This window comes from Sciurus vulgaris, assembly GCF_902686455.1.
Source record: "Sciurus vulgaris genome assembly, chromosome: 8".
In the NCBI taxonomy this organism is placed as follows: domain Eukaryota; kingdom Metazoa; phylum Chordata; class Mammalia; order Rodentia; family Sciuridae; genus Sciurus; species Sciurus vulgaris.
The window spans coordinates 100,292,552-101,445,984 of NC_136468.1; the positions used below are offsets into that span (position 1 = coordinate 100,292,552).

Here is a 1,153,433-nt window from a genome sequence, read left to right on the forward strand (position 1 = left end):
TTTCTATAGGACATTTCACACTCAGCTCAGTAATTGATACATTAAGTAGAAAACCTATAAGAATATACAGGACCCATAAGTCAAATGATCTTATTGATCTTTTTTCTCATCATAGAAAATTCCATCTGATAATAGAAGAATGTATAAATATTCTTTTTAACTGAATGTAGAATATTCATTAAAATAGGTCAAATCTTTTTTCTTTTGCTGAAGATCGAACCCAGGGCCTTGTGCTTACAAGACAAGCACTCTACCGACTGAGCTATCTCCCCAGCCCCCAATAGGTCAAATCTTGGGCCATAAAATGTCTCAAATTTAGATGGATTTGAATCATGGTGATTATGTTCTCTGATCATGATGAAAATAAATTTAAAACCAGTAACCAAAAGATACCCAGGAAGTATCTAATTATCTGGATAGTCAACAGATTTATAAATAATTTAGGAGTTGAAAAAATATAAAAGAAGTCAGAAAATATTTTGAACCAACTAATAAAAACACAACATATCAAAATGTGTGAAGTGCAGCTAAAGCAGAGCTTACAGGGAAATTTGTAACTTTAAACACATTTATTTTAAGTAAGATCTAAAATCAGTGATTATTGTGGTTTGGATGTGAGTTGTCAAGTGGGAGATAGTGCAAGGTTTAGAGAAAAAATGGGTTATGAGAGTCTTAACCCAATCAGTGAGTTAATGTCTGATGGGATTAACTGAGTGGTAACTGGAGGCAGGTGGGATGTGGCTGGAGGAAGTGGTTCATTGGGGTCATGGCTATGGGGTGTATATTTTGTATCTGGCAAATAGAGACCTCTCTCTCTGCTTTTTGATCATCATGTGAGCTGCTCCCCTCTGCTACACTCTTCTGCCACTATGTTCTGCCTCACCTTGAGCCCACAGGAATGGAGCCTGCTGTATATGGATTGAGACCTCTGAAACCATGAGCCCCCAAATAAATTTTTCCTCCTCTACAGTTGTTCTGGTCAGGCCCTTTAGTCACAGCAGTAAAAAAGCTGACTAAAACAATAATTTAAACTTTCTTCTTAAGAAACTAAAAAAAGAATAAACTGGAAGTAGAAGAAAAAAAGTAAAGAATAGATGTCTATGGAATAGAAAATGGACAAAGAGAAAAATAACCAAAAACTTTCTCTTTTAAAAAGAACAATAAAAATTGTTTCTAGCTTAGAAACACCAAAAAGATTGAGATAACATAAATTAAGAACACCAGGGTTGAAAGAGAGAACACCAGACACAACAGACAGTGAAAGATAATGAAGCAATATTATGCAGAATTCCATACCAACAAATGAAAAAAATTCTACCTAATTGTCTTTTGAAGTATCTGGACAATTTTTCATTCCCAACAGTTATGAAAAGAGTTCCTGTTCAGTTTGAGCTATTCATATAGGTGTGAAATGGTATCTCATTGTTTTAATCTTAAATTTCGTGACAAATACTATTGAGAGTATTTTTTCATTTGTTAGTCCCTTGACTATCTTCTTTGGTGTTCTGTTTTTTTTGTTTGTTTGTTTGTTTGTTTTTTTCTGATTTTTATCTTCTTAAAAATGTGTTTAAAAGGGTTGTCAATTATTTTATTTTTATTTATTTATATATTTATTTTGAGACATGGTCTTCCTCTGTTGCCCAGGTTAGACTTGAACTCATGAGTTTAAATGATCTTCCTACCTCAGTCTCCAAAGTAGCTGGAACTACAGACATGTGTCAAGTACCAGGGCAGGGTTGTTTCATCTTAAATACAAAGCCTTTATGTGTTTTGCCAGCCTGGGACCTCCCTATCCTGATATCAATTGTAAGGGGCATCCAGGTGGAGGCATCCACCTCTGTGGGCCTGGCCCAGTCACTTCTGAGCTGCTTCCCTCTGGAAGGGAAGTTCTCTGGTAGGCTCAATTGCCTCCATGAAAAGTTTTAAGTTGCTAGGAGGAGGTTGTGATTAGAGGTCAAGAGGTGGGATCTACAGTCAACCAATAGAGGCCCACCCTACTCTAGAAATGTGGTTAAGATTTTCTCTACACTCAAATCAGAGTGAAACTTAATGTTCCATTCATCAGTTGAACTTACTGACCATCTTCAGATATTGTCACCTGACTGTATTTGTAGTTCATCAGTTTCCCTGGAATGCAGAAGGCATCAACTAAAAAAAGACAAGTACTACAATACTTGCTTAATTCACATGTAGGGTGATTTCAAACTGTGGTAGTACAAAATGGGGAAAGATGAAGTAATTAGATAATTGAGTCAAATAATTTTGGGGCCACACTTTATTTATTTATTTATTTATTTATTAAAAAGCAGCTTTAGTTTTACAGAAAAATTGAATGGGAAGTATAGGATTCCTATATACTTTCCGGGTGCTCCCTTCTCTGCAACTAGCTTCTTCTGTTAACATCTTGCTTTATTGTTGCCCTTTCTTATTTTTTAAACATAACCAATGTATGTCTATTTTTAAGTGCTGGAACTGAGATCAGACAAGCTTGTAGTTGACTGCCCTTTGTTTTTCCTCTGAGTAAGGGAACCTTCACTCAGGTAAGGGGAAATGGGTGATAACAGCTCTGGCTGCCTCATACTGAGAGGGAGTGACATATGGCAAGCAGTTTGGGTTTCCCCTCTCAGGAATGTTTTGGTCAATTGAGGGATCCATGGCAAAATTCTGGTTTGGAAAGAACAGGTTGTAAAGCATACGTGCTGGAGTGAGATTAATGAAAAATAAATGAATATGGTGATGATGATGATAAAGAGCAGTAATTTTTAAAATATTTTACCAGGAGGTGTAAGACCTAAGAAATTATCTTTTTTTTTTTTTTTTTCGGTGCTGGGGATTGAACCCAGGGCCTTGTGCTTGCAAGGCAAGCACTCTACCAACTGAACCCCAGCCCTTAAGAAATTATCTTGATAGATAAGAGCAGATTAATATTTAAGAAATCCTTATTACTTTAACACATAAAGGATTAAATTTTGGTTTATATCAGTACATTAATATTGGACCTCAGGAAAAAGCCTTGAATAATTTTAACTAATTACGCTAATTATATAAACAATTTAGTTACACACAAACTTTTTGAATTTTCCCTTTACAAACGTTCTATAACTTACACAAATCTTCTGTGACTAGCACAAACCTGTGAATTACACAAACGATCTGTCACTTACACAAACCTTTTGCCACTTACTTAGACATTCTACAACTTTTTACCTTACCCCACACAAGACAATTTTATCCAGAAATATTTCCTTTTTCTTGTATTTTTTATTTCTATACCTAACACCTTCTTATCTCTCTTACCATTCATAAGCCTTGTATCTCTTTCCCTACTTTTAAATTTATATTTTGAAACAATATTTATGAAATTTTTGAATTTAGACAAACTACTCCACTTTAATAAGATGAAATACTTTTATGTTTTTCATGGTTCTTTAACTGAAACCTCTCCTGCTTTGTATAGAATCTTAGCTCTTAGTAATCTTGTTTTAGTGAAGACACATATGCAAAGCAATCTCCAACTTTTTTCCATTTACCAATTTATGAAAACACATTTAATATTGAAATATATTGCCTTAGCATTTGATGTGTAGCACCCCAACTTTGCAAATTATTCAGATGTCTCCTTTCTCAAACACATTTATCAAGATTGATCCCATTTATGTAAAATCTGATTATAGCTAGCTATAGTGGCTTGAATTTAAAAGTGGCACTTTTTTTTTCTTTTAGTCTCAAACCAGTTTTCTGCAAGTCTTGTAAACCTAGGAGAGATAGAGATGTAGAAGAAGCTAAGAAAACATATTCTTAAGCATTGCAACATAAGAGATCCCTTTCATTGGATCCTAGCTGTTCCATGTTTTACACCTAGCTATAAACTCACTCCTCACCTTTCTTTGACTGCCACAGCCTCAGGAGTATCCTTTCATTTGATCTTTGACGTTCCCCTGTGTCTGGTCCCTGTTTGGGCACCAACTGCTATGGCCCTCCCATCTCTCAGTCACAGCCATTAATTCAGGAAAGACTGGACAAGGGCTGTTGGGGATAAAGAAAAGACAAACGGACACACAGAGAGAGAAAGAGTCAGGGCCAAGTGGGTAGTCAAATTCTGATGGAGTTTGACTGACCTAGAGATAGCTCAGCATGTTTATTATATAGGTTTCATCAACAGGTTATTTGTGGGAAAGTTTTAGCAAAGCAGGCAATCTGAAGAATGCAGGACTGGTGAGACATTAGGGTCATCTTGTTTTGCTCGAATTTTCTATCCTTGGGAGCTGGTGCCTGAGCTCAAGGTCCCAACTGAGAACTATGAGCCTTTGCAAAGAGTTTCCTCCAGCTGGCGTGACCATAGCAACTGGGCCATCATGACCTGCACTTTTGCACAGGCAGTTCCCAGCACAAACACAGCCACGAGAGTCAGAAAGTCAGAAAGATCATGATTCACTTGGTTTATACCCAAAGGACTTAAAATCAACATACCACAGTGACATAGCCACATCAATGTTTATTGCAGCTCAAGTCACCATAGCTAAAATATGGAACCAACCTAGATGCCCTTCAACAGATGAATGTGGTATATATATATATAATGGAACATTACTCAACTTTAAAGAAGAATGAAATTCTGGCATTTGTTGGTAAATGGATGGAGTTAGAGACTATCATGCTAAGTTGAAATAAGCCAAACCCCAAAAAACCAAAGGTTGAATGTTTTCTCTGATATGCAGATACTAATTCACAATAAGTAGGGGTGGGGGGAAATAGGGAAGAATAGAGTTACTTGATATTAGGTAGAGGGGAGTGAAGGGAAGGAAAGGGGTATGGGGGTAGAAATGAGAGTAGAGTGAAACAGACACTTATTACCTCATGTACATATATGACTACATGACTGATGTGATCCTACAATATCTATAGTCAGAAAAATGAGATTACAGTTCATTTATGTACAAGCTATCAAAATGTATAAATGCATTCTACTGTCATGTACAACTAATTAGAACAAATAAAAAAATAAAGATCATAATTCAAATCACCTCTCTCACATCACTGCACTACATTTGTTACAATTAAGGAGCCAATATTGATACATTATTATTAACCAAAGTTCTTTTTTTTAATTTAAAAAAAATTTTTAAGTTGTGGATGGACCTTTTATTTTATTCCTATATGCAGTGCTAAGGACCGAACCCAGTGCCTCACATGTGGTAGGCAAGTGCTCTACCACTGAACCACAACCCCAGTCCCCAAAGTCCATTTTCATTAGGGTTTCTTATATTGTACATTCTATGGGTTTTGACAAATGTAGAATGACATGTGTTCACTTTCACCTTATTACATAGAACAGTTTTAGGTCCTTAAACTTATCACTTGTTCTTCTTAACTAGCCTTCTTTCCCTATTCTGAACCCCTAGAAATCATCACTCTTTTTATTGTCTCTATAGTTTCACCTTTTCCAGAATGTGATGCAGGTGGAATAATACAGTGTAGTCTTTTCAAATTAGAAATATGGACTTGATGTCTTCTGTGGCTTGACTCAATTTTTTTATTCTCTTGATAATATTCCTATGAATGTATGATAGAGTTTGTTTTTCTAGCATAATGATATTTGAATTCCTGGATATCCTTTTTGAGGACAGAATAAAAATTATGTTCCCTTAAGAGCATCTCAAAAACATCACATTCAATTCATGTTTTATTACTTTTTAAGTCATTCTAGAGTCCCTAAATACACACGTGGTACCAAAACAAACTTCTCTGTGTGGGAATACATATTTTGCTTTGGTTCTAGACAGCTGAAATGGATAGCCTTATTCTCTCATCTGGTACTAGTTCTCTCTTTCTATTTGGGGTAATTCCCCACCGCCTTGGTGAAGGCATACCCTCCTTCCCATTCTGGAAGCATGAAGAACCATATACTGATGCTGCCCACCTCTGACAGCCTGCTCATGGCACATGTCTAGGCTTAGTCAATGGACATTTTCCCAGAATTTTGATTTTTTACCAACTCAACTTGAAGACAAAGAATTGATATTTAATTCATAGCAATGAGTTTGGGACAGTAAGTGGGACTCATATCTTACAAAGTGACATGAGTTAGATGAAGACATTAGCTTTTTTAAATATAAGCAATTGGGAGAAATTGAAGGGTTTTAAGCAGAAACCTCCCTTAGTATGTCGCAGTCTGGTACCTGAGTGCCAGTAGAAATTGTATAAGAAATGAAAAGGTGGCAAATTTCAAGGGTAGGAACAAAAATCTGTTTCATGACTTCAAAAATACTGCTCTTTTTTTTTTTTATTAAAGCATAATGATAGCATGCTTTCCTTTAGGTATAGAAATGATAATATTGAATTTAAAATTAGCACAGTTTTGTTGATAATTTTTTCTGTAGTGGCAATGAATATACTACAAGTTATCACTATTTCACACAATGCCTATGAGAATCACCTTTGGGTTTGTTTTTTTCCTGCTTGCACTTCCTAAAATAATTTCAAAAGCTTATTTCTTTGCATACTTTAAACATGACATTTAATGTTTGTTAAATTATAGTTTCAAAGGATGAAATTTGTTGTCACATTATAAATATTAACATTTAAAAATAAAACTAAACTGGGCATGGTATCACATGCCTGTAGTCCCAGCAATTTGGGAGGTTGAGACAGGAGGATAACAAATTTGAGACCAACATGGGCTATTTAGTGAGACCCTGTCGTAATAAAAAAATTTAAAAAGGGCTGAAGATGTAGTTCAGTGGTAGAGTACCTCTGGGTTCAATCCTCAGTATAAACAATAATTGATTTATTAATTTAAAAAACTAAACCAGGCACAGTGGTGCTCCCCCTTTATCCCAACTACTCTATTTGGGAGGCTAAGGCAGGGAGGATTGCAAATTTGAGGCCTGCCTGGGCAATTTAGCTAGACCTTGTCTTGAAATAAAGAATTTATTATGGAACTAGAGAATATCATGCTAAGTGAAATAAACCAATCCCAAAACACCAAAGGCCGAATGTTTTCTCTGATAAGCAGTTGCTGATCCATAGGAGGGATGGCGGGTAGGGAAGAATAAAGGAACTTTGGATAGTGCAGAGGGGAGTGAGGGGAGGTATGGGGTGGTAGGGATGGGAAGGACGATAGAATGAGACAGACATTATTACCATATATATATATATATACACACACACCATAGGTGTGACTCTGCATCATATACAGCCAGAGGAATGAGAAGTTATGTGTATAATGTGTCAAAATGCATTCTACTGTTATGTATAACTAATTAAAACAAATTAATAAGAAAAAAGAATTTAAAGAGGTTGGGCATATAACTTAGTGATAAGAGCGCCCCTGGGTTCAGTACTGCAACAAAACAAAACAAATGAGATCCCTTATGTGTGTACAGAATATATTCAAACTCCAGCAAATTTAACCTCTACAATCATTCTTCCAGAAAAAACTACATCAACCTTCTTTAGTAGGCAAATTTTACATTACTCCCTTTTTCTTTGAATTTTTAATTCCATACTGCTTTCCTCAATTTTATTGTAATGTCATACATGAATTAATTTTTGGTTCAGTCTTTTACTGATCAAGCTATCATACTTCCTGCCATTAAAATGATTATTATGTTGAAAAATAGTGTTAAATTTTTCATCCAAATTAAATTATAATTTCAATTATCAGTAATAATCAATTAATTAAATGAAACAGAATATTTCACACTTTGGAAAGTTTTTTGTTTTGTTTTGTTTGAGATGGAGTCTTACTACATTGTCCATACTGGATTCAGAATCCCAATCCTCCTGCCTCAGTCTGTTGAGAAAGATAATTTTTAAACATGAGTACATTCTGCAACATTGTTTCATGTCTATAGAAACTTATTACTGTTACATTGAGAGAGAGAACTTTGATTTTAAAAGGCTTTATGACACTAATGATGCCAATGGTGTCTTTTTTCTGTCTTTGTTCTTATACCTTTGAGAAATGTGCCATTAAGTTTAGGGAATGAGTGAAAGTTGAGTCTTTCTCTTGTAAAATAGAAGAAAAAGAAACCAGTAGGACACTGTAACCACAGTACATTCTTAAGCAGATCAGTTTTAGAAGTATAGAAGTTGAGGGTTTTGAAAATGGAATTCCTTAAAACTTTTCCAGCCTATTTATTCCTTGGAACATCTTCGAGTACCATTACATTAGTAAGTTTGAAAACCCTGAGCCTGATGTTAAAAAGAGGACTGGGTGGGAGATAAAATAAATCAGGGTTCTTTCACATGATAGCTGTAGAACTTTGGACATTTGATTCATGCAAATCTGTTTCAAACAATGAAGTGAATGTAAGGGGATTGGACTAAATTGTGAGACTTTGATAAGATTTCAATTTTTAAATTCCTTGGTTACTATTGGAAAATTTAAGTTATGCTCAGGACACAGGGATGAAATCCAGGAAAAAAAGATGGAAAGGAAAAGATGAATAACATTTCTGCTATTACTGAGGACATGACCAAGGAAAAGGAAGGTATATAGATCAAGAAATCCTTTTTAAAGTTAGTTTTTATTTGTGTTTGGGATGTTTTGGAGTTAGTCCCAGTTTCACGTTATTTATATGACTTACAGGTAACTCAATCTCTTGAGCTTTAGTCCCTCAATCATTAAATGTGAATACCACCACCTACTTCATACTTGAGGTGATGATTCAAAGAGACAAACTAAGGCTTTTTTCATTGTGCATATTGTTTTCAAGGTTTATGCATGTTATAGCATGAATCAAAAATGTATTCTTTTTCATTGCTGAAAAACATTGCACTATATGGATATGCCACATTTATCTATTCATCAGTTGATAGATATTTGGGTTATTTTCACATTTTGCCTATTACAATTTATGCTGCTATAAACATGTATGCACATGTTGTGTAGAAATATATTTTCAAAAGTCTTGGGTATATGCCTAGTAGTGGAATTGTTGGGTCATAGGGTAATTCTAGGTTTAGCATTTTGAGAAACTTCCAGACTGTTTTCTAAAGTGATTGTACCATTTTAACTTTCCCACCAGCAGTGTTTCCATATGGTTAACAAAACTTGACTATTGTTGTAGTCATCCTGGTGTTTGAAATGCATCTCATTGTGGTTTTGATTTGAATTTCCCTAATGGCTATAGTCACTGTGCTGCATGTTGTACTTCTAGAACTTTTTTCATCTTGCATAACCCTTCAACCATTTTTTAATTGGTTTTAATTGAGTTACCTATTGTTGAGCTGTATGAGTTCTTTATATATTCTGGGTACGTCATATATCAAATATATGATATATAATTTGCAAATTTATGGTTTTTAATTTTCTTGATGGTGTCATTTCAAGAACAGGAAAAAAAGATCTTTAATTCTGATGTAGTTCAGTGTATCTACTTTTCCTTTTGGCATTTCAGCTGAGGAGGTTGTGTGTAACTCAGGGTTGCAAAGAATTATTTCTAGGTTTACTTCTCTGAGTTGCATAATTTTAGTTCTTACATTTAGGTCTCTCATCCATTTTTTAAAATATGGTATAAGGTTGGGGTCCAACTTCATTCTTTTGCTTGTGATATCTAGTTGTCCCAGCACCATTTGTTAAGACTATTCTTCCCCAGTGAATTGTTTCAGCACACTTGTTGAAAATCTACTCACCATAGATATAAGGATTTATTCATTCTTAAATGATTATTCCAATACTCCTATTGTAATGTTCTGTAAATAAGATTCATATTGCCAGTTAAAAATGTTCTGGTAGGAATTACTTTCTGTAACCTGTACCACCAACGGTATATTTAAAGATGTTAATGACTCTACTTACAAGAAATTTTAAAATATAGATGAATTGTTCATGTTTTTTTATACTTTCTATTCAATTCTTAATTGATGTAATTAATAATTTAAAATAGTCTTATTCTGTAGTTGAACTTACAAGTATTCCTGAATACCAATCTCCTAGAAATATGAAAATTCTTATAAAACTAAACATTAACAGAATATCGCAATAGCACATTCCTTTAACATTTTGACATACTTCAATGTGTGGATTTATCTCTACAACTAAGGCACAGTATACTATACTTGTAGCATTTGTACTTTTGTTCTAGGGCATGTATACTAAGGTTTTGAACCAACAAATTCAGCACATAATCACGAAGTGACTCCACAATGGAAATAAAAAATAATTGTAACTCTGGTACCATCTCTCTTGGTCATGGATGCCTATAGCATTGTGTGTGAAGGATTTTGAGGCTATATTTATGATGAGTGGGAAGTACTGCCATCCATGGAAGTGGATGGGGATGTGGGTTTATACCAAAATATTTAGCAGTTTAATTTTGCTGCAATAAAATTGAGAAATCAGTGGCTTAAACATATTAACAATTTTCTCTTTTTTATTTAAGGTTTGGTTTGAGTCCATGATGTCCTGAGGGAGGCAGGTCCTTCTATTTTTCCTTCACACAGTCATTCTTAGCCTGTGTATGTTCCTTTGCAGTCACATGATGGCTGCTCAATCTCCAGTATTGCATTTGAGTTTCAGATGTAAGGGTGAAGAGAAAAAGACACAGGTCAACTAAAATTGACCTTCCATTTTAAGCATTTCCAAAAGCTTCATTCAAGAATTTTCAATTAGGATTTCATTGGTAGGAACTAGTCATCATGTTCCTCCACTGGGAAGAATGCTGGTAGATGTAGTTGTTTTATAACTAGGTACACTAATACCCCCAACAAAATCTGGTTTCCTTTGTAAACAAGGAAGTATCCGTATAGGAAGGCAACAAGAAGTTTACTCCACCATTCCTGTTCTGCAAATAGGTACACTTCAGTTTTACCAATTCAGCAAGAATAACCATTTTCTAAAACACGGAAACAGCACTACTCTCTTGCAAAATGTTGCTAGTACTGTTGTCCTCTGAACTGTGTAAAAGATGAGTATGGGGAGGCAAATCTATTACTTCAGAGTTTTACTGTTGAAACTGAGCTCAAACTTCTAAAATAAATTTTATGTTTGTCTTTGTTTTTTTATTACAACAGAATATCCAAGACTGGGTAATTTATAAAGAATAGTAATTTCTCAATTTATGGTTCTGAGGGCTGGTAAATCTAAAAGAATAGAACCAGCACCTGTTCATCATCTGGTGAGTGCTTTCTTGCTGTATCATAAGATGGAGGGCATCACATAGGCAGAGCAAGCGTGGTAGTTTGGGTCTTTCTTTCCTTTCCTTTTTCCTTCCTACCTTCTTTTCTCTCACCCTCCCTTCCTGCCCTGGTGATTGAACCTACCATAGGTGCCTTACCACTTAGCTACGTTCCCCAGACCTTTTCATTTTTTACTTCAAGACAGGGTATAACTGAGTTGCCCAAGCTGGCCTGAAACTTGTGATCCTCCTGCCTCAGGTTCCCAAAAGGATGTGCCACTGAAAGCTATACTTTCTTATTTTACTTCAGGAATATATAACCATAATTGTGTTCAATATAAAGCTCAGGAGCACTAACATTACCATGAAACATCTTGTATTCTTAAAAGCATGGATTCGAAACTGGACAGACCTTGGTTAGGATCCCAGATCCACACTTACCAGAAGTTTACTTTGGGCCAATCTCTCTATGTCTTACTCCCCTCATTTGTAAACTAGATAATAATTTTTGCACCATATAATTTATGTCTAAACTTGAAAATTTATGTCACTGAAAGGAGATTTATTATTATGCTTGAACAAGTGCCATAAACTAGGACCAAACCAGGCAAACCCAAAAGTACTGTGTTCTTGTGAGGATTAAGTGAGGAAATATAGCATTAGCACAGAGTCTGAAACATGGTAAGTGTTCAGTAAACATTAGCCAGTCTTAGTTTTAATTACTAAATTGAAAAGTTCCATTGTCTCAGCATGATCTTTTTCTAATATCTGACATTCTTTCTAATCAGAGAGAATAGAGGGCTCACATGAAAGTTTAAAATCTTTTCAAGATTAAAGAAAACATTAATCGTAAGTCAAACAACCAACTTCTCTAAAGGAGGAACAATATTGACAGACACTGCCAAAGTTCCTAGTTATAAGACTATGTAATCTGTGTGCCCTATATGTTTCTAACATTATGGACTGTTTGTACCATTAGAAGCATGGAGAGAAGAATCATATTTTATGATTTAGTATAGCATTTGGTCTGAGGTCATTTACTGTCTTAAAAATTTGTGAGGACTGCAAAGAATTTTTGTGTATGAGTCATATCTATCTATATTTACTATAGTAGAAATAAAAATTGAGAATTTAAAAAGTATCCATTAATTTAAAATAACAATGGCCACATCACATTACAATTTAACACATTTAAATGAAAACAAAATATTTAGATAAGAGGCTTGTTGTAACAGAAACTAGATCCTCATATCTGCCTTTTTATGCTATTTGTTTCAATATGTGGTTTTGGTGGAAATACATGAATAAGAAATGTTGCAAAAGGGAGGAGTATTTTAATGGCTTTTCCAGATAATTATGGTTATTCTCTGATAACATACCAAAACAGCATGGTAGTTTCTTATAGGTTCCTTGCATAGTGGAATATGAAGTATCAATGAACTTTTTGTACTTTGCTACATTAAACTCTATGTCTATCTTGCACTCGCCATGAATCTTTACTCATTTTGTAACATCATCCATTGTTCATTTGGAAAATATTGATTCACTGACTTATGCAGATATTCCAAATGTTTATACATTTCAGAAACTGAATAGGTTATAATATTCTAGAAAAATATGACATCACAAGCACACATTCCATTAGCCGTCAGAATGATGATGTCATCATGCATCATAATACCTTTGGAAAACTCCACTCTATATTTGTGAGAGAATGACAGTAAAAAAGAGAAACTATTTCTCTTTATTATAAAAATAGTTCTAATTATGCAGATCCACTGAAAGGGTCTTACTACCAGACTATACTTTTCAGAATAACTGATATGATATGATATGACATGTCAGATAAAAGAAAGCAAAAAACTTACCATCTCCCTTAAAACAAAATTAAACCAGGAGGTGACACACACAACCACATACAAGAAACACAAACAGCAAAATACAAAAATATATTTCCAGTGACAATTTCAAATCTTTCCATGCAGGCAAACAGGCTTATAGAAACAACCAGCTTCTAATGTGAAGTTGTTTCCATTTTTTAGAGTTTGAATCCTATTAATTAGGACCATTTTGAAGTACTTCTTTAGTGAGCTCAAAATGCTCTTGACAGAACTCCCTTCCCAAGAAAGAAGATACACATTTGGGGGGGGTGTGTGTGTGTGTGTGGCGGGTAATTAGGGACTGAACACAGGGCCTGGAACATGCCAGGTAAGCACTGAGCTACAGTTTTTAAGATTTTATTTTGATACAGATTCTGGCTAAGTTGCCCAGGCTGGTCCTAAATTTGTGACTCTCCTGCCTCAGGGATTGCAGGCTGCCAGTCCCCATGATAAAATCTTTGAGGAAACATGTGAGTTCCAGAATCACATTAAATACATTTTAGTACTGGAAACTACACACTTATGGATCAAGTTTTTACTAAGTATAAATAGATGACACTCTTAAGTGAAGCTGGTTATGGATTTGGGGACCTGCTAGATAAACCTCTTGTGTTCTCTTTGTTATTCGAGGCTTTAAAGAATAGGATGATGGGGCAGAGTGAGCTCATGTTTTGGAAAAACTCACTTGCTGACTAGTTTTTAGTAGGAGCATGGCTATAGGATGTTCATTTTGCAATACATTCAAAAATTGGTTTAGACACCCCCTATTTTTCTATTCAGCTTCCCAGTATCTTTTTTTTTTTTTCCCCCCTGGTTGTACAGGTCCCACTGTGTGGCAGACCCAGCCTGCCATCTTGGGAAATACTGACTTGATTACCTACATTATTTTTCCTTTATCCTTTAGCAAACAAACACCCTTTGTATTCGGTTCGTGCAGTACAATCTGGGATAAGGTGATATCAAGTTGATTTAAAATTTTTCGTACCATGAATGATGGATAGTTACCAAGTGTTTAAGAACCATAAACTTCCAAAGGGATGACTACGTGTAGTCTTGAACAGACTATTTAGCTTTCCGTACTAAAAGCCAATAAGCCATTTACATTTTAATCTAATTATCCTGAGTACCCAGCGTATAATTGAAGGGCAATCCTGCTAAAGGAAGAAATGCGATATGAGGTCACTACATGGTTATATTTGGAATCCCTACAGGTTTAAATACTAAGGTGAAAGGGGGTGAAGTACTAAGAGGTTGGCCCTCATTTGTACCAGATGTTTTTATTTCAAGGCCCTCGGTAAATTTGGGGGTTTTCAGTAGTCTCTTCTGCATTCTATTTATCCACCAGATTGACATAGGTTTTTCTTTTTGTTTTTTTTAAGTAAACTTTAGTGTTACCGAACCTCGAGCTGTGATTACTAAGAATTTTTAGGTTAAGATAGGTCGTGAAATTTGGGAGTACGCAAGAGTAGTTAACCTCTCTGCCTTCTTTTGTGGGTTGTCTTCTCTTCCTGCAGTTGTTCCTATCCCGGGACTTGGCAGACGGTAGAAAACGGGGTGGCTGCCCGGCCCAGAAAGCCACTAACATTATTTCTCCCAGAGTTCAGGATATACTTATTCCCTCCCTGACCTTTCACTCAACAGACAGGGGGTGAGGCGTCTGCTGCTGAGAGTCAGGGCCCAGGCCAGCAATTCGCGCTGGACGCAAGCAACAGGCACGATGGGCGTGCCACCACTGGGAGAGCCTCAAGCGACAGCAGTGGGAGGAGCACGACTCCTCTCCTTTCTTTAACCCTTCTTCACACAAAGTCCCACCCTTACCGGAAACAGAGGCTTTCGGCTTTACGCCACTTCCGGTGCGGCAGGCGGACCCTATAGCGGGAGCGAGTACGCCAGTGCGCGGCAACTTTGTTCCCGCCTCCCCTGCACTCACCGCCACTTACCTTCAGCTTTGTCGGAGCGTGACGTGCGTGCGCGCTCCCGGACTTGCGTCAGGGCTGAGGGGAAAAGCCGAAAGAGCAAGGCGAGAAGGAGGGGTTGTGGAGGTTAGGGCCCAACCACCAAGTCCCGCAGCCCTCCTCCTGACTAGGAACGGAGAGGGAAGGGGAGGAGCGAATCGGGGGTCGGCAGCCGCACACCCGGAGCCTCCTCGTGGAGTTGGGGGAGCGAAGGAAAGGGTCAGCACTACCGCCTCTGTTGGCGGTGGCGAAGGAAGAAAGTCGGGGCCCGTACCCACAGCCACAGACTCAGAAACGCCCCCCACCCCCATCTCCCCGGAAACAACCCCCCGCCCAGCCCCACACACTTGCTGCCCTAACCGTGAGCCGCAGCCCGGTCGCCCCCGCCTCGCCCCGCCCCGGCGCCCGTCCCCGCGGGCCGCAAGAGTGCGCGAGGCCTTAGGCCGGGACCTTGTTGTCAAGGCCCAGGCCACTTCCGAGGCGACCGCGGGGTGTCGCCGCCACCCACAGGAGGACGACGTCCGACGCGGAGGAGCAGGCGGCGGAGGCGTGTTGTTGTCTCGCCCACTCCCCTCGACCCTGAACTCGCTCCCAACGTCAGGGCGCGATGGAGTGAAGCGGCGACGAAAGGTGGTACTTCCGCGTTGCGCTCCCGGAGCACGAGACCGCGGCCGAGCCCGCCTCCCCCACCCCCCGGGGGCACTTGGAGGACTCCGGACTCCCCCGCGGGCCAGCGCCTGGCGCATTTGCTGTTTTTGCTGCCGAGGATAGGACGACGAAGGCGATCGAGAGCTCTACCCTTCGGATTCCTGCTTCCCTCAGGCCCGGAGGCCGCTGCGTACCCCACTGTGACCTGGAGCCTAGGGACTCGAGTCCCGACCCGGATTATCGTGGCGCGTCTCCCTGCCTGCCCTGGTGCTCGGTGTCCCTCCGCCGCCGTTCCCGTTTCCGGAGGGGGGAGATGGCCAAGATCTGACCCGGGAGGAGGCCGCACCCGCGCCGCGCTCTGCGGCGGGCTCTAGGCGATGCCGAGCAGCTCGGACACGGCGCTGGGGGGAGGCGGGGGCCTGAGCTGGGCGGAGAAGAAGTTGGAGGAACGCCGCAAGCGGAGGCGATTCCTGTCCCCTCAGCAGCCGCCGCTGCTGTTGCCGCTCCTGCAGCCGCAGCTCCTGCAACCGCCGCCGCCCCCGCCGCCTCTGCTCTTCCTGGCTGCCCCCGGCACGGCCGCCGCCGCAGCCGCCGCCGCCGCGGCCTCCTCCTCTTGCTTCAGCCCGGGCCCCCCTCTGGAGGTCAAGCGGCTGGCGAGAGGCAAGAGGCGCGCAGGAGGGCGGCAGAAGCGGCGCCGCGGGCCCCGCGCCGGGCAGGAGGCGGAGAAGCGTCGGGTCTTCTCGCTGCCCCAGCCGCAGCAGGACGGCGGTGGCGGTGCTAGTAGCGGCGGGGGTGTGACCCCGCTGGTGGAATATGAGGATGTGAGCTCCCAGTCCGAGCAGGGGCTGCTGCTGGGGGGGGCCAGCGCGGCAACGGCGGCGACGGCTGCCGGGGGAACGGGGGGCAGCGGCGGGAGTCCGGCCTCCTCCTCCGGGACCCAGCGGCGCGGGGAGGGGTCGGAGCGCAGCCCCGCCGGGAAACGCCGCAGCAGTAGCGGGCCGCAGCAAGGAGCGCCATCGCGAGCACCGGCGACGAGATGGGCAGCGCGGCGGCAGCGAGGCCTCCAAGTCCCGCAGCCGCCACAGCCACAGTGGCGAGGAGCGGGTCGAGGCCACCAAGAGCGGCAGCAGCAGCAGCAGTAGCGGGCCGCCGGAAAAGCGCCTCGCCACGTCCAGTAGCAGCAGCAGTCGCAAGGACCGAGACTTGAAGGCCCACCGGAGCCGGACTAAGTCGTCCAAGGAGCCGCCTTCGGCCTACAAGGAACCGCCCAAGGCCTACCGGGAGGACAAGACTGAGCCCAAGGCCTACAGAAGGCGACAGCGGTCCCTGAGCCCGCTGGGTGGCCGGGACGACAGCCCGGTGTCCCACAGGGCCTCGCAGAGCCTGAGGAGCCGCAAGTCCCCCAGCCCGGCAGGAGGTGGCAGTAGCCCCTATTCTCGGCGGCTGCCGCGCTCCCCGAGCCCCTATAGCCGCCGCCGCTCCCCCAGCTACAGCCGCCACAGCTCCTACGAGCGGGGTGGCGACGTGTCTCCCAGTCCCTACAGCAGTAGCAGCTGGCGCCGCTCTCGCAGCCCCTACAGCCCAGTGCTCAGGTGAGTCACGCCCCCCAGTCCTTTGCTTTGGCTGCGCCGGCGGAAACCCCAGGAGTCGGGGGAAAGTGGTATGAGATTCTTCAAAAACACCAAGTCCACAGTCTAGAGAACACCACCTGAGGTGGGACTTCTAGTAGGGAGAGGCGATTCGCGCGCCCATGACACTTTTCAAGGGGTCAGAGGGACAAAGCAACAGGACTAATGGAGCTTTTCGTACTCCTCTGTTAGGGAAAATTTCCAAGAGTTCAGAGTTTTAAACTTGTTGCTTTAACATATTAACAGGTTTTTTTGAAGTTCTCTTTGTTTTTCCAGCCCAAACCCAGAGATAGTTTAATTTCTTATTTTGAAAACTCAGTAAGAAGAGGTTTCACTGTTGGTGATTAGGAATGGACTGCAGTTTAGGGACTAAAAGTTAATCACAATCAAGTGATGATGTCAGAATTAGAAATGGATTGAAAATATTTTATAATATTCAGATAGGGCAAAGCAACTTTTCTATAAAGTTTATCCTTTTAATATATAAGATATGCTTAAGTAGAAGTTGATAGTAATAAGTTCTGAAGATAATTTATTTTGTGATATTGTGTGGGGATAGCTTTTTACCTGATCTTTCAAAGTCGTCATTTTAAGAAGTAGAAAAACGGCGTTTTCTCTGTTGGTTTGTGATCACACTCAATTGCCAGTAACGTTATAAATTTAGGTAGGGTAACCCAGTGAAAACAAGTGAATGGATTAGTAAGTACATTTCCCTACCATATAAACCTGAAATTGCTTACTGTAAAGTTAACTAGGCCTTCAAATATCAGGATCTATGTTCAGAAAAATTTAAAGGGTATAATTTAATCTGTTGAAATTTGAGTAAAACTTTCATGTAGCTGTTTTGCCTTGTTATGCAATAGTATTCTCAAAAAAAAAAAAAAAAAAAAGGCGTGTATTGATATACACTTAACCACTAAGCCAAGTGAATTAAGAACTTTTTTGAGTATTTTGTAGGTTTTTATGTTCCCTAAGATATTTGGAAATTGTAGGCCTTATCATTTAGGGTATTGCAAAATAACATTTGGATTGCTGTTCTTTTCCTATTGGCTTTAGTTTTCAGTAAGGCCAGGTGGGTACTAAGTACATCAAAGTGTGGGTTATGTGGAATCTCAATACAATTTGTGTATCTGTAAACTTTGCAGTTCTCTTTTAAGTGTCAACATAGTAAATGTTTATAAAGATGTGATGAGAGTAGATATCTGAATGTGAGTTTGTCTTTAAACCAAAAGATCTGAACAAATTTCTTTATTCTTCATGTTCAAGTACTTAAAGTGGCCTGTTATAGCTTAAGAATATCTCCATTACAACTGTTTCAACAGATTTAGCCTTTATATGTCAATTTGTTTTGTTTATTATTTGAGGTTTTATATTTTGCTTTTTATTATATTTTAGGTTTGGCAAATGATTTGCATTTTTGCATTTGGATTTGTTTTGTGTACTGATTAGGTTAAGTTTCAGGACTTGTTAGTGATTTTGTGACGTGATTTTAGGAGTGGATTAAACATTTTTGATTTTTTTGTATTTATTTTCACAGTACTGGGGATTGGATGCAGGGCACACTATTACTAAGCTGTATTCCCAACCCTTTTTAAAATTTTATTTTGAGATAGGGTCTTGCTAAAGTTGCCTAAGCAGGCCTCAAACTTATAATCTTCCTGTCTCAAACCTCCCAGGTGGGCTGTACTGTGCAAAAGAATGGATTTTGTATTTAATAAACTTTAGTTGCTAGGTGCTTTACTAATGCCTTTTATTGTATAATCGTGGTATGTATTGTGTGTGTGTGTGTATATACACACACACACACACACACACTATACTATATATCATATAGTAGTGGCTTATATGATTACGTTTATATTTTGCAAATATTTGAACACGTGCTTAGTTCTGCTTTAGTAACTGGAATATAGCAGGGAAGAAAGACAAAGTCATTGTCCTCCAGAAGCTTACATTTTAAAGGACTATTCATTACTGAATCATTTCATAGTGCATGTATTGACCACCAGTATTTCTAAAGAATTGGGTTTGGAAGAAGCTTTTGAATATCTTAGCCAACATTCCTGACAGTTGACCATTTGGTGTGTGCTTGAATACATCTAGAGGTAGGAAGCACATTCCTTTGCGTCAGCCTGTTCCATTAGATTTTGGACTTGAGTTCTGGTACTGGTTTGGCTAGTTTTTTAGCAAGACCTTTGAAGATTGAGTTTCCTAAACTGTATTGGAGAAATGCTTTTTCATTTTTGTCTTTTTATTTCAAGGAGTAAATGAAAAACTTTTTGCAAAATATATAGGCCTATGGAAATCTAAGATGGTTGGATTATTATTGAATAGTTTGAATTATTATAATTGCTCATATTGAGATAGAAATCCATGTCCATGTAACTTTAGGATGGCACAGCGCAAACTTACATGCTAGTTTTTTAACTAGCATGTAACTAGTTTTTTAACTAGTTTTTTAACGCAGATATTTTTCATTTTTTCTGAACCTTTTCTTCACTGAGCCATAGAACTCTTTTCTTAAGGTGTGTCATTCATATTTTTTACAATACATTATGTATTGGTTAAATGTCCTTCAAATTGTGGTATCTGGCACATGTAGATGCTCAGTAAGTAATTGTTGAATAGGTAAATGAAGGGATGATGTTGTTTATTGAACATTCAGACTTATTGTGGATCTGGATTACATACTGTTTTTTTTGGTGGCAGGGAGTAGTAGGGATTGAACCCTGGCCCTTTTTAATTTTTGAGACAGGGTCTCACTAAAGACATTGGTAGATTGCTGAGGCTGACTTTGAACTTGCAATCTCCTGCCTCAGGCTCCCTAGTTGCTGAATGTGGGCTATGGATTATGTACTTCATTTAAGTATTTAATATAGACTGGGTGTTATTGCTGTAAGAAATAACATTGTGATCTTTTCTCCAGTCCACAGAGAGATCATATATTAATGAATTGTCAGTGCAGATATTTTTAAGAAAATGCATACCCATTTAAATTAGTATTGAAACTGTGGTAAGAGATTTCGGTGGGCCCCCCCTCCCCATGCTGGGGATTGAACCCAGGGCCTTGTGCTTGCAAGGCAGCACTCTATTAACCGAGCTATATCCCCAGCTCCTAGAAGATTATTTTTTGATGTTACATTCTAGAATATTATTCCTCTCCATTCTACTTCACAACCTGTTCTTTGCCACCTTTTGAATTTTTGGTCCTCAGCACATGCATTTCTTTTCATCATTCCCTCCTTAGCTTTATTTCCCCCTTCTGTAACCTGTTTTAACTTTTTTTTTTAAATGCTTGATTATTGAGGTGCATAGTCACTTAATCTTTCTGTTTGACCCCATAATAAATGTGAAGTGTATTGAAAAGAAGGGCTGTTTAGGAAAGGAGAAAATGGTACTGATTGTAGTGTTTTACTCTTTGCCAAGGATTAATAAATACCTAACATTACATTTACCCCCAAATCCTTATGATAGATAGTTGGAAACATTCTCATCCAGGGAGTGGGAAATCGAATCTCTAAAATGTTAAGTGATTTGTTCTAAGGTCAGATTATATTCAAATTATGAGCCTATTAAAAAGTACATGCTCTTCATATTATGTTGTATTGAACTTCAGCTGGCATTCAGGGAGCTGGCCACCTTACCCAATGACCTATTTTGCTAACATTCAACCCATTGGGTGTTTATGTGTTAATTTCTGTCCTTTGACCATTTTTTCAATATGTTGAGAATTTTTTAAAAAATGCTTTTTTTCTCTAAAGATTCAGCTTATTTGTCTTTATTAATTCGTAGTTTTTGTTTGTTTTTTGAGGTACTAATTGGAACCTCTTGCTTGCTGGCCAACCTCTCTACCCAGAGCTGTAGTTTTAATGAACATTCAGGAGTTTTGAAACTTTTGGATATTTTTTCCTACTTTGTTTTTACAAAGATTGCCTAAAATATTTCTTGAAGATACTATAATTAATTAGTTATTGAAGATCATTTTGCTATGAGATGTGTTGATCTAAAGTCACTATGATTAATTGTTATATATAATTTATCTTTGGAAGTTCCATACCACCAAGAAGCAGCAGAAATCTTTATTATGGAATGGTATCAAGACATTGAGAATCTGAAGAATGTAGGTACATCCTAGATAAAATAAGTGGAGCTATTGGTGCTTTTTAGCCTATTCTATAGAAGTACTTCTGTTATGAGTGTTTTATACTGAAAACTATTATTCAAAATTAAGTAAAATAAAGATTTATGAATTTTAAAAGAGCTCCTATTTCTCATAAAATTTACTGACTTGATATGTACTTGATAGAAAAAGTATCATAAATACAGGATTCTAGAACAAGTACATAAACTCCTAGAAGGAGATGGAAATGGGAATGAACTGTTTAAAACCTTTAAAGCTGTTACTCCTTTCATTCTCAGAAGATGGCCTTGTGTTTTGTTCTTTCTCTCATGAGTCTTTAGACCTGATTGTTTTAAAATATTTTTTTTAGTTGTAGATGGGCACGATACCTTTTTATTATTTTATTTATTTGTTTTTATGTGGTGCTGAGGATCAAACCCAGTGCCTTACAGCATGATTAGGCAGGCGCTCTACCACTGAGCTACAACCCAGCCCCTAGACCTGACTTACATCTAGTTGGTTCTCGTTATATTTGCTTTCTCTAAACACTGATATTTATTCCTGCCTTTCCATTTCTAGTACCTTAGTTCAGGCCACATTTTTAGTCAGTGAAACTCCTATTACCACTATCATTCTCTTCCTCCTAGCTTGTTCTTTATTAGGAGAGTTTCCTTAAAACATGCTTAGTAATGTCCCTTCCATTTTGTAGAATTAAATCTGAACTTCATAATGCATTATCAGTTAATAAATTTCAAGATCTGACCCCCCCCCCCCATCAGAACTCCTATTAGGCACTTTTATTTCTCTGTATTTTCATATTTACTGTTCTTTTAGTTTGAAATGGCAAGAGATAACTCTAAACTCTTATCTTCTCTGCCCCAGTTTGCATTCAAAACACATTTCAGATCCCATTTGAAGCCTCATTCATCTTGAAAATGTAGTCATTTTCCTGTGTTCCCATAGCATTTTGCTTTAATCTTATGTTATAGCACTTTAACAAATTCTAGTTAATATTCTAAATAGTTGGGCAGCTTCAACTGTTTTTCCTGCAAGATATAAGCTTCTAGAAGACAAATTTCAAAGCACATTTATTATTCGTAGTTTAAGTAGTTTAAACACAATTTTGTTCCATAGAGTAGCACAAAATAATCAACACAAATACCAGTTGTATCTTCAAATTTGCTTGCTTATTTGGTTCATTTATACTCTAGGATTGGAGAAGTAATTGTTTAATTATAAGTAGGGAATTTAAGAACATCCCTCTTCTGCTTTACTGAATGAGTAGAGGGAGCTAGTAGTAACTTCAGTATGAATATATGTTCAGATCCACTGTTTATATTTGCATTCTGTTGTACCAGTCAGGATTTAAATGGCCTGTTTTTCTTGGTGAGTTTGAATTAATCTTTAAGGTGGAAATTTTCTGAACATCAAAAATTTTTTTGTTTTCCAACTCTGAAAAAGTATAGCTGGTTCTGAAAAAATCAACTGAAAATGAATGTTTCTTACTATTCATGCTTAAGATCATTTCTAATTTTTCCCTTGTTTCTGTACTTTTTCTGTGGATATCACTTTTATTTATTTTTTTGTGGTGGTGGTGGTAGTTATTTTGGTCTTGGTTGGCTGTGTTTTCATATGTAAGAGATTTATAGGCTTTGGCATTAGGTGTTAGAAGCAAAGGTATCAAGTTTTAATCACATACTTGTTTCAAGTGATTTTGTTCTTAAATTTCTACATGTTTAAATTATGGGATAATTTATTGCTCTTACACATATTTGGATCTGTATTAACAGAATAAAATGTAGATCAAAAACTAGAATTTACATAAAATGGAAGTGAAAAGGGTAGTGAGAGGAAATGAAAGTGGTAAATGGGTTACCTGCCTCTCTACTGTTTCTGCATTTTCCATTGCATAGAGCACTCTTTCTGGGATCTTTTGGCACTCTAAACACGATTTATCTAAGATTAATTATTTTATCTCTTTTTGGAGTCTTTCCTTTTTTAGATATTGCTCTTATTTTTCACCTGTTTACACTGACAGTAGAGGCTAGTGGTAGAAATTTTCAGTTAGCATAGAAAAGTGTAAGAAATAAAAAGGGCCTGTAAATCCAGCCACCTGAGATGATTGCACTTGACATCTTGAAACATTCATCTAGATTTCTTTTTGCACATACACATTGGGACATGATCTTACATAAATAAGAATATGCTACAGTGCTGTTTTGTCCAAAGTACTACATAGTTGATTCTTTTCATTGGCTCCTAGTATTGTGTTGTAAGAGTGTAGCATAATTTTGCCAAATCCACTATGATGAACTTTAGTATATTTATTATTTTAACTATGTGGTATGGATTAGTAGCAGATTATTTTGTGCATTTTTCCCGTTATCCTCTAGATTGGATTTCTTAGGAGTAAAATTACCGAGTCAAAGATGGTATGCCTATTAGTAATTTTGATAAGACTGTCAGATTCCCCTGAGCTTTTATCAATTTACATTGTTCATTAGGATATAAATGTCAGTTCTTCATTTTCACCAACACTTGAACTTGTCAAATACTCCATTATTGTTTTTATTTGTATTTCTCTGATATCTAAAAAGATTGAATCTATTTTCATCTGTTGGATACTCTGATTTCTTGATTATAACTCCTTATTTATAAGAGGTCTTCGTTTATTAAAGGTGCTATTTTGTTGGATTAGTAAGTATATTGCATAAGTTGTCTTTTAACTTATGTATTTCATAATGTTTTATTTTAAGTTTTTGATTTGTGTGTGAGCACCCATGTTAAGTGTTAAGTGACAGAAGTTTCTCCCAGGCAGATGGTGTCAAAACTTTAGTAATACTTATCTTTTTGGGGGGGGTGGGTACTGGGGATTGAACTCAGGGCCACTCAACCACTGAGCCACATCTCCAGCCCTATTTTGTATTTTATTTAGAGACAGGATCTAACTGAATTGCTTAGCACCTTTTGCTGAGATTGGCTTTGAAATCTTGATCTTCCTGCCTCAGCATCCTGAGCCACTGGGATTATAGGCATGCACCACCATGCCCAGCAGAACTTCAGTAATACTTACCTTTCTCCCTGCAGAGTTTTAATGAATTGCTTGTTCTGTAATTCCTTTTACAGTGGTCTTCAGTATACTTTTTGTTTTTGTTTTTTTGTGTTTTTGATACTGAGGATTGAACCCAGGGGCACTTAACCACTGGGCCACATCCCCAGCCTTTTTTTGTACTTTTATTTGTTGTTTTTTTGTTTTTTGTTTTTTTTTTTTTGCCTTTTTTTTTTTTTTGCCTTTTTTTTTTTTTTTTTTTGGTGGTGCTGGGGATCGAACCCAGGGCACTGTACCAAGTGAGCTATCTCCCCAGCCCCCTGTACTTTTATTTTGAGACTGGGTCATTCTAAGTTGCTTAGGGCCTTGCTGAGTTGCTGAGGCTGGCTTTGAACTTGTGATTCTCCTGTCTCAGCTTCCTCAGCCATTGGAATTTCGGGTGTGTACTTCTGCACCCTGCTTTAGTCCACTTTTACTTATTTTGGAAACTCCATATTACAGGAACTTATTGTTTGCTTTTGGAGCTTTCTACAGATGCCTCCTATTTTCTTGCATTTAGACTGGTCCTTAAAATACCCACTTCTTCATTCTGTTCTTTTTCTAAAAAAATATTGACAGAATAAAATTAGATTTATTTATTTATTTATTTATTGGTGCTGGGGATTGAACCCAGGATTGTTTTAACCACTGAAGCTACATTCCCCAGTTCTTTTTATTTTTTATTTTGAGACAGGGTCTCACTAAGTTGCTTAGCGCCTCACTAATTTGCTGAGGCTGGCCTTGAACTTGAGATCTCCTGCCTTGGCCTCCTGAATTGCTAGGATTACAGGCATGTACCACCTTGCTTAGCCAAATTTTATTTTTTATTTTAAATGCAAATATGAATTGCATGTATTTATGGGGTACAATGTTAAGTTTTGATAAATGTTTCTATTATGGAATTATTACATCAGGATAATTAAAAAATCCATCACCACATTTAATTTTTTGTGGTGAAAACATTTTGTATCTACTCTTAACAATTTTGAAATACAGAATGCATTATTATAGGAGTCACTATTCTGTGCAATAATAGGTCCCTAAAATCTTATTTCTCTGGTTTAGCTGAAACTTGTGATTAGCATGTTCCCTATCCCTATTCATTCTCCTCTCCCAGCCTCTTTTATTTTATTTTACTTTGATTCATTGTACACAAATGGGGTATAACTTTTCATTTCTCTGGTTGTATACAATGTAGAGTCACACCATTTGTGTAATTGTACAAGTACCAGCCTCTTTAAATAATAGTCTAGTTTCAGCTTCTGTAGGTCTATAAAGTCAAACTCAACTGTGTAACAGTGAAATCATGTAATAGTGTCTTTTTGTGCCTGGCTTGCAGAATGTCCCCAGGTTCATCCTTATTGTAAATGATAGGATTTCCATTTTTTAAAGACTGAATTACTATATCCATAGTGTATATGTACCACATTTTCTTTATTCATTCATCTGAGAATGACCACCTAAGTGACATACTTTGGTTATTGTAATATTGCAGTGGACATGGGAGTACAGATAATCCTCTGATAGACTTAGTTCCTTTGGATTTATACCCAGAAGTGGAATTGCTGATTATGTGGTAATTTTATTTTAGTGTTTTGAGGAACCTCCATACTGTTTTCCATAATTGCTATATTAATTTATATTTGCACCAATAGTGCAGAAAGGGCTCCCTTTTCTCCACACCCTCACCACTATTTTGATAGATGTGAAGTGCTATTTCTTTGTGGTTTTTCAGTTTGCATTTCCATGATGATTAGTAATGATGAGTATTTTTTCCATATACCTACCTGCTGGCTATTTGTGTGCCTTCTGTTGGGAAATGCTTATTAGGCCCTCTGTCCATTTTTAAATTGGAATTTTTCTTTTCTCCTAATTGACTTGTTTGAATTTCTTACATGTTTTGGTTGTTGACTTCTCTCAGGTATGGTATACAAATATTTTCTCTCAAGTAGTAGATTGTTTCTTCATTCTGTTAATTTCTTCCTTTGATGTGCAGAAGCTTTTTAGTTTGATGTAGTCCCATTTGTTTATTTTTGCCATCAATGCCTGTGCTTTTGGGATTGTAGTAAAAAAATTATTGCTCACATCAGTGTTGAGGAGCTTTTCCTCTCTTTTTTTTTTTCCTACTACTTTTACAGTTTTAGGATTTAACATTTAAGTCATTAATCCAGGCTAAAGTTACTGAACATTTGAGTATAGGTTTTTTGTTTTTGTTTCTCTTGAGGAAGTTAGGAGTGGGATTACTGTGTTGTATTTTGATTATTTGACTTTCTAAACTGCAAACTTTTCCAGAATGGCTGTCCATTTTATATTCTAGTCAGCTGTGTATGAGCTTTTTAGATGCTTCACATCCTTACCAAGAGTTCATTTTTTTGTCAGTCTTTAATTTTAGCCGTTCTAGTGGATGTATAGATGTATCCCATTGTGTTTTTGTATGTAGTTTTCTAATAATAATGTTGAGCATCTTTACATGTATTTACTTTCCCTTCATATCTTTTCTTGTCTTAAATTTTTTGTTTAACTGGGTTATTTTAAGAATTCTGTATGTATTTTGGATACAGATGCTTTTTTTTTTTTTTTTTTTTTTTTTTAAGAACTAGGGATTGAACCCTGGGGTGCTCTACCATTAAGCTACATACCTAGTTCTTTTTATTTTTATTTTGAGACAGGGTGTCATTAAGTTACCCAAACTGGTTTCAAATTTTCAATCCTCATACCTCAGCTTCTTGAGTAGCTAGTATTAGGTATGTGTCCCTATGCCCATCACAGATATTTTGCAAATGTTATCTCATAGTTGGTTCAATTTCTATAACAGAACTTTTTTTTTTTTTTTTTTTTTTTTTTTGGTGCTGGGGGTTGAACCCAGTGCCTTGGGCATGGGAGGCAAACACTCTACCAACTGAGCTATATTCCCAGCCCCATAACAGTATTTTTGAAGAACAAAAGTTTAAAATTTTTATGAAGGCCAACAGTCATTTTCTCTTTTATGATTTATACTTCCTGTGTTAAAAAAAGAAGCACAAAAACTTTGCTTAACCCATACTCACAATTTTCTCCTTGGTTTTATTTACAATGTTCACCTTTCATTTATTTGTCTACATTCATGTATAATGTGATATCACAGTAGCACACTTCCATTTTCTTCCTTCCTTGTACAATTCTTTTCTTTTTTCTTTTGGTACCAGGGATTGAACCCAAGGATGCCTAACCACTGAGCCACGTCTTTAACCCTTTTAATTTTTATTTTGAGATAGAGTCTTGCTAAGTTGGGAGGGCCTCAGTCCTCCCCATTTGCTGAGATTACAGTTGTGCACCGCTCGGCCTGTCTCTTATACAATTATTGTCATGTTTTATTTCTGGATATTTTTGACATTCATGTTATATAAGTATGAAATTTTAAAATATGAATTCACTTGTATTTACTTATTTACCTTTTCAAATGCTTTTCATTTCTTTGTGTAGATTCAATCTTACATATAGTGTCCTTTTCCTCTGACCAGAGGAATGGGCTTCTTACAGTGCAAGACTGCTGTTTTGTATATCTGACAGTATGTATTTTGAAAGATGCTTTTCCTGAATATGGAATCCTAAATCAATTTTCCTTTCACTACAACTTGTTCTGACTCTGGCTTTGCATAGTTCGATGAGAATTTCTAGTTTTGTTTTTCCTTCAGCCCACTGGATTGTAAATACCATGGACTTCTTTTATAATGTTAGTGTCTCTTAAGCTCCTAATATTATAGGTTTTAGTAGGTAAAATCAGCAAGTGATATTAACTTCATTAGGATAAGAAAATGTCTAGAACCAAAGTTTTTTTTTTTAAAACCTGTTACTATTAAGATTTAGTGCTAGATCACGAATAAACTCAGTGACTAGAGAGAGACCAGGTATGTGACTTGTCCCTGCTCCTCTTCCTCTTTTCTTTTTCATTTTCCTTTTTTTTTTTTTTTTTGGTACTGGGTATTGAACTCAGGGGCACTTAACCACTGAGCCACATTACCAGCCCTTTTTTGTATTTTTTTTAGAGACAGGTTCTCATTGAGTTGCTTTAGTGCATTGCTAAGTTGCCAAGGCTAGCTTTGAAGTTGCAAGCTTCCTGCCTCAGCCTCCTGAGCCACTGGGATTATAGTTGTGTGCCATGGCGCCCAACCCCTGCTATTTACTCTTCTAGCCAACTTTCCTTTTTCTCACTTTCAAAAATACATCTCAAGGCATGGTTCATTGAAACATGAAACAGTTTATGCTCAGTGGACCAGAACTTGTTTGTTTGAGCTAATCTGCAGAAAGTCAGCCATGTCTTTTCTTTTTCCTTTTTCTTTTAATGTGGCATAAGGAAGTATACTTAGAATCAACATAAAATATTTGTTTAAAAATTTTTTTCTAGTTTAAAAATAATGTCTCTTGAGATGTGATTCATATACTGTACAATTTACTCTTATTAATTTTTATTTTATTATTATTAGTTATTATTACTAGATATTAGTTTTGAGACAGGTCTTAACAGTGTTGCCCAGGCTAGTCTTGAACTTTTGGGCTCTAGTGATCCTCCTGTCAGCCTTTCAAGTAGTTAGGACCATAGCTGTGCATCTATTTGCTCAGCTGCCAGTTACTCTTATAAATTGTACAGTTCATTGGTCTTTAGTATTTTCAGTTTTGCATTCGTCACCATTAATATTAGAATATTTTAATCACTCCAAAAAGAAACTCCAGTTGTAGACTTCCTATTCCCACCTCTTCTAATATCTGGCCAACAGCAGTCTATTTTATGTCTTTATGAATTAACCTGTTTTGCCCATTTCATTTAAATGGAATCATACAGTGCATGGTCTTCTGTGGCTGGATTCTTTAACTTAAGCATGTCTTCAAGGCTCATCTGTATTCAATATGTAACAATAAGTTATACCTTTTTATGGCTCAATAAGATTTCCCTGTATGGATAATATCACATTTTATTGTCAGTTTATTAGCTTTTTGGCTGTTATAATTTATGTTCCTATGAGCATTTGTGTATAATATTTGCATAAGTGTATGTTTTTATTTCTCTGGGATATTTTCATAGGGTTGCTGGGTCACATGGTAACTTAACATTTTGAAGAACTGCTACACTGTTTTTCAAAAGTGGCTGCATCATTTTTATATTCACACAAGCAATAAATAAGTGCTCCCCTTTCTCCACATCTACTACAAAAGTGGTGTTCGAAATGGTATCTCATTATGGTTTAGATTTGCATTTGTTTAATGATTAATGAAGTTGAGCATCTTCTTGTGTGTTTTGGCCACTTTTTTTTTTTTTTATCTTTTTTTGAGAAATGTTTGATTGTGTTCTTATTGCTGAGTCTTGGATTTTTTACACATACTGGATATACATTTTCTCATTCTATCATTGTGTTGATGGTGTCCATTAAAACACAAAAGTTATTAAATTTGAAGTCTAATTTATTATTCTTTTATTGCTTATTTTTTTGGTGTCATATCTAAGAAAGTTGTTGAATCCATAGTTACAAAGATTTATTCCTATATTTTCTTCTAAAGTTTTAGCCCTTTAATTCATTTTGAGTTTTTGTAAGAGAAAGATATCTACTTTCATTCTTTTTCATGTAGATATCTAATTGTCCTACCACTGCTTGTGAACTATCCTGGCACCCTTGTTAAAAATCGACTGACCATAAGCCTGAGGGTTTATTTCTGAATTCTCAGATCTAATCTATTGATTTGTTAGGTCCATCCTTATACTAGAACCCCACAGTCTTATTTACTGTAACTTTGCAGTAATTTTTGAAATCGGGATGTGAGTTTTCCAGTTTAGTTTTTAGGAAAGATTGTTTTAACTATTTGGGTTTGCATTTCCACAGTTTTAGTACCAACTTGCCAGTTTGTGCAAAACACCAAAAACAAACAAAAAAACTACTGGTTTTTAGATACAAGAGTACACTGAATCTGTAGATCAATTTGGGAAGTATTGTCATTTTACCAGTGTTAAGTCATCCAATATGTGAACATGGAATGTCTTTCTCTTATTTAGATTTTTCTTACTGTCTTTCAGTGTGTTTTGTTGTTTTCAGGGTATAAGCCTTGTACTTCTTTTATTAAATCCATAGGGATTTTTTTCTTTTTAAGGCTGTTGTTATCTGTCAACCCCTACCCCATATTGGTGGCCCTTTAGCAGTGAGCTATACCCCCAGTCCGTTTTATTTTTTATTTTGAGAGAGGTCTCACTAAGTTACAGAGGCTGGCCTAAAACTTGAGGTCCTCTGTCTCAGCTTTTTCAGTAGCTGGAGTATAGGCATTCACCACCACACCCAACTTTTTTTTTTTTTTTTTTTTTTTGGTACCACGGTTTTAACCCAGGGGAGCTTAACCACAGAATCACATCCCCAACCCTTTTTATTTTTCTATTTTGAGATAGGGCCTTACTGAGTTGCTGAGGCTGGTTTTGAACTTTTGATCAGATCATCCTTCCTCAGCTGGCATTGCAGGGGTGAGTCGCCACGCCTGACCATACCCAACCTTTTTTTTTTTTTTTTTTAAGACTATGATAATGGGGATTGTTTTACAAATTTCATTTTGGTTGTTCCTTATTAGCGTGTAGACTTACGATTGTGCACCCTCCCTGTGTTGACCATGTATTCTGCTACTTTGCTAATAATTCACTTATTAGTTCTTATTTTTTTTTAATGAATTGCTTAGGATTTTTCTATATACAGGATTATGTCATATAAAAATACTTTTTTTTTTTCCAGTCTGGATTCTTTTAATTTATTTTTCTTGCTTGTTGCAATGATTAGAACCTCAAGTACAGTGTAGAAGTGGCAGGAGTCTTTGTCTTATTCCTGATTGTGGAGGGAAAGCATTTAGACTTTCTACACAAAATATTTAGCTGTGGACTTAATTTTTTTTTTTTAATAAAAAATAATGACCATGAGCCTGGTGCAATAGCAAATGCTTGTAATCTCAGCTATTAAGGAGGCCGAGGCAGGAGATTTGCAGGTTTGAGGCCATCCTTAGCAACTCAATGAGACCCTGTCTCAAAAGTAATAAAAAGGACTGGGAATATAGTGCAGTAGTAGAATACCTGTGTGTTAGATCCTCAGTACCTCAATTCAGGAGGTGGGGGAGGCTGTATTCTAAAAAATCTAGGGTTTGATGTCAAGAAAGATTTTTTTTTTTTCAGTGCCTTCGTCAACCCCCCTATTTAAGCATATATAGCTATATGTACCGGCTAGGAATAGAGGAAAGTTCCTATTTTCTAATCTGTGTGTAATGATTTGCCATATTGGTGTCCTTATATTCTGTGCCATGAAGAAACCTATGGACAGTGTTTGGTAATGAATAGTGTACTTATTAATGTTGGAATGACTAAAAAGAGCTTGCCATATGATAATATAAACATTCCAGTAGCTGGGAGCCCTGGCATATGCATGTAATCCCAGTGACTCAGGAGGCTGAGGCAGGAGGATCCTGGTTCAGCAACTTAACGAGGCCCTAAGCAACTTAGTGAGACACCGTCTCAAAATAAAAGGGGCTAGGGATGTGACTCAGTGGCTAAGTGCCCTTGGATTCAGTCCGTGGTATAGGGATGGGCCGGGGGGTTAGGATTCCAGCAAAAGAAAACAGTTTGTTCTAAGGCACCAACTCAGAAAGAATCTTGATTTTTCAAAGAATCAAAAAGAGGGCCACTGTGCCTGGAGCCTAGTGAGTAAAAGAGGGTATAATAAAGATAGGAGGCAATTTAAGTCTTGTGAGTCATAGTACACAGTTTGAGTTTTATTCTAGATGCAGTAAGAACTCCTTGGAGGATTTTTGGCAAAGGTGTGGCACAATCCAGTTTATGTTAAAAGATAAAGACATAAAACAGAAGATGATCTGTGATAGTTGCCAATGTAATTTCAGCAAATGAGGAGGTTATAGAAGAGATCAGAATTTAACTTGATCTGTGAAATATATTTATGAAATAAATGGAAGAGAAAGAGAACGATGTGATAGCAATAAACAGTTGCAGGCTTTGAATTGGAAGACTTAGGCTCTTTCTCTCCATAGCTCTTGACCTCTAAATAAATTTCTTAATCTCTTTATCTTATTTCAACCAAAATCTTTTCCTATATTTTGTTTGCTGTGAAGAGCAAGGCAAAGTAAATATTCTCATAAATATGTTTCATAGACTGTGAGGTTCAATGTGGTATATTTATTCAAGAAAAATTGCCATTGGCTGTGGAGTGATACAAAAGTAAATGAGACTCAGATTCTGTTCCTCTAAGAAGTTACTATAGACAATGTGATAAATATCTAAAATACAAAGTTAAGGGTGTATCTGGCCTTAATAAGAGTGCAGAAAAAGCCAAGTGCATGCCTATAATCTCAGCTGCTCAGGGGACTGAAACTGCAAAACAGCAAGTTCAAGACCAGCCTAGGCAATTTACAGAGATTCTGTCTCAGAACAAAAAATAAAAAGGACTAGAGATGTAGCTCAATCCCTAGTTGGGTTCAATCCCCTCTCACCCAGTCAAAAAAAAAAGGAACAAGTGCTTTAGGTTCAAAGAAAAGAGAGCTTGCTTCTTGCTTGGAGGTAGTGGTAAAGCTCTTTGAAGAAGGAAGGACTTGTGCTAGGCCTTAAAAGATGGGTAAGACGTCAATAGAAGATAGAGGGAAGCAGATATTCTCAGGGGGCAAATCTGTGGATCTTTTGACTTAATCCAGTACTTGATAGAGAAAGTGGGGTTAGGACCAGACAGACCATGCAGTACCTTGTTAGTAGGCTAAGAAGGTGAATTCCATTCAATGGGAATTCCATTAACAGTGTATTTATTGTTGCAAATATTGAGCATCTGCAATTTTGAAGTTTGTGCTAGGCCAACTGTAGGAAGATAAAAATGATCTCTGTTTAACTGGGGAAGATAGCTTATCTAATTGTTTATTCTAATTAGATATGAGCCAAGTGTCATGGGATCATGGGACAAGGAACATTTTTCTAACTGCCTGACATATTAAGGGAAGACTTCATAGAGATGGTAGACACTGTACTGAGATACAAAATATCCCTTATTTAGCAGATAAATGAGGTGAAGAGAGAAGTGTGAGACATTCTAGGCCTGGCATTTTATGTGTTTTAGCTTGGCTAGACAGGGTTTTATGTGTATGCCTTGGCTAAAAAGAGTTCTCATAAAAAAAAATTTTTTTTTTTTTTTTTTTTTTTGCAAAGTTCTGTTAGAATGGTAATTGGAAGATTATTTAGTGGCAGGATGGAGTTCAATTAGAAAAGGTATAGATTTGAGATGGGAATTTGGTAGAGAGACTGTTGCACTGGACCAAGAGAATGATAATGTAGAATGAATGTAGAAAAGTAGTTATTGGGATACAGTCTTGGAAAATTGAAGAGATGTTTAAGATGTAGAGTTGGTAGAACTTGGAGACCAAGTGGGTGTAGAAGGGAAGAAAGGGACCACGTGGAAAGTAGAATGATTACCATGTTTCTGCTCTTTTTCTCTGTGCCATTGCCTAAGAATAGAGTATATTTAAGGAGAAAGAGGGTGGATTTAAAGAGAGTATTTAATAGTTTTAGCTGTATTGTGCTGAAGTTACTTGTGTGGTAGTTGGGAGTGAGGAATTGTGCTGAAGGTAGTTGTGAGTGAGGAGAATGATAGGGTATTCAGCAACATTTAGGTGAGAATTTAAGCTATAATATATAATTATAAAATAAATGGTTGTGAGAGAATGAGTGTAAGTAAGGAAGATTTCACTGAGGATATAACCCAGATCGTGTTTTTTTTTTTTAGTAGTTTTTAGGAAATGAGAATTTTTAGATAACTGGAAGGAGAGAGAAAAATAGCATCACTTGCTCCCCTACCCCTTGTCTGTTTTTAAAGATCTTAGAGACTCGAATTATTTATTTCTTGAGGGAAAATAGAAATGAACAGTTAAGAATTAGAAGTAATGGAAGGAAGGACTGTATAGAGGGAAAAGAGGGGTGGGAGGGATGGGGGGGAAAGGGAAAAAATAACAGAATGAATCAAACAACATTGCCCTATGTAAATTTATGATTTTTAATAAAAAAATATTGATCAACATCATTAAAAAAAATTAAAGAATTAGAAGTAATGGAGTAAGTAAGCCAGTTAATGGCCATAGACGAGCCTCGAATACTGTCTTTCAAACTTTAATGGGGATATTGTTAAAACTCAGATTCTTATTTTAGTAGATCTGAGCGGAGGTCTGAGATACAGTATTTCTGACAAGCTCTGCTACTGTTCTATGGACAGTACTGTTCTACAGAGTAGGGATCCATAGCAATATAGGAGTTAGTTTTAGGAGGTAGAGGAACACCTCTCTGAAATGAGGTGGGTGGAAATATAAAGTTTGCATGCAAGAAGTCACCTGATAGTCTTGGAAAGGGGTTGTAAATTAAAAGAAAATTGTGAAAGTTTGGATTAGCTAGCTACAAGAGGTGAGTGAATTTGGGACATGTAATAATCACTGAACAGTGTGGATTAGTTTGGTTATTTGTGTCTGTAGAAATGAATGGAGCAGAGACATTATACATAAAGAGTTTTGACTAAGAAGGTAGTGAAGGGATGCTTAAGGGAGATGGGTTTTTTTTTTTTTTTTTTTTTTTTTGGTTTTTTACCAAAGAGACATTTTATTTATTTATTTTATTTATTTATTTATTTATTTATTTATTTATTTTTTTTTTTATTGTAAACAAATGGGATACATGTTGTTTCTCTGTTTGTACATGGCGTAAAGGCATACCATTTGTGTAATCATAAATTTACATAGAGCAATGTTGATTGATTCATTCTGTTATTTTTTTCCCTTCCCCCACCCCTCCCACCCCTCTTTACCCTCTATACAGTACTTCCTTCCTCCATACTTGCCCCCCTCCCTAACCCTAACTCTAACCCTTCCCTCCCCCCCATTATGTGTCAACCTCCACTTATTAGCGATATCATTCGTCCTTTGGCTTTTTGAGATTGGCTTATCTCACTTAGCATGATATTCTCCAATTTCATCCATTTGCCTGCAAGGAGATGGGTTTTTGAAAAAGTAATACCACTTTATATTTAGTGCAATAGTGTTTTTCAGTTCGGTAAGAATTTACTTGTTTTTTTTAAGGGGGTTAATGAGGTTTTTAAATTTTAATTTTAATTAATTAATTAATTTTGGTACTGGGGATTGAACACAGGGACTCTATCCCTAAACTACATCCCCAACCCTTTTTGTTTTATTTTTTATTTTGAGACAGGGTCTTGCTAAGTTGCCAAGGATCTTGCTAAGGCAGCCTCGAACTTCTGAGCCTCCTGCCTCAGCCTCCTGAGTTGCTAGGATTACATGCATGTACCATCATGCCTTGCTAACAGCAAAGTTTTTAGAATTTGAAATAAGCAGGATAAAAATATTAGGTTTAAAAAATTGCAGATAGTGGCTACTGTATTGAACATCACATGTGTAGGAAGGTCTATTGGATGATTCTGTTCTACAGTACTTTATAAATAATAATAAAGGTTTGGACATTGCTATAGTAACATTTTTGGGAAACTCAAAATTTGGATATAGGCACTTAAAAATCTGGGTTTAAGTCCTAGTGTATAGCTAGATTAGTTAAGTTTGTAGGAAAAAATGAATCCTACTTACATGGTCCAAGAGACTTAATGAAAGAACCACAGAAGGGGGTAGATCAAAGTAACTCACAAGGAATTTTTTTTTTTTTTCCACTAGTAAGAGCTCCATAGGGGTAAGGAAAATATAGTACTTTTGGAGTCTGAGATCTGTGGAGAAGAGGATACCTGCCTGGAGCCATGGTGGTGGGAGGGGATAAAGCTGGTGAGAGGGGATAAAGCTGCCAGAATTTGTGTTTGGTAATCAGGCACAGTTTTTAGATGGTCTGGACTTTTGGAGAGACTAATATAATTGAGTGAACACTATACCTTGTTCTCTTTCTAAGGGAGATTAACTAGCTTAATCCTGTTCAAAGTTCTACTTTGAATTCTATGAATTTAGGAAAAACTCTTAGAAAAATAGTAAAGTTTCTTAATTTCTTTTCTTTTGTCTCTCTCTTTTTTTTGTGTGTGTGTGTGGTACTGGAGATTGATTCCAGGGGCACTCTATCACTGAACTACATATTGTTTTTTACTTTGGAAGAGTCTCACTAAGTTGCTGAGGCTGGCCTTGAACTCCTCTTGCTTTAGCCTCCAGAGTAGCTGAGATGACAGTGTGTGGTGCCACACCTGACTTAACTTTTTAAAGAGGTCCTCTTAAAATCATTGAAAACAAGCAAGAAACAACTAATATGTGTTCATTGTAGAGTCAACAAAATAGGAATATTAGAATCACCTTTTAAAAAGAATCTCTTATTTATAAAAGTTTAGACTTGCTGTGTACTACCTCTGTTCCAATTCTTTTAGTAGGACATAATGGTATACTTTGTTAATAAAGTTTTAGAAATATACTTCTCTCTTGCCCTTATAACTTTGTATGGTTTAAGTATTAAGTTAGATAATGACAACCTAAACTTGAGTTGCTTTTACACTTAATTGTAGGTTCCCAAACCATGTTTGTTTTAAGCAGTAAATATATTATTAGAATTTATTAGCAAGTTTGCAATGTCTGAGAGAGTGAAAGTTTTTAGGACATAAGGAGGGAATTTTTGTAAAGGAATAGAGTTGGGGAGGAGTAGAGAGTGAATCTAAAACCATTTGGTATTGTATTCAAGTACTATTAAAATATTTTCAAAATAGCCTTTTTTACAGAATAGAAAATTTCTCAGTCAACAGAGCTTTCTTATTCAGATCCTGTTTATAAGAGAATACTTCAATAAATCTGAAGAATTAATTTGTTGGGATCTGACCTATTTTTGTATCTCTTTTCTTAGACGGAATTTACTCATAAATATCTCCATTAAATATAATTTGTTGTCTATATGAAACTGATAGAGTATTGCCATTGTAGGAAAGTTCATTTTAGAAAAGTGGCTTTCTAAGCCTTCTGTCCTGTTCCTTTGATGAGATGATGGTCTCCTTGCTTTCTCCTGCTGCTGTCCAATATCTAATCAGGGAACAGAAACGTGACTTTTATCAGACTTGTTTTAAGCTCAACAGAGTTTGAAGGGAGAAGAAATTGAAAATATGACCAAGTGTTTTATGACACTTTTGTTTCCTATATTAAAGATACCCAAGTTATTGTGCAACCAACTTATGACTTCACATTTAACCAAACATTTCTGCTCCTTTTCATGAATAAGTGTAAGCTTCTCGGTGATTTTGAACTGGTGCATAAGAATAGTTAATGCAAAGAAAGTATTGGAATATTTTCTAAGCTAGTATTCCCATTTAATCTAAAACAATTGTAACATGAAGTTTTCATGTAAAGTACAGGGTTCATTTGAAGTGCTACCTCAATGCCGAACGCTAGTTGGCCCTTAGTACATACTTGTTTTTGAAAGGGTGAGAAAGAAATTGAATTACATTTGAGTTTATCCTAACCTTAATCATCATTTTGTTTTCATATTATAACGTAGAATGTTTCTTAACATCTCCCTCCGTACTATATTGGTGTCAGCTACACACAGAAATTTCTAAGTATTTTCTTCCTGTTCTTAATTATGGAATCCTATAGTTTCTTTTCTTCATTTGCTTACCCTCCCCACCTTCATAATTTCTACAAAATTCCAGTTACCTTATCCCCATAATTTCTACAGAATTTCAGTAAGAGCTGTCTTCTTGGCCATATGTTAATTGGATAGACCTGCCTAATTTTGTTTAAAAATATGAGTTTAAGACCTACAGTTAGATCAGTCAAGGTTCTGGAAATAAATGGAATCCAATTTTGATGGTTCAAGAGACTTTAAAGAAGGAACTGCAGGGGTGGGGCGGATTAAGGGAATTTATAAGGGATGTGTTTGCTAGTAACAAGGAACCTTGAAGTGGCAAGAAAAATTTTGTGCTGATGGAGTCTGGTTAGGGCTGTGGAGAAAAGGGAGGGAGCTGGGAAGAAATAATCTAAGCTTTCTTTGCCTTCCGGTCTTTTTCCAGTGGACAGCTCTGGAATCCAGATGAATCTGTTGGGGTTAGTGTACTTGGGTACAGAATAAAGAAGAGTATTTGCTAGATAAAATAATAATAAATAAATAATCAATACAACTAGTAATGATTGTGACTTTGATTTCAGGTGACAATATTTTAGACTAAGTTTCTCATCTGTTAAATGTACATACTTTATTGGGCTAATGTGGGCATTAAATAACATGCAGATACATTATCAAATTCTTTGCCTTGTGAGTATATTTAAAATTTTTTTTGATGTGTGGATTTGAAAAGCTAAGCTTCATTTCACTTGGTGCTATGCTAGTTTATTTTGAAGGAACTTTTGTTGCCATCATAGATATAGATATAGATATATGTATATATTTTTTTGGTGGTGGGGGGTTGAACCCAGGGCCTTGTGCTTTCGAGGCAAGCACTCTACCAACTGAGCTATATCCCCAGCCCCATATATATATATATATATTTTTTTTTTGTAGTGCTGGAGATTGAACTTGGGGCCTTGCAGATGCTAAGCCATGTGGTCTCAGTTATATCCCCAGCCCTCATATTTTAAAATATAGAGTAATTTTTGGATCTTTCCAATAAATTTTGAAAAATGTATTATACCATCATTATTAAGTAGTTTCCAGGATTTAATTTTTTGTAATCTTATAGTCAGGAGCCTGATACCTAATTTTCTAGTTCAGACTATACTATTATTTGTGGCATGTCTTTTTGTGAGAGTTATGTTTACTTTACCTCTCTGGGCTTTTCCTTTCTGAGAAATTGGAGTATAATACTTACCTAGTTCACTTTTAATTTTATTATGGTAAAATAAATAATTGTCAAGCACTTTGAAGACTCAGTCTTATACATACATATAAAGTTTACTATTCATTTATGAAAAGGTTATTAGTAGAGCTTCAGATCAAGAATGGTTGTATTTTTTTTTATTGTATTTCCTGTATGAAATTATTCACATAAGCCATTTTGTATAAGTGTTTATGTGGGTAAAGTGATAATGCTTATGTGTATTTTAGTCAATGTGTAACTGTCTATCTGAAATAAATCTTTAGAAACTTATTTATTACCTAATGGTAGATTTTGTCTTTCATTTTTGACAGAGGCAGAATACTGCTTACTTCTAAACTTTTGGGTATTTTGAGATATAGAAACATTTCCTGCTTCTATTTTCTGAGATAGCAGTAATGCCTTGTCAATTTTTTCCTCCTAATTTTTACAGAATTTTTTTCTTATTGAGGTATACTTTCATCCAGTTTCACCTTTGAGCATTTATAGGCCAGAGAAAGAGCAATCTATTTTCAAGAAAACTATAGTTACTGGATCTCATATGTGTGTGTGTGTGTGTGTGTGCGCGCGCGCGTGTGTGTGTATACATATATACACACATATATATATATAATTGAAAATATATACGTGTGTGTATATATACGTGATATTATTTATTTAGAAGTGATGCTGAGGATTGAACCTGGGGACTTGCACATGCTAGCAAGTGCTCTACCACTTAGTCACATCCCCAGCCCCACCTGATCATATTTTAACTGAAATCACTTTTTGTTTTTTAAAAAGCCCTCCAGAAAAGTCACATTATGATTTTGAAATTAAATAGACTTCGTTTCATTTCACAAACTTAAGTTAGCACTCTTTGTAAATTTTAGACTTTTTCATTTACTAACTAAATCTTAATTATTTTCCACCAGACGGTCTGCTAAATCCCGAAGCAGAAGCCCATATTCATCTAGGCATTCGAGATCTCGTAGCAGGCACAGATTGTCTAGATCCAGAAGTCGTCATTCTAGCATTTCTCCCAGCACATTAACTCTGAAGAGCAGCCTGGCAGCTGAATTGAACAAGAATAAAAAAGCACGAGCTGCAGAGGCAGCACGAGCTGCAGAAGCAGCTAAGGCTGCAGAGGCAGCTAAGGCTGCTGAGGCAGCTGCCAAAGCTGCAAAAGCCTCAAACACTTCTACACCTACCAAGGGGAACACAGAAACTGGTGCCAGTGCATCACAAACAAACCATGTGAAGGATGTGAAGAAACTTAAAATTGAGCATGCATCTTCTCCTTCAAGTGGTGGAACTTTAAAAAATGACAAGGCAAAAACAAAGCCACCTCTTCAGGTAACAAAGGTAGACAATAACTTGATTGTAGATAAAGCCACCAAGAAAACAGTTGTAGTTGGGAAGGAGAGTAAATCTGCTGCTACAAAGGAGGAACCAGTATCTCTTAAAGAGAAAACCAAACCACTTACACCAAGCATAGGAGCTAAGGAGAAGGAGCAACATGTGTCTTTAGTGACTTCTACATTACCACCATTACCTTTGCCTCCTATGCTGCCTGAAGATAAAGATGCTGATAGGTAAGTGCAAAAAAAATTGTCAGTTACTGTTAAAAATATCAGTTTGAAGAAATGAATTTACCTCCCCTAATGCCTACCTCCAAAGTTAGTTAAAAAGACTAAGTGAGTGAATTTTATTTATTATGTACATCTTTGCTTGTAAGATGTCAAAATTATAGTTTATGGTGAGAAATTCGGGAAAAATTGCCATTGCCTTGGGATATAATACATATCTTAAGATGACATGGGTATTAGAAATGCCAGTACTCTGTTTGGCTTAGTTTTCCTTAATGGTACTGTCATAACTGGATCATTTTATGAGAGTCTTCCCTGTGTTTTATGAATCTCATAATCATATTCTCAGTTATTTTTTTGTTTTGGGGTTTTGTTGTTTGTTTTGTGCTGGGAAATTGAATCCAGGGTCTGGTGTGTGATAGTCAAGCACTCTACCACTGAGTTGTACCTCCAGCTTTATCTCAGTTACTTCTAATTTTCTTTGATGGCCTAATGAATTTGTCACTTCCTTTATGATTTATATTAGTCTTTTCCTAACTCAGATTATGTTAGATTATTTTACAACTAGAAAGGTGAAAATGAATATTATTGTCTAATATTGTAACAGTATTGTATAACAGACCTAGTGCTCTGTAAAAGAAACTATTGCCCCCTCCTCCCTGCTCTCCTTCCATCCTTTTATAATGCAGGAACCACTTACACCAGGCCTCCTTCCCCATTTCCTGTCCCCCATGTACCTTAAAGAACTGCTCATGGTGATTTTATGTTTAAAAATTTTGTTTTAGGGCTGGGGAGATAGCCTTGCAAGCACAAGGCCCTGAGTTCAACCCCCAGTACCGCAAAAAAAAAAAAAAAAAAAAAAAAAAAAAATTGTTTTAGTAGTCTTGTATACTTTAAAGAAAGTGTTTTTTCTTTTACAACATGCTTTAGGAAACCTGAATATAGAAATCTTTACTTATTCAATGTAAATTTTCAAAGAGTAATGGTCTGTATAATCTTGTTAGCCGTATCTTAAGGAAAGCATTTTATTTTTGCTTTCTTTAAATATGCCTCTACATGTTCCTGGTGAACTGTTTCTGTTTATGTCCCCAAACAAATTAGCAAAAGACTGTGTGTTTTGTGTGACCTTTTGATTTTGCAAATCTGTACTCCATTAGTTGTGATGTTTTTTCTTTATTGTATGACCAAGTAAGCTGTCTCTTCCTCTCATATTTTTTGATAAGTATTCGGGTATTTTAAAAGAATAATAAAACTATCATTCTGTATAACCTCTAACTAGGTTCAACAGGTGTTAACATTTTCCTTTATATTCTCATATGCTCTCTCTAGTTACTTGAGAGAACTAATATGGGAAGTTTACGTGTGTGTGGTATTTTTTTGCTGTACTGTATGGAGATAAATGGTAGCTGTTACGACACTTTATTCTTTTTAATATTTCAGTCATCTCCCAGAGTAAGGCCAGTCTTCTTTTTAATTATATTACCATTAATATACCTAAGAAAATTAAGAGTTGCGTAACATCATCTACTACCTGTCCATATTTAAATTTGTCTGGGATACCCCCCTCCTATCCCTTCACTTTTCAAAGAATCTTCTAAATTTGTCTGATCATTCTTGGTGTCATTTAACTTGTTCCTCTCTAGCCCTTCCATTTCTTGTGAACTGGAAATTAGTTAGGCCTTGAATGGATAAATAATAAACATGTTTTTGTTATAACCAGAATATTTAGGTGATTTTGTGTACTTCATGCTGTTACTGCAGGAGGCACAAAATGATATATGTGAGTCCGGGTATGTAGATCAGTGGCAGAGTGCTTGCCTAACATTCACCAAGTCCTGGTTTCAATTCTCAGTACTGCTCCCCCCCCCCCGTACCCCCCCCCCCCCAAAAAAAAAGGAGAACAGGAAAAAAACCATGTCTTATTTTAGTAGTAGTAATGCAGTCACTTGGTTAAGGTGATGACCTACGTAAAGATCTCCCCGTATATAAGGTACATTTTCCCCTTTGCGTAGTGTTTGAGTGTCTTTTTCTCTAACAACTTGACACCTAATGCTTTCATGCTCATTATTGATATAATTGTCTTAATCAGGTAACTATAGTAAGGGCTGTATACAGATAGTGATTTTTCTAATTCTATCATTCCTCTTAACACCAGCTATTAATAAAGCTAATATAAATGTCTCTCCAACTAATGTAATCATTCTAGTTTTGTAGACTTTTATTCTCTATGTTATCGTAAGTCACTATCTTTATTATTATTTTTGGTACTAGGGATTTTTCCCAGTGACCCTTTACCACTAACTACATCCCCAGCTCTTTTTATTTTTTCTTTTGAGACAAGGTCTCACTAAGTTTCTTAGGACCTTGCTAATTTGCTGAGGCTGGCCTGGAACTTGTGATCTTCCTGCCTCAGCCTCCTGTGTTACTGGAAGTACAGACATGTGCCACCATGCCCATCAGTCATTGTTATTTTTGATGCTTGAATTATCTGAAATTTGGCCAGTAGGAGCTCCTTTAAGATGATTATTTTATCCTTTAGATATGACCTCATTATTTTTTAGTGCTTCCTTACCAAATAATATATTTTAGGACCACTTTGAGTTCTCCTTCTCTCCCAGAACTAGTCTGTTTGCCCATATAAGATAGACTGTTATCAGTGTGTTTTTATGTAATATCATCTTCTTTTCTTTTTATCTAAATTAGGATCATACCAAGCGTTTCTTGACTTTCTTTTTGTATTTAGGGTGTTAGATCTTTCCATGTTGGTTTTGTTAGGTCCAGTATTTTTTTCTGTAGAAATGGATGCATAAACTGGGTGTGGCACACATCTGTAGTCCCAGCTACTAGGGAAGCAGAGGCAGGAGGATGCCAAGTTCCAGGCCAGCCTACACAACTTAGTGAGACCCTGTCTCAATAATAAAATAAAAAAGGCTGGAGAAGTAGCTAAGTGGTAGAGCACTTGTTTGTTAGCATCTGCTAGCCCCTGGGTTCATTTCCTCAGTACCACAAATAAGAGAAAAGGGGGGAAAAAAAGAAAGAAAAGAAATGGTTGTCTTATGTAAAAAACTATTAATTTTTTCTATAATTATTTATAATTGTTATGAAGTATCCTTATATATTAACATTTTATGTAGATTTTAGTAATTTTATAGGATAGGTGCATATCAAAATGTATGCATTTGAAAATTGATAGGCGACACTGCCAAGCTCTATCTATCTTTCTTTCTTTTTTTTTGGTACCAGGAATTGAATTGAACCCAGGGGTGCTTAACACTGAACCACATCACAAGCCTATTTTTATTTTATATTGTGAGACAGAGTCTCTCTGAGTTGTTGAGTCTGACTTTGACCTTGAGATTGTCCCTGGTTCAGCCTCCAAGCTGGGAATACAGGCATGTGGTGTACTGTACCTGGTCCAAACTGTATCTTAATAAGACTATACCAGAATCAAATGTGTGGAGTTATTTTAACAGTATGGATAGTCAATTTTGAATTTTTAACAATCTTTAAAATACATAATTACTGAATTTTGTGTTTTTCTGATTGATAATGGGGTTATTTGTCGTCGTCCCCCACCCCCCCAGTGAATTGCTTATTACTGTCCTCTGCTGACTTTTCCTTAAGGTTGTGTCCTTTTTTATTTTATTTAATTAATTAATTTATTTATTTATTTATTGCGGTGCTGGGGATCGAACCCAGGGCCCTGTGCTTGTAAGGCAAGCACTTTACCAACTGAGCTATCTTCCCCAGGCCCTGTGTCCTTTTTAATAATTGGGTTTTTTTGTTTTGTTTTGTTTTTGATATTGGGCATTGAACCCAAAGGTGCTTAAACATTGAGCTATATCCCCAACTCTTTATTTTTTGTTTTGAAACAGAGTCTTGGAAAGTTGCTTAGAGCCTCGCTAATTTGCATGGCTAACTTCAAACTTGTGATCCTCATGTCTCAGCCTCCTGAGTACTCCACCACCACATTTAGCTTAATAATTGATCTTTTTAGATGTTCTTATGTTAGGAATTTTGACCTTTGCCTTTCAGAGTCTGTTGCTTTTCTTTGACATTTTGTTGTTGTTATATTAATGTTTTCCACTTTTATGTAATTAAACCAATCATTGTTTTCCTTTAAAATTCGTAGGTTTATCAAATTAAAAAAGTTTCACTCATAAAATGTTTTTAGCTATGATGTGAAAGAGGAAGAAGTCTGATTCTCTATCCCTACCCATCAACCAAGTGTTTTTATCAATATTGTTTATAGAATTTCACTGATTTGAAATTACATATAGAAAAATTCTTACATATAACTCTGTACATGTACTTGTTAAGTTGCATTAAAAAACTTGCTTAGGTTTTGTTTGGGTCTCTATTAAATATAATTGGGTATTTTGGAGACAGAGAACTTTACAGTTTCACCATTTCCCAAACAAAAACTTGCTTTCTTTCTATTTATTCAGATCTAGTTTTATGTTCTGTGGTCAAATGTTTTATTTTTATTTTTCTATTGGTCTTACACAGTTCCTGCTAAGGTACTTTTTTGTTTGTTTCTGTAGTATATAGAAACTTTTATAAATCATTTTCTATTTTGTTTTTGTAAGTATTCAGTAAAAATGTAGTGTTTTCAGTTATATGATATTCTTCAAAAGTAGTATTTGATAATTTATGTAATGACACCTTTTTAAATTAAACAATTTTTAAATTATAAGTGAAATTAAAGAATTGTAGTATATCTTTTCAGTCTACATTTGAATCGTCACACAAATGAGAATTTTTGACTGAAAGGATAATTACAAGTTAGAGGCTACATTTTCCAAAGAATTTATTTTATTTTATTTATTTATTTATTTTTTGGGGTGCTGGGGATTGAACCCAGGGCCTTTTGCTTACAAGGCAAGCACTTTATCGACTGAGCTATCTCCCCAGCCCCCAAAGAAGTTATTTTATACTTTTTTTTTTTTGCGGTGCTGGGGATTTGAACCCAGGGCCTTATGCTTGTGAGGCAAGCACTCTACCAACTGAGCTATATCCCCAGCCCAGAAGTTATTTTAAATAGGAATATTTTCATTGTTCAAGTGGGATCTTTTCTAGAAAGAAACTATTCCCTCCTTTAACTACCACACTGTTCTGGGAATCTATTTGTATGTACTTTATCCTGTTGCTTACCTGATTTTGTCTTCCAAACTGTAAGTTCCTGTCTTAAAGTAACTATAGTGTAATGTATTTGTCATTATTGTTATTAAATCCTAAATACCTTACACAATACCTAGCAGATAGAAGTTTACAATATTTGTTGAATGGAGAGTCAGTAAAATTGAGAGTGGGCTGTGTGATACACTGCAAGTATGTTTTTCCTATTAAAGAACCTTCCAGTGAGTAACACGGTTATTAAGAAAAGACACATTTTACTCTGGTAAGTATTTTTTATCAGATGGTATGAAAAGATCTATTTATTTTCATAATAATATTCAGTATGAATAGAGGAGCAAATTAAAACTTAAAGGGTTTACTTTGATAATATTTTTATTAAGTTTGGACCACAGCAGTATAGTCTCACTAAATTTTTTCATTATCAAATTCAAAACTGCTGTGAAAACATGTAAAGTCCAAATTTTATTATGATTTTAAGATTCTCTTTTAACATAATTATATTACAGATTTTGTGGTTATCTGGGAAATTTAAAATCATCAATCATCAAGTTAAGATATAATTTAAAAATCATAGCTCTTAGCACATTCATAAAAAGTATAGACCTAACCAAGCTTAAGTTTCACATTTAATTTTAGATGGAGCCTTAGAAAAAGTTCTGGAAGAATCATTGTCTAATTTAGAAAAATTAACACTGATCAGGGTTGAAATTAAATTACTTTTTAATGGTTATTTAGATGCGTGATAAGTAATAGCATGTTCTTTCTAGCAAGTTTTATTTATTTCTTATAGGAAAACATCTTTTGCTTCTCCACTGATTGAAATCAATCTAAATGATATTAACAAAATGAATGAGTTTTCCTGCATAGAGTATTAGTTGATTAGTTGATTTTTAGTTTTAATTAGTTTTGAAATTAAAGATATTTTTTAAGGTAAACTTTATTTTTTAGAGCAGTTTTAGATCTACAGAAAATAAAAGTTAAAGTCTCTACTATAGACTCCCTATTTTGCTTGCATCCATCTTATTATTAGTATCCTACCTTGTATGATACATTTGTTACAATTAAGTTGATATTGATGCATTGTTATTAACTGAGGTCCCTACTTTGGAACAGATTATCTCCTTAGTTTTGTCCTCATTCTGTCATTTTTGCCTCTAAATTTTGTATTTTGCAGTTGGGAATATAGTATATGTTTTAGCTGGGAAGTAGAGACATTCAGATTACTGTCTTCCCCGCCCCCCAGATTAGTATCCTATAATGTGAAATAGAATGGAATATTCATGGCCATTGCATGCTGCTTAAATGTTAAATGTGAGCACAAATTTTGGTATTGTTTTTGTGACCCCACCCTTTTTTTTAAGCTTAAGAGGAAATATTTCAGTAAAAGCCGTTAAAAAAGAAGTAGAGAAGAAACTCCGATGTCTGCTTGCTGATTTACCACTGCCCCCTGAGTTACCAGGAGGAGATGATCTCTCAAAGAGCCCAGAAGAAAAGAAAACAGCAACACAGTTACATAGTAAAAGGAGGCCTAAGTATGTGCTTGTTTTCTGCCTGCTCTTAAATTGATTCTGAAATTGATCAGAAATGATTCTGGATGATTATAAATTTACAAAACACAAAATTAAAGTTCAGATTGAGAAGTGTATTTATTTTTTCAATGTAAATGTATAAACAAGTTCTATTAGAGTTTTGAAAAAAATTTTTCATAATTGCATCCCTATCTATAGTAATTAGTAAAACCAAGTTGTTTCCTTTCCGAGTTTGTAATGTATTAGTTTCTTGGAGTATTGTATGTGTTAAAGATAATTCTATAATTAAGATAGTTAAATAATACAGAAAAACACTGAAATTAGACATGGTGGAAGTCAGTGTTCATTGAACTCAAACAAAATTAGTATTGAGCAAGCTGCTATTTTGCTTTGCTTGTAACCCCTTTCTCCCACATAACTAAATGCATTCTTCATTTTGCAAGACATGGTGTGGCATAAAGTTCGAGATCCGTATAATCAATTAGCTTCTAATGCCTAAGTAAAATTCTTTCCCTTTAACCTACTCATTAGTTAAGATATAAAACACTGAATACCTTTTAAAACTTCTTAACCAAGGGAAAGTGTAAGACTTTTGAGTTATATTTACTTAACAATTCCGATTTAGGTAGCACCTAATACAAGAGTATGGAGTCTTTCTAGTGCAAGTAGAAAGCTAGAAAACTTTAAAAGTAGTCTCCTTGACTACTGTAGCTTTATTCTTTGAGTTTCTGTGATCTACAATATTAAAGTATCACAAAATAACATCTTTTTGAATAATGCATAAGTTTGGTCATATCTTCTTATTTACCTTTTCTGTAACTTGCTGAAAGTGGATAATATTAATACTTTTTTGTAACCTCTTAGACAAATTTTTTTCTAGTGTTTCCATTTTTAAGATGATTTTGTTCAGCTTAGAAATCTAAATTTGTCATTAAGGTTTATACTTAGATTTTTGTTACTATTTTTCATAGCATAAATACATTGTGAATGAAAGATACAGTTTTTTGGAGGTTAGGGTACAGAACTTTGACTCTATTGGTTTCATCCACTCATTCAAGTTACATTTTATTTCTGAAATCCCTTAGAAGATGCTGCGCTACTGCTATTTCCTGGCTTAAGTACTGGTCTCCGGAAGAGTTAATTTGTTCAAATCAAACCTTGATTTTTATGGCTTATGTCAAATCAGTCTGACTTGTCTTAGATCATCACAAATATTCAAGAGAAAACAAAGGATATAAGATTGGGTAGAGGGTGGATATTGAATTATTAAAAAGTTGGTTCAGTTTGCTTGATTGTATATGAAAACTTCAGCAATATATTTAATAGAATATGTGGGCCTCGCTATGGTGAAATCAAAGAAAAAGATATTGACTGGGGAAAACGCTGCGTGGATAAATTTGATATCATCGGAATTATTGGAGAAGGTACTTATGGACAAGTTTACAAGGCCAGGGATAAAGACACTGGTAAGAATGTTAAGTTCTGGGTATCTTTGGGCCTGTGGAATATACTTTGTGTTTCTCTTCTAATACATAGCTTTAGGAATTTCCAAAAATGTAAAATTCAGATTTATTGTTCTTTTATCTTGTTTTAGTTTTATTTTATATGCACTTATGTAAGAAATGAGTACATGTAAGTGGGTGTGTATACATATGTATTTTTTAAAGCGTTTCTTTAGTATTTGTGATATGCTGTGTGGTATAATTTAGGTTTTTTCCTGTTATGATGAACAAAATAACACACACACACACACACACACACACAAAATCTTTACCTACTGGTAATTAGAGGAAAAGTATCTTTATGTAAATTTGTCTAGTAGTAAAAAAAAAAAAAAAAAAGGAATTTTTCTTTTTCCTATAGAAATTATTCCTGGAGGCCAGATTTGGCAGCATACTCTTTCAGAATATAACCAGAAACCAGGAAGGAGGTTTTGTGAGACTCGCAAGGAGCTGTGTCAGAAGCTGTGTACAGAAGCTATGCATTGTACTAAATAATGCGTAGAAGTAGTATTTAATCTTTCTTTTTTTTTTTTACACTTTTTAAAAAATTTTTATTGTAAACAAATGGGATACATGTTGTTTCTGTTTGTACATGAAGTAAAGGTTTACCATTTGTGTAATCATACATCTACATAGGTTAGTGGTGTTTGATTCATTCTTTTTTCCTTACCCCCCACCCCTCCCACCCCTCTTATCCTTCTATACAGTCCGTCCTTCCTCCATTCTTGCCCACGTCCCACCCCCCCATTATGTGTCATCATCCGCTTATCAGCGAGATCATTCATCCTTTGGTTTTTTGAGATTGGCTTTTCTCACTTAGCATGATATTCTCCAATTTTATTCATTTGCCTGCAAATGCCATAATTTTATTATTCTTTATAGCTGAGTAATATTCCATTGTATGTATATACCAGTTTCTTTATCCATTCATCAATTGAAGGACATCTAGGTTGGTGCTACAATCTGGCTATTGTGAATTGAGCAGCTATGAACATTGATGTGGCTGTATCTCTGTAGTATGCTGATTTTAAGTCCTTTGGGTATAGGCCGAGGAGTGGGATAGCTGAGTCAAATGGTGTTTCCATTCCAAGCTTTCTGAGGAATCTTCACACTGCTTTCCAGAGTGGCTGCACTAATTTGCAACCCCACCAGCAATGTATGAGTGTACCTTTTTCCCCACATCCTCAATCTTTCTTTACTTACAATTCTTTTTTTGACATAAACCAATAAATTACAATTGCCAGCTCTTTGAGGACATTTAGTATAGAGGAAACAACTTTATGTTTAGAAACTACTGAATGTGTCAGTTACAGTATAGGATAACAATTATCAAAAAGAGATTAGATTATAACTTTTAAAAACTGTTTACTGACCCAAGGAAGCATACTATGTTATAGGAAGGTTTAATAAAATTGAATAAAATAATATTTAATTATTAAAGTGATAAATTTTTCTTTCAGAAAATTTGTTAAGACCAGATTTTTTTCTCTAAAGTGAAATGAACATACTTTTATTATAGTGAAATTTTTCTTATACCAGTCGATGGTCAATCTTTAAATATGGATACCCAGCTTGTAATAGGTTTTTTGTGTGTGCATGTATATGTGTTATTTATTATTTAGATCTTGTCTGATACAAAACTCACTTATATCTAAATTGTGAGACACTTTAATATAGTGGGGAAAAAAACATTTTGAGACAGCTAACCAGATTTTAAATTCCAGTTTTAATTCTAGGTAACTGGTAAGCTTTGATCAAGTGATGTGTTTCAGGATATTTTTTCTTCTGTTCAGAGAGATTTTATGCATCTATTGGTGTATTGAATGTTCCTTTCTATAAAAATGAATGACAGTGTAATATATCCACTCTTTAGCATCTTGCTTTTTTCACTAAATACATCACTGGAGAACATAAACCAACAAATATGTAGACTTATCTCATTCTTTCTAATAGTTGTATTTCTTGGATTGTACAAATATTCCATAATTTATTTGAGAGAATTAATTTCTTGAACTGCAAGTATCATTTGTATGTTGGAAACTAAAGTGTACTTTAGGGATTATAATTTTAAGATACAAGAACAGAAATTATGAATTAAAATAAATTTAAAAGTTAAGCATACTGTCATCTGTTTTTGTTAGCTGGTAACCTGATTTTATTTTTTAATAGGAGAAATGGTAGCCTTAAAAAAAGTACGTTTGGATAATGAAAAGGAAGGCTTTCCAATTACAGCAATTCGAGAAATTAAAATTCTCCGGCAGCTTACACACCAGAGTATTATCAATATGAAGGAAATAGTGACTGATAAAGAAGATGCTTTGGATTTTAAGAAGGACAAAGGTATGTATGTAGATTTTAATAAGCAATTTTTTTATATTCATGGTGTTTCTTGCAGAGTTTGTTACAGATGTGATATGAGTAATTATTAGGTATACAAAACTATTGCCCTAATAATTTATACTATTTTAGAATTTAATAGAGTTGAAAAAATTGGTACTTTAGTGAGTTTTGAGTCAACTAGGTAAAGCATATTTACAAGTATAACAAAGTATTCACTATTTTTAGCATCAGTTTATAATATTTAGTCTTTATTTTCTAGTGATTATAAAAACAGTTTATAGTAGTGTTAGAATATATTTATCCTGTATTTTTATCTTATAAATGTCTTAACATCAAGGGAAACATTTTGGTATTTAAAAAGTGTTTAAGCAAAAATCTTAATTTGAAATTGCCTTTAATGAACTATATTGGTATATGGTTGACTGTGAAGAAAAGCTGCAAAGAAATTAGCGTGTTTATTAAAATGTAATTATCAAAGGGCATAGAATGGGTGAAAGATTCTGTATTGCCAATATATTTGAGATTTTTAGAGTTAAGATTTTGGAACTAAAATATTTCATAATCAATGTTTGTGTAAAATGGCAGAATTCTTTTTTCAAACTAAATCTAATATAAAATAGATTAAAGTAGATATGTTCTGATTGAACATGGTACTTAATCTGCTCATTATCTACCCACATATAATAGTCTTATTCTTCTGGGGAATACTTACTTGAAAATAATTGATAAACTGTATGGCAGTTATTTTGCATAAATTAACTTCTGTTCGAAAATATTCTATATGCTGTGTAGAGGTCTAAATCATCTTAATTGATGTCACTTCTCTCAGTTTTTGTCCTTAATAAAGCCCATATTTCTTAGCTTGGTATTTAACCTGGTTTGTCTTTTAACCTTATTTTTCATTACTGCTTATTGTGCAGTAGAAAATAGCATACTGATTTGAGTTAAAATGTTTTAACTTGATTTTTTAGCATTATGATCCTATGAATAAGGCTTTTAGTTCTTCTTGAGCCTTTTACCCTTTTATGCATGAAAGGAAAACATCTCTCTTACCAAGTAGTAAATATTGAGTTAAGACCTTCAACAAGAAGGTGAGTATAGAAATGTTATTTGCATTAACCTCATCCTATAGCCAAGTAGTACATTTGTTTTTCTTACAATATACTGTGAACTTCTTGGATCTGTGGAATCACCTTCCTACCACTTCTCTCATCCCCATCTTTGCCGTTTTTGATTGCTCACCAGCCTTCAATCACATTGGTCTTTGGGGTTCTCAAGTATGAGAGTGAACTTTTCATACCTTTAAGTCGTTACACTTAAGTCATTCCATGTGCTGCTTCCAGGTATTACCAGGTATTAGTTAAGTATATTATTAATAGAGTATGTGAAGAAATTTAGAATTTGAGACATAATCTTTTTTTTTTTTTTTTTAAATCTAATAAGTTTTAATGGGAACTGTGACAGGTCAGCATGATTTGGTGCAAAGGGAGGTAGATTTGGGGTCCTTGGATTCTAATCCTGCTCATAACAGCTGTGTGACAATATATTTAATTGTGATTTCCATATTGGAGCAGGAAACAGTTAATAGGAGCAATAAGTTCTGTTGTGCTGTTGCACAGGTCAGTGACTAGGGATGATATATTTTTCAAAAAAGCCAGTGGAAAGGATTTTCAAAGTTTCATCACATTGAAAAAGGTATGAGGATATAGGTATACTTACTCTGATTTGAACATTATACAATGTGCACATCTTTATGAAACATCACACGGTACCTCATAAATATGTGCTGTTTTTATGTCAATTAAAAACATTTAAAAAAAAAAAAAAAACTGTATCAAGCGTTAAACCAAGTCCTGAGTATAACACTTTACAAATGCTGAAGAAGATTTTCAGGAACTAATTCTAAATTTCTTTCTAGCTTTTTGTTCTTACTCAAAACATCCTTTTGTCTGTTTTTAAATCTTTTTATTATAAGCATGGTGGGGTTTTTGTTTGAAGAAAACATTTCCTGTTCCTCATGGTACTCAGTTTCTTTATTTTTGGAAGGAGAGCGAGGTGCAGTTACTTATAATAATTTCAGTACTTGTGTTCATGTTTTACTGTTAAGAAAGTCTGTGAACTTGAGTGTGTTACTTTCTTCCTTCCACTGACAATTATAAAGCAAAGGAAAAATACTTTCTGAGTGAGTACAGTAATATTCAATTAATATTAGAAGTTTTAACTCAGTTTACAGTCCACTAGGTAGAGATTTTGTGTTTTCCAGTTGTATGCAGTATAAAAAGTGAATCGTTGATTGCCACCTCAAGATGTATTTTAAGTAATCAGATTAAAAAACACAAAAATACTAACATCACTCCAACAAACCAGTGTTTTAGTACTTAAAAATATTGTTAACATGTATTCTGGACAACTTCAACCCAGTATAATTATTATGTACTCATTCATTTAGTTATGATACTTCTAAGATTAGTGTATGAGGGAATTTTAGTACTCTTAATTTAGAATTTTCCTAAAAATCAAGAAAATAATATTCTAAAGTAAATAATTGTGGCAAAATGTCACTGCTGCTCAGGGAAGTATTCTTGTTCACAATTGTCACTTTTATAGTTTCTGATTTCTACTGGCTTATTAGGTGCTCCTCTGCACTTGTATTGCGTATTGTACATAGTTCTGTAATAGTAGTGTCTGTTTCAACATGTTTTATGTATTCTTATTCATGCTGAATTTCTGAGGGACTGAATTTTTGTGTTCATAGTGTGCAGCACACAATTGATAATCATTAAATTTTGAATAAAATAAAATGTAGAGATGGAAAGAGTGTAATCATAAAAGTGGGTGCAATTTGGATAGCAAGAGAAGAGAGCATCCTAATTAAATAACTGTCTTAACTTGGCTTTATGAGGCGATGGAAGATTGGCACATATTCTCTAAAGAATACCTTGCTTCAAAGTTACTTACTCATTTTCTTAAAATCTGAACTCATATTTTATAGTATAGATTTGCTAATCTCTCTTTTAAGTTGATGGTTTCATTTATTCTTTCTTTCCATGAATGTTTATTGTGCCAGATTCTATACCTAGGCAGGTCAGTAGAGTAACTACCAGCCACATGTGACTAATTAAATTTAAATTAATTAAAATTAGATACAATTAAAAGTATAGTTCCTCAACTTAATGGCTTAAGTTTTATTAGCTGTGTTTCAAGTGCTCTGTAACTACACATAGCTACTGGCTACATTTTGGATAGTGTGGCTATGGAATGTTTCCATCATCTCAGCATTGAATAATGCTTCTCTGGTCTGTGACTCAAACTAGCTTCTGGAAAGCAGAAGGATCAGCACTCCTCGATCGAAATCACACTAATACAGGAATAACAAACCTGCTTTGGTCTAGACCTTTTTCCAAAAAGTTTATAAACCTTTATTATAAACTTTATTATAAGCATTTTTCCAACAAGTTAACAAAATTAATTTAGTTAATCTATAATTGTTGGAGTTTCAGTTGCAGGTATTTAGTTTCAAATGATTTGAAAAAAAAATTAAGCAATACAGGCTTGTGGGACTTACTAGTAAAAGAGGTTTGCTATGGAATTTGTCCATAGCTACTGTAAACTAACCTACTCTCTTTCCCTTTCACCTAAAAAACAAAATGAATTTGAAGGTTATTGTTATTAAAAATAAAATACTCCTGCAGCAGAAGGTCCTCCACCTCATGTTGAGGCAGAGATCAAAGTCACACATAAATTTAAAAATTTTTATAGTGGACTGTGCTGTATTCATTATATCGTATAAAAGATAAAATTTATAAAATTGTCATAGTTAGACCTTCTATTTGAGTCTGGGATTATGTGTGAAATTTCCAGTTAAGATCTCTGGTCAGTGATTCCTGGTTTGAAGCTCCTGTACTCTCTTTTTGTGTTCACCATTACTATGTAGAATTCATTGTCTTTTTTGTATAGGCAGAGGAGGAAAAAGAAGAATGCTTAGGTTTTCTTTACTTGACTATAAATGTAATCTTTATTGTTGTGAACTTGGAAAATAAAGCATAAAGAAGAAAAATGATCCAGATAGTAGTATTTTTTTGTATTTTTCCCAGTGTCTCTTTTCTCACATATATATGATTATTCATTACTGAATAGCAGTTCTGCTTCTTTCATTGCCTTATTTAATAACATGCTTTTTCAAATGATGTATATCATCTGGAGGAATCATTTCACTGAAATTTCTTGGCTTGTAGTACCAAGTTGTATTCCAGAGAAAAAGTGCCAACTTAACAGTAGTACCCTATTATCTTTGGGGGATATGTTCCAAGTTCCCCAGTAGATGCCTGAAATCGTGGGTAGTTCTTAACCCTGTATTAACTATGCTTTTTCCTATGTAATGAATGCTAATGGACAAGTACCATATACACCATGGACAAAGGATTGATTCATGTCATGACAGAATTAACAGTGCAAGATTTCATGATACTATTTAGAGTGATGTGCAGTTTAAAACTGAAGAATTGTTTATTTCTGAAATTTCTTATGGTTAACTGAAACAGTAGAAAGGGGAACCAGAGAGAAAGCAGAACGATAGCATACTCCCAAATATAGGACCATACCCTTTACAGCTTAGGAAGGGAAGGGAAGTGCCTTAGTGATAAAAGGCATGTATGGAAAACAAGATGTCTGTTCCCATCACTTCTGTTTAATATTATGCTATAGGTACTAGCCAGGGTAATTAGGCCAGAAAATGAAATAAAAGGTATCTAAGTTGGAAAGGAAGAAGTAAAACTGTTTTTAGTGTGCGTGTGTGTCTTTACATATGTATATGGTATAGAAAACAAAATTCTATGGAATCCACAAAATACTAGAACTAATAAATGAGTTCAGCATAATGGCACAGGATTCAAGGTCAGTATGCAAAAATCAGTTCTATATAAAGTTAATGAACAAACCAATGTAAAATTAAGAAAACAGTTTAATTTATAAGATCATAAAGAATTAAAACACCTGGGAATAGATTGGCAAAAGAAATGTAAGGCTTATACCTTGAAAATTAGGAAACAACATTGAAAGAAATTAAATTAGACTAAATAAATGGAAAGACATTTCATCTTCATGGCTTAGAAGACTTAGTATATTATTAAGATTGCACTCCTTCCCAAATATCTACATATTCAACACAATTCATCTTAAAATCACAGTTGGCTTTTCAAAATGGGCAAACTGATTCTAAACCTCACACTTTCATTTTTCAGTTCTTACTGTAGAGCTAGAGTAATCAGGACTGTGGTGTTGACATTAGGATAAACTATAAAGATCAATAATAGAATTGAGAGTCTAGAAATACACCCTCATTTATGTAAGGTCAGTTGATTTTTGGTCTTGGATTATACAAAACTTTATTAGATGACATCAGAAGCACAAGCAATAAAGGAAAACAGATAAATTAGACTTCCCCCAAATTAAAAACTTGTTATAGACACCATCAAGAAATGAAAGAAACCCATAAAATTAGAGAAAATATTTGTAGGTAACCTGTATGACAGTGGACTTGTGTGTAGAATTTATAAAGAGATCTTATCACTAAATAATAAAGATAAACTGATTAAAAAGTGAGCAAAGGATCTCAGTAGTTATTTCCCCAAAAAATAAATCCAGATGTCCAATGATCACATGAAAGGATTTTTAAGTCAGTCATTTGGAAAATTCAAATCAAAACCACAATGAGAATCCACATCATACCCATTTGGATGACTGTTATAAAACAATCCAGGAGATAAGTGCTAGGGAGAATGTGGAGAAATTGAAACCCTTATGAATTGCTGATGTGAATATGTAATGGTGCAGCTACTATGGAAATAAGTGGTTTCCTCAAGAAAAACAAAATTGCGATCCAGAAGTTCCAATAATAGGTATTTATTGAAAATAATTGACATTGGCATCTCAAACAGCTATTTGAAAACCCATGTTCATAATGGCAATATTCACAGTAGTTCAAAGGTGGAGGTAACCCACATGTCCTACAGTGGGAAAATGAGTGCAGTATCTGCATACAGTGAAGTGTTGTTCAAGCTCAGAAAGCAAACAAAATTATTGCACATGGTGCTACAACACAAATGAATATATCTTATAGGCATTATACTAAGTGAAATAACCTAGGTGCAACAGGACATATTATATGTGTAATTCCATTGTAATAGTCAAATTCATGGAAGTAGAAAATAGAATGGTGGATACCAAAGCACTGGAAGTAAGGGAGAATGGGAAGTTTTCTGTGAGATAGGCTTAGAGTTTCAGTTTTGCAAGATAAAAGAGTTCTGGCTTTGTATAATGGTGATGGTTGCACCAAAGTGTGAATATATTTAATGCCCCTGGGCTGTGTATTTAAAAAATGGTGAATTTTGTTATAAATTATAAAAGGGGTAAAGTGATTGATAAATGCTGCTACAACATGATTACATCTTAAAAACATGCTGTGTAAAAATGTAGCCACAGAAGACTGTACATGATTCCGTTTATACAAATGTCCAGAATAGGTAAATCTTTAGAGACAGAAGGACAAAGTTAGATTGATGGTTGACTGAGATACAGGGAGGGAATTAGAAATGGGGAGTGATTGTTCATGCAAGGTTTCTTTCTTTCTTTCTTTTTTTTTTTTTTTTTTTTTTTTTGATCTCATTTTTTATTTCTATTACAGTAAATATCAGTAATCCACATAAACAAAAGCTCTTTGGTATCCTTTTTGTTTTATGCATGACAGTAGAATGTATTTTGACAAACTATCTGCACATGGGGTATAACATTCTATTCCTGAACACAATGTAGAGTTACATTAGTTGTGTGTATTCATATATAACTTTCCTATGAAAGTTAGGTCTGATTCATTCTGCTGTGCTTCCCATTCCCATCTCCCCTACATTCCCTTCATTCCCTTTAGTCTAATCCAATTTACTTCTATTCTTCCCTTTTCCCCTCCCCACATAATGTGTGGTAGCATCCACACATCAGTGAGAACATTCCACCTTTGGTTTTTGGGGATTGGCTATTTCACGTGGCATGATAGTCTCTAGTTCCATCCATCAGCGAATGCCGTAATTTCATCCTTCTTTATGGCCGAGAAATATTCCATTGTGTATATATACAATATTTTCTTTATTCCTTCATCTTTCAAAGGGTGCCTTCGTTGGTTCCATAGCTTAGCTATTGTGAATTGAGCTGCTGTAAACATGATGTGGCCATGTTACTGTAGTATGTTGATTATAAGTCCTGGCTGCAAGGTTTCTTTTTGGAATGGTGAAAATGTTCTAAAATTTATTATGATGTTTGCACTACTCTGAGTATACTCCAATTAATCAAATTGTATACTTTAAATGGCCAAATGAATGATAATGTGAATTATAGCTCAGTAAAGCTTTTATTTAAGGGACAAAGTAGAGCTAATTTCCAAAATTTTTCCGTTCTGATGAAAACACTATGTAAATTGAGAGGAATAAATGTTGAGGTGTGGTGTTATTTATGGAAGATGAGACTGGAAAAGTCGTTTAATACCAAAAATGGTTAACCTTAAATGCTTTGTTAAGTAACCAAAATATGAAATAACTTCCATTTTAAAAAAATAAAAACATTATGGTTCTTATTGTCCATTTTGAGCAGCATTATAGTAACTTTATTTGATCTTCAACAATTTGACATGCAAAATACAGTATCCTACCTTGTAAATGTTTTTTTATTTACTGTGGAGATTGAACAGCTTTTTGTACTTAGAGACTATTTACATCTCTTTATTTATGTTATCTGTTTATGCTCTTTGCCTATTTTTTAAATTTAATTTTTAATTTTTTATAGACTGCCTATTCTTAAAATTAGAGTATTAGTAATTTTCTTAATTGATTTTAAGTACATTTTTTTTACATAGTAAGAATGTTCATCTTTTGAATGAATTACATTAAAAACTTTCCAGACATCTGCTTTCCTTGCTGTACATGTGGTTTTTTTCTGCTAGTGATCAGTAAGTTTTTATTGAGTTGAATTGAAGATAGATATTTATAAAACTTAGTCTGTCCCAGACCTACCGTTAAACCTTTCATGATTGTGTCTTTTGTAAAACGAGTAGAGGATATAAGATGTTTTAGTTATACTTAATAATATATGCCAAATAATTTTATTAAAATTTTAGTTTGGAATGGCTTCCTTTTCTGAATTATAAGGATATGTAGCATCAGCTCTGTCTTTAAGGAACAGAAAGATCAGAAGGAAGCCACTAGGTGATGATTGAATTATCAAGTATTTAAGAGTGGGCTGGGGGTGTAGAACACTTGCCTAGCACATATGAGGGCAGTGGGTTTGATCCACAGCACCACCCTAAGAAAAGAATAAGTGAAGGTATTGTGACCGTCTTCAACTAAAAAAAAATTTTTTTTCAAGAGTTTAAGGAAAAGAAATCTGTGGAAAAGTAAATAAGGAGTAGATAGGAATTTAAAGAGATAAGGTACCTTTCCCTAACAAATATTTCCTGAATAGATGAATAAGAGAAATCAGGATTCAGGATTCTTAATCTGAAATGTATGATACATGCTCCAAAAACCAGAAACTAAGCACCAACATGATGGCTTAAGTGGAAAACTCCAAACAATAAAACTTTGTTTAATTATTAAATTATTTATTAAAAATATAAAGTTATCTTCAAGCGATGTATATAAGACCCTATGAAGCATAAATGAACTTCATGTTTTGGCTTCCATCCCCAATACACCTTATTCTATATAAGTAAATATTCCAAATTTTGAAATTCAAATACTTTTTGTCCCTAGCATTTCAAGTAAGAGTTACTTAACTTGTATGTGCTTTTGGTACAGGTGTTAAAAGATAATAGTCATCGTGATATGTGTAATGGTTAGGAGTATGAATTTGAATCCTTGCTTCTTTTTATACTCTGTACTTCTGGAAAAGTAGAGCAATAATACTGACCTCATGTTGTGGTTATTTAGTGGAATAATACATGTGAAGCATTTCACCCTGAATTTGACATTTAGCATAAATAAGCTATAATTATAACTTGGTGATAGGTTGATTATGAGAACAGGACTAGATAACTTAATAGTTTTTTGTTTTTTTTTTTGGAAGAAAGGATAGAGGTTTGAAAAATGAGTATTTTAGTTTTAGTCCTCTAGTGTAATTTCTTTCTCTTCTCTCTTTTCTTTTTTCTCTTCTCTTCTCTTCTCCTCTCCCTCTCCCTCTCTCTCTCCCTCTCCCTCTCCCCCTCCCTCTCCCTCTCCCCCTCCCTCTCCCTTGTTTTTTGGTACCAGGAATTGAACCTAGGTGCACTTAACCACTGAGCCACATCCCCAGGCTCTTCCTACCCCACTTTTAAAATTTTAATATGAGATAGGGTCTCATTAAGTTGCTTAGGGCCTTGCTAAGTTGCTGTAGTGTAATTTCATCATGTGGAGATCAGACATCTGGAATGATATTTATATAGACGTCATTTAAAAAAAAAAAAAAGTCATTTTTTTTCTGAGAGCCTGGGAACATCGACATCTTTTTTAGTGGTTCTGGGAATTAAACCCAGGGGACTGTACCACAGAGCTATGTATTCAGTTCTTTTTCTTTTAATTTTGAAATAGGGTCCCCTAAGTTGCTCAGACTGGCCTTGAGCTTGTGACCGTGGTTTCTGCCCCCTCAAGTGCTGGGATAACAGTCTTGACACTACACTTGATTCAGTCTCTATTAGTAGTAAAAATTTTCAAGAAAAGTTGAAAACTTCAGTCACATTTGACTAGCTATAAGTGATTGATTAACCTATTAAAAGGAGAAAAATGAGTCGTTGATTGTGATCACAGGCGTAGAAAGGAAGTCAGATGAGTAAAAGTATGGATCAGGAAATAAGAGAGAGACATAAATAACAATCAGTTGTGTGGGTTAGAAATGGAGAATACAAGGGAAAGCTAAGGAGCAGGTGATGTAACACAAGACAGAATTCCACAGGTAAACTGTACATTGGGAGAAATGCAGGTGGTGAGTGATGGAAGTGGCAGAGCACCATTTAGGGCATGTAATTTAAAAAGAGCTGTTACATAACCCTATAGTTTTTGAACCCTCCTAAGAGGAAACTAATAATTAACCACTGTTTCTTTTTGGCAAAAAGAGGGATGGGACAGTCAGTCTTGGGAATTGTTTTACTTTTGCCTCTTAGCAGTTGTGAGATCAGTAAATTCTTCATTTTCTCTGAGCCTTGTGTGTTATAAGGAGGTAATTATGCTGTTTTGGTTTTTCTAAATATTAAATGAGATAACATACAAAACCTCCATAATAGTTTACCATTTTTTATTTAGGCTTAACATTAGCACCAGTTCATATATTAGAATATCCCTCTTAAAAGGTAACATGTCATAGGACAGACTTTACTTAATAGTTGAACCATTATGCAGTCCACATAAGACATTCAAGCCCCACCACCTCCTTCCTTTCTTGTCATATATTATAGGTTGGGAGGTTTTCTGCCAGGTGTCATATCTTAAGGAGTTAAAGAGAAATACAAATTGTGGCATAACTGTTCTTTTAAACAGGCACAGTTCTTTATAGTTCATATCAGGTTTACCATAAGAGGACATAAACAGGCAATAAGAAAAAAAATGGAAGAAAAAAATATCTCACTATAATAAATGTAATTTAAATGGGATGTTATTTTTTACCTTTCAGAAAGTGATAATGATTTAACATTTGGCTTATTAAATACTGGAAATATAGAAAGCATAAATAAGTAGAAGGACATCATATGCATATATAGGAGCTACAAATACTGTGGATTACCTGAAGAGACACAGTCCTATCCCTCTTTTGGTTTCTTTCCAGACTTTTTTATTTTTTAATTATTTATTAATTTTTTTGGTGCATACCAAGCATAAGCATTCATGGAGTATACCTTCCATTCTTGTGCATTATGTGGAGTTACACTGTTGCGTATTTATATATGAACATAGGAAAGTTATGTCTGGTTCATCCTGCTGTCTTTCCTATTCTTATCTCCCCCATTCCCCTGTCCAATCTGCTGAACCTCCACTCCCACCCCAACCCCCCCCCCACACACCTACTGTGAGTCAGCATCCACATATCAGAGAGAACATTTGACCTTTGTTTTTTTGGGATTGGCTTATTTCTTCACTTAGCATGATAGCCTCCAGTTCCATTCATTTACTGGCAAATGCCATAATTCTATTCTTCTTTATGGCTGAGTAATATACCAGTGTGTATGTGTACCATATTTTCTTTATCCATTCATCTTTTAAAGGGAACCTAGATTGGTTCTATAAGCTTAGCTATTGTGAATTGAGCCACTGTGAACAGTGATGTGGCTGCATCACCATAGTATGCTTGATATTAAGTCCTTTGGGTATATGCCAAGGAGTGGGATAACTGGGTCAAATGGTGGTTCCATTCCAAGTTTTCTGAGGAATCTCCATACTTTTGTCCAGAGTGGTTGCTCCATTTTGTAGTCCCACCAACAGTGGATGAGTATGCCATTTTCCCCACATCTCCATCAACATTTATTGTCCTTGTATTCTTGATAATTGCCATTCTGAGTGGGGTGAGTTGAAATCTCAGTATGGTTTTAATTTTCATTTCTCTAATTACTAGAGATGTTGAACATGTTTTCATATATTTGTTCACCATTTATATTTCTTCTGTGAAATGCCTGTTCACTTCCTTTGACCATTTATTGATTGGGTTATTTGGTGTTAAATTTTTTGAGTTTTTTATATATCCTGGAGATTAATGCTCTATTTGAGGTGCAGGTGGCAAAAATTTTTCTCACATTCTGCAGGCTCTTTCTTCATGTTCTTGATTATTTCCTTTGCTGTGAAGAAGCTTTTTAGTTTGATACAATCCCATTTATTGATTCTTGATTTTTACTTCTTGAGCTTTAGGAGTCTTGTTGAGGAATTTGATTCCTAAGCCAACATGATGGAGATTTGCGCATACTTTTTATTGTAGTAGACACAGGGTCTCTGGTCTAATGCCTAGGTCCTCAATCCACTTACAGTTGAGTTTTGTGCAGGGTGAGAGATAAGGGTCTAATTTCATTTTATTACATATGGATTTCCAGTTTTCCCAGCACCATTTGTTCAAGAGGCTATCTTTTCTCCAATGTATGCTTATGGTGCCTTTGTCTAGTGTGAGATAACTATGTATATGTGGGTTTGTGTTCTGTTCTGTACCATTGGTATTCATGTTTGCTTTGGGGCAAATACCATGCTGGTTTTGTTACTATAGCTGTGTAGTATAATTTAAGATCTAGTATTGTGATATCTCTTGCTTCAGTTTTCTTGCTGAGGATTGCTTTGGCTATTCTGGGCCTCTTATTTTTCCAAATGAATTTCATGACTGCTTTTCTGTTTCTATGAAGAATGTCATTGGAACCTTAATAGGAATTGCATTAAATCATTTATACTGCTTTTGGTAGTGTGGCCATTTTGACAATATTAATTCTGCCTATCCAAGAACATGGGATCTTTCCATCCTCTAAAGTCATCTTTAATTTCTTTCTTTAGTGTTCTGTAGTTTTCATTGTAGAGGTCTTTCACCTCTTTTGTTAGATTGATTCCCAAGTTTTTTTTTTGTTTTGTTTTGTTTTTTAGGCTATTGTGATTGAGATAATTTTCCTAATTTCTCTTTCACTTGATTCATTATTGATGTGTAGTAATGCAATTGATTTATGAGTGTTAATTTTGTATCCTGCTACTTTGCTGATTCATTTATTCCAGAAGTTTCCATTTATTCATTTATTCCAGGAGTTTTTTGGGTCTTCTAAATACTGAATCATGTCATTGAGCAAATAGGGATAGATAGAGTTCTTCTTTTCATATTTGTATCCCTTTAATTTCTTTCTTCCTACTAATTGCTCTGGCTAGCATTTCCTGGACTATTGAATAGAAGTGGTGAAAGAGGGCATTCCTGTCTTCTTCCAGTGTTTAGAAGGAATGGTTTCAGTTTTTCTCCATTTAGAAAGATGTTGACCTTTGGTTTACCATATATAACTTATATACAGTGCTGAGATATGACCCTATTATCCCTCATTTTTCTAGTGTTTTAAACATGAGTGGATGCTGAATTTTGTCAAATGCTTTTTCTGCATCTACTGAGATAATTACGTGATTCTTGTCATTAAGTCTATTGATGTGATAAATTACGTTTATTGATTTCAGAATGTTGAACCAACTTTGCATTCCTGGCCCACTTGATCATGATGTACTATCTTTTTAATATATTTTTGTATGTGATTTGCTCGAATTTTATTGAGAATTTTTGCATCTATATTCATCAGGCATATTGGTCTGAAATTTTGTTTCCTTGGTGAATGTTTGGTTTTGGTGTCAGGGTGATACTAGCTTCATAGAATGAATTTAGAAAGGTTCCCTGTTCTATTTTTGGAATAATTTGGGGAGGATTGGTGTTAGTTTTTCATTGAAGGTCTAATAGAACTCAGATGAGAACCCATCTGTTCCTTGATTTTGCTTTCTTGGTAGGCTTTTAATGGCGTCTTCAATTTCATTGTTTGAAATTTGTTTAAATTTTGTGGGTTTTTAAATTTTTATTTCTACAGTCTGCATTTTGATTCATTGTAACAAATGGGGTACAACTTTTCATTTCTATGATTATATACATTGTAGATTCACACCATTCATATAATCATACATATACATAGGGTAATAATGTCTGTCTCAGTCTACTATCTTTCCTTCCCACACCCCTCTCTTCCCATTTTCTTCTACACCATCCAAAATTCTTCCATTCTTCTCCCCCCTCCCCCCAAATTATGTATCGTCATCCACTTGCCAGAGAAAACATTTAGCCTTTGGTTTTTTGGTCCTGGCTTATTTCACTTAGCATGATATTCTCCAACTCCATCCATTTACCAGCAAATGCCATAATTTTATTCTGAGTAATATTCCATTGTGTGTATATATCACAGTTTCTTTATCCATTCGTCAATTGAAGAGCATCTAGGTTGGTTCCATAATCTATCGTGAATTGAGCAACTATGAACATTGATGTGGCTGCACCACTGGAGTATACTGATTTTAAGTCCTTTGGGTATAACCCAAGGAGTGGGATAGCTGGGTCAAATGGTGGGTCTATTCCAAGTTTTCTGAGGAATCTCCATACTGCTTTCCAGAGTGGCTGTACCAATTTACAACTCCATCAGCAATGTAGGAGTGTGCCTTTTTCCCACATCCACACCAATACTTATTATTGCTTGTGTTCTTTTTTCAAAAAAATATTTTTAGTTGTAGATGAACACAATGCCTTTATTTTATGTTTTTATTTATTTTTCTGTGGTGCTGAGGATCAAATCCAGTGCCTTACACATGCTAGGCAAGTACTCTGCCACTGAGCTACAAGCCCAGCCATTGTGTTCTTGATAATAGCCATTCTGATTGGAGTTAGGTGAAATCTTAAGGTGTTTTTGATATGCATTTCTCTAATTACTACAGATGATGAGCACTTTTTCATATATTTGTTGATCACCTGTATATCTTCTGTGAAGGGTCTGCCCAGTTCCTTAGCCCATTTATTGATTGGGTTCTTTGTATTTTTGGTGTAAAGTTTTTCAATTTCTTTATAAATTTTGCAGATTAGTGCTCTATCCAGAGTGTGTGTGGAAAAGATTTTCTTAGCCATACTTCCAAAGGCACTATACAGATTTAACACTATTCCAATTTAAATCCCAGTGACATTCTTCATAGAAACAGAGAAAGTAATCATGAAATTCATCAGGAAGAACAAAAGACCCAGAATAGCCAAAGCAATCCTGGGCAGGAAGAGTGATGCAGGAGGTATCACAATACCAGACCTTAAACTCTACTATAGGGCAATAGTAACAAAAACGGCTTGGTACTGGCACCAAAATAGACAGGTAGATCAATGGCACAGGATGGAAGACACAGAGACATACCCACATAAGTACAGTAATCTCATACTAGACAAAGGTGCCAAAAACTTACAAAGGATAAAAGATAGCCTCTTCAACAATGGTGCTGGGAAAACTGTAAATCCATATGCAATAAAATGAAATTAAACCCCTATCTCTCACCCTGTACAAAACTCAACTCAAAATGGATCAAGGATCTAGGAATTAGACCTGAGACCCTTCACCAAATAGAAGAAAAAGTAGGCCCAGTTCTTCATCATGTTGGCTTAGGACCGGACCTCCTTAACAAAACCCCCATAGCGCAAGAACTAAAAGCAAGACTCAATAAATGGGATGGATTCAAACTAAAAAGTTTTTTTCTCAGCAAAAGAAACAATGAATAATGTGAAAAGAGAGCCTACAGAGTGGGAGAAAATCTTTTCCACACACACTTCTGTGTTCTTTTGGTTCAATATGGGTAGGTCATATGTCTCTAGAAATTTGTTAGATTATTATTGATTTTTAGCTTCTGTTAACAGTGCTTTACCAAATATCATTCACTGTAAATCTTGGTGCGTTTTTTTGACACTTGTACAACTTATATTCCTAAAAGTGGAATTGCTATATTAAGTGATATAGCTTTTTTATGTTAATAGTCATAGCCAAATTAACATATAAAAGTTTATTCCAGTTGGTACTGTAGTAAAAATTTTGTACCTAATTAATGTCTTTTTTTTTTTTCATTTTTGTCCATCTAATAAGAGAATTAATACTTTTTTTACCATTTTTTAAGGTTTCTTTCTTTCTTTTTTTTTTTTTTTGCCATGTTTTTTTTTCTGTAATTGCCTGTTCCTCTGACATTTTTCAACTGATGTTAGGACTTTATTGAAAATATAGATCGATTTTGCAGGGTTGGGTGGTGTACTGGGGATTGAACTTGGGGGGCACTTGACCGTTGAGCCACATTCCCAGCCCTATTTTGTTTTTTATTCAGAGTTGCTTAGTGCCTCCATAAATTGCTGAGGCTAGCTTTGCACTCTAGATTCTCCTATCTAGGCCTCCCAAGCTGCTGGCATTACAGGTGTTCTTTTGTTATTCTTTCTGTGGTTGTGTCTGTTTGGTAGCTTTTTTTGAAGGATGGTAGTTTGTCTCAAGCTTAGGAAGCCAATCCACTGGAAATTTTCAAGAATGTTTTCCTGCAGTTTTTTAAAAAACTGGCATATTTACATTTTTTTCTATCTTACATTGTTCTGCCATCTTTTATCACATATTCTGAGGTCTCCTGTTTCATTGATGTTGTTGAATATCTTGGTACCGCTACTTCAAGAAATAGAACTAATAGAATATACATTTATACATGAAGAGATTTATTTTGAGGAATTGGGTTGCATGATTGTAGGGGCTGGCAAGTCTGAAATTTGTAATTTTACAGCCAGCCGGCTGTAAATTCTGGCATAAGTTAATGTTGGAACCTTGAATGCAAAGGTCGTCTGGAGGTAGAATTTTTTCCTCTTTGGTATACCTCAGTCTTTTTTCTTTTTCTCAGTTGATTCGATGAGTCCCACCCACATTAAGGAGGGCAATCTTTCGACTTCAAAGTCTACTGATTTAAATGTTGTTCATACAGGTTGGGTATCCCTTGTCTGAAATGCTTGGGATTAGAATATTTGGGATTTCAGATTTTTTTTGTTATTTTTGGAATATTTGCATATATGTAAATATATATAGACTTGGAGATGGAACCCCAGTCTAAACACAAAACTCATTTTGTCATATATACCTACACATGTAGCTTGAAATTAATTTTATGTACTACTTTTAGTGCACCCCCTTTCCCCCCCCCCCCCCCCCCCCAGTACTGGGGATTGAACCCAGGGACTTGTGTTTGTGAGACAAGCACTCTACCAACTGAGCTATATCCCCAGCCCCCTGCACCTATGTTTTGACTGTAACAAGTCACATGATGGCAGGTATGGCGTTTTCTACTTGTGTTGGTGCTCAGAAAGCTTCATATGTTTTAACATTTTGGATTTTGGATTTTTGGATTAGGGATGTTCAGTCTATGTTAAAGAACAACAACCTTTCAGAAGTCTGGACTAGTTTTACTCATCTAGCTGGGCACTGTAGCCTAGCCAAGTTGACCTTAAAATTAGCCACCACAAAGTAACTGAAGATCCAACTGATTACATACAGAAATCTTATTAACTTACAAGAGAAGCAGTCCAAAGATAGGGTAGCTTTAGAGCTGATTTGTTCAGTGGCATAAGGATCTCTTAAAGATCCATGTTCTGCCATAGTGTCTGCTTCATTCTCACTTGCTTGAAAGGGCAGATATTCTTATCTGGTGACAGAGCCTGGCTTAACATGGTTCTTTGAAATGTAAGAAGGCTTTTCTTTTAGGGACCTTTCTTGGTGCCTTATAGACCCAAATCTGCTTATGGCTAACATTTTTCTGTTTACAGAATGTCTTATGTCTCTAGGACAGTTGGAAACTGGAAGCCAAATGTGCTGGGTCATAAAGTTGGTGATTTAATGGTCACTTTTAATTTAGGATGTAGAAGGTTGCTAATATTCTCTTTTTCAACATTTTACCTTTTATTTCAGTGTATGTAATTATTATTTCTGCTCGACCATTGCTGGAGTAATGAAGAGTTTAAATTCAGTTTACCTGTAGATTTTCAGGCACCAAACTTGAACTTGCATATTTTGTGATCATTTTAGTGTATAATGGGATTGTCTAACAAATGTTATGCATTCATTAGGATTTGTTCATTTTTTCAAATATTTGAGTTATAGAAATTAAATGATTTTTGCACTTTCTAAAGCATTTTTGCTATTTGTCTCTGGCTTTAAATGAGTTTTCTTAAAGTGATTTGGGATTTTATATTATGTTCTAGATTGAATATAACCAGTAAACTTCCAACTTGCCTGAATTCATATTTTTATCACTTTGTTATTTCTGCAGTACTTTACAAAGATTTCCTTTATTGATATTTCCAAGCACCTTTACTTTTATTTTTAATACACCATAATGTTCATTCAATATATTTTATTGTGTAAGAAAAGCTAGACTTACCTGCTACTCCTAAAATGTTGGCACTGTTCACATTTGTCCCAGAGTGTAACTGAGGTTACACATGCTTCTCACTATACTTCCTATTCTGAAAGCAGTCTGTAGTATATGATAGCAATTTAATGAACCATTTATATTTAATCTAAAGAAAAGTTGCTTAAACATGTTGAGATGTTAAAATGATGACAATATGACTATAGATGAAATAAGTTGTAGGTAAAGTTTTAAAAAGCAATATAACTGAAAGATAAGATTAGTTCAAAAAATTAAAATATTATAAATTAATAGCCAGAAATCAGTTCATGTGAAACTTTTCAGAAATAATAATTTTGACTATTTAACTCAAGGTAATTCTCTTAGCCATAGATAGCTCAAAGAAAAATTATGAGAATATTACTAAAGCAGTGTATATGGTGATCACTGTGGAGGTTCCTCAAAAGACTAGGCATAGAACCATCATATGACCCAGCTATATCACTGTTTTGGTATTTATTCAAAAGAATTAAGGCAGGGATACACGCATACCCATTTTTATAGCAGCACAGTTCACAACAGCCAAGTTATGGTACCAGCTTAAGTGTCAGCATATGAATGAATAAATAAAATATGGTATAAAACATCTTGGAATTTTATTCAGCCATAAAGAAGAATTAAATTATGTTACTTGCAGGAATATGGATGGAACTTGAAAGCATTATGTTAAGCAAAATAAGCCAAACTCAGAAAGTCAAGGGTCATATGTTTTCTCTTACATGTGGAAACTAGAGAGAAAAAGAAAAAAACCTGGGAGTGAATTTCGTGGAAAACAGAAAGGAGGCCAAAGGAAGGGAGAGGAGAGGGAATGGAGAGGTTCTGGGGAATGAAATTGACCAAATTTTGCTGTGTGCATATACAGATAAGTCACAATGAATCCCACTATTATGCACCAATAAAATATTAATTTAAAAAATTACTAAAAATAAGAATCAACATTTTTCAGAAAATGAATTAGAAACTTTTAATAAATTGAATAGATAGTGCTTTATTTGATTTAAAGGAACATATAATGCTTACTGTGGGCCGGGCACTATTTTAAACTTTTCACAAAGGTAACTCTCATAATCCTCACAGCCATAGAATAGAGAAGGAAATGAAGTACAGGATATGTGCAAAATAGTGACTAAAAATCTTTCTCAAATGGATTATCATTTCAGTTTGTATGATTTTAATAGGATGTGAAAAATCTAATTATATACTATGATATATTTACAGGAAGGTATGTTTGAAACGCAAATTTTGAGACCAGGTACACACCTATTCTCATTCCCAGTTGTGGTGACATTGAGTAGATTCCTTTTCTTTGAACTTCTGTTGCATTTAATGTAGCAAGGGTATATTTCCTTATCCATCTAGCTCACTATCTTTGTTGGCTTTGGAGTCCTGAACTAGGAATGGAGACCCCAAGATGAAGAACCAGGAGCTTATGAGGTTTTCTGAGTTTGAAGCTTGAATGGCCAGAGGTTTCTTTGGACCTCTTCTTGGTAGAAGCACTTTTGGGTTTGAGATCATTGGTTTCAGGTTGGCAAAATGATCAGATCGTTCTCTTTTGCCATTTTAGGAATTAGTCTTTTTTAATTACTACCACCACTCTCAGCCACGATTTCTTACAATATGCAGTGTACGTGTATCTTTTTTGTTTACAACCACTAATACCAGTGAGAAAGGGAAGAGTGCAGGTTCCTTCCTTTTCAATGAATACTTATGCTTCCATCCTCTGCACAGGCTCTTTTTTCCCTCCTGTTTCTTCTGTCTTTGAACGTGACTTTGGGGTGAATAAAAATGCTGAAGTAAGATCCCAAAATAGTTTGAGAAGGAATTAGTAAATCTTTGTTGGGGACTTGTTAAATACCACACATTATTCTAGGTGCTGGGAAGCAGCAGTAAACTAGATAGAAAAGGTTCCTAACCTATGGTGTTTGTATTCTGTTAAGAAGATTGGAGCTGAGAGGTGTAGGGTTAAGGGAATAGAGGAAATAACTTTTTTGTTTGTCCCGACTTGAATAAAACCAGGGTTAAAGAAGAGTGGAGGAATATCCTGATTCCCCCTTCTGTGATATGTATGGCTTGGGGCCTCTTTAAATTGTCTTCCTTAAATTCTTTCTTTCTTTCTTTTTTTTTTTTTTTTAGACTAAGGATTTTCTTCTACCAAGACCAGGCCAGAGGTTTCTTTATTTATTTTTTTATGCAGTGCTGCTGAGGATCAAACCCAGTGCCTCACATGTACTAGGTGAACGCTGTGCCACTGAGCTACAGACCCAGCCCCTTAAATTATTTCTAATGCTGAATTTGAGAAAGAAGAGTTCTAATATAGCTTACACTTTATTTTTTGATTACGCATTTTTAAAAAGTAACTATTGGAGTTGTAAGGAATGATTTTCTAAGATTCTAGCCATGAAATTCATACCTCTTGATATTTTGTCCCTGTCAAACCTGCCTTAACCTTTGACTTTGGATTGATTACTTTTAAAAATACTAAACTTGCTGGAGAAAAATTATATAATCATGTCGGTTATTTTCTCCTCAGATTTATGGTCTACAAAGCATGAACTTCAGGGCTATTAGACCATCCTTTTGTCTTTTGGCAACTCCTTCTGTTCTACAAAGCAAAGGTTCCTATTCAGCTTCCTTTCCCTTTCTCTTAAATAGAAGACATTGCTTCATTTTCTGCAGAAAAAGTTACACTTACCAGATGAGAACTCACTTTCTCAACTTTTAACTTTACATGCACTTAACTTACTCTGTACCCATTTCACTCTTCTGCCTCAGAGAAAGTGATATTTTCCTTCCTATTTGAAGCTGATTCCTTCTAGTGTCTAGGAACTGTAGTATGGGTTATCTCTGCTGTGTTTTCACCTGTTACCCTCTCCTGTGGTGCTTCTTACTTTCAGCACTAAACCTACTCACATCTCTCCCATCTTAAAACAAAATAAACTTTCTGTAATTTGAATTTGCTTGTGAGTTGTTACTTTCTTTTTCCTTCCCCTTTGTTGTCAGACTTCATGAAAGAGCTATTGGGCTTGCTGTTTCTAATTTCTCACTTTGTCATTCATTTACTGGTTTTTCTGAATCTTCTCACTACTAATAAAGATAAAAATATTAATAATCTCTTGTCAAATCTGATAATAATGTCTCAGGTTTTTTTTTTTATTTGATATGAGCAGCATATATTATGTTTACTTGCTTCTTGAATCTTTTGGCTTTTCTGAAAGACCTTTTACTCAGATTTGCTTTCTTACTCTTTGGCTGTTGATTCTTAGTCTTGAATGAATAGTATCTAAGTTAATATATATAGTTACTAGAGTGGATAATTGAAAGTTGGTCTTTCACATCTTTTTCTTGAAATGGTGTTCTAAATTTAGCATTAGGAATAATCTTGCTGAAGAATTTTAAAACATTTTATTAAATTGAGCTAGTTTTGATTCATTGCTTTCCATATGTTTTGGTCATGTGTCAGATACTCTTTTGGAATCAGTAAAAATTGTTTCATTTCAAATCTGTACCACTGAATTTATTATTATTTATTATTATTGGTGGTGTAGTTTCTCCCTCCCATATATAGTCACTTGGAGAAGAAAATCAATAAAAGCAAATGCTATTATTCTTTTGGTTTTAAAATCAGTTCTTCTCAGGATTATGTTAATCAGCTTTTTGTCTCTGTGACCAAAATATTTGATAAGAACAACTTAGAGGAGGAAAGTTTATTTGGGACTTAGGGTTTCACAAGTTCAGTCCATGGTTGGCTGACTCCTTTGCTTTGGACCTAAGATGAGGCAGAACATGTGGGACCAGAGACAAGACATAGTCTAAGGGCATGTCCACAGTGGCTTGTTTCTTCCAGCAACATCCCACCTACCTACAGTTACCATCCAAATTATTAAACTACCAAATGGACTAATCCACTGAGGTTATAGCACCTCTGATCTAGTCATTGACTATAAAAGCTCTACCTCTGAACCTTGATGTATTGGGAATCATGTTTTCCAACCAAACTTTTTGGAGGACATTTGTAGATTCAAGTCATAACAAAGGTATTTTTCTCTGTGAAGAAATTTTTTGTTGTTGCCAAAGTATTTCAAGATTTGGATTCTTAATGTCTGTATTAATGGAGAAGACTAGTGGAGTTTCACTTGGTTCTATCTGGCTGTCTTACATTATCCTCCCATCCTTTACCTATAGTTCGCAGTCATAGAAGTGTCTTCCTTAAGTGCTAAGCAGGTGGGGAGAGTATTTGGTAGATAGCTACCATGTGTTTTCTAGATAACCTCATCTACCTCATTATTAAAACAAAGTGGTTTTCTTATTTGGGGTGGTGAGATAGGGATCAAAGCCAGGACCTGGAGCATGCTAGGCTAATAGTGCTTTATCACTGAGCTGTATATCCCCAGCCTCTCAAGAGAAAGAAATTCTGTGTTAAAGTACCATTTTAAAATTCTAATTTTTTTAACTCTTCCTCCTAAACTGTTAATGACCTTATCAATATCCATAAATTTTCTTCACTTCATCTACAAGGACCCTTTACTTTTCTGTTTTGCTTAAAACAGCCAAAACATGCTAGTAGAAGAGCAAAGAGTAGATTTAACTAGATTTCATAGACTTTTGCCATGATTGTCTTGTAGTTCAGAGCTTATCATATCACTTTCTCAGTTTTAATTTTAAAATGAAAACACTGGAAGAAAATTGGGAAATAATCTGGGTGATAAAATACTGTTGTACATAAAGTGGTAGCTGCTATTTTCTTCAAGATATTTTATTAATTTTTTTAAAAACAGATTTTTTTTTTCAATCTGGTTTCTCATCAGGCAGGTGATGCCATGTCATTTGGAACTTTTAAGAACAGTGCTTTTGAGAATTTTTAAGCACTTTTGAGAACACTGCTAGCTGGGTGTGGTGGCACACGCCTGTAATTCCATTAGCTTGGGAGCCCGAGACAGGAGGATCACAGGTTCAACACCAGCCTTAGCAGTTGAGCGAGGGCCTAAGCAACTCAGTAAGACCCTGTCTCTAAATAAAATACAAAAAAGGGCTGGGGATGTCGTTCAGTGGTTAAGTGCCCCTGAGTTCAATCCCCAGTACCCAAAACAACAACAACAACAGAAAAGTGTTGTTCAGTAGATACATGATGCTGACCATGTTTGTGTATGTTTAATTTTTTTAGAAATACCATTAAAATTAGTAAATGACAAGTGAAATTATTTTAACCCAAATATAAAGTTATTGAGATTTTATTTTTTTGTATTAAATCTTCAAAATCCACCGTGTATTAATACACTTAAAAACACCTCTCACCTTGCTGTAGCCCCAGTTCTATTGGTCAGTAGCCACATGTGACTATTGCTTTTCAATTAGACACTGTAGTCTTAAAATATAGCTTGATATTTGCCCTACTTTAAATTAGATACTTTATTCTGCATGTTTGGGACCACCTACTACCAATTTACTTCATATAACAACCTTGGGCTTTTTTTGATTTTGAGTATTTACCTTTGGTAGATTGAAGTTATTGCCTTTTATTTCTGAATAATAGTCTGTTGTGTGAATGAACTGTACGTTGTTTCTCCATTTACCTATTGAAGAATATTATGGTTGCTTCCAGATTATGACATTTATGAGCAAAGCTGCTATAAACATTCTTGTACAGGTTTTTTGTGGATGTAAGCTTTGGATAAATACCAAGGAGCACAATTGTTGGTTCATTTGGTAAGAGAATGATTAGTTTTGTAAGAAACTGCAAACTGTCTTCCAAAGTGACTGTTACCATTTGGCATCCCCATCAGCAACATGAGAGTTTCTGTTGCTTCATATCTTCATCAGCATTTGATGTTACTATTTTGGATTTTTGCACCTCTAAGACATGCAATGGGTACCTCCTTTTAATCTGCAATTCTCTGATGAAGTAATGTGGCGAGTCTTTTTATATTTTATTTGCCATTTGTATATCTTCTTCGGTAAAGTTATCTGTTCAGATCTTTTGCCCATTTTTTAATTGAGCTGTTTTCTTATTTTAAGGTTTTAAAAATTCTTCAGATATATTGCATACCAATCTTTATCAGATTTGCATTTTGTGAAGATTTCCTTCTAGTTTGTGACTTGTCTTTCCATTCTCCTAATGAGGCTTTTCAAAGAGAGAAGTTTCAAATTTTAACAATGTATAACTTAATTTCCTCTTTCACATATTGTGATTTTAGTGTTGTATCTAAAATCATCATGAAACCTAAAATCCATCTGGGTTTATTCCTGTGTAATCTTATAGGAGTTTAGTTTTTATTTTATCTTTAGTTCTATAATTTTTTAAAATAAATTTTGTGAAAGATATAAAATCTATGTGTAGAATCATTTTTGTTTGAATTTTGATGTCCTCTTGTTTCAGCAGCATTTGTGGAGAGACAGTCCTTTCTCCATTGAAATGCCTTTTTGCTTCTTTGTCCAAGATAAACTATTTTTTTAGGATCTGTTTTCATATTTTCTACTTACCTGTTTTTCACTGCTATCACATTGTATAGATTACTCTAGCTTGATAGAATCAGTTCTCTAACTTTATTTTCCTTCAGTTTTTTTTTTTTTTTTTTTTGCCATCCATACAAGCTTATCTGCAGAATAACTTGCTGGGATTTTGATTGGGAAGAACTGACACCTTGACAAATTGAGTATTTCTGTCATACACCTGAAATGTTTTTCCACTTATTTATGTCTTTGATTTTTTTCCATTAGAATTTTATACTTTTCATCATATAGATGTTATACATGGTTTTAATTTAAAATTTTGTTTGTTCATTGTTGGTATATAAGAAAGCATCTGTGATTTGGTGTCTGCCATTAATTTAGGGACATTTTCTATCATTGCTCCAAATATTTCTTGTGTTTCCTTCTCATATAACTCCTCTTGTAATTATTTATTGGATACTTCATTCTTTTTTCTCTTTGAATGTCATTTTGGAAGTCCCTGTTGACTATCTTCAAGCTCATTGATTTTTTTAAACATATATATATATATATATATATATATATATATATATTTAGTTGTAGATGGACACAATACCTTTTATTTTATTGATTTATTTTTATGTGGTGCTGAGAATTGGATCCAGTGCCTCACATGTGCTAGGCAAGTACTCTACCACTGAGTTACAACCCCAGCCCCAAGCTCTTTGATTCTTTGGCTAAGTGTGGTATAGTTATGAGTCTGTCAGTGGCATTCTTTATTTCTGTTAATGTTTTTGATTTTGAACATTTCCTTTTGATTCTTTATCTTAGATTTTCTAGTTCTCTACTTATGGTACCCATCTCCTCTTGCAAGTTGTCTACTTTTTTTTCCCACTAGAACTCAGTATATTAATCATAGTTTTAAAAAGTTCCTGTATGTCTGCTATTTTTTAAGTTTGACTCTGGTGCTTCCTTTGTTTTCTTAGACTATTTTAACATATCTTCTAAGTTTTGATTGAAAGCTCTATATGATATATGTGATTTGAAGGAACTAAGGTAAATAGGCCTTTAGTGTAAGGCTTCTTCTGAACAGAGTTAGTAATAATGAAGGTTTTTGTCTTGTGTACAACACCTGGCATTTTCTTACTAAATGTGATACTGGCTTTAGGTTTCAGAGAAGTACCATGTGAAGAAAGAATCTTTCTGTTGGACATTTACTGAGAGTTATTTTGCTGTTTTTAATTAGGATCTGATTATGAGCTATGATCCGTTACTTGTCATGATGTTAAGAGTTTTTCTGTTTTCACAGATAGTTGTAATGTCTTTTGTTAGCTTTTCCATTCTTGAATTGCTAAATGAAGCTTAAACTTGATCATAGTATTCTCTATAAAGCTTTGGATTCAACTTGTGCAAGTTTTAAGGTTTTTAATCTCTAATCAGTACAGTTGTATGGCTTATGTGTTTATACTAAGTGCTATTTTATGTTTTGGTTGCAGAATTACATTGGTTTTATAAAATAAAGTTGTAACTTCTATGTTTTCAAGTACTCTGGAGTTGTACAAACAAAGTATATGTTTATTGAAAGCTTAACAATCTAAAGTTCATCTGGGACCACTCCCCTTTTTACTAAAAGCAGTTGTTTTAGCAACTCTTCACTTTTATTTGGTGAACTTTACTGACTTTTTAGCCCCTTTGAGACAATTTATCTAAAACGGTTAACAGTTTATTTTACATTAATCATACTCATCAATTAATTTTTATCATAAGTTTTCTTTAGGAAAAAAACTAGTTTGTATATTTCATTGATTCTGCATTCTGAGAGAAAGTTGAATGTGATTAAAGTGACAGAGTAGCACTTTTCAAAGATTAATTCCCACCTACCACCAGTATTTTATTGTTACAAATTGTATGGGTAGAAGAGTTATTATAAAATTAGAAGTCTTTAATTTAATAATTATTCTCATTCTTAGGTGCATTTTATCTGGTGTTTGAATATATGGACCATGATCTGATGGGACTTCTGGAATCAGGCTTGGTTCATTTTAATGAAAATCACATAAAGTCATTCATGAGACAGCTCATGGAAGGTCTGGATTATTGTCATAAGAAGAACTTTTTGCATAGAGATATTAAATGTTCAAATATCCTTCTAAATAATAGGTATGGATTTGAGTTTGATACATATATTTAAAGTAAGTGTTATAAACTATATACCTTGATTTTATAAAAAGTGTTTCAAAGTAGTTCATTGCCTCAGACTATTTTAATGTACATGACAGCTCTGGGCTACCTCTAAAGTTGTGTCAGATATATAAAATTAATTTCCAGTAATAGTCTGTAATGTACATATAATAGTAGTTACTTTCTTAAAATATTATGAATGAGTCTTCTAATAATTACTGTTGGCTTTCAGCTTTACAAAAAGGTTTTTTGAATCTTTTTAAACATTTGTTTTAGATGTTTTAAAACATTTAAACAGTTTTAAAGTGAATTTTTGAAGTGTGTATGAAGCTTATGTTAACTATTTCAGTAACTGCATAACCTCAGCTCTGGTAGTTCTCTTGTAATTGCTACTGTTATAATTGCTACTGTTTGTTAGTATAAATGAGACAGGCCTCGTCATGGTTTTAATTAATAGGAAATATTCTGTGTTCTTAGCCCCACTTAGAGCTAGAAAATTAAACAAATTTGAAATGATTTGACATTTCTTGAGCATTATGGACTTGAAAGAGTTGTCTTATTCCTAAATAATGAAAATTCTCACTTATTTTCATTGAAGTATACTATTCTAAACACAAACTGAATAGTACCTAAGTTACCATTATACTAGTCCTATTATAATAATGACAGTAATAATAGTAGTAGAGTAATTCTTTGATACCCATGGGAGATTGGTTTTAGGAACTTCTTCCCCTCTACCTAAATCTGTAGATGCTCATGTTCCTTGTATTTAAAATGGTATAGAATTTGCACATAACTAGTACATCTTTCCATATACTATAAATCATCTCCAGATTATTTATAATACCTAATGCTTAGTAAAAGTTCATGTAAATAGTTGATATTTGCTATTATTTAGGGAATAACAATAAGAAAAAGAGGTCTGTTTAGTACAGATGCAATTTTTCCCAAAATATTTTTAATCTGCAATTGGTTGAATCTGCAGATTCAGAACTCATAGCTGTGGATGGACGCCTCAACTACTATAATAATAGCAACTGAAACTGTTTAAAGAAAAGTACTATTTGTCACTTGGTGAATTTTGCTGCTACTTGACTTTTCTTGTAAGATCTTGGAGTATATTGCAGTATAATCAAAGTTAATGTGTCTTTTTGATTAGTTAAAGGAATAGAGTATGAATATAAATTGTCAATTCAGAGCAGAATAACAACTTTTGTTCATTTTTTCTTATTTCCACCAGAGGGCAGATAAAGCTTGCTGATTTTGGACTTGCCCGTTTGTATAGCTCCGAAGAAAGGTAAGAATACTTTCAAATGAACATTGCAGACACTAAAGTCTACTTTTAGAATCTGTACAATAAGGATCAATAAGAATTGATACATTTTTTAAAAGTGACATTAACTTTTCATGTTTAAATATACAAAATAATGACACTTTATACCATATTGGATTACCTACTTTAATTATAAAATTTTATGTATTCAATTTAAAAATAATCGATTTTTGGCATAGGTAAATATAGTTTCTGTTAAAACATACAATTATAAATACAACTGAAATTTAATTTCACAGAATTTAAAAAATTCACGCTTAGGTTTCTGATGCAGATCCAGACATTAAGAATGTTGTTCTTAATTTTTGTAATTTGTAAGAAACCTTAGTGTATGTTTTTAAAATTATACATTTAAAACTTTTTTTCTTTTTTGCGGGGGTGGTGCTAGGGATTGAACACAGGGTCATACATGCTAGACATGTGCTCTACCACTGAGCTTACACTCCAACTGACCAGTGTTGTTTTAAATTATTGTTTTAGACTTCGTGTGTGTGTGTGTGTGTGTGTGTGTGTGTGTTGTTATATCTGCAGTTGTGTTTGTCTTTTTGTTTGTTTTTTCATTGTTTTGGTAATTCCTTGGAACTCTTTATTTAAGCTAATTATTGTGAGGAAGTTATATATGTAAAATATTAAAAAGGTGGAGTTTCTGTGGCTGAAGATGGGGTATTGTATCTAACTTGATTTCCTCTGTGCCTGGTGGTAGTGAAATATGACTTGCCTTGTTAGAATCAATATGGAATTTCAAAATAAAGTAATTTTGTGAAATAGCAGATTTTATGCAAATAAATCTGAAATTAACTGAATTCGTAAGTATCTAGTCAGTTTAGCTCATTCCTGTGTTTACTTTTGGATTTATTGATATATAAATATATCTTTGTATTTAAATTTTTTATGGCAATTCTGTCATTTCTTCAGTGTCATCTTTTAATAATAATGAAACATAAAATTGGAATTCTTAGAAATAGGCGTTTGCTTTCAGTGAATCTGCCAGTTTTTGGTTAGTTGAGGAAATAAAAATTCTTTTGTTTGAATTTTTCAGAGTGAAAAATCTGTTTAATCTTGCAGTGCCTGTGACATCATTGTAAAAAATCTTTTCATTGTTTATTATTCTAGAGTAAAGGTTTTCAAATGGTGTGTTTTGGATCTGAGAGTTCCTAGAAACCTCTCAGACAGAATTTTGTGGACAGAGTTGCAATTGGATAGGGCTCTAGTCCTCTATACCTACTTTTATTAATCATTCTCTTTTTATTTTACCTACTGTACACTCACAACATTTGAAGAAAGGATTGTATCTTTTTTTTTGGTGTGTATGTGTGTGTGTCAAGAAACTTAGCCTAAAAAGCTAATGCTCCTCATTTTGTATTTGAGAAAACTAAGACCCAGATAGGATTGAATGACTCTCTTTTAAAAAAATTGTTTTTAATTGGCATGTGAAAATTGTGTATGTTTATTTGTACAATTTGTAATTTTAAAATATATGTACATTGTGGAATGCCTAAATGAGCTAAGGAACATGTGTCACCTCATGGTTTTTCTGTTTGTTTTTAGTTTTGGTAAGAATACTTAACATCTACTCTCAGCAGTTTTCAAGATTATAATACATTGCTATTAACTATATTCACCATGTTGTCCAATAGGTCTCTTGAAACTTATTTCTCCCATTTCACTGAAATTTTATATTCTTTGACCAACCCTCAACCCCAACCCCAGCCCTGGTAACCACCATGTATTTTGTACTTCTATGAGTTCAACTCTTTAAGATTCTGCTTATAAGATATCACGTAATCTTTGGTCCCCTCCCCCCCAACTGGCTTATTTCACTTAACAATAATGTCCTTCAGTTTGTTTTATCTCTGTTATCATAAATGATGGGATTTCCTTCTTTCTATTAAGTAGAAGAGTATTCCATTGTGCATATATGTACCACGTTTTCTTTAACCATTCATCTGTTGATGAACACTTAATTGATTCCATGTCTTTGCTGTTGTTAAGGATTGAATGACTAAAACTCAAAAGATATTGGCAAAGTCAAGGATGTGCAAGGTTTTCTGCTTCCAGTTTTTTCTTATGCCCATCATGTATAATAATGCCCTTTTTTAGAAAATGAAAAGCTAATCTTAATGTGTACTTAATCTGAAACATAATTTGCATGACATAATTTTAAGTGACTAAATATCTGTGCATTTTCTTTTGGGGTCATTTTAGTTAATTAAGGATTTTGTTTGCTTTACTGGTTGAGATTTCACTGTAGTTATATTTTCCTTAGTACAAGTATATGTTTGTCATAACATGAGTATAAATCTCATTGTTTTTATTTTCTTATTACGTTTCAGTGACGATGGGAAACACCTAATTGCCATTTGTTCCATCCAATCAGTTCTTTTCATGCAGATATCTGTGCACATAATTTGGAATAGATTTATTCCAGAAAATTTACTATTAAACCATATTTTGTACATCTCTATTTTCCCACTGATTTCCATTTTAAAATGCAGTGTTGATTTCCAGTGAAGTGTTAGAAGTGTGACAGTTCACTGGACCATGTTTCTCTATTACCCTGTTGGATTCATGGAGGAAATTTGAGTTTAGAAAAGCAGGAAATTTAAGATCCTTTATTTTGCATCTGCAGGTATTGTAAACTGAATTTTTCTGGTCACTGAAATTTAAAAGAGAAATAATTGATGTTGTTTAATAAGCAAATGTCTTATTCTTAATTAAGGGGTTTATATACACCTTTAAATTGCCCCCCTCTTTTAAAGATAACAGTTAATCTCTTTAAAATCCATTGAAGAAATAAGCTTATTTTTATAGAATGCCTTCAAAATATATATTGTTCCAGTGAATCTTAATAATACTCTGATTTTAAAAGAAACCTACCTTTACAAATGTATTTTTCAGATATTTCTTAAAACATGCAAAGGGTTTTTTTTTTTTCATTCATAATTTTACTTTGTTGTTATAATCAGAAAGCAGGGCAAAACTTTACTGTAATATACCTATGCACATTTTAAGTTACTTTGAAATATTTTCTAATTAGCTCCAATAGATAACTGAAGTGTTTAAAAATTTAGTGTAATGTTTTTCATTTCAAAACAGAGCAGATTCCAGCCTGTTACTATAATAGCATCAACCCCAACTCTCATTTAATTTTTGATATGCCTTTTTGTTTTAAATGTGAGAAAAACTGGATAGAATTACAGCTAGTACTTGAGGTCTGTGATCAGTATGGACCTCCCTGTTACATGTTCTATAATAGAAGAAATAAAGAGAATCACTAGTTTAAAGTTAGAGAGGTGGGTGGTGGGAAGTGTTGTTTTTAAACCGGAATTATTTCCTCATTTCCAATATCAGTATTTACACTTTATTCTGTTCAGCATCGGAAACCGTAGAACTTTGTAACTTATGTTTCAGTACTATTTTAAGTGTAACTTTTCCAGAGACTTTGAGCCACAGCATATCTCCTTTTCTGAGTTTTTATTAGCAAGTTATAGGTACAATGTTTTACCAAATGGTGGAGTTCTTCTGTGTGTGCGTGTTTGTCTCCCATATGTATAAATTAAAATTAACTTCATTTTCTAGAGAAGAAATTATAAAGTTTACTTTTTTGATTCAAGAAACAAAATTCACATCCTTAAATTAGGAAATGTTTGGTTCTAGTCTTGGCATTGCTATTTAATCTGTTGTGGACTCTTGGTCAAATTACTTAACCTCTCCGAGCCTCATTATTCTCAATTTTAGTATTTAAAATCTCCAAAATCCTGGCATGGGGGTTAACTCAGTGATAGAGCACTTATCTAGCATGCGTGAGACCCTAGCTTCAGTTATCAGTACTGCAAAAAGTAAAATCTCCAAATCCCTTACTTATATAGTTTTGAAAAGCATCTTTTATGGTTCTGAAAATTGTGGTCAAAATAAAATAGGTTCTTGAACAGTAAACAGTTTACTGCATTTCTGCATGAGGGAGAGAGAAGGGGTAAGTAAAAGAGTCTTGCAGTTATAAAACACTAATTTACCAATACCACTCTCCCCACACACTGTTTTGCAGGCAATATCACCATCTAGTGGCCTTCCAAAAAATTGCAATTAAAAGCAAAACTACATTTTCTCAAAGCTCTTATTGGGAAAGACAGTAGGACCTTTTGATACTCGTCAAAAGACTAGATGAAAATACTCAACATTAAAATTGCTTTCTAAACTCTAGTCATTATTGCTGTGTCCTTGTCACTCAATCTATAATTGTGTCATTTTTAAGGCAGACCATGTGAATACTTTTGTGGGTCTTTTGTTTTTTGTCTTGTTATGTGGTGCTGGGGATCGGACCCAGGGCCTCATGTATGCTAGGCAAGTGCACTACCACTAAGTATGCATTCCTGTCCCTATTTTTGTGTTTTATATGCCCTGGAACATCAGATTCACATGTATTCACAGTAAATGCCTCATTAATTCTGATCCAGGAGAAAGCCATCCCAATCTGGTATAGATCAGTACAGGGAATTGTTGGGATTTCAGGTAATAAAGAAGCATTGGATGAGAACCATGTTGTCATAAAAGATTACTATGTAATAAATGACAAAAAATAATGCAACTAAACAAGCTTCAGAAATGGAAATTTTCATTTAGATCATTGATTTAATTGGATAATCAAAATTAAATTGTTCTTTTGATTCAGATATAGTAATCTACGTTTTTGATCATATAAAATGGAAAAGGCAATTTATTTCTTTTGGAGGACAGTGTTGCCCCATCCACATGTTGGGAAAGTCTCATCCATATTCTTAATTGCTGGACACTTACAAATCTAAATTTCAAGCCTTGATCTTTTTTTCGATTTCAAAACCATTGTGTTTGCTATATCCACCTGGATGATCTGGGGTATTTTAAATTAAAACTTTGCTTCAAAACCACTCTGCCCATTCCCATAAAAAAGTATGCTTCTTTCTTTTATCCTATTTTAGTTAAAGTTATCTAGTCACTCTCACAGGTAGGTCTCATATGATCCTTGTAAATAGAATTCAGTTGGCTTTCCAACCTCTTTGTCCCTAATGTTCTTTTTACCCACTGGCATCCCCAGCACTCCAGATAGTAATGATGTTGAACTGTTTGCAGTTCCCTAAGCATACTGTGCTCTGAAATGCCTTTGTCACTCTCTAAGACTTTTCGTATTGTGTTGTACCTCTATTGCCTCAGCCTGCAAATTTGATTTTTTCCTTCAGTGTGCAGTTCAGATGTTACATCCTTTAAAATCTGCTATGAATCACACAGGTGTCATTGGATGCATCTTCCTTTATTTGTTCAGATTATATTACTTATTGTTCTGTGTAATACTTATAGTATATTTTGTAATTTATATCTGTATTACTTTCCAGATTTTAGGACTCTAAACACTACAGCCATGGTTTGTTTTATTACACTCACCATGCTTAGGTAGTACAGTATCCAGCTCAGTGTTTCAACAAATATTAGTTATTTATAAAAATTTAAATATTTTAATAAATATTTAAAAAGAAAGGCAAAGGAGGTAACAAACTTAAAGTGTTTGTGTGTGGTACCTTATTATGTATAGTCCCCCTTTCACGAGAATTATTTTAAGAGAATGTCCTCTGAGATGGGTGATGTAGGTTTCATTATTCTTAGGCACACGTTAGAGGAAACTGAAGTTTAGAAAACATTTGAATTATCACCCAACCAACACAGCAGTAGAATGAGGAATTAAACTGAGGTCTTTTGAAAGAAAGATGATTAATTTTCATTATAGTGTAGTGCTTCTCTGGTAAGACTCTGGATCCAGCCTTCATTATCTAAAAGTATCTTCCAGGAAGAGTGCCTGCCTTAGGGGCATATCAGATCAACTTTATAAGGTACCATTAGGCTAATGACCATTTCTGGAATTCTTTGGTAGCAAAGGGTCTGCTGAATTTTACTTTCTCTGCTTTCTGACTTTCCATATGTAATGTTTTATTTTTGTTAAATGAGACATGTTTTAGTTTTAGTCTTCTAGCAACTTGGCAAGTTGTATGTTATTTCTGAGTCTTATTGAATTCCATTGTATTTTAATCAGCTTTAAATATCTAATGAGAAATCTATAAATAATACATTTTGATAGCATCATTATTTAAAATTACGTGACATTTCCCTTGAAGGTTTTTTTTTTTTTTAACTTATCTAGTTGATAAAATGAAGCAGCTTACTTTTTTGTGGGGAGGTTTACTGGAAATTGAATCCACTGAGCCACATCCCTAGCCCTTTTTGATATTTTATTTAGAGACAAGATCTCACTGAGTAGCTTAGGGCCTGGCTAAGTTGCTGAGACTGACTTTGAAGGCACAAACCTGCATCAGCCTCCCTAGCCACTGAGATTCGAGGCATGTGCTACCAAGTCCCAGCTTCATTTTTGCCATCTAATCTTCTGTTTTTCTAATATAAATAGAGGATGTGTGGGTGTGTTTTGCTATGTGATATTAATTTATTGCTTGTAATTTATCTTTAATTATAGAAATAAATTGGAGTGGTTCTTTCATACTTTCATAGTCTATTTTTTTGAAGTGTATGTAATGCCTAAAAACCTATCTCTTCAATAGGTATTTATTTGTTGTGAAAATACTAGGTAAAGAATGTAAATATTTTTAATTTGTGAAAATAAAAAGAATCATGTATGTGTTGTCACATCCGTTTGCTTATATTTTTTTGTGATCTTTAGGATGTTGGCAATTGGGAGGCTAAACTTAGAAGACCCAAGTTTGGAATGTTCATTTTTGAGGATTCTGTTTTCATTTATTTACTTTTGGATAATATGTTTTCATATCATAACAATGTATTAATTTTCCTGGGATTTAGATTTTCTGGCTTCAAAACATAATGTCAGTCTGTTCACTTTTGTCTTTACATTTGTAAACACAATATCCTGATCATAACATGAATATTTTCTTGATAGTACTATAAACTATTGAATGGGCACAAAATTGGCCCCATTGTCTTCTAACTCCACTTACCTTGAAATTTGCTTTTGAGTGTAGTCATTCTGTCTGCGTACTTTCTCAGTGTTTGCTCTGGAAAGTGAGGTATTCTACCTATTTTGCATAGCTTTTGAATAAGTCATCATGAGTATTTTTTAAACCAGTTTATTGAAAACATTTGAAGCATAACTCCACGAACTTCTGAAACATTATCTTGCCAGTTATTTGCTCTACCTTGGCTTTATCTTATTGCTCTAGAAAATGTGCATTTACTTAGCTATTTTAGGGAACCAAAGGTTCGATATGATTGGCTCATGAACCAAATAAATTGTTTTATGGATCTTCTGTGGATATTCACTAGAAGGAAGTAATGTATACTAAAATTGTAACACATTAACATATCTTATACTGTCATTTTCACTGTACTTTGGAAAGGGAATTGGTCTTCTAAATCTGGAAACAAGGACAACCAGTTAGAAAAATTTTGCAGTAAATTTAGATAGGATGATTCTGGCTGAAACTGGGGAATGGACATAAATATCAGAGGTAAATTTTGTCGTAAGGATATAATGGAGAATTATTAGAACTTGGTGATTGAATATGTGTTGTGACAGCCCTGTTTCCACTCTTACTGTTTCGCCATACCAAGTGTATAAATAAATGGTTTATTAGTTAGGATAGGCTAAGCCTATTTTAACAAAAAGAACCTCAAAATTTAGTGGTCTAAAGAATGAGAAATTTATATGTATTTCTCACTTAGTAATATCAAATGATTGTTGCTTACCCAGTCTACCATTAATATTTAACCATAACATCAGGTCAAATGGTGATTGTTCCAGTTAGTGATCCAGGAAACCAGGTTGGATGATCTGCCATCACCTCCAAATGCCTTTGAAGGCTGTTGTCAGAAGTAAGAAAATAGGGAGAAATGTTATGATGAGCCAGGCCTAGAAATGGCACTTACCACATGTATTCCCGTTCCATTGGAGAGCACTTGTCATATGACCACATCTCAGTACAGTGATCCTGGGAAATGTAGCATAGCTGGGCAGCTGCCATAGAATAAAGGAATAACAGATTTGAGAGGACATCTATCATTCTCTGCTACAAATGGTGATGCTGTTTGCAGGAAACAGGAAGAGAGAAGCAATTTGCAGCAAAAGGTAATAAATTTACTTTTGGATGTGTTTTGATGTAGGTACTTATAGGACTTGTAAATCTGCATGCATAATAAGAACAGACAAGTGATCTTAATAAGATTACCACATCAATTGGAAAAAAATTAGTCTCGCTTTTCTGTAACAATATGATAATTCAGGGATTTAAAAGTTATTTTTCTTAGGAAAACAATTGGAAATAGAGAAGAAAAAGCCATGCAAAAATGATTATATTAATTTGTTATGTGGTTTTGGCATGTTAGTCAATTAAAGGTGTTAATAAGTGTTTATGCCAGACATGAACCCAAATAATACCTATTGGCTAGATATTAGAATTGGACTCATTTATATGGTGATGAGGGAATTTTTGAAAGTATGGAGCAAGGGAAATGATTTAAAATATTAAATAGTAAGTATTACAAAGCAAACAAAGTAATGACTGTACGACCTATATAGGAATGATGGTGGTAGCTGGGATAATTTTCACTGCGACGGCAAGTTTAGGATAGACCTCTTTAAGGGAGTAAATTGGAGGAAAGACCTGAGTGATGAGAATAAAAAACTTAAAGAAGACCTGGACAAAGATCATACCAGTAGAAAAGTAGGAACTGAGCAAATGGATAGCCTGGAACAGACTTGCAAGGTTTAAAAGTCAACAGAATGCCCAGCATGATAATCGGTGGTGAGGTCTGGAGTGTACAATGTTATTGAATGAAGTGAATTTTATTTTGTTGCAATGGGAAATCACTGGACAGTTTTAAGCAAGTAGATGATAAGATCTGGTTTTATGCTTTAAAGACAGCAGTAACAAAAAGTTTTAAAAGAAGTGAGGGAGGAAGGTTAGGGATGAAGGGAAGAAGCCAGTGAGGGTATTGCTGCAGTGGTATCAGTGAAATGATAGTAATGACTGATTGAGAGTGTAGCTGTTGAAATTGTGTAGAATTATTGGATTTAGGATTTGAGGAAAAGAGGGATCAAGAATGACTCTTGGATTTTTGGCCACAGAAGCTAGATAGGTTAATAAAAAGATATCCTAGATTTCCTTTATATATAGTTAGCTGTGACTCTTCTTATGTGTCTCAAAAAACACTATAAATTATAATGTAAAAGAAACCAGTATAGACTTTGTTGCATGTGTTGTGAGGAAAATTAAAGCATTTTAGAGCTAGCTTAGGTATAGTCTTTTATATGATTCTTTTTTCCTTTTTATACAGTGATCTTGAAAGCCCTAAGGTAGTGAAGACCATAACCATATTTCATCTCCCCTTTCCCTCTCCTCCAGTCTCTGGAATTCCTAGGAATTCAAACTAATAGAAAGTCTATAACAGAAACTAGTGTTCAGAAATATTTGGAAAAGCCATTGGTTGGTGTGTGTGTGTGTGTGTGTGTGTGTGTGCGTGCGCGTATACACACACACATACATATATAAATATGTTTGCTGTACACTTAGAAGTATATTTCATCTCATTTGGCATTCAATCATTTTTGAAAATGAACTCTTCTGAACTTGATGAGGTCATTAAAATTTAAACTAGTTTTAATTGCCAAAGATGACTATGAAAGTATTTCCTGAAGCTTGATATATAATGTATAGAATGATCTTTTATTTAAATATTCCTCTTTAATACAATTTTACCTGAACTTGTAGTTTCTCAAATTCAGCCTACCTTTTGTGTAAAAATAAATAAAAATTAATTATTTACAGATAGATTTATATTAATTTAAACATTTTAGACTTAGCTGTTCAGTTGTATTTTCATAACATGACTCTAACTTTTACATGCTTATAGACCCTTGAAATATCTTAAAAAGTAGTCTTCATGATATTCACAAGTTTTGTTCTCCTCTCATCCAGCTAATTTACTTATGTAATGTCACCTAAAGTTGCAGGGCCATATACATTAAGGTCCCTGCCCTGTGTCTGGCCTTGTTTTGGGCTTTGTATGAGGGTTCATATTAAAGAATGGTATGGGTTCTTTTGACTTCCTGGGAGGATAGAAAATATGAGAGTTGAAGACAGTGGTAAGTATATGAAGATCAATTATTGTGACTAGAAATTAGAATCTTGGAGATGGGTTTTTGATTATGTTGTAGAGGAAGTATAGGATTTAAATGTGAAAAACCGGGAAGGAATTTCAAATTTTGAAAGAGTTAAGGCACAAAAAGGTAAACATTTTCACAGAATGATTTAGTCCATCTCTAGTAGCTAGAGATTAAGGTACTTCCTCATATGCCAGTAAACAAACAAAAATCACTAAGAAAAGTACATTAATGTTAGAAAAATCTAATCCTTATTTGCTATCACAGGTTTACATCTTAGACTTCTTAGTTTTTACCAAAGTTAGCTAAACTTTCTTCTGTCTTTGAAACACTGTTAATATATTCCTATCTATGATAATGCTGTGATCCCTAGATTGATGTCTTTACTAGTGTTTATAGTATTTGGAGAAATGTGGCTGTGTGGATGCTGAGCAGGTTTTGATACATCTTTCAGTGTCTGGGACTTCAAATCTGTATTTGGCAAGAGGGAATTGATTTATAAGTTGTATGTTCCTTTTCTTTTTTCCCCAAACTGGTCCAAATCCAAGCCAATCTCTGGTACATGGGCTTGGAATACAGTGTTTCTGGGGAATTTTCTATGATATGATATAAGAAAGAGTTGATCTAAAGGCATACATTAATCATCTGGAAGTGTACATTTTAACCACTCATCAGTTTAAGAGCATCTGATTTTTTTAGGGCCCTTTTCATTCACATATATCAGGTAAAATTTGACTTTTCCAGAGAATGTGTACTGTGATGGTCCAACTTAACTTTGAATATAACTTGGCTAAGTAATCTCTTATATGGCAAAGAAAGAACTAAAAGTATGTATGTCTTTTTAGTAGGTGCCAAAAAAAAAAAAAAAAAAAAAATCAGATAAAGTACCTTATCTGGTTTTAGTGGTTCTTTGCAGGAGAGACCCCAGTTACTGTAGACTACATTTCTGTATTCTATGTTCACAAACCAGAGTGGGTCAAAATTAATGAAATTTTGTCTAAGACATGACCAGTTAAAAACTTTTGTTAGGGGCTGGAATATACTTAGTGGTAGAACACTTGCTAGCCTCCATGAGGCCCTGCGTTCGATCCCCAGTACCACAAAAACAACAGCAACAAACTACAAAGAAAAAAAAAAACCACCACATTCATTAGGTGATCCCAATTTGAATTATGTCTTGTCATCTATTAGTAATTTGCCAGATTTGGCCAATAAATTCCCTTTTAAATAAGTTAATTTTAAAAATGTTTTGTGAAAAGGAAAACATTTAACAGTTGAGTTGATATAGTGACCTACCTTTAACCAAATTATAGTTTAAAATATTCAACTACTGTTTATTTTCATATATAAAGGAAACTTTTCAGTTAATAGGTTACTCTCAGAAGCATATTAAAATCCTATGTTAGGTGCCTTAATATATCTACATTTGGTGGGCAGATGAAAGTGGTTTTAGTAAGGATTGTAGTACTGCTTTGATAATCCAAAGTAATGTTTTCTAAGATAATCTCTCTGATTCCTACAAATACTAATTCTAAAGAGTGCTTTTTGTGTTTTTTAGTCGACCATATACCAATAAGGTTATCACTTTATGGTACCGTCCACCCGAACTGCTGTTGGGAGAAGAACGATACACACCAGCTATTGATGTATGGAGCTGTGGGTAAGATAGACCATTAATTGGTTTATTCTACTTAAAACTTTTGGTAGTGGATTAAAATGAGAGCATTTGTAATGGTGGGTGTTTTTTCCATTAGATGTATCCTTGGTGAACTCTTCACTAAAAAACCTATATTTCAAGCAAATCAGGAACTTGCACAACTAGAATTAATAAGGTAAGCTGCTGATGATAATATTTGTGGGGTTGGAATTTGTCAAATTCCATAGGAAATTTAAAATTTTTTAGCTTGTCTTTGCAGGAGGAGGACATCATGGTTCTCTTGAAGGCTAATGGCTGCTAAGTGGAGGAGAAATCAAAATGTAGGCCCTTTGATGCTTGCTCCATTAGCTTTTAAGAATCTTAAAAGTCTCTAGTTCTTTTTTTCGGGGGGATGGGGGGGTTAAATTAAAGGACTTGAGGCCCAAAATAGAGAACTAGGAAGTAAAAGTAAATATAAGATGGGAGAGAAAAAATAGGCAAAATAGACACTTTTAAAATAGACACTTTTAAAAAAAAAGTATGGCATAAAGGAAAAATTAATGTTTTAGAATATTATAAAGAAATACTATTTTCTATGCACATGATATGTTTATGTGTATATTATATATGTATACACACCAAAATATGTCCACACTACCATAGGTCTTTACCATTTAGAGGCTCTCATAAAATCCAGCTCATAATCAGTTATTCATGTTAGTCAAAAATTTTTGTTCATCTTAGATTTAAAAATAATGTTTAAAGGGACTTTGGTTTTATATATAATAATGTAAACTTGCAACTTATAAGACTTTCATGAGTTTCAGAGTAAGGATGAAGTCTTAGGAAAGATGTTACTCAGATTTATAGAATTTTACTTTCCCAGTAGAACAAAATGAACTTAAAAGTAACAAATAGTAATCAGAGAAGGATCACAAGTTCATCTGATAAATTTTAAAGATAATATTCAGAAACAGTGGGAATCGACAAGTAGATGCCCTAAGGGGTAATAATGTTTGCCTTCCCCTACAGAAAGAAAACATACACCAAAGTCCAAAACCTTAGTATTAACCTTGGTGTTTTGGTGAGATTTTTTTTTTTTTTTTTTTAAACTGTAGGGCTCATTAGAGACAGATGAGCATCCAATTAGAACCTGCTCTTGCTCTGGATATAATTAGGCTATAATCAGAAATATCCAAACCAGAAACTAATACTGCTTCAATTCCTAAGCAGCCAGTTGCCTCACTTGAAAATAGAAGCATATGTCCCAGACTTGAGTAAGGAGCTGTCCAAGCACAGACAGAACTTTTAATGAAATTACAAAGAGAAGGGAGTATCTTACCCATTTTCTTTTGCTGTATCTGAATACCACAGACAGGGAAGCTTATGAAAAATACAAGTTTATTTAGCTCACGGTTCTGAAGGCTGGGAAGTTCAAGATTGGGTAGCTGCATCTGATAAAGTCCGTCATACTGGTTGGGAAACTGTAAAAGTCCTAAAGCGGCACAGGGAGGCAGACTAAGCTACTTAGAGAGCACTTGCTTTTATAAAAATCTACTCTTCGAATAACCCATTTATCAGTGCAGCCCTCACGATCCGTTCGCCTTCCAAAGTTCCCATCTCTTGAATACCATCAACATAGGACTTTGAGGACAAAGTTTCCAACACATGAAATTTTTGGGACTCATCCAAACTATATAGAAGGGAGGGAGGGAGTTCACCTGATGCATAGGAAACTTTTATCTTTTATTGGATGACCAACAAGTAAACAAGGATCAGGAGGAACTGATACTTACCAAATATATAAAAAATATATTTTAATGCTAATTGAACATTTACAAAAGTTAGTTATATATTGGTAGAAAAATTAAAAAACGAGTAAATTTCAAAATAGTACAGACTGTATTTGCTATAAAATAAAATAAAACTAGAAATGAATGTTAAAAAAAATGGAAACAGTCTCATCAAGAATCCGAAAATCTTAAATATGTTAAAAAAACAATGATAGACTGACTATGGACTCAAATGGTCTAAACCTGTGCTTAGGAGAAAAATCACAGCGTTAAATATAGTCATGTGCTATATAAGGACATTTTGGTCAAGAACAGAGCATGAATAGAATAGAGACCCCCATTATATAATGGAGAACCAGACATGGTGGTGCACGCCTGTAATCCTTGCAACTCAGGAGACTGAGGCAGGATTACAAGTTTGAGGCTAGCCTCAGAAACTTACTGAGGCTCTAAGCAATTTAGCAAGACTCTGTCTCAAAGTAAAAACTTTAAAAAGAACTGGGAATGTAGCTCAGAGGTGAAGCATCCCTTGGTTCAATCCCCGGTACTAAAAAAAAAAAAAAAAAAACCTGAAAAATTACTGTCATCTGGTGATGTCATAACTGTCGTAGCATCATAGTGCAAAGATTACTCACTTTTGTAGTGATATCAAGCAAACCTGTGCTGCTAGTCATATAAAATTATAGCACATACAATTATATAAGTACATAATACTTGATAAAGATAATAAGCAACTGTTACTGGTTTATGTATTTACTATACTATACTTTTTATCGTTATTTTAGCTTGTACTTCTTCTACTTATATATAAAAAAAAGTTTACTGTAAAACAGTATGCCGTGTTACGCTGGCAGCAGTCTCATACAACTCGTGTTTACTGCCTCTCTTGATTGCATCAAGAGGCCGCGTCAAGTGATTGACCTATTCCATCTAGGTTTGTGTAAGTACACTCTATGATGTTCATACAACAGAATCACCTAAACACACAATTTTCAGAACATATCCTGTCGTTAAACGACTCACAACTACATAGTTCTAAGAAAATGAAATTAAATGAATAAAACATTCATCTGACAAGCTAGGGAAAAGAAACAGCAAAATAAATTCAGGGAATAAAAAGGCACTTAATGAGTTACAATAAGAAAAATGTAGAAAAATACATTCAAGATGTAGTCTTTGGTTATTCATATACACATGCAATATAAATCCAGTAGCTGAATGTAATATGAAAAGAGTATAAAGAAATAAAATTAAAACTGAATAACTCCAATGCCATTTGATTCACCTAAATTGAACCCAGAACACAGTACAAAACTCAAATATGGGCTGGGGATATTGCTCAGTTGGTAGAGTGCTTGCCTTGCATGCACAAGGCCCTGGGTTCAATCCCCAGCACCACAAAAAAAAACCCAAAAATCCTCAAATATATGAAATAGTACTGACATATCCTTAATCAGACTTGAACCAGGCCTCAGACATTTTCATAGGTAAAATCTTAAAGGTCAGAAACCAATACTTGTAATATTCTTTTAATTACTCCATAATGGAATAATGTAGTAGAAGCTTTCTTATCTAACCTTCTGTTGAACACAATTATTAGATTACTGATGTTCTCCATTCCTTCTATAAATAAATATTAGCTTGATAATTTGGCATGCTACATGCTTGTTAGCTAGTGGCTGTCACTTTTTAGTGAGACTATGTGTTTATCCTGTCAGTTAAAGAATGTGATGACCAAGGAGGTGGGTGATTGTTTCCAATTTTTTATGCAGACATGTGTGGTTTAATTAAATATAGACATGCAGTACTTTGCAAAAACTTTAAATTGCTGTCTAATTAGAGATGGACAAATAACTGCCTAAGTAGAAAGAAAAGTTTAAAACTTGGAAGGAATTAGCATACCAGTTGTGTTGAAAGTGTTTTTAATTTCTAGCTTTATTTCAAGAAACCCAAACAAAAAATCGTTCATATGTTATGGTTGTGGTTTGTGCAAGAAAACTAATGCAGAATTCCATTCAATGAATACTGTGTTCAAAGAGAAAACCTTGACCTTTTGTCAGAAGATTGGAGAATAAATGTACATTTAAAAAATTTCAATTAAAATAAAATGCTTAAATTACGTTTCTGTGTATCTTCTTTTATATAATTCCCTCTAATTCATTTTATTTCATTTAACCAACTGTTGTTCCTGATTTTATTAGATATTACATATTATCCATGATAGTTAACAGGTTTATACACAATACAAACATTCTTCTACGAATTTCACCTGAATTACTTCAGTTAAATACCCTAGTGTTTTTCTTCGATAGTTAAGAAAACTGACCCTCAGTGAAGAATTTATCCATAGTTGTACAGTTAGCAAGTGACAAAATCCAAGATTTGAATCCAGACATTATTACCTTAAAGTCTAAACTTTTTAACCATTACTCTGTTGTTATTGCTTGGTAAATAAAAGGTCTAGAACTTTTTTATAGAGGATAACACGAATGTCAATCCTTGGCAAAGGCAGCATGAGAAATTTCTGTAGGATATTAATACAAAATTTCTAAGGCAAATATTAACAATTAACTTGCAACATAAGATAGGGTTCATCCCAAGAATACAAGAAAGTTTTAGGAAATCTGTTAGTATAATTCATCATTTTAATAGAAGTAAAATAGTATGCTTTTATCTGATAGGCATTGACTAGGCATTTGCTAGAAATATAAACTCCTAAATAAATGTAAAGGGGTATTTCTTTTAACATGATAAAAATATGTATCACGAACTAACAGCCAGAATAATATTTAGTGGTAAAATGCTAGAAACTGTAAAGACAAAAATGAGGAAAAGTTGTCTTTTAGTATTTTTTGTATTTAAGAAGTACTAACCAGTTAACTAGTAGTATTAGGGAAGTGAACCTAGAAGAGGTACATAGAATGGAAAGGTGAAAGCCTAATTGTTGTTAATTTGTGCAGGATAACATTGTATACATTTATACACAGAAAATGCAAATCATCTGAAACACTTCAAAAGTAAGTGTTTAGTAAACCAGGAGCAGTGGCACATTCCTGTAATTTCAGTGAATCAGAAAGCTAAGGCAGGAAGATCTTAAGTTCAAAGCCAACTTCAGCAACTTAGAGATGCACTAAGCAACTTAGCTGAGACCCTGTCTCTAAATAAATAAATAAATTTTAAAAATTAAAAAAGTGTTGGGGATGTGGCTCTGTGGGTCCAATTCCTAGTACCCCACCCCCAAAAAAGTGTTTGGTAAAATAGCAGAAAAATGATATATTAGTATGCACTGTACAAACAGTGGGGGAACAAAGATACCTTTAATAAAACCACTGTAATTACCCCAGGAATATTGCAAACTATAATACCCCACTTTATTCTTTGAAAAACTATTGGACGCATATCTTGCTTTGGTTAAGGAGCCTTAATTTTTTAAAGATAGCAGTTCATCCTATATTAATCAGTACATTCCTAATGAGAATTTCAAAAGACCATTTTTGAAACTTAACAATTGACTTTGTGTTTATTTGGAAAGATCAATGTGAAGATAAGTAGGAAAGGTCTTAAAAAGAAGGAAAATTTCTGGGCATGGTAGCGCATGCCTATAATCTCAGCTACTCTGGAGGTAGAGGCAGCAGGATCATTAATTTGAGGCCAGTCTGGGCAACTTATACCCTCTATGAGAGTAAAAAGAAGAAAGAACCGAAGATGTAGCCCAATGGTAGAGCACTTGTCTAACATTCACAAAACCTTAGGTTCCATCCCAGGCACTGAAAAACAAGAAAACCAGGCGGAGGAGGGGGGACCGGGGGCTTGAAAATTTGGGATATCATGGTAAGCAAATAATGGTAGTTACTATTATTAATGACTTGAAAGCCATTTAGGCATGGATGTTTCAAATTAAATGAATAATTGAACAGTATTTATGGGTTGTTGGTTGTGTTGACAGTTACTAGTCTCTCAGGACGCAATGGGGGCCAAGGGGAAGAAGGCAGAAAGCTCATTTTCTACTAGCTAGTGTGCAGGGCAGACAAGACAAATTAGCAAAACATATTAGGTGGTAATTAAACATAGGGAATGATAGGAAGTAGTGTTGTACACAGGTTCAGAAAGTGATCTTTCACAGGTAACAATAGAACACATCTAAAAACAGTGAAGGAATAGCAAATAAAGACCTTGTGACATGGATGTGCTTGGGTGTTTTTTTTTTTTTATGAATATATTAAGTCAGTTGGTGACCCATATGGGAGAAAAAAGCTCAGCTAATTAGCTTAGTATACAGTAAGTAAAAGGGAGATGCTAAATCTGCCTGGCACAGTGGTGCATGCCTGTAATCCCAGTGACTCCAGAGACTGAGGCAGGAGGATGATGAGTTCAAAGCCAGCCTCAGCAAAAGAGAAATGCTAAGCAACCCAGTGACACCCTGTCTTTAAATAAAATACAAAATAGGGTTGGGATGTGGCTCAGTGGTCGAGTGCCCCTGAGTTCACTCCCCAGTACCCACCCTCCACTCCAAAGAAGAGCCATTGTACAGAAGGATGTGTTTACTTTGATTTCACTTAGGGTAACACAGATACATCAAGAGAGTCTGGAATTGTTAAATCTGAACATGGACGTGTGAGAAAGCTAGGGAGGGAAAGTTTTACTTTCTGCTTTGTATTTTTTTAAGATACCAAATATTTTTAGTATGAGAGATGCTTCAGTTTTTTGTAGCATTAACTTATAAAAATGAAATAAAGGAAGTTTCTGATAAATGTCTCAGTGTAATGAGGCAGCAGATTGTATTGAAAGGGGTGAGAGCTTGAGAATCTAAAATGAGTGCTAGCTTAGTTACATCTGGCTCTTATTACGTAGGGTAAGTTTTGTAATGCTCTAAATTTGTATCTTCGTAATTAAAACAGTACTAGTAACATGTTTAGGGTTGTAAGAATGAAAATATGTATCCTAGTACATATTTTTCCCCTCATCTTATTGGCAGTAATGCTAGATTATTTACCTGATCTAAAGGCTCAGACACAGTGAGAGCTACGATTAGTATTAAGGGCATGAAAAACCCATCAGTAGTGGAAATACTAATCAACCTGTTTTAAAGAGATTTACACTGCAGTGATTTGAGTTGTTTTATTTGTAATTAGCTTTATTCTAGGGATATTTTTAGGCAGATTACTAAAGTTTTATAATAGAAGTACAATGGTTCAGGGGGCTGGGAAGATAGCTCAGCTGGTAGAGTGTTTGCCTTGCAAGCACAAGACCCTGGGTTCAATCACTAGCACCGCAAAAAAAAAAGAAGAAGAAGTACCGATGGTTCAAAAAATGATGGGGGGTTTGTGGGTCAGTAGTAGAGTGTTCACCTAGCATGTGTGAGGTCCTGGGTTCAATCCTCAGCACCACATAAAAATAAAAGGTATTGTGTCCACCTACAACTAAAAAAACTTTTAAAAAATGATGGGAAAAGAACAGAAAAATATTCGGGACAAATTGGATGAATGAATGAGGGCAAAAAATGTTTGTGGTTATAGATGATAGGATCACACTTTTAACTCCCAAGCTAAACAAAGAGCCATTATATCATGCAATGTGTATTGCTTATGGAAAAAAGAAGACTTAATCACAGGAGAAATGATAAGTAGATTAGAATAATATAATCCTGCTTCTCTTATGACACACCCTACCCAAATATACAAATATTCAAAACTTTAGGCCTTGATGGTCACACAGGTAAGATTGCTAAGATTTAATGGGCTTGGATTTTGGTTTTACTTTTTCTAAAATATATGAAAAGAAGGAAACTTACTATAAAAGATGAATCATATATATACCTTCATATACTAATAGCATAAAATATTGGGTAGACATGCTTCTCAATCTTTTTGGTCTCAGAACTTTTTTACACTCAAAAATTATTGAAGATTTCAAGAGCTGCTGTTCTATATTGATTGTATTCGTAATTACCATATTAGAAATTAAAGCAAAAATGTTTGTGAATTCATTTTAATACAGTATAACAGCATTTTAATTTTAAAAAGTCTGTCTTCCAAGATAGACCAAAGATAAAAGTTGCTGGTATGAGTGACATTGTTAGACATTTTTACAAGTCTTTAAATGTCTGGCTTAATAGAATTCACACTTGGATCCTCATCTGTAATGTGTTGTTTTCAATAGACTTTTCAGATAATTGTGCATATTCTTTTTGAAACCACAAAAATCACATAAGTGAAAGTCTTTTACAGGTTAGTTGTAATATGCAATCAGAATTCATTGAAGGAATATTTTGTACTATACTGTAGTGAAGCTGATTTGTCTGTCTTGCACTTTGAGTAGATCTTTGATTTTATGATGTTATTCATTGGTCATTTGGAAAACATTGGTTCACTGAATAGAGCAAAACTTCCAAATGTATCATTTCATTTTATATTTGTTGTCACCACTAGTCTCATCAGAAAAACCTTGTATTTACAAAACTTGTAAAAAGTAGTGTAAAGTTGTCAAGCTCATGGTATTGGGTATAGGTTTTCCAATATTCTAATTTCCCTTGAAAATTAGAATTTTACAATTGACAATAAATACTCAGTTTTCCTTGAAGTGAAAAACACTTTTTGCATATTTGAGAAAATGTCTAGCAATACTCAAATCTGAATGACCAGTAATTTGTTAACTTCTTATGGGTGAAATGGAAGTCCATTTAAAAAGTAGTGACCTCACCTTGCAACTGAAATAATTGCACAAATATCTCTCCTCAAACATACATTTTTGTGTATGTGCAGAAGTGCTTTATGAGTATATCCCATTTCCTCACAGAATATTACAAAGATATATTTTCAAATGTGAGAATCTAATAACAGCTACTGCTTCAACAAGTATATTACCTGAAACTGGGTCCACCCAATCCCCAAAATTGCATGGTAGTGAAGAGTACTTACCACTAATATAATTTGGTGCCGCTGACTTGAATCATGTTGTTACCAGTAGTTTTATCCACCATTGTTTCTGTACTATTTGTGCAAGTTAACGTAATTGAAAAAGACATAATGTCTTAATAATTTTGACTGCTATAGGAGAACTCTATAGACCCCATTTTTGAGAATTTTTGCTGTTCTCAAGTCTTACATAAGACTACTGATATAAAACATTTAAATTAACAAGTAGAAAATATAGCAATACACTGAAATACTGCTTTTATTAGGCTCAAGTGGTATTCTTCCTTTGAAAGTAAAGATGAGTACATATTAGGAAATCTCTTAAAGAATTTGACATTAGTAGCCCTGTGTAGAAGATACCCATGATAAAAATGAGTTTCTTAAAAAATTGGTAAATCTGAAGCACATTTTAAAAATATAAAAGCCACAAAAGTAAAAAGCTCATAATAAATAATGCTTTCTTAACAGGAGCTATGTGTCAGTTTGTATATATATCTGTCAATATCTTTATTATGTGTAGTACTTACAAAGTTACCTAATGTTGTGCCCTATCATTGTTTTATCATGTTTGAGAATTGCCACGTAATGCAACAAACCATGATGATAAAGACAAAATCATTTTGAAAAAATGTGGACAGACTAATTATAAGTGAAATGATTGTAAATCTGGATAGCTTCAAAGAAACAACAGTTAGTACTTGGGAACTATAAGATCTCAGATGGCTACCTAATCATTTTATATATCGAAATTTGAACTTTTCCTATATGAAGCTTTTCTGATTAACTGCTTAGATAGACTAAGAACATTAAAAGCAGAAAATAAAACCTATGAAAAGAAGTACAAATCTCATTGGAAAAAATATATAAAACTGAGGGAAATGAAAGAATATTACTGTTATAGAAATATTAAGCATTATAAAGATAGTAGCCATTTCTAAGTTAATTTGTAATTTCAGAGCAGAAGTTGAATCCCATATGAGGCAACATGTGGTGTTGACACCAGACTGGATCTGCAGATCATAATAGATTCCCTTGGATATTTGGGAATTTAGTATATGCTTTGCCATATGATGCATTACAAAATGTCTTTAAATGATAACTGGGATAGCTGACTGACCACAAAAGCACAGATTTTGTTAAAATACAGTTATCAATTGCTGTTGTGACAGCTAGTTTCTGGAAACTTCCTGTCTCATTATGTCTTCCATCATGTATGCTTCTACTGGTTAGATACCTTCAGTTCTCAGTTGCTTCCATAGCACATATAATAAAACAATTGAGACTCTTTTTAGCTAAGGCTAATAATTATAAGACTGTTAATAGACAGGTGCTAGTTCATGTAATTTTACGGCTCTGAAATAAAATGAATCTCCATTTTACAAAAGAAGAGTAGGTTCCTAAGCAGTGCACTTCGACCAATATCACACAGACAGGATTCACTTTTGAAGTTGGTTTCCAGAGTGTGACTTCATTATCAGTAGGCAAAGTGCATCTTAAAACTTCATTGTGTTACCCCAACTCTTCTGCTTCCAGCTCACCTTGAGCCCTAAATTCCACCTACATTGTTTTACTTAAGTCTTTCTCCCAAATGGTTATTCTTTGCTATTTCCATGACTTTGCATGTATTCTTCTCTTTGCCAGTGATATTTTCTTTTATTCTCTTTCCTACTTAACTCTGGAATTATAACCAATATTCTTTTCTCCTTCCTTAAGTTTTCAAGTTTGTGATGGAATGTATCCCTAATTATATCTCGTCCAGTATACTTTAATGTATTAATGTACATCATTTTGTGTGGGATTGATTGATTTATGTAATTACTAGAAGAAGTATACAAAAACAAGAGACAGTTTCTGAAAATATAGTAGGACAGACATGTAAACAAGTAAAATACAAAGCAGATGAGATAAATGTCAGTGAAACAAATAGCAAGTCAAGAATGGCTATTCTAATTAGCATTTGAAAATAAAGAAGAGATGACTAAATTGACTAAAGAAGAGTTGACTAAATTGCATTTGATCTGAACCTTGAGGAGTGAGGTGAAGAGGATTCAGCTGCTTAAAATCTAGGGAGAAGAAATGTAAGCATAGACATGAAAGAGTGGTCTGTGGAGAGAGATACATCAGGAGATGAAATGAAGCAGGCAGTTGGGTACCCCATCACAGAAAAAGTCCATGCTCTGGGATTGTGCTAAAGGAGGAAGTTTGAGAAGGTTGTGAAAATTGGGTTTAAGTGGAAGAGAATGGGAATGTATAAAAAATAAGATCTTAATATTTTAAAAACTTACAGAAATACTAAACTGTATTGAGACCAAAGTATATTTCAGTGACAAAAAAAAGTTTTCTCATATACTTGTGTTTCTGAGGTAGCATTCTAAAGCTCATCTAAAGAAAGTTTGGTAACTGGCTATCTCTTTTGTGTGCATTTTAACCTGTTTATGTTATATATGGAATTTTTTGTCTCGGTCATGGGTAGACATTTTTTTCACATGTGGCAATTATCTGACAGTTATACAGACAACATACATGTATCTTTCATATTTGATATGTTCACCTTAATCATATTTAACCAATATTTCATCTATATATTACTGAATCGATTAGTTTTTTAATGTTCAATAGCTGGAGTTACCTATTTTTTATAGGATATCTTCTGAAAATTATAACAAGAATTTACTAATTGTTATCAAGTTAATGAAGATTTTCAAGATACAGAAAGTTTCAAGATGCAGAAAGGAAAGGAGTTAAAATTTCTGAATGTCTTATGATTAGTGGCATTACTTAAACTGAAGAACTTTAATATTTTAAGATTGTACCTTTAGGGTCGTCCGGTTTACATTCAGTTGCAGTCTTTACTACAATTACCATCCTGAGATGGTATAGGAAATCTGTTTCTGCTATTATTGTAGACAACTTTATATTCATTTGAAGAGGAAGTGCCAGGTACCCACAAAACAAAGTGAGACGCATACTGTAATACAGTTCCATAATTTATTGGCATAAAATTTTTTATGTTGGTTTTAAGACTAGACCATGTATTTTGAATGTCACCTGTGTTTTAAGATTTTATTTTGCAAATATGAAGGTTCTCTACCTACAGGAATGCTTGGGTTGTTAGAAGCATCTATTGGAAATAAATTGATTTCTTTAATTAACTCGAGATGACTAAAGTATTTCATTAGACTTTTTATACGTTGTATAAAAGCTTCAACTTTTGTGTACTTGAGAATCAGTTAATGTTTGTAGAACAGTTGTATTATTTTTTTCTGTGTAGTTTATAGTGATGTACTTCTTTTTGTGATTATATAGCCGTATATGTGGGAGTCCATGTCCTGCAGTGTGGCCTGATGTAATCAAACTACCATATTTCAACACCATGAAACCAAAGAAGCAGTATCGTCGCAAGTTAAGAGAAGAATTTGTTTTGTAAGAAGTGAATGCTTAAGTATCCATATTACATTGAATTTAAGTTATTTCTTGTGAATTCTAAATATCACTTGATCCTCTTGATCTTTGGTGGATCTATCCAGTTCTGCTAGGCCTTTTAATTTTGAGTTTGCCTTCAGTACGTGCAAATTTCCTTTTCATCGGTGATTTGAGTTGTATGGTTGATTTGGTGCTTACGCCTAAGGATTTCAGTGATATCGTTTTAAATTTTATTGATACCATCTTTCAAGTTACTTAAGTTTACTTTGGTTTAGGAAACTATTCTGCTTGGTTTTTACTTTGTTATAATCAAGTTGCCAATAGAATAATAAAATACATTGTTTTTCCCAATTAGTTATAAAAATTGTGTAAATATAATAAAATATTTCATCAAAGGAAAATTTGAGATTAATTGGGAATAAAGTGTGAACATAAAATGCTATATTTAAATAATTTGATTTTAATTTTAAAAAATTAACTAAAAATAATTTGCTTTAAGCTTCTAAAGAAACACTAAACCTATGTTTACAAAAAATATATGACTTTTGTAATCCTCTCATGTAGTATTCCTGCAGCTGCTTTAGACTTATTTGATTACATGCTGGCCTTGGATCCTAGTAAGCGCTGCACCGCTGAGCAGGCTCTTCAGTGCGAGTTCCTACGAGATGTTGAACCCTCAAAAATGCCTCCACCGGAGTAAGTGGCTTTTTACTATATTAGATTTCACATATCTAGAATCTGGACAGTTTTAATAACATCTGTATATAATGATCAAAAGATTTTCCATGCCTAATTAAGTTGAAAGAAACCAAAATAAATAAAACTGCAGTAGCATTTGTAATTTGCACATGTAGATAGATGCTTTCTTAATGTTGAGCTAACCATGAGATGCAGCCTTTCTTTAGCTAATGTTGACTTAGTTCTTCTTAAGGTTTTGTAATGTATTTCAGCTTTAAGAAAATATTACTGCTGATGCCGATTCTATCAATACTTATACTACTACTAGTACTATAATAGCTAAAATTTTAAGTGTTATGCTGTTTTTCATATATTATATTCATCTTTATAATCCTCTAAGGTAGGTATTATTATCCTTATCACCATTTTACAGAAGAGGAAGCAGGCTCAAAGAGGTTAAGAAACTTGCCCAAGAATACAAATCTAGTAAAGAGTGGAGCCAGCTCTCAAATTTTAGTCAAATAAGAAAGAGAAATTTTGGAAATACTCTATAGCATCCTAAACAATAGAAAATCCTTATCATTGATTAAAAGAATATTAAGTATCAAAAGCATATATAGAATGAGTTATTGTATGATGGAGGGAAAATGCATTGTTTCAGAATTAGAATAGCTGTGTTTTTGAACCTTCACCTTCTCATAGCTCTTAAAATATCTCCAGGTTTGATTTGGGGAGAGAAAAGGGGAGAAAACAGTCCTTTTGCTTCTTTCTTGATAGGGTCTAGAAACTTTGTAGTTTTGAGTTTTTTTTTTTTTTTTTTTTTTTTTTTTTAGTAATTTTTAACACAATGAGGAATATCATTAAAAACAAGACTAGTCCTATAATAAAATGTGTCTTTTAAATAAAATTAACATATTTTGTATGAATAAACATGGGCTTTGAAATTCAAATCCTGGCTCTTCTACTTATCAGATTGGGCTTACTGATTTTCTGTGAAGCTGTTACATTTAGCATCATTAGATTTTATTGAGCACTGGGGTTGTAGCTCAGTGGTGGAGCACCTGCCTGCCTTGCATATCTGAGGCACTGGGTTCAATCCTCAGCACCACATAAAAATAAATAAATAAAATAAGGTTATTGTGTCTATCTACAACTAAAAATATTTTTAAAAAGAAAATACTTTAAAAATATTTTATCGAACTACGTATGGATAGCCTTTAGGATGATTTAAAAAAAAAAAAAGGCAAATCTGTCATCTGACGTGCTGAGGAACCTGAATCAGTCACTGTTAAATTGATTTTTTTAATATTTTCTTTGCTTATCAGTGTGTATTAGTAGTCTCGAAACTTTGACTCTGCTAAGAATTTTTTTAAACTTTTGATTTGGAAAATTTTCAACTCTAATTAAAAAAAAGGAAGAATAATAAAATGAGCATTCATATCCTTTATGTAGATTCACCAGTTATTAGTATTTGGATACATTGGCATTATCACTATATAAATTTTTCCCTGAAGTGTTTAAATATTGTTTTGTGGAGATAACACTTCATTTATAAATATTATATGTCTGTAAGAACTTAGACTTTTACATACTTAAAATACTAGAACTTTCACATTGTAATATCTGATAGTCCATATTCAGATTTCCCTAGTGGCCCACTTTTTATTAACCTTTTATTTTAAATTAAACTGATTCAGACTTCACACATTGTATTTTGTTTGTGTGTCTTTAGGGCTTTTATGATTGATATTCTTTGAAAAATCCAAGTTAGCTGTTTCATAAAACATTCTATAATCTGAATTTGATTGCTTTCATGTGATCAGAATTAGTTAATATTTTTTCAGGGCAAGCATCCTATCTAGCCAGGCATGGTGGTACACACCTGTAATCTCAGTGGCTTGGAAGGCTGAGGTAGGAAGATCTCAAGTTCGAGGTCAGCCTCAGCAACTTAGATAGACCGTGTCTCAAAATAAAAATATAAAAAGAACTGGGGATGTAGCTTAATGTTAAGCACCCCTGGGTTCAATCCCCATTGCCCCCAGACAATAAATACTATGTATGGTGATGTGTGCTTCCTGTTGTTCCACATCAAGAGGAATATATTATTTTGTTCCATTATTAATAATTCTCATTTTAATCACTTTAGTTTGTGCTCCTGAGAGAATTCTGATAAAACTGTTGAGCATATTTTCTGTTGACATCTAAACTTCTTAAATCAAGGGTTTAAATAGTTGTAAAAGATATCATTTTTAATATATTTTAAATGTTGACATTGTAAAGTAGAGCAGTCACATTAGTCTTTCCCTGAACTAGCAAATATATCCAGTAGAATCTAAATATGGTAGCATTTCTATACCCATCTGTAATCACTTAGAAAATGTTCAACAGTTAGACATTGTTCCTTTTCCATATTGAAATTCCATTACTTTTGTGGTTTTTTTTTTCCCCACATAAGGGAGTTTATTAAGCAAACAGAGCGTCTCCCTGCAGGGTAAGAGGAAAAGAGAAAGGGTGCGCGCTAGAGAGAGTATGAAAAGCTAGGAGGAGAAAGTAAGCAAGTGTGTAGGAGAGAAAAGCAAGAGAAAAGATCCTGCAGGTTTTTATTCTACTGTAACATGTCTTACATTAATTACCCTATGTATACATCTTTAGAATAAGTATATGTATATAAATGAAAATTTAATTTTAAAACATTTCCTGTGACTAATGTATCACATTATGCCATGTAAGTAGTGCATACTTCAACTTAAAAAAAAAGGAAAAAATATCATTGAAATCTAATGAAGGTGTAGCTGTTGATTAATATTATTCTAGAGAGCAATTCAGTTCCACAATTTATTGTTATTTTATTATTTATTTTTTGTGGTGCTTAGTATCAATCCTAGGGTCTCATGCATGCTAGGCAAGTGCTCTACCACTGTGCTACAGCCCCAGCCTTATTTTTTATTTTTATGAATATCTTTAAAATAAGTATTTGAGAGTAGAAGGCGCTGCTCATCATTATATCACTCTGAATTTCTTCCACATTACATATCAAAAATCTTCTACGAAAAGTGATTTTTAATAACTTTAAGACATCAATTTAAAGTTTTTGTCTCCTTCAGTTTTCTTGATAGTAAAGAATTAGAAACCATGTTAACTACAAAAGGATTTCTTATATAGTCATTAAGTATTCAGTTTAGTTTTCACTGACTTTGGGTTTTTTTTTTTTTTTTTTTTTTTTTTTTTTTTTTTTTGTATTTTTTGATACCTGGGATTGAACCCTAGGGCACTTACCCACTGAGCCACATCCCCAGCCCTCTTTTTTTCTTCTCTTTTTGAAATTTTGAAACAGAGTCTCACTAAGTTGCTTAGGGCTTTGCTAAGTTGCTGAGCTTTGAACTTGGAATCCTGCCTCAGCCTCCCCAGCCTCTGGGAATTACAGGCATGAACCACTACGCCTGGCTATCAGTGCTTATTAAATAACTTTTTGTAATACTTGTACCTTTTCCCATAAACTGTAATTATCGTTAAATCACCTAAATTAAACTTAAATTTTATCAGAGCATACCTGACTGCATTTTTAAAAAATTAAAATAAACATGTTAGTACACATTTGAGGGACATTCTGTAAACTGGTAATATGTTATGGAATTATTTTGTTAGATAAATTAGTAAAGCAGTCAGGTAGAGATTATAATGGCATTGATTCAATATTTAAATAACAAAGTTATGAGCATAGAGCATTTCATTTTATATAGGATGTAAGAGTAGTAAAAATTATAAACTACTTCTGAGTTAAGGACTATGAAGAAAGGCATAGATGTTCCTTTGATAAAATTATATCAATTTTTCAGAATAATCAAATGAGTGGCATATTAAATTAATCAGAAATAATTCCATTAATTGTTTTATAAGGTGAGATATAATCATTGGAATAAATATTTCATGATAAGACCTGATGAAAATTGTTTTAACCTACCTTACTGAATGATGGTCAGTTGATATCAAATGTGAATATTGTGCCTACTATGTGAGGGGCATATCCAAGTGCTTACATATTACCTCCACCCCCATAGAGTGGGTAGTGTTGTTAATACCATTTTTAAAGATAAGGAAACTGAGGCATAAAGGTCAAGTTACTTGCTTAGTGAGACATAGCAGATAAGTGGCTAAGCCTGAATTTGAACCAAACTTCCTTCATTTGGTTAATTTGGAAAATATTCCTGGTCTATCTAAAAGCATCAGCACTAACTGGGCACTGTGGCACACACCTGTAATCCCAGTGACTTGGGAGGCAGAGGCAGGAGGATCTTGAGTTCAAAAGCCAGCCTCAGCAAAATAGGGCTGGGGATGTGACTCAGTGTTTGAGTGGCCCTGAGTTCAATCCTCTGTATCCCCAATATAAATAAATATATAAAAGAATCAGCCTTGCTAACCTTTTTGTTTTAGCTGTTTTGTATGTAATGTTTATCTTACCTAGAGTTGAGTGTTGAGATAACCCGTAAAGGAACTCTTAAGTTTAAATTGTGGGAGGAAACAGAGCCCTTTTTATGGATTACTTTGCTCTGCTCTCATGAGGCTGTCCTGTAAGAGCACTTCATTTCTTGACCATCAGAATTTAAGAGGGGATATCACTTCATTGACCCACCCTGCAGTATTATAGTATATCCGAATTCAGAGTATCCCAAAAGAGCTAGGGCTCATATACTGTGCTCCCTCCCTCCCCCACATACACACAGATATACACAGAAAGGAAAGTCTTTGAAGGATTTGTGATGCCTTAAAGCTTCATACCAATATTTCAAATTGTACCTTTGTTTGTTACTCCAGGAGGTTTTTACACGCTGAGGCAATGCACCATAGTAAGATGGCTGAGAGGTATGCCTTTGTTTTGTTTTCAGACCTCAGGTGCATAGACTTGGTTTAATCATAATCCTTGTGTCACTCATCATTGGTCCATGCATGGCTCTCTTTTATTTTTTAATTAGTTATTTTAAATAATGTTAATAAGCAGCCATGAACCTACCAAACAAAAGCTGGAACTTTGAAAATAACCTACTTTAATCATATCATAACCCTTCTTCCCACTTATCCCCTTGCTTTCTTCCACCTGAGGTAACCATCATCCCTGTTTTTTTGTTTGTTTTTTTGGTATATACTTTTTGTTGCCATCTGTATGTACTCATAAGTTATATTTTAGAATTTTAGTTTTTAATTTTATAAAAGGGTATCGTACTATCTGTAATCTTTGGGAAATGACCTTTTTTACTAATATTTTATTATATTGCTAAGATTCAACCACAGTGTTGCATATGCCTTTATTTTATAACACAAAAGTAATTGCAAAAGAGGAGGTGTGAAAGAACTTGCTTGAACATGCAGGCCATTTTCAAAGCTCAGTCTTAGGAAAAAGGTTATGTGGATATGGAAATTCCCTTAAAACAATTCCAGGTGTACCCCCTTGGGAAGGCTTCATGTACTTCTTGAGGTTAACATCAGGTTGAGGACTTACAGGTATATATCACAAGATGGAGTTACTTAAAGAAATTTATAGATATTCTGGGCAAGTTTACTAACCTTTCCAAGCCTCAATTTTCTTATCTTGAAATAAATATAATGTTTGCACGGGATTTTTTGTTAGGGTAAGAAGAAAACATTTATTAATCACATATTTATGTCTTTCTTTAAGCAAAAGCTAGTCTGTAGTGATAAGAGTTTTTAAGAAATTACATTCTGGTCATCATTTCAGAATTGTGGATGATTTTGATAGTTTACTAGTTATTCAGAACTCTGTTGATGAGTGATGACCCTCCCATTGCTTAAAGTACCTATTTTTGAAACTCATCTGTAGCATCAGGGTAATTCCAGAGCATTTGGTTATAAAAGAAAAGAGATTATTAAAAAGTAAAAGCTTTTACTAGAAAGTTTTTCAGAAATGTCATGTTCTAGCCTTTATTTCTTTTTTTATCTTGTATCTAGTTTCTGTAAATCGCATGTTTCTGCCTCCTTCATGTCCGATTCAGTCTAAGATGTATATGATAAGAATTGACTATAAAAGGTTGCACCAAGGATAATGTTAGCCTACTTTTATGAATATATATTCTTCATTCAGAACTTTGATAATTGATTATTTATTGACTATTTAGAAGACAAAGAAAAATTGTTCATCTATAAAAATAAAGCCCTGAAGGACATGGGGCAAGGATGGTTTTTATTGGGGGAGTTTTACAAAGTGTGTATATGAAGTCTTCAAGAATGATTTGGGGGCTTGGAATGACTTTGGTGCTACTTAGTAATGTTAGCATATTTTTTGATGAAGAAATACCATTCATGGGCTGGGGTTGTGGCTCAGTGGTAGAACACTTGCCTGGCATGTGTGCGGCACTGGGTTCAATTCTCAGCACTGCATATAAATAAATAAAGGTCCATTGACAACTAAAATAAAGAAAAAAGATTAAAAAAAAATACCATTCACAATTTAATACTCATATATATTTTCAGCCTTCCTTTATGGCAAGATTGTCATGAGTTATGGAGTAAAAAGCGAAGAAGACAGAAGCAGATGGGCATGACTGATGATGTTTCCACAATTAAAGCCCCCAGAAAGGACTTGTCTTTGGGCTTAGATGACAGCAGAACCAACACACCCCAGGGTGTGTTGCCATCTACACAACTGAAATCTCAGGGCAACTCAAATGTAGCACCTGGTCAGTAATATTTTACATGGGTTGGTTTTCTTCACATTCTTTTGTGACTAATATTGATTATCACTCTATTATCAAAGCATCTGGCTAAAAGATGAAAATTAAGGTTTATTCATGGAACCTGATATATCCTTATTATTTGTTTGTGCCAGTATAGAAGTTTCATTGCTTCTGGCACCACAATTTTTAGCAATCTCAAGGTAAGATAATTTCTAAAGAAATAACAACTTACTTATGATTGGTGGTTGGTCAGATTTCTCTTTTTCCCTTTTTCCCTAGTGCAGGACTCAGTACATCTTTTACTAACACTATTCTTCGGGAGGCTCAGCGCTCAATGTCTGTGGATGCTTACGGAATAGGAAGAAGAAGATAGGAAAGACAGCCAAAAATCATAATGGGAACTCTTTCATGCCATTTATAATGCCCTCAGGTCACTCAATGATATGTATTTCCTGTTACATCATAGAATTTCAAAGATTGGAATCTGATATTTGTGCCAGAAATAAGATATGATAAAGAAGGATATTTTATATCCACTTATTTTGGTAAAAATTTAGATTTCTTCCTCTGACTCAGTCTATAATAGGACTAACTTTCTTCATGGAAAGTTAGTTAGCTTTTCAGTGTTTTCAGAAGTGGTGTTAAAATTACCTCATTTAGTTAATAACTTTTTAAAAATGAAATGTTTCTTATTTTGTTTCAAGAACCCAAAAACATTCAGCTTTGGTTTAATTATTTTTTACAAAGTTGATATAAAAGAAGTGTGTGTGTGTTTAAGTAGTGATTTGTTAAACCTGAAAAAATAGACCAGCACTGATTGAAATGAGTAAATGTTGATCATTCAGTTGATTAAAAGAGATTTATGGATCATATTGAACTTTGGAACTTTTGGTGGTTGAGTATAAATATAGAGTAGATTAGTTGAGAAAGATTACCATTAATGCTTGCCCATATAATCTACAAGTTTATCTTTGACCTTGGTTAGACCACACATATAAAGTACTTCAGTACTTTTAAAAACCAAAGCAGTGGTTATTTGTTATTCAGACATGTTCTTTTTTGAAAGTGTGAAGTTGCTGTACACATGAGAATATTTGATACATATATATTTTACATCCCTTTTGTATAATAGAGTTAATCTATATCATATTCAGTATTTTCTTATAAAAAATGTAAACTATGAAAGGCAAAAAGAGAAGAGTAATTGTTCATATTATATATATATATGTTATATGTTTTACATACTCTACTATTTAAAGAGGATTTGAGATGGAAATAATGAAGTTTAAAGGATATAGTCAGTTGTCTCAGGTAATAATTGTCATATTTAACATGATTGTTAGGAGGAGAGTAGGAGCAAACCTAGAAGAATAGAGGGTGGTTTACTTTAGCTGGTAAAAAATGAACTGCCTTTTCTGGGCTCACTTTATATTGTTACTTGTCTCTAAGTTAATTCTTCATATGATGGAGAGTTTTATTTTCTTATTTTGATTTTGTAAACACTAATTTATATTAAGAAGTGAATCTTTTTTGTTTTAAATAAGAATGCATCCTCTTTGCTTCATTTTATCATCAGTGGTTTGAAATAAGAAAACACCCCTATTCCAGAAGAGACACTTCTGTAAAAGAGTATATCCCTGAGTTCACATGGTGATTATTTATGCTACTAAGAGAAATAAAAAGGAAAATGAGTAAAACTGGCCCTTGGGATATAGCAGACTAACATGGTGTCTTGTGAATGCTTGTGGATCATGAGAAGAATTTGCAAAAGTTTGTTTTGAATTAACAAAAAAAAAATACTGAGAAGTAATAAAAAATATCTCAAAATATATGTGATATTAAAAAATAGCAGTATGAATATGAATAGCATTAATCATCAGCCTTTTTCATCATCTTAGAGTGTCTTGTCTATTAGTCTGTCATCTGTGGTTATGGGAATTGCTTGTCAGTATCATCTGACCACCACATATAGTATAATATGTATTTGAGTCTTGTTAAATGTGATTCACATAAGCTTGCACAAGAATCTGTGTCAACCATCCCAAGTTTAAACTGAAAATCGGAAGGAACAATTGAATCTGTTACACAGGTGATGAGTTAATGCTCTCATATATGCGTATAATAAGCATATTTCTTTAAGCATTCCTAACTTACCAAAAGTAAAAACAGACATTTATCAGAGTTGGTAAAACATCCTAGATTAAATTTACTGCAAAGACAAAGTTAGATTCTTGAGTAATAAACTTTACTTTAGAGAGGAAATAAGGTGTAGTAGTTTAAGAACTCAGATTCTAGAATCAGAGTTTAGATATCACCCCTGCAGTTTCTAAAATCTGTGACCTTAGGCACCAAGTTACATAGTCTCTTTAGGTTGGTTTCTTTTTCAGTGAAATTGAGGCTAGTAAGGTGGTTGTGGAGAAGAAAGGATATAAAATGCTGAGAAAGTACCTGACACTCTGTAGGATATATCATCATTATTCACTTCCCATTTACAAAGTGATATTTTCCTGGTTAAATATATAGTGTGGGGTTCTACTGATAGTTTTAATTTTTCCTTCTGAAATATTTACTGCTAAAATTTACTTATTGAAAATTGATTGCAGTTCTTTTTTGCCCTGTTTGTTTCAGTTACATCTTAAATGTCATAATGGGGAACTAGATTGACGTGCCTTTTTCACAATGTTTCTGAAGCACTCTCCTTCAAATGTATATTTTAATATAGTAACATGGAGCCATTTGGAGGGTGGGAGGAACTGTGGATTTTGGCAGTTCTAATTAATACAAATTTTGTCTTTAGTAATAACAGGCCCTGGACAGCAGTTAAACCACAGTGAATTGGCAATTCTACTAAACCTACTACAGTCTAAAACAAGTGTTAATATGGCTGATTTTGTCCAAGTGTTGAACATTAAGGTAAACTCTGAGACTCAACAGCAGCTAAATAAAATAAACCTTCCTGCTGGAATTTTGGCAACAGGTGAAAAACAGACAGATCCATCAACACCACAACAGGAGCCTTCGAAACCATTGGGAGGAATTCAGCCTTCTCAGACCGTCCAGCCTAAAGTGGAGACTGATGCTGCTCAAGCGGCTGTGCAGAGTGCATTTGCAGTTCTGTTGACTCAGTTAATAAAGGCTCAGCAGTCAAAGCAGAAAGATGTGCTACTAGAAGAAAGGGAAAATGGATCAGGACATGAAGCATCATTACAACTCAGGCCACCTCCAGAACCTAGCACACCGGTATCGGGTGAGTGTGTAAATACCAGATTACTAACACAGCTGTATTCATACTGTTTTCTTGCTGTTGCTGGTTATCTATAATGCACATTATTTAGTCACATTACTCAGAGATGGTCTGAAAATTCTTAGGTCACTGGTTTCCTAGTTTGTTTATTCCCAAGGATGGATTCTTTAACAAATTATCCAGGTGTGACATAATTCATTACAATGCTGTAAACTTTTCTAAGGTCAACCTGTGGTTAAAAGATAATCTTTTATTCCAAATATAAAAGAATATTTGACCAAGGCATAAACTTTATGCATACTTTTATCCTATACTTAAATGGTAGCAGGCAACATTACAATTGTGTAAACTTTTTTCCTTTTTATTCAGTGTTTTTCCAGAGTCGGAACATCCAGTCATCTTTAGGAGGACCCATAGAAAACATCATCTATTATGAATATTTAGTTGTCTGTGGTAGCTTTTGACTCATTTTTGCTTTGTTTCACTTAGGGCAAGATGACCTCATTCAGCACCAAGACAGGAGGATTTTGGAGCTAACACCAGAACCAGACCGGCCTCGGATTTTGCCTCCTGATCAACGTCCTCCTGAGCCTCCTGAACCACCACCAGTCACTGAGGAAGATCTGGATTATCGGACAGAAAGCCAGCATGTACCTACCACTAGTTCTTCATTAACTGATCCTCATGCTGGTGTGAAAGCAGCCCTGTTACAGCTGCTTGCTCAGCACCAGCCCCAGGATGATCCCAAAAGAGAAGGTGGTATTGATTATCCAGCAGGAGACACTTATGTGCCCACTTCAGACTACAAGGACAGCTTTGGATCCTCTTCTTTCTCTTCTGCTCCTTATGTTAGTAATGATGGTCTAGGAAGTAGTTCTGCTCCACCATTGGAACGACGTAGCTTCATTGGAAACTCAGATATTCAGTCTTTGGATAACTACAGTACTGCTTCATCTCATTCTGGTGGTCCACCTCAGCCTTCTGCCTTTTCTGAGTCATTTCCCAGTTCAGTAGCTGGATATGGAGACATTTACCTCAATGCTGGTCCCATGTTGTTTAGTGGAGACAAGGACCATAGATTTGAATATAGCCATGGTCCTATTGCAGTCCTGGCAAACAGCAGTGACCCTTCCACAGGGTCAGAGAGTACTCATCCGTTGCCAGCAAAGATGCACAACTATAACTATGGTGGTAATTTACAGGAAAATCCAGGTGGCCCCAGCCTCATGCATGGACAGACCTGGACTTCTCCTGCCCAAGGGCCTGGATATTCACAAGGATACAGGGGACACATTAGCACATCGGCTGGCAGAGGTCGAGGGAGAGGGTTACCATTCTGAGTATCTGTTTTTCCTCAGGCACATCATTTTTATCTGGAAAGACTTTTCTAGCTGCAATTTAAGGCAGCAATCCAAGAGACTTGAATAATATTAATTCAACAACAGCTTTATTTTTATGTGGAAAAGGGTCTTGCATACAATAGTTTAAAAAAAAGACAAAAAAAACTTTGCTTAAATTCATGCTGTTCTTAAAACTAGATCTATTGATTGTACATCTTCACAAATTCTAGTTAACAATTTTATTTTGTATTCTTGCAGTTTTAAGTGGATGCTAATCTTAGGGACATAAGCCTTTTATGACCCTCTTGCAGATCTTCTGAACTATGCACATTTGTGCTTTTTTTGTAAGTTTGGACCAACTTTTATGTAACAAACAACCCCTCCCTGCCCCCCTCCAGTTTTACAACAATCAGAAAGGGCACTGATTTATTTGGTATTTTTCTTTTTACAAAGCTACCTTTAGTCAAAGGTCACTGTCAGTCTTTGCACCTGCTTTCAGTGTTATTGTGAAAGGTGTACTTTGTGCTCATTTCAGAAAATAAAACACAACCTTTCTCTTGATGCAACAGTTTTATAAAAAAAAAAAATGGTCAACGTTATTTTTGTTTGTTTTGCAGATTATCATAGTCTAGCAAAATGCATTCAAATGAAATAGTGGGTTTTATATGAAAAATATGGGGTGGGGAGGGTTAAGTAAGTGCCTTAACTGGTAAGCTTAAGGTCTGAAAAAGTAGTTAACCTTTACACCCATTTGTCTTTTAAAGGGAATCAATGCATTGTACTACAGAGGCAGGAAGCTCTCAAGTTTTGGGGGGCTGCCTATTCAGTCCCTGTTAGGTCCATTCCCTCTGCCTGTCACATTTTCTGCCTGTCTTTGGGCCATGTTATCTTTCACTACCACCTTCTCCTGTTAGGGAAGTGAGAACAAAGAAAAGGAGTAGACAGTACCTTTTGTTACTTCTGAGAAGTTCTAAAAAGTTTTGTCATTTAAATGGTTGAAGGTAATAATGAGAATTTTAGAGTTCCATTTTCTTTCAGGCTGTAATATTTTCCCTATTTTCATTTGGAGGGCAGGAGTTTAGAAGCAAGAATTAATAACAGTTTGCATAGTGTATTCAAGTTCATGGGAGGAGGGGTGGCAAACACCATATTTTTTAAGTTATGCAATTGCCATTTTAAGAAAAAGTCAACTCATTAACTAGAAATATTGCCTAGATTGAATTTGTTGAAGCAAAAAGAAATAGAGAAGACCTCTTATCTTCCTTCCCTCACTTTCTATAAAGTTTATTATGACTTCTGCCAGACGTACAGAATCTTAGTTCATTTTAACATTTTTTTCTTTTATTGAAAGTAACAAAGAAAGATGGAATAATTGTTATTTAAGCTGTAACGTCAGGTCTCGTTTTATGCGCGCACGCACGTGCACACACACACGTAATAATTTTGGAAAGGAACCAAAGGTAACTAACCAGTGTTTCCACCATCATTAAATGGAAAAATACTCTGGAAATCAAAGTTGTGCCAATTAACCATTTTGTTTTAATTGTTTAATCTTTTGATTGGAGTCTTAATATTGGAACAACTGTTACAGAAAGAAAATTGCTCCAGTTCTAAAGCCAGTTAACCCTGTGCTCTCTGACTTGTGAACCTGCATTTCAAAAACTATTTCAAAATAGTTTTGTAACAGTAAGCATATTTTAAAGAGGATAATTTACCATTTTACTATTATAAAATGAGTTGATGTCAGTTGACCATTTTATTTTTTGGTGGAATTTTTGTTGTTGGGAAGAAAAAATGAATGAAAGAAAAATTATTTTGCTTTTATTTGAATATTGGAGTACTAACAACTTATAATAAAACTACATTACAGGAAGTGAAGAAATATTTTGAAATTTAGCAAAATAGCTACAGTATTCAAGTCTCTGAAATTTTAATATGGTGAGTCTTAGAGCTTTAGACTTTCCTATAAGTGACAGTATCTAAATTATTCTTAATAGTCACACTTGATAATTCTGCTGACCATAAGCAGCTAACCTAAAATTGAAGATATTTATGTGACATGAATAGCCTGTGTTTTAAAAATTAAATATTTTATATAAAAGTGAACTGTGTTTGGATAGTTTTTCTAATTAAGCATTTCAGTTACATATTTATCCTGGGAATGTGGCTGGGAGGACAGGGAAATTGTTGACTTTGAAATGGAAAATTTGAACTGTACTTTCTAACATTATCCTAAGACAGCACTGCTTGTCGGACATAACAATACCTTATATATCATTTAGAAGAAGAAATGTTGCCAGTTAAATCACAACAATAAGATGTCATCAAGTGTAAGATAATCCCAGATTTAAGGTTGTTATTATATGAAAGAATGTCATTTAATTGATGAGATATGGTAGCAAAAATCCTAATGCCAACCCTCCATAACATTTATACCTTCATTCATTGAATTTGGATTAATAAATAGAGCATGGTTGGGAAATCACCGATTCTTTAGGTTATTTCTCCTACAGTGATCAGTGAGTATTGCATAAAATCTAAGGAACATAAAATATTGCTTAAGTGTTTTTGGAAGAAGCAGGTAAGTCAGATTGCAGGTAAGATGAAAATAGAGAGGATGTGACCTATAAAAAGAAGAAAATATTTATCTTACTCCATACAGAATTCCCTTCTGTATTTCTTGACATGGCAAAATTTTTTTCTATATGCAATTCAGTGTGTATTCCAATTTTTCAATTTATTATGTGTTGGAGAATTGAAATTTTAAGGTCCTTAATCTAGGGCTGTTTATTGATTAGAATAGTTTGTGGAATGTGATTTACAGTAGCACATAGCTGTGATTCAGTGTTTCATTCTGTCAACAAATACATACTCAGTGCCTGTCTTGTGCTGTCAAGTTAAATCATTTCTGCTAGGCTGATGTACATTTTAAAATATCTGGAGAAGCTAGTGGTATTTTTTATTCCTAGTTAAATCTAAATTATACCTAAGTGAGTATAAGAAAAGGGATTTTGAGTTGTCTTTGTAAAGTTTTAAATTGAAATTTGAATAGAGTTCTGGTAAGAAATAGAACAAAATTTAAGTTGAATTTGGACAATTCCTGATAGGCCAATTTGTAAGAAATATCAAGATTTCTTGAGAAAAATGAAAAAGGAATTGGTTAAATGTTTTCAAACTAAAATGCCTAGTACTTCTGAGTTAAGGTTTTGATTTATTTGCTATGAGTATAATCTAATACTGATTGATTTCTCACCCCCTAGGTTTGTTGTTTTAAGTAAAGCTGAAATATAAGTTTTGAATACATATCTATTGATTGCCAAGCCTACTGTTTTTGATACTTTAAAAATACAGCTTGAACCAATAACGAAAAATTATGTAAGTCTCCAGCTAAGCAAAATGAAGCTTAGAGGGTTTGCCGGGACCTTTTTCTGACAACTGGAATGCCAAAGCTTGTTCTTTAAACCATATCTAAATTATTTCTTTTAATTAAAAAAACTGGAAAATATTAATTTTTGAAAACTTAATTAGGAACCCGTCTACATGGACTGTACACGAAAAGTATGAATAGACTTTTCAAAAGGAGACTTTCTGTGCTTTTTATTAAAAAAAAAAAAAAAGACTAATATATCTAATTAGATGAGGCCAAATCTTTCATTAAATGTATTTTCTATTTGTAGGAGAATTGATTGTTGTCAGCAAGTTTACAAACAAATATGTTTTTAAATCCTTTGATGGTTTTATAATTTCAAGTGACTTTATAAGGGGAATAATAATGGCATTTACCAAAGATTTTACCATATTCCAGATATGACTTTTTGTTGGGACAGGGGGGAGGAATGGTCCTTGTTTTGGTTTTTTGGTACTGGGGATTGAACCCAAAAGGCACTTACATCTGAGCCCTTTTTATTTTTACTTTGAGAGACTTGCTAAGTTTCTGAGACTGGCCTCCAACTTCTAGTTCTTCGGTCTCCTGAGTTGCTGGGATTACAGGCATGCACTATCACACCTGGCTTCCAGTTAACTTTTTTAAAATTTTTTAAATTTTTTAGTTGTCAATGGATCTTCTTATTTTATTTATTTATTTATATGTGGTGCTGAGGATAGGACCCAGGACCTCACACATGCTAGACAAACACTACCACTGAGCCACAACTCTAGCCCCTCCAGTTAACTTTCTTAAATTATTTCTAGTTTGCTTAATAATAAAAGCTGTTAATTGGCTGGGGACATGGCTAAGTAGTGGAGTGCTTGCCTCGCATTCTTGTGGCCCTGTGTTTGAACCCCAGCACCATCCAAAAAAAAAATTAAAATTAAGGTATCATGGGATCCAGTTGAAAATGTGGAAAACAAAATTTTGATCATAATGGAAAGAACTTGCCCTTTAAATTATATTGACTAATTTAGCAGTTCTTAACTCCTTACACCATAGGAATAAAATTTTCTAATTGTATTCAAATAAGAGTGTACTGATTATAGAGAATCACCCTTTTAAATTTTTTCCCAATTAATTTGTTGTAAAGGCGTTGTAGTCTTTTAAAAGAATTTTTAGTAATGTAACTTAAATCTACTGTATTAATATAAGCCATTTGTTATTTTTGAAAAAAAAAAACTATTTGATAGTCTATAAACTGCTTAAGAATTCCAACTGCCTCTCCCCCACCTTTTAGTCTTGTTTTCTCTTATATCCAGAACAGAATCTTAGAATAATCTTTTATGGTAATGATGACATTTGTAACCTATTGTGCCATGTTTGGTTTGTTTTTGGTATTTTGACAAAGCTAAAGACCTGAAATACTTATCTCTCATCTTTTATCCTTATGTATCTATGTATGTTTTAAAAAATAGGAACACAAAAAAATCCAGAGATAACCACCATTAATATTTTGTCTTTGATGGATGTACATGAATACATGGTTTTTTTCTCCTCTTAGAACATGGGACTATACTGCCCGTAACTTTGTAATTTGGTTTTTTTCATTTAATAATGTATTGTGGACATCTTTCCGTCAAGTCAATTAAATTACCTGTCTTCTTTTTAATGGTTATAAATTGTTCCTTTATAGAACTATAACTTAACAAGTACTTATACTCCCATACTAAATATTTCTAAATTTCATGTTACAAATAGTGCAAAAATACATATATTCAAACATAACAATTTCCTCAGAGTTGCTGGTTAATAGCGCTTTTTAAAAAAATGTTGGCTTAGGTTTAAACTGCTCTCAGGAAAAGCTTAACAGCTTTATATTCCTATTCCTATTCATTTAGCAATGGTTAGCTATGTCGGGTATTTTAAATTTAGATCTTTTTCAGTTGGACCAGTGATGAATCATCTTGTTAAGTCTGTATTTCTTTATAGTGAAATTCACTATTTCACTTGTTAGCTAGGTCTTTAACTATTAACTATTCATATGTTTAATTATTAACTTTTCTCTCTTGAAGAGCTGTTTCTATCTATAAGATAGCCTTCTTTGTGAACTGTGTATCTTAAAAAACATGGTTGTTACAGGAAAATACTTTTTACACCTAATGTAGTAAGCTCCATTAATCTTTAACTTATGGTCTTTGAAAAAAGCTTTCTCTAAGACTATTTAAATATTCACAGAGATTTTATTTTAGTTTTTCTCTGGCTTTCTACTTCTACTTTTAATTATCAATCATTCTAGAATTTTTTTTGTTAGATGTTACGAGGTAATGATTCAGTTTTATACCTTTTTTTATTTTTTGCAGTGGCTATGCTAATTATGCCAATAACATTTTATTTATTTATTATTTTTTGGTTTTTTGTACTGGGGATTGAATACAGGGGTGTTTTACTACTGAGTCACATTCCCAGCCCTTATTACTTTTTATTTTGAGACAAGGTCTCGCTAAGTTGCTTAGGGTCTTGCTGAGACTGGCTTCTTTCAAACTTGGTGATCCTGCCTGAGTCTGCCTGAGTCCCTGGGATTATAGGTCTATGCCACAGCACCAGGCCCAAGTCCAGGATCTTATGCAAAAGGCACTCAGTCAGTTGTAGCTAGGACTGCAACTATACACAATATATAAGAAACTAAGGCACATTATACTTCCCCTAGTTTGAAAATACCATTAAGGTCTTATTTGGTTGTACTCCTTGGCTTTCTGTTGTATACTACCCTGGTCTTTCTCTCCTTTTACAAGTACTACACTTGTATCTTTTTCTTATTTGGCACCAGGGATAGAACCCAGGGGTTCTTAACCATTGAACCACATCCCAACCCTTTTTTTATATTTTATTTAAAGACAGGGTCTCAGGAAGTTGCTTAGGGCCTTGCTAAATTGCTGAGGCTGTCTTTGAACTTGAGAGCTTCCTGCCTTAACCTCCAGAGCCTCTGGGATTACAGGCACACACCACCAACCAGGCTTACACTTGTATGTTGATAAACTCTGCATCTGACGTTGTGTGTGTGTGTGTTTAAATCACTGTTTCTGATTCCTGGGACAATTGGTAGTATGTGCAGATAATTTGTTGTAGGACAGAACTTAAAATGAGTTTGTCTCCTTTTTTGTTTTCTGTACTGCCTGTTTATTTTTCCATGTGAGTTTCAAAATCATTTAGATCACTTTACCCAAGTTTCCTGTTAGGAGTTTTAGTTGAAAGCACATTACATGTTTAGATTTACTTAGGGGATATTATGAGAGCATAATAATAATGTTCTGTCCCCCATTATAAATTGCAAAAATTTTTTATAGTTTTGGTGTATTCGTTTTTTATAGTTCACAAAAATATTTTTGTTGCTTTTAGATATGGACTCAATTAGTACTGTAGTATTTTAAGCTAGTCATTTCTTATATAGGAAAGCTATCATTTTTACTTTTTAAACTAGCCACATTCCTTGATTCATTATTTCTTAATGTTTTTCAGTTGATTGTTTGGACTATAATGAGCATTCTAATTATTTTATGAATTTTTAATTCTTGACCTTTGTATAATAAAATATAGATCAGAAATAGGATTTTAGGGGGATGCTGGGGAGATGGCTCAGTTGGTAGAGTGCTTACCTTGCATGCACAAGGCTCTGGGTTCTAATCCCCAGCACCCCACACACACACAAAACAACAACAACAACAACAACAACAAAGAAATAGGATTTTAGAATTTTTTTATGAAACCTATTGAATAGGATTAGATGTTCATTTTTTAAATGCTGACAGTTTTATTTGGATTTCTCCTTTGATCTATTGATAATAGGTACCCAACTATATTGATAGAATTAAACTGTTCATTAAAAATGAATAGTTCATTAAGAATGTTCCTGTATTCTGTTGAGTAAGCATGTATTTAGGATTTTGTATCTGACTTTATTCATATGAGATTAGTCTGGTTTTGATTAACGGGTTATGACAGGTTGGCAGAATATGTTGGAAAATTTTATTTAGAATATATGTTCTGAGAAAGTGTTTATGAAGTTGAGGCCGTTTTACTTTTAAAATGTTTTTATTGGGGCATTATAGTTACACAAAAAGGTGGGGTCCATTTTGATATACACACATAGAATAAAATTTGTTCCACTTCAGGCTCCAGTACTTCCTCTTCCTCAGGCCCCATTCCCCTTCCTACACTGCTTTGCCTTTTATTTATTCATCTATTTACTTTATAGATATACATAAAGGTGGAACTCACTGTGGTATGTTCATATATGCACACTGCATAATTTTGTCACTTTCATTCCTCGGTTCCTTTCTTTTCTTGTCCCTTCTTCCCTCTCGGTTCCCTTCCTCTACCCCAATGATCTCCCCTCTTTTTCTGAGATCTGTGCCTACCTCCCCACTCCTTTTTTCCCCCCTTACTTCAGTTTGTACTGTTTTACTTACAACCAGGTACTGCTGGCTCTTTTCTGGAAGGTAATTCTTTAAAACTCTTCTATCTTCTTATGTGTTCTTGATCTCTTCAGGGTTCTGGTTTTAGGTAAATAATGGTAATTTTCCTTTTTCTGGAAATTCATCATATATTCTGCCTTATATTTAAAATTCAGCATGCAGTTGCACATAATAAGCTCAGTGTTTTAAATACACAAATCATCTATTACATATCCATTTGGTGTCTTTATTTATTTTGAATGACTGATTGATTTTTTTTCATTTTATTTGAGTCCCAATTGTGTTGCTCACACTGGCCTTATGTTGCTCCTGAACTCAAGTGATCCTCCTGATCTTCAGGCTTTAGCTTTCCTGAGTAGCTGGGACTACAGACTACTGTACCCAACAGTTTGGTTTTTTGTTTTGTTTGTTCGTTTTCCCTCTTTTTCCTGATTAGCCTAGCTAGGGTTTGTCCCAGTCTACCTCCATTCTGACTCTCATTACCAGGGAATAATCTAGAGGTTTTTTTTTTTATGTTTGTTTGTTTCCTCTTTTCCTTTTATTCATTCATAATTCTTAAGTTGAATAATTGGCCTAGTTTTCAATTCTGAAAGGAAGTACTTTAAATGTTACGAATGTCCTTATTAAATTTCCGTGCCTTTATCCTATAGATTAAGAATATTGTGTGTTTAATGTTGTTTTCTAAATATTTAGGTGCTGCTCATTTGATCCAAGGGTTATTTGGGATAGTGTTTCAATTTCAAGGTGGTTGGATATATTTTATTTTTTAGTTTTTTTGTTAACAATTTGTAGTTCTAATATAATTAATTTTTGTAGCCTGCTTTGGAAAATTTATTCCAAAGGGATGTATTTTAGCCTGTTAAGACAAACATTTTATAAATATTTTCTGGGTACTAGGAAGAGTATGCTCTTCATTACAATTTATCATATACTCTTTAAGCAGTATTTTTTTATTAACTATACACTAGTGAGATTCCCTGTATTCTTATTTATCTCTCAAGGAGAATTGTAAAATAAAATCTTACATGCTATTATCCTTTTTGCCTTATACATTCAGTGTTGTACCTAAAGTTTTATTCCTACTTAATCTTTGTTCCATTTCTTTGAGTTTTTAACATTTTCTAGGTCTAATTTTATCATACAATTATTTTTTATTAGTTTATTTTGTGCTCTGATTGCCTTTTTTTTTAAAATAACTTCCTAGGTTTGTTTTTAATCTTTTCTAAAGATATTTTTAAAAAATTACATTTAGGGACCTTTGATGATTTGTAATATATACATACTGTTTTATAACCACCTTTAAGTATTTAAAAGACAGAGTGAGGCCTCCTTTTTCTTTCTTGTGATGGTGGAAATCAAATGCATGCTAGGCAAGTGTTTTACCACTGAGCTACACCCCCTAGCCTAAACATATTTCTTAAGTAAATAACTTCAGGAATAAAAAAGTTGCTGTAAATAATCTTTCTGTCTTTGGCGGAGGGGTACTCGGGATTGAACACAATAGGTGCTTAACCCTGAGCTACATCCCAGTGCTTTTTATTTATGTTTCAAAATTTTGACATGGGTCTCGCTAAGTTGCTGAGGCTGTCTTTGAACTTGGGATCCTCCTGTCCCAGCCACTAGAGTCATTGGGATTACAGGTGTGTGTCACCATGCCTAGCTATATGATCTCTTGTATAAAATGAAATTTGCACACTTTCATTTTATTCTAACCCCCTATTTCCTCCCCCTTCATTTTGCGGCAAAAATTCATGATTTTAGAACTATTTTTAAAAAGATGTTTCAGTTCTCATATACAGTTTTTTAGTCATTTCCAAAATTTAATTCCACATAACTACTTGGAGTAACCAGGGGCATGGTGGCACATACCTGTAATCGCAGCAACTCAGGAGCCTGAAGCAGGAGGCTCTCAAATTCCAGGCCAGATTCAGCAACTTAGTGAAGCCCTAAGCAATTTAGTGAGACCCTGTCTTTAAAAAAAAAAAAAAAAAAAAAAATGGGGGTGGGAGACTGGGGATGTCTCTCAGTGGTTAAGCGCCCTTGGGTTCAATCCCTGGAACCAGAAAACAAACAAAGCAAACAAAACAAAAACTTGGGGTAGAATGTTAGACACATTTTGAGATCAGAAAGGGACAAGGATATCCATTGTTAATCACTTTTTGGTGATTAACATTTTTTGGCAATTCTTCATTACACACTTGAAGTGGTAAGAGGGACAGAGGAAAGAAGAAAAGGGATTGGAAAGGAAGAAAAAAGTTCTTAGTGTTAGACTATGATCTGTAGAATACTCAAGAGAATATTAGAGATCTAGCCATGAGTACGAGATTTGAACAAGGTCCTAGAAATAAGGGCCATGAATAGTTAATATAATTCTAAAGAACAAGCATTGGGATTTGCTCTACCAGATATTAAGACTCCTAGGGTTTGTTATCTACAAATAAAAAAGCAGGGATGGGGGGATAAATGTTTAAATATATACATACTTCCGAGGCCTAAATGGCAAGTTTAAAATATTGAGGAAGGAGAAATGTACTTTGACCTAGCACTTCTACTTCTGGAAATCTATTGTTCAGAAATACCAATATAGATGGAGAATATATGAAATTATTTATGAAGAGAATACGAATATTCATCTAAAATAAACATTAAATATGGAAACAATAATAATGACTTTGCTTAAAGATGTCTATATACAGTGCATAGAAAAGGGGTTTGAAAACTCCCAACTGGTAGTACAGTATAATAGAGCACAGGCTAATGAACCAGGAACAAATTCTGACCTTACCATTTGTTAATCTGTGTGGCTTTAGATAAGTTACGGAAACTCTTTTCCAGATTTTCATTAGTGAAATGGATACAGTACCTAATTTTGCTTTGGGGGTTAAGTAAACCTGGAGTCAAGCTAGGTATTCTTAATACTCATTTTCACTTTCAGATCATTCTTGTTTCCTCAAAACTATGTACGTTTGATTCTCTTGTCATTGAACCATATTACCCACTTCTTGTTGCAGTCATCTCCTGAACTCTCATTCTTCACTCTCCCCACCCATTCATTCAAAATTATAAATCCTGGCTCACCATCACTTTTTTCCAGTTTCTATCTCACATTCAACGTTCATGTAGATGTTCTTTCAAATTTTAGCTTTGTTTCTTTACCAGTTCTCCAGTGATCTTACCCTCCACCTCATCCCAGCTAGCATGGATTTTATCAACACCAATTAGTAATCTCAACTTGAAGCATGCTATTCATTCTGAAACAACTTTGGTAGCTTGCAGTACATTCCCTCTAGTCCTCCAGCTACCCTTTTCATTATAAATGCATCCTCACTCCCCATGCATCTTCAGCTACTTTGTCACCTTCTTGCTTCCCTGTACTTACTCGACAAAACTAAAATTCTATTTAGAGTCAAACTCTCAAAATTGTGCTTTGTGTTTGCATCCGTGCAATTGAACATTGCTGGAAATACTCAAGGATGCTGACTGGTATTTTACTTCATAATCACTAGTCTTATATAGGCCCTTAAAGTCCTTAACTACAATATTTCATTCATTCTAAAACATATACATTCTCATAGTTATCTCTGAAGTGAGGATATATCTTATATGTGGTACTGTGGAATGTCTTAATGTCTTTTTTTCCTTTCTGTAATATAATGCTTATAATCAGTGACAACTTAGATTTGATTAAAAATAGCATTATTCCCTAGTCCTTTTTATTCTTTGATTTTTCCAGTTATTTAATACCTTAGTCCTCTGTCTTCAAACCTCCAGAACTTCCTCTCTCCCTGTTTCCTACCACAGACTGGGTGGCATCAACAACAGATATTTATCTTTTCATAGTTCTAGAGGCTAGTAGCTTAAGATCAATGTCAGCAGTTCCAACTTCTGAGGCCTGTCTCCTTGGATTGCTGATGGCTGCCTTCTCGTGGGGTCTTTCTTCTGTGCGCATCTACATCTGCTTGCCTCTGTCCAAATTACCTCTTCTTATAAAGGTACAGTCAGCAAGGTGCAGTGGAGCACACCCAGCAATTTGGAGTAATCCCAGCAATTTAGGAAGCTGAGGCAGGAAGGTTCCAAGTTAAGCCAGCCTCAGCAATTTAGTGAAGGTCCCAAATAATTTGGTGAGACCCTGTCTCAAAATAAAAAGTAAGGGGCTGGAGATATAGCTCAGTTGGTAGAATGCTTGCCTAGCAAGCTCAAGGCCCTGAGTTCAATCCCTAGCACCACTGAATGAATGAATGAATGAATGAATAAATAAATAAATAAATAAATAAAAAGTAAAAAAGGCTGGGGATGTGGGTCAGTGGTTAAGCACTCCGGCACCAAAAATGGGAGGGGGGGAACCAGTGAGATAAGATTAGGGCCCACCTTAACAATCCCACTTAATTTAATCATTGCTTTAAAGACTTTATCTATGATTATGGTTACCTTTTGAGGTACTGGGGGTTAAACATGAATTTTGTGGGGCACGATTCAGCACAACACTCCCCTGTCCTCATTTTCAGTTGCTCGCTTTGAAAAAAAAAAAAAACAGAAACTTTTAAAAAATCCCATAGCTCCATCTTTTGCAATTGTCCTTGTTTCACTAACTTATTTCCTGTTACTGTGGATAAACTAACTGTATTCCTGGAAAAGCCTGGCTTGTCAAAGAACTTCCCTCCAGCTCACCTTTCTCTCTTGCATCTTATTTTTTCCCATATAAGTTTAATAAGGGTCAGAGGTGTTTTTTCCTTTTTTTGTTGTGTTCTTTAGTCACTGAATATAGAACTACAACAGTATAAAAACTAAGAATAAAATGGAACAAAGTTCAGTCAATCAGTTCAAGAAATGTAGAACACACAAGAATAAGATACTGCTTGCCACAGCATGTTATCATCTGGAGAGAAAACCATCTCAGATCTGGCCATACAGCAATGACAAAGGAGATTCTCTCCCAATGGAGATTCAGAAGTAGAACAATTGGCTGATCAAAAAATGCACTTTACTGATAGGCTCACTTAGGGTATATTATGTGTATATGGTTTCAACCTGTGACCATTCATCTATTGGAAATTTCTTTTTCTTTTCTTTTTTTTTTTTTTTTTTTTTTTTTTTTTTTTACTCTATTCCCAATGTCATTACCCATTTTTTTTCCTACTACTGCATATTGAGTTTGGTGGAATCAATAATAATAGTTTGTCATGGGGAGTTGTATTATATTTAGACCTGAAAAGAGAAGTTGGAGTCAGTACTAGTAGAAATGTGCTGCAAGCCTAGAAGTTATTCCCTAATAGGTAGTAATGTGCTTGAAGTTGAGATTAATGTTGTTGGTGCTGAAATTACCCAGAGGTTTTTGAACTTCAATTTGAATGAATACTGAGATTTGAGCTTGTCTAAGGAGGTGTGTTTTGGTGTATGTTAGGTAGGCATTGGGTGTGATTATTTTTAAAAGTATATGGATGTAAATATATGGAATGCTAAATTGAATCCTGAAACAGAAAGGATCATTATTGGAAAAATTGATAAAATCTGAATAGAGTTTGTAGTTTGTTTGACATTCTTAGTTTTAGCAAATGCACTATGGTTGTGTAAGATGTTAATATCAGGGAAAAATGGTGTAAAGGTGATACATGAACTCTCTGTATTGTGCAGCTTTTCAAAATATAAACTCTTAACAGTTGAAATATAAAGTAAAAATTTTTCAAAAAACCTACAAAATAGAGTGTATGTATATAGAAAAAAGCCAGTGTATGGAAATTGGGCTGCCAGAAAAAAATGTCTTTTCATGCTGACCATTCATTTCCCCCTTTGTCAACAACATTCTGCTTTCTATCGGGAAACTATGCATTTCACCATTCCTCAGTCTGTGGTTCACATTGACACTAATTTCAAAGTTGATCCTAACATGTACAATGTTAGTCAACTCTTAAGAATTCTTTTATCTACAAATAAGAATTTCTTTATTTGCATTTTATGAGAACATTTAGGAGAGTTACCCAATACATCCTGGTACCAATTTAAAAAGCAGAAATTACTAGTGCAACAAGTTTTTAAAAACTATTTACTAAGGGGCAAATGTAAGCATGATTCTGCTATTCACTCTGCTATTCTTCATTTGTCTGTTTTGACAAATGTCAAAACTTGGTGACCTGGGGTTGGGATTCAGCTTATAGGTGGTTTTGTTTGACTCATAGTGTTCAAACACTTTTAAAAAAATTTTTGGGGGGCTTTTATACTCTTGGCAGGACTGTAATTGGTAGAACCACTATGGAAATCAGTATGGTGGCTCCTCAAAGGACTAGACATGGAACTACCTTATGACCCAGGTATGCCAGCCACTTCTTAGTGTTTATACTGAAGAATTAAAGTCATCTAATGACAGTGATACATGCATACCCATGTTTAGAGCAGCACTATTCACAATAGCCAAACTATGAAACTCGCCTAGGTGTGTATCAATAGATGAATAAAGAAAACACACACACACACACACACACACACACACACACACACACACACACACACACAATGGAATTTTATTCAGTCATAAAGAAAAAATTATGGCATTTGCAGAAAAATGGATAGAACTACAGACCATCACGTTAAAGTGAAATAAGTCAAAAAGTCAAACTCGGAAGGTTAAGGACCTCATGTTTTTTCTCATCTGCAAAGGCTAGAGAGGAAACAGGAATACAGGTAGGGGTGTATCTCCTAAAATCCATACAGGAAGGGGAACAAGAGGTAGGAGGCAGGGAGGGAGGGGGGAAAACCTGGGGAGGGATATACTGGCCAAATTATATTGTTGTATCGTGTGCATATACAAATATGCAACAATAAATTCCATCGACACAACTGTAATATACCAATAAAAAGTGGGAAATTTTTTAACTTAAAGCTGGGTGTGGTTGCATGCCTGCAACCCTGGATTGAACCCAGGGGTGCTTTACCACTGAGTTACATCCCCAGCCCTTTTTATTTCTTTAATTAAAATATTCTTTTAGTTGCCAATGGACCTTTATTTTATTTATTTATATGCAATGCTGAGAATCGAACCCAGTGCCTCACATATGCTAGGCAAGCACTCTACCACTGAGCCACAACTCCTTTTCATTTTTTATTTTGATACAGGGTATGGCTAAGTTGCTTAGGGACTTGCCAAGTGGCTGAGGCTGGCTTTGAACTTGGAATCCTCCTGTTCCAGCCTCCAGAGCTGAGATTAGGGGTTCCTGGCTATAAGATTCTTTTGGAAAATGAAAATATCTAGTAAAAATACACTTCTGCATTGGGTTTACAAAGTGATTAGTTTCTCACCTTCTTTCATATGTGAAAATAGCTAGGAAAAAGATGGCAAGAGACATCCTCTTTCTTTTGCCCTAGCAGTCCTTTCTGGTAACTAAATGATGAAGTAACATACATATCTCACTGCTCTAGGATTACTACCAATTTAAAAAATCAAAGGAAGAGGTAATATGGAGTACTTATTTAAATGTTTTAGAGTCATCAAATTATAAATCTAACATGTTTAAGGGTCATTTGGTAACAAAAACAAAAGGAAAAGCATGCTGATTCTTCTTAATAGTGAAGCTTACCTAAAATACAAAGTAAACAGGAAGAAATGAAATTTGAGTGCTGGACTCATAAAACACAAACAAACATTTATCACGAATAATGTGCTCACCTAAAGAGAAATAAAACAGAATTTCCTTTGACTGCCATTATCCTAGCTTCATATTTCATTGCATTTTGATGCTATTTCTTTAACAAATCAGAATTGTTAGAAATCAAGTGTTGGAAATCAAGTCCTATCAGGACCTGGATAATGTTTGTGCCACAGATATTGTACATTGATATAATGAAAGTCAGCTACAATGAACGATTCCAGCTTCACAGGACATGCCTGTTTTTCTTTCCCCCCTAATCATTCTCCTTATAATAACAAATTAAGAGTTAAACTTTTACATTTTAAATCTCTATGAATGGTGTGATGCTTTTAATAAACCAGGGTTCAAAGGTATGAAACAAAATTTACTCTTTTTTTTTTTTTGGGGTGCTGGGGATCGAACCCAGGGCCTTGTGCTTGCAAGGCAAGCACTCTACTGACTGAGCTATCTCCCCAGCCCCCAAAATTTACTCTTAAGTATTAAGGGATTTTAAAATATTTTTTTAGTTGTTGATGGACCTTTATCTTGTCTATATGTAGTGCTGAGAATTGAACCCAGTGCCTTCCACAAACGGCAAGTGCTCGACCACTGAGCCACACCCCCATCTCTGCTACTGTGAAGGGATTTGATACAGGTATTTAGGTTCTTAAAAAAAAAAAAAAATCACTGTATTGATTCCCAAGACTGCCAAAAAAGAAAAAAAAAAAAAAAAAAAAATATATATATATATATATATATATATATATATAGGAAAGCCAGAGGAGGAGTGAGGTTGGGACTCTTGGAATGCTTCCTGAACAATATAGAAGGATCCACTATCGAGGTTACTAGCTCTGAGGTCAGGCTAGATTTGGAGATATCACCAGAAGTAGCAGTGTCTATACAACTAAAGATGCCAGAATATGTTAAAAAAAAAAAAAAAAACTGAATAGCCTTTACTTTTCTGAGCAGTTTAGGTTTACAGAAAAAGAGCAAAAAGTAAAATTAATTCCCTTATACCCTTTCAACTTCCAGTTTTCCCTATAGTTATCATGTTAAAATGGGTGCAGTGGTAAATGCCTACAATCCCAGCTACTTGGGAGGTGAGGCAGGAAGATCCTGCATTGGAGCCCAGCCTGGGCAACACAAGACCCCATCTCAAAACAAAATGAAATGAAACAAAATGCAAATCTTGCATGAATGTTGTGAGAAACCATTATCGATATATTAACTAAAGTCATAGATTACATTAGGGCATTAGGGTTCACTCTTTGTGTTGTACATTCTATGGGTTTGTGAAGTAGGGTTATACAATCATATGTATCCACAACTACAGTATCATATAGAATAATTTCACTGCCCTAAAATATCTTGTGCTTTACCTATTCATCTCTCTCTCCACATACCCATTCTTTCTTTCTTCTTATTTTTTTGGTTCTGGGGATTGAACCCAGAGATGCTTTACCACTGAGTCACATCTCCAGTCCTTTTTATTTTTCATTTTGAGACGGGGTCTCACTAAGTTGCTGAGGACTCGCTAAATTGCTGAGGCCAGAGTCCAACTCGGCATTTTCCTGTGCCACTGTGCCGGACTACCCAGTCTTTTCAATACCTGGCAACTAATAATCTTTTTACTGTCTCCACAGTCTTTCCTTTCCAGAATGTCATGTAGTTGGAATTATCTAGTATGTAGATTCTTTGTGTTTTTGTGGCTTGATGCTCATTGTTTTTTTTTAAGTTGCTGATTCACATTCCATTGTCTGGATGTACCAGTTTTTTAACCAACTTACTTACATGTTTGTTGCTAACAAGCTTTGAGAAATAATGAATAAATGAATAATGAATAAAGCTAATATAAATATTTGTGTGCAAATCTGTGTGTGGACATGAATTTTCCACTCATTTGGGTTAATACTGATGAGTTCGATTGCTGGATCAGATTAAAATAGTATGTTTAGTTTTGTAAGACTCCTGAAATATCTTCCAAATTGGCTGCATCGTTTTGCACTCACATCAGCAATGAGAGTTCCTGTAGCTCCACATCCTCACCAGCATTTGTTGTCAGTGTTTTGATTTTTTTTTTTATCATAATAGTGGTAATCTTTGCTGTTTTGCAAATATTTTCTCCCAGTCTATGGCTTGTCTCTTCGTTATCTTAAGTTTCTTTTACAGAGCAGACATTTTTTTAGTGAGGTCCAACTTCCGAGTTTTTCTTTCATGAGTCAGGATTTTAGTGTTGTTTCTTAGGAAAACAAACAAACAAACAAACAAACATCGCTTGGTTTTATTAAGCGTCTCGGGGCATGGCAGCCCTCACGTTCTGCTTGCTCTTCAGAGCTTGTCATTGTTCCGACTTTTACACTTTTTAATTTCTGGGACTCAAATTCACCGCCATGTCTTTTGAAGAAAGGAAGCTCTTCGTGGGAGGGCTCCTCTGCAGCACCGACGGGCGGAAGCTGAAGACCACTTCAGCAGCTTTGATCCTATATCTGAGATGTTTGTGAAGGCCCGGAAGACAGCAATTCCGCGGTTTGAGCTTCATCGCCTTCACCAACCCGGGACATGACTCAGAAGCTAGGAAAGCCATGAGTGGAGGAGAGTCGCCGGAGGGTCGCGGGATCCGTGTGGAGCCTGCAAGTAAGTCTTCCCAGGATACCAGAGGGCACCTCCGAGGCCCCTGGTCGCAGTCACTATGGAGGAGGTGGGGACCAGGGCTATGGGAGTGGCAAATAACACAGTTGGCCTGGAGGACATGGAAATGAATAAGGACGGTTCCGAGACTACAGTGGCAGAAGTCAAAGTGGTTACAACCGATACTCAGGGGGAAATTACAGAGACAATTACGACAGCTGAGCTGAGGCATGCACGCATAACATAGCTAAAACAAGGAATAACTTTTTGTTGTTGTTGTTCCAGGGATTGAACCCAGAGGCGCTTAACCACTGAGCCACAGCCACGGCCCTTTTTATTTTATTTTTTTATTTAGAGACAGGGCCTCCCTAAACTGCTGAAGCTGGCCTTGAACTTGAGATCCTCCTGCCTCAGTCTCCAGAGCGTGTGCCACCGCGCCTGGCAAGAATAACACTTTTGATCCAGGATCGTTCTTCCAAATCGCTGTATTTATAAATATTTCTGGAGCTGCGCTAAAACATGTCTTAGTATCCCGACTTCTATTTTTTAAATTGAACTCCTAAGGTAGCTTGTTAAAGAGCTTTTAAAAAGCTCCATGTGTTCTTTAAAAAATATATATATATTTTTTTCTCATTTAAAGACAAATTCTGGGACATTCGTAGAGCCCAGGTATTTTTCCTTTTACCGTTTTTATTTGGGGCTTTCAGGATCATTGCTTCTGGAAAATAAATAAAATTTTCCCAGGTGGATTTTTAAAATTGAAGTGCATCTAGGGGCATTTTATTTATTTATTTTTATTAGAGCTTTATAGTTGTACATAGCAGTTGGATTCATCCCAACCAGCTCAGACATACATGGAAATCGATTTCAGTACATGATCCCCCTACTCCTTTCCCTTCCATCTTCTCTCCCTTCTCCCATTCCCCTTCCTTTACTCTATTACCATTTCCTTTTGCTGTTCTATTACTTTCTATTTGATTGGTTCTTTATGTTACCTTGTCCTTACCTCCCCCTTTCCTTTAATTTACTCTAGCTTCTGCATATGAAAGAAAACATTGAACCTTTCAGTTTCTGAGTTTGGCTTGTTTCACTTAGCATGATATTCTCCATTTCCATCCACATAATTTCATTCTTTTTAATAGATAAGCACAACTCTGTTGTGTGTGTGTGTGTGTATCACAATTTCTTAGTTGATTCATTTATTGACAGGCATCTGAGTTGATTTCATAATTTAGCTATTGTGAATTTGCTACTATATACATTGAGGTGGCTGTATTGCTGTAGTATGCCAAATTTAGATCTTTGGGGAAATTACCAAGGAGTGGAATAGCTGGGTCCCTGGGTAGGTGGGTCCATCCCTAGTTTTTTGAGGAATCTCCATGCTGCTTTCCAGAGTGGTTGTACTAGTCCGCAGTTCCACCAATAATCTCATCAGCATTTATTGTTGTTTGTATTCTTGACCACTGCCATTTTTATTTCATCTTACTGTAGTTTTGATTTGCATTCTCTAGGTGTTTAATAACCTGTACACAATGTTTACCATGACTAGAAAGCAATTTCCAAATGTATCTATAAGCTATCCATGTCAAGAATGTGATTCTTAAGAGATGTTTTTAAATTCAAGACTACTACCCAGATTATACAGACAAGCTTCTTCAAACTGTTTGTGAATGTGATTTTTTTTATACTGGAAGTAAAAATATTCTGTTGTGGCTCACGTAGTGTTTAGGATGTCCTTCACAGAGCTGATGAAACCTGAAAGCATGTGAGCACACACGTGCACACACACACACACACACACACACACACACACACAAATAAAAAAATAAGCCATCACCAAGCCAAAAGTCATACAGATTTTCTCCTGTGCTGCCATTTACAGATTAATGTTTTGCTTTTAGGTCTATGATCCATTTGCTAGATTTTGTAAAAGGTGTAAGTTCTGTGTCTAGATTCACTTACTGCATATGGTTGTCCAGTAATTCCACTATTTGTTGGAAAGATTCTCCTTTCTTCATTCAATTGCCTTTGCTCCACCATCAAACATCAATTGACTATATTTGTATGAGTCATTTTGGTCTATTCTGTTCCTTAACCTCTATATTCTTTTGCCAATACCACACTATCAGTTACGTAAGTAAATCTTGTCAGTCCCCCAACTCTGTTCTTCTCATTTAATGCTATATTGGCTATTTTGGCTCTTTCCCTTTCCAATAACACTTTAGAATAAATTTGTATCTATAAATTAACGTGCTGGGAGTAGTCAAGATATGGAATCAACCCAGATGTCCACTGATTGTTGGTCAAAGAAAATATGGTATATATACACAATGAAATATTATTCAACCATAAAGAAAAAAATCCTGTCATTTGTGGCATTGTGTATGAGTCTGGAAGACATTAATATTAAGTGAAATAAGTCAGGCGCAAAAAGATAAACATATGATATTCTCACTTAAATATAGAAGATGGAAAAAAGTAGTCTCACAGAAGTTGAATTGATTAACGGTTACTGGAAGCAGGGAACGGCAGTTGAGGGACAATGGATGGAGTGAGGAGAACTAGTGGGAATGGTACATATGGTTAGGAGGGCTAACTTCTAATGTTCTACAGTGTGGTAGGGTAGGTATGGTTGACAAATGCATATTTCAAAATAGTAAAGAATATTTTGAATGCTACCAACACAAAAAATGGTAAATGTTCAAAGTGATGGATGTGCCAATTACTCTATTACTCTTTTTTTTTTTTTTTTTTTTTTGTACCGGGGATTGACCTCAGGGGACTCAACCATTGAGCCTCATTCCCCAAGTCTTATTTTGCATTTTAGAGACAAGGTCTCACTGAGTTACTTAGCACCTAGCGGTTGCTAAAGGTGGCTTTGAACTTGAGATTTTCCTGCCTCAGCCTCTGGAGCCACTGGGCTTATAGGCATGTACCCCTGCACCGGCCCAACTACTCTTATGTCTATCAATACACATTGTATACCTGTATTGTGTATTGAAATATCACTTTATCCATAATAGAACAATTATTATGTGAATGAATTAAAACAATATATTTTTTAAAACTTGCTGAACTTTTTTTTTTTTTTGGTACTGGGGATTGAACCCAGGGGCACTCTACCCAGACTGAGTCACATCCCAGACTTTTTTTTTTTTTTAATTTTGAGCCACAATGTTAACTGCTTAGGGCCTCACCAAGTTGCTGAGGCTGGTCTTGAATTTGCTATACCCCTGCCTTAGCCGCCCCAGCTGCTGGGATTACAGGCCTGCACCACTGTGCCTGGCAGGATTGTTTTGAATCTACAAATCAAGTTGGGAAAAAATGACATGTTGGCAATACTGAGTCCTCCTATCCATGTAGATGGAGTATCTTCATTAATTTAATCTTGATGTCTTTCTTCAGTTGTAGTTTTTGTCATATAGATCCTATACATTTTTTGCTAGTTTTATACCTAAGCATTTCTTTCCCTTTCCTTTTTTGGTGCTAATGTAAATGGCATTATTAATTTCAAATTTCAATTGTTCATTGCTGGTATATGAAAAAGGAATTGATTTTGGTTTCCTGCAACCACATAGGAACTAGTTGCTTATTAGTTGCAGTTTTGCTTTTGTAATCCTTTGACAATCATATGAACATGACTGAATCTGTGAAGTTTTATTTCTTCTTTCCTGATCAATAAATAATTTATTTTCTTTGTCTTATTACATTAGCTAGAACTTCCCACATGATGTTGAAGAGAAATCGTGAGAGAGGACATCCTCACTTGTTTCTGATCTTAGTGGGAAGGCATCCAATTTTTTATCATTATAGTGTTAGCTTTAGGTTTTTGTGGATGTTCTTCATGAAGTTGCAGAAGTTCCCTTCTTTTCCTAGGTCGCTGAGAGTTTTAATTATCAATGGGTGTTAGATTTTGTTAAATGATTTTTCTGGTTATTAGCCTGGTGATGTAATGGATTGACTTCCCCCTCACTGCAGTGTTGGGGCTCAAACTCAGGGCCTCACATATGCCACAATAGTGCTATGCCATCCTTAGCTCACATTGACTTTTGAATTAGCCTTGCATAACTAGAATAAATACCACTAAGCCACAGTGTATAATTCTTTTTATATACTTTTGGGTTCTATTTGCTAATATTTTGTTAGGAAGAGTGATACTGTTGTGTAGTTTTTTTGTTTTTTTTTCTTGTAATATCAGTCTGATTTTAGTATTAGGGTGATGATGGCATTACAGAATGTTAGGGAGTTACAGTGTAAATTTTTATTATGAAATCTCTCAATAGAGAGAAAATAAACGTGTATCCTAGAGCCATTTTAATAAATCTTTTCTGAATTTGCATTCCTTAAAATACATTCCACACATCTAGCCAAGTTTATTCAAAATCTATATATCCTTAACCCCAACCCTGAATAACTATCATGGATATAGCATTTGTAACTTTACTCATGTTTGCATATTATTGCCTTAAATTTATATATCTATAAACAGGACAGAATATTGTTTTCTATCTTTTTATCTTATTTATTTTGGTACTGGTGATTGAACCCATAGATGTTCTACCACTGAGCTACATAACCAGTCCTTTTTTGTTTGTTTGTTTGAGACAGGATCTTGTTGCTAAGTTGCCTAGGCTGGCCTGGAACTTGCAATCCTCCTGCTGTAGCCTCCCAAACTGCTGGGATTACAGGCTTGCAAAGTATTGTTTTGCAGGCTTTTAAGTTATATATTAAGGATATCACATATACTTTGCCTTTTGATAACGCAAAATTATGGTTTAAGATTCATGTATCAAGTGACTAATTTATTCAATTGCTGACTTCTATTACACTGTGCAAATAACTCATCTTTTCTACTACTGATGGTCATTTAGATTATTGCTAGTTTTTTGATCTTACAAACATTACTGCAAAGAATATTCCTGAATATGTCTCTATAGACAATTACAAGTGCAAGTATTTCTCTAAGTTACATACTGTAGAAAAAAAATTAACTCATGTTAAAAAAATGTGTTTCTTTGTAGTTGTAGGTGGACAGAATGCCTTTATTTGTTTATGTGGTGCTAAGGATTGAACCCAGTGCCTCACACATGCTAGGCAAGTGCTCTGCCAGAGCTACAGCCCCAGCCTATCATGTTGTTTTAATTCTCTATTTTATAGGTAAAAATGATTTTTGCAAAGAGAAAAGCTTTCAGATACCTTTATTCAGTAAGAGGGTAAACATATTTTGATGCCAAGTTATAGACAGTGAAGTTCTGATCAGTTATTGTCACAAAGGTAGCCAATAATTTGGCCTATTATCACAAACTCTAATGAACATAATCTTTGTGCACAATTATTTTTAAAAGTTTACATTTTGGGGGTGTTGGGATTGAGCCCAGGGCCTTGTGTATGCTAGGCAAGTGCTCTACCATTGAATTATATCCTTAGTCCTCTGTTTTACTTTGAGACAGGGTCTTGTTAAATTGACTAGGAGTTCCTGGATTGGGATCCTCCAGTCTCACCTCTAGTAGGTGGGATTACAGGCCTATGTTAACATGGCTGGCTAATGGTTTATTTTTCTATAATCTCATGTTGCTAGGTTAACAGTCTTTGGAGAACATTAAACACAAATCTAAGAATGTTTTTAGGGATGAATCTTTGAGTATAAACAAGCACATTAAACCTAAATTTTATGGTAGTGGCTATGTAAAATTTCTATATAACCTTATAAAAATCTTTCTAAATGTATCCACATTCTCCAAAGTAATTTTAAATAACTTTCTTATTAAATCTTATATGGATGTTTTCGGCTTCAATTTTAGAAAGGCCTGAATCACACAAACTGGGGTTATAACTTTCCATTACCCAGATGTAGATTTGCTAAGTTTTAGGATATTGAGCATTTTCAGGTTTAATATACTGCCAAATGCAGTAGTTGGTTGTACTAGTTCATATTTCCATGAGCATTTACATAGGATGCTCCACATCTTAACACTTTGTGTTGGATTTGAAGTTTCATCAATCTGATGAGTGTAATATGGTACTGAGTGCTTTAATTTATATTTTCTATTATTAGTAGGGATTCATTTGCTTACTTTCCATCTGGATTTTCTTCTTCTTCTGTAATTGTCCTTCTAGGTCTATTGGGCTGCTTGACTTCATTTCACTGATTTGTTTGAATTTCTTTACATTATTCTGAATGCAAAATGTTGCATACACTGTAAAATGTATTATCCTTTAACTTTGTAGTATCATTTGTTGTGCAAAAGTTTAAATTTTAAGTCAAATTTACCAACTTTTGGTTTTTGTGTGTATTGTATAAGAAATCTTTCTCTAGTACAGGTTTGTAAAAGATATTGACCAAATTTTAAATATTTAAGTTTGGCTTTTATATTCCACTTGGAATTAGTTTTGAATGGTATGAGGTAGGGATCCACTTTTATTCTTTTCATATTCATAAGTAAGTGACCAACACCACTTATTGTCCAACTTTTGCCCCAGTTAATTTGTAGGGCTGTTTAGTAAATTTTTTACATGTGTGTTTCTAAGGTCTCTAGTTTTGTTTCATTCATCTGTTTATTGCATCTATCAGTCATTAGTTTTACAAGTTTTCTTATCTGATGGAGCAAGTCTATTTACCTTTCTTCATGATTTTCATGACTAACCTTGCTCCTTTTCTTCTTTCATATAAAATATTGGATTTGTTTCGCAAGACCCATGTAAATTATTATCTCTCCATTAATAATCTCTTTCCTTTAGTCATGTTTTTCAAAAATGCTTTGTAATTTTTTTTTTTATTCTTTCCTCCTCTAAGATTACAGCTTGTGATGGAGAGTGTAGTGTTTTTTGACGGAGTATACGGGTTATGGTTTGGATGTGAGGTGTCCCCCAAAAGCTCATGTGTGAGACAAAGCAAGAAGGTTTGGAGGAGAAATGATTGGGTTATAGCCTGAACTAAATTAGTAAATTAATCTATAATAGGATTAACTGAGTGGTAACTGGAGGCAGATGGGGTATGGTTGGAGAAAGTGGTTCACTGCGGGTATGGTTATGGGGTATATATTTTATATCTGGAGAGTGGAGTTTTCTCTGTGCTTTTTTTGAGTGGTGCTGGGGATCAAACCCAGGGCCTCATGCTTGCAAGGCAAGCATTCTACTGATTGAGCTATCTCCCCAGCCCCCTATCTGTGCTTTCTGATCATCATGTGTACTGTTTCCCTCAGCCACCCTCCTCTGCCATGTTCTGCCTCAACTTCAGCCCCGGGGAATGGAGCCTGCCATCTATGGACTAAGATCTCTGAAACCATGAGCCCCTAAATAAACTTGTCCTCCTCTACAATTGTTCTGATCAGAACTTTTAGCTGACTAAAACAGGAGTGCTGTAATTGTATATTATTCTTGGACCCAGAACAATAGTTCAAAAGCTTTTCCTCTTTTCTGCAAATAAGGTCAGTTTCATTTCTTCAGTTTTAACTCTCATAGCTCAGATCTTTCCATTTCTCTGATTTTGGTGCATCTGGTTTTAAGCATGCCTCTTCTTCAATCTAGATGCCCTATTAGAACAGATCCTCTCCTTTCCAGTTAATTAATAGGTACATTGCAGCAATAAACTTCCAGATGCTGTACCATCATTGAATTCCTGAAATAAGCTTTATTGGTTTATTTTTGTTTGTAACTGAATTGTGGTTATATCTTATTTAGGATTTTTGGGCAACTATGTTCATACTGAAATGTTCTATAGTTTCCCTTTATTAGCAAAACCAGGTAATTTGATATCATAGGTTTAAAATGTTAGTTTTTCCTAAAATAATAGTTTTCACATCATCTGGGTTTAATTCTTATTTTAAAAAAATTACTTAGCAAAAATGCAATATAAAATTATTTAGAAACAATTTTATTAGAACTTTTAAAATGTCTACATAGGAAATCCAAATTTCAATTCGATATTGTCCTGGTTTTGAAGGTATTTGCTGTATCCCTGAATGTAACTAGATGCTCACCCATTGGCACCAACCCAGAGCATATTTATCTTATGAATACCAATTCTGAATTTCAAATATCTCTAATTGTCTCTAACTTACTAGATCAGCTTTTTTGCACTCATATCATCACAATGTAATACTTTAAAAAACTTTGATGACATATATATGCGTACTTTTTTTTCTGCAAAAGGGAGGCAATATTTGCTTCATAGATGGAAAGCATTTTCACTTTCATTTATAAACACAAATTAGGATAGGATATCATATTGATCAATTTCTTTCCAATCACCTTTGATACACACCTTTTAGCACTTGTCTACTTCCAAACCCTACCAAGTAAATTGTGATGGACAATAACTAAATGGAAAAGAATACTATATTTTTGTTCTTAGCAATCTATCATATACTGATTCATAAACTTGAGAAAATTTTTCTAAGAACTGTCTGAAAATTTATACTCTTAAGTTTTGCTTATAAGATCTACTTTAGAAGCCACAGTGCGTATTTTTGTAATATCATGAAACATGTTAATTTTCTTTTCTTGATCATTTCGGAATAAAAATGCTGTTTTCCCAGCCAGGCTTGGTCTGTAATCCCAGAGACCTGGGAAGCTGAGGCAGGAGGATCGCAAGTTCAAAGCCAGCCTCAGCAAAAGCAATGAGCTAAGCAACTCAGTGAGACCCTGTCACTAAGTAAAATATAAAATAGGGCTGGGGATGTGGCCCCTGAATTCAATCCCTGGTACTCTTCCTCCCCCTAAAAGAACTGTATTCCCAATTGCATCTGAGGAGAGCTTGTAGATTGTGTGTCCACACTGCTTACGTGGAGCAACGCAGTTAAGAGCACAGGGTGATGCAATAGTTATTTAGTACTACATTATCTTTTGGATAATTCTATCACTGTTGTTTTCTTACTATTTTATACATTTTTAAAGCACAGTCCCTGATGCTACAGGAAAATGACTAACATTTTTTCTTTAATTCTTTTGCTTTTCTTCCTCATTCTTTGTCTAGTTTATTCAAAGAGCCATCTTTTGCTTTTGCTGACGTTCTCTAGTTTGCTTTGTTTCATTAACTTATTCTTGAATCTGGCAAGGAAGGGTATTTTTTGTCTGTTATTAAAATTTATTGATATTTTGGTTAAAAAACATCATCTGTATATAAACCAATTATTTGAAATATGCAGATGCTGCATATATTTATAAAAAAATTTGGATGTACCTGAAAAGAATATGTGCAAATCACACAGATATAGTGTCTACTTTGTGTATAGGTTCTCTATGTCCTTATAAATTCTATATTTCCTTGATGTATGTTTTTGATAGAGGTATTAAAATCTCCACTAAGAGTTAATTTGAATATTTTTAAATGAATCATTTTATATGCATCTTTCCCAAACCAGCAAATAGATTCCATTTTTCTCATCCAATCTGATTTTTAAAGTGTTTTTTAAAAGAAAATTTTGGACTGTGATTACTGAAATATTTGGATTTTTACCTTTTTTCATAATTCTTTTACTTTTCTTGGATTGATAGTTTATTAAACCCTCAGCTGATTTGAGATCTTTAAAAATTTTCATTCCACATTCTCAAAAGCAACTTTGAAAAGTGAAATACCCTTCTGTACATTTTCAAGTTGACATAAAAACATTTTTATCGTTTCAAAAATTATAAAGAAAGTCATTTCTGTAATATAAATTAATTGTATTAGTTTAAGGTGCTCAATGGAATTTAACAATTAAACAAAGTTTTAATAGTAGAAAATTTGTATTATTTTCAATTTGCATTTTCATTCTACTGCCCCATGTAATTTAATCCCAATGTAATATAGTTAATGCTCAAGTCTTTTACTGCTACCATATCACATTTTTCAGTCTATTCAAATCATATTTATTGAAATCATATTTAAAAAAATTTAAAACAATGTTTCTAATGACTATAAATCTCCAAGTGTTGAAGACTGTTGTCTGGAATATCACTACTATTCAATTGATAAAAACAATAATTGTTAATAGTGCTAGAATGAGACAATACTGGTTTTGTTATTATTTTTAAAAAATTTAAAAATTTTAAACAATCATTCAGATAAAAAAGGGATAGAAAAACTGTCTTAATGATGCTACTGAATTCTTGCACTTCAAGTTGTATGCGAAGTCATAAACTGATCAATTACCAAATTATTTTTAATAGTCTGTTATTAACAATTGAAGCTTTTTTCCCATTTTATTAGAAGCAAAGAACTGAAAACCACTCCTGCTGTGTGCAGTGGCACATAACCTACAGAGGCAGGAGAATTTTAAACTTAAGGCTAGCCTCAGCAACTAATGAGACCCAGTCTCAAAATAAAAATGTTTGGGGATGTAGCTCAGTGGTAGAGCACTGACTTGGTTAGTCATGCTCAAAGCCCTGGGATCAAACACCTATACAAGAGGAAATAAAGAAAACCACTCTCATTGAAGATGCTGTTTTCCAAGTAATACTCAATTTGTTGGAAGTTATCCAAAAGGCTTTACCAAGACTTATCTTTAAGTCTTTCACTTAAGAGCCATCTTGGGCTGGGAATATAGCTCAGTTAGTAGAGAGCATGCCTTGCATGCACAATGCCCTGGGTTCAATACCCAGCACCACAAAAACAAAAGTCATCTTGCTTGTGGTGCTTAAAATAAGAATAGAATAAAAGCACCATCATAATACAGGAAATTACAGATTTCCTAGAGATAACTATACACACTGAAAATTTATGACTGATAATTTGATTTAGAACAGAACATAAATATTTGAAAAGGAAGAATTAACTCTTAAGTTGATTTTTTAGTTAAATGCACTATGTCCGAAACTGTATTTTGGAGACATTTACTCCTATCTTTTTAGTGTACATGGTACCTCATCAAACTGAAAGACAATTTTATTATCTCAGAAATTGAGATGTATCTTAAAATTGATAGCGTATCATAGTTTAACTGGCAGTGTGTTTACTATTTGGATATGAGGTGTCTGGTGTTAATGCAGGAATATTCAGAGGTAAAATGACTGGATTGAGAGCTGTAATTTAATCAGTCCATATTAGCTTGAATGAAGTAACTGGGTGGCTAACTGCAGGCAGGTGGAGCATGGCTGGAGGACCTAAGTCACTGGGGGAATGCCCTGGAAGGGTGGTTCTTCTATCCCCTTTCCCTTTCTGCTTCCCAGACAGCATGAATGCAGTACTCCTTTACCATACCCTTCCACCATGATGTTCTGCTTCATCTTGGGCCCAGAGCAATGGAGCCAGACCACTATGGACTGAACTCTGAAACTGTGAATCAAAATACACTACTTTCCCTCTTGTAAGTGATTCTTTTCAGGTATTTTGGTCACAGAGATGAAAAACTGACACAGATATATAAAATAGTGAATCTTAAAATTATCTTATGTGAAAATTTTTGAAAATTAAGAAAATGGGGAATGATATTGGCCAAGTTACTCTGTGTGCCATGTACAAATATGTAATAGCAAACCCACCATTATGTATAAGGATAATGCACCAATAAAACATATGAGGGAAAAATAAAAAAGATTCTAAGTCACTAGTAAATTCAGGTTTTATATGAGGTATACTGATAACTACCATGTGTCTTACTTCTAGTAAAAACCACAAAATATTTGTTAATTTAAACCTAAATTTTTAAAGATCTCAAATTAGCTGAGGGTTTAAAGGAACAAAAAAAAGCAGAGAAATGGTTGAATGACAATAGCAGGAGACTGGAGCCTTCATAAAACAATACAGATTCATGGACCCTAACAATGTACTGGCAAAGGTTCTCTAAAAGATGTTCCAGAATATATGAAATCACAAACTTACCTCTAAAATGAGTTCTTTTAACATGAAGATGTAATGTTAGTATGACAAAAGTAAACATGAACTTTTCTTCCTCCTTGAAATCATGCAAATTATGCTGAGACAGGGACTGAGACATTTATGAGGCTCTTTATCATTATTAACAATGGTAGAAATACAGAAAGCCTGCTGCACATCAGATCAACCAAAACCGACAGTGTTTTTATAGAAGATTCAAATATTCTATTTCTTAGTGAAGCACAGCCTTACCATTTGTGCTTGTTGTCTATAAACAAGGTGTCTTTGCCTTCATGTTATGTTCATGCTCTTAGCTTTCCTTTCACACAGTTTATCCAAAGAGGAACTGTTTTTGAATAGTCAGGAGACAAAAAAGCTATGTTAACAGTCACCTCCTTACTTGACAGTACTTCTGAATTCTCCAAACATTTCCACATGGGTTATTGTAACCCATTTCTAACACCATACTTTGCCCATAATGAAAATACACAATTTTTATCATACTTCTTAAATTATGGCAGTCAGAAAGGTCTGCTTAGTTCAAAAGGAAGGGGCACATCATCTTAATGGGGTAGTGGCAAGGTTTGGGAAGAATATGGGAAAATACTGTTGCGGTAACTTTTGAAAAACAAGTTGCCACGGGTTTCTTTTAAAAAATGGGAGGGGGTGATTATGAAAAGTTGAATTAGTATTATCCCTTTACCGTGGACATGTCCTTAAGTAGGTCTTTTTTTAACAAAGATTTCATATGGGAATTGAGGATCTAATTTGGCTTCTGTTAAAACTACCCATGCCTGCATATCCCTTGGAAAGTTAAATACTCCCAGGAATATACCCACCCTTGTCTGAAGACCCTCTGTAGATTATACTGTCACCATTCTCAGCTACCTGAATTCCTAAGATGCACACTTTAACTATTTTTCTATGAAGCAATTCTATAAAGAATTTTAATATGTGTATTCTGGCACACTAAAAATCCAATCACTTTCTATTTTAAAGAATGATCAAGTCCTTTCACTCAGCTAAACAAAGAGAATAGAAACAAAATTACCAATGCCACAGGAACTTTGATTAGAGAATACACTAATGATGGTGTATGCACATTAAAATGTTCTCTTAAAAAAGTCAGACGAGGCCAGACCTCTGGAAGTAGATACTGGTAAATTGGCAAGAAAAAAATTTTAATATTTCACGTAATAAAGTACAGTAGTGAAATAAAATGCACAAAAACCATTAGCGGAGTTACATCTGAATGTCTTCCAAATATGATATTAATATACATAAAACTGTTCCTAATTTACTTTTCCTTTTTTGAAACAGAGTTGATCATGCTGGCTTCAATCTTGTGATCCTCCTGCCTCAGCCTTGTGAATAGCTGGGATTATAGGTACATGCTACCATACCTGGCTTCCAAACTTTTTTTTTTTTTGGCCAATGTTCCAATAATCTCTAGAGACTGTAATAATTATTTGCAACTGTCACTTTCTAAAGATATTTCTTACCTATTAAGTTCAATAAAAGGTACTTACAAAAGTATCTACTTTTGTATAGAATCAATAATTTTGTATGGTATAATTTCATAATATATCATGATCTCAACATGGAAAGATGTTAGAGAATAACGGCTTTTAAAATGCTGAGTAAAATTACTAATATGTTCCTTTTATATACATGGGAGCAGGCAGAGCAATATCAGTTAAAATTAGAATTTCTATATTCATCAAATATTGAGTGTCTACAGTTTTTATAGGTACTATTCTAAAAACTGAGCACACAGGGGTAAATGAAAGCAAGGGCTACCATTTACTGAGTGCTTACTATGTGCCAGGCTTTGGCCTAAGAGTTTCACACATATAAATCTATTTAATCCTCAAACACAACACCTCTATGACAGATACTGTTAATTTCCTCACTGTACATATGAGAAAACTGAGGCATAGAGAAGTGAACTCACCCAGCTAGTAATTGATAGAAAGAGAATTTCCAAAGTGCTGGTTCTCTTGGAACTTTTATTAATCTAAAATCCTTCCATCCTGTGTTTTGTCCCTGTGAGAGACCTAATGAACAAACAGAACTAGGTATGGCTCAAACAGGTGGTGTGACCATTTCATTCTGTTTTTGGGGGTCCAACACTGAAACAAAATTTAGCTTGATCTTTATATTTTGTGCCTTCAAAATACCTAAAAAGCTTTCATTGCACATTTTAAGGCTTGACTTTGTTTTTCATAATTGAGGAAATATTCATTTTTTTTAACCTCCATTATTATAGACACATACACATAGCTTCCCTTCCTTTGTAAAACTATTAATCTACTCTAGGTAGGCTCAGTGGGGCTAAAGATCATAGAACTGTCTTCCAATATATGGTTGGGTCCATTCTGCAATGTAAATAGGCATCAATGCATTGGTCAAACCTAATTGTCTTAAGAATACAAAACATGATCTGAGCTTGGTCAGTTTGTCTTCTCTGAGACTGAAGGAATTGAGATGCCATGGAAGTGACTTGGGATTGCTCGTAGCCATCTTCTTTGGTCTCAAAAGTAAATCACTACCAGTGCTGAGAGAGAAATTCAGATGAAACACTTTGATATATCTATGCATGAATATCCATCTCTTTTCCAGTTAAATGAGTATAAACTTATGCTAAAGTGGGTTTCTGTGACTTGAAATCAAGTTTCAATGTGTTTCAACAGAAGCATTAAATAAAATATGCATGCAGAACAACAGTCACAACAGATATGAATAGAACTCTATTTGCTTCCTTTTTTTAGGAATAAATATAGAACTGTCTACAGTTGAAAGGATAGACATGAAATAGAAATGAAATAGTTTATCTATTTCATTTTCAAGAACAATTTGCAAAACATTTACCTATATTCTAAGTGATTACAAAACATTATTTTAGTTTTTCTACTTCTTTATCATACCACAAAACCACAATATAGCTAGAAAGACAAAATGTTTTATTTTAAAACATTAGAAAAACATTAAAAGACAAACGTCCATTATATAACCAGGAATGTTAAATATATTGAAACTGTAAATCTAAAGGTGGTAGGCACTTTGAGAACTAAATACTGCAAATTATCCTACATTCTTCTCTAGTAACAACACTTGATATAATGGAAAATACCAAGGCCCTACTAATTATTCAAAGTCAACATCTTTGGGTTCAACTTAATTACACAAGTAAAAGTTTTGTCCAAGATGTTCCTGACACATGAAGCTTCCAGTTGAATTTCAGAAATGTTAACAAAAGTATCTTCCTTTTTTGCCTGTGAATGTTTGAGTATTGCTGTATTGTTGGCTTATGTCCACTACAGATACTGGTTCTAGGCCAGCCCAAGGATCTTCAAGCATTGAAGGCTTGAAATAACTTTCCAACTCATTAGACATTCTTTTTTCTCTACCACGCCCTGATCCAAATGGTGTGGATGTCCTTGGAGAACCCTTTAGGAAAAAAATCATCAGTTAAAATAAAAAACATTTAGTAGAGGTAACTGATACTTTTTCTTTTAAAGGCTAGTGAGGATCACATTGCTGGTTAAAAGTTGTCATAGGAAACCAGGTATGTTCAATCGCTAAGTCAAAGCTTCCTTTAATCTGATTTGTGTTAAAGATACTTAAACCAATTTAGAATACTTATTAATAATTCCATTCCCACTGTCACCGCAACTACTTTTGATCTGCTAATAAAACTGCAGTTATTGAAGACTAGTGGTGATGAAATCAAGTACAAGCCGTGACAAAATAAATTACTTTTTTTCCTGGAGGAAAATTAAAACTTTTTTCACTCTATACAAAAATCTTTCTATCTCAAAGACATTTGCAATATTCATTAGCTCCAGGCTCAAAGGGGTGGGGCTGGTTTAGCATATACAAAGTTGGAAGACACTGAGCAGAGCCAAGACAAAGAAATCTAGACACACCAGAAATACTCCGTTTTGTAGTCACTGAGAGAAAAGGAAAATTTCCACTACCACCGACTTTCCCTTGAGAGAATTTGGACCAGAAGACAATGAATCTCAAAAAGAGAGATAAAAATTTAAAAGAAAAAAAAAAAAAAAAAGAAAGAAAGAAAGAAAGAAAAAGAAAGAAAAAGGTGACAACTGCAGGAAGATGGCAATAGCCTATAACCTAGAAAAGTTATATACCGGGATTCTTTCACTTTTTCCGACCTCGGAGCCCAGGTGCTCAAAATACTTAACTGAAACGAACTGGCTGGCCCCCAGCAAAGAAGAGATAATGGAGAATTAGGGAAATCTGTGAATGAGTGGCAGCGTACTGGTTAAAAGCACAAAGGCTCTAGAGCAGAACTACAGCTCAACCATTTTTAGGATAATCTTAAAATACTTAACTTCTCTAAGCCTCAAATTACTCATCTGCAAAACAGGGCTAACAATAGTTATCTCACCTCACAGAGGATTAAACAAAATAATCCACAGAAAGGGAATATCAGCACAATGCCTGCCATACAGTAAGAGCTCGGCAAACGCTGGCTATTATTACCTGGGGGTGGGTCTGCTGCTGCCCTGGGGAGTAGCCGAATTGCTGCTGGGACCCCGCGGGGGACTTGGAGTAGGAGCCAGGGTAGCCGCCAGGGGACGGTGACCCGAACCGGCCCCCCGAAAAGCTGCCGCCGTGTCGCGGAGAGTGGCTGCTTCCGTAGGGCCTAGACCGGTGCCCGTAAGGCGGCGTATGGTGCGGACTCTCGTACCCTTCCCGAGGGGAGGGCGGCCGTGGTCCGCCCCCGCCCGGGGTACCCCGGAAGCCGCTCCCGCCACCATAACCTCCTACACCCGGGGAAGGGTAAGGAGGAGTCGGGGGTCGAAAATTCGGACGGTGCATATCAGGAACGAAAGCTGAAGACCTCACCGCCGCGTTCTCTCACCGGAACTGTGCGGACCAACCCGCCACAGATAACTGGTTGTCCTTTGCCAAAACAGTCCTCCGACCGCCAGCACCTTACTGCGCATGGGTTCCGACCTCATAAAGGTTCCGCAAAGAGCGGCAACATAAATAGGTTACTGGATTAGGGGGAAACTGAATAGATTAAAGTGAGGGGAAAAGCATAAAGGAAACACCAAATACCCGACAAGAGCAGGGACCTTTCCAGTCTGGCGATCTTCAGGCAGACCCCAGACAAGTAGTCCGCTTGGCGGACGGCACGACCAGGGTCGCACTCCGACCTGCCCTACCGGGGCGGAGCCTAATGTGTCCGCGGGCGCCCCCAGTGGCGCGGGGCTGGTTGCTCCGCTCACACCCGGACCCAAGCTGTTTGAGAGGTGCAGGATGCTGGCGAAGCTGGCGAGGGTGGCGGCTCCTCGGAGAACCGGCCTCCTCTCCTGCCAGGTCGGCGGGAGGGGGCTGTGGACAGGCCGCCCGCAGTCAGGTACCCACTAAGACTCGGTCTGGGCGGCAAAGGGTACCCAGCCCCAGGTTTCCACCTCGGGGTGTCTGCGGAGAGCGCCCCCGCACAGCCCTCTGGCCTTTCTCTTCTTTAGGCGCCCCGGCTTGGTGGCCGGGCGGCCGGCCTCGCCAGCTCTTCGGCCTCCTTGGGTCCTCGGGTCGCCTTGCCTGGCAGCCGCTTTCCAACCCGGCTCAGGGCTCGCTGCTGCAAGCGCGTCCCCTGCTAGGTCACACTTGGCGCTCGTCTTGATGCTTTCCTTTCCCCCTTCCTTCCCCCCAAGTTTAAATAACTTTAAAATTGGACACAATAAAAAAAAAAAGTAAGCCTAATGCCTAGCTGCATTTCAGAAAGCAATGAATAACTTAATGCTTTGAATAACTTAAGAGAAGCTGTAGTAAAACAAATACCGGACTTCACCCCCTTAATTTCAGTTGTCTCTAAATGGAAGTTGGGGAGAAGGATAGGAAGTAGAGACCAGTTTTCAAAAAGAGTAAAATGTGGCCAAGGCTTTTAAAATCTTGATTGTTTTACAAGGTTGTGGTTAGATAGGTGTAATATTTTAAGAATGACACTTCATGTATAATAAAATATGTCTTTGTATCAGACATCTGTTTCAGAATCTTATTTAGAGGATGAAATTTAGGCTTACTACTGTTTTATAAAACTTTCTTTACTACCCCAGAATTTGGATATAGTCATCCACTATGAGTCCTGAAATCTTAAAGAACCTTAAGACTCATTAATTCATAACCTGATGAATAGCCTGGACCCGTGCTTTTCATTGCTCTTCATTCTCTCTTTGACATATTCTGTGAAATGCTTCGCTGAAGAGTGTGATGTCTTCTAGGCTTCCATCCTCCTTGATGAACGAAGATACAAACCAGACTTTTCATTGTTGGAATTCACTTCTGGGTGAATTCCATGGTTCACCATATTTCTTTTCTCCTGTAGACATAAGTTGTAGAGTCATACAAGGTAGGAAAATGCCATCAAGGCTTAGTGATGGAATTAAGGCTTGAGGACTCCAGTTTATCCACTAACCAAAAATTCCCTTTTCCAACCATTGTGCTTAGCTTATTGTCCTGTAATTGGACATTCATATCTTCATTGAATGAAGTCTGGGGATGGTAGAGGCCTTCCCTGGTATGGGCAAAACCCTGGGTTCAATCTGCAAGAAAAATAAAAGATACTGAACGAATAAATCACATATATCATATATGTCAGTGATTCTCACCTTTTATGTCATAGTTGTACATTATGAAGCAGGCAGAGAAGTGAAGGTAGTGAGATAGTGGGGACGAGGATTACTTTTTTTTTTTAAGAACTGACAAATGATATAAAGAATTGGTTCTCACCTTGCTGAGTAAGGTACTATATATTTTTTAAACTTGTCTTATGCTTCAGAATGTTATCTTTTACATATATGAACTTGCATTAGAAATGCATTGGGAAGAAATATAGTGGAAAACTTTTGACAGGTAGATTATGCATGCCAGTTTGTGTCTCAGCACATTTACAGGTATATATGAGGACTGATGGAGAATGAATCCTTAATAATTATAGAATCTGCAGATGTAGTTAGTACACTTCTGAGACTAGGCCACTTTCCTCTTTACAGATAAGAAATTGTCCAAGAGAAGTTTAAATGACTTGCCTGAGTTCACCAAGCAAGCACAAGTAACACTAGAACTGAGGTTTGCCTCCTAAGAAATGTGAATTGATAAACAGTGTGTCCTTTGAGAAGTGTAGTAGATAATTAAGCATGTAGAATTTTGAAAGTGGAACTACTATACTGGTTTAGATTTAGAGATTTGTAGATATAACCTTCACCATTGAATCTTTATAAGTATAGCCAGGGTATTCTCATGTTTTTGCCTAGGATTACAGTCTACATGTCCAAACTGGTGGGCCTCAGTTCCCCCAGCATCTATTTATATTGAATTTCTTTGTGTGAGGGTGAACTTAGGGGAAGAGAGATGAGAGGAAAGAGAGGAAGTTTTGTGTTGGGTTATCTGAAAGTAGAAAAGCAAAGGATGAGGATGATGGATGCCGGTATATATGATGGCTATCCTGTGGAGGGAAAAGGACACATTTTTGATAGCAAATAGGAGGGAGAATTGCAATGCTGTATAGGGAGGGCCAGCATTAGAAAATAGGATCCTGAATAAGGCAGTGCTTTCATGAAGGATGCTATCAGTGACTAGGTGCTGTCTTCAAGTGGCATTGTATGCAGATATTATCAATAGGCAAAAGAACCTCAAGAACTTTCTGAACATCCTTCATCTGTGAGGAACCTCAGAAATAACCAGTTAACTTAGTGGTGATGATGTGTTTTAGAAGTACTTCATTAAAGCAAGTAAGAATACCAAGACAAGGAAATTTAAGTATAAATATAAATGGGATCATATCTTTTTATAAAGCTGTGGATCTTTATTTAGATTATCTAAGATTTGTGTGTGTGTGTGTGTGTGTTTCAGTGGATTTCCAAGTTTTGTGTTTTTCCTTCATCGAGCTTTATCTTGAAGAAAAAGAAACATACTTGGAAACCAATATATAGGCAAAAGAGCTATGTGGAAAGCAGGGATTAGGGCCTCAGAGCCCTGCTCCTTCTATGCCCCTACATTTGCAACCCTCTGCCTTATCAAAGAGGCTCTGGGGCCCCTCTGAGGAATTCCCAGAGCTCTGCAGAAAGGGTTTGAACACCACAGTCTTAGGTAGGGGTCAGGTATTAACCAGTGCTACAAATACCTATACTTTGGTTAGTTTTACTAAATAATATGGAGAATAAATATTTCCATATTTCTTCATTGTTAGAGCTTTCTAAATTAAGAAAACTGGAAACTGGGTTAAAGGATAAGCCCTGGAAGTTAAAGATAACTGAATAGATAGTTGAAGAATTTCCAGGAGGTAATGTTTATATTTTAAAGGAATATGAAATCCAAAGCCTTGTAGACAATGCCAAGACTATAAATCCAGTAATGCTTGTTTTAACCCAGACATTTATTTATATTCAAAAGGCTAAGAACCCAAGGAGAATTTCCTTACCTTATGTAGATTTAGCTCTCTCCCTTTGTAAGGCAACAGTGGCAGTTAGGCAATTATCCTGCACAAACTCCCAGATTCACAATTTTGTGATTCCTTTCCTGTGGTTCTGCCCTTGTAATGTGCAGAAGCAAGGGGTTCTCATTTCGTCATTGTGAGGTATTAGGTGTGGGGAAATGGTGCATTTCTTGATGTAAGTCATAATAATTCTCATCTCTGTGGCAGAAACCTTGTGTTTACTTTCAGCTTATATATAAATATAGAGATTAAAATTTATCATGTATTTTTGATGAACACTTATTAAAATATATTTAATTTCTATAGAAATTATTGTGTGTACACTTAAAGCATAATCTTTTTTAAGACCATGATTTTTAACTTAATATTTCCTGAAACTTTTCAGATTATTTCTTTTCCTTATGGAGCTGCCTCTTGTCAGCTGTGTCATGTTAAGGTCTTCTAGTAGTGGAAAAGTAAATGCTTCTCTAGGATGTGTTGAGCTCATTCATTGATGTGGTTAGGCCTGCTTTGAACATAATAGATCACTTAACTATAACTTAATATTCTTATTGAAAATGCAAGAATTAAAAGTGGCTTGTTTTTAAGAGTCTCAGAGTCAAATTCCACTGCTTCATTAAAATTTAACTTTTTTATTTCTAAGCATACTTAGTGGTCAAGCATGGGTGAATTGCTTTATATGTGTTTACTTCTCTGTAGACTAATATTTTTCACCCAGCTATAGCACAGATGTTATTGCATTTAATTATACTTATAAGAGTTTTAAATGATGGTGCATGCCTGTAATTCCAGAGGTCTGGGAGGCTAAGCAGGAGGACAGTGAGTTCAAAGCCAACCTCACCAAAAGCAAGGTGCTAAGCAACTCAGTGAGACCCTGTCTCAAAATAAAATACAAAATAGGGCTTGGGATGTGGCTCAAGTGGTCAAGTGCCCCTGAGTTCAGTCCCTGGTACCAAAATAATAATGATGATGTTGATGATGATGATAAAAACTGCTGACAGAATAATCCTATATGAAAAATTATAAGAGTGTGAATATTGTTTTCCACACACAAACACTGGAAGATAGTTTTAAAATAAGTAAATAAAATTTTAATATCATTAGAATCTTCATCTTTGTATTTTTCCAATTTTAAAAATAATGCACAGTTGCCATGATTTGAGTGTCCCCTCCAAAACTCATGTTGAAATCTAATTGCCACTGTAACAGTATTGGAAGGTGGGGTCCTTTAAGAGATGTTTAAGTCATGAGGGCTCAGCTCTCATGATGTATTAGGGATGTTATCACAGGGTAAGTTAGTTATTATAGGAATGGGTTTTTATAAAAGTGAACTCAGTTTCCTTGGCTTTCTCTCATTCTTGCCCTCTTGTCCTCTTGTTTTCTGCTATGTGATGATACAGCACAAAGTTCATATGCAGGTACCATGCCCTCTGGGACTTTCCAGCCTGTGGAACTATAAGAAATAAATCTCTTTTTTCAAATAAATCACTCAGACTGTAGTATTCTGTTATAGCAGCAGAAAATGAAAAAAGATAACACTTTTTGTGAGAAATATAAATTTTTTAGGAAAATAGAAATCAAGAAAAAATATTGATCTTTTATCTGAGAAGCAATCACTTAACACTTAAATAGGACAAGGAATCTTAAGTAGTTTGGATATTTAATAGGGAAAGAAAAGCTTTTTAAATAATAATAAATATAATTATAAATATAAATATAATTATAAATAATATAATAAATATAAATATAATTGAAGACAATTATATATGAATAATTATATAGTCTGATGTTGGAAAAACATAATACCTATGTAGAAAAGAGTTAACAACAGGCCTCAAACTGCTAGAAAGACTTTCTAGAAAGACTATTGTATAAATTTGGTATCTGGTATTTGGCACTTGAATTGCTTCAAAACTAATGGAGGTGGTTCATGATGTCTAGATGGTCTGACAAACAATATGATTTATGGTTAGCACTTGCTTTTCTTCTGGGAGTATGAAATTTTAGTACATCGTAAGCAGAGTGCATATGTGAATAGCCCTCAATAAAAATCATGGGTTCCAAGTCTCAGGCTTCCGGAGGTAGAAATGTGCAACATATATGTGTACACATACATGTATATATATACACACACTTTTTTTTTTTATTGTAAACAAATGGGATACATGTTGTTTCTCTGTACATGGCGTAAAGGCATACCATTTCTGTAATCATAAATTTACATAGGGTAATGTTGTTTGATTCATTCTGTTATTTTTTCCCTTCCCCCCACCCCTCCCACCCCTCTTTACCCTCTATACAGTCCTTCCTTCCTCCATACTTGCCCCCCTCCCTAACCCTAACTCTAACCCTAACACTAACCCTTCCCTCCCCCCCATTATGTGTCATCCTCCACTTATTAGTGATATCATTCGTCCTTTGGCTTTTTGAGATTGGCTTATCTCACTTAGCATGATATTCTCCAATTTCATCCATTTGCCTGCAAATGCCATAATTTTATCATTCTTTATGGCTGAGTAATATTCCATTGTATATATATACCACAGTTTCTTTATCCACTCATCAATTGAAGGGCATCTAGCTTGGTTCCACAGTCTGGCTATTGTGAATTGAGCAGCTATGAACATTGATGTGGCTGTATCTCTGTAGTATGCAGATTTTAAGTCCTTTGGGTATAGGCCAAGGAGTGGGATAGCTGGGTCAAATGGAGGGTCCATTCCAAGTTTTCTAAGGAATCTCCACACTGCTTTCCAGAGTGGCTGCACTAATTTGCAGCCCCACCAGCAGTGTATGAGTGTACCTTTCTCCCCACATCCTCGCCAACACCTGTTGTTGCTCGTATTCTTGATAATCGCCATTCTAATTGGGGTGAGATGGAATCTTAGGGTGGTTTTGATTTGCATTTCTCTTATTACTAGAGATGTTGAGCATTTTTCCATATGTTTGTTGATTGCTTGTAGATCTTCTTCTGTGAAGTGTCTATTCATTTCCTTAGCCCATTTGTCGACTGGATTATTTGAATTCTTGGAGTAGACTTTTTTGAGTTCTTTATAGATTCTGGAGATTAGTGCTCTATCTGAAGTATGATTGGCAAAGATATTCTCCCACTCTGTAGGCTCTTTCTTCGCATTGCTGATAGTTTCCTTTGCTGAGAGAAAGCTTTTTAGTTTGAATCTATCCCAGTGGTTGATTCTAGTTTTTATTTCTTGTGCTATGGGAGTCCTGTTAAGGAAGTCTGGTCCTGGACCAACAAGGTGAAGATTTGGACCTACTTTTTCTTCTATAATCTGCAGGGTCTCTGGTCTGATTCCGAGGTCCTTAATCCATTTTGAGTTTAGTTTCGTGCATGGTGAGAGATATGGGTTTAGTTTCATTCTGTTGCATATGGATTTCCAATTCTCCCAGCACCATTTGTTGAAGAGGCTATCTTTTCTCCATATTTTTGGCCCCTTTGTCTAGTATGAGAAAATTGTATTTATTTGGGTTTGTGTCTGTGTCCTCTATTCTGTACCATTGATCTACCTTTCTATTTTGGTACCAATACCATGCCGTTTTTGTTACTATTGCTTTGTAGTAGAGTTGAAGATCTGGTATTGCAATACCCCCTGTTTCACTCTTCCTGCTAAGGATTGCTTTAGCTATTCTGGGTTTCTTATTCTTCCAGATGAATTTCATAATTGCTTGCTCTATTTCTGTAAGGTACGTCATTGGGATTTTAATTGGAATTGCATTGAATTTGTATAGCACTTTAGGTAGTATGGCCATTTTGACAATATTAATTCTTCCTATCCAAGAACATGGAAGATCTTTCCATCTTCTAAGGTGTTCTTTAATTTCTTTCTTTAGTGTTGTATAGTTCTCATTGTAGAGGTCTTTCACCTCTTTTGTGAGATTGATTCCCAAGTATTTTATTTTTTTCGAGGCTATTGTGAATGGGGTAGTTTTCCTAATTTCTCTTTCTGAAGATTCATCACTTATGTATAAAAATGCGTTGGATTTATGAGCATTGATCTTGTAACCTGCTACTTTACTGAATTCACTTATGAGTTCTAAGAGTTTTCTGGTGGAATTTCCAGGTTCCTCTAAATATATAATCATGTCATCAGCGAACAGGGATAGTTTGAGTTCTTCTTTTCCAATTCGTATCCCTTTAATTTCTTTGGTTTGTCTAATTGCTCTGGCCAGAGTCTCAAGAACGATGTTGAATAGAAGTGGTGAAAGAGGGCATCCCTGCCTTGTTCCAGTTTTTAGGGGGAATGCTTTCAGTTTTTCACCATTTAGAATGATATTAGCCATGGGCTTAGCATATATGGCCTTTCCAATGTTAAGGAATGTTCCCACTATCCCTATTTTTTCTAGTGTTTTGAGCATGAAGGGGTGCTGTATTTTATCAAATGTTTTTTCTGCATCTATTAAAATAATCATGTGATTCTTGACTTTAAGTCTATTAATATGGTGAATTACGTTTATTGATTTCCTGATGTTGAGCCAACCTTGCATCCCTGGGATGAAACCCACTTGATCATGGTGCACTATCTTTTTAATATGTTTTTGTATGCAATTTGCTAAAATTTTATTGAGAATTTTTGCGTCGATGTTCATTAAGGATATTGGTCTGAAATTTTCTTTCCTTGATGAGTCTCTGTCTGGTTTAGGTATCAGGGTGATATTGGCTTCATAGAATGAGTTTGGGAGGGTTCCCTCCTCTTCTATTTTATGGAATACTTTGAGAAGTATTGGAATGAGCTCTTCTTTAAAGGTTTTGTAGAACTCGGCTGAGAACCCATCTGGTCCCGGACTTTTCTTTGTTGGTAGGCTTTTGATGACTTCTTCTATTTCAGTACTTGAAATTGGTCTATTTAAATTGTTTATGTCCTCCTCGTTCAGTTTAGGCAATTCATATGTCTCTAGAAACCTGTTGATGTCTTCGAAATTTTCTATTTTGTTGGAGTATAGATTTTCAAAATAGCTTCTAATTATGTTTTGTATTTCAGTCCTGTCTGTTGTGATATTTCCTTGTTCATTCCGAATTTTAGTGATTTGGGTTTTCTCTCGTCTTCTCTTTGTTAGTGTGGCTAAAGGTTTATCAATTTTGTTTATTTTTTCGAAGAACCAACTATTTATTTTGTCAATTTTTTGTATTGTTTCTTTTGTTTCAATTTCATTGATTTCAGCTCTGAGTTTAACTATTTCCTGTCTTCTACTACTTTTGGTGCTGTTCTGTTCTTCTTTTTCTAGGGCTTTGAGCTGTAGTGTTAGGTCGTTTATTTGTTGAGTTTTACTTCTTTTATTAAATGCGCTCCATGAAATAAATTTTCCTCTAAGTACTGCTTTCATAGTGTCCCAGAGATTTTGATATGATGTTTCTTTGTTCTCATTTACCTCTAAGAATTTTTTAATTTCCTTCCTAATATCTTCTGTTGTCCATTCATCATATAATAGCATATTGTTTAATGTCCAGATGTTGGAATAGTTTCTGTGTTTTACTCTTTCATTTATTTCTAACTTCAATCCATTATGATCTGATAGAATACATGCTAGTGTCTCTATCTTCTTGTATTTGCTAACATTAGCTTTGTGGCATAATATATGGTCTATTTTAGAGAAGGATCCATGTGCTGCTGAGAAGAAAGTGTATTCGCTCTTGGTTGGATGGTATATTCTATAAATGTCCATTAAGTCTAAATTATTGATTGTGTTATTGAGATCTATGGTTTCTTTGTTCAATTTTTGTCTGGAAGATCTGTCCAGTGGTGAGAGAGGCGTGTTAAAATCACCTAGTATTATTGTGTTATGGTCTATTTGGTTTCTGAAATTGAGAAGGATTTGTTTGACATACATGGATGAGCCACTGTTTGGGGCATAGACGTTTATGATTGTTATATCTTGCTGATTTATGCTTCCCTTAAGCAGTATGAAATGACCTTCTTTATCCCTTCTGACTAACTTTGGCTTGAGGTCCACATTATCGGAAATGAGGATGGATACTCCAGCTTTTTTGCTGAGTCCATGCGCATGGTATGTTTTTCCCCATCCTTTCACCTTTAGTCTATGGGTATCTTTTTCTATGAGGTGAGTCTCTTGCAGGCAACATATTGTTGGATCTTTCTTTTTAATCCAATCTGCCAGTCTATGTCTTTTGATTGATGAATTCAGGCCATTAACATTCAGGGTTATTATAGAGATATGATTTGGTTTCCCGGTCATTTGGTTCATTTTTTAAATTTTATTTATTTATTTGTTTGACACAACTTGTTTCCTCCTTTATTTGACAATTCCTTTAGGATAATTCCTCCCTTTGCTGATTTGCTTCTTTGTTTTTCATCTCTTCCTCATGGAATATTTTGTTGAGAATGTTCCGTAATGCTGGCTTTCTTTTTGTAAATTTTTTTAGCTTTTGTTTATCATGGAAGGATTTTATTTCGTCGTCAAATTTGAAGGTAAGTTTTGCTGGGTATAAGATTCTTGGTTGGCATCCATTTTCTTTCAGGGCTTGAAAAATGTTGTTCCAGGCCCTTCTACCTTTTAGGGTCTGGATTGAAAAATCTGCTGATATGCGTATTGGTTTCCCCCTGAATGTAATTTGGTTCTTTTCTCTCACAGCCTTTAAAATTCTGTCTTTATTTTGTATGTTAGGTATTTTCATTATAATGTGCCTTGGTGTGGGTCTGTTGTAATTTTGTGTATTTGGAGTCCTATAAGCCTCTTGAACTTGATTTTCCATTTCATTCTTCAGATTTGGGAAATTTTCTGATATTATTTCATTGAATAGGTTGTTCATTCCTTTGGCTTGTTTCTCTAGGCCTTCCTCAATCCCAATAATTCTTAAATTTGGCCTTTTCATGATATCCCATAGTTCTTGTAGATTCTGTTCATGATTTCTTACCATCTTCTCTGTTTGTTCAACTTTGTTTTCAAGGTTAAATATTTTGTCTTCAATGTCTGAGGTTCTGTCTTCCAGGTGTTCTATCCTATTGGATATGCTTTCTATGGAGTTCTTAATTTGGTTTATTGTTTCCTTCATGTCAAGGATTTCTGTTTGGTTTTTTTTCAATATCTCTAACTCTTTATTGAAATGATCTTTTGCTTCCTGTATTTGCTCTTTTAACTGTCGATTGGTGCGATCATTCAATGCTTGCATTTGCTCTTTCATCTCATCGTTTGCTTCTCTGATCATTTTAATTATGTACATTCTGAACTCCTTTTCTGTCATTTCTTCTGCCATGCTGTCATTGGGTTTTATTGATGTAACATCTAGATTTGTTTGCAGCATTTTCTTTCCTTGTTTTCTCATATTGTTCAGGTATCAGTGGACCGCTGAGATATTGCAGATTTCCTCTATTGACTTACAATGTCCCTGAGGATTTCTATATATATATCCCCCCTTAGCCTTCAGTAGGCTGAAGTCATGGGGGAAGTTGATAATGCGGTGCTCCACAAGGAAGCTGCCTCTCTAGGAGTGGTGGCCTTCAGGTGGGGTATAATCCCTGCTAGTGGGCAGAGGTGCCTCCACTTGTTGACCAATGGTCATCCAAAGGGGACCTAGGCTGCGGGCTGAGGCAAGGCCTGTTTGGGCCTGAGTCTCTGGTTTTACCGTCCTTGTGGGGAAACCTCACCCAGCAGGGAAGACTCACCTGGTGGGGAGGTCTCGCTGGTCAGTTCCCTCCTAGAGGTTCCCCTCAATTTACAGCTACCGCCTGGGCTGGGCTGCCTTCCTCTGCAAAGTTCCCCAGGGCCCGGCCGTACCTCCTGGGCCTGGGAGCCTCACCCTTCGCAGATGAATCTCCTTAGGCTGCCCCTCCTCAGAGAATTTGCCGGCAGGCCTGGAACCTCGCTCCGCCCTAAGCCTGTCTCTGTGTGGCTCTTCCACCCAGAAGCCTCCTAGATCCTGGTACCCTGCTCTGCACCTAATCGCCTGGTTGTGTGGCCCCTCCTCTGAGCAGCCACCTGGGGCCCCGAACAATCGCTCTGAGTCCCAGAGACCCGCCACAGGCCTCTTCCTCCAGACAGCCGCCCAGTATTCCGGTGCGGTCACTAGGAGTCCAAGAAACTTACTTTGTGCCTCCTCCTCCCACCAACCACCCGTAGCCCGGGGCAATCAATCACTCCGAGTCGAAGTGACCCTCCCCGTTCCTCCTCCTTCTCCAGAGAACCCCCGGGTGTTCAGGAGCAGTTGCTCTGAGTGGCTCTGAATCCACGTGACCCGCTGCACGGGTCCTCTGGGCAACCGCCCGGAGCTCTGGTGCAGCCACTCAAGACCAAGCGTCCCACCACGCTTCTCCTCCAGGCAGCCCCCCTGTGTTCAGGAGCTGTCACTTTAAGTCCAAACAACTCACCACTCGCCTTCTCCTCTGAGCAGCCGCCTGGAGCGCTAGTGCAGTCACTGCGAGTCCACACGACCCGCCGCGCTCCTCCTCCTCCTCCTCCTACTCCTCCGGGCAGGCCCCGGTGTTCAGAAGTGGTCTGAGTCCAAACAGCTCGCCACGCAGCCCCTTCTCTGGCAACCGCCTGTAGCTCTGGTGTAGTCACCCGAATCCAAGCAGCCGTGCTCCTCTTCCTCCTCCTCGTCCTCAGGGCAGGCCCCGGGGTTCAGAAGCGTCGTTCTGAGTCCAAACAGCTCGCCGCGCAGCTTCTCCTCTGGCTACCGCCTGCAGCTCTGGTGCCGTCACTCCGAATCCAAGTGGCCACGTTCCTCCTCCTCCTCCTCAGGGCAGGCCCTGGTGTTCTGATTCCACGCAGCTCTCCTCGCCACTCCTCCCCTGGGCAGCCGCCGGAGCCCCAGTGGTGGCTCCGAGTCCCAGCGCTGTGCCGAGCGGCCTCCTTTACGGCGCTCCCAGTTGTCCGAGTTCACTGCTCCAGCGGGGGGAGGGGCGTCTCGCCGGCAGCTCTACTTCACAAGTTCCCTGCGTTCGAGGACCACCGTCCCATCTGGGACGCCTTCCCAATGGGTGAGAGTCACCCGGCTGCTTTGAGTTGGTCCCAAGTGTCTCAATATCTCCTCTTTTGAATCCTGAGTCCTGGAGCAACATGAAATGCAGCCACCCTCTAGGCCGCCATCTTGAAACCCCCCTACACACACACTTTTAAAAACAAATAACGTATGTATGTGTGTCTGTCATTCTATCTTTGTTGCCAAATATAGAAGCATGCTTCATGTGCCCCTCTTTGGGAGGGAGAGAACTTAAAAAACTAGTGCATGAATTTTTTCCAGTACCTGTTTTTCCAGTATGTTTTTCCCTTTTTGGTCTTCTTACATGCAATTCTGCTGTAATAAACTTTATCTGTGAATATAACCAGACGCTGAATCCTGTGACTCCAAGCAAATCACTTCAACTATGGATAGACTTGGGAAACCTTAAGATAATACCAAAGGCTTAACATAAAGAAATTATTTTTTTAATTAAAAAAATGGAATTCTAAAACAATTGAAAGAAAGCAAAGGATAGGGAAAATTTACTAAATAATGACTGATAAAAAGGTTAATACTTCTGCTACCTAAATAATCTTTACAAATCAATAAAGGAAAAGATAAATGTACCTGTAGAAATATGGGCCAATGGCAAGAATGATTTACAAGAAAAGATAAGAAAATCTTTGATATACAAATCAATGACAGTGGCATGCAGATTTTTAATTGTCAAATTTGTAACAAATAAGTAAACAAAAAAACCCAAATCAAGATTATATTCAGTTATGGAAGATGATAGAGAACACCTTTTTCATACGCTGATGGTGTATATTATATATAATCTTTCTCTTAGACTATTTGATAATATCTGTTAAGTTTTAGTGGCATAATGGTGAAATGTGTAATCCCAGTGACTGGAGAGGCTAAGGCAGTAAATAGGATTGCAAGTTTGAGACTGGTCTGTGCAACTGTCTCAAAAATTAAAAGGGCTGGGGATGGGCTCAGTGGACCCTGGATTAAATTCCCAGTAACACACACACACACACACACACACACACACACACACATAAACTCACACACAATAATTTTAAAGCATTTGCAACATTAACACAGCTAGGCCACTCCAAATCCTTCCAATGTCTGTAGAGACAAGTTCCTTATCTCCCTTCCTCTCCCCACAAATTCTCAAAGCCTGAAAGATTAATTTTTATCTGTATTACTTGAAGAGAAGTTTCTGGGAGAATTCAATGGCTCTTCACCCAAAACACATCCTAAATTTTTCTCTAGGCATCTCTCCTGCTCTTCAGAGTTACCCACTGGAAGCTATTAACAACAAAGTAAACCCTAAAACATATTTTGTCCCACAAACATATTCACCACCACATGTCTTCCATGCTGTCCCTTTCCTCCCAATTACATTTGCCATATTCTGTGAAATAGGGCTCAATATATGTTTACATCAAAAGGGGCTCCATACATTCACAGTCTAATATTGGAACACCCCACTGTCCTCCTTCTGTCACCCCTACCCTCATGTATATTTTCTTCTTTGCTATGGTCATTATAATTCTCCTCAAGTTCCTGTAAAGATGTTTCATCAACCTAGAGTGCCTAGAATGGGCTCTATTTTGTCATTTGTCCCCTGAAGGGGATGCCTTTCTCTAATTTTCATATGGGTCTTGCCTTTGGTCATTCTCCCACCAGAGAACCACCTCACCAATATTGAGAAATTCAAAAGACCTATTGAGTTTATGATTACATTCAACAATTTTTTGGGGGAAAGTATCAGTGATCGAACTCAGGGGTGCTTAACCACTGATTGACATCCCCAGCCCTTTTTATATATGTTATTTAAAGACAGAATCTCTGCTAAATTGCTTAGGGCCTTGCTAAGTTACTGAGGCTTTCTTGGTGAAAGCACCCAGAAACCACTCCGGAAATGGGAACTCACGCAAGAGATTTTATTAAGCAGACAGGCAGAATGTCTGCCTGCAGGGTGAGAGAGAGCGTGAGTGAGTGAGAGACAGAGCAAGAGTGAGAGCGAGGAGAGAGAAAGAAAGCAAGGGAGAGTGAGGAGGAGGAGAGAGAGAGAAAGAATGACAGGGGATCTATTCTTAAGTAGTGGAATTTCAAGGGCTAATAACAATGGATTGATGGCTGGCAGGCAGGTTTGCGGGCTAACAATCTGGACCAATGACTTGACTAGGCAGTTCACAGGCTTTCAATCTAAGTTGTAAAATGGTGTGGGGGGCGGAGAATAATGGTGGCAGAAAAATAGCAGATCTGATGCCGATACTTTGAACTTGGGATCCTCCTGCCTCAGCCTCCTGAGTCGCTGGAATTACAGACGTGCCACTGTGCCCGCATGTTCAACAGTTTATAACTATCATTTTCTCCACCAGTTTCTTGTTCAAACACCTCTGATCCTCTGGACAACTACCTAACTTCAGGATGATGGCCCATTAAAGAAGCCTGAACATCTAAGAAGTTTTTTCCTTTGGCTTGTTGACTTTGGATTATAAATTTTATGCCTACATACGTTGAATTATAAAATTATACATTGGTACTGTTTCCTGGATTCCTACATACTAGTCTATTGTAGTGGACTATTTTCTAAAAGACTTCAACAATTCTTTGCCTATTTTAAGTTGATGTTTAAAAGTTTTCATCACATGAAATTTATGATGTTAACTCAAGTGAGGGTAAGATCTGGGATGTGTGAGGAATATACATCTCTTTGCAGAGTAGGAGAAGGCTTATTGTGAAAAATTAGACTCATTGGTTGTAGGAAAGAATACAGATGAAGGTTAACCTAGAAATTTATTTCTTCAAAATGATTCATTCATCTTTTAGTAAAGGCTTTATATACCCTAGTTTGAAAAGACTGCTCCTGAAGGGACAGTGGAATAGTCTAACCTGGAAGGACTTGCTAGTTGTTGATTTTCATGCTGTGAACTTAGAACTCACTCTGCCTCCACTGCTTGGTGTCCTTATTAGTCAGGAGAAAGTAGGTCTTGCTGCACTACAAATTAGCCCACAATCTCAGTGGCTCAATACAACATTCACATGTTTCCTTCATATGTTGTTCACTATTTGAAATTTGCAGACTTCAAGGGTAATAGAAGATTGGAGGATTTCATAAGATGCTTTTAAGGGTCAGGAAATTGATTTTTATTAGTGCTGCCTGTCTCATTGTCTAGACCCATTATTTGACCCCAGCCTAAATGCAGGAGCACCTGGGAAATGTAGAAGAGCAGAAAGATTGGGATTAGTACTGATTTATACTTTGGTTGTGGCCTGCTTTAACCTTGACTCAAAAGCCCACTTTCTGACCTTTTCTGTACCACACTTCCTATGAATTTCTCAAGTTTTCATTAAAATAGTATTGTCCAATAGTTCCAAAATCTGCTTTGTTGCAAACCCCACAATAGTAACAATGTTTTTGCAGGGGAGGGGAAGTTCTAGGAAGTTAGTTGTTAACAGTGGTTGACTTCTACATTTTTCGTCTATTATCCTCCAGTTGTCCCTAAGCAGTGTAATTGCTTCATAACTTTAGCATTCCTTCCACACTACCTTTTTGGATTTATAGTAGGATCTGAAGAACTGTAATATCTGGGGTCTGGTTGACTTGTACTTCTTGGCAATGAGAAGCCAGTAGATGGTGTTCTTGGTGGAAATGCCGTTAGGTCTGTTCTGTGACACCAGTTTACCCTGAAGGTCAGCTAAGAATTGGATCTTACATCTAAAATTCTGAATGGCAGCTCTTAAATTATTACAGGATAAAATTACTTTATGGGGCTGGGGAGATAGCTCAGTTGGTAAAGTGCTTACCTTGCAAGCACAAGGCCGTGGGTTCTATTCCCAGCACCAAAAAAAAAAAAAAAAAAAAAAAAAAAAAAAAGAAAAGTAGTTTATGATATCATATATAGCACAATTAGATATTTTTTGAACAAAAATTGTACAACTATATATCATTCATCCATCCACCTGTTTTTTCATCTCCAAAGGCATTTGCACTCAAACACTACCAATTATTAGCTTTGATAAAAAATGAGTGATTTTAGTTTTGTTAATTGTACTTATCTGTATTTTTAAAACAATTTTCTTTGGTGCTAAATTGTTTATTTAAAGAGAAACCATGGAAATTAATTGCAAAAGTTGATATTTTTCTTCATCGTATCTTTTATATGCTTTCTTAATATAACGGGGACTTCAGAAATTAATATTAATTAACTGAATTAGATTAGTTCATATTTTTTTATTATTTTGTTTTGAGATGGGATGACACTATATTGCCTACACTGGTCTCAAACTTGTGGGCTCAAGTGATCCTTTTACCTCAGCCTCTTGTGTAGCTGGGACTATAGGCATGTGGCACTGTGTCTGCTTTTTGTTTTATTTGTTATTCATAAACATTTGATTTTTAAACATTTGATGCTGAAGATTCATGTACTCTTCCCCCTGGGATTTCAGAGAAAGAAAACTAATTAAAAATAATTATATCACAGGATTATTTCATGAGTGGTTGTATTAAGTAGAAATAGTGTGGATTATGATAAAAGATTAATTAATTACTATCAATGTAAACACGTATGGGTTTTAATGAAGAACAGAATAGAAATGTCTTTGAGTTCAGGGAGATTTCTTAGTCTCTTTTTCCACAAATCTTGCTTATTTCCCTCAAATATATAATTTCAAATTATATTAATATCTACTAATTTCCTTGGGATGCTACCTCCTTAAAATGACCTGCCAAGCTATTAGGAACAAAGCTTCTTTCATGACTTCTAAGGCATTCTAGAAAGAAAGCATCATGCTAGCTATTATGGTTAAAGCTTCAGAAGATTAAAAGAGCATGCCTTGAAGAGATGTTCATCTTTTGCTTTCTCACTCATAAATTCAGGTGGCTAAGTTCTTTTGTAAAATATTAAATGTTTTTGGTGTATATCACATTTTCTATTTGACATGGATATTTCATAAGTTTGTTTTATAACTTGGCCTTTTTTTGTGTCTCAGTAGTTGGATAGTTCAAGTGGAGAGGGACACCATGATTACTATCACACAGATGAGCCTCTAGTGTGGGCATCTGTCACTTATCCCCACTTTGGTGTTGCTCAAGTTTATTTGTGTTGTGGAAACCCTGGGGCCAAGTACCAGGGGAGTCATAGCAAGCAGCTCTGGCAAGCACAGAATTGATGGCTGCTTCATTATAATTATACTTCTTTGCATGGTTGCCCAGCTATATCAGCATAATAGCTTTCCATACTAGAGGCCAAATAAGAGAGATATACAAGCTGGTTCAATGTATTTCAACAAATTACATTACAATAGATGCCTTTTCCCACTGTTTTTTCCTTTATAATCACCCTCCACTTCTATTCAGTTTATCAATTCTTTCACACACAGGCAAAATATGGCTCTAGGTATCCTTTTAAAGAATAGAGTATTGAGAACTGTATCATTTTTCCTTAAAATAATTGAATATATTTCTTTTCTTGTTTTCAAATCTGAATATTGTTTTTTTAATAAGTTCTGTGACTGTAATATATATATGATGATGATAGCAATTGCAACCTATTAGTGAACATTTACTATATGCCAAGAAGTGTGCTACACACATTACATACAACATTTCACTTAAGCCTTGTGAACCCTATGAGGTAGGTGCTTCAGATGGGGAAAGGGAAGCTCAGAGAAGTGAAGTTAGTTTGCTCAAGGTCACTTAGGTAGTAAATAATAGAGCAGGGAATTGAACACAGGCAGTTGGACTACAGAGTTCATGCTCTTAACTGTTTAAATTTCATTCACTGATTTTGAGTTAAATACGTTCTAGAAATTCTGAGTATCTTCTCAAATAATAAAAGTAAAACTGTATAGCCTCATGTTAATGAATTCAGCCTAAAAGATTTTCTTCATTAAACGACTGACTGTTACACAAAAGGATAATCAATGTCATTGGTCCTCAGTGACATGCAAATTAAAACCAGAGTGAGAACCCATTATACAGTGTTTAGAATGGATAGCATTAAAAAGATAAAGAACTCCAGTGTTGCAAGAATGTAGAATATCTAGAACTCTATGTTGAGGTCAAATGGGCTTCTGGGAAAGAGAAGAAACACAAGTGGTGGACTTGTTTTATAACCACCTGCTCTTGTTGTAACAAATGCAGTCCTGAGACAAGGAGAACTCACTCACTTGAGAAAGGCATTAATCCATTCATGAGGGCTCTGTCCCATTATCCAAACACTTTCCATAAGCTCCATCCCAACACTGCAGTACTGGGGACCAAACTTCAAGGTGAGTTTTGGTGGGGAAAAACTGTATTCAAACCACAGTACTGCCCATCAAAGCTGAATATTAAACACATGTGGTTAAGTCCATAAAGTATAATACGTGTATAAAAATGCAACAAGATAAATGAATCTCAAAACCACTATGCTGAATGAAAGAAGCCAGACATAAAGAATACATACTGTATCTCATGTATATAAAATTGTAGAAAATGGAGGTGAAATTTTCCTGACAGAAAACAGATCAATGGTTGTCTGAGACTTGGGATGGATTGAAAGTAGTTTGTCAAGACAGGAGGAAACTTAGGTGATGGAAATTTCTCTTTCTTGATTGTGGAGGTGATTTCACAGGTGCATGAGTCTGCCAAAAGTAATTTAATTGTGTTAGTTGTTATGTACAATTTATTGTATTTATATAAATATCATTATATAGAATGATATGGAATATATATAATAAGTATATAGCATATAATTTATTATACATAAATTATTCTTCAATAAATATTTCTAAAAATATCTTAAGCACAGCAGAAAATCATAACAGTTCCTTTGGACTAGTACACATTTGTTTTCCTGAGGTTGAGGCAGGAGAATCACAAGGTCAAGGCTAGCTCATATTTAAAATTACTGTATTATCTCTTAGGATAAAAATCCTTTTTTCTTTCTCCTTCCTCTCAGTTTTGTTGGCTATTTTTGAGTGTGTACTCATCAGGGTGAAATTTTAAATCAATTTATCAAGTTTTCTTTCCCTTTTCTTCCCCTGTGGGGATGCAGTCTTCTTTCTCCAATTACTGTTTTTTTTTTTTTTTTTTTTTTTTTTTTTTTTTTGAGATGGGGTCTTGCCATTTTGCCCAGACTGCCCCAAAACTCCCAGGCTCTGGTGATCCACCTAGCTTGGCTTTCCCTAATTTCATTTTGATGATAATGACATTCAGTGTTGTCTGTAGAGTTCCCAATGAGCTAGCCCTGTCTTTCTCTTGCCTCTTTAACATGCCACAATAATCATGTTCTATAAAATCAATGATAAGAGTGAATTAGTGTCAGGTGCAGTGGGGCATGCCTATAATCCCAGCAACTTGGAGGCCAAGGCAGGATTACAAGTTTGAGGCCAGCCTCAGCAACTTAGTGAGACCCTGTCTCAAAATGAAAACTAAGAAGAGCTAGGGGTGTAGGCTCAGTGGCAAAGCATCCCTGAATTCAGTCCCCCATAAACCCTGCTTCCTTCAGTGAATTAGTGAATACTGAATACTGAACCATCGCTCTAGAGCATATCAGGGTTAGGTGTCTGTAAGCCTCTGGTCACACATTTTCATTAATTTATTAAAGATATCCTTGTTTTATGTGTGTTTGTGTTTAAAGACATTTTTAAACAAATATCATTGATTCATTAACATTGAATTCATGACCAACAACCCTACAAATCATAATTGAATAAAGCTTATCTAACACATGTATTTGCTCTGTCAGGCACATCTCAGCCTTGCAGTGCTGAGTAATACCAGACAGCACTTCAGCACTACTTTTGTGGACTATTTTAAACAGTGAGATCGTCAATACAAATGCAAAAATTTGAAAAAATGTGATATATACTGCCAAATGGGCACTTCATATTGAGAGCTGAAACAAGACTGAGGGTCGCCTAATTTGATCTCAGCTGAGAATATATATATTGGGTGACTCAGTTTTCCTGCATTCTGTTTGTGTTCAGAAGATGTTGTGGAAGCATTGTGTATAGTTATTTTGGGGTTGCAAATAATTTTTTTTTGAGATGGGATCTTGCTATGTTGTCCAGTCTGGCCTTGAACTCATGATTTTCCTGCCTCAGCCTCCTGAGTTGCTGGGATTACAGGTATGCACCACCATGCTTGGCTTTTTTTTTCATATATATATATATATATATATATATATATGCTCATATATTTTATATATATACATATATGTATATGTATATATGAAATATATAAATATAGATATGTATATGTATGAAATATATAAAAACGTAAATGTGTGTATATGTAATTATAATATAAATTATGTGTGTGTGTATATATATATATATATATATAATTTTTTACAGTGCTAGGAATTGGACCTGGGGCACTGTACATGCTAGGTAAGTGCTCTACCTCTGATCTGTATACTAGTATTAGTAAACTTTAATGAATAGTCAAGTTATTAAATAAGTGAATTGACTAATTTCTCTTTGATGCTGCTGCAATGTGTGTAAATAATCAGTAAAAGCTTCAGAGTGGCAATAATGATAAAAACATTGCAGAGGCTATGCAGCAGGAAATACATGGAATGATGTTCCAATATGCTGCTCGTGAATAGGATATATAATGACATATAATATTGAATAAGAATAGTCAGTGGTCAGCATTCGGAATTGATGAGCCCTAATGAAGGTCTTGTTCAAACAACAGAGACCATACCAGGAAGCTAACCCATAGAAATATTAATGTGCCCTGACGGATATGGAAAATGACAACTTCCCAAGACAGTGTGACCCAGGAGGAGGGAGGGAAGAAGGAGGCAAAACATTGATTCTTCCCTAATAAATTCTTTCCCAGTGACAATCCCTGGGAAGGAGGCAAACATCAATCCTAAAATGGCAGTCCCTGGGAAGAGGACAAATATTGATCCTTTCTCAGTTAATCCACACATTAATCCTGTCCCAGCAACAATACAGTGATCCCAGGAGGACAAGATAAGCACTGGGCCTAAACTCTAGACCCTCCATCCTTGCCCAGTAAAACAAGTTTCAAATTCTCACAGCCTGTTTCCTGAGTGTCCAGACTGACACGTTCTGTCAAAAATTAAGTCACCTCTTGTAAAGATAGAAAGAGCCCACACCTGTGTAAATACAAATATGAGGCTCTTCCCAAACTGCCCTCAACCCCTCATAAAAGCCGCAAAGAATTTTCGTCTCTTATCTGTAAAGGCCAGGTGGCTGACCCAAAAGCAAAATTTGCTGGCACAAAAGCAAACTTAAAGATAATGATGACCCTCCTCTCAGAGGTCAGGGTGACCCAGAACTTAAAATAACATGCTTTGTATACAATTTTACATGTTAGCCAATCAAAAACAGCACTGTAAAATTGCTTGCCTTTCATTATAAAAAACCTGCTACACAAGGGCTCGGGGCCTCTTAGCGTCACCGGTTACCGAGTGCGCAGAGGACTAGGCTCGAGCTTGCTAATAAATGATTCTTTGTTGCTTGCATTGATCGTGGTCTCTGGTGGTCTTTGTGGGGTCTCGAGCCACTGGGCACAACACTCTCACTGTAACCTATAGAAAACCAGGCTTCTCTTGTAACCAGTGGCCATTTTCTGTCCAGAAAGCAAGACCCTCTAATGCCTGACTCCACCGCTGAATTACAAACATAGATGATCCATGAAGTCTGCTCCTGTCTTGGTTATTTGTGCTTTCATTATGGTGTTGAAACTTGTTTATTTTTGCTTACAGTCACCATCAAGGCCCAGTTCAAATGTAAAAGACCTTGAGGCTCACCTGTGGGACTACTCTAACCAACTTCTTTATCCTAGAGAGGCCGGAAAATGGAAGGTGGGCGTGAACCTAGATGGGAGTTACAGGAAGGATTAAAGCTCAAGCTAAAGGACACAGCCAATATCTTTTCAGTGCCTGTTTAACATAGATTTGTGCTTCATGCTCTACCTAAAACCATATAAGCCCCTAAGCTAGCACACCTAAATGGGTTTTTCTGCTATCTAGCCTCCTCTTGCATCTCAGGAATTCTCTCTCTTCTCAATTAAATAAATCCTACTCCATTTACTCTTCCCTTCTGTTATTGTTTGTGAATTTTATTCTTAAAATGTGCAAGTTAAGAACCCAGAAGGATATTGGTGAAGCAGGGAATCTAGTTTCATCTCAGAACTCTGTTTCAATATGATATATAATTTATCTTTTCATAGTTAACCTTGTTGAACTTCTGAAGCATATATAAAACTTTGATTTTAAAAACTGTAAAAATTTGCTCCAAGATTTTACAAAATGGTGACTTTAACATAACTTTAAACTACAGGGGAGTTAGAAATTATATCACTTGTTAGTCAGGAGTTATGATTGGTGATGGTAAAAGTTAAGCTGTCTTGTAAGAAAGGGATTAGATGTGATATCTCTGGGTAGTTTGGGGAAAAGAGTCCACTGTACAGAAGAGCAGCAGAAGTTAACAGTGCTTCAAAGGACAGTTCACATGGCAATGGTGAGAGTGGAATGGTGGTGCAAGGAGGTGTGTCTTCTGCAGTTTAATGTGTGTCTGAGACCTCGTTAACAACGGCTTTCAGACTCCATCTTAAGACCCCTGAACCAGTACTACTCATTTTGAGTTTCTTCTTTGACACTCGTCCTCAGTCTTCCCTTTATCCCTCTATCTTTTTCCTATTCATCTTTTTGGTGAATGCTTACTTCTAGAATGAATTCTCTTAGAAAGTTATGTTCTAAACTTCTTGATTATCTCTATAAGTAATTTTTCTCTAGAAAGGATGTATGGGAGGTAAAGATTTTGAAAATATCCATGAATGAAAATATTATTTTTTTCTACTCTTATGACTCATGGCTTGATTGGGTTTAGGATTTGAGAGAGAAATAATTTCTCCCCTTAACATTTTGAAATTTTTGTTCCATTTTTATTTTAGATTCCACTGTTGTTGTTGAGAAATCCAGTGTTACTCTGAACAATTCTTCAAATAGACCTGCTTTTAAAAATTCCTTTGGGATGTTTATGACCTTTTTTTATGTCAGAAAAATGTCAGTCTTCCACATTTTTACAGTGATATGTTTTGGTGTGCTTGGTGTGTCTTTTTAAAAATCTATTATTCGGGGCATTAAACCTTTTGAGTTTTAAGAAATTTATCTCAAGTATTTGGTAATAGTTTCTCTTCTGTTTTTGCTGTTCATTCTTTGAGAAATCCATATTGTTATGATTTCTTTTCTTTATACTTTTTTATGTTTTATATATGAAATATATCTCTTTCTGCCTTTATTTATTACATTCATTTGTTTTTTATATTTTTAAATTTCAAAGCAAGATTTTTATCTTCTGAATATTCTTTTTTAAAAAAAGTACTTTGTCCTCTTATGGATGCAAAATCTCATGTTTCTAAGTATATCAATGACTTTCTTTTTAGGGAGATAAAATGGTAAAATGGTAAAATGGTAAAATTCTCTTTTTTAGTGTATAGTTCTATGAGTTTTGATAAACATATGAAGTCATGTAGCTACCACCATATTTAAGATATAGAACAGTTCCCTTACTTAAAATTTGTAATTCTTTCATTTCCCTGTCCTCTGTCTTTGTTCACTTTGTTTTCTATGCCTATCATTTTGCCTTTTCCAGGAGTTCTTATAAATGGGATCACAGTAAAAAAAAATATATATATATATATATATATTTTACTGGTCTTATTTGTTTCCTCTGTGTTTCTTTTTCATGTTTGTTTTGGTGGTCTAGCTTTCCTTGGCAGAGGCCTTCACCACATTTTGCTGATTCTCAACTCTTCCCTTGTGTGATAAGAGATAATCATTAAGGAGCTGATTGGATACTGTGTAAGTGGATAGGGCTTTGTCGTGGGCTGAATTGTGCCCTCCTCCAATTCATATGTTGACTCCTTAACCTCCAATAGCTCAGGATGTGACTGTATTTGGAAATAGGGCATGGAAAGAGGCAATTAAGTTGGATTGAGTCTATTGGGGTGGGCCTGAATCCAGTCTTGCTGGTGTGCTTATACAAGAAGACTTTAGTATAAACAGAGAGGCATCAGGGTTGTGAGAGCGCAGAGGGATGACCAAGTGAAGAGGCAACAAGATGGCAGCCCTCTGAAGTCAAGGTGAGAAGCCTCAAGAGAAAGCAAACCTGCTAACACCTTAATATTAGACTTCTAGCCTCCAATAATGTGAGAAAATAAATTTTTGTTATTCAAGCCACCTAGTCTTTGGTATTTTGTCATGGCAACCCAGCAAATTAATGCAGACTTCTTGATTAGTAGGTTTCAAAATAGTGATATGTCTGAGCCTTTATACTTGGTGACTCCTGACTATTAGTAAAGTTGTTTTCTATTGTATTGATAAAATTCTTTCCCAAATAAAAATTTCCCAAGATTATTGGACAAGGGAGCTAGAAAAGAACGTAGTGTGGAGGTTTGCCAATAGTGAAGAAGACTTGAAATTTCTGTTTTGGAAAGAGATGGGTTGAAATAGTTTGTTGGGTAGCAATGATTTTGAAGGTAAGACTCCCTTCATCAACTTGACATTTAGGTTTCTTTGTTTTCAGTTAACTGACCAGGATAAGAGTGTAAGTATCCTTGAAACAATATCATATAGACTCATTAAGAAAACTCAATTAAAAATTGGTAAAACACTATGATGTTTTATAAACATACAAAAATGGCCAATGGGTGCACTAAAAAATGCTCAGAATCATTTGTCATGAAATACAAATCAAAACCACAGTGAGTGTTATAGCCATTCTCCAAGGTTGCTGCTGTGATCCCTGTTGCTAACACTTTTAGCCTTGTGTAGTAGACTTTCACAATGTACCAGGTTGTCAATGTGAATAATAGCATATATGGAAGTAATGATGTGGTTGGCTTATAAAAGAGCACAGCATCCATTTTGGGCACCTAAAAGCCTTAGTAATAAAAATGTGTCAATGAGATTATGTAATAATTTTCCTGAGGTTCAATTATGGCAATCTAGGACTAATACATTGTAGCAAAAAATGAGGACTATTATCTTTCTTCTTTCACTTCTTTTTTTCTTCCTTTCCTTTCAAAAACATTTATTGAGCTCTTTTTATGTATCAGGCACTTACACTTTATGTTAGAAATAAAGAATTAAAGATAGTCTCTTTTCTCAGGAGTTTAGAATCTGGTTGAGACTGGTTATTTACAATTCAGATAAGGGCAAAGATTATTCAAAGTGAAGGAAAAAGCATGTACAATCACACTGGATTGTGGTAGAATTGAAAGAAGTCGGTATGATTAGCAACTCCTCCTCCCTTCATCCTCCCTCCATCCCCCACCACTTTTTTTTTTTTTTTTGTGGATTGAAATTGAGGAAGAGGACAGGAACAAATCCATGAATAATAGCCTCATTTACTATTTTAGGAAGAACATTAGACTGTAAGCTCCATGAGAAAAAAGATCACAAATGAGTGGGTGAATGAACAAGAGAGAGACTTCATACTGGAGGATTATTTTGAAAGCAATGCTGAGAATAGAGTGATAGGAATCAAGAGGCAGAAATAGGTTGTGATGCCTTTGCAGACAATGGGATGAAAAATGATGAAGCCTGAACTGAGGCAGCAATGGGGGAACTGGAGAGGAACAGAGAAGACATTCAACAAAGATCTGATTGCTGCTTGAATATGGGAGTGAAGAAAAGGACTTGTCTAGGAAGACCTCTAAATTGCAATGGATGATGACATCATTAATAGATGGGAACTAGAGGAATAATAATAGGTATGGCAGAAAAGATCTGTTTTGCATAGAGTGTTCTAGAGGAACAGGGATTGGAAACTGGAAGATGAGTTAAAAGCTCACTGGAGTAATTCAAGAAAGTGATAATGGCAACTGAGGAACAAAAGTGAGTCGAGATATTTTTGCAAAAGAATTTGCTGGACACAGTTCTTAAGTTTGAGGAGATAGGGAAGAGAGAAGATTCAAGTATATTACTTAGGTTTTTCAACTTGGGTAAATGAGCAGGAGGTGGGCACACCATTCATTTAATTAAAGAATACAGGGCAAGTTTTGTGAGGAGATAGAAATAAAACATTAACTGACAGTGATGGAACACCATGGCTAACTGCTTATAAGGCTTTGCTTTATTTAATTTTTGTAATCTTATAAAATAGGTACCAGTATCATCCCTATTTCATAGATAAGGAAATCAAGATAGAACAATGTGAACAATGAAAATAGTGTAGTGATTTGACTTTGTATCACTGTAGTTAAGCGTGCATCTCAGTTTTCCTTAGTAGACCATGGAATAGGAGAAAATATGATGCCTTTTGTCTTAGTCTGTTTTCTATTGCAAAATACTTGAGACTGATAACTTAAAAAGAATAGAGGTTTATTCAGCTCACATTGCTAGAGGTTGGGAAGTATGGCACCAGCATCTGGTGAAGCCTATTGTTGCATCGTAACATGGTGGAGTGCATCACATGGTGTGACAGAGTGAGCCTGATAGCTTGGATATCTCTTCCTCTTCTTATTTTTCTTATTTGTTCTTTTTATGTATACATGACAGCAGAGTGTATTTTGACATATATGTAGTATATCTTCACATTCTTGTGGTGGTACGTGTTGTGGAGTTACACTGGTCGTGTATGCATATATGAACATAGGAAAGTTACGTCCCATGCATTCTACTGTCTTTCCTGTTCCCATTCCCCTCACCCTTCCCTTTATTCCACTTTGTCTAATCCAATAAACTTCTACTCCCTGCCCTTATTGTATGATAGCATACACATATCAGAGAGAATATTAGGCCTTTGTTTTCTTCCTCCTCTTATAAAGCCACTAATGTCATCACTGGGATCCCACCCTTATGACCTCATTTAACCCTAATTACCTCCTAAAGGTCCTGCCTCCAAATGCCATTAACATATGAATCAGGATTAAGTTCCAGCACATATACTTTTTTGTTTTTTCCATTTTTTAAATCAGTGTACTATAATTGTACATAATGGTGGGATTTGTTGCTACATATGCATACATATATATAACAATATAATTTGACTAATCTCATTCCCTAATATTTCCCCTTCCCTCCCCTCCTCCCTCCCCCTGGTCTTTTTCCTCTACTCTACTCTGATTTTTATGAGACTTCCCCCCCCCACTTCTTTTCCTTTTTTTCTCTTTAGCTTCCCATATGAGAGAAAACATGACCCTTGACCTTCTGAGTTTGACTTATTTTGATTACCATAATGGTCTCAAGTTATGTATCTATTTTCCAGCAAATGATATAATTTCATTCTTCTGGCTGAATAAAACTCCATTGTGTATATATACCATATTTCTTTATCCATTCACCTGTTGATGACACCTAGGCTGGTTCCATAATTTGGCTATTGTGAATTGTGCTGCTGTAAACACGGGTATGCATGTATTGCTATAGTATCTGGCATGTTAGCTTCTGAGTAACATTTCAAATCATATCAACTTTCCTGACTATCTTCATAACATGATTAGCACATGTGGGGAACAAAGGTTACTTACCGGGAGTTCCCACTCATATTCTACCTATAATAGCTATTCTATTCCCTCTGTCCTCCACCAACTCAGATGTGAAACGTGGCCTCTTTGATATTTATAGAACCATTCACATAGAGCATGCGTGTTTGTGCTGGGTTTTAGAGAATCAATTTGGTGATTTTGGAGAGGAACTATATATAACTTTGAAGTATTTGTTATTTAAAAAGTTATTTGGTTATCTTTTTTTTTTTTTTTTATACCAGGGAGTGAAGCCAGCAGTGCTCAATCACTGAGTTTCATCCCTGGCCCTTTTTATTTTTCATTTTGAGATAGGGTCTTGCTAAGTTGCTTAGGGCCTCACTAAGTTGCTGAGGCTAGCTTTGAACTCACAATCATCTTGCCTCAGCCTCCCAGATTACTGGCATTACAGGTGTGCATCACTATGCCCAGCGGGTTATCTTGCTGCTGGAAATTTTCCCTGGTGATTTTTCTTTCTCTTGTTGCCCAGTTTCCTCTCTTCTAGTTTTCCTTTCTGTTCTCACTGCTAAGCTTACCCATACCCCCAAATTTCCATTGGTTTCTTTGGCAAAAGAGTTTCATTATGTCTTTGATTAACTGTTTCTTTTTTCTACTCTATTCAAGCCCTGTCCAGGAAAGAGGGGAGAGGAGCTACTTGACTTTGAGCATTCTGGTCTCTTTTATAAGCATGCTAATTATCAAGTATATGGATCCCTCCCTTCCTCCATCTTTTAACTTTCTCACAGATTCTTTAATTCTTAGTGAGTGCCTACTATGTGACAGCTGTTGTTCTACACATGGGGATGCAAGACTGACAAGTCCTGACCTAATGAGATTGTATTCTAGTGGGAAAGATGGTAGTAAAACTCATGAATAAACCTACAGTATATTGTAAGTAGTACGAATTTTAAAGAAAAATGAAGCGGGAATAGAAATTCAGAAAGGTTCTCTTTTAGGTAGAATCATCTGGCAAGGTCTCTCAGTATGATATTCAAGCAGAAATTTAAATGAAATGAGAAGAATGCAAATATATGGAGGAAGAGAGTTCCAGGCCTAGGGAATAGTAAGTGCAAAGGCCCTGTCACATCTTGTGTTTTCTGGAAAGCAGATATTGAGACCATTAGAAAGGTAAATGTTGGGGGCAGTACACCCATTAAGAATGGAAGGATAGAAATCCAATTGGATGGAGGAGCCACCAGACTGCATGTTGACCTGTCAAAGTCTCTGCGATCCCAGTGGGGAGTTCCATAGCCGACACCCTGAGGCCTGCTACAGCACTTCTGCACTGAGTGGAGGAAATGACTAGGCCTTCTTATCCCCACTTTGCTCAGTGATTTGACCAGGGACTTTTCTGGTCAAACAGCATGTGCTTTCAGCTGAAGTAGGCTGAAGTGAACTCTGACTAAGCTGATACTGGAAGTTGTGAGCTAAATGTGCTCTTTGCAGGTGGACAGTAAATCCTTTTTTGAAGAGCAATCCGCCAAAGTTCTTAAAACATGATCAAAGGACTGCAAAAAGACTGGAGAAGAGTGAGAAGGAGAGTGATAGGGAATGAGGTTGGAGAGGCAACAAGGGACCAGAAAAAGCAGGATCTTGTGGGCTGTGGAAAGATGTTGGATTTTTTGTTATTGTTGTTCAAACCCAGGGGTGCTCTACCCTGAGCTACATCCTTAACCATTTTTATTTTTTTATTTTGAGATAAGGTCTTACTAAGTTGCCTAGGATGGCCTTGAACTTGTGATCCTTCTGCTTCAGCCTCCTTAGTAGTTGGGATGACAGGTGTGCTCTACTGTGCCTGGCTATGTCTTGCATTTTAAAGGGATCACTGTAACTGCTACAATAGGTTATTTCTGCCATAAACCATTGTTTCAGTTTATCTATTGCTATCTCACAAATCACTCCAAAACAGAGACTTAAAACTGTACTGGTTTATTTTTTCCTCAAAGTTTTGTGGATTGACTAGACAGTCTTCAGCTGGATTCACCTGAGCTCACTGATGTGGCTACAGATAGCTAGTGTCTGTGGTGGGCCTGGGTATTCTAAGTGGCTTCACTCATATACCTGGGGCCTCAGCTGGGACTGCTGCAATGACTGAGATGACCAAGTCACTCTCCATGGGCTCTATCATCTTTTGCTTTTTCACATTAACGTAGAAATGTTCTGAAACACCAAGCCTCAGGAAGCAAGTCCTTATTCAAGTCTTTGCCAGCGTCGTCTGTTAATATCCCATTGGTGAAAATAAGGCAAACATCCAAGCTCAGAGTCAACGTGGGAGAATAAGCAAGGTTGTATGTATCTAGAATTGTGATTCATGGGTACTGTAGCTGTAATAATCTACTACAGTAAACATTCTTTTGGTTCTTTTTCTTTTTTCTGATCCTATGCTCGTCAATTTACCATCTGATTATAATTTGGTTTTCCACAAAAGGGTGCTTACAAGAAAAGAATGCATCAATCACATGGTCTTAAAATATTTTCTACCGCTGTGACAGTAATTTCTTATTGTATTGTTTGTTTTTTTCAAGGAGAGAATACTCAGTGTGTGGAGTTCTAGTGTTCATTACTATAGTAATGTGATCTTTGGACCCCTAGCCTTAGCTTATCATAGTACTCCTTGTGGTCCATCTCAAGCCTATGTGAAATTGTATGAATTCTAACCTTCATTCCTAATCTGCTTGTGATGGAGCTACTTTGAGAATTAAAAAAAAAAAAATGTTGAATTGAGTAATTCTCAATCATTGCTGATGGGAATGAAAAATAGTATAGCCACTTTGGAAGACAGTTTGGCAGTTTCTTAGAAACTAAACATATTCTTCCCATACGGTCCAGCAATCACGCTCCTTGGTATTTACCCAAATGAATTGGAAACTTATGTCTATACAAAAACATGTGCACAATGTTTATAGCAGCTTTATTCATAATTGCTCAAACTTGGAAGCAACCAAGATGTTCTTTAGTAGGTGAATGAATAAGCTGTGGTACATACAGGTAATGGAATATTAGTCAGCACTTAAAGAAAATGAGCTATGGAGACTTGAAAAGATTTAAGAAACTTAAGTCCATATTACTAAGAGAAATATGTTCACTAAAAGAGTTCTAAAAAATAAAGTCTATTAAAAATATTGAAGTGGTGGTTCATAATTTTTCCCCAGAAGGGCTTAACCTTAAATTCAGCCAGCCATTATCATCTAAACTATGTAAACCATTTGGCTAAAATTTGAATTTGTGATTTAATGTTGATATTGAATATGTTCAATGAATTATTAACATACATATAAATCTAACAGATGGGTGAAGAGAAAAAGGGACATACACATATGATTGTAAACTGTTTACTGTGCTTTTAAAGATTCATTATTTCCTCCCTGTCTTGAGAGAACAAATATGTGGAGATCTTTGTTGTTACTTTTACTATCCCGTACTTTAGATGTCACTATTTTAGTTTTTATTTTTCATTAGAAAAATATATGCAGCATAGCTGTGGATGCTACTAATTGGGAATAATTTGTTATTAGAGGCTTTAATTTATGCAGGTTGACATTCACTGGGATCAGGGCAAGGTTTCTGTGATACATGTAAAGCAGAATCATTGTGAAGAAAAACTATTGTTTTTGATAGTAATAGATTACTTAAAACAAAATGTGAAGAATTCTGGGCTGGGATTGTAGCTCAGTGCTAAAGCACTTGCCTAGCATGTGTTGAGGCGTTGAGTTCAATCCTCAGCACCACATATAAATAAATAAACAAAATTATTGTGCACATCTACAACTAAAAATATCTTTAAAAATGTGAAATTCTGCATTTTTCTCTCTGAAAATTAATAATTAATATTCTTAGAATATTTTTGTTTTGTACCAGATACTGACAATGCGAAGCCATTGGAGGGTGTAAAAATTCTGGATCTAACAAGGTTTGTATTAATTTTTTTTCTTTTTTCTCTTTTTTTTATTGTAAAAAAATGGGATACATGTTGTTTCTCTGTTTGTGCATGGAGTCAAGGCATACCATTTGTGTAATCATAAATTTACATAGGGTAATGTTGTTTGATTCATTCTGTTATTTTTTTCCCTTCCCCCCACCCCTCCCACCCCTCTTTTCCCTCTATACAGTCCTTCCTCCATTCTTACCACCCTCCTTAACCCTAACCCTAAACCTAACCCTAACCCTAATGCTAACCCCCCACCCCCCATTATATGTATTAATTTATTTACATTTAAGTGATTTGTTTTTTCCCTTCTCTCAAAAAAATTTATTTATGTTTTTGGATCATGAGGAGATACTTACATGCTTATGTTCAAATTTTGGAGAAGGAAAAAAGAAAATAAAAATTCCTGGAATTGCAGTATGCTAGGAGGCAATTAGTGTAATATTTGTGCATTTTTGACAATCTATGCATTTATATATAATTTTAAAAAATGGTTGGGATTATATTGGAATTACAGTTTTATCCACATTTAAAACATACTATTTTTTTGTTTTATTTATAGTTTTGGAAATGCTTTTTTTACCTTTTTCTTCCTTGAACAAAAAAAAAAAATACATAAATTATTCTTAGTCTTATACATCTACCAATTGAAATATTAAGTGCTTACTAAATACATTAAGAAAACACCTATCTTGGGCCTTAAGGACTGCATGAGATTACTGTATGGTAATAGCTAAATATACAGTTACCTCTTGAATATTTTTCTGTCATTAAAAATTAAAAAATATAAGATGGTATTGTATTATGTAGATGTTGTATAATTACTTAAAATCCCCCAGTATTTCACTTTTATAAATTAGACTTCCTCAGATACAAATTTCTGCCTCAGTTTTGATTTCTTCTTCAGGATAGAATTCTAGAAATAGAATTATTAGATCAAAGGGGATATACTTTTTTATAAAGCTCTTGACACATATGGCCAAATTACAATTTTCACAATTTTGATTCTTACTTAGTATTATATAAGTTTATTTGTGTTGATGGACTATTAAGAAAGTAATTAATAAATTATTTCAAGGTGGTCATTTTTCTTTGTCATTAACATTATAGAGTGCTGGCTGGACCTTTTGCTACTATGAATTTAGGAGATCTTGGAGCAGAAGTTATAAAAGTGGAAAGACCAGGTAAAGCTATTGCTTGTTTTAAAAAAATAGTTAGGCTAATAAATATTTTTAGTAATTCCTTAAGTGTCCATGTTTGGATATCCTGTAAATGTGATGATGAGATAATTGAAATAATTATTGTCTTTTTTCCATTCCTTGTGTTCCTCTGAACCTATGCTAGTGATCCCTTTTTTACTCTGTATATGTGCCAAAGACTAAGGCTAAAGTTGGTTCCTTCTCATATACCTGAATCCTTCTGTTAAAACATATAATAATAATAATGATAAAAACAATTATAGAGCCAGGCTAAGTTCTAAACCTTTTGCTGGACTGGAGTTGTAGCTCAGTGGTAGAGCACTTGTCTAGCAATGTGAGGTACAGGGTTTGATCCTCAGCACCACATTAAAATAAACGAATAAAATAAAGTTATTGTGTCCATCTATTAAAAAAAAGAATAAACCCTTGTCAACTTTAATTTAATCTTTACAATAACCATATGGGCAGGTATTATTCCTTGTTTATAAATGAAAAAATAGAAGCATAAGGCACAGAGGTAAAGCAATATGTTCAAGTTCACATAGTTAATAAAGAATATCTAGGTACTCAGCTCACATCATGGTCTTCCTAGGCCCCATACAAGCTATACCACTGAGATTAAGATTGGCGTGAGTGTGACCACATTCCCTGAGTGTGGGATGAAGGGATGGCAAGGACATGGGCATGATAAAAGGGAAGAAATAAGATACAGAAAAAAGAGAGAAGGAAAGAAATAAGATACAGAAAAAGGAGAGAAGGAAAAGAATTCAAAGTCCATCAAAAGCAACCCAAATATCCAAACCTGTCTTTCTATTCTATTTCTAATAAAAAAGTTCTTTACCATTTTAGAGTTTAAAGGTTTTAAGGGGACAACTCATAAGTTTAGATTAATTTTTTTAAATCTCACATCTTTCTGGTTCTTTCTTCCTTCTTTTCCTATCAAATGCATGTCTTCTCTATATATAATTTTTACTTTTATTTGGTGCTTTTAAACATTATGGTGATTAGTTCATGCTATTATTGATAAAGTTGCTTTAAAAAGTATCTTTCTTGAGTGTCATTTCTTCCCAACAGGCACTTAAGAGGCACAGATCCTTTATGTCATCATCCTATAGACTGATTATTTAGAGTTTTCAAAAATTAGTATTATTATTTATGTCCTAAGATTTGGTCCTTATGGGTCTGGAACAGAATTCTCAAATCAATGAGAATGGTCTAGTGCTGATTAGTGTGCATTTATCTGCATATAAGACCCATAGAGATGAATTTATAATTATACCAACATTAATTTACCATAAGTGATAAACCATATAAAGTAGAATATTTGACCTGGAAGATTCCATTTCCTGATAAGCAGATCTTCCTAAGAGGCAAAAGCATTTAGCAGAAGATTTTCTGATCAGCATGGGGAGTATTATATATTATTGTATTTCATCTTTTTATATTCAGCCGAGCTCATGTTTAGCAATCTCAGATGTTAGATGTGCCTGGAGAATCCTGCTTTCCTGAGACAAAGCTTCATATATTCAGTCAACGAGGTTTATCACTTTCAGTCATTACTGAATACATACTGAAGAATATTTATTTTCTAGCTGTACACCCACCTTCCAGTTTCTTAAAGCTTCTGATTTCCACATTTTGATTTGATTTCAACATCAGAGCACTTCTTGATTTCAACCTATGGATTTCTTGCATCTTCCATTTTTGCATAGAGTATCCCATCTAATTTCTCTTGCTATTTCAGTTGGTCAACAGGCTAGTAATTGTACTTATATTACTTTTATAAATCATTATTCTTTATTTACTTAGCCCTGTTTCTCCTTTGCATTTTAGATTCCACTGTGGGGAGACCTTTCTTTGTCTAGGTCTTTATTACCTCTCATCACCAAACTTTGTTCCTAGCAGGTGTTTACTGCTCCTTTTTTGGCCGATTAATCTGACTGTTTCTTTTAGCCCTCCTGCCCAATACATTTTTTTTTTTTTTTTTTCTGGTGCAATCAATCCCACTTTATTCTGGGGAAGGCTGGGTTTATATACACTTTTCTTCAGGCTATGATGACAGGCTTATGATTAATAAAATCAAAGAAGCTTCCAAAGCATAGGCAGAAATTGTTTTTACCGAAATCAGTAACCGTACAGATTACAAATATTTAATTAAGTCAATGAGCTAATACAGTGTTTATTTCCTTAATATCTAAACTCTGTGATCTAAGACTATTATTATTCTCGTGGTTAAAGCGATAGACAAATAATCTCACATGACCATTTCTACTAGATCCATCTGATTAATATCTAAATTGCTAAGTTACAGGAGGGCAACAGTCCCAATGGTTCCCATGGCTAAGTTTTTTTACTAAATAAATTACCTTGTCTTATGTAGCTCCTTTTCCCAGAACAAGGCATTGTGTACCAATGTTTATTATAGGAGTGACCTATTTTTTGTAGGAAGGAAGGAATGTTGTGAAGCCTTATTCTTTTACCTTACCACCACACATAAACAAAACCATCATCTGGATTAAACCACCCTGTAAGAGACAGGGGGAGATCTATATCTACCTTCTCTAAGGGCTTGCCTTTAGGGGGTAGCAGGGCTTGCCATTAATAAAATAAGCTAGTCCATATCTAGTAGCTACTGTGGGAGGTGCTTTTTGCATACTCATGGTTGGAAAGACAGACGGTTCCGTGGCCAAATTTATGTACTGCATTACATGTTCATAACAAGCACCCCAGGAAGAAGACACATCACACAGTGGTAAAAGATTTTTTACTACTTGTGGCTGAGAAGGAGTTATAGTCCCTAATGTTTTATTAATATTCTTGGGAAATTCTGTAGTATTCCCTTCACCCTCAGTGATTACTACCAAGGAATAGTATGAGTAATATAATATTAGAAACATAGTGCAGAAAAAGGACCAGAGCCCGGAGGCAAGCATCTGGCATCTCCTGGGACGATGAGTCCTTGCAAACATCATTCCCCCAGTGGATCCTTGTCAAGCACTGGTTGGGTTGCCAGGCGCCCCCGCACTGGAGAAACAGCTCTGCCACCTGTATTGGGGGAGTTGAAGACCTGGGTTGCACCAGCCCACCCACCTCTGCCAGCTGTGGCTTAGGGCAGGATCTAGCTCCATGGGGCACTTAGTGAGGTGGCTCCACCCAGGTCCACGTACTCCTGACTAGTCATTGTGACATTGAGAGGGGATCCTTTGATTATTTGGAGAAAGGAATATGGTGCTGTTCTTACTCCTACAGGTCCTGTCTGGATTGCTCCCAGGTGTGTGAATCTCATCAATCATCATGAGTTGGCATCAAGGACTTCATAATCTGATTTCCAAATTCCATTTGACCCATCTTCTGAAAATCTTTTCTTTCACTTTTTAAATTTTTCTCTTGTGTTTGAGTTCTCCTAGTTATCCTGCATTTTTCTCCATTTACATTTCAATGTAAGCCTTCATTGAGACCTGTAAGGAGCTCTTTTGTGGCGGTGCGAGGGGTCCCGGGTTTCGGCACCACTTGTCTCGTCCAGTGAGTACAATGAAGACTTGGCTCTCAAATGAAGTTTTAAGGTCTTTATTTTTATGGGAGAGCTTCTGAGCCGGGTGCCTGGTTCTTCCTCCTCCTCCACCGCCGCCGTCTTCTTCTTCCTCTTCTCCTACATTTTTTTAATTAAATTTTTTTTTATTTTTACAGACTGCATTTTGATTCATTGTACACAAATGGGGTACAACTTTTCTTTTCTATGGTTGTACACAATGTAGATTTATACCATTCATGTAATCATAAATATACATAGGGTAATACTGTCTGTTTCATTCTACTGTCTTTCCATCCCCCTAATGTTCATATTATATACTTAATTATTTTGGGTTTTTGAAATACTTGCTTAACATGAATATGAGGAAAAATGACTAGTAGCATTCTCATGAATGCAACTTCATAGTATTTCCAAATTCTAATAGACTCTCTTTTCATGTCCACTTCTCTATTTCTTTAATTAAATAAAATTTGGTTGCAGTTGCAGTTTCTGACTTAGGACTTATTCTTACTTATGTAATCAAAGAGCATATCAAACTTAAATATACATTTTATCTATTTTCTTTTTTTTTTTTTTAAGAGTTAGCAAGTCCATGAGTGAAATCTACAATGTCCGCAGGGACTGGCAGGGAACCTAAATGAGTGGACGGGACAGGCAGTAAATGAAGCCACTAAAACTCCAGATTGTACCTATAGGCGGGGATATGAGATCAGGAATTTTTGTCTTTTGTTCACTGCCATGTCTGCCCTGGATAGAGCAGTATCTTGACTTAGCTGGTGCTCAATAAGTGTTGAATTAATGAATGTATTGAAAAGCCACTTAAGAAAGGAGTCTGAGTTTTTATATGAGCTCTCCAGATTTTGAAATCTTAGCAAATTGTTAAAAAACTTAAAAACTCTAAGGGTCAAACAAAACATATTTTCAAGATTTCTGGTTTAGGCAATTTGTGACCTTTAACCTTACATTTCAGGTCAGGTGAGACTGGCATTGATCTTTCTGCCTTTCCAAAATCATGGTTATATCCTAAGGACAAGAGGAGCAGAAAAGCCTTCTTGGGCGTCCAGTTAGACTTCTGACCTTATTTCCACCTGAGGGATGCATGCAAATATTTAAAATAAATGAATTTCAGCTTTATCCTGGCATTGTTACTGCTTCTCCTCCATCTATTTTAAAATATTGGGAGTTCCAAAAAAAAAAAAAAAAAAAAGACTGGATTCTCTTTACACATACATTTCCCACAAAGTCACTAATGGGGTTTATTCCGGGGTAGTTTTCTTTATGGATCCTTATAGTTCATTCCCCCAAATCTCCCTCCCTGAAAATGTTTTGAGTATACCATTCCATTTGGTATTTAGCATTTATTGCCTTGTGTTATTATTGGTTCATGTCCAGTTAGAACTAATGCTTCTTTTCTTTTCTGACTTGTGCACTCTATTTCTCTTGTGAGGTTTTTAAATAAATGAATTTAATTTTTATTCTCCTCTCCCCACCATAAGATTATGCCTGGCTCCATCTCAGAGAGTAAATAAAGTTTAATGGTTAATAGATCATACTATTTAAATGATTAGGGTTTAAAACTTTAACCCACATTCATAGATTCTCTACTTTTTTAGAGGGCTAGTGATAAATGTTAATTGTTATTGCCTATACAGGTGTCTCACACCACTACTTATTCAGAACTTACAGAAATCTCTCATAATGTTTCAGTGCTAAGAATTAATAGCTCATTTTGTTATTTTTAGGAGCTGGTGATGATACACGAACTTGGGGGCCACCTTTTGTGGGTACAGAAAGTACATATTTTCTCAGTGTTAACCGAAATAAAAAAGTAAGGATATCCTTTCTTTATTTTTTGCTTTATTTGTGTAGTTCTTTTATTATAAAAAAGCTTTGAATATCACCATGGCTTTTTTTGTAGATATAACTAATATGTCAAATAAGATGAAATTTTCTTTATTCATCAGCTATCAAATAGAAATAGGGATTTTAAAATTAATCTTCTTTCTCTACTAAAAACATTTTGTGAGAATTTATGATAGAAATCATTTTATGAAAGAAATCGATTCTTTACTTTCTTTTTAGAGAATGCTAACTTTCTAACAGTATTACTATTGGAAACCATTCATTATAATCCTTGCTCTCATTCTGATACATCCTAATTGCAAATAAAATCAGTAAAGATGATTTAAATATTTCTTCATGAAGGCTATTCATTTGTTTTAAGAGGAGAATCTACGATTCAAATGACACTCTTGTTGGACTGTCAACAATAAGAAAAACCTTTATGATAATATTTTAAAATATATATTTTTTTATTTTTAGAGTATAGCTGTTAATATCAAGGATCCAAAAGGGGTGAAAATCATCAAAGAGGTATCGTATGCTCTGTAGAAGTCATTTTACCACCTGTTGTAACTTGTGATTTGAATATCAGAGCAAAAGTGTTTTGAAACTATCTTTCATGACAATCTGTAATTTTTCTATAAATGCCATTTAAGAAATGAAGTTCACTTTTTTAGTAAGTATAACGTGCTTTATATTTTCTTGTATATTGTGTATAGTTATAGTCCTAGCTACTATTGACTGAGTGCTTTTTGGATTTGATCCTGAACTTGGGCACTTTATAGTATCTCTTTTAAACTCAGTTTGCTTTGTAGCTGAAGCATTAGATCTCCATTTTCATGAAAGGGCATTGAGTCTATAGGGTCTAAGTGATGTTTCAAAGGTTACATAGTTAATGCTAAATTAAATTAACTTTGGTCTAAAATTGCCTCAGTATATAGAAAATTTAAAACCTAATTTAGTATGTAAGCCAACTAAAAACTTAATTTGAGTATATTCTTATAACAAATAATGAAGTCTCAGCCAATCACAGCTGCAAGCTTCATCAAATCACCAGCTACCAATTGATGAGACCATGTCCATATGAGGCAAATGGTGGACTATTCCTTTTTTTTTTTTTTTTGGTTTCTAAATATTGCCTGCTCACTTGCTGGGTGGAGCTCTCTGAATTTCTCCTGGTTCTGAGAGCTGCTCAAATAATAAATCATAATGTTCTCAAATAAACTCTGCTAAATTTAATTTATTTAACAATTTTTCTTTTAACATTAGTAAGGGGAAAAACTGACATTTGAACCCAGGCCATATCATTGGAAAGCCCAAACTTTTTCTTACAATTTATTCAGATAGCCAGTATCCAGACCTGATCTCAGCACCTTTCTTAGAGGGCCAGGTTGGCATAATGGTTAAAAGTACTACCTTTAATTGAGTTTCCAATTCTACCTTCTCTACTTTCTAGCTATATGAATTCAGGCAGGTTACTTAACTTCTTTGTGCCTCAGTTTCCTCATCAATGAACTGGGAATAATATTATTAGATTTTTCCTAGCATTGTTAGAATTGAGTTTTTGTGCATAAAATGTGTAAAAGAGTACCTACTACATAGTCAACATTAATTAAGCATTATCTGTTATTTTCTTATGCACATGAAGTTGGTTTCATTATGTGAGATTAAACTTGTTTGCCATCCTTGTTAAGTTTTATAATTACTCTAATGGAGGTATATATTTGATTAGAAAACCAAGTCCCCATTTTTAAACTTTTAAAAATTTGTTACCAAAGCATTAACTGTTAATCTCATTGCTCTGCTGCTACTTTCTTTACTTATCTGGGTTTTTGAAAGATTAATTTATCTTAATTTTTAAGATCAGAATCAATGACCATCTTTTTTGGTTCTGGAGTATCAATCCCACAAATTTACAATTTTTTGTTTACTAGATATATTGTTGAACCCAAACCTTGAAAATTGTCCTGAAATCATACCACCCTGCTTTTCCATATCTTTTCTACAACATCACTTAGATTTGTCTTTCTTTTTCTTTTTTCTTTTGGGTACTGGGGATTGAACTCAGGGGTACTCAACAATTGAGCCACATCCCCAACCCTGTTTTGTATTTTATTTAGAGATAGGGTCTCACTGAGTTGCTTAGTGCCTCTCTTTTGCTGAGGCTGGCTTTGAACTCTTGATCCTCGTGTTGGTGTGAGCCATCATGCCTGGCTCAGTTTGATTTTTAAAATTGTTCTCCACCGTGGTTGGCCTGCTCTGTTTTCTTACTGTGGCTGCCATCACCTTGGTCCCAGCTCTCATTGTCTTCATTCTCAGGCCTTTGTTATTCTTCCACCTTATCCTCCTTATCTTTGACCTCCTCCTCCTCTTTCTTTTCTTCTTCCTCATCCCCTTCCTCCTTGTCTTCCTCCTCTCTTCTTTCTTCTTATATCATCAGGAGATTGTTTTTTCTCAGTAATACTTCTTCTGGTCTTCATTGCTTATTTAGTTCAGTTTCAGTGTTTATAGTCCTGTTTCTTTGCTTCCAATTCAGAACATTCTGATATTTCATCCTGAGTAGTCAAGGATTATACATGTATAATTCTGACCTAAATGATTGAGTTGCTGGTACTTTCTCCCATACTCTGGATCATGCCAGTGTCCTCTAGGAGATTGTGACAATTTAAAATTGTTTCTTTATGGGTTTGATTTCTCTTCATGTCTGATTGATGATAGTAAGTACATTTGAGCTCACATTAAACTTAAATAGATCATCTGGGGACCTTTTTTATGTTAATTGCTTTTAGCTGTTTATTCTGTTCATAAGTTATGCCTCTTACTGCCTACAGGGAAAATTATATTTTGCCTACTCTTTTATATTCTTTCTGGCAAGGATTCGCTTTTTGGCTATATGAATAGCAACAACAACTGCATTCAGATCTTAGTGGCTATGTTGCTAATACAATGAGTCTAGTTTATAGAAATGGTCCCAAAGCATTATGCAAAGCAATCAGCTGAATATACAAGAGCTTCAAAAAGTATGACTCCTTTGTCAATGTGACCAACCCAAACCAGGCTTTGTTAAAAGCAAAATTCTGCTTAGAAAATCGAACCTGGTATTTTCATGGCAATATGATTTGATAACTTTCAAACATATGCCATCCTATATTTCAAATAATTCTGTATGTTAATTAGTTGATAGTTATAGTACCCTTTTTATGGGCATATATTATGGTCAGCAGAGCATCTAATATAAGAGCATATAAAAATGTGAGTTTTATTTTCTTTGGTATTTTATTATGAAAATTTAAAACATAAAGTATAAAGAATAACAAACTCCCCTTCATGCCTAGATAAAGCAATGTTAGCATTTTGCTATATATACTTATTTATGTATGTTCAACACGTAGACTGTGTGTGTGTTTGAACTTTTTGAAAATAAATAAAAGATATCATGAAATTTTGTCCTTAATCCTTCAGAATACTTCTGTAATTAACTACATTCTTTGATACAATATTTTAAACTTACTTTATGATTTCTGAATTCATATATGTGGCTAAACTATTATGATTGCTTACCCCTCTATTTTCCATCTTACTGACCTAGTCTTTTCTTAAATTATATCTGGAGACAAAACTCAGAATTAGATACTGTATATTTCACATCAATTTCATTTATTTAGTTACCGTAAGATCTTTTTTCCTTTCCAAAAAATAAAAAAATAAATAAAGATGGTGGTTTCTCTGTCTCATTTAAAATTATGCTTGCCTTTCTTCTTGGAAAGATTCTACAATATATTATTAGGTGATTTGTGAGCACTTAGACAAGGAGGGGTGATGTATAATATAATTGAAAAACAGTTTTTTTCTTCCTCACTTTATTTTCTAGTAGATCCTAGTTTATCTTTTCAAAGAACTGTTGTATTGATCCTTTTACTTATTTTTTATTCCAAATTTCATTAATTTTGGCTCAGATCTTATTTTTCCTGTCTCCTACTTATTTAGGAATTAGTTTATTTTTCCTTTTCTAAGACCTTGAGGTGTAACATTAGATTATTTATTTTGGATCTTCCTTTTTTATTTTTTAAATATAGGCACTTGATGCTATAAACTTTCCTTCTGGAACTGCCTTCATACTGACCCAGAGATATTGCATGTTGTACCTCTTCTCATTTTTTTGAAGAATTTTTTATTTCTCCTCTGAGTGTTTTATGAGCCATTTCTCATTCAAAAGTACATTATTGATATTCAGGTGTTAATATGATTTCTGTTTTTATCTTATTGATTTCTAATTTCATTCTATTATGATCTGATAGGATGGAAGGAATTTATGTATTTTTTTCTATGTGTGAAAACTTGCTTTGTATCCTAAAATAAGGTGTATTTTAGAGAATGTTCTCTGTGCAGCTAAGAAAGTGAATCCAGTTGTTGGTGAATGAAATAGTCTATACATGTCTGTTAGGTTCATCCGAATAGTAATATTTTTTAGTTCTGAAGAGTCTTATGTCCAAATGATCTATCTATTGATAAGAGAGGTGTGTTGATAACCCTTGTATTGTTGTCTCTTTGATTCTTTATATTGAGAAGGGTTTGTTTTATGTATATAGGTGCATTGATGTTTGGGGCATAAGTATTTATAATTATTATATCTTTTTGCTGGATGTTTCCCTTAACCAGTATGAAGTGATCTTCTTTGTCTCTTCTGATCATTTTTGACTTAAAGTCTACTTTGTTAGATGTGAGAGTAGCTATTTCTACTTACTTTTGGTCTCTATTTGCATGGAATTTCTTTTTCCATTCTTTCATCTTTGGCTTGTGAATGTTTTTGCCTGTAAGGTGAGTCTCTTGTAAACAACACATGGTTGGGTCTTATTTTTTTACTCCTTTTGGCCAATCTTTGTCTTTTGATTGGAGAGTTTAGACCATTTACATTAAATGTTATTATAGGGAGATGATTTTTATTTCCTGCCATCTTGATTTATTTCTAGTGCTTAATTCAGACTTGATTCTCCTTGAATTAACTATTTGTTTAGTGAGATTCATCCCTATGCTTGCTGATATTAATTTTTCATTTCTTCTGTGTGAAATATTTCATTGAATATATTTTGTAGTGCTAGCATAGTGGTTATGAATTCTTTTTGTTTCTATATTCAATTCTGAAGAATAGTTTTCCTGGATATAGCAGTCTTTATTGGCACTCATTATCTCTCAGGGATTGCTTTATATTATTCCAAGCCCTTCTGGCTTTTAGGGTCTGGCATTAGAAATTAGTAGAAATCCTAATTAGTTTACCTCTAAATATGACCTGCTGTTTTTCTCTTGCAGTTTTAAAAATCGTGTCTTTGTTCTGTATATTAGGCATTTTAATTATCGTGTGTCTTGAAGAGGATATCTTTGATCTTGTCTGTTTTGGGTTCTAAATGCCTCTTGTATTTGATTTCTGTCTCATTCCTAAGATTTGGAAAATTTTCTGATATTATTTTATTGAAAAGGTTGTACATTTCTTTTTAAATATTTTTTTTAGTTGTCAATGGATCTTTTAAAAATTTTATTTATTTATATGTGGTGCTGAGTATCAAACCCATGACCTCACACATGCCAGGCAAGTGCTCTACCACTGAGTCACAACTCCAGATCCCATTGTGCACTTCTTTTAGTTTGTGTTTTGGTGCCTTCTTCTGCCAATAATTCTTAAATTTGGTCTTCTAATGTTATTCAGATTTTTTGATTGTTCTGGTCATGGTCTCTTTACATCTTTTCTTTTTTGTGAACTTTATTTCCAAGTTCATATGCTTTGTCTTTGAAGCCTGAGAATATGTATTCTATGTGGTCTAGTCTATTGATGATCTTTCAACTGAATTTTTAATTTGATTTATTGAGTCATTTCCAGTTTTGGTTCTTTTTCAGAATCCCCCTTTTTTTTAAAAATCAAAACAATCTTTAATGTACTGTATGTTCATTCCTTACATATTTCTTTAGTTCATTGAATGTTTTAACTATGAACTTTCTAAATTCTTTATCCAACATTTCCTCCATTGTGATGTCAACAGGCTCAGTTGTTGGAGTGTGGGCTCTTTGGGGTGGCTTGTTTCCTTCCTTTTTGTATTCTTTGTATGTCTACCTATCTGCTGGAATGTTTATCTTTTTTACATTTATGCAAGGGACTGTTTAGTGAACTTCTTTCCCTTAATTGCCCCAGGCTGAGTAAATATCCAAATATTCATGTTCCCACTCAATGAGTATCCTCTGCTATGCCCCATATCAACACCACTTTGAGAGAAGATACTAAACACTACTAGCTATAATAACATCAGAGCAAAGCCATGTACTAATAAGCCTTATGGGGGAAACACTTATTGAATGTGCTATCACAGCTCCTCTAATCCAAGTATAAAATAGTAGTAATGTTCTTGAACAGGTTGATAAATTTTTTATTAAACAGTAAAATTATTATTGCACTATATAGGGAATGACAAGCAGATAAGAGAAAAAATGGGCAAAGAAAAAAGAAAAAAATACAAACTAAGAGAAAAAGAAGAAAAAAATGGGGTGGGGGATTCAAGGCAGAAGCATATAATGCAAGAGAGAAAAGAATGAATAAAAGGAGTAAGTGTAAAATTGAGATAGGAAAGCAAAGATAGAATGATTATAATTAAAACTTTAAAACATCAGAAGAAATATAATCAATTGGGTTTAGGGCTACAAAATCAAATAATAAGGGGATTTTATCAATGCAATATGAAAAGTAATATCTGTAAGATCAAAATTGTCATTAGAACTATTTATGATATTTCATGCCAAGACTGGGAGATTTCTTATGGAATCTTCCTGATTTGGATTTGAAACCTTTGGAAGATGCTCACCACTCCTCAACTTCACCTCTAATATTTCCTGGGTGTGGAGGTAGTAATCACATTGGCTGACCTCTGATACAATTCTAGGAGGTCTTTTTCTTTGGTGTGTTCAGGTTCCTAATAACTTTCTGGTGGGGCTAGAGGACATGGTTTCTAATTGTCTGTGACTTAGAAGTCAGGTTATTCCCTGTTAGAGGATGCAGTCTTACATGCTCCCTCACCCCCTCAAAGTAAAGCTCCATGTATCCAGCGCTATCAAATTCACAGTGGGTTTCCCTGTGTATATTTTGGGTTGTGTATGGAGTGTGGTGCTCTAAGGTAGAGTTATTGTAGACTGGTTGATGTGGTGCTGGGTTGCCTATGGTGGTCTGGAGTGCGTAGGTCATAGGTCATAGGTTGGTGGGCTTGTATCTGGTAGCTGATTTCTGTGTAACACTGCTCTGTTAAGCCCTTTTGTAAGCTGTATTGCCTTTGTGTATGTGCTGAGGTTCTCCACTGGCTGCTTGGGGTTATCTTCAGGAAATGCTTTCTGTGGGTTTGTGCATCTGAATGAGAATTGAGTTAACTACTAACTCTCACAGCTGTGGATACTCCTAGAGGTGCTGGAACACAGGAGCTGCTTTCTTGGTTGGTGTGGTTTTCTCATTAGCCAATGCTTGTTAGTCAGTCCAGGGGCCCAAGTTGGTGTGATTGGAGGGTGCTGTGTCCACTAGTTGTTTTTGTTGGGTGTGAGGACACAGTATGCAGGGCTTAGGGCTCTTGTTGACTACTGTGGGATGCTGCATGTCCACTCCCCTCTGCATGGGCTTCTTTATAGCAGCATAGATCCTGGTGGTTATCTGCAACTGTGGGTCCTGTGATTGCAGACTCTTTGGGTGATCTGTGACATAGAAACTTCCACTATGACTGATGTAGATCACTAGGGTAGAGTATTAGTTTTCTAACCTGCATCTGAGTACTTTTGGCTGGTGGTTATAAGTTGCTGAGCACATGGTCCCCTAGGGCTTCTCTGTGAGCAGTCTGTGGTATAGAAGTTTTAAGCCTGGCTGCAGCAGATTGCCAGGGTGCTGTCCCTGTGTTTGGGGTAAGGTGTCAGTTGGTCCACCTTTGTCTGAGGTCCTACTGCTCATGGCTGGTGGCTGGTGGCCACCATAGATACTTCATGTGGTTTAAAATTTTTTGTTGTGGTAAAATATATATAACATAAAAATTTCCATTTTAATCATTTGTAAGTGTTGAATTCAGTGGCATTAAATTTACAGTGTTGTATAATCATCACCATTACTTATTTCCAAAATATTTGCATTAACACTCTAAACAGAAAGTTTGTATTGACTAGGCAATAACTCTTCACTTCCCTTCCCCTTATCCCCTGGTAATCTCTAATCTACTTTCTATCCCTATGAATTTGCCTGTTTTATACATTTTAATATGGGTGGAATCACACAATATTTGTTGTTTTGTGTCTGGCTAATTTCACTTAGCTTACTGATTTCAAGGCTTATTCATTTGGTAGCGTGTATTAGAACTTCATTTCTGTTTACAGCTGAATACCTTCATCTGTCGTTGGCTATTGTGAACAATGCTGTTGTGAACATTTGCATACAAGTATTCAAGTCTCTGTTTTCAATTCTTTGGAGAGTATTACTAAGAATGGCATTTCTGGGTCATATGATAATTCTATGCTTAACTTTTTAGGGGATCCTTCACAGGGTTTTAAAAATTAAAAACAATTTATTTAATTTCATTTGCATAAATAAGGTACTATGTCATGTACCATGTAAAACTATACAACAGAGCGGTGACCAGCAAGAAAACCTAGATGTATTTGTTATAATTTGTTTTCTTTAGTGCCTATAGGAGTGCTTTGTAAATAGCAGATAATGATTCAGAAAAAATTGTGGAATAAGTTAAGGTCTAACTGATTTTTAAAATTTAATACTGATATTATCTCTCTGATCCCCCAAGCAATGCATGGTAGAATCATTAACAATAAATGAAATGCAGCTGGGCATGGTGGCACATGCCTGTAATCCCAGTGGCTCAGGAGGCTGAGACAGGAGGATCGAGAGTTCAAAGCCAATCTCAGCAAAAACAAGGCAGTAAGCAACTTAGTGAGATCCTGTCTCTAAGTAAAATACAAAATAGGACTGGGGATGTGGCTCAGTGGTTGAGTACCCCTGAGTTTAATCCCCGGTATACCGCCCCCCCGCCCCCCACCGGAAAAGCATCTATTGAAACTCACCTTAGGGTATGGCATGCTACATGGTGTTGTCCATGTTGAGAAGCAGCTCAGTTTTTAATTGGCATCTGAAATTTGGAAAGAATGCCTGTATGACTTGAGATTTGAGGTACTTATTTGCATATTTTCTATGTTTGTTATTGTTTGGATATAGTTTGAGCAGGTCCCCAAGGGTTTTTTTTTTTTTTTTTTTTTTTTTTTTTGCGGTGCTGGGGATCGAACCCAGGGCTTTGTGCTTACAAGGCAAGCACTCTACCTACTGAGCTATCTCCCCAGTCCCTGCGAGGGTTCTTGTGATGGAAGCCTGGTCTTCAGTGTGACAATGTTGGGAGGTGGTAGAAATTTAAAGAAGCAGGGCCTAGTGGAGGTGCTGCCCTCAGAAGGGATTAAAGTAATTCTCATGGGATCCTGGTTGTTTTCACTCAAGTGAGGTGTTATGAAAGAGCAAACTTTAAGTGTTAAGAAGGGGAGACTCCTTCTCTGCTCTCTGGCTTCCTGCTTCACCATGATTCCTATTGCATATACTTTTGTCATTGTGATGCTCTCTGTCATGAGGTCTTCACCAGAGCTTAGCTGATGCTAGCAGTAGGCCCTTGAACCTCTAATATTGTAAAGAAAATAAACTTGTGTGTGCATTTGTGGTTCTGGGGTTCAAACCCAAGGCCTTGAACACATGAGGTCAGCTCTCTATCATTGACCCATACTTCTAACCCTAAATTGCTTTTTTTTTTCCTTTTGGTACTGGGAATGGAATCCAGAGATGCTTTGCAAATGAGCTTCATCCCCAACCCTTTTTATTTCTTTTAATTTTGAGACAGGGTCTCACTAAGTTGCTTAGACCTTTGCTAAATTGTTGAGACTGGCCTTGAATTTGTGATCTTTCTGCCTTGCCTCTCACATCACTGGATAACAGGCATGTGCCACTGTGCCTGGCTAAATCACTGAAATTGCTTTTCTTTATACAGTCAAGCATTTTGTTACAGCAACAGAAAATTGACTAATATGTTTGTGCTCTCTCTCTCTCTCTCTCTCTCTCGCTCTCGCTCTCTCTCTCTCTCCCTCCCTCTCCCTCCCTCCCTCTCACTCTCTTTCTTTTCTCCTCCTCCTTCCTTTCCCCTTTCCCCTTCCCCCTTCTTTGTTTTAGTCAGCTTTTTTGCTGCTGTGACTAAATGATGTGATCAACACAATTATAGAAGGGGAATGGTTTATTTGAGGGCTCACAGTTTCAGAGGTCTTAGTCCTATGACTCCATTCCTCAGGGGTTGAGGTGAGGCTGAACATCATGGCAGGAAAATGTGGCAGAGGGAAGCAGCTCACATCATTAGGAATCAGAGACTCCACTCTCCAAATACAAGATATATACCCAAAGCCATGACTTGACTCCCACCTCCTCCAGCCACACCCTACCACTTCAGTCACAACTCAGTTAATTCCTATCAGGGAATTAGCTCACTAATTGAGTTAAGACTCTCACAACCCAATCATTTTTCCTTCAAACCTTCTTGCATTGTCTCACATGTGAGTTTTTTGGGGACATCACATCTAAGCCATAACATCCTTGTTCTTCTTCTCTTTCTTCTCTTCCTCCTCCTTCTCCTCCTCCTCCTTTTTCTTCTCCTCCTCCTCCCACTTCACTCCTTCTTTAGCTGGGGATTGAACCTAGAGCCTTATTCTACTCTTAATGTTTTTATCATTCCTTTCCTGAGAGATGGCCTCTGGGCTTCTAGTGCCTCTGTTTTAAGAGCTCTGGAGAATGACAGCTTCTTTCCTCCAGATGCCACCTAAGATTTTCTTAGCCCCCGATTTTGTTAAGTGAGCCATTTCCATCTATAGTCTCCAAATTTAGTGACACAGTGACAATTTATTTACATGTATTTACATGTTTACATCCAAAGTTTATATTAATTCAACCTTTGATATCTAAAGTAGAGGTTGGCAAAGTCTGAGTCAAATTGGGCTTGCTTTTTTAAACCCATGAACTGAGATTGGATGTTACATTTTTAAAGATTGTTAAAGAAAAAAAGAAGGGAGACTAGAGGGAGGGGAACAGGAGGGAGGAGGAGGGAGTGGTAAGGGAAAGGAGAGGTACAAAATTGACCAAATTATATTGGTATATTGTGTGCATGTACAAATATGTAACAATGTGTTCTATTATTATATATAATTACAATGCACCAACAGAAAAAAAGCACAGAAAGTTATTAAAGAAAAATGAAGAATGTGTGATAGAGAATGTGTGTGTACTGAGAAGCCTAAAATGTTCGCTATTTGACTCTTGATAGAAAAAGTTTGCCCATGGCTGATTTGGAATTTTATTATGTTAACTTGTATGTATGTGAATATATGTAAATCTATGTGAATGTGGCAATAACAATTTTTTATTTATTTATGTATTTTCAATGGTAGGGCTTTAACTCAGGGTCTTGCTCATGCTAGGCAAGTGCTGTATCATTGAACCATATCCCTAGTCCAAAAAATTGTATTGAATAGTTTTTAGGCTCCTGGATATATTCTAGAATTACTATAATGAATATCTCTGAGTGATCTAGTACAATTTTTGTCATGACTTCAAAAAAATTTTGAAAGGTATGCATTCACAATTGAGATTTTGAAAATAAAATTAAGATTAATGTTTGCAAGGGTTGCTTGTCCTCTAATTTCTGTTGTTGTGGTCTAGTAATCAAAATCTGGGCCCTGTTTCTGACAGTTGCTGATTCCCTGGGCTGCAAAACAAAACAAAACAAAACAAAACAATGGTTCAAAAAGATATTTAAAACTTTGGAAATAAAAGTGTGAAAACATTACAGAATCACGTTTATATGGGCTAAGTACATGTTGTAATGAAGTATATTACATAAAAGGAGTGCAGAGTAGTGAACATACTGTATTTAGTTATTTTTTGTAAAGGTTTCAAAACATGTTTTTCCTAAACTTTGTGTATGTATGTTCTATTTATCTACCTGTATTTCTTTTTTATTTTTAATTAGTTCTTTTTAGTTATTTATAACATTTGGATTTGTTTTGACATAACTATAAAAGCATGGAATATGCATGGAATAAAATGCATGGAGACTGGTTAGTCTCCAGTACTTTCTCTTTCCTTTCCCTGCTCCCTTCCCAGTTCCCATCCCTCTATTCTGCCGATCTTTCTGCTACTATAGGTTTTTTTTTTTTTTTTTTTTTTTTTTTTTTTTTTTTTTTTTTAAATTAGTGCCTTGTGGACATACATAAAGGTTGAGATTTGCTGTGGTATATTCATATATACACATAGTAAAGTTAGGTCAGATTCATTTCAATGTCCTTCTCTTATCCAGTTCCTCCTCTCTCCCTCTGAATCCCCTTTCTCTATTCCAGTGATCTCTCTTCTATTTGGAGGGAATCCACCACCTCTATCCCCTCCACCCTTATTTTGGACTAACTTCTGTATATCAGAGAAAATATTTGGCCTTTGACTTAGTGTGTCTGGTTGATTTTATTTAGCATGATGGTCTCCAGTTTTATCCATTTTACTGGCATACTGCTTTTCACAGTGGTTGCACTAATTTGCAGTCTCACTAACAATGTATGACCTTACCTTTTCTTCCACATCCTCGCCAACATTTATTATTATTTGTATTCTTCTTTTTATGCTGAGAATTTAATCCAGGGGTGCTTAACCACTGATTTACAAGCCTAGCCCTTTTCATTTTTTATTTTGAGACAGGGTCTCACTAGTTGCTTAGGGTCTTGGTAAGTTGCTGAGGCTGGCCTGGAACTTGGGATCCTCCTGTCTCAACCTCTGAAGCTGCTGGGATTACAGGTGTGTGCCACTGCACCCAGCTATTATTTGTATTCTTGATAATTGCCATTCTGACTAGAGTGAGATAAAATCTCAATGTAGTTTTGATTTGCATTTCCCAGATTGTTGGAGATGTTGAACATTTTTTTCATGTATTTATTAGCCATTTGTATTTCTTTTTTTGAGTAGTGTCTGTTTAGTTCTTTTGCCCATTTATTATGGTTATTTGGTTTGTGTGTGTGTGTGTGTGTGTGTGTGTGTGTTTTGATTTCTGTTTTATTCTGGATCTTAATGCCCTCTTCAAGGAGCAGGTGCCAAAGATCTTCTCCCATTCTACAGGCACTCTCTTCACACTGTTGTTTCCTTTGCTGTGTAGAAGCTTTTAAATTTGATGCCATCCCACTTATTGATTTTTAGCTTTATTTATTGCACTTTAGGAGTCTTGTTAAGAAAGTTGATGCCTGTGCCAAGATGTTGGAATGTTGGGCCTATATTTTCTCCTAATTCCTAGGTTTTTGATTCACTTCCAGTTGACTTTTGTGCAAGGTGAGAGATAAGGGACAAATTTCCAGCACCATTTGTTAAAAAGGATCTTTTCTCCAACATATATTTTGGGCACCTTTGTCAAGTATCAGTTGACTGTATCTTTGTGAGTTTGTCTCTATGTCTTTTATCCCATCAGTCTTCATGACTGTTTTAGTACCATGCTGTTTGCATTACTAAAACTCTGTAATATAGTTTGAGGTTCTGTATTGTGATGCCTCCAGCATTGCTCCTCCTGCTCAGGATTGCTTTGTCTATTCTGGGTCTCTTATTTTTCCAGATGAATTTTAGAACTTTTTTCTGGCTCTGGGAAGAATGTTCTTGGTATTTTGATGGGGATTGCATTAAATCTGTATAGCACTTTTGGAATGACCATTTTGACAATATTAATTTTGCCTATCCAAGAACATGGGAGGCATTTCTATCTTCTAAGGTCTTCTTTAATTTCTTTCTCCAGAGTTCTATAGTTTCCACTGTAGAGGTCCTTCACTGCTTTGTTGCATTCATTCCCAAGGATTTTACTTTAGCTTTTGGGGTTATTGTGAATAGGATAGTTTGCCTAACTTATTTTTCAGCAGATTCATTATTGGAATATAGGAAAGTGGTTTATCTATGTTTCTCTTGTATTCTGCTACCTAACTAAATTTATCATCTCTGTAAGTCTTCCGGTAGACTTTTTTGGGTCTTAATGAAAGACCATGTCATAAGCAAAAGATATTATTTGACTTCTTCTGTTCCTATTTGTTTCTCTTTAGTTTCCTTCTTTTGCCTGATTGTTCTGGCTAGAGTTTCAAGAACTATATTGAATATATTGATTAGAGTATCTACTTATTCTACTTATGCTTTTATTTTTTTTGATTAGGGAGTGAACTCAGAGGACCTTAACTTCTGAGCTATATCCCTAGCTCATTTTTTAAAAATTCATATTTTGAGACAGGATCTCGCTAAGTTGTTTGGACCTTGCTAAATTGCTGAAGCTGGCTTTGAACTCGATCCTCCTGCCTCAGTCTCCCGAGCTGCCGGGATTATAGACATGTGCCACTGTTTCTGGCTACCTATACTTCTTATAATACATTTAGTAGTCTAAGTATTTCTTATATTTGAAGGAAGTAAAAACTATTTAATATCATGTATTTATGAAAAATTTAATAGCCATTATTTTACTGACAAATACTTCAACTAGTTAATTATGGTTTCTTATGTTTACATAAATTCATTTTATTCTCTGATTTTCCTGATCAAATTAAGAATCAATTGTGTTTATTGAAATTAAAGTACTATCATGTGGAAAAGTTGTTGCAATTTTGAAGTCCCTTAAGAAATCTGATTTACCTTTACCTCATCTTTCAGCTTGCAGCTGTTTGTGATGTATTTGTGGAAAACTATGTCCCTGGAAAACTGTCTGCGATGGGCCTGGGGTATGAAGATATAGACAAGATTGCTCCTCACATCATCTATTGCTCCATCACAGGTATTTCAATTCCAAGCCCTTGCCAGGGAGTAAGTTTTTCAATTTCTTCATTTTTGTTCTTCCATAAAACACTTTTTTTTTTTTTTTTTTTGCAGGGAATTTATTTTTTATTTTATTTTATTTTATTTTTTATTGTAAACAAATGGGATACATGTTGTTTCTGTTTGTACATGGAGTAACAGCATACCATTTGCATATTCATACATTTACGTAGAGTAATGATGTTTGATTCATTCCGTAATTTTTTTCCTTCCCCCCACCCCTCCCACCTCTCTTTTCCCTCTATACAATCCCTCCTTCCTCCATTCTTGCCCCCCTCCCACCCCCCATTACGTGTCATCATCTGCTTATCAGTGACATCATTCGTCTTTTGGATTTTTTATATTGGCTTATCTCACTTAGCATGATATTCTCCATTTGCCTGCAAATGCCATAATTTTATCATTCTTTACGGCTGAGTAATATTCCATTGCATATATATACCACAGTTTCTTTATCCATTCATCAATTGAAGGGCATCTAGGTTGGTTCCATAGTCTGGCTATTGTGAATTGAGCAGCTATGAACATTGATGCAGCTGTATCTCTGTAGTATGCTGATTTTAAATCCTTTGGGTATAGGCCGAGGAGTGGGATAGCTGGGTCAAATGGTAGGTCCATTCCAAATTTTCTAAGGAATCTCCACACTGCTTTCCAGAGTGGCTGCACTAATTTGCAGCCCCACCAGCAATGTATGAGTGTACCTTTTTCCCCACATCCTCTCCAACACCTATTGTTGCCTGTATTCTTGATAATCGCCATTCTAATTGGGGTGAGATGGAATCTTAGTGTAGTTTTGATTTGCATTTCTCTTATTACTAAAGATGGTGAACATTTTTTCATATGTTTGTTGATTGCTTGTAGATCTTCTTCGATGAAGTGTCTGTTCATTTCCTTGGCCCTTTTGTTGATTGGATTATTTGTATTCTTGGTGTAGAGTTTTTTGAGTTCTTTATATATTCTGGAAATTAGTGCTCTATCTGAAGTATGAGTGGCAAAAATATTCTCCCACTCTGTAGGCACTCTCTTCGCATTGCTGATAGTTTCCTTTGCTGAGAGAAAGCTATTTAGTTTGAATCTATCCCAGTATTTTTTTTTCCCTTTTTTTTAAATTAAAAATCATAAATTTACATAGGGCAATGTTGTTTGATTCATTCTGTTATTTTTTCCCTTCCCCCCACCCCTCCCACCCCTCTTTTCCCTCTATACAGTCCTTCCTTCCTCCATTCTTACCACCCTCCTTATCCCTAACCCTAAACCTAACCCTAACCCTAACGCTAACCCCTCCTACTCCCCATTATATGTCCTCATCCGCTTATCAGCGAGATCATTCGTCCTTTGGTTTTTTGGGATTGGCTTATCTCACTTAGCATGATATCCTCCAATTTCATCTATTTGCCTGCAAATGCCATAATTTTATCATTCTTTATGGCTGAGTAATATTCCATTGTATATATATGCCACAGTCTCTTTATCCATTCATCAACTGAAGGGCATCTAGGTTGGTTCCACAATCTGGCTATGGTGAATTGAGCAGCTATGAACATTGATGTGGCTGTATCTCTGTAGTATGCTGATTTTAAGTCCTTTGGGTATAGGCCAAGGAGTGGGATAGCTGGGTCAAATAGTGGTTCCATTCCAAGCTTTCTGAGGAATCTCCATACTGCTTTCCAGAGTGGCTGCACTAATTTGCAACCTCACCAGCAATGTATGAGTGTACCTTTTTCCCCACATCCTCGCCAACACCTATTGTTGCTTGTGTTCTTGATAATCGCCATTCTAATTGGGGTGAGATGGAATCTTAGGGTAGTTTTGATTTGCATTTCTCTTATTACTAGAGATGTTGAACATTTTTTCATATATCTGTTGATTGCTTGTATCTTCTTCTGTGAAGTGTCTGTTCATTTCCTTAGCCCATTTGTAGATTGGATTATTTGTATTCTTGGTGTAGAGTTTTTTGAGTTCTTTATATATTCTGGAGATTAGTGCTCTATCTGAAGTATGAGTGGCAAAGATAGTCTCCCACTCTGTAGGCTCTCTCTTCACATTACTGATAGTTTTCTTTGCTGAGAGAAAGGTTTTTAGTTTGAATCTGTCCCAGTTATTGATTCTTGCTTTTATTTCTTGTGCTATGGGAGTCCTGTTAAGGAAGTCTGATCCTAAGCCAACAAGTTGAAGGTTTGGACCTACTTTTTCTTCTATAAGATGCAGGGTCTCTGGTCTGATTCAGAGGTCCTTGATCCATTTTGAGTTGAGTTTTGTGCAGGGTGAGAGATAGGGGTTTAATTTCATTCTGTTGCATATGGTTTTCCAGTTTTCCCAGCACCATTTGTTGAAGAGGCTATCTTTTCTCCATTGCATATTTTTGGCACCTTTGTCTAGTATTATAAAATTGTATTTATTTGGGTTTGTGTCCGTGTCCTCTATTCTGTACCATTGATCTACCTGTCTATTTTGGTGCCAATACCATGCTGTTTTTGTTACTATTGCTTTGTAGTATAGTTGAAGTTCTGGTATTGTGATACCCCCTGTTTCATTCTTCCTGCTAAGGATTGCTTTAGCTATTCTGGGTTTCTTATTCTTCCAGATGAATTTCATGATTGCTTGCTCTATTTCTGTAAGGTACGTCATTGAGATTTTAATTGGAATTGCATTGAATCTGTATAGCAGTTTTGGTAGTATGGCCATTTTGACAATATTAATTCTGCCTATCCAAGACCATGGGAGATTTTTCCATCTTCTAAGGTCTTCCTTAATTTCTTTCTTCAATGTTTTGTTGTTTTCATCATAGAGATCTTTTACCTCTTTGGTTAGATGGATGCCCAAGTAATTTATTTTTTTTTTTGAGGCTATTGCAAATGGAGTTGTTTTTTTCATTTCCCTTTCAGCTGTTTCGTCACTTGCATATAAAAATGCTTTAGAATTATGCATGTTGATTTTGCTGAATTCATTGATGAGGTCTAGAAGTTTTCTGGAGGAGATTTTTGGATCCTCTAAATAGAGACTCATGTCATCCGCAAATAGTGACAGCTTACGTTCCTTTTTTCCTATTCGTATCCCTTTAATTTCTTTAGTCTGCCTAATTGCTCTGGATGTCTTCCTGATTTATGGTTCCCTTAAGCAGTATGAAATGTCCTTCTTTATCCCTTCTGACTAACTTTGGCTTGAAGTCCACTTAATGTGATATAAGGATGGAAACCCCCACTTTTTTACTGAGTCCATGTGCGTGGTAGGTTTTTTCCCATCCTTTCATCTTTAGTCTGTGGATATCTTTTCTATGAGATGAGTCTCTTGCAGGCAGCATATTGTTGGGTGTTTCTTTTTAATCCATTCTGCCAGTCTATGTCTTTTGATTGATGAGTTTAGGCCATTAACATTCAGGGTTATTATTGAGAAATAATTTGTATTCCCAGTCATTTGGCTTATTTTTGGTTTTTAAGTTGGCTTGGTTTCTCCTTTGAGTGCTTTTTCTCTAAGGTAGTTCCTCCCTTTGCTGGCCTAAATTGTTGTTTTTCATTTCCTCCTCATGGAATATTTTGTTGAGAACATTCTGTAGTGCAGGCTTTCTATTTGTAAATTCTTTTAACTTTTGTTTATCATGGAAGGATTTTATTTCATCTTCAAATCTGAAGGTTAGTTTTGCTGGGTATAGGATTCTTGGTTGGCAACCACGTTCTTTCAGAGCTTGAAATATGTTGGTCCAGGCCCTTCTAGCTTTTAGAGTCTGGGTTGAGAAGTCAGCTGCTATCCGTATTGGTCTCCCCCTATATGTAATCTCATGCTTTTCTCTCACGGCATTCAAAATCCTATCTTTATTTTGAATGTTAGGCATTTTCATTATAATGTGTCTTGGTGTGAATCTGTTGGGATTCTGTGCATTTGGTGTTCTGTAAGCCTCTTGTATTTGATTTTCCATTTCATTCTTCAGGTTTGGGAAATTTTCTGATATTATTTCATTGAATAGGTTGTTCATTCCTTTGGTTTGTATCTCTGTGCCTTCCTCAATCCAAATAATTCTTAAATTTGGTCTTTTCATGATGTCCCATAGTTCTTGGAGATTCTGTTCATGATTTCTTACTCTCTTTTGTTTGAGCAACTTTATTTTCAAGATTAAATATTTTGTCTTCATTGTCTGAGGTTCTGTCTTCCAAGTGATCTAGTCTGTTGGTGATGCTTTCCATTGAGTTTTTTATTTGGTTTATTGTCTCCTTCATTTCAAGGATTTCCGTTTGGTTTTTTTTGAGAATCTCTATCTCTTTGTTGAAATGATCTTTTGTTTCCTGCAGGTGCTCTTTCAGCTTATTGGTATGATCATTCATTGTCTGCATTTGCTCTCTTATCTCATCCTTTGCTTCATGAATCATCTTAATCATGTATAACCTGAAGTCTTTTTCTGACATTTCTTCTAACATACTGTCATTGGATTCTATTACTATAGAATCTAGATTTGTTTGGATCATTTTCTTCCCTTGTTTTTTCATGTTGTTCATGTATCTTCCCCTCAAGCAGTGCAGATCTGGGGTATTGCAGATTTCCCCCTATAGGCTTATAGTGGCCCTATAGGTTTCCAAAACCCTTTTTTAAGGGGAGATCAATATTAGCAGTGCCCAAATCAGACACTATGCAATCCTAGACCAAATAGCCCCTATGGGGACAATAACAAAATTGTCATAATAAAGTGAGTTCAAATATTATCTTTGGTAAAACAAACAGGTTTGCAATAAGGTCTGCAGTTTCTAATGGAGGACAAAGAGGATGCAGAGGGATGTAGAATGTGGCTGTTAATGGGATAAGAAAAGAATATACAGAAGTTCTAGAAAATAGAAAGTGTGAGAGTGTAATCAAAAGAAATCAGATGTTAGCATGCAAAAAAGGGAGAAAGAGACTCTGAGGGAACAGGTAAACAAAAGGAAAAGAGAGCAAGAAAAGTAAAGAAATAAAAACTTAATTTTTTTTTTAAAAGGAGAAAAAAGAAAATTTACTGTATAGCAGTCATATACTAATGAAACTTCCCAGTGTTCAGTAGCCTGATGCATGAGAGGTACCTGACAATGAGCTTCAAGCCTCCAAGAGCAGGCGTCTCAGGATGGGATTTGCCCCACCCAAAGATCAGAGCTAAGGCTTCCAGGATTATCCAAGATGGCCGCTCTGGCTTCGAAATGTGTTGGCAAATGTGGAGCTGTAGCTCAGGGGTGGACGTGGTCAGCTGGAGGTCCTGGAGACGGGATGTGGTTGGTCCGGCAGGGGTCCTGGAGGTCCCGTGTGTTTGGTGTGGTTGTGGGATCCTGGAGGCCGGGTGCAATCAGTCCGTCTGGGGTCCCTGTGATAGGGTACAGTCAGTTGGTCTGGGGGTCCTGGCAGCAGGGAGCAGTCAGTTGATGTGAGGGTCCCAGAGGCAGGGAGTGATTGGTCGGGCTGAGGGATCCTGGAGATGGGGCTCAGTCAGTCCGGCCAGGGGTCCTACGGGGCCTGGCTGTTGTCTCAAAATGGCGGCAGCCACGTGTAATCAAACCTGCAGGTACTGTAACAGTGAACTTCCAGGCAGCAGCAGGCAGCTGGTGCTCCACTGGCAGTTGGCGATCAGTTTGCTGACTGTTGTTGGATGATCGGGAGGTGAACCTCGAGCATTGGGTGATGGATAGGAGTAAGGCAGGCGATGGACAGGCGAGAGGCAGGCAAATGGCCCATAAAACACTTCTTACAGGTGTTGATTCTGCTTTCCCTCTCCCTAAGCCATTTAGACTACTAAACATTAAGGAACATTAACTTAAATGAACATTTTCATTTATTTATTTATTGACTATTTGTGTTTATTCTTTGATTGCCTATGGTTTTACTATTTTTCTATATTGATGTTCTATAAATATTTACAAAATACTGTTACCAATACAGATGAATTATAGGTGAAATATTGATTGATTTTAAAGTAACATAGAAACTGAACATATCCCTTCAATGTATTGGGGAATGCCTAACCAAGGAAAGGAGAAGAGTACTTTAAAGTTTTAAGATTGTTTAACCCTTGCCAGTAAACCTCTTGTGTGTGTGTGTGTGTGTGTGTGTGTGTGTAGATTATCAGGAAAAAAGTCACAGTGTTACTTACTTTTACATATTTTATAGGTATTTAAGTATTAATTAGGCAAGCAATGTAGAAAAGTGGCTTTTAAAATGGACACTATGTTAATAGTTTTGTCAGAAAAATTCATAACTTTTTAAATTTTTATTTATTCATCTATGAGATATTTATTGTAGGATTATGATCTGCCAGGAAGTATTCTATGTTTCTGGTTGCAAGAGTAAAGAAACCATACCTGTACTTTTTAGAAGATTTATATCCAAGGATAGGGAAATATATATGTAATTCAGTAACAAGAGGTAAGGGCTAAAGAGAAAAATTAGTCAGGACAAGGGAGTTGGGGCAAGGAGGAGACATTTATACTGGGAGGAGAGCGGAGGCTTCATTGAGGAGTTGACATCTGAGCAGAGACTTGAATAAAGTAAAGGAGTGAACCATTTTGTTATTGGCAAGAGGTTTTCAGAAGAATGAATACCAAGTGCAAAGGACCCGAGGCAAGAAGGTGCTGGCTATGTTTGAGGACCAGCTATGTCAGTGTGACTGAATCAGAGTGAGTAAGCAAGAATGTCATAAGAAGGGATATATTTATCAGCAAGATCATAAAAAACAAAAAACAAAAAACAAACCTATTGGCTACTTTTAAGGGATTTGTCTTTTACTCTGAGTAATATTGTAAGCTAATAGAAGGTTTGAGCAGAAGAATGATATGATCTGATATATTTTTAAAAGGATATTTCTAGCTTCTGTGTTGAGAATGGATGTAGAAGACAAAGGTGGAAGCAGAAGCACAGTTATGAAGCTGTTGGAATGTTGCAGGCTACAGACGATGATCGCTCGAATCAGAGTGGTATTAGAGTGGTAGTGGTGCAGGCCATGGCTGAGTGTTCGTGTTCTCAACGTTTTCAAGTTAAAGTGGATAGGATTTGTAGATGGATTATAGGTGAGTACAGAGAAAGGGTAGAGTTAAGGATGATCCTAACTGTTCCAGAGCAGTTAGAGGAACAAAATTACTATTTACTAAGATGAGCAAACAGGCAAAAAGATTTTGTGGGGAAAGAGTCAGGTTTTAGACTTGTCTTTGAGATGTCTATTAGATAGTTAAGTGTGGAAGGGACGCAAGGGATTGGAACTAAGGGTCAAGAGTTCAGAGGAGATGGAAAGGTTGATAGTTGTGAGTAAATATGAACCCTGGGTGCAATCTTTTGAGAGTGGGTGTAGATAGAAAAAGGAGAGTACATCATGAGGTTGAGGTCAGTGCACTCCAGTGATTAGATATTTGGATGATAACCAGAACACAGTGGAGAAGGTTGAAAAGGAATTTTTTTCCCAACATATGCTCAAGAGAGAATTTATATTTCCCATTAAAAATTAGAAATGGCTTTAACAATGTGGCCTTGGTTTATATCTCCCATGATTCTTTTTTTTTTTTGTTGTTTATTCTTTTTGGTTATACATGACAGTAGAATGCATTTTGGCAGAAATACATACCTTCTTCTATTGATCCCACTCTGTGGTTGTACATGATGTGGAGTTACCCTGGTTGTGTATACAAGTACAAGGCTAGGAGGGTTATGACCTATTAATTCTACTATCTTTCCTATTCACCTCCTCCCTCCCTTCCCTTCCTTTCCTTTTGTCTAATCCAATGGATTTCTATTATTCCCCTCCCCAACCTCCCTTGTTTGGGCTTAGCATCCACAAATAAGACAGAACATTCAACCTTTGGTTTTTTGGTATTGGCCTATTTCACTTAATATTATATCCTCCAGTTCCATCCATTTACCGGCAAATGCCATAATTTCATTCTTCTTTATGGCTGAGTAATATTCCAGCATGTATCTGTACCACATTTTCTTTATCCATTCATCTGTTAAAGAACACCTAGGTTGTTTCCATATTTTGGCTATTGTGAGTTGAGCTCCTATAAACCCTGATGTGGCTGCATCCCTGTAGTATGCTGTTTTTAAGTCCTTTGGGTATAGACCAAGGAGTGGGATAATTGGGTCAAATGGTGGTTCCATTTCAAGTTTTCTGAGGAATCTCCACACTGCTTTTCATAGGGGTTGCACCAGTTTGCAGTCCCACCAACAACATGTGAGAGTACCTTTCTCTCCACATCCTTACTAACATTTGTTACTTGTATTCTTGATAACAGCCATTCTGACTGGAGTGAGATGGACTCTCAGTGTAGTTTCAGTTTTCTTTTCTCTAATTGCTAGAGATGTTGAACATTTTTTTCATATGTTTTTTGACATTCATACTTCTTCTGTGAAATGTTTGTTCAGTTCCTTTGCCCATTTATGGATTGGATTATTTATATTTCTGGTGAAGTTTTTTCATTTTTTTTTTTGCTTATCCTGGAAATAAATGCCTTATCTGAGGTACAGGTGGTGAAGATTTTCTCCAAGTCTGTAGGATCTCTGTACACATTCTTGATTGTTTCCTTTGCTGTGAAGAAGGTTTTAGTGTGATATCATCCTATTTATTGATTCTTAATTTTACTTCTTGTGCTTTAGGAGTCTTGTTGAGGAATTTGGTTCCCAAGCTGACATGTTAGAGAGTTGGGCCTACATTTTTCTTATAGTAAGTGCAGTAATGCCTAGGTCCTTGATCCACTTAGAGTTGAGTGTTGTGCAGAGTGAGAGAGAGTGGTTCAATTTCATTCTATTACATATGTATTTCCAGTTTTCCCAACACCATTTGTTGTAGAGGCTATCTTTTCTCCCATCTATGTTTATGGTGCCTTTGTCTAGGGTGAGAAAACTGTATTTATGTGGGTGTGTCTCTGTGTCTTCTATTCTGTTACATTGGTCTTTGTGTCTGTTTTGGTACAATACCATGCTGTTTTTGTTACTATAACTCTGTAGTATAATTTAAGATCTGATATTGTTATGCCTTCTGCATCACTTTTTGTGCTAAGTGTTGCTTTGGCTATTCTGGGCCTCTTATTTTTCCAAATGAATTTCATGATTGCTTTTTCTATTCCTGTGAAGAATGTCATAGGGATCTTTATAGGAATTGCATTAAATCTGTATAGCACTTTTGGTAGTATGACCTTCTTGATAATATTGATTCTGCTTATACAGGAACATGGAAAATCTTTCCATTTTCTGAGATCTTCTTCAATTTTTTTCTTAAGTGTTTGGAGATTTCTTTATAGAGGTCTTTAACTTTTTTTCTTAGGTTGATTCCCAAATATATTATTTTTTTTAGGCTATTATAAAGGGGATTATTGGTAGGAGTTTCAAGATGGTGGTTTAGAGGGTAGCTGCATTTCATGTTGCTCCAGGACTCAGGATTCAAAAGAGGAGAAATTGAGAGACTTGGGACCAACTCAAAGCAGCCGGGTGAGTCTCTCCCATTGGGGAGGCGTCCCAGATGGGACGGTAGTCCTGGAACGCAGGGAACTTGTGAAGTAGAGCTGCCGGCGAGACGCCCCTCCCCCCGCTGGAGCAGTGAACTCAGACAACTGGGAGCGTCGTAAAGGAGGCCGCTAAGCACAGCGCTGGGACTCGGAGCAACCACTGGGGCTCCGGTGGCTGCCCAGGGGAGGAGCGGCGAGGAGAGCTGTGTGGACTCAGGATGCCGGGGCCTGCCCTGAGGAGGAGGAGGAGGAGCTTGGCCTCTTGGATTCGGAGTGGCTATAGCAGAGCTACAGGCGGTTGCCAGAGGAGGGGCTGTGTGGCGAGCTGTTTGGACTCAGACCACTTCTGAACACCGGGGCCTGCCCTGAGGAGTAGGAGTAGGAGGAGGAGGAGCGTGGCGGGTTGTGTGGACTCGCAGTGACTGCATTAGAGCTCCAGGTGGCTGCTCAGAGGAGAAGGCGAGCGGTGAGTTGTTTGGTCTTAAAGCGACCGCACCTGAACACAGGGGGGCTGCCTGGAGGAGGAGCGTGGTGGGTCGTTTGGTCTCGAGTGGGCGCACCAGAGCTCCAGGCGGTTGCCCAGAGGACGCGGCAGCGGGTCACGTGGATTCAGAGTCACTCAGAGTGACCGCTCCTGAACACCCAGGGGGTTACCTGGAGGAGGAGGAGGAACAGGGAGGGTCATTTCGACTCGGAGTTATTGATTGCCCAGGGCTATGGGTGGTTGGTGGGAGGAGGCACGCAGTGAGTTCCTTGGACTCCCAGTGACCGCACCAGAATACTATGTGGCTGTCTGGAGGAAGAGGCATGTGGCGAGTCTCTGGGACTCAGAGCGATTGCACGGGGCCCCAGGTGGCTGCTCAGAGGAGGGGCTGCATAGCCAGGTGATTAGGTGCAGAGCAGGGTCCCAGGATCTAGGAGGCTTCTTGGTGGAAGAGCCGCACAGAGACAGGCTTAGGAGCGGAGCGAAGGTTCCAGGACTGCAGGCAGATTCTCTGAGGAGGAGCAGTCTAAGGAGACTCATCTGTGAAGGGTGAGGCTCCCAGACCCAGGTGGTAGGGCCGGGCCCCTGGGAACTTTGCAGAGGAAGGCAGCCCAGCCCAGGCGGTAGCTGTAAATTGAGGGGAACCTCTAGGAGGGAACTGACCAGCGAGACCTCCCCACCAGGTGAGTCTTCCCTGCCGGGTGAGGTTTCCCCACAAGGACGGTAAAACCAGAGACACAGGCCCAAACAGGCCTTGCCTCAGCCCGCAGCCTAGTTCCCCTTTGGATGACCATTGGTCAACAAGTGGAGGCACCTCTGCCCACTAGCAGGGAATATACCCCACCTGAAGGCCACCACTCCTAGAGAGGAAGATTCCTTGTGGAGCACCACATTATCAACTTCCTCCAAGACTTCAGCCTACTGAAGGCTCAGAGGGGATATATATAGAAATCTTCAGGGACATTGTAAGTCAATAGAGGAAATCTGCAATATCTCAGCGGTCCACTGATACCTGAACAATATGAGAAAACAAGGAAAGAAAATGCTGCAAACAAATCTAGATGTTACATCAATAAAACCCAATGACAGCATGGCAGAAGAAATGACAGAAAAGGAGTTCAGATTGTACATAATTAAAATGATCAGGGGAAGCAAATGATGAGATGAAAGAGCAAATGCAAGCATTGAATGATCGCACCAATCGACAGTTAAAAGAGCAAATACAGGAAGCAAAAGATCATTTCAATAAAGAGTTAGAGATATTGAAAAAAAACCAAACAGAAATCCTTGACATGAAGGAAACAATAAACCAAATTAAGAACTCCATAGAAAGCATATCCAATAGGATAGAACACCTGGAAGACAGAACCTCAGACATTGAAGACAAAATATTTAACCTTGAAAACAAAGTTGAACAAACAGAGAAGATGGTAAGAAATCATGAACAGAATCTACAAGAACTATGGGATATCATCAAAAGGCCAAATTTAAGAATTATTGGGATTGAGGAAGGCTTAGAGAAACAAGCCAAAGGAATGAACAACCTATTCAATGAAATAATATCAGAAAATTTCCCAAATCTGAAGAATGAAATGGAAAATCAAGTTCAAGAGGCTTATAGGACTCCAAATACACAAAATTACAACAGACCCACACCAAGGCACATTATAATGAAAATGCCTAACATACAAAATAAAGACAGAATTTTAAAGGCTGTGAGAGAAAAGAACCAAATTACATTCAGGGGGAAACCAATACGGATATCAGCAGATTTTTCAATCGAGACCCTAAAAGCTAGAAGGGCCTGGAACAACGTTTTTCAAGCCCTGAAAGAAAATGGATGCCAACCAAGAATCTTATACCCAGCAAAATTTACCTTCAAATTTGATGAAGAAATAAAATCCTTCCATGATAAACAAAAGCTAAAAGAATTTACAAAAAGAAAGCCAGCATTACGGAACATTCTCAGCAAAATATTTCATGAGGAAGAGATGAAAAACAAAGAAGCAAATCAGCAAAGGGAGGAATTATCCTAAAGGAGTTGTCAAATAAAGGAGGAAACAAGTTGTGTCAAACAAATAAGCAGAATTTAAAAAACGAATCAAATGACTGGGAAACCAAATCATATCTCAGTAATAACCCTGAATGTTAATGGCCTGAATTCATCAATCAAAAGACATAGACTGGCAGACTGGATTAAAAAGAAAGATCCAACAATATGTTGCCTGCAAGAGACTCACCTCATAGAAAAAGATACCCATAGACTAAAGGTGAAAGGATGGGGAGAAACATACCATGCACATGGACTCAGCAAAAAAGCTGGAGTATCCATCCTCATTTCCGATAATGTGGACCTCAAGCCAAAGTTAGTCAGAAGGGATAAAGAAGGACATTTCATACTGCTTAAGGGAAGCATAAATCAGCAAGATGTAACAATCATAAACATCTATGCCCCAGACAGTGGCTCATCCATGTATGTCAAACAAATCCTTCTCAATTTCAGAAACCAAATAGACCATAACACAATAATACTAGGTGATTTTAACACGCCTCTCTCACCACTGGACAGATCTTCCAGACAAAAATTGAACAAAGAAACCATAGATCTCAATAACACAATCAATAATTTAGACTTAACGGACATTTATAGAATATATCATCCATCCAAGAGCGAATACACTTTCTTCTCAGCAGCACATGGATCCTTCTCTAAAATAGACCATATATTATGCCACAAAGCTAATGTTAGTAAATACAAGAAGATAGAGACACTACCATGTATTCTACCAGATCATAATGGATTGAAGTTAGAAATAAATGAAAGAGTAAAACACAGAAACTATTCCAACATCTGGAGATTAAACAATATGCTATTAAATGATGAATGGATAACAGAAGATATTAGGAAGGAAATTAAAAAATTCTTAGAGGTAAATGAGAACAAAGAAACATCATATCAAAATCTCTGGGACACTATGAAAGCAGTACTTAGAGGGAAATTTATTTCATGGAGCGCATTTAATAAAAGAAGTAAAACTCAAAAAGTAAACGACCTAACACTACAGCTCAAAGCCCTAGAAAAAGAAGAACAGACCAGCACCAAAAGTAGTAGAAGACAGGAAACAGTTAAACTCACAGCTGAAATCAATGAAATTGAAACAAAAGAAACAATACAAAAAATTGACAAAATAAATAGTTGGTTCTTCGAAAAAATAAACAAAATTGATAAACCTTTAGCCACACTAACAAAGAGAAGACGAGAGAAAACCCAAATCACTAAAATTCGGAATGAACAAGGAAATATCACAACAGACAGGACTGAAATACAAAACATAATTAGAAGCTATTTTGAAAATCTATACTCCAACAAAATAGAAAACCTCGAAGATATCAACAGGTTTCTAGAGACATATGAATTGCCTAAACTGAACAAGGAGGACATACACAATTTAAATAGACCAATTTCAAGTACTGAAATAGAAGAAGTCATCAAAAGCCTACCAACAAAGAAAAGTCTGGGACCAGATGGGTTCTCAGCCGAGTTCTACAAAACCTTTAAAGAAGAGCTCATTCCAATACTTCTCAAAGTATTCCGTGAAATAGAAGAGGAGGGAACCCTCCCAAACTCATTCTATGAAGCCAATATCACACTGATACCTAAACCAGAAAGATCCTCATCAAGAAAAGAAAATTTCAGACCAATATCCTTAATGAACATCGACGCAAAAATTCTCAACAAAATTTTAGCAAATTGCATACAAAAACATATTAAAAAGATAGTGCACCATGATCAAGTGGGTTTCATCCCAGGGATGCAAGGTTGGCTCAACATCAGGAAATCAATAAATGTCATTCACCTTATCAATAGACTTAAAGTCAAGAATCACATGATTATTTCAATAGATGCAGAAAAAGCATTTGATAAAATACAGCACCCCTTCATGCTCAAAACACTAGAAAAAATAGGGATAGTGGGAACATTCCTTAACATTGTAAAGGCCATTTATGCTAAGCCCATGGCTAATATCATTCTAAATGGTGAAAAACTGAAAGCATTACCCCTAAAAACTGGAACAAGGCACGGATGCCCTCTTTCACCACTTCTATTCAACATCGTTCTTGAGACTCTAGCCAGAGCAATTAGACAAACCAAAGAAATTAAAGGGATACGAATTGGAAAAGAAGAACTCAAACTATCTCTGTTCGCTGACGACATGAGTATATATTTAGAGGAACCTGGAAATTCCACCAGGAAACTTCTAGAACTCATAAGTGAATCCAGTAAAGTAGCAGGTTACAAGATCAATGCTCATAAATCCAAGGCATTTTTATACATAAGTGATGAATCTTCAGAAAGAGAAATTAGGAAAACTACCCCATTCTCAATAGCCTCGAAAAAAATAAAATACTTGGGAATCAATCTCACAAAAAAGGTGAAAGACCTCTACAATGAGAACTATACAACACTAAAGAAAGAAATTAAAGAACACCTTAGAAGATGGAAAGATCTTCCATGTTCTTGGATAGGAAGAATTAATATTGTCAAAATGGCCATACTACCTAAAGTGCTATACAAATTCAATGCAATTCCAATTAAAATCCCAATGACGTACCTTACAGAAATAGAGCAAGCAATTATGAAATTCATCTGGAAGAATAAGAAACCCAGAATAGCTAAAGCAATCCTTAGCAGGAAGAGTGAAACAGGGGGTATTGCAATACCAGATCTTCAACTCTACTACAAAGCAATAGTAACAAAAACGGCATGGTATTGGTACCAAAATAGAAAGGTAGATCAATGGTACAGAATAGAGGACACGGACACAAACCCAAATAAATACAATTTTCTCATACTAGACAAAGGTGCCAAAAATATGCAATGGAGAAAAGATAGCCTCTTCAACAAATGGTGCTGGGAGAATTGGAAATCCATATGCAACAGAATGAAAGTAAACCCATATCTCTCACCATGCACGAAACTAAACTCAAAATGGATTAAGGACCTCGGAATCAGACCAGATTATAGAAGAAAAAGTAGGTCCAGATCTTCAACATGTTGGCTTAGGATCAGACTTCCTCAACAGGACTCCCATAGCACAAGAAATAAAAGCAAGAATCAATAACTGGGATAGATTCAAACTAAAAAGCTTTCTCTCAGCAAAGGAAACTATCAGCAATGTGAAGAAAGAGCCTACAGAGTGGGAGAATACCTTTGCCAATCATACTTCAGATAGAGCACTAATCTCCAGAATCTATAAAGAACTCAAAAAACTCTACTCCAAGAATTCAAATAATCCAGTCGACAAATGGACTAAGGAAATGAATAGACACTTCACAGAAGAAGATCTACAAGCAATCAACAAACATATGGAAAAATGTTCAACATCTCTAGTAATAAGAGAAATGCAAATCAAAACCACCCTAAGATTCCATCTCACACCAAATAGAATGGCGATTATCAAGAATACGAGCAACAACAGGTGTGGGCGAGGATGTGGGGAAAAAGGTACACTCATACATTGCTGGTGGGACTGCAAATTAGTGCAGCCACTCTGGAAAGCAGTGTGGAGATTCCTTAGAAAACTTGGAATGGACCCTCCATTTGATCCAGCTATCCCACTCCTTGGCCTATACCCAAAGGACTTAAAATCAGCATACTACAGAGATACAGCCACATCAATTTTCATAGCTGCTCAATTCACAATAGCCAGACTGTGGAACCAACCTAGATGCCCTTCAATTGGTGAGTGGATGAAGAAACTGTGGTATATATATACAATGGAATATTACTCAGCCATAAAGAATGATAAAATTATGGCATTTGCAGGCAAATGGATGAAATTGGAGAATATCATGCTAAGTGAGATAAGCCAATCTCAAAAAGCCAAAGGAAGAATGATATCGCTAATAAGTGGAGGATCACACATAATGGGGGGAGGGAAAGGTTAGTGTTAGGGGTAGAGTTAGGGTTAGGGAGGGGGGCATGTATGGAGGAAGGAAGGACTGTATAGAGGGAAAAGAGGGGTGGGAGGGGTGGGGGGAAGGGAAAAAATAACAGAATGAATCAAACAACATTACTCTATGTAAATTTATGATTACACAAATGGTATGCCTTTATGCCATGTACAGAGAAACAACATGTATCCCATTTGTTTACAATAAAATAAAATTAAAAAAAAATAAAGGGGATTATTTTCCGTATTTCTCTTTCAGTTGATAAATCCTTGGTGTATAGAAATGCAATTGATTTATTGGTGTTAATTTTAAACCCTGCTATTTTGCTGAATTCATTTGTGAATACTAGGAGCTTTCTAGTAGAGTTTTTTTTTTGGGGGTTCTAAATATAGAATCACATTATCTGCAAATAGGGATAGTTTGAGCTCTTCTTTTCCTATTCATATCCCTTTAATTTCTTTCTTTCGTCTGATTACTCTGACTAGAGTTTTCAAGACTATGTTGAATAGGAGTGGTGAAAGAGGGCATCCCTCATTCCAGTTTTTAGAGGGAATGCTTTAAAATTTTCTCCATTTAGAATGATGTTGGTCTTGGGTTCAGCATGTATAGTTTTTGCAATGTTGAAGTATGTTCCTACTATCCCTAGTTTTTCTAGTGTTTTGAGCATGAATGGATGCTGAATTTTGTTGAATGCTTTTTCTGCATCTATTGAGATAATCATGTGATTCTTGCCTTTAAGTCTATTGATGTGGTGAATTATGTTCATTGATTTCTGTATGTTGAACCAAACTTGTATCCCTGGGATGAATCTTACTTGACCTGGTGCACTATCTTTTTAGTTTGTTTTTGTATGCAGTTTGCCAGTATCTTATTGAGAATTTTTGTGTCAATGTTCATCAGGGATATTGGTCTGAAATTTTCTTTCCTTGATGAGTCTTTGTCTGGTTTTGGTATCAGGGTGATATCAGCTTCTTAGAATGAGTTTGGAAGGGTTCCCTCCTTGAAAAGGGATTGTTAAAGGCATAGAAAGAGAACCTACTAGAGGTCAAGTGCAGAAATTGTTTATTTTCATAGGCAGTTTAAGCTTAAAAGTGGAGACAGTTTGAGCAGAAAGACATAAAGCATAAAGTATACATTGACCTGAATTCCTTGTATTTCCTAAATTTGCTATGCTCTCTGTCACTTCCCAGCCCATTGACCATGATGCTCCCATTGTTTGGAACCCTGTTCTCCTGCCACACCTTTTCGCTCTCTCCTCTTCCTTTAGATCTCAGCTTGAGTGTCATTACTTCTGTTCAGATTTTCTTGGTCTCTGAAGACTGGGTTGAGTGTTCTTGTTCACATTTTGTGTTTGCCCCTTTACTTGCTTCCCTCTCCCACTTTCCTGCAGGCTCTTGTTCTGTTCCCCCATGGTAGGGGGTCAACAGCTGTTTCTTGAATCAATGAGTGAGTAATCAGAACTTGTCTAGAGTTTTAAATAGCTCCCATTATCTCTACATTTTTTTCATAGATAAGTGATAAAGATATGCATACATTTTCCAAAAAAACTTGCAGAGTATAGCCTGGGTGAGTGCACACTTGGCCTAATTTGCTATTTCTTCTACAGCTTATCTGTAGTTCTCTACAGTGATCATTGATTTAAGGTACCAAAGGAACTTGTACGTGATGTAAGTATTCAATTATTGTCATATACCTTAAGTCTTTTCCAAAGGCAGGGAGAGGAAATAGTGCATTTAAAAAGATTTCAAAACGAAATAAGCAAAAACTTTACTCCTTATATTACAATAAATTTAGAATCTTAAAAATCTTGTTTTACAACAAAAAACAAAAAATATCTGTTGTTTATAATGTTTATTATTCATAAAATAATAACAATACTTTTATTTCTGTGCAGTTAGGTTAATTCAGTATTATAATATTTTGTTTTTCAGAATAATTATCTTTGTGGTATTATCATAATATAAATTAAGTTGTAAATATAATTTTCACCTGATTGTTATTTTAGGTAGGATGAAGAGCTGTAATGGTCATTAACTTCTTTTTTTTGTTTTTGATACTAGGGATTGAACCCAAGGGTACTTAACCACTAAACCACATCCCCAGACCTTTTTAATATTTTATTTAGAGACAGGGTCTCACTGAGTTGCTTAGGGTAGTCATTAACTTCTTTACTGAATCCAGTTGAGAGACATTCTATGTCTGTCACTTTGTCTCTTTGTCACTAGATCTGACTCTTTTTCAGATTTACTGTTTTCTATGTCTGTAATCAGTTTTATTTTGTGTTTACACATCAATTTTTGTATATGTGACAAGAGAGATTATTGCCTTAGAATTTCAAAATCCAATGGCAGTATTAAGGTCTAAAGTATTAAGATAGGTAAATTAACGTCTTTTTAATTACCTTGTTACAAAATGCTATATAACTAACATGTAGAAACATATAAATATAAGTATTTCTCTTTCTTATGTTTGTGGTTTGCTGAGTCATGTGGACATAGACTGGTTAGGTTTGGCTCCAGGTTGTGTGTTGAGGGACCTGGTCTGTTCTGCATGTCTCTTATTTTTCCTGGACCAGCAGCTACCACATGCATGTTCTCATAGTGAATGGGGGGAGTGCTAAAGAACAAGCCCAATTCCACAGGCACATTTAAGGCTTCTGCTTACATCACACCTGCTAACATTCCTTTGGTCAAAGCAAGTCACATGGCCAAGCCCAGTACCAATGAATAGTGAAATATTTTCTACTCAGTCTATCTTAAGACAAATGAAAATTAAAACAAAATGATATTCCATTTCACACCTACGAGGTTGGCAGACATATAAAACATACCCATAGAGAAAAGCAAGAAGGGTGGAGATTGGATATAATGCAATTTATTACCTCATTCAGCCAAATCAAAAATTAATCTGCTTGGGAAATCTCACATTCCTCAAAGGTTCACATTTATAACTAACTGAGGTTAGGGTTGAAAGTTCTACTGGGTATTGATTTATGACTGGAGCCTCTTTAAATTTTCTGCCAATTCTCAAATTATGTATTTTAGTGTAGCAAAGAGCTTTGGAGAAAGATTATCTAACCCAGTAATTCTTGGCTAAGGGAGAATGGGTGAATCATATGGTTTCCTTCAATAGGATGGGAGAGTAAGAGGGTGACAGGCAGAGAGATGTGTAGTTTGAAAAAATCACCTCTCATTATTCTGTAATTTTCTCCATCTCTACCTTCTGATGGTCTGTAGAATAACATTTACAGTTCATTCTCTTTATTTCCTGATAAGGAAACAGGTCCAGAATGGCTAAAAGACTAAGGTTATATAGCTATTTAATAGCACATTGGCTTAAAACTCAGGCTTCTTGGCTTAATATAAAATGACTCAGTGTCTTCCATACTCAGACAGATCATTGTTAATTAAGTGCTGACATGGATTTTGTGATTATAAGAACTGCTCTACTTGAGAATTATTTTTTCCATTCTTTTTCATTTGTTGTAATCATGTTTGCAGTAGTGGAAATCATGAACAAATTTGCTAGTCAGAAAGTCTAAATTTCAACAGATTCTGGAAGCAAAAGTCATTTATGAGTCATGAGCTTGTGTGGATGTAAAGCGAGGTACTCTTTTGTAGAAGTCTGGTATTCTCAGTAATCAATTTTTTAATAAGACTGATTATATCAGTCTAAGGTTGCACATGTCATGATTGGAATCCTAGACTTTCCTGATGTTTCCCAGTGGTATTGCTGTCTTGTCAGTGCTGTCCAAGCCCAAATCATCTGTTCTCATTCACATGTTGGCCTTGCTGCTGATGAGAGTAATCTTAGAATGGCTGGGAGATTTACTTTAATGTACTCTGACAGTTGTGTGGTTGAAATTGCCTCAGTCTATGAAATCTGGTCTGCAAGACAAAAATGCTAAACCAATCTCAAGGGAGGAAGGACCTTATTGTTTTTATTAGTATGGTCCTCTTATCATTTCAGAGGAAGCTGAGTATGCACATTAGGGGGCAGTGTTTAAAAAGTTATTTTCAGGCGATGGAGTCAGTGCTGGAGCAGAGGTGAAGTTGCACAGCAGTTTTTTCATCAGGTCCTGCAGCTAGTGGGCCACAAAGCAGGCTAGCAAGTTGATAGAAGAACCAGGTTGTACTCTGAATTGAGAGAAAATTCAGGGCCAGGCGGTAACTGACGGGAGGGAAAGGGCTCTGCAGAGCCTGGGAACAACCACTGTTGACATAGCCTCCATGGCTGAAATGTCTTCTAAGACTCCTTTTGAAATGAAATACTTCATTATGATCAATCCACTTGTGTATACAGATAAAAATGGAGTTTCTTTTGTTTTGAAGGGCAGCTCATCAAAAGTTTGGTTTGTTTCTCTGAAAATTCTGAAACTCAATGAAAAACCAACAGAGAATAAGAAGGATGGAAGAATTAGATGTTTACCTAAATTTAGTTTCTTAAGAGCAGAAAGTGAAGTTAAAAAGTGGACATATTAGATGCTATGTGATATGTTGTTGGATCAAAAAGTATTGTCTCGGGTTGGGAATATTATCAAAAATGAAGCTGTCTTTGACTAGCTGTTAAGGTTTATCAGTTAACAGATCAACAGACTCAACACCTTGTGAAGCTGCTGAGTGATTTCAGCATTTTCTTTTATAGGTACCATAAAGCAGGATCAGCAGTCTCTAAATAATAAAGTTTAGAAGCATTTTAATTTTCAGTGCTCCTGCAAAATAACTGTGTGTCACTTAGGGGAGAATAACAGAATGACATATTTCTGTCCTCAGTGTCAAAAAAGAAACTCCTCAACATGTTGATGCATGCAAACTGCAGCTAGAAATACTGTAATCATTTAGACATCTAGCTGGGGGATCATTTTATGGACTCAGTGGCTTAAAAATCTGAAGAGCAGGGGACCTGTATAGTCTGTACCCTAATAAGCCATCTGCTAAGGAATACAATTCTTGCTTTAACTTCAAGGCCTGTTGATTCAGTGCTCAAGAATGAAGAATATTATATTGCCTTCAACAACTTGTGAAATACCCTTATAATAGCTTTGGGAACATAGATGCAAAGATGAAGATCAACTGAAAAACCCTATTTGGATTTACAACTCTTGTCTTACCTGATTTTAGCAATGAATCCAGTACTTGGGAAAGAGAGAGAGAGAAAAAAGCCAAAACCAGATACTAAATGGGGAATTTCAAAACTCTCTTCCTACAAAATGTTCATTTTAATGATGTGCAGCACACGTCCAAGGAGAGAACAGCTATACAACTCAACTACCCAACAAATAAATGTATCACCTACAATGGTCTCTCGGTCTGAATTATTTAGTCCAGCACATAAAAAAGAGGAAACAACCCACTACTTAGAACAGATCTCAAAAGTTGCAAACCTGAACTTTCTAATAATGAACTCCAAACCAACATGACAGATGATTCTTGTACCTTAAATATTGGCGGTCCTCAGTGCGCTAACTAGGACCGCCTCTGAGTTCTCTAAGTCGTGAAGAAGGATGGTGAAAACAAGGCAAGTTAGTTTCACGCTTTTCCTCGACCTAGAGAAGTACAACATGGATTTTTTGAATGGGCAGATTTGTCTTTCCCATTCTGCAACTGCAGCAAATACTCCATCATGGTAACAGTGTTGAAGATTGGACATAATAATGGAAAAAAATGTTTGTGTGCCCTTTTGAGAAGGAAAAACTGCAATTTTTTCACAGTGGGCAGAAAATAGGTCAGGATTAAAAATTATTCTAGGATGCCAATATTTTCTCTTTCTGTAGAATATCTGACATTTAATTTTCTTTATATTTTAATGTTTACTTCCCTTATTTAATAGAAACGTGTAGAATATCTATGCCAAAGGTAAATGAAGTTACTTCAGTATTTAAGAACTATTCTTATTATCTTTTTCATGTGTGTCAGCTTTCCATCTTATGGTTATTTTCCCCTTACTTTAATGAATTACTGTGTTTCATTGGATGGACAGAATCCAATGTACATCTGAATGTACATATTTATATATATATTTTCTTTTTTAAAAATTTGTTCTTTTTAGGGACTGGGGATATAGCTCAGTTGGTAGAGTGCTTGCCTAGCATGCGCAAGGCCCTGGGTTTAATCCAGCACCACCAAAAAGAAAAAAAAAAAAGAAAGAAAAAAATTTGTTCTTTTTAGATATACATGACAATTGTGTATTTTGACATATTATACATATATAGAGTAGAAGTTATACTGATTAGGATCCCAGTCTGTGGTTGTACATGATATAGAGTTTCACTGGTGGTGTATTCCGATGTATATGTACATCGAAAAGTTACGTCAGATTCATTCCACTGTCTCTCCTATTCCTATCTACTTCCCTTCCCTTCATTCCCCTTTGTCTATTCCACTGAACTTCTTTTCTCCCCCTCCCTTATTGTATGTTAGCATTCATATATCAGAAAGAACATTTGACATGTGTTTTTTTGCAATTGGCTTATTTTATTAGCATGATAGTCCCAAGATCCTTCCATTTTACCAGCAAAAGTCATAAAGTCATTCTTTTTTTATGACTGAGTAACATTCCAATGTATATATACACCGCACTTTCTTTATCCATTCATCTGTTGAAGGTCATCTAGGCTGGTTCCATAGCTTAGCTATTGTGAGTTGTGTTACTGTAATCATTGATGTGGCTGTGTCACTGTGGTATGTTGATTTTAACTCCTTTGGATATATATTGAGGAGTAGGATAATTGGGTCAAATGGTAGCTCCATTCCAGGTTTTCTGAGGAGTCTCCATACTGCTTTCCAGAGTTGTTGCACTAATTTATAGTCCCACAAGTAATGTATGAGTGTGCCCTTTCCCCACATCCTGGCAACATTTATTGTTGCTTGTGTTTTTGATAGTTGCCATTGTGACTTGAGTGAGATGAAATTTTGGTATAAATTTGCATTTTTCTAGTGCTAAAGATGTTGAACAGTTTTGAAAATATTTGTTGACCATTCGTAATTTGAAATGGGGTCTCTCTAGGTTGGCTTTTAAAATTTAAGTGACCACTGCATAGCTCTTTATACTTGTAGACCTACAGTGGTGCTTCCCTTAACAATTTAATTTTGTTGTACTTTTATCCTTTGTGTCCTCCATATGTGTTATTTATAAAAGTTTAGCAGTAAGACTCCTGTTCACCACATTTAAATTTTTTTTCTTTTTTGTTAAGTTCATTACTCTTTCCTTTTGATATTATTTTATTGATTAGATTATGTTTGTGGTGGGAACATTGTATATGTCCTTTAATAAAATTTCTTGTTTTTCTTTTTAGAAAAGGGGTTGGAAGAACACCATTTTGATTTTTGTGAATTCCTCAATGGTATTTTATTAATCTCTTCCTTTGCATGGACAGAGTTCAGAATTCCTCATAAAGTCCTCATGCAGGACCTCTGGACTCAATTCATAAAGAATATTCGACAGACTTAGATCTACACTTCAGTTTTAAATAAAAATGCTTGAGAGCTCTATGAAGCAAAAGAATAGCATTTACTCAAACAAAGGGACAAGGATAGTCAAGACAGTTTTAGAAAAAGCATGTTAGGCAGATTTGCCTTTTTTAGATATTAAGGCTTATTATGCAACAATAATTAAGAATTTGTGGTATTTACATAAGGAAATAGATGTAGAACAATGTAATAAAATCTGGAGCTCAGAAGCAGACTGGCACATGTGTAGAAGTGTGTGTGTATGTGTGTGTGTGTGTGTGTGTGTATAAAACATGTATTTTTATATATAAATTTATAGCTTAAACTGTATATTCCTAAAGAATGAATTCTAGAGTAGATGATGGTTGAATAATTTTTTAATTCTTATGAAAAAAGTTAAAATTGAACTTTGAGTTTATTGTAGACACTAAAGTAATGTTCCAGATAGATTTAAGTCCTATATATATATAAAGCAAAACTTTAAAACTTTTAGAAGGTGTAATCGTAGAATAGTTTCATGATCTTAGGGTAGGAAAGAATTTTCTGTGTAGCACACAAAAAGTACAAAACTATAAAGCAAAAGAGTCATAAGCTTGATTATTTATTAAAATTAAAAAAATTTGTGTATCAAATGATACCATAAAGTAGGTGTGGTGGCACTCACCTGTAATTCCCAGCAACTTGGGAGGTTGAGGCAGGAGGATTGAAAGTTCAAAGCCATACTTAGCAGTTTAGTAAGAACCTAAGCAACTTAGCAAGGTCCTGTCTCAAAATAAAAAAATAAAAAGGGGGTATGTGGCTCAGGGCCTAAGCACCCCTGGGTTCAATCCATGGTGCAAAAATCAACTAACCAACCAACCAACCTACATAAAACCAAGCAACCAAGAAACAAAAAACATTAAAAAGTAAGAAGACAAGGCACAGACCCTTGAAAGACAACTGACAAAGAATTAATATCCAGAATAGAAAAAAATTCTTTCAAATCAAAAAGAAAAGAAAAGCAGGGGGAGAGGGGAAAGAAAGAGAAACAACTCAATGGAAAATTGAGCGAACTCCAAAAAAGGAATCCTTAAGTAAGTAGACAAGGACAGGTTACTCAGTCTAGGTAGTCTTTATGTAAATGCAAAATGAAACAAAATCTTCCACTTCACACCCATGAACTTGACAGAAGTTTAGAAGTTCAACAGTACAAATTATGAGTGAATCAAGGGAACTCTTGAACATTGATGGTAGTGCTTAAATGAGATATCCATGTTAGAAAGCTGTTTGGCAAACTCTTGTGAAGTTTTGCATGAGTCTACCCTCTGACCTACTGTTTTATTTTTACATATATACCTTTGGGATTTGAAATGGAAAATGGAAGTTTTCTGAACTTTCCAGAGTTCAGAAATAAGAGTGAGAAAAACAAGTTACAAAAGATGATATATAGAATGACACCATTTTCATAAAGTTAAAATCATGCAAAATATTGAATGTATATATTTAGTAATGCCCTCTTGTGTACTAAAAATATAGCTATACTTGGTAATGAAACATACTAAGTTCCAGAGAATGATTATCCTTGGAGAGTGAAGAGGAAAGGTTATGGGACATGGAACAAGTACACACAGGGCTTCAACTATATTTGCAAAATAAGCTGTCTGGCTGATGTGCCTTTGTTATTCTACATTTTACAATTGAAATAAAAGTAATAAAAGATTAAGAAATGTCCAAGTAATTCTCTGTTTATTTCCTTGTTCCTTCCCTTCATCCCCTCCCCATCCATAAACAAATATTCCTTGAGCTTCTACATATTCCTGGCTGTGTTGAGTGTTTAGAGCAAACATGGAAGATATAGTTCCTGCCTTTAAGGTGTTTACAGCCTAGTTTTAGAGACATTTTATAAGCAAGTTAAAAATACAATATGCTGTATATTAACAAATTGTGCTGGTGATATGAAGGAGCCAGACAGAGTATACTGTGGTAGAGGCTAATAGAAGAGGGCGTGCATGGTCTAAGGGGTATGATTAGGGAAAACCTTTCTGGGGAGGTCACATTTAACAGACATCAAGGATGAGAAGAAGGCAGCCACGTAGTGAGCTGGGGAGAAGCAGTTCAGGGACAGAGAATACTATCTACAAAGGGTCCAAAGAGTCTAAGAAAACTAGTGCATCTGTAGTACCAAAACTGAGAGCAGAATGTTAGAGAAGGCCTCTCAGAGGTGTGCAGGGGACCATGGCTCTGTAGGGGTTCGAGCACTAGAGGATAGGATCATAATCTTCAAAAGAAATAGAACTCAATTCCTGGTGACTCATCTCATTATAAATTCTGGATATTAAAATGACATTCATGTTTTGAAATGTAGCTTAAAGATAAAGTGTCTTTAGATTAGGGCTGCCGTAGTGTTTGAAAGTAAATCAGAGAGAATGTGAGCCCAAATGTGTATGACCAGTTGTCTAACCATTGCATCACATAATCATATCCTGGCAACGAGGATACAAAACAAAACAAAACAGTGCTGCAGTTAGATTCTTATGGGATGAGCTTGTCTCTCTGTGTGTGTGTGTGTGTGTGTATTCACCATTTTCTGTGTATTCACCACATAACCACTTTATTTATTTATTTACGTACTTACTGTGGTTGTGGGGATCAAACCCAGGGCCTCACACATGCTAGGCAAGTGCTGTACTCTTGAACTACATCCCCAGCCCCATATCTTCTAAAACAAGGTAGAACACATAGAAATCAGCCTGTTCTATAAGTCCATAAAAATTTTGAAAAGGAGAAAAGAAAGATTGAAGAAATAGAAAAGAAAAAAAAGGAAGGAAGAAAAAGAAGGAAAAGAGAAAGAATCCAAATGAAGTCAAATGAAATCTCAATAGGTGAAGTTTTCATTTTGTTTTGTTTTTTAAAATTTTAAAAACCATAGTCCAAGCTGGGCATGATGGCACACACCTATAGTTCCAGCACTTGGGAGGCCAAGGCAGGAGGATTCCTTGAGTCTAGGAGTTCAGATCAGCCTGGGCAGCACAGTATGACCTTGTCTCAAAAACACAAAACAAAACAAAAACCAAACAAAGCAAAACAAAACAAAAACAAAACCACCCAAACCAACCAACCAGCCAACCAACACAGAAGTCCTGTCCCCCCCCCCAAAAAAAAAACAAAAAACTAGTAGTCCAGGTTAGTTCATGGCATAATATTCACATGGCATTAAAGATAATTTCTATACTGAATAAATAATAGATATGAATATGACAGTTTTCAACAGTTTTTAATTATTGTAAATAGGACCTCTCCTAGTTAAAATAATTGAAAACTACTGTTATAAATTATGGGTATCTCTGTTTCTCCCTCTGCTATCAGTAAATATTTTATTTTCCATCTGTCTAACTTCATAGTCTGTGATCTTTAGCAAAAGTGTGGTTTGACATATTTACATTTCATACCAAACACATTATTTAAACAGATAATGACACCATCTTTACAGGGAAAGAAAAACTATATAGCCACGTGGTTTCAAAACATAGCTCCTAAAGCTAAGGACTGAAATTATATTTTATCTGTAGATATGGACCATTTCCAGAAAGTGAGTTTATGCCTTAATTTTGTCCCCTAATGCATGACCTTTTTATCTTAAAATATTTGTTCTTATCCATACACATATTACAGATGTATTGCAACCAGACACTGTCTTTTTTTCCCACCCTACTTCTATAAACTTGCATTGTTGGCTCATTTTCCTTGCTTATGGATGAAATCCCAGGCAAGTCCTATACATTTTTTTCTGCTTATTTCATTTAAAATAGTAAAAAGTCCAGTCCAATCTAATAGCAGAACTTCAGACTCTTATCCACTTTATGACTTCCACTTTTCTCCAATGGTTGTTTATACCCAAAGTGTATTTGTTAGGATCACTTTGTGCTATAGGCAGCCCATATGGTAGAATTTCTCTTCAGACTAGTTCTGTTCTTCTAATGGTTCACTTGGCCTACAGGGGGAACATCCTCTTCCTCTTTCTCACTGTTGACAGGAGTGTAGTTAGTTTTGCTGATGTAAACATAACATCTTGTCTTTGGCATTTTTTTTAGGAACTTGCCTGGTGCTTAGATAATTCCAAATTCCCAAAACACAGGCTAAGGTCTCCAATGCTTGTTTTGAAGTCTTTCTCATGCGGCCTGAAGTAAGAGGAAAGCATGTTTCCCTTCCCCTATGTTGAGATGGAGTGCATAGCATAGACCTTTTCCAAGGAAGTCCTTGCTAAAGGTCTTATTTTTCTGTCCACCTTTTCTCTAGTACTCTTTAATAGATGACAAGCTAAGGGTAGCAAATCTGACTTCATAATCTTTAGTTCATCCTACATTGGTATTCTGTCACAGAACATTCTTTTTGGGTTTGAAGCTTCAGTGTGAACAAGGAGTCTTGTGAACATTCTTTAATTCAACTTTTGCTGAAGAAATGTTTTCCAGGGAGTAAAGGATAACACCTCAGAATTTGTTTTGTTATTTTATTTTTATTTATTTTTTTGTGGTGCTGGAGATTGAACCCAGGGCCTTGTGCTTGTGAGGCAAGCACTCTACCAACTCAGCTATATCCCCAGACCAACACCTCAGAATTTATGTAGATTCTTTCCATCTTTGCTTCTCTCATATCTGTTTTCCTTTGAGTGTATATAAGGGATGAAAATGCATAATACCTTTTCATCACCCATCATATAGGTCATGGATGACACTTCTATAACAAAAGACATGTTAGCAAGAGAAAAGCATAACAAATTTACTTCGCAAGATTTTATGGGCTATGGGAGCCTTCAAGGGTGAAGATCCAAACACTCAAGAGAAAACTGTATTTTTATGTTTGGGTTTGATGAAGAAGGGATGGCTGTATAGCAATGTGCACAAAAAGGGCATGGTTTCATAGTAATAAATGCATGGAAACTTAAAAAGGATAACAGTAATTAGAGTGAACCTGACACTTCTGCCCTCATGGTATTTTTAAGTATGAGAAAATAATATTTAATATGTTAAAAGTGTTTTGACTAATTTTACATTCATTTTCAACTATTTAAACCCATGTAAAGAGAATAGTTTTCCTAAATGCCTAATTTTAAAATACATATCTTTCCAAAAGTAAATAACGCTTTAAAGATGATATTGCATTAATTTTGGGATATAGAAATATCTTGGTAATTTTTCCTAGGATCTCTTTATGAAACCATGGGATTAAGAAAATCTGCTGACAATCTCAAAAAACCAAAGGACCAATGATCTTGCTCATAAGCAGGTGATGATACATAATGTGGGATGGGATGGAGGCAAGAATGGAGGAAGGAGGAAATGTGTAGAGGGAAAAGGGGGGTGGGAGGGGTGGAAAAAAATAGCAGAATGAATCAAACACCATTACCCTATGTAAATGTATGATTACACAAATGGTATGCCTCTACTTCATGTACAACCAGAGAAACAATTGTACCCCATTTGTTTACAATAAAAAAAAAATTTTGAATTAAAAAAAAAAAGAAAATCTGCTGAACTGAAACATGGATGAAATGATGCTTCAGTATGTTCAAAGAGATGATACTGCTCATCTTAAAACTGCTGATATGCAGAGTGTCATGATATGCAAATGAACACCATCTCATGACAGTATTACACATAAATGTGGGAACTACTCCAGTTCCCAGATATTTTTCTTTTTCTTCTACTATTGATTGATAAAAGAGAAATCCAAGACTCAAATAGGAAATCGAACTGTTTTTCTACATGCTCTAAGATTCTAGAGTTATTCTGGGCCTAAAAATGTGATAAAAATCTAGTATGATGCTTTGTCCATCAGAACTAGTTGGATTCATGTTTGTTCTCTAACCTCTCATGTCTGGATATAATACTTCCCAATTTAAAGAATCTTTTGGAGATCAGGGACCAGCAAGAGGGAAAAATGACAATGTTAGTTAATGTCAAAGTAGTAGTTATTTCAAAACCTTAACAAATTGAATGTTTCATAGATTGTGCCAGATAAATGTGCCAAGATTTAGACATCATCCCAAAACCTTGTCATCAGAACTAAATCGTTTCCCTTTGTGGTAATAGGCCTGGAAAGTAAATCCATATATTTAAAGAAGCAATGCTAGATAAGAAGAAATTTTATACTTAAAAGGATAAAGAATAAATTTTAAAGTTTAGATAGCATTTATTTCATGAGCGCTAATGATTTTTTTTCTATTCTTTGAATGGCCTTCCAAGCCAGCATTAGTGCAGTAATACAACTTTCAGCCCTTTATTTGAATCACAGTATGTTTAGTCACAAAGGTCAAAAGAATGTGAAGTAAAAGTCATGAAACAAGAAGGGCTAGGGGTAGTTATAGAGTACCAGATTATGGAATCAGTGAAATCTCATTTGTAAAAAAACATACAACCCACAAAAGATTTTCAAATGAATAATATCAAATTTTGAAATTTTGGAAAACATAGTTGATTTTAAGAAAGTATTATAGTCTAACAATCCAATTAAAAAATGGGCAAAAGACTTGAATAAACATTTCTCCAAAGCAGATACATAAATGACTGACAAGCACATGAAAAGATCCTCAACATCATTATCTAGTAGGGAAATACAAATCAAAACCACCATGATATTCCACTTCACACCCCTTTGAATGACTGCTATTAAGAAAAAACAAAACAAAACAAAACAGGAAATGGCAAGAGTTGGTGAGGAGGTTGAGAAATTGGAAGCCTTGTATGCTATTGGTGGGAATGTAAAATGGTACAGCCACTGTGGACAATAGATAGCATTGGGTATGAACATAAGTACTACCATATGACCCAGCAATTCCACTTCCAGGTATATATCTGAAAAATTGAAAGTAGAGCATTGATGTGGATTTGTATATGTATGTTCATAGCAGTGTTATTCATAATAGCTAAAAGAAGAAGAATCTCAAGCGTCCACTGATAGGCGAATGAATGGTATATGCAACAATGAAATATTGTACAGTCTTAAAAAGAAAGGAAACTTAGACACATGCTATAACATGGATGAACCTTGAAGATATTATTAAGTGAAGTAAGACAGTCATGAAAATACAAATACTGTTTGATTCTACTTATATAAGGTATCCAGAGCACTCAAATTTTATAGAGACAGAAAGTAGAATAGGGCTTTTCAGGGCATGGAGAAGAAAAGTGTCCTAAGTTACTATTTGATAATTATTAACTATTTAATAAATAGTTACTATTTAAAAGTGAAGCAGAGTTTCGCTTTTCAACATGAAAACGTTGTGAAAATTGCTGGTGGTGCTGTTAATACTACAGTGTGAATGTACTAATGCTATTGCACTATATGCTTAAAAATGGCTAAAATGGTAAATTTTATGTTATGTATATTTTTACCACAATTTTAATAAGTTAAAAGAAAATAGACAAGAAAAAAGGAAAATCTAGTCTGAATGAATTATGAGGTATACCATGGAAGAAATTCAGATTACTATGTAAAGACCATAAGAAAATGTTATTTTAATGTATGTTAGATAGTGGTCTAAAAATACAAATATTTAAAAACTATATGTTGAATACATAAAACACTCCTTTGTTCAAGAATAAATTAATACTCATGGGTATAAATTAAATGCCTTTTATTTATTTATTTTTAAATTTTTTAAAATTGTAAACAAATGGGATACATCTTGTTTCTCTGTACATGAAATAGAGGCATACCATTTGTGTAATCATACATTTACCTAGGGTAATAGTTTTTGATTCATTCTGTTATTTTTTCCTTCCGCCCACTCCTCCCACCCCTCTTTTCCTTCTATACAGTCCCTTCTTCCTCCATTCTTGCCCCCCTTCACTCCCCATTATGTGTCATCATCTGCTCATCAGTGAGATTATTTGTCCTTTGGTTTTTTGAGATTGGCTTATCTCACTTAGCATGATATTCTCCAATTTCATCCATTCGCCTACAAATGCCATAATTTTTTTTATTCTTTATGGCTGAGTAATATTCCATTGTATATGTATATATAGCACAGTTTCTTTATCCATTCATCAATTGAAGGGCATCTAGGTTGGTTCCATAATCTGGTTACTGTGAATTGAGCAACTATGAACATTGATGGTGGTTCCATTCCAAGTTTTCTAAGGAATCTCCACACTGCTTTCCAGAGTGGCTGCACTAATTTGCAACCCCACCAGCAATGTATGAGTGTACCTTTGTCCCCACATCCTCGCCAACACCTATTGTTGCTTGTATTCTTGATAATCGCCATTCTAATTGGGGTGAGATGGAATCTTAGGGTAGTTTTGATTTGCATTTCTCTTATTACTAGAGATGTTGAACATTTTTTCAATATATCTGTTGATTGCTTGTAGATCTTCTTCTGTGAAGTGTCTGTTCATTTCCTTAGCCCATTTGTAGATTGGGTTATTTGTATTCTTGGTGTAGAGTTTTTTGAATCCTTTATATATTCTGGAAATTAGTGCTCTATCTGAAGTGAATGTGGCAAAGATATTCTCCCACTCTGTAGGCTCTCTCTTCACATTACTGATAGGTTCCTTTGCTGAGAGAAAGCTTTTTAGTTTGAATCTATCCCAGTTATTGATTCTTGCTTTTATTTCTTGTGCTATGGGAGTCCTGTTAAGGAAGTCTGATCCTAAGCCAACATGTTGAAGATCTGGACCTACTTTTTCTTCCATAAGATGCAGGGTCTCTTGTCTGATTCCACCGTCCTTGATCCATTTTGAGTTGAGTTTTGTGCAGGGTGAGAGACAGGGGTTTAGTGTCATTCTGTTGCATATGGATTTCCAGTTTTCCCAGCACCATTTGTTGAAGAGGCTATCCTCCATTGGATGTTTTTGGCATCTTTGTCTAGTATGAGAAAGTTGTATTTATTTGGGTTTGTGTCCGTGTCCTCTATTCTGTACCATTGATCTACCTGTCTATTTTGGCACCAAAACCATGCCGTTTTTGTTACTATTGCTTTGTAGTATAGTTGAAGTTCTGGTATTGCGATACTCCCTGCTTCACTCTTCCTGCTAAGGATTGCTTTAGCTATTCTGGGTTTCTTATTCTTCCAGATGAATTTCATGATTGCTTGCTCTATTTCTGTAAGGTATGCCATTGGGATTTTAATTGGAATTGCATTGAATCTGTATAGCACTTTTGGTAGTATGGCCATTTTGACAATATTAATTCTGCCTATCCAAGACCATGGGAGATCTTTCCATCTTCTAAGATTTTCTTTAATTTCTTTAGTGTTGTATAGTTCTCATTGTAGAGGTCTTTCATCTCCTTTTGTTAGATTAATTCCCAAGTATTTTATTTTTTTCGAGGCTATTGTGAATGGCCTAAACTAAAAAGTTAGTTTTACTAACTTCTCTTTCTGAGGATTCATCACTTATGTATAAAAATGCATTGAATTTATGAGCATTGATCTTGTAACCTGCTACTTTACTGAATTCACTTATGAGTTCTAAGAGTTTTCTGCTGGAATTTCCTGGTTCCTCCAAATATATAATCATGTCATCAGCGAGCAGGGATAGTTTGAGTTCCTCTTTTCCTATTTGTATCCCTTTAAATTCTTTGGTCTGTCTAATTGCTCTGACTGGAGTTTCAAGGACAATGTCGAATAGAAGTGGTTTAAGAGGGCATCCCTGCCTTGTTCCAGTTTTTAGGGGGAATGCTTTCAGTTTTTCTCCATTTAGAATGATATTGGCCATGGGCTTAGCATAAATGGCCTTTACAATGTTAAGGAATGTTCCCACTTTCCCTATTTTTTCTAGTGTTTTGAGCATGAAGGGATGCTGTATTTTATCAAATGCTTTTTCTGCATCTATTGAAATAGTCATGTGATTCTTGACTTTAAGTCTATTGATATGGTGAATTACATTTATTGATTTCCTGATGTTGAACCAACCTTGCATCCCTGGGATGAAACCCACTTGATCATGGTGCACTATCTTTTTAATATATTTTTGTATGCAATTTGCTAAAGTTTTGTTGAGAATTTTTCCGTCGATGTTCATTAAGGATATTGGTCTGAAATTTTCTTTCCTTGATGTGTCTCTGTCTGGTTTAGGTATCAGGGTGATATTGGCTTCATAGAATGAGTTTGGGAGGGTTTCCTCCTCTTCTATTTCATGGAATACTTTGAGAAGTATTGGAATGAGCTCTTCTTTAAAGGTTTTGTAGAACTCGCCTGAGAACCCATCTGGTCCCAGACTTTTCTTTGTTGGTAGGCTTTTGATGACTTCTTCTATTTCAGTACTTGAAATTGATCTATTTAAATTGTATATCTCCTCCTGGTTCAGTTTAGGCAATTCATATGTCTCTAGAAAACTGTTGATGTCTTCAAGATTTTCTATTTTGTTGGAGTATAGATTTTCAAAATAGCTTCTAATTATGTTTTGTATTTCACTCGTGTCTGTTGTGCTATTTCCTTGTTCATTCTGAATTTTAGTAATTTGAGTTTTCTCTGTCCTTCTCTTTGTTAGTGTGGCTAAGGGTTTATCAATTTTGTTTATTTTTTCAAAGAACCAGCTATTTATTTTGTCTATTTTTTTTCTATTTTTTTTTTGTTTCAATTTAATTGATTTCAGATCTGATTTTAACTATTTCCTGTCTTCTACTACTTTTGGTGTTGCTCTGTTCTTCTTTTTCTAGGGCTTTAAGCTGTAGTGTTAGGTCGTTTATTTGTTGATTTTTTCTTCTTTTATTGAATGTGCTCCATGAAATAAATTTTCCTCTAAGTACTGCTTTCATATTGTTCCAGAGATTTTGATATGATGTATCTTTGTTCTTGTTTACTTCTAAGAATTTTTTTATTTCCCTCCTCATGTCTTCTGTTATCCATTCATTATACAAGAGAGTATTATTTATTCTCTAGGTGTTGGAGTAGTTTCTGGTTTTTTTCTGTCATTATTTCAATCCACTATGATCTGATACAATACAAGGTAGTATCTCTATATTCTTGTATTTGCTAACAGTAGCTTTGTGGCATAGAATATGGTCTATTTTAGAGAAGGATCCATGTGCTGCTGAGAAGAAAGTGTATTTGCTTTGTGTTGGATGGTATATTCTATATATGTCTGTTAAGTCTAAATTATTGATTGTGTTATTGAGATCTATGGTTTCTTTGTTCAATTTTTTTTTGGAAGATCTGTCCAGTGGTGAGAGAGGTGTGTTAAAATCGCTTAGTATTATTGTGTTGTGGTCTATTTGATTCCTGGAATTGAGAAGGATTTGTTTGACGTACATGGATGAGCCAATGTTCGGGGCATAGGTAGTTATAATTGTTATGTCTTCCTGATTTATGCTTCCCTTAAGCGGGGTGAAATTTCCTTCTTATCCCTTCTGACTAACTTTGGCTTGATGTCCACATTATGTGATATGAGGATGGATACTCTGGCTTTTTTGCTGTGTCCATGTGCATGGTATGTTTTTCCCCATCCTTTCACCATTAGTCTGTGGGTATCTCTTTCTATGAGATGAGTCTCTTGCTGGCAGCAAATGTTGGATCTTTCTTTTTAATCCAATCTGTCAGTCTATGTGTTTTGATTGATGAGTTCAGGCTATCAACATTCAGGGTTATTATTGAGATATGAATTGTATTGCTGGTCATTTGGCTCATTTTTGTTTTTTGACATGACTTGGTTTCTCCTTTATTTGGATATTCCTTTAGGGTAGTTCCTCCCTTTGCTGATTTACATCGTTGTATTTCATCTCTTCTTCTTGGAATATTTTGCTGAGAACGTAGTGCTGGCTTTCTTTTTGTAAATTCTTTAGCTTTTGTTTATCATGGAAGGATTTTATTTTGTCTTAAAATCTGAAGGTAAGTTTTGCTGGGTATAAGATTCTTGGTTGGCATCCATTTTCTTTTAGAGTTTGAAAAATGTTGTTCCAGACCCTTCTAGCATTTAGGGTCTGGATTGAAAAATCTGCTGATATCCGTATTGGTTTCCCCCTGAATGTAATTTGATTCTTTTCTCTCGTGGCCTTTAAAATTCTGTCTTTATTTTTTGTGTTAGTTATTTTCCTTATAATGTGCCTTGGTATGGGTCTGTTGTAATTTTGTATATTTGGAGTCCTATAAGCCTCTTGTACTTGATTTTCCATTTCATTCTTCAGATTTGGGAAATTTCTGATTATTTCATTGAATAGATTGTTCATTCCTTTGGTTTGTTTCTCTGTGCCTTCCTCAATCCCAATAATTCTTAAATTTGGCCTTTTCATGATATCCCATAATTCTTGTAGATTCTGTTCATGGTTTCTTATCATCTTCTCTGTTTGTTCAACTTTGTTTTCAAGATTAAATATTTTGTCTTCAATGTCTGAGGTTCTGTCTTCCAGGTGTTCTATCCTATTGGTTATGCTTTCTATGGAGTTTTTAATTTGGTTTATTGTTTCCTTCATTTCAAGGTTTTCTGTCTGGCTTTTTTTCAGTATCTCTAACTCTTCATTGAAATGATCTTTTGCTTCTCGCATTTGCTCTTTTAACTGTTGATTGGTGTGCTCATTCAAAGCCTGCATTTGCTCTCTCATCTCATCGTTTGATTCTCTGATCATTTTAATTATGTACATTCTGAACTCCCTTTCTGACATTTCTTCTGCCATGCTGTCATTGGATTTTATTGATGTAGCATCTAGATTTGTGTGGGACATTTTTTTCCCTTGTTTTTTCATATCGCTCAGGTATCTACCCCTCTAGCAGTGAAACTGAGATACTGCAGATGTTCTCTATTGACTTATAGTGTCCCTGTAGATTTCCAATAAGTCACCTCCTAGCCTTCAGTAGCCTGTAGTCTTGGAGGAATTTGATAATGCAGTGATACACAATGAAGCTGCCCCTCTGGGGTTGGTGGCCTTCAGGTGGGGTGTATTTCCTGCTGGTGGGCAGAGGCGCCTCCACTTGTTGACTGATAGTCAGTCAGAAGGGGGACTAGACTGCAGACTGGAGCGTGGCTCTCTGGGCCTGTGTCTCTGGTTCTACCACCCTGTTGGGAAAGCCTCACCTGGCAGGGAAGACTTACCAGGTGGGGACATCTCTCTGGGCAGCTCTCCTCCGAGAAGTTCCCTTTGGTCCAGAACTACCACCTGGGCTGGGCAGCCCTCCTCTGTGATGTTCGCAGGGGTCTTGACCTACCTCCTGGGCCAGGGAGCTTCGCCCTCAGATTGAGACTCTCGCCGGGCAGTCCTCCTCTGCGATGTTCCCTGGGGCCCAGAACTACCACCTAGTCTGGGGGGCCTGGCCCTGGGAGGGACTGTCTCCTCTATGACATTCCCTGGGGACTGGACCTACTGCCCAGGCCTGGGACCCTCGCTCTGCGCTGAAGCCTCTTGCTGGGCGGTCCTCCTCTACAATGCTCCCGGTTGTCTGGGTTCAGGGCTCCAGCAGGGGAGTCTCACTGGGCAACTCTACTCCACGAAGTTCCCTGCATTCTGGGACTACTGCCCCAACCAGGGAGCCTTGCCCAGTGGGAGAGACTGACCTGGCTGCTCTGAGTTGGTCCTGAGTCTCTCAATACCTCCTCTTCTTGAATCCTGAGTCCCGTCAAAGGTCCTCCAGTCTCCTGTAGGTGTCTCAGGAAGGGAGCCGCCCTTCTGATGATGATGGCCACGCCCTCAGGAATAATTAAAAATGCCCGCACCAGCCTCCAAAGAAGCACCCCATGAGGGTGTGCTGAGTCAGCACAGAGGCAAGTGCAGTGTCCCTCAGCAGTTGCGGGGGGCAGGCAGGCAGGTAGGCTCAGTGATGGCATCTGACCTCGGCTTGGGGGTCGGTGGGTCAGCTAGCTCCGCTCGATGGCTTCCGACCTCCTAAATGCCTTTTATTTTAAGGATTTTGTCTTCTATTTCTTTTTAATCTGACAGGATTAGCATGCTATGGGGCATATGGTTATCACTTGCTTATTACTAAATATTGACCAGTATCCTATGTTTTTGAGTTAAATCCTATTCCATATACTAATTTTACATCTTTAGATTATCATTGATATTCATCTTATTTTGTCATTCTGTTGTAAATAATATATAATTTCTAAGATTATTTGGGATAATTGTTTCTTTTTGGGTACTAGGGATTGAACCCAGGGGCCCTTAATCACTGAGCCACATCCCTGGCCCTTTTTATTTTTAATTTTGAGACAGAGTCTCACTAAGTTGCTTGGGGCCTCACTAAATTGCTGAGATTAGCTCTGAACTTGAAATCCTTCTGCATCAGCCTCCTGAGTCACTGTGATTACAGGTGTGTGCTACTGAGCCTAGCTAATATAATACTTTCTGAAAAGAATTGCTTATTAAGATAAATAGGTATAATCATGAGAGTTCTAAGAGAATTGCTCATTTTACTTCAAAGTGAAAATAGATTATATTATAATTATTTAAAAATTTAAATATAAGAAATGATATATTTTAGGCTGGGGATATAGCTCAGTGGTAGAGCACTTGCCTACCCTATATGAAGCCCTTGGTTTGATTCCCAATACTACAAAAAAAAATTTGGTTACAAATTTTTATACAAGGCACATTTTCCATATGTAGTCTAGCTAGAAATTTCAATAATGATTCCTACAGCACTCCAAGGAAAGCTGAATGGAAATCTGAATAATGATTCCTACAGCACTCCAAGGAAAGCTGAATGTGTGGGAACAGCCTTTACTTCAGTTAGACACCCAGAATTTTATTTTTTCTCTCTTCATCCTCATACCTTGAATCTTCTATTCTTGCTCCTCAATGATCTCAAGACCTTGCTTCCCACAAATTCTTGGTTCTGTTTTTAAACACAGGATAAATGATGCAGTTAATTTTTTTAGGATGCAGTGATTTTTGTAAACCATGTATGTTCTGTTTGCCCATCACAAAAATATTCTTGTTTAGATCTTATTTAACCTTTCAGTGTTTAGTTGAAGATGTGCAGGATCATTTATCAGCAACAAAATCTTCAGTCTTTCTCTTTGGTGTTTATATGGATCTTTTACTTCTTTGAACAAGATACTCTATGCTTCTGCCACCTAATCTCACCACCATTTCTGATATGATTTGATCTGTCACTTGAACTATTTATTACATTTATAAAACCATGGGTGTTACTGAACATAAATCTTTTGGTCCATTAGTGACCATCTTGTGTTTTGCAGTTATCTAAGATAGACAAGCTAATGTGGGCAGTGCAGAACAATGGACAATGTGGCAAGATAATTATCAGATGAACAGAGTGGGGAAAAAGGAATGAGACACATTAGAATCTCAGATGATGAGATATAGAAGTAGAGCAACAGTATGTTAAAAAATATTTTCCTCTCATGTCCTCACTTATCCTTCACTACACTCTCAGCATTTCCATTGATTTCTTGAAGTTCCCCAATTCATTTACTGAGAACAGGGGCCTAGAAGGGTCTACGGACCAAAGGTAGCCAGCTGTCTCTTTTTGAAGCAAAGTTTTATTGTAACACAGCCATGCCCATCTGTTTATATATTGTTTATGGCTACTTTTGTGTTGCAACAGTGTAGTTGAGAATACACAACAGAGACCCCAAATCTTGCAAAGTATGTGATGTTTACTCTGTTGCTTCCTGGAAAAATTTTGCAGGCCCCAGATCTGGAGCATTTGGTATTCATGGCTGAAGGCAGGGATGATACCACAGGATGGAGAGAAAAACGGTACTTTATTTGTACTTTTGGAACATCCAAAGTCTAGGCCCTGAGGATATTTAGAATTGAAAATGCATTCTGATGTAAAAGCCAGGAATCTTGAGTCCTGTGCCCACATTTCTAAGTATGGAAATAATTCACCACAGTGAAAATGATTACAGAAGTACTGAGAAATGTTACTAGGAAAGTTTTACATTTGGTTTGGTGATAAGTACTAAGAAATATTACCAGGAAAGTTTTACATTTGGTTTGGTGATGTAATGTTTAATATTTTTTGAGTAGTAACTATGTGATAGGCACTGTGCTAAGTATTTATTATGTTATTATCACATAAATATTACATAGTTGGCATAATTTACATATAGGCAAATTATAGCAAAATCATGATATCAGTATTAATTGCTTATAAATTATGGAAAATATGCAACAAACTAAAACCTCTCAATTTGGATACATGAGACTTGTATTATAATGTTTTGTGACTTAAAGTGTTATGGGAACAGATTAGGAACTGACTGACTGCGATAGTGGAGGTGTGGTGGGGTGCTGAGAAGTATCAACAAGGAAAATAATCGTTAAGTTGGCCTCGAAATGATTAGTTTTATTCCCAGGGAGATAGTGGCAGGAAACGGCTTTCTAGATCTTGGGATTAGTCAAGCAGAGAAATTGAGGCACAGATTACATGGTGTGTTCGAAGCATAGTGCAGAGTCCTATGGATAAAGTCTTAGGTCGGTACAGAAACTACATTGCAGTCACACAGGATTTTATATGCCAGACTTATGAGTTTGATATTCATCCTGCTATCAATAGGAAATGATCAAAGATTTTATAGGGAAATGTCATAAATAACATTTGAGGAAGATAACTAACTTCAGACTGAGAGCGGTATTTAACAAGGGAATATTCTAATAGCAATTGACCTCATAGAGTTATAAAACAGTGTTGTGATGTGACAGTGACTGCAAAGGAAGCTGAAGAAGTAGAGATAGGGGACAGGTTAAAGAAAGATTTAGCATATGAATTGACTGAAAGAAAGGAAAGAGCAAGGATTGAGACTATTTTGAGTTTGAGTCATTGGAGAAGCATCTGGGGATCTGGAAGAGATGAAAATTGAAAATAAGTGTAATATTGGGAGCCCCTGAAGGAGAGAATTTCAAGGGAAAAATGAAATCATTAGAGCCAGATACTGTGTAGAGGACATTTTTCTTCTTGCGTCCCCAATTCTTTTTATACTTGTTACAGTTTGGGTGTGAGGTGTCCCCCAAAAGTTCACATGTAAGACAGTGCACAAAGGTTCAGAGGAGAAATGATTGGGTTATAAGAATCTTAACCCAATCAGTGAATAAGTGGTAGGGTGTGGCTGGAGGAGGTGGGAATTGGGGCATGAGTTTGGGGTATATATTTGTATCTAGCAAGTAGAGACCTCTTTCTCTGCTTCCTGATCAACATGTGAACTGTTTCTCTCTGCCACACTCTTCTGCCTTACCTCAAGCCCTGGGAATGGAGCTGGCTTTCTATGGATTGAGACCTCTGAAACCATGAGCCCTTAAATAAACTTTTCCTCCTTTAAAATTGTTCTGGTCAGATATTTTAGTCACAGCAGTGAAAAAGCAGACTAAAACAATACGGTTTTGATTTTACCACTTATTAGATTGTATTCACTCATCTAAATATTCATGTATGCATCATGCTTCCACCTGCCTGTTCATTCATCAGCACATAAGTGTTTTATCTACTCAGTGACAAGCACTATAATGTGATTTTTTTTTTTTTTTTGTGGTGGTAGGGATCAAAACTAGGGCCATGCCCTTCATGTGTTCTGTTGTGAGCTATATTCCTATCCTAAAATGTAATTATTTAACTGACATCCTCTTCCCTCAAGTGTGAATTTTAATCACCTTGATATTGTCTTTTTTCCCTTTGTATTATTATTTTTTTTTATTTTATTGTTGTACTCTTAATATTAGCATCATGTCTATGATGTGGTAGTCAAGAAATGTTGATTATTGAGCCAAATGGGATATGAGAAGAAACCATAAAATGAAACACTTAAGAGGTTATTGTTGACCCTGTAAGAACAATTTATTAGAAGAAGTCAAATTAGAAGGATGTTTGGGAATGAATGGAAGTGAAAATATATGCAAGAAGCAATCTATTTTTCAAGACTTTTTAAGTTAAAGGAAAGATGAGGGTTTAGATGGCAGCTTCCAGGGCAGAAAGAGTTGAGAAGGTTTTGGTAATACAAGAGTCCCCAATTTACCAAGCCTGATGTTTGACATACAATTTTTCAACTCTGCAGTGGTGTGGAAATGATAATGTGTTCAGTAGAAACTGAACTTCCTTTTTTGATTTTTAGTTATAGATGGATAACAATACCTTTGTTTTACTTATTTATTTTATGTGGTGCTGTGGTTCAAACCCAGTGCCTCACACATGCTTGGCAAGTGCTTTACTACTGAGTCACAACCCCAGCCCTGAACTTCCAATTTTGAATTTGATTTACTTCCTGATAAGTTGCCTAGTATCATGAAAGAGTGTGTACTATTTATCTCTAGCCTGCTATAATGAAGCCCAGAAATGAGCCCTAGTTCCCAGTTATGTGATCACAAATGCAATTACTGTGTTGTTAAACTATGATGTTAGTTAGATTGAGTGTATTAAGTGTATTTTGGACCCATAATACTTTTAACTTATAATAGGTTTGTCTGGCTGAGAGTCATGGAACATCTGTACATGTTTTGGATTGCAGGAATTGTTTTAGTACAATGTAAAATTTTAGAGTATGCCTAGTGCAACATTTAAACTGTCTATAAGTATTTTTTTAAAAAGCTAGGCTTTCACTTTGCTATATGGCGAGGCAAATAACTGTTGATTAGATGCCCTCTAAGTTGGTATCAATGCTCAATTATTAAAAATGTTAAATTTTCTCAATTCTATATACAAAATGACTATAATAAATAACCCCCAAATCTCAATGCCTTTGTATAATAAAAGTTTCTTTTTCCTTTGGTGCTGGGGATCAAACCCAGTGCCTCATGCATGCTAAGCAAGCTCTGTACCTCTGAGCTATATTCCCAGCCTATTATTTCTTTCTAGTCATAGTTTAGTGTGGGTCAGGAAGGCTTTGCTCCATGCAGTCATTCAGGTAGCCAGCTTTCTTGCTCATTAGGATAAATTAAAAATGTTAGGTCGGAAATTAGGCGACTGTAGGGGGCACAGCTGAGCGGCTGGAACAAAGACCAGCCCGCCAAAGGTGACCAGAAAGTTCGCAGCAACTGTCACTCAACAGGACCCCCCTCCCATCCTAGTCTATAAAAACCCTGGGCAGCCAGGGCCAACTGCGATTTTCTCCGGGTCCCTATACCCGGGGGTCTGGGAATTTCGCCTGAGAGCCAAATTCCAATAAAGCTTGCTTCGGCCACTTTTCTGTCCCATTTTATGTGGCTGCTAACTGTGCCCACCGAGACCCGCCGAGTTTACATTTGGTCCCGCTGTTAAGCCCGCCGAGCCCACCCGAGCTTACAAAAAACAAGTGACCTTCTTCTTTGAAAATCAGCAGTAGGTGTGAAGGGCTTAGGAAAGGCCCTGTGAATGAGGGCCCCTGAGCAACTGTCTGAAGGAAGTGAGGCAACGGTTCATACAGTCCGTGGGAATCATATCCAGAAAAAGAGTGTTCTAAGCAGAGATTAGTAAGTGCAAAGGTCCTAAGGTAGAAGTGAGCATTGCTTGCTCAAGGAATATCTGGGGGCCAATATGAGGTGCAGACTGAGGGAGGAAGATTAAGTTAGACAGATAGTTGGGGACGAGATTCCATGGATGTTGTGGGCAGTTATAAGGATTTCATCTTTTACTTTTAGTGAGATGGCAAGCCCCGGGGGGAGTTTTTGAATCCAAGAGTGATATAATTTTGCCCATGTTTTGAGAGGATGAAATACAGACCAGTTAGGACTATAGTGCTTTAATCAGTTAAGAGACTGATGATGCCTTGGACCAGGAATATGGTAAATGTGGTGAGAAGGGGCCAGATTCTGAATATATTTTAAATTAAAAGTGACAGCATTTGCTGATAAACTGAATGTGAAATATAAGAGAGAGGAATCTCGAATAACTAAACAAAAATATTTTACTATTTTTGTGTGTACTGGGGATTGAAGTCAGGGATACCTGACCACCGAGTCACATTCCCAGTCCCATTTTGCATTTTATTTAGAGACAGTTCTCACTGAATTGCTTAGCGCATGGCTTTTGCTGAGGCTGGCTTTAAATTTGCTAACCTCCTGCTTCAGCTTCCTGAGCTGCTGAGATTACATGCGTGTGCTATCGCCCCCAGCTTTAAACAGAAATAATCTAGTACATTAGTTAGGGTAAGAAAAATTTTTGATTGAATAAGTCCTACATTTCAATGCCCTAACAGTAGTTTAATTCTTTCTTGTGTCACAGCATGAGTTAAAATGTGCATTGTAATATCTAATCATTTCAGGACCTGTGCCCTTTCATTTAGTGACAGCCATTTCCTAAGGTATTGGAGTTCTGCCCTGAATCCTCTGAAGAAATAGAGTGGTGGAGGATTACATGTAGGAGTGAGGAGGATCAACCCAAACAGAAGCAAGATAAACTGGAAGAAGTCCTTGTCTAGGTACATATGATAAAGTTCATAATGATAATTCATCAAAGGTTGACAGTTCCAAAGATACACAGTTTCTTGCTGTAACTGCCTGATACTTTGATTGATCTAGGGCCAGATATATCATTTGCAGTTCATGTGCCTTCTTGACCAACCACCCTTGTCATGAATTGCTTTCGGGAGTATTCTTGTTTCTCCCTCCCCCTGCAATGCTTTTCCTTAAGTATCAAGCATCCCAGTATTCTGTGAGCTTCTACCAGTCTTCATCTACTTTTTCCTCTGTTTTGTATTGGAATCTTGACTGTAGAAACAGAAAAGTAGGTGGGGCTGATGAAGACCAAATTCTGTTTCTGGAAAATTGTCAGTTGTTCTTTGACATCATTTACCAATTCTAGAATTAATGCCTGTTGTAGTTCCCTTTGGAGAATTTTGTACTTGGGGGTAGAGACATTTGGCCCCTTGCCTTGTGACAGTTCTTTTGGAAAAAGAATGAGCTTGAAAAATTGTCACCAGTGTCCCTCCAGTTGGTCACGCATAATTGAGGAGTTCCATTCCAAGAGGATAATTCATATGATTTAAAATAAAGGAAATGAAAGCAAGAGGTATGCTACAAAATTATTTTATTTTGCTCTTTGGGGAAATATACAAATATGCTGCTTTGTAGTAGTAATGTTTCTGTTTGTTAAAGGATAGAGGAAACCTAGCTCTCAGTTCTTTAAAGGGAAAAAAGGGGAAGATTTGAATATCATCACAATTAGTCATCTCAGTTATATAAGTCAGGTGTCTCTTTGGGAGCAGATTGCCCATGAATGGGCCTCTTGCCCCCAGTAGAACCAAATGATGATGGCAGTAGTGTGACTGTTCTCTGGAAGTTTAAAGTGAACATTAAGTAGACAAAATAATAGTAAAAAACAAAAACTTCCTAATGAGCAAAAGATTGAATAACCAACACAGATAAAACAAAGTAGAAATTAAAAAGATACCTTGATAAATAAGATTTCCTTTAATCCAAAAATTTTTCCCCTGAGAATTCTAAATCTTTGATTCACTGCCTTGTAAAAAGTGTTGTTTAATTAATTAGGACCTGTTAAAGAAGTCTAACCCAATCCTTAGGTAATTTTCCTTGGAATAGGAGCATGTACGGAAAAAGTAACTCCCCCCTCCAACTTATTGGAAGATGACTCATGCTATTCTCAGTCAAAATATGAGACATATGATTTATCTTTCAAGAATGTGCTTTTTAATTCTTTGCATCCATGATGCTTTTCGTGGACATTCCCTACTAAATATGGTATGTGATATTATCTTCCCTATAACTTTCCTTGCTCTTTGGCCAGTTTTGATCTTTATTGTATTTCTCTGTAGGTGTTTGGATGGAATATTGAGAGGAGGCATGCAGGCATGGCTGTCTGCTGCCGTATTAACTCAGGAGTTTGAAGAACAACTTTTGGTGCATTTTCTGATAGTCCATCTGGCTGTAATGATATTCCCAGAGTGTTCCAGAAATTTATTTGCATCTGGTGCAAAGTTAGCATTAATTAAAAACATAAATTTGGCTTTGGAACCTGACTATATCAGGAGGACATTTAGTATTGGCTCATGACTTTGTGATAAGTCTCTTACCAAGTATTTTCAGGCTCTCAGACTATCAGGTCAAGTGATAGTCACTAAGTGACAATGGAGGAAACATCACCTAACCTAAATTCCATGTGGAGATGATAAGATCTGAAAGTCTCTAAACAGTTCCTTGAGCCCATTTAACTTAGGACTGCAATGGAAACTACTCTGCATGCATTTGGTTTATTAATGTGGGAATTTTTCTATTCTTGGCACAATTCCACAAATACATAGAAGTATCCATTTTCTAGGAAATAATGCCAACCTTACCATAGTTTCTTATTATAGCATTGGCAAATTCTAAATTATTTATTTTTGGGTTAGCTACAGAAAAGTTTTGAACCTGAGCTGATTCCCTCAACACAAAATGTTTTGACTTCATCTTCCTTTACCATTGTTGGGTCATGGAAAGAAAATGTAAATGCCTCTTAATTAGTTTAGTTCAAATGATGAGAAAGGAAAGTTTATTGAAATGAAACCACAATCTTTATTGAAGATACACTAACAGATTAATTTCTGTTTTAATATCTTGTAGTCAAGTATCTTCACCATCTGTGGAGAAATCAAATACTCAAATACAGTCAGATCTCCTTTTGATATTTGTCATGCATTTACCAAAAAATAATTAAAAAAATAAAAACAAAAGGCAATTTTCATTTATATTAATATAAAAGTGTTCTTTGTAATTACTATTGCCAGAAATATAATCATAGAATAAACTAGATATTTACATCATCTATTTTTAATTAATAACTATTATTGTTCTTTTACTAACCATAAAATTAATAGATGATCATTTGAAAAACTTTGAACATCAGGAAGAATAAAAAAAGAAAATATGGGTTATAATGCTACCACCCTGAGATAATTACTTAATATTTTGGCACACTTCTAAAATAATTTTTAATTAAAGAACTATCAATCAAATGTTCATAATTTCAAAAGAAATAGCGTGATAGAATTTATCACCTAAAGCCAAAGGAAAAGGCATTCAATGGGACACTGGGCTGATTTGGTTTTTATTCCCTGGAGTTAGGTAGATAAATGGATTCATACATGATTCACTCCTGAGACATTTAGAGAGCCAGAGGATGTCTGGAGGGCTGCTATTTGGGAAGCCACTGCAGTCCTGCCTGAATTCCTATGGATCAGGGTTAGAAAGAGGAAGAACATTGTGTGCTTGTTTTTGATTCAGTCCAAGCTGGTGTTGTACTGATGTTACCTAGGGCTGAGGAAGGACTTACAAGTGACCATCTGGAAAAGAGATAAGTCTCATTAGTGTAAAGAGACCCCAGACTTCAGAAATCTCCACTGATTTCTAAGGGAAGTCTTTGAAGAACCCATTAAAATGCTCCATATGACTAGTAGGCTTTAAACCCTTGCCAAGCTTAGAAAGGAACAATACTAGATCATCGTGATACTACCAATTAAGAAAGACCTTCATTCACTACTGCCCAGACGTCTTCCCTAATCCTTTCAGGCCATGTCCAGCCATGGATGCATTAGAAAGTATGCTCAGCAAAATGGGGTGCTGCACAGAGTTAAGTTCTATCATGTTGGACACTTATGGTTTTTCTTAAGTGCTCCTGACTTTATATATATATATATATATATATATATATATATATATATATATATATATATATATATATATTTGAGACTATGTAACTATTCTGGAATACCTTGAACTTCCATATGCCAGTTTTATCATACACTGATGATTGTTGCCTGAGTTTATTATTACTATGATATTGGTAAATAGTCATTTTCTAATTCTACTTTTTTTCTATATTTATTAGTTGGCTTGATACTACGAGGAAGAGTTGTCCCTTCTTCATTTATACCATTTTGAACTCTTCCAAATTTTATTCAATTAGGTTGTAATCATTTGTCATTATTTATTTTGATGCTCAAAATTCCCCACACGTGGCCAGTGGGAATATCTTCAGAATGACTCCTGTGTACTTTTGCTCTGTTCTCATTATTTGTAAATTACTTTATAAATTTTTGGCACAAGATGTTCTAGGTTCGTCTCCCCATCCCTACCATGCTCCTGGAATAACCATTTCTTCCAAAGAGTCTTGGTTCCATTGAGTGGAGAATGGTATTTAAAAATGAAAAGCTAGACATTAGTTTATACTGTAACTATAAACTTTGAAAATCTCATCTCTGCTATTTTATAAGTGGTTATTTTCACAAGGACCATTATCCATTATACATGTATTTTATGTTTTTTTCTTCTGATTTCATGTTATTTCTCTGTCTTGGAATTTAGTGTCACTGAGAGTATTTGCTAAACTAGAAGGCATTGCTTACCCCAAAGTCTGCACTTTTGTAAAAGCTTTAGTTGTTCTCAACTTTGCACTGTTCAAAGATTATTAGATTTTATTTGATATCATCCTTACTTGGGTTACTTTCATTCTTTTGTTTCATTTATTTCTGTTAAATAAAGATGTAGATTGTACTTAATTGGGTATTTTCCTCTTGGCAGTGCAACAAGACTAAAGGTGATTCTTGTTAAGTTGTTACTCATTTGGGTTATCCATTTATCTGGATTTGATTTGAGATGATGTTTAGTCTTGGTTTGTAAAGAGGTCTGTACTGAACATTTTTGTGTTCTTTGCCTAAAATGTCCTTTCACAGGCTGACGTAGTGCTGCTATTTGGAGTGTGGGAATTCGGCTATAGGGAATTGGTTTTATGTGAGAGTCTGGCTGGGTTTTTATTTTCTTTTCTACTCAGTTTGTTTTACATTTTTGTCATTTAAAATTTTACTTTCTCCCTGAAGATGAAAAATATGTAACAATGGTAGTTCTCTTCATTCCTTTATGATTTTATGGTGCATCTATCAGAATGTGAGTGGCATTCATCTTATAGAAATATTGAGCCTTGGGTTATAGAACTAACTGCTGAGGTAGTTTTTTTTTTTTTTTTTTTAAGACTAAATTCCGTTAAAATATATTTGAATTCCTAATTTGAGGACAAACTGATTTATTTTTATTATATCAGTATTATTTGTAATATTTTTTCCTCTACTTGAATAAATCTGCTAGGATTTAGAATAATCTGTGTGTATGTGTGTTTGTATATCAGTGTGAATATATTTATGGTCACTTTTAGCAGACTGAAATGGCATGTCATCATGATGTTTACAGTTGTAGGCTTATTTGGATGATGATAGTTTTGAAGACTTTTTTTTCCCACAAAAAACAGTGTATTATAGGCAAGACAGTATGTTGATACCAAATAGCTATAACTACTTCAGTTCTGTGAAAATAACTATTTTGATAGTTTATGTGATGACTATCATAGGCATGCATGGAATATTATAAAACATAAAAATATACACTAGTCAGATGACAAATATTTATTAAATTTCTACTGTCTACCTGGTGTTATGTTATCTAGGTGGGAAAAAATATGCATATGAAACAGTTGTCAGGCAAAACATACTTTCATATATTAGCCTTACCAAATTGGATACCAAATTGGTAAAACAAAATGGTAATTCTGTGATAAAGACAGATATCAGTATAAACTTTTTTTTTCCTACTCAGTATGAGTTTGCTACATTACAGAATACTACTTAACCTACAAATTTATATTTTCTTTTCTGACTAGGGACTTATTCTTATTAGTCTGATATTTCAGATGTTTCAAGAGCTTTGCAATTAACCAGTTTGTCTTCCTCTTGTGATAGAAATTGAGGGTTTAATTTTAAGTGTAATTGAGGTAGCAATTATATTGTCTTTGACAATGAGTGAATTGTGAATATTCTTAATCACAGTTTGGGTCTTTAAACATATGAATATTTAATACTTATGGAAATATTTTGTAAAATATTACCTGTAGTAATAAGTGCCAACAGCTCAATAATTATTTACAGAATCATGGTAAATAATACACTTAGTTTCTTAAAACTTGATTTTTCTCAACAGTAATTAAAATATGAAATTTACATCATGTGCAGTTTAAATGAGATGACATATGAAGAATGAATGTAGTTCCTGCAAATGGCAAGTGCTCTGTACATGCTATTGTTATAATCCCATATTCTCTCTATTATTTGGCCTTATGGAGTCCTTGAGGGAGGTGGTATTTTAGATTGGCTTGCATGTTACCTCATTGGAATCCTGCTGATGTTAGTTTGCAGACTCTGTTTGGACAATGATGGTTTTAAAGACTTGCACGTAGGAAGGCATATATCTTCCAGGTTAGAAATAATGTATCAGTACTTGAGAGAAAGAGAGAAAAAACAAAACAAAACCAAACAAAAAAACAAAAACAAAATGTGTATGACTATAAGAATGTAAATTGCTGTGCATGTGACAGGATGACAAATTACTAAACTGACTATGTAATTGTGGGAAAAATTTTTTCAAAGTTAGTAGGAAGGTTTTTCATGCCAATAGAAAAGTCAAGTGCAAAGTCACAAGATTGTGAAACTTTGGCTCATTTGCTGATCACGTTTCATTTAGTTCTCACAGTGGAGCAAAGAGGTACACTAAGGGAAATTCCACAAAACAAAGCACAACAAACAGTCAACAAGTAAGAACCCTAAAATGCTTTTGAGAAAACTGACCCTTTAATTTGTTTCTGAAGCCTGTGAAGTAGAAAGTGGTTAAGGAGAATCTTCAGAATACAGTATAAACTCTACGGTTCAGAAGAAGTAGAAGCAGATTGGAAAACTAAAATTTAAGTGCTAGTTCTGGTTCTGCTGTTGAGTGGATAAGTTACTTAACCTTTCTGCATCTCAGTTTTCTCATCTGTAAAGCAAGAAATTTTGCCCCAGACTCATGCAATGTTAATATTCCTTGGTATATTTTTTGACATAAAAAATGAAATTTACATATCATTTTAAGATGTATTATTTTTTAACATTTTTATTGTGAAAAAATGTAAAATTGCATAGAAGAATAGTATAATGGATCTTAGTATCCTGCTCAGTAATGACTAATTCATGGCTGATCTTGTTTTATCTACAAATCTATTATTGCTCCCCTTCTGAATATTCAAAATCTTATTTTATCATCTATAAAATTTTCTTTGTAAGTATTTCATATTTAATATAAAAGGACTCTCTTTAAAGTTCATCTACCAACACCATTATTATATGTACATGGAAACAATAATTCCCATTAACTGTGCAGATGGTATTCCTCCCCTTCCTCTTCCTTCTCCTCTTTGTTTTTTTTTGTTTTTTTTTTTTTTTTGTTTTTTTTTTTTTTTTTTTTACAGTTTGTATTTTGAATTGTGCTCTAAATGAAGACAAATCATTGCAATTGTCTTCTTTGGCTTTTGGTTCCTTCCCAATCTCATTTTTTCCTTGTTTAAAATACTAGTTCATCTGTACTATTGTGTTTTTTTGTATTTTGCTCATTACATTACCATGATATTTAAGTTCTTCTTCTTTGTAAGAAATTGACAAATCTATAAGCTTGGTCAGATTTTGGTTTGATTTTGTTGTTGTTGTTAAGAATACTTGATAGAAAGTGGTGTGCTGTTTTACTAGAGGGTACATAATGGCTGGATATTGATCTTTTTGTGATGTTAGCAGCCATTAATGATAATGATTTAAATCTATTAATTCTTTAGAAATTACAAAGTAATGCTTCTCTAACTCTGCTGTTCCTTCATGTATTGGTTGGAAGATCTCTTAAAGCAAATCATTCATCAACTATTTGATTACCCTAAGGTATAGTTCTCTTAAAGGCAGGGTAGATGTAAAAAAATTTCCCTTTATTTACCAATTGTCAAAATAATGAATTTATTCTTTAGTGTATGCTAATGGTGATGATTTTAAAAAAATCCCTTTTGAGTCCTCAGAATTTAACATATTTGATGTGTTTCATTGTGGTTATTATCCAATCCATATTGATTCTCACATTTTCATCTCTGGCCAGTGGAGGTTTTTTTAAGTTGGCTTCTGTATCCTTTTGACATGGCCAATAGTCATTGGTAGCTCTCTTGATTTCTGGTATAACAGTATATTCCAGGAGGATTTTGTACATTTCCTGTTCCATTTAGGAATCAGATATTTCCCTGAGGACTCTTAGTTCCTTTTTGTAGAAAGTAGTATTTAGAGATCCACAGCCTGGATACTAAGAATACTCACTGCTACTGTACTAGTTTTTGCTTCTAGTCCTTTTTAGTAGACAGAAAGTAAACACTTTTTTAAAAATAAAATACACCATGAGTTTTTATCCTATTATTTTAATTCAGAAACATTCTTCAGGCCTGGGGATATGTATGACTTAGTGGTAGAGAGTTTGTCTAATACAACAACAACAACAGGAACAAGAAATATCGTTCACACACAGAATGAGTAGAGAAAGAAGCAAACTCTTTATATTTACATACATTTTTTAAAGAATTACATTATTTATTGTAAAATATTTTACTGCCTTCTGTTCTTTCAGGTAAATAGTCTATTGGAGTTTCTGTAACTGCTTGAATATCAGTATTAGCTATCTAGCTAGCTGATAATCATGGTACTAATTTTAAACATATTGCTTTTTTTTTTTTTAATTAGTAGCAGCATAGATCCTAGTCTTCTTTGGAACCTCCTTCTTTCTGGTCTACAAAGCTCTCTATTTACTGGCTCACAAGTAAAATGGCTTGTGCAGAAGCCCAGAGGAATTAAAAAGCCTTGCCTATTTGGAGAGCAACTATACTAAGTATGAGTTGTTTTGATGGCATGGCAGGAGATAAGATGTATGGAGTGAGTAGGGGATAGATTATAAAGGACTCAGAATGTCATGATAAGGAATTATTATTTTATATCTTGTGGGCATTTTAATAAGAACTTTAATGGGGAAATGACCTGATCAGAATTTCTTATTCAAAAGGCATTTGTGTCATGTGAAAAGTAAGTGAGGCTGTGGGAGCAATATGTAAGCTATTGAAGGACATAAGAGCTTAGGCGGATTTGGAATATTTTTGACAGGTCAAATAATCAGGGATTAGTGATTGATTGGATATTGGCAGGAATTAAAAGATTCCAGGGTAACACGACGGTTTCTGGATTGTGCAGAGGTGTGAATGAAGGTTTTCTTTCAGGGAAATAGTGAATGTAGGGGAAGAAACATGTTTGGTTTGTGAATGTGAGTGTGACTGAGGTGAGATGTTCTGTCTAGGGTGCTGTCAGTTTGTGGTACCTTGGACTTTGGGGTAGAGATAAAAATGCACACACAAACATCTTTATATCTAAAGACCTAGACTTGGGTTCAGGTCCCAGCTCTGTTACTTCCTATCTGTGAGACCTTGGACAGGTCACTTAACCTTTCTAAGTCTCAGTTTTTTTAGTTGTAAAAAGTAGATAACAGTTCCTAATTTGTGGGGTTGTTGTGTGGATTAAGCAATTTAATTGACAAAAATCGAATAGAGTGCCTATATTGTCATTATTATTCTATATGTCGATGTTGCCAATATCTTGTTTGGAGCCATGGAATAGATGAATTTAATCAGAACATTGAGAATGAGAAGAGAGGGAGGCAAATATGAACTATTGGGGAATGTCAATAGCTGAAACTCAGAAATTTAGTTGTCTTGACTTTTCTATTCTGTCCTATACTCCCAACAGGTTATTTCAGACATTACTGGAGGAAGTACAGATTTAATCTTTGTCTTATAGTCAGTTGTAATAACTATTATTCTTATTTCCCAAGTGTATTTATTCACATTGTTATGGTTCGGATATGAGGTATCCCCCCAAAGTTCCTGTTAATTGCAGGAGGTGTATTGGAGAGGTCAAGTGATTGGATTGTGAGAACTACGACCTAATCAGTCCATCCTAGTTTGGATGATTGAGTGGAAACTGTAGGCAAGTGGGGCATGACTGGAGGAGATGGGTCACTGGGGTGTGCCCTAGGAGTGTGCACCTTTTCTGTAGCTCCTTCCCCTCTCACTCTTTTCTTCCTAACCCTGCCATGAGCTGAGCAGCTTTGTTCCCTTTGGCCTTTCCCAGATCATGTGCTGCCTCATCTTGGGCCCAGAGCAATGTAGTTGACTGTCTAGGGACTGATACCTTATCAGGACTGAGACCTCTGAAACTGTGAGCCCCAGATAAACTTTTCCTCCTCTAAGTTGTTCTTGTCAGGTATTTTGGTCACAGTAATGAAAAGCTGACTAACATAGGACTTAAGATAGGACAGTGGGAAAATCAAGGAACAGAAAGTAGGCAGGGTTCAATCCACATAGGGCTCCATAAACCAGGATGGTGGTCTGGATTTATTCTAGTTGAGTTGGAAAGCCTCTAGAAAGCTTTGGTAGGAAAGTAATATACTCTGATTTACATTAAAAAAAAAAAAAATCAATGCAATCACAAAAGGCAAGAATAAGGTAAGGAGACCAGAAACGATAGGCTAATGAAATAGTGTAGATGAGAGATTTTCTTTTGCTTTCCTTTTTCCTTTTATTATCAGGTAAAAGCTCCATTCCAAAGCTCTTGGTTGTTTGGGAGCCTCAAAACTGCTCTTGAATTGGTCCCTGTTAGGAGAGCTGTCCTAGTGGTGATTACCTATTGAGGGTCCTTAGCCTGACTCTTTACCCAGGGGTGCAACAGGTTCTAAGAGTAGGCACATGAGTTCAGTTACTTTCTTCAAGGGAGAGTTCATAGCCTCTCACCAGTTTGTCAAAGGGACTTGTGACTTTGAAAAGGGTAACAGCCATGGATAGACAGAGTATTGAGCTCTGTGGGAGGTGACAGGAGTTATAGGAAGAAAAAGCACCATTGGTAGTTAAATACAATTAAGAAGAAAAATGAGGGCTGGGGAGATAGCTCAGTTGGTAGAGTGCTTGCCTCACAAGCACAAGGCCCTGGGTTCAATCCCTAGCACCGCCAAAAAAAAAAAAAAAATAGAGTACAACTAGGAGCATGCAGACCAGATCATTTGGGATTCAGTATAAATGGTAAGAGATGGGGAGAATCTCCTCACATTTTTACTTGAAAATACGTTTTACCTTATAGTCTATGTTCCTAACAGCCACAAGATGGCGAGGTTGCTCCTTAAAATGGATGTAAGTCGGAGGTGGGGGGAAGAATGTGTGTGGACTGTTTCTCTCCACAATCTCTTTAATTTGACTTAGTCTGTTACTTGGCTATAAAGAACTGATGTGTTTAGATTTTTCCTCTTTGATTTGAATTTTGAGCATAGCTGTTTTTGAAATTGTAAATCTAAACATACAATTAGAAAGAACTATTTGGATCTCATGCTCATTTATTTTTTAGCTTTCTATTAAATTTTCAATAAGTCCAATCTGTCCATTATTTACAGAGTAATCTTAACAAATTACTGTTTTGATAATGTGAGTTCCCTTATTTAAAACTCTATTTATTGTCATAAATATTTTTTGATAGTACTGGTAGTCAGTATTCAAATAGTTACTTTTAAGAATAAGGTGAAAAAGTGGAATAAATTTTTACTCTTACTACAGAAATACATATGTATATTATTGTTGTTAGCTTCTTTAAATGAACAAGTATAAGATTCTAAGTACAAAATTTTTCAGTTTTTATAGATTATTAAGCAACATAGTTTGAATGCTTGGAATCTATTCTCATCATTTCAACATACTTCAAGGCAGTTTTCTTTTTGTTATTCCCAATATTTTATGAAAAATATAAACTACTATATTATTAGTATATTGATGAATGCATATTTATTAATTCATCGATAAACTTCATGCTCAATGTAAAATGTACTTTGCTTCTGCTGTCTTAGCACATCAAATCCCTACAATGTATCTGTGAGATAAATGTGAATATTGCCATTTTACAGATAAATATGTTGAGGCTCAGGGAAATTAAATGAATTGTCAAAGATTTAACGGTTGGCAAAATTGTAATTTGAATCCAGAGTCTTTTCAACCCAAAAATGGATGCTTTTTTTCCTCCACTATGCCTACTGCCACCAGTGAGAGTAACTATTTGTATATTTCTTTAATAGAAATACATGGAAGTTGCAATTTAAAGTAATTAGGATATTTGTGCAAAATGAGAATATTTGCAGGACAAAATGAAAATTTGCACCTCAAGGCAGCTATCATGGTACATTTTTATTTAGTAGGCCATTTATTTTTCTGAGCACATTTTCTTGCAGACCTTTATTTGAAAAGGTAGCATTTAGAGTAAGTAGTGCTGATGGTGAGGGCCTAGTTCTATCCCATCTGAGGGATTTGGGCTGCTGACCAGAAGCACCTATTGATTTTCCCAACTTCGAGTGGACTGAAACTTAATCCTTGACTTCCTGTTGAGACAACAGGTGGCTCAGAGAGTACACAGCATTCCTGCCTTTTGGTGGCAGCTTCTTTTTGCTCTGGAAGGCCAGTTCTATGCTGGGAATTACTTGTGGTTTGAAAACCATTTTGTCAAAGACTGGAAGTAGGATAGGGCACTGTTTATAGTTAAAAACTAGCTACTTTTTCATTCTCTAAAGCTTGGGATAAATTTCTGTTTCTCTGCATTGGGAATGGTGACTTGTGCTTTATTTCCATTTTTTGCTTTTTAAAAGATTTAAAAAGTAATAGTTTAGAATTGACATGTTTTGTTTTTGAAATAGGGAAAAAAAAAACTTTTATCTGAATCAAGATATTTTAGGGTTTTTAAGTAAAAATTTTACTGTTTTTCTTCCTACATTAGTTTTAATTGAAAGCTAAGTATAATGGAAAGAATATTGGCTATGAATAAATGATTTTTGAAATTGACTGATGGACTTATTGTAAATTCTATTTTTGTTTGAAATTTTCCATATTAAAACATAAAGATTTAATTTAATTAACATAATCTTAAACAATTTTAATTTTTTAATATTAAGTGATGATTTTTTTTCTGAGGATTTTTGTTTTACATGCTGACATTTCTGATAAAGACTGTTTCTGGTAGCAAAGGCATCTGGTTAGGTTAGTTGGTTATTAGATTATTTATACATGCTAGTTACTTTATTCATTTATATTTTATGGGTTTTTAAAAAAAATGTTTGAGTAACAAGTATTCATTCATTATCATTCAATAAATATTATCGAACACTATCCTAGATGGTAGGGACACAGCAGTAATTCAAATAGAAAAAATTTCTGGCACGTATATTTTAGTGGGGAAGAGACAACGTAAATCAATAAATGCATAAATAGATTAGATATCTGAGGTGATAAGGACTCTGAAGACAAATATAATTGGGTAAGAGGAATTGGAAGTGTGAAGTGAAGGTGTTCTTTTATTAAAGGTCATCAGGGCAGTCTCTCTGGTAAGAGACATTTGAATAGAGGCCGGGGAATGAGGTGGAGGGAACATTGCAGGCGACAAGGGAAACAAGGCCTGAGGCAACCCTTTCTTGAAACTTTTAGAGCAGGGAATAATGGGTAGGAAGGCAGTTTGTTCCCTCTCTGGTTGATAAATGGGATTTTGAGACAGGCACATGTAGTGCCTGACATAATGTTTATTACTGAACACTAAGTACCAAGACTGAGAAGAGCAGGAGAAAAGAATTCTTGTGTTCTCGAGATTCTTGCTGATGCCCCCTCACCTCCCAGAAGGAAGGAAGAAAAGATGGAAGGAAGAAAAGAAGGAAGGAAGGAAGAAAAAAAAGTGATACCTTAAAAAGCACTGTTAGGAGATGTAATTGTTTTATTTATGTCCAATTACTTTTTAAAAAGATGTTTTATTTTGTTCTTTTTAGATATACATGACAGTAGAGTATATGTTGACATACAAACACAGAGTATGATTTATTCTAATTAGGATCCCATTTTTGCAGTTGAACATAATTTGGAGTTTCACTGGTCATGTATTCATATATGAACATAGAAAAGTTAGGTCAGATTCATTCTCCTGTTTTTCCTATTCTCATTCCCTTCCTTTCCCTTCATTTCCCTTTGTCTAACCCAATGAACTTCTATCAACTCCCCCGCCCCCACTTGTGTGACAACCTCCATATAACAGAGAGAACATTTGGCCTTTGGTGTTTTGGGATTGGCTTATTTCACTTAGCATGATAGTCTCCAGTTCCATCCATTTACCAGCAAATGCTGTTATTTCTTTCTTCTTTATGGCTGAGTAATATTCCATTGTGTATATATACCACATTTTCTTTATCCATTCATCTGTTGAAGGGCACCTTGGTTAGTTCCATAGCTTAGCTATTGTGAATTGAGCTGCTATAAACACTGATGTGGCTGTGTCACTCTAGTATGCTGATTTTAAGTCCCTTGGGTATAATCCAAGGAGTGGGATAGCTGGGTCAAATGATGGTTCCATTCCAAATTTTCTGAATAATCTCCATACTGCTTTCCAGAGTGGTTGTACCAATTAGCAGTCCCACCAGCAATGTATGAGTATACCTTTTCCCCCACATCCTCACCAACATTTATCATTGTTTGTATTCTTGATAATTGCCATTCTGACTGGAGTGAGGTAGAATCTCAGTGTAGTTTTAATTTGCATTTCTCCAATTGCTAGAGATGTTGAACATTTTTTTCATATATTTGTTGACTGTATTTCTTCTGTGAAGTGTTTGTTCAGTTCCTTTGCCCATTTATTGTTCGGGCCATTTGTTATTTTGGTGTTTTTTGAGTGCTTTCTATATCCTAGAGATTATTGCTCTGTCAGAGGTGCAGGTGGCAAAGATTTTCTCCTAATCTGCAGGCTCTGATCACATTCTAGGTTGTTTTCTTTGCTGTGAAGTTTTTTAGTTTGATACCATCCCATGTATTGATTCTTAATTTTACTTCTTGTGCTTTAGGAGTTTGTTGAGGAAGTTGGTTCCTAAGCCTACATGATGGAGTGTTGGGCCTACATTTTCTTCTGGTAGGCGCAGGATCTCTGGTCTAATGCCTAGGTCCTTGATCCAGTTTGAGTTGTGCTTTGTGCAGGGTGAAAGATAGGGGTTCAATTTCATTTTACTACATCTGGATTTCCATTTTTTCCAGCACCATTTGTTGAACAGGCTATCTTTTCTCCAATGTATGTTTTTGGTGCTTTTGTCTAGTATGGGATAACTGTATTTATAGGGATTTGTCTCTCTGTCTTCCATTCTGTTCTATTGGTCTACATGCATGTTTTTGTGCCAATACCATTCTGTTTTTGTTACTATAGCCCTGGAGTATAATTTAAGGTCTGGTATTACGATGCCTCCTGTTTCACTTTCCTTGCTAAGGATTGCTTTGGCTATTTTGGGTGTCTTATTTTTCCAAATGAATTTCATGACTGCATTTTCTATTTCTATGAAGAACATCACTGGAATTTTAATAGGAATTGCATCAAATCTATATAGTGCTTTTGGTAGTATGGCCATCTTGACAATATAAATTGCTGATCCAGGAATGTGGTAGAACTTTCCATCTTTTAAGGCCTTCTTCAGTTTCTTTAGTGTTCTATAATTTTCATTGTAGAGGTCTTTTTACCTCTTTTGTTAGATTGAATCCCAAGTATTTGTTTTATTTTTTTTAAGGCTATTGTGAATGGGATAGTTTTCCTAATTTTTCTTTTGATTGATTCATTATTGGTGTGTAGGAACACAATTGATTTACGGGTGTTATTTTTATATCCTGCTACTTTGCTGAATTCATTTATGAGTTCTAGAAGTTTTCTGGTGGAGTTTTTTTTGGTCTTCTAAATATAGAATCAAGTCATGGGCAAATAGGGATAGTTTGAGCTTTTCTTTTCCTATTCATATTCCTTTAATTTGCTTACTTAGTCTGGCTAGAATTTCAAGGACTATGTTGAATAGAAGTGGTAAAAGAGGGCATCCTTTGTCTTGTTCCTGGTTTTAGAGGGAATGCTTTCAATTTTTCTCCATTTAGAATGGTGTTGGCCTTGGGTTTAGAATATATAGCTTTTTCTATCCAATTTCTTAACTTGTTATTTATACTTTTTTTTCATACTCGAGAAAACACAAGGTAGAATCTGTGGAGATGCTGTTTTGTTTGTTTATATATTGTCTCGAACAGACCAAGAATTGCGAACGTCAACTGGGGCCTGGGAGGTAAGGTAGACGGTGAATCAGGTTGAGAAGTTCGGGAGTAAGGAGCTGTGGAGCCCCCGGCAGACTGGCACATTCCTGTCCTGTGCAAAGGGGAGAGCTGTTGGTTCAAGATTGTTGCCCTTTAAGGGACATTGTTAAGAAAGTTGGTTCCTTTGCCAATTTATTAGAGTGTTAGCCTACATTTTATTCTGGCAGTTGAGGAGTTTCTGATCTAATTCCTGGGTCTTTGATCCACTTTGAGTTGAGTTTTGTGCGAGGTGGGAGGGATTGTTTTCTTTCCTCTACATATAGATGTCCAGTTTCCCTAGCACCATTTGTGAAAAAAAAAAAAAAAAAAAAGCTATTGTTTGTCCAGTGTTTGTTTTCAGCACCTTTGTTGATTATCAGATGACTGCATCAGGGTGGGTTTGTCTATGTGTCCTCTGTTGTATTTCATTGGTCTTCATTTCTGTTTTGGTGCCAGTACTATGCTGGTTTTTTTGTCACCATGACTTTGTAGTATAATTTGAGGTCTAGTATTGTGTTGCCTCCAGCATTGTTGTTCTTGCCTAGGATTGTTTTGGCTATTCTGGGTCTCTTATTCTTCCAAATGAAGTTTAGAACTTTTTTTTTTTATAGTTCTGTGAAGAATGTCATTGGTATTTTGATGGGAATTACATTGAATCTGTACATGCTTTTGGTAATATGACCATTTTGATAATAATAATTCTGCCTACCCAAGGACATGGGGTAGGCAGGTCTTTCTTGTGTCTTCTTCAATGTTCTGTAGTTTTTATTGAGAGGTCTTTCATCTCCTTGGTTAGATTTATTCCCAAGAAGTTTTTTTTTAGATGTTATTGTTAATAGGATTACGACATTTGCTGGTAAATGGATGGAACTGGAGAGCATCATGCTTTGTGAAATAAACCATACCCAAAGTCAAGGGTCAAATGTTTTCTCTCCTATGTGGAAGCTAGACCAAAATAAGGAAAAATAAAAAGGGGATAGGAGGGAAATCCCATGAAAATAGAAGAGAGATCAGTGAAAGAGAGGAAGGGAATTGAGGGGGAGGGAGGAGATACAGGAAAAGGGAGGAATGGTGGAATGAAACCCATCAAACTATCCTATATACATATATGAATATACAATAATAAATTTTACCTTTATGCATATCTATAATGCACTCATTAAAAAAACCCACAAATATGTACAAGAAAGACAAGTAGAATAGAGGAAGGGAACAGGGGAAGAAGGGTGGAAGGGAAGGAAAGGGGAAGCATTGGGGACTGAATTGGAGCAAATTAATTCCATGCGTGTATAATTATGTAAAAATGAACGCCAATATTATGTATAAATGTAATGCACTAATAAAAAAAAGTAAGAGATGGGCGCAGTGGTGCACACCTGTAATTCCAGCACCTGGGGAACCTGAAGCAGGAGGATCGCGAGTTCAAAGCCAGCCTTAGCAAAAGAGAGGCACTAAGCAACTCAGTGAGATCCTGTGTCTAAATAAAATGCAAAATAGGGCTGGGGATGTGGCTCAGTGGTTGGGTGCCCCTGAGTTCAATCCCCAGTACCCCTTCCTCTGCCAAAAAAAAAGAAAAAGAAAAAGAAAAAAGAAAAACAAAAAAGATAAGAAAAAAAGTTTGTTGCTGTATAAAAATGTGAACCTATTTTTGAATTTATTTTCAGATATATCCAGGCAAGCCAGAATTTGCATTTTATGTGTTATCTCTTGATTTTTAATTCTTGGTAACTAAATACAATTATTTCAAAACATGTTTTAGGCCAAACAAAATACTTATGCAGGTGGGATCAGCAGTTTTTGACTTTCTGGGGTAGAACACTGTAATGAATTCTTGGTGCCTCCTTTAAGGGGTTGAATAGATGTAATAGGAACAAACTGTTACAAGATTTCTGGAAACAAATGGTTTCAACACACTGTTATGAAATGGTGGTAGTGCACTCTGCCTATTTCTGACCATGTCTGTTCTCTTCTTGTTTCAGGTTATGGTCAGACAGGACCCATGTCTCAAAGAGCTGGTTATGATGCCATTGCCTCTGCTATCTCTGGTCTAATGCACATCACAGGGCCTGAGGTAGGTATCCTTAGAATGTCGATAATTTTTTCCTTATATATTCCACACAAGTTTTTCTCTTCCTTAACCTATTGGATTAAACTTGAATTAATTTTAAAAGGAAACCAGTGAAAACAAATGCTTATTAAAGTAAAATGGAAGTGTATTCATTACATTTATACTGAAGCCTAAATTTCAGTATGGCTCCATGAAAAGAGTAATATTTTTAGCAAGAAGCAATAGATCAGGTGGTAAACACATGTCCCATATTTATCATATTATCCAAACTTAATAACCTTTGTGTGATTTAGGAATATTTCTTTTATAAAATAGAATGATTGATTAGACTAGACCATAGATGTTCATTTTTGCCAGACCGCCTGCTTTTAATATGTGTACATAGCAGAGGGTTTCTTTTTTCTTCTGGAATATTGTAAGTAGTTGTGTATTTGAAGATTTGTTACTTAAATCCTCAGGCATAGTTGAATCTGATTTGTCATATGCATTAGAGTTCAACAGTGAAAGAATTATTTGATTTTATGACAATCCCTTTCCGCTGGTATTTGCTTGGTAAGTTCCGAAGGAGTCTATAAAAGGACAAAAATGGGTGGTTAGATTTAAAAAATGGAGTTCTGGGGAAAACAATATGAATAGAATTAAAGTGAAAAAAAATATCGAAGCCTAATAAAATTATTGAAAGGCATGCGTTTCAAAACAAACTGATTTTGTAGATTTACATATCTTGTTCTAGCAGGTATTCTTTCCCTGAATCACTGTATTCGGTTAAATCTTCAGGAAATATTGCTGAAGTGTTGGGATAAACAGAGGGAGAGTGACTTCAACTCTTTTCTTTTGCAGTCTTTATTTCTTTTGTTTAAAATATTTTTTTATTGTTGAGGGACTATTTATTTATTTATTTATAGGTGGTGCTGAGAATTGAACCCAGTGCCTCACAGGTGCTAGGCAAGTGCTCTACCACTGAGCTACAACCCCAGCCCCCTTTATTTCTTTTTTGTTCAAAATACCTGTGTGGTTTTAAAATCTTAAGATGTAAGGTCTTTTGTGCTTTCATCCTCTGTTGCTTCATTTTTATAAGTCACAGAAAAAAAATATGTGGCTTTTCCTTAAAATATTCAGAGTATGGTTCCTTTCCATTTATTGAGAGAATGGAGCATGAACATAATTTCTCTTTATTTTGTCCCATAGTCTCTTATATGACCAAGCACTCATTATTGTGTGCTTCATTTAAGGGCACTGAATTCAATTGGGAATATGTGAAAACATTTGGGTCTTTTAAAATTGTTATTAAAATGCTAAAATGAATGAAAAACGACTGAAGTGAAGGACTTCCATGGTTCCTATAGTACTCTGTACTGTATTCTGAAAGGGATAACCATACAGTGTGTCCTCAAGCTTACAATTTACCAGTCAAAAACAGCCTTCCTTTTCTTGTGGTACCATACTTGGGTAACTTTTGGTCTAGGTAAGCAAATAATAGCATTTATTGAGCACTGAGTATGGTGTCAAAGATTGTCTTATATACTTTAAAGTATATTAAATTAAGTAAACTTAAAAAAATTAAGTAAACTTAACTCCATTATAGTGTATCTCTTTCATCTAGATACAGTTCTCACTCTTTAAGTCATTCATTGGACCAGTGAAAAGTTATGGTATATATTCCAAGGACTGAGGAAGGCACTGGGATTGAGCAGGCTACAGGATAGGCACAGTTCTTGCCCTCCTGGAGCTGTGAAGTGGGAACAGGCATTAGCAGAAGATACTCATTGCATACTAATCAAAAGAGTTCTGAAGAAGAGTACAGGGTGCTGTTAGTACTTATAATATTATACCTCAGACCATAATCATACTTCTGAAGAGCTTCACAAGATGTGGTTAGACAGCAAAAAATAAAGGCAGATTAAATATAATTAGGCCATACTGGGAGTTCTGCTTAAGAAAGTTGTTTCCCTTTATCTATATATTAATTCCCCAAGCCTCTCAGCAGCAGCTGCATAGGAGGGTTCACTTATGAGGCCCTGCATAATTTTGCTAGCTAGCCTATGTACACACACGATTGTATCATGTTGCACATGAACTTTTATCTAACCGCACAGCTGTGTATCTGTGCTGCAGCATAACTTCATGCTGTTGAATGATTGATTGGAACCCAGGCTGCTGTATTGTTAGGAGGCTTTGCCATATCACCCTCCACAGTGGAGCCTCACCTTTGCAGAATGGTTAGTCAGGGAAGGCTTCTCTGAAGACTGGATATTTTAGGAGGGACCCGATTCAGCATTAGCCTGGTGACCAGAGGGCAACACCATGCATGATGCCTACATGCCAGAAGGTCTGGTAGGTTTGAGGAGTCAAAAGAAGGCCAGTGTTATGGATTATTGTGAACTAGCAACAAAGGGGGCAAAACATGGTTGAAGAGGGAAGAAGAGGTGGCTGAATTTATTGTTTATAGATGTTATATTAATAGTTTGATAAGAAGAGGGGGTACATTATTATACATAATTTTTGGGGGGTTATCTTATGTATTTCTGCCTAGAAATTGACTGCTGTTCCAAAGGCATAGCCTAGTACTCTAATTGAAAAACTCAAAATGTATGTTTTTTTCTCTCTAGTGAGTAATAATGCCATTTTATCCCAGAGGAGGCATACCCAAATGTATAATATGGAATAAAATTTAGGAAAGCAGTTTTATGATGGGATTTAAGTCAAACTAGTTACAGTTGTCTTCCATTCAATCTAAAAATCCAGACTTTTATGTTTACTATGGTATTGTCAGACAAGATTCTGACTCAATTGTGGAGCAAACGAGAACTGATTTTGAGTACCTACTCTGTGCTAGGCCCATACTAGATGTTTTACTTGTTATTTCTTCAACCTTCACATTGATCCTTCCAGGTAGGCAAAGGTAAATTCTGTATCTGAAGCTTAGAGGTTTAAATAACTTGTTCAGAGTGTTCAGATATGCAAAATCTGTTTTGCTCCTGGAGTCTGTATTTTTTCCACTCTCTGTGATGTCTACAGAATGAGTCTTGGTTTATTGTATTTGTGTTTTGCTTATGCATATATCAGATAGGTCCATTTGGTACAGTGACTCAACTAAGAGGCTGGGGCCCACTTCCAGTTCACTCCTGTGTAATGTTGCCCAAATGCTTCTTAGTAGAATATAAGCCTCTTAAGAAAGGCCATGGTCTTTGCTTTGTTCATTTATGTCTCTGTTTATAGAGTAGAGCCTTAGTAAACACTCAACAAATATATGTTAGTGAATGAGTAAATGAATACCTGGCACTGTACTGTGTGATCTTGTACATATCATATAGCTTCCTGTGTTCCAGAGAAGTGCATCTGAAAGTAAAGCACACGTATCTCTTCTAAAAGAAACTGTGAAGAACAAATGATACCTTATATAAAATAAAGAAGCATGAAATTATATATACTATAAGGTAGAACACATAAGAAACATAAAATTCTTATTTTAGTTTTAGGTTCCTGAGCTCCACCCTCAGAAATACTAATTTGTGGATAGAGCAAATAAGAATATTTAATGATGGGCCCAAGTACTTTTGATAGAGGTGATTTACCAACCACACTTGGAAGTAGTTATGGGAGGTATTATTATTATTATTAAAATGATTTTTTCATTAGAAATGGCAGGTATCCTTTCATAGACTAAAACAGAAGTTATTAAGGTCTATACCCTACTCTTAAATTATAATATTGTGCTTGGAACAAAATCATATTCCCTTATTTTTTCATTCATAGAGTATATCTTTTTTTTTTTTTTTTTTTTTTTTTTTTTTTTTAAAGCATAGGGCACACAGGGAGGGTACTGGCAATGAAACCAAATAAGTATGAGAGATTTTGTAAAGTAAATGACAAACATATATGAGTTCTAAGTAATAGGTTAACTATAAATCATTGTACATTTAAACATCAAGAAGAATGATACCAAACAATCAATGAATCAAACACAAATCATATCTGTTAGTATTGGATTAGGTACCATAATAAGTTACTCTATAAGAAGCAGTTTAATTGGCTAGGTCAGAAATACATTCATGAGAAGATTAGAAAAATATATCACTGCATAAGATTTAATGTAATGTCATAGTGCAGACAATATAGATAATTGTAAAATGGAGATCTCTAGCCTTTATTTTTTGAGGATAAACAACTTTGAAAACCCATTGAGTTTTATAATTCTAGAGGTTTAGGGGCTAGGGACCCTGCATATGTGTGTGTGTGTGTGTATGAGAGAGAGATGTGTTGACAATGATGTCAATTCTTTTTTACCTCTGTTCTAGTACTCAGAAAAATAGGTGTTTTTAAAATCCTTTTCAAAATTAATTAACATTCAAAATCCATTTATAACTTAATGTGGTGGAGAGAAGTTAAGAACTTATTAAGTTATTAAGTTCTTCCAATTAATTGGAAGAAATGAGATGTAGCTTAGGGTAGGATTTCAAGGAAATGGTAGGACTTGAGTTGCTTGGTACCTTAAAAGATGTATGTGATTCAGATGGAGGGAGACATTCCTAGTGGAGATCACACTAGGAATGAAGAGAGGGAAGGTGGAAAGAATCAGAGTGTACCTATGGACCACTTATAGAAAACAGAGAGTTAAAATATCAGGTGGGAAGGTTGGTTGAGGGCATACTTTGGAAAAGTCTTCAAGGTCAAGTAAAGAAGTTGTGATGTTGTTTGCTCACAATGTAGTTAGGTAGTTTTTCTTTTTTTCTTTTTTTTTCTAGAAGGGGAATGATAGGAGGAAAGCTGTGCTTCTTAAGATTATTTTGACCCAAGTGTGACCCAAATCAGGTTAACAAGCTTTGCGTCCTAGATATTTATTTTATCTTATACAAACTAAGGAAACACACATAATTACACAAAGAGAAAATGTTCTTACATTGCTGTCAAAGGCACTGAATTGTATTTTCTTTATTTCAAAAGAGGTAATACGTTCATGTTATACTAAATTCAAAAGGTATGTAAGTTGTCCATATATTTACTATACAAAATAGGACACTTTTAAGACTGTAAGAGGACTCTCTGTCTACTAACAATGTGACATAAACAGGGCCTTTTTCATCCTGTATCTAGGAGTCTACAATATAAAATCTTCTTTCCTCTGACCCAACTCACCTCCTTCTCCTTTTAGGCAATCAGTATTATTGCTTTTCTTTGCGTCCTTTCAGAAATATTCTATTCAAAACCCAAAACAGTCTTTCCCTATTTTGAAAAAAAACACACTTGGTAGTTTTTCAGTCTTTTAGAATTTCATTTATAAAAAAATGAGGTAAATTTACATACATTATAGTAAATAATCTTAAGGGTATGGTTCAGAGATTTTTTTTATTTTTACAAAAATCAAATACAACTGGAAAAAATTCAACTTAGTTCAAAACAGCATATTCCCATCACTCCAGAACATTTCTTTATGCCTCTTCCCAAGTAATATCACCTCCTCCCAGAGGTAGCTACTGTTTTAACTTCTAATACTGCAGACCAGTTCTACCTCTTCTTGAGCTTCTTAGATAGAACCATATAATATGTTCTCTATCTGGCTTCTTTAATACAACATGATATTTTAGAAGTTCATTCACTTGTGTGAATCACTAGTGTGTTTTTGTTGCTGTATAGTATTCTACTGTATGAACATTCTACAAATTGTTCACAGTTCTATCGATGAACATTTGAATTGTTTCCGTTTTTTACCTATTATGAATGAAATGCCTTTGAGCATTCTTTGGAATGTCTTTTGTTGGACATACACACTCATTTCTCTTAAAATACTTAGGAGTAGAACTGATGGGTCACAGTTTTGAAATAGGTTTAACTTTAGTGGACTGACCGTTTTCCAAAATGTTGAGTCTACTCCTTACCAGCAGGGTCTGACAATTTTGAATACCTTCATCAACTCTTGACAATGCTAGTCTTTTAAATTTGAGCCATTTTCAGTGGTATGTTGTGCTTTTACATTGTGATTTGAATTTGCATTTCCCAGATGAGTAAAGATACACATTTTTTTTGTGTACTTAGTTGCCATTTAGATACCTATGTGAACCATATGTACAAATATCCATTGTTTTTTTTTTTATCAGAGTTAGTCTTTCACTCAGTGATTTAAAGGATTTATTTCTATATTTTGGATACAAGTATTTGTCAGATGTCATCTGAACTGTTATTTTCTCCCCATCTGTGGCTTATATTTTATTCTCAAATGGTGTCATTTGATGTTTTAAATTTTAGGTTAAATTATTTTTTTCTTTTATCATTATTCTTTTATTATCTTTTTAAAGAAATCTTTGCCTGCCCTTAAGTTATGCATATTTTCTTCTAGAGGGTCTATACTTTTAATTTTTATTTTTAGAGTTAACTGAACTAAATCTTTTATACTGTATTTTACTTTGCTTCATATATGTTGGAGATTATTCTGTATCAGTACACTTACTTAGCCTCTTCTTGCTGGACATTTAGCTATTTTCCATTATTTTACTATTACCTAGACTACAAGTACTATCCTTACACCTGTCATTTTATACATGTGCAATTATATCTGTAGGAAAAACCCCAAGTACAGAATTTGTTCATTTTGCACTTAATAGATGTTGATACTCCATAAGAATGAGCCAATTTACACTCCTATGCTGGCAGCAATGTCTGAGAGTAAGGACCTATTTAAATTTGAAATATCTATGTAAAAACACAACTAGAAATGTGGCCCTTCCCAATACCCACCCCCACAAATCTATATTTGGTTGAACAGGTTAAAATATATGTTCCCTAAAAAAGTGTCATAATTAGTTTTGTATCTCTTGTGCCAAGTGAAAAACTTCAGTTTATTAAATACTACAGGAGTTATAAGTTCTTAGGCATATCAGGCATATTTCTTATCTTATGACTTATCAGGATATCTTTTCTTGATCTTAATATTATTTATTTATTATAAATGTTAATATCAAATAAAAATTAAATAGCCTATATTAAATAGCCTATATTAAATAATCAATTTTATGTACCTAAGATGATATGCTAAAACACAGCAGGCTATTAATTAGTGAGAGTTAATGGTGGAATAAATTAATTTCTCAGTTTTATTCATACTTTTAATTTACTTTTAAAAGTAATTATTTTATAAACAATATATATATTATAAAAGTTAAGCAATACAGAAAATAATAGAGAAGAAAATAACAAATGGTCCTAATCTCACCATTTAGAAGTTCCTAGTATTAAAATATGATGAACATTAGACCAGACATCTCCTTATGCTCATATGTGGGCATTTTCAGAGGCATGATGAATAAAAATAATTTTATGAGGCTGAGATCATAATACTCTTACTAATTTAAAGCAAATAAATATTAAATTTAGCTGAGTTTAACAGAGAAGCAACTAGTTGAAGTGGAAGTTATTGCTAAAATTTAGCTAAATTGTTTCATTTTAACAAAAGTGTTACTAGAAGACATTTTTATGAAAACTCTTAAGATATTAGAGTCATTTTGTGCTTTTTGTGTTTTCAATTTTATTTTAAAAAATTTTAAAAAAATTTTATAGACTGCATTTTGATTCATTGTACATAAATGGGGTACAAATTTTATGGTTGTACATGATGTAGATTCACACCATTCGTGTACTCATTTATGTATGTAGGGTAATGATGTCTGTCTCATTCCACTATCTTTCCTATCCTCAACCCCTCCTTCCTCTCATTTCCCTCTACATAATCCCAAATCCCTCCATTCTTCTTTTACTCCCCCACTCCCATTAAGTATCATTGTCCACTTATCAGACAAATCTTTCAGCTTTGGTTTTGGGATTGACTTATTATTTCATTTAGCATGATAGTCTCCAATTCCACCCATTAATCTACCTACAAATGCTATAATTTTATACTTCTTTATGGCTGAATAATATTCCATTGTGTATATATACCACAGTTTCTTTTTCCATTCATCTATTGAAGGGTATCTAGGTTGATTCCAAAATCTAGCTAATATGAATTGAACTGCTATAAACATTGATATGGCTGCATTACTGTAGTGTGCTGATTTTAAGTCCTTTGGGTATAAACTGAGGAGTGGGATAACTGGTTCAAAAGGTGGGTCTATTCCAAGTTTTCTAAGGAATCTCCATATTGCTTTCCAGAGTGGCCACACCAATTTGCTACTCCACCAGTAATTTACAAGTGTGCCTTTTCCCCCCACATCCTCGCCATCCTAAGAAGATGAACAGATCTCCCATGTTCTTGGATAGGCAGAATTAATATTGTCAAAATGACCATACTACCAAAGGTGCTATACAGATTCAGTGCAATTCCAATTAAAATCCCAATGATGTTCCTAGAGAAAGCAATCATGAACTTCATCTGGAAGAATAAGAGACCCAGAATAGCCAAAGCAATCCTGAGCAGGAAGAGCAAAGCAGGAGGTATCACAATACCAGAACTTCAACTATACTGTAGAGCAGTAGTAACTAAAATGGTATGGTATTGGCACCAAAATAGACAGGTAGACCAATGGTACAGAATAGAAGACACAGAGACAAACCCACATAAATACAGTTATCTCATACTAGACAGTGGTGCCAAAAACATACAATGGAGAAAAGATAACTTCTCCAACAAATGGTGCTGGCAAAACTGGAAATCCATATGTAGTAAAATGAAATTAAACCTCTGTCTCTCACCCTGCACAAAACTCAACTCAAAATGGGTCAAGGACTTAGGAATTAGACCTGAGACCCTGCAACAAATAGAAGAAAATGTAGGCCTGATTCTTCATCATGTTGGCTTAGGACCAGACTTCCTTAACAAGACTCCTAAAGTGTTTTCAATTTTAAACATCATGGATTGAGTTCATGCTAAGAAAAATTCCTACATTTCTTCCCTCTAACCTTTCCTTCATCTCTTCTCTATTGTTTCTGATTAAGTATTTGTATTTAGATAAGATTTAGTTAATTATACTTAAATATAATAATTATACTTAAATACTTTTGTAGGATTATCCTAACACTAATCCTGCTTGAAAGTCACATGACATTTGAATTCTGTTCTGCAACAATAATTTGTAGTTGCCTGAGGTAAAGAGTAGAATTGGGGTGAGGCTATAGAGAGTTTGTGGTAGGAGGCTAAGTCTTGCAGGGCTGAGAGCAGTCTCTTCTGGGTTCAGGGTTTAGCTTCCTTTATAAGACCCAATCAGTTATCTGTGCTAGGTCTACTCCATGTAGCCAAGAGTGAGCCCACTGCTGTAGGAATGTTGCTGGCAAATCCTGCCAGCACCTTTGATCAAGGCTCTGGACCTGAATCTTTCTCCTTTAAAAGTATTTTTGTTGACTTTTCCAAATGTCTTTTATTTCCTTTGTCATTGTGTTCCTACCTCCCTTAGAGTTTTTTTCCATTGAAAATATTATTTTTAATTATTATACCATATCTTTATGAATCATAATATTTGTTCAAATTTGGAGAATTTAGTGTTTGTAGAGACACTCTTGGAATGCTTAAAAAACAACATGTTGCGTAAATCCCATATGGTTAAGGTATTTAGTAATTATAATAATAAGAATTTGGAAAATGATTCTATGTGAACATATTATTATATTTTCTATAACTTAATATGCCCCTATGTGTATTAAAAAAAAACTTGTATTCTTCAGTAGCACAAATAATAATCCAAATTTAACAACTTTACCCAAAAGAAAATAAAAATCACTTCTCACCATGCCTGAAATTAACATACATTTTGGCACAGTCTGCATTTATACACTTTATTTTAATTGAATAGCTACAGTCCATAAACAGCAAGCAGAAAATCAGAGAATACAATATTGTAAGAATTTAACACAAATTTACTGGGACATATTTCTGCGACTTACAGACTCTTCATGGTGAGCAGATCAGCTCCCTGCTCTAGGCTTCACTTTCTACATTTGTAAAATGGGCATCATAATACCCACCAAAAAAATGTGAGAGTCAAAAAAGCAATGGATAGAAAATGCTTATAAAACTGTGTAGAAATATAAATTATGGTTGTGTTGGTTTTTAAAAATTATAGTTTGTACTCAAATAAAGAAAACCGGACGTACAAAGCAAATGAATTCTTTTTTTATGCAAAGACATATGCGTTTTCTTAGAGAGCTTTGATGGGAATTTTTTTCCTCAGTATTGTCTGGGCAAGGAAAGTGCGGTAAAGAGCTGTACCACATGTGCAGCACCTCAATCTTAATTTCTTGTCTTGGACTTCAAACTTAAAAGTTATACGTGGTCCCCCTATCCTTGTGTGGTTGCTAATTGGACCAATTTGTATGACCTAGGAAAACCAGAACAACCACAGCATCAACAAACAAAACAAAAGCGATAAGAGAAAGATGTTTATGAGTACAAAAGAGTTGGTAAGATTGTGCTTTAATGTGCTTGTTCACTACTGAAACTGAAGAATTTTTCAATTTTGCTTGAATTTTCTTGAATGAAATGAGGTAACATTTGAATTATTTATTAAAGTTATAGTTCTTTAGGTCACACGTTTCAATATTTAAAAAACCCTAGGCGTGAGGCGGCGGCGCCAGGACTGATTGCGCCCAGCTGGTGGCGGTGGAACCGGCTGAAACCTCGGCATGGCGGTGCCCACGGCAGCCTTGGGGCCCTCGGCGCTGGGTGAGTGGCCCAGGCACTACGGCCCCCTGGTGCTCGGTGAGCAGTGGCCCGTCGCGCTATGTGCTCTGGATGCAGGAGCTGTTCCGGGGCCACAGCAAGACGCGCGAGTTCCCGGCTCACAGTGCCAAGGTGCATTCAGTGGCCTGGAGCTGCGACGGGCATTGCTTAGCCTCCGGATCTTTCGACAAGACGGCCAGTGTCTTTTTGCTGGAGAAGGACCGATTGGTCAAAGAAAACAACTATCGGGGACATGGGGATAGTGTGGACCAGCTTTGTTGGCATCCCAGTAATCCTGACCTCTTTGTCACTGCATCTGGTGATAAAACCATTCGCATCTGGGATGTGAGGACTACAAAATGCATTGCCACTGTAAACACTAAAGGGGAGAACATTAATATCTGCTGGAGTCCTGATGGGCAGACCATTGCTGTAGGCAACAAGGATGATGTGGTGACCTTTATTGATGCCAAGACACATCGTTCCAAGGCAGAGGAGCAGTTCAAGTTTGAGGTCAATGAAATCTCCTGGAACAATGACAATAACATGTTCTTCTTGACAAATGGCAATGGTTGTATCAACATCCTCAGCTACCCAGAACTGAAGCCTGTGCAGTCCATCAACGCCCATCCTTCCAATTGCATCTGTATCAAGTTTGACCCTATGGGGAAATACTTTGCTACAGGAAGTGCAGATGCTTTGGTTAGCCTCTGGGATGTGGATGAGCTAGTATGTGTACGATGCTTTTCCAGACTGGATTGGCCTGTGAGGACCCTCAGTTTTAGCCATGATGGGAAAATGCTGGCATCAGCATCGGAGGATCATTTTATTGACATAGCTGAAGTAGAGACAGGAGACAAACTATGGGAAGTGCAGTGTGAGTCCCCAACCTTCACTGTGGCTTGGCACCCCAAAAGACCTCTGCTGGCATTTGCCTGTGATGACAAAGATGGCAAATATAACAGCAGCCGGGAAGCTGGGACTGTGAAGCTGTTTGGACTTCCTAATGATTCCTGAAAGGGGGACCTGACGTAAGGAGAGGAAGACCTGCAGAGACACTCTGTAGTTTGGTCTGCTCTCTTGGACTTGGTGGATACCATAAATATTTGTAAATTGGTAAAAATTATAAAAGTCTTTTGTAAGGCTGCCCATTCCAATTCCCTTCCCACTTTTTGTGTTAGCTGTTTCCATTTTTTTCCCCCAGTACCAGTTAGCTAAGGAGGACTTTGCACTATGGGACCTCCTATCTTCCCTGATTTTAGATATGTGGTAGACTTTGTTGAACTTGATGCTGCTTGAGTAATACCTAGTTTGGAGAGAGGGTGGGGTGAGGGTGGAAACTTTTTAATGATTAAGAAGGAAATATGTATGTATAATTTTGAGAATTGAGCTTTTAACACAACTGACTTTATTATGGAGTTTTTGGACTTACATAGATATGGTATGATTATTACAGGAAGATTTTGCAGTTTGTATTTTTTTTTAATTTGAGAAATAGAGTTTGAGTAGTATAATTCTGTTTAGTGTCCTCTCCAGAGAACCTGAAACAATAGGAAGAAAGCATTTAGTGCATGGACTCCAGCAATCGTTAGAGGTCATCAGTTGTTTCTGTTAATATGTGTGTATGCCTGGCTTCAGTATACACAGGATTTGTAGACAAATTATGACAAACACTGATAAAAGTTATAAAATATAATCAAAGACAAAAATCAAGTTAAGACAAACATAAACTAGAACAGAAAGTTTTGACTGGGGAAATTAAATAGTAATATGTAAATATTGTTAAAAAGAAAAACATGCCAGCTCCTCATGGAAAGCAAAACTTCTTACCTTTAAGAGAAATGGCTCATGCAGGGACTTGTTACCTACGAATGATATTTTGATTTTCGTTGTTTCTTAATGTTCTTTGTCATTAAAAATAAAAAATAGAAATGTGCCTCAGTAAAAAAAAAAAATAAAAAAAAAAATAAAAAACCCTAAGAATTAAACTATGCCTTGATAAATTATTGTTTATCAACTTCCAAACAATGTAAAATATTTTGTGAAACATGACAAATTTTGTTGAGAATTTTCAAGTACACTTGCTATAGAAGTGATAGTTATCCTCAAAGCAGTACATTTTTAGAGTTCATAACATATGATTCTTTTTATTTCCCAACACCTCTTAGAAATACAGTATATAATAGGTATTGACTTCATTAAAATTTCTTAAAGCTAAAATGAGAGATTACACTATTTTTGTATGATCTATCAAAATGTATAAATGCATTCTACTGTCGTGTACAAGTAATTAGAACAAATAAAAATTAAAAATAAAAAAAGATTGAGGTACAATAAAAATGAATAATATAAAAAAATTTCCTAAAGCTAATGAATAATAAAACTGTGGTAATGTATTGAAGTTTGAAAATAGTGAGGTGATTTTGATTTTGATTGGAGCAGTTTTGGGATATCGTATAAAGACTGTATGCTTTGGCGTTATACAATTTGAATCTAGGCTCTACCATTTGTGATCCTGGTAACTTTAGACAAGCTGTTTAGACAAGCAACTGTAAGTCTCCATCCGTGAGATGGAGATAGCATGTCTATTTTTCATAGTGGTTGTAAAAATTGTACCTATTGTAGTTCCTAAATAAGAGTAGGTGCTCAATACTTGAAAAATCATAAACCTTTTTTGGTGAACCTTAATAAACAAGTTGTAGGAGTTTATCTTTTGCTATCTATTGTATTTATTTTCTCCTGCATTATCCATACTATCTACCTTGTCACATATCCCTAATTTTGTAGTTAGTATATTTTCTATTTATCTCATAAAGTAATTTAATATTCATAAAAAAAAGAGTAGGTGCTCAATAAATGGACTCTTGAGTAATTTTCCTACATGGAGGTTCAGTCCTGAAAGGGTGACATCGTTGTTAGGTTGTCTGCCCATTCCCATAATATTTCCAATTACGTTCCAACCCCTTAGCTTTCTATATTCTTTTTTTTTCATAGTACTTATCTTTGTGTGTGAAGTTAGGTTTTGTTCTTATTAGTTTATTTATTATTCATATTCACTTTATAAACTCAAGATTTATTTATATGTTTAAGGGGGAATAAAAAACATTTAGTAAAACACAAATTAAAGAATAAACATGCTCATTGGAATCCATTGAATATGTTTGAATTATAAAAGAAAAGGCAAGAACACTTTGAAAATTAAAACTAACCTTGGAGTCCTTGGCAAAAATAAATTCCAAATGATAATAGTGCAAATACCTACAGATTTTTAGGGAAAATGTGATGACATGATTATTTTATTTTTTTAGCCATAGTGCTGAAGTTTTTTAAAAATTATTTTATTTTTTCTAATTCATATTCACTTTTAACATGTAAAATTCTATAAGAACAGGGACTGATTGTTACTGTACCCCTGAATCTACAGTTTCCGGAATGTAGTTTTCATTAACTCAAATATCAATTGACTGAATGTGTAAATACATTTACATGTTTAAAACAACTAGATTCTGGGTTAGTTTGGTAAAATTACAAATAAATTTAGAGAAAATAAGGTATTATGTTTTCCCCCTTTACAAACTGATTTGTTGGTTGACTGAATTGACTGCTCAATTTAGTTTAATTAATTTAACTGGAATTGGATGAGTAAAGTCAGTGTCCAGTGACTGACATTTATACTTCTGACATTTGTTATTGATGCTTATTTGCTATTTCATCTATTATTCTATAGAAATTATATCATGATATAGTTCTACTTTGTTTTTTTTTTTTTTCACATTTGACCCATAAATGGAAGGAAAACCAGAGAGGGATAGAGGTGGGAAGGGAGGGAGATACTATGTAAGTGAAACTTACATAGGCTTGTGAGAGTTCTCAAATTCTAAAACCTCTTTTGGGGTTCTAGTGACAGATTTCACACGTGTGTGTGTGTGCACACAGACAATCCCAGTTTTTCAAGAAATAATGTTGTGTCTTTTTATTTCTTCATGTTGATTACATTGTCATTTTGAGATGTGCTCATTCTTGTTTCACATTGCAGAGCAGGTAGATCATTGTAATTCATCTATATATAGCATTGGTGTGTCTGGATCTGTAATACTGAGTTGGTCTGTAAGCACCCCAAAAGTGCCAGAAAAATGTCAGCAAATGGGAAACATTCCAGAGAAATGTTAACAAAGTTCTTTTTTCCCCGAAAGGAGGAAAGATTGAAGTAAAAATAATGGTTTATTTTAATGTTGTAGGATGAAAGGTGACTTAAGTATACATGAATACCAACCAATAAAGCAAGGGACTTTAGATTGGGATAATTATTTTGAAATATTATCTATGCATTTCTTTCTTTCAAATCACTCTCAGTTGGATTGGTGTGCATTTTCGACTATTCCACTTCCTGTGAAGTCCAGACCAGGGGCAGTGTCCTAGGCTTCTTGCTCTCTACCCCTGCATTTAGTTTATGGTTCTATAACTTTATGGTAATACTCATTCCACTTCTAAAATCTGTGCCCATTCTCTTTTTCCCACCTCATAATTGTAATCATTCTGGCCTTTTTTCTTCTCTGCTGTTTCTGAAGAACTTTAACACTTACAGTTTTCTTTTTAAGTTCAATTTTTGTCAATATCTTGAGCAGTTTTAATTTCTTCACTGACAACCTCTCTAACATCTTCATTAATTGGTCTTAGGAATCAGAAATCCTGGGTTTGAATTTTCATTCTGTCATTCAGAGTAGCATTAGATAAGTTGTCTAACTTGAGTTTGTAAAATAGGGAAAATATCTCTTAAAAGTTGTAGTTATAAAACTGTATGGTTGTGAAGTGATGTGGATGGGAATGTAAATTAGCACAGTCATTATGGAAAGCAGTATGGATGTCTCTCAAAAACTTAAAAATGGAGTTTGATGTGGTTATGCATGCCTGTAATTCCAGTAGCTCAGGAGGCTGAGGCAGGAGGATTCAAAGTTCAAATCCAGCATCAGCAACTTAATTAGGCCCTGTCTCAAAATAAAAATTAAAAAGGGCTGGGGATGTGACTCAGTGGTGAAGTGCCCTGGGTTCAATCCCTGGTACATAAATAAACAAACAAACAAACAAATAAATAAATAAATTGAACTACCATATGATTAATCAGTACAACTATTGGAGAGGAAATATCCAAAGAAGATGAAATCAACATGTTGAAGAAATGGAAACAACCAAAATTTCCTCAAATGATGAATGGATAAAGAAAATATGGCATATACACACAATGGAATATTATTTAGTCATAGAAAGCAAGAAAATCTTATCATTTGTGATATCATGGATGAAACTGGAGAAGATTATGCTAAGTGAAATAATCTGGGCATGGAAATACAAATACTGCATGGTTTTATATGTGAGATTTTAAAAACGTTTTCTCATAGAAGAAGAGAATGTTGGTTTTCAAGGGCTGGTGAGCATGGGTGTTGGGGAGATGTTGGTAAAGTCTAAAAAATTTCAGTTAGATAGAAGGAATAAGTTTAAGTTCAAGTGATCTTTTATACAATAGAGTAAATATAATTATTAATAACACATTATTTTAGTTTTTCATCTGTTTTTTTTTTGTTTGTTTGTTTGTTTTTTGTTTTTTTGGTGGTACTGGAAATCAAACCCAGTTGTGCTCTAGCACTATGCTACAACTCCAGCACATTTTAATTTTTTCACTTTGAGACAGGGTATCATTAAGTTGTTGAGGTCGGCCTTGAACTTGTGATCCTCCTGCTTCAGGCTCCCAAGTCACTGGGATTACAGGCGTATGCGCACCACTGTGCCCAGCTCATAATATTTTCTTTAAAGTGGCAGAGTAGATTGCATTTTTAACATAAAAGTGATAAATGTGGGAAGTAATACCTACATTAATTAATTCAATCTAGCCATTCTACAAGGTATATGTATTTCAAAACAGCATGTTGTACATGCTAAATTTATACAACAAAAGAAAAATATCATTGTCAAACAATGGTAGAAGCATCCAGATGAGTTATATGTGAAGCCATTCTATCGTTTGTAGTCTTACTCAAGTGCCAGTTTTTTTTTTTTATTGTAAATAAATGGGATACATGTTGTTTCTCTGTTTGTACATGGCGTAAAGGCATACCATTTGTGTAATCATAAATTCACATAGAGCAATGCTGTTTGATTCATTCTGTTATTTTTTCCCTCCCCCCCACCCCTCCAACCCCTCTTTATCCTCTATACAGTACCTCCTTCCTCCATACTTGCCCCCCTCCCTAACCCTAACTCTAACCCTAACACTAACCCTCCCCTCCCCCCCATTATGTGTCATCCTCCACTTATTAGCGATATCATTCGTCCTTTGGCTTTTTGAGATTGGCTCATCTCACTTAGCATGATATTCTCCAATTTCATCCATTTGCCTGCAAATGCCATAATTTTATCATTCTTTATGGCTGAGTAATATTCCATTGTATAGATATACCACAGTTTCTTTATCCACTCATCAATTGAAGGGCATCTAGGTTGGTTCCACAGTCTGGCTATTGTGAATTGAGCAGCTATGAACATTGATGTGGCTGTATCTCTGTAGTATGCTGATTTTAAGTTCTTTGGGTATAGACCAAGGAGTGGGATAGCTGGGTCAAATGGAGGGTCCATTCCAAGTTTTCTAAGGAATCTCCACACTGCTTTCCAGAGTGGCTGCACTAATTTGCAGTCCCACCAGCAATGTATGAGTGTACCTTTCTCCCCACATCCTTGCCAACACCTGTTGTTGCTTGTATTCTTGATAATCGCCATTCTAATTGGGGTGAGATGGAATCTTAGGGTGGTTTTGATTTGCATTTCTCTTATTACTAGAGATGTTGAACATTTTTCCATATGTTTGTTGATTGCTTGTAGATCTTCTTCTGTGAAGTGTCTATTCATTTCCTTAGCCCATTTGTCGACTGGATTATTTGAATTCTTGGAGTAGAGTTTTTTGAGTTCTTTATAGATTCTGGAGATTAGTGCTCTATCTGAAGTATGATTGGCAAATATATTCTCCCACTCTGTAGGCTCTTTCTTCGCATTGCTGATAGTTTCCTTTGCTGAGAGAAAGCTTTTTAGTTTGAATCTATCCCAGTGGTTGATTCTAGCTTTTATTTCTTGTGCTATGGGAGTCCTGTTAAGGAAGTCTGATCCTAGACCAACAAGGTGAAGATTTGGACCTACTTTTTCTTCTATAATCTGCAGGGTCTCTGGTCTGATTCCGAGGTCCTTAATCCATTTTGAGTTGAGTTTTGTGCATGGTGAGAGATATGGGTTTAGTTTCATTCTGTTGCATATGGATTTCCAATTCTCCCAGCACCATTTGTTGAAGAGGCTATCTTTTCTCCATTGTATATTTTTGGCACCTTTGTCTAGTATGAGAAAGTTGTATTTATTTGGGTTTGTGTCCGTGTCCTCTATTCTGTACCATTGATCTACCTTTCTATTTTGGTACCAATACCATGCCGTTTTTGTTACTATTGCTTTGTAGTAGAGTTGAAGATCTGGTATTGCAATACCCCCTGGTTCACTCTTCCTGCTAAGGATTGCTTTAGCTATTCTGGGTTTCTTATTCTTCCAGATGAGTTTCATAATTGCTTGCTCTATTTCTGTAAGGTGCGTCATTGGGATTTTAATTGGAATTGCATTGAATTTGTATAGCACTTTAGGTAGTATGGCCATTTTGACAATATTAATTCTTCCTATCCAAGAACATGGAAGATCTTTCCATCTTCTAAGGTGTTCTTTAATTTCTTTCTTTAGTGTTGTATAGTTCTCATTGTAGAGGTCTTTCACCTCTTTTGTGAGATTGATTCCCAAGTATTTTATTTTTTTCGAGGCTATTTTGAATGGGGTAGTTTTCCTAATTTCTCTTTCTGAAGATTCATCACTTATATATAAAAATGCCTTGGATTTATGAGCATTGATCTTGTAACCTGCTACTTTACTGAATTCACTTATGAGTTCTAGAAGTTTCCTGGTGGAATTTCCAGGTTCCTCTAAATATATAATCATGTCATCAGCGAACAGGGATAGTTTGAGTTCTTCTTTTCCAATTTGTATCCATTTAATTTCTTTGGTTTGTCTAATTGCTCTGGCTAGAGTCTCAAGAACGATGTTGAATAGAAGTGGTGAAAGAGGGCATCTGTGCCTTGTTCCAGTTTTTAGGGGTAATGCTTTCAGTTTTTCACCATTTAGAAGGATATTAGCCATGGGCTTAGCATAAATGGCCTTTACAATGTTAAGGAATGTTCCCACTATCCCTATTTTTTCTAGTGTTTTGAGCATGAAGGGGTGCTGTATTTTATCAAATGCTTTTTCTGCATCTATTGAAATAATCATGTGATTCCTGACTTTAAGTCTATTGATATGGTGAATTACGTTTATGATTTCCTGATGTTGAGCCAACCTTGCATCCCTGGGATGAAACCCACTTGATCATGGTGCACTATCTTTTTAATATGTTTTTGTATGCGATTTGCTAAAATTTTGTTGAGAATTTTTGCGTCGATGTTCATTAAGGATATTGGTCTGAAATTTTCTTTCCTTGATGAGTCTCTGTCTGGTTTAGGTATCAGTGTGATATTGGCTTCATAGAATGAGTTTGGGAGGGTTCCCTCCTCTTCTATTTTATGGAATACTTTGAGAAGTATTGGAATGAGCTCTTCTTTAAAGGTTTTGTAGAACTTGGCTGAGAACCCATCTGGTCCCGGACTTTTCTTTGTTGGTAGGCTTTTGATGACTTCTTCTATTTCAGTACTTGAAATTGGTCTATTTAAACTGTGTATGTCCTCCTCGTTCAGTTTAGGCAATTCATATGTCTCTAGAAACCTGTTGATGTCTTCAAAATTTTCTATTTTGTTGGAGTATAGATTTTCAAAATAGCTTCTAATTATGTTTTGTATTTCAATCGTGTCTGTTGTGATATTTCCTTGTTCATTCCGAATTTTAGTGATTTGGGTTTTCTCTCGTCTTCTCTTTGTTAGTGTGGCTAAAGGTTTATCAATTTTGTTTATTTTTTCGAAGAACCAACTATTTATTTTGTCAATTTTTTGTATTGTTTCTTTTGTTTCAATTTCATTGATTTCAGCTCTGAGTTTAACTATTTCCTGTCTTCTACTACTTTTGGTGCTGTTCTGTTCTTCTTTTTCTAGGGCTTTGAGCTGTAGTGTTAGGTCGTTTATTTGTTGAGTTTTACTTCTTTTATTAAATGCGCTCCATGAAATAAATTTCCCTCTAAGTACTGCTTTCATAGTGTCCCAGAGATTTTGATATGATGTTTCTTTGTTCTCATTTACCTCTAAGAATTTTTTAATTTCCTTCCTAATATCTTCTGTTATCCATTCATCATATAATAGCATATTGTTTAATCTCCGGGTGTTGGAATAGTTTCTGTGTTTTACTCTTTCATTTATTTCTAACTTCACTCCATTATGATCTGGTAGAATACATGGTAGTGTCTCTATCTTCTTGTATTTACTAACATTAGCTTTGTGGCATAATATATGGTCTATTTTAGAGAAGGATCCATGTGCTGCTGAGAAGAAAGTGTATTCGCTCTTGGTTGGATGGTATATTCTATAAATGTCCGTTAAGTCTAAATTATTGATTGTGTTATTGAGATCTATGGTTTCTTTGTTCAATTTTTGTCTGGAAGATCTGTCCAGTGGTGAGAGAGTCGTGTTAAAATCACCTAGTATTATTGTGTTATGGTCTATTTGGTTTCTGAAATTGAGAAGGATTTGTTTGACATACATGGATGAGCCACTGTTTGGGGCATAGATGTTTATGATTGTTATATCTTGCTGATTTATGCTTCCCTTAAGCAGTATGAAATGACCTTCTTTATCCCTTCTGACTAACTTTGGCTTGAAGTCCACATTATCTGAAATGAGGATGGATACTCCAGCTTTTTTGCTGAGTCCATGTGCATGGTATGTTTTTCCCCATCCTTTCACCTTTAGTCTATGGGTATCTTTTTCTATGAGGTGAGTCTCTTGCAGGCAACATATTGTTGGATCTTTCTTTTTAATCCAATCTGCCAGTCTATGTCTTTTGATTGATGAATTCAGGCCATTAACATTCAGGGTTATTATAGAGAAATGATTTGGTTTCCCGGTCATTTGGTTCATTTTTAAAATTTTATTTATTTGTTTGACACAACTTGTTTCCTCCTTTATTTGACAATTCCTTTAGGATAATTCCTCCCTTTGCTGATTTGCTTCTTTGTTTTTCATCTCTTCCTCATGGAATATTTTGCTGAGAATGTTCTGTAATGCTGGCTTTCTTTTTGTAAATTCTTTTAGCTTTTGTTTATCATGGAAGGATTTTATTTCATCGTCAAATTTGAAGGTAAGTTTTGCTGGGTATAAGATTCTTGGTTTGCATCCATTTTCTTTCAGGGCTTGAAAAACATTGTTCCAGGCCCTTCTAGCTTTTAGGGTCTGGAGTGAAAAATCTGCTGATATCCGTATTGGTTTCCCCCTGAATGTAATTTGATTCTTTTCTCTCACAGCCTTTAAAATTCTGTCTTTATTTTGTGTGTTAGGTATTTTCATTATAATGTGCCTTGGTGTGGGTCTGTTGTAATTTTGTGTATTTGGAGTCCTATAAGCCTCTTGAACTTGATTTTCCATTTCATTCTTCAGATTTGGGAAATTTTCTGATATTATTTCATTGAATAGGTTGTTCATTCCTTTGGCTTGTTTCTCTAGGCCTTCCTCAATCCCAATAATTCTTAAATTTGGCCGTTTCATGATATCCCATAATTCTTGTAGATTCTGTTCATGATTTCTTACCATCTTCTCTGTTTGTTCAACTTTGTTTTCAAGGTTAAATATTTTGTCTTCAATGTCTGAGGTTCTGTCTTCCAGGTGTTCTATCCTATTGGATATGCTTTCTATGGAGTTCTTAATTTGGTTTATTGTTTCCTTCATGTCAAGGATTTCTGTTTGTTTTTTTTTTCAATATCTCTAACTCTTTATTGAAATGATCTTTTGCTTCCTGTTTTTGCTCTTTTAATTGTCGATTGGTGCGATCATTCAATGCTTGCATTTGCTCTTTCATCTCATCATTCAGTGCATGCATTTGCTCTTTCATCTCATCGTTTGCTTCTCTGATTATTTTAATTATGTACATTCTGAGCTCCTTTTCTGTCATTTCTTCTGCCATGCTGTCATTGGGTTTTATTGATGTAACATCTAGATTTGTTTGCAGCATTTTCTTTCCTTGTTTTCTCATATTGTTCAGGTATCAGTGGACCGCTGAGATATTGCAGATTTCCTCCACCGACTTACAATGTCCCTGAAGATTTCTATATATATCCCCCCTTAGCCTTCAGTAGGTTGACGTCTTGGAGGAAGTTGATAATGCGGTGCTCCACAAGGAATCTGCCTCTCTAGGAGTGGTGACCTTCCGGTGGGTTATAATCCCTGCTAGTGGGCAGAGGTACCTCCACTTGTTGACCAATGGTCATCCAAAGGGGACCTAGGCTGCGGGCTGAGGCAAGGCCTGTTTGGGTCTGAGTCTCTGGTTTTACCGTCCTTGTGGGGAAACCTCACCTGGCAGGGAAGACTCACCCGGTGGGGAGGTCTCGCTGGTCAGTTCCCTCCTAGAGGTTCCCCTCAATTTACAGCTACCGCCTGGGCTGGGCTGCCTTCCTCTGCCTCAAGTGCCAGTTTTATGGTTATATTCACTCACTAACAGTCATTTGATTAACCCACTCAGATGATCACATTTCATATTTCTGTAAAGATTCCATTTTGGGATCTTTATTTGATTGCAAGTTCCTTGATTTTATTAGGTCTGTTAAACTTTTAAACCCTGTTTTCTATGCATTTAGTCATTAAATTTCCCTTACTTTCCCTGCTGCTGTCCATAATTAATAAAAAGTAAAATGGTTGATCTATTTACTATGTCAGTTCTAAGCTTGAAGTATTCTAGGCTAGCAATGGTTTTCATCTGGGGTAGGAAAACTCCTAATGAGTTTTAAAATGATTGTGTGGGACAAGTTTTATGTGCATTTTGTGCTTGGGGAAGAGTTGGGTAAACATCCTTCCTGTATGAGATGGGCTCACAAATCTAAATTTCTTCTTCCAAAATGGAGATAGTGCTCTTATTGAATGCATTACAGAGTATGCAGGAGTTCTGTTCATCCCTTATGAGTTTGCTCCTTTTTTAGCTTTCTTAGGCATATTTTTCTGCTTCTTTCTTTGCTCCTGTATAATTTGATTTATGCTGCTAATTGTATGCCTATGTGTCCTCTTTAGAAATAAGTGGTGTGATTTAGGGAGAAGGTCTTTGGGATATTTCATTTTGTATCCTAGACTATAATACAGATCTGTAATGAATTGCTGCTCATTGATTATTTGTTATGAATTTGGAAATTTTAGTTGTTCCAGGAAGGATTCAACTTCAGTTTGATAATAGGAGGCTGATACATGGCAGCTATAGCTTGAGATTCCTTCTAGAGTTCTCTAAGGTACATACATATTTAGAAAGAATAGGACAGTCTTTTTAATTGGGAGACCCATTTAATATAAATCTCATGCTCAGAATATGTGAATAGAGAATTCGTGTTTTGTGTTTGTCAGGAAAAAATAAGGTATAATTGTTAATATTCAGTTTGAGGGAATTTTTAAAAGGATTTAAATAAGTTTTTAAATTATGGTTTTTCTTTCTGAATCTTATGAAAGAAATAACCACTCCCATGCACACTTCTTTTCCCTAAGCAAATGGTTACTTCTGAGAATGTTATATTCATTTTGGGTTATCATTACTTTGAAGACATTTTTATAATCAGAGAAGATACTGAATTGTCTCAGGGATATAAAATAGTTTCTTCAATGAAAGCCTATAGGAATTGTACTTGTTTACGCTGGTTAAGGCAAAGAAATGATTTCTGTTTTCATTTATTTTGATGGGGAGGTGTAATAATTATTTTTATTATTCATAAAACAATGAATAAGAAAATCAGCTCACTTGGGAGAAGAGGTTTTAATTAGCTGAATGGAGAACTTTTTGACCACTAGGGTAATGAACACAGTGAGACATAAAGAAACAGATTATGAATTATTTTTTAGCATGGTGGGGTGGAAAGATCTGGGCTTTGAGAAAGTCTCTCTCAAAATCTCTGAGCTTCAATTTTATTTTTTAAAGAATGCTCAGGCATATACTGAAAGATACACTAAGGTTAAATGAGCTAATATGTAGATAAGCACCAGGGGAATAATGCTATCTCTGAGCTTTCCCCATACTAGAACATCCTGACAGATATTTAGTAACTGTTCTCAGTCCTCTGGAATCTCTAGAGAGGAATATGCATCTCTCCTAGATGATTTAGAAATTTATCAGCTAAAGACAGGGTGTTGGATCAACGGGGACCCTTTGAGAATTTTTATAGACTGAGTTCAGAAGAGGCCTGTTATAAATATGGGATTGAATATTTACAGATATGAATATTGTGAATATGAATATTGTTTTGTTTCATAAATTAGAGCCATTGACTTTCAGATTTGTTTTTGCTGCTCTGATCCACAGCACAGAAGGTTATCATACAGAAACTGTGACTTGGACACTTTTTGTTGAGAAACAGTATGGACAGAAGTAAAATAACTTTTCAAACTATTTCTTAGTCCATCCCTTAAAATATCACATTCCTCAACCTTCCATTCCATTTTCTCTCAATCTTACCCTATTTAAACTCATGAGGACAGCCAGACTACGTGATATTTTGGGTATCTCACTGTGGGAGCTAAGTCAAAATGATTTAGATGGTTTTTAGTCACTAGACAAGAAAACAGTGTAATCAACTAGTATATTTAAGGAATTTTTGAAAATTTTTAGTTTTGGGTACTTTTTAATGTAGCAGGCTCCCAGTGAATTAATACTCTGAGTTATTTTCTGAAAAAGATTTGGTTTACATTTTTTTGAGTGGTATAGAACATGTTTCTCTGAAGATACATGAGATTGTTTGCAGTTCATTCAAATTGCATAGAACAAACCATCCCATATAAGGTCTTGATCATTTCTTGACTGTAGTTGTAGAAATGACAATTCAACTCACACATTTAAAATTTTTCTCTTTACTGATTGTCTGAAAAGGCAAAATGATAAACATTGAATAAAATAACATGTGAAGAAAAGGTGGTAGCAAAAGGGACAGTTGTCTTTGGGTCAGAATTCTTGAGTTTTAGTTCTTGTGCAATTTGTTCTCTGTGATTTTGACAAGTTATTTTATTGTTTAAGTATTTCTTTTGTAATCTATAAAATGGGGATAATATTGACACTTAAACCATTTCTGATGAGAGTTAAATGTGATAGGATACGTTAAAGCATTTCAAAAGACATGAAGTATTTTATATAAATAGTAAGGAATGAAGGAGACGTGAATATACCTTCTCAGTGGCTTATTAAATACAAAATAGTTAAAAATCCAAACGATTATGTGGACGTAATTAAAGCAGGCAAATTAATCCAGCAAAGTGGTAGAGACAGTAGATTTGGGCTCATTTGATTTGGGATATCATCTTGACTTTTGTACCAAATGGCTCTAATATCTTCCCAGATTGTCTTTATCTAGCTGTTCTTTAGTTCCTTATCTGTAATAAGGATTGCTTGCTTCTAAGGGCTATGTAAAGAGAAAGTAACTTAAGGAGTGGACTATAGAATGTTATATTTTGTAAGCCCAACACCTCTAAGTTATGCCTTTAGAGTTTGGAAGGACAGAAAAATTTAATTTATTAGAAAGAAAATAATATTGGGTAGTCAGGTATTATAAGGGGTCCAGAGAATATCAAAATTCAACTTACTTTTCCGCTTAGGTTGCCTGTCTGAAGTGGTGAGTCCATCTAGGGTGAAGGTTTAATAGATTTTGGTCTCTTCTGTCCTTCGTGATCTCAGTCTATCTTCCCTTTTTTCTCTTCTGTCCTTCTGGGGACCAAATTTGTTGTGTTTTTGGCTCTGACTTGTGCTTTATTGAGCTGGAGGTGTGTGGGTGAGGGATGGGTTGAGCATTTTGAGACTTCAGGATATGATGAAGAAAAAAAGATCTCCCTGTACCAGTGTCTACCCTCTTGGTGTTGCCCACCAGGTGTGGACTAACTTCATTCAGTGCACTGCAATGCTAACACTCTTTTCTCCATCTTGTGTCAGATCTGTTTGCCAGTAAGTAGCAGAGATTGATCTTTAAACAACGAATATAATTTACTGCTTCTCTAGTTTTCCCAATAAGGGTATTGAACTGTGGGGTCCTTTCAGGTTCTAGAAAGATGATTAAGGTTGGAGGACTCCTTTGGTATCACTGAGGGACACAGGTGATAGATTTTCCTTTGCTTGTTTAAAGGAGAGACAGAGAAAGAGGTAGGATCTTTAGTTCTGAATTCAGTGTTTCAGCATTAAATGGAATTTCCTTTATGCAAGGGAAATGTTACTTTGTGGAAATTTGATTGTGAATGTCACTGTCAGCACATTTATAGCATCAATTAGTAGTTCCAGTAGGTGGTGTGTTTGAATCAGGAGGTTCAGATGCCATATATTTATAAGGTCTGTTCCCCTGAAGTGTGAAGCCAGTGACTGTGGTGACTGTGGTCTGTGTGCACTAAAACCCTTGATTGATCCAAACATACTGTTCTTTGTTCCCTAGGTGCCCTTTGCACGTCTATGAAAGATATTTTTCCTACTACTTAGGACTGGGAGTCATGCTAATGGTGTTTTTCACAAACTGTTACCTTCATATGAATAAATTTAATTTGGTGTTGATTGTTTCCCCTTATCAATTTCTTTTTTTCACCTCCTCTAATCAGTCACTAAAAAGGAATTCAAGCTCTCACGAATCCATCCCCTCTTCTCTGATCTTGATTCAGATTCTTACCTTGTTTCTTTCCCCTAAACTATTGCCAGGTGGTTTTGATAGGTTTCCCAGTGCTGCAAGTATATTATTATGTCATTTGTGCAGATTTTTACATTCATTAAGAGATTTTTATACACATTTTCTTATTTAGTTCTCAAACCAAATGATAGAGTAGATATTATCCTTATGCACTTTTGATAACTAAGGAAAAAACCCAGAGGTCAGGAATTTTCCAAAGGTTCCGCAATTGGTCAATGGTTGAAGACTTCATATTTCAGAAAATAGTTTATTAAAAAAATTCAGCTGGGTGTGGTAGCACACGTCTAATCCCAGCTCCTCAGTAGGCTGAGGCAGGAGGATCATGAGTTTAAAGCCAGCCTCGGCAATGCCAAGGCAATAAGCAACTCAGTGAGACCCTGTCTCTAAATAAAATACGAAATAGGGCTGGGGATGTGGCTCAGTGGTCGAGTGCACCTGAGTTCAATCCCTGGTACCGAAAAAGAAAAAGAAAAAATTCATGAACTCTAGGACAAAAATGAAGTTTTCTGTAGATTTTTATTAGTGTAATGAATGAGTCAACACAGAGACACAGATACATTTAAGGATCATTTTTTAAATTTTGGAAATGAAATCAACTACTTAAAAGGGAAAAAAAGTTTTAATGTTTTTGTTGTTTTATGAAATAATTAGGTTGAGTAATGTAACAAGAGAAAAATGCTTGATTAGTTTTCAAATGACTATTGAACAGAAACCAGAATTGATTTACAGTTTCTTATGTTCTTTTTAACAAAACAAAATTTAAAATAATAAATTTGAAAAACACATGATTCCTTTCTTTTTCTTTTCTATTTCATTTGGAAAAGTCTGAAAGTAGTGAGAAGAATAGATACAGAAAAATGAATTAATGTGTTAGTTTTAATTTGTGTCTGGGAAATAATTTAAAAATTTTATATTTGTACTTTAGGAGCTTATGATGTAAAGGAAAGAAACAATAGCAGAAGTAAGAACAACAGGGTAGTTGTATGTTTTACCCCCTTTTCTCTACATTGAATAATTTAAAGAAACTGTACAAATTTCTGCCATTTCAAAATTATCAAATTTTATATTTTAAATAAATATTTCAGGTTTAATTTTTAACTTTTGAATTATAAAATAGTTTTATGCTCCTAGAAAAGTTGTAAAAATAGTAGAGTGGTATACTTTTCACTGTTTCCTCTAATGCTAACATTTTACTATGATCAAAATTAAGAAGAAAAACTTCACACTTTATTTTGATGCACTATTTTTTCCACTAATGTTCAGGTTTAGTGAGCTTTTGAATATGTGAAAGAATGGAGGATATAAGAGTTTAAGAAGATAGCACTGATCCACTGAACTTCTATTCTTCCCCCCTCCCTTGCTGTGTTAGCATCCACATATCAAAGAGAACATTTGACTTTTATTTTGGGGATTGGTTTATTTCACTTAGCATGATAGTCTCCAAATTCATCTGTTTACTGGCAAAAGTTATAAAGTCATTCTATTTTGTGGCTAAGTAATATGAGGAGAGGAAAAAAACAAGAAGATAACATTGAGAGTAGAGAAAATGATTGTGTGTGTGTATGTGTATGTGTATGTGAATGTGTGCAGTGATCAGATGACTCAATATTTTTATTTAATACTTTGTCTTTTTACTACAACTGTTGTGCCTTAAGTCCTAACTAGAGTCTCTTCCTTTTCTTGTCTTGTTGATGAGAGGCATATCTCTTAGCTTCATGGGAAGATCATCACAAAATTTCCTTTCAAAGGGATTATATTAATTAAAAGGTCTAAATATGCTGGGGACATATTTCAGTGTTTGAGCATTTGCTTAGCATGTGTGGGGACCTGGGTTCAATTCCCAGCACAACCAAAAATAAAAATTAAAAAAATAAAAAAATAAAAAAAATACATTTAAAGCAGTTTCTCTGAAAAAATAAAAATTCTATTAATTTTCCAGGATTAAAATTAAAATATAATTCAGTTTTAAAAAGTCTACATATAAGTTTAAATCCACTTCTTCCAATAAATCATGGTGTAATTCTAGGGTATATTGTTTAAACAAGGTCAATTATTTACCAATTTTTCCTCAAATGTATTTTACTAAGGATTCTGAGGATGAATCCCCATACCCATTGACATAAAGAGACAGTACTGCCCCACTTATTCCCCACTTAAGGAGAAGGGAGACATTGTTTTGTGTTGTCACAGAAGCAGGGCTCCACCGAAGTTCCAGATGTGGAAAGGGAGTGCCATACCCCACATCCATACAGACCCTTCTCAGACTCTGTTCTATTGCACCTGGGAATAGTTAGTCACTTACAGCCACAATTTGGTTCTCTGTGGGGCTTCCTGCTCACTAAATGGTAATTTGTTTTCATTTCCTTAGTCTGTTGGCATGCTGACAATTCTTCAGTGACAGGAATATATTTATAATGAATTTTCATATTATGGTGTCATATCTAAGAAATCACTGCCAAATCCAAGATCATAAAGATTTACTTCTTTGTTTTCTTCTGTTTAATAGTTTTAGCTATTATGTTTAGGTCTATTTTTATGTGCTTAATTTGTTTTATTAAATTGTGAATTGGCAATTCATAAAATTATGGGGCATAAAGTAATGTTATAATTTGTGAGTACAGTGTGGAATAATTAAACTAGTTAACATATCCATCACCTCAAAAATGTAACACTATTTGTGGTGAGAACATTTGAAAATTTATTTTCTTAGCAATTGTGAATTGTATAATAAATACTGTATTATTAGTTGTGTTCATCAGGCTATGCAATAGAACTCAGAAACAAATATCTTCCACCCATGTGATAGGTTTTGTGCCCTTTGACCGTCATCTCCTCATTTCCCATCATCCTCGTCCCTGGTAACCACCATTCTACTCTCTGCTGTTGGGAGTTTGATTGTTTTAGATTCTACATATAGTTGAGAATATGTGAGATATGTCTTTCTTTGCCTGGTGTATTTTACTTAGCATTATGATTTCCAATTCTGTCCATGTTATTGCAAAATGACAGACTTTTATTCTTTTTAAAGGTTGAATTACAAAAAAAAAGGTTGAATTACATTCTGTTATTCATGTACATCACAGTTTCTTTATCCATTTATCTGTCGATGAATACTTAGGTTCAATCCATAACTTGGCTATTGTGAATTGTGCTGCAGTGAACATGGGAATGAAGACATCTTTTTGACAAACTGATTGCATATATTTTAGATAGATACCCAGGAGTTGGATTTCTGGATCATCTAGTTATTCTTCTTTTTAGTGGTTTTTTTTTTTTTTTTTTTTTGTTTTTGTTTTTGCAGAACCTCCACACAGGTTTTCATAATGGCTGTAGTAATTTATATTCTCACCAACAGTCTATTTATATATAAAATCATTTTTTGAAAAGAACATTCTTTCCCAATTATATTGTCTTGGAAAGCTTATCAAAACTAACTGCAATGTAAATTTTCAAAAATTCACCCATTTATGCATGTATCACTTGTTCATTCTGAATTCAGAATCTGTTGACATGAAAAAAATATCTAATCTCATGTCCTAATTAAACAGATGAGAAAATCTTTTGGAAGTATAATTTATAATCATAGAAAGATATATACACTGACTGGGTCTAACTTTGTTTAATTCTATTGTATTGGAACTAATTCATTTTAAACATGTGGTGATCATTTCATGATATTTTTCAGTAATGTGTTAAAATATTATAGTTACATATAAACTTTATATTTACAAACAAATATAATTAATGAGTAACACCTTATTACACACTTTTAAAAAATGATACAAACTCTCTAACTGCCTTACTATAAATGCAATTATACAAATATCAAAGAATTAGAGCTCTTTCCTAGAATTAACAGATTTGTGTGAATATAATACTAAATTACTTTTGTTATCTACATTTTCAAAGCCATATTTTATATATAATTTCACCTGAACATTAGTTTTCCTAAAGTATTTCATGTTATGTAACTCCTTTTATGATTTTTTTTTTACTGGGAATGCTTTATAAATTAAAATTGTTTCATTAGAAGTTTGTATTTAAATTCTAAGTAAAAATTTTATTTTAATAGTTAAAAAAACTAACTGCATATAAATCTGAGAATTTTTTAAATTTATGCATTTATCTTATGCTAGTATCACATTGCCCTGTTTTATAGTAAGTTTTGATATTGGGATGAATGAGCCCTCCAACTTTGTTCTTTTCCTTGATTTTTTTGGCTTCTCTTTGTTCCTAGAATTTCCCTATGAATTGTAGATTAAATTTTATTTCTGCAAAAAAGGCAACTAGGATTTGTATAGGTAGGATTACATTGAAACTTGAGATCAATTTGTGATGCATTGTCATCTTAAGAATATTGAGGTGCCCTGACCCAGGCCCACCACCTGCTCTGAACTCCAGCTATGCTCAGGCCCACAGCCCACAGTCTAGCGCTAGTGTCCTGCGCAGTCTATTGCCCATGCTATGGCCACACATCTACCAACACATGGGGTCGCCTTTGTCCACTATCATGGATCATTCCTGACCTGGAGGCCACCATCCCCAGTGGGGCAGCTCCCTTCTTGGGATACCACATTACCAAGTACCTCTCAGGCATCAGACTACTGAAGACTAGGGAGGTTTGAGAAGTACAGTATAGTTTTATTGTTGATTTTTTTTACTAGTAGTATTATTACTATTATTAGTATTATTCCTACTATTATTTCTACTCTTATTTTTCTCACTCTCTCTATTTTCCTCTTATCTGTTTCCTTGGAGACTCTTTCTCCCTTTTCTCATGCTAGCAACCAATATCTTACTAAGGACTATTTGGATTAAGGATGTACATTGTTTGTTTTGTGTGCTGCTAATGTTGGTCTACTACTTTAAAGTGAGGTATTGGAAACCTGCAGGGACACTATAAGTCTATAGGAGGGGAACTGCAATACCTTGGATTCACAGTGCTAGAGGGGAAGATACATGAACAACATGAAAAAACAAAGGAAGAAAGTGTTCCAACCAAGCCTAGATGTTATATCAATAAAATCCAATGACAGCATGGTAGAAGAAATGTCAGAAAAGGAGTTCAGAATATACATAATTAAAATGATCCAAGAAGCAAACAAAGGATGAGATAAGAGAGCAAATGCAGACAATGAAAGATCCCACCAATAGTTAAAAGAGCAAATGCAGGAAGCAAAGATCATTTCAATAAAGAGACAGATATTCTGAAAAACAAACTAACTAACAATTCCTTGGAATGAAGGAAACAATAAACCAAATTGAAAACTCAATAGAAAGAATAACCAACAGACTAGATCATTTGGAAGAAAGAACCTCAGACAATGAAGACAAAATATTGAATCTTGAAAAGAAAAGTTGACAAAACAGAAAAGATGGTAAGAAATCATGAACAGAACCTCCAAAAATGATGGGATATCATGAAAAGACCAAATTTAAGAATTATTAAGTTCTTTATATATTCTGGAAATTAGCGCTCTATCTGAAGTATGAGTGGCAAAGATTTTCTCCCCCTCTGTAGGCTCTCTTCACATTGCTGATAGTTTCCTTTGCTGAGAGAAAGCTTTTTAGTTTGAATCTATCCCAGTTGTTGATTTTTGCTTTTATTTCTTGTGCTATGGGAGTCCTGTTGAGGAAGTCTGGTCCTAAGACAACAAGTTGAAGGTTTGGACCTACTTTTTCTGCTATAAGATGCAGGGTCTATGGTCTGATTCCAAGGTCCTTGATCCATTTTGAGTTGAGTTTTGTGCAGGGTGAGAGATAGGGGTTTAGTTTCATTCTGTTGCATATGGATTTCCAGTTTTCCCAGCACCATTTGTTGAACAGGCGGTCTTTTCTCCATTGCATATTTTTGGCACCTTTGTCTAGTATGAGAAAGTTGTATTTATTTGGGTTTGTGTCCATGTCCTCTATTCTGTACCATTGATCTACCTGTCTATTTTGGTACCAATACCAGGCTGCTTTTGTTACTATTGCTTTGTAGTATAGTTGAAGTTCTGGTATTGTGATACCCTCTACTTCACTCTTCCTGCTAAGGATTGCTTTAGCTATTCTGGGTTTCTTATTCTTCCAGATGAATTTCATGATTGCTTGCTCTATTTCTATGATATACGTCATTGGGATTTTAATTGGAATTGCATTGAATCTGTATAGCACTTTAAGTAGTATGGCCATTTTGACAATATTAATTCTGCCTATCCAAGAACATGGGAGATCTTTCCATCTTCTAAGGTGTTCTTTAATTTCTTTCTTTAGTGTTGTATAGTTCTCATTGTAGAGGTCTTTCACCTCTTTTGTGAGATTGATTCCCAAGTATTTTATTTTTTTCGAGGCTCTTGTGAATGGGATAGTTTTACTAACTTCTCTTTCTGAGGATTCATCGCTTATGTATAAAAATACATTAGATTTATGAGCATTGATCTTATATCCTGCTACTTTACTGAATTCACTTATGAGTTCTAAAAGTTTTCTGGTGGAATTTCCTGGTTCCTCTAAATATATAATCATGTCATCAGCAAATAGTGATAACTTGAGTTCTTCTTTTCCTATTCATATCCCTTTAATTTCTTTGGTCTGCCTAATTGCTCTGGCTAGAGTTTCAGGGACAATGTTGAATAGAAGTGGTGAAAGAGGGAATTCTGCCTTGTTCCAGTTTTTAGGGGGAATGCTTTCAGTTTTTCTCCATTTAGAATGATATTGGCCATGGGCTTAGCATAGATGGCCTTTACAATGTTTAGGAATGTTCCCACTTTCCCTATTTTTTCTAGCGTTTTGAGCATGAAGGGCTGCTGTATTTTATCAAGTGCTTTTTCTGCATCTATTGCAATAATCATGTGATTCTTGACTATAAGTCTGTTGTTATAGTGAATTACATTTATTGATTTTTGAATGTTGAACCAACCTTGCATCCCTGGGATAAAACCCATTTGATCGTGGTTCACTATCTTTTTAATATATTTTTGTATGCAATCTGCTAAATTTTTGTTGAGAATTTTTGCGTCGATGTTCATTAAGGATATTGGTCTGAAATTTTCTTTCCTTGATGTGACTTTGTCTGGTTTAGGTATCAGGGTGATATTGGCTTCTTAGAATGAGTTTGGAAGGGTTCCCTCCTCTTCTGTTTCATGGAATACTTTGAGTATTGGAATGAGCTCTTTTTAAAGGTTTTGTAGAACTTGACTGAGAACCCATCTGGTCTCGGACTTTTCTTTGTTGGTAGGCTTTTGATGACTTCTTCTATTTCATTACTTGAAATTGATCTATTTAAATTGTTTATGTCCTCATGGTTCAGTTTAGGTAATTCATATGTCTCTAGAAACCTGTTGTTGTCTTCGAGGTTTCTATTTTGTTGGAGTATAGATTTTCAAAATAGCTTCTAATTATGTTTTGTATTTCACTCGTGTCTGTTTTGATATTTCCTTGTTCATTCTGAATTTTAGTAATTTGAGTTTTCTCTGTCCTTCTCTTTGTTAGTGTGGCTAAGGGTTTATCAATTTTGTTTATTTTTTTCAAAGAACTGACTTTTATTTTGTCAATTTTTTCAATTGTTTCTTTTCTTTCAATTTCGTTGATTTCAGCTCTGATTTTAACTATTTCCTGTCTCTACTACTTTTGGTGTTGATCTGTTTTTCTTTTTCTAGGGCTTTGAGCTGTAGTGTTAGGTCGTTTATTTGTTGATTTTTTTCTTCTTTTATTGAATGTGCTCCATGAAATAAATTTTCCTCTAAGTACTGCTTTCATAATGTCTCAGAGATTTTGATATGATGCATCTTTGTTCTTGTTTACCTCTAAGAATTTTTTATTTCCCCTGACATACACAATTTAAACTGATCAGTTTCAAGCAACAAAATAAAAGTAGCCATCAAAAGCCTATCAACCAAGAAAAATCCAGGACCTGATGAATTTCCGGCCGAGCTCTATAAGATCTTCAAAGAAGAACTCATTCCAACACTCCTGAAAATATTCCATGAAATAGAAGAGGAGGTAACCCTTCCAAACTCATTCTGTGAAGCTGATATCACCCTGATACCAAAACCAGACAAAGACACATCAAGGAAAGAAAACTTAAGACCAATATCCCTAATGTACATAGATGCAAAAATTCTTAACAAAATTTAGCAAATCACATACAAAAATGTATTTAAAAGATAGTGCACCATAATCAAGTTGGTTTCATCCCAGGGATGCAAGGTTGATTCAACATCCTGAAATCAATAATTGTAATTCACCACATCAACAGACAGAAAGTTAAGAATCATATGATTATTTCAATAGATGAAGAAAAAGCATTTGATAAAATACATCACTCCTTCATGATCAAAACACTAGAAAAAATAGTGATAGTGGGAACATACCTCAACACTGTAAAAGTTATCTATGCTAAGCCCATGGTCAACATCATTCTAAATGGAGAAAAACTGAAAGCATTCCCTCTAAAAACTGGAACAAGGTAGGGATGTCTTCTTTCACCACTTTTATTCAACATCATCCTTGAAACACTAGCCAGAGCAATTAGGCAGACCAAAGAAATTAAAGGGATATGAATAGGAAAAGAAGAACTCAAGCTGTCACTATTTGCCAATGACATAATTCTATATTTAGAGGATCCAAAAAACTCCACCAGAAAACTTCTAGAACTAATAAATGAATTCAGCAAAGTAGCAGGATATAAAATCAACACTTGTAAATCTAATACTTTTTTTTTTTTTTTTTTGGTGCTGGGGATTGTACCCAGGACCTTGTGCTTGTGAGGCAAGCACTGTACCAACTGCGCTATATCCTCAGACCCTAGTGCATTTTTATTCATAAGTGATGAATCCACTGAAAGAGAAATTAGGAAAACTACCCCATTCACAATAGCCTCGAAAAAATAAAATACTTGGGAATCAATCTCACAAAAGAGGTGAAAGACCTCTACAATGAAAACCAAAGAACACTAAAGAAAGAAATTAAAGAACACCTTAGAAGATGGAAAGATCTCCCATGTTCTTGGATAGGCAGAATTAATATTGTCAAAATGGCCATACTACCAAAAGTACTATAAAGATTCAATGCAATTCCAATTAAAACCCCAATGACATGTATCATAGAAATAGAGCAAGCAATCATGAAATTCATCTGGAAGAATAAGAAACCCAGAATAGCTAAAGCAATCCTTAGCAGGAAGAGTGAAGTAGAGGGTATCACAATACCAGAACTTCAACTATACTACAAAGCAATAGTAACAAAAGCAGCCTGGTATTGGTACCAAAATAGACAGGTAGATCAATGGTACAGAATAGAGGACATGGACACAAACCCAAATAAATACAACTTTCTCATACAAGACAAAGATGCCAAAAACATTCAATGGAGAAAAGACAGCCTGTTCAACAAATGGTGCTGGGAAAACTGGAAATCCATATGCAACAGAATGACACTAAACCCCTATCTCTCACCCTGCACAAAACTCAACTCAAAATGGATCAAGGACCTTGGAATCAGACCATAGACCCTGCATCTTATAGCAGAAAAAGTAGGTCCAAACCTTCAACTTGTTGTCTTAGGATCAGACTTCCTTAACATGACTCCCATAGCACAAGAAATAAAAGCAAGAATCAATAACCGGTATAGATTCAAACTAAAAAGCTTTCTCTCAGCAAAGGAAACTATCAGCAATGTGAAGAGAGAGCCTACAGAGTGGGAGAAAAATCTTTGCCACATTCACTTCAGATAGAGCACTAATCTCCAGATTTTATAAAGAACTCAAAAAACTTTACATCAAGAATACAAATAACCCAATCAATAAATGGGTTAAGGAAATGGGCAGACACCTCACGGAAGAAGATCTGTAAGCAATCAACAGATATTGAAAAGATGTTCAACATCTCTAGTGATAAGAGAAATGCAAATCAAAACTACCCTAAGATTCCATCTCTCCCAATTAGAATGACGATTATCAAGAATACTAGCAACAATAGGAGTTGGTGAGGATGTGGGGAAAAAGGTACACTCATACATTGCTGGTGGGGTTGCAAATTAGTGCAGGCACTCTGGAAAGCAGTATGGAGATTCCTTAGAAAACTTGGAATGGAACCACCATTTGACCCAGCTATCCCACTCCTAGGCCTATACCCAAAGGACTTTAAAATTAGCATAATACAGAGATATAACCACAACAATGTTCATAGCTGCTCAATTCACAATAACTAGATTGTAGAATCAACCTAGATACCCTTCAATAGATGAATGGATAAATAAACTGTGATATATATATATGCAATGGGTAATTATTCAGCCTTAAAGAAAAATTATGGCATTTGCAAGTAAATGGATGGAGCTGGAGAATATTATGCTAAGTGAAATATGCCAATCCCCCCAAAACCAAAGGCTGAATGATTTCTCTGACAAGTGGATGGTGATAGAAAAAATGGAGGAAGGATGGATTGTGTAGAGGAAAATGAGGGGTGTGGAGGGGGTGGGGGAAGGAAGGATAATAGAATGAGACAAACATCATTACCCTATGTACATGTATAATTACATGTGTCTCTACTTTGTGAACAATCAGAGAAATGAAAGTTGTACCCCATTCATGCACAATGAATCAAAACTAAAAAAAAAGAATATCGAATCTTCTGATTCATGAGCATGTCTTTCTATTTATTTAGGTTTTTAATTTCTTTTAACAATGTTTTATAGTTTTCAGAATATACATTTGCACTTTGTTAAATTTACTTCTATGTATCTTATTCTTTTTGATGTTATTGTAATCATAACTATTTTATTTATTTCACTTTTGGTTTGTCTATTCTGTGTAGAATACAATAGATTTTCCTGTATTGTTTTGTAATCTTGCTTAACTCCTTTATTAATTCAGAGAGGTTTTTAGTGGATTCTTTAAAATTTATTAGATACAGGATGATCACTGCAAACAGAGATGGTTTTACTTCCTATTTGCAATCTTCATTCCTTTATTTATTTTTCTTCTTTAACTACACTGGCTAAAACCTCTAGTATAAAGTTGAATCATAATGGTAAGAGTGGGTATACTTGTCTTCTTCCTGATCTTAGGGAAAAGCATTCAGTCCTTCACCTTTAAGAATGGTATTAGTTGCATTTTTTAAAATAGATGCCCTTTATAAGATTGAATAAGTTCATTTCTATTCCTAGTCTGTTGAGTGTTTTATTATGAAAAATGTTGAGCTTTAATAAATGCTTGTTCTGCATCTGTTGAGATGATCATGTTGCAATACAATGTTAGCCTCGAAAAATGAGTTGAAAAGTGTTTCCTTTTCCCTAGTTTTTGGAAGACTTTGTAAAGAATTAGTATTAATTATTTTAATGTTTGGTAATGGTGGTGGTGGGGAAGCCAGGGTTTTTTGTTTGTGTTGAAAGTTTTTGTTTACTAATTTAATCTTTCTAATAGATGTGCATTTGGTTTTTCTGCATATTCTTTAGTCAGTTCTTGTAGTTTATATCTTTCTAGGAATTTGTCCTTTCATCTAAGTTATCTGACTTTTTGACTTCCAATTGTTCAACAATCCCCATGTAATTCTTTTTATTTCTGAAGGGTCATTGATGATGTTCTTTTATTCCTGATTTTAGTTAATTGAAGCCTCTATTTCCCCCCTTGGAAAATTCAGCTAGATGTATGTCAATTTTGTTGGTATTTTCAAAGAATCAACTTTAAAAAATTTTCTGTTGGTTTTCTATTCTTTATTTCATGATATCTTGCTGTGATCTGTATTATTTCCTTCTTTTTTCTTGCTTTGGGTAGAGTTTGTTGTTCCCTTTCTACATTCTGAAGGTGGAAGACTAGGTTATTGATCTTAGATCTTGCTTTTTTTTTAGTAAAGCAGATAAATTTCCCTCAAACACTGCTTTAGTTGCTTTCCATAAATTATAGTATCTTGTAGTTTTATTCCATTCATCCAAAAATGTTTTCTAATTTCCTATGTGATTTCCTCTGTTACTCATTGATATTTGGGAATATGTTTTTTACTGTTGACATATTTTTGAGTCCCAAATATGCTTCTGTTAGTTTAATTTCATCCTGTTGTGATTTGGGAGTACATTTTATATGAATTCCTCTTTAAAATTTATTTTAGCTTTTTTAATGTTGTAGGATATGGTCTGTCTTAGAGAATGTTCTATGTGTACTTGAGAAGAATGTTCATTTGTTGTTCTTAGCTGTGTTAGATATTGTTGGTTTATATTGTCAATCTCATTTTTAATTTATGTCCTATTAAGTTGTTTCATCCACTATTAAAATTTGCTTATTTCACTTTACTATTATTTATTCTCAAATTGTCTATTTCTACCTTCAAAACTATTGCTTTGGCAGTTCTGTTGTTAGGTGCATATATACTTATAATCTTTACATCTTCCCAATATCTTGTCTCTTTTCTCATTATGAAATATCCCTCTTTTTCTCTAGTAACATTTTTGTTTTGTTTTAAAGTATATTTTATCTGATATGAATGTAACTACTCCAGTATTCTTAAGGATGCTGTTTTCATGATATATCTTTTTCCATGATTTTACTTTAATATATTTGTATTTCTGAATCTAGAATGTGTTAGCAGGTCTCTTTCAATTAGTTTTGAATGATCATTTAGTCATTTTTACCAGTGACAGTGTTTTCTCTAATATGGGGGTAAAACATTATTCCATTTTCATGATTTATATAATTAGTATTATTGTTTTTTTAATGTTTATATATCTCATGTTGTTATCCTGAAAATGTAGTTATATTAATCAGATATAGTTCCCTGATTTACAAAATTAAAATATAACTTAAAGGATTTATTATCTTAATTTTTCCTATTTATCTGAGAATTAAAAATGTCAAAATATACTCATTTTATAGCAAGAAACCACATATCTATAAACTTAAATTTGAACTCGTCTCTCCCTTGTGATGCATTAGATAGTCTTAAATTCCAACAACAAAATTGAAGTTTGCTGATTCAAGCCATTTACATCACAAGTTTTGACAATAGTAATAGAAGGCTGCTAGATAGTCCCCGTTCTCATGGCCATATATTACTTGAAATTATGTTGAAAAGCAATGGAAAAATTTTTAGCCACTTTATTGTCTCAATTATTTGCTTTTATTATTTGTTATTCTTGTAAGATGATTAACATTGTATACATATGGGTTGCAGGAAAGCATAGTTTCTGAAAATGACTCAATAGCAGGTGGAATTAATGAATGAAGATATTTATGAATGAATGTGTCAACTGGATGAAGTATGAAATGTGAATTCTTAAGATATATTTTGCAAAGAAAGGCTTAGCAAAATTCAAAGAAGTCAAAGTAGAAGTCTGATATAACAATGGCTGATAATGTGGATAATTTCGATACGTGGCTTGTATAGAAGACCTACTGTGTGTCATGCACAGTTCTAACATCTTTTCTTATGAGCCAAGGATTGGATCATTACATTAGACTACATGAATTAGAGATGCTAATAAGATAGTCTTTTATTGATAATTTCAAGGACACACACAATTAAGAGGCACAGGTAAAACAGAGAGTCCTGGATATTGAGAGAGGCCACCAGATTCTTTCTTATCACAATAGAAAAATTCTCAAGCCCTGAGCAGAAGGTAAAGTCCTTAAAAATTTAAACAGGTTATCTCATGCAGAAAGCAGCAGTATAGGCCATGAAATATCTTTATTTTTTACCCAGATAGTTGCCTAGCTCATGCCTTGTGCCTCATGCCCCATGTCCTATAAATCTATAGATTCTAGGTTTGTCATAGTAATCCTAAAACAGAGGTATCTTGATAAAAGCCTTTAATTGAGAAGCATTCTATTTTTTTTTTAGCAAATGCTATTAGACTATTTGCCAGTTATTGACTTGATAGTAAGAAAATTAGATCAGGCTCTCCACCTACTGAGACAGCTTTGTACCTAACAGACAATATTGCTTTATTCCTTTCTCCCCAACAGATAAACTTATTTAAATTTAAATTCAATAATTTATTTTGTTTTAGAAAAAAAGGGAAAATATATTAAACAAGGAACTTCTGATGTGTTTTAAAAATCTTTTATTTCATTTGTCTTGGTGTAGTTTGGTTATTTGCCTGAGGAAAGAAATATAGGGCTTAATATACAATAAAATAAATATATTCCCATCAGCAGATACCCTCAATAGTAACTTGTTAGATTTATTTGTGTGTGTGCCTGCATACTTCATATATAGTTACTTCCTTTATTTAACTGTAGAATATTTGAAGAATAATATAATGGTTTTAATTTTTAATTTTCTCTGTTTTTCTCAACCCAACTTCAAATCAGGATGGAGATCCAGTTCGCCCAGGAGTGGCCATGACTGATCTTGCCACTGGCCTGTATGCATATGGAGCCATCATGGCTGGATTGATACAAAGATGTAAAACTGGAAAAGGACTGTTCATTGATTGTAACCTACTGTCATCTCAGGTACCAATTCAAATAACATTTTAGGTAATAGTTTAGAAACATATATCTGAGTTACCTTTTCCTATTAAATCCTGTGGTCACATGTACAAAAAAACCCAACTAAAACCAAAAAAAGCAAAATAACAGATAAAAAAAAGCAACAGAAAGTCATAACAAAAATTGCTCTGTTTTGATGCTTTTCTTTTCATATTAAAATAAATGAACCATGAAGATTTTGTTGTAATATGGATGTTGTTAAGGTAGAATTTGAGACTTCTTACTAGAATATTCTATTACTATTAGAGCCAAGAGTATAGTTTCTCCTATTTTATTGTCATGTGAACTCTGTAACTTCATTTGATCACAGCTTCTTCACCTTTTGTGTGCCATGGATCCCTTTGGTAGTCTGGTGAAATTTGTGACCTAACCTTGAAAATCATATTTTAAAATTAATAACATGAGATACTTAAGGTTACAAAGGAAGCAAATGTATTTCAATGTAAAATAATTTTTGTATTATAATAAAATGATTGGAGGGGCACTGGGGATTGAACTCAGGGACACTTGGCTACTGAGCCACATCCCCGTCCCTATTTTGTATTTTATTTAGAGACACGCTCTCACTGAGTTGCTTAGTGCCTCGCTTTTGCTGAGGCTAGCTTTGAACTCATGGTCCTCCTGCCTCAGCCTCCCGAGCTTCTGGGATTATAGGCATGTGCTGCTGCTCTAGGCATAATGTGATTTTTACTAACATGTTACACTTCAAGATATAGAAATGGATTTAATACCATTACAATTTTGAGATATGGTTGAGCATAAATGATATTTCAAAAAATATGTAATAATATGATATGAAAGTATGTATATTTATTGGTGATAAAATGATAGGTAGTGCTAATATTCTGGTGATTTTGTTATCTATATGCATAATTGAAGAAAATGCTAAATTTTTATTAGAAATTTATGAAAATAAAGATATAATTTCCCCATTAAAGTTAATTAACTCCCAGAATTCTGTCAGATTAATACCCCTAGTTTAGATAGGTATCGGTTATGTTGCACTAAATACTAAACTGTTGAAATGAAAGGGTTAACTCACTGTCAACATGACATTTTGCCTTCTTTTTTACTGGATCAGACCCAGATGCTGTACCATATGTGGAAGTTGATTCTGAATAGATAATTTTTCAAGGATAGAAAAAAGAAAATATCTAATTTGTGCAAGGAGACATTTTACTGTGGGAAAAATTACTTTCTAGACATAGAGACCTCAGTTGGGAATTTCAGATTTAAATGGCATACATGGGAAAATAGTAAACTTGGAACACTGCTTTGGAGATTTTTTTCTCTTAGGCAAAATTAAGGAGGTGTATAGAAATAAGAAACATCAATATGGTTGAAGGTGAAATACTATGTATGGGTTTTTAACAGCAGCTTTGAGTCACATTCAGAATTTTAATGGTTTTATAAAAGGATTAAATATTCTCTTCAAATGAGTAGTTTTGCTCCTTTACAGAGAACCACAGATGCTAGTTATGGGAAGGAGCTGAAAAATCTTTTCTTCCCTTTCCTAATTTTAGAGTGTAAGGAACCTCAAGTAGGTTAAATTATTGCATAAATATTGCACATCTAATAAGTACGGAAGCTGTGGTGTGTGACCTGTGCAGTCATAGAGGGTTCTGGGCTTAGTTTAAATGTCCTGCTTTCTCTGTCTTGAAATTCATAGTAATTTTTGAACAAGAGACCTATATTTTAAATTTTGCACAGGTCTTCCAAATTATGTAGCAGGTCTTGGAATTGGGACTCTACTTAAGTCTTCTGATCTCTATGTAAGACTTCAGTTATTAATTAATTAGCTTGGAAAAATAATTCTATCATATTCTATCATTGTAAATGTCTTCTAACATCTAACTAGAAATTCACCATGTGGAGTGTTTTCTTGTGGGGGGCATTTACAGGAGGATGGAATTACCTCTAGAGCTGCTTCAAAGTGAGTGTAAACTCATGCATACATACACACACACACACACACATTTTTTAGTCATTTTTGGTGTGCGAGTGTGTGTTTGTTTGGATGTTTGTTGTTCATGTTGATCCTTGAGACTCTAAGTTCCACGAGCATAGGGACAGTGTTTGTTTTTATTTTCCATGATATCCTCAATGTCTTGCCCAGTGTTAGTTAACACTAACTTTTCATAACAGAAAAATCTTAAACTTTACTTTGTCTTTCAATTTAAGATAACATTCTATATCCAAAAAGAAAAAACCAAACCATGAAATGATTAAAATTTGCTTTATGTAAACGAGAAGTGCTATTTCTAGACAGTTTTCAAAGTAGCATAATAGGAAACTTCCCTTCTTTTTTGAGTGTGTGTGTATGTGATATATATATATATATATATATATATAATGTATATATGCTCATCTGCATTAAACACAACAGTTGTACTTAATTTCAGCTGCTTGGAAAGTAAGTACAATTTTATGCTGTGGTAAAAAACATACCTCTACTTGTTTTGATTGCATTACATAGGATAAACTACGAATTATTTATCAGCTGCTAAAAATGAATTCTGTAGTTCTCTTAGAAGTGATCTAGTGTGCAATATACAAATTATACTTGATTTGACTAGTAGCTAATTATTAACTCAGAGATAATTGCCTCAACCACAACAAAACAATTTCAAGTAGTTCATCGTGGAGACATGACAACTGCCGGGATGTGGTTTATAGTGGGCATCAAAATTTTTGTAGTTTCAAGGGTATAAACTTTTAAACCTTGTCATAAAATTCTTTTGATTTTTTTTAGTCTTAATATGATTTAAAGTTGTCCACTCAAGATTGTCTAATGTCAGAATCTAAACTGTGTTCTTAGATGATATTGGTAAACAACAAGGAAGTGGGTTGGGATGTGGTTCCAATTACTCTGTTGCTCTTATTCTTCTGTTGTGGCTCACAGAAATATCTTTTGGAAGTTTTAATATCCTTCCTGTACTTAATTGTAACCAGGCTCCCTTAATTACTTGCTGCAGTGAGTTAGTTTTTTAGCACCATAATTATTTTCATGTATAGAACATTTTGTCATTTTTGATGCCAGAGTCCTTTCCCCACATTTGTATGTTGTTTGTACTAAATATATCTGAATGTATTACTCATTATTTTAGCATATTTTGGTCAATAAACTTTTGAATCTCAAACAAGTGTAGTTTTTCACTTGAATTTTATAAATTGATCTTTTTGTGTCTTCAGATAACCTACGTTTCAGTTTTCCATTTTACTCTTTTTTCAAAAGCAATTTTATTCAGGTATATATCATATAAAATTCACCCTATACTGCTACAATTTAATGTTTTTTAGTAAATTGAGTGAGTTATGCAACCATTAGTATAAATTGGGGTTGAAAATGAATACTCATACAATCACCTCTGTTCTGGGCTTAACCATGAGGCTGAAGCGGACCAGTGTTGAATAGGAAGAAATCTAGGGCTGGAACAGACTCAGTAGAATTCAGGGTCCATTTTGACTTCTGTGAATCCTAGGAACTTTTGTGTTGGTGGGTTCTTTCCTCTATAAAAATACTTAAAAATATGTTCTATAATAGCATTGGTATAAGGATAAATATAACACATTATTATGTGTTTATTATTATTACATTCATTTTTATTCTGATTTTAAAAGAAAATTAAGACATTTTGTATACTGTTAAAGCATTGTGGATATTGGGCATTGTGCCTGATCATAAGTCAGTTTGAAGAATTATGTTGAGAATGATCCATAAATCGGCTAAATATGCGGAAAGAGAAAATTATGTATTCAGGAAAGAATTGGAGACTGAAAGCTGAGATTATGCTGAAGCAGGGCAGAGTATGAACATGGAAGAGTAGAGAGGCATATAGTCTATGACCAAAGAAATTGAGACAATGAGTAGGGAAAGAGAGAGCTCAAGAAATCAGGAAACAGTAGTTTTGCATTTGGATTTCCCTGTTTTGAGAAGTCTATTGAATTTCTGTATTAAAGGCCTTTATCAGCCTAAAAATACTTAGTTTTTTTGTGTTCAATTTTTAATCCTAGTGCAGCTTTTGTTCTTTAATCAGTGTTTTCCCTAAGACCTGTCAATACTCTATTGACTTAAACTCAGGGAATACAAATGGATATTAACATTTATCTGCAGTGCCACATGAATTTGAGGATTTTTTCACTTCAATGAAAAATGTCTAGAATTTCAATAGGGATAATACTGAATCTGTAGATTGCTTATTACTTTAACAATGAATATTCTATTAATACATGGATATAGTATATCTTCTCTTTTTTTGTCTTTTTACATTTCTTTCATCCATGTTTTATAGTTTTCAGTGTATAGATCTTTTATCTCTTTAGTTAAATTTTATTTTCTTTCTTTCTTTTTTTTTAGTTGTGTTGGGGATTGAACCCAGCACCTTATGCATGTGAGGCAAGCACTCTACCATCTGAGCTATGTCCTAGCCCTTGTTTTGTTCTTGATGTTATTGTAAAAGAGCTTATGTTTTTGATATTTTTTGGATACTTGGTTGTCAGTGTATAAAATGATATTTGTTTTTATATGTTGATTTTGTATCATGCAATTGTACTGAATATGCTTATTAGTTCTAATAATTGTTTGGTGGAGTCTTTAGGGTTTTCTGTATATAAAATCTTGTCATCTGTAAACAAAGACGATTTTGCTTCTTCCTTTCCAGTTTGGATACATTTTATTTCTTTGTTTTGTTTAACTGTTCTATGACTTCCAGTATCATATTAAACAGGAGCATTCTTGTCTTGTTCCTGATCTTACAGGAAAAACTTACACCTTTTCACTTATGCTCTCTGTTTGTATGCTTGTGATATATGGCCTTTATTGCATTGAAGCATATTTCTTCCACACCTAATTTGTAGAGAGTTTTTTTATCATGAGAGGATGTTGAATTTTGTCAGTGCTTCATATGCATCAATATAGGTGATTATATTTTTTATCCTTCATTCTGTTAATGTAACCAAAACAGTTTTGAATGGAAAAGAACAAAGCTGGCCCATCACACTTCCTGATTTCAGAATATGCTGCAAAGTTATTGTAATCAAAACAGCGTAGTACTGGCATAAACAAAAAGACAAGAGACCAAAAGAATAGCATAGGAAGCACAAAAATAAATCCACATATTTATGGTTAATTGATCTTCCACAAAGATACCAAGAAAACACAGTGGAGAAAGGTCAGTTTTTTACAGTAAATGGTGTTGGTAAAACTGGATATCCACATTCAGAACAATGAAATTGGACACTTATCTGACACCATATGCAAAGCTGAACTCAAAGTGGATTAAAGACTTAAACACAAGACCAAAAACTGTTAAAACCTTCTAGAATAAAATATAGGGGGAAAGCTTCTTGACATTTTTCCTGGTAATGAATTTCTGGAGATGATCCCCAAAAGCACAGGCAATCAAAGCAAAAATAAACAAATGAGACTGCATCAAAATAAAAAGCTTTTGCACAGAAAAAATAAATAAAACCTATGGAATGGGAGATGTTTGCAAACCATTAATTTAATAAGGGGTTAATGTCCAAATTATATAAAGAACTCAAATAATTCAATAGCAAAAAAAAAAAAAAAAAAAAAAAGGCCAACAGGCACATGAAAAATTGCTCAACATAAGTAATCATTAGGGAAATGCAAATCAGAATTGCAATGAAATATCACCTCATACCTGGTGAAATGGCAAATTACAAAAACAAAGTGGAGAAAAGAACTCTTGCACACTGTTGCTGGGAATGTAAATTAATATAACTATTATGGAAAACATCATTTTTCCTCAAAAGAATTAAAAATAGAGCTATCACATAAGAACTAGCAATCCCCACTCCTGGGTATACACCCAAAGGAAATGACATCAATATATTGAAGAGATATCTGATCTCCCATGTTCACTGCAGCATTATTCATGATAGCCCAGATGTGGAAGCAACCTAAGTGTCCCTCAGTGGAAGACTAGGTAAAAAAATGTGGTATACATACAACATAGAATATCATTCAGCCTTAAAAAGGAAGGAACTCCTGGCATTTGTGACATGTCACAAATAGACATTATGCTAAGTTAAATGAGAGCACTATGTTAAGTGAGATAAACCAGGCACAGAAAAATAAATACTGCATAATCTCCACTTATATGTGGAATCTAAAAATGTTGAACTCAAAAGTAGCAGAATGATGTTTACCAGGAGTTGGGGTTGGGGGTTGGGTATGGGGAAGTGTTGGTCAAAAGATACAAAACTTCAATTAGAAGGGATACATTCAAGAGACCTGTTGTACAAAATAGTGACTATCCTAATAATAATGTATTGTTTTCTTGAAAGTTACTAAGACTATATTTTAAGTATTCTCACCTTAAAAATGATAAGTACAAGAAGTGATAGATGTGTTACCTAGCTTGATTTAATAATTTCATAGTATATGCACATTAAAACATCTCACTGTATACCATGAATATATATGATTTTGTCAATTCTAAAAACAAATCATTAATAAAACAAAATAAAATTTTAAAAAATTATAAGATATTCCTAAGATAAGGAAGGCAAAGGCATACCAAAGGATGAGCAGTCTAAAAAAAAAAAAAAAAAAAAATTTGATGACTTACAAAGACAGCTACAGCAAATTTTAGATGATCTGTTATTTTCTGTTTTTATTTTATACTATTGGGGATTAATTGCAAGTTGACTTCAATTTAGAAACATGTCTTTCTATCTGTTTAAAGAAGACTCAGTAAAAGGCAAGTGTATTAGAAAGATGACTTGCTTTTGTAAAACTGAAGTCATAAATAACATTCATTGGCATTGTATATTTTTATATGACATGAGCTACAAATTAAGGACATCAAGGCTTTAAACTTGCAGTAAGTGACAATTACTAGAAGAATATCCCAATGGACAAAAGAGTAAAATGGAAAGATAAATTATATAGTGATCTAATTTAATTTTATTATTAGATAATTTAACCTTATTATTAGATAATTTCAGATGTTCTGGAAAAAAAACCCACCATTAAGATGGTGATATAAAAGCAACTGAAAGAGAAAGATTTATTTGTGTTGACATGTATTTCCTGAAATTAGATCTTGTCCTTGCAGACTGTTGTAGAAAATGGTTCATTGACTATTTGTAAAGGATTTAACAGTATTAGAATCACCTACATTCTCGACACTACTAAAATTAGAACTACCTTTTTTTTTTTTTCTGCAGGTTAATCTACTCGATCTTTGTCTTTGTGCTTTCTGAGGTCAGGAACTCTTACATAGAATAAGATTATGTCCTCTGGTGTTGGCTAATTAATGATTCTTTATCTACCATAAGTTATTGATCAACTAATTGTTTTTGGGTCATATCTATTTGGCTCACACTATTACGCATTCATTGTAGTTAACGATTGAGTAACCTGCTAACATCTAGCATGGTGGCTGAGATTTAAGGCTAGGAAAATTACTTCAGTTCTTTACAAAAGAGTATGAGGTGTAATTGTAAGTGATTTTTAAATGTTTGTAATTATATTACCTATGTCTAAGACCTTAATTAGCTGGAATGTTTAACACTCTGGATGTTAAGTTGTTAGGCACATGACTGTAATTCTTTTTATTACTGGAAAGTCAGTAGAGATGTTCCCACTCTCACGCCTCATTTTAGTAACTTGAATATTCTCTCTTTTCTTCTCCTTAGTGGATTAAAATTAAAATTTGTTAATTTTTAAAATTCTTTTCAATGTTTTTATTCATTTTCTTTATTAGTTTTCTATATTTTATTTCATTTATTTCTACTCTTATCTTTATTATTTTCTTCCTTTTGCTCATTTTGGGTTTAGTTTACTCTTCTTTTTCCCAGTGTTTTAAGGTAGGGTGTTAGGCTATTCATTTGAAACTTTAAAAAGTAGGCATTTTCAGGTATAAATTTTCCTCTAAGAACTAGTCATTTCAAAGTATTTTCTAATTTCCCTTGTGATTTTTCTCTTTGATCCAATTGTTTTTAAGAAATATATTATTTAATTTTTAGCTGTTCATGAGTTTCCCAAGTATCCTTCTATTATTAATTTATTACTTCATTCCAGTATATTTAGAGAATATTCTCTGTGTAAATTCTGTCTTTTAATATCCTAGGGTTTGTTTTCTGGTACAAATGGTCTGTCTTAGAGGTTATTCCAGGTATATTTGAGAAGAATGTATTTTTCTGTTGTTGGGTAGAGTGTAATGTATATGTTTATTAGATCTAGTTGGTTCATATGGTTAAATTATGTTTAACAATTTGAAGAACTGTCAAATTATTTTCCAAAATGACTGTACTTATAAATCACAATTTATGAGGTTTCCAATTTCTCCATATACTTGCCAACATTTGCTATTCTCTGTCTTCACTTTAGCTATTATAGTTGGTGTGAGATGTTCAGATTTCCTCTGCATTATAAGGTCTACATGTTTGTGTCCTGATTTCCTCTTCTTATAGGGGCTCCAATCAGTAAACAAATTTCTTAAAGATCTTATCTCTAAGTATGATTGCATTCTGAGGTACAAGGTTAGGACTTAAACCTATTAATTTAGTTGGAAACATCACAGAATTCAGTTAATAAAATATGGGCTAAGGAAATGAACAGACACTTCACAGAAGAGGATCTAAAAGCAATCAACAGATATCTGAAAAAATGTTCAACATCTCTAGTAATAAGAGAAATGCAAATCAAAACTTCCCTAAGATTCCATCTCATCCCAATTAGAATTGCAATTATCAAGAATACAAGCAACAATAGGTGTTGGCAAGGATGTGGAGAAAAAGGTCCACTCATACATTGCTGGTGGGGTTGCAAATTAGTACAGCCACTCTGAAAGCAGTGTGGAGATTCCTTAGAAAACTTGGAATGGAACCACCATTTGACCCAGCTATCTCACTGCTAGGCAAGGACTTAAAATCAACATACTACAGTGATGCAGCCACATCAATGATCATAGCTGCTCAATTCACAATAGCCAGATTGTGGAACCAACCTAGATGCCCTTCAATTGATGAGTGGATAAAGAAACTGTGATATATATATCACAGTTTATATATATATATATTGCTCAGCCATAAAGAATAATAAAATTATGGCATTTGCAGGCAAATGGATGAAGTTGGAGAATATCATGCTAAGTGAGATAAGCCAATCCCAAAATCCAAAGGACGAATGATCTTGCTGATAAGCGGATGATGATACATATTGGGGGGTGGGAAGGAGGCAAGAATGGAGGAAGGAGGGACTTTATAGAGGGAAAGAGGGGTGAAGGGGTGGGGGGAAGGAAAAATAACAGAATGAATCAAACATCATTACCCTATGTAAATGTTGATTACACAAATGGTACTCCTCTACTTGATGTACAGAGAAACAAGTTGAACCCCATTTGTTTGCAATTAAAAAAATGGTATCTCCTTTTTCATTCTTAAAAAAAAAATTAGCTTCTTTGTGTTCTTTTACCTAAAATACATCTCTTTTCAAAAAAAAAGCAAGCTGCCAGTTCTTTGCTTTAAATTGGAGTGTTTTATCCACTTACATTTAATGTAATTACTAAGGTATAATTTTCGTTTATCACCTCTTCTATTTTTTCTGTCTTATGCCTTTTCTTCCTCTGTCCCTCTATTGCTGAATTTTTGTTAAACAGATATCTTCTAATGTATCATTTTTTAATTCAGTAGTTTTCCTTTTAATATACTTTTATGTAATATACATGTATATGTATTTATATTATACATGATATTTTCTTAGTGGTTTTCTGGAGATTAAAGTTAAGATCTTAATCTAAAACAATGTAGTTTAGATTAATACAAACATAATTTGAATAGTATGTAAAAACTTTGTTCCTGCATAGCTTTGTTTCCCCTCTTCTTTGTGCAGTTAGTGTTATGCAGTATATTTATATACATTGTATACTCATCAACTGCAGATTTACAATTAGTTCCCTTTTAAATCGGGTAGAAGAAAAAATTATAAACATATATAAACAAAGTATATTTATTCTGCCTTTTATAATTGCTGTAAAATTAACTTTATTGGTGCTCTATTTCTTTGGGCGTTTTTGTGTTACTCTCTAGTGTATTTTCTTCTCAACCTGAAGGATTCCTTCTTCCCCTTTCAAAGATTTTGAGCTGTTTAGTGACTTTCCTTAATGAAATCTATAGTCTTTGTTCTTTGTCTTGTGTAGCTTCTAGAGTTTCTGCTTTGTTTCCCTAGTGGTGAGCCATGGATTAAATAGAGAGCTTCTTCATTACCTGGAACAAATGTGCCTCTCAGCCTTTGCTGAGGCATTGGGTATTGGGGCAGAGTTTACAATTTTACCTCAACTTTCACTTCATGCCTCTGCAGGACTTCCCTCTGGTTAAAGAACTCATGTTCTCTACAAGTGAGGGTTCATATCGATTTTGAGTCAAGATTTCCATCAATGATTGAACTACTCATTTTTAATTTCAACAATTTTATATTTTAAATGGTTCTTCATAGGAGCAGGGAACTAAATATTATTAAGAGACTATTGCCAGAAGTTTCAGGGTAGCTATAGAATCTGTATATTTATTTCTGAAATTTCAGGAATACAATGTTTTATTGGCAGATAGTTTGTTTTCAGGTCAACCAATTTTTATGAAACAATCACACTGATAGAACAGATGATAGTTCAGATGAATTCTGAGGTTTTCTTTAAAGGAAGCTGTAGAAATTTAAAGGATAATTTGAAATCATGGAAATCATTGCATCTTTTCTGAAATGATGACTTCCTCTCCACCAAATAGCTCTGTAGTTCTTTCATATCTCTAATTGTATTGAACTTAAGCCAGGTCACAATAATAATATGAGTCCATTCTCTTTTTGTCTTCTGCTCAATCTATATGCTCAGTCTGAAATTTGTACTTCATTGAGTAAAGACATACTTTTAAAATTCTATGACTATAGTTTTTGGTCTGATGTATTCAGATATGATGTCTCAAGTTTAAATAATGTATGATTGTATAAGCCACTGGTGGAAAAGTAAGAACATCTGCTGGTCATTTTAACAAAGGAGTTCTTAAGATTGCTGTTCACGGAATCTCTGTTTCTCTGCCATTGGCACCTTATTGAAAATTCGGTTTGTTCTGATATACATTCTACTTCAGCATCTTCTAAATGTTTCCAAATGGTTGCAGTTGCAACAACATGAAAAAATACACATTAGTCTCTTCATCACATTATTTAATGAGATTGATTTGAGAACATAAGTTCAGAGCAATACTTGGAGGATGTTTTCTGTCAGCAGAGGCTGTATGTAATAAGTTTTCTTTTTTTGTTTGTGTCAAACTGTTGAAAACTTTTTTTTTCTTTTCCTTTTATATGTAGTCTATTTGGCAATGAGTTTGTGTGTTCTTAAACCATATTTAACATTTTTTGATGGCAACTTATTAGACCTTATTTATTGCCACCATGACTGACTGGGAATGAACCACCGTTGTTGTTACTGTTAGAAGTCTCAAGTTGAGTGTACTTTGACACCTAGAAGATTGAGTTTAGTCTCTGGGGTATATCTTGATCCTTTTCAATACCAGTGCTCAAATTTTGCTACATGTTGGAATCACCTGGGACATATCCAAAACTATTTCTGCCTGTTTCCCACCCCCAGAGATTCTACTTTAATTGGCATAGGGCCTGGTCTGGGCATTGAGATTTTTAAACACTCTCCAAATTATTGTGATGTGCAGTAAAGTTTGAGAACAGCTGTTTCTCACAATGATTCACAAACGTATGATATATGAGTCACCAGGGTGCTTTAAAAAACAGATTCCTAGGCCTCCCACTCAGGTATTCAGATTCATTAGGTCCAGGGCAGTATTCAGAAATCTGCATTTTGAAGCAGCACCCCAGTTGAATCTGATAAAGTAGGCCTGTGGGTACCAGTTTGAAAAGAAAGTGTATCTTAGGGTAAATTGCCAGGTATATCTCTTCCACATAGTAGAACTTCTTGAATGGTTCCACTATTAAGAGTATTATCTTGATACTCTTAAAATCAAATGGCATTGAAGTTCCTACAAATAATTGATATTCCAGATTGAAGTCAGACTTGCAGTGATATTTTGGCAGGCCTGTGGGTTTAGTCATGGAAATCATTGTACTTCATGTCTTTGCTCTGTGAGCTACCATGGGATCTTTGTTGGACTGGAATCTAAAAGAATATTGAGTGGTTTAGAAAGCGCCTTAGGGCTTTATGACTTTATGATACATTGAACACAACTTTAGGCAGCCAGGATATGGACTAATTGGAAATCAGCAGTTTAGTATTTAGTGTGACTTACAGTCTTTAGGAATCTAGAATTCTTCATTCTGAACCCTTGACTTGAAGGGAAACACCTGCAGAGTCATTCCTGGGGCCATAGACATGAACCTCACATCAGAACTCATAGAGTGGAGACCAGAATTCACTTACTGGTATTTTTAATTATATTCACTCCTGTCTATGTATTATCAATCATGGCATTTAAATATGATAGAATTGAAAAGCTAGATGAACTATTAATTAGAAATTATTCTCTGCAAAATGATTAGGTTCTTAAGTAGTTCTGTGGTGAAGGGTGTTTGTTAATTTAAGCAAAAGCTGTGTTTCTTTAGTGTATGTGAAAATATCAGTTGCATAAATTATTGAAATGTATGAAGGCTATATAGAAAATAGTCATATCCTCTCTTTCATTACTTCTTCATAGTGGCATATATGCTTCACCTGTGTAAATGGATGGTGCACAAGACTTTCCTACATCTTTAACAAGAAATACATGTTAGGAAAAATATGCCAAGACTATGCAAATATGCAGCTTATTGAGTCACAAGTTTATGCAGTTCCACTGCTTAATGATAACTACTATTAGAAGTGTGGTGAATACTACAGGAAAAAATCATTAAAACAATTCACTCTTGACTCTTTCTTGAATTGCTTCCTGAGACATGTATAATCATTTCTCTTAGTGGTATAATTGGTCATCATATCATGGCTTTGGATGAAAATTCAACTTTAGAATTCAGTTAAATCATAACGTAAACATTCTCTGTAAGAGAAGTTTCAAAAAGTAATGTCCTGTCTATTTAGGTGTACAGATTTTATTTTTACATTGTCTAGCACTTGCCCAGGTCCCCTCTCTACACTTCTATGATTCTCTCCCATCATAGGCTTACTTGCTGCAGCTCTTCCTTTTTGGAATGTTTCATAGGATAGGTGCTGCTGAAAAATGCTACCCCCATTTTACTTTGGTGTTTGGAGCAGGTGCTTTCAGTATTTATCACTGACCACTTCTCAACAACTAACTGAGATTCTCTGTGAGGTGATAATATGTCCTCACTGGGCGACTGACATGCTATTAAGAAATAAATAGTTTGAATGATTGCTTGAGGAAAAAAAAAAAAAGAACTCCATTAAATTATCAGCAATTCCTCTTACCTGTTAAGTTAATAGTTGGGATTGATCCTGCCACAATTCATACATTTAAATAAAGAATAGTGTGTGGGGGATTTGAATATGAAACAATTTGGTAAAAGTTATGCTAAAATAAAAGATTGTTACTAATGCAAGCTTGTTTTTTCTGTGAAAATTCCGCATTAGTTTTACAAAGGATTAAGGTAACAGTCATTCTCTTGCAGAAGATGTGCATGTGCTTCACCTGTGTTGTCACTGGATGGCACTGTGTGCTTGTGGACTACGAAAGAAATGGGATCTCTTTGGTAGTTAAATATTATGCTTCCATATTTCTGGAGAAGGCTTTTAATGATCTTTCGTAAAGTTTGTAATTGTTACCTGTTGCCAAGTACAGATTAAACTTTATAGTGTGTTGTTTTAGTCGGAGAATATTTTATTCTGAATACAATTTTTTCTTCCTATAAGGTAAAATCTGTGTGTGTGTGTGTATGTGTGTGTGTGTGTGTGTGTGCATGTGTTTAATTAATTTTAAGTTGTTGTTGAATTAACTTTTTCCCATTGATAACCTTCCTCTATGAACCTCTAGGGTAGTACTGGGTAGGAGACTGTACTCTGGAGCCGAGCTACCTAGATTTAAATTCTCAGTATTTCACTAAGTAGCTGTGGCCCTTGAGCAAGTCATGAGATAGCTCTATGCTTCAGTTTCCTCATTCCTCAAATGAGAATAATAATGGTGTTTGTCTCCTCGTATTAATGAGGATTGAAATGAGTGAATATATGTAAAATGCTTATGGCAATGCCTATGACATAGTAAGCACTAAATAAATGCTAATTTTATTATTTATAAAATTACTATAACCTTGGTCTTTCTTTTTTATCCCCTTTCTTTCTGTTCCTCTCCTGTACACTTACAGTAGTATTACATTCCTTAACCTTGCATGTCCTGCTACAGGAGCCTGCTAGTTTTTGTAGAGATTGATTTTTACCCAAAGCCCTTACTTTTGAAGTCTTGCAACTGTTTAGAATATAGACGTAAATTCAGGGTCTTTGCTAAAGTCAAGGGAATATGCATGTTAAAATACTTTGATCAAAATTAAATGAAAAATACTGATGATATATTACTTCTTATAAATATCTATGTGTAGCCTATATATTCTTATTGGTATTTAGAATAAGCAGAGAACAAAGATGTCTTGAAATTTTAGGAAATACATCTTTGTTGGTCACCTGCAGTGCAAACCTGAGAGGAAAAAGTACTCCAGCTCATCTTAATCTCTTTCACTAGAGATCTTGAGGTAACTGAGGTCTAGTGGGTCTTTTGCATTAAATTGGTGAAAATCAATGCACTGAAAGAAAGCTTGACAAAAATTATTATATTCATGACACATTAGAAGATACAGGTAAAACTCTTTTGTTCTTTTAGTTTTGTTTTTGGTTCTGTCAATAAATTTCTTTTGACTTTAACTGGATCATCTGCTGGGCTTTCCCACATACTGACAAGTATGTCTCATGTACCTGGAAGAATGTTGAAAATCAGAGATAAAATTTCTTTTCATGATAATTCATAAAAATAGTATTTGGATTCTTATCCTCTCTTTCTTTTCAAAACACGACCCTTTTCTCCCATGTTAACCTCAGAGCATGTTCGTGTCCTTTATGCTTTCCCTTCTTTCTCTTACCAACTGTCTTTCCCTCTCTCTATCCTTTACCCCTCCTACCTCATTTTCTCCCCTTCCCTCTTTCTCTTGCCTTCCTTCCTTCCTCTTTTTGTTTTCTTGCTCCAGTAAAATTGATGTTATAATTTTTGAGCTAAGGTAGAATTCCAAGTACTTACTATTTCTGAGCATCTTGATGAAAAGAAAAGATTAGTTACTATGTTAAAGTAGGCCTAAGACTGGAAACAGGTTTAGTGGAAGTAGAGGAGGGAAGATAGATTGTTTAAAAGTGTGCATTGGAGTAGAGATGACTGACATGTGCTCAAATTACCCATTCTTTAAATTAGAAGTAATTATTGCTAAAAAAGTGTTCAGAAATATAAAACCCATTGATGGGAACTGTTTTTGGAACTCACATTGGTCTTTGTTCTTTCTCAAATTTTGTACTTGTATTTTTTCTTGGGACCTTGAAAGTGGTTACTAGAATGCTTTTCTGGCATGGGTAGGACTATGATGTTCATGCCTCCAGGGAAGGGAATGATAAATGAAAGTGCTATTGTCTTTGGAAACACAGACCTATGTATTAGGGAAGTATAAGAAGCAGTTATCTGTATATGAATCCACTTGATGTAACATGAAAGGGAATTTTTCTGACCACTATCATATCTAGTTTCATGTTCAGACATTCTTATTGATAGAGTCATTTAATCAGAGGTTTGTTTTATGAAGGGTTTATTTTTTTTTCTTTTGCCCATGTTTTAAAGGTTTCCATTAAAGTTTTGAGAATAATGACCACTTTACCCTAGAAATAAAGATTTTCAATTTTCATAGTTTAAGAGTATACAATTAAATAATGTGCTTGCCTCTTTTTTTTTTTGCTGGCTGCTCACTCTTTGACTTGAAATCTATATTACAGTGTTTTTTTTTTTTTAAATATTTTTTTTAGTTGTAGGTGGACACAATATCTTTATTTTATTTTTATGTGGTACTGAGGATCGAACCCAGAGCCCCACACAAGCTAGGTGAGCGCTCTACCACGGAGCTACAACCCAGTCCATATTACATATGTGCTGAAATAACACAATGGTTAGAAAAGGGACAATAAGGAATCTAAAGATGGTATTTCAATTTGTTCAACAGTGTTGAATTTAAGCTTGGTCTTTCTTTGCTTTAAATCTCAAGCATCACAGTGCCTTGTTTTTTTCCTGTGTTATCATCTAAGATTATTTCAGGTAGAGTATGACTATAAAACAGGAGTTGCAGAAATGAATGCTTTAATATGCCTGGTAGCTAATTAAAATGACTTAACTGAGTCAGATGAAAAACAATGGGAAATAGGATGGGTGTATACCACCATTCTACAGATGAATATGTCCTGAGGGGATAGTTACTACTTATTCTGGTCAACTACTGACATTAAGATTGTGATCCTGGATCCAAGATGGTGGACTAGAGGGTGACTGCATCTCCCGTCACTCCAGAACTCAGGATTCAAGAAGGGGAGGTATTGAGAGACTTGGACCAACACAGAGCCGCGTGGTGAGCCTCTCCCACTGGGTGAAGCTCAGCCGGGCAGCAGGCCCGGACAGGGGCAGCTTCTCCGAGCAGGGCAGGGCAGGGAGAAATTCCCCAATCAGCCCTGCTCCCTCTGGCGGCAGGCGCAATCTACAGCCAGCTCCTTGGAGCAGGCCTGCCCAATGAGAGCTTTTCCGCACAGAGCCAACCCCAAGCCCTGACCCAGTGGCGGGCCCCGGCCCGCAGGCGGCTTATGGGACCAAGGCAGGTCAGGGAGAGGCTTTCCCTGAGCAGCCTGGCTCCCTCAGGTGGGGGCAGGCCCTGTCTATAGCCAGCTTCTAGGAGCAGGACCACCCAGTGAGAGGATTTCCATGCAGAACCAGCCCCCAGCCCTGGACCCAGTAGCAGGCTAGGGGCAGCTTTCTTCGGAAGCACTGCATTATCAAGTTCCTCCAAGACTTTAGGCTACTGAAGGCTGGGAGGTGATACACTGGAAATCTACAGGGACACTATAAGCCAATAGAGGAAATCTGCAATATCTCAGAGTCCCATTGACATCTGACCAATATGAGAAAAAAGGGAAGAAAATGTCCCAAACAAACCTAGATACTATATCAATCAATAAAACCCAATGACAGCACAGCAGAAGAAATGTCAGAAAGGGAATTCAGAATGTACATAATTAAAACAATCAGGGAAGCAAATGAGGAGGAGAAAGAGCAAATGAAGGCATTGAAAGAAGAGATGAAAGAGCAAATGCAGGCATTAAATGATCGCACCAATCAACAGTTAAAAGAGCAAATATGGGAAGCAAGAGATCATTTCAATAAAGAGTTAGAGATACTGAAAAAAAACCAAACAGAAATCCTTGAAATGAAGGAAACAATAAACCAAGTTAAAAACTCCATAGAAAGCATAACCAATAGGCTAGAACACCTGGAAGACAGAACCTCAGACATTGAAGACAAAATATTTAATCTTGAAAACAAAGTTGACCAAACAGAAAAGATGGTAAGAAATCATGAACAGAATCTACAAGAATTGTGGGATATCATGAAAAGGCCAAATTTAAGAATTACTGGGATTGAGGAAGGCTTAGAGAAACAAACCAAAGGAATGAACAATCTATTCAATGAAATAATATCAGAAAATTTCCCAAATCTGAAGAATGAAATGGAAAACTAGGTACAAGAGGCTTATAGGACTCCAAATATACAAAATTACAACAGACCCACACCAAGGCCCATTATTATGAAAATACCTAACATACAAAATAAAGACAGAATTTTAAAGGCTGCGAGAGAAAAGAATCAAATTACGTTCAGGGGGAAACCAATAAGAATATCAGCAGATTTTTCAATCCAGACCCTAAAAGCTAGAAGGGCCTAGAACAACATTTACCAAGCCCTGAAAGAAAACACATTCCAACCAAGAATCTTATACCCAGCAAAATTTACTTTCAGATTTGATGACGAAATAAAATCTTCCATGATAAACAAAAGCTAAAAGAATTTACAAAAAGAAAGCCGGCATTACAGAACGTTCTCAGCAAAATATTCCATGAGGAAGAGATGAAAAACAACGATGCAAATCAGCAACAGGAGGAACTATAGCCTAAAGGAATAGCCAAATAAAGGAGAAACCAAATCATGTCAAAAAACAAAAATGAGTCAAATGACTGGGAATACAAATCATATCACAATAATAATCCTGAATGTTAATGGCCTGAACTCATCAATCAAAAGACGTAGACTGGCAGATTGGAATTAAAAAGAAAAATCCAACAATATGCTGCCTGCAAGAGACTCATCTCATAGAAAGAGATACCCACAGACTAAAGGTGAAAGGATGGGAAAAAACATACCATACACACGGACACAGCAAAAAAGCTGGAGTATCCCATCCTCATTTCAGATAAAGTGGACTTCAAGCCAAAACTAGTCAGAAGGGATAAGAAGGACATTACATACTGCTTAAGGGAAGCATAAATCAGCAAGACATAACAATCATCAATATCTATGCCCCGAACTCTGGCTCATCCATGTACGTCAAACAAATCCTTCTCAATTCCAGAAATCAAATAGACCACAACACAATAATACTAGGCAATTTTAACACACCTCTCTCACCACTGGATAGATCTTCCAAACAAAAATTGAATAAAGAAACCATAGATCTCAATAACACAATCAACAATTTAGACTTAACGGACATTTATAGAATATACCATCCAACAAAGAATGAATACACTTTCTTCTCAGCAGCACATGGATCCTTCTCTAAAATAGACCATATTTTATGCCACAAGCTACTGTTAGCAAATACAAGAAGATAGAGATACTACCTTGTATTATTATCAGATCATAATGGATTGAAATTAGAAATAAATGACAGAATAAAAAACAGAAACTTCTCCAATACTTGGAGATTAAATAAAACATTATTATATGATGAATGAATAAAAGAAGACATCAGGAGGGAAATAAAAAAATTCTTAGAAGTAAACGAGAACAAAGACACATCATATCAAAATCTCTGGGACATTATGAAAGCAGTACTTACAGGAATATTTATTTCATGGAGCGCATTCAACAAAAGAAGTAAAAATAAAAAACAAAACAAAACAAAACGACTTAACACTACAGCTCAAAGCCCTAGAAAAAGAAGAACAGACCAACACCAAAAGTAGTAGAAGACAGGAAATAGTTAAAATCAGAGCTGAAATCAACGAAATTGAAACAAAAGAAACAATTGAAAAAATTAACAAAATAAAGAGTTGGTTCTTTGAAAAAATAAACAAAATTGATAAACCCTTAGCCACACTAACAAAGAGAGAGAGAGAGAAACTCAAATTACTAAAATTCGGAATGAACAAGGAAATATCACTACAGACATGAGTGAAATACAAAACATAATTAGAAGCTATTTTGAAAATCTATACTCCAACAAAGCAGAAAACCTCGAAGACATCAACAAGTTTTTAGAGACATATGAATTACCTAAACTGAACGAGGAGGACATACACAACTTAAATAAATCAATTTCAAGCAATGAAATAGAAGAGGTCATCAAAAGCCTACCAACAAAGAAAAGTCCAGGACCAGATGGGTTCTCAGCCAAGTTCTGCATAACCTTTAAAGAAGAGCTCATTCCAATACTCCTCAAAGTATTCCATGAAATAGAAGAGGAGGGAACCCTCCCAAACTCATTCTAAAAAGCTTTCTCTCAGCAAAAGAAACTATCAGTAATGTGAAGAGAGAGCCTTCAGAGTGGGAGAAAATCTTTGCCACTCATACTTCAGATAGAGCTCTAATTTCCAGAATATATAAAGAACTCAAAAAACTCTACACCAAGAATACAAATAATCCAATCAACAAATGGGCTAAGGAAATGAACAGACACTTCACAGAAGAAGATGTACAAGCAATCAACAGATATATGGAAAAATGTTCAACATCTCTAGTAATAAGAGAAATGCAAATCAAAACTACACTAAGATTCCATCTCACCCCAATTAGAATGGCGATTATCAAGAATACAAGCAACAATAGGTGTTGGCGAGGATGTGGGGAGAAAGGTACACTCATACATTGCTGGTGGGGTTTCAAATTAGTGCAGCCACTCTAGAAAGCAGTGTGGAGATTCCTTAGAAAACTTGGAAGGGAACCACCATTTGACCCAGCTATCCCACTCCTTGGCCTATACCCAAAGGACTTAAAATCAGCATACTACAGAGATACAGCCACATCAATGTTCATAGCTGCTGAATTCACAATAGCCAGATTGTGGAAACAACCTAGATGTCCTTCAATTGATGAATGGATAAAGAAACTGTGGTATATATATATATACAATGGAATATTACTCTGCCATATAGTATGATAAAATTATGGCATTTGCAGGCAAATGGATGTAAGTGGAGAATATCATGCTAAGTGAGATAAGTCAATGTCAAAAAACCAAGGGAAGAATGATCTTGCTGATAAGTGGATGATGCCACATAATGGGGGGTGGGAGGGGTAGTGTTAGGCTTGGGGTTAGGTTTAGGGTTAGGGTTAGGGAGGGTGGCAAGAATGGAGGAAGGAAGGACTGTATAGAGGAAAAAAGAGGGGTGGGAGGGGTGGGGGGGTAGGGAAAAAATAACAGAATGAATCAAACAACATTACTCTATGTAAATTTATGATTACACAAATGGTATGCCTTGACTACATGTACAAAGAGAGAAACAACATGTATCCCATTTGTTTACAATAAAGAAAAAAAAGATTGTGATCCCAGTGCAGTAGTATACTGGTAAATGTGTAACAGCTGGTTATACACACACACACACACACACACACACACACACACACACACATACACACACACACACATATACACACATTAGTTGTGATGTGTAGCATTCACCAATTTTTCACAATGTAAATATTCCCATGTATGTAATTTCAAGCCTGTACTATGATTGTCAAAGAACATATGATTGTCAAATAACGTTTGGAAGAGATATTCCCATTTGGTTATTTTGAATTAAGTACAAGTCAACCCTAGCATAGTTCTAGCCCAGTATAGCTAAGTTTGCAATTTTTGAAGCAAGAAAACTGAATTTCTATATAAGATTTCCCAATGTTTGAAATACTATTTAGGCCAAAGAACTTATGAACTAAATCACATTTATAGGGTACTAATTTGTCACCTCTGCAAGTAAATTGGTAATACTTGTCTTAGAAATATTAGTAGAAACCAGTTTTGCTACTTTGAAGTCAAACTGCAGATCTGTTTATTCACTAACATTTTCTGAATCCAAACTGTTTTAATATGTGTTTAAAATTTGGAAAAGGTAAAAATCAACAGTTTAGAAACTATTCTTTGATTATAAAACAATATATTCAGAATTTATAAAGCTGACTAACTAATTTGGCTTGCTATCTGTGGGAGTTGTTTTTCCTAGATGGATTATATCAGTGAAAGAAAACACCAATCTAATTCATGGAAATTACTGAATTGCATAGCAAAAACTCTAAGTAAACTGTTTGATCTGCATTACCTTGTATGGCATGTTTTTTTAAATGATAAATTTTTATTATTCTTACTTTTGAGTATTTTCTTTTCCTTTCTGTTTGAGACAGGGTCTCTCTAAGTTTTCCAGGCTGCCTTGAATTTAGGATACTCAATCCTTAATCTCCTGAGTAGCTGGGATTATAGGCATATGTGCCACTGCACAAAGAAAGCTACTTTTGAATATTTACAAAGCATTTTTTATAATGTTATTCTGAAGTCATATAAAAAAGACTGAAGAAGTCAGTGATATTTTGTGAACTTCATCCAGGCTACAGGACTTTATGATCCATTTTCATATAGTGGAGGTCTGAGCTGAGAGTGAGTGTTGGGCCTCTTGACTGAGTGTCTAAACTTCTTTCTACCATTCTCTACTGAGAATGTCAAAAAGATTAAAAGACTATGCCTTTTCCAAACAGTGTAGCCCTCCACTAGTGGTTAAAGAGTAAGTGGAGAATAATGTTCAGAGAATGATCATTGTCTGATAAATACGAGAGTTCACACAACAAAGCAGTGTAGTTCCTGAAGGGTTTCATCATATTACAGTCTTTTATTATATAAAAACACATTTGTGGATATGTTAATGCAGATTACATGCAAATGGACTGAATTAGTGACATATGAGAATATAGATCTATGATGTAGTATATCATCAAAGGCTGACTATATGGGTGAACCTTTGAGGTCCCTAAAAGGTGATGTTGAAAAGTCCAAACATGTCTACAATTGCAGCTTCCACCTTAAAAGTCATCCAGCTGTGTCATATGGTCTGTTGTTGATGAATTCTGACTATGATATAAGTTGGTGATTTCTGAAATCAGTGTCCTTGTTTTCTTCTCTTTTGAGATGTCTTAGTAAGAAGAGAAGAAAGATTGGTCAGGCATTTGTATCTGTAATGAAATATCTTTGTTTCTATTCCTGTTAAGTGTCTCCCTAATTTGTAAATGTGGCCATAAAGTGGCAATTATATTTGCCTAAAGTATTTTATGTTGGGGAGTCAGGTAAGGAGGTATGAAAATAATGTATTGTCCTGTGAACTCAACTTTTGGATAAATCTCCTAGGTCTACTTCCAATCAGATTGCTGCCCCTAAGCTTTTCAGATTAGTGGATTTTAGAATGTTTCCTGTGCGTCTTCTCACCAGACTCTGTGTTCCATGAGGGCAGATAATTCATTTCTTTTCATTATTGTCACCCAGCACCTAGCATAGTGCCTGGAGCAAGTTATCACTCAATAAATATTTGCTAAATGAAAATAAATAAAATGTGAGTACAAGATCTTTAAAATGTTCAAATAAAACAATTAGTTTATAAGAATATAAAATGTATTTTCTCTCTCTTGTCATGCTGAGAGTTTTTTTTTCCCATCACTGAGTTTGTTTTTATTAATTAACCCAGCAATCCTTGGCATTAGGTAACTGCATTCCTTGCATGAATTTTTGCTTCAAGTGTAATGTCATAACACATATTTTACTTGCTGAATCATTCAGTCACTGACATCATGATTTCTTGTTCTAATCTACACCTGGCTTTGCACCTTTCCCCAAAAGTCCCATGAGGTCACTTTAAGAAGAGTCACTACTAAAGAACTTAGTTATATCTTGTGTTCTACAGAGTCTCCCCTGCTATTCTGGGAGCCCTTCTTTGGAGGCTCAGGAGAGCAGAGCGATGCAACATGGCCAGATAAGGATTGTGCCAACTGTGAGGTGGATCATAAAAATCATCTTCAGATATGCCTTTACAAGCTTGGATTTTAGCTAATCAGAATGATCAGATATAGTCTGACTGTGTAAGTCAGTTTGTTTTGTTCTCGTGCTGGGGCTTAGTTTAAAATCTGTTCTTACATGTAGGGTTGTTTTATACAGTTCTGTTACTTAATGATCCTAAGAAAATGCCTGGATTACAAAATCTTTCTTCTATGAACTGAGGAACATGCCTGAAATTCCACTTAGGGAGATTTATTCCTTAACTCTCTGGAAGACCTTTGGATCTTTAAAGGGTAATATCATGAGTAAAATTTATTTGACTCCATTTTTGGTAATTTTACTCTGCATTCCAGCTATTGTTCTATTTCCTCATTTTGATGTCAAACTTGATGTGTTATATTTGTATTAGAGATTTCTACTTCCTTCTACTAGTTCTCAATCTTTTGCATTATGATGACTACTGTAATTCTTCTTTTTCCTTTAAAGACTAATTTACTTTTGTTGAGTCCAAGATTGCCTTCTACCCCTTGATCCCAGTTGACTCTTTAACATACATTATGTGTTCTAACACTGCACTCCAGACACCACATCTTCCTATTATCCTTCCCACCTATACAACCTGCTCTTTCTTGTTCCTTCTTTGGTTGATTAGTGGCCTGCCCTTGTGCTTTTCCTCTAATTCCTCAGGCTGGTCGTCCACTTCAATGGCTTCATACTTCTCTTCGTTTTCTATTGCTGTATAACACATTATCAGAAAATTTGCATAAATATAGCTTAAAAAACACAAAGTGATTATCACATGGTTTGTATGGGACAGAAGTCCAGAAATGGCTTAACTGGCTTATCTGTAATGAAATATCTTTGTTCCTAGGCTCAGGTCTTAAGGTGTCTGCTGGACTGCAGTTCTCACCTGAGTTACAGAGGTTTCTTCCAAACTTACTCGGTTTGTTGGCAGAATATAGTACTGTGTCCATAGAGCTCATGGAGGCTATGTCTTCCAGACCAGCAGAAGCGTGTCTTTTAAAGTTTCTCTGATTAGATCAGTCCTAGTCAGGATAATCTCCCTTCACTTCCTTTGAGACAGGTCTTGCTACATTGCTTAGGCTGATCTTGAACTTTTGGACTCAAGCAATCTTCTCATCTCAACCTCTTAAGTGCTCAGCCACTGTGCCCAGCTAATTTCCCTTTTGTTGAACTCATAGTCAACTGATTACTGACCTAATTATGGAAGTGACACCCCATCATACAAGATGGGTATTGTAGGGAGAGGGAATCTTGGTAGCTATCTTCAAAAACCAGTCTACCACAAGCTCCTGTGTGGATAACCACTAAATAGCCATTGATGTCTCACATAATCATTTAGCAGCTGGACTGCAACCACTCCAAGGGTATCTTCACTTGGACCATGTCTTTAAGTTAACATACCCTCCCAAGCAACAACAACAACAACAACAACAACAACAGAACAAACCAACCTCCCAAATCCAGCACCTTTCTTCACTATTTCTATAGGTGAATTCACATTCCTTTTTGGGGGAAGACTAAAACACTGGAGCCCTCTTTGTAACCTGTTTTCTATTCCCTTATATTCTGTTGCCAGCTCTTGTGATTCCTTGTATTAATGCTTTCTCAGATTCTCCATTTATTCTGTTTTCATGATATCCACACTGTGCAAGCTGCACTGTCTCCTTGTGAAGGAACTGAATAGTCTAAGGGATCTTTACATGCATTGTATTCCATACCTGCATAATTTCATGTCTTCTCACCCATTTTTTAATTGGATAGCATATTATTGAATTGTGTGGAAGAAACAGTAACAGAACATCATCTAGACATGGAGGAAGAGGCAATGTGAATTAGAGGAAAACTTGGCAATTAGAGAATTGGAGAAGGTACTCTCAATAGTATAATGAAATAAAGCATATTACACTCTTCCCAAGATGAATCACAACTTTCTACAGAAGAGAACATTTTTTGGTTCCATGAAACCATGAGATCCGTGAAAATCAGCATTTATTCATCTTTTTAGCTTTCGAACTGTCCAGTGCTCTCTTGTAGAACCTATTGGTCATTCCAATTGCAGATAGACCCCAGTCCCTTTTCATGGGTCAATTCTGATTTTAGAGAAGTGTTGCTGTTTGATTTCTGTACCCATCCACGAATCTTTAGTATTATCCTGCACTCACGTTTAGGCCCATGACATCTTAGTCCCAGAAGATTTCTTTCTTTTCTAAGCCACCTTTGCTGCTCTCCTCACCCTGAATATGGGGGCCTCAGGTCTTGACATCACTTTCTAATCAACTTTGTGTATTTGTCCATCTAGTGTGTGGTATGTGGTGAAAGAAGGACTTGTTTGGAGTGACCACAGTGAGCAGAATCAGAGTTTAGAGGGAAAAAAGGTAAATTTGAGCCCATCATTTCTATGCTGTGAAGAAACTTTCTGTTGTACTCTTGGGTGGAAATTGTGTCTGACTTCCCTCTTTCTTTCTCTTGAAACATTCTTTCTTCATTAAGACTCACTGTCAAATGAGAGGAAAACTAGTTTTACTAGTTTCACTTGTAGTTATTGAGTGGCTACAGTGTGTCTCAGGTAGTGTTCCTGCTGCTGGGGAGAAAGCCACAAACATATTGAATAAGTCCTTTGCCTCCCAAAGCCTGCTTGATAGTGGACAGAGATCCAGAAGAGGAAGTGACCCATCTCAGTGAGTTAGGGAAGGTTTCACCGAGGATCACAATGAACCCTAACCCTCCACTTATATTTTCCTTCTTACCCTCTTGCATCTTTTTTTTTTTGTACTGGGGATTAAACTCAGGGGCACTCAGCCACTGAGTCACATCCCCAGCCCTATTTTGTATTTTATTAAGAGACAGAGTCTCACTGAGTTGCTTAGATCCTCACTTTCTTTGCTGAGATTGGCTTTGAACTCACGATCTTCCTGCCTCAACCTCCCAAGCTGCTGGGATTACAGGCATGTGTCACTGTGCCTAGTACCCTCTTACATCTTATGTAGGATTCCACACCTTCAATTATTCTTTATTTTCTTGCATATTTAGATGAACTTCAATTTTTTTCATCCTCATAAATAAAAATTTTATTCCTCCTGCTCACCCACCTGAGCTACAATCAGTCTTTCCTTCCCCCTTTACACAAACCTCTACAATAGTCTATGACTCCTACATTCTTTTCACTTATCCCTTATCCTCTGTTAATCTGGATTTGGTCCTTACTGCTTTATTGTCACTGCCTCTTCAGGAGTGTCAGTGATCTACTAGTGATCAAATCCCATGTCTTGCCTCCACTTTTATTCTTATTCATTCAAAAAGACCTATGATATTTTCAGTCCTATAATTGCCCACAATTTCTCCCACTTAGAAATTCCTTTTCCTTGTTTTTGAATGACTAAATCCCCTTTATCAAAAGTTCAGCTCAAATGCCATTTTTAATCACTACTTGATTTAAAAAAATTCTCTGTGATTCTGATAATTTATATTTTAATTTATAAATTTTAATCTTGAAAGATGAAGTTCTCAAGAGTGCTTACTAAATGTCTGCTAAATACCCAAAGGAAGCAATAAACAAAAGTAAATTCCATTTAATTCTTAGAGCTTTTAAAAATCAGTGTTGCAAACAATTCATTATTTTATTCTTTGAACAGAAATATTTTGAAGAATTAAGTTATTAAAAATACAAAATTATGCTTGAAGAAGACATTTGAAACCGAAGACATGCTATCACAGGAATAAATAAGTACACCTTGTCATTAGATCTTGCTTTTCCACATTTCCACTTACTCATCACATTTTTTAAAGTTGTTTATAACCACTTTTAGAGTCATATGATTGACTGGGTCAGTGGTTCATGGTAAGAAATATGTTTGATGTATTATCCTAAACAAGCTTTTCAAATTCTGTCTGTCTTTGCTGTCTGGTCTTACCTTCTGGCGTTTGATATCCGGTTTCTTCCTATGTCTGATTTTGATTCAGATGGATTGGCAAATTTTTTGAGCATAATGCAAATTTATTTTTATTTTGAGTTCATATATAAAATAAACATAACATGATTTGACTGTTATTAGTGATAATTCAGAGGAACGGGAAGTGTGTGTGTTCCTTCCCTAAAAAAATTGCCATGAAGAGGGTTTGATAATATGATTTTTATTTGCAGAGTATATAAAAGTAGAGATTTAAAAATTATATAACAATTCTACTGGTTTTCTGTGATTACAGGTAAAATGTATGGGTTGAAGTATATTTCTAATAATATAAAAGCCAGACCATATTTGCAGAAAACTTTGAATGAGTGCTACACTAAATGTAATAACTGAGGTCAGATTTGTCTATAGAGGTTTACCTAATTGAAAGGATGCTCAATCATCATTTTGCCTTTACCAAGTAATATGGTCCAATTAAACTTTTCCAGAATCAAGACCACTCAGACATTATAAGCAGTCTGCTTCTGTATGTAATACTAAACTGGCTGGGTTCAGATCATGGCTCACCCACTTACTGGGCATATAACCTTGGCAGATTATTAAACTGCTTTGTGCCTCATTTTTTTTAAAATTGTAAGATAGAATTATCACAGTACCTCTCATACAGTTACAAGGATTAAGTGAGATAATTCATGTTAAAACAGTGCATGATGAGTGCTTGAATAAGTGGTAGTTTTTATGAGTATAAATACTAGAAACTTGAAATGACAAATTTGGTGTGAGTTTTTAGAATTCTTATTTTCCTTTCAACATGGGACAGCCAAAATAATCTAGCTACTCTTGGATGTATTTTCCTCCTGGACTCTGGTGGAGTCTGAAAGAATCAGTTCACCTTAAGATGTGAGAGATGGTGTTTGATAATAAGCAAAGTGATGGTACTAGGATGAAAAAAAAAAAAAGATATGGGTCACTCAAAAGCTCTTTCTAATAGGAGGCCAAATTTCCCTTCTCAAGAGATATATTCTATCATGCTAAGAGAAATAATCCAAACCCCAAAAACCAAAGGTTGAATGTTTTCTCTGATAAGCAGATGCTGATCCACAAAGGCGGGATGGATAGGGAAGAATGGAGGAACTTTGGATTGGGCAGAGGGCAGTGAAGGGAGAGGAGGAAAGAGGGCGTGGGGGTGAGAAGGACAATGGAATGCGATGCACATTATTACCCTATATACATGTATGATCACACGGTCAGTGTGACTCTGCACCATGTACAGTCAGAGGAATGGGAAGTTGTACTCCATTTGTGAACAATGTGTCAAAATAGCTCATATCTCTTTTTTTTTCCTACTGTCATGTATAACTAGTGTTCAGAACAAATAAAAAATATAAAAAAGAAAGGAAAAAAGTGATATATTCTTTACAAATCTATCTCCTTCCTTTCTCTTTTAACATTTTCCCCATAAGAGGTTTTGTAGTTAGTAAATGAGGTTGAGTAGAAGCATGTGAGAAGAATTAATTGATTCAGTTATCGATGGGTTTTCTAAGCAAGTTCAGAGGACATTGGGCTCTTATGGAGGGCTTCTGTTCTACCCCAGTACCTTGAGGGACAGCCTTTCAGGGAATACAGTGAAGCTAGGGATATAAAGAAGATACAAATGTGAAGCCAAGCACCACCTGGTGAAAGGGACTGGGGCAGAAAGGTTGAACAAAGAGAAGGTGGTGGTGTAGGGATGGTTCATTGACTGAAATAACCTGTGTATGAGTCATGGTGTTTCCATTTACCAGCTGTGAGACTTAGAAAAGATATTTTATTTCCCTATGGTTTAGTTTCTTTCATCTATAGAATGGAAGTTGTAATAGCTACCTCGCATGAGGTAATTTGGTGTCATTTATCTTCCACACAACATCCAAGTGCTTTAATTACATAAATCAATGGCTTTCCAGGACACTTAGAATAATATCTCAGATCCTTACCCAGACCTACAATGACCCTTGTGATGTGGCCATTGTAGCTTACCTGATACCCTCTTGTACTATCACCTCTTTTATTTACCACATGACAGCTACAATGGCTTTATTTTTGTTCCTTACCATGTAGATACCTTTAAGAAAAAAAAAAAAAAAAAAAAAAAAAAAAAAAAAAACCTCACTAAAGTCTTTTAAGTGATTGATCTCATTGCCTAAGATGTTTTCTCTTGTATTTTCAGATTTGTACATGCTTTCTCCAGGTCACAGATTAAACATAATGTCTTCAAAAAGTAAAGGAGCCCCTTCTGTGATTCTGTTTCATTTTCTTCATAGCATTTACCTTATCCTGATGGTTTTATACTTATTTGTTTATGTCTGAATATAGCTGGATACTGGAATGTAGGCCTCAGAAACAGAGGATCATGTCTGTCTGACTCACTCCTCTAACCCCAATGCATGGAATAGTTCCTGGAACATAGTAGTGTTATATCAGTGTTTTTGAATAGATGAGGAATGAATGAATGAACTGCTGACACTGAAATAAATATTTGTTTTCTTTATTTACCCTGTGACTCCTCTTCTTTGTATGCTTTCCTGTGAAATAAGGAAATACATAGAGGAGTCTAGGGCATCTTGCAGTGCCACAGAGCAAGGAATGCTAAGAACAAAAACTCCTCAAGAATGGGGGTTGATTCATAGGAACCAACAGAAAGAGCTCCCAGAGGCCAAACTGGAGTAATAGCAAAGTATGAAATGAGCATTCACATGATATAAATAAGTGACCTGATAAAAAAATAAATAGGGGAGACTAATAATGGGCCTGTGCAGAATAATTCCAAATAATTTATATAGATATCCTAAAGAAAGAGAAGTATAACTCTTCACCCTTTAAGTGTGAGCTGCATGTAGTGACATCTTTCCAAAAAGAACAACCTGGAAATGGAGAGAAAAAGGAGTAATTGTGCAGTGGATAAAAATAATAAATACTACCTCAGCCAGATGACCAAGGTCAATATAATTCACGTTGATAGTATGAACCTTTGATATGATGTATTGAAAATGTCACTTTACTTTTGTGGTCTTCTTTCTAAAACCCCATAACTTCAGTTAAATTATGACCAAAACATCATAAAAATCTTAGTTGAGGAATGTTCTACAAAATACCTGATCTGTATTTCTCAAAACCATTAAGGTAATCAAAATAAGGAATATATGAGAAACTGTCATGGGGAAGAGAACCTGTAAGGAGACCCAAAGACTAATTATAATGTAGTATTCTAGACATAATCTGGAACAGAGAAAGAACATTAAATAAAAACTAAGGAAATCTGAACATATGGAGTTTAGTTAATAATAATGTATCAATACTGGTTCTTTAATTGTAAAAATATACCACACTAATGTAAGATGTTAATCATAGGGATACCAGATGTGGAGTATATGAGAACTCTGTAATCATCTTGGTAGTTTTTCTATAAAATTCAAAACTTTTCTAAATTAAGTTCATTAAAAAGTTGTGAATATTTTTCACATGGTGCTATATTCTTCTGTTGTATAATTTTAAGTGCCAGCATTATTTTCTATTATGTATGGATATCATAGTATATTTAACGTACTCCTTATTTGGGGCATTTAAATTGGTTCTAGTAGTTTGTATCTACATTTTTGACTAACCTGTGATTAGAGGAAGGACTGTCTTTGACATGAAGATTTATCTGATTTTGTATTTTATCTTGTTTCCCCTAGTTTATGACTTCAAATACTTTTCATATGTTCATGACTGTAACCCAACTGATTCTCTCACAGGCATCACAAATTCAGCTTATTCTGAGATGGGCTCTTATTTTCTTTCCCTTTTAATTGTTTCTCTCTGACTTTATTATTTCTGTTAATGTCATTATAGTCTACCCAGATATTCATACAGGAATATGGGATTTATGTTTGTCTTTCCTTCTCCATGAGTGTTCTGTCTGCTATTCCCTTCTCATACAATCTTTTTTGTCCATTCTGCCCCTAAAATATATCTTAAATCCACTGATTTTTTTTGCACATCTCTTGCTACTGACCTAGTTTGAGCTATCATCAACATGCCTAGACTCTTGCAGTATCCTTAACAGTTCTCTTTTTTCTCTTGTCTCTTTTTAGTTTATTCTTTGCATATAATTGCAAATGCAGTGGGAAGCCCTGTGAATTTTAAATAGAAGGATGACATGATACAATTTGTTATTTTAAAATGACCATTCTGAAAGATGCGCAAAGAATGTTCTTTATCATGACTTACAAAGACTGGCATGATCTGGCCTCTGAAAACCTCTATAATTTTATTTCATGTCTATTTTTACCATGCTTCAGTTGTATGGTCTACTTTCAGGTTTTTTTTTTCTCTGTATGTATGTAACTCTTTGTCTTGTCTACTATTTTTAAGTCCAAAGGAGTTTGGACTATATAGTTTTCATTTACTCATTTATATCCCATACCTAGCAAGATACCTTATACATAGAGACACAGTATTTGTTTGAAAAACAAGTAATTATTACTGTTTTAATTCCTTTGTTAAGAAATGTAATGTTCAGGCTCTGTTTAGGTTTTATGAGAACATACACGGGGTTTATGTACATATTTTCTACCCTAAAATAGACCTGATTTTAAAAGGAGAGCTAGGAGAAGATACAAATATTATCATAGTAGGGGAGACAGCAATGTAAGTGGAGTAATCATCTGGGTGAACTCAGGTAAGTTATGTCCCTTCTCTATTCCTTTATTTATCCATCTATTATATTAAGTAATTTGACTGATTTCTCTCAAGGCTTTAATTCTCAAATGTGATGTGCAACTAAGGGTACACTGATTACATTATTTTTCCCCCAAACTTCTGTTCCTGGATTCAGGAGCTCTGGGATAGGTCTTGGAATTCCCTAAATGATTATAATGTACAGCTAGGTTTAGGAAGAACTAGTCTAGGTCTTTTTAGCTTTGTTATCTTATCATTCTAATTGTAGGATAAGGCAGTCTTTTTTTTTTTTTTTTTTTTTTTTTTTCAGTTCCTGCCACCCAGACATTTCTTTCTTTCTTTCTTTCTTTATTTTTTTTTTTTCAGGTAGAAAGCTAAGACATTTATCTGAGTTCAATCTTAATATCATTATACATAAATAATACCATAAAACTACAAGCAAGATTTAAACAAAACTGTATGACATTATTCATAACAAGCCTTATTCTTGTGTACATTTTTTTCCCTTCCCCCCACCTCTCCCACCCCTCTTTACCCTCTATACAGTACTTCCTTCCTCCATACTTTCCCCCCTCCCTAACCCTAACTCTAACCCTAACACTAACCCTTCCCTCCCCCCCATTATGTGTCATCCTTCACTTATTAGCGATATCATTCGTCCTTTGGCTTTTTGAGATTGGCTCATCTCACTTAGCATGATATTCTCCAATTTCATCCATTTGCCTGCAAACGCCATAATTTTATCATTCTTTATGGCTGAGTAATATTCCATTGTATAGATATACCACAGTTTCTTTATGCACTCATCAATTGAAGGGCATCTAGGTTGGTTCCACAGTCTGGCTATTGTGAATTGAGCAGCTATGAACATTGAGGTGGCTGTATCTCTGTAGTATGCTGATTTTAAGTCCTTTGGGTATAGGCCAAGGAGTGGGATAGCTGGGTCAAATGGAGGGTCCATTCCGAGTTTTCTAAGGAATCTTCACACTGCTTTCCAGAGTGGCTGCACTAATTTGCATCCCCACCAGCAATGTATGAGTGTACCTTTCTCCCCACATCCTCGCCAACACCTGTTGTTGCTCGTATTCTTGATAATCGCCATTCTAATTGGGGTGAGATGGAATCTTAGTGTAGTTTTGATTTGCATTTCTCTTATTACTAGAGATGTTGAGCATTTTTCCATATGTTTGTTGATTGCTTGTAGATCTTCTTCTGTGAAGTGTCTATTCATTTCCTTAGCCCATTTGTCGACTGGATTATTTGAATTCTTGGAGTAGAGTTTTTTGAGTTCTTTATAGATTCTGGAGATTACTGCTCTATCTGAAGTATGATTGGCAAAGATATTCTCCCACTCCGTAGGCTCTTTCTTCGCATTGCTGATAGTTTCCTTTGCTGAGAGAAAGCTTTTTAGTTTCAATCTATCCCAGTGGTTGATTCTAGCTTTTATTTCTTGTGCTATGGGAGTCCTGTTAAGGAAGTCTGATCCTAGACCAACAAGGTAAAGATTTGGACCTACTTTTTCTTCTATAATCTGCAGGGTCTCTGATCTGATTTCGAGGTCCTTAATCCAATTTGAGTTTAGTTTCGTGCATGGTGAGAGATATGGGTTTAGTTTCATTCTGTTGCATATGGATTTTCAATTCTCCCAGCACCATTTGTTGAAGAGGCTATCTTTTCTCCATTGCATATTTTTGGCACCTTTGTCTAGTATGAGAAAATTGTATTTATTTGGGTTTGTGTCCACGTCCTCTATTCTGTACCATTGATCTACCTTTCTATTTTGGTACCAATACCATGCCGTTTTTGTTACTATTGCTTTGTAGTAGAGTTGAAGATCTGGTATTGCAATACCCCCTGTTTCACTCTTCCTGCTAAGGATTGCTTTAGCTATTCTGGGTTTCTTATTCTTCCAGATGAATTTCATAATTGCTTGCTCTATTTCTGTAAGGTACGTCATTGGGATTTTAATTGGAATTGCATTGAATTTGTATAGCACTTTAAGTAGTATGGCCATTTTGACAATATTAATTCTTCTTATCCAAGAACATGGAAGATCTTTCCATCTTCTAAGGTGTTCTTTAATTTCTTTCTTTAGTGTTGTATAGTTCTCATTGTAGAGGTCTTTCACCTCTTTTGTGAGATTGATTCCCAAGTATTTTATTTTTTTCGAGGCTATTTTGAATGGGGTAGTTTTCCTAATTTCTCTTTCTGAAGATTCATCAGTTATGTATAAAAATGCATTGGATTTATGGGCATTGATCTTGTAACCTGCTACTTTACTGAATTCACTTATGAGTTCTAAGAGTTTTCTGGTGGAATTTCCAGGTTCCTCTAAATATATAATCATGTCATCAGCGAACAGGGATAGTTTGAGTTCTTCTTTTCCAATTCGTATCCCTTTAATTTCTTTGGTTTGTCTAATTGCTCTGGCCAGAGTCTCAAGAACGATGTTGAATAGAAGTGGTGAAAGAGGGCATCTGTGCCTTGTTCCAGTTTTTAGGGGGAATGCTTTCAGTTTTTCACCATTTAGAATGATATTAGCCATGGGCTTAGCATAAATGGCCTTTACAATGTTAAGGAATGTTCCCACTATCCCAATTTTTTCTAGTGTTTTGAGCATGAAGGGATGCTGTATTTTATGAAATGCTTTTTCTGCATCTATTGAAATAATCATGTGATTCTTGACTTTAAGTCTATTAATATGGTGAATTACGTTTATTGATTTCCTGATGTTGAACCAACCTTGCATACCTGGGATGAAGCCCACTTGATCATGGTGCACTATCTTTTTAATATGTTTTTGTATGCGATTTGCTAAAATTTTGTTGAGAATTTTTGCGTCGATGTTCATTAAGGATATTGGTCTGAAATTTTCTTTCCTTGATGAGTCTCTGTCTGGTTTAGGTATCAGTGTGATATTGGCTTCATAGAATGAGTTTGGGAGGGTTCCCTCCTCTTCTATTTTATGGAATACTTTGAGAAGTATTGGAATGAGCTCTTCCTTAAAGGTTTTGTAGAACTTGGCTGAGAACCCATCTGGTCCCGGACTTTTCTTTGTTGGTAGGCTTTTGATGACTTCTTCTATTTCAGTGCTTGAAATTGGTCTATGTAAATTGTGTATGTCCTCCTCGTTCAGTTTAGGCAATTCATATGTCTCTAGAAACCTGTTGATGTCTTCAAAATTTTCTATTTTGTTGGAGTATAGATTTTCAAAATAGCTTCTAATTATGTTTTGTATTTCACTCATGTCTGTTGTGATATTTCCTTGTTCATTCCGAATTTTAGTGATTTGGGTTTTCTCTCGTCTTCTCTTTGTTAGTTTGGCTAAAGGTTTATCCATTTTGTTTATTTTTTCGAAGAACCAACTATTTATTTTGTCAATTTTTTGTATTGTTTCTTTTGTTTCAATTTCATTGATTTCAGCTCTGAGTTTAACTATTTTCTGTCTTCTACTACTTTTGGTGCTGTTCTGTTCTTCTTTTTCTAGGGCTTTGAGCTGTAGTGTTAGGTCGTTTATTTGTTGAGTTTTACTTCTTTTATTAAATGTGCTCCATGAAATAAATTTCGCTCTAAGTACTGCTTTCATAGTGTCCCAGAGATTTTGATATGATGTTTCTTTGTTCTCATTTACCTCTAAGAATTTTTTAATTTCCTTCCTAATATCTTCTGTTATCCATTCATCATATAATAGCATATTGTTTAATCTCCAGGTGTTGGAGTAGTTTCTGTTTTTTACTCTTTCATTTATTTCTAACTTCAATCCATTATGATCTGATAGAATACATGGTAGTGTCTCTATCTTCTTGTATTTGCTAACATTAGCTTTGTGGCATAATATATGGTCTATTTTAGAGAAGGATCCATGTGCTGCTGAGAAGAAAGTGTATTCGCTCTTGGTTGGATGGTATATTCTATAAATGTCCGTTAAGTCTAAATTATTGATTGTGTTATTGAGATCTGTGGTTTCTTTGTTCAATTTTTGTCTGGAAGATCTGTCCAGTGGTGAGAGAGGCGTGTTAAAATCACCTAGTATTATTGTGTTATGGTCTATTTGGTTTCTGAAATTGAGAAGGATTTGTTTGACATACATGGATGAGCCACTGTTTGGGGCATAGATGTTTATGATTGTTATATCTTGCTGATTTATGCTTCCCTTAAGCAGTATGAAATGACCTTCTTTATTCCTTCTGACTAACTTTGGCTTGAAGTCCACATTATCTGAAATGAGGATGGATACTCCAGCTTTTTTGCTGAGTCCATGTGCATGGTATGTTTTTCCCCATTCCTTTCACCTTTAGTCTATGCGTATCTTTTTCTATGAGGTGAGTCTCTTGCAGGCAACATATTGTTGGATCTTTCTTTTTAATCCAATCTGCCAGTCTATGTCTTTTGATTGATGAATTCAGGCCATTAACATTCAGGGTTATTATAGAGAAATGAGTTGGTTTCCCGGTCATTTGGTTCATTTTTAAAATTTTGTTTATTTATTTGTTTGACACAACTTGTTTCCTCCTTTATTTGACAATTCCTTTAGGATAATTCCTCCCTTTGCTGATTTGCTTCTTTGTTTTTCATCTCTTCCTCATGGAATATTTTGCTGAGAATGTTCTGTAATGCTGGCTTTCTTTTAGTAAATTCTTTTAGCTTTTGTTTATCATGGAAGGATTTTATTTCATCGTCAAATTTGAAGGTAAGTTTTGCTGGGTATAAGATTCTTGGTTGGCATCCATTTTCTTTCAGGGCTTGAAAAATGTTGTTCCAGGCCCTTCTAGCTTTTAGGGTCTGGAAAAGTCTGCTGATATGCGTATTGGTTTCCCCCTGAATGTAATTTGGTTCTTTTCTCTCACAGCCTTTAAAATTCTGTCTTTATTTTGTATGTTAGGTATTTTCATTATAATGTGCCTTGGTGTGGGTCTGTTGTAATTTTGTGTATTTGGAGTCCTATAAGCCTCTTGAACTTGATTTTCCATTTCATTCTTCAGCTTTGGGAAATTTTCTCATATTATTTCATTGAATAAATTGTTCATTCCTTTGGCTTGTTTCTCTAGGCCTTCCTCAATCCCAATAATTCTTAAATTTGGCCTTTTCATGATATCCCATAGTTCTTGTAGATTCTGTTCATGATTTCTTACCATCTTCTCTGTTTGTTCAACTTTGTTTTCAAGGTTAAATATTTTGTCTTCAATGTCTGAGGTTCTGTCTTCCAGGTGTTCTATCCTATTGGATATGCTTTCTATGGAGTTCTTAATTTGGTTTATTGTTTCCTTCATGTCAAGGATTTCTGTTTGGTTTTTTTTTCAATATCTCTAACTCTTTATTGAAATGATCTTTTGCTTCCTGTTTTTGCTCTTTTAATTGTTGATTGGTGCGATCATTCAATGCTTGCATTTACTCTCTCATCTCATCATTTGCTTCTCTGATCATTTTAATTTTGTACATTCTGAACTCCTTTTCTGTCATTTCTTCTGCCATGCTGTCATTGGGTTTTATTGATGTAACATCTAGATTTGTTTGCAGCATTTTCTTTCCTTGTTTTCTCATATTGTTCAGGTGTCAGTGGACCGCTGAGATATTGCAGATTTCCTCTATTGACTTACAATGTCCCTGAAGATTTCTATATATATCCCCCCTTAGCCTTCAGTAGGCTGAAGTCTTGGAGGAAGTTAATAATGCGGTGCTCCACAAGGAAGCTGCCTCTCTAGGAGTGGTGTCCTTCAGGTGGGGTATAATCCCTGCTAGTGGGCAGTGGTGCCTCCACTTGTTGACCAATGGTCATCCAAAGGGGACCTAGGCTGCGGGCTGAGGCAAGGCCTGTTTGGGCCTGAGTCTCTGGTTTTACCGTCCTTGTGGGGAAACCTCCCCCAGCAGGGATGACTCACCCAGTGGGGAGGTCTCGCTGGTCAGTTCCCTCCTAGAGGTTCCCCTCAATTTACAGCTACCGCCTGGGCTGGGCTGCCTTCCTCTGCAAAGTTCCCAAGGGCCCGGCCCTACCTCCTGGGCCTGGGAGCCTCACCCTTCGCAGATGAGTCTCCTTAGGCTGCCCCTCCTCAGAGAATTTGCCCGCAGGCCTGGAACCTTCGCTCCGCCCTAAGCCTGTCTCTGTGGGGCTCTTCCACCCAGAAGCCTCCTAGATCCTGGGACCCTGCTCTGCACCTAATCACCTGGCTATGCGGCCCCTCCTCTGAGCAGCCACCTGGGGCCCCGAACAATCACTCTGAGTCCCAGAGACCCGCCACAGGCCTCTTCCTCCAGACAGCCGCCCAGTATTCCGGTGCGGTTACTAGGAGTCCAAGAAACTCACTTCTTGCCTCCTCCCACCAACCACCCATAGCCCTGGGCAATCAATCACTCCGAGTCGAAGTGACCGTCCCCGTTCCTCCTCCTTCTCCAGATAACCCCCCGGGTGTTCAGGAGCTGTCGCTCTGAGTGGCTCTGAATCCACGTGACCCGCTGCACGTGTCCTCTGGGCAACCACCCAGAGCTCTGGTGCGGCCACTCAAGACCAAGCGACCCACACGCTTCTCCTCCAGGCAGCCCCCCTGTGTTCAGGAGCTGTCCCTTTAAGTCCAAACAACTCACCACTGGCCTTCTCCTCTGAGCAGCCGCCTGGAGCGCTAATGCAGTCACTGCGAGTCCAAAGGACCCGCCGCGCTCCTCCTCCTCCTCCTCCTACTCCTCCGGGCAGGCCCCGGTGTTCAGAAGTGGTCTGAGTCCAAATAGCTCGCCACGCAGCCCCTTCTCTGGCAACCGCCTGTAGCTCTGGTGTAGTCACCCCGAATCCAAGCCTCCGCGCTCCTCTTCCTCCTCCTCGTCCTCAGGGCAGGCCCCGGTGTTCAGAAGCGTTGTTCTGCGTCCAAACAGCTTGCCACGCAGCTTCTCCTCTGGCAACCGCCTGTAGCTCTGGTGCAGTCACTCCGAACCCAAGTGGCCACGTTCCTCCTCCTCCTCAGGGCAGGCCCCGGTGTTCTGAGTCCACACAGCTCTCCTCGCCACTCCTCCCCTGGGCAGCCGCTGGAGCCCCAGTGGTTGCTCCGAGTCAAGGCAGTCTTTGAAAGTGCAGCAGGAGTTATATAAATTATGGTATTGTATTCATTCAGGGTCAGGGAAAATATTTTTGGGTGATGGGAGTGGGACTTAAAGGAAAACATGATGTTGAAATGAACTTTGAAGAATGCTTAAAGATATGGGGAGGTTAGTTGCATGGTTGGTGTTTAGTCCAACTTAGATGGAGTCCAGAATATATGCAGATAGCAGGAAGGAAAAACTTACTTGTTTTGATATAATGGGCGATAGGTCTAGTGTTATTTTCCCCACTTTACCTGCCAAACTTGTTTTCCTTTTGGAGATGAAAGATTTTATTATTGCATCTTGAGTCGTTTTGAGGAAGTGACACATGTGATCAGGTGGTGACAGACATCATGAAACTGTTTTGTGCAATAACTGAGCATATTTCTCCTTAGACCTTTTCGGGCTGTTCTTTTTGAGATCTACTTTGACCACCCCATTGTTTTTCTGGTTAGATACAAAGAATATCAGGACCCATTATGTTATCTAAAATAATAGTTTTCTTGTCAGAATGATTATTATTAAACCAGAGATGGCTTTTTTGTTTAGATGAAACCATATAAAGGCAACATTCTGAGTAAATTATATAGCGTCCACTTGATGAAATAATAAGCCTAAGTGTAGGGGATGAAAGTAATGATCCAATGCAATATTTAGAATGGATATACAGTATGTAGTTATTAACCTAAAAGTCACATCCTGCATTCTTTTAATTTGTGGAAAATTTGTCATTAATTGCCCAGGAAACCTCTGATTTTTCATACATAATCATGTCATAGCTATTGACTTTCTCCACTTTCTCCTGCCTTAAAATACATCCTTGTAAACAGTGGATTACTTTCAGATTTCTAATGCCCCTTTAAACATTGAGTTGCTAAGTTTAGCCCTGTTGCTTTCTTTTTGTAAACAGAGTTCTTTTTTCCCCTAACTTTGCCTTTGAGTAGTTACTGACAAATCACTCTTTGTTTTTTCAGTGGCATCTAGCTCAAAATCTTATTTAACCTTCTGCCAAGTGGTAGCCTGCTGATTCTGAAATGCTTTTTGTTTTCATTAATTATCACTGCATGGAGGAAGTAGATATGGTCTTCCACTTACCAATGATTTGAGAGACGAGCTCTCAATTCTAATTCACTTTAAATGGATAAGGGTCAGAAACCCAGAAGTCAAAAATTGAAAGAATAAGGTAGTGGATAATAGATGAGGTAGCTAAGTTGATAACTAACCTAGAATTCAACCCTTGCCTATTCTTGGCAAATATCTCAGGTTGTTTTAGGATTTACAGATAAACTTGTGATCATCATCTCATGCAGCCTTTGCTGATGTTGCCATATTGACCATCAGTTGACTTTGAAGTAGAGGAGTAGAAATAACAAGCCTCTTGTGATTAATTGCTTGTAAGGTATTACCTTTATTAATTTGAATTCTTAGCCTCCAGTAGCATCAGAGCTCTTTAAAGAGTGACTTTCACTAGGATTTATTTGAAGAAAAAAAAAAAAAAAAGAGCCACAACATAACTAGATCAAAGCTAGATCAAAGAAGTGCCTCTCTTATAGAACTTCAGACTTGATAAAATTTTCCCAAATTCAGGAAGAGGCACCATGAGAAAATGAATATGATTGCATCTCTTCTGTTTTTTTTTTTTTTTTTTTTTTTAAATCTTCCATATTGTTAGGAGGCATAATAGAGTCAGAAGCCTGGACCTTGGAAACAAATTTAAGATCATGTACTGTTATGCAAATTGTGATCAGTATTAATGCTGCCTGTGGTGATGTTGCCGTCTTGACTCTGATTTATTGAAAGCACTTGGGAAATCATCTGCTTATGTATTAGGATTTTATGTGTTATTTGATTTGATTTGAGTTTTGATTTTTCTAAAAGTTTGAAAACAGTTTAAATGTCCAAGACTTTACAGAGAATGTATTTGAAGGTCAAAGAGTCAAAGAAGTTAAATCATATACCCACAGTCACGAAACTACTTATAGGTTAACAGAAATTAGAATTCATGAATCTGTACTTCTCTTCCAGGGCATTTCTTACTACAAAATGTTGATTTGATTTTCTGTTTTGAAAGACACAGAAGTGATCTGTGAAATGGTGATTAGCACTAGGCAGCCCCAGGCAACCCTGGAGTGCTCCATGGTTCAAATGCCCAAGACCAGATGGAAGTCCAGAAGTGGATGACTCAAAGTTTATTAGTTTTGCCACCTGGGCAGTACAGCTGAACCAGCTGCCACAAGGCAGTTCCAATTTCAACAGAGCAATAAATGAATGTAAAAATGAGCATAAAGCTTAAGAATAAAGTAAAGGAGAATGGCTGCTCCAGCAAGGAGATTCATCCAGGGTGAGTCCTATTGATATTTCTTGGAGGAGGTGCAGCTGCCATGCCAGGTAGAGGACAAGAAAAGGTCGTGGCACCAAGCCCCCCAAAATCAACCCTTGAGTTGTTCCAGGACCTGGTCTCAATTTTGAATTGATGTAGTTGTAGGATTCCAGTCACATCTGATGATCTGGATAGGGAAAAACAAGTCGATGCAATATCACGATTATGTCATGAGGCCAGGAGCATTTTTTTTCCCTTGGAAAATAGGGGAAGCCATTTAATCACTTCCTTTTCATATTTCTGGGCCTGTAGGCACATGTATTCGTTGGCATATAAGATCCTAAAGTCATATCCTTATAGGGAATTAAGTATTGTAGTTTTTCAAGATCAGTCCATGAATCACTGCAAGAATCAGAAGTGAGCCATAAGGTTTTAGATGATTTTTTAAGTAGCTCCTGTGGTGCTCAAAAACAGAAATGGTATAATAATGAAGGTATAGGGTTAGGGCCAGGTTGGGAGGCGTACAATAATTTTTTTTTTCAATGAGGGAGGTTTATTAGTGTATTTGAAAGTTATAAAAAAATTTTGATCTTCTATGTCAGGATTCTTGGGCAACATGTAACAGAAAACCTGACTAAACGGACTTACACTAAAATTCAAGCTTACTAGTATTATTTTTTATGTAATGAGAAGTTTAGAGGAATGTGGCTTCTGACTTTGGTTCATCTTCTCCGTAATGATACAGGTTTTCATGTGTCGTCTTGGTGAAAAGTGAAAGAACACAGGTGGAGAGGAGAAAAGCATGTACTAGTTGTCCATGTGTTTTGAGATGGCTTTGATGCTCAGGGTGGACTGAGGATCCAAATGCTTGGTCACCCTCTGCCTTCAGATGATCTTTTCAGGAACTGAGTATTTATGTGTTTATATGTCTCAGTTGACCATTATTTAGTCTCATGCAATAACATAATACTGCTTTTTATTTGTAAGATAGGAGTATAGATACCTGTATATTTTCTAGCCTTTTGGCAGTTTTTTTTTTTTTTCTACAATAGCATGACGTGAAATAACTTTCATTTAATATTTGTTCATGGATGTGGATAAACTTAACTGTTTTCTTTAATTTTTTTCTGGTAGGTGGCATGTTTGACTCAGGTAGCTGTTAATTATCTCATTGGACAAAAGGAAGCAAAACGTTGGGGTACTGCTCATGGCAGTATTGTTCCTTACCAGGTAAGAATACATCAGTTCAGCCTGGAATTTCTATAATCTGCAGTTTTATATGAGATGAGTTTGGGAAATTATTTCTTTTTACACCCTCTAGGGTATTCAGTAACATATCTCTCTCTGGTTATAACAAAGTTCTGTTGTTCACCTTAAATTCTGTGTTTTGCATATGTCTTCATCAGAAGAATAGTAACAGGACACTTAAATGGGCTAAAGGAGCTTGCTGAAAGTGAGTGACTTTTGAGCTTACATGATATTTGCTTTTTTTTTCCTATCCAAAAGAACCACTGATTATGGCCATTTTATAAAGCAAGATTTGTTATCATGTCATTTACAAAACAAATGTTACCTTCCCCATCTGACAATAATATTCTCACAGGGTTGGAGTGAAATAAAAATTTGCATGTGACTCATCTTAGTTTTTGAGCAATGCAGCTGACTTTAGGAGCTGCTGTTCTTTATTAAGTGTCTGAATTTATCCTTAGAAATTCTGGACTTTGGCTAGTATCAATGAATATGTGAAGAATCTGTGATCTTTCAAAAACACAAATGTTTTAGTCAGCTTTTTCACTGCTGTGACTAAATGACCCAACCAGCACAACTGTAGAGGAGGAAAGGTTTATTTGAGGACTCATGGTTTCAGAGATCTTAGTCCATAGGAGGCTGGCTCCATTCCTTAGGGCTCTAGGTGAGGCAGAACATCATGGCCGAAAAGCATGGCAGAGGGAAGCAGCTCACATCCTCAGGAAGCAGAAAGAAAGAGAGAGAGAGACAAAGAGAGAAAGAGAGAGAGAGACAGAGAGAGAGAGAGAGAGAGAGAGAGAGAGAGAGAGAGAGAGAGAGAGTCCACTCTCTCAAAATATATACAAAATATATACCCCCAAAGTCATGTCTCAATTACAATCTCCTCCAGCCACACCCTATCATTTCAATCAATCCCATCAGAGATTAATTTGCTGGTTGGGTTAAGACTCTTACAACCCAACCATTTCTCCTCTGAACCTTCCTGCATTGTCTCACATGTGAGCTTTTGGGGGACACCTCACATCCAAACCATAACAACAAATAGAAATAAAAACTTCCTACTTCCAAACACGGTTTGTGCTTAGCCTGGTTGCATCACATTTCATCGCATTTATTAATATTACCTCTCATTTTTATACTATATTGTAAACTTCAGAGAAGGGGTATCTTTTTTATTATCATATCCTTTATCATAACCAATATAAGCACAGACTAGGCACATGCGAATATCTGTTGAAAGAGTGAATTTTACTTTAGTTATTTCAATAATGTTCTTGACAGTAAACATAAGGTCACCATTTTTCATTTGCCAAAAAATCCATCAACACTGCTAATCATTCTGTTAATTTTAAGAAATTGTTTCCTTGGGTAAAACTGGTTTCTTTTCCATTTTTTACAAATCAAAATTTAAGGAAAGCAGGTAGCCAATCTGAACCGAGGTTTCTTCCCTCTCTATTTATGGTCCTTTTACTCCTGAGGCATTCCTGTGATTGCACCATAGAACTCCTTTTCAGCACTTTGAGTAAGCACTGAAACTTACTGGTATAATTACAATAGAAGAGATACTTCCTTTAATGCCTTCTCTCTTTTTTCCATCAGTGGTTTCATGACCACCTTAGTGACATTTTGCTTCCCTACTTCCTAGCCCTTTGTGAATGATTATTGACTTCTATCCAGAGCTACCTTACTTCATAAAAGTCCTTGCATATTTTTTATCTGGTTAGAGATTATCAAATTCAGTCTTCTTATTTTTCAGATAAAAGATGTGATACCTAGATTGAATAGATGGATTCCAGCTCTGGTCCCCTGCCTCTTTGTTGAGAATTCTTTTAGAGCCTGCTACCATTGAGAGGAGATTTCTGTAATATCAGTTACCTTCCTTAAATTCACCTCTATACCCTCACAATCCAACTTGATCCTAGCTCAGAAGTCTTATTAAATAATTTATAGTTATCATTGATAATGGAGACCCTTCTCAAGGGCATTTTAACAACAGACAATGCTGGTATCTATGTGAATTCATCTCAAATAATAGGAGTTTGGGCATCAGACTTTGATGTATATGTAGAAAGCTTTTCTGAGTTGAAAGACTTTGTAATGTAATTCTGAAGCACATCTCAAAGGCAGATAGACGTTCACTGTGTGGTAAGTATAAAGTTTATATTTTTTTTGTATATTTTTAACATAGGATATTTAAAAAAATTCTGTAGACCTCAACTGCCCCTCCTAGACATTCCACCTAGAATTCTGGCATCTTGGATATACTCTGAATTATTTCACTGTGAGGTAAAAAGAAATTCAGACTCTTTGGCTTTTATTTTGGAAGGTCAAAGATATGAAAGACTGCATGTGCAGGTAGGTGTGTGTGTATGATATGTGTTATATATAACATATGTATATATGTGTATATATGCATAATATATATTTATGAATGTATATGTATGTGTGTGTATGTTCTTCAAAGATAGGAATGTACTTTTCCTGTGAATTTTCCCAGTCATATTAAATGGATACTGTGCTTATTTGATCATAGTTGATTGCAACTTTATTATCTGTAAGAAATAAGAGATCTACTAGGGTCTTTCCTCAGGAGCCCAGAATTAATTTGTTTCCACTTGGTAGAGAACTGGTTCAGCCTATGATTAAGGAATAAATGCAAATTTAGGTTGAATGAAACTAGCATAGCAAGATGGTTCCTAGATATGCTTAGAGATCCTGGTCTGTTTTCAATTTTTAAATAGATTTGCAGAATATTTTCATGGGTGATTGCCAAGATAATTGTGATTCAGTTTTTTTATAATAATTACAGCTTTGCATCTAATTTGAATTGTCTGAGTTTTGAGCAGAGTGTCTATACTGGAAGACCCTGACGGTCTCAGATGTTAGGTAAGGTGCCCAGCTCACTTTTCTCTCAGTCATTGTTGAATCCATTTTGGAAGATCATAGACCTTGAGATACATGAAATGTAATATTTTGAAAAGAAATGATCCTTGATTTGTGTGTTACTTTATAAACATGAAATTCTTAGCTTCTCAGATGGATTATCCATTGATGCTCTTTCCCTTTCTATTCTCTGGTTGCCAACTTTTAAAGAATGACCAATTTAAACAAAAATGGACACAATTGAGATGGCAATTTTCTGTTTGTTGAACATATTTTTGGATGCTTTTTATGAGAATGCAGATTTTTAAAAAGAATATTTCAATTTCACTGCTGCTTTTGTTTTCAAACCTTGCCCCAGAGAAACATGTAGCCTAAGGAATTAGAAATTACATAATGTTCGCTGTTAATATTATTAATGCATTGTTATGTTTCTCAAACATAACAATGTCCCTTAAACATGTTTTTTTTTTTTTTTTTTTTGTAAGGACTGGAGAGTTTTTGATATGAAAAAGGAATGTGCAGAAAAAGCAAATAGTTCTCAAAAATGATATATTTTATTATGCAACATAGTTCCAGTGGGGCAACTATTCTTTAGATAGATGACTGACATGGTCATCCTTCAAAGCTCTTTTCAAATTCTTTAAAATCTTCCTAGGAGCATACATTTGCATGTCCTCCTCTGCTTGTGACCAGGGTTGACCTCCAACCCTCTCCAATATCATGGAGGATCCATTCACAAATATACTCATGTGAACAGAAGACTATACTGAATATTTTGAAGAAAATCAGAAGGGTTTTTATTAGAGAAGAAACTTACCCAGTCACAGAAAAGGAGGCCTTACCTTTCTAATCATATCCTTTAGCTGCTACCAGGAAGTTTTACTGCCTTGTATTCTTGGATAAGAATCTCCCCATCTTCTGTTTCTCTCTCTCCCTTCTGAGAGTCCTTATCCTTATCAAGAAAAACACCCCCCCCCCAAGTCTTATATGGAGTTATGATACTTTTTAGTACAAACACAGATCTTTGGGTAGTTATCCCAAATCTAAGAAATGAATAATTTACTTTTTATATAAGGAGGATTCCTTGCCAAGGGCACGCTGATGTGTGAATCTAAAAGAGGTCCACCAAGCTCTGAGTTCATGACGAGACCATTTTCCCCTCATCAACTCTGTGCAGCAGGACTTGGGGCAGTCCACAGATTCTCATGTGCTCCTAGTAGAACCACAGCTCTTTCCACTACAGTGTTGCCCCATGATCAGGATAAATTGCCCAAGAGACCAATCCTGAAATGAGGCTACAACCACAACTCTCTCCTCTTTAAAGACTACCAGAACTAATCATATAACTCTTGCTTTTCCATTCTATTTCTTTTATCTTTTTCTTCTTATTCTTCCTTTCCTCCTTCTTTCTCTCTGTTACCCAGGCTGATTTAGAATTTCTGGACTACAGTGATCCTCCACACTCAAGTCTCTAGAGTACCTGGGACACTAGGAAAGTGCTACCATGCCCAGCTGCCCCATTATTCTTTCATATTTATTTGCTTTAGTCACCAGAACTCCAAACCTCACAGGCCAATTGTTGTCACCAGGACAATTTCTTTGACTCAGTCATTTCTCCTGTCATCGGTATTGGTGGCTGTAAAATCCACCTATAGGACCCACTTCTTTGACCTGTCTTCTGTCTTAATGATTTTTTCTATTCTCACTTAGCTCCCACTCATGTATTTCTCAAGCTTCAAAATACATGTGGGTCATTTAGAGGTCTTTTGATACAGAGTCTGATTTGAGGCAATGTTGATGCTGCACTATGAGCACCAAAGTTCCAGATCTACACATTATTATTATTAATGATACCATTACTCTGTACTCAACTGACAAAATCACAGTGCTTAGACTAGACTTAATACTTCATCTATTCTATGCCCAAGCATTGGATATGGCCAGAAAATATACTACTATGCTGTCTGCCTCCAATCTATGCCCATCTCTCTCATGTGCCCCCCAGTATCACCCAGCAAACCCACCACATTCATCTACATAATTTATTTTCTCTCTCTGTGAGATGACTACTTCATATCTTCTCTCCTCTGATCTTTTCCATCTGTCTGTCCATCTTTAGCTAGACTTTGCCTTTTATTTCACTAAAAAGTGATGCAGTCAGAATGGAACTACTTCATTTTCTCTTTACTATACCTCCCAAACCCCTGCATTTGTACCCATATATAGTTCACTGCACTGGCTCTTGTCATGATGATTGGATTGTCCCTTTACATATTTTGTGTATCTAAAGACATTGTTCCTACACTTTAGCTCCTCTGTCACCTGTGTTACCCATCAGTGGATAAGTACATGAACTTATCTCTCACCTTCAAAAAGCTACCAAACTTGTGGGTCCCCAAGGTATGTCTTTTTCCATCTATAATCCCATTTCTTTATGTTTTTATATTATGAAACTTCCTCCAAAGACTTTTGGGTGGTGTTTGTTAGAGGGAAGGCTACACCATCTTTTTAAAAATGCCATTTGTACCTAACAGGCAAGGGGGGTTTAACAGCATGCTGAACCTAGGAGTTTGGGTGGAGTATAATAGCTAGGGGCAGTTTACTTTCTGAGTAGTTTATTAATGAAAATACCCCTTTTATGCTGTTTTTTGAACCTTTCAAATGAAGAGCCTTCAAAGGGAATTTTTCCTTTTAAATGGCCTGATAAATCACATGTTGATTTCTTCTAAACTTTTTTTCTGAAGTAGCTTCTAACTCAAAGATTGAAGAAAACAATTACTTAGATGATTAAATAACATCTTTTTTGCTTTAGTTTGGGTTTATTCAATCAAGGAGTAGAGCAGGAAGTTGTGCTTTGTTATTTCTGGTAGGGACATTATGCTGTATATTTAATTTGGCACAAGCAGAGAGTTAGGCAGTAAATTCCAAGTTTGAGGAGATGCAGTACTTGGTTATCATTCCTTAGAAAATGTCAAAGTGCTGTTAAATCATGGCAGATTAGGCAACATTGAGAAATGTTTTGTAACCCATATTAAGGATGTTTTTTTGAAAGTTATATGTAAATTATAAACATTTGTCTTTTCTTATATGATTTTCTTTTTAACCACAGTCACACTAAGTCAACTGAAGTGTGAAGATATGGTTTAAACAGGCATATGATTGTATTGCATATTTAACTCAATTGATACACTGTATTAATGGTAATGAAAAATCATTCTGGCTACCACTGAACACATATGTGACTGATATATATATATATATATATGGCTATAGATATATATATTAATATTATCTTTTCATTTTATATTGATGAAAAGGAGACCTAGAGCTGTTTAGCAACTTTCTTAGGTCATAGCCTAAATTGGAGCTATGGTTTTAATATTTCAAGATTTATTTCCTTTCCCACTATATCCAAACTAGTAGTTCTTGCAGTGCTTAATACCACGTGGATAGCTGTCTTTTCATTTCTTTAGCAGATAAATTCTGTTGTTTCCATTATCCTTTTGACAAATGATCTACTTATTATGATTCTGGAGAGACCAAACCTAATAAATGGCCTTGCTAGAATTCTGAGCTATGGGACAAGTGTAGGGTTCCCTCTATCATAGTTTTAATTCAGTTTCCCTCTTTCATGGTTCTTGACAAATCAAGTAAGCAATAATTTCTTGAGACCCTGTGAGTAGAGACTTTCTTAGATGTCTCCTAAAGAGAAAGAGCTGGGCCCCCAATTTAAGGAACTCAGAGACAGTATAGCAGGCACAACCAGGAGAGCTTGGAGTCAGAGAGACCTGGGGTAATTAGGCGAGATAATATTTTGTGTAATACCTGACTCTAGTAAGCATTTAGTAAAAGGTGGCTCCCATTTCTATTGCTGAAGTTGAACTAATAATTATAACTTTGTAAATAATAGTTTCTATGAACGTATGAAATAATCTCTATGAAAACTACCCATGGCAGCTTGGGGCAGAGTAAAGAAAGATACATAGCTAAATTTCTTCCTTAACCTTAATGGAAATTTTGATTTGACTTTTTTTAAGAGGAAAAGGAGGGAAAATGCTGTGGTAGTTTTCTGATTTAAAAAATTCTTCTCAAAAAAATTCTTCTCAGATCTTTTTCAGAAACTGTTGTATTGAGCCATTGCCCCAATGTAGCATTATTGAAAGAAATACATTTTGAGGAGGATCATGTGGGATGTGACTCAAATGTTAAAGGAATTAGGGATTCTACTTTACTGAATTGTCTAATTAGTTGAGATTTAGCATAATTAATAGTTAACAAAATGAACCATGACAAATATGATTTTCAGAAGTAACCTTTGAGGAGCCTGCAAGATGGTACTTATAAAAGAAACAAACCCATATTTTTGAGAGCAAAAAATCATGGAAAGTTTCTCCTCTGTTTTAAAAAATGAGAGACCTTTACGCCATGTACAAACAGAGAAACAACATGTATCCCATTTGTTTACAATAAAAAAAAAAGAAAAAAAATGAGAGAAATGCAGTATATTTTAACACCTATTCGTATAACTTCAAGATCACAGTGAACTTTGATAATGTTTATCCATTTTAAAAAATACCTGGAGATTTAATGGGAACAAATGAGCAGGTGATAGCAAATACATTAGATTATACTTCACAGGTTTCTGCAAACTTTTGAATTAATTATCACTGGCAAAGAAATTGGTTTCCTAGTAAATTAAAGTATAAATTGTCTGAATTTCCCACAATCCTTTCATTCTAAAGGTTTTGTCCAGGTATCTTTTACATATTTTCTTCTAAGCTTGTGTATGCTTGATTCTTATAAATCTGAGATTCTTATTAAAACAAAACAGTGTTTTTTATGACTCTGGTTACTTAAAAACCATTTGGTAAGGACTTAGCCACAATCCTAAGAAAACAGGTCAGTGGGCAGTCCAAGAGGCAGATAAAATTAGGGCAGATGTGCCAGCTACTGTCATGGTATCTGCCATTCCTGGGCTTCTCCTAAGGAAAGGTTTGGTCATCTTGATTTAAAACAAAGTTCTGAACTTAAAATGAATTAGATAATATGATATCCAAGGGGACCAAATTACACAAAAGTAAATGTACTTAAGACTGTTCAAAAACTATTTGGATTTTTAAAAATCAGAATTGCCTCCATTTGACAAATATAGTCCTCTAAACGCATTTCCCTGAGAGGTAAAATGGAAGGAGGCACAAGGAAAGGCAATATAGGCAACTTGGAGTTCCTGTAGAGTTTTATCAGCTTCTCTCTATTCTCAGTACATATTTAGAATTGGTGGTATTGTATGTCTTTGTGTCTGTCAAATTTGGCTAAAATTATTTCAAAGAATTAAATGCCATTTGAATATTCAGTTAATGAGAAAGTTAAATAATCATTACTCTTGGTAGTATATTAGTAACAATCATAATCATCAGAGGTAACATTCATGAATTATTAATGTGCCAGTTATTAAGTACTTTACATATATTAATTCAGTCCTTGCAACAACCCTTGGAATAGGTTTTGCTCTTATTCCCACTTTCAGATGAGGAAACTGAGGCATAGAGAGTTTAGGTAATGGCTGTAAGATAGCAAGTGGCATAAATATGATTCTAACCAAGGTGAGAGTACTTGAGCCTACCACATTGCAGAGGCAGACAATAGTCCAACACGTTTAGTTTCACTTTCTATCTTCAGCTCATGTTTGAGGAAGAATTATGTGACATTCTCCTCTACATAATTTCCCCTTTAGGACTGCCAAGAGCAATTGAAGAGGTATAAACAATTCTGTTGTTTACTCATCATAGGGATCCTTAATTATGACTTAAAAGCAAATTTCCTTCAGGAAATCAGGTTGTGCATCTTTTGAATAAATCTTTTGATTGCATATGCTAAAATTGTATTAGAATCATAATTAAGTCAAGTTATAGGAAAAAACGTCTCTATCTAGCTTCATCTACTTAATGAGAACAATACTATCCTTGAGCAACATAGAAGTTTAGGGTGATTTTAGCATCCATGAGCCTTAAAGTTTCTAGCTTTCAAATGGCATTTCTGTGAGGTTGGTAGGCTAGGACAGGAGTTGGGGTGAGAAAGAGTAATTGGGGGCATGAGGAAGAAATTTAGGGGCAAGTGTGGAGACAGCCTGGGGAGAAGCTAGGTAGGCATATCTACAAGTACTCCAACCCCATTTCACTCAGAATAGTTCTGCTTTTTGTGGTGGTGTTTGAGATTCCACTGTTTATAAATGTTTATTTGTCCTGGATCAATGAACTTGTACTAGGACTCTACTGGTCTAAAAAGTGGGTTTCGTATGTTCGTGTGTATGTTTTGGGGAAGGGACTCATTTATCTCCTTGTTGAAAATCAGTGTTATGACTTCTATAACTGTGAACGTAGAATCAAATAGAGGGTTCTGTTCTGGTGGAAAAGTAGACTTTGGTGGGGGGAGTTTGTGGCTTGGCAGAGCTCTTCTGTGTAGGTGCAGACACATTATCCCACAGCTAAGAGACTAGTCTGATGGCTGTGTGTGGAGATCAAGGCTCTTGGGGTCCAATCTATCACACAGACTGGATTTGCACACAGTTGGATTGGATGTAGTTGCACATCTTGTTCTGTTCTTAGGGGTGTTCAGGGCAAATCTTGTTGAATTTCTGAGTAGCTGTGCTTAAGCACTAATACAAAACCTGCTGGATCCCTGCTCAGGTGCAGATTACCTTTGGGAAAGGGATTGGAGTTCTGATACGGTACAAAGTACTGCTATACTATGATTCAGTATTAGGCAGATCAAATAATTACACAAAAGAAAACCTGTGAGATGTTAAGTGATGAAGTGAATCCACACTGGAGACTTGAACAAATCATGTACGTTGATAAATATGGCTATGAAATATCCCCTTTGTTCCTTCTTAGATTTGCCTCTGGCATTTAGGAAAAGGGATTCTGCTGCATGGACTCTGCTAACGGGATAGTAAGTGTGCCCACTAAGTGTGAGTAGTGAGATAGAAACAATAAAATCATGTTGGTAATTATTTTGACCTACTTTTAACCTGGAAATTATTCTCAAATGTCCCTTCTCTCTTCTCTCTGGAAGGTAAGAGCAGGTGTGGAATGCTCTAGGTCCTGGCCCCTGAGTGGTCCTTGGAGGGCAGCATTGGCATCACCTGGAAGTTGATTAGAAGTGATGGATTTTATTTTATTCTACTGAACTGCATCTGCATTTTAACAAGATCCTCAGGAGATTCATTTGCATGTTAGACTGTGAGAAATTCAGTTCTAATGTACATTTGAAACCCTTTTTGTCATTCTAATGTGAGTCCACTAGATGTCACTCTTGTAACCTGGTAATGGGATGGCATTTTTCAATCAGGACTTGCAAGAATCCCTGAAAGTGATCATATTAATTTCCATCCTTCCCTTAAAGCTACTGATATACACATTGATTATTTAAGGTACAATTACCTTACTCTGTAGTTGAAAGTACTGGAGAGAGATTCCTGGAAATGATTTTCATTTGTTGAATTAGCACTCCTGCCCACTATCTTTCCCTTTCTTGAAGACCTCTTATATGGGTTAGTTTGTCATTATGTAACCTTAACACGGAACATGCTGCTGATGCTCTGACTGGCTCACTGAGAGAGCATTGCCCTGAGCTTCTGAGCGCAGAAAAAAATAAACATACAGGTTTGATCTCTGTGAAAATTATTGAGAGCGGAAAGGAAGCAGGGCTGTATCCTGAAATTAGCATCAACCTCTACCATCTGATTGTTTGGAGGAACTGCTGACCTTTCTGAGTTCTTGAGGTGTCTCCAGGGTGGTTTTATAAAGAAGTTCAAGCTTAGAAAGAAATGTCTCAAATACAATCTTTTAGGGAGTTAGCTTCAGCCATGAAGATGAATATAAGACATTTACAAGGTAAATAACATCCCAAGGGAGAAACATTCTTTCAGAGATGTACAAGACTCCTAGGAAAGGTCGGGTTAACAACTGGTTAGGTCTGCCTGTTAGGAAAGAGGGACAAAAAAGGTTAAAGACTGCTTTAGAAGATCCAATTTTTAGCTGGTTGCCCAGCTTGAGAAAAATGTTAGTTCTTGAAATAAATCAAAACTCTTGCAAAACTCTCCTCCCTCTGAGTTTGATGTGGTTTTTCATCTGTTTCAGTTAACAAGAGTAGCAAACAAGTCGTAAAGTAGCAGGTGTGTGAGTGCTTGAGAGTGCTTTGCAAGTGTATGTATTTCCTCTTTTAGATGTTGGGGTCATTTGATTTATAACATGTATCACTAAATGAATGGACAATGTTTAGCTTGATTGATTTTAGCAAAGAAAAATATTCTTATTGATGTGAAAACAATAAGGTTTTAGCTTGAATATTTTATTTTTTCAAAATATGTAAGGTGACCATTGCATTTACTTTAAAGCTAGAGTCCTTTGAATTCATTTATATGATATGATTCTTTCTTTTTTTTTTTTTTAAATTTGGTACTGGGGATTGAACCAGGGGCACTTAACCATTGAGCCACATCTCTAGTCCTTTTATATTTTATTTTGAGACAGGGTATTGCAAAATTGCTTAGGGCCTTACTACGTTGCTGAGACTGACTTTGAACTTGAGATCCGCCTGCCTCAGTCTCCTGAGCTGCTGGGATTATAGGCATGAACCACCTTGCCCTGCTATGATGTGATTCTTTATGACCAGAAGTAGGATTAATTTTAAAGCATATAACTGAAAAATTAATCTTATATTTTAAAACAATATATAAATTATGGAAAACAAGCCTGAAATGCTCATTTCTATTCCAAGCCACAACCTAAAATTCTAGTTCTACAGCAATAAGATTTTACATGACTATCATCTTAAATGTTGACTTTTCTTCCTTCTTTTAATTATTACTGCTGAGACCCTGAAGTTGCCAGAGATAGTAGCATATTTACTTTGATTGTTTGGTTTCCAAACGAGGGCTGTGGAGTCAGGCAGTCCTTGGACACATTGCTTCATTTCACTAAGTTTCTATGTTTATGAAAAGGGATAATACTACCTTGCCTCTAGCGTTGTGGTGATGATTCAACAAGACAGTGCATAGAAAGCATATGGCATGGAGTCTGGTACTTATTGTATGTTTATTATGTGGCAACAATTATTGTCATTCCTACAACTATCCTAGAAACCCCAGAACTGTTGTTGTTAACCCCATCTCTTAGTTGTTATACCCAATCACCAACAGAGACAATTATTCCCTATAGTTTTTCTTTACCAATACTTCATGGAGAAATCTTGCCTTTCTTCTGTCTGGCAAACAGGTGGGTCAGTAAGATTGCAGAGTGGTAGGGAGCATCCTAGAACAGCAACAGGGAGAGAAGTTTTCCTTACACTCCACATTGAATTCTCAATGAAAATTTCCCTCAGTTTTATACATGGTGACCCAGCTCAATAGATTTGTAGCATCATTAGTATTGTCAGTAGAGCCATATCACAGGCTGGTAGTCCCAATTACCATCTTAAGCATTTTTTCTAAAAAGAAAACCACTCTGAGATGCAAATTGGCAAATCTCAATTGAATTTTTGCAACTTAAGTTCCAGATTGCCTGTTTTTTATTATCTTTACTGCTTTGGGATGACTTTTTTTTTTTTTTTTTTTTTTTTTTTTTTTTTTAAGTCTAGGGAGAACCTCTAGACTTTCGATAGGTATAACTCACACGTTGGGGTCATTGGAACATGACCTGGTTAGCAGCTTTCAAGCCTCAGAAAGCTACTGTGAGGAAGTCTGAAAAGATCTTTCATCCTGCAAACATCCTAGAAAGAGCCTTTGCACTTCTACCATAAGCAACTCTATGGTATCATTGGATAATATCCTGCTGATGAAGAATGATGGAGACTCAGATGTAACACCAACTATGTTACTGTGCTGTCTCAAATAGGAGAGAGTATAAAATATTAAAGAATTAAAAGCACTTCATTTTAAAAATGAAGCTATTTTTTCTTGCATTGGAGTTTTTGTTTTTTTACACAGTTAATATGTATTTTTGGTAATTGCTTAAAATGTACCTCATAGAACCTTAAAAGGGGTGCGGATTGCTCTTTTTTCCTTCCCATGTCATTCTTGCTTCTGTTGTAGGAATTAAATCAGTTAAGTTCAGTCCTAGTTCAAAGAAGCTGGGGAGGGAGGTAGGGAATAAAACTTATAATGGTGTTACTGTGTTGATTGCAAAAGAATCTGAGGTTTGTTCAGCAAATATAATGGTGCATTGAGGTGTTGTGTTAATGTGAGGGGCCAGAAAATGAGCTCTGTGTGTAGCAGATCTGTTAAGTGGTAGTTTAGGGTTTAGCCTAAAAATTGGGAGCAAGTTGATAAGTACAGAGGAAGCATGATACCCAATTTGACACAGACTATGCTAGCGTTACGGAAGTGGTTGACAGTGGAGGGAGGAGTGAAGAAGGGGATTCAGTGGTGTGTTGGATGAAGTTGGCATATTGGGAATGGCAAACTAATTGCCCATCTACAGAAAAAATTGGTGGTTTTGTAAACAAGCAATGCCCCAGACGTTTATATTCATTTTGGGTATATAAACTCTAGAAGCATAAAAAAAAGAATATTATGGAGAGATCTTCATTCCATTTTCTTTTCACAGGCTTGATAGAATGAGAAAACTGGTAGAAACTAATGGGAGTTGGTATCTGGAAAAACATCAAAGATGGATGAAAGAATGGGATATAATATTTCATACTACAGAGGTGATGTAAGCAGAATAAGTATAATAAAAAACAGCAAACAAAAATTGACAAACTAGGCTTGCTCCTGGCAGTCACCTGGCCTCTCTGCACTCATGGCTTCTCCTAGCAAGGCAGTGATTGTTCCTGGGAATGGAGATGGGGATGTGGCCACCCATGGCTGGTATGGCTGGGTGAAAAGGGGGCTGGAGCAGTTACAGCTCGAGAGAGTATATGGCTACCTTTCATGGAGACAGAGCTACACTGTGATGAGAGAACCATCCTCATAGGCCACAGTTCCGGGGCTATCGCAGCCATGAGATATGCAGAAACACATCCCGTATATGCTATTGTATTAGTGTCTGCATACACATCAGATTTGGGGGATGAAAATGAGCGTGCAAGTGGATACTTCAATCGTCCCTGGCAGTGGGAGAAGATCAAGGTCAACTGCGCTCATATTGTGCATTTTGGCTCCACTGGTGATCCCTTCCTTCCCTGGAAGGAACAACAAGAAGTGGCAGATAGATTGGAAACCAAATTGTACAAATTCACTGATCGCGGCCACTTTCAGAACACAGAGTTTCATGAACTGATCACTGTGGTAAAGTCTATGCTGGAAGTACCAGCATAATCAGGATGACTCTTGCTGTTTTGCATCCCAATGTAGGAGCAGAGTGATAACTTCCATTATCAGACAATAACTAGACATACCCATCCAGTTTAGTTCCAAAGTGCCTGAAAAACAACGCAAGTTTCAACATCACACTAAGTTACAGACATTTCCATTTTCCAGGGTATCTAAATCTTTCCAAATTGCTCAGAACTGCAGTTTTTTTTTCCTGTTTTGTAGGGGACTTACAGATAGTTTAACCATCCTTATCGATCCAAAGAGCATAAGTCAGAAATGGAAACCAGCTGTCCTGATTCTCAGCCCAGAGTAAAACTAACTAGATTTTCATGTATCTTACAGAATAGTATTCTTTTCCTCTTTGAAATAAAACATGACTAAAGGTCCAGAGTCTTGGTTTAGAGCTCAACATACTAGCTGCTATTTTAGTGTGGCTCCAGATATTAAACCAGACTTGGGCCTTTACCACTGCCATTACCCACTACCCCTGGGTCCTTCAGGCAGGTTGAGAGAGACCAACACATAATGATACTAGGTCAAAGATCTGCCTGATTCTTGAAAGGAGCAGAAGCACAGGCTCTCTGTATATCAGCAAAGGTGACCAATTTTTCTAAGACAAGACTGGTATGATCAGGTTTATGTGGAGAGCTCCTGTCCTATCTGAGTTACTGCCGTATGGAAACTTGCAAGGTGTTGCCAATTTTCTTAATTTTTTTTTTTTTTTTTAGTACTGGGAACTGAACCCAGGGGTGCTCTGTCACTGAGCAACACCCTCAGTCTTTTTTTATTTTTGAGACGGGGTCAGCCAAGTTGCCCAGGCTAGCTTCAAACTTGTGATCCCCCTGCCTCAGCTCCTGAATTGCTGGGATTATTGGCACATACCATTGTGCTCAGCCATTTTGTGATATTTTGAGGAAAAAAAATTCTTAGTTTTTTAAAATTTAAGGAATATATATGTACATATATGTAATACCTATGCATATAAACTATGCACAGTTCTTTTCCATATGGATTATGTTAGTTGGCAACAACACTGTAAATCAAAAAAAATTAATAGCTAGGTGATGCAGATGCTTCTCTACAAAGCACAAGAAGAGCCTAAGTAAAAAACAAAACTAACATAATCTCAAAAGATGAAGAACATGGGAACAACATGGATTTTGTTACAAAGTCTTTGGTTATGTAGAGTTCAACCTTTTGACTTCCTAAAGATCTCTTTCAAGCATCATTCCAAAATTTTTCTTGATCCTACTCCCTCAAAACAAACAATAACACAATAACAACAACAACAAAAAACACCCCACAATCACAAAGAAACCCTTTTTCATTTATCAACATCTTCTGTCTTTTATAATGCCTAATTATTGCCTGACACAATTGCTAGTGAATTCACATTTGATGTTGGAGAGTCTGAATTTGATGCAGCAGTATGATTTCCCACATTGTTGATCCCTGAAGGGATTCAAAAGCCATCATTTTAAGCTGAAAAGTTTTTTAGTTTCTACATGTACTTAGACATAGAAAAAAAATCAGAAAAATTACTCTAAACTTTTAACTACAGTTATCTTTGGGAGAAGGGAATTTTGGTAGGTAGTGTAGTGGATAGCTTCATTTTACTTTATTCACCTGGTGATTATTTGTAACACTGAACATGTATTGCTTTAATAATTAAAATAAATAAGATTTAAAACAACTTATTTGATAAGTTAGTAAAAAGATTAGATACAGTGTTCTTAAAGAGGCTTTTTAGCACAATTTGATCAAACCTATAATCAAAGATTGATTCTATTTGAATTATTTAGAAGTAATATTTTATTACTGTCTTGTTTTCTAAAGTCCTTTCTTTAAACACTTATTTTTATAACATTAGTTTACGATGTTTTCCTCTTCCTCCCAAATATATACAACTGAGGAATATTCTTTATTCCTGTAAGAGCAATTAAGTTAGACCTATATGATTATTGAGCTGTGCTGCCCAGTATGAGCAGTGACAACAGTAGTTAAAATATGAAAAATTCAGTTCTTCAGTCACACAAGCCATATTTCAAGTGTTCACCAGCCATGAGTGCCTAGTGATTATTGTTATTGGACAGCAACTATAGAATATTCTATCATAGAAAACTAATGGTCAGCACTGGTCTAGGGCTTTCTTCACCTGCCTCTTATAATTCAAAGTAAAAGTGATTCCATTGAAATTACTTTTGTGTGGGTGGGGCTACAAAGTAAACCTGGGACCTCAGACATGCTAGTTACATCCTAAGTCCTGAAATTATTTCTGTTTGACTATTTCCTTAGTCAAACAGATCCTTAGTGATCCTTAGTCGATCACCATCAAAATCACGAGTCTTTAAATTTTGTTCATTGCCAAACTAAATCAAGTTTTATGTGAGAATCTTCATAGTTTTTTCATTAAAACCATAAAATCATGGGAAAAAAAACTGACAAACTAATACTGAGCAAATAGATTCTCAGTATCTAATAATATATTTAGCAGCACTATGGACTAGTGGCTCTTAAATGATTTGTAAACTGTTTTTTTTTAAACTGTAATTGATTTGAGAAACTGATGCCAGCTATGTAATATTTTTGCAAAGAAGTACACATATCCATGTACATTTGCCTGTGACTTCAAGAACTTTTTAGATTTCCCAGAACCCGTGCCTGGATCCTGTTAAGATATCTCACCAAAAACCATGGGACTAGTGTGTGAATAGAGAAATTATATTGAGAACATTGGAAAATTAGAAGAAAAAGTAGTATGAGATAAATAATACCCTGAGTCTAAAGCATCTCTCACATATGTCTGGTTCATAGGCCAAGTTTTAGAATTAAGGAAGAAGTGGAATTATACTGGACTTGGGCCTCAGATAGAAAGAGATTGGTACAAGAAATATGCTGTGCCTATTGTAACGCTCCCCTCAGTTATAGTCAACCTTCTGAAGGAAAATCTAAGTCCCAGCTCCAAAAAACCAAACAACAACAACAACAAAAAAGCCATCACATCATTATTCAATTTTAGAGAGTGAAACTATGATCAAATCAATATTTAAAAAAGTCTATAACTTGTAGGAAATCAGGAAATGCTTTAAATACATTAATGGAAGGGCAAGAAAATATGTCACATATCAAAGATTAGGAGCTCACAGAAAAACTTTTGCGTCCATTTTACAAAGTAAAAGAAGCAAAAGTAGGGGGGAAAGTAGGTAAAAGATTGTTCAAGTGAGAACAGGGAAGACCTCCAAGTGTGACAGGTCAGGTGTAAATAAGAAGATAGTCCAGCTATAAAGGAATTCAAGAAACAGCACAAAAAGGATGGCAATCCAGAAATAAAAGCTTTTTTATCCATGAAAGGCAGGAGGTCAACTGGAGAATCAATGAGACTGCTTGATGATCAGGGTGCTCAAGGGGAAGAAAGGAAATCTGGAGACTCAATGAATTTTTTGCTTTGGTCTTTCTTGAAACACAGAAATCTCCACTGTCATCATGTCTTTTGAAGCAGAGAGGTGAGATATGTAGTATTAGATCAAATAGTGGTAAGGGAACAGGATGTTCTGCCTCATTGGTGTAGTGGACATAAGTAAATTACTGAAACTTTATGACACACATGGGGTCTGAAGAAACTCAAGGGAATAAATGGACCTAAATGTGTAATAAGTTATTAAACTTATTCTTCACTGTTTGTGAATTGCATTCTTGCTTCCATTCTACTGCAACCTTCTGAGGAGGCCCTGCCGTCTGTTGACTGGTTAATCTCATTCACATGGGTGGACCCCAAAAGTTGCAGGATGATCAACCACTTCATTTAGTGAAGGAGAAAAGCATCCTGTTTTCTATGATAGGCTTGAACTGTTTGAAAGGATAAAAAAGTACCAGGAAAAAAACAAACATGATTTGTTTAGACTTTTAAAAAGTCAGTTAAAAAGATTCACAATAAAGCTATTCCAAATTGTGTTACCATGGCATTAGGAAGAATATTTTGTCACACAGGTATTGATAGAGGAAACAGAAAGTAGAATATATAAGCCTGCTGTTGATGGAGATGTGTAAACAGTGAGGCCCCTCTAGGGATTTCTGCTGGCCTCTCTTAAATATGTTTATAGATAATCTGGAAGAGCAAGCACACAATGAAATTTCCATGGGTGCAGGACTAAGTTCTTTGACTATTGAAATTATAAATCAATAGAAATACCCTTTTAAAAGACTGTATAAGGGGACAAGAAAGTGACAAGGAAACCCAGTACTGTGACAAGTGCTACCCATTTAGGGAATAGAAATCAGACTAAACTTGTAAAATCATAGGCTCTGAATTAGTTAGAATCCTAGTTACCTTCAGGAACCAGGAAAGGAATTTGGAGTCATTGTAGATGTATCCTTTTGAGTAAGCCAACAGAATGTTGGAAGGTTTTGAAGACAAAGGGAGACTGGAAGCAAAACCACTGTACTATTGTATATTATTTTGGTTTTTTAGGTTTCTATGTCAAAAAGAAGAGGTGAATGGAAGAACCTAGATTCAAATCCTTCAAAATCTTTTGAGGACCAAGACTGGGGTGTAGCTCAGTGGTAGAGGGCTTGCCTAAGCATGTGTGAGGAACTGGGTTTAATCCTCAGCACCACATAAAAATAAAGAAAATAAAGGTACTGTATCCATCTACAACTAAAAAAAAAAAAAAAAAACTTTTGAGGATCAAATTAAATACAAGTGAAAGTGTCTGATACAATAGTTCATGCCAAGTATTGAATGCAGAATCTCAGAAAGCTGGAATCCCTGGCATGCAAGAAACCATTCAGTCTCTTACCTGGGTAAGGGAACCTCTGAGAACTTTTCATACCAGATATTCATAGTTTCTCTCCCACTCAGTTTTTAAGAACTCACTTCTACCAATGGAACATTTGCTTTTTTCTTTTCTTTTTTTTTTTATGTAAACAAATGGGATACATGTTGTTCTCTGTTGTACATGGCGTAAAGGCATACCATTTGTGTAATCATAAATTTACATAGAGCAATGTTGTTTGATTCATTCTGTTATTTTTTTCCCTTCCCCCCACCCCTCCCACCCCTCTTTACCCTCTATACAGTAGTTCCTTCCTCCATACTTGCCCCCCTCCCTAACCCTAACTCTAACCCTTCCCTCCCCCCCAATCATGTGTCAACCTCCACTATTAGCGATATCATTCGTCCTTTGGCTTTTTGAGATTGGCTTATCTCACTTAGCATGATATTCTCCAATTTCATCCATTTGCCTGCAAATGTCATAATTTTATCATTCTTTATGGCTGAGTAATATTCCATAGTATATATATACCACAGTTTCTTTATCCACTCATCAATTGAAGGGCATCTAGGTTGGTTCCACCAGTCTGGCTATTGTGAATTGAGCAGCTATGAACATTGATGTGGCTGTATTTCTGTAGTATGCAGATTTTAAGTCCTTTGGGTATAGGCCAAGGAGTGGGATAGCTGGGTCAAATGGTGGTTCCATTCCAAGTTTTCTAAGGAATTTCCACACTGCTTTCCATAGCGGCTGCACTAATTTGCAGCCCCACCTTTCTCCCCACATCCTCGCCAACACCTGTTGTTGCTCGTATTCTTGATAATCGCCATTCTAATTGGGGTGAGATGGAACCTTAGGGTGGTTTTGATTTGCATTTCTCTTATTACTAGAGATGTTGAACATTTTTCCATATGTTTGTGATTGCTTGTAGATCTTCTTCTGTGAAGTGTCTATTCATTTCCTTAGCCCATTTGTTGACTGGACTGTTTGAATTCTTGGAGTAGAGTTTTTTGAGTTCTTTATAGATTCTGGAGATTAGTGCTCTATCTGAAGTATGATTGGCAAAGATATTCTCCCACTCTGTAGGCTCTTTCTTCGCATTGCTGATAGTTTCCTTTGCTGAGAGAAAGCTTTTTAGTTTGAATCTATCCCAGTGGTTGATTCTAGCTTTTATTTCTTGTGCTATGGGAGTCCTGTTAAGGAAGTCTGATCCTAGACCAACAAGATGAAGATTTGGACCTACTTTTTCTTCTATAATCTGCAGGGTCTCTGGTCTGATTCCGAGGTCCTTAATCCATTTTGAGTTTAGTTTCGTGCATGGTGAGAGATATGGGTTTAGTTTCATTCTGTTGCATATGGATTTCCAATTCTCCCAGCACCATTTGTTGAAGAGGCTATCTTTTCTCCATTGCATATTTTTGGCCCCTTTGTCTAGTATGAGAAAATTGTATTTATTTGGGTTTGTGTCCGTGTCCTCTATTCTGTACCATTGATCTACCTTTCTATTTTGGTACCAATACCATGCCGTTTTTGTTACTATTGCTTTGTAGTAGAGTTGAAGATCTGGTATTGCAATACCCCCTGTTTCACTCTTCCTGCTAAGGATTGCTTTAGCTATTCTGGGTTTCTTATTCTTCCAGATGAATTTCATAATTGCCTGCTCTATTTCTGTAAGGTATGTCATTGGGATTTTAATTGGAATTGCATTGAATTGTATAGCACTTTAGGTAGTATGGCCATTTTGACAATATTAATTCTTCCTATCCAAGAACATGGAAGATCTTTCCATCTTCTAAGGTGTTCTTTAATTTCTTTCTTTAGTGTTGTATAGTTCTCATTGTAGAGGTCTTTCACCTCTTTTGTGAGATTGATTCCCAAGTATTTTATTTTTTCGAGGCTATTGTGAATGGGGTAGTTTTCCTAATTTCTCTTTCTGAAGATTCATCACTTATGTATAAAAATGCGTTGGATTTATGGGCATTGATCTTGTAACCTGCTACTTTACTGAAATCACTTATGAGTTCTAAGAGTTTTCTGGTGGAATTTCCAGGTTCCTCTAAATATATAATCATGTCATCAGCGAACAGGGATAGTTTGAGTTCTTCTTTTCCAATTCGTATCCCTTTAATTTCTTTGGTTTGTCTAATTGCTCTGGCCAGAGTCTCAAGAACGATGTTGAATAGAAGTGGTGAAAGAGGGCATCCCTGCCTTGTTCCAGTTTTTAGGGGAATGCTTTCAGTTTTTCACCATTTAGAATGATATTAGCCATGGGCTTAGCATAAATGGCCTTTACAATATTAAGGAATGTTCCCACTATCCCTATTTTTTCTAGTGTTTTGAGCATGAAGGGGTGCTGTATTTTATCAAATGCTTTTTCTGCATCTATTGAAATAATCATGTGATTCTTGACTTTAAGTCTATTAATATGGTGAATTACATTTATTGATTTCCTGATGTTGAACCAACCTTGCATCCCTGGGATGAAACCCACTTGATCATGGTGCACTATCTTTTTAATATGTTTTTGTATGCGATTTGCTAAAATTTTGTTGAGAATTTTTGCGTCGATGTTCATTAAGGATATTGGTCTGAAATTTTCTTTCCTTGATGAGTCTCTGTCTGGTTTAGGTATCAGTGTGATATTGGCTTCATAGAATGAGTTTGGGAGGGTTCCCTCCTCTTCTATTTTATGGAATACTTTGAGAAGTATTGGAATGAGCTCTTCCTTAAAGGTTTTGTAGAACTCGGCTGAGAACCCATCTGGTCCCGGAGTTTTCTTTGTTGGTAGGCTTTTGATGACTTCTTCTATTTCAGTACTTGAAATTGGTCTATTTAAATTGTTTATGTCCTCCTCATTCAGTTTAGGCAATTCATATGTCTCTAGAAACCTGTTGATGTCTTCGAAATTTTCTATTTTGTTGGAGTATAGATTTTCAAAATAGCTTCTAATTATGTTTTGTATTTCCATCCTGTCTGTAGTGATATTTCCTTGTTCATTCCGAATTTTAGTGATTTGGGTTTTCTCTCGTCTTCTCTTTGTTAGTGTGGCTAAGGTTTATCAATTTTGTTTATTTTTTCGAAGAACCAACTATTTATTTTGTCAATTTTTTGTATTGTTTCTTTTGTTTCAATTTCATTGATTTCAGCTCTGAGTTTAACTATTTCCTGTCTTCTACTACTTTTGGTGCTGTTCTGTTCTTCTTTTTCTAAGGCTTTGAGCTGTAGTGTTAGGTTGTTTATTTGTTGAGTTTTACTTCTTTTATTAAATGCGCTCCATGAAATAAATTTCCCTCTAAGTACTGCTTTCATAGTGTCCCAGAGGTTTTGATATGATGTTTCTTTGTTCTCATTTACCTCTAAGAATTTTTTTAATTTCCTTCCTAATATCTTCTGTTATCCATTCATCATATAATAGCATATTGTTTAATCTCCAGATGTTGGAATAGTTTCTGTGTTTTACTCTTTCATTTATTTCTAACTTCAATCCATTATGATCTGATAGAATACATGCTAGTGTCTCTATCTTCTTGTATTTGCTAACATTAGCTTTGTGGCATAATATATGGTCTATTTTAGAGAAGGATCCATGTGCTGCTGAGAAGAAAGTGTATTCACTCTTGGTTGGATGGAATATTCTATAAATGTCCGTTAAGTCTAAATTATTGATTGTGTTGTTGAGATCTATGGTTTCTTTGCTCAATTTTTGTCTGGAAGATCTGTCCAGTGGTGAGAGCGGCGTGTTAAAATCACCTAGTATTATTGTGTTGTGGTCTATTTGGTTTCTGAAATTGAGAAGGATTTGTTTGACATACATAGATGAGCCACTGTTTGGGGCATAGATGTTATGATTGTTATATCTTGCTGATTTATGCTTCCCTTAAGCAGTATGAAATGACCTTCTTTATCCCTTCTGACTAACTTTGGCTTGAAGTCCACATTATCGGAAATGAGGATGGATACTCCAGCTTTTTTGCTGAGTCCATGTGCATGGTATGTTTTCCCCATCCTTTCACCTTTAATCTATGGGTATCTTTTTATGAGGTGAGTCTCTTGCAGGCAACATATTGTTGGATCTTTCTTTTTAATCCAGTCTGCCAGTCTATGTCTTTTGATTGATGAATTCAGGCCATTAACGTTCAGGGTTATTATAGAGAAATGATTTGGTTTCCCGGTCATTTGGTTCATTTTTAAAATTTTGTTTATTTATTTGTTTGACACAACTTGTTTCCCTCCTTTATTTGACAATTCCTTTAGGATAATTCCTCCTTTGCTGATTTGCTTCTTTGTTTTTCATCTCTTCCTCATGGAATATTTTGTTGAGAATGTTCTGTAATGCTGGCTTTCTTTTTGTAAATTCTTTTAGCTTTTGTTTATCATGGAAGGATTTTATTTCATCGTCAAATTTGAAGGTAAGTTTTGCTGGGTATAAGATTCTTGGTTGGCATCCATTTTCTTTCAGGGCTTGAAAAATGTTGTTCCAGGACCTTCTAGCTTTTAGGGTCTGGATTGAAAAATCTGCTGATATGCGTATTGGTTTCCCCCTGAATGTAATTTGGTTCTTTTCTCTCACAGCCTTTAAAATTCTGTCTTTATTTTGTATGTTAGGTATTTTCATTATAATGTGCCTTGGTGTGGGTCTGTTGTAATTTTGTGTATTTGGAGTCCTGTAAGTCTCTTGAACTTGATTTTCCATTTCATTCTTCAGATTTGGGAAATTTTCTGATATTATTTCATTGAATAGGTTGTTCATTCCTTTGGCTTGTTTCTCTAGGCCTTCCTCAATCCCAATAATTCTTAAATTTGGCCTTTTCATGATATCCCATAGTTCTTGTAGATTCTGTTCATGATTTCTTACCATCTTCTCTGTTTGTTCAGCTTTGTTTTCAAGGTTAAATATTTTGTCTTCAATGTCTGAGGTTCTGTCTTCCAGGTGTTCTATCCTATTGGATATGCTTTCTATGGAGTTCTTAATTTGGTTTATTGTTTCCTTCATGTCAAGGATTTCTGTTTGGTTTTTTTTCAATATCTCTAACTCTTTATTGAAATGATCTTTTGCTTCCTGTATTTGCTCTTTTAACTGTCGATTGGTGCGATCAATCAATGCTTGCATTTGCTCTTTCATCTCATCATTCAATGCTTGCATTTGCTCTTTCATCTCCTCATTTGCTTCTCTGATCATTTTAATTATGTACATTCTGAACTCCTTTTCTGTCATTTCTTCTGCCATGCTGTCATTGGGTTTTATTGATGTAACATCTAGATTTGTTTGCAGCATTTTCTTTCCTTGTTTTCTCATGTTGTTCAGATATCAGTGGACCGCTGAGATATTGCAGATTTCCTCTGTTGATTTACAATGACCCTGAAGATTTCTATATATATCCCCTCTTAGCCTTCAGTAGGCTGAAGTCTTGGAGGAGGTTGATAATGCGGTGCTCCACAAGGAAGCTGCCTCTCTAGGAGTGGTGGCCTTCAGGTGGGGTATATTCCCTGCTAGTGGGCAGAGGTGCCTCCACTTGTTGACCAATGGTCATCCAAAGGGGACCTAGGCTGTGGGCTGAGGCAAGGCCTGTTTGGGCCTGAGCCTCTGGTTTTACCGTCCTTGTGGGAAACCTCACCCAGCAGGGAAGACTCACCCGATGGGGAGGTCTCGCTGGTCAGTTTCCTCCTAGAGGTTCCCCTCAATTTACAGCTACTGCCTGGGCTGGGCTGCCTTCCTCTGCAAAGTTTCCAGGGGCCCGGCCCTACCTCCTGGGCCTGGGAGCCTCACCCTTCGCAGATGAATCTCCTTAGGCTGCCCCTCCTCAGAGAATTTGCCCATAGGCCTGGAACCTTCGCTCCGCCCTTAGCCTGTCTCTGTGCGGCTCTTCCACCCAGAAGCCTCCTAGATCCTGGGACCCTGTTCTGCACCTAATCGCCTGGCTGCGTGGCCCCTCCTCTGAGCAGCCACCTGTGGCCCCGAACAATTGCTCTGAGTCCCAGAGACCCGCCACAGGCCTCTTCCTCCAGTCAGCCGCCCAGTATGCCGGTGCGGTCACTAGGAGTCCAAGAAACTCACTTCGTGCCTCCTCCTCCCACCAACCACCCGTAGCCCGGGGCATTCAATCACTCCGAGTCGAAGTGACCCTGCCCGTTCCTCCTCCTTCTCCAGATAACCCCCCGGGTGTTCAGGAGCAGTCCCTCTGAGTGGCTCTGAATCCACGTGACCCGCTGCACGGGTCCTCTGGGCAACCGCCCGGAGCTCTGGTGTGATCCCTCAAGACCAAGCGTCCCACCACGCTTCTCCTCCAGGCAGCCCCCCTGTGTTCAGGAGCTGTCACTTTAAGACCAAACAACTCACCACTCGCCTTCTCCTCTGAGCAGCCGCCTGGAGCGCTAATGCAGTCACTGCGAGTCCAAAGGACCCGCCGCGCTCCTTCTCCTCCTTCTCCTACTCCTCCGGGCAGGCCCCGGGGTTCAGAAGTGGTCAGAGTCCAAACAGCTCGCCACGCAGCCCCTTCTCTGGCAACCGCCTGTAGTTCCCGTATAGTCACCCGAATCCAAGCGGCTGCTCCTCTTCCTCCTTGTCCTCAGGGCAGGCCCCGGGGTTCAGAAGCGTCGTTCTGATTCCAAACAGCTCGCCGCACGGCTTCTCTGGCAACCGCCTGCAGCTCTGGCGCAGTCTCTCCGAATCCAAGTGGCCACGCTCCTCTCCTCCTCCTCAGGGCAGGCCCCGGTGTCCTGAGTCCACACAGTTCTCCCCGCCACTCCTCCCCTGGGCAGCTGCCGGAGCCCCAGTGGCTGCTCCGAGTCCCAGCGCTGTGCCGAGCGGCCTCCTCTATGGCGCTCCAGCGGGGGGAGGGGCGTCTCGCCGGCAGTTCTACTTCACAACGTTTCCTGCGTTCCGGGACCCCCGTCCCATCCGGGATGCCCCCCCAGGGGGTGAGAGTCACCCGGCTACTTTGAGTTGGTCCCAAGCGTCTCAATATCTCCTCTCTTGAATCCTGAGTTCTGGAGCAACACGTAATGCAGCCACCCTCTAGGCCGCCATCTTGAAAACCCCCACATTTGCTTTTTTCAACAGCTCTACTGTGCTTAGTTGAAAGCTCCCTTTCTATAATTTATAGATCAACAAAATCACAGAGAAGAAAGGGGACTTGAAAGAGATTTTAAAATTTAATGATAAGGGCCAGGGAATATATAGTTGAAATCAAATGTTAAGTAAATGAGAAACAAAAATTACCAATTTGTGAACTCCAAATTGTCAGTAATCATGAAATTCCCTACATACAAACCCACATGCCACTATTTAGTTCAAAGTTACTTAATGTTGGTTAACTATAGTGGTAAGCTCCATGGAAAGTGTGGAGAGTACTTGGTATTCTATTTTTGAGTCATTTAAAAAGTAATAGTTATCCAGATTGACACTTTCCAACTCTAGTATATAAATTAAAAGATGGTCCCAATATCTTAGCAACTGTTCCTTCTCAGAGTTTAAAGAATCGGGCTTGGAATATCTTACCAGTTTCAGATGAATGGCATGTAAGAAGCTTGCAACAACCATTATTTATGTGAAATAATGGTTGTTGCTAAACATTTTTGCTTAATTTTTAAAAAGATGCATCTGAAGACTAAGCTATGGAGTGTACATACATCTTTATCAGCTTTTTATTTTTAATTTCATCTCAAAACATCTTCCTAATTCATCTAAGGATAAACTCTTCATGTTTATGATTATTTTTGTTATACTTATTAGAAGTTAGCATTAGCTCATTAACTCACAGCTATGACAATTACTTGTACAATGTAAGTTATTTGCATACTAATAATACATGATATTGATCTACACTAATTACCATCATCCCACTTCCTAGGATGTGCTAGCCAAGGTTGCAGAGCAGATTTGACAGACCTAGGACTTGAATCCAGATCCTTTCAAAGCTCAGGAATCAGAAACTTCCTTGAAATTGTACGTAGTGTTTTAGTCTTCAACTCTTTAAAAACAAAAAGGGAAAGGGAACCTTAGAGAAATATATGGAAGATGGCATTTCACAAAGCACAACAACAGAATCTCTTGGGCTGATCTCTGAACTTGAAATGGGTATTTTTTCCTTCATTCCTCTTCTGCCACTTCTTTCCCTAGAAGCATTTCTATTAGCTGAAATTCTTATCTCTTTTTCCTCCCTGCCTTCCATGCAAACCTTAGGCCTATACTCAAGAGCATGCTTGTATTACCCTCTAGACAACTATATTGACTCCAGCTGGTGGGATGTGTTCTGGGTTCAATGATGGCATCTTATTCTCTTAGTTCCCTAAAACTTGGGAGACTATAAATTTAAATGTTAGCTAGGGATGTCTTTCTAACCACACGAGTTCATAAAGCACTGCCTTGATATTTCTGTTTGCATTATTTATTAGTGTATTTATTTATCTTGATATTTATAAGGCCCTTAGTCCCATTGTGACTTCTTGTTGGTTAGTATATATTAGCAGCTTTAACACCGAGCCTATCCTCAGGCTGATTTATTTCATTGTCTACACTGTAACTTGAAGTCATTTAGATCAGGGGTTGGCAAACTATGGCCCATAGACCTGCTTATTTTATGTAACCCTTGAGGTAAGGTTGGTTTTTACATTTCTAAATGGTTGAAAAAAATTGCATGAAGAATAATATTTTGTAACACATGAGAACTACATGAGAGTCAAATTTTAGTGCACTTAAAGTTTTTTTTGATCACGGACACACTCATTTGATTATGTTTCTGAATGCTTCTGAGCCACAACAACAAGAGTTGAGCAGTTGCAAAAGACTTACATTCTGCGAAACTGAAATTGTTTACCATGAGCCCTCCACAGAAAAGCTGACCTTTCTGCTTTAGAATGTTTCCAAAGACCCAATCAGCATCATTCTACATTTCCTCTTGGGCTTTTGATCTTGCTAGCTAAGCACATTGGGCACTCTCCAAAGTGACTGCAAAAAGTTATTATGAATGCTTCAGCTATCTCTTACCTTCAATCAACTAGAGACATTTTGCTAATAATGATATTAGTGACTTTTTCCTGAAAATACACTATGATGATGATCATGATAAAAATGGTACTTATTCCTCAATAGGTTTAGGTTATATGTAGTATAATCGCCTCCACTCTCTCTTACTACATTTAGGTCTCCTTGAAATTCAATTGAATGACAACTACTTTATTCCCCTGTAGTGTCAACATACTGAAATCTATTGTCCTAAACCTTACTTTTCTTTTTGATATTTATTCTATATCCCTCATAATCGAGTGGTCCTGTCAGATTTCTATGTCTGATTTCCATATCCCAACCATTTATTTTCTTTGATAATATAAAATAAATCTGGAAGATTGTCCATGTTTGAAAATAACTCTTCATAAAGAACTGAAATTTCGTCTTCTCTATAAAATCTTCAGGAAAGTGATAAAAATCAAAAGACCAAAATTTAAATTCAAATATCATAACTCACAGTCTAGCTCAAAATATCTATATTTAGATTGCTTTGGATGTCTTGCAAGTAAATATAAAATAACTGCAAAACAATTCCTTGGACTTTCTATCCTAGGCCAAAGAAAAATATCGAATACATTTTCTTTTACTCCTTATCTGGTATAAATAATAGGCATCCCCATTCAAATTATGACATTTAGTATGGAGTGGTACCTGAGATACCAAGGAAAACAATCCTCAAAACCAGTCTCCCACAGTTCTAGGCAGTTTTCAATCTGGACTAAAATAAAATAACCAGATAAAGCAAATACAAAACATATTTTTATGGGGATCAAGGATTCAAAGTTACCAATCCTTTTTATTTAAAGAAATTCATAAGGATCTGTCTACCTTTCTAATGGGTACGTCTTTGCTTTCTCCAGGTCTCTAGCAGCACTTGGTTCCTGGAGGCAAGTGGATGCAGAGTTTTGTCCAGTGGAAATCTAAATTGTGAATACCTAAAAATGTTTTTTAAATAGTTTCAAATGGGCTTGATTTCAGCCCAGTCTTGGGGCACCACAGTAGCAGGGCAAGAGGTGGAGCCTTAACCCAGATGAGGCTAGCTTTCTGACAAATATTACTAAAGGTTTTTACTTTTTTCTTTTTAAATTTTATTTGTTCTAATTAGTTGTACATGACAGTAGAATGCATTTATACATTTTGATAGATCATACATAAAGTGTAATCTCACATTCTTCTGATTATACATATTGCAGGATCATATCAGTCATGCAGTTATACTGCACATGAGGTCTGTTTCACTCTACTATCATTCCTTCCCCCAAACCCCTTCCCCTGCCTTCACTTCCCTCTACCTAATATAAAGTAACTCTATTCTTCCCTTTCAACATTCAACCTTTGGTTTTTTGGGTTTGACTTATTTGACTTAGCATGATATTCTCTAACTCCATCCATCTACCAGCAAATGCCAGAATTTCATTCTTCTTTAAAGCTGAGTAATATTCCATCATATATATACACACCACATTTTCTTTATCCATTCATCTGTTGAAGGGCATCTAGGGTGGTTCCATAGTTTAGCTCTTGTGAATTGAGCTATTATAAACATTGACGTGTCTATGTCACTGTAATATGTTGATTTTAAGTCTTTTGGGTATAAACTGAGGAGTGGGATAACTGGGTCAAATTCCATTCCAAGTTTTCTGAGGAATCTCATACTGCTTTCCATAATGGTTGCACCAATTCGCATTCCCGTCAGCAAAGTATGAGTGTACCTTTTCCCCCACATCCTTGTCAACATTTGTTGTTGCTTGCATTCTTGATAATTGCCATTCTGATTGGAGTGAGAGGAAATCTTGAGAGTAGTATTGATTTGCATTTCTCTAATTGCTAGAGATGTTGAACATTTTTTCATATATTGGTTAACTGATTGTATATCTTTTTCTGTAAAGTATCTCTTCAGTTCCTTAGCTCATTTATTGATTGGGTTATATGGTTTTTTGGTGTTGAGGATTTTGAGTTCTTAATATATTCTAGAGATTGATGCTTTATCTGAGGTACATGTGGTAAAGATTTTCTCCCAATCTGTAAGCTCTCTCTTCACATTATTGATTGTTTCTTTTACAGAAAAGAAGCTTTTTAGTTTGAGTCGTTCCCATTTATTGATTCTTGACTTAACTTCTTGAGCTTTAGGGGTCTTGTTAAGGAAGTCAGTTCCTAGGCCAATATGGTGAAAATTCGGGCCTACTTTTTCTTCTTGTAGTCTCAAGGTCTCTGTTCTAGTGCCTAAGTCTTTGATCCACAGTGAGTTGAGTTTTATGCTGTGTGAGAGATAAGGGTTTAATTTCATTTTGTACATGTGGCTTTCCATTTTTCCCAGCACCATTTGTTGAATAAGCTATTTTTTTTCCAGTGAATGTTCTTGGCACCTTTGTCTAGTAAGAGATACCTGTTATTTATGTGAGTTTGTCTTTGTATCTTCTATTCTGTGCCATTGGTCTACATGTCTGTTTTGGTGCTAATACCATGTTGTTTTTGTTACTATAGCTCTGTAGTATAGTTTGAGGTCTGCTATTGTAGATGCCTTCTATTCTACTTTTCTTGCTAAGGATTGCTTTGGCTATTCTGGGTTTCTTGTTTTTCCCCAAATGAATTTCATGATTGCTTTTCCTAGTTCTATGAAGAATATCATTGGTATTTTAATAGGAATTGCATTAAAATTGTATAACATAAAGCTTTTTACTTTTGAAATGAAAGCTGATCAATTGTCCTTTAATAAGTTCTTGACCACTTCTCTTGCTTTTCCCATTGGGGTAGTGTGTCCTGGGTAGTACATTGTAACTACTGCTGAAGGGTATGAGACCCCCTCCAGCAAGGTCAGAATTTCCCTCAGGTGTGTAATATTTTTATTAACAGTAATATATAACCTTCATTCTTACCAAATAGCCCCATGAACTTGAATGACCAGAAAGGTATACCTGGAATCTGTATAGATGTTAACCTTCCTGGCAGACAATTATGGCATCTTTGTCAATGCTGAATTCTGCCTTCTGTGCTGACATCCTGGATGGTAGAGACTTTTCCTCTATCATCTATTCAGTTGTTACCATGGCATACTTATGTTGGTGCCCATGTTCCATGAAGCCGCTTCCATTGGTGAAAGATTCCCAATCTGGTTGTTTCAGTGATTAATATACTAGGTTAGATCTATTGGAATACACTGAGTCCACAATTTCTGTACAGTTATGCTCTAGTATGTGTTTGTTGAGTTGGAAGCCTAGACTAGTAGTGGGATTTAAAGTAGTAATCAATTGAAGTTTATCATTCAGATGGTCGAGGCAAAATAACCTGCTTTTCATCCACCTGTGAGTCAATATCCAACATTATTCTATTAAAATTCAATAAAATTTCAAAAGTGGCAATTATAGTTCTCAGACATGGGGTCATCCTGATACAGTTTGTTCTAGCTGTTTGGATCACTAAGTAGTTGGATGGGGAATATCCTCTAGCATCTGGATCAACACTCCATTTCCCCATATATCAGCCCTTTCCTTCTCAGAACATTTAGATTACAGAGGAGGTCTTGGCTCAGGAGTGGAATGGGACATCCCAGTATGTACAGGAAGCTGTGTTTCAGAGTTAGGTCCCCTACCTGACACCACTCCGGTGATTGTAGAAATGAATGGTCCTGGATTTCTCCAGGACTGGAGTTGACTATGTGGCAATACATAATATCACTGTCAACTAAAATGTCAATTAGTTTGTTGCACACGGGGCTCTTAAATGTAGATTGAATGGGCTCTTTTAGTCCTTGTGGAAAGCACCCTGACCAAATTGAGTTCCTCGTGTGGTATGAGAGGGTGAAAACTAATCTTTTATTTTAGCCTTCTTCTTCTTTAACCTTCCTCACAAAAATATAACCTCATATGTCTAACTTTATTTATATCTCTCTCTTTCCTATGTATTGGTTTATTTTGGCCTTATTTCCATTCTTAAATTTACAGTTTGAATCAATTCTTCAAAAAGAACTGTTTTGCCTTCCTAGGTTGATGCTTTACAATGTGAGAAGCACTGATACCTTACTGCTCTTATGGGTGGTGTCTTCTACATTACGGCAGTTTAGATCTATATGACTGGATTTGCCAAGACACAATTCCATCTCCAGAGCTTTGTCAGACAAAATCTGATATTCTTTTTCTATTAAAAAAAAAAAAAAGAATACAAAAAGTAGAAAAAAAAAGCAAGAATTTAGTTGTCAATAAAAAGCAGACAACAATTTTTAAATGAAAGTCTGTAAAAGACTATTGTTACAACAATTTCAGTTTGGAGGACACCAACTTGGTAAAGTGCTTTCTAAGCATTGCATTGTCATATCCTGCACTCTGAATATATAAGTTATAGAACATGCCTTTATCAGAAGGTTGTATGCTGGGAGAAGACAAATACACTTAATACACAATGTAGCCAGTAAAATTAGCATCACAGTTACATGGAAATCCTTTATATCCATCAATGTGGGTTTTACTTCTAAAACAAAACTCAGAATCCTTGCCTCAGTAGAATAACTAACTGTTTTTCTCTGCTTTTTAACAGGTCTATGTAAGTTAATAGCACAGGCAAAAATCAAAGAATAGCTTCAGACCTCTTACAAATTTAGAAGACAGTGCTAGTGACTATGAATAAGACTTAACTGCTGCATGTTCAAGTACAGATTCACTGGAAATTGCTGCACGTTGTTAAAATCTTTTTACACATAGGACAGATACAATATGAATGATACAAATGTGTCCTAAATACACAATAATGTCAATGCCTACTCAATCAAAGCAAACTGATGCTAAAAAATATTATAAGAGGTTTCCCTAAATAACTTTGATAGCAACCATATAAAATTTCATTTAAATGACTTTAAAAAATTTCTTCATGTTTACAGAAGCATCACTGACCATTTTATATATTTAAGATCCCAATACAATTTATATTGTATAAAAGAGAACACTTATTTGTTATCTTGTATGAGTTTAACCTATGTACTTTTAACTCTATAACTATCTGCATAATGTTTGGACAAAGCTCAGACAAACATTATACTTAGTCCTCATATGTACACACATCACTAATCACATATATATAGGGTGTCAAATATAGCACAATTTCATGTAAGGTTTGAAATTTGGTGACAAAATGAGAAAAACTAAAAATATTATTTTTCATGTTTTGAAACTTTGAGTTTGTATCTAGGTAAAGCATGTTGAACTCAACATGAAAAGAACTTGTATATAATTCAGCAGTATTATAATCTCGATCACTTTTTAAACACTTTTAATAATAATAGATTCAGATATTTTATCTCTATAGTACACTTATGAATCCTTATCCCATTTATATTTACATAATTTATTTATTTTTAAAAAATGTTTTATTGTACATTATAGGTAGTCATAATAGTGGGGCTCATTTAACATAATCATATATGCATGGAATGTAATTTGCACCATTTCCGTCCCCAGTACCTGTTCCCTCCTGTGTTCCCTCCCCTTATTCACCTCCCTTACTCTGCTGGTCCTCCTTGTATTTATCTTTTTTTTAATATATTAGCACTTTATAAATATACATAAAAGTGAAATTCTCTGTGGTATATTCTTATATCTACAGAACATAATTTGCTTAATTTCATTTCAGTTTCTGCCTTTTATATGTCTTTTCTCCTTCTACTCCACTGATCTCTCTTCTATTTTCATGGGAAACTCCACCTCTTCTTTTCCCCCTTATTTTGCTCTAGCTTCTGCATATGAGAGAAAACATTTGACCTTTGACTTTCTGAATCTGGCTTATTTCAGTTAGCATGATGTTCTCCAGTCCTATCCATTTATCAGCAAATGCCCTAATTATATTTTTCTTTATGGTTGAGTGAAACTCCGTTGTGTATATATATATCACATTTACTTTATCCATTCATCTGTTGACAGGTACCTGGGCTGGTTCCATAACTTGTAAATTGTGCTGCTATAAACATTGATGTGACTCTTACTATAGTATGCTGATTTTAGTTCTTTTGGATAAATACCAAGGAGTGGGATAGCTGGGTCATAAGGTGGTAATATTCTTAGTCTTTTGAGGAACTTCCATACCGATTTCCATAGTAGTTGTACTAATTTAAAATACCACCAAAAATGTAAAAATATACCTTCTCCCCCACATCCCTGCCAGGAGGGATTTGTATTCTTGAAAATTGCCATTCTAACTAGAGGGAAATGAAATTTCAATGCAGTTTTGATTTGCATTTCCTTGATTTTTTAAATGTATTTTTTCATATATTTATTGGCAACTTGTGTTTCTTCTTTTGGGAAATGTCTGTTCAGTTCTTTTGCCCATTTATTTATTGGGTTTTTTGTTTGTTTGTTCTTTCTGTATTCTGGATATTAATCTTCTGTCAGAGGAGTAGCTGGCAAAGATTTTCTCCTTTTAAAAACTTCTCTATACAGAAGCCTTTAAATTGGATTCTGTCTCACTTATTGATTCTTGGTTTTTATTTATTTGTTTATTTATTTATTTACTTATTTGGTTGGGGGTACCAGGGATTGAACTCAGGGGCACTCAATCACTGAGCCACATCTGCAACCCTATTTTGTTTATATTTAAGAGAAAGGGTGTCACTGAATTGCTTAGTGCCTTGCTTTTGCTGAGACTGGCTTTGAACTTGCGATCCTCCTGTCTCAGCCTCCTGAGCTGCTGGGATTAAAGGCGTGTGCCCCTGTGCCCAGCTCTTGGTTTTATTTTTTTGAGCTTTAGGTATCTTGTTAAGGAAGTTGGTGCCTGCAGTACGTTGAGTGTTGAGCCTACGCTTTTCTCCTAGAAGTTGCAAAGTTTCTGGTCTAATTCCTAGGTCTTTGATCCACTTTGATTTGACTTTTGTGCAGGGTTAAAGATAGGGATATAATGTCATTTTCTATAAGCACCATTTATTAAAAAATCTATTTTTTCTCTAACATGTTTTGGACACCTTTGTTGAGTATCAGATGTTGGTATCCATGTGGGCTTGTCTGTGTGTCTTCTCTTCTATTCCATTGGTTTTCATATTTGTTTTAATGCCAATACCATTGCTCTTTTTGTTACTTTACCTCTATAGCATAACTGAGATCAGATATTGTGATACTTCTAACATTACTCTTCTTTCTGGGTATTACTTTGACTCTTCTGGTTCTTTTATTCTTCCAAATAAGTTTTAGGTCTATTTGGTCTAATTCTGTGAAGAATGTCATTGGTATTTTGATGAAGATTACATTGAACCTGTATAATGCTTTTGGCAGTATGGCAATTTGACAATATTATTTTGCCTATCCAAGAGCGCGGGAGATCTTTCCATCTTTTAAGGTTTTCTTCAATTTCTTTCTTCAGTATTTTTTTATAGTTTTCATTGTAGAGGTCTTTCATCTCCTTGGATAGATTTATTCCATAGTATTATATTTATTTATTGTTTTAAGAGTATTGCAAATGGGAAATTTCCCTGATTTCTTTCTAGGCAGATTTATTTTAGAGTATAGGAAAGCTACTTATTGATTTATATTGATTTTGTATTCTGCTACTTTGCTGAATTTGTTTATCAGCTCTAGAAATCTTCTTGTGAAATTTTTTTGGGCCTTATATTTATAGTATCATGTTATCAGTAGAGATAATTTGACTTCTTCTTTTCCTGTTTGTATCCTTTTAATTTTCTTCTCTTGTCTGATTTCTCTAGCTATAATTTCAAGAATTATGTTGAATAGAAATGATGAGTGTGGATATCCTTCTCTTGTTCATAATTTAGAGGAAATATTGTTTTTCTCCATTCAATATGTTGTTGGCCTTGGTCATATATAACCTATATGATGTTGAGTTAAGTTCCTTCTGTCTCTAGTTTTTAGCATGAATTGGTGCTGGATTCATACTTTTTCTGCATTTATTGAGATGATCATGTAATCTTCTCCTTAATTCTGTTTTTTATGATGAATTACATTTGTTGATTTCCATACGTTGAACCAAAATTGCATCCCTGGGATGAAAAGTACTTCATCATGGTGTATTATCTTCTTAGTGTGTTTTAAAATGTGGTTTGACAATATTTTATTAAGGAATTTTGTGTCTATGTTCATCAGGGATATTGGTCTATAGTTTTTGTTTTTTCTTTCATTGATATGTCTTTGTTTGGCTTTGGTAATAGAGTGATACTGATTTCACAGAATGAATTGGGAGTGTTTCCCATCTTTCTCTTCATGGAATAATTTGAAAAGAATTGGCATTAGTTCATCTTTAATGGTCTGGTAGAACTCAGCTGAGAATCCATATTGTCCTGGGCTTTTTCCTTGTTGGACGACTTTCTTTTCAGGAAGACTTTTAATTGCTGCTTCAGTCTTGCTGCTGAATTTTGTTCTGTTTAGGCTTTCTATATTCTTGTGATTCAATTTGGGTAAGTCATATGCATTTTAAAATTTGTCAATATCATCTAGACATTCCAGTTTATTGAAGTACACAGTTTAAAAAATTGTTTCTAAAGATCCTACCTATTTCAGAAATGTCTGTGGTGATATCTCCTTTTTCATCTCTAATTTTGTTGATTTGGGTTTTCTCTTTCTTGTAGTTAGCTTGGCTAAGGGTTTATCAATTTGGTTTATCTTTTTAAAAGACCAACTGTTGCCTTGATCCTTTGTGTTGTTTTCTGTTCCCAATTTAATTAACTTTAGTTCAGATCTTAATTATTTCTTATTTTATACTGATTTTGGTATTAGTTTGTTTTACTTTTGTGGGATTTTGAAATATAGCATTAAATTATTTATTTGGGATCTTTCAGTTTTTTTCTGATGTAGACATTCAATGTTATAAACTTCCCTCTTAACTGCCTTCATACTGCCCCAGAAATTTTGATATGTTGTGTCTTTGTTCGCAGTTGTTTCTAAGAATTTTTAAATATCTCTTCTGATTTGTTCTATGACTTATTCCTCATTGAAAATATATTCTTTAATCTTCAAGTGTTAATATGATTTGTTTTTAACCTTGTTATTGATTTCACTCTCTTATGATCTGATAGGTAGCAAGGAATTATCTATATTTTTTGTATTGACAAAGCCTTGCTTGTATCCTAAAATATGGTCTATTTGAGAAAAGTATCCATGTGCTGCTGGTAAGAAAGTGAATTTAGTTGTTGATGGATGAAATACTCTATAGATGTCTATTAGTTCTATTTGGTTAATAACATTTTTTAGTTCTGAAGATTCTTTACTGACTTTATGTCTGGATGATCTGTCTTTTGGTATGAGGTGTATGTAGAAAACACCCTGTATTATTGTATTGTGGTATTTTGGATTCTTTATATTGAGAAGGGCTTATTTTATTATGTAACTGTACTGATGTTTGTATTTCTAATCACCATATCTTGTTGTTGGATGATTCCTTTAACTAGTCTGAAGTGACCTTCTTTGTCTCTTCTGATTAGTTTTCCCTTGATGTCTACTTTGTCAGATATGAAAGTAGCTATTTCTGCTTGCTTATGGTTTCCATTTGCATAGTGTTTATTTTTCCATCCTTTCACCTTCAACCTGTGGATGCCTTTGTCTGTAAGGTGAGTTTCTTGTAACCAATATATGGTTGGGTTTTGTTTTTAACTCCAATCTGCCAATCTATGTCTTTTGATTGAAGAGTTTTGACCATTTACATTCCATGTTATTAAAGGGAGATGGCTTTTATTTCCTGCCATCTTGATTTATTTCTAGTGCTTAATACAGACTTCATTCTCCTTTAATTGACTATACTCCTAGTGAGATTTGTCCATATGCTGGCTCTGACAATTATTTTTTAATTTTTCCTATGTGAAATATTTCATTGGATGTGTTTTGTGGTGCTATAGCTTAGTGGTCATGATTTTTTTTTTTTTGTTTGTTTCTGCTTAAAATGAAAGGTTATTTCATCTTCAGTTCTAAGTGATAATTTTGCTGGACATAGCAATTTTGGTTGGTACCCACTATCTTTCAGGGCTTGGTATGTATTATTCCAAGCCCTCCTGGATTTTAGGGTCCAGGCTTAGAAGGCTTAGAAATCAGTAGATATTATAATTGGTTTACTTCTAAATGTGACCTGCTGTCTTCCTCTTGCAGGCTTTAAAATTGTGTCCTTGTTCTATATATTAGGCATTTTAATTATGATGTGCCTTGGAGAGAATCTTTTTTATCTTGTCTATTTGGGGTTCTACATGTCTCTTCTGTTTGAATTTCTGTCTCATTTCTAAGGTTCGTAAATTTTTTTGATATTATTTTATGGAAAAGTTTATGCATCTTTTAGTTTGTATTTTGTGCAATCATCTATGCCAATAATTCTTAGATTTGATCTCTTAATGTTATTCCAAATTTCTTTAATATTCTGATCATGGCCTCTGTTATTATTTAGATATTATGTGTCCCCCAAAAGCTCACATGTGAGACAATGTGAGAATTTTCATAGATGAAACAATTAGATTTTGAGAGCCATAACTTAATCAGTAGACTAATCTGCTGATGATTACTGGGTGGTAATTGTAGGCATTTGGTGTGTGGCTAGAGGAAATAGGTTACTGTGGGCATGCCTTTGGGGTTTATCTTTTGTAGTTGGGAGTGGAACTTTTTTCTCTTCTTCCCATTTGCCATGTTCTTAGTAGTTCTCCTCTGCCATGCCCTTACTCCATGATGTTCTGCTTTACTTCAGGCACAGAACTATAGAGTCAGCCAGTCATGGAATTAGCTTCTGATACCATGAGCCAACATAAACTTTCTCCTTTAAGTTGTTCTCTTCACGTCTTTTTGTCACAGTAATGTAAATCTGACTGAAACAGCCTCTTAATAGCTTTTTTTGATTGTTTCTTTTCAAGATAATATATTTTGTCTTCAAAGCCTGGGAATATTCTGTGTGGTCTAGTCTATTGGTAATGCTTTCAACTGAATGTTAAATTTTATTTATTAAATTTTTCATTTTTCACAATTTGTTTGGTTCTTTTTCCAAATCTGTATATTTTTATTGAAATGGTCTTTCACTTACTGTATTTCCTCTCTTAATTTATTCTTTGAATCTTCTTTTAATGTGTTCATTATTATAAATGAACTTTCTAAATTTATTCTCTAACATTTCCTCCACTGTGACCTCAATGGATCAATTTTTGAAGTGTTGTGGGCTTTTTGGTTTGGTTTGTTCTTTGTCTTTTTAATAATGTCTGTATGTATACCCATTTCCTGGGATGATTTTCTTCTACTTTTATGCAAGGGACTAGTGAACCTCTTTCTCTTAAGTGCCCCAGACTGGGCAAATATCCAAGTATTGATGGCACTCCCTCTCTCTTTGTATCCTTTGCTGTTCTCTGTATAGTTACTACTTTGAGGGAAGATGGTAAACCCTATTAACTGCAATCACTGCAGAGCAAAGTTATGTACTAATAAATCTTAGGAAATAAATTTATTGAAAATGTTCTCCATAGTTCCTCTACTCTGAGGATAAATTTTAGTAATATTCTTTAGTTTGAGAAATTAGTTATTAAAGATACTCTATAAGGGTTGAAAATGGGAGAAGAGAAAAAAAGGACAAAGGAAAAAAGAAAACATAGAAAAATAATATAAAATAAGATAAAAAGAAGAAAAATGCTGGAGGGGGGCAGTTTGAGGCAGGAGTAGCTAAGGTAGGAGGGGAAATAGAGACTGCTGGGAGCAAGTGCAAACTTGAGCCAGAAAAGCAACAATAGAAATAATGATTTCAGTTAATGCTTTAAAGCATTAGAAAAAATGCTATCAATTGAATTAAAGGCTGAACTATTGAAAAATAGGGAAAGTACATTGATTCAATATATAGTAATGTCTTGTATGACCAAAATTGGTATTAGAACTATTTATAATTCATGTCAAGGTGAGGAGATTTTGTATTTTGTCTTCCTGAGTTTAGGAAATTAACTTCTTATCAGACATATATTTTCAAATACTGTCCCCTATTCTAGAGGTTGTGATTTCACTCTTAATTGTTTCCCTTGTTCCTTTTTTTTTTTTTTTTTTTTTTTTTTTTTTTTTTTTTGCGGTACTGGGGATCAAACTCAAGGCCTTGTGCTTGAGAGGCAATCACTCTACCAGCTGAGCTATCTCCCCAGCCCTGTTTCCCTTGTTGTTCAGGAACTTTTTAGTATGATGTAATCACATTTTTCTTTTTGGCCTTTTCTTTTGAGTTTGTATAAAAAAACCATTGCCTAGACAAATGTCTGGGGGCTTTTCCTTTATGGTTTTGTCACAGTTTTTGTCCTTACAAGTAAGTCTTCAATCTATTTTGTGTTGATTTTTGTATATGGTGAAAGGTATATGTCTAACTTTGTTCTGCATATGGATGTGCAGTTTTCCCAACACTATTTTTTTTTGTTTCATTGTATACAAATGGGGTACAACTATTGTTTCTCTGGTTGTACATGAAGTAGAGTCTCACCATTTGTATAATCATACATGTACACAAGGTAATGATGTTTGTCTTATTCTGTTATTTTTCCTTCCTCACTCCCTCCCCACTCTTCTTTTTCCTCTATACAACCCATCCTTCCTCCATTCTTGCCTTCCTCCCATCCCCTGTTATGTATCATCATCCACTTATCAGGGAGATCATTCAGCCTTTGGTTTTTTGAGATTGGCTTATCTCACTTAGCATGATATTCTCCAACTGCATGCATTTACCTGCAAATGCCATAATTTTATTTGTCTTTATGGCTGAGTAATATTCCACTGTGTATATATACCACAGTTTCTTTATCCATTCATCAATCGAAGGGTATCTAGGTTCTCAACACTATTTATTGCAGAGAATATCTTTTTTAAATTTTGTGTTCTTGATACATTTGTGAAAAATCAATGTGCTATAAAGAGGTAGATATTTTACTGGCCTCTCAATTCTATTGCATTGGTTTTATGTGTCTATTTTTATGCCAGTATCATGCTGTTTTTGTTAGTTTATTTGTAATATATTTTGAAGTCAGTGTGATGCCTCCAACTTTGTTCTTCCTGGTCAATATTGTGGTTTCATACAAATTTTAAGATTTTATTTCTAGTTATGTGAGGCATGTAGTTAATATACTTTAAAGAACTAGAATAGCATTGAATCTGTAGATCACTTTGGACAGCATGGATAATTTAACAACATTTATTTTTCCAATCTATGATCATACCTTTCCACATGTTTGTAAGTTCTTCAACTTCTTCCATCAATGTTTTATAATATTCAGTGTTAAGATATTTTACTTTCTTGGGTAAATTTAATTCCCCTGCTTTTTTATAATTCATGTGTACTGTTTTTTAAAAAACATTATTATTTGTTCCTTTTTTAGTTACACATGGCCATAGAATGTATTTGGACATATCATATAAACATGGAATATAATTTCCCATTTTTGTGGTTGTACGTGATATGGGGTTACATTGATTGTATATTCATATGGGATCATAGGAAAGTTATGTCCTATACCTTCTACTATCTTTCTTATTCCCACCCCCACTATCTTCCCTTCTTTCCCCTTAGTCTAATCTAGTGAATTTCTATTCTTTCCTCTCTCCCACACCCGCTGCTTAATGTGAGTTAGCATCAGCATATCAGAGAGAACATTTGACCTTTTGTGTTTTGGGGGATTGGCTAATTTCACTTAGCATGATAGTTTTCAGTTCCATTCATTTACCAGCAAATGCCACAATTTAATTCTTCTTTATGGCTGGGTAATATTCCATTGTATATTTCAAGTGTTCTGAAATGCTTTATAGAATGCTTTCCATAGTGGTTGCACCAATTCACAGTCCCAGCAGCAATATTTGAGTACACCTTTTCCTCCACATCCTCGCCAACATTTATTGTTACTTGTGTTCTTGATAATTATCATTCTGACTGGAGTAAAATGAAATTTCAGTGTAGTTTTAATTTGTATTTTCTAATGCTAGAGATGTTGAATGTTTTTTCATTTATCCATTGATCAATTGACCCAATCATATTTCTTCTTCCTTGAAGTGTCTGTTCAGTTCCTTTGTTCATTTATTGATTGGGTTATTTATTTATTTTTTGGTGTTAAGTTTCTTGAGTTATTTTTATATCCTGGAGATTAATGCTTCATCAGAGGTGCAGGTGGCAAAGATTTTCTCCCAATCTGCAGGCTCTCTGTTCACATTCTTGATTGTTTCCTTTGCTGTGAAGACGCTTCTTAGTTTGATCCCACCCCATTTATTGATTCTTGATTTTACTTCTTGTACTTTAGGAATCTTGTTGAGGAATTTGGTTCCTAAGCTGATATGAGGGAGATTTGGTCATACTCTTTCTTTTAGTAGGTGCAGGGTCTCTGGACTAATGCATAGGCCCTTGATCCACTATGAGTTGATTTTAGTGCAGAATGGGAGGTAGGGGTTCAATTTCATTCTACTACATATAAATTTCCAGTTTCGTCAGCTCCATTTGTTGAAGAGGCTATCTTTTCTCCAATGTATGTTTTTGGTGCTTTTGTCTAGTATGAGATAACTGTATTTATGTGGGTTTGACTTTGTGTCTTCTATTCTTTACCATTGGTCTTCATGCCTGTTTTTGTGCCAAGACCATGCTGTTTTTGTTACTCTAGTCCTGGAGTAATTTAAGGTCTGTTATTGCTTCACTTTCCTTGCCTCTTCTATTCTTTGTATTAAAGTGTACCTGAAGATTGAGTGTTATTAATTTGTATGTGGAGCAAGGTGTGCTGTCCTTTGATTGAGGTTAGCTCATCAGCAGAATCTTTACCCTGTAAAATTACAGTGTCCCCTTAGGTCCCCAGCATCTCACAGAAGAGGGCAAAACAAACAATAGTACAAATGATACAAATACTATATAGCATTGAAATACCCAGTGTCTACTATGACATCTACAACCTGAATTACCACAAAATCCAGAAACGGGGCCAGCAACTGTCAACAGTAAAAACAATAGCCATGAACAAATGTGGCTTTAAGCAAACAGCAGGTGTCAATCTGTCCCACAGCAACAATAATTGCATCAGTATTAATGGCAGGGACAGGAGTTATATAAATTACTTCTAAACGATGGCAGAGTAGAGAAATATGCATTCCTAGCTTCACTGTGGTTTGGGATTCAAGTAGCAGGAGTAGTGCTCCTTAGTGAGGTAGATGAATTCAATAGGGTCAGTTGAAGTGTCTTAGAGACTGAGAATTTTGAGTACATTGGAGCTGAACTGGTTGTGGCAGTGCTAACAGCACTGGTTCACCACAGAGGGTGGGAGAACCAGAGAGAAACACAGGTATGGCACAGAGAAACCCAACATCAGAAAAGCAGCCTGATCTTAGCTAACCCAGGAACTGCCTTGTATACAGTGCTTGCGAAGTTCTCAGTTTCCCAACTGACTCTGGAGAACTGAGATGGGCACCGTCCTGAAGTGGTTGTGCTACAGCTGCTGCTGAGGGAGTCAGGAGATCATACTAAACACTTCCTCACTGTATTGGCAAGCACCGATCATGTCGCCTGGGGTACACCTAGCAGAACATGACTGAAACAGGCACATTGAAGATTGTACCCAGGGAAATTCAAGTCAGCGAAGGGGAGCCCAACTTGCTTCTCCTTTGAGTCTGGCTGCTCACATAACAGGCTGAAGCAGGTTGGGAGTCTGGATAGATGGATATGAGCACACTCAGAGGTTAAACCTGAGAAGGCTGTGCTCCTGATCAGAAGAGTGCATGGAGGATTTGCTCCCCTGCCCCATGAGTAGAATTCTTAGGTGGCTTCCGAAATCCAGAGCCCTGACAGAGATTGGTGGCTGACAGGCCTTACAGGTGTGTTGGTCTAAACTCTCTAGAGTGGACATGGCCTGACGAAGTCCCTGAGGCCTGGTTAGACCTATGCCCCACCCACTGGAACTCTCCTCATAGATCTCTGCAGCAGCTCTACCCTAGGAATGCAGCAATCTAGTCTGTGTAGATAAAAGTCCTTCTGACAGTACTTCCCATCCCATCCTACCTCATACTGATAAGAAGGGAAGCTGAGGCCTATTTCAAACAACTTCAGTCTTAGGCCACTCCAACTGGCAGCTCAGAGAGCAACACAGCAAGAGAAAGGCATTAACAACCTCCAGCCTTTGCTTTCACTCTCAGTAGATAGCTTAAGAAGAAATGGAAAGAATGACACTTGGGCATAGACAGTGACCATCCATTCTCACTATCTTTCTCTCCCTCCCTCCCTCCCTCCCTCTTTTTCTTTCTATTTTGAGTTCTTGCTGTGCTGATTGATTCAGAGAATCTCTATCTACATCTCTATCTCTATCTCTATCTATCAATCTATATATTTTTTCTCATTTTTTTCCTTGATTTTTCTTTTGATGGTTAGCATTTTTTTTGTATTAGTTTCATTTGTGTGTTTCTCTTGTATCTCTCTTTTGCTAACAGCCAAATTCTACTGTTCTCTCTCTCCCCTTACTCTGTCCTATTTTTCTCCTCCTTCCTTATAACCATTACCTGACACATCTCTTCTGCATTCTCTCTGTTCACTATTTGAAATTGCAATTTGTTTTCTACCTTCCTAACACATTATATTTTCTTTTAATTAACTGTATTTTTACTATTTTTTAGAACTAATTGGTTTAGGTAACTATTGCACGTCTTTTATTGGATTGTTTTTCTTTTGCTAAGTACTTTGAGTTCATTATACACTCTGGATATTAATAATCTGTCAGGTGAATAGCTGGCAAATATTTTCTCCCATTCAGTGGGTTCACTTTGTTGACTCTTTCCTTTGCTCTGCAGAAGCTATTTAATTTGATGTAATCCTATTTATTAATTTTTTTGTTTCCTGTACTCTTTTGGAAACTCATCCAGGAAAATCATTTTCTGTGCTGATATCTTAAAGTGTTTTCCTATGATCCACTTTGAGTAGATTTTTATGCAGAGTGAAAGATAAAGGTCTTGTTTCAATTTTTTGTAAGTGGGTATACAGTTCTCCTAGCACCATTGGTTAAAGATGCTACCTTTTCTCCAATTTATGTTTTTGGCACTATTGTGCCAAAAATTTTGATTCTGTGCTACTAAGAATCAGCTGAAAATGTGTACATTGACCTGTGAGTCTTCTGTTCTGTGCCATTGGCCTAGATGCTTGTTTTCATGTGAATACCATGCAGTCTTCCTCCTATGGCTCCGTTGTGTGCCTTTTTCTTGATAGAGGGGGGACTGAACCTAGGGCACTTTACCACTGAGCTACATCCCCAGCCAATTTTAATTTTTTATTTTGCATTAGAATCTTGATTAGGGACTTGCTAAATTTCTGAGGCTGGCCTTGAACTTGCAGTCCTCCTACCTCAGCCTCCCATGTCACTGAGGTAGGGTTGGGTATATAACTCAGTTGGTAGAGTACTTGCCTTTCAATCACAAGGCCCTGGGTTCAATCCCCAGCACCGCAAAAGAAAAAAAAAAAAATTGAAAGAAACCCCAAGTTACTGAGGTTACAGACATGCACCACTGCACCTACCTTGTTGTGTGTCTTGAGATCAGGCATTGTGATGCCTCCAGCTTTTCTCCTTTTGCACACCGTTGCTTTGACTATTCAGGGTCCTTTGTGATTTCATATGAAATTTAAGATTGTTTTTCTAGTTCTCTGAGGAATATTGGCATTTTAATGGACAGTGCATTGAATCTATAGATTACTTGGGTGATATGGACATTTTAACAATATTGATTTTTCCAGTCCATGAACATTGTAGGTCTTTACACATTTTAGTGTCTTATTCAATTTCTCTCTTTAGTGTTCTGTAATTTTTATTTTACAGTTCTTTCGCATCCTTAGGTTTATTCCTCGGTGTTATTTTACTTTTTCTGTGACTATTGTGAATGAAGTTACTTTCCTGATTTCATTTTCACTATTTTGCTTTTGGTGTATAGAAAAGTTTCTGATTTTTGTATGTTGATTTTGGTCACTGAATATATCAGAAGGGAAATTTAAAAGTTCCTTGAATCAAATGAAAACAAATAAAATATTTCAGAGCTTGTGGGATATATCAAAAGCAGTATTAAGAGGGAAGTTTACCACAATGAAAGTCTATATCAAAAAGTAGAGAGATCTCAAATAAATACCCAATGATAAACCTCAAGTTCGTAGAAGAGCACGAAAAAACTAAACTCCAAATCAGTGGAAAAAAAATATCAGAGCAGAAAGAAATGAAATAAATATTAAAAGAACAATATAAAATATTAATGAAATGAAGAATTAATTATTTGAAATGATAAAATTATAAACAAAATTGACAAATCTTTAGCTATGGGGGGGGAGAGAGAGAGAGAGAGAGAGAGAGAGAGAGAGAGAGAGAGAGAGAGAGAGAGAGAGAGACACAGAGTGGGAAAACCTAGAAGAATTGTACAGATTTCTGGATACAGAAAACCTATTGAGATTAAACAAAGGATATAAAAACCACAAATAGATCCCAAAACCATTAATGAAATAAAATCAGTAACAAAAAGTCTCCCAATAAGGAAAAGTTCTGGATTGGATGGTTTCACTGTTGAATTTTACTAGGCTTTTTTTTTTTTTTTTTTTTTTTTTTTTAGATACATGTGACAGTAGGATGTATTTTTGACATATTATACATATATGTGGAGTATAACTTATCCTAATTAGGATCCCATTCTTTATTTTTATTTTTATTTATTTATTTTTTATTATAAACAAATGGGGCACATCTTGTTTCTCTGTTTGTACATGGAATAACAGCATACCATTTGTGTAATCATATATTTACATAGGGTAATGGTGTCTGATTCATTCTATTTTTTTCATTCACCCCCAACCCTCCCACCCCTCTTTTCCCTCTATATAGTCCCTCCTTCTTCCATTCTTGCCTCCCTCCCACACCCCATTATGTTCATCATCCGCTTATCAGCAAGATCATTGGTCCTTTGATTTTTTGAGATTGGCTTATCTCACTTAACATGATATACTACAATTTCATTGATTTGCCTGCAAATGTCATAATTTTATTATTCTTTATGGCTGAGTAATATTCCAAACAAATATATACCATGGTTTCTAGATGCCCGTTAATTGAAGGACATCTAGGTTGGTTCCACAATCTGGCTATTGTGAATTGAGCAGCTATGAACATTGATGTGGCTGTATCTCTGTAGTATGCTGATTTTAAGTCCTTTGGGTATAGTCCAAGGAGTGGCATAGCTGGGTCAAATGGAGGGTCCATTCCAAGTTTTCTAAGGAATCTCCACACTGCTTTCCAGAGTGGCTGCACTAATTTGCAACCCCACCAGCAATGTATAAGTGTACCTTTTTCCCCACATCCTCGGCCAATACCTATCATTGCCTGTATTCTTGATAATCGCCATTCTAATTGGGGTGAGATGAAATTTTAGGGTAGTTTTGATTTGCATTTCTCTTATTACTAGAGATGTTGAACATTTTTTCATATATCTGTTGATTGCTTGTAGATCTTCTGTGAAGTGTCTGTTCATTTCCTTAGCCCATTTGTTGATTGGATTATTTGTATTCTTGGTGTAGAGTTGAGTTCTTTATAGATTCTGAAAATTAGCGTTCTATCTGAGGTATGAGTGGCAAAGATATTCTCCCACTCTGTAGGCTCTCTCTTCACATTGCTGATAGTTTCCTTTGCTGAGAGAAAGCTATTTAGTTTGAATCTATCCCAGTTATTGATTCTTGCTTTTATTTCTTGTTCTATAGGAGTACTGTTAAGGAAGTCTGATCCTAAGCTGACATGTTGAAGATTTGGACCTACTTTTTCTTCTATAAGATGCAGGGTCTCTGGTCTGATTCCAAGGTCCTTGATCCATTTTGAGTTGAGTTTTCTGCAGGGTGAGACATAGGGTTTAGTTTCATTCTGTTGCATATGGTTTTCTGGTTTTCCCAGCACCATTTGTTGAAGAGGCTATCTTTTCTCCATTGCATGCTTTCGGCAACTTTGTCTAGTATGAGAAAGTTGTATTTATTTGGGTTTGTGTCCATGTCTTCTATTATGTGCCATTGATTTACCTTTCTATTTTGGTACCAATACCATGCTGTTTTTGTTACTATTGCTTTGTAGTATAGTTGAAGTTCTGGTATTGCAATACCCCCTGTTTCACTCTTCCTGCTAAGGATTGCTTTAACTATTCTGGGTTTCTTATTCTTCCAGATGAATTTCATAATTGCTTGCTCTATTTCTGTAAGGTATGTCATTGGGATTTTAATTGGAATGGCATTGAATCTGTATAGCACTTTTGGTAGTATGGCCATTTTGACAATATTAATTCTTCCTATCCAAGAACATGGGAGAACTTTCCATCTTCTAAGGTTTTCTTTAATTTCTTTCTTTAGTGTTTTTTAGTTTTCATTGTAGAGGTCTTTCACCTCTTTTGTGAGATTGATTCCCAAGTATTTTATTTTTTTCGAGTCCATTGTGAATGGCATAGTTTTCCTAACTTCTCTTTCTAAGGATTCATCACTTCTGTATAAAAATGCATTAGATTTATAAGCATTGTTCTTTTTTTATTTTTTTATTTTTTTATTTTAATTAAAAATCATCAATTTATATAGGGCAATGTTGTTTGATACATTCTGTTATTTTTTCCCTTCCCCCCTCCCCTCCCACCCCTCTTTTCCCCCTATACAGTCCTTTCTTCCTCCATTCTTACCACCCTCCTTATCCCTAACCCTAAAACTAACCCTAACCCTAACACTAACCCCTCCTACCCCCCCTTATATGTCCTCATCCACTTATCAGCGAGATCATTCGTCCTTTAGTTTTTTGAGATTGGCTTATCTCACTTAGCATGATATCCTCCAGTTTCATCCATTTGCCTGCAAATGCCATAACTTTGTCATTCTTCATGGCAAGTAATATTCCATTGTATATATATATATGCCACAGTTTCTTTATCCATTCATCAACTGAAGGGCATCTAGGTTGGTTCCACAATCTGGCTATTGTGAATTGAGCAGCTGTGAACATTGATGTGGCTGTATCTCTGTAGTATGCTGATTTTAAGTCCTTTGGGTATAGGCCAAGGAGTGGCATAGCTGGGTCAAATGGTGGTTCCATTCCAAGTTTTCTAAGGAATCTCCACACTGCTTTCCAGAGTGGCTGCACTAATTTGCAACCCCACCAGCAATGTATGAGTGTACCTTTTTCCCCACATCCTCGGCCAATACCTACCATTGCCTGTATTCTTGATAATCACCATTCTAATTGGGGTGAGATGAAATTTTAGGGTAGTTTTGATTTGCATTTCTCTTATTACTAGAGATGTTGAACATTTTTCCATATGTTTGTTGATTGCTTGTATATCTTCTTCTGTGAAGTGTCTGTTCATTTCCTTAGCCCATTTGTTGATTGGATTATTTGAATTCCTGGAGTAGAGTTTTTTGAGTTCTTTATAGATTCTGGAGATTAGTGCTCTATCTGAGGTATGATTGGCAAAGATATTCTCCCACTCTGTAGGCTCTTTCTTCGCACTGCTGATAGTTTCCTTTGCTGAGAGAAAGCTTTTTAGTTTGAATCTATCCCAGTGGTTGATTCTAGCTTTTATTTCTTGTGCTATGGGAGTCCTGTTAAGGAAGTCTGGTCCTAAGCCGACATGTTGAAGATCTGGACTTACGTTTTCTTCTATAATCTGCAGGGTCTCTGGTCTGATTTCGAGGTCCTTAATCCATTTTGAGTTTAGTTTCATGCATGGTGAGAGATATGGGTTTAGTTTCATTCTGTTGCATGTGGATTTCCAATTCTCCCAGCACCATTTGTTGAAGAGGCTATCTTTTCTCCATTGCATATTTTTGACCCCTTTGTCTAGTATGAGAAAATTGTATTTATTTGGGTTTGTGTCCGTGTCCTCTATTCTGTACCATTGGTCTACCTTTCTATTTTGGTACCAATACCATGCCGTTGTTGTTACTATTGCTTTGTAGTAGAGTTGAAGATCTGGTATTGCAATATCCCCTGTTTTACTCTTCCTGCTAAGGATTGCTTTAGCTATTGTGGGTTTCTTATTCTTCCAGATGAATTTCATAATTGCTTGCTCTATTTCTGTAAGGTATGTCATTGGGATTTTAATTGGAATTGCATTGAATTTGTATAGCACTTTAGGTAGTATGGCCATTTTGACAATATTAATTCTTCCTATCCAAGAACTTGGGAGATCTTTCCGTCTTCTAAGGATTTCTTTAATTTCTTTCTTTAGTGTTATATAGTTCTCATTGTAGAGGTCTTTCACCTCTTTTGTGAGATTGATTCCCAAGTATTTTATTTTTTTCGAGGCTATTGTGAATGGGGTAGTTTTCCTAATTTCTCTTTCTGAAGATTCATCACTTATGTATAAAAATGCGTTGAATTTATGAGCATTGATCTTGTGACCTGCTACATTACTGAATTCACTTATGAGTTCTAAGAGTTTTCTGGTGGAATTTCCTGGTTCCTCTAAATATATAATCATGTCATCAGCGAACAGGGATAGTTTGAGTTCTTCTTTTCCAATTTGTATCCCTTTAATTTCTTTGGTTTGTCTAATTGCTCTGGCTAGAGTCTCAAGGACAATGTTGAATAGAAGTGGTGAAAGAGGGCATCCGTGCCTTGTTCCAGTTTTTAGGGGGAATGCTTTCAGTTTTTCACCATTTAGAATGATATTAGCCACGGGCTTAGCATAAATGGCCTTTACAATGTTAAGGAATGTTCCCACTATCCCAATTTTTTCTAGTGTTTTGAGCATGAAGGGGTGCTGTATTTTATCAAATGCTTTTTCTGCTTCTATTGAAATAATCATGTGATTCTTGACTTTAAGTCTATGATATGGTGAATTACATTTATTGATTTCAAGATGTTAAACCAACCTTGCATCACTCGGATGAAACCCACTTGATCATGGTGCACTATCTTTTTAATATGTTTTTGTATGCGATTTGCTAAAATGTTGTTGAGTATTTTTGCATCGATGTTCATTAAGGATATTGGTCTGAAATTTTCTTTCCTTGATGAGTCTCTGTCTGGTTTAGGTCAGTGTGATATTGGCTTCATAGAATGGGAGGGTTCCCTCCTCTTCTATTTCATGGAATACTTTGAGAAGTATTGGAATGAGCTCTTCTTTAAAGGTTTTGTAGAACTCGGCTGAGAACCCATCTGGTCCCAGACTTTTCTTTGTTGGTAGGCTTTTGATGACTTCTTCTATTTCAGTACTTGAAATTGGTCTATTTAAATTGTGTATGTCCTCCTCGTTCAGTTTAGGCAATTCCTATGTCTCTAGAAACCTGTTGATGACTTCAAAATTTTCTATTTTGTTGGAGTATAGATTTTCAAAATAGCTTCTAATTATGTTTTGTATTTCACTTGTGTCTGTTGTGATATTTCCTTGTTCATTCCGAATTTTAGTGATTTGGGTTTTCTCTCGTCTTTGTTTAGTGTGGCTAAAGGTTTATCAATTTTTTTAATTTTTTCGAAGAACCAACTATTTATTTTGTAAACTTTTTGCATTGTTTCTTTTGTTTCAGTTTCATTGATTTCAGCTGTGAGTTTAACTGTTTCCTGTCTTCTACTACTTTTGGTGCTGGTCTGTTCTTCTTTTTCTAGGGCTTTGGGCTGTAGTGTTAGGTTGTTTATTTGTTGAGTTTTACTTCTTTTATTAAATGCGCTCCATGAAATAAATTTCCCTCTAAGTACTGCTTTCATAGTGTCCCAGAGATTTTGATATGATGTTTCTTTGTTCTCATTTACCTCTAAGAATTTTTTAATTTCCTTCCTAATATCTTCTGTTATCCATTCATCATATAATAGCATATTGTTTAATCTCCAGATGTTGGAATAGTTTCTGTGTTTTACTCTTTCATTTATTTCTAACTTCAGTCCATTATGATATGACAGAAATCAAGATAGTGTCTCTATCTTCTTGTATTTGCTAGCAGTAGCTTTGTGACATAATATATGGTCTATTTTAGAGAAGGATCCATGTGCTGCTGAGAAGAAAGTGTATTCGCTCTTGGTTGGATGGTGTATTCTATAAATGTCCGTTAAGTCTCAATTATTGATTGTGTTATTGAGATCTATGGTTTCTTTGTTCAATTTTTGTTTGGAAGAAGTGTCCAGTGGTGAGAGAGGCATGTTAAAATCACCTAGTATTATTGTGTTATGGTCTATTTGGTTTCTGAAATTGAGAAGGATTTGTTTGACATACATGGATGAGCCACTGTTTGGGGCATAGATGTTTATGATTGTTATATCTTGCTGATTTATGCTTCCTTTAAGCAGTATGAAATGACCTTCTTTATTCCTTCTGACTAACTTTGGCTTGAAGTCCACATTATCGGAAATGAGGATGGATACTCCAGCTTTTTTGCTGAGTCCATGTGCATGGTATGTTTTTCCCCATCCTTTCACCTTTAGTCTATGGGTATCTTTTTCTATGAGGTGAGTCTGTTGTAGGCAACATATTTTTGGATCTTTCTTTTTAATCCAGTCTGCCAGTCTATGTCTTTTGATTGATGAATTCAGGCCATTAACATTCAGGGTTATTATTGAGATATGAGTTGGTTTCCCGGTCATTTGGTTCATTTTTAAATTTTATTTATTTATTTGACATGACTTTGTTCCTCCTTTATTTGACAATTCTTTTAGTATAATTCCTGTCTTTGCTGATTTGCTTCTTTGTTTTTCATCTCTTCCTCATGGAATATTTTGCTGAGAATGTTCTGTATTGCTGTTTTTCTTTTTGTAAATTCTTTTAGCTTTTGTTTATCATGGAAGGATTTCATTTCATTTTCAAATTTGAAGGTAAGTTTTGCTGGGTATAAGATTCTTGGTTGGCATCCATTTTCTTTCAGGGCTTAAAAAATGTTGTTCCAGGCCCTTCTAGCTTTTAGGGTCTGGATTGAAAAATCTGCTGATATCTGTATTGGTTTCCCCCTGAATGTAATTTGGTTCTTTTCTCTCTCAGCCTTTAAAATTCTGTCTTTATTTTGTATGTTAGGTATTTTCATTATAATGTGCCTTGGTGTGGGTCTGTTGTAATTTTGTGTATTTGGAGTCTTATAAGCCTCTTGAACTTGATTTTCCATTTCATTCTTCAGATTTGGGAAATTTTCTGATATTATTTCATTGAATAGATTGTTCATTCCTTTGGTTTGTTTCTCTAAGCCTTCCTCAATCCCAATAATTCTTAAATTTGGCCTTTTCATAATATCCCATAGTTCTTGTAGATTCTGTTCATGATTTCTTACCATCTTCTCTGTTTGTTTAACTTTGTTTTCAAGGTTAAATATTTTGTCTTCAATGTCTGAGGTTCTGTCTTTCAAGTGTTCTATCCTACTGGATATGTTTTCTATGGAGTTCTTAATTTGGTTTATTGTTTCCTTCATTTCAAGGATTTCTGTCTGGCTTTTTTCAGTATCTCTAACTCTTCATTGAAATTATCTTTTGCTTCTCGCATTTGCTCTTTTAACTGTTGAGTGGTGCGATCATTCAAAGCCTGCATTTGCTCTCTCATCTTGTTTGCTTCTCTGATCACTTTAATTATGTACATTCTGAACTCCCTTTTGACATGTCTTCTCCCGTGCTGTCATTGGATTTTATTGATGTATTATCTAGGTTTGTTTGGAACATTTTCTTCCCTAGTTTTCTCATATAGGTCAGGTATCTCCCCCTCTATTAGTGAAACTCTGAGATAGTGCAGATGTTCTCTATTGACTTATAGTTTCCCTGTCGATTTCCAATAACTCCCTTCGTAGCCTTTAGTAGCCTGAAGTCTTGGAGGAACTTGATAATGCAGTGCTCCACAAGAAAGTTGCCCCTCTATGGGTGGTGGCCTTCAGGTGGATTATATTCTCTTCTAGTTCGCAGAGGTGCCTCCACTTGTTGACTGATGTTCAGCCAAAGGGGGGACCAGACTGAAGGCTGGGGCATGGCTGGTCTGGGCCTATGTCTTTGGTTCTACCACCCTGGTGGGAAAGCCCTGCCTGGCATGGAAGACTTACCCAGAGGGGATGTCTCGCTTGGCAGCTCTCTTCTACGAAGTTCCCTTTGGTTTAGAACTACCTCTTAGGCTGGACAGCCCTCCTCTGCGACATTCCCCGGGGTCGGGAACTACTGCCTGGGCCTGGGAGCCTGGCCCTGTGAGGGACTCTCTCACTGATTGGCACTCCCCTGTAACGTTCCCTAGGGTTTGGACGTATTGCCTGGGCCAGGGATCCTCTCCCTGCACTGAAGTCTCTCACTGGGTGGTCCTCCTCCTAGAAGCTGTCTGCAGTCCGCTCCTGCCACCCAGGCCTGGGACCCTCACTCTGCACTGAAAGCTCTCGCTGAGTGACCCTCTTCTACAATGCTCCCAGTTGTCAGAGTTCACAGTTCTAGAAGGGGAGTCTCACTAGGCAACTCTACTCCACAAAGTTCCCTGTGTTTTGGGACTACCACTCTGGAGAGCCTTCCCAGTGGGAGAGACTTACCCGGCGGCTGTGAGTTGGTTCCAAGTCTCTCAATACTTCCTCTTCTTGAATCCTGAGTCCTGGAGCAACATGAAATGTAGTCACCCTCTAGTCCACCATCTTGAAAAAACCCAGGATGCCATTCTTGTGGTTGTACATGATGTTTCATTGGTTGTGTATTCATTTATGAACATAGGAAAGTTATGTCTGATTCATTTGCTGTCTCTCCTAATCCCATCCTGCTTGCCTTCTCTTCGTTCTCCTTTATCTAACTCAAGCTTTTAAAGAAGGACTAACACCCATATTTCTCAACTATTCTATAAAACTGAAGGCCTCATTCTATGAGGCTAGCATTACTCTGGTACCCAAACCTAACAAGGACACAACATAAAAAGAAAATTACAGACCAATATCCCTGAAGAACATAGATGTAGAAATCCTCTACAAAATAATTCTAAATGTGACTTTGCAGCACATAAAGAAGTCGTACTCCATGCTCATGTTGGTTTCATTCCAGGGATGCAAGGATGGTTCAACATCTGCAAATCAATAAATGTAATATAACACATCAGTAGTATCAAAGATAAAAATTACATGATAATCTCAGTGGATGCAGTAAAAGAATACGACAAAATTCAACATCCTTTCATGTTAAAAGTCCTGAACAAAGTAGGTTTTGAAGGATCATACCTCAATATAATAAAGACCATGTATAACAAACCCATAATCAACATCATATTAATGGGAAAAAAACTGAAATCATTTTATGTAAGATCAAGAAAAGACAAGGGTGTCCTCTCTCATCATTCTTATTCAATATAGTAATAGAAATTTTAGTTAGTGTAATTATACAAGAGAAGGAAAGAAAAGGCATACAAATAGGAAAAGAGGAAATAAAATTATTCTGTTTGCAGATGATACTATTTTATACATTGACAAACTTACTCCTGAAGATCCTGGAATTGCCTAACGCTCCTGCTGAAGTTATTTTGATGACTCTCCCTGTTTTCTGCTTCCAACTTCATATTTGTTTTGAGATCTTGAGAAAGAATTTTAAAGACAAAGTACTATGTTGGGAAAAATGAAGAAGACCAGAGGGGTAGTCCAACTAACATAAAACTTGTTATTTTAGACTATTTTCCATTTTCTATCTTCTGCCTCCATCTCTAACAAATGATAAACTATAGTATTCATAGTTATTTTCTTTCCACTTTCTTCCTTTCCTTCTACACTATTATGGTGGGAGGGAGTTCTTTGTTTAACCTGGGGAAAAGTAGTGTCTAAGAGGATTTACAGTGAAGCATCTGAGTGTAGAAGGCTGAATTACAATTTCCGAAGGGGGCTTATCAGTCAGGGAGCAGCAGAAAACGGAATTCAACCCTGAAAGTTCTAATGGTGGTACTACCTGCAACAGTGTGGGCAGAAGGCCAAGAAGGGATAGAAAAGCAAGAAATCTGGAGGCTCTCACCTCCCCATGTAGCCAAAGGGATAAGAAGGGAATTGAGTTTTGGAGTCCCATCAGAGCTGTAACTGTAGAGGAAAGGCCTCCTGGTTGAACTTGTTGTCCTGGAGGGACCAGGCTACTTCTAGATATATGGTTCTATACTGAGACAGAGCTGTGAAGAAATTCACTGAATGGGCAGAGAAAATCCTTAGAGTGAGGGAACTTGGTATCACAGTTCACAGGGTCAATGCCAAGAGTTCTGTACAGGACAGAGAAAGTTGAGAATGTATGGAGGTTGGGAGAATAAAATAAAATATTCAGGAGATAAGGGAGGAATAGTAATTTCAGGGAGAAAGAACATGGTTAATGTAAAAGGAAGGGACAATGATGACCACGGACAGCAGAGAACCTGAAAGGAAAGTGGTAGCAGGAGATGAGACTGGATAAACAACAATAACAGTAGCTAATACTTTGGGTTTCAGATACTCAGCTAAATATACTCTGTGATTTATTCAGTCAACGTGTGATTATGAGGGCATGTCATGTAGTAATTATGATTCTTGGTCACAAATACATGACTTTTTTTTTTACAATGACTCAACAACTGAAATTTGTCTGTGAGCCTTTATCCTGTATTGAGAAGTTGCACCTCAGTTACAATTTTGGTGCCTGCCTTCTCCTGGGGTTGCATGAAATTCCGGAAGATTTGCATGGCAAACCAGATAGACAGGGAGGGACTCTAATTCTTAGCCACTGGGTTCTGCTTACCCCCTCATTTTTACTGAATGATCTCTTTAAATTTTTGGGTTCTCAAGCTGTTGGTGGGGCACTGAAGTCTCTTTGGAGGCTGTGAGTCCAGCAGGGTATTCTCTTTGTAGGTTTTTCTTAATTATTCCAAATGTCTTTCAAACAAGATTATATTTAGACCATTTATACTGATCATCTGTGACAATTTGTATTGTTATGTTTTGTAGCCTATTCTATTTTTAAGAAATATAAACATTGCTATTCTTTAAAGACAGTGAGATGTTCCATTTTACCACCAACTCTCTTAAGCAGAGGTTAACAAATATTTTTGGTAAAAAGCCATATGGTAAATAATTTAGGCCTTGTAGGCCAATGGGAAAAATTGAGGATTTTATGCAAGTACTTAAACAATAGAGAACAAATGAGTTTCACAAAATTTTATTTGATTAAATATAATACAGTCCTTTTTTGTAATACAGATTTTGTAATGAGAAGAATGGAATTCTTTTTTTGGGAGGATTATACTTCACTTCATCAGAATTGACTGCAAATGTTTATCTCTTAATGCTGTTCTGTAATAAGAATTTACATATTTCATCTTTGAAAATGTCTTTTCACATAGAAAGGTGCTGCCAAATAGTGATATCAATCTACAAGCATATGATTTTAATTTAGCACATTCATCGCCTAGAAGGCATTTGTAGAATTTATTAGATTTTTCTCTTGATATTTTCCTTCTACATGTCATTACATTGCAGATTAATCACTTCCAATTGAAAGTTAGGTGGAAACTCTTCAATTGCACAGTTAAGTGGGTTTTGAAATATGAAAGTTTCCTTTACACTTGCATCAAGGTCTGAAAAACACTGCTGTAGTTTGAATTCAGAAAATAGATTTGTTTCAAATTCATGTGGGAATGGAAATCTCACTTTTTACTTTATCTTTTGACAACATAGGAAGTGTATGAAGCAACCTGACATTACTTGTGATTCAAATATTAATAGTCATCAAAATAAGGCCTCACCATTATAGTTTTGCATGTAAGTGCTATTTTGCCTTGTAATTTTAGATTTAATTCACTAAGAGGTATTATCAAGTTCACAGGAAAAGCTAATATCTAAAGATAGTGCTTAATGATAGTGATTCTTTTGATTTTGAAAAATTTCATTCTTGATCCTGCTTTCAAAAATCACAGTGAAGTTTTATCATTATGAAGGCATTGAACTCCTGGTGTGTTAGGGTGAATTAGAATAGTAAACTTCTGTTTCTGAGAAAACTTGACTGAACTGACAGTGATTAAATGTATAGAAGCAAATGAAGATTAACATTGTATTCATGTTTTATTCATCAACAAGTATTTTTCAGAAAATACTTAATATCATGTGACATGGGTGGCATTTGGACATTGTTCACATGGTAGTTTTGAATTGTTTTTGAAAAGTACCTACTGATGATTAATACAATGAATAACCATAGACTTTAAACATCCTTCATATTTTTAGCATAATAAATGTATAGCATAGTCATTTATCACCAAGTATTATTATTGCATATAACTGTATATGCTGTACTTTTATATGACTGGCACTGTGGTAGGTGTTTTTACACCAGCATCACCACCAACATGGCAGTAATGTCTTGTACTATGTTGTTATCACGGCTAAGTCATCACTAAATGATGGTTTTTCATTTTCATTATGATCTTATCAACCACCATCATAACTACCTGACTTTCTTTTTTTGGTTGAAGGGTACTTAAACATCTTATATTTTTATAATATCTATAAATTTGTCCAAGTCTCTTTGCTCCGCCCATAATTTTTAACCATTCTAAGATGTAACATAGCATATTTCACTTAAGTTGTATTGAATTAATGTTTTATCAGCTTTTTGAAAATTCTCTTGCTTACAGTTGTTCTATGCAGTTTATTCATAGAGACTAATTTTCTAGTCACTTCAAAAAATCACTGATTTTAGTCACTTTCACACTGACTCTTTGTGTAAAGAACAACTGAATAGTATCCATAACATCTGTCAACTGTCAGAAATCAAGGAAAAACATTAAAAATAATTTGCTTTAATTTTAAATTGACTATTGAGTTGTTGTCCTTTAATCTTTGAACAACTCTTTTTAATAGTCCTAAATAAGTTCATTTTCTCCAGACATATTTCTTCAACTGCTGCAGGCATGATTTAATAAACTCACCATTGTTAAATGGCTTTCCTTGCTTAGCCAAAGAAAATGAGCCACTTAGAAATCCATTTTGGTTGTGGTCTTATTTTCATTTAAAAATTTTTTTGTGAAGACATTCTACTGTGGTGAGATATTGTTTTAAATTTTATAATTTTTCTGACTTTGCGTTCCTGTGAGTTAGGAATGTTGTGATGAACACTTGATCTGGTATTTATTGTCTCCTTTTAGCACAGTTTTAGTATCATTGCACAATAAAGATGCATTGTCATCTAATTCATAACAAAGCAATCCACCTTCCAGCATATACTGAAAGTATGGCATTTTAAAGTCTATTTTCCTTTTCTTTTCTTGTTTTGACAAGTCAGGTATACATTGGTAATAATGAAAAATGTGCTATGGAAATAAATGTGACAGTTAACATACTGTTGAGTTCTAAGGGAGTTGCTGTGGTTGGTGGTACATTAACACGTGTGAAACAATAAGTGTGAAGGTGCCACTTCTGCCAAGTTGGTATAAAAGCAGCTACAGATGTAACATTTGAGTGTGGTATATGTATGTGGTGAATGAATCTTTATTTATGGACACTAAAATTTGCATTTTATATTTTTCATTTATCATGAGATAATTTCCCCCCCCCCCTTTTTATTAACCATTTAGAAATGCAAAGATCCTTTTTAGTTTGTCAGCTGTACATAAATGAGCAACAGGCTACTCATTTCCATTAGAATCACTGATCTCTGATCCAGTAGAATCTAAGAGACATTGAAAATACAGACATCTAGGTCCTGCTTTAAGACTTAGCATATAAGAATAGGAAACCATGTTTCCTTGTTTTCCATTAAATCCCCAGCACAGAGACACTCAGCAAATATTTTTTGAATAAGTAAATAATAGACAATTTCTGGTACTTAGTAAGTAAAGATCTCTTGGATAAATGAAATGCTTTGCTGATCTGCTATCTGTCTTATATGATATGGGAGTCTAAATATGATGGGATTAATATGAATTGTCTAACTTAGTTTAAAAATAAGGAAAGGCACCCCTGAGAAGCATGAAGAAGTGTTTAATAGCTGGGAATCATTGGTCAGGTTATGAATTTAAATAATAGCAACTTGAGAACATATTACTTTGGATAATTCATATGTGAAAAAGGTGTAGCATGCAAACAAAACACTCTGGGCTATTTCTATGATGTGTGTTACTGTTAGACTTTCCAAAAAAAATTCTTCAAAAAAGGTTATTTAAAGAAAATGAAAGGATTTTCAATAAGAAAAGAAATTTGAGCCAAAGAAGTTAGTAGCCAATAGCATTTCCAGGAGCATGAACTCAGTCTTAAGATATTTTAACTATTTAATATGCTAGGCTGTTTAAGTAATGCTCCCCAGTTTTCATGTATCTTGCTTATCTCTGAGATAGGGATAATTGCAGGATCTATGATCTATGATTCTAACAAAAGATATATTTTACACTACCTTTTTGAACTCATTTAAGTTGAAGTTTAATGAAGAACTAAATTTAAACATCACCTTTGGCATGAGGCTATTCCCCATATGCTGTTTTATTAACTTGAAAGCATTTCTATTTTCAGCAGCCTTTACTTTGTGTTCTCTTATTTACTAGAGCAAGACTGGAACTGATGTGGCAATGTTAGTACAAGAGTCCTGTTAATTTTTTTTTCCCCTTGTTGGTATAAGAGTAGAAGCACATCCAACAAAAGAAAGGTATATTAAAGAAGGATTGCCCAACTACCTTTCTCTTACCCTGTGCTATATTATAGGCAGGTACTTACCCTTCCAAGCTGAGCCTTAGTTTCTTCCTAAGAAGTTGTAATGTGATCTACTTCAAAGCTTGATTGTGGGAATTAAATACAGCATGTATCAATTGTTTAACACAGAGTTGGAGAATGGTAATGGTAGCAATGGCCATTTTTCTTGTATTCTAACTTGAAGAGGGTTCATACAAATTTTCTTGAGATTTGTGAGAAGGAATACAAGAGCTGTTATTCATCCACTGATGTACTGATTCATTCTTTTTTTCACTGATTTATTATTTATTCTTTTTAAATTTATTTTAATTGGTGTTTTATAATTATAGATAGTAGTAGAATTCATTATGCCATATTTATATGTGCATATATCACCATTTGATCAATTTCCTTTTCCAGTACTTTCCCCTACACTACCATCTGCCCCCCATTCACTAGCTCTACTGATTTTCTTTCTTTTATTATTGTTATTATGATTCATTCTTTGTTTAAATAAGTACTGAACCCCACAGTGTGTCACGCACTGAGTTGATAGTAAGAACAAGACATTGCTTCTGCTCCTAAGGGGATCAATGTATGATGGGGAGACAAGTCAGTGCTCAATGCAGTAGTAGTAAGTGCATTGTAATATGGGTACACATGGAAGGGGTTCCTATTCCAGGTTTGGGAGATGTGAGAAAATTTCCCAGAAGAATTAAAGTCTCCTTTGAAAGCAGATGAAGTAACGATGAAGGGGTTGCATCAGCATAAAAAGGAGCGGTGAGAATAATGGAAGAGATTTTTAAGGGCTTTTTGAAGCATTTTTATAAATGCAAACATGACCTTAAGATTAGAAGGGGGCCTCTGTAAGAATTTAGCCACACACAGACATTTGCATGTAGCAATAAAAATTTGGCAATACCAAGCAAAGACTGGGTGAGGAGTCCAGTTAAGTCTTGGCTATTGTAGCATTCAGACAAGAGGAAACGGTGGTGATAGGGATGCAAGAAGAGAAAGGAAAGAGTTTCAGGATCTATTCATGAGTTAGAATTGATATTACTTGTTCAATAATTATTACTGAGGATGAACATAATGAAAGAGTAAATAATAGTTCCTCAATTTTTAACTTCAGCCTTTAAGTGAATGGCATTAAGGCAAGGCACTGAGGTAGGAAACATGTTAGGAAGAATAGCTTTGTCTGGAGAAATGAGGATATGATGAGCTCACTTTTAAAACATGATGATTCTTTTGGTGCTTATGGGACCTTCAGTGAAGATTCAATTAAATGTTTATATTTGAGGAGAGGCAATCTAGCGTAGGTGTGGTTTCCCAGTAGGCAGTCTAATCTGTCCTTCACAATACCAACAAGGCATAGGCATCTTGCCCTGCCCCTCAAAAAGACAGAGAAGATTATAGAAACAGAGAAAAAAGTGATAATTTCAACATATCTTTAAGTTTGGTATTAACTTAAAAAGTAAAGTTTAATTTTTTTCTGTAATTTAGTTTTTTCTTTCTTTCTTTTTTGAATGACAAACAGATATGGGAGTCACTGGTATAAAGACAATAATTGAAATGATTGATTGTGATCTCAGAGAGGAGCAAGAGCAGTAGTTGTCTTTCCTGACTGCACATTGGAAACACTTGGGGACTTAAAACATATCCTGATGCCTGAGACCCTTCCCCAGAGATTTTGATTATGGTCCGAGAAACGCTGGCCTAGAATGGGAAGAGGTGCCAAGCAGACAGTTTTGGGGAAAACAATATTTAAGGGTCAAACTAGAGATAAAAGTATGACAGGCTGCCAAGCAATTTTGGAAAAGAAAACTTTTGTAGGAGCATCAGGCATAATTGCGTCATGTATGCTGGATTCAGATAACTAAGAAGTTCAGAAAACTTGACCAAGCAATCAACCAACCAACCAATCAATATAATCCTTCAAAGACTTTACCACTGCCAACTAAATTATCCTGGGATGCATAAAGAGGAAAATGATTGCTATGGTTCAAGATGGCATTAAATTAAAAAAACTTCTGCACGGCAAAGGAAACGAGAGTGAAGAGACAACCTGCAGAATAGGAGAGTATCTGCTGCGTGCACCTCAAGGCATTAATATCCCAAATATACAAAGAACTCAAAAAATACTAAAAAAACCCAATAACCCAATTAATAAATGGGCAAAAGAACTAAACAGATACTTCTCAAAAGATGAAATACAAATGGTCAACAAATATATGAAAAAGTGTTCAACATCTCTAGCAATTAGAGAAATACAAATCTAAAACTATGTTGAGATTTCATCTTACTCCAGTCAGAATGGCTATTATCAAGAATATAAGTAACAATAAATGTTGCCAAGGATGTGGGGAAAAAGGTACACATGTATGTTGTTGATGAGATTGCAAGTTAGTGCAACCACTCATGAAAGAAGAATGGAGATTCATCAAAAAAATAAAAATGGAACCACCATATGACCCATCTATCCCATTCCTCATTATGTATCCAAAAGAAAAAAAAAAATCAGCATACTATAGTGATGCAGCCACATGCATGTTTATAGCAGCACAGTTTACAATAGCCAAGCTATAGAACCAACCTAAGTGCTCATCTACAGATGAATGGGTAAAGAAAATGTGGTATATATACACAATGGAGTGTTACTTAGCCATAAAGAAGAAAGCAATTATGGCATTTTCTGGTAATTTGATGGATTTGGAGACAATTATGCTAAGTGAAATAAGCCAGTTCCCAAAGTTAAAGGTTGAATGTTCTCTCTGATATATGGAAGCTAATCCAAAATAAGGGGAGGTGGATTACAAAAAAGAAAGAGAGAGAGAGAGAGAGAGAGAGAGAGAGAGAGAGAGAGAGAGAGAGAGAGAGAGAGAGAGAAAGAAAGAGAGGGAGAGAGAAAGAAGAAGAAGAAGGAGGAGGAGGAGGAGGAGGAGGAGGAGAGGAGGAAGGAGAAGAAGAAAAGAGAAGAGAAGGGAAAGAAAGGAGAAGAGAGAAAAGAAAGGGGGAGAGAAAGGAAAAAGGAATTTCATCAAAATAGAGGAAAGATCTATAGAGTAGATGAAGGGAATTGAGGAGGAGGACAAAAGAAATGGAAAAGGGAAGAACAGTGGAATGAATCTGAACTTTCATATGTGCATGCATGGATGTTGCACAGTGGGTCTTGGTATCAGGTATATCAACAAGATGCTAATAAAAAGCAATAAGCTATAGATGAACTGAAGAGGGATAGTGGAGTGGAAGGAGGAGAGCAGGGTTAGGGAGGGAGTGCTGGGGACTGAATTGGAGTGGGTTGTGTTTCATACTTTTGTGATTATGTCAGGATGTATCCTGGTATTGTATATAACTAAAAAGAATAAATTAAAAAGAAGAGATTCTGTTAAAAATCTGAATGCTGGAGGAGAGAGCTTGGGAAAGGATGTATAAGTTTCTCATTGTCCCAGATGTGGAACATCTATAAAAACTTAAATATAGTATGTAATATATAATATACTTATATAACAATAGAAATATAATTGAATTATAATATATTTTAATTAAAATTATAATACTCTCTAGATTATGATTTCTAATTTATTTTAATGCACTTGTATCAATTTCATTGAAATATTCACAGGATTGTAAATTTGGGACTAATTAACAATGATAACATCCAATAGAGGAGGAAAGTTGAAAGATGAGGCTTAAGTCTACAAATAACATTGAGATTTTTATTGAGACACAATTCATATACTATAAAATTTGCCTCTTTAAAATGCACAATTATGTGGCTTTTTGTATTTTCACAAGGTTGTGTAACTAACTCTACTAATTCTAGAAAAAAAGGTAGTTTTGACCTACATGGTAGGATAAGAATCTACTTCTAGTCATTATATTTGTAAAGTATAATTTTGTCTAAAATATGTTGAAATAGCTTTAGTTTTTAAAATTACAGAGCAAAGTCAGGCATGGTAGCACATGCCTGTAAGTCCAGTGGCTCAGGAGGCTGAGGCAGGAGGATCGCAAGTTTAGAGCCAGCCTCAGCAACTTAGTGAGCTTCTAAGCAATTTAGCAAGACCCTGCCTCAAAAAATAAGAAGGACAGCAGATGTGGCTCAGTGGATAAGCACCTCTGGGTCCAATCAAAATGCCAAAGAAACCCATTAAAAATCGCAACCAAACCCTCAAACAACAACTCATTTTAAAAAATAGCTGGCACTGCAATATCCACTAAAAGTATATCAACTCACTAAACAACATCTTCCCCTACAAAAAATTATTAATTTTTTAAGAAAAAGAAATGTTATTTTATTTCTGTAAAGTGAACACTAGCATCTCTTGCTGTAGCTAGTAGATAAGAGTAATACTTACTAGTTTGTCCTTGATATCTTTCTTCTCTTCTTGTCTCCATCACAGTTTCTCAAGAAGAGAAACTTGTCTCCATCACAGTTGTTTCTCTTTTAGAGCACCACAGACTGTCATTTTGACCTCCCTGCTTCCATTTTTGCCTTCTAAGTATGACATCAACTGATGCATTCAAGGATAAAGACCCAACCTTAAGTTGGCCTTCCTGGTCCTGGAGATCTGTCTGCCCCTCCTCTCCTTCCTCATCTCCTGACAACCATCCTTCTCCTTTGCTACACTCCAGGGAAACCACCTGCTTTCATTTCCTTAGACTTGTCACTCCCATGCAGCCTCTAAGACTTTTTGTCTTCCTGTCACTTTCCATCTCCCTGGAACACTCCCCACTTCCTCTAGCCCTTCGCCTGGTAAACTCATACTTACACTTCAGATTTTGTCTTTAAGGTCATTTCTTCAGAAAGTCTTCCTTGACCACTTCCACATACTTCCTGCGATTCCCAACTGAGTTTTATCTGTTACTGTTAAGTCTTAGTCTGTTCTTACACATTTATTTTTGTGATTATTTAATATTCATTATCTAAATCAATAAACTGTACATATAATAAGAGGAAGATTCAGTCTGTTTAGCTTATTCTTGTATCCCCCCACACTTAGCACACTGTTTGGCACATAGTAGGTTCTTTCTCAGTGCATATTTTCTTGATAATAATGAATGAATAAATGAATTATCTGTTGTTCTCAGCCAGACTCATTGTGTCTTCTGTATTCTTCTGTGACCTCTCCCAGGTCACAGAAGAATCTTGTGATTGTGTCTTCTGTATTCTTCTGTGACTGGAATGCTCTTCTTATATGAGGATAATTTGTTCACTACACACATTAGAATACTTTATTTACAATTGCCTCAAGTTCAGATTTGAAGTACAGAGTGTCTTCATTGGCCACATATCTGTAGCTGAAATTAGGTTTGATTATGACTCAAACTAGGCAATCATGAATTTGAAGAAAGTCCATTTTCTATAATGTAGGTACTCCAATCTGGTTGATTCTCAAAATTATGTAGAATCATTTCAACATAAAAATTCCTGGGCTTTAGGTTTACTGAATTAGAACTTTTGGGTAGGCCTGGACATTTGTATTTTTAATAAGCTCTCCAGGTGGTTTACATGTGATGAGATCAGTACTGGACTGCAGAGTGGCATTTGAGAACTAGTCTATCAAAAAACTTGGCAAAATGTTTGCTGTAACTATGTTCTCATTTTGTTTTGGAGGTGAGTTGGGAGATGGAGAAGGACCAGAGTATTGTTAGAGATTTCTCTGGCTATTGGGGGAAGAAAATTCATGTTAAATTATGGTCTTCTTGAAGAAACTGGCTCCTAGTTATGCCCATGACAATTTCCTTATCAATTCTTTCCTTTTTACATATCAAATATTGTATTATAACTTGGTTTCTCATGTCCACTATTGAAACATTATATAACTGTTTAACAATTCTATATACATTTGTGTCTGGACACTCAGGAAGTGTAGAGTGGGCCATTGTGAGGAGAAAGGAGGCTAAGATGATGTAGAGCCATGCCAGAGTGACTGTAGTAACTGTGATCTCAAGAGGGATGCTGAGGTAAGCATCAGTCCCTGTCGTACTGTTCAAGAGGCATAGACAAGTGAAATATTCTATATGGGTTAGTATTAACATCTGTGATTCCAGTTGTGATAGGTAGGAAGTGGCAGGAATCAAGTGGGATTTTAGACTAGGATCCCAAGAAAATCTTAGTCATTAGTAATGGACCTAGGCATATGAGCGTTTATGTTGAGAACAGGGGGAGGCCATGGAAGGGAGGAGAGAAACCAGTGTTGTCTAGCAGTGTTTCTGAGCTATGTTGGATTAAAGTAAGATCCACGGCCAGGCTGAAAGTCCCTGCAGAAAACAGGAGTATGAAACTGGACAGGAGATAAAACTTCAGCTCTAGGAGGCACAGAGCCTGCAACACCGGGTGCTATTTATGCAGCACGTGGTATTGTTGCTAAATTGGGAGGAGGGGAAGGTGAGACACCCTAGTCACATTGGATCCTGGGTGTAGGAAAGTACATAAGTACCTGACTCTATCCACTATTGGGGACAGGGCTTCTGATCTGCTCAGGTTGGTTCTCACTGGCAACGTGAGATCAGTGGAAGACTGCCTTATCACATCTGCCTGCCTTTTCCCTCATCTTAATTAGTAAAGAACAGCTAGAGAAGATAGGCAGAAAGGAAGGAAGAAAACAATAATAGGTTTTGCAGAAGCCAGGGAGGAATCAGTTTTAAGGAAGAGACAATTCCCTTGTCTTTTGGTACCTTCTCCGAATTCCTTATTTTGGTTGCTGTGTTTTTTACTTTAGGAACTTTGTGATCAGGCTTGAATTCTCTTTTCTGCTTACCCTAACTTACCAGGTGTTGATTCTACCTCCTAAAGTTCTGATGTGTCTCTCCTACCCTTAGCCATCTTCTCTGCCTCCATGTCTTCCTTGTTGCAGTGTCTTTTCAAAGTTGTTGTTGTTGTTGTTTTCTATACTGAAAATCTGAGGGTCAATATACAGCTTAGAAGGCTTCAGTGGTTTCCTCTGCTGAACAAGACATTTCCTGAATATTTCTGAACATTAATATATGCAGTTGATTCTCATTGTTTATGAACTCTGTATTGTGAATTTTGCCTACTTGCTAAAATTTGTTACCCCCAAATCAATACTCATGAAACTTTCACAGTTCAGAGCATTGCACAGGGCATGGGAAAGTATGAGTCATTCGACATGCACATTTCCGGGTGTGGTGAAACAAGGCCATGATCTGCTTTCCTGTTTCAGCTTTCATACTACAAACACTATCCTTTTTGTGGTCTATTTAGTACCATGGTTTTCAAATTTTTATGCTTTTTCATGTGATTTTGCTGTCTAAAGCAGACCCCAAGTATAGAACTTGGAGACTGTCTGGTATTCCTGTGATGTGTCTTTGGGAGAAAATGCAGTCCTTCATCAGGCATGAATCGTAAGGGTTAACCACGAGTTCAATGTTAATGAATAAACAGTCCATATCAGAGGCGTACATAAGAAAGTTTCTGCATTGTTGAGTCCATGGAAGTGTTGTGGTCAGAGGCTCTAGGGAATCTGACCTTCTGTTTTTCTGGGGGCTACGGTTCAGTATTAGTATTTGCTAATTCAGTGTTTGCTGTGACCTTATAAATACTTCAAAAACAAGCATTGACTATTGATTCAATTAATTCTTACACACATGCTGCTATTATTGCTGTTTTATGAATGAGGAAACTACAACTCAGTGGGGTTAAGTAATTTTTCCAAGGTCAAGGGAGTGGAGTTTTTCGAATAAGCACTCAGGACAGTTTGACACCAAAGTTCATCCCCTTAATCATTAGGTACGTGACCTACAAGGCTTAGTATGGCAAATGAGCTACCATACTATCTGAATCTGCCTCCCTTCCAGGCTTCTCTTTTACCAAGTTCTCTTTCTGTAGCAGAACATCTATGCTCAGCTATATAGGACATATTTAATTTCCTGAAAATGCCATCTTATTTCAGCTTTCTACTTTTGGCCACAATATAATCTTTGCACATTTTACTTTCTTCTTTGTCTTGGTAAATTCATACCCATTTTTCTTGCATTTTGATGCTAAATTTAAAAAGTACATCAACTTGGGGTATTAAGTTACAGTTGCATGAAGTAGAAATTCTGAAATACTATTACAGTAGAGTAACTATAGATAACAATAATGTACTGAAGATTTCAAAAAGCTAGAAGAAAGAATTTTGATGTAAACATTATACAATGTATACAGATATCAAGACATCATGTTACCCCATGCTTATGTACAATTTTTATATTTTTCTGTATCAGTTAAAATAAATTTAAGAAAATTTTAAAACTTTAAAAGAATTGCATCAGCATAGAAAAAAAAAAAAAAAAGTAGGTTGCAGTCACAAACAGAAAGATGTTCCTGAGGTCTGTGTGGCATGGTGGTAAGGATGAACTAGTGAGAATCCTGGAGGGAGAACAATCTTCAGGGTAGATTTGTGGGACCCTCAGCTCAAGCTGTTCCTCCCTACACACATATTCTCCTAACTGTTGAACCTGGAGGATCAGAAGTGAATCATCACAAGAAAGATGATTTTTGCTGAGCCCCCCTATATGAAGTTGGTTGCTTTATATGGAGCAGAGGTACAGGAAGACATATACCTGGAGATCCTCACTTTCAGTGATTCTTTTCATTATGCTTAGGATGAGTAAGGAAGGGAAAGGGAGGGAGGGAGAAAGGAAGGGAAGTAGAAGGGAGGAGAAAAAGAGCTAAATGTGAGCTGTGGTTATTTCTTGGGCACGATTTTTATTATTTTCTTTTGCTCACTAGTCAAAATATGTCTAACATATATATGACTACATATAACTTTTCAATAAGAATTTATTTTTATAAAGTGCTTTAGCTATGATTTGTATTTATGGGAAAATATGAGTACTATATGCTTTAAACTAATAACAAGATTTGTGTTAACTCAGCACCTGAGTATGAATGGTATGTTAAGCACTTCATCTTAAATGACTCTTAGTGACATTGTTCAAGATATATATTATTATGGTCATATAAATGGAGAAACTGATGCTCAGGGGAGTTACATGAATTGCCCAGAGATTTGTGAAAAGTGGCGTAAGAGCTAGGTAGTAGTCCGACTCCAAAGACCATGAATATTTCTTTCATGCCAATTGATTCCAATATTATGAACTTTTGGAAATATGTCAGAAAAGATTCCATTTTGGCCAGTTCTTATTTGTGACTTACCAATTTACTTGCTTTTCTCCTTTTCTTAGTTACTTGAAAAGAGTTTATTGCCATATAAACGCTCAGTAAATGTTGATTGGTTACTTTCAGTAACTACAGAAGTTAAACATGGAAATAGGATGAGCCAGAAACTTTTTTTTTTTTTTTTTTTAGGCTTCACGTTTGTGCTTGGTTTGTTTGTTATTTTATTTTCCTACAGCTGGTGGGCATATAAATGGTGATGTCCGGTGAGGAAAGATTTGGAAAGATTGCACAAAAGAAAATCAGTCACTAACATTCAGGAATGCAGTTGTGAAGCTGGGTTAAGGCAAAGCACACTTTCCTGTGCACTTCGAGTTCCCTAACAAATAGAGACAACAAATTTATTATATTTTGTTTTCTCTAGGGTTGCTCATTGTGCACGTTTGGGAACATGCTGAAATATGGCACATTGTTTAAAATCATTATAAAAGAATCTCAACCTTATAACAAGGTTCACTAAATTCAACATTTTTAAATGATATTTTCAGTCAGTAAAGACTTTTGGGATTACTTCCTTAGTGTCTTAATCATTACTGTTCCTTCAGAGATAACATTCGGCTTTATGCTGATATTTGAAAAGATTACTTAAAAATTTCCATTTCATTTCCTGGGGTATAGTAAGAAGAGAATCTTATTTTCTCTTCTTTAATTTAAAAATCATGTTCATGGGACATTTTTCAGAATTCTTCTAAATAAACAGGAAATACAATTATTTCCTTGGGATGTGTATGTCTGAATGTTAAAAATAGTATACATTGAGGAGTGTAAAGTGGTTTTTTAAAAATCAGGGTTATGAATTACATATTTGAAATGATATCCAGCATTTTTTTTAACATGGTTTTACTCGTTGGAAGTTTTTTTCTTCTTTAAAGATTTTCTTTTTTTCCTGATGCTCTTCCTGTTTTTTTTTTTTTTTTTTTCCAAGTCCAGTAATGAAATAAGAGTTGAAGAACTGACAGATTCACACAGAGACAGCCTTTTTAGCATCATCTGTCAGGTGTCTATCTCTTTAGTCATCTGGAATTCTGAAGACTGATTGAGGTCATTACAAAATGCACTGCAGATTTGAGACCCTACTTCTTTACTGTTCACAAAGCCCTTTGCAGTTGGTGAAAAGAACTGGCTGTTGAAATATGCTGAATGGTTAACTCTTTTCATATTTTTCTTTTATTTCTATCCAGATGCATTTATCTCACTTTTTAAAACTATGCCATGAATGTTCTCAAGCACATTTCTTTTCCTATTGAGTTCTTTACATATTATCTACCATTTGCATAGGGATAGCTTGTGTAGTTGGGCTTCTCATATTTTCCTAGAAAATATATATTCCTAGAGGCTATAGTTTTATTTCTCAATTGGAAAACACCATTCCAATGTTATATTAATTCTTAATAGAATTAATTTTTTATGTTAATGGAAAATGTGTAAATTATTAAAGAAAATCAACCATACATCTATATAAACTTTGAAAAGACAAAACTACAATTTATAGAGAATACTCTCTAAGGGAACAGGATATTTTATGACGAATGCTTATTAAGAAGAAAATATAATGTTTGTCTAAAACAGGAACAAATATGACTGAGGTGCATTTTTTACTCAAATAACTGCAAAAAGATTCAGTGCAAGTAACCTAGATTTTCTGTCCCCCAAGAATTTTAATCTCAAATTTATAGTGGTTTTTTCATGAAAAGAAATTGTAGCACAAATATGTAAATACATACAAGATTATTGGATTTCAAGGGACAATTCTAAGAATCAGTATTTGTACTGTACATATATATGTACTGTATATATTTATCAAACAGCACATAAATGGTATAATTTTATATCATAGAATTAATTATTACTAAAAAAATTCTCGGAATAAATAGTAAAAGCTACTGCCAGTAAAGCCTGAAGGAATAACACTATGATAGAATGAATTCCAAGTACGTGTGATTTAAAGTTAGAAAGTTAAATTTTTCTTCTTATTTTGTCTTGTATGAAAAAATGATTATAGAAATAATAGGTATTTAATTTATTTTTCACTTAGCTGTAATAGAAGAGGGTTTATATAGAATTTAGATGAGTGAAAACTACCTTAAAACTTTATAGATTTTATCCCTGAAGAGCATTATAAAATTTTAAAAAAATGAGTTTTAAGTTAATAGCACCATCATAATTTGGTGATACTCATACTGACATTAGAATTTTCAACAGGAAAGTATATGCTCCTAAAGAAGGAATAGGGCATAAAGAAGTCCTCAAATTTTAATTAGAAATAAAATGAAGGTCTTTGGTCTTTGTTCTGTCCACATGTGTGTTTCTGATTGTTTTTGATATTATTGGAAGTTGAATGTATGTTTATTTTTGTAAATAACAGCAGCTGTAGTTTTGTTTCTCATATTTTCCTAGGAAATACATATTACCAGAAGCTACAGGAAATACATATTCCTAGAGGCTATAGTTTTATTTCTCCATGGAAAATAACCAGGTGATTTATCTTTGATTGAAACATTCTGCTGTGCCAAAGTCAATTTTGGAAAGTGTTTTCATATCTTTGGACAAGATAACTTAGTTTTCTGTTTTTGAATAGAGTCTTTTCTCCATAATTTTTATTGGTGCATTACAATTAAACATAAGAATGGGTTTTGTTGTTACATAGTCATGCATGCACATGATATGTCAATATAATTTGGTCACTATAATTCTCCAGTATTTTCCCTTTCCCTTTCCTCCTCCCTTCCCCTGGTCTCTTTATTCTACTGTTCTCCATTTACCTTTCATGTGACCCTTCTCCCACCTTTCTTTTCCTTCATACTCTCTAGCTTCCACATAGAAGAGGAAACATATGAACCTGGACTTTCTGAGTTAGGCTTATTTCCCTTAACATAATATTCTTCAATTCTATCTATTTTCCTTCAAATGACATAATTTTTTTTTTTTTTTTTTTTTTTTTTTTTTGCGGTGCTGGGGATGGAACTCAGGGCCTTGTGCTTGCAAGGCAAGCACTCTACCAGCTGAGCTATCTCCCTAGCCCTAATTTTGTTCTTTATGACTGTAAAGAACTCTGTGGTGTATATATACCACATTTCATTATCCATTCATCCATTCATGAATACCTAGGCTGCTGTCTTTTCTTTTGCTATGCAGAAGCTTGTTAATTTGATGCTATTGCATTTATGAAATCTTGGTATTATTTTCTGAGTTTTACGAGTCCTATAGAGAAAATCATTGCCTGCCTATATGTTGGTGTGTTGATCCTACATTTTCTTCTAGGAACTGTGAGGTATTTGGTCTAATTCCTAGGTCTTTGATCCATTTTGAATTGACAGAGTAAGAGATGGGGATCTAGTCTCATTTTTTCTACATATGGACAACCAATTTTCCCATAACTATTTGTTAAAAAGACTATCTTTTTTCCAGGGTATGATATAAGTGCTTCTGCCAAAGATCAGATGATTGTATCTATGTGGGTTTGTCTCCATGTCTTCTGTTCTATTATGCTATTTGTCTGTTTTTATGCCAGAACTATGTAATTTTTGTAACTATAGTTCTGTAGCATAATTTTAACTTAGGTATTGTGATGCCTCCAGCATTGATTTTTTGACTTAGAATTGCTTTTGACTATTCTGGGTCTTTTCTTTTTTCAGGTGAATTTGAGGTTTTTTTTTTCCAGTTCTGTGAAGAATGTCTTTGGTATTTTGATAGGAATTGTATTCAATCTGTAGATTGATTTTGGTTATATGACCAGTAAAATGATATTAGTTCTGCCTACCCATGGGACATCTTTCCATCTTCTTGTATTTTCTTCAATTTATTTCTTTAGTGTTCTATCATTTTCATTGTAGAGGGTTTTTTTTTTTTTTTGCCTCCTTGTTTAGATTTATTCCCAAGTATTTTCGTCTATTTGTTTTTCCTCCTTGTTTAGATTTATTCCCAAGTATTTTCTTTTTTTTTTTTTATAATTTATTTTTTTTTTATTGTAAACAAATGGGATACATGTTGTTTCTCTGTTTGTACATGGCACAAAGGCATACCATTTGTGTAATCATAAATTTACATAGAGTAATGTTGTTTGATTCATTCTGTTATTTTTTCCCTTCCCCCCACCCCTCCCACCCCTCTTTACCCTCTATACAGTCCTTCCTTCCTCCATACTTGCCCCCCTCCCTAACACTAACTCTAACCCTAACACTAACCCTTCCCTCCCCCCCATTATGTGTCATCCTCCACTTATTAGCGATATCATTCGTCCCTTGGCTTTTTGAGATTGGCTTATCTCACTTAGCATGATATTCTCCAATTTCATCCATTTGCCTGCAAATGCCATAATTTTATCATTCTTTATGGCTGAGTAATATTCCATTGTATATATATACCACAGTTTCTTTATCCACTCATCAATTGAAGGGCATCTAGGTTGGTTCCACAGTCTGGCTATTGTGAATTGAGCAGCTATGAACATTGATGTGGCTGTGTCTCTGTAGTATGCTGATTTTAAGTCCTTTGGGTATAGGCCAAGGAGTGGGATAGCTGGGTCAAATGGAGGGTCCATTCCGAGTTTTCTAAGGAATCTCCACACTGCTTTCCAGAGTGGCTGCACTAATTTGCAGCCCCACCAGCAATGTAAGAGTGTACCTTTCTCCCCACATCCTCGCCAACACCTGTTGTTGCTCGTATTCTTGATAATCGCCATTCTAATTGGGGTGAGATGGAATCTTAGGGTAGTTTTGATTTGCATTTCTCTTATTACTAGAGATGTTGAACATTTTTCCATATGTTTGTTGATTGCCTGTAGATCTTCTTCTGTGAAGTGTCTATTCATTTCCTTAGCCCATTTGTTGATTGGGTTATTTGTATTCTTCGTGTAGAGTTTTTTGAGTTCTTTATAGATTCTGGAGATTAGTGCTCTATCTGAAGTATGATTGGCAAAGATATTCTCCCACTCTGTAGGCTCTTTCTTCGCATTGCTGATAGTTTCCTTTGCTGAGAGAAAGCTTTTTAGTTTGAATCTATCCCAGTGGTTGATTCTAGCTTTTATTTCTTGTGCTATGGGAGTCCTGTTAAGGAAGTCTGGTCCTAGACCAACAAGATGAAGATTTGGACCTACTTTTTCTTCTATAATCTGCAGGGTCTCTGGTCTGATTCCGAGGTCCTTAATCCATTTTGAGTTTAGTTTCGTGCATGGTGAGAGATATGGGTTTAGTTTCATACTGTTGCATATGGATTTCCAATTCTCCCAGCACCATTTGTTGAAGAGGCTATCTTTTCTCCATTGCATATTTTTGGCACCTTTGTCTAGTATGAGAAAATTGTATTTATTTGGGTTTGTGTCCGTGTCCTCTATTCTGTACCATTGATCTACCTTTCTATTTTGGTACCAATACCATGCTGTTTTTGTTACTATTGCTTTGTAGTAGAGTTGAAGATCTGGTATTGCAATACCCCCTGTTTCACTCTTCCTGCTAAGGATTGCTTTAGCTATTCTGGGTTTCTTATTCTTCCAGATGAATTTCATGATTGCTTGCTCTATTTCTGTAAGGTACGTCATTGGGATTTTAATTGGAATTGCATTGAATTTGTATAGCACTTTAGGTAGTATGGCCATTTTGACAATATTAATTCTTCCTATCCAAGAACATGGGAGATCTTTCCACCTTCTAAGGTGTTCTTTAATTTCTTTCTTTAGTGTTGTATAGTTCTCATTGTAGAGGTCTTTCACCTCTTTTGTGAGATTGATTCCCAAGTATTTTATTTTTTTCGAGGCTATAGTGAATGGGGTAGTTTTCCTAATTTCTCTTTCCGAAGATTCATCACTTATGTATAAAAATGCGTTGGATTTATGGGCATTGATCTTGTAACCTGTACTTTACTGAATTCACTTATGAGTTCTAAGAGTTTTCTGGTGGAATTTCCAGGTTCCTCTAAATATATAATCATGTCATCAGCGAACAGGGATAGTTTGAGTTCTTCTTTTCCAATTCGTATCCCTTTAATTTCTTTGGTTTGTCTAATTGCTCTGGCCAGAGTCTCAAGAACGATGTTGAATAGAAGTGGTGAAAGAGGGCATCCCTGCCTTGTTCCAGTTTTTAGGGGGAATGCTTTCAGTTTTTCACCATTTAGAATGATATTAGCCATGGGCTTAGCATAAATGGCCTTTACAATGTTAAGGAATGTTCCCACTATCCCTATTTTTTCTAGTGTTTTGAGCATGAAGGGGTGCTGTATTTTATCAAATGCTTTTTCTGCTTCTATTGAAATAATCATGTGATTCTTGACTTTAAGTCTATTAATATGGTGAATTACGTTTATTGATTTCCTGATGTTGAACCAACCTTGCATACCTGGGATAAAGCCCACTTGATCATGGTGCACTATCTTTTTAATATGTTTTTGTATGCGATTTGCTAAAATTTTGTTGAGAATTTTTGCGTCGATGTTCATTAAGGATATTGGTCTGAAATTTTCTTTCCTTGATGAGTCTCTGTCTGGTTTAGGTATCAGTGTGATATTGGCTTCATAGAATGAGTTTGGGAGGGTTCCCTCCTCTTCTATTTTATGGAATACTTTGAGAAGTATTGGAATGAGCTCTTCTTTAAAGGTTTTGTAGAACTCGGCTGAGAACCCATCTGGTCCCGGACTTTTCTTTGTTGGAAGGCTTTTGATGACTTCTTCTATTTCAGTACTTGAAATTGGTCTATTTAAATTGTTTATGTCCTCCTCGTTCAGTTTAGGCAATTCATATGTCTCTAGAAACCTGCTGATGTCTTCGAAATTTTCCATTTTGTTGGAGTATAGATTTTCAAAATAGCTTCTAATTATGTTTTGTATTTCAATCCTGTTTGTTGTGATATTTCCTTGTTCATTCCGAATTTTAGTGATTTGGGTTTTCTCTCGTCTTCTCTTTGTTAGTGTGGCTAAAGGTTTATCAATTTTGTTTATTTTTTCGAAGAACCAACTATTTATTTTGTCAATTTTTTGTATTGTTTCTTTTGTTTCAATTTCATTGATTTCAGCTCTGAGTTTAACTATTTCCTGTCTTCTACTACTTTTGGTGTTGGTCTGTTTTTCTTTTTCTAGGGCTTTGAGCTGTAGCGTTAGGTCGTTTATTTGTTGAGTTTTACTTCTTTTATTAAATGCGCTCCATGAAATAAATTTCCCTCTAAGTACTGCTTTCATAGTGTCCCAGAGATTTTGATATGATGTTTCTTTGTTCTCATTTACCTCTAAGAATTTTTTAATTTCCTTCCTAATATCTTCTGTTATCCATTCATCATATAATAGCATATTGTTTAATGTCCAGATGTTGGAATAGTTTCTGTGTTTTACTCTTTCATTTATGTCTAACTTCAATCCATTATGATCTGATAGAATACATGCTAGTGTCTCTATCTTCTTGTATTTGCTAACATTAGCTTTGTGGCATAATATATGGTCTATTTTAGAGAAGGATCCATGTGCTGCTGAGAAGAAAGTGTATTCACTCTTGGTTGGATGGTATATTCTATAAATGTCCGTTAAGTCTAAATTATTGATTGTGTTATTGAGATCTATGGTTTCTTTGTTCAATTTTTGTCTGGAAGATCTGTCGAGTGGTGAGAGAGGCGTGTTAAAATCACCTAGTATTATTGTGTTATGGTCTATTTGGTTTCTGAAATTGAGAAGGATTTGTTTGACATACATGGATGAGCCACTGTTTGGGGCATAGATGTTTATGATTATTATATCTTGCTGATTCATGCTTCCCTTAAGCAGTATGAAATGACCTTCTTTATCCCTTCTGACTAACTTTGGCTTGAAGTCCACACTATCGGAAATGAGGATGGATACTCCAGCTTTTTTGCTGAGTCCATGCGCATGGTATGTTTTTCCCCATCCTTTCACCTTTAGTCTATGGGTATCTTTTTCTATGAGGTGAGTCTCTTGCAGGCAACATATTGTTGGATCTTTCTTTTTAATCCAGTCTGCCAGTCTATGTCTTTTGATTGATGAATTCAGGCCATTAACATTCAGGGTTATTATAGAGATATGATTTGGTTTCCCGGTCATTTGGTTCATTTTTTAAATTTTATTTATTTATTTCTTTGACACAACTTGTTTCCTCCTTTATTTGACAATTCCTTTAGGATAATTCCTCCCTTTGCTGATTTGCTGCTTTGTTTTTCATCTCTTCCTCATGGAATATTTTGCTGAGAATGTTTTGTAATGCTGGCTTTCTTTTTGTAAATTCTTTTAGCTTTTGTTTATCATGGAAGGATTTTATTTCATCGTCAAATTGGAAGGTAAGTTTTGCTGGGTATAAGATTCTTGGTTGGCATCCATTTTCTTTCAGGGCTTGAAAAATGTTGTTCCAGGCCCTTCTAGCTTTTAGGGTCTGGAGTGAAAAGTCTGCTGATATCCGTATTGGTTTCCCCCTGAATGTAATTTGGTTCTTTTCTCTCACAGCTTTTAAAATTCTGTCTTTATTTTGTATGTTAGGTATTTTCATTATAATGTGCCTTGGTGTGGGTCTGTTGTAATTTTGTGTATTTGGAGTCCTATAAGCCTCTTGTACTTGATTTTCCATTTCATTCTTCAGATTTGGGAAATTTTCTGATATTATTTCATTGAATAAATTGTTCATTTCTTTGGCTTGTTTCTCTAGGCCTTCCTCAATCCCAATAATTCTTAAATTTGGCCTTTTCATGATATCCCATAGTTCTTGTAGATTCTGTTCATGATTTCTTACCATCTTCTCTGTTTGTTCAACTTTGTTTTCAAGGTTAAATATTTTGTCTTCAATGTCTGAGGTTCTGTCTTCCAGGTGTTCTATCCTATTGGATATGCTTTCTATGGAGTTCTTAATTTGGTTTATTGTTTCTTTCATGTGAAGGATTTCTGTTTGGTTTTTTTTCAATATCTCTAACTCTTTATTGAAATGATCTTTTGCTTCTCGCATTTGCTCTTTTAACTGTCGATTGGTGCGATCATTCAATGCTTGCATTTGCTCTTTCATCTCATCGCTTGCTTCTCTGATCATTTTAATTATGTACATTCTGAACTCCTTTTCTGTCATTTCTTCTGCCATGCTGTCATTGGGTTTTATTGATGTAACATCTAGATTTGTTTGCAGCATTTTCTTTCCTTGTTTTCTCATATTGTTCAGGTATCAGTTGACCGCTGAGATATTGCAGATTTCCTCTATTGACTTACAATGTCCCTGAAGATTTCTATATATATCCCCCCTTAGCCTTCAGTAGGCTGAAGTCTTGGAGGAAGTTGATAATGCGGTGCTCCACAAGGAAGCTGCCTCTCTAGGAGTGGTGGCCTTCAGGTGGGGTTTAATCCCTGCTAGTGTGCAGAGGTGCCTCCACTTGTTGACCAATGGTCATTCAAAGGGGACCTAGGCTGCGGGCTGAGGCAAGGCCTGTTTGGGCCTGAGTCTCTAGTTTTACCGTCCTTGTGGGGAAACCTCACCCGGCAGGGAAGACTCACCCGGTGGGGAGGTCTCGCTGGTCAGTACCCTCCTAGAGGTTCCCCTCAATTACAGCTACCGCCTGGGCTGGGCTGCCTTCCTCTGCAAAGTTCTCAGGGGCCCGGCCCTACCTCCTGGGCCTGGGAGCCTCACCCTTCGCAGATGAATCTCCTTAGGCTGCCCCTCCTCAGAGAATCTGCCCGCAGGCCTGGAACCTTCGCTCCGCCCTAAGCCTCTCTCTGTGCGGCTCTTCCACCCAGAAGCCTCCTAGATCCTGGGACCCTGCTCTGCCCCTAATTGCCTGGCTATGCGGCCCCTCCTCTGAGCAGCCACCTGGGGCCCCGTACAATCTCTCTGAGTCCCAGAGACCCACCACACGCCTCTTCCTCCAGACAGCCGCCCAGTATTCCGGTGCGGTCACTAGGAGTCCAAGAAACTCACTGCGTGCCTCCACCTCCCACCAACCACCCGTAGCCCTGGGCAATCAATCACTCCGAGTCGAAGTGACCCTCCCGTTCCTCCTCCTTCTCCAGATAACCCCCCGAGTGTTCAGGAGTGGTCGCTCTGAGTGGCTCTGAATCCACGTGACCCGCTGCACGCGTCCTATGGGCAACTGCCCGGAGCTCTTGGTGCGGCCACTCAAGACCAAGCGACCCACCACGCTTCCTCTCCAGGCAGCCCCCCTGTGTTCAGGCGCTGTCACTTTAATTCCAAACAACTCACCACTCGCCTTCTCCTCTGAGCAGCCGCCTGGAGCGCTAATGCAGTCACTGCAAGTCCAAAGGACCCGCCGCGCTTCTCCTCCTCCTCCGGGCAGGCCCCGGTGTTCAGAAGTGGTCTGAGTCCAAACAGCTCGCCACGCAGCCCCTCCTCTGGAAACCGCCTGAAGCTCTGGTGTAGTCACCCCGAATCCAAGCGGCCGCGTTCCTCTTCCTCCTCCTCGTCCTCAGGGCAGGCCCCGGGGTTCAGAAGCGTCGTTCTGAGTCCAAACAGCTCGCCGCAGAGCTTCTCTTCTGGCAACCGCCTGTAGCTCTGGTGCAGTCACTCCGTATCCAAGTGGCCACGCTCCTCCTCCTCCTCCTCAGCGCAGGCCCCAGTGTCCTGAGTCCACACAGCTCTCCTCGCCACTCCTCCCCTGGGCAGCCACCGGAGCCCCAGTGGTTGCTCCGAGTCCCAGCGCTGTGCCGAGCGGCCTCCTTTTCGGCGCTCCTAGTTGTCCGAGTTCACTGCTCCAGCGGGGGGAGGGGCGTCTCACCGGCAGCTCTACTTCACAAAGTTTCCTGCGTTCTGGGACCACTGTCCCATCCGGGACGCCTCCCCAATGGGAGAGACTCACCCGGCTGCTTTGAGTTGGTTCCAAGTGTCTCAATATCTCCTCTTTTGAATCCTGAGTCCTGGAGCAACATGAAATGCAGCCACCCTCTAGGCCGCCATCTTGAAACTCCCCCAAGTATTTTCATCTATTTTTTTTTTTTTTTTTTTTGGTACTGGGGTTGAGCCAGGGTTGCTTATCCAGTCTTCCCCATCCCCAGTCCTTTTTTAAAAATAAAATTATTTTGAGGACTGGGATTGTAGCTCACTGGTAGAAGGCTTGCCTTGCATATGTGAGGAACTGGGTTTGATTCTCAGCACTGCTTATAAATAAATAAATAAAAATAAAAATCCATTGACAACTAAAACATTTTTAAAAAAATTATTTTGAGACAGGATCTTGCTAAGTTATCTAGGGCCTTGATAAGTTATTGAGGCTCGCTTTGAACTTGTGATCCTCCTGACTCAGCCTTTCCAGGCACTGGGATTAGAGGCGACTGTGCCCAGTTCCTATCATTTTTTTTTTTTTTTGAGGTTATTATGAATGGGACTATTTTCCTGATTTATTTCTCAGGAGATTCTTTATTGGTATATAGGAAAGCTGTTGATTCTTGTAGTTTTATTTGGTACGCACAAAATTGTTTCCTGGGACAACTAATTAAGGCAACTCTCTTTGAACACTTTGGGTAGAGGTTTCTTTTTTCTTCCAGTTGACCTTTGAGTCTTTTGAGGAGAAACAAGGTTATTGGAAATTATCTGTAGCTATATATGTTGAAATCATGGACTTCCCTGCATTCCTGACCTCAGGTTTATTCCTGACCATAAACCTATTATGGTTTAGATGTGAGGTGTTCCCCCAAAAGCTCATGTGTGAGATGAAGCAAGAAGGTTTAGAGGAGAAATGATTGGGTTATAAGAACCTTAATTAATCAATCACCTGATGGGATTAATTGTGTGGTAATTGAAGGCAGGTGGGGTGTGTATGGAGGAAGTGGGGCATTGAAGTTGTAACTTTAGGCATGTATTTGTATTTGACGAGTGGAGATTTCTCTCTGTGCTTTCTGATTATCATGTGAGCTCTTCTCTTTGCCATGCTCTTCCACCATGATGGTCTGCCTCACATGAAACCCAGGAAAGTGGAGCCAGCTGAGATCTTTGAAACTGTGAGCCCCTGAATAAACTTTTACTCCTCTGCAATTGTATTGGTTGAGTCTTTCAGTCCCAGCAGTGAAAAAGGTGACTAAAACAGGCCTTTGTACATGCATTACTTCCTGCATGGAATGTTCTTCCTCTACTGTCAGTAGAGTTGATTCTATCTTATGCTTTAGGGTCATTCCCTTTCAGTATACTCATCCCTTCTTAAAGAGATCATCATATATAAAATTTCTCTAAAGACATGTAAGAGCATATTAATGGTGACTAACTGAAACCAATTGAAGGAAAAGAGTTTTGTTTTTCCTTTATAACTTTCTGTGTCATTTAAACATTTTGCCTCCAGAATGTATTAATTGTATTTTTGAAGTTCTACTTTAGCAGGGTGAAACTTTCATGAGATGGCTGTAAATATGAGGACCTGCGTTACTATTCTGTTATAATACACACTAGAAACACACCTTTATCTGGCACAGGAGTCCATGTTGTATAAGCTCATTAATACCCTTGTTACATTCCAACCACTTATTCATTTAGTCAAAAATACTTTCTGAGTGTTCATTCTTTTTAGGAACTATATTCTAAATCCATAGTCCCTACTCCTGTGGAATTTACATTTCCTAAGGGTACTATATGGATAATTTATTATGAGGGTATGTTACCATAAACACAAAAATGGAAAAAACAATTACAGATTGATGAATGCTGTAGCAAAAATTAGCAGAGGACTAAGGAAAAGAATAAAGGTAGGAAGCTTCTTTTTAGATGGGTAGCCAAGGAAAATCTGCTATTGACAGTCAGGAAAGAAACTGAAAGTCGGTATCACAAATCTTCATTCTCTTGTCTCTGGCTGACACAAATCAAAATTCATGGCAGAAATTGCCATCTTCTTTAGTTTATTGCTGGTTCATTTTCCCTTTTCTATTTGTTCGTTAGGTTTTGGAGGTAGAGGTTTTGTAATTCTGAGTTATTTTTTTTTTTCTAATGATCACCTTTTCCTGAAATGACACAGTATTACTCACGACAAGATAGTCAATGTCTATCAAATGATAATATGGTTAAAGAGTTAAAATGTGTAGCTCTTTATTTCTGCCTGTAATTAGTTAGTAAGGACAGTGTCTACTGTGACCATATCTAGTTTTTGATACTGAAATAATACCATCGACATGATATGATATTAATATTTACTCTGAATAGGTAGGGAGCAGTACAATATTTTGAGAAGAATGAGGAAATCTATTTTGTTCTATATCTCTGGTTTCTTGAAGAGTCATTTGATTCTGAGTCAACTTCATTCTTACCGTAGTACTATAGTATAGTTCTGTGTGACTCTGAATATGGCTGACTGCATAATATATAAGAAATAGAAATATCAGTAGTAGTGGTAATAAGGAAGTTTCATAAGAAGAAAATTCTGTTTTTAGTTCATATGTACAGGAATGTTGCAAGGTAGTTTTTTTTGGCCAAGACTTATAATACTTTGTTCATATGGGTAAATATTTTTATGAAATACTATGAAACTATCATACTTTGATATCCTTTAAAACTCCAATATTAAAAAATATCATAAACTGTCAGAATTTTCCCACCATCTCATCTGGATCTTGCTGTTCCCAGCTTTCTTGTCACTTTCCATCCTTTTAGCATGTAACTGTTAAAGAAAAAAAATTTTTTTTGACATATTTCCTTGCCCTGTATATTATGGGACAAGCAAAAAACAAAATAAAATTTGATCATGAGGAAATCATACACATCTATGCTGGTCAGTATGGTAACCCAGTGCCAGTTCTATGATCAGTGATGAACATAGTCCCCACTGGTGCCTACCATGGGGGCAGTAGCTTGAAGCTAGACTATTTCTCTGGTACTACAATGAAGTCACAGGTCACACACACACACACACACACACACACACACACACACATATATATTCCTTATGTTATCTTGGTGGATCTGAAATGTGGGTCTATAACTGTTTGCTAATATTCTTTTGGCCACATTTTCAGACCAGATAACTGTTTTTGGTCAGTCTGGGGAGACTGAGCTGATTGGCTCAAACCTGGATAAGGTACAGAATGAGGCTGAGATCTCTCCTTGCTGTAAAATTTCCAGCTGACCTATCACTGAGTGTGGGCACAGGCTCTTGAATACTTGCTCATCAGCAACATCCATGCATTATGAATACCTTCAGAGTGGTGCACTCACCCAAAAGTAATAGACACTATGATTGAGCCCTACAAGACTACTCTCTCTGTTCATCAGTTCATGGAAGAGAGTGATGAGACCTACTGTGTTGACAGCAAGGTCTTTATAATATTTGCTTCTGCATCACCAGGATGATCATGCCAACCTACAGGAACCTGAACATCTCATCTAGCCACCATGAGCCATGTAACCATGAGCCTGTTCTTAATCACCAGCCTCTGCTTTCCTAGCCAGCTTAATGCTGACTTTTGCAGTCTGTTAGTCAACATGATGCTCTTTCCATATTTCCACTTCTTCATGCCTGGTTTTGCCCCTCTCACCAGCTGTGGAAGCCAGTTCTACTGGACTATCACCATGCTCTAACTTACCCATTAGGACTTCCATGCCCAAAACATGATGGTCACCTGTGATCCCTGCCATATTCAGTACCATTCATTGTGGCTACTGTTTTCTATGGATGGATAGCTGTGAAAGAGGTAGAAGAGCAGATGCACAACATGCAGAACAAGAATAGCATATACTTCATGGGATGGATCCCCAATGGGGTGTTAAGATGGCTGTCTGTGACATGTTGCCCCTTGGTCTCAAGATGGCAGTCAGCTTCACTGGCAGCATCATGGTTTTCCAAGGAGCTCTTCAAGCACATCTTGGAACAGTTCACTTCTATATTCTGCTGGAAGTCCTTCTTCCACTAGTTCAAAGGTGAAGGCATGAACAAGATAGAATTCATTGAGTCTGAGAGCAACATGAACAAGCTTGTGTATGAACATCAGCAGTACTGGGATACCACTGCAGAAAAGGAAGAGGATTTTGGTGAGGAGATAGAAGAGAAAAAGAGCCCCCATTTACTTTACCTCTCATTTCTCTCAATCTTTTTCTCAATTGAGAAGAATTTGTGTTTGCTGCTTCTATGTTGTTTTATTCTTTTAGAAGGAGTATAGAACAATGCCTGGCATATGGTAAATACTCAGTCGACATATTTAAAAAAGAAAACTATCTTCAAAGCATTACTGCTTTTACTTTTGTAAAGAAAAGAATCACCTAAATCTGTTGCCTGATGGTTCAGAAATTACAAAATCAAGTAACTTTCAAGTTAGTATGATAGGATTATTTCTGTCTCAGAAGATACTCTAGACCTAATGATGTTGTGCTAGTATGGATGTTATCAAACTTAGTACATCACTAAGGAATATATTGGTGAGTCTGTGTCATATTATTTTCTACCACCTCCTTATGTCTCTCATTGTACCAGAATCCCAAGCATTAAAAAGTTACTGACTCCATTTCATGAAATAATCATGCCATTTGGAAGTGATAGATGTGGATATGTGACCTAAGATGGTCTTTTTGTATGTCCACCATTTTGTGTTTATATTTTTTCATATTTATGTTTTGTTGGACAATTACGTCAGAAAGTTGATAAATCACACTTATTCATTCAGTATGACATGCCAAGTTCTGATACAGAGATCTGGGGTAAATATGATTCCTTCCATCAAGGGAGGGGTGTGTGTGTGTGTGTGTGTAAAACTTAGGAATTTCTAGAGGGTGGAAATTAAGATATATAGACTCAATAGAGCTGCCTTTATTTTCTCAAAAAATATCTATAATGTCTGAAAGTGTAGTCACTGCTCTTTAATACACTTATTTTCTTATGTCTCTATGTAGCCTATTTTAAGAATTTTATGGGTATATGGCTTTTCTGATAAACTGCATAAGTTTCTTGGAATTTTGCATAATCTAGTGACCTTCAGAATTATGTTGTCAAGAATAGAATTTTATTGCTTGTGGGTTTACTCTTCACACATTTGTACATGTGACTAAAAAAGTAAAGAGCTATTTTAAATTAGCTCATCTTATGTGGTCCCTTGAGAGAACTGTCTCACGGATTTGGCACTTCCAATCTGTTTTATTGGTTAGGAAGAGGTCATGGGTCAGTAGTCTCAGTCAATTTCTCCTTTTGACAGAGTAGAATATTCCCCAACTGTACAGAAAGGAGCATGTGAAAGAAGATATAAAGGTTTGGCTTTTTGGTCTAAGCCATTTTTTTTTTTTTTTTTTTTTTCTATACTGGGGATTGAACTCAGGGATACTTAACCACATTCCCAATCCTTTTTATTTTTTTATTTTGAGGCAGGGGCTTGCTAAGTTGCTTAGGACTGCTAACTTGCTGAGGTTGGTTTGAAAGTTGCCATCCTCCTGCCTCAGGCTCCTGAGGTGCTGGGATTACTGGCATGTGCCACTGTGCCCAGCTATGGTCTAAGCTTTTACCTTTTTGTTTTATTATTTATTTTTAGCTTTTACCTTTAACTCATAATTATAGGTCTAACTATAATGTCTTAAGTGTAGAAAGGACTTAGGACTAAAGTGAAACAGCTTATTGAAGCAAATGTATTTGCTTTAAATAGAAAAGAGCTGGAATAAAACAAAAGAGAATATTTAATTTAAATTGTATACTTCAGAATGTTTCTCAGAGACCATATTCTTTGAATATATAAATTTAGATTAAATGATAATTTATATGATTTATAAATTTCATCAACTCTTTAAAGTGTCCAGAACTAAAAAAAAAAAGTGTCCCTGCTTTGTAAGATCTGATATGCTAAGATTGTATTCATTCATTCGTTTTTATTGAATGTAGGGGGAGAAACATTTATAGATATTACTTAAATAATGACAGAAATAAATAGAAATTATAAAGGTGATAAGTCCTTCAAATTGGAGATTTATGGTGCTGCTATAAGAGCATTATGTGGTGGGATTAGACGTTGTTCTCAGGGAAACTTCTCTGGGGAAGTGATGATGAGTTAGGTTCTGAAGGAAGATTAAGAGTTACTAGGCAAAGGATGGAGAACTGTGTTTCCTCTGCTTAAGATTATCCACTCATGCTATATTATGCAGTGTATCTACATATTAGTAATGGCCCAAGATCTGTTATAGTTCATCTCTCTTTTCAGATGAGAAAATTAGAACTCATAAAGCTTAAATAATTTGCTTGAGTTTCATAGCTTGCTCGTGAGAAAAATTGGACTAGGGTTCTGGTTTTGTTATTAATGCCACTGACATTAGGTTAGGTTCAAGATATAAGAACAACAGAACAAAGATGAATATATCTTTTTATTCATTTACTTATTTGCCTTATAATTATAATTATATATTCTTATATAATTTGTTTGAAATTATACTTCTACTACACTTCTACTGTGTAGAAGGCTCTGTGCTACTTGTTATGAAGAGGTGAATGACGTGACATTTTCTTTTAGGAACACTTCCTTTTATTATCTCTTGGAAAATAGAAAATGTATGTCTGGGTTAATAAAGTGACATACGTCAATAGAAAAATATAGATAAAATGTAGGAATTGGGATGAGGAATTGGGATGTGTCCATTTAGAATGAGTTTGTGATGGCTTCCTGGAGGAAATGATAATTGATCTGGGCTCAGACATGAAAATGAAGGACATTTGATACAGAGTGAACTCCTTAATCAAAGGCAAAACTGCCAGGGCATCAGCAAGGAGCTCTCATTAGGTGGAACTAAAATGTGTGAAGAGAGGGATGGTGGAAAGTAAATTTGGAATATGAATTGAGTCTTGATTATGGGTTAAACACTTTAGGTAAGGGGTAACTTTTAATTTTGTTTTAGGAATGGAACAAACTAATAGCAGTTGCTTATATCTTGAACCTAGCCTAATGTCAATGGCATTAATAACAAAACCAGAACCCTAGTCCAATTTTTCTCATGAGCAAGCTATGAAACTTAAGCAAATTATTTAAGCTTTATAAGTTCTAATTTTCTCATCTGAAAAAGAGATGAACACACTAATGCTAAGTATGTTGGGTATAGGATTAAAAAAAAGTTGATGTGCAGTAACTCTATGGAGCAATGGCAATACAAAAATGAATTTATGCAATTTAGGAAGTAAGTGTGACATACAAAAATAGAGAGAAAGTCAGGTGTGACAAAAATCATGCCCAGGATGGGAAAAAGAGAAGCTATTCCTTCTCCTGTGGAGTTTGAAAAGCCTTCAAATAAAGGTGGGATTTTATTTGCTATTAATCTCTAATTGCTATGTCTTCTTGGATTATAAATTTCCTCTAAGTCAATCTTAATCCAGCAGCTCAATAGTGAAGTTTTACTGCTAGGTGCCACCATTATGCCATGTTTTCTGTCACTCAGAAGACTGCCTTGGCCTCCTCAAAGTCATTCATTCAACCAAAGTTTACTGAGAGCTTCTTATGTGCCAGACATTATTCTATGCGCTCTATGTGCTGAGAATAGCGTAAATGAAGATAGCCACTTTTCCTGTCTTCAAGGGCCTTGTAGTCTCGCAGGGAAGATGTGTTAAACAAACAATTAAAATAGCATGTGATGTATCAATGATAGGTAGTATGGAAGTTAAAGCCAGGATTCTGGTCAATGATCACAACATTCAAGGAAATTGAAAATGGTCTTATTTACTCTTTTTTTTTTTTTTCAGTTCTGGGAATTGAATCCAGAGGCACTTAACCACTGAGCTTCATCACCACCCCCTTTTTTTTTTTTTTTTAATTTTGAGACAGGGTCTTGCTAAGTTGCTCAGGGCCTCACCAAGTTGCTAACGCTGTCTTTGAACTTGTGATCCTCCTGCCTCAGTCTCTGCCACTGCACCCGGTTAACTCATGTTTTAATTTGGCACTGCCAGAGTCCTTGATGGCCCCTAGAAATAATTCAGATAAATTCTGAAACTCATGAAATCTCTCTACTGTGTGGAAGGTGAAGAAAGAGAGAAGGTTCATGGATGATCAAATTCATGGTTGTAGACCTAGGATAATACTGGTTGAAATTCTGTCAGGACTTACTGGTTGGGTAATCTCATATGAGCTACTTAATGCCACTGCTTTCAACTTTTTCATCTTTAAATGGGGATTTTGTATCTACTTATGAGTACTTATAGTGCCTGATACATAGTAAAGTGTTCAATTATCTATCTCAACTTAAAAGCTAAATAAGCAGCCACATGCATTTAAAAATAGAATTAGAAAAAGACTTGAATAATTTTTAATTGAAATGAATATAGACAGCTTTCCTGTCTTCCAGTATCTGTCATCTTGCAGGGAAGACATGGTAAACAAGTAATTAAAATAAAGGTGTTATGTATTAGCGATAGGTAGTGTGATCATTAAAGCCAGGACTCTAGTCAATGATTATAACATTCAAGGAAATTGAAAGTAGTCTTCTTAGTTCACGTTGATTAAATATTTAAAGAGAATGCTTCCAAGAGAATGGTGTTCAGTGTTTTAATATCCATGTAGGATTTTGATCTCATCTCTGCTGATCACTACTTTTTAGGCAAGAAATTTGAAAGTCTTGTATTATTTCTTCCACATACAAAAAGAATCATGTCTTTTTCATCTTTTTAGCAAATAGATATAAGTATTAATTTACATCATATATTTTTTCATTTTTAGATAATGGTGCTACATAGATGGATTTTATTCCTTTCCTCAAATCTATTTTTATACTAAAATAGAAAATTATTGAAGTCTTTTTCTAATTTTATTTTTAAATCCATGTGGCTGTTTATTTATCTTTTAAGGTGATATGTGGACATTTCTCATAAAAACAGTAATTTGTGTCACTTTATATAGCAGTGCAAAAGTCTTTTCTTGCCAATCTTGTGACATGGAACAATTGTTAGGTGGGTTGTATGCATATACAGATGCTTAAGCAGATTTTATTGATTATAAATAAAATAGCTTAAAAATAAAACTTTAAAAATACAATTTATGCTGCCATTTTTGTGCAAAAAGTGGGAATAAAGGAACATTGGGTATTCTCTTGGGGATGGAAGGGTGGCTGGTTTCTTTTCGGCGACACAGCTGCAATGTGGAAAGCCATCTTCTGAGCCATCTCAATGTAGAATGCCTTGTGTTTTCAGGAGTGCCAAGAAGACAGGACAGAGCTCAGCAAACTGCATGAAAGCCCTGAAACCATACTGTCAGAGTGAAATCTCTACAGGGGACACCAGTCTTACAAATAAGCTCCAATGTGCATGGAATGTCTTATTACATATTTAAAAAATTGACCTAAATTAAACTCTGAGCCCCTAGCCCCAGATCAAAGGAGATTAAATTTCAGTTATACCAGGGCTCCCTCTCTCACAGAGTTGTAGAAAGTATTGCACAGGGCTGAGTATTCAGGTGAGAGACCCTTGGTCTCTGAGTTCTAATCCGTTTTCCCTTTAATAGCCATAGTCTTCTAGTTTCTCTAATTATAGTGTCACTTATGGTGGGAAGTTCTTGTGGTATAGGTCTGTCCTTACAGAATGTTTTCAGCATCTGTGACAATGATAAACAAGCAAATACCTTCCCCACTTGCCCAAAGCCCTTTAGTCAAAGCCCCAATACACCTACTTTAACCTGCCAATTTCTTCTACTGTAATGGTGTCAAGGTTGTTGTGTTGTCAAGGATGTGTTGTCGCACTGGGCTCAGGTGCTGTCAATGGAGAATTTGAATCTCCACTCAGCTTGAGTTTCCTAAGGGGACACAACCTCTTTCCTTTTTTTTTTTTTTTCCCTCTGTGCTGGGGATTGAACCCAGGCCCTTAAGCTTGCGAGGCAAGCACTCTACCAACTGAGCTATCTCCCAGCCCAACCTCTTTCCTGTATCTCTGTAAGGATACAGAACCCCTTTACTTGTGGGTCATACAGATGTTACTGCTCTGCCACACCTGTTTCCACCTTTACCACTCACTCTCACACCAAATGCTGTGCTTTATTTTTGCCTCCATAGCACAAGTCTTTTGGAAAGCCATAGCAAGATAGGGAAGTTCTCTTCAGGTCATTTATGCTTTAGTTCTGCAAGCAGGACTTCCCTGTGACAAGGGAGTGTGGAAGATCTGTCTCTTCTCAGAAGGGAGGAGTAAGAAATAAGAAGGAAAAATAGAGAATATAAGTTATTAAATGCAGTTTCAATCTTCAAGTTATTCAAGAGCAGCAGAACCAAATACTGAATTAAGATCTTAATATATTACTCTGCCACTTAAAGATAGATATTATATCATATTTCCTTCAAAAATAAATGATTCTGTTCTACTTCTATGGTCTGATTTCTTGACCATGGAGAATTTGAGCTTTGTAACTTGCACAACTGAGACACATTACCATCTTGTAAGTCTAAGGCAAAGACAGGGAATAATTTGAAAGGATTCAGGTCTACATTTACTTTCTATTTGGGACCCTCAGCTGAACAACAGAACTCAGAAAATTATTTGAGTGACTATTTTTCTTCAGTTTTCTGTGGAGGATATTTTCTAGTTTAATAGAAAAGAAATTAGTGCATTACATGCAATGGATGTCTCTGGAAATTAGGGTCTATTTTCCTTATTGACACCCCTGGGTAGTTGTTACTAATCCTTGCTTATTTAGTACTGCTGTCTTGTGAAATAATCAGAATTGCGGTTTACAGAAGGCTTCTCCTGTGTTAAAAGAGGATGGTAATAGTGCCTACCACGTAAAGTTTCCTAAAGGATCAAGTGGATTAATATATGTGAAGTGCCTAGAACTAACAGGACACTCAGGGAGTATTATGTAGGGGATAATGTTAATATGCTTAGGAACCATTTAAGTACTTTGCATCTCTGTGCTTTCTAATTTAATTCTCCTTTAAACCTTCCTGAAATATATATTTTTACCACCATTTCACAGATGAGTAATATGAGGCTTAGAGAATTTGTTGCTTGAACCCAGCCTATAAGTGAAGGATTTGGAAATGGTTGCAAGTACAGAAGGAAGTGTCTTCTCTGCAAATGTGGGGCAGAGAGGGACTTGGACTTGCCTAATTTTTAAAACCTCAGTCAGTATTGTGTTGAGATTTGTCCCCTACATGTCTGCATTCTGCTTTTGATTGAAAGTAGTAAAATTAAGTAGAAATCAAATCAAAAGTTTCATAGTGTTAAGTCTGAAAAGATAAATCCTAGACCAAGTCTGTTGAATACAGAGCTTATACCTGGAATATATATTTTTGATCTGCTTTATACTCTACTGAAAAATATGCTGTAATTATAGGCATTTAATGAAGAAGGGTAATGGATACTCATAATGACATATTTTATTTTTCATAGGATAATGCATAAGTGTATAATGAGAAAATTTTGAATTTAGAATTGAACTCAATTTTAATGTCATTGGAAGCAACACAATTCAGAATACTTTAATATTTTTAAATTAGCAGATGTTTTCACATCATCATGCTCTGAAGTAAAATAAAAGCAGGCCCTCCTATCATTTTGCATGTGGATAATTCATAATGATTTAGGTGTAAGAAATCTTGTTTTTCCTGGAAAAAGTCATCCATGGTCCTTAAGTTTTACTAATTAAAAGCTTAAAAAAATGTTCAAGATGTTCATGTGTGAAAAATCCTGCTACTCCCTCTTTTCTTTGGCATGTCACCAGACTTTCCCTCGTTATTGTTTCAATGTATATAAAGATTTTTTTGTAAGTAAGAGGTCTTTGCAGAGCCATCAAAAAGACTAACAATTGGAAAAAAAAATCAAAAAGCTTTTACAAAGATTTATTTGCAAAAGTAAGGTTTTTGAAGAAGAGTTCCTGAACCCATATAACACAGTTTTGGATTCTGAATTTAAAATCAGCAATAAACGTTTATAATAACATCTACGAATTCTGGTTTGTTGGGTTCACACCCTATGTCTGTTTATAGCCTATGTACTTTATTTCCTTACTTCTTAATGAAAAAGAAGTAAGGTGAATGTTATCCCTGTTTTACATATGAAGGAACTGAGGAATCAAGGAGGTTCAGATAAGAAAGTGAGAAATGGAGTGATCTGAATCTCAATCTCTGCGATTATCCTGTTCTTTTAACTAATGTGTTATGATATATATCATATAGAAATACACAGGCTATTAGATCACACAGAGGTGGACACTTCCATACCTGGGAGACATGAGTCTAAAGGTATAGGAAGTGGGTTGAGGGAATAGTGGGGAGAAGAAAGGAATTCCAGGTACAGGATTCTGCAAGGAAGGGATCTCATTGTTGTTACATGTAGTATGTTAAGCATTAAATGAGTCAGGAAGATGATAGTGGAAAGCTAAGGTTCAAACTTTGGAGAATATGTGCTGAGGAACTTGAGCAGTTATCTTGTGTAATAGAGACACTGATGGATTTTAGTCCCGTAACTGACATGGTGATATATGTGTTGTAAGTAAATCACCCTTGAATGGGTGATCGTAGTGATGGTTTTAGCAGGAAAAACTGCAAGTAGGAAAATCAGTTTCAGTCTTTCATATGAAAGATAATGAGATTTTGGATTAGGTCACTGGTAGTAGGGGATCTATTTGAGATATAATTAAGATACAAATTTAGAGGACCTAATGATGCTTAGTTCTGGGTAAGGAGGAGGTAATAACAAATGCCAGGTTTCCCACCTCTATGTATCTGGCCATTTGCAGACTCTCCAATTTGGAATTGAGACAGGGAAATACAGGGAATGGTTCAGGGAGAAGATAAAATGATTGTAGTTTGGGGCACCTTAGGTTTTGACTACATGAGTCTGAGATGTTGAGCAGGGACTAGGGGCAGAAGCAAACTCAGGAATCCTTAGTACCTATGGTAGATGGAACTATTTGAGTGATTGAAATCACTTTGCAGGTGAGAACAGTGGACTGTAGATAGAGCACTGGCACACCTAGGTTGGTTGAAGAATAGAGAGCCCCCCATAGACACAGAATAGGAATAATCATAGGTTTGATGAGAACCAACAGTATGTGGTGTCAGAGAAAGAAAATTTCAGGAAAACAGTTAACAGTGTTTGGATGCTGTAGAGAAATGTTATGAGATAGGGTTTAAAAATGTCCACTAAGTTAGACAATGGAGATAATTGGTGATATATGCAAGAAGAGATCTAGTAGAGTGGTGTTGACCATGGCACATTGTGTTTAGAAGTAAATGTTAGACTGGGAATTGAAACCAGAAGTGAAGACTCTTTCAAGTATTTTGGAATGATAAAGGGAGAAGATGAGTAGTAGCTAAAGGTGTATTATTGGGGCAGTGTTTTAATAGTGTCAGAATTTAGCAGGTTTCTAGATTGTGAGAAAGGTGGCTACCAAGGGAGAGGGGGAATGAAACAGGAGAGGGGTATTATTGATGTGCAGGTCACACATAAGACCCTAGGGCTGGAGTAAGGAGACAGAGGTTGGACCTTGCCTGCATCTACAGGTCATAGCAGGTGGGTGCACCTGTAGATCATGTATAGCTCATGTGTGTTGAAGTTTAGTGATAACAGCTGGTTTCAGCCATCAAAGAAAGCAACAACAACTCATGAAAATGAATGTGATAAAGGATGAAGAGACCAGTGAAGGATTAGTACTAGTTTTTGAAATGCTGTACTTAAGAACAATAATAATAACACAAGGCAACAAAAATCCATTGTAGGGATTATATCCTGGTTTGTAGTCACAATAATGTAGAGGTTGTGCAGAAATAAGTTGTGAATAGTTGAAGACCTGGACTTTTAAGTTTTGACTTTGTGATTTTATCTGTAGGTGCTGAGACATGGGCAGGAAGACAATATTTCCTTTAGATAAGTGATTTTCCAACCCAACTACTCATAGTAGTCAGTTGGAGAATTTTTTAAAAATGATGCTGAGGTCATCCCTAGAGACTGTGGATTAACTGATCTGGTGTGATACAAGGTCAGCAATATTTCTTAAGGCTCCCAGGTGTTTTGATTCTGCAAGAAGCATTGAGAACCACTGCTCTAGGCAAGTTGTCAGTAAATGTTTTCTGTAAAAGGGCAGAGGGTAGATATTTTAGGTTTTGTGGACTGTACAGTTTCTGTTGCATCTACTTAACTCTGTCATACTGCAAAAGGAACTTGGATAATATATAAAAATATGAGCATGCCTAAGTTCCAATGAAACTTTGTTCTTTAAAATTTTTATTAGTTTAGTTTTAACTGATGAATAAAAATTTTATATATTCTTACAATAAAGCACGATATGAAATATGGATATGTTGTGAATAGTTAAATCAAGCTAAACACATGTACAACCTTATTTGTGTATGCGTGTGTGATGGAAATATAAAATCTATTCTCAGTGATTTTCTAGCATGATATATGTTTTTATTAACTATAGTCACCATACTATACTATAGAGCTCTTAAACTTATTTATCTAATCTAACTGAAGTTTTGTTTCCATTGATGATGATATCCCCCTTCCTCCACCAGCCCCTGCACTACTCTCTGTTTATGAGTTAGACTTTTTCAGATTCCACATGTAAGTGGCATCATGTGGTATTTGTCTTTCTGTACTTGGTTTATTCCACTTAATATAGTGTCCTTCAGATTAATCCCTGTTGTTACAGATTTCAAAATTTCCTTGTTTTTTTTTTTTTTTTTTTTTCAGGTTGAATAGTATTCCATTGTATATATGTTATGGTTTAGATGTGAGGTATCCACCAAAAGTTCACATGTGAGACAATTCAAGAACATTCAGAGGTGAAATGGTTAGATTATAAGAGCCTTAACCTAATAAGTGAATTAATCCCCTAATGGGGACTAACTGAGTGGTAACTGAAGGCAGGTAGCGTGTGGCTGGAGGAGGTGGGCATTGGGAACTTCCTTTTGGGTAGTGAGTGGAGTCTCTCTCTCTGCTTCCTGATCATCATGTGAGCTTCTTTCCTCTGCTACATTCTTCTGCCATGCTGTTCTGCCTCATCGCAAACCCTGAGGAAATGGAGCCAACTGTCTAGGACCGAGACTTCTGATACTGTGAGTCCCTAAATAAACTTTTCCTCCTCTAATTGTCCTTGTCAGGTCATCTGGTGGTAACAATGAAAACAAGACTCTTAAAGTGCAAGATGTAAAATCAAGAATCAGTGAATGGGATGGATTCAAATTGAAAAGCTGCTTCTCAGCAAAGGAAACAATCAATAATGTGAATCTATAGATTGGAAGAACATCTTTACTATATGCACTTCAGATGAAGTATTAATCTCCAGGATATATAAAGAACTCAAAAACTCAACATCAAAAAACCAAATAACCCAGTCAATAAATGGACTAAGGAACTGAACAGAAACTTCACAGAAGAAGATAGACAACTGATCAACAAATATATGAAGAAATGTTCAACATCTCTAGCAATTAGAGAAATGCACATCAGAACGACTCTAAGATTTCATCTCACTCCAGTCAGAATGCAATTATCAAGCATATAAGCAACAATAAATGTTGATAAAGATGTGGGGAAAAAGGTATACCCAACAGTGTTGGTGGAACTGTAAATTGGTGAAACCATTTTGGAAAGTGGTGTGGAGATTCCTCAGAAAACTTGGCATGGAACCACCATTTGACCCAAAGGACTTAAAATCAACATATTTTACAGTGACACAGCCACATCAATATTTGTAGTAGTTCAATTTACAATAGCTAAGCTATGGAATCAACCAGATGCTTTTCAACAGATGAATGGATAAAGAAAATGTTGTATATATACACAGTGGAATATTACTCAGCCTTAGAAAAGAATGAAATTATTGCATTTACAGATAAATGGATGGAGTTGGAGAATATCTTGCTAAGCGAAATAAGACAATCCCAAAACACCAAAAGCTGAATTTTTTATGATAATCAGATGCTAAATCACAGTAAAGGCAGGGGTAGTGCTATGGAAGAATAGAGTTACTTTGGATTAGGTAGAGGGGAGTGAAGAGGGGAGGAAGTATGGGGGTAGGAAGGCCAGTAGAATGAATCAGACCCTATGTACATATATGACTACATGACCAATGAGATTCTACATCATGTACAACCAGAAAAATGAGAAATTATACTTCATCTGTGTATGATGTATCATAGTGCATTCTATTGTCATGTATGATTAATTAAAACAAACAAAAAACCAGTATGTCTTATCATAATATCTTTCTCCATTTATGCATTGGTGAATACTTGGTTTGATTACTTTTATGAATAATACAATAAAAATTTATGGACAATGATATATGAATTTCATATAATTTTCACGTTACAAAATATTCTTTCTGTCTCCCCCCCATTTTAAAATGTACACAAAACAAAACAACACTACCATCCAAACATTCATATATCATAGATATAGAAAAGGAACTGCAGTTTGCTATTGATTTGTCCTGAACTAACAGCATTGGCATGGCACTTGGAAGCCAAATAGAAATTCAATTTTGAGTTTCACCTTAGCTATTCTGAATCAGAATCAGCATTTTGACAAGATCTCCAGGTGATTTTTTTGCTGATTCAAGTTTGAGAATCATTTATCTACCCTAGACTGTATTAGCCCTATTCACACCCATCAACCCTGATGTTGTCCGAGTGATCTCTTAATGGAAGCTTGAGAACAGTCCAGGAGAACTCTGATAAGAAGCTGTCATCCAGGTGTTTGGAATTGCTTCACAATTTGAGTAGTCTGGCTTTAGGTCCTAGAAATACAAGTAGAAAGTTGACATTCTGTTATGAAAATGAAGAATTTAATTTCTATCCCAACTCATAAAGAGAATCTATCCTTGTATAGAATAGAAATACAAGAGTTCTTAGAGGCAGGATCAAGCATTTTTTAAAGAAACACTTTGAATTTATTCAACAGTCTCTACAATAACTTTTTTGAGACAGAGAACTAATGCCAAGAGCATGTCACAGATTATTTTAACATTGCTTCGTGAGAAGAAAACCATAGAAGAATATTAAATACCTAAAAAACTAGAGATTATTCCTGAAAGAAGTGTCCCTTTTTGCATTGTACAAATTCAAATAGCAAATTATTTAAAGTAATTAATACTTTGTTCTAAGACTCATTTCAGGTAGAGTGGAAAAAGTAGGACTCAGAGTGCCTTATTAAAACTCTGACATAAAAACAGTTAACTTTTTTGGGGCCTTTGTTTTTGTAATCTGTAAAATGAGGATAATGTTTTTGGTCCATTTTTATTCATGGAATTATTGTAAACATTAAATACATGGGAATGTGCTTTGAGGTGTATGAATTGATTTTCAGATGTAAATTAACCATGCTCATAAGACCTAGAATAAGATTGTATTTGTGAGCTGGCAAATCAGCCACTGGGACTGTCTAAAATAGTTCTCAGACTGAAGTATTTATTCTACAAGAAACAATTTTCCTTTTGCTTCAGTTATTATACTTCAGTGGGTTTACTTCCCATTTGACTCTGGTAAGAATAAGATTAATAATGGGGCCTCAGCAAGACTAAAATGTCAATTCCCCTAGGATGTGGAGAAAAACCACATGCATACAAATGTGTTTAACACTAATTTCCCGTGTTATTTGTTTTGGCTAATTTCCTTTAAACTCACATATGTATGTAGATTTCAGTCACCTGTTTAAGAGGGTATTAAGCATTGATTTATTTTGTTCATTCATCTTTTTTTATTATCTCATTCTATCACTTGTGTAACATGTAAACCATCACTTCTTTGTTAAAGCAGTAATTGGACAAAGACAAAAAAAGAGTCATAGGTTCTTACACTTCTATGCTATCCTCACATGATATTAAGGGAATGACCACTTCTGACTTCCCATATTCCCTTACAACAAGTTTGATCTTGTGAAATTTTTAAAAAAATATTCTTAGTTGTAGATGGACATGATACCTTTATTTTGTTTATTTAGTTTTTTAATATGGTGCTGGGGATCAGACCCAGGACCTCATGCATGCTAGGCAAGTGCTTTACCACTGAGCCACAACCTCAGCCTGATCTTGTGGAAACTTTACAATATGAATACTAAACTGGTATTAAAAATATAATATGTAGTTAATAGGTCTTACCACCAGAGAAATTACTTTAACCCTACATTAAGAATTGAAAGCTCTGATAATAGATTACTGAAATGGTTAAAAATGCATGCCGAGGGGACCTTTCCAGCCATTCTCCCTATGCATTTCTGTGATGTGTACATTATGCTCCAGCCAAACCAGACTGTTTCTCAAAGGATCATGCATTTTTCTGTGGTTGGAACTTCACTTATAACATTCTCTATATTTAGAAACCCTCTAGCCACCTCTTTCTGACAAAATCCCATCCATCCTTCAAAGCTCAGTTCACAAGCCTCCTCATTCACATATCCTTCCTCATCCTGCCAACTGGATGTGATATTTATCTCCTTTGAGCCCTCAAAGCACTTTGTATGTACCTCTCTTGTGACACTCAGCTCATTTTGCCTTATGTTTTAGTTATTTGTGACCTTGACTTCTTTCCTCCATAAGGCAGCTGGAGAGCAGGGACTATGTCTTCTTTATTCCTGAAACTCTTGAAAGTTAATGCTCCTGTTTCCTCAAGATCATTCTCAAAGAGACTAAGCCTGGGCAGAAAAGGGACATTATATAAAGCCTAAGTTTCTTTTGTCTTTTGGGTAGTGTCTATCAAAGGGGAATATGTTTAATAAGGGAATTGGATCTAGGTTAGAAGTAGAAATATAATATGTTAAGTAGGTGAATGAAGATGCATGTAGAGATTGTAGAGAAATCTATGAGTTAATGAGGAAGGGAAAGAAGAATGTTGGTATTCTTGCAATCATGAGGATGAGGTGAGTTAGAAGTTCAGTTGGACAGTGTAACTGATGCTGTTGATGTCCCTTCATATCTCTTCTATCCACACTGAGTTCTCCTGCAGATGTGGAGATAGTTACTGTACTCACTGACAGATTCCCACCTCAGTCATCTGTGTCTATCTGAATCTCTTACTGAGGGCTTACTTTATATCACAGGTACCTGCTTAGCCCACATAAGGTAGCTTGGAAATGCCAGAAATTTCTTGCCTCAATGGATAACCCTCAACCAGTGAAGTGTGGAGGTCAGTGGTCAAATCTGCCTTCTCTAGACAATTCTGAGGTATATTATAGATGATTCTTCAGAAAGACCCTAGGGGGTTGAATTTCAGTTACTCAGAGCAGTAACCTGATCATTAACACATTCTTTAGTGGTTTTTCTCTTCTCCTGATCTTTCTTTTATATATCCCTAAAGTGTGCTTCCCAGAATCGCATGTCAAAAAGGATCTTCTTTTAGAGTTAGCTCATTCTGAAACACTGTGATTAAGTAGAGCTGAAGTTTTAGCAAAGGATAAATTTCTTCCATTAGAAGGCCAGATCTTCAAATTGATAACCACTACAGGTGAAGGGATAATAGAGTAATCATTGGGAAGAAATGTGGTTTTAGTTAGCATTATTTTGGAGAAGGAATTCTGGAGGAGTGTTAGAGGGATTTGTGCAATGAACAAAGTATGAAATTTTAAAAGGATGATCTTGGGTCATAGAGTAAAGTGAATCTTCATGACTGAAAATCTAATCTGTACTATATACTTTGCATGATGCCTTTGGTCATAATTAATTTAAATGTAATAAATATGGCATATATGTGCATTGTACAAATCCATCATGTCTGATTACTGTTCTTTTGCTGCTCCAGTGTGGAAAGTGAATCTAGGGGTATAACAGAGGTGTTTACATTGTCATTATACTAGTTAATACAATTACTGAGGACTGATTTTGATTCACCAGTCATGGATTTTTTTCCATATTTTTATTGACACATTGTAATTATACATAATAGTAGAATTTGTTGTTACATATTTAGATGTGCACATGATATAACAATATCATTTGGTCAGTATCATTCCCGTATTTCCCTTTTCCTTCCCTTCCTCTCTCTTCCTGGTCCTCTTCCTTACTCCTTTTTTCATGAGATTCTACCCTTCCCCACCTTTTTTTTTTTTTCCTTTTCCCTCTCAAGCTTTTCTATGTATAGAGAAAATATATAAACCTTGACTTTCTGAGTTGGGTTTCTTGTGGATTATTTTAAAACTCATCATATTATATTTATTTCTCACATATGTGGTAGAGTATTTCTTTATATTCATTTATAATTTGTTATTTTTCCTATTCAAGTGAGATTTTGAGGTAACTCTAAGGAAAGAAAAGAAAAACAAAAACAGAAGCAAAAGAATTCAAAAGTCTAACTATTCAGAGGATTTAAAATATAAAAGATTATACGAAGATGAAATTAGGGCTTTAGGTGATGAATGACAGAAAAATCTAACCTAAATAAGCTTAAGGCAGAAAGAGAATCTATTATTTTACATAACAAAAAGATCCAAGCATGGAATTAGTCTTAAACCAACTTGGTCCATGGATTGTTTTCAGGAATTGATCCAAATGAGGTAATTCTGTTTTCACACTTTGTATGGTAGATGTCATAAGCTTGAAAGTCTTTTCACCACAATAAAAGATAGCATGCCAGACGAGAACATTTATTTAAATTCAGGAGCTGTTTCTCATTGGACCTCATTTGGTTCGTGTACCTATCTTCGGACAGAGACCAGGATAATGAGATGTGTACATCCATTTATTTTACTTTTTGTTTTCCAATCTTTATACCACTGATTTATTTTTCTTTCTTTATTGTCTTGGCTAGGACATCTACACTGAATAGAAAATGTAGGATCAGTCATCCTTGGTTTACTCCTGATATTAGAAGAAAAGTGGTTTAGTGTTTCACCATTAAGTAATTCATCTATCAATTGTGGTACTCCCCTTTTATTTCTAGTTTGCTAATTTTTTTTCTTCTAAACTATGAATTGGTGTTAACTTTTGTTGCCTGCTTTCTTATGCATCAATTGAAATGATTATATGGGTTTTCTTCTTTATTCTATTAACTATTAAACGATTAATGTTAATGAAGTTAATTTTTATTTCTTGGCACCAGCACTACAAGATCATGGCACATTACCCTGTCTATAAATTGCTGAGTTCAATTTGTATTGTGTGCACATTTAATTTTTATATCCATGTTGTTGAGGGTTATTGGTTCATTATACAGTGTTTCCTATAATACCTTTATCTGGCTTTGCTGTCAGGGTAATGTTGGTCTTATCAAATGAACTGGGACATGTTTCTTCTTCCTATATTTTCTGAAAAAAATTGTATAGGAAGATTAAGTTATTTTAATTTATGATCTTGCTCAGATTTTCAAGGGGAATCAGTTTTACCCAAGTGCATAATTTGATAATGGGAAAGGGAAAACTATTTTAAAAACTCGAGGTGCCATTGCTGCAAGAAAGTAGAGTAATAAGCTGGATGGGAGATATAACAAATGACAGTTATACACAATGAGGCAGAAGGAGGCTTGTCATCACAGGAACAGACAAGCTTTCCTGGTTTGGTGGGGCAGAAGAGATGGAAAGGTGGAATGAGGGTACAAGTCATGAACAGGAGCATACTTATAACCTGGAGGCTGCCCAGTGTCTACTCCCATGGAACTTCATGGGAATTGACTTTGGTGTCCACCTGAAAAGAATTTATTAATGTGTTGCCTGTGGCAAGTACTTGCACAAGCTATTCTTCTCATTGGCATTCAGTGAGGACCTGACTACCTGTGGTATGTGTTCCATTCACTGTCTGCTGGTGTGATGCATTTCTGTGTCTGCATTTTGCTCACTTCCTACCCAGCTTAACTAAAGTGACATTCCATCTTTCAGGGTCTTTGGATACTCACCTGATCTCAACCCAATCCCCAGAGATAAAGGGTGTGAACCCAAAGGAATGATGGGAAGGTGGGAGGGGAAGAGCTTCTTGAACATGCACTCAAATGGGTTTGAACAGAGCCAGATGGAACTCCCTAGTACGGGCAATCATCAAAAAGCAGCCCAATTCGTCCCTTTGAATTGCTACAATGCTTTTATCTTCAGGTTCGTCTTTAGTTGTGATTTACCTCTTTCTTATCAGTTTTGGATTTTTCTTCTTCTGAGATTTAGCAGATAATCTGGTTTGATTCTTTGCCTTCTGGATTAGCATGTATCTCACGAAGCCTCTGGTATATTTAAAAAATTGTAATGTGTGATCTTCATAAGAAGAATTTTCCCAGGTGTTGAGCAAATGTTAACAGGTGGTAAACATTTTATTTAGGCTTTTATTTTGCTGAAATTAAGAAATCATTGTAGGGTAATATAAGATATAGTATTTCCTTGTACATGTCTCCTAAGCTTTTTAAAGGGTTTCTTGTGTACTAGGTAATAATAAGGCTGGCCTTGAGATGATTAAACAAGAACTCTGCTCTCTGGTTGTTCTACAACTCAGTAAACAGAAATGTTTGTCACAAAGGACTGGACAAGAAGACAAAGAAATGGAATAGAATGTGAGCAGCTACTAATTTATTTACATATATAGGACCCTAAGATGGGCAAGTAGAGATGATCAGTTAAGGATTCAGGAAAGGTCTGTTAGGGATTCTTATTCTCTGGGGCTTGCACTTCCAGTTTGGCAGTGTGGGAGTTGGCTTGTCAATTAATCTAAGAAGTGATTAAGCCCTAGGGGAAATGGACTCACAATGACCAAATTCTGATTGTAGCTAGACATGAATGTAATAACCTAAAATAGGAAATACTTCTTCCTAGAAGGGAAGTTTACATAAGATCAGAAATAACAAGAGCTATAAATCAACACCAGAAAGCAAGTTGATGTTTATGGAATATTTGAACAAAGATGGATCCCTGAGGAATAGTCTATCCCAACAATTTGACTACTCTTGTTGTCTAGTTAAGGTCTTTCCCTCTTAACCACAATGTTTCATTCTTTCTGGTAGCCTTTCAATATGTTCCAAGTTTCTCACTTTAATATTTTTTGTTTCAACACCTTTTGTTCCCCACCAAACATTACAAATTGCTTCATGGAAAAGATATTTAGTGAGCACTCAAGAGAATAATAGCTAATATTTATTGAGCATTTTTGTGTCAGGTTGCTTTATATGGATCATCTCCTTTATCCCTCATAAAGGATGAAATAGATATTATCATTCCTCTCTTTTATTTTTTCCAAATGGGAGAAACTGAGGTGTGTGGAAGTTAAATATCTTACTGAAGGTCATACAGTTAGGAAGGGCGGATTTAGAACCTGTGCATTTGAACAGTCTGTGATTCTGCCGCTGTCATTTCTTTTGAGCTGGTGGAAACATTGGAGATGATTTGGTATAATCTGTTTTTTACGTTTAAGATGAGTATATAGAGAAGGTTATGGGGTCTTTGTATATGCTGACATAGAAACCAAGCTGCCTGTTCTTTTTTTTCCTGACATACTGTGGCCTGGAAATCAACTGCTTTAGTTAAGAAAGGCAACTCATTATGAAGTTCCATGGCAGTAAAATTCATAAGATAGAACAACAAAACCCCACAGCAATATTCCAGTGCAAAGGCAATGTGATTTTTTCTTTGTTTTCCTGGTATTGCTTATTTGTATGTGCTTTCTTTCTGTTCTTTGTTGAAAGGCTGCTTTTGAAAATATTTCTAGCTTTTTGGCCTGAATGTGCTGGGATGGGAATTTGTACATGCATTTTAATAAGAACTACATTAAGTTTTTTTTTTTTTTTTTTTTTTTTTTTAAATCTCCCCCACCTCCTTTTAGAAAGTCCTCTGTCATTGCTTCATTCTGGTCGGGTAGGATCCACCCTTTTCAGGGTGAGAGGAAGTTCAACCTCCAAGCAGCTTAAGTTTTGGCCTCTCTAGAGCAAGCACTGCCAACTTTCTGATTTATGTGTGGTTTTAGTGATGAGGACTACTGTCTTCCATGGATTTAGGTGAGAACAGTAGAAACTTTTTACTGGAAACCTCACATTTAACTTCACTTAATTTCTAATAGTTTAGAGGCAGCCCAAGACATGATTATGTGCATGAAAGCATTATCTGGTCTCAATATTTTGTGCCACTTACTATATTTAAAATTTTAAACTTATTCCTCATGTCCTATGTTCAATCTTATATGTATTTTTCCATTTTCTTTCTTTTGCCTTTGGGAGTATATGATATAAACTACATGATAAACATAATAATTTTCTTTTTTGCTGTCATTTTCCATAATTTTAGTAGGTTTTGCACAAAACTGCAAGTGCTTTTGCTGCTGACCTGGCACAAAAAGAAGGGAAGTACATAAACTTAGCAATATTAAAATTCTTCTGTCAATAAATAAAAAAGTCCCATGCAGGTTTTGTTCACTGATAAGTAAAATAAATCTTGTCATACTGCATGAAGCTGGGTAATGTTTTATCCACCACAGCTTGAGTAGGGTGCAATTTATTTATCTTACTATATTAAAAGGGTGGTAACATTTTCAGCAACACTGACTTTTGCTAGAGGACTGCAGTCCTAAAGGGATAAGGGAATAGTATTTGCAAAGGAGGTATAATAACAATATTTTAAACTGTCAGTATGTTGGGCAAAAGGAGAAAACTTACAGCAGGCGTAAAATAGAGGAGCCATTTTAAAATTCAGAAGGAATGTTCCTGCAACCTAAACAGGTCACTCACTGTAACTGGACTACAGGGCAGAGTACCTAAAACTTAACTGCTGTCTAAGGATGCCCTTGTTTCTGCTTTTGATGTTCTTAGATGATTCTCAACTTCTTTCTACTCTGCTTCTTTATAGGATTGATGCAGTTTGATGGCAAGCATGTTTTCATGGTTTCTTTGTCTATATGGCAAACAGGTTGAGTTTTAGTGTGAACGTGCCCTTTTAATCTCTTTGAAGATTAATTTTGAAAGTAGTATTGGCTTCTAGCGACTCTTCATGACTGACTTGCTGGCTGATGAAAAGTAGTCAGTGTAGATGGAATTCTGCATTGCATTCTTGGCCACTTCCTTTTCTTTGTGGATTTTCATTTTCAGGTTTTAGCAACATAGGATAAGGAAATAAGGAAGGAAGGGATCAGGAACTGCACTGGCTTAAATCAAGGACTGAATGCACAATGGGCAGGTATAGGTCTCTTAGGAACCTAAACAGACACAAGTACTGTACAAGTACTGTGCTCTGTAATGGAAGGGCCCCTGTCTGGACCCAGGAAACTCCTCTTCTGGGTGACCCTGAACAAGTTACTCAGTTTCTCTGGGTTTGAATTTCCTTATCAGAGAAATGAAAAGTTGCTGAGGTCTCTTATGGAGTTAGTCTTCCTTGATTCTGAGTGAAAGAGGGAAGGTGACAATGGTCTGGCCCATTATTCAAAGGTCCTGACCCTTTGTGTAAGAGATACCAAGGCAGAGACCGCTGTACTCATTCTTCATCTGCTTTATTGATGTGAGGAAGATATAACTTTGGAGAAGTCTCTAGCTGCAGTTGTCACTCTATCTTTCCACACGGAGGAGATTCTGATGGATATCTGACAGTGAAGCTACTTATAGAGGAAAATGCTTCTCAGGCCAACAGAGGCTCTGGATCCCATGCTCGGTCAGGTCCTACTGCTTACAGAGAGGTGTACCCCAGCAGTGCTGGGAATAAGTGGTTCTTATTCCTAATTCTGATTTCGTCCTAGAATTATCTGGGCTTTTAGCCTAAAACACAACAGCAGAGCTCTCTGGTATGCTGAACTGGGGTATGTAGTTCAATTTAAATTTCTAGGCCTTTTCATCACCTCAAATGCAAACCTAAACCTCATTACCTTTCTGCAAGCTGCAGAGGAAATCAGAGATGGGAATCTCCTAGCAGATCCCTCAGAGCAGCTGAGGAGTTTAAATAACCAGGCTTCCTCCTGGGCTGTTTTGACAAGACTAAGGTATCAGTTTACTGATGGCTGGAAGAAGCAAGAGAGTACCAATCACAAGTACACAGCGAATTTATCCACAGGTAAACAACACATTTAGTATTTCATACTGTTTTTTTAAAGTGATAGAGGAGAGGTGTTACAGGAGATGTGTTACATGAGTATGGACCACTATTTCTCCATTTCTGCAATGAGGCTGTGTTGTTTCCTTTCACATTACCATTAAGATCATATATTTCCTGCTTTAAAATTGGCATTTGAGTATGTGATATTTTAATTATTACAAAGCACATTTACTCCACTTATAAAATGAACATTACTTACTATATGAAGTATTTTACAAAATTAACATTTTTAATGATCAGAAAATATCCTTTTCGATTTATGAAATTCTATAATCCTACTATTGCAACAGATTTTATTTGGGATGTTGTTAGGAAAGTTAAGTGACTTATATAGGTTAATTAGAGAGCTAACCTCATTAGGGCTTGTTCAATTTTGAGATAATTTATACTAATTTCTTTTATTCAGAAAGTTGCAATTTAGTCATAAAAATATAGCCGAGGGATAAGTTTGCCAAAAATCTGTCCTCATCTTTTGAGAAGTTTTTAAAAGACTAAATAATATTGCACAGTGTACTGGTTTTTTAGGTGCTCATTCATATTCAATGACAGCTGAGAGAATTCTGAATTTTTACAATGATCATTTGGCTTGGGAGTAGAAACAAAGGATCCCTCAGCTATTTTTGCTGAGTTTTAAATTATACATATGGAGAGAAAACTGGAAATATAACGATAGTCTAGGTTCTTGGTTTAAAACAAATGTTGAAACAATGTCTACCTTACAAAAATAAAAACTTCAATAAAAATTTTAAAAGAAAAGAGAACAAAGATCTTTAAGGCCTTCTTTTAAGACTGCAACAAAGAAACTATGAATGAAAATGAGAACTTAAGTGCACAAACTTATAGAAAATGCTTGATATTAACTTACTCTCATCAGAGTTTACTGTTGAAATTCCCTTTTTGAGTCAAGACAATTTTCTTTTTCTGATTTACTCGACTCTGAATAAAACTATAATTAGCTATGTGATATCTCAAAAACTGGGCAAAATGACTTTGAAAGTTTGAGAACAATTATAGATATTTTCTTTTATTAAGATAATAAAAGTAAAAAAGCATTTGACAACTTGAATTAGTATAAAATTTATTTAATCACATATTTTATCTTTTAAGTTGATGAAAATATAAAATTTTGTGTATGCTCAAACACAATAAAGTATGTCATTATTTATGATCTGATAAAAGGTGGTCTAATTTAAGTCTTCAGAAGACAGAAATAGTAAGATTCAGGACTTCAGAAGATCATGCCAAAACAAAAAAAAGAATTAAAAAGTATTGTTGGCTCAGTCTGTGAGTTATTGAAGAATGAACAACATTGACAATACTTTGCTTTTGATCTTTCCCCATTCAGTTTTGGCAATCCTCAACAAAAGGATTTGGCAGATTTGAGCTTTTAGAAGATTTTTTGAAGGAATAAATTGGAGTACTAGTTTCCCCCTCTGCCCTCAATTTATTTCTCAGTGCACACAGAAGAATTGGCAACATAGACTAGAAGAGCATTTTCATTTATATTTCTTCTAAACTAGACTATCTCAGCTTAAAACAGGACACATTCTCTGAAATAAGATCCATCCAATTCATTCCCTAGTGAGGCTAGTATAGTTTTCTATTACCATAAACTCACTAACCTACCCCTGAGTTCAGACATTTTCTTTAGTTCTGTTTTACCTATTTCCCTTGGAAGGATATTAACGATTTGTTGATTTTGATGCCAGCAAGTTCTTCCAAGTCATTCAGACCAAATGTACTTCTCTGTAGTCTTATTAGTCATTATGTAAAAATGTTTAGAAGGCAAGTTGAAGGTGATGCCTTTCTTTTTAAAAAGACAATATTCCTAGAGCACTAAGCTTGAAAGCCACTTTCATTACAGTTATCTCTGTTTTCTCAAAAGACAGATGCTCTTAGTTGTCAGTGTTTAATGTGTATGCTTGCATGTTCTGTTTATCATATATATTGGAACTATTCTTTAGAACCTGTTCTTCAGTGATTTTTCTAGAGATGATCATCTGCAGTAGGAATTTAGGGAAGCTACTCACTTTCACTTGAACATGTGTGTTCCAGAAATTATGTTAGAAACTGGCTAATGCAAACTGAAAAGGACTGACTTTGATTATTCTTATCCTTCCCATGGAAGGTGATCTCTTGGAACACCTTTCTGAGTCAGTTCCCCAGTATGGCCTCTAAGTCCTACCTTTCCAAGGCAGTCACCAACTCTATATGAATATTTTTACCCCTTGTCTCTTTCAGTTTGCCTGGGTTATCGTTTATTACTGAAGCAACATCCCCAACCTGCCACTAGTTGCCTGTCACTATGAAAGGAATTTTAAATTTATAGAATTAAAGCAAATATATTTTTCTTTTTCTTTTTAAATTATAGCTTAAATTAAGCCCACAGCATTAAAATAACCTCCATGAGGTTATTTTGAGGTTATTTCCAAATTTTTTATTGGTGTATCATAGGTGTATATAATGCTGGGATTTGTTGCTGCATATTCATACATGCACACAATGTAACAGCATGATTTGCTCAATATCACTCTCCAGGATTTCCTCCCCTTCTTCCTTCTCCTGTTCCCTTTCCTCTGCTGATCTCCTTTTGATTTTCATGAGATTTCCCCCACCCCACTTTTCTTTTTTCCTCTTATGAATTTTTTCTAATATTAATTTTAATTTCATAAAATTAAAACATTTTTATTGTTGAAAATTTGGAGAGCTCAGGAGAATAGTAAAATGCTAGGGAAAGGAAAAACAAAATAATAATCATTTGCCCAATGATAACTATAGTTTTATATACTTATATATATACTTTGTATACTTCGTATACTTCAATTAACCCATTAATTTATAACCATCTATTTATAATGCCCCAGAGATTTGGACATATTTTATAAACATGAACTAGAGGCCCTCAAGATTCTGAAATTTATATTCGGTTCCACTGTTTCTTACTGCCTCAGTTTAACTCTATGATCGTTATCATGGTTTTATAACAAGTTTGTTTATTTTAAAAAGTTCTCTGCCATTTTTCTTTTCAATATTTTCTTGTCTGTTATTATCTCTGTATACTTTCAAGTAAATTTTTGAGTCAAAATGTCAAGTTAAAAGCATCCTTACAAGTATTGAATGACATTTCTTTAAAAATAAAAATTAATTTGGTTAGAGTTGTCTTGTTAACCTTATTGAGTCTTCCAATCCATGAACATGGTACTAGTCAACTCTTATAGCATGCCGGTAAGCTAGCTTTTGCAGGTTTCTTCATATAGGTCATAGAGTTATATGCTGCTTATATTATATATGGCTCATAACTGGCCACATCTCCAAAATATTTCTAATTCATTCTAATTCATATGCCTTGAGATGTTTCCTTCAATTTAATTAGTTATTCCAAATTATTTTTGAATCAAATTTAATAGTTTGTCTTGAAACCTATAAAATTCATTTATATATGTGACATTATTTTATTTGCTTGATATAAAGAAGGCCAAAGAGACATTATAGGTTTGAAGGGATTAGAGAGTATAATCACCCATACCTGAGATTCAGTGTTATGATTACAATCAGGTGCTATATAGCCAGAATTGCTGGGTGTGACCCTCATTCTGCCAGTTTTACCTATGTGTCCTTAAGCCAGTTACTCATGTTCTTTGTACCTCAGTGTTATCTTCTATAAAATGGGTATGTTTTAAGGATTGAAATGAATTACTAGATGTAAAATGCTTGTAGTTCTATCTAGATCATATAAATACTATATTAGTATTTGCTATCATTGTTATTATTTTTATATTTATTTTAAACCTTTAGAATCATTTTGATTTAGATATGTCTTTATTGATGTTTAGTTTTATCTTTGAATACTCATTTGTGTATTACTGATGTACTTGATTATTTTCTGACATGTTATTTGAATTTTTAAAAATTTTTTTAAAAATTTAAAAAAAAAAAAAATCTTTTTTTTTCTTTTGTATCTTTAAAAATTGTGCCATATTGATGTTTTTGTTCTTTATAGTAATCTGGAAGGTATACATATGATTTAATTTTTACAACTATTTTTCTGTTAAAATTACTTGAAAATGTATTTTTCTAATTACATTAAGAATCAAACCATTTTGATGTATCCCTTGATGTAAATTGAAGTAATTTTTACTCTAATTTTTTTAAAAAATATTTACTTGTCCCCCCCTTCAGCTTCCAGATTCTGTTGATACAACTGATTATTTGTGATCTCAGTTATTACTAATTTAAAAGTCATCTATCTTTTCTTTCAATTATTATTATATCCATTTATTCAATTTTACATTTTAGCAACCATTTAGATTTAATTCTGAGGTTAAATGGTATCAGTATTCATTCCCATATCTTTCATAACACAACTTGTATATTCATGAAGTTTTTTTTTTTTTTTTTTTTTTTTGGTCTTACCTATACCCTCCATGACTGGAATAAACCTCTCAGCTTTTATTTTTCCTTCAAGATGCATGGGTGACATATTCTATGAACTCTTATATAATTTGACATTACCTTTCTGTTGTCTGTACAAGAGAACAGAATTTGTCTGGATATAGAATTCTTGAGAAGCAAAATTTCTCCATTGAAAAACTCTGTAATTTTATGTTGTCTGTGATTTTTGTGATTCTTAATCTAGACCAATTTACCTTTTAAAATATTTTATGTTTTCAGCCTTTAAAAAAATCTTTGAAAAACATGCTTCAGAATTTGTCTAGGATAATTAATTGCACCCTGTAAAAGGTGAAGTTTTGGTTAGAAGATTTAGATGTTGATTCAGTCCAGTAATTTTATTCATTTTATAAAAGCTCTGGGCTTAAAATATGTAGACCTGGCAAAATGCTTATCTTACTTTTCCCTAACCCATTGACACAAGTCAATTATTCTGTATGCATTAAGTAAAAAAGAAAAAAGAAAAATAGAAAAGGAAGAAAAGAAAAAAAGGACAATTTATTGATTGTAGTGGCAAAAAAAAGTGGCAGGGATTCTTCCTGCCTGGTGTACCCAAACACCATCTACTTTTCCTCACCTTAGTCAGAGCTCACATGTTCTTCCGGTTGAGCGTTGATGGCAAATATGACATAAATGGCTTCTTGTTCACAGGGAGAAATCCAAGGGTGCAGGAGGGTTTCTCTCATTCCTTTTGTATGTTCCCAGCCCACAGAGTCTTGTCCGTTAGTTAGATCAGAGATTGCTGATAGTTCGGGATCCTTACGACATCCCATTAGAAGCCACACTCCTCTTGCTATCTCATTTCCTCCTGAGTCTGATTTAGAAACCAACTGATTAATTCTTATTGGTGCATCTACTTAACTTGTTAGGAAGACAAAGTTTAACTAGGAACTAAATTTCTTAGTGGCTAAAATGTTCTGTTCAAGACAGAATTCTTATTACTACTCAGATTGACTAGGGTTTGTAAAACTAGTTGTTGTTTTTTCTTCATTCTCCATCCTTCCAAGTTAAGATGAATAAGAATAATTACAACCACAATTGTATTTTTAAGGAAAGTTTCTCATGCAATATTAGATTTTTGTCTCATTTGGTCAGATTCCTTGTTCTAATTCATTACTTATATACTGAATCTTTGTGTTATATTTTTTATAATTTTTATAATTTTGGGTCATTTTAATATATTTTTCCTTTTCCTCATCATACTTTATCTGAGTTTGTAAGTTTTCCTTCCATATAATTTATGAGATTTTCTGTAAACTAGATTTTAACTGAACAAATTTTAGTACAGTTTAATATTCTGTTAACATTTTTCCCTCCCCTTACTTTCTTTCAGTGAGTCTTGTTTTCCTTTTTTCTCTGTGTATTTATTTTTGATTCCCTTTTATTTTTTATTTTTTGGACAGTCTGGAAGTTACCTTTAATTTCTGTGAAAGCACAAATAAATGCTTTCTAAAATTTACTTTGTTTTTTACAATATGTTCAAAATATGCTTTTTACCTTTACATGTTGAATTTATTTCCTTTTGTAGGGAAATAATATCTTCATGGTATATATTTCATCTTTTTATTTTTATTTTTAAATAAAAAAGATTTCTTCTGATCTGATATTTGGCAAAAAAAAATAATAAAATGGATGAATTTGTTTTGAGTCCTATCAACATTATTTTGTATGATGTTAGAATTCATCCTTCAGATCTTAAGTTGAATACTAGAGAGGGTAAATTTATACTAGGGATCCAATGGTCTGGAAGAAGTTGAAGACATGGTGTATCCAAGCAAGGAAATTTCCTCTCTGCTTGGTTTATTGTCTGTACATAGGGAAACTGCTCTTCCACGGGCCAGCTTTCCATAGCTAGTCTCTTTTCCTTTGGCTTTCCCTCAAGAATACTGCCTGGCTATGTCTGGCCTCCTTCCTGGATCTCTTGCCTGCTGTTTCAGGCAAAAACCCTACTACAGTGGGGAAAGTCAGATTCCTAACTCACTTCATCCACCAAAATAAACGCCAGATGGATTAAAGATTTACATGTGAAAAAATAAAATAAAACTTTACAAGTACTTGAAGAAAATAGGGAAAAATATTTATACGTGCTTTGGACAGGAATGTACATTAAATTCGATACAAGAGCAAATTAAGTTACTGATAGATTTTTAACTATTTAAAAATTTTCAATGTTTGTATATGAGAAAGATCACTCCATATAAACTGTTATATAAAAATATTTGTAACATGATTTGATGGTCAAAAAGTGAATCCTTACATATAATGAACTTTTTCTAATATACAAGGACAATATTAAAATGCTAATAAGAAAGAAAGCAACATTAAGGGATGATTCATAAAACTAGAAAAATGAATGGTTAAGAATAAGAAGTCTTCCAGTTATATTATTAATCAAATAAATGTAAATAAAAGCAATTAATTCTAATTTATTATTATCAATAAATGTATAGAAAAAGTAGTGCTACTTCTTTAGTACATCTTATGAATCTCCTTTTCTGAAACATTGTTCTTCTGAATGATTGCATACTCTTTCAAGGTCTGGTTATAACATGATCTATTCCTTATAGATAGATAATATATCATCTTCATTTTTTCCGTTATAATAAATGCTGCAATAAACATTTTTATATATGAGTAAAATATGGTTATCATAGTATCGTAGTCTATCACAAAATAGACTACAGTGAATTGAATTATTATAATTAAGAGTTTGAAGAAACTAATGGCTAGACTTATTTCCAGAAAAGAAAGCAATTCACATTTTTACTAACGGTGTATGAAATAGCCTCTGTCCAACTTATAATTGTCTCTAATATTGGGAATTATCACCTTTAATTTTTTTTGCCACCCTAATGGTTGAGGAATTGAATATCAATGCTGTTTTATTTTATTATTATTATTATTATTTTTTAAATTACAGCATTATAGCTACACATAGTAGTTGGGCTCATTTTAAAAAAAAAATTTAGATGTTGATAGGCCTTTATTTTTTTCATTTATTTATATGTGGTGCTGAGAATTGAACCCAGTCCTTCACACATGCAGGCCTCTACCATTGACCCACAACTCCAGCCCCCTAGTTGGGTTCATTTTGACAAAGTCATACACACATGGATTTCCTTTCAATTCTGTCCCCTCATTTTCTCCCCTTCTCCCTCCTGCTATTTTCCTCCTCTACTTATCTTCCTTTCACTTGTTTATTTATTTGTTTTTGATTGTACTTTCTATATATACATAAAGGTGAAATTCTCTATTGTACATTGATATATGCATATAATGTGATTTTGTTAAATTCATTCCATATTTCCTTTCTTTCCAGCAATGCTATTTTAATATTTGGTTCTCTGACTTTTATTGAGTTTGACTCTCTTTTTGTGCTTATTGGATATTTGCACTTCCTATTCATATAGTTTTTCTTGTTTTTCAATGTTATTATTTGTGTAGTATAGTTAGACATAATAGTGGGCTCCTTTTGACATAATCACACATGCATGGATTATACTTTGCTCCTCTGCAGTCCCCATTACTTCCTCTTTTTCTTCTTTCCTCCCTCCTCTTGTTCCCCTTTCTCTATTCTACTGATCTCTCTTCTATTAATTTATAGTTCTTTAAAATTTGTGTTTCATTCCATTCTGTTCTTCCCTTTCCCAAAAACTCCTTCCTCTCTCTCTATCCCCTTCATCTGCTCCATTGATCTTTTTTGATTTCATGAGATTGCCCCCAATCCCCGAATTTTCCCTTACTTTGGTCTAGCTTCTGCTCTTGCTTTTTTTGATCAATATGCTTTTTACATTAATACTACTTTTTCTATTCATTATTCACCTTTGACTTTTTTTTTAGATGAATATGTCTGATTTTCCTTTAGAAGTCTTGGTCTTCTATCTTTGATTTTTAGGGCCTTATTTTGCTGGGCATGGTGGTGCAAACCTGTAATTCCAGTGACTCAGGAGGCTGAGACAGATGAATCACAGGCTCGACACCCTGGGCAATATAGAGAGGCCCTTAGTAACTTAGTGAGATTTTGTCTTGAAAATAAAATAATAAAATGAATCTGACTTAACTTTCCTATGTACACATACGAATACACCACAGTGAATCTCCACATCATGTACAACCACAGACTGGGATCCTAATTAGAATAAGATGTACTCCAAATTTGTATATATATGTCAAAATATATTGTGCTATCACGCATAACTAAAAAGAACAACAACAACAAAAGGCATGGGGATTTAGATCAGTGGTAGAGTGCCCCTGGGTTCATTCTTCAGTACAAAGAAACAACCCCCCCCCCAAAAAAAAAAAAAAAAACCCACCTTATTTTAAAGGCCTTCCCAGTGAGGCCTGGTGTTCTCTGTAATCTCAGCCACCAGTGGGTCAAGGCAGGAGGATTCCAAGTTAAAGACCAACCTCAACAACTTAGCCAGACCCTCAACAATTTTGCCTGTCTCAAAATAAAAAATAAAAAGTGCTGGGGATGTAGCTCAGTGGTAAAGCTCTCCTGGGTTAAATTCCCAGTATGTGTATGTATATGTATATGTGTATGTATATGTATATGTATATGTACATGTATATGTTATAAATCCCCAGTATGTGTATGTATATGTACGTTGTGTACTTATGTATGTGTGTATATATATATGTATATACATATATATTTACATATATATATGTGTGTGTGTGTGTGTGTGTGTGTGTGTCTATCCCGTCCAAAATGTATTATCTTAAATTTTATTTAATTTTAAATTTTTATTTTTGTATTTTACTCTAAATGGAATATATTTATTTGTATAATAAAAATAAGGACTTAATTTTCCCTCCCCCATTAAATACAGTTTTACATTTCATACACCAAGTTCTTTTATATGTCAAGACAGACTACTAGACCCTTATTTCATGCCAATTAATTATTTGTTTATTTCTTGTTTAAGATGCTATTATAGTAAAATATGTAATGGAGAAAAGATAGGCTCTTCAACAAATGGTGCTGGGAAAACTGGAAAACCATATGCAGCAGAATGAAATTAAACCCCTATCTCTCACCCTGTAAAAAAACTCAACTCAAAATGGATCACGGACGGTGGAATCAGACTAGAGACCCTGCATCTTATAGAAGAAAAAGTAGGTCCAAACCTTCAACTTGTTGGCTTAGGATCAGACTTCCTTAACAGGACTCCCATAGCCCAAGAAATAAAAGCAAGAATCAATAACTGGGATAGATTCAAACTAAAAAGCTTTCTCTCAGCAAAGGAAACTATCAGTAATGTGAAGAGAGAGCCTACAGAGTGGGAGAATATCTTTGCCACTCATACTTCAGACAGAGCGCTAATTTCCAGAATCTATAAAGAACTCAAAAAACTCTACACCAAGAATACAAATAATCCAATCAACAAATGGGCTAAGGAAATGAACAGACACTTCACAGAAGATCTACAAGCAATCAACAGATATATGAAGAATGTTCAACATCTCTAGTAATAAGAGAAATGCAAATCAAAAGTACCCTAAGATTTCATCTTACCCCAATTAGAATGGCGATTATCAAGAACACAAGTCACAACAGGTGTTGGCGAGGATGTGGGGACAAAGGTACACTCATACATTGCTGGTGGGGTTGCAAACTAGTGCAGCCACTCTGGAAAGCAGTATGGAGATTCCTCAGAAAGCTTGGAATGGAACCACCATTTGACCCAGCTATCCCACTCCTTGGCCTATACCCAAAGAACTTAAAATCAGCATACTACAGAGATACAGCCACATCAATGTTCATAGCTGCTCAATTCACCATAGCCAGATTGTGGAACCAAACTAGATGCCCTTCAATTGATGAATGGATAAAGAAACTGTGGCATATACATACAATGGAATATTACTCTGCCATGAAGAATGATAAAATTATGGCATTTGCAGGCAAATGGATGAAATTGGAGAATATCATGCTAAGTGAGATAAGCCAATCTCAAAAAACTAAAGGACGAATGATCTCGCTGATAAGCGGATGAGGACATAAAATGGGGGGAGGGAGGGGTTAGAGTTAGGGTTAGGGTTAGGTTTAGGGATAGGGATAAGGAGGGTGGTAAGAGTGGAGGAAGGAAGGACTGTATAGAGGAAAAGAGGGATGGGAGGGTTGGGGGGGAAGGGAGAAAAATAACAGTATGAATCAAACAACATTACCCTATGTAAATTTATGATTACACAAATGGTATGCCTCAACTCCATGTACAAATAGAGAAACACATGTATCCCATTTGTTTACAATAATAAAAAAATAAATAAATAAAAAATGGTCTGCTGCAAATGGGCAGTCATTGGTTTAAAAAAAATGAACTTCACATCTTATATAAAAATCAGGTCAAATTAGATCACAAACTTAAATATAAAACATAAAACTAAAACACTTTCAGAAAAAAAAAAGAAAAGAAAATTCGGGGGATCTAGTGCTAGGCAAAGAGTTCTTACACTGAATACCAAAATCATAATCCATAAAAGGAAAAGGTGACAAACTGGACCTTGTCAAAATTAAAAACTTTTGTTATGAGAAAGACCCTATTAAGAGAATGAAAAAGGCTACAAAATGAGAGGAAATATTTGTAAACTACATATCTGAAAAGGAGTATCTAAAGTATACAAAGAACTCTCAAAACTCAACAGGAGGAAAAAATCATACAATTCAATCTCAAAATGAGTAAAAGCTATAAAGAGACACTTCACTAAAGACTATTTACATATGCAAATAAACATATAAAAAGATGTTCAACATCATTAGTGGGTAGAGAAATGCTAACTAAAACCACAATAAAATACCTCCACTTACTATCAGAGTGGCTAAAATAAAAAAGTGATAACACCACTAGTAAGGAGGCAGGGAAAGTGGCTCACACATGCATTTTTTGTGAGAATGTTAAATATAGGAGCCACTCTGGAAAACAGTCTGACCAGGTCTTATAAACCTAATAAGCATGCAACTACCACAAGACTTGGGTCCACACAATAATCTGTGCACTCATGTTCTTACCAGATGTATTCATAATTTAAAAAAAATACTGGAAACAAGATAGGTGTCCTTTAGTGTGAGAATGATAAAAAAAAAAAAAAAAAAAAAAAACTTGCGATACACCCACACCATGACCATATGACATTCTTAAAATAACAAAATTATACAAATAGATACTTGATTAGAGATTATGGTTAGTCAGGGACTTGGGCTATAAATGCACAGAGGGAAGGAGGTGGTTTGACTATGAGAAAAAGAATAGGTCACCTCGGTGGTATAGAGTTAGTGGCTTGTCTTGGTCTAATACTAAAGAAAAGTGTTTGTTTTGGAGTGTTAGGAATAGTAAGATAACTATTAGTTAAATGGGAAAGCACAGAATTTCCAAAATAGCAAGTGAAAAACAAGGGGGTAAGGGATGAATACTAAGTTCATTAAAAATAATGGAAAGGAATTACAAAAAGTAAAACATAAGGTAGAAAAGGAAACAATGGAATAAAATTAGTGGCTGCTACACTAGGTGAATGGACTAGATGTCTCCACAGAAAACAATAGATTGTATTAAAAACAATACCCAACTACATGTTGTTTATGAGAAACATTTGTTATAAGATAGAAAAAAATTAAAGTTTAAAGAATAAAAACTTCCATTCAAAGTCAAATAAAAGGAAAGCAGGAGTGGTAATATTACTATTCAACATTATAGGAGTTATGTTTAAAAGTATTTGTTGTCGTTTGGATCTAGAAATGACCCTGAAAAAGCTTATGTTTTGAAACATGATGGGGGATGGTTCAGAGGTAGTGCTTTTAGGTAATGATGGAGCTGTAACCTCATCAGTGGATTAATCCATTTGATGGGTTAATAATTTGAATGGACTATAGGTGGTAACTGTAGGCAGATGAAGAATACCTGGAATAAATAGATCACAGGGTACTGGGTGGGCCCTTGGGAATCATATTTTGTCTCTGGCCCTCCTTCTCTTTCTCTTTCTCTTGCTCTTTCTCTTTCCCAGATACCCAGATGCCATGAGTTGAACAGCTTTCCTCCATCACTCCCTTCCACCATGATGTGCAGTCCCACTTCAGTCCCAGAGCAATGGAGTCTGCTGACCATGGACAAAGATTTCTGAAACCATGAACCCAAAAGAAGTCTTTCCTTCTCTAAGTTGTTCTTCTCAGGTCTTTTGCTCATAGCAATGAGAAGCTGACCAAAAACATTAAACATGACAAAGAAAGTCCTTATAACCATAATAAAAAGAAGGGTTTATGAGAAAGTTTTAACTTCAAAACATGTAACTTAAAAGTTAAATCACATAGCTGTTAAATAAATAAACAACAAATTAAATAACAGAATAAATAAAGCAAAAGGTAATATAAATGCAAGGAAGCTGATTAACAAAATAATCAGAGAAAAAGATTAATACCCATCTTACAAAATACTATAGAGCTACATGAAATGAGAACATTAGAGAAGAGAAAGGGGCTGGGGGGGAGGAAGAGAGGGTCATGGGACCTACCAGGGAATAAAATTGACCAAATTATGTTACATACATGTACAAATATGTCACAAGGAATCCCACTATTATGTATAATTATAATACACCAATAAAATTTAATTTTAAAAACACCGTAGAGCTACTGCTTTAAAAAAAATTAAGTATATAAAAAGTTGAATATAAACAGGAAAGAAGATTTGATATTAAATACCTAAAATACAATTTCTCATACTATAAATGAAGAGCAAACGTTGAATTTATGCCCACAGAACATTTTTAAAAGTTAAATTATATACTTGGACAAAGAGAAATTCTTAAGTTCAAAGCCCAAGAAATCATATAGTTCACGTCTTCTCACCATAAACTAATAAATTAGAGAGCATAATAAAGTTTATGAAAACAAACTGAACTCTGGAAATTCATAAATATTTCCCAAAATAACTCCTAGATTAGAAAATAAATGAATATTGCAATCACTATTTACTACTTCCTTCAAAACCTTAAGGATATAAAGTCTTACTTGTAGAAAAAAATAGTATTATATCTTATTATTTAAAAAGAAAACTGAAAATAATGGAATCAAGTACACATTTTTAAAATTTAAAAAGTAAGCACAGAAAAAATCACAAAATAAGAAAAGAATTTAAAATGTACAAATTAATAGAGGAAAAAACTGAAACTTGAAGAAAAAAATCCAACTCTTTGCCAGAAACAATAAAATGCATAAATTCTCAAAAGTTGGATAAAAAGAAATAAGAGGTAAAATCAGCAAAAATAAATAAATAAAAATAGTCATAACAGATACAGAGAAATTGGAAAAATTTATAAAAACATATGCAACTCTTATGACACATTTGAAAGCATAGCATAAAATGAATAATTTTCTAGAAAAATTAAGATAGGAAAAATTTGTTATTCATGATTGTGAAAAAAAAAACTATGTAACAGCTATAAAATTTTACTCTTAAATACAAAATAAGATTTGGACAAGTAGATACATAAAATATGTCATTGGAAAGAAAGATTTGATGCCAAAATATTATGAAATAAGTCTTCCAAAAAGTATATACTTTTAAAGCAATTAAGTTAGAATCTCATTTTGAATCAGGTCAAAATTATGTTAGTGTTCATATGCTAGAAAAAATGTTTACGAAGATAAAATAATGAAAACAATAGTAACTTGAAGACTTTCTTATCTAAGAAAATTTACTATAATAGCATCTTAAACAAGAAATAAACAAATAATTAATTGGCATGAAATAAGGGTCTAGTAGTCTGTCTTGACATATAAAAGAACTTGGTGTATGAAATGTAAAACTGTATTTAATGGGGGAGGGAAAATTAAGTCCTTATTTTTATTATACAAATAAATATATTCCATTTAGAGTAAAATACAAAAATAAAAATTTAAAATTAAATAAAATTTAAGATAATACATTTTGGACGGGATAGACACACACACACACACACACACACACATATATATATGTAAATATATATGTATATACATATATATATATACACACATACATAAGTACACAACGTACATATACATACACATACTGGGGATTTATAACATATACATGTACATATACATATACATATACATACACATATACATATACATACACATACTGGGGATTTAACCCAGGAGAGCTTTACCACTGAGCTACATCCCCAGCACTTTTTATTTTTTATTTTGAGACAGGCAAAATTGTTGAGGGTCTGGCTAAGTTGTTGAGGTTGGTCTTTAACTTGGAATCCTCCTGCCTTGACCCACTGGTGGCTGAGATTACAGAGAACACCAGGCCTCACTGGGAAGGCCTTTAAAATAAGGTGGGTTTTTTTTTTTTTTTTTTTTTGGGGGGGGGGTTGTTTCTTTGTACTGAAGAATGAACCCAGGGGCACTCTACCACTGATCTAAATCCCCATGCCTTTTGTTGTTGTTGTTCTTTTTAGTTATGCGTGATAGCACAATATATTTTGACATATATATACAAATTTGGAGTACATCTTATTCTAATTAGGATCCCAGTCTGTGGTTGTACATGATGTGGAGATTCACTGTGGTGTATTCGTATGTGTACATAGGAAAGTTAAGTCAGATTCATTTTATTATTTTATTTTCAAGACAAAATCTCACTAAGTTACTAAGGGCCTCTCTATATTGCCCAGGGTGTCGAGCCTGTGATTCATCTGTCTCAGCCTCCTGAGTCACTGGAATTACAGGTTTGCACCACCATGCCCAGCAAAATAAGGCCCTAAAAATCAAAGATAGAAGACCAAGACTTCTAAAGGAAAATCAGACATATTCATCTAAAAAAAAAGTCAAAGGTGAATAATGAATAGAAAAAGTAGTATTAATGTAAAAAGCATATTGATCAAAAAAAGCAAGAGCAGAAGCTAGACCAAAGTAAGGGAAAATTCGGGGATTGGGGGCAATCTCATGAAATCAAAAAAGATCAATGGAGCAGATGAAGGGGATAGAGAGAGAGGAAGGAGTTTTTGGGAAAGGGAAGAACAGAATGGAATGAAACACAAATTTTAAAGAACTATAAATTAATAGAAGAGAGATCAGTAGAATAGAGAAAGGGGAACAAGAGGAGGGAGGAAAGAAGAAAAAGAGGAAGTAATGGGGACTGCAGAGGAGCAAAGTATAATCCATGCATGTGTGATTATGTCAAAAGGAGCCCACTATTATGTCTAACTATACTACACAAATAATAACATTGAAAAACAAGAAAAACTATATGAATAGGAAGTGCAAATATCCAATAAGCACAAAAAGAGAGTCAAACTCAATAAAAGTCAGAGAACCAAATATTAAAATAGCATTGCTGGAAGGAAAGGAAATATGGAATGAATTTAACAAAATCACATTATATGCATATATAAATGGTTTATCAATTTTGTTTATTTTTTCAAAGAACCAACTATTTATTTTGTTGTTTTTTTCCAATTGTTTCTTTTGTTTCAACTTCGTTGATTTCAGCTCTGATTTTAACTATTTCCTATCTTCTACTACTTTTGGTGTTGGTCTGCTCTTCTTTTTCTAGGGCTTTGAGCTGTAGTGTTAAGTCGTTTATTTGTTGATTTCTACTTCTTTTGTTGAATGGGCCCCATGAAATAAATCTTCCTCTAAGTACTGCTTTCATAGTGTTCCAGAGATTTTGATATGATGTATCTTTTTTCTCGTTTTCTTCTAAGAATTTTTTTATTTCCCTCCTGATGTCTTCTGTTATCCATTCATTATACAACAGCGTATTATTTGATCTCCAGGTATTGGAGAAGTTTCTGTTTTTTATTCTGTCATTTATTTCTAATTTCAATCCATTATGATCTGATAGAGTACAAGGTAGTATGTCTATCTTCTTCTATTTGCTAACAGTAGCTTTGTGGCATAAAACATGGTCTATTTTAGAGAAGTATCCATGTGCTGCTGAGAAGAAAATGTATTCATTCTTTGTTGGATGGTATATTCTATATATGTCCGTTAAGTCTAAATTGTTGATTGTGTTATTGAGATCTATGGTTTCTTTATTCAATTTTTGTTTGGAAGATCTATCCAGTGGTGAGAGAGGTGTGTTAAAATCACCTAGTATTATTGTGTTGTGGTCTATTTAATTTCTGGAATTGAGAAGGATTTGTTTGACGTACATGGATGAGCCAATATTTGGGACATAGATATTTATGATTGTTATGTCTTGCTGATTTATGCTTCCCTTAAGCAGTATGTAATGTCCTTCTTTATCCCTTCTGACTAGTTTTGGCTTGAAGTCCACATTATCTGAAACGAGGATGGGATACTCCAGCTTTTTTGCTGTGTCCATGTGCATGGTATGTTTTTTCCCATCCTTTCACCTTTAGTCTGTGGGTATCTCTTTCTATGAGATGAGTCTCTTTCAGGCAGCATATTGTTGGATTTTTCTTTTTAATCCAATCTGCCAGTCTATGTCTTTTGGTTGATGAGTTCAGGCCATTACCATTCAGGGTCATTATTGTGATATGATTTGTATTCCCAGTCATTTGACTCATTTTGTTTTTTGACATGATTTGGTTTCTCCTTTATTTGGCTATTCCTTTAGGCTAGTTCCTCCCGTTGCTGATTTGCATCGTTGTTTTTCATCTCTTCCTCATGGAATATTTTGCTGAGAATGTTCTGTAATGCCGGCTTTCTTTTTGTAAATTCTTTTAGCTTTTGTTTATCATGGAAGATTTTATTTCGTCATCAAATCTGAAAGTGAGTTTTTCTGGGTATAAGATTCTTGGCTGGCATCCGTTTTCTTTTAGGGCTTGGTAAATGTTGTTCCAGGCCCTTCTAGCTTTTAGGGTCTGGATTGAAAAATCTGCTGATATTCTTATTGTTTTCCCCCTGAACATAATTTGATTCTTTTCTCTCGCGGCCTTTAAAATTCTGTCTTTATTTTGTAGGTTAGGTATTTTCATAATAATGGGCCTTGGTGTGGGTCTGTTGTAATTTTGTATATTTGGAGTCCTATAAGCCTCTTGTACTTGGTTTTCCATTTCATTCTTCAGATTTGGGAAATTTTCTGATATTATTTCATTGAATAGATTGTTCATTCCTTTGGTTTGTTTCTCTAAGCCTTCCTCAATCCCAATAATTCTTAAATTTGGCCTTTTCATGATATCCCACAATTCTTGTAGATTCTGTTCATGATTTCTTACCATCTTTTCTGTTTGGTCAACTTTGTTTTCAAGATTAAATATTTTTTCTTCAATGTCTGAGGTTCTGTCTTCCAGGTGTTCTAGCCTATTGGTTATGGTTTCTATGGAGTTTTTAACTTGGTTTATTGTTTCCTTTATTTCAAGGATTTCTGTGTTTTTTTTTTTTCTAGTATCTCTAACTCTTTATTGAAATGTTCTCATGCTTCCTGTATTTGTTGTTTAACTGTTGATTGGTGCGATCGTTTAATGCCTGCATTTGGTCTTTCATCTCCGCCTTCAACGCCTGCATTTGCTCTTTCTCCTCCTCATTTTCTTCCCTGATTGTTTTAATTATGTACATTCTGAACTCCCTTTCTGACATTTCTTTTGCTGTGCTGTCATTGGGTTTTATTGATACAGTATCTAAGTTTGTTTGGGACATTTTCTTCCCTTGTTTTCTCATATTGGTCAAAAGTCAATGGGACTCTGAGATATTGCAGATTTCCTCTTTGGCTTATAGTGTCCCTGTAGATTTCCAGTGTACCACCCCCGAGCCTTCAGTAGCCTGAAGTCTTGGAGGAACTTGAAAATGCAGTGCTTCTGAACAAAGCTGTCCCTAGCCCACTACTGGTTCCAGGGCTTGGAGCTGGCTCTGTGTGGAAAGGCTCTCTCTGGGCAACCTGCTCCAAGAAGCTGGCCCTGTTGGAGGAGCCCACTCCCGGAGTGAGCAGGGCTACCTGGGGAAGACTCTAGCTGCCCTGCCCTGCTATGATAATCCGCTCCTATCCGTGCCGCCCAGACCGAGTTTCACCCAGTGGGAGAAACTCACCCCGTGGCTCTATTTTAGTCTGAGTCTCTCAATGCCTCCTCCTCTTGAATCCTGGGTTCTGGAGCAACTGGAGATGCAGTCACCCTCTAGTCCGCCATCTTGGATCGCCCTGTGGAAAGAGCCTGTGGCCAGAGGGGGCAGGGCCATCTGGAGAAGTGTCTGGCTGCCCTGCCCTGGTCCCAGAGGCAGCCTGCGGGCCGGAGCTCTCTGCTTGCTCGGGGACTTGTGGCTGGCTCTGTGTAGAAAGGCTCTCACTGGGCTGTCTGCTCCGAGAAGCTAGCCTTGAAAGGCACCTCCCGCCGGAGGGGGCCGGGCTGTTTGGGGAAGTCAGCAGACCATTTTTGAAAGGACTATCTTTTCTATATTGAATGACTTTTGTGATTTTTCCAAAATTAAGTTGGACATATTTTGGGAGGTATATTTTTGGGTTCTTTATTCTGTTTCATTGATTTATATCTCTATTTCTTAGTCAAAACCACACTGCATCTAATGAGTTTTATAACAAAATTGTATTTTCCATTTATAGAAAATCTTATTAATATTATTATTAAATCTCTTTCAGTCATCTTATATTTATTTCTTTTGAAATGTCATCTGCCTCTTCTAGTAGTTTTATTTCATCAGGAGTTGTCTGTTCTAGTGTTCTTTCTGGTCTTTCTCCTATTGATTGATTTCTTCTTGAATACGTTATTGTTTCTCTTTGGCATCTCATGACTCAGTCCATTTTCATTGGTTAAGACAAGTTTCTAGGTCATAGCACAGGAACTGTGGTTGAGGGAGGAACTAACCAGCAAGCTATCCATCTTTTGCTTTGAGATATTCATCTTCTGCTTTCTTTGCTCTTTAATCTCCCTATTTGCATATGTATAGCCTTTCTTACTTGTAGCATTTAGGAATGTATTCACCTATTACTGTGCCTTTCATATAATTTCTCTGAGATCAAGGAGCCTGGGAGGGCCCTCTTGGAACAGTATTCTTGAGGGATGTTACCCAGGTCTCTTGGTCCAGACTCTGAGCTCTCAGATTCCTAATGGTGCCACAGGCATTTTTGCTCTTGTTTCCTGTCCCACAGTAGAACAGAGTCCCGGGCTTAATTTCTCCTTTTGAGATTTTACCATAGTCTTGGATTTGAATTAATGCTAAGACTGACCAGCATTCTAGTTATCTCTTTGCTTCCAAGAAGTAATTAAATGGGACTTAGATGTCAAGGTTTTTAATTCACTTAATTCAATTCAGTGAACATTTACTGAGTGATGATTATGATACAAAACTTTGCTAGGAGTTATGTATGATTGATAAGACATAATCCCTGCCCAGAAAATACAAACATTGTTGAAATTAAAGAAGTAGAACAATAATTGAAGTGTGATAAATCCTACAATAGAGATGTATTGTTATGAATAATCAGATAATAAAATCCTGACATAAAGTGCAAATTAATATAGATTAATTTTTTTTTTTTTTTTTTTTTTTTTTTTTTTTTTTTTTTTGCGGTACTGGGGATCCAACTCAGGGCCTTGCACTTGCGAGGCAAGCACTCTACCAGCTGAGCTATCTCCCCAGCCCAGATTAATGTTTTTATTTAGCAAAAATAAAACTAAAGAATTTTGACCTTTGGTGTCAAACTTGGAATAATAGAAACCAGAAACAAAGATATTAATGTATAAAAATATTAAATCTTAAAACATTTCAATAAATTGTCTTTAAAAAGGAAGAAATTTTTAGATTAAATTATTTATAGTTATGACCTATAGTATATAGTGAACACCTATGAATTGAAAGTTAAAATGTCAGTAGAAAAATAATCAAAGAGTAAAACCATTAATAATAATAATTCTATACATAAATATAGACAGGAATTTCAGCCTTACTATGATTAATGTAACCTAAAACAAACACCACAATTTGTGGCTTAAATTTGCAGAAAACCAACTAGATAATAACTATTATTATGATGTTATTAAATACTTTTGCATTGCCTCAGCCTATGCAAATAGGTAATCTACTTTTGGAAAACTACTTGGCTTGCCTTTTAAGAAATAAATACATAATTATACTTTGGTTTATACTTTCCACTTTTGCAAATTTTTCCTAAGGAATTTTTTTATGATAACCACTAATAAAAAATTTAATACATGATGGGAGAATGGTATCTTTTATTTTTTAAGTACCAGGGATTGAATCCAGTGATGCTTAACCACTGAGCAACATTCCCAGCCATTTTAAATTTTTGTTTTAAGACAGGGTCTTGCTAAGTTGCTTAGGGCCTTACTAAGTTGGTGAAGCTGGCCTTGAACTTGCAATCCTCCTGCCTCAGCTTCCTGAGTTGCTGGGCTTTTAGGTATGCACCACTGTGCCTGGCTGGTATCTTAAATCATGGATGTATCAACCTGATGGATTTTTAAAAATACTTTTAGTTGAAGATGGACATAATATCTTTATTTCATTTTTATGTGGTGATGAGAATTGAACCTAGTGCCTCACATGTACCAGGCAAGCATTCTACCACCGAGTTACAACTTCAGCCCCCAACCTGATGGATAGTTAAATAGTCACTGAAATTTTATGAAGTCTGTAGGTGTACTGTTTGTCATAGCATCCACATATCAATAATTTTATCCAACTCTATCTATCTATCTATCTATGTATCATACATCATCTTTCTGGATAATGAGTGGAAGAGGTTACAAAAAATGTAAATTAGCTGTTAGGCTTATTATCTGTTATGGTTTGGATATGAAATGTCCTTCAAAGAGCTCATGTGTTGAAAGCATGGTCCCCAAGAGCAGCAAGATTTAGAGGTTCAATGATTGGATCCTGAGGACTAAAATTAATCAGTGGATTAATATATTTGGTGGATTAATAATTTGAATGAACTACTGGGTGGTAACTACCAGCAGATGGAAGTGGGTGACTGGGGATTGAATCCTCTGAAACCATGACTCCAAGGCAGAAACGTCATGAGGGGCATGGAGAAGAAAAGGTGCTCAACTCGTGACAGTTGAGAAGCAGAAAGAGAGAGAGGAAGGGGCCAGGGAGAGATAAAGTCCTCAAGGCCTTGCCCCAGTCACCCACTTCCACCACAAAAATGAAATAAAGATATCATGTCCATCTTCAACTAAAAGTATTTTAAAAAGTCCATCAGGTTGATACATCCAACATTCAGGGATTCTAGGTAGATTGAGTATGATACATTGGGTGTGACAGGTAATGACAGCTTCTTTTCTATAATCCATCTGTTACCAAGAGGATCTTAATTGATTTTTTTTACTTTGGTACTAGGGATTTAACCCAGGGGCACTTTACCACTGAGCTATACCCCTAGTCTTTTTTATCTTTTTTTCTGAAACAAGGTCTTGCTAAGTTGCTCCAGGTCTCACAGAGTTGATGAAAATGACCTTGAACTTGTAATCCTCCTATCTCAGCCTCCCAAGTCATTGGGATTACAGTTGTGTACTGACTCCACCAGCAGGGTCTTTAAATGAAGAGTACCATCTTTTTAATTTTTATTTGCCATCTGAATGTTGGGCTGCTTAATTCTAAGATAGTGAAGAGAAATTAAAATGTTTTATACCCAAATCCATAAACTAATTCATTTCTAATCAGAATTTTAACATTTGTCAGGGTCCTTAAATGGCACTTTCTTCTTTTCTTTATTCTCTGCCCATAATAGAATGCTGTAAATATATTTGGAAATTATTTCATGAAATGTAACTTTAAAGAGCATCACATTGAGTGCATTTTTTTGTAATGAAATGCAGCAGAATCATAAAACAATATGTTCATTTGTGGAGTGATTGCATGACACAAAAGGCAAAGTTTATGTTTACAGATTGTAAATTGATATTGTAAATGGATCGTTCTTCATGGATTTTATTGATTGAATTTCTTTGACTGATGACAAAGGTATAAAAAACTGGTTAATGAGAGATTTGATAGCAGGAATTCAATTTAAAAAAACTTAATTAACCACATCCACTTGTGTATATTGCTAGCCAACTTTGAGCCTAGATGGAATCCCCAATATACTTATGAATCACTTGATTCATTACTGAAAAGGGAAAAAATTAATTTTGGCTTGAATTAGAAGGAAAAGGAGGAGGGTAATAATTTAGTTGATAAAAGCTACTTTCTCAAATTTTGCCTTCTAGCCACAAAGCTATACTACATTCAGTTTGTACTTTGGAGAGTTTTCTCTTCACATGTCTTCTTGTCTGGTGTCTATGAGAGGAAATGAGGAATTGATTCAAGAAATTGGCTACTCTTTGTGCTTTCGCAGTGCAGGGCCACTTTTGAGAAAGTCCACTGCCAAGATACAACATGTGGAGGGAAAAACGGTTGGGAGGCTGGAAATCTTGGTGGAAAATCTGGTTCTGGTCATGACTTTGGTGGTTACCTCTGGCTAGTAGCCTAACCTCCTTCATTGTTTTGTCTGCAACATCATAAGGATAGTTAATAAAAAAACTGTGTTGTGTGGTGCTTCTGTTGTGCCAGGCACTGTGTGAAGCAGTTTGCATTTATTGTCTCATATATTCCTTGCAGAAGTCCTGTGATGTAAGTGTCTGCATTGTGCAGAGGAAGGTAAGGGCAAATATGTTTCTGGCAAGTCACGGAAACATGAACCTGTGCTCCTAACCTTTGCATTTTACTTCCTCCCACTGTGACTGGTTAAAGTTTCAGGAGGGAGACCAGAAAATCTGAATTAGCTCTTAGTGTGTGTGTAAAGTGCTGTGGCTGAGATATCAAGGGCTGCTGTGGGAGTTCATGGACTGGAGATCAGAACAGAGCCTTAGGAAAATCAGATGCTAATGTGAATTTAGAAGTATGAGAAGGACTTGACAAATGAAGAAAGAGGACAAGGGATGTTCTGGTGGGCAAGGAAGAACATTCTGTGAAGGTATGTGAGTAGGCAGCTGTAATGGGGCATGCTGCTGTTACTAGCTGCAGGGAAAATCTCTTGAGAGTGGTGATGGGGAATTATGGTGTAGAAGTGGGCAGGAGTCAGATCATATTATGTAAGTTGCTTTAAAGGAAGAGTATGCATGCATACTTCATCCCAAGATTTTAAGAACTGTGGGGAGATTGTCTTACTGGCTCACTTTTTGTATTGCTGTGATTTGTATCTTCATTTCCATGGACACAGACCTACCTCATTTTTACTTGCCTGGACTATTGTACAAGCTGTCCCTTCTGTCTTCCTTCCAATGTACATGTACTTGAATTGTGATAGGGTTATATCCCTATATACTCATTGTCACTTAGAAGTATAAGTAAAAGAAATTCACTTAATGCACCTAACCTCCTGATGATCAGAGCTTAGTGACATGCTACACTGTAGAGTATTGGTTATTTCTGCTCATGATCACATGGTAGGTTGGGAGCTGTGGTTCACTGCCATTGCCTAGTATCGTGAGTGAGAGAGGATCTTACCTTATGTCAATAGCCAGAGAAAATATTCAAATTCAAAATTCACAATACAGTTTAACCTGAATGCTTTCACACCATTGCTAGGTCCAAAAATTGTTAGAAGAAACCATCATAAGTCAGGAATGGTCAGTACTCTCTTGAGTCTGGAAGCAGAACTTTTATAAGTCACTCTTTGAAGCTCTGAAGATTTTTCTAGCCTGTACCTTCTACTTTCAACAACTCAACCAGTTTTTTAATATCCATCTTGTCAAATTCCTGGAGATCTTTTGCCATTTTTGCTTTGTTATCCTATCTATACCCTACCTCTTACCTCATGAGCATTTGTCCTGAGAGGCCCCAGGACAAGCTCAGCATCCCTCTTGGTGTCCAGTTTGGAAGGATGATGGACCTGAATTCTATGAGCCTCTTGATTTATTTTGCCATTTATTCTCTTAACAAATGTCAGTTGATTATCTACTTTGTGCCAGACCCTGGAGGTGTAGTGGTGAGTCAAACAGTAGACATGCCCCTTCTTTCATTAACTGTCTAGTGAAAGAGAACAATTACAATCACTTAAATAAATGTTGATTGTTGGAAATGAGAATGTGTGATGCAGTGACAGCCTTCCATTGGGAGATGGGACATGGCTAATGAGGTCAAGAGTTGTCAGACCAGCTTGGGACATGACTATGAAGTTTAGGCTGAGACTTGTCACCATTTCTAGGACTATGCATTCACTGGTACTTGTCATTGTCTCTAGGACTTTGAACTAATCCTGAGCTGTGGCACCTCCACAGATAATGCCAGGTCCTTCTGAAGAGTTTTCAGAAAAGAATTCTGACCTTGCACTTTGATTTCTTCTTGCCCCAGCCCTCTCCCTTCACTGCCAAGGCATTAAGGTTTGTTTGATATTCTGGCGTCTAACATTGGACTTCTAGTAAATACCATTTGTGTCATTTTCCCCCAGATCAAGACCAGGCCTGGGTGTCCCAAGGGACCATTTATACGTTTTTGTTATTGTTGTTCATTTGTTTTGTTTCCAGAAAACCTATGTAAGAGAATTAAAATAGATTAAAATCCTTTTAAATCAATCTTAAATTTATAATATAAACTAAACGCAATGTGGTGGGAGTTGGGTAGAATGTGTTGTGTGGTCCTGTGTGTTGGTAGTATCATGTTAGTATTTAAAATGTGGCGTAATAAACCAGTTATTAATTGACTAGCTTTTTGAGTGGTTGGTATGAGGCAAACTCTGTGCTAAAAGTTACCATACATATTATTTTGCTTAGTTTTTTGGAAAAACTTTAAACATATTCTCCATAGAATTACGTATAAAAAATTTCTTGGTCTTTTCACAGTTTAACCTATATCTTCATGTCTAGCATTATTTTCATCTTTGAACTCTTTGTTACAACTAAAAATGTTTCTGGCTATCTTGTGTCCTGTATTCTTTTCTCTTCACATCAGAATTCTAAACTTGTAGTTGTTACCCCTTCTAACTAAGATATTTCAATCAATCTGTGTTCAATGTTTTTTTTTTTTTTTTCCTGGTGCTGGGGATTGAGCCCAGGACCTTATGCATGCTATGCAAATGCTATGCCCCCAGAGCTACCTTCCTTAAATAGAGAAGGTGCTCAGTGAATGTTTATTGGATTAATTATTAGGAGGTTTGGGTAGTGTTGCTGATTTATTACAGTAAACTTAAGAAGATTTTTGTTATAGATGTTAAATAACATGATTTGAGATGAGTTGCTATTCTTCATCCCTGCCATCTTAGATAATTAACCAGTTGTCAAAATAAGTGTCCTCCCTAAGACATATAATCACTAAGAATCACTAATACTTCATTTTGAGAAATTTCCATGATTTAAGAATTCTTAAATTTGTACTTAAGTAAAGGAAGTTCCACACAGTATAGTTTGCTGCTGTTTGTTCCAGTAAATGTTCAATTTTTTAAAATAAAGTAACCTATTAGATGGGTATTATATTATTTTATTATCAGTTTAAAATGAGATTTCTGAGGCACAGCAAAGCTAAATAGCTTGTCTGGGTCATGCCAACTAGCATCTGGCATAGTTGATACCTTAACCTGTGTGTCCTCAAGTCTGACCCATATTCCTGACCTTGTTAACAGTTATCAGAGGTATAATTTTAAATGAAGTCTCATTTCACATTTAATTTTATCATTATGTTTTTAGCATATCAAAGTAACTCCTGAACTCCTAAATACTGTGATATGTTAATGTTTTTTTTTTTTTTTTTCAATAGTTGGTTCATTTTTATTGCTGGGTAGTATTTCATTGTTAACAATTTAATGTTACTGTTGATGTGTGTTGTGTTCAGTAAGAAGGTGCTTGGCAATCTGTCTCAGGTTCCTACTATTTTATAGAAAGTGATTTGACTAAAGTTATTTGGGAGCAGACTTCCAAAATATATTTATAAAGCCAGTTGCCAAAAGCTTTTATGTAACTTTCCTTATAGTACCTGTTTCTAAAAGTAATTGAAAGAAATCTCCCAATGGTCAGCCAGTGCTAGTAGTTTATTTTCAGTTTTTTAAAAATGTTTCTTACTAAGAACACACTTGCCAGATTTCACTTAATCGCATTTTTATGGTTCAGTCATTAACCTGCTGAAAAGAGTAGCTTAAATGGAAACATTGACATAAGCCTCATTACACTGGCTCCAATGTATTGCTATCATAAAGTATCCATCTTCTATATGTGTGTTTTCATAGGACACTATTGAAAAGGTAATGGAAAATTAATGTTGCAATGGAGAATTTGATTCTATGTATAAATTTTTAAACACTCCAACACAGTGTATGTTTATAACATCAAGGAGTTTATTTGGAATTAAGGTTTATCATAAACTTTATGATATTTAAAATATTTTACAACTGGCCATATATTATTTCTGCTCCCCATTTTCAAGTGTTTTCTCATTTCTTTGACAAAATATTGTTATGTGTCTCTCTTTGGGCTGGTACTTAACAATAACTTTCAATGAGAAAAATTACCAGGTTTAGGATACTGAAGTGGTCAGTCTATCACAATTTCCCTCATAAATTATTTTTGACCTTTAATCTGTAAAGTATTCCATGGTGTGATAGTATCAAGTAGTAGAAAACTCCTGAGTCTGAGTTAATCATTTGAAAGATTTTTTATCATCATCATCGTCACTACCATCATCATCATTGTAGAATTCAGAGGTTTGGGCAGAGAAACTTTGCCTATTTAGTTTTTGTAAAGAAAGCAAGGTGTGAGGAACAGAAGCAATTGAGATAGAGGAGCACTGGAGTATGCATAATCTTGGGAAGTCATTTTTTTTCATATGTACATGATATATGTTTAGGTGTGTAGAAAGCAGTGGAAGTAAAATAAAGTCCTGATTTATTTGAAATTCTATAACAATTGCCTTATTAGTTGGATCATTCTAAATATCATAACTTGAAATTTGAGAAGAAATGAATGATTTCTTCTAGATCTCAAGCTTCTACCAGACTTTAGGTGGTTTGTAGGTAATGGTTTGGGTAAATTTAACTCTGCATAGGTTAATGTTTCTATACTTATAAAATGTTTCAATTTCTATACCTATAAAATGGAGATAACAATAGTGTCCTCACTGATCAGGTTGCTAGGAGGCAAAAAAAGGGTTATTGCATATAGTAAGTATTCATAAACCTTGTTAGTATTATTACTATTATGAGTAGATTTATTTAAGTTGTTTCAGGGCAGAATGGCGGAGCAGAGTTTGACAGACTTGGAGTCTCACCCTGGTTTCTTATTTAGTGGTTGTTAAGCTAAGCTAGTGTCTTCTCTAAGGCCAGTGTAATGAGGCTTCTTAGGAGTACAATGGGATAGTTTACACATATTTTTCAGGCTTTTGGAAAGAATGAGATTATATGTGAAAATTACCAATACTAGGTGCTCAATGAATGAGAGCCATTATAATCACTTACAAAAAACATAGTAATAATTAGATTGAGTGCCCAAGGACCCTATATCTTTACGAAATAACATTACTTTATTCAACAACATAAAGAAAAAAGTCAGTGTTCTCAGAGAGTCAGGTAGTTGAACATTACCTTTCAGCCAAAAGAAATATATTACAGTGTAAGTGGTTGTAAATGCTGTGTTCTATTTATACATGATGAAGGTGTTGTGAACTGTGGAGCCATGTTTTAAATATCATGTGTGAGGGCTTTCTTGTTTCTTACCTAGTAAAATGTCCTCATTTTAAATGTCTCTAAGTGTATGTAAACATATATAAAATAGCCCCAAACTCTCATAATAAAATAAGAAAGATCTTCTAGACCAGGCTGTTTTCTTTTACACTGTTTTATTATAATCTTCCTATCAGGTTTTCATGTTTGATCTTAAAATCACAGAATTTTATAGCTGGAAGGGACTAGTCTAACACCCTAAATTTATCCATGAGGAAACTGTGACCTGACAAGTTTAAGTGATTTGCCCAAGACCATATAATAAGTTAGTGGAAGAATCCTGGTCTTTTGTCTTCACACCCAGAACATTTAGGGAAAAGAAATAAAAACTGGATCCAGGCAAAGTTGAAGAATTTTTAGTATAGGGAGAGGTGGCATTTGGGTACTGCAAAGTGACCCTTAGAATACAGATGAAAGGAAAAATTAGTGGGGGTGGGTGCTTAGGACCTTTACCTAGTAGCAGAGACTGGCCCTTGTGAAATTACCTGGATGGAGTCGTATATCACTTATAATGGTAAGTTTGGATAACAGTTATCCAGGATGTCAGATTGTACTCGTGTATGTTGGGATAACAGTTATCCAGGATGTCAGGTTGACCCAGAAAGTCAGGCATCAGGTAGGTTTCCAAGGAATAGGGTATTACTTTTCGTAATAGCACCGTAGCTCTAGGGAGTTTCTGCAAACAAATACTTAAGGATGTTGCTTATCTTTCAGGGTGCCCGTTTCCTGAATATAATAAATTTATAATAATACATATATTTGATGAGTGTACTGATCATCAAACAAGGTAATCAGATGAATTTAGCATTGTATTAATAAACAATTGCTATCAGGGTAATTCCAGGTGGTCAGTCTCTTCACAGTAAAAGGAGAGATGGAGATATTAATGGTTCAGATTTTTCAAAGTAATCCTGAAGATGCAATATGGGAACAGTATACAACATCTATACTAGTTAAGGGGAAGATGTCATTGACTTTGAAGTCAGAGAGCTGAGTTTAAATCTCAGTTCTACCACTTAGCTGTGGTGACACTAGCTAGACAGGTCACAGGCCTTTAGTTGCCCCTCATGTAAAATAAACTAGTAATCATATTATAGATGTGTGGATTATTCCAAGGGCATAATTATTATCATCACTTGCTATTTATCAATAAATACAAATATCTTACCAAGATATTTAGTGCTCCCTATAGTTTAAACCTAGTTAATCTCTCCGACCTCACAATTCTTTTCATACATGTTTAATATATGTTTAGGTATGTAGATGTATATGTTTCCATTAAAACTTAAAATGTGCCATTCTTGAAGAAAAAAAAATCTTTATTAATTTCATACCTTCCATTTATACTTTTAGTCCCCCTGTTGGTTACCAGTGGACTTCCATTCTGGAATTTTTCAGAAAGATGGCTTATTTTATTTTTGATATTTTTATTTATTTATTTTTATTAGAGCTTTGTAGTTATATTTAGTAGTGGGTAAATCCTGATTAAACTCGTACATGTATGTAAATAGATTTCAGTTCATGATCTCCCCCTTTTACCTCTCCCTTTTCCTCCCACCATCCCTCCCCTCTCCCATTCTCCTTCCTCTACTCTATTGACACCCTTTGCTTATATATTAATTAACATTTGATTGGTTACTTATTTTATCCCTCCATCCCCCTTTCCTTTCCCCACCTTTCCTTTGTTTTACTCTAGCTTCTGCATATGAGAGAAAATATTCAACATTTGAGTTTCCGAGTTTGACTTTTTCACTTAGCATAATATTCTCCATTTCCATCCATTTGCTGACAAATGCCATAATTTCACTTTTTTAATGGCTGAGTAGAACTCCATTGTATATACCTACCACAATTTCTTAATTCATTCATCTATTGACAGGCATTTGGGTTGATTCCATAATTTAGCTATTGTAATTATGGTGTTATAAACATTGATGTGGTTGTGTTGCTGTAGTATGCCAATTTAAAATCTTTTGGAAAAATAACCAAGGAGTGGGATAGCTCGTGTTGCCTTCCCTAGCATTCTGAGGAATCTCCATGTTGCTTTCTAGAGTGTGCTAGTCTACAATCCCACCAACAATGTACAAGTGACCTTTTTCCCACATTCTCAGCAGCATTTATTATTGTTCATATTCTTGATCATTGCAATTCTGACTAGACTGAGATAAAATTCTAATGGAGTTTTTATTTGCATTTCCCTGATTGCTAGAGATGTTGGACATTTTTTCATATATTTGTGGGCAATTTGTGCTTCTTCTTTTGAAAAGTTTCTGTTTAGTTCTTTCGCCCATTTATTGACTAGGTTATTTGGTTTTTGTGGGTTTTTTGGTGTTAAGTTTTTTGAGTTCTTCGTATATTCTGGATATTGGAGGAGATGGCTTATTTTATATGTCCTCAAGTGATTAAAGAATATTTTCAGTAAGAGAAAGATACACAGAGACTTGTTTGGATTAAACACAAAATACCTCTTTTGATGGGCAGAAACAGCAGTCTAATGACTTGGTGATTTTGGATGGTGTTGACTTCTGCATCACTGAAAGTGCTTCTACAGATGGAAGATAGCCCTGCTGTGGAACACATAAGGTTTTATGACACTGCAAAATCTCGGTGTTTTTGATCAATGAAGGTTTATAGAAATAGTTGGCTAAGCAATGATTGAAATGTAAGTGTGTACAGAATAATATTCAGAATGCATTTTTTTTTTTTTTCTTGTGAGAACTTCATAATCTGGAGATGGTTGAGATACATTTTGAGACCTTAATGCCTTAGGAATTGAGCATGATTCCCTCTGTAGTCTAAAGCTGGGCCTGCTTTTTCTTCCTAAACTTACACATGGAAGGGCCTACTGATCTTTCTCTTGGCATATTTAGGTTTAACTTAGTATCTATATTCATGAGGACATGGAAAGGAAGTAATTAAACCATGCTGAACTCTGATCATTTTACTTTCTGTATTATTGATTTCCCAAGGAGAGTATTCTGTAGTTGTATTGTTTTTCAGTGTTCTGGCTCTTAATATAGATCTTTCTAAGTACACAATTTATTCTTTCTAACTATAGCAATTCATTCTTCTGGTATCTACCTTAATCTCACATGTACATTAGCTGGTCTGAGTTAGGCTCCCACGACTGGTCACCCAGGATAAGCAAAGTGTCCTTTCGAGATTGAGTCAGACCCTGGAACATGACACTATTATCAAGGTCCTGCCAGATGCCTTCCACTTTTTCCATCACATTCCTTGGTTAGAAATGTCTGTGTATATCTCAGATGAAGCTTTTTGGAGTTGACATGCTTTATATACTTGGCTATTCTTTAAGGACTACCTTTCACCTGCTGGAATCCATGGTTTAGCAGGGTCCTTCCAGAAAGCATTCATTCTCCACTGAAAGAGCTGAGTAGCTACTTCCACTTCCCATGGTCCACTAAGCCCAAAGGTGTTTGAGTCTGGGTAGTTTAGATTTTAGGCCCCTATACAAAAATCCACTTTATATTTGAATGGCAGATACTTCCAGTGTCATGTCCAATTACTTGGTACCAGCTATTTGGGGTGTTTTCTAAAGGTGGTACTAAGGATGATCCTGTATGCTTTAAGGCTTAATTTTGACCATGGTAAAAAGAATGAAAAATGCCTAAGAAGGACTGAGGTAATCATTGCTTCAACAATGGAACACCTAGAACACCTAAGGGAAACACATTTACCATATTCCTTTAACTTATCTTCACCCTTAGGCATAGGTGATCATCTCTGAGGAAATTAGTTATAGGAATCTGTTCCCAGTTTGTTTGCCCTACTTACGTGGTTCTTATCTTTGAGTCCTTGATACTTCTTCCTCTCCTCTATTTCTCTCCAATTTTGCTCTAAAGCCTTTTGTAGAGTGTCTTACATTTGTTGAATTGCCTGGGTTGTATTCATACATTGGCAGTAATTTAACAAGCTGTACTTACATAGCAGATATTGTCCTAGATACTGGTGTAATTACAATAGGCTAGCATGTTGAACTTTTATGTTGCTATCCAGACTCCTACATGCATCAGAGATCCCACTCTTTACTTCATATGCCTTTATTGAAAGCCTTGGGATTTTGCTTTAGATCATATTCTCTGAGTTTCTTACTGAGTTAATTACCTTGTTTCTGCCCCTCTATCCTTTACCTTGCTATCTCAGTACTTTGTATGGGAATTTGGAGCCAAGTTTCTGAGTTTCATTCTCACAGTGGGGACCCTGCAGCCATTAGCTATACATCTCATGGGCCAACTGTCTGCTCTGGGATTTTCAAGAGTTGTTCTATTAAATTTCTTATTCATTCCCTTTCCATACCCCCATACTTTATCTTGCCGACTGCTTTCCTTAGCAGTGCTTATGTGAATTTTCCATGCTTGGCTGAAATCATGCTGTCAAATGGGTCTGTACTTCAGTGCCTCTTTGGGTCTAGTGGGCAGGTTTAGTATCAGGCCTCCCATTAATCCCAGTCTTACTGCATATGTCATATATTTTGTCATTGACAAATTCTGAGATATGATAGAATTAAGATATGCTTGGAAAACCTTATTGGCAATCCACCCTATAAACTACTTTAGGATATTCTTATTCTAACTATAGCAGATATCTTTTTCTAGCTAGGTTTTTTTGCTTGAAGGTAGTGAAATGTGGTGGCAGTTTGACTAAAGTTCTGCTCAATTCATGCTTGTCACTAGTCTGAGGTAAACGTAGGCTCATTGTCAGAAATGATATTTTCGTGTATGGCATATAACTCATATGGAACTGTGTTGTTGTAACATGTTTGAGATACAACAAAGAGAACTTTAAGAAAACTTGATACGCCAGGAAATTTTTATCTTTGAGTGTTCCTGAAAAATCAGTGTGGACTCGTATCCAGCATTTTTTGGTTACTTTCCATAAAGAACGGGTGTTTTTCGTAGGCCATTCCAAATAATCTGGCTTAAAATTCATTATAATATAATCAGTTCAGGATAATCAAAATCAGTTTCTGGCTCATACTTTTCAGGAAGAAAAATTTCATGTGCCATTTTACATTGTGTCCAAATTCCTGATGACTGCCTTCTTGAATACAGCAGACTTTCCTTACAAAGGACTATAAAATAACATCCATTGACAACTTGTGAAGAATATAAAAATTTTAAACAGTTTCCCATTTCCCTCCTTGCCATTACTTCTACATTCAGTGCCAGAAGCAGTGAAAATTCTAGATGTGTTTGATTTGAAGTGAATTTAATTATCTTGAAGACCTCAAAAATACCTCTGAAGAGTCAAAGTTTCTACAGAATTGGCAAATCCTAGTCTGGATCTGGGGCAGGAAATAAGTATATAATATTGCTCTCAAGGTTACTCTAGAACTGTGTAATTCACAATTGTTAAGATGTAAGATGAGATCTTACATTCAGCAATGAGTTCTCAAAATGGTTTATTCCATGTGAGAAATGTACCTACAAAGCCAAATTGGTAGTAGGTGAAATTGGAGACTCCTGGGCTCATTTACCATTTGCTGCATCATTCCATCCCATGGATGACACTGTTCTTGATTTGTAAGCAGTCTGTGCCTCATTGCCATCTGGCTCAGCCAGCTCCAGCACCATAAGGTGAACTGAACTGTTAGTGGTGGGAAATAGAGCTCTATATTTGTCACGATGTACTAGCACAGACCCCGAAGTCAACTGCTTGACATTCCAGAAAACATTCTCATGGCAGTGAGTCAAACTTCCTGGAATGTCTTTTTCCAGTGAATGATGAAGTCCTTTAGCAAGGGTTTACCTTTTGTGGAAGAAAATCTTGTTGAAAAGTAAGGGCCCCAGGAAGACTTGGAGTTTGTGCTCTTGTTTTGAAGTAGGCACCCTAACAACTGTGGACACTGCATTTATGCCAGAGAAAACACTAGATGTACTGATTTGGTAGGTTAAGAAGATAACATAGGAAGGTCCAATTGTACATTTTTTCCTTTTTCCATTTGATTATCTTTATATTGAGCCACTATGGGTCTTCTAGAAGTTCTTCTGTATTTCTCTATAGTCAGCTTAATAATTAGCACATCATTAAACAAACCTAGCAAGCCTGCAAGCTCAGAAAGCAATTTCTGGGAAGGACTACCAACTTCCAAGAGCAACAAATTCTATATTGATCGTTCTTTCTTTGCCTCACATCTCCTCAGTGTTCTCTACTCCTGTGTTTTATACCTTTACCCCCAACCCTTACATGTGATCATGACTTACTTGTGAAACTGTGCTAACTAAAGGATCTAATCTCTGAGCTCCCATTTCCTCTTGCTTTACATGTCTCCCAATTTGTTCATGAAGTTTTTCAGTTCATTGGGACATCTAATACTTCCACTTGTCAACCTTCTCTCAACCTCGCAAAACCTCTCTCCTGCCTCCACCAGGAAGGAGTTTTAACATGGCTAGACCAAGAAGACCACCTTACTTTGGTTTGGTCTTCTTACCAGTGAATTTGTCACCATTAAATAAGCACATCTCATAGTAAGAAGGATTTCTTTCATCAGGAAAAATGTAACCTGTTCTCCTGTGAGGAAAGGCTTGGTTTTGTCCTTTAAAAACTGTAGACATTTGCCTTTGCTGCCTGCTACCCCCATCAATTCACACAGAAGTAATTGTTTCCTTCCTCCTGAGACTTGAATTTCTTACAAGAGAAACAACTTGGCCCCGAATGTTTGTGCCCATTTAGGTGCTTTTGGTTTGAGCTCTTGCACTGATGGAAAATCTGCTCATGGTGTGTGTGTGCTTGGCATCTTTTTGCTCATCTTGCCAGGTATGGAGACCAAGACAACCAAGGGAAGGAGGAGGATCAGAGTTGGTGAGGGCTGAGTGCCAGGATTTAAGGGCTTAGAATGCACTGGAGGTTTCTTTCATGCAGAACTCAGTTATTAGTAATTATTAAGAATAATAACAATATACTGAGTCCCCACTTCATGTCAGCAACCATCTTATGTACTGTATACCATGACTCTCTAGTCATAATCTGAAACTGCTTCACCTCTGTAATCACAGAATGAAGCCTTTTGTATTCAGAATATGCTTATCTCTTTTCTTCCACCTTTCTTGTTCAACTCTTCACATCATTTGTTCCTGTTCATAGATTTCACTGAAACTCCTTATCAGTTGATGCTGCTCCCTTTGCTCTGTAAGTCCTCCTTTCTTTACCACCTTCTTCCTTAGATAGTCCATGGCTCCATTGCTCTATAACATTCTGGCTAGTTTTATAATTTCCCTATACCTGTACCTTTTCTTTCATGTCCATCTGGCAAAATCCTATACGCAGTGGGTGCAAATATGCCTTTATTCTTTGTCTGGGTAACTGAGAGATGGTGGAGAAAAGCACTCAGCTGGGGCTCTCAACACTTTAGCTTTCAATAGTGCTTCTCTTGGTGACTTCACTCTCTCATAGTCTGATACTTCATTTCTCTTTACAGTCTTCCAGTTGCATATCCCCTATCGCTACCTCAGTTGACCGCACCACTTATTTCATAAGATAGAAGAATAATTCAGTGGAACTTCCTCAGTTTCCCTCATCCAACCCTTACGGGAACCTGCCTCTGCATCTGTGCTTCTGCTGTGCTCTCGGTCCTTGTTCATACCTCCACTTTATAACCAAACTTCTTAGGTATTTTCACCTACTTTATTTGTGTAACTGTTAACTGAATTCCTCAACCCATTCCAAACTGTATTCTGTTGTCGTCATAATGCCAGCTTTTGCTGACGGAATGAAAGACCACCTCGAAGTCTTTCTTCAGTCCTCACCCTACTTTCTGGCTATTCCTCTTCTGTCTGTCAGAACCTCAGATGGAGTGGTCTTCAGATTTCTCACCTGACTACCTCCCCCACTCATTCTGCAGTCTAAGTTCTTCCTAAATGATCTCACTTAATGATGAATTCAGTTATGAATTATAAGCAAAATAGTACAAACATTTTTATCTATAGTTCAGACTTTATCAGGTCTTCAAATCCTACTCATGTGAAATTTCCAATGGAATAGCTCAAAAGCTTCTTTCAAACCTAATTGGTGAACTATGGGACCTTCCTTTCCTTAGCCTTTAACTCTCAATCATCATATTCAATCCACTACCAAGTTCAATAGATCTTACCACTTAAATCTTTATTGAATCTATTTTCTTTCATCTATGTCATCATGGCCTGTAATTGAAGACAACATTATCTTTTGCCATGATGAACACAACTGCCTCTTAATTGGCCTATTCAATTCTAATCTTACCCTCTAATAAGATGTTACATCACAACCAGAAAGTTTTCTAAAATGCAAACATTGTCTTTCAAGTCCTTTAGTGACTTCCCATCAGCTTGTGATAAATCATATATTTCTTATGGTCTTTGACTTCATATAGCTCCCTGCCTATTTCTACAGCCCCAACTGTGCTATTTTTCCTCATATTCTCTTATGGCTTTTTGCTTCTTTCCACTACAGGTTCTTTGTACATGCAATTTCTTCTATCAGCAATGACATCATTTCTCCCAGCTCTTTACCTAGTTAATGCCTATGGATTCCTAGATCTCAGCACAGAGATCACTTTTCTAGAGAATCTTTTCTGGTTTCTCAATCGTCAACCAGATAATATTAGGCCCACATATTGTCAGATTTCACTATGGCCTGAACTTTCCTTTTCAAGTACCTGTCTCTGCTTGTAATTATTTGTGTGAGTATAGACCAATGTCTGTTAGTTTTTAAATCTTATGTGATGGACCATAGGTATTTAGCTCATCATTTTGTGCCTGTTGTACACAGTGCCTACCACATCATAAATCATGTTAATAAGTATTTTCAAATACATGAATGAATGTGCTTTTAATAAACTTAGCCATTATAACAATTCTTAGAGTAAGTACTGATCATTCCCTACCTTATAGAAGGAAATATTGAGGCTCTGAATTAGATAACATGCCTGATATCATACAGGTTGAGTAAATGGTAGCTCTGGGTTCCTTTTTGCTATTTTATTTTTATTATATTGTTTTATTGGGGTAAAGGTCTATTTTAAAAGATCTGAATTAGATTAGATATTTCATTTCAGAGTTTTGTTATGCAATTAAAATTATTTTATTAGTGATATTAACTGCATGATGTAGGGTGCAATGTGAAACAAAACAAAATAAAGTAAAAATATCCTCCAGTTTAAATGAACTGAGAATATGTTAGCAAATTTTAAAGTAGATATTTTTCAATCATTAAAATAATAACATTCAAATATGCTTGTGAGAGGATCTTAAATAAAATATGCAGACTATTAACTTATGAACAGTAAAATACTAATTACATAAAGTGAACACAAAGAGACTAGCAAGAAGTCTACTAGCAGGTAATTCTTCTGGGTGATGGTGTCATGGGTATTTTATTTCCTCCTTGTATTTTGCTCTATACTTGCCTGATTTTCTATAGTGATAATGTATTATTTTTTGAAGTTCTCATATAAAATACATTTATTACAAAACACTGGTGAAATAACAATCACAGGGAAGAAAAGTTTTAAAGGAATGCATACTCATACCTTAATACTTATAAGATCTATTTGGTAATCTTTAGTCTGATAATAGTGTGGTGTCTCGACTACTAATCAGTTGTTACTTTCAATTGATAATCAATTAAATTCTTAAATTCTTATGATATGTTTCATGACATGTTAGAGACTGAAGGAATAGGCATTTCTTCATTTATTAAAAGGAAATTAACACCCTCCAAAACATTGACTTATACAACATGTTACTGATCCAAAGTTTGAAAACCTTCTTTGTGTTTTTTGGCAGCACATGTGGTTTACTTCACATGTACTTATTCACTCCCCTCATCTCCCTTCTGCATAAAAACAAGCAAAGAACCTGTGTAACTTCACAGTTATCAGTGGCTCATTGAGACACCTTAGCTGAAATCTTTAGTACCTGACTCTCAGTTCTGTTCCAAGATTCCCTTCTGTAGCTTTAGAAACACTAATGCATTATCTATGACACTGATTTTGCTTTTGCCCTTGTGGACAAGGGAAATTGCTTTCAATAGTTCACATGATATCTTCTTAACACCTTTCCTTACCAAATGAAGCAGCAATGTGAGTAGAATAAAATCTCCTTATAGTTTTTGCATGAAATCTATTTTAGACATAATTTTGTTATCGGAAGTAATCATTTGATTGATTGCTTATATTTATCAACTATTTATTAATCACCTAATATTCTTCAGATATCATGTTAGGTCTTGTAGGAAGATTAGAAGAGAAAAAAAAAAAAATACAGTCCACCAGCACTGCACACAGAACTTTCTATGATGGAAATATTCCTTATCTGTGCCTTCTAATCCACCAGCCACATGCAGCCGGCTATTGAATGCTTGACATGTAGTTGGTGTGACCTGTGGATCTGAATTGTTAATTAATATTTTAAATAACAGCTTTATTGAGATATAATTCACATACCATATAATTCACTCATTTAAAATGTATAATTCAATGATGTTTTATATATTCAAAGTTGTGCAATCATCACCACAATCAATTTTTGAACATTTTCATTACCCTAGCAAGAAACCTGGTACTCATTAGCAATCACTCCCTTTTTCCCCCAACTTCCCCAGCCCTAGGCAGCTGCAACTTTTTTCCAACTCTGTAAATTGCCTATTTTGGATTTTTCATCTAAATAGAATGTTGTTTTTTGTGATTGGCTATTTAATTTAGTTTGTTTAAATTTAATAGCCACATAGGCTAGTAACTATCATAAGAAGCAAGGGATGCAAAAAGACCAAAGACAGATGCTTAAGGAATGCTGAAGGCTGAGGAGAAGAAAATCCTGCAAGAGGGGCCTATGGAAAACAAATCAGGAGATGAGAGATGAGCCTGAACATAGCCTAGAGCTACGACAGGATCCTGAAGTAGAGGATGGTTAATTGTACCAAATAATGCAGAGGAGGCAAAGAAGCATAGCTTCAGTAAAGAGATATATAAGACTCCTGATGCCAAAGGGCACTGCAGAATGGTGTTGGTGAGCAGCATAGGCAGTTTGCATTTTTATGTCATCTAGAGATGGAGGGAAAGAAGAAAAATTCAAGACAGCTTGAGAAGGGTGTCAGGATTGATGAAAACTGTTTTGGTGCTGTTAGTGATATTTTCAGTGGAGGCTGGAGCCTACACGTAGGCAGAAGAGAGGGATTCAGCCTCTGAGAAGTGGATAAGGTAACACCAAGTTCATTAGCATATGAGTAACCCCTGCCATGGAGATAGAAGTTCTCAGAAGCAGGAGCAAGTAAAGCAAATGGAAGTGAAAATACAGAGCAAATTTTACATAGAAAGGAAATTCAAAAGAGTTTATTTCCTTTGGGAAATTTGAATGAGGCATTCTGAGAGAAAAATTTGTTCCTCTAAGTGCACTGTGATCCAGCCTGGAGAAGCGTGGAGAAGGAGCGTGAGAAGGATCTTCAAGTGGTCTGGGGCTGTGGGTGTCAGGGTTGTCAATCACTTATAGGTCAACAGCTTACTCAGCCTGCCTTCCTTCCTCTTTCCTTGGCTCCTTCACTCTTTTCGTTTTGTTTCTTTCCTTTTCTACATCTATTCTTACACTTGTAGAAAACAGTGCCTTTTGCTCTACAGTGTTCTGTGCCCTACAAGAAAAAAGTGGAAACAAAAACATAAAACTTTGGAAAATTCAATATTAATCCATATGATAAGGAATATGAATGTCATGAGTTTATAATAATAAACTAGCATTTACTTAATTTTTAGAGTCACTTTTTTTCAATATTGTAATAGTGGAAGAGCTAAGAATACTTTGAAATCCTAAATAAACAGTATGTAAATGTAAGCGAAAAAGGTACAAATTAGTTGATATTGAATTAATTAATAAACATTGTTTTAGAGCAAGCTATATAATGTCTTAGATATGAAATCACTTTTGTGGTCTTTTCAGCATGTAAACATATATTTACATGTTTTCCGTTTTTTTAGGCTTTCAAAACCAAGGATGGCTATTTGTAGTTGGAGCAGGAAATGACCAACAGTTTGCTACTGTGTGCAGGTAATCTATAATCACTGAGATGAGTGGATGATATAGTGCAATATTCATTTTGTGCAAAGCCAGGGCAAATTAGTTTTGCCTAGCACAACTGATGCTAAGTCAATAACCAAGGGTAGGATCCCATGCATTAGTATCTAAAATAGATAACAGTTTCAAACTTATCACACATGGTAAGGACTGGGTTGAATTAGCACCCTATTTTTTTAAATTATAAGCCTTGGTTGTATTTTGAAATGAAGGACTTTAGCTTAAATTGTTCTCAAGTTGATATGTCTTCTAGTTAATATTAAAAGGAAAAGAAAAGAAAATTAATTTAAAGCATTTTTAACACTGGGAGTTTTCCTTCTCTCCTTCCTCTCCTTGGTTGTTTGTTTTTAGGCCTTAGGGTATCAGTTTACTTTTTTTCCCCTCTTTCCCTCTCTTCTTTCCTTCCTTTTTTTCTTACTATCTCCCCTTTTCCCTTTTTCCTCCCTCCCCACTGCCTCCCTCCTTCCTTCCTTCTTCCATAGCAGGTTTAATTAGGTCAAATATAGTTAAACCACTCCCAATTTATTTTGTTTATCTTAGAAAATTTTAAACTTTTAAAAAATTAACCTTTGTTTAGAGTACCTTTTATCAAAATTCATATTTAAAGATTTTATAAATTATGGTTGTATTAAAATGCTGTTCTTTAACAAGGCCTTAAAAAAAGGCCTTGGAATCATTTAAAATAACTTATGGTAGGCATATTCTAAATTTTAAACATTGCCTAGACATTTAACAAAATGTTTTATTATATATCTAGACCTTTCATCTGTTGTTTTCATTTAAGACCTTAGGTATCAGTTTACTTTTTCAGTTTTCTTTTTCTATTTTTGCATGTAGGCAAAGCCTTTACAAAACTATTGAGAATTTTCTTCTGACTGGAGAGGATTAGTTTTTTGCTAACCACATTATGGTGAGCTTTCAGCTTTTAAAAGATGCCTGTGCTTTCCTTGGAGGAATCTTATTTATTGTAGTAAATTTATTATGTACAAAAATTATTTGTTACTGCACCTCTTTTATATGAGGGGTTAACGATCAGAGCTAAAAACCACAGTAAAGGGGTGGGAAGTATCACACAGTAAAGGTGACAAATGGAGATAGCCGACTGTAGGAAGGGCAGGCACATCTGAGGTGGGAAGGAAGGGAGCTTTTAGAATGGTGACTCAGTAAGTGTAGAGAAAATTGATTCAAACATTTGATCTGGGATCAAAGAATCTTTATTATGAATGGTCCAATGCTAAAAATAGAAACATACGAAAGTCCTTGGCCTGTGAAGTCATTTGCGTGCCCTAACTGCAGAGATGTAAAGCTGGTTCGTTGCTCTAAAACAAGTACAGATTTTCTTCCTGGCCATATGTTTTGGAGTTTTCTCTCTCTCTCTTACAAAAAAAAAAAAAAAAAAAAAAAAAAAAAGGGGGTGGGGAGGAGGGCTGGTTGACATATTCTTCACTGTTGAAAAAAACTGTACTGAATACTTTTATTTTTGATTCATTACTGTTGATCAATTTGAAACTTTTGAACTTCTATATATGAATATTCCTAAGAACATTTTGAAAAAGGAGTTTCATTTCAAAGCAGAATATTTGCCATAAGTTTTAGTACTAAAGTATGACTTATTGGTATGGTGTGTAATCATACAATTTTTTTTTTTTTTTTTAAAAGAGACCATCAGAGGCCTGGGAGAATGGCACACCTTGATTTTCACATATGTGAGTCAGGAATGATAATCCCTGTTCGAGCCATTAAGGAGAGTCCTACAAAAACTCTTTGAGATCCATTTGAAAGAAAAATTTGCGTGTACAGGGTTTTAGTGCTATTTACAATCATTCACGAGGCATCTGAATGAGTGCTACAATTTGGTCTTTTCAATCTTCAGAGCAAGTTATATCTTCCCATGTAAACCTGTCCTAAAATTATTCTTACTAAAGAAAAATCCTGTTTTCCTACTCTGATGCAAAGTTCTCCTCCTTTCCCAGTAATTTGTAGTGACTATATTTAAGTATTTTTTATTCAGATTGCCTATTTATGAGGATTCATTGTTCAGACTGTCCCTATAGAAGGTGAGGTCCTCCAGTTTTGACAATAAGCCTGTAAAAATTGTTCTTTTATAAGTATGTTTTCGTTGGGAAGAGATAGCTATACCTCCTAGAGAGAAATGTGGTAGCATTGTTTGTGATGAACGAATGGGATTTACTTATGCCTTCTCTTTCCAAAATAGAATTTGATATACTGGTTGATTAATACATTTTGAGGAGGGGCCGCATTAGTGAACTTTTAGTGTCAGGGATTGGAGTGGGAACAAGAACATTGGTTTCAAGACTTGACTGTCAGAATGTCTCGCTGTATATAAAATGAACCTTGTTTGTAACAAATTTATTTTATGTCCCTTAACAATGATACAGAAGGGTATGGGAAAGTGAGCATATGTAAGCTATTTTAAGCTGATTGATGCCAACACTAATGGGTATTTCTATTTGAAGTCTATCAGACATCCTTTTTAAAAATCACTTCGACTGAAGGCTTTTTTTTATTGGAGGCAATATGCATTGGTTCTCAACTTTAGTATGCATAAGAATCTCCTGGAGGTCCTTTCTCAAAGACTTGATTTAGTATGTCTGAAGTGGGCATAGGAAACTTCAGTTTTAACAAGCTCTATAGTTGATTTTGGGGTAGGTAGTCTGAGGACACTCTAGCATAATTCTTAAGGTCTACTGTAAGTCTTGTCACTAGTCAGGTATCCTCTGGCAAGGTACTGAATCTTATCTAAGTTTCTGTTTCCCCATGTATAAAATGTAGACTAAAATACATAACTATTATTACCTGGGTTTCATAAAGTTTGATTAGATAAGTAAAACAGTACAGCCCTGGCTCATAGTATGCACTTCATAAAAGGTCTCTATCAAAATTGGATAGGGGAGATTGTGGTTCTGGGGAGACCCAGTAATCACTCGTCTTCTTACCCTTCCGCGCAGCAGTGAATAAAACCTACATGGAATGCATGGAGTATCTGAGAACTCTGAAAAGTGAACAGTAGGAAATTGAGGGAGAGCCTTAGAATTTAAAGTACTTCTAAACTGGCAGTAAATTTACCAGTTTTTCCTTTTTATGACTAGAGTGGAGCTTGAAATTCTAAAGTGGATGCCAGGCAACAAAACTAAGATCCAGAGATGCTCTTTATTTCTGGTGAAAGGAATCTGAAAAGTGAGCTCTAACATAAGAGCGTGAAAGTCCTCTGGCTTTTCCCCCTTCCCACTTTCTCATGGCCAAACCTAGAGTAATCCTTAAGTGGCAGCAACAGAGAGCAGAGCCAAAAGCTGAGAAAGACCCTCTATACAGTCCTTCCTCCTCATTCTTGCCTCCCTCCCACCCCCTATTATGTAATAGTTTTTGATTCATTCTGTTATTTTTTCTCTCCCCCCCACCCCTCCCAACCCTCTTATCCTCCATAGAGTCCCTCCTTCCTCCATTCTTGCCCCCTTCCCACCCCTATATGTGTCATCATCCGCTTATCAGTGAGATCATTTGTCCTTTGGTATTTTGAGATTGGCTTATCTCACTTAGCATGATATTCTCCAATTTCATCCATTTGCCTGCAAATGTCATAATTTCATTATTCTTTATGGCTAAGTAATATTCCATGGTGTAATATATACACACCACAGTTTCTTTATCCATTCATCAATTGAGAGGCATCTAGGTTGGTTCCACATCTGGCTATTGTGAATTGAGCAGCTATGAACATTGTTGTGGCTGTATCTCTGTAGTATGCTGATTTTAAGTCCTTTGGATATAGGCCAAGGAGTGGGATAGCTGTGTCAAATGGTGGTTCCATTCCAAGTTTTCTAAGGAATCTCCACACTGCTTTCCAGAGTGGCTGCACTATTGCATCCCACCAGCATGTATGAGTGTACCTTTTCCCCCACATCCTCGACAACACCTGTTGTTGCTTGTATTCTTGATGATTGCCATTCTGATTGGGGTGAGATGGAATCTTAGTGTAGTTTTGAGTTGCATTTCTCTTATCACTAGAGATGTTGAACATTTTTTCATATATGTGTTGATTGCTTGTACATCTTCTCTGTGAGGGGGGTGGGGGGAAGGAAAAAATAATAGAATGAATCCAACACCATTACCCTGTGTAAATGTATGATTACCACAAATGTATGCCTCTACTTTCATGTACAGAGAACAAGATGGTACCCCAGTTTGTTTACAATAATAATAATAAAAAAAAAGACTGAAGGACTGAATATGAGAGAACTTAGGGGGGGAAAAAGCAACTAGATAATTCATTTTAGTGATTCAATGGGCATTAAGAAACAACATTAGTTTATTAACATTATTAATCTATTAACATTATACATGCATATAATTAAAATATTATACATTCTTACCCTTTATTTGATGTCATATTATCTATCAAATGAGTTGTAAATTTGTTTGCAGCCTGGAATTATTATTGGCTCAGGTTGGATATTGATGTTAAATGGGAAGTGTCACGCAGGTACCAAGTGAATAAGCAATATTTGATACCTACATTAAAAGATTTCATACCAGAAGTGGATAAAAAAAAAAAAAAAAAAAGCTGAGGAAGAGGAAATTTCTTCTTCATTGCTTAACTGAGGTCTTAAACCAGGGGTGAATCTCTACTGCTTTTTTCTCTATGTTCCCACTGCTTGACTTTTCTTCTCTGGAAGTATGCTTGAGAGTTGGGTAACTAAAGGGAAACCCCGGGAACTGGAAAGTTCTGGAGAAATTACGAAAGAGCTTTGAAAAGTAATCCTTGAAGTTGTTCCTGAACTCCTGGGCTCACCCATGAGCTGCACATGCACTGGTCTGATTCTAATTAGCATACCAAACATCTTGAGAATGGGGTTGACAAATAGATGATTCCCCCCATTGTAGTGTGATGGACTGTTAAGTGGGGCACATGTAGGATACATTCAAATAACACTGCAAAGACCTTGAAACTGAATCAACATAAGAACCAAACACATAGAAAGTAGTTTGGGACTTGCAGCTTGGACCAAACCAGGTTAGTTGTCTGTTGAAAACAACATAAAAAATGCTTTATAGGATTTTAAAAAGACTCAGAGATTCCTAACACAATATTCAAAATGTCCAGGATACAGTCCAAAATTACTCAGCATATGAAGAACCAGAACTTGCATGAGAAAAGACAATCAATAAATGCCAATGCCAAGACAACACAGATGTTGGAATTAACTCATGAAGACTTTAAAGCAACTATTATAAAAATGCTCTAACAAGCTTTATAGATACTGTTGAAATAAATGGAAAAGTAGAAATGTTTAGCAAAGAAATAGAAGATATGAAAAAGAACCAAATGGAAATTATAGAACTGAAAAATACATTGATCAAGAAAAGAAATAATACTTTACAGAGGAAATAATCAAGGAATTTGAAGATAGATCAATAAAAATTATTCAGGCTGAACCACAGACAGGGTAACAATAGCCCTTTTCTACTCTACATCAATTTTTGAACATCTGTGTAGAAAACAATAACCAAAATCAAAATTGATAATTATAATACTAAAAACTTTCAACAAATTCCTATCTTTTCTGATAGGAAAGAGAAAACAAAAGACTGAAAAAAATAATTTCAATAGTAATCTCAAAGTATCAATAGTAACCTTACACGTGAATGGCTTAACCACACCAATGAAAAGACAGGTATTATCAGAAAAGAGGAAAAAAAACAAGACCCAAAAAACAACAGTCAGGTGGTGGCACCTACCTGTAATCCAGTAACTCAGGAGACTGTGGGAGAAGGATCACAGTTTGGAGGCCAGCCTCAGCAACTTAGTGAGACCTGTCTCGAAAAATAAAAATGGACTGGGGAAGTAGTTCCGTGGTAAAGTACCCCTGGGTTCAATGCCCCGTACCTGCTACTCCTTCCAAAAAAGTGAGAAGTTAAGGTTTGAGCAGATTTGATGGAAGAAAAAGTTAGCCAACTGAATGTCTGGTGGAAGATGTGCCAGCCAAGGGAATTTGTTTGTTAAAGTCCTGAGGCCCAAGTGTGGTAGACACCTTCCTGGTCTAGCAAGAAGCTGGTATAAGCTTAATTGAGAAACCAAGGGAAAAAACGTGGTAGAAGGTGATGTCAGGTAAACAACTCTGCTTTGTGGAGCTTTTTAGGCTGTCCTAAGATCGTTTTTGGCCGTTGGGGTCAGCAGGTGATGGGAACATTAAAACACGTTTCAGTGTCAGCTCTAAAGTTTCATTATTTTGATGGAGGCTTTCCTCCTTTCGTTCTTCCCTCCCTTCTTTTTTGAACAAGCATACACTTTCTTTATTATCTCTTTTAAAGGAAAGAGTGCTTAGTTGCAATAGTTCACATTTATTTCTTGCTCAGTGTTCAAGCATGTGCATATACAGTTTCATTTGATCCCAGGCAGCACCCTTTTTCAGTCTCCTAAAGAACAGATGTGATCACAGCCCTTGAAACTGTCTCTCTAGAAACGTTTTGAACATAAGCCTGCATAGCTGAAGAAAGAAGGATGATTACTTTGACCCACTGTTTCACACCAACTTTGGAAGAGCAGAGAGGTCCTTTAAGTCAAATACAAAGGACACGTGGGCACCTCAGTCTCCTTTGAGTGTAGTCACTCTGCACATTTTTATGTAGCTGTGGTGTATTCTGGGTGAGACCAGACTTATAAATTTTACCTGTGATTTATTGAAAGCACTTGTTTTTTCTTGAGATGATTTATACACTCTTAGTTGGGAGGGTTTCTGATGGCTGGACAAACCTTGAGACCATTCTGGGATCAGGTGTGGTGACAGCGAGGTTTCTAGCAAAAGCACTGTATTTGGTGTCGCCATTTTTAAAATCTGGGAGGGTAACACTGTCTTTATTATTCCTAAAGGAAACGAGTAAGTGGAACATGTGAAAGAGGAATTGCACCATTGAGATGGTCTCTTTTCTCCAGGGAATCTTCTTCACTTCTCTCTCCTTTGTAAGATGATTAATGGATTGATTTTGTTTAAACTGTGGGAAACAAATGAAACCATTAAATGTTTATATTGAAAGCAAATACATTAATAAAGGCAGTGAAGCTTTCTGTAGGCCACATGGCCTGCCCCCAGCCCATAAATGCTCCTTCTGACTTTCCAACACAATTGCCAAACACTGCCTCCACACATTCTTTTGAAAACGTCTTTTCCATTCCAAATCCACTTGGTACTTTCATTATGGTCTTTTTAAAATTGCAAGATGTCCAAAGGGATTTGCAAGATAGATTTTCCCTTTCGTGAGGAGCAGCAAAAGAGGAAGTATATAAAAGCATTTCTAGTCAGTATTCCTTCAGGGAGACATATTAAAGAAAAGTAGTGACACTCCTATAGGAAGAAGATCTTTTAATTTGATGTCGTTTTAATGGTTAGCATTTGGGCAAATGTATGACTTTCCCCTTATTTTAGCACCTTGTACAACATCCTGGATAGCACTATTGGGACAGATAATATTATTTTATTTACACGTGGAACAAATAAGTGGATGTACCTATAAGTTATATGTTGATTGTGGTCTAGTGCCGTCAATGTACTTAGGATTTCGGTTCATAGAATTAGGTCAGTTTTATCTGATGTTGTATCTCCATATTTTGTTCAGATAAGACTTTTTTTAAATGGGATCTGATAACTCTTCTCCTATATTCTCATATGTGAGTACAAGATATTATGGAGGTCTGAAAACTCTTTTCCTGTGCTCTCATTGTAGGCATGCATATATATATATAGTGAAACCCTCTTGTAAATGACAAACCGATTCACTGGCATGTGTGATTGTTCCTTCCATATCCCCTTGTTGAGAGTTATAAAGATCAGAAAGGAATGGTCTTGGAAGGGACACATTCATAACAGTTTCACTTTTGTTTGCTTCTAAACTTCTTGATCTACAGCAATAGTCTTTGTGAGTTGTTTGGATCTGAATGACTGTGTAAAAGTGGTTTTTTCATGTTGAAAATTTCATCATATCAATAAATTAGACTGATCATTAGGATCCACTAGGATTTACAGGTACATGAAAAACTTGTGAATTATACTTTAAAATATTTTTCCCTTTTAGGTCTTGAATTTGCCTGAGTTGATTGATGATTCCAAGTATAAAACCAACCATCTTCGGGTGGAGAATAGAAAAGAGCTTATTAAAATACTATCTGCATGGTAAGCTTAGATCTAGCAATTATACATTTAAGAATTAATATGCAATAATCATTTATTTGGTGTTTTGTGGAGGTTTTTGTGCTTATTTAGATCGGTTTGTAATTCTCTTCTATTTCCCAAATTGGGTTAATGGAAAGCTATTTTAAAGCTATAGTTTTTTTCTGTTGTTGTTCAAAGACATTTGAAAGTATTTAAATGTTTTATTTAGTACTTAGTCATAATAATATAAATATGTCACAATGACTTTAATCAGTTTTCCTCTCTGTGACCTGTAACTGTTTGGATTTCATATATCATATATAATAAAACCAATAATAATTTAACATTATTTTGTACTTTTATTGTGTTAAATGTTCCATACATTATCTCCTTTATCCCTTATAATCATTGTCTGAGGTAAGTACTATTATTCTCATTTAATAGATGAGGAAACCTTGGCAAACAGAGGAGAAGCCAAGAGTTTACTGGTTTTTCTGAGTCGCTTGTGTGAATCTGGATGATGATTCTGGGCCATTGAAAATACCAGATAGAGTTATGAGTCATAAAAGAGTAATGTTATTTAATTACAGTGTTTAATTTCCAAATTATCCATTCATGTCAGGTTATAATTTTGTATTGACTTTAACTTTGCCTCAAGGTAAAAAAAAAAACAAAAACAAACTCTAAACCCCAAAGTAATAATTCCTACTCTTTCATAACAGTTTCACTTTCATTTGCTTCTAAACTTCTCAATTTATAGAAATAGGCTTTGTGGATTTTGTGGATCCAAAATGCCCATGTGAACACTTCTTCCATATTAAAAATTTGCTTTCATCAGACCAATAAATTAGGTACTTTTGTTCAAATTCCATATCTTGTCTTTTGAAAAGGCCCATATATTTCTATTTAATATCCATTAGATTTCTAAGAAATTATAATTCTGCTCATGTTGCTTTTTTGTTGTTCCTTTTATATTTTGGAATTTGTACATGAAATCGTGAGTTAATATTCATTTACCGATTTTCTCTTTCTGTATTTTAAACATTTCTCTACATGGCCTGTATCTCCTCTATGTGCCAAATGCTCTTCCTGTCAATGGGGGCTCTGTGTGTGACTGATACCCACAGAATAGGAGAATGAGAATTGTTGCCCCTTTCTTGGTCATTAGTTAAATATAATTCTGATTCTACCGAAAAGTCCCAGAGCCCTCGATGATTAACCTTTCTCTACATGAGAATTGGCCATTTATTTCAGCCTTTTGCTTCTTTGCCTCTTAAGCATTTTAAATTCATTTAATTCATTGATATGACTTTTTCCTTTCACACCATGGTTACCAAGTTTCAATAATAGCCACTTGTGAGAATCTTATCAAAAGCTCTTTGATGGTCTAAATAAATCATGTCCATGCTGTGAGAAGAGCAGATCCCAAGAAAAATATAAAAACTAGGCAGATACAAGTATCCTCCTGTAATTTAGTTGCCAGCACTTTAATAGCTTCAGGAACCACATAGTTAAGTTATTGGTTTCCTAAGCCCTCAAACTTTTATTTTTCGCTAAATTCTGTTATAAAATTCCATTGTGCAAAGACTTTTAGTAGGATGTATCACAGAATGATTTTTATTTTTCCCCCTTTAGGGTGAATTAGTTTGTCGCCTTCTTCATACTGTCACACATGCAGAAATGGGAGTCTCAGCATTTTTGAACTCTTCACGTCTGCTATATTTCTCTCAGACTCAAGAGAGATCAAGGAGTCACAGTCAGTGGGTAATTGGGTAGGGAGAGCACATCACAGGTACTGCTGTTAAAACATAGCCCACAGTTAGAGCCCTTGTCTGTTTGGAGGCCAGATTCATGCTCTCTTCTGCTAGCGAGTTGATATTTTTTGGTGCTCTCTTATGACTTGCCATACTCTGAGTCTCTTTAGCTCAAGTCTCTTCTCCTCTGTGGTGGATTAGTGATGACCAGGGGAGATTATAGAATTGATTCATTCTCATTTATTATCTCACCATTTGCTTTTCTGAACAGATCGTCACTGGATTCATTACTACTGTTTAGTGGTCTGGTTTTCAGAAGTCTCTGCTAAGGCATTGAAACATCATTTTCATTCTGTGATTTTATGTTTTTTCCAATATTCAAAAATTTAAACCATTCTCCACAAATTATAGGATTAAATGTGTTCTCTTCAGTCTGACATCCAGGGTCTCCACATCTCACATGACCTTTCCTGCCTGTTTTTTCTCCTAATCTGCTTCTACAGAAAGGCCCTGCTCCAGCCACATTCCCATTTGGTTTCTTTTGTTTCTTCTCTGGAATGCTTCCCAGACTGAGCATTACTGTGAAGCACAGTCGTGCCTGTGAGGCCAGTTCGACATCTCCATGAAGCCACTCCTGACATCTTTATCTAGGTTCCCTGTCAGGTGACAGCACCTACAGGAAAGAAGGCATTCTTTTTGTGTCATGTATTCAGCCGTGTATCAGTTTGCAAATACAGGCACAATTGGTGTTCGTTGTTGCTGGAAATGAGGTTGCTCAGGAGTCTGCTTTGCTCAACCTTCTGGTCTTGCTGTGCATGATGTTTCTCTCATTTCATAGCCCCCTCAGAACTTGTGAACCGCTTTAAGTTTGTTTCATAAGAACAAAGGCACAATTAGCTCCTAACCAGAAAGTGGAGGCAGGGAGAAAAGAAGACGACGATCCAGCATTTTGGTGGATGCTAAGTACAGGCCAGATGAATATTATTATTGTTATTATCATTTCCACTTTACAGGTGAAAATTCTGAAGTTTAGGGAGGTAAGTCCTAAGTTCAGACCCACAGTCAATAGTTAGGAATAAGGTGCAGAAGTCCATACCTTTTCCATATATCCCATTATTTCACTGAAGTGGTGCATGATATGTTACTGTGTCCTTGTTTGTTTACTTGCTGCCAGTATTTATTGAGCTACATGGCAGCACTTTTGCAAGCCTACCATGGGGATAGAGAGATGAATGAAATCGACCAAGTAAATTGTTGAAGAATAATGCAGGGAAGGGGAAGGAAGAGTGCCGGAAGTTGGGAGTGAGGCTGACTTTTGCATTTAGGTTGGTTAGGAGGGCATGTCTGATAAAGTGACATTTGAGCAGAAGTTTACAGAAAATGAGAGAGGGAAGCTGGCATCTGGGAGGGTCATTCAAGACTGATGTGCATGGTGGAGGGTTAAGGAGCAGCATAGAAGAGCTGCCTGCAGGAGGGTGAGCAAGAGGAAGGGTGAGGATGGGACCAGAGAGAGTGGGAGGGGGTGGTGGCAGATCAGGTGAAAGTCACAATAGACTTTATGAAAAACTTGTAAAATAAAGGAATTCTTTTGGTCATAACATGGGTTTGCCTCAGCAACTTTGGTTTTCTAACCTGAGATAGAAGTCTGGAGGGAAAACTGTACCTGATAGAGACACCAACATGTTCCAGTGATGTTAAGGCCACAAGACCTCCTTTTTTGCTGGGAGACATCAGAAGAACTCATGAGTGTCAGTGTTTATGGTTCTCATTCATTCATTTGCACACCACTTTTCAAATATTGATCAAACAGTGTGGACCAGGGACTGTTTTGAATACTAGGATATGACATTAAAAATATAGGCAAAAAAATTCCCATTCCCTGGACTTTTATTAGGGTGACCCTTGCAGATGTTCTCAAAGACATGTTTCCCTTTGTTATTGTCCTTGTTTTTTTGAAACCTGACACAACAACATTTGTTTTGATGAGCCTAAGAATTTATTCTTTCATATTTGTCATATAACCTTTTCAAAACATTTGTTTTTTGCTTTAAAAAAAATATTGTAGCTACAGGCTGTGCCTGCTAATCATTTGTTGTCTGTTTTTTAATTTTTTTCTTTTGAGCATGTTGATATACATGCTACATTTTTTTTCCCCAGGGTGGTTTGCCAATCACTTCTATAGTAAAGCATATGTTTAGTGACAGTAGTTACATTACCATGTGGGTGTACCATGTTTTTGCCTGTTTAATAGCAATTAAACACAACATCATAGGCACTTTTCTTCAATGCTCATACACATTTTCCTCAGCTTATATTTTTATTTTAGAAAACCTTTAAAATATGTAAAAATGTAGCGGGATTTGTGAGAATGAATTAGCAGTGCAGATTACTTTAAAAATAAACTCTAGGAATGAAGGATTCAGTGCATTTATTAAAAAAAAAAAAAAAAACCTCTCACCCTGTATACCCAATTTGATCTCCAAAACTGAAAACTGAAACATTTATGGATTTTTGACAGAGTCTGTTCTCCTGAATAGACATATGAATTTCCTCTTGTGCTTCAAAAATCTTACTTCTAAGTATTTATCGTGAGCAATTTTTGAATACTTCTCTCCCTCATTTAAAATTTTTAGATTCAGGTGTTCTCTTTTCGTGGTATGAAACTCATAGACTTTTAAAAGTGCCTGTTGGAGATGTCCGTCACTTACCTCACTTATCTGTTGTTCTTGCTAAGTATGGTTTGAGGCTGCTCTCTGATAGCATCAGCCACATTCCGGACGGCAACCGCCTGTTTTGGTCATCAGCTTCATTTTCCACAGCCAGCACACACAGTTCCCCTCAAGTGCTCTCAGGTGTTGCTATTCCCCAACCGTGCCTGAGAGCAAGTCCTTCTTAAAAAAAGTTTTTTAATTTTTTTTTTTAATGTGGAAGACTGTCCCCCTTGAGCTTGCCATTTTATCCAGAGTGTTGCAGAAAGTCTGTTTACCCAGCTGCTAGCATTGAAACCTAGGTAAAACTAAAGTATATTAAAAAAATCCCTAGCTAAAACAAGGAAAAGTAAAAATTAATAGAGACTAATTTTGCTTATGAAGCAAAACCCCTTATTTGCAATGCTAAGGAGCAACAAACTCTTAACCCTGTGCTATTGACACACTGGATCAGCCATAGGCATTCAAGAGAGAGATGAAAAGTTATGATGTGTGCTGAATCTGAAAAGGATAAAGATGATGTATTAATGATTGGGGAGAAATAATAGGAAAATGTGAAATGAGGATGAAGGGAAAGAGAAAATATGGAGAAAATGATATACAATTCATTTTATTCTCTCTCTTTTCCTTTCCTTGTCAACATTTATTGGCCACTGACTATGTACCCTGGTCTTGCAGATACAGAAATAAAAGATGAAGCTTAGGCTTTTGAGGAGTTCATGGTTTAATTAGGAAAACAAGTAAAGCTCTGAGTGAAGTAGCTTGTGGAAAGTGCCAGGGTTAACATAGGCATACTGGGGCCCAGAGATGGGGCAACTCCTTGGGTCTAGGTACATCATGGAGGCTGTGCCACTTCAGATAAAGAACAAATAAATTGGGCAAATGAAGAAAAAAGTTAATTCAGAGAAGGAACTATTAACCTGAGTATACTTTTTTTTTTTTTTTTTTTTGCTGCTGGGGATTGAACCCAGGGCCTTGTGCTTATGAGGCAAGCACTCCTATCAACTGAGATACATCCCTAACCACTGTGTATAATTTTTTAACAAGGAAAAAAAATCATGACAGAAGAAAAAGTAGTAGTTTGGAAAGATACTGATGCCAACTTTAAACTTTGTAAAAATGTTACCCAAGTAAATGAAATGTCCATATTAAAATAAATAACTATTAAAATAATTTTTGGTTTGGGATGATTTGATTATTTTCTTAAACTAAACTGTGATATACAATTTAATATTTACTTATTTTCAGAGTTAACTATTAGAATATTGTGAAATTAAATGACCTATTTCAGGATCTTTGAAACAAAGGTGCTAAGCAAATACTTATTGAGTTGAACTAAGGGTTTATTAAAGAACTTCTAATCTCATCATTTTCAAAATTTGGCATCAAATTACTTTTAATAGACTTGTGCAGAATATGGTGGAGTTGAACCTGGAACATTTCTTGGCTCTGGAATTTCAGAGGTGTCTAACTTAATGTTAGTTAAAAAAAAATCCTGGCATCTTGGTATGACTAGGCAAATTTGATTATTGCTCTTCCCTGCTTAGGTCTTTCTATCCATGGCTTAAGGATGAGTTTAAACCATTAACCTAATGCATGTAACTGCCTTTCCTCCTTGCCGGCATTGCTCCAGCCACAGGGAACCACTTAATAGTCCTTATAAAGTGGCTTAGTCTTTTAATCCTCCCTGTCCTCCAGCATGCTTGTTGCTTTACACTAAAATGGTGAAGAATAATCATCTTATTGGCCCCTATTAGTCCTATAAAATAAGCACACTTTTCAGAAGCTTTTCCTGCCTCTCTCATCTGTTGTAGGCAGCCCCTCCTACGCTGCTACATCAAAGCATCTTTCGCACTTAGCTGTCATCAGTCACTTATTTCTCTTCCTCCTTGTCAAGACAGTAAATTTCCTAAGGCAGAGACTATGTCTTTTTGATTTTTATTTCTAGTGCCTATTTGAGTTTCTGGCACTCAATAAATGTTCTTTCGGTTAGTGAGTGCATGAATCAATGATGAGCGAAGTTATCCAACTATAGCAGAACTGGCCAAAGGGAAAAGAAGGAAGATCTCCAGTGTCAAGGCCTACAAAACACAAAGAAAACAGAGGTGGCCAGACATGACTCTTCAGTCCTCTAGGAGGTTTGTATTATGATCAAATATCAGAAGGCCTGAATTGAAGACCCTACTCTTCACTAAGTCCTCTGATTTCCCTGAGACTCAGGCTCTCCTACATGTGACACACATAACAATACCTACATCAGAGTGAGCATTACAAATGGAACGTCATGAAAACAGCTAGTATAGTGCCGAGTGAGTGCTGAGTGCTCAACAGTGCCCAGACTATGGGAGGAGACTCTCAATCAGAAATTACAAGTTCCCTATTTTTTTCTTTCTTTCCCATCTTTTTTTAAATCATTCAAGTTCTATACCATTTTTAGATCCATGAACCTCGCGTATTGAAGATATATATATATATATATTTTTTTTTTGCCAAACTGTAATTCTTATAAGAATCTATTTAATAAGTTCAGTTTAATTGTTAATCAGAAATTCTGATTCCTGGGATTACATAACTTTGTAGTATTATTATTCTGATTTGATTTAATTATAGCAAGAATAAAGCATGAGATTTTAGTTAGTCTGTATGGCCTTGTTTTAGGTAGATAAATGGTTTCAGCTCATTTTTTTTTTTTTTTTTTTTTTTTGGAAAATTTAAAAATAACTCACAGGACTTAGGAATACATTTAACTTTGTACTACTTTCCTAATGAAGGCTATTAATAGTGCTCAGTTTTTGTTTGTTTCTTTTTAGCCCAAAGTGGAATTTAAGAGTCCATATTCTGTTCCCTTTCAAAAGATATTTGTTCCTCAGTGTGGGCAAGGTATTTGAAACTTGAACTTACGAATACTCCACTTGAGTTATTCCTTGCATTTTTGGCTGTACTTTTGTAAAGAAAGAAACACTTCAGTTGTGGCCCCTTAGTTGGTGTGCTATGTTAAGAGCCTCTATGAAAAGCTTCAGCCAGGGACTTTGAACTCTTATGTCAGATACATCCTTGAATTCTGTTTTTATGGATGAATTTTTTAGTTTTAATGAAGATATTTGACTTTGCTACAGCAGTTGACTTAACTTTTTCTATTAAATAACATCCATCATTTCTTTGTATTTTTAGTAGGAAATAAATACACATTTAATTTCTCACATTTAGTTTCTCTTGCCCCTTTCCTCTTTGCTCTTTTCCTAAATCCCCCTTTCATTTTTCCCTCCTGCCTTCCTTCCCTGCCACATCTCTCTGCCCCTTTCCTACCTTTCACAATTTGGACTGTTTAAAATTAAATAATAAATGGACGTGGATCACTTTCCTAGTTGGGTTTCACTTATTTGCTTGACGTTTTCATTGAATATCTGGCTTGCTTAGAGAACAGAGTAGATTTTATTATTGCCTACCAACACATTATAATTTATAAGCACTGGAAGAAACTCCATTCCATTACACATAGTTTACTGATTTCAGAGATTCTGAGGTTTTATATCATTGATTTTTTTTTGGCTTAAAATTTTGTTTACTCTTATGTTTTAAACAGTACAGGGAGGGTTAAAGGATGAATTCTGATTCTTTAGTGTAAATAAATTTTCCCAGTTCTTTCCTCAAACTGGGTTTTAATGTAGAGATAGTAGTCAGGAAAGCACTGGCCATCTAAGGTGGGTGAAGAGTTGTGGAATGAAAGACTGAGAGCAATCAGGGCCCCAGAGATGAAGTTCTTCCTCCTGACCTTCTTGCCCAGGACTAGGAGGCTGTGAAGACCCTTTTAACTCTGATGAATTCCACCCTTCCCTCAACCTGGCAACCATCAACTCTCCCATCAACATGTCTACATGTTTTTAATATACATAGAGACACTTATTGTTTCTCCCTCGGAAACTTTTTATGTTGGTCTAATATTCCTCATGATCACATTTTAAAATCTGTCCTGCCAGCCTTCTTCCTGATTTCTATTAACTTCTTACGAGGTTGCATGTCATGTGATTTATATATATCTTCAACCTGCATATTTAGTTTTGTAACCTCCCCCCAACCCCTTGTAATGCTTTGAATCATATCATTGTAGATTTATCTGGCATCCACTGCAGCAGGGCTAATTTGGATAAATGGATCTGATGTTCGGTGAGGGTCACATTTGTTTTCTTATGCATTCTTTGGCAGCTCTGCCATTATCAGCTAATAGATGGTCCCTTATAAAATGTCTATATTTTATGTAGTACATTTTCTAAATGTTGGTTATTTGGAGAGAGATTTAAGGGGCTATGTTTTGTTACTATAAAGTCAGCCTGCAGGGTAAAAGCAACACAGCTCTGGAAAGCATCCCCTTGGCTCACAAAATGCAAAGGGAACCACTGCAACTCCAAACAAACTCCTCGTGACCAGGACTCTTTCCACCCTGTTAAGAGAATTCTTTGTGACTGAGAATCAAATGATGTCCTTAAGTGAGTCAGGATGGAATGGAATGTCATCCCACTCCCCCCACCCCCCACCATTTTTTTTTCCAGGAGGGTTATAAACCATTCCACACTGCCTTTTAGTAGAAAGAATTAGGTGGTGGTTGGGGGATATTTATATGTATGTGTTGGGAGGGGATGATGGTGGGGGAAGGGAGTCCAGTAAACTCTATTTCCCTGGATAAAACATTTAATACCCTAATTTCTCCATTGGAACTTAATGTATATTTTTAGATTTATAGAATGTTAGAATCCTAAACATTTGTGTAGCTGGATAGAACTTTGGATGTCATGAAATTTAACCCTTTCCTTAGTGTAAGAACTTTAAATTTAACAGTACCATGGGCCAGAGAGGTTGAAACCTGGTGGGAGACTGCAGAAGCCAACTCTCTAAAGGTCTTCCTTTTGGGAAGCTATAGGTACAGCTCTCCAGATTTTTCTGGCTGACCTTGTTTCGCTCTTGACTTTTGAATTGGATGGAGAAACTGTAGTTTGACTCAGTCTCCTGATGCTCTGATTTGCTTCTTAGACTCCCTGACTCATTCCCAACCTGCTCAATTTCCTGCCTGCATGTGGTTCAGCCTGAGTTCTGTTCTGCAACTACTTTGCCTTCGCTTGGGTTCTGTTCTTCTCTCCTCTTAGCTTTGGCTTTCCTGCATAGTCCTTCCTTGGGTCTTTGATCTTGCATCAACTGATGTTTCTAGTAAGAGCCGACTCTACCTCTCATCCAGTGCTGACAGCTGGCATCCCTGCTGAGTCTTGATTTCCACCAGCTGTCCAGCATCCTGGAACATTCTCTAGTGACCAGCTACTCCCGGCCATCATCACCTGGACAATTCATGGTAGTTTTGACAATTCATTCACTGCTTTGATCACCAGACTCTACCTACCTTAGTTCTAGTTTAGTGTGTTCTCCCCAATATCACACTGCTTGTTGGTGAGATTTAAATTGAAATCTCTTAATTATCAATGTCTTTTCCGTAGTACTCACAAAATAATTGCTTACTCTCCCACTTTTCTGTCTATACATTTTATATTAAGAATAATCTTGACTAGGAAAAGAAAATGAGTAGTGTTCTCTTTCCCTCCTTTGTTTTTTCTCTCTCTCTCTTTCTCTCTCTCTCTATCACACACACACACACACACACACACACACACACAGAGTCATATATACACAACTTTTAATCTTTTAATTTATTAATTTACTTTTTCCTTTCTTAATGATCTTTCTTTCCTTCTTTTGTGAATTGTTTTTCTTTTCTCATTTGCTAACTTTGGAAAAATAAAAATCCAGACATTGGAATGTCTGAGTTTATTTAAGTCTCAGTACTCTGTTCAATTTAATGAATGGAAACAAAAAAGGGAACTCAAAATGCTGGCCTGGATCTTGGTGGCTCTGGGATTGACCTGATTAGTGGCCATTGATTTGTACTGTTTTTGATAAGTAAGAGTAATGGATAATCCCAAGGTATTTTTAAATACATCAAAATATAGAAATATATTCTAAAATACAGAAATTTAGAACTATTAGAAAACCAGAGAGAAATTGCTAGAAACATAATTGTTATTTAATAATTTAACATACTGTTATCTAAAATAGAAGAGAGGAAAGAGAATAAAGTTGGCTCTGAATGTGTACTAACAAATACAGATTGTTCAATTAAATTAGTTATACTTGTTAGACTGAAAAGAGAAAGTATTCCTGGGGGCGGTGGCGCTTACCTATAATCTCAGTGGCTCAGGAGGCTGAGGCAGTAGGATTGAGTCAAAGCCAACCTCAGTAAAAGTGAGGCGCTAAGAAACTCAGTGAGACCCTGTCTCTAAATAAAACACAAAATAGTGCTGGGGATGTGACTCAGTGGCTGAGTGTATCTGAGTTCAATTCCTGGTACTACTCCCCCCGAAAAAAGATAGCATTGAAAAAATATTAAGTATAATACTAAAGTAATTCTTATGAAATTTGTAATTAATGGAATTTAGCATGTAACCAAATATAAAATCAATGTACAGAAAACAGTAATTCTCTATGTAATTCAAAAATGTAATGAAGGAGTGATTCGTTGCACTATTACCACTAGCAGCAGCAAATACAAAATGCCTAGGGATAATGGTAACAAGAAGTGTGTGGGACTTATGTGACAAAATCCCCCCCAAACTGTAACAATTCTTGACTAGCAAGACTAAGTATTCTAGATATGTCTATTTTCTCATGTTGATTATTTAACAAAATTCCAAACATCATTTCAATGTGTCTATTTTGGTATTTAACCAATTCCAATGTTAATTTTCAAGATAGGCTAAAAAATATTACAAAGTATTGAAGATAACAGTCCCAATTAGAAAATCGTAATGTTAACTGATATACATTTTTTTTTGAAAAGTGGAGAAACTGTCTCCAACAATAAGTATAATAACTGTGGTTATTTTACAGAGACCACTAAGATAGATCAGGAAAAAATCACAACCACCTTTGTAGATTAACTTGAAGAAATAATTTACACATGCTGAAATTCTAATGTTGAATTCATGCATAAAAGTATTGTCTTACTGGAAATTAAATATATGCAAATTAAAATGACTGAGTTATGTTTTTCTTTTTTAAGTCATTCAAGCATTTTATAATATTTAATAATTAGCGGTTCCCTAATGCAATGTAAATAATAGTGTTACATAATGCATATTAAGACATATAGATTTATTCCCTGCTAGGGAGAAAGCAATTGGGCAATAGGCATATAAAACCTTTAATGTATCATTCTTAGAGATCCAATAATTCTGTTTCAAAATATCCATCCATTTCCTAGGAAATTAACTATAGAGGAATCAAGATGAAGACAATTTAAAGTGCACAATTGCAGAGTTGTTAACAATAATGAATACTGTGAAGCACATAAACATCTGCCATGATGCTGGGAAATAAATAAATGCTTTGGAATATTGTACATTCACTAAAAGTTACATTTATCAAGAATTTTTTATTGCATGGGAAATGTTTGTTATATAATATTAACTTAAAAAGGACCTCCATATCTCTGGTTTCAATCAACTATGAATCAAAGTATTAGAAAAAATTTGTATTGAACATGTATAGACTTTTTCTCGTCATTAATGCCTAAACAAATCATTATTTACATTGTATTAGATACTATAAGTAACCTAGAGGTGATTTCAAATATATGGGAATATGTGCCTGGGCTTTTTGCAAATACCATACCATTTGCATAAGTGACTTGAGCATTCAAGACTTTTGGTATGCTCAGGGAGTCCTGGAATCAATTCCGTATGGATACTAAAGAAGCTATATGTTAACAACAACACCATGGAATGGCACCAAAGAAGGAAGCTATGTTTTAACTGTGATTATCTCTGAGATAGCATTATAGGTGATTTTAGTTTTCATATCTTTATATTTCTCTCTGCTTTCCAAATTTTTAATATGATCATATTATTAATCAATAAATTGATAAAACCAACAACATTGCAATTTAAACCCATTCTTAAAAGAGAAAAATAACATTATACTGAAAGTAACCACAAATAAAAAACTCTGTGCTCTGACCTAACTAGTGAGCATACCAGTAATTTCATTCCAAGCTTTTGGTTAGTGAAGGCCCAAAATAGCATGGAACACAGGAGTTCAAAAAAGGTAAGAAATTAGTGCTATTTATGGAAAAGACTCGTGTCATCAATTCATGTTCTTAACTTTCACTTCATGTGAATATCACTGTCAAAGATATCTGTGACTCTTTTCTAACTTTTATGTTATTTTGGATAAATAGCTAAATTTTCATAATAATGTTCTATTCCATTTACTTCTTTTTACCCTTACAGATTCATTGAAAAAGTTGTGCATTTTCCTTGCTTTGACTTTTAGGGGAGGGAAAGTATAAAAAAAAAAAAAAAAAAAAAAAAAAAAAGAAGCTAACTCTTATTTGTGTGTTATAAAACTTTATTTTTCAGTGGGGGAGAGAATATTTTGATGAAACACAGTCTATAATTGACTTTTGCCATAAGTTGCAGAATCTACTAACAATTTATGCATGCTTTTTGTGGTTGTTTACTGTATTAGTCAATAAAACTTACATACTTATTTTAATAGTAACCATATGAAGCATCTTAAGGCAACATACACATGCAAAAACTGTAAATTTAGAAATGTCAATAATCTTTTGATCATTGGTTACCGTATTTTTACTAAATATATGACTATACACAATAGCAACTGAATGTGACATTTGACTAAAATGATTATTTTTCAGTGTAATAAAATAAAAAGTAAGATTGCATTTGGTATTCTTTAAAGTAGTCTTTATTTTTTCCACTCTAAGTCTGAATTGTTCATTCTATCCTTTGGTAGCATACCAGCATTGTCAGCTTTTCAGTAGCACTTTTTACCATGTCTTGCATGTGCTCCTGTAATTATAAAAGTGTAATCGTGAGCCACAAATGCAGTAGTAGGAGTAAAATAAGGGGTGGTATGGTTTAAACAAGGGCAAGAAAAAGTTTTTCAGTTTGTAGCCCAGTTTTATTTATAATTGTAAATGCCTACAGCCCCCTCTGGGCATATTCAAAAAGATATGAATTTAGGAAATCACTTTTCTCAGAAATTTCTTGAGAGCGAGCTAGTTTTTTAATTTGGTCCTGGGAATCTACTGATATTTGATGGGATGGTCAAAGACTTAAATTTTATTGCATTACAGTTATTAAATTCAGAATTCCTATCTCATATACTTCTCCCTTTATTCTCCATTTCCCCTTCCCTGTCTTTCTCTGTTAATAAATAGTGGGTTTCATAGGTAGCCTGGAGGAAATCATGCTAACTCCTCCCTGCTTCCCCCAAATACCAGTTTAACTTAACAAAACTTTATAAAAGAATGTTTAATTAAGACCAGAGCTATCTGGTATGCTGACAAAGATGTATTACTTAAATTCTTACTTTAATCACATAACATATTATATTTAATAGAAAATTTAAGAATCACTCACAAACAGCAGAGGGTAGTATCTTAGTTTGGGTTTGCCTGCAGTCCAAGCCAATGGAATGTTCCTGGATACAGGTAATTTATTTGGGAGATGATTCCAAGAAACAGAAATGAGATGGTGGAGGTAGGGCTACATAAGGCAGAGAAATGTGCATTGATGACCAGATTTCTGTTGCAAGTAGCTGGGGCTCAGGCATCTAGGGACACTGTGAAAATTGTGTGGCACATACACCAGAAGATGAGGTTGCTGGGACATTTATCCACTAGCTCCTATGCTGTGGTGGGAGGGCAGCTCCCATAGTGTTGGAGAAAGACAGGAAAAGAAGAGGCACAGGCATTTGAGATGGGAAGCTGTCTATACTTGCAGTAGGACTCGGGGGGCATGGGATGGAGCATTTCTAGCCTCTACAGTTGTTGGTGTCAGGGTAAGAAAGGTTGAGTAGAACTGTGGTTAACATAAGTGGAAGCTTGTATTAAAACTGCTTAGTTTTCAACACTTGTCCTGTCCTACGAAGACATTACAGTAGTCAAGTTCCGTGACTTCTGTTTTAGATGATTTTTTTATCTGTAAAGTGGGGTAATAAAAGTAACAGTAATTCCTACCTCTAGAGTTGTTAGAGAATTAATGAGAATACAGTAGAGTTCCTGGCATATGACAAGCACTTGTTAAGTGTTCCTTGTTGTAGGGGACTGGCAGGGTAGCAGTACAGAGTGGTGGTGGTTTATTTGTTTTGGGTAACAGTTTTGCTAATGAAGTCTTAAGTTTGTACTCTTATTTGGTAACTACATGGTGTGTTGACTTGCATTAAGTCTTAACCACAACACCCCTATATATATATTAAAAAACCAAACAAAGAAAAACACCCCAAAATCTGGCAGTTACTATCTTGTTTCTCTTTGTACCTTTATTGTTTCTGGGCTTAAATACACTTTTAATTCATTCTGCTTAAAACAAAATCAACTCCATTTAAATAAACCTGATTTCTATCTCCACCAGCTTCTTGTTACTCACAGATCTGATCAACATGATATCATCCAGGTCCCCATTTATGTTAAAAAATAGAAACCTTCCTCAGTACCCCAAAGTGAAACTGAACTCTCTGGGTGCATTCTTTGAATGTTGGGTGCAACCTTAGCCTTCACACATTTGTGTCATTATGTAGACTAAATTTTCTATTTTATCCACAAAGATATTTTGGGTGACTTTGTTAGTAACTTTGGGAAAATCAGGATTTCTTTCATATGCCTGTTTAGTACCCAGTCAAAATAGAAATGAGTTTGGTTTGGTATTACTTGGCTTTCAGAAAATCACATTTGCTATTAATTCTTACTATTTCCTTTCCTAAACACAAAACAGTTATGTAAAAACCCTTTATTCAACAAATAGATATGTGGAGCTCCTGTTCTGCTAAGTATTATTTTGAGACCCAGGATTACTTTTCCAAGAATCCATTACAAAATAACAAAAGCCAGTTTCTCATCTTCCAAAATGGGCAATGATGCATCTATACAATATTGTTACTATGATTCAGTGAGATAATATGGAAGCAAATAGAAGAGTGTCCGATCAGAGAGGTGCTCAGTATGCCAGTTTCCTTTTCCAGGTTCCACAGATAGTAAACACAAATAATTCATCTATCAATAGATTGATCAATAGATCTATCCACCCACACATTCCATCTTTTTGTTATTCACCTCATTATTAGGGTGGTATAGCACAGAGGTGAGTGGGATGGGAAGAGCATGGAAGAGCATGGAATCCATCCTGTCTAGGTTCTAATCCTGTTTCTTGCTACCTGTATGACCTTGACAAATCACTTAAACCTGTCTATGCTTAAGATTCCTTGTCTGCAAAATAGGGATGCTAATAGTATTTATGTTGCAGGGTTGTTGTGATGATTAAATGTGTAATATATGTAAAGCACTTGAAATAGTGCCTGACACATAGATGTTAGGCTCTGTTCTAGTGTAACACTACAGCAGAAAACAAGTTGAACTTGTTTGCTGCTCTATCATGTTTACCGTTAGTGGGGATCTTGTATACTCCTCTGTTAAGTCACTGTCTACTTTAATCATATGCTCTTTTTAAAAAAAATTAGAAAATGTTGAAAAAAAGAACACAATGACTTTATTTGTTTATATATTTGCAAATTGTTTTTAGTTTTGTTAATGTATATTCATAATTAGATATAATTGTATGTATATAAAATTAAGAGTTCTATTTTTGTATTTACTTATTTGTGTCCATGATATACTTTGTGTATATTGGTTACATATTTCCTTTAAATTGCTCATATAATAACCTGTTGTAAATATTCCTTAGTGTACTAAGCAATTTTAACTACTTTGTTGGCATTTAGGGTAACTAAAATTTTCTATTGCTATTAGAAACATTTTATTTGAATATCACTGTGCAAATGGAATTGTTAAAACTGAATTAACCATACTTATTACTCATTAACAAATTGTTTTCAAGAAAATTCAAGTTGATCCGTCGCATCTCAGCAAAACGTAAGCATTTCTTTTTGCCACTTAATACAGCATATAATGATACTTCAAAAATTATTGTTTACATTTTGAAAATTATAGGTAGGGTATATTTCCCTTTGAAGATTTATTTTCATCTTTTTCCTTTGAATAAAATGTCATTTCTCCATTGATAAGCAGGCTGTGGATTATATAAATTTTTTATATATGCCATATTGAACAATAGGTAAAGAATATAGGGATATTTAGCTATAAAAGAGAAGATTTGATGGAAAGGCATGACACATTTAAAACTTTTCAAAGACTGTTATAGAGAAGAACATTGTATCAGGTTCCTCAGGACTCAAGGAGGATCAATGGGAAGCAGTATGCAGGGGCAGATTCCAGGATGAACATGAACAGCTGTGTTCTCACATTTACAGCATTGGTTCTTACCAAGAAGGAATCTTAGAATCTTCATCAGGGGAAAGAAGATAGTATGGAAGGGTTTATGGAGTATAGAGATGAAGCAGAAAGATTGGGAAGCTGGAGTCCTCATTTAGAAATTTCCAAAATTAGATGAGTAGCTTCTGTAAGCACCACTTTTCCTGACAGGACACTTCTTATGCCCCCTGTGCATGCAAAAGAAGGTTGGGTGACTTCTCTTCTGGGTGGAGGAAATTGTCAGTAAAATTCATCCCACCTCTGGAATCCTTTGAAACTATAAGTAACATTTTCTAATCTATACCCCTTTTTCTTTCCACCGTTTTCATGTTAGTGTATTCTGTATAGTAACAAAATTATGTTCCCTTTCCTAAGGCTATTCATGCATGGAAGGCACCAGATGAGAAAAATGAGTAAATCTGTACAACAGTAGATTTTCATACTTCATTCGAAAATTTCCTTTCTTTAATAAGTTTAAATTAAATTCAGTAGAGACATATTAAAAACAGGGTTTTGAAACAAAAAAATTGAAGAGGGTTTGCAGTGTTTTATGGTATATTGGTTTTCATTACCATGTACTTGAATTCAGATTATATTTGATACATTGCTAATAGTTTGTGTATTTTAAGTGACTTGAGCTTAATTATTAGTCTTTCAGGTATGCCAGTACAAGACAAATAGATTTTAAAGGAACAAGTATCACAATGGCATTCCCAACAACAATACTTAATTTTTATTTAGTGTTTCCTAATATGTGCTAGCCCTGAAATGAGTTTTATTTATGTTGCATTTATTTCATTTAACCCTCACAGAATCTTTACAAGGTAAGAATTATTATTATATCTTTTTCATTGGTGATCAAAATAAGGCTTAAAGGGCTTAAGAAAAATATTCTAAGATCATGTGGAAACATATCCTGGCTAGCCTATTTAAAGAGCTATGGTTATTTTGAAGTTGAGGATATTTGATAAATAAATATCACACACACACACACACACACACACACATACATCTATGTTAATACAGTATTCACATAGTAGTTGTCTTCTGGGTCTGGCTTATTTAAGTTAACATATCATCCTCCAGGTTAATCTATGTTGTTGAGAATGTTAAGATTTCCCTCTTTTTATGGCTAAATGATACTCTAATATATGTATATGCATATACACCACATTTTAAAATTTCTTTATTCATCAATGGACACTTACTTTGGTTTTTTCCATATCTGTGTTTTTATTTATAGTGCTAAAATGAATATGGAGTGTGGATATTTCTCCTGATTTATTTTCTTTAGCTATATACCAGATATAGGTTTGCTGGATTATATAAGGTAGTTCTACTTTGAAATTTTGAGGAAATCCCATAGTGATCTCTATAATGACTCTACCAGTTTATACCCCCTTTCTCCACAGCCTTACCAACACTTTTTATCTTTCATCCTTCTTATGGCAATTATAACAAATGAGAGGTTATATCATTTCCCTAAGGATTAGCAATATAGATAATCTTTTCATATACTTGTTGGTCATTGGTATATCTTCTTTTGAGAAATGTCCATTCAGTTCCATTTACTATTTTTTAAATTGGGCTATTTATTTATTTTTTGCTATTGAGTTGTATGGTTCCTTAAGTGTTTTGGATATTAACTTCTTATCAGATACATAACTTGTAAATATTTTCTCTTGTTCTGTATGTTGTCTACTCATTCCATGGATCAACAGAAGTTTTTTAGTTTGATGTAATCCCATTTCTCTATTTTTGCTTTTTTTCTTTAAGTTCTTGGGATCACATTAAAATAATCATTGCCCATACCTCTATTTTTTTTAAATAATTTTTTATTTTTACAGACTGCATTTTGATTCATTGTACACAAATGGGGTACATCTTTTCATTTCTATTTTTGAGCACACTGTAGATTCATACCATTTGTGTAATCATAAATGTACCTAGGGTAATGATGTCTGTCTCATTCCACCATTTTTCATAATCCCCTCCCTCTCATTTCCCTCTACATAATCTAAAGTTCCTCTATTCTCTCACCCCCACCCCTCCATCTCCATTATATATCATCATCCGCTTATCAGGGAAAACATTTGGCCTTTCCCATACCACTATTAAGGATCCTTTCTCTCTCTCTTTTTTTTTTTTTCCAAGTAGTCATATGGTTGCATGTCATATACTTTGGTCTTCAATCCTTTGTGAGTTGTTTTTGTATGTGATGTAAATTCTTCTGTATGTGGATATACAGTTTTCTTTTTGCCATTTATTGATGAGACTTCTTCCTTTTGTGTTTATGGCACTCTTGTTGAAGAACAGTAGACATGTGGACTTCTACATTCTGGATTCCCTCTTCTGTTCCATTGGTCTAAATGTCTGATACAATGACCATACTATTTTACTTATTATAGCTTTGCAATATATTTTGATATCAGGAAGTGTGATGCCTCCAGTTTTGTTCTTTTTGTTCAAGATCTCTTTGGGTATTCTGGGTCTTCGTTAGTTCCATATAAATGTTAGGATTTACAGAACACTATTTCTGTAAAGAATCCCATTGGAATTTTGATGTTTTCATTGAATCTATAGTGGATTTTAGGTATTATACACATTTTAATGAGTATAATTATTCTAATCAACAAAAACGGAAGTCTTTTGTTTATGTTCTTCTTTAATATCCTTCCTCAATGTTTTATAATTCTCAGTGTATGAGTATCTTATTTCTCCAAAATTTTCATGGAGAATCAAGGAAAAATTGTGAATGGGGAATCAAGTAATCCATTAGAAAATGAGCTTCATATCATGAAAGTGACTGGAGAAATAGTGACCTAAAGATTGATAGTGAGCTTCATTCACACACACGACTAAGTGAGAGTCTAAGGTAAAGAGTATAATAGGAAGTAACCTTATGTTCTGACCATGTATATACATAGATTATAGTATAGCCATTAAACATGGGGGTAGAGTTGAGGCAGCATAATCGTTATTAAAACGTCACAATGGATCATGGTAGGACTAAGATTTTTGTTCTGAGATTATTGTGTATGTGATGTAAGATAAAGCAAATATAAAAATTGGGAATATTCTAGTTTTATTATCATCTATCTTCTTGAGAACCAGAATTATTCTAAAAATTCCATACCTTGAAAACCACTGTAAATTAAAATTTAAAGTAAGTACAAAACTGATTTAATATACTTAATATAAAACACTTTTTACACATGAATAAGAAAAAGGAAAAGCTCAATAGAAACTTGCTAAGGTAGAATCAGGCATTTTGCAGAATAAAATATGGAAACAACCAAAACCATTGATAATCACTAAGATGCATTTTTCCCTATCAAATTGAGAAAAATAAAAATCAAATGATCAAAATAACACCTAATTTTGGCAACAGAACCTGCTTATATTGTAAATTTAACACTATTCTTCTCCATGAGACCTTTTCTAGTTACTCTATTAAAAAGTGCAGCACTTCATGAAAGGGCTGTATTTTTCTGTTTAATTTTTCTCCATAACAGTTCCACAAATAATATATATTTTATTCACTTATCTTTCCCCTAGGAAAACTGTTTGAAGATCATGCTTTTTTGCATATTTGATTCAGTGCTGTAACCCCATACAGTGTGTGCCACCAAGAAGTAATTCAATAAATTTTTGTTTAGTGTATTAAAATAACAATGTCTTGAAGTTATGCACATTTAAGGATTTCCATTTCTAGGAATGAATTCTAGGGAAGCAAGATCATGTATAGTGATTTAGTTGTAAGGATGTTTATTGTAGCAGTATTTACAAACCTTAGGAAAATAAAACATAAATATCTAACAACAGGAGTATACTTAAGTAATTTATGATTGATCTTTATATCAGACACTCTTCAGCCATTAAAATAAAATAATAGGTAACATTTCTTGACATGGGCATATGATTACTAAAACTGAAATGGTTATAAAACACTGATTTCTTTTAAATTTTAGTATATGCTAAAAAAACATTTGCAGGCAAATGGATGAAATTGGAGAATATCATGTTAAGTGAGATAAGCCAATCTCAAAAAACCAAAGGAAAAATGATCTCGCTGATAAGCGGATGATGACACATAATGGGGGGGGGAGGGGGCAAGAATGGAGGAAGGAGGGACTGTATGGAGGGAAAAGAGGGGGGGGGGGGGGGGGGGGGGAAGGGAAAAAAAAAACAGAATGAATCAAACACCATTATCCTATGTAATGTATGATTACACAAATGGCATGCCCTTACTCCATGTACAGAGAAAGAAGATGTATCCCATTTGTTTACAATAAAAAATAAACAAAAAATTTTAGTATATGTTCTTATAAAAATGCTGAAAAATAAGCAAAATTCTTTCTGTGTGATAAGATTATAGTTGGTTTTATTATTTCTTTGGTGCCTGTTTACAATTAAATAACTTTTCTACAATTATTCTGTTTGTTTTACTAGTAATTCTTCATAAGGTGGTCTCAACTAAAAAGGTTTACTTTTTAGCATGAACATCCTCTGGTATGAGGTATCACGGGACTTTGGAAACATGGATGTGGACAACTTTCTTATGTTTGCAGCAATGCTGCTTAGGCCTTTTGGACGGACAGAACAGTTACAGTCAGGTCAAATCTTTATAATAGTATGATCCATAGTTCATTTAAAATCTGTATAAAACATTTTTTTAAAAATCTGAACTGTGAATGATAGTATGAACCAGAATTGTTATTGTGCTAGTAATTACTGTGAGTCTTAAGACATATTAACTACTCAACCTGTTAAAAGCAAGTTGTATGGAATATTCTGAGTGGCCTTGACTTGAAAGGCAATAACTAAATTCCCTGGATGAATTCTTACACCATCTTTTGTGTGGCCTGCAAATTGACATGCAGAAAATGGAGAAAGCTAGTGAATGCTAAGGGGAAAAAAGATAACTTTAACTATAATTTATCGGTAATATGTAGAGATAAATTCCTGAGAGGAAATAAGGTCTGAGGAAATTACAGGAAATATTAAATCTGCGATTCTGTTTATGGTAGAAACGCCGATCAACAAATTCCAGCTGTTTCTCTGTGGGTTACAGAAGTGTCACAGGTCTGTTTATAGTTACTGAATTGTAGACTCAGCCTGGATCTTATGGAGTCCCATTGGTTTGGTTTGGGTTTACTCAGATTTGTCTAAAGGGACATTTCCTATAAGCAATGCCTTTATGGAATGCAGGCCCGGTACCACATTTTTGTTTCTAAAACTTCCATTCCAGTTTCTTCCTTCTCCCTGCCAGCAGTTTGCCTCCCCTAAGTGCTAGTGTCATTTTATTTATTTAATCAACATTTGCATAACACTTACTTTTGCCACGCACTGTTTTAAATACTTTTGAAGCATTAATTCATTTAATTCCCTGCAACAAGTTTGTGGACTAGGTTGGTGTTTCTTAAACCAACACAAAAAGCAAAAATCTTAAAGGAGAAGAATCGTTATTTGTCTAAATCACAGTGGATAGCTTCTTATATGAAAAAAGAAGGTATAGGTGAATGACAGGCTGTAGTCTAGGAGAAGAAATTTGAAATGCCTATAATTGATGTAGGATTTATATGTTGACTTTGCAAAAATTTCTGTAAGTCAATAAGACAAACAGTCCAACGAAAAAATGGGCAAAAGATATGGAGAGGAAAGAAAGAAACAAAACAGTCCCCAACATCTAATGACCCTTAAGCTATGAAATGATGACTATTTTTTCCAGTTGTGGGCAATGCAACATAAAAGAAGCATGAGATATCATACCATCTCTATCAGATTGACAAAGCTTTAAGTCGAACAATAACAAAAGTTGATGAGAATATGGAGTGAGGTAGAAGTAGCTACTGGCATCAACTTCTTCAGAAGGCAATTTAACAAAATGTAATATAGTTGAAGATGTGTCTGCTCTATGACTTGGCAGTTCCACTTGTCTATATTTGCCCTAGGAAATCAATCTCAAATGAACAGCAACATGTGTAAGGTCCCATTGAAGTTTTGTGTGTAGCAGTAAGAAACTGGAGACAATGGATTATTCATAGGAGAAAGGATAAATGTGGCACATCCACATGAGAATGTGTCTTGTGGGCAAAATGAATGAGCCATATCTAGATGTATGAATATGAATAGTTCTTGAAATTAAAATGTGGAAGTATAACATGTGTCTCGTCCAGCGAGTACAAGGAAGACTCGGCTCTCAGATGAAGTTTTAAGGTCTTTATTATTATGGGAGAGCTTCTGAGCCGAGTGCCTGGTTCTTCTTCCTCCTCCACTGCCGCCGTCTTCTTCTTCTTCTTCTCTTGTCGCACAGCTCTCTCTCTCTCTCCTTCTTTTCTCTCGTGCAGCTGCCGCTTCTCTCTTCTTCCTCTCTTGTCGCGCTGCCGCGGCCTCTCCTCTTCTCTCGTTGCGCAGCTGCTGCCTGCCTGCCTGCCTGCCTCTGCCGCGCAAAGTACGCAGCTTTATGGAATGTAACAGCCAATCACCTTAACGGGTCAGGCGTTTGGCTCGTGGAGACTTAATGGTGGGTAATGAGGACATGTACTGATCACGAGCTAAGCACGGACGGAGGAGATCAGTCAGCCAATAGAAAGCACTTCCTTAAAGTTGTTTTTCTTTGCAGTTGGGCTTCTCGGCGCCATCTTAGGGCGAGGCCAGCCACCACTGCAGGCCCTACAGGGCAGCGGTCTCCAACAAACATGTACAAACAATATGAAACTTATATTGCTTATGAATTTGTCCAAGCAGATATATGCCTCTGTAATACAGATGCAATAATCTGAACAGGGAGATGCACACAAACTTTGAGATAATGGTTACTCTTGTGTAGAAAAAGAGTTGAGATCCAGCAGGGATACAAAGGAGGTTTCCCCTGAGTTTTTAACATTTTATTTTTTTAACAATGTGAAGCTGAGATGTTAACATGTTTACAATATGGAGGATAAAGGGACATGAGTATTTGTTATTTTATTTTCTATACTTTTGTATTCCTTACGTTTTGGTATATTTGAAATATTTCACAATGGTAAAATAAAAATCAAATTTAATAATTTAAAAATTAACTGTAGTGAATGATATTCCTTGTGAAATTTCTTTTAAAAATCCTTGAGAAACATTGCTTTGATTTCAGGATAGATTTTCACCCTCAACATTTTATGTTTTCATAGTTTTATATTCAGTTCTTATAGTACTATAGGGTATCACCTTTTGCAATTTTCAATTACTTTTGTAAATATCTGCAAAATATTTTTTTAGCTTTCTAATTTTACCACAAAATTACTTGGAGCTCAGTGCCACTGTTTCTGGGCCTCATCTTCTAATAGCAAGTTGGGATATTAAAAGATATTTCTCTGTATTTTCCTGGAGAAACCACCCTGAAGATCTAAGAGGGAAATCCACAGTTGTTGATATTTGTGTAAAGGAATGAGCAGTGCAGATGTAAAAAGGATTATGGGTTTTGAATTTTGGATATTCAAATATGAAAACTTATTTTCAGAAAACTGCTTTTGACAAATCCCCAGTTCTACCATAGAGAGAGTATAGCAACGAGACAAGTATACCTTTTTATTAATGTTTGAATAAAAACATGAAAATTGAACATTTGAAAATGAATATTTAAAATTACATAAATCACTGTTGACTGAAGAATACTTTTGTAACATAAGTCATATTTCATATGTTAGTATGTTATGTTTGGATTTTCATGAGATAAAACCTCTCTGAAATCTATATTTTTAAAGCCCTGAATATTCATGTAGGAAATGATTGAGAAATTTCAGAGATTTAGAATCTTGTCAGAGTCTGCGTGTATATTCTTTGAAATACTTTTCTGACTCAAAAGCGGGGAACAACGCATGAAATCAGGAGGAATATAATTTTACTTTTGTCACAAACCTTGCCCTATTCTTTGATCAAGAGAACTCGGAAAATCACAGAAAAAGTGTCTTTGAGCACCTCACAAACTCTTGCAGGAGATAAGGAAAAAAGAAACATTTCATTTGCTGCAAATTGCTGTTGTTGATTTCTGAAGCCATCAGATTTTGTCCAGGGGCGCACACCCTCTTAGGAAAGGGAGCCTCATCCAGATATGGATTCAGCATGGAGCCCAGCAGGCATGTTCTCTTCACTTGTAGGATTTACGCTTCGGACTTTGTTTCAACTGTAAAGAGGAGATAAAAAATGTCTTCAACCTGTTTGGCCTCTCCACAAGCTCTGTTGACACTGGCATCTCTATAAATTGTTTCAAAACTGTCCTGTTTGTTGGCCTGATAAAATGTGCCTGATTTATTACTTCCTGCCCAGCTTGAGATCTCCGCATCATCACTCCCTACAATGGAACTCTGAGGGTAATGAAGAACAAGTGGGATTCCTGACATTGGTCATCACCAAACCCCTGGATGCTTCAGTACAAACAGATGTTTTATAGAAAAACAAACAAATGACAACAGTAAACAAGAAGTAAAACACATAAAATACATTTAGAAGTCCCAGAAGTTTAGACTTCTAACCCTAAAATATCTGAGAGATAATCAGTAATAAACATGATTGCTATATAAATTATTAAAATTTGCATTTTAGACTTGCAGTTACAGATATGCTATTTTATTATCATATTTATTTTTGTTACAAGTAAAGGCCATTTACCGGGTACTTAAGTGTTGTGCTGTGCTGAGCAACTTGCAACTAATATAATTGCACTAGAACTGAGAAAACTGGAGGACAGAGAAGTTAAACAAATTACTAACATCACAAAACTAGGTAAAGTTATGATTAAAAGTCACACTTGTCTTCTCATTACATTTTATTGATTGATTTTCTCTATATGTGGTAACACTCGTGTAGTGACTTGAGTTCTGGGCTTATATGGCAGACTTGCAATATGAGTCCCAATAATACTTTGATTTTTCATCTTCAGAATAGGAATAATTTATCCTTCCTCATAGAATATTATTGGTCCAGAAAAGCATTGCCAATGTTATGAGGACATTATAGAATCACAGAGTTGAACAATGGTCAGCTGGAGAGAAGTCAGGAACGGATGGAGCCCAAGCAACTCACCCAGTAGTTTCCCTCTGTTCCCCTCTCTTGCCCCCAACCCTGTGGGACAGACAGTAGCTTGATTGCCAGTGGCCTAAGTGTGGCATCACATGCTAGAGTTTAATTGGGTCGTTGTTAACATCTAGTGGGTCTACCCTGCTGAAACGAGCTTAGGGCGAACCCAGTTCAGAACCCAACCAGCTGTTAGATTTGAGCCTTCTGACCCATAAAATGGCTTTTCAAACCTTTCTATGCCTTTATTTCCTTGACTATGTGGATCGTATTACATTATAGAATTATAAGGACTAGAAACAATAGATGCAAAATATTTCTTGTGGAGCATGGCATATAAAGTTCATGGAATGCAAATATTTTGAACTTCAAGTGCTGTCTTTTCTGTCTCTTCTGGTCCTTGGCAGCACATCATTCACATAGCTTTGCTTGGTCTGTTGTCCAGACAATCACTGCCAGAAGGTCAAGCAGTATACAGTGGCAGTTAGCATGTGTACTTTGGATACAGGATAGAATTTCTGCTTTGCTACATAATGCTTATGTAAATTTAAAAGTAACTTAAATTCTCTAAACTTCCATTTGCTTCTCTTTAAATTAAGATAGCATAGTGACTACCATCTCTCAGAGGATTGTTGTGAGGATTCATTGACATAATGTGTGTAGACTGCTCATGTGTAAACTCAGTGAAGAAGACTAAATGCATAGAGCCTTATACTTAGTAAATGCTTAATAAAGGATTGGATCTATTTGGAAAATTATGAATGTTAATTGATTTTTTTAATGATGTTCCTCTGGATAAGGAGGTATTGGAAAAACTGGGACTAGTTTAAACTGAATCTATTCAAAACTCATGTCTTTTCATTTAAAGCATTCCATCTGTGTGCTGAATATTCCAATAACCCTGACTGCCAGTGAGTTTGCCTATTAATAAATAAACTTATTGTCAATGTACATAAGATGATGATTTTGTAGGCCCATAGGAAACAATGGATTTTAAAGGCCCTTTGAATTCCTGAGATCTTAGGATTCTCTGGATAGCAGACAGTCCTAAATTGAAACATCATGTTTTAAGCATTTGTAAGTTATGGGGAACTGGAAATTTATTTTCCCCAAGAAATACTGCTATACAGAATTTAGGGAACAATTTAGAAAAGGAAGGAAGGAAGGAAGGAAGGAAGGAAGGAAGGAAGGAAGGAAGGAAGGAAGGAAGGAAGGGAAGGAAGGAAGGAAGGAAGGAAGGAAGGAAGGAAGGAAGGAAGGAAGGAAGGAAGGAAGGAAGAGGAGGAGGAGGAGGAGGGAGGAGGAGGAGGAGGGAGGAGGGAGGAGGAGGAGGAGAAAAGATGCTGTGACATTCCTTTTAAACTGAAAAATCTCAAATTGTCTTCCTACCACTAACCTTAGCTTCTTATGAAACCTAGTCTCAGTGATGTTTTAAGGAAAAATATCCACCATACTCAATTTAGGCTAATGTGATTTAGTCAAAGGAACAAGTTTAGGCAAGGGAAGAATTCTAGGTTTGTGGTGTGAAATGGAACTGTATAAAGCCATCACATGAGCATGCGGTATAAAGGGGATAATAGTGCATCTGAGTGGGAATTACAATATGTAACTAAAAAAAGGGAACTGGAAAAGGAAAGGCCAAGGCTAAAATATGGATTTTTTAGTTTCTGTACAGAGTTATCAGGATTATTGAGCTGAGCATGTTACTCAGCTTTGTATTACTATGACAAAATGCCGGGATATTCTGGCTCCTGGTTCAGAGGTTCCAGTTCATAGTCAGTTGCCACTGTTGATTTTGGGCCCCTATGGGAATGCAGTGTATTTTGACAGAAGTGTGGTGAATGGAAGCTGCTTACCTCATATAGCCCTTGCGGTCCCAGAGAGAGGAATCTCTCTGAAGGAACGCTCGTACCCCTCAATGACCTATCATTTCTCCCACTGGGTCCCCACCTCTTTTAAAGTTCAAAAAACTCCCAGTTGCACTACAGGTTGGGAGCACATTTTTAACACCTGTACTTCGTGGGGATACGTATGCAAACCATAGAAGTGAGTAAAAGAGAATAAGGAATCTTGGACTGACAAAAGAATTAACATAAGAAATAGAAAAACACCAAACAGTTATGATAGAAAGCTTAAAAAGTATAGTGAATGTCACAAGAGCTGAAGTTAGGCTAGGCAGCAGCACAATAATATGTAGGGAGGAAGACGAAAACACTGAAAGGAATATTGGATTTGACAAGAGGTCACTGGAGACCATTGAAGACTGAATAAGAAAAACCATTTGGCCACCAAGCCAGATTTCAGAGGCTCAGATAAATAGGATAGTACTAAAAAGCCAGAGATATCAAGAAAAATTTTTTTTTCCAGTGGAACTTATTTTTTATTGACAATAATATGAAATAATCATAGATTTGAGATGCTCACCAGAAAATTGTAGTCTTGTGTGGAGTTTCCTTACCTCTAGTTTCATCTGCATAGGTCTGTTCTCTGTATCAGTGTCTAGTATGTCAGTCCCCTGCTTAAGGACCTCATTGTGGGTGAAATCCAATATCCCTGGCATAGCAGACAAGATGCTTTACACTCTGATTCTAACCTTCCTCTCTTATTTCATCTTCTCCCCCTCATGACACAGGAGGTTTCAGATTCTTTCCAGGTTGGATCTTCGTACACATTGCTCTCTGCCTGGAAAATCCTCCCTCCCATCTTTCACATGGAAAATTCTAACTTGTCCTTCAACACTTGGCTCAAATGTCCACCTTGTTCTTGGACTTTTTCCTGCCTTCCCAGGCCCAGTGCAAGTCTCCCTCTTTGGTGCTTCAACTGTAAGTTGTTCGCTCATATCTTTGTCTTAGCATCCTGCATTGTAATTCATCTGTTTCCACAACTGTGTTCTCCATTAGGCTATGTAATCTTGAACACAGGAACTACCTTTTTAATGTTTTGATCTTCATAGCTGACACAAAACAAATTCTTACTAAAAGCATAAGGATTGAGTAAATATTAATGTAAAGGAATCTATATTAAGCTATATAAGATATAAGTACAGAAGCAATTAGTGGAAAAGAGGAACAGTTTCACCTCTGCTATCCCTTTTTAAAACTCTGACATATATAATGCATGTGATTTGCAACGCTTTGCATCTGCGGTATTCTGCTACGATCATTGTGTATTAGAAAGTGACTTTGGAGTTCAGCAGTTTCAGCTTCAAGGGGATGTAACCACTGACCTTAAAAACTCTATGAATTGAGCAGTTAATTTTTGAACCTGAGTTTCATCTTGGTCAAATGAGTTTAACACTTCCTTTTTAGTAGTTTCTCTTTGGTCTTGGATTTGACTTCTTTGATACTTTGATCCATTTAAAAAAAGATGAGTTTGTGTTTGTTTTTAAAGTTAACAGTCTGTGTTTTCTCTCATACGCTGAAGCTAGAATACATAAAAGGGAAGGGGGAGGGAAGGATGGGATAATATAAAGAACCAAGCACATATAAATTATAGACAAGCACAAGGAACTGTAGTAGGGTAGGAAGGAGCAATGGGAGAGTAGCAGGAAGACCAGCTGAGGGAAAAGGGAAATCATGAACCTGAAATTGATTTTCCATGCATTTGTGGATTTGTCGGGATGAATCCAAGTACAATGTATAACTATAATGCTCTAATAAACAATTAAAAAGTTAAATCTAAAATTAGGAAGTGTAACTCCAGTATATCTTTATTCAGCAATACTTCATATACCTAAATGATGGTTAATAATACCCATTTCTGGAATTAGAGTGAATTCAACAAAATTGAGAATTATATATGTGAGTTGATTTAATAAGTTTCACAGGTAAGTCTGGGGTATGAAGCTCCACCTAACTTCGTAGGGGGAGGCCTATCCTTTGAGGCTTGCTGAGCTGAATCTAACGACACCCTTTTCTATCTTACTGCAGGATTCTATTGCCTTGAGTGGTTTAGATCAGCGCACCCCCTCTCTCGGCAGAAATTTTGTGGTTAATAAAACATGTGCTTACAGCTTTTTTTGCATAGATAAAGAAAGGATTCCACATCAGATTTAGATCAAGAGATAGATTTTCAGAAGAAAATGATGAATCTGTCCTCTGGGAACAGCGGAATGTAGCATGGTCCGTCTCTGATTGATTTGAGTTTACAGCATTAAAGAACCTTTCCACACCCACACCCACGCAGAGATGCAAACAGTGGTCACAACGGCAGATCCAGGACGGCTGCCTCTTCCTTCAGTCTCATTTTCCAAAGTGCATCCGTTGTTTTCCCATAACATGAAATAAATCCCTCTCTTTTGGCCCAGTGGTGAAAAGCTTATATAAATACTAAAACTTCAAACTATTCCCTGGAGTTTTCTGTTGGCTAGCCTTAAGCCAGGGGTCTGTTTGGATATTGACGTGCATTTTCTCTGCAGATCTTTCAGGCCACTTGGGTGAGTCCAGTGGTGATAAATTTACTTGTCTTGAAAATTTATCAGTCTAACCATTATAACACTCCATTTATGGAAAAAAAATAATTGACACCCTGATTGAAAAGGCTCCAGGTTCAAAAGTAACCTCCTTTAGTCTTTCAGCATATATCATTCTAATGATAATGTATGTGTGTGTGTATATATATATATATATATATATATATATTTTGTTTTTTTTAAGAAGTCTTGGCCAGGAGATGACCTTAACAGTCCTTGAAAGAAATGCTAATGTGAAGAATGATTAGAAGCAAGACACTTAACCTGAGTCATGATGTTCCCATGAAATAATTTTTTAAAATATTTAGAATTAAGTATTTCATTGTGTATCAAGTAAGGATAGTTAATATTAGGGATAGTTAATATTATTGAACTGAAATTAAAATATATAATGAGATTTCTTTATCGTAATTGGAGAGAAAAGGGAAGACATTGTACTAAAAAGGCAAGAATCAATGCTTGGTGTATTTGGAAGTTACTATGTAATATGTGGATAAGATTATTTTTGTAGTGAAATATAATACTACCTTCATTAAACTTTTTATTATGTTCCTATGTAAAAATTATATGCTCAAACTTTATTGTCCATGGAGTAGTCTTTTAGAGAATATATTAATTTCATTTTCCTTTTAGTTCTTGGTTCTTTTTATCTATTACTTATCTATCAGTGATGGCAATCACTGAAGTGTCCTCCAAGTACTGCTTTCGCACATTTCTTTAAAAGGTGAAAGAAGTATCTATTTCTAGTTTCCTATGGAGTCTGTGGATCTGAGGCCAATTCTGGCTATGTACAAGAGAAGCAGATAGAATTCTATGCTTCTGAAATATTTTAGGCATAGTTCTGCTAGTCTTTTCCTTCTGGGGGGGGCATTTTACTTGATGGCAACAATCTATTTTTATCTAGTGTTTTAAAAAATCTCTTTGGTTGCCTAGATTGTTAATTAACTAAAAAGTATTTTGATATTTTAATAATGAGCAATTCCTGAAATTCTTTAAACATTAGAAATTATGATTGTGTTGTGTTGTCCCTAAGGATCCAAGATTTCCCTCTGTATTTATGACCTTAGTAGAGAAGAGGGTAAAAACCAGTTAATCTCATTAATGGATTAGTTCTCCTTTCCTTAAGACCTAATAGATAAAATAAAGAAAATCATATTATATTTTCCTGTGAGTTTCATTTTTATAATTATAGAAGAAGTAAAAAAGAGATAAAGAACTTGGATGAATTTGAGTTTTGTTGGCTAACCTGAAACACCAATCTTTGCACATTCATAGTTTTAATTCATAAATCACAGTGCAAATAAACCACAGTTAAGACTATTTTCAGGTCAATGATTGTGACTTTTAATTCTTGTGTACTTTAAATACAGATTTCTTTTAAAGCAGCTATACTAGTTTATTTTTTGTTTTTAGGAATAATTTTGTTTATTAACATCTCCCTAACCTGGTGTACTATACCTGAGACCTAAAGAAGCATTTTGCATTGACCTCATACTCAAATTACGATATTATTATTATATTTGAAAATTACTCAATACCACATTTGGAACTCAACACCATCTTCCACACAATCTTCTTTTCCAAATGGGACTCTGTCAAAAAATACACAGGGATAAAATTAAGAGGACATTACATATCTAATGGTGGATTTTTAAACCCTGGGACCTGGGTGGCCACTCAAAGTCCATTTCATGTAGATAATTTCTCTCAAAACTTGACTTAAAAGAAAGCCTAAGCTACACATATTTATCACTATTGGTTACTGTGAAAGAGAGCCATATGAGGAAAGAGGTCATATTGCATTCTTTAGATTATAAAAAAATGCTTCTTTTTCTTTGTCTGTTCCTAGGTTTGAAGAAGAAATGACCACTAAGTGGTTATATCTCTTCGAAGGCAGTGGGGTCCCATATGGCCCAATCAACAACATGAAGGTGTATTTACAGAACCCCAGGTTGTTTTTTGATGTCTTGGTTGTTTCTCTTTCCTATACAAATCGATTTATATAAAGGTACATTAGTCCATTGATCTTAAGTCACAAAATATGAATTTCACAGTTATGTTCAAATTGTTTGTGGGTTTGAGGAAAAAAGAATCAGAATTTAGAACTGACCATCTATAATCATACTTCTTATCTATTGGGGTCTATATTTCGTCATCAGCCACTCCATAAAATTTTCAAAGTGAGAGCTTTTATTTTTCCCTGAAAATCAGAAATATAGCAAAATTGAGAAGGTGGAATCAATCAGGCTCTTTGAGATCGTTCTTTGTGGAATGAAATATGAGAAATTTCACAGTTACAGTCCACTGCTAATCACTGCATGACTGTCTGAAAATACATAAAATAAGTCATATTTAGTTTTTGCAAATTTATGTGCTTTGATTAATATATGTTATTTGTGAGGCAAGAATTATACTTTAATAGAGATTGGTTCTATGCATTGCTTAATAGGCTTGCTTCTTCTTGGGGCCCAGGAAGAGGGAATCACCCCCCCCAAATTATTTCTTTTATAACATTGTTCAAATGGATTACTTTTAGATATCAAAATATTAAGTTTTAAACTCTGTTACTTAACCAGTAAAACTATAAGCAATATATCATGTCTCAGATTCACATATTAACCCCCAAAATGTTGAGAACCTTTATTTTTCTGTGAATATCTGTTATGATTTTCACATACTTCTCTGTTTTCAACTTTTCAAAATTATAGGAATTTTTTCTTTTGGTACTTTGTGTAGTGGCAGGGTTTTGTTTGAAACGAATTACCGAAAATGGAATATCCATTTTTGAGGAAGAAGATCTTGTTGGGAAACGGATCTCTAACATTGGTACCTTTTTCTTGCTTAAATGTCAACTTAAAAGGAAATGAGAGTATATTTAATTTGGTAATATAATATTTACTGGAGAAAAAATGTGAATGAATTCAGAAATTCTGTTCTGTACTATTTTTTTTCTGGCAGCAATGGAGAGTTTTATTCACAATAAAACAATAGTCAGTATGAATTGGAGATAAGGGGGGGCCCACTCAGTATGTACTGTGTAGCTTCATTAATCATCAGTGGATTAATGACTGGTGATTCCCTGGTCTACACACCTGAATATTGGCCCAGGACCTGGTTTCTGTACTTTAAAACTTTGAGAAGCAGCCATCTAATTTTAAGCTGTGGTATACTAGAGGTGGTGTAGGATTTCATATTTGTCTCAATTTGAGGTCATATTTCACTAGAGATATTTCCCGAGAGTTTTTCCATCAGCATTTCTGTTGTTCCATCTGTGTTTTATCAGGGATGAACACAAAAAAGCGAAGAGTTATTCTTAAATACCAGTAAGTATATTCAAATTATCTGTTTGTTTTTAGTCTTTGATAAACAAAGATACAAAGTCTTACTATTTTTAAATGGTTGATGTAATTAAGGACTGGTTCAGAATGGATATAGGCTCTTTAGACTTTTTATACCTATTTCCCTTTTAATTCATCTTAATTAATACAAGGTGAATTTAATTAATTTAATTGTTATCTTTATATTTCAACTGTTTTGGACCTGCAAATTATCTATTTTTGATCTGTCTCATGGTGTCATATTTTATACTTAGTCTACCTACCAAATGGAGAAGATGGATGTTATATAAGTAAGAATACCAGATTTCCATGCTATCCTCAAATTTCTAAACTGACCTCTTAACCCCATCAAAAATTGGATTCTAATTATTACAGTTTTAAAGTAAGAGATACTAATCATACCATGATGGTTATTGATAATTGGAACCTAGTAGCAAGGGTAGTGTTGTTCTCCTTCATACATAATTTCATTCTTCATTCATAATTTAAGTACCAAAATATATGTGTGCAATTTATCTGGATTTTAGAAAGACTAGAGAGTAATGTGCCACTATTACATTTAAAAATGACTTTGGAAAGTCATTTGCAAAGATGACTTTGGAAATTGTAAGTATTCTAGTTATGTTTTACATAAGAGTCAGGGTATCACTTTCGCCTTATGTTTGGAAGTGTTTGTCCCTTTTCAAAAAGACTCCCATAAAATTTTGCATTGTGTAATGTGAAAAAATAAAAAATATTTGTATGAAGTATATTATTCAAAAATACTTTAAGGTTACATCTATAAATGACAATTTAGAAAGTTCTTTCATTTATTCAATAAACTTTTATTATATTTACTATGTACCAGGTAAATTAGTAAGGATTTAGTATGAATTTAATATTTTATACCTTTCTGAAAAATAAACTCAGAATTATTTCAATAGTAGGCACACAATAAATGTTAATGTATATGTGAATAAGCAAATGAATAAGTTGGTTAACTGTGGAAAGTGTAGGTTTTCTAAATGATTAGATGGTTCCTATACCCCTGAGTAGCACTAATGAGCTTTATCTTTAGCACTAGTTGAATTGCTCTTGGTGATCTCAGGGGACTGATCATTAGGGTTTGGGTTAAGATGAGGTTAAGACCATAGGGTCAAATTTGGTGGACAGTTTTATAAGCTTTGCAGGCTTTAGTTTTCTTAACTGCAATATGGTGTAATGGGATCTTATCTTTACAATGAGATGTTAGTTAAGGGAACAGTACAGGGATTGACAGATGCTAATGTTCATTATAATGATGCCCTTGATGGTCATATTCTTATTAAAATCACCTTCTCTTACCTACCTTTCTTAGTGAATAGGGCAACATCCAGTGCTGCCACAGGATGGGGTTCATTAAGTCACAACCTACTACCCTTTTATGAAAATGTATCTGCAAACTATATGCCAGGAGTTCTCAATCCTTCATTATTTCTGATACTGACAACCCTTTTATTTTTAATTTTCCATAAATTTTTTTAAAAGTTTGATTTCCGTTTGAGGTATCCAAGGGAGCTTTTGCTCTGATGAGCTGCAGTTTCTTGGCCCTGGGTACAAGGAACTGGCCACTTGTGTTCAAACGTGGGAATGCACCGCTGGCGCAGTGGCCCAGCTCTCCATGTGCACTGTGCCAGCCACAGCTGCTCATTTGACTGAAAATTACTTTGGGTGAAGTACAAGGCCTGGAACATGGCGCAGGAAGGAAGGCTTTGATGAAGTGAAAAGGGGTATATCCAACCAGGGAAAGAAAAAAAAAGAAAAAGATTGGGAACCTCAAGGAATAGAAGAGAATTTTGTGTGCCTACTTATCCAGTAGACCATGTACATTTCTCATCTGTGACTTGAAAATTTTGGTTGACAACAAAAATGTGCTTGATGGTAGAAACTATTTCAAACCTGACAATTTCATCATAGTTCATGTTCCAAGAAGATTTTATTCTTTTACTCAACTGAAACAAGAGATTATATATTTTATGTTGGATAGTTGGAAGATTGTCTACCTTTTAGCTTCTGATAAAATGCTATAAACCTTTGCACAGTTAAAATGATATTACAGGCATCCACTGTTAAGTCAATCAAGAATATTATGGGGGGGGGCTTTTGTCTGCAAAAGTTCTGATAGTTCTGAGAAATTTTGACTCAAAATGCTTAGAGTGGTAAGTTTTATTGTTTTCCTTCCTCAATGATAAATAATCTGTGGAAGGCTCTGTACATTATAGAGCATAATATAGATTATCTGCATATAGATGTTAATAGCCAGTCATTTTTCCAAGTACTTTCTTAAAATATCTTCTCTTAATCAGGCCAAGATTGTGCAGTACATTAAAGGAATTCTTAAAAAGTTTCAAAAACTTACTAGATGACCTCAGTATGGTCCTATTTAACATACCCTTGGGAACATGTGCATGAAATGCATTGTGGTTTGAGGGTTTCCAACCCAAACAAACTTAAAAGAAATGTAGCTTTTAATAGAAACTATTCAAATTCCTGCAAAATAGGTATGGATGTCATCACTGAGAGGGCTTAAAAGCATCATTATCTATACTGAACATCAAAAGATAAGGCACCATCCTGCTTTCAGGATTTTGCTTAAGATTGTATATTTGATTATTACTGACTTATTATGGTGTATCATCATCTTTGATTGAATTGTTAAGTTAAAAAATAGCAATTATTGGCACCTCTGATCAGTGTTTTTTTTTTTTTTTTTTTCCCCCTTGATGCCATGACCTGAGAGTTGGGAAGAAGGGCAAAGTGCATCTCAAAACTGGCGTTGTTTAACAGTCTTCCCATTTGTACCACACAAGTTGAATATATCAGGTGTAAGACATCACTCTGAAGCATCACTTCTGAGAACTATTGGGAGGGAAATATCAGAATTATTGAAATATCACAGCTGGCCCCGATTTTAACTGGTGCCAAACACCTGCAGGCTCTAAAAGGACACCAAAACAAAACCCCGCCCTGTGGCAGCAAGCCATCCCTAACAACCCTTCCTTAACTTTGCATCACCATCAAAACTAATTTAACATTTTCTACAGAAACTCTGTTCTTCCTGTCCCTGAAGGCCATTACAACTCCTTTTGCAAATATTTCGTATGGGATAAATATGTCATAGTAACAGAGTGAAGTACTGAAATATTTGATGGCTGAAAAATTATCTCTTGTTTTCATCTCATTATTTGGTGGAAGTCTGTGAAGTTGGAGGTTTTATTAATCTCTAAGCTAGCTCATATTCTCTAAGTGATTTTGCTTTAGCACAGTTTGGCAAATATCTGAGCATCTGGGGAAAAAAGGCCTTCAATATTCATATCATAAAGTGTCAAAAGCACCCCAAAATACAGAACTGTTCTCCAGTCCTTTCTGTACTGCTATTACTACTATCCCCACCCTTTCTCTCTCACAATAGACCCCTGATGTGTTTTCTAGATCACCTTTTGAATGACATTAGTTAATATTTGTTGAAATGCAGCTATGTGTCCTCAGAGGATTATACAAGTCAAACAAAGTTATATCCTTGTCTCTGTTACTCTTAACGATACATACATACAGCGCAGTCTCTGTAGCTGGAAAATTGTTGATGAAGATCTGAGGAAAATAATTTGTCTGGAAATAATTCCTAGTAGATAGGGAAATATAAAGCACTTTTTGAGTATCTCTAAATATACATGACACATTTTAGATGATGTACAAATTCAGATACTTTGCCTGTGTTTGTTTCATGATAGCTGGGTATAATATTTTCAATTTTTAAAGAAGCTATGTATTTCAGAATTATGTGAATAAAGTTGAGTTTATTTTATATTAAAATATAAATTATATCTAATTTAATTTTGTTAACAAGAATCCTAATGCAAAAAACGCTTTGGGTTATTAGAAACTGATTGAAATGTTGAATGAAAAGTAAGGATTTAGAGTAACATTATTGACATTTTACATTCATTTTAAAAACTACATGTCTAAGAAATCTGGTTGCACTTTGAATAGACACTGATTTCTTTGAACTACCATACTTATTTATATTTAGATATCAAACTAGAATGCCTTGGACATCACTTGCTCAGTCTTTTAAAGGAAAGACGGGAGGCATGGTTTAAGATAAATCACCTGTTCACTCAGACAGTCATTCACTCCTTCTTTCAGGATTTAGAAACAGATGGCCTGCTATGTATACAGTCTTCTGTTAGGAATTTGGCAAGGGGAGAGATTGAGAGAAGACAGTGAATCAAGAGGAGAAAGGTGAACTATCAGGAGATTGCAGTCCAACTTGAAAGTGTTCAGTGTCTTAGAAGAATCGCACAAAATACTCTATTTTTAATAAAAGAAATAATAGGCATAAAGCATTATAAAATTTTCCTGTTTACAGGTTTAACAAAAGTTTAACATTTAACAAAATAGCTGCAAACTCATAATCTCAAAACTTACCAAAGAACTCTTTATGCTTTTAAAAGCTCCCAATAATAAGGTTATCTTTATTATTAAATCCCTTCTCATGGATTAGGAAGGAGATAATGGAAGATTTTTAGTTTTTATTATTTAGTGATTTTGAAATTTTTGTAGTCTGAGGATATCAAAGTTTTCTTGGTGTTTTAGAAAATTACCTATCTCTGTTTCTCTACCTCTGCTTCTCTGTTTTTGTCTCATCATCTTTCTTTTGTGTGTGTTTGTGCACAAGCATGCCCTTTATTCACCAAGTTTCAAATGAGTGGCTTATATTTTCTGAGTAGACATATATAGTGTGTTCATTTTGCATGTTTTGAACTTTCAAGTCAAAGACAAAATTATTTTTTAATGGATAAAAAAATGAAAATCAAGAAAGGGTAGTTAATTTTATCTGGGCATTTTGAGACCCAGAATGAATTGTAATTCGCACCAACTAATTTTAGAAAATGATTTAGCACTGTGCTGTCCAACAGGAATACAAAACAAGCCACCTATGTAATTTTAAGTCATCTAATAGCCAAATTAAAAAGAAATAGAAAAATTAATTTTAATAATTTTACTTAATCTTTTTATCCTTATACTGTATCTTTATTTAGATGAGCCACATTTCAAAAGCTCAGAGGCCACATGTGGTCAGTAGCTAGTGTTGGCAGTGACTATCCAGTCAATTACAAAATTATGTGGGAGTTTGTTCTTTACTGTTTTCCTCCAAGTTTGTACACTTTTAATTATTTTAATTTTTATTAGCTCTTCCTACTAAATTAAACTTAAATTTAGGCACAAGAATGTCATCTTTTAAAAGTCCCATTCATAACAATATTTTACTGTTAATTTCTTTTTGTTACCTCAATTACTGTCAATTTTCATATGAACTTCAACTTTTTATAGTTCAGAAGGAAAAGCTTTTGCTCAAATGTTTTTTATAGTAACAGTCTGAAAAGATGCGATAATTTATCAGCTTTATTTTCTGATACATATGCAATAATTGACAGTGACAGAGTACCAATATTTATGTTTTCCCTGAGAAGCAGATACTGATCTATAATGGTGGGGGGTTGAAGGGACTATGGATTGTGCAGAGGGGAGTGAGAGGAGGGGAGGTGGAGTGAGGATGAGAAGGATGGTGGAATGAGATGAGATTACCCTATATACATGTATGATTGTACTACCAGTGTGACTCTGCACCACGTTCAGCCAGAGGAAGAAGTTGTGCTCCATTTGTGCACAATGTGTGAAAATGCATTCTATTGTTATGTGTAACTAATTAGAACAAATTTAAAATGTTTTTCCTGAAATAACTTCCAAGGAGGAGGAACTTGTGCTGTCTTCCATAGGATGTATCAATTTCTATTCTTACCAAGCATCTGTAAGTGTTCACTTTCCTCCATGTCATTGCTAATGCTTGTTATCTTTTGACTTTTTGATACTAGTCACTCTAATAGGTTTGAGGTGATATCTCACTGTGGTGTAAAAATTTCCCTGGTGATTAGTGATGTGGAATGACTTTTCCCATTCCTACTGGCCATTTGTATATCTTCTTCAGAAAAATATTCAAGATCAATTGCTCATTTTAAAATCAGGTTGTTTGTTTTTTTTGCTACTAAATGTTATGAGTCCCTTAAATATTCTGAAACTGCCATATGGACCAGGAATCCCACTTTTCTCTCTCCTCTTTCTCTCTCCGTCTTTCTTACTTGTTCATTGCAGCATTATTCACAAAAGCCAATATATGGAAACAACCTAAGGGTTGATGGATAATTAAATAAAGAAAATGTAGTATAATATTATTCAGACATTAGGCTAAAAAAATTACTCAGACATGAAAGATGAATACCTTATGATTTCATTTATATATTCAATCTAAAAAAGTTTAACTCATAGCAAAAGAGTAAAATGTTAATTACCAAGGGTTGGAAGGTGAAGAAAATGGGGGGAAAACTGATTAAACTATAAGATGAATAAATTCTGCAAAGTTAATGTTGAACATGGTGACTAGAGTTAATTCAAATGCATTGTCTACTTAAAATTTGCTGGAAGAGTAGATCTTAACCCAATAAGTTTCAAGTTTTCAATTTTGTATTTCAATGAAATTGACAGATGCATTTTTATAGGTTGGAAATCATAACTGAGAGCTTACATTTATTATTATATTAATTACCATATTATGTTACAATTATATTATGACCTAAAGGGACTTTGAAAAGGGCTTCTATATTCTGTGAGTTTCAGCAGTTAGAACTGATTCCAGAGCTGAGATAGATCGATGAATAAACTCTCTTTCTCTTCCCTTCCTCTCTTCCCTTCTTTCTCCTTCCCTCCCCTCTCTTACTTCCCTTTCCTTTTTGGCCTCCCTTATCTTCTTTTAAAGCATTTCCTTTAGTATTCATTATAATATAAGTCATTTATCTAAGTAATCCTGTCAGTTTTTGCTTATCTGTGATTTTATTTAATTTTTCTTTTTTCAAAGTTAGTTTTGATGTATAAAATTCTTGTTTGAAAAATTTCAGCAATTTGAATGTGCTGTTCCACTGACTTCTGACTTCCATTGTGTCTTAGGAGAAGTTATATGTTAATCTCATTTGATTTCCTTGTATGTGATGTGTCATTTTACTTTTGCTCTGAGAATTTCCTTTTTGTCTTTGAGCATTTTGAGTGTAATATGTGATATGTGTGTTTTTCCTAACATTTATTCTACTTTGAGTTCATTGAGTTTCTTCAGTGTGAAAATTAATGATTTTCTTGAAATTTGTAAAGTTTTAAGCTATCGTTTCTTTCTTTTTTCTCATCCTTTTTTTATTCCCCTCTTGGTACTCACATTATGTGTATGTTTATATACTTCATCATGTCCTGCATTTCTCTGAAGTTCTGTTCATTTTTTTTCATGTTCTGCATGGGTCTCTCTTTAAATTTGCTGATACTTTCTTCTCCTAGTTCAAATCTTCAGCCAAGCTCTTTCAGTGAATTTTTTATTTCAGTTATTGTACTTTTTGATTCCAGAATTTCCATTTGGTTCTCTTTAATAATTTAAATCATCTCTGCCTCTTCCTTGATATTATCTCTTTGATGAGACATTGTCATCATACCTTCCTTTAATTCTTTAACCATGGTTTCCTTTTGTTCTTTGAACATATTTATAATAGCTGCTTTGAAGTTTTTTTCCTGCTAAGTCCACCATCTGTGACTCTTCAAAGGCAGTTTGTATTGCCAACTTTTTTCTTTCTTTATTATTAGCCACACTTTACTATCTCTTTGTAGGTTTCATAACCTTTTGGTGATAACTGGGCATTTGAGATCCTCCCCCCATCACAGAAGTTGTTTTGTTTGCTGTTTGCTAGGTCAAATAACAGTGACTTGGATGAGTCAGTTCTGTGAGGTCAATTTTTCCTGAAGCTCATAGATTCGGATGTCCCAATTCTGATTGTTTTTGATTCTTTTTACTGTTTTACCATGGAATCACTCCTCTTTTGACATAATTCCTTTCTGGTCAAAGGTTGTTTTTGCCAGTTAGATTTTTAGCCTTTAAAAATGTGTGTATGTGTGTGTGTGTCTGTGTGTGTATCTGTCTTGGAGACTGCTATCACACTTAAGGGAGTTTACATTTTTTATGTGTTCCACATTCGGCCAGGGACTAGTAACTTGGAGATTCCCTTCATGATTGCTGCTGAGAGGATATCATCTTGAGTATACACATAGTTAACCAGACATCCAGAAACAAGTGTGATTTTAATTTTAATCCTACCTTCCTAGGTATCATGCTTGGGTCAGAGCAGCTTACTGTTGATTCAGTGTTTGGTTGGAGTTACTTTAAGTCCCTGGTGCCAATGGGGCCTCTGCCTTGTTGATGGGCCAGGGTGCAACTTGGTGAATGATTTCATGTCTTTCCCACATCTTGCTTTGATTACTCCTTTGGGTACAGCCTAGCACATGTGCACCGATTTCCTGACATGTAGAGTTGACTGTGATCCTGGGAGGGCTTTTCTTCATTATTGCTTTCCCTGGCTCTCTCTATTAAATAATTGTCTCTTGCTTTACTTGCAGCACAGAGCTACCAGATTTCTCTTAATTGCTGTCCCATAAGATATTTATTGTTTTCAACAATCATCTTAGGCATGTAGTTCTCTATTCTCTCCTCCAAATAAGGTTAATCAACTATAGGCAGAGCTAAGGAGCTCTTCATCCTTATGGCCTTCTTGTTCTCTGCAAGAACTTTTTTGTCACTGTACTAAACATGGGAGATGGGACCTATTTTCTCTGAATAACACTTCTATTCTAAGAATGAACACTAGAAGTCTTGGTAGTGGCAAGACCTTCTGGCTTGCTCCTTCTGGAGTGGATTCTTTTGCCTATAAGCAAGCTATACTTGGTATGACAGAAGCCCACATTTCTAAGCTGTAACTGTGTCTGCTGTACTATGTCTTCCTGGATTATAACTTCTGGGCAGCACAGGGTTAGGGGAGTGAGAAAAACAACAGACTTCCCCTAGTGAGGAAAAGCATAGTCTCAGAATGGAAAGGTAAAGTGGGTGAAGAGGAAACTCCCATTATTTTGGTCATTTCTGCCTAGAGTAGAGTGCGTAGGTTAAAGTTTTTCTAATGTGAAGCTATTCATTTGGATGATGATGATGGGGTTAATGGAGTGAGCCATGGTCAAATGCTATGGATTCACTATTCTTACTGAAATCTAGTAGGTGTTTTTGAATGAATGTTTCATCATTTGCTGTATGACTTTACAATATTTTCCAGAGAGTTTAAATGTGTTTTTAAAATAATTTTCACCAAGCGAATTACTGTATTGCTAGGGAGAGGGTCCATAATTCTTATTCCACCATTCCATAAGTCCTATTCTGCATGCTTCACTTTGCTTCTTTTGATAATAAGCTGAAGTCACCATTACTCTATCAGAAAACCCACATGCTGTCCTTTTTTTTTTTTTTTTTTTTTTTTTTTTGTGCTTGGTGCTCATCTCATTCCAGTGATCCCCTCAAGAGGTTCTGACTATGCCCTATTGGGCTGCTTATCATACTTGTCCTTAACATGTTGAATTTGGTCTCTTGTCTCATTGCTTTTTTTGGGGGGGGGGGGTTGTTGTTCTTTTTAGTTGTACGTGACAGGAGAATGTGTTTTGACATATCATACTTACATGGACTATACCTTCCCATTCTTGTGGTTGTACATGATATGGAGGCACACTGGTTGTGTGTTCATATATGAACTTAGGAAAGTAACATCTGATTCATTCTACTGTCTTTCCCATTCCCACTTCTTCTCCCTTCCCCCCATTCCCCTCTAATTCAATGAACCTCCACTCCTCCCTCTTCCCCACCTATTTTGAGTAAGCATCCACATTTGACCTTTGGCTTTTTGGGATTGACTTATTTCACTCAGCATAATAGCCTCCAATTCCATCCATTTACCAGCAAATGCCATAATTTCATTCTTCTTTATGGCTGAGTAATATTACATTGTGTATATAAACAACATTTTCTTTATCCATTCATCTGTCAAAGGGTGCCTGCATTGGTTCCATAGCTTAGCTATTGTGAATTGAGCAGCTATTCCTGTCTCATTGCTTTTTGAACATTACTTTTGAGAGACAAATCTTAAAGTTTTATGGTAGTGTTTTTGGTTTGATCTGTCAAAGAATAACTGGGCCATAATCATGCAAGGTCCTTGTTAAAACTCATGTTTCTTTACCTAAGAAAGTCCAGTGATTTCTGTTGTCTATGGTTATGGGTCAGGAGTTGGCATATGTAGATTTCTAGGCATTATACTGTTGCAGACTATGTTACCTGTAGTGCTCGAATGGTTTTATGTCATCTTATCTCCAAGTTTCTTTCATGCTCTCCCTGGCATTTTCCAGCTGTACAGGAAGGCACTTCTTGGTACTTTGATCAGAAAGCTATGGGTTTAGTTTTCCTAACTGCCTGTTTACTTGCACCTGAGTCTGCTTTTGGGGCCAGGTTGTGGGGGGGGGGGGGGACAGAGAGAGAAAAAGAGCAATAAGATTTGGCCACACAGTTTTGAAACAGCAAGTTCCATGGAACCCAGAGGAAGGTTGTCACCCTCAGGCCTTGGCTTTTGTTGGCTCCCATTGTCTCTGTTGTCACTGCTGTTGCTACCACTGCCACTGTAGGATTGCCCAAGTTCCAGGGGTTAAGAGAGTGGATAAAAGGAAAAGAAAATCATGGGCGGTTCCCACATTATCTCTAAGTATTATGCATTCCCTTTCCCTTCCTTGAGCCAGAATTTTGAAAGAGCTTCTCTGGAAGCTTTGTCTGCAACTGAGGGCTCACTTTGTTTGCTGCGTACTAAATTCAAACTAGGGGTACGGCAGTAAAATATATTAGTAGTCATAGAAAATAGAAAATTAACTTTGCCTTACCACTTGTTTGGTGGCAATTCTGTTCTTTCTCAGTCCATCATCTGCTACTTACTTTTGAGTCATCAAATAGCTGCTCCATGTAGTCTGTCCAGAACCTATAACTATATTCTGTGAGAAAGACAGTATAGAACACTGCTCCATCCTACCTGGAATCTGAATGTTTCAACTTTAAAGCAAAAATTTCTACTATTTTAAAAAAGTTTCTTTAAAAAGGGATCATCTTTCTTGGAGAGAATTTGGACATAGTTGTTAAATTGAAGTGCTCAAAAAATTAATATGCTCCATGCTGGTAATCCTGGTGTCTCCAAGGGCTGAGGCAGGAGGATTGTCAAGTTCTAGGTCAGCCTCAGCAACTTAGAGAGACCTTGCCTCAAAAATAAGACAAAAAGGGCAGGGGATGTTGCTCAGAAATAGAGCATCCCTGGATTGGATCACCAGTTCTCTAATTTCTTATTTGCATACATTAGAATTTTCATATAATATGTAATCAAGACAAAGCAAAGAAATTGGATAAAAGTCCTAATAAATAATAACTAGATTATTATATGCAACACCAGTTTCTAAACTGATTGTAAGTTAAGCAAGGTTTAGAGTTTTATATATTAATAGTAATATATTTATACTCATACGGAATTGCTTTTGAATGCTTTATATATCAGAATTCTGTTTGCTTTCTTATTAAAATATTTTCTGCTAGAAAGAAAAAAAGAAAATATCTTGACCTATAGAAATGAATATTAGCTGGTCTTTATACTACTTTCCTTAAATATCAATTTTCCACGTCTAGCATTTGAGGTTACCTAGCACTTATTCCACATTTTTCTGGTAAATGCATTATTTTCAAGTGTGAGACAAACAGAATTTTCAGAAAGAGAAGTAAGTTATCAGAATCTGCAATGATTAAGACTGAGTGAAAATAAAAAGTCTGTTGTTCAAGTTGGAACAATACTTAGTTATCCACCCAGTTTTTCATAACTATTATAATTTAAGTCTGATATATCTTCTGGTGCCAGTAAGTAATAATGTGCTCAAAAATGATACGAAATGTTTTTTTTTTTATTGTAAACAAATGGGATACATGTTGTTTCTCTGTTTGTACATGGCGTAAAGGCATACCATTTGTGTAATCATAAATTTACATAGGATAATGTTGTTTGATTCATTCTGTTATTTTTTCCCTTCCCCACACCCCTCCCACCCCTCTTTTCCCTCTATACAGTCCTTCCTTCCTCCATTCTTGCCCCCCTCCCTAACCCAAACTCTAACCCTAACACTAACACTTCCCTTCCCCCATTATGTGTCATCATCCACTTATTAGCGATATCATTCGTCCTTTGGTTTTTTGAGATTGGCTTATCTCACTTAGCAAGATATTCTCCAATTTCATCCATTTGCCTGAAAATGCCATAATTTTATCATTCTTTATGGCTGAATAATATTCCATTGTATATATATACCACAGTTTCTTTATCCATTCATCAATTGAAGGACATCTAGGTTGGTTCCACAATCTGGCTATTGTGAATTGAGCAGCTATGAAAATTGATGTGGCTGTATCTCTGTAGTATGCTGATTTTAAGTCCTTTGGGTATAGGCCAAGGAGTGGGATAGCTGGGTCAAATGGTGGTTCCCATCCAAGTTTTCTAAGGAATCTCCACACTGCATTCCAGAGTGGCTGCACTAATTTGCAGCCCCACCAGCAATGTATGAGTGTACCTTTTTCCCCACATCTTCGCCAACACCTGTTGTTGCTTGTATTCTTGATAATCACCATTCTAATTGGGGTGAGATGGAATCTTAGGGAGCTTTTGATTTGCATTTCTCTTATTACTAGAGATGTTGAACATTTTTCCATATGTTTGTTGATTGCTTGTACATCTTCTTCTGTGAAGTGTTCATTTCCTTAGCCCATTTGTTGATTGGATTATTTGTATTCTTGGTGTAGAGTTTTTTGAGTTCTTTATAGATTCTGGAGATTAGCGCTCTATCTGAAGTATGATTGGCAAAGATATTCTCCCACTCTGTAGGCTCTTTCTTCGCATTGCTGATAGCTTCCTTTGCTGAGAGAAAGCTTTTTAGTTTGAATCTTTCCCAGTTATTGATTCTTGCTTTTATTTCTTGTGGTATGGGAGTCCTGTTGAGGAAGTCTGGTCCTAAGCCGACATGTTGAAGATCTGGACCTACTTTTTCTTCTATAATCTGCAGGGTCTCTGGTCTGATTCTGAGGTCCTTAATCCATTTTGAGTTTAGTTTCATGCATGGAAGAGATATGGGTTTAGTTTCATTCTGTTGCATATGGATTTCCAATTCTCCCAGCACCATTTGTTGAAGAGGCTATCTTATCTCCATTGCATATTTTTGGCCCCTTTGTCTAGTATGAGAAAATTGTATTTATTTGGGTTTGTGTCCATGTCCTCTATTCTGTACCATTGATCTACCTTTCTATTTTGGTACCAATACCATGCCGTTTTTGTTACTATTGCTCTGTAGTAGAGTTGAAGATCTGGTATTGCGATACCCCCTGTTTCACTCTTCCTGCTAAGGATTGCTTTAGCTATTCTGGGTTTCTTATTCTTCCAGATGAATTTCATAATTGCTTGCTCTATTTCTGTAAGGTACATCATTGGGATTTTAATTGGAATTGCATTCAATCTGTATAGCACTTTAGGTAGTATGGCCATTTTGACAATTATTAATTCTTCCTATCCAAGAACGTGGAAGATCTTTCCATCTTCTAAGGTTTTCTTTAATTTCTTTCTTTAGTGTTCTGTAGTTCTCATTGTAGAGGTCTTTCACCTCTTTTGTGAGATTGATTCCCAAGTATTTTATTTTATTTTTTGAGGCTATTGTGAATGGGGTAGTTTTCCTAATTATTCTTTCCAAAGATTCATCACTTATGTATAAAAATGCATTAGATTTATGTGCATTGATCTTATATCCTGCTACTTTACTGAATTCACTTATGAGTTCTAAAAGTTTTCTGGTGGAATTTCCTGGTTCCTCTAAGTATATAATCATATCATCAGCAAATAGGGATAGTTTGAGTTCTTCTTTTCCTATTCGTATCCCTTTAATTTCTTTGGTCTGTCTAATTGCTCTGGCTAGAGTTTCAAGGACGATATTGAATAGAAGTGGTGAAAGAGGGCATCCCTGCCTTGTTCCAGTTTTTAGGGGGAATGCTTTCAGTTTTTCACCATTTAGAATGATATTAGCCATGGGCTTAGCATAGATGGCCTTTACAATGTTAAGGAATGTTCCCACTATCCCAATTTTTTCTAGTGTTTTGAGCATGAAGGGGTGCTGTATTTTATCAAATGCTTTTTCTGCATCTATTGAAATAATCATGTGATTCTTGACTTTAAGTCTATTGATATGGTGAATTACATTTATTGATTTCCTGATGTTGAAGCAACCTTGCATCCCTGGTATGAAACCCACTTGATCATGGTGCACTATCTTTTTAATACGTTTTTGTATGCGATTTGCTAAAATTTTGTTGAGAATTTTTGTGTCGATGTTCATTAAGGATATTGGTCTGAAATTTTCTTTCCTCCATGTGTCTCTGTCTGGTTTAGGTATCAGTGTGATATTGGCTTCATAGAATGAGTTTGGGAGGGTTCCCTCCTCTTCTATTTTATGGAATACTTTGAGAAGTATTGGAATGAGCTCTTCTTTAAAGGTTTTGTAGAACTCGGCTGAGAACCCATCTGGTCCCAGACTTTTCTTTGTTGGGAGGCTTTTGATGACTTCTATTTCATTACTTGAAATTGGTCTATTTAAATTGTGTATGTCCTCCTCGTTCAGTTTAGGCAATTCCTATGTCTCTAGAAACCTGTTGATGTCTTCGAAATGTTCTGTTTTGTTGGAGTATAGATTTTCAAAATAGCTTCTAATTATGTTTTGTATTTCAATCGTGTCTGTTGTGATATTACCTTGTTTATTCTCAATTTTAGTGATTTGGGTTTTCTCTGGTCTTCTCTTTGTTAGTGTGGCTAAAGGTTTATCAATTTTGTTTATTTTTTTGAAGAACCAACTATTTATTTTGTCAATTTTTTGTATTGTTTCTTTTGTTTCAATTTCGTTGATTTCAGCTCTGAGTTTAACTATTTCCTGTCTTCTACTACTTTTGGTGCTGGTCTATTCTTCTTTTTCTAGGGCTTTGAGCTGTAGTGTTAGTTCGTTTTACTTCTTTTATTTAATGCGCTCCATGAAATAAATTTTCCTCTAAGTACTGCTTTCATCATGTCCCAGAGATTTTGATATGATATTTCTTTGTTCTCATTTACCTCTAAGAATTTTTTAATTTCCTTCCTAATGTCTTCTCTTATCCATTAATCATATAATGGCATATTGTTTAATCTCCAGGTGTTGGAGTAGTTTCTGTTTTTTACTCTTTCATTTATTTCTAACTTCAATCCATTATGATCTGATAGAATACAAGGTAGTGTCTCTATCTTCTTGTATTTGCTAACATTAGCTTTGTGGCATAATATATAGTCTATTTTAGAGAAGGATCCATGTGCTGCTGAGAAGAAAGTGTATTCGATCTTGGTTGGATGGTATATTCTATAAATGTCTGTTAAGTCTAAATTATTGATTGTGTTATTGAGATCTATGGTTTCTTTGTTCAATTTTTGTTTGGAAAATCTGTCCAGTGGTGAGAGAGGCGTGTTAAAATCACCTAGTATTGTTGTGTTATGGTCTATTTGGTTTCTGAAATTGAGAAGGATTTGTTTGACGTACATGGATGAGCCACTGTTTGCGGCATAGATGTTTACGATTGTTATATCTTGTTGATTTATGCTTCCATTAAGCAGTATGAAATGTCCTTCTTTATCCCTTCTGACTAACTTTGGCTTGAAGTCCACATTATCTGAAATGAGGATGGATACTCCAGCTTTTTTGCTGAGTCCATGTGCATGGTATGTTTTTCCCCATCCTTTCACCTTTAGTCTATTGGTATCTTTTTCTATGAGGTGAGTCTCTTGCAGGCAACATATTGTTGGATCTTTCTTTTTAATCCAATCTGCCAGTCTATGGCTTTTGATTGATGAATTGAGGCCATTAACATTCAGGGTTATTATTGAGATATGATTTGTATTCTAGGTCATTTGGTTCATTTATTTTATTTTATTTATTTATTTATTTATTTGACACGACTTAGTTCCTCCTCTTTGACAATTCCTTTAGGATAATTCCTCCCTTTGCTGATTTGCTTCTTTGTTTTTCATCTCTTCCTCATGGAATATTTTGCTGAGAATGTTCTGTAATGCTGGCTTTCTTTTTGTAAATTCTTTTAGCGCTTGTTTATCATGGAAGGATTTTATTGCATCGTCAAATTTGAAGGTAAGTTTTGCTGGGTATAAGATTCTTGGTTGGCATCCATTTTCTTTCAGGGCTTGAAAAATGTTGTTCCAGGCCCTTCTAGCTTTTAGGGTCTGGACTGAAAAATCTGCTGATATCTGTGTTGCTTTCCCCCTGAATGTAATTTGGTTCTTTTCTCTCACAGCCTTTAAAATTCTGTCTTTATTCTGTATGTTAGGTATTTTCATTATAATGTGCCTTGGTGTGGGTCTGTTGTAATTTTGTGTATTTGAAGTCCTATAAGCCTCTTGAACTTGATTTTCCATTTCATTCTTCAGATTTGGGAAATTTTCTGATATTATTTCATAGAATAGATTGTTCATTCCTTTGGTTTGTTTCTCTAAGCCTTCCTCAATCCCAATGATACTTAAATTTGGCCTTTTTGTGATATCCCATAGTTCTTATAGATTCTGTTCATGATTTCTTACCATCTTCTCTGTTTGTTCAACTTTGTTTTCAAGGTTAAATATTTTGTCTTCAGTGTCTGAGGTTCTGTCTTCCAGGTGTTCTATCCTATTGGATATGCTTTCTATGGAGTTCTTAATTATTGTTTCCTTCATTTCGAGGATTTCTGTTTGTTTTTTTTTTCAATATCTCTAACTCTTTATTGAAATGATCTTTTGCTTCCTGTATTTGCTCTTTTAACTGTCGATTGGTGCGACATTCAATGCCTACATTTGCTCGTTCATCTCATCATTCAGTGCCTGCATTTGGTCTTTCATCTCATCGTTTGCTTCCTTGATCATTTTAATTATGTACATTCTGAACTCCTTTTCTGTCATTTCTTCTGCCATGGTGTCATTGGGTTTTATTGATGTAACATCTAGATTTGTTTGGGGCATTTTCTTCCCTTGTTTTCTCATATTGTTCAGGTATCAGTGGACCCCTGAGATATTGCAGATTTCCTCTATTGACTTATAATGTCCCTGAAGATTTCTAGTATATCCCCTCTTAGCCTTCAGTAGGCTGAAGTCTTTGAGGAGTTTGATAGTGCGGTGCTCCACAAGGAAGCTGCCTCTCTAGGGGTGGTGGCCTTCAGGTGGTGTATATTCCCTGCTAGTGGGCAGAGGTGCGTCCACTTGTTGACCAAGGGTCATCCAAAGGGGAATTAGGCTGCGGGCTGAGGCATGGCCTGTTTGGGCCTGTGTCTCTGGTTTTACCATCCTTGTGGGAAAACCTCACCCGGGAGGGAAGACTCAACTTGTGGGGAGGTCTCGCTGGTCAGGTCCCCTCCTAGAGGTTACCCTCAATCTACAACTACTACGTACCTTACAGAAATAGAGCAAGCAATTATGAAATTCATCTGGAAGAATAAGAAACCCAGAATAGCTAAAGCAATCCTTAGCAGGAAGAGTGAAACAGGGGGTATCGCAATACCAGATCTTCAACTCTACTACAGAGCAATAGTAACAAAAACGGCATGGTATTGGTACCAAAATAGAAAGATAGATCAATGGTACAGAATAGAGGACACGGACACAAACCCAAATAAATACAATTTTCTCATACTAGACAAAGGGGCCAAAAATATGCAATGGAGAAAAGATAGCCTCTTCAACAAATGGTGCTGGGAGAATTGGAAATCCATATGCAACAGAATGAAACTAAACCCATATCTCTCACCATGCACGAAACTAAACTCAAAATGGATTAAGGACCTCGGAATCAGACCAGAGACCCTGCAGATTATAGAAGAAAAAGTAAGTGCAGATCTTCAACATGTCGGCCTAGGACCAGACTTCCTTAACAGGACTCCCATACCACAAGAAATAAAAGCAAGAATCAATAACTGGGATAGATTCAAACTAAAAAGCTTTCTCTCAGCAAAGGAAGCTATCAGCAGTGTGAAGAAAGAGCCTACAGAGTGGGAGAAAATCTTTGCCAATCATACCTCAGATACAGCACTAATCTCCAGAATCTATAAAGAACTCAAAAAACTCTATACCAAGAATACAAATAATCCAATCAACAAATGGGCTAAGGAAATGAACAGACACTTCACAGAAGAAGATGTACAAGCAATCAACAAACATATGGAAAAATGTTCAACATCTCTAGTAATAAGAGAAATGCAAATCAAAACCACCCTAAGATTCCATCTCACCCCAATTAGAATGGCGATTATCAAGAATATGAGCAACAACAGGTGTTGGTGAGGATGTGGGGAGAAAGGTACTCATACGTTGCTGGTGGGACTGCAAATTAGTGCAGCCACTCTGGAAAGCAGTGTGGAGATTCCTTAGAAAACTTGGAATGGACCCTCCATTTGACCCAGCTATCCCACTCCTTGGCCTATACCCAAAGGACTTAAAATCAGCATACTACAGAGATACAGCCACATCAATGTTCATAGCTGCTCAATTCACAATAGCCAGACTGTGGAACCAACCTAGATGCCCTTCAATTGATGAGTGGATAAAGAAGCTGTGGTATATATATACAATGGAATATTACTCAGCCATAAAGAATGATAAAATTATGGCATTTTCAGGCAAATGGATGAAATTGGAGAATATCATGCTAAGTGAGATAAGCCAATCTCAAAAAGCCAAAGGAAGAATGATATCACTAATAAGTGGATGATGACACATAATGGGGGGAGGGAAGTGTTAGTGTTAGGGTTAGAGTTAGGGTTAGGGAGGGGGGCAAGTATGGAGGAAGGAAGCACTGTATAGAGGGAAAAGAGAGGTGGGAGGGGTGGGGGGAAGGGAAAAAATAACAGAATGAATCAAACAACAGTACCCTATGTAAATTTATGATTCCACAAATGGTATGCCTTTACGCCATGTACAAATAGAGAAGCAACATGTATCCCATTTGTTTACAATTTAAAAAAAAAAATCTACAACTACTGCATGGGCTGGGCTGCCTTCCTCTGCAACGTTCCCAGGGTCCCAGACCTACCTCCTGGGCCTGGGAGCTTCATCCTTCGCAGATGAGTCTCCTTAGGCTGCCTCTCCTCAGAGAATCTGCCCACAGTCCTGGAACCTTCACTCCGCCCCTATGTGTGTCTCTGTGCGGCTCTCCCATCAAGACGCCTCCTAGGTCCTGGGACCCTGCTCTGCACCTAATTGCCTGGCTATGCGGCCCCTCCTCTGAGTAGCCACCTGGAGCCCCGTACAGTCGCTCTGAGTCCCAGCGACCTGCCACACACCTCTTCCTCCAGACAGCCGCCCGGTGTTCCGGTGCGGTCACTAGGAGTCCAAGCAACTCACTGCATGCCACCTCCTCCCGCCAACCGCCCGTAGCCCTGGGCAGTCACTTGGAGTCCAAGTGACCCGCCCCATTCCTCCTCCTCCTCTGGGTAGCCCCCCCGGGGTGTTCAGGAGTAGTTGCTCTGAGTCACTCTGAGTCCAAGTGACCTGCTGCACACATCCTCTGGACAGCCGCCCGGAGCTCTGGTGCGGCCACTCCGTGACCAAGCTACCCACGGCGCTCCTCCTCCAGGCAGCCCCCCGGTGTTCAGAAGTGGTCTCTCTGAGTCCAAACCGCTCGCCTCGCAGCTCCTCCTCTGGCAACCACGTGTAGGTCTGGTTCAGTCACTCTGAGTCCAAGTGACCCGCGGCACTCCTTGTCCTCCTCCTCAGGGCAGGCCCCAGCGTTCAGGAGTGGTCGCTCTGAGTCCAAACCGCTCGCCACGCAGCTCCTCCTCTGGCAACCACCTGTAGTTCTGGTGCAGTCACTCCGAGTCCAAGCGTCCCGCCGCGCTCCTCCATGCTTGTCCTCCTCCTCCGGGCAGGCCCTGGTGTTCAGGAGTGGTTGCTCTGAGTCCAAACAGCTCTCCTCACAGCTCCTCCTCTGGGCAGCTGCCTGGAGCCCCAGTGGTTGCTCCGAGTCCCAGCGCTGTGCTGAGCGGCCTCCTCTACGACGCTCCCAGTTGTCTGAGTTCACTGCTCCAGCGGCGGGAGGGGTGTCTCGCTGGGCAGCTCTACTTCACAATGTTCCCTGCGTTCCAGGACTGCTGCCCCATCCAGGACGCCTCCCCAACGGGAGACACTCACCCGGCTGCTTTGATTTGGTCCCAAGTCTCTCAATATCTCCTCTTTTGAATCCTGAGTCCTGGAGCAACATGAAATGCAGCTACCCTCTTGTCCGCCATCTTGAAACCCCAGGAAATGATTTTTATGATAAAAATATAAAGGAGTCATCTTCAAGGAGCTCCTAGTAGACAAAGTATAACAAAATAGTGACCAAATATAATTATATTAAAGGTTTATAACTAATATAATAAAATGATTATCTCTGAGACCATACTAATATAAACAAATGTTCGAATAAATAAATAAATAAATAAATCTGGAAGGATGGAAAAATCTTTGCATACTGTAGAATTTAAATTAGCATAAGAGGAATGTGGTGAATAGAAAATTGGCCTTAGATAAATGCCATAGTTATATTTATTGCAGGAAAATCTACTAGTGGATTCAAAAGTTTTGATGAAAAATAAATTTTACCTAATCTCAAAATGTCTTTCCACCTTATTGGTTACAAAGAAAAAAGTAATAACTTTACAGTGAAAGAATTTTATAAATACCAGTTTAACCAAGTGATCACTAGTAAGAAGCTCTGTTGTTTCAGGTACTGTTTGATATGGTATATAACATAAATTTCTTGCCCCCAAACACATAACTTTAAGCAATAAAGGGAAAACATCTGACTCACTAACTCAAACTGAGAGATATTTGTTAAAATAGCTGGATAGAATTCTTCAAAAGTGTCAAGGTCATTGAAGACAAACAGTAACTTTTCAGATTGGAGAAGTTTAAAAAGACACAGCATCCTAATTAGAATAAAATATATTCCATGTTTGTATAAATATGTCAAAATAGACTCTACTATCATGTATAACTAAAAGAACAAATGAAAGTTAAATGAAAAAGAAAAAGAAAAGAAAACACATAAAATTTACATGCAATGTGGGCTTCTAGACTGTATCTCAGTCCAAAGAAAAGATGGTACACTTGCCAGAATTTGAAGAAGGCCAGTAGATAATGGTATGTTATCAATTTTAATATTTTTATTTTTATAATTTTATTATGTTTAGGTAAGATGTTGATAGTAGTTGAATGTGGTGGTACATGCTTGTAATCTCAGTGGTTTATGTATGAGGTTGAGGCAAGAGGATCCCAAGTTCAAAGCCAGCTTCAGCAACTTATCAAGCCCTAAGCAACTTAGTGAGATCCTACTTCAAAATAAAAAATAAAAAGGGCTGGGGATGTGTCTTAGTGGTTAAGTAACCCTGGCTTCAATCCCTAGTATCCCCCCCCTCCCCACCCCCCCGCAAAAAAAAAAAAAGTCTTAATAGTAGGAACTGGGTCAGAAGTATATTAGAACTGCACTTTGTAACTTTTACCTAAGTTAAAAATTATTTCAGAATAAAAAAAATATTAACACAAAGCAAATTTCATTTCAAATATCACATATTACATAAACACAAAGACAAAGAGCCTTGATTTTAAAATATTGAAAAGTATAAAGTAGCAAGGGCCCTGCCATAGTTTTTTTCTCTCATTTCAAATTTTCTTTAATTTCAAATTTATTGATTATAATAACATCTTTTTGCTATGCCAGAAGCATGGCACATTGAATAGTGTGAGGCCTAAATTGTTATTAATATTTCTGCATTATAGTTGAGATTTTATTTCTGATTCCTGAGGACCACTAAGACAGCCACACACTCAATCAAATGTTCAGATATTCTCTACACAATTGTAGTTGATCCCTTGTCAAAAATTTAAATGAAAGATAATTTAAATTCATTTTTCTTTACAAAACAGATTTTTGCTAATTTACAAAATGTAATTAAAATGTTACCAGAATGCAGTTACTCCTGGAAGTACATCTCTACAGATTCTTAGTTTTACAAAATAGATATGTTTCACTTAACTATTTTGAAAAGCAGTATATCACCTAAATTGGTTTCAGATGCTATCCAGTTTCTTGAGTGTCAATAGTGGTTCCAAGTCCTCTATGTCATCAGACAGTGGCTCTCAAACAGGATGTGCCTTAGAGTCAATTGGTGAACTTTTCCAAAATATAGATCCCAGAGTTTTAGCAGCAGGGGTTCTGAGAAGACAGGCCTAGGGTAGAGGTAACTCTATCAGATTTTTAGAGGATTCCCCAAGAATTCATTGTAGGACCTTAAAATACTCAAGATAGAGAGGAGCATTATGGTATGAATGTGGTGTTTTCAGTTGGTCAGACTGGCTTTTTGTCTGAACTCTTCCACTTAGGAAATGACTGTGAGTGTAACCCATTCTCCCTCTGCTTTAGTTTTCTTCCCCTATAAAATGAGTATTAAATTGCCTCTCACTGGTTTTTAATGTATCTATGAGATATATAATTTGAAGCACTTCAAATTATGACAGTTTTGGATTTTTTCAAATTATTAGATGTGTTCTGGAAAATGGGATGGTAAAAGAGGAGCTAATGCAGGAAACAGCAAAAAGAAACAGCAAAAAAAAAAAAAAAAAATAGGAGATGTGAAACTTCCTTGAGAAATATGAGTAATTCAGGTAGTGTGTGTGTTCAGAGCATAGAGTATGAGTAAGAGGTGGTGAGAGATGAAGAATTCAAGAGTCAATGGAATTATTCATGGAATACTCATGCCATGCTGATGAGTTTGATCTATATCCAAAATGTAGGACCACACAGCATGACACTAGCTCCTGGAAGTGGAGCAGATATGCTCATACCACCAGTGATGTGTTCTGGAGATCCTGAGTACCACTTGGTCTTTCTGCTGGCCGATACCCTTCTGGACAATAAAGCCCAGGATGATATAGGATGCCTATGTACAGCAACATATGAGATATGTAGATTATATCAGTCATATAGTAGACATGCAAGGGAGAAAATAGAAGTCTCTGTCCAAGCTACTTTCAACATAGTCTACCAAAAAACACGCATTGTGAGATTTCTCAGAAACTTGCCTGATTTAGTTCTTCATTCATTTTTTTTAATACCCTGCCAGCTAGAAATCTAGGTTTGAGTTTCTAATAAACTCAACTTCTGGTAATAATCAAGCTACAGATTACCAATTAATCTGTAAGCACTGTGAAGACTAACATTATGCTCTAGGTTAAAGGTAGTCAGTTACTTCAACATAGATATATATGGGCATCTTGGGAACAGTGTACATTGAACTGCAATTAGATAATACAATCTGCTCTAAGTCCTGCTCTGTCCATCTTGGGTTGTAAATGCTGTTTTAAAGAGTTAACTCCAGAATAAGACTCTGTTCCTAGTACCAGGGAGCTCCATTTTACTTGTTCTCCAATTGTTTCTAAAACAGGAGGGATCCAGGACCTAATTGTGCAGGGATACCCATGTGTAGGAACAGACACATGCAAGGCAGAATGCTTTTCTATACTTTAGAATCCTTTTAGACAAAGTGCTCAATGGCACCACAGTTTTGAAATAGTGAACTGCATCTTAAAAAATTTATGCACTGTAACCAGGGCTTACTTAAGCTGAAGAAGTCTCATAGGAATGATGGTAATTGAGCTAGGTATGGTGGCACATGGCTATAATCCCAGTAATTTGGGGGTGGGAGGTTGAAGCCAAAAGATCGTAAGTTTGAGACCAGCCTCAGCAACTTAGCAAAACTCTGAGTAACTTAGTGAGCCCCTGTCTCAAAATAAAAAATGGTGGGGGATGTGACTCTGTGGTAAAGCACACCTGGGTCCAATCCCCAGTATCTCCCCCCAAAGAGAGAGAGAGAGAGAGAGGGAGAGAGAGAGAGAGAGAGAGAGAGAGAGAAAGAGAAAGAGAGAGAGAGAGAGAGAGAGAGAGAGAGAGAGAGAGAGAGAGAGAGAGAGAGAGAGAGAGAGAGAGAGAATGGTAATTGAGTGGTATTTAGGCTCAGAGAATCTTATCTATGCATACTTTAGTAGAGGTATATTTTTTTAGAGACTCAGAAACTTGTACATGGTACAGGAGGGGCCCTAAGTAGAGGGTGATGTTTCCTTTAGGCCAGGTTTTACAGTACTGATGTGGATCCTCTGCAACTCAGTTTATCATCTGAGGCCTGAAGTTGCAGGGTTCATTAATTACCCAATGCAATATGATAAGCATGGGAAAGAAAGAATTATAATACCTTGTTTATTCTTTCCAAGCAAATATGAAATTAATTAATAAAGAGGAATTCCACATTTTTTGTTTGCAGTGAGTGATATCTTTGCTTTAGAGCCTGCAGTACATATGTCTATTTACCAGGTATATCTTTCAGGTTATTAAAGAACTCATGGAGAGACAAGTGAATAATCAGGACGTTGTTGTTAAGTATGAGTTTGAAGCTCTTAAAATAACATGTTTTTGGTTTTTTGATCTGGAAATAATTAGATTCATATGAAAATTTAAAAATGATATAGAGTGGTCCCATGGACTCCTCTCTTTGTTTCCCTCAATGATTGCTTCTTACATAATTAAGGATAATAGCAAAATGAGGAATCTGACATTGGCACATGATTGTGGTTGGAGAGTTCTATATCGTTTTATTACATGTGTAAATTTGTATAACCACAAGCACAAACAGAACTGTTATACAGAACTGTTCCATAATCAATGACATCTTTCATGCTACTCTTTGGAGTCCTAGCCTCACACCCTCACTCCTAATCTATGACAAACATCAATTTGTCTTCTATCTCTATGATTCCACCATTTCAAGAATGTTATATAAAGGGAATAATACAGTATATGAGCTTTCAGAAAACAACTTTATTGATCTGTTATTCACATTCCATAAAATTACCTTTCAAAGTATATAGTTCATGATTTTTAGTACATTTTCAGACTTGCACACCCATCACCACTATCTAATTTAAGGACATTTCCATAATAACTAAATGCAACTCCATTAACAGTGTCTACACATTCTTCCCTTCTAAGCTCCACTAATCTATTTTCTAGGTAACCGTTAATCTAATTTCTGTTTCTATGGATTTGTCTGTTTTAGTCTTTTCATATAAATGGAATCATCCAAACTATGTCCATTTGTGAGTGTCTTTCACATAGAATAATGTTTCCAAGATTCTTCCAGTAGCATGTATAATCAGTATTTCATTCCTTTGTAGGACTGAATAGTATTCCATTGTATGTATATACCACATGTTACTTATCAGTTTACTTACAACTTACCAGCTATCATGAAAACTGTGCCTGTGTAAATTCATATGCAGACCTTTATATGCACATATACTTTCAAATCTCTTGGGTATATACCTAGGAATAAAATTACTAGTTCATATTGATAACACTTCTGCTTAACATTTTTAATGGCTAAACTTTTTTCCAAAGTGACTTTATTTAAAAATCCCATTAGCAATGTGTGATGTGTGAGAATTCTAATGTCTCTATATCCCTGCCAACAATTATTATTTTCCCTCCCTCGTTCCCAACCTGTCCTTCCTTCCTTTTTTTTTTTTCTTCAAACCAGCATACTAGTAGTTGTGAAGTGGTATTTCACTGTAGTTTCAATTTCACAATTGACAGTGATATTGAAAATCTTTAAAAATACTCCTGGTCTTTTTGTATGTCTACTTTATTTAAACGTCTATTCAAATCTTTTGCCCATTTTGAGAGTTGGATTGTTTCATATTATTATTGAGTTCTAAGAGTTCTTGAGGTCTTCTGCATACAAGTTTCTAAATGAATATATGACTTGCAAATATTTTCTTCCATTCTCTGAGTTGTCTTCATTTTCTTGGTGAAGAAAGCACAAAGGTTTTTAATTTTGTTGAAGTTCCATTTACCTATTTTTCTCTTTTGTTCCTTTTGTTTTTGGTGTCTTATCCAAGAAACCATTGCCTAATCCAAGGATATGATCATTTGTGACTGTTTTATTCTAACAATTTTGTAGTTTTACTATTTACACTTTTGTCTATTATACATTTTGAGTGATTTTTCTTGCATATGGTGAGATGTAGGGGTTTTCTTTTCAGGTTATAGTTGATATAGCACCAATTGTTGCAAAGACTGTTCTTTCCCCATCAAATTATTTTTGCACTCTTGTTGAAAATCAATTCTGTAAATGTAAATGTGAGGATTTGTTTCATTAATTTATATGTTTATATCCCTTTTTCCAGCAACATGTTATCTTGATTACTGTATTTTTAAGTTTTGAGATAAGGAAGTGTGGGTACCTCAACTTTGTTTTTTATTTTAAAGATTGTTTTGTTTTTTCCAGGTCCTTTACATTTTTACCTAAATTTTAGAAGTAGCTTGGCAATTTATGTAGGAAGCCAGAGGGATTTTTGATAGGACTTTTGTTGAAACTACAGATCAGTTCAGGTTAGTATTGCCATTTTAACATATTAAGTCTTCTGATACATGAAACTGGTAGATATTTCTATTTTTTTATTCTTTTAATTTCTTTCAAAAATGCTTTATAATTTTTAGTGTATAAGTTTTGCATTGCTTATTAAATTTATATCTGAGTTTTATTCTTTTTGATGATGAAGTAAATGAAATTTATTTCTTAATTTCACTTTTGTGAAATTGTTTTTGATAATTATTGTTTTGATAATTATTGTCAGTCTGGCAGTTAACACTCCTTCTCACCCTGGTAAATCTAAATTACATTTTGCTGTGTGAAAGAAGCCAAGCAAAAGAACTGCATGTTATATAATTTCATTAAAAAGCATTCTGGGAGAAGCAAAACTATGTTTTCTGAAAAACAGATGAGTGATTGTCAGTGGGGGTCGAGATTAATGATCTAGCCACAGTGCAAGGGAATTTGGGGTGCTTCAACTGTTCTATATGGCACTACAGTGGTAGATAAAAAATTTAATACATTTATCAAAACCCATACACATTACAGTCTGCACTATAAAAAACACTTATAATTAAGAGAAAATCCACCCAGAATATCAAGAGAACCCAAGATGGAATCTAGACTGTGACAGACAAATGACATAACCATATTGAACAGGGTAGGAAAGAGAAGAACAGACCTAAGTAACTTGGAAAACAAGTCTTTTGACCAGATATGTTAAAGATAAAAATGACCACATACAAATAATATCCTCTAGTTGGTAAATCTGTTTTTTAAATGATCATGGTTTAATAAGTGTGAAACTACCTTACATATATACTAGGGTTGAAAAAATAAGTGAATATATTGTATATAATGAAAGTAAGATTTCTTGCATTGTAGAAAGAAGTTGTAAGAAAGCACAGTGAGAATGATAGAATGAACCCTGTAGTGCTGGACTGAAATCAAAGACAGAGGTACCAAGTCATATATTCTTTTTAAAAGACATACAGATATATAAGTATAGATACATATGCTTACATCAGTTAGTATTCAAGCATTTAGTGTCATAGAAGCAGTGTTACCCCAGTAGTTAGAACATATTTAATTCCTAGATCTTGCTTGTTAAATATTTTTCTCACATTAAAAATATCAGAGCTTCTTAGAATAAGTAGTTGATTTTAGTTCAGGTGCAGAAAAAATCCAAGATAAGTTTGGATCTGTGGTTTTCCAGAAAAGAAGGAAGTATGGGGACATGTCAAAAAAAATACAGGAGCTAATCTGAAAGAACTCCCAATGACCAAAACTAAAACAAATTACACAACAAAGTGACCCAAGCAACAAATGTAGACCAAAATTCTTTGAATTATAAATAATAAAATAAATACTAATTCATACTTATATAATAAGTGATGAAATAAATGAATGAATAAGGGAAAAGGACAATTCTTTTTACAGAATTCCAGTTAATATAGAAGAGGGGAAAGAAACAGAAAGTCACTCTTAGAACACAGCAACAATTACTGTTGGCAGAATACACTGGTGAATGATTACATGAGAAGGTGAATGTTTACAAAGAAAGAGAATATTTGCAGTACCTTACCATTCACCCCTCAAATATTTATTGGTTACAATAGGAAAAATGATAACTTTTTAGTGGAGAAAACTGGTAGATACATATTAACTGTGTTCCTGGTAACATCAACAGTAATGATATGTCAATATAATATATTCCTGGATACAATGTGCTGATTAATAATGTGATAGTATTCTCAAAAGTTCATAACCTTGGTTTAATCAAGAGAACACATCAAATGCAAGTGAAAAGCATTCTAAAAAATTACCACCCAATGCAATCATCATGAAAGACAAGAAAAGACTGAAGAATTCTGAGTTGGAGGAGACATGACCACTAAATCCTAAGTGTGATCCTGAATTAGAGCCTTATGTAGGAAAAGGACATTAGTGGGAAAGCTAATGAAATCTAAATATAATCTCTAGTTTAGTTATAATAGTTTTTTGGTTTTGGCAATTGTAGCATGGCAGTGTGAGATGCTAGCATTAGGGGAATCTGGGTAAAGAATACATTAGAACTCTTCGCACTGATTTTCAAGTCTGAAATGATTTCAAAATAGATAATTTAAATAAGTAAACAAATATTACAATGAAACAGCATTGTAGATAAATATGCAGCAGATTCAGAAAATTATTTTAGCTGAAAATAGGCAAAGGTGAGAACATTTTGAAAGCATATATTTGAATTTAATTTCTGATATGAATTGCCAAAAGATTAGAAATTATAATTGAAAAGTACAATGGGGGCAATTCATAAAATATGGTCTTTTTAAGTTTTATTAGCTTAGAATAGCAAACAAACCTTATTTTTGCTTAATAATGAATACACACAGCTTTTCCTTTTAGTAGAGGACACCTATATTGCCAACATAGATTCAATGTGAATTTCAATAAGAATTGAAGTAATTCAGAAAATAAGTAGGTAACTTGAAAAGGTAGTCAACAAATTTCATCTCTGAAAAAAAAAAAAAAAAAAAAACCCTCATTTTGACGGCTCATTTGTTCCAGAAACTGAGTAAATGACAGAGTTACCAATAGCATGTGGCTCTGTTATACCATATGATGCTTTGGAATTTGGCCTATCTTTAAAAAGGATCTGGATAGCTTCCTGAATTTAAAGTTTAGAAGACTATCAGAATAATGGAAAATGGCTTACTTATTCAGACAGACAGAATAATCAAAAGAAAATAATATGGAACTTTTTTATTAAGTCAGAAGGAAAAGTCCAAATAAGGGTTGACACACAATTCAGATTTAGGGGATACTAATAGTTAGTTTCTCAGATATATGGAAGAACAAAATAATGCTAAAAGACATGTGATATCCTTATAATACTAGAATATTCATAATTTTCATAATATAGTATTGAATATAATTCAAAAGGCTACAAGTGAAACAGGTTGAAGAAATTCTGGTGGATATTAAAGGGAAACTGTATGGGCTTTTGTGGTTTAGAATAATTTGAATCAGAAAATATGAGTTTTAATTTTATAATTTAAAGTAGTCTATCCCTGTGAACCTTAGCTTCATGATTTGTGAAATGGTGATAATAGATATCTCTGAAGGTTATCATGAGATCCAATGAAATAATCGATAGGAAAGAACTTTATAAAATATTAGTCATTACATTTCATGGAAAACATTTATCTTCAGAGTACAAAATGCTAACAAAACAAACAACCAGGACTCTTTCAAGGTATGTGCTGTAGTAGGAAGAAGAAAAGAACAAATTCTTGGCAGTGACAAACCGAATTTAAGGTGAGAGATTTGCCACTCCATCTGTGCTCTCACTTCTGTAATATTTCTGGTTCGTGGACGAAAGTATCCCAGGTAAAAATAACTTGAATAAGAGTTTCATTTTCCTTTATAAGCTGGCAGCATGTGCACATGCTTCTGCAGTCTTTGAAGGAGGTGTTTATTGCTGCAATTTAGATGGCAAGAGAAAGAATGGAAAAGTTTGAAAAGGGATGCAGTTTCTTGTATTTATCTTTCGGATTGACAGGTATAATTTCTAATATTCAGGTTCTGAAACCAGATTTCAACTCAAAACTAGTAAACAAATTTAATTGCAAGAGTAGCTAGTGGATTTAAAATAGTTATAATTGTCATGCGCTGAGGAATACAGTTGAAAAACCTAGATTATGGAAAATACAATAAAGTGAGAATGATCAGATAAGAAGCAACACTTTCATTTCTTATGTTATACCTTTAAATGGTTTTCATATGAATTTATTGTTGTCTAGTCTTCAAAATCAAGAAGTATTACCATTGCTAATCAAACCATTTAATTTCAGGCACTTTCTTCTCTGCTTCCATCCTTCATCCCTTCTTTCCTCTTTTTCTCCCTTCCTTTCTTTCTGTCTTTCCTTAATAGTGAAGCACATAGCATTCAGAATCAGGTGGCTGCCTCTGTCACTAGTTAAGTGATCTTGAACAAGTCACTTAACATTCTAAACCTTGTCACCAGTTGCTTTAGTGATACAAAAAAAAAAAAAAAACAGGTGCCAATCACATCTTTCAATTCAATGTAAACATCATCATATCACCTGGCTAAGGCATTTCTTCCCTGGGAAACAATGTTGCCAATCAGGGGAGCTTAAAAACTCAGAATCTAAGAACAGGTTACTGGGTATTGCAGTAAAAGGAGTCATTCCTAATTTCTTGATTTCCATACTTGGAGTATTTTAGCTGTAGGAGTAAGAGCATGATATATTGAACTCTAACTCAAAGTACACATTGCTTCCTCTAAGACACAACCTCATTCTTCCAGGGTGTGTCTCCATTCTATCTGCCTATTAGGAAAGGTGCTCCTGGATGATATATAGTGAAAACATTAACTTCATAGGCATGAACCCATAGCTATATATTTTTGCAGCCAAATTATTTCCTTCGTGACAAAGGTCACCAGTTGCTTTAGTGGTAACTGATCCCGATTATCAAAGAAAAATTGGGTTGCTGCTACCCAAAGGGGATGGGGAGGATCCAGGGCATTGTCTTGGAACTCTCCTAGTACTTTCATGTCAAATAATAGAAGTTAATGGAAAATCACATTCACCAAAACAGGATTTGGACACTTTAGGAATGAATGTTCATATTAGCTAACCAGGTTAGAGCACTGACCAGCAGAAGTCTTGACTGAGAGTAGAAGAAATATGGAGTAGTTAGTGCAAGAAAAAGGAAGTTATAACATCATGACAACCTCATGATCAGTTTCATAAAAAAAAAAAGACTGTAGCATCAACATCAACATGTATGTTCTTTCTTGCTTGTAATATGTGTATAGTTATACATATATATTTGTATTTGTTAATTCCTATCTCCTTTCCTTTCTTGCAGCTTTTTTTAAGGGTACCAATTAGTTAAGGGAAAGTTCAAATGGGACTGTGACTGAATTTGGGGAGTAACATAACAGGGATGATTGTTTGGATTTGTTCTCATTTTGAAGACAAGGTGTCTTTTTTGTACTAAGAATAGTTACATCATCAAAGGGGAATAAAGGGAAAGGGAGATGGAAATAGGAAAGACAGTACAATGAATTGGACATAACTTTCCTATGTTCACATGAATACATGACCAGTGAAACTCCACATTAAGTACAATCCCAAGCGTGGGGAGTTATACTTCATGTTTGTATGATATGTCAAAATACAAACTACAGTCATGGATAAATAAAAAGAACAAATTTTAAAAAGAACAGTTACATGGTAAGTGGAAATATAGAGTTGTTTTGTACGAAAGGATAGATGTGGATGTGAGTCGCCAAGGGTGAACTGTGCCAGCTACTGGTTGTTTCTCAGCATCACATTCACCCTTCTATCTTCTGCTTTGTACTGTTGGAGCAGAGCTTCTTCAGTTCACATTTCTGCATTGCCATCTGACTTCCTGTTTGAATTGTTCATAGAAGAGGCACTTAGAGGGAGTAAGTAGGCAAGGTGAGAAGGGGACAGGACTTTGTCTTTCCTGTTATTTTTCTGCTTTCTTCTCATGCACTCCAGTTCTTTTATGGCTCTTAGAATCATCAGCCCAGCAACACTTCACCTTGGCAGCAGTTGGTCATGTAGCAAGCAGCAACTCAACCAAGTTTGCAGTTTTCTTGTCACTTACAGAAGCAGCTTCAGGCTGTCCTTTCAGAGAAAGGAGCCCTAACGGGCCAGCACCTTTTCTTCAGAGGTCTGAGATTTAGCTCCACTGGCTTTTTCTTTAAGTTCTTTAAGCTTTCTTTAAGCTCAACGATCACCATCTTGCAGTTTTTCTCCAGCTGTAGTTGCTTCTTGTTACCTCTGTAATGCCTTAGAGTTCTCTTTTTAGCCTTTCAGTTAACTAATAAACAACTTTATTCTTTTTATCAAATTATTATTTTTAATATAGTTTCTGAAAAGAGAAATGATGTGATTTAGGTTTTCTAACTTGACCCTTTCTTATACTGAAAGTCTCAGAAAAAATATTTAATTTGGAGAAAATTTCATGTAGGAAATATAAAACATACCGTTAAGGAAAACAACTCACAGATATTTGAGACTATCCATCAAGGATGTAACACTGAGTTGTTCCCTTTTCTTTGGCTTTAGATTAATGTTCAATCAATCAATCAATCAATCAATCAATCAATCATCTACCTTTTGGAAGAAGGGTTTATTTTGTCTTATAGTTTCAGTCCATGATTACTTTGTCTGGTTGCTCTTGGCTTGTAGTGAAGCAGAACATCTTTGTGGGGAGAGTGTAGTAGAGCAAAGTTGCTCATCTAATAATAGCTGGGAAGCAAGAGAGAGCAAGCTCACTTTAATAACAAAGTCCCTCCCTTGAAACTCATTTTAAATCCATAAGTGGATTAATCCATTGAAGAGGTCAGAGCCCTCATGATCCAGTCACCTCCCAAAGTCTCCACTTCTGAACATTGCTTCAATGGGGACTAAGCCTTCGACACATGAACTTTTGGGAGATATTGAAGATCCAAATCATGACAGTAGATCTACTTGTAGATAGTATAGGAGATTACAAGATACAAAATGCTTTTCTTATTTCATATTTACAAGTAATTTTCTCTCTTTCCTACTGAGAGGCTCACACTACTGTTGTAGATGACAATGTCAGCAAGAGTAAATTTCTGTACTAGTTGACTTAATAAATCTTATTTAGAAAAATTCCAACTCAAACTAACATTTTGCTTATTTTCTAGAAATTTCAGGACACAAGGTCTGTTACAAAAATATAGTTTATGCTTAAAATTCAATGACATAATTTCTGCCAAACTGTTAAGTCAATAATGAAACATAACAAATGAATGTCCCTTTTGATCCCTATTTTAATAATAAATAATTTGTTAAGAGTATCAGTAGAATTAAAAAACACATAACAAATGTCCTGATGAAAAGATTTTTAGGACAAAGTTGTAAGTTGGCTTATTTATAAAAGTATCTCTAGAATAAATTCCTTCAAGTATTATTTCTGGCTGAGAATGGTATGCACAATTTGAATTTTAGTAGAAACTACCAAAATACTCTTCAAAAGTCTGTGCTAATTTATATTTTGTCCAAAATCAAGTCAAGAATGCTTATTTCAGCATACCTTGGCCCACACTGGATATTATCAGTCTTCACTAATTATGCTAATCTAATTGACAAAGGAAGATGGCATTTGCATGTCACAACACTAGAATTTTTATTTCCTAGATTAAAAATGAGAATAATCATCTTGTATTTGTTCATTTGCCTTAACTGTTGAAACTCTTTGCCTATTTTTTTTTCTGTTAGATTATAAGAAAATTTTACTTTTAAACATGAATTTTATAAATAGCAAATTTTCTCCAAGTGCTTGCATTTTAACTTTTCTTATGCTATTTTTGTTTTGTTTTACCAAACAGAACATTTTCATTTTTAATGTAGTCATATATATCAGTCTTTCCTTTCTGATTCCTGAGTTTTGTGTCTTGTGGGAAGAAGGCCTACCTTCTGTTAAAGAAAAGTGGTTAAAGGTGGTTAAGGGAGTCTTTATTCAAGGAGGGATTATTACAATAGGTGGAGGGACCACTATAATGAAGCCTTGCAGAAAGACAGAGAAAGAGAGAGATGATTACAAGGAAAAGTTGGAATTTATAACCAAGGAACAAGATTGAAGTGAGTGGATGGAAAATTACTAAAGGAAAACATCAAGGGTGAGGAGAGATTCTGGGTAAACTGCTCTAGTAGGAGTCACTTAAGTCAGGTTTAGGGTGATTGGATATCACCTGGGGATAGTGGAGGATGAGGAAACTGTTTAGATATTGAGGATGATAGCTATTGAGGATGGTTAAACTACTGTGACATAGAAACAAGTTTGAAAACCTGAAATTTTAGGTGTAGTTGAAAAGGGCTCAGAGGAACTTGAGGTAGAGTTTGGTAAAGGAGAAAATCATTATCAAAATAAATTTCACATACACATAGATCCTTTGCTGGACTCTCTATTCTGTTCACTCATCAGTCTATATGTTCTTAGATTAATATCTTGCTAGTTTTTTCTATTGTAGTTATATGTTAGGCCAGCTTCTCTCAATATTATCATTTTTAAAACAGATTTCTTGTTCATTTCATGAATCTATTCGGCATAGATTTTAGAATCATGGGGACTTCATTTAATTTACAGATTAATTTGAAGACAAATGTATACTTTTGTGACATTGAAATTTTCCATTCAGGAGCATGGTGTTTCTCTGGGATTTAAGTGTTTTATGTCTTTGGATGGGCAGTTTAAAAAAATGTTTCACACATTTACTTTGGCTTCATTCTTAGTGATTTTATGAGTGTTATTTAAATTCTGAATGAGATATTCATGGGTTTCATCTTTTCATTTGTGGTTTCTAGCATATAAGATAGCTACCACTAATTTTATATGTTGATATTATTTCCAGTTGACTTTGTAAATGCATGTTTATTTTAATGATTTTCCAAATACTTCACTTGTTGTCAGATTGTTGGTAAAAAGGACCAGTTTAGTTTTTTATGCAACTTATTCCTGATGTCTTTTTCTTATTATATTAAACTCACTAGGACTTTCTTTTTGTCCTAAGAGATTTCTTATAATCTCCCAATCATTAATCAAATCTTTATCTATATTCATCTTCCTAGTTAGTTCGTCTATTGATTTTTAAAAAAAATTTGACCACAATGTTTTTAACTTCCCCAAATTCTGATTATTCTTCTCCTTCCTCTTCTTTTGAATTTTTTCCAGTGTTTTTTAAAGGAATGAAATTCTTATTCATTGTAATAATTATAATTATTTTAAAATTTCTATTTCAAAAATTTTGATTTCTCACAAACTAGTTCTTAATTGACATATAGTAATTGTGCACATTTACAGAGCCCAGTGTGAATTTCAGTGTGTGTATATAATGTGTAATGATCATATTAATTGGCATATCCATTACCTCAAATATTTTCTTTGTATTGGGACCATATCATAGCAGTTTAAAAATATATCATTAGTTGTTGTCACCCATAGTTCTCTGGTTGCTCAAACATTTTTGCTTTCCTTTAATTGTTATGATTCTTGATAACTTTTAAAAAGTTATATTTGAAGCATTCAGTTGAGTAGTTTTGGTATTTGGAGGGTTTTTTCCTAGGCATAAGTGGTAATTCCTATTCTTTCGACAATGATTTTGGTGAAGTGCCAGGAACACTAGCTCTAGTGATAAGTACTGGAGAGTATAGCAGGTGCATCTCATCTTCACCCCAATACTGAGCCATGGATAAGTGTTTTTTCATTATCAGTATGTTTGTACTTAGCATCTGGGTTAGCAGTAGCTTTATATTTAATTCAAGTGCTACTGTATAAGTTAGGCAAAGATATATATTAATCTTTTAAATATCATTATTTTTTCCTAATAGTCATAAATTTAATATGGCAGAAAAATGAAACTGGAAGTACTGGTTCATAATGAAATCCTGGAGAGTAAGGAGACTTTAATTTATTCTCTGCATTAATGCCTATTCTCAGTTTGCTTTGGCACTTTGCATCAATTGCTATTTGTCTGAAGTTGTATAGAAAGTTGCAGAAGAATTACTGGAACATTTATGACATGTTTTGGAGATGGTGAGTGAATATAAAAGTATGATTGGAGTTTAGAATTCACATAAGGAATGAATTGTAGATAAAGATATAGCCAAGTTGGGAAGATGTTTACATTTATGTCTAGGAAGTTAAGACCCTGTCAGGAATGGAGTATTGATGGGTTTTGAGCAAAGAAGCATGCTGGTGAAAGTGGTTTTGTCATTGATGTCCAAGAAAAGTGTAATGGAAAGGGGAAGATTTAGTCTGTTGCTGTAGTCTAGGATGAGGTAAAGAGGGTCTGAGAGAGGAGTTGGAATGGAAAAAAAGTGACCGAGTTCAACAAAAGAATTTGGTGATTTCTTGGATGAGAGTGAAGAAGGATGAATATTCAAGAAAAATAAATGTTTCAAACCTGGGTTATTATAAAGAAATGTATTACAGAGTTGATTAAGGGCATCAAAGAGAAGTGCTATTTATTTCCTGTCATTTAAGTACTTAGACAAAATCATGTTTTATGTCTTGAATTCTTCTATACTTTCTGTCCAGTGACACCAAGAGACTCCACTAGTTACATAAGAAGGAAAGGTAGAGAAGATGGTGTTTGAGGTATATGCTGGTCAGGTGTGAGGACAATCTGGTTGTGATATCTGCCATTTTATTTGTCACCAAAGCTGTTCAGTCAATCTGGCTAGCTAGACTCAGCTCATCTTCTGTTCTGGATTATAATGAAGGATATCAGAATGGAACCAACTCAGGATGTTGATTCATGAGAACACTAGACCTTACCCAGTCAGGAGTGTACTAATATTTTTGTCAGTAAAAGTTTCTTTAAAAATATGCAAAAATCCTCTTTTAAGGCCTTTTAGGGTTTTTTCTTTGCTGCTATTGGTAGATGTGCATTTAAGAAACTCCCTATTTTCACTCTAAATAATTTTCACCATGCCCTGTCTAGCTAAAGAGTTCCAAGGACATGGTAGTTTTATATGGTTGCCATAGGATAAAATAGGCAAATATAAACCATGTGCCATGGAGAGTGCTTTGTTCATAGTAAACCCTCAGTAACTAATCAGTATTAGGATTCTCAGATTTATAAACTTCTCTGCATTTTACTGATCATGCTATGAATTAGGATAGTGTGTCTCAAACTTTAGTGTGTATATTTCGTGTATATTAGGGTTTACTAAAATGCAGATTGATGGACTTTACCCCCAGGTGATTCAGTTAGTCTTGGGTGAGTCCTGTGAATGTATATTTCTACGAAGTTCCCAGATGATGTTGATGCTGCTGGTTGGGGACCAAACCTTGAGAAGCAGTGGTTTGGGAGAGATGGAAGGGATGCTATTTGTGTTTGTAATGGAGGCAGTTACTCTGCACTTAAGAATTCTGTTCCCTCTGGCTGTACATTCTGAACTTGAGTCGGCTATGCTCTTTGTTTTCTAAAGCAGCAGAAACCAGTCAGCAGGTGACAAATTTCATTACTCTACTTTCTTTGAATTTTCCCAGGGAGTGCTAAGTATACCACTGTTAGTGCTGGCACTTTTCTGTTATTTTAAGGATTTGTTGGTTTTTCCAAGGTGTTTTTCCTCAGTCCAAAAGATGTGAATAGGAACATTAAGATGATGTTTGGGTCTGTCTTGGTATTTGATATGCTGCAGAATTTGTGTTTTCCATTTAATATTAATTTTATCTGTTATTTTCTTTCTTATATCCTTTTCAATTCTTATTTAATTAGAGTTACAAATGGCATTGCTTATAAACATGCTTGTTGTAAGCACAGCAATGTGGCTTTCGGCATCTCTGTAATGAAAGTTTAAACTACTTGGAACTCTAGCTTACATTCCTTTAAGTCTTTATGATCTAAATATTCTTTTCCATGATGCCAAAAGGGTCTGTGTGATCATCTAAAGTTTGAAATTCTTTTTCAAATCAAAGGCACTGCCAAACTCAGAAGCAACTGTGTGAAGAAAATGTGTGGAAACACCACTCATTACAGGTTGGTTTATAAAAAGAGTTGCAGATTGATAGGTCTTTGAAAAATGTTTGGTGACACAAAACTCTTTCAATCAGTTCCAATTCTGGCAACTCTCTTGTTGCATTAGATTTTCTTTCCCTCACTTTTCTTCTCTTTCTAACAGAGACAGACACATCCCTTTTCCTGCACCCCATTTTAGATGACTGATGGAAAAGTAAACACCAAATATGAGCATGTGGGGATGGTTTATTTCTTTTTGCCTTGACTAGAAGGCAGTGTTGAAAAGGAGACACTGCTGTCATTTCACAATGTAGGAAATTTAGAAAAGGTGTTAGAGCTGTTTTAAATAATTTCTATTTTTGGATTATGCCATTCATGAGGGTATGTAGTCTTTCCTTTATAGAAGGAAATTGTTTAAAGTATATCTGAGATCTCTTGGTGACAAATAAACAATGTGTTCAAAAGAAAACCTGTGATTTTTTCATTAGATGATTCATGCTTAAAAATGTCAAATGATCAAAAATGAAAGACCAATGATCGAGTCATTAGAAACATATGGTTATGGGGATTATTATGCATGCCAACTCTAAATATGGAATCTCAGTCCCTTCCTTTGTCCTTATAAAGATGGCAGACTTTTGTGCCTTGTTATTTTCTTTTTATATCCTAAACTCAGTGCCTTTACAGTTTCATTTTGTGTGAGGCAGTGAATCACAGTGGACTATGGGGTGAGTTTGCCTGGGTTCAAACTCTGACTCTACTATTTATTCATTGAGTGATGTTGAGAAAGCTAAGTGTACCTTCCTGTATCTCCATTTCCCAATTTGAAAAATGAAAGGAATGAGTATATTTACCTTGAAAGATTACAGTGAAGATTAAATGAGTACATATAATGCCCTCAGAACAGTTCCTGGCACATGATAGGTGCTCAATCACTATTGGCTTTTATTATTTACTTTAACTAAGTTTCCTTTTTGATTTTTATTGCTTCCCTGGGGGGGGGGGGGCATTCTGAGAGCCTCAATGTAAATTGCTACTTAGGATATCACTTCAAAATGATTCAGACATGAAATGGCTTAAATATTATGAATTTAGATTGTCAATATTTGTAAAAGTTGAATATATGATATTTTGGTCAAGGGTATATATATATATATAGAGATATATATATATGATATCATACTTTGTTGCAGAAATAATCTCTACACATTAAGACTGAAAAAAGTCTGTTTTAGGCCAATAGACTTTGGATTCACTTCTTTATTGAGAAAGGTTCCATGATCTACACTCTCTTTTCTATTTGCTCTAAAGCAATGAAAAGGTTATAATAAAGAGAATAATTTCTTAGTCATATTGACATCCTTAAAATCATTCAAGTACAATATAACTTTATGAATATAAATTCTTCCAAACTGAATCTGAGATGCATGCAGAAAGTACTATTTTAGAGATATTAAAATATTGTATCTAGATTCCTGGTAATCCCAGGTTTCTATGTGCTCCTTGAGCCTCATAGTCATTAAGTCAAGGACATCCATTACTTCTTGATGAAGAAAGATTCAGCTCAGGATAAACAATCATCACTTGGCTTTGACTTTTTGAGTAGAATTTTAAATATGTATAGCAAGAGATAGTCTTGAAGCAACCACCATTTGTTTGCAAAACCATGCTTTTTCAAGATAGGAAAGAAAGGGGGGTGCATGTCATGATTTTCTTATAACCAGAACTGGGAGTAGAAATAATGATACAGAAGAGAACACCCTCTCCACTGACCCCATGTTGAGAGGACCCATGGAGCCAAGAGCCAGGTACCGGAGGATTCAGAGTACAAAGGTCTTGCCACCAGGCTAAGCAAATCATAGTTACCAGCAGAGGGTTCCCCAGTGGACTGGACAGATTGCAGGACAGTTCAGCAGAAGCTAGCAGGATCCCGGAGATTTGAAGAGGTGGATGCCCCTCTTCACTCAGACAGCATCATCTTAAGAAAAAAGAGGAGGAAGGAGAAAGTTTTCCTTTTAATTGTTAAATTAAAGAATTTTTTGTTTGTTTTTCCATCAGTAGGAAGGAAGCCTGTAAGGAAAACTATATCAGTGATAAAAAGTAAATGAGTTGTAGAATATAAATTTTACCCCCACTACAGGATGTATTAATTAAGATATCCATTTTATGTTCAAAAGTACATGTCAAGTTGAATTTCTGAGGGTTCGAAATGTGGCAACAAAAACAGCACATTGAGCTCCAATGTGGACTTCATGCCCCAGAGGTCCAGTACCTGGAGAGTTATCCTAATTGTTCACCTGACTCCAGTTTCTCTCCTTTAAATTCTATCCTGCATTTTGCTGCCCATATAACCATTTTCCTGTGTCTGCCTCTTCTGTCAAGCGCTTCCCTAGCTTACCATCTCAATGATGCATTTGTTTATACCTGGAGGCACTGTAATTTGTTCACCCTTAAGGATTTTGTTTGTTTGTTTCTTGTTTTATTATTGTCTTTTGTTCCTTTTGAACACTTCTAATTAATTATAACTTACAGCAAGTTGGGAATAGTTTGTTCTATCATTTTTATCTCTAGATAATTACTATCTATAATCACGTTTATTTCTTCATCACTGTTACTAATAACAGCTAAAAATCACGTTTATTTCTATGCCTTGACTTTTTCTAAACTAGTACATACTTTCTGGCCATGATGATACAGTGATGTTAATAAAGAAACTGACCAATGGCAGAAGTGTATATAACCCATCAAGTAGCATTGCTAAGCAATTGAATTCAATGACCATGCTGAAACTTGAGAAAAACATACCTACAGTTTTATTTTGTGGCATATTGACATTTTGCATGTCAGTTTGTCTGTGTCATGGAATTTGTAAGCTGAAAGACCTTGATGGTAACTTAATATAAACAAGATAAAATGTTCTTAACAGTGTGTGTTAACCATATGTGAAATTCATTTGATGATGTTTTTCATTTTATTTATAAAACCTATCTCAGGACCACTAGTAGTTATTGTTCAGAAGTTTAAAATACACAAATGAAGTAATATAGTGAGCAGTGGTTCTACCATACCTAAGTGTTCAAATTTCAGGTTCTGCTAGCCTAAGGTGAATTCCTTCTGTATCAGAAACCAAGCCAAATGTGCCTGTGCATATCATACATTTATTTAATCGCTCTCATCAGGTTTTTCTTTTTCCTCTTTTTACTCTGGGTTAGGCATGTGCTAAGTGTATATGGAATGGAAAAGGTTGAACCCATACTTTATGGACTCAAGGAATGCAGAATGTGGTCAGGGAGTTGGACTAATAAACAGGATAAAGGTATGTACAGGTTGATCTTGGAGCCTAGAGATTGGGCTGATTCAGCTTAGAGATGATTAGGGAAGTGTTCCTTGGGTCTTGATCAGTTAATAGCTGTTATCCAAATAGAGAAAGGAAGTTTGGTGTGACCAGAGCAAAATAAGCATGTTGAGAAAGTAGCATGATATAAAGGTTGAAATATTCAATTAAAGCCAGATCATGATATATCCAATTTGAACCTCATTAGAACTCCATAATGCAGGTGGTGTTATACCTATTTTACAGATGAGGAAACAGACCTGGGGAGCTCAAACAACATGTCCATGGCCACACAGAAGTAGCAGAGTGGGTCTTCTGACCTGCACTTCTGGTCCCCTGCTTGATATCATAAACAGAAGAGTTACTGAATTTTTTTGTCTCTTAATATCCCTTTTTGCTTTATATGATGAGTGAGAAAAGGTACGAAAGTATTGAATTAGACTTGCTTAATGGTGATGAACTAGATTATTTGGATAACTAAACTACTCGAAATTATCAACAAAAAATAATAATAGCTTTTGCTTTTATAGCAGACAGGGAGTTCCTATCCACCTGCACAACCATGTGCTTATGGTTTGAATTGAGCATGCTCCTATCACATATATGGGCAGCCTTGAAGTCATTCTTTCTAAATACCCACCTGTCCAGATGCCTAGGAGGTAAGATCAAATCCCTAAGGGAATTGGATGGGGCAGAAATGGATGGAGCAGAATCGAAGGGTGGCATTGTGCAGATTTTTTAGATGAAGTTAACAAAATCATTCATGATTTCTTCTTCTAGAAAAAGAATTTAATACTACTAAATGATTTGATTTCTTAGAATGACTTGCAACAGCAGAAATGTTAAGATAATTTAGTCTGGAACCCTTAAAACAAAACAAACTTTAGTCATATCTTATGCTCCCTGCATGACCATCAGGGGACAAATAATCATTCTTTTGAGAGAAGATTAATTAACCTTGAGCCAGTATTCCCTAGGGAAGGTCCAGTGTTAGCCTTAAGTTAAGTGCATTAGCATATGTGATTTTTTGGGAATGGAGCAAAGCTATATAACTCTACATTCTTAAACAGACCCAACAAATTATGAAAAATTAAGAAAGTATTTCAAATGTGGCACCCTAAACAACATGTGTGTGCTCACACAAGAGCATGCACATGTGTCAATTAGCTTCAGATTACTTTTAGTCTATAGTGTTAGATTCTCCAAAATTGATCCCAAATAAGCAAGTAAGAAATTTTAGAAAACATTTCAGGTTAATATTTGGCAAAAGATTTTTTTTAATATTAAGAAAGAGTTTTCATAAAGTAATTACTTATTCCATTATGTCATCCAAACAATAGTGTCAACATCATGTTCCACAACAATAAAGTTTAAGGCCTACAAACTAATGTTTCATTTGTGAATTATAAATTACAATATTTTAATTATGTTAACTCATTATCATATCATTAGTCTCAGCTAAGGTGAATAAATAGAACCACACTTCTTAAGTTCAATTGAGTTGCTTAACAATTTCTGCTTTTTAAACTTGTGACAGGCTACTACCTCCAACATAATTGCAGGTGATGCAGGCTAGCACATGAGTTGCTGCAGTAACTGTACAAGCAAAAGTGACATATAATAGCCATGAAATGCAAGGAACATTATTATGACATTTTTATTAAATAAACAAAGATCCAGAATGTATAAAGGTGATAAGCCATAAGTGAAATTTAATTTTCTGCTTATCAATAAAATTAATATCTGAGAATCATATATCATTTATAAAATTTTTGTGTGTCCTCAGTCATTTATTTTATATCATTTCTTTTAAGGGTAGCTCTGATATTTCTTTCATTTTGCTCAAATTATTGACCCTGAAATTTAAATATATTTTATAATCTTGTATCCCATCTAAATAGTGCATATTTTAGAATATTAATTGAATGTTATTATTTATGTTTTTGGATTACTGACAAAATATATACCTCAAAAAGCCATAATCTTGTTTGATGTTTTTGCTTTCTCTGAGAAGAAAGTTTTGCTGGTTTTAATGCTTTTAGAGAAAACTTTTTATATTTTTTCCTCTCTTTGTAAATGCATTTTGAAATGTAGCTGGAGAACTATTTCTAATTTTGAAGGCAAAGAAAATATCTGTAATTCTATATTTAACCTCTTTAAAAATAATTCTTTAAAAAAAAAAAAAACCTTTATTTTATTTATTTATTATTTTTTTGTGGTACTGAGGATCGAACCCAGTGCCTCACATGAGCTAGGCAAGCACTCTACCATTGAGCTACAACCCCAGCCCCAAGAAAGAATTCTTATACGTGAGCATATAATAAAAATTTTAAACTAAATGCCAATTCAGATTTAAGAAAATATCAAATTTGTTTATTTTCTAGCCACTTATTTAAGAATAATTTTCTGCAACATCCAATGTTTTAATAACATTTAGAAACATTTCAGTCACACTTAATAATGCAGCATCATTTAAGTTCAGCATGATTTTAAAAATTATGTAGCCCCTTGCACATTATTTTCTATTTGTTGAAATTTTGAAAAATGAACAATTGTTTTTCCAAGATGCGTGCAAGAATTGGTGGTATTGGGACTGGTTTGAAGTTCTTAATTGATATTTTCTCTGTAAACTTTATCACTGCTAAATCCAAAATGCATACATGACAGTTTATACACACAAAATTTGCAGCTTGATGTTTGTGTGTGTTAATGGTACAATCTTGGCCTGGCTTAAATTTTTAGGAGAATAACTGAATTGTTGTAATTAAGATAATCCCTACATGAGATGATCCCATTATTGTCTTCAGACTGGTAAAACTCAAGAATCTTTCTTGCATTCTTCTGTCATGTACAACTAATTAGAACAAATAAAATAAAAAGTTAAAAATAAAAAAATAAGAAAATGGTTTCTAAGGCTAGGAATACAACTCAGTGATTGAGTGCTTGCCTAACCCATGAGGCCTTAGGTTTGATACACCAGAAAAGTAAAATTAAATTAAATTGAAATTTAAAAAGATGGTTTCTGATGTCTCTGGTCTGTATCTTGTGCAAGTAAATTCAGTTTTTGTGGGATACTATTGGCTGCCACAACTGATATTATTAGTAAACTGAAGAGCCTCGGTCTCATTAATAATGCCCGTTAAGAATTTGCTCTTCATAATGCCAATTGTTTTGTATTCAATTTAGGCATATTTATGAGTAGCAAAAAATTAAATTAAAATATTCTTTACCTTTCATTCTGATTTCCAGTAGTTCCCCAAAATACCTGTGATCAGTTGAAGATTATTTATGCCACTTTAATGTAAACATGTTTATAAGAAATAAGATGTTTTCAACCATAAGTTTTGCCTACTTTGTTTTTCTTCACACATTTCATAATTTATTGGTGACAGCTGATCACAAAGGTATATACTCCAAACCTCCAATGCTTCCAAATATATTTGTTTGTATATTTTTCTGAATATTTTCAATGTTTTATGAGTGACTTTTTTATAAATTAAATTTTTTTCTGGCAGAAGATATTTGTAATATTCAGTTATATACTCACTATAATTACATACTCAAATGTAATATCCCAATTATCATTGTCTAAATATTGAGATACCTTAAAATGTATTCTGTCCTAACATTTTTTATAATTTAGAGATAATTTTCTACACATAGTATTTTATGAATTTCACACTGTATGACATATTCAGTCTTAAAAAAGCACTGCTCTCTGTGGAATACTCTTTTACCTTAAAACCATTAGCACTATGCTTTGATTTTACATTTTTTTTTAAACATTATAACACAAAGTCTTATTTTGATTTTATTGCCATCAGGAACACTCCCAAATCATTGACCGAAGGTTGAATTATTGAGAGATTTGAAAAGTTGTACAAGTGCTGGCAAGTGCTGTTTATGGTTTTCAGAGCCCTTGTAGAATAGGTTCAAGAGTTCACAGGAGTGAGGAAACTAGTTGGACTGACCCTTCCAGAAGATTGGCTGTGAAAGGAAGGTCAGAGGAATAATTACAGAGAACTGTTGGATCAACAATGGGAGAGACTTACAAACTTCCAAGAAGGCACTAATATCAGGGAGGAGTTTTTGCATATTTTTTTAGAGAAAGAAGGGAAGATGACAAATAGAATAAGGTCTTGAACTTCCTGGAGTAATGGAAAGAGTTTAACTCAGAAACTCGGAGGAGGAAGAGATACTTTATGTTCTGAGATTGACAGGAAGAAGCAGGCATATGGGGATTGGGAGGGTGAGGGTTGTGGGTGGGTGGGTAGCTGGTGTCTGAAGGTGAAGGGACAGGAAGTGAAGGAAGTTGATGTCTTATTCATTTTCTCAGTTAAAGAGAAGCCACAATGTGTTATGAATGGCAAGCGAAGGCAAGGTGATTGTGAAGGTTTTGAGAATTAAAAGTTTTGTACTGGTTATTCTCAGACTTGAATGTGAGATAGCCAAGTATGGCCAAGTAAGTAGTTAGCTCTGTGGTGTGGAGACCCATTAGTTTGACTAGCAGTTTCTAAACATTAGCTGTATGTTAAGTGCTTGATTAGGTTATGGGGATACAGAGATGAAATTTGGAGTTGGTCCTGCTCCTCAGGAGTTCCCGGACATGTAAATCACTAGTTATCACTGGAGTGCTGCTAGGGCAGCTAGTAGGAGGAGCATCTTTCTCAGTTTGGGGAGAAGAGAGAAGCAGATAAATTTTCCCCGAGGAAGAACTTTTTAGATTCCTTTTTGTGCCTGCTTAGCTTCACTTTATATGCATTTCAAACAAGATTATCCAATTTTCAATAAAATTAGGAGCAGAAAATTTTAAAGGTTAACTTACACGCTGCTGACTGACATCTGACAGGACAGTAGTAAATTAACAAACCACAAATCCTAAAAAAACAAACAGACAAAAAACACCACCCACCATCATTGATTCCTTCAGTTGCTAGAGTGACCAAAACCCAATTCAAAGTGGATTAAAAGAGGAAGAAAAAAATGTAATTCTCACCATTGCAAAAATCTGAGAGTTGCTCCTGGTTTCAGGAATGGCTATTTTAAGGGTTTAAATAATATCAAGTCTTGGTCTTTCTACATATCTGAGAAAGGAGCCTCTTATTTACTCCAGCAGTTTCACGCTATTCAATAGTAAGTCTCTAATCTTATTTGAGAAGGAACTGTTTTCCCTTTTGTCATAGCTATGTGGCAGTTCCTTACATTCCATGATCAGGAAAGCTGCATTCCCTGTCCTTTCTGCCCACTGAATCTGATGGTGGCATTTTGCCTTACAATCATAGGAATAAAAATTTTTATCATTCATACTTCTGTTAAGATTTGGGGCAAAACTATCAAACCTACATTTTAAGATTATCATTAATTCCTCCCATGAGTTGGATTACTTGAGTACTTTTTAGTCTTGCTTTATTCACTAATTTTGAAAACTTCATCTTTATTAACACTGATTACTTGCACATAATTCTGAATACATACCATGTGCAAATCTGATGTTTACAGTGAGTAATTCAAACAGTTGAAAATAGAAATATACATTAGAGTCTTAGATGTAGATGTAGACTAAATCACATGTGCTTAAGAAAGAATTTTTGTGGTTATACAGCTCTAAGTAGATAACCATTATAAAGTCTTCATTGTGGGCTCCTTTTCAACATTCAAATATACTGACCTAGTCACAGAGATCTTAATGATTTTGAATTTAATATAATCCAAATGACTATTAAGCACTTTTATTAATATTATTTAATACTTTCAGGAAATCAGACAATCTTGAAAGTTTAGTATTCCTAAAGAGTTTTTTTTTTTTTTTTTTTTTTAAGTAAAGGTATAGTGTGAGTCTAATTTTAAATTATTTAACTTTGTTTTGGGCAAAGGAATTATGTTAGGGAACTTATAAAATAATACTTTTATGTTTTATGTAATTAATCATTATGGATCATTTCATTTGCCTTATTGCATATATTGGAATTTCTGTGGTCCTTCTTTTGGTCAGAAAATGATTATTTTCTTTTCCTGGTTTACTTTAACTCCTTTACAACCACAGTGGAATTCATCTGTAGGGGGTCATTTAGCATTTTTATTGGTGTTGCTCATATAATAAGTCAAGTAATTAAGTGTACCGTAGGGTGAAGCCTATTATAAGTCTGTGATTGTGGTTGTCCAGTTTTATCATGATGATCAATAGTGATGATAACTTTTTTTTTGCATCATTTAAGAATGATATTTTTCCACATAAGAAATAACCATCACAGTCAAGGTAACAAATATATCTGCTTATCCTTAGTAATTTTAAAGGCTTGGATTTTGATACTATATTTGAAAATCATTCAAAGATGTAAACATCAGGCTTGTTGCTGATGACCAAATAAACGCCCTTGTGTGGAAGCTATAAAGCAAAATAAAAAGTTTGAAGTTTTTGCAAAGTCTACAGTAGGAAATGAAAGTTTTTGATTTGATCTTTACAGTCAAAATATCCCTTCTCCTCCTTCTTAACATTTTCTCCACCAGATAAGGTTACAGTTATGGTCACCAAATTTTTTGTTAGAGCAGGGCATTCTGCCCTCAAAGTTTGTGCTGAAGGATTGAAACTATGTAAAACAAAATAAGCACCATCGTTACATAAACACTGCATGTAGACAAGATATGTTTAACTTTATAGATAGTTCACAACATTAAAGATTAGAATATAAAAGTCGTAAGTTTGGGGCAGTTTTTCAAGAAATGTGTCTAAACAAAAGCACAAACAAAGATTAAGTGTTGGTGCTTGCAATACAAAGGAATGATAAGAAGCAACATTAGTATTTCACCAAAGACATTTTCTTTAGTAAAAACTGAACTCAAAAGACCCCTGATCCTATAAACATTGATAGGCAGTTGAAGAAAGACTGGGATGCCTTGCCATTGCCCAGGGGCAGAAAGAAGACACACAGATAAAAGATGGCTGACCTTTAAATTACTCAAAATTGAAGCTCAATCTCACTCCTCCCTAGCTTGTGATTGACATTGTGTTTCTTATTTATATTTTTTTAACCTTTTTTTTTTTTTTTTATACTGAAGAAGGTAAAAGATCAATAGGAAAATCTGGGCAAAGAAAAATATGGATAGGAATGCAAGAATGCGGCGATGAGGTGAGAACATGAGTCAAGCCATGTAGTCCTCCACATTTAGAAGCAGCCTCAAGTTAGATTTCTAGCAGCCCGCAAAAAAGAAAGAAGCGAGGCCAGTTATAAGCATCACCGTTTTCTTTAGAATAAAATAAGCACTTGTTCTAGAGAAGCAAGATCTTTTTTTTTCACTTTTATTTTATTTTTTTTTAATGTGGTGCTGAAGATTGAACCCAGTGTCTCACCAGGCAAGTTCTCTACCACTAAACTACAACCCCAACCCAGAGAAACAAGCCTCTTTATGGCATTAGAGAAAGACACTTCTTCTGTTTGTCCCTACACAGTTAGGAAAATGGTTGCTCCTTTCTTCTGGCTCAAATGTTAGGCAGGACCTTATTTCCTAGAATGTTAGACAGAAATTGGAAATCTCTCCAATGACAAGATAAAAGGTGAAAGGTTTTTGATGACACTATTTCATCCCTAGAAAAATGTTCTTGTCACTTTTAATTCTTTTAAGAATATGTTTTTGTTTTTAGCACTAACTAAATGCTATAAACAACCAAGATACTGTCAAACTATGGAAATCAGTGATAATTAATAGAGTTTATGCTATTTTGCAGTTTGCAAAGTGCTTGTTCACTTATTACCATATGAAGTCTTTATGGTGTCTCTGTGAAGTTGATAATATTAGTCCTATTTATGGTGGTCTTCCTACTGATTTGAGGTCAGGGGATGTGCTTGAAATCACATGAGAAGAAAGTGATATTGCTGGAACCAAAATTTAATATTAGAACCAAATACTTAGAACAGTGTATTTTTTCCACTATAGTAATTGTAATTCAATTTTGTGGAAAAAACTTCCCAATCCTTTATCATAAATACAAATGTTTCTTTCTAATACTCAATTTCATATGTTAACAGCTATAATCTTGATAAAATAGAACAGGTTGGAGAATAATAGGCATAATAAAAGGACTACTATTTATTGAGTACTATGCTATTATTTCACTTAGTTATTATAAAAGCTCTATAACATAAGTATCAGTGTTCACATTTTTTGCAGTTGAAGAAACTGATATAGGGATAAGTAAAATAGTAATATAGTTGTTATGTGGCAGAGCCAAAATCCTAATCAGATCTAATTGATTCCAAAGTCCTCGTCCTTGGTCACTGAGTTGTGTGACTAGGGAACTTTTGTGGCTGACATCATACAAGTGTTAGATAGAGTTAATCATAGCAGAGTTAATTGTTGTACTTTCCCCTAGCAGGAAAATTATAGAAAGTGTAGCTTGTTGTATTGACTGCTAGGTAAATGTCTGTTTATTCCCTAAGAGGTATTAATGTTGCAAACAGTCTTTCTTATACCAGTCTTTGTACTTAAGAGCAGGGCTTTAAGGGTCACCAAGCTAAAGCTGCTGGCCTGATTCCCAACAGGTTCCAAAAGTGAATAGTGAAGTGAATATCATTGCATATCTGGCCACGGGGTACTGATGATATATGTCAGAATAGAAACTCCACTTTAGAATTCAGCACACTACCACGTTCTTTCTATTCTTTATTATGACTTTTGAGATAGTAAATAGGTGCTGCCATTTTCAGTTCAGTTGGCCAAGAGAAATCATAGTTTTAGCCAAAAGAGGACGAACCACATCCAACTTGTTATTTTAGAATTCAGAGCACCCAGTTTTCTCCACAACCATTTCTACCCACTCATACTCCCATGCATTCATTTTATATTTGTGTTCATGCTTTATATGTTTTTTCAGGTGTCATAGTAGGTGCTGAGTGAGTGCAAAAATAAGCAAAGAGAAGCCTCTACCTTAAAGGAATTTATAATCTTGCATTGAGTGAAGAGAAAAGATAAATATTTTAATTAAAGAAACCCTCCAGGCTATATAAGCTAAATGCATAAGAAAAAATGCATTAAGGTGAAAATATGCAAATGAAAACAATAATGAGATGTCACTAAAGTGACACTGTATAAAATGGTAAGAGTTAGAAGGCTAGAGAGGCCCAATTGCTGGCAGAATGTGAGCATGTGGGGGCCGTCATGCAATGCTGTTGATGTTGCATACGGGTACAACCATCCTGGAGAAAGCTTTGGCATTGCTTGAATTCAATATATTCCTATAACACTGCAATTATGCTCCTTGGCAGATATCCCAATAAAATTCTCAAACAGATCCATAAGGAATTATATATGAAATGAATATTCATTTCTGGTGGTTGGCAGTTCATTGTTGAAAGTGTGGGCAAAATATGGACAGTGAATACCATGGAGTGTTAGGCAGCAGTTAGGAGTACCTGTAGCTAAAAATACCCCAAAAAAGAGAAAACTAAAACAGCATCGAGCAATGAAAGAAACATAATGGGACCTATTATAGAGTGCAGTTACATAAATTAAAATAAAGGCATAAATGTCATACCTATTTTGCAAGAATACTTACTAATAAAAAGATACATATTAAATGTAATGGAATTATTTCCCATGGGAAGAGGAGAAAAGGGAATGGATATTTGGAGTAAAAGGAAAAATAAATAGGGCAGAGTGACTATGTATGAACCAATGACTACAACGTGCCATTAAGTGAGAAATATGTTTAATTTGTTCTTTTACCAGAAAGAATAAAAAACATGGAGATTCAAGGGGATTAGCGGTCACAACTTGCAGAGTTTGGGAGATACTTTATTGTATCAGTGGCACTTCGTTGTGCCATTGGAGCTGTATCTTGAAGGATGGGTTAAATTCTTGACAGATGCTGGAGAGAATGGGGAGCTGGCATAGGAAGTAGGTAATGAATGAGATATATGAAGAGAACCTTCTAGGGAGAAAGGTAGGACCAGCAAATGCTTGGCATTACAGTGGGAAAGGGCAAGGCCTCATTTAAAAGAGATAGAGTTGTTCACTTTGGTTGGAGCACAGGGTATGCATGAGGCAATGTAGGAATAGCCAACAGTTTTTAGCACCAAGTGTCAGGCATTGTGCTGAGTCCTTTGTGCACCATACCTAATTAATCCTCAACAATGGACATATGACATTGGTGATCTAATCACAATCATAGTCGTCACCATCATTATTATCCACTTTACAGATGAAGAAAGTGTATCTCAAAGAGGTCAGTAACTTTCCAGTCATACATCCTGCAAATGTGAGTCATGATAAAAAGTCAGGTATATCTGGCTGTATCCTACTAGACGCCCTTAATGCAGAGAAATTGGAACTTTTGGAAAATGCTGTCTATTCCTCTCAGTGTAGATGCAAAGGGGCCCTGTGGTGAAGTGTGGTTAAAAATTCAAAATTGAGCCCTATGTTAGGTATGACTTTAATTACCCCCTACTACTGATTAATTTGATAGCAAAAAAGGGTATTCGAGAGGGAAGCTGCCATGTTATAAAGGCCTGTCTGTATTATGGAAGCCTTTCTGCTCATGTGTCTCTCATTGAAATGTCGGAAAGGTTCTGTCAACATCAAACTAAATAAGGGCAAAACATTTATAAGCACCCTTTTAACCCTGGTAGAACTACGCATTCTGAGATCCCTTCAGCTAATGAATGGGCAAGAACAAAAGGGGCAAAACTACTCTTTCAACTACAAAGACTGAGGCTAAAGCTTTAGAGAAACCTATTTATCATGGTGACTTTGTACAGTTAAACTCCAAGCTCTCACTCTGTTAAAGATGGGGAAATGGCTACAACTACAGGCATGATTTTGCATCTCACCATATTGAATTTGAATGTAGGACAATGTTGGAATAGAATTTGGTTCATTGGAAATAAAGAGCTAGGTGAACATTTAGGCCAATCACTATGGTCATTTCAAGTTTTGGAAAATGACATTTGCAGCATGAGAAAACAGTTAAGTATAGAAGCCCACCAATGGAAAACAAAAGCCAAAATGTTTAGAAAGAGCTTTTAGTGACAGACCCATATGAACTAAAGTTTCAGCAAGTCTGTTTTTTATTTATGCCTTCCTCTTTCTTGCATCTCTACCCATTTCTCAAATTCTTCTCTTGCTATTTACACATCAAAACATCTGGGATTGGGCTTCCAGCACCTGCCATAGGAAGTAGAGATTGTACTGCTGAAAATATGCTTTTAAATGGCAAAATTTAAATTAATATTTGAATTTACTTCAAAAGCAATATGTTTTAAAATCTGGTTCTTCAAAACAAATACATAGCTAAAAAGCAAATCAACAAGAAGACAAATATCTAAACCTGGAGATCTTGATAAAAAAATTAGAAAAATAAAGGATACAACACACAGAATGAAAACAGACTCTTCATAGTTTAGACCTGGAAGACTGTACAGTACATCTGTTTAACATCTTGCAGTTTGAAGAACTCTGCCTTGAAAAACCTTCTGCACCAATGACACACAGAATAAAAGGTTATGTTATGACTTTCAGATGGAAACCTGCAAAAGTTTATCTGCTGGACTGGACTGTTAACTCTTGCTACTTTTGATTCTTTTAAAAAAGTTTTTCATGTGTGAATTATAATGAACTTTTAAAGTTTCTATCAGAAAAAAAACAAAACAAAACAAAAAGAAGTTTTACTTGGTTAGAATGAACATGGTTTGGAATAAATAATGTTTCAGTCATGATATCCAAATGAAACTAAAATTCCCCAGAGCATTTTAATAATGAGCATATATGCCTCTATATTGAGTTGGGAACAAAGACACCATGTAGGAAATATGAAAGCGTTGCAAAACCACCACTGCTGCCAAAATTTCTTGAAAGTTTAGTTGAGAGAATAGGAACCTGTTTGTTTCCAGGAAGGTCTATAGAAAAATGTCCTTATATTGATGTGACAGAACTCAAAAATTGTAAGGAGGCAGTCTAGTTTGGAATAATGTTGCAGAAATATTAGAAATCCCTTTTGAGATCAATTTGCTGCCAGAATTGTATCATCTTGTTTACATTTTACTTGGTTCTGGGTGGGTTAAAAAAAGGAGGGCAATTTCTCTATGCCCAAATTCTGCTGTGTTTAGTAGCCATGTGGATGCACATTTTTTAAAAAAATATGTAGAAAGGAAATATTTTCTTTTCCTCAACTACCCCAGAGACTCACTGCCAGCCTCTTGCCTCTGTGCCTCCAGTCTCCAGCAGATATGTCACAGAAATGCTATTTGAAGCTTACTATGCAGTAAGTGGGTGTGGGAGCAAAGAAGAGATAGCGTTTCCTTCAGAGACGTACACACCCTCTGACCCAGACGAAGGAGGAATCTGCTCTGCAGCGGGCTTGCTGCAAGGGATTTTCCATGTGAATTTTATTATGCTGAAGCTGACCGTGGTGACAAGTTCCACATTAAACAGCTATCTGTCTTTTCTGAAATTTCACATTCTCTTCTCTTTGTAGGGAAAGTGATGTAATACTCTATTGCTTGTGTAAACAGTATCATTTAATTAGAAGGTGTCAGTTGTCCCTTGTGGACCATGAAAACTGCATTCTCCTCCCTTGGGTGCCATCACTGACTTTGGTTAGATAGTGATTACCTGTGCTGTTGGGGACAGTGGGGTGCATATACTGACACTGTTAGTAGCCAGCAGTTTTCACTGGGGAAATAAGTTTAGTATACTGTTATTAATTTGGTTTAGAAAATAGCTGCAGAGTGCTCAGACAAATAAGACGTAGCAGAACACATGTTATTCGTTATTCAATAACTATCCTTCTGCGAAGGAAACATGGTCTATTTCCCATTTGAGAAGGAGCTTACACAAACTAGTAAATATGGAAAGAGGGCTACACATGTACTATAATTTTATTGAATAGTTCTCCTCATGCACTTATACAGCCTCCCCCAAGCCCCCAACACACTCACACAACATGTCCACATAGATGTATTCCCAACTGGTATTAGCATAATCATTACCACATTATAAACAAGCCTGTGGAAAAATAGCCTGAGAGATTTAGATGGCTTGTTTTATAAATGAGGGGAGGTGGGGGTGGAGAACCAGATATTTTGGGAACAAATTCTTCTTTTTCCTCCCTCTTTAGAAATAATAACTTAGATCTCATAATCCTTGATTGATAGCATGGACTGAGGAGGTAGAGCTAAAGAGACTCATGACATACTCAATGTTCCTGTATGAAGGTCAGTGAGAGGTTTTCCATGGAGCTCCTCTGCTGGAAGAAGTCTTCATGTGATATGGAAATATTGAGCATTTTTCTTTTCTTTTGGAGCACACGTGGAATACTTTTCTTCTGGTTTAATATAGTTCCTTTTGGTCAAGGTTTCTGGCTCTTTCTTCCTTTCTCTATTGTACTTTTTCCTGGAGTTGACTGGTTGAGAATCCTGACTTAATGGCTAATTCCAAGTTTACTGCCAAGACCAGAAATAAAATATGATGTAAATTATGGCCTTACCTGAAAACTTCAGGACATTAAATGCTGTTAGGTCCAGGTTTAGTTGTAAAATGAACCCAAGACAAAGGAAGGGAAAGAGCTGGTCCATGTATCCAGGTTCTAAGAGATCAGACAACAAGCTGAAAAGAGATTTAGTGTGCTGTCCTATTTTTCCTTTCCCTTTCCATTTTCTCCCTTCCCTTCCCTTTCTTTTCTTTTCTCCACTTGATTTTTACAAGAATACGGAAAATAAATTTCCAATCCACAGAAGGATCATGGGTTTGTTCTTTTAAACTTCTGACTCAGAAAATACCTAGAGGACTATAAGATTAAGATGAAGATGATGTTTGTGAATGTGGTTGAGGAAATGTACTCACTGAGTTTACTACATCTCTTGTGGTCTAATGATGTGTTTGTGGAATTGTCTTAATTTGATCAAATAGATTCAGCCATTCTCTAAAAGAAGAATTATAGCTAATGTGGATCACATGAATTTAAACATACAGGAAATGATTTTGTAACTATACTAATTGCATATCTTTCGACTTTGACAATGGGATTTCTGTTTGGAAATTTAGTAAGGCTCTTTCCTCTTAGTCCAGCTCAGACTCAAATACAGGTCCTCTCAATGTGTAGTAAACCCATGTTAAGGGCTGTTTAGACTACTGGAACCTCTCTTTAACCTCCGTACAGTATCCTCAATTGCATCAAGTGCTGAGGTTACTTAATATTTCATTATAAATTAATTATATGATATGAAATGTGTTATTCTTATAAATTGGCTTTCCATGATTAAGAAAGAGAATTAGATTAAAACAGCCCATTTCAAAGTAATGTTCCTATTTTTCCATTATATGTTTGCAGAGTTAATAAAGTAATTGATATTGCAAAGACTTTGCCAAAAGGCAGGGCATTTCCAGCCCTCACAATTAAACCAAGATGTCCAAAAGAGCTTGCTTAATGTATTATTTATTGAGTGCTGATGGAATTTCAGTGTAGTATACAACAAGGGAATCAAGTCAATGTATTCACAGTTTGAATAAGAGCTCTTGATATTGTTTCCTATTGATGGTAGAATTTTAGATTTATTGAACAGAAGAGAATCCTGAAGAATTTATGGTCTAACAAACTCATATTATGGATGATGAATCAGAGCTTAGAGAGGGGAAGTGACTGATTTTATGTTTTTTTTTGCTCACCTTCTGCAGCATTTTTCTGGCTGGATGCTTAGCCTCTGACTTTCCCCAACTGTAGTCCATGCTAAATGCTACTATAAGATTAAGCTTCTTAAGATATAATTGTTTTCATGAATTTCACCTGTATTAGTAAGATTCTCAAAAAACTTCAATTATATATGTATGTATATAAACATATATGTATATATACATACATACACAAACATATGCACACACATATATACACACAATAAGATACATATGTATGTTTACGCTTATGTATATTCATAGTCATATATAAGATATCTGTTTTAACTACATCATATATATCTATATATAATTACTTAAAAGTTCCATATCATATAGAATATAATAATAGGAAGGCTTTTTGCTTCTTAGATAGCTCAGACTCAGGTACAGGTCCTTGCTATGTGTAGCAAACCTATGGTAAATGTTGTTTGGATACGGGAACCTCACTTTAACACCCATATCATATATAGAAACTCACTTTAACCCTCATATAGATTTATTTTAAGGAACCATATGTATTTATCATGTATCAAACCATATGTACATATGATTTATTATTAGGAGTTGAATCATATGATTATGGAGCAAGATCTTCAGTTGGCAAGCTGAAGACCTGGCTGGTGGTATAGTTTCAGACTGAGAGCAGAAAGTCAATGTCCCAGTTCAAGCAGTCAGGCAAATAGAGTTTTCTCTTATCAGCCTTTATTTCATTCAGGTTTTCAATTGACTGGATGAGTGTCAATTCATGAAGGGCAACTTATGAAGGGCAATCTGCTATTTTCAGTCTACAGGTTCCAATGTTAATCTCATCTAACAGCATCCTCACAGAATAATGTTTGATCAACTATCTGGGCACCACATGACCCAGTCAAGACAAGATGTAAAATTTATCATCTTACTTTCCTTAGAAAGTTATGATGGTTATGGCACTTTTTCCTTTTTGGTGGAGCATTTTATTCATTTCAAGACTTTTTTTGTGGACTTTATCTTTTGAACATAGAAAGGAGGAAGGAGGACTAAGTGAGAGACTGCTCTGATGTGCTAAGAGGATTTTTTAATATTTAATTTTTTATTATGAAAAAAATAAATGTTCATCATAAAGATTCAGTTAGCATCAGCAACTTAGCCAGGCCCTAAACAACTCAGTGAGACCTTGTCTCTAAATAAAATACAAAAAAGGGGTGGGGATGTGGTTCAGTGGTAACTGCCCCTGAGTTCAATCCCTGGTACCAAAAGAAAAAAAAATTCAGATAATAGAGAAGGAAGCACAAGAAGGAAATAGATTTTTTTTTTTAATAATCCAATGATCAAAGCACATCTCTTTATAGATTTTTTAAAAACATTTTTGGATATAATTAGTTTTGTAAACTATTAGACATAATATATATTCTGATGTATTATCATAATTTTCCATTCACAAACACATATACAAATGAAAGAATTCTTTTTAATCATTTTCATAATATTTGTCTTATGGATATCACATAATTTAATTAATCCATCATTAAATACTGAGATGGTTTCCATAACTCCATATGTGGAGCTTTGTGCACATACCTGATTATTCTTTCAATAAAAACTCTCAAAAGTGGATTTTTATTTTCATTATCACATTGACTATTAACTATTTTGTCTCTTTAATTTTTTTCATAGACTTAGTCAAATTTTCTCCAGCTAACACAAATATTCCATTTAGTGACCTCAGTTTTACATTGTTTTTCTATTTTTGTTTTTTCCCACGTTAATTTTAATCCTCTATATAAGCCATTGTTGTTATCATTTTCTCCTTTAGACTTTACATTTTAGAGAAACTTTGAGTTCACAGAAATTGAGCAAAAGGTACAGAGATCTCCCATATTTCCCCTATGCCCACACATACATATTTTCCCTATTACCAATACCCACCACCAGAGTGGCATGTGTGTTACAGTTGATGAACCTACATTGACCCATTCTTATCATCCAAAGCCCACAAGTTATATTTGAGTGCACTTTTGAAATCGTACACTCCATGGGTTTTGACTAATGTGTAATGACATATATCTACCATTGTACACAATACAAAATAATTTTACTCTCCTAAAAATCTCTGTGTTCTTCCTATGCATCGTTTTCTCCCTTCTAACCTCCAATTAATGACTTTTCTCTGTTTCTAGAAGGGAAAGTCATGCTTTCTACTTTACACAAAAGATATAAGTTACAAACAAAGTTATAAGCAAATATGGAACAATTGATTTGAGTTATTAGTAAAAATTACTGCAGGGGTTTAGACAATTTTCAGTTCAATAGACTAAAGAAATTGCCTTGCATAGTTTCTATTAGCTTTAAAATTTTGCTTATAAGAAAATTTAAATGTGAATGGTAAATTTCTCAATCTTTACATCAGTTGACACATATTACTGAATACTTTCTATAGGTTATTGCAGTGGTGATATTTGATCACGGTACAATATTTCATTATGTAAATATATGGCTGACAATACAGGTTATATATTATGGATATTAAATTATTTTGAGTCTAAAATAATAATTCTTGTCCTTGCATAACATTTCGTGAGAAAAAACTGTTTCCTTAACTAATGACATGAATGCTGCCTTTTGTGAATCTGACATTTACTGTCACTTTTTTGTTTGGACTTTTGCTTGCTATGTGGTCTGATCATCTAGGTTTTCTGTGAGCTCAACTAATGAATTATGGATAGAAAATATTAAGAAATTGAGCTCCTTTTTATAATACTGAGAACAAACATGGATAAGTCTTAGAATGATGACTAAATTTAATTTGGATATGAAATTAAAGCAAGAGCTCAAGAAATGCATGCTCTGTCTGGAATTTTGTCCAGGAGGAAGACATAATGAGGATAAGGCAGTGTACTTAAGCCTAAGGAATTTATTATCTAGTCAGAAATTTGGACACACACAACTCTCCAGTGTCATTTTCTGATGTTGATACAATTAGGCATTAGCATAATGTGGTTGGAACATAAAAGCAAGAAGAAGTATTTGTGATCAAGAGAATGAAGGAAAGGTTTATTGAGTAAAGACATTTGAGCAGGGCCTTAAAAGACAAACAGGATTTTGGTGTAAGTTGTGGAAAGTGAATCGTAGGTGTGAGAATAGTGTGAGGAGGAAGTATAGATATCTGAACATATAATTGTTTCTGGAACGTTGAAGAATCTAGTGCAGCAGATGCAAAAGTTGAAACTGCAAAGATGGGTTGGGGTCAGAATCTGAGATCTATCCAGTGCCATCCTGAAGCAGTTCAGAATCCACGTTATGGGCATTGGAAGGCAACCAGGAAAGGACTTCAAAATGGAGATGGCCTTATTGTGTTTATCTCCTATGATAATTACTCTGACTTTGTCACAAAATATAGATTACAAGGGCTAGACACTGGAGACTGAGAACATTTGGGAGACTTAACAAACTTGAGATTGATTATCAGCAATCTTGAATTGATATATGTAATAGTGGCTCTGCCACCAGAAGAGTCACCTAATTGAATTTAAACCCTCCTGGATTTTTTTCTGTGTCTTGGAGCTTTCAGTATTTTCACAGTATGTCAATTCCCTGCACCTTTTCTCCACTATTGGTTGTATCTCCTCCCATGTGGAGGGAGTGCTTGTATTGTCTTCAGTGTTGCCAAGGGTGCTAAGTATTCCCACTGTCATATACTCCAGATTTCCTCTTCTGTGGAATACGTGGTGTTTCATGAGGTTGTTTTTGCTTTCTGGCACAAGTTTTGTCCCATCTCACTTTTTTCTCTTCTTGGGCAAGAAGTCAGGAGTTGAGATAGATCCTATCAAGAACTGATTATTCCTGTTTAGAATAATAGAGGGGAGCTGCTATTTCCCTCCCTGCCCTCACATTTGAGGCATGTGTTGTAAACACAGAATAAACACTGGTTTATTATCATGAGACTTAAAACCAAAGACAATTTATTTGAGAACCCTGTGATCATATGCTCTGAAGAAAATATTAGCTAAACGTATCAAATAATTATTCAAATCTTCCAAAGAAGTACAAATGTACTTCCCTTTGGATACCAGTTTCTCTTTACTTAGAAAGCTCTTCCTAGCCAGAATGGGCACTGTTCTTTTGTCTTTGCGTTTTACTCTCATCATTTCTTTTGCCATCTTACAAGGTGCTCTGGATGTTTTGCCAGGTTTTGGTACATTTCATTTTTTTCCCTAGGACCCATCTGCAGTCTTACTAGAGTTCTCCTGATCTGTCTACGGTCTTACCGGAACACGTCCTCCTGAATCTTGTTTTCTCCTCCCCTTTCTTTTCAAATCCCTGCAACATGCTCCATGTGTTCATAGGCAGCATCCCCTATCGCCGCATGACCTTCCCTGATCCTTCTCAGGCCCTCTGTGTTCAAGTGGGTGTGCTCTTTGCCCACCAGCTTCTCTTAGTATCCCCTGCTTGTTATTATCCTCTTGAAGACTTCTGTTTTTAGGGATTACAACCTTCTTAACTTCCTATTTTTCCACCTAACCCTTTGGTCAAATCCTTAGTGAAAGTTTTTTTCTATTGTATTTAAAAGCTGATTTATGTTACAAGAGGCTTAACTAAGTTTCTGCTGAATATAATGTTCTATTTTTTCTTCTCTTGGGATATCCTGTCCCTTTGGAGGGAGAGAATTCTCTTCCAGGCTGAATGCTACCAGGAATACTATTGCTTCTATAAACATATTCAATCTACCCTCAAATATAACTTTAAAACATCTTTAAGCTATCTCTCACAAGGTTTGTAAACAGAGAAGTGGTTTAGTTAAAGCATGAGGAAGTGTACAATCTAAAACAGAAAGAGAAATAAATATATATTGCTCTTGGTCATAATAAACATTGACAATTCAGGTTGAAGTATATCCATTCATTTATTCCATATTCACCAGTGGACACCATATGTGCTTGTTTCTGTGGGTGGGAGGATACCATATAGGTGTGGTTTTGTGGATGGAATGCCATTTGCGTTTGGTCCTGTCTGCAAGAACTGACATCTGATTGAAGAGACAAACATAAATACAGATGACTGATTACAGTGTGGTAAAAGAGGTGTCACCATATTGTAATTATGTAAAAATCATCTCGAAGACACAGTTAAGAGAGTGAATAATTCTGACCAGCACGGGAAGCTGCTTCGAAGTAGTTGTGCTCAGTTAGCCAACTTACGACAGAAAGAGGGAATAAATGAGCCATCATGGGTCAGCATTACACCTGGCTTGCAAGCTGTGCAAGGGCCCTTTCGGCTTGATTACAGAGTCTATCAGAATAATTAAACTGGAGTTACACCATCTTGGAGAGCTTTTTCAAATGTTAAGGGTCCAGATTTTCTAGAGAACAAAGCATCTATGAGGTGCTGGAGAATTGTTCTTGAGAGGTCATAGGCTGCTGCTCCCTGTGTAGCATGACACTTTCCCTTAGCAGCATGACAGCAAAGCATTAACATCTGTTTCTATGTGACTACGCTGCAAACATATTGAAAGGGACAGGCCTTGGTTTAGCATAGCCTGTGACTTGGAAGGAATTTCATATGGAGAGAATTCTACTCTGTGGTTCTGAAATTAGGGAAAAACGGAAGTTGCTTTTATGACTGTGGCATAAAGGGGCCCCTCTGCCCTCCATACCTCTTTCTTTTTCTAATTTGTAACCATTTCCTGACTGACGTTCATATTGCATGCTTTTTCATAAGTTACCCAAGCTCACATCAGCTAATGGCCTGGGCTGCCTGGAGCAGTCTCTGCACCTGGGCTCACCCTGCTAATAGATCACACAGGGTGTGCTGATGGCCTGTGAGGCCAGCTGGACCAGCTCAGCCCCGTGCTCATCTGTCATGGATACCACACGTTGGGAGTTTGCCCTGCTTGCTCTATTCACTTCCTCTGTCAGCATAATTAAGATCAAAGTGCAAGAAGGATACATAAATGATAACCTAGAACTTTGCCCAAACACAGAGGCTGCGATCTGGGCAACGTCTTCCAATACACTTTCCCCAAAGGCACGGAAGGAAAAGGGCAAATTATGTTTAAGTATAGCCTTTCTTGTACAGCCACTTACAACCTCCCCCACCTCTTGCTTTGTTTCCTGAACCCATCATAGTTATATTAATCAATTGGTTCAGGGATTTGAGATTTCCTGACCTAATCACTGGATTTGGGAAATCCTGATTTCTGTTTATATGAAGCTGTGGCTGTGATTGCAGACTTTGTACCTGGCTGACCTCCCATTTTTTACTGCATCTTTAGGCTTTGACATGGTTCTGGTCATTCTCCTGATGAGTAGGAATGAATTATCTCTGCTTGTCTTTGTGAGCAGAAAGATAATTTACTTTTAGAAAGCATTTTGTTTAACAAAAATGGACTTGTGTTCATAAGGGCATCAATAGTTTAAGGAAGTAATTGGGCAGGTAATAATTATATGGGGGCTTGTGTTCCAGAATGAAAAAAAAATACCTTGCAGTGTTTCTGAGTTTACTTTTGTCATGCTATTGTGCTTCATCACTTCGAAATGAATATTGATACATTAAAGAAAGGGAGAGATGAATTGGTATGGCTGCAAGTTAGGGTAGAAGTAGGAAGTAACTAAGAGGAATAATTATTTTAGAAAAATAACATGAAAAATAAGATGACAAAGGACCAAAGTCCTTTAGTTAGTTAGAATTTATTTGCTCTCTGAATTGATGTTTTCTCTGAGAGTTTCATCATGGAAAATCAACATGGAGGTTGAATGAAGCTGTAGTTTTCAAATGAAATTGTAAATGCTTAATATTTGCTTTATCTTGATGATTTTATGGTTAAAAAATGAGAATTACTCCATGGATTTCCAGAAATCACAGCTAGTCTATGTTGTTCCTCTCTGAAAATAGCTTATTATATATTAATCACTGTCTCTACAGATTTATCTGCATATATGGCCACCCAACCCAAAGACTGACAATTAACTGAGTAGAATGCCAAAGTGCAGACACTTCCCATTCCACTATCTCCTCTACTAAATGGCCATGTTATTTGTGTGTGTTTTTAAATTACACTATATTTAAAATGTCCTGTTTTCTTTCCTAGAGAATACTGGTGTGTTTTGGGAATAACTGAGAATGTTCACCAATGAGACGCCTACATCAGGCAGTGGAGCAACATTGCCCTGGGAATCAGAAAAACTCAGATTAGGTCTTCCTTGTAGGGTCTTGTGGAATCTGAACCTGGGCTGCTCTGGGTTTCATATTGCACACTCATAAAATGGTGGTAAAAATGACTATCACCAAGAATTGTTAGGAAGATTGAATTAAAAGAGAGAATGTATGAAGAAAAATTGCTCTGTGCCCTGAACCCTGAATCTGGGGTCAGCAGACTTGGATTTGAATCCTGACTTTTCTACCTAAAAGCTCCATAACCCTGGACATGCATTTAATTCTCTCTGTGTTTCCGTAATAATGATATGAGGCATATAATGAGCATTGTGCCTGATAAAAAGCATGTATTCAATAAATATTTGATATTAGCATTAAATTGTGAAAACAATGCAGATTTTAGCTCTTATTTGATGAGCTGATAATAAGACATGCCTAACTCTGAGGGTGGATGGTCTCTCTAAACCTATTTGGACAGATCTGGAGAGTTTAGTGACATGTAGATTAGCATTTCATTGATTTATAAATTGCCAACTTTGTAAGGGAATAAGTGTATTTGTAGGTTGCAGCTAAAAGTGTGATCATGTGCATTTTGTCTTAAAGACACCTGGAATTATTTAGCTTGTTCATGTTTCAGAATTTTCTATGTTAAGTCTGAGAGTTAAACAGAATTTTTGTGGTTGCAACTTCTCTATACTTTTTTATTGTGTGGATAATCTTAATCACCATTGTTTTAAGGGTAAATATGAAGTTTGTGTTTTAGCTAAAAAGAAAACTTATGCAGAAGAGGTGTATTGTATTTACCAATACCTGTAGTCTGCATAAAAACATCACCTTGTTTTTTCCTTGCTAACATATGTCGACTTTGTTTCTATAGTTTCTTGTGTGTTTCTTTCCTTTTCACAGTCATACTTTTGAGCCTTCTAACAGATTTGTACTTTTTCGGGATCTGTCCTTTCTAAGCCATTTTGCACACCTGCCAGAGCCATTTACCTAAAGTTCAACCTATGTTCACTTCCCAGGCCTAATGCTTCCTCAGCCCAACCTCAGATGTCTGTTCCCCAAATCATATGTTCATAAATCCTTTCTGCACAACTTGCCCCACTAAACTGTGCTATTTCTTTCATACATCATATATATATAGCATGTATTAATGGTCACTTTTCAACCATTTTCTGTAGAAATAGCTGAACTTCTAGACAATATTTTACATATGATTTCAAACTGTGGTGGTGCTACCTGCCTTTCTTCCCTTTTGGTTTAAACAGTTGGGCGATCATTTTTGTGAGGCAGAGGTATTATAAGCCCCTGAAGCTGATCCAGCTCCCAAAGAAGGAGGAGAAGCAAGAACTCCCAGAACTCACGGGAAGTCCATAGTGAGGATCCAGTTCATGAGGGTTAAGGCCCCACTATCTGATCAATGAATTCATTCCTCTGTCAGATTTTTCCTCTCTGAATGGGCCTCATGGAATTCTGGATCACCTTAGACTTGAGCTTGTTGTTCACAAGAGGTTGCTTTCTGGGATGACTGTCCCTTCATCTAGTTAGGACAAAGAGTGGGAGAAGGTACCACCAGGCAGCAGGGTCACAGATGGCCTAGTGCATGTGGAGCTCAGATGAGCTTCTGGGCTGCAGTCCTAGGTGTGCACTGTAGTCACTGCATGGCTTCTAACTTCACCATGAGGGTCTGATTCAGCAGGTTTGGGGAAGAACCTGAGAGCATGCATTTTAACACCTTCTGTAGAACTCATAGATACGGATTACAGTATTGCCAACTGTTATGATGAAATTAGTCTGAGCCTTCATACTTCCAAGTGACTACTCATATAATTTAGCTGTAAAGACTTTCATCAAGTTTTGTCAATTGTATCACCTAGATCAAATGTCATGATTATCTCTTCAGTGTTCTATTTTTGATTTCCTCAGCTAGGATGTAAATGAGTTGTTATCTTTTTTCAACTTCTTAACAATTTGTCTCTCTTATAGTATTTATCTCTGTCTATCCTGTGTAAAGTATGAATGTCTTGCTACTAACATATAACCTCTTTGAAGTGGTGTGTATGGATCTCATACATCTTGTTTCTTTTAATGTGTAGTGCAGTGCATTACACATTGGTGCTCTGCCCAGACCCCATAGATCCATGTGTACACACATGTACACATAACTTCTGTGTATCAGTCCTTTAGCTTCTGAACACTTTATTCTTACTAACTTGAACTTGTAACTTTCTTCAGAGGACCTGGATTATTGGAGCCCCTCTACTTAGGCACAGGGAAACCTAGGATTGTGTGGAAGTGTACCTGGCCAGCAGAAGGAATTGCAGCCAGTGAATGGTGCAGCAGTACAAAAGTCCAGTTGCCCTGCCTTGAGGTGGACACACACTACTACTCAGCTCTTCACAGGGATAGGCTGAAGTAGGCACCTCACCTAACATCAAACCCTTGCTTGACTTTTTTCTTATCCTGCTCTCCTCATTCCCAAAACTGATTTCTCTTGGGATCACTTTCTTAGTAAGTTTCTCACAAACACAGTCTTGTGTTAGGGCTTGCTTCTGGGGAACTGGCGGGTAGTGTGTCAATATTTTTTGAATGAATTAATGCTTGAAAAGTAGTGCAGCACAAAGGGAGCATGGACTTCAGAGTCTTGGGTTTAAATTCCAGTTCCAACACTTATCAGCCATATGACCTTACATAAGTTATTTAACTTCTTTGTGCTTCCATTTATTTATCCATAAAGTGGAATCAAAATACTATTTCATCAGGTTGTTATGAGAATTCAATAAATGATGAGACACTTGTCTGGAATAGAGTGAGAGTTAAGTGCTTGTTAAAACAAGTTAAAAAGTACATGCATTGATACAAATTAAAGAAATCATAAATACATGGAAAGTATACCATGCTCATGAATTGGAAGATCATATTGTTAAGATGATAATATTACCCAAATTATTCAATGCAATTCTTATGAAAATTCCAGTGATTTTTTTTTTCAGAAATAGAAAAACCCATCTTAAGGGATCACAACTAGCAAAAACAATCTTAAAAAAGAACAGAGGTAGAGGATTCATACTTCCCATTTATAAAATCTACTACAAAGCTATAGTAATCAAAATAGTATAGTTTGGCATAAAGGCAGACATATAGACCAATATAATAGAATAAAGATCCTGGAAACAAACCTACACATCTTTCAGGAATTGATTTTGGCAAAGGTACCAACATCGCTCAATGAGGAAAGGATAGTCTTTTCAACTGGAAAAACTTGGTATCCACATGCAAAAGCATGGAGTTGGATCTTTATCTTATACAAAAATTAACTCAAAATGCATCAAAGGCCTAAATTTTAGTGTTAAAACTATAAAACTCTTAGAAGAGAATGCTTTTGGGTCATAATGCTGAGTGTCAAAATCAGCATACTACAGTAACGCAGCCACATCAATGTTTAAAGCAGCTCCATTCACATTAGCTAGATTGTGGTACCAACCTAGATGCCCTTCAACAGATGAATGGATAAAGAAACTGTGGTATATATACACAATGGAATAATATTCAGTCATAAAGAAGAATAAAATTATGGCATTTGCAGGTAAGTGGATGAAATTGGAGAATATCATGCTAAGTAAAATAAGCCAATCCCCCAAAACCAAAGGCTGAATGTTTTCCCTGATAAGTGGTTGATGATACATAATGGGGGTCGGGGGGAGAGGGGTAGGAGAAGAATGGAGGACCTTTGGATTATGTAGAGGGAAATGAGAGTGGGGAGGGGGCAGGTGTATGAAAGATGGTGGACTGAGACAGACATTACCCTATGTACATGTATGATTACATGAATGGTGTGAATCTACATAGAAATGAAAAGTTGCACCCCATGAATCAAAATGCAGTCTGTAAAAATAAAAAATGATTTAAAAAAATCCTGAAAGATCACAATATCTAAAGTATAGAATCCTGAAAGCTGAAAAATCCCAAAAATTTAATTCTGGAAAAACTATTAAGAATTCTTTTAAAGATATTTATTTACCTTCTAAAAAAGGGAATTTACTTGAGACCTATTGAAACATAACTGAACATTTCATAGTATACCTTACACATGAAATAGGCAATAATAGCGTGCATATTTTTGCAAGCATAAATACTCAGGTATACTAATGACACATTGGAATAACAGTTGTGAGCTAACAAACCATAAAGAAATAGGTATATCACCTAGCTTTGCAACTGTGGTCATTCAAAATACTGCGATGGATAATCTGCCTTTTGATATCAGTGAAAAATTGTGATGGGTCACCCTTGGATGTGAAGTTGCTACAAGAGACAAGATATTGAGAAATTTTATCTTTCACAATTGTAGACCTATGAAAAGGACTCTTCTTTATTTATCGAGGAAGTTTCACTGTTTTTTGTGGACACACATGATGATGACAAAGTATCAACAAGGCACTTTCTCAGAATCATATTTGCAAAAGCTCCATAAAATAAATCATAACTCTCTAAAAGCCTTTACCCTTACACCTTTAGTATTGGAAATCTTGCGAAGATGGAATACACAGCATATCAAACTGTAAAAATTAATGTTTGCAATTTAAATAGTGGAAAAACCTAAAAAGAAAATAGCTAAACCAAAAAGAAAAAAGTTAAACTAAAAGAAAATTCACCATATGAAAAAGCATATTACAGGGATAGACTATAGACAATTAGGTGGAGGTGGTCCCTGAGAGCTGGAAGACTTTCCCAGCCATCAACTTTATCTTGAAGTCTTGTCTGAATAAAAATGCAGTATATAGTGGCATATTATTCAGTCATAAATAGAAATAAATTTCTCATACATGCTACCACATGAATGAATTTTTGAAACATGCTAAAAATAAGCCAGACTCAAAATGAGAAAGATTCCTCTTAACATGCAGTTTGTAGAGAATACAGATGCAAATTCTTAGAGATTGCAAATAGAATACAGGTTACCAGGGACTGAGGGATAGAGTAAGGAATTATTGTTTAATGGGTACAAAGTTATTTGTGGGGGCATGATTAAAAGAGAAAAGTTCTGAAAATAGTAGTGATGAGAACAACATTGTGGACACAATACTGTGTCATCATCATGCAATTAAATTATATGCTTAAAAATGTTGAAGTGGCAAATTTTTATGTTGTATCTTTTGCCACAGTAAAAAGAATGTGTTATTCCTTATGATGCATTTGCTATTCCTGTTCTGCCTCTGGGATTTTGATATCTATGTCACTAATATTTTTTTTTTTTCTTCTCTCATGAAGGAAGTACATGTGAGTTATCCATGGGCATTTAAATAAAGTGCTTGGGTAGCTGTGAATTTTAAACACCCAATTAAAAGAGAAGAGAAAAAAGTTCCACTGTATGTAAACATGAATAAATAAGTATAATTAGATTACTTGAAATATTTTTAGATCTTGTCAAAATTTGCAATAACCCCATGAGTGTAGTGAGTCTAGTTTAATTATTGATGCCATAAAGCAGTGTAAGCCTAGAGTTTTCTTCAGTGTTACTGTTTATGATTTCATAAAAGCTATCCATATGGGTTCACTCGGTTTGGGTTCATGGGCACATTGGTCTTCAGCCAGATGCTCCATCTCCTTTTGTATCACTCCTCTCCATAGAGCTGAAATAGTCCCCTAAGAGAAACTTTTAAAAAACCCACAAACTCTAATTTGGATTTGGCAATCACTGTGCTTTGGTGTTTGAGTGTTTTAGACTTAGCAGTAAATAATATTTAAAATTTCCAATGTTTTGTGTTTTAGTGACTGTGCTGTTTGTTTCTACAGGCAAAAGCCCTAGATATCTTTAAATCTGATAGCATCGCCTGTTGGTTAAGACTGTCCTTCCCACCTCATAGACTCAAATTCTTTTTTTTTTTTTATTATGAACATTATTAAATGAAATGGAAGAAGAAAGGGATAGAAGGTATATTTGTGTATGACATAGTATCCCTCAAAGAATCAGTTGATAGTTTTGACTAATCTCTATAACATTGCCTCTGACATACTTTTGCATCTTTGTTTTCTGTAATGTCACATGGTTTTCTCTAAGTGTTTGAAGTTTACATCAGGCCAGTTCAGTATTGTGGGTCTTTGGGGCTGAAGAAGGACCCATTTAAGAGTGTGTTATTTACATCAGATTTCCTCAAAAGGAATACAATAGCAACAAAAGGAGGGATGCCATTTAATAACACCTCTCTAAACTTTTGCCAGTCTCATACTTATTTCAAACAACACTATTTTGAGTCCCTTCTGGAACAAGGCAAGACTTAAAGAGATAAAACAGTATTATGTCAAACTATTTAATATAAAAGTTTTGGTTTCTGGATATGTATTTAACCTTTGCTATTTGGATTTAAACCAGTTCTTGTGTTGTTGGTGTAGGGTTCTTAGCTGAAAGAGAAGCTTGTTATGAATTATCCCGTTTGAAATGTCATGATGTCACTAGTGTCTTTCTAAATATACAACTCCTCATCCTCTCTGCATGGGGTTAACTATGATGAGAGATGAGTGACAAAGCATACAATATAGGCTAGGTTGATCATGTGGGTATTCAACAAATATTCACTAGTTGAAAATATGAGCATTTGGAAAGTCTCTGTCTCTGTCTCTGTCTCTGTCTATCTCTCTCTCTCTCTCTCTCTCTCTCTCTCTCTCTCTCTCTCTCACACACACACACACACAGAAGCAAGGATGCAAACACACACGTACTGTTTTTGAGACAATTATCAGGAAGAATGTATAGGGAACTAGATGAAGAAATGGCTATAGGGCAAAAGGAAGAATTGAGATGTAACTTGTAAAACTACATTTTTAGGGTTACTTACTCTTTACATACAAGGCAGAAAATCATTCTTGCAAAGAGTTAACAGTGCTGGTGCTGCATACTCTTTTATGCAGGCACAGGACTCCTGGAAAGTCTCATAGGAGAAATGTATCTTAAAATGAATAGAAATCCTATACCCCAAGGACCTCAGAATTCCCGAGGAGAGATTATACTGATAGAGACATATTAGTTATTTCCACTCAACCCTCCAAACCTCACTGTTGGACTTTGTATTCAAAATCAGAATTATACCTTTATTTGCCTTTATTGCAAACTTGCACACTGAAAGTTTATTGATGTGCAGTGAATCCCTGGTGAAAAAATTACTAGAACTCACAAGACTAGGAATATTTGTTTTCAAATGGATTTTTAAATTGACCTTGATAGTTTTTGATGTTTCCTAATTAGTGTTTGCAAATCTGCTGATTTTACGAAAAATCTGTTTCTTTCTGTATTAGAGTATAGCATCACAACAAAATTAGCATTCCATATGTTGTTTTGTTAAACATACTTGGTGGCTTTCTTTAAAATCCCTTGGGAAATGTTTTGAAATTTGTTGAAACAAATATGTAACACTTGAAAATAAATGGTGATTATCACCACATTGTTCTTTCTTTAAGGCACTGCATGTGTTTGGACTCTGTAGGAATACTATTACTGAACACAACCCCCTCAGAAATTACAAGTGGGTAAGGCCTTAGATGCAAGTCTTTTTACTTATATTAGTAAGAACAACTTGCTACAAAACTCTAGGAGCACCATGATGCCATGCTGGAACACATCCAGTTTACCAAAGGCTAAAGGGGTGAAAACCCCATGTATAAAACCCTTCATGGTGTATTCTTTTCTCTAAATGGGATGAGAAAATTCAGTTCCCTTTTCCTGAAATCTCCTTCAGAATTCATAAATAGAAACAGACAAACATCTTTTATCTGAAATTGGCGAACTGGGTTATGTCCCACTGGTAGTAGTGATGATTTTAATTATGTATTGAAATTGGAATTTGGAACAATGTTTATATGTAACTCTTTTATGATTTAAATTTAGTCAATGAAGATGTCAAACATCAATTGTACCAGGCATTATACTTCAGTCCCAATTAGGAATGAGATAGACATGATGGCTTCAATAACTTTTCTTTGTGGGTGTCATAGGCTGGCAGGGACAATACTGTGAAGCACTGTAGAGTTGAAGGGAAGAGATTGGGGATGGTTTCATAGGGATGGAGATCCTTAAGCTGAGTCTTAAAGGTGAATGTGAGATGACCAGTAGAAGAGGCAGGCCAGGCACTGAGGTGCAAGAGGGTGCACTATGTTGATGTAATGGCAGTTCCTTCAATGTGGCTGAAGTGTAGGGTTCAGGATGAACCAGGGGCGTGTGTCAGGTGCTTTTGGCAAGGTGGGAAGATGTTTTCTGCTGTGCTGAGGAGTTCAAACTTCATCTTGCAGACTATGGAGAGACTTTGAAGAATTTTAGAAAGGGACAGAAATTCCTTAGGTAGACTAAAGACATAGTATTAATTAGGAAGTTATTATAATAGACTGGGAGACAATGGTGAGGACCTGAACTGGTAGCAGTAGCAATTAAAAAGGTCTCTTCCTTAGGTCGGAGAGATAGTTAGGAGATGATCCAATTTCACTCTGAGGAATGAGGGATCAGACGAAAGGAATCATGATGAACTCCAGAGTTTGTGGTAGGCTGAGTGGCAGCACTGTCTATTGCTGAGGAATATAGTAGAGGTTGTAAAAGAAAGCAAACGAGTTCTTCTTTAAATATTTTGAATTTGAGGTTATACTGGAACCAAATGGAATTATGCATCTTTTCCTTGGCTCAGATAGCTGAAGCAGTTCCTGCCCCTCTCTTGGCAGGTTAAGGCTCTGACTCCCTTTGAGAGAAGGATTTAATCCCTGTCCCCCAATGGCAGCTGGTTACCATTTGTGTACATGTGCCACTGAAAGGTGGTCTCCGATCTCCCATCCTATTCTCATTTTTCTCTCAGGAGCACTAGTGGATGCCATGGAAAGCACTTATCACAGACTTTGCTGCTTTATTTTTTGTGTGGCATCCAGTTATTCTGTCATGTTCTTCTAAATTCAGACTTCAGAGATTTTTTTTTAAAAACTTCAACTGTTTTCTTCTTCCTATTTTTATGGCACTTACTTCCTCCAGTGCTCTGCCAAAGGTGAAATAATCTGTGTATTCCATCCCTCCAAATTCCAAAGAAGGATTTGGTAATGTTTTGGAATTCAGTTCACCTAGTTGACTTGCTATATTAGGTCTAATATGTGCTCAAGAAAAGTCATTATTTGAAGATTATTTGGCCTTTTCTTGTTGCTGGGCAAGGGCCTCTTTATGGCTTTCTACGTCATGAGTGGAAGAAGTTCTCCCTCTACTGAATGAATTTCAATAAGTAAAGAACTGATAGTTACTTTACTGTGCTGGCAAGTAGAGCAAGTAAAAAGTGCTCTCTTAGGGTTGGAGGTTTTAACAGGAAACGGGGTGCCCTCTTTAGACTATTCTGGAGTGTTGCCCCATTTAGAATTGCCTCCATTTGGGTGCCAGTACCACTGCCTCTTTCTTCTACAAGCATCTTGAGGTTGCCATCTTGCAACTGAGGATAAGTAAGACAAAAAGCAAAGCAAAGCAGAACTGGTATGTCCCCAAAACTCTATAATTCAAAAGGGACATACTGATTTAGAGACTCATAATACAGACTGAGCATCCCTAACCCAAATGCCAAACTCTGAATGGAAAATTCCATGCCATGAAACTTTGTTTCATGCACAAAATTATTGTATAACATCATCTTCAGGCTATGTGTACAAGATCTATATGAAACATGAGTGCATTTTGTGTTTGGATTTGGTTCCTGTCCCCAAGATATATCATGTATATGTAAATATTCCAAAATTTAAAAAGAAACCAACATCTTAAATACTTGTGAGCCCAAGAATTTGAGATAGGGGATACTCAATCTGTATGGTAGTTAAAAACCTAACCAAACCAGGATAAAGGTGGAGAGGAGAATAGTTGGGCACATATGTAATATTTTTCTTCCACACATTCCATGGGAGGTGGTGGTTATGTGAGGCAGTAAACGTTTTCTGTAAGGAGTCATCTAGAGAGTAAATATTTTAGACTTTGTGAGCCTCACAGTATCTGTTGTAATCACTCTACTGCACCTTAACTCTGCTGTTGTAGTGTGAAAACAGCATTAGACAGTACAAAAGCAAATGAGTATGGCTGTGTTCCAGTGCTTTGGAACACAATACTTTGGAACAAGTAAAGATCCAAAACTTTATTTACAAAAATAGGTGGCAGCTGGATTTGATCCCAGGAATGAAGTTTGCCAGCCCCTGAGTTAGAGGAATGATACAGAAGAAAGGGCATACTACATCTCCATTTTGCCATCTGGTAATCTACACCACAAAGTTTGGCAAAACAACTCACTGAACCTAGGTCTAACCTAATGTAATTAATTGGAATACTTGCCTCTGAGACATGGATTCTGCTCTGTACAATAAATAATGTTTAAAAGCAGTCACAAATATTCACTGCATGGTCACCCCACCTTCTTTGTGCAACAAGGTCTAGAATTGAATACATAAATAGCACGAGTGGATAGGTATGTATGGAGAAAAAAATAAATATAAGGAGACATACCAAAATGTCAATACTTTTTACCTTGGTGTTTGAACTGTTGGTGTTTTCTCTTTTTGTTGAAAAGATATATCATCTCAAAGAATAAGTCTTGTAACTTTTATGATCAAAGAAAAGTTATTTTGTCATAAAAGAACACATGTATATAACATTGGAAAAAGAAATGTGCTTGAAATTGTTCTATGTAAAAATTATTGTCCATTTATCCTTTCCTTGCCTTAATTCATGAATCAGAATCCTTATTTTTTTTTTCCTAATGGAGATATGTTCATCCTTTAGACAACTACATTGTATATTGGGAATAAAGATAATTGTATATATAACCTAGTATATTAGTCAGGATCCTCTGGAGGAACAGAACTAATTGGATATATATGTACATGATTATAAAAAGGAGAGTTATTAGATGCACTTCCACTGTCAGAAGCTGGATAGTCCCACAATGGCCGTCTGCAGATTGGAGTGCTAAGAGGAATAACTAGCTTCTCATTCTAAGAAGTTGGAAGCTTAGAACAAGAGGGACCAACGATGCAGCTCCAGTGTGAGACTGAAGGCCTGGAAACTCCCTGGAGTATCACTGGCAAGAATCTGCTTTGGAAGAGTGGAGGAGCAGGAGTGTGATGTCCTCAGGTGATTACTGTAGCCATGGAAGCATGGGCTCAAGAAGAGTGGAGTTTGTGTCTATCACCTTCATCCTTCTCCCACCTTTTGTTCCATCCAGGCTCCCAGCCTATTGGGCTTTGCCATCCACATTCAGAGTGGGTCTCCTCCCTTAATTTGTTGTCCCACATGCCAGTCATTTCTGGAAACACATTCATCAACATACCCAGAAGTTTCTTAATTGTAGGCATTTCTCAATCCAATCAAATTGACAATCCAGATTAACCATCACACTTAGGAAGGACATTATTCAACCCTGGGTTAAGTAACTAGGTATAACACTGGTTATACCTAGTGTTGGAAGGAATCAGCTCTCCTTATCAGTCAATTTCTCTGTCTGTTAGTGAATTGAGCACTCCACGAAACAGATTTATTACTTTAGAGAAACATTTTGTATACTGAGAATTTAGATAATTTTCCAGTTTCTCTAAGGCCCAATGTTACTCTGGTCTAGGTGCAGAGCAATTGCTAACTATGTTCTTGTATAAGCAATACCAGAGCCAATTTCCTGTACTCTAGAAGAAATAGTAAGCCGGGAGTGATAACCAAGTCCTTCAGCTAGAAAAAACTGAATTCTGCAGAAGGGATGTGAGTTCTGAAGACATGGTGTGGATGTAGGCAGATGTCATTATCAGGGATGGCTTTTGGACAGTTAAAAAATAAGCAGAATTCACTATTATTGTCTTCTACTTTTAGTAGCATTTCCTCTTAAGAATGTAATATACAACTCTTAGCCACTAGATCTTTTTTTTAATCTAGATTCTCTTCTTATCTCAAGATCTTTCTAAAATAAGACTTGCTTTCTACTTATAGTCCCTTTAGGCCAAATTAGTCAACTAATTCACAAAATGCATGGATGAATAAAGAAGCTAAATTTTTATACGATATTTTACAGTATAAAAAGAAACATGATTTTGATGAAAGGAATAAAGGTCTAATTGAGGATACGTTTTTGTTGGGGCATAGCCTACTATCATCATATTTTTAAACATTTTTTTTTTTTTTTTTTGTCTCTCCTGAGGAGCCGGGGATTTCAACCGTGGCCCTTGTGCATGCTAGGCGAGTGCTCGTCAAAATGAGCTATTTCTTCAGCTCCTAAACATTTTTTTAATTGTCAATGGATCTTTATTTTTTATTTACTTGTGTGCAGTGCTGAGAATGAAACCCAGTGCCTCATGCTAGGCAAGCACTCTATCACTGAGCCACAACTCCAGTCCTACTCTCATTATATCTTATATTCATTCATTGCTTTCCTTCAACATCTTTATTGAGCATCTACAACATTCTAGGCTCTGTTTTAACCATCATGCTGAGGAATTCATGGTCTACCTTAGGTGGAAGTTCTAGTCATTTGACTTATCCTGGTTATTGGGCCACCAGGATCATCATTCCGCTCTTCTGCTCACACTTCTGATGACTTTCCATCATAATCAATAGGAATTCCAAGACTGGAATAATCTGACCCTACTTACCTCTCTTGTCTCTGATGCCTCTATTCACTTTCTTGCTCTGCTTCAGCCCTATAGATCCCTTTGATGTTCCTCATGTATAATAAGCAAACTCATGCTTTGGTAGTCTTTTATTTCCTGTTCTATCTCTATGAAATATATTCTTTCTGCAAACATCCAGGGGCTCTGCTCAGATGTCACCTCAACAGAGAAACACCTAGTCTATTTATTCTTTGTTTTCTTTCCTTGGTTCCTTTTCTTCACAGTGTCCAACACCTGACATGAGATACACATATATCTGTATCTTTGCGTATACTATATGGATAGCATTTCTCTGCACCAAAATAGAAGCTTCTTCAAGCAGGTGTTGTATGTTATTTATAGTGCTGTACCTAGCACCTGGAAGAGTTTGATCACACTATAGCTACAATGAATACTTTTTGTAGATTGTGAATGATTCTGTTCCACATGGAACAGCTATAATGCAGTGTTCTTAATCTTGGGTTCAAGTCTATTGCTGGTACATAATACACTAAACAAAGAAGGAATACCATTACTGCACTAAAAATATTTATTAAGGAGGTTCAGTCATAAGTTCTGGTCACTTACCAAAGATACAATTAATATTAGATTTGCAAGTTCCTCTCCTAAAGCCCTGTTTTTAGGCCATTTGGCCGCTGTGACTTTGGTTTGGCTCTGCTGTTATTTTTACATGGTGTTAATGTGTTCCTGACATATTTCAGAGACCAGGCTTGTCATTTACTTTGAGGGGTCCCATGAATTTCTCTCTTACACTTTTGAAATGAAATTTCAGAATTGAATCAAATTTATTGTTTCAATCAAAATGGATTTGAATTACAGATGTCTGGATTCCTTAAAAAAAGATCTAAAAAAAGAAGGCTTCCATCAACTTCAGTTCTTGTTTTCTTGTCTCCTACAAACAAGAACTAAGAACTTTCTATAAGACTTTAAAAACCTTTATTGTGTTAAGAACATCAGTGCATATTAAGCTAAGTACATTATATTTGCTTATGTTTTAAGACTTATTTCATCAGGGAAGTGGTATAATCCACTAGCAAGTTGTGTATGCTTTTTCAGAATGTGATTATTGCTCATAAAAATGGTTTTAATTGAAAATTTTATGTCATGGATAGCCTATAGCAATCTTAGATGCACATACCTGTATTTATGTGTCTATAATTTATTTTTTTAAGATTCCCTATACAACACTATTTCAAAATTACTAAAGGGGTTTTCTGTCTTTTTTGTTATTCATCTGGGTAACTTTAAAAAAATATTGCTGTTTTGTTCAACTGTTGGCACAGTTGCAGACAACTAAAAGCTTAAGAAAATTATTCCCCCACCCATTCCCCTGAAAGCCACATCTAAAAAGGTCACAAAAGGAAACACACAATTCAAATAATCTCCATGCTATATCTGAGATTAACTTGGACACAGATGTTTTAACTTACAGTTTGATCTGGCATAATACATACATTTAACAAAATCCTGTTTTGTATTGCTTCTATAAACACTGAAGTCTGATAAAAGTGTATTGATTTTTCTGCTATTTAAGAGCTTTTGAACCAGTGCTTACAGCAGTTTTTCTCCAAGGCCTAAATTAACTCTTTCAGCATTTGACGATAGGTTCTGTGTAGGGGTTTGTGTGTGTATGCAAGTATGTGTTTGTTTATGCTTCAAATGGATTAGAATGGCAAAGTATTTTGTGGTCTGCAATATTTTACTTGCTAGGGATAATCATTAGTCTTTGTTCTGAACTTTTTTCTTAGAAGATGGAATAATTCAACACTGTTCATTACTGCTCATTTCCTAACTACACTGTAATCATTATAGACCTAGTCCATTCTCTGTCTGTCTTGCTCTCAGAGTCATTCTCACGCCCTCTTTTGGGGTGGCCAACATTCTGACACATCACAGGGTCTGATTTCTACCTTGTGTGGGAGCCCAGCAGCCACCACAACTATGAGTGGGCTTCTCCAAATAATTGAAGTCTTCAGTTCAGAATTGTAATCTAGGTGACTGAGGGAAAAAAAAAGAGATCCTAATTTAAACTCCCAAAAGGTATTTCCAATTCAGCAGCACCTCTATTTTTTGAAGCTACAGAACTTTTAAGTGGAGTGTCATGATGATATAGAAGACAGGTTCTAAGTTAGACAACATACTGGCAGTTGGAGGACTTTGTCTTTCATAAAAAGTCTTCATGGGAGTGGTTCTATGTAATTTTCTGCAGTAGGTATTTTCAATGTCTCCATTTTGCAAAATGACCATAGAGTCTAAGAAAGACTTACTGGTAGAGATAAGATACAAATTCTGCATTTCTTCTATTTCACCAGGCAGAAAGATCATCTTTCTGAATTATGGTGGACAAACAAGAATCAGTGGAAAGTTAGTAAAATGGCTACTTCATGATGTTGTATAACATTTCTTAATTATTAAATTCATCATTTAGACATACAGTGAATATACCAAAACTACTGGTAAAAATATTTATCGGACATATTCTCTCTCTCTCTCTCTCTCTCTCTCAGAGACAGGGTATGACAAAAGCAATACAAAATCCCAAACTGAAAATCTGTAAGTTTTTTTGAAAAAAAAAAAAAGAAAAAAAAAGAAAAGTATTGTCTTCTGGTCTTCTAACCTTAAGATTTTTCTTGTTGGGTGGGTTTTGCACACCTGTAATCCCAGCAATTTGGGAGGCTGAGGCAGGAGGATTGCAAGTTGGAAGTCAGCCTCAGCAACTTAGGAGACCCTGACTCAAACTAAAAAATAAAAAGAGCTGGAGATGTAGCTCAGTGGTGGAGTGCCCTGAGGTTCAATCCCCAGTACAAAAAAAGTTCTTTCTGAAACTTACGGAAAGTGAAAATCTATTTCAGCGATAGCTGGAGAAACTGCTTTACAGAAAATTTGTTCCTCAGCTACCAGAGGTTGCCTGCTTCACTAGGACAGAGCTTCCAAATCCACATGGGTCTAGGGAGTGGCCATTGCCACTCTCTACATTCTTTGAACATGAGGCACGACTTGTGTAGATTTCTGGCTGGAAGACGACATTGTAGAGATGTTATGACTCTTTAGAAATCCAGGGCATATTTTCAGGTAGAGACTATGGAAATGTTTTGCATGTGTTTGTGGAGATTTTATTTAATTTGCATTTTATGAAAGGAAAATGTCTTCCTTTAGTAGAAAGAAATAACTTCCTCAGTGTGGAAGAACACCAGCAGAGGATAAGAGAGCAGCCTATGTCTGAAGGACATAAGTTTGAATCCTGGCTTTGCTATTCAGTAGCTGTGTGACCTTGGGAAAGTGAATTTTCCTCATCGAACCTTTGTTTTCTCATCTGAAAAGCATAAATAATAACACCTACTTTGAAGGGTCATTTCAAAGATTGTAGATAATATAATGGCCCAAGACAACTTTTGAAAATCAGGTCCTTAGTTTATGTGAGCAATGGAACTTTGAATCATGAGAGACTTCATTTCAGGACATACCTCCTGCCAAAGACCTATAAGCCCGTTACCTGAAATACTAAATAAGGGCAAAAAGATTGTGGGGGCAGTCATTCTAGATCTCAAGGAGATGCAGTCTAAATATAAAATATAAGGACTTCCTAAAGACACTTCAGCCCCTCCCCCTCCTCTAGTGATTGCCGAACCTTTGGCAGGGCACTGCTCACCCCATCAGTCATGTGTGAAATGTCATCTTTATGCTCAGTATCTCTTCCCACGTGTCTTTGAGTTATATCTGCTCATTTTATCCACCAAACTTGCTTTTATTATCTCCAGCTTTGTGGAGCCAGCACATCTCTGCAGGAACAAGCTGGATCTGATTCTGCTTCTCACATCCCTGACAGAACTGTCAGCTTCCTTTCCATCAAGCAATCTTGGTAGCTCCTAAGGGTGTCAGAACTCAATGTTTCCCACTCCAGGTTGAATTGGCACAGCTGGGGCAGAGAAGAACTGTCTTTAGACTTGTGAAGTGAGCAACTTGGACTGAGAAATCATTGAGAAGATACAAATAGGGGTTTGAATTTCTACTGTAAAATCTCAATTATCTGCATGTGGAATGATCATAAAAAGTAACTTTGAATTTAATTTATTAATAATTCAGAGTTACAAGAAACAGTCAGACCCTTCAGTCCTTTTGATCTGCAATGTGTTTTGAATATAATCATGTTTCATTAAAAAGCCTTTAGTCTTATTCAACCTCCACTCCTGACTTAAATGATTAGGTAGCTATTTTTTTCATTGAGTTAACTGGGAAAATTGATAGGGAAAAATTAATGAAATTATGCTCAAAATATGAAGTAATGGCATCCACAGTTGATATAGCTTGCTATTATAAAAATGAAGCTGCATAGCTACATTATTATAAAACCTTGTTTTCATTGCAAGAAAAATGTGGGTTTCATGAGAAATTATGATGTTAAGGTAGTAACTCAGTGGTGATTATGTTACATTCCAGAATATAATAATTTTTCTACATATCTGAAGTTGCTACTGCTTATATTCTTGAATAGAGTTATTATAAACATTTTTTTTAGTGGCCATATTCTATGTATTCCATTCCTTGATGTTTATGGCTAGGATATTCTAAAGTTGGTTTGTTCTGAAGGACACAGTGTTAACAATATAGAATTATAGATATTTATCTTTTCATCTATTTATTCAACAAATATTTTCCGAGTGCCCATGCAGCACCAGTTAATGCATAAACTGAGTCTTAAAGGAGGAGGACTCAGCCACATGAAGAGTAGGGAGAGGAGTTCCAAGCAGGGAGAACAGTGTGAGCTGTCCCTGAGGTGTTAAGGCACTTGGCAAGTTTTACAGAACTGAACAGTGTGATTAGATCTTAGTGAGGAAGAAAGAGAATGGAACAAAAAGTGACTGAGAAAGATAGACTGGAATGCAGTTAATCCACCAGGGGCTATTCATGTACACAGAGGTGTTGCCCTTAAATTAAATGTCACCAGACTGCTATCCATTTTGTGACATGTGTATTCGTTTTGTGATGTTTCTCTGTCTTTTCCTCCAGTTTCTTCCTTTACTGTTGATAATTCTTTGATTTTTCAGCAATTACCACTTCTGATTCTAGTAATGTTATCATTTTTTTCCCTAATTTGCTTCCTGTTTGGTGGGAGAGTCAGACAATCAATTCATTAGAATTATGTCTGAAGTAAGAGTAAGAAAGTTGTGAGTGTGAGATAGAGACACTCTATTGGACAAAAGCAATATACATTTACAAGTATACCACTTTCCTTCTGGATCTCAGTTTCCTCATCTGTAATACCAGTCCAATGATCAAAATACCACATTAGTGCCCTTTCAATTTGTAATTTGACTTGCCCAGTTTTATAAATAAAATATTTGTAAAATATAATTGCATATTACCATACACTAAGAGGTAATCGTGCTCTCTCAATTATCTGCAAAAGTTAGCTACTTTTTAGAATAGCAGCACCCCCTAGTACATTAATACTGATGCTGAGAAAAAAAATATTAAAATGTTGAAAATCACTGTCTAAATGAAGTAAAATATTATTTATAAACCATTTGTTCTATTATATTTTTCCTTATCTGAATACAAAATGTGTTATGAGAAAATGTGAACTTGGTACAAATTAGAGCTTTGAGTTCTATGTCTGATGATTTCTGCATTTGGAAAATGCACATAATTATACTGCTGTTCCAGAATTCTAGACTCTAAACTCCTTGTATACAGGAATATAGAGTTGTGCTTGGATCACAGCTACTGAATCTGAGGGGGTCATGCTGTCACTGCTATATTCAAATCAATGGCATCGGTTGCTACAGTAATTTGAATAAAATAGACATTCAAGAAAAATCTAATTGAAGAATGCATAAATGAATAAAATCCATTGGCTGGAATCTGACTTAAATCTTTGCTAAATGCATCAAATGTCACCAACCAGCTACTCTTTTGTCTTCAGAAAGCCTTTGCCAGGCACCAGTTACTTAAAAATAAATCATATATATGTGGTATTCTAAAATTTTCTGGGATTATGGAGGAATGTGTAAGATGACGTTCGTGTGTGTCTCAGGAGAAAAGGGTTAGTAAGCAACATTCACAGAAATGAAATAACTTCAGACAGTGGTCAACCTTGGCAAAGCATTTGCATAGTAGCCATCAAGTGACTTCTTGCCTTTGCTTTTGGGATCAGAAGTTGTCTGCTTACCTCCAAACCTCACTCTTCAATAATTGCAGGGGAGGGATGAGGAAGGCACGGTGCTGGATGAACACTAACAGCTGTCCAGAATGCAGCATCTTGTCTCCTTCAGGTCCAGATCTGCTTACCATTACACGGTGGTCAGGATGTGGTCAGTGTTTGCTGGAAGGTGCATGAAAACTGGCTCTCTAGGTCGAACTCTCCCCAAAATTTGCACCTCGCATGCAAATTTTAGCATAGAAAAGTGCCACTAAAAATTTGGGGAAATGGTGGGAAAGAAATTTACTGGTTAAGCAGCAAAGAAAATATTTCTTTTGCTTCCTCAAAGGGGAAAAAAAAATCCAAAGGTCTAAATTTGAAGAGAGATAAATTCATTCCTAGAAATATTTGTCCTAGAAATATTTGGGGTTCACTGGCTCTCAGCACACGGGGGTCATTCATTAGTGGTCAGATGACTCCAAAGAGCTCTGTGTGAGTCAAGGAAACAAAGATGAGCTGGGACTGATGCCTCATGAGGGGGCTACGGGATTCTGGTGATACAACAATCCTTGAAGAGCCTGAGGAAGTGGGACAATTATTTATTGTATTACTCTGGGCCTAACCTTAATGGAGATTATCTTTTAAAGAGCAATGGTGGAAAAAAGCATTGGGGGAAAAACCTTAACACCTCTGATAGAAATTTATGATTTTAATCTCATCACATTACTGTGGTGTTTAAAGCATTAACCTTTCTGTAAGAATAAGCAGCTAAACTGATGATGTGTGAGGTCCCTGCTGGCTTTAGATTTTGGTGATGCTGTGATTACTGAACAATGAAGGCAGAGCACCTCTGAGAAAGTCCTGACATATCTCCATATTTCCAAATCAAACTGGTGTCATTAGTAGCATCCCATTGTGGCAACAAAGTTCTGTGGAACAGGAGCAAACAGGGTACAATTGGTATGGGCAGGTGACGCTGTCCAGCAGAGTCAATTTGGCGCGGGAGACAAACGAGTTGCGAGGCTCTTGAATTCCAAACGGTTTATTGTTGATTCAGGAAACCTGGGAACACCGGCGCTGGAGGAGAGCTGGCTTATATCCCCTCCAGGAGGTGAAGGGTAGGGCTGACGCCAATCATGGGAAGATTAGGCGAGGAGCTAGCTGTCCAATCACGGTAAAGATAAAAAAAAAACGAGCAGGCAGGATCAGGAGCACTCGGGAACACCTGTGCACACGTTGTGTGCCTGGACTTAATTGAATAAGGCCAATGATAAATCACCTGGGTGTGCTTATGTTAATCAACCTCCTCACCACCGATGTGATCAAAACAACCTCTGGCTGGCTGCCAGGCGCCATCTTGGCATAGTCCGCATGGCCGTAACCCCCAACAGGCAGGTATTCATCTTGAAAACATGTGACCTCTGGATTGCTTGGAGGGAGGGCTGAGAAACACTCACTGAGGACAGTTGCAGTAAAAGAAATGCCTCCCAGGGCAATGTGTGAACACTAATGTTCACTTTTTGTTTCAGCTTGAGCCCTGACCCCTCAAAACTGCTTGCTCAGTCTTTCTTAATACCAGAGCAACTTAAAAACAAATCCCATCTTTTACCCAAACTGCATAAGGCAGCTCCTTTGGGCCCCTGGCTTTGACAGGATTCATTCTGAAATGGTCCTGTGTCATACGACCAATGCAGCAAATTTGTTACTTTTATAACAAAAGAATCAGACAGGATTTTCCAGAGTCCAGCTGTGTATCTTTAGATTGTCGTCATGTTACTCAAAACAGAACAACTGTTTGAATCAAAGCCAAAGATGTCCTTGAATCATTTGGTATCAGGGCACTAATGAGCTCTGCAGACATTTCAAATTCCTTTTCCTTCCCCTGTCTCCCTCCCCATCCACCTTTACCAGGTGTGACTTAATCCAGTCTATTTTTCCCCTAAGTAATAAACTGTAACACACACACATGATTTTTATGTTAATTTTTTTGTATTGTGAAGTGAATTTTCAAAACTGATTGTTTTGATAAGCACCAGATACTTTACTGATTTGTTTTATTAATAGATATTTAAGTGGAGCTTCAATTTTCATTGTGTCCTAGAGTCTTTAAAGATGACAGATACTGTAATGATCTACCAAGTCAACTCAGAGTGTTTGGAGATGAGAAAGAAGACTAAGGCTGAGTTTTCAGAGATTTGCCCAAGATCCCCTGGGTAGTGTCTGGTCCAGCTGCCCTTGAACCAGTTATGATGCTCTTTTCTTTGGCACATACAATTTGAGAGCCAAATTTATGCCCCCTCCCATTTTATTCCATTTAACAATATTTCAATATGGGCTAATTTTATTCACCTATGAGGTTTCTTTTTCTTGTTCAATTTATGAAATTCTGTTGTTTTGGAATTGTATTTTATATGAAAAATATAATTTCTCTCTGGTTTGTTCACTCCTCCTCTGACCACATCTGTGTGATGAACTCCCACTTGTCACTAAGGCCCAGTCCTCTGTGGGTCTCTGTGCAAAGCAAAATCTCCCCTGGATACTCACTCACCTCCCCTCACCCTTGGCAGCTGGTTCTTCTCCTGTATCCTAGCAACTCTTTGTTTACATGACCATGAGCACTTTTACATTGAATTATATTTTTTAGTTTATTCATTCATTTATCTCTTTTTTATGCCCAGATCTAAAATGTAGTAAATAAATTATTTATAGAAAACTTCCAAATGTCTTTAAAACCCTTGTGACCTTTATTTCTAATTCTGTTGGTGAATATGTAAGTCACTGCCTGTTGTTCAATATTTCAATAAATTATTTGTGAATCATTTTTCTATTTTCAATTAACTGACTTTGTTGAGTACCTGGTTTTACAAATAACCATAGGAGATGCTCCCACTGACATTAACCCATTAAGTCATCATAACAAGATTACATTTTGATATACACCCCTAAAGAGTGGTGTTTTTTATTTAATTGGACTCAAATTGCAAACTCACTCTCACCTGCACCTCAAATACTGGTTCAGTTCTAATTATTTTTAGCTGTCTATGCTACATGCACATTTCAAGGCTAATCTACAGTTTAGGCCAAGTTTATAGACCTTTCTGGTTCTCTCTTTTGGTATTTCTCTGCTTCCCATTTCAATAGCCGTAGTTAACTTGTTTTCTGTTCTTTGGTTCTTTAGGCCGGTAAGATTGTAAGTTTTCTATGGGAGGTTTATATTCCATTCATGGATCTGGGCATTTTTAATTAATTTTCATTTCTTGATAAATTTTATTTATTTATTTATTATTTCTACTTTTTAATTTAAAGTTTGTTTGTTTTTTACAGACTGCATTTTGATTCATTGTGCACAAATGGGGTACATCATTTTGTTTCTATGGTTGTACATGATGTAGATTCATACCATTCATGTAATCATACATGTACATAGGGCAATGATGTCTGTCTCATTCCACCATTTTTCATACCTCCCCTCATTTCCTTCTACATAATCTAAAGTTCCTCCATTCTTCTCTCACTCCCCACACCCCCATCTCCATTATATATCATCATCTACTTATCAGGGAAAACATTTGGCCTTCGGTTTTTGGGGATTGGCTTATTTTGCTTAGCATGATATTCTCCAACTCCATCCATTTACCTGAAAATGCCATAACATTATTATTCTTTTGGCTGAATAATTTTCCATTGTGTATACATACCATAGTTTCTTTATCCTTTCATCTGTTGAAGGGCATTTAGGTTGGTTCCACAATCTAGCTATTGTGAATTGAGCTGCTTTAAACATTGATGTGTCTGCATTACTGTAGTATGCTGATTTTAAGTCCTTTGGGTATAAACCAAGGAGTGGAATAACCTGGTCAAAAGGTAGGTCCATTCCAAGTTTTCCGAGGATTCTCCACACTGCTTTCCAGAGTGGCTGCACCAGTTTGCAACTCCACCAACAATGTAAAATTGTGTCTTTTTCCCCACATCCATGCCAACATCTATTATCATTTGTGTTCTTGATAAGAGCCATTCTAATTGAAGTAAGATGAAATCTTAGAGTTGTTTTAATTTGCATTTCTCTAATTACTAGAGATGTTGAACACTTTTTCATATCTTTATTAATTGCCTGTATGTCTTCTTCTGCAAAGTGTCTGTCCAGTTCCTTGGCCCATTTATTGACTGGGTTCTTTGTATTTTTGGTGTGAAGTTTTGTAAATTCTTTATAAATTTTGGAGATAAGTGCTCTATGCTAAGTGTGTGTGGGAAAGATTTTCTTCCATTCTGTAGGCTCTCTTTTCACATTATTGATTGTATTCTTTGCTGAGAAAAAACTTTAGTTTGAGTCCATCCCATTTATTGATTCTTGCTTTAAATTCTTGTGCTTTGGGAGACTTGTTAAGGAAGTCCAATCCTGTCAACATGATGAAGATTTGGGCCTACTTTGTCTTCTATTTGTTGTAGGGTCTCTGGTCTAATTCCTAAATCCTTGATCCATTTTGAGTTGAGTTTTGTGCAGGGTGAGAGATAGAGGTTTAATTTCATTTTACTGCATATGGATTTCCAGTTTTGCCAGCACCATTTGTTGAACAGGCTATCTTTTCTCCATTGTATGTTTTTGGCTCCTTTGTCTAGTATGAGGTGACTGTATTTATGTGGTTTTGTCTCTGTGTATTCTATTCTGTACCATTGATCTACCTGTTTATATTGGTGTCTACCATTGATACATCATGCCATTTTTGTTCCTATTGCTCTGTAGTATAGTTTTAGGTCTGGTTATTGTGATACCTCCTGCTTCGCTTTTCCTACTCAGGATTGTTCTGGCTATTCGAGGTCTCTTATTCTTCCAGATGAAGTTCATGATTGCTTTCTCTATTACTATGAGGAATGTCATTGGAATTTTAATTGGAATTGCATTAACTCTGTGTAGTGCCTTTGGCAGAATGGCCATTTTGACAATATTAATTCTGTCTATACAGAACATGGGAGATGTTTCCATCTTCTAAGGATTTCTTCAATTTCTTTCTTTAGTGTTCTGTAGTTTTCATTGTAGAGGTCTTTCACCTCTTTTGTTAGATTTATTCCCAAGTATTTTATTTTTTTTGAGGCTACTGTGAATGGAGTAGTTTTCCTAATTTCTCTTTCAGAGGATTCAGCATTTATGAAGAGAAATGCATTAGATTTATGCATATTGATTTTATATCCTGCTATTTTGCTGAATTCACTTATTAGTTCTAGAAGTTTTCTAGTGGATTTTTTTTGGATCCTCTAAATACAGAATCATATCATTGGCAATAGTGAGAACTTGAGTTCTTCTTTTCCTATTTGTATCCCTTTATTTCTTTGGTCTGTCAAATTGCTCTGACTAGTGTTTCAAGGACAATATTGAATAGAAGTGGTGAAAGAGGGCATCCCTGCCTTGTTCCAGTTTTTAGAGGGAATGCTTTCAGTTTTCCTCCATTAAGAATGATGTTGGCTGTGGGCTTAGCATAGGTAGCCTTTACAATGTTGAGGTATGTTCCTACTATTCCTATTTTTCTAGTGTTTTAAACATGAAATGGTGCTGTATTTTATCAAACGCTTTCTCAGCATCTATTGAAATAATCATGTGATTCTTAACTTTAAGTCTATTGATGTGATGAATTACATTTATTGATTTCTGGATGTTGAACCAATCTTGCATCCCTGGGATAAACCCCACTTGATCATGGTGCACTATCTTTTTAATATATTTTTGTATGAGATTTGCCAGTATTTTGTTAAGGATTTTTGCATCTATGTTCATCAGGGATATTGGTCTAAAGTTTTCTTTCCTTGAAGTGTCTTTGTCTGGTTTTGGTATCATAGTGATACTAGCCTCATAGAATGAGTTTGTAAGAGTTCCCTCCTTTTCTATTTCCTGGAATACCTTGAGGAGTATTGGTATTAGTTCTTCTTTAAAGGTCTTTTGGAATTTGGCTGAGAATCCATCTGATCCTGGACTTTTCTTGGTTGGTAGGCTTTTGTTGGCTTCTTCTATTTAGTGCTTGAGTTGATCTGTTTAAATTGTGTACATCTTCCTGATTCAGTTTGGGAGGTTCATATGTCTCTAAAAATTTGTCAATGTCTTCAATATTTTCTATCTTATTGGAGTATGTATTTTCAAAGTAACTTCTAATAATGTTATGTATTTCAGTGGTGTCTGTTGTGATCTTTCCTTTTTCATCATGAATTCTAGTAATTTGAGTTTTCTCTCTCCTCTTTGTTAGTGTGGCTAAGGTTTTATCAATTTTGTTTAGCTTTTCAAAGAACCAATTTTTTGTTTTGTCAATTTTTTGAATTGTTTCTCTTGTTTCATTTTCATTGGTTTCAGCTCTGATTTTAATTATTTCCTGTCTTCTACTATTTTTGATGTTGATCTGTTCTTCTTTTTCTAGGGCTTTGAGATGTAATGTTAGGTCATTTAGTTGTTGACTTTTTATTTTTTTAGTGTACGAGCTCAACGCAATGAACTTTCCTTGTAGTACTGCTTTCAAAGTGTCCCAGAGATTTTGGTATGTTGTGTCATTGTTCTCATTACCTCTAAGAATTTTTAAATTTCTTCACTGATGTCTTCTGTTATCATTGCATCATTCAATAGCATATTATTTAGTCTCCAGGTGTAGGAGTGGTTTTGTTTGTTATTTTTTCATTGATTTCTAATTGCATTCCATTATGGTCTGATAGGATACAAGGTAGAATCTTTATTTTTTTGTATTTACTGATGGCTTATTTGTGGCATAGCATATGGAGAAGGAGCCATGAGCTGCTGAGAATAAAGTATATTCGCTCGATGATGGATAAAATACTCTGTAAATGTCCATTAAGTCTATACATTGATTGTATTATTTAGTTCAATAGTTTCTTTTTCAGTTTTTGTTTGGAGGATCTATCCAGTGGTGAGAGCAGTGTGTTAAAGTCCCCTAGTATTATTATATTTTGGTCTGTTTGATTCTTAAAATTGAGAAGGGTTTGTTTGATGTACATTGATGCTTCATTGTTTGAGGCATAAATATTTATGATTGTTATGTCTTGCTGATTTATGCTTCCTTAAGCAGTATGAAATGTCATTCTTTATTCCTTCTGACTAACTTAGGTTTGAAGTCCACTTTATCTGATATAAGAATGGAGACCCCTGCTTTTTTACTGGGTCCATGTGCATGGTATGTTTTTCCCCATCCTTTCACCTTTAGTCTGTGGATGTCCTTTTCTATGTGATGAGTCTGTTGAAGGTAGCATATTGTTGGGTCTGTATTTTTAATACAATCTTCCAGTCTATGTCTTTTGATTATTGAGTTTAGGCCATTAACATTCAGGGTTAATATTGTGATAAGATTTGTATTCCTGGTCATTTTGACTTATTTTTGGTTTTTAACTTGACTTAGTTTCTCCTTTGATTGACTTTTCCTTTAGGGTAGTTCCTTGCTTTGCTGACTTGTATTGTTTTTCATTTCCTCCTCAGGAAATATTTTGCTGAGAATGTTCTGTAGTGCAGTCTTTCTATTTGTAAATTCTTTTAACTTTTGTTTATCATGGAAAGATTTTATTTCATCATCAAATCTGAAGGCTAGTTTTGCTGTGTGTAGGATTCTTGGTTGACACCCATGTTCTTTCAGAGATTGAAATATATCATTCCAGGCCCTTCTTGCTTTTAGGGTCTGGGTTGAGAAATCTGCTGATATGCATATGGTTTTCCCTTATAAGTAATCTGACGCTTTTCTCTCGCAGCCTTTAAAATCCCATCTTTATTTTGTATGTGAGGCATTTTCATTATAATGTGCCTTGGTGTGGATCTGTTGTAATTTTGTGCACCTGGTGTTCTGTAAGCCTCCTGTATTTGATTTTCCACTTCATTTTTCAGGTTTGGGAAGTTTTCTGATATTATTTCATTGAACAGGATGTTCATTCCTTTGGTTTGTATCTCTGTGCCTTCCTTGATCCCAATAATTCTTAAATTTGGTCTTTTCATGATGTCCCATAGTTCTTGGAGGTTCTGTTCATGATTTCTTAACATCTTCTCAGTTTGTTCAACTTTATTTTCAAGATTAAATATTTTGTCTTCCATGTCTGAGATTCTGTCTTCCACGAGATCTATTTTGTTGGTTATGCTTTCTATTGAGTTTTTAATTTGGTTTATTGTTTCTTTTAAGTATTTCTGTTTGTTTTGTTTTGTTTTTTTTTTTTTTTTCAGAATCTCTATCTCTTTATTGAAGTGTTCTTTTGCTTCCTGCATTTGTTCTTTTAACTGTTTATTGGAGTGATCATGCATTGCCTGCATTTGCTCTGATCTCATCTTTTGCTTCATGGACATTTTAATTATGCAGATTTTAAACTCTTTTTCTGTCATTTCTACTGCCATGCTGTCATTGGATTTTAACAAAATAGCACCTTGGTTTGTTAGGGATGCTTTCTTCCCCTGTTTTTTCATAATGTTCTGTATATTCCCCTCTAGCAGTGAAGATCTGTGGTACTGAGGTTTCCCCACTGCAGGCTTATTGTGACCCTGCAGTTTTCCAGTACCTCTCCTTTGAAGGGGAGATCAACATTAGCAGCACCCAAAAAAAAAAAAAAAAAAAAAAACAAAAAAACAAAAAAACACAGCCCTGAACCATAGTCCCTATAAAGACTTTAACATTGCTGTAATAAACAGGAAGGATTTGATTATTATTTTTAGTATTTCTAGTGGTGAATGAAGAGGTTGGGGTGGTGTGTAGGATGTGAGTAAATCGAGGTACCTGTCAAAGGGCCTCCAGTCTCCTGTAGATGTCTCAGGAACGGAGTCGACCTTCCAATGATGGTGACCATGACCTCAGAAATAATTCAAAATGCCTCCCCAAGCCTCCAAAGAAGCTGGGGTGCCCCAGCAAGGGTGGGCTAGGTGTCCAGCATCCATCGGTGGTGGGGGTTGGGCAGGTGTGGTGTCCGGCATCTTTTTTGTTTTGAATATTTAGTTGTATTATGGTTTGGAATATCCTGATTCATGATTGGTTTTTTTTTTTTTTTTTTTTTGTGTGTGTGTGTGTGTATGTAATATTTATAAGTCATGCCTTTATCATTGTAACTTTCTTTTAGTGTTTTTCTTCAAATATCACCTCATTTTATATTGCTATTACACTTCTATTTTTTTAATTTGTATTTTCCCATTTTTTTATATTAAATCTTCATTGGTTTGTTTTAGTTTTTAAAAATTGAATCTGTCAATCTCTTTTAAGTGGGAGACTCGTGGCTATTCATATTTATTTGACCAATGGTATACTTACTAGCTGTTTTTTTTCCATTTCAAACTTTTTTTTCCACTTCAAACTTTTTTTTTTCCATATCACTTTACATTTCATATTTGTTTCTTTCTTTTCCCTTCTTGAAACTTTTTTGCTAATTTCCTAAAGTTATAATTTATTTACTTTAATGCCCTTGCTGTTTTCAGTTTATGATTATCTTTCTTTTCTTTCCAGTACTGATAATCTTACATGTATTTCTCTACAATCACATGTAATCAAAGTACCAAAGCTTCTACCAACACTCTCTATTCTTCTAGGAAAATAAATGGAATCTATAGAAAACTTACTGATTATTCCTCTGTTCCAATATCCTTACCCCAAACTCCTAGGTCATGCTGAATTTGTAAAATATTTTGAGTTCTAGGAATTATTAAAATTTGTCTTATGATATATGTTTTATCTAAGGAATCCTAACTTAACGTATATTTTATACATTATTAAACTATCAGCATGTCATTATCTATAGATTTAATACATGTGTATATATATGCATGTGTGTGTGTGTGTGTGTGTGTATGTCTATTTCTACTCAGTATCTCTTCCTTTTTTACTTTTCTCTTGAGGCTTCTGTTCATATCTAGGGTTCTGATAGATTTTTAAAAATATTTTCTTTAGATGGATATTGGGATATTTATTATTTGAATATTTCATATCTGAAGATATGGGTTATTTTTTCAAGTTTGTTAATTGGTAGATGTTCTTTTGATTATATTACTTCAGGTAATCTAAGATATTATTTTACTATCTTCTAAATTTATAAATCAGGAATTGTACATATATATTTAAATATGGAGGAATTTTCTATTATATGCTTGATAATTATTTTTCCTCTATTAGTTTTTTTTCTTCACACTCTGAAGATATTGAGACTCCTAGATTTATCTGATGATTTTCTTTTTGTCATGACTTCTATCTCTGCATATTTTTGCTCTAATTTTCTAGTTGACAAATTTAACTCTCAAATAGGCAATCTGTTCTTCAGTTCATTTACCAATTTGTTTAAATTAAGGATTTTGTTGTTTTAATTTCTTCAGTCTTCTGGTTAGGGTACTGTTATGGTTTGGATATGAGGTGTCCCCCGAAAACTCCTGTGTTAATGCAGGAATATTCAGAGATGAAACAATTAGATTATGTGAGCTATAACCTAATCACTGCATCCTAGTTTAAGTAGACTCACTGGGAGATAACTGTAGGCAGGATGTGGACATCGTTGGAGGAAGTGGGTCACTGGGGTCCAGGTGCCCTAGAAGGATGTTTCTTCCCTAAGTCTCCTTCCTCTTTGTTTACTGGCTTCTGTGAGGTGAGTGGTTTTCCTCCTCCAACCTTCTGCCATTTTATTCTGCCTTAACTTTGATGCAGAGCAATGGACTAGGAAGAGCATGGACTTAACCTCTTCAACCATGAGACAAAATAAACTTTTATTTCCCTAAGTCATTGTTGTTAGGTATTTTGGTCACAGCAACGCAAAGTTGACAGTTACCACTAGTGGTTGTGATAATGGAAATGGTAGAGTGGCTTCTCTCCTCATACAACAAGCCAGTGGTGAGTTCATTCATGTGAAGACACCAAAAAGACCCTCAGTTCCCTGGTTTCAGTACTGTCTCTCAGCTTCAGTAGGAGAACATACCTCCTACCTGGTCAGTACAACTGTCAGTAATCCACTTTATCAGATTCCGAGAATATCAGAAGGTTTGGATTTTCAGAACAGATTACTGAAATTGTCTTGGGTTGGTGTCCAGGGTAGCATCCTGATCATGTATCTACGGCATGTCAATACCCCAGGTTCCAGTTGACCCAAGAAAAATACTTAGGTTGAGGTAGAGTTGGGAATGGAAGGAAAAGAGATGTGTTAAGCTGCCCCATTTCTGGTACTAATGCAGCTTTAATGGCAAGGCAGAGAACTTCAGAGAGAATAAAGTTGTTCATTATTTCAGAGATAAAGCAAGCACACATTCCCTTTTTTTATTTTTTAACCGTGGGTAGTTTTCCTTTTGCATTATATTAACAAGGTACTCTATTCAAAGGAGTTTCACAACAGTTTAAGTCTTATGCTGATTATTATTGTTTCTGATTGTTTAAAAACTATAAACATTTGTTTTATTGTTTGAGAAAATTTGTTTTATAGGGTGAGCCTTTCTACTGGCTTACACATTTAGAGTCAAAAGATTTTAATATTAATCCTACTATAGAGACATTACAGAAAGATGATTGTTCATTCATTCATTAATTCATTCCTTCTCTAGCCTAATCTACACTGAAGACAGATTCCTCTGTAGCTGTAGCAGAGTGGCTCTCCAACTTTAGCATACATTAGAATCATGTGGAAGGGCTGTTAAAAACACAGATTGCTGGGCCCCACCCCAGAGTTTCAACCTTTTCAGAACCACTTGTTTAACTGGGATAACCAACTATTCTGAATTGTAAGAGACAGTTCAAATTTGCACACTGAAAGTCTCAAATCACTGGAAGCCCAGGCAAATGGGTCATCCTAAAACACTTGTCATATGTTGGATATACTGAGAAGTTTTCATAAACACCATTGCTGGACCCTTGTCCATTAGAATCAACTGGGAAACATTTAATCAATACCAATGCCCCACTTTGCATGCCCAGGGAAATCATCCTGAGAGGGTGTGGCCTAACCATTGATCATCCTTTACTCTTCCCCTGGATTCTGTCAGGCAACCAAGAACATGAGTCTCTCATGGCTGTCTCTAGCCATTTGGTGAAAAAGACCCATTATATCTATCCAATTTAATTTAGCTTCCAACCACACACTTTCCAAGGGCACTTATCACTTTCTGATATTTTCTTTCTTTCTTTCTTTCTTTCTTTCTTTCTTTCTTTCTTTCTTTCTTTCTTTCTTTCTTTCTTTCTTTCCTTCCTTCCTTCCTTCCTTCCTTCCTTCCTTCCTTCCTTCCTTCCTTCCTTCCTTCCTTCCTTTCTTTCTTTCTTTCTTTCTTTCTTTCTTTTGCAAATAAATAGTTCTTTATTATTAACTAAGCTTCACCTACCAGGAAAAAGAAAACAAAACAACCCCCACAAACTGTACCTAAAAACGCTCTGCCATTTATAAGCAGTCAAGGTACATCCAGATCCACTGGCAGGCTGCAGTAAGACTACCTACGATGCAGGCTTCAATAGTGCTACCACGTAAGGTCCATCATCCTGCATACACCTGAGGTTGCAAGGGTGGAGGAAGCTTGTCATTTTCAACATTTTCAGAGTCTACAGCTGCTAATGGTTGATGCTGGGGCTTAATTTCAAGTGGGTATTTCTCCACAATGTCTTGAACTTCTTTTGCAATTCCATCTGTCCAATCAATTAAATCTTTTTCAAGTTTCTTGAATTCATTCATGATTCTTTCCTGTCTTTCATTCAACTGAGACAGGAGATCCAAGTTCTTATACATCTGCTTCACACCTAAGCAAGCATCAGGAGACCAACTCTCAGGTTCTTGCTTTCTGGGAGAGGTCTGGCCAGATGTAGCAATCAAAATCCTCCTGGCTTAGATTCAACGACTGGGCATCTAATTTCTCAGCGAAAGCCACAGCACAGCACAGGTTGGTGAAGTAGTAGCCATCCTCCCCCGTCATCAGCTGGCTGGGGTTGTAGAAGCGGGTGATGTACTGGATGTTGGACTGCAGGCGTTGGAGGTTGCCCTTCAGCACGATGTGGATGAGCGTGGGCAGGAAGTCGTCCGTAGTCGCGGTCTCGTTCTTGGTGATCTTGATGGTGTTGAAAATGTGCTTGCTGCTCTGGGTGATGCAGGCCAACTTATCTCGAGGCACATGCTTCAAGTCCATCTCAATGATATCTGTGATCCCTTTCTCCACCATGTCAGACACTTCTGGAATTTCTTCATTGACAGGGACACAAAGCATCTGAGGTGTAACCCAGTGCAAGGCTCTGATCCTCTTCTGAATGGTGAGGTCCTTCTTCTCATCATCTGTGGTTTCTGGACAGAACACGTACTTGTAGAGGCGCGTCATGGTGTACTTCTCAAGCTGATCCATTATCTTCTCAACTCTTTCTGGAGGCACTTTTCCACGAGTCTGCATTCTTTCTGCCACATTCTGGTAAAAATCCTGAGTACACTCTGACTGCTCCTCGATGCTCAAATCCCTTTTGTAATGCATTCCTTCCAAAAAATTTTGGTCTGTTTATAGAGCTCTTGTCTGGTCTTGTGGAAGGTCTTGAGAAACTCTATGAACTCCTTAGACACTCTGTCTGTTTCAATGTTGGGTTTGCTAGTTTACGGAAGGACTGGGAGCTTTTGCTTCCTGAATTTCTGCCTCTTTTGATCTAACTCTGGAAGAAGCATTGAAGAATGTCTTCACTGTGGTAACCTTGCAAGTCTTCTCATTGGTTTTCTTTTCTTTAAATTTGGAAAATGTGAGGGACAGGGCCCCCTGGCTGCTCTGACCGCTGGCAAAGGCTTCTTCCTACTCCCACTGAAGTCGTTCAGCCAGCTCCCAGTCCTCCTGGATCTGCTTCTGCCAGGCTCTGTGGTACTCCTCCCGCCAGCACTTGGAGCAGAAGCCCTGCCAGTCAGGGCTGCCTTAGTAGCCGCATCCCTTCTTGCACAGAAGCTCTGACTGGTCCACGTGGATTCCTCGGTGCTCAGACTTCAGGCTCATCTTCTTCTACTATTTGGTAGCCACTGGAACACACTCAAAAGTTTCAGTCCTTGTGGGTCTTACTGTCCAGCATTGGTGATGTGATTCTGCTCAGCGGCCCCTGGGCATCCGCCCGCCACCACCCGTGCCACTCCCGGAGGTGCACTCCATATTTTCTTTATTTAATTCTGTGTTTAAATTTTCTGTATTCCCCCTACTAATAGAATATGAACTTTATGAAAGCAAGAGTTTTGTATCTTCAGTTCTTAGAACATGATGTAGAATGTGTAAGCACTCAGTTAATATTAATTCATGCCTTCAATATGCTAAGCACTGTGATAGGCCCTGTGGACAACACAATAATAAACAATAATAGTGCCTATAGCAGAAAAAATATATAGACCTCTTTGCCTTCATAAAGCTCAAAGTCTGGTGGATTATCTCCTTTTTTCAAAAAAATAGTGTTTTAATTTCATTCTTCTTTATGGCTGAGTAAAACTCGTGTGTGTGTGTGTGTGTGTGTGTGTGTGTGTGTGTGTGTGTGTGTGTGATCACATTTTCTTTATTCATTCATCTATTGATGGGCATTTAGGCTAGTTCCATAACTTTGTTATTGTGAATTGCACTGCTCTAAACCCTGATGTGACTGTTATCAATGTGGTATGCTGCTTTTAGTTCTTTTAGATAAATACTGAAGAGTGGGATAGCTGGTATTTGCCAGTGAATGGACGGATTTGGAGAACATCACGCTAAGTTAAATAAGCCAGACTCAGAAAGTCAAGGGTCAAATGTTTTCTCTCATATGCGGAAGCTAGACCAAAAAAAAAAGGAGAAGTCCCATGAAAATAGAAGTGAGTTTGGTGGGGTAAAGGAAGGGGGTTGAGGGGGAAGAAAGAGGCAAAGAAAATGGGAGGAGTGGTGAAATGAAATTGACCACACTATCCTATGCACATATATTAATATACCACAGTGAATTTCACCTTTATGTGTATTTATACTTTATGTGTATTTATAAAGCATTAATTTAAAATAAACTCTAAAAATAACATTTTACATAACTCTACTAAACCTCAGATAAGTAAATTGTTAAGCAAATAAAGGGGACACATTTCACCACTTAGACTGCCGCTAGCATCTTATCATTTCATTGTGGTACAAGCAGCATCTTTGCATGGTTAAATGAACTTAGTGACTTAAAACAACTGAAGGAACATTTCATTCCTGCCTTATGACATCCTGAGCCATGGATTTGTGGCTTTGCCTTTGCTTTGCAGTTTGGTGCTGTTGAGAAACCATGAGACTGTGCAGCTTCCGCTCCCACATACTAGGTCTATGGTGAGATCCTCCCTGGTGGCCTAAGGACCTAGCGGAGTCTTCCTGTTGTGGTTGAGCTACAGGAAATACTCTGCAGTCCCCTGTTCAGCCAGACAGATACATGAAAGGGCCAAGAACATGCACAGAGACAAGACATAAACAAGTGTATACTCATCCATTTTATGGACATAAATGGTGTGGGGGTGCTGGAACACATGGAGTGTCTACATTCTAGAGGGCTTAGTCAGGAGATGGTAACAAATCTTGACAACACAAATTTAAATGATGGGAGAACTCAGAGAGATCAGGACTAAAGTATTATAGGCAAGCGGACGAGATGTGAAAATCTCAGAGACTTGAGCTAACGCACAGCATTTTCCACTGATCTTAGGGGTCCTTGCTGGACTGGAGCAAGACCGTTTAGGGATTAGGTAGAGTCATCATTTCTTTATGCTGTCTTTTCTTCTGAGATAATTCATCTATCTGGTCAAGTTTCTTGTAGTATTAAAAGAAAAATTGTAAAGTGGTTCATCTAGTCACATGGGCCAATCTGCATAGTCAATGTAGGCATTGAAAGGAAAGAAACCCCAACTAGATCATTTAGATTTATTATGTCTTCAATTTCAAACAACTAGAAATGCTTAATCTAGAGCTTTATTTTTGCAATAGAGTTATAAAAAGAAATAATTAAATGATTTAAAAAATGAGTGTTAACAAGATGTTTTCCTACATATAGTATACATATATAATATTTAATGTATGATGCATATGCTATATATGTTTATCTTTCTGCATATTTATCAATCTATCTAAATGAAATGATAAAACAGTTTGCTTAAAAGTAGTGACCATTCTACTTATGAAATATGTTTAAAATATATCCTATTAATATTAGCATTTAAAATATTTGTGTTATTGGCAAAAAAAAAATGAACAAAAATGCTAGAAAACATAGTTAATCTGGGCATAACATCTACCTATTATATTATCTTTTGACTCATGTGGGCCCCAAGCCAAGTGATACTGTTTAGAGGCCAAACCAGAATCCCAGAACATGCAGGTAGTTTTATCTAGTCCAGCCTTGTGCTTTGCTTCAAGCTGAAGAAATCAGTCCCCTTGTGAACTCACTAATTCAAATTCAGTGCAGTGGAATTCAAATGCAGTGGATTAGGAGGAAAGTCCAAGACTTTTCTTAATTTATAACTGTAGATTTACTTGAAAATGTTCTTGCACCAGCTAGATACAGTTTAGGTGTCTTATGATCCTGTATTTTACTTCATTAAACAACTTCAAGGCCGGGGTTGTGGTGTTGCATGCCTGTAATCCCAGTGGCTCAGGAGGTTGAGACAGGAGGATCACAAGTTCAAAGCTAACCTCAGGAACTTAGAGCAGCCCTAAGCAATTCATTGAGACCCTATTTCTAAATAAAACACAAAAGGGCTGGAGATGTGGCTCAGTTGGTTGAGTGCCCCTGAGTTCAATCCTCAGTACTAAAAACAAAACAAAACAAAACAAAACAAAACAAAACAAAACTTCAAATGAAAACCCTATTGTCTGTTTTACTGTTTATTTAATCATTGTTTCAATACAAACTTATTGTTTGTCTCTTATGTTTCAGGTACTGATAGGTACTGGGTATATAATAAAGTAAAAGTTACAATTATCTTGAATAGGTAGACCATTAAAAACTCTATAGTTTCAGGTATGGTAGTACATGAATGAAAATGATATTCTGAGAGACTGACATGAGGGCATAGTTTAGGTGGGAGGTAGGGCAGCTAAGTGACCTTTGGGTCTAGAAGGAGTTTGGCAGCCAAAGAGTGCTTTACCCTTGGGTTCAGAAAATCTATAAACTTGACATACCTTGTTTTATTTCTAACACCCCATGAAGAAGAGGGACAGTAAATTGTTCAAGTTTTTATTGTATTTTTGGGGAAATTCATGGTAATTAATTTTTTCCTAAAACATGGTCATTGTGTAGGAAGTTTGAAAAAAGGACCACTTTACTTTTGTTTTAAGAATGTGACTTTTATCACACATATTAACACCCTGTCTCTCAAATTATGTGTGTGTGTGTGTATGTGTGTGTGTGTAATCTTTTTGCTGACATATATCATATAAAAAAACCTATATTTGCACAGGAAACAAGAAGTAGGAATAGACCCACAGTCTAGAATATTTGAATAATTTCTGCGAGATATAGCACAAATAGGACAGACCCACTTAAGGAAGATTCTTCTCAGCCTGCCATTTATGCTGGGGAGAGAAAAGTCCTCCAGGAAAGTAAGCAGAGAGAATCTCAAGGATCTCAAATCACCTCCATGTTTGTAAAAATTGGTTGATGAAACTAAAAACAGGAGACTGTTGGGCATGGAAGTAAACGTTCCTTCTCCTCATGACTAGTCTGGCGAAATAAAACAACAGGAAACTTAATCTTCAAGTGAAAGAAATTTTTTTTTTTTGCAATATAAGTGATAGGTTTTTTCTTTTTTCCTTTTTTTTAACTAACTCTAGAAACTCTGCCCTGTATGAATAGTATTTCCTTCATTTTTCTAATGAACATATTTTTAACATTATTCATTTGTCTTAAAGTGTTCATTAAAAATTAAATGTTTTTGCCATTGATAATTCAAATTTATCGTCCCAGGAATTATCTGATGATCTTGACTGATACTAGATCAATGACCTTCACATCCCACCAACCAAGTTTAAAATCAATTTTTAAATACACAAAATAGAAATAGAAAAGAATGTTTTCAAATGAAAGCAATGGCTCTTTGGTATCAGCAGCATTCTTTAATTTCTACCACATATGCATAAGTTGGCAAAGTAATCCTAATGACTTGAAACAAATGTATTTCCATCATAGAATAAGTCCCGAGCCCATCTACCCTGAATCTTTGGATAAAGACAAAACTCCATCCTGCCATGCACCTGGTCGGTTGTGCAATGCTAACCAATGAACAGCTGCTAACAATAAGGGTATTGTGTTTATGTAACAGAGTTCAGGATCTGATGGTTAGTCTCTCGATAAATGTTGAAACGCTAGGGAATTTTCTCTTGCCAGGATGCCTGCTTCATGGAAAGTACTGTGTCTAGTTTGAACCATATACTTAAATGTTCTTTCTGTATGAACTGCTGGACTTGCATTTTACAAGATCATATTAGCCTTTCAAATTGGTTGAGGAGGTTGAGAATCTCTCAGCTATGAAATGGCCATACATCCTGGTGATGAATGTAATTTTAGCAACTGTTTTCTGTGGACTTGTTTTACCAAGTTAACAAGAGTCTGTATTATGTTTCTTCCCATTGATGTGGGTGTGTCCTTGTGTGTGTATTCAAGAGAGGCTTCCGTTTGTTGAGTGATCTTCATGCAAACATCTTGGAGTGCTTTACAAAAGAATTTTAAAAATTAAACCAAACAGGATATGAAACTGTGCTGCCAAACAAGTAAGTCTTTAGGCATGATTTAAATTTAGTTAATGACATAAAGAGCTAAATCTGTGAAAGGAAGCAAGTTCCTTGGATCAGAAAAAAAGAATCAGAAAACAGATACTCATATTTTGTCTACGTCTTCATTCGAGTAGCTCCAAAAATGTTCTTTTAGAAGTGCATTTGGAAAACTCTAGGCTAAGTGAACTCCAAGAACCATTGTTTTAGGGATAATAGTTCCCATGTGCAAAGAGATCTGCAGATTACAAAGCATTTTCCCAGCCATTATTTAGTTTGATTGTGACAACACCCCCCACCAAAGTGGTTAAAGAATGGGTTATCCCATTTTACAGATGAAGAAACCGATGACAGGAGAAAATTAAGGGATTAAACTAAGGTCATCCAGCTAGATAATGATAGTGTTAGGACTGGAATATGTATCTTGATCCAAGTTCTGTTCTCTCTTTACAGTGCTGTGAGTTCCACCTATGGAAAAGCATTTACCCTGGATACTTTCCTCCTGCCATTATAGCCATCAGTCTCTGGGGTGATATTAATGATTCTTGCTTCCCAGGACACTCTGGAATTATACTCCCTCTCAGAAGGAACTCCTAACATTCTTGTTTAAATAGAAAATTAGAAAACCAGGGTCTTCTAAAGCAAGTGCATACCAATAATAATTTTATGACTTAATCTTTTGACAACATTTAAAGTGGTTTGTCTTTGAAATCACTTTCCAGTGGTTTTCCAGAAACATCTTGAGAAGATGCAGTTGGAATGATCAGAGCCTTAGCTTCTGTGATGGTAGATGGCTTCTCCTGGTAAGACCTGTAACAGAAAAAGAAATGGGGGATTCTTAATAAACTTCCTTTCCATTATGAACTGGGTTAGTCAGCTTTCCATTACTGTGACAAAAAGACCTGAGATAATTAGCTTAAAGGAGGAAAGTTGATTTTGGATCACATTTTTGAAGGTTTCAGTTCATGGTTGGTTGGCCCATTGCTTTTAAGCCTGTGGCAACGTAGCACATCATGGCGGGAAACTTGGAATGAAACAAAGCTGTTCGTGTCATAGAGGCTGGGAAACAAAGGGAGGAAGAGACTAGCATCCCAATATCTCCTTCAAGGACAGGGTCCTAACTTCCTTCCACTTAGTCTTACCTCTTAAACGTTCTACCACCTCTCAATTGTGCCAACCTGAAGACCAAACCTTTAACATGTGGGCCTTTGGTAGACATTTAAGATCCAAACTATGGCAGTCGTATGTCACAATCCTTGAACGGCTGTGAGATTCTATGAGAATTTTAGTTTCAGTTCAAGAGTTCTAGCTTTATACCAGAACAACAGTTGTGGAATCTGGATTGGTTCATGAGACAAGGTATATAGTATTATCTCTTTAAGGAACATTCAGAGTGACACTGTGCTATTGCTGTCAAGTTTTGTTTTTGCCATTATTTTGCCTCTTCCTATAAAAACACATTTCATTTCTCATTCAACATTTGGACGTTAAAATATTTTCTTTTTCTTTGATATTCCTATTAGCTTCAGACAAATCTGGGAAGAACATTGTTTTGTGACTCTAGATCTTTTGGCAGAGCACATGGGGTGGATCTCAAGAACAAGCAATTGAAACCATGTCTCCATAACTAGCTTCTTGAGCAGTCACTCAAACTGAAAAGAAGCCCAAGCAAGGTGATGAAGAGATGGAGGAACACCATTAGGACAGCAAGTACCTTGCAAAAAGTCAGTAAATGTAAGGGTATTACTTTTTACATTACACTAAAATATAAGTTTTCCAGATTTTTATATGATTTAAAAATATTAATATAAAGACTTTGGCTATCTTGTCCTAGCCAATAAACACAGGCTATCCAAAAGATTTATATGACTTCCATATGTCATTTGAGCATTTGAGACAGAAAGATAAACTGAACCATGTGGAAATATTAAGGATAAAAGGTAGCTGGAACAGTGTTCCCAAGCTGGCTGCATTCCCCAATCTGGCCTCCTGTATGGGCACATGCTCTCTTGTCCTTCAATCTCTCTGGTGATGAGTAATTTCTGGCTCATTTTCCTAACCTTTGGACATTGCCTTTTTCCTTGCACCAGTGTTTATCTGTTTCTCTTTGATACCTGGTCCCTATTCCTTTATTCATTTCTTTCAGCTTGACTTGATTTTGCTCCTTCACCTCCACCTCTGGATTTGCTCTATATTTACCCTTGCCAATCTGTATTTAGTTGCTCTGTGTTGAGTATCTTTTCTTTTTGGATACTTATCACATGATTGCCATATTATCACCCTCTGTAACATGATTACTTTGATTCCTGTTCCTGATCATTTGGTTCCTACCTGTCTCAATAACATTGTGTTTGATGATCTGGAAGGAATAAAACACATACACATCATGGCTCTTTCCTCTTTTCTGTCTACTTGGAATAACTCTTTTCATAATATCTAATGACCCATTTTTTTTAATAAGCCAGACTTTTGGTAATCATTTCTTGTAATTTCCTTTTACATTTATTGTCCATATGGCTCAAGATCCTCTAGAAGATGTTGTATCATGACTTAAGTTGTCACTAGCAGTGTCTTGAACAGAATAGAAGCTCAGCTAGTATATGCTATTCATTTTGCATGGGATATTCATTTTGCATGATACAGATAAGACTGTATCGTTTAACTAAGTTCTAAATAGAACTATATATATAATTTAAAGTGCTATATTTTCCAATAGAAATTTTTGTGGTGATTGAAATATTCTATATCCTCATTGCCCAATATGGTGGCCACTAGCCACCTTTTGCAATGATCACTTGAAATGTTGCTACTGTAACTGAGGAACTGGATTTAAATTTTATTTAACTATAAGTAAAAACTTCACAAGGATAGTGGGTACAAGATTGGATAATGCATACTACAGGAATTTAGAAAGGGTAAATGTAAGTGTGAAATACAAGTTAGGTAAGTGTGAGATACAAGTTAGGGAAGTACAAATGGAATAAGATGAACTTGAATCTTGAAGATGGGAAAGAGAGAAAAGGGATATAGTAGAAGCTTGGAGGTGATTGACAATGTTATATTGGGATAAGTTTGAAGATGAGATAGAGCAGGGTTCGAGAAATAGTGATAACAGTGATAACTGCAGCCATTTATTGATACTACAACACATACTAATTTAATCTTAATAGCAATATTATGACTTGAGAAAATCTAAGTAATTTGTCTAAAGGTACAAGTTAATATTAGGCCTGGAATTTGAACTTAAGTCTGTCTAGTTCAAAAAGCTAAGCTTTCAGCCATGCCATCAAACTATGCCATCTCATGCTTTCTTCGCCATGTTAAGAAAGACTTATAAGTAGGAAATAGCCCAAATGCCCTTCATTGGATAAATGGGTAAATATTAAAATGCATCTTGTCAATGGAATACTACTTAGTAATATGAAAGGAAAAGAACTATAGATATGTGTAATGACATGGATAAATCATAATTGCATTGTGCTGAGTCAAAGACACTGGATGTAAAGGACTATATAATATGTGATTTCATTTAGATAATATTTCAGAAAGGGCAAAAGACAGATCAGTAGTTGCCAGGAGCTGAGAGTGAAGGACAGGGATTGATGACAAAGAGAATTAAGAGATTTTTTGAGGGGAGGTAGAAATATTCTATATCTCAATAATATGGTGGTTACACGACTATGCATTTTTTCAAGACTCACAAAAGTGTGAACTGAAATGGGTGAATTTTACTGAATTTAAGTTGTATTTCAATAAATTTTACTAAAAAACAGAGACTTAAAGTACATGTAAGCTTACTTTCACAAAGGCAGCAGGAATAGGGTTAGTTATTATAACTCAGGCTATTTTAAAAAATAATTATAATTTTCGTGTCTAAACATTTTCATGTTTATGATATATAGGTATACAACATATTTAATAGAAAATGGGGGAGAAATTAAAATCTCATAAAAGAGATGTATATTTGTGTGCATACATCTAAAATAGTTTAATTTGTATTTAACATGAGTTGACACGGTAAATGTTTGCTCAACTTGATGTTTATTTGCTATTGGCATGGGAAAGAGGGTGGAGATGGAGGAGGAAGAGATATTTTAATTAAATCTGAATGGTAAGATGTTATATGACTTATCCTATTTTCCTTTTATTTTGTTTAAATGAAAAATAACTACCATATGAGGTCATCAGCCTCTTGGAAGCTTGCTTTAGGATTTCTCAATACATAATGAAATTTTCATTTTTACAATAAACCACTTACATGAGACAATAGTACAATGGATATCTTTTAGCATATAGTGATTTCCTCCTTTTTATTTATAAGAAAATTGGCATGTAGAATTAATTATCTAAAAACCTTGTAGGACTTTGTCTTCACTAGTTTCATTGTGTGTTCATACAATCATAGATTCATGCTAATTTTAGGCAGAAGAGACTTCAAATTATTATCTGGCCCAATCTATTGTCTGTAAGCAGATAATGTATTGTGTTTTATAATTGAAGAGGTATGACAGAGTTGTAAATTTTGCTGTATATTTCTAATGATTAGGGTTTATGCTTAAGAGTTATTAATGTTAATAAATAACTATAAACAAGATATAACTACTGATTATGATTTAAGAATTTTACTTGATTCTCTGCTTTAAGCATTTCTCTAGTTTCAAACTTTATTAATATCACATATAATAATATGCTGATAATCCTGGTAAATCTTTAAATAGTCTCACTAGGGAAAGTATAAATTAGATAATAAGTTATTTTTTGGACTGCACTTATTAGTGTGGAATTTAAGGTAATGAATGTGAAAATACTTTGAGGGCTGTAAAACACTGAACGAATATTGTTCTTTTCCCTTGATTTTATCTTTAGTCATTTGTTTGACATTTTCTCTAGGATCTTAAGTATTATCAGCATACATTTGCAGAGAAAATTGATATCTAATATTTTTTTGTGGCTAAAAAGTAAGTCTGTTTATATAATTAAGCATCTACATGTAATACATTTTCAAGTAATGATCTAAATTAAAATAATCTCAATAAGATAACTTTTTTGAATGGAAAGAAAACCAGTAATTGGTGTCCTAGTGACTTGTCACTCTTTTTAATAATCTCATAACTGGATATGTGTGTGTGTGTTGTATGTGTATGTGTCTGTGTGTATATGTTGTTAAGACTATGATCCCAGGCAATATTTTTCTATGTGTACCACCTTTATTTTTCTTCTTGTAATTTCCCAGTAAGCTATTGTCTTGGTATATTTTGTTATACTATAACAAAATACCTGAGACTGGTTAATTTGTGAAGAGTGTTTCACATTTCTGGAGACTGGGAAGTCTAAGATCAAATCATTGGCAAGTTAGGGCCCCATTTTCCTGCTTGCAGTTTGGTGTCTTGTACATTGCATTTTCCAGAGGAGACATATGTTGTATCCTCAATTGTCAGAAGACTGAAAAGAGAGGGAGGAACTCTTTGTTCTCACATGGCAATCCTTTATTGCAGTGGCCTTACAACTCTGCCCTCATCACCTGAACACCTCCTAGCACTGTTGCATTTGGGGATTTAAGTTTTCAAAATATGAATTTTTGGGTAACACTCAGACCATCGCAGATACATAGGGAGAGTGAGATTATATATAAGATGGGAGAATTTATTAACTTTTGATCATATTATGGCAATGTTAATATCTCTATAAATGTATTTATTTTGATGATTAGTGAAAACTTAAACAGAAGAACAAAGTGGTAAATTTGTCAAAGTTGTGAGTTTTTAAAAGATATTTTTTTCTACCTGAGGCATTCTGTATGTATTGTTTTGAGCTTTCTGTCCTTTTCTAGTTATTTCTTTCCACAAAATAGAGAAATACTTTGCAAAAAGGTGTAATTCTTTAACTTATGATAAGAAGTATCAAATGTACATTGGAAGTCAACTCAAGTAATATTAAATAACAAGTTTAAATGATTATTGAAAAGTTGGGTTAAATTTTCTTTAAGGCCAACTCCATTTGTGTGAATTGCTAATCACAGTAGTCATGAGCAGGACCAGCTTAAATATTTGTGACTGATAATGGTTAGTGTAGGACTCAGGTCTTGTTGTCTCTTTCATCCCTTTGTGGAAGAAATTAAAAAAAAAAAATAGTGATAACTACTGTTCCTGATTTGCAGACCACAGAATAGGCAGTTCTATGATCACTGATTCTCTGAAAGGGAAGGTACATCTTCGGCCTACTGACTGGGTCTGCAAACCCAGGGCAGATGGATAGTGAGTAGGAAGAGGGCACCCAGAGAAGGACTCAAAGAAATAAGAAGTTAAAGAAAGGGGATGGATACCTTTGTACACTATAAAATGCAAAATTGCTAACATAGGGAGATGCATATAGAATGGAGGACTGTATGAGATTTGTGGAAAAGTGTCACAAACTTAAATGTAAAATGCCATCTGGGATTTTCTAATTTATTTTCAGATTCCATATTTGGGTTCTACTGAGGTTCAGTTGAGGAAGTACCTACCCAGAACCAGGCAGCATTTTAAATATGGCTTTTATTGATATATTTTGATTTGCACTAGAAAAGAAAAGCAGTAGAAATTTAATGGTTATTTTCATTTTTCTTTCTCATGATCAAGGAGGTAAGAGGGGATCTTCAGCTCATGCTCATCCTCATGTCTAGGTCCGGGGATAGTGACTGGAGTTCAGGGATGTCTCCTGCTCACATTTATCAGTTATAAATGGATTATAAAGTGATTTTAACATTTCAACACATTCACATCAAAAGTTCCTCCAAGGAGCTAAGTGAAATATCCTGCTTGGAATTAAGGTCACAAATAAAAGCCAGGTGATCAGTCTAGATCAGAGTCTATGAGGAAAGCAGAGCTCTGGACCAGACATTGAGTGGCTGGCAGGACATAAAGGGGGAGAAGGCAATGATTGTGCAGGGCCTGGTCAGGCAGGGAGGCAGAAGTCCAATGGGACTGCTAAGAATTCAGATCTACCTGGGCCAAAGTGAACTAGGAATACAGACCAGGGAAGGATCTGAATAATACAATTCTGTCCTGCCCTAGGCCTAGAGCTTTTGGGATCCTAGCATGAGCCCTTCTCCCTTTTTCTTGCTTTACCTGTTTCTCTTCTTTGCCTCTCCAAACTCACATCCTCCTATATGCCCAGCAACAAACACAAGAAGTAGGGATAGTCAAAGGGTATTACCCTTGTGTGCTGATTTCAGACTAGTAGATAGAGTTTTGTTGGTGACCAGGAAATGTGCTTTCACCAAGGGAAATGGTTATAGTTATTGTCCCCAAGAATGTCCTGTCTGAGTGGATCATGGATAAGAAAGTTCAAGAACACTATTCTAAAGACAGCAAAAACAGTAAGTCTAAATGATAGTTTTAAGTTCTTTTATTTCTTTTTTTGGGGGCGGGGTGGGTACTAGAGGTTGAACTCAGGGACACTTAAACCCTGAGCCACATCTCCAGCCCTATTTTGTGTTTTATTTAGAGATAGGATCTCACCGAGTTGCTTAGCACCTCACTTTTGCTGAGGCTGGCTTTGAACTCTATCCTCCTGCCTCAGCCTTCTGAGCAACTGGGATTACAGTGCTACACCATGCTCAGCTTATTTCATTATGATTTTTTAAAAATAAATTTCATATAAAATTCCAATATATTGTCAGCTCTACCAAGTCACCTCTCCCATAACTATAAAGTATGATCACATTTCCTCTTCATACCCAGTTGTTTTAGTGGGAGATTTTTACTTGCCAGACTGGGGATCTAGCCCACTTCAGAATGTTTTCAAAGTTGGAGTGACCTCAATTGGACAAGTTAGTCATCCTTCTCATGCCTTAGTTTCCTCCTCTTCAAAATGGTGGTCATGCTTGCCTAGTAGAGTACTGGTGAGGAATAAATATGTGAGTGAGTGTAAAGTTTTTAGACCCTGGCACATGTGATGCTGGATATGTGTTAGCTTGTTTCCACACTATGGATGTCCAAGACTGCTTTCTGCCCTTCCCTGAGTTTGTCTAGGTCAGACACGCCTCAGTTCCCACAGGAGTCCCTCCAGAAAGCACACAGAGCTAGCTGTGTCCTTCTTGTGACAATTACTGCCACCATACTTTGGTTTCCAGAGAAGGATATTTTACCATTTTTCTCCAAATGTGGGTACAGGCCTTTGGCTAAATCCAACAGAGCCAATCCCATTACTTTATGCAAGATATACGTAACATTTGGGGATAAAGCAGAAAAAGACAGCACAGGGAGGAGTCTACATTGCAGCACAGGTACAAATCCAGCTCTAACTTTTTCTAGGCTGGCTTCTGTGTTTTTTTAGCCTCTGTCAGGTAGCAGGGGCCTCCAAGGTAGGCATCTGGGCCTAACTTGACTCCAGATTTACCTGCTATACCATGAAGTTCTTCTAGGATTATTTATGGTAGAAGTAGCTATTCCCTTCTGGGAAAATTCCTTAGCTCTTCACAGGATTTAGTTAGCTCCTGTGACACCAATATGAAAAGCCATCAGGAAGCCATCATTGGAGTATTTCCCAAATCCTACATTTATGCACAGTCAGTGTGAAACAGGACCACACACAGATGATTTGGTTGAAATACAGTGAGAAACCCAAGTCCCTGTGTGTATGGGTACTTTTCCAGCCCACCTCAGCAAGGACAGGCCACTCTGTGAATTTTGAATGATGATCACATTTTTAAAGTATTGTGTCTTCAGTAGTAAAGGAGTAGTGTATTGACAAAGTCTCCCTTTTCCTATGTCATCATTGAATTGTTTTCACTTTAGAGTAGCCACCAGCAATGATAATGAAAAGACAAGGAATTTTATCAAGAAAATCAGATGAAAAAGTTCCCCATATACTTAATAGCCTAAGAGAGAAACCAAAAAATGTAAACCTTATAATATGCCAGGTAATTTAAAATATCTCATGTAGCATCTGGTACAACTGTGCGATAATACTATTATCTTTCATGTTGATTAAAATGGGCTCCTTATTTGGTGTGGGTCTTAAGGCTATTAGGTGATGGATCTGTATGACACTAAAGGCCACATTCCTTCCATTCTCCTCTTTCCATCTGTGGAGGCCTGAGGAAATGTATTGTGCTTCTTTACTTTCTGCTGTAATATATTGTTATAATCTGTTACTGCCATGAACAGAGGCTGGAATAGAGCCAGGAAAGTTTGAAAGACATTTCGTAGAAGTTGTGAGCATTTAATTGACAAGTTGAAGTTGATACAGCTGACAACATTTAGAGGCAGAGCACAGGTCCTCATGTTGTTCCTTGGGGACAGGGGGGTGGAAAAAGAGAAACTTTGATCACTCCCTTCCCGAGTGTATCTCTGTGAGTTCTAGCCACGCCCATTCCTTTCTTTTCTTTTCTTTTTTTTTTTTTTTTTTTTTTTCAACTTGCCACAAATATAAAACACACAGTACCTTTTTAGTGTAAGGGCAGGAAGTAGTAACAACTCTTCCCTCACTCCCTTACTCACTTAACCATCTCAACTCATCGAAAGGCAAAGGTGGTGACCACAATAAGGAGATGGTCTTTGCTAACCAAGGTTAAAGTGTAGCAGGCTAGTTACACCTGTGAACAGGGTAGGATAGAGATATTCTATCAACTTCTGGTACTTTATGATCTTAAACTAAGGGGCTTAAGCAAATTGTATTCATTAAGAGCTGTTATGGGTTATGTTGTTCCTCCTTATGCTGATGGAAAAAAAAGGTCACATTTAGTTGGAAGCAAAAGCATCTTAAAATAGCGCTGAATCTTGGACATGTTGAGAAACAAATAGTCACATTCCCATGTAGTGCGAAATCTTCATTTTACTCGGAACATGGCTGACATGTTTATAAGCTGAGTTTCTTTTCAAACCAGAGAATCCCGCAGATGTCTCATCTGGGAGGACTTATGAGCTGTGTGACTTACTTTATTGTTATTGTTAATAATAAAACAAACTGTTCAATTTAGAAATAATTTCTTATCCTTTTCATGGTTTTTTGCACATTTCCTTTGTAGCTTTCAAAGAGTCCTTTGTATTTTAAGAGTTTATTCACCGATTCCAATAAAAATAGCTAAAAAAATGAAATAAAACTACAATAGGCATTGGGAGAACACTATGTCTTTAGAAACCACATTGGTTCTACAGATATTAAAAGGACCAGAGAGGAACAGCTAAAACTCCATAAGTGTTTTTCTGAATGTATACAGAGTGGTTATATGATGTTGCAATGTAAAATTTCCTATGATGCTTAGGAAATTGGATTCCTTAGATGCAAATTATTGCAAGCTGAACACCTAGGAAGTATATGGGGAACTCAAAAAGACTCTGTAAACTATTCAAGAAAACATGACTCTTTACCTCCATAAATGGGCTATTTGACAGGTTTGACTTTACGTATTTTAAAACACCTGAATATGTGATTCATTGAATACTAGGAGTCTAGGAGATGGGGATGATGGAGATCATCTTTCATCTAATGCATGGGATGTTAAAATGTTCCTTTACCTTTATATTCATTTCCTTTCCTATTGTTTGTCTTCCCTATTAATAACCTTTCTTAAGGGGTTCATGTAACAGTGCATATAGATTAGTGGAAGTCTTGGTAATTTTCATATCATACTATCTATACCAGTGTTAACACATTCCGTTTTTAGAACCAAGTGATTTCCATCACTACTGGCAAATAGATAAGATTCATGAAGTCAAATATCATGTGTTTTCCCCTTTATTCTCTGTATTACCTGTGTAACCAGCTATAGGCAACCAGCCAGATTTGCTGGCTAACCATTGTTATCCATGCCACAGGATATACAGTGGAAGCTAAATGACGATTTGATATTTGAATAAAAGTGGTTGTCCATTTAAGGTTAGAAATACTGAAGCATAATACTTAAGGAACTCTTCAAATTTATACCAGCAGGCAGGTAGAAGAGAAGGGAATGGGTCTCATATTTTTTCACTCTTCTAATTAACCTTTGTCTTCTTTGAGACTCTGCTTCCTTCAAAGAAAAAAAAAACAAAAAACAAACCCTTAACTTTTATAAAAATCTGATTGTTAATAGTTAGATTAATTTTTTTTTTTTTTTTTTACAGTATACTTATCAAACGAGGAATTGGTTTGGCCTGCCTTCTTTGACAAAAGCTCTTGGAGATATAGTGGTGTGGTTGTGCAACTTCAGGTTCAGATAATTTTTTTCCTAAAATCTTTCAGACTGAACAGAGATGATCACAATACCTATATACAATGTCCATTTTATTCTTTGAAATTAATAATGGGAAAATCTGTTTCAGTAAAATTCAATTCAATTTGTTGTAATAAGTGTGATCTACTTTGTAAGCTTGGGGTACAAATAAGGTCATGTGGTAGTCATCAGTGCTGTTTACCAAATATTTCCAGATTTTGACTCCTGGCAACATGATAGGATTGCATTTCCTGGCTTTCGTATGGTGGGATGGGATTATGTGACTAGATTTGGCTAAAGTGCTGGGAACAGGGTGTATGTCATTTCCAAGCCACAATATTTAATGTCCATCTGAGACCCTACATTGCTCACTCTCTTTGGCATGATGAATGGGTAAATGCTTAAGATGGTAGCTTCTCCATCAACCTGGGTACGTGAGTGATTAAAACAAGCAGAGTCCACTGTTGACATCAGCATTGATGAGAAAGGAACCTTTGTTGTTTGAAACCTCTGAGATTTGGGATTATTGTCACTTAGCCTAATTTAGGGATTGTCATTACTGTAGCATAATTTGCTCATTCTGACTCACGTAGGTGATATTTCTTTTATTTTTCCAGGTAATCTTTGGAAACCTTAGACATTATCAACTTCCCTCTGCATCAATTTGTCACAAAATTTTCATGATTTTATTATATCCAAAAAGATCATAAAAAAAAAGATTAAAGTGCTTCATCAGTCCAATACTGCCTTTACTCTGATCTTGGTCACATAGTGTGCCCATGGTTTCTAACAGATGAATCATTTCTTGTCCACTAAAATGATGATACATACCCTAGAAGATCCAGATCTTTGCCTTGGTCTAAGTAGTACCACATGCCAAGATATCAACTATTTAAATTTTTGCTTTCATTCTTAGCTATTGTCCAAAGTACAGCAGCAGGAAAGGGTACATGGACCCTAAGTCTCACTATATGGAACTATATATATCTCCTAGGTGTTGGATCATGACGGAAACTTCTCTGATGCTTGTTGCCTTGTTCAGTCAATAGACCACATTTAGAGAGATGATCCATCAGAGAGATTCTAATAGTCTTGGTCACCAAAAAGGAATAGTTCAATGACCCAGGTAGACAGACATACAGATACACTATTAATTTAAACGTGTTAACTTGACATGCCATTATCAGAGAGACAGATGCTCTTTTGAAACATGAATTGGAGGAAAGATTCATAGAAGCAACCATTGATTTTGGCCTCCAACAATATGATACTTTTCTTAGTAGAAAATCGGAGAAAGGAAGTACAGGAAAGAAGGACTGAAAATGGAGACATGAAAGTGCTAAGGATATAATGGATGCAGAATGGGTTGAGCAGGTTAGGGTCAGATGGGACTCATATTTGTCAGGATGCATGGACAGTGGGAAATATCTATAGAATATTGTTTCCGACAACAAGATAGTAAACCAGATGGCTACTTTGACCAGAGAATGACAGCTTCCATCCCAAATGCAGCTCCCTTGGAGACAGCATGTGAATTGCTAAACCTTACATGATATATGACTCCTAGAGTTGAAAGTGTTCTTGTTACACTGGGTTGGAGAGAGGGAGCATATTGGACTTTTAAAATTCAGACAAAGAAATAATGATTCTGAAAGAGATCATATCCATCATCTCCAAGGTCATCTCCTTTTCCATCCATAATTCTAAACATTGTGGCGACCGTAAAGCTGGGATTTTAAAGGAAACCTTGAGGTGGCTTGCTTTCCTAAGCACTTCCCCCTAAGTAAAATGCTGTCTTGTTCCTGCCACCCATTTCAGATGCCACAGGAAGCAGCGATGCTCTGTGGTCAGACCAGAGAGAGGGAGGTTAAAACCAACACTGTAAGGGCAGCCTCAGAAGCTGATGCTTGAGATTTGCTGGCTACCCATTGTTATCCATACCACAGGATATACAGGCTTGGGGGAATTTTCTGCAAAGTTTGTGGGTAGCTTGTGCATTCTCATTAATTAGGAAATTAGATTGTTGGCTATAAATTGGAGGGTAAGGAATGTTTTTATTTTAAGTTGAGGAAATGAAGCGTGGGAGGAGAGATGATAGGCAGGCTTTTTACATCGAATTGCATGGTTTCCTTGCCTTTGCTTTGGGGGTCATGTTCACTTCAGCACCAAGCTGGTCCCTTGGAAGCCCACTCAGTCCTCCTGAGGATGGATTCATTTTACAAGACTTCCTGTATGTGCATGATTCTGAGTAATATAAGTAACCATATTGATTATGAGACTTCTTTTTCTTTCCCCCAAATTGCCCTTCGGATTTTCTTGTTTAAAACTCAGACTTAAATCTCAATTGCTTTTGATCTCTAAACCAAATCTCTCAAGATTACCAGTTTGTGGATAATACATAATAAATAGTAATAGTATCTATAGTTGCTAGTGTAATTCTAGACCTCCAGCTGTACTTTTAAGCAGTTCTTTCTTATTTTCCCCACTCTAACTTCCCTTACTGGGGTCCAAATTCAGGAAACCAGTGAGTGCCTGGTGGTGCCTTCTATGGCCACAGGGGTCCCCTCTATGAAACTGGTGCCAACATCCAGAATCTGGCACCAAGTGCTCTTGAAGGTCTTTGAAGGCCCCATTTGGTGCTGAAGTACCTCCTTTTCTCATTGTAGGGAAGCTACGTTGTGTTCCATACAAATGAGAATACTTCTCTTCTTTTTTGCAGCTATGCTTTATCTGTTCAACCCCAGAGTTCCATTGTCCCTGTGAGAGCCTTGTGCCTCTCAGCTTTACCTATAATTTTTCCTCACAGGACTGGCATTATTTTCCATACCTGAAGGAGAAGCAGTCTTTTCTGTTCTTCCCTGTAACAAATGAGAGCAAAAAATTCCAACAACCAGGGAATAAAAGCTAGAGTTCTTATCCACTCACTGCTCAGTGTGTGTAAATTCCCATTCAGACTCAAGCTGGATCCCTACACATTTAAGAAGTTACTTCCTGCAAGTCTTCTTTTAACCAAATGGAGGATGTGTGAAATCTGGCATTATAGAGTAAAAGCAGTAGCTGCTCCATAAAGTGTGTGTGCAAGAGAGATTAAATTAAGTTCCTATACAATGAATAATACGTTTATGATTAGAAAGTAGGAGAGTAAGTCAAGTCACTTGAGATTTTCTTCTGTGTTTAGATGGTTCTAGGCATGATGGTCTGCAGGGTTGCCCTGGGTCTATGATAAAGCAAATGGTAAGTGGACTTTAAATAGAAAAAAACTCCCCATTTTTACTGGGTGTGTTCTGCTTTTCAAAAATGAATGATCTTGTTCTGGCCTATCATCATTAGTAAGCATGAAGTTTCATTTGACATTTAATATTTGATATGTATAAACTTGTCCCACTAGCTTCTATTTCTACAATGATTTTCCCAACATGCAATTCTTCTCATGTCCATGCCCTATTTAAAATCCCTCAACAGCTTCTGTGGCTTTAAGATATAGATCATACCCTTCAACACTATTTACAATGAGTAACACCAAGCTTCCTCTTTCATTACCCTCAAACTCTCCTGCTTTGTTCTCCAGCCATGCTGAAGCACCCACAGTTTTCCAGCGATCATTCACTAGCCTGCTTCTAGACCCTTGTATAGGAGAGTTGGGAGGTTCCTCAGTGTAAGAGTAAAACTGCAGGCAGACTTCTCATGTCTATGTCTGGTATATTGCGAAGGAAAGAAGACATTATTTCATGCTATCTTTCAGAAACTCTTACTATTTTCCCCATCCCAACAGGTTTTGAGCTTTATACAGAAAGCCGACAATATCCCCTAAGGGCTGTCATGTTCCTTTGTGCTCCTCAACAAAAGTAGAGAAGAAACTTGTAGATTTCCTTGAGAGTTACATAAATCTCTTTTAGTTCTTTTTTGTTTTCATTTTATCTTTCTAGATCAATGGCCTTTACTTTTAAAATTGGTTCACAGAGGCATCTGCCTTTAGAATGTGAGAGGATGCCATATTTTCTCTCCTCTTCTAAGAGGTACCTACCCCTCATAAAATTTTTTAAAATGTATTTAAGTGTAGAAGCTTACTCATGTTTAAGCTAAATCATTGAGTGGAAAATTATTTTCATTCAATTTGGGGGAAAGGGCATATTGAAAACTTCTACCTCTCTGCTCCCTTATTCATTCAAAGAAGAAAGAAATCAGAATTTAAGACGTAACCAGTTTTGCATACTTTCCCGAAGCTGTAATACCAAGTAGGAGTGAGTTAAATTTCTTTTTCCAAGGGAGTACTATACTCCTAAGTGAACAGCCTCACCTTTGCCCTCTCCCCATTTGCTCCCCAAAGTGGTGTGCCTGAGATTTGAACACCTCATTGTGAGCGGGAAGAACAGAACAGAATACCAGGGAGCAGGCAGGACAGAGGGTTGGTGCTCTGACTAGGATTCAGGGGCCTGAGATTGTTGAACACCTTCACCAGGCAGGGTCAGGCTGATTGACCTATGTTGCCTGGTATTGAGGGCTGTGCGCCCTCTGCTGGGCAGAGCAACAGATGCGTCCACCCTCCAGCACCTGGACTAGTGAAAGTAAAGCTTTTGCAAACTGAGGCAGACTTTCCTCTGTGAGTTTTCAGAGATGATCACGAAAATACAGCCTTGGACTGTTTAGGGAAATATTAAATCAAATCTGAAGAATCAAGGGAGAACTCATTTTATACTCTATCCAATCAACTTCATAGGCACACATTTCCTTACAGTGTTACATGTAGCTATAAACTTGTTCTAATGACATTCTTCTTTCAATACGAATTGAAGACAAGCACATTCAAGATGAATGTGCTTGTCTTGCTGTTCAGAGTAGATGGAAGCACAAGAATTACCTATTAACTCAAATTTTCCATTCAACATAATGTACACTTTGGGGGGAGAGTAGAGAATTTGGTATATCTGTATATTTTTACTTGTGTTTAACACTGATCTTTCTGAAATCAATTTTCTAATTTTGGGCCTTAAAAATTATTTAGTTCATGTACTTATGTATTTATTTTTATTTGTTGCAATTCTGGTGATTAAACCCAGGGCCTTGTGCATGCTAGGCATTACTCTCCCACTGAGCTACATCCTCAGCCCCATTTATTTTTCATTCATTCGATAAACATTAATGGGCACCTGCTATATACCAGGTGTATTGGATAGAGCACTAGGAGATGAAGGAGAAAAGGAAATACCTAGAATGTTGAGACATTCAGTCTTTTTATGGTTCGGATATGAGGTGTCCTCCAATGAGCTTATGTTAAAAATCATACAGGAATGTTCGGAGGTGAAATGTTTAGATTATGAGGGCTGTAACTGAATCAAGATTAATAATTTGAATGGAATCCTGGGAGGTGACTGTCAACAGGTAGGGTGTGGCTGGAGGAAGTAGGTCACTGGGGAGAAGGCCTTTGGGGATTATATTTTGTCCCTTGATTATCCCTTTCCCTCTCTTTGCTTCCTTGCTTTCATGAGCTGACCATCTATCCTCCGCCATACCCTTCCACTATGAGGTTTTGCCTTACCTCAGGCCCAGACCAATGGAGTCAGCTGACCATGAACTGAGACCTATGAAACCATGTTCCAAAATAAACTTTTCCCCCTGTAAGCTATCTAACACAAGTCTAGAGGACTTGCAACATAGTATCATTAATAAAGGAAGGGATAAATTTCTGGGGTGGGTGAAAAAAGAGGTGAAAAAAACAATATTATGAAGGGGCAGAAGTTAAGACATGCTTTGCAAGGTAGTGAGGAATAAGTGTTGAAAGATGTTTGTGTGTTTGTCAGACAAGGTAAGATGTGGCAAGTAGTATGGTAGGGAGAAGAAATGGTTTAGGTGTGTGTCTCACTGGGTCTTTTGAGAGTAGAAGCCAATGTGTGTTGTGTGGTGAGAGGTGGGGCTAGTGTGATGGTGTAGAATCACCAATAAAGGCCTTGTCTAGCATGCTGAGCAGCTTGGATTGCCGGCAAATGGAGAAGAGAAGTCATGGAAAGATTGTAATCAGGAGAATGTGATCACTGCTTTTCACTTTAGAAATGTTTATCAGGAAGGTAGAGGATGAGCAGAGGGTTGGGGAATGTCAGAAACAGCAACAGGAAGCTATTCAGCTTCTGTTGGAACAGAAAAGACAAAAGACAGGGCAGTGAGAGTGGAGATCCTGGAATAAGGGTCAACTGCAAAATTCTTAAGAGGTGTAAACTGTTTGGATGTGGAGGATGAAGAAGAAGGAATACTGGGGAAAGACTTGAAATGGGGAAGACCAGGATGAGCAGAAAAATGTTTTGGGGTCACCATCAGTAGTTTCACTTAGGGCATGTTGAATTTTCAATGGCTACATGTAAAGATACCTACTAAACAACTGTAGATACATGTCTTGAGTTCAGAGACAGCAGAGAGCTAAAGGGGGAGAGTTCAACTTCACCAGCATGGAGTCTGAGACATCAGTGAGAGCATCCAGGAAGGGTGGGAAGAAAGGGGGATGGAGGGAAAAATGAAGCGTGTTTCTCTTTTACTTGGTAGAGTAAGGTGACAGTTTTATTATTGGCTTCTTGAATATGAAACATGGTTGAGGATGGAGATTTGAGTAACATTCTCTTAGTTAGAAACCTATTGGAAAGTAGGTTTTTTTTAAGAAAAAAATTATTCTTGAACTTCCCATGCTCAGGTCTATCTTATATTAAAAATCAGCCAATGTATGACTTTAAAAAAGTCATATTAAATCAGAAATGACTTAGAAGTAAATTCTAGATGAACTTGATCTCTTTAAGGATTGTTTTATATATATGGTAAAGTATCCAAGATTGAGTTCTTTTTGGGTGGACTTTGGAATGAGAAAAAGGAAAATTATTTGATTTCTTTTGATCTCGAGGAGGATAAAGCATCTATTTTTCTTTATATTAATATGCATAACTAGTTCTGAAAAATGCCAAGAATTTTATAGATCATGTAAAATCTTATATCATATAGATTAGAAAACTGTATCAAAAATTTGAGGAACATAGAAGGCTTTATTTTTGCACTTTTTGGGAAATCTTAATTCACATTGTTACATAAAGGCCCTGAGAAGTTCTGCAGGCAAGAAGTGTTGGTTTTGTTTTCCTGTCTTATTTGATGGCAAACTATTTCCCAGAGTTTGGATAATGTTACTTTAAACATTTCCTCTATAAATAAGTGGAACACGTAAGACTTCTAACTATTAGCTTCCAAGTTCAGTTCAGTTAGCAAACATTTATTGAACCCTTGATATTATAGGTACCATGTTAGGCCCCAAGGGCACGAATGTTATTCATAAAGCAACAAGAAGAAGAAGAATAGTAGTTAAAATTCATTGAGTGCTTACTAGGTGAAATGAAATTTGCTAAGTATTTTATATATACCATGTTATTTAATTTTCACAAACACCATGAGGGAAGCATTACTTCCCATTTTAGAGGTGAGGAAATTAAGGTTTAGAGAGGCAAAGTGATTTTCTTAAGGTCATAGACCTAGTGAATTACAGAATTGGATGTAGTTTCTTCATCATCTATGGCTCACATTTTTAACCACAGCAGCACTGCCCTTGAAGAATTTATGGTCTAAACAATGTCCATAAACATTACTAGAACAGGCCACAAGTATTTTGACATGAAGATCATCAACCTGTGATTTTTGATATTAATCCCTGATGTTCTACATTCCCCTGGAAAATATTTCTAATTTAGCAACCAGGGCAGCCCCCTTTTCTCTTTGAATCTGAAGCTCTTGGTATCAAACAGCCCTTTGTTGGGATATAGGTTCTCATTTCCCCAACATTACATAATGCATCATGTATGAAGTAGATCAGGATATAGCTAATTTACAACTTTCCTGTATAGTTCCTGAATATCCCTTTCTCATTTTTTTAAGTGGGAAAATGAGCACTATATTTTAAATCTTCTTTATACACTCTAGGCAATACTTAAACATTTAACTCTTAGCAATTTGTGTTTTTAATGGAATAAGGTTTTCCTTTTGGGTCATTTTCATAGAGTAACTTTGGTTGTCCAAACATACTCTGAAATACGTTGGGGATTATGGTTTCAACACATGTAAGCCTAAGGCCAAAGTATGACTAACACATGATATTTTGTTACATTTCATGAACAAACCACTGTTTTGTGGTATAATACAAAACATAGCTAAGTAGTTTAGATCACTATCAGGCATTACAAGGTTAGGTTTTCAATTTATGTGATTACTCAAAGCTCATTAGAAGTATATTCTTTAGCTCTAGGGAATGCAGCCTAGAAAATTGTGGTTTCCCTTGTGAAAATGGTATATTTTTAGCCCATTTATTATGTTTTTAGTTTATCTCAATTATATCCCTTTGTACTTTTAGTATAACAGTCAAATTCACAAATAAACGTACAAAGTCTATTTTACCAATGAGCCAAAAGGGGAAAAGAAAGATAGAAAAAGAAAACACATTGTTGTTATTTATTAACTTGAACTCTGTCTTCAAAATGTTGCAGACTCTCTATTGATGAAACCAATATTGCAAATTGTACTCTTTAGAGCAAACCAACTATTATGTGGCAGAAAAGCCCTGAGTTGTAGTTCTGGCTCTAGCATACACTAGAAAACCAGTTTGACCTTCTGATTTTTTGGTTTCCTCTCTTAGAAAATGGGCCTAGTGTCATGTGTCATGCTATGTGACAACTCCTTTGAAGTATGTTAGGAACAACATGAACTATGCAATTATGTATATATGGGCTCACATTTTCTTGCTGGCTCTATGATCTTGAACACAGATTCAGCTTCTTTGAACCTACTCATCTGCAAAACAATGATAACAACAGTGTCTACGTGATAGGATTATTGTGCATATTAAGTTAGATGATGAATTAAATACAATGGCCTAGGAGGGGTGCTAGGTAGCTTCTCATTACTTGCTTTTTCCTTTCTTCCATATAATAGATATAATATCATCACTTTATTTTTTTCTTACAGTAGTTCTTTATTCTTATTTCTATCTGACTACTTTCTAGTAAAACCCTTAACAAATAAGATGAAAAAAAAATGTGAATTGTGACTATATATCTAATACCCAAAGAACTGGGCCTTATTGGATCCAGTGCATATTTACTGAGCCTTTGCTATGCACAATACATTGAATTCACAAATGGGAGCTGAGGTTGATCTCTTTCTGAATTCTTGACAAGTCCACAATTCGTGATGCTGGCGTTATTTTTTTTTTGTTGTTGTTGTTTTAAGCAAAATAAGAATGCATTATTGGCAGTATGAGGACCATTATTTGGCAGTAATTCATTTCTCTGGCTTAAAATGGAAACATTGACCATATTTTTAAAGCTAAAATGTCTTCTTCAGGGATGTTCCTTCTGGAGAGTTTAGGGGCCCTAGGGGAAAGGGCAGCAGGATGTTGCTTTGATGAGACATGTGTGAAGGAAATATTTATGCAGCATTATTCTATAAGTTTTGAGTAGACATACATTCATTGAAATACTTTCACATGTAATTTTTGAATAATCATTTAAATCCAGCTGTATATGTGCAATACCCCTAACCTAATTCCAAGAGACCTGTCTCTTCTTGCTTTGACACTCCAGAGGCTTAAAATTGGATCTGTGACCCAATTATATTAACCTTGTGATACTTTAAGTTTTATTTTTCTTGGCCCCAGTGTTGGTAATCTGTCTTTCATTTTCATATCTATTAGTGCTTTCATAAACTTCTTCAATAGGAGGCATTTTCAATATAACACATAAATAAATAAATAGGAAAAGCCTAGGAAAATCTTTTGCTAGAAGAGATCTAGTTCTCAACTGAGTCAGGTATTTGACTGGTAATGGATAAGAAAAGCATAGGTCAACTTAAACCTCATCTTCCCTCTTCTCCAGAAATTGTATTTGTTTTGGCAAAGCCCAAACTAAGTGTTTGGAAAGGGGTATTCTGAGAAGAGACCAGCAAATCCTAGTGATTCTGCACTGCCCTTGGGATCAAAGTGCAGGTTTGAACAACAATCCTAATTTTTAGCAGCTTATTATGCATGGCTCCATTTTGGGCCGAGGGGATTTAATCATGCTTATGACTTGAATTCCATCATGAACCTTAGTGTTTGTTGTTCCATGTCAGTCTAAGATGAACTAGAGTAATTCTGAAAGCAACTGAGTGCATGTCAGAGTTTCCATCTGGATTGACACTCTTCCTCTGAGCCAGAACCCTAGGCAAGGAAATGGAATTTGAAGAAGGACCTGCATTTGAGACATTTCCCTGAAGCATGCTTTGTTCTGCATGCTTTAGACCGCCCATGGTTGACAATACCAGTAGGTTCTTTCTTGCACATTTGTACCTTTTCTGGCCTTCTCATAAGCTTTTATGGTCAAAGTGTATCAGATTTAGTAATAAAACTCTAAAATGACCATATGCTTTGAGGTATAATTCCTTTCCCAACATTGGAACCGAAAAGTCTATTAGGCTATGAATCTGTAAACCATCAGGCATTCCCTTGTTCAAAGTAAAGCAAATTAGCATAATTTATCAGCAAATTCAATTTTCTTTAAAGTACCATTTATATTCCTGTGAATGGTTAGTAATGACTTATTACAAATAACACCCTAGGAAGTTTTCCATTTTAGATCATTGATGGTGGGATGTGATTGAAAGAAGAACAAAACAAACTGGATGTCCTTTCACAAACTTTGGAAAAGAGAGTATTGAGTTTTCATGTGGCATGTTGATTTCATTTTAAATCCAATGCTGTGCTTGCATCACATGTGTATATGGCTTCCTTGGAATAATAATACTCGGAGGAGAAGAATTGCAAGATAGGCTGAGTTACGTGATGTAATCATGCAGTGGTAGCTGTAGTGATAGATACTGTTACTACTACTAATAGCCAACTTTTGCTGAGTATCTCCCAAATTTTTTTAAAAGTACTTTAAATGTTTTATCTCACTTATACCTCTTTTATGGTTTAGATGTGACATGTGCCCCAAAAGCTCATGTGTGAGACAATGCAAGAAAGTTTAGGGGTGACGTGGTTGGGTTATGAGAGCCTTAACCTAATCAGTACATTAATACCCTCGAATGGATTACCTGGGTGGTAACTGTAGGCAGGGAGTGTGTGGTTGGGGGAAGTGGGTCGGTCACTGGGGGTATATTTTGTCCATGGTGAGAGGAGCTCTTTTCTGTTTCCTGGTGCCATGACCTAATTGCTTCCCTCTGGAATGCCCTTCCTCCATGATGTTCTACCTAATCTCCAGTCCAGAGCAACAGATTCAGTCACTTAACGACTGAGATCTCTGAATCCATGAACCCTGTGAGTCCCAAGTAAATTTTTCTCCTCTTTTATTGTTCTTGTCGGTCTTTTGGTCACTGTGATGAGAAAGCGGACTACAACAACCTCGTTATCCTATAAGGTGAAGAATATTCTTATTTCTGTGTCACATAAAGGCATTTTATAGGTAAAGAAATGGAGGCACTGGCTGGGTAAGGAACTTGCCCAAGGTCACACAACCATTAATAGGCTGATCTTATCTAGTCAGTCTATTTGCAGAGCTGATGCCTTAACCAGTAACACATAACTGCCTCCTGGTCACTTTTTATTCTAACATTTTATTGATTTATATTGCCTTAAAGCACTTCTAGAAACTTTGAATTCCCACTTTAAAAAAATACACAACTAGTCACAGCATCCCTAAATCACAATAATGATCCCAATAATGTGTTATGAAGGTGAAGTGTATGTGTGTGATATGTCCTGTGACTAATGTTTATTGACACACTATGCCAAGTGTTCTGAGTTATTTACATGCATTGAAACATTTGATTTTACCATTATTTATGTGTCATTAAGGAAAATAATAGTCTCTTCTTTACATATTGTTGTGAGAATTAAATATGTTGATATGTGCCAACTGCTTTGGAATGCATGGCATGTAGTACGTACTTACCATGTGCTGATTGTTACTATCCTGCTGGGGAGGATGAGACTTTAGTGGGACTGAACATTTGCTCTCCAGCTGTCCCCAGCTTAAAGGCCACTTCTAAGAACTCTAGAGCCCACACTCCATCGTGGTACTAGCAAGTAAAAGCAGGACTTTGGTTTTTACTTGCCTATTTTGCCAAAGTAAAGCTTTTGTTCTGGTTATAGAAAGCAGCATGGTATAGGGTCTACAGTCTGTGTCCCAAGATTGGGATATCATTTCCAGCCTTTGATAACTGTGCCACTTTGGGAAATTTACCTAAACTCTCTGTGCCTTGGGTTTCTTATCTGTATAATGGGGTTAATTTCAGTAGTTCGTTATTTCACAAGATTGCTGTGAGGATTAAATGAGAAAACTAAAACTTTTAGTATAGTGCCCGGCATATGGTAGCATTCAAATAAGATTAGCTAACATTATGGCTATTAGAAATAAAATTACATATGTATTTTGCAAGTATATTTGGAACATTAAAGCCATAGATTAAATCCTGGGAGACAAATTTAGTGAGTACTGTTAGAAACTGTTAGAGTCTCCCTCTGAAAAGTGTGGGCTCTCATGGAAGGGCTTTGGGAGAATCACCATGAGGCTGCTTACATTGCTAGAGCAACTAATGGGGCACTGGATAAAAATGCTGGAAGAATTCACATGGTCCCATTATTTGGGGCATTTGGAAACTGTTTAGATGGTTTGTTCTCTGGTTAAGTGAGGTCAAAATTCCCTTAACTCCATCATGACTTTGTTTTCAAGAATGGGATAGAGACAAGAGAGTGAGAAGCAAAGAATATGTAATAACCCCTTGACATTATTTCTTCATCATTTTGGTTCTTATTTCTGGAAAGATAAGATCCAATGGTACAGCCTTCTTGCAACAGCTGAACACATTTGTTGTTCCTGCCCAGTCTTATAATACACCCAGAATTTCTAAATAGCATAGTAGTGAATCTGCAGGTTTAAATGTAGAGTTTTATTACTTTTTAAGTTGTTTCTATTGGCTTTTGAATGTCTTATCCAGGCTAGTTTATCTGCTGATGATTTTTGCCATCCCGAGTATCTGAAAGCCAACTGTTTGATTCAGGGAGTAACCCTGGGAAGTATGGTAAAGAGAAACAAAAAAATCTACAAACAACCCAAGGCTGCATTTGCCTCAAAACATACCCCATTATCCAAATGACTTTGGGGATGTTGCTTCAGTCTTCTTGCATCCCCATAATTTTACTGAGTTCTGAATTCAAGGAGATGAGTGGTCCCACATAGCTGCAGCAGACTTCCCCAGTCTGCTAAAAACACTTGCTGTTTTGTATTGGTTTGGCAAGGGTGGCCTATACAGGTAACCAGGTTTCTTTTCTGCGGGACTTTGCAGAAATTTTACCAACCTAATGCATGTATCTCTTTTCCAGAGATGGTCATATGCTATTTTTGTTTGACTCTAGCATCTTCCTTTCTTTCAACATGTCAGACTTAGCATCCAAATGCTTTGGGAAATGCTAGTTTGTCATTGTTATAGATGGAAACAGGGAAAGGTGCCCGAACATAATGGTAATTGTGCTTTATTTTTTTAAATATTAGATAAGGCCAGATCATTTATTATTTATTTGTTTATTTATTTTTGGTACCAGGGATTGAACCTAGAGGTGCTTAAACACTGAGTCACATCTCCAGCCCTTTTTTACATTATATTTAGAGACAGAGTCTTGCTGAGTTGTTTAGGGCCTTGCTAAATTGCTGAGACTGGCTTTGAACTCACAATCCTCCTGCCTCAGCCTCCTGAGCTGCTGGGATTACAGGTGTGCACCACCACCCCCAGCAACAGATTATTTTTTAAGATGCAAAAATCTTGAATTACGAACTTACTAGAATTGTTTTTCCTGTATTGAAATTAAGAAAAAGGAGTAAATCATTAAAAATTAAAATAGACTATATTAAAAATCATACTTCTAACTATATTGAATCCTGAACCTATCATAAGTTTAAATCAACTTAATTTAATCAAATTTAATCTGTAAACCTATTCTATCTACAGTTAGATTGATGAAAGAAAGCTCACTGCATCAAGAGCACCTAAATCTTCAAAGATGTTCTTTACTTTATAAACCAATATGACAGGATCATATAGATGGAGAGATAACCAATAATATTTTATTTATTTATTTATTTATTTATTTATTTTTTATTGTAAACAAATGGGATACATGTTGTTTCTCTGTACATGGCGTAAGGCATACCATTTGTGTAATCATAAATTTACATAGGGTAATGTTCTTTGATTCATTCTGTTTTTTTCCCCTTCTCCCCACCCCTCCCACCCCTTTTCCCTCTATACAGTCCTTCCTTCCTTCATTCTTGCCCCCCTCCCTAACCCTACCTCTAACCCTAACACTAACGCCTCCCTCCCCCGCATTATGTGTCATCATCATCCACTTATTAGCGATATCATTTGTCCTTTGGTTTTTTGAGATTGGCTTATCTCACTTAGCATGATATTCTCCAGTTTCATCCATTTGCCTGCAAATGCCATAATTTTATCATTCTTTATGGCTGAATAATATTCCATTGTATATATATATATATATACCACAGTTTCTTTATCCATTCATCAATTGAAGGACATTGGTTCCACAATCTGGCTATTGTGAATTGAGCGGCTGTGAACATTGATGTGGCTGTATCTCTGTAGTATGCTGATTTTAAGTCCTTTGAGTATAGGCCAAGGAGTGGGATAGCTGGGTCAAATGGTGGGTCCATTCCAAGTTTTCTAAGGAAGTTCCACATTGCTTTCCATGAACCACTTCTTTTGACCCATCATTCAAAACCTGGCTGCTTTGAAACCATACCTACCACTGCTGTGGAACACAGCCCCGATCTCTGCACTCTCCAATGTGCTAAAGCTTCTCTTATTCCCGTTGAAATGGGAACAATTCCTCTCTTTCGTATTTGTGTTTCATTTCATTACATAAGTAGAAGTGAAATCTTGGACATGCAATGATTTATAGAGATTTGAGTCTCAAGTTGAACCCACCTCTTCCTCTTTTAAGACTCAGGCATGTGTTTATGGAGCTTGGAAGAATGGATGATTTGAACAATAGTCACTTTATTGATTGTGAACTGATTCTTTTGTTGACTGGATGAGGAGATACAGGTGACTTCTTGCTCTGATATAAAAGAGAACATTGCTGGGTCCTTTCTTTTTTATTATTCATTTTTATTGTAAACAAATGGGATACATCTTGTTTCTCTGTTTGTACATGAAGTAGAAGCATACCATTTGTGTAATCATACATTTGCCTAGGGTAATAGTTTTTTATTCATTCTGTTATTTCCCCCCCCCACCCCTCTTATCCCTCTACACAGTCCCTCCTTCCTCCATTCTTGCCCCCCTCCCACCCCCATTATGTATCATCATCTGCTTATCAGTGAGATCATTCGTCCTTTAGTTTTTTGAGATTGGCTTATCTCACTTAGCATGATTCTCCAATTGCATCCATTTGCCTGCAAATGCCATGATTTTATTATTCTTTATGGCTGAGTAATTTTCCATTGTATATATATACCACAGTTTCTTTATCCATTCATCAACTGAAGGGCATCTAGGTTGATTCCACAATCTGGCTATTGTGAATTGAGCAGCTATGAACATTGATGTGGCTGCATCACTGTAGTATGCTGATTTTAAGTCCTTTGGGTATAGGCCAAGGAGTGGGATAGCTGGGTCAAATGGTGGTTCCATTCCAAGTTTTCTAAGGAATCTCCACACTGCTTTCCAGAGCGGCTGCACTAATTTGCAGCCCCACCAGCAATGTATGAGTGTACCTTTCTCCCCACATCCTCGCCAACACCTGTTGTTGCTTGTATTCTTGATAATTGCCATTCTGATTGAAGTGAGATGAAATCTTAGGGTGGTTTTGATTTGCATTTCTCTTATTACTAGAGATGTTGAACATTTTTCCATATGTTTGTTGATTGCTATAATATTTTATAATAGTGATAAAAACAAAAATATTTTCTAGATATCTCCAGCTACTCAGAAAGCTATTTTTCCAGTACTGTCCAGTTCCCATGTAGATAATAGGAAGATTTGTTGCAGTGATATTTTAATACATGCTCTTTAAGTCCTAGGTGAGAAGAAATTTATTTTTTTTCTACCAGATATGGGGAATCTAGAATACTCAACTGAAAATCAGAGGGCCTTGGTGACCTCTTTAAATTCAGACCCTGGGGGCACTGTGCCTGGTAAGGTACCCAACACCTGACTGTGGAATGAACTTCATCTTCCTGTGTTTTAGTTTCTCATCTATGGTTCAATAAAGAGGATGAGTGGGATACACTACCTAGTAATTTCTTCAGAGCATGGAAAATAGTGGGTTCTATGGTATACTGTGGTTTTTAGATTGTTGAGGAAACACAGAAGTGGATACAATTTTCAACTTAATGTATTTCATAAGGAGGCCCAGTAAAAACTTTAATTTTAGAAATTGGGTCTTCTTCCTTATTGCAACTTTATCCTCTTGATTATATATGAAATATTTTCATATGTTAATAATAAGTACCCTTCACTACATAGAAAGTGAAGCAAACTACTATTGTTGGTGATAAAGAATTGTTTTAGTCAGTTTTTTCATTGCTGTTGTGATGGCAAAACCAGACCTGGTTGTGAAATGAAATTATAAAAATATTATGGTAAGAGTCCAGTGCCTGGGGAAGGGGTCAGTTCCCCTTTCCTCTCTTAACCTTTCTTCAGGAACCCTAATTAACCATGGGTCCCTAACTTTTGCATTGTCAATAACTGCCCTAACAGTTGAACTACTTCCTCCTGAAATGTAATAGATGTCTGTGAAAAAAGCTGTTTCTTCTTTTCTGTGAGCATATTTTATTTTAGAGACCCTGCACAGGCTGTCAGCTGTATAGATTAGGAATTGAAAAAAAAAAAAAAGAGGAAAAAGCCCCAATGATAGGATGGTTCTAAAACGATGTCAAATAACCTATAAATATTGTGAGAAACTGTGGATCAGGGCTCAGAATTTTGTAGTGCTCATCTCCCCTGGGCCCGCTGGCGTAAAATTAAGTTTGGTTTCTCCTGCTTCCCGAGTACCATCTTGTCATTTCCACAACATTGTGATTAAAAGGACCTGACCAGAACAATTGTAGAGGAGAAAAAGTTTATCTGGGGGCTCCCAGTTTCAATTGTCTTAGTCCATAGAAGGCCAGCTCCATTCCTTGGAATTTGAGGTGAGGCAGGACATCATGGTGGAAGAATGTGGCAGAGAGAAGGAGCTCACTTGATCAAGAAGCAGAGACAGACTCCACTCTCCAGATACAAATATATACCCAAAGCCATGCCTCAATTCCCACCTCCTCCAGCCACCATTCACTCCTCAGTTACCACTCATTTAATCCCTGTCAGGGGATTAAATCACTGATTGGGTTAATTCTCTAACAACCCAATCATTTCTCTTCTGAACCTCTTGCATTGTCTCACACTTGAGCTTTTGGGGGACACCACCTCTAAACCATCACAAAAATAATTTACTCTCAGTTTCGAAAGTCACCCACACCATTTAAAATGTTTAATGTCATTCAGACTTAATTAATACACTTGGTTAATTCTTGGAAATATGACCAGTTTCTTTTCTTTCAAAGGTCTCTATGTTTTTGATACTGGGATTACTACCTAAAATATCAAAAATATAACAAATATGTGGCTAGAAAACAGAGTTAATAAGTATTAGATGCCTATTTTGTGTCAGCTACTGTTCAATGTATTTATCTATCTTCTGATTTACATGTCTTCTTTATCCTCTAAATAAACCAAGGAACAGCGTATGATAAATTAGTTTTATATATGAGAAAATAAAAAATAAATTTCAGGTGATTTGCCTAAGATCAAAGGTCTAAGAAATGATGGAATTATAGTGCAAACCTAGTTTCCTTCAGAGGAAAAGAAAATATTTTGAGAATAAGTAGTCTACTTGAAGTTCATGGTGGATTGTATAACTCTGCAATAAGTAGGAAAGGGAAGACTCCACAGGTGGCCCCCGCCTAGGGCCTTATGGTCTTGTGGCTCAGGGAGAAGCCCTGCCAGGGAGAGGTCTTCCGTAGAACTGAGGTGTGATCCATGTTCTCACCATTGCCCTCTGACAGGAGCTAAAGGTCTCAAGCTGCATTCCATTGTGAATTGTGGTGATCTGGGGCCAACACATTTAATGGGATATTTTAATTTGATTAATGTTGGTTGTCCTGGCAAAATCTAGATTTTCTCATTTGCATATAAATAAATGTTTTCATTTTAAATATGAAAAAGATATCTTTAGTAGATTAAAGGTCATAGTTATGACTATTTTCATACCATGCTATAGGGTAAATGAAAGTCACGTCTTTAAAACCTGTATTTATTAACCAATTTTTCCTTCTTATTTAATATTTGAACAAAATTCCAAAGACATTTGCCTCTATTTCTCAGCATTTTGAAAAAATTGTTCCTAAGGACAGGAATCATGTCTTTAAAAGATGGAAGAACACCATTTTAATGTCTAGCGGGATGCCTTTGTCATGAGGGGCTAATGAATACCTTCAGATGATCAAGGTTGGATGAAAGCGTTGAGAGGTCACCCAGTCCTGACTTTGAATGAGATCACCTCCAACGTTTCTGTCAAGCTTGAAGCCTTATGCTTTTATGCTATCTGAAGTACTCATGAAATGTCTGCTTTTGACATATTTTTAAAGAAGAAATTTGACTCTCACTGTACAAGAGCTCAGATGTCCACTAAAATTCTGAGATGAATTCAGCTGGTTGGGTGTGTGTGTGTTTCTTATTAATTGATCTCTTTTCTAGCAAAAAAGAAAATTAGCCACTTTAAAAAGTTATTGCTGACGTTCTATATAAAAATAAGTTTTACTGGGATTAATCGGTGAATTTTTCAATCTCGATAGACTTAAAACATTTCAGAATGTTTTATAACTTTCTACTTTTTTCTACAAAGTTGATTCTAAACAATGAAATCAATGTGTACATACACATTTTTCAGTGAAAACTATGACTTTATTTTCTTCTCTATGTTCACTGTGACATGACCTTTTTGCTATTTGAAAAAAAAAAATGCCAAATACATTTTTCTTCGTTAGCTTCTGTTGGTTATTTAAAACTAAGTTTTACTTCAGTTTTTTCAAATAACAACTCTATTAGACTTTCAAATTATATTTTATTTTTGTTTTAATTGGCATTCTATATAATTGAGAGAAAAATGTTTTTACTTCACTGTAGCCCTGCTCCCTAGTCCCATGTTTGTTTTCCAATTCATTCTTTTTCTAGAAGACATTTTTCTTGGAGCCCACTGATTTCCTGATTGAATTTTGACTGATGATTTTTTTAGACCAATTACAAAGCTAGCAGCTTAAGAATTATTTTCAAGGAAACCTTGTGTTGGTTATATTATATATCATGATGCCTTCCTCTTTTGATCTCTTCATTCTTATTTTGTTAGAGTTCTCGTTCACATTTTTACTTGGGTCATTTATAAATGTCTCACATTTAAATCGATCTTCCTACCAGTCTTACTCTACTCAGTCTTCTTCATCTTTATTAATTAGCCCGACTCCATCTTTCTAGTTGCTCAGGCCACAAATCTTGAAACCACAGTTAACTCTTCCTCTCTTACTCTGCAAATCTATTCCAACAGGCAAGCTGTAGTTTTACTGCCAAAATATATCAGAACCTAACAGGACCCTTACTGTAGCATGGTAAAAGTCTTTTATAAATAATAGGATCTCATCTCTGAAAGAAAATATGGAAGTTACCTCCTAACCAATGTAGGAGTCCTGTGTTGTTCCTGTGCATAATCAAAGTGATATTTATACTGATGTCTCAAGAACTTTTAGGGGACATGTAGATGAGGATTCTGGGAACACAAGAATAAGGAATAATACTATAATATGAGTCCACTGTGATGACCCCCATATTCTTTTTTTTTTTTTTTCTTTTTTTTTTTTGCCAAAAAGCAATCTGTCTGCAGCCTTACCTGGCCTAAGTGGACAGAATATGTCACATTCTTCAGCAAACTACCTATTATCTCCAAGGAAATCCAGGCAGGAAATAACCCAAGTTGCTTTGAAGGGAGAGAATTTATGACCCTTTTCACAGACCAGATTCTGAAAGATAAGTATAGTTGCTCCTAACCATAAAATCTGTAAGAATGTAATGTTAAGAATCCAATTAGAACTGGTCAGCATGGGCCAAGGTGATCTAGAGTTGCCATGGCAGTGGGGACTTGAAAATCTGATATCACCCTGCTATCAGTCAAAAGTTAAGAGGTGAACTTGACATGGGTGGGAATCTCTGGTACTTCTATGGGATCCCAAAAAAATTCGGAGTGCAGGAGAGGCACATTGTCCCTTTCCTCTCTGAGAGGATCCATTGTCCCTTTCCTCTCTGAGGGGATCCTCTATCCCTTGAGATTGTCCCCTTCTCTCTTCCTATCCTTTCAATAAACTCATGCCTATAACTGAGTGACATGTCTAAAATCATTCTAACTTGGTTGCAAGAATAGGGTTTGAAGAGGGGGTCTTGGTGCTGCCTCGGTTTCTCAGAAGGTCCAAGCCTCTGTAACAACTGAACATGACCAAATAATTGTCATCATTGCCAAACTGAAAACTTAAGTGGAGGCAGTCTGGCTTGTACTATATCTTGATAAATACATTTTGAATATGAAATTTCCCTCCCTCAAAGATTCTTGATTGCATTTGGTAGCTATTTTATTTTGTTCTCTTTTTCAGTACCAGGAATTGAACCCAGGGAAGCTAAACAACTAAGCTACATCCTCAGTCCTTTTTATTTTTCATCTGGAGTCAGGGTCTTATAAATTTCTGAGGCTAGTCTCAAACTTGTGACTCTCCTACCTCAGCCTCCTGAGTTGATTACAGGTGTGTACCACCATGCCTGGCTCTGTAGCTATTTTCAAATAACTTAGGAACCTTTAGATAAATTGAAATAGTAAGAGGTAATTATTGGAGTTCACATTATCTATTATTTGTGTAGCATCTTAGTTTATTTAGCACTTTATATAATTATTTCATTTGATCTTCATAATATTTCTAGGTAGCTACTTTTTTCATTGTTTTGCAGATTAAAAAGAAAAAAAAAACTACTAAGAACAAGCTCTAAATTGATTTGACATAACCTTGTTAATGGTGATGATATTAGAATTTGTTAGATTTCAAATCTGGTTTTTGTTTCTACATTTTAATATTCTCTACTTCCTTTTTATTCTATTCTCCTGGAAGCATACTTTGGACTAGTAGACTGCACTTATGGATGAATAAAGATGAACACTCTCATAATTACAGCTTTCCAACAAAAGAATGTGCCCAAACCTGCCACCTCTGGGGCCCATTCTAGTGTTGGATACCCCCAATTCCACCTCTTCCCTCAACCCTGACCAGGAATAGCACAGGAGTCCTACTGTGGTTATTCAACAACTTCCATATTTTCTTTCAGAAGTGGGATTCTATTATCAATAAAGGCCCATGGGCGTGGCTGCTCCTATAGTAATTCACACATGGGAGACATGACTGTGTTTCTTACCACATCCTTTCAATATAAATTACTAAATATTAAATATTTTAAATAAATTGTTAAAACTGTCTAATTGTTAGTCATGAATACTGCCTTGTTTATTAATTTTTTAGTATCTAATATTTGTATTGTTTTCCTCCATCCTGTAGAAGGCCAGAATATTTAAGATGAAAACTAAAGAAATTTCCTAGCAAATAGTTGGAAAGCATATTCTTATTTCATGTTGCTAAATGATATGTACTTATTAATTTTTCTTGCTTTCTCTTCATCCAGAGCACCTAAACATTTTATATATATATTAAAATATATATCAAACATATTTTTCTGACAATTTTATTTTTTTTGCCAATTTTTAAGTATTAATAATGAGTGACCATTCTGTCAGGTTTAAATTTTTTTTTGTTTTGGAGTTTTCAGTGCATCTGATAATATAGTTTTGTAATATACTTTTAAAGTCTGATGTAGGAGAAGTTCATTATAGTTTTATTATTACACATAAAGTAAATCTTATCTTTTATTTCATAATTGTTTTCAACCAAGCAAAGCTGTTTTAAAATTCCTTTCCTTCAGATTCATTTGTGATGTATCACCCCTCTTAGGAATAAAGCAAATGTCAGGGACTTGCCTTTTTATCTGCCCTTGTCTCTTCATTTTGGACAATGGCTCTGTTGACTTAGGCTCACCTTTCAAAATGTAGATATGCTTTTCTCTTTTCCCTTTCATTAGTAGTCATGAGTTAGACAGGTATTGTAGATATTGACTTGATACTGACTTTGTCATGGAAGATGAATATATGTATGTTTTGGAAAGAAACTAGTTGGAGACATTTGAATAATCTTAGTATAACGTGGTGGACAGATGAAAAAAAAGAAAGAAAAACCTGGGTGTTACAGTTGAGGATTGCTGGATACTCTGCTTTTCTTTCTTGGATTATAACATATGGTTTTTTGGGGGAAATAACTTTAGTAGCAGGAAGCTAGGCTTGGTGTCAAAAGAGTGTTGATCTTTTTCATTACTAGACTTAACATGCTTTACGTGATGTTCCCTTGACATAATACTTTCAATTCAGCTTTCAAAGTTGTCTACAGTTTTCACTTTTGACTCTGATTTTGCACAGTAACAGCAGGATAATTGGGTGGTGGTCTTCTATATTTTATCTTTGCAATGAATGGAAGGAAAAACTGATTTCTACAAATTATTTGATATTACCAGGATAGAAACATGGCCTATCTCCAGTGTCCTTACTTGTATAGCTAAAAGAGCACTGCAGTGGATATGTATTCTGAAGTACAGACCTTGGTGTGCTGGGATACATGCCCTACCTGACAAGATGGGGTCCTGAACATCTCTTCCCTGCTCCATGTTCCACGACATCGACATCACCTAGGTAGCCTGAAATCCCTTGGGGAGAATGTCTACACCTTTAAAATACAGAAAAATCAGAACTCTCTCCTTGCTGCAAAGAGATGAACGTTAGACATTTATCAGAACAACACCGATTCAGGCACATTTAATGTGTGTGAATTTACTCAAGATAAGTTAACTGATTCGTGCCTCATTTTCCTTCTCTGTAAAATATGGAAGCTAGTACCTATTTCATAAGATGTTGGAAAGAAAATGAAATGAGAGAACAGATGGTTCTGAGCATGGTACTGACATGTAAGAATGGCTGTTATAATAATGAGAATGGTAGAAATAACTATTGTTAGTGTGGTAGCACTGCTTTTCTCACTGTTATCTAAGTAGCAAGAGGAACAAGGGTGCAAGACATTAGGGGAAACTTCATTTATTTTTATGTGGATGTTGTCTTGGTGAGCCTTTCTGCTTATAGGTCTTTTTTATTTTTCTGGTCTAATTCAGTATCTCCTTTTTCGGTATGTATCATGATAAACCACTACAATATGTGGAGTTAAGAGCCTGCACTTCAGCCTGTTTCCTTTGGTGATTTCTGAAACAGAGAGTAAAGCAATTCTAGAAGTAAGCACTAATGATTTTTTAGCCTGAATTTTCATTCGTCCTAGTATCTGTCTTATTTATTTTTATAAAATAAATGTATTTATATATCATTATGACTACATTTACTATTGTAGCAGGTTGTGGAATAAATGGGAAGTGAGAAATTGGAGATGCATAAGGAAGTCCACAATTGCAGCCTGGCAAATAAAACAGTAAGAATGCTAAGTACTGGGGAGCTTCCTCATGTTTGTTGTTTTGGTTTCTCCTGCCTTTTGCCTTGTTCTAATCTGTGATAAAAAGGAGCCAGCATGGATACTCAGAGTTAACTGGAGATGCTAAGCTGTATTTTACTCACTGACTTGAAGCTTGAAAGGATGAAGTCTCAAGGTTAGAGTGGGTGGGAGTAGTTACTTGAGGAGCAGGAGCCCATTGAATCTCTGGGGCTCCTGGCTATAGAGCAAAGGAGTACAGGAGGGGCTGGTCTCAGCCTGCAAATGAACCCTGGGGCTGATCAGAAGGGGTTGGAGTGAGGTTTCCTGACATATGGATCAGTAGGAGAAATCTGGTGATAAAAGGAAGAGGGGTGTTTCAATAGCTGGAGGAGAAGGTAACAGGCATGAGAAAATCAGAGATGCAGGATGTAAAAATCAAATGATGGAACTTTCCGGCTTAATGTAGACCAGCTGGCTATCTTATCTTTAAACTACTGATTTCTCAGACATTTTTTTCATCTTGTATCTACAATGACCATGTGTCCCAGACTTCCTGGGATGGGCCAAATTTCAAATATTTCTGCCATTATTAGACCATTGGTCTCAAATCAGGACTGGAAAATATGATCATTCCTACATTCCCTCTCTCAACTTCTCTTTCCCTTTTCATATGCATTGGAAGAAAGCCTACAGAGTCTCCAGGTAGTTGGCAGCATCATTAAGCAGCTGCCCAAAGCAGTTCCCAAATCTGACTATGCATCAGAATCATAGAGGATGCTGATTAAAACATCAATTCCTGTGGCACACTCCCCACTCCTCTAGCCCCAGAAATTCAGATTCATTTGGATGTGGGAAATATCCAGATATCTGTATGTCTGACAAGGGCCCCATGTGATCATGAGGCAGATGACTCGTGGATAGGTTTTTGGAAAGCAGTGGACCAATCAATGCCATTCACATCTTCTGAGCATTCAAAACCTCTTATAATAGTGCTTCTCATACTGAAGTTTTTGGCTTATGGGGATCTTTGAACTCCTGAAACTTTAATATTAAATTTGCAACTATGGGTCCATAAACAGTTCCCTGGGAGAAGACCTTAGCTATCACCAAGCTTCCACTGGATGAAATACCAAGAAAGGTCACAAACCCAAGGCATTCAGGCCAGGAAAGCAAGGAGACATCGAGAATGTAGAAGGTACATTTTTAAAATTGATCTTAGACTTAACTTCCCTTATGTGTTCTATCCTGTCTTTTCCTTTTCTTTTTCCTTTCCTCTTCCTTTTTCTTTTTTTCATTTTCTTAAAAATAATTACTGATCTAATAGGAGTATCCATTCTGAGTTTAAGGAAAACACATGTATGCATGTACATCCATCCCACCCCCAGCCCTATACCTACCCATTGGTGACTTATCCTTAAAATAATGACTTTTTTCTTTCAGATAAGTATTTGAATTTGTCAGCAAGTACTCTTTACTAGGATGTGCATGGGGTGTATGTGTGTTTGTGTGTTTGAGAGAGAGAGAGAGAGAGAGCGAGAGAAAGAGAGAGAGAGGGAGGGAAGGGTATGGGAAGATCTGATCACCTAATTAAGCCTCCCTATTTTCTCAACCATCCTTTTCCCTGCTTCCCTCCTGTTTTCCATATGTATGCACCAAAACAGGTTCTGGATCTGTGATCCAGTGAAATCCGGTCTGGTTTAAACCTTGGGGTTAATATTCTCCAGCTGTGTTGCCTCTGCTCTAGGGAGACTCTTTCCTTGACAAGCATTTGTGGTTTAGGAAGCCAAGCAATTGATTGGAAACTTCAGGGCTGTGAGTTCTAACTCTAGGTCTGCCCTGACACAGTATATGACCTTGGGCGATTCATTTGATCTCTGTCCAAACTCTCTGATGCTTGATAACAGGATTTTCTAGAAGTCTCTCTTTGCCAATAAAGGCATATGGAACCACTCCCTGGTTCCACAGGGGAAGGCTACACTTCATTATCCTTCGGCCCTTTAACTCTTTCTCCATTTGCCCATCTCCCCATTCCAGGACTCCATAGTCTAACTGTGGCTATTTTCCCATCTTAGAAAAACACTTTATTTTTCTTTCCAAAAATGCATCAGCAATGCTACTCTATTTCAGTCCTACCCAAGATTCCAGACTTTGTCCTTAAGTGTTTGCCCCACAATACTAAATTGCCCAGGCTGGTTTGGAACAGTGAATTGTGTAAAACTGGGCTCTGTCTGAATTTCTCATGGCTACTGAAAATAGGAGAGCTAAATTTCTCTCTCATTTTTCTGTATTCTATAAAATACAATTTATTGTTTTATGAGCTCCCACAAATCATTTTTATATTCTCTCTACTTTTTAACATCTCCTTTTATAGGAAATGATTAAGTTAATAAATTTTATTAAAAGCAATACACTTCCAAGAATTTTGTTGGTAGAAAATATGCACTATTTCTGCTATAAGTCCTTATTAGAAGATCATTTACTTAGATAATACTTGCCTTTCAAGTTTTGGGAAAACATATACACATACATCGCAGTGTGTGATAAAGATGGTATAGTGATAGCATAGAAGAAAATTCTATTTTGTAAGGAATTTTTAAATTCCTGATAATTGTGGCTCCTCATGTTAAAATAAGACTGAGGAAGTGAAGTTGAGAATATTTCTTATTAACATTTTCTTCTGCTTTTCAAGATTCCATGTCTCTCTGGGATATTGGGCTTGGTTACTTTCATCACTATTTTTTTTCTGTTAATGGTTAAGGGTTCTTGGGTCAAAATACTAATAAGTGTCAGTGCATGGTTTATAGTAAATCAATCAAATGGGCATAAGTTTAACAGTCAATGGAATAATTTCTGTTGTATGTTGTTAAGTCAGACACCCTCTGAATTGGAATGAGGTTGTTAGTTACTATTCTGAGTTGCAAAACCTTTCTTCTATGGGGGACCTCCCTCCCTCTCCTTGCCATCCGCTGGGCACTGCTTCAGAGTCCTTACCCTAGACCTGGCTCCCTGGGAGCTTTCTTTTGCTCTGAACTGTCTTCTTTCTTCCACAAAGACAACTTTTAGGTAATTGCCAAACTGGAAATGGTTTAATAATATTTCAATATATTATTTCTGTGCAAGGGAAGAAATATAGGAAAGTACCAGTAATAGTTAGCATTTATTATTTGCTCTGTGCCAGCACTTTTTACAATAGTTGATATGTAATGCTGCAGTTAATCATCGCAATAACCCTGTGAGGATGTTTGCTTTGATATATCCACTGTATAGACAAAGAATAAAGTAGTGTTAAGACAATTTGCCTAAAATCACTCAGTGAGTAAAGGTAGTCAGATCTGAGATCTTGTGTGCTTAATTAGTACATTAATGGGCTGTCTCTTTGAAAAATAGCTAGATGAGCCTGTACATGGTTTTCAAACTGTGGTGGTCAGACCCCTCTCAGGGTAGAACTCTTCAGTGTGCAAGAGGAAAGTAGGAAGTGGAGGAAGCAAGCAGGCAGGGCTCTGCCTCACATTGCCACCTCTCTCTCTCTCTCTCTCTCTCTCACTCTCTCTCTTTCTCTCTCTCTCTCTCTCTCTCTCTCTCACACACACACACACACACACACACATGAATGCACATACGCAAGCACACACACGTTCGTGTGCCAAGCTGAGCAGATATTCTTTTATCTGTTTTCACACTGGACTTCCAAATAATGTTTCATTTGAAGGAGTTTCATTAAAAAAAAAAAAACAAAAACAAAAAAAAAAACACCCTTTGAAACACTGTCTTCCACAATCCCACTTATCACAGTGCATTTTTATCTCTGCACCCCAATCTGGAAATGCTAATGTAACTCAGATGTTAGCTGAGGTCACCCTTGTCTCTGAGGTCACCCTGTCCTTTGAGATTTAAATACAATCGCCTCAGTCCCCCATCTCATATCTCCTAGAATGTTCCAATGCCATTCCCCATATCTCTGCACGGTCTCTGACCTGTTCTGGGGGGCATTCTTCCTTGTGCACTCTTGACCTCGCTGACTCTTACCACCCTGGCTGCCCACTTCTCTGTGCTCTGTGCAGACTTAGATGTGGAACCCAATTCTTTCTCCTTTCTTTCAACCCTTTTTACTCGCAAAAGAACTCATTCCCTAATGAATACCTGCAGATTATAAGAGAGGGTTACATCCCAGAATAATAGGCATCCTTGTTCTTAATCATTCTTAAGCCTCTTTGCTACCAGAAGTTCCTGTTGATTGCATTCCTTTGCCACTCCAGTTCTAGCCTTCTCCCTCTCTCCCTTTCATCCCTCTTCCTCCTCCTTTCCATCCCTCAATTCAAAATCCCTCTTCATTAGTTAGGCTTTGTTTGCTGCCTCCTCCTTAAGTATGTCTCCTAGAACCTTACCTTTTCTACCCCAGGCAACTTATTAGGGTATTTTTCCAAATTAAACAGTTTTCTCTCCAAGAGGGACTGTGGTGCCCGCTATTAAGATGCACTTTTCCCCTGGCTTCATGAATGTTGTCTACTGGAGGGGTATAACCAGGCTGATGAGTGAGCCCACCCAGAGACTGACCTGATCTTGCTGAACAATCAGGGGACTTATGTGAAAGATAAACAACTTCCTTTACTTTGAACAATTAATATCAAAAAACCAAAGACCAAATATTTTCTCTGATATGTGGATGCTGATCCATAATGGTGGTGGGCGGGGCGGGGGGGCTAGGAAAGAATGGAGGAACTTTGGATTGGGTAGAGGGGAGTGAAGGGAGGGGGGAGGGGTGTAGGGGTGGGAAGGATGGTTGAATGAGATGGACATCATTACCCTGTGTACATGTATGATTGCACGAACAGTGTGACTCTGCATTGTATACAGCCAGAAAAATGAGAAGTTGTGCTTCATTTGTATATAATGAGTTGAAATGAATTCTGCTGTTGTGTATGACTAATTAGAACAAATTAAAAAAAGAATATTTGGCAAAAAAAGAGTGATTTAAAAAAAATTAAATAGTTGCTCAGCATCAGGCACTGTACTAAGTACTTCAAATTCTTAATTTAACTGAACTTTCCATACTCTGTATAAAGTACATATTTATATTTTCTTCTGACTAATGGAAGCAGTTAAGCAACTTGCCTGGAAGTCACAGAGGTAGAAAGTAGTGCAGCTTGTGCTGAGCCCTACATTGATATTTTATGTTCTTAACTACTATACTATGACCTTCAACCGCCTACTGGGCAAACGGACATCTCTTTTCCCAAACATTCCAGTCTACCTTCTGGTACCCTTTGCTCCACTTGGGAAGTTCCCCAGATTCCATATTATTTTTCTGCCTCCTGAGAGATTTACATAGAATTTAGAGGGTACAATCATTTTTAACTCTCTTCCGGGAAAAGAAAAGAATGAAGTGTGCTAATTTAACATTCTTTTCTTCTACTCCTTTTTAACAATAAAGAGAGAACTTGTAGGGAATGGGCCTGTGGGATCAGGCATACATGGGCCTAAATCCTAGCTCTGCATGGTAGTGTGTACCCCATGGCAAGTTGCTCATCTTCCATGAGTCTCCATTTCTGTGTATTATGCACAGTAATACCTCTTTCCCTAGCATAGTGCCTGACACATAGAAAATACACAATAAATAGTTTATTTCCCTTCATATTTCTAGTTGAATTTCTCATATCCTCATAGTGACAGCATTTGTTCAAATCCAGTGGTTGTAACATTGGAAATTGAAGGCACTATGATGAAAATGTTCTATTTTCCAATTTTATTTAACTTTTATATATGTTTTCTTTATAAGGAAATGCAAAAGAGTCAGTTCAAAATGTCATCAGAAGAGGCCAATTTTATCCAATTCCTACCTGTTATCCAATTTTGGTGGAGAGTGAAAGGCATGTAGAAAAAAGCACAGGTGGATCTAGGACCCATGAGAGTAAGCTTCTCTGCCAGGGTCATATTGCAGGATGGCTCTGTACTGTTCTGGAAGGCACTGAGTATTATTTATAAACCCTCAAATTGAAACATGTGGTCTGTGTTCATAGCAGTTTATTGAGTTTTAGACTTTGGATTTTATGTTATTAACATTTACTGTATTGAGTAATTTTATATCCAAATTTATTGTACAGCCAAGGTGCTCACCAGAGGTAGACTGGATGCTTAGACCTTTTAGCACCAATCTAGAGATTTGACAAAAATCTCCTCTTAATAGCTGTAAGTGTAAAACATCTCTACTGTACTTGTCTGTAACTACTGGTTAGAGATATGACTTAATCACCAGAGTATGCCATTTAATTTCTCCTTAAATCAGAGGTTCCTCTCAGGTGAAACATCTACATCATGGCTTTCTGGCTAGGTGAGAACACCCTCAAGGATTCCTGTCATCTGGAATAGAGACATTTCACCTAACAGCAAATCCTGATCCTTTCTTCTTCACATCACTAACTATAAGCTAAAAGGAAATGTGTGTCCAAGATCAAGTCATCTTTCTGCTTTCAGACTTTAAATTATTTCTGAAAGTGAAGAGTAGTAAAGCTTTGAATGCTCCTGTTTCATAGTGTCCAGACTTGGTTCCCAAACCTTGAGAGTTCCAGATTGGGAACATTTTCCCAAGATTCCTCAGCCCCACTCATATGTCCTGAGTGAGTCAACTTGGAATGGATGCAGGCATCTCGACATTTCATAGCTTCTTTCAGTATTTCAAGAAAGATAGTGCTTATCTTTCAAATAACTGAACTACAGACTGCCATCACATACAAAGAGCTGCATCTGCTCCTTCTCTACCTCTGAAATACCTGTGTCCTTCTTCTCATTCCTCCAACCACCCCAGTTCACCAACATGCAGCTTAATGCAATTTCTTCATGGAAAATTGTTTTATAAAAATCATTAGGTTTCTATGAACTCTGAAGTGGAAAGAGGGCAAACAACAGTAATTAACAAAGATAACTCTGACACAGGGATAGCAAGCAAGACTAATTCACCTAAGCAGTAATTGAACCCCTACCCAAGGCCATACTGTTTTTGTCTCTATTGGTTAGAATCCATTAAAGCTAGTATAAATGGACAAAGATTTAGTACACAGGATTAGGTATTTCAAAATTGTTGAAAGAGCTGGAATGGAAAGCTGACCTACCAGAGACATCTAGAAGTTCACAGAATCTTATTATGCTTCTGATGTGCCTAAGAAAGCTGCCAAGAACTCTGTAGGAAGCCAATATTAAGGAAGCTGTTGTTACTGGTGGTGACTGCAGAGTGCTGCTCCTTCTGCTGCTCTCGGGAAAGTTAAGTTAGGACCTAACTTAGGAACCACACAATCTCTGGCACGAAGTGGGATGCTCCCTTCTGCTTCTCCACAAGACTCCCCATTCTAAATAAAAATGTCATGGAAATTCATGCGAATGATGGAACCTATTTCTTTTCTGAAATCCTGGTCACAATAGTGTCTTGGAATTTTTTTTCCTATTTTTAGAACTCTATAGTTTCTTGCTAACTAGAAGGGGCTAGAATAGATACTGGGTCAATGTATATATTTTGCATCCACTAATTCTCTTCCAGCTTGAATGTTTTAACTTCTTTTTTTTTAAAAATAAGTTCATCACTTAAAAATGAATTTGAACCCCAGAATTCTGTGAGTACTTTAATATTCATTGTTTCTGTGAGGGAAAAATACATTTTCAAGATCAAATAGCATTCTTATTATATTATTAGATGAAATTCTAAGTAATATGGAGACTACCTCTTTAAAAATGTATCTCCTTAGGTAAAGGTATGTGCATATGTGTATGTCTGTATATGTGTACGTGTATTATATATATGTATATATATATGTACACATAGCCATATATATGCATGTGTGTTCTATTAAAACAAATTATTATGATACATTCCATAGTTAGCATTGAGGTACATAATGATCAGCTGAAAGTCCTGCCAGAGTCTAAAGTATTGTGATAATTATAATTTTCCGAACCCTTGCTTTGCATCAGGAATCATACTAAGTTTTTATATGTGTTCTTATACGTAATTTGTACAATTTTATGAGCTAGATGTTATTACTGTCATCCCATTTAACACCATCGCCTGAGTCTAAGAGAAGTCAAATAACTTTCTCAAGATTCATAGCTGATATGTGGCATAGTTAGGGCTTGAGTCTAGGACTCAAATCATCCAACAAAATTAATATTAGTATAACTTTGGTGCTATTAATTTTATTCTAATATAATACCAGATGATATATATATATATATATTTTTTTTTTTTTTTCTTTCTGTTTCTTTTCTGACACATGTACATCTGTGTGTATGTGAGTTAAATTTTGGACATGTTGACTTTGAATTCCTATAAGGAATCCTTTTATTAGCTCATCTTTGTTTACAATAAAATGTAGTATAAAAATTTATCCATCTATAACTCCAAAAGAAATACTTCCCCACATTTATCCAAATGATAGTTAATGAGAATGTGTAGATTCACAGCTCATGAAAAACTAGAACATCCTTATGATACTTGACCATCTGGTGGTCAAAAACTCAAGTGAGCCATCTGGGCACAAACTAAGCAAAGGCCATGTTTTTGGAGTGTTTTCCTCCTTAGGTGATAATTGTGTATAATAGTCAGTTTCAAAGATTGCAACTGTCATGTTAGAGTGAATTCCTTCACCCATTCTCTAACACATAGAAATCTTAGCATGCAGAAGAATTTTGTGTACTCCGGCACTCTACTGTCAGAGGTTCTGATAATTTGCTATTCCATTTTGACTGAGGTTATTCATGACCCTTTTAATAATTATTCACTAGTATTTTGCATTCTTGACTATTCACCTTTCCTAAATTCTATCCTCCCCTGACCATCTAATGTTCCTTCTCAGGTACCTCCTTCAAAGTTCCTCCTCTAGTTTAGTTAGTCCTTAAAGTATAGAAATTTATAAAGGTACGCCTTTGACTTTTGGGTCCAATGGAAAATTCTTTGTAACTTCTAAATTCTAACTTCATCCCCAAGGAATAAAAATGTGCAAGCAGATCAAGGACAATAGCATGTGTTAGATGTCATAGGTAATTCTGATTTTCTTCCTCTACCTCCTATCTCTTAAATAAAATTTTCTCTTTGCTCTTGCCTCAGAGTTTCTTGGATGTTTACTCTTCAACACTAGGGGAATGAGGACCCTATCCTGATTTTTGAGACTGTTATCACAACCATACACCTAACTATTCATCCATCCATACCTCCAACTACTCACTTATGTCTATCCATCTATTTGTCCATCCATCCACCCACTCAATTAGCCAAAAAATAATTAACCAACATTAAGTGAAAAACTCCTTGGTGTTAAGTTCTGTATTAGGTGCTGGGCATCCAAAATTAAATAGGATTCAGTCCCTGTTCTCACTTAAGAAAGTTCATAGGCTAGGAGAATTGCTTATAGCATAGAAGTTTTGGCATGTGCAGGACTTTGATGTTTATCAGGGCCCTTGGTTCAGTGTGGTTTGTGTCTTATAAGAAGAACAGCACAAGCTTTTATTCAATGTGACCTAGCTTTGTTATGTGATTATCTTCCCTTCTATTTAGTTGATGATTGTAGTGAAATATTTTAATTCCCTTACCTCTCATTTTGGGCATGCTCTGCCAGTATTTCTTTGTGCTTCCCATGGGGGTTCCATTTAACATGAGAAAGAAGTGCTGCTCTGATGCAAAGCTATAGTGTCATGACTTCAGTAGGGTACATAGGTGGCTGCTATACCTCTCAACCCTTCCCATTCAGTTATTGATGTTATAGTGTTAAAGGTAGTATTTATTCAATACCATAGAATAGAATCTGGGTGTTTTGATACATTATTCTCTGACATCTTGTAGAAAACAAAAGTAGTACCAGCTTTTATAATTTTCATGAATTTGCTTTGTCAGGGATTTTTCTGTCTTCATCAAGATCTGAGTTCCTATCTAAGGTCCTTCAGTGCAACCTGAAGGACTCCCCTCACACAGGGCATATCTAGTGGGGGCAAACTCCATGGACTCTTGCTTATCAGCTGTGTCTTCCTCTAAAATTCCTGTTGACAGTTCAGCCTCAATGTAACAGTATTGAGAGCAGGTTAGGCCAGAAAGCTCCAACTCCAGGGATGGGAAGTGCATATTAAGAGAGCTTCTCCAGCATGTGCAAGGACCTGGTTCAGTTTCCAGTACAGCATATGCATACACACACACACACACACACACACACACACACACACACACACAAGAACATTTGTTAAGCTGGACACAATGATATATGGCTGTATTTTAATTAGCATTTTGGTCTCTGTGACCAAAACACCCAACAAGAACAACTTGGAGAAGGCAAAGCTGCTCTTGGGCTAATAGTTTCAGAAGTCTCAGTTCACAGACAGCTCACCCCATTGCTCTGCCCAAGGTGAGGTAGTCTATCATGGGGGAAGGTCCCAGGGGAGGAAAGCTATTCAGTTCAGGCCAGCAAAGAAGCAGGAACCATGAGTGTAGATATGATGAGGTCTTTCAAAGCCACAAAGTTATTACAGACAACTTTGAAAAGACCACTGAAGTATCCTACAGTTTTCAATTTCTAAATAAGTAAATATCAGCCTACATAACCCACTAAAGCAAAAAAACAAAAACAAAAAAAAAACTTTCAGAATCCTTTTTATTCTTATTAATAAAGTGGGAAAGGTCTTGGAATTCCAAAAGTGAGATGACCACTGGGAGTTATGCCCTGGTATGACTGGGTCATTTCTTGCTCTGACCTCACAAACAGCCATTGTGAGGAAATTTCAAACAGCAGGTATATAAGAGAATGGCTGCAGCTGGTTTTTTGTCCATAAGTACAGAAAGCTCTTGGTGGTGACCTGTTGGACTCTCAGATAGTTAGAGCATTTGGTGGTTGGTGGTTCATGGTTGGTGGTTGTGGTGGTTTGCTATTGTTTTTTTTTTTAATAATTTATTTTAAATTTTTTTCTATTATTATTATTTTGAACATTTGCAATACACATACTTGTTTACAATATATAGATTGGAAAACTCAACAATAAGCAAATAATGCAACTAACAAAACATATAAACAGGTATTTCACTGAAGAGGATAATCAAATGGCAGATAAGCATATGAAAAATACCCAGAATTAATTCTCGTTATACAATTTCACATTAAAACCATAATGGGATACCTAAGAGATTGCCTGTTTTCTGCATGATTTATTCCATTAGAAATCATTCACCTTAAGATATAAAAAACCCCAACCCCACGTCTCAACTACTTCAAAATTAAACAGCACACTTATAACTATCTCACAGATCAAAGAAAAAAGCATAAGAAAAGTAAATAAAAAGTGCTTTGAACTAAGTGATAATAAAGCTTAAAATATCAGAATCTCTGGGACAAAATAGTACTCAGATGAATACTTATAACAAATTATTTGCAATCTCAAAAAAAACTAAAGGACGAATGATCTCGCTGATAAGCGGATGAGGACATATAAGGGGGGGTAGGAGGGGTTAGCGTTAGGGTTAGGGTTAGGTTTAGGGTTAGGGATAAGGAGGGTGGTAAGAATGGAGGAAGGAAGGACTGTATAGAGGGAAAAGAGGGATGGGAGGGGTGGGGGGAAGGGAAAAAAATAACAGAATGATTCAAACAAGATTGCCCTATGTAAATTTATGATTTTTAATTAAAATAAATAAATAATAAAAAAAATTTAAAAAACAAATTATTTGTATCAGACAGAAGCTAGGTTAACAAATTATTTTTAAATTAGGTGGTAGGATCAAAAAAATAAGAGTAGAGGCAGAAATATGTGACAGAAAAATAATAAAACTAAATGTTGATGAAAATCTAGTAAGTCTAATCAAGATAAAAGTAAGAAAAATATCAATGGAAAGGGAGCTATCAAGACAACCCTGCAGATGCTAAAAATGGATTAAGGTAATATTAAAATTGTATAATAACAATTATATAGTTTATATAACTATTTTAAAGGATAGAAACTCCTACTTGCTTATGCAGTTCATGAGAGTGATATGGTTTTTTCCCATCCTTTCACTTTCAGTCTTCTGTGGATGTCTTTGCCTTTGAGGTGAGTCTCTTGGAAACAGTATATTGTTGGGTCTAGTTTTTTGATCCAATCTGCCAGTCTGTGTCTTTTGATTGATAAGTTTAGGCCATGAATGTTCAAAGTTATTATTGAGATATGATTTGTGTTTCTGGTCATTTTGGTTTAACTTCTAGTTTTCAATTTGAATTAGTTTCTCCTTTGATTGACTATTCCTCCCTTTGCTGGTTTTGAAATTTTTTTTTTCATCTTCTTGGAATACTTTCTTGAGAATATTCTGAAATGCAGGCTTTCTGGTTGTGAATTCTTTTTTGTTTATCATGGAACGTTTTATTTCATCTTTCAAATCTGAAAATTAATTTAATTTAATTAATTTTAAATTAATTAAATTTTAATTTAATTAATTTTAAATTAATTAAATTTAAATTTAATTAATTTTAAATTAATTAATTTTGCTGGATATAGGATTCTTGGTTGGCATCCATTTTCTTTCAGAGCTTGGTATATTATTCCAGGGTCTGGATTGAAAAATCAACTGAGATCTGAATCATTTTCCTTCTATATATAATTTGATATTTTTCACTGGCAGCCTTTAAAATTTTATCCTTATTCTGTATACTAGGCATTTTTCATTAAAATGTGCCTTGATGTGAGTCTGTTGTAATTTTGCACATTTGGGGTTCTGTAAGCCTCTTATGTTTGATTTTCCATTTCATTCTTTAGCTTTGGGAAATTTTCTGATATTATTTCATTGAAAAGATTGTGCATTCCTTTGGTTTGTATCTCTGCACCTTCATCTATCTTGATAAATCTTAAATTTGGTCTTTCCATGTTATCCCACAGTTCTTGTAAGTTCTGTTCATGTTTTCTTAACATCTTCTTTCTGTGGTCAACTCTATTTTCAAGATTATATATTTTGTCTTTGTTGCCTGAGATTCTGACCACTTCCAAGTGGTCTAGTCTGCTGGTGATGCTTTCTATTGCATTTTTAATTTGGTTTATTGTTTTTTTCATTTCAGGGTTTTTTTTTTTGTTTTGTTTTGTTTTTTTCAGAATTTCTACCTGTTTATTGAAGCAATCCTTTGCTACCTGTATTTGCTCTCTTGCATCATCCTTTACTTTGTAGGTCAGTTTAACTACATACATTTTAAACTCCTTCTTTGACATTTCTTCCACTCTGGTATTGATGATTCTGTTTTTGGAGTTCTTTGTTTTGCTTGGGGCAATTTGTTCCTTTGCTTTTTGTTTGCGTGTCTACCAATTTAACAGTATAGATTTGAGGCACTAGAATTTCTACCCTGTGAACTTACAGTATCCCTGAAGGTTTCTAGTATCTTACTGATTAGGGGGAGACAAATAATAACAATAACCAATGCAAACAGCATTAAACCAAATAATTCCTACTGTGACATCTACAATGTTAATTATCACAATAAACAGAAATGATATGATTGGTTATGCCTATAATAAAAACAACAAGTTTGCAAAAGGGTTTACATTTACAAATGGTGGAGAGAGAGAGTACAGAAGTGATATAGGATGTGATGATTATGAGAGAGGAGGAGAGAAGATAGAAGTAAAAGTTTAAAGAAGAGTGAAAGAGAGAATAATGGAGATTGACTGTTAGCAGAATAAAAGTATCAAGGGAAACAGGTAGGAGAGAAAATATACATCAAGTAAAAATTTAAATAAAAAATAAAAATAAAAGAATACAAAATAAAACTAAAACATACTAATAGAACATCCCAGTTCACAAAAAAAACTAATCCATGTACAATAATTGTCTTCAAAATGCTACAGAAGAGAAGAAAAAAATAGGAAACTGTATAAATATCCATGTACCATTAAGGTCACAATTAAACAGTGAAAAAATATTTAAAAATATCTTGATGAAACCTTAAAGAATTCTTTCTGTTTTAGTTCAAAATATTTTCAGTATCTCTTCTCAGCAGTTTTAGGTAGGGTCTTCTGGAGTGTGATGCTCCACCCTCTGGATTGCTGTAGTGAGAGAAATCCCATAGGCAGTATTCCCGGAGGCAATGTTTAGGCTTAGGTGGGCTCCAGGCTCTTCACTGAATGCTGGTTGGTCTGCAGATTTTAAATCAGTGCACCTCCAGCATCCAGTACTTGCTGGTCCATGCTGGGGGACTTTATTCCAGGGCTTTCCTGGGTTCCACTTATGTGGTAGGGAAGCTAATTCTTAGTCCCCTGTGTATCCTGCTGACCCCACATTTCCTGGTCTCAGGTTCAGTCTCCAAATAATTTCTCCCACCCTGTCCCTTCTGATTTCCTGGTCAGATGCATTTCTCCAAGCCAGTCCTGCAAGCAGTCATATTGGATGTGGAGAGGTAGAGCCAGGTGGGTTTCTGTGACCAGTTGTCCCTTGTATAAACCTCTCTACACGTTTGACTTTCTTCTGGTCACTTAAGCACACTCTATGTCATGCAGTGTGTGTTTACTGGGCCTGTATTTCAGTCCAAACTTGGGTTTGCCAGGAATCTATCCCTTAGTTGATGGCCCCTATGCTACAACTGCTGTGGCTTCCAGATACCACCTGGAGAGATGGTGGTTTCCCCAAACTCAGATATCATGCATCAAGTCCTTCATATTTGTTGGGCAATGTCCTTGGTCTCTAAACGTTTCATACCCAGACGCACCTTGGGCCTCCCCAAAATGTGGGTTCCTTTAATTCCCTTACTCCTCCTCTATGCTCATGGAGGGACCTCTCTGGCTGGAGCTTCTGGCCTGGCTGTGGCTATACTGATGGAAATTTCTTCCTTATTTTATTATATCCAACCTCCTGTGTCCCTCATTTGCTTTGAATGTCCAGTAAAGTCCTCCCACCCCCTTGGTTTTTGTTCATCCACCTTGTGAAGAAGCCACCTGTCTGCTTTCTTAGTTTCATGCCATGGAGCAGCCAGGAACATGATGTCCTCTATTGTGCCATCTTAGATTTTTTTGATTTTTCGATTTGGGTTTTTTGTTTGTTTGTTTTATCTTGTCTTTGGTGTTGATCTTTTGTTTGGATTTGTTATCATTATTATTATTATTATTATTATTATTTTTAGCTAGCTTCCTTAGTTGGTGTTCTGGCTTAGAATATACCAAGAGAGTAGTCAGAGTAGTGTAGTGCCATGAGGGCCTTGTTCCTGCTAGGAGTCGGCCCTCACAGACCATTATGATGTCCTGAGGGACATTGGGCAGGGGTGCTTCGGTCAGGTTGTACTAGCCTGCCATCACCTTACTGGGACAGAGGTGGCAATGTTATGCCAAAGATGGAGGGGAATGAGCCTGTCCTATCCAAACATGATTGGTTGATGGCCCTGGAATACCAAAACATGATCCAGCTCTTCCAGGTCATCAAGACCATCCACAATATGAACATTGTCATGGAGCATGCAGGTGGGGGCCAGCTCCAGCATTGCATTTCAGAGTTCAGTAGCATACTGGAGAAGGTTCACAGAACATTCAGGCAGATGGTGTGTACCATGCATTACTGCCACAGGAAGGGCATCATGCACCTGGACCTGAAGCCAGAGAACTTTGTGGTTGATGCCAGGGGCAACATCAATTTATCAACTTTGACCTGAGCACCAGGTTTACATCTGTGCAGAAGCTGAATGAGTTCAGGGGCACTCTCCTGCACTGGACCCTTGAACTCATCCAGGTGAAGAAAATTGAGGACTCTCAGGTGGATGTCTGGAACCTGGGTGTCACTCTCTATTTTAATGCTCACAGGGAAATGCCATTTAGGGCGAACACCCCTGGGAAGCTGGAGAAGTGGATTGTGCAGGCAAGTATCCACATTCCCCTGCATGCTTCCAAGGGAGCATGGAGCCTCATCCAGCAAATCCTGATGGTGGACCCCATGCAGAGGCCTACTCTACAGCAGGTAATGGGGCACCAATGGCTGAGCCAGGGCAAGGAAGCTTCACCCAGTCTTTCTGCCAAGGCACTCCCCAAAATCCTGGATCCCACTATTACAAGAACCATGTTCAACATGGGTTATGATCCCTATAATATCTGGGTGTCCCTGGCTAATCAAAAATATGATGATGTGATGGCTACATATCTCCTGCTCAAGCACCAACCCAGGCGTCAGGCTGCACATGCCAGGTGAAGCCCATGAAGTATTGGATGGTTGGGCCTCACCCAGGCCCTGTGGATCCTCCTAGGGTCTGCTGAAGAAGTGTTCCAGTGAACCTGTCCTTCCCTCTGTGAGCAGCAGCAGCCTGAGGAGGCCAAGCAGGGTGGCAGCAGCGCCAGTGTGCCTGCCATTTATCTCTGATTTACCCACGTGGACACACCCTCTCCCAGCCTAGCCTCCCAGCACAACCTTGTGCACAGCATGCCTGACCCATCCATGAGCCTCAATAGGGAGTTTGCTGCTCATCCTCCTAAGGTACTGCCGCAGTGCAATCCCATGATCACATTAGTCATTGGAAGAGGGTGAGGAGGAGGATCGCCACCTGCCTTCAACAGCTGTGCTGTGTACCATGTTTTGGTCAGTCAGTGTTGAGGAACAGAGTGTGAAATGCCGAGCCAAGACTGACAGAACCAGCGGACAGCCAGAAGGCCCTCAGGTGTGCCAACTGGTTCTGTCTTCTCTGCAGAGATTCCAGGCAGGAGCACATATGGACCCACCAGGACTCTCCTCTGCTCCCACCTTGAAGACACCTCATAGAGACTTTTCCCTGGGACACTCTCCCCTGCATTGGAGACTCCAGAGTGTTCTATGACTTCATCTCCATAATCCCATGTGCAGGGAGCAAGAGGTGGGCCAGAGGGCATGGGCAGGCATGCCCGCAGCAGTGGCTGGGTGCCTCACCACATACCATGCAGCCTGCCCACCCAACAGCTGCTCCTGGTTACAGCTAAAGGTCATGGAGTGAGAACACATGGGATTTGGGGAGGGAAGATGTGAAATCTCAGGGATACTACTTACATGAAGGCATAGGGCACCCATGTGGAATTGCTCTTTGGTTCTGTTGACAGTGAATTTTGTAAAGTGCACACAAAAAGAAATGCTCAGGTTAGGACAGGAGGCTCCTGCACCATCTAGCCCTGGCATTTCTGTGACTTTGGGATTGCCAGTGCTGCTCTCTGGCAGCTTCTTCCTGCCCTTCTCTTGAGTGGTCAGAAATTGATACCTTTAAAATGATGTTCCATGTGTCATTTTAATAGTTTGCCCTTTTTCACCTTAAGCCAAGAAAAAAGTTTTAAAGTAAAAATACTCTATCAAGTTGTTTTAGCCATATAAAGTATTTGAAAGAATCAGGAGATAATAGAATGAGTATTATCATGTTCATATAACATAGATTTTCTCCAATTAAATTTATCCAGAAAACTGCTCTCAATCTGTAAAATATAGCTGTGAGAATTTCAGTTTATTGAATGTAGCTTTCGATAATGATTTGGGTTAGAAGCATTTTAAATAACTCCAAGTTTTATAGTTCGATTTTTAAAAATTTGAGTCTTATAATAAAATGACTCCATTAAAATATGTGTCCATAGCAAAATGTTTCCAAGGATCTCCTGAAGAGTTGGTAAGAAGGCAGCCCCGTGATGAGACTTGTGCTCTTTCAGTTGAAAATGCTGTGTGCTTATCAAGCCCATGGTCATGGAAATGACAACTGAACTCTAAACGCAGTAAAAGGTTTTGTTTGTTAAGAATTCCTTGTTAACATTGAAGACTTTGGATTCTAGGCTGAGTTAATATTCCTGCTTTAACTTCCTGTGCCTCATTTTCACAAATGTGAAATGTGGGCAGTAGTAGGTCCCTCAGAGCAGATTAAAGGTTCAATTTAAGTCAGATATTGCTCTAGACTCATGCTTGCTACCATCCCACAAAAGTTCCTGCATATATAATGTAATGAATAAACTCACTTTCATGATTATACCATTTTCAAAGTAAGGCCTGGTTTTAGGAAAGTGCTGAGTTTAACTAAGCCTACCTTTGCTTTGTATGAAATGAAATTTCCTTCCTGACCTGTCTGTATTCCTAAACATATGCAAAGGCATTTGGTGGAATGAATATGAAATTGTATAAAAGATGAATAAATGCTACAAAAGCAGACAAATATTTTGATATATAGAAGAGAAAAGGAAAGAAGGATGCGTTTAGGATGCAAATTTAGAATAGCAAACAGGGACATTAGATTGCAGCTTGTGTGGGTTCTGGGGCGTCAATATATGGCTTTGCTTCTGGGCTCCATGAAGTACTATGCTCAGGAAAGAGCCTTCCACATTCTTGGAGAAGGTGGACTCAGCAGAGGGGCAACCTGGGAACATTTCTGTGGCTCAGGATCTTTCTACCTTGTGCATGTGACTGGATGTGAGAAGAAGATGAAGCTCCTTGCTCCTGTGATATCATCACAGCCTTCTTTGGAGAATTTAAAAGTAGATGCCACACTTCTAAGGATAAGCCATAGCTACCTTCAGGAATCACTGGTCATCCCATGTACATCATGAGTGTCCATTTTCAAAGCCAGTGGGAAGTTCCATCAGGATTGGCTTAAACTCTGCCTATTTCCAAATGCTTCTTAGACCCCTCTTCATAGAACACTATATTTTCTGTTGACGCACTTCTATACCATCTGCTCAAGCTTTAATTTTGTGTTCTTTAAAATACCCAGTTGTTGGGCTGGGGATATAGCTCAGTTGCTAGAGTGCTTGCCTTGCAAGCACAAGACCCTGGGTTCAATCCCCAGCACTGCAAAACAACAACAACAAACAAACAACCCCAGTTATTTCAAGTTGCTCTATGATTAAGTAAGGTTGGAAAATTCTATGTGGACTATGTGGATTCCTTTCTTGTAGAAGTACCATTTTTATATTAGCATTTCCCAAACTCATCTGTCACTATCTAAAACCAATGAATATTTAGCAGTGCTAACATTTGGGATACTTGATATTTAAGGTCAGGATTGTTATGTTGGTCAAAACAGAGAATGGACATCATTTCTAATGCATAAAAAAATCAGGGCTTAATAAAGGTAGAGTGATTATTATCTAGCTTAGCTAACAGTCCTGCTCTATCCTGAGCGGCACACACAAAAGAAGACTACAACTGGATCTGCCAGCTGCTCCTGGGTGATACTATGGGAGTAGGGATGGTTGTTACATCCTTTGTCTCTTACATGGTAAGACATTTGGGGACATTGGACAAGGTGATGTGAATTCAGATAAGCACAGGTTTACTGGCCACAATTGACAGCTAATAGGATACTCAGGCACATCAGTTTCTGGCAGGGCGGGCAGGATGCACCACCTCTGGTACTCAGTTCCATCTGAACTAGGACACTCTTCTGGTTCTCATGGGTCATTCTGAGTTGCTTTGATGACCAGCTGGACAGGATGTAGGGAGTCATCAAAGTCCTGGCATTCCCCATTGTGACTTCTTCAATTCCCCAGTGCCAGTGAATCTTGAGTCCCAAGGTCTCTGTGCCTAGACCTAAGGAACTGGCACCTACCCACCTTATTTTCTAAAGACCCTTGATGAAGCTAAGGAAGAGTCTGTCACAGGAGTCCTTTAGCCCCAAACAACATGTCTTAAACAATTTGAATCCACAGGAAACTGCTGCTTTTCCCCTGGCTCTGGGTCTTTACAGAAAAGTCTTGCACTCTGGAAGAAGCATTAAAGCCAGTGGACAGGATCCTATGGAGGAGAAGTGCTATGGTGTAGATGGAAGTTTGGTGTAGATTATAGCTTTGGGCATACTTGCCCGGATGTGACCTATTATTCTGTGCCCAACTGCTTTGCCCTGAATAGAACATGTGTTCTGTCAATGTTCAGAATATTAGGAATGTTCTCTGCCACTGATTCAACCAGTGCCGAGGGTTCCTCTCTCAAAATTGACATGATCCACGATAAGCACTGAATTCAGGAAAGAAGGTAGAGTTTTCTTGTCACCATGTTGTCAGCACATTCCAGGCATTATGGGAAGGCAAAAAGTGAATGATATACACCAAAGAAAATGAGGTCCAAAGGGTGATGAACTGAATTAAGATAAGATTGCCTTCCATAGGAATTATAGCCTTCAGTTTCTAACACTTAGCTCTGAGGGGTTTTGAACATTACTGTAAAACTATTTTACATACCTCCCACCAAGATGTGAGGTTTATGTCTCCTGCCTGGAAACTGGATAGACTGGTAACCACTTCAAATAATAAATGTGATGGAGGTGATACTATGTGACCACCAAGACTGGGTGATACAGGAAATAAGGCTTCTGTCATGTCCCCTGGAACCCTTATTCTGGAACCACAAACTATCAAGTTATATGTTCAACTATCCTGAGGCTGCCATGTTTGTGGGAAGCACAGCTGCATGGAGAGAACTCATAGGTGAACTCTGATTGATGATCCTGCTGAGTTCAGTGTGAAAGACATCATAGCTCAAGTGCCAGATTTGTGAATGGAGACTCTCAGTAATTTTAGTCCCCTGCTGTCAAGTCCCCCTCATGTTTTTGAGTCTTCCTAGATGAGCTACCAGAGAACATGAGGCAGAGACAAGCTATACCCTTGTACTCTGTCCTAATTTCTGACCCAACAGAGCCTGTAACCATAATTAAATCAATAGTTTTCATTACTAAGTTTGGAGGCAGTTTATTAGTCAGCAATAGTATCCAAAACAGATTTTTTTTAAGTTCATGATAAATCAAAAGTTTATTTCAGTAGTATGTATGTATGTATGTATGTATGTATGCATTTATTTATTTATTTATTTTTACAGAATGCATTTTGATTCATTTCACAATGGGGTACAACTTTTCATTTCTATGGTTGTACATGCAGGACTTAAAATCATCATACTATAGTAACACAGCCACATCAATGTTTATAGCAGCTCAATTCACAAAAGCTAGATTGTGGACCCAACCGAGATGCCCTTCAGCAGATGAATGGATAAAGAAACTGGTATATATACACAGTGGAAAATTATTCAGCCATAGAGAAGAATAAAATTATGGTAATGCATAATTGCATAAATGCATCCATTTGCAGGTAAATGATGGAGTTGGAAAATATCATGCTAATGAAATAAGCCAATCCCCTAAAACCAAAGCCTAAATATTTTCTCTAATAAGTGGATGATGAAACATAATCAGGGGGTGGGGTTAGAGAAGAATGAAGGAGCACTGGATTCCAAAACAGATTTTGATGATAGTGGAAGCCCCTCCCACTCCCATAGTGGAAAAACGAATGTCCTTGAAGAAAAAGCCTATCTGTTTATTTCAGGTTATGTCAAATAATTATTTTTTTTAAAGGATTGATGCTTTGCTTTGTACCATAAGGGGACAGTTTTATGCAGAATACATTTGCAATTTGGTTCTCTGCACAAACAAAACACATGTGGAACAATGTGTATATTTTTTCTATCATTAATAAAATGGTATTCCATATACAATATTAAAATAGGTTAAATAAGTGGAAATTTTTAGACACAAGTGTTTCAGTATATAAAAATAAGATATTTATATACTGTAAGACAACAGAAATATACAGTTACAATATTGTGTATGTATCAGATACCGCTCTAGACACTTTACATCCTCCCATCCATCCATCCAATCAGTCTGCCAACCACCTGAGAGAGTGGCAAAAGATGGATAGCCGATTATCAAAGAAAAGGAAATAAGTAGAAAGCACTTCCCTGTCAACTGGTTACTAACACAAGCAATCACCCTCTGGATGGTTCTTTTCCTGCCTTTTGGTATTTTTCTGCTTTTGGTCACATAGTCTTGAGAATAATGGAAACCTAAAACCTATAAAGGGGCAAGACACCCCCACACCCATGGGAACCAGCTATGGGTCCCCTCCTCTCTAGAGGTCTCTCTCTCTCTCTCTCTCTCTTTTTCCCCTCTCACTCCCTCCCCCTCTCTCTCCTCCTTTCATTATTTTTATTCATAACATCTCTTTTTTTTCCCAATGAAATGGTGAGTATTATGGGTTGGTCATTACTGACAGGAAAATACCTTATATATTCTCAATTATCTTGATGGCTGTATCAGGCAATGTCTACTCTGGGCCATGGAGGAAAACCCTTGCTTTGCCTTCTTAGTTTCCTCAGTGTGCTTCTCCTTCAACATGTCTTTCCTCAACACTGTTATGCATGCATGGAAATACTACAGGGAACCTCAGTAATTTGTACCACTAATGTTAATAATACTAATTTTTAAAAAGTTATTTCATGTCTTTGCTTATCTTACATTTCCTGCACTCATTTTATTAGAGCTCTCTTCTCCATTTAAGACAGGAAATGAGAACAAAAGAAAGACAAAATTAAGTTCCAATACTGCAATTGTGCACGTGCAGATTTTTTTTACTGTGAATGATATTACAAAAGGAAATTCTGCTATTTCTAGTTTCTGCACATTATTGTTTTGTGACCATCATTTCTTTCCTCTGAAATAATATCTTTGTTCTTGGATACTAGATCAAATAGCTATGAGCAGATAGTAGATACCCTTCCTCCACCTCTGCAATTCCCCCTATCTGAACCCCTTCCCAGTCTCTTCATAGTCTCTGCTACTTTTTTTCCACACATGAGAGAAAATATGCAATACTTATCTTTCTGTATCTGGCTTTTTCACTTAACATGATGTCCTATAGTTCCATTCCCTTTCCTGAGAATGACATAATTTCATTCCTCTTTATGCCTGAATAACGTTACTTGGTATACATATACAATGTTTTGCTTTATCCATTCATCTGTTGATGGGAACTTATACTGATTCCATATCTTGGTTAGTGTGAACAGTACCACAATAAATATCAGTATGCAAATATCTCATTTGGATATTGATTTCATTTCCTTTGAATAAATACCTAGGAATAGTATAGCTGGATCTTATGGTAGATCTGTTTTCAGTTTTTTGAGAACCCTCCATAGTGTTTTCCATAGTGACAATACTAATTTATAGTCCCACCAATAGTATTCCTTTGTCTCTGCATCCTTACCAGCACTTGTTTTATTTTGTTTTGCTTTAATAGTAACTATTCTGGCTGGGTGAGGTGTAATCTTACTGAAGTTTTGATATGCATTTCCCTGATGACTAACGATATTGAACATTTTTTCGCATATTTATTGACAATTTGTACTTCTTTTAAGAAATGTCTATTCAAATTGACCATTTTTCTTTCTGTTTTTGGTACTAGGGATTTAACATGGAGGCACTTTACCACTGAGCCACATCCTCAGCCTTTTTCTGTTGTCAATTTGAGACAGGGTCTTGCTAAGTTGCTTAGGGCCTTGGTGAGTTGCTGAGGCTGGTTTTGAATTAGCAATCCTCCTGCCTCAGCCTCCCAAGTCTCTGGGATTATAGGTGTGCACCACTGTGCCCAGCAGACCTTTTTTTTTTTTTTTTGATTATTTATTTTGTGAAGTTTTTTGAGTTCTCTGTGTTTTGGGGATATTAGTCCCCTATCCAAAGAATAGGTGGCAAAGATTTTCTCCCATTCTGTAGATTGTATTTTCAGTCTGTTGGTCCTTTCATTTGCTGTGCAGCAATGTTTTAATTTGATATAATCCTATTTTTCAATTCTTATTTTTGTTTCTCAAGCTGTTTGAGCTGTATTCAGGAAATTGTTGCTTGTGTCAGTATTTTGAAGTGTTTCCCCTACGTTTTCTTCTAATAGTTTCAAGGCCTCAAGTCTTACACTAAGGTCTTTGATTCATTTTGAGTTGATTTTTAGATAGTATGAGATAGGTGTCTAACAAAATAAACTTTTAAAAATATACTTGTACTAAGAACTTTCTAAATCTGTATGACAGAAAAATAAGAATTATATTTTGTCCCAAAGGGGTTCTCAGTCTAGAACAGAAGGTAAATTTATAACAAATAATTAAAAAGTTGTATGATAAAGCATGTACAAGATTCTGAGATAACAAAATGGGGATCAATTTACTGTTTGGGGTATGTGTGTGTGTATGTGTTTGTGTGTGTGTGTGTCACATATAGAGATTCTAATTTGTTTTATGCAAGAATCCTATGATATCGATATCAGTATTTCTGTTTATAGATTAGAAAATGGAGGCTCAGAGTGATTGTATAGTTTGATCCAAGTCACCTAGTAAGTGGCTAATTTGACATTCATAGCCAAATCTGTCTGACTTCAAAGTCCAATGTTGTTTTATTTTATTCCATTCCCTCCTGACACTGTTCTGAAGTGATGGAGAAGAACCAATATATAAAAGAGGAAAGAGGTTTTGTTATCAAAAACATTATATTCTAACACAGATGTTTTGTGCAGCTTCACTTTGATTCTGGATTTTTTGGGGGAGTACTGGGGATTGAACTCAGGGGCACTGGAACACTGAGCCACATCCACAACCCTACTTTGTATTTTATTTAGAGACAGGGTCTCACTGAGTTGCCTAGTGCCTCACTTTTGCTGCGTCTGGCTTTGAACTTGCGATCCTACTGCCTCAGCCTCTCAAGCCACTGGGATCACAGGCGTGTGTCACTGCGCCTGGAGATTCTGAATTTCTTTCAGCATTATTTCTATGTAACAAGAAATCGCACAGCCTTCAAGATATCATGCTCATTTACAGTTACCTTCTTAACTTTGTACATCTCTGATTATGAATTGGGGACGTAATATGCATCTTGAATGAGAGTTGAGCTGACTATATGATTTTTGTTGTCTCTGTCACCCACTGTTTATATTTAGTTTTACAATTGAACAAATTTAGCATTCAATGGTTTTTACACATCAAAACTAAATCAGCAGTTGCCCTCAAGTTGGCAAAAGATAGACTTTTAATGACCTGAAACACTGTGCCTGGATTAGATCTGGATAACCATAGCAGGGGTGAAATGATTCATTTTTAGATCTTTTCCTTTGCAACCAAGAAAGTAATACCAAGTAACCTGGATCAGATCCTTACTGCAGATTTCAATCTCTCCTAAGACATAAGACCAATTCCATCTCAGATGCCTGGGTAGAGTATGTAAATTTTATCTAGAAGACCGAAATTGAGATGCCTGTAATGATGCACAGGCTCCTAACTCTTCTAGGCAGACACCAAGTTCTACCTTTTTGTCACATGAACCTGATAAACCCTGACATTTGCACCCACTTTCAACTTTTAACCCCGCTTGATTTTTGAAGCTTCTTCTGGATTTATTATTTGGACCCTGAGCTTAACCCCTACAGATGCTCCTAGGGATACAGCCCTTTCTCCCTATTCTACTAGCTTCATGGGAACAGGACCTCAGTCACCATAGCATCTCCAGGATCTAGACTAGTGCCTTGATCATTTTGTGTTCTGATTACCACAGGGGTGGCAATTCAGGTATCTGTTCTGCACTTCATTTTCCATTTCCTAGTTAATTTCACTCACCATGAAGACACACTAGATAGGCAAGAAAAAGGAATGTGGAGTTACCCTACCAAAACTTTTATTCTGACTTCCCTTCCCTTCTATGCCTGAGCAAGAAGAAAAAGAATAACTTAGGTAGCTGTTTCCATGCAGATGGTGTAAGACTGGATTTATTAATTTTAAAATGATTTGAGTGTCAGTTGTAGATCATTCGCACAAGTCATTGAAAGTATGATTTATTTTGCACTGCATCTTCAAAAGAAAGAACAGTTAGACTCTTCCATTTAGAAATATTAAGCAATAGTGACTAGTTTACAAGTTCCCTCAAAATTTAACCACGGTATTTCTAAATTTCACTAAGGATTCCTTTAGTAGCCTGTATGTTTCATAAGTTTGGGTACAGACTGTATATTATAAAGAGAGTTGTATTCATCTAACTAAAAATTTATTCCCAAGAAGGATATCTTTAAAAACCATGACAAAGAGAGAGTGGGGGGACATTGATTTATTAAGTTTCATCACATACCATCAAATAACTATGTAATAAAATCAGTCCCTGGATGATTGCATATGTCTTATTCTTTTATCACCTGGTGAAGCTACTCTGTAATTTTCCTGACTAACCTCTGAGTTCCTTTGCAGACATTTTAACATACAACCCAAACCAAAAGTATCTCTATTGTTTTTCCTTTCAAATTTTTCAAATACTTAATATTGTCTTAAAATAACATATATCTATCTTTTTAAACATAAAATGAACATTCTAGGAGACATCCCATGTGCAGAAACTGATCTCTTTGTGGAGAGACAGCCCTGCACTGAAATGGGCTGACATGACTCAGGATTTTGAACATATCAATGTTTGCTCTCAATTAACTGACATATAGACAACTATTTATATATGGAGTCTATTGTCAATGAATATGTCAAGTCACCTGCCCTTTTAGCTAGGAAAATGACACCTTTTAGCAGGTGCTTGTACAAAAATCAGGCCATCAGAACTTGTCTTTGAAAATTAGAAGAGTTGAAGAACCAGTTCTTACTTGACTAGGAGATTGTTTATGCCAGGAATCTAAAGCAAAATCCAGCAATGCAAAAGATTTAAGGGCTTCTGATCATAGAATTGTGGGGATTTGCGAAGGGTTCATGTGACATTTTATGTATCTTCTGGTTTTGCATAAATCTACAAATACATGCATTTAAAAGGTTTATTCTTTTGGTCTTACTAGCACTGAATCAAATCATCAGATTCTTGTATTACATAGAATATGTGTGTCATTATTTTTAGTTCTGTATTAGAGCAAATTTATCATTTTATGCAATGATAGAATTACTTTACCCTCTTCACCCTGGGAAATATGAAAATTTTAACTCTGAGTATGCTATCTTTGAATATGGTATGTTCCATCAAAACTCATGTTGAGGTTTATTGCTCAATATAAGTGTTGAGTAGTGTTGGGGCCTTTAAGAAGGGTTAATTTGTCATTTGTGGGAGTGAATGCTGTCTCCATTGGGAATGAATTGGATGCTATGAGAATAGGATGTTATAACCAAGGCTTAACATCCATCTCCCTTTGTTTTCTCTCGTGTCTTGCTTTGTTCTTTCATACACACCTGCTTACTGCTTTTGCTTCCTTTCTCATTATGTGATCCCTTCTGCTTGAGACCCTCATCAGAAGCCAAAATTAAGGTGGCATCATGCTCTTGACTTCAAGAACTCTGAGCTAACTAAACTTCTTTTAAAGTACCCAGTCTCAGGTATTTTGAGCAACATAAAATGGACTCAGATGGAAAGTTACAGCAATTTTCATGCAAAATTTGGGAAAAAGAAGAATCATGTTATTCTACTTTTTTGTTTTTGTGGTTGAAATGACAAAATGGGTACACATGGAGTATGCAAGGTAGGGAGTGCCTTCCCATTCACTCAGAACATAGAAACTTACAAAAGAGAACTTTCTTAAAAAGCACAGTTTTCATTTATAAAGTAGAATTTAAAATATAGATCTCTGCTGAACAAAATCAGAATGAAAATCCACATAGTAAATAGGAACTAAAATATCCAAGGTAGTGAGACTGAATGAGGGAATAAACCTCAGTAATCTAAACCCCAGGAAGCACTCAATGCATTCCCTCCATGGTGAGTTTCACAATGTAAACCACCTGGCAAGGACAGGAATAAGAGCTACTTGCTTATTCCAGTAAATTTTTCCAGTGATGTCTCCATGTGCCACTACAGGGATTAAACTTGATTTTCTCTGGGCAAGTCCTACAAGCTTTTAGTGTTAAGACCTTGTTCCATGCGGTGAACTCTGGTGTCTGGCTCAGGTGATCTTTATCTTTAGGAAAAGATAAAAACAATGAAACAAATTACATGTTGAAGCAAGAAGAGTTTACAAGTCCAAATTTTAAAAACATGTGGAAACTCAAGATTATGACAAATAGCTAGTATCCCCAACAAACAGGAGGAATTATGCCTGAGGAATTAGAAATAAGCAAGCATTGCTCAAATGATTTAAAAAAAAAGTTATTTCATAACTTCCAAATTAAACAGTAATAGAGAATTATGAACAAAAATTAAAAATTTTGAAACAAGCATAGATGAATATGGCCAAGAATTTATTAGAAATCTTGCAAATGAATTTTGGATACAGAGTAGAAGTTAAATACTGTGATTAAAAGCATGAATAATCAGCTGGATACAGTTGAAGCAACAGTTAATGAAATGGAAAATTATACAGATTTGTGCAGAAAGAAATGAATGAATGCTATGAGAGAGAAGAGAATCAGAAAGTGAATGAAACGTGAAATATATGTCCAGTAAGAATTCCAGAAGATGAGAATGAAGAAAAGGCAATAAGCAACAAATAATAATAGCTAAGAATTTTATAGAACTGAAAAAAGCCATGTGTTCTCAGCCAGGCTAATCAAGTTAAACTGACACAAAGCAACAACAAAAACCTATATACACATTTATTAAAACTTTTAATAGATAACATTTAAAAATTTTCTAGTTTATTTCAAGGAATGTTGTTGCCAGAACAATCTGTCTGAATTATTATCTATTTTCCTCCTATCCACCTGTTTTTATTGAGAATGTTAAGTTAAAGTGCAAGTGACCTAAATAGTTAAAAAAGAAAAATCCACTTTTTGTTCTTCCCAATGGATTGGACATAGTTTCTTTCAAAACTTGTATCCACCAATAATATTAGTATATCTCATACCTGATTTGTATTTTCTAACTTTACCCTGAGGTATGTATATTTGTCACTGTTGGGCACATACTCAAATATCAATTCAAGTGTTGATTCCTTCCCACCTCAACTCTGGTCTAAGTTACTATGGGCTTATTTCAGTTGAATATTCCAAAGCCATCTTGTGTCTAGGATTCTCTGGAGTGGGCTGCTGAATTCTTTTGCTTCACTTGTTGTCTGGGATACATAGAGGGATGATATTCAACTGACATACACCTGTGTGGTGTACTGGCTAGCATGCACTTTGGTTGATATTCCACTTATCTGTTGCTGCATAACAGTAAAATGATGACAACATTTATCTTGCTCATGAACCTGATGTTTGAGTAGGGCTTGAAGAGTCCAATGTCTCTGTTTCCCTCAAAAGCTCTGATGGGGATAAACAACACTGTAAGGAAAGCATTCAGACAGCTGGAATTCACTGAAGGCTCACTCCATTCACATGTCTGATGGTTGATGCTTGCTGTTGGCTGGTGCCTCAGCTGGGATTGTGACCAGAACTCCTGTCCGCATAGCTGCCTGGCTTCCTTTGAATGTGGCAACAGGCTTCCAAAACTTATGGGGGGAGGAAGCCAGGTAGAATCTGTATCACCTTTGTTTCCTAGCCTCAGAGTCACTTTTCTTTGTTCTGTTCATAAAAAATGAATCAGTAAAATAGGCCCATTTTAAAAGGAAAGGAAATAAAACTCTACCTTTAATGAGCAGGAGTGTTAAAGAATTTACAGACATTACAATCACCAGAGTCTATACACAAGGCACCTTAAAGAGGCAAATTCATAGAGACAAACACAGTATAGTAGAGGTTACCAGGGACTGGGGGAGGGGCTGGAGAATTAGTGTTCAGTGAACAGAGTGCTTCTGGTTAGAACGATGAAAACCTTCTGAACGTGAATAGTGGTGATGGTTATACCACATTGTGCTTGTACTTTGTATACTTACATTGGCCGAAAGGCTAAATTTCATATAATGTATATTTTGACTCAATGAAAAAAGCTACACAATCTGCATTCTTCTAATCAATTATGCCTGATTATTTTTGTATTAAACTTTTAAAATATTTCTTCAGATACATGTATATTCCAAAAGTATTCAGGAAGGCAATGACTCCTAACTTCTCCTGTCCTGGCAAGAATTTCTCAAAGGTAGAAGTAGATGTTAATGGTGAAAGGACTGGTGACTTTTTCTAGCTATGTACTTCCTGGGACTTTAAGATGCAGGAAAAGTTGGCAAGAAACTTTCTTATCTTATTTAGTGAGCAACCCAATAGGGCAGCTACTTTTAATATGTGTGACTGACTGGTGAAGTTCATGTTTTTCATATATGTTTGGTGAACATGTAATTTTGTTTAAAGAGAAGGCATAATGGAGACTTAAAAAACATCCCAAGCCAGCTTCCTGTTCATTAAGGTCAGGAAAATCCAAATATCCTTAATGGTCACAGAGTTACTTTGGAACTTTCCAGAAAGTGTGTTAAGTCTGACTACCTAGTATATGCGAAACCTGGAACCTCCCCTAAAACATTCAATTTCAATATCTTGTATAAAAGAGAAGTGTAGCTGAAACATAGGAACTACATCTCTGAAGGAAGAACTGCTAGTTAGTAAATAGAAAGGGGCTCTCTACCCTGGAATCGTTTTGTATAGCACTGGACACTGGGCTAGTCACATGGATAAAAGTGTCTTTTTAGTGTATTAGTGTTAATTCTTTAGCATCAGACACCACTCAGAAAACTGGTACATGGCTATCCCCATTTCAGTGTGATGTTCCTTCATTAGCGATACCAGAGCTTAGTCTCCTCATGTTTTACTTGAGATCCCTGGGGCAAGTGTTTTAATGTATTCACTTCTGGTTTCTTAATTTTATAAAAATGATAATATTCATAGATCGGTTAATTGGATACTATGCTAACAACATGAAATTCCTCTAGGAATGTGATTTGGTGGTTGGAAAATTCTTTAAAAGGAAAAGTTTAGAAGACATAATGTTTTTACATAACCAGTCAATGTGGAATGAAAGCTCTGGGTTTAGACAGTGTTTCTCCTTCTGACTTTTATGGAGTATTTCTAAATATTTGATAGCATTCTTATTTGTACTGATACCACTTACGTTTCTCAGAAAATCCTACAGGGTAAGTACTTGGTCATATATGAAGAATTTTATCAGAACTACTTATGACTTCAGGTAATTTGCCATAAAAGACTTCTGTTGGTACCTATTTCTGTAGTTCACCTCTGTTGAACGGTAATTTGCTTTATAAGTAAGAATTAGTTGCCTTTAAAAAGAAAGGATATATATGAGCCACTGTCTTCAAATATCTTGAAGTTGTTTAAGTGGCAGGTTTGTAACCACAGTGCCTCAATTGTGTGGTGGGTTGTAAAGCACAGACAATTAATTACTACTGTTAAAGTGAATTGGAGTGGCTTATTAAAATTAATGCAGAGTCAAGATTTTCCCTGTAAGAACTTCACTTTTATTTGCACTCCAAAATGCTTCCTTGATGGAAAAGAGTAGGTGAAGCTGTGGCTGGATCACTCCCACATGCGTGTCCCCACAGGCAGGGGTCAGCCACGGTGTGTGTATTGATGAATTCTGGCTAATCTTGGAACTTGCTTTATGTCTGCTTTTGAAAAATCTCAGGACCACAGTGGTGAAAGCAAGATTCATCTGCTCCCAGAAAATTTCTCAGTTTTCTGCTTAGAGTGAGGAGAGGACCTGTTACCCAAGAATGATATGAATATGTTATTTCTGCCATTGGGGAGTTGTTCGATCCTAGTGTGCAAAGGTGCTATAGAGGTCAATAAGGGAGGAGGGGAGAAGACATGTATATTAGACAAAGGATGTGGGGGGATGCAAAGCCTGTGATGGAAAGGAACCTGGGCAAGTGTAATGGAGATGAAAAGGTCATGACTGGGTGAAGGCAAGGGAGTGATGGATCACTGCAGAGGCGATACAGGCAGGACATGTGTTGGAGTGGCAGCATTAGAAAAGCTTGAACTCCAAGGAAAGAAGAGTCATTTAAGAGTCCTTGAAGTACCTCTCATGATTCCACCTGGCCCTACTGAAATCACAGTCATCCAGAGAACACCAACTGGATATTGTATTTAAATAGAAAAAACAAGATACCAAGATAGAATTGAGTGAACTGTGGGATGACTTGAAGCTTGGAGGATGGATGTGGTTATCCAGCAAGTAGCTTTATGTGGCTTTAGGTACAGGATGCAGAATTTGTACCATTTGGCCAGGTCCTGGCTTGTGGCTTCTAGTATGCTATGCTGATGATTAGTTGCTTAAACTTCACCTCATATGCCTGTCTTCCTGGCTAAATTGTAGACTGTGAGGATGGACCATATCTACCTCACTAACCACCACCTTCCCAGTATACTTAAAAGTAAAATCTCAATGCTAACTAAATGTTGGCCAGAGAGGAAGCATACTATAGAAGAAAGAACAAGGCTTCCAAACTGATGAAACGGAGTTTGAATTCAGTCCTACCACCAGACAAGAATTTGATTATCAGTTATGTAACTTGAGCCAGTCACATCGATTACTGTCACTTTCAGTTTCTTAGCTTACAAAATGAAGGTAATTAGGTGTGCATCCTAAAAATGTTGTAATGATTAAAGTCACTGTATATAAGGACTTCCTTTAGTTTAATTTCTAACTCCTACTAGGTACTCTGTAGTTGCTTTTTATTCTGCATGGTAACTATATTAAAGGCATCTTTATCTGGATCTTGATTGATTGGTGAGGGACAACAAACGCAATGAGAAAGCTATGAAGCATCAGCACCACCGTTTCTGAATACATATGAATAGATGCGTAAGTATCCTTAAGATGCTCGCTAGAAATTCATTTCAGAAGATTATAAAACAATGCTTGTACTTTCCTAATGAGCACTTCCTTCAAACTTCTGGTGGTTGCCTTTTCTCGTTAAACCCAGCAAGTTGGAAAATCAAACAATGAAACCAAGAAAAAAAAAAAAGCTAAAACTAACCATGGGAAGTGAAATAAATATTTACACATGGCTTCCATAAGCATGATATATGTTTATACCTTTAGTATGTTTTGATTTGTGTATCCTACCACCTCAAGATATAAGCTTCTAGCAGCTGGGAACCTTATCCTGGACATATTTTGTATTGTGCTTTATTGTATCTAATGACCGTCAGAGTTCACCAATAAATATACCAGACTTAGTGTAGATATATGCATGGCTAATTCAACAGGCACTCTTATCTGAAATTTCATGTTTTTTAGTTGGCTGCTCTATCAGTAGACTTGAAGACTCAGCTACAGCTGTCCTGAGAGGCTATCTATAAAAGTGCAGGTGTTCAGCATTAGCAAATAGTTCTTATTATATGGATCAACTTTTGGCAGCTAGTAACGATGTTTCCTGAGATTGAAAAATGATTTTCTACCTTAAACAGTGGTTTCACATTACTGGAATGCTGGATTTTAAAAAAAAGCACCCCACAAAATTCCTCTCATCAAGTAGTACTGAAACTGTTTTTGTTAGTTGTATACATTTCATGATTTGTATATTTTATAGTAGAATGTAAGCCTTTCTTTTTAACTGTTGTGGTTAGGTTTAGGTCCTTTGCCAAATCAAGCAGACTATGAAGAATTAGGAAGTGTAATGCATCCTGGGGTCTGTTCCTGGTAAAGGGGCCCTGGGCCTGGCTAGAAGCCAAGGAAGGACCTGGGGCTAGAGATGTTTTCAAGGCTTTAAAAATATTAGGGCATTTTGTGTTCTACTGTTGGAGACTTGTTTTGCATCATCAGATATTAGCAAATAGCCTTTTATCCCTGTTTGCAAGGAGTTCAAATGCCCTTTGTAATACAACTCTTCCCCTTTTTATCCTGAAAGTCAGAAGTGGGCAGAATTTGAGGATCTTATTTAAAATGATTTATGGAAAGTTGAGAATTCTTCTGTCTGCCATCCCTCCATTTCCTACAGATGTTCCTATTGATTAAGCCAGTTGATGAGATATTTGATTTGTTTTAGTTCAAAAAACAAGTCTGAAAATTGAAAGTATAGTGGCAAAGACATTTTCCTTTGGGAACCATAGAAAAAATATGATCATTGGTTGTGGGTTAATGAAACTTACTTTTAGTATCTGAGCTCTTCACTGCTTGCTTTGGAGTTTGCGGAGCCAACAGAGAAACTAGTTTAGCTAAATAAATAAATGACAAAAGGGTGTGTTAGGTGAGATGGGGTTGCAGGACTATAATTGAATTCAACATAAGTAGGGCTGTCCTGTTAAATAATTTTCCTTACTTTGGCAACACATCACTGACTTTTTGGAGTCTTTACAGGGCAGGTAAGCCTTGATATCGAGGAAAACCAAACAAACCAATGGTAAGATCTGAGCTAGGCTCTACTTTGGCAGACTTGAGTTATGGCCTATGGCAGGAAAATTCAGAAATGTCCCACGTGCAGAGGTCTCCCCTTTATCATCTTACCTTCTCTCTCCTTCAGTTCTTCTCAGCAGAGTGCATTTCAGGTTTTTGTTCAACATATGAAAGGCTCAGTTTCAAAGGCTCCGGTTTTCACATCCATGTCAATATCACAGATTGAAATGTGACACTGGTACCTGGCTGCATACTTTCTTTAAACCTGAGCCAGTAATACTGCAAAACGTTAGGGGAGGCACTCTTTCATCTCACACTTTAAAGTGAGGTTTGTTGATGTAACCCAATTTCCAGTCTGTGGAGGTCACCCTGTAATGTAGCGCAATGATGATAAGCCCATCAGTCCCGTTTGATGTTTGAATTTCCCTTCCCCTGGTTTTTACCTTCACTTTGTTTTGTAAAGTAAGTTTGGTAATAGTGATATTCTGGCTTGCCAATGTGTGATGATATGAATTCCCCTGACACTCACCAAGTGGCTTTTTAAACAATGCATGTGCTTTTGCAGGGATTATACTGTGGATATAATTATGAAGGGGGTAATAGAAATAAATACGTTATTACATGCCTTTGATAATGTTCTTAGGAAGAGTTAGTGATCAAATGCAGAGATACTAAGCCCTGGTTCCTGGCCCTCCCATGACCTCCGAAGGTAGTGAAAGTTGTTCTGAATTTTAAGTGTTCAGCAATTGGTATGGAGTCAGTTGGTGGTCGCAGTGCTGTTTCTGTATGGTATGGGTGTGTGGGCATAAATTGAGGGCAAGGGGTGGGAATGGACAGGGTTCAGTATTATCAAGAGGAAGGGCATGATCTAGTGCCTGGAATGTATCCTCTGGCTCTTGGTAGAACACACATAACAAAACAAAAGTTTGCACAGTTTTTGCTGGTTTCTATCCTAAGTTAAGATGCAGAATCAAGGATGAATGACTAACCCTGTTAATTGGAATACTGGAAGGTCCAATTTGTTTGGGAATCAGGCCAGTGAAATACAGGTTGAAATGTATAAAAGTGCCAATAATTTGGTGTTTATGATTTACAAAAATATATGATTCAGTGTTTTCATTTCATCTGATTTCATGTAATTCAATTCTGTATTTGGATGCCAAATTGGTTTTATTCTTTTTTGTTTAGAAACATCCCCTAGCCAACCTCTTTCATGAAAGGAGTGAGGGCAACAGGATCAAATGAGCAATTGCCCACAGTGACAAATGGCTGTTGTCTTTGTTGGCTGGTTCCTTCTGGAAAGGAGGAACAAGCAAAAACAACGAAAGACACAAAATTCAAATGGTAGTGCTGGAGGCAACCTTGGAAGTGCCATAATCCATTTGCTTTCCTCCAATTGAATCATTCTGATGACAATTACTTGCTCTTTTGCAAAAATATGCATCAACAACAGTGGCAATGAAGGATATTCACAGTTTTTTATAGTGGTAGTTTTCAGTGTGAAAAGGCACAGCCTCTTCTAAGATCTCTGGGCATTACTAGATGGGATATATGGTAGTAGAAAAAGAAATTAGACCTATGTTGATTTAAGTCCCTACTAAGTGAGTTGAAACTCTGTGTTGATTTCAAACCCTTGGAAAGGTGAGGGGACCATGATGAGATATACGAGTAGCCTCATCTCCACCATTGACTCAGCTGCATAATTGGGTAGTTGCATAATTTCCCTGGTTAACATTTCTCAAGCACAGCGGACCATTTCAGAGCATTGAAAATAACAGTGTGAGGTTCTAGATTCCTCTGAGTTGACTTCGGGTAGTTGCAGGGGAGGAGATGGGGTCATGGTTGAGCCTAGACTTACCACACCTCTGCACTTTGCCCCTTTCAACCCGAACAACTCCATCTCCTGTGCTTTATCTCTGAAGAAAGAATTCACAGCTAAAAGAAAAACTTTTGAAAGTAACTGGGTCAAATGATGTCTAGCCCCTTGTCTAGCTCCTTGAGAAATTAGAATTTTTTCCCTAAATATCAAAATGTTTAATCTGACAGTATATACCAGTAAAATACAAGGAGAAATTTTTTTTTTTCCTTTCTAGGGATCCTTACTGAGGCTCATAAAACAGAAACATCTGTCTTCTAAAAAAAAAAAAAAAAAAAAAAAAATAGGAGAGGAAACTTTCACCCTTCCTGCCAACCCCCTGTCAAAGGAAAGAGGACCAACCCGACTGATTGCCTGATTGGGGAAAAGAAAATGACTTTCTGGGGCACATCCCCCTCTGGGTTTCCTTTCTGTCAGCCCAACTTGCCTGCAGGCAGGGCATGATCTTGCTTCTTTGTAGTAATCTTCAGGAGCATGCCTTGGTCCCAGGAACACCTGTCATCTGGGATCGGTGTGGAGGTTGGAAGCCTGATTGTGACCTCAGGTACCAGCCACATTCTCTGATCCAGTCTTACTAAGTAATCAAGCTGATCTGTTGATCCTATGTGACTTCTTCATCAAGTTCTCTGTAAATTCTGAAAATTTAGGACTGAGGAAAGATAGAAGTGTCCTTGGTGGAACTCCAGTGAATGTAATCCTTATTCCTTGGCAGTTCATTCTTGATTTCACCTACATAGAAAGCATCCCTTCTCCCAAATTTGACCTAATGGTGACTTCCATGTCCAAACCAAGAACCTGTCCTTAGTATGTCCAACTCCCCTAACTGCTTCTCTCATTCTGGGCTGTGCCTGCAGCCTGAACAGAATTGCTCACTGATTCGCTCGGCCCCTCAGTCCCGATCATGCTCTGCTGGCACCTCTGCCTTTCCCCACTTTGCCTGTGCACTTCACTGTCATTCACAACCCTGTGAGCTTCATAGATGAATCTGTTTTTTACAAGTCTAAAAAAATTCCTATAGTTCTATTTGTTGATTCCAAAACACCATGAGGGAGTTCAGCCCAGGTTAATAAGAGCAGCCGGCTGGACCATGAGCATTCTGTGCTGGGACATGCTAAACCCTTTAATGTCAGGATACCTTCCTTCCTCTGTTCCACTGTGATCAGAGGTGTCGTGTTGCCAGTTGCATGCTGTGGGGAGCCATGCTGTCTGGCAGGAAGTTTGACAGCTCCTAGAATTCCCTGCACAGAAGGAAGGTCCTGTTCTTCCTTTGTTCCTTTAGCTTTCTATTGGGAAGACCCGCTGTGTCACTTGCCCTCCTCAGGCTGACTCACAGGGTCCATCGGAGTCCCTTTCAGGGACCAGCCTCACCTTCATACTTGGGGCTGGTGGGGGGAAGAAAAATCTTAAGACTTCCTTCATCTGCACTGAGTCTGTGTTTCTGTCTGTCAGGGCTTACAGGGTGATACTTTTCAAAATCCTGCTCTTGCTTATTCCCTCTTCTAGCCCACACCAGTTTTCCATTTCCCCTGGCACGTGAAATTTACTTCAGCTGACTCTGTCAGAAGTTGCAGACTTCCTATCCATTGGAGCAGAAGTGAGTCAAATGGCTGGTGGTGCTGTTCTCTACTGTACTATACTGTGTCCTTTTCATCTGCTACCGGCACCTTCTTAGGGTGGAGAGACACTGAAGTACAGGTAGCTCCCACCCAGGCTGTGGCTCCACTCTGCCTCACTCCTATTGACTCTTCTGCCTAAAATGCCCTCTTCAACCTTGGAGTTGAACAATGAGGCCAGAGAAACATCCATCTAGAGAACAAGTGAGAGGACAGTCCTGGAAACCCCCCAGTGCCTGGTGCTGTGGGCTAGGGCTCTCTTGTCATTCCCAGGTCACTCTGTGGTTTGGGAGGTCACACATGTGCAAAGTCCAGGGACTTAGTGGACATGACAGGACAGTTCTTAGGGTTTACTTTTCATGTGTATCCTTCAGTTCACACCACATGAGAAATTCCTATTCAGTTGCACACAAAGAAGGCTACCTGTCCTCAAATTTTTTCACCCCACCTCCCTGAAATATTGTGGGTTTACCCTCTGCAGAGAGACACTGCATTTCTATGAATATTCATTAAATGCCAGTACCTGGTGGAGTGTAGGCAAATGGTTCAGTACAAGCTGAATTTAGATCAGAAAAGGCAGATCTTGGGTATAGAAGTCTGGTAGGGAATCTCTAGGCCATCTCAGTTTAGATGTCAGCCAGGTGAGAACATGTGAGATTCAAGGACAGATCCCTGAGTCCACTGCAGAGGCGCTAATGAAGGCCAAAGCTCCAGGGCAGTGGAAAGTCTCACAAGGTCTAAGTGGTCCTGGCACTGACAACTTCTGAATATGGATATCCAACTGCCTCCTTTCTTCTCCATTGAAGTACTAGATGTCCTGATATTTTAAATATCACATTTTCAAAACTGAATTTTAGCTTCCATTCTCAACTCTACTGCCATGATAACTCCCAACGAGATTTGTTCTGAGTCCGTGCTCATCCCAATTAATGGCCCATTGTTCATTCATTTCTCCAAGCAAGAAACCTGCAATGACCATCGATTCCTTCCTCTTCCCCATACAGTAGCAAGTTCTGTCATTACTTTCTCAATGAAAAACTCAAATGCATCCAATTATCTGGTACTTCACCTGGAACTCTTTATACACTCCTTATTGGTCTCCCCATTTTTACTTTTTCTTGTTTTCTATTTATTACCAGAAAACGAACAATTTCATCAAAACACAGTCTGAATAACTGTTGTTCCTTTGCTTAAAACCGTTCAATGCCTTCTCAGTGCACTTAGAGCAAAATTAAAATGTACTTCTTCCAGTGTCTGGGGAGATCAAACCCTGCAGGGTCTGGCCTCTGCTTAGTTAATTCATATCTTTCTCCCTACCCTGCTCCACTCACTGGATTCATTTCTATTGTTTGCCTTTTTCTAACACTTTCACATTCAGGACCTTCATACATGGGATACCTCTTACGTGGGCCACCTCTTCCCCATTTCTTTGAATGGCCCATTCCACTTATCCTTGAGCTTTTTCACCTCCTTAAAGAGGTTTTCTTTGCTTACCCAATCTATCTAGTCACTCCTTCCTATTCTTCTCCATCTTGCACCCTAACATATCCTTTATGGTATTTTCACAGTGTAAAATTCAATATTGTCTAGTGCTTTATTCACTAAGTTCCAGGACGGAGGGTACAATTTTGTTTAGCACCAAGTACAGGTCCTTGTATTAAAAAAATACTGGCTGCATGAATGAACCATTTCACCTGTGTGGGTCAGGAGAAGCAGAATGGTGCTTCTAGCTCAGAAATCAGGCACACCTAGTAGCTGTTTTTTTTTTTTTTTTTTCTACTTTCAACCTCCTTTAGGCTTTAAAAAAATTTGTCCTTTTTAGTTATACATGACAGTAGAATGTATTTTGACTTTTAACACATCAAATGGAATATAACTTTCCATGTTTGTGGTTGCACATGACATGGAGTTACACTGGTCATGTATTCATATAGGAACATAGGAAAACTATGTCCAATTCATTCTACTGTTTTTCCCATCTCCATCCCTTCCCTGACTCCACCCTGTTTAATCCAGTGAACCTCCCCTTTTCCCTCCCTCTTTGCCTCCCCTTGCCTATTTTGAGTCAGCATCACATCTCAGAGAGAACATTTGACTATTGGGATTGGCTTATTTCACTTAGCATGATAATCTACAGTCTTCCATCCATTTACCAGCAAATGTCATAATTTCGTTCTTCTTTATGGCTCAGTAATTGTCCTCTATGTATATGCACCACATTTTTTTACATCAGTTCTTCTGTTGAAAGGCACCTAGGTTGATTCCATAGCTTAGCTATTGTGAATTGAGCTGCTATGAACATTGATGTAGCTGCATCACTATAGTATGCTGATTTTAAGTCTTTGGGGGATATGCCAAGGAGTGAGATAACTAGGTCAAATGGTGGTTGCAGTCCAAGTTTTCAGAGGATTCTCTGTACTACTTTCCAGAGTGGTTGTACCAATTTGCAGTTCTACCAGCAATGTATGAGTAGGCAAACCGAGTAGCTGTGTTAGTGCAGTAGACAAATCCCAGACCACACAGCTCTTGGAGAAAGTGCCCTGAACACACTGGAATTCAGCAGAACTGGATTGAGTACACCTGAGGGTCATAGACTTCTAGCACATGTGTCTTAAAAAGGCACAGCAGAAACAGATACGAAAAATAATATTAGAGCCTTCAGCCCTCTGTGTGATACTGGGGCTGGATGAGTAACTGAAAGTTTATGATATTAAATCATTATGAGATCAAGGCACTTGAAGGATATCAGAATATTTGGGAGTATATAAGACTTACCTGTCTATTTTAGAAGGAAGGAACAGGTACAACTAACCAATCTGTGCCCCAGGAAATTAGTGAAATTGTACTAGTTTTTTGAACAAATCTGAGAAACTTTTCCTTAAAAAAAAGTAGAATAGCCAGATGTGGTAGCACATGCCTATAATCCCATGAATTTGGGAGGTTGAGGCCGAAGGACTGCAAGTTCAAAGCTAGCCTCAGCAACTTAGAGAGGCCCTAAGCAACTTAGTGAGACCCTCTCTTAAAATAAAAAACATAAAAATAAATATTAAAAGACTGGGAGTGTACCTCAGTGGTAAAGAGCCTCTGGGTTCTATTGTAGGTTAAAAAAAGTAAAACAACTTAATCGATTTTCATTTCTTACTGTAAGTAATATAATTGGTATAACTTTTTTGAATTACTTGGTATTTTCATATGATTCTTTGTATTATTTTTGGGGGGATTTTATTTGCTTATATTTTCTCTAGTGTTTTGGAATCAGTGTTTTTATTACTTTTTCATTTTTCAAAATCATTTTTTGACCTGTATTTTTATACTTGTCAGAATTAAGATTGAAATAGCAATATTTGAGTCACCTTCCGCTTTAGAAAGAAGTTGAACAAAGGGGGCACAAGAACTTTTCCCTCTTTTCAACTTCTAGATCTTAAAATATAGTGATAATAGCTCACATTTACTAAGCAGGCACTGTGATAGTTTTTGCATATCATATCTCTGCTTTTACAGATGAAGAGACAAAAGCACTGAAAGATCATGTAACTAGACCGGAGTAACTAAGAAACCTCAGCAGAGGTTTCAAATTCTCAAACCCCTCAAATTCTAATAGATTCTTGTTTCAAAAATACTGTTACTTTGCTCTCAACCTCCTCTGTCTGTGAGTCTCATTCTTCAGATTCATGAGACAAAGAACCTAAACCTTGCCGCATCTCATTTCCTCACAAGATGTTGGACTGGGGCCTCAGTTCCTCACAGGCTCTTGGATGCAGGCTTCTCTCAATCCCTTACCTTGTGGACCTTTCAGTGATGCAGGATGTATTATGGAAGCAGGAGTACTCAGGTTGAGGGAGAGAATGAGAGTACCAGAATAGTTACAAAAAGACAGAAGTCATTGATTTCGTAACTTAAACTTGGACATGACATTCTTTTACCTTTGCCACATTCTGCTTATTAGAAGGGGAAAACTAAGTTCAATTTACATTCAAAGAGAGATATTGTACATGAATGCATACCAGAAGATCATTGGAGGCCATTAAGAGGCTACCTACCACATGTTGGCTTTAGCTCTCTGTTCATGAGATGATACTTAATAACCGTACTTCTGAGCAGATTTGAATCACCTGAGACTATTTTGAGGAAGCTGACATGGAAGGTTTGGCTTGCCACTGTATATGTACTCCAGGAAAGAGTGTTTCAGTTCCTCTCATAATTTCTCAGGCAGAAATAATTGACAATGATAACTTGGACATGTTTTAACCATGTGTCAATATGAATTAGATGTTCCTCCACTGTCACTTGGTATTTAATATTGCAAAAGATATTGCTTGGAGTGATCAAAAATTGTTTCTTTTATTCCTGAATTCAGAGACTTTTTCTTTTTCTTTTTACTTTCTTTTTTTTTTTTTTTTGTACCTTAAAAAATGTCATCAGGATGTGCTGGGAATGCATGTTTTTTTTCATGGATTTTCTGTGATCTATTCCCTGAGAATAGTAAGCTATGGACCATTAAATTTAATTAAATTGGACTTTCTTCATCTCCAGGAAAATCTTTCCTCTTGTACCTTTAATTATCGTTAATTTCTTTCATTTCATTCTTTTCTTCAGAATGAAAGAAGAATCGTTAACTTCTAGTAACTATTTAGCCTTGAGATAGCTTTCTGAGTTTTATCACTTATAGCTGTCTTTTCCTTCGTATTTTTTCTCTGTTCTAAGAAAATTTCTATGTTCATAATTTATTTGAGTTTTTGCATCATTGATTCTGCCTTACCCTTAATGCAAATTTTAAATTTTAATAATGTAGTTTAAGTGTTCTTGAAATTCTTAATGTTCATCGTCCTTTTTATTTCCTTCTTTTATTTCTTTACCTCAACCTAATCTTACCTTAGGATTTTTTTGTTCCTATTTATAGATGCCTCTTCTATAAAGGCATCTTCTTTGAAGAACGTGTTTTCTTGAAATTTCTACTCAGTCCTGAAATACAGTGTTGTATTTTATTCTTCCCTTTCTTCTGTATACTATATCTTCTTGATATTTTTTGCAAATTATTTTCTCCATTTTGGCTTTCCTTTTCTCATATTCAAACAAGTGTCTAGAGTAAGTATTTTTTCAAAACATAAGGACACTAGATTGTACATCCTTTAAACATCCTGAGATTGAATTACAATCTTAGTTTGGCTCCTATTTCCTAACAGGCAATAAGTTATATTGTACATTTATTCTGTTAACAGAACTACTTGCTCCTACCTCAACTTCTTATTTCTTGGTTTTGATGAATTGATTAAACACAAAAATAGATACATTCCTGATAACAGGTCTGTATCTACACCCATATTTTGTTTTGTTTTGTGGTGTTGGGAATCAAACCCAGGGCCTTGTGCTTGTGAGGCAAGCACTCTACCAACTGAGCTATCTCCCCAGCCCCTACACCCATCTTCTAAGATGTACTGTTTCACCTCTAGGTTCCCCTAACCCTTGAGTATTTACTACTCAAGGTTTTCTTGATTTTGGTCTGTTGCCATAAATAGAATGATGGAGAGTTATGAGGGGGCTGGTCCAGCTCCAATTATCTTATAATTATTGCCCATTTTCCTAAATTAGGACACCATCTGTTGATATTGGCTTTATGTGTATTTTACTTTTTCTGTCTCTTCACGGATATTTTAACAAGAAGTTGGGAGAGTTGCATTGGTGGCTTCTGCCAGATGTTCTTTTGAAAGAAAATGTTCTGTTAATAATACTTGCCCATAATTTTATCATTCTTTATGGCGGAGTAATATTCCATTGTGTATATATGCCACAATTTCTTTATCCATTCATCAGTTGAAGGACATCTAGTTTGGTTCCACAATCTGGCTATGGTGAATTGAGCAGCAATGAACATTGATGTAGCTGTATCTCTGTAGTATGCTGATTTTAAGTCCTTTGGGTATAGGCCAAGGAGTGGGATAGCTGGGTCAAATGGTGGGTCCATTCCAAGCTTTCTGAGGAATCTCCATACTGCTTTCCAGAGTGGCTGCACTAATTTGCAACCCCACCAGCAATGTATGAATGTACCTTTTTCCCCACATCCTCACCAACACCTATTGTTGCTTGTGTTCTTGATAATAGCCATACTAATTGGGGTGAGATGGAATCTTAGGGTAGTTTTGATTTGCATTTCTCTTATTACTAGAGATGTTGAACATTTTTCCATATATATGTTGATTGCTTGTAGATCTTCTGTGAAGTGTCTGTTCATATCCTTAGCCCATTTGTTGATTGGATTATTTGCATTGTTGGTGTAGAGTGTTTTGAGTTCTTTATAGATTCTGGAAATTAGTGCTCTATCTGTAGTATGAGTGGCAAAGATTTTCTCCTACTCTGTAGGCTCTCTCTTCACATTACTGATAGTTTCCTTTGCTGAGAGAAAGCTTTTTAGTTTGAATCTATCCCAGTTGTTGATTCTTGCTTTTATTTGGCATTTGCAGGCAAATGGATGAAATTGGAGAATATCATGCTAAGTGAGATAAGCCAATCTCAAAAAACCAAAGGACAAATGATCTTGCTGATAAGCGGATGATGACATATAATGGGGGGTGGGAGGGGTTAGCGTTAGGGTTAGGATTAGGTTTAGGGTTAGGGTGAGGGAGGGGGGCAAGAATGGAGGAAGGAAGGACTGTATAGAGGGAAAAGAGGGGTGGGAGGGGTGAGGGGAGGGAAAAAATGGCAGAATGAATCAAACAACATTGCCCCATGTAAATTTATGATTACAGGAATGGTATGCCTTTACTCCATGAACAGAGAAACAAAATGTATCCCATTCTTTTACAATAAAAAAATAAATAAATAATACTTGCCCTCTCCAATCTGTTTGTTACAGGGCTGCCTAAACGTCTTTGTGAAAGACATGGATTGGGTTACCCTGTCTTACACCTCCTCAATGCCCTTCCCATAGAAACGCCTTTTTGTGGAAAATTTGATCTTCAAAATGTCATGTCTGCCTAAACCTCCAGGCTCACCCCTCCCTGTGTTCCAACACCTGTACTTTGCCTGGTGGCATTCCTCCTGCCGGATTTGCCCTGCCTTCCCAGTTTATCCTGAGAACACTTGTTCCACTTCCAAGACTCAGCACCAGGTTCTTCTCCTTTGTGAAAAGAGACTTGATAACTCCATCTCTGTGCCTCTGTTGGGCACTATGCATGAGTTGTTCTTAATGCTTTCATTTCCATATTTTCTTGATCATGGCTGGGCAGAAGAGGTTTCTAATTTATTTCTGTACTCCTAAAGTCTGGTATAGTGCCTGACACATGGTAACTGCATGGCTATTGATTCAAAGAAAACCTCTTTCTTCTAATAAAATTTTAAAAACTAGTTTTTTTTCTTTAGTTCCTCTTGTCTCTTAAGGAATTGCAAACCAATTCTTGATATGCTTATTTTTTTCCCCAAATAAAAACCTCTAATCTTTTAAAATTTATAAGCTGCATTGTGACTTTATCATTGATTATCTTCACTCTATGACAATTTGGGTGCATCCACCTTTCCTTTGGGAGCAATGGCTTAGGATAGTAGCTTGCTCTTGCACAGACATTACCTGTGTATATTTAAACAGCTGAATTCAGTGGACCTGTCTCCTTTGCCCCCCTTGTTATCTTCCCCTGCATCCCCTTGCAGCACTGTTGATGGTTGCTTGGGAGTTGACTGGTCATCTGCATGGAGACCTGATCCTGATCAAGTAGTGTGCATCTCTGAGAAAACTGTTTATCCTTTTGGATGTCTCACATTTAACTCCTAATAAAGACTTTGGCCTTGTTCCCTGGGTTGTTTCATATGAAATTTGTCTATTAAGTAGCAGAAAGTTAGTTTTTTTTTTTTTTCCTTTCCTGACTGCTAAAATTAGTTTCTGTAGAAATGATTTCCTTGTTGCTAACAGTATTGTGGACTCCTGTGTGACACAGTAGCAAGTACATATCAGCTGTTAAGAAACAAAGATCTTGCTTTCTTACTGGAGACATATGGTTAAAACCAAAACAACAACAATAAAAAAAAGGGATACCAGAAAGATATTTTGCATACACAGAAGTCAAGAGAATTAGTTTTAAAGAATTCATCACTTACTTTTTCATGAGGTATCAATATCTCAGAAGCACCAAATAGCCTTGATCCAATATTTACAGATTTGATGTTCATTTAAGATGCTAGTTACTTTAACAACAGGGCTATGGATAGTGCACACTAGGGAGTGAGAAGTGGGCTTTTGCTGTTGTCATTTGTAAGAATGAAAAGTATATGAAGAACTCAAGCAGAAAAAAAAAAATCATTTCTAATTGCAGTGCAGCCCACAAGCTTGCACATCCTATAATGAGAAAGCTCCTTGTTAGCTGCCAAAATCTGCCATCCAATCTGTCTAGTAGTTGATTTCGTTATTACATTTTGATGTGCCCTTGACAAGCTTTAACACACAAAAACTCAACACCTCCTCCTAAGCCCCTGCAGTACCAGATAGATCACGGAGGGATGAGAAAGGCCTGTACTTGGCATTTTATTATTCACATAGCTGGAATGTTTATAAACAGATCAGAGTATAACGAGAGCAAATGTTCAACCACATCGAGCAATTCCCAGGTCTTGTATGTCATTTAAACGATTCGATCTCATCCTGCCCTATGTGCTTCATGCACACAGAGACCCAAAACTAAGTGCCTGAAAACTGTCCCCAGGGTGTTTCAAAAAGTGGACAAACAACTCTATTTTCTTTTAATAATTGCATTGTTGCTTTTGAAATCCTCTTTAGATATCACTCTGATCTCCTTGGTCAATACTGGCCCAGTTTGTCCTCTCCTCTTTGCAGATTCACTCCTGCACCTGGGCTGAAATGTAGAAAATAGGTCATTAAGTTAGAGGACATTCACTATTACTATTAACACTATGAAATAAATTATAAACATCAGAAAAACTCAGAAGAAAGCAATTAAAACAACCAGTGCCACAGTGCCTTTGCAAATATATCCTCTCCCCTCCCTTTTCCATTTACTGGTGTTAATGTGACAGAAATGTTTTGGCTGGATTTCATATGAAGGGTTATAACCTGCTTCTTGTGAGTAAAATGTTGCTTTCAGCATCATTCTTAGCTGCACACTAAACTTTTTCATTGCAAAGCAGAATTCTCTCCTATACTCTGGGCAGAGTATTAGCTTGCACACTTGTCCACTGTGGACCTCAAATGTTATAAAGGCATCTGTTACAAAGGTGATGACACATTTCAGTCCAGGATATCCTGCGGTCCTGGGGCTTGTGATTGTCCAGATTGTAGAGGAAGAAGATGATCAAAATATGCTGCTACTATTTTTGGTGAGGTGGTGGGAGGAAAAAGGGACAGTAAATCATAAAGGTTCGGTTTGCTACATTCATAAAAATATGTCAGGAGTTACATTTCATGAACTGCATTTAACTCCTAACAATGACTTTTTTGAGCTATGCATTGGAGGATACTTTCAAACCCATATATATACTTAATTTCTTGTATTCTCCTGTCTATACTACTGATGTTTTAGGTTGTAAACTTCAAACAGCTTCCTGTCTCATTATATTTGCCAAAAAATATATTACTTTTGGAAAAGTAAAATTTTCACAAATAATAGAGGGGAAAAAGAATGGGAAGGACAAGAGAGTTTATATTTGTTGAATAACTTGTGTAGCAGAGTGTTTTATAATTGTTTGGTAATTGACTTATGTTATACAATTTAATGTAATAAACAAAACACAGATCTCTTCAACCTAGGGATCATCCCCATTTCCCAGATAAGGAAAAGATAAAGAAAGATTAAGTCATGTTCCCAAAGTCACACAGCTAGTAAATTAAATCTAGCTCAGTCTTGTGCCAGAAGTATGCGTATTCTCACAGCATCTTTAAAAAAAAATTATTTAAAGGCAACATGTCTGAACACCTAGATTTGACCCTAACACGCAGAAACTCAGGCAGAATATGCACCTCAAAGGAACATTCCAGAGTTTGCCTTCGTCAGTCAACAGCAGAAAGAAACTGCTCATGGATACAGTATTAATGGTCCTGGTAGAAATAAGAAGCAAATGTGTTCACTAGCGAGAGGTAGCCCATTTGCATTTGAGATTAGCTGGCATTCCTAGGTTAGTCTTTCTTGTTTTAAAAATGTAATTAAACCAACTGTCCCAAGAAAACTCTTCCTTCTGTTTCACATGTAACAAATTCCAGATGTGAAACTGCTTCCCTGCAGTAATTGGTTAGTGTTTTACTCTGACTGCCTTGACCTTTCTTGAAACCTACTCCTCTCTCAAACTCATTTAGATGCTAGTTTCCAGACTGAAATCAAATTTAGACCCTAAAATAAGGAATGTCTGCAAACTGAAAATTCCAATTTAATTTACACTCTTCTCGAAACATTAGAAGTTGAAGGGAAGGAAAGAATGATGATCTCCCAAGAACCAAAGATCAACCCCACTCTTTGGTGTGTTCCTGTGGATTAGCCCCTCTTCCAGGCGAGACCCTCAACTGGGGCTTTCTTGGCTTGGAGTCATTTTGCTGCAGTTAACATTTAGTTCACACATCATTAGGTGAAGCCCCGGTTACAGAGATACACTGCTCTTGTCATAGCACAAGTATGCTGCATGCACCTGCAGTTTGAAGTTCTTGTTGAGGGAATAGACTGCAATGAATGAAAAGATTGAAACTATTTACTTTTTTTTGTACTCCACCTGCTGTGGTATATTTTTGTTGGACAGAATAAGTAGAGGTGTGTTTATAGCTTCAGGGAAAGAATACATTAGGGGTTACATGGTTTTAAAGCTATTTTTTTTCTTTAAAGTTATAAATCAAATTTCCATGAAAGCAGTTATATGTATATAACTGTTAAGGATTTTGCAAATGTATACATGTACTTATTATACTTTTATTTCCCTTTGGTAAGTAAGGAAAGAGTAATTTCCTTTGCTGTTATCAACCCAAAAATAATTCATCCATACTAACAGCATGGCAATACCATATCTGCACTGCATCTGACATTGACAATAAAGTTAAAACAAAAGTAGCCTACCATATTTGTAAACTCACAGTCTCACAGTTACCACATTGTGCTTTAAGTATCTTTCAGGAGCATGAGATCCTATTACTTTTAATTAGGAATGTCACAAGGCAAATTTTTAAATCCCCATTTTCTGAATGGAAGACCCAAGGTCAAAGAAGGTAAATGACTAGCTGAAGCTCTTGTAACTTTTCAGAGGTGAGAAACTTGATCTACTAAAACTAAATCCAGCGATCTACTGTACAACAGCACTACTAATAAAACCACTAAAACCTTCAATGATAGTCAAACACATTGTTGCTTCATATCTTCTGGTAAAGAAGACATTTCTATGACTTCTAGGTAGTCTGTGTACAAGACATGTCTGTTATTAATCTCTTAATATTTATAAGTTGGCACCAAGATTTGAAAAATGACCTATGTGTTGAGGAGTCTCAACTCATTGAGATGGAATGGTCTTATTTTTTTCCCTTTCCAACTCTGTGACTTTGAACCCTCTTACCCTTTCCTATCTCTTAATATCATATTGGATAACTACAAAGATTTCCAAGTATTTTAACATCACACCTATTGCTAGTCTAATCCCATCCTCAATCTAAAGCCTTTTATTTATCTCATCAAAGCTGAGACTTTTTCTCTAGAGTAGGTGGCTGGTTATAACCCTGAATTTACCCCATCCTCCTGAAGACTTAGGTCCTTATCAATAGGGGTCAGGGAGGAGGAATGGTAGAGGCAGATATTTTCTTCTGCTTTCTGGTTGCATACCAGTGAGGGAAGAGGCTCCAGGTTACTCTGATTTTGTCTAGTACTGTCTGATGTTAGTGATTCCATTATTTTCATAAACTAATGAATTTTCTTAAGGTAGTTAATTATTTTAGTCCCCATTTTTGTGAATGCTTTCATGGCAGGCTGTTTGCTCTTCCTTTGTCACTTCCAGACATGATATTTCATACCCTTCACTGAATGAGGTAGCTCAATGCTTGTCCTGGAAGCTTCTTGAATCACCATATGGCACTCACTGGGCTTTTACTCTTCATGCTTCATTACATAAGAAAGTCACAACAAGTTTATCCTATGGCTAAGGACCCTAGGAAAGGGGTGTTGGGGAGTTTGGCTCATTTTGGTCCTAGAAATGCTACTGTAAGTCCTATTGATATAGCTGCTCCAGTGAAACTCTCACTTCTGGAAGTTTCTAGTCCAGGAGTAGACACTAGGCTAAGTTTATGAATACACCCATACTTCAGAGAACAAATCAGGCAGGCTTTCTCTGATCTTATAATTTCTTGTAGTAGAAGAAATCACCCCAAACTATGGGGTTTAACCCAACAATTGTTTATAATCTCATGGTTTCTCTGGGTCAGGAATTTTGGAGAAGATTGGCTGGAAAGTTCTATTTCAGGGTTTCTCATGATGTTCCAATTAGATGTCCTCTAGGGTTTAGTCATCTGAAGACTTTACTGGGGCTGGAGGATCCACTTCCAAGTTAGCTCACTTATGTGGCTAACACAATAGTACTGGCTGTAGACTGTAGACAGAAGAAACTGAGACCTCTGAAGAAGCCTGTTTGAGTGTCATCCTGACAGGCTGCTGGCTTTCCCCCAGGAAGAATGATGCAAGAGACCAAGTCAAAAGCTGTACAGTTTTTATGACCTCAACTCAGAAGACATATACTATTGCTTATGTACAACTCTGTTAGTCATGTAGAATAGATCCAATTCAATGTAAAAATGGACCATATAAATATCAACACCAGGAAGTGAATTTTGGGATGCCATATTAGAGGCTAGTTACCACAGTAGGCCCTCAGGTTTCTGAAACTTACCTAAAAGGGGGAAGAAATAATAGCAGAGAAGAGAAGTCATTCTACCCTCCTTGTGTATAATCATAGTTTCTACCAGTGACACACTGAGAGTTTCTGAACCACAGGGCTTTGGGCAAGGGACACCATCACTCTTTAGACACAGCTGTTTTTCTCAAGGAGCAGACAGATCACTTCTCTTCAGGTTAGTCTCCTCCTTATATAAACTAGGGAGGTAGTAGTAGATACTGGTTTGTGGGTAGGGTCACTACATTTTACATTTTATTTTATTTTATTTTTTTAATGAAGTCTAGCTTCAATGACAATACACGTACTAGAGGTAATACTGGTTAAACATTAACTGCTATACGAAATCAACCCCTAGATTTCAGTGGTTTGTTTGATATGTTCACTTCTTTCTCTCATAGAGTCTCCCAACTAGGAGAATTACTCTGTTTAGTTGTTTAGGCTGAGAGAGGCTCTCCTAATTTGATTTGAGCACCACAACCCTGACCTTGGCATCCAGCCAATGCAAGGAGGAAGAGAGCAGGGGAGTTGTTCATGTACCAGGCGCAAAGTGGCATTCCTGACTCCAGTTCACATTTCATTGGTCAGAACTTTGTCACATGCCTCCACCTAATTTCATGGAATGGGGCAGTGGCTGGGAAATATGGTCCATGACTAGGCAGTTGTTCATCATTCTGCCTAAGAAAGGGGAGTATGGACTTTCTGTGGAGTGCCAGCCATCTTTCAGGATGGTATTAACAAATGTAACATGATACACACATGCAGCATGACTCAGGTCGTTGCTCTGGGAGTGAGCCCCTTTCTCAAGGATAGAATCACATCCTCTGGTCTTTAAATGCAGCAACACTCCCCATCTTTGTTGTTACTGAGTGCACAAACTTAAGAGCAGTCCAACCATTTACTTTCAGAGACCCCCAACTTCCACAACTATTGCTGCTTTGTAATCATCTTGATCACAGTCTATGCACCATCTTCCACTCCCTCACTCTCTAGACCTCCCCATCAAGGTCTCTCATCACTCAACTTCCTTCCAGGTTTGGTGTGTTCTTGGAAAGTTCACTTTTACTTTATTGTATTGAATACAACCTATCTCTTCCCTGACAATGCTGCCTTTCCTACAGTCCTGTCAAATGATAGCTGTGGTTTCTTCCTACCCAACATATCTCAGGGCTGGAAGGCCAGCCAGATAGGCATCACTTTTCTCTGTTTTCTGTTTCCAAATTGTCTTTCCTTCTTCCATCTTTTATGTGCATGAGATCAGACTACTACACTTAGCTGTCCCTGTTGCCATCTGTTGGCCTCCTGGCCTCTCTTATTTATTGAAGATGTCAGTATTTGAGTCATTGTCTCACTCTCAACTGCTTCTCCTTTCATTCTTTGCAATTTCCACATCCAAGCCGATAATTCAAACAATACCCAGGCTCCTCAGTTCTCTAACCTCTTTGGCTTTGAGGATCTTCTCGACTATCACATGTTGGCAATTCCTTCAGGCAGCGCTGTCTTAGATGTTGTAAATGCTGATAATTATGCTATTTCAGAAAACTTGATTTGATAAAAACAACCCAGTCTTTGACAATTACTTCCCGTATTTCTATCTCACATACTCTAGATCTGCCTTTCTAAGAACTCTGCTCTCATGTTTAGTTGTACCTCCTTTAATTTCCGTCATTCTCCTGAGCCCCCACTTCCCTGCCTACCAGCCTGGATTCCTGATTCAGCACTGTCACCTTCTTGCAGTCCCCTGGTCCCCGCTCCTCTCTCCTTTAGTGGTATTTGACTAGCAGACCCCAAGTCTGGTTAAAACCAACCACTTACTTATTCCACATGTGTACTGTGCAGCCGACCATTATTAGTGAAAGGAAAAAATACTGACCGGAACAACTTTAACTTCCCACCATTCATTTTGTTAGAGTGGAAGCTGATTCCCTTTCTGTCACCTTTTACTTATTAAATCTCCTGTATCTTCTGAAAGGTTTGGTTCTTACCATTATCCGCTTTCTTTCTTGCATCATCAGTTTTCTCTTCTCTGCCTCACAATACCCAATGGCAAACAAACATACACAAACAAAATTCCCTTGTTGTTGTATCTCCTGTAAAAGACCACCTCATTTCTTGGCACTTTTTCACAGAAAAGCTCCTTTAGAATATTATCTACCTTCACTGCCCTTATTTTTCACTTCTCATTTTTTTTCTCAATCTACTGAAGTTGGGAATTGAACCCCCTCTACTCCACTAAAACAGCTTTTATCCAGATCTCGAGTGATGTATGCTTCGTCAGTACAGTGTCCAGCCTTTCTTATACCCAACCCGTTGGCTATATCTGTGGTCAAATCTCTGTTCTTAAACAGTGTCTTTTCTGGTTTTCTGCAATACAATGACCTCTTGGATTTCCTGCTTATCAGTCTCCTTTTCTGGCTTCTTTTTCTCTTCTGTGTTTTGCATAGCAGTGCTTCAACCATACATTTTCCCCTTGGAGATCTCATCATTGGAGTTGTTTTACATTTCCATTTGAGTGCTCAAGGGATACCAAAACTAACAGGAAAAACAGAACTATGTTTCCCCCCAAAATTTCTCCTCCCCACCCCAAAGCAAGATTTTCACCTTTCAGCAGATGGTCTCAATGAAGATCCAAATTATCAAGGTAAAACCCCAGAAATATCCTTGAATTCTTTCTTTTCCAGTGCCCACATTCAGCCCACTGACAAATCCTGTTGCTCAACCTCCAAATTATACTCTGGTTCACATTCTGTTTCAGAGGAAGGGTGCTTTGCTTTTGCTTTTTCACCACCTCCTTTGCTAAAATCTAGTCTGTTGTACTCCAAGAGCCTCCTGATTGGTCTCTCTATATCCTTTGCTAACCTCCTATGGCCTGTGCTCAACACACTGAAGCCATACTGTAAAGATGAGGCTCTCAAAGAATGTCATTTCTTTGCTTAAAACTGTCCAATAACTTTTCATTATTTTCACAGCTTTCAAGGCCTGCATGCTCAATCATTACCTAATTTTCTAACCCCAATGTTGTCTTACCTCCTTCACTGTGTTTCAGCCTCATGAGTCTTCTTTCTATATCTTGGACGTGTCAAGTTCATCTCCATCACAGAAATTTTGCACTAACTGTATCTTCAGCCTAGAATCCTTTTAGTCTAGAGAGTTGTGTGACTTTCTCCTTCTTGCTCAGATCTCATTTATATTGCCTCCTCAAGAAATCTGGAAGACCATAGAGATTAGAGATCCTTACTTTGCACCCACCACACTCTGCTTTATCTTTATTAAAGCCCTAATTGGGACCTGAAATGATTCCATTGCATTGTATTATATTTTTTCATGTTACCTAGTTTTATTGATTAATTATATTTATACCCTAATATTTAAACTCCTGGAAGATAAGTCTTCTTGTTTTGTTTCTTGTAATATTTTTAGTGCCCAAGCAGAGCTTCATACAGAGTGGGTACCAATAAATATGTGCTGATCGAGTGACTTACACAATTTCTGGCATTCTTACTATAACTCAGAATTATAACATTAACCATTAAAGTGGTTATTATAGCAGTAATATTGGATTCTATATGTAGAAAATTTTAAAACTTTAAATGCTGTTAGTAAAACCTTTAATATCCAACTAATGGTAACACATTAATATATTAGTTTATCTTTATACTTCTGTAAAGAATTACTGCTCTCCTTCCTGAAGATAAAAACTGATGCTATTGCTTCTGTTTAATTTTTAATTAAGGATAGTTCTTTTAAAGTAACTTTAATTTTTCTTGCTTATTAATGTAATATATACATATTTCAAAAAAATAGGAAAATTTGGAGGAAAAAAGTTATATAAATGTATTATTCACTTTTAAAGTCATCCAGGCAAAGTTATTTCAGATATTTTGCTATAATTATCTTTCTGTGGTTAGTCTACAAACCTATATCTGTCTCTTTATCTTTTCTCATTATGATACCAAGATGTGTATGGGTGGTGTGTGTGTGTGTGTGTGTGTGTGTGTGTGTGTGTATGCATTCAGTTACTTAAAGGTTTATTTCCCCTACCCTAAATGTCTCAGAAGTTCTCTCTGCATGGGGTTGTCTCTTCTATGTGTGTTATTAAATCAATCCAATTAGCCATGAACTGATTTTCTGCCTGTCGGCAGGTTATATCTCAGGTAGTTTCAATGAAGTTCATCTTGGAATAGGGAGGGCTTTATTCCACCCAGTCCCAAGCATAGAAAACATGCCAAGTAGAACTTTGCTCTTCAAAGTATGATCCATGCTCCAAAAGTATTGACATCTGTAGGTTTGTTAGAAATGCAAATTCTCTATTCTCACCTGTTATGAATTGAATTGTATCTTATCAAAATTTTTATGTTGAAGTTCTCGTTTTTGTTTCTTGTAATATTATTAAAATGGGACCTTATTTGGAGATGTTCTTTACAGAGGTCATCAGGTTAAAATAAGTTCATCAGGGTAGGCCTAATAATTAGAGTCCTTAAGTAAAGGGAAAATTTGGACATAGATATGCATGTAGGTAAGATGGTCATCTATACAAGTAATATAGATGCCTTAAATATATCTTTCCCTCAAAATTCTCAGAGGGACCCAACACTGTCTACACCTTGATTTTGGATTTCTTATTTCCAAGTCTGTTGTTTGTTGTGAATTGCAAATTATTTAAGCCACCCAGTTTATGGTATTTTTTAATAGAAACTTTAGCAAACTAATATAAGACCATAGAACTATGAATCAGAATCTGCATTTTAAAACAATATCCATGTGATTTTTATGCATGTTATAGCTTAGAAACATGGAGTTAAAATGTTTTCAAAATCAAATAAGTGAAAATCCAACTCAAATAGTCATCAACAATAAAGAGGATTTATTGCAGTGTCTCTGAACTGAAGACTTGCTAAAATCATCTGGGGAACTTTCAAATAATATGAATGTGAGGGGCCCAACCCAGAGCACTTCAAGTTAGAATCTCTGGAGATGAGTCCCAGGTATCAGTAAGCTTCCCAAAAGAATTGAATAGGCAGCCAGGGATGAAAACTACTGATTTATTGACTTATGTAACTGAAAAGTTCTGCGTCATGTGGGCTCTGGGTGTGGTGAATCAAGCTTTGACTTTGATTATCTGTTCTCCATATGTTTGTTTTTGTCCTCAGATGGTTTCCTTCAAAGTCACATAACTACTGCTAGCAGTAATTATGGCTGTGTGCTTTTTCTGTCACCTCCAGGGAAGAGGAAGTGTGCTTTGTTTTAGTATGACTGAGTCTACTTTGAAATTGCTTATCCCTGAACATAGCTAAGGCCTGTGGATCACTAGGTGCTGAACTGTTTGAACCTGGTTTATGTGCCCATTCACAGATCAATAATGATGATGAGGGTCGGGGGCACTTTGATTAAGCTTAGACCAAATGATACTTAAGACTGAAGCTACAGGTGGGGTCACTCCCTTCCAAATTGCAGGGTTTTTTTCAAAGTGAGAGAGATTTATATGAAATTTCTTTAGTGTTAACTCAATCCATTTTAATACTGTGTATTTATTTGCTGAAAAATACATAACTGCAGGAAACAGGAAGAAAGCAAAGAAAAAAGGGAGAGAGAGAAGGAAAGAGGAACAAGGAAAGGAAAATAGTGAGAAGAAAGAAAGAAAGGAGGAAAGGTTGCTACCTTGGATTGTATTGGCAAAGAAGACCTTTTTGAGAAGATGGCAACTGGACAGAACTGTCCATGGAGAGAAACAACAAATTCAAAGACTTCAATGTAAGAAAAAATTTGACATTCTCAGAGAAGGAAGGTTATCATGACTAGAGGGAAGAGATGGTTCACCCAGATAAGTAGAGATGGCTTCCTGTAGAGGATTGCAGGCCAAGATGACTTTGGATTCTTCCTAAGTGTAGGGGGAAACCCGTAGAAAAGTTTTAAGCGATATACTCAGATTTTGTGTTTTTATAAAGGAAACTCTGGCTGCTGTGTGTAGAAGAACAGACTTCTCTGTAAGGTAAAGGGAACAGGATTCAAACCCCAATTAGAGGAAAAGAGATTTGGATGGGAGGGGTAATAACTCTTGTGGCAGACAGGCAGGAAGGAAGAATGGTGTAGTCATAAGTTATTTTTTTAAATAATGAGCAGTTTAAAGCCTTATTGTTTCCCTTTTTCTCGAGAAGTGATAAGCAAAGATATCTTTGAAGAATGAGGGAGGAAGTATGGTGGGTAATGGAAGAACAATGTGTGAACAAGCTATAGTGGGTAGTAGAGAAAGGAACACCAAGCAAGGAGACTGAGAATGATTTCTGTTTAGTGCTGAGGGTCCAGGTGACTTCGGATGTCATGAATGTACGTTCTACGTGATCGCAATTTCTCCCAACACTATTCAGCCACATTGGTGTAGAGGATAAATCAGATAATTACATTGATTTAAAGTCATCAATTTACAGGGCAAGTATAATAGATGGAAAGGAGTAGATAAAATAATGTCAGGAGAATGTTAAATTGACAGATCATTGACTCTTAACTGGACAAAGAAGTACTGATGGGAACAATGAAAAGCGGATGAAGGCACTGAAGGTTTTAATGAGACAAAAAAACAGATGTGGAGGTAACCAGAAAACAAATTGGAAGAATATTATGTTTAAAATATCAACAAACTTGATATCTATAAAATTGGGACACTATATGTTTTAGTCAGCTTTTTTGCTGCTGTGACTAAAAAACCTGACAAGAACAATTTTAGAGGAGGAAAAGTTTATTTTAGGGGCTCACGGTTTCAGAGGTTTCAGTCCATAGACAGCTGGCTCCATTCTTTGGGACTTGAGGTGAGGCAGAACAACATGGCAGAAAAATATGGCAGAGGGAAGCAGCTCACGTGATGATCAGAAAGCAGAGAGACTCCACTTACCAGCTACAAAATATATATATATATACCCAAAGTCATGTCCCTAATGACTCATTTCCCAACCACACCCTACCCACCTTCAGTTACTACTCAGTTGATCCCATCAGGGAATTAATTCACTGATTGCTTTAAGACTTTCATAACCCAATCATTTCTCCTCTAAACCTTACATCATCTCACATGTGAGCTTTTGGGGGACACCTCACATCCAAATCATAACATTATATAATTATAAAATAATTGTTTAATCTTAGTCTCAATGCTCATCCCTAATCTTATGGACATGACTTCTTCATTCTTGAGTTTAATTTTCATTTGTTTCAATATAAATGGTATCTCCTAGTTTAAAATAAATGGTATTCTCCTAGAACATAATACCAAATACTGGGAAATTTATAAAGGAAATACATTTATTTCTTAATGTTCTAAGAGGTGGGGAAGTCCAAGATCAAGGGGCTTGTATTTGGTGGGGGCTTTCTTGTGCAATCTTCCCATGACAGAAAGTGGAAGGGCAACAGAGGGGGAGAAGGACTGAGCAACTCTTCTCTTTTGATAATTAACCCAATTCTGTGATAATGTCATTAATCCATTCATGAGGGCAGTGACCTTCTCAGTTCTCAACCCTGTTGCATGGGGCATTAAGTTTCCAACATGTGAACTTTACAGGACATATTCAAACCCCAGCATGATACATTTTAAATTGTTTTATAGTATAACATATCGGTACCTGGTATGTTGACTGAGATGCTCCACATTTTAGAATGTTTTTGTGTTGTTTTTAACCTGTGAACTACAATTTGTCTGAGTTCAGAGTTTGCTGTAATCTGAAAACTCTGTGGATTTTTATAGTTTACTGGTATTTGTTGCTTCATTCATCCTGATTTTTATTTCATTCCTTTGTAGATGACTCTTTATTTTTTACCCAGATAGTTATTGATTTATTATATGTAATAAAAATATTTGCCAAGATAATTTTAGTTTGTGGATCTTTGTATTGATTTATTTTCTGTAACAGAAAATTCACTTTTAAAAACAATCAATTTTGGAGATTTCTGCTTCCAAGAAGATAGATAATCAGTTCCGCAAAGAGAAAAAGGGAGACGCGTTAGGTATCATATGATATGAAAAGCAACACAATGATGAGTTCCTTGAATTTTCTTTTTGACCCCAACTTGGAGCTAAAGAAGATGGCAATTGAGACACTAATAGGCCACAGAAATAAAAGCCCTGAGAAAAGACAGCTCTTTTTAGCCAAAAGCAAGGATGTGCAAAGCTAGGAAAGCAAAAATCTTTTTCAGTTGTGTTTTGCTGTATCTAGCCAAATGCCTCTGAAAGAGCTGTGACCTCACCCCCTAGTCATTCAAAGGCTGGACGGGGAACCTAGACCTCCACCTTTGCCGGTCTGTAATGAGATACTTGAACCCCCCAGGGAAGGTAATGTCAGAAAAGTCCTTATAGGGAGTCAGGATGTTCATCTCTGCCATGCAGGGACCACACAAGGAGCTTGGACTTTTACACTACAGTTTGAATATTTGTCCAAAACTTACATTGAAATTTAATTGACATTGTGGCAGTATAAAGAAGTGGAGTCTTTAAGAAGCGATGAGGTCATGAGGGCTCTGCCATCATGAGTGGATCAATGGGGTCATCAACAGAGTGGGCTAGTTATTGCAAGAGTGCACAGATATTTAGATAAATTCTGACTTTCTTTCTTTCTCTATTGTACACTTTTTCTCTTGCCTTTTGCCTTCTACCATGAGATAATGCAGCAGAAAGGCCCTCACAGATGCCCTTGGACACTTAAGCCTCTAAAATTGTGAATGAAATGAACTTTTTCTTCTTTATAAGTTACCCAGTCTGTGGTATTCTGTTATAGTAATAGAAATTGCCCTGAGACATCTATGCATTAGTAACAGGACCATTCCTGTGGTGTCAGTGAAGGACACATAAGAAATAGTAAGAATATTCTTGTTTCTTTTATGCAGGAAGATCTTAGTGGAGGACTAATGGGGATTCAGAACTCCCACCCCAACCTAGCAGTAATGAAGGAATCTTCTTCTTCAGGTTAACAAAGACCAAATGGGAGGTCAAGACCTCTTCTCTCACCTTTTCAGTAGAAGGTGGTTCTACTGAAAGAGAGTTAGATGGAATTAGTTAAAACAGAAAGTTTAAATATGGTCCAGAGTCATGTAACAATACTCAGATTATGTAAGTCTCAACAAAAATCATGCATTTACCAAGAACCAGTAATATCTTAAAACCCATGAAAAAGAACAATAGGTAACAACAGAGATGCTATGTTATCTGATAAATATTTCAAAGCAGCCATAATTAAAATGCTCCAACCAGCAATTATAATATGTTTGAAAGAAATGAAAAGGCAGAAAATCTCTCTAAAGTACTAGAAGACATAAAAAGAGCATTTTAGAACAGAAAAATTGATTAACAACAACAAAAACTCAAAAGTAAAATATGAAAATAATCAACTCAATGGATAGATTCAGTGACACAATGGAGGTTACAGAGAAAAGAATCAGTGAACTTGACTATAGATCAAAAGAAATCACCACAATGGACAGTAGGTATAAAATCATTGGGGGAAGAAAAGGGGACACATGTGATATCACACTCCTGTCATGGGTCACGGGAGTCTAGGAAGGATAGACAAAAAAGGGTGGAATCGAAAAACTAGTAGAAAAAATATGGCTAAAAAATCCCCAAATGTGTTAAGAGACATTAGTGTAGAACTTTTAGAAACTGAGCAAATCCTGAACCCAAATCTAAACAAATCCATGCCAAAACACATCATACTTCTGAAAACAGAAGTCTGAAAATATCTTGAAAACAATTTGAGGAAAATGACACCTTACCTAGAGAAGAAAATCAAAGGAATGCCAGTGATCCTTTCATCAGAAATCATGGAAGCCACAGGGCACAGTGGCACACTCCTGTAATCCCAGCGGCTCAGGAGGCTGAGGCAGGAGAATCACGAGTTCAAAGCCAGCAATGGCTAGGCACTAAGCAACTCAGTGAGACCCTATCTCTAAATAAAATACAAAATAGGGCTGGGGATGTGACTCAGTGGCCAAGTGCCCCTGAGTTCAATCCCCAGTGACAAAAAAAAAAAAAAAAAAAAAGAAAATATATATATATATATATATATATATATATATATATATATATATATATTCCAATTCATGGAAACCAAGGTTTTCATTATCTAGACTAGATTTGACATCAAGTTCATAAAAGATAATAAAAAAGTTAAGTTGAATTTCATCACAATTAAGAACTTTGTGAAATACCCTATTTCTTACTAGGATGAAAGATAAGCTACACAATGCAATAAGAAGGAAAAAAGAACTGTTGAAATGTGCAATAACTTATGTGGCTAGTCAGGGAATGATGCTGAAAGAAAACAAAAGCTAATCTTGGAAGGTATAGCTAATCTATACCTATGTATAGGATAAGATTTCTCTTATATTCTTGAAGTAATAAAATTATAGAATGGGAACAAGATTAATAATTGCCAGAGCTGAAGGAAAAGGTGAGGCAAGAAGGAAGTAGGTGTAGGTATCAAGGGGCAATGAGGGGAACATCGTGTTTATGGAAATGTGGCAATGGAGAGCATCCTGCCTGTGCTGCTGTGGATATTCTGATTGTGAGAATGAACTATGGTCATGTAAGGTATTTTCATTGGAGCAAACTGGGTAAAGGTTACATGAGATCCCTGTGAAATTTCTCACAGCTGCATGTAAATCTACAATTATCTCAAGCTTCATAAAAATCAACTGTATTGAGCTGTAGTTGGGATACGGTGTAATGCACCTTTTTACAAGTGCTCAATTTAGTGAGTTTTGATGAATGTATATAACTGGGTAACCACTACCACAACCAAGATATAGGGTACTTTATCACTGTAAAATATTCCTTTACCTCCTGTTGTAAGATCATTTTCATCCCAGATCTTGGCGACCTGCCTCTGTCACTGTAAATTAATTTCCTTTTGCTAGTATTTTAGTATTTGCCTTTAACCTCCATGTTTAGATTCATATTCAAATGAGTAACATTTTCTTCAATAACAAACCACTGGTTTTGTTTCATTTTTTTTCTTTTGAAAAATATATTGTTTTTCAGATGAAAATTCGGGATCTCTGTCCTTCACATGTTATCTTCTTTCTCAGATCCTTTCCTTATTTATTTTCTTATTTCTTTCCTCCATGCTTACATGACAGATTTGCTTTTGTGGAATGGTGTGTCTGTCACCACCACCAATGTAGATGCCAATGCTGCTTTGTCCTTACTCCTTCTTGGAGGCAACCCGAGGTCCCTGCCTTTGACACCACTGTTCTCTCACCTGCTGTGGCCTTTTGTCATTCAGATTCTTTCTCTTGGATATCATTCCATCTTTTTGCCATCATTTGCCCTGAACCTCTGAGTCATATCCTCTATTTCAATCTTGCCTCAAAGCCCTCTTTTCCTTTTTTATTTATGAATGAAACTTTGTGAGGAGTTTTGCGGTTCTATTTAAGGGCACTATGTAAAGCTGAAGAGTATTATATAACCACCCATAAAATGTCTATGGCTCAAGTACAACATACACATGGAGGACATACAATTCATAAACTTTTTTTATAGTCTTCTATCACTTAATAAATATGAGGGGATTAACTGCATTACGTTTTTCTTCATGTGCAAAACCAATCTTTGAGACAAAATTCCCTTGCTTTAGAGCTGATTTTATGGTTCACAGTCTCAAGTTGTATGCATTGTGAATTTATCCTGTTGGCGATACATAATTCCTCCCTCAATTTTACAAAGCATTTTTTCCTACCTTAAAAGATACTACAGATATCTTGAAATCTCTTCTACAACCCAAACTCATTTGCTGTCAGAGTCACTTAAAGCAATGACAAACACCTACTGCCACAATAACAACAATGAAAACCAGTCACAGATTTTGAACATTCTAAGGTTCTGCTATACTAAATGTGGGAAGGAAGCTTCAGCATAAGTTGCATGCATGTTGCATGCCTGTAATTCCAGTGACTTGAGAGGCTGAGGCAGGAGGATCACAAGTTCAAGGTCAGCCTCAGCAATATAATGAGACCTTTGGCATCTTAGTGACCCCTTTCAAAAAAAAAAAAAAAGTAAAGAGCTTAACCATCTGAGACTGTCCTTTGTTTTTTGGAAGAAAAAGTTTGTCGTTATTAACCAAATACTATTTCTTCCTGGAGGAATAACATTTCTGTAAGGAATGACAGCATGAATGGAAACTTTAATACCTGGAAAGAGACCATGGAAACTTTGGTTACCTTGTGATGTGAGCTCTCTATTGCAGCCCGTTGTCTAGTGTGATAGTTCTAAGAAATAGAGCTGGCTAGTGCCTCTTATGGCAGGAGAAAGTCTTTACAGATAGGCAGGACCTTTCAGGTCACAGTGGCATATAGTCACATATTATGATATACCCTTTTCTACCTTGCTATGGAAATACCCATGGAAACATGGAGAAAGACAAGTGTTAGGAAAAAAAAAAAAAAACAACTAAGTCTATAGAGAACAAACTGACAGTCACAGGAATTTCCACCAACTGCAAAAGGAAAGAAACTGGCCCAGAATTGTGGCCCCTGCATGTGTACTTCTATTACACACAAAAGAATAACCTCATTCAATAGCAGAAAAAGAATGAAATAAATTTTAAAATTGAACAAATAAAAAATGGTTAGTTAAAAAATAGATAAGGAGAGATTCAAACAGGCTGAATTTCTAAAATGGGAAGGTGGTTGACAGTTTTCATACTGATATATGAAATGTAGTATTCATTATAATGCTACAATGTAGTATTAGAATATGTATTGATGATAGTAAAGAATTATAAAAAATCAAATCCATGATGTAGGAGACAAAGAGAAGTTATCTTATTCATAGACTAGGAGGTGGAGTAGGAGCTTACTATTAAGAAAGTCATGTTTTAAATTAAATCTAGTTTACTTAGAAGGTAGAGGGATTGAATTAGGCTGCCATGATAATAGAATTGAAAGGGAATCTATTATCCTGTTAGACAATCATAATAATTATACATATATAAAATCTTACATATATAATCTTATATATGTAAAATCTCCTAATGTAATTACATTGATTATATACGTATAAAATAAACATTGTCTACATGCATATACATTCACATGTACACAAATCCTGATGTGTTTGTTTTTTATTTTTTGGTACAGGGGATTGAACCCAGGGGTACTTTACAACTGAGCTACATCCCTAGCCCTTATTATTTTTTAAATTTTTGAGACAGAGTCTTGCTGCATTGATTAGGGCCTTGTTGAGTGGCGAGGCTGGTCCTGAACTTGTGACCCTCCTTCTCAATCTCTAAAGTCTGTGGGATTACTTGTGAGTCACTATGCCTGGTACCTGGTATGTTTCAGGAAGGGCAATGAATCAATAAATGTTCAAGTTTAGTACAATTATGCATATGGGTTCTTTGTTGTATCTGGGAAGCTATCGGAGTGTTATCTATAATCATATAAGTATTGGAAGCATGCAGTGTGCCAGCAAGTTATTACTTTGATAATATGGTGCTCACTGTAATATGAAGTAATGGATGGAATACAGTTTCCCCTTCTGTTCCTTAGAAATTATTCTGTCTTTCCAAGGGCTGCACTTTGACTGATTTTGATTTAAATCACATGCAAACATTTTTTAAAGAATGAACGAACTGAACTCATATTGAATTTTTGAAACATAATCATAAAAAATATTAATATAGTGAAGCTAAGACAGAGACAAAAACAAAACAGTTAAGTGCTGAATAAATAGCATCATAAAGTACTTTGATAGAAAACACATAGCAGGGCCACTTGACCTAGTATTGGAGGTCAGAGGCCATGTCTAAGATGAAGGCCACATAGGAATTAGGTCAAAAAGGAAGGGGGGCCTTTGGCTGCAAAAGTCTGGAACTGAAAGAGTGTAAGGAAGAGGTTGAAATTCAGTATGAGTGGAACACAGAATGAACAATGAGAGTTAGTAGATAGGAATGTGTCACAGCAGGAAAGCTACTGAGAGATCAAGTGAGGAGTAAGGGATGGGGGTTCACATAGAACTCAAAATGGTCCTGTCAAGGAGGAACAGGTATAGTCGGCAGCTGCAGTCAGAATGGAGAGGAGGCAGGGAGATGAGGGAGGTGGCTGAAGATAGTCACATGGGGAAAGCTGACAAAAGTGAGGAATAATCAAAACAAAAAATTATGAGTATCTTGTAATTGATTAGAGGTTGGTGGTTTGGGAGATATGGGAGCCAGAAACATGAAGCATTTTGGTGTGATGATATGAGAAAAAGCTGTGGAACCAAACAATGCTGGGCTTCCTTTGTAACATCATCAGTTTTCTCATCTGGTGAAGGGACTGATAAAACTTACCTCATGGGAGTAATTGTGAGCCATAGATAAAATGCATGTATAATGTATGTATAATGCATGCCTCAGCCCCAAACATCATTATGATCAAAGATGATCATAATGCTGGTTTTTTTTTTTTTTTTTTTTTTTTTAAATAAGAAAGCCCCCACAGTAGACACTGGCTCAAGGCTCAAGCCTCACTAGTCAGAATGGATTCCATGGCTACTTTCAGCTACAGGTAAGGCTAATAAGAAAACCAGTGTCTTGCTTTTTAAAACCTTTGTAGTGGGAGTTAGTGAAAAGAAAATGGCATTGAAAATGTTGGATTAGTAGCTAACCTATCTAATGTTATATAACAAGTTATCCCAAAATGTAGCAGCCTTAAACAAAATAAATATCTAGTATTTTTCACCATTTCCATAGGATGAAAATTCAGGAACAATTTAGCTGAGTGATTTGGATTGAGTTCTTTCTTGAGTTTGTAGTAATATATATGTCTGGGCTGCAGTCATCTGAATGTTTGGGGCCACAGAATCTGCTTTTAAAGTGTCCCACTGATGTGAGACTGGTCAGTTGGCCCTGGATATTTGTGGTAAGCTAGTTTCTCTCTAGGAAACCTTTCCACAGGGTACAGTGACTGGCTTGAACCACATGGAATCATTCAAGAGATCAAGGCAAAAGCTGCAATTTCTTTATGACCCATTTCAGAGATTGCACTATCACTTCTGCAGTATTCTATTAATCACACAGGTCAGTCAGTACTATTCCACATGGGAGGAGTCCACATAGGGCACGAATAATAGGAGGCAAGGATTATTGGTTGCCCTCTTGGAGACTGGCTTCAGTAATACCTAAGGCACTGCTCCTACTTTATGTGGTATCTCCTACTTTATGTGGTATTGGGTTTTGGTGGCAATACTAACATTTTTTAATGTTTTCTATCTTCCTTATCCATGAGTAGGAAATGGTAAGTGTGTTTAAGAGGCTTTGTGTGTGTGTGTATGTGTGTGTGTGTGTGTGTGTTACTGGGGAATTTAATCCAGGAGTAGCTTAGCACTGAACTACCTCCCCAGCTCCCCAATCCTTTTTATTTTTTATTCTGAGACAGGGTCTCTCTAAGTTACTGTGGCTGGTCTCTAACTTGTTATCCTCTGCCTCTGCCTATCAAGTCACTGGGATTACAGGAAAAGAGGCTTGATCTAAAGTTACAATTAGCTGCCAAGAAATAATCATCCATATCTCCCTATTTCACTAGGAAAAAAAAATCTCTCTAAATCATCAGTCACCAAAAGAGAGAAGATTCCACAAGTAGGGCATGCATGTTAATTCAACTTTTCCTTCCAAAAAATTTGCTTAAAAGAAAAACTAGACATCACTGGGTAATTTTTAACAAAATCCTAAGAAAAATTCCATTACAATAACAAATAGTGATATGAATTATTCTCCCAGGAGTGAACTATTCATGTAGGATATCCATGTGAGAAACAGGAGCAAGGAACTGTGATATTTTGAATATAGTTTGGTGTTTTAGAATAGATATTTTTCCTGATGTGAACAAAACATAGATAATTTGATTCAATTAACCTTGCTCTATAACCAATTTGATTTGATTGCCCAAGAATATTAGTGTTGCCACTCTGGAAAGCAGTGTGGAGATTCCTCAGAAACTTGGAATGGACCCACATAATACTGCAAAAGTATTACATGAAAAAAATTGCAAAATATAAATAAATAATACTTAGCCAATTGATTGATTGTGATACTTGCCTACAGTTCCAGATACTGGTAACCAAGAATTCTTCAAATCAGGAACTGGATACCAGAGCTCAGGCCACCGTTCTGAAAGGCTCAGGTCATTGGACCTACCACATTCTTATACCTCATTTATGCAAAAGTACATATGTCTCCCCAGTGTCTACCACGTTCATATACCTTGGCCCTAATTTTAATGATGAGCGAACATTTCTAATATCCATTATGCTATAATCAAAGCCCTCAGTATTTATCGGATTTGAAGATAACTAAAGCCTATCCTGTAGAAACTGTACCTGGAGTTGGCCTTTTGATTAAAATGCTCATCATCCCTAGTAATTAGAGAAATGCAAATTAAAACCTCCCTAAGATTTAATCTAACTCCTATTAGAATGGCTATTATCAAGAATACAAGCAATAATAAGTGTTGGCGTGGATGTGGGGAAAGAGGCACACTCATACATTGCTGGTGGAGTTGCAAATTGGTGTAGCCACTCTGGAAAGCAGTATGGAGATTCCTCAGAAAACTTGGAATGGACCCACCATTTGACCCAGCTATTCCACTCCTTGGCCTATACCCAAAGGACTTAAAATCAGCATACTATAGTGATGCAGCCACATCATTGTTCATAGCAGCTCAATTCACAATAGCAAGATTGTGGAACCAACCAAGATGCCCTTCAACTGACGGATGGATAAAGAAACTGTGGTGTATATACACAGTGGAATATTACTCAGCCATAAAGAATAAAATTATGGCATTTGCTGGTAAATAGATGAAGTTGGGAAATATCATGTTAAGTGAAATAGGCCAAGCCCAAAAAACCAAAGGCTGAATGTTTTCTCTGATAAGTGGATGACGATATATAATGGGTGGGTGACGGGGGGGCGAGAAGAATGAAGGAACTTTGGATGGTGTAGAGGAAAATGGGGTGGGAAGGGGTGGGGGATGGAAAGATAGTAGAATGAAACAGTATTACCCTATGTATATATTTGATTACATGAATGGTGTGAATCTACATTGTGTATAACCATAGAAATGAAAAGTTATACCCAATTTGTGTATAATGGATCAAAATGCAATCTGTAAAAAAAAAAAAAAAATTAATAAAAAAAAAGATTGTACCTGTAGTCGGGTTCAGTGGCACAGTCCTTTAATCCCAGTGGCTCAGGAGGCTGAGGCAGGAGGATCCTGAATTCAAAGCCAAACTCAGGAAAAGTGAAGCACTAAGCAATTCAGTGAGACACTGTCTCTAAATAAAATATAAAATAGGGCTGGATGTGGGGATGTGGCTCAGTGGTCAAGTGCCCCTGAGTTCAATCCCCGGTACTCCCCCCCCAAAAAAAAAAAATTGTACCCATGAATAGCTCACCACTCCTGGATTATGTATTCTTGAGTAGAAATTATGACCAGTCCAAAGTTGTAAATTAAAACTAACACACACAGCCATATCATCTCTGAACACCATTGCCTCCTACCATGTACAAATGTCAGTGCCTTCAAGGAAGTCAGAGACCTTTATTAACAATGAGTAGTACTTTAAGTAACTTTTCTACTTTGCTCCTATTTTGATGGTTTGGTACCTGTTTTGGTAGTTGAAAGCAGAGACCACATTTTCTGATATGGGTAAAAACTGATAAAATAGTGCTAATCCATTAACATTGGATAATTTATGATAGGAAAGCCCAGATATTGGGTTGGAGTTTTGAGTCCCAAGCCAAACCCCTCATGAATTTAAATTTAGTTTGTTCTTGTTAAATACCCTCTTTCTTTTTCAAAACTTATTTGTTATCTTGTGATTGATCTCCTATTCACCACAGTATTCTCCCATGATGGGAATTTTGTTTCTAGTCTAGACAATGCCTTCACTAAAAGCCCACTTGCCATTTGATGGCATTTTGTGTCATTATAAAAATACATGCTATTTTATTTTTAAAGTAGTATTTCTAATATGCATCCCTCCATCCTAAATTAAAGGATTAGAAAAAAGAAAATGTACTGTCACATTTCAGACTGTTCAGCTTTTTAAGGAACAAGTCCACATGAGGTCATGTTTTAATCTTTACAGAAAGTTTATTTTTATAGAGAAACACAATCCTTTTCCTAGGACAGAATAGAGAGGAAGGATTTACTGTTAGAATCACCTAAATAAATAGAGCTTTTTTCTTTTTAAAGTTTGGTAATAGATGGATTTTGTTCTTTAAAAAAATTAAAGTCAGCTGTTTAACACCTGCAAAAGATTCAGGATATATTATGTTCAATAAGTGTTAACTTTTTAAAAGGGGAAAATTCAGCAAGCAGAAAAAAAAATGCAGTACAATAAATGTTAGCATCTGAGAATCTCTCTTTGGCTTATTCATGAGTGTTACTTAAAAGTCTGTCTGAGGCTCATTAGGCCATTTAAAATCACAGGTCTATCCATATGTAGGCCAAATGTTTAAGAAAGGATTGCACACCCACAAAAGAAGTACAAGAAAAATAGAAGGCCTAACAGCTTTGCCTTGGGAGTTCCAGAGCACATTCTATTGTCAAAAGGTTATTATGCTCTACCCTTGTCCCTTCACCCCACCCAAAAATCTAACTAGTCCCTGTTTCAAGAGATGTTATAGCAAAAGTTAAAAAAAAAATTACAAATTAAAATTGGTAGAATCCCACTCTGGAGGCAATTTTGGTATCATTCACAATTAAAGATCATATAGCTCCCACTTTTCATTTTTTATACTTTGATTATGGTAATCATAGTTATCAGATCCATATCTGGGAGGTGTGGTCAATGTAGTCATAGTCACTCCAGAGCATTTGCTCTGGGGCAGGAAGGAGATGAAGCATCATGTTTATTGCAACTCATTCAACATCCAAAACCATTCATTCTTGCATTAGGAAAGTTCATGCCTTTTCTTTAAACTTAAATAAACAAATTTAAGTGCAAGCATATTTCCACCAGCAAAAGGCAACTGAAGACTTCTTATTGGGTGTTAACTTCAAAACATCACAGATCCCCTCAATAATATACCTGAGATACTGGGGACATGAAAAAGATTTGTGATAAAATATGCAGTTGATCCTTAGTGTCCCAGGTGGATTAGCTCCAAGATCCCTCCTAGATATAAAAATCTATGGATGCTCATCCTTTATATAAAATGGGGTAGTATTTACATGTAACCTAAGCACATGATCCTGTGAACTTTAAATCACCTCTAGATTATTTATAATACCTAATACAATATAAAGGCTGTAAGTAATCATCATATTTTATTAGTCAGGGAATAATGATAAGAAAAAAGTTCATACTTGTTTAGTACAGACACAATTTTTTCTAAGTATTTTTGATTCATGGTTGGTGATTTTTTGAATGCTTGGATGCTGGACCCAAGGATCTAGAAGGTTGACTATATGTGGTCTTTGTCTCCATTTCTTGGTATATAAATCCTGAAACCCTTGAAATCTCTGGAGTGATGAGATTGTGTTTCGTATGCTAATTGATGAATAATGACTGGCAGCTTCATGATCCAGGCTGGTGATTAAAAATATAAGGCATGATTAGAGAATTGGGACTTTCTGCCCCATTACCCCAACCTTTGGGAAAGGGAGAGAGATTGAATTAATCCTTAATGGTCAATGATTTAATTAATGAAGCCTCCTTAAACACCTGGGGTATCAGGGTTCAAAGGAGTTTCAGACAGCTGAACAGTGAGATTCCTGGAGGGTGGCATCCTGGAGAGGATAGGAGGCTCTGTTCTTCTGCATACCTTGCCTTATGCATTTGCTCCATGCGACTGTTCATTCCTGTCCTTTGTAATATTTTTGTAACTAATACTAAATGTAAGTGGAATGTTCACCTGGCTTTTGTTAGCCATTCTAGCAAAGCAACTGAATTCAAGGAGGAGAGTGAGGGAATCTTCTGCCAGTCAATCAGAAGCACAGGTCACAACATGGTGCTTGTGACTGGCATCAGAAGTGGTCACAGTCTTGTGGGACTCAGTCCTTAACCTGTGTGCTTTGGTGCTATCTTCAGTTAGATTGTGTCAGAATTGGATGAAATCATAAGACACCCAGTTAATGTTTGCTAAATAATTACTTGGTATGCAGAAAGAAATCCACACATATCTAGTATCAGAAATATTATATTCAGTGGTGTGTAGGAGTAGGAAAAAAAACTTTGGTTTTTTTCTTATCTCTATTATGGCTCCATAGAAAACTGAGGCAAAACCAAAGATCTCCCTTAGTCTTCTTGGGAGGAACAATGGAATTTAACATTTTTAATTTTACTTAGCTTGAAAATAGCCTTTTTTTCCTTAGTTTATGAATGTGGTCCTAAGTTATATTTGTCTCATTCTATTTTAATTTTTTGGTGTCTTCAAAAGGGAATGATCTTATTTGAGACTGAAGGGTGAATGTGTAGTGTGAAAATTGAAAGGTTCAACTCCATTTCTATTGTTGGTTTTCCTTTTTTAATTTTTATTTGTCCTTTTTAGTTATACATGACAGTAGAGTCTATTTTGACTTATTTATGCAAATGTGTTTTTTTCCAACAGATTTTGGACCTTGTGCCATGTCACTGGAGGAAATAGTATTCCTTCGTATTTTGGAATTTGCCAATTTTCTGTTCTTTCTTTAAGTCAGTAATGCTTTCTAAATTTATTTTAGATGACCTTTCTGCTTGGGAAAAAAAAAATCCAGTCTTCTTTTGTAAATAGAAATTTTAATAAAAATAATTTTCCAGTTATTCTGTATGAATCCTGAGTGAACTTTATGTTTTGGTAAAGAAATCAATTGGGGCTATTTTCATCATTTACTGTCTGTCAGATTGAAGTAAAGGACAGTTTGTCCCTTTTCTTAAAGTGGGTTTAACCCCAAAACTTCTGGCTGTGTTGCCTCTTGGAGTGCATCAGCTTTTCCTCACTCTGTGGTCAAGACTACCTCCTTCTTTTCTGCAGAGCTGACTCATGAAGTCCCAGCTTGTGCTTTTATCTCAGGTGTTTACAAATATGCAAATTATATTTTAAGCACAGTCTGCTGGCTTGGATGCATTTGGGGAATGGTCTAATAGAAGAAAGTGGAAGAAATTTGGTTGCCTGAAATTCTATTTTCCACTGTGGGAAACTTCAGTTTCCTTAAACATGCTTAGAAGTATGGATCAGCATGTGATGGGTAGACAGATACTTCATTGCTTAACTCTCAGTTGACCCTTGTCAAATATATAAAGTGTTTTACATTTGTGTACGTATTGAACCTTTGGAGTACCCACATTCACTTTCACTTGTCACTCAAGTTAGTAATTTCAGGAGGGATTTAGAATTTTGAAGTCTATTTTAGTTTTCTATGGTTGCCATAACAAAGTACCAGGAGTATAGTGGCTTAAAACAACACAAAATGTCTTATCTAACACTCACATAGTCAGAAGACTGATATGGTGCTCACTGGGTGAAAATCAATATGTTGGCAGACTACATTCCTCTTTGGAGGTTTTAGGGGACTATTTCCTTGCTTATTTGGGATGTTGGCAGATTCAATTCCTTGTAATTATTAGACTTGGTATCTCTGACAGTGGTGAGTTGAGAGCTGTTCTCAGCTTCTAAAAGTCACTGCATTCCTTGGCTCATGATCTCTTCCTTCATCTGCAAAGACCAGCGAGGGTGAGTTGAGCTCTTCTCAGCTTGCATCGCTCTTGCTGTAGCCAGGAAAGGATAATCAGGTAATTTCCACATCAAGGTTTGGAGTCTTAATTGCATCTAAGATAACAACATAGGTTCCCATGATTAAGACATGGCATCTTGGGGGAATAATTATTCTGCCTACCACATAGCATCCATTTGGTTAAGAAATAGATGCAAAGAAGTGTTACATTTTACTTGGAATTCTTTATTTTTTCTTTTCTTTTTACTTCTTTATTTTGTCTCTATTTTCATTTTGGAAGCAATATGATACAGAGGGTAGAAATAAGTATGGGCTCTGGATTGAAACTGGATGATTCTCTTATTGACGCATACCACTTTGTAGCTTGTGACCTGAAGCAAATTACTAGTTTTTAAGTGCCTCAGTTTCCTTACTGAGAATAACAATAATAGCACTACCATAGAAAGTTGTTATGAGGATTAAATAAATTTATATGTACATATGAAAAGCATTAATATGTATGAAGACTAAATGAATAATTTAATTTTATAAAAATTAAAATGTTTCTTGGAATAGAGTTTGACACATAGTCAGCATTGACTGTTAATATTTCAGAATGTGGCATCAAATTTTTGAATGTAGGATTATAAGGTGGTGAGCTGAATTTTTCATTGGGGGTTCTGATCCATCAGGATCTATACATTTATTTTCATAGTCTTTTCAGTTTTCTGGAGAGAATCATGTAAATCTTTGCTTATAGAGATTAGACCTGTTTGTGTTCTAGGAGTCAAGTGAGAGAAGAAGGCTGAGAATCTCATGTTTGGGATGCAGATTTTCATTTATTGTCTAGTTTTTCTGTATAGCATACCACTTTTGTCTTCAACTATGGATGGTATTCTAAAATCCAGAGCTTCTGAGTTCAACCTTTTTCAGAGAGTTGAGGAAAGGGCAATCACCTACCACGTTAAACCAATGTTCGTGTTTTCTCTTCTCCCTATACCCATGCCTTCCTGAGTTTCTGGTACCTATAGTTCCAAGATTCATCAGTTTTATTCTTCAGTTTTTCACTGGATCCTCTCAACCCACATTTTTCAGGTTCTTCCTTTCTTTTAAGTCAGTTACCACTCATCCGCTGAGTTTTCAAATTATAAGATGATGTTACCATCTCTCAGCATCTGTTGTTTCTTCTCTTTTTCCTTCTAGGATGATCCTGTTGTTTGGAAGAAAAATCTTTTACTGTGATTTTGTTGGAAAATTAGGACATCATGGATCAGAAATGAGAATAAGATATTCTTAATCATCTCATTTTTTTTCTGACTTTGGTAGACCCTGCCAATGTAGTGGTTGTGATTTCCTCAGGTGGCTTTCAATTTTATTATAGGCCCTTCTCAGAGAGCAGCAATTAGTTTCCCATTAATTGTACTAGTTACATGGTTCTTTTTTTTTTTTTTTAAGTTACTGTATCTCCTAGCTTTTTATGGTGGCAACCTGGCAGCCCTACAGCTCCCATAACCCCTCTAACCTCTGCTTCTTGAGTACAGCAGGAACCATGAGTTATTCTTCCAAACCCTTAAAATTCCATGGAGAACTAGAATGGGGGCACCTATATTTTTCTTCCCACAAATGTTGTTCTCTCTCTTTTTCTCTTTCATTCCCTATTGCCTATTGATATGGGATGCTCCAACAGACCTCCCTTCTTCACTAATCTCTAGATAAGAAGCAAGCACTAGCCTGTTTTCTATTTGGGCCACCTACAACCATACATATTTCACAAGACTTACATCCAGCCCCTGAGGAACACTTCCAGTAGGCTTAAGGTTCTACCAGACGGCAAGCCTACAGTAGAGAAGAGGTAGCTATACTTGAAAACAATGAAGATAAATTATTTTGTCCACGTTTTGTGTGTTTATTTGGAAATGTGTGTCCCAGAATTCTTAGATCTATAAACTTACTTAGCATTCAGGCAGTTTGGTAATGTGGAGCTATTTGTCTTTCAACAATGTTTACTGAACATTTAGGATGTTAAGACTTAACCTGAAAGTTGTTATAGAAATATAAAGTCTTACAAGGACTCCTAATGCTATGGTAAGTAGATATTGGTTCTATGATAAGAAAAGATCTTGGCGCTCCTGTGGTGTAGGCTCAACCTTTTTGTTCCTGTCCATGTTTCAATACATGCTATTAGAGACCCAGTTTCTTTCTTACCAAAATTTATGGATCTGCAGAGTCAAAAGAGGGGGTCTCTGTGATCAGAGATTTGAAGTGAGATGTTTCAACATTCTCTAAACATTGTGTGCCTGAGTTCAGATTTGCACAAATAAATCTCAGCCGAAGTCTTGTTTCCAGTTTCTGAAATAATCACTAGAATACTTTTGTCTTGAAATTTTATTTGTATTAAAAAACTGAAAACACAAAAGCATCTATATCTAAATTATAGGCTATTACTAGACCATTAAAATATACTATTTAAGAGGAAATTTCAAGATACAATATTTCTAGTATACTTTGGCCAAAAATTATATTTAAAGGTATATGAAAAATAAAAAACCCGCAAGCAAATATACTCAAATGTTAATACCAACTGTGTTTCAGAATAAGATCATAGTTAACATATTCCCTTTTAAAATTTCTCTCCCTTTTCTAAATTTCCTATAATGAAATTTTATTTTCTTTGAGTAAGATAAAGCAGTTTATATAAGTACATGGTAGAAATTACTAAATTAATTTAAAATTAGCATGTTTGTAGATGTAATGAAGTATTCAAATTCTATACTTGGATTTTAACAGATACTTTAGAGGGATAAAATTTATCAGATCCCATGACTGACTCTGAAATGAAATGGGGTTATGCAAAGGCCAGTTTAAAGGATGATGGAGTGAATGTTTTGTATGTTGATTCTTAGTATATTTTATCAATGAAAGAAAGAAAGGACAAAACTATTTAATTCTATGAGACAAAGACCCCTCTTAAACACTTGTTTTTTCTTTTTCTTTTTTTTTTTTTGTTTTGGCAGTGCTGGGGATTGAACCCAGGGCCTTGTACTTGCAAGACAAGTACTCTACCAACTGAGCTATATACCCAACCCCACTTTAGCTTTCTTTAAAAGTCTGTTTTAAGAAAGACATGCTCAAAAAGCTATAGACCAATGCACATTCCAGGTGACACTGTTCTGCATTTTTCTCTTTGTGTTTACTTCTTTGTGCACTGTCAAGTAAATGGAAAAAACAAAACAGAACAAAATAACAAGAACAACAACTAAAACAGACTTGGCCATACCAGGCTCTTCATTGTTCTAGAGAAGTTTTGGGTATCCAGTCGATAGCAAGAAATGAGCCTCCAGGTTGTGGGAAAATGAAACAATAATGTATTTTTATGTCTAAAGTGAAAAATTCTTAGCTTTCCAAGCAAAGAGGAGTGTAGTTTGTTGAGAATGTCATTGTCAAAGGAAAAGAAGATTAGGTTATCACGAGTAATTTCCCAATGAGAGTATTTAGCAATCTTAATGAAAGAGCAGTCCTCTTGAATGTCAGGCAGAACCTCTTTGCAACTGGTCAATTTCATAAAGACAAAAATTTCCCCTGACCTATAGTTCCTTATTTTATGCTGTGTGAAAAGTATCATATAACAAAGACAGAGAATCTTTTGATGGAATTCTGGTAAAAATGATAAAAAAATAATGGTAAAGGCTCAATTTTGTAAACAAAGTCAGTTCATTCCAATTCAAATTCTTGTAGCAGCCAAACTCTGCTAGGTATTTCTCATTTAATTGAGTGGCAGGGAGTGGGGTAAGTGGATTGGAGGGTAGATAGGCAGAGGGTAGGGATATAGAATGAATCATGTGGATTAGCTGCACATATTAGTTTACTCAGGGTACTCTCTTCCTAATTCCCATGATTTACCCATGTGGATTTTCCACATTTAAGCAATAAGTAGCCACTGTAAATTACTACTTAATAGGATCGGTTCCTCATGTCAGAATCATAAAGTGCTCAAACAGAAAGGAAAATTAATGTTTTGCTTTTACTTTCTGAAGATTGATGCCTATGGTCACCATGGTAGAAATAATCTCAAGTTCATATTTAGACAAATGGGTTTCTTCTTGTATGCATTTGGAATAGCAACAAAAAGAAAATTTTCATGTTTGAGCCTTTATTGTTGAATCAAGAAAGGATGCCAAAACATGTGGAGTTTGGGACATGAGCCAAGATGGTAAACATAATGGGTACAATTTGGTTGTCTGCAACTGTTGCCTGAAGGCTCTTTTTAAAATTGGCTTTTACAGTATCGTCTTAGGTATGAATGAGAACACTTTTGTGAAGAGTTGACTTCTACTCAAAAGACATTTTAAAACCAGAAAATGTTTTAGAATCTTAAGTGTTCTTTTTCTCCAGTCACCTTTAGATGTGCTCTATAAATCAAATATTATCTTTCTTAAGCACTGACTTTCCTCCATACCTAATGACGTTAATCGTTGCCTAATATATTAATTATGTTAATACGTACATTTTGCCTCATACATTAATTATTGAAAGACTACATTTGCATGGTTCTTGCTGTGAATCATGTTAATGAACTAGCAAAAGTTGTGGGGAGAGAGAACACTTTGTCCACATAAATATATAAACTGAATCTTGGGAATTCCTGAAGATTGTGATTGAAAGTTGCTGACAGACCCTAATGAGGTCTTCCTCTCCTCTAGAGTCCAGAGCCCATCAAGACTTGGGCATTTGCATCTGGCTTTATGATTTTTCCCCTGGAACAGAGAAAGAATACTTAGGAAAAATTGATGTAGGGGTTCTGCACTATTGGAGAACTGAGGAACTCAAAGAATAGAGATGGATACTACAGGAACAAGTAAGCATATGAGGCTGGATGAAATCCTGGGTTATCTGTCTCTCTCTCTGTGAAGAAACCATAAATGACTTTTGTACTCAAGATCAATCTGAATTGTCTTGTATTAAGTTGAAATATATATGAGACTGGTAGCTCCAGAAAACTAAGTGATTAATTTATACAAGATACTTTTTTTTATTGTAAACAAATGGGATTCATGTTGTTTCTCTGTACATGGAGTAAAGGCATACCATTTGTGTAATCATAAATTTACATAGGGTAATGTTGTTTGATTCATTTTGTTATTTTTTCCCTTTCCCCCACCCCTCCCACCCCTCCCACCCCTCTTTTCCCACTATACAGTCCTTCCTTCCTCCATTCTTGCCTCCCTCCCTAACCCTAACTCTAACCCTAACACTAACCCCACCCACCCCCCATTATGTGTCATCATCCATTTATCAGCGAGATCATTCGTCCTTCAGTTTTTTTGAGATTGGCTTATCTCACTTAGCATGATATTCTCCAATTTCACCCATTTGCCTACAAATGCCATAATTTTATCATTCTTTATGGCTGAGTAATATTCCATTGTATATATATACCACAGTTTCTTTATCCATTCATCAATTGAATTGCTGTTGCTTTGTCTCTAGGACTGCAGTAAGACCAGAGGTTTCTCTCCTCAGAGCCAAACTAAAATCAGAAGCCATGGTGCTTACTGCTCTTTCATAACCATAGGGATCTGCAAAGAATTGAAATCAGTGCAATGGCTAATTCTTTCCAGAAGGCAGGCCCACCTTTCTGGTGAGTGTGTAGTCAGTGTTAGATGTATCAGAACTTTAATGGAGCCAACCTAAGATAGCCTGCCATGTCCACTCAGTGACTACAATGACTGCCAGTGGAGATAGAAATTATTATAGTTCTGGCTCCATACTGGGGCCGTCCTACATTCAGAGTGCTTTGGTCAATTGGATGCCTCTCTTCCTTAAGGTCTCCTTGAGTAGGCTTCTGTAAAAGATCATCATGATTCCCCCTTATCCAATCTTTTAACAACTACCTCTTCCTCTCTACTAGGAAGAGAAAATGAGGGAGGAAGAATATAAAGAAAAGAGAATGTGGGCAAAGTTCAAAAGAGATACAAAAATTTGTTAAATGTTCATCATGTAGCAAGAATATTTATAACCTTTTTTATTTAATTCTTAGAACCATATTGTCAATTTCATAGATGGAGAAACGGAAGTCCATAGGACTTTTGCCATGGGAATAGGAGGGCCAGAGCTTGAACTCTTCAGTATTAAAAATGATGCTCTTTATCATCATACCACCTTTTTCCTCATCTATCCTAGTCACCCTTTAACAGGGTGTCCCAATAAACCCTACCGAGTATCTGTCTTGAAGGTCTCAAGACAGTACTAGGTACTCGACTGAAAACAGTTATGATACACACTGATAAACAGTTATGATACACATACACAGTTATGTGCACACAGTACTGTGATGCTAAGTACTATGAGAAATGAGGAGCACAGACAAGGTAGCGATTCTGTCTTGTAGGAAGCAGAGATGTTCATGTGGTCTAGGAAAATCAAAATGAAGAGATGACATTTAAATATTCCCCTTAGAGAAAGGGTATGGGTTTGCCAGGAGAAGGGAACAAAGACAAGGGTATAGAATAAGAGAATGAAGAAGGGATTTAAGGTCTAAGGAATAAGAACAATAAAGCAAACTTTCAGAAGCTTGGAAGTCTTGATTTTACGAACTTTTATGGAGCCATCACTAAAAATGCAAAGAGCCCCTTATAATACATAGTAAGAGAATGAGAGTCTCTGCACTGGGGAAGTTGGTTGAGAAAAATAGAGCTATAAAATGTGTTGAAGGTGAAAATGTGCTGCTGTAGTGGACACTTGCACTGGTCATAGAGCCTGACTTCGGATCAGGGATAATGGTAGAGGAGAGAAGTTTCCAGGAGAAAAATAGACACAGAAAATGATTGGATGACCAACACTAAACCTTATTTTAAAATTCTGAAAGAGCCTGCTAGATCTCCTTTGTTTGCCCAGAAGCTGGACGAAATGAACTATAGTCAGTAAAGTTCTCCCATGGGGCATGGAGGGAGGGTGACTTTCAGATATGCACACTTTGCACTAAGAGTTAGGAAGTCTGATTGAATTGAGGCCAGATAGTTTCGACTGTGTTAGTAGGGGTCAATGTTGAAGTCATGTCACTTTACTCCTTCTATAAGCAATTTGGAGAGAGGAAGGGAGTTGTGGATGCCCCCTAACAGGACATTCAGAACTACATCTTGGATTCATTGCATTTCTTACATCTGTCCCACAGCCTTTATTCCCATTAGTAGGGAAGACTGACCCTTGTCTTTAAAAACAGTCATTTCCTCCAAATATATTGTATAATATGTGGTTGCCAGCTTGGGCTTTGTCCTGTGACAGAGGTCATTTCAAGGTGACTCCACTACTTCAGAGCTATGTGAACTGGGGTAAGTTAATTTACCTAGGAAATTCTCTCTTTCCTCATTTGTGAGATGTGAGTGATGGATAGTACTCACTTCAGAGGGTCTGTGGGAATATGAAATCAGAGGAGGAGAACTGGAATTGATGGAACACTGACTAATAGCAGGTACTGTTCTTTATAAGTGCTTCACATGCATTCACTCATTTAATTGATCAAATAATAACTTGCAAGATAGATACAATATGATTTACTTCATTTAACAGATGAGAAAGCTGAGGGCCAGAGACATTGAGAATGTTTCCCTAAATCTCATAATAAGTATCACAGCTGGGATTTGAACCAGACTTTTGGGCTTCAGATATCATACTTTTTGGCTACCCTGCTCTGCTGCCCTGAACAAGTATGAAACATTTGGGCACATTGACTGGAATAAAGATTAGCCAGGGGAGAAATCCTGGTTTATCTTTGACCCTGGTGTTCAGTATATTGCTCAGTATTAAAATTTTGAAACCTAATCTTACCTTACCAACACTTTGATAGTCATTTCTTCTCCAATTCAGTTACATAAATAGAGTTGAAATATTTACTGTTTCCATAACCTGGGCATGTTCTAAAGGAAGCCACTCCTTTAAATTGCTGTTTTCAAACAATCTCATTTCTAACCTCACAAAACATCTCCTGCCCTCACAAACACATTTTCTTACCATGTTCTCACCATACTTTTGGAAAACATTCTCACAGCTCAAACAGATTAAAGATGTCATATCTACTGTATAAACCCACACATATCTGGATATTTCTTGGAGTGTATTTCCACATAAGTTCAAGCCCATTCTGGTTTTATCAGCCATTGTCCTTAAAAGGGATCTCCAGATGTTGTAAAACTTTGTCTTGATTTTGACTGGCTTCCATTTCCCTTTTCCATTTTGAAAGTTTCTGTCAAAGGCCCCAAGTGTGAATGAGGAAGATTGCCTTTGGTCCAAAATCGACTGATTTGTTTCCATCCTACAAAAAGTTGACATGGAGAAAGTTCAACAAGGATGTCAGGTCTGCCCTAACATATCTATGATGGGCTGCAAAGTGTGTGATCAGGCTCTTGGCAAAACCCCTAGGAGGGAACTTATCCAGCTGAGCTCCAGCCTGCCATCCCTCTTTTGAACTTGGCACTTAATGAATTGGTCCTTAGCCTGTTCGCATCTCAGCGTCAGCCTGGAATAAGCCTTCATTCTCAAAGTAGGGCTTTTCAGTTTTGTCTCTAGTATTTCCTTTGCAATAGAAATTTTATTAACATTCATAAATAAAGTTTTCCACATACTGTCATCTATCTCTCTTCCACCTAACTTATCCCAGATTTTCTGGGGATTGTCTGAAAATGATTCACATTGGTAGTGAACAATTTCTGCATTGTTCTCACTGGTCTGTTAAGAGAACCATGCCCTTGCTGAAGTTCATGAGAAGGATGTGACTTTGTCCTCTTTTGGTCGTATAAAACAAACAAGTCAAAGAATATATAAAACAATTCTTGGCATCAGCAGCCAGTTCTCTCATTTTAGAAGATATTGCCTAAGTAATGGCTCTGTACTTTCTGAGATCAGATTATCACCTTGGTTCACAAACTGGAACCAAATGCCTAAAGACATTTTGGGTGATTTGATGACCCAATTCTACTTGGCCACCTGGTCAGTTCTAATGGCTTTGACTTGGAAGGCAGACATATTTGTGCTGACTGCCCCCTTTGTTTTATGATGTAAATCTTGATCTCAGGATGAGCACTTATAGGGTCTTGCAGAAGAATACCAAAATGCCATTTGTACCCAAAAGGTCCAAACACAGAACTGCCTTAATAATTTCTGCCATTTTAATTTTTTATTTTATTAATATTATGTGCCCTAAATACTTTACAGAATTTCTTGGGAAAATTATCATGTGATCCATAGGGATACACTGGGATTTTGGTGGGTTTCTAACAAAGTCAAGGGATCCTAGTGGTGATGATAGAAAGGAAGTTTTAGGGGCTGAGTTTTAGGAGCAACAGGGGACAGGAGAGGTAGGCAGCCCAGCTGGATAATGAAGGGATTTCTTAAGTGAACAGGAGGAAGGGAAATACAAGAAGAATAGGAGTAACAACTTTACCTGCTTCATAGCCCTGCTAAGTCACATTCAGTAGTCTAGCCATTCTTTTCAACATAATAATAAATATGTCCTTTTGTACAAAGATATTGAAACTGACTCATCTTGAATAAAAGGAGTCTTGAATTAACCTCGGAAATTGGAAATAATTATTTAATAAGATCATCGTGTTGTTATACACAGTGAGTTGCATAAAGCATTTAGCACCCAGTCCTTGGCATGTAACAGGCTCTTAACAAGTGTTAGTTTACTTTTTATTTCACTAATTGGGCAAAAATTCCAATATCTTTTCTGAAAATGATAATGGATTTGAATGATAATGGTAATAGCAAATATTGATATATTTGCAATGCACTGCCTCCTTTAATTCTATCTCCAAGAGCTTTTGGAGGCAGGTGCAATTGCTATTATTTCATTAAGACAGGATTTTTCTATCTCACCACTCTTGGTATTTTGGGCTAGGGGAAATGTTTTGTTATGGGGGCTGCTATGCATTATATGATGCTTATTAAGGTTCCTCAACTTACTGGATGCCAGTAGGATCCTTACTTCCCCCATCAAAAATGTCTCCACACTTGTCAAATGTTCCAGCAGGGATGGGGAATGGGGATTTCCCCTAGTGAGAACCACAGCATTAAGGAGATGATGAAATTCAGGCCTGGAGAGGTTGAGTAGCTTTCCCAAGTGGCACAGTGCTTATCTACTCAGTACCTTTGCCACCACCCCATCCAACCATCCATTTCTTCTCCCCTTTTCTGTCTAATAGCATATGTCCAGCGAATGTTTGCACTTTATGTGTATACTCCTGCATCCTCTCATGTCTGGCAACTCTTCATATTTCAGATCACTTCAGAACTAACTTTGCATTAATCCTCAGACACCAACAGACAGGCATCATGGGAAAGGAAACTGACACCTGTGTTCTCACAGAAGCTGCTTCAGATCCAGTAGATGCATGTGAGTGGAGGTCTGAGCTCTGAGCACAGGTATGAGTTCAGAGTAGTAGTCCACATTGTAGGTGACCCTAGTTTCCTAATGGGGCAAAGCAGCCTGCAACTTGGGGCATCATGGTCCAGGCTGTGTCCTGTGTTTGGGGTAAGGAGACTATCCCAGTCTCCAAGGAATAAATAAATAATGTGAAAAAACACCAAAGTGTTTCTCACCCATGTGCTGTTGTGAAATAGAAATGACACCCAGAGTCATGACTAGCCAGATGTGTCTTTGTTTTCCTGCCCATCCTGCAGTCATTATCAAAGCCTCCAAACTCCAAGTTTCAGCTTCTTTCCTCTGAAGCAATTGAGCAGTGAGGAAGGTGTGAGAATGTTAATAGATTTTAATGCTGTTTCGTTCCCTCCTGTTGACACGACTCTTTCATGCTCAGCAACATTTTCCTCATTACTTCATAAATACATGAATATTTATTACCATGGGGGAAAACACACTACTGTTCACAATGACTGCAGCTGAAAAAATGATAATAAACATGAGAGATTAACAGGACTCAGGAGAGTAAGCAGTCCAGGGACAGCGAACCAGGGTCTGTGGAATGTTAAAACAACTGTCATCCCAAGAACAACTGGAATCTTAGAGATATGCAGAAAGGACATTATGTTAGCAGAAAATAACCAAGGAGAGTTTTTGATTATAGTGTGTAATTAGCGTGTAATTAACATTTGCATAAATATTCACAACACAGTATTTTGTGCATAATAGCAGCAGATATCCAACACACATGTCACACACACACACACACATACACACACACACACAGCTAAAAGGCTCAAAAAAGTGAATATTCATTTACTTATCATTTAAGATCTTACTCACATTCCACTGATTAAACTCAAATGCTTCATTTTTTTCTAAGTTCCCTACAAAGAGAGGTTGATCTTTCAGTCAGACCTCTATGGCTCTTTTCTGTCTTTAAGTCTATTGCCCCTCTAGCATCTAGATTCCTCTAGACTGTAGACTTATTTGGTTTTGTTTCCCATTAGTAAATGTAATCAATAAATAATAGCCAGATGAGCACAGGTTGGTCAAGATGGGAAGAATGTGGTTCAGTTTCATTTAACGCGGCAGGATTTGTGTTGTGCACAGGGCAATAGAAATGTCTCAAAGAACTGCAGCCTCTTCCCAGTGTCCTCAGGCCACAGCCGTCACTGCATCTTACTGCTCACTCATTCAATTACTCAGTCCACCAAGATTTTTTTTTTTTTTTTTTCCCTAAGTGCTCATAGTGTACCTTGTTCCTCTGGGAACTCAAGGCAGAGAAGTTAACAGGGATTAATATTTGATGTCATGCATGCTGTGCTTGATATACATCTAAAATTTTTAGAAAACAGAGAAGTAGGGATTCTGTCCCTGCCTGCTAGAGTCACTAGAAGGTTACCTGAGCTGAGTCTTGAATGACAAGTGGAAGTTGCTCAGGGTGGACTTTGCAGGCAAGAAGAGTACAAACAAGTCCTGGAGATGATGGAAGAGCTGGAGAGATGGAAGTCCTTGTTGGAAAGACTGGGTCAGGGATGCCAGAGGTAAAAGGCCATCAGGGAAGTATAGCGCAGGCGAGTATCTCAGGGCCAGGTGGCAGGAAGTAAGACTGATGGAGAAATTAGGGAGGAAGAGGCAGGAGGAAGTAGGAGGGGCAGAACATAGTGCTTCACAGTATAAACCAAAATGAAAGAGACTGGTGGGAGGAGGGAGCTGAGTTTCAGAAATCTTCAAGGATGGAAAGTAGATGCCTTACTATGTGTTTATTTGTAAATGGAATGGAAGCTAAGAGCTCAAAGGCAGTTCAGCATATGATTCCCTCAGGGAGAGACTCCTTGAGTGGAAGGGGAGTCTCCGAGATGTGGAAGTAACTGCACACCATTATGCTTCAAGCTACACATATCCGAATATCAACATAATCTTCTTAAATAGCTTACTCTCTTTCTCTTGGACTTTTAGTTTGATTTCAAAGTCAGTTTTGTCTAATCAGTTGCTAAGATTGAGCTTTGTATTCAATTAGAGCTGAGGCATTACATTTTACTATCCAAATAATCATCAAGTTAAAAATACTTCTAAAGGTTTATGACTCATACTTTTCAAGTGATAGATGAGAAGCAACAAGGTGGGTAACTATGAATGCCTGTGATTTTGGTATAGGCTCAGGTGCTGAATTTCAAATGTGATTTCTGGCCTTCTGGAAAAGCCTTGACATTTCCACATCATACCAGAACTTTCAGGCTGTGCCTGATTTTTGAGCCACATCCATGTAGATGCAAATTTATACCCTAGCTACTGTGATGAGGAATGTTTTAAGTTTCTATTGATCAGGCAGTTTTTGTGTGTTTGAAAGACCTGGAAATAGTTTTGGATTGATGGGAGTTGGGTTCAGAAGAGGTTACAGGGTAGGGGAGGCACAAAATCCAGCTGGTTTGCAATTTCATAATACATTAACTGTGGTTAGTTCAATTTGCCAAATATTTATGGAGCACATATGATATGCAAGATGCCGTGGCATGGTCCTCGAGCCATCAAAGATGGGTTTTCCATGGTTCTTGTTCTCTTGTTCTCCGCAAGGTTTCTGACTTTTAGGAACTCTAAATATACAAATAATCATGACAACAACTCATGGTGTGACTAGACAGATCTGCTAAGGGGCACAGAGGGTAGACAGCAAGTAGGTATGTGCATGCAGCTTGGACTGGATAGGAACCTAGGGAGAATGAGCTCAGGCCACATGGTGGTAGACACTGAGTGAGAAGCCACATGTGACAACAGCTTTGCCAAAGTAGAAATTGACTTTTGCCAAGTTACACAGACCATGGAATTGGCTTTCTCTTCTATAAAACAGAGTGAGGCCTCAGAGTTATGCTATAAAGGTCAAATGAGTTACTTGATGTTAACTTAAACATATAATAGGTTTAGTTCAACTGTTGTTAACTATTCAATTATTGACAGAATCAGAATTAGAATTGAGACTATTTGATTTAGCCCCTGAACCCCTAAACTCTGAGCCTTATTGAAACTTTTCTCCCCTTTGCATTAGAATTTGCTTTATTAGAGAAATCTGTGATTGCTGTAGGCAGCTGCATGTGTCTTTTGATTTATAGAGAAGGTTAGAACAAGGACAAAGAGGAAGAAGATGACATTGATAAGTGTGGGTGGAAAATTCTAAATTTCATAAGTCAAATACAATTTCTGAGACTCTAGAGATGCCTGGAGCCCCTCTGAAAACTGCCCCCAACCCTATGTTTGAAATTGCAGTGTAGTGTATGTTAGCTAAGTGGTCAGGCCTCACATCTTCAGTCCTGTTTGAGGACTACAAGATCTTAAAGCCTTCAAGAGAATCGAGCTTATCCAAAGAGATGGATCTGTTCAGACCTTGCTTGAGTAGAATTATGTATTGTAGGATTTAAGGGATCATGGAATGAGAGACCTAAGCATCGAATCTATTTGGGGTATTCATAATGGGAAACATTCCCAATATACAACTACTTGGGTAACTTGGAAAGTTGAAGGAAATAGGTCAATAAGACTGTCTGAGTATTTTAAACAATTTTCCATTTGTTCTGCTTTCAAATTAATCATTCCTATTTTTTCATGACTGAGAAAATGACCAAAGTCAGAGGGAATGCTCTATGACTTTCCCTTGTCCTGGAAATCAAACAAAAGAAACATGCTTATTGTCTTTGATGATGGTTTTACATGTAGGCATTGGCTGTTGTTTGAATCTTGATTTCAGGCAGCCAGAATTCAGAGAGCAAGGGTACTTTCTGAGCAGGTAGTATATTTTGTTTGAGGCCACTAGGAGGTGTGTGGTGCCAAAGAAACTTTTGCATCTTGTTGAACTTCTTAAATGTCTACTGTGAGAACATGAAAAGATTAGAAATGACCCACAGTTGATCACTGAGGAGACAACCACCACAGGAACAAAACCAGAACTCACATTTCATGTAAGTAGCTTTCTGTAACAAATCCAGTTGGAAAATCTCAAGCCAGAGTTGGGGTTGGGAGGGGCTGTGCGACCCTCCTCTTCTTTGTTTGGACTGGTAGTGGTCCTGCTGAAACCCTTTATCATTCTTTCCTTTTACAACTTCTTCAGGAAAGCCCCAGGCCTCTAAGGCAGGCTCCCACCTCATCAGAGATTAAGAATGTGAGGACAGGAAATGTTTGTTCTGTTAGGTTTCGTCATTTTATGATACCAATACCCACTCCTCCTCCCACGCACCCTCATTTGGTGCCTCCTGAAAAACTCTGCCAACATTAAGCAACTGTCTTTTTTGTGGTTTTGGCTGAACTTGTCCTTAGGAAGTAAATGTGGCAGCGTACCCCTATCTTAGCCACAGTGGCCACTTCAGAGAGCTGAGCTCATCTGCCATACCAGTGTTCAGAGGCCTGTGGGCTATTGATGGCCTCTTGTGCCCAATTCTGAGGGCTCAAAGTTGGCCTCTGCAGGGCAGTCTGGCAGTTCCTGAGACCAACCTTGTCCTTTTCAGAGGTATCTGCTACCAGTCTTTTGAAAAGCAGGTGTCCTGACAAACTGATTATATGCTGGACATATACATAGTGTTTTCCCTATGATCATCTGGGAAATGATAGGGCATTTTTATGAAATAGAGAACTGCATCATGATTAAAGAGACTGTTCAAAGTTCACAGTCCCTTGGGCACTGATAGGACATAAATTTCCAGATCTCCTTCCTACCAAGATTTCTCTCATTAGCCAGTATATTATTTTCACTGTTGAGAACATCCAAGGCAGTTCTAAAGCTATAACACACTCTGCCTTCCTGGTTTGTTTTATACTTTGCTAAAAGTTCTGTGAAGTATATATGTGGGAGCTTCTTCCTCCTTCCAATTGAGGAAGCTGAGTTGTGAAAGAAGTTTACTTATGGCCAAGAGCCAGACAGTGAACTAAGAAGAGGTATGTTCTAAAAGCGACCTCTGGTGTGGAGTCCCTGGGTTATTCCTGGGCCATGGTTACAAACTGTTGCTGACACACACATGCCAAGGTGAAGCTGTAGTATGTGATCCACCTGGGTTACATCATCACAGGATGCAACTCTCTCCTTGTCATTAGCCCTTTCTGTAAATCCAGCCAAAAACTAGTTTCAAAAAATAGCTCTCAAATAATCAATAACCTGAGCATTCTGCCTACAGCCAGTGGTTTGAAGGCAGCCAAGCCCTCCTCAGATTATTTAGCTAATGATAGAGAGATAATTATCAGTGATCAGACTTCTTTTGCATTTTATTATTTGTACTGGATGGGTAGGCAGGCTGCTAGTATAAGTTCAGAAAAAATTAAAAATCCAGTTTTTCACCTTTCACTCTGTCGATATTATTTTTCTTAATGTGAAAGAATCTTGGTACTGTTTCAGATTATAGAAATAATAGAGTGAAAAACACACATTTTTATGTGATTTTTTTTCTGTAAAAAACATCAAAGCCAAGAAAACCAAGGAAAATCTTTATTCATTACCTCTAAGAGTCACAAATTACCTTCTCAGCTTCTGGGACTAGGGGTATCTGTCTGCCTATTCTTCCCCCAAGTGCTCAGCATTGACGTTTTAAGCATATGGTATCCGTCCATCAGATTTATGTGTATTTTAAGGGCATTGAGTCCACCTCACTTTAAACCTCTCTGCTTTAGGGGTAAGCCTACTTTGTAAAGCTACTTTCAGTTTCACAGTGATCCATCAACACCAGTCTGCTCCATGTTTTCAGGGTTGAGAGAACAGAGTAACAAGGTGTTCTTAGCTAACACCCTGTAAGCACCAGTGTGGGATTTCCAGCTCAATAAAAGATCACTGAAATGCATTTCCTGGGCTAGTTTCTTATCCCCTAAGGCGCTTACCTATAAAGCAGAGCTAAACGTGGAACTCTTACAGTGAAGAACTGTACTATTCTCAAATCAGCCCACTTGGTGTGCAAGAATATTCTGGTTTTACTTTTATGTGTTAACATAGCCATTGTACCATTGCTGCTGCCTACCTTTGTTATTCCAAGGGAAAGCATCTAGTGGTATCCTCCTAGAATATTATAACAAAATAAATTTGCATTCCCCATGTGTATGGGGGCAAGAGAATAAATGTCTATATGTACATGTTTCAACTTGTCTTCTTTATAGGTGGTTGTCTTTGCCAGGGCTTCTTTGACCATGGTTCTTTCAAACGGTTTTTCCCTGGAAAGTTCAACACAGGAAAAGCTCTCCATTGACCCACAGCATCCCCTCATAATGTGGTTTCTTAGTCCTTTTCTCCTGTAAAGTATCCTTATACACATACTCAAATTGCTCTGGAGACTGAAAGGATTGCAAGAGCTATCTTGTAAAGTAGGTTTCCTGAAAAGTTATAAATTCCCTTCACAACATGGGAAGGTTCAGTTAATCACTTGCCCAAAGTCACACCAAATATTGGTTCATCTTTCTTGGTATTAGAATAACTGATATTCAGGTTTCTATACTTGTAATCCCAAGTAGTCAAAAGTGGGCATATTCACAAAAGCATCTCAAACAGAAATACGGACTATCTCTGTCTTTTCCATGCATTGTTCTAAATTTTGGGGCCAAGAATCATAAGTTACAGACCATTGTATTAATTTTTGTGAGTGGATTCCAGATTATGACAGTAGCTGGTTCTTTGCATTCTATGTAACTCCAGTCTATGTGGGGAGAAGGAACTTTAAAACATCCAAAGGGACACAGAAAAGAAATGTGTGCTCCTGCGGAAAGTGTGGCCCAAGTCTGAGAGCATCTGGCTTGCCAAGAAGAGACGTCTAGTGTGAGTGATCATTTTTAAAATGCTAATGAGAATTAGGAAGAAAAAAGTAAAGCCTCCAGGAATGAATAAGATGGTCAAAGAAGCTCATTCTCGAAAATTTGGAGCCCCACCGATGCTTATAGGAAAGCTTTTAGTTTAGACGTGATATGGGCTAGATGGATTCCCATCATATTGGAAATATCCAGTCTAGGCTTTTAACTCATAAAGCAATGGTTTGGGGATTAGATGCTACTATTTGCTAGCTGAGTGGTCTTGGGCAAGTCATTGACTTCTCTGAGTTTCCTTCTCTATATCTCTAAGTGGAGAGAGTGAAATCAATTCCATGAGGACATTGCAAAGATTAATAGGGGTAATTATGGGAGTGTCAAATGACAACCCTGTTTATAACAAAAGGGGACTCTTATGAATATCCAGTTATCTAATTACAGTGTACTAGAAGCACCAGATTAAAAAGGAGGTGGGGGTGAACAGCCATAGAGGCAAGGGTGTTTTTGAAAGGAGCAAAGAATTCCAGCTAACAGTGAGTACAAGGGTAGAGGTCACTTAACATGCATCATCAGCTGTCAGGATAAATGGCCAGGTCTGACTCAGCAAGAAGACACATTACAGCTCAGCACAGGGAAATTTGTCTTGAGTTATCAAGAATGAGTCTGCTCCAGCAAGTTCCTGAACGAGAGCCTGATATCAAAGAAGTTTTCCTTTTTTTTAAATTGTAGTAATTATGACAATGATGACAACTAGCCCAACTAACACCATGTTCCAGATACTGTTCTAAGGACATCACATTGTATGAACTCATTAAGTCTACAACAACTCACCCTTGAGGAAGGCACTACTATTATTCCAACTTCCCAGATGGTAAGACTGGTGCTCAGCAAGGTTAACTTTCTCACAGTCACCTACGTGTCAAATAGTGGAGCCATGATTTCAAAACAAGCAGTCTGGCCCCTGAGCCCATACTCGTAATCACTGTAAATGTCATATTAAGAACCGCATAACTTCATTTGTCAGATATGCTGAAAACATACAAACATTTGCCTTTTAATTTTATAATTTTGAACATTCAGAAGTTTTCCATTTCTGTGGTTACACTTATGAATAGTTTTCAAAAAAGATTTCTCTTTGCCCACACCAAGTTCAGCTAGTCAGTTTTATTTTATTCTATTTCTGTTATGCTTTCATTTAAATTTCATTTTGACTTTTCAAGATAATTATTGGTTCATAGGAATTTATGAAAATTATAGAGAAGGCCTGTGTACTCCTCACTCAGTTTCCCCCATGGTGACATTTTATATAGTTATAGTTCAATATCAAAATCAGAAAACTGACAGTAGAAGAGTTGGTGCAATGTGTATGTCATTTTTATATTAGACTGCTATAATCAAGATACAGAAGTGTTCCATTGCCACAGAGATCTTCTTTATGCTTTCATTTTTATTCAAAATTGATTGGTTCATCTGGGATATATTTTGAGGTTATTGAGAAGTGGGGAGTCTATTTTCTAATTTCCAGTTTTCTCAGTCCCATTTGTTTTACAAATCACTATTTGACACTGTTTAGAAACTCTGCCCTTTTGTCCCAGCACTACACTGTACAAACCCCAGATGTTTCAGACCTCAAAGTCATTCCAACCAACTACTTCACGTCTTAAAATTTGGGTCATGGTAGATATGGAATTTGATTTTTATGCCATCAGGAATGATGGAGTTTAAAGCAAGGTCTTGGACCACTTAACTGTGATGCTGATGTGAAATTGTTGCGTTTTCCCTTGGCATTTGTCCTTGGGTCTCACTGAAGCCATGGGAGAGATTGTATCTGCTGCACTCATGGTGTCTCTCTTCCCCTACTGCACATCTTAGACCCTGAGAGGGGACTGGAGCAATTTTTTGAGTTCAGAGCCAAAAAACTCCAGGTTTCTTCACTTTTATTAATTTTATTTTCTTCAGTTTTGGTTTCCTCATCCATCAAATGAGAAAAATTATATCTGCTTCCGAGATTGTGATTAAGTAATATCGTTAAATGTATAGCCTAGGAAATGCTCAGCTATGTCTAGTATTTCCATGATCATGATTACTTCTAATAATATATTCCCTTTATTCCATATTAAATATACTTTTATTTATGTTAGTATGTACCTTGAATCATAATGACATTTCTTTTTTCTTCTTGAAAAGTCAGCATGATAGACGCTTAAGAGTTGAGGGAATGTGGTCATTGTGATGTTAAAGCCAAGAGTTGAATATCAGTGTGTGGAAACATGCTCTTTCCTCTCTAGCTGGCATCTCACATAGCAGTGGTGTCAGTTGGCAGTAGTGTCCACTCAGCAGCTTTCTGGAGGCTGCACTGGCATAGAGGCAATCAGCCTTGGTCCCAATACCACTTTGGGGGCAATCATCACTGGAGATGTTGTGGAGTCCTAATCTGGAGGAGATCACAACATTGCCAGAAGTTTTCAAGCTAGCTTTTAGGAAGTGAGGTGGTATAGCCTGATGTCCTCCTTCTCCTTCTCTTGTGGGCATAGTCCAGGACACCCTCACTTAACCCTGGATGAGTAGTTCTGCTTCTCCAGGAAGTTCCCTCAAGGCATACAGTCATGACACAGCTCAAGTAACTAGAGACCTACTCTCCCTCATCATCTACCCTCACTCACCGTTGGGGCACATGAGCACCTTTCTGTTGGCACTGTCCCACCGGCAGCCCGGGGTATCTCATAATTGCCCAGGGTCCAAGTATTTGATCTAAACCTAAGAGTGACTTGGATTACATGAATTACATCTAACACTAAAATAAGAACATGACTTCAAATGAGAGGTGTATGTTGGAAATCTCACAATGAGCTAAGAAAATTCTATAAAAGCTAGTATTTAAAGGTAAATAAATAAGCAAATGAATACATCTTTAAATATAAAACTTTATATTTGAAATCCCAGATGAGTTAATAAAATTTTGTACAAACAATTATTTTATGGTAAATAAACAAATAAGCAAAGAAATAAATATAAAGGAGGATCAGTCTGGGAGATGAAGAATATTTCTTCAATCACCTTTCCTTGCTTCATCCTTGCTTTCTTCGAGAAGATGTTTGATGTGCATGTATATGTATGTTTTGCTTTTCCAAGTTGTCACCATAAACCCAAGAACAATGCTATGATGATCTGTCCTAAAGAGGCATTCCTACAGGAAATTAGGCTGCACAGGAGGAGAAGTATGTGTTTCCCTGAAGGAAGTGCTTGTAGAAAGCTAAATCTGGGAAACAAATCATGGAGAGTGTATAAATAGACTTCTGGGCCTTTGCATTTGAGTGGTGAGATAGTACCTTTGGTCCCAAGGAAAGCAATTTCTTTTGGCCATAATCCTCAAGGCATGTGAAAGATTCAGGTTTAATTTTAAAACCAGTGCCTTCATTTCTTCCCGTAACCCACTTTTCCTAACCACCTGAACACAGGCACATAGACTACAACCACTAACATCAGGAAAATCACAAATGGAAAAACTGACTTCCACTTAGAAAAGGAGTATTAGGAATCTCCATTGGTTTAAGTCTTAAATATTGTTTCTAAGTAAACTTGGATGGATTTTTGTCCTTACCAAAGAATTGACTTCCTATGTTAAAACGTGCTTGTGCTGGAAGTCATATTGAAAACTTTTTTTAAAAATATACTGACAATCAAAGTTTAGCAACAAATGGAAGACTTTATAGGGAGCAAAACTGAAGTAGAGATTTTTAATTGTTAGCGTACATCACATGAAATATTTTCCTTTAAGCATTGTTTAACAACACATTTATATACTTTGAATAAAATAAAAATGGCTTCAGAGAGCAGAAAGTGGTCTCAGTGACTGTTCCCAGATCCCCAATGGTTCCATCTAAAGTGACAGGAAGCAGAGAAATGTTTCATAAAACATACTAGTACTAATGTCAGTGTCAGGCACTAGCACCACAACTCTTTCTGGGTACCATGTCCTTTAATGATGCCCTGTACCTACCTTATTCTGGGTGTCTGAGACTCAAGGCCTTCATAAGCCCTTCTTTCCTGTTCCAGGGTGGGATAAAGCAAAGAGGGAATGCAAGCTATATGGAGTGCATGGTGTGTGCACATCCCTCAGGACCATTCGGAGCTCTTGTTGGATTAGAGCTTACATGAGTAGATAAGTCAGCTTCCCTGGAAACTTGTAGCGTCCATCTAACTCTTTCCCAGTCTACTTAACGATATATCCTCTTACGCATGGTCCCAATTCTCTTGCCACACCTACACAGGGGAGTCCTCTGAGTACTTCCCATCACACCATCACACTGTGACCTACAAACCCCAGCAGAGTCAGGGCTCCGATGACCCCTGAATTCATCTCCTGTCGCTGACTCCCTTGCTCAAAGCACATTAGCCACATGAACCTCCTTGATATTTGGGCCTGTCTATGCAAAGCCCTGCCTTAGGGCCTTTACACTTGCTCTTCTGCTGTCTAGAACACTCTAGCTATTACCCTGACTTTCCTTACTGCATGCAAGTTTTTCTCAAATGTCACCTCCTTGATGTGCACCACATCTTCCCTCTTCCAGTCCCCACTCTCTCTCTCTTTCTCCTGCTTTATTCTTGTCTACAGTATTTATTATAGAAAATCTTTGGTATCAGATTGTGTGTATTCATCTTTATTGTTTGTCTCCCTCAGCAGGATGGAAGTTTCCTGAGGGCACTTTGTAGAGTTTACTATTGAAACTTAGTGTCTGGAACTTAGGAACACAGTAAACATTTGTTGGATGAATTATTTTATGTTGGGGAACTTGAATACCTGTCCCTCTAATGACTTCTCATCTCTTCTCTTCATACCATTGAACACAAATAAAATTGTACAATAAGTATATCTTATTTACTACCAGAAATCATGGAGATATGAATTTTAGATCTTGAAGGTTCAATAGAGATTGTCTGGGTTGCCAGTTGTCACATATGTTTTTACTGTGTTGTCTGATACACTATTGAGAGACTTGTAATGGTATTCACATATTTGGGAACTCTTCACCATTATACAATAACCATTCCCACACATTATTGCACTAAGAAAATCATTGCGATTATTTGTAGTCATTACAACTAACAATAATGTCTTACTCTGGTTTTCTAAAAGAAACTGGAAAAAAGATTTAATGAGGAGTAGTCATTGGTGGTAACCTATAAGAAAAGAAGGAATGCCATATAGGGAAGAAGAAGGATCCACAAGGATATAGAATGAGGTGAAGTCTATGATCCACAGGGTCACAGGCAGAGCTGTCTTGCCCTTCAAGGAGTGTAGGCTTAAGTACCTTGTTAGTCACTCATTGGCTGCCCCGGGCTGGGAAATGGTAGGTGGGCAGCTTCCTAGGCAATACTCCTTGTTCTGCCAGCCTAGGATAAGTCACTGGAGAGGCAAAGGGTCAAAATCTCTCAGCTGTGTTACTCAGAGCATCCAGGAGACAAGTGCACTGGGTGGTGAAGGAGATCTGAATGGGCGATACCTGTAGGCTCCACTACAGATGGCCTCTCAGTAATGGTTGCTCACTCTAGGTTATAGCAGCAGTTCTCGCTGTGTATCAGAATCACTTAGAGATGACTTGAACATACATATTCTGGGCCTCACTCAGCCCCAGAATTTCTGACATAGTAACTCTGTGGGAGAGCTCAAAGATTTATTCTAACACATTTTCAGGTGCTACTGATACTGGTCAGGGTTTGGGGATCAACTTTGAGCACTGCTGGGTAGAGCATCACCTGGAAGATGTTCTCCAACAAAGAGACACAAATCTTACTTTGAAAGATATTGCAAATAACATTAATCTTTACTGAAATATTATTGAAGAAGAGGCAAGTGTGTATGTACTCCACACCACACTTACCAAGCTTTCTAGGGAATAATTCTTAGATATTGTTCCTCTCTGTTCAACATTTCACTCAAATGACCACATGTCTCCCTACACTCTCTTCATGTTAGCTACAAGGTGGGTCACCTCTTTCTCACCCATTCCAGAAAGTGTTGTAGCAAGCAAGTGTGCACTACTGTAAACATGACCTTGAATTTGCTTTTATTTACAGAGAAACAAGCCAATTGTAAATTTCTTATTCTACAGAGATTAGGAGCAAATGATCTGTGATCCATCTCATAGTTTATGGAAATAATAGAGTCTCGACCTTTGTTTTATAGATGGTGATTAAGGGGCACAAAGGGAAGTAAGCCTTTTAATGTTTTGCCCCAGAGACCTTATCTAGAAGACTAGAATTTCCTCTTTCCTCATCCTCCTTCATCATTATTCCTCTAAATCTTGATAAAAGGGGTGATTTTAGGGATTGGGGTTTGTGCATGTGTGTGGGGGTTGGGATGGAGGGATTTGAAAATCATGCTTAAAGAGAAAGACATGACAAAAATTTCTAATCACATTAAAAACTAGTCCAGAATAAAGGGAAAACAAAAGATACTAAAACTAGATAATTTTGAGTGAAGAAATCTAGTAAATAGTGCTCGTCTTATTGAAAGATCAGCTCCAGGGCTCGTCAGGACATTTATTATTGTTAGAGTATGCTTTTATGCTCTGGGATTTTAATTTAAGAAAGTTTCCTTCAGGAGTTGTTATTTGAAAAGATGCCATCTAAAATAAGCTCAAGTTTCATCTGCAGTTTTTCTGTGTTTGGAGTGTGGACTGCAGTCCTCAGTGTGTTACAAGAGGCAGCACGGCCAGTGGGATGAGATGAAGGAAAGAGTAGGAAGTGTTCTGTGGTGGCCCACAGGGCTGATGTTCACTGTACTTAGGCTCTGGTCACCATTTAACAGGGTCGACAAAACTTCAGAATCAGAAATCAGCAATCCCAAATGCCAGCTGGGGCAGGCAGGCAACATCAGTAAGTGGAGGTCAAAGGCTGTTAGAAACTCAGAGCAGAGACCACTGTGGTCCCCTCCAGGCCGCGCTTCCTTTTCAGGGGGCCACTCAGAGCTGGCCGTGGGAATAAATGAGAACCCCCAAATCAGGATTTTGTTGTGAAATTTTAAAGTGAAGACACCGTTTTGCAACATCCACAATAAACACTGCCTATGCCTCTTTTCCTGCCCAATCCCCTAATGAAGATCTATTCTCTTAACCTTCGGCCCTTGCTTTTGTAGTTGGCTGCCTCCTGGGGAATCTTATCACCAACTTTTTGACCATTTATTTGAATTTATACTGTTTTATGAGTTCTGCTTTGATTTAAACTTTGAAATCATTGTTAAAGTGTCTCTGTGTATCCCCAACTAGATTGTAGATTTGTGCTCTTTGAGCACAGAATTCAGTCAGCTATGCTTCTTGGTTCCTTGGGGTGGCTCATGCCTTGCTATGAACAGAGCAGGACTGCTGGCCTGCACTTTGGTAGTATTGACTTTCAGGCATAGGTGTTAATATCCTTGCTCTCTTCAGTCCTTTCGGTGGCCCTGTAAGAAAGGCCCATATCAAACATGAGGAAACCAATGCACAGCAAGTCTGCTGACTGAACAAGCTGGCCCAGTCATAAAGGGGATAAATCTGTCACTGGAAAGTGACTTGGAGTTTGTTGATCTTTATACATGCTATAGACTATGCTTCTTTGCTTGGTAAGTTGGAATTTTAAATGATGTATCAATGAGTATTCAAATTAGTTTATACAGAGTGATACACATTCATCTTGTGACTTTTAAAACAGGCTATTTGTTATAGGGACAAAACTAATAGGGAAGCTGGTAGGTAAGGTATAATAAAAAATATAAGCTACCTCCTTTTAGCCACAAGTAATTTTTAAGAACAGATTCAGCTGGGTTTTCTAGCCAAATAAAGCATATTGTGTTTCGTCAGGAAAAGCTGTAAAGCAGTGTGTATTTCACATTATATATTGCATGCAAGTTGATTTTTATCTCATAATTTGTTGTAGGGTGTTGCACAAACCTCCCGAAGCACAATGCAGTATGGAAGAAAAACTGCTGATTGTCTCTGTAGAGAAAAAGTATTGGGGATAATAGAAAACTCGGTTTGATTATGCAACTCTAATTTGTAAAGAAATTCTGGCTATATAACATGGGAATATATTGGTTTGTTTTAATTATTAGAACTATCGATTTTATGATACCTTACAGAAAAGTAGGTAAAATCAAACATTACAAGATGAATGCATGTCAGAGGAGGATAGAGTCACTTAACCTGGTCCCCATGGGGGTCTTAGCATATGTGGACTTCAGAGGATACTGCACAAATTTATTATTATTAAACCCTAGGCATTATAGTTTGGGTTGTGAAAGTCCCCAGAGGACTCTGCCCAGCTGGTGGTGCTGTTGGGAGGTATTGGAATCTCTAGGAGGTGGAGCCTAGTAGGCTAGTTAGGTAACTGGGATTGTGCCCCTGAAGGGGATATTGGGACCTGGCCCCTCTTCTTCCTTTTTTTCATCAATAAGGTGAACAGCTTTGTTCTATCAAATACTTCTATGATGTGCTACCTTGCCACAGGCCCCAAAGCAAGAGGTCAATAGACCATGGATTGAAATTTCAGTGAGAGGGGGCCCAAAGAAATCTTTCCTCCTCTTAAGTTGATATCTCAAGTATTGTGACACAGTATCATAAAGCTGACTGACACACTTGGGTTTTCCTTGGTCAGACAGTGCCTTTCCTGTACCTGGCCTGTTGTCATTTCTTCAGTCCTTTCTAAATCCTTTAGATAGGATAAGCCTCCACTCTTTTCCTCTTTAAGTTCTTCAAACCTTACTAAGCTTGAGGTCAGGAGAAAGTGGTTCTTCCCCAACTCGGTAGACAGTGGTGTTACTACTAAAAATGCCAGCCCCTCAAACAACCTCATACTCATGAGGTAAGTATTAAGATTTACAAAACCAATTCTCAACATGGTCTTATAAGTCTTACAAAGGTGATCTAGAACCATAGCCTCCTGTTAGTTTATGTTTAACCTTTGGACCTTAACCAAAGCAAAGGCAGAAGTCATTCTATTTCTTTTTTTTTTTTTATTGTAAACAAATGGGATACATGTTGTTTCTCTGTTTGTACATGGTGTAAAGGCATACCATTTGTGTAATCATGAATTTACATGGGGTAATGTTGTTTGATTCATTCTGTTATTTTTTCCCTTCCCTCCACCACTCCCACCCCTCTTTTCCCTCTATACAGTCCTTCCTTCCTCCATTCTTGCCCCCCTCCCTAACCCTAATTCTAACCCTAACACTAACCCCTCACCCCTCCCCCCCATTATGTGTCATCATCCACTTATTAGGGATATCATTCATCCTTTGGTTTTTTGAGATTGGCTTATCTCACTTAGCACGATATTCCCCAGTTTCATCCATTTGCCTGCAAATGCCATAATTTTGTCATTCTTTATGGCTGAGTAATATTCCATTGTGTGTATATATATATATATATATATATATATATATATATATATATATCAATCACAGTTTCTTTATCCATGCATCAATTGAAGGACATCTAGGTTGGTTCCACAATCTGGCTATTGTGAATTGAGCAGCTATGAACATTGATGTGGCTGTATCTCTGTAGTATGCTGGTTTTAAGTCCTTTGGGGATAGGCCAAGGAGTGGGATAGCTGGGTCAAATGGTGGGTCCATTCCAAGTTTTCTAAGGAATCTCCACACTGCTTTCCAGAGTGGCTGCACTAATTTGCAGCCCCACCAGCAATGTATGAGTGTACCTTTCTCCCCACATCCTCGCCAACACCTGTTGTTGTTTGTATTCTTGATAATCGCCATTCTAATTGGGGTGAGATGGAATCTTAGGGTGGTTTTGATTTGCATTTCTCTTATTACTAGAGATGTTGAACATTTTTCCATATGTTTGTTGATTGCTTGTAGATCTTCTTCTGTGAAGTGTCTATTCATTTCCTTAGCCCATTTGTCGACTGGATTATTTGAATTCTTGGTGTAGAGTTTTTTGAGTTCTTTATAGATTCTGGAGATTAGTGCTCTATCTGAAGTATGATTGGCAAAGATTTTCTCCCACTCTGTAGGCTGTTTCTTCACATTGCTGATAGTTTCCTTTGCTGAGAGAAAGCTTTTTAGTTTGAATCTATCCCAGTTATTGATTCTTGCTTTTATTTCTTGTGCTATGGGAGTCCTGTTGAGGAAGTCTGGTCCTAAACCGATATGTGGAAGATCTGGACCTACTTTTTCTTCTATAATCTGCAGGGTCTCTGGTCTGATTCCGAGGTCCTTAATCCATTTTGAGTTTAGTTTCATGCATGGTGAGAGATATGGGTTTAGTTTCATTCTGCTGCATATGGATTTCCAATTCTCCCAGCACCTTTTGTTGAAGAGGCTATCTTTTCTCCATTGCATATTTTTGGCCCCTTTGTCTAGTATGAGAAAATTGTATTTATTTGGGTTTGTGTCCGTGTCCTCTATTCTGTACCATTGATCTACCTTTCTATTTTGGTACCAATACCATGCCGTTTTTGTTACTATTGCTTTGTAGTAGAGTTGAAGATCTGGTATTGCGATACCCCCTGTTTCACTCTTCCTGCTAAGGATTATTGTAGCTATTCTGAGTTTCTTATTCTCCCAGATGAATTTCATATTTGCTTCCTCTATTTCTGTAAGGTATGTCATTGGGATTTTAATTGGAATTGCATTGAATCTGTATAGCACTTTTGGTAGTATGGCCATTTTGACAATATTAATTCTTCCTATCTAAGAACATGGGAGATCTTTCCATCTTCTAAGGTTTTCTTTAATTTCTTTCTTTAGTGTTCTGTAGTTCTCATTGTAGAGGTCTTTCACCTCTTTTGTGAGATTGATTCCCAAGTATTTTATGTTTATTGAGGCTATTGTGAATGGGATAGTTTTCCTAATTATTCTTCCAAAGATTCATCACTTATGTATAAAAATGCATTAGATTTATGTGAATTGATCTCATATCCCGCTACTTTACTGAATTCACTTATGAGTTCTAAAAGTTTTCTGGTGGAATTCCCTGGTTCCTCTAAGTATATAATCATATCATCAGCAAGTAGGGATAGTTTGAGTTCTTCTTTTCCTATTCATATCCCTTTAATTTCTTTGGTCTGTCTAACTTTGCTCTGGCTAGAGTTTCAAGGACGATATGGAATAGAAGAGGTGAAAGAGGGCATCCCTTCCTTGTTCCAGTTTTTAGGGGGAATGCTTTCAGTTTTTCACCATTTAGAATGATATTAGCCATGGGCTTAACATAGATGGCCTTTACAATGTTAAGGAATGTTAACACTATCCCAAGTTTTTCTAGTGTTTTGAGCATGAAGGGGTGCTGTATTTTATCAAATGCTTTTTCTGCATCTATTGAAATAATCATGTGATTCTTGACTTTAAGTCTATTGATGTGGTGAATTACATTTATTGATTTCCTGATGCTGAACCAACCTTGCATCCCTGGGATGAAACCCACTTGATCATGGTGCACTATCTTTTTAATATGTTTTTGTATGCAATTTGCTAAAATTTTGTTGAGAATTTTTATGTCAATGTTCATTAAGGATATTGGTCTGAAATTTTCTTTCCTTGATGAGTCTCTGTCTGGTTTAGGTATCAGTGTGATATTGGCTTCATAGAATGAGTTTGGGAGGGTTCCCTCCTCTTCTGTTTTATGGAATACTTTGAGAAGTATTGGAATGAGCTCTTCTTTAAAGGTTTTGTAGAACTTGGCTGAGAACCCATCTGGTCCTGGACTTTTCTTTGTTGGTAAGCTTTTAATGACTTCTTCTATTTCATTACTTGAAATTGGTCTATTTAAATTGTGTATGTCCTCCTCATTCAGTTTAGGCAATTCATATGTCTCTAGAAACCTGTTGATGTCTTCGGAATTTTCTATTTTGTTGGAGTATAGATTTTCAAAATAGCTTCTAATTATGTTTTGTATTTCAATCGTGTGTGTTGTGATATTTCCTTGTTCATTCCGAATTTTAGTGATTTGGGTTTTCTTTTGTCTTCACTTTGTTAGTTTGGCTAAAGGTTTATCAATTTTATTTTTTTCGAAGAACCAACTACTTATTTTGTCAATTTTTTGTATTGTTTCTTTTGTTTCAATTTCATTGATTTCAGCTCTGAGTTTAACTATTTCCTGTCTTCTACTACTTTTGGTGCTGGTCTGTTCTTCTTTTTCTAGGGCTTGAGCTGTAGTGTTAGTTCGTTTTACTTCTTTTATTAAATGCACTCCATGAAATAAATTTTCCTCTAAGTACTGCTTTCATCATGTCCCAGAGATTTTGATATGATGTTTCTTTGTTCTCATTTACCTCTAAGAATTTTTTAATTTCCTTCCTAATATCTTCTGTTATCCATTCATCATATAATGGCATATTGTTTAATCTCCAGGTGTTGGAGTAGTTTCTGTTTTTTACTCTTTCATTTATTTCTAACTTCAATCCATTATGATCTGATAGAATACAAGGTAGTGTCTCTATCTTCTTGTATTTGCTAACATTAGCTTTGTGGCATAATATATGGTCTATTTTAGAGAAGTATCCATGTGCTGCTGAGAAGAAAGTGTATTCACTCTTGGTTGGATGGTATATTCTATAAATGTCTGTTAAGTCTAAATTATTGATTGTGTTATTGAGATCTATGGTTTCTTTGTTCAATTTTTGTTTGGAAGATCTGTCCAGTGGTGAGAGAGGCGTGTTAAAATCACCTAGTATTATTGTGTTGTGGTCTATTTGGTTTCTGAAATTGAGAAGGATTTGTTTGATATATGTGGATGAGCCACTGTTTGGGGCATAGATGTTTATGATTGTTATATCTTGCTGATTTATGCTTCCCTTAAGCAGTATGAAATGTCCTTCTTTATCCTTTCTGACTAACTTTGGCTTGAAGTCTACATTATCTGAAATGAAGATGGATACTCCAGCTTTTTTGCTGAGTCCATGTGCATGGTATGTTTTTCCCCATCCTTTCACCTTTAGTCTATGGGTATCTTTTTCTATGAGGTGAGTCTCTTGCAGGCAACATATGTTGGATCTTTCTTTTTAATCCAATCTGCCAGTCTATGTCTTTTGATTGATGAATTCAGGCCATTAATATTCAGGGTTATTATTGAGATATGATTTGTATTCCCAGTCATTTGGTTCATCTATTTTATTTTATTTATTTATTTACTTATTTGACACGACTTGGTTCCTCCTTTATTTGACAATTCCTGTAGGATAATTCCTCCCTTTGCTGATTTGCTTCTTTGTTTTTCATCTCTTCCTCATGGAATATTTTGCTGAGAATGTTCTGTAGTGCTGTTTTTCTTTTTGTAAATTCTTTTAGCATTTGTTTATCTTGGAAGGATTTTATTTCATCGTCAAACCTGAAGGTAAGTTTTGCTGGGTATAAGATTCTTGGTTGGCATCCATTTTCTTTCAGGGCTTGAAAAATGTTGTTCCAGGCTCTTCTAACTTTTAGGGTCTGGACTGAAAAATCTGCTGATATCCATATTGGTTTCCCCCTGAATGTAATTTGGTTCTTTTTTCTCACAGACTTTAAAATTTTGTCTTCATTTTGTATGTTAGGTATTTTCATTGTAATGTGCCTTGGTGTGGGTCTGTTGTAATTTTGTTATTTGAAGTCCTATAAGCCTCTTGAACTTGATTTTCCATTTCATTCTTCAGATTTGGGAAATTTTCTGATATTATTTCATTGAATAAATTGTTCATTCCTTTGGTTTGTTTCTCTAAGCCTTCCTCAATCCCAATAATTCTTAAATTTGGCCTTTTCATGATATCCCATAGTTCTTGTAGATTCTGTTCATGATTTCTTACCCTCTTCTCTGTTTGTTCAACTTTGTTTTCAAGGTTAAATATTTTGTCTTCAATGTCTGAGGTTCTGTCTTCCAGGTGTTCTATCCTATTGGATATGCTTTCTATGGAGTTCTTAATTTGGTTTATTGTTTCCTTCATTTCAAGGATTTCTGTTTTTTTTTTTTTTTCAATATCTCTAACTCTTTATTGAAATGATCTTTTGCTTCCTGTATTTGCTCTTTTAACTGTTGATTGGTGCGATCATTCAATGCCTGCATTTGCTCTTTCATCTCATCACTCAGTGCCTGCATTTGGTCTTTCATCTCATCGTTTGCTTCCCTGATCATTTTAATTATGTACATTCTGAACTCCTTTTCTGTCATTTCTTCTGCCATGCTGTCATTGGGTTTTATTGATGTAACATCTAGATTTGTTTGCGGCATTTTCTTTCCTTGTTTTCTCATATTGTTCAGGTATCAGTGGACCACTGAGATATTGCAGATTTCCTCTATTGACTTATAATGTCCCTGAAGATTTCTAGTGTATCCCCTCTTAGCCTTCAGTAGGCTGAAGCCTTGGAGGAAGTTGATAGTGCGGTGCTCCACAAGGAAGTTGCCTCCCTAGGGGTGGTGGCCTTCAGGTGGGATATATTCCCTGCTAGTGGGCAGAGTTGCGTCCACTTGTTGACCAATGGTCATCCAAAGGGGAACTAGGCTGCGGGCTGAGGCAAGGCCTGTTTGGGCCTGTGTCTCTGGTTTTACTGTCCTTGTGGGAAAAGCTCACCCAGCAGGGAAGACTCACCTGGTGGGGAGGTCTCGCTGGTCAGGTCCCCTCCTAGAGGTTCCCCTCAATCTACAATTACCTCCTCGGCAGGGCTGCCTACCTCTGTAACGTTCCCAGGGGCCCGGACCTACCTCCTGGGCCTGGGAGCCTCACCTTTTGCAGACGAGTCTCCTTAGGCTGCCTCTCCTCAGAGAATCTGCCTGCAGTCCTGGATCCTTTGCTCCGCCCCTAAGCGTGTGTCTGTGAGGGTCTTCCACCAAGAAGTCTCCTAGGTCCTGGGACCCTGCTCTGCACCTAATCGCCTGGCTATGCGGCCCCTCCTCTGAGCAGCTACCTGGAGCCCCATACAATTGCTCCGAGTCCCAGCGACCCGCCGCACGCCTCTTCCTCCAGGCAGACGCCCGGTGTTCCGGTGCGTTCACTAGGAGTCCAAGCAACTCACTGCATGCCTCCTCCTCCCGCCAACCGCCTGTAGCCCTGGTCAATCACTCCAAGTCCAAGTGACCTGCCTCGTTCCTCTTCTTCCTCCGGGTAGCCCCCCGGGTGTTCAGGAGTGGTTGCTCTGAGTCGCTCTGAGTCCAAGAGACCCGCTGCACGCCTTCTCCAAGCAGCCGCCCGGAGCTCTGGTGAGGCCACTCCGAGACCAAGTGTCCCACCGTGCTCCTCCTCCAGGCAGCCCCCCGGTGTTCAGGAGCGATCGCTTTAAGTCCAAACAACTCACCACTCGCCTCCTCCTCTGAGCAGCCTCCTGGAACTCTGATGCAGTCACTCTGAGTCCAAGTGACCCGCCACGCTCCTCCTCCTCCTCCTCCGGGTAGCCCCCCCCACCCGGTGTTGAGTGGTCGCTGAGTCTAAACAACTTGCCGCGCAGCTCCTTCTCTGGCAACCACCTGTAGCTCTGGTACAGTCACTCTGAGTCCAAGTGACCCGACACACTCCTCCTCCTCCTCCTCCTCCGGGCAGCCCCCCCAACCCCGTGTTCAGGGGTGGTCGCTCTGAGTCCAAACAGCAATCCTCGTAGCTCCTCCTCTGGGCCGCCGCCTGGGGCCACAGTGGTTGCTCCGATTCCAAGCACTGTGCTGAGTGGCCTCCTCTACGATGCTCCCAGTTGTCCGAGTTCACTGCTCCAGCGGCGGGAGGGGTGTCTCGCTGGGCAGCTCTACTTCACAAAGTTCCTGCGTTCCGGAACTACTGCCCCATCCGGGGCACCTCCCCAACGGGAGAGACTCACCCGGCTGCTTTGAGTTGGTCCCAAGTCTCTCAATATCTCCTCTTTTGAATCCTGAGTCCTGGAGCAACATGAAATGCAGCCACCCTCTAGTCCGCCATCTTGAAACCCCCCAGTCATTCTATTTCTAATGTCTTGTAGCATGTGAAAATCCTACTCTGCATGTAGGTATCTAGCAGTGGTTAATTTGAATATTTGTCTAGGAAGTATCAGTTGTATATAGAATTGTTGGAATTAGCCCTTCTATTTCTGTCCGGTCCCCCTTCTTTCCCCACACCCTACTATCACATTATGCTTTAAACCTTTCTTCTATTCTCTTCCCCTTTCTGAAAAGGAGGCATTTTGACCACACTGGGAAACATCATTTGGCATTTCCTTTCCATTTGCCATGTAGAAAACTATCTAAAGTTACTAAATTAAGAAATGTTCTAAACTTTAAGTCACTCTCTACGGTGACATTATTCAGGTTAGCATTGATTATTGAAAAAATAACCAAAAAAACCAAAGAGAACATATTTAACTATTCTCCCCAAATTCAAAAGATCCCTTGAGATTTGTCATATGCTGAGTTAAATGCCTCTAAAATCAGAGAGCTATGGTTCTGCTGCAGTTTCTGTTTAATCTCCTGGTTTTGCCTGAAGCCATGAAGTCGACCTTAGAGCAGATCCTCTCTCTAGCCCTACTCCCCAAATGAAAACCATGTGCTGGTGTGGGTTTTCTTTGTTTTTCTTTTTCAAGTTCTTCTCCATTATTTAATGTAACTATTTAGTAATGCATAGATCTTAAATAATAAGTTTCACATCAGCTGTTATCAATTAAGTCACATTAACACAACCACTTGTTCTCAGAAGCAAATTTAACTCTGGGCATGTTTAAAACTGATTGTAACACCCTGGAGAAGCTAGAAACTCTTTGAATGTTTACAAGTCAAACTGTACAAGGCAATTCATGAAAATAAATGTACATGAAACACTTAATACTTGCACAGTTTCTACCCATCTTTTCCTTCTCTCATACAGGTAATTAATCAGTCTAAATTCCCACTGTGAATAGTGCTCCTTCTGACCCTGGTTTAAGAGTAGAAAAATTTAATTTACACCAAAATTCTATCGCAGTCCAAAAAATCCAGATCCAAATCACAGGTCTCCACAAATAAAGACTTCAGGTATCTCTGCCTTTCTTATGCCAGGAGCTAAGGTTGTTGGGAAAAGAATTACAAGGGATTTATAAATCACACTTTCAATTCTACTGAAATAATAGTTTTAAAAAATTATAACTCCCCTTGCTTTTAAAAGTCAACCAACTTAGTACAGGTGGGTGATTCTTGGCTGGCCAAGCACAACAGGGGTAGGAGGTAAGAAGGGACCTAATCTGTACAATGACAAAACATCTAGCCTGCCTTTCACTACCTTAAGGACACTTTCTATATAATGGTGCCCTCTCTCCTCCCCTTCAGGATCCATTGTCTTTGCAGAATGAAAGACCTGTCATCCATTAGTAAGTTCCATCAATGAGCTCTCCTTATTCCCACCAAAGGAACACAACAACAAACTCAATTCTCATTTCCCAGCAAGAATTCTCTCACTGGGAAAACAAATGAACTAAAGTAATGTACAATTGGATGTAATTGGCTCTCCCTAATTTTCTATCTATCTGTCTGTCTATCTATCTATCCATCCATTTATCTATCTATCTATCATCTTCTGTCTATCTCCATCAGGATATTTTCACCTATGGCAACTCAAACACAAAATGTCTAAAACTGAGTTTCTCTTGTCCCTTCCTGTTTATTTCTCTCAGTGAATGGGCACAGTATTCTATCAAGCTGCAAAAGAGAGCCAGTTCAGACTTCTCCCTGCCCTTATCTTCATATTCAGTTGTCAAGTTTCCATTTTACATCCTTACTGTATGTTTCATATGATTCCTTTTCAGTTTCCTCAGATGGGTCCTGGGACACCTTCACTCTCATTTTCCGCCACGTTCTTACTAAGCTGTTCCCAGTCCTTGTATCCCAAGGCTGCTCAGCCAAGTGATTCTTCACATACTACTTCTGTTTGGTTTTCTGCCCTCCCCACAACTTCCTTTGGGACCCTTGTTGTCTTCTTTGTTCTCAGATTATACCCCCAGTGTGCATCAGTAAAATAAGGATTGGATTTTACAGCAGTTGCCATTGACTTTTCTGTTTTACTCACCTGAGGTCAGAAAAATTTTCCTATTCATCTGCCTGCCATTAGTGCTGGGCAGAATAGCTATTAATTACGTGTTAGTTGGATGCATTGACTTGACTTGGGCATTATAAAAGATAAGTTTGTGAACTCAACAAATGAACTGGGGGCAGGGATATGTCCTTGGTTTAAGCATATTACTTGATTCTGGTTGGCTCTCAGTACATTCCAGTGGAATTTTCTTGAGTACTGCAGCAGAGAGACTTTATAACCCTGCACAGTCATCCTTCCTTCCTGATTCCAGCCAGAAAGACAGAGGAATGGTCATTAGCAGTGAGCAACACTAGTGTGGTTTGTATCTGAGTAGTGATAAGTTAAGGAACCTGATTGATTGATTGGCATTTAACTATAAAAGTATAATCCCTACAGAAACCCCAAACCATGACTTCAAAACCTTAACTCATTCTAAAGCCTAACTTTTATTGCTATGAATTTAATTATTTAATCAGTCAATATCTATTAAATGCTTGTTGTCTTTAAGGTAATAAAATGATAGGGCTTAGTAATGTTTAAGCAGAATAAGCTTGAAATATGATATATGAATACAAAGAGTTAGTCCATAAATACTGTTAGGATAATTGGCTGAGCATTTGTGAAAAAGTTATTTTGAATATTACTTTTATTAAATATTTAAATGCAACATAATAGGAGAGAACATACGTAGTATTACATAAATTAGAGAAATCATGAGCCAGACAACCAATGGAGATCATTTGATTATATAAAAAGTAAAAACTTAAATATTTTTCTATTTAAATATAAACATGTGTTAAATATATTTATTTAATACAACTAAATGTACAAAGGCAAGCATTATATTTATTGAATAAAGATGTCAATTGAATGCTGGAACAATATTTTATAATTGTCACTAAAATCAGAGGAAAACACTAATAGTTAAGCCCTGATGTGCCATCAATTGTAAAATGAGTTTTGATTTTAAAGATGTTAAGTTGTGGAAGAAAATTTTGCCTTTTGGAATTAAGGAAATATTATAGAGACATGGAAAAACAATATGATAGAAAAATGTCATCTACTCACCTCTAGCAGGAATGTAATTTGGTACAGTCTTTCTGGATGCAATTTGGCAGTTATGTACCCAAATTTTTAAAACATGCATCCTTTTGACCCAGAAATTTTACTTCTCGGAATTTATACTGAGGAAATAATCAAGAATGTGTAGAATGATTAAGCTACATATTTGTTCATTGCCATAATATTTATAAAACCAAAACATTGGAAGCAATTGAAATGCACAGAAATCAGTGATTAGTTGAATTAATTATAGTATATCTATATCATTGTCAGTATTTAAATATGATGCTGCAGATGAAGAGTAAGTAGCGTGGAAAGATCTTCACTGTGTCTTGATTCCAGGGTTTTTTCTTAAGGACATATCTGTAGATATAGTTAAATATAGGAATATGAGTATACAGAGAAAAAATCTAGAACTAAATTTATATTAGAGGTAGTTTCTGAGAGTGAAGTCATAATGAAAATTTTACTTTCTTTTTTATTCATCCAGTTTGGTTTTTTAAAAAAAATAATCTGTAATAGGACAATAATAAAAACTTATTTTCTAGTTAAAACAAAGGTATGCCTTTAACAGATGTAAAAGATTTCTTGACAGAGTGAAGGGAAATACAAACGAAAGTGTTTGAAATAAAAATAGAAACTATGCTTTTGATTTTGCTCATTAGTGTAAAATTATATTTCATGCAAAGCAATGAGCATTATATTATAAAAACTAGTTTGTCCCATATTCTTGCTGCTTTAATAATAAGTTGGTTTCCTATTTGTGTCTCATGCACATAGTAAGACTTTAATCCCTGCAACTATATTCAACAAAATCTTGTGAAAATTTTAGAAACAATTTTTGAGAAGTAATCAGGCACTTAAAAATGAACACGTATGCAATGTAAGCCAACCCTGAGGGTCACATTTTAACATCTGTTTTTCATGTTGTGATATTTATTTGAGATTTGGTATTATTAAGTAATGAGGAAAATACCTTACTGTTACCATAGGTAACAGGGCAGTAACTTGAGGCTGATGGATTGGCATGCTTTGTCTATATAATGTAATTCAAATCAAGTCATAACATTTTGGCTATAGCTTTCATCTGTCAAGCATTTATACACTTTTTTCTCTGATAAATGAGCTGCTAGGCTTTCTGACTGGTTAATAATAGTCCAATAAAAAGGGAGAGAAATAGCTTTTGACCTTCCATTTAAAATTGCTATCAGCAATATGGAGATTTAGGTGTACCAGTAAACAGTTTAAAATGATTCTGCAGTGATTGTTTTCCCCAATGAAAGAACTTTGAGTATTTTAAAGAATACTTATTGAAATGGATTCCACATACTTGTTCTTGAGCCAGTGTCCACACTATTTGCCACAAACTCTGGGAACAAGTTCTTATAATATCAGAGACTGTAAAAATACTCATTTATAGTCCTTCTTCCCAAAGACTATATAATATAGAAGGAAAAAATAACATATGAAAGTAGACCATTTTGAAAGGGTAATTGAATACAGTTATTTTAGCTAATAAGGCTAACCTGGAGATTTCCTGTGCAGCATTCCTAAAGTGCAAATTTCATCATGTTATTGTATGTTAAAATTTTTAAACGTCTCTTCATTGTCCTTAGGACAAAGTTCAGTGCCCCTAACACAGCTTACAAAGCTATATGTGATCTGGTACCTGCCAACTACCTTAGGTCCATCTTTTCCTATTGGCCCCCTTCCATCCTTCAGAATATCCACTGTACCCTGCGCCCTGGCATGTGGGCCTTTGCACATGCTGTTATTTCTGAAACTGTCTAGCCATATTTTCCCTTCCCTCTTCTTTTGTCCTCCATAGCCCGATCTACTACCCATTCTATTCCAGGCTCTTTGTTTCATCTCTAATATACTATTATGGGAGTCATTCCTTGTCCTCAGCCTCACATTTTGCAGTTTCAGTTACCCATGGTCAGCCACAGTCTGAAAATGTTAGATGGAAAATTCCAGAAATAAACAATTCATGAGTTTTAAATTATGTGTGAACTCTCTGAGTAGTCTGATGAAATTTTGTGCCATACTGCTCCATCCTGTCTGGTATGTGAATCATCCCTTCGTCTAGCATTTCCACAATCTATCCATTATCTGCCTATAGTCACTTAACAGGAAAAAACGTAGTATAATTTAGGACTTGGCGCTATCTGTGGTTTCAGGCATCCACTGGGAATCTTGAATGCAACCCCTTCATTTAAGGGGAAACTACAGTGTTCTTTTTCTAATTCTCCTGCTATTCCGGTTATCTGGTGTGCATTAGGTCACCCCTTGTCTGTGATCGCATTTAGGAACTCAGTTCAACTTATTCTTCCTATTTTGGATCCTTTAGCAATGTATCCAGTTGTAGCCAGCACTGAGAAGCCATGTGCCATAGAGCGCCTCAAAATATGTGGAACTTCTACAAACCACCAAATCAAGGACAGCAAAGTAGAAAACGGGCCAGGCAATAGATTGTCAAAGTCCATAACAGAAAACTCAAAATTTGAGAAGTGGGTCAATACAGAGGGTGAACTTGGGTAAAGATGAGAACTTGATGGATAAGATGAGGTGAGAGGCAAATAAATTGGATGAAGCAGTACTAGGGCAAGCACTTGGCAAGCTCAGAAATTGTCCTGGATGACATTCACTTAGGACAAACCACATATAATTCCAGCGTACCAGTCAGAAATTTAGCTATGAATCCCCCTAATGCCATATGTAACCTTGGGTAAGTCATTTCATTTTATAAGACCTTAGAGTCATGTGATCCCTTGTTAAGTTCTAGACTCTCTGAGCCTAAATTTTCTTATCTATCAGCTGATGAATTTGGGTTTAATTTGTTATTTATCAAAGTAAGCACAGAAATATCCAGAGGTATAAAGGATATCTGATAAGGCCTTACAAAGTTATGGGATAAAAACATCACATCTTTTTAGATGCGCATTAATTTTACATAATGGAGCAAATTTAACATCATTTTTTTAATTCATAGAAAAATGGATATGCTGTGGACCAAGTGCAAAATTTGAATATTGTTTTATTATGAACATAAAAATACAAAGAAATTTCATCCATGATCAGTCCTGTGCAGAATTTTCCTCCAAGTCTCTCAGAAATCCATTCACTACTCTACTATTTGGGGCCTTTCAGCGAACACGTCTGGGAAGCAGTGACTACCATAACACTCAGGTTCCTTCCAGCTAAAATAAGAAGTTTTATAAAAATAAGATTAGTGTTTTATATATTAACTTTGCTAACAACAGTATTCTGTCTATCTGAAATCAGTAAAACAATATCTTTCAGAAGATCAAACGCCACTTACGTGTATCATGTTTTTTCTCCTCTACTGTATCATTTTGGTTTGCTTTTTTTTTTTTTTTCTTTTGTAGTAAAACACAACTATTATACAACAGTTTGAAATGGGACGAAAAGCTACCTGGTGTTTTGACAATATGAAAAAAGCTCTATAGCATTAGAAGATTTTTAAAACACTGAGTTCTGCTTTTTGTCTTTCTGGGTTCTATCTGAATTTATAACAGTGGGATTTTCCCCCCTGGCTTTTTAGGAATCTTATTTTATAAAAAAGCACAGCTAAAGTTAATTTTTCCAAATATTTAAACAATGAGCAAATAGGGTCTGGTGACAGTAATTGGAACTTTTGGAATTGTTCTTTTCTTTTTCTTATTTCTTTTTTTTTTTTTTTTTATGGTGCTGGGGATTGAACCCAAAGGGTTTCAGTCACTGGAACATAGCCCCAGCCCTTTTAATTTAAGTAATTGTAACTTTGGATGTACTCACTCTGGTGAAGTGTTCATGCAAGAACCTTACAATAGGTAGGTTCTGGAGTCAGTCTGTAGCAGTTTTTCGCTCTGTGGATGTGATGATGGAGTAGAGGTAATAAACCAGATTATCATGAAATAGAGCTCTAATTTTAAACTATGCTTCATTCAAAGGACACTCATTCAAGTTGCATTTTTTCATCTCCTTAGAGGTATTCACTGAATGTTATATTTAAGCTCTGAATAGTTTGCTGTCTGCAACAAGGGTGGCAGAGAAGGAATGCTATCAGAGCATCTCACTGTGAGACATAATGGTGAAACGCTGCAATGCATGGAATTTTATTTGGGACTTCAATTTAATAAATGATGGACTATCTCTAGGTCAAATCTAGTCCAGATCAGTCACTACCATCTGTCACCAAGCTACAGCCAACTGGCAGCTGGTTGGTGGCCATTATGAAATCCATTAGTAATTCCAGTTCATTTCTTAATTAATGGACATATTTATGCACAGAACATTCCATAATTGACCATTTTCTTAAGTGTCTTCATTCTGTTCCTGTAACCTGGACATTCTTTGCCTCTGAGGAGTATGTCTTCAAGTTTGCAGTGCTAGAATAGGGATAAAGTTTCTTCTGTCTCTATTTATGCATGTGTGTACAATCTGTGCAGGGATGGTAGGTTTTGAAATTTTAACATAGCTTGAAGTTTAAAATGTGATTCTCAAAGAGACTTCTAGAGTTGGAAACATTTGAAGAATGTTCTTTCATGAGGGATTTTAGTATTGCATACATGTATTCTGGACCCAAATGGAAGAAAGTCTTATAGAAACCTGTGATGAGGGAAGAAAACATATCCATTTAAATATTAGAAAAACTGGCCTGTGTTTGGAGTCATTTTTGCCACCAGTTTATTTTAAATTACCATTTTGAATAATCCCTTCCACCAGAAATTGACAGAGTAGAGGATTTCCTCTTTTGAGGTTGCCAACAGGCACATTTTGCTACCAGTAATTTCTCCCAAATAATAAACATGATGGATAACAACCAATTGGGGAAAAAAATTAAACATAAAAAAGGCTGACAGCTGTGAAAACAAAACAGCTCTTCAATTTAAAGAAATCCTTGCTCACGCTTATACTGTAATGTAGGAGAGTTTCTTGGAAGAGTCATATTTTTGCTCTATTTTTACATAATAAATACACATATAATCAAGTGAAAATAGACCCTGATGCAGGGCTCAGCCATTCCCTGGCTACAGAGAGATGCTATAGCTCATTTAAATGCTCCTTGGGAATGTTGGCTCATTCAATGCAAAAACAGTCAGTTTTAGACCAAATATAGTCACTTCCAAATAGCAGGCAAACCAGTTGCATGAAGAACTTTTAACTTTTCCACTGGTTGTTTTGGAACCACAGTGGCATAGTCCAAAAAAAAAGGAATGAACAAGTCTTCTAAACCCATTGTAGACATAGTGGCCTTCAAGAATCTCTAGTGAATTTTTCTTTTCTTAATGTTTGTGATTGTTGTTACAGTTTGCATATAAGGTGTTGCCCCAAAGCTCCTATGTTAATGCAGGAATGTTTGGGGTAAAATAATTGGATTTTGAGAGCTGTGATCTAATCAGTCCATCCTAGTTTAAATGGACTGATTGGGTGGTAACTATAGGCAGGTGGGACATGGCTGCAGGAGGTGGGTTAAGAGGGCATGCCCTGGAAGGGTTCATCTTCCTTGCTTTCTTCTTTCTCCCTCTGCTTCCTAACCCAGCCATGAGCTGAGCAGCCTTCCTCCACTGAACACTTTCCCCAGGATGTGTTACCTTACTGGGGGCCCAGAAAAATGGAGTCAGCCTTCCTTGGACTGAGACTTGTGAAACTGTGATCTCAAATAAACTTTCCTTCCTCTAACTTGTTCTTATTGGTTATTTTGGTCACTGTGATGCAAACACTGCCTAAAACAAATAGGACCTTTTATAGGCTGGATCACAGCAAGCACTATCTGGATCTGGTCAGTTGGAGTATAGACACTTTGAAGAAGATACAGCACCACCTGGGCTGGAGTGGGAGTAGATGGCCAGCAAGAGTTCTGTTCAGAGCTTGTACTCCTGGTGCCTCTGATGAATCTGAAACACCAGTTATGTGCGATCCTCCTGCCAAAGCAAATGTCTCCAAATAAGGAATTAACTCCTTGAGGAAATTAACTCAGATTCAAGGGTCACCTTTGTCTTGGTGTATGTAAAACTTGCTGATGGTTTCAATTCAGCAGGTAGCACTAGTAGCATCAATTATGCTCATGAAATTGTTCTTAGTGACTAACTACATAGACACACCTCTTTCTGGATCGTAAATGAAAGTTGCACAAGACTTATTCATTTATTCATTGATTCTTTCATCAAATGAGTAAGATGCACAGAAAGTTAAGAAAAAGCCTGGTCAAATCTTCATGCTACTTAGAATCTTCCATAATCTGTGGACATGAATGCATTACATTAGGTAAAATGTGAATCAAATATATAAGATGTGCTGATTTGCTTAAATCAGTGGTGATTAGATTGAAACTGAAAAATGCAAAGCAAAACAAAACAAAACAAAAAAAACCCAAAAGTTCTCTTAGCATTTCTGAAGCCTCCTCAATATGACTTAAAAACAAATCAAAAATCTCTATAGGGTACCACCTTAAATCTATCATTTGAGAAACTGGTCAACACAGATAATTTAGTCCTCTTTCTTAGTCAACATTTTGAAAATTATTGACGTGGAGAAGAAAGAAATTATGAAAATTATATTATGAATTTTAATAGTCTGTACACATTACTGAACTGTTGCTCACACATGATCTGTCATTTCAATGAAGCAAGAGAAAAGTAGGAATGCCCAGAAGTTGCTTGGTCTTCCAGTTCCAAAAAGCTTGCATGTGGAAGTCTACATTTAACTGTATCCATTTAAACAATATAATTAGTAACTAGTTTTGCTTATATTGAAGATGATGGATTTTAGAAAAAGTCTAGTCTTCTGGATCCTGTAGCCTGAAATGAAAAAGGTTGTAAGTGAAAATTTTCCACAAAATTTAAATAGTAATGCATATCTTGTTCAAAGGTAATTTTGGAGGTGGGTGGTTAAATATTATCGTTTGCAAGTTTCTTTCTTAAGGGTTTAGATCTTTTAGAAGGAAATGGGGATGTAAGTAAATAAATCTGTAGTGTTATAAACACTTTACTAGGAAATACAGGTTGGTAAATCTATTTCAGGGCCATGTCTTAAAGAGACAGCTGACTGATACATTATTTAGCATAATACCTGTGAAAAGGGATTTTCTCCTAGTCTACAAGAGAAACAATCAGTAGATAAAGTAGACACATTATCTTTCTTTCTTCTTTCTTTCTTCTATTTCTTTCTTTCTTTTTCTTTCTTTTCTTTCTTTCTTTCTTTCTTTCCTTCTCTTCCTCCTTCCTTCTTTTTCTTTCTTTCTTCTTTCTTTCTTTCTTTCTTTCTTTCTTTTTTCTTTCTTTCTTTCTTCTTTCTTTCTTTTCTTTCTTTCTTTCTTTTGTGATGCTGGGGATTGAACGGGGGTCTTGCATATACTAGACCAGTGCCCTACCACTGAACCATGTAAATGAGTGAGGAAGTGGTTTCACAATACATTTAATGTACTGTTCAATCCTTATATACATATATATTTCTTCCATAAAACTGAATACCATGTTGCTATTTCTCTTGTCCTATCAGTTTCTTTTAAGATTGCCTCTTTGACCCTTTGAGGTTATATGTTCTTCTCACCCCAGTTTTTTTTTTTTTTTTTTTTTGATTAACAAAATGTTCGAATGACACACTGAGTTTTAGCTTTCAATCTGATAAAGTTATTTATAAACCATATAAATCATAAATAACGTCTGTACTCCCAAGTAGTGTTTGCCATCTGAAATGAATCTATCAATAGTGCTGAGTAAGTGATTTACTTCTGAGATCAGCACGCCTGGGGCTGGAATCCAGAGAGCAAACTGGCCGAGTTTTCTATGATTTTTTTTTTTTTAAATAGGCTATTCAAACTTCTAGCTAACTAAAATAACAAAGTGCTGCAGAAGCACTGTAAGAACTGGGGGTCAAACCACTTCATAAGCACACCAGGTATATGTCCATGAGTCTAGACCTTGGACATTTCAACAAGCCCTAGATATAAAAGCTTCAATTTTAGCAGCAAGAGGTAAATGGGCTGGAACCCTGGCCCCATCATTTCTTGTGAACTTTGAAAATGACTAAATTTTTCTGATTTTAGCAATTGAAGCAGATCTGAAAGGAGAGGGTGGTTGTAGGAGTGGTTGACCCAGTGCCCCTCCACAGTGGTGGTTAATAGTGTTCATATCTTTGACTCTGTCTCTGTCTCTGTCTCTCTCCTGCTTTCACACTCCCTTCCCTTCTCAGGAGGCATAGAGACTGCTGCTTTTTCTTTTTCTTTTTTTCCCTTTTGCTTTCATTATAGAAAGGTACAATGTGCACAGATTTCTCAACTGATCATTAGGCAGGTGACCCATTCATTTTCTGGAATGATCTATTCCAATAAAGAGACAGCTGACTGATACAGTTCACTGAAAGGGAATGAGTTTCATGTTTATTTAAAGGGAAAAATTTTTGATATTGATTTCTGGAAAGGGACTCCTACTTCTGATTATTTAAATTAAATCACAAAATAATGGAAATCTGTTTTTTAAGACATTTTGGTAAAAAAAAAATCAAACTATGACTTTACAAGAAACACTAGAGTTATTTATCATATATACTATATCCCATGAATTCAGATACATTGGGGATAGAGAACCCTTAACTACACTTGTACTGTGATTGTGCACATCTTCTTGATAGAGGGAATTATTCACCTCTATCCCAGTGCCAACCACTGGATAGACACTTGAAAACAGTTGGTTGAACAACAAATGGGTCAATAGGTATGGATTTCCTGTCTGTTTCCCAAAAGGATTAAAAGACATTCATAATAAACATGTGAAATGGAGCAATGAGATTAAAATAAGAAACAGAATATAAGACAATATATGAAGAAAGTGAAAAGATGTTTATCTCAAGAGCCAGGGCCTGCCATGAAATCACCTGAGCATCAGACTGGTCTCTAAGGCAAAAAATGAGCACCTAATTGCCTGTATTGTTCCCTTAATCTCAAAAAACAAATCCAATATGGGAGACTTCTTCACATGGGGCATTAGCAAATTGGAGGACATCATAGATGGTTATTGCTGCAATCTGACTCTTATGTCTACCTAGCATTCTTGGTTGTTCCTCTCTCCTAGTAAGAAGGCTGGAACTGAATGTAATGGCCCAAACTCAGATCCAAGTGCAGCAAGTGGTTTATTGATCTCTTCGCTGAAGTCATTATAATGCAATTTGAATTTGTATTATGCATGTTTATGTAAAACATAATTATGTATAAATATATACAAATCATAAATATGCTTAAATTATGTAGTTATATTTATCTCATGCATGAAAAGTGAATTGTAATTGGAACCAATTCTATATTCTTTGATTGGAAAGGCAAATTAGAAAGATAAAATACTAACGAAATTATTTCTATTTAAGATTTGAGAAAACAAAAGGAAAAATCATTTTAAACATCTGTGTGCTATAAAAGGGGTCTTGGTTGTATTTTCCAGGAGCCCATTTTTGTAGCCTTGTGAAAAGTACTCAAAATAGTTAGAATTGGAAATGCTGGACTTGAGTAGGAGGAGCCCTTTCCAATTCCTGTTCCCCACTTCTCACTGCAACCAGGCCTTGCTTTCTCTTGCCAATATAGATGCAACAGGTGGTCTTCTCATCATCCATGTTACATAGAATCTGCTTTTCAAAGTGTGTTCTGGCAGCATCAGCATCACCTGGGAGTTTGTTAGAAATGCAGTCTTGGAGCTGGCTATGGTGGTACATCCCTGTAATTCCAGTGGCATGGGAGGCTGAGGCAGGAGGATTGTGAATCAGTGCCAGCCTCAGCAATTTAGGGAGGCTCTAAACAACTCAATGAGACCCTGTCTCTAAACAAAATATAAAAAAGGGCTGAGAATGTGATTCAGTGATTAAGTGCTCCTGGGTTCAATCCCCAATACTAAAAAAAAAAATACAGTCTTGGAAATGCAAACCTACTACATCAGCCCTCTAGGGGATTTTTGTGCCTGCTGGAGTTGGAGAAGCACTATAAGATGTTTATTTGTGAATGAATGGAAGAGTGAATGAATGCATGAAAACTGCAAGATTTTCTTTCTTCAGTGCAGTCTTTTAAACATATGTATTATCTGAAACTATCTTCTTAGAATCACAATTTCTAAATGATATAGTGCATTTTCTATTCTGGTAGAGAGGTACTGGTTTAAAACCTTCAACCATTTTTAATCTTTTCAGTTTCTGTTTCCTTACTTTTCCTTCTAAACAAAACCCTACCTATAGGTAGTCATTGTAACACATTCAGGGTCATACATGACATCCAGCAGTATGAGCCTCTTCTTTCCTGCAGCTTTTCCAAGCATTCACTTACAGAATTTTTCTGTTCCCTTCTCTCCCCTCCCCTTTCCTTCCCTTCCCTATCCTTCTCCCACTCCCCTCCCTCCCCTTTCCTTCCTCCCCTTCCCTTCTCTTCTATTCTCCATGCTTGGCTTATATATTCTTTCTTAGTGAGAATCCTTTTGAAATTCTATAATTTATTGTTTATGCCTACCTTTAAAAGCTTGCTTCCATCAGACATAATATAAACCTGTACATTCTAGAATCACTGTGATCTTGGTGAAGACCACACTCTTTTCATGGAGAAATTAGATTTGCCCTATTTCTACTTCCAAACCCTCTTATAGTCCTGATTTGTGAGGATACACTTTTTTTTTCAGACAAGGTACCCTCAAAAAGAGTAAGAGAATATAGAACTTTATAGAGAAGAATAGTAAGCAGCTCCTGGTGAAATAATAGAAAACTTGGCCATCAGGAAGGCAGTAATTATAAGTCAATATAGAATTGGGATAGAGAGATATGGCACTTGGCATTTTCAAGTCAGATCCCAACTCTTCCACTTAAACTAGCTGTGTGGCCTTGACAAATTATATACCTTATCTGTGCCTCAGTTTGTTAACTGCGATCAATCGACAATGAAGTGAATTGATATGATGACTGACTTATAATAAGCACCCACTAAATATTGGCAATGATTTCCTAATCTGTACTAATCTGCTTACCTCAGGCACTAATACTTCCTTGGATGTCTATAAAGGTGAACATGTTACATTTCAGTATAGAAAGTCAGGGAGAGATATTGCATTTGGAACAAGGTGAAGGTGAAGCTGAGTTGCCAGGTTTATTTTGGAGGACATCAATCATCTCACAGCTACCATGAAAATATTGTAACTGACTTCATGGGTGCTATTTGGAATAGGCGTTTTCATGTGAAAACAAAAGTGATTGTGGGGGAGGGTTAGTACCCATAGCCAAAGAACTGTGCACTAAGAAAACAAGAATGATAGACAAGCAGGGTGCAACCCTTGCATGGCAGGTGAAAGATGAATGTGGTACTTAAGCAAGGTTCTGGAGACAATAGTGTATGACTGAAAAGTCTACTCCAACTATGTATACTGTGTTTTGAAAAAAGGCAAGGCCCCATGGACTGTCAAATGTGGAATAATATATTAGTAGGAATAGTATCACATTGGTAGTAACTCCTTCGCTCATCATTAACCCAGGTAGTAACTTTTTCTCTATTCAAGGATCTCCTGACCTCTGAGATTTCTTTTTTGCCTTGCACAGTATACTTTTCCATGCTAAATAAAAAGGTGTCATGATTTCTTTAGCAGGAAATCTATTATTATTGTCCCTTGGAAGTTTTTCTTTAGCTTATCCAAGAAATATAAATTTATATTTGCATTTGTAAGACACAGTTGTTGGTTCTCTAGTCTCAGTAGATACAAAGCTGTAGCACTTTGGAAACTGTTTGTCAAGCATCTTTCATTTTCAGCAATGGAATCTAACTCACTGGACTGCTCTCTTCTCTTGTAAGCAATTTTCCTTTAGGTGAATCTCAAGGTCTTTACAATCTCTCTCTCTCTCTCATCCCATTTAATTACAAATGAACACCATTGTACCTAAAACATTGCTTTGTCCTTCATCTATGATGTCTTGCTGAGGTTCAGCAACAAAGGACTATATCCTTCCCTATAGGCATGATTTCTACCAAACTGGTCATCCAGCCATTCAGATAAGATTGAAATTGAGTTTTTCAAACTCTGATCTTTCAAAAACAATGTAGCTATCAATTTAATATAACTTGTTTTATTCAGTTCTGAATGCATGAGTCATAAAGTGGAATTATTTAGTTGTTCTTGGCACCAAGAGAATTTTGGCTACCCTAGGAATGTTATAGTTCTAGGTATCTATGTACAAAATAAGAAAAGTATAATTTCTTTTATTTTTTTTTCTCTTAGTATTTAGGATTATCTTGTTTACATAAATTTGTATTCTGCATTTTTGTTTGGTGACTTTCTTCTGTTTTTAAACAACTTTGTGAATATAATTTTAGTATCCCCATAATGTTCTATCATACGTCTGTACTTTTTTTTAAAATTTTTCTACATTTTGTATATGTAGGCAATCTAATAATGCTACAGATATGCTGACACAAGTACCTTTTTATGTAAGTCTTTTTACTTTTAAAAAATTATTTCTTTGGAACAGAGATACAGATTAGGAATATTTGGTCTAAGGGTACATTTTTGAACTTCTTTATATATATATGACTAAACCCTTTTCAAAAAGATAGAAATTTACATCTTAACCTTCAAGGTAAAAATTATGTATCTCTTTCCAACCTTGAAAATTATGCCCTAATTTCAGAATGTGCATATTTACAAATACTGTACATAGATGGTATTTCACAGTAGTTTTATTCACAAAATAACTTATAGTTTGACTTTAAACTATGCTCTTCTTTAATTGAACTTATTTGTATGAGACTAATTTGATGCTTAATATAAAGAAAAGTTTCCTGAAAGAAGATTCACCTGTGGGAAAAGAGAGCTTTGCAACTTGCCTGAATATATATATATATTATATATATATATATAATATATATATATATATATTTGCAACTTGCCTGAATATATATATATATATAATATATATATATATTTTTTTTATACTTACCTTATGTTAGTAAAATCTGAGACTTCCCAATACAGCCATCTCACTAGAATGCTGACCTAGGTCTACTCAGTGGGGGCTTTTACACAAGAGAGACTTCTTGAAAAAGGCTTTATGTAATGAAATAATAACAACAGTAATTTCAGTTAAATTGATTTAATGCAGTATGCCAAATACTGTTTGAGTTTTATAAATATCTACATACTCCTCTCAATTACCTTTGAAGCAAGTAGAATTCTTATAGTTGGATTATTAAAGTAAGTTTGGAAAGAGCCTTGGAAGACATTAGCCATTTGGCAAGTAACTGAGCTAGAAAGTTTGACTCGAGTTTATATTCTTAGTCACTACTGTATGATGCTGTAATTTCTCCTTTGATGTGATCAAAAGTGAAGTTCATTCATATTAAACTTAAGTCTGTGATATCTAATACTATTTACTCCAATTCAAGACAAATTTATTAGCATTTTCTATGTGTCAAACAGTGGATAAGCACATCAACATATTTATTTATTTTTAGCTAATACTAATACTTCTGTATACAAAGTACTGTGCTAGAGGTTAGGATGTAAAAGTAAATATGCATAGTTCCATTTGTTGGAGATTTTATGTCTGCAGATAATTAGAAACCAAAGTGATAAATGCTTTAATGTGTACAAGATTAGAAGAAGAAGTACTGAAATGCTCCGGGCTGATCAAATAAAACTTCACAAAAATGTGCCATTCACAAGAATGGGGCAGTATACATGTTTTCAAAAGAATATAAAATGGACATGTATGTAAGTGAGAGAGTGGACACATTAAAAGTCAAGGATGCTTGAAAAAATGTAATGCTCAGGAATCTACTAGTGTTCTAGTCCTCATTTAGGTGAGATGAAGTGGAAAATGTGGTCCCATCCAAGAATGTGAGGGAGTTTTGTCCATGCTAAAAAGTTTGGTCTTTATCCTATAGAAGTCACAGTTTGAATGTCTATAGGTACCAGACAGTCCATGAGTGATCAGTAGGAAGTGGCATGGTCTGTGGAAAACAGGAAAGCACATACCACAGCTAAAGAGAATAGCTGCTTCTCAAATTGTGTAGGTTGGATCCAGGGATTTCAGATTCTTTAGTTTTTCATGAAAATTCATAAATGCATACAAATACAGATTTGTATGCAAAATCTTTAAGTTTTTAGTCTTCCAAGGTAGGGTGAAATTTGGGTCAGGGTGTTCAGCTCAAAGTGTTTTAATTCAAATAATTCTCTTAAAAAGACTGTGAGGTAGATCATTATTAGCACAGTTTTTAACAGTGTAGAAGCTGAAGTTCAAAGGAGTTAAAAAAACTTTGCCTGAGACCTTTCATCCATTTAGTGGCCGAAACAAAATTCTTGAGTCTTCCTTCTATGAGTCAATGCCTACTTCCAGATAAAACCAGGATCTTCTGAAATACTTATACCTTATTTAGTTTCCGAGTACTCCTATGTTATAGGAAAACAAAAACAGAGCATTTATAAAACATGCCTTCATACCTTAAGACAAAACTTGAGAAAATCAATATTTAGGAGTCATTGGACCGTAATAGAATCTAATGAATGAACCAAGAGTGAAGATCATATGCATCTGCATTCACATAGTGCTCATCCCCCCCAAGCCTCACCTGTGCAGGAGTTCAGAGATTTGCATAAACAAAACACTCAGAAGGAAGAAAGGTAGATTTGATACAAAAACAATATTTGGTTTTAAGTTTCTACTAAGCGATTGAGAGTGGCAAAGCTACTTCCAAAAACCTGCAAAAATAAGGTGAAAACCATTATATTTCTTTATGAAAACAATTAGAATAAAATACCATCTAGTAGTTGACTTCAGTCTGTTGCTCAAAATATTCCTGTCTCCAGGAGACTTGAAATCCTGTTTGAATTACAATATTGTGTAAGGTTTTTGTTTGTCTAAGAGTGGCTTATTTGCTTACTTGGGAGTACATGAACTAAACTGAGAATTATAGTTCCTGACAATCTCTCTGGGTGTAACTCAAGAGCTAGGAGACAATGTATCTTAGAGCTGCTGTATGAATTACTACACAACTGACTAGCTTCAAGTACCAGCTATTTATTGACTGGCAGTTCTGGAGGCCAGCAATCCCAATCAAGGTGTTGGCAGGCATACTCTGAAGGCTCTTGGGGAGGATCTTTCCTTGCCTCTTTCAGCAGCTGGTGGCTATAGGTGTCCTTGTTCTGTTCTCTGCCCAGCTGGTCACATTGATGCTGCTTTTTCTGTACATCTGTCATTGCGTGCCTCTTTCTTAGACATAGCATTTAAGGCCTACCCCATAATCTGGGGTAGTCTTATCATTTAAAATCCTTAATGTAATGCTGTTGGCAAAAACTCTTTTTCTGAATAAAGCAACATTTACGAATTCAGGGGATTAGAAATTGATATGTTTGGGTGGTCATTATTCACTCTTACAAACATATAAGGTTCAAATCAAGATCTGAAAAGGATGTGTCTTTAGCCACAGGACTCAGTTCTAAGGGGAGACTTCACTGTCAGCAGAAGATCAATGCCCAAACCAGACATATGATAGAGTCATATGTCATGTTTAGAAATAGGAAGACGTGGCACAGCTAGCAGCTAAGAGGCAGTGTTTCCTAGTACACTGAAGCAGGCAGAGGCAGCAACCTCTGTTCTGGCTGTTTCTTGATGATGCCACAATGCCATGAAGATGCAGGCTGAAAATGTGCAGGTAAGGCAGGTTGATGACACATGATTAAAATTATGAGCCACTTGGAGTCAGCTGATAAAACACATGTATCTGAGAGGCCCAGGCCTCACTCTTGGTTGGGCTCATGACTCTCAGTTTCATTTTCTGTGTCTTACCATCCTTATCCCTCTGCCCCACAATCTGACTAATTCAAGCCAACATTTTTATATATGACTCAGCTTTTTCTTGCTGATAATATCTCTGGCATATCCAGAGGGTCCCTAGTCCACAAAGTTATCGTGAACCCTGCTCATGTTTATCAATATTATCTCCCCATACTTGAGTCACGGGGGCTCTTTCCTAAAATAGTTCTCCTTATCACTTTCCCTGGAGCAAACATGCATCTGCCAGCAATGAGCAAATCATTTGCCGCCTAACACGAATTCTCACGAAAACCAAACCAAAAGGTAAAATGAAAACAATGTATTGTTTCATTGCCTTAGTGCTTTTAAGTCTCAGAGATGTGTTAGTTAATTAGTTAGTTACCATCGCGGTTCTTTTTTTCTTTGAACCTGAGCAATTTTTTTTTGTTTTTGTTTTTCTTTCTTTCTTTTCTTTGTAGTAATCAATCAGATGCAAAGAGGATATAGTTTGCAGGGCCCGTGATCCATCTGTAGCCACTGGACTGTCACCTGATTGCCTCTTGGGTGGTTTTGTTTCTCTGGAATGACTTATATAAAGCCAACATGTGACATTGCTTCCTCAGGGTAGAGGACCGAGTAATTGTCACATTTATCAACTGCTACCCTGTTTGAGGCTTTTCAGATATCTTTGTGTGCTGCGACGTCACTTCCTCTGTGGTTTCCTGATGCTGAAAGTCTTTCCTGATTAAACTTACACTGTATCATGAGTGATAAAGAGTCTTAAACATATTTGGCATGCATGACATTATTAAAGAAGAAATTAAGGAAGCAGATGTGCAGATGTTAATGCTTTGTTACATTATGCTGTCCCTTGTATTCCTGTGAACTTTCTAAACAAAAGCTTTACTGCACCAAATAAGAAGATGCCTTATTGCAACTCGATTCCAAAGATTTAACTCCCATAGAATGTATAGCACACCTACCATCAAGGAGACAAAGAGGAAGACATATATAAAATATAACTTGTATCTTACTATACTGATTTTCTTAGGCAGCACTAGTGCCAGCACAAGAAAGGACAAAGTGCTAATGGCAATCACACAGAGTATTTGGTGTTGCCAATGTTCCTTTCTCCTTAAGTCTCTTTCCCCCATGTCAGGAGCACTAGAATCTCAGCATAGTGGGAAAGGACACTGGATACTTTAGATAGGGTAGTGTGGGAAAAAGATGGCAGGCTCTGCCCTCAGAAACTTTTCCCTTGTACTCATGATGTTTTCTTCTATAAAATAGAAGCAATCCTGGTCACTGTGCAGTTAAAATGAGACAGAGCATGCAAATGATTGCCCTTAATAGTAGGCAGGTGCCAGGAACAATTCTCTCGCATTCAGCCCTGTCCTTTATTCACATCAAGCTGCTTAGACAGTGTAACCCGGATATGCCTATTACAACTAGATCCAAAATTTACAAAAACTGTGCTCACTCAGAGCCCACATACTTTTCTTTGGTCACACTATGTTTAAGTCCAACAGAATATTTTCTTCTTCAAATTCTCTCATTTTTTTGGTCCCCGAGAGATGAGAGTGGCTGGCAGTGATCCATGTTTAAGTGATAATTTCTCAATAAATGAATGTTAGTGAGAATAAAAGTTTGCTTTGATGAATTTTGAAAAGGACCAAGAGCTATTCTACTTAGTAAAGTAGATGACTTCTGCCTCTCAGTCTGGACTCCCAAACCCTTACTAGAAACATTAGGGTCTTTGGGGGAGAAAAGGACTATAACTAATCAGAAAGATAAGACATTTGAGCCCTCCTGACCTGTTTTTAGTGTTAGGCAAAAAATCACAGTTTTCTTAGCAGGCAACTGGAGAATCATAAGAAATGAAGGAGTTACGTGGTTCTCACTGGGTGAAGACAGTACACATCATTGCTCTGCTCACTGCCTTTTGGAGTGGTTCCTATTGCAGAATTTTGCAAGCCCCTGTGCTGGAGGAGAAAGAGTGCTTTACCCAGTTTTCATTAGAGTTTGTAGCAACTGGTTCTGGGATAATTTAATTAACGTTTCCACGGCCATGGAGGATGGGATTAAAGTTGTAAGTCTGAACTTCTAGTATCCTGACTTTTAAAGTTGATAAATCACCTTTACATTTCCCTGAGTTTTATTATATTTCCCATTTTATTTAATAGTTGTTATTCTTCTTATTTCCTGGGCTAATTAATCTTGGAAAATATTGAAAACTCCAATTAAACCTCAAAAATATAACTTAAAGAGGGCACAATGATATCTGGAGGGCGTCTGTTCCTGACAGTGTGGAGGACTACCTGACCAGAGCAATCTACTAGCACAAAAATGATTAGAAAGCATTACACAGAGAAGAGTATGTGCAACCAGCACTCCATGCCCCTTGTCATAGAACTCAGATTTTATGGGTCATAAGAAATTGAGACAGAACAACTTCACTGAGGCCCACAGTAGATGGGAGATTCAATAGAGAATTTAGACTAAAGCTTGGACATCCAAAACTTAGTATTCTCAGTAGGTGAACTAGGTTAAAAACAAACAGAACAATTTTTTTTTAAATCTGCATTTTGAAACCTGCATTGGAAATTGAAGATGGAAGCAATAGAGATTCTGACTTGTTTTGACTTTGGCTCTTGTAGGGAAGATATAAAGGGAAATTTTCCCATGAGATGACCTATCCATAAACTTAACTGTTCTGCATATAGGCAGGAATTAATTCCACTTGGGACCCAAAAATGCTCAAGCAGAAAATTTAATTTGATGTGGTTCTATTTTGGTACTATTTTCCTGAGCACTTGGAAAAAAATGCAAATCATCTCTGGATAAAGCACAACTACACAGCAGACAAATTAAATATTAGACACAGTGGAAGAAGAGACACAGTGGAAGAGAGAATTTATGATGTGGGACATAGACCTGAATAAATTTAGTTAGAATTCATCCCAGAGATATAGAGAACACAGTTACAGAAGATGTAGAGACTATAGAATGATAAGTCTAATATATAACTAATATATGTCTCATATAAATGTAATTGAATTTACTAGAAAGGCTAGGGAGATTAGAGGCAACATTTGAACATGGTTGGGAATTTGTCATAACTTTTGGAGCTGATGTAGTGGTGCATGCCTGTAATCCCAGCCACCCAGAAGGCTGAGGCAAGAGGAGGGTCAGCCTCAGCAACTTAGCATGACTGTTTCACAATGAAAATTCAAAAGGCCTGGGGACATAGTTCAGTGGTAAAGCACCCCTGGGTTCAATTCCCACTACTAAGAAGAAAATAAAGAAAGAACAGACTTATAGAGACACATTTCCTCCAATTCAGGAAGTCCTGGAGACTAAATAGATTAAATCAATATTTGATAGATTAAAGAAAGGGAAATTGAGGTCTAGTTTGATAGTGGTTAAATTTTAGAAACTAAAGACATACAGAAGATTTTTAAACCAGTCAGAGAAATAAATATGGATTACCTACAAAGCAATGACAATGAGACTCATGGCTAACTTCTTGAGAACAATAGTGAAAATCAGGAAGAGTGTGCAATAATAGCCTCTGCCAACAGAGAATAACGGACAGTTCAGAAATGTACAATCAGCACGACTTCTTTCAGAACAGAGGACAAACAAACTTTTAGGAAGATAACAACTAAGAGAATTTACTGTCAGCAGATGACTAAGGGACTTCTAAATCTTATTTTGCAGGAAGAGGGACTATAATCCCTGAAAGAATACAATACCTAAAATTAAAAAAAGAAAAAAAAAAAAAAAAAAAGAAAAAGAAAAGTGAGTTAAAACTATGACAAACATGAAATAAACCTGTAATCCTAGTGGCTCAGGAGGCTGATGCAGGAGGATCGCAAGTTCAAAGCCAGTGAGCAGCAACTTAGTGAGCATAATAAACAACTCAGTGAGACCCTGTCTCTAAATAAAATACAAAATAGGGTTGGGGATGTGGCTTAGTGGTTGAGTGACCCTGAGACTGATGCCCGGCACCCCTCCCCCCAAAAAAAAAAAATGAATAAACTAAATACCACTGATTTTGAATTAAACAGTGTTTAATTTTTGAATTAAAAAAAGGATTCCAAACTATTGAACTCCATACTGTAACTATAGTTCACAAGCTATATCCTGAGGTTCCCGTGGCATCCCAGCAAACAAGCAGGAGTACCACAGGATGTTTTCATTTTCTAGGAAAAAATAGAAACATCTGTTGGCCTCAGCACAGCATGCTAGCTCAAGGCAGTTCAGTTTCAACACAGCCACTACTCGCCTTTCAATGATTTTTTTCTTTTCTTGTGCTGCGAATGGAACCCAGGGCTTCTCACATAATATGTTTCTGTTCTACCAGTGAACTTCCCCTCCAACCCTTCAATGACGTATCTGGCAAACTAGGTTTTTGAATAGATATAGCTATGAAAAAGAGCAAGTGTCAAAAGAAAATCAGTATTGAACAAGAAATAATGACTGAAGTAGCTGATTTTATTCTAAGATTTGACAGGTGTTTTCATACTTAGCATGGACACATGCTATTAGACAACAATTGTGGTAATTTAGAAAAGAAATAAAAATGTCATTTTTTTTTTCTTTTAATTTGTGTCTATTACTTTTTAAAAATCACTACTAAGTTAGGGCATAAATACCTATTGTTTTCACCTAATTGCTTAAACATTCAATATACAAAACAAAAGGTTTTCCTTTTTGCTTAGTAGCATTGAGAAACAAATTACCAAGGTCCTAAAAATACAGGGAACCAAGAAAATTTGGAAACATCTGTCATATAAGTTGGTAGGAAGATAACTGGATAAATGTTGTTTATCTTTTGTTAAGTATGGAACTTAAAATTTCTGGAGGAAAAGAGTAGTGAAAGTATGGAGTCTCTATTTTTCAAGCTAATAAAAGTGGGAAAACAATCTCAATCTCAACTAAGAAGAGATTGGCTTTTTTTTTTTTTTTTTTTTTTTTCTCAGTGAGACAAAATACAGGCACCAAATAAATTAAAATGAATTAAAACAGATCAATTCAACGGATCAATTAAAATAGATCCCAATTCATACACAGTAAATTCTCTAGTTAAAAGGCAAAGATATAATAGGATAAATCCCTGCAATTTTCTGTTTTCAAGAGACATACCTAAAACTAAACTCAGAAGGTCAACTGTATGAGCATAAAATATATAAAGAAAATACACACCAAAAATAAACTAGTATACTTTTCCTAATGTTAGACACTATGAACTTTAAACTATGAAAGTTGCTTTTTGAGCAATAAAAATTTTAATTCATCAGAAAGATATTGTTATTCTCAAGTTGATAAATAATAAATAATTTTAAGATGATAAATTTGACAACTTAGTGGAATGGTAAAATTCCCATAAAATTATTGAAATTTACTCCAGATGAAAGAGAACAATCTGAGTTGTCCTATCCATTAAATTTTTTTGTTAATAATGAAATAATCTTCAATTATTAGAAATCTCACAAGGTAAGCACCTGTTCTACGTAGTTTAAAAACAATTTTCCACTAGCTATGGAAGGACCAAATAATTCCAACCTTTCACAAACACTTTCAGAAAACTGGAAAAGAAGGGTTATCTAACTCACTTTATAAAATAGTTACTCTGGATATATAAACCAAATAAGGACAATCAATAGGAGAAAGAAAAATTATAGGTCAATATCATTCATGAAAATGTATGCAAGAAAATTTTAAACAGAACATCTGAAAAATTAGTTTGTTCTTGAAATGTAAGTTGACTAAACATTAGAAAATGTCTTAATTTTTTTGTTAACATATCAATGGAGAAAAAAATGATTATTTCAGTAGAAGGATAAAAATACTTTCCAAAAGTACACATCTAAAATAAAAGTTCTCATCAAACTAAAAATGGATTCCTTAACTCAATCAAGTATTCCTACCATACTTAGGCCCAAATATAACTCAATGATAAAATGTTATCTGCATTTCCTTTAAAATTAGGAACATAAAAAAATGCTTTCTACTAACACTGTTCATCAATACATTGCAATTTGCAAGGCAACATTGTAACTTGATAACTGAGTTCCTGAAAATGAATAAATCTTGGGAAGTTATAAAGCAATTTCATGTCTAGAGAACTCCAGGGATTTATTAAAAGCTTAAAACAAAGAAGTCTTTCCTTCACCCCTATAAAATAATGAGACCGCAAAGAGCCACCTACTACTTACACAATTAATTCAACTTAGTGTTTTAAAAATACAATAGATATTTATTAAGCATCTATCAGATAATGCTAGGTAATGGTCATGGCTCTGGTAATGTAGCACAGGACAAAACAGATATTATTATGTAGCAGACTAATAGGTACTTTTAACGAAATATCTCCCATACGGGGCTGTGAACTTTCGTAGGGCATGGACCAGGTTTGTTTGGTGACCTAGTTTATTCTCAGCCCTTTACAATGCCTGGCACATTAGTATGAATCTAATACTTGTTATTAATTATTAGTCATCACTGTTAATTACTTAATCTATGTTTATTGCATGAATATATGAATGTGCCCCAAAGCCACACAGTTGCTACTTGGTAGAGCCAGAGATTGACCCAGTCTGTTGACAATGGTGAAAACAGTTGCCCCTTCCTGTGAACTTAGCCTGGAGCTTGACCTGTGCTCAGTGTATGTGACCATACACTTGTCATCTCAGTTAATCCTCAAACTCCCTAGAAAAAGGTGTTATTATTCTTTGATTTACAGTAAGGATTTTGAGCCTCAGAGTACTTAAGTGCCTTGCCCAAGATCACTTGCTGGGTCTGTCCCCTTCATAATCTGAGCCACTTTGGGCCCAAATCCTTCTCTTTTCACAGCAATTGTATGTGTAGTGCCAGAGGATCCTTGGCTACCTCTAAGGGAGCAGTTTAGTTTATTAACTAATTGGGCCTCCTGGTGCCAAGCAATCCGTTTGACTGATTTTCTTTCCACACTGAATTGACTAATTTGTTTTACAGCAGTGACCACATCAGCTAGTTATTTTCATGGTAAATCAAATCATCCTTGTCCATTTCTTTGACTAAGTCTCCAAATGCCAGGAATCTGGCTAAGCACTGAGGGTCAGACACACCTAAACTATAACACAAGGTCAGCTGCTTATTAATTGTGAAATCTTAGACAAGCACTTAACCTCTTTAAGTTTTCTTCCTCTGATCTGTAGAAGTGGAGTTCATACTAATTCCTGCCTAGTCTGCTTAATGAGGTAATCGAATCAAACAATTGTAAATAGCTCCTAATATAATGCCTGATCTCTCAGGAGTTTTGTTGTGCAGTAGCTGCTGTTACTATATTTATTATTGTTAGTGTTAATCTCAACATTTAATTTTAGTGTTATCTTTAGTCCGCTAAAGAGGACTTTACTGACCTTTTTGACCTCTAGGTCATTTAATGATCCTAGGTCATTTAACTTCCTTCCAATATAGGCAGAGTGAATTACTTGCTTCTTATTGGTTATTGTTCCTTCATTATGGAGTTTAAATTGTGTTATAAAAATTGGATCAAGTCCCTTATTCCCTACTCTCTCTTCTAATTGCAGTCACTTTTAGTATAATTTCATTCATCTTTTTACTGCCACCTCCTCCATTGTGCCTAGCATATCAGTGTTCTTTGAAGTTTACTGAACTGAATGACTAGGTCAAATGACTATTCACAGTGAATGGATTGGTCCATTCTGTTGCTAGTGCCATTGATAAATTACTTTGGTTCTTCTATGAGTAAAGACAATAAGTCTTGAACTAGATCTCTTGCTTTCAATAAAGTTTTTCGCTGTCTATATAGAGGATCAATTTATAGTTTTTGTTCTTTTTTTTTTGTCTTGCTAGTGCTACATTACAAACTTTTTCCTCTGCTGTTCCTGCCATAGGACTTTATAAAAAGGCTCCTTTACTTTCATTTAAACTTTTATTTCCCACATCACTTTAAGGTATACATTTTACTCTTTCCCCCATCATTAATACATTACCATTTGACTCTATCATTAGGCTGTCAATCTGTAAAACCCTGGAGGAAGAAAGAGAGTCCTTATTTTAAATAGGCCTGATACTTTGCTAAAGAGGTTAGTGCACTATCTACAATTCTATTCTTGTCAAGAATAGGCTTTTGAAATTTTGAAGAGAAGAAATGAAATTTAGAAGAGCTACCAAACCATGAAAGATCTTGGAAGAATAAAAGAAGTAACAAGGAAGGAGAAAACAGTAAAATTCAAAGACATTGATTGGCAAATGGACAAAGTTCACTATGGAGTTCCAGGGAAGGTCCTTCCTTGCCTTATTTTGAAGTAAGTTAGTGGGCAACAAGGAGTGCCCTGGACAGTCGAACTGAGGCTAAAGGCATGAACTTCACCCTAAGGAAAAATTGTGTATGAAGGTTACTAAAGATCATGTTCCTCGTCCATTGTTAGGGTCAGAAAAATGGAATATTTTAACCCTGAATTTTTAGGGTAAAGTGGTAGAGATTGGCTCATTCAGTGGGTGAGAAAAAGAAAGGGGACTATTTAGTGACCACTCCCCAGAGAAATGTTTTGCAGGTGGTAGGAGCAGGTAGTTCCTCCATTTCCAGTGAAGTTTGGGTGAGAAAATATGCCTGAAATAAAGCAGGAGAGATTTTTGTTGGGATTCAGACAGACCTCCTGGGTTCTTAGAAACTCAAAACTGTTACTAAGCAGAACAGAATTCTCCCTACAAATCAGGCTGGAGAGTTTCCCAAGATTCTGAGTCTTAGGCTGGGACAGTACTGTTTTCCTGAGACAGCACTGCCACAGCCTCAGTTGTTCTCTGGAATAATCTGACCTGATTCACAAAGAAAGCCTATGGAATCTTATTAATCTCAGACTTTGTATAAACAGTCAGTTCTTTCTGCAGATGGGAGCCCAGAACAGCCCGTTTGCTTCATAGTTGCACTCACGCTACAGCAAATGAGAAACTGCAGTCAACCTGTTTTGCCAAACATAAGAATTTATAGTTTTATTTAAAACTGAATGGTTTTTGATGTGAAAGAAGTAATCAGGCTACAGTTTCATATTGAAAATATTATATACAGACAGCAATAAGGGTAGAGGAGAAGGAAGTGCAGTCCCTTGCACTGCTTTCCTGAAAATATTCAATCAACTGCAGCTAGGTTTGCTTCACGAAACTTTGACATATGTCCCTTGACCTTTACCAACTACCCTTTCACGTTTGACACTTAACATTTGCTACATGATTAAAATTCAGCGTTAATTAATTTCAACACTATCAGTTAAGTTATATTTAGCTAAGAACACTCACTTTTGTCTTTTGTGAGTAGCACAGCAGTGTTATTACAAAGAGGTAGTCAGGAGGGCAACAGAGATACGAGAAGAGAAGAATGATTCAGTGTGCAGATAATTGTTTCGAGTGAAATTTAGCTTGGTATTTTTGTTCCTGTCCTCAGTAGAACTGAGATTTAGCACCTCCCGCTGGCATTTAGCCCCCACCGTCATGCAGAAGGAGGCTGTGCTGGGTGGATGCTGAGAACGAGCCACACCAGAATTAAATTATAGCACAGTTCTAACACTGGCAAGAATTTTCTCTGGCCAGCTCTTGGGTACAAACCTGGTGATCCCAAAAATGAAGCAAGGCATTGCTTGAAAGGATCTCCATATGGTGTGTGGCCTCATCTTCCATGAAGAAGAGTGACATGGTTGTTTAAGGAGCATGGCCCCCAAAGTGGTAACCACTCCCAAAGAAAGCAGTGGAAGCTAGAACATTGAGCCTAGTACAGTTGTAGTTCTGTGCTTTAAAAGGTCATCCATGAAGTTGTATCACTGGTGACATTCCATAGAACACCAAGAAAAGCTTATTAGGAATGGATAAAACCCTCAAAATTTGACCTCGTTCACGGAGTCTTCCAAGTGGAAAAAAACAAAACAAAGCAAAACAAACATTTTTATTAGCTTCTCTCTTCCATATTCTTTTACTCTGAGAAGAGGTTGTGATAAGTATGTGGAGAGGCATTTCTTACTTTTACCTGAAGCTCAAAATGCTATAGAATACCTTCAACTATTACTTACTGGGATGTTGGCATGAAATTGTGGTCCATAAATTTATTGAACCACTGAAGTACTTTTATCCTTTAGATGCACATACAGGACAGAAAGAGAGGGGCCCTTCATTTGGTTGACAGTGTGGGTGAAATACAATTTATATGTAAATTGCTAATATGTGTCTTGCTTAAGATCTCTTATTATATATTAGTTTCTTTGAGATAGTATATCCACCTGGTTGTTTATACAAAACAAAACAAAACAAAGCAACTTTGTAGCATCCTTATTTGTATATTATGGAACATTTTGCTTCCTGTAATTTAATTTTTTTTTCTCCTGAAGTTAGTCTCTCATCTCCTCTACCTACAGTTGGAGGGCACTTGATCTGTGGCAGATTTGTTTTCCTACCCACTTCCCAGAAAAAAATCCCTGCCTTCATTTTCCAGTTTGAATAGTCAGGTGACTCAGCATCAGGATACATTTCACTAGTCAGGAATTGGCAGAATGTCCCTGGAAGACTAAACTAGCCTTAGGTCTTAATCCTGAGCCAAGTCTACCTTTGTTCTTGATGGAACACTGAATACCTATCCTGGTCACACCACAAAGAACCTAATTGGTCCTATAAGATGGGATCCCTGGCTTTTTCTTAGTTATTTTCATTTCCCACTCCAGGATAGTGAAGTTCTTATTTCTGAAATCCAGTCTTATGATCGAACTCTTAGTATAATTAAAAACACCCCTGATTTAACCTCCTTATTCAGACCTCTAACCTGGGCATCCTCTGGGTTCCTTGTCACCTAGCTCTACTGCTATCTTGTCAAGGCAGCCCTGCATTCTTCCCATCTCCAGCAGTCATTGGGCCTTCTGGACACTGATTCACCTTTCAAATTGGGCCGACTCCCCACACCTTCCTTGAATAGGCTTCTAGGAGTTCATTGCCACCCCCATTGGCTCTTCTGGTCCAGATCTCAGGACCCCCCAGTCTGCCCTGCTGCAGTGACCTTGGCTAAATCCTGCCATGAGGTGATACAGGAAGAGACTGAGTTTTAATATTCAAGAAGCATACATAGAGAATAGTGCAGAGAAGAATCATCCACTTATATCTAGGAACAAATAACATTTTTTTTAAGAGTGGGAAGGTTTTATACAAATGTGGTTTTCTAGTTCTTAGTCTTCTAGTCTTTTTCAGCTTCGCTTGATAGATGATAAGAAGAAACTGAATTTGAATATTTATTTTCAAATCAAAATTTAAGCATCTCTATATTTTACAATATTTTCCTTCAATGTACCCACCCATATATATTGAGATTGGAGGTAGTTTTATCTTACAAATTATTTTTCTCTTGTTTTTCCATTTTAAGGTGCTACACAATGGCCTCATTATGGAAATGAAACATCCGACTGTGGGGAAGATTTCAGTCCCAGGTTTGAAAATGTTTGTTATTTTCCATGACACCAACCTTCATTAATTGTCCTACATGTTATTTATTGCGGGTACCTAGTGATTCCCTAAAAAACTTATCAAGGCATTATCCAAACTTTCAATTTTGGATAAAAGGAGAACCCTACAACCAGACCATAGGAATGTATACTGAGACTACAGAGCTGTGTCTTAGCTCTGTGGAATGTCTGATTGTCTCAGTGACAAAAAATGTTTGTATTTCCTTGCTCTGTTTTGTGTAGATACGTACACATAAAAGTACATTATGTAATTACCAACAGATAATAATAGACTTGCAAATATTAAGAAATAGAGTGGGGTTCATATGAGAATGAGAAAGAAAAACAGGAAAGAGAGAAATGATCTTTTTTTATTTCAGAACTGTGGTTTAGGGTATGGATCTTGGCTTTGCAAATTGAGAAACTAAATGTTTTCATTAAACCCAGAATAGATTGAATTTTTTTTTAAGTTGACTCATACCAGACAAACTTACCAAAGACTGCTGCTAAAGTCAAAATGCCAACTTTTTCATTTCCAGAGGTGGTCTCTTCCTGGTAGCTAGGAGTCTCATGCCCACTCTCAGAAGATCCTGGTGGGTGGTTCATCCAAACTGTAGTGAGAGCTATGAGCAGTGTATAGCCCCACCTGACTTAATCTCATCATAATATCATCACCTTTCATATATGTTGTCTCTTTCTTTTGGGCATTGCATAAAAATACTCCATGTTCTTCTTTTAATCCTTATTTTCTAGTCTGTGTACAAAGCATGTACTTATAATTTATTTTCTTCTTATACAGAGGAATGGAATTAGCTAGAATACAACCTTTGTTTTTTGTCTTCCTGACACTCTTGCCTAGTCACTTTTCTGGAATTTGGATAGTCCATTAACTTCCTAGTCACCTCATTCAAATGGCACAGAGCATGTACTTCTGCAGGTACCTGACCTCATTTGTTAAATAACTACTATTGTTAATTTCATTCTAAGTATAATCTAATTCTAAGATTTGGGGTCAGCTTGATAATTTCCTACAACATACCAGATAATGAACATTGGCAAGCAGAAAGAATAAGAAGAGGGAAGAAGCTGGGCATGGTGGCTCATGCCTGTAACCACAGTGGCTTGGGAGGCTGAGGCAGGAGGATCATGAGTTCAAAACCAGCCTGAGCAACAGCAAGGTGCTAAGCAACTTAGTGAGACCCTGTCTCTAAATAAAATACAAAATAGGGCTGTGGATGTGGCTCAGTGGTCAAGTGCCCCTGAGTTCAATCCCCAATATTCCTCAACCAAAAAAAAAAAAAAAAAAAGGGAAGAATAAATAATGAACAGAACAAGTTGAATGAGAAAATGTGATGTACTGCTGTGTAAAAAATGTTATGTATGGATTTGGAATTTAAAAGGCTAGGTTCACATGCCATAGGGAAATGCTATATGGTATAGAAAGGTGATGCAAATGTGTTGATAAAAGCTAAGATGCACATTCATTCACAGTATTGAATATTTACTATGTGCTTTGGGTTCTGAGAATAAAAAAATAAATAAATAAACCAGACAACTTGGCCTCTGGCCACTAGGAGATTGTGATCAATGGAAATGTAACTAACAAATGTTTATAATGAGAGGAAAGAATCATGTGCTGTCACAAAGAAAAATGGGACAATGGCAAGGGCCTTAAGTGATTCTAATGGTCAGAGAAACCCTCTTTGAGAGGCTGACTGATAAACTGAAAGCTGTACAAAGGAGTTGACATTTGAATAATATGGGAAGAGCATTCCAAGCGGTAGGAACAAATAGCATATGAAAAGATCCTGAGGCAGGAAAGAGCTGGGTGTGATTTAAGCCAATATGAAGGAGCAGGAGGCAGGAAATGAGACTGAAGAGATAGGCAGAGGCTTGAGTCCTCACTAAGGCTGGGTTTATGCTAACTTTAAGTAGAGGGTGAAAGGACACAATCTATACCTTAAGGAAGAAAGGAGTAAAATTAGGAAGTTATTGGGGTGTAGATGTTGATCTTATTAATTAGGGTCCTAGAAATAAAGATAAAATGTAGCAGGTTCATCAAAATAAGAACTGTAATCATAGTGCTTAGAGTCTGAGAATACTTGCAGTGGCATTTTGTCTTGTAGTTTTTACTTTTTTTAAGAGTTGAACTGATTTTTTCCAAATGAAATCTGAATAACTAAGACACATTGAAGCAGAATTTGCTGATTGATAGATTAGCACTTTAATTGTTTAGCTTTCCTTCTTTGAGCCTACCATGGTATATGAGTCTCCAAACATCTCTCCTTGAAGCCATGGGCCCCAAGCTACAATTCAAGAATCACTGATTTAATTTATTAACCTTACACATTTACAAATGAAGTCCTCCAGTCATTGATATCCCCAGTGCATGAGAAGAAGAGCACATTGTTAACATCATAATGAGGGAAAAGATAAGTCAGTGGTCAACACAGAATGAATTAATTGGATGTAACTGTTTATCAATCAACCAGATGTGAATTTACTGACTTTCACGGTAACAGGAAAGGGGAAAATGTTATGGTTTGGATGTGAGGTGTCCCCAAAAGCTCATGTGTGAGACAATGCAATGAAGTTCAGAGAAGAAATGATTGGGTTATAAGAACCTTAACCCAATCAGTGTATTAATCACCCGATGGGATTAACTGAGGGGTAACTGAAGGAAGGTAGAGTGTGATTGGAGGAGGTGGGGCATTGGGGGGGTGTGACTTTGGGGTATAAATTCCTATTTGGCAAGTGGAGATTTTATTCTCTGCTTCCTGGTCATCATGTGAGCTGCTTCCCTTAGCGACACTTTTCCACCATGATGTTCTGCCTCATCTCAAGCCCTGATGAATGGAGCCTGCTGTCTATGGACTGAGATCTCTGAAACCATGAGCCCCCAAATAAATCCTCCTCTACTCTTGCACAGGTTGGGTCTTTTAGTCACAGAGCAGAGAAAAAGCTGACTAAAACAAAACAATAATTTTTTCCTCAGAATTCTGAGAAAGGGAGAATACCCCTTTTGCTCACTTTAATTTCTACATGTATCAGGTAGCTATTATCACAGTAATACTGTGTAACAAAGAACCACAAAATCCTAATGGCATTCAAATATAAGCACTTATTTTTTTTGTGCTTGTGGATCAGCTGGGTGGCTTTGCTTCTGGTTGTGAGTCTGGCTGGCTTGGTTGCTCACTGCAGGGTGAGCTTAGTTCTGCTGTGTGTTGCTCATGGTTTCATGGCAAATGCTGAAGAACAAGAGGGCAAACAGAAATCATGATGCCATGTTAGTGTTGGAGTGGAACTAGCAAACCTTTCTGACTGCATTCTGTTGTCCAAAGCAAGTTTTGGGCTATATTCAAATGGGTAGAAAAATACACAAGACCTGGTAAAGGGCAGGAGCACAAGGAGGAGTAAATAATTAGGACCAAATATTCACCACAATGAAATTCTCATCTTGACAGAAACTTTCTGTGTTTTAACCTCCCTTTGGTAAATTCTATTTTTGTTTCCTTAATTTCTATAGAACTTAGGCATCTTTTTGGTATGTCTTTCTTATTGCCTTAGCTTATATTCTTCCTCTAGACTTATCACTATGATAATTCTTCAATCTGAGAAGAAATGAGTATGTCTAGATTATTTTTTGAAAAATAATCTACTGGGCCTCTGGGTGCAGTAGTGCAAGTTTATAATCCCAGTGGCTCAGGAGACTGAGGCAGGAGAATCACAAGTGCAAAGCCAGCCTCAACAAGTTCGTGAGGTCCTGTCTGAAAATAAAAAAAAATAAGAAAAGGACTAGGGATGTGGCCTAGTTGTTTAGTGCCTCTGGGTTCAATTCCTGGTACTAAAAAAAAAAAAAAAAAAAAAAAAAAAAGAGTATTAGTGTCTCTTGAGGGCAGTACATGTGGATTCTGCATAAAAGGTGAATGACAATTCTGCTCATAGACATCAGACAAGAAATGCTATTCAGCCTTCTATTTCAGTATATTCCAATAAGAGACCACTTGGGACAAAGGATACTAAATGCAAAGGAAATTTATCAATAATCAAATTAATTTTTTCTGAGGATTTTAGCTTATATTGACTATATTTATGTTAGCTCTGCCTCTCTATGTGAGGTATGTTTGAATTGGAGACCTCATGTGTACTCATGAGAATTTCCTCAGATTCTCCCATTAATGTCAATGACATGAGTCTGCCAATGAACGAAAAACAAAGTGGGGTTAAAGATAACTTTACGCTACACTGTTTTCTGGTTGTGTTGTAGAGACACATTTTGTATTCACTAAGTGTAATTCTATAGATTCAGACATAAACACCTGCATCTTCACATTTATAGTAAAAATTCATATTAAACATTACTAAATTCTACTTATTTACAGTCCTTTTTTATTAATGAACTTTTGTGATCTGTAATGAATTGTCTACACATTGTACTAATTTGATCAAAGTATTTTATATTTTAGACATTATTCAAAATTTGTCTCTTGAAGAACAGCAATAACATCATGCAGTATTTATTGTGCTTTCTTTAGAGCTGTATAAATCCACATAGCATTCCCCCCAGGCTAGAAATCTTTTATAGGAGCCTGTTGATTAATACCTTAAAAGTACTTGTCAACGGTGTTTAAAATACTTTGATCAGGGATGAGAAATTACTTACCTCTTCAAAATCCTTTAGGCTACTTAAAATAATAATTTTAGCTGTTTAGTACATTTAGTACATTGTCTCAATATTTGTAATCATTATCAATATTAAAATACGGCATGCAGTATGATCTAAACAATTTCCTTTATTAATTTGTCTACTGTGAATACTCCCTTTTAATATCATTTCCCCCCACCTTTATCCTTAAAGAAAAAAGAAATGTCATTTGTGTATGTAAATGACATAGTTAAAGCATGCAAACTAGTATTCATCAATTATCTCTAAATATAAGTTGTAGTTATGCTAATACTATTGTTCTTAATTTCATATATTGTTCATTAAACTACTCTTTCATTTGAGCTTTAAGGTCTATTATGCAGTTAAGTGTGAAGAACTCCTGAGAAAAATTATCAATGGGAGTATAAATGAGAACACATGTCAAATCTCTCTTTGTCAGATTTATATTTTCTGGTGTTCCAAGGGTCCTACTCCAAGATAGGAGTACCTGTTAGTTTGAGCTTACCATTGGTTCACTTTATTAAGTTAGATACAAGTATCTAAGCACCTTGCACAAATTTTCTCATAATTAACTGATATAACCTGCTACTTTGTTCTGTACTCTGTATAAATTCTGGAAAGGAAGCTGGACAAGCACAGCCCCTCACGGAGTATGTGGGAAGCAGACATGAACAACAGATAGAGGAAAGAAAGTTTTCCATGGAGAACAGGAGACTGCTGGAGGATGCCCTGGGACCGCAGACCAAGAAACCTTGCCTAGTGTATGGACTGAGGAAAGGTTTCCTGAAAGGTGAAATGTAAACACACGGAAGTCTGAGTGTGAGGCACCCTGGAGGTGCTGAGAAAACTCTCTGTAAATTGGGAGGGGGCAGGCTCACAGTTACCCTGGAGGGGGAGCCAGAGGCCAGAAGAGTAAGATCTAAAATAGGGCTCATGGCCAAGTTCCGAACACACGGTTGATTTCAAAGCTATCTATGCTAAAGTTTCTGAGTGTCCTGCTGTCTGAGGAGTGAAAGTGAGACCTGAAAACAGAGCTTGAATAGGAATCTCAGTGCTGGCTTAGCAGATCTTCTCATGGATTAATTTTAGGAGTAATTTCTGTCTCTGTGGAAAAACTCATAATTTCTTGAAATTTCTATGAAATTGATTTAAAAAAAAATGTGTGTCTATTAAGTACTGAGATGAAAAGACATATCAATGTTCCCAACACAACATTTCCACAACAAGAAATCAGTCATTTATAAACATCACCTTATTTGTCCCTGGAGTGGAAAGATTTTTCATAAATTATCACATTCCAAAGGACTGCCAGTTTACACCAGGACATCCATCATTTGCATCTTCTTCAGTAATACCGTTGACCGTTGACCATTGACCTTTTAGCCAGAGAGAAGCATGCTGTCCTTCCACATACTGTGGAGATGCCAAAATAGTCTTGGTGCTGAGTTCCAAACTTCAAAAGATGTCACTGAAATAGAATTTGATGGGTGACTCTAAAGTTTCTCACCATAACCTTTTTCAGACACTTCCCCATGAATGTGCACTGTGGTTATTCCATCCCAGCTGCCCAAGTGGGAAGCGCTAATTGGTGGGCCTGTCAGTGCTCTGGAGATGACACGGTCTTCCAAGCATATAAAAGAAGTCTAAATTGAATTGCCCTCGTCTGCTGGTCCCTGAATCTGTGTTTTTCAAAAACCAGCTCCAAATTCCATTAAATAATTTTTTTTCTTACGTTGTTTTCCCTGTATTTTTTTTTTAATATTCACAGTTGGAACCTGTATAGATTTTTAGGCAGTAGGTATTGAATGAAGGAAGAGTAGTCATCATTATGGATTCATGTAGCTAGAACTCAGTTATTGGGATATTGATGTTTGGAATTTGAGTTGAATTTTTAAGAAGCTAAATTACTTCTTAATTTGGTTATCTGACATATTGTATTTCTGAATGTTTCCCAAGACCTTTTATAAATGGTGATCTAAAACACCTTTCTGGGGTTGAGACAGTATGCTTTCCTAAGCTTGTAGAGAGCAAATGTGCTATCATTTAGAGTCCCATCAGGACCCTCTACTCCAACTTAATAAAGTCTTCTGGATGAATATTATTATTAAGATTATTGTATAAAACATTTTAAAAGATGAGTTGTGACACATGTATATAGTACACATTTTTTAACAAACAGACCAGCTACCTATGGAAGAGCTCTGAAAATGATTTATTTAACATTTTTTAGTTATCAGTTTGAAGAATGTACAATAAATGGAGTGACCATCTAGTCTCTTCCATGGTTATAAATTTTCCTCTTCTGGGCCACACAATTCTTCAGCTTGCCCTGTTACTCTTAGATTTTTTTTTTTTTTTTTTTTTTTTAATGTTTCTGAAATCACATATCCTCAAAGTGCAGTTAAATTTCTATAATGGATAGCAGCAATGGGGAAAGCTGTCACAAATCTCACTGGGAAAAAGAAAAATTAAGAGGAACCAAAGCTCCACCTTATATTCCACCATAAAAATTTAAATAGGTTGGTCCTGAGAAGGAATTCAAAGTAAAACCAATGGGAGAATGAGAAGTGAGATAAGTTATTTCCTCCATAGAAAGGCCTTTCAGATGACAACAGGAAAAGTGTGTAAAGTTTTCATGTTGTATGTAGTGCATAATCTGTCTTCTAGAAAGAGCATACTCCTTCAGGGATCAAGTTAGGCTGCAAAAAAAAGGAAAGAGATGAAAGGAAGTCTGTCAACAGAATGAGAGAAAGCTGGCAGGAAAGTGAATTTTCAAAGCGACTAGCTATGGTACTTCCCAGAGTCCTTAATTATTTTCAACATTATTAAACCCCTAACCCATGGCAGGGTATAGAGAGTGAAATCAATCAGTATATTCTCAGATGATTTGACACTGAGGGCCTGCAGCCTTCTGTGGAAGTCCTTTTTCATTGAGGCAAGACCTGAGACATTGTTCCCATTCAGTGAGAAATGAAAAGCACAGTGACTTTTCTTCCTCACAGAAGTGAGAGGAAGCAGGGGAGGCGTGAATCCCATCCCCACAAATGTCTTCTATCAGGAACCAGAGAAACTGAGAGCCAAGTTACTGTCGTGGGTATTTCTTAGGGATCTCCATCAACTATGCTTATCTGTGCCATGAGGAAGAAATATTTTGTGAGACCTGGACTTTCGCTAGTGGGGAATTCATGTTCTATAAGTTGGGACTGGGAAAGTGGCCAAGAACTCAGTTTCTATCAAACGTGTGTCCTCATCAACCACACCCGAATGGATTTCCTGATAAGTGACTCTGACAAGACTTGTTGTAGATCAGCCCTAAGTTATCAATGGATTTCTGGGGTGCAGAGTTGTTTTTACTATGAGGAAGTGATATATATGCTAAAGAGTTTTCCTGGATGAATATTTAATTGGACTTATACATTCTTTGGAATATTTTTTCAACTATCACTATGCAGAATAATCCCTAAAGTCATAGGTATGTTTGAAATAATCTGAGGGGATCACTGAATGTCCAACCAAATAGAGAAATCAAAACAAAAACAAAATAAAATGGCACAGGAAGAGTGGAAGCCTGCATGATGGTAAATAATTTCTTTTTTTGTATTGTCCCAAAAGGTGGGTCAGACATCTTTCTGGGATCAGTTTTTGAATCTCTGCTGTATTAGCCGTAGCCAACTCTCATTGGTACTTGCTGGAGTCTTTCTGGATCAGTTTTATTTACTGGCTTTCTGATAGGTCTATATGGAATAAATTAAATTAATTAAATGTAAGTAGACATGTAAATCCATTGGAGAAATTACAAAATACAAAAATTTTTTTAAAATCTCCCAGTTTAGACTTCTACGCCATGGAATTTTGTTGGATAATTAGGAAGTTACATTATCTTTGCCTCCAAATAGCTTCTACTTGGACTGAGTTGCTTGACTCCATTGCTGAGTTTATTTGTGATTGGAAACAGGTCATTTTAGTCTTCCCAGAAGGAAAAGCGGCTCTGCTTTCCTCCAGCATTGCCAAAAAGAGACACTTCGGTGCATGTAAAGATGACAGTTGGACTGAATTCCATAGCCAAATTGTTTTCTTTAGATATAAATCCTTAACATGTCAAGACATATTCTTGTTAAGAAGACCTAGCCAGAGAAAATATTAAAGGAATAATCCATATATTCATTTAAAAATGTCATTGTTTGATTTTAACTAAGCACACAGTGTTAATACTAAAAAAAAAAAAAAAAAAAAGATGTTGGTGGTAGTGAAGAAATGGTAGTAAAGGAATTAAATAAAATCCTCCAGATATATTAACATAGCCAGTAGATCATGTGCAATATCTCACTTGTCACATTACACCCAAACCCTAAGGATCCTTGGGCACTGCTGGGTTGGTGGGCCTCATTGCTTATCCCCTAGCTTGAGCTGATGCTGTCTACTGGGTGTGTCCATTGTGGATCAACTTTAATGACATAATATCTGCTTGTTTTCACATGTTAATCTAGCTACAGCTTTAGCACTTGTTGTGTTTCTGAGTTAATCCTCTGAATAAGATTAAGACATCACACAGAAGAAGAGGAGGCCTGAGGGGCCCCAATCTTATTTCCTAGTCTGTCCTTCATCTGGATGTCATGTGAGTCAAGAAGGCTGGGTGATAGTCAGAGTGGGTAGCCCATTAGTCTAAATACTCAAAGTCCTTGTGTCTATTAAGAGTATACACAATAGTCAAACTGTAGAACCAACCCAAGTAACTATCAATAGATGATTGGATAAAGAAAACATAGCATGTATACACAATGGGGTTCTACTCATCCATTAGGAAGAACGAAATTATGTTATTTGCTGGTAAATAGAAGGAACTGGAGGATATCGTGCATGAAATAAGGCAGAATCATAAAGTCAAGGGTCAAAATGTTTTTTCTTATAGGCTAGCGAGAAGGAATTACAAAGGAGGATCTCATCTCATGGAAATGGAAGGGAGAAGAATAGTGTGGAGAAAGGGGATCCAGGGAATGGAGAAAGGGAGGGAAAGGGGAAGAACTGTAGAATGAAAGCAACCCAATTATGCTGAACACATATAAGAGTATATCACAATGAATCCCACTTTTACGTATAATATAATCTGCCAACTAACAAAATATATAAATAGTAGAGGAAGGAGGTCTATGGAGAGGGAGGAAAAGAGGGGAAGTGCTGGGGAATACAGTGGACCAAATTATATTATGTGCATTTGTGCTTACATCAAAATGAACCCCACTATTACATGTGATTATAATGTACTAATAATTTTTTTGAAATGTTCCTAAGAGCTTTGGTTATTTAAAGAAGGTATAAACTTTGCAAGTCATTAAGCAAAAATTTAATTTTAATTCAGGTAAAAACGAGAAAAGAAGTTAATATAAACATTCTAGGAATGTGAGGAGAGCAAATGATGAAATAAAAAAGCCACCAACATACCACAGTCACAGAAAGCTAGAAAAGCACTACCTCATGTGTCTGTAAAGATTGTCCTCAACAGTTTGCCTCCCATAGGCTCCTTAAGACTGAGTCTGCTTTCTTGTGCTTCTGGGCCTTCAGGTTGATGTGTGAACTTAAATACTGTACTTCACTTTCTAGTGCCTTTAATGGAATCAACTTTTTTATTCTTTCCATTTAAAGGAAAAATGCAATACATTGCACTGCATATAACTATATTTTGTGAATAGATTTTTTTAAATTTATTTATTTATGTTGATTCATTGTACACAAATGGGGTACAACTGTTGTTTCTCTGATTGTACACGAAGTAGAGTCGCACCATTTGTGTAATCATACATGTACATAGGGTAAAGATGTTTGTCTCATTCTGTTATTTTCCCTCCCCCCACCCCTTTTTTCCTCTATACAATCCATCCTTCCTCCATTCTTGCCTCCCTGTGAATAGATTTTAATGACATCATTAATATGGAACGTTCAAAGTTGAAAACAATGTTATTGAATATTTGTTGAGTACTTCCCCACATGTGGAGTATATGCAAGCCCATTATATATACAATTTGTTTCATACTTCCCTATATATGGGGTGCATGTAAGCATGTTATATGTATGATTTGTTTCATCTCCAGGTCAATTCAACAAGGTGTAAATTATTGTGTCCATTTTACAGATGAGAAAAATTGAGACTCGTGTATTGCTAACTGAATGTTAGTATAGCAATTTAGACCAGGTCTGGATATCTCTAAAATTTGTCTTCTTCTAGCCAAAAAAAGTTAGGTTGATTATTGAGAGTTTTTCAACTTACAACTCTAGTCTCTAATTTAAAAGTAGCTGAATGTAGTTTTGTTTGAAGATCAGTTCGAACTTATTTAAATAATGTTCGAATTTCAAGAATTTAAACTTAGATTGAGCCCATCTCCTTTCTGGAACAAGTTTGTGCTTTTGAAAGTCTATAATTGTGTTTCTATTTTTTAAAAATCCATCAGAAAATGTATTGTTAGGCCATTTTGATATTCTCAAGAGCATGTAAGTGTAAATGCACCAAAACATGTGGATTACATTTCCCTCAAGTTGTACTGTTTTCACACATTAACAGAAATGCATTTGGAAGGGGGACAAAAGAGAAATGTTTGGGACCTATATGCAGATTTCAATCATCAAAAGACCCGAGATGTTAAGTAGCCACCCTAACTTAGCCCTTTGCTTTGTCTTTGACCCGGATGCTTTGTCTTTCCAGTAATCTGCTTGTGGCCCTGGGACTGTGTGGGCAAATTTCCACTTGTGGATTTTGTTTTAAAGTTAGAGCCCGATTTTCTTTGAGCAACCTTAATAAAACTGCAAATAATGATTTGTGGGTATAAGAAAGTTAAGATGACTTTTTTTTTTTTTTTCCTGAGCATGTGGTTGATAGCATTGGAAGAATAAGAGTTTAAAAATTATTTAATGACAAATATTGTGCTTCCATTTACATTAAGGTGCCTAGAGTAGTGGATGACACAGAAAATAGAATGGTAGTTGTCAGGAACTGTGTTTCATACAGACTTCCAGTTTGGGAAGATGAAAAAATTCTGAAGATGGTAGACAATAATTATCACATAATAAAATTAGTGTATTCAATGCCACTCATGCTTAAAATGGTTGAGACAATACGTTTTATGTTGTGTGCATGTGTGTGTGTGTGTGTGTGTGTGTGTGTGTGTATCTACAATAAACATATGATTAGTAAGAAAAATCAGTTCCCTAACTTCTGTTTTTACCTATGTATATGTATGGTGTGCATACAAGATAGGGTAGAATGGAGAGCATACAGGCAGGGTCAGAGAGACCTGAGATCAAAACCATACTTTGAAATTTCTAATTAGAGGTAATTGAAAGTCTAATTTGACTAAATAGTATCTTTCTTATTTACAGTACAAAGATCAAATACTTACTTCATTACAACTTACAATAATTAAATAATAGTATAGGCCAAGTGCTTAGCACATAGAAGCAGTAAGTGGAAGCACTCGTGGATAATTAATAAATTCTTAACAGCATCCACAGTAGCAAAGAGTCTTGGGTAGAAATAAAACTAGCCACCTTATTAGTTATTTTCAACCATGAAACATCAAAACAATCATGCATATTTCTCTAAGAATTACACTGGAACAATTTGTCTAACAAATGTTTACCTAGCATTTACTCTGTGCCATGTTCTGACTGATAAGCAGCTCAGAAGCAAGGCATATGATGGAGGCCAATCAAATGAAATGCAGCGAGGACAAGGAGATCCTGAGACTGTTGCTGTCACATTGGTGTGAGGCTAAACTGGCCCCTTTATCTTCTAGTTTTCCGACTAGAAGCTCTGGGATAAATATTTTATACATAAAGTCGACCACATAGTGTAAAAGTGTCCTCACAAAGTAGTTTTCTCTGACAGATCATGCAGGTGAAAATAATAATTCAGAGTTTATAGATGAGAGTGTCACAGCTTGTTCAGGGAACATTAGAAGACAACCATGACCAGTGCAGCATTTCCAAAACATACCCCCGAGGACACCCTGTTTCTTGAATTGGTTAACAATAGTTATTCCTCCAAGAAATGACCATATCGTGACACATCTTTGAGAAACTGCATTAGACAAAGTTCAATGGGTTTTCTTTACCTTGACATCCTCAAATCGTTGACATTCTCAGACATGCGTGCGTCTCCAAGAGAGGGGTACAGAATGCCATGTTTCCTTAAGTTATTTGACAATTTAGCCTTTTCTCCTCCCAGAGCTTTTATGAAAATCCTGAGGAAAAATGATTTGTGGGTTATCCCACCAGGAACACGTGTCCCTTGTAGCTGCATGAGACAAGGCATAATGGCCATTTACTGGAGAAGTTGGCTAGTTTACACAAATAAAGGGAGAGGAAGCCAAATGAAACTGACTATCCTCCAAGGGTCAGAATTTCTCCAGATTTTATTTTGTTTTGTTTTGTTTTGTTGTTGTTGTTGTTGTTTTGTTTTTGTTTTAGCTCAAGGGACCAAGGATCCTGAGGTGTGTTAGAAGGGGGTCCTTTATTGCATGTGGGCTGACCACTCATCAACAGTGGGCAGGAGAGGGTCAACCAGGAGCACACCCAGGGAGGGCAGTGGAAGCCCACATGGCAGAGAGATCATGGAGGGGGCCGCCAGGGCCTTCACTCCTAATGGTCTCTGTCCCCACCAGCGAGAGTGCCATTTGACAATGAAAAGCATTAATAAGAAATAGATGGAGGGCAATGCTGAAGTGCAGATCAGGAATAGCTCACATGGTGATGCTCTTGCACTGGAAGCAAAAACTGTCCTGGGATCTGAAGAAATCACTTAAGAAGAGAATGCTTTCTCTTCATTGAGCCTCAGTAAAGCTGCACTAGGAGAATTCTGCACAATTGTTCCTACTCTAGCTTAGAAAATGGAGTTGATTAAGTGGAAGGCAACTTTAAAATGTGACAAAGATGATGAGGTGATTAAGGGGTAGGATTTAAGTGGCAAGATGTGGAAAAATTAAGATGTGTGACTGAGTAGCAGTGACAGTGGGGTATATGATAGCTGCCTATAAATACCCAATTAATTGCCTAATGTGGCAAATGAGAAGAAACAGGCTTCAACCACCGAAAGGAAACTTGATTTGGAGTATATTAGGGAATCGGTATTTAACAGGAAGGGTGATTTGACTGCCATCACACAGAAAATCCGTTGAGTTATTTGGGTAAAGATTTAGGATGATACTTCACTTCCTTGTAATATCCTGGTGTCAACAAAGTATATTTTCTTTGAAAAAGATGTATCATTCTTAATGTCTGTTCAGAGCAGAAATTGAAGAATAGAGGAAAATGTTTAATTTGCTACAAGTTGTGATTGGTGATGATCTCAGGGTTGCTTTAACCATCCAGGTATGTTTTCCCTTAAGCTGAATTATATCAATATCTTTGGTGATATGAATCACAGAAAATCTAGACATTGTGTTATGCTGTTTGTGAAACTATACCTTATCGCATAAACCATACCAAGTACATTTGCCATAAGGGGCACTTAATGAAACTTTTAGTGAGCTCAACTATGTGTTAGGTGCTTTACAAATATAGTATCTAATCATCATATCAATACTCTGGTATTTATATCCCCATTTTACAGATGAGCAAACTGAGCCTCGGGAGAATTAAATAACCTGATCAAGAACTTGCATTTCATTTTGAGTTACTAAGAAATAAATAAATAAATAAAATTCATGCCCTGTTATTGCGATGCTATACTGCCTCCTGAAGGCATTTTTGATCATCACCTCTATGAACTTTAGACCAATGGCTTAGTATGTATGAAGCACTCCTGAGAGAAAACTCATTTGCTTATGTTTGAGCAGGGGTGATCACTAAAACCATTACCCACACTTAACCCAGATAACACTATGGCAGGGCATCAGCCAGGCGCTTTCTTCTGACTGTGCAGATAGGCAAGGCCAGGAGAAAGGGCGGTCGGCTCCCATCCCCTGAGCATTTATAAGTAGGAGAATTGCCAGATCTCAAAAAGAGCATCCAGATTTGATTATAACTCCTCTTTGTGGGCTTTGAAGCTTTTTGTTATTTATTCCCTTGCCTCATAGACTTTAGATCTATTTTCACATAAACAGAAATGACTCTTCCTTTCTGAGCACTTCATTGTTGGTGGCATCGTGGAATGTCCCAGGAAGGGGAACATGGGGCCAATTATAAAGGAGAAATTCCTCTTTGGCTTGCATGTTTATGTGAAAATGCCAAAGCCATCAGCTGCTGCCACAGCAGGCGCAGGGTAAGCCCTGGGAGAACTGTCTTACAGCAGCTATACAGCAGGGGGAGATCACGCTAGTAGGCTTCATTAGAAGATGATAAATAAAAGAAATTTTTTCCTCTGAAGTGTCACCCTGCATTTGTGACTTTGCAAGAAGTTTAGGAGGTCTGCACCCCAGTATATTTTTTTTTATTCTAGTAAGAAGTTCCCAGATTATAAACATGGAAATGATAACTCAAATTCCAATCACTCTCTGTTAAATGCCCTACCTTGGCTCACCACTGAGGAATAGTTTCCTTGAATAGAGAGAATGTAGACCAAAAAAAACCCTAATTTCACATTCCTATTTATGGGACATTTGAGACAAACAGCCCATCAGTGTTACTGTTACCTCATTCGCCTTTTTTAGCCATCAGCACTGGCTGCTTATGTCTTTTACATTCATGGAACGCATTTCAAATCTGAGGAATTTAGTTCCATAGCAGGACCTTAGCAGAGATGATATATATCATGTTGTTTGGCTATCTTCATAATGCTTTCTTCTTTTTGTAAAAAAAAAAAAAAAAAAAAAAAAAAAAAAAAAAAGGATAAACGATGTATTACTATTGATGGAAAAACCAGATCTGACAGGAAGGTTGAAAAAATAAGTTACTTAAACAATTCTTCTGGAACCATTCAAGAGAGTAGGGTGGAGTTGAGTCTGAAATACAGTCCTGAAGGTTATATTTTTAAAATGAAGCTTAATTAGAGCTGTTTTACTACACTGAACTGGCTAGTGTATCTGCCCTGTTAACACTCCAGTAGGGGTAACCTCCATCCTATTTTGCTTCTCTGCCACCTGGTGTACAACGTGAGCTGTCAGTTTCCTAGATGTGAGCAAGATTACAGCTGGGATTCATACGCAGCTCTCCCAAGCAGACCACATGTTCTTTCTGTGGTGTGGAAGCTGCTCTTTCTCTATTATCCCATACTTGGAGGTTTCTCTTGCTTATGGCAGTCACATTACCATGAGTTTGGCACTGTGATGTTTCCTAATCTCCTTTGCCAGTGTATAGCCATAGACCCTAAGTCCTCAGAAAGTCTAAGTGAAAATGTATTCCATATTTGGTGTTTCAGATCCTAGAAGACCGAACAACAGCTTTCATTAGTTAACTTCCCTTCATTATTAGTAAATTACAATTTTTCTGGATCCATTTTTCCGAATCTTTAGTTATGGAACTTTCTTGTAAGACAAACAAAAAGAGCTGTTATTTAAACATATTTGGTTTTGATTCAGATTAGAACTATAGAAACTCTAAACCAGAGGTTGCTATTCCAGGTGAATTTCTAAGATATTTTCTATGGAACTGGATTATTTTAATCTTTCTTTCTTTTTTTCTTTCTTTTTTTCTTTCTTTCTTTCTTTCTTTCTTTCATAGCTCATTTGGTAGAGTTAATAGTAGAGTTTTTAATAGCTCAGCTTGCCTTGCATGCACAAGGCCCTGGGTTCAATCCCCAGCACCACAAAAAAAAAAAAAAAAAAAAAAAAACAAAACAAAAAAAAAAAAAACAAAACAAAAAACAAAAACAAAAACAAACAAACAAAAAAACCCGAACCAAAAAACGAAACAAAACCACATTATTTTCATTTCAAAAAAGACAAAACAAAACAAAAAGATGTTGCTTAAAAATTGAAAATGCTTCTTGGAATGTACTTAAAAACTCCCTGCCTGGGATCCAAAGAGCTCAATGCAAATGCTTTGAGGGATGTGTAATTTTTAATTTTTTTTTTTGGTTTGTGTCAGAAGAAATAACCAACTTAATTTTATGGCTTCCAGTCATTTATTTGACTTTAAGCATTTTAGTATTCATGGAGTCAAAAGAAAAATTCATTGTATTGAACCAGTGGTTTCTCAATCCAATGTAAAGAGCAAATTTTATTCCATTTTTATCACTTAAGTTTCCCTTGTCCTTATTTAAGGGGAATTGGAGGTAATGACAAACACTAAAAGTAAGTACCAATGGGGGGCGCGAGGCCTGGAGTTCATAACTGAAAACAATAGATGGGATACTTAGTATTTGAATGGTTTCTGAAGGTGTCTAACTCTTGCACCCCAGTCAGCAAGTACAACTTCTCTCATAGGCAGGGAAATCCTCTGATAACACGGCCTCTTCCTGTACTTTTCTGGAATATCAAGCATCACCCTCTAAGTTTTCAGCCATGTGTTTTCTTTGGAATGTTCTTCTTTACCCTTATTAAATACTTCACATATACAAAAAGAAATGTCAACATTTAACCTTTAGTATGAGTTGGGAAAAGGGAAAAGTTTATTTCAATGCTCTTCTATTTAAACACAATGAAACTCTGTTATGATATAACATTTTATTTTTGCATTCCAATATAATATGTTTGAACTATGAACACCCAAAAGCCTAGAAAAAGTTATGCCATTATAATCCATATACAAATCCTGGTGTCAATCCTGGTATTATAACAAAATTCAACCTTATATCTTCATATGTGGGTATGCTGGTTGCAATTTTTCTCCCCCAAATCTAAATTCCTGCAATGTCAATTTCCTTTGTTTTTCTAATAGAAAATGAAAACCTCAGCATATTAGTAAGAATCAAATCTTTGAAAGAAATTTTGTTCCCTGCCACTTTGTATCAGAGAATATATAGAGAACTGATGGCTAAATGGAAAATAAGCCAGTTTTAGACTTTAGCAGACACACTTATTTTTAATATAAGATGCCCAATCCTCCAGGCCTATACATGCAATTTGTGATGTATGTGTGTTTCATGTGACATATTTTTAATGGTGTTGCAAATATTTTGTTTTACAAATGTAAGTTATTGATGTGATTCTGTATGTATATCTACTTTGTACACAGGGAAACAGTGATGTCTGATGGGGGTTAGGACCTGAGTGTCATAGTGTAGATATGAAAACAAGAATATCCACACTAAAAGCAGACCTTTATCTTGTGATGACGATATAATAGTAGCAGTATCTCCAAATCTAAACTATGATAATTTGGGTTTATATTGTCTGGCTTATTTACTTATTAGGTGCTTTTAAAGTACCTTAAGATCTTTAAGTCTGTCTTTCACAAAGAAAGAGACAAACTGACCTAAACTATAACACTGAAAAGAAGTTGACTTATAGGAATTAACCTCCTGATTTAAATAATAATAATAATAATTAACAATAATAATAATAATAAACAACATAGGGGTCTCTTTTTAGACTTTCCTAATAAAAAGCATAATTTTCATTCCTGTGATTTGAATTCCTTCATATATATTTCTGTATCCAAAAGTTATGCTTATAAAATGCAAATCAAATCATATGATATGATTTATGGTATATCCAAGGATTAGCATTCAAAAACTATTCTAAGGGGGCACTTTTCAATGTGTCTTTGGTCTAAAGAATCTCTTAGGGGACCCTGAGTGTGATATCAGACCATTGGGAGAACAGCAGGGTTGGTAACCCTAGCAGGATGGAGCAGCCCATAGATGTGAGAACTGGATTACCCACTGTGTGGGTCTGAGGGATAGCAGGGGACAGATTACATATGGGCAATGAAAATATACCAATTCAAAAGGTGTGGGGGAAGTCACAGTAACTGTTAAATATGGTATCAGAAAACCTAGCAAGAGCTGAAAAAAATGCACCAAGCACATAGACATTGTAGGTTTAAGGAATGTCACAGAATCCTAGCAAACAGACCTGCTGCAGACTTCAGTTAAATCCTTTGCATAGCAAGTTGTGCTCACAGGACTGGTCTTCCAAAGAAGAACCCAGTTACTGATAATGAAAAAATAAAAAAGCAAAAATGAGATATAATAAATGATTTTTCTAAATCCTGAAAGGACAAGGCTACCAGGATAATTTCAAAGGCAGAACTGAAGCCAAGGGAAGAAGGTAGAACCTACTTTTCAAAACTTGAACAAAATGTAGGATTTTTTTTTAGGCAAGGTTGGATTGAGGCCCACTGTGTGTCACCTGAGCTTGGACCAAGAGCTCTTTACACCCCTCAGGGCCCCAGACTCTGTGGAACTGGAGGAGTGCAAAAATCCTAGCAGAACACCACCACCCAGAGAAGGTTTCAGCTCAAGTCTTGGGTTTCTTCTACTCAATTCAGCAGGTGAGATTTCACAGGCAGGCCCTAAAGCTCCTTAGCTACCCATTTCTCAGAACTTTCTACACTTTTAGTAGAAGAGGGTTCACAACAGCAGTCTGTGGGAATCCTAGGCTCTTTCCAGGTGTTCTGGAAAACTTTTCAGGAGTTTTCTGGAGTCCTCGATGGTACCATGGACTCTTCTCCATGAAGGACATGAGAGTGATGCTTTACCTTCCCTAGGACACTGCAGGAGTCTCCTCTTGCCCAGGGAGCAAAGTCACCCAGAACACTGTTCATTCTAGTTGATATCAATAACCATTACATGTTTTAATAGCCCACAGACTTAGCCTGTCTTTCTATCATTGTTTCTAGAAAACTATGCTCAATATGACTAGGACCAAATGCTGTTTTAAAAAAGAACATTTGCTATGAGGACCAGGCTGGATGCTAAAAACAGAAACCAATAGCCACTTCATTTCCTTTCAAATAATGTTGTCTTTGCCATATTGCAATTCAAATATCCCTCATGCTGCTTGTGACACACTTATAAAACACCTAATATATTTACAGTCTTCTGTTCCTTTTTCTATGTAAACACCTAAGCAGGCATGCAAACAAATATTAGTATCCTGTACTGTCAAACTATTGAAAACCATACTCCAATCTCCAATATATGTTACAAAATCTTCTTCTTGTTTTTCTTCCTCCTCCTCCTCCTCCTCTTCCTCCTCCTCCTCCTCCTCCTCCTCCTCCTCCTCTTCTTCTTCTTCTTCTTTTCTTTCTTTCTTTTTTTTTTTTTTTTTTTTTTGTACTGGGAATTGGCCTTGTGCATGCTAGGCAAATGCCCTACCATTGAGCCTCATTCCCATTCCAACAAATTGTTCTTTAAGGAGAGAACAGCCTGCCTATTTGCAGGTTGAGGCACATTGAACTCATACCCTGTACTAGGCATGTTTATTAAAATTTTGGAGATGATGTTTAACTTAGAGAGGGATATACCCTCAGAGGATAGATCTAGGAATAATAGATGCTATAGGAAAGGGAATTGAGATATATGTTGTAAAGACAACTTTCTTAGATGTGGAGAAGTAAAGAAAAAGGAAGGGGGCAGTGTTGACCTTCCTGGTATGATATGAGCATCTGAGCAAAAGTAGAGAGTGGGTGGATGCTTAGCAGAAATTTTATACATTTTTAATTGGAGAATAAGGAGTTGACTTGAGTGACTTTGAAAGTGACTGAGATCGAATCAAAATTCAAATGTCTCATTTCCTGATCTGGGATGTTTTTACCTGATTCTTTGCTATGGTCCAAATATGTCAATATCCTCACCCCTAGAATGTGTGACTATTGACATATATGACAGAAAGGATTTTGCAGACTCTTAAAAGAGGAATCAAGAATAATGAGTTAGCGAGATTATCCTGGATTATCTGAGGGCCTAATATAATCACTGTAGTTTTATCAGAGGGCAACAGAAGGTTTCAGAGCCAGAGGAGAAGATGGCACGATGATGGAAGCAGCGACTGGAGCGATGTGTTTTGAAGATGAAGGCAGAAGCCACGAGACAAGGAAAGCAGGCGACGACTAGGAACTGAAAAAGGCAAGGAAGTGGGTGACCCCGAGAGCATCCCAAAGGAGTGCCATGCGGCCAACACATTCAAAATTCCAATCTCCACAACTCAGAGGAAATACCCGTGAGTGGGTTTGAGCCATCAACTTTGTGATACTCCTTTCAGCAACAACAGAAAAATAATACTCTGCTTTTCTTTAAATATGATCTAAAATTTTATTTGAGCCCTAAACAGGTAGCCAAGGCCAAAAGTGTGCGCATAAATGAAGGAAGTGTCTCAATCTCACTTCCCTGTCCCATCGTTAGTTGGTTTCGGGACTGAGCATATATCAATCACTCTTTTCTTACAAAGTTACTTCTTATTTATTCACATATGTGGGCTATGACTTTTATGCATTTATATTTTAAATCCAACTTTCTTCACATATGCAAACCCTGTCATGATCAAACTTGCTATTTTCCCATCTTCTCTCCCTCAAACCCCTGTCATGCTGTTTGTCAGGTTTCCTGAATGCCAACATGCTACTTTGCTGCTGTTGTTTAGTATGCATTGCCTCTGTGGTGGGAGCGGGGGTTATTTTATATTTTGACCAGATAACTTCTACAATGCATCAGGATTATGTTTAGCTATAATAAAGACTCCCAAATAATACAGTATTAAACAGAAGTTAATCCTCTCTCCCACAACAATCTGGAGAACCCCATTTCCTGAGGACTCCAGCACTGGTATGGCATTCTGCCTTAAGATGTCCTTGGAAAATCAGTCTCCTTCTAGCTCATTGCTCTGCCGTCCTTGGAGGATGGTCCTTGTCTCAATAGTACAAGATGGTACTTAGGTTTCTGGCACATCTATTTTCTAGGCATAGGGTTAGAGGAAAATGCAAGGAGGAAAAGAAACAAAGACCACACCCCAGTTTTCTTTTGAGGACAGTCCCTGGGAGTCCTCCACTCACTTACATTAACAAGTACTTAGTCACTGGGAAAGAGTCTGACAAGTACCTTTTTTATTTTTGGGATGGTGGTGGCATTTGCTTTATTGAAAAGCAGATGCTCTATTTCTGAGGAAAAAAGAGAAACCATATTAATGAACAACACACTGCATCCGTCACAAATTCATATAACACTCAGCTGATATGGTTCTTACTCTGGGAGGACTTATCTCATCCCTGAGTGTATTGGTTCTCCCTCCTCTGTCTCCCAGCTGACCTGTGAATACGTAACCTTACTTTGACATATGCCTTTATAATTTTGGACAACAAATTGCTCTCTGCACTTTGAGCTCTTTGAGGCAGGAGCTCTATTGTTATCACTGCACTGCCTGGCACAGTAGCTTTTAGAATGTATTTCTATTGAATGAATGAATAAATTAATCCTGAAAAGATTTCAGATACCAGTGACTAGAAAAATTTGAAATTTAAGCAGATATTTTAACTTAATACCTACCATATTTTGTGTTCTTCAAATAATTTTGTAACAATTTCCAGGAAGTTATGAGTGTGTGCAAATATACAGCAAAAGTAGCTGTGTTGTGTTTTATGTTTCAAAAAGTTGAAATTCTACTCATAGTAAGACATACTTCTCTATCTTTCTCTGTAAGGAAAATTTAGAAATTATAATTAAAGGAAGTTTGTATTAATTTAACCTATTAAAATGCAACAATCTATATCAGTGCAACCAAATTATACAGATAACAACACTATTAAATAGACTGATAATCATATTAAATCATAAATATCTATTGTGTAACAAAATACTTCATTTCTTTTTAGCATTTTTCCTAAGGTACATTCTGTAATGTATTTTAACAGTGCCATTAAGATTGTCAATGTGGTTCAGAAAAATCCAGAATCTTAGCAGCACTTTCAGTTCAAGAAACTAATTTTATCTTAGCAAAATTAATTTATGATTAGATAGAGGATGATAAGTGTAATTGTCATTCATATTATTTTATGTATATATGTCTTCCATGTTTCTTAAGAATACTCTTTTGAAAATTAACAGATATCTATTACCTGTTGAATAAGTAAAATGGACTTGAAAGGAAATACAAGACATAATACTTGCTCTTAACTTGGAAGAGATTATATTAAAAATAAGAGTGTTAGAGTCGCTTTTAATTGAGGTTAACTGACCAAATGAGTCCATGAGGACCTGAATTAGGGAGACCATTCTTTCAGGGAATTGTATGGATATTGTCATGGAACACCCTTCATATTTTTCTACACCTTCTACTTCTATACATTAACAGTATTTTCACCTTACTCCTTAAAACCAGGGTGACCAGATGTTCAGTTTGCCTGGGACTCTCTTAGTTGATGCCTGTTTTCAAGCATAATTATTGCCAGTTCTCCCTTTTACTCCCCGAAGGAAGCAGTCAACTGATAGCCTGCTCCTCTCTCCACAGCTGAATTTACTTTCTCTCATTTCTCCCTTCTTCCTTATTTTCACACCAAAAGCACATGGGAGGAGGAGAAATAGTAGCATTCTGGAAAGCTGTTTCTGGCTTTGGCTCGCATAGTCCTGTTACCACCTGTTGAAAATCAGCCCAATTTCAAGTCTTGTAGATTGCTTGAAGTTCCTGTGGTTTACAGATAAGAGCTTTTATTCTTTAGAGGACAACATGCTTTTGGTTTAAAAAATGATATATTTTCATGTTTAAGCTCATGAACATTTCTTTAAATTACTATGGGGTCATCCTGCATCCATCATAATAGATGATAGATCAACAGAGCTTATCTTTCTAAGTGCTAATCCTTTTAAAATGTATTTGTTTTTCAGTGGAACTCTTTATAAAATATCTTCCTCATTTTCTTAATTAATGTAGATTCAAGAAAATGAAAACTTTTCTGCTTTGTAATTAGGAATGTTGTTTATTTTTGTTTTCATAATAAATGATGTCCTTATGGACTAGAGAGGTACATGGGATTGTTTGTCCTTTTGCTATAATTTTTGAATCAGTGTCTTTTTGAATATCACATTGTCTTGTGTATTATGACTTCTAGCCCTTTTTTCTCACATATGATTCATTTCATCTAATCCACTATTGGCTCAAAAATAATTATCAGTATAGTGATCAAGATTGTTAATAAAATCAAGGTACAATTGCTCTAAATGTCTAGCAGCTCTCTGATGGGGAAAATCCAAGGGATTTGATGACATCACTCTGCCTGCAGATTTTTTTTTTTTCCCGCCTGCTTTTTGTCTGTGTTCCAAGTAGTTGAGTTTGTAGAATAGTTGACCTTTAGATAAGTGAAGTGTTTTTGTAATTCCATTTGAAAATTAGTGTGGAAAATTAAGGTTTGCACCCCTGTGGAGAAAGTTGAGGTCAAGTAATTCATTCCCTAAGCAGGGCAGTCATAAAGATTCCCATACCGGGCTCAGAACTAGTACTAACCCATCAAATTGCTCCCAGGGGGGTGCTCACTTCCTAGGTCAACTCTTAACACTCCACATAGCCATTTTAGCCTTCCAAATACTCACTTGGTGAATGGACAGAGAAACAGGAAATCAGTGAAAATGGATGTTATAAATCTGTTTTGTACAGAAATGCATTGAACAACTTTTAGTGAGCATAAATATACTATTTCAGATTTTAGAATACTGCAATATTGCCTGATTTATCCGGGAATCGAAATCTTTCTTTTGTTACACTTCTTTCTTTCCCTAATTTAAAGACTCACCAAGATTGTGTAAAGCTTGTGATTATTTCAGAGTTTTGGAAGAAAATATTCCTTCCTTTTTACAAAGAGTAATTGCAATTCCTCTAAGAATCACAAGGAAGATAAGAAATTTTATAAAGCAGTTCAGTTCATCTGAAGAAAGCCCAAAAGTTATTATTGCCAAAAGAATGTCTTCCTAAATAGAAAGTAAAACTAAAACTCAATATTTGCTCTAATTTACATTAAAGTACAATAAATATAGTAAAATATAAATAGCTCTTGTTTTACCTTTAGGAATAGATGTTATTATCATTGAGCCCTGAAAAGTTCCCAAATACCTATGTCCTAATAAACTGTCATTTGCTCATTACTCATTGTGGAAATGGTAGATTGCTAAGTGTGAATTTTTGCTATGCTCAAATGAAACCTGTCAACTAAGGACACTGTGTCTTATTGGAATGTAATTACATTTCCAAACAGAATTATTTCTGTGCTGATGATACTTATATACAGAATAGAAAGTCTTGAAAAAACTTTTGAGTTTTGATTATATGTTGATATTTCCCCTAAAGTTTCATATTTTCAATCTACCCTAAATACTGCAGAGGCATTTGGACAAAACAACAACAAGAAAAACAAAGCAAAAAAAAACCCAAAAAAAAAACAAACAAAAAAAACCCCACAAATTTATCTTGAACATTGAGAAATAATAGGTCTTGAGTTTTTGTGGCTGTTATTGTAGTTCCATTAATGACATTTTATTGACCAAGAAAAGGGGAAAAATCAAATAAAATAATTCACATCTTGTAATTATGAAACAATAATGATGGAAAATACTACATGGGACAAAAATGCTTCTTACTTGCAAAGGTGTATTCAAAGGAGCTTTTAATATTTGTTTTTAGAAGCCAGGCATGGTGGTGTACACCTGTAATCCCAGCAGCCTGGGAGGCTGACGCAGGAGGATCACAAGTTCAAAGCCAGCCTCAGCAAAAGTGAGGCACTAAGCAAAACGATGAGACCCCATCTCTAAATGAAATACAGAATAGGCCTGGGATGTGGCTCAGTGGTCAAGTGGCCCTGAGTTTAATCTCTGGTACCAAAAAGAACCCAAACAAACAAACAAAAAACTGCTTACCATACTGTGGCATTTCCACTGTGGTATTATTGTTTCTTTTGTTTTTCCTGCACAGAAGATAAATTAAACAAAAACAAAAGGAAAAACTTTTATACCAGAGCCCCAAGAGTTGTCTGAACATCTCTGAAGGTTTTGAAAGATACATCTGCTTTACCATGAATATAGCTGGACTAAAAGAACGTGGTCTTATGGGCCAGCATTAGAGCTGATGAATTCTGCTCTAAATGGGTGGGGTGTCCTCCATCCAGTTACATACTATGTCTTACAAATAAATGTATTTTGTTTCTGGTCTCAGCCACTGACTTGTACATGTGGTCTTGGGCAGGATGTGGAGTCCCTTATTGGAAAAGCAGTTATCCATAAGCATTCTCAGGTAACACTATTAAGAGGTAGATCTGTAACTTAAAGTTAATATGCACCAAGCGCTCTCCTCAGATGCTGTATCAATCACATAACATGTGTTTTTAAAAATAATCTTCCATCTTGCCAGGTAGGTAATATTTTCTCTGTTCTACAGATTGGAAAATCAAAGTTTAAAATGATTAAGGACATAGTTGAGGTCACACAACCGTCAAGAGGCAGGAACAGTGTTTTAGTGATGGGAGTCTGATTTTAAAATCATTGCAATGAACCACTCTTCAGCTTTGCTTCTCCATGGGAGAGAATCTCGGTTTTAAGTGGCCATACTTTATGCCTTTTAGAGGGGAAGCCCAAGATATTAAACTGTCTCCGGCTTAAGTGTAAAGTGAGTGGATTAATTCTGCACTTTATCTTCGTCCATGAAGGCATAAATAAGTCAGTACAGGTGTAATCTTCCAAAGTCACTTAAAGATGCAGCACCATAAAATCAAGTCAGCATACAATGTCAGAGGGAGGTGCTTGATACATATTTTGAACATAGATAAGTCATTCAGAATGATTCAGCCACTGGAATTGATACTTCATTTCTTGTTTCCAAAGTTTCAGTTCTAAAGAATCTATTCAGTTATGTTTTCCTCCAATGTCTATAATCTCCTGGCCTCTCAACTGAGCCCTCCACTTTACATGCCTTTGCTAAATTCCAGCTGATCCATATTGTAGTTGCAGTGAATTTGCTGTGAGGTGGCCAGTGACTGCCTCATCCTTCCACTGTGAAAGCCCACTTGGGGGATCCATCAGGAATAAAACAAGTCAGCTCCAGATCCACTTTTTATGCTTATTTAAAAATATTATTTTCATTGACCAATAATAATTGTACATATTGATGGTGTACAATGTGATATTTGAATACATGCATTTGATATATAATGATCAAATTAGGGTAATTAGCATATCCATCAACTCTTTTATTTGGCAAACTCAGACTCTGCTGTTGATTCATGTTGGGGCTTTTTAATCAGTGTTTCCTCTTTACTCTGCCTCAGTTTCTCAACTACCAAAATAAGAAAAACAAAACAAAACAAAAGTACATAGGTCCTGCAGGGAGATTCCAGACTTATTTAGATTGAAATAACTTTAGAGGTGTTTCTTTAGAACTCAAACCCAGTTTAATTACATCATAATTTTCAATCATTTTAATGGTTGTTTCTCTTTGATTGACATATAGTCCTTTCACATCATGGAGGAAAACCCTGCTTCCTGGATTTGAGCTTTCACATTCTTTTGGAAGATTTTGTTTTTGTTTAGTTTTCTTTTTTATAGCTATTCATTACTTGCGCTTACTGTTTGGAACCTAAAGATTATAAGTTTAATATTGGTTTTATTTTTCCTGTATTTTAATTTTAAATGTCAATGTCTCTATCTGAAATGGATACTTGAAGTTGAATCACTTTATGCTGGCCTGAAACATGCAGTGCTCTAAATCAAACACTTACTTACAAATTAAGGTAAACTATAGCTGGTCAGTACCTAGCATTGTGTCTCTTTTTCCCCTACGATGCCAGCAGCAGACATTGCTAATCAATTGAAGGCTCTTTCCCACCAATCCTAGACACCACTTACCCACAGAGAATGCTTCTTGGCACAGAGCTCTAACTATTGTTTGGAACTGGAGTACAGGATGAAATCCATTTGCCACCCAAGGAACAATGCTTCATGTAATAAGGACCAAGAAAATTATTGATGTTTTCCTCCTCAGGGATCACTTCGAAAACTTCATGAAAAGATACTTTGCAATGAAATGGAGAACGAGAAGACTTTGACATTCTTAGAAAGTTCTATAATAGTATAATGGGATCTTGTCTATGAAAAATATTTCATTCCTTAAATAAAGTTTTGAATAAAAAAAAATCCCATTACCAGGACCAAAGATGACAGGTAATTTTCTTCTTTTCTATGAACAACTTCTTACCATACTTTATATGAGGAGGTTGTTCAGATTCAGATTTACCAAACACTGACAGAACATAATTCATATTTTTCTGCATGGACCCCAATATTAATCTCCAGGACCAATTTCTACTTCCTTTTTTCCCCTTAGATTGAACCAAAAGCCACATTATGAAAGTACACATCAGATAGCTCACTCATCTTCTTTATGAATATCAGGATAAACTAAATGCTAAAGAAACATATTCCTATTGTGTTAGTAAATGAAATTATATTTTAATTTTTGTTTCCATGGTAGAATTTTTTAATCGGTTCAACATTTTTTTTTTTCAGTGCTTGGGATCCAACCCAGGGTTTTGAGCAAGTCAGGCTAGAACTCTACTGAACTGTAGTGCACCAGGAACTACACTAGGGGACGCCCTTTTCTGTGAGGCCTGACAGTGCTGTGGGTTTGGTGAAGCTGGGTGTGCCTGGGCCTGGACAACGCAATGATTGGACTACCCCAGTCGGTCTTTAATCATTTCCTCGGGGGCCTTTGTTCTTCTCCATGCTTTCTTGGTTACAAGAAACAGACGTGCACTTAAGTGGCCTCACGTGAAGGAGGATTTATTGAAAGTTTGTGCATGGGAGAAGCTGAATGACCAGCTTCAGCAAGAGCGGGGCCTGAACAGCTCTGCCTTCTCATCTCTGTCTCCAAATCCTGTGTTCCTACCTCACTCTTCCCTTTCTTTCCCAGCTGGCTTCCTCAGCCTATTCACAGTCATTTCCCGCTCATAAATTCAACATGTGCGTTGCCCATAATGGCCACCAGCTCTGCCTACCATCACCTTTCTGCCAGAGTGGCCACAGTTAACTAGCTCAGTGACTTGGCTTCTCAGTTCTCAATTCCACAGAGAGGTGTTGGGCACAATTTATCATTCCAAGAGAACACATTGATCATAAAATCACATAGACAGAAATGCAAGGAATAGCTGCAGAGAGTCAAAAACTACTGGTTTAATCAGCTGTGGTCAGAGGTCACAGATTCAGACTGTAGTGATCCCAACTTCCTTCTACAGCACTCTTAGAGATGTGAGAATATGATCACCAGGCCTGGGATTATAATAATAAGAATATTGTTGAATTACTTGGCAAATGTAACAGCATGGTAGCCATTTCCAAAGTTGGCTCCAGAGAGTTGACATCTGTAATCCCAGGGAGTTGGGAGTCTGAGGCCAAAGAATTGCCTGTTCACTGCTGGTCTTAACAATTTATCTGGACCCTCAGTAGAGGTACCTTGTTTCAAAATGAAAAGGGCTGGGCATGTAGTTCAGTGCTAGAGCACTCCCTGGGTTCAATCCCCAGTATCATCCCCTCACAAAATTATAAGTTAATTTGAAAAAGAATATTTAGCTATGAGGTTTAGCCCATTTAAGATTTACATCTAACCTTTTATTTAATTTTTTCCTGAAAGTGATAGAATCATTTCAGAGGCACCCATTTTTTCCTGTAATTATTGCCATTGGCTTATTTAATAATTTAATGATCTAGGAATGCTGACTGTCACCTAAAGGTGAAATAAGACTGCATTCAAAGGGCCCTTTACATTCTGCTCTGCACTCTGGAAATGATCAGATAATAAAGCAGATCACAGACTTGGAGGCTGAGGAAACTGGGCTTATATTCTGTACCTGCTTGGTATAAAACATGTCATTCTTCCCATGATGTTTCTAATTAATGGAATCTGGTGTTAATTAGTAACTTGGGATTAGACCCAAGAACCTTGAAGTTGACTTTTGTATAGAAACATATTTATGTGGTAGGTAAGACAAACTGATAGTATTTTGAAGTAGAAGGAGATTTTCCACTCCATTGTTATTTTCTGTATGGCTTTTACTGAGTACAAATCAAGCCAATATTACAGTCCATTTATCCAGCCTTTTCATCTCCCTTTCAGGCATCTCAGGAATGTTAGAATGGACATTGACTGAAACACCCAGCCTTGCTTGGAAGAAGTAGGTACCACTGTAAGCAGAGTCTTTGGGGAAACAGATCAGGCAGGAAGGCTCAGGGGTGTCCTGCACTGAGATCCTGCACTGAGATCTGCTTGTTCTGGCTCTGTTGATGTCATTGCCCTTGAAAAATTCACCCAATCTCTCTCTAGGTCTCAGTTTCCTCACCTGCAAAATAGGAATCAGTGCCCCTCAATGGTCTCTAAGGAGCATTGGGAAGTTTGCTTATTAATGATGCTAAGAATGCTAGGAACTTATAAATATTTCTTAAGAAGAGCTGGTATCTTTCCTCTCACTATAAGATTGGAGGAAGTATGCAACATCTCTTCTGTTCATCTGTAATTTAGTCAGCTTGTGTACATACTGCATTGCATTAAACGCTGAACTCTGATCCTAGTGTTTAAACATATTAAATACAAAATATGAGTAGTATAAATTGTATGAAACACTTTTGTCTCCTACTTGGAGGCCTAACAATGCAGGGTCATGACAAACGTTGTACAGACACTGCAAAGAGTAAGTGGAAGTCTTTTAGACAGTGACTAGAAAATAGTCTTACAGCAAAAGTAGTAGAAGCCCAGCACTGGGGGATTTATAAGTAGTCCAAAGAAAACTGAGGGTGGGCAAGGGCTAGAGAGGTTTGTTTATTTTATTTGCACATTAACTTTTACAATACTTTTCCTCTAAAGAGCATAAAAAGTCTTCACAGATTACAGGCTCCAACTTTTAAACTCTTCATTCCCACATCAGCTTTGCTGGGGTTCTCTGCCATAAGAAAACATCGCCTATTTCCCCTTTAGAAAAATAAGGTTTCAGGACAAGAGCATTTTCCATTAGTGGTTTGGGGATAGAGGATGAGCACAGTCTTTTATCTGAGATCATGGTTCCAGGTTTCCAGTAATAAAAACAGAACAAGTTTCACCTGGAAGGTACACAGAGAAGCCCAGTACCTTAGGGGGATGAGGTGAAGACACCAGGGGTACCTATCTATCGCCCATTGTTTAATTGCAACTCTAATGGTTTTCTTTATCCCAGGGTCTTCAAATTATGGATCACCCCCCTTTTTCCAGATCATTGTTCTTTTGTATTTGACCAGGAACTTACAGTCTTGGCATCTCTGCAATTGTATTTCTCCAAAGTCACAGTGGATATGATCAAGCCCTGGGTGGATGTCTGTATCCTATGAGACATGCATCTCTTTGTAAGCTTTTCCTTGGTATATCACACCATTTTCTGATTTTGTCCTGGCCTATATATATATTTTTAAATTTCACTATAATATCTGAACTCTTTAAAATTTTCTGTGGGGTAAAGTTCAAGAAAAAAAGAAACTCTCTGTGAATAGTGGTCAAAATTGTTGACAAGGAAAGTTTGAAGATAACCATGTTTTGTTTCACTTTTCAAAAACTGTGTGTGGATGTAGAAGAACCCCAACGATTACACATATCGGTGGATCCCTCTGTCCTCTGAGAAGAAGGGAGAGATTTATGGAATCCACAAGGGTGAGGGCCACATAACCCAGTTTGAGCTTACAAGGCACTAGCTCCTTAATGCCAAGTAAATTTTGGAAATGATTCTCCTTTGCTGACAGTACCCTCATTACTGATTGTGTAGAGTAATTTATCAGGCATTTCTTAAAATAAACCGTTCATTTATACTAATAGGACTTGGCAGGAAGAAAAAATTGGCAGGACTTGGAGTTCCTAGTGTGGGGTTTTTTTCTTTCCTTTTATTTTTTTTTTTTTTTATAATTTTGTTGCCTTGAAAAATTTAAAACACTGACTTTGAAAAGTTTTAAACACTTTGAGGAAATGGGTTTTAGGGGCCAGCTTGAAGTTCACGAAAGTGCAAAGAATAGCATTAAAAATTTTCAAATTGGAAGAAAGGAAATATTTCTGAAAATGAAGTTTACAGAGAGAAAATAAGCACAATGTCACCAATTTTATCTTTTCAAATTCTTCAGGCATTGGGCTCCTGGTGTTGATAATTTTGTTACCTACTTTTGGTATCACATGGACTGGGTTCACTTTGCTTCTCTTCCATGTGTGGTTCTATGCTCCTTCTCCTTGAAGTCTGTATCGGCGAGCTGTTTCTCTTTAGTTATGCACATAATGTATCACTGTTGTTTATATAGGCCCAAGATAGTTATTCTCAAGGCTTTCTTATTATCTTCATATTCTTAGCCTTGGGCTATGACAATAAATTTTCATCGTAGTTCCCTTGGAATTAAAAGGACATTACTAGAATTGATAACATTTTCTCCCAAATAAAATGATAGTTATGGAAATCATAATAAAACATAAGTAGAAACTGAATCTTTAGGCTCTGGAAAAATACATCAGTTCTCCACCAGCACTGGGAATGTGGAAGGCCTGGTAGCCACACTCTGACTTGATGATCAAATGCACACCTCCGCACATAGATATGTTTATGTGCATATGTATACGTATTTAATATGTGTATACATTTTAATATATATAGACATTTGTATACACACATATTTTTTTTAAAGGAATGAAGTTGTATGAGTTATAGCATATGTTGAAACCCAGACATAGGAATAGGCTGTGTGACTGCAGATAAGTGCAGAAATAATAAATGTTCTCTGGGAATAAATGAAGTTATTCAAAAGTTCAGGGGTCTCTTGGTGGTCAAATTCCACTAAAGAGGGTAACATGCACTAAGTGAAATTGATAGTAATAAGCTGGAAAGTGTTTTTCCACCATCAAATTGACTTCACCTTCTTTTTAGGCAGCTTCCACAGCTGACATTTTAACATCAATTGGTGGTTATGTCTTTGTTTCCATCTTCTTTTCAATCAGGAACTTCAAACTTGTTATTTTAGTAAAACTAAACGTTTAGATTGCTTTATCATTTTCAAGCTTTTCTATAGCTGATATTATAAGGTGTATGATTCCTGAAAAATGTCCAACAGGAATATACCTACATGTTAATAATTATTATGCTAAAAATAGTAATTCTGAGTGATAAAACTATGGGTAATTTTTTCCTTTTTTATTTTCCTTTAACTTTTTTCCAATAATTTACAATTTATTTCAATATTTTAAAAATGTCCAGTCCTCAGCATTGCCTAACAAATAAATAAAACTAAATTTAAAAATGTTTTCAGAAAAAGGAGAAAAAGAAGTATCTATTATTTTTTAGAGGTACAGTAATAAAGAGAATATGGTTTTTCTTAGAAATTTAAGGTATAGCCATTATTTCTTTCTCCTTATGCATTGAGAATTTGAGTGTACATAGTCATATTATTTTCTATGTATGCTTAGTTTTATTCTATATTCTTAATTTTAAATGTTCCTGACCCATTCATCAATAACTTCTACATCTCTAGCTTACTCATCTTTATATTGCTGGTACATAATTTTTGCTTTGTTTCCTTTCTTTTTACCTTCAGACTGTATATTAAAACAAATGTATGCCAAAATTTTGAGATCCCATCACAAGTTTATTTCAATTTTTACCCGTGGTCTATGATGAGGAGGTTCTTGTGCTTTGAAAGTTTCCTTATCTTCCCAACCAAGAATTTCTCACATCTTTAGCAGAACTTTTCCTGCAGGACCAAATTTACATCATTGCTTTTAATCCCAAGCTGAATATTGTCTAGAAAACTTTGAGGGCAGTGTGTATTTGTATCAGCAGAAGGATTCATTGAGCCTAAGAATAATAAGGAAATTCAGAAAAAATTAAATTATTTCTGTCAAGGAAAAAAGTAGTACCATTAGCCGCATTTCTTGCCCCTTTGCAGACTGAATCCATCTCGTGAAGTTCTATGTTCTTGTTTAGCAAAGCAACAGAGGAATGGGGGAAAGGAGTTATTTGATGATGATTCCTTTACTTTGGGGGCAGGAGTGCCGGGAATTGAACTGAAGGGCATTTGATCACTGAGCCACATCTCCAGCCCTGTTTTGTGTTTTATTTAGAGATAGGGTCTCACTGAATTGCTTAGCACCTCACTTTTGCTGAGCCTGGCTTTGAACTCACCATCCTCCTGCCTCAGCCTCCGGAGCTGCTGGGATTACAGGCATGCACCACCGTGCCTGGCCTGATGATGATTCTTTTTATCACAGCAGATTGGGATAGCTAACAAGTTCAGACCTTTCCACTATAGGTCTTTAACTTTTTTGTTGCATTTTCTTTCCTTTGTATACCTTTCTGGGAGGAGAACTCAGATTCAATACGTTTGAGTGAGAGGATAACTTCGGTGTAATATCACCTGAATTCTGTGACTGTGGGGGGAGGTATTGGGGTTTACTTGATTCTGTACTGAGAAAAAATCATTTTCTGTGCGGGTGCATCTTCTTGGCATCAAAAATTAGTGAGAACCCCTCACACACCAGCCAGAAATGGAAAGGATTCTGCCTTTTGTTAAAATTTCTGTGTGGACACAGCTTTCTAAAGCTTGCCACAAGGAGGCCAGCTGGTGCAAGCAGGAAGACATGGGGCTACCTTGCCCCTGGAGTTGCTTAGTCCTGGGGCTGAGAGGTAAAGAGAATCTTAAGTAGAATGAGACAGAATTTTCTAGCCCCACAGGTCAACTAGCTTTGACAGGTTTAGAAAACTTTTTTCAGTCAGCTTGCCTACATTGTGTAACTTTCTCCCTATTTCATTTATGTTCTTTGATATTTAGTAGAGAAACTTCGAAACATTCCAGCCAATTTCTGCTAAAATAAATAAAGGAGACACATTTTGGTCATGTTTATTTTTTACATTAAAGTGAGGGAGAAGTAAGGGGCTCCTGATAGAAGGCATAAGAATCAGAGCAGAAACAGAGATAATGGAGGCAAAGGTCAAAAGGACTGAGTTGGTGTTCATTCAGACACCTGTCTCTGGCTATAGATTCTCTGGCCAGTGCTAAACTCTGAAGATTCCTGAGCATGCCTCCATAAAACAAATAGCCCTGCTGATGAATTACTAAGAAAATGGACAAATTCTCATGTGTACGAGGGTCAAACACAGGTATATTTAGGCTGAGATCATAGATTTGCTCTTACCTCTAAACCTCAAAGATTTCTTAGTTATTAAACCTGGATTGCTATGATTTACTCACTTAAGAAGTAGTATGTCATAGCAAAATTGGTTTGTACTCTCAGTAAACTAACATAACACGAATTTGCACTGAAAAGCCAGCAGAGGGGAAATATGGGGATTGATATTGGCCAAATTATATTGTTATGTGGTGTTCATGTATGAATATGTAATAATAAATCCCACCATTATGTGTAACTGTTATGCACCAATAAAAATATGGAGGAAAAAAAAACAGAAAAATATAGGCAAAGAAAAGGACAAAACAGCAACAACAACAACAACAAAACAAGCCAATTGGATACTGAGCTCCAAAAGGGCAATGTTATCTCTATCACTTTTGATACCTCAGTGCTGAACATGGGTGTATAACTCAGGAAATGCTTGTTGAATGAATATACATAATAGTGTGGAGCCTTTTACAGTGTCTGAATATTTCTATCCCTGCTCACTGTGTTTTCTTTGAAAGCCTAGTGTGACAAGTCAGAATTCCCAAGATGATTATCAGAGCCTGGCTTCAGAGCAAACAGAGGCAAGTCTTTGGAACAGGTGTGAGGCAGGGCAGTTCTGCGCCACTCATCAGAATGTCTTTGTGTATCTGAGACTTAAGTTCTTGTGACAGTCTCCCTACCACAGGGCTAGCAGTGTTCTTTCCCTATCATTTTCAGTTTTAAGTAGGTCTTCAGAACTGCTAGTCACCCCTCTTGTCCTAGGTACGTCAAACACTTTTCAATCATTAAAATCCCTATTTTCCTGGGTATTATATTTAGGGTACTAGAGTCACTTGCTTCTTGGAGGAACTTCTGTTTATGAATCCCATATTAACACACCAGATTCTTCATCTCTTGGGTGAGCAAGTATTCATTCACTGATCCCCGTCTAGTTCATTTTTTATGTAGAGGGGACTGGGGAAGAAAATAAATGTAAAACAATTATAACTAAATAACTTAAAAATTCCTTGAGAATAGTTTGAGCCACTTCACTAGACATGATTGGAATGTATTCCAGTGCTACTCAGACTGTGGGGAATGGCAAGGGCCAGCACTGAATGAAGCCTTACGTTTCAGCCTTTGTTCTTATGTCTTTTTTTTTTTTTTAATCTGAAACCATTCACTTAATAACACTGAGTGTTCATTTTGTCACTCAGAAATAAACGATTCTTTACTCATGTTGGAAATAAATAATATTAACAAACATGTCTGTAGGGGTCCACATATGCAAAGTAATATTGTATATAATATCTTGATAGAAAAATATTCTGTAGAAATGAATTATAAGGGGATATTCACATTCTGAGTAAATAGCTAGCCAGCATTAGTCAACCCCATGGCAAATGCTTGCTACTACCCTTCTCCTTAGGACAACCCCTCCAACAATGTAAATCTACATTTTATCAACTGAAAACTACCTATCAAAGTGAAGTAGGATGTATACAAAATTGATATCATCCATTTCTTCTGGTAAGAAGCAAAACCTACTAGATTGGTCACCCCTAGAGAAGGTGGCTGTCTCCAGATTGGCTTGGTCTGGCTACCTGTTTGTTCACTTATTCTTTAGGGGTAGGAACCATGATTAAATTAGCTCAGAAATGAATCCTGAGAATCAGGTGGGCGGGCTTCCTATATTCTGTAACCTAATCCTTTCAGTATCTATATCAATAAATAAATCTCACAAATTTAACTAAAAGAACATTAGTCCTAGCTACAAAGTATAAATTTGATATTGAGATTTCTTTGGACCAAATCAGTAATCAAGAACTTAAGGTAAATCCAGGAAATCTTCAGGGCTTGGTCACAGTAGGCAGGAAATATTAATACTTTGATAAGCACTTTCCCTTTTATGTGTAGCACACAGTACCATTTCCAAAGTAGTATATAAAGAAAAAAAATTTAAGACATAAAACATACACACAGAATTTTCTAAATGAGTGGGTTTCAGAGTGAAAAATTGTAACTTCAGAGTGAAAAATTATTATTGTATTACAATTTAGCAAAACTGTTAATTAGGCATCTGTTGCAATTTAGGTCAAAGAAAAATAATATTAGCTTACATAATGCCTTGAATTTCCCTACAGAAGACCAGTAAGTGAAACATTGATTAAGGCTTATGAAATTTGAACGTATTATCTCAGACAATCATAATGACAATAGTATGCTGAGACCACAGTTCAAGAAGAGAATGATTTAGTGAAGAGTAGAATGAAGATAGCCACTATTAATGAATTTGCTAAAGATTATTTTCTATAAGATGTGTGTTATATAATGTTCCTAGTTTCATATATGCAACATATTGTTTTTGATTAGCAAAAAGAAAATTATTATCTCAGCTGAGATTGGCCTTATCATAAGTTATTTGGCTTAACCTGGCAGTCATGTCTAATTTTAATTATGTTAATAAATGGCAAAGATATTCACATGATAGAATTTAAAATAAGGTGCATTAGCAGAAACAATTCTGAATATATTTTGTTAATTATGTTGTTGCATATTATATGAATAAGTATTATACAATTACACATTGCAATTATAGTAAATGAAAAATCAAGCTGGGAAATGTATGATCTGGGGGTACAAAGGAGTGATATTTAAAATACTTAAAAACAGTCTGTCATGGGCCCTCACCAAAAATTACAAGATGATCATCATGGTATCAGAGCAGTGTCCCTGAAGCCACATCCTGAACTAGATGTTAGCCCTTTGGATTTTGAATCACTGGGAATTTCAGCAGGATTCCTAGGAGGGTACTGGGGATGCAGGACAATAATCATTTACTAATTAATATGAAATTTATCAATTTTAATAAGTGTGGGTATACCTGTGCATACACGCTGAATATCAGCCCTGATGAATATCAAATTGTCCGTTAGTAACCATTGGATTCAGTTTTCATTAAACTTTGCAAAGCAATCTGTCCTAACTCCAGAGCCTCCATGTCAAGATTAATTTATAAGCCCAGGTTAGGTACAAAGAGAATACTGTATACAACACTGCATTTAAATGCTTAGAAAGTACCAGAGCTCCACTGGTTTATAGCATATCAACATGCCCACCAAAAAAAATAAGAAAAACCAAATATTTTTTAATTTTTAATTTTCAAATTTTTTTTGAAAGCACTTAAAAAATACCCAGAAAATTAGGGCTTCAGTGGCAGTATCCCAACAAGAAAGGAAGCACATTAAAATAAGTCCTATGCATCCTGCCCTTGGGCATTACCATTCTTTGGTGCCTGGCATTGAGACTTGCCACATGAAATTTTCTGGGTTTGAATTGAGAGACACTTAAGTAAGCTGGAGCACAAGGGACAAAGATCTCAGAGAAAAATGGATATTAGAGATAAACATGAGACTCTGAAGGATGGAGAGAAGGCAGATCAGCAAGGGATCTTGGAATCCAAATATCAACATGGCAGTCAGTTCCCTGACATTTCTTTTTGCCTTGTGTATCCCAGGCTGAGTGTTGGAGAAGCTGGCATTCAAGAAACACCAAGATTGGGGTGGGTGGGGAAGAAAACTTCAAAAATTGCTGGGTCTCTAAAATGGGCCCACCAGAAAACATACAGACAATAATGTACCTAGCTCAGCCAAATACCACAAGAAAACCTAGCAACTGCACCTGCACTACTATCAGCAAAGGTAGAGGGGGCACCCTAAGTTCTTACGCTTGACCAGCTGAAATGGTGATTGGCATATCCACCCTGTAACATGTACCCACCCTGGGGTTGAATCAGGGAAAGGTAGGTGGGGATCTTGGACTTTCATCCCAGTCTGGCAGTAATGAGGACCATTCCCTTAGCAAAAGCAGAAAGCCATAGAGAGAGTGGACTTCCTCCCCCTCCCAGTGGTAACAAGACACTCCTCCCATCCCTACTGGGATGGTGTCACAGGAGGCCAAGAGGCCTCCATTATCTTGCAGTAATAGCAAGCCACCCACTCTGCCTGCTATATCAGTGGAAGCCACAAGGATTGGAACAAGTAGATTCTCCCCCTTGCTCTGTATGAATCAGGGTGGTTTTGGCAGAGACTTAGTATGGAATCTGAACTCACACCTCTGACCAGACAAGGAATCATTACTCCTTAGCAGGATATCAATGGAGATAAAATGGGGAACCTGGACTTCTACCCTTTCCTTGCAGTAATGAGGCAACATCTCCTTCCCCTGCCAGCATGGACTCATAGGAGACCTGCTAAGACAGAACATTTACATGGGGTCCAGAATCTCATAGTATACCAAGTTTCTAGGGTATAACTGAAAATCACATACTAAGAATCAGGAAAATCTCAACTTGACTGAGAAACAATTGACATACTCCATAGATGTCAACAATGGGAATGCACAAAGGTGGGAATTATCTGACAAAAGTGTTAAAACAATCATCCTACGAAAAGAAGAAAGGAAAAAGTAACCCCCCCCCCCAAAAAAAAAAAAAACCCTTCAACAAGAAATTACAAACACACAAAGGGAAAAAGTCAAAAGTCTTCGCAAAGAAATAGAACACCTCTGCAAAGAAATCAAAGATGTAAAGAAGAAACAAATGGAAATCACAGAACTTGTTAAGTCTATAAAGTTGTAGTTTTCTTCAGATGGATCTCTGTGGGGTATACATTCAAAATTTAGACTTTTCTTCAGTCTGTCAGTCTTCACTCTCCACTTGCCCTCTCTTGTCTACTCACAGTGGTTCAGGGAGAGCTGCTACCACCTCCCTTGGTCCATAAGGAAACTTGAATCTATTGGATTTTTCTGGTCAGATCGTTTAGTTCAGGGTAAGGCACACGACCAAATCCAAAGAAAATTTTGAGGTTATTTCTGGAAATATTCGAGAAAATAGCCCCTTTTCAGTTTGGTTTGCACAAGTGTCAAGATACAAACACAGGCTCCTGGTTTTCATATTTTTTACAACTTAATGGGAGCCTGCTTGAGGTAAGCTATTGATAGGAATGAAGATGTGATGAGAGGACCCTGCTGATGTGATTTCATCACCTAGATCCATCAGGATATTTTTGAGTTAGTTTTCTTTTAAACTTTATTTATCCCTATTTACTTATTATTAAAATTTCAATTGATATATAATCATACATAGTTATGAGTGCAGTGTGCTATTTTGATACTTAAATACTGTGTGTAAAGATCAGATTAGGGTGATTGGCATATTCATCATCTTAGACATTTATCATTTCTTTGTGTTGGGAACAATCAAAATTCTCTCTTAGCTATTTTGAAACACACAATTAAATGTAAATTGTCAGTTGTAGTTGTTGTACTGGGCTGTAAACTATTAGAAGTTATTCCTCCTATCCAGCTGCACCCTTGTACCTGTTCACTAATTTGTAATCCCTGGGAGGCACAAAAGAAAATACCAAAAACAACATTGTATTAAAATCTTAAGAAGGGATTGTGGTAAAGTGCTTGCCCAGCTTGTGTCAGGCCCTGGGTTTAATCGTCAGCACCACATAAGAAAATAAATAAATATTATAAAGCTATTGTGTCCATCTACAAAAAAATTTTAAAAACCCTAAGAAGATATTTAATTGGTTTTATTGAAGTAAAAACACTTAACCTGAGATCTGTCTTCTTAACTCAATTTTGTATGTGGTTCAGAATTGTCAACTGTAGGAACAATGTTGTATACCAGATCTTAACTTTTTCATCTTTTTTATTATTAATTTTTAACTTGTTCTAATTAGTTATACATGACAGTAAAATGCATTTATGCATTTTGAAAAATCATACATAATTGGAGTACAATTTCTCATTTTCTGATTGTACATGTTGTAGGATCATATGGGTCATGTAGTCATATATGTACATGAAGTAATAATGTCTGTTTCACTCTACTATCCTTCCTATCCCCTTACCCATTCTCCTCCCTTCATTCCCCTCTACCTAATCTAAAGTAACTCTATTCTTCCCTAGTGGCCCACCCCCTTATTTTGAATTAGCATTCACATATCAGAGAAAACATTCAACCTTTGGTTTTTTGGGTTTGGCTTATTTGGCTTAGCATGATATTCTCCAACTCCATTCATTTACCAGCAAATGCCAGAATTCCATTCTTCTTTAAAGTTGAGTAATAGTCCATCATATAATATAGTGTGTGTGTATATATATATAGTATATACACACACACACACACCATATTTTCTTCATCCATCTGTTGAAGGACATCTAGGTTGGTTCTGTAGTTTAGCTATTGTGAACTGAACTGCTATAAACATTGATGTGGCTCTATCACTGTACTGTGCTGATTTTCAGTCCTGTGGGTGTAAACAGAGGAGTGGAATTGAAACTTTATGCTGATTGATTAGCACAGTTCCCACTCGCTCTCCCTAGGAACCACCGTTCTATTTTCTGATGTTATAAATTATACTATTTGAGATAGCCCCCACAGTATATCCTTCTGTGATTGGCTTATTTTGCTTAAGGTTATTTCAAGTTTCATACATGTGGCATGGATTTATGAAACTATTCAAATTGCATATGGCAGGATTTCCTACAATAATATTCCTTTTAAGGGGTCTACCACATTTTCTTTATGAATTCTTCCATCAGTGGACATTTAGTTTGTTTCCACATCTTAGGGTAAATAGTGCTGCAATGAGCACAGTGGGCTGCTGATATCTCTTTGGGATCTGTATTTCAGTTCTTTTGGATAAATATCCAGAAGTGGGATTGTTACGTTATATGGTAGGTTTCAAGTTAGGTTTTTAGGTCAGGTCACATGTTCATGAGAGAGCCCTGTGAAACAGAAAATTTTACAGAGAAAATATCTACTTTATATTATAAATCATATGAATTAAAATATAGAAAAGAACTGACTTTTATTGTGTTCCTATAGTTTTCAAAGCATTGTATTGGGTTTGTCCTCATCACTCCTCTGTTCCTCATAAACCCCAGTGTTGTAAGTATGATTTCACACTTAAATGTGTAAAGAAGCAAACTCGGAAAGGTTAGAAAGTGTGTTCAGATTCCCTTGACTAGTTAATGCCCCAAGAATAATTCAATTCCAGAGTGGCTGCTTCCCAAAAGCTACCTTCAAAATGAGATTTATCTGTATACATGCGAGAAAGGGAAAATGTGTTGCAAATAATAATAATTAATAATAATAATAATAAAATCAATGAATTTTCAATACCGTGAAAATTAATATATTAGAATATACTAATTTGAAAAGCCAAATGCTTAGTAGCAAGCCTGCATACAAAGAGGAGAGTTTTCTTAAAATATCTTTTCTTTGAAGGTTTAACTCATATTTAAACAATCTAATAAGTAATAGAGTAATAACAGTACGTACTACATAAATTATTTGAAAGAAAGAAAACTAGTTGCAATGGCAGTGAAAAATCTAGAATATTATGCCACTGTTACCTCTGTGTGCATAATAATTTAAATTCTGATCTCTTTACCTTGGGAAGATAGAAATTTGAGATATTATCAATGATATTTTAGGAATACTCTTTAACTTAAAGAGTGTCAAATATCTGAATGTGATCTTTTTTGGATGTGTGTTGTATTATCTATGGACAATGACTGTCATGCATGCATTATTTCCATCCGTAAGCAATGAGTTAAAATACTTTTTTGATGTAGTCCTTTTATTTGCCAGTCAAAGAATATTACGAATGATTGAAAGGATTTATAAAATGAGGTGGCTGAGATTTGTTCTTATTTGCTTGCAGCTGAAAGCATAATACCCTTAATGCTTCCAGGATATGGAGGAGCTAACAGATGTCAAAAGAGCAGAGAAAGCTATTTTGCAAAGATCATTCAAAAACCAAACAAAAATCTTTTCTTTTGCAAAATTCACAAACTTTACTTATCAAACACTAATCATAGTTGACAGAAAATGCATTTTATGTTTACACAAAATGTATCCTTTTCCTTTTCAATTAAAAAAATACAAGTTGTTATGATAAAGGTAAAACCCTGGATTAAAGTTAGTCTAACACAAGTTTTTCTTCATCAAGTAACTGAGAGCTCTGTTGTAACTCTTTATTGTATGTGCAATGTATACAAATAATTTTGCTTAAAGATAAAAGCAAAATAATTTAAATCAAAGAGTGTTTTCCTTTGCTTATTTTGCTTAAACAGCTTTCTAACTGATCTGAATTTCCAGAAAGTACCGTTTAATTCTAGAGATTGTATTCAATAAATTCAACAACTGTGCATGTACATTAGTGATTAGGTCTATAAGGCTCACTAACTAGGTCAACTTAGTAAGTCTGAAAGAAGAACCATCACGTTTCACATTAGAATTTTAAGAGAAAGTCAGTCATTTGAGGAATAAGTGCCTTAATGCTGTTTCCATAGGTCCCATGTAAACAAACAGAGAAATGTTGGCAGGTTTTTGCAATCAAGGCCAATGTTTAATAAAGACAGGAAGGAATAAAAAATGAAGATATTATTTCTGGATTTACATTTTGTCTTACCTCAATCCAAATTCTTACTGCTAAAATAATCCAAAAATATACTTCAGTTCTCACCTGGGCTGCCACTCTGCTATTATAAACATGCTACTTAAATGAACTGGTTTGCTTTTCCCAGAAGCTCTTTGGCATTAATCAAGGATACTACAAATATACCAATTATTTGGTGTTACACATTTTTGTCTGATTTCCCTCTTTTGTTGGCCAAGTTCCTCTTTTTCCTGGGGTAACTCTTCCCACACATGTAGATAATGAGCAAAGATTCTGGTACTGAGTTCTGAGCACACCATGGCTGGTTAAGGGTTGACCCCAAATGGAAAAATATGAGGTCTTGTCACAGAAAATTTGCAATTATAATGGAAGAAATAGTTTTTAATCTGTCAGAGAAGCATCAGTTTGTAAGTCACATTAAATCTTTACACCTGTCTTGATACATGTCTTGACTTTAGACATCTGAACATGTGCCTATGTGTTAGAATAGAGAAATAAAACAGTATATTTAAAAGGTTTTCATCTGAAGCAAATTCAGCAGTTAGCTAAAGAAACAATATTGTGTGCACATCCCAATCTTACCCAGAATTCTGTTATAAGGAAGATCCTAAGATGATGATTTGTTGACAGAGATGATTGTCATCAGAAGACCTGCGTATTCTGGTCTTGTGTGGAAAACTATCCCTTTGATGAGAAAAGTATTTAAAGGTACCTTTAATTTATCTTAATCCCCTTGTTCTGATTCCATGTGTACTAGCAACCATTAATTTCCATAAAAAATGGGCTTCTGGAATATTCTAGACTACATGTATCTATCTGATATGTGTGATAATGGTTTCTGATGCAAATTAATACAATCACTTATTACAATTAGGTTTCTCTGTGGCTGACTGTGAGAATGGTTCAGTCATGGAAACATGAATATTTGTGCTTCATGTGACAGCTGTATACACTAAGGGGTGGCATTCTGGTGTCTTGATCAGTTTTAAAGGGAGTTTGATTTTGAGTGTGTCAGATTTCATAGGACTGAGAGCTGATAAGGACCATGTTCTGGGTCTTTGGAGCACCAGGTTAGATCTAGCTAGAATTGCCTTATGTTAATTGTCCCTAAACTTTTCACGTGTATTGAAATCACTGAAGGAAGCTTTTAAATGTACTGTGTCTCATGCTGGAGATTTTGATTTGGTGAAACAGGCGGCCAACTATTTGTACTTGTGAAAACACCCCCTAGATGCATACTAATATTTGAGAACCACTGTCTTCAACTTTTTTCTTCATGAAAAATCATATGTGCCTTCTTTTACTGAATTTTTAAAGTTATAATTAGATTTGGTGAGTTTCTATAGTAGCCTGTGTTTTACTCATAAATTTGACCTCAGATGTAATTTTGGTTTGATTTTCCATAATGCACATCTCTGTGTTTGTAGAGAGATGTCAGTAGTAGTGGGCAAGGTGGCAAAAGTGAAAAGTGGCAGTGGCATCTTTGGTGTGGAATAGTCGTGCTTACTCCTTTTCTCCTAGGCACTTCAGACGTGGCTATACCCTCAATGTGAATGATGTCCCTTCTCTAGTCGTCTTATTGGTCAGCCTCTTTTCCCTTTTACTTTGCTCTTTATAGACTATATACAAAAGCTTTTGCACTGACTAGTAGATTCATGCTTCTGCCTTCATTTTTACTATATTTATTTACATAAGATTTATTTAATAGGCAATCTTTCTCTTTCTCTATTGTTAATTTAAACGTTCCTCTTGTACTTGGGTTTCTGTTGTTGCTGTTTTTAGTTAGTTTGTGGTTTTATTGAGCCATATCTTTGTGTGAATTTATATATATATATATAAATTTTATATATATATAAAATTTTGAATTTTATACATATATAAATTTATATGTATATAAATTTATATATATATGAATTATATATATATATAAAATATATATATATATTTTTTTAACCTTACCTGTAATTTGTTTGGCTTCCTGAATCTATTCTGGAAAATTCTTCAAATGTTGCACTCTATATTCTCCTTTTGGAACTCCAACTAGATGTGTGGTAAGCCTTATCTCCTTAAGTTCATATCTTTTAACTTACCTTTCATGTTTTTCAAGTCTTTGTCTCTTCAGTTGATTGCTAATTTGTATCTTATATCTTTTTTTTAATTCACTGTGTCTTAGCCATATCTAATCTGATATTTAACCTCACCTTTGAGTTTTATTAATAGTTTTATTTTTTCACTTCTAGAAATTATGAGTTGTGTTTTCAGATATTATTGTTCTTGTAGACTTTTTATAACTGATTCATTTTCTTTTTTAACAAGCTGATATTGTAGATTTTATGATATAATCACCGCAATATTTGAGGATCTGATTCTTTAGTTTACTTGTTTACTTTGCTGTCTCCATTTTTTGGTGATAAATTTCCAGGTGTGTGTGTGTGTGTGTTACATTTATTCAAATTTAGAATTCTTCAAGGCCTAGATTCAGGGCACATTTCTTTGTGTTTGCTTTGGATGGAGACTTATGACACTACAAATTCTAACTATTCTTTAAATTGCATTTCATCTTAGAGGTTTTGTGGGCATCAAATTGATATGAATGCAATGTTCCATACTTGTATAAAGACTGACTATGGTTCTCAAGGAAATTATTTTATCATCTCCACACAAAATCAAAGTCAGACATAGAAATTTTCTTATCATTGCACCATGTAAGTTGGACTTTATTTCAAGCTTGTCGTTTTACTGAGGTTGTCTCATTTTGGGAGGACTCCGCTTTACAGAGGGATTTAAACAATGACCCCTCACCTTGTAGAATCCTTAGGCTACATCTTCTGTGCTCTAATGGGCATTGATACCACAGCCATAACACAATAAGCATTGGCATGATGCTCTTGGAGAAGCGGATGGCTTTAGAATTCATTTAATTAACATTTTATGATTTTCTGTGTCTATTGGGTCTTCCTCCCCAGCATCCCTTGAAAATGTATGGTTAACTCAGCCATGCATTTAAAATGTTTAAAAAATATAGATCCTAACCTTTTTAGAACATGTCTTGGATCAAGAGGGTTTTCTTCAGGTTAATTAATCTACCACATTTCCATGAATAGTTTCCATTCTTTTAAAAATTTAATTAATAAAAAAAAATTATTCTCTAATTCTTATTTCATACCAGAGACATTTGAGCAATCAAATCATGTAAGAACATATAGGGATTTTAATATATATCTTTTCTAACACCCTCACTTCTTAGTCTTGATGAGTAAAGGTATACCTGGAGAAGCTCTTTCCAAAGAAAATGTCCCATGAAATACTAATTCGTAGTTCACTGGTGACAGATTTTCTTATTGGAGAAGTTGCATGATGTGCAATATAAGTGCCCATGAGAATAGGGATTACTCCGAAAACTGATTTGAGGAAGGCCAGCATGGAGAGAAAAAAAAGACTTCCCCAAGGCCATCGAGGTAGTTAGTAGAAGGGCCTGCACTAGAATCTACTTCTCCTAAGTCTCCCTTCCTCTTTATTATCACAGTGAAACATTTTGTAAATAGCTATTTGGAAAACTACTTCCAGGAGTACCCCTTCCCCATATTAAAATGCTGTTTAGAGGCCATCTTCTTTCACTAAGTGAAAGGAAAGTTGGCTCCTCTCCTGAAAACAGCTAGACAGGTATGTTCCAGAAGTTCTTTAAGGAAAATAAAATCTGATGTCAAAAAGCAGTGGTTTCAGATCTTGGCCTGATGTAGAAAATAGATGCTTTCATGGGGCTTCAACCCAAATCAACACCGAGAGATAGTAATCCTGTGTGATTATTAAGAGGGTGTGTGCTCCCCTGAAATCATAGTTTTTAGTTGGCAGGGAGCAGACTTCCAAGAACAAGTTGTGACAAAAAACTTTTTTAAAGACCACTTTTGGATTTTGCCCAGCAGAATGTGCACAGTTTCTGACTGTTAGTGTATTCTTACCTCTATTACAGAAAATGGACTGTGGGAACTTGGGAAAGTGAAGTGCAATGTTATTTACATTTTTGTGCCAAAACATTATGAAGTGAAATAGTAAAACATGCTGAGTGAGTGCAGCATATGAAAATTAATAGGAACATTTTGAGTATGTGATCTTTTACTTGAAACAATATAAATGAAAAGGGTTCTGTCAAGGTCCTTTCTTGACCTCTTTTAAATGTTTCTTTCTTTCTTTTTTACACTCTCAGTTGTTTATAATAACTCCTTTGGATACGAGGTCTAAATTTACTTTTAGAATTTATTTTTCTATGCTTTTGTATAAAACATACCTTTCATGGGAAAAAAAAAAAAACAAAAAACACAAGCATAAATGATCAGTAAGTGATTTCTAATAGCTTTGAAATAGGACCACCAGTGTGAGTATTGGGTTTGGAATCCTAGTGTTGGTGTCTCCTTCAGTCAACAGTCCACGAAAACAAATGTATTGTGCAAAGATATTCAAAGGTGTTGAGAATAGAGATATTGTAAGGACAGAACTTCCAGCCAACTGATGGATAAGGAGCAACCCAAGCATTTCTGAGAAAGTGCTTTGTTAGAAGATTTTACATTAAGAAGCAGCATATTATGAATTCATAATGATGAGAAAAAGGAGGAGGAAGAGAAAAAGAAAACTGAACATTTGCTCTCTGTTTGATACTGGGTTAAGCTCTAGGCATACATTAACTTATGATATTTGTACCTCAGACAGTAGGCAGCTTTCTGGTCACCCTTCTTTTACACATGAAGCTTAGAGAGTTGAATTAACTTGTTCAAGATCTTACATCAAAGAAGACATCGCAGGGATTTGAACCCAACTCTTTCTGACTCCACAGCCCTGTCTCAATTCCTCAGTTGTCTTGCCTCCTAGAAGTAGGTGTGATTCCAGGTTGCATCCTTTTTTTTTTTTTTTTTTAAATCTGTTTGACAATTTGGAGAAAGGATTTGACTTTAACCATGAATCTGGACCAGTGATAGTCTGGAGTCAGGAAGTCCAGGTAGTCTTGGTATGAGGCAAATGCTGCCAAGAAAGGACGGCACAGTGTGCTGGTCAACAGCTGAGACAGGGAAGGACCCTGAGGATGAGCCAGCAAGAGCCCAGAAGCTGACTGTCCAAACAGCAAGGCAGGTTAGGATTAGGGTTGACAGGCGATGAACACTTCTGATAAAGGATTTTCATGTGGTCACAGCAGATTTCCTCAATTATAACCTACAGAACATACCAAAGGGGCTTATTTGTGTTGTGATAAATTTTCATATGTTTAATAGGAAAGAGGGGTGATGCACAGCATGAATTGATGGTAACACTGACCTTTGATATTAGTATTTAACTTAATATATACAAAAGCATTTCATAGTTACAGCAATAACCCCAAGTTGAAATAGCTGCCTTATTTTCACACAAAAGCTGCATACTGGAAAGTCCTTAGAAAGCAGTATATTTCATTTGGAAAATATGACCACTCTGTTCATAATGCACACCTTGGTCATTTTAATTTCCTACCCCCAAATCTCTTAAGCTAGCTGGGTTATCTATCCTCTGAAATCCTGTCCTTCTCTTGTATACACTATCTGGATTATTAACCTCCTCAGTCAATCTTGTTGAAAGCTAAAGTCATCTGAGGCTGCTTCATCTCCCTCAACATCCATATCTAACTAGTCAACAGAGCCCTTAGTTCTAAGTCACATATATCCTGTAAGGTTATCTCTTCCTCTCCATTTCTATATTGCCCATCCCACCTACCCTACAGACCAATGGGATATACAACTTCTAGGTCAGATGCTGATTCTCATCCCGCTTTACTATGCCAAACTTACAAGATCACATGATTGAATGCGTGTGCCCCAGAGGAAGAAGCAGGAGCTGCTTTGCTTAGAATGAGTGAGGCAAATGGTAGGTACCTTTAGGATTTTAGGCCCCTTGGTGTTGTATTAATACCTTGTATTCCCTTTCTTGTATCCTGGAATACAAGGAATCCATAACCAGGACTCCACGCACTCTCCCTGCCTGACTCCCCCTACTCCCAAACTCGGACTGTATACATTAGTCACTCAGGCGTATTTGCAGCTTTATGCAGTTTCATGGTTTCATGTTATTTCCTCTGCTGAAAGTGTACGACCCCATAAAGTCCACCAGGAGATCTCTAATCCCTCCTTTAGAATTCAAGTGTCAGCAACTCCAATGGAATCCCCAGCCACACACAGATTCTCAGAGCTGCCTTACTCTGGGTAGCTACATTTTCTAGCATTCATTATACCACATTGTGATAATAATTTGTCATGCCCTCTTCCTCTGTGGTGATCTCCTTGAGTGTAGATTCACATTTTAGCTTTTGTCCTCATCCCCCTGCCGAAAGCCTGGATCCGTAAATGACCATATGAAAGGAACAATTGTGTTAAAATTAATTGATTTTAACAACAGAATGACTCTGATACAAATTTTGTTGTTTTTAAGGTGCCTTTCTTCTTTTGTGAGTTTGAGAGAACTGCATAGATGAATAAATATTACAAAAAGTAAAAGGTGTTTTCGGTTGCTGTGGTAGAATATTGGGATACCAAAAAGAGACAGGAATTATTTGTTAACAGTAGTAAAAGATAAAGCCAAAATTAATTGCTTGTTGACATAGCTTTAATCAAAATATAAAGTGAATCTTAACTCATTTCAGCAAATAATACATCCTAGTTTTAGTAGGGAATATTTCAAAAAGTCTTGGTGTCTTAGATTTTAAATAAAAAAAATCATATTTTCTTTAATGTTGTAAGGTTCAAATGCCATCATTTATTTTCTCCATGTCCTTTCATGCCTTGTGCATGCTGTTTCATGTCTTTGAGCTGGTAATTCTTACCCTGAAGCATGGGAAATGGTACCTATCTTGTAGAATTATCACAAAGCTCCAAGAAAGCAAAACATCTAAGCTACTAAAACAGTGGCTGACATAGCACTTAATAATAAATATTTCTCTTTTTAAAAATCATTTTGTTAGATGGACTATACCCCCAAGTATTAGATTTACCAATATGTAATAACTTGTCATTCTTCATTACAAGCTAAGCTACCCTAGCAACATTGCAAATCCCTGCAGATCTTTGCTTTAGGAAGATTACATTAGACTGAATGAATAGCTTTCTCTGGAGACCAACAGACCTGAGAAAACATGCAACCACTTTGTGGAGGGGAACTCCTATGAGGCAGGATGGGTGATGCACCCTAAAATATCTCCAATAGGACCTACAATACTCTGAAACACTATCAGATCAGCATCTCCCATAAAGGGGGTCTGGAGCTTATCCCTCATCTTGGTCCCTTCTGCTCCTTAGATCTAACTCTCAAACTAGACCTTCAAAAAAATCAAGGTTATTGGAAATGTCTTATAGCTTACATATAATATATTTTCCTTGGGAATAGCACACTCCTCTTGAAAGGATCTAAAGAAAGCATATTAAAAATATCTTGTGCATTTTCCATGAAAAATTGACAGAAATATGTTTTCTTAAAGAAATTACTCAAACAACCAGAAGAAAAGTAAGAGAGTAAAGGGGGAGACAAGGGTTGTTTGATGGCTGACATGTGAAACCCTTTACCATTCATAAAATATTTAGGTTATTTGAGCTAAGGAGGAAATTGCTAAGGATTAGGTTTATAGCACTTGTCCACGTCTCAGAAGTGCTACTCTGTAAAACTTGTCAAAGAGGGGGAAAAAAAGAAAGAAAGAAAGAAAGAAAAGAAAGCAATTCCATTAGGAAACCTGGGCTTTGCATCCTGTCGTTTATTAAATTTGTCAGTCGAGGCAGTTGGGATTATGGCAGTAGATTTATTAATTTTTCAAAAAACTTGGCATGGCAAAGCCTTACCCTTGGCACTAGCCTTGGAGAATGCAGAGAAGCAAGTTTGTGAAACAAGCAAATGCTGAGTACCTGTAGTGAAAAAGTCATTACCATGCAAACCTGTCCCAGAAGCCAGGTTTCAGGTTTTAGAAGGGCCCACTTGAAAATTAGCAAGCTTCTATTCAGAATCTTTTTTTTTTTTTTTTTTTTTTTGGTGGTGTGTATAAAGGAAAATTATTTCTGAGCACAAGTGCTATGGTGGTTCCAGTCCCCATGGACCTGGAAAATGATACTTTGCTCCAGGCAGACATTTGTTTTTTATATCTGACATTGAACAGTCATTGTCAATGATTGTCCAAAGATCCATTCTTGCCCTTCTAACCCAAAAAAGCAGGAACTTTTTCTTCATACCATGGTGGATGCTTGCTGTGCTCCAGTCTTGCTGATGTTCCCTGTCCCAAACAGTGGATGTGATCTGTCTGAGGGTGGCTGTGGTTGGGATCAGGACTGGGGCAGTGTGGGAGTTTGTCCTCCTGACCTTTTAAGGCCATGCTGTTGATTCTATTGTAGAGCACAGAAACTGAGGTTCCCATATTTTCTACCATGGTTCACTGAAGATTCAGTTTCTCTGTTTCTTTGCGGAAGGTATGGATTATACAGAGAGTTCTATACTGTGTTTAGAATTTGATGCTGTAGTGCCCTAAATGTAATAACTATAAAGCATATTCTATGCTTACAGACAGTATTTTAAGTACTTTATACATAGTGATTAATCACATAATCTTTACCCAAGCTCTGTGAGGTAGTTGATTTTGTTGCCATCATTTCAGAAATGAGGAAACTAAGAGTCAAGTAAGCAACTTGTCTAGGTCATAAAACCAGGAATTTGCAGCTGGGTCTGGGGTTTATGTTCCTAAGCACCTCTCAACTCCCACCTCAAGCAGACACTCGAGGGTGGAAGAAAATATCTTTAAAACAAATCAGATCAACTTGTTCACCCAGAGAGGTGGTTTCCTTGTGAATACAAATAGGTAGGAAGAGGAGAAGGCTCATGCCAGGAAGTGGATAAATATCAAAAGTTTGGAAACACATTCCTGGATAGAGCCAAGAGGACTAAAAACCTTTGATAATCCTATTTAGCATGCACACAAATACCTCAGGGCATTTTATAAAATTCCCCCCACCTGTAAAAGATTCAGCAAGCCTTGGTAGGATTTAGGAACTACATTTATGTAAGCATCCCCAAACCATTCAGAACATCTTGGGGGTGTCCAAGAAATATTTCATTAGAGATTTGTGCCTTAAACCCACAGACTAACGGGAGGAGAGGAAACTACAATTTTACACTAAGCATCTTCCTCATCCAGAATTTAGTGGACGTGTCTTTGTAAGAAGTTTTGCTTCACTCAAATTCATCATCATAAGCATGTTTCACATAGGCAATGAAGAGGGGGTTTGAAAACGTTGGCAGTAGTGAGTCATTTAAGGTCCTAACCATGAAAATGAATATTGACTTTTTCAAGGAGGATGCCCTTTAGGGAGATAGAGCAGATAGTAGTTCATGCCTCTTGGAAGCAAGTTTTGAAATGAAAGCCTGTGGGACATTTTTAAATCAGACTGAACTTTGAGCTCTCCTTTATGGAGTCAGAACACAGGAATGGGTGGGGGAGGGAACCAATAACTAAAGACACTATGTAATATATGGCTTATCAGATGTGCTCAGGTCCCTCTGGGCCAGCACGTATAGAATGTAAAATGCCCTCCGAGTTACATTAGAAGAGGAATTGGCCACGAGGTCAGCCATTATAGTTTTTATGAACAAGAAAAAGATCTGCATATAGCCATGTATCCTTTCTAGCAAATGCTAGACATGGCTACAGAGAAAAACCCAATCATTAAAAGTTGGAAAAAGAAAAAGCCTGTTTCCTATGACATGAATTTAAAGGACAAACATTTTTTTCCTTGAAGAGAAACAGTGAATTGAATTGGAGTAGAGTTAAGCTAAATAAGAGGAAACAGTGAAATTTTGTAGGCTGTGGAATAGTCTCACTGGGAACATTTTGGAAGCCCCATCACTTAGTCATTTCAAACTAGACTAGACAAATGACTTGAAGATATGCCGTGAGAAGCAGGGTTATAGAGAATGGATGAATGAATTTTTTTCTATTCCCCTATGGAAATTTCCTGAGTGGTGTTAGCATTCGAACACACACACACACACACACACACACACACACACACACACTCACACACAAAGAATCGTTTTCCAATTGTCTCCTTTCTGACTTTTCAACTTGATCATTACCAAAACAGCATTTTAAACCATGCCCCACCCCCCAACCTCTTTCTATTGCTAGGTCTACATTTATTGTCTCTGTCTCTTCTGATCCCCCTTGGCCTTTGCCTTCATTATGGACAAAGTTTTCTGTTAAGACTATAAAATCCTTACAGTTTCCACTTCGTCATCTTTAAAGCCTTGTAAACACTTTCTTCACTGAGGCCTTGTGATTGCAAGTAGCAAACTGTCAAACTTCCTTTTTAAGAAGCAACAGGGACATGCACATTTCAATCAAATGTTGACTTCAAGAAGCTGAGCACTTCATCAGACTCATCTAACACACCTGAAAATCACTGAGCATGCCTCTGTTCCTTGAGCAGTGCTTGCTTTTCATAGATAGCTGGTGGGAATCCCAACGCTAAAGAGCCAACTTCTTGCTAATTTGGAGCTGAATGTGGGAATTTTAAATATCATCCTCACTCTTGGCCTTTTCTTTAGTTGAGCCTGTTTTGTAACAGAGACACATAAATAACCATAATTTATTTACTTTTGTTGTTCCTTACTAGTAGCTAAGTGAAAAAATTTCAATGAAATCTAAAGATTACTTATGGCTGTTCATTTAAAAACCAATAGCTTTGGTTGGTTTCTTGCTCTAGGAAATTAGAAATTGGTTATATCCTTCTTTAGAAACCATCTCTTCCAGGTGGTTAATGATAATAGGATTGAATGTGAATGCCAGTTTTTTTTTTAATTTTCAGCTGTAATATTATTTGGACAATGAAAATGTTTCTGTTGTTCTTTGTCTTCTCTTTGCCATTTATGATAAAGTTCAAATATCTTTTATTCCACCTTGCCATATGCTGTATAACAATAAAATGTAACACTAATAATAGTAATACTTTTAAAAATGCGACCATTTATGGAGTGCTTATGAACACGTCAGACCTTGTACTACGTCCTTCATAAACATTGTCCCATTGTATGCTTACCAAAGCTCCTTTTAACATGTTCTTATTTTACTGATGGACAGTGTGATTTAGAGAGGTTCAATTATGCCTAAAATCATGTGACTATGTAGGAGAAATAGGATTCAAGCCAACTTTATTTTTTATCCTAAAGCCTGTGGCTTTAACTATCTACCATATGCCTCAGAAAGACATATATTCATTTAAACTTTAAGGAAATCATTGTATTTCCTCTGCCCCTCCTTTCCCTTACATTGCAACTTTTTATTCCATCTTCATGAAGGTAAAAAGGATCCACTTACCAAATAATATTTTTGAACCATCATAAATAAAATCCAAAATGTTTATGATTTTGTCAGTGAATTAAGCAATTACCAAAATAATATACTCATGCAAATATGGGTGATTTTTTTGGGTTACCTAAAGAACTCAAGCAGTGGTTCTGAAAAAAATCTTATAGTAAAATGAAGTTCATTTTCAGCAAAGCCATGCTATCGCACTGTTGTTTCTTAGAATGCTTATTTTATTCAAGAGTATAAAGCATATCATCACAATCCATCATGAAAGAGTAATGATTTATTAAATTTACTTCTGAAAGAGGAGGAAAGGAGTGGTTTATATTACTTTTCTATCTCCTCATCTAGAAAGATCAACTTCAAAACCCAAATCTATTTACTTTTCACATGACAAACAGGCCACTGTAATATGGTGACTAAGTGAAAAGTGGGGTTTTGGGACAATAAGGTTTTATTCATCGTTGCAAAAGTGTACAACAGGAATTGATGATTGCCGCAGAAGAAAAATTGTATGAACCTCTTCCTGCTTTGCAAAACCTTGTCTGCATTGTACATCTTATGCATAAATATTACATTGGGCATAAAGCTAAGAGACAAAATGCTTAAAAAAAGCAAGCTAGTATTTCATTAAGTAATTTGAATATTGACCTATTTTCTCTTCTCCAAGTAGAATGTAAGTTCCCTGAAAACAGATATTTAATTAATTAATTAATTGCTATTTCTCTAGCACCTAGAAAAGTATCTGGCACACAATAGATGCATACTAAACATTTCTTAGGTAATGAGAACACTAAGAGGAAGAACGATGAGGAGGCTACATTCCCTGAACCTACTTCTACATCTGTGGATTGAAATTACAGGATGTCCTCCTTCCTTTTCTTTCTTCTCAAGAAAGGCCCCACTGAACAGGCCCCATCTCAGACAAAAAAAATATACAAAAAATGAAAGAAAGTGTAACTGACATTGTGAGTGATTCAAAGACTGAATATCTAAGTAAAAGCATCTGTTAGAAAACATGATAAGGTACTTAAGTTCTAAGTCCTTGTCATTGGTATGTTCTGAATGATGCCTAGCTTCCCATGGATAAACACTGAGTCCTAAATGGCCCTATAAAAGAGCAGTGCCATTGTTACAGAAGGGCACTGTGTTTCTCCCAGCTTGGGGGCAGAAAACAAATGTTGGCACTATGGGACCAATTCTGCACCCATGTGGAATAATTTAATTCCATTAATAATGCTAGAAATGTTAAGAAAACATTTGAGGGGGAAAAAGCAGAATATGGGGCATGCAGAACGAGTTTTGTTTCATCTGAGCTCCAGCATCCATTTGTTTCCCATTGTTTGCTGTAGTTATTCTGGATCTGTTTTCACTTTTATTTGTGGTCAGCTTCAATATGTCTACACGAAAGCACACTTCAGAAGTAAAAAGGATTCTTTTTACAGTACGACTCCAGACAGTTGAACAGTTTTAGGATTCACTGGCTCCTAGGTCAGGTTTTTCATGCCTGCTTGAGGCATGCTAGTTAATACACTGCTAAGAAAAAAGGCATTGTCATTAAAGGCACACAAATCCAACTCATAGAGCTGAGATCTGGGCCTAAACCAGGCACCCTCATGCATAGTTTCTACTCTATCCAAATTCTATCCCCAAGAAATTCTCATGCCATTTTCATTGATTATAGTAGGACCCATGAGCATGTCCAGGGGCAGAATCTGGCTGGTTGCATGTAACATACTGCTTGGGCTAGGGCACAAAGCCAAACAAGCATTGTTTACTATTTATATGAGTCTTCACTAATTTCTGGATGCCAAAAGAGATGAACTCACTGCTTCTGAATAACTCATTCATCAAAACAGACATGAAAATTTTGTTCCTTGGGTCTGGTTAGAAAGCAAATCATTTGCTGGTTCACTGTCTGGATGCCAAGATATGTTTGGAGCTCTACTGTTCAAACCCAGCTGACACTACCTCAAAGCAAGATGATTTACTTTTGTTCAGAAAATCCTGTGTGCAAGCAAATATGGTCATGAGACTGTGACAAAGACATTGAGATTAGTTTGAACCTTCTTAAAGTTTTCCTCCAAAGTCTGAGTTCCTATTAAACCGTTTTGGGAGGAGCACTTTAGGATCATCCAGACTTGAATCCAGCATACTGAACTGTTAATGTCTCCACTGTCAGGAAACTTATGTGTACTTGACTTAATGGCACTTGTCATTTGTTTTATGTCCTTGTGAAAAGAGCACATATTCCTTTGGGGTACTTTTTAATATAAAAATTCTACTGCTTTGCTTTTGAACATATTAAATGGTTCCATGTGTATTATCAAGCTATTGTAGTAGCATAGAATAGGGTGTTGCTCTGACTTGGTCTAAAATATTTATTTTGTCTGTGTGAAGTGTCATCTAAGGAACCTCAGACATATAAAGCAATGAGAGAGCGAGAGCGAGAGCGAGGAGCGGGGGAGAGAAAGAATGCAAGAAAGAGAGAAAATGGCTCCCCAACATAGTGCATGCATCTTGGAAAACCACTTCAGAATCTCCGGAGAAGCAATGGCTAGATACACTTCCAAATCCTCAAATATTAAGCATCCAAGAGAAAACCATTAAGTATAATTGAGATCCTTTTTCTGTAAAATAAAATTAAAAGCTTAAAGAAATTTCAAATTTACAAGTACTCAGAGCTAGGTATTTTGTAGTAAATTCCTGCTTTTAAGAGAGGGAATGTTCAACTTGACATGAAAGTTGCTTCTCAAAGTTTCCAGGCAGTCCTGAACAGCCCATTTCAGGGTTTTATCAAACTCATGGTGAACACATGTAGATGTCCACCCCTCAGTCCTCCTGCTTTAAATCTGTTCTGTCCTATGCTTGTGTGAATGTTGGGAGTCATTTCCTCCCTTGTCTCTTGCGGGCAGCCTCAGCCTTCCCTTCTCAACCACCATCATTGTGAACACCCTCACCAGTCTGATTTTCTTCTTTGCTCAATAGCTACTCTTACTTTTAAATTTTATAAAATAAGAGAAACTTTGGTGGTTTTGATTAACCTTGTTCTTTTACATCCGTCCTTAGAGGATTTTATCCTAATTTTTCCCTTCTTCCTTTATTTGTTAGAAAAAAATCATTAAGAATGTTTATGCTGAGTTCAAGTTCTGATTTCCACATATTTGAATTCTGAATGACTCCATCATTTAAGCAAACTGCTTTCACTGATGCTTCAATATCACAGAATAAATTTTAAAATGGTAGTATTTGTACAAATGCTGGGTTTAGAACCCTGGAGTAAACAAGTGAGTCTGCTTGAGGCAGAGGTGAGGAGATCCAGCCCAGGCTCTGCCCAGCTGCCCTGAGTACTGAGGAGACCTGTATCATAGAAGACTCATAAACTATTCTCCATCCAGTGCCACAGCACATCTGTTGGCAACTTCTGCCTTCATTTCTTTATGTATCAACTTCCTTATCTGTAAAATGGAAAGAAGGATATCCATTACCCATCTTGTGAAGTTGTAAAGTTTAACTGAGTTCATACATATAGTGTATTTAGCACAATCCCTGTCTTTCAAAAGATGCAAACTAGTAATGGTAGTAGCAGTAGTAGAAGCAGCACCAGTTACTGTAAATTTATTTCTTTATAATCACACAAGTTGGAGAGAACTGTTGATAAATCATTTCATTGTTTCAAAGATCAATTATTTTGTCTGATGTGTGATATTAAAGAATAAGAAATCTTGATGTTAGACCGCCTATGAATGGATCTCAAAAAAATCAAGACAGGTGAGGAGAGAGATCAGGGGAGAGCAGGGTTCCTAAGCAGATAGCGCCTGGATGAAATTCCTTGGTTTTTCAGTAGAAACAAGCAAACTGCCCAAGGATGAGGCCATACAACTAAAACTTAGTCAAGAAGCTGAGATGTAGGAAAGGGCCTTGACTCTGACATAGCATTAACAGGAAGGAGATGGATAACCAGAGAGAACAAGCTCAGAGTGATGAAGAGGGTAACTTGTGGTTATTTTGAGTTCTAATGGAGGGACCATCTGACTACCCTGGACATGTCCCCAGGCCTTTCCCCTGTTAGCCAGCAAGAGAAGTGCAAGAATAGGTGAGAGCTATCCAGAGGTTTTGCAGTGTATTTCAGCCTGGGAAAGCTGCTTGCCAAGGTTAATCTAAAGGACTTTGCTTGTGAGACTGACCCCTGACCTTATCTGAAGATTGAGGACCTCAGACATCCAGTATCAGAAGGCTGGGCAGTCTGAAGAACTGGGAACAGAACTCTTAAAAATTAAGAAGACTTAGATTTGCAAGAATTGTATTTAGCCAAGTCTGAATTATCTGCAAAGAGACATCCATATGTTTGGACACTGTCTCCTCCTTCACTCCCCAACTGGTCTACATCCAGCCATGCTCCCTAGGGACATTGCTTCCATTCCCCAAGCCTTACTCTTCTGCTGTTTCACAAAGCCAGTTGGTTTAAATTCTTTGTCCTTCCATTGTCCAAGCCTAATAAGGAAGTCAGTCAGCTGTGGGTTGGGATAAGAAACTGGTGGTAAGGAGGAACATTCCTCCAAGGGCCTTTTGATCTTTAAGAGACTGTAAGTGGCTTAATTCCCTGCTTTTATGCAAAAATATCTCTTGTGTGTGTCATTCAAACATATTGTTTTCCTTCCCATGCATGTAACTGTTGTCTCTTGGAGATTTTATAAGAAACAGAATGCAGGCCATTCCAAAGTCAGGGAGAGGAGGGAAACATGACTTTATCTTGTTCACCTCCCAACTTGTCACTCTTACTTGTAGACATTTGTCTCTAAGAATTGTGTATTCCGGTGGCAAGACTAAACACCCCCAGGTAATTTATGGATGTTCTTGACTCTACTCCTAACCAACTGTGGTTTGTGTGTCAAGCCATTTCACACTTTGGGGCCTCAGTTTTCTTACTGTAAAACTTAGCAAGTTGGATTTGACAAGGTCCATTTGGCAGGGAGTGTGTTATTGCTATGGATTTTGTAGTGAAAGTATCTGATTTCAAATTTCAGTTCTGTTGTTTGCACAGGTGACTCAACTGCATCAAAGCCTCTATTTTCTTATTTATAAATGAAGTTGCTATGACAAATATATAAGACAATATTTGTAAGGTGCTTAATAAGGCCTATAAGAAATGTTAAATAAATGTTGACCCATATTAATTTTTTCATTTATAATTTTCCTTCCACAGCTAAATTTTACATGTATCTATTTTACATGTATATATTTTAGAAGGAGTAAAGAAGGAGCCTGAGAAGGGCACAGGAGTGGAGTGAGGGAGAAGTGTTTGTCTTCAGTATCTTTTGAGATGATAAATTTGGAGATTTTAAATTAACATGTCTGTGGCCCAATATTACATTTTCTATTCTTTGTGAATTTTTATTTAATTAGATGGTAGGAGATTCTTTATTTCTGTGTTTAATATAGACAAATATCACTTTTCTTTTATTTTCTTATTTATTTATTATCCACTCAAAAATATATTAATAAGTACCTTTAGTTGACCAGCATCACATTAAGTGATTACAGTACAAATGTAACTAAAACTGATTCTCTGTCTACAGAATAGTCCTGAAAGAGATGAGGAAGTCAGAACTGAGTATAGTAGGTTGATTCTGTGAATGTGGTATCGAGCAGGTATAGAAGGCAGGAAGATCTGAAAGGGGTGGTGATGGAGGAGTGGAGAGTGGAGTGGTAAAGCTGTGTTGGAGAGAAGTTGAATTGTGGAGTAAGTGAGAATAAAGGGACTGGACTAGAATCAGGTTCATGTCTGGGATGGTTTAGGACTTCAGTTTTTACCACATAAAATCTGAGGATCTTGTGGTACATCCAAAAACATGGTAAACTGGCAGAAAACAATAGTCATTAGGATTTAAATGGAGTTTGAAGCCATGTGTAGGTATTCACTTCTTCAGAGAGAAAATATATATATATATATATATATATATATATATATATATATATATATATATATAACATGCATTTTCATTTAAAATGAAAAGTGGATCATGGAATGCCTAAGGGACACCCAAATTTAAGGGTGGAAATAAGGAAATAGAGATGGTGGGCCAGAAAGAGAAGAAATGGCCATGTAAGAGGAATACCAAGAAGAGTGGTTTCATATAAGCCAAGAGAAAGAAAACTTTCAAAAGGAATTAGTGATCAACAAAAACAAATAGCATAGATGTAAGATAATGGCTGCTATGTGTCTCCTTATTACTTAGGCTTTCTGCTAGCAAAAAACATGTGCATTCAAATTTTCTTGATCAAAAAATCAAGAGGCTTGTATGTGTACATTCAGAAAATGAGGTAGACAGGAATCCTATTCTAATGCAACCAAGTTTTGACAGACTAGGAGCCAGAAGTGCAGGCCTCATAAGGAATAGAATATGTCCAGGAAACTAGAAATTTGTTCTGGTTGCAATGCAACTTTTGCGATCAGGATATTTTGTTGCTTCCTCAATAGGAGGTACCCCTTGATTTTTCTATAGGCAGCTTACTATCAGCCTGATTCTGCTACTCTATGGGAATGCATGATTTGGTTCTAATGTCATTTTTCTATTTGTAGTGCAGGTCTTCAAGAAGAAATTCAAGAAGAAAATCTAATTATTCTCTCTCTCTTTCTTTGTATTTGGGATTAAACCTAGGGTACTCTACCACTGAGCTACATTCTCAGCCCCTTTATTGTTTCTTGCTAAATTGCCTAGGGTCTCTAAATTGCAGAAATCCTCGATAAATTATAATACTCCCACTTCGATCTCCTGAGTCACTGGGATTACAAGTGTGCAATAACATTCCCGAGTATCTCCATATTTCTTTTTGGGTAGGGTTCTCATAGTCCTTAGATTGGTATTTCTTGGATCTCTTGTATTGTCTTGCCTCCTGGGGTCCAGCAAGTGATAACGATAATCAGGGAGACAAAGTAATATGGTACTCAGAACATGACTACCTCTTCATAAAAGCCACCATGGACTGTTTTCCTCAAAAAGGGGGAGTGGCTCTGACAGACGTGTCCTGTTTTAAAGCCTTTTCTTTAGTATCGTAGACATTGGTAATGCAGATGTATTATACTTGGGAAAGTAGTTTCAATGTTGGAGATGAAAGTCAGATTTTGTATTTTGGAGGTTTAAAGAAAAAAGGGGGATGATGAGCCTGTGGAAACAGAATATCAGTGAGTCTTTGGGAAGGAAGGTAAGAGATATGGCATCAGAGGTAATGAGACGTATATTTCCAAGATAATACTGCCCATTCAAACAGAAGATAGTTATGCCTATTTATATAATAATAGGACAGCTAGAGAGAATGAAAGGGTGCCTGAGTCAGAGAGAAGATAACTACTAGACTGAGGGCCAAAGTAACTGAAAGTGAAACTGACAGAATTCCTTTATTTACCTTGTCCACATTTATACTTAGCAGTGAACTCACTTATCTGAGGAAATCAGTGTTGGGTGTGGAGAAATTCTGATAGAGATATGGAAGAAGACTAGATGAAAGAGAGAGGGAGCTAAGAAATGGAGAAATACTATGGCAGTAGTAAGCTACAACGATAAATGGAAATAGAAGAAAAGAAAGGTGGGAAATTTAGAGAAAGTGAAGAATCTGCATTCACAAGTTTAACCAAATATTCTCAAGACACAGGTTATAAGCACTCTTGGATATTCCGATGACTCAAAGGGCCATGTGTATTTCTTTTGTTGCAAGAAGGAAGCCAAAAGCAGGCCTTGGTTGTGATATCTCATACAACGCAGAGCAAGGCAGGCCCTCAGATTTTCTAGAGCTTCTTATTCTGCATCAATAAATATTGGCTACTATTGTATTATCACAGTAATAGTCTTTACCATACATCCTGTCTGCATTTCTTGGAACAGCCCCTTTAAAAAATTTTAATACCAGAAATAATCCCAGTGGATAAGTCAATTAGGCCTTAAAAATAGAACCTTTGTTAAAAAGCCATTCCAATTTCTTTGCTGGCCTTGGGTTCTGTCACTGACAAATTGCCTTAGGTTTCTTTCTTAACATCTTAGGTTAAGATTGTCTGTAATACATACATATACCAGAAACACAGATTTTTTTTTTTTTTTTTTTTCATTTAAAAATAGATCCGAAGGCAAACAAATTTCAAGTGGATTTCCTACTATGGGGATTTCAAAAACTAACACTGGAGAATGAAGGTAGAAACTGGTTTCACCTTTGTACTAAGCTAATGCAATATCTACTCCCCTAATTTTCTAAGTCCTTCTTCTAACTCTTACACTGTTTACTATTAATATGGGTTAGAAGGATAGATTTTGTAAGCATCTGAAGTCTCTTTTCATCTTAGAAAAGAAAATGGGTCTCTTCCAAATTTACTTTCTTCTGCCATCTCTTTATCCTCTTACTCCTTCTCCCTCTTCTTTTTTGGGAAGGGAAAAAGAAAAACAATTATTTGAAGATGAACTAAAAGATGGTATTACAGGTTTTAAATTTTAGTTTCCTTAAATTTCAGATCTGAAATTCATTTAACTATGGACTAAGAGAAAGGCCAGGAAGCTGACTATAAAATTGCCCTTATGCCTTTTGACAGAGTCAGCTATATTCGTTTCCTGGTTTATTTCTAAATAATAACCAATATTTACAGATCACCAAGTGTTGGAGATAAAAATGAATATAATATGTGTTGGTCTTCTTCTAAAAGAACTCACCCTATCATGGTGATCATTTGGTAGTGGCTGGATTCATGTGACAATTTAGAGGAAGTAGAAGTTAGAAAGAGAAAAAAAACATTGGTGAGCAATTGTGTGATAATTTGAGTATGAGGCACCCCACCGAATCTCCTGTTAATGTAAGAAATGATTGTATTGTGAGAACTATGACCCAATCAGCCCCTTCTAGTCTGAATGGAATGAGTGGGTGTTAACTGTATCAGGTGGGGTATGGCTGAAGGAAGTGGGTCAGTTTTGTCCTGGAAGGGTGCATCTTCTCTGTTGTCCCTATCCCTTTTCTCTGTCTGTCTCTCTCTTTCTCTCTCTCCCTCTGCTTTGTGAGCCTGCCACGAGCTAAGCAACTTTTCTCCCTGGGCCCTTCCCTTATGATGTGCTGCTTCACCTTGGGCCCAGAGCAATGGAGTTGACCATCTATGAACTGAGACCTCTGAAACTGTGATTCCCAAATAAGTGTTCCTCCTCTACGTTGTCCTTGTCAATTATTGCGGTCACAGTAATGAAAAGTTAGATAAACAAATGAATAGAAAATTTCTTTTTCTTATAGAGGCTTATGATAAGTAGCTAACCATATCCTTAAATTCACTGTGTAACTGGAAAAAGGAAAGCATACTCCTGGCTCAAAAAAAAAAAAAAAAAAAAAAAAGAAAAGAAAAAAAATCCCCTAAGGGAAGGAATTTGTCTATAGCAATAAAGCTGATTGATGTTCTTAGAGTCTAAAGAGTCTTTGCTGACAGGCCTGCTTGACATTTCAAAGATGAAGAAGAGGTGTGTAAAGGTAAAAGTGTGAGAGTGTGTGTGTGTGTGTGTACAAAGGAAAGGAATAAGGGAAAAAAAGCACTTGTGCAGATAAAGTAGTTTTCTTGATTTTATCTAAGAATGATCACAATAGGTGAGTTAAGAAATAAGCAACACAGAATATACATGATGATATACAGCATGCTACCAAATGGGATAAATCTCAAATAATAATTTCTTGCCTACCCTGGGTCTTAGTCCATTTTGTGCTGCTGTATAGAATAACACAGACTGGGGTAATGTACAGTGGACAGAAACTTATTGGCTCCCAGTTTTGGAAGCTGGGAAATTCAGTATCAAGGTGCTGGCATCTGCATCTGGTAAGGCTCTAGTATGTCATCCCATAGCAGAAGGTGGAAAGGCCAGGAAAGAGTGAGAGTGAGAGAGAGAGGTGGAGCAGGAGGGATGGGGGGCGCACATTATTCATTTCCCAATACTACTAACAGGACAGCTACATTTCAATGTGGGTTTGACGGGGAACTTCAAACCATTGCATTCAGTCATGGTCCAATAGAGTCATGAAAGGGGATTCAATACATACAATCTTTCAGTAACCCAGACTCTTTGTATCTCATTATGGCACTGTCTGCAATATGTGGTCCCCAGATTAACGTTAAAGAAGAAGAGGGTCGTTAAACAATGTATTTGAGGCAAGAGGGTCGGAGCGGGGTTTGGAGGTAGCATATGCCACTCTTACTTGCATTTCTTTGGCTAGCATTCAGATTGATGGCCCAAAACTAATTGCAGAAGAAACTGGGAAATATAGTTATTCTATATGCCTCAAAGGAAAATTAATTGCTTTGAGTGGACTATGCCAACCTCTTTGATATGTGGTAGTATTTTCATCAAGCTAAAATGGACAGTGATGAGTTCTTAAAAATATACAAGTGAAGTGTTACCTTTGTTAGAACTCTGGACACCTTGTTTTTGGCATTTCTTAGAGGAGTCTGAATCGGTATGCTTATTAATTGTATTGGTCTTTTTTTAAAATTCATTTTTATTATAAACAATTGGGAAACATCTTGTTTCTGTTTGTACATGAAGTAGAGGCATACTGTTTCTGTAATCATACATTTACCTAGGGTAATAGTTTTTGATTCATTCTGTTATTTTTGTTCTCTCCCCCCACCTCTCCCACCCCTCTTATCCCTCCATACAGTCCCTCCTTCCTCCATTCTTGCCCCCCTCCCACCCCCCATTATGTGTCATCATCCACTTATCAGCAAGATCATTCGTCTTTTAGTTTTTTGAGATCGGCTTGTCTCAGCATGATATTCTCCAATTTCATCCATTTGCCTGTAAAGGCCATAATTTTATTATTTTTTATGGCTGAGTAATATTCTATTGTGTGTATATATATATATATACATATATATAATACATATATACATATAAAAAATATATATATATTTCCTTAGCCCATTTGTTGATTGGGTTATTTGTATTCTTGGTGTAGAATTTTTTGAGCTTTTATATATTCTGGAAATTAGTGCTCTATCTGAAGTATGCGTGGCAAAGATTTTCTCCCACTCTGTAGGTTCTCTCTTTGCATTGCTGATAGTTTCCTTTGCTGAGAGAAAGCTTTTTAGTTTGAATCTATCCCAGTTATTGATTCTTGCTTTTATTTCTTGTGCTATGGGAATCCTGTTAAGGAAGTCTGATCCTAAGCCAACAGATTGAAGATTTGAACCTACTTTTTCTTCTATAAGATGCAGGGTCTCTGGTCTGATTACAAGGTCATTGATCCATTTTGAGTTGATTTTTGTGCAGGGTGAGAGATAGGGGTTTAGTTTCTTTCTGTTGCATATGGATTTCCAGTTTTCCCAGCACCGTTTGTTGAAGAGGCTATCTTTTCTCCATTGCATGTTTTTGGCATCTTTGTCCAGTATGGGAAAATTGTATTTATTTGGGTTTGTGTCCATGTCCTCTATTCTGTACCATTGATCCACCTGTGTATTTTGGTGCCAATACCATGCTGTTTTTGTTACTATTGCTTTGTAGTATAGTTGAAGATCTGGTATTGCGATACCCCCTGTTTCACTCTTCCTGCTAAGGATTGCTTTAGCTATTCTGGGTTTCTTATTCTTCCAGATGAATTTCATGATTGCTTGCTCTATTTCTGCAAAATACATCATTGGGATTTTAATTGGAATTGCATTGAATCTGTGTAGCACTTTTGGTAGTATGGCCATTTTGACAATATTAATTCTGCCTATCCAAGAACATGGGAGATCTTTCCATCTTCTAAGGTTTTCTTTAATTTCTTTCTTAAGTGTTCTGTAGTTCTCATTGTAGAAGTCTTTCACCTCTTTTGTTAGATTGATTTTCAAGTATTTTATTTTTTTCAAAGCTATTGTGAATGGGGCAGTTTTCCTAACTTCTCTTTCTGAGGATTCATCACTTATGTATAAAAATGCATTGGATTTATGAGCATTGATCTTATATCCTGCTACTTTACTGAATTGCATTTTTCTTGAGTGAAGACATTCTCTAGCGTTTCAAATTTTCTGAGGAAACTTAGTTTGAAGTGCATGCATAGGCTAGAAATTTCCTTTTTCTTTACTGCAAATATTTATTAATACCATGAAAATATAAAAGGAAAAGAAAAACTTGACTTCTTTTAAATCCTAACACTCTACATAAGTAAGAAAAATGAGAGTGGAATCTGGTATGTACTTGCCTGGAAGGAGACGTTTCCTTCTAGCAGTGAGTGTTGGAGTTGACTGAGATCACCAGGTGGGCTAGACAGGTGGCCTGCAAGATGTCTGATGTCTAATGAGGCAAGTCTTCCTGGGCTGGGGTTAGGGGCTCCTTTTGAATTAAGATTTACATTGATGTTTACATTCCCCAGTTAGAACTTCCAACAAGCCCCCATGACGTAGAAACCATAGACACTTGTATATGCTTTCAGTAGAGATAATGAAATGACTTTAGATTTTTTTCCTAAAGGAAAAAATCAATCACAAAATTTCAGCATTATATATAATATGTATATAAATAACACATATATTATTTTCCCTTAAAAGTCCATTTTATTAAGTGCCTACAGACAATTATGAAGGAGACTTAAGCTCAAAATGTAAAACCAAAACAAACAACTAAGCATTGTATTTTTAAATTCTCAGATTGCACAGCTGGTCGTCTCTTAAGTTTTAAATGGTAGTTACTAAAGCATACCATCAAGGATTACTTTTACCAAAAAATAACAGCTGGCTTTGAAATTAATTTGAAAACGAATATAATCTATAACAGGTACATATACAGGGAATGAAGTAATTCCTGGCATCCTTTTACTGATACACTATCTTCAAGTGTAGGGCAAAACATTTAGCATGTAGGAAAATTACACATGATTGTATTTTATGATTTTTTTTTTCCTGGAAGTGTATGAACAAGCATTAGAAGCATGCTATACACCTGTAAGGCCTAGCATTACAGTAGGTAACTAGGGAATATCCACAACACTAGAAAGAAACCTGGACAATGAATCAGGCAAAGAACAGCTGGTGGAGAAATCAGATGGAGAATGAGTGTACTCTGGGAAAGGTATTTGAGTTCACTATAAATATTTTTCAAGCATTGGGTGAAAAAGCTAGACCTCTGGGCCTCACAACCAAAACCCAGGCTTGTTGCAGACTAGAGAAATGGTTTTCAGAAAGTACACAGCTTAAGACAAAGAATTACCCTTTAAATAGTACATGGGGAGTGTTACTTCTGACTGGGACTGTTTCTGAATCACCCGCAAGGCACCAGTCTTCCAAAGAATTGACCACAGGTTTCTACCGTCTAAGCTCTTAGGGGCTCTGTTTCCACTGTTACCAACAAGTGCATCACTAGAGTAAGAAGGAGTATTTAAGTATTAAGTAAGTGCTGAGCAGAAGAGAACTTCTCCTATCCCTTAAGACACAAAATAAGAGCAGTGTGGTGCATAACTGAGAACTTGGCCAAGAAAATAAATATGTTTCAGGCTGACAAAACTGAGATGCTAGTTTGCTTTCCCCATTCACTTCCAAGTCCACTACATTTTCTCATTTTATTTCTCTTTTGGCAATCTGTGCTTCAAATCTTTGTGTAGTACCTAGTTAAAAAAATTTAATTGAAAGGAATTGCCTCTCTTACAAAGGAAAAGGCTCAATGAGCTCAGACCACAGTAGAAAGGAGGGGCGAGGAGGAAGAATAGAACAGGAAAGAAAAACAGAAAAACACAGATACTGGAGCAAACCTAAGAGCGTGGGTCAAATGAAAACCCACCCGTGCAAATGGCAAAGGATCAAAGGTGACAGGGTGTGTGGGTGGAAAGTGCTGCCCTGCTCTGAGACATTCCCCAGTGGAGAAATTCCACTGGAATCAGGCACCTGCTGCTTTAAGACCAGAGTCCTGGAAAAGGGGAGAGAAACCTTAAGTTGGGCTGGGAGGAGGGAGAAAGCAAAGAGTCTGTTGGACTCAGAGCAAGGGACAGAGCACCCACATTTAGAGGCTGAAGTGCCCGTTTTCTGCTTATCAGCTTAGTATGATTGTGATTTGGGGCTTCCAGCCTATTCTGTAATCAATGAAATGTGAAAAGTTCTTAATTCCAGTAAAAGGTTACTTTTACTGTTGGATCTGTTACTAACCACAGGGCTCATTCCTCCTCCAGGGTGTGTTTTGGCCCAAGCTTCTGGGCCTGATCCTCTTCTTTCTGTGGCCAGAATTGATCTCTGCAACTTTTTTGCCCACCCTCAAGGGAGTCTTTACCATTCAACTCCAAGGAAGGCTGGCAAAGAGTAAAAGCCATAAGAACTCAAACTTCACAAGAGCAAGGACAAATCTTGCCAGCACTATGGAATCCACACGGCTGCGTAGCGACTGGCACGTCTCTGGGTGGTGTCTGGGTGTAGCCAGCATAGGAGTGGTCACTCTGTTTTATATGGGCATTGGGGTCTTGAAAACCAACCCTGTCTTCTAGCTAAGTTCCATGATGACATTGATCAAATTGCCGCTTTGAAATTTATGCTTGGATTCTTATGTGGAATGTGCCCTCTGTCTACCCTCATCTCTTTGGAGCTTAAATCCAAACATCGCCTGTTCTGTGAAGTCTCTGAAATAAAAATAAAACAGATAATTGGGCTATGAGAGAGCAGAAAAAAAAATAACAGTGACCAGCAAGAATAGTTCATATTTTATTTTGCATGCAAAAGAGAATATGCTTGTCAATGCATGAATACCATGAGATTCTCCCAGGATCACTACTGTCTGCTCCTTTTCAGAAAAGGGGTTCACACAGTGGGACAAGTTGGGGACTATAGTACCACATGGTCTTTCAGGTTCATTCCTGGCCTGAGTGTCTATGATGCTAGCATTTGATATTGTTACAATAGTCCTCCCCCTTTCTCTCCAAGTGCTGCACAGTAGGGAGGGATGAAAAGGACAAAAGAGAGAAGGAAAAAGTGTCCAGAGAGTTGAAGTGTCTGGTCTTTGAAAGCGTACTCCCATCACTCTCTCTATGAGGATTTTGTTTCTTCTTCTTCCTGGTACTCCTATTTTCTAAACTAGATCTGACACATTAGATTTTTTTTTTTTTAAATACTATCTTAAGAACTTAAAGTTGAGTGAAAAAAAAATCAAGTACAAAGAATTGGTTCAAAAATTATTTTTTAAAACCATACAAACCTCTACTATCTATTTTTATGGTGACATATTTATAAAGTATTACCGTGTGTACTAGAAATTGCATGGGAAGAAGCTACATCAACATCACAATTATGGTAACAGGCCACTTCCACCTGATTTTTTTTAAATTTATTTTTATTTTAAATAAATGAGATATATCTTGTTTCTGTTTGTACATGAAGTAGAGGCATACCACTTGTGTAATCATACATTTACCTAGGGTAATAGTTTTTGATTCATTCTGTTATTTTTTTCTTCCCCCCCACTCCTCCCACCCCTCTTATCCCTCTATACAGTCCCTCCTTCCTCCATTCTTGCCCCCTTCCCACCCCCTATATGTGTCATCATCCACTTATCACTGAGATCATTCGTCCTTTGGTTTTTTGAGATTGGCTTATCTCACTTAGCATGATATTCTCCAACTGCATCCATTTGCCTGCAAATGCCATAATTTTATCATTCTTTATGGCTGAGTAATATTCCATTGTGTATGTATGTGTATGTATGTGTGTGTGTGTGTGTGTGTGTGTGTGTGTGTATACCACAGTTTCTTTATCCATTCATCAATTGAGGATGGGAGTCCACCTGATCTTTACGACATACCAGCTGGGGGCTATTCTCAATGCTAAGTCCTGTGGAGAGAAAAGTAGAAGGGGTTGGAGGGCAATGACTTCATTTGTCTTTGAAATGAATATAGCAAAGTGGCAACATGTTCACAAGTTCAAAATTTGGGTGGCATGTTGCTTATTCTCAGTATTCAGTATGTTTGAAATATTTTGTAATTTCTTAATTAGAAAAAGAAAAAGGCAATAAGAATAAAGGTGCATAATTTTAACAAGAAGCAGTCCCTTCTTTGAAATGACATGCCTTCTCAGTCTCCACTGATGGAGTGCCCTTCCAGCCCCAGAGGATTAAATGCTGTCTGGTGTCCCCCTTCCTTGTCTCTACTGGAGAACCCCAGGCGACCACATCTGGGCCTCGCCTTCGTACCATCACTCCTTCGGAGTCTTTCCAGTGTCTGTCTCCAGGTCTGAACCCTTCCCGCCTGCCAGGGCCTACCTTACATCTCCACATGAACAGTCCAAGGAAGTCTCCAACCCAACTCACTCAACATAGAAAGCTGATTTGCCCCCACAACCTCCCCCACAGTGTCCCCATCACAGCTACTAGATCACCTAGAGTAAAGACAGCAACAGAGGGGGGCAAGAATGGAGGAAGGAGGGACTGTATAGAGGGATAAGAGGGGTGGGGGTGGGGGGAAGGGAAAAAATAACAGAATGAATCAAAAACTATTACCCTAGGTAAATGTATGATTACACAAGTGGTATGCCTCTTCTTCATGTACAGAGAAAAAAGATGTATTCCATTTGTTTACAATAAAAATGAATAATAATAATAATAAAAAAAGACAGCAACAGTTTGAGTCTTTCTCAGCTCCCATCCTTCTTTCAGCCTCCACAACCAAGCCTTCATTCAGCACGTTTGGCCGGCCCTAATTTCAGAGCCCACATTGAATCAGTACACATCTGCACCCCATCCCTGCTGTACCGTACCGGCCCTGGCATGTCATCTCAGCCCTATTCCAAGGACCACAGTCACCTCCCAGCATTTAATGAGTTTCCACACTTGGGTTACTACTGTCTTTCTTCCTATGGCATCTTTAAAATGTAAACTTTAGTACTCAAGACCTTCTGAAAGCTTCCCTGTACTTAGAACTAAGCAGAAGAGCTTTTGGTAGTCTGAAGTGGGCACATCACAATACCTAGATTGTGGAACCAACCTAGATGTCCTTCAACAGATGAATGGGTAAAAAAACTGTGGTATATATACACAATGGAATATTATTCAGCCATAAAGAAGAATGATATTATGGCATTTACAGATAATTGGAGAATATCATGCTAAATGAAATAAGCCAATCCCCCAAAACCAAAGGCCGAATGTTTTCCTTGATAAGTGGATGATGATATATAATGGGGGTGGGGGTTGAGGAGTGAGAGAAGAATGGAGGAACTTTATATTACGTAGAGGGAAATGAGAGGGAGAAGAGGGCAGGGATATGAAAAGTAGTGGAATGAGACAGACATCGTTACCCTGTGTATTTGTATGATTACATGAATGGTGTGAATCTACATCGTGTACAACCATAGAAACGAAAAGTTGTACCCCATTTGTGTACAATGAATCAAAAGTCTGTAAAAATTAAAAAAAATAATAATAAAAAAAGAAGGAATGAAAAAAATATATGCTGTGGTCCTCCCATGCCTATACTTCCCCTCCTCTCGTCACCAAGGTATCTGAGGACTCACTCATTATCCTACTTCCACTGCCTGGAATCACCCCTGCTCTTCCCTCTGCCTGGATACCTCTTTACCTAGATATTTCTATGGCTCTCTCCCTTCCTCTCTTCATTCTGGTCTCTGCTCAAATCTTTTCTTCTCCGAACATCCCATCACTATAACAACCCTCTCACTACCTTTCTCCTTACCTAGATTTATTTTTCTAGGACAGTGCTTGGCCTACATTGGATGATTAACATGTTTATTGAAATAGTCAATCAGTAACACTTACTGATAGCTGTTTGCAGGCATTGCCATTTACATTAATTAGCTTACTATTAACAAAAGCCTCAGAAGACAGCACAAAAGGCAGAAACTCAGAAAGTGTGCAAAGGCTCTCATTGGTGTGAATTCTGAGTGTGGAATTCAAATCTGTGGACTTTTTTAATCTTTTTCTTAAACGATGCTGCATCTCTTAAAGGATGAAATTGAGGGAAAAAGGGCAGCATTCCTAGATGCTCTGCATTCCCAGGGATCTTGCTATTCACATTTACATAATTACTTTGCTCCTCAAAGTAAACATTGTCTCAATTTTAGAGATGAGAAAAGTGAACCTTCTAAGGAGGTTAAATATTTACCTTCAAATCACCATTTCTAATAAGTGACAAAATGTACTAGTCCTGCCTCCTGCAACCGCCTGTGCTTTCTTAAAGACATCCATCCACTCTGCTTAAAAGTTGCATGTTAAATTCCCGTAAATGGCCTGTATTCTGTCAACAGCGTAGGCTTACCCGTTTTTTGCTGCCTGATGAATAATTACAACTCTCTCTATTTCCTTCTCACTCCCTCTTTCTGCTGCTAGGACCTTTCTCCAGAACTTTCACCTTCTCCTCATTGCTTACGCCTGCTGTTGTCTCAGAGGAGCAATAGCCTTCACGGGCCACCCAGAAGTTGGACACAGGAAAACAGGTTAGGTCAGAGAGAGCGAGCCAGAGAACAGCCAGTGCTGGAAGACAGACAGTGCCCAACTTGCAAATGGGTTTGTTTCCTAGAATTTGTTTGAAGGACTATCATATGAAACTCTAAACACATTTCCCCATAGAAACAATATTATCAATGATGGATAGGGTCTTAGGGTCATCCATGAAGTCTTGTATAATGCAGATGTTTAACCAAGATACTACTAGATACTCCTAGAATTCTTGAACCTCATTAGCAAGTCACCATTAGTCACGTGGATTCTATGGGAAAATATCATTTTTGAGTTCCAACTGAGGACACCAAGAACACTTTTCACCTCCAGCTCTTGTCTCTGTGTGAGATTCTCCTTTCCATTCCCTCCTTCTGCAAATCAAATTCAACAGGGCTGGTTGTAGGCCTCTCAGGTTGTGGGGGGTCTTGGGCATTTTAAGGAAGGAATCGTACGAGGCTCCCCCCCTGGCAAAAAAGGGATGGAAGGGACTTCAGAGTCCCACAGAATGGGGGTCTTCTGGTAGAGCAATAGCCTGTGCCTAGAATATGGACACAGCAGTGGTTTTGGTTTCAGGGCCACAACACGTTGGGGATCTTGTGTGATATGATTCATTAACCCGAGCAAGCAGAGTGACAAAAGGGTGTGAGCAATAGGCAGCCAGCCACCATCCAGAAGGGACCACTCATGCAGAAGTCTGACTGACCCTCCGTGTACACTGAGATCTTTGGAGCCACTGATAGGAAACTTTGGAAACTGATAAAACAGGAAAATACAGAGCCAAGAGAAGCACCCAGAACAGGAATCTGACAATTCTAGGCCTTGCTCTGTGCTTATCTGGGGGACTCTAGGCCACCTGTGTCCTCTCAGAGCCTATTTTCCTTTACTTTTAAGTGGAAAAAATGATCACCCTCCAATCCACCAGCTCATTGTGAACATTAACGTGATATGAAGGTGAAAACATTCTGTATTCCACTGAACACTAAGTTAGTATTATTCTTAGAATTGCACAATGGGCCACATGTTCTCAAACAATCAATATTTTTTTAGTGTTCTGACACCAAACAGCCAAGACAAGGACAGCTAAAAAATTCTATTTGTTTTGTTATTTTAAAAATAAGCATTTCTAGTAACAAAATTATCTAAAGAGGAACATTTCAGTCCAGACATCCCCACTCCACCAGGGCTTCTCACTTCTGGTCACTCTCACATCTAGTCCTCCAGGTTTGCTTCTTGCTCATCCTCTGACTATCCTGCAGGTTCTCCATCTAGAAGTATTTACCTTTTCTGGAAGTCCATTCTTTTTTGCCCCATTGGAGAGGGATCATTTAAAACCCTCTAATAATAATAAAATAAATTCCATTATGCTTGCAGATTAGAAGAGGAAAAAAAAATCTTTATCTAAACTCCAAGTGTAGAAATGCTAAGTTGATATGTGTTATTTCTTAGACCTGGAACATCAGAAAAAAAAATTAACAACCTAGGGAGGCTTCCCTACTTAGAAAGCTTTTGTTTTTTCTATCTGCCAAATTATTTCTTCCATTTGTGATGTAATGTTCCCTACATGGAAAGTAAACACTGACTTAACTGTCCCCTGTTAAATGACACTATTTTCTGGAGGAGAAACCCACCTACTTAGTGCTTTTGCCATTTCAACATGTGTTCATACACTTATTAGTTAATTTGCCTGTTTCAAAGAACCAGTCTTCATTGTCTTTTGAAAACTGGAGTCATGAATACAAACAATTTTCAAGTTGAGAGAAACACTAAAAATAATTAAACCCTGAAATATTTTTCTAGAACCATTCCTTTCAGGGAGCCATGCTACATTGTGCTTGGAGATCAAGTGCTCAAAATTTCCTGTTTATCTCTAGACTGAATGAGGCCATAAGAGATTTGATTCTAAAGCATCCCAACTGGACAGTGATGAAGGTAGCATCTAGAACAAGGAGTTCTCCTCTCCCACAACCACTTCAAAGATTTTTATACAAGAAGTGCACTAGGTGCAGGACTGTGACAGCTATCATCAATTCATTAGAGTTGGTTATTACTGTTTGGAAATTGGTTGAACCATCAGAAATCATTCTCAGCATTGTTGTAAGAGGAAATGCTGGAGTTTCCCCCTGTGGGTGCCAAGACTTTCATTGCATCACCCTTCTCCAGGGCTAGTGAGTTCTCTTTTGTGCTATAGCAAACAAAATTCAGAGTCTGCTTTGAACTTTCTGGTAAAGGGGAAATGCAATGTAGTAGGTTCAGTAAAGTCTAGATGAAAGGCATGTCTTTAAAACAGAGGAGTAAAACAGAGGAGCGTGGGTAGTACACTGGTACAGTTGGACTGCGTTGTGATGGTTGAATTCAAAATGTTTGGAGAGACACTGATAAGACAATTTGGAAACTGATGAAATAGGGGGCAGTATAGACTCTGGGTGGCAGTAAGTTTGGGTGACGGTGTTTGTGACGATTGATTGTTGGGCTGGCGATGGGTGGTGGTAAGTGTTTTCCAAGGACATATGCTTGGTCTTTGTTGTTAGCATTTTTATCAATTGCATGGGGAAAGATGTAGGAGGCTACGTTTTTACATCTGATATACAATTGAAAGGATTAATGAGTTTTCACAGAAGAATTCAAGGTAGACTGGTGGTCCACTTCATGGAGACATTTTTAGAATTAAGATACAATATGCTTCACTTAGATGGAACAATGGACTATATTAGTTAGATTGCTGGATTTTATTTGATTAAAACCCCATTGCAAATACGCTGATCGATGAGGTTACTAAAAGGCACCTTGTGATTGCATTGTATAAAAATAGATCTTGTTTTTGATATCCAGTCTAACTCTTTACATAGTCTTAGATTCCCAAGATTTTCTCCTCTTTGTTCTAAGAAATTTACAATCTTGCATTTAATTCTGGGATTTTTGTAGGATATGGGACTCAAGTTGAGATTGGGTTGCCTGTGGATGGTCAGTTGCTCCAGCACCATTTATTGAAAAGGCTATCTTTGTTTGATTTCATTTGCACCTTTGGCAAACATGAGTCAAGCATGTTTGTGAGGATCTGTTTTTGTGTTCTCTATGTTCCATTATGTCTTATATATCTTTCTATCCCTTTATTGGGACCACACTGTCTTGCTTCCTGTAGCCATATTGTATTTTTTAAAATGGAAAGAATGCTTCCTCCCACTTCATTGTTTTTCAAAACTGTTTCAGTTATTCCAGATCCAAAACTTTCAGGAATTTTGATAGGAGTTGCATTAAAAGTATGTATCAATTTGAAAAGAATCAACATCTTTAAATGATGATTCTGTTTAATTTATGCAACAGTATGTCTCTTTACTTACTTGAGTCTTCAATGACATGTTACCTCAGCATTTTGTAATTTTTGATGTACTTAACCTATAAAATCTTTGTGACTTTTATATCTATTTCATTTTCTTTGGACCAATTAGAAATAGTATTGTGTATAATTCATTGCCTCTTTTCCTTTGTTAATATACGTGATCACCTTTTGTGTGTTTATCTTAAATCTTGAGAACTTCCTTGTTGAACTCACTTATTATCTAGGAGTTGTGTGTGTGTGTGTGTGTGTGTGTGTGTGTGTGTGTGTGTGTGTGTTTGTAAATTAATTAGAATTTTCTACATTGACATGCCATCAACAAATAGGGAACTTTTATTTGTTTTTCTTGCCTTATTGTACTATTTGTGACTTACAGTACTTCACTGAATAAGAGTGTAGGATTGTAACTGTTGAGATTTGTTAATGTTTTAAAGCTTTTCATCATATTGAGGAAGCACTCTCTATTCCTACTTTTGCTGGGAATTTTTTTCAGTGTAGGTATTAAATTTTGTCTAATATTTTTTCCGCATCAATTGGTATGATCATAAAACTTCCTCTTTAGTCTGTCGATATATGGATTGCATTGACTGATTTTCAAATGTTAAGCCAGCTTGAATTATTGGAATAAATTCCAGTTGGCCATGGTATATATTTCCTTTTACACCCTCATTTTCACATGATGAATCTTTCCAAGAAGAGCATAGTGGCTCCTAAACAAGTCATAAAATAACTTTAGAGAGCAGAGAAAATAGACCTGCTTGGTTTTTTTTTTTCATGGACTGAGTTGTGCTCTCTCAAAATTAATTTTTGATGTTACCTCCATTACATAAAAATGTAATTGTACGTGCAGATAGAGTCCTTAAAAGATATAATTAAGTTAAAATGAGATCATTAGGGGGTTCCAAATTCCATATTACTGATGTCCTTATCAGAAGAGATAATTAGGGTAGAGATAAGATATAAGGGGAAGACCAAGGAAAGACATAGGGAAAAGATGACTATCTATAGGTCAAGAAGGAGGTATCAGAAGACTTCAGTCTTGCTAATACCTTTGAATTCTAGCCTTCAGAACAATGAGAAAATAAATTTCTATTGTTTGAGCAACCCAGTGTGTGGTATTTTGTTATTGCATTCCTAGAAAATTAATACAAATTTTAATATTAGTTAGGAGGTGGGTTGGGGTAAAGTTTTTTGTGTACACACAGGGGCTGGGGACTGTGTGTTCTAACTTTCACTGGTACCAGAGAGGATAGCATCCCAGCATTCTTATCAGCTTGGCTAGATGTAGAGAAGAAGGGCAAGGAGTAGATGTGAGGCTTAGATGTCACCAATGATCAAAAATAAAAAGTAGAGTCAGACTGTTACAGATTTCTATTCCTTTAAACTTGTTGGGGTTTGTTTTATGAACCAAAACATGTCACCCTTGTTGAATTTTATATAGGCACCACAGGGCTGTATTCTGCTATTGTTGGTTCTATAAATGTAAATATAGGTACATTGGTTGATTGAGTTGTTCAGTTCTTCTATACCCTTGCTGATTTTCTGACTAGTATATCTATATATGTATCTATATCTGTATCTATTTATGTAAATATAGATATGGATATAGATAGGTAAATATATAGATACATATATATATATCATTTACATTTAAGTAATTAGGAATATATTTTGACTCAGAATTTCATTTTATTATGTTTTGCTTGTTTTCTCTGTTTCTCTTTCCTTGCCTTACTATAAGTTTATTGAACATCATTAGCATTACTTTGAATGTAATGCTAATAGGAGTTTGGGGTTCTTTTGGCATATCTCTGTGTAGATTCTTTTAGTGATTGTTCTAGGTATCATGCCATACAAGCATAACATCACAATCAGCTGTATTGACCTTTTACAATAGAGACCTTAGCTCCCTTTAAGTTATTTTTTCCTTATCTATTTTTAATTAAATTGACTTATTTCCTCTTTATATATCAAACACCCTATCAGGCAGTTTTATGATTTTTATTCCAGTCATCAAATATGATTTTAAAATGTATTCTAAGGATGGTCTATTGCATTCATCCTTATTTTTACCCACTTGCTATCAACAGATTATTTTATTTTTCTTCATCTGAGAATGCAAAGCTTTGCCCTTTTGTTCCTGAAGTATATTTTTTGTCAGATACGCAACTCAAAATTGACAGTTCTTTTCTTTCAGTACTTTAAAATGTAATCAAAGTGACAACTGCTTTATTTAGATGGGGAATGAGAGATCTGGCCCCGTCCCCTTCATCCTGCTGACACCACTGGGCTGGGAAATGAGCTTATTCAGGGATGAGGTAGACCAACTTTTGACTTGTTCTCACTGGAACCACTTGGCCATGGTGGTGGTGGGTTCTCTCATTGGTATTTGGCCAGAGGAAGGCAAGTATTGCCAAAAAAGATTTTTGGTTCAGTTTGACTTTTTTCTTAGTCCTCTGGCTAAGAGGAACAGACTTTTCTTGGCATTTAGCTTATACATGCATTTTGATGGTTCTGGATTAGAGGCTTCTGTGGTCTCCTGAATAGGAATATGGGAGGTATAATGGTTAATTTGAATTGTGAACCTAATTGGTTTAAGAGATGCCAAATATTAATAGGCTTCTGGGTGTGTCAATGCAGTATGTTTAGGAATGATTGACATGTAGGATAATGAATTGAAGTGTGGGGTGGGGTGGCTGGAGGAGGTGGGAATTGGGGCCTGACTTTGGGGTATGTATTTTTGTATCTATCTGGAAAGTGAGTCTCTCTTTCTGCTTGCTGATCATCATGTGAGCTGCTTCTCTCTGCCACACTCTTCTTCCATGATGTTCAGCCTTCCCTTGAGCCCTAAGGAATGGAAGCAGCCTTCTATGAACTAAGATCTCTGAAACCCTGAACCCTAAATAAACTTTTCCTTCCCTAAAATTGTTCTGGTCAGATTTTTTTAGTCACAGTGGTGAAAAAGCTGAATAAAATAGGAGGAAACAATAAAAACCCAGAAAATCCCCCACACGTTGTTTCTCAAATCCCAAGATCCCTTGGCAGTGCACCATTTACTCTCTACCTCTCAAACTTCTCGTGTGCTTTTGTTGCCTTGTGCCTTGGGCTTTTGAGTTGCAAGAGGGAAGACCTGGGAAGAATGGAGTAATTTCATTTTGGCTCAAACCAAAAGTCAAGGTATTGATTTTTATGTAATGATTTGTTCAGATTTCATCGTCTATTTTCTAATGGTAAAACAAATAGGCTTCCATTAGAAAGCTACTCTGTGCTGGATTCCAGAGTAGATCTTAAGTGAAGCACTGCTGGCCATCCTCAGGCAGAGTGTTGATTCTCACAGCATCCTCCCCTCAGTCCCCACAGTATTCTTTACAATAAGAAGAATAAGAAGCAATAACAATTTACAGGAACGTCCTGTGTTCCAGGCCCTATGTTACGTACCTGTCATCCTTTAATTTTCACAACTAATCCACAAACCAATGCTCTTATCACCCTCATGCTCTACATGTGAACTCCGAAGCAGCAAGAAGTTAAATGATTTGCTCAGTTCCTCAGAACTAGGAAGAAACATGACTTTTCCAATTTAATAATAAAAAACTCTGACTTACTTATTCAAATTCACATAAGTACTACTCCCAGAGATTCTGATTTAGCAGGTGTTAAGGTTGGGCTCTGTAATATACTTTTTTTTTTTTTTTTTAACTTGTCAAGCTGGAAAATTGAGGCAGAAAGCCCTTTATTCACATTTTGTCAAATACTTATGGCATGGAGGCATCTCCCTTCTCTTAGGTAAGCTTACTTTCAGGAATAAAGGATGGGAATTTAAAAAAAAAAAAAAAAAAGAAGAGGATTTAAGGATATCCAATAAAATCCCAGAAATTTCTGTGTACCTCACTGTGGGACTGGCTGCCTATTCACTCTCACACCACTAAGCTGAGCAATCAGACTCACTGGAAAGTGGCCACCTGGATGTGTCCTGAATGTTTTGTTTCATAGGAAACAAAATCATGGTTATCCTTAAACTACATGTCATTTATGGAGGTGCTTTTATCTTTTAAATGTTCTTTTTATAGAATGCCATCTACCAAATCCTTCAATATCATGCAAAAATTGTCACTTTCCTCAATAAATTGTTTTATACATCTTCATATAATTTTAAGGCAGAAATACTTTCAGAGAAAATATAATCCAAAGAAGACTCTTAAATCTGCAACTCATTATTGTTATAATACTTAGACTTTTTATGTGATTCAAAGTGTCACATGGAAATCTAATTAGAATGTTTCATGTTCACTTATTTTGTTAATATATAAAGTAAAATTTTGTAGGCACAATGACATTTGTTGTCACAGATTACAGGTTATCCCTGGCTCATGGCTCATCAAGAGCTTTCTTTTTGATAATCTACACATCATTATTTAGGACCAAGTCTTTGGTTTTATGAAACTTTGGGCTTAGTCATAAGAATGGTAGCATTTTATTTTATTTTATTTATTTTTTTACTGGTTCCTTTTAGTTATGCATAACATTTTGACATAATTATATGTAATATAATTACATAACATGGAATATAATTTGTTTTAAGTCTGTCTCCTTTCCCTCCCTTTTTCCCTCTCCGTTTCCTTCCCTTTACTCTACTGATCTTTCTGCTGTTCACTTTCAGGTGTTTTGTTTGTTTTGTTTTGTTTTGTTTTGTTTTTTTAGTGTCTTGTGAATATACATGATGATAAGATTCACTGTGGTATATTCATATATATACAGAAGAAAGTTAGGTCAGATTCATTCCTCTGTTCTCTCCTCATCCTATCTCTTATCCCTCCCCCTCCATTCTCTTCAGCTTGTCCACTGATCTTTCGTGTATTTTGAGTCTATTTTGATGAAATCACCTCTCCTTTTCCCTTTCACTCTTTCTCTTTTTTTCCCTGCCACCTCCCTTATTTTGGACTAGCTTCTGCAAATCAGAGAAAACAGTTGACTTTGGCTTTCTGAGTCTGGCTTGTATCACTTAGCATGATAGTCTCCAAGGATTTGCTTCTCATTAATTTGGAATATATGATCATGTAGATAGGGACAGAAAATCAGGTTTAATTTTGTACTATCTTGTTTAAAACCCCCTGAACAAATTATCGGTTTAATTATGATACCACAGGAAAAATTTCAATTACTCTTAAAAATATGAAGTACATTCAACCTCAGAACAAGTACCCTTTGTAGGCAAAGAATTGACTTACTAATTATAATCCACTTGTTTATATTCTTGAAGTAAGTTTTCTTATGAGTTTACAAGACATCTCTGTCCTAGTTTCATTTACTTGTAAGAAATGATATGTTTCATATTTTTCATTTACTTAAGCTGCATTGTTACTCAGTTAGGCAAAATTAATGAAGTTCCAATGTGGAAAGAATGTCTTCCCACTCAGCATGGATTAAGGATATCCTAACAAACTTCATCCACAATGGCCAACTCTATCCTGAGCGGAAGAGGAGAACTGAGTTTGTGTTCTTGGAAACCGTGCAAAGAGCTCCATGGGGAGAGAGAATATTACTTGTGCATTTAATTAGTACATAAAAAAAACCATATTCAAATTTATAATGAAACTGTGAAAATAAAAGCAACATTTCAGATTTTCAACAGTAATTAGTTCTTTTCACCTTGTGTGTTAAATGCTTTTGAACAATTCAAAAGATATTCGGAAAGAATAACCACAGAATTAATGTGCAAGAGAATTGGCAGGGCACTTTGTAAGCATCAATCTAAATATTAATAAGGATACTATGGAAAAAGGAAAGAAACAATAAATGGGAAAATGTTTGTATACCACAACAGACATGTATTATTATGATGATTACATGAAATTCGCAACAGCCACTAGCAAAGAGAAACATGGGAAACAAAATAAAATGAATGTGCAATTGTAAAAATTATGGTCTCATATAAATAAAAATCAAGAGTTATGTTTTCCAAATAGAAAAATAAATACTCATTAAAAATCTAAATGATTTATATCCCTCTAAGAAAAATAATAAACATAAAAATGTTCTGACAGTGTTTTTCTGGGCTGCTAGAATCTTACATATTATTGTTATAATAAAATATTAACTGCTAATATTAAATTAATGTAAAATTTGGTATCATATCAATATCTGGGTGATAAAACTTTCTTTGCATGAATAATAAAATTATCTTATACTGCCTCATTTATTTCTGAAATTATAGGAGGTCTGTTTCTTTCGTTCATTCAACAAATACTTATTGAGTATCTTAATTTTCTAGCATCTATACAGTACAAAGAAAATAGAATTTCTGCTCTTATAGAGTTTAAAAGTTCTACACACCTGATTTTATCCAACTTATAAAGTGAATCTCTACACTAAAAAAACTATATAACTGTTGATGTGTTTGTCTTTTGTAATGTCGCGAGGCCTCTTTCCTGTGGGATGCATAAATGCAAGTCACACAATTGGATAAATAAGATGCAATAAGAACAAACACATTGCATTTAACACTTTTGATTAACATTCAACTATTTTGGTTCATATTCAATAGGAGTGCCTCATCTTCCTTTTGAGTCTGTTTAACAAGGTTTATTTTTATTAGAATCTTGAGGTTTGAGGGTGTCAACACATTGAGTTTTATTATTTGAGAGACCTGAGAACTGAATCCAAAACTCAGTAGAAATTAATCATTCATTCATTCTTTCCTCAAATATTTGTTGACGAAAACAGACAAAGATCCCTGCCATTACAAAGCATACATTCTAGCAGAGGGAACTAGATAAAGAAGGTAGGCATATGTTAAAAGTAGTATGGATGAATGAGAGAGTAGAGCTGCCTAATGGGTATAGGAAGTGTCGGGGCGCAGGGTGGCTGGTTGAAATGTTCATCGTAGTAATGGAATAGACCTCGCTCCGAAAGATACTCAGAAAGATCTGAATATCTTTCAGGAGGAAGAATGGTCCAAGCATAGCAAACAGTCAGGGCAAAGACATCAAGGAAGAGCATTCCTGTGAACAGCATGGAGACCGGTATGGCCGGAGCAGAGTGAGGAAGAGGGAGCCCTGCTGGAGAGGAGGCCATAGGGTCTTGGCTTAGTGGAAAGGGATTGGAGTACATACAGCCCAGTAGCCCATTGTCTATTGAAACAGTGGAAGTGTCCCAACGTTTTGAGTAGAGAAATGACTTGATCTGACTTGTATTTATAAAGGATGAGTCTAGTTGCTTTGTCGAGAAGATGCTGAAGGGAAGCAGGGAGGCCTGGTAGGAATCACTCACAGAATTCCAAGCAAGAGAGGAGGGTGACTGTGATCAGAATGGTTGTAAAAAGTGGTTGGATTTGGTATGTATTTCGAAGGTAGAGTCAACAGAATTTGCTGATGGATTGGATATGTCACTTTAGAAAGAGTCGAGATGACTCTGTTTAGATATCAGTGCAAAATATACCAAATTTCAAGCCTTGACTTCCCTTTCATTCTGTACTTCACCTATTTCTAATGGCCTTGTTTCCTAATCTAAGAATCCAGTGGGGTTTTCATTTGTTTTGTTTTGGTCTAATTCTTTCAGTTATTTATTGAGCACTCACCATGTGGTAGGTACAATGAAGGATACGAAATGAGCAAAACATTAATTTCGATCTTAGGCAAGATCACAAAAGATAATCTAATTAGAAAGCCAGGTGTATCATGGAGGAGAAGCAAATCAATGGTATGGGGAGTCAAAGAAAAGAGGTATTCCTCTGGGTTATGAGCAAAGGGAAGTTTCTGCATCAAGTTAGACTGAACATATCTTTCAGAATAATGTAGACTTGAAGATGGCCAATCCAGTTTGGTACTTGGGAAAAGTCAATATACTTTAGTGGAAGGAATGGCTGGAGGGAAAGATTGAATAAATTGTCTTCTTATTGAGAGTGCTTTGGACCAAGGAGGTGGCAGAAAATATCAGAAGCGTGGGTATGAGTGAGACACATTTCAGATATAGGACGGCTGGGACTAGCAAGGTGTCAGAGGTAAAACAGCACTGTCATTCCAAGGTTGGTCATGCCATAGGGGCGTAGAGAGGAAAGGCCTTTCCATAAAATCTTTGCACAGGCAAAGTGGAAGGGAAATGGTTAAGTAAACCCCTTTTGGCAAATAATTAACACATTCCAGTTTCAGGCATAGAGACCTTTCTTGATCTTCTATTTTCTAGGAATATGACTGAGATTTATATGATCTTATAGACAATTGGGAAAGAAAGTAAAATGGTAGACATAAGGCTGATTCATTTAGTAAGAGATGAAGACTTCCAAAACATTTTTATTAAATTGCAAAAGCCCTCAAAGATTTACAGAAGAACTTTTCAAAACTCATTTGAGGTAAGAACCACAAATAACCACCTGCTCCAACTCTACTCAGTTCTTCCTCTGAAAACTGAATCTAAATGCAATCTGGCTTCTCTGACTGGAAACTTCTTCCGGTATTTTCCTTAATGGAGCACAGAGGCAGATGAGGTGAGGAGAAGGTCACTACTTTGAAGGTCTATGAAGCTTAAAATGTTCTGGCTACAGACGTTAGCTGAACCAATTTTGTTTTCCATGGTGAAGTCTAACCAAACAAAATCTTGGGAATGTGCCTAAAGATCTTGTATTGAATATTTGAATTTCAGAAGGCAGAGAAGCAAAAGAATTGATTATTTTGGCAAAGAGACATTGTCAACAAGGTGTTTCTTCACTCTTCCTAGAGTTTTTAGAGGTGTGAAAAACAATGAAAAACAAACACAAGTGCTGGAAAGAGCATTCTGGGGAGAGCTTCTTCCAGCTGGGCAATTTTCAGTGACCTTAGCAGAAGGTTTGGGAAGCACTCTTTGAGGGGAGAGTGTTTACTAATGAATCGCATTTCCTTATGGTCCATATATTTATCTAGTAGGAAATAAATAATCCAATATGACATTTCCATAGGTTGAAACAAGATAGATACATCAAATACAAGTTTCCCTGTCTCTTTTTCAAAGGAAAAAAACACCTTAATGGATTAGCAATCATGAAATGTATAAGTATTTGTAATACAGCACTGCTTTATAACACCATCTGCCAAAGAATGGTATTTATCCAGCCACTGATATGAGAACAGATTTTATTCCTTATTATGCAGAGAGGAAGTACATCCTAGTGTTAACGAGCATGTACTTTGTATTTAGCTAGCCTAAGTTCTAATGAAATTCTTTAATTGACAAGTTGTGTAATTTTGATAGGGTTATTTAACCTTACTTTCCTCATTGATGAAATGATATCATACTAATACTACCTTTTAAAGTCATAGAGTGTGTCGAACTCATTAATATGGGAAAGTGCTTAACATATGTAAGTTCTCAATAAATAATAGGTATTATCATTATATTAATATGCCAAGTGCTTAACATATGTAAGTTCTCAATAAATAATAGGTATTATCATTTCATGGTCAAAATTGGCTCTACACAAGATGAGCAGTTTCAAAAGTATTTGGAATGTGTGAACTGAATGCTTTCTAAAGTATTGTTGAAGAAGTAGGTTAATGAGTTCCTCTTCTGGTCCAGGCAAAGGGTCTCTATACTAAAACTGAGGCATAGGATCAGTCTCCACAGGCTAGGTTACACTGCAGTAACAAACAACAGTAGTGTTTTGAAACAACACAATGTATTTCTTCCTATACTACACATTCATCATGGGTTCACAGAACCCCAGGCTGGTGGAGCAGTCATGATCTCATGCACTGCCATTATCATACAAGAGAAAAGAGATTTAGAAGGCATTAAATGGGCAACTGAGTGTGTTTCCCTGGAGGTGGCTTACACATCCCTTCCACTCACCAGTCCCTGGGTTCACTTGGCTTCACTGAATCATACAAGAGCCGGGGCATGTAATACCACTGCTATGTTCCAGGAAGGTAGAAGCTGAAAATTTGATGGTCGACACTGACGATTATCACAAGGTCGTAGACATAGTTGAAAACAGACTCTAAACTTTTAGTGTCATTTGAAGCACTCTTTATTGAATTAAGAAGTAATGAACCAAAATTCATTAGAGTAGTAGTGATATATGATGCCTCTGAGCTCTGAGTGAGCCAAGAGTGACCCAACCAAGTTGGTACATACCACATGTCGCCCTGAGTTGTTGGGACACCTGATTCCATAAGCAGTGCTGTAGTCTGAGCTCTGCTAAAGATGTTCAAAGCCATATTTATTCTGCATGGCCTTCCTCCACCATTCCAGGCTAGTTTAAATGTCTTTGTTATTTTTATCTCACATCTAATGGGTTTAAAGTGTTCTAACTGTATGGCTCCATTTGGCATGTTGGATTCTATGGCTGAAGTGCAATATAAAAATATTGTTATTGTTACGATGATGAGTTCAAGCTCTTGAGGGAAGTTGTGAAATAACCCAATACTAGAGCTATCATTATTTTTAGCAAAATGAAGTTTGGCTTCTTATTATACTTATAAGCACTGAAGATTAAATGATATCTACAGCATGTGTCTTAGCAATGGGCCAAAGGAATTAAAATAGAAACTTTTGATATAAATTTTAATATATTATGAAACATGTTTTCATTTTAGTATTTTTGATATTTTTTAAGGTTGACACCATGTCAGAAATTTAAAAGAAAAACAGAAGAAATTTTAAAAAACGAAAGAACAGATTTAATTTTGTGGAAGTCATTCTTGCTTCTATAGTGATCAGACTGGCTAGCTGCATTACTTAATTTAAACCTTCATGCTGATCAATTAATCATTAGCTGTAAGGTAAAGGAATAACTTGTTTCATTGTTTTGGAAATGTGTCATTAAGACAGGAGGTTCATGGAGTTCTGGAAAAAGGGACTGTTTGGGTCCCTTCCCTCATGATGATGTGATATTTTGTTCTCATTACTTGAATATTCATTATGGCTTCCTACGTATTTTTGGCTACCTCTGTTTCCTGCAACTGTTTACATTATTAAGTTGATCTGGCTTATAGATATGTAGCTTGAACTCTGGAGATAGAGTGGTTTAGGATGTTCACATAGATTGGGTCAATTCTCTTTTCAACCTGAGAATTATAGGTTTCTAGATGAAGGTGAGATAAAACAGGGTCTTGTTGTTGAAGGACTTGAAACAACAGATGGAAAACACTACAAGCTAGTCTGAGGAATTCTCTGGCATGGCAGGCACTGGCCCTCCTTGTGCCTTGAGCCAGACAACTTTCCACAGAGAGCACTTGAAGGTTTCATTCCTTTCAGGGTGAATAGCAAGGGGGGCACCAGAGAGCACTGGTTGACTCTGAAACAGAAGAAATTAGGATGTACCAATTGTGCCATGATTCCAGAACTTCCTGCAATGGAACAGGTAGCATATGACAAATTAATGTGAAGAGATGGGGTAATGATAGGTATATATGGCATAAGACATCTGAAGGAACTTTAATCTAGAAGGATGGAGAAGACATCCTGGTTAGAGATGAAGACTGAAGCTGTCCTTGTCACATTCTACTTTAGGATTCTTGAGTTCAGTGTCAAACTGAAATAATTCTGTCCTATTTTTGCTCTGTCCCATTTATAAAGAAATGGTATGGCCAAGTGGCAAAGAGATGGGATTCTGGAGCAAGACTTTCCGGTACAAGTTACATTCTGCTCCTTGCTAGCTCTGTTACCTTGAACAAGTGACTTTCACTGTATCTCTGTCTACCCCATTTGTTAAATGGGGATAATGATAGTGCCTTCTGGTGTTATCTGAAGGACTGAATGAAGCAAATAGATTAAGCATCTATAGCAGTGTCTGGCACACCGTTAATGTTTATTAAGGAACTAAAAGAAGTCCCATGTTCCCAAAGTTGCTTCTATTATAACAAGTTAAAAATCACAAAAATATGAAATTAGTTACTGTGTATGTTCTGATGCTATTGGGGACATTAGTTGATCATCTAGTAGCAAATGTACGATGTGTGACTTGGCTTATCAAGAATGTGTACAGATATCCTACAGATTGGGAGAAAATCGTCACTACCAGGACCTCAGATAAGGCATTAATTTCCAGAATATACAAAAAACTCAAAACAACACCAGAAAAATAAATAACCCAATCAATAAGTGGGCAAAGGAATTGAACAAACACTGAACAGAAGATGAAATAAAAATGGTCAAAAAAATGTGTGAAAAATGTTCAACATCTCTAGCAATTAGAGAAATGTGAATTAAAACTACACTGAGATTCCATCTCACTTCAGTCAGAACGGCAATTATAAAGAATACAAGTTACGATAAATGTTGGCAAGGATGTGGGGAGAAAGGTACTCTAATATATTGCTGGTGGGGCTGCAAATTGGTGCAAAAACTATAGAAAGCAGTATGGAGATTCCTTAGAAAACTTGGAATGAAACCACCATTTGCCCAGCCTTCCCACTCCTTGGTCTATACCCAAAGGATTTAAAAACAGCATACTATAGTGACATAGCCACATCAATGTTTATAGCAGCCCAACTCACCATAGCCAAGCTATTGTACATATTTCTTAACCTCTCTGAACTCCATATTCCTCTTTTGTGAAATGGAGATACAAAGAATTAGAAAATGCAAAAATGTCAAAGATTATTGTGAAAATCAAATTATGTAATAAATATATAACATCTAGCCTTATGTCTTGGTATACCATAAGTGCTGACTAGACAGCACTTTCAAAAAGTTATCCCCTATGACAGAAACAATGATGAGGTCCCTCCAAATCCACCTTTGCATTTTGTCAAATGCCAGTTATCTAATTTTCAGTTCTATGAAATTTATTCATTCAGTCTCCTGGATATGAGCATAGGCAGTAGTTGAAGCAAAAAGGGTTTTTTTTGGCATTTTTCTGGAATAATATAGAAGATCCCCCAGAGGCCACAGGCAGCTCACATACAATTTTTCCTAGAGGTAGGTGTAACCTACAAGTCTTGCCATTCATCTCCCTTTCTTGTGAGTGATATAAGGAGACTCAGGGGCTTGATTACCAACCAGTAGACTAGGCAGGTACCTCACAAAAACAGTTCTTGGGATACCAGGTTTGGCACTACTTGATGTGTTGGGAATTGCCGGTATGTGTGTTTGTTTCAATATTTTTCAGTTTGATTATTTTTAATAAGACAGAAGAAAAACACTCCACTTTAGCTTATCCTCAAATGGCCATGACCTGAGATAATAGAACTCTGAGTTGCTTTCTTTGCCTCTTTCTGTGGGGAACAAAGTCCACAATTCTTTCAAAGTTAAAGGGCCCTACTTTCCATCCTCAAGTCAATGGGTATTTATCTGTTTAAGACCAAGAATAGAGGCTTTCTTATTTTTTTTAAATGCACTTATCTCTAAAATTATGAGCTTTTGAGATTAACTTTTTAGTCACTTAATTTGCTTTCTGTGGATGCAAAACAGTTTTGATGCAACGGATATTGGTTAAGAGCTTAGATAGTAGAGAAAATGCTGCATAAACAACTTATTTTTAAAACCTCAGCATCAGAGATGTTGCAATAATGCAATTGTCTTGGAAAGATATTATTTTAGAATGGGAACATTTTAATGATGAATAGCTTCTTAATTCTATATACTAGCCAAAGTTCTCCCCTGGTTTCAAAACTTGCATCGCTAAGGCCAACAAACATCTGACATCTCTCTTTGGATATATCATGGGCATCTCAAACTTTAGCATAACCATAAAAGAATCCTTGATTTCTTCCACCCAAAGTTTCCATACCATCCATTCAGACTTCCCCATCTGGTTAGTGGTCCAACCCTGAAATGCAGGATTCTCTCTTCATCCTTCTCCTTCCCTCCCCAACCACCTTGGCCCATGTGTTCATCAGCATCTTTGCATTCTATTGCCAGGATTCCTCTCAAGCACCCTTACCTTTCTTAAACTCTCTAGGTACCATCCCAGTACAGGCCACCATTATATCTTTTGATATACACACAACGGTTTCCAAACTCATTGCATTCTCTATCTAGCAATAGCATATTCCTATAAATCTTGTCACTGCTTTGCTTAAAGCACCAGTGGTTTCCTACTGAACCCAGAATAAGGTCCAAGGTCACTACTATAACCTGTAAATCCTTATACATTCTCTTCCTCACTTCTCCTTCCAACTTCTATCAATCAGCATCTATCCCATTTCTAGCACCTATGTTCTATCAAATCATGTTCTAGCCACGCTGAGTCTTTTGGTTTTTCTGTTCCTTGAACATCAAACCTGTGCATGGAACCTGGAATCTTCTCCCCTGCACTATTTGCAATGATGGCTCAACTTGAATTTTGTTTGACCTTCAGTGAACATCCCATTTAGAACATCACTTTATTTCTACCACAGTTCCTTCCCACTGTGCTTGAAGCATTATCCCTTTTTAAGATTGATTTATAATAATTTTGTAGTATTTTAACCAAGTTTTAGAAATGTATGTTTCCAGTATATAATTTGTTGCCTATCTACCAATTGGAAATTAAGTTCCATAAGAGTTGGGTTCAGTTATGTTTTGTTTGCTAATATGTATCTAGATCATACTACCTGAAACTTGACACAGTGATACCAGAAAAGTATATGCAGAACAGATTAGGTGATAAATTCACTGATATGCTATGAACACTATTTATTCCAATATATTTATTGTTAGCTTTTATTAGTTTAACAAATTTGTATCAAATGACCATGGAGTCTGACAGGAATTCTTGTCCTGGATCTATCACTTATTAGCTGTATTAACTAAGCCTTAAAAGAGCCTCAGTTTTCTGATCTGTAAAATGAGAGCTATAATATTCTCTACTATATATAAATTGAGAAGTCCAATAAAATAATGACATAAAAAGCACAGCCTGCAATCATAATGAGTGTCTAAGGAAAGATGCTTGCCATGACCGCCTTCATTTTGTAGGGAACATGGAGGCATTGTACGGCCATTAGCAAACACAATTGCCATTGTTCCTGCTTCCATCAGGCATACCAGCAACTAAATAGATAAATTAATACATTATGGTAAGTGCTGTTAAAAAGGTTGCAAAAGGTTATACATGTTATTCAGATGAATGCTCTTGGCATCAAGGTCAAATGGATTTTCTTTGCTTATATTCCATCAATTACTTAAAATCATGCCACATTTTTGGATTTGATTCATATTTGGATTTTGATTTTTCTCATGCAATTTTTTTAGAATTTCCAATTATTTTGTTTTTCTTGCATGATGTAACTTAATCTCATTATTATATTTTGCCCAATCTTTCCATTATCCTACTGCTACAATTAAGGTTATTTTTGTCTTCTTAGAGAACTTTACTTTTGAAGACCTATGTTCTCCTCCCTCTCTGCCTATTGCTTATCCAGGTCTAAGCTGTCACCCTGGGAGTGGCTTTCCTCCCTGCTCCCTCCTTTCCTTCCTGCCTCCCTCCCTTCCTTCCTTCCATCCTTCCCTGCTTCCCCACATTCCTTGGTAGGTCTTCAATATGTACAAAAAGCATTGTCTTCTTCCTTCCTTTCACCCTCCTCCTCCTCCGCCTTCTTCTCCTTATTATTTCCTCTTCTTTATTTCTCATTTTTTTCTATTGGAATTATCTTCAAGAAACTTAGTAGTCTTACTTAGATTTTGAAGCTTTGCAAATCAGCAAGTTTGTGAGAAGTTTGGTTATTCTTTTATTTTATGGGTCCGACAACTCATTTTCGTCCTCCTGTATTGCTCTTTAGCCCCTGACTTATAGCCCTTCCTTCACCCCTAGGAAGATTCTCAGTCATTTTTAATGCTGATATCTTAAAATTTTATGTGAAGATATCAACATATAAATGTTTTCTCCATTCACTGTGTTGGAGTTCTCAGTTGATTCTTTCAGTCTGAAAACATGTTTTCTTTCCATTTTTCATATTATTTGCCACAAAACTTCTCCCTATATAATTTACTTTCTTCCTTCTTTGTTTCATGAGAATTCTGAGCTGCTTTTTCCACATTTTTGGACCATTAATATTTTTCTCTATACATCCTTGGGAATATCTTTTACTTTATTTTCTAATTTTGAAAATAATTTTGAAAATTATAAGTGCTAAATCTTGGTTTCATTGTGTCCTTTGCATAGCATTATGTTTTATATATTTTTCATTTTTTTCCTTTTATGTAGTTCTCCTATTCCTGGTATTTTGGTTGATTGTTGTTAACACAGAAAAAATATTCCAGATGCCCCAAATTGATTTCTTCTATTTTTGAGAATCACGAATTATAGACAATCCAAACTGTCTCAGTTATTCTGGAAGACATTCAATCCTGCTTTCAATCCTAATTCTAATCCCATTTGTCTCTCATAACCAGTTATTTTAAAATCAGAGTCTTCGGAGGGTGAAACAGACTGATAGTCACCCACCTCTCATCCACCTCTTCTCAGTCTCCTTATAGAATATTATAGGTTTCAGCTTTTTCCAACTCTTTTACCCATCAAGATAATACCATCAGTATGGTTCTGAAGTTAGTTGGAAATATCTCATTCACTAGGAATACCCCTTTCCATTCCTTTCATTTGTATGATTTTTTGTTTCTTAGTCTAATTTATTTTTTTTTCCCACTGGAGAAATTTACTTTATTTGAAAAAGTGTCTGGGAAGTTCAAACCTAAGAACACCCTTGAAACTAGGCAAGAGTTTGGTGGTAGGCATTTAACAGGAGTCTGGTAACTCCAGATAGTAACAAGCTAAACTGCAGACGAACTAGAAATTTACCAGGGTCTTGTTTAACCTATATATTTATTTTTCAGTATGGTTTCAGGAGAATGTGAAATCAACATATGTATTCAAAGCCAAAATGTACAACTCAGAATTACCATGTGCAGTTTGTCATCATTTGGATGTGATATAATTAATCTAATCAGTCCCAAGTTTTAAACATCTTTTCCTATTGTTTTTTCCATTATTCTAACTATTTGGTGGGAGAGAAAGATTAGAGATAGACCTATGGAAGCAATGCATGAAAGAATGGAGACCTGAACATACTAAAAAGCAACCTTACAAAGCAATAAGTAGATTCAAAAATTAGGTAAAATAAGAGTCCTGCAGGGTGTAAATGTAAGTCAGCTAGGACATTTACCTAGCATGCATGAGCCTTTGGTTTGATCCCAGCACTGCAAATGAATAAATGAAATAAATAAGTAATAATAATAAATCCATAATCCCATCAAAGAATTTTCCTGAACTGTAGGGTAAAAAGCCACATTGTAAGGCAAGAGTTGTTAAGAGTATCAAGCAAATTTAGTAATTTGTATATATCCTTAACTATAAAATTTGTCAACATTGCAGATTATATCACAGGAAAAAATTTTAAATGAGATCTCTTCATTCAATGTGTGAGCGCTTTAAAATCTTTTGGAAAAATTTTCCAGAAACAAAAATATTCACAAGATTGACTAATTTTACAAACAAAATTTCATCTTATTCATCTTCATATACATTTCTTGGACTCTTATTGATCTGAATTTTGTCTAGATTATATTTAATAAACAAGCCAACCCTCTATAGTGTATAGTCAACCTCATTTTAGAAATGTGTAGACAGAGTCTTTGGGTCTTAAAACTTCTCTAGATCACACAGTTTGCAAGTATTTGAAAGTGTATGAGGACATAGATGTTACCTTGCCAAAACATTTAAAAACATGTGACAACTTCTCATTCATTTTTTTTTAAAATCCAACAGTATCATCTCTTTATTATTTTTTTTATTGTAAACAAATGGGATACATGTTGTTTCTCTGTTTGTACATGGCGTAAAGTCATACCATTTGTGTAATCATAAATTTACATAGAACAATGTTGTTTGATTCATTCTGTTATTTTTTCCCTTTCCCCCATCCCTCCCACCCCTCTTTTCCCTCTATACAGTACTTCCTTCCTCCATACTTGCCCCCCTCCCTAACCCTAACTCTAACCCTAACACTAACCCTTCCCTCCCCACCATTATGTGTCATCCTCCGCTTATTAGCGATATCATTCATCCTTTGGCTTTTTGAGATTGGCTTATCTCACTGAGCATGATATTCTCCAATTTCATCCATTTGCTGCAAATGCCATAATTTTATCATTCTTTATGGCTGAGTAATATTCCATTGTATATATATACCACAGTTTCTTTATCCACTCATCAATTGAAGGGCATCTAGGTTGGTTCCACAGTCTGGCTATTGTGAATTGAGCAGCTATGAACATTGATGTGGCTGTATCTCTGTAGTATGCTGATTTTAAGTCCTTTGGGTATGGGCCAAGGAGTGGGATAGCTGGGTCAAATGGAGGGTCCATTCCAAGTTTTCTAGGGAACCTCCACACTGCTTTCCAGAGTGTCTGCACTAATTTGCAACCCCACCAGCAATGTATGAGTGTACCTTTCTCCTCACATCCTCTCCAACACCTGTTGTTGCTCGTGTTCTTGATAATCGCCATTCTAATTGGGGTGAGATGGAATCTTAGGGTGGTTTTGATTTGCATTTCTCTTATTACTAGAGATGTTGAACATTTTTCCATATGTTTGTTGATTGCTTGTAGATCTTCTTCTGTGAAGTGTCTATTCATTTCCTTAGCCCATTTGTCGACTGGATTATTTGAATTCTTGGAGTAGAGTTTTTTGAGTTCTTTATAGATTCTGGAGATTAGTTATCTATCTGAAGTATGATTGGCAAAGATATTCTCCCACTCTGTAGGCTCTTTCTTCGCATTGCTGATAGTTTCCTTTGCTGAGAGAAAGCTTTTTAGTTTGAATCTATCCCAGTTATTGATTCTTGCTTTTATTTCTTGTGCTATGGGAATCCTGTTAAGGAAGTCTGGTCCTAAGCCGACATGTTGAAGATCTGGACCTACTTTTTCTTCTATAATTTGCTGCAGGGTCTCTGGTCTGATTCTGAGGTCCTTAATCCATTTTGAGTTTAGTTTCGTGCATGGTGAGAGATATGGCAAGTTATTTTAATCTCCTAACCTTAACTCTAATACCTGTTGTTTAAACTTCCATTCCCCTTAATGTTCTAATCTGGAAGCAATGATTACTAATAGTCTACCCCGCAAACAGGTCCATAATCTTGAGGATTATGAGAGATGATGTATGTAAAAGCTTTGGTGCATGTTTGGCTCCTTGTAAGTTCTTAAGGAGCAGTAGCTACTGCTACAACAGTGACTGCTCCCTCCCACTCACTGCTATGACTACCATCAGCAGCAGGAGTCATAGCTGTGTTCCAACCCAGATTCTTGGTATGTGACTGTTTTTCATTCTGTGGTCTCACTTCAGATAATTCAATTAATATAAAACCACATGACATTGACTTTAGGTTTGCAATCCCTGGGAGGAGCTCTTCTTCTGAAAGACAAAATTTGAATTAAAACTGTTTTAAGTTAGTATCAAAATAGAACAGAGTCTGAGGGATCAAGGAATGAGAATAAAAGAGCTACAACATCAAATCATCAACATTCTTAGGAAAGTGGCGCACCTTGACTCCCTGTGTGTGTTGTACTCATGTCCTCCTTTACAAACAAATCAATCCTTGAAAAAAGAGACAGTCTTTTCACATTAGAGAAAAATGTGAGAAGAAAAAATGAATTTCACTAGGTTTCAGAGAAGGGAAAACTTTAGGCATCAGTTGGAAGTTGTCACTAGTATGTAGTGAATGGTAAGTGGCACACAAAGCTGGAACTTGGTGGTGTTAAGAGATCTGTGAACACTATATAAAACAGCATGTATGAAAGCTCTTTGATTAATGGAATTCTCCAAAGAATTCAAAGCACATTTGCTGCTTTACTGACAGATATCCCATAACCTACACAAATTTAATTTTACTTGTTCTTCCTGTGGTTCCTCAATTCATCAGTAGGCTGGGGAAAATTTTTTAAGAGATAGAAATGTGTTGTTTTACAAAGTCTTCTTGGGACTACTATCTGAAGCATGTTGTTTTCCTGAAGCATGATAACAGAAGATGTAAAGGACACCCAATATGAATACCCTTTATTGAATGAGGTAACAAAGGAAAAATTTGTTGAAACATGTTCCCCAGTGTCCAGCTTGTCCAGGGAGGAGGGAGAGGTAAGAAGAGTCCACTGCTGTTAGGGAAAGTGCTCGGCCTTTAATATGAGACATGGATTTTCATCCTGACACTGTTATTAGCCATGTGGCCTTGAGCAAAACCTTAGCTTTTGGGGCTTTCGTGTCATTATGTGAAGAATGGGGATAATAAAATCCATTTCTAGCAGTTGTTGAAAGTATTGCTTGAATTACCCTGTTTAGAGTGACTGAGTGCTTGGCAAATAACTGGCAATAAATGTCCTTTTCCCCTTACACTGCAAGCTTCAAGAGAGATGTGGCAGCTTTTCTAATCATAGTAGCCAGCAAGTTATGTGCATTATTATGGGCTAGGGAATGCTTACTTAGTACTTTCTACCTATTTTCTCAATTAAACCCTTACCTTGAGTCTGTGTGGTAAACATAATTATATCCAGTATGTAGCTGTGGAACATGAGATTCAGAGAAGGAAGGAATTTGTCCAAGAGGGCCCTACTAGAAAGTGTAAATTCTGAGATCCCAATCCAAGGTCTTCTTGACTTTGAAGCTTACACATGTATCTTCTTCTACTACTGAAAGACTTGAACCAGGGTCTAGTTGAGGTCTGGTTGATCTGAATCTATCCAATTAAATCTTGTTACTGTACAATAAATACTGGATGGTAGCCTCCCAGGTTGTCTTTACCTCAGTTCAGATTTCTAGCTGCAGAGAGACACTTTGTTTCTGTGGAATTCATTGTTCTCTTGCACCCTGAGTTGGCTATCCTGCATCTGAGGGTCCTTGTAATTAGGAGGGATAACTTCTGAGTAGGCTTAGCACATACCCAAGCACAAACATGCAGAATACTGCATGGACATGGGTCAGATGACCATTACACAGTTGGATGAACCTGAGTCAAGAAAAGCCATGAGCATAAATACATTCCTTTCCAAAAGGATGGTGCATCTGCAAGGGTGTAACTGGCACTGATATTCTTGGCATTCATTGAGAACACCCCAGGCTGCTTAGGTAATTAACTTCCCAGGGTTAGTCATTAACAGGCTTCCTGCTTTCCCCCTCCTTTGACAGGCCCAGCTGTGAGATACAGTAAGTTCAAGATGTCAGAGGCCAGGCCACCTCCCCTGCTTGGTCAGCACACAACATGCATCCTGAAGGAGGTCCTCGGATATGAGGACAGGGCCATTGGGGAGCTGCTCAGCGCTGGAGTGGTGACCCAACACGAAGCCAAGTGACAAAAGAGAAGTGCTGTTTCTCAAAACCACAGTCAGAATGCACTTTGCTGGTAAAGGCAGTACTCTCTGGATCCTTCTACCCGTCCTGATGGCAGGATATCCTGCCTGGCATCTCTGCAATAACTCTGGAATTAATGAGCCTAGTGCCCTTCAAATGTACCCCACCTTTTATTCCTACCCTTTTCTTTCAGATGATGGTTTCATTGTGGCTTTGTGGAATTTTTAAAATAAAGATGTAATTATTTTATTTCCACCCCATAGAAATGGTATACATTTAAGGTGACAGATATGTTAACTGGTCTGATTCCGTCCTTCCATAAGGTATACACATATGGAAGCATCACACTGTACCCTGTAAATATGTACAATTACTGATTGTCAATTAAAAATAAAATAAAATGTAAAGATTGTTTTTTTCTGAAAAAATTCACTTCTCATTCTAATTACATTAAAGGTCTAAATGTTTGCCCGACCCACCCACACAGGCCTGAAAAAAAGCAGATCTCTTGACATTTTCTACTTGTACATAAAGTCCTCATTTAAATCTTTGTTAGGAAGTCAAAGCAATAAGCAGAATGACAGTCTCTGTGATTGATTTTAAACAGAATAACTTAATTTTGAGCTCATGAACCCTTTGTTAGTCTGTAATTTAAACCATAGACTTTGCTGATGTCCATCAAAAAATGAGCTCCATTCTCCCATGTGGGAATAAATATTTGCTTTATGTTGTGCTTCTCTGGTGATTTCATGATGTGTGGTGGAAAATCATTTCCGCCAATGAATTTGGGGTGTAGGTATCTGTCTGTATGAGTGGGCAAAGAATGATTCTTCAACTGGTACCTTACCTTGATCCATGTCCAAATGAAACAGATTTCTAACTAAGTGCCTGTTAGATGACTCCAGGTAATCAGTAATATAAAAACATTGACATGTAGGAGAATGAAAGGAAAATATTTCTTTTCAATCTCAGCACCCACTTTAGAAGACTCTATCATGCCTTTATATTTTAATTTGCCAGCAAATTCAAAGTATGGATAAATCTTCTGTCTATAGGTAAAATGTGATTTATACATATATTTCAGCATAAACTATCGTTCAAGACAGCTGAGCCCAGGTACAGACCAGGGAATCAGATGGTCAGTGATCGGTATCCTGAGATGACCTCAATTCATGGTCATTCAGCACACATACTTTAAAGCAATGTCATTACATACCAAGTGGTAATTGAAAACTAAATTACAGATGTTCCTCTTTCAAACTGTGATTTAGAGTTAGTTTTCTTTTCGTGTTCTTTTCAGTTGGAATGATTTGAGTCATTTATCCATGCTGTAAGGACCAATATGTTTCTAGAATCAAGGATTCCAAGTAAATACAAGCTTGTCTTCTGAAAAGGTCTCTAGAGACTTTTTAGAAGAATGTCTACTAATTTTTGAAAGAGTTATTGTCCTCTCTGCTTTGCTATTTGTGGACATCCTATTCTGAAGAACTCCTGTTGTTATTCCACTAGTTAGAATGTCAGGGGACCAGGATGATCTGATGCCTTCTGAAAAACCCTTCCCCCATGAGGACTCATTCATAGATATGCTTTGGGAGACATTCACTTCAGGCCAGGCATTCAAATCCAATTTCTTTATGTTTATATAATTAGTATGGAAACTGGTAAGAGGTCGGAAGGCAATTGACCAAACCAAGTATTTTGAAAGATAGATCCAGAGACAGATTTCAAAATGCAAATTACTCAGTTAACAAGAAAAAAATTAAATATCTGGTTAACCATATGTAGGAGGATCCTAATTATACATATGGGTCAGAAAATGCCTCCATAATTTTCAAGTTAATAAAGAACCGTAGTCTCTAGGCATGGAAGGGTCAAACATGAAGACATGTCCCCAGTGTAATCAGCTATGTAGCTATTCAGATTTCCACTTACACAATTCAGAATGATCCAGGAGAACTTTGAATTTGTTGGTCACCCATCTAACAGGACTCATTTACCCAAGTGATTTAATGAAGGAAATAATTCAGATATGTTTTAAGTTCAGATGGATAATTAGTCTTTAAAGAAACACTGTGCTTGCTAAAATTTCTAGCAATATGCCCCAGATCAAGTTATGCTTATAAACAAATGTGCTGTTTTAATTATCAGGGCCTATTATCTTACACATTCCCCAAACTGAACATACTACTAAGATACCATATGCTCAAGTTCAATTTGTCAAGGTCTGCCTTCTGGCAGATTTGTGTCTGAAGTTGGTCTAAGAAGATTCCTTGAATCTTAGCAGGTTAATCATTATTGAAGTGGGGAGTGAGTCCACAAGCAAATGGGCTTATTTCCTTCCCCCCCCCTTCCCTTAAAATTTTTAACTGCCATGATTTTCTGGTTAATCAAACATGGTATTTTTTAGCAAGCAGTTTGATGTGCTAAATGTTCCCCTAGAAGATGAGATATGAGCATTGATCAACTTTGTGTGTGTACCCCAGTTATTTGGTATGATCTTTTCTTTGACCCATCTACTGGGGTTAGGACTACAATGATGATTTAAGAATACAAGGATTTCTTACAGATGCTATTTAATAATAGGACATTTAGCTACTAAGCATAGATTGCACCATGGGGAGGGCTTTTGCATACAGACTTCACAAAACCTCTCACCTCAGTTGAATCTTGTATTTCACCATGGACCCTTGTGTTTAGACTTTGGTATGTTCTATATTTTGAAGGCTTGACTGTGTGAGTCTTGTTGATCACTTGCTCCCTTCATCCATAGGATTCATTCTCCAGATAACTGTCTTAGAGTCTGAGAGTGAATGTCAGACACAGGGCCAACCAGACTTTTCAGGTCTTCAGCCTCTGCTTACAACTGTTCACCCTTGATGCTCGGGGGAAAAGAAGATGAGTAAAAAACAAATACACACTATTCATCCTCCATACTCTCACCCTGGGCTATTCATCTTCATTCTTGTCCCACAACATTTTGATATTCTCTTCTCTCTGGCTTCTATTCATAGGAGACTCCCTGCTGTAAGGTACGCTTGCAATCCGTGGGATTCTTGAGGTGCAATGAGCCTAAAAATCATGGTTGCTAATCCTTATTGTCATATCAGTGATCTTTGTGAGGTCAGAATATCAAGCTCCCCCTTCTTCTTGATTTTGTGGTAATCACTGGTGCAATCGTTGTTTGGTAAGGAGGATACAAAGGTTCAGAAAAAAGATTCTTAATTCCATTTTGAACAGCAGTTTGGAAAAACAAACAAACAACAACAACAACAAACACATGACCAGAGATTCTTACATGGAGATATAAAGGTTTTCTAAAGCATTGTGATACAACTGTATTTCTCCTTACAATCCTAGTCTAGCAATACTAGGATTAAAGGCTTTATAATCTTACTCTGGTAAGATGCTTAAGAGTTTCTCTATGCAGACATACCATGGTATATTCCAAGCATGAATGGCCATGAACTTTTTTAAACAAGGTTGGCAGTGTGCAGGAAAGGTTGATGTGGTGGGGTTAGTGGAGTATAAGCAACTCCAATAGACATATATTCCTCAACACCCATTTCAAAATAGGTTTTCTAGTATCACTTTAGGAGGTTGAGGCATTATAGAAGAATGAATGCATATCCTTTACATTAATATATTTATTTCACATGCAAATACAGTAAAGGAGAGTTTTGAAGGCATGAGAATCAAATAGGTAAAATTGACTAGCAGGAAAGAGAAAAAGGGCATGCCCAGGAAGACAGATATAAGAGCATATTTACTCTGAAGGTCCTGGAGAGGCATGGGTGGAGGAACCCAATCTGACATGGAGGTGCCAAGAGGAAGGGGCAGGGTCTGAAGGGAGCTCAAATGCTTCCCAGAAAACATATTTCACTCACAATTTTTCTTGAGAAACAGCTCTTTTTGTCCCCTTTTCTTTAATGTTTTGGTGTTAGAAGGACAGGACAAGAAAATCACCACTGTAAAAGTAATCAGTTGCTGCCTTCTTCCTATTCCATTTTTTCTCGTTTCTCTCTTTTTGGTTACTTTCGTTCCTACCTTTCTTATTTTCTTTTCCTTGAACCCCCTATCTTCTCTTTCTTTGTGGTAGTAATCGTCTCCTCCTCTCCCTTTATCTTCCTTGTGTTCCTCATGCCCCTCTTCTTCTTCCTTCTCATCCTCTTCATCTCCTCACTTTCTTCATCTCTGTCTCTCTCCACTCATAGACATGCACACGAAGAGTCACAGATCCATGTTACACAAACATGAATACCAAAACATGTACCCAACCCTCAGAAAAATAGGACTTGCTCCGTAATTTGAAAGACAAGTAGTGGTAATGCTGGCTATTACTTCACCTCCACAAGCAATCTTGAATTAATCTCTGGGTGGGACAGTTCTTTAATAACCAGCTGTCACTTTTCTCTTGAAACCCAGGGAAAGAAATAAAAGAGTTCTCCAAATGCCATTCTAAGAAGTGGCAGAGCCCTCAGGCTTGCTACCTCTCAGTCACATGCCCCCAGTTCCAAGAAGAAAAAACTTAAAACATTAAAATAGTATACAGAACAGAGTCTACACTCTGTTCCAGCTGCAGACACTGGAGCTAAACAGCCGGAGTCTTGCTACTGTGGTTCAGAGACTTCATCAAGGCCAGACGTGAGCATGATGGTGGGACTAGACTTGGCTTTGGACTTAGTTTTTGGCTCTTTATTTTTAAAAGACAAGCTTACTTGACCTTCAGGTAGTGATTAATCAGTTGTCACTGGCCATTTTAGTGAAATGGTCTCTGGAAGAACAGGATCTTCTCCTCCAACTTGGTTTTGGCAGATGTCAAACAGAATGATGGGATCCTCATTGCTCCCTTTCCTTTCTTCTTCCAACAGGATGCAAAACATTTGACATAACCCTCCCTTTTCCTCTTGCTTTTTCTTTACAAGTTAACCATGGGACACTCTGTTGGTTTCTTTGGCTCCTGACCACATAGATTGGAGGAACAGTTTTCCTGCTACTCATCCTATCACCAGTGCTCCTTCCTCTCACCCAGAACTTCTGCACAGGTCTCATCCTGCAGCAGGACATTCAGCTTCAGAACATATAACCCAGATGTTGAGAGAGGAGAAAAATTAATGTAAACCTGCCCTTTTACCTTCTCGTGAATCCTAAAGAAATATTTGGATGTTCATACCATCTCTTGGTATGAGATGTGGTAGCATGTGTAACACACATTTACCCTGACAGCCTTGGATTTATGTTTTTAGATTTTACAAAGAACTTCCTGACTGTTATTGATAAAGGCTTTGAAATATACTGTTAATGAACACGAGTCTTTCTTATGGGATCAGGTCAGGAAACATAGCTTCCATTTTGGGGAGACTGTTAAAGAATCACTTTTTTTGGAAGAAGAAAAGTGAACTCTTTTTCTGAGTAGTTCTGCCCTGTTCATACCCAAACCTGCCTGCACTGGCATTGGCATAGACCACAGGGCAGGACGGAAATGCTACAACCCACAGGTCCACCTGTGGAAATAGTGCCAGATACTTTTGAGAATCTTGCTTTGCTGAACTGCAACAGGGAAGCCTGTGTCAACAGCAAACTAAAGAATTCCATTCTTGAAAACAAAACAGAGCTGGAAACCCAGTGAAAGCCCTGTTTCCCCTAGGCTTCCCACCTCTAAACCCAGCCTAAGCCAGGTTTCCCATCTTCTAAGTTCTAAGTGTTTTGTCTGGTTCTCTTTAACTTTACTTTCTGGATTCTGGGAAAACTCCAGTGAAAGGATACAGGCCTAGGACCCTGGTGCTCAAGACTTGCTATTTGAATCAGTTAACTGAACTCCTTGGCAAACCGTGGGGAGGTGACAGGGATCAAATCTCAGTGTTTTGTGCAGCTACTTTCATACAACCCAGGTGACATGAGGTGAAATGAGTAGCTTGGTGGGTCTCTGTGTGGGTGCATTTCTGGGGGAAGGTTTATTAACTTGGCAAAAAGAGTTCTCAGGGCCTAGAATAGGCCCTGTTAGGGGAGGAAGAGGACTCTGACAGTCGTCAGAGTTATTACCTTTAATTTCCTGCACAAAATGGAAGTAGATTTACAAGAGTCATCCATGTGAAATAAGAACTTTTATTATATATATATTTAAATGTATATTATATAATTTTTCTGTCTTAGAATGCATAATGGATAAAGTTCAGCAATGCAGGCTGGTCATTGCATAACCTCTATTATTGATATCAAATTTGATGCTACATGATGATGATAATGATAACTACATCTATTAAGTTTTTATGTATAAGACACTGTTATAAGTGATTTCCATACATTAACATACTTAATAAATGTGCCTAGAAAGACCTGATGGATATTCTGTTGAACAGGGCATCATTTCATTGTGATCACACTCCGTGGTCTCTGGTCTGCCATTCTTACTAAGGATTCCCTTGTCATTATTTTCATGAACACTGCTCTCAAATCATGTTTCTAAACTCTTGAGTCTTAGGGCTTTTGAGATCTTTAAAGAGGTAAAGGTCAAGTCATGTCCAGGATAGAAGGACCCTAATTCAATTATTTATTTCCAAATGCTCTAGAAATAACAGGATTCCCAAGAAGTTTAGCTTAGCATGAACACTGTTGGCATATTTCTCACTATAGTCTCTCCAGACCCTCTGGGGGTAAGCAGCATACTTATTTATAAAGTTCTAAAAATCTATACTCCTATAAGTGATGAATTTAAAGTGTCCTCAATCTTGCAGATTATTTTGTTTTTTAGAATGTTAAATAGGCTCATTTGATGAAGTAGTCAGAAACAACTCTTCTAAGGACCACTACTGAAAAAATGAGAGAGCCTAATGCACTTGGATTTTACCACGAGAAAGCAGTTTGGTGTACTAGGGGACAGCTGGCACAGTGTTGAGTTCTAAAGGATGTGGAGAGAGCGGCAATCCAATGTCAACAAACTGGCTTATCCAAAACTATGAAAAATATTGGAAAATGAGGGCTTCCCATTTCCAATTAAATATATGGTTCTTGGGTGAATGAAAAGAACTACGAGAGATGTCAAGCATAATATATATGATTCTAATTGGGTTTAAAATTGTATTAGTAGGAAAATATGCTTTTGCATAAAAACCTAGTCTATAAGCAAATAAAATTTAAAAAATGTAGTCCCACAAAATAAGAACATTTATCAGGGAATTGTTCACACAATTTCTTTTGACTTTGGTTTCTTAGAATATTTCAAAGTATTGGAGAAGAGGTGAAAGGGAATGTGACTATATGGTTTATCAATGAACCATGAAATAAATTCTTTCTCAGCTGCACAATTGGAGGAGGTCTGTGCATTTCACTTGCTGTCTTAGTCTCCTGACAAGGAGTTACCGCACATTGAGTTATAAGTACATGCGGACAGGTGTTTTCCTCCCATTCAATTATAAAATTTTTAAAATTATAAAATTTTTACCATTGTATTTCCAGTGGTTATCATTGTGCCTGCTCTATGGGAGATGCACAATAAATACCTGTTGAATAAACACTCTCTTGCCTGCTATTCCCAAGTTCTATGAGAGAGGAGCTGTTTTATTGCTCAGAGTGACTGTAGTAGCATTCCAAGATGATCACAACCACTTCCTCTCTATATATATGCACATGCCTCTCTTCCCATCATGCACTTTGTCTTTCCTTACCTTCAGTATGAGATGGTCTTGTGACTTCCTTTAAATATGTTTTTTAAATTTTAAATAATTTTAGATACTTTCTTTTTGATTTAAAAGAAATTGTTTGAATAATATTCCCATATTCTATTCATCCATTTTCCACGAGTTAACATTTTACGTACCCAAGATATAATTATGTAATCCATTAACATTGACTTAATGTATCAATTAATCTATAAAAATGATTAGAATTGTACCAGTTGTCTTAACTTCAGCAGGAAGAATTCTAAAGTGGTTCCCCAAATTCCAGACCCTGATGTACACACATACTATCTTGCAGTTATACAATATAACACTAATAAGTGCTGCTATAGAAGAATTTTGTAGATAAGATTAAGGTCTAAAATCAGTTGTTCCTGAGACAGGAAGATCATCTGGGTAGACCTGACCTAATCACATGAGACCTTTAAATATGGGTCTAGGAGTCAAAGATATTTAGACTACAGATTTGAAGCACAAGGAAGTTTTAACACTTAGGAAGTCTCCAGTACTGGAGGGAGTCACATGTCAGGGAACTCAGGTGGCCTTTGTGAGCTGAGGGAGGCTTCCAGCTAATATCCAGTGAGTAAACAGGGCCTCAGGATGACCGTAGCAAGGAGCTGCATTCTTCCAATAACCAGAAGAAGTTTGGAAGTGGACTTATTTCCAGAGCCTCCAGACAAGGACTCAAACAAACCAACACCTTGATTTCAGTCTTGTGATGCTCTGAGTATGAGTAGAGAGTCTAGTCACAACCTCCTGAACTTTTTACATTGAACTGGGAGCCAATTAATAAATGGGTGTTGTTTTAAGTCTCTATACTTAGAATAGGCAAAAATAGAGAATTAATAAACCCATTAATATCCTTATGGTCCAGGATCCATTCTAGAATTCCACATTGCATTTAATTGTCATTATTACTTTAGCCTACTCCAATCTGGATCAGTTCCTCCAAACATTAATTGTTTTATGATCCTGACACTTTTGAAGGGTATCATGCATTTTTGTTTTATTTTCTTAATTTATTTTTGTACCAGTTATTGAACCCAGGGGTGCTTAACCACTGAACCATGCCGCCAGTCCCCTCTTTTTTTTAATGTCAGATGGTTTTGCTAAGTTGCTCAGGTCCTCTCTAAGTTGCTGAGGCTGGTTTTGAATTTGTGATCCTCCCGTTCAGTCTCTGGAGTTCCTGGGAATACAGGTGTGTGCCAACACACCCACCTCGTGCAGTTATATCTTTAAAAATATTTTTAGTTGTAGATGGCCACAATACCTTTATTTTGTTTATTAGGTTTTTTATGTGGTGCTGGGTATCAAACCCAGTGCCTCATGCATGCTAGGCAAGTGCTGTACCACTGAACCACAACCCAAGCCCACATGCAGTTATTTTGAAAAATGTCCGGCAGTTTGGTTTTCTGAGAAATGTGCTCTCTCTTTATTAGATCAAGTTTATACATCTTTGGTAGAAAGCTGGAGACTAGGGGAAGTTCCCCAGGGGAGGTACAGATTGGAGGAACTGAGAAAAACCAGGCTCTCTCCAGATCAGTGATTCCTGAAGTGCACAGGGATGGAAGGGATCCGTGATAATGGGTGGGAAGGTTCAAAGAGGGTGTGAGGGCATCATGCTATTGGCTGGTCCACCCAACCAGATTGCCACCCACTGAACTAGAGCTACCATCAAATTCAGACAACCCTACCTATCAGGAGAGAAGGGAAGCTGAGAAAGTTGAAAGCCAAAAAAGCAATTGTTCACATTTCCATAGAGACCTTCCTATCCCCTCCCCCACTCACATCCCTACCATCTTTGAATCCAAATATTTTCATGCATCAATTTATTAAGGAATGGTATGTCTGAATAGTATATTACAGTTTTGTTGTGTATTCTTATATTTTTAGTTTTTTTTCTTTTCTTTAAATCTGTATATATTATTTATCTCACTTATCTGTCTCCCTGAATTCTCTTTCTTGCTTCTCTCATGCTAAACCCCAACCTTTATTAATTCTTCCTTAACTCTTACTATAGAGTTTTACCTCTGTTTTCTCTCCTTCTCCCTCATAAACATCACATTCTCCACTACTTCTGTTCCCTTTTTGTTCATCATTTGAAACAGTAAACACTTTTAGCAAACTTACTTTTTATATTGTAGGCAACAATTGAACACATCATTTCTGTTTATTTTGACAAAACTGTAGACCTCTTAATAGGACCTATTTGGTTTAACGTTGTATATTATTTGCATTGGGTGCTGTTAATATTGGTCTTCCTCTTAAAGGCGAGGTACTGGAAGCCTTCAGGGACACTATAAGACTACAGGGCAGAAACTATACTGCCTCAACTCCATACCACTAGATGGAAAAACACACAAATAACATGAAAACAAGGGAACGAAGTGTCTCAAACAAACCAAGTTGTTCCAACAATAGAATCCATAGACTACACAGTAAAAGAAACATAAGAGTTTAGAATGTACATGGACTGATCTTTGAAATAAATGATGGTGTCAGGGAGAAATTAAAGGAAGTAAAAGATCACTTCAATAATGAGGCAGAGATTAAATTAAGGAAAACCTTAGAAGATGGAAAGATCTCTCATGTTCTTGGATAGGCAGAACTAATATTGTCAAAATGACCATACTACCAAAAGCACTATACAGATTCAATGCAATTCCAATTAAAATCCCAATGATGTACCTCATAGAAATAGAGAAAGCAATCATGAAATTCATTTGGAAAAATAAGAGTCCCAGAATAGCCAAAACAATACTTAACAGGACAAGTAAAGCAGGGAGGTATCACAATACCAGACCTTAAACTATACTACTGAGCAATAGTAAACAAAAAACAACATGGTATTGGCACCAAAATAGACACGTAGATCAATGGTACAGAATAGAAGACACAGAGACAAACCCACATAAATACAATTATCTCATTTTAGACAAAGGTGCCAAAAACATATGATGGAGAAAAGATAGCCTCTTCAACAAATGTTTCTGGGAAAACTGGAAATCCGTATGCAGCAAAATGAAATTAAACCCCCATCTCGCACTGTACACAAAACTAACTCGAAATGGATCAAGGACTTAGGAATTACACCAAAGATCCTGTGACTAATAGAAGAAGATCTTCATCATGTCAGCTTAGGACCTGACTGTCTTAATGTGACTCCTAAAGCACAAGAAGTAAAATCAAGAATCAATAAATGGGATAGATTCAAACTGAAATGCTTCTTCTCAGCAAAGGAAATGATCAATAATGTAAAGAGAAAGCGTAAAGAGTGGGAGAAAATCTTTACCACACACACTTCAGAGAGAACACTACTCTAGAATTTATAAAGAACTCAAAAAATTTAACACAAAAATACAAATAATCCAATCAATAAGTGGGCTATTGATAAGCTATTAATAAGTGGGCTATTAATTAGGAACTGAGCAGACACTTCATAGAAGAAGATATACAAATATATAAAAAAAGGTTCAACATCTCTAGTAATTAGAAAAATGCAACTAAAAACTACACTAAGATTTCATCTCACCCCAATTAGAATGGCTATTATCAAGAATACAAGCAACAATAGGTGATGGTGAGGATGTGGGGAACAAGGTACACTCATACTTTGCTAGTGGGATTTCAAATTGGTGCAGCCACTCTGGAAAGCAGTATGGAGATTTCTCAGAAAACTTGGAATGGACCCACTATTTGACTCAGGTATCCCACTCCTTGGTTTATACCCAAAGGACTTAAAATCAGCATACTTCAGTGATAAAGTCACATCATTGTTTATAGCAGCTCAATTCACAACAGCTAAATTGTGGAACCAACCCAAATGCCCTTCAATAGATGGATGGAAAAAGAAACTGTGGAACATATACACAATGGATTATTTCTCAGTCATAAAGAAGAATAAAATTATGATATTTGTAGGCAAATGGATGGAGTTGGAGAACATCATGCTAAGTGAAATAAGCCAATCCCCCCCCCCAAAAAAACAATGTTTTCTCTGATAAGTGGATGCTGATACAAAATGGTGGGTAGGGGCTAAGAGAAGAATTGAAGAACGTTAGATTGTTTAGAGTGAAATGAAGGGAGGGGCAGAGGGAAGGAAGTACAGTGGAATGAGAAAAACATCATTACCCTATGTACATGTATATTACATAAATGGTGTGATTCTACATAATGTACAACCAGATACATGAAAAACTGTACTCCATTTGTATACAATGAGTCAAAATGCATTCTGCTGTCATGTATAACTAAATAGATTAAACAATAAAAAAAATTCAATGGTAAGTATCACCAACATAGAGTCTAGACCACTTGGAAGATAAAACCTCAGGCAATGAAGACAAAATATATACTCTTGAAAATAAAGTTGACTGTACAGAGAAGATGGTAAGAAACCATGAACAGAACTTCCAAGAAATATGGGATAACATAAAAAGACCCAATTTAAGATTTATTGGAATAGGTGAAGGCATGGAGATATAAACCCAAAGTATGCACAATATTTTCCAAGATATAATATCAGAAAATTTCCCAATTCTAAAGAATAAAATGGAAAATCAACTACAAGAGGCTTACACGACCCCAAATGTACAAAATTATGGAAGTCCCATACCAAGGCACAGCATAATGAGAATGACTAACATACAGAATAAGGATAGAATTTTGAAGACTGTTAGAGAAAAAAATCAAATTACTTATAGGGGAGAACCAATTTGGATCTCAGTTGATTTCTCAACTTAGACCCTCAATGCCAGGAGGCCCTGGAAAAACATATATCAAGCTCTGAAAGAAAATGGATGCCAAAGGAGAATTTTATGTTCAGCATAACTAAACTTCAGATTTGAAGATGAAATAAAAACCTTTCATGATAAACAAAAGCTAAAAGGACTCACAACTAGAAAGCCTGCACAAAGAACGCACTCAGCAAAATGTTTCATGAGGAGGAAATGAAAAAATACAATGAAAACTAGCAAAGGGAGGAACTACACTAAAGAGAAAGTCAATCAAAGGTGGAACCAAGTCAAGTTAAAAACCAAAAATGAATGAAAATGACTTGGAATACAAATCATATCTCGATAATAACCCTGAATGTTAATGGCCAACATTCATCATTCAGAAGATATAGAATGGCAGATTGGATTAAAAAAAAAAAAAAAAAAAGACCCAACAATATACCATCTTCAAGAGACTCACCTCCTAGGAAAAGACATCCACAGACTGAAGGTAAATGATTGGGAGAAAACATATCACTCACATGGACTGTGTAAACAAGCAGGGATTTCCATCCTCAAATGAGATAAAGTGGACTTCAAACCAAAGTTAGTCAGAAGGGATAAAGAAGGACATTCATACTGCTTAAGGGAATCATATATCAACAAGACATAACAATTGTAAATATTTATGCCCCAAACAATGGAGCATCTATGTAAGTCAAGTAAACCCTTCTCAATTTCAAGAATCAATAGACCACAACAAAATAATACTGGGTGACTTTAACACACCTCTCTCACCACTGAATAAATCTTCCAAACAAAAACTAAACCAAGAAACAAGAGTACTAAATAATGCGATCAATAATTTAGACTTGCCAGACATATATAGAGTATTTCATCCATCAATGAGTGAATGAATACACTTTAGTCTTAGCAGCACACGGATCTTTCTCTAAAATAGACCACGTTATGCCATAAAGCAACTCTTAGCAAATACAAAAAAATAGAAATAATATCCTACATTCTATCAGATTATGACAGAATGAAACTACAAATCAATGATAAAATAAACAATAGAAGCTATTCTAACACCTGGAGACTCAATAACTTGCTATTGAATGACAAACGAATAGCAGAGGAAATCAGGAAGGAAATACAAAAATACTTAGTATTAAATGAGAACACTGATACAACATATCAAAATATCTGGGACACTGTGAAGAGAGTGCCAAGAGGAAAGTTCATTGCATTGAGCTCAATCACTAAAAGAATAAAAAGTCAACAATTAAATGACCTAACATTACATCTCAAAGCCCTAGGAAAAGAACAAATCAAAACCAAAAGCAGTAGAAGACAGGAAATATTTAAAATCAAAACTGAAATCAATGAAATTGAAACAAGAGAAGCAATTCAAAAAAATTGACAAAAAGAAAATTTTGTTCTTTGAAAAAATAAATAGCATTGATAAACCCCTAGCTACACTAATGAAAAGAGAGAAAACTCAAACTACAAGATTTGTGATGAAAAAGGAAATGTCATGACAGACACTACTGAAATACAGAAGATAATTAAAAACTATTGTGAAAATTATTACTCCAATAAAATAGAAAATCTCAAAGTCATCAACAAATTTCTAGAGACATATGAATTACTGAAGCAAGAGGACGTACACAATTTAAATAGATCAATTTTAAGCAATGAAATAGAAGATGCCATCAAAACCTACCAACCAAGAAAAGCCCAGGAGCAGATGGATTCCCAGAGGAGTCTTACAAGACCTTTGTATTAGTTAAGGTTCTCTAGAGGAACAGAATCAGCAGGAAGTATGATTATAAAAAGGGTATTAATTTGATTAGCTTCTACCAAAATCTGGATAGTCCACAATGGTTGTCTGCAGGTTAGAGGGCTAGAAGAACCACTAGCTGCACTGTCCAAGAGGTGGAAGTCCCAAAATAAGAGGGATCAATAGTGTTACCCTAGTTTGAGACCAAGACTCCTGGAAACTCCCTGGAGAATCACTGGTAGAGTCCACTTTGGAAAAGTGAAGAAGCGAGAGTCCCATATCCTTAGACTATCAAAGCAGCAATCAAGAAACTGTTCAAGAAGAGCCGAACTTGCATCTGCATCTGTTTCCTTGTTCTTCCAACTTTTATTCCATTCAAGCCACCATCTTATTGGGTGGTGCTACCCACACTTAGGGAGGGTCTCCACATTAGTTCATTATCCCAAATTTCAATCATTCCTAGACATGCCCTCATTTACATACCCAAGAGCCTCTTTATCACAGGCATCTCTTAATCCAATCAAGGTGACTATTCAAATTAGCCATTACAATATTCAAGAAGAATTAACACCAATATTTCTCAAATTATTCCATGGATAGAAAAGGAGGGAACCCTTCCAAACTCATTCTATGGGGCTAGTATTACCCTGATACCAAAACCAAAGACACATCAAGGAAAGAAAAATTCAGACCAATATCCCTGATGAACATAGATGCAAAAATCTTTAACAAAATTCTGGCAAATCATATACAAAGACATATTAAAAAGATAGTGTACCATGATCAAGTGGGGTTCATCCCGGGGATGTAAGTTGGTTCAACATATGCAAATCAATAAACATAATTCACCATATCAATAGACTTAAAGACAAGAATCATATGATTCTCAATAGATGCAGGAAAAGCATTTGACAAAATACATCACCTCTTCATGTTTAAAAAACTAGAAAAACTAGGGATAGAAGGACCATATCTCAACATGTTAAAAGCTATCTATTGCTAAGCCCAAGGTCAACATCATTCTGAATGGAGAAAAGTTGAAAGCATTCCCCCTAAAAAGTGGAGCAAGATAGGATGCCTGCCTTCACCACTTCTATTCAACATAGTCCTTGAAACACTAGCCAGAGCAATCAGACAGACAAAAGAAATTAAAGGGGTAAAAATAGGAAAAGAAGAACTCAAACTATCACTATTTGTTGATGACATGATTCTATATTTAGAAGATCCAAAAGGCTCCACCAGAAAACTTCTAGAACTAATAAGTGAATTCAGCAAAGTAACAGGATATAAAATCAATATCCATAAATAAAATGCATTTCTAAACATCAGTGATGAATCCACTGACAGAGAAAATAGGAAAACTATTCAATTCATAATAGCCTTGTGTGGAGGGGGACAGTTGGGAATCAAGCTAACAAAAAAGATGAAAGACCTCTACAATAAAAAGTATAGAACAATAAAGAAAGAAGTTGAAGAAGACTTAGAAGATGAAAAGATTTCCCATGTTCTTGGATAGGCAGAATTAATATTGTCAAAGTGGCCATACTACTAAAAGCACTATATGGATTCAAAGCAATTTCAATTAAAATTCCAACGGTATGCATCATAGAAATAGAGAAAGCAATTATGAAATTCATTTGGAAAAATAAGAGACCCAGAATAGCTAAAGCGATCCTCAGCAAGAAGAATGAAGCAGGAGGTATCACAATACACAATCTTAAACTATACTACAGAGTAATAGGAACTAAAAACAGCATGGTATTGACACCAAAATAGACATGAAAAGACACAAAGACAAACCTATATAAATACAGTTATCTCATACTAAACAAACGTGTGAAAAACATACAGTGGAAGAAAGATAGCCCCTTCAACAAATGGTGCTGGGAAAATTGAAAATCCTTGTGTAGCAAAATTAAATTAAACCTCTATCTCTCACCCCCATAAAAATAAACTTCAAGTGGATCAAAGACTTAGGCACTAGAACAGAGACCCTGCATCTAATGGAAGAACAAGTAGACTCAAATCACCACCATGTTGACTTAGGGACTGACTTCCTTAACAAGACTCCTAAAGCACAAGAAGTAAAATTAAGAATCAATAAATGGGATGGATTCAAAGTAAAAAGCTTCTTCTCAGCAAAGAAGGAAAAATCAATAATGTAAAGAGAGAGTCTACAAAATGGGAGAAAATCTTTATCACATGTACTTCAGATAAAGCACTAATCTCCAGGATATATAAAGATCTCAAAAAAATTAATACCAAAAAAACAAATAACCCAATCAAATGGGCTAAGGAACTGAACAGACACTTCACAGAAGGAGAAATACAATCAAAATAACAAACATATGAAAATATTCATCTCTAGTAATTAGAGAAATGTAAATCAAAATGACTAAGATTTCATCACACACAGAATGTCAGAATGGCAATTATCAAGAATACAAGCAACAATAAATGTTGGTGAGGATGTGGGGAATAAAGTACATTCATACATTGCTGGTGAGAATGCATATTGGTGCAACCATTATGGAAAGCAGTATGGAGATTCCTCAGAAAACTTGGAATGGAACCACTGTAGACCCAGTTTTCTCCCTCCTCGGTTTGTACCCAAAGGACTTAAAATCAGCATACTACAGTGACATAGCCACATCAATGTTTATAGGATCTTAATTCTCAATAGCTAAACATTGGAACCAACTTAGATGCCCTTCAACAGATGAATGGATAAAGAAAATGTGTATATATACACAATGGAATATTACTCAGTCTTAAAGAAGAATGAAATTATGGCATTTGCAGGTAAATAGATGGAGGTGGAGAATATCATGCTAAACAAAATAAACCAAACCCAGAAAATCAAAGGTGGAATGTTTTCTCTGACAAGTGGATACTAATCCACAATGGGGTAGGGGGTAGGGAATAATGAAGGAACTTTGGATTATGTAGAGGGAAATGAGGATGTGGGGGGGGGGGAGTGTGGGGATGGGAAGGACAGTGGTATAAGACAGACATTATTACCCTATACACATGTATGATTACACTTCCAGCATGACTCTGCACCATATTCATCCAGAGGAAGGAGAAGTTGTGCTCCATTTGTATACAATATGTCCAAATGTATTCTACTGTCATGTATAACTAGTTAGAATGAATTAAAAATATAAAAAGAAGAAGAATCATAAGTAGATGTTTTGATACTGTTTTAGTTTCCTTTTTCCCCTGTAACAAATTATTACAACCATGGTGGCTTAAAACTTTTAGTACAATTCCATTCTTTTGCAGATCTAGAAGTCAGAGGTCCAAAGTCAGTGCCACTGAACTGAAATAACAGTGTCAGTGGTGCTATGTTCCTTGTTCCAGCTCTAAGAACCAATCTCCATCCTCACATTTTCTAACATCTTAAGCTGCATTCTTTCAATTCCTTGTATCATGTTATTTTTCCATCTTCAAAGCCATCTGTGTGACATCTTCCCTCTGGAACCCTGCTTCCCTCTTTTTCTATTACATGATCTTTTGTGTGCTGTGGAATCTCTCTTTGGCTCTCTCTTGTAAGGAAACTTGTGGTTCCATTTCTGGCCTGCCCACACAATCCAAAATAATCCCCATCACAACATCCTGGACTTAATCACATCTATGAAGTCTTTATCACATAAGATAAATTAAGGGTTCCAGGAATTAGAGTATGTTTTCTTTTGAGGGCACCATCTTCCACCATACCACAGAAACTATCCAAATATCTTCTTCTTCAAGTTACATTTGCCCACTAAGTTTAGCATCTGTTAGTGATTCTTGCTTAAAACACTTATTCTGAGTTCTATTTTTCTTGCTTCTAGATTTATTCACTGTGATTCTATTCTGAGTAAGCATTGTCTCTTCTCCATTTTTAAAATTTATTCACTTAATTTATAACAAATAGGACCAATAGATATTTATTTTTTATTTGGTTAATAATCCATCATAGATATCATTTCATTGCTAAATCCTCACAGATTTGGCTATTCTGAGCTTCTTCAAGATGACATCTATATTTTTCTCACCATGCTCCTACCTTTTCATGAACACTATCTTCCTTTCTGTCAATTCAAAATATTCAGGATCATGTTGTACGTTTTCTGCCATCACCCTGGAATTAATAATTTCTCCAAAGGCCAGTTTTTTATTTGTTTGTTTGTTTTTACTGGAAATGGTATTTAGAAACCAAGATCTGGATGCTTAAAGTGCTTATGGATACTGGAATGTCATTTCTATTAGGCCCCCCGAAGACGACCAGGGAGGAAACGTGCACACTCACACATACATACACACATCTATATTTATTTCTCTATTATCTATCTACCTACATATCTATCATTGATCTTCTATCTCTATTTTTAAAACCATGTGCCAACTGAAGGACATGATCTTAAAAAGCCTGCCATCTTCCTCTTTTGCTCTCAGAAATCAATCATCATGGCAGAAGTCTGATCAGCCTCCTGAGAAAGACCAAGTTATCCAGGTGGAGAGACAGGCCACTTGAAGAACCAACAGTACACTCGACATGCAATTGAAGCTTTACCAAATCTCCAACCCTCCTCAGCAACCAGGTAAATGCAACTAAGTAAATGGCCCATCCCATGCACAACAGTCCAGTTGAATTTGTCCAAACTTCTAACCTACAAAAACTGATGTCTGAACCTACTGCACTTTGAGATGATTTATTCTATAGCAATACATAGTTGTTTCACTCAGGGAGACTTCAATGAATATTTGATAAATGTTGTTTGATGAATAGTTTTCATGTCATCTTGGCTAACTAAAAAATCATAGTAAGATGTGGTTTATCCAACAATTTTTCTATTGAATGAAAGCTACCAAAAACCTGCTTTTGTTGGAAGTTATGCTAAAATGAATTGACCTACTATCCATTTTTCTCTAAAAAAAATGGAGTATGTTTAATTATTTTGATGATGGCATACCTTAAGATCAAACATTCTGGCCAGAGGCAGATAAACTACAATCCCATGCTCAGATGGAGTAGAGGATGTTTATGATCAGATATTAAGAAAGTTAGGAGCAATTCAGGTTACTAAGCCATTTGTCTGTTAGGCAGCTTGTCAAGTGATCCCAAGTGAGACTCAATCCTTGATATTCACATTCTTCAATCACCTCCACTCTTTGTCAAGACTTGTGTGGAGATATTTTGAAGAATAGAGTTTTGCCTGCTGTGTATTAAGTTCTTTGGCAAAGCTATGGATAGAAATTAAAGCAGTAATGGTAGACTTGGTGATGGAGGGCTCAGAACACAATGAAAATCTCCTGAAAGGACCCTTTAGAATAACCTTCAATTTCTTGATCTGTGGTTCTACAGAGGGACGGGAACATATTTTTCCTGGAAAAAACAGTCAGCAGTTACTTTTGGAGATATTTTTGATTCTTGGAGAGAATCAAAACTCTCCAAGAAGCATGGCAGAGGAGGTAGAGGTGAAGGAGGTTTGCTACTGGCATCTAGTGAGTAGAGGCTGAGGAAGCTGATAAATATTTCACAGTGCACAACAGAGCTCTCACAAGAAAATTACTCAGTCTAAGGTGTCAATAGTTATGTTGTTGAGAAATACTATTTTAGGGAAAGTTAATCCCCGAGATGAAAGAGTAGATGCTTGACTGGCTACTTCTATATCACTTTTTTCTACATGATTTAAGTTTAAGGAAGGAGGCTTTTTAAGCCACAAATGAGCCTATGACTACTTTTCTTCTATATTTTTTTTCTTCTTCTTCCCTTTCCTACTGTTTTTCGTCCTCTTCCTCTCCTCCTCCTTCTTTTGGTATTGGAGATTGAATCCAGGGTGCTTTTTATTTTTATTTTCAGTTTTTAGTTTGGGACAAGATCTCACTGAGTTGCTGAGAGGGTCTTACTAAATTGCTGAGTCTGGCCACAAACTTGGAATACTCCTGCGTTAACCTCCCAAGTTGCTGGGAATACATGTGTGAACTACCATACTCAGATTACAGCTGCTTATTTGATGGAAGTTCTTGTTTTGAGTACTTTGACATCTTGGAAAATGCTTGTTTTGATTTCTTACAATGAATGTTTCTGAAGAGAACAAAACATTCTATTTAATGGAGGGTTCTTATTAATTGTTTCACATTTTCAGTTACACCAAGGACATAAATTGAATTTCAGGAAAGATCTTAGACCTTAATATAGCCAGAGGTCTGCAATATGTCCATGTGACACTCGCTTGGCTAGTATCCTCTCAGTCATAGTGTACTTTGTAACTGAAGGATTCTGATGAGATTATTTCTAAGATCCTTATTTTTGACATCTTCCAATCTGTGGTTCTTTAATATAGAGTCATACTGTGAATGCACAGAGAATTATATAGGTATAGACAAACCTGATGGACAGTTTCTAACAATGACATTTAAAGGAGAAAGAGATTTTAAATGAGGAATTAGCAGTACTTCTTCTGGGTGTTTCTTAATATAGTAGGGTAGGGAAAGTAGAGTGTTTTACAAAGTTAACATATAAAGTGAGGTGATTCGTGTGTCCCTTGGCAATCTTCCTGTTTGGTGTACACACTCTGTAAATGTCTGCTTTGGAGAAGAGCTTGAGATGGATTGAGGCTGAAGTGTTCAGCAAGGGGAGTGGTCCTCACGTGTGGGCTGATTCTTAGCTGCTGCCTCAGCAGAACTCAGCTGATGCTTAATCAGCATATACCCAGTAATGTCCCCTAATGTCCTGAAAATCTCCAGATCTGGAAGTGATAGGGTCTTTTCTACACACAGCTTTAGAGGGGAACCTGAGGACATGAAAAAAAAAAAAAAAAGAGGATAAATACATGTGCAAAGCATTAATCAACATTTGCAATTCTGTCCAATTGTTCTGACAAGGTTAAAATGAGAACCAAAACAACCCACCACAAGCTCCCAGTGGAAAACATTACCATCGTCAAAGGAAATGATATTTCAAAGAATTGAATGGAAAAAGAATGTTTAAAGGTCACAGATAGAATTAAGCCTAGATGATGACTTTTTCTTGGCCCTAATTGTCAACTCTATAGACCTAAGCAAGTTACACCTAGAAGATATGCAACGGGAAGGGCATGTGGGAATCAGACTTTAGCAGTAGTTTGTTGACTTTACTCTGTATCAGGACATGGCTAGGCTTCCAGGTCCACCCATCCACATCCACATCCTTTTCTACGTCACAGTCACCATTTTACCCATGCTCTCCTTGCTTCCTCTCCTTTTCCCCCTTCTCTCATTCCCGTGCTTTCTTCCAAATCCAGTTCGAAAAGACACCTATCTTGTAAACCATTTTATAATTTATTCCAGTCCATTCTGATTTGCTCTGCTTAATAGTTATGTCTGATGTAATTTTTGCCACCAATAGCATTTATTGGAGATTTTGTGTTTATTAGCCTTTGGCCCTACAGAGAGAATTGGGACAAGGAACTTGAAATTGAGCTGGGGCAGCAAGACACACAAACTTGATGCATAATAATTCATGCAACTACATGAGAAATGCCAGTGCTATTGGAGTTCATAGATGGGAACAATTCTGTAATCGCTGTGTTTAGAAAAGTAATTATGTAGGAAATGAGCCCTCATCTTCAAAGAGAAGTGAGATTTATACAAATGGAGACAGGAAGAATATTAAATGCAGAAATGATCAAACTTGGAGGCAGGAAAGCCATTGGCATATTTGGAAATGGAGATCTTAAATAAACAAAGTTAGTTAAAGAGAGTGTTTGAGTAGTGAAAGAGGAGCAGTGCATTGGCAATAGATTGGAAGACTGGAGAGGAGCAGATTTCAGATGTAACGGGGGGCTTGGTAGTCAAGTAGGAAATTTTCCTAGAGGCACTGTGTCAGGATTGCAGATTTTCCACCAAGGAAGTGACATGGCCAGTGCTGTATTTTGAGAAAAAGTCCCCAGTGGCTGTGTATAGAGTAGACTACAATGAAGAAGAACTGGAGTAAGAGCCAACAGTCAATAATCAGACCATGAGACAGTAAGAGCCTGAATCAGAGATCATAGTGTTGTATTTTGCATTATAAATTATAAATGCCTTATGAACCATAGATAATCTTTTTCTGGTTTTATATCAGGCCCCTTCTTACCTATACAGGGCTCAGGGTTAAGTAACTGTTGGTAACTGTTGGTGTTAATAACACCCTAAAATTTTCATCAGGCTTATCTGCTCCAAATGAATTTTAAACTTATAGCAATGACATGGACATGTAGGAATTGTAATTTACAATATATTATCTATGTAATATATTCCCTAGGACCAAGAGTGCAGAGCCACTTAGATCAATCAATCATGTTCAAACTGTGAATCCGAAGAGTTATGCCAGAAGATGGAGGCAGGAACCTGAGAAGCTACTATCATACTTTCAGAGCTCTAGAAACTTACCACCTCATCAAGCTTCAGATTCATTTTGCTCTGGATGAATATGTATTTATACAAGGTCATGGTAGTGGTTACAGTTAGCACATGGGAGAAATTGACGTTAAGTCTGAAAAACTCTGTGACCATCTGTCTGCCTGCTCCATGGAAAGTATCAGTCCCTATTACAGATTTAGGCTGAGCCCATATGTCAATCTGCAAAACAGCATGCAGTTAATTATGGGATTCTCCCTGGTCAGTTTAGTCATGGCCAATTAAAATGGCTGTAGCAATTTCCTTGAGTTCTGATTCTAGATTGTCTTGTTCCACTATTTAACACATTACTGTTCACAGGTTTTATTTTCAGAGACAGACTGGACATTTCTCAAGGGTAGAGTTTGTGTCTTACATTGCTTTTGTATTCTGCTTAGCCGTCCAGCTCAAAAGAGAAAATGAGTTAGTGCTTAGTAGATAATGCTCCAATTGGATTGTCGATAAGATTCCCTCTCAGTAATATTGGAGGCCAGCTATTCTTTCAGAATATCTTCACTGGTGAAGATGAACTTCTGGTTTTAGTCTGGAACTCTTGAGGACTTCTGAGAGGTTTCATGTTGCAGAACATTTAAAAGGTGGCAGAAACCGTGTACAAGGAGCAGCAACCTGTTCTTGACTTGTACCTATGGCATTGATGAAGCCATATCTTTTGCCCTAGGCCATTCCTACAGTCTATAAGTCTCCTTCCTCTCCCAACAATGAGCCTGGAATATCATTGTAAACATCACTTCAGATATCCACTAGAAAGAAATCTGAAGTGGCACACATACACATACCCATACCCCCGCCCCACCCCCCCCCACACAGAACACACACAATAAATTTTTCCCATTTCAGACTTGGAAGTAATACCAGTTGCATCTTTGGCAAAACTTTCAAGTCCATAAGGGCATCAGACTGTGGAAATAATGTTAATAAGAGCTAGCCTTTTCTGAGTACTTAAATCATCTTTTCCTGTATCATTTCTCCTCCAAAGATGAGTTTTATACCAGTCACTGTTGTTCTCTTCTTGCAGTGATTACTTTAGAATGGACATGTGACCTAATTCTGACCTGAGGGGATAAGGGAAGTCTTTTGGAAAGCTTCTGGAGAAGTCTGCCTTGCCCTTTCTTACTGAATATGATCAAGAATCATGCCACGTGCAGACATAATGTTGTCCATGGGTGGTCATAAGTGACCAAGAGAGGAAGCAGCACTGGGATAACATCAGTACTGAGAAGAGCATACAAAAGAGAGAGTCAACTGGGGACTTTGACAATCCCTTGAGTTGTCATCATTTGTGCTGGAATTCAGCTTTTTCTGGGATTCCAACTTCTGTGAAACACACATTGACTTATTTTCTTTAACCACATTGAAGTGTTTTTGTTATTGTCCATTCTTCATGGCCACAATACCTCTAGGCAAATGAATATCATACTCTGCAAAGGTTATCTGAATTCTCCTTACAGTTATACTCTGTGAAGTGGGCCCTGTCTTTACCCTCACCTCTCAAGTGGGCAAAGAGAATTTAGAGCATTTCAATACCTTCCTAAGATCATAGAGGCACATGTGTGCACACTGGAGATCTTATTTGTCCGTGTGAAGCCTGGCTCTAGAACTCACACTCTTAAACATTACTCTTAAACCCACTCTCTAAAGAAGCCATCTGTTCCATTTATTCCAAAGAAAAAGAAGGATCACACTAGGAAAGTGTTGAAGTTCCTGAAGAGATCCATTTAACCACATTAAAGGAAAGGGGATTATGTGTCTATATCAAGTTGAAGATATAACTAATGACTATATAGCTAATACCACTTATGACTCCAGAGTCTACTTGTGAAAATATTTAATTTGACTTCTTTCCTTCTAGAAGCCTGAGGATATACTTTAGAAGGAAGGAAAGCTTCACCTCCACAAATCAGTAGACTATCTCCAAATTCCACAAGGGCTCAGGCGCATGGAAGGCAGAGTTGGTAGGTGGGGATGGTAAAGCCCTTTGGTGTGGGTCAGCGAATCACCCTGCTGAATGAGTGTGTGAGAGTGCAACCCTCCTAGGTCTGCACACTTGATAGATGCTGCTCAGTGCCAGAGTTCCCACTGTGCACTGCTGCTCCTGAAGGGGACCTGGACCTGGAGCCAGTTCAGAATTACATATCGTCAGTGTTCTAATATTCCCTGGGATCAGCCATTTCTTTTTTTCCAAAAAAGCCCTTTCCTAGAATCCATGAAGGTTTTACTCCTTCTTGTTGTTCACATGGATTTCCTATTCCTTTTCTTCCTTAGAGACTGAACAAGGCTCAAAAGCTTTAGAGTTGGTGTCTACTTGAGGTTGTTTTGAAGGACGATGGTCCTTTTGTGTATTATCATTCACCCACTTGAAGCTTCCTTTAGATGATGAATCTGCTCAGATGAGCAGTTTCTCCTGAAATATGGCCTGTAATCAAAACATTAAATGATCTTTAGATGAAATGTAATAAACAATTTGGAAAGAGCATCCTAAAAGTCTTTCATATTATACCCAAATGTCTATGTTTGTGTTGGTTTACTGGAAATCACATGTGATTTCAAGGCTCATAATTGGATATATTTCCTCAAAATCATTACCAAATGATTATAAACACTTGATAAGTATTTTTAGACTCAGCCAATGGGAAAGTAAGTTTGACAAGTAAGTTTGGGTAAGTTTGACTTTTTTTTGTATTTTAAGTATTTACTTCAGGGCATTAATGTGTAGTCAGTGAGAGGGGAATGTGTGTTAGTAAGTTTTCCTCAAGATGTAAACCTTTCCTTTTTACAAAAATAATTCAAGCATAGCTCTTATTCAAAACCACGTAGTCCAAACTCTCAAAACCAACATGACAGCAACTTCTCTAGGGAATTTACTTCACTGTGAGAGAACTAAGATTTTTTTTTCTTTTACTTTTGGTTCTTAACTTGTATACAGCAAGAGTTGATAAATCATAAGAGACTAGCCTTTAAGTTTTTTTCCTTCTAGGAATATAAGTATCCTTCGCTGAGAGAAAGCTTTTTAGTTTGAATCTATCCCAGTTATTGATTCTTGCTTATATTTCTTGTGCTATGGGAGTCCTGTTAAGGAAGTCTGATCCTAAGCCGACATGTTGAAGATTTGGACCTACTTTTTCTTCTATAAGGTTCAGGGTCTCTTTGTGTGTGTGTGTGTGTGTGTGGTGCTGGGAATCGAACCCAGGGCTTTGTGCTTGCAAGGCAAGCACTTTATCAACTGAGCTATCTTGCCTACAATGGAATGTTACTCAGCCATAAAGATGATAAAATTATGGCATTTACAGGCAAATGGATGAAATTGGAGAATATCATGCTAAGTGAGATAAGCCAATCTCAAAAAAACAAAGGTCGAATGATCTTTCTGATAAGCGGATGATGACACATAATGGGGGGTAGGAGGGGTTAGTGTAAGGGTTAGGGTTAGGGAGGTGGGCAAGAATGGAGGAAGGAAGGACTGTATAGAGGGAAAAGAGGGGTGGGAGGGGTGGGGGGAAGGGAAAAAATAAGAGAATGAATCAAACAACATTACCCTATGTGAATTTATGATTACACAAATGGTATGCCTTTACTCTATGTACAAACAGAGAAACAACATGTATTCCATTTGTTTACAATAATAAAAAAAAAAAGGAAAAATTTTCAAAAAAAAAAGATGCAAGGTCTCTGGTCTCATTCCAAGGTCCTTGATCCAATTTGAGTTGAGTTTTGTGCAGGGTGAGAGATACGGGTTTAATTTCATTCTGCTGCATATGGATTTCCAGTTTTCCCAGCACCATTTGTTGAAGAGGCTATCTTTTCTCCATTGCATATTTTTGGCACTTTTGTCTAGTATGAGAAAATTGTATTTATTTAGGTTTGTGTCCATATCCTCTATTCTGTACCATTGATCTACCTGTGTATTTTGGTGCCAATACCATGCTGTTTTGTTACTATTGCTTTGTAGTATAGTTGAAGTTCTGGTATTGTGATAGCCCCTGCTTCACTCTTTCTGCTAAGGATTGCTTTAGCTATTCTGGGTTTCTTATTCTTCCAGATGAATTTCATGATTGCTTGCTCTATTTCTGTGAGGTATGTCATTGGGATTTTAATTGGAATTGCATTGAATCTATATAGAACTTTAGGTAGTATGGCCATTTTGACAATATTAATTCTGCCTATCCATGAACATGGGAGATCTTTCCATCTTCTAAGGTTTTCTTTAATTTCTTTCTTTAGTGTTCTGTAGTTCTTATTGTAGAGGTCTTTCACCTCTTTTGTTAGATTTATTCTCTAGTATTTTATTTTTTCCAAGGCTATTGTGAATGGGGTAGTTTTTCGAACTTCTTTTTCTGAGAATTCATCACTTATGTATAAAAATGCATTAGATTTATGAGGATTGATCTTATATCCTGCTACTTTACTGAATTCACTTATGAGTTCTAAAAATTTTCTGGTGGAATTTTCTGGTTCCTGCAAATATATAATCATGTCATCAGCAAATAGAGATAGTTTGAGTTCTTCTTTTACTCTCAGCAATGTGAAGAGAGAAACTACAGAGTGGGAGAATGTCTTTGCCACTCATACTTCAGATAGAGCACTAATTTCCAGAATCTATAAAGAACTCAAAAAACTCTACACCAAGAATACAAATAACCCAATCAACAAATGGCCTAAGGAAATAAACAGACACTTCACAGAAGAAGACATACAGGCAATTAATAAATATAGGAAAAAATGTTCAACATCTCTAATAATAAAAGAAATGCAAATCAAAACTACCCTAAGATTCCATCTCATCCCAATTAGAATGGCAATTATCAAGAATACAAGCAACAATAGGTGCTGGCGAGGATGTGGGGAGAAAGGTACACTCATACATTGCTGGTGGGATTGCAAATTAGTGCAGCTGCTCTGGAAAGCAGTGTGGAGATTCCTTAGAAAGTTTGGAATGGAACCACCATTTGACCCAGCTATCCCACTTCTTGGCCTATACCCAAAGGACTTAAAATCAGCATACTATAGAGATGCAGCCACATCAACATTCATAGCTGCTCAATTCACAATAGCCAGGCTATGGAACCAACCTAGATGCCCTTCAATTGATGAATGAATAAAGAAACTATGGTATATATATATATACAATGGAATATTACTCAGCCATAAAGAATAATAAAATCATGGCATTTGCAGGCAAATGGATGCAATTGGAGAATATCATGTTAAGTGAGATAAGCCAACCTCAAAAAAACCAAAGGACGAAAGATCTCAGTGATAAGCGGATTGATGATACATAATGGGGGGTGGGAGGGAGGTAAGAATGGAGGAAGGAGGTACTGTATAGAGGAAAAAGAGGAGTGAGAGGGGTGGGAGGGAAAGAAAAAATAACAGAATGAATCAAACACCATTACCCTATGTAAATGTACGATTGCACAAATGGTGTGCCTCTACTTCATGTACAAACAGAGAAACAAGTTGTACCCCATTGTTTACAATAAAAAATAAATCAAAAATATAAATAATTTTTTAAAAGCCTGGCAGTTATTAGATATTCGAGAATTTATTTCATGTTGTACCAAAGTTGTCTTTTGTTTTATATTTCCAGAGTATACTTATCACATTAAATTGTATCTGCACATGTTCATGTCATATATTCTGAAAATAAATGGTGATATAACTAAGATATACCAGTCATGATGACAACACTGAAGATCTAAACACAGTTCTGGTTTCCCACTGTCCCTGCAATTAAATGACTATCCCCCCTCCTCTTGTCCACTGTGTTTTGTTCCCTTTTCTATAAGCCCAAATATTTCCTTCTCCTTCCCCTTCTCTTTCATTTCTGATAGAGACTACCTCTTCTTTTATTTTTTTCTTCTTTCTCTTCCTCATCCTCCTTCTTCTGAACCACCCAGGGTGAGGATGGGCATCCAGAGTTAATTTCCAACAGCTCTCTCTTTCCCTTTACTTTTTCCTTTTTCCTAGAATTCTGTTTTTACCTTAGTCACATCATCTTGTTTCCATCTTTTTTCTTTTAAAAATTATCCTATTTCTGAATTTTATCTTTCTTCTCTGGTGTCATTTTTTCTGTGTTTCTCTGGCATGCTGTGGGTTTTTCCCCCCTGAATGGCAATACCTAGCAGTCCTTTCACATTCAGGGTGGAGCAATGGTGGCTTGTCTGATATTCCTCTTTGGACAGGGCTGATTGTCAGATAGTCCTCTCTTTAGGGTGCACCCAGTAGGAACTGACCACTGTTCTAGAAGACTGTAGCTACTGCATTCTGGAGTCCTTGGACACCAGGGCCTATTTTTGCTGTGCTAGCTTTTCCTAGACAAGTTTTGTTTAGTTTGTTTAAAGAGGAACTCTGCTGTTTGTCACCTGGAAGGTGGACACTGTAGTAGGGCTCACTCTGTTGTAGATGTGTACATATAAAGTCACTTACCCTCTCCTTGTCAGCTTCGTGCTGTGCTCTCCAGGGTAGATCAATACCCTTTCCAAGGACAATCCTCCCACCACCCCCTTCAGACACACACATTTGAGAATGAGGCTTTCTCAAGATTACATCCTAAATTACCAATCACTTAACAACTTCACATCTTCTAGAAATTTCAGAATTTTCTTTCCTGCTGAAAACTCCAGCCTTTCCTCCCATTATTTTAATAGCTTTATTTGCTGATTCAAAATTGATTGGACAACATTTAAAACATATATAAAATTAGAGATAGTAGGGTATTTAACCTTCTTGTACTCATTACCCAGCTTTAATAATTAGCAATATATATATATATATATTTTTTTTTTTACATAGGGCAATGTTGTTTGATTCATTCTGTTATTTTTTTCCCTCCCCCCCCACCCCTCCCACCTCTCCCACCCCTCTGTTACTTTGAGAAACATTTATCTATCCGTTTACTTTTTGTTCTTGAAATAGTCAAAAGAAAATCTAAACATTATGTTTTGTCCCATGAATACCTCAATATACATCTCTAACTCTAATATACATGCATAGGGAAGGATTTTCATACCAAGTAAAATTAACTCTTTAAGATTTCATAATACACCAACATTATTCAAATTTTTTTCAGTTGTTTCAAAAGTGACATTTTACAATTTGAGTTTTTCCAAGTGAGGTCCAATTGTGGTCCACAAAATATCTTCAAGGTTTATGTCTTTTGAATTTAATTCCATAACAGTTCTCTTTGTGAATACTTTTTAAAACTCCATATTAAATTCACATGCTTTGTTTTAGTAACAAATGTCTCCACAATGGATATAACAAAAAGGTTCCATGGTAGTACAGGCAGACAAAGGCAGCAGGCATGAACATGATCTTATGGGAAGAGGGAGTGAATAATTGACCAATAATATGATGTAGTGCACATCCCTTTGATCAAATACAGAAATTGGGATATTTGCCCTATAGACTTTCCCATATTCTGAATTTCACTGATTGATTCTTCATGATATTTGTCAATTAGTATCCCATATTGCTTGGAAACTGATATTCAGGTCAAAAAATTGGGGCTCAATTTTATTTTTCTTGTGAAGACTAATTTCATAGGTCATCCTATGTGTTGTGTCTCCTCTGAAGTCACAAAATAGCTGAACAATCCATTTATACTAAGTTTGATCAATGAGCTCAGTTGATCCCTTCGTGATAAAGTCGCATCAACTTTCCATCTTATGGTTTTTCATCTAATGATGATTATTTTACTTTTAAAGCTTTTTATTATGCAAACAGGAGGTTTCAATGTGTGGTGTCATTTGGAGGTGATGTGTTCCTCAAAAGCTCAAATGTCAGAAAATATGAAAGGGTTCAGAGGGGAAAAGATTGGGTTACAAGAGCCTTAACCCAATCAGTGAATTTATCACCTGATGGGATTAATTGATTGGTAACTGAGGCAGGTAGGATGTGGCTGGAGGAGGTGGGGCATTGGGGGCGTGGCTTTGGGGTATATATTTGTATTTGGCAAGTGGAGTCTCTCTCTCTCTGCTTTTTGATCATCATGTGAGCCGCGTCCCTCTGCCACACTCTTCTTCTCTGAAAATCTGCCTCACCTTGAGCTCCCAGGAATGGAGCTTGCTGTCTATGGATTGAGACCTCTGAAACTGTGAGCCCACAAATAAACTTTTCCTCCTTAACAATTGTTCTTTTCAGGTCCTCTAGTCACAGTGATGAAAAAGTTGAATAAAAAAATGTGTCATATTCATATATGCATCTAATATAGTTTGATCTTTTCTAGCTCTCAAAAACCTAGATCTATAGTTTCATTAGGAACTTTTCTCTTAAATTCTATTATCGTCATTTATTAGGTAAGGAAAATAATAAGTATGATTGACTCCCACATTTAATCCTAACTTCTACTTTTACTTAATATTTTTGGGATCTGAATAAACTTTCATTTGGAACAAAAATTACTAAAAACAGTTTTAAAATCATTGGGCCAGAGACTCTCGTGTATTTTCTACCTCTAATGGCTTACATTTCAGTGACTTGTAAAGAACTAATGAATCATGACAAGACAAAGAAGTACAACTGATAGGAAGAAGTTCTGTTGTGAGTATCCAGAGGTAGCTGTGTAGAGTCTTCCTCTGGCTTCAAAGAGACTGGACTATTATAAAACCATGGACGATCTTTTATATGGCTGCTTTTTTGTAAGGTGATAATGAATGACCCTCAAGGCTTTCTTTCTTAGAAGTTATACAGAATAACTATTAGATCAAGTTGTACAAATATTTGTACTTCACTCCAATGTAGCACATAAAACAGGGATTCCAAAGTTTAATGAAACGACCTCTTCCTTTCTTCCTTCCCTACTTCATCCCACTCTGTGAGATAGCTTTCTTTAAAGCACCTTGCCGCTATCCCCACCTTCTCATAGAGCGGTAACATGTTCTCCCATGTTCTCAGAAACATGGAGCACCCACCATGAACCACTTCTTTTGACCCATCATTCAAAACCTGGCTGCTTTGAAACCATACCTACCACTGCTGTGGAACACAGCCCCGCTCTCTGCACTCTCCAATGTGCTAAAGCTTCTCTCATTCCCGTTGAAATGGGAACAATTCCTCTCTTTCGTATTTGTGTTTCATTTCATTACATAAGTAGAAGTGAAATCTTGGACATACAATGATTTATAGAGATTTGAGTCTCAAGTTGAACCCACCTCTTCCTCTTTTAAGACTCAGGCACGTGTTTATAGAGCTTGGAAGAATGGATGATTTGAACAATAGTCACTTTATTGATTGTGAACTGATTCTTTTGTTGACTGGATGAGGAGATACAGGTGACTTCTTGCACTGATATGAAAGAGAACATTGCTGGGTCCTTTCTTTTTTATTATTCATTTTTATTGTAAACAAATGGGATACATCTTGTTTCTCTGTTTGTACATGAAGTAGAAGCATACCATTTGTGTAATCATACATTTGCCTAGGGTAATAGTTTTTGATTCATTCTGTTATTTCCCTCCCCCACCCCTCTTATCCCTCTATACAGTCCCTCCTTCCTCCATTCTTGCCCCCCTCCCACCCCCCATTATGTATCATCATCTGCTTATCAATGAGATCATTCGTCCTTTAGTTTTTTGAGATTGGCTTATCTCACTTAGCATGATTCTCCAATTGCATCCATTTGCCTGCAAATGCCATGATTTTATTATTCTTTATGGCTGAGTAATTTTCCATTGTATATATATGCCACAGTTTCTTTATCCATTCATCAACTGAAGGGCATCTAGGTTGATTCCACAATCTGGCTATTGTGAATTGAGCAGCTATGAACATTGATGTGGCTGTATCTCTGTAGTATGCTGATTTTAAGTCCTTTGGGTATAGGCCAAGGAGTGGGATAGCTGGGTCGAATGGTGGTTCCATTCCAAGTTTTCTAAGGAATCTCCACACTGCTTTCCAGAGTGGCTGCACTAATTTGCAGCCCCACCAGCAATGTATGAGTGTACTAATTTCCAGAATATATAAAGAACTCAAAAAACTCTACACCAAGAATACAAATAACCCAATCAAAAAATGGGCTAAGGAAATGAATAGACACTTCACAGAAGAAGATGTACAAGCAATCAACATATATATGAAAAAATGTTCAACATCTCTAGTAATAAAAGAAATGCAAACCGAAACTACCCTAAGATTCCATCTCACCCCAATTAGAATGGCAATTATCAAGAATACTAGCAACAATAGGTGTTGGCGAGGATGTGGGGAAAAAGGTCCTTTCTTAACATATTAGTTCAGGCCAATTGAAGCAGTTGACTAAGAGATAAACCTGAATCTGTTTTTACAGATCCTACATACAATGGCATCCTTCTTTTATGTGGAAGTTGACACTGGCCTCTACCATGTAGGGTGTCTGTGCAAAGAGTCAAGACAGAATATTTTTTTCCATTTTTTTAATTAAAAATCATAAATTTACATAGGGCAATGTTGTTTGATTCATTCTGTTATTTTTTCCCTTCCCCCCCATCCCTCCCACCCCTCTTTTCCCTCTAGACAGTCCTTCCTTCCTCCATTCTTACCACCCTCTTTATCCCTAACCCTAAACCTAACCCTAACCCTAACACTAACCCCTCCTACCCCCCATTATATGTCCTCATCCGCTTATCAGCGAGATCAAAGACAGAATATTTTTGATAGAAGAATTATGTTTACTCTGATGTTCTCACTCCCAGTCAGGGAAAGCAGACAAAAGAAGGAACAGGAAGACAAACAGAATGATAGGTCTGGAAAGTGGCATAATCTAAAGCAACATTAAGAACTATCATAGTAAAAGTATACATGCAAAATCCATCATAGAGAAAAAGGCTATTTGATTGGCCTAGTAAATCAAAACTTGTTCTAATTATCTAAATCCCTTCAACATTTCCTTCTTCTCAGACAACTGCTTCCCAGTTTCCTTTTAGAGAAATTCTTGGAAGTCATGAAATGCCCTTGTTATAGATGAAAGAAACTCAGTAGATCTTCCACAAAGAGGAAGTTTTCCCATTGCATTCCATTGGATTGTTTTCACATCCAGGATATAGAGAAGACCACCTCAGAAACTTCCTCCAATAAAATTTCATCCTCTTTTCTCCCTATGGAAGGCAGTATTCAATGGTCCACGTAGAAGTGTACTATTTGTATCACACATCAAGAAAGGCTGTGTGTGTGTGTGTGTGTGTGTGTGTGTGTGTGTGTGGGTGGGTGAATATGCACATGCACCCTCAAGAGCCCTACTGTCATTAACAAACAATGAGCATAGGTGTACTTATTGTTAGAATGCACAATAAAGCTGGGTGTAGTGGTGTACACTTGTAATCCCAGCAACTCCTGAGGCTGAGGTAGGAGGGCTGCAAGTTAGAAGTTGACCTTAATAATTTAGCAAGATCCCCAGCACCTTATCAAGACACAGCCTCAAAAATAAATAATAAATAAATAAAAGGATTGGGGATGTAGCTCAGTGGTAGAGCACCCCAGGATCAATCCCCAGAACAACAACAACAACACAAGGAATACTCAGTAAACCTTTTAGATTGGTGCTACAATAATGCATTGAAGTCTGCTCCCTACTGAATTCAGGTTAAAGCAGTAAAAGGTGTTACAGGTGAGCACTTGTCTTTTTGAAGTTGTATAAATATAATTGATGAAATGGTATAATCAGTAAATCATGAGTTTCTTGAGTCACTATTTAAGAAAATAAGGTAAAAAGAGGTGATGGGAATTGATGTATTGTCACATAAAATCAGAATTCATCTTATTTTAATTTATTCTGGAATCATCAATTTATCTGTAGTTATTTCTCAGAATGATTAATTCTCTATGATTTGGGAGCTTAGAAAATGTGGACACCCATCAGTTTCTCTCTTGATCCAGTCTTAAAAACCTTTCACTACTCCTAGATGATCCCATGTAACTCATCCTGTTTCCTTCTGTGAAGTACTCTTGCCACTCTATCCTTGGCTCTGACAACAGAGTGCCCAGTGTTTGATGGAGAACTGTCTTCATAATGTACTCTCCAATTTCCCCCCTAATGGTTTAGTTGTCCTGCCTAAATGAAAGCAAGAGAGAATGCTAAGGCAATCAGGACTTGGTGTTCCTGACTTAAGTTTGTATTTATTTTTAATGATATACATTTATTAATTAGTATCTGTCCAGCTCAGGAGCTGCAAGATGTGAAGACCTTTCTCATGCACATTTGGAATCAAAAGCAGCATGCATTTGGTGATTTGGGACATTGACGCCAGTAACTATACTGAAATTATTCCAAAAGTCACCTCTTCGTGGTAACTTTGAAAATCTTCAGGTTGGGGTATAGGAAGGAACAATTCAAATGGGATTCTTTTAGTTTCTTATTTGATCTATGGATAGCATTACATGGAAGTTATATCCTTGGCACTGGAATCCAAAGTCTAAGTTCAGATCTTCATTCTGACTCAAAGTCATATGAACTTAGAAAAGTTTCTGAATCTCTCTGTGTTCACATTTATGACATTTGGGGGCTTTACTTGGATCAGCCTCATTCCAAATTCACTATTGTAATTTGGGGACACTGTATCCACTTATCTCATTGGATTGTCATGATGATTAATGAGTCGTGCATGCAAAATGCTTAGTACAGAGTAAAGCCTTGTTAAATGTTAGCTGCTATGATTGTAGATAGTATTAATGGACCTTCTAGAAATTGAGAGTGAACCTCTCAGGATGTACTTTCCCTGTTTGTAAGTTTCAAAGTGCAAATGCTCTGAATGGATTTCTAATGTGAAAATATGACTTAACTTCCCATAGGTTTTACCATAAGTATAAGCAGTTGATGTGGCCTCTGCTTCAGTCTTGGAACGACACCCTTGTCTACCAACGTCTGGAAGTCCACTGACTGGCACCCAACTGTGGGAGCAGGATGCAAAACCTCAGACATGGTCTCTAGTAAATGCAGTTGCCAGAAGCTTAAATAACAGAACTGTTCTGCAATGGCACGTTTGTTCCAGAAAGAGGAATACTGTGATCATAGCTCATAAAATCAGACGAGACTTTCACATTCTCTCTTGTAACCTAAGTGAAAAAAAATATCTGACTGTCAAGGAATCCCCACCCTATGCAAGATTTATGTTCAACTTTTCTGACATTTGGGGCTTTTACTTGGATCAACCTCATTCCAAGGTGTTCATGCTTGAAAAGCCCACTGGAAAATTTTCCAGGCCAGCAGTAGAAGACTGCTACCTGGCTGATCCTCTCCTCAGTCACTGGCATGGGCAAGGAAACTTCAAGAGGCTGTTTGTCTCCCTGTCAGGGTCTGCATCAACATTAACGTTTTGCAGTTCATGATTGAAAATTTTATTTTAGGCTTCAGGACTCATCTATGTTTCCTTACCCCAGAACCTTTTGATAAGAGATCACATGCTTTTGGATCTCTTTAGAGAATGGATCATTTCCTTATGACTGTGGTCTCTGAGTTCAGTTCACTGCTGTGGGTTCTCGGAGTGCCATTATGATGAGGATGGCAGATGCCCCTTGGTTTTAGTTCAGTCTCCAACTGTGAAAATTTGGCCTACCTTTCCTGCAAGAATAGATGTTGGGGGCTGAGAGCTTTAGTGAAAGGGATGATTTTTTCTTGCATTTTCAAGCAGAGGTCACAGTGACCTGCTGAGAATGCAAGAATATCTGTAGAAATTAAGAACAGAAGAAACTTGGCAACCAGCTCCTGCTTGGTAAATATAGGCAAAGGAAGTGGCAGCTTCAAAGATGGAAGAAGTTTGGTTATTCTCGAGTGCTCTGGAGTCACTGAATGCTTGAGTGAGCAGAAGGAGAGGAATAGTTAGGGATGAGAGAGATGTAGAATAAGACTGATATTTCCTTTATCATTTGTTGTTTTAATATGAACTTTTATTCTATCCAAAAGACAATATTCCATCTGGCATAGTTATTGAGAACTCAGCCTCAGTGTTAGATTCTGCCACTTATAAGATGTATACCTTGGTCAGGTTGCATGAACTTTCTAAACATTGTTTTCCTCATCATTAAAGATAAAAGTTTCTGTTATATAAATCAAACAGATAGTAAACACCAAATGCCTAGAACAGTACCTGCCAAATAACTTGATAACACTGAAGGACAGTTAGTGGTAGTGATGATGGTAATGGGGATGGTGGTTAAGTGGTATTGGTGGCAATGATGTTTCTGAGGATGCTGGTAACAATGATGGTGTAAGAGGAAGAAGGGGCAGTAATACATGTAGGCTCTAGTGTTTTACCATATGAGCCAATGGCCATCCAAGGGTGCCATAGCAGATGTACTCGATTGGAGAGACTCCAAAGTTTGTTGGCTTCATCTCTATGGCCTCCTTGAAAGTACATTTTCCCATCACTACTGTCTGCTTTAAGGGAATTAAACTTACAAATGGAAAAAAATTAAACAGGCCCCTATTCCTGACACCTGCCTCACCTGAGCTCCTCAGAGACTTGGCAGTGAAGATTTCCTAAGGACCCTGGTAGAAACTAGTCTATGAGTCTTCCTCTTTGGGGACCCTTGTTGCTCCCTTTCCTGAATCTCCAGCCAGACAGACCAGGTGGTTTTCCATGCCATCAGACTGAGCTTAGATTCAACCTCAGTCCTCAATGGGAAAGGTACCATTTCCTTCCACCAATCCCCTGGAGCCAACCTTCATGCTATGATTGGCCTTCCCCCAGAGTGACTCATCAAACCAGAGTTTGTCCTTGTACTGACCCCTGACGTCTTCCTGAGACGGGGGTGAGACCTGCTGGGAGGAAAGGCAATCATTATATCATCCCTGATCCAAGGCCACATAAACACTTCCCTTCCCTACCCTAATGAATGGGCTCCAAAGGGCAGGCTGACTTGTCTTGGTGTGGCCCTCCTAGGCCAAGGGTGTGGATAAGAACTTAGCTTATACTGGTGTTGGGAACATTTAGATATCACTTTCTCAACTTTTTCTCATTATATCATAGTGTTAATGTTGATGGGCAGTTACCTTTTATTTCTTTTTCTTTTAAAACATGCTACAGAAGCAGAAAAGGAAATTACTCTATTAAAAGTGTATGGCCTGAAAAATCTCATGGTTTCATATGCTGTGAAGCCTAGGATATATGAAGATGAACCTCAAGGAACATAGGGAGATAGCCCTATAGTTTTAAAATGAGGCAAAACAGTGCAACCACTAAGACAATGCATGACAGAGTAGGATGCAGGTTGAGTTGTGACAGTAAACATGCCACTTCATTTTCTGGGCCTCAGTGTCCTTGTGAGTAAAACCCAAGATGTTGAGAATACCTTCCTTGTAGTTGCTATGTTAGGGCTTATAAAGTGCTTAGCACTATGCATGGTACATAGATGATGCTCATTCCATGGTAGGCTTTATAGTAAGGACCATTAGAGGGAGATAAGTACCATGCTCTGAGAGCACTCAGCTGCTGTTAGAATGAGTACCTAGATTCAAGGTTCTTATGAACTGGCATCGGTCTGGACCCTAAAGAAGAATGTGGTTTCTGCAGGGGCTGGGGATACATCATGAGTAGGGAATGAACACAGAACTCTTAAAGGTAAATTTATCAAGCAGTGAGTCATTTATGTAAAGCAAAAGGCAAGTGTATAGATAGTGAGTGAAAAAAATTATATGAGTTAAAATATTGGAGGTCTTGACTAACATACCAAAAAATTCTTCCATACCAGAATGGAATACATCAAAATTGGTCCATTATTTTGAACCTGCTAGCCAGCCAACTTCCAGAATTACTAATCCCAAAGTTCAAGAGAATTCAGAGATACCCATACTGGTATATAGAGGATGCTGTGACATATGCCTAGGTTCGTTTTCACCACTGGATTTTAGATCTATTGGTGGTTTTGAACTCTTTGAAGGGCAGGGGAAATATAAAAATCTATTTATATGTAAACTTGGGGCCTTGTGAAGGAAAGTAATTATCCAAGGACTTGATTCTTGGTCAGCTTGACAGAGTAAGAGTAATTCTGAATTCACTGAATCTCTTACCTCAGTTTCCCTTGGATCTATATCTAAGCCCTATATAAGATAAAATTTCTAAAAGCAGGGAGTGGCAGAAAGTTCTAAGCCAATTGGATAATGCCTGTAAGGATCTTGAGATTGGAAAGAGGACCAGTATAACTGGGACATAACCAAGAACTGGAGGAGTGGCATGGCATTAACTTGAAGAGTTAAGCAAGCATCAAATGATAAGAGCATTCAGGTCTTAGAAGAAATTTTGAAGTCATTTCTAAGTAAAGTGGGAAATTACCAGAGGAAATATAAGCATCTGTGTGACATAATCTGTCTTATGAGTTAAGAAATATACTTTTTCGGAGAGCAAGTCTGGTAGCTGGAATCAGTTAGGAAACTACTGTAGTAGTCAGAGTGAGAGGTGATGAAGACTTTGATTGCTATGGTGGTTGTGGCAGGAGTCATGAAGACAAGTAGAGGTTCTAAATATATTTTGGAAATAGAAACACAGAGCTCAGTAATAAATTAGAAAAGTAGAAGACAGAGAAGGTAGAATCAAGAAAGTTTGTCAAGTTTCTGGCTTCAGCCACCTAACAGTGCTGCCATTGACTGAGATGAAATATATAGGGATGAGGAAATGCTTTGCCACAGACAAACAGGAGTTCTGATTTTTGAGAAATTTAAATAGGGTCTCAAGGAGGTATTCTTTTCCAAGACATTTCAGTGTCCCACATATAGATTAGAGACACAAAAAGTAAGAGGACGGAGCTTCCCAAGGAAGAGGAAATGGATAGCGTCCTGGGACTAACGCCCAGTAAATCCAAAATTTTGTGCTTGGGAGGAGCAGGTAGAGCCACCAAATGGTACTGAAAAGAAGTATCAATTAATTTGCATAAAAAGCAGTGGAGTGTGCCACCCAGAGGTGGGAAGTGGAGAGTGATTTTAATCAAGGGGGAGCAAAGGTCTTGGGTCACCGAAGGCTTCACTATGGCAGGTAGCACTAAGCATTGTGCACATAGCATTTTACATTTGATCTCTGAAGTGGCAGAGACACTTTGAAAACAAAGTGTGTCTGATTCCCAAACCAATGCCTATACTTACTATATTATGCTCCTTAGGCATCCATGCTCTCATTTCAAAGAAGAATTTAGCATCAGAGGATGAGGTGGCTACACTGGACTGTAACCTGGGATGTCTCACTCCTAAATCCCCATTTTTTTTTTTTTTTATTACATCAATCTTCTCTTACCTTGCCTTGAATTCAAACTTGAAAGACTCTGGGAATTTATGGAAATGGCTCTCATGAAAAGCTAAGCACAGAAAGTAAGGAGATAACTAACATCATGTTTCCTGCAGTGTTTTGGAGACTTAAAATAAAACAACAACAAATGATATTTTTAGTCTTGTGATTTTAGGTACATTCACAGGGTTTTGTTTTTGTTTTTGTTGATAACCATGTTACAGAAAATGCAAGGTGTTCTTTGGGTGTGGTAGCCAAGAGTACCAAGCAAGGACCTCAGACATGAGTTGGTGCACAGACCTCAGATCTTGGTGGGGAGGATTTATGGCAGACCAAAAGCAGGCACTGCTCACTGTCTCAGACGGAGGCATGGAAGCCAGGTGGAAGGAGATGCCTCGGAGGCAGCTGAGAAGAGCCCAAGTCACCCTTTCCTGAATGTACACCAAAGGAATCTCAGATGCTGTTGGGGTGGAGCAGCATCCACTTCTGTTTCTGGAACCTGAGCCATCCCTGCTTCTCAGCTGGACTGGCTCTGCAGCTCTCCTCCCTGAGCTGTCAGAGTCAGTTAGGCTGAGACAAACAGCCTGTGGCCTGATGCTGCGTGATTGTGTTTTATTTGACTGATTTTATTTTGGCACAAAGGCGGCAGGAAAATGCAGACGCGCTGGTGCTTGACTCTGACAGATGAAGCAGGGAATCCAGAAGTTAAGCTATGCCCTGAGGCAGGTTGATGGACTGGGCTGGAGGTGGTGCGTTACAACTGGTGGGATCATGGGCTCCAGTGCCTGGAGTAACCATCTGGCCACCAAGTCTCTGGGGGACATCTGCAAAGTAGGAGACATCCTTGTGTGTCTTCTCTCTGGACTCCATGGGTAAAGCATGTGCTCTGCAATGCTCCCAGGAAGGACTGCCAATTACAAACGTTGAGGGCTGTGTATTCTACAAAGCCATTTGAATGGAGGAGGGCATTTCTCAGAACACTGTTAACTTTGGAGCAGACCTTAAGACAGCATCCAAGGAATCTTATGCTTTATTGAGAAACTGAATCTCATCAAGAGTAGTTCTCAGGAGCCATTTCAGTATCTGAACGTGGGACTTAGCTGTTTTCAGAATCATAAACATGGTCAGGCCCTCATACCCTCGGTTCATTCCCTGGGGCTCTGAGTGGATTCTTGTCCTCACAGATTAAGATCCTCTTTTCGTTTGTTTCTTTTTTATTGGGTTTTATTTTTGGAAAACCACATGGACACATAGTAAATTTCCCAATCATTGATATCTTTTCCAACTGAAAAATAAACAAACTCCTTTTGAACTATATTTTTGTCTACTCAGTCTTGTTCACTGGGTCTTTTATGCTCAGTAAACTCTGTGAAAGGGTTGTCCTGCTTCCTCATTTCCTATTTATCCTTGAACCCTCCTATTGTCTGAAATCACCAATGGGCAGGAATAAGAAAGGGTATACTGTGGAGAGAAGTTCCATGCTTCTTTCTATTGAGAAGTGGTACTTACTTTTGCTCCATGACAATGCATAGTGTGATGAATGTGCAGTCCTCTCCACCTTCAGCACCCTCTGAGATCTGTTCTGCACATAGCATCTTTTAAAAATGGAAATTAAACCACATCCCTCCCTTGCTTCCAACCCTCCAATAGTTTCCCATTACAATTATGTTTCCTACCCTGGTTTTAACCCTCCTTCCTTCCCTGACTTCATCTCCTATCTACTTACTTCTTCTGGAATGCTAGTTTCTCACATACTGTTCTGGTTACTCACCTTTTGGGTCTCAGCTCAAATCCACCTGCCCCAAGAGTCTTAACCTCATGGACTACAAAAATAGCTTCATGCTTTGAGTTTTACCCTTTCCCAACTTGTTTTGAAGGCTGCCAACTTTATTATTTCAGTATTTGTGTTTATGAACCCTTTTCTCCTGTGGAATGCAAACTCTATAAGGGTGGTTACTTTGCATCTCTCATTCAGCATTGACAATACCTGGCATATGATGGTTGTTCCATAAATACGGATTCAATTACTGAATGACTAAAGGGTCAATATGATTGTCATGTGGGGCTTGATAAGGAGAAAGATGAACAGCTAGAAAAGTAAGCTAAGACTAAGAATATGCAGGTTGTTGAATACTACATTAATTTATTTGGGTTTCCACTCCTGTGAACCCAGATTCCAGGTATGCTAAAGCCTACATGCCAAATTCCTACCCAGGCTCTAGACTCAGTCCCATGGCCCAAGCTTTAGGCCTTTCTGCATGGACCAAGTTACCACAATTACCCAAGTAGACCCTGCCAGGAGATCAACACCTGTACACTCAGGCTCCGGGTCTGTTTGCCTGCCTGCTGACTCAGGCACTAGACTAGCTCACCTGAGGAGTCCAGCAATAAGCTGCCCATAACCCTTGCCAGTTGGTCTTCCTATAATCTCTGCATAGGATGACCATTGAAGGGCTTTCCCTATCAATGGGTCTATAAAGACTTGAAGAGGTGCTAACTTTTAAAAATATACAGACACCAATGCAAGGTTGTGAGAAGCATAAATATTTTTAAAAAATGATAATTCCAAAGAATCAAAATGAGATACTGGTAACCTAAAGAAACAGAGACCTATGGTGTGCCTGAAAAATTATTTAAAATAATTATTAAGGTTTTTAAGACTCAAACAGATTCGGGAACTGAAGAACATAAGGACTGAACTGAAAAATCCTAAAGAGTGCTTTAACAGCAGACTTAATTGAGCAGAAGAAAGAATTAAACATTAAGACAGGTCATTTGAAATGACTGAAAAAGAAGAGGGAAAATAAAAAGAATGAAAAACGTGAAAAAAAAGGGATTCAATAAAAGCATAATAGTTCTTATGGAACAGAAAAAGAGCAAGGTACAGAAATCTTATTTAAAGAAATAATGACAGAAAACTTCATGCATCTACATCTATTAAGCCCAAATAAGCTCAAATGCTCACTGAGACACATTATAATAAAATTCTCAAAAGTCAAAGACAAACAGAATTTTGAAAGCATCAAGAAAAAAAGTGACTCGTTATATACTATGTAACTTTCATATAACTGACAGCAGATTTCTCATCAGAAACTTTGCAGGTCAGGAAAGAGTGGTATGAATATATTCAAAGAAGTGGTAAAAAGTCTTGCCAACCAAGAACAACATTGCAAAACTGTCCTTTAGAAATGAAGAAGAAAAAAAAGACCTTCCTACATAAACAAAATCTGAGGGAGTTTATCACCACTAGAACTGCCTTACAAGAAATGCTGGAGTTCCTCAAGTTGAAATAAAAGAATGATAACTAGCAAATTGTCAACATATGAAAGTATAAAACTCATTGTAAATCTAGAAATATGAAAGATCACTAGATACTACCATGAACAATTATATACTAACAATCCAGACAACCTAGAAGAAATGGAAAAATTCCTAGACATCAAAAATCTACCAAGACTGAATCATGAAGATGTAAAAAATCCAAACAGATCAACAACAGATAAGGGTATTGAATACATAATAAAAATATTTCTAAGAAAAAGTCCAGGAACTGATGGCTTCCCTGAGAAATTCTGCAAATGCTTGTAGGCAAGTAAAGGCAGTTTTTCTGAAACTCTTAAAAATAGTAAGGAGGAATGAACACTTCCCAACTTACATTCTCTCGATACCAAAACAAAAAAGCAGATAACAAGAAAAGAAATTGCAGGCCTATATTTCTTATGAACATTCATGCAAATATCCCTGGGTGCCATATTATTAAACTAAATTTAATAGCATATTAAATAGATTATACCCAAGATCACATAGGATTTTTTCCATGGGATGCAAGAATGATTCACTATATGCAAATTAGTGAATGTGATACACCATATTAATAAAAGGACAAAAAATAATTGATCTTCTGAATAGATGCAGAAAATCATGGGACAAGACTAAACATCACTTTATAATGAAAACATTCAACTAGTTTAGGTAAAAGGAGTGTAGCTCAACATAATAAAAGCCATACATGAAAATCTCAGTAATATAATTCTCAGTGTTTCGAACACTCAAATCCTCATCCTCTAAAATTAGAAATAAGATCAAGGATGCTCACCTCTTGCCACTTCTATTCAACATAGCACCGGAAGCCCTAGCAGAACAATTAGGTAAGAAAGAAAGACTTTCCAACCATGAAGGAAAAAGTAAAATTGTCCACTTACAGATGACACATCTTCTATGTGTATAGAGAAACCATAAAGACTTACTAAGAAACTGCCACATAAATAAGTGTAATGAAAGTGCAGGATACTCCTGCCACCTGGGCCTCCAGCTCCTCTGAACTTTCCCTCAGTTGGTGCTTAGCACCTCCTTTCCCTCTGTCCACCTTCCCTGGAGAAGCTGGGGCAAGTGTGATTCGGGAAGCTTTTCACGCTGCCACTGGGTTCAGTTCCATCACTTCCATCTCTACTGCAGAAAACATGATCACCATGTTAACCTAGAGAATCAGCCTGAGGGAACTGGGGGAAAAAATTGACATAGTGAGTAAGGAACGGATTCTAGTCAGAAACCCATGCTCTGAGGGTTCATCTTTCTTCATCTTTCCATCAATGGCTTTGGATTGACCTTTCATCTCCCATGGGGACAGAATTCTATGAGCACAATTTCCCTCAGTTTTACTTGCTAATAATAGATAACATTAATCTTGAATCTCTCAGCATCTCTTCCATTTAATTGCTTTCTCATAGTTTATGTAAGAAACATGTCCTATATACTAAAGCAAACCAAAAACAAAAAAGGAAATGCACGATACTAAAATCAACATGCAAAAATTGAATGTTTCCAAATGCTAGCAATTGAAAAAAACTTTAAAAATTTTAAATCCTATTTGCAATAGCATAAAAACACCTTTAAAATCCTTAAAAATAAATTTAGTAAAGGAGGTATTCAATTAATGGACTGCAGGCACAAAACCTTCATGAAAGAAATTGGAAAAGACATATAAATGAAAAGATATTAATATTTATAAATTGGATTAATGCTGTTAAAATGTTCACACTACACAAAGCAATCAATAGAGTCAATACAATCCCTATCAAAATATCAATGACATTTTTCACAAAATATAAAATAGTTCATATAACTGCAAAAGTCCCTGAGTAGTTAGAGCAATCTTGAGCAAACTAACAAAGTTAGAGACACCAGACAACATGACTTCAAGATACACTGTAAAGCTGCTGTAATAAAAATGGAAAACAGTATAGTACTACGTAAAACATAGATGTAGACAAATGGAACAGTTTTTAATCCATTCGTCTATTGATGGACTTATAAGTTAATTCTTTATCTTGGATGTTGTAAATATGCTATAATAATGAAAGGAGTGCATAATTCACTTTCAAATACTGATTTCATTTCCTTTGGGTTCTCCTTTCACCCAGAAGTAGAATTGCTGTATTCAATGGTATTTCTGTTTTTATATTTTTGAGAAACCTCCACACTGTTTTCCATAATGGCTGTACCATACCAATTTACATTCCCACCAACAGTGTAGTGTACAGGAATTCCCTTTTCTCCAGGGTCTCACCAGTATTTGTTAGTATAATCTTTTTGATAATAGCCATCCTAACAGGTATGAGGTGATATCAATGTACATTTGGTTTGGTTTCAATGTACATGGATTGGAAGAATGTGGTGTGTGTGTGTGTGTGTGTGTGTGTGTGTATGCATACACATGTATACACACACAAATATAATATCAATAATATTCTTCAGCCTTCAAAAGGAAGTCCTATCATTTGAGACAATATGGATGAACACAGAAAATATAATACTAAGTGGAATAAGTCAGGCACAGAAAGAAAAACACGGAATGAACTCACTTATATGTGGAATCTGAATGGATCTATCTCATAGAAACAGCCAATAGAAAGGTGATTGCCTAGGGAGAGGGGAATGGGGAACATGGGGTAATGTTGGTCAGAGGATACAAAATTTCAGTTATAGAGGGTAAGTAAATTCTAGATATATAATACGTACACACTGAATACAGTGGTAATACTTCACTATGTAATTGAAATCTCCTGAGAGTAGATCTTAAATGTTCTGACAACACACACACACACAGCCATGTACACACATGTACACACACTATAACTATGTGAGTTGATGGATATGTTAATGAACTCAATGGGAATATTTTTATAATGTATGTGGACATCAAAACACATTGTACACCTTAAATACTCACAATTTTTATTTATTAGTCATGCATCAGTAAAGCTGTGAGTGTGTGTGTGTGTGTGTGTGTGTGTGTGTGTATTTGGAATTTACCTCCAAGCTACTCTTACAGAACCCTCCAGGGCTCTGAGGAGTGCTGAGGATTCAGGGTCTCCTTCTTGGACACATGCAGTGTGCAACGTTGACCTTTCTGAGCAAGGGCTGGCATCTATGGCCAACACCCCTATGCATCCACCAGTCCTGATGGGCAGAGGTTCTCTGGGTTGTGGACTCAGTGAGCCACTTTCCTAAAGCAGGGCCCTTTCTTTCCCTCTCCACCTCCCACTTTGGCACCTCTGTTGCTATAAATACACCCTGTGAATGTAATTACGTGATGGAACAGAAGTGGCTCCAAAGTCTCTCTGCTCCAGGCTATTGTGTCAGCAATATACCACTGAGAAGCATATAAAAAGACAAATGACTGGGGGTAATGCATGGGTGAAAAAAAGAAAGAAAGAATAAAGAATAAATACAACAACAAACAAAACTCATAAGACTACATTATGAGTATTCCCAGGAGAATAAAAAGGCTCCAAGAAGGTAATTCCACGTCTCTTGAGCACACAATATGGTTTTTATAAACTTCCAGGTCCCTCTTCTACATTTTTTTTTAACCATTTCACCCACACAACACACTTTTTTTCTTAAGGAAATTAAACACAAAACACCTACTGTATATTTAATTTAAAGAGAGAGGGGAAAAAAAAAAGCCAAACCACTCAATGTTGAAATACCATTAAGGAGGGTGACGCAAAGCTGGAGAGGCCAGGAAATTGAGTCTTTAACCTGCCACTCCTTCCTAGCATATGGCCCATACACACCATTACACATCACTGTGCTCCAAAATATAAATTAAGCTTCATTATAAAGATAAAGAGGGAGGCCCAGGCCTGGTGCTTCAACATTAGCAGGAGCCTGGGACAAAGGACTAGCATGGGTTGAAGCAGACTTGGCGAGGAGATGGACTACGGTCTCTGGTCTAAAGGTCACAGTTGCACATGGACTACCACCACCTTTATTTTTGGGTGCTGCTCTAAGGCTTCCTTAATGAAGCATTTGTCAGACTGTGGAAAGAGTGGACATCCAGAGCTTCCCTGCTTAGAAAACTTGGCTAGTACTTTTTCTTAAATTACCTTCCCTACCTCTCTCTGCTTGTCTCAAGTCTTTCTGTTCATGAAAGCCCAGAGCAGACACTATGGTCTGCTTGAAGCCATCTTTAACCAACACCCAACCTCCATCATTCAGCTTTTTCTTTCTCTGGCACTCTTCTCTGCCTTCCTGAACATGTATAGCTAAAGTTTTGAATTGTTAAGTCCATTGCCTGAGTTCCTGGCAATGTTTTGACCTCCTTGGACAACTTACTTTATGCCTCTATTTCCTTATCTGTAGATGAACTTGTGAAGATTAAGGGGGGTTGTGCTTAAGAAATAGTCACTTCACAACTGTTACTTATACTACTATTGTGGACATGATAGATGGAAAGAAAACTACTTTCAGCCCCTGTTATTCTCCAAAGTTAATTCCACAGATGTGACTGACTAGAACAAAGATATAGTCAGTGTTCAAACCTGAGTTATATGAGTGTCAATGGATATTAAGTAGACCACTGAAGAAATTTGAGGGTCCTTTTCCATAATATTTTCAGATATTATTTGTGTTAAAAAAAAATTTCCACAAGATGCTAAATTTCCATAAGGAAGTTAGAGGGGCTCAGAACAGGATGAGGAAAGCTGGACTGAAATGAGGGAGAAGCCCTCATGAGCATCATGGTGCTTCATTTATTTTTCATCTATGAAGTGAGCTACATGTGATTTTTCCTCAAAGCATTTGAGGTGATCCTCAAAAGCACATGCAATTCAAAATTTAAGATAAATGAGGGCAATTATATATAATAATAAGGCTAAGGATTATATTTGGTCCATTGAACTTAAAAGAAATAATTTTGCATGGATGCGTATTGTGTATATATGGTATGGGGAGGGAGTGAGGGAGAATTTCCCAACTCAAAGCTTGTTGCTGGAGATTTTTCTTCTTGTGGCTCATAAGATGTTTGATTTCAGGAAGCTTCTAGTCCATTACAGAGTAGATATTCCTCATCACTGATAGCTCTTATGTGGATTCAAAGCAGAACTTGTTTACAAAGAATTGGAAAAATGATCCAAAGAGCTTAGTGTCCAATTGCTAGGGAGGTAGCTAGTGAAACTACTTAGGCTAGCAAGGAAGAAAACCACGACTCTCTTGGTTGGTCCTAAATCTTTTTCCTCATCAATATCCTTTGTTCACCTCTTTGGTCAGGCAAACCTGTCCTTATTATTTGTTACTGCTTATTTGTAATTGCCCAGGAGGTTAGTCCCTCTCTCGCCCTCTCATGGGGATAACTTTTTAATCTTTTCAATATATATTGCTCAGCAATCATCGCTTCAGAGTGTCATCCCCAGGGCACTGTGGAAGTTCAGGAATCTCTGAATGGAAGGACAGTCTGACTTGATTTATGGCCATCTTCAGAGCACTCCATGTTCACGTTGACCTTGTGGTTTTCTTGGCAAAAGGATGTCAAAGCAGAGATGCCAGGTAGTAAGTCAGGAATCAAACTGAGAAATAACTACAATGAGGATAAAGGGCCATGCAGAATATCTCTGGTTTCTGATGGGCAAAATTGGATTGAAGTTTTAAAAATCCCTTTAAAATGGGCAGATATGTTGAATGTGAAAAGAGCTGTTGGATATTTTGAACCTAGAATCTCAGTACCAGGGTCATGATATAGTAGGGATTCACTGGCCTCTTTGTACAGTGGTGTCAGAAATAGTAAGTATGACATCATACATCCAGTCGAATCTTAGGTGGTGGGAGTGAAGAGGTGATGTGGGCTTATTTTTAAACACAGTGTCAGTATCTTGCCCCATCAGGGCTTACTGCAGTTCTCACATGGACTACAGACTCTGTACTATATACAGATGGCATCAGCTCCGGAAGTGCTTCTGCAAAGAAATAAGAAATCATCTGTATTTTTCTTTCCAAGTAACAGAGACCATGAGATGAGGGTTTAGGCTGTTTTTTCTGTGAATTCAAGTATTGTAGATAAACTAACTATAACTATAACTAAAAAAAAAAAAAAACTAACTATATCCAAAAAAAGCCAGAATAGGTTTATGTTTCATATTCTTTCCCTATTTGTTTTTCAGAAAAGATGGAACCACAGAGAATTTACTAAAAAGCATGTTGTTGATCTACGAATCTATCTCCCTGTTATTTCTTTTAAAAGAATTTAATACTGATAAAGTCTTGTGTCAATGATATGTTCAAGTTGGCTTTCAGTATCTGTATATCTCTATTACTGTAAGTCTACGCCAGGATTTATCTGAAAAAATCTATTCCTGTTTTCAGTTCTTCTCTGTCTTCATCTGTCTGAAAGGATGGAGGACCAGGGGATATTCTATAGCTTAAAAAAACAAAAACAAAAACAAAAAACTAAGCGTTAATTCTAGAAGAGACCCTAAACAATGGATTTGAGCCTCTCATGTCATAAAGGAGAATCTAAACCGTGAAAGATAAGAAAACAACTTTCCCAAGTTCAGAATTCCTGACTCCAAATCGAGGTACTTTCTACTGTCCTAGGCCTGGATTGCTGAACAAGTCAAGGTGGGCCAGCTATGTTTAAGCAAAACATCCACCTCTGTGCCACACCTTCCCCCTGGACAGAGAATTATGGAAAATGAGCACGGAGTTGGGAAAAGGATAGGATCAGGGGACAGGGAGGGTATGGCACTAGATCAGTGAGACCGTAGCCTTTGCTCAGACTCTGGTCTACTGAGACAGAGACTCCTTGGTCACCTTTGGAAGCATCCACACAGGCCTGTTGGGGCCAGGTCACTTCTAGCCTTCAGGGGTTTACCTTTTAGTTATACTCTCCCGAATCTCAGAATGGGGGGAAAAACAACAACTCCCTTTCAGTTGGATAAACCTTCCCCTAGCAATCCCTAAAGCAAGGAGAAAGTTTTACCACACACAAGGCAAAGGCTGGCATATTGGTCTTTCAATGAGAATTGTTTCTAGCATGAAAATGCCATGGTTTCTCTCCGGCATTCCAAATGTCGCTCCATATCTTCCTTCCCAAAAGGAAGATCACTATCGTTCAAGAGCCTTGAGATTCTTTAAGGGCACTTCTGTATTTCTAGCAAGGCCAAGACTGACAGTGCGTCATTTGCATAACTACCAGGAACCCATCAATACTTAATTCACTTGGGCACTGAAGATGCAGGAAAGATGAACCTCTTCTGTAAAGGCAATACTAGATGGCCACAGCCCAAGTTCTGCCCAGCTTACATCATGCATACCATCTTTCCTAGCCAGCCAGCCATCCTTGGCCTCTTTGGCAGTGTTTGTGCTAGCGATCATTATGACTTTATTATAGCCCCTTTCAGCAACTCATGAGTTTTTACAGCCAAATTACAAGTCTGTTTACAGTTAAATGGCAGCAAGTACTTTTAAAGCAAGTACTGTAGATATTTTTACGACTGAATTTGCACCATCAGAAACACAGAGTATATAGGCAGGGCCCAGAACTCCAGCGAGATGGTTTAGGGTTCATCTAAATAGTCTGAATAAAGGGGCTTTGTGTTTGTCAGATGGAGGCAGGTCCCTACCAGGCTCAAACTTGGATTCAATTACTGAATCATGAGGTCTTTGTATATATGCACCTTTGTTGGGTTGATCCTATAAGGTAAGGGACATCATTTACTTGATTAACCTTTAGGATAATTATGTTTCAATTTAAAAACATTATTGGCAATTGTCAAATAATACTGTAGTCAAATTCAGAGGAGCAGAAAGTAAAATGTGCCAGGGATTGTGGGAAGGAGGCAATGGGAAAAGATTATTTAATGCGTGCAGAGTTCCAGTTTGGGAAAAATGAAAATGTTCTGGAGATGGATGTGAATATACTTAATGCCACTGAACTGAATCCTTAAAGTTATTTAAAATTGTACATTTCCGTGTAGATTTTACCACACTAAAAAGTCACTTGGAGGGCTGGGGGGTTGTGGTTCAGTGGTAGAGGGCTTGCCTCTCATGTATGAGGCACTGGTCTGGATTCACAGCACCACCTATAAATAAAAAATAAATAAATAAAGATCCATCAAAAACTAAAAAAAAAAAAAAAATTAAAAAAAAGTCACTTGGAAGTTGAAGACAGATGCTGCTATTACCCTCAGCTAGAGGTTGGGGTTTGGGAATTAGGGAAGTAAATATCTATCTCTCTATGTAGATAAAGATATTATGAAACAATCCCTTTTTTGAAATTGTGTTTAATTTATTATATTCTTTTACAGTACCAACATTTAGATTTAGTATAAAATGGTTAAAACATCCTAACTTTATCAGATTTTCCAGGTTTTGCCTGGTGGTAAATACTGCCATCACTCTGAACTGAAATATACATAAAATCATCAATTCATGACATGAGAAGTATAGTTATGAAGAACTTCTAATAGAATAATGATAACCAAATATTTCTGTAGTGGAATTATTTGGGGATAGTTTGAAAATATCAATAAGTATATGCACCAAAATAAGTAAATAAACTATTAATACTGAGTCAATCTTTTTACTTCAATTGCCTGGATCATAAAGATGACTCCATTACCAAGCAGTAAGAAACCTTTAGTTATGAAGAGACAATTCTGCTTGAAGAGTTATTTCCTTACTAATTTAGACCATTCAATATTTTGATCATCACTTGAAAAGTTTCCTTTTCTCATAAAATAACAGGGTAAATATTAATGAAAAGAGATGACAAAAAGAAAGAAAGCTAGCTTAACAAATATATTTTGCATTTTGGAGGGCATAAAATAACAGAAATTCTTCTCTCCAAGTTCAGATTCTTATCTGCTACTTTGTACTACCTCTTGTTAGTATAACCTCCCTGTATTATTTACATTTCCAGGTAGATTATAAATTCTATATGGGCCAGGCATCTGTCTCCCTTGCTCACTACACCTAGGTATTGCACACTACTTGGCATGGAATAGGTGCTTTGAGAAAAAAAAATTGTGGTAAAATATATGTGGCATAAAACTTAACATTTTAACCACTATTAAGCATGCAGTTCAGATGCATGAAGTGCATCCACATTGCTGTGCAACCTTTACCACCATCCATCTATGCACTTTTTTTGCTTCAAACTTCTCAACAGTAAAGCAAGGCCATAGTGGAGAACATTTTCAAGAAACTCAAGGATATGATCCAAGGATTATATCCAGCAATGCTATCTTTAACAGATCTGAACACACTAACTCAGGTGATGCTGAATTCAGGATCCTTCCACAGGACCATCTAAGGTTTGAAGTTCACTCAAACCAGAAAGCACAGGGAAAACTGGCCAAAGGCCTGATGGTGATTCTGAAAATATATAATTATAGATCTAAGACTAAAATTAATCTGAAGACAATGGTGGAAGTACAATTCCATTTGTTGTTCTGATGAAGTATAATAACATAACAAAAACCCGGGAGAAGTGAGTAAAGAGGAATAGAGTAAGCACATTGGCTACTGCATAAGAAATAGGTGGGAGTGAAACATTTCTGAAAATGCTGTAAAATGAAGAGTTGATAAACCAAATACCAAAATACCTCAGAGAGAAAGCAGTTCTTCCCAGGGGCACTGGCCTCATTGAAACTCAGGATGGTTCTCTCTTTCCATCATGGAGGTGCTGTTGCCAGGAACCAGGGGCCTTCCTGGTTATTTCATCTTGTAATAGAATAGGCTTGAGTTCACAGTAGGAAGATGGAAAGTAAGGATATATGTCTTGGAGAAATATTTGTCCTAAGTGTGAGTGTGTGTATATAGAACTGTGAGAGTGGGGACTTGGGTTTTTGATACAGAATCATCAGCTTCACTGATTTCTGAACCCCTTCCGATCACACAAATGACTCAGCACTTGAATGGCTCAGAAATTTTTCAATGTCCTGACTCAGCCCATATACTGTTGTATCATGTGTCTTATTCTCAGACAGAAATTAACATCACTGAGATAAAATTCTGTTAGGGGTGGTGCCTAATCTAGCTAATACCACCCTGGGTTCTAAATTCCTAATTCTAATTGTTAGACAGGGCTGTGAATAACAAATATAACAATACTAGTTTAACACAGCCAACATTTATTGAGCTATCATTCTATGTCAGGTGCTATGCTTATAAGTGGTGCATAATATAGTTAACTTTTAACTATTACTAATTTTATGTGCATTGCTTCATCTAACGCTCACAAAAAGACCCTATGAAGTAGATATATTACTCTTCCCATTTCACAGCTGAAAAAACCTGTGATGGCCTGACAGATTTGACTCCATGGAAAAGTTATAGGCCAGGCTATATGGGCAATGATTAAACAGACTCTAGTTTGCACTAAGACTCCATATTATGTAGGTGATGTTTTTCCTATGGGAACCTCTGTACCTGTCAACAGTTGCTTAGTATGGCATGGTTGGCAATACAAAATGACAAAATGGCAATTCTTGTATAATGAAACATTGTTCTCTTTTTGATTCCTATTTTCCTAAACAATGTACCATGTCAACAGTGATGTCAACAACGATTGTCTAGATGTTAGTAACTATTCTTTAATTTGTACCTGAGTAAGGTCATTTTGACCCATTTCCCCCTTCTTCTAATGATTTCAGATCTCATGATGTTAGTTTATAATTTTGAATCATAGCAACAGACACTTATGATTGATGTACTGATTTATGGCATAAAAACCCCTGCAAACCCTGTGGTCAGGGCCGTTCTCCCAATAGCCATTTTTGGGGCATTGTGTGAGACAGTCAGCTTGCCGGCTTAATAAAGACTCAAATTTGGACTTCTCAGTGGTGATCGGTCTGTTCTTAAGTTGCACCCCATAACAAACTGAAACCGCGTTTAGGTATATTGCCTGATGTCATGTGGCTAATAAGTCACAAAAGAAACTTGAATCCAGATGCTTTTAACATTATAGTTCATACACTCTTCCATTACGTTAATTTGGGATGAGATCTTTAACTGAGAATTGTGTAAAGATGAGGAGAGTGTGTTGAAAATGCCTGAGACATGCTGTGTTTCACAGGTATAATCCAGGATGTCTCACATCATTCTCAGCAAAACTGGGATATTAGAACAAGAAAAGTGTGTTAATCTATTCAACTTATGAATCAATACTCACCTTTTAATATTTAACCTTAGAAAGTTTCATTAGTGTTTACAATGTTTTAAAGTAAATATCTAATTTATTTTTGTAATTACATATATACTGATATATATATTTCAGTAAGAAAAATATATAAGATATATATACATATATATTATTAATGTACATATTAATAAATAGACTTACACCCAACCTCAATCCAATTGAAAAATTTTAAAGGAATTACCAGGAAGGACCATAAGAATATGATAAAAAATGCTAGGAATTAATGAAACATAAATTTTAAAATTAATTATATACCAGGTTATTCAATCAAATGGGCATATTTAAAAAAAAGAATAATACATACATAATGTTGGACAAGATATGAAGAAAGAAAGGAAGTGTCAGAAATAATTTGGGCAGTAGTTTGGCCAGTTATATCAAAGGCCTTAAAATCTGCATGCTGCTCAAATACACCACTTTTCTTCATCTAGGAATTTGTAATACAACATAATTTATGAAACATAAAAATATTTTTAAGAAGCATAAAAATATTTAGCAACAGAACACATAGCTACCAGTATTTTCAAAGTAGTATCTAATAAGGGAATTAGTTATACTTCATAAGATCCAAACTTTAATCTCATGCTATTAATATTACAATTTAATCTTTGACCTTTCAAAGTTTAATATCATGACATTTATATTGCATTCTGATTTCATGCGGCTACTAAAACACAGTGGAATATTGGTAGCTGTCAGCAGTCACAAGAAATTAGTAAAGAAAAAGGAAGTTAAGCTGGGAGTGTTGGTATCAACTTATGATCCCAGTGACTGGGGAGACTGACGCAGGAGAATCCCTGAGGCACAGACCAGATTAGGCAATATAGTGAGATTCCTTCTCAACCAAAAAAAAAGAAAAAGATCAAAGAGGAAAAAGAATTTACAAAGTAGTATTATTTTATTTAGTTGCACAGTGCCCTTCCTGTATATATTGCTATATTCAAATTTTAAAAATAACTGGATTGTATGGCTCCACTTTTTAAAAATATATGTTACTACATCACAAGCAGAAGAAAATCTTTGGAATAGAATACCCTAAAATACTCTCAAAACTGTCTCTGACTGGTCATTAATTGTGTTTGTCCCTTTATTCTCCTGTGCTTTTTCTTTAATGAACATAAACTGCAAACCTAATAATAAAATTTTATTAAGTAGAAGAAAGTGGAGACTCAATATGTTGTGGCAGAAATACAGCCCCAAGCCATTTCCAAAATCAACAGTTCCTTCTGGGGTCACCTGGATCGGAGCTCCGCCGAGAACAGGCTGAGGTCTAGAAGGCAGTAGATCACTCGGTGAGCCTGGCAGAACCAGGAGCGATGCTGCCGGATGCAGCGTTTGGTTTCACAGTGAGACTTGTCCAAACAGTACGCGCCTCCACCTGTCTCTTTGACTTACTGCCCTGCAGAGTGGCTGCATGTCACACCCGGGTTCACTCAGCCCCTGCTTGCGGGCTGGGGGCCAGCGCTTAGTTACAGAGAGCTGTTTTATTTTATGATAGTCAGAGTGGATTACTCCATGTAACACAGCACAAAGGCTACGGAGGCTTATGCTGCTGAGCTTCCTTGTGGTGTCCCAGGGAGCACAGGATGAGAGGGCAGCCTTAAACATTCTGTACTTCTTTGCTAATGGTGGCCTGCACTTGGCTTTTTTTTCTGTTACTTTATCTCAGATTCTGTTTTCTCATTATTACCTGCTTCCAGATATTTCATGAAAGATTTCAACTGGGCCACTTGTCTGGTAGTTCTGGCACCTTCTAGACAGGCTGGCTCCAAAGTTATGAGGTAGTTTGGACTCATCTAGTGGCTTTATCAGGAAGATTTTCAGAAGAGTGAATTCGCCTGTATGGAATTCCTACAGAGTGGCGGCTTTTAGAGCCAACGTGTCTGAGTCTAAAAACAGCAACTTTGTTAGACAGAGGCCCACCCAAGGGCGTCTTCCAGGGTTGTGCTCACATTACCAACTGAATCCTTGATCTGGGGTGAAATAGGCTAATTCGCTTTTCATTTTCCTTGTTGGAAGCTGGTGACGACAGGGACAGGATCCAGAACTGGAAACTTGTGATCCAGTCCAGCTGTTCCTGAATTAACCTGAGTAGAGGGTTTGCTTCTCTCCCTACCACCCCAAGTCCTTCCCTCACTCTGATTTTCAAAATGGCAAGTGTTTTCCCAAGGTTCAACAGTCCACAAAGAAAGGGTTCTGTAAAGGGTCCACTGACTTTAGATAAAGAGTCTGGAGACAGGAAACAATCAAAGGTTTAACCAGAAATGCATATCAAGTTTGAGATGGAATATTAAGGCCAAGGATGATAGATGTTAGGTCAAAAATATAAGAAAGATGGCAAAATGACCAATTTGAGATGATCAACTTTTAATAGAGGATGGCAAGAATTATAAACTAATGTTGGTTCTTGCTATCTAATAAAAATAGTTAATTTATCATAGATGGATATTAAGAGATATTGAGATGTCTCACCTGTAAAATTATAGACACTTTTTTTATAATAAACTTAGAAGTTGATAAATGTTTATGAAATATTGGAAAGCAAAATGAGAGAAGACATAATGGCATTTATAAAGGAAATGGAATGGAAACAAAAATGGCTACTTATGTTTAATATTTAGTAAGACCATGCTGGCACTGGATTGTGATTAGAGGAATAAAAGTAGACCTGGAGGAGGAAATTGTGATAATAAGTGCTAAAAAATAAATTGGGCTTTATTAATATGTCTTTGTACCTCCTTTACTCTCCCCTCTACTCCCACTCTTGTGAGGGTACTGGAGATTGAACCCCAGGGTGCTTTACCACTGAGCTACCTCCCCAGTTCTTTTTATTTTTTAAAATTTTGAGATGGTTCTCTCTCAGCTGTTTAGGACTTTGCTAAATTGCTGAAGCTATAGTAGAACTTGTTATCCTCTTACTTCAGGCTCCTGAGTCATTGGATTTCAGGTGTGGGCCTGTCCTACCCCTTCACCATGGTTAGTGGGCATAACTTCTGGGTCTTTCTAAATACTTATCCCAAAGAGGCCATGAGTGAATTTTTTCTCCAGGATATTTCCAAGGCGGTGGGGAAAGACTAGAAGAACAAAGAAGATAAACATACCAAACAACACATACCAAAGCAAATTAAAACAACAACAACAACAACTTTAAGCTAACTCATAAGTTTTGTAGATGTTATGATTGCTTTTATAAAATTTCTAAAACTTTGAGTACAATTGAAAGTCACATTATTTTAAAATCTACTTGTACTTTAAGTCCTTTAGTTGCTACTACAATTAGTTCAGGATAATAAGCAGTTAATGATGGTAATAAGTAAACAACAAATATTAGCTGATCCTGTGCCTCCTTATTTTGGAGAGACAATAAGCAAATTCACCAAAATCAATGCAAACTTTGGTTCAGCACAATCCAATCCCTTTCTCCCGCCTTCATCCTTTCTTACTCTTTCTTTCTCTTTCCATCTGTTACGATTTGGATGTGAGATGTCCCTTGGAAGCTCACATGTGAGACAATGCAAGAAGGTTCAGAGGAGAAATGATTGGGTCATGAAAGTCTTAACCCAATCAGTGAGCTAATCCCCTGATAGGGATTCACTGAGTGTAACTGAAGTGGTAGGATGTGACTGGAGGAGCTGAAAATTGGGGGCTTGACTTTGGGGGGGTATATATTCTGTATCTGGGAAGTGGAGTTGCTCTTTCTGCTTTCTGATCACCATATGACCGGTTTCCCTCTGCCACACTGTTCCATCATGCAGTTCAGCCTCACCTTGAAGAATGGAGCAGGACTTCTATGAACTAAGACCTCTGAAACCACGAGCCCTCAAATAAATTTTTTTCTCCTCTACAGTTGTCCTGGTCAGGTCCTTTTAGTCACAGCAGAAAACAAACAAACAAACAAACAAAAAAGACTAAATCACCATCCATGTATTTACTTATTTAATGAATACATCTTATCACTTAATGTTAATGTACCAGGCACTAGGCTACGGTCACAATGATGAACAAAATAATCAAGTTTTCCTGCTTTCTTTGGAGCTAAAGTGTGACCAGGTTACTGATAGTAACTTCCTGTTCAATAATTAAAGAGGTTACCAGGACTTATTGAAGGGGCTGGGGTTGTGGCTCAGTGGTAGAGTGCCTGCCTAGCACGTGTGAGGCACTGGTTTTGATTCTCAGCACCACATATAAAGAAAGAATAAAGGTCCATGAACAACAACAACAACAACACCAACAACAAAAAGACTTACTGAAGTAAGCTAAATGGCTGAGTCTACATTTTTTTCCTATGGTACAAACTGAGTGGAAAAGGGTCTTTCAATTTTGGCCCGATAGACATTTGAGGCTGAATGATTCTTTGTGGTGGGAGTTGCATGGAGCGCATTGTAGCAACATCCCTGACCTCTACCTAATAGGTGCCAGCATCTACTTCTAGATGGGGCAACCTAAAATGTCTCCAGACATTGCTAAATGTCATGCGAAGTCATGTTTAGTTAAGAACTGCTGCTATAAAAGAACCATGAAAGGAAATTTACTTGGTGTTGCTTCTCGTACCCCTGTGCTCTGACATTGAAGAATTAGAGTAACAATGAACTCGCGCATTGAGGGAGGGTGTGCATGTGTGTGCATGCTGCACGTATATAGGTGTCAGCCAATTATAAATGGAGGTAGGTGGGTGAGTAAAAATTTAAATTTAAGGTCTGTTGGTGTTATGTCCTAAGCACTCTTTTCCAAGGTCTTACATTTCAAGAAACAATATTGGCTTTTATTTGACAAATTTACAGCAGTGGAATTTATTGAGGAATGAAGAATGCATCAGTTAAACTTACCGTGACAGCTTGCTTTTCTTTTCTTGAAGACCTAGGCCTTAACACATTATCCTACAAAAGTCTTAATTCAATGTTTACAATAGCTAACTTTCTATTAGTTTTAGATTGGCCAAATTTATGCTACATTAGGCCTGTGTTTTATGTGTTATTTGCAAATTCTTGCCCATTTTATGGTACTGGGGTCGTAATTTTACTAATTCAAATGATTTTAGAGGTTTATGGCTGTTGTATCTTGCTTGCATGACATATTGTTGGTTATATCTATGATTTATATGCTGCTATGTCCTTGGTCAGGACACAACTCCCAATTATCCAACCAATTATAACAGTATTTCATGGGAAAACTTCAGCAGCTGAAACTGTTGACTAACTATAATCAAAAAGAGCAGTTTCATATCAGATAACTGAAAACTAAAATTTTGTTTTGGTCGACAATCACCAATGTTCACATGGCGAGTCCTAAGTAACTCCATCTATCATTGATTTATTCTGTGTAGTTTCCCATGTTGGATGGGGCCATGGTTACAGCTATTTTATGGTCAAGATGGCCAATTGGTAGGAATTGTTCTGAATGATTTCCAAATGAAAAATAATTACTTTGTTACTACACAATGCAGTTATCTTTCAGTTTCAGAACCTGAGTTCTGAAAGACTACACATTCAGGCACTCAAGGATATCCAAAAAAGCTTACTTCATTATAAACAATGTGCAGTTCACTACTTTTCACAACAGAATACTACTTTGTTCTTGGTTACTTTTTTATCCATCAATGTTTATTAATGCTGCTTTGATACTTGAAACACTTGTCTCATTAGAGAGCAGACACTTGGTGTGACTGCTCCTATCTTTCCATCCCCTATAGTCCTTTGTGACTGGAATTTCTGGAACATGGGAGAACACTGATTCTTCCTTTGATGGACACATCATTGGGGAAGGAGGTGGAGAAGATGGAATAACACTACCATATGCCACTCTGTAGCGAGTACATTGATTTTATAGTAATCCTGTTTTCAGAAAAGCTAAAATGGGGGTGAAAATGTATGTGCATATTAAGGCTAAGAACATTACATCATCATCCATAAATCTCTTTTAGTCCACCAAAGTAAACATACAGTCTAAATTAGAAGAGTTTACTTACTTTGTAAATGAAATTTTAAGATAATCTCCCTTGCCCCATATTCTGATTCTTGGTTTTAGAAAGTCTAGATAACCCACTGCAGAATGTTTCAATGAGATATTGCCAACTAATGCTGCCTAACAATTTTAAAGCCTGTTAATGCATTGCACAAGCATTTACTCTCTCATGTGCCACACCCTAGGCTGATTTGCAGTTCACCTGAGCTAGAATGGAGTCATCTTGGGAACTTTGTTTTGTGGCTATGGGCTGAATTAAGATCTGCTCTGTGTTCAGGCTGGGGCTCAAGCAAAAAAGGATAGTTCTTCTCCTGGCAGATGACCAAAGCACAGGAGCCAAGCCAAAATATACAAGTTCCTTTAAGACCTCTTTATGTCATGTCCACTAATATCCTATTGGCTATGGAAAATCTTATGTCCCTGTCTTGCTTCAGTGGGTCAAAAAAACAGATTTCATATATAGGAAAGGGAAAAATATTTGCTGAACAATAATCCAAATTGTCAAAAAATAAAATTATGGCATTTGAAAATGAGACTATATAAATTTTGGAGATAAGTGTTCTATCTGAAGTGCATGTGGAAAAGATTTTCTTCCACTCTGTAGGCTCTCTCTTCACATTCTTGATTGTATCCTTTGCTGAAAAAAAGCTTTTTAGTTCGAGTCCATCCCATTTATTGATTCTTTCTTTGATTTCTTGTGCTTTAGGAGTCTTCTTAAAGAAGTCTGATCCTAAGCCAACATGATGAAGATTCTGGCCTACTTTGTCTTCTATTAGGTGCAGGGTCTCTGGTCTAATTCCTATGTCCTTGATCCATTTAGAGTTGAGTTTTGTGCAGAGTGAGAGATAGAGGTTTAATTTCATTTTACTGCATATGGATTCCCAGTTTTGCCAGCACCATTTGTTGAACAGACTATCTTTTCTCCATTGTATGTTTTTGGCTCCTTCATCTAGCTTGAGATGACTGTATTTATGTGGTTTTATCTCTGTGTCTTCTATTCTGTACCATTGGTCTGCCTGTCTATTTTGGTGCCAATACCATACTGTTTTTGTTACTATTGCTCTGTAGCATAGTTTAATGTCTGGTATCGTGATACCTCCTGTTTCACTTTTTCTACTCAGAATTGTTTTGGCTATTCGAGGTCTCTTGTTCTTCCAGATGAAGTTCATGATTGCTTTCTCTATTTCTATAAGGAATGCCATTGGTATTTTAATTGGAATTGCATTGAATCTGTATAGCACCTTTGGTAGAATGGACATTTTGACAATGTTAATTCTTATCCAAGAACATGGGAGATCTTTCCATCTTCTAAGGTTTCCTTCAACTTATTTCTTTAATGTTTTGTAGTTTTCATTGTAGAGGTCTTTCACCTCTTTTGTTAGATTAATTTCCAAGTATTTTATTTTATTTTTTTTTTGAGGCTATTGTGAATGGAATGGTTTTTCTAATTTCTCTTTCAGAAAATTCATCACTTATGAATAGAAATGCATGAGATTTATGCATATTGATTTTATATCCTGCCACTTTGCTGAATTCATTTATTAGTTCTAGAAGTTTTCTGAAATTTATGAAGAACTTACAAAACTTTACACCAAAAATACAAGGAACCCAATCAATAAATGGGCCAAGGAACTAGACAGACACTTTACAGAAGAAGACATACAGGCAATTAATAAATATATGAAAAAGTGTTCAACATCTCTAGTAATTAGGGAAATGCAAATTAAAACAACTCCAAGATTTTATCTTACTCCAATTAGAATGGCTATTATCAAGAACACAAACAATAACAGATGTTGGCGTGGATGTCGGGAAAAGGCACACTTTAACATTTCTGGTGGAGTTGCAAATTGGTACACCCACTCTGGAAAGCAGTGTGGAGAATCCTTTGAAAACTTGGAATGAACCCACCTTTTGACCCAGTTATCCCACTCCTTGGTTTATACCCAAAGGACTTAAAATCTGCATACTGCAGTAACATAGCCACATCAATATTTATAGCAGCAATTCAGTTCACAATAGCTAGATTGTGCAACCAATCTAGATGCCTTTCAACAGATGGCATCTGTTGACTGAAAACTGTGGTATATATACACAATGAAATATTATTCAGCCATAAAGAAGAATAATATTATGGCATTTGCAAATAAATGGATGAAATTGGAGAATATCATGCTAAGTGAAATAAGCCAATCCCAAAAAACCAAAGGCCGAATGTTTTCCCTGATAAGTGGAGAATGATATATAATGGGGGTGGGGGTGTGAGGAGTGAAAGAAGAATGGAGGAACTTCGGATTATGTAGAAGGACATGAGAGGTGGGGTATGAAAAATGGTGGAATGAGACAGACATCATTACCCTACGTACATGTATGATTTTGGTATGAATCTACATTGTGTACAATCATAGAAATGAAAAGTTGTACCCCTTTTGTGTACAATGAATCAAAATGCAGTCTGTAAAAGATTAAAAAAATAATAATTAAAAAAAGAAAATGAGACAAAAAAACCAAGTAGAAATTTTTACCTCATCATTTTTTTAGCTCACTTTTGAGTTAACAGGCAATATAACTTCTTCTACATATCTAGTTTTTGTCTAGGGATTCTCTGCTCCCTATCTTCAGTGTCTGTAATGGGTCCCATCTTTCTTAAGAGGGACATACATAACTCAAAGAACAATCACATTCCCTTTACTCCCTTTGTCACAGTGATTAGTACATATTAGGACAAAGTTCTAATGCCTTTTTTTTCCTTCAGTTACATGTAGAAAGCAATATTTATTTCTGGACTCTGTATTGTTAATTAATGTCCATACTTAACACTTAATGGATGATCTTCACTGACAAAGATCCTTACTCAAAGTCAAGTGCAGTAAATAATAGACCCTAAAACATGAAACACTAAGCTGAGGTATTAGAGTGTAAGGCTTTGAGAAATTTTATTCACAGTTGACAATTTGGTGATCCAAGTCATTTGGATCTGTAGCTGTATCTTAAATGCTGTATCTCAGACAATAAATCACACACATATAGAAATTGCTATGTTAATGGCATTTGGTAGGAGAAATGTAGGATCCTGGATTATGTGAACCATCTTTTGTCGATTGTCAAAAGCAACTCATAAAGGCCCCATGAGAACTGGACAAGCATACATTGAAGCTTGCAGGTCTGAAATCAGAGTGGAAAGAAAGTACAACTTTGCTGTCAGATGTCCTTCCGCAAGAAACCTGGAGAATAAGAAAGTCTTAAACTGGATAATCTGGATCTTTGCAGGTTGGAAAAGTTTATTCTCTATTTCAATCAAAAGTTAGTGAAATCCCAATAAGGAAAGCAAAGATTGTATTTGAATATACCTTTAAAATAAGAAGGAAACTTATTTTCAGAGAACCGCCAAGCACCTCATTTTCCCTACATGACAAACAGGATGATTCCCTCTGTGTTAAGATGTACTTGGTTGCTGCCTCAGTGCCAGATGAGTTTTCCTTCCTAAACTATTATTTCCTATTTCTCTGGAGTGGTGTAAAGATGAAAATCATTAAAAAGAGGACTTCAGAGATAGACGAAGAACTAATCATATCACTGAGAAAAGAATTTCTCAGGCTGAATTCCAATTTCAAGGATCATGACCCAGCAAGATATCTGCCTTTAAATGCCAGCTTATGGAATTCAATATTTGGAACTGGATAAAATATGAAACATTTCTAAGTGCATAGTAGGAATCATCTATGGATATTTAGTCTCTAAGGAAACCCTCAGGACTGAGAAATATTGTCAACAAAAATAGGCTAATAATGGGATCCCTTTCAACAATGCCATGCTAAGATATGGCCAGGGGAGAAAATAGAATGAGAAGATTCTACCAAAGAAAAGAAAGGTCAATTTTAAGCTAGAGGAGTCATTCTCTCAAATAGAAGCTACGTGAGAAACTTATTCTACTGCTGGGACAGGAGGTCTTTGCTCTCCTGTCATGTGTATCCATTCATTAATTCCACAAATATATTATACCTACTCTATTCCAGACAATGTACGATAAAGAAATAAACAGATGTTGATGTGTGCATCAAAGTGGTAACTATTAATGTTTCCCATCCCAATCTCTTTTTGTTCCTCTCTTCATCATTGGATATTGGGTATATTAGTGTCTGATTGTAAGGATGGCACATCATTCAATAATCCTAAAGCTGAAATGGGGGTGAAGCCATTAAATGAGAATTCAATTCTTTTCTTTAGGGATCGAGTGAGCATGTTAGATATGGATGTTGACAATAAAGAAATTAGCATATAAGAACATAGTAGTCCTAAACTTGTATATCATTGTGAGGGAACCAAGAGGCAAATTGCAGTGGGTGGTTGCAATATGTTTTTCTATCACCTGTTTCCTCTTATTTCAGTAACAGACCTAATATTTTGTTTGGGATTTGCTCCTCCCTCTCTCTTAGACCATATGGTCAGGGTGTGGATCTACCTACAGCCCAAGGAATAGAGCACGTGACCAAGGCCTAAGCCAATCTGTGCTTTGCATGCTGATTGCAGTGGTTGATTAAAGGATAAATATGAAAAAACCAAGGACTGACAAAGTGAACTCTGGGACTTTGATAATATTAGGAAAGACTAATTTCTAGGAGATCTGAACCTAAGATTGTGTAGACCATAAGTTTCCAACAATCTTGTGATGAGGAATGAGTCTTGTAAGAATAGGGTCAATACAGATGAAGAGAGATCAGTTGAGTCCTTCTAACATATGTGAGCCTGGCATCCTATTGTAACTAAAGCTAAGTCTATCCTTGAATAGTTCCCATAAGTTGTCATTTTGTGATATTCTGCTCTTTGATGTTTGATTTTTTTCAACCATTTAAAACAATTTTATGTGTGCTCATGTATTTTATGTATGTGTAAAGGAAAGATCAAGATATGCTAACTGCCACTTTTTGAGTATCAGACTGTATCAGTTTTAACATTTTTATCAATTTATTTCTTTGTATACAGATATTGTACTCTTATGAATATCCACATGTGGAGCTATTGACAAAGCCATCAGAAGTCTAGAATAATTACAGAAATTAAATCATATGATTCACTAACCATAACTAAGATTGCAAAAAGGCAGACACTGTTGGTTCAAGTAAATGAGGCATAAAAGATAAAACAGAGCCCCCAGAGATTCAATTTGTTAAGTAATCTTCTTGCCTAGCAAATAGCCCAGGGAATATCATACACAACAGAAAGCAATTATTCAAACGATTCAGTAACATCAAGGATTTCTCAATAATACATAATAGATTTCTCCCTTTTTATAATTTCTTTACTTATTTTTTAATTTTTACAGACTGCACTTTGATTCATTGTACACAAAGGGGGTACAAATTTTAGTTTCTGTGGTTGTGTATGATGTAGATTCATACCATTCATGTAATCGTACATGTACATAGGGTAATGAGGTCTGTCTCATTCCGCCATCTTTCATACATTTCTCTTTTAAAAAGTAGATAAAAATTCATGACTGTCCATTATGCTTTGCATCTTTGCCCCTTCTAATCATTATAAAATAACTTTCCAACATTCCTTATAATTTTTAAACTACTAAGTTCCTGTACAGGAAAGAGCAGATCTAACACTCAATTTTTACTTTACATTAGACAGAGCAGATAGTTCGCACTTATAAAAAAACACCCCCACACAAATGTAGAACTTCAGAGAATGAAAAATTTATTTTACCCTAAAAGTAAAGATAGGGGTGGTATGATCCAAACAGCCATCAAAATTCCCTTCATCTTCTGAGCACATCATCCTTTAGGGCTCTGCCCTTTGTGATGCTAGTCTCTAGCCTGCAGGAAAGTGGAAGGAATCTTTCTTAGCCAGTTCAGGGTGCTGTAACAAAATCCTACCATGTCCTGGGTGGGTAAAACAGTAAACACTTATATTTTTAGCAGTACTTGAGGCTAAGATCACTGTCTGGTGAGGGCCCATCATCTTGGTTTACAAATGGCCACCTTCTTTCTGTAGCCTCATATGGCAGAGAGGAAAAACTCTGGTGTATCTTCATTTTCTTATAAAGACACTTAATTCTGTATGGGGGCTTCACCCTCGTGACCTCATCTAATCTTAATTGCCTCTCAATGTCTCCACCTCCTAATATCATCACATTGGAGGTTAGGGCTTCACATTGAATTTGGGCAGTCCAAAACACCTGTCCTCAGTCTGGAAGGTCTAGTGTAGGAGTGACAGGTACTTTGCATTAAAGAAAACAGAGTCAGGTGGTCATTGCAAGATAAGATGTACATTTTGCCAAGCTTTGGACATAGAAACAGAATAAAACAGAGTGGAAATTGTAGACTTTACCACACACCCACACCCTCACAATCTTTAGTAAGAAGCAGGGATATATAGGGAGTGTTAGTCTATTAAAGCATCAAGTCTATGATTAAAAGAGTAAATTCAAACAAATGCAGAAATACTTTATTGTTTTATAGACATTTCCTTTATCGATCCTTACAGTTATTTGCTGGGGTAAATGCAATGGAATCTGCTGAGTAAGACCAGAATCCTGGAAAGAAGACGATTGGATTGAAAGGACATAACAAGGAGGGAAATAAAGGAGGTTATATTTTTTTGAAGCCCATCCTGGTTTTAAACACCTTTCTTTAGGTCTGAAGTTCCATTCTTAGTGGTTCAATCCTTGGTATTAAAAAACCCCAACAGCCAGAATATCTTAAACTTAACTTTCAGAGGACTGGGTGATGCTTTCAGTCTTTTATATATCCCTATTTGATACACATGTGCTTATTGACCATGTCAGAAAGTACTGGTGCCTGAAATACTCTGAAAAGCTGAAACAAAAACATTTAAAAGTAAAAATGAGAGAAAAGTGACCCCAAATACTCAGGTTTATTTCACAGCCACTACTTTCCTCACTTCAAGTTGTCTTCCCAGGATGGCTCATTGCATCACATGCTGGTAACTCCCTTGAAGGTACAGCTTAATGCACACACTGATATCTGCAGTCAGCCCTTTCCTCAAGCTCCTCACCCATTTGTCTACTGCCTACCAGACATCACCACCTGGATGTGCCACACCACTTTAGAGTCAGCCTGACACTCTACTCCTCTTTGCCCCTGAAGAAGCTTCCTCCTGTATTCTATGTGTTATTTGTTGGTTTCATCATCTGCTCAATCACTCAAGCTAGGCACTTGGGAGTTATCTTTGAATATTTCCTCTCTATCATTTTCCATTTAATTACTCAGAGAGTCCTATTAATTTTACCTCCTAAATAACCCACCCCTGGGGGTTCTTAATTCACTTTTTATGATCTCTTGGCTGGAAGCATTATAGGAATGATTGATGTGTCTCCTTGTCCTAGTTTGTTCTTCTCCACTGCTTCCTGTCCTAATGTATTTTTCCTAGATAGTTGCTAGAGGCATCTCTCTAGTCATCTCACTTCCTTGTGTCAAGCCTTTCAATGACTATGCACCCATTAACAAGGCTGAATACTTATAGGATGCACTCAGGCCCTTCACTGTCTGGCTTCATCCTGATTCTCGGTGCTTAGCTCTATAAGCCCTCTGTACCTTTTTGTTCTAGCATCACCTTTAACTCCCTGGACCATCCTGCTGAGCCAATGTTTGCTCATGCTTCTCTCTTCCTGCATAGATTTTTTTATTGTGTTGCCTACTTTTCATTTGTAACTCAGCTTGGCAACAACTTCTCTAGGGGTATCTCTGACTACCTTTCCCCACCTCCTTTACTTGGCTAAGTGTCCTTCTGTGCCCCAACAATCCCCTATATATTCCCAAATCCACTCACTTGTGACTTTGTATTGAGATTATTATTATGTCTAGCTCACTTGCTGGACTGTCATTTTTTTAGGAGAACTCTTTGTCACTCTTTGTCCCTAAGTGCCTCAATCTGGCATATAAGATACTCATGAGAAAATAGTTTTTCCTTTGATTTGGCATCATGTGTAAAGAAAGCATATGTGACATGCAGGAAAAATTACAATCATGAGTGAAATTAACAAGAATATCACCAGAAGCCCTGGAAAGTTCAATATTTCCTACCCCCTGCCATCTACCTGCTGGTATTGCCAAAAAGAAAGGGCTAAGGGAGCAGATGTAACTTTTCCAGGAAAAAGTGAACAATAAATTCCTGAGTCTGCCCATCTCAAATCCATGCAGTTTACATGTGGTCAGATCCTCAGACTTGAGTTGTACTTCAGTTTTGTCGTTGTTGTGTTGGTTTTGTTTCTTCTTTCTCTCCCATTTATCTAGATCAGAACCTGCAAGAAACTATCAATTGGCAAATCATCTTCCTGGTCTAGGGGAGAAGTGTTGGTATGGTCTCAGGGTGTTTCTGGATTGCTAGAGGGAAGAGAAAGGATGGCCTATCTTTGGATATTCTCACAGAGAGAAGGAGATATAATGTGAGAGGATGTGACCAAGAAGTAAATGAAAGATAAGCAAGTTTAAGCTTTAAATACTTAATGTTTTTGTTTTGAAATGCCATTCATTTGGATAATGATTAAATTGCAGACCTATTTCTGTGAGTGGCTCCTCTGCTGTACTTGAAGACAAGATTTTCCAGCTGGAAGTAGACAGGTTGGTGTTGATCATCAGGGAAACTGTTTCTAGGTTGGGAAACATTAAATCAACCTCCTGCGACCGTACTCCCCATTGTAAGGTGGCCATTCTTGCCACCTTTCTGCATTTGCCAGTACTCTGGAGGTGCAGATGGAAGTGCATTGACATGAATAGAAAATATGAATGTTGTAAGATTGACAATTTCTGGCAAGGTGAAGTTTTCATTTTCCACAAATGAAGACACCATTAGGGAGAATGTTGGGTCAATTTGTTCATAGACTTTAGAGACCTTTGAAAAACAAGGAGACATGGGTTTCTGACCCCTGTGTTTTCAAATGGCAAAGTTGCTATGAGCTATGAGGGTAGAAAGATTCTAATAAAAGGGAACTTCAAGGTCTCTTTAGGAGCATCTCCATGGAGCTAGAGAGAGGCAGGGTGTGAATTTCACCCTATATTTCACGCTATATTGAGGTGGTCTTTGAACAGTGGTCTGAGGTAGGGAAGGAACTCTGACCAGTCCTGAGTGGAGTGAGGGGAAGTTCCTGGTCTAGGAGAGAAGAGTTGGTACGGGGAGACAAGGCTTAGTGTGGGCTGAAGCCCTCAGCTTCAAGAGTCACCATAGCCACAGAAATCCTAACTTTTTCCAGGGGCAAATAAGAGCAATGCCAATGAAAGGAGCCCAGTCAGGGGCCTCTGCATATCTCTGCTGTCATCTACTGCACAGGCATTTGTCTGCTCCAAACTTACACACTTACCAGGTTGGCAGTTATATCCTCCTACCTCTCAGGGAGGCCCCACTGGAAAGCAAAGTTGCCCCTGCACTTTGAGAGATTGTGTGTGAACATGAGGAAGGGAGGAGAAAAGCACCATCTCAAAATAGGGAGGTGGCAGCTCTAGCCATTTCCTTAGGACATTAAAATCAGATATTGCCATCTTTTTGTACCAACCTGGAGAAGTTGCACATATGGATAAAATTAAAATAAATCATTAAGGGATAAGCCAACTCACATATTCCAAGAAAATTCAAGGTGTTCCTTTATTACCTCAGATGTTTGAAGGAAGAGGAGGAGAAACAGGAGGAGGAGGAGGAGGAGGAGAAAGAAGAACCTTTCTATCTTTGTCTTCACTTGGATGGTTTTCTCATGGTCATCCATAGCTATGAGATGAAACACTTGGTTTTTATGTCCCGGTTTAAAGTGAGAGGCTTCTTAATGCATAAATTTAGCATTTCTCTGAATTGGACTATGTCTTTTAGGCTTAATGAAATATTTGCCTCATGCCACAGAATTGACCAGAGGACAGCAGAAGTTGTTTCTCATGGCCTTCCTGGCAGTAGAAGCACCAGTATCCCAGTCCTGATTTCAAGAATCTCTTCAGCCCTTTGACAGTGCTTGCTAATACCTGGCCAACTCTGAAGAAAACACTTCTTTCTCCATCAGGTTGGTCTTGCATCCTGCCCCAGAGTTTATGCCTCAGGACTCCAGCCTGACTTATGGAGCAGTGTTCTTAGATAGTGCCAAAGAGCCAGAGACAACAGCCTGTAGAAAAACCTAAATCACATATTTAAAAGGAAGCAAAACCACATGATTTCATAATCTATAAGTCTTATACAACTGTCTCTTCTCTTGAAAGAACCTACTGGTTTATTCCATTTCATCCAAAATAGAGTAGGATTCAAGGAGAGGCCTAGCAAGCTTTGGGTTAATGAGTAGAAAGGCACCCTTGACCCTTGCTTCAAGTGGGAGTCAAACACATTCTGATAATCATGAGTGGAGTCAGCCTGGCAATAAAGGCCACAAACATTGCTTTTCCCTCTGACAGTATTGTCTGCAGGCATCTCTCTTTCACCCGATGCCCCAATGGTTTTGGTTGCTCTCTGGCTGTTTTACACAGGCTTGGGCAACACAAAGTAATTACTAACAGGAGATTCTCCCCCTGAACTATCTTAAAGGTGCCAAATTCTTAGCAACAGGACCGTCACAGGATAAGCCTTTTAGTGCAGGGCCATTTCACTTGTGCTGGGAAGACTAGAAAGCTGAGATGGCATGAGAAGTCAATGTCATGGTCAGCACTCTCCAGATTCAGTTGGAGCCTCTATAAAATAGGAGTTCAGGGAAGTTCCTTAGCCAGACAATATGAAAAAGAGAATAAAGAGAGAAGTAATATTTCATGTAGGGCATGTGCCCTCTGGAGGGTTCATATAGGAAGTTATGGCCCCCCAATACTCTGCCTGGTTTTAAAACATTGTAGTGTGCCTGGGGAGATAGCTCAGTTGGTATAGTGCTTGCCTTGCAAGCACAAGGCCCTGAGTTCAATCCCCAGCACCACCAAAAAAATAAAAAATAAAAAAATAAAAAATAAATAAATAAAAACAAAAAAAAAAAAAAAAAAAAAAAAAAAAAAAAAAAAAAAAACAGTGCTTGGCAAAAAGGACTGTCAGAGGACCTCATTGGATTGTCCGCTCTTTGTGTTGAGGATATTATGAACAGGAGACCTATAATATCTGGAAATGCCCTTGAGAATCAGAAAAAAGTCATTAAGCAGTTTTCACTAGAATTCTCTCTCAAATAGTGATTTTGGTCTGATCATTAATAATCATTAAAATCATTGGCAATGGTTTTGCACCCTTCATTCATTTATTTACAGCTCATAAAGCACTTAGCCAAGAAGTTATCATTCAGTAATTGATAGCCATTGGTGAAAATAAAAATATGCTTTTATCTTAATCTAAGGAAATAGAAAATAGGTACCCTAATTTCTGACTTGAGAAAAATATGTACAAGCCCCTATATGTGATCTTCTCTAAGGTGCAAGAATTGATCAGTCAAGGTTCTTTTGGGGGACTGCTATGATTTAGGTGTAGTTTATCCTTGCCAAAACATACATCAAGACTTAATGCAACAGGGTCAGGATGTGGGGCCTTTGAGAGGTGATTACTTTATGGGGGTTCCACCCTTATGAATAGATTAATGTCTTTCTGGAGTTACTGTGTTAGATCTCTTAAAACTGGATTAGGTATTGCGGGAGTGAGTGGGTATCATGAAACTATCAGTTACTTTGAAAGTAGGTAGTGATAAGGCAAGGTGACTCCTCGTGCTTTGGTCTCTTCTGAAAGCACCTGCATTCCAATATGGCATGTGTCCCTGCCATGTAAAACCATTTACCATGTTATGATGCAGCATAAGGCCCTTGTCAGATATAAGCACCCAATCTTTAATTTCCCTACCTCCAGAACTGTGACCTAAATAAACTTCTTTTCTTTATAACTTATCCAGAATTGGATAGTTTGTTATAGTAAAACAAAATATACTAAGCCAAGGACCACAAACTTCTCTAGTCCTGCATTTTTCTCTACTCCACCATCATTGCTATATCTTTAGCAAATTATGTCACTTGGTGTAGCAGACCCATTGTAAGTTACCTTCTCTAAGTGAGTCCTTACCACTTTTTACTTCTTCAAAGTCAGTCAAGTCATTCTGGAGGCCTCAGATCTTGAGATCTCTGACCTGTGAAAGGAACCTTTCTTCCATCAATGATGAGATTTCTCATTTGGTGCTATGGTCTGAATTTGTGTGTCCCCTCACAACTCATGTATTAATACCTACTCCCAAGTGGAATGTATCAAGAGGTGGGGCATTTGTGGGGTGATTAGATCAGAAGGACAGGACCCTCATATAAGATTACTGTCCTTATAAAAGAGGTCTGAAAGGGCCTTTTTGCCATGTGAGGACATATGGAGGGTGCTATCTATGAGGAATGGACATTCACTAGACACCAGATCTGCTGGTGACTCAAATTTGGATATCTTAGCCTTCAGAACTGTGAGAAATAAAAACCTATCATTTGTAATTTATCCAGTCTAAAGTATTTTGTTATAGTATACCAAAATGACTAAGACATTTGGCCTTCAGCCAAGGAGGACTAGCCATTTCAGTTCTCTATATTAAACCCTACAGAAAGATCCCCTAGGACTGGTTTGAATAATTAGCCCATTTATCATCAGTATGGGTCTAAATATCTCAGCTCTCTGCTTCACCTAGGCATGTTATAGGACACCCTTCAACAGGAGGATCACTTCTGGGGTTCAAATACACACATTGCATACAATACAAGCTACATGCCCAGAAACCCATAATCTAAGGTTTAGCTGGTGTGAACAAAGGAAGGAAGCATAGGCCATGATTTTTAATTATTAAGTCTGTATTATTAGCACTTTCAGTAAAGTCAAAGTGATTTTTCTCACTTTTAGATACGGAGATGGTTTCACTTTGTTTTGTGTACAATAGTAAATTTATTTTCACTGCTACATGAGAGTCTATGTAAATATCACAACTTAATTTATCCATTCTTTGTCCATATAAATATTACACTACTGTGAAGATAGTGAGGATCCCTGTACTTGCCACTCAGCATTCTACATGTATGTTCTCTCAGTCCAGTGTCTACGCCTGGAAATTTTGTGGTCTCAGTTTCCAGAAGGAAGAGATGTATAACATGTCACAGTTTGCAGAGCTTTATTAATGATGTCTGTGGGTTATAAGAGCAAGCTCCCAACTTTTCCTGGAGAATTTTAAACTTTTAAAAAGTGAATCCTGACTTTCTATTTCTTATTGGAAATTTTCTTACTTTCTAACAGTGTCCAAATATCAACATTCACACTGAGATTGATTTCTCATTTTATGGAATGAATCCACATGCTTCTCCCCCCATGTAAAGATTGGCTTCTGCATGAGTTTTTCAACTTGAATTGTTTCAAGGGGAGGGAATGAGTCTTTTCTGACTTACTCTTTAATATGTCTAAAACAATGCAATCACAATGTATTAGTTTCTCCCCAGTTTCCAACAGGTATATTATCTTTCCAGGGAGAGCTAATGTGACAGACCATGACATGCTTTCAATGTTTCGTGAATGACCATGTTTACATTCAGTTCTGCTATTTTCTATTCTGCAGATCCCTTCAAACAGAGCTCAATAAGTATACCCATGAGCAAATAACTGAACTTTTGGGCTTTTCCTTTGCTTGAATCTGGTGAACCCCCAGTTGCATGTAGGGAAGAGGAAGTAACTGAGCCAGAGACCTACATAAGTTAGACAGCTCCTCACCCCCTTCAAATGAATGCATTTGGTGTTTTGGTTAATGTACATTATTTAGGGAATCTCAGCAGAGCATGATCAAAGTAATAATAATGGTAATAATAAGCATCATCATAATAATATTAATGTAAAAGAGGAAGTATATAAGACTGAGGGAGAAGGGGAGAGAAAGGGAAGGTCTGGGGCAATAAGATTGATCAAATTACATTATGTGCATATGTGAATATAGAATAATGAATTTCGAGAGCTACAGGTAGTTGCCAGAGGAGAAGCGGCCTGGTGAGCTGTTTGGACTCAGACCACTTCTGAACACCGGGGCCTGCCCAGAGGAGTAGGAGGAGGAGGAGGAGGAGCGCGGCAGGTCGTTTGGACTCGCAGTGACTGCATTGGAGCTCCAGGCGGCTGCTTAGAGGAGGAGGCGAGTGGTGAGTTGTTTGGACTTAAAGCGACTGCTCCTGAACACAGGGGGGCTGCCTGGAGGAGGATCGTGGTGGGTCGCTTGGTCTCGAGTGGCCGCACCAGAGGTCCAGGCGGCTGCCCAGAGGAGGCGTGAAGAGGGTCACTTGGATTCAGAGCCACTCAGAGCGACCGCTCCTGAACACCCGGGGGGTTACATGGAGGAGGAGGAGGAACAGGGAGGGTCACTTCGACTTGGAGTGATTGCCCAGAACTACGGGCGGTTGGTGGGAGGAGGAGGCACACAGTGAGTTTCTCCGACTCCTAGTGACCGTACCGGACTACTGGGTGACTGTCTGGAGGAAGAGGGGTGTGTTGGGTCTCTGGGACGCAGAGCCATTGTACGGGCCCCCAGGTGGCTGCTCAGAGGAGGGGCCCCATAGCCAGGCGATTAGGTGCAGAACAGGGTCCCAGGATCTAGGAGGCTTCTTGGTGGAAGAGCCGCATAGAGACACACTTAGGGTGGAGCAAAGGTTCCAGGCCTGCGGGCAGATTCTCTGAGGAGGGGCAGCCTAAGGAGATTCATCTGTGAAGGGTGAGGCTCCCAGGCCCAGGAGGTAGGGCCAGACCCTGGGAACTTTACAGAGGAAGGCATCACAGCCCAGGCGGTAGCGGTAAATTGAGGGGAACCTCTAGGAGGGAACTGACCAGTGAGACCTCCCGACCAGGTGAGTCTTCCCTGGCGGGTGAGGTTTCCCCACAAGGACGGTAAAACCAGAGACACAGGCCCAAACAGGCCTTGCCTCAGCCCGCAGCCTAGTTCCCCTTTAGACGACCATTGGTCAACAAGTGGAGGCACCTCTGCCCACTAGCAGGGAATATACCCCACCTGAAGGCCACCACTCCTAGAGAGGCAGTTTCTTTGTGGCACACCACATTATCAATTTCCTCCAAGACTTCAGCCTACTGAAGGCTAAGAGGGGATGTATATAGAAATCTTCAAGGACATTGTAAGTCAATAGAGGAAATCTGCAATATCTCAGCAGTCCACTGATACCTGAATAATATGAGAAAACAAGGAAAGAAAATGCTGCAAACAAATCTAGATGTTACATCAATAAAACCCAATGACAGCATGGCAGAAGAAATGACAGAAAAGGAGTTCAGAATGTACATAATTAAAATGATCAGAGAAGCAAATGATGAGATGAAAGAGCAAATGCACGCACTGAATGATGAGATGAAAGAGCAAATGCAGGCATTGAATGATCGCACCAATCGACAGTTAAAAGAGCAAATACAGGAAGCAAAAGATCATTTCAATAAAGAGTTAGAGATATTGAAAAAAAAACAAACAGAAATCCTCGAAATGAAGGAAACAATAACCAAATTAAGAACTCCATAGAAAGCATATCCAATAGGATAGAACACCTGGAAGACAGAACCTCAGACATTGAAGACAAAATATTTAACCTTGAAAACAAAGTTGAACAAACAGAGAAGATAGTAAGAAATCATGAACAGAATCTACAAGAACTATGGGATATCATGAAAAGGCCAAATTTAAGAATTATTGGGATTGAGGAAGGCCTAGAGAAACAAACCAAAGGAATGAACAATCTATTCAATGAAATAATATCAGAAAATTTCCCAAATCTGAAGAATGAAATGGAAAATCAAGTTCAAGAGGCTTATAGAACTCCAAATACACAAAATTACAACAGACCCACACCAAGGCACATTATAATGAAAATACCTAACATACAAAATAAAGACAGAATTTTAAAGGCTGTGAGAGAAAAGAACCAAATTACATTCAGGGGGAAACCAATACACATATCAGCAGATTTTTCAATCCAGACCCTAAAAGCTAGAAGGGCCTGGAACAACATTTTTCAAGCCCTGAAAGAAAATGGATGCCAACCAAGAATCTTATACCCAGCAAAACTTACCTTCAAGTTTGACGATGAAATAAAATCCTTCCAAGATAAACAAATGCTAAAAGAATTTACAAAAAGAAAAACAGCACTACAGAACATTCTCAGCAAAATATTCCATGAGGAAGAGATGAAAAACAAAGAAGCAAATCAGCAAAGGGAGGAATTATCCTAAAGGAATTGTCAAATAAAGGAGGAACCAAGTTGTGTCAAATAAATAAATAAATAAAATTTAAAAATGAACCATATCACCGGGAAACCAAATCATATCTCAATAATAACCCTGAATGTTAATGGCCTGAATTCATCAATCAAAAGACATAGATTGGCAGATTGGATTAAAAAGAAGGATCCAACAATATGTTGCCTACAAGAGACTCACCTCATAGAAAAAGATACCCATAGACTAAAGGTGAAAGGATGGGGGAAAACATACCATGCACATGGACTCAGCAAAAAAGCTGGAGTATCCATCCTCATTTCAGATAATGTGGACTTCAAGCCAAAGTTAGTCAGAAGGGATAAAGAAGGTCATTTCATACTGCTTAAGGGAAGCATAAATCAGCAAGATATAACAATCATAAACATCTATGCCCCAAACAGTGGCTCATTCACATATGTCAAACAAATCCTTCTCAATTTCAGAAACCAAATAGACCATAACATAATAATACTAGGTGATTTTAACACACCTCTCTCACCACTGGACAGATCTTCCAGACAAAATTTGAACAAAGAAACCATAGATCTCAATAACACAATCAACAATTTAGACTTAACGGACATTTATAGAATATACCATCCAACCAAGAGCGAATAAACTTTCTTCTCAGCAGCACATGGATCCTTCTCTAAAATAGACCATATATTATGCCACAAAGCTACTGTTAGCAAATACAAGAAGATAGAGACACTGCCTTGTATTCTATCAGATCATAATGGATTGAAGTTAGAAATAAATGAAAGAATAATACACAGAAACTATTCCAACATCTGGAGATTAAACAATATGCTATTATATGATGAATGGATAACAGAAGATATTAGGAAGGAAATTAAAAAATTCTTAGAGGTAAATGAGAACAAAGAAAGATCATATCAAAATCTCTGGGACACTATGAAAGCAGTACTTAGAGGGAAATTTATTTCATGGAGTGCATTTAATAAAAGAAGTAAAACTCAACAAATAAACAGCCTAACACTATAGCTCAAAGCCCTAGAAAAAGAAGAACAGACCAGCACCAAAAGTAGTAGAAGACAGGAAATAGTTAAACTCAGAGCTGAAATCAATGAAATTGAAACAAAAGAAACAATCAGAAAAATTGACAAAATAAATAGTTGGTTCTTCGAAAAAATAAACAAAATTGATAAACCTTTAGCCACACTAACAAAGAGAAGATGAGAGAAAACCCAAATCACTAAAATTCGGAATGAACAAGGAAATATCACAACAGACAGGATTGAAATACAAAACATAATTAGAAGCTATTTTGAAAATCTATACTCCAACAAAATAGAAAATTTCGAAGACATCAACAGGTTTCTAGAGACATACGAATTGCCTAAACTGAATGAGGAGGACATACACAATTTAAATAAACCAATTTCAAGTACTGAAATAGAAAAAGTCATCAAAAGCCTACCAACAAAGAAAAGTCCAGAACCAGATGGGTTCTCAGCCGAGTTCTACAAAACCTTTAAAGAAGAGCTCATTCCAATACTTCTCAAAGTATTCCATAAAATAGAAGAGGAGGGAACCCTCCCAAACTCATTCTATGAAGCCAATATCACACTGATACCTAAACCAGACAGAGACTCATCAAGGAAAGAAAATTTCAGACCAATATCCTTAATGAACATCGACGCAAAAATTCTCAACAAAATGTTAGCAAATCGCATACAAAAACATATTAAAAAGATAGTGCACCATGATCAAGTGGGTTTCATCCCAGGGATGCAAGGTTGGTTCAACATCCGGAAATCAATAAATGTCATTCACCATATCAATAGACTTAAAGTCAAGAATCACATGATTATTTCAATAGATGCAGAAAAAGCATTTGAAAAACTACAGCACCCCTTCATGCTCAAAACAATAGAAAAAATAGGGATAGTGGGAACATTCCTTAACATTGTAAAGGCCATTTATGCTAAGCCCATGGCTAATATCATTCTAAATGGTGAAAAACTGAAAGCATTCTCCCTAAAATCTGGAACAAGGCAGGGATGCCCTCTTTGACCACTTCTATTCAACATCGTTCTTGAGAATCTAGCTAGAGCAATTAGACAAACCAAAGAAATTAAAGGGATACGAATTGGAAAAGAAGAACTCAAACTATCCCTGTTTGCTGATGACATGATTATATATTTAGAGGAACCTGGAAATTCCACCAGAAAACTCTTAGAACTCATAAGTGAATTCAGTAAAGTAGCAGGTTACAAGATCAATGCTCATAAATCCAACACATTTTTATACATAAGTGATGAATCTTCAGAAAGAGAAATTAGGAAAACTACCCCATTCACAATAGCCTCGAAAAAAATAAAATACTTGGGAAGCAATCTCACAAAAGAGGTGAAAGACCTCTACAATGAGAACTATACAACACTAAAGAAAGAAATTAAAGAACACCTTAGAAGATGGAAAGATCTTCCATGTTCTTGGATAGGAAGAATTAATATTGTCAAAATGGCCATACTACCTAAAGTGCTATACAAATTCAATGCAATTCCAATTAAAATCCCAATGACGTACCTTACAGAAATAGAGCAAGCAATTATGAAATTCATCTGGAAGAATAAGAAACCCAGAATAGCTAAAGCAATCCTTAGCAGGAAGAGTGAAACAGGGGGTATTGCAATACCAGATCTTCAACTCTACTACAAAGCAATAGTAACAAAAACGGCATGGTATTGGTACCAAAATAGAAAGGTAGATCAATGGTACAGAATAGAGGACACGGACACAAACCCAAATAAATACAATTTTCTCATACTAGACAAAAGTGCCAAAAATATGCAATGGAGAAAAGATACAAAATATGCAATGGAGAAAAGAACAAATGGTGCTGGGAGAATTGGAAATCCATATGCAACAGAATGAAACTAAACCCATATCTCTCACCATACATGAAACTAAACTCAAAATGGATTAAGCACCTTGGAATCAGACCAGAGACCCTGCAGATTATAGAAGAAAAAGTAGGTCCAGGTCTTCAACATGTCGTCTTAGGACCAGACTTCCTTAACAGGACTCCCATAGCACAAGAAATAAAAGCTAGAATCAACCACTGGGATAGATTCAAACTAAAAAGCTTTCTCTCAGCAAAGGAAACTATCAGCAATGCGAAGAGAGAACCTACAGAGTGGGAGAAAATCTTTGCCACGCATACTTCAGATAGAGCACTAATTTCCAGAATCTATAAAGAACTCAAAAAACTCTACACCAAGAATACAAATAACCCAATCAACAAATGGGCTAAGGAAATAAACAGACACTTCACAGAAGAAGACATACAGGCAATTAATAAATATAGGAAAAAATGTTCAACATCTCTAATAATAAAAGAAATGCAAATCAAAACTACCCTAAGATTCCATCTCATCCCAAATAGAATGGCAATTATCAAGAATACAAGCAACAATAGGTGCTGGCGAGGATGTGGGGAGAAAGGTACACTCATACATTGCTGGTGGGATTGCAAATTAGTGCAGCCACTCTGGAAAGCAGTGTGGAGATTCCTTAGAAAGCTTGGAATGGAACCACCATTTGACCCAGCTATCCCACTCCTTGGCCTATACCCAAAGGACTTAAAATCAGCATACTATAGAGATACAGCCACATCAATGTTCATAGCTGCTCAATTCACAATAGCCAGACTGTGGAACCAACCTAGATGTCCTTCAATTGATGAATGGATAAAGAAACTGTGGTATATATATATACAATGGAATATTACTCAGCCATAAAGAATGATAAAATTATGGCATTTGCAGGCAAATGGATGAAATTGGAGAATATCATGCTAAGTGAGATAAGCCAATCTCAAAAAGCCAAAGGAAGAATGATATCGCTAATAAGTGGATGATGACATATAATGGGGGGAGGGTAGGGTTAGTGTTAGGGTTAGAGTTACGGTTGGGGGGGAGCCAAGTATGGAGGAAGGAAGGACTGTATAGAGGGAAAAGAGGGGTGGGAGGGGTGGAGGGAAGGGAAAAAATTACAGAATGAATCAAAAAACATTACTGTATGTAAATTTATGATTACACAAATGGTATGCCTTTATGCCATGTACAAACAGAGAAACAATATGTATCCCATTTGTTTACAATAAAAAAATACATTATTAAAAAAATAAAATAAAATAAATAAAAATAAAAAGAACATTTAAAAAAATGATAGTAAAAATGCTCATAGTAATGATCAAATGATCAAACTTTGTGGTCCATCTACAATATTGTAAGTGCCACACAAATGAAGAATGAGACAACCTCAGGAAAAAAAAAAAAAGAATAATGAATTTCACCATTATATACAATTATAATGTATCAATAAAATAATCATACCCTAGTCAAAAGCATTGGATGAAGTTTCATTTTTAATTTCCTACTTTGTTGTTCATTCTGCTAATTGAGAACCAAATATTAGTGATGAGCAAGTCCTATCTACTACAATATACTTTCTAAACAGGGTCATATGTGTTATTCAGTATTTCAGTAGTACTAGTAATCTTGAGCCTTATTCTTCCTGGTTTATAATGGAAAACATAGAAAAGAAATGTTGAAGATCGAATATGGTATTTCATTTTAATGCTTGTTTAGTGTTATTTAGCCAAACATCCACAAACAGAGAAATGATAACTGAGCTCATAGATACTAAATTAGTAGATTCCAAAAATTGCTATTGGAAACCAGAAGTTTATCCAAAGAGCAAAAACCAGGATCAAGCAATCTGAGAATTTCTAGATTTAAGTAGTTCACTTTATGTCATTGACTCAATGACTATGTCCCCATAGCCTACATTCATGTCAAAGCATTAATCTTCAATGTATGTTATTTGGAGATAATTACGGTTTTTTTTAGATGAGATTAATTTCTTAAAAGGACACTAATATTTCTAGCTTTCTCTCTATCATGTGAGAGAGCCTCACCAGGAAACAAACAAGTTGGCATCTTGATCTGTGATTTCTCAGCCTCTAGAAATAAATTTCTAAGTTCATGGTAATTTGTTATAGCAGTCCAACAAGAACAATACACTTTGATTTGTTTTTCATTTTATCTTTCAAGTTTGAGTTTAATTCTAAGTAGTACAGACTACTTTATTTTAATAGCGCTGCCAAGGATCTTGTAAACCTGACTGCCTACAGGTCTCTGAAAGAATCATTGGTTAGACACTGTTGATGAAGAGATTGTGTGCAAAACTCTGTATGTGGGAAACATATTTTATGACAGGAAAACAGTGCCAGAGGCATAAAAAATATTATTTTATTTATTTATTTATGGTACTAGGGATTGAACTCAGGGGTGCTTAACCACTGAGCCACATGCCAGCACTTACTAAGTTGCTTCTGGCCTTGCTAAATTGCTGAGGCTGGTCTCGAACTTGTGATCCTCCTGCCTCGGTCTCCCCAGTCAATAGGATTACAGAAGTGCACCACCATGCCCAGCCCATAAAGAATTTTAAAAATATTATTAAAAAGACATATATGTAGCATGGCAAAATAATCAACCCTACATAGTTTAGAAATGAAAAGAAAAATGTAACTGCTTAGTATTCCCTGATGTATCTCATCTTATTCACGAGTGCCCATGAAAATAATAATTGGAAAATAAATATAAAGTTGAGTTTTGAATCCTTTGGTACAAGCCCAATCAGATGGGCTCTCTCTCTCTCTCTCTCTCTCTCTCTCTCTCTCTCTCTCTCTCTCTCTGCCTCTGTCCCTGTCTCTCTTTGCCCTGTATCTGCATGGCCTGGGAATATTGGTAGTGCAGAGTGGTGGAATAAGAGACCTTATATCTCTGCAATATCCTCTGTATTCTTGCTCCTTTTCTCTGTATTACATTTTAAGAATATGTCATTTTCCCAAAGATACACCTACTTATGGATTTTATTTTATTTACCTTGTTCATTATTCACAATATACTTTCACTATAAAATGCATGCAGTTCTTCAATTGTGAACAATATTCAAATATTTGTTTTCCAGCATTCATTCCATTTCATTTATAAGAAAGAATTTTATTAGATGTATATTGTTATCCATCAACCTATTTAGCATAGCTCTTTAATACTCTTCAAATTAAAAGTCTGCTCCATTTTCGTGAATTCTTCCACTTAATCTTTACTTTGATTCTGTCAGATATAGAGATTATATTTTTATTTAAGTGAATATAGTTTTCCATTTTCAAGTGATTCTTCTGTATTCATCTTATTTTATTATTTTGTATCTTTCTGTCTTTGTTTCACATTTTTAATATAAAGTGCTCCATTTGTTTATCTCTTTCAGGATAGAAAAATTGTCATTTTAAAGACTATGTAACTGAGTGAAAGATAGTATGGAGAAAATTACTGACAAATATCATCTGGAGTAAATTATTTATTATTGATTCTGTTCATTAGGTTAAGATGTTTTCTTGTCTTCAAACAGGTCTAACTTATTAAAATTGAGATTGGCCTCATGTACCATAAAATCTTGCTTTATATTGTACAATTCAGTGGTTTTTAGTATTCTTACAAAGGTGCATAACCATGAGTGTTATTGAATTTAAGGACATCTTCATCACCCCAAAAAGAAACCACATGACATTAAGCAGTCACTCCAGTTCCCGTCTGGTCTCAGCTTCCAGCAAACACTAATCTATATTCTATGTCTATAGATTTTCTTATTCTGGATAATTCAGAAAAACTGAATTATATATTATGTGATCTGAGTGTGGGTTCTATCACTTAGCATAATGTTTTAAAGATTAATTTATGCTGAAACATGTATACGTACTTCATTTATTTTTATGGCTGAATAATACTCCAATTTATGGACCTACCACCTTTTGTCTATCACTTGATGGACATGTGGTTAGTACCACAATATGTTATGAATAATGTTGCCATTAGCAGTCATGTGCAAGTTTTGAATGAATGTTGGTTTTAATTTTTTTTTTGGGGGGGGTGGTTCTATGCCTAATAGTTGAATTGCTAGTCCATATGGTAACTTATAGTTTATATATGAAATATCCCCCAAAGACTTATGTGTCCCCAAAATACCAATGTTCAGAGGTGGGACTTTTGGAAAGAGATGGGATCATAAAGTCTCTGAACTCATCAGTGTATTGATCTGCTGAAAACTGAATAGACCACTGGGTGTGGTAGAGGCACTGGGAGATAGGATCTAGTTTGAGAAAGTTTGTCACTGGGAGCAAGTCCTGGAAGGATATTTCTTGTCCTTAGCCTCTTTTCCTTTTTCTCTCTGATGTGTCCTCCTCCTCTCTCTCTCCTTTCCAGCTGTCATGAGCTGAGCAGCTTTCCTCCATCACATCCTTCTCCCATGATGTTCTGTCTCACCTCAGGTCCAAAGCAATGGAGCCAGTCAACCATGGACCATGAAACCGTGGACAGTGAAACCCTGAATTAAAATAAAACTTCCCTCCTCTTAAGTTGTTATTCTCAGGTATTTGTTACACTGATGAAAAGCTAACATAGTAACTAGATATTGACATTTTTGAGTAGTTTTGACACTATTTTCCAAAGCGGCTGTACCACTTTATATTTCTTTCAGCAGTTAATGTAGATTCCACCTTTTCTGTATCCTTAATTGCATTTGCTATTTTCTTTTTGATTAGAGTTATCGTAATGGGAGCCGAGCACTTTCTTCTATGGCTTTGATTTTTATTTCACTGATGACTGAAAAAGGTGTTGTGTTTTGTAGAAAGAATAAAGTTGGATTTTGTTCTTCTTTGTCTTCAAAACTTTCTGCTTGGAGTAATCAATCCACTTGCATTTATTAACATTGCTGATGAGATACAATTTATGCCTATCATTTTGCCTTCTGTTTTTCCTGTCATATATTTTTGATATTTTTATTCCTCTATTACTGCTTTCTTTTATGTTAACTATTTCTAGAGTATCCTTATAATTCCTTTGTCTTTTCTTTTTGTTATTTTTTTCCCCAGTTTTGGGTGTCCCAGGGCATTATCAGTTGGCCCTGTTGCTTTTATGCCTTTGGTGAGGCAGTGTATATCAGGGAGCGAGCGAGGGAGTGAGCGAGGGAGAAAAATCATTAACCTTGTAGCCAGGAGGTTAGAGGAGTGGCCTTCGGTTCCCATCTCTCCTTCATGGACATGCTCCCAGTTACCTAAGGACCTCTTACTAGGCCACACCCTTTAAAGCTCCTACCACCTCCAAAAAGTACCACAGGCTGGGGACTGATTCTCTAATACATGGTCCTTTGGGGGACATTTAAGATCCAAACTATAGTACCAAGTTAATTTAAATAGTATATACAAACTTTCCTCTTATGTGACTCTATTCTTTCCCTTTCTTTTGTATTATCAGTTTCATAAAATTAAATTTTACATAGGATATGCCCAACAGCAGAGTCTCATAACTATGACAAATATTTCATGCTATTTTCTTTCAAATCACTTAAGAGGAAAAAAAAAAGAGAACACTGCATTTGCACTGATTTTTTATACTTAACAGGCTTAACTTTACTGGTGTTATTTCTCATGTGGATTTGAGTTAGTTTTAGTGTTTTTTTTTTTCCTATAAATTTCATTCTTAAGTATTCAACTTAGTATGCCTTATAGGGCAGGTTTGGTAATGGCACACCCTCCCTTGGCTTTTAACGTATCTGGGAATGTCTTCATTTCTTCTTTAATTGTATTTTAAAGAGAAATATGCCATATCTCTAAGTTGGCTAATTCTTCCTTCTTCCAGCTCTGCTCTTACACCTATGTGGTTAATTCTTATATTTTTCAACTCTAGAGTTTCTATTTTGTTCTTTCTTATGATTTTTACTCTATTGACATTATCTAATAAATTTACTTTGGTTGTTTAGAAAAAAAATTGCCTTAAGTTGTTTGAACATATTTAAATTGTATGATTAAAAGTGTTTTTTTCCTAGTAAGTCCAATGCCTGGGCTTCCTCAGTCACAAGCTCTATTAGCTGCTTCTGTGCCATTGTATGACCTGTGCTTTCTTATTTCTTTGTGTGTCTCATAAATTTGTATTGAAAATTACACATGCAAACTAATATCCTGTAGCAACTCAAAATCAGACTCTAACCACTCCCCAGAATATATTATTGCTGCTGAGTTTTGTTATTGATGCTGTTGTATTTTAGTGACTTTCCTAAATGAATTTTATCAAGTCTATGGTGTAGTTTGGATCTGGAATGTTCCCCAAAAACCTATGTTAAAGGTTTGATCATTAGCCATGGCTATTAGGAAATGGTAGACCCTTTTCAGCAGTGGGGTCTAGTGAGGTCTTCTGGTAAATTGGGTTATTACCTTGAAGGACATAGTGGAACTCCAGCACCTCTGGCCATGAAGTAAACAGTTTTGTTCTACCATGTGTTCCCTGCCATTATGTCCCACCTGCCCGAAGTCCCCAAAGCAACAAGGTCAAGCAATCATGGACTAAAGCCTTCACTATGCTGGTCCACAATAAACCTTTTCTAGTTATAAGCTGATTATTCAGATAATTGTCATATTAACAGAAAGCTAACACAGTCTTTGTCACGTGTGGCCAGTGACATCTCTGCTCAAATAGTTTAACAAATTATTAGACAGATATTCCCTTAAATGCCTATTTCCAAGCCTTTTCTTAGAGACTCTAAGTGTATGACAAGAGATGTCATTAGTGCTCAGATAATTAATTTATAACTCAGACTTAACCTTCTCTTATTGCTTGTGCAGAGTCTCAAGTTCTGCCATTAGTCTCTCAGTAAGATCATAAAGAATGGCAGTTGGAATGTCAGCTTTAATCATATCCAGTGTGTGGCAGGATAGCTGATGTTCTGCTAACCAGAAAAGCCTCCAATATTACTTTAATTATGGAAAAGAATGTGCTTCCAATCTGTGTTTAGCCAAACACAATGCATACCCGTTAGCTGGTTCATTTCATAAAAGAACCCCCCTGGATGTCTTGGAGTTTCTCCTGGTGTCCTGTGATGTTGCACAAGAAACTGAACGTCAAACAAAACATAGTTTTTGTAGTTTAGTTCTCTATTTGTTACAGTCATGCCATTCCTTTTCTGCATGAAGACACCAGCATGGTTATTTCTTTAAAGAAATTGCTACCTATGATCATGTTCCAAGATAGTTGCAGGATAGAACACAAAAGCAATTGTTTAATGGGTGACTTTCTCCATCATTCCATGATTCAGGTCACTTAAAAACAAATTTAGTGTCAACTCTGGCAGCATCTCTGCTCCCCCAGAAACCTTTGATGCCTCATTGCCCAATTGCCAGTGATGACCATTGTACTTGGAGAACTTTGTTAAGTGGAAAAAACAACTACCCACAAAAGGTCATAACACCTCATTTGTACTCCATGCTTCAAAGGTTGTTTCTCACAGTGGTCTCTGCAATTTCTTTTGAAATTAGGACTTGCAATGTAAAGATCTTGTGCTTATGCCCATCTTTTGTTCCCACACACGTTTATTCTTGCATCAGCCCTGGCACCTACATGACATTAGTATGTGTAAGGGAAGTCCTATTAGGTGCCATCAGAAACTTTCTCTATTTTGCTTTTGAGTCCAAACATCATCCTGCACATTGCAACAACATTTCAGATACTATAAATATTTTAAATGCCCCATAGATTTAAAAATGTTGGAAATTCAGAAGCATACACTTTAGTGGACCAAAAGTATATTTTTAAAGAGAAACATTACAAATATATGGCACATCAACTTGGAGAATTTTGGAGTGTTATTTTCCATTTGTTGTTGTTCTAATCTTTCTCATGACTCTAGATATTTTCCCCATTTTAAGCAAATCTTCAACATTACATGTTATTTATGTTTCTTTTGTATACCTTAGCATACTAGCACTTTGTTTTTCTCTCAGAACATAAAGCATCCATCAGTCCACAACGCATATATGTTTCAGTTCAACACATACTTACATCACTGGTGAGCAGGCAGATGTAAAAAGTATTAACTTACCACAAGGATTTTTGAAGCTGAGTGTTTATTCTTGGGAGATTGGAATACTTGCTTAAGAAGGGGGGAAAAAAAAACCCACCATGCACATACACAAGATATTAGGCAATAACGTTATCGTGGTTTACTGTAACTGAAACGTGAATCCTCCTCCCTATCCCCCTCCACGCCCCTGATATTAGGTCACTTTAAACTACATGGTGGATTCAAAATATTTAGAAATGCTTGAAGAATCTTGAGTGGTTTCAAACTGGAGTAAAGTTCACCAAATCTAATTTAACTGTCCTTTGAAGGTTGAGCTGCTCGTCCACATGTGGGAACTGTCCAAGGGAAAGCTCTGGAGGCAGAGGAGATCACACACAGCACTCTGCCCTTCCCTCCTAGGAAGGTAAGAGAGTATGTCCAAAGATTTCCTTACTCCCTTGAGTCTTTGGTCACACTCCCTCACCTTCAGAACTGTCATCTGTTTCTTGTTCTTCTCTTTTGTTTTCAATTACCTGCCTTCCTGGTCGTGGCTTCTGCAAGGATAGACATCATCTCACACATTTTATTGCTGAAGAGTGGGGGGGGGACTCAGCATACCCAGCTCTTCTGCATTTGCTTCAAATGCAGTTAAAATCTAAGATATGAGAGAGGTAGCATTGTGCCTTTTGTAGCAAGTGGACAGTGTTGTCTCTGAGTACTTGAGATCCAGTGCTGTCCAGGTCAATAGGCCATGCTCATCAAGAATCCCAGCCCCTATTATGTGGACTCCTTGAAAGAATTCCCCCGCCACACACACACATACACACAGCAACTAACTCAGAAATACAGTGAGTTCTGCTTGAGCAGGAGCACACTTGCTTTACTAGTGAGAAGTTCAAGGTTGCAAAATCAATCAGTGCCATGAAAACAGCATGTGATTCAGTGGGAAAAGGGTGGGTGATTTGCCTCTTCCTGGGTTGATCGCACAGTGGCTCCAGCTTGACTTTTGATAAGAAACAGTCGAGTGCAGTGTTCTTATTAGATAGAAGTGTCATGGATCAGCTCCTGGAAACTGTTCTACCCTAATCTGCCAACTTATTTATTTTCAAATCCACATATCACTCTTTTAGGCAGGTTTCCAGGAGGATCATTTGGAGATAAATTTATTTCTAACTCCCTCCCCTTATAATAATGGCCAAGAAGAAGCTGACCAAACCAAAGGGATTGTATTTTAAGCATCGATTGCATTTTTTGGGCGGAATTCCAAGTAACATTTTTATGCTATCACACCCTTGTTATTTTATATGTTCTCTCTTCCATGGTATGCCATTTCAAAATATACCTACTTATTATTTATACATTTTGCATTTTGCTTATTTTACTTTCAAGTATTTCATTGTTTGTACTCAGAAGCAAGAGACATTTTTGGCAGATATAAAGGTATCATTGGCGGCCCAAATGAAGATTGTCACCAAGCTCCTTGACCCACTGAACAGCAGCAAAAATGTATCCTATCCCAATTTACCTTTCTAATGAGTTGGAGATAAATGTTCTTCATTGAATTTTACCATTCCTAATTTTGACTCCTTCCAATGCAAGTAACATATTGTCTACTCACATATTAGAATTCAATTAGTCTTTTAACATCTATTTATACTCTGATTTTAGGAATGAAAATAACTTTTTTATGTAATTTCAACAGCAGGTTATGCTTCAAGGCTTACCAGGAGCTGATTTGTTTTGTCTTTCTCTTAAGAGAACTGTGTTAAATTAAATGGAATACTCCTTCCAAGCTTATTTACATGCAAAATTTAATAATGCTAAATGGCATTCTATGGGATAAATATGGGAAAATATTACATAAATGGGTATTCTAGTATGAAACTTTCTGGTTCTATGCAATCGTGAATGTGTGCTTGTTTTCTCACTCTTTCTTGTGGGATAAATGCACCCACATAATCTATAAGCAGTTGGAAGTCATCAAGATAAAAGTTAAAAATAAGAAAGGTTACACACAGCAAAGTTTTATGCTGCTTAACTTTTGATTCTTTGAGCAGATGCCAAATGAAGGTTTAGATCATGCATTGCATGAGGTTGACATCAATCCTGATTAATTGATGAAGGATATCCTGGACTTATTGAAAGTGATTGTCTTTACTTCCCTGGAGCTAATTATTTTTCACTCTTGAGGTAAGGTCTCACAACTCACTGGATGCCCAATGGAACATGTAATTTTGGGGAGCTTCAGAAAAACTTTCACCTTCTACATGAAAATCAAAATGTCTTATTATTTCTCTTTCAAGAAGAACTTCTCTATCCAATTCCAATCAATGAATCATTCATCAATTGAAGCAGATTTTGTTAAGGCTGGCATTTGCATAAATTCAGATCTTACATACCTAGTTCGAAAATGTCCTCCCAGAGGGAAAACAAGCCCCATGTATGTCAGAGGAATATGATGGGAAACATGAAAGAACTTCCTAAAATTTAAACTTAATTTAAACATTTTATTGCATCCTAAAAATGTACACCTGATCTTTGTCAGGATGTCATTTGCCTATGAGTTAGGGGTTAGGCTTGAGACTTGGATTCTAAAGAGGGGTTCAGGAATGCACAGTGCAGGGTAAATGCCTCAAATGTCACAAGTACTTGGCTCCCTGTTATTGGAAGTTGGTCAGATCACTTCACAAATCTCAGACTGTGAAAGATAGATAACAGTAGACAGCACTGAGTGAGGATGCTCTGCCCCAAAGCTGTTCCGTCTCATTCTGGGACAGTCCAAGAAAATGATTCCAGCTGGGTGGGCTTCTTCTCTCTTGGCAAAAGATGAATATTTATTTTTAAATTTTTATCCTGGAAACATCTTCCAATGAGAAGTCATGTCTACATCCACTCTCAGAACATTTTTCAGTTGGGAAGTAAGAAAAGAGTAACAGCTACTCACTCATCACTTGGTTACAGTAAATCCTCATCCAATTCTTGGTTTAGATTTTCTGGCCCAGGACAATGAGTTTTCCTTCAACTACCTCATCACAACACTGGCCTTCCACATCCTCACTAAAAAAGCGATACTACAATATTTATTTGCCAGCCTTAACAAAAGAGGTCTAAAAATTCAGCCTTGCATTCATTCCCCCCAAAAGCTAGACTGACAGAAAGCTGATGATTTGGGCTTACAAATAGCCTTAATCAGATTGTGTTTTAATGTTGTACCCTTGATTTTTTTTTCTTTTTTCTTTTTTTCCTTTATTTCTTTTTGCAACCTTGATTTTTAAAGAGGACTCCATCCTTGCTTGTAGGACTCCAGTTGAGTACATTGTGTATGATATTACTCAGAGTTTCTCCTGAGGCCCCACCAGAGTGATTTTCATGAGAAATGAGTAAAGAAACACACAGTTTTCTTCCCTTGAGGACCTAGTATGTTTCTTCTTGTCTAATAATGGGAACTATGCAACTGACCCTATCTCCCTTTTTTTCTGTCTGGCTGATAGTGGGCTTTGAGCCAAATGTAACAATGTTTACAACTATAAGCCCATATGATCTATGTGTTTCCACCATTTTTCATCTTCTGTCCTATATTTTATTTTTCCTTTATTCATTAATTTTAGTCTTACCCTCATCAATTACTCTGAGAAAAAAGACAAAAATGAATGATAATATAAAAAGCGAATGGTAATTTTTGAAAGTGTTAATTTTCAAAATAAGATTGTCTCACTGTAACATGATTATTGACAACTCCCTAAATCCACATAATTTCAGTGGCATATGTTGTTTCTTTTAAAGTACATATTCAAACAGAGAAACAAGATGTATCCTATTTGTTTACAATAAAAAATGAACTTAAAAAATAAAGGACATATTCACACTACAACAAGTAAAACAAAATAAAAAATACTTTTGTCTTTTTGTTGATTTGATTTTCCAAAATTTGGCAATTCTACTTCTGCAAGTCAAATCAGATCATTTTGAAAATAAAATAAAACAAAAACCTGAGGTAAAAACCAATTTAAAAATCTGTATAGATACTATTAGAGATTTACTCTTTCATTTTAAAGGGGAAATGAAAAAAATAAGTTATCTTCTTTAGCTTTACCTCTCTAATTTGCAAGTCCCATGACAAAAGAAGAATGTTTATAAAAAAAAAAATCCCTCCTCCCAAAATTATTAAGTGTTCAATCATGGTGATGACCTCGTTTTAAGTTCTACAGGACAGTTTCCCCCTATTGTCACTCGATTTTTTTCTGTCCAACCACTCTCTTACTCCAGAAAACTTTGTTTTTCCAATAAGAGAATGGAGAGCAGGGTCCCTATTAGTAAAAGGATAGCAAGCTTATGCAATAAAACGTGAGTATTAGAAGCAAGACAAAGATCTGTTTATCATAAGCATCTTAACTTTGAAGAACACAAAGCTACTTCCAAGAACAAACCCTATAGATTTGACAGAGTTTTTACAGGTGGTGAAACCAAATGGGGCAGCTGGTTGGGAGCCAACCTTCTGGAAGGAAGGAAGCATGAGAAAGGCCATGAAGAAAGACAAAGAGAGAGGAACTTTTGAGAGATTCTGCATTGATGGGGAAGTTGAAAACAAACTAATAAACAAAGCTGATTTTTATGATCCTCTGGACATACATTGGTGTCCATATGATAGCAATATTTCCTCTTTGGTAATGGATTGTCCTCTTTTGCCCCTTTAGAAGTTAAGGACTTTATTAAAATCTTGTTAAAATCTTAACTCAAACATAGAGGAATAGACTCCTATGTTGGAAGAGATTCATGCTTTGGTTGAAAGAACTTCTGAAAGAAATAGTGAACAGAAAACATGTGAGACTCTTGTAGCAATTTTCTCAACTAGTGGAGAGATGTTTAACTTAAGTCCTTGTCCACTATCCATAAAGATGTGATTGTAGATCCATCAGACCTCATTTTTTTCCCTTCTCCATCTTTTGGGAAGTTTGATGCTTACCTCAAAGATCCCATGACTATTTCCAAGCACTCACTTCTACGAGATCAATATCCATAAATCCAAACTTTAGGTATAACTTGGACAATCTATTCTGTTACCCAAATGGATGAGAATTCACTAGTCCTGTGCTCTCTTAAAATACTGCAGTCTTTTGATGCCCAATAGAAAATTATTAATGCACAGAACTCCATCTCACCAACACTGAAGAGGTACAGCCAGGTTCCCAGAGGCGGGGATGTTATCCTTGCATTGCTGAAAAAGGGCAAGTTGAGATTGGATCATGAACTATTATTATAAGTCACCAAGTTCATGTGTCAGTAATGAGAGAATCATAGAATCCCCATTTAATAACTAAGAAGGCAAGCACTAAATCCCTCAGAATGGAGTGTGTTTCACAGGAAACTGATAACCAGATCCTCCCACACCCAAGCAATTAAAATTGTAACTTAGTAAGTGGTTCCAGCTCAGGGAAGCACTTATGTGGTATCCATATATTACTAGTGTCCAGTCTCTGAGGCAGCCACCTCAGAGAGGGAGATCAGTTCCTGGGGACAGAAGAGACATCAAAACCCAAAGAAAAGTTCTCCATGGCCTATGGGAAAAGAAGTACTACTGATCACACACACACACACACACACACACACACACACAAAAAAAAAAAAAAAAAAAAAAAAAAAAAAGGCTTGACTGGGTAAGGGTAGCAGAAGGATTCATGCCTTAATGTTTAGCAAGCCAAGAGGGAATCTCCAAAGCATGGGCAGTACAGGAGTTCTCTGGAGCAAAGCCTCAGGCAATAAGATCCACCCGTGGAGGACCACTGTAAACCTGCTGTGGGACAGGGGCCCATTTACTCCCAGTACCACCCAGACCTGATAGACCTATAAGAGTCAAGTCCCTCCTCATGAATCTTTATGGAAAGAGTGTCCAGGGGATATGCTTGTAGCCACATGGTTTCTGATCAACCTCTGGAGATCCAGGTACCTTCCAGAAACCCATTGGTCATAGCTCATTTGGCTCCTGCTCTAGCTGGCCAAAATCAGTTCAGAACATTGTGGGTGCAAGGAAGGGGGGAAAAACTTTTATGAAAACAATGTTCCCCGGATCATGACTTAAGAAATGCCTCTGCAGATTCCACTATGACTGGTTGTTCCAGAATTTTTCTTGGCTAAAATCCTCCAGTCAGAAACGACTCATTAGGTCCTAGCATGTCATATATATTTTTCTTGACTTTCAAAGCATGTCAAGAACCAGTAGAATATACCCAAAGGGATCACACTACTAAAGAGATTAAAACATTTTCAAACATACACTTGGGTTGGGTGTGGGGTCACCCACCTAAAGGATAGCAAGTTCCAGGCCAGCCTGGGTAACTTAGTGAAACCCTCAGAAACTTAGTGAGACCCTAAATGAAAATGAAAATGAAACGGGGCTGGGGATATATCTCAGTGGTGAATTGCCCCTGAGTTCAATCCCTAGTCCCCTCCACCAACAACAACTGGAAATAACATATGCTTGTTCCATATTTTAGAGTCTTGTCCCAGTGGATAGGTTTTAAATGGAAAGCAGAAACCCGATGTCCAATTTCAAGTCTCATCTTACAGGGTCAGTACTTTTTGTCAGAACCAGGATGTTGTTTGTTTTCTTCATATGCTTTATTAACCTGAGTTAACACTTATTTCTTCTAAAATATTTTTGAATTAATTATAGTTTCCATAATTAAACTATCTCTTACTATGCCCAATTCTACAGAATAATCTCATAAGGCATATTATACTTAATAATAGTTAAGGTGTGTTTCCTCTCGGCTTTTGTCCCAGTGATATTGACATGCTCAAGGTGTTTTCCCTCCAGGGGCAGTAGAGGGAGACTGCTCTGTCACAGTCAGAAATAAACATTCTTGAATACTCCTGAAGTGACATTCTTTGCAGGTGAAAATCTCCAGATTTTTCCCTTTCTGGATAACACAACGTCAATGGCAATATATTGAGGTGACATCATAAGGTGCTCTGAACTTGGAACTTTTCAGAATCAAGACTTATTGATGATGTTTGGAACTCAGACTCACTGGTTCTAATTATATTTGTTGTTCATGAATAGATTCTCTTATTTGTGCAGTGATAGGATTAGGAATTGATGACATGAATATGAGATATGTTTTTTCCTTCAAAATATTCATAGTCAAATAGGAGAGAGACGTGTGAAAGAAACAAAACCAAAGGGTGGTAACTGTTCTGATGAGTTTGCATGTGACCTAGTGGAGACTCCAGTATTGGAATTCAAGTGGGAGAGGCAGTTTTGAAACATCTCTTAGAGGAGGAGCTGAATCTGTCTTTTGTTTGTTTGTTTGTTTTGGTTTAATACCAGGGATTGAACCTACCCACATTGTACCACTAAGCCACATACCTAGCCATTTGCAATTTTTTTTTTTTTAATTTTAAGACAGGGTCTTAATAAGTTGCTTAGAGACTCAATAAATTGCTGAGACCACCCTCAAACTTGTGATCCTCCTGCCTCAGCCTCTTGAGTTGCTGGGATTACAGATGTGTACCACCATACTCGGCAGGAACTGAATCTTGAAGTAAACATTTGCCTGAAAGGGTGGGGTAAAGGCATTTCATAAAGAAAAGGTAGGAAATCAAAAGCATGAGTCTGGAAAGAAGAATAAAGGAACAACCAGAAACAAGTTTAGTGAGGCCAGTATGTGAACCTTACATGGTGGCTCATTTGGTAGGTATTTGGGAGACACTGAACCATTTTAAGCAAAGAAGTAGCCTTAAAAATATGATTTACTCCTTAAAAATATCATATGGAATTCCCTATCCTTTTTTTTTTTTTTTTTTTCCTGATAGGGAGGAACCAGGGATAGAATAGAAGAAAAACTGTGAAATGAATCTCATCAAATTTTCATATGTACATACATGAACATACCACACTGAATCAGGTACACCCACAATACACTAATTTAAAACAAACAAAAAAAAAAACTATAAGTTTCAGAGAAATAAGGGAGCATGGGGAGGGAGGAAGAGACAGGGGGAAGTGATGGGGGACTTAATTAGAGCAAATTATTTTCCATACTTTTGTGATGATGTCAAAATATATCTTAATGTTACATACAACTAAAAAGAATCAATAATACAAATCACTGAAAAAATTTTTAAATAAAAGGTGATGAGAACAGACAACAACAAATCATGTGGAAGCCAAAGTACCTCTAGTTCAAGGAGTATAAGTAGAAGCAAAGATCAGTCAAAGAATATTGAAATATCCAGGAAAATGATAATGAGAACCTAAATTCTGGCTAGAGCAATGAAATTAGCTGAATGGTGTGAGACTGAGAGATTTAAAAGGGGTGTGTGCGTGGACATGAATCAGTGAGATGGAGGGCTGACTCCAAGGATTCCTGGATTGAATAATATTATAACTCAGAGAACTGAGAGATTGCTATTTTAACAAAAAAATAGTAGGCATACTTTGTATCCCAGATTCTAAATATGAATTTCAGTTGTTCTAAGAAGATTTTGCATACTATGGCTATATCCATTCTTATTCCTCATTCAGGGTCTGTGGTTCATCATCTGCTCCACAGGAAGAGCTGTGTTCAAATGGGAACCTCCCTTCTACCTGCAATTCCCTCTGCCATCACATGGCAGTCATGCACAGTTGGTTTCAGGTACAAGGGTTTTGTCACATGCTTATTTCCTAGCAGTTCTTTTTCAATTGATATCATTATTTGGGTACTCAAGTAAAAACTTTTTACGACAGGAAAAAGGTGAGCATAGAAATGAGAAAAATAAATAAAAAAAACACAGGCAATAAATCCAAAACCAAGAGAAAGCTCCAGTTAACATATTTTATAGAGGACCACCAGAAAATGTGAAAAAAAATATATATGTGTGTAAATGTCCATACACATTGATTTGTTACTTGATTTTTCTCATTCAGAATATATTATTGTTTCCATGCCAATACATATATATCCTGAAGTCATTCTAAATATCTGCACCAGTCTTTATGTATGTTTGCATCCTAATTAATCAGTTTTCTTCAGAGAGGAAAATTAACCAAATCTGGAATTTGATTTTACCTTCCTCATTGGTTAAATGTAAGGATCCTTTATGCATGGATACTGGCAGAAGGCAAAAGGCTCCTGGGTCAGAGACCTCTATTTCCTATAGCACAATAGGCAATGTGAATATCAGCAGGTGCATTCTCTCCCCCATCTCTAAATCCCACAGGGATTATTCCATGAACACAGGTGGATACTGTGCACACAGTGGGTTTGCATTGCAACTGAGAAATACTGAGGGGATGCTATCCATGCTATGTAAAACCATATGAAAATTTGTCCTTTGTCTCAGAAGAAGACATTACCTCATTCTCCAAGGTTGCTAGCACAGTCCTGGGCAATGGTTTTAGTAAAGAGTGGTAAGGAAATTTCACTCTTGGTATACCCAGGAAGATGTTTAGTAACACAAGAAACCCATGAAGGACGGTATTCATTTAAAAAAATATCCTTAGAATAATTTCAAAGAAGTAAAATTCTTGGATCAAAGTATTTACACTGCTGTAGACTGTTTCACTCTCTATAAACTTGTTCATATACTTTTGTTTTCTCAGTTGAGTTCTGTAAAATGACTCTTGCTGCTCCTTTCCTAGCCCCAGTTTGCCCTTTCTCATGTGAGTGCTCACACCCAAATTGCTATTCTCTGCTTTTTTGGGGGATCTGTCTCATTTGTATTAACAGGAAGGGTATTTTAGCACAGCCATTTCCTGATTGGTGTCAAGCTGAAAACAGATTGCTTGCCCCCAGGTTGGTGGAAACAGGAATGCTGAGATAAGCAACAATATTGCCTCTGTCCCCTGCAGCAGGTCAAGTCTCTTCCTACTCAGGAGACCTAGGCCCCTGTTTTCTCATTTGATCTAACACTCTGGACAGGTGTTATGTTATGTGTGTGTGCTCATAGGTGAATTTTAATGATATTTCAAGGCATTCTGGAAAAAAAAAACACAAAGTAATTCCTTGGATTGCTTTTGTCAAATAATAAAATTATTTGACATAAGTCTCATTGAAAGCAGATGTGGAAATATGCAACTCTTAACTTTTTACTATCCTTCCCTGGGGGATTTTGGCTTATGCCAATCTGCATTTTGAAGTTGAAAGTTTCTGTGTCTCTCTTTTCCAGGTGTGTTGTCTTTAATATATCGGAAAATTTTGTGGGTAGGAATCTTGAGCAGTAGTAGCTAACACTGCTGAAAGCAAGACTGGAACGTTACCCCACTCATCAAGTGGGAGAGGTTTGTCCTTGGGCTAAAGCCTAGTTTAGGAAAGGACTAGGTGCACATGTTCTGGGAGTGACTGGAGCTGGTGGGTTTTGGCACTGTTTTCACCACAGATTTTTCCTATGACTTGGGCATATTCACACATTTTGGTTTTCTTCTGTGAAATGAGATTACAAGTATCTGGCCTTGACTTAAATTAGAGAATTATCTCTAATAGTCCCTGTGTTTTATTTGTATGTATAAGACTGAAGTATATAAACCTAGACAGTATTTCATATTCTCTTCAGAGCTTCTCTCTACTTTATTCCCCAGCAATATTTTTCCATTGTCTTACTCTTGGCATTGGAAGCCAGTAAGTTGAAATGGATTAGCTATTAACTAGATATGATATTTCCTTGAAGTGAATGAGTCCATAAAGAAGAGTATGGCTACTATATCCTGAAGGTGGATTAATTTTGCACTCATAGCAGGGATGTTGGTTCGTGGGGGGAGTCCATAGTTCCTGAAGAGTCAACTTCAAGGGATTGTGATTAACTTTTCTTACTGATCTTGTGGTACTGTCTATGCAGAGTTTCCTTTGAGTGATATTTTCCCTACTTCCAATAGAGTAATAATCAGTCATTATTATGAACTGAATATCTGTATCTCTCCCACAAACTCATATGTTGAAGCCAGAACCCCATACATTTGAAGGTGGAGCCTATGATGAAGTGATAAAGGTTAAACTATGTCTAATAGATGGGTTTTAATCTGATGGGATGGGTGTCCTACTAAGAAGAGGAGACATAGGAGCTTACTTGCTCTACAATGTGAGGACACAGTGAGAAGGCAGCTATGCCACCAAAATCCAACCCTGCCAGACTTTGACCTAGGACTTCCAGCATCCAGAACTGTGAGAAAATAAATGTTTGTTGTTTAAGTCATAGCCTGTTGTATTTTGTTACAGCAGCCTGAACAGACTAATATAGTCACATAAACACTCACTAAACTGTCACCAACGAATGGGTGAGGAGTCCAGTCACTTTTGAGATGAATTAACAAATATGCAATAGAGTGACAGTTCACCCCGTGAAATACCAAGCCAGTTCTTTAATATTTCTTCTTGGGAAACCACATACACTAGGTGAATTAAAAGGAAGTAGGTTTTGTGAGTTCAATTATTTGTTCTTTGCTAAGGTAATCAATTTTCCATTTTTCTGGGAATCATATGCAGATCTCAATATCTAGGTATGCCTTTTACTATATGGGAAGTACTTGCTGAATCATCTGCCTCATAAGTCTGTATTAAAGCTCTCTGAAAGTAGATACATCTTGTTTACCATAATATCTGTACACCTGGTACAGTAAGTGCTTAATAAACCTTGCTACATGATGAATAAATGAATGGTTGACAAATGGATTCTAAAGTGACTTTAGTATCTGATGAATTTGATAAATTATTCCATACTTTTTCTAACTTTTCAACAACTTTCATTATTCAAGGTTTTCTATCATCTCTGTTTAAATAACCTAAAGAAGCCTAACCAGTGTACCTTCATTCCGTTCCAGACTACAGAGGAAAGAATATTTGGGAGTGAGCATCTCAAGGACCATTCTCTTTGCATGTACATACAGTATATTCTAGACCTCTATGTGTGGATGACTTCTTTGATCACCATGTCACATTTGAGATTTTAAAAACTGTTGTAGTCAGCTTTTTCTCTGCTGTGACTGAAAGGCCCGACCAGAACAACTGTAGAGGAAGAAGGTTTATTTAGGGGCTCACAGTTTCAGAAGTCTCAGTCCATAAGTGGCTGGCTCCATTCCTCAGGGTTCAAGATTAGGCAGAACATCATGGTAGAAGAGTGTGTCAGAAAGAAGCAGCTCACATGATGATCAGAAAGCAGAAAGAGAGACTCCACTTGCCAGATACAAATATATACCACAAAGCCATGCCCCCAATGCCATACCTTCTGAAGCTATACCCCATCCTACCTTCAGTCCCCATTCAGTTAATTCCATCAGGTGATTAATTCACTGATTGGGCTAAGGCTCTCATAACCCAATTATTCATTCTCTGAACCTTCTTGCATTGTCTCACATATGAGCTTTTGGGGGATACCTAACATCCAAACCATAACAAAATAATTTGTTAATTTCATAAAGGAGCACAAGATAATATTCATGCTCAGCCCAGGAAACCACTGTATCTCTGTACCTATTGTAAGATCCAACTCAAAGGATTTTAAACCAATAGATATATTTTCTTCTCAACATATGAAGTCAGGAGACAAGTTATCTGCCATTCAGTGCCTTCATCCAATGCTCCTTCAGTTATCTAGCCTTTTATTAGAAAGTGATTTCCAGATGGTCACCTCCCCTTCAAGTATAACATCATGTTTCCAGTCAGCAGGAAATGGGAAGGGTATATCCTTGCTTCTTTATTTTGTGACCCATAATTTAGCTTCAGGAGTTCTACATATATTTTCTTGGTCAAGACCACATGATTTAACTTCTCTTACATGACAAGGAGAGAGGAAGGCAAAGAACTTGGTTGAGAAGGCAGGTTGAATGAACCAAGCTCCAGTATCTTCTACATTACCTTAAATCAAGAAAGGAAAATTCTTTAAAATCCCAAACAAGATTTGGAAATAACGATAGCTTCTGAGAAGTCAGCAGTAGGAGGTTATGGACATTCTTTTCACATCTCTGACTTAACTAAACTCCATGGAGACCTAGTATGTGTTACCTAGTTCCAATCTGAAATGACAAACCAGGATTGGATGTCCTTTCCACCCTTTGTGGATCAATTACGTCTAAGGAGGCCTGCCAGCTGAGTGTCAGGATTGGATTATTCACACATGAAGTCCACAAAGTACTGACGGAAATTTTTAGAGAAGCTGTGTCATTGTGAACCAGGGAGCCTTGAGGTGGGTCTACTTACTATTAGGGTGTTATTTAGTGACAACCAGATTCCTCCAATGTCACCACTGGTTACCCTCAGCTGTCTCTAGATGTGGTTTTAGAGACCTTGTAGAACAGAGCTCATGTGAGAGCACCCAAAGACAGGCCTGAATTCTGGATGTGGGTTCTGACTTGGGACAAACCATTCCTTAGATCTCCATTGCCTCATCTGTAAATAGAAATAAATATAGATTACATGGTAAAATGGAATAATCTCATTCATGCAGACCTGAATTCTGATGTAAATAGTAGGTATTGTTATGACTTTTATCTTAGTGTCAAGTTATGATTTCCTTTCTTGGTCATTGATAAGTCTCATGTCACTGAATTTGATCTCATAAATCTAGACCATCAATATTTTCAAGAAGAATTTTCTTAACTGCAGATCATGCTTTCATTTTCCCAGTCCTCTGTTCCCTTTCCACCAGTCACATTCTCTTTGATGAGTAGTTGGGAAGGGAGGTAGTATTTCTGTTGGAATCAGGAACTGTGTCTTAAGATCCTATTTGAAGTGGATGTGGAGAGAGAAGGCAAAACCCAACTTGCCCCTTCTCTCTGGAGGTTGCACAGAAAGAATTCACAGGGTTAAAGCAACATTCAGATGAGCTGCACACTAAAGTCCTTAACAGGCTGTCCAGTGAGATAGTTCCTTGACCACACCACTGTCAATGAGGTAATGGTCCCACATGTACCCTCTTCTCCTTTGTAGAAGATGCATAAAATATAAATAAATGATCAGGTTACAGAATGAACTCTGAATGACCAATTTTGGTTCAAGTAAAGGCCTTTCCCAACCTCATAGTTCCCTGACAATAAATCTTTCAGCAACAGGCTGATCCCTCCCAGAAAACAGACTGTCTAGCACTGTTTTCACCTTCTGCACTTGTCAGGATGGAGTGAGTGTGAGGTGGAGGCCTAATACACAAGCAACCGCAGACAATTGGCCTAAGTGGGTTTCCTCATTCAAAGCTGTTTGGCCGATAACTCTGGCTGCTGCTGGGGAGGGGGAGAAAAGAGAACAGGTTGCAATGTCAATAATAATAGCAAATGCAATAGACCATCTGCAAAAGGGAGCTGCTGATTCCACTTCCAGAGTCTGTTGGCTACAAGGTTAAAGGGACAGGACAGAACTTGTATGACTGAAATGAATAGCAACCTCACTTTAAATTTCTTCATCCTCTTAGTTTTCTCTATACATTTCTTAAAGTCTGTCATGAGTGTTTGTGAATTCATAAAGCAGCTTGCAAGTGCTATCTCACTTTACCGATGGGAGAAGGAATATGAAGGAATTAAGGTTTCAATGTTTCTCAAACTATTCTATAGTGACAAGTTGCAGGTGCTTATGAAGCAGCACCTCTGAAAAGAAAGGCAAACCTCTTCATCCTAGGAGAAGTTCTGACTTTTTATTAACCTTTTTAGAGTTAATCAGATTATACAGAAATAGGAAAAATTTATTCTCCTTTGCCTTGCTTCTCTGGTTCTCCTGGCATTTGCTTTTCCCTCCAAATTAATTAGGGGCAATCTGCCCTAAATTTCTACTTGGGCAGATTTTGTCAAAATGCCACCATTCCTGGTCTTGTCTGGAGTTTCTAGTGTTGCATCTGGCCAATGTCTTTCTATGATCCACAGGGTGTCTCTGTGGCCTGATGGCTGTACCACTTGACACTTGAACCTCAGTCATCTGGGGTTAAGACTCAAGTTCTTCCTGGTTACCATTTGGCTTGCTGGGCTACAACTTCCTAAAGTTATTAACAGGACCCTGGATCTCTCTCTTTGTGTGAAATACCAAAGGCTCCCTGCTTTTGGCAGACTAACTAGAAAACCATCTTGCTGTGGACTGTGGCTGTTTGACCCAGGGCACATGGCTGACCTGTGGAGCACAGCCTGGTCCTTGGCTCCTAGCTGCATCCATCACTCAGAACACAGACATGCTGTGTGCCTATGTTACAGTTTGTTCTCTCCAAAACTCATGTTGAAAATTAATCCTCATTACTAGATATTAAGAAGTAGGACCAAGTGGGACCTTCAAGAGGTAATTAGAACTTTGTCTTATTAATTGGATGGATCCATTAATCCATCAGTTGCTTAAAGAGTTAACAGGTTACCTTGAGAGTGAGTCTGCATAAAAGCCAGTTTGGCTTGGTCTCTCATGATTCCAGTCTCCTACTGTGTGATGTCCTGCACCACTTTGTGACTTGGCCAGCAAGAAGGCCATCACCAGATGTAGCCCCTCTGCCTTAGGCCAGAGACATGAGCCAAAATAAACCTCTTTTCTTTATAACTCACTCAGTCTTTGGCATTGTGTTATTAGCAACAGAATATGGACTAAGAGTGCCTGGTAGATGGAAATACTTCTCTGTGCCTCTGGCCAAAGCATCACGGAGAAGTAGACTCTCAGAACAAGCCAGGCTGTGCTAGCTCTCCAGACTCCTTTAACTCCTGTGTGAAGTTACAGTATTCCACCATGGACAGCTTAACTCTTGCCATGGGAATTTTGAATTCATTCATTCAATTACATTTTGAATACCTCCCAAGTGTCAGGCATTTGTAAGGTGCTGGGTACATTGAGGGGACACAATGACAAAACACCTAAGCAGACGTGGTCACCATGCTTGTGGATGGTCTAAATGGAGGGCAAGTAAAAACATGACAGCAGATATAGATATAATTTCAGATTGTATGAGTGTCAAAGAAGTTATGGCCAGGGTGCTGAGAAAGAAAATAACAGCAAAATAAGGGAATTCAAACTTGGAATGAGGACATTTGTGTTGAGACCAAAAGGATATAGTTAAGCTAAGGTCAAGAGAATGAGTGGTCCAATTCAAAACAAAAACAGCCTAGGCCAAGGCCACAAGGCAAAAAAGAAGAAACGTGCTCTAGGAACAGAGGGAAGGTTGATGTGGAGGGAAGGATGCTAGAAAAGTAGGGCAGGCCTAAGATGAGGCTCTCTCAAAGTGTGCAAAAGACAGATCATTGCAGGAGACGTTGAAGATTTTCAACTGCATTCCTCATGTAGTGGAAGGCATTGAAAGGCTTTAAGCAGGACAATAACATTACTTGATTTTGAACTTATGATAATCACTTTGACTGACAGGGCTAATTGCTATCATCTTTGCTACCTGACTTACCCAGCCCATAATGAACTTCCCTGCCTCCAATAGGTGCAAAGTGGTTGATTTTATCCCTATGCTTCCACAAAATACTGACCCCGATATTTGTGAGAGAACATTCCTTAACTTGGTTTCCCTTAGCATTTTGCATTTTCCAAGCACCAAGACATCCATAGACATACATCCTTGGGGCCTTTTACCCACTCATGAGAGAAGTGTGGTTCCTCTCACTCCACTCTTTACCAAAACTCAAACCTGGTCCGGTTAACCTGACATATTGTATGTGCTAATCTAAAGACCAGAAATGCTGTTGCAAAATGTTTTACCTATATGAAGGTACTAAATACGTTTTCATGTCTTTCTCTCAGGGCTCCAGTTCTTACAGAGCACAGAAGGCCCACAGCGTGGTGGTCTGATGAGCTGACTGGAGTGTGCGTCATTGGTGGGTCCTCCAGGAGACCCTGCAGCTGAGCAGTCCCTGCAGGAGCATGGCCGCATCTGGTGAAACTTCATTTCGACACAGGTGTTGGTGACATGGTCGAGTCATGTAGAAATGAGAGATTCAGTTGCTCCCTTCCTTTGTGGCCTGCCTATACAGCTTCCAGAGGGGAGGGGTGGGGAAATTTTTATCCCAGTACTCAGACACATTTTAAGAAGGAAGAATAAATCCAAGCACCTGGAACCTTCAGTAAAGTCACACTTTTTCTTATCCATTGGTATATGGGAAATTGGAAGACTTAAACTTACTTTCAGAAAGGATACGAAGCTTTCTCTCTAGAAATTCTTTGGGGAAAAAGAACTATTGTGAGTGTGTATAGTTTATCAAGTAAAAAATATTCATGTCAAACTTCAGGTTTGAATCTCAATCCTGATACTCCCTAGGATGTGGTTTAGTATGCTTGGCTTGCAAACTATCACAAAGTGAGTGACTTAGACAACATAAATTTATTTTTTTCACAGTTCTGGATAATCCAAGATTAAGGCAACAGTCAATTCTATTATCCTGTGAGGGCTTTCTTTCTGACTTGAAGACACCTTGCCTTTTTGCCATGTCCTGGCATAAAAGAGCAGAGAGAAGGAGAAAAAGAGAGAGGAGCTCTCTGGTATCATTTCTTCAAAGGGCACTAATCCCGTTGTGAGAACCCCACCTCATTAACTTATATAACTCTAATTACCTCCCAAAGTCCCTATCCATGAATAACATCATTATATTGGGGATTAGGGCTTCCACACATGGGCTGCTGTCTAGGTGATCTGGAGTGGAAAGCATTGACCCCACAGGTCAGTGAGGAAGCCCCATGTGTTTGATTAACTGTGGCAGCTCTGCCTACACATAGCTCTGCTGGGTTCTGGTCCCAGCTTCTAGAACAGGTGGAGGTAGCCTTACTTGTGCAGTCTCCACTAGTGATGGGAATGAAGCTATGATAATATCTACTCATTGCTGGGGCCTTTCTGGTACCCTTTTTTCCTTCTTCCCTGCCTTACCTGTCTCTTTCAGTTCAAACCAGCAATGTCTTTGCTGGTTAGTCCCATCTTTATTTCTGGCTTCTGTTTAGAAGACTGATTTAAATTCATGAGCTGAACTTTTATCAAGTGTTTTTCAGCCACACCCTTAGTGTTCTCTTCAGAACAAACTTTCATCATTTCTTTTTTCTTTTCTTTTCTTTTCTCTCCTTCCTTCCTTCCTTCCTTCCTTCCTTCCTTCCTTCCTTCCTTCCTTCCTTCCTTCCTTCCTTCCTTCCTTTCTTTCTTTCTCTTTCTCTCTTTGGTTATATGAATGGACTGAGACTCTTTGTTCTGGTTCCTTTGTACTAAATGATTTCTTCTTCAATTCAACTCTTTCTCTTTCCTCACAGTTTACTATAAGTAATCAAGAGGTACCAATCCATTCCTCAAAACTACTTAAAAATCTCTTCAGTTAAATATTTAATTTTATTGCCTACAAGTTCTACCATCCACAAAACCCTGTAACACAAATTATTCATCCAAGATCATTGTCATTTCATAATAAACATTGCCTCCCTTCTAGATTCCAAGAACAGTTTTCTCCTCATTTCCGTCTGAGACCTCACCAGAATCTCTCTTACAGTCCATATATGGAGCATGAATCTCAAAACTCTCACAGACTCTATTCTTTGTCCAACTCCAAATCCACTTCCACATGTTTAGCATTTGTTACAGCAGCCTTCCACTTTGCATTAGTCTTCTCGTGCTGCAGAGAGTAGTCTAGACTGGGTACTCTGAACAGCAGGAATTTATTTTCTCACCGTTCTGGAGGCTGGAAGTCCTAAGATCTGCTATAAGAAAGCTGGAGACTCATGAGAGCTGACGGTGTAAAATCTTGTCTGAGTAGGAAGTTCTAAAACCGGAAGAATCTTGTAAGTTCCAGTCCAAGGACAGAAAGAAAAAAACAAAAACAAAAACAAAAACTGAAGACCCAGCTCTGCAAGTTGAAGTTCCCTCCTTCTCAGTCTTTATGTGTATCTAGATCATTGGTTGATCAATTGATTGAATGAGACCCACCCACACTAGGGAGAAGAATCTGAAGTACTTAGTCTACGGATTCAAATATTAATCTCACCCTGACACACACTTATAGACATGCCCAGAAAAATATCAAACCAAATGTCTGAGTACCCCATGGCTCACTCAATTTTACATACCCTTATAGACATTCCTAGGATAATAGCTGATCAAATGTCTGGGTAACCCATGGCTCAATCAATTTTACATATAAAATTAACTATTATAATATGATATCCAAGATTCTTATTCTAGAGAGTGGGGTAATAATAAAATGAACCTGGTAGAGTTGCTTAGAAGAATAAACCTTTAATGCATTAAAACACTAGGCAGCACCTAGACCACAGTGAGGAATACATGGTGGTCATTATTATCATCACTGTATTGTGCATATCACCAAATAGCAAACCTATGGTGAAAATTAGAATTTTCATAAATGTGTTCTATTTATTCATGATTATTCATAATGCTGTAATGTCATGTGTCTTAGTCTTGGACATATGGACTTCAGGAAGTATGACCTGCCATTCCACCTATGGAGACTAAAAGTTCTTCCTGGTCTCCTGTGCAATATAGTGCATAATACTACCTACTGTAGAAACACCTTCTAACTTGTTAAAAATATAGTTGCTCAGGCTTCACATAAAACATAACTATGATAACATTTGTGGGCTAAGAAGTTCAGGTATCTGCATTTTTAACAGGAGTCTCAGGGAACTGCCCCAATGGGTGCTTAGAATATGCTAATAATCATTATTTCCTTCTCTAAGTTTTAGTAAATGCACAGAAACTGCTGTGTTTTAATATTGTTGCCCCACTTATTTTCTGTTAATATTTTGTTCTTGTCTCCCTCAAGTTGTGTATCGTATTCCTTCAGGGCGGGGCTCAGGCCGTTTTCTGCTTTGGTTGATCCTTGTGGTCTGGAGCCTCCTCACCCCATGCTTGTTTACGGCAACTGCACACATCATTCGCCTGCTGCCCTCAACTGCAACAGACAGCCTTGCCGACTCCCTCCTGATTTCTCCTGTATTGTATTACTTTCCCCCCCCCACCCTTCTTGGTGATTTAAGGAACTGTTTTTATTGTTTCTAGAGCCAACACATCTGTCATATATTTTCCTCCAACTTAAAAACATTGGAAAATCACTGGCTACTGAGTACAAAGTAGTGCCTGCACTAGATGAGCATTTCTTTTTCAACTAGCTCTCATGGAGCAAGACTGGACTTTCTAGGCTTCTGCTCTCTGAGCAGTCAGAGTCAGGCCCTTGAACCACAGGAAATGGAGAAACTTGTTGGCCCAGGTTTGTGTATATAATTGCTTAGTCTTGTGAATTAAAGTCAACTTTGTGATTTATCCATAAGTTTTCTATTTTTATAGCTCTGTCTATGAACATGGATAATAGAACCACGGTTATAAATGAGGAAATGATATAACACAAAGTAAAGAAGAAACGATGAACAGATCGGGAAGGACAGGTCTAACTCTATTAGAATGATACCTTGACAGGAATCTTGCTAGTCACAAATAGCAGAAATCAAGGTTGTTTAACCTAACAAAGAATAATAACAATAATAATAATAATAATAATTTGTTGGAGGATATCAGAAAGCTCCTGGAAATATTAGATTCAGATCATGTGTAAGAACCAAGGAGAACACAGATGAATCCTTTGGCAGAAAATGGGCAGGAAAGGAGTAATGCCACCCTAGTGGAAACTGCCATATTCTCTCAGGTAATCACCCTTCCAATGACAGGAACCTTCCCATTTTGGCCTTTAGAGTTGAAGGTGAACCCTCCTCTCTCAATTTCCTCCCAACACTAAAAAGATTTGCATATTGTGTAGCTCCAAAAGATCAAATTCTTCCCCAAACATATTCACAATCCTCTAATTTGCACTATAATAATAATACCCATTGAGGACTCATATGCATATATAAAGCATTGTTCTAGACACTCCACATGTACAATCTCTAATCTTTACCACAACCCTCTAAAACAAGGGTATAGTACAGCCAGATTCCATCTCCACGGATTCTGCATCCATAGATTACAATATAACAAAATATCTACATGACATTTATATTGTACTAGGTATTATAAGCAATCTAGAGGTTATTCAAAGTTTATAGAAATAATCAATTATGGGGATTTCATTAAAATAGTAAAAATAAACTTCTGTGTGAAAGACAATGTCAAGAGAAAAGAAGACAAAGACAGGAAGAAATGATTTCATCATATATCTGATAAAGAGCTGTAAATAAGGAACTCTCAAAATTCTACTGTAAGAAAATTAATAATCTGATTTTAGAAATGGGTAATGTACTTGAAGATAGACACACATGTCAATCAAACATATGAAAAGATTTCCATTAAATAATTGCAAATTAAATTGTCATGAGACAATTCAAACTAAAACATCAATGAGATACTACTGCTCGCATATTAGAATGGTCAAAAGCCAAAACAACGATGACAATGAATGACGCCAAGAATATGCAATATCAGGAATTCCCCTTTCTTGCTTTGAATAGGAAGGGCGCACATTGGTGCAGCCATTTTGGCAGTTTACCATAAAACTACATGTACTCTTTCCATGCAATCAAACACAGTGTTACTTATCCAAATAAGTCACAAACTTATATCCATAAGAAATCCTGCACACATGTGTTTATAAAGGCTTTATTCATAGTTGCACAAACTTGAAGGAAAACAAGTTGTACTTCAGGGGGTGTATGGATGAATAAAATTGGTACAGGCAGACAATGTAATATTATTCAGCAGTTAAAAATGAGTTATAAAGTATATGAGATGATGTTCATAGGTTTATGCAAATATTGTACCATTTTACATTAGAAATGATCATTTGCAGATTTTAACATTTTGGGGAGTGATCATTTGCAGATTTTAACATTTTGGGGAGTCCTGGAATGAATCCCTTGCAGTTACTGAGAAATACATTATATATATATATATATATATAAATATATGTGTGTGTGTGTATTCATTATATACATGTGTGTGTATATGTATGTATATACATAGATGTGTACACACATGCTTATACATATGTTTGTATATATAAGTACACACACACACACATATATATATATATATACACTATTTTTAAACAGGTGATGAAACTGAGTCTCAAAGAGCTTAAGTAATTGATCTCATTGTACCAGGAACAAGGGCTGAGCACAGGTGTATCTGACCCCAAATTGATTGCCTGTCCACTCTGTATGATGCCCCTTCTGTGGATCACCTTCACCTCCATTTTCCCCATGTATTCCTAATGGGTCAGGCAGATTGGACTTGTTTCTTATATATTACATAGTACCTACCCATCTGAATAATAAAGGGTATTAACAAAATTGTTTCTAAGGCTTCCTCCATCTGTGGCATTGTATGTTCCCACAACCACATTCTGATGGCCACCATTTTAGAATGGCATGAAGTATATAATTACAGAGCAGATTTGGACAATGTTGATGGAAACATTATCGCTATCGAGTGTAATGCTGTTTTCTTTGGTCTCATGCAGCCTTCTCTGTAAGATTGTTATTTCTCCCGCCAAGTCAGTTCTCTGAAATCTGTTAGAAAACTAAACACAGGCCTGTATCCTTGTGGCAGTGGCTGCCAAACATACAGTTCCTGCTGTCTAGTTGGTGACATGCTGATCAACCTTTGATCTTCTAAATGACTGCGTCTCAGCAGAGACTCAAGGGGACGTTTTCAAAGTAGACAGTGTGTGTGTTCACCGTTTTCATGTGAACGGGGGGTGGTCATTCAAATCATCACTCCTGATATTGTCTGGGGTACATGTGGTTTTGAATAGTAACTAAAAGCTACTTGGACACTTTGCAGAACCATATCCCTGACTTTAGTCTGGAACTCCTGTCTGAAACTACAACTTGAGTTTAAAAGGCTTAAGTTGTGGGTGTATTCCTTCCTCATGAGAAGCAGTTTGTGATTCATTTATTCAGTTGCATTGTAAATGGGCATTTATGGAACACCTGCTTGTGGGTAGGGATTGTATGAAAGCTGAAAACTTTCCATTATGAAAAAAGAAAATCCTCAGTTCAATATGTGAGGTAGACATAGAAACAGTGAAAATGCTGATGACAGAAATGGTGTCACTTGAATGCCTGGAGAATGTTCTAGAAGAGTAGAAAGAAGGGGACCACTAAGAATTTGGGAGTAAGTTCGAAAAAAGAATTTCTCAGAAGTTCTTTTGCAGTATAGTCTTGATTGTACAACTTTATTTGGAAGATAAGGGGGAGGTGTTTGAAGGCAGGAAGACAAGAAGCTGAGAAGTTTGGGGATTTAGGAAGTTCTGAGTGATTATGAGTTACACAGAAGGAGGAAGGAGACAGTGAAAGGAGAATTTCAAAAGGAGTAAAATGGGCCATAATATGAATATTCGTATGTACCATGTAAAAGTATTTGGGTTATATGAATAGAGAATCATTGAAGGCTTTCACTGGAGAGTGATGTGGTCAGATTTGTTCTTTTGAAAGATCACTCTGCTGACGGAAGGATGGATTGGAGCAAGAAGGGAAAAGGAGCCCCCATGGATAGTCAGATTACAGGTACAATTTTTCCATTTTGGTAAGTATGTATGAAAGAGTGAGATGAACCCTCATTTTTCATAGCCTCTTTAAAAATATGAAAACCACAGGGATCAGATATGAAGATATGTGGAAATTTCATTAGGAAGTAATTACAGTGTTTATTTTCTTTGACTAGTAGGATTTTTTAAAAATGTTTTGTTATACTTTGACTTTGTAATGACTTAAATTTTATATAGCATGAGCCACAGTCTGTCCCCTAGTTCCAGAAAATACTTACCAACTCATTCTTCGATTACAGTGAGTTCCTACCTTGTTAAAGGGTACTATTTCTTATTGGAAGATTTTCATACCAGTTCTCGAGCCATTGAGTATGCTTATTTAATGTCAATGCTATGTTCAAGAAGCACTCCCAAACATTTATCGCGTGTCACCGAGCTAGGTCAGAAGAATGAATGTGGACTGCTTTAAGACATGACAAAGTGAATGAGTGTTTTATTAAGCTCTTCTATTTCTCATACGAAACAGGGAAAAAACAATGAGCAAGTCTTCAGCGTCGAGATGGGAAAATAGAAAAATCATCCGGTTTCCTCCACTCATCACCATGGTTTCATCATCTATTACACAGTAAAACAAACATAGCCACTGACTATAATTCTTAATGAGCATATGTGACTCTGATAATATTTATCAGGTTTATTTGTTTGAGGCCAAATGAAATGAAAAGAAAATAGTGCAACATGGGGTCATTAGTCTCTTCTGACGTGTGCTCTAATTCTAAGGAAAACATTAGTAACCTATTTATAGCCAAGTACCTTCAGCCACTGAAGTGATAATGGCCTGAGGAATAATCCTTGGGATGGAAAACAGAAATTCCCAGAATTAAATGTTCTTGCTCATCTGTTCTATGGTCATAGGAAATCTATCAGTACTATTATTTCTCATCAACATGGAGAAATGTTTTGCATCAGACCATTACGCAATTCTCCCCAACCAGGCTGTCTTCACCTCTATTTCTGCTTAAGCCAGGGTCTTCCCAGTCAAGAGCAATGAAAAAGGTCACTTCCTCCAGGAAGCCCTTCCTACATCAACCCTATCATCCACAAATGTTCTCATTTGTACCTTATATTATTTTCACTTACTTAATCTTTTATTCTGCATTTTCCCTTTGTTCAAAAATGCTTAAAAACTCATATGTAGAAGATATTTGCAAGACATTGTTCTAGGCTCCATCGTGATGGTGTCTGAAGGAAGTGACAGATGAAGAAGCTGCAGTTTTTTCCTACAGTGCTGTACAATCTAAGAGGAAGGGTAATGTAGATCAGTAGGAGTAAAATGCAGTCCTGAGTATCATTTATCTCAGCATCTGAAATAGATGCATCTCTCTGCTGCCAATTCTGGAACTCACTGCTGATTGACTAGAATGTGTGGAAATAATGAAATGACTGGAATCCACCCTGGTGGGGTGGGAGACTGGAGGTTTGGGAAGTGGTCTGAAAATGGTTAGTAGGCACTGATAGTTCAAAGCAGGATCTTTGGAACAAAACATGATACGGATTTATATGCAGGGCCTTCCACTATCTGTGCTGTTTTTTGAAGTTATGTAATTTTTTGAATCACATAAGATTAGTATTAATATTAAATTATATTGTAAAATAACTTACTAGGTTATAATCAGTTCCCAGAAAAAGGTATTTGTTACTTTTGTTATGCTTCTGAGAGGGTGTGCCCTCACCTCTTCCTCTTCTGGAGAGAGGGTCTCTGCACTGAATTGTGAACTGTTCCCCAAAAGAAAAACAGAAGAAAAGCAATTCTATGACTGGGAGGAAGGGATTAGACAGCTTCCCAGAGCGGATACCATGACAGATGGCTTTCAAGGTTTACTTATATTTGGAAGAAACAACAATGGAGACAAATAATAAATAGAATAAAGTCAAATAATAAATAGAATAAAAGGAGGGCATTTAGCACCTTTCTTTCTTAATATTTCAACATGAATTTTAGGCATTTGTTGAATATTCCCCACCAGAAACGGTAAGTTTCTTAGAGCAGGAATCTTATTTATTATCCTTGTACAGAAACCAATGGAAAGGAAATAAATACTTGATGATCTGAGACCCCATGTAGAAGTCATTCTTACAACTGGGAGGTTGACTGATACATTGTGAAATCAATCCCCCCTAATTGCATCCCAGGAAAGAGAGGCTTGGGGAAAAACAGGAGTGGATCAAGGAGAGTTGTTTTCTAGATGGTTTCATTGTGTGAACCCCCATCCACACTCCCCCAAGAGCATGGCATGAGTCAGAAGTGCTCTAAAATCATGGTAGTTTGCATTGATTGACCTTCTGTAATTCTTTCGTTATTGGTGAAGTCTTTTATTTTAAAGATTTCCAACTTGTTTTCAGGTAAGCAAAGCAGCGACTAAAGGATGGTGTTTAATGTGGGCAGAAGTTTGAGGGGATGAGAGCAACCACAGGGGTGGAATAAGAACTTATGGTAAAGGTTACTCCAGGTAAAGGAAGTTGAACACATTGGCTCATCACTCCTTCCCTAAGAAGATTCTCCTAGGGCTACCAGGCTCTTGGTTTCATTTTTCTAAAAGAAAAGAAAAGAAAAAAGAATAAGGAAAAATCCTCCACGGTTTCTTTGTAGAGTGGTATAAGCTATTGAGATAATAATGTTCAATAAAACGTGTTATACAAGGCTGTACAGCTGTGTAGATTTTACACATAAATACTGGTGTTAAGAGTAGGAATAATGGTGGGGGGGAATGTGTGTTTAAAATATTTACTTTAAATACATGCTCCACAAATGAGATCATATTCATTGTCGAGAAAAACAAAATATTCAGAAAAGCATCAAGAGTACAAGAAAGAGCTCTCATAGCCTGTGATTAAGCATTCATTTGTATACTCCATTTTATTTTTAACTTTCTAAAATTTCAATTTAATTTAATTTGTTCAAATTAGTGTACATGACAGTAGAAGGCATTTATACATTTTGATGAATCATCCATTTTACAGATAGACAGATACTTAGAGGGAAAAAAAGACATACCAGATTGCTGAAATTCTTGTCTTGTGACTTGAGTTTTTTTTTTTTTTTTTTTCAGTTAGTATATAACCTTATCAGTAAGTATACTTCTAGCACATTCTTAATTTTTGTAATTTTCTTGATTTCCTCCCTTGTCATATTCTTACTTCACCTGTCTATTCTGATTTCCTTACTCCAGGGCAGGAGTGGGAGAATTAACTTTCTTCTGGGGAAGGTTCCACCTGACCCAAATGTGTCCTGAGTGAGTTTAAGTCTCTCTCAGGGTGTCCATCTTAGCCCCTGTGATGGAACAAGAGTGGGCATAAAACAATCTAGGTTGATGAATGATAGCAGAGTCTAGGACAAGTAGGGATCAGAAGAGCACTTCTCTCTGATATTTAATGATGTGACCCTTGAGGTTGTCTTGGGTATTTTCTGACTGAGGTGGTACTGGGCAGGGAAGTGGGGGAGTCTCTGAATCACCAGAGAAAGGATCCCTGCCATGGGCCAACAGGTTCCCATGTTCTGTGGAGGGTTTTTCTGGAAAGACGGGCCTAAAGGCCTTGTATGGAGTGGTTCTTGTTGTAACGGGAAGAGATTTGACCTTTGAGGGTGCCAAACCTGGCTTCAAATCCCAGGCACAGGCACACTTAACAGAAGTTACTTTCTCTTTAAACCTCAGTTTCAGTACCTGTGAAGCAGAGGCAAGAAGCCATCTCTACAACTCCTCAGAATTCAGAGTGTACTGAAGAACAAGGGTGTTGTGAGTTTTGAGGGTTGGGAGAGAGAGAGGCACAGTCAGGTATGAGGGAACAGAAGGGGTAAGTAAGAGAATGAAAGAAGAATCAGAGTATGGATGTACCTGAACTCAACCTCAGGGGAAATCAATTTCTCCAGCATAGGCTGCTCAAAGTTGGATGTGGGCATGAACCACCTGGGGATCTTTTTAAAAGTAGAATTTGATTAGGAATCCTTGGATGAGCCCCCACCCCCTGGCAACAATGCTCTCTGGTTTGTAAAGCAATCCAGATCACACAGTAAGATGAACCTCATCACACTCATTTTCATTCCTTAGAAGATCTCCTCAGTGCCCCTTAAATGAGCAGCTCTTCTGGGTGATCAGTGTTCAGTGTTCCCCACCCTGTGCTGCTTGCTATATGGAGGAAAAGAGCTTAATTATGGGAGGTGCAAGGGTGCCCCAATCTCCTTTGCTTATCCTGTGAAGCCTAACTCTTTACAAATAGAGCTGAGCTCAGAAGTCAGGAAGCATCGGTGGAGCCCTGGCCAAGGCCTGGGTGGAGGGCTTCTCTGGAGGGAAGGTGGGAAATGAAAAGCCAATTGGTGTCACCAATTCCCTCCATTGTTGGATGTTCACATCTCTCTGCACAGGAAACAGCTTCATCTGCAGTTTCCTTTATGAATTTGTCCAGGAAGAGGAAATTACTCCTTGGAAGGAGGTAGGTAAGAAAGTGACTTATTTCCCATTAGCAAGGATTTTCCATGTGGACAGAATTCAGTCCCAGGGTTCTGCACCTTTGAGGTGTAATTAAAGAGCAATAGATTCAGAATCAGAGGAGCTGAATGCTACCCAGCACTTGAAATTACCTGCTCAAGTCCTTGGACAAGATATCTGACCTCCTAAGATTCCATTTTTCATCTATAATGTGCAGATTATCAAATAGCACAAGCTTTCCAACAACTTCATTGTGAAGAATAAGTGAGAATATATCTGAAAGAACTTTAAAATGGAAATAAAACATTATTGCACAATCATAAAGCATTATAGAAACAGGAGTTCTAAGGCAGTTTAGCTATCCAGTTTCACAACTGTAAAATTATGTCTAAGACCCTACAACCCATTCAGCTAGGCTCTAACTATACCTGAGAAGGGACAATTCAGAGAGGAAGGTGAAGAGCTGTTCAGGAGTTCCATCGTGTCCTCCATGCTCCATGCTGCCTCATGTGGTGTTGGCACTCCTTGTCCAAGTACAGGATGCAGGTCAGGACAGAGTCCACCAGAGTATAAACCCATTTGGTGACCTGCTGGTCCCTTAAGTTATGCACTGCACATTTAGCTAGAAGTAAACAAATCATCTTGCTTTAAGAAACCACATTTGGGCAAGAAGATGTATCTTTCATATTGTTAATACAGGTGAAGACAAAGAAAACATCCCTCTTTTCAAAGAAGTAGATCAAACTTGGAAGGCTGTCAACTTTCTAATATCTTATTTATTTATTTATTTAGGTACCAGGGATTGAACCCATAGGAGCGTAACAACTGAACCACATCTCTTGCCCTTTTTACTTTTTTTTTTTATTTTGAGACAGGCTCTGGCTGAGTTGATTAGGGTCTCCCTAAATTACCAAGGCTGGCTTTGAACTTGAACTGAACCACATCTCTAGCCCTTTTTATTTTATTTTTTTATTTTGAGACAGGCTCTGGCTGAGTTGATTAGGGTCTCCCTAAATTGCCAAGGCTGGCTTTGAACTTGCAATCCTCCTTCCTCAGCCTCCTGAGCCACTGGGATGACAGGTATGTGCCACCATGCCTGGCTAATCCCATCCTCTTTTAACTCCTTGATCTGTGTTAACAAGTCTCACGCTCTCATCCTGAAAAAATTGGAGCACATGCTATATATAGGTTTCTTGATATTTTGGAAGAAATAGGACTAACTCAGATACCACTTGACATCTAGAGTAGGAGAGCAGGCACAAGGCCAGCAGAGGTACAGAAAGCAGGTACTGTTACTCAGCTCTAAAGAAGAATGAAATTCTGGCATTTGCTGGTAAATTGATGGAGGTAGAGAATATCATGCTAAGTGAAATAAGCCAAACCCAAAAAACCAAAGGCCAAATGTTTTCTCTGATATGTGGATGCTAATTCACAATAAGGGGGGATTGCTAGGGAAGAATAGTTACTCTGGATTAGGTAGAGGGAAGTGAAGGAAGGGGAAGGGGTCTGGGGTTAGGAAAGACAGTAGAGTGAGATAGACTTTGTTACCTCATGTACATATGACTGCATGACCTATGTGATCCTACAGTATGTATAATCAGAAAAATGAGAAATTATACTCCATTTGTGTATGATTTATCAAAATGCATAAATGCATTCTACTGTCATGTGAAATTAATTAGAACAAATAAAAAGTTTAAAAAAATATAAAGCAGGTGCTGGACAGCTCTTTTTGTTTATTAGGTCCAGTAATCAAATATTCCATAAAACTTCACACATAGTACATTTTGGATAGATAATGAAACTGAGGATGCTGAAAATGAAGATTAAAATGGCTAATCTCTGGGGACTGGAAGTAGAAATAATGAGGCTCAACTGTTTGCCCGAAGAATGGCTCTTTGATTTAGTCATTAGATTTTGCCTAGAAGTTAGTTGTCTTCTTAGCCACCTTTACTTATTTATTTATTTATTTATTGTAGTGCTGGGAATTGAACCCAGGACCATGCTAGGGAAGTGCTCTACCACTGTGCTATACCTCCAACCCCTTAATGTACCTTGTTCTGACACCCACTGAGCAAATGAACACCAACCCCCAACACATATACATATTCCCCCCTTATTTTCTCCCCAGCTATCTTAACACTTTCCATCTTATATTTTAATGCATTTAACTTTCTTCTGTTACTCTAAAGAAAATGCCATGAACATATTGAATTGTATTCCCAGCACTTAGTATGGTCCGAAAATAATAGGGTCTCAATAAATATTTCTGAATGAAGGGTGCCCCGGGTGATGTCTTGTTCACTATTCCTGAATACTTCCTCCACCTTATCATTTTAGATTCTTCTGCTTCTTTTCATTTTTCTTTCTTCTTCAATATTTTTCAATGTATTATTTTTCTGTATTATCCTCTTCATCATCATCATCTTTATTGTCACTATACTCACCATATAAAATTGTTTGCATTTCTATACATGGAGAATTCACAGACTAATGGCCCTCCATGGCAATAGTCTTCTGGCAATGCACCTCTGGGTCACACATTTCAAAGATTCCTTCAGGAAGACTGTATGCTTTGTGAAATCCATTTCTCAGAGTATGTTTCTCTCCAGGGCATTTATGAAAAAGGACTAGGTTAGTTGGATAAAAGGCAAGTCCCAAAATCACCTTTCTGGTGATTTCATATATCAGGAGCAAATGGCATGCTGGTGTTCCAATTCCTTGAATTGCCTAGTGACTTCTAAGTGGCAGGAAGCATGTTTCCCCAGTGTGAGCAATTTTGTCCCAGATGGGGGAATATCTTTGGAAAATGTCTGACATATTATAGGCACTCAGAAATTTTGGAAGGAATGCATAGATGAAATCCCCCTGGCTGCTTCCTTTCTCCCTCCTATGTTGGTGGCTTGAATTTGGGGGATTTGTGGTAGAGTTAAGTACATGTCCATACTTTCTTCCTCTGAAGCCCAGCTGTCACTGTGTAGCCTCTGTCTTCCTGTACATAAAACATTCTCCGTGCATCTGGAGACTCGAAGAAAGGACCCCGCCAGTCTGCACATGAAATTTGCAGCACTCAGCTTCTGCACCTGTGGGCTGAGCGATCTGGAATATATTTGTGTTTCCCGGTCACAGTTGGAGCAGTGAGATTTGACCTTTAGAAGGCAGTGGTTTGTTGAGAGCCTGTTCTTAGTTCTTTTTAAATCATGTACACATTGCAAGAGCCCGGACACCTCTGCCTACCGAAGGCTGAAAGAATGTGCCTTGAAGCCAAGTCTAGACAGAATTCCTAGGCAGGGGAATCAGTGGGGACCCGGGGAAAACACCGTAAGGTCCATGCCAACTTTCTGTCCTGCAATTTTACCATTTTTGTGTTTCTGGATTTTAGCCAACATGAGAGAAAAAGGATTTGTGTGCCAAGAATGGCCATAACAAGTGGGTTGGGGTCTCCACTGGAGGTTAATTTAAATGTTCCACCTTCGTCCTCAGCTCCTCATTTGAAGTGCATTACGTTCCCCAAGGCAGCCGAAGGCCTCTGGTTTACTGAGGGGAGAAATAAGAGGAGGCCAAACTATTCTCTGTCATTTCTCAGTTTATAGACACCTGTAATCAATCACCAGATGAATGGGGATTTAGGAAAACAATTGAATTAGGGAAGTACTAATCCTAACTGTCAATGTGATGAGTAAAATAGAGAATAAAAATGAAGGAAACAGGCGAGATCATTCTGCTTCAGTTTCTGCAGATGCTTGAGGCAGATTAACAACTCAAAGCTGAGCCAGCTCTGAACCACACAGCTGGCACCCCATTAAAGCTGGCACCCCAAACCCTCATGTGGTCCATGTCCTTTGTTTTAGACTATTCGTCCATCCATTGCAAACTCCATGATTTGAGGAAAACATTCTCCCAGCACCAAATATCTGATACTTTCTGATTTAGAGTCGACTCTCTCTCCCTTTGGCCACATCAGTTTGCCATGAAATTCTGCTGATTTTTCTACCAGTTCCATTCCTATGCATCTACACTGTCATCGCTCTTTGGCAGTTTCCACCATCCCTCACCTGGACCTTCTGCCCCTTCTTCTCTCCTACCACTCTGCTCTGCACCCCAGCTCTACTCTCACCCCCATTCCCCAACCTGTCAGCACCATGAATCTGATCTTGCTTGTTCCTAACTTGCTAGTCTTTGCTCATACTAGATAATTTATGGTCTATCCACACACCTGCAGAATCTTGACCTTGTACCTTTGCCCTGGTTTTGTTCACTTTCTGGGTATTCCCAACTTGCTTCACTTGGATTCACTTCTTAAGATGTGAATAAAGTTGTATCTCCTAGAAGTCTTCTCAAATGCATAGCCTTGGGCCAAAGGCCTCTTCCCACTGTATACTCAGAATTTCCCATGTAATTTTGGGATTATCTGATGATAGCTCCTCCCTAAACTCTCAGATTCTGAACAGTAGGATTGTACCTACAGTGCCTGGCCTGATACTGGAGCACAATAGGTATTCAAGAAATCTTTTTTTGAAAGGAAGTGATCTGTCTCACTTTCCCTCAAACCAGGGTTCTTGGTGTGGTCCCTTAACCCGTTTTACTTTCTATCTTGACAGTGGTGTAGACCATCCCTCCATTGGTGCTGCCCCTGATGTCCTGGTGAACCCCATTCCCAAGGCTTTCTCTGGAGATGGTCCTGGGGCCTATTTCTGGGCTTCCAGCCCTGAGTTCTTTCAGTGACCTCTCTGTAGTGTCAAGAAATGTTTTCAACAAGAACTAAAATACAGAATGACTTTGAAACTAAGTGTGGTGGGCTGAGGATATAATCGCTATTAAATTTAAGAAAGCATCCCAGAATAGAGAGAAACACAGGGTTACCTGTAAAAGATGATAACCTTGTGGCATTTCCTGGATACAAAGTTGAAAGGTAAGTAGCCCTAGTGCCTAGTATTACTAAATTAGTATTTTTTCTGGGTTCTGGTTGAATTAGCATCATGAGGAAGCTTTTAGAAAAGCTAATATCCAGGCACAATACCAAATATTCTGATTTAAGTAGTTCAGGTATAGCAGCCTGGTGTTGAGATATTAAAAAGGGCCCCCTCTACTCCAAGATGGTTTGAACATCCACAACTGCGAAGGCTTGGTCTACAAAAAGCCTCTGTCCATTAGATTTTGTGAAACCCCTGATCCCATCTTCCTGTCTCAGAGCTAGTTCTTTTGCACCTTCCCCTTAAGCAGATTTCACAAAAGTTTATGCAATTTTTCTTGAACACAGCATTTGATTCCTCCATGTGGGATTTCACTATGTGAGGAATTTGTTGAAAAGAGAAAGGCGCTGCTGGAGGATCACATTTATGTCCTGCAACAGTTAATTTAAGCACTAATGCACACATGAATATATATCCCAAAGCAAGTGTGCTGGGCTTTGTGCACACCTCCACAGAATGTGGCACAGAAATCAGTGCCATGCTGAAGCCTGCTGGAGCAATACACCTTTAGCTTTATCTCTGACCTGGGGGAGCCTGGAGGCTGGTCTCCCTAGGTTCAGGGAGGACAGAGTCCAGGCTGAGGAGACAGCTTGAACAATAGGCTCTTCTATTACTTGCATGTATTTTTTTCTTTTTTTAAAGCATTCTTTCTGTATGCCTAAAGCCAGATCAGCTATCATTGAAGGAATTAAAAGGTACATTGATCTTTAGGACTATACATTTTTTTTCTTCATCTCTTTTGTGCCCATGAGGGTGGAGTTACGAGAGCAATATTTTTTGCGTTCAAGTCTTTTTGTCCTTGGGTAGCACCCACCTTGAGAAAGAGGTATGCCTGCAGAGGCTAAACAGGGGTTTGGGACATTCTTCATAGGCGTTTAAGAGACTGGAGGTTACAGCACTTAGTGTTGAAAAGCAGGTAAAATAGTGTCTCATACCCAGTTGACCCTAAGTAAGTGTTAAGCAAAAACAAAAGCAATGTAGTAAAATGGGGCTACTTTTGATTCCTTATGTCTCTTCTTTCAGGTACCAGCCCCCTCCCCCATCAATGAGATGTCAGTGGGATCAGAAATCCTGAAGCCCTTTTCCCCAAACTTCCCTCGGGGAGCAAGGCCTCAGTAGCAGCTCTCTGTGGGCCCTTTTACAACAGTCTTTTCTTTCTTTGACCTCTTCCCTCATTAAAGAAAAATTAATATTAAAATTACATTTTATGGGAGCTATTGTAGCTCAGCAGTAGAGGGCTCGCCTAGCATATGTGAGGCACTGGATTCGATCCTCTGTACCACACAAAAATAAATAAATAAAATAAAGGTATTGTGTCCATCTACAGCTAAAAAATACATTTTATGACTGCTTTGTTATAAAGTGGAATACAATACAAGCTGAATTTATTGTTACATATTCATTATTATTACATTATTATTTTCTCCTCTGATTGTAAAAGGAACTTGAATTGAAACATTTTTGTTGGCCCCTAGTTGTCTCATGGGCCCTGAGCACTGTGTGTCTCATGGATAAGTCATCCCTGTCCGGTAGTCCCTTTGAAAAGGCCTACACTTCGCCAGCAAAATTTCTCACAAGATGGAAGTGTTTTATTTTGTTTTGTTTTGTTTTCAAGATTTGGGAGGAGGCAGATTTCATAGAGAAATTATAAGTCAAATTCAAAGCACTCAACAAGTTCTTATTAAGCATCGCTATCTTTATGTGTGTGTATGTATGTATACCTCATTATACTTACACACACAGGCACTTAAATTGGTCTCGGCTGGTAGGAGTTTGCAATCTGGTTGATATGTCCATAATTTATCCATACCCCAAATGTTTTCCTACAAAGAGCCAGGCATTAAATGAATTCTCTTCCTAGGCTATGCAATTACAGTTCCTTGATTGTAAGCAACTAAGTTGGACTCTAACTTGTGTTTAAAAAAAAAAAAAAAAAGAGAGAGATTTTAGTGAAAAGCACTGAAGAACTCTCAGAATTAAGAAAAAGTTTCATTATAATTTTTCTTAAAAATGCTATATCGTGTTTTGTAAGCCAGGGTGAGAAATTTGGATTTAATTGCCATGTGTAAGGAAACCATGAGATAGATTTAAAGGACAAAGGACGGAAGTGGTGTGATCTGATTTATATTTTTGATTAACATTTCTGGTCGCAATAAGAAGAATAATTGTAGATGTGTGGGATCAAATCAGGATAGGTTAGGAGACTCATTTCAGGGACCAGGTGAGAAATGATAGGACTTTTGGTAGGAGGAAATGTACACATGAAGAAGACTAGATAAAGGCCAAACTTGAAGGTTAAGAAAGGAAAAATGTCAAAGAACAAAGCCTAGGTTTTTGGCTCCTGGGCTTTTGACTTGACCAGCTAGGTGAACAGTGAGGCTGTTTACTGAGAAAAAAAAAAAAAAATCTAAGTAGCAAAGAAACCTGTTTGAGGGAGGTATCAAAACTGCTGTTATGGCAGTTCAAAATACTTACTAGGTGCCCCCAGGAAGATGGCAAGCTAATCAGGAGCAGATAATGGAATTTGGAGTTTCAGGAAGGGGTCAGGCCTGGGGATATGTATTTCCAACTTGTATATGAATTGATACTTAAAGTGATAGTTCTGATAACATTTCAAAGTGAAAGAAACTGATAGAGAAGAATAGGGGACCAAGACAGAGCTCTTGGGTGGACACTATGAGGACAAGTGAGGGGGGAGTTGGATCCCAGAAACTCAGAAAAGGGAGTGTCAAATTAAGATGCAGCAAATCCTGCTAAGAAGAAAAGCAAAGACAGAGCAGTCCACCAGTGGATTTGGTCCTTGGGGATTTGAAGGAATGGTGGAAATGAAGTTTTAGTGGAATTAGTTGTGGAAAAGAATGAGAAAGAGTAAACTCAGAAAAATGAGGAGCAGAGAGTGAGAGGTGAACTGGAGTGTCTTCGTTCAGGTTGCTATAACAAAGTGCCACAAACTGAGCAGCTTATAAATAACAAGAAGTTTTCTCCCCACAGTAATGGAGTGTGGAAGTTGAAGGTCAGGATACCAGCATGACTGGGTTCTGATGAAATCTCTAAAGACTGCAGGCTTCTCTTGGGACCTCATGTGGCAGAAAGAAGATGAGAAAGCTCTCTGGGGTCTCTTTCATAAGGGCACCAATCCCATTCATGAGGGTTCCACTCTTGTGGCTTAATAACTTCTCAAAGGTCCCATCTTCTAACATCATCTCCTTGGTGGTTAGGAGCTCACCATATGTATGCTGAGAAGTATCCAGTCTATGACAGGGGCATAACCTCAATGCTGTCATTGAAGTTTGCATGTTTGTCTGCTAAAGACAATGACCCAATGACACATGGGTGAATTAACAAAGGCAGGTGCCAAGCCTTGCAGTACGAGAAGGATGAGATCTGGGTGCAAATCAAATAGTTATTTTTGATGGGAATGGGAATTTCCTCCCTTGTCAAAAGACAGGGGTCAGAGAACAGAAGCATCAGTCAGTATGGTGGGCCAGGGAAGAAAGGCACCTCACCAATGGCTTGTTTTCTTAATAATGAGGCAAGGCCATCAGCCAAGGTTGAGGACTGTTGGGATAGAGAAGATAGAAGGATAGGAGGGTGAGAAATCGCTGCTTGGCAGAATCTAAAAGTAGGCATGAAAGAGGAATACATATAGGGATGCCTGGCATAATCAAGTGTCCTTCTGTGACGTATCAACGTGACATTTATGAGACCCGTCCAGCAAAAGTCTTAACCACTAATAATGATAATAATAGCAATATAGCAAATATATTCAGTGCTTACTGTGTTTCAGACCCTTTCTAAAGCACTGTATTATTGTTTATTTCTTACAACTACAGTACTTTATGATGGATGTGCTACTATTATAGGTAAGGAAACTGAGGCACGGAGAGGTTACATAAATTGCTTGAGGTCACACGGTTTGGAAGGATAGAGCCTTTTACAAATTCTGGAAACCAGGTTCCTCATCCATATAGTGCTATTACTAGGATAAGTAAGACAAGCACAAAAAGTATCTAATACAATGCTCTGTCCATGTAAAGCATTCAATGAAATGTTAGCTATGGATAACAGCATTTAGGGAATAATATTATCTGTCACATGGATATTTTGTAAAGTTTAAAACAGCTGGGATGTGTGAAATTCGAAATCTGGTACCTGGAACTTAATAAATGTTGATTCACTTCTATCTCCCCCTCCATTCCATATAATATTCTGACAGCTAAGTTCTTAACTGATTGCTAAGAACTGTGTTGCCACTGGAAGCCACTAGGTGGCGCCACCAAAGAGCAAGTCTGTTCCATTTACCTTCATATTTAACTCAGATACAGGTGGGCAAGCAGAAGCTGGACCTTGACAACCAAAAGAAGAGTTGTCATAAATAAATAAACAGATGGAGAGCAAAAGGGATAGGGCTGCATTTAAAGCATATATTTGGGTAAGCAAATAAAACAAAGAGCATGTATATCCAAAGAGACTCTGTTAATTTGATAGGCAGGCAACAAGGGCCAATGCAAATTTCCTGTGCTTGAAAGCTAAATAAAACAGAAATCTTGCCTACTTTCTCAAAACCAAGCTATATTCCAAAACTGCTAAATCCAGGGAGCAGACAAAATTCTATGGGTGTGTGTGTGTGTGTGTGTGTGTGTGTGTGTGCGCGCGCGCGCGCGCATGCATCCTTTTCGTGCCACCAACATAGGTAATGGATCTGCAGAGCTGTAACTGAGTAAGGTCTGTGTCCCTCCTCCACCTTTAGCCCAGCCCAACCTATAATTTGATAGCTATCTCTCTAGTTGCCAACCCCATCCAAGATCAACAAATGAAAACACCTACTGTTCCAAATAACGTTGCCTCATAAGGAGACTATCCCAGGTATCCTGCTTTGTGCAACACCTACATTCCAGGTGCTTCTCTCTGAATGGCAACGGTCAGCAACAGAAACAGAACAGCATGCTTTTCTTATCTTTCTTTCCCCTCAGAGCAGTGATGCAATGCGATTGAAATCTCTGCCTGTTTATTGTACCATCACTCTTTAACTCTATGACTCTGGGGTAGTCTCGAAAAGGTGTAGATAGAATTAAAATAAAAACACATCCTACTGCATTATCGTAGCCTTTGGGTACATTTTCCAAGTTTCACCCTCCCCATCCCTGGGCATCTTTATGTCTTTCTATTGCTTCCTGGATCGCCCCACTAAGGCCATATGTATCTGCTTGTAGCCAGTGCAACTGAGCTCCCCAAACACAGATTCCCATGAAAACTGAACAAAAGAGGAGGGAGAGGCAGAGCATGTTAAATGTCTCATTAGGCCTTCTGTCTGATTCTCATTAGATTCGCTGACTGCTTCTCATTAGGCCCATTGCCTCAACTTCTTTCAGGCCCTGAATATGTAGGCCAGTGCTTATTGTCATGGTTGGTCGAGAAGATCCATTTCATTTATTCATAAATTGAATGTGGCTTCTGAAAAGTCCCAGGCAATTTCTTTTGGCAAAATTAAGACAGGCTTATTGTTGTTATTTGCTATTTTTTGAGTAATCCTAAACAGGGTGGGCAGAAGAAATAATTTAAAAGACCCAGCATGAAAACTTCAAACACTGTTATAGAATTGGGGCACTAGGAGATAATTGTTGCAGCTGAAAGCCCAGCCTCATGTGCAGACATCTGCAACGGGACATGATGGGCAAAGTCACAAATACCAATGTGTTCAAAAAGTAACCGCTGTAGACATTACAAGATGCCCAGTGGGCAGGGTATGGCAAAGGATAGCTGTCAGGGACATTAGTAAGCTGCAACTCCTATCCTTTGTGCCATGTGGGGACATGCACACAGCATGTTGAATTAAGAGGCAAATAATCGCATAGAAAAGCCACTGTACAGTTGAACATTCTTCCAATTATGTGTAGAGTCCATTACCCTTGGGGAAAGAAATCACTTACAACTCAATATTCTTCTCGCTAAAAGAAGTGGCTGATGAAGAAATTTCTCAAGATAGGGCAGGCAGTTCATGGGACTGAGAGATGATGTATTGAGCATGATGTCGGGGGTCTAGACATTGAAATATCCCACAAAATATGCTCCTCCAGTGGTAAAAACAAATAGGGAAGCACTTTTGCTCCCCAAGTGTGAGGCAAACATATAATCCCTGTGTCCCTCTTACTGTTCATCTTCATGTTTGAGTTTCTCATTTCGGTGAACATGATGGATTCAACATGGCTGTGTGGGTCATCTGATGTCCAAAACCAGAGATGTGACTCTCCTAAGGATTTATTCCCCTGACCCTGGACAAAATTTGAAGAAGATTTAGTAAGCTTTGGAAAGCAAATGTGTTTCCCTCAAAGAAATTTGTGATATCTGTGTGTAAGTCACACCTATAGAGAAAAGGCAGACTGCCTAAAAAAAAACTTGTGTGAGAAATAGGATATCAATATAAAATTTGAACTTTCTTTCTGTCCCATCCCTCTACCCAGAGACGAGAGAAGAGATGTCTCCATATAAGGCCTTCTCGTCCATCAGGAAACAAGGCGGGTATTCCCCAAGGAAGGAGAAGAGCCATGACTCACCAAGGAGGCAGAGGGTGGGGTCCCTTTCAGAAATGCTCCAGCTGTTCCATAAGCCAGAAAGACATGGTAACTTCTCCTTTGCAGGTTTTGTTCAAGTTTGCAATGTCCCATTTTGAAGATAGCACTGGAATCATGTTTTCATCCTGTGCTATATGAAGAATTTCTGTCTCAGTATGTAGCCATTATCAACGAAGTCACATATTTTTAAGTCTGTTGCTTTAGTGTCAGACCTTGCGGTCAGTCTTAAAAGGACCTACATGGAAATTATAAGTCAGAACTTGGTCTTAGGAAAGGGAATGATCACTCCAAAGATGCTGCTATGCAGATCCCCCCATCCCATGTCTAAGCAGATTTCAGCATTATTGGTGAGCTTTCCTCATTCTTTTATACTCTTACTTTTGGGGGACTTGAACTCTGAGTATCCCAGGAAATGTATGTCAGAGACTTCAGTGTTCATTCACAACATTTCCAAACAAAACATTTGTCTTCCAATTGGCTGCCGGAGCACACTGCTTTATGAAACCCTTCTAAGATGCAGTTCTCTGAGAATGAATCTTTGAAAGGGACGTGCTTGTTGGTACCTGTGAGCCATGACTGTGGGGTGATGGGGATGACATACAGATTTTGGCTTCAAAGCTCTAGCAAAAAGCCCAGTTCAGAGACAGGCTAGAACAATAGGCTGAAAATGATCTTGGCCTTTCAAGTGCTTTATCCTATCCAAAGTTTCAGTGCAAGAACCTGATCTCTCAGAAAGTATTTCTTTTATTGCCAACTAGAGAGAATCACTGACAAAACTAATTAAAGAATTTGAACCTCATTCCCTCTTTCGTTAGCTGACCCTCAACCAGGGGCTGGACTCTAAACAAAGGCGCTCTGAGCCAACAAGATATAGAATGTGAGGCTCTCACCAGGGTAAGGAGGGCCGCATGCTCTCATTCTGCTCTTTGAAAGAGCTACTTGAGCACAAACTAGCTTGCTTTTTTTTTTTTTTTTTCTTTTTTTTTTTCACAATGGAAAAAGATTTGGGTTGCCATCAGAAATAATGAAGTTTGAAGTTCCTGAAAGTTATTCATTTATTGGACTTGACTTTCCACCCTTCCCTTGAATTCCAGGAGCCAGGTCAAGACAGTGAATTCTCATAGAAAATTAAGTACTTTTGCAAAGGTGCTTAAAGAAATATGCTTGTTTCAGGTTTCAGACTCTCCAGGGGATGATGGTCATTGATTTGCAGGCTTAAGACAACGATAAAGACTTCCAGATATGAATGGGCTTGTATGGAATCCAGCCAGTTTACCTGAAAGGCCTCTTGCTATAAAATACTTGGCCTTGTCTTGGATATTCACCCTTCTCTTTCTTTATTTTTTCTCCATATTTAAGATTGCATCACTTGGCAGTCAGTGTAATGATCACATAGAATGGCATGTATTGATTGACAATCTTGGCTGATTGAGAAGAATCACTATTTTAAGATTGTGAATGATTCCTGAAAGTTACAGGATGATCCACTAAAGTGAAAGGCTCTATTATAATGTATATCTTTGTTTGTTGGTTATTCAGAAGACATAAATTTAAAGAAGAGGAGCCTCAAGGAGGCTCCTGGGAAAATTTTTCATTTTACTGATATGAAAAAATATTAACCTTGGAAATTCATAGTTGATTTTTAAAACTAAGGAACAGAAACAAAAGCTATTTTATTTTAAAAAGTATTTTCTTTCTGTTTTAACTTCATTGATAATGAAACAAAGATTCTGGCATGAGAGCTATCATCTGAAAATAGAGGGTGGGGTCCTCCTTTTTCAAAGTGCACACTGATGTGACCCATTGTTACACCACTGTTCAGTCTGGACAAACCTGTTTGATCCACTGAGTTTACCCTTGTCAAGAATGCTTTTACAAAAACATTGTGCATCAAGTCAATTCTCCTAGATTCAGAGTAAAACTACCTATATGCAAAAGTGGCAAAACATAAACAAGGGTAAATTCAGGTATATCTTCAGAGCGGGAGCTCATGAGTTCCACTCTGGATCTTGCAGAGTATTGTTTTTGCTGTGTTCATGCCTTAAGATATCACCCAGGGAACCGGATGCAATGCTTTGGCGCTTCATCTAATTCCCTCACTCTGGAGACCTACTCACCAATGCCAGATAGATTCTCTTGCAAATGACCAAATACTTGACTTTGAACTTTTGGTGAAAGATTTAATGTGCAGTGATCAATGAGTGAAATTACATTATGCAATCCCAGAAATATGCAAAAAGTAGGAAGGAAAAGGGGAAATTAACATTCTGGAATTATTTGACCATGAGAGCATGGAATTTGCTTTAAGTAAAGGCTGCTATGACAATTGAGACTGAAATCCAAAGAAAAATGAAAATGGTCTTATGTATTTTTTAAAATCACTGTGTTCAATTGTGCTATGTAAAATCTTCTGTTTTTTCTTCCCTTAACAAAATCTTGGGTGTATTCCATAACTTCCTGGTCACATTTGGTAATTAAAACTTAGTGTGGCTTAATTTAAACCCTTAATTGCATATCCAATTTAAACCTAGAGCTGTGACTCTGGCTGCTTAGAAAGAGGGTGGGGGGCAAGATCTGGCTCTGGAGCAATGTTATCCTCCCCCTCCTTTAAGCCCAGCTCCTCCGGGAGCCTGAAGGAGGGCTGGGGAACTCAGAGAAATTCCTCCCTGAATTACCACTTGCCATAGGAGGGATGCACCTCTGGGCATTGTTTTGCTTTTTCCTGGTCCCATCTACCATTAGCGATTCCCATGGAAGTGTTATATGTGAGTTTTTAAGCTGTTTCCACCCCCTCCAATGCAGGCTTGCCTGACATCAGTCCTAGGTGGGCATCTCAAGTCACAATTAGGTGGCTAAAGGAATACCAGGGTTCTGGCACCTCTGTCAATGTCTGTGATCATGGAAGTTGAGCCTTTCCACGTCTTAAGTGAAGCCTATCAAGGGCTCCACTTTCACAGTGAAAGACCTCTTTCATAGTCTCTAAGTATGGAAGAAAACTAGGTGGATTGGGGATCACCTTGCCCTTCCCAGGTATTCCTATAACAGTTCCTCAGAGTTCTAAAACTTACACCTTCAGAAATTTCTAGACTGAAATCTGACCATGGCTTCCATCTTTCTATATGCCTATGCCATACCTCACAACTATACATAAAGTACCTCCAAGAAGCCTGGTATGAGTCTTGTATGGAAACATCTTCAGTCTCTCAGTTTTGGAAGTTCAGAGGGCCTCCAGTTAAGGAATGACATGCCAGTCTCCCTTTATTGTAGGTTCCTCCAGTCACTGTGAATATCTCTCCTGGAGTCCCCTCATTTTGCTGCTGAGAGGTGAATATAGTCTTCCTATCCTTTGGTTAGAGGTGAGTTCAGACGCATGCACTGTAATTCCCAAGAGGCCCTTGCTTTGTACCTCTCCCACATCTTCCATGGACTAGGGAAGGCCTGGAAGGATGGAACCCATCCTGCTGTCTCTCAGTCTCCCTGAGAGGTGGTGTCTGGCCTGAGTGCATGATGGCTTCTTGATAGATCTTCTTAAAATATGAAAGTCTCTTTGTTTCCAGTCATATTAAACATCCTGCTATATCAGCAAAAGTGGATGTAATTTAAATGAACATGACTTAGTTTTAAAAAATATTGTTCTAAAAAAATGCAGTTTTATTGTAAATAGTGGGTTACTGAATAAAGATTGTGTTTCACACAATCTAGGTTGATTATTCATTCTCAAAATGATTTGCACACCCAGGGATCAAAGAATAAACTGTTTCTTTTTGAAGATGAGAAAGGAGACTGAACTGAGTTTACCTTCCCAAATCATAGGTACAGTGTCACGCGAGGAATAATGTGAGTCATGGATATGTACACTATATCATATGCTTACTTGTGTAGAATGTTCTTGTGAATTGACTGCTAAGAGCCCCCCAAACACTGGGTTCAGCCATGTATCCATCTGCCACTTTTAACTCATACTTCCTTTAATCTGCCCAGGCATTCATCTTTCTCAGTGCCTTGATTGTTGTCACTTAAAGGTTATAATACAGTGCTTGCATAATGTGGTCCAAAGGTCAATCGCATAGACTGGGGATATGGACTTTCAACAAGGACTCAGGGTGAATCCAGCTGAAATGTGAGAAGTTCTTGGTTATCCTAAAGACTCTAGAAAGGTACATTTTCATCAATGAATCTGACCAGTGTCCTTAGTGATATTTCCCAGGCATGCCTGGCCTTATAAAGAATCTTCCCTTGAGTCATATACAGAATGTTTTATTATTCATATTCAAACTTTGCCGTGCATATTTTGATCAAGTGAGTCAACAGGTATTTGCTTGAGATGTGGAAGATTTTTTAAAGTTCCTTTCGAAAGAGAGAGTTCAGATCTCAAGTACATTCACTTTCTGCCCTCTAACCTCATGCCACCTGACGGTACATTTTTACCACGAGAAATTATTGTGTATTTGTTTACTGCACATGATCCATCTTCTCACATCTGAATGTAAACTTTGTGATATTAAGCATTTCCTGTTGGTTCACTATGGATCCCCAGCACCCGGATTAGAATCCAACACATAAGATGCATACAGGTAACTTCTGTTAAATGACTCATAAATATGTATGAGTAAAGCACAAGCTTATCTGAAATAATCAAAGTGAACTAAGGATTGCAGTGGTTTGACGAATCAGTAGGCTAGTTTGTAAAGCATTTCTGGAGTTATAGATCGTGAGCTGAAATATGAAAATCCTTCTGAAAAATACAAGGAATGGAAGGTTGGACTGGGTTCCTTCTGTGTAGACCAGCTCAGGAAGAGGCCATGAGGCAGGCATTGGGAAAATGTTTCTGAAAAACAAGAAGTCCAGCCTGGCTGGAGCAGAGCGACCCTGGAGAAGAGAAGTAACACATGAGAATGGCAGTAGGGTGGGGCTGAGGGGGGAGAGTCCGAAGGCAATGGTCAAAAGTTTATATTTGGTCCAGATGGTAATAGCAAGCCACTGGAGGGCCATGTTTACACATTTTCAAAATCCAATTAGGATACCACATGTTTTTATGGTCTAATCACCCATTTTGGACCCATTAAATAAATTAGTTGAAAGAGAAAAACAAAGGAAAAAAATAAAATGATGTGTCATTTGATAGCATTAGGAAATCATGGGATAAATGTGTTAAATTGGAATGTTTGACCTGGAACCAAATGAATCCAAATATGGTCCTGATGACTGAGTCTCGAACTGAACCAGGCCCACAGCTGATGTTTGAAAATATGCAGTTAAGGGGAAAACATGATGGTGGTTTGGGGGAGGAAATTAGCCCTCTCTCTCCCCTTGACTGGTTTAGACATTCCCTTGTGGAGGGCAGAAGGTTAGGCCAGCTGACTTCTCATGCTGGGTTCCAAGCTCTAGATTACAACAGTTCTATAAGAATACCGGTTGATGTGCTTGAGGAGGAAGCAGCTGTTTCAGTGCAATTCCCTCTGGAGTGGAAGGAAGCCCAGCCATCCAGATGGGAACAGACAAGGGAGGAGGACCGGAGGGAAAGCAGGCATGGGAAGAAGAGGTCAACAAGCCTGGGTGTGGTGTGGTGCCCCTAAATCTATGTATCCTTTCCTTAACCTGAGTCACAGATCAGCACATATAGACAAGGGAGTGCAATGACCAAATAGAAGTGGAAAGATGAAGATAAACCCTGTTTTCTAGGAAGAAAGTCATAATTCTCATTTTCTTGAGCTAGGATGAGTATTTCTTAGAACCCCATTATTCAAAGTGTGGGAGCCAGAGGTGCAATCCTGTGCTATAGCACTTGCCTAGTGTGTAGGTGGCCCTGGGTTGGATCCCCAGCATCACAAAAATAAAGAAAGAAAGAAAATGTTGCTAAGTGTGGTCCTCCAACAGGGTTATCTACAGAGGTGAGATGTGAGGTGAGCAGAAACTTAGACCCTGCCCCAGACATACAATTAAGAATCTGCTCTTTAACAATCTTTCCTCAGTGATTCATAAGCACATCAAAGTCTGAGAAGCACTGTCCCATTAGCTTTCTGTTGCTGTGGAAAAAATACCAGAAATAATCAACTGAAAAGGTGGAAAATTATTTTGATTCATGGTTTCAGAGGTTTCAATTTATGTTCACTTGGCTACATTGTTTTGGACCTATGGCAACATATGACATCCAGGTGGGAGCACATGGCAGAGACATTGCCCACCTCCTATCCACCAGGAAACAAAGAGAAAAAGGGGAAGGAGCTGAGTTACCAATCTATTCTTCAGGGTCACAACCCATGACCTCACTTCCACTAGGCTCCACCTCTTGGTACGGTCTACCAGTAGTGCCACAGACTGGCAACCAAGTCTTTGGTATATGGGCCTTTGGGGGACACTCCCAATACAAACCATAATAACAGTATTAGAGAATTTGGAGCAAACTACATAAACAAAATAATTCAAGGTAAGCAAAGTTAGAAAATTGTAATCTGATAGCACAGAAAACAGTAAGCAGTGCCACGTATTATCCAACTGATTCTACCTACTTAGGTTACAAGCATTGCTACAGACCTACCCACATATATTCTACTATAGAGACTCTGACCACAGGTGTACATTTGTGAATACAAATAGAAATCTCTGGGAATGCACTGGTAGAAAAACTTCTGCTGTTCCAAATTTGAGTCAACTTGTTTGAATTAGCTTTTATTTTATTTAATTTTTTTTTTCATACTATGTCTTCGGAACTACTGTCTTTTCTCTGATTGACAGTTCTTTCCATCGATGATGTCTTTTCTCTGAATTCCCAGTTTCCTCCATCAATGATGTGCCTTCTCAGTTTCACTTCATATCCCACTGCTGTATCTTTCTTGAGTGCAGCTCAGCTCAACCAGTAACTCAGGAAGCCAAATGGAAACAGTTAGACCTGGAATTATTTGCCATTCAACCAGAAATATAAAGATTCCCCAGTTTCTCTAGCATGGAAAGTTCTGAAACCAGCCTCTTTGCAGGACCTAGCGACACTCCCTCGTTAGTTCCAGGAAATTTTCTGTCCTCTTCAGTCATGCTCCTCATGAGGCTCTGGATTTGCCTGCTCTACCAGTCTCTTCCCCTAGCCTCTCAAATTCACTGGCCTCCTTTATAGTTTTTAGCCTCTGTAAAATGTAGACACTATAATGGCTAAAGGCAGTGGTTCAGTGTCTGATGGACTTGACTTTCTTTCACCCAAGCTCCATGGCTCTGTGATCCTGGTTACTCAGTCTAAGAGCTACAGATTCTTTATTGGTAAAATAAAGCTGCACATAAATTTGTCTTTGTCGAAGAGAAAAGGTAAGCTAAAGTGGTCAGCAGAGTGCCTATATACAGCAAGTGCTCAAACATTGGTAAGTGGTAGCTATTTGGGGACTTTAATGGTAAACGCATAGATAATTTTGGTTTATAAGAAACCTCTGTATATTCAAATGTCTCATTTATACTGTGATGACTTTAGTTCTCTCTAGACAGGGCTGCCTTAAGATTCATGGACATTCTAGATGACAAGAATGCCACCCACATATTTAATTACACTAATCTTTTATCCAGAGAAACTAAAAGAAAAATTAAAATAAAGTGGAATACAAAATTGGGAAATGTATAAGGATAAAGCTATGAGTGTATTTTGCGACTCTCAGGATCGATGATGAAAATTCTAAATGAAAAGCAAAAGCTCTTGACCTTGTTTAAATATTTCCAGATTCAGAACTCTTGTAAATTTCTGTGTAAGTGAATTACATGGTTTCCAGCATAATAACACCATCTGCAAGTCAACAAGGACAGCCCAAGTAAAGAACCTGATAAATCAAATATGTGAGTATGCGTGTGTGTGTGTGTGTAATTCAGCTTTTACTAAGAAGTTCATTTATGTGCTCACAAAAAGTTTTGTCCCACACAATCTACTGCATTCTTTCAGAACAATGATAAATACAAATGGCATTTTACTTCAAACTGCGGAAATAATACATGATTTCTGTTTCTTTGGCTGACCAGTCATTTATCACAGGTCATTTACATGGAGCTGGACGGCTTGGTAAACTAATCACTAAGCTCTTTCATGTCGTACTGTGTTCTTCTTAGTACATCATGTGAAATTAGTCTGATGATTTCAGTTCCTTCTCTTGGGATCTGTAACCCAATTTATGGATAAACCGAAACAATTTGACTGATCCCACCAGCCAGGGTCCACATAAGGAAATGGTCCCATCTTGATGTGGGACTCCTTAATAGCCACTGAGTAACTTCTGACTTCTGAGAAGAAACTCTTGTTGAGGTCATAGATAAAAAGATGGTAATAAAAAGTCGTGTGTGTATGCACACATGTGCAGATGTGTGTATGTGCACTTGAGTATATTGTGAATATATGTTTATGCATTATGTGTGTGTGGGAGTGTGTGCGTGTGTGTGCCTTCCAGGCTATAGTGAATGAGCTGACTTTGGGAGGCACATATTCTGACAAAATTTCAAGTAGCTACTTAATAAAGTCTTGATCATGACACATTTTAGTAGCTTTCTTAAAAAAGGAAACATCAAATTTAGATTCTTTTAACACACATTTATCTTTCTTAATGTTTCTGGTACCATATACTCTTTCAAAGTTTTGCTACTTCTCCACCAAAAGATGAAGTCATGACCTCTTCTCCTTGATATTGTGTAGGCCCATGTGACTGCCTCAAAGAATAAAATACATAAGTGAGATTGTGACTTCCAAGGATGGGTCATGAAAACCACACATCGTGTCTCCCTCTCTCCATCCTCTCTCTACCTCTGCTATCCTTTCTCCACATGGGGAACCTGAGCTATCATGTGAGAAGTCCCTCTACAGAAGAGAGACCACGTGGCAGAAGAAAGGCCTGAGAAGTCCTGACTGTGAGTCTTTCCAGCCAAAGTGGTGGGCATGTGTGTGACAAGGGGAACTTCCAGACAATTCTGGTCCTCCACCCACAAGCTGCCCTGACTCAGGCCAAGAAGATCCAGTCTTTGAGCTGCCCAGCTATACAGGATGGTGGAGAGGAACAGAAATGACTCTCTTCATCAAACCCTGCACCCATTGCAGATTTGTAAGAAAAATAATTATTATTATCTTAATAAATTACATTTTGGTGTGGTTTGTGACACAGCAATGGATAAGTGGAACATACATCATATGAAATTGTGTTAGTTTTTAATTTGGGGAACCATAACCTGATTCAAAGACAAACCAAAACAACTGGACTGAACACACCAATCAAGGTTCACAAAGAGGGACAAATGGGATTTAATGTTCATGGAGTGACAGTTGATTCTGGCTCTGAGAAGGAGGCTTTGGCTGGGGGAATAGAAAATAAGATTATTAAAGGTGTAGATAACTAAACACAATGTGTGTGTAACTTTTCTCACTGTTTACTGTTTTGGTCCTTATTCTTAAAAGACCACAAAGCATCCAATATGCTGGATGAGATCCTAGAACTGAAAAAAGGACAGGAAGATGAACTTAAGAAAAATTCAATACGATATGGATTATAGCTCATAATAATGTACTTATATTGTTGCATTAATTTTGACAAATGTACCATACTACAGAAATAATGCTAATAATAGTTGAAACTTGGTCTGTGGAAACTCTCTGTACTATTTTCATAGCTTTCTGTATACCTAAAGCCTTTCTAAAGAAAAAGTGTTTAAATTTGTTTCTAAGTGAGTGCCAAAAACCCTGCTGCTCCTGTTTTCCCACCATAGCCATGAACTAGGTCTACCGAGAATTATTATTCTAGTCTTCCCCTTCCATTCATTTCTTTCCTAACATCTCTTTTCTCTACTTTGCTTCATCTCAAAGAGATCATTTCTCAAGAATAACCTTTGTTTCAACTTTCAAATATCATGCTTTGTGGTCTTTTAAGAATAAGGACCAAAACAGTAAGTAGTGGGAAAAGTTAAACACACACACAAATCTAGGAAACAACTTACCTCTTATCTGATTTCTGCTAGCTTAATTATATTTATACTTTTCCTGCTATGAGTTCTATTTTTAGCATTAATAACTTAGACAAAAATGTAATTATATTTTCCTTTCTCATGTGTCATCCCTAAATTCCTTGTACAGTCTGCTAAATATATTTGAAAATTTTAGCAAATGATAATGAAAAAACTTTAGAGGCCTTCCCATTAAAGATATATATTTTCTATTAAATAGAAAATATTTCCTATTGTCAGATTAGTTTTGGAAATATGATATCCCATAACAAAATTCTGGAAACCTACCTAAGAGAGTAGAAGAATTTTAGGATATCTCTAATAAATAAATTTGCTTCACTTGGTTTAATTCAACATTTCTTAAACTTCTTTGATATGGAATGCCTTGAAATTTTCTTTTATCCTTTCTTGCTTATTATCCATCACTTTCTCATGGAGCGAGATATTCTTCAAAACATATCTTAGTAACACTCAAAAGTACTAAGTTAAATAATTTTTTGTGTTTTTCACCAGTAATAGAGAAAAGAGGGAATGAAACAGCATATCTCTTTCTGGTCTTTTTTTTTTTTTTTTTTTGAAATTAAGAACTCATCTTGGAATTAGTTAAAAACAAAGTTTTTTTCATGTTTCCAATCTGTGTCTTTGACCAGGTTATCCAATCTGAGCCTTGACTTACACATTTTGTAAGAGAAGACTAATAATAATCTCTGAGAGCTCACTGGGTGGACTAAATAAGAAACCCAACCTGTGTAGTTGTCCTTCCTCCTGGCTGGTGCAGAGAAGTACACAGTACCTGAGTGACCTGTCAGCTAGTGTTGACCAAATGAAATAAACCCCCTGACCTTTCACTAAATCAAGAAATCAGATCTGATTAGAAGTAGTGACTTTGGCTCCTGGCAGTCAATAAGTAATGTTCCAAGAGAGAAAGCATTTCAGGAAAGGGGCAGAATGGTAAGAGACTTATGGCAGCACAGTCATATGCCCCAGTGCTAGGCCTTATTGCTCACTGATGTGGATAGCTCACTATGTGCTGAGCATTGTGGTAAGTACTTTACCCACATTAGATTAGTTAATGTAGATGAGACACCTCTGATTATGCTGTTTTACAAAAAGAAGGGTTGAGAAACTTATCTATGGTCATTAAATGGCGATGCCATGATTCAAATGCAGGCAGACTCCAGAACCCAGCTACTTACACTATATTAGCTGACTCTCTATTGTTTTCTTCCACACTTCTTTTCTTTTTCTAATTTGTTATGCTTCCCTGGCAAGGGAAAGTCTGCATTCCTGACCCAAGTCCCTTTTACTGGAAGAGTCAGGACACTAGCATGTGCCCACATGAGCCTAAACTTCTGATTGAGGTGTAGGAGAAGACTTTTATGCAACAAAAGCAACATCTCCTTATTCCTCCAACAGTGATCACTTGGGAATAGGTCTTACAAATAGCACCTGCCTTGTCAACAATTCAGTCTATTCCTACTTACAGACTCTCCTGCCAGCTGACCTGTATATCTAACGAATCAGCCTTCTACTCAGCTACCATCACGATGCCACTCTACCACTGGTCCAGTCTCTAGTGTTTCTCCAATGGCAGGGTACAACAGAGGAGGCTGGTGGAATAGAGGATAGGACCTCCAATGACAGAGGATAGCAAGCAACAGGTTCTGTGGAAATCAGAAAGTGTTCAGAAGGATGAAACTCGGGGTAAGGCCTACCACTATGTCTTTTGTCTTTTCCATGGGTGGGGGGAAATGTTCTCATGCACCAAACATCATAGAGACATATACTATGGTTTGAAAGTGTTCCCCAAAAGATCATGTATTGGAGCCTTAATTACCAATGGGGCAGTGAAGGAAGGCAGGGCTTAATGGGAGGTATTTAACTAATGAGGGTTCTACCCTCACAAGTAGATTAAGGCCACAAGAGTTAAGTTAGTTCTCATGGGAGTAAGTTGTTAAAAGTTTATCTTCCTCAGCTTTCTCTTCCTTCCTCTCTCACTAAGTGTCCCCTTCCACTCAGTTATGAAAGAGTTCAAGTTCTTTGCCACAAGGTAAGAAGACGTTGCCTTGGATTTCACAGCTTCCAGAACCATGAATCAAAATAAAACCTCTATTCTTTATATATTTCCCAGTTTGTGTTATTCTGTTCTTGCCACAGACAACACACTAAGACAGTGCACCTTAGGTGGTTTGCCATCCAAAAACATCATAAGGGAGTACAATGGTTTAATATTTGCTCTTTAGCTTTGTTAGTCCTTCAGGAAAATATTTTTATTATTTATCATTAATTTTAATTTTTATTGTCTGGTAAACTTATGCAGGGTACACATGCATTAGCTAATTTTAGAGCTCACATCCATGTACAACAAAATAGAAATATGTTATTTTATATTGCAAAGCAGAACAGCCAACAGAAGAGCACACTGTATCCAGAATGGACTTGCCAAGTTGGAGCCCTGGATTCTTATCTCTCTGACTCTCTTGATTCTGATTCTTACCTTTTTCTCTTGTTTCCCCTTAAAACTTAAAGTTGTTTTTTTTTTTTTCCTAATTATAACAATATGGTAGGAAATCTAAGAAACATATTAATAAAAAGGAGAAAATAATCGTTATTTTTGCAATCCCATCACCCAGCAATAGCTATAGTTAACATCTTCCAGACATTCCAATATACACACTTATATGTGTAAGCCAGATGTTGACTAGGTCTCTCTGCTCCTTACTGTCTAGATAAGATGGCTTGGTCCTTCATTTCATTACTGTCTTGAAGATTTTGGCAACTTCCCAGGATCTCACATTCTAATGCTCACCTGTGACTCTGGCTTCCTGCTTCTTCTGAATTCCATTCTCAACTTCTCAACTTACAGCTGTTCCTTTGTTTTGCTCTGGCCATAGACCCAAATGTGGTTCTTTCGTGATTCAATAGTAACAACAAATCATCCATACATGGATTTTTCTGATGCATGGTTGACTGAACAGAATGTTTCAGGATGCGAAGACCATTACACTTGAACATTAGAATTCTTTGGTCTTTAAGCCATGCTACTCAGCCATGCACTTTCTCCCCACTTGCTATTCTCTTTTTGTTGTTGTCTTCCTCTCACAATCCGAAATCATATCCTTCCCCCTCCATTTTTTTCTTATAAAACAGTGCAGGTGATAAAAGACCTTGCCTCCAAACTTAAGTTTGGGTGTTTCCTTTCTATACACAAAGCCTCCCCTGAAACTTTGATACTGTCATCATCAATAGGAGCCTGAGTCATTAGAAAAGGGCAATTCTCACCCTCATGCATGAATGAAACTTCCACAGAGGCCCAGAGATGCAATAAATTGTTAAGACCAAGGCAGCTGACAAGACCAAATGGTCAAAATTTAAAGAAACATGGTAAAACATCATTTTCCCAGGGAGATAGCAAAAAGATGAGTTCATAAGACTCTTCCTCTCTTCATGTCAAGAATATAATAGGGACAGAACTGGAGATTAGGAAAGCTTTCACTGGGTAGAACAGTTAGTGGGCCTTCAGTATCCCCACCCCAACAAGAAAAAGATAGGACTCAGATTCTTTCCCTTTCACATGAAGTCAAAAGAGAGAGGCTTCAAGGGCCGCTCCAGATTGATTTGACCTGTGTCATCTCAGCTGGAGAGTCACAGTGGACTGATGTCTGACCTGTGCTTGGAAAAACTTAAAAGCCAAGATGGCTAGATGTTCTATCCTGCCTGTCCTTAGTGCAAAGGAAGGGTGAATTTATTTTGTAATGGCAGTGGATCCATAGTCAGGGAATGCTGATTAGTCTGTCTTCAGTCTTCAATCCAGCCCAAGATGATTCCCTGGGAGCCATTGGGACTAACAGGGACAGTCTCTGTCAGGGACAAATTGTAGAGAATTCATGACAAAATCATGCAAACACATTCAAATGAGGTCAGAGGGGAGGGGTTCAGAAGCTACCAATGGACCTATCAGAAAAATGAAGGTCTAACTCACTCTAGATCCAAGGGCATGGAGCCACTTATCACAGACAAATTAAAAAACTTTTCTGCTTCTTGCTTCTTCTCTTCCACACTAGAACACTGTGGTTCAGAAGCCACAATCAGCAAAATAATGGGAAAGGTGCAGAACATAGTGGGCAATGAATAACCACCACTTCCAGACCTCCACCTGCAGAAGGTTGGAGTCAGACAAAGGGAAGTTCATCCTAAGACTAAGTTTCAAGTTTTGATGGTTACATGGCCTGGATACTTTCAGTTACCAAGTTGAGCTTGTGTTTGGCTTACACAGCCTGTCAGTATTTAATTATCTAAGAATGATTTTTTAAAACAGTATGAAACATACCTGGGTTTCCCTGAATTCCATCAAGGAATTTATGCTCCCTTTATCTTATAATGTCAGAGGATAAAAGTATAGATGCTAACTGATGAATTTCCTCGTATCCCACTAAGCTTTGTTTTGAAATTTTTAACAATTACAAATAAATATTAATATTAACCATTCTGCAACCAATGCCATTAAACTTCAGTTACTTTTTTTATTTTTCCCTATTAAAAAAAAAACAGTGATATTAATCTCCTATTACCTGAAGTACTTCTTTGGGATGACTGTGAGGTTGCTGGATTCAGATCCATATTTATGATTTAATCTTGAGCTATGAATTGTCAAGTTCACGCCAGTTGACATGTCATCCGTATGAGCAGTTGTGGTAGCTATCTTAGAACCTTCAGTTCTGCCTCCTTAGCATGACTTTGATTTCGTGATGGTGACCCTGACCCCTGACTCTGACCCCAACCCTGTGGGTTGATGTAATGTAAACTCCCAAAGGACAGCATGCCTTCTCTGTTTCTGTGGTGATACTTCCCTCCCATTCATACTCCTATACTTAAGAATGAATGTCAGAAATGTAAACCTGTTCATATTAGCAGCTACCTTTATCTTGTTTTTAATAGTCATTATTATGGCAAGATAGATCTGAAAATTCACCTTTATGTCTATGCCTTAGATAGTTACTTAGACTTGGATTGGGAAAACAAACACAGTGGATCAAATTTTCCAACCTTATATTTTCCTTCTAAGAAAGATGCAATTGGTTCTTTACCTCTCAACCTCAAAGTTATAATTAGGGTTGATTCATCAATATAGCCTTTGCCAGAGGAAGTATTATCTATAATCTCTATCATCTTAAAGTGTGCACGGTACAGGATGGCTCTGAGTTTTCTGGGACTTTCACTATAGGAAAAACAAATAAAAAACACTTAAGAAATATTTCCAAACAGGACTTTAATGAGCAGTAATCCCTCTATCGGTATTTGGCTATGAGGTATTTTCCTAAGAAATAAAATTCCTAGCTGGCTGTCACTTGTCGTTTTCCCTGTGTTCAATATTCACCAACATAAAGGTTCTATTTTGCCAACTTCAAGCACTTAATTTTCATTCTCATTCATTTTACCATTTTTCTTAAGGTGAAAATAACACTCAATTATCAAGAGGATTGAATGCATTGAAAATAACAAATGCTATCTTACTCTCTGGAACTTATCTCATGCTATGTTATGGATTTACCAGGTCTCACAAAATATCAAATATATGAGCCTTAAAGGGGAAAAGTCTCCATACTAGTATATGAAAAAATTCCTAAATTCCAGAAGGGTGAATGAACAGATGGATACTTTTGGGACATGTGTGTGTGTCGTTTTTGTTTTACATTTCCTTGGCTCTGCTAGAGAACGCATTTTCTACAAAGTATGGTAGCTAAAGTGAGGGATCATATTAAACTAAACCTGGAAACAAGAAATGAGAAGTAAATAGTTTAGCAAAAATGCAGTTCCATATGTTAATTCTGAAAAGTTTCGTTATTGAAACCACAGATTTAAAATAACAGGGCCACAGACTAAGACACAAAAGATAAATAGTGATTGATGTAATGGAGACTTTTTCTTACTTGGAGATGTAGCTGTCATCCTAACTCATTCATACATGTATTGTTGGGTTTTGCTCATTAAGGAAATTCAGTTTTAATAAACTTCCAGAAAAGTAGTTATACAGTGGTGCTCCACTGGCCCCACTGGCCCCAAATAACTATTTCATACATAGAAAGAAATCTAATAAGGGGGATGAGGTGCTAGGAAAGAATAGTTATTTTTAGAGGTAGAGGGGAGTGAAGGGAGGGGAAAGGGTATGGGGGTAGGAAGGATAGTAGAGTGAAACAGACATTATTACCTCATGTACATATATGACTGCATGACTGATGTGATAGTAGAATATGTACAATCAGAAAAATGAGAAATTATACTCCATTTATGTATGATTTATCAAAATGCATAAATGCATTCTATTTTATGCATGACTAATTAGAACAAATAAAAGTTCTAGCCATACGCATGACTAAATTGTCACAGGTCCACCTTTTACCACAAATTTGTGTAATGTGGATAAGTTGTAACAGCATACTTTAAAAAACATATCTGAGGAGGAAAAAATAAATGAAAGGAACCCCCAATTGCCAGTAAGGAAGAAGGAAGTTCTGATCAGAGCAAAGCTAATGTGTCAGTAGCCTGGTTATGATAGTGGCGTAATTGAGATTTAGACAGTTGCCCTACACTTTACAGTTTGAAGTACGGATACTCACATATAGACAGGGGATGAGGACTCTGTTTCCCATGAGGCCTGGTGCCTGAACTGAGATGAGCACTGAGCACTGTTGGAGTCACCCTCTCTGTGAACAAAAACCTCCGCAGAAAATCCTCATGACCAATCTGGAAAGCTGCAGGAAGTTTTCTCTGCCTAAAACTAGGGAAAGAGTAGAAAAAAGAAACAAGTTTCTTGAGAAATTGAAAGTCTGGTCAGTCATATACAGAGAAGTGACAATCTAAGTTATGCCACTAGCTGGTGCAGAATATCAGCTCAAAAATTGACATGAAATCTGGTCTCAGACAGGTGAAATCCTTGGCCTTTTGCAGAAACAGGACAACTAGGGATTTCAAACTGACAGGACTCACAGGGGAAAAAAGTATTTCTTTTATTTATTTATTTTTCTGATAAAGTTTTAAAAGTGTCCTGTCAGAATTTATCCAACAGGTTAGGGAGTTTTGTAGTTGGAGGTGAATCGATAGTACTCAGTTGTACTTGTTGACATCAGACAATGTATGCTTTTCTATGTAAGAAATAACCACTCAGTTCCTTTGCCAATTTACTAATTGGGTTGGGTTTTTTTTTTTTTTTTTTTTTAAGATTTTTGAGTTTTTCATATATCCCGGAGATTAATGCTCTATCTGATATGCATGTGGTAAAGATTTTCTCCCATTCTGTAGGCAATCCATCAACAAATATATGAAAAAAATGTTCAATATCTCTATCAATTAGAGAAATGCAAATCAAAATCACTCTAAGATTTCATCTCACTCCAGTCAAAATGGCAATGATCAAGAATACAAGCAACAATAAGTGGTGGTGAGGATGTGGGAGAAAAGGTACATTCATACATTGCTGATGTGTCTGAAAATTGGTGTAAACATTCAGGAAAGTGGTAAGGAGATTCCTTAGAAAACTTGGAATGGAACCACCATTTGACCCAACTTTCCCATTGCTTGGTTTATACCCAAAGAACTTAAAATCAGCATACCACAGAGATACAGCCACATTAATATTTATCACAGCTCAACTCACAATAGCTAAACTATGGAACCAACCTAGATGCCCTTCAACAGATGAATGGATAAAGTAAACATGGTACATACAGACAAGGTAATATTACCCAGCCTTCAAGAAGAATGAAATGATGGCATTTGTGGGTAAGTCAATGGCATTAGAGAATATCATGCTAAGTGAAGTAAGCCAATTTCCCCCCAAAAAGGCTGAACATTTTCTCTGATACCAGATGCTACTCTATAATGGGGGGGTGCCTAGGGAAGAATGGGGGAACTTTGGATTGGGAAGAGGGGACTGAAGAGAGGGGGGTAATGGGGGTTGAAAGGATGGTGTAATGAAATAGACATTATTACCCTGTGTGTATGTATGATTGTATGACCAGTGTGACTACATATCATGTACAGCCAGAGGAATGAGAAGCTGTGCTCCATTTCTGTACAATGAGTTGAAATGTATTCTGCTGTCATGTATAACTAATTAGAACAAATAAAAATATCTTATAAGAAATAATACTCAGAAAAAAATTCAATATGAAAAGTGACAAGATGAGTTTATGAGAAAAGCATCAACATAAGCAATTATTCATTACAAGGGAGAGTCAACAGATACAGTCAAGGGGAGCATTAATGACCTCGAGAATCAGAAATAATAGAACAATCTGATAGAAATTATGAAACAAGAAATATCTGAAATTATTCAATATTATATAAATATATATATGTATATTTTTTGTGGTGTTTGGGATTGAACCCAGTGCCTTGTGCATGCAAGGCATGCACTCTACAACTGAGCTATATCCTCAGCCCCATCAATATTATATTTTAAAGGAATGGAAAACAGTGAAAGGCATGTCACTATATATAAAGCACAATTTAATTAATTAGAAGAGCCAGTCAGAACCTCTTTTCACAAAGACAAAAAATTGGTGATTAAAAATTCAAAGGATAGAATAAATGAGGCACTAAACATAGCAGATGAGAGAACTCCATAAACATAAATATAAAATCTGAGAAATAACCTAGAAAACTGTGAATGATATATAAATTTAAATGTGAAAGAGAATTAAGCCATATTTTGGAAAGTTTCAGGCACCCTGAAATATATCAAATTAAAATTCCAGGAAGAAAATAATAGAGCGAAAAGAAAGAGATCACATTAAAAAATATAATGGTAGAGAATTTTCCAGAATTGATTAAAGTCACCAATTCTCAGATACAGAGGCTCAATGAACCTGAAGTTAGATAGATTAAGACAGATTCCTCAACAGATGCATTGGCATAGAAATAGGAGTAGATCTTCAGAGCGGCTAGAAAAAATATTTCAAATAAAATAATAAAAATTAAACTGATATTGATCTCATCACCAGAAACAGGCATGAAGAGAATGGAATCATATCTTATTGAGTGTTGGAAAACTTTAGATTAAAAGTAAACATCGGCCTATGATTATGTAAGTAGCTAGAAATCTATTGTGTGGGCAATAAAGACATTTTCTGTTTAAAAAATATGCATGGAATAAAACTCAACTCACTGTGGAGAAAAGACTTAGGCAGAACAGAGACCCTGTGAGTACTAGAAGAAAAAGTAGGCCCAAGTCTTCACGATTTTGACCTAGGATCTGACTTCCTTAACAAGACCCCTAAAGCACAGAACTTAAATCAAGAGTCAATAAATGGTTTGGACTCAAACTAAAAGTTTTTTTTCAGTAAAAGAAACAAACAATAATGTGAAGAGAGAGCCTACAGATTGGGAGAAAATCTTTACTACATGCACCTCAGATAAAAGCATTAATTTCTTGGATATTTAAAGAACTCAAAAAACTTGAGATTATGTAGAAGGAAATGAGGGGGTGTATGAAAAATCATGGAATGTGACAGACATCATTACCCTAGGTACATGTAGGATTACACAAATGGTATGAATCTACATTGTGTAAAACCATAGAAACGAAATGATGTACCCCATTTGTGTACAATGAATCAAAACGCAGTCTGTAAAAAATAAAAAAGAAAGAATTTAAAACAAAACAAAAACAAATAACAAATAACCCAATCAATAAATGGGCTAAGGAACTGAACAGATACTTCACAGAAAGAGATATACAACTGATCAACAAACATATGCAAAAATGTTCAACATCTCTAGCAATTAGAGAAATGCAAATCAAAACTACTCTATTTCATCTCACTCCAATCAGAATGGCAATTATCAAGAATACAAGCAACAATAAATATTGGCGAGGATGTGGGGAAAAACATACACTCATACATTGCTGTTGGGAATGCAAAGTGGTACAACCATTATGGAAAACAGTATGAAGATTCCTCAGAAAACTTGGAATGGAACCACCATTTGTCCCAGTTATCCCACTCCTCAGTTTATACCAAAGGACTTAAAATCAGCCTGCTACAGTGACATAGCCACATCGACGTTTATAGCAGCTCAATTCACAATAGTTAAACTATGGAACCAACCTAGGTGCCCTTCAACAGATGAATGGATAAAGAAAATGTGTTTATACACACACACACACACACACACACACACACACACACACACACTATGGAGTATTACTCAACTTTAAAGAAGAATGAAATTCTGGCATTTGCTGGTAAATGGATGGAATTGGAGAATATCATGCTAAGTAAAATAAGCCAAACCCAAAAAACCAAAGTCCAATGTTTTCTCTGATATGTGGATGCTAATTCACAATAAGTGGGTGGGATATAGGGAAGGTTAGAGTTACTTTATATTAAGTAGAGGGGAGTGAAAGAAGGGGAAGGGGTCTGAGGGTTGGAATGATAGTATAGTGAAGCAGACATTATTACCTCATGTACATGTATGACTGCATGACTGATGTGATCCTACAATTTATATAATTAGAAAAATGAGAGATTACACTTCATTTATGTAGGATCTCTCAAAATGTATAAATGCATTCTACTGTTATGTAAAACTATTTAGAACAAAAAAAGTAAAAGTAATATGCATGCAAGTTTTTTTCTTCAGTGATGTTTTTTTCAAAGAACTATTTAATGATATAACTAAATTAGCAGAGAATTAACCCTGGGAGAGGGAGTAGGATACAAACAGCAGTGGTCTGGAGATGATTGCTAAAATGGCAGATGAATCTCAAAATATATTTTTAAAATATATTTCAAAATTGGTTTAAAAGCAAGGTGGAACTAAAATGCTAGAAAATACCACAATGGAAGATGACATTTTCTGCATAAGATTAGTGTATTTTGAGTTGTTTATAGTGTTTGGAACAGAGTAGAAATATTGATTTGCTGCATTAGATACACTAATTAAAATTTTAAAATAAACATATAAAAATAGAAATTGAATATATCTCCTTTATTCCAATAGATGAGAAGCAAGGGAGAATAAATGGGAACAAAAAGCAAGCTAAATAAAAAACACAAATCAGTCCATATATCAGTACTTATAGTAAACATATACATAAACTTACCACTAACATGCCATCTAAAATTGAATTTTATTTAAAGAATGAAAATACCTGTCATGCATTTTTTTTGTAGAAGTTACTAATGCTTACCACTAAATATTTGTTATCTTCATACTGGACTCATGACTTGAATTTCACTTGTCTGCCTGCTACAAGTAAAATATGGTTATATAACATGTGGTGACCAATTCTATGTGAGCTGAATTCATGAGTGACATTTTGGGATGGAAACATTCATAGCCAGTGCATGACATATCAAATTTTCTCTTTTTTTCTGCTACAACCACTAGCAATGCTACTTGACCCTAGAGTAAACCTGAAGTAGAGAAGAGCTCTTCATGGACCTGTGAAGCCCATGAAGATCAAGAGAGAAATAAATTGTCATTGTACTGAACAGTGAATATGTTGCAACTGTTTGTATCCCCAGCATAATGTACAACCCATTCTCAGTGACATGAATAAAATATGTAAAACATAAAGAGTTATACTTTGAAAATACAGGGATAAGAAAAGAGTGATGGCAGAGTATTAATAAAAACCCAGCATAGTAATGTAATTCTGGATGAAATAACCTGTAGGACAGCAAAGAATTGTTAAAGAAATAAATGAACACATATTCTTGAATAAGAATAAAAGAATTTTCTGGGAAGATTAAAATCCTGAATGTGTATACATACAACACCATAGAATACATGAACTCAAATAGAATTATAAGGAGAAATGAACGAATCCACAAAAATAAACCAATTCTTGCAGTCCTATTTTCTTTTCTAGACAATCATGCATGGCTTCCCAGATCACCTGGGACTGGACAATGGTGTAAGGAGCACATCTAGTAGGGCCTAAAGGACAGAATTTTATTTTTCCCTGATAAAAGTGAGATGCCTTTCAGACCACCTCTCCTCTTTCTGTCTTTGGGCGGGTTTTCATGAGCAAGAACCTTGAAGCAGGAATAACCATTTTCCTTCAGTCTTCTTATAACATATTTTTATAAAATCTCACTTTTTATGACACTGTTTTTTGCATTTTTGATTGTTAAAGCAGCCTAACAAATACAAAGATGAACTTGCCTTATTAGTCATCAATATTCATGAACGAGTTATGGTGATTAAAAAGCATGATAATAGGGCAAAACTAGACAAACTGACTGATGGAAAATGACATACATATACAGTCACGTGCCACATAATAATGTTTTGGTCAAAGACTAGCCACATGTGTGATGGTGGTTTCATAAGATTAAGTCACTTAGTGGTGCCACCATGGACTTAGTCAATGTTAAGTACATGCTATGATATTCCAACAATGACAAAACATCCAAGCAACACATTTTACTGAATGCATCCCCCTAGTTAAGTGACAAATGACTCTATGTGAACTTGATATATGACAGAAGTGGCATTTCAAGTAAATGAAGACAAGATGTACTCTTAAATAAATGATCCCAAGGAAACTCTATCTGGAAAGTCATAAAGTTAGAAACTCTACCTCACTCACACAGAAAATTATATTCCAAGATGACTGAAGACATAAATATGAAGAGCAAAACTTGCAAATATTTAGAATGTACTGAAGAATATCTTTATAAACTTGAATTGGACAGGGTTCTCCAAAGAAGACATACAAGCCACACAATATAAAACTAAAGATGAATATATTTAACTGCATTAAAATTAAAATCTTCTCTACAACAAAAATCAATCCAAACTAAGTGAAAAGACAAGTCACAGGTTAAGAGAAGATATTCATAGGAGTGGGATTTAACTCATTAAACATGTGCCATAGCATGAGGAAGGGTCTGGGATTGGCTCCCAGTTCAAACTCCCAGTGAGAGAGAAGATATTTGTTATACTTAGAACCAACAAAGAATCCATATCCAAAATGTATAATGAACTTACTCGAAAAAGAAAGACAAATAGTTTTTTATAATGGCAAAGGATTTATGTAAGTGCTTACCAGAAGAGAAAATCCTAATGACCAATAAACATGAAAAACACTTTATCTCATTAGTGACAGGGAAATGAAGACTAGATCAGCAATGAGATGTCTCTTCACATTGTTTTGGAAATCAAATATGTCTAATCATAATAAATGTGGGAGAGATAGTGGAATCAGGAAACTCTCAAAAATTGATTGTGGAAGTACAAATTGGCATAACCCTCATATGGATTGTCAGACTACCCTCAACTTGAAGATGCTCATACTCCATGGCAGGTAGATATCCTTGAGAAAAATACCTACATGCATAGGGAATCATATGCCATAAACTTAACTGAACATTGTTTGTAACAAATAGCAAACAATCAGAAAAAAAACTCTTAATGACTCATGCATGAGGGGCTTTATGCATAGAGGGGCTTACTAAATAACAGTTAAAATGAATATTCTAGATCTTCATGTATGGACATAGATAATACTCCAACAGTATTGAGGGGATTAAAAACAAACTGCAAATGTACTATATGGTTTTAGTAAAAGTAAAAAGAAAATAATGCTATGGATTTATTTAAGTGCCAAAACATAAAGTAATTGATTGGAAAGTTATAAATCTTCAAGATTATGGTTTATTTCTGGGGTAGAAGGAAAAGAAGTATGGGGGCATATCAAATATATCTGCAATAATTTCTTCCTTAAAACAATAAGATCTGAAAGAAATATGTCAAAATGTCAACATTTATTAAATCTAGGGTTAAGCTGGGCAGTGTCACATACCAGTAATCCAGTGGTTCATAAGTCTGAGGCAGAAGGATTGCAAGTTCAAAGCAAGCCTCAGCAATTTAGTGAGGCCCTAAGTGACTTAAAAAGACCCTGTCTCAAAAAGAAAAAAAAAAAAAATTAAAAGTGCTGGGGATCTGACTCAGTGGTTAAGCATCCCTGGGTTCAATTCCTGATACCAAAAATAAAAACTCTAGGGTTAGATATATTTGGATGTCTGTATATAATTTTCAGTATGCTTGATATGTAATTAATTTGCATGCTTGAAATATAATCAATATGAGTGTTCTCAAATAAAAGGAGAATATGGATTATTTTAAAAATTAAAAAGTTAAATAAAACATGCTATGATTAAAGGTGAAACAGTGTTAAATGCCACTGTTGGAGGAAAGATATTCATTCCATTTCAGTAGAGAGAGAAGGAAAATATTCATTAGGTCCCTACACTGACTCCAGCTACAAAACCACAGTTCTTCAACAAACTCCTTGTGAATGATCAAAGGGTCCAGCGGCACTCCAAACATGTTGGCACTTTTAAGTCCTCGAGCAGTCAGAAGGGGTAATAAGTGGACCTCAAGAGGGGCAGCAGAGGCAGACCACCTCCCTCAACATCTGTGCTGAGGCTTGCTCTGAGTTTAAGAGCCTCAGGAAGTGAAGTGAGCAAGCTCAGGTGTGAGCAGTTTTCTGCACCCACCACAGCTGCGTCTGACCACTTAGTTGGAGATCTTCTCCTGGTCACAGCCAGTTTCACAAGCCTGGGACCTTCACAGGTGCACAAAGCTCCTCACAGGAGGAAGGGCCATATGCTTGGTTTGATGCTTTGCTATCTTTCTCCTGTTAAGGGACCCTGAGTCATTTCACAGTGTTTCTTGTAATTAGTGGTCAGTCCTGTTCCTGGAAACAATGGAGTAACAATGTCGTCTGTCCTCATCTGGTCACCACTTATATTGAATTTCCTATTCACATTGCTTGCCAGACCCCTGCAGGCATCTTCTTGCAGTCCCTTATAGCTTTTTTCATCACATATAGCACCAAAGGGTTCCTGGACAAAAGTGCCCTCCATCATCAAGCTGTATCGAATTTTGAGTGCCCAGGGCAGAAAGGGCAGCATTCCTCTTGGTTTTCATGTCTGGGTACTAATTCTACTTATATTCAATGAAATTAGCAGCCATAATTAAAATAAAAGTGCAAAAAGAGATGTGGTTATGGTATCTCACAAACGATTATTTAGGTTGCACTCAATCTCATTTTATTTACACACCATTAGCACACACACCCAGGAGGAAAGTCCATTACAATCTTTATCCATATTAAAGGCATTGGCCTAATGCAGGTTTTCTTAGATGCTGATTATCATATCCTCAACTTTTATACTTAAAGCCATATTAAAGAAAAACATCACTAGATCCATATTATCTCTACAATCCAAACATAAATGGCTAATTCATACACTTACACATTCACTTTGGGGAGCTGATGTGGTCTAAACAAAGAAGTTCAAAAGTACAGCCAAAGGCCTTAATACCTGGTCCTCTAAAATCTTCTAGCCTTATCTTGCCTCCTGGCCTTCCACAGATGTCTCAGGGAATTTTAGGGCAAGAGTCCTAAGAAAGGTCTTGCTCTGGGCACAATGAGAGGAGATCCCCAGCTGGGACAAAGGACCTTGACCAGGTCAGAGCTGGGGCAAGTCAAGAGGTTTAGATGCCCCAGTCCCCAGTGGCTCCGCAGTGTCCATGAGCAGAAGAATGTAATTCCTCCATGTCTCGGATGAGGTTTGAAGCTTACATTATATTGGGGGAGGGGAATTTCCCTTTTAAAAGCCTCCTTAATTCTTGCATATGTAGAACATTCTGTGGTATAAGAAGCATGCCTGGAATGGAAGGGACAAATATGCAGGAAGTTTGTACATCCATTTTATACATCCTACCATTTGTGGTTATGAGAGAATCAAAGGTATTCAAGAAAACGACATTCTCACTCATGGCTCCTGGGGAATATAAACCAGGCGTCTCATGTGGAAACGCCTCAAGCTCCCACTGGGAAAACATTAGGAGAAAATAGACATAACAGGGGCATATTTAGTTTTCTATAGTCATCTGAAGACCACAAAGAGTCTGTGATAGGAAGATGTTCAAATTCCTCTTTGATCTACTTAAACTGAGTGAGTAATCACTGTGTTATCACAACATCTGGGGGCTCCAAGAGTCTGAGACCATGCAGATGTCATCTCTGAGGATGCCAGGCCTTCTGTCCCCATGCCAGTTCACTCAACCCTTGCAAACTGTGCTTTCCTCATCTGTAACACAAGAATGAGATTGAGATTTTCTTCCTAAAGTTTTGAGGATTAAATGCTTAGCACAGTGAAGGCATTCAGGAAACCCTTGGGGGGCAGGGGGTGGTTAGAATGATTATTAACACAGGCAGGCAGGTACTGCTGGTATTGAGGCATGCCTCTGGTGTCAAGACCCTACCTCCTGTCCTTAAAAGCAGAGCAGAGGGACATGCAGTTATGCTGACAGACCCAGCAGCCAAAGAAAGAAGGGATGTTTCCATTCTTCTGAGGCTGAGACCTTACAAACATGGGGAAATTTTCATTGGATTAAGAGACAGAGTAGATCAGAGAAGGGATTCAATAAATAAAAAGCATTAGAATTTACTCTATCTATAGAACATTAAGTAATACCAGGAAGGATTAAAGGAATCACTGACCATCCTAAGTGACTAACATAAAAAGCAATATACCTACAAGGAGTCAGTTTGCCAACCCTGAAGACAGTTAATTCCAGAATGCCCTTACTGGGCTGCAAGGCATATTATGGTGTCTCCATAAGCCTGGGTCCCTGCATCTCTAAAGTTGGAAGATTAATGGTGTCTCCCTCATGGGTTGATTGGAGTGTTACGTGCTCAGCCCTCAGAAGTGTTGAGTGATAACTTTTTTCCGTACTGGAAATTGAATCTAGGTAAATCTACCACTAAGTTATGTCCCCAGCCTTTAAATTTTTTATTTTGAGTGAGAGTCTAGCTAAATTGTGAGAGGTTGGTGACAAACTTGCAATCCTCCTCCCTCAGCCTCCCTAGTAGCTGGGATGATAGGCATGCACCACTGCACACAGCTAACTGGTATTCTTTTTAATAGGTCCCCAGAGAAGAGCTGTGAAAGACAAGACGGCACCACAATCAACATTTTTGGCATGTGTTTCAGACAACAGATCAAAGGATTATCAGTTATGAATGCTCAGTCTGGCTCAGTCCCCGCTTCCTAGTATGCTTTCCTCCCCTCGGGTCCTCAGTGATGTGGGAGCCCTTGTGAGGACTTCTGCACAAGCCAGCCTACATGCAGTGTGATGACCTGAAAGCCCCGTCATCTGTAGACTGTGATGCAAGCATGAGTCACCTAACCCTCTAAATATTACCCTGTACAAGGTGAGAGCTGCTTGTTTGCATAGACAATGAGGCCTCGGCTATATGTGATCATGTCGCCTTGGAAAATCTTAGTCACATATTAGTCAGAACACCCCCAAATCAGAAGGGTGAGCTTCCCTCCAGAGTCTGCATATCACTTATGGGACACCCCCACCTCCTGAGTTCCCCTGATCCCAACTTCCGTGGCTGGGGACAGGAGTGTGACTGAGTGAATGGAAGTCCATGAAATAGTCCCCTCTGCTTCATGCAGCACCCTTCTGTGACAGGCCCAGCCCTAGCATCTGAAACTCCCTAATCTGCCTTCCTTCCTTCCATGCCTTTATTGTTTTTTAGTAGATTTTATTTTTCCAAGCAGTTTTAGGTTTTTCTCAAAGTTGCTTGGAATGTACGAAATTCCCACATATTTTCTCTCCTTTTGTTTTCCCTATTATTAACACTTTGCACTCTTTTAATACATTTGTAACAACTTATGTGCCATAGTGATATACTAATATTAACTAAAACCAATTTTGTTGTTTACATTTGGGTTCATTCTTTCTGTTACACATTTCTATGGATTTTGACAAACGCATTATGTCATGTATCCATCATTGCCTTATCATGCTGAATTGTTTTGTACTCTCACTCCCTTGTGCTTCAACTGTTTATTCCTTCATCCCTCCTACACCTCTACATCCAATCTTTTACTATCTTTATAGTTCTGCCTCTTTCAAAATGTCCGATGATTAGAATGATGGAGAAGGCAGCCTGTTCAGATTGGCATCTTTGATTTAACAATGTGATCTTTTCATGGTCAGACAGATCATCTCTTTTTATTGTTGAGTAACATTCCATCATATGGGTATACCACAGTTTTCTGTTCATTTATTGAAGAATATCTTGGTTGCTCCCAATTTTTGACAATAATGAATAAAGTGACCATACATATTCATGTGCAGGTTTTCATGTGAACACAAATTTTCCAGAGACTGGTTTTTTTGTTTGTTTGTTTGTTTCCCTTATTAAGATCTACAGACTGATTCTAGGTCTTCTGGTTCTACTTGGTTTTTCTTAGAACCAAAAATGGAATTTCAGTTTTAACCTCTTCCTCATTTGAAAGATGGTTTTCATCCTTTAGAAGTTGTTTAACATGTCTGACTGCTGCTTTCTCATTCACTATAGGAATGATAAACTAAAAGCTGGAAAAATGTGTGAATATGATAATCACATCATAATAAGCAGCCACAAAAATTTTCATCTTCCTTGTTTCCTTGCACTCTTTTTTACTTCAATCTCCCTTCGCTCCTTTCACACTTTATTGCTTAGAAACCAAGAAAAGTAGATTTCCAGATACTCCTCTGCTTGAACTCAGTATGTGAAGATTTCAGTATGCCCTAATTTCCATTCTTTATCAATCATGCATTGTAAATTCTGAATGGATGCTGACATTTCTGTCTGGTCTCTGAAGTTATGATGAAAAGAAAAACTGAGTTAATCCCAAGGAGGGTCTTCCTTGGCCAGAATTAAGAGTGTTGCCCTCCAAATTGTGGGAGGTATCTGGGGGATGGGCAGTGAGGAGGGAGGGAGGGTACTGGTAGACACTCCCACAGGAGGGGGATGATAAAGGTAGTGGTTACTCATTGTGGGAGGTCATATCAGTTCATTATAGATATGTGGTAGATAGCCAGTGTCAAGGATATTTAATTTTGGACCAAGACTAGTTGAACTGGCTTAGGGATGGAAGGCTGCAGATGGCATGGGTCAGTGAGGACACCAGCAGTGTGGTTTGATCTCTCTGATTAATAACTTTTGGGAGGTGTGTCTGCACAGCACTGCCATAAAAGGCTGAAAAGCAAAACCGTCTGTTTCCAACCCAGTCACTTCCCCAATAAGAGCAAATATCTGAATGGAATTTTCTGAAATGATTGATCAATGGTTGTAAAACAGTCTTTTGCAGAGAGACTACCAGAATTGAGAATTAAGATGACTCTCTCTTCTCTCTGCCTGTACTTACAGGTGCTGCATCTCTCTCCCTCTGCAGGACTGCAGGCTTCATGCAAGCAGGAGTTACTTCATCATGCTGGTAGTTGGTGCCTTGTTCCTAACAACTAGTAGAGTCTCAACAAATGAATAAATAAATTGACCCAAATGAGTTGAAAGTAGTTTGAAGCACATGTTAAAATATGAGGGACTGTGTGAAGAAAAAAGGAATTTAGTACCACAGTTTTTCCATATCACAAGTCTGAGGACTGTGGAACTTAACTGAGAAGCAAATATGCATAACACAAGAATTACCTTCTCCACAAAAGTCAAGGTCATATTTCTTGACCTGGGACATACACTGCTCGCTAACTTCCTAGTATTCATATGTCTCCTGTTCCTTGCTTATAGCATCCCACTTTTGTTCAGGAGACAAAGTCCCACATTAAAAAATTAAAGTTACATTTCCCATGTTACCATCTAGCCTCTGAAGTCCTCACCAGTGAGAAGTGGATTGCTGAGGATTCTGAAAAGTTTGGTTCCCCTGATACACGTGGTAATTTTTGTCTGTCATGCAGAGGGGAGTGGAGGGTAAGATCTCCATAACGATCAAACTACTTTCTAAGAAAGAGATCCAAAAGGAGCTTTGAACTTTAGGAATATAATGCACCCACCATCAGATGTGTCATTGCATGAGTAAAATAAACTGATTAAATCACAGTAGGCTGATTTGCATTCCATGAAGAACTCAATCTCTGAAAGATATTAAATTTCATCACTCCTCTCCTGAAGTGAGTGCATTTGAGTAAAAAGAAAGAAAGAAAGAAAGAGGAAAGAAAGAAAGAAAGAAAGAAAGAAAGAAAGAAAGAAAGAAAGAAAGAAAGAAAGAAAGAAAGAAAGAAAGAAAAAGAAAATCTCCATTTGAGCTCTTATTTCTATGACCTAAAGTCTATAGGGCAAAGGAAACTAGCGGGGCCCAAATATTTCACCAGTCCACATTTAGCGTGGCTCAGGCAACACAAGTCCTGCCACTGTGGAGACATCAGAACAATACATGTTCTAAAGTTGCTGGAAATCAGATCCATAAGTAAAAACTTCTTTTTGTAATTCCTCTTTCCTCACCTCCCTTTCCAGTCTGCCTTCTACTACCTACTTTCTTACCATACTGGCTGTCTTTCTTGGCTTTTGTATGATGAGGTATAACCATTTAGACTTTTCCACTTATTTGTTGACCCTGAGGAGGGATATGGCCTTCGATAATTCAATCTGAGTAACTTGCATGCACCAGGAAGTCTAATTTCCAAATGTTTATACATTTCCCAGCCAAGGCCAACTCTGAGTGCATTGTCCTGGAATCTCCAAGTCTTCATGGTTTACAAATCTCTCTTATGTCCCTAGGAGGACAAATGCTTTTTCTCCATGGTTTTTCTCTGTGTCTGTGCACGTGTGTGCCCATAGTCATTCCTGGGAAACTTAAAGTGGTTTTTTTTTTTTTTTTTTTTTTTTTTTTTTTTCTATTTCTTATTCCTAGAGATTTCCAGTTATTTGGTGGAGTCTAGAAATTTGAATTGTCAACAAGCACCCATGTGTTTTGGCAGCAGGTGTTGCCTGGGTCACACTTGAGGAAACACTGACACATGATAAACATGAGGTGGTTCTGTGTGGATGAGGTGGTTCTGTGTGGATGATCTGAGAGCAAAGTCTTAAGGGAAAGAAAACTGGAGTCAGGTTTGAGGAGCCAAGTGGGTGAGAGATACAGGAAAAGAAAATCAATACGAGGGAGGAGTAATGACGCTGACATAGATGAAATTGTCCAAGAGAAAAATTTTCATTGGGACAAGGTGTGAGGATCAATTGGCTTTGCTGAGGTTGATGATTATATACTGATTATAATAGGTTGTTAAACCAACACAATGCATTAGGCACGAGCACTTCAATTATATTTGTGTTTAAATCATTTAAATTAGGATATGTTGGTACAGTCCAGTTTCTTGCTTGAATCAGATTATTTGAATCCGTAGAGCGTGTGTGTGCACGCACTTGCGCTTGAGAGTGTGTGAGGGAGACCGTTTGTTGGGTGGCTTGATTCATGTAATGTTTGTGTGGTTGAGAGAGTTCTTATTTTAGAGGAAATTAAAAGGCTTAGGAAGAACTGTTAATTATCTCTGGGCCATAGTGTTTTTATCCTTGGGTCAAATCAGCAAGTATTTAGAGCCGAGCCTGAGCCTTGAGAAAGCAAGGTTCACAATGCAGCCTTTGGACCTAGGCACTCAGTCTTAGTGAGAGCTGGAGAGCCAGAGCTGCCTGCATGTAGTACACCGAAGCCAGTTAATGAGGACTAATTGGGCCTTCCTGTGCACCAGGCTGAGGGTAATTGGGTCCCTGGACATGCTGACCTTTTCATTCACTCACAATTTAACATGAACTCTTGGCTACTGTGCTTGGAACTTAAACAGTGGTACATTTAAGGCAGAGCCACATTCTTCCTCTAACCATCCATCCTCTGCCTTTCCCTCCCTCCCTCCCTCCCTCCCTCCCTTCCTTCCTTCCTTCCTTCCTTCCTTCCTTCCTTCCTTCCTTCCTTCCTTCCTTCCTTCCTTCCTTCCATCTGTCCTTCATTCTGGCCTTTTGAGGAAGGCAGAGCAGACTTCAAGTGGTTGTTCTGCCATTGGAACAAACATTCCTTGTTGCCTGGCCTCTCTAGGGGCGACAAGGGGCAGCAGTTAATGAGGCCTCAGATCTGGAGTTGAGAATTTGAATTGTATGGCTCTGGCCCTGTTTGGCGGCTTCAGATGCACCTTTTAAATCCTCTCCACACAGGCCAGTCAGACTCCCTACCTCCCTGCCTCACATGCTGACAGGTTGTGAACCAGGCTTAATGCCCGGCCTCTGCTCCTCTTTCTCTCCACTGGCTGCCTGCTGGACTAACTATTCCTGAAGCCAATAGAGGGCTGAAGTGCCCAATGCACAGATGTCATGACTGATTCGTAGCATCTGTACCTCTTCTAGGCATAGTCTTCTTATTGCTAAGAGGAGGAGGTTCCTGAAATTATCTCTCTGTCTATTTAGTGCAACAAGATGACCTCTAGGTATCCAAATGTGGTGACTAGAAGGGAGATGCACATTTGTTCTTTTGTGCTTTAACATGCCCACTCACAATGCAACCTACCTACTGCTAAAGCAGGGTGACATAGACCTCTCATTTTGGAACTCTGGACTTGACATCCTGAAATCATATGCAAAGTGCCACACGTGAGTGAGTGGAGGTGCTTAAGTCCATGTGGCACAGAAAGAGGTTTCACTGTTCCCATTATACTTTCAAAGGGGTCTCCAGCCCCCAAAGTTTAAAACTCACCAATCTATACTCTCACCCAGCCCAGAGTGTTAGTTTTTTGCTATGCTTATGGACAGGTGAATTAAAAAACACAATGATGAATTATTTTAATGTCTTAGAAAAAACAGAGACAACATCAAAACAATAACTTCGTGGATTTTCAACTTGAAGTTATTATTTTTAAACAATTGATCTAAATCAAACACCAATCAAATAATTATCAGGTGGTAAGCTGATACATCAAAAATCAGAAAGAAGGCGACTTCTTGATGTTCTGGGACTCACTCTGGCCACTTAGGCTTCCCTGTAGCTCTCTGAAACCACAGTGTTCACACCTGGCCTTGCAGGTCTCTCCCCACCTGGCATGTTCTTCAGTTCTCTTTGTGAGTCCACCTCACATGACTCATCTTGCAGGACTTAGATCTGGCCACTTCATCTTTGAAACTTTCCTAACCCTCAGGTCAGCCCTTAGTGCCCATCAACACCCCCACACTGTCTTCTTCCACACCCTTTCCAAAAGACGAATGGATATTTTTGTTTAAGTGTCTGTTTGCCCTATGATTGTAAAATCCTCTAGGAAGGAATAAGATCTACCTCATACCTGGGTCATTGATTATTTGCTAGATACTGGGCTCATTATAAATGGTAAAAAAGAGTGTGGGTGGAATGGGTGAATGAATGGATGGGTGGATGGATAGCTCATATGCCTGGACTTATCAAGAAAAAGATCGAATTAAGGCACTTTTCATAAAAATATTTTTATCTACCAAACTTTTTGTAGCAATTTAGGTAAGAAATTGTTCTGTATCAGGAAAACATCGTATTTAAACCATAACATTACAAGACAAACAAACCTAAATTCTAAATCTGCTTCTGATACCAACAAATTCAGTGATTTTAGGCAAGTCATTTAACTAATTATTCAGTTTCCTATAGTCTAAAAAATTAAAAAATAAATTTAAAAAAATAGTTTCCTGTTGGATCATGGAGGTTGTAAGATTTTTTGCCAAGGGCATATGTGTGTCATTGAAACACCACCTCCAACCTCCATGCGCACCTAAAATAACTTGAAGTATGTAGTATAATGCTAATAAATATTTTCCAATTAACTGAAAAAAAATACTGGAGGTAACAAGATTAGCTCATATTGTTCCCGGGGAAAATTAAAAGTGCTCCTCCTTATCAGACTGTTAGCTTCTGGGCTGGGAGTATGGCTCAGCTATAGACATTTACCTAGCATGCAGGAAGTCCTGGGCTCAGCACTGCAAACAAAAGAAGAAAAGAGATACCCCAATAGCTTAATAGCTTAGCACCTGGCACATAGAGCATGAAATAAACATTCATTTAAAACTTTTTTGGTTTTTGGTTTGTTTGTTTGTTTTTGGCCTGTGCATACCTACCTGTCTTTACCCACAGATAAGCACATTCCTATCTCCTGCATTGATATCAGGCCAGAAGATGTTATTTTTCCTACTCTCCCATCTGCCTCTCATAGCATCACACCACATTTCTTCATTCCTGCAAATGGATATCTTCCTGGTGGTTCCATCAGCAGCTCCATGACTCACTTGCCTGTGGCTCTCTTCATTCCCCACAGAGCCCCTTGAGGCTGGTTCCCCAGGAATTGAAGATCCATGACAGTGTTGCTCTTGGTCTCCCTGCCTTTCCAACTTGTCTATACCATCTCTCTTCTCTCCAGGGCTGGCCTCTCTACCATTTCCTTTGGAGTTTTATTCTTTCTGCCTCTACTTTATCCCAGTACCTCATCTTCTTCACTGATATCTTACCTGAGTGCAAACTTTTAAAAAAATATTTCACCTTGAAACAGACCCACAAATAAAGCAAAATATTTACCTTTTGACCCTCCATTGCTCCTGGCTTAACACTCACTGCCTTCAGAGTCAAATTTCCTGACTGTTCTTGCTTTCTTAACTCTTCTGTCCTCACTGAGCTCTATTCTATTTCTTACCTCAATTTTCTAATCGAGACTTCTTCTCTGAGACCCCAGCCACCTTCTCATCTTTAAGTCCAATGATTGTTTTCATCCTGTGTAAGCTCTTGCTAACATTTGTGGCATTTTTTTGATCCTGTTCCTTCCTTAAAAGCCTATTTCTTGATTTTCATGGATCTATGTTCCCTTAGTTTTAGCAGCTACTCTCCCTGTTTTCCTGGTCCCATCTATTGGTGTCTGCCATTACCCCAGAATTCTATCTACATCTTTGAGAACCCTCTCACTCACTCTCAGACTAAGAGTTAGATGCTTGAGTTCCAACTGTGGTTCACAATTTCCATAACCTTGGACAAGAAGTTTTGCCTTTCTTTTGTCTCAGTTTTTTCACTTATAATACAGAAAGTTTAATACTGTAAGAATTGAAACCCACCTGGATGTGTGTGGATAAAATAGAATAAAGCATGTCAAATCTATGGTATGAAGAAAGCCCCCTCTATCAGGACTGCCAACCAAGGCCTTGGCCTCCATCAGTAAACTTCAGCTTTCCTGCCTATGATGGGTTAGATATTAGGTGTCTCCCAAAAATCTCATGTGTAATACACGGAAGATAGTTTAGAGAATAAATGATTGGGTTATGAGAGCCTTAACCCAATCAGTGAATTAATCCTCTGATGGTGACTGAGTGGGAACTGAAGGCAGGTAGGATATGGCCGGAGGTGGGTCATTGGGGGAGTGACTTTGGGGTACATATTTTGTATCTGGGGAGTGGAATCTCCTTCTCTGCCTCTGATCATCATGTGAGCTGCTTTCCTTCGATACAGTCTTCTGCCATGATGTTCAGCCTCACTTCCAGCCCCAAAGAATGGAGACTGCTGTCTATGGACTGAGACCTCTAAAACCTTGAGTCCCTAAATAAACTTTTCTCCTCTAAAATTGTTCTGGTTGGGTCTTTTAGTCACAGCAGTGAAAAAGCTGTCTGAAGTAAAATTGCTTGTCTGAAGCAAAATCATCTTTTTCCCATAGACACTTTCTCCTTTGAAACATGGATTAAATATCTGTGAATCTCTCTTATCATTCATGCCTTGTCTTTCATGTCTTTCCCTCAAATTCTGAACTGAGTTTTTCCTGAATCTGAATTCACACACCAGGCATTCAACAAACTTTAGGTGCATGAAATTGAATGAAGCTTTTTATGCTTATTTTTATCAGCATGGATTTATTTTACAAATGAGTGGGGTTTGGTGTGATATTTCAAAAAAGTTTTTAAAAATAATATACTACATAATATTCCATAAGATTCTAGAAAAAAAGATGGTAAAGTCCACAAGCTTAAACCTTTTTTGCTACAAAACACTGAGTTCTGAATAATCGACTTCACTGACAAAAACTAGAGTTCATTGCAAATTTCTTAACTAATCTGGGAAAGATTGCTAATTCAAAGGGCTATTTCAATTGCAATCCCAAAAAAACTTTTATAGGTAGGCCCTCCCATCCAACATAAAAACTGTGGAAATGCCTTAGTTATCAGTTCACTGCTGTGCTGCTGTGTGAGTGTTTTTTTTTTTTTTTTTTTTTTTTTTTTTTTGGAAAGGTAGGTTTGAGACTCCCTCCAATTTTTCTTGAGAAAAGCTGAAAAAATGGAAACTTCTTAAGTAATTGATTTAGCTTCCCTGAAGCTCCTAGTTCTTGGCAGATTTGAGGTCGGAAACTGCAATAAGATTCCTTTTTCTGTTGTGTTTTCAACATTTGGTTCTTAATCCATATAAAAGCGCAGTTGCTATGAGGGAATGTTGTTGGGTCACTCAGAACACAGGAAAGGAAAGAAATTATCTTATAACACATACACACCCTGCAAGAGGAGAGTAGTTCTTGTCCTTCTTATAGTTTTCTTGCCAACAAAGCCTTAAAATGGAGGAGACAAAGGAAGAGTTGGGAGAAGACCTTGAAAAGTAGGCAGCTCAGGCTACCATCTTGCCTTCCCAGGGCTGGGACGGGCACAAGGCAGGGGTGACTCTTTGCCCATCTTTCCTCCTCTTCTGTTGGCTCTGGGTGCAAGTAGAAGGTTACTATAGTACTGTGTGAAAAACTCCTTCAAGTCGCCTTGTCTAGAGACTTCTAGCCGGAGTCTACAGTGTGTTGACTTGTCCCATTCTGCAGGAAACAAACTGACGCACTGAGAAATGAACTCTCAAAAATGGCTCCTTGACTGAATGCCCAAGAGGGGCTGATGATCTTTGTTCAACAAACATTCCACAGGCTTATTCATACATAGGATATGAACAGACCAGGTAGTTATATTTTATACACTATTAATGTGCCCAGTGCTCCCAACCCTTCTGTGATCAGTACAGACTTTGGAAATGAAAAAGAGGATTTACCTCTTTCATCAATGGTGGAAGACCTCCATGCTGTGAAACTGCCTTGTAAACCCAGTTTGAACTCCTCACAATTTGGCTCTGTAAGCGGGAAAACACAATCACAGGATGCCAAATCTCTGTCTCCCAGACTCATAGTTTCCATAAAAAAGAGTACTTTGGGCTTCATCTCTCTTGTCTTCAGTTTCATTGTCAGCAAGCTAAAGAGAGTAATACCTCACTGCAGCACTATCAGAATTAACTGAGATAGTACACACAACACATGTAAAGTAGAGCCTGCCAAATAGAAAGTGTTCATGAATCATAGTTATTGAGTGCTTTTTTATTTGAGTTTTATTTGAGTCTACCTCTGTCATTTCACTAACTTCTCTGTTGGCAACTTTCTTCCCCATAGTCTCCTTTTCGAATTCAAAGTCCCCTATAATTCTCTCTTCTATCCAGGTGAAGGCATCATAAGGTTACTCCTTGAAGAAGTTTTTTGTTATTGGAAGACAGTTTCTCAGCATTTCCTGTGTGAAGGACCACAGGCACTAAGAAATTGGTGCTTTGTGAGACAAAGATCAAGGTGGGAAGAGTTGAAGTGTGGTGTGTGGGAGCTGTGTGTGGGTCTGCTCCTGTGTATGTGTCTACTCCAGTGTGTGTAAGTGTACCGTGTGTTTGGGGTTGAGCTGGGAGGATGTAGGGGCTTTGTTGGGAGGATTCATTCATAACCCATGGATTTCTTGGGTTGAGTGATCACACTAGAGATACCAGGGAATATTTGAGAAGGATCATGCTCCTTGGGATGGGCAGAGTGCTAGAGTGAAGGCGTGGGGAAAGCAAATCCTTCCTCTGCCTTCCACCATTGGCATAAGCCTTCCATAGGAAGCTTGTTGGGCCTCAGGAGGATCCTCAGAGTGAGACGTGAGGCCCTGAGAAAATCTCTGCACACTGACCAGCACCACCTGGGTTGCCTTTATTCCCAGCTCTTGTATTCTTGCTTTTTTCTTCATGTTTCCTTGGCTGTGCCACTGTGGCTAGTCTCCAGGCTCCCATGGACCTCTCGACACTTGCTTCCAATGTGCTAACAATATTGTCTCTTCTCATATTTCTTGTTGATCGTGTGTCTTTGTAAGGGAGGAAAAAAAACGGTTCACATATCCACTCACATATCCAGCCACAGTGTTTTGGGTTGAAAGAGGTATTTCCTACGGAATTTGATGTCTTTGTTTTGCCAGGCTCTAACCTTCTGCCACTACTGGAAAGGGAACTTACTTTCCTGAATGGTCTCAACCCTCTGCAGGGCTCTATAAATCTCTTTCTGTTGGCCACTCATCTCCTTTGTTCTACTGCTCTCAAGATTCCTGATTTCAAGGATGTAAATATAGCACAATTTCCCACCTAGAATTGCTCATGTGAACCGAAGACCCAGCTGGGACCTTGAGTGACTGTGAGAACAGAAGGAAGAGAGGAGACACTATGGATGATTCAAAAACCAGCTGACCTACCTTATGAGGAGAGTGTGATAGTTTCATATTCTTATACAAAGTAGTCTCCTTAAACTGGCAACGTGTTCTGGCATTTTTATTGATTACTCATAGGTAAGTCAAATAGTACTATGTGTTTAAGGATTCCACTCCATTTTGAGCTTGAATAACTTTCTTTATTCTTTTTCCTCAAAATAGCTTTTTTGATAGTTCAAGCAATGCTGAAGATGAACAAAAGAATAAAATCGAAAGTCCTACACTTACAAGTGACTTCTCCTTGGTTCAGTCCTCTTTCCTCTTTGGCGAGTGTAGGTGTACATTTCCTTCCAAGAATGTTGAGGATTAAAGAAGTTACCATTATTTGTAAAGCATTTAGCAAAAGTTCTATTACATAGGAAGTGCTCACTAAATGTAGGGTTTCTTTGCTTACATATTCATGAGCATACATTGGTGAGGGAAAATTGGATTGTAAAGGAAATGAGGTCTATGTGGTGGGTGTTTTGTCAAGAACCAGCAACATGTGTCTTGTGGTCTCTCCCTCCCAGCTTTTGGGGTTAATACAAGGTTCACCCCAGATTCTATAGGCCAGCAATATTTTGAAGCTGTTTCTGATGCTTCCATGGGGCTCTCCTAACTGAGGTGGTTTCTGATCATTGCTGTCAGGAAGGCATCAATTTTTCCATGCTGATTCATCTAAGAATGACATCACATTCATATTTTCCACTAGGAGTGAGTGGGGCAGAATTATTTACCTGTATTGTCAAGATAGTGCCATTTTCCTCCACAGTTGGTATCTCAGAAGTATTTCATTATGTTCTATGTTATGTTGGAAAACTACTAATTTCCCAGAAAAGTTAAATTTCTTTTCTATATCTCCACTTGGTAACCTCAAGATCCTTAAGTGGCAAACATGGGCTAGTATTTTCTATCCTTCAATCTTAATATTAAGATATCAAATTTTGGAAATTGTATCTTACCTATTACTGATACCTCTTGATCTATGCTCAAATTGGGTGTGAGATTAAACAATGTTTTGTCTATTGTGGAAGGGTCAGTCAAAGCTGTCCTTGAATGTGCTGCATAGCCTTGTTTTGTGCTAGGTAATGAGGTAGGCAGGGCTGGAGTAGGAAGGTCTTCCTCATTCACAAGAAAAAGGAAGCTGAATTCTGTGATATTAGTGAGTCAAGTGAAAGGCAGTGACCTTAATCCATGCAGAAGTAATGATATAATTTATTAGTCAGGAAATTTTCAGAAACCTCACTGTTTTAGAAACACTACTTAATCTTTCATCCTCTCAATATTTTTCCCCTTCATGATTTAGAGTACCTGAAATAGTTTCTATCATTTGATATTTTCTCACTTATTTTAACTAATAAGGAAGTAAATTAGTAGGTAATTTACAACTTTTCCCTGAATGAATTTATCAACCCTTTCTCTCTAACTAGAGTTATCTAGAAGTCCTTGACAGATGTGATTAATAGGCCCAGAGTAGATAGCAGAGAAAGACAGTGTGGTCCAGGGTATGAGTCCTCACAGAGTGACCCCTGGAGGGGTCATCACCTGAGGATTCAATGTCCAGGTCCTCCCTAGGGTTACAAATTCAGAAACTCTGGGGATGGGTCAGCAACCTGTGTTTTAGGAAGCTCTCCAGGTGATTCTGATGCATGACCAATGTTACAAACATTCCTTTACTATCCTCAATCCACAGCTTCTATATACTGAGCACTTGCTGTGAACTTGGCTAGACTCCTGTTTTATTTACTAATTATAACAATCCTTTGAGATTGACACTATTACTCTTGCCAATTGGTAATGAGAAAACTGAAGATCAAATAAATTAAAGATTTTTTTCCCCCCAAAGGATTCATTCTATTTCACTTCTTGGAAACAAGAAGCCTGGTTACATATCTTTCCTGAGACAAGGGAGAAGGACATCCTTGTGCTGAGCTAGTGGTTTGGGTTTCTTTTTTCCTGTTTTTTTTTTTTTAAGAAAAAAATCAGAATTAATTTTACTTTTAAATTAAAAAAAAAAACTGTATATCCTCTTGCCATGCTGGGAATAGAACCAGGGTCTCCCACATGCCAGGCATCATCAACAAGCCACACCCATCAACTGGTTCAGGTTTTTCTTCCAGGACCAATAGATGTAACAAATAAGTGATCACTCTCATGACCTCTGTTTCCTGAAAATGTCACTTATTTTCCTTAAGGCCCCAAAGTATTAATGTATGAGCACACTGTGTTCGACCCCTGTCATAATTGATACCACATGTAATTAAGAAAGGATTCAGTTAATTAATGCCCAGGACTCACTGAGCATGTTCTGGACACATTAAATGCTTCCCTGTAATATTGTTTGCCTCTAATTTTTATTTCTATGCATTCTTCAATTTATTTTTCCTCTCTAAAAATATCATTTCTATACCAATTATTTCACATATGAATATCAACCATTTTTCCAAGCCCAACTGTACATCCTTTAGAGTTTTCTCAAATGCTCACTTTGGAAAGTCTGTTCCTCCCTCTGCTTCCCCAGAGCCCTGTATCTTAGAAATTCTATAAGCTTCAAGTACCCTCAGAGAGGGTATATTGCACATCTCAGACAATCAAAATTATTTGTTAAATGTAGAGATAAATGCAACATGGAAAAAAATGTAGGCATTCTAGAAATATCGGTTTCTCTCAATGTTGTCATATGAGATGTGAGCAATATGTAGGCATTCTATTTCATATTCTTTCCCCAGGTATATTAAAGACTCTCTGGGTAGAAAATATTCTCTTCTCTAGCACTTTAAGGGTATTAATTTATGTCATTCTTCACTCTCAAGTTCCTCATAAGAACAGTCTACAAATGTGAATACCAAATAGGATTCACTTTGTGTACCAGTCAGGCACTCTTGGGAGGACTGTGAGTCTCCTGCTGTGTAACTCAAGTGGAGAGATGTCTTGGATGCTTTAATGTTTGTCATGGACAAATAATCCAAGAACAGCCACCTGTTCTCTGCAGTCACCCAACAGCCTATGCATTCGCTCCCACTTTTATTTATTGTGTCTTTATCCCCATCTTTTCTTTATTTGTCATCATGAATTTATTCAAAAATTCCTCAATGGGCATTTGTTAGATGCCTAATATGCTCCTGGAGTTTCCTTAATACTGGGTTAGGGAATTCTAGGCAGAAAAATTTCTGTGAATAAGGTAAGAGTTGTAAGATAGCTAAGGGTCCCCATTGCCAGTTGGGCCTTTGCCCACTTACCTCCCTGGAGATACCTGCTCATCCAGTCTCGGAAGCTTTCCTGCAGCCTGCAGGTGGCACTGACCACCTGTGCTATATCACTGCATCCTGCTTCCTAAGATCCAGATCGTGGGGCCACATAATTGCACTTGTTTACCACCCAGTCAGTCCGTCAGTGAGAAGAACTTTTTCTGTCTCCTGGATCTCCCTGTGCCCAAATACTGGGCACTTCCATACTTTGGAATGAATGGATGGATTTTTGGATAGATGAGTGAGAAAGTAAATATAACAAATTTTGGCCAATAAAAGATGAGGTATCCAAGTTACACAATTCTGACATTATCTACTAGTTCCCTTGAAAAGAATGGATCTGAAGAATGTTGAGGTAGGTATGTCCTAGGTATTAAAAATATACAAAATCTTCTTATTTCAACAGTTGACCTTCAAAGAATCATCACAGGAAAGTGAGGGGCTGAGTAAGCTGTTTCTAATTTTCACACAAGGCAAGGATGGTCTAGTGCATAGACGTGTGCCATTAGGACATGGCACCTGGATTTGGAGGGCAAAGGGTGATGGGTTCTTTTGGAGGCAGAACTTGGATTTCAAGTAGTGCTGAATCTCAGTTATGGTCCCTGGCCTTCCATGGGAGAGGGAGTTTAAACATATTACAAGAGAGCAATGGGTCTGGGTAGTGAGTCATTTCCTCTTTCTGGCTCTCTGTGGGGTTGGCCTGTGAGGCTCTGATTTGGAACACATTTGGAGTGACCCCTGATGTGTCCTCACCCCCCACAAAGTAGCCTTAAAAAATATCTTTGTGTCTAACCGGACGTGAGTTAAACTAAAAAATGAGTCTGTGCTAGCCAATAATGTAGGTCATCAAGCTCAGGGGCGGGGGTGCAGCTGGTGAATGATGCTTGTATTGCCTCACTTACCAAAAGTGCCTCTTGGGGAGGGGAGAAATGTCAAGGAGGACATGCTCCGAAGAGGGGCAAACTTAGCCTGGGCCAAAGTTTCTTAGAACAGCTACTGAATGAGGTCACTTCACTCCAATGACTGCAGTAGTGGGGCCCAGGGGAAACTTAGAAACTCACAGGACAGCTGGACACACACCACACACACACACACACACACACACACACACACACACACACACACACTCAGACACTCCCATGCGTGGACACCCCATGGTGGGTGCCTTTTGTAAAGGGATTCCTCTGCTTTCAGCACCTGCCAAGTGCTGAACCTGCAGATTAGCAGGGTCACAGTGGCTGTGGACGTTTGTGTGTGTGTGTGTGTATGTGTATGTGTGTGTAGTGAGGGTGATGGAAAAGCACCTGCTCCATAACACATTTCTGTGCTGACAACAAGCCTTGGTGACAATGCACAGGCTTCATAATCAGCTGAGCGTATCTGTGGGATAGGCATTGAGAGTCTACTGGGGAGAAAAAGCCAGAGAAAGAGAGAAAGCCAGCTCTATTTTGCTAAAAGAGAGATTAAATTTCAACCCCTGGAGGAAAACAAAAAGTGAAAATGAAAAAAATGCTAAATGCAGAGTTTATTTTTGGCACTTTTATTTTTTTAAGTGTACCTGTATTTTAAACAGTTATAGAATGGCAGTTGCACGTGCTTCATCCCTAGCCTGCCTGGATTCTGCCTGGTGCAGCTGGGCATCTCTCTGACCTTTCTTTCTGGACAGAGTGGTAAGGGGGAAAGGGAAGCCTCACCCTCCGCCTTCTTTCTGATCCAGCACAGCTGCATTTTCTTATTCTTGAGAACCGGAAGAGTTTCCTGAGCCCCAGGTTGATATACTGTACCATCTTTGGTGCAGCTGTAATTTTAACAAGGGGAGCTGACTTGAACCTCTCTAATCCTTACTCCAGACACCTCAAACTCCTGAGACTGGTGTGTATGTGTGCATGTGTTTTTAAGGGTTTTTCAGCTGTGCTTCTGAGAAAGTGGCTCAATCCAAAGTTTAAAAAAAGAAAAGGGAGCAAGGGGGGGAAGGATTCAGTGACACATCTGTCTGATCTGACCACGAGGTATTTTGTAGCCTTAACATTTACAACAGCAAAAATAACATTATTATTCCATGCTCACCTACTTATGTCTTTCAATTCCTGTTTCGTCTTTTAGGGTCGAATGATGGACACTATGTCCCTTCCCCTGCTTTGAAGAATTAATCCAGAATTAAAAGTATGAGAAGCGTGGGGGGAAAGGCTTGGAAATCAATTGCAACTAGTCTCAGAATTGCACAACTTACTTGGGATATTATTTTTTCCTCAAGACTTATATTTTGGGAGGGTGTCTTTTTATGAATGGGTATAGGCCTGACACACAAAATGCGTGGGATTGGTCTGAGGGCCTCGTCTGGGTCAACTGTGACATCTGGCTCTTATGAATCTGGCATATTGTGACTCACAGATACACAAATAGTAATCTTTGATAGTGACCACTTGTGACTGCCGACAAATAATGTCAAACGCCAGAGAACTACCGTGGCGACCTGGCTAAGCTTCTCAAGCTCCAGATACCCCTGATGCTGGGGCAGGGTCTGAGCTGATGTCAGGGAAGAGTCATCATGGCTCTGGGCATTTTCAGTCCTCTAGGACCCCAAGTAGCCTGACCCAGAGCAATTTATAACCATGGCCTTATGAGCTCTTCTGTCTTGGAAAAGGTGGTTTGGGAGCATACAGCCCTGATGGCAGATGGTGTGGGTTTGAACCCCCCAGTTCAGTCACACACTCAACTGACAATGTGGTGAGTTATTTAACTCTCTGAGTCTCAGTTTCCTCATGTGTTAGGAAAATTGATGAAACTTAAAGTAATTAAAATAGTTAAAATGTATTAAAATTTCCTATAAGCCAGGCACTGTTCTAACCAGGATTCCCAAAATATTTCAGTTAAGATTTTAACAATCTGGCATGGCTGGTACTTTTGTCAATGAGGAGACTAATGCACAGCTCTGCTGATAGTAAGCATTGTAGCCAAAAGTTCCTGAGCTTTTTCTGAGACACTGGATCTGTGGTTCTCAACCAGGGCAATTTCGTATCCCAGAGGATATTTGGTAATGTCTGGAGATATTTTTGGTTCCCCTACTGGGAAAGGGAGGAGGGTGCTACTGGTATTTATCAGGCTGTGGATAGGGATGTTCTTTAATACTCTAGAGTGTACAAGACAGCTCCGACCACCAAAAATCATCCAGCCCAAAATGTCAGTCGTGCTGAAGTTGATAAATCCCACTCCAGAGTTTGTGCTCTTTGCCACCACACTCACTCACTACACAACACCTGCGTAGGAGGTTGGGATAAAGCACTAAGCACAGTGCCTCAGTAAATTCAGGCTGCCTTCACTGATGCTGCTATTCCTATTTGTTTTTCTTCAATCTTTCTTCTGTTGCCAGTGATGTGTTGAAGACAACCGGGACCTTGTAATCTACATTTCCTTTTGTCAGAAAGGTCTGGGAGGCATAGTAAGAAAAGGCAGATGCCTTCCATATTTTTCTTCCTAGTGCTATTTTCCTAGTGCTATATTTTGCTGATGCTATTTTCCCTCTGATGGCTGCTCTGCTCAGACCTCAATGAGGGTCTATGCCTGTTCTGTACCTGGGAGCTTTGTTGCAGGGATGGCTGTCTCCTAGGCTGCCCGTGAAGATCACCCAGGTAGGCTGGGCTTCATCAATGGCTGTGCCCACTAGCAGTGACAAAGAACTAGCAGATTCACCCAGGAATGGGTCATGTCAATTGTCAAGAAGTTTAGCAAACCAGTCTCATGTATAAAACTTGGAAGAAGTTCATGTCATACTATAATGTGCACCGCCACTGTGGAATCCTGGAATATCTCCAAAACTCTTCTTCCCTAGAAGTTGGGTGAGCCAGGAGACAGTAAGGGAAATAAAGAACCAAAAGATCAGCAAATACTAAAAACTAAAAGGTAGTTTTGGTGGAGAAACATCTTCTCTGTACTTCCTCCAAGTAAGGACAGCAGTTCTAATCCCGAAGTGGATATTGTCATTTCTAGAAGCTACCAAGTTAGTTGCATGTTGCTGAGGTTCTCATTGTTCAGGAGCCACCAGAGGCTCCTGAACAGGTTCCAGGTTCATTGGGGCCAATCCATCATGTGGGAGGGTGGGAAGCTGTACACCAAGTGACTTATGTAAGTAGGAAGTAACAATCACAATCACACAATTATTTAAAATCACCATGGACTTGGCATTGTTCTATTCACATAACATGGATTAATGGTTTATTTCTTATAATAACCAGACAAAATAGGTGCTTTTTAATTTTCATTTTAGATATGGGAAACCAAGGCAAGGAGATGCTAAACTTATCCTAGCTCCAAGATAGCAGGTGGCAGGGCTAGGGAATGAACCTCAGCCATGCAACCCAGAGGCCACACTGATGAGCTGCTATCTGGAAGTGGTCAGAGGTCATTTAATCAAGGTGGGCAGAAGTTCCAAAGTTCAGAAAATCAGGATCAAGAGAGAGCAGGAACAACTGAAATGCATACTTTAGCCATCTGTATTCCTCGAGAGTTTCTTTTTAAAAATATTTTTCACTAAGCTCCAAAGCTAGTGAGTGGTAGCCTCTGTGATCATGGATGAAGGGACTTTACAAGCATGTTGTTTCAGATGGGAGGAGAATCAACAAGATGCTGTTGAACTTTGTGGGATTTGTGAAGTCAGGGTGATAAGGTTACTGAGAAGGTCTGAACTATTGATCAATACCTGAGAACTACCAGGTAGCCCTAGCCACGGGTCCACAAATACACATCTTCCCTGACCTACTCAACATGCATTTTCTAAATGTCCACTGATGCCTCCAGGGAACCAAGTTGGCACAAATGGCTACATCAAGGCAGGATGCAGCACCTGAAGGAAGAACTTCATTACCACATATTCTTTCAGTGCCAACGTGGGCTTGTTTGGATGGAGGTTTTCAAATAGAGAGTTGTTCTATAATTCTGTCCTAGTTTAGAACAGTTCAGCCTACATTTTCAAAACTTTGAGGATTGTATGACAAACTATAGGGACTTGCTTCTTAGGGAAACTCTGAGCTCAATCAATATCCCTAATAATCCCTTATACATAGGTAAAGACCTGGAGTTCTGGTCGTCTCTGATTATCATTTACAATTGAACTTTTGGTGCCTCCTAGACTCTGATCAAGAGCCATTCAGTCATTAGGTTGCATCATTTGTCAACTGGGAAGACTGGTGTTTGTCAGCTACCAACCTGCTACCCAGTGGACAGGAGAGATGGCTCAGGGGATTGTGTAAATGTATTGACATTATTAGATTTTAGGACTACCATGATTATGCTTATGTTTTATTCCTTAAGATTCTTTCCTTCAAGTGTTGCAGTGAATTCTGCCTCCTTTCATCTTCTTGGAGCACACGTCAGGACATGTGCATTGTGTCCAGTGGAAGATGAGACTGAAGACTAGAATGTGAGTCTTTGCTTTGTTCATGTCCTAGGAATGCCTGCAGATTCGCTCCGCCTCAAATGCTTTTCCCCTTTGTAACAAAAGTCTATGCCTTGCAAAGTAAATGTGAGGATTAATGTGACAATCTGTGTGGTTACACTCACTGCCACAATGGCCTGGCACCACCAACTCCAAGCCCTCTACCACTCACCCCCTTTCCTGTCCCCACTTCGGTCCATGTCCCTGACGTTCTCCGGCTAAAACTACTGTTTTTCTAGTCCTTACCTTACTGGATGCCTGCATTATCTGCCATGAATGCCTCTGGTTTCTTAATCTCCTGGGTCCTTGGCAAACATGATTGGCCACTCTCAGACTGGCCATTCTTTTGTTCTGGCTGATGAGCTCCAGCAGTGTCCCCTCCTCTCATCTCTTCTCCCTAGTTCCAGAGGACCAAGTGGGCACACATGGGTATACCAAGGCAACCCCTAGCGAAATACATACCTGGAATGCCCAGAATGATCCCACACTTAGTTTGTCCCAAACTTAAGCCAATATTTTTCCATCCCCCACTGGATCCTCTCTGTGAATTCGATACCCCAGGGAAGATGAGCACCACCTCCCTAGTGACCTGGTCAGATACATGGGGAATGAACTAAGACTGCAAACTGTATATTTAGTCTCTGCTGCCTTCCTACATCATTGTTTCATTCACATCTTTGTCTGTTTCACCCCTACATGGCTTCAATAGTGTCATTTGTTGGCCCCTTTGCCTCTAGTCTATCTCCCTTTTGAAACCATCCTCACCATCGTCAGTCTTATCTGGGCTACATGTAGGTTTTAGGTCAAACAATCTATGTTTGATTCCCCAAAGTGTCACATTGTTTATATGTTACAGTATAGAATGCAAAGTAGCTATTTTGGATGCTTGTGTATCTGTGTGTTTGTGTGTGTGCGCACACACACGCTTCACCTCAACTCTACAGGATTTACTGTGTTAGTTTGCAAGTTTTTAAAAGCATATTCTTTTGGGGGTGGGGAAGTGTACTCTACAGTAGAAATTGAGGAAATCAGACAGGCAGTTACATGGAAATTAAATTAAAATTAAATTACATTAAATTAAAATGTAAGCTCCTTTAAGACAGCTGCTCGTGGTCCCTTGTTATACCTCACGACACTAAGCAAAGTACCTTGTTTCATGTGATTGGGTTCAGACCCAGGAAAGGGGGAACTTGCATTAATGAAAAGCAGATGGGGGCACTTGAGCCTCTACAGGTTAAAATATGCCAGTCTTTGAGAAGAAAATGGAACCGATTTCAGAAACAAAATATTTGTGTGTGATGAGTTGGAGTTTGGGGGAGGTTTTTATATTTTGGCTTTTTTTTTTTCAATGGAAAAAAGAAGCCCCAAAGAGCCAAGAAGACACTAATGGATGAAATGCTTTGCACATATGGGATGGAAAATTGTGCTCCGTTAAGTCAAAAAGCAGCTTCTGAAGATCGTAATGCGGCTGTGGCCTCACAGGTGCCTGACCCCGTGGCCCCGCTACATCACTGCTCCATGTGTTTGGCCCTGGTCCTCCCCTCCAGCCGGCCATGGGGGAAGATCATATTCAGTGAGGCAGAAACTTCTAGAACCGCTTGGAACTACTGCTTGTGCCAAAGAAGATCCCCTCCTTCTCACCCTTTTATCCACACACAGGAGCATTAAAGAACTAAACAGCTCTCATCTCGACTTCCTCTCAACCTCACTCTTTTGGCTTATCCTCTTCAGAGAAGCAGCTGTTTTTCAGCTGATGTTGAAGCTCACACACTCTAAGTGAAATTGTTCTATTTCTTCATAAAGAAAAGAGCTCCTTTTCTCTGATTTGTTTTAATTTCTCATAGATAGCGTTTCTACAGTGCTGCCTCACTTTACACATTTTTAACTTTTCCAGAACCAATAGCTTATATACAGCAGTACAAATCCAGTATGTGCAAATTTGAATCAGAATTGAAATGCACCAAGAAAGGATCCCATTTAAAAAAACTATGTGGGGAATCCTTTTATTTTTTGTTTTTTACTTTTTTTTTCCTGAAGCAAAGAATCCTTTGATAATTCAGATGATTGATTTTTCTCACTCTTTGTCCATAAGATCTCTCCATTTTTATGCGCTTAGAAAATTTTGATTGATGTGCATTGAAATTTTTCACCATGGTACACATATTTGTTCCCAGGAGAAGAGAGCAGTTATTTATAGACTGCGGGACCAAATCTGTATGTCTCCCCTCATTTCCCAGCTCTGCACTATCTAACAAAGGTATTAGAATTCCTACATCCAAATGAATGTCATTGCTTCTAAGTCATTATGTTGACATAGCCTGGAATATTCCAGCACTGTATTCTGGGTATGTTAATTTGAGTTTCAGTTAGTGAATGGTCCTAATGAACCTGTAGTGACAGCATTCCAGTTCCCAGGGCAGTGGTGGTCCTACATTGTGCTCAGAGTTTGGTCATCAGGAAAGTTGCTCTTCAGCATCCCCAGTTCCCTATTGGTCACCCTTAATTTCCTGATGGCACCCTGCTTCTCTCAGCCCCTTAACTCCACCTTTCCTCTTCTTCAGCAGTATCAGTAACAAAAATTAAATAATACCTATTATGAACCTGTTCTCACTACTTTGCAAGCACCAGCTTGTTTCTTCTCCACAGTAACTCCATGCATGGTCCTTATCTCCCTTTGGCACAAGGAGGCTCGGGCACAGGGAAGTGCAGGTCACAGAGAGGCAGATTGGAGGTTCAGGGTTTACCCACCACATTACATGGCCTAGCCTGGGAAAGGAGCCAGATTTGACTTCACATCTGACTATGTCTGCTTCCTTCTTCATTCTTCCTATGCCAACAATGGGTCATGATTATTTTTCATTCAGTAGATATGAAGTCTTTTACTAAGTGGTTTTGCCCTTATTTTATCCATCTAGTACTCCTTACAATCCTTTTAATTATCCCCATTTGAAGTGAGGAAGTGAGGTTATATAACTCATACAAAGTTATGGAGTTCTCTAATTGGTGGGGAGAGGGTTTACCCACAAACTTTCTTCACCATAGTGACACAGAAAGAAAGTATTGGGCCTCCCCTAGAGAAATTTCAGAAGAGTGGGGTGGACAGGAGGTTTTTGAGGACAGGATTAGACGTCACTGAAATTTTATCGCACAAATCTGACTCTTCTTATTGGATCCACCTTCCCCGTTCCAATGTGCATGGGTGTATTGTGTACACATATACCCATGCACAATGTTGAGGGGGAAAAGTTGCTTCATAAATTGAGATTTGTCCATTATGAAATTCAGTACTCTTATTGAAAGTTACAATCAGCTAAACAAAATTCCACAACTGAAAAACAGCCCTTTAGGACTCCTTCCATGAGAGAGTGCTTTGCTAACTTGATTGTCAGGAGGTCATTTCAATTCACAGTCCAAACTGCCCATTCTTTGGATTTACTTTGCTTTATTTATTTATTTAGTCATTCATTCACTCATTTATTTTTGCTATACATTTGTTTGAGTTATTGTCTTCCTTAGAAATTTACCAAGGCTTCTCATTCTTTTAAGAGACCTTTCTACTTTCTCAGTTTCTCACTCAGAATCTTTTAAAATTCGTTCCAAACTTAGCTCCACTCTTGCACTATCTCCCTTCCCTGTCACCATGCACCTACACTCTTGTCCCCTAGGATGACAGTTCACTTTGAACAGATCAAGAATTTTCTTTCCTCCCTTACTTTGGCCTGGCTCTTCCTTTGGCTTCTGTTTTCTCTAGGCATACTGAGCTCCTGTTCTTTTGACCAGAGTGTGGCTTTCATGTGCCCCTTCTGTGAGTCCTTCCCTGATGTTCCACCTCAGATATGTTGCATGCAAACCCTTTAAGATAGAGGAAGAGCACTAGAGCAACACCTACATTTTACTTAGTGTGTTCCAGGGCCTGATTTACTTACCTTATACCTTTCAATTCTTTCAGTCCTCTCAATAACCCAATCTTCATCTCACAGATAAAGAACCTGAAACTTGCTTAAGATCATTCATGTGGTGATTGGCAGAGTCAAGAAGTAAGGCTGAATCTGTCTCATTCTCTTCTTTTTCACATGTTTACCCCCAATAGCAAGCAGCATGAAGTCTAGGAAGGGCAAGGACTGTTCTATGGTGAGTCTTATATAGATACTCACACAAGGTGCTTCCATGCATGCTTATGACTGAAGGAAGATGTGCTGATGCTTAAGACAAGTTGATAATTAATAATTGAAGGAAGTTTTCATGATGAGATAGATCGTTCCAACGTCTGCTGCCCCAGTAGAGAAAAACCAGAGAGGAAGAAGAGTTATCTATACTAATTTGTCCCTGACATTTACCTTAAATCAAAGAATGCTGATGGAAGGAATTATTATGACTCTTGGATTCTCAGTCAAAACATATCTAAGAGTTAGCCTGAGGCATCTGAATCTTTAATTTCAATGTTGACTTTACTCTCAAAGCCCTGTAGGACCTGAGTGTGTTGCAAATCTTTCCACATACACGCGGGCTCACCTTGGCATTTCCAGGGGGGCAGGTCACAGCCCAGCTTCTGATGATCACCAGAGAGCTCTCTTGAGAGGTTTACCCTGGGCTGCATTGCATAGGTGTGCATTGTATGGGGCTGAGGCAATGGTGGGAGAGGAGGAGAATTCATCAGTCTTCATTTCTCTGCTCAGAAATAATCAAGTCTGAATATTAATTTTGTGGCAATCACTCCCCCCTTTCGTGTTTATGGAGAGAGAGAAACAGCTGGGCTGGTTGACATCTGAAACAGGAGCCGCTGATTGTTCCTTGCACAGCAGATGGGCTTGGGTTATGAATAAGCAGTAAATGTGAAAAAGAGAGTCACAGGGTTGAGCTAGGCTTGCTTCATGCACAACCAGTTAACCCTTGCTGCTTGCCACTGGTCCATGGTTGGAATTGCTGGGCTGCATTTTTTAATGGTCTGAGACTGGGTTATCACTGGATATGGCAATGAACAGAGCAAACCTCTGCTGGAAATACACCAGCAGAGCCAATGCATGTTTGATCAGTGTGAAATCAAAACACAGCACAGACTGTGCTATGAGTGAATGGCAATGAAACCCTTCTGCCTGTATTTGTACTCTTAGCAGGTGCTTAAATCAACACTTCAAAGGTAGGTCAGCATCATGAGGAATAGGGAATCCATATGATGGGGATACTGATCATGATGTGATTCAAAGGATGTCAGAAAGCTCCCATTTTCCACCAGTACCTCCCTGAGTAATTTCTCACTAAAGCCTGCAATTTTATATTTAGGAGAATTTTCTTTCATATTATATAACGGAATGAAGCTAATTAAAATGCAATGTCCTTGAGAAGGGTGATATGTTGAAGCATTAGTGTATCAGATCCTTTCCAAACTTCATCTTTCCAAGCTCTCAGAAAGCAACTCCCTTTGGGGTTGGACAAATGATGGAGGAGAGGTTAAACTAGGGAGGGGCTTGAGCATAACAAAGGTCGTGAGCCTCTGGTTTACCTGTACTGTGCAGAGCAGACCCCTTCCTAACTTTATGACCTTGGGCCAAGTCTTGACTTTGGAGCATATAACTCGCTGTGCTAGGGATATCTCATATGAAAAAGGTCACTGCAGTAACAGATACTGTGAAGAGGTCATGGGAAGTTGTGTTGCTCAGACATGTCAGAGATTATGAAAGCACCTGGCAGCCTTGAATGTACGAGCAGAAGGTAGCATTGGTTTGATGATGGTGGCTGGAGGGTTGGGAGAGAGAATAGAAATTTTTCTTGCAATGGGAGGCAAACAAGTTTTCAAAAACTACTTTAATATTGAGAAAAGGTTGGAGTCTCAGACTCAGGAAACTAAAATCTTTACCAGAGGGGGCATAAAATGGCTAAACAGGAAAAGTTCCTCACTTGCAGTTATAGAGGGGATTCCTACCAGTATTACACAGAAGGTGACACTGTGTAATCCATTTTTGCTTAATATTGAGTGATATCATGACTTAATCCAAGGAGCAGAATTTAACTCCTTCTGTGGGCCAGTGCAGGCTATGAAGACAAATCAAGAATCTCAGGAGTAATCTGGAACTAATCTAGAAAGAGCTAGAGGGAAAATGGGAAAGAATGTCAATTGCCAGAGTCCTAAGCAGAATGGACACAGTGCTTCCAGATGGGACTAGGGGGAAACAAAACCTCATCAGCAATTCCTAATGGACAGGGCTGTTTGTTTGTTTTGGTACTGGGGATTGAACCCAAAAGCATTTAACGTCCCCACATCCCCAGCCCTTTTATTTATTTATTTATTTGATTTTTGAGACAAGAGTCTCGCTAAGTTGCTTATAACCATGCTAAATTGCTGAGGCCAGCCTTGAACTTGCAATCCTCCTCCCTCAGCCTTCCGAGAGGCTGGGATTACAGGCATGGACCACCAAGCTAGTCTGAAGACAGGTCTTAAAATTAAATCTGAGCAACTTTATCAGCAGGAACTATGAGGAAAATCTCACAAAAAAGGAGGTCATGGGGCAGATCTGCCTATGTTAACACTGTATAGGTAGAGTAAACTAGGCAGAACTTAATAGATGACACAATACCAGACCATTCCCAGGCCTGTGCATTTTCAACAGCTCCTATGTGAGGAAGGACAGCAAAATTACTAGCAGGACCACTGATAATTTGTAGTATATGTTAACTTGCATCAATTTGTATATTAAAATGATATTTTCCTTCCATTTTCAATAAATCTTCCTTTGTTATCTTCATAAGGTCTCAAGTTCAGGAACATTTGCAAGGTGTTTCTATAGGTAGGTATGTGACCTTGTGGGTGGGTTCAACCCTTATTACCAAGATAGTGACGTCATCTGAGCAGACTGGAAGAAAGCTCTGATCAACAGGACAGTCTATATTACTCATCTAGTGAGCACTCCAGCTTAACCATCAAACTTTTTCTCGGGTAGCTTAAACCCAGATACTAGTCCTTGGATTCATAGAGAGAAGACACAGCGCTAAAATTGTAGAGCCCTGGAGCAGAGAAAATCCCAGGCCCTCATCTTGGGATGTATTGATGTATTGGTCAGTGTGTTAGATTTGCATTGCTGTGACTGAAATACCTGACAAGAACAACTTAGAGAAGGAAAAATTCATTGTGGGTTTATAGTTTCAGAGGCTTCAGTCCATGGTTGGCCCATTCCATTACTCTGACCTGGAGGTGAGGCAGAACATCAGGGTGGAAGGGTGTGGCAGAGGGCCAGAGGTAAGATGCTTAGCTCTTGGCATCTGGGAAGGAGAAAGAATAGAGAGGGTTGGGGGAGAAGAAAGAAGAGAGAAGAGAGAGGAGGGAAGAGAGAAAAGAGAGTCAGGGACAAAACTGACCCAAAGGCAAGGCCCTAGTGATCCATTTCTAGCCACATCCTTCCTGCCTACAGTTACCACCCAGTACTATTGTCCTTTCAAATTAGTAACCCATCAAATGGATCAATCCACTGCTTAGGTAACAGCTCTCATGGTGCAATCACTTCACCTCTGAACATCTCGGCAATAACACAGGTGGTTTGGGGGGATATCTGGTATTCAAATGACAATTGTCAGCAAGATCTGGGTTTTTCCATACAGTTCTAGTAAAAAATGACCCCTTTACTATGTACACTTTTAAGAAGCAGCATCCAAATAAGGTCACACAGTACATCTGTTCCTCATAATCTGAAAGATTCTAAGGACCTGACTCTTGTTCTGTTTTCAGTGGGGGAAAGTGCCCTCCCTATGCTCTCCGGCGTGAGTGACATAGTATTCATATGCTGCCAACTGGGCTTCTCCTGGAAAAGAAAGTTCCTTGTTTCCTTAATCCTTTTGACACCAGCAATTAGAGTTCATAGAGGAAAGTAACAGCTTGAAACATACCTAATGCAAAGCCAGTGCCAGCCAAGGTGCTGTCTCTACCCTCTCCATGCAGGCAAAAACCTCACCACGGCCAGAAACCAGGAACTTTGGGTTTAAGCACTAACTTAAACAGAATTGGGCCCAAACTGAGTCAGCTGCAGCCCCGGGCATATCCCCAAGTGAAAGGAACAACAGGTTGAGGGTTACTTAAGATATGAACTCTTTAAACAGTCTCTCTTTGGGAAAGCTTTGACAAGCCAGCCAAAGTGCCTCCTTTCCCTTGCCCCTCCTTATCCCAGGGAATGACAAAGTGCAGGTTGTTGCCTGCAGGTGAGCACAGCTCTGGGGAAACAAGGAAAGCAAACAAATACTGCTGTGTGTTTGAATGGTTCCCAGGCTCCATTTCAAAGGCAGTCCCTTATGGCTTTGTTTGCTCCTGTTTTTCCCAGCATAGGTGTTTGATATCACACAGACCTATTCTGAGATTTCCAAGGAGAAGAGTATTTAGTTTACAGTGGGTAGCCCAGAATTTCCCAGTTTGAAAAAGGGAATAAGTTACCTGTCCACTGTGTTTATTTAAAAGTTCCCAATTGTGCTGGTATCGAGGTGATGATGGCACATGAGAAAGTTCAAACTGGGTGTCTGAAAAAAGCACCTATAGCAGTGAATTTTCTGAGACAATTCAGAGGCACTATTTGTCCTTGGTTCAAGAGCAGCTTCTTCACTGGGACAACACTTCCCTTTCCCAACTTGCGGTGTGGCAGGAGAAGATCAAGATATCAGGTAATTGTTTATACAGGTAGATTTGGAAAAGATGACATAAATTTTAGTGAAAATAGAAAAGTGCGAGATTCCTATAATTTCCCTATGCATCATCAGGTGTCTTGGAAGTCTCCGATCTCTTCCTCACTTTTCCTCTGACATAGACACAATGGAAATGTCAGAAGAACTTATATTTTTGTTCCATTTATACTGGCCTAGGTGAATGCCAAAGTGAGCAAGTATCAGCAGTCATCGTGAAGGAAATAAGAAAATCTGTCTTCAACCAGAAGAGGTTTGAACATAGACAAAAGGAAATTAAAGGGACAGAGCCCTCCATGAGGGAGTGCAGGGCGTAGTGGGTTACTCTGTGTCCTGTGCCCTGACTCAGCAGCCTGGGTCAGCCATTGGTAACCAGGCCTGGCTTTCATTCCCCTACCTTGACCGCTTCTCCAATGGTGCTCATCATTGTGACCATCCCTTCACCCAGAGACCAGTGTCTTTGTGCTGCCCCAACCCCAGTCAAGCCTGCTCTCAGAAATCATCTTTGAGAAGGTGAGAACTAGAGACAGAGGACAGCATATCTTTCAACCAGTGCTTGGGTTTCTGAATTTTTTAAAAAGGAAGTCATTTTCACCTCTAACTTATTGAACGTGGTACCTCAGTTTGAGGTCTTAAAAAGGAGCTTGTAGGAAATGGCACACAGGCAATGGCATCTGCCTAAAGATTAGCTTAATAAAGATGCTTTAAATCCATGGAACATGGCTGACATTGTTAGCAAAACAAAAAAACCACAAAAAAACAAAACAACAACAACAAAAAACCCAACCAAACAACAAACAAAAAGACAAAAAAAATACTCTCTAAAAATATAGTCAGTGTTTGAGATGTTGAGGCAGAAGGATCACTTGAACCCAAACATTTGAAACCAGCTTAGAAAACATAGTGAGATTCTATCATTTTTTAAAAAATCAAAACAATAAAATCTTCTCCTCTCTCTACCAGTATCCCTCATTCCCAAGCCCATTCCACGTGCAGGAAAAGGCCCAGGTGGTCAGGCAATACACCAGCATGCTGGTAGCTTTATACAACACATGTACCGCTTAGACCATTTTGAGACCTGACTGGCAATGGCAAGCAGGGTAAAGTTGTCCTCACATGCACTGGTCTTCTGCTGGAGTGACAGACAATACCTGTGCATCCAGCCTGAGAGTTCCTTCTCTATTATTGCTATCAATAAATGATTCACACAGTCTACAAAGGAATACATTTCTAATCATGTGGTCAGCCATCAGAACAGCTTGGATGGGTGCCTCTGTTCTGGGCGTGTCCAAGTCATGCTCTCCTGAAGTGAAACACAGCCTGGCCAGAGGGAGGAGACCATCTGGGAAGTGGGCCCAGCCACTAAGTTGGCACCATACTCCTTTCACATCTGTGGTCTGCAGTGTGACTCTGTGGTGCCAGGGATGTGATGAAAGTCAACAGAGACAGGTCTGGAGCCCTTACTAAGTGCCAGGTGCTTTTCAGGGGCTACAAGTGGATGGTTTTTATAATCTCCATCTTACAGATGATCAAACTCAGGCTTGGGAATTATCTTCTTGTCTTTACATCTATACATATTGACTGAATACTCAATACTTCTCATCATGTCAGGCAATGTGAGAGAATTAAAATGATGAGAATATCACCTGATTTCAATGTCACCTATTCTTAAATATTTCCTCCACATACCTTCTAAGAATGATTACCAAGAGACCCATGGAAGAAAAGTAGTTGCCCTCCCCACTCCTCCATATCATTAAGGGGGCAGTAGTAATCCTCTTTCAAAATATTTCTGAAAAAAAAAATTTTTTTTTAATTTAAGGATTAATTTTAAATAGGACTTATGAAGTTAAAACTACAACTTATCTATATGTTTACTAAATGTAATTTAAGCAAAGAAAATTGCATGTAATAAATATTAATGTCTTCATATATCAAATGTATAATCTGATTAAGGAAAAAAAATTCTCTCAGCTTTCAGTTTACATATTAATGGCAGAAAATTTTAAATGAATAACTACAAATATGCCTTTCATTTCTTTTAGTTCTTTCTTTGAAAGAAACAAAAAAATGAACTTTTATAAGTAGTAGCAATATCCTTTAACTCTATTACTTCATTTAATAAACCATATTCTTTACAATATTCTAAAATTTGTAATTTTCTAAATCTGTGAGGAAAATATCTCCATAATTTTAAGTTTAAAATGGATGTATTGCAATTCACTTGTTCATTTAGGTCAGTTTTTGCTAGTTTATAAAAGGCTGTTCTAAACAATCTTGTCCTTGCTAGTTTTTTAAAAAATTCTGCTTCTATCCTCAGGACACATCCTAGAGTAATAGCACTGGGTCAAAAATTATGAACTGTTTAAGGTTCTTGATGCTTATGCCCTTATGCTTTCCAGAAGTTTTAAACAATTTTCTTTTACATTAGCAAATGATTGTAGTGCCTATTTCCTGTGTTGACACTTCAAAATTTTTTTCTTGATTCACAAATTATTAAACCATGTTCTTTAGTTAGGATTCTATTATAAAATAAGTATTTTTCTTTTGATTTAGGAAAAAAATGCATATTAAAAACTAATCTTCTAATTTTTTTGTAATTCTTCCCTCCATTTTTCTAGTTCATCTTTATATATAGCTCAGGTAAATATGCTACTTGTATCCTGTACAATATCTCCCTCTACTTTCTCTTCTGTTTTATTTTTCTATTGCTTTTAACTTTAGAAAGTTTATACCCATTCTAATCTTAGCCAAATATTAGCTAAATAAAAACCACTTCATTTTCTCAAATCATTAATTTCATAAATTATATGTTCACTGAACAATTCCATTGATAGGTCAATTTTTTGCCTATTATATAATATCTGTATTATTGTTGCATTAAAAAAAAATTACAACTTTTAGAGCAAGTCTTAGGTATGCTATTCTCATATGCATTTTCTTCCAGGAACTTTAGAGCCATTTGCTCATGTTCCAATTACAAAAGGAAAAAAAAAAAAAAGTTGTGTCAAGACTTGTGCACACAAGCTATCTATACATTCTTGCTCTATCTCCCAATCTATCTATATTGGTAGCTACTTTTAATTAGAATGCCTTTAGCATTTTATCACTTTGTATGACCTGTAACACAGATATTCCTGATGTGGTAAGGAAGTAGCGATCCATTTCTACTTATAGTTTTGGTTTTAAAAAAAATCACATATAGTATTGGAGTCTGTCCAATGCATTTTCAACATCATACATTTTCAAAGCATTTTTCATTGAAATGATCATATAGTTTTCTCATTACTCTTACATGGACTCTCAAATTAATTTGGTTGCTCATTTAAAAAAAAATGTTATGCTTTTTTCTAAATCACTTTTTTTCTTGATACTATTGTGTATTAGCCAGGATTTCGATGTACAGGTGACAGAAAAACAAAGCACAACCAACTAAAACAGAAAAGGAAATAGAGCTGATTATTTGACTAAAAAAATCTAGCAGTAGAGTTCATCCACAAACGTGCAGAATGCCACCAGAACTCAGTTTTGCTTTATTTGTTTTACTTACCAAAACTTCACACTTTCATTCTCACAGACACAAGTCCACAGAAATAGAGTTGGGTTTTTTTGTTTGTTTGTTTGTTGCCAATATTTCTGTCACAAGCCTATGCCATTCAACCACTGACCCAAAATTGACCACATGCTCATAGCTATGCCAATTGCCATGGCAGCATTAGGCAAGAGGATTGACTGGGCTTAGGACACTTGTCCACACGGAGTCTGAGAGCAGGGTGAATTGAAAGTAAGGAAGGGTATTCCCACAGGAACAACCAAGGTGTTGTTACCAAAAGAACTAGGATGGATTCCAGGTGAATGTACACATTTAGTGTCCACCTCATACACTTCTATTGTGAAATCTCCCAGGATTGCAGAGATGAAGTTGCTGGTTTTCTTATATATAGGTTGTTTCTCCACATTGCCCAACCTATTGAGCTCTCACCTTCTTTTACTATCACAGTAATCCTCCACCAGTTACATTATGAAATAAGGTCTGAACAAGTGGCAGCTCAGCCTGATTTTAGCCTTAGTCGCTTCTCTGTACAGGGCTCGCTTAGCATTTCTCTGCTTGAAGGAATTCACAATGACTCCTTTCTTAAGATCCTGTTGCTCACCACATAGGCTGGGTGGTGGGAATGGTCTCTCCAGCTTCCCCACTTGGTGTTCCCATAGACAAGAGTTTATACTCATTCTCTCAACACAAGGATTGAATTGCTGGTCCTAACACAGGGAAAAGGGGCATAAAATCAGAAGGAAGTTACACTGCTTCCCACATTTGAAATCCTTTCCATCATGGTTCCTGATTATGGTTCTGACTTTCTTGTTGAGATAGTTGGTTACAGCTCTATCTGAGTTAAGATCTCCCCAAGACCTCTTCCTTCTGCCCCCATTCCATCACCTCCATCAATCCCCATGAACTTTTCTTTTTTTAGTGGACCCCTAATGGAGTCTAGAACTAAATGAAGGGTCTCATGGCTCAGAATGGTACTTTACATTATTTAAGAGCCCCTCTCTGGGGACCTCCTCTTCACAGTGCCCCTGTTACATTCAATCATCATTTTTAGGGCATTTCTGAAGATAATGAAGCTTACCCAAAGCTGAAAGGAACCCCTTTCAGCCACCTGCAAGACATAAGCAATTAGAGTAAATATGTTGGATCTCCCTATTTCACAGGAGTTTTGCAAAAATTAGAAATAAATATTTTAAGCCAAATAGCCTTTCTTGATATCTAAGTAGATCAATCAGAGAAACCTAGGTGTATATTAAAAGCCGAAACTGCCCTTTGAAAGAAAGAGGCTTGTCATGGGCAGCTATGCTGACCCAAGGGGGAGTTGCCAGTGAGTGGCACTGGGGAGAAAGCTGCTTTGTGTGGCTTTGGGTAGGGTTGAAGGAGCTGCTGAGAAGCAGTTTAATGCCTTGAGGCTGTAGGGGAGGAAGGTGGAGGAAAGGGTTGGTGGAGTAATCCCTGTACTTTCCCAGCAGGGTTTGGCTGCTCAGGTGAAGACTGCCTCAATCTGGTGCTTTTCAAATCAATGTTGAGAAGCATCATTCCTTCCTTGTTTGTCTTGCACTGAAACCAGGAGAGGGATTTTGGTAACTCTGACCAGCTAAGAAACCCTCAACATTCTTTACTTACTTGGTTTCTCTTCTCTCTTTCATCTTTTGTCTCTTTTCTTGGAGGTTCATTATACCTCAAAAGCTCTCCGCACCCACCAGGGTGAATTTAAGCTTGTGGGCAAAGCAAAGTTACCATACTGGACCCTGTAAAAGCTCACTACTGGGGCTTCCAACTGTGAAAGGACACAGTGAATAAAAATGAGCATTGCTTGTTACTAAGTTCTACCTGGAGAAAAGAACAACTTGAGTTAATCGACACTGTTTTGAATCTGCCTTTCTCTCTTACAAGGAAACACTGCATACTCTCCTGTTAAATGGAAAAATGAAATGCCGTTCTTCTGCACAAGTCAAAATCTCTGGTCATTTAGCCTCGAATGCCAAATACTTTAAAAGATAGTTATACAACATCTTATTATCCAGTTGCCTGGTTATCATTCATCTTTTTCTTCACAATCGAAAACTAACAGACATCATGAACATTTAGGTAAGAAATGCTAAGGGAATAAGGGGATACATCCTAATAACAGTAGCCCAGTTTATTTTTATTTCTTTTTGTACTATCGATTAAGCCCAGGGGCGCTTGACCACAGAGCCATATTCCCAGCCCTTTTTGATATTTTTAAAATTTTGAGACAGTGTCTCATTAAGTTACTTAGGGCTTCGCTAAGTTGCTGAGGCTGGTTTTGAACTTGGCAACCTCCTGCCTCAGTCTCCGAAGCCTCTGGAATTAGAGGAGTGCATCACCACATCCAGCAAGTCCAATTCATCTTAACTTAGCACTACCAAACTTTTTTTTATAGTGATACTACTGTTTATCCTGACTGAACATTGAGAATTCTGTGTGCCTCACTGAGTCCCAACTGACATTTCACCTGGTGCTACTCTTTTTTCTCTTTCTATAATATTAGAATGTGAAGATAACAACCATGCCAAGGTTTCTCTAATACCTGAAATGTGCTTGGCTATTAGATACCCTCAGATACTTTGAGGTGTTAGGTGCCATTGGCACAAGAAATTCAAACTGATATGGAAATGGGACATGGATTTCCGTTCTTATGAAAATGCTTAAACACAGAAGTTATTATGCTACCCAGAATATTAAAAACATGTATTACCCTGAAAGACGGTGTTTTTTTAAAAAAAAAATACATGGAAATTAGTCATCTTGAATCAATAACATCTAAGGAAGATTTGTATAAATAATGAAAAATATCCATATTACTACTTTCATTCAGATACCTACCTTTGCATTATTCCTAGCAATGGACAAATGTATTTTTAACCTGTAGGGTATAGCCCCTAGGGAAACATAAAATAATCTAAAAGGAAAGGAGATTTAGTTTGGATAAAAATGTATTGCATTCAATAATACAATATCATTTTATATTAAGAAAAAGTGTCATTTTAGCAATATAAACTTAAAAAAGAATAAAGTAAGTTGTTCAAAATCATCTGACCTAGTGGGTTCCAGGAATTCTTAGCCAGTGGCCTGGCAGGGTCCCCATAGCAGTAGTGTATACATGAGAGTGAGAGAGAGAGAGAGAGAGAGAGAGAGAGAGAGAGAGAGAGAGAGAGAGAGAGAGAGAGAGAGAGGGAGAGAGAAAGAAAGAGAAAGAAAGAAAGAAAGATGTATGTATGGATTTTTAAACATGCTGAAATAAGCAGAAACTTCTAGTTCCTTCTTAGAGTTGTTAACTTTTGTAGGACTGACAACCAGAAAGACAATGTTGTGCTATGTCCCTGGGAAAGCACCTACATTGATAGCATGTTGCATCTGCATGTGCCCCTAATTGTCATAAGTGGCTTATTTTGCTATGACAATGTTGCAGGGTAAATTACTGCTCCAGTATAATTTATAGACAGTGGTTGAACCTGAGGATTTCTTTTCCTTGTTTGGGTGATGGGCCCTAGGATATCAAATTTCCTCCATCTTTACTTTTGTCCCATGAAACTACTTGATTCTAGAGAATGCAGAGTTTGGCAGTCCTTGATGAAGCATATTTATGAATTCAAGTCCAAATGAATCCAAAACATATGGATTAAATTTCCCCTGAAATATCTAAATTAGAGGTGGGAAGTACTTTGGAGAATGCACTGGGGTCCTGCTGCTCCTCAGGCCAATGTTACAGTTTGAGCTATTTTCTTCCCAACAGTAGAGCTCCAAGCTTGCCCAGGCTGCCCAGTACTTGAGGACCTCCATGTTGGCTGACTCACGGCTGCTGCTTTCCTGGGACATACAGTCCTTTATACCCCAGAAGTGACCCCACCAAGATCCACAGGGCCATTCGTCCTGCAGAAGAGGAATGCTTTATTGAGTGATATAGCTTAATGTCTCTTCTGGGTTCCTGCTTCATCCAAACCTTAAACACAATGTCAAATGTATAGAACTAAAAAGAAAGCCAGGAAACCATCCAAAAAATATTTCAAGACAGAATAAAGATGACTTTGACTTTCCCTCCCACAAGTCAGAAACCTAGTGAATAGCTTGGTAATGTTTTAAAAGGAAAAACAAAACAAAAGTTATTCAGTCATTATAGTTTGCTTTATTTTCTCAGATAATTCAGGCTCTCTTAACTTCTGGAACAACTATATAAGAGCTGAACTTTATTCCATGATCTTGATTTTTTTTGTACTATCTTGAATGATAATGGTATTAACTTCAAATAAATGTGGTTGAATATCTCCTGATGTTTTATCTTCTCTCTTTCTACTTTGTACAAAGCTTATTTCATTCAAGGATCCCAAATCATTATGAATATGAATAAGGTTACTTTTTTAAAAAAATCATCATGCCTTTTCTACATATTCTACTGCCTAGGTTTGAGAGAAAATGATTCTTGTATATTTTCTTATAATGACAATAATTGTATTTGTATTCTTTTTCCCACAAGAGCACATTAATTTTGCTTCTGGTCTTTGGCCTCAACCAGAATATTTCAATGAAGTTCCAGTCTCTCTACCAATAGTTGAAATTTGGAAATTTTTTTCTAGCAATTTGCTCTATACATAACCAAAGAGATTGTGTTTTCACTGGATAAAGTTTTGTTTTTCTCAGACTAATGACTCCTTCTTTGAGGCCAGTGGGTCACCACAATTCAATGTTGTCAAAATCTGACCATGTGCATCCATCAGAAATCAAAGTTGCACTGTCTTTAGGACCAAGCACACTAAAGACTTTTCTTGGACATTGAAGAGGCTCTTCCTTGTTAGTGCTGTAGCCATTAGATTGCACCTGATCCAAGACGAGTAGTCACTGTAATTTTAACACACCTGAAGCAAACTAGTTCTCTTCCTTCTCATCTAAGGGAAATGAGAAGAAAAGGTCTTCCCTTAGACATTTTAAAATCCATTACAAAGGAGATTGAATTTTATTTTTTATAATTAGCACTCATCACAATCAAATATTCTCATCAAAATAAACCTGGGCCAAATAGACTCTAGTTGTCAGGAATTAATAGTTGCCATTGTTTGACTTTTTGACAAATTTTTAGCTTTAATCTTGACAAAGTCTTTGTAGAGCTACAGACATGAATTTGGAGAAGTGGCTTTTTAATAAACTAACACTGTAGGAAAAATGAATTTTAAAAATTTATATCAAACATCATATTTTGGGACCAGAACCATCTGATATTATTTGTATCCAACTGATAGTTCACTATTTCCTTCTCATGTAGTTACTACCTTTCTGTCTAGATTTTATTTTGGCCAACTTTGCACAGGGAGAAAATCATGAAAACATTGGAACAGATGATGACCTTGAGATATATTCTCCCATGACCCTCAAGTAACAGTTTAGACCTTGATCTAGAATAAAGCCATACCTCTCCCTAGTCTCTTAGCTTTCCTAGAAAGACCAAGTGTTTTAATTCAAGGTTGTCTTAAACACAGATGCTAAGTGGATGATGACTGTTTTAGGGTGTATGTGTTCTCTGCAGACATTTCCTCCATCCTGTCAACATCCTCCAGGATCTCTGAGCCAGACCTCCTTGTGCTTTGACCTCTTGTAGGCTTGAAATCTGGCTTGATCTTGCTCTGTGACTGGAGGCAGCAGTGGGAATCTCCATTAAGTATTAAAGACTCAACATCTGGCTTTTCTTCCTTGCTTCCCTAGTAGTTTTTGGAAGCCAACCATTAGTGGAAACCCATTCTCAAGGAGAGTACTGATATATCTCACTTTATCTCTGTGTCACACACTGAATATTATCCTTTTAGGGGGAGGAAGCAAATAAAGGTAAATTCTCCTTAAAAAGGACTACTTCCTGTTTCCTTTTTCATTTTGAAGGTAATCCTTTACACCCAAGCAAAACCTCCATTTATACCCCCAGCTTGCTACAAGTATATGGTATGTATGCACATATTTGCTACTTTATTTTTTCCCACTAATAGTCAAACACTACCTTAATTTGGTCAAAATACAAATGCTTCATTTTATTTAAAGCAGTAAATTTCATGAACAAAATCAAATGCACTCTATTAACCACCCTAACTTTGTTATAAATCAATATTTGGTAGAGCAAAAATATAAAAAATAAAAATCAAGTGCAGAGGAGTAGCATATAGGTGAAACAAAAGAATAAAAGGTTGGTTTTATTTATTTTTCAAAGTTGTTATGCTTACTTCTATGACTAAATAATCATATGTGATTCATGTGTGGAGTCTCAAGATGTTAAGTTCATAGTAGAGCAAATGTGTATGTGTGCCTCAGACATGAACAAAAATACAAAGTTTTTGTCTTGGTCAATTTGGCTTTTTAAAAACTTAAGACTTTGTGAAAATAGGGTGATAAAGTCAATCACTTTGTTCCTTGTCATTACTACGATTGACCTATTTTTAGCCCCTTTATTTCTTCCTGACAGCACTTAATGAATAAGTCCAATCAACTACAGTGGCCTTAATTCCCACTTGCTCTGCCCACTTAGATAAGTATTAAATAATTAATTCTAGAAAATAATCCCAATCCCTAAAGACAAAGATGTTTTATTCTTCTAGAAAGTGTTACAGATTAGTGAAAAGACTTCAGAGAGATATGGATTAAAAGTCTACAGTGTCCCTGACTAGGCTTGTGATTTTCATTGAGTTCAGCCACTTCTCTGAGCCTTCATTTCCACGTGTCAAATGGAGATCATAATACTTGCATCTCAAAGTTGGCATGGTGACTAAATGAGATGAGATGTACAAAGAGTGGACCCCAATGCAAGATGATCCAAATTTAATGATTAGCAGAATAATTTCAAATCCCTCCACCAACATGCAGTAGAGAGCTCAGGGAAATGTACAAAATAGCTGTTGCTGAAGAATTTGCTTGATCTTCCCAATTTTACCAGGCACAAAGATTACTTAGATCAATGTCTACAGGTCTTACCTGCTTTGATAAAGACAGAAACTGACATTTTTAGGTTTTCAGTTCCTCACAGAACATGAAAATTTGTTAAAGAGAATTCAGATGGATGGAATTGTTACAAATGTTGGGGTACATCTCATAAATACGTATTTGCAATCTTCACAGAAGAAAACCATTTGACCTATACAAGTGCACTGCAATATAGGGTTATAAACATGATAATGGTATATTTTCATACTGTCTAAAATAATAAAATGTGATTTCTAAGATCATATATAGTCAATGAACCATTATTTTTCTTATAGAAAAATTTCAATAAAAACTGAGTTTTACAGTCCCTTGAAAGATTTCAGTGAACTTAAAGCAGTCAGAATATCAAGTTACTTCCTTGACTTCAATCGGTCCTATTTGTGTAACTCGAGAAGGATCAAAATATAAAAACAATAACAAAAAACTATTCACCCAATTCTATATTCCATGTCTGACAACTTGTATATATATATTTTACTAGTATCATCAAAAATAGGGTCAGAAGAAAGAGATTTCAGAAAATATGATGGAAAGGTAAAGGATCACATTAGTATCCATTTCCTAACCTCTAATGAAATGAACCCAAAGCAAATACATATTATGAAAGACACACAATCCTGTAGGGAGAAAAAAAGGTACAACTTAAGATCATGAATTTGAAAAGTAACAAGTGAGGAAGAGAAAGAACGATGGATTACTGTAATTGGTGTAACTCTGAACCATGACTCTCAGATTCAGTCTGGGGAAAAGTAGAAAAATAAAAATAAAATGTCATCACTTCCTGCTCATGATTGCTTTGACTATTCGAGGTCTCTTATTCTTTCAGATGAATTTTATGATAGCTTTCTCTATTTCTATGAGGAATGTCATTGGAATTTTAATTGGAATTGCATTGAATGTGTATAGCACCTTTGGTAGTATGGCCATTTTGACAATATTAATTCTGCCTATCCAAGAACATGGGAGATCATTCCATCTTCTAAGGTTTTTGTTAATTTCTTTCTTTGGTGTTCTGTAGTTTTCATTGTAGAGGTCTTTCACCTCTTTTGTTCAATTAATTCCCAAGTATTTTATTTTACTGAGGCTGTTGTGAATGGAATGGTTTTACTAATTTCTCCTTTCAGAGGATTCATCACTTATGAATAGAAATGCATTAGATTTATGTATTGATTTTATATCCTGCTACTTTGCTGAATTCATTTATTAGTTCTAGAAGTTTTCTAGTGGAGTGTTTTGGATCCTCTAAATATAGAATCATGTCGTCGGCAAGTAGTGATAGCTTGAGTTCTTCTTTTCCTATTTATATCCCTTTAATTTCTTTGGTTTGTCTGGTTGTTTTGGTTAGTGTTTCAAGGATGATGTTGAATAAAAGTGGTGAAAGAGGGCATCCCTGCCTTGTTCCAGTTTTTAGAGGGAAAGCTTTCAGTTTTTCTCCATTTAAAATGATGTTGACCGTGGGCTTAGCATAGATAGCCTTTACAATGTTGAGGTATGTTCCTACAATCCGTATTTTTTCTAGTGTTTTGAGCATGAAGGGGTGCTGTATTTTATCAAACACTTTCTCAGCATCTATTGAAATAATCATTTGATTCTTAACTTTAAGTCTATTGAGGTGATGAATTACGTTTATTGATTTCTGGATGTTGAACCAAACTTGCATCCCAGAACTTGAACTTTACTACAGAGCAATACTAACAAAAACAATACCAAAAGAGCCAGGTAGACCAATGGTACAGAAAAGAAGACACAGAGACAAACCTACATAAATACAGTTACCTCATACTGAAGCCAGAATCAAGGACGGGTAGTTAGTGTAGAAATAGGTCAATTCAAGGAAATGAAGCCATGAAGCCATCTGCCTCTGGAAGTTGGAGACTGCCCCTGGAAGAATGGAATGTCAAGGATCTCCGGAGCCCATTGATTACCAAATTTACCTGCCTTTATCAAGGACTGCAAGCAAGGAGCTGCTAATTAATGCCCCCTGGGCCCTTATCTGCCTGAATCACCTTGGCCCTCCCCCTGCCCAAGGCTTTTCACTTAATGCAAAACCAGGCCTAGTCACGTAGGCAGGAAGGAGAGATAAGGGGGGAGAGAACTGGAGAACAAAAGAGACTTTAAAACCTATAAAAGATGTAGGGTGCTCTCACTTCTTGGGACTTTAGAACATCAGCCATGGCCCCCTTCTTCCTGCCGGGAGAAGTCTGTATCATTACCTTTAAATAAAACCTGCTTAATATGCTTGCCTTGGCGTGCTTCTCTAGTGTTCAATCTTCAACTTTAGAAGGAGCAGAACTCGTCACCAGTAAACAGCAGTATCAATACTAGACAAAGGTGCCAAAAACATACGATGAAGTAATGATAACTTGTTCAACAAAGGGTGCTGGCAGAACTGGAAATCCATATGCAGTAAAAAGAAATTAAACCTTTACCTCTCACCCTGTACAAGACTCAACTCAAAATGGATGAAGGACCTAGGAATTAGACCAGAGACTCTGCAACAAATAGTAGAAAAAGTAGGCCTAAATCTTCATCATGTTGACTTAGGACCAGACATCTTTAACAAGACTCTTAAAGTGCAAGAAATGAAAGCAAGTATCAATAAATGGGATGGATTCAAACTAAAAAGCTTTTTCTCGGCAAAGGACACAATCAATAATGTAAAAAGAGAGCCTACAGAGTGGGAGAAAATCTTTTCCACAAGCACTTCAGATAGAGTACTAGTCTCCAAAATTTATAAAGCACGTATAACACTTTACACCAAGAATAAAAAGGACCTAATCAATAAATAGGGTAAGGAACTGGGCAGACACTTTACAGAAGAAGATATACAGGAGATTAACAAATATATGAAAAAGTGTTTGACATCTCTAGTAATTAGAGAAATGCAAATTAAAACCTGTCTAAGATTTCATCTTACTCCAATTAAAATGGCTATTTTCAAGAATTATTAGGTGTTGGCGTGGATGTGGGGGAAAAGGCACACTTGTACATTGCTGGTGGAGTTGCAAATTGGTGCAGCCACTCTGGAAAGCAGTATGGAGATTCCTCAGAAAACCTGGAATGGACCCAGCATTTGACCCAGTTATCCCACTCCTCAGTTTATACCCAAAGGACTTAAAATCAGCATACAACAGTAACGCAGTCATATTAATGTTTATAGCAGCTCAATTCACAATAGCTAGATTGTGGAACCAACCCAGATACCCTTCAATAGATGAATGAATAAAGAAGCTGTGTTATATTTGCACAATTGAATATTATTCAGCCATAAAGAAGAATGTAATTATGGCATTTGCAGGTAAATGGATGAAATTGGAGAATATCATGCCAAGTGAAATAAGCCAACCCCCAAAAATCCAAAGGCTGAATGTTTTCTCTGATAAGTGGATGAAGATGCATAACAGGCATGGGGGAGTGGAGGAATGGGGGATAAGAGAAGAATGGAGGAACTTTGGATTATGTAGAGAGAAATGAGATGGGGGAGGGGACAGGGGTATGAAAGATGATGGCATGATACAGACATCATTACCCAATGAACATGTATGATTACATGAATGGTATGAGTCTACATTGTGTACAACCATAGAAATGAAAAGTTATACCCCATTTGTGTACAATGAAACAAAATGTAGTCTGTAAAAATAAAAATAAATAAATACATGTTACATTCATAATTTAAAAAACTATCTTCAACACCCCCATTGGAGGGAATCTTAGACAAAACAAGGTGTGTAGGTTTTAGGGTATGGAATAGGGAAGAAAAAAGAAAACTCTGGAAATAATCTGTCCCTCTTAGATGCCTTCAAGTCTTGCCTGAGGTCAAAAGGATATAAAAGTAGGCAAGACTCCCAACCAGAGAATTAGAGTCACCTTGAGTAGTAATTTCCAGAAGTAAGCAGGCACTTAATAAATGGAAGGCAAGAGAAAATAAACAAAAACTCAGGGAGGAAGGGAATTCTGAGGAAAGGAGATCCCCTGGTAGAAAAGGCAAACAGAGAAGCTCAGTTAAAAGAACCACTACTCACAAATGGTATGCCTTTACTCCATGTACAGAGAAACAACATGTATCCCATTTGTTTACAATTAAAAAAAAGTCAAAAAAATTAAAAAAAAAAAGAACTGCTACTGAGTAATATTCCATTGTATATATATGCCACAGTTTCTTTATCCATTCATCAACTGAAGGGCATCTAGGTTGGTTCCACAATCTGGCTATTGTGAATTGAGCAGCTATGAACATTGATGTGGCTGCATCTCTGTCCTTGAGAATGTATGAGAGTTCTTGAATAAAACTTGGGAACCAAAAAAAAAAAAAAAAAAAAAAAAAAAAAAGGAACCACTACTGAAATGTTAGAGAGTGATATTGGCCAGATTTTATTGTTATATTGTGTGCATGTATGAATATGTAACAACAAATTTCATCAATGGGTACACTATAATGTACCAATAAAAAGGGTGAAAAAAAGAACTACTGCTTCTACTTCTGAATCAGAAATTGTGGCCACAGTCTTGGGCGTATTTATCTTTGCCTCACACTTGCTAGGAGGGGCTGTGGATAGATGCTTGATAGTTGTGGCTGAAGCAGGGAAAGGGAACATTGGCAGATACTTTTATGGTTTTGAGGATCCCTTCTGAAGTAGGTGGGGAAAGGAGTGTTTATACTTCAATGTGACCCAAACAGGATGAAGAGGTAACCTGGAAAAAGGGAAGTGAACTCCATTGCATGATCCCAAACCAGATCACTGAGGGAAGAGCAAAAGTCTAGCCTTCCAAACACAACAGCTTATTGAGGTAGAAAAATGTTGCCTGGTCTTAACCCCCTTCTAGCTTCAAAAAAGATGAAAAGTTCAAGAACGGATACATCACCCTGACTGCACACTGAAACTCTAAGGATTAAAGCAAGTAAAGGTGACAAGGATGTCTAGGAGAAATTTTTAGTTTGGAGACCTAAAAGATTCTATATATTCTGAAAATATATTTAGCTAGTGAGGTGGTATCGTACCTATATTATAACTCATAATGAACTGGAAAAGGTTTGGCAACAAATTCACTGGGAAAATAAAAGCGATGTGCAGCATCTGTTAATTTTCATGATGTAAATACTTCTGCCCTAACAAATTTCAACAAATCAAAGTGACATCCTGAATGCAACCTTGGAAAGAGATATAAACATTTGATCTTCATGAATCAGCTCTAGTACACAAGTGATGGAAACAATGCAAAAAAATCCATTGTAATAAGCATGAAAGAGCACACCTTAGAGAGACCATGCTTTCTGTGAGACAACATGAGTCAGGAAATAGAAGGAATTTCCTGCAATGAGTGTTTTTCTTTCTATAACTTAAACAGAACAGAAATTTTAGAATAGAAGCAAAGCAAGAACAAAATATTAAAATGACAAAGTGCAATGTCACAGTTGAGGAAATGAACTCAGAATCAAAGTTTTTAAAATATAGAATAACTAAATAAACTAGAAATATTAAGAACAAAATTGATCTCATTAAAATAAGATAAAAAAGCTTTATTTCCATGAAAGAATACAGGAAAATTTAGATTAAAATTATTTTGGAAATCAGTGCTTAACAATAAAAGTGAATCAGGAGGCATCACAATATCTGATCTGAAATTAAACTATGGAGTTGTAGTAACAAAAAACAGTATGGTATTGGCATCACAATAGACATGAAGACCAATGGAACAGAATAGAAGACAAATCTACATATCTACAGCCAAACTGATATTTGACAAAGGTGCCAAGAATATATTTTGGAGAAAATATTTAACAATGGTGCTGGGAAAACTGGTTAACTACTTGAAGAAAAAGAAAACTAGCTCCCTACCTCTCACCCTGAACAAAACTCAAATAGAAATGGATCAAAGACTTAGAAATTAGATTGGAAACCTTACAAATGGTAGAAGAAAACATAGAATCAACTCTCTATCATTTAGGTGCTGGCACCAATTTCCTTAACAAGACCTCCAAAATGCAAGAAATAAAACCAAGAATCAATAAGTGGAATGGCATTAAACTAAACGCTCCTGCACAGCAAAAGAAATGATTAAGAGAAAGCATACAGAATAGGAGAAACAGCTACTCCTCCAGTAAGGGATAAGTATTCAGAACATACAAAGAACTAAAAAAATTAACACCCAAAAAACAAATGACACTACCAATAAATGGGCAAAAATAACTAAACAGAAATTTCTCAAAGAAAGTGTCACAAATAGCAACAAATAAATGAAAAAAAAAATGTTCAACATTGCTAGCAATCAGGGAAATGCACATTAAAACTACACTAAGTTTTCATCTTCCCACGGTCAGAATAGCAATGATCAAGAACACAAACAATAAGTGTTGGTAAGGTTGTTGGGAAAAGGGTACACTTGTACCTTGTTGGTAGGACTTCAGACTAGAACAACCATTATGGAAAGCAGTATGAAGATTCCTCAAAGAACTGGGGATGGAACCACCATATGACCCAGCCATCCCATTCCTTGATATTTACCCAAAGATCTGAAATCATCATACTCCAGCCAACTTAATGTTTTAGCAGTACAATTCACAATAGCTAAATTATGAAATCAACCCAGGTGCCCATCAATAGATGAATGGTTATACAAATATATGTGTATATATATGCATATATATTTATATATAGAAAGAGAGAGAGAGATGGAGAGAGAGAGAGAGAGCTAGAGAGAGAGAGAGAGAGAGAGAGAGAGAGAGAGAGAAATACACCATAGGGTTTTACTCAGCCAATAAAAAAGAATGAAATTATGACACTCACTGGTAAATGGATGGAAATGGGGAATATCACGCTAAGTGAAAATAAACCAAACTCAGAAACTCAAAGGTCAAATATTTTCTTTCATATGCAGAATCTAGGGTAAAATAAAGGAAAGGGGATAGAAGGATAAGACAACATAAAAATAAAGGGAAGATCCTCTGAAGGAGATCAGAGGCAGAGTGGAGGGATAGGTAAGAGGAAGCAATGCAGAATGAATTATTAAAAATTCATGCTATGTGCACATACAAATATGCCACAGGGAACTTCACCTTTATGCATAAGTAGAAAGAACCAACCAAATAAAAATTAATAGATGAGTGAAAGGAAGTTTATTAGAGTAGAGAAATGAGAATGAATGAGAGGAGAAAGGAGGAGAGGAAAAAACAAGGAGAAAATGAGCTGAAATCGAATTCCATGCATATGTGAGTTTGTCAGGGTGAACCCAACTATGCATAAAACTATAAAGCTCTAATAAAGGATAATGCTTAATGGAGAGATAATTGATACAGCTAAAATACAAAATACAACAAATGGTAAAAAATAAACTGTGTGAATATAACTCATTTATTATATGAAGTCCAAGATCTTTGAAAATAACAATTTAAATTCAGTGGCACCTTGAAATTCAACATAGGATTTTTTTCAGGAATGTGAAGATGGTCCTTTATTAAAAATCAAATAATTCATCATATAAATAGGTTAAGAAGAAAAGAACATGTTTATTTCAAGTAGATCAAAGCATAGTTTATATAATTTAACAACTGCTAATTTTTAAAAAAGAAGCCCTGACACAGAATTCAATACATTCCTGTAACACATTGTGTGTATGTGTGAGTTATGTGTATAGTTGTATGTGTGTGTGTGTCAACATATGCAATGAAAACCTGCTACCATGTTATTAATGATAAAATACTAGACATATTTTTATTAAAGATTAAGAGAGATGCCCTCTATAACTATTTAAAATTCCTCTGCAAAAACTAGAAAATGAAATTAAGGAACATATAAAATAATAACATAATAAATAATTGAAATGTAGATACAAATAGTATCATTATTTGCACAATATATTCTTGAATACCTAGAATTCTCAAGAAAATCTACCAAAAATTATTAGAAAGAATAAAATCGTATAATCAAGGGCTAGTCACAAAATTAAAATAAAAATCAATAGCTCCTTATATGTACACAATAGCCAATTAAAAATACATTGAAGAGCATTTTTCCTTACCAACAAAAATAAAATATGTATATATTTTTTAATATATATTTTTAATGTAAATTACCTAAAGGACTTGAAAGAAAGCTCAAGTATTAAACCATATCACATCTTGGATAGAAACAATTTCAAAAGTATTCTTTTGTTTTTTAATTCACTTACTTGAAATATATTTGAGGGCCCACAGCATGTGGAACACTGTTCTAGGTCCTAGGGAGACAGCAGTGAACAAAATAGACAAAAGTTCCTAACCTCAGGAAGGGGGACCAATGAGCAGAGCCACAGTAAAAAATAGATCATATGTGATGTTTTTCAATCCTACGAAGAAATGTAAGCAAGGTGTGGTGGTACGTGCCTAGAATGTAGGCAGCTCAGGAAGCTGAGGCAGGAGGTCTGCAAGTTCAAAACTGGCCTCAGCAATTTAGTAAGGGTCTAAGCAACTTAGCGAGATCCTATAACGAAATAAAAAATAAATAAGAGCTAGGGATGTGGCTCAGTAATCAACTGCTCCTGGGTTACCAAAATAAATAATTAAATAAAATAAAAGTGAAGCAGAAAAGAGAGATGAAGAGTGCTAAATAGTTGAAGAAAAGTGTGCGTTTGTAAACAGCCAGAGGGCTGGTCAGGGACAGGTAACACTTGAAGCTGTGACCAAAGAAGGTAAGGAAAGTCTTTGATTCACTTTGATTTGAGTTTTGTGCAGGGTGAGAGATAAAGGTTTAATTTCATTTTGTTACATGTGGGTTTCCATTTTTCTCAGAACCATTTGTTGAATAGGCTATCTGTTCCCCAGTGAATGTTTTTGGCACCTTTGTCTAGTATAAGATAACTGTATGTGAATTTGTCTCTATATCTGCTAACAAATATATGAAAAAATGTTCAACATCTCTAGCAATTAGAGAAATGCGAATCAAAATGTCTCTAGAGTTCATCTCATTTCAATCAGAATGGCAACTGTCAAGAATGAAAACAACAATAAATGTTGGTGAGGATGTGGGGGAGTGGGTACACTCATACATTGCTGCTAGGAATGCCAATTGGTGCAACCATTATGGAAAGCAGTATGGAGAGTCCTCAGAAAACTTGGAATGGACCCACCATTTGACCCAGCTATCCCGCTTCTCAGTTTATATCCAAAAAACAAAATCAGCATGCTACAGTTATGCAACCACATCAATGTTTACAGCATCTTAATTAACAACAGCTAACTATGGAACCAACCTAGGTGGTCTTCAACAGATGAATGGAAAAAGAAAAAGTGGTATATATATATATATATATATATATATGTATGTATACACACACACACACACACACACACACACAATGGAATATTACTGAGCTTTATAGAAGGATGAAATTATGGCATTTGCTGGTAAATAGGTGGAGAATATCATGCTAAGCTAAATAAGCCAAAACCAAAAATCCAAAGACCAGACGTTTTCTCTGGTATGTGGATGCTAATTCACAATAAGGTGGGTGATGACACTAGGAAAGAATAAGAGTTACTTTAGATTAGAAAAGAGGGGAAGGGGTTTGGGGGTAGGAAGGATAGTAGAATGAAAGACAGTATTACCTCATGTACGTATATGACTGCATGACTGATGTGACCCTACAACATGTACATTCAGAAAAAAATGAGAAATTATATTTCATTTATGTATGATCTATCAAAATGCATAAATGCATTCTACTGTCATGTATAACTAATTAGAACAAATAAAAAATTAATTAAAAAAGACAAAAACTCAAAGAAATTATAAAAACATCATAAAGGACTAGAGGCTAATTTACTTGAAATAGAATATTTTTAAAAGTATGAAAAATCTAACATTCTGTTAGAAAACAACATATAAAAGGGCAAATAAATATGCCAAAACTTGTTCAAATCTACTTTTGAGTTAAAATATTCAAAAGCAAAATCAATGACACTATTTTCCAACTAGTAATTGAGGTACATTAACAAAAGTTTTCCAAACCTTCTTTATAACATGAAGAAACTAGAAACATCCAAATATCTATCATAGGAATCTAGTTGGTTTTTTAAAAAATATATATGCATACAATAAAATGTAATGTGGCCATTAAAAAAAGAATGAGATAACTTTCCTATGTATGCATATGAATAGACCACAGTGAATCTTGCCATCATGTACATTCACGAGAAATTAATTTAAAAAAAACCTATGGGTAAATGGCAGAAAGATCAGTAGAATAGAGGGGAGGGAGCAGGATTGGGAAGAAAGGGAAGGAGAGGGACTAGGGACTGAATAAGAACAAGATATTCCATACTTTTATAATTACGTCAAAATGATTCTACTCTCATGTATAACTAAAAAGAATCAGTAAATAAGTTTCTTATAGCTCATTAAAAAAAAATGGGATAGATCTGTGTTTACAGGGAAAGATCTTGTAACTATTTTATTTGATGGAAAAAGGTAAGGTCAAAAACAGAACGTTTAGTATGTTTCTGTTTGTATAAGTTTTTAAAAAGATTTATGCATTCTAACTGGAGTAAGATGAAATCTTAGAGTTGTTTTAATTTGCAATTCTCTAATTACTAGAGATGTTGAATACTTTTTCATATATTTATTAATCGCCTGTATGTATTCTTCTGTAAAGTGTCTGCTCAGTTCCTTGGCCCATTTATTGATTGGGTTCTTTGTATTTTGTAAGTTCTTTATAAATTTTGGAGATTAGTGCTCTATCTGAAGTGTGCGTAGGAAAGATTTTCTCCCACTCTGTAGGCTCTCTTTTTACAGAATTGATTGTGTCCTTTGCTGAGAAAAAGCTTTTTAGTTTGAATCCATCCATTTATTGATACTTGCTTTCATTTCTGGCACTTTAAGAGTCTTGTTAAGGAAGTGTGGTCCTAAGCCAACATGATGAAGATTCAAGACTATTTTTTCTTCTATTAGGTGCAGGGTCTCTGGTCTAATTCCTAAGTCCTTGATCCATTTTGAGTTGTTTTGTACAAGGTGAGAGATAGAGGTTTAATTTCATTTTACTGCATATGGATTTCCAGTTCTGCCAGCACCATTTGTTGAACAGGTTATCTTTTCTTCATTGTATGTTTTTGGCTCCTTTGTCTAGTATGAGGTGACCGTTTTATGTGGTTTTGTCTCTGTGTCTTCTATTCTGTATCATTGGTCTACCTGTCCATTGGTGCCAATACCATGCCATTTTTGTTACTATTGCTCTATAGTATAGTTTAAGGTCTGGTATTGTGATATCTCCTGCTTCACTTTTTCTATTGTTTTGGCTATTCGAGTTCTCTTGTTCTTCTAGATGAAATTCATGATTGCTTTCTCTATTTCTATGAGGAATGGCATTGGAATTTTAATTGGAATTGCATTGAATCTGTACAGCACCCTTGGTAGAATGGCCATTTTGACAATCTTAATTCTGCGTATTCAAGAACATGGGAGATCTTTCCATCTTCTAAAGATTTCTTCAATTTCTTTCTTTTGTGTCCTGTAGTTTTCAGGTTGGCATGGATGTGGGAAAAAGGCACAGTTTTCAATTGCTGGTGGAGTTGCAAATTGGTGCAGCCACTCTGGAAAGCAGTGTGGAGAATCCTCAGAATACTTGGAATGGACCCACCTTCTGACCCAGTTATCCCACTCCTTGGTTTATACCCAAAGGACTTAAAATCAGCATACTACAGTAACACAGCCACATCAATGTTTATAGCAGCTCAGTTCATAATAGCTAGATTGTGGAACCAATCTAGATGACCTTCAATAGATGAATGGATAAAGAAGCTGTGGTATATATGCACAATGGAATATTATTCAACCACAAAGAAGAATAATATTATGGCATTTGCAAATAAATGGATGGAATTGGAGAATATCATGCTAAGTGAAATAAGCCAATCCCAAAAAACCAAAGGTCAAATGTTTTCCCTGATAAGTGGAGAATGATATATAATGGGGGTGGGGGTGTGAAGAGTGGAAGAAGAATGGAGGAACTTTGGATTATGTAGAAGGAAATGAGGGGGGGTATGAAAAATGGTGGAATGAGGCAGACACCATCACCCTATGTACATATATGATTACACGAATGGTATGAATCTACATCATGTACAACCATAGAAACAAAATGATGTACCCCATTGGTGTATAATGAATCAAAATGTAGCCTGTAAAAAATTTTAAAATACATAAATAATAAAAAATGCATAAGTAATAATTACATTATTAAAGTGATAAAATAATATTAATAATAATAACCACACTTATTTGTTAGTATGTGCCAAGTATTATTTTAAACACATACCTTAATTCTCAACAACTCTAGCAGAAAGGCCTATCAATAGGCCATGGGTCTTAGAAAGTCCAGGTAAATAGCCTATAGTCTAGTCCTACTTAACCTTTACTACCCTATTTTCTGGAAAAAAAAATTGTTGTAGTCATGTGGGATAAAAGAATTTAAAGTTAGCCCTAGAATCCATTATACTTTACTGTTATTTTATAGTTAATACTCGGTAAATGTTGGATTTAAAGAAAAATGTACCTTTTTTTTTACTATTTTCTCAATAAAACAAATAAGAAAATGAAAGAGAGAGAGAGAGAGAGGAAAGAGAGAGAGAGAGAGAGAGAGAGAGAGAGAGAGAGAGAGAGAGAGAGAGAGAGAGAGAGAGAGAGAGAGAAAGGAAGAAAGGAAGGAAGAAGGAAGAGAGAGGGGGAATGAAGAAATGCCAAGCATCCTCAAGAACTCTAGGGAAAACTGACCCCAGCTGGCAGAAGCTTCTCTGTTTGGCATACAGCAATGAAACCTGAAGTTGCTGAACCTGAGAGCAGCAGGCCTTTGCCTCTGAGCTCCCTTTCCTGAGATGGTGTATGGGACTCACTTGCTGGGGCAGAACCTGGGCGCCACTGAGTTGCATTTCCTATCAGCAAAGAGATCAGAGAAGGATGCTGCCCTCTTTATCATGTCCTATCTATTGATCAAATTCTCTCCTTTTCTGTGTGCCTGACACCATGATACCTAGGAGCTCAGAGGGTTGTTGGACTCAGAACAAACAACACTGCCCGGGGGGATGCTCACTTACGATCCCTTGGGAAGGGAGGCCTGAGAGCCAGCACTGGATGGCTAAGTCCTTGGCAGAGGGGCTTGGTTTCTTTGGCAGGAAAGAAATCACCACATGCCTCCAGGCACCAGTTAGATCGCCACTTCCAAAGGGGAGTTAACAGTGTCCTTCACTAGTGGACTCCAGTGTCAAGCATGCTGGCAAGCTCCTGGCTGCTACCTGAAACCTCTAGAATGCTGCATTGTTCTTTTCCAGGTCCTGAGGGTAAGAGAGAGACCTAACCATTATTGCAGGGACACAGAGAAATAAAATCAGCCCCTCTGTAAGTCCACAATCATGTGAACTGATAAAGTACCTGGTGCAAGAGTTAAAAACATAAGAAGGTGGGGAACTCCTTATGCATTGTTCAATAGTAGTTTCCCAGAATCTTACCTTAATTTCTTCAGGTAATATAAGGGATAGGTTCAAAAAATCCAGTCCTACCAGGAAACCCCTGACTCCAGAGAGCTAAGTGTTCTGAAAACTTATAAGTAGAGGATATGTTGTTTGTAGTGTGTGTGTGTGTGTGTGTGTGTGTGTGTAAGAAAAAGTACCATATTCTCTTCCAACAGTGAAGCATCAGAGAATGCATGTATATATTTACAAGTTTGGAGTATGGGAAGAAAGTGCATAGGCAGACTTCACGGACTTGACAAAAAAATGTTTGGGAAAATAAATAAGCACACTGTCTCCATATATCATTATTCTGGCTGCTTCGTGAACTAGATTTCTTTTAAAAATTCAAGTTAATCAGTCTCAGATCAGATTTGGGGTTGCCTCTTTTATAAGAAATTATTGATATGGGTTTAGTTCACTGGTTCTCAATCCATTTGGTCTCAGAACTACTTTTTACCCTTGAAAATTATTGAAGACCCCAAAGAGTCTTTGTTTATATGAATTATAACTGCCTATTTTTATAATATTTTAAAATTATAACTTAAAATGTTCTTAAAATTAAGTAATTTATTAAAATAACTATAGCAGTCTCTGAGAAACTCTACTGTCCAATCTCAGAAGACCGAGAGTAAAGAAAGATAAACTATGTCTTCTCATTTTTATTCTGATAATATTTTGATGGCAGAGATCTTCCGAAAGAGTTTCAGGACACACAGGATTGCCTGGTCACATTTTAATAACTACCAGTCTGATTAATAAGCAGACAGTGAAGAACTTGAGGAAGTTATCTGGCAACCACAGAGTACTGGTTTGAATAAAATACTACTCACATTGCTATTTCCAATATTAAAAAGCTACTCACTGGAAGATGAATTCTCTGAGTTGGAAGAAGGCAAATAATGATTCTGAAAGTCAAGACACGTGAGGTTGTGCTTTGGGAAAATCATGTAGAAAAAACGAAGAACACATGTTCCTGTTCGGCTCCACAACAACCAAGACCACCTCGGACCCCACCACGTCCACACCCACAGTTAATGTCTGGGCACTTTAAGGACTTCTGATGAATTCACTAATTAAGAGTTTTCAAGCTTTCAGAAATTAGAAATCTAATGACTTTTTTCTTTTCTTAAAATAACTGTTGTGTTTGGAGCACTGTGCCAAGGTCCTTTGCATAAATAGTGCTCAAATTGTAATTTAGCCACAGGTTAAATTGGATTGGACAGATCTTTTGATTGGAAGTTTATTTTTATCTCTCAAGGATTCGTATGAAAATGATGAAAAAAAAAAAAAAGAGGAGGAAAATACCATTAAGAAGCTAGTACAATAAAATATAAGATTTATTTGTTTATTTCTGTGTTTGGTTGACTTTTGGAAAGGTCTATGTGGGATAGCTGCCATGTTAATGTCCAAAATGTGACCTTCAGGGAATATATGGACCACACAGGAATCTGATCTTCAGGGAATATATGTACCACCCAGAGAGTTGAAAATGGGAATAAGCAGGAAGAAATTTAATACATTAAAATTCAAAAATAATTTCTCACAAGGTCATGAATCTGAAACACCCAAATTGGCTTATGGCAAATGGACCCAAATAAACTATGAAATGTTGGACTATTTGTGATCACAATTTCTTCCCCTTAGTAACTAGAGAGACTATTGCACGTGAAGATTAAAGGAGGTTTGCTGCACAATAATCCCAAATAATAAGAACACACATATGCACACACATATATATGCATATATACATACACACGAAAACATCCTGGGAGCAGGCCTCCCTGTTTTGTGAATTTGTCCAACCCCAGGCTTGCTACAGCTTCTAGATTGAAAATACTGAGAGACAACACCAAAACAATTTCTGATCTTTACTAATAAGCATAGTCTCAGGTCTCAATAGCTGTAAAATCTTTGGTAAGTTAATTAACCTGTAAAGATTAATTATATCAAATGGTAGTTATAATAATGTATTCTTTGCAAAGTGGTGAGAATTCAATGAAATCATATGTGCAAAGATCCTAGTTGTTGTCTGATACTTAGAAAATACTGAGGAATTCACTTCGTTTCCACTTACTCCATTTGATTCCAAAGATCAGAGCAATTCTGAAGGCCTCTGAACTTTGGATTTTGGCTGGAAGATTCTGAATCCGTAAGAGATTCTTAAACAGAAAGGTGGCATTAAGATTAATTTCTTGATATTTGGGAATTTGGTTCACAAATTATAGAAGAGGTGTTAGTGGACAACATTGCTAGAGAAATAACTTGTTTGGAGAAAAATGAAAGCCTGTCATATCGTTGAGGGGCGAGAAGGATGCTGCAATTGGAAATAACTGCATTATTTACATTTGTAATTGGTGTGAAATGTAAGGTTAATTGTGTGCAAGCAAACCAGACTAGATTTGCTATTTTTTCAGTTTTATTCCAAGTGTAGACTTCAAGATAATTACTTAAAACGTTTGTGCCAAGCAATGCTAAAAAAGAAATACAGAGTTATTTAGTGTCAGTGCAGGAAGGACTTTGAAGATGATCAACACTGTTTTTCAGTCAAAGAGTCTTTCCTCCAGGAAATTCGAACCTATGTGGGAACTTTTTGTTGTTGTAATAACCAGTAGGGAGGGCTGCTGATCTGGCACTAACTTAGCACTTCAGGGGAACAGGGATGCAAATCGTATTGTGACATCCCTTAAGTGGGTAGGTAAGGAGGCCTCCTCTGACTTCAAATACAAAGAGCATCCTTTCCAGAAACCAGAAGCATGGAGGAGTAGGGCATTTATCTGCTTTCTCAGTGACCAAAGAACTAGTTGGTTGAATTAGGATTAGAATCTTTGGCTCTGTGCCTCAGTGCTTACTCTAATAAATCTCAATAATTATGATGAAGATGCAATCAGGATTTGGTGAATGAGAATAATACCTATTCTGGCGATGATAAAATATTTTATTATTTTTTAACTACAATAGACTAATATTCTTAAGAACAATAAACAGTTTCTAATTTAAATTATTTACTATACAGTTATCTGCATATTTCGGAGCAAGGTTTGCTTCAGTTCTCCAGATTGTACAAGAGTGACCTGTTAACTTACAACCATAACAATAAATGACAAGAGCCAAAAAAAAAAAAAAAATTGCCACACATAAGCACTATCTTCTCTTATGCATTACGTGGGCAAAAATAAATATCGTCTATCATTTTACTGAATCTGTGACATACAAAAAGTTTGCATTATTTTGTGCATATCAACATTTCTTTAATTAAAGTAGCTGTTGCAATAGTTTAGTACACTCGATTCAGCAAAAATCTGCTTTTCTGGGTTTTAACCTGCAAGAGAGTAAGTGTGGGAAACACCAGAACACAAATGACTCAGATGAATAAAGGTTTTGGATTAAACAAGTTCGCAGGTGAAAACCATGGCTCCAGTCACTCGAAGCCCAGTAAGAAGGAATTATGGTGCCATCAGGCCCTGTACCTCAAGAAGCAGGCCAGCCGTCTCCACGGTCAGTTGACAAACTTTTTCCCATGGCTCCACATTGTGCAAGCAGATGGCAATTTACAATTTCCAGCTCCTTAACTAAAAAGTCAGAAATAGAGACTCCACTGGTGACAAAGGAGAAATATCGGTTGGTGGATGTTTTTCTTTCTGTTCCATACATTAATTTAAACCACAGGCAATGATTCTCCTCGACTAGTTAGAATAGGGATGAGTATTTTTATTATTTCTGTTTGTTTCCTTTTGGAGGGTTTGGCTGAGATTCTCTCCTAGGAGGGAAGGACAGGCTCCACGTAAGTGATACTGATAACTCTTGAATCTGTTTAGTACTGGATGAGGCACCTGGATGAGGAGTAGTCATGGATTTTTCTGGCGTGTTCACCTCTGTTCAGTGAAGATAAGAAGGATTCTCCTGGGAGCTCCTGTGTTTATATCAGTCAGGGTAGAGCCTTGAGTAAAGCAATAGAGCAGTCTAACAGAAACTCATTAGTAGACACTATAGATGGTCATGGATGTTGGGCACTAATCCAGTTCCATCCATGTCCAGAAGAGCAGCAGGCGGGGCCTCTGATGTTCATCCCAAAAGATGGGAGCAACTTCTCTTTTTCATCTTTGTTTCCCTCGTTGTCTAGTTTTCTATAATGTCTGTCTTTTCTATCTAGCTCTTTTTCCATATTATTATCCTTCAGGGTTTTTCCTCTGTTCTCCTGCCTTTGTCTTAGTTTCTATATTAACCAAATCATGACATGAGATAAATACTTAATATGATTATATATCTCAATATGGTATTCTTCCCTCAATCTGCCTTAACATACCAGTATGTTTGAATGCATCTGCATATTGTTTATGTTTTTCCCAAACAGCAATTCTATTCTTTGAGCACTCTCTACATATTCACACATTTGAATATTTTGCCAGAGTTGTCCTTCCTGACATCTCTGCCTACTGATAAACTGACGATATTTCAAGTCTCTGTTCAGATGTCACCTCCTACAAAAAACTTTTTGGCATCTTCTTAGGAGTCTTTGTTCAGGCAGTGTCTATATTTTCTCCTTAGGTCAACTAATCCAATCCTAAGACTTTGTTTACTACAATCATGTAACTAGTGCTCAATCTATAATTCTAGATATAACTTTGATTCTAAACTTTTCAAATATCTCTTTGTGAGTGACCAGCTGATCCTGGAGGATAGCAAACTCCCAGTAAAATACCAGCAACTCCTAAATTTGCAAATATACACAAGCATGTATACATATATACCAGAATGTTAATGGACACATTTTTCCATCCCACCCTGAAAAGCAGTTTGGTTAAGCTGACACATGAATTGTTTTTAAAAAATCTGAATGTTGTTACAAAGAAAAATTGCACTTTTCTGAGCTGTTTGTCATTCACTGCTGTTTGCCCTCTTACCAAGGCGCACTTGATTCATGATGTCATATTGCACCAGATCCTTGCAGTCCCTGCCCTCTCCAGGCTCTGAGGAACCTCTAGCCATTTCCAGAAGCCCTAAGTCCTACACTTGTTTAAGGAGAACACTCCTGGTAAGGCACAAGAGTGAAGTGTGTGGTGCTCTGAGATTATTCCGACACTCTAATATTCTGTCTGGAAAGAGGCCTGCAACTCACTTAAAAACTGTTCCTTATGAGCCAGACTATCAGAAACACAACAGCCACAACACAGATGGGAGTTTATTCTAAACCAGACTATGCAGGGGACTAGACAAAGAGGTCAGACTGACACATATCCCTAGTGCCTTCTGGATTCAATAAAGAAAATGGGTGTCTGTTTATTGGAAATTGCTATGGTGGTTTCCATAAATAGTGGTTTGTGTATCCATATGTTTATATGTCTGTCTGTGTGGTTACTTATATTTTAAGAGGACTTGCAAGCCAGAGGGAAACTAAGGCACTCCATTATGTCCTTCTTCTTCATCAAGTGAACTATAAATTCATTATTTATTGACCATTTTTAAAAAAACTTTAAATCATATGTTTAAACCTAAAGAACGAAAAGAAGATTTAAACTTTCTGTCTTTTGTCCATGCTCAGTGAATTTTAAAGCTATCTATGGACAGATTTGTTTATTTGATCTCTTAATATAATCGTTATATTTTCTTCAATTATATTAAAAATTAAAACATCATATGCACATAGTTAAAAAAGCAATTATATATAGATCTGTTAATTTGATCGGTAGGTTTCAAACTTTTAAAACAATTTATTCAGAAGGGAGAAATTAAAAAATAAAAAAACGGTCCTTGACAAATTCATGTCATGTAAATATGGGGGAAACCACTTCAGAGATTTCAAGGTGAGAAGTTTGTTTCATCAGCTCATGTCAAGGTTCCTTACCACCACTTTCAATCTACTTTCTGGATTTCTGAAAAACTCACCTCTTTCTTTCATGAACTCCCTACATGAACTGAATCCTTAGACATACTATGTATAATGGACCAGGATAGTTCAATGACAATGTTCAAATCAGTCTGTATAAAAGGTATAGCCATGCAAAAATGTAATGGCTTTATTCTCAGAATTTTTTTTTCCTCCATCGTAGTAGAGAAGCCAATTTTATGAATAATTCCCAGCAATGCCCAACTTAAAATCTTCTGGTGTGTTGGAAGCTAAAACCACTGATGAATCATCATATTGACGAATGGCCACACAAATTCAGACCACACAAGACTTCAAACCCGGCCTAGAGTAGGTCAAAGGATTGTGAAGCATTTCAACTTCCCCATGAAAAAAATTGATTGTTACTGAGGACTGAAGTAGAGCAAATTGTATTCCATGCCTGCATGAGTATATCACAATGTACCCCAATATTATGTTTTAATTATAATGTAGTAACAAAAATATAAAAATAAGCATTAAAATTGTTTAATTAATATTTTAAATTTACAATCTGGAAGAACTGACTCAATTTAATGTCTCTTCATAGATGTTTTCAATTCTTTGACTAAGCGGCTAGATGCTGTTAAATGACTGATAATAGTTACTACAAAGTTGTTTTAAAAGTACATTGTGATTAAATGAATTAAACTTCTTCCTTTTCTCAAAAAATATTTGTTTAATAGTGCAGTTTAACTTTTGTATTTGTTATATTTCATTTTTTTATTAAAATTATTTAAAGACACAAAATCGCTAAAGCAAATCATACCCTAAAAATATACAGTGTTGTAACCTAGAAGAAGTCTTTTTAAAATGAAAGACTAAGCTAGCAAGACAGCAGGAGTAATTTATGGAGAGATGTCATGGTTATTATTATTACTATTACTAACTACAATTTGAATCATACTATTTCCAAACTGGAAAACACTATTTAATAAATTATATTCTAAAATGATTGACCGTAACTCTTATTTTAATAAAGGTTCATGAATAAGATTATTGATTCCAATGAACCATATGTTTTGTTCTGTTTGTCATCCATCAATGTAGTCCCTCTAATTGCAACTTGTTAACTGTTGTTAGTCATTGCTTTTCCATGCTACCTTCTCCAGTGAGCTGCATTACAAACTTCACAACAGGGTAAGCAAGCACTTCTTAGGCTTCAATGGGCAGGGAGACCCATTTCTCCTGACAATACTAATCACACCAGTTTTCAAAAATAAACTTTATTTCTTAGAGAAGTTTTAGGGTCACAGAAAAATTGAGAAAAAGGTAGAGAGTCCCCACATATTTCTTGCCCCTACATACACATAACCTCTGCCATTTCTACAAATAATGAACCTATAGTAACATACTATTACCCAGAGTCCATATTTTACATTAGGATTTATTTTACCTTAGGATTTATTTATGGTACATTCTATGGATTTTTAACAAATTTACAATGACACTAATCCACTATTTTATAGTGCCCTATAGTATAGTTCCATCACACTAAACGTCCTCTGTACTTTACCTGTTTATTCCATCCCTTTCTAATATTAGAAATTATGGATTTTTTTTCTGTATCCCTAGTTTGCCTCTTCCAGAATATCGTATGATTGGGATAACAATGTTTATCTCCTTTTCAGATTGGCTTCTTTCATTTAATGATATGCACTTAAGGTAGGTTCCTCTACATCTTTTCATACCTTAAAAGTTCACTTATTTTAATATTCCATTGTTTGGATATACCAGAGTAGATTTATTTATTCATCTAAGAAGGACATCTTTGTTGATTCCAAGTTTAGGCATTTATAAATAAAACTGCTATACACATTGTGTGCAGGTGTGGGGTGAACATAACTCCTTTGTGCTAAATCTCAGGGCAAGAGTATGTTTAGTTTTGTAAGAAGCTGCCTGTTTTCCAAAGTGGTTATACCACTGCAAGCTCACCAGCATGAATGAAGTTCCTGTAGTTCCACACCTTCACCAGCATTTATTATTGTTATTATTTCAGAGTTTGATCTTCAAATATAGTCTAGTATAGTGGTGTTTCAATATTCAAATCCCTAATTACATATAATGTTGAGCACTTTTGTATAGGTTTATTTCCATTCATATGTCTTCTTTAATGAGGTGTCCATTTAGTTCCCTTGCACATTTTAGTTAGATCATTCATTTTATTATTGCTTTTAAGACCTCCTTATATATTTTGCATAATACTCATTAACAATATAGCTTTTCCCAGTATGTTCTCCCAGTATGTGGCTTGTCTTATCCTTTTCATAGTATATTTCACAGGGTATGTTTTCAATTTTAATGAAATACAGCTTAAATTTTTTTCTTATGGACCAAGCCTTTGATGATGTATCTAAAATATCATCACCATACCCAAGTTTATCCCAATTTTCATTTTTTTATTAAAATCTTTTTTTAATTTTTACAGACTGCATTTTGATTCATTGTACACAAATGGGGTACAACTTTTCATTTCTATGGTTGTACACAATGTAGCTTTACACCATTCATGTGATTACATATCCATAGGTTAATACTGTCTGTTTCATTCTACTATCTTTCTGTCCCCCACCCCCTCCCACCCCACTTTCCTCCACACCATCCAAAGTTCCTTCATTCTTCTCTTCCCCCCGTCACCCTCCCTTATTATATATTGTCATGCACTTATCAGAGAAAACATTCGGCCTTTCATTTTTTGGGCTTGGCCTACTTCACTTAGCATGGTATTTTCCAACTTCATCCATTTACCAGCAAATGCAATAATTTTATTCTTCTTTATGGCTGAGTAATATTCCATTGTGTACATGTACTGCAGTTTCTTTATCAATTCATCTGTTGAACGGCATCTAGGTTGGTTCCACAATCTAGCTATTGTGAATTGAGCTGCTATTAACATTGATGTGGCTGTGTTATTGTAGTATGCTGATTTTAAGTCCTTGGGATATAAACCGAGGAGTGGGATAGCTGGGTCAAATGGTGGGTTCATTCCAAGTTTCTGAGGAATCTCCATACTGCTTTCCAGAGTGACTGTACCAGTTTGCAACTCCACCAGCAATGTATGAGTATGACTTTTGCCCCAAATTCACACCGACACTTATTATTGCTTGTGTTCTTGATAATAGCCATTCTAATTGGAATTAGATGAAATCTTAGGGTGTTTTTTTTTTTTTTTTGCAGTTGTTTAATGTATTTTTTTATCCTTTTTTTATTAAAAATCATAAATTTACATAGGGCAATGTTGCTTGATTCATTATGTTATTTGTTTTCCCTCCCCCCCCACCACTCCCACCCCTCTTTTCCCTTTATACAGACCTTCCTTACTCCATTCTTACCACCCTCCGTATCCCTAACCCTAAACCTAACCCTAACCCTAACTCTAACCCTTCCTACCCCCCATTATATGTCCTCATCCACTTATCAGCGAGATCATTCATCCTTTAGTTTTTTGAGATTGGCTTATCTCACTTAGCATGATATCCTCCAATTTCATCCATTTGCCTGCAAATGCCATAATTTTATCATTCTTCACGCTGGAGTGATATTCCATTGTATATATATATATATATATATCGCAGTTTCTTTATCCAATCATCAACTGAAGGGCATCTAGGTTGGTTCCACAATCTGGATATGGTAAATTGAGTAGCTATGAACATTGATGTGGCTGTATCTCTGTAGCATGCTGATTTTAAGTCCTTTGGGTATAGGTCAAGGAATGGGATAGCTGGGTCAAATGGTGGTTTTATTCCAAGCTTTCTAAGGAATCTCCATACTGCTTTCCAGAGTGGCTGCACTAATTTGCAACCCCACCAGCAATGTATGAGTGTACCGTTTTCCCCACATCCTCGCCAACACCTATTGTTACTTGTGTTCTTGATAATCGCCATTCTAATTGGGGTGAGATGAAATCTTAAGGTAGTTTTGATTTGCATTTCTCTTATTACTAAAGGTGTTGATCATTCTTTCATATGTTGGTTGATTGCTTGCAGATCTTCTTCTGTGAAGTTTCCATTTCCTTAGCCCATTTGTTGATTGGATTATTTGTATTCTTGGTGTAGAGTTTTTTTAGTTCTTTATAGATTCTGGAAATTAGCGTTCTGTCTGAAGTATGAGTGGCAAAGATATTCTCCCACTCTGTAGGCTCTCTCTTCACATTACTGATAATTTCCTTTGCTGAGAGAAAGCTTTTTAGTTTGAATCTATCCCAGTTGTTGATTCTTGCTTTTATTTCTTGTGCTATGGGAGTCCTGTTAAGGAAGTCTGATCCTAAACCAACAAGTTGAAGGTTTGGACCTACTTTTTCTTCTATAAGATGCAGGGTCTCTGGTCTGATTCCGAGGTCCTTGATCCATTTTGAGTTGAGTTTTGTGCAGGGTGAGAGGGGTTTAATTTCATTCTGTTGCATATGGATTTCCAGTTTTCCCAGCACCATTTGTTGAAGAGGCTATCTTTTCTCCATTGCATATTTTTGGCACCTTTGTCTAGTATGAGAAAATTGTATTTATTAGGATTTGTGTCCACGTCCTCTATTCTGTACCATTGATCTACCTTTCTATTTTGGTACCAATACCATGCCGTTTTTGTTACTATTGCTTTGTAATAGAGTTGAAGATCTGGTATTGCGATACCCACTGCTTCGCTCTTTCTACTGAGGATTGCTTTAGCTATTCTGGGTTTCTTATTCTTCCAGATGAATTTCATAATTGCTTGCTCTATTTCTGTAAGGTACATCATTGGGATTTTAATTGGAATTGCATTGAATCTGTATAGCACTTTTGGTAGTATGGCCATTTTGACAATATTAATTCTTCCTATCCAAGAACATGGGAGATCTTTCCATGTTCTAAGGTTTTCTTTAATTTCTTTCTTTAGTGTTCTGTAGTTCTCATTGTAGAGGTCTTTCACCTCTTTTGTGAGATTGAGTCCCAAGTATTTTATTTTTTTCGAGGCTATTGTGAATGGGGTAGCTTTCCTAATTTCTCTTTCTGAAGATTCATCACTTATGTATAAAAATGCATTGGATTTATGAGCATTGATCTTGTAACCTGCTACTTCACTGAATTCACTTATGAGTTCTAAGAGTTTTCTGGTGGAATTTCCAGGTTCCTCTAAATATATAATCATGTCATCTGCGAACAGGGATAGTTTGAGTTCTTCTTTTCCAATTCGTATCCCTTTAATTTCTTTGGTTTGTCTAATTGCTCTGGCTAGAGTCTCAAGAATGATGTTGAATAGAAGTGGTGAAGGAGGGGATCCCGGCCTTGTTCCAGTTTTTAGGGGGAATGCTTTCAGTTTTTCACCATTTAGAATGATATTGGCCATGGGCTCAGCATAGATGGCCTTTAAAATATTAAGGAATGTTCCCACTACCCCAATTTTTTCTAGTGTTTTCAGCATGAAGGGGTGCTGTATTTTATCAAATGCTTTTTCTGCATGTATTGAAATAATCATGTGATTCTTAACTTTTAATCTGTTGATATGGTGAATGACATTTATTGATTTCCGGATGTTGAACCAACCTTGCATCCCTGGGATAAAACCCACTTGATTGTGGTGCACTATCTTTTTAATATATTTTTGTATGTGATTTGCTAAAATTTTGTTGAGAATTTTTACATCGATATTCATTAAGGATATTGAAAGAGACTCTGATATTTTCTTTCCTCGATGTCTCTCTGACTGGTTTAGGTATCTGGGTGATATTGGCTTCATAGAATGAGTTTGGGAGGGTTCCCTCCTCTTCTATTTCATGGAATACTTTGAGGAGTATTGGAATGAGCTCTTTAAAGGTTTTGTAGAACTCGGCTGAGAACCCATCTGGTCCCGGACTTTTCTTTGTTGGTAGGCTTTTGATGACCTCTTCTATTTCATTGCTTGAAATTGATTTATTTAAGTTGTGTATGTCCTCCTCGTTCCGTTTAGGTAATTCATATGTCTCTAGAAACTTGTTGATGTCTTTGAGGTTTTCTGTTTTGTTGGAGTATAGATTTTCAAAATAGCTTCTAATTATGTTTTGTATTTCACTCGTGTCTGTTGTGATATTTCCTTGTTCATTCCGAGTTTTAGTCATTTGAGTTTTCTCCCTCTTTCTCTTTGTCAGTGTGGCTAAGGTTTTATCAATTTTGTTCATTTTTTCAAAGAACCAACTATTTATTTTGTTAATTTTTCTGATTGTTTCTTTTGTTTCAATTTCATTGATTTCGTCTCTGATTTTAACTATTTCCTGTCTTTTGCTACTTTTGGTGTTGGTCTGCTCTTCTTTTTCTAGGGCTTTGAGCTGTAGTGTTAAGTCGTTTATTTGTTGATTTCTCCTTCTTTTGTTGAATGTGCCCCATGAAATAAATCTTCCTCTAAGTATTGCTTTCATAGTGTCCCAGAGATTTTGATATGATGTGTCTTTGTTCTCGTTTACTTCTATGAATTTTTTTATTTCCCTCCTGATGTCTCCTGTTATCCATTCATCATATAATAGTGTATTATTTAATCTCCAAGTATTGGAGAAGTTTCTGTTTTTTATTCTGTCATTTATTTCTAATTTCAATCCGTTATGATCTGATAGAGTACAAGGTAGTGTCTCTATCTTCTTGTATTTGCTAACAGTAGCTTTGTGGCATAAAACATGGTCTAATTTTGAGAAGGATCTGTGTGCTGCTGAGAAGAAAGTGTATTCGTTCTTTGTTGGGTGGTATATTCTATGTAGGTCGGTTAAGTCTAAATTGTTGATTGTGTTATTGAGATCTATGGTTTCTTTATTCAATTTTTGTTTGGATGATCTATCCAGTGGTGAGAGAGGTGTGTTAAAATCACCTAGTATTATTGTGTTGTAATCTATTTGATTTCTGGAATTGAGAAAGATTTGGTTAACATACATGGATGAGCCAATGTTCGGGGCATAGATATTTATGATTTTTATGTCTTGCTGATTTATGCTTCTCTTAAGCATTATGTAATGTCCTTCTTTATCCCTTCTGACTAGTTTTGGCTTGAAGTCCACATTATCTGAAATGAGGATGGCTACTCCAGCTTTTTTGCTGTGTCCGTGTGCATGGTATGTTTTTTCCCATCCTTTCACCTTTAGTCTATGGGTATCTCTTTCCATGAGATGAGTCTCTTGCAGGCAGCATATTGTTGGATCTTTCTTTTTAATCCATTCTGCCAGTCTATGTCTTTTGATTGATGAGTTCAGGCCATTAACATTCAGGGTTATTTTTGTGATATGATTTATATTCCCAGTCATTTGACTCTTTTTGTTTTTTGACATGATTTGGTTTCCCCTTTATTTGGCTATTCCTTTAGGATAATTCCTCCCTTTGCTGATTTGCATCGTTGTTTTTCATCTCTTCCTCATGGAATATTTTGCTGAGAATGTTCTGCAATGCTGGTTTTCTTTTTGTAAATGCCTTTAGCTTTTGTCTATCATGGAAGGATCTTATTTCATCGTCAAATCTGAAAGTAAGTTTTGCTGGGTATAAGATTCTTGGTTGGCATCCATTTTCTTTCAAGGCTTGGTAAATGTTGTTCCAGGCCCTTCTAGCTTTTAGGGTCTGGATTGAAAAATCTGCTGATATTTTTATTGGTTTGCCCCTGAATGTAATTTGATTCTTTTCTCTCACAGCCTTTAAAATTCTGTCTTTATTTTGTATGTTAGGTATTTCATAATAATGTGCCTTGGTGTGGGTCTGTTGTAATATTGTATATTTGGAGTCCTATAAGCCTCTTGTACTTGGTTTTTCATTTCATTCTTCAGATTTGGGAAATTTTCTGATATTATTTCATTGAATAGATTGTTCATTCCTTTGGTTTGTTTCTCTAAGCCTTCCTCAATCCCAATAATTCTTAAATTTGGCCTTTTCATGATATCCCTTAATTCTTGTTGATTTTGTTCATGATTTCTTACCATCTTTTCTGTTTGGTCAACTTTGTTTTCAAGATTAAATATTTTGTCTTCAATATCTGAGATTCTGTCTTCCAGGTTTTCTATCCTATTGGTTATGCTTCCTATGGAGTTTTTAACTTGGTTTATTGTTTCCTTCATTTCAAGGATTTCTGTTCATTTTTTTTTTCAGTATCTCTAACTCTTTATTGAAATGATCTCTTGCTTCCTGTATTTGCTCTTTTAACTGTTGATTGGTGCGATCATTTAATGCCTGCATTTGCTCTTTCATCTCCTCGTTTGCTTCCTTGATTGTTTTAATTATGTACATTCTGAACTCCCTTTCTGACATTTCTCCTGCTGTGTTGTCATTGGGTTTTATTGATACAGTATTTAGGTTTGTTTTGGACATTTTCTTCCCTTGTTTTCTCATATTGGTCAGATGTCAGTGGGACTCTGTGATATTGCAGATTTCCTCTGTTGGCTTATAGTGTCCCTGTAGATTTCCAGTGTATCACCTCCCAGCCTTCAGTAGCTTGAAGTCTTGGGGTAACTTGATAATGCAGTGCTTCTGAGGAAAGCTGCCCCTAGCCCGCTACTGGTTCCAGGGAGAAAGACCTGGAGAGATCTCTGTCTGCCCTGCCCTGGTCCCAGAGGCTGCTTGCAGGTTGGAGGTCTCCACTGGCTTGGGGACTTGTGGCTGGCTCTGTGTAGAAAGGCTCCCACTGGGCGGTCTGCTTGGAGAAGCTAGCCTAGAAAGGCGCTTCCCAGCGGAGGAAGCGGAGGGAGCGGAGGGAGCCGTGCTGCTTGGGGAAGTCCCTGGCTGCCCTGTCCTGGTCTCTGAAGCAACCTGTGGGCAGGCTGGAGCTCGCCATTCGCTGGCTCAGGGACCCAGAGCTGGCACCGTGCAGAAAGGCTCTCACTGGGGGGCCTGCTCCGAGAAGCTGGAGAATCTGGCCCTGTGGGAGGCACCCACCGCTGGAGTGCTCAGGGTTGCCTGGGGGAGACTCTAGCTGCCCTGCCCTACTCTAATAAGCTGCCCGAATCCGAGCCTGCTGCCTGGGCCGAGCTTCACCCGGTGGGGGAGACTCACTTAGGGTGGTTTTAATGTGCATTTCTCTAATTACTAGGGATGATGAGCACTTTTTCATATATTTGTTGATGTATATCTTCTTCTGTGAAATGTCTGACCATTTCCTTAGCCCATTCATTGTTTGGGTTCTTTGTATTTTGGGAGTAAAGTTTTTTAAGTCCTTTATAAATTTAAAGATTAGTGTTCTGTCTGAAGTGTGTGTGGAAAAGATTTTCTCCCACTCTGTAGGCTGTCTTTTAACATTATTGATTGTTTCCTATGCTGAGAAAAAACTTTTTAGTTTTGAATCTATCCCATTTTCCTACTATACAGCAATAGTAACCAAAATGGAATGGTATTGGCACCAAAATAGACAGGTAGAACAATGGTACAGGATAGAAGACACAGAGACATACCCACATATGTACAGTTATCTTATACTAGCCAAAGGTGCCAAAAAAATACAATGGAGAAAAGATAGCCTCTTCAACAAATGGTGCTGGTAAAACTGGAACTCCATATGCAGTAAAACTAAACTAAACCCCTATCTCTCACCCTGCACAAAACTCAACTCAAAATGGATCAAGGATCTAGGAATTAGGTCCGAGATCCTTAACCAAATAGAAGAAAAAGTAAACCTGAATCTTCATCATGTTGGCCTAGGACCAGACTTCCGTAACAAGACCCCCATAGCGTATGAAATAAAAGCAAGAATCAATAAATGGGATAGATTCAATTTTCTTCTATGTTATCTTCTAGGCATCTTATGGTTTTGAATTTTACGTTTAGGTATTTTGGTTAATTTTTGCATAGGGTTTAATATCTGTGTCTGGATTATTTTCTTTTTGCCTCTGGGTATTCAGTTGTTTAGCACAATTTGCTATTTCCTCTGTTACTACGTTCTGGAAGAAATTGTAGAGAGTTGGTCTAATTTGTTCATTAAATCTGTAGTAGAATTCATCAGTGAACCCATCATGGCCTGGCACACTGTCTTAGAGGATAATTAATTATTGATTAAAATTCTCTAACAGAGCTTTTCCTACTCACTTTATTATACCTGTTAGGATTGGCATATTGTTCTTTTCAGAAACTGGCACATTTCATCTAGGTTGTCAAATTGTAGGTAAACAATTGTTCTTAATAGTCTTTCATTATCTTCTTTAATGTCCATAGAATCCAATTCTCTATCTATTAGTCATCTTGGTTAGGTTAGGGAGCTATCAATTATTGATATTTTTCAAACAACCAGCTTTTAGTTTTGTTGATTTTCTCTGCTGATTTCCTGTTTTTAGTTTCATTGACTTAAAACTTTAATTTTTATTATTTCTTCTCTTCTGCTTACTTTGTATTTGATTTGCTCTTCTTTTTCTTAGTGTCCTTACTTGGAAGCTTAGATGTTTGATTTTAGACATTCCTTCTTTTATAATATTTTCATTTAATGATATAAATTTCACTTTACTGCTTTTACCGCATTACCTAATATTTGGTAAATTGTACTTAAATTTTTCTTTTAATTCAAAATGTTCTAAATTCTCTCTTGAGATTTCTTCTTTGATACATTTATTATTTGGAAATGTGCTGTTTAACCTGTAAGTATCTTGGAATTTTCCAACTATATTTTTGTTAGAGATTTCTCATTTAATTCTACTTGTGGTACAAATGGAGACATTGTGTGATTTATATTTCCTTAAACTTACCATGGCATGTTTTATGGCCACAAATATAGTCTGAATTGGTATTTATTTCATGTAAGATTAAGAATATGTATTTTGCTATTATAGAATGAAGTACTCAATAGATGTCAATTATATTCAGCACATGGATAGTGCTGCTGAGTTCAATCATGTTCTTACAGTTGCCTGCTGGATCTTTCTATGTCCTTACTGATTTTCTGCCTTCTGGATTTCTGACAGAGAAGTGTTGAGGCCTCCAATTATAATGGTAGATTCATTTATTGCTTCTTGCAGTTCTATCAATTTTTGTCAAGTATATATTGAAACTATGTTGTTAGGCACATACACATTAAAGATTTTTAGGTCTTCTTAGAGAACTGACTAATCAATACATAATGATACCCCTTATCTTTGATAAATTTCATTGTTCAGAAGTCTGTTCTGGGTAAAGTTAATTTACTTACTTTTACTTTTTTATTAGTGTAAGTATGATCTATATTTCTCCATTCCTTTGATCTATGTGTTTTTATATTTAAAATAGTTTTCTTATAAATAACCTATAGTCAGGTCTTATTGTTGTATCACCTCTGAAAAACTCTGCTTTAATTGGCATATTTAGGTCAGTGATTTTAAAGCGATTATTGATATGGTTGGATTAATATGTTACTGGTTACTATTTTTACTCAAATTTTTGTTACTATGTTTGTCTATGACCTTTTTTCTACTTTGTTGTTCTTTTTGCAGTGCTAGGGATCAAATCCAGAGCCTTGCACATGGTAGGCAAGTGTTTTCCCACTAAGGTATCACTCCAGCACTTTTTGTTATTTTGATTAATCATTTTATATAATTACATTTTCTCACCTTTCTTTTTTTCTTATTTATTTATTTATTGAAGTATAGTTTCTCATTTTTATGAATGTACACGTTGTAGGATCACTTCAATCAAACAGTCATACATGTACATGAGTTAATAATGTCTGTTTCACTCTACTATCCTTCCTACCCCCATACCCCTTCCCCTCCCTTCACTCCCCTCTACCTAAAGTAACTCTATTCTTCCTTAGCACCACCCCCCCCCCCTTACTGTGACTTAGTAACCGCCTATCAGAGGAAATATTGGACTTTGGTTCTTTTGGAATTGGCTCATTTCACTTAGAATGATATTCTCCAACTGCATTCATTTACCATAAAATGTCATAATTTCATTCTTCTTTAAAGATAAGTATATATATATATATCATATATATATATATGATATATATCTCACATTTTCTTTATCCATTCATCTGTTGAAGGACACATAGGTTGGTTCCATAGTTTAGCTCTTGTGAATTGAGCTGTTAAAAACATTGATGTGGCTGTATCTCTGTAGTTTGCTGATTTTAAGTCCTTTGGGTATAAACCAAGGAGTAGGATAGCTGGGTCAAATGGTGGTTCCATTCCAAGTGTTCTAAGGAATCTCCATATTGTTTTCCATAATGGTTGCACCAATTTTCAGTCCCATCAATAATATCTGAGTGTACCCTATTCCCCACATCCTCGTCAACACTTACTCTTCCTTGAAGTTTTGATAATTGCCTTTCTGATTGGATTGAGATGAGATCTTGGAGTAGTTGTGATTTACATTTCTCTAACTGCTAGAGATGTTGAACATTTTTTCATATATTTGTTGATTGATTATATGGCTTCTTCTGTGAAGTGTCTCTTCAGTTCCTTAGCCCATTCATTGCTTGGGTTTTTTGTTGTTGTTGTTGTTGTTGTTGTTTTGTTTTGATGTTAGGTTTTTTAAGTTCTTTATATATCCTGGAAATTAATGCTTTATCTGAGGTGCATGTGGTAAAGGTTTTCCTCCAATGTGTAGTCTCTCACTTCATGTTATTGCTTCTTTTGCTGAGAAGCTTTTTAGCTTGAATCCATCCCATTTATTGATTCCTGGTTTTACTTCTTGCACTTTAGAGGTCTTGTTAAGGAAGTCAGATCCTAGACCAACATGGTGAAGATTTGGGCCTATTTTTTCTTCTACTAGGCACAGGGTCTCTGTTCTAGTGCCTAAGTCTTTGATCCACTTTGAGTTGAGTTTTGTGCAGCGTGAGAGATAAAGTTTAATTTCATTTTATTACAAGTGGATTTCCATTCTTCTCAGTCCTATTTGTTTAATAGGCTATCTTTTCTCCAGTGAATGTTTTTGGTGCCTTTGTCTAGTATGAGATAACTATATTTATGTGGATTTGTCTCTGTGTCTTCTATTCTGTACCTCTAGTCTACCTGTCTGTTTTGGTGCCAATACCATGCTGTTTTTTATAACTATAGCTCTGTTTGAACTCTGGTATTGTGGTGCCTCCTACTTCTCTTTTCTTGCTAAGGGTTGCTTTAGCTATTCTGAGTTTCTTATTTTTCCAAATGAATTTCATGATTGCTTTTTCTAGTTCTTTGAAGAATATCATTGTGATTTTAATAGGAATTGCATTACATTTGTATAACAGTTTTGTTACTATGGCCATTTTGACAACTTTAATTCTTCCTATCCAGAAACATAGGGGGTCTTTCCATATTATAAGTTCTTCTTCAATTTCTTTCTTTAGTGTTCTGTAGTTTTCATTGTAAAGGACTTTCATCTGTTTTTTTACATTGATTCCCAAGTTTTTTTTTTTTTTTTTTTTTTTTTTTTTTTTGAGTCTACTGTGAATGGGGTAGTTTTTTTAATTTCTCTTTCAGTGGATTCATTACTGATGTATAGAAACATATTTGATTTATGGGTATTGGTTTTATATCCTGTTACTTTGCTAAATTCATTCTAGAAGTTTTTTGGCAGAATATTTTGGATCTTCTAAATATAGGATCATGTCATCAGCAAATAGTGATAGTTTGAGTTCTTCTTTATCTATGAGTATACCTTTAATTTATTTCTTCTGTTTAATTGCTCCAGCTAGAGTTTCAAAGACAATGTTGAATAAAAGTGGTGAAAGAGGGTATCCCTGTCTTGTTCCAGTGTTTAGAAAGAATACTTTGAATTTTTCTCCATTAGAATTATGCTGTCCTTGGTTTAGTACATATAGCTTTTATGATGTTAAGGTATATTCCTACTATTCCTATTTTTTCTAGTGTTTTGAACATGAAAGGGTGATGTATTTTGTCAAATGCTTTTCCTGCATCTATTGAGATGATCATATGATTCTTGTCTTTAAGTCTATTGATGTGATGGATTACATTTATTGACTTCCATATTTTGAACCAACCCTGAATCCCTGGGATCAACCCTACTGGATTGTGGCACACTATCTTTTTAATATGTTTTTGTATGTGATTTGCCAGAATTTTATTGAGAATTTTTGTTCATCAGAGATATTGGTCTGAAGTTTTCTTTCATTGGTGCATCTTTGTACATTTTCTTACCTTAGCATATTTCTTATACTTCTTTCTTTCTTATATTAATGGTTTTCTTAGAGTTTGTTGTATACATTTACATACTATCCAAGTCCACTTTCAAATAACACTATACAGATTCACAGTGCAAGTACCTTATAATAGCAAAATATTTCTAATTCTTCCCTCTCATCTTTGTACCATTGCTGATCTTCATTTCACATACACATAAGCATGCACAATCATACATATACACATACATATATACGTAATCAAATACTTTGATGCTATTATTATTTTGAAATATTATTTGTTAGATCAAAGATAAGTCAGAATATTTTATTTTTACTTTTGCTTAATCTTTCTCTAATGCTCTTCCTTATTTTTTTAGTAAGGATGTGACTTTGTGGCATATATATTTTTCCTCCTGAATAATTTATTTTTAAAAATGTGTTCTAACTAGTTTTCCATAAAAGCAGAAAGCATTTTGACACATTGTACACAAACGGAGCACACCTGCTCATTCCTCTGGCTGTACATAATGCAGAGTTACACTGGTCATGCAATCATATGTGTACATAGGATAATAATTTCTGTCTCATTCCGCCATCCTTCTAAACCCTACACTCCCCCTCCCTTCACTCCCTCTGCCCAATTCAAAGTTCCTCCATTCTTCCCTAGTTTCCCCACATTATGGATCAGCATCTGCATATCAGAGAAAACATTTGGCCTTTGGTTTTTGGGATTGAGTTATTTCGCTTAGGTTATATTCTCCAGCTGCATCCATTTACCTGCAAATGCCATCATTCCATTCTTCTTTAAGGTTGAGTAATATTCCGTTATGTATATATACCACATTTCTTTATCCATTCATCTGTTGAAGGTTGGTTCCACAGTTTACCAATCATGAATTGAGCTGCTATAAACATCAATGTGATTGTAACACTGTAGTATACTGATATTAGGTCCTTTGAGTATAAACCAAAGAGTGGGATAGCTGGGTCAAATGGTGGTTCCATTCCAAGTTTTCTGAGGAATCTCCATACTGCTTTACATAATGGTTGCACCAACTTGCAACCACCAACAATGTATGAGTGTACATTTTTTCCCCACTTTCTCGTCAACACTTTCTCTTACTTGTAGTCTTGATAATTACCATTCTGTCATTCTGAGTGTGATGAAATCTTAGAGTAGTTTTGATTTGCATTTCTCTGATTACCAGAGACGTTGACCATTTTTTTCATATATTTGTTGATCGATTGCATAGTTTCTTTTGTGAAGTGTCTGTTCAGTTCCTTATCCAATTTATTGATTGGGTTGTTTTTTTCTTTTTTTTGGTGTTAAGATTTTTGAGTTCTTTATATATATTGAGTTGTTGTTGTTGTTGTTTTTGTTTTGTTTTTGTTTTTGCTGTGCTTTGACCAAGTGAACTTTTATGTGCCAGCTGCCATCCAGCTTCACATGAATCCTCTTGCCTAAAATTTCACTCAGGAAGACCAAGTCCTCAAGGATCGCATCACGCACAGTTGTCAGAGTGCGGCCTCTAGGACGCTTTTGCTCATTTTTCGAGTGGCTTTTTCGGGTTGGTTTAGGCAGAATTCTCTTCTGAGCAATAAAAACCATATGCTTCCCACTGAACTTCTCCAATTCACACACAAGCCGGACTTGGTATTTCTGGAAAGATTTCAGCTGAGCAACTGGAACAAATACTATGATAGCTTTCCAACCACCACCTTCAATTTCCTTGGCTGCTGTGATGTTGAGCTCAGGCAGCTGGGCCTTGAGGTCCACGTTCATCTACGACTCCAGCAGCACCTGTGAGATGCCCTACTCCAACTTGTCTGTCTGGCTTCTCGCCATTGGGCTTCACGTTCTTGGCGCTGGAACTGAACATGGTGCAGCCCTTGAGGAGAGCCAGCTTAGAAAGAGTGAGTTCTTTATATATTAGTGCTCTATCTGAGGTGCATGTGGTAAAGATTTTCTCCCATTCTGTAGGCTCTCTCTTCATGTTATTGATTCTTTTGCTGAGAACCTTTTTAGTTTGAATCTGTCCCGTGTATTGATTCTTGATTTTTATTCTTGAGCTTTAGGAGTCTTGTTAAGGAAGTCAGGTCCTAAGTTGACCTAGTGGAGATTTGGGCCTACTTCTTCTATTAATAAGGCACAAGATCTCTGTTCTAGTGACTGAGTCTTTGATCTACTTTGAGTTGAGTTTTGTGAAGAGTGAGAGATAGGGGTTTAATGCATTAACAACTTATTGATAACAAATTCCATCAATCTTTGTTTTTGGAAGTCTTTATTCCTTCTTCACTGTTGAAGTCAATGTTGTAGAACACAGCTTGCCTTTTACTCTCAGCATTTAATTTTTTTTCCTACTCTCTTCTTGCTTGCATGATTGATGAGGTGGAGTAAAATACAATGCTTAGCTTTGTTCATAGGTAAGGTATTTTTTGCCCTGGCTTCTTTCAAGATGTTTTATCTTTGATATTTCATAGTTTGAAAATGGTATGTGTAGATATGGTTCTTAGGCATTTATGCTTCTTGGGGTTCTCAATTTCTTGGGTATGTGGTGTGGTATCTGACATTAATCTGGAGGCACTATTTAGTCTTCATTGCTTCTCCTTTCTCATTTTCTTATCCTTCTGGTGCTCCTAATACTTGTAAGTTATATTTACAACTACAGTTGCAGTTGCCTTACAGTTTTGGATATTGTGTTCCATTTGTTTATAGGGACTTTTTCTGTTTGCTTTTCCATTTGGAATTTCTACTGACATGTCCTCAAAGATTCTTTACTGAGCTATTTACAGCCCACTAACAAGTTCAATAAAGGTATTTTTTCATTTGTTATTGTGTTTTTGATCCCTAGTATTCTTTGACATTTTTAAAGAAGTTCTGTGTCTCTTCTTAGATTTGTCCTTTGTTCTTGCACGTTGCTTTTTATTCCTATAAAAGATTTTAGTGTATTTATCGTAATATTAAAAATTCTTATTCTAATGATTTTAACATTCTTGCTATATTTCAGCCTGGTTCTGTTTGAACTGTTTCTTTGAACTGTTTCAAACTGTTTCAGCCTCTTTGAACTGTTTCTTTCTTTCTTTCTTTCTTTCTTTCTTTCTTTCTTTCTTTCTTTCTTTCTTTCTTTTTAAGTAGACTTTGTAATTTTTTTCTTGATAGCCAAACATCATACACTAGGTAAAGAGAGTTTAGCAATTAGGTCTTTTGTACTGTGATGATAAGACGTGGGAGGAGGGGAAGTCTTCTACAGTTTTATAATTAATTTTTAGTCTTTTAGAAGCCTGTACCTTTGACTGTGCTTAAGAAGTAATTCTGAGATTCTATTCCCTACCCTCTTGGTAGAATAGATTGGGTAGAATGAGCTTGTATTGTTTCCCTTTCCCCATATCAGCTGTGCTCTGATATGTAAGATTTATCTCCAATAAGTAAGACTTTTGTAAAATTGTTTCTCTTGGAAGTAGGGCTTAGTAAGAACAAAATGTTCTGGGGTATTTTTACCCCTCTTTCTGTAGGATAACCAAAGTGATTTTTCTCTGATCTACATTCTACAAACCTGACAAAGTTTATGGAGGTAAACTTCCAAAAGTGTGAGGGCTTTCTGTGACTAGTCCACCTAGAGTTTTCATTTTTCAGCTTTATCCACTCTGACCTTCCAGCTCTTCATCAGTTATAGCTTAGGTTTCTCTCCTCTGGCACTGATTCTTGTGGAGACTTCTGCTTCTATGTTTCTTTTCTGATAAGTTGTGATTCTCAATACCCTCCTACATCTCTCTCCAATTTTAAGGGAAACAGTTGACTCTATATCCTCACTTTTTTGCTAGATCTAACAATTGTTGATTTTTCAGTTTGTTCAGATTTTCACTTGGTATTAGGATGGAGTGATGGTTTTCATGCTCCTTTCACACCAGACCAGAAACCAGAGGTCTCATGCATAACTTTAGAAATTAAATCTTGCAACAGCAGATATTGGCTTTAAGCTGCAATGGCAAAATGATTTAAGTTTACTTGAAATGATTAGAAGGTTGAGAGATCAGACTTGTTTATCATGCAGGAGGTCATATGAGTAAAGCTTATTATTCTCCCTTTGTTCTCTTCACCCCTTGAATTTTCATTCTCCATCCTTCCTCATTCAAGTGACTCATGTTTTGAACAACATCACTTCTCTGGCCTCTTGTTAAGTTTGCCCACAGAAGATTGCAGTCGGGCATCAGAGAACAGTAAAGGAGAACTGGGAGAGGATAGCTTTGTGCAATTTCTGCTTTGAGGCTTCAGTTCTATAGGGAGGTACAGCTCCTGTTGATTGGCCCCAAGTACATAGTTCCAACTGTGACTGAAACACCAGTATTTCTTTTGTTTTCCCCTTCAGCTTAGAAGTATTAGTGATTTTCTTTGATGGTAGTCCATGGTTTTCTCAATATCTTTTGTTTTCCTTTTCCTACTGATATTTCTAAAAGCCTGCCCATTATATTTTATTTAGTTGACTCTTTTTTCCTACTAGGAACCTGATGAACACACTGTAATTCTATAAAATCAGTGAAAGTGTCCATTAATTTGCATATAAAACCAAGCATTTTAATTTGTTAAACAAGTAACTTCTAATTAGTGAAGAATAACATAGTGACAGAAAAGTAAAACATGATTGAGAGCAAATAAGACTCCTGTGTTCTTTAGGAACCTTTAATATGCTAAGTAGTATGCTTTTCCATGACTTTACCTATAAACTTTAGATATGTACATGATGTAATCATCATTTTATATGGTTAGAATATTTCATATTTATTTTTAATATTACAGATATAACAATGTATCAAGTTACTTCTAAATCAAATTAACAATCTGTTTCTGGTATACCTACTCTCTAGATCTTAAACTTATATTAAATAGCTCTACTTTGGTTTACCTAAGTACCCTTCACCCACCATGTTGTATGCTGAGTTTGCTCTTTCCCTTCCAGATCTTCCTCATTTGTGCTCTGTTTGTTTGGTTTTAATATCTTGTTGTCTAAATTTGGAAAATGGGTGTTATCTTCCACTTTTTTCAGGCCCATAATATTCTACATCTAATTAGTCATCCAGTTCTTCCAGTAAATTATGCAGCATTAATTGAAGCTCTCAACATCATTTTCTTCGACTATTACAATAATTATTTTTAGAGCGCCTCTCTCTAACCTCTAGATGATGTGTTTAAACACTTAATAGTCTCCATATACTATAACACTTTTTTTCAAACTGCTGGTCATGATACATTAGTGGATATTAAAATCCACTTAATGGGGACATGCATAAACACACATGCTAATATAACTGAACAGAAATGTTATGAAATAATGCTAAACCTTACCACTTAAATGTAGGATATGGATATAATAAAATACCATAAGCATTGCACCAACATGCTTAACATTTTGTCTTCAACCCATGTGCCTAAGTCCAGTTTCATTGCATTCCTGATTTTTTTCTTGCATTTCATTTTTCTGTAATGATTTTACTTAATGCTATCTTACCTGTATTTCTTCTCTGAATATTTCCAAATTCATTTTTCTAGATCCAGTTTCAATGTTTCTTTTTCTGGAGATTCTTGAAATAAAATTAATCACTCCTTTTTCTGTGTGCATTTCACAATTCCTATTATGAGTTAAATTTGCTATATTATTTACATAGGTGTATACTTGCCTTCAACACTGAACTTCATGAAACCAATACTGTTTTTCATTTTTATACCCTCAGACAATTAGTAAGGGTCAATTAAATTATTGTTAATAGATTAATGGTTGAAAAATTGAAGCAGTAGCAATTACTCACAGCAGCAAGGATTTTGAAGGAACGTGCTATGGTTTGGATGTGAGGTGTCTCCCAAAAGCTCACATGTGAGATAATGCAAGAAGGTTTGGAGGAGAAATTACTGGTTTATAGACTTAACAATATTAGCAAATTAATTGCTGATGGGATTAACTGAGTGGTAGCTGGAGGCAGGTGGGGTATGATTGGAGGAAGTGGTTCATTGGGGGCATGGTTATGGGGTATATATTTTGTATCTGGCAAGTGGAGTCTCTTTCTGCTTCCTAATCATCATGTGAGCTGCTTCCCTCTGTTACACTCTCCTGCCATGATGTTCTGCTTCACCTGGAGCCCCAAGGAATGGATATGACCTTCTATGACTAAGACCTCTGAAACCTTGAGCCCTGAAACTTTTACTCCCCTAAAATTGTTTTAGCCAGTCTTCAAGTCATAGCAGTGACAAAGCTGACTGAAACAGAATGTTTGCAGCTAAAGTGACCGTCTTCTAACTGGTGAAAATTGCTTCAAGGAAATGAATTTCCAAGACCTACTCCTTTCACACTGTTAACAAAAGGTAGATGTGTGTTTAACATTTTAAGAAACTACAAAATAGTTGTACTGCTTTATATTCCCACTAGCAATGTATATATGACTGATGATGTTGGGCATCTTTTCATGTGCTTATTTGCCACCCATATGTATTATTTGGAGAAGTTTCTTTTCAAATATTTTGCTTATATTTTGATGAGTTATTCATCTAATTACTATTGAGTTATATGTTCTAGGCACAAGTTCTCTGGTGGATACAGATTTTAAAATCATTTCCTCCTAGTCTGTGGTTTGTCTTTTTATTTTCTTAAGTGTCTTTTAAAGAGTAAAAGATTTTAATTTTGAAGGAGTCCTATTTATTAATTTTGAAATAATTTGTACTTGTGTTGTTTTTAACCAATCTTTGACAAACCTAAGGATATTAAGATGTTCTATCCTTTCTTTCAGAAGTGTTATAGGTTTAGATTTCACATTTAGGCACGTGATCTGCTTTGAATTGACTCGTATTTGGTAAAGCATGGATTTAAGTCTTTTTAAAAAAATTTCCAAATGTCAGTCCAATTGTTCTAGCATTATTTCTTTTCTTATCAAATTGCCTGACACATTTTTAAAAAATTAAAATATATGTGTGTCTGCTAGGTGTGGTGACACATACCTGTAATCCCAGGTACCTGATAGACTGAGGCAAGAGAATTGCAAGTTTGAGGCCAGCCTGGGCAACAGAGAGAGACACTGACTCAAAAAATACACACGCACACATGCACACATGCACACGTGTACACATTCACATACTTCTGGATTCCATTTTATTTTATTGATCTTCTTGTCTATCTTTATGCCTTTGCCACACTGCCTTAATTAATGTAACTTTAAAGTAAGACCTGAAGCTAGTTGCAGTGGTGCATGCCTGTAGTCCCAGTAGTTCAGGAGGCTGAGGCTGGAGAATCATAAGTTCAAGGCTACCCTCAGTAAATTAGTGAGACCTTTCTCAAAATGAAAAATAAAAAGGGCTGGGAATGGGGCTCAGTGTTTAAGCACTTCTGGTTTCAACCTCAGTACAAAAAAAAAAAAGGTCTTGAAATCAGGTTGTATAAGTCCTCTAAAGTTTGTGCCTTTCCAAAGTGATTTTGCCTCTGTCAGGTCCTTTGCATTTCCATACGAATTTTAAAATTGTGAATTTGTATACAAATTTCTACTGGAATTTTGACTGGGATTACATTGTCTTAATAGATTGATTTGGTAGAAATTGACATCCTCATGATTTTTGAGTTCTCTAATCTGTCAACATGGTATTGCTCTCCATTTACTGAGGTTATTCTAATTTCTCTCATCAATTTTTTATATTTAATGTGAATTTTTGTCAACAAGAAGTAATTAGACCTTGTTTCTTGTTTTTTTTTTTTTGGTACATTTTGATAATCTATCATTTTTTGGGGATGTATGTACTAATTATATTTCATGTGATTAATTATGTGATTGAATATAAATCTACACTCTTACTATTGCTTTTTATTTCTCCCATTTTCATTGTTATGCCTTCTTTTAGATGTATTAAGGCCTTTTTCTGAAACCAGTTTATCTTCTCTATTTGTTTATTAGCAATAGCTTCATTATTAGTGGTTGCTTCAATGGTTATAGTACAAATATTAATTCATTATAGTAATCAGATAATATTATGACACTTTAAAAACTATTTAAGAACCTTACTGAACAATATACTTCGATTACCTTGTTCCTGGCTTTTGTTACATATTTTATTTCTACATATGTTCTAAATATCACAATTCATTATTATTTTTGCTTTAAACAGCTAATTATATTTTAAATAGAATTTTATATTAAGCAAAAAAGGGCTTTTATATTTACTGACAAATTATTTTTTCCAATGCTTTTCATTTCTTTGTGTATGTCCACATTTCTGATAGGTATTATTTTCCTTCTACCTTATATCAGTCAAAGTTTTTCTAGAGAAACTGAATCAGTATCATAATATATATGTGTGTGTATATGTATATATATTAGAATATAATATGTAAAGTATATTATATTACATATATTATAAATTATTTAATATATATGAATATAGAATAGTTATAATGACTTTAAATGTCTACCTACTAAAATTCTGAGTCTTTTTTCTTTATTGATTTTGTTTTTCCTCATTATGGGTCATATTTCCCTACTTCTGTTAACACTTGGTAATTTTTGTTTTTCGCTAGACATTGTGATTTTCTCTTTTTAATTGCTGCATACTTTTTATATCTGTAAATATGTGTAATCTGTATTTTGGGATATAGGTTAGTTACTTGGAAATGATATGATTATTTTTTAAGATTTATAGTGTAAGCCTTTGTATGGTGCTATTTCTTTTCCTACTCTTGAAGCTGTACTTTTCTAAGTATTCAGTGCCTTGTGGATTATGAAGTTTCCCCCTTCATATGTGGCCTCTCCAGAGATTATTCTTTCTGTCTCTTTTCATATGCTTCTTTCCTTGGCCTTGGAAAATTTTTTGACACGTATATAAGCAGTACTCACCTGAAGTCTTGAGAGTGGCACTTTTAAGCTTTCTGGAGCTCTTTTTTTAAATGCAGCTCTTTTTCAATGTAGCTCTCTCCTCTCTGGTATGTTTTCTATAAATTATAGCTGTCTTGGTCTCTTTGGGCTCAAGTTAAGGGATATGGCATAGGTCTTCCTTCTTGAACTGAGGTCTGGAAAGTCTCCTCGGGTAACAAGAAGTGCATACATATACCTTGTTTGTGCACACTTTTCTCAGGAACCACTTTGCTGTGATGTTAGTTCTCTAACATGTAAAAAATTATTGTTTGTATAGCTTGTCTAGCTTTTTACATGTTTTAGGTAGGAATAACACTGGTATTGAATCTTGGAAAAATGTAAAACTCCCTTTACTTTTAAAGGAAATTATTTTTACAGCCTGATGAAGAGATTAAGAGATTATGAAATTAAAATGATTTAGTCATGATTTTTAAATGTTATCTGTTCAAAATGTTTAAAACTAATATTTAATTTTTCTAATAAAAGATACTTTATATAATCTAATATATTTCAAAATTAAGAAATAAACTAGATAGAGTTGCAATTATTTATTTATTCATTCATTTACATGTTCTTTTAACAAATCTTTAGCTTTTACCTGTCCATAAGACAGGCAGAGCAATCAGGCATTGGGGAATACAAGGCTAAATTAGACAGATGGGATGTTTAGATTGTAGTCGAGGAGAAAGGCACTAAAATAAAGAAAGAAATTAATGATTGTAATCCTGCTGAGTGGACACCACAGAACATTCTTAGATGAGGTAATATTTGAGTTAATACTTGCAATATGAAAATAACCCATTTATAGGAAGAACTATGGGGAAAAGTTCTCCTCGAAGAGGAAATTAGGTCTAAAGACAATGAGGTATTTGAAATTTATTGTGTTTCAGAAGTGAAAAAAGGCCAGTAGCTTGAAGTGAATGCAGGGAATAGTGGTAGAAAATGAGACTAGAAAGTTAAATTCAGATTGACCTTATGGGCCAGGATAACAAATTTGAATTTAATTCTAACCATAGTAAAAATCTAGGGAAGAATCATATTTGGGATGAAGGGGTTTCACATAATCTCATTTATATTTAAAAAGAAGAAGATAAATAAGGGAGGATACTAAGTTGCCATGTGGAGAATAGATGCTGATAATTAACAGAAATAGAGTGCAAATTAAGGTCTATTTTAGTAATATAGGTGAGAAGTTATAGGGATTTGAATTGATAATCAATGGAATTAGAGAAAATTGGATATACAGAAGTTATATTTTCAAGGCAGATCTTACACAGTGTCACGGTAAATATCAATATAGATGCAAAGAAAACAGAAGAGCCAGACAACACTTCTTCCATTTTGGCTAGATCAGTTAAATGTTTTGTTTATTTATTTCATGTATTGAGAGATGGAAACGACAGCAAGAAGCAGGCTGGGAAGTGGATAGAAGAAACAAAGAAAATGTCATTTAACACAGAGTAAGTTTGAAGTACTTAGGAAATATCCAAGTAAAATAGATGAATAATTAAATGTAGAAGTCCACATATTAATGTAAAAGACATCAGCATGGTATTTAAAGTTAGAATATCAGATAAAATCATCAAGGGAGGCACAGCAGATAGAAAATAAAGCTTAGAGGTCTCAGCCCACGAACCCACCATTCAAGTCATGTAGAGAAGGAACCAGTAAGAGATAAAGAGCAACTGAGAGGCAGAAGAGTGACCAAGAGATGTTAAGGAAGCCACAACCATTGCTCAACTGTGTGAAATGCTGCTAACAAATTAGAGAAGGACAAAGGCAGAAAGTGTCAGAACTTGACTGAAACAAAAAAGAGACCTACTTGGATGCAAATTATACCACCTGTGAAGAATGAATAAATTACTGAAAAAAAAAGCCTTAATAAAAATGCAAGGCATAAAGACATATGGATTTTGATGAACCTTCTAAAAATGTCATCCTCCATAGACAGCCCTTTAAATTTTGTTCTCTGGAAGAATGATGCCTGAAGTTGACAGGTATACACGGTGCATGTTATTGCCTTTGGAGAAGGTTAATTTTTTGTTGACTTGCTCTAAATACAGAGAGAAAGTTGGAAGTTGCTTACTCGAAGGAAAAAGAGCATTTTAAAGTAGGTTCTTTCTGAATACTTTTGTCCAATAAAGGCTATTTGTGGTAAGGCAATGAGAGAAGAGAATTAGATCCTTACAAAGAGAGGACCAAAGGTCAAATTCTGGATGAATGAAAAGACAAAAGGAAACATACCTGATCACTGGTTGATCAAATTACATGTGAAGTAATGTCAAATAATGAAGACAAGGCCAAAGATCTAGAAAAGGGAATTATATAAAGCCTAGCAGCTCTAGGAAAGAGAATTCCAAGGGACTGGAAAAATAAATTCCCAAGTCTCCAGCACAGACTAATAAACCATTTTAAGAAAAGACTGAAAAACAGAAAGAGTCTGAATGAGCATAAATGAAAGGAAATTGCGGCAGACTTCTCTAAAGGATTAATAAGGCTATATAAAAATGGTGGTTAGTGCTTCTTGTCACATTGATAAAAAGTGTGTGGAGATGGCAAGGGATAAAAAACAGGCTAGAGGTCTTTGAGGTATTCAGTCAGGTCAGAGAAAGTACAGCACCCCCTGCAAGGGCTGGAAAATGGCAGCCTGTCAGTGTAGCGAGTGATGCCAAAGGGTGATGTCATCCACAGTGGATCATTTCTGTGGTCTTTTGGAAATTTCTGGGTGAACAGGAGGGCAGAGGATCATATAATTGTGAAGCCTGAGGTGGAGGGCAGAGGTGTCTGGTTTGGATTATGATTGTTTGACCCTTTTAAAACTCCCATGTACTTTACTTGCCTCTCTATCACCTCACCCATTTGAAGACCAGCATATAATGTTTGGTGGTTGTTATTACTGTGTTCATCCATGCTATATTCACCCACTTCAATTGCCTAGTTCCTTAAGAACTGGAGAGTCTGCATTAGTCATCTTAACGTCCACCCAGTCATAGCTCAAGCTTTCAAATATAGAAGAAAATCAGCAGAATTCATAGGGTCATCCTTCACCCAAATATGAGTAGCTTTTCACCAAAGAGGTTTTTCAACAGCTTGGAAGAAGCCATTTGAGGTTTTGGATGTGCTGAGTCTACATTTTTTGGACACTAAAAAAGCAAAAGGTCAGTCTATTTTAGTCACTACTCAAGATGTAGTCATTATTATGAGACATATGTTTAGAAAGATATTTTCTAACATTTCTTTTAGAATATCTACTTCAGAGGTGTGTGTCATTGTGGCTAACCAGTATTAGTATGACTGATGATTACTGTTATTTTGTTTGTGTGTCCTTACGTGACTGTGGAAGGGAGCCCACAGACTGCCTAATAATGCATTTAAAAAGTAATTCCTCCAAAGACAAGGAAGAACTTGTTCAGAATTACAAAGAAATGATCTCCTAATATAAATATCAGCTTTCCTTTTAAAAGCTTCAGTAAAAATTGCATATATAGCATTCTGCCCTATAGAGTAATCATTTATGAAAACTTCTAAGCACAGTTAACCAAAGTTTCCATTATCCCACTTAATACTCAGAGAATCTCAAGTTATTTTCCTCAGTCAACAGATAAAGAAACTGAGACTCAGAGAGGTTAAGTTCCTCAAGATAACACATGAGGTAAGTAAAGATTTGACATCCAAAGCCAGATTTTCTGATTTCAAACCACCTATTCTTTTTTACTAAATTATACAAATTTTCCTGTAGTAATGATTTAATAAATGCTTACTTAGATAAATTCAACAGTCCAAATAAAATCAAAATATGTGACAAATCATGACAAAAATGAAGCCAAAATTTGACCAAAATCCAACATTGTTCTGTCTCCTCTTATTCCTTTACAGTGTAAGTCAGATAGGGGATTATTTGTCCTACCACCAAGTTCTTCAGACACCCCTAAAATCATTTTAAGTTACAAATAGTCAGTTGACAAATTCACACCTAGATTAAGATAATAATTATAATTTCAATTTTTATTCAAAAGTTAGACTCCTCCATCCCTTCCTCTTGTTCAAGTACTGTTTTGGGCAGCCACTCACCATTGAGAAGGGGTATGTTTATCTTCTCTCTTTCTTCCCAAGTTTTATCTGGTGCATGACTGGTACTGCAGGAAACTGGCCCCTCCCCACTCAGATACTGGTTCTCAGATGATCTTACCCATGCCCAGTTTCTTTTGATGACTCCTCTTCCTTCCAAGAGTCCTCTTCATTTTGACTTAAATAGCTCTAGGCCTTCTCTCTTCTGTGCAATCTATTAGAAAGAATTCACATAGCCCTTGCTCTGTTATGGATGAGTGATTAATGGTTTTACAAAGGCATTCCTCTATTTTCCCTATCCTGCCACAGACCACATTAAACCGCAGGTGTGAATAAGCCCCTGATCTAAGATGGGCCCACATTCCAGGAACAAGCTCGAGTTCTCCCTATGGCTCTATTCTTGAGGTAGAGTAGGTAGCAAAAACCCACTTCCCATCCCACCACCCAACAAATCCCCTTAAGATTGGAAGTGACTCACCCACATATTAGAAAATTGCAATTTCTTTGGAAACACAACTCCTTCTTTGCACACTTGGATCCCCTTTAATGACTTGATTTGAAGAAGGCTTAGAGAGGTTGGTTCTTTACCATTTCCTTTGTGAATTTTGCATGTGGGTGAGTGGGATGATCATGAGTATAAATTTCATAGATCAGAATAGCATGAAGTGCTGTGACTCCCTTCCCACCTGATGAGCTGTAGAACTTTATGGCTCAGGTAACTTCCTCAGGGAGTGATCTACCTGACCCTCTCACAGACTCTTTTCAACTCAGAAAAAGTACCTCCAAATGCCTCTGGGACTGTCTTTAAGAGGAACTATACTGTTCTGATAATTCTTTAATTCTTCATAACATTGATAATTCTCCTGCCCTAGGATTCAATGGAAAGAAGATGAGGAAAAGATCACCTGAATGCTTGTATATGGGTAAACCATATGGGAAATCCTGGAAGCCTCTAGGGGTCACTTCTGAGTTTCTAATATATTCAGACAAACAAGATCCATTTGGTGGCAAGTAGGATTATAGATTTGCCTAAAGAACTGCATTTTTTCTTTCGGGTAATAGAGTACGGGACACATTAGCAGAGTAGAAGGACAAGACAAAGGTCAGTGACTGAGTATTAGGATGAAAAATGTCCTGGTGTGGATATTGAAATTAGACACTGACTGGTATGGATATTGAAATTAGAATTGAATATAGAAGCCAAGTTCAAAAACTGCAAGAAGTCATAGGAGCAGGATGACCTTGCTTAATTTGGAGAGACAGTAACTTGCTGGCATTTGACTCCTTAAAAAAACAAACTACTTGCCTTCCTACTGGTGCTGGGGACTATCTTAAATGTGTCATTCAATGATCGAAAAGGTCAAAAATCATTAAAATAAAGACAGTGAACAGAGATGTGAGGAAGTTAAAATTGGCAAGATACAGTGATTGATTTAGGAATGGTGAGGGGTCAGAATAAATAAAAATAGATGTCAAGATTTCTAACCCAGTTAACCCAACTGTTGGTGGAATGATTAATTTGAGTAGGGACTTCTAGGATCATGGCTAATTTGGAGAGGAAAATATAGTTTGGGAACCTGATAAATGAGAGGAAATATACAAATAGAAATTAAATCCTGAAAACCAGAATGAAGGTTAAATTTGAGAGTCCTATTATAAAGATGAGATCTGAAGTCATTTCTTAGACCACTGATGAAGTACAGATGAAAAGACCTTGGAAGAGAAAAGGAACTTGGAATTAGGTGGGTGAAGCAATGCAAGGGTAGGGGTAGTTGAGCAGAAGACAGTAGGGAGGGGAAGCACATCATTTTTTGTCTGACATTACAAAACATAATAACAGCTTTCTGTGTCATATTAATGATAAGAGATAAATAAGTTCTACATGACTAAATATTTGGCATCAGAATCATTTTTAGATAACTATTATTTGGTTTATAAATATAATTCAATAAGACTGGCTTTCTGCACAAAATAATAGGTTGTCATTATTTTATATAGATAGAAGGGTATAAACCTATTGATAACCCAATTTTGTGTTTCTATATTCTTTCATTATGAGCTCTGATCACAGAGTGACCAACAATCATGGGTTACCTAGGACTGTCCAGTTATAGTAATGCAATTCTCATATATTGGGAAATCCCATAGCACTAGTGATAGCTGATAATTCTAGTCCTGGATATTGACAAGGTGCACAGAAGTCTGAGAGTAAAAAAAAACATAAATTACAACTGGACCTAAGTTTATAGATATAAACATTTCTTAATGTATAAAACTTGCTAAATAAATGATGAAGCATATAATAGCATAGAGGTCACTTATAATCATACCAGTTAGACTTAAGTTTCCTTAATCATCTAAGTATATTTTATGACATAGTTTAAATCCTACCATATTTTCTATCATTCTCTTTATTCTTTTTACATAAGAATTTGTTTAGGGCATTATATTTCCTTGTAAGCATAATACTTGATGATCGCATAGTACACTATTGGAAATTTTTGGATGTTCTTCTGATTTAATCTAATATTGAACATATAGGTTGTTGAACATTCTTCAATGTCTATATTGCAATGCATATCATCATTACTTGATTTTTATCTGTCATTTTTATTATTTCTAAAGATTATTTTAAAAAATGAAGTTATTAGATGAAATTTGTCTAAATGCATAAACTTAGAGTATTCTTTTTGAAAAGAATTTTCTCTGAGTAATCTGATCAATCAAAATATAATAATTATAGAGATATTGACACACAACATTTTCCCCAAAAAGGTGAAGTTTAAAGTCAACATAATGCCACACATGCTCCAAGAATATGATTTATGATCAATTTTTGTTGTTTTGCTTTTATTATGAGCAAAACCCAAAACATTCTTAGGTAACTGATGAAAACACTTCCAAGAAAAAAACAACTTGGAAGGAACAGAGACTATGCAGAGAGAATAAAAATTACATATATATGTATATATATATATATATATATACATATATATACATATATATGTGTGTATCTTGTTATCCCTGTTAATTATATTCTGTAAAGTTACTATGAAACTGAATTACAATACTAAACCATTGCTCCTAGGAGGAAATATATGGCTAGTTTTCTGTGAGACTCTGGTGGCATTTTCATCAACCTTTCAAAACATGATCAAAAAAAGTACAAAACTGTGGCAAAAGTGGCACTAAATAGACTGTGAAAAGGATACTTGGTTACAGTATGAAAGCTGCAACAAGCAGGCATAGCGTTACCTTTTTTGATCTCTCCTAGGAACATGTGTATCAGGTGACTCAAAATTTTCATTATTCTTACATGTTCACAAAAGGCTATTTTGAAGCACCACTACAAAATCTGTGAATAATGAAGATCAACTGTATGTGTGTGTGTGTGTTTATACAAACATATACACACAAAAAGAGAAAAAGCAAGCTTTTAAACCTAAGGGGAAAAGAATTTTTAAAAATCGTGTGTATGTGTGCATTCAGAGAAAAAATAGCTCTCAGAAATGAAAAACAATGTTGGTAACAGAAATGGAAGATTCAACAGTGGTTTAGAATGCACAGTTAAGGAACTCTTCCAGGAAAAGGAAAAAGATTGAAACCAGGAAAAAAGACTTAAGAAAGTAAAGAACAGGACCCAGAAAGCCCAACATCCACATAATTTTTTGAATTAGAAAAAGATAACACAAAAAAATTATTAAAGAAAATAATTAAATAAATAATTGCTTTTTTTTCAGAATTCAATAACATGATTTCCAGAAAGCAAGGCTTAGAGTATCTGACAGAAGGAAAGAATATAAACACACAGAGAGGCATCATTCTGATATTTCAGGATGTTAAAGAGAATGAAATGATTTTTAAATCCTCCAGAGAGAAACAAAGATTATATAAAGGAACAAGAATCAGAATGTAATCTAACTTTCTATATTAGACTGGAAGCAAGACAAATAAAATGGGACAATGTGTTTAAAATTGTGAAGGAACAGGAATTCCTTTCTATAATTCTATACCTAGCCAAACTATCAATAAATTATCAGGGTAAAAATGCAAGGTTTCAGATATCTTGCCTTCTCTATCTCTCTTTTCAGGAAGCCATTAACAGAAGAGGAAGAACTCAGGATTCAGAAACAGGCGAGTCAAGTCAAAAGAGAAACAAAGAAGGGAAATTCCACAATATTGCCTCAGGGGCTGAGGTAAAGCAGTACAGATTGAAACATTGTGACTCAAAATACAGACATGTTGAAGTATGTTATGAACATGATTTCTGCTCTCATACTTATATTTAATCTGACATAATGGCTAAAGGAATTACTCCTTCAAAACAAATAAGTGTATCATTAAAACGGAAGTCATGAGGCACAAGGGTCAAGGAACCCAAACAAGGAGAAAAGCAAAGGGAATTCCAAGGTTGATGGACAGAGGGAAATTCCAAAATGACAGTTAATTAAACAGGCCTAAAGATGTCTCAAAATAAAACAAATAAAAAACTCCAAGGGATGAAAGGATTAGTGTTATGATTTATCTTGTGAAAAATTAATTTCATAAGCTTTTGGAAGATACTTAAATTTTTAACAATATACACAAAGAGAATTAAGTAAATATAAAAAGGCATTAATTAATTTTAGTAAAAATTAAAGGAAGGAAGAGAACAGCATCATAATACAATATAATGTTAAGTTGTGAATCATATTTTTATAGGCTTAACTATGCTAACTTTGAATATTGATTCACTCTCAAAATACAATACTATGACTATGGAAGAAAATATATAGAGGGAATGGTGGTAATAGAGAGCTAAATAGTAATCTTTCAATACAGCGAGTGATCAGATAATAAGTAAGCTTTGTGAATCAATAGTGAGTAGTATAATACTACTTAAGAAATATTAAGATATATAATTACCAGAAATCATATGACTAATATTAAGAGTCAAAGGTTTTCCTTAGGGTAAAACTATAGCAAATGGAGAGAAATATGGTAAGACATCCCTGTTTCTAAAAGCCTCTTAGTATAATTTACCTTTAAAATTTGAACTACATTTATTATTAAATAAATGGACTTGAAAACAGTGTGACAGTTCACACTTCTTCCAGTAAATGTACCATTCAAAATTGACTCCTGATAACAGCAGTCATGGAGGTCTGGTTTGTGATCATCTGGTCCAACAATTTTGACCAAATGGATTGCTCACTCTCCAGGTATTACAGTTGTGCCTGCACCAAGGGTATAACAAAGAAAGCTTTCTGGAGCTCGAATGTAGCTACCCAGACCTCCCAGTATTCTGGCTAAGAATACCCTTCATTTAACAAAGAATTATGACCAGGATTGGATTGCAATAAGTTAACCTTTCATTTAATTTCATTCTTACTGTTGGATTGGTACTAAAATCTATTTATGGGTTTTTCCCTTTTCTGCTTTCTTCCAGGAACATTATCTGGCATTCTAAACTTGGGGAAAGTCTGTATAAGGAACCTCTAAATCTTGGCAGAAAGTGTAAATTGTTAGAGATCTCATGAGTAAGACCAAGCTGTGGGATGTCTCAGAACTGACCTTCAAGATCATCTTTTCCAACCCCCTCATTTTACATGTTTCAGGAAAATGCAGCCAAAAAGGGCTAAGTGATTTATCCAAGGCCGTACAGCTTATTAATGGCACAGAAAGGATGAGAATTCAAGCTTCCTGACTTCCAACTCTGTGGTTCTTTCACTGCCTCAAACTAACCTAAACTGCAGCAAACTACACTATGGCACACAGCACTATCGGACATTGTACCATGCTGCACTACCCCATCTGTGCAATACTCTGTTCCCCGCCACACACCACAAGAGACTACTCCACACCATATACTGCTGTACTGCTCTGTACTACACTAATTTTTACTGGACTATACTGCACCACACCACCTTGCATTAAGCTGCACTGCCCAATGCAATATTATCCAACACGTGACTTGGAATGACTTTTAGCTTCCACTCTTCTGGATTTAATCCACCGGAGTCCATTAATAGTCCCATCCTACAAGTTCAGTCCAGATGTAGTTCTTGAGCTGATACTGACTCTGTCCTTGTCCCACATTTCCCAAGGTTCCTATGCTCTTGCAGTGTCTTTTGGGATTTAGTGGACTTCCACATACTATGCTATTATGGTTTTTCCTGATTTCCTGGATTGTGCTGGGTGTTACTATAGAGTCATTGCCCCAGAGTTGATCCCTGGGCCCCTCTATTGTTATTAGTTCTCCTGCAGGGTGCCTCATTTTGAAGACAGCGTTTCATAAATTACTCTGTTCTCAAGACTTTCTGCGTGCTACAGTTCATAGAGCTGGACTTTGATCTTGGTGCCCTTTCTAATAGACTAAGGAGGTCTTCTGCTCATTCTTTCAACTGAGAAGACCATGGCTTTGATCTAACTTTTCCCTCTTCTCTACCCTAAGAAGTGGAACTATCTACCATGAACTTGGGCCAAAGATGTCATTCCCACCCTTAATAGCAACAGCAATGGTGACAGTGGTAGCATCATCATTGTACTATCAGGGAGTAGTTTTAGATTTTTATGAATTTGGCTAAAACCTCAGTAGTTGATGTCATGTCTGGATTTCACATTTACCAACTGGTAACATGAGTATCAGTTTGCTGCCGTATGAAATGGAGACCTACTAATGACACCTATCCCCTATAGGATTGTTGTAAAGATTAAATACTATATGTACAGTAGAGTTTTCCATGGTATTTAACAATCCTAAGTGCTGAATAAATGTTAGACATTATCATTATTAATTTCTTCTTTTTAAAAAATGCTTTGATAGCATTCTTTGAAACTAAGGTTCAGAAAATCTTAGCAACTTGTCCAGAATCACAGTTAGAAGAAGTGAAAATGAGAGCAGAAGCCCATGTTCTTTCCTCTTCCATATCCTGCCTTTCCATAATCAGGCCCCGAGTCAGTCAGATTTTCTGAGCAATGCTCTGCCCACCTGTTGGGTGGCTCCAGCTTGGATCCCCCCCTGGTGCCAGGCGGCTGCCTGAATCGTGACAAGAACATGTTGATCCCTGTTGGACCTGTGCCTAGCCCACCCAACAGAAACTTCTCCGCCAGCCTCTGCAGCAAGGACAGCTCTCAGCTCCTGTTCCAACCTACAGATCACGGCTGATGCCAGCTCTGCTCCCTGCCCCAGGCCTGTCTGGCTGCAGGTAGGCTGTTCTGACTCACTGGAGAATCCTGGGTTCTGATTAATCCTTTGGCTAATGTCTTTTGCAGGGTCAACATTACAGCCACATTATAGAAAGGAAGAGGGGAAGAGAGGAAAGGGGAAAAGGAAGAAAGTTTGTGTTCACTCTCATCCCCATGAAACCAACCGGAAATGGCTCAGGGTGGATCAACCACCTTACTGTTTTGAGTAAAAGGGAATGATAATCTCCTCTGAGTGACTAAAGAGTTAATTATGACGGGGATAGAGAGTTGATCACTCAGAGTTTGATGTTTGAATTTTGGAGAATTCCCTTTGTTGCACTGAAGCATGTTCACTTCAGTGCCTGCATCTATTCTATTTTAATACCTTGGAATGCAATCCCCTTTGCCCATTATTCTCTTTCACTATGGGTTTTTCCGACCCTCAGGGTAGATTTATGCTTCTAGCTGAATGATTACTCAGTGAGTCTTCGCCAAGGGATGTTCTGTTCCAAGAATGACACATCTCTTTGGGGATGACTCTCTACCTAACAGGGGTGGGTGGGAGGTCAGGGGAAGCCCCTACCCAGGAGAAAATAGTTTCTTTGTGTGCTTGAAGAAAAACACTCAGATGATGAACAGCCTGATTTGGGGGCTGTGTGTGGGTGAGCCACTCCAGTGAAGTCGTCCTCAACGCTCCCTCATAAGGAGAGATTATGAATTTAATGAGCAGAAGAATTCTGACAAGCCTTAAAGCCAAAGGCAATTAGCAAAGGATGAATAACTTGAATTCTTTGCAGTTATGAAATAATTTCCTCCTAATGAAATTATACATGCATATATCTTTGTAATATATTATCTGTTTCTAGATAACACATAAGACTATATTGTATTATTTTATTTGCACATACAAGATTTTCCTACTGTGTGATCAGTGGCACAGTTGTCCCAGGAGACACTACATGAAAGCAGAGGACCATGGTCAAATCCAACTGGAAATGTCATATGCTGGAGCACCACCATGGCGGTGCACAAAGGACATTGGAATAGCAAATGTTCTGTGAAATCCTACCACAAGGATTTTGTTTAACTTCATTGATCCCAGCATTCCAAATATAAATAGGAAATCCTTTTCCCCACCTGAAACACAGAACACTGACTAACATCCCCAAGCAATCAATGTTCCCTATAATATCCTTCAAATGCTGATGTACTTAATAAAGAACTGAAGTCGTACATGACAGGTCAAAATGCTTTGATAATTGGCATTATCAAAGAAGTCTTTCTTATTTTATAATCTCATTAAGAAGCTTTGTTGCTCTTTAGAATGTCCCAAAGGGTGGGAAAACTTTATTTTTTGCAGTGGTTTGGATTTTAGAAACTGCTCTCACTCAAAGCTCTGTTGAATGAGGTAATTGATTGATTAAACCAGGTAATTATTAATTCAGTAGCAAAATGTCTTCATATAACTGAAAACAAATTAGTTTTTAAGGTCTATATCACTTTCCATTTGAATTATTATACCAATTTCTGGATTAGATTCCCTAATTCTACCCTGTCTCAGTTTTATTCCACATTACCACCAGACCTTTCCAAATTTAATAATAAACTATCAATCTTGTTGATCAGAGCTTTTGCAGGCTCCCAGATCAAGCCTTTCCTTCATTCCCTGGTTTTAAACATCTTCCAAAACCACCATCCATCCAAACTGATTTTCTCCTTCTCCTTCTTCTCCAGTACTGGAATTGAACCCAGGAATGCTTTACCACTGGGATACATCCCCAGTTCCTTTTTATAACAATATTACTATTTTTTAAAAATTTATATTTGTTCTTTTTACTTATACATGACAGTAGAATCTATTTTGCTATATTTATAGAAACATGGCATATGTCTTATATTAATTAGGTTCCCAGTCTTGTGGATGTACATGATGTTGAGATTCACTGTGGTGTATTCATATATGTACATAGGAAAGTTATGTCATATTCATTACACTGTCTTTCCTATTCCTATTCCCCCTCTCTTCCCTTTATTCCTCTTTATCTAATTCACAGAACTTCTGTTCTTCCCCCACCCACCCACACTAGTTGTAGATTAGCATCCATATATTAGAGAGAATATTTGAC

The 1,153,433-nt window shown here is 36.5% G+C and overlaps 3 protein-coding genes, 1 long non-coding RNA gene and 3 pseudogenes across 7 annotated transcripts; 5 read left to right on the plus strand and 2 right to left on the minus strand.

The window, feature by feature from the left end:
- The first annotated feature begins 15,839 nt into the window (after positions 1–15,839).
- Positions 15,840–115,797, plus strand: CDK13 (cyclin dependent kinase 13). Its single transcript, XM_079151748.1, is given in 15 exon segments — positions 15,840–16,601; positions 16,603–17,198; positions 40,179–40,838; positions 47,333–47,503; positions 48,827–48,966; positions 51,172–51,342; positions 77,738–77,927; positions 79,189–79,245; positions 90,990–91,091; positions 91,186–91,263; positions 103,081–103,197; positions 103,762–103,893; positions 110,359–110,564; positions 113,359–113,808; positions 114,295–115,797. Coding segments are annotated over 15 exon segments (4,539 nt in total). The 5' UTR covers positions 15,840–15,983; the 3' UTR covers positions 115,146–115,797.
- A 32,176-nt stretch (positions 115,798–147,973) lies between these two features.
- On the minus strand, positions 147,974–149,933 carry MPLKIP (M-phase specific PLK1 interacting protein). The gene is made up of 2 exons (XM_079151774.1): positions 149,541–149,933; positions 147,974–148,481 (listed from the first exon to the last, which is right to left on the minus strand). The coding sequence occupies exons 1-2, from the start codon at positions 149,877–149,879 to the stop codon at positions 148,281–148,283; spliced, it is 540 nt and encodes a 179-aa protein (XP_079007900.1). The 5' UTR covers positions 149,880–149,933; the 3' UTR covers positions 147,974–148,280.
- Positions 149,934–150,227: 294 nt separating this feature from the next.
- On the plus strand, positions 150,228–905,618 carry SUGCT (succinyl-CoA:glutarate-CoA transferase). Its single transcript, XM_079151764.1, is given in 14 exon segments — positions 150,228–150,423; positions 181,788–181,839; positions 182,965–183,038; positions 188,328–188,413; positions 188,908–188,958; positions 203,177–203,297; positions 264,493–264,584; positions 305,394–305,537; positions 348,046–348,141; positions 502,809–502,906; positions 535,107–535,186; positions 535,189–535,208; positions 807,394–807,457; positions 904,761–905,618. Coding segments are annotated over 14 exon segments (1,242 nt in total). The 5' UTR covers positions 150,228–150,323; the 3' UTR covers positions 904,925–905,618.
- Positions 275,187–277,156, plus strand: LOC306667826 (THO complex subunit 3-like; annotated as a pseudogene). The gene has a single exon. The product of its transcript is annotated as a THO complex subunit 3-like (transcript).
- Positions 361,815–364,642, plus strand: LOC306668427 (putative hydrolase RBBP9; annotated as a pseudogene). The gene has a single exon. The product of its transcript is annotated as a putative hydrolase RBBP9 (transcript).
- On the minus strand, positions 628,677–639,857 carry LOC306668419 (rab5 GDP/GTP exchange factor-like; annotated as a pseudogene). The gene has a single exon. The product of its transcript is annotated as a rab5 GDP/GTP exchange factor-like (transcript).
- Positions 905,619–1,075,814: 170,196 nt separating the features above from the next.
- On the plus strand, positions 1,075,815–1,080,116 carry LOC306668961. The gene is made up of 3 exons (XR_013765987.1): positions 1,075,815–1,075,952; positions 1,078,548–1,078,641; positions 1,080,016–1,080,116. It is a non-coding gene; the product is annotated as an uncharacterized lncRNA (long non-coding RNA).
- The last annotated feature ends 73,317 nt before the right edge of the window (positions 1,080,117–1,153,433 follow it).

Bases quoted from the DNA above. Each gene is read 5' to 3' on its own strand.
- MPLKIP (XM_079151774.1), bottom strand. From the start codon at position 149,879: ATGCACCGTCCGAATTTTCGACCCCCGACTCCTCCTTACCCTTCCCCG. The intron at 148,482-149,540 runs GTAATAATAGCC...TTTTTCCTAAAG, and splicing joins AGCAGCAGACCCACCCCCAG to GGTTCTCCAAGGACATCCAC.